Genomic DNA, 1,153,433 nt, shown 5'->3' with positions numbered 1-1,153,433 from the left:
GTATTGAGACGATCATATGGTTTTTATTCTTCAAGTTGTTTGTATACTGTATCACATTGCTTGATTTGTATGTATTGAAAAATCTTCACATTCCTGATATGAATTCTACTTGATTATGATGTATGATCCATTTAATGTGTTATTGGATTTTGTTTGCTAGTATTTTGTTGAGGATTTTTGTGTCTATGTTCATCAGCGATATTCATCTGTAATTTTCTTCTTTTGTGATATCTTTGGTTTTGATATCAGGTGATCGTTACCTAGTAGAATGAATTTTGTAGTGTTCCTTCCTCTGCAAGTTTTGGGAAGAACAGGGACTTAGAAGAAGAAGAAGAAGCATTAGATCATTCCTAATTGTTTGATAGAATTCATCTGTGAAGCCCTCTGGTCCTTGACTTTAGACTGTTGGAAGATTTTTAATTATAGTATTAATTGCATTACTTGTAATTTATTTGTTCATATTTTCTGATTCTTCCTAATTCAGTCTAGAAAAGTTGTACATTTTCAAGAATTTGTCCATTTCTTCCAGGTGGTCCATTTTATTAATATATAGTTGCTTTTAGTAGCCTTTAAGCAAGATGGTAGGTGAAAAGAAGAGAAGCGAAAGACAAAGGAGAAAATGAAAGGTATACCCTTTTGAAAGCAGAGTTCCAAAGAATAGTAAGGAGAGATAAGAATGCCTTCCTCAGTGATCAATGCAAAGAAATAGAGGAAAACAATAGAATGGGAAAGACTAGAGATCGCTTCAAAAAAATTAGAGATACCAAGGGACATTTTCATGCAAAGATGAGCACAATAAAGACAGAAATGGTATAGACCTAACAGAAGCAGAAGATATTAAGAAGAGGTGGCAAGAATACACAGAAGAACTATACAAAAAAGATCTTCACAACCCAGATAATCACGATGGTGTGATCACTCACCTAGAGCCAGACATTCTGGAATTCGAAGTCAAGTGGACCTTAGAAAACATCACTATGAACAAACTAGTGGAGGTGATGGAATTCCAGTTGAGCTAGTTCAAATCCTAAAAGATGATGCTGTGAAAGTGCTGCACTCAATATGCCAGAAAATATGGAAAACTCAGCAGTGGCCACAGGACTGGAAAAGGTCCATTTTCATTCCAATCCCAAAGAAAGGCAATGCCAAAGAATGTTCAAACTACTGCACAGTTGCACTCATCTCACATGCTAGCAAAGTAATGCTCAAAATTCTCCAAGCCAGGCTTCAACAGTACGTGAACTGTGAACTTCCAGATGTTCAATCTGGATTTAGAAAAGGCAGAGGAACCAGAGATCAAATTGCCAACATCTGTTGGATCATCGAAAAAGCAAGAGAGTTCCAGAAAAACATCTACTTCTGCTTTATTGACTACACCAAAGCCTTTGACTGTGTGGATCACAACAAACTGTGGAAAATTCTTAAAGAGATGGGAATACCAGACCACCTGACCTGCCTCCTGGGAAATCTGTATGCAGGTCAAGAAGCAACAACAGTTAGAACTGGACATGGAACAACAGACTGGTTCCAAATCGGGAAAGGAGTATGTCAAGGCTGTATATTGTCACCCTGCTTATTTAACTTATATGCAGAGTACATCATGAGAAATGCTGGACTGGATGAAGCACAAGCTGGAATCAAGATTGCCGGGAGAAATATCAATAACCTCAGATATGTAGATGACACCACCCTTATGGCAGAAAGTGAAGAAGAACTAAAGAGCCTCTTGATGAAAGTGAAAGAGGAGAGTGAAAAAGTTGGCTTAAAACTCAACATTCAGAAAACTAAGATCATGGCATCCGATCCCATCACTTCATGGCAAATAGATGGAGAAACAGTGGAAACAGTGGCAGACTATTTTTTTGGGCTCCAAAATCACTTCAGCCATCAAATTAAAAGACGATTGCTCCTTCGAAGAAAAGTTATGACCAAATTAGACAGCATATTAAAAAGCAGAGACATTGTAAGTAATTAGCCTCCAACTAATAAAAATAAATGGAAAAAAGAAAAAGCAGAGACATCACTTTGCCAACAAACTTCCATCTAGTCAAGGCTCTGTTTTTTCTGGTAGTCATGTATGGATGTGAGAGTTGGACTATAAAGAAAGCTGAGAGCTGAAGAATTTATGCTTTTGAACTGTGGTGTTGGAAAAGACTCTTGAGAGTTCCTTGGACAGCAAGAAGATTCAACCATCCCATCCTAAAGGAAATCAGTCCTATTCATTCAGGACTGATCATGAAGCTGAAACTCCAATACTTTGGCCACCTGATGGGAAGAACTGACTCATTTGAAAAGACCCTGATGCTGGGGAAGATTGAAGGTGGGAGGAGAAGGGGACGACAGAGGACGAGATGGCTGGATGGCATCACTGACTCGATGGACATGAGTTTGAGTAAACTCCGGGAGTTGGCGATGGACAGGGAGGACTGGCGTGCTGCAGTCTATGGGGTCGCAAAGAGTCAGACATGACTGGGCGGCTGAACTGACTAACTGGGTAGCCTTTAATGATCCTTTGTATTTCTGTGTTGTCAGTTTTAATTTGTCCTTTTTCATTTTTAAATTTACTAATTTGAGTCCTCTTCCTTTTTTTCCCGAGGATTCTGTCTAAAGTTTTATATTTTTATCTTCTCAAACAACCAACTTTTATGAATTTTTGCTACTGCTTTCTTCATTCCTATTTCATGTATTTCTGTTCTGATCTGTATGATTTCTTTTCTTCTACTGATGTTGGGGTTTTTTACTCTTCTTTCTCTAGTTGCTTCATATGTAACATTAGATTGCTTATTTGTGACTTTTGTTTCTTGAGGTGAGATTGAATTGCTACAAATTTCCATCTTAAAAGTGCTTAAAAGTGTTCTGGCTGCACCCCACATGTTTTGGTTCTTCATGTTTTCATTATCAGTTATTTCTATGTATTTTTTAATTTCTTCTTTAATTTCATCAGAGTTCTCTTGGCCATTTAGCAGCACACTATTTAGCTCCTTGTGTCTATTTTTACAGCTTTCTTTTGTAATTAATAACCTCATAGCATTGTGGTTGGAAAAGATGCTTTGGACAATTTTAACTTTCTTAAAATTTCTGAGGCTTTTGCCCTGCCCTGCATGTGTACTCTGTTTCAACTAATAAATTAGTCACAACATAAAAGTAGACAGTGTTTTATTTGGTGGGAATGTTTAGACTCGAAGCCTGGGAGACAATATTTCACGTAGCCCTGAAAAAGTGCTCCAAGGAGGCAGGAGAGGGAATCAGGCTATATACAAGTTTGTAGTAATGTGGCAGGCGGTCTGAACATCAAAGATTATTTTAAGTAAGGAAAACAAGATATTAAGGAATTTAGCATTCTTTTGTGTATGGGAAGATGCAAGAATATGGAATTGTTGGTCTTTCCTATCATATGTATCTAAACTATCTGGGGCCAGCATCTAGTATGTTTACAGAAATATTTTTCTCCTTCTTAAATTCCCTTAGAACCTTCCTGCTCATGACGGAGGGACATAATCACTAATGATTTTATCATCCTTAACTTTCTCTTGTAGGGAAGGTGCTGCTTATCTGCATGACTCAGAAATTCATATTGGATGGCCAAAATTGTAGATAGCTATTGTTGCCGCCAAAATCTTGGCTTTCTCTGCCCAATGGAGCTGAATAAGAAACTATGGAGACAGTGTTTGGAGGAACTAGAAAGATGGCTTTAATCCTCAAGCTAGCAGAGTAGAGAACACAGTAGGCTGCTGTCTTAAGAATTATGCCTCTCTCCATAGGGAATCTAAGGGATCATATAGTTGGGGCTTGCAGTCAGGGCTGGAGATAAAGAACAAAGGTGTGGGGATTCTATATTCTTTCTTTTTGCATTGTTTCCAAACAGTCATTAGGCCAGCTTCAGGTAGCCTGGGTGTGGCAGTCAGTCCTGGTAATTGGGCATTGTCCTTTGTGGATGGCACTGTGACTTTCTTTCTGCGATGCAAAAAGAGAAGGAAAAAAAAACTACATGGGATGGTTTCCAAGAGTATATTAAAGTTAAGCATCAAGATATGGCTAGCTTAAAGGAAAAAGAGGGAAAAACAAACTACAAGGGGCCGTTTACAAAGAGAGAGAGTACCATAAAGTTAAGCATCATTATGTGGCTAGCATAAAATTAAAAGATACAGACTGTGGCCCATTCAGAGTTAGAGGGTGATAGACGCAGGATGTAGTTTACGTAACAGGTTAGTCTTCTGGAAAGAAAAAACTTAGTTATCAATGCAGACTGTAGATCAGGAACAGCTAAAGTAGAGAAGGACTCAAAGGGCAAAAGAGAAGAAGGAAGCTTTCCTTAATTCACTGCAACACTATGATATTCTTGTTTGTTGATATGGCAGGAGATATTCCATTTCATATCTGCATGTCATAGAAATGGGCTGAGGGTTAGGTTTCTCTCTGCTCTGAGCCCAACAGAAAGCCCCTCCCAGACTCTGGCTGTCAGTATTCTCTTTCACAGGTCCCTGTCTTATAGTGCAAATTCCCAGGAAGAGGGAAACCCATGATATGGCAATCCTTCAGTAAAAATCTGGCTAGGAGATCAACGTTTCCAATAGCCAGCAATAGGCAAGAGCTGGAGGGAAACAGAAAGGGACTAATTTCCATGATGAGTGAACTGCTATGTGTTAAAGAATTTGTCTTACTGTTAGACCAACTCAAAATGCCCTGGCCGCCATGGGGATGACCTAGCCAAGGGGATGACCTAGCACTACCTGTTCCTGGCTAGTGACCCCAGAGCCTTAAAATGCTCTGTCCCTTCCATTTTCTGCATTCATTACAGGTCAGAACAGCCTGGCCTGTTAGCCTTGTGGGGGCCACTCACCATGGGCTGACACAGGGCAGATGTGCAGCACAGGTTAGTCATCTACATACCACTGTGAAAACAAGTCTTCACATTTGTGTCATTTCAAAGGCCTTGGGATTCTGGGACTCTCCGTGTTCTGGGACTGGTCAGAAGGCACCCTCCAGGAAGCTGGAGCTAAACTGAAACTGTGGAAGGCTCAGTGCAGACAGATGAAGCTGAAACAGATGGACACCTTGACCCTGCCCCCAGGGAGAGGTAAGGTAAGAGTGGCTGCACACCACCTCGCTGTGGAGCGTCCGCTGTGCGCACCATCTCACAGGAAGCAACCTTAAGCTGCCAAACTGGTTTCGATGAGAAACGGACCCAGCGAGGTTGTGTCTTGCCAAGTGTCACATTTTGAGCAGACTTAGGATTTTTCCCTAGACATGCAGAGTCCCCATTGCTGTGTCCCCCTGAGTTGCCAGAGGTATCAGAGTTACTCACTGTGGTAAAAGGGTGAGGGCAACAGGCAGTGGATGAGGCACCGAGATACTCCCAGCAGAGCTCCACCTCCAACTATTCCCGCAGACAACAGGACAGCCAATTTGGAGATTATTTGAACAGGAGCTTTTAGTTTATGATGCCCCTCAGTCTCTGAGCGTGTCACCTGGTCAGGTTGCAGAACTGAAGCAGTGGAGGGACTCCACACATAAGCTCTCATTGTCACACGCTTGGCTGCATGCGTGTGTGTCATGGAGACACCAGTGAGCTAACTTTGCAACCACTGGGTGCCAAGCACTCTTATACACATCACTTCATCGTCAGGAACCCTTCTGAGGATAAATAAACTGAAGTACACATGAGGTCAAAGCATTTTCTGATTCCAGCCAGCAAATAAGTGGCAGAGTATCAGGTGTGTCTCCCTTCAGATACTGTGTTGTTTCCATCCTCATTCCTGCTTTCTCAAGCAGGTAGTGATACTGGACCCTTCATTATCTGCACCATCCCATCAGCATCTTCATCAGTTAACAGCATCATCATTATCACCATGTCGTTATCACTCTTACTGTCATAATCACACTCATCCTTATGTAAACAACCTCATTACTATCATTATCCTCACCATCACCATAGTCATCTACAATCATCACTATCACCATCATCTTCCTTCTCTTCTTCACTATCTTCACCACCACCCTGACCACCATCACCCCATCAGCAAGCTGCTTCCATTAAATAAAACTCTCCACTAGTTTCTTATTGCTCTTAACACAAAGACTAAGCTCTTTAACCTAAAACCTGAGACCAAGTACAGCCCATCCTTGTCCCTCGCTCCCTCTTTCAGTCTCTGAACTCCAGCTCACTTGGCTCCTGTTGACTCCTTAAACGACACAAGAACCTTTCCACCTGGGAACATTATTATCCACTTTGCAGGTCAGCCAACGTCAGTTTGAAAGACTCTTCAGGTAAATATCCCTTAGTACCTAGAATGGAACACAGCTCTCTGTTTTATACTCATTTAGTGCTCTTTATTTCTTTCATATGATTTACCACAACTTGTGTCAGTTTCCTTGCAGGACTCATGTCTAACTTTGCTATCAGAATCAGCTCCATGGAAGTAAGAATTCAGTCTGTCCCGCTCTCCAGCATACTCTTAGGGCCAGTCATGCATAGGGCTCATGTAAATGCAAAGCAGGGGGTTAAATAGCTTGTTCTTAAGGCCGGTGAACTCAGACAAAGGAAGAAAAGCATGAGAAAGCAAGTTTCCACTTGATAGCAGAAGATAAAAGGCAAGGCAACTAGGGGGTCTGGGACAGTGCAGATGCGGGAACACTGAGGGGCCACAGCTAAAAATAGTGAAAATAGTAAGTACAAGGAAACCTGTGTACCCAAGAGTATGAATACCGTGATTTTAGGTACTAGGTCTGAACATACAAGCTTGCTAAGGCAATGACAAACAGTTTAATACTGCCACCTCATGGCAAGGCTCAGAGCAACATATTTTTGGAGGGAAGAGAAGGGAAAAACCCAACTGGGCATGAAAATGCGAACAGGGAAGAGAGAGAGATCAAGAGGCAGAGTAAGGGACTCTGGGCTCATCTCCCATCAAAAATACATCAAAACTGCCACTACATGTAGAGTGGCTCTTGCTGAAATCGATCTAGGGACTAAATTAACAGCTCTTCTACAACCAAAGAAAAGACAGATCCACATGGAGTCTGGTAGGAAGGGCAGAAAAGGGACATACTGGAGGACACAGAAGATGAAGGGATATCAGGGGATTGGGATTCCTCCTTGGGGAGTGAGGTGTTCAAGTCACTTCAGCCCTGGGGTCCAACACTTTGAAAACCACTGGGCTAACCTGAGGGCTGTTAGAAACTAAGATTCTGTTGGTCCTTTAATGGACTGGAACCTGGTGGTCCGGAGTCGACGATAAGAAAGTAAGAGAGAGAAAGAGGCTGATATCCCCTGGTTTACGCGGAAAGCCAATAAAGCCCTGTTCTTAGAGCTTACACTGCTGCACGTAGGCACCGGGCGCCCTCTCGAGTGGGTGAAGGCACAGTGCAGCTTCTCAAGAGGGTCTTAGAAGCCAGGGCAAGAAAGTGAGCTCAGTGGGCCTCCGCGCTCCAAGGAAGTAGCCAGAAATAGAGAGATAGAGAGAGAGAGAGAGAGAGAGAGAGACACGGTGACCCAAGCTCTGATGGAACAAAGGTGTTTTAATCAACATGGTGTGTGCATCCATACTATCTTACAAGGTAGTTATTCTCAGCAAACATAAAGATTAAAATTCCAGATATGGGGGGAGGAGCTAAGATGGCAGAGGAATAGGACGGGGAGACCACTTTCTCCCCTACAAATTCATCGAAAGAACATTTGAACGCTGAGCAAACTCCACAAAACAACTTCTGATCGCTAGCAGAGGACATCAGGCACCCAGAAAAGCAGCCCATCATCTTTGAAAGGAGGTAGGACAAAATATAAAAGATAAAAAGAGAGACAAAAGAGCTAGGGATGGAGACCCATCCTGGGAAGGGAGTTGTAATAGAGGAAGTTTCCAAACACCAGGAAACCCTCTCACTGGCGGGTCTGGGGGAAGTTTTTGAATCTTGGAGGGCAACCTAACTGGGAGGAAAAATAAATAAAACCCACAGATTACATGCCTAAAAGCAACTCCCAGCAGAAAAGTACCCCAGACGCTCGCATCCGCCACCAGCAAGTGGGGGCTGAACGGAGAGGAGCAGGCAGCATTGCTTAGGGTAAGGACCAGGCCTGAATGCCCTGAGGGCAATCGGAGGGAGCTAACGTGAGATAGCAACTTAAACTGTGGGATAGCAAGAGAGAGAGAGAAAAATTAACCAGCCCGAACACACTGCCGGCCATTCGCAGAACAAAGGAAGGACTGAGCAATTCCAGAGAAGAGCTAGCCAGCTGCAGACCGGCCCATCCCCTGCCAGAGGCAGGAGGCAGGGGGGAGGGGAAAGGGGCAAACTCGGCCCCAGAGACGGCATCCCCTACCAAAAGGCAAATAGGCTTCCAGTTCTAACCAAAGACTTCCTGAGATTCTGGATGGTTGACATCCACCAGGAGGGTCGCAGCTAGAGACCAGCTCCCCAGAACAGACACAAGGCGCACCCAACCAGCGCGTGCGGAAACTGAGGCTGGGACCGCGGAGGGGATAAGGCGCACTGCACCCGGGGAGAGTGTGCCCGTCAAGCTCCTGGCTGCCTGAGCTGCTTGGGCGGGGAAGGCACAAAACGCAGGCCCAACCGAGTCTGCGCTTTTGTGGAGTACCCGAAAACTGGAACCGCACGCAACTCAGGGCCCACTCCCTGTAGAGCAGCCTGGAGCCTGAGCAGTGTAGACGGGGAAAGCACACACCCGTGAGTGGGGGCAAACCCAGTGTGGCCCAAACACTGCGAGTGCTCCCCACACACGCCAGTGATATTTGTCTGCAGTGCCCCTCCCTCCCCGCAGCACGACTGAACAAGCGAACCTAAACAAGAGACCACCTCCGCCCGCTTGTGTCAGGGCGGAAATTAGACACTGAAGAGACCTGCAAACAGAAGCCAAATAAACAAAGGGAACCGCTTCAGAAGTGACTGGTGCAACAGATTAAAATCCCTGTAGTTAACACCGACTACACCAGAAGGGGCCTATAGATATCGAGAAGTGTAAGCTGGAACAAGGAACTGAAACTGAACTGAACCCACACTGACCACAACAGCTCCAGAGAAATTCCTAGATATATTTTTACTATTTTTTTAATTAAAAATTTTTTTCTTTTTTTAAAATTTTTTCTCTTTTATTTTCTTTTAAAATTCCCTATTACTCCTCTATTACTCCTTAATTTTCATTTTCTTTATTTTCTTTTAAAGTCCTCTATTACTCCTCTATTACTCCTTAATTTTCATTTTCATTTCACTATAACCTTGCAAAAAAAAAAAAAAAAAACCCTATTTTTAAAGCGAACTTCATATATACTTCTTAAATATTTTGTGTTTTTGTTTTTAATATTATATTTTTAAGAGTCTAACCTCTACTCTAGATTTTTAATCTTTGTTTTTCAGTATTTGATATCAATTTTGGACACTTAAGAATCCAATATTCAGTACCCATTTTTACTCAGGAGTGTGACGATTACTTTCTCCCCCTTTTGACTCACCTTTTTCTCCCCCAGAACACCTCTATTTCCTCCCTCCCCCTTCTCTTCTCAACCCAATTCTGTGAATCTCTGTAGGTGTTCTGGGCTACGGAGAACACTTAGGGAACAGAGTACTGCATAGATCTGTCTCTCTCCTCTTGAGACACCCTTTTTCTCCTCCTGCTCATCTCTATCTCCCTCCTCCCTCTCCTCTTCTTCATGATATTCTGTGAACCTCTCTGGGGGTCCCTCACTGTGGATAATCTTTTCACCATTAACCTAGAAGTTTTATTATCAGTGCTGTATAGTTGGAGAAGCCTTGAGGCTACTGGAAGAATAAGACTGAAATCCAGAGGCAGGAGATTTAAGCCCAAAACCTGAGAACACCAGAGAACTCCTGACTACAGGGAACATTAAGTAATAAGAGATCATCCAAAAGCCTCCATACCTACACTGAAACCAACCACCACCCAAGAACCAATAAGTTCCAGAGCAAGACATACCACGCAAATTCTCCAGCAATGCAGGAACATAGCCCTGAGTGTCAACATACAGGCTGCCCAAAGTCACACCAAACACATAGACCCATCTCAAAACTCACTACTGGACACTCCATTGCACTCCAGAGAGAAGAAATCCAGTTCCATGCACCAGAACACTGACACAAGCTTCCTTAACCAGGAAACCTTGACAAGCCAATCGTCCAGACTCACCCACTGGTAGAAACCTCCACAATAAAAACGAACCACAGATCACCAGAATACAGAAAGGCCACTCGAAACACAGCAATCTAAACAAGATGAAAAGGCAGAGAAATACCCAGCAGGTAAAGGAACATGAAAAAATACCCACCAAGCCAAATAAAAGAGGAGGAGATAGGAAACCTATCTGAAAAAGAATTTAGAATGATGATAATAAAAATGATCCAAAATCTTGAAAACAAAATGGAGTTACGGATAAATAGACTGGAGACAAGGATTGAGAAGATACAAAAAATGTCTAACAAGGACCTAGAAGAAATAAAAAAGAGTCAATTAAAAATGAATAATGCAATAAATGAAATAAAAAACACTCTGGAGGGAAGCAACAGTAGAATAACAGAGGCAGAAGATAGGATAAGTGAGGCAGAAGATAAAATGGTGGAAATAAATGAAGCACAGAGGAAAAAAGAAAAAGAATCAAAAGAAATGAGGACAACCTCAGGGACCTCTGGGACAATGTGAGATGCCCCAACAGTCGAATCATAGGAGTCCCAGAAGAAGAAGACAAAAAGAAAGGCCATGAGAAAATACTCGAGGAGATAATAGCTGAAAACTCCCCCAAAATCAGGAAGGAAACAGTTATGCAAGTCCAAGAAACCCAGAGAGTACCAAACAGGATCAACCAAACGTGAAACACCCCAAGACACATATTAATCAAATTAACAAAGATCAAACACAAAGAACAAATATTAAAAGCAGCAAGGGAGAAACAACAAATAAAACACAAAGGGATTCCCATAAGGATAACAGCTGATGTATCAATAGAAACTCTTCAGGCCAGAAGGGAATGGCAGGACATACTTAAAGTAATGAAAGAGAATAACCTACAATCCAGATTACTGTACCCAGCAAGGATCTCATTCAGATATGAAGGAGAATTCAAAAGCTTTACAGACAAGCAAAAGCTGAGAGAATTCAGCACCACCAAACCAGCTCTTCAACAAATGCTAAAGGATCTTCTATAGACAGGAAACACATAAAGGTTGTATAAACGTGAACCCAAAACAACAAAGTAAATGGCAACGGTACCATACCTATCAACAATTACCTTAAATGTAAATGGGTTGAATGCCTCAACCAAAAGACAAAGACCGGCTGAATGGATACAGAAACAAGACTCTTACATATGCTGTCTACAAGAGACCCACCTCAAAACAAGGGACACGTGCAGACTGAAAGTGAAGGGCTGGAAAAAAAATATTTCATGTTAAAGGAGACCAAAAGAAAGCAGGAGTAGCAACACTCATATCAGATAAAATAGACTTTAAAATAAAGGCTGTGAAAAGAGACAAAGAAGGACACTACATAATGATCAAAAGACCAGTCCAAGAAGAAGATATAACAATTATAAATATATATGCACCCAACATAGGAGCACTGCAATATGTAAGGCAAATGCTAACGAGTATGAAAGGGGAAATCAACAATAACACAATAATAGTGGGAGACTTTAATACCACACTTACACCTATGGATAGATCAACTAAACAGAAAATTAACAAGGAAACACAAACTTTAAATGACACAATGGACCAGCTAGACAATCCAGGGCCATAAATCTAGCCTTGGTAAATTCAAAAAAAATTGGAATCATTCCAGTCATCTTTTCTGACCACAATGCAGTAAGATTAGATCTCAATTACAGGGGGGGAAAAAAGCTATTAAAAAGTCCAACGTATGGTGGCTAAATAACACACTTCTGAGTAACCAGCAAATCATAGAAGAAATCAAAAAAGAAATCAAAATATGCATAGAAACGAATGAAAATGAAAACACAACAACCCAAAACCTATGGGACACTGTAAAAGCAGTGCTAAGGGGAAGGTTCATAGCAATACAGGTTTACCTCAAGAAATAAGAAAAAAGTCAAATAAATAACCTAACTCTACACCTAAAGCAACTAGAGAAGGGAGAGATGAAGAACCCCAGGGTTAGTAGAAGGAAAGAAATCTTAAAAATTAGGGCAGAAATAAACGCAAAAGAAAAAAAAGAGACCATAGCAAAAATCAACAAAGCTAAAAGCTGTTTTTTTTTAAAAAGATAAACAAAATTGACAAGCTGTTAGCAAGACTCATTAAGAAACAAAGGGAGAAGAATCAAATCAACAAAATTAGAAATGAAAATGGAGAGATCACAACAGACAACACTGAAATACAAAGGATCATAAGAGATTACTACCAGCAGCTCTATGCCAATAAAATGGACAACTTGGAAGAAATGGACAAATTCCTAGAAAAGTATAACTTTCCAAAACTGAACCAGGAAGAAATAGAAGATCTTAACAGACCCATCACAAGCACAGAAATTGAAACTGTAATCAGAAATCTCCCAACAAACAAAAGCCCAGGACCAGATGGCTTCACAGCTGAATTCTACCAAAAATTTAGAGAAGAGCTAACACCTTTCCTACTCAAACTCTTCCAGAAAATTGCAGAAGAAGGTAAATTTCCAAACTCATTCTATGAGGCCACCATAACCCTAATACCAAAACCAGACAAAGATGCCACAAAAAAAAAAAGAAAACTACAGGCCAATATCACTGATGAACACAGATGCAAAAATCCTTAACAAAATTCTAGCAAACAGAATTGAACAACATGTTTAAAAGATGATACATCATGACCAAGCGGGCTTTATCCCAGGAATACAAGGATTCTTTAATATCCACAAATCAATCAATCTAATACACCACATTAACAAATTGAAAGATAAAAACCATATGGTTATCTCAATAGATGCAGAGAAAGCCTTTGACAAAATTCAACATCCATTTATGATAAAAACTCTCCAGAAAGCAGGAATAGAAGGAACATACCTCAACATAATAAAAGCTATATATGACAAACCCACAGCAAGCATCACCCTCAATGGTGAAAAATTGAAAGCATTTCTCCTAAAATCAGGAAAGACAAGGGTGCCCACTCTCACCACTACTATTCAACATAGTTTTGGAAGTGTTGGCCACAGCAATTAGGGCAGAAAAAGAAGTAAAAGGAATCCAGATAGGAAAAGAAGAAATGAAACTCTCTCTGTTTGCAGATGACATGATCCTCTACATAGAAAACCCTAAAGACTCTACCAGAAAATCACTAGTGCCAATCAATGAATACAGTAAAGTTGCAGGATATAAAATTAACACACAGAAATCCCTTGCATTCCTATACACTAAAAATGAGAAAACAGAAAGAGAAATTAAGGAAACAATACCATTCACCATTGCAACAAAAAGAATAAAATACTTAGGAGTATATCTACCTAAAGAAACAAAAGACCTATACATAGAAAACTATAGAACACTGATGAAAGAAAACAAAGAGGACACAAACAGATGGAGAAATATACTGTGCTCATGGATTGGAAGAATCAATATTGTGAAAATGAGTATACTACCCAAAGCAATCTATAGATTCAATGCAATCCCTATCAAGCTACCAACGGTATTTTTCAGAGAACTAGAACAAATAATTTCACAATTTGTATGGAAATACAAAAAAAAAAAAAAAAAAAACCTCGAATAGCCAAAGCAATCTTGAGAAAAAAGAATGAAACTGGAGGAATCAACCTGCCTGACTTCAGGCTCTACTACAAAGCCACAGTCATCAAGACAGTATGGTACTGGCACAAAGACAGAAGTATAGATCAATGGAACAGAATAGAAAGCCCAGAGATAAATCCATGTACCTACGGACACCTTATCTTCGACAAAGGAGGCAAGAATATACAATGGAAAAAAGACAACCTCTTTAACAAGTGGTGCTGGGAAAACTGGTCAACCACTTGTAAAAGAATGAAACTAGAACACTTTCTAACACCATACACAAAAATAAACTCAAAATGGATTAAAGATCTAAATATAAGACCAGAAACTATAAAACTCCTAGAGGAGAACATAGGCAAAACACTCTCTGACATAAATCACAGCAGGATCCTCTATGACCCACCTCCCAGAATATTGGAAATAAAAGCAAAAATAAACAAATAGGACCTAATTAAACTTAAAAGCTTTTTCACAACAAAGGAAACTATAAGCAAGGTGAAAAGACAGCCCTCAGAATGGGAGAAAATAATAGCAAACGAAGCAACCGTCAAAGGATTAGTCTCAAAAATATACAAGCAACTCCTGCAGCTCAATTCCAGAAAAATAAACAACCCAATCAAAAAGTGGGCCAAAGAACTAAACAGACATTTCTCCAAAGAAGACATACAGATGGCTAACAAACACATGAAAAGATGCTCAACATCACTCATTATCAGAGAAATGCAAATTAAAACCACAAGAAGGTACCACTTTACGCCAGTCAGAATGGCTGCTATCCAAAAGTCTACAAACAAAAAATGCTGGAGAGGGTGTGGAGAAAAGGGAACCCTCTTACACTGTTGGTGGGAATGCAAACTAGTACAGCCACTATGGAGAACAGTGTGGAGATTTCTTAAAAAACTGGAAATAGAACTGCCATATGACCCAGCAATCCCACTTCTGGGCATACACACCGAGGAAACCAGATCTGAAAGAGACACGTGCACCCCAATGTTCGTCACAGCACTGTTTATTTATTCCAGGACATGGAAGCAACCTAGATGCCCATCAGCAGACGAATGGATAAGGAAGCCGTGGTACATATACACTATGGAATATTACTCAGCCATTAAAAAGAATTCATTTGAATCAGTTCTAATGAGATGGATGAAACTGGAGCCCATTATACAGAGTGAAGTAAGCCAGAAAGAAAAACACCAATACAGTATACTAATGCATATATATGGAATTTAGAAAGATGGTAACGATAACCCTATATGCAAAACAGAAAAAGAGACTCAGATGTATAGAACTGACTTGTGGACTCTGGGAGAAGGTGAGGGTGGGATGTTTCAAGAGAACAGCATTGAAACATGTATATTATCTAGGGTGAAACAGATCACCAGCCCAGGTTGGGTGCATGAGACAAGTGCTCGGGCCTGGTGCACTGGGAAGACCCAGAGGGATCGGGTGGAGAGGGAGGTGGGAGGGGGGACCGGGATGGGGAATACATGTAAATCCATGGCTAATTCATTTCAATGTATGACAAAAACTACTGTAATGATGTAAAGTAATTAGCCTCCAACTAATAAAAATAAATGGAAAAAAAATTAAAAATAAAAAAAAAAAGAGTGTTCTTCAACACCACAGTTCAAAAGCATAAATTCTTCAGTGCTCAGCTTTCTTTATGGTCCAACTCTCACATCCATACATGACTACTGGAAAAACCATAGCTTTGACTAGACAGACCTTTGTTGGCAAAGTAATGTCTCTGCTGTTTTAATATGCTATCTAGGTTGGTCATAGTTTTTCTTCCAAGGAGCAAGCGTCTTTTAATTTCATGGCTGCAGTCACCATCTGCAGTGATTTTGGAGTGCCAAAAAAATAAAAAGAAAAAAAAAAAAACAGTCTCTCACTGTTTCCCCATCTATTTGCCATGAAGTGGTGGGCCCAGATGTCATGATCTTAGTTTTCTGAATGTTGAGTTTTAAGCCAACATTTTCACTCTCCTCTTTCACTTTCATCAAGAGGCTCTTTAATTCTTCTTCACTTTCTGCCATAAGGGTGGTGTCATCTGCATATCTGAGGTTATTGATATTTCTCCTGGCAATCTTGATTCCAGCTTGTGCTTCATCCAGCCCAGCATTTCTCATGATGTACTCTGCATATAAGTTAAATAAGCAGGGTGACAATATATAGCCTTGATGTACTCCTTTCCCAATTTGGAACCAGTCTATTGTTCCATGTCCAGTTCTAACTGTTGCTTCCTGACCTGCAGTACAGGTTTCTCAAGAGGCAGGTCAGGTGGTCTGGTATTCCCATCTCTTTAAGAATTTTCCAGAGTTTGTTGTGGTCCACACAGTCAAAGGCTTTGGCATAGTCAATAAAGCAGAAATAAGTGTTTTTCTGGAACTTCTCTTGCTTTTTTGATGACCCAGCGGATGTTGGCAATTTGATCTCTGGTTCCTCTGCCTTTTCTAAAACCAGCTTGAACATCTGGAAGTTCACAGTTCACGTACTGTTGAAGCCTAGCTTGGAGAATTTTGAGCATTACTTTGCTAGCATGTGAGATGAGTGCAATTGTGTGGTAGTTTGAGCATTCTTTGGCATTGCCTTCTTTGGGATTGGAATGAAAACTGACCTCTTCCAGTCCTGTGGCCACTGTTGAGTTTTCCAAATTTGTGGGCATATTGAGTGCAGCACTTTCACAACATTATCTTTTATGATTTGGAATAGCTCAACTGGAATTCTATCACCTCCACTAGCTTTGTAGTGTTGCTTCCTAAGGCCCACTTGACTTCACATTCCAGGATGTCTGGCTCTAGGTTGATGATCACATCATCATGATTACCTGAGTTGTGAAGATCTTTTTGTACTGATCTTCCACCACCAGCACACAAAGCTGAAATTCTTCTTAAATTACTCCTTGAAAAATTACACTTGAACAGTGAGGCATTATTACCATGTGCTGTGCTAATATTAGGAACATACTCTAGACAAAGAACTTTATACCTTTCACATAAATTAACTCAAAATGAATCACAGATCTAAATATAGAATGCAAAACTATAAGACAGAAGAATATGTATGACAATATACATAACTTTGAGTTTGGTGATGACTTTTTAGATATAGCACCAAAAGCACAAACAATGAAAGAAGTAATTTATAAGCTGTACTTCATTAAGACAATGTGAACAGAGTTAAAGGCCATCTACACTCTGGGAGAAATATATGCAAAAGACAAATATCTGGACAAAAGACAAAAAAAAAAAAAAAGGACAGTTATCCAAAATACACAAAAAACTCTCCAAAAAGAAAACCAACAACTTGACTAAAAAAAAAAAAAAAAAATAGGCTAAAGACTTCAACAGACATCTCGTTAAAGAAGAGAGACAGATGGCAAGTAAGCATATTAAAAGATGCTCCACATCATTTGTCTTAAGAGAGTGATTCCCAGCCTTTTAGGCACCAGGGACCAGTTTCGTGGAAGACAATTATCCCACCACACATTACATTTATTGTGCACTTTATTTCTATTATTATTACATTGTGATATATAATGAAATAATTATACAACTCACTAAAATGCAGAATCAGTGGGAGCCCTGAGCTTGTTTTCCTGCAACTGGACAGTGCCATCTAGGGGTGATGGGAGACAATGACATTCGAAATGTGTTTCTTACTTCCAGTCTACTTGGTAACATTTTCCTGGTTGCTGTCACTGCAGCAAATTCTACCTCACAAAAATAAGATGCTAGAAATGGAAGCAGACTTTTTAGTCCTTTTGTGGCAATCTCAGGATATTCCACCTTGACTTTAATCCAGAATGTATGGAGATTTGAAGTTGTCTCAAACATACTTTCAAGGCCACCACCATTTGTGATCTCAAGCAGTTGATCTTCTAGCATGAACAAAGTTGATTCACCTGACTTATTCACAAATGGGTCATAGATCCACTCATACCCAGTTTGGGGGTCTCTAGTGGTTGGGAAATAATGCTCAAACTGTTCTGAAACCTGAGATAGGCTCATGCCACAGCTGGGAGAAAGAAGGCCCTGGCTCAGTAGTCTCCTTCAAAAGCTCTGCCAATGTTTCAATCAGTTCAGTTGCTCAGTCATGTCCAACTATTTGCGACCCCATGGACTGCAGCATGGCAGGCTTCCCTGTCCTTCACCAACTCCCAGAGCTTGCTCAAACTCATGTCTATCAAGTCGATGATGCCTTCCAACCATCTCATCTTTTATCATCCCCATCTCCTGCCTTCAATCTTTTCCAGCATCAGGGTCAGAATTTTCCAGTAAGTCAGTTCTTCACATCAGGTGGCCAAAGTATTGGAGTCTCAGCTTCAGCATCAATCCTTCCAGTGAATATTCAGGGCTGGTTTCCTTTAGGATCAACTGGTTGGATCTCCTTGCAGTCCAAGGGACTCCCCAATACCGTGGTTTCAAAAGCATGAGTTCTTCGGCACTCAGCTTTCTTTATAGTCCAAATCTCATATTCATGCATGACTATTGGAAAAACCATAGCTTTGACTAGACAAACCTTTGTTGGCAAAGAAATGTCTCTGCTTTTTAATATGCTGTCTAGGTTGGTCATAGTTTTTCTTCCAAGGAACAAGTGTCTTTTGGATTTTGGAGACCAAAAAAAAATAACGTGTCTCACTGTTTTCATTGTTTCCCCATCTATTTTCCATGAACTGATGGTACCAAATGCCATGATCTTAATTTTGAATGTTGAGTTTTAAGACAGCTTTTTCACTTTCCTCTTTCACTTTCAACAAGAGGCTCTTTAGTTCTTCACTTTCTGCCATAAGGATGGTGTCATCTGTGTATCTGAGGTTACTGATATTTCTCCCAGCAATCTTGATTCCAGCTTGTGCTTCATCCATCCCAGCGTGTCACATGATGTACTCTTCATTTAAGCTAAATAAGCAGAGTGACAGTATACAGCCTTGATTCACTCCTTTTCCAATTTGGAGCCAGTTTGTCGTTCTAAGTCTGGTTCTAACTGTTGCTTCTTGACCTGCATACTGATTTCTCAGGAGGCAGTTAAGGTGGTCTGATATTCCCACCTCTTGAAGAATTTTCCACAGTTTGTTGTGATGTACACAGTCAAAGGCTTTTGGCATAATCAATAAAGCAGAAGTAGATGTTTTTCTCTTGTTTTGATTTGCATTTCTCTGATAATGAGTGATGTTGAGCATCTTTTCATGTGTTTGTTAGCCATCTGTGTGTCTTCTTTGGAAAAATATCTGTTTATACCTTTGCCCCATTTTTTGATTGGATCATTTATTTTTCTGGAATTGAGCTGCAGGAGTTGCTTTTATATTTTTGAGATTAATCCTTTGTCGGTTGCTTCATTTGCTATTACTTTCTCCCATTCTGAAGGCTGTCTTTTCACCTTGCTTATAGTTTCGTTTGTTGTGAAAAAGCCTTTAAGTCTAATTAGGTCCCATTTGTTTATTTTTGCTTTTATTTCCAATATTCTGGGAGGTGGGTCATAGAGGATCTTGCTGTGATTTATGTCGGAGAGTGTTTTGCCTATGTTCTCCTCTAGGAGTTTCATAGTTTCTGGTCTTACATTTAGATCTTTAATCCATTTTGAGTTTATTTTTGTGCATGGTGTTAGAAAGTGTTCTAGTTCATTCTTTTACAAGTGGTTGACCAGTTTTCCCAGCACCACTTGCTAAAGAGGTTGTCTTTTTTCCATTGTATATTCTTGCCTCCTTTGTTGAAGATAAGGTGTCCATAGGTACATGGATTTATCTCTGGGCTTTCTATTCTGTTCCATTGATCTATATTTCTGTCTTTGTGCCAGTACCATACTGTCTTGATGACTGTGGCTTTGTAGTAGAGCCTGAAGTCAGGCAGGTTGATTCCTCCAGTTCCATTCCTCTTTCTCAAGATTGCTTTGGCTATTCAAGGTTTTTTGTATTTCCATACAAATTGTGAAATTATTTGTTCTAGTTCTCTAAAAAATACCATTGGTAGCTTGATAGGGATTGCATTGAATCTATACGTTGCTTTGGGTTGTATACTCATTTTCACAATATTGATTCTTCCAATCCATGAACACGGTATACTTCTCCATCTGTTTGTGTCCTCTGTGATTTCTTTCATCAGTGTTTTATAGTTTTCTGTGTATAGTCTTTCGTTTCTTTAGGTATATATACTCCTAAGTATTTTATTCTTTTTGTTGCAATGGTGAATGGTATTGTTTCCTTAATTTCTCTTTCTGTTTTCTCATTGTTAGTGTATAGGAATGCAAGGGATTTCTGTGTGTTAATTTTATATCCTGCAACTTTACTATATTCATTGATTAGCTCTAGCAATTTTCTGGTAGAGTCTTTAGGGTTTTCTATGTAGAGGATCATGTCATCTGCAAACAGTGAGAGTTTTACTTCTTCTTTTCCTATCTGGATTCCTTTTATTTCTTTTTCTGCTCTGATTGCTATGGCCAACACTTCCAAAACTATGTTGAATAGTAGTGGTGAGAGTGGGCACCCTTGTCTTTCCTGATTTTAGGAGAAATGCTTTCAATTTTTCACCATTGAGGGTGATGCTTGCTGTGGGTTTGTCATATATAGCTTTTATTATGTTGAGGTATGTTCCTTCTATTCCTGCTTTCTGGAGAGTTTTTATCATAAATGGATGTTGAATTTTGTCAAAGGCTTTATCTGCATCTATTGATATAACCATATGGTTTTTATCTTTCAATTTGTTTATGTGGTGTATTACATTGATTGATTTGCAGATATTAAAGAATCCTTGTATTCCTGGGACAAAGGCCACTTGGTCATGATGTATGATCTTTTTAATGTGTTGTTGGATTCTGTTTGCTAGAATTTTGTTGAGGATTTTTGCATCTGTGTTCATCAGTGATATTGGCCTGTAGTTTTCTTTTTTGTGGCATCTTTGTCTGGTTTTGGTATTAGGGTGATGGTGGCCTCATAGAATGAGTTTGGAAGTTTACCTTCCTCTGCAATTTTCTGGAAGAGTTTGAGTAAGATAGGTGTTAGCTCTTCTCTAAATTTTTGGTAGAATTCAGCTGTGAAGCCATCTGGTCCTGGGCTTTTGTTTGCTGGAAGATTTCTGATTACAGTTTAGATTTCCATACTTGTGATGGGTCTGTTAAGATCTTCTATTTCTTTCTGGTTCAGTTTTGGAAAATTATACTTTCCTAAGACATTTCACCCCAAAACAATCAATTTCAACTTTTTTCAAGTGCACACGGAACCTTCTCCAGAATAGATCACATCTGGGGCCATAAATCTAGCCTTGGTAAATTAAAAAAAAATTGAAATCATTCTAGTCATCTTTTCTGATCACAATGCAGTAAGATTAGATCTCAATTACAGGGGGGGAAAAACTGTTAAAAATTCAAACATATGGAGGCTGAACAACATGCTGCTGAATAACCAACAAATCACAGAAGAAATCAAAAAAGAAATCAAAATATGCATAGAAATGAATGAAAATGAAAACACAACAACCCAAAACCTACAGGACACTGTAAAAGCAGTGCTAAGGGGAAGGTTCATAGCAATACAGGCTTACCTCAAGAAACAAGAAAAAAATCAAATAAATAACTTAACTCTACACCTAAAGCAACTAGAAAAGGAAGAAATGAAGAACTCCAGGGTTAGTAGAAGGAAAGAAATCTTAAAAATTAGGGCAGAAATAAATGCAAAAGAAACAAAAGAGACCATAGCAAAAATCAACAAAGCTAAAAGCTGGTTTTTTGAAAAGATAAATAAAATTGACAAACCGTTAGCCAGACTCATCAAGAAACAAAGGGAGAAAAACCAAATCAACAAAATTAGAAATGAAAATGGAGAGATCACAACAGACAACACTGAAATACAAAGGATCATAAGAGAGTACTATCAGCAGCTCTATGCCAAGAAAATGGACAACTTGGAAGAAATGGACAAAGTATAACTTTCTTATTGTGATTTATGTGAAAGAGTGTACTGCCTATGTGTTCCTCGAAGAGCTTTATAGTTTCTGACTTTACATTTAGATCTTAAATTAATTTTTATTTTTTTGTTTGTTTGTTTTTGAGTGTATGGTGTTAGGGAGTGTTCTAATCTCATTCTTTTATACATAGCTGTCCAGTTTTGCCAGCACCACTTGTTGAAGAGGCTGTCTTTTCTCCATTGTATATTCTTGCCTCCTTTGTCAAAAATAAAGTGTCCATAGGTATGTGAGTTTATCTCTGGGTTTTCTATCTTGTTCCATTGGCTTTATTTATGTTTTTGTGCCAGTACCATACTGTCTTGATGACTGTAGCTTTGTAATAACCTGACATCAGGGAGGTTGATTCCTCTAGTTCTGTTTTTCTTTCTCAAGATTGTTTTGCCTATTTGGAGTCTTTTTATGTATCCAAACGAATTGTGAAGTTTTTTGTTCTAGTTCTGTAAAAAATTCCAGTGAAAATTTAATAGGAATTTCATTGAATCTGTAGATTGCTTGGGTAGTATAATCATTTTCACAGTATCCATCTTCCAATCCAAGAACATGGTATATCACTCCATTTGTATGTGTCATCTTTTCTTTCTTTCATAGGTAGGTTTATTCTTACATATTTTATTCTTATTGATGCAATGATGAATGGGATTATTTCCTTAATTTCACTCTCTAATTCTTCATTATTAGTGTATAGGAAGGCAAGTGATTTCTGTGTATTAATTTTATATCCTGAAACTTTACTAAATTCTTGGGCTATCTCTAGAAGCTTTTTGGTGACATGTTTATGATTTTCTATGTATAGTATCATGTCACCTACAAACAGTAAATGTTTTACTTCTCCTTTTCCAATCTGAATTCTTAATTTCTTTTTCTTCTCTGGTGCTGTGACTAGGACTTCCAAAATTATATTGAGTAATAGTGATGAAAGTGGTTCAGTTCAGTTCAGTTCAGTTCAGTCGCTCAGTCGTGTCTGACTCTTTGCAACCCCATGAATTGCAGCATGCCAGGCCTCCCTGTCCATCACCAGCTCCTGAAGTTTACTCAAACTCATGCCCATTGAGTTGGTGATGCCATCCAGCAATCTCATCCTCTGCCACCCCCTTCTCCTCCTGCCCCCAATCCCTCCCAGCATCAGGGTCTTTTCCAATGAGTCAACTCTTTGCATCAGGTGCCCAAAGTACTGGAGTTTCAGCTTCAGCATCAGTCCTTCCAATGAACACCCAGGACTGATCTCCTTCAGGATGGACTGGTTGGATCTCCTTGCAGTCCAAGGGACTCTCAAGAGTCTTCTCCAATACCACAGTTCAAGAAGCATCAATTTTTCGGCACTCAGCCTTCTTCACAGTCCAACTCTCACATCCATACATGACCACTGGAAAAACCATAGCCTTGGCCAAATGGACCTTTGTTGGCAAAGTAATGTCTCTGCTTTTTAATACGCTATATAGATTGGTCATAACTTTCCTTCCAAGGAGTAAGCGTCTTTTAATTTCATGGCTGCAGTCACCATCTGCAGTGATTTTGGACCCCAAAAAATGAAGTCTGACACTGTTTCCACTGTCTCCCCATCTATTTGCCATGAGGTGATGGGACCAGATGCCATGATCTTAGTTTTCTGAATGTTGAGCTTTAAGCCAACTTTTTCACTCTCCTCTTTCACTTTCAAGAGGCTCTTTAGTTCCTCTTCACTTTCTGCCATAAGGGTGGTGTCATCTGCCTATCTGAGGTTATTGATATTTCTCCTGGCAATCTTGATTCCAGCTTGTGCTTCTTCCAGCCCAGCGTTTCTCACGATGTACTCTGCATATAAGTTAAATAAGCAGGGTGACAATATACAGCCTTGACATACTCCTTTTCCTGTTTGGAACCAGTCTCTTGTTCCATGTCCAGTTCTAACTGTTGCTTCCTGACCTGCATACAGGTTTCTCAAGAGGCAGGTCAGGTGGTCTGGTATTCCCATCTCCTTCAGAATTTTCCACAGTTTATTGTGATCCACACAGTCAAAGGCTTTGGCGTAGTCAATAAAGCAGAAATAGATGTTTTTCTGGAACTCTCTTGCTTTTTTGATGATCCAGCGGATATTGGCAATTTGATCTCTGGTTCCTCTGCCTTTTCTAAAACCAGCTTGAACATCTGGAAGTTCTCAGTTCACGTATTGCTGAAGCCTGGCTTGGAGAATTTTGAGCATTATTTTACTAGCATGTGAGATGCCTGCAATTGTGTGGTAGTTTGAGCATTCTTTTGGATTGCCTTTCTTAGGGATTGGAACGAAAACTGATCTTTTCCAGTCCTGTGGCCACTGCTGAGTTTTCCAAATTTGCTGACACATTGAGTGCAGCACTTTCACAGCATCATCTTTTAGGATTTGAAATAGCTCAATTGGTATTCCATCACATCCACTAGCTTTCTTCATAGTGATACTTTCTAACGCCCACTTGATTTCACATTCCAGGATGTCTGGCTGTAGGTGAATGATCACACCATTGTGATTATCTGGGTCATGAAGATCTTTTTTGTACAGTTCTGTGTATTCTTGCCACCTTTTCTTAATATCTTCTGCTTCTGTTAGGTCCATACCATTTCTGTCCTTTATCAAACCCATCTTTGCCTGAAATTTTCCCTTGATATCATATCTTTAATTTTCGTGAAGAGATCTCTAGTCTTTCCCATTCTGTTGTTTTCCTCTATTTCTTTGCATTGATTGCTGAAGAAAGCTTTCTTATCTCTCCTGGCTATTCTTTGGAACTTTGGATTCAAATGGGAATATCTTTCCTTTTCTCCTTTGTTTTTGCTTCTCTTCTTTTCACAGCTATTTGTAAGGCCTCCTCAGACAACCATTTTGCCTTTTTGCATTTCTTTTCCATGGGGATGGTCTTGATCCCTGTCTCCTGTACAATGTCACGAACCTCCGTCCATAGTTCATCAGGCATTCTGTCTATCAGATCTAGTCCCTTAAATCTATTTCTCACTTCCACTGTATAGTCATAAGGGATTTGATTTAGGTCATACCTGAATGGTCTAGTGGTTTTCCCTACTTTCTTCAATTTAAGTCTGAATTTGGCAATCAGGAGTTCATGATCTGAGCCACAGTCAGCTCCTGGCCTTGTTTTTGCTGACTGTATAAAGCTTCTCCATCTTTGGCTGCAAAGAATATAATCAATCTGATTTCGGTGTTGACCATCTGGTGATGTCCATGTGTAGAGTCTTCTCTTGTGTTGTTGGAAGAGGGTGTTTGCCCTTGGCTTATTCTTAATCTTGGAGGAAATGGCATTTATAATATTAATGGCATGGCCTGTAGTTGACATCTGGTTAACAGCTGTGGTATCCTGACCATTCAAAAGTAGAATGATAAGGACTTGTTTGAATGGCATCCTGAGGTTTTACTGTCTCTTACTTTGAATCAATGACATGGGCCATTCTGTGAACAGGCAGGAATGACCAAATATGATGAGAAGATTCTGTGGAGTTTTAGTTAATTAGCCCAAAAACAACAAAAAACAACCAAAATAAGCAATAACAAAACTTTACATGGGCTAATAATTTTGGCTGGGGAGAACAAAAAATAAACTGATCTTTAGATGACTAAAATCTACACCAGTTAGCCACATATTGATCTAAAATAATGATCAGTGGAAGAAGCTGCCTAGAACTTATATCAGTGAAAGAGTTCAATCCCACCTAGAGTTTATATCAGTAAAAGAGTTTATGACCTTGAAGTTGGATCAGGACATCTCAATGGTACAGCCACTATTAATGGTTTAGATTGCTTCCATGTCTTGGATACTATAAACACTGCTGCTATGAACATAGGGGTGCATATATCTTTTTGAATTATACTCTTATCTGGATACATGTGCTGGAGTAGAACTGCTGGATCATATGGCAATGCTATTTTTGTTTTTTAAAACTCATTTTTATTTATATACTTTGGCTGAGCTGTGCAGCATGCAGGATCTTTTCCCCAACCAGAGATCGAACCTATGCCCCCTGCAATGGAGGCATTGTAATAACTTTTAATGGAAATGTCAGAAAAAGAATGTGTATAAGCTCTAAATTGAGATTCGGAGGATTGAGAATCTTTTTACCATGATATGACTGTTCCAAAGTGGGATTATGATGGAGACACAGGTCTGTGCATTAACTGACACAAAAATCAAAGAATTTTGCATTTAATGATTAACTATATGGCATGTAAACTATACCTCAAGAAATCACCTGCATAATAGAAGAATATATTTCTTAGCACATATCTACTAAATAGTGCTATTCCCAAGTATTCTTTACCCAGGGGAAATAAAGACAGATATTTTTTAAAAAGACACGTGCATAAATATGCAAAAAACTATTCACAATATCCCACATTTCAACTAGCCCAGACATCTATTATTAAGATAATAGATGATTTTGTGATACACTCTTACAAGGAAAAGTTATTCAGCCCTAAAAACAGAAAGAACTGCTTTCTCAAATAAAACTATGTGACTCTTAAAAAAAAACCAAAAAACCTTACTTGAAGCAAAAGACACAAACATCAAAGTGTACATTGTGATTTATTTCGTGTTTGTTAAGTTCAGTTACTGCCAAACTGATTGATGTTTGGAAAAACTGAAACTGAGACAGCATGGCCTGAAAGTGGGTGTGTTTTAACTGAAATGTGACAGAGAGGTCTTTTCTGTTCCGGTGGATATGATTGAGATTTATGCTGATACACTGAACTTTTAGATACTGTAGAGCTTATGAATTTTAAAGATTTGTGAAGCTATAAAGACTGACACATTTCACTATATTTCAATTATATATTGATATAAGCACTATAAGAAAGAGGTAAAGAAAAATTACCATTAGAAAATAACAGACTCATGTTTTATTTACAAATCTCCCTATGACCCCAACCTCCCCCCAACACTGAGGAATCCAAGATTCTGGTTGTTGGTTGGGTTCGAAGTGGAATGTTGGCGTTTGTTGTGGCTGGTGGTCCCATGGTAACTGGGCAGAGCACCGTGGTGAGTGAGTTCCATGGAGGAGCTGCCATCCTCTATGAAGCCTATCCTTGGGAAGCTGAGTGAGATGGTGATGTTGCTGCTGCCAAACGTCCAGAGTTCACAGTTCACATTCCAGAGCCTCCAGTGGGAGAGAGTAGTGTATCTGCCTGTCATTAGCTTATTGGTGGGTCTCTTATTTACATTTAGACTTGTTCAGTCTGTTAAAAGTCGATTGTTTGTAAGACACAAAAAGCAGCTTGCAGAAACACTGGCTGCACAGATTGATAAGAAATGCCAACTCACTGACAAGTACCATGCTGCCAAAAATGAGTATGCAGAGATGGAGACATCTTTAGAGAATGCCAGACTAGAAAGTGAGTCAATAAATGTACTCAGTCTTACTGACACTTATAGAAAATTGAGGAGGGTCAACGTGATGATGAGGCAGGAACTCAATTCTCTGGTTCAGGAACTGATGAAAGAGAGATTCATGCAGTCTAAACAAGAAGAGGAGATGGAGGAGATGCTAAAAGTGCTCAAGTCCCTGGAAGAGGTCATGAGAATCACCAGATCCCAAGGCCTTTTTGAAACCAGCCAAAAGGCCAAGCACCAAGCCCTGATTGTCTCTTCCCTAGGAGTGGGCCTGAGTACTAACTGTGCTGTTCCCCACCCTCCTCTCAGGCCTCCCAACATGCCAGGCTGCATTCACCCACCTCCATCACATTCCACAGGAGCCATACTCAGACCAGAGGACACATGAGAGCCTCCTCCTTGGGCTGCAGTTCCTCAGACTTTATATGCTGAGCACAGTGGTGAGCGCCTTCATGGTCAACTTCTTTCATCTAAATATATTGGGATTCCTAGAACATGCCAAAATAAGTCAGACTTCCTCTTTTTACAGAATGCTTGGATTATCTCTTATTACAGTGAAATAAAAGTACTTTATAGACTAATCTCACAGTTCTTGATAGTTTTGGCTATCGATATCAATCTTATAGGATATATATGTATAATATAATATATTATATTATTATATAATTTATATAATATGTATAATATATATAATATTATATTATTATATGTATAATATTATAATATATATATAGTATTCTCTGTAAATATTGCACTATAATGTGAAAATACATATAGTTCATCAGTATTGAATTTTAGCTGGCAATATCAATACTTATAGAGCTAAATTACCAAGAGTTATAAGTTTAATTCAAAGGACCTTGTCTGCCTTTTTGTTATTAAAAAATGATAATCCCTCTTTGAGAGGCTCTTATATAGATCACATAGAAAGAAATTTCTATCACTTAATATTTATATTTCAATTTAACAATGGCTACATTTGAAAAATTAGATGGAGATTGTTTCTTTTCATTACAAGAGTGTTGCAGTGTGAGTTTTTTGAACAAGAAGAAATCCAGTTGGACAATCTGTGGGAATTGCCAGTTGCTACTCCTCACCCTTCACTCCCCATCATGCACTTGCTCCTCAGTAGAAAGCTAGGGAATCTTCGAGGGTTTCTTCCTCACGTAATTAAGTCCAAGCTCTATAATTAGCATCTGTATTCACAAATGATGTCCTCTCATTAGACAATGAGCACAAACTGGTTTTTATCATGGTGTAAGGAAAGCAGCGCATAACATTTTTATAATTAGAGGGAATCACATGAGTAAATGACAGAGCATCAAGATATTGTAATGGTAATTCCTCACAATTGATGAAAAAAAAAGTGTGCTTGGATTGGAGAAGATTAACAAAAACCATGAAGAAAGTCCATGTCTTTTTGTTGGGGGTAAGGTGGAGAGAGGAAGATTCTAGACATGAAAATTAAACTAAAGCTACAGTTTGTGTTGAGATGTGATAGGTTTTCTGAAGAAATATGAAGAGGGAACGTGGAAGCAGTGGAATGGAGGGGTGGTCTTGATAGAAGTGGCCTTGGAAGGCTGCTCCAAGGAAGGGCCACTTGAAATTTGAGGACACCTGGTAGAAGCTTTGTAATCTGAAGGGACAGTTACAAGTGATACCTTTGAAAGAGGCAGGATCATGATGGGTGTGAGAACCAGCCAAAATGCAAGGTGGCCAGAAAGCAGTGAGGGGATGGCATAAATAGGGGTAAAAGGCCATCAGGTGTCAGAAAATGGAGGGAGCTGACACCACAATAAAGAGTTTGATTTCCTTTTAAAGAACATTGGCTGCCATTTTGAGAAAGGCTTAACCCAATGGGAATCTGTGACAATGATCTGCGGCTGAGAACAGTGATGGCTGGACCAAGGGAAGAAATGAAAGAGAGATGGAGAGTAGAATCAGATCCAGGATAGGTCCTACAGGCGGAGAACATGAGCTATGATGTTGTCTGTGGTTCCTAGGGAAGAGAAGAGTTGGAATGAAGTCAATAGTTCCTACCTGAGCATCTGCATCAGAGATGGTATTTTCTACTGAAATGCAGCCGAAGGCAAAGGAGTGTAATTGGACGGGAAATTGAAAGGAGATTGTCTAAAGGAGACTACACAAGGTCCCATGGCACCAGAGCAGAAATACCAGTGTAAAGAGTGATACAAGTGCCTTGGGAGTTAGGAAGTGATTACAGATGTAGCTATCAGTATGAAGGGTCATCAGGAAGTAAAGTTACTTTAACAGAGAATTAGTCCAAGGGCTGGGTTAATTTCATGGGGTGAACTCTGTGGGTCTGTTTGTGCTCAGAGGCCAAATTGGGTTTCCCAGTATTAACACCAAAACAAGTTTCTGCAATAGTGGTTTCCTTGATCCTGTCCCCACATGTTTGGGCTTGAGCTGTGCAGAATCCCCATCCTAGTCGCTTTTCACAGCATGGGAAGCGACATGTGAGGTAGTCATAGAGCCCTGAGAGAAGTGAGGAATGTGGTTGAACCATCACAGAGTCATGGTACAGGAAGTGCTGCTCTTGTCTCTGCCCCTTGTCAAATGATGCCAACCAGTGTTTGACCTGGAGGCTCAGCCTGCAATTGGGGTTGAACTCTGGTCTGCGTATGTGTATCCTAACCCTCATAGTCAGGTGATCTTTGGATAATAAGAGTTCTCAGCTTCCCTTATGCTTCTGAGGGAAATTTCCAGCCCTATAAGCCTATGAACCATTAAATCCATTCCCTTCCACTTCCCAAGGCTGGAATTCAATATTCTTTAGGCAGGAAGTCAGAACTCATGCAAGCCACGTGAGTCTTCTAATCCTGCCAAGCAACTAGCCAGAAACATTCAGATGAGAAAAGAAATTAAAAGCATACATTATTTGGACCTCAGCCAGTCCTCATGAGGACAAAATAAGGTAGTTTCTGCTATAACCTTGTACCATAGAGGTGTAAACTGAGATGCAGGAAAATTCAGTCATCATTCCTAGTTGACTACTCCTGCAAGTCAAGGCCAGCTTTCAGGGTTCTAACATGAAGACCCTGAATGTGAATATTAGTCACATGAGTCCCCTGGGAACCAACAGACAAGGGAGCAGAGGGGGGTTTTCTAAACTGCCCTGAATATATAATTGACAATAAAACCATTTGTGCTGATGTGTGATGGGGGTACACATGATGACATATGTACTGAGAGTGTGTTGTCAGTGTATACTGTATATCCAAGTGGTTCTGTTCAAATTCTCCAAGGTGAGTCAGGAGCTTTCTATTCCATGTAGGTATGTAGAGCTGCAAATGAGGGTAGCAAGACTCTTGGTGGAACTTTCTGGGTTGTTCCAGAAACCATATACATATGCATATTAGGTATCCACATATACCTAAACATACATATATACTCATACATACATATGTATTGCTGTAGCATATGTACACGAGAGTGCTCAATGGATACAATATATTCCTTATTTTCAAAAATACATTAAGAGAGAATTTATCATGTTTTCCTCAGAGTTTTTCTTTTTGTGGTTTTTTTTTTTTTTTTTTCCTGTTCTTTGGGGGACTGCTCTGCAACTTTTATCATCTTTCATACTAGAAGATGCCCTCCCCTGCTTGTTCACATTGTGTGCAGGGTAGCAATCAGCTGACTGTGAACTCTATGTTCCTGGCTGATAGCCTGGATCTCAGTGCTCCTCACTGTGCTAACTGATGGGAAGCTTACAGAGCTGAAGGTCTTTGACCTGGACTGGATGTCTCTAGGTGTCCTCACATGTGTTCTTCTGTCTTCTGCCCAGCAGGATTAAGCATGGGTTCCAGGATTCTGGAAGCTGATCAGGGAAAGAAGAGGTGGGATCCCATTTGTAATACATGACTAAGGCTCTTATTTTCAACAAGACAGCTTCTCCCCCTACCTCACTTTTGCTCTTCGTGATTTTTATGAGATTTAACCAATTGTTGTATTATAAAACTGACACATTTTAAAGCTAAGTTTCCCAATTTAAACCTTTATATAGCTATACTGTATTGTACCTTTTCCTGTTGCTGGATATGTAATGTGTCTCCACTTTTGGAAAGAATTTTAAAAGCTACTGTAAACATTCAGTCACACAATTTTGTGGGCCTATTTTTTCCCTTGGATAAAAACTGGAAGGCAAAATGGCTGGTTCATGAAAAAGCTGTGTATTTAAATTAATTTTTTTTATCACCAATATAAGAGCTTAAGTTATTCCATATCATTCCCAGTATTTGCTATTTTTTTCTTAGCCATTACAATGGATCTGATTGTTACTGTTATTTAGCATAAAAGTTGATATGTTTTGGTGGGGTTTACCTGTATTTTCTAAAGGAAGATGTTACCCATTAATTTACCTAGCTGGTCAGGTAAATCTCAGTGATGGATTTGTGTACCACATGCATACTGAAGCCCATAATTGATATTTCATGGTTCTAGTGGGTGAGCCCAAAGCACCAGTAAAATTTGGTTGACTCTTTTGTTGTTGTTGTTGTTGTTGTTGTTATTGTCAGTCATTAAGTCGTGTCCGACTCTTCAATCCATGGACTGCAGCAAGCCAGGCTTCCCTGTCCTTCACTATCTCCCAGAGTTTGCTCAGACTCATGTCCACTGAGTTGATGATGCCATCCAACCATCTCATCCTCTTTTTCTCCTGACCTCAATCTTTCCCAGCATCAGAGTCTTTTCCAATGAGTTGGCTCTTCACATCAGGTGGCCAAAGTATTGGAGCTTCAGCTTCAACATCAGTCCTTCCAATGAATATTCAGGGTTGATTTCCTTTAGGATTGACTAGTTTGATCTCCTTGCTGTCCAAGGGACTTTCAAGAGTCTTCTCCAGCACTACAGTTTGAAAGCATTATTTCTTTGACACTGAGCCTTCTTTACAATGCAACTCTCACATTTGTACATGACTGCTGGAAAAGCCTTGGCTTTGACTACATGGACCTTTGTTGCCAAAGTGATGTCTCTGCTTTTTTTTTTTTTTTTTTTGAATTATCCTTAGTAAAAACCACTACAATATTGTAAAGTAATTAGCCTCCAACTAATAAAAATAAATGGGAAAAAAATAATAAAATAAAAAAATAATTACTAATGTCTCTGCTTTTTAATACACTGCCTAGGTTTGTCATAGCTTTCCTATGGAGCAAATGTCTTTTAATTTCATGGCTGCAGTCACTGTCCACAGTGATTTTGGAGCCCAAGAAAATAAAGTCTGTCACTGTTTTCATTTTTTCCCCATCTATTTGCCATGAAGTGATGGGACCAGATGCCATGATCTTTGTATTTTGAATGTTGAGTTTTAAGCCAGCTTTTTCAATGTCCTCTTTCACCCTTATTAAGAGATTCTTTAATTCCTCTTCATTTTCTGCCATTAGGGTGGTGTCATCTGCATATCTTAGGTTATTGATATTTCTCCAGGCATTCTTGATTCTGCAGCTTTAATTCATCCAGCCCAGCATTTCTCATGATGTACTCTGCATAGAAGTTTAATAAGCAGGGTAACAACATACAGCCTTGATGTACTCCTTTCCAAATTTTGAACTGGTCCATTGTTCCATGTCCTGTTCTAACTGTTGCTTCTTGACCTGCATATAGGTTTCTCAGGTAAGGTGGCCTGATATTCCCATTTCTTTAAGAATTTTCCACAGTTTGTTGTGATCCACACAAAGGCTTTAGCATAGTCAATGAAGCAGAAGTAGATTTTTTTTTTCTGGAATTCTCTTGCTTTTTCTATGATCCAATGGATTTGGCAAATTGATCTCTGGCAATTTGAGTCCTCCTTAGAGCTGATTTCAACTCTTAAGCAAACATAGATGGGACATTCGTCCTAGTTTTAGCCTCAATCCTATCTTGCTGGCAAGACATTCCCCTCCTTTTTCTACAGTTTCCACTTGTAAGACACATATTTTCCAAACCTTATTTGGCATAGGAAATATCATGATGTCTGTTATTTGCCTATAAAATGTCAAGAGAAAAAGTGCTGGGGATAATCAATGAAGTAAGATTGGCAATGGTTGCCTGTTAAACAAAATTGATTTAAAGTCATAAATGTAATTACTTATGTATATAACTAAATTATGCAATTAACAAGTACTAACCATTACATCTAAACGTATCTTTGTCTTGACTCCCATTAGAGATGTTTCATGAAGTCATGAGAGAACCTCCTCTGTATGTTTTGTGCACTCAGATTCATGGGTCCTGGTCCTGGCAGCTCATGGACCCAACTTTTGGGAGGCCTTATGACAGCCAAGCTCACCAATTCCCTACTAATTTATTTCACAGCCTCTTTAATTAACCACCCATCTAAAGGTTTAAAACATTTAATCAATATCAAAGACTATTTCATCTTTGAAGGAAGCATATCATTTTTAGAAAGCAGTTTTTATACTAAAACCATAGAACGATTTGTATCAGAGTTGTAAGGCATCCTCTATACTGTGACACAAGGGCTGCAGTCCCTATTTTGGGAATTAGAAAAATTGAAAGCAAGTCCCAGAAGAAGCCCGCAAACCACTCCCCTCTTGGTTCAGAGCAGACTCCTGATCACACACTAGTGAAACATAAGGGAGGGGGCAGGGCACAACCTTTGAAAAAATGAGAGTCCAGTGGGTCCAGGATAGCAAGCAGGTCAACATGGATGAGACCTTGATTCTCAGTATAGGCTCAGTTTAAGACATCAGCAAGTTAAATGACACACTCAGAGACGCCATGACAGTTCTAAGGTCAACCCTCAAAGATCAAAAAGTGGTGCATGCCGTCACTTCAGTCATGTCTGACTCTTTGCGACCCTATGGACTATATAGCCTGCCAGGCTCCTTTGTCCATGGGATTCTTCAGCCAAGAATACTGGAGTGGGTTTCCCTCCTCCAGAAGAGCTTCCTGACCCAGAGATCAAACTCATGTCTCTTTTGTCTCCTGCATTGGCAGCGGGTTCTTTAGCACCCGTTAGCACCACTTGGGAAGCCCCTAAAGGCTCTAAAAAAGTGGGTGGTGGCCCAATTCCTAAAATTCTCCAACCCTTCCCCAAAGCAGTTGGAATAATCTCCCCACTCATTAGTCAATGAAACTACCCAGTCTCTCTCCTTGTGAGATCACCCACACTCTGTTTGTAGAGTGCGTTTCCTCTCTAAACATGTCTACTTATCACTCTGTCTCTAGCTCAATTCTCTCTGCAGAGACACATCAGAAACCTGAGTTTCATTAGGTCCTGAAACCAGGTCTGTGATCTCAGTTGGAAGACTGTGGGTTTTGGCTGGGTTCAAGTCCTACCCATGAGGGCTTGTTATGTAGATAGAATGGGGAAACAGGGTCCAAGATAGCTGTCAGAATAAGCAGCATTTCCAAAAAAAGGGAAGGGGGTGGGGGAGCCACAGAAGATAGTAAGAAACTCTGGCAGGAATACACACCCCCTTCCCTGATTGGTCCTGTGTGTAACCAGTCAGGAAAACGCTGGTACAATCTCCTATTTTGCATAGAAAAAAACCAATCAGACCCCAAGAACTAGATCAGAAAAGGAAACTAGGGGTATCAATGTATGACAAAACCCACTGCAATATTGTAAAGTAATTAGCCTCCAACTAATTAAAGAAATAAATAAATTAATTAAAAAGAGGGAAGGTTAACTGGGACAGGGCCACTCCTGAGGGGACTGGTCCACTCATCTTGATAGAGTATGCCTGCTGCTTGCCCAATGTATCTTGCCTGCTTGAGGTGAACACTAGTTTGTCATTTCAATTCTTTCCTACCATGAGATAAGAACTAAGGAAGAAGAACTAGCTTGACATCTTGGTGCTTACTCACATCAGCAAAGGAAGGATCCTTGACCCTATGGCTAGAAGGACCTTAACCTCCTTTCATCATTATGACCTGCCCCACCCTGACCCCGCCACCTATGCTACCCTAGGCAATGCATTGGAAAGGCCATGACCTCTAAGTTCTCATACAGTTTTTCATCTCTTATCTCCTCAAACCCTCTGCAAACAGGTGAGTGGCAGTGGAAGTAATTGAAGAACCTTGTCCAGGGTTACCCCTGGCATGCTCCAAAGGCCCCATTGCCCATTGTTCCCAGGTGACTGCTGCCAAAACGAGCAAGAGTTCTCGTTTCCTCTTTTCTCTTTCTCCTTTAAACTGGATTAGGCCGATTGAAAATCAGGCTTTTAAATTCCATTAGGGCACCTGTCACTGGAAGACTCTCGTGACAGGATGAGGGAGTCATAGAATGGACCAGATACTTGATGTCCTCCCCCACTGAGGCACATTCTGTGCAACTTAGGCACATATTGGTACAAGCAAACCACTGAATCCGCTCCACCCTTGGACACAGGATTATGAGGCTGAGTCCTCATTTTCTTTTTCCCAGCTGGTCTGACTTGCTGCTCGGCATGTCTTGGCCATCTGCAGTCCCTGTTCCTTCTTCCCTCTATGCCACATTGCAAGTGACTCTGAGGAAGTTGGGCAGTACACTTCCTAAAGACCTGTACATTTTGGGAGGCCTGTGGAAATGCATGTTGCTCTTGTGATCTCCTTGGGGGTTGGCTGACAGGTGGACTCGGGAACCCCATCTTAGAAAATTCCCCCAAGCAACACTGTCTCTGCCTTCCCCAATGGGTCAAAAGGCTCTCTCCTCCATTTCCCATGTCTCTTAAAATACCTGAAAGCACAACATATGCCACCATGCAAATCTAAATGGTTCACAGGGACACAAACCATCCTAGAAATTCACATATTGACAGCCTCTCTCAGGGGGCAACTCTGCTCACCCTATCAGCCCCCACTGCTTTGGGGACCCTGCCTATGAGCTGCATGTATCCGAGTTTCACAGGCATATCTCTGACACCTGAGGAAACTCCCCCTAGACCAGAATGCCACTCCCTTACTTTGAGCCTCTAGAGCACTTCCCATACTCCGTTTGAGTAAGTTCATTTCCCCTTGCTTCTATAATCCTATTGCCATCCCTCTATGGCCTCAGATACACACCCTTTGTAGACAAGGACTCTTTAACCGACTGAGAGTGAAACCAATTCTCATGTCTTTAAGTGAATCAATAAATCTTCTTTTCTACCACCATTTCTGTTACCAATTAGAATGGACCCATAAATGGGATAATTCCACTATAGGCAATGCCAGTCCTACTATTATAGCAGGTTTTGATTTTAGTAAAAATCCAGGCCAACCTCCCAGTTTATGGATGCTATCTTGGTTGGCTCTATACCATGCCATCTATCCCCAGGACTGGGTCGTGACACAAACAAGGGCACATCACCACCAGGGATTGCAGATATGCTCTGCTTTAGTAAGGGGCCCTCAAGGTGCCCAGATTGCCTTGAGACCTACATTCTGACCCGGGATGCTGGCTCACAGCCTACAACCAAAATGGGCACACTCACTGATCTGGGGACACCCAGGTCTCAGTCAGTGTACAAGGTTAGGGAGGACTTCCATTCAAACTTACCTGACGCTGACCGAGCTAGAGACCTTGGGAATGTCTGGGTTTAGTTGGGGATCCCAGGATTCTGGTGAGCTGCCTTGGGATCTGCACCTAGACCCAGGGATGCCCAGCTATCAGACTGAAAACCTTATGTCATGGAAGAACACCCTGGGATCCATCCTAAGGCTAAGAGGCTGATTAGTTTTTCTCTGTCCTTGCCATTGTTCCAGACAGGAAACAACCAATCAACTCATCAACAGATGCCCTTAAGATGTATCCTTAATAAATGGGAGCTATTTGGCCCTCAGACTGTGAGGTGAAGATGCTTAAGATTCTTTTGAAACTCAGCATGGCCACAATATCCTCTGGAGGGTAGGGAACACTGGCCCCAAAATGGGAGCTTAAGTTACAATACTATCCTACAGTTAGATTTTTTCTGTAAGACACAACGGAAATGGGTGGATTTTCTATGTTCAAATTTCCTACCATTAAGAGACATGAAGGAACTCTGCCTCAAGTGAGGGATTAAGTATGAACAGGCTAAACAGAGGGTGTTTGACACAGACGACCAAGAAAAAGAAGCCCCCTATAAGGTTCACCTTCCACTGCTCCAAAATCACCTAGTGCTACCCCCTCAATATAGTCAGAACACCCCCATACCCTGCGCACCCTCTCCACTGGCTTGAGTATGCCCTTTAGTCAAAACTGGAGGGGGATTCAGACCCACCTGGATCCATAAGCTCTTCTCACTCCTAGAGCTAAGGGAAATCAAACTGGATTTGGGAAGCTACATAGATGATCCATGTAAACACATGGATGCATTTCAATATATCTCCTTGGCTTTCAACCTAACATGAAAAGATGTCATGGTCATATTTAATCAGACGACCACGACATCTCTTCATGTTGGGTTGAAAGGGTCATGAGGGAGGCCGACAAATATGCTACCGCGTATCCAATGTCAAGCAGTAAATGCCCGCTGGGGGAAATAGTAGATCCCTCTAGAACTACCTGACTTGGCCCTTTCCACGCTATGAAAACGGACTAATATGGGGATTCTGCACAACTGAAGCCTGAACATGTGGGGACAGAGTCAAGGAATCCACCATTGCAGAAACTTGTTTTATTGTTGATACTGGGAAAGCCAAATAGGCCTCTGAGCACAAACAGGTTCACAGAGTTCACCCCATGAAACTAACCCACCCCTGCACTACTTCTCTGCTAATTAACTTTATTCCCAGTGACACTTCATATTTATAGCTACATCTGTAATCACTTCCTAACCCCCAATACGCTTGTATCACCCTGTGCACTTGATATTTCTGCTCTGGTGCCATAGGACCTTGTCTAATGTCTCCGCTAAACAATTTCCCTCCAATTTCCCATCCAACTATGCTCCTCTGCCTCCTTCCCCATTTCACTAGAAAACACCATCTCTGATGCAGATGCTCAGGTAGGAATTCTTGACTTCATCCTGATTCTTCTCTTCCCTGGGACCCACAGGAATTACTATGTCTCACAGTCCTGCCTTTAGGATTCAACCTGGATCTGATTCCATAACTCCATGTCCACTTTCATTTCTCCCTTTGGTCTAGACATCACTGTTCTCAGCCTCTAACCCCTGTCATAGTCTCCCACTTTGGATAAGCTTTTGGCAAAATGGCAGCCAATGTTCTTTTAAAAGGAAATCAAACTCCTTATTGTGGTGTCAGCTCCCTCCATTTTCTGACACCTGGTGGCCTTTACCTCCATTTCTGCTATTCCTTCAGTACATTATGGCCACCTTGCATTTTGGCTGGTCCTCATATCCACCATGATCCTGCCTCTTTCAGAGGTATCACTTGTAACTCTTCCTTCAGATTACAAAGTCTCTACCCATGTGGCCTCTCCATGGAGCAGCCTTCCAGGACCACTTCTACCAAGACCACCATGCCATTCCACTGCTCCCACATTCCCTGTTCATTTTTCTGTATAAAACCTATCAGATCCCAACAGATGCTATGTCTTCAGTTTAATTTTCATGTCTGGAATCTTCCTCTCCCCTCTCCCCTCTCCCTTCCTCACTCCTGACAAAAAAACATGGACTTTCTCTTTGGTTTTCATTAATTTTCTCTAATCCAAGCACACCTTTATTAAAAAATTATGAGAAAATGCCATTTACTATATCTTGATGTTCTCTGTCATTTACTCATGTGATTCCTGTTATACAAATGTTTTGCTCTGCTTCCCTTACACCAGGATAAAAACCAATTTGTGCTCATTGTTTAGTGAGAGGTTGTAACTTGTGAATAAAGATGCTAACTGTGGAGTTTGGACTTAATCATGTGAGGAAAAACCTCTTGAGAATTTCCTAGCTTTCTACTGAGGAGTGCGTGCAAGATGGGGAGTGAAAGGTGAAGAGCAGCAACTGGCAATTCCCCCCAATTGTCCAGCTGGATTTCTTGTTCAGAAAACTCACACTGCAGCAATCTTGCAATGAAAGGAAACAACCTCCGTGTAATTTTTCAAATGTAGCCATTGTTAAATTGGAATATAAATATTTTGTGATAACAATTTCTTTCTGAGTGTTCTATTTAAGAGCCTCTCAAAGAGGGATAATCATTATTTATAGACAAAAAGGCAGAAAAGCTGCTTTGTTTTGTTTTGTTTTCATTTATTTTTATTAGTTGGAGGCTAATTACTTTACAATATTGTAGTGGTTTTTGCCATACATTGACATGAATCAGCCATGGGTGTACATGTGTTCCCCATCCTGAACCCCCCTCCCACCTCCCTCCCCATCCCATCCCTCTGGGTCATCCCAGTGCACCAGCCCCGAGCACTTGTCTCATGCATCCAACCTGGACTGGCGATCTGTTTCACACTTGATAATATACATGTTTCGATGCTGTTCTCTCAGATCATCCCACCCTTGCCTTCTCCCACAGAGTCCAAAAGTCTGTTCTATACATCTGTGTCTCTTTTTCTGTCTTGCATATAGGGTTATCATTACCATCTTTCTGGAAATTCCATATATATGCGTTAGTATACTGTATTGGTGTTTTTCTTTCTGGCTTACTTCACTCTGTATAATGGGCTCCAGTTTTATCCATCTCATTAGAATTGATTCAAATGTATTCTTTTTAATGGCTGAGTAATATTCCATTGTGTATATGTACCACAGCTTTCTTATCCATTCGTCTGCTGATGGGCATCTAGGTTGCTTCCATGTCCTGGCTATTATAAACAGTGCTGCGATGAACATTGGGGTGCACATGTCTCTTTCAGTTCTGGTTTCTTCAGTGTGTATGCCCAGCAGTGGGATTGCTGGGTCATATGGCAGTTCTATTTCCAGTTTTATAAGGAATCTCAACACTGTTCTCCATAGTGGCTGTGCTAGTTTGCATTCCCACAAACAGTGTAAGCAGGTCCCTTTTCTCCATACCTGCTCCAGCATTTATTGCTTGTAGACTTTTGGATAGCAGCCACCCTGACTGGCGTGTAATGGTACCTCATTGTGGTTTTTGATTTGCATTTCTCTGATAATGAGTGATGTTGAGCATCTTTTCATGTGTTTGTTAGCCATCTGTATGTCTTCCTTGGAGAAATGTCTGTTTAGTTCTTTGGCCCATTTTTTGATTGGGTCATTATTTTTCTGGAATTGAGCTGCAGGAGTTGCTTGTATATTTTTGAGATTAATCCTTTGTTGGTTGCTTCGTTTGTTGTTACTTTCTCCCATTCTGAAGGCTGTCTTTTCACCTTGCTTATAGTTTCGTTTGTTGTGCAAAAGCTTTTAAGTTTAATTAGGTCCCATTTGTTTATTTTTTTTTTTCTTTCTTTCTTTTTTTTTTTTTTTTTGTAGTTGTTTTTGCCATACATTGATGTGAATCAGCCATGGATTTACATGTGTTCCCCATCCTGAACCCCTTTGCCACCTCCCTCCCATCCCTCTGGGTCATCCCAGTGCTTTGAATTAAACTTATAACTGTTGGGAATTTAACTTTCTAAGTATTGCTATTGCCAGCTAAATTCTATACTGATGAGTTGCATATATTTTCACATTGAAATGCAATATTTGCACAGAGGATATTATATATTATATATATATATATCCTATAGGATTGATATATAATAGATACCAAAACTATCTTGAGAATTGTGGCTTAATGAAGTTTCAAACTAAGTAAAAGATTAGTCTCTAAAGTACATTTATTTCACTGTAATAGGAGATAATCCGAGCATTCTGTAAATGGAGAAAGTCCCACAGTTAGATGAAAGAAGTCTAACGCAAAAGCTTCATTGCTGTGCTCAGCATGTGAAGTTGGAGAAATACAGTCCAAGGTGGAGGCTGCCCTGCACTCACGGGTCTCAGTGTAACTGTGGTGGAGAGTCATGAAAGTGGGTGAATGCAGCCCAGCATGCTGGGAGGCCTGAGAGGAGGGCAGGGAACAGCACAGTTAATACTCAGGCCCACTCCTAGGGAAGAGACCATCAGGCCTCCTGGCTGGTTTGGAAAAGGCCTTGGGATCTGGTGATTCTCATTACCTCTTTCAGGTCCTTGAGCACTTTTAGCACCTCCTCCATCTCCTCTTCTTATTTAGACTGCATGAATCTCTTTTTCATCAGTTTTTGAACCACAGAATTGACTTCCTGCCTCAAAATCAGGTTGACCTTCCTCAGTTTTCTATAAGTGACAGTAAGGCTGAGTATATTTAATGACTCATTCTCTAGCTTGGTTTTCTGTATAGATGTCTCCATCTCTGCATACTTATTTTTGGCAACACAATATTAGTCAGTGAGTTGGCATTTCTCATCAATCTATGCAGCCAATGTTTCTGTGAGCTGGATTTCATGTCCTACATATAGTCGCATTCTAACAGACTGAACAAATCTGAATGTAAATAAAAGACCCACCAATAAGTTGATGACAGGCAGATACACCACTTTCTCCCACTGGAGGCTCTGAAAAGTGAACTGTGATCTCTGCCCACTGGGCAGCAGCAATACCACCACCTCACTGAGCTCCCCAAGTATCAGCCCAAAGCCAAGCTCCACAGAGAATGGCAGCCCCTCCATGACACTCACTCACCACAGGTGCCCAGTTACTATGGCACCACCAGCCACAGCAAACCCAGCATTCCACCTGGAACCCAACCAGCAATCAGCACCCTGGATTGGTCAGTGATTGTATTATGGGGTCATAGGGAAATATGTAAAGAAAATGTAATTCTATTATTATCTAATGGTAATTTTTATTTACATCTGTCATGGAGTGTTTATATCAATATACAATTGAAATATACTGAAATGTGTCAATCTTCACTTTATGTCTTCACAAATCTTTAAAATTCAGAACCACTACAGAATCCAAAACTTCAGTGTATCAACATACATATCAATCATATCCAATGGAACAGAAAAGACCTCTCTGTCACATTTCAGTTGAAACACACCCACTGTCACTCCATGCTTCCTCACTTTCAGTTTTTCTAAACATCTAACAGTTTAGCAGGAGTTGAACTTAACAAATTTGAAATGAATCACAATGTACACTTTGATGTTTTCTCTTTTGCTCTAAGTAAATTTTTTCTTATGAGTCACATGTTTTTATATGAGAAAGCAATTCTTTCTGTTTTTAGGGCTGAATAATTTTTCCTTGTAAGAGTAAATTACAAAATATTTATCTATTCTCTTAATAACTGACATTTGGGGTACATGAATTGTGGGGTATTGTGAATAGTTTTTTGCATATTTATACACATGTCTCTTTTCTAAATGTCTGTTTTTACTTCCCCTTGGTGAAGAATACCTGGCTGTAGCACTATTCAGTAGATATGTGCTAAATAAATATACAGTTTTTTTTTTTATGTAGAGGATTTCTTGAGGTATACTTTACATGCCATATAGTAACTCATTTAAATACACAATTCTTTGATTTTTGTGTGAGTAAATGCACAGAGCTGTCTCCATCACAATCCCACTTTGGAACAATTCTATCATGGTAAAGGATTTCAGTCCTCAGTATTTTCTACTGGCTTTATGTGACAGTCACTGTCTCACTCTTTAAAATGTTTCCTTCATTTAGATTCCAGTTCTGGTAGCTCAGACAGTGAAGAAACTGCCTACAATGCAAGAGACTTGGGTTCAATCCCTGGGTCAGCAAGATCCCCTGGAGAAGGGAATGGCTATCCACTCCAGTATTCTTGCTTGCAGAATTCTTTGGACAGAAGAGTCTGACAGGATACAGTCCATGGGCTCGGACGAGGTGAACAATGACTGAGTGCCTAACATGATGTATTCTACAGTTTTTATCATTGTCTTTGTTTGGTTAATTTTTTCCAAAATCACCTGCCTTTTTTTTATGGCTCCATGGATGGTCTCTATTTCTCTCCCCAAGCTGTAACATTAGTTTTGACCTGGAATGTAGTTTGGGGCCAGTTTTCTTTCTCATTAAAACATCCCCTTGCTGACCTCATCCAGTCTTGTGGCCTTCACTTCTTGACAAGATGACTGTGGCTGCTGTAGCTAACCACCCTCCTTCTCTTGCCCTAACCTGAAGGCTGTTCTACACCCAATCCAGGAGATCCAGTCAGGCCACTCATCAGCCCACCCTCACCATAAATTTCTGCTCATCAGACTACAAGAAAAAAATGCACACATCACCCACGAGTCCTAGGGGTTTGACACCTGGTTAACTCTCCACAGCCTGGCCAGACCTCACTCTGCTCCAGCCTTCAAGCTTCCTTGTTGCTCCTTGGGTGTGATGGGATGCTCCTGCCACAGGGCCTGGCATTATTCCCTTTGCCTGGAAACTTTCACACAACATTCACATAAGGGTCTCCCTCCTTCCTTTCAAGTCCCTAGTCAAATGATGGTGAGGAAGTTCTCCCCAGAAGATCCCACACAGTGAAGATGCAGTAGCTGTTCCACCATGACGTCACCAAACAGGCTCGACTGCTCATCAACCAAGAAGCCAACAACTAGAAAAAGTTTTGGGTAAAGGAAAAGCAGTTTTATTTTAAGGAAGCCAACAATCTGGGGAGAAGGTGGGTTACCACCCAAATGAACCAACTCCCACCTCCCCAAGTTTTAGCCCAGATTTATTTAAGAGGTGAAGCAGAAATGCCTGCAAGCTTTGTGCTAAGAGTAGGCTTCTATTCTATTTTTAAAGACTTCTATAATAGTGATGAGGTGCCTTACTAGCATTGGAACCTGAGTGTGGTCATTATATGGTCTGGATCACACAACTGTTCTATGGGTCAATGGACCAAAGGAAGACAAAGACAAAAAAACAGTAAAACAGGACCAAAAAAAAAAGGAACCAGCCATCAAAACCTGGACTGTGTTTAAGTATCAACAAGCCCTTGGTTACAAAGCAAGAGTGGTTGCAATGACACCCCCATATATTACTACCTCAACACCCCTCCTTTTCATTTCCTTTCACCACCTTTATAACAGTTTCACATACACACAAGCATTGTCTTTTATGAATTTTCTTGTTTGTTATTGAACTGGAAGTTTCATGAGGACAGAAATTTCTTCACAAATTTATTATTGCTTTCTTTCCAATGACCATTATGTAATTGCTGCACTGTAGTACAAATGAAACACTGACCAAATTGCATGAGAATAAGAAATGTGTTTCATTTTATTTTAATGAATCTATGACTTTTTACAAAGTTGCCTATAGAGGTACATTGCCAGCATATTTCAGTTACTCTTTAGTTTTCTGATGTAAAATGAATTTCTTTAATATCTTCTTGGGAAGAAACTCAAGGTTTAAATAGTTTTAATAGTTAATAGTAGAGGGAAAAGTAAAAAAAAAAAAAAAACCATAACTTAGTAAATGCTTAAATGTGGCTACCAGTGTGCAGCTCACCTAATGGAAGCTTACAGAAGGGTAGCTCCTGGGAAGGGACATAATCCGCGCCTGCCTCTCTCCTCTGATCATGAGGAATGTTACATGTCCATGGATGTGCATGACCAGTGAGGGAAATCATGGTACTGAAAATCTTGTCAGTACTTGCTTCTGCTCCTTCCAAGCCTGCCCTCCAGGAGATCTACAAACAGGTCAGTCCCTCAGAATTTTCTGGGACTGTCTTTTTTTTCCTGGCACAAGAGTGGGAGAACAAAGCTACATGGCTCATCTCAGGCAAAGAAAAAAAAAGAACTAGAGATGTTGGGCCCAAACTAGGACATGCTCTGCATACACAAAACTCAGATTATGAAAGAAGAACCATAGAAATGGAGTCAGATCCTCATTGTGCAAAACAGTACATGTCTGGCACTCGGGACAGGGTCCAAGATTTTCTCTGGCCTCAAGGCCTTTGCTTCTTCCTTTGACATGGTCAATCTCTCTCAGCTGTGCAGCTGAACAGAAGCTGTGGTGCCACTCATTAGTGCTGGCACTTTCTAGGTGTGTCCATGAAAAGGTCCTCAGTCAGGGTTTTTTTCCTTCTTTTGTAGACAAACACAAAACCCAAGACATTGCAATTTATGAATTATGTTCATTCCTTCTTTCTGCATAACCTTTAGTATCTTAGTTGATGAATAGTTCATTTACAATGTTGAGTTACTTTCAAGTGCCCAGCAATGTGATTCAGTATTATGTATATGTATATACATTCTTTATATATATTTCCATTAAGGGTTATTACAATGCTTCTATTGCTGGAGACCTGGGTTAGATCCCTAGTTGTGGAAAAATCCTGGATGCTGCATAGCTCAGACAAAACACATAATAAACAAAAATGAATTTAAAAAAACAGAAATAGAGTTGCCATATGATCCAGCAGTCCTACTCCTGTACATGTATCCAGACTTGATTATAATTCAAAAAGATATAAGCTATAAAAGATAAAATATATAACCCTATGTTTGCAGCAGCACTATTTATAATAGCCAAGAAACAGAGGCAACTTAAACATCCACCAACAAATGAATGGATAAAGATGATGTGGTACATATATACAAACATAAAAAGGAAAAAAAATGGCATTTGCAGCAACATGGATGAACCTAGAGATTATCATTCTAAGTAAAGTAAGTTAGAAAGAGAAAGAAAATACCATATGATATCACTTATATGTGGACTCTAAAATATGACATAGATGACCTTATTTATGAAAGAGATTCACAGACAAAAATGACAGACTTATGGCTGCTAGGCAGGTGGGGTGGTGGCGGAGAGTAGATTAGGAGTTTAGAAGTAGCAATGCAAAGTGTTATATGTTCAATTGATAAACAACAAGGTCATATTGTGTAGTACAAGGAGCAATATTCAGTATCTTCTAATAAAACATAATGGAAAAGAATATGAAAATGAATATGTCTGTGTGATCTTAATCACTTTGTTGTACACCAGAAACTAACACAACATTGTAAATCAACAATGCATTAATAAAAAAAACTTAGTGTTCATTTAAAAAAGCAAAGTTTACTATAAAAATATTGAATACAGTTTCCTGTGCTATACAGTAGGTCCCTGTTGGTTGTCTATTTTATATTTGGTGGTGTGAATATTAATCCCAAGATCCTAATTTATCACTCTCCCCTTACCCACTATCCCTTTTAGTAACCATATAACTGGTTTCCATGTTTGAGGTCTATTTCAGATTTATAAATAAGTTCATGTGTATCACTATTTCAGATTCCACAGATAAGTGATACTGTATTTGTCTGACTTATTTCACTCAATATGATAGCTTCAGTTCAGTTCAGTTCAGTCGTTCAGTCGTGTCTGACTCTTTGCAACCCCATGAATTGCAGCAAACCAGGCCTCCCTGTCCATCACAACTCCCGGAGTCCACCCAGACTCATGTCCATTGAGTCGGTGATGACATCCAACCATCTCATCCTCTGTCGTTCCCTTCTCCTTCTGCCCTCCATCTTTCCCAGCATCAGGGTCTTTTTTAATGAGGCAGTTCTTTACATCAGGTGGCCAAAGTATCGGAGTTTCAGCTTCAAAATCAGTCCTTCCAATGGACACCCAGGACTAATCTCCTTTTGGATGGGCTGGTTGGATCTCCTTGAAGTCCAAGGGACTCTCAAAAGTCTTCTCAAGCACCACGGTTCAAAACCATCAATTCTTCTGCACTCAGCTTTCTTCACAGTCCAACTCTCCATCCATACATGACCACTGGAAAAACCATAGCCTTGACTAGACGGACCTTTGTTGGCAAAGTAATGTCTCTGCTTTTTAATATGCTATCTAGGTTGGTCATAACTTTCCTTCCAAAGAGTAAGCATCTTTTAATTTCATGGCTGCAGTCACCATCTGCAGTGATTTTGGAGCCCAAAAAATAAAGTCAGCCACTGTTTCCACTGTTTCCTATCTATTTGCCATGAAGTGATGGGACCAGATGCCATGATCTTAGTTTTCTGAATGTTGAGCTTTCAGCCAACTTTTTCACTCTTCTCTTTCACTTTCATCAAGAGGCTCTTTAGTGCCTCTTCACTTTCTGCCATAAGGGTGGTGTCATCTGCATATCTGAGGCTATTGATATTTCTCCGGCAATCTTGATTCCAGCTTGTGCTTCCTCCAGCCCAGCGTTTCTCATGATGTACTCTGCATATAAGTTAAATAAGCAGGGTGACAAAATACAGCCTTGACGTACTCCTTTTCCTATTTGGAACCAGTCTCTTGTTCCATGTCCAGTTCTAACTGTTGCTTCCTGACATGCATATAAGTTTCTCAAGAGGCAGGTCAAGTGGTCTGGTATGCCCATCTCTTTCAGAATTTTCCACAGTTTATTATGATCTATACAGTCAAAGGCTTCGCATAATGAATAAAGCAAAACCAGATGTTTTTCTGGAACTCTCTTGCTTTTTTGATGATCCAGCAGATGTTGGCAATTTGATCTCTGGTTCCTCTGTCTTTTCTAAAACCAGCTTGAACATCTGGAAGTTCACAGTTCACATATTGCTGAAGCCTGGCTTGGAGAATTTTGAGCATTACTTTACTAGCGTGTGAGATGAGTGCAATTGTGCAGTAGTTTGAGCATTCTTTGGGATTGCCTTTCTTAGGGATTGGAATGAAAATGGAATTTTCCAGTCCTGTGATCACTGCTGAGTTTTCCAAATTTGATGGCATATTGAGTGTAGCACTTTCACAGCATCATCTTTTAGGATTTGAAATAACTCAACTGGAATTCCATTACCTCCACTAGCTTTGTTCGTAGTGATGCTTTCTAAGGCCCACTTGACTTCACATTCCAGGATGTCTGGCTCTAGGTGAGTGATCACACCATCGTGATTATCTGGGTCATGAAGGTCTTTTTTGTACAGTTCTTCTGTGTATTCTTGCCACCTCTTCTTAATATCTTCTTCTTCTGTTAGGTCCATACCATTTCTATCCTTTATCAAACCCATCTTTGTGTGAAATGTCCCCTTTGGTATCTCTAGTTTTCTTGAAGAGATCTCTAGTCTTTCCCATTCTGTTGTTTTCCTCTATTTCTTTGCATCAATCACTGAGGAAGGCTTTCTTATCTCTCCTTGCTATTCTTTGGAACTCTGCATTCAAATGGGAATATCTTTCCCTTTCTCCTTTGCTTTTCACTTCTCTTCTTTTCACAGCTATTTGTAAGACCTCCTCAGACAACCATTTTGCCTTTTTGCATTTCTTTTCCATGGGGATGGTCTTGATCCCTGTCTCCTGTACAATGTCACGAACCTCTGTCCATAGTTCATCAGGCACTCTGTCTATCAGATCTAGTCCCTTAAATCTATTTCTCATTTCTACTCTATAGTCATAAAGGATTTGATTTAGGTCATACCTGAATGGTCTAGTGGGTTTTCCTACATAGAAAACCCTGAAGACTCCACCAAAAATTACTAGAGCTAATCAATGAATATAGTAAAGTTGAAGGATATAAAATTAGCACACAGAAATCCCTTGTATTCCTATACACTAACAATGAGAAAACAGAAAGAGAAATTAAGGAAACAATTCCATTCACCATTGCAATGAAAAGAATAAAATACTTGGAATATATCTACCTAAAGAAACAAAATATTTATATATAGAAAACTATAAAACACTGATGAAAGAAATCAAAGAGGACACAAATAGATGGAGAAATATGCCATGTTCGTGGATCAGAAGAATCAATATAGTGAAAACGAGTATACTACCCAAAGTAATCTATAGATTCAATGCAAACCCTCTCAAGCCACCAACGGTATTTTTCACAGAACTAGAAGAAATAAGTTCACAATCAGTATGGAAATACAAAAAAACTTGTATATCCAAAGCAGTCTTGAGAAAGAGGAATGGAACTGGAGGAATCAACCTTCCTGACTTCAGGCTATACTACAAAGCTACAGTCATCAAGACAGTATGGTACTGGCACAAAGACAGAAATATAGATCAATGGAACAGAATAGAAAGCCCAGAGATAAATCCACGCACCTATGGACACCTTATCTTTGACAAAGGAGGCAAGAATATACAATGGAGAAAAGACAATCTCTTTAACAAGTGGTGCTGGGAAAACTGGTCAACCACTTGTAAAAGAATGAAACCAGAACACTTTGTAACACCATACACAAAAATAAACTCAAAATGGATTAAAGACCTAAATGTAAGGCCAGAAACTATAAAACTCCCAGAGGGAAACATAGGAAAAACACTCTCTGACATAAATCACAGCAGGATCCTCTATGACCCACCTCCCACAGTAATGGAAATAAAAGCAAAAACAAACAAATGGGACCTAATTAAACTTAAAAGCTCTTGCACAACAAAGGAAACTATATGCAAGGTGAAAAGACAGCCTTCAGAATGGGAGAAAGTAATAGCAAACAAAGCAACTGACAAAGAATTAATCTCAAAATATATACAAGAAACTCCTGCAGCTCAATTCCAGAAAAATAAACGAACCAATCAAAGAGTGGGCCAAAGAACTAAACAGACATTTCTCCAAAGAAGACATACAGATGGCTAACAAACAGATGAAAAGATGCTCAATATCACTCATTATCCGAGAAATGCAAATCAGAACCACAGTGAGGTACTATTTCATCACGCCAGTCAGGATGGCTGCTATCCAAAAGTCTACAAGCAATAAATGCTGGAGAGGGTATGGAGAAAAGGGAACCCACTTACACTGTTGGTGGGAATGCAAACTAGTACAGCCACTATAGAGAACAATGTGGAGATCCTTAAAAAACTGGAAATAGAACTTCCATATGACCCAGCAATCTCACTGCTGGGCATACACACCAAGGAAACCAGATGAAAGAGGCACGTGTACCCCAATGTTCATCACAGCACTGTTTATAATAGCCAGGACATGGAAGCAGGACATAGAAGCAGACAAATGGATAAGAAAGCTGTGGTACATATACACAATGGAATATTACTCAGCCATTAAAAAGAATACATTTGAATCAACTCTAATGAGATGGATGAAACTGGAGCCTATTATACAGAGTGAAGTAAGTGAGAATAAAAAACACCAATACAGTATACTAAAGCATATATATGGAATTTAGAAAGATGGTAACGATGACACTGTATGTGAGACAGCGAAAGAGACACAGATGTATAGAACAGTCTTTTGGACTCCATGGGAGAAAGTGAGGGTGGGATGATTTGAGAGAATAGCATTGAAACATGTATATTATCATATGTGAAACAGACCACCAGTCCAGGTTCATTGCATGAGACAGGGTGCTCAGGGCTGGTGTACTGGGATGACCCAGAGGGATAGGATGGGGAGGGAGGCGGGAGTGGGACTCAGGATGGGGAACACATGTACACCCATGGCTGATTCGTGTCCATGTATGGCAAAACCACTACAATATTGTAAAGTAAGTAGCCTCTAATTAAAATAAATAAATTTTAAAAATTAAATGTAATGGTTATTACTTATAATTGCATAATTTAGTTATATACAAAAATGATTATATTTATGACTTTCAACCAAATAACTTCTTCATGAGTGACTTGGATGAACACTAATGAACACAGATATGCTGAAGGATATTTTTAAACAAAAAGGTTTTAAACTGTTCGGTTTATAAAATATTGAATCCAAACCTTTCTGATAGCATTAAAGTTTTATAAGTATTTCCCAAAATCTAGAGTTTCTTTTACTAAATTTTGTGTTTTCAAATATGCCCAAAAGCTGAAATGATGATTCAATAAAATTGGGTTCAACAAGCAACCATTGCCAATCTTATTTCATTAATTATTCCCAAGACATTTTTTTCTTGAAGTTTTTTAAGGCATCATGATATTTCCTATGTCAAATATGGTTCTGAAAATAGGTGTCTTACAAATACAAACTGAAGGGAAATCTCATACCAGCAAGATAGAATAAAGGCTATAAATAGGACAAATGTCCCATCTCTGGGTGTTTATTAGGAGCTGAAGTCAGCTCTGGGGAGGGTTCAAATTGCCACAGATCAATTTGCCAAATCCATTAGATCATAGAAACAGCAAGGGATATCCAGAAATACATTTCTGCTTCATTGACTACTCTAAATCTTTGAGTGTGTGGATCACAACAAACTGTGGAAAATTCCTCAATTTTCAGACCACCTTACCTGAGAAACCTGTATGCAGGTCAAGAAGAAACAGGTAGAACCGGTCAAGGAACAATGGGCTGGTTCAAAATTGGGAAAGGGGTATGTCAAGTATGCATATTGTCCCTGTTTATTTAATTTCTATGCAGAGTACATCATTTGAAATGTGAGGCTGGATGAATTATAAGCTGGAATCAAGATTGCGAGGAGAAATATCAACAACCTCACATATGCAGATGTCACCACCCTAATGGCAGAAAGCTAAGAGGAACTAAAGAGCATCTTGATGAGGGTGAAAGAGGAGAATGAAAAAGCTGGCTTAAAGCTCAACATTCAAAAAACTAAAGATCATAAACATTCATAAAGCTAAACTAAAACTAAGATCATGGCATCCTATCCCATCACTTCATGGCAAAGAGATGGGGGAAAAACAGGAACAGAGACAGACTTTATTTTCTTGGGTTCCAAAATCACTGAGGACTGTGGCTGCAACCATGAAATTAAAAGACACTTGCTCTTGGAAGAAAACCCAGGACCTAAACCATGTATTAAAAAATATAGACATCCCTTTGCCAACAAAGGTCCATGTAGTCAAAGTTATGGTTTTTCCAGTAGTCATGTACAGATGTGAGAATTAGACCATAAAGAAGGCTCAACACCAAAGAATTAATGCTTTCATAGAGTGATAATGGACAAAACTCTTGAAAGTCCCTTGCACAGTAAGGAAATCAAGCCGGTCAATCGTAATGGAAATAAACACTGAATATTCATTGGAAGGACTGATGCTGAAGCTGAAGCTCCAATACTTTGGCCACCTGATGGGAAGAGCCAAATCACTGGCTGGGAAAAATTGAAGGCAAAAGGAGAAGAGGATGAGATGGTTGGATGCGAGGTAGGCAATCCGAGTCATGGCACCAAAAAGTCAAGCTGCTGCTTCTTCCTGAGTTCTTGTCTCATTGTACCAAATAATTGAAATGACACACTACTGTCCAGCTCAAGCAGGCAAGATATATTGGGCAAGCAGCAAGCAACACTCTCTCAAGGTATGAGAGCACACCAATCCTTACAGGAGTGGCCCTGTACCAGTTTTGCATCCCTCTTTTATACCCCAGGTTTTCTTCCCTGAGCAGGTTCCTGGGGACTGATCTTTTATGTTCTATGCAAAATAGGGGATTGCCCCAGAATTTGCATGATTAGTTACACTCAGGACCAATCAGGGAAGGGGGTGTGTATTCCCACCAGAGGTTTTCACTCTTGTCCATGGCTTCCTTTTTTTTATCTAGATACTGCTTACTTTGACTGCTATCCTGGGCCCTGTCTCCCTATTCTAACTACCTAACAAGCCCACATGGCCAGGAATCAAACCCAGGCAAAACCCACAGTCTTCCAACTGAGACACAGATCTGGTTTCACGACATAATGAAGCTCAGATTCTTGATGTCTCATCGCAGGAAGAATTCAGTAGAGACACAATGAGAAGTGGATTTATTTAGAGAGAAACACACTCCACAGACAGAGTGTGGGCCATCTCAGAAGGTGAGAGGCTGGATAATTTCATTGGCTAATTAGTGGGAAGATTATTCCAACTATTTGGGAGGAGGGGTGGAGATTTTCAGGAATTGGATGACCACCCACATTTTGATCTTTGAGAGTTGGCCTTGGAACTGTCATGATGCCTCTGAGTGTGTCATTAGCTTGCGGATGTGCTACACTGAGCCCATACTGAGAAACAAGTACTCATTCAAGTTGACTTGTCTTCCATCCTGGACCCATTGGGCTCTAATTAGTTTATGTTGGGTCCTCAATTTTTCAAAGGTTGTACTCCTCCCCCCAACTTCATATTTCACTAGTGTCTGATGAGGAGCCTGCTCTGAACCAAGAGGGGAGTGGTTTAGGGGCTTCTCCTGGGACTTGCTAATTTTCAATTGTCCTAATTATCAAAAGAGGGACAGGGGTCCTTGTATCATAGTATAGAGCATGCCTTGCAACTCTGATACAAATTGTCCTAGGATTTTAGTATAAAAACTGTTTTCCAGAAAAAGAGACACAGATGTACAGAACAGACTTTTGGACTCTGTGGGAGAAGGCGAGGGTGGGATGTTTAGAGAGAACAGCATCAAAACATGTATATTATCAAGGGTGAAACAGATCACCAGCCCAGGTTGGATGCATGAGACAAGTGCTCGGGGCTGGTGCACTGGGAAGACCCAGAGGGATCGGGTGGAGAGGGAGGTGGGAGGGGGGATCGGGATGGGGAACACATGTAAATCCATGGCTGATTCATGTCAATGTATGGCAAAAACCACTACAATATTGTAAAGTAATTAGCCTCCAACTAATAAAAATAAATAAATGAAAAAAAAATTGGTGAGCCTGGCTGCCATGAAGCCTCCCAAAAGCTGGGTCCATGAGCTGCCAGGACCAGGACCCACAGATCTGAGTAGACAAAGGAGGTTGCCTCATGCCTTCATTAAACATCTGTAATATGAGTCAAGACAAATATACTTTTAGATGTAATGGTTATTACTTATAATTGCATAATTTAGTTATATACAAAAGTAATTACATTTATGAGTTTAAATCAATAGTAACATCTTCATGAGCAATATGGATTGTTCACTAATGAGCATGGATAAGCTAAAGGATATTTCTTTAAACAAAAAGATTTTTAAAATGTTCAGTTTATAACATGATATTGAATCCTAACTTTTCTGATAATATTATATTTTTATAAGTACTTTATAAGATCTATAGTTTCTCTCTTGTTAAATTTTGTATTTTCAAATATACACAAAAGGGGGGAAATTGATTCAATATAATTGGGTTCAACAACCAACCATTGTCAATCTTAACTCTTTTCCCCCAATATATTTATTTATTGAAAAATGTTAAGACAAATCACAAACATCATATTTCTTATGTCAAATAAGGTTTTGAAAATATGTGTCTTACAAATTGGAAACTTTAGAAAAATGAAGAGAAATGTCTTGCCGGAAAGGTGGAATTGAGGCTATAAATAGGGTGAATGTCCCATCTTTGGGTGTTTGCTTAAGAGTTGAAGTCAGCTCTGAGGAGGACTCAAATTGGCAGAGATCAGATTGCCAATATCCGTTGGACCATAGAAAAAGCAAGGGGATTCCAGAAAAACATTTATTTCTTCATTGACTGCTAAAGCCTTTGACTCTGTAGATCACAACAATCTGAAAAATTCTTAAAAGAAATGGAAATACCAGGCCACCTTAACCTCCTGAGAAACCTGTATGCAGGTGAAGAAGAGCAATAGTTAGAAATGGACATGGGACAATGGACTGGTTCAAAACTGGGAAAGGAGTATGGCAAGGCTGTCTATTGTAACCTTGCTTATTTAACTTCTATGTAAAGTACATCATGAGCAGTCCCAGCTTGGATGGGACCAAGATTGCTGAAATCAAGATTGCTAAGCTGGAATCAAGATTGCTGGCACAAATATCAATAACCTCAGATATGCAAATGATGCCACCCTAATGGTTGAAAGCAAAGAGAAACTAGAGTCTCTGGATGAGGGTGAAGGAGGAGAGTGAAAACTCTGGCTTAAAACTCAACACTTTTAAAACTAAGAACAAGGCATCCAGTCCCATCGCTTCATGGCTAACAGATGGGAAAAAAACGGGGACAGTGTCGAGTTTATTTCCTTGTGGTCCAAAATCACTGCTGATGGTAACTGCATCCATGGAACTGCAAGACACTTGTTCCTTGGAAGAAAAGCTATGACAAACCTCGACAGTGTATTAAAAAGCAGAGAGATCACTTTGCCAACAAAGGTCCACATAGTCAAAGCTAAGGTTTCTCTAGTAGTCATGTACAGATGTGACAGTTAGACTATAAAGAAGACTGCGTACTGAAGAACTGATGCTTTCAAAACATGCTGCTGGAGAAGACTCTTGAAAATCTATTGGACAACAAGGATATGAAACCAGTCAATCCCTAAAGGAAATCAACCCTGAATATTCATTGGAAGGACTGAAGCCGACTGAATCTCCAATAACTTGACCACCTGATGCAATGTGCTGACGCATTGGAAAAGACCTTGATGTTGGGAAAGACTGAGGGCTGGAGGAGAAGAGATGGTTGGATGGCATCACCAGCTCAATGGACATGAGTCTGAACAAATTCCAGGAAACAATGAAGGACAGGGAAGCTTGACATGGTGAAGTCCATGGGGACACAGAGTCGGACACAACTAAATGACTGAACAAAAACAGCAACAAAAGAGTAAACCAATTTTTATTGGTGCTTTGGACTCACATATTAGAATCATGAAATATCAATTATGGAATTCAGTGTTCATGTGCTACACATATCCGTCATTGATATCTAACTGACCCTGGTAGGTGAATCAATGGGCAACATCTTCCTTTAGAAAATACAGGTAGATAAGGTGACCATAGGTTCATGGATTTATCTCTGGGCTTTCTATTCTGTTCCATTGATCTATATTTCTGTCTTTGTACCAGTACCATACTGTCTTGATGACTGTGGCTTTGTAGTAGAGTCTGAAGTCAGGCAGGTTGATTCCTCCAGTTCCATTCTTCTTTCTCAAGGTTACTTTGGCTATTCGAGGTTTTTTGTATTTCCATACAAATTGTGAAATTACTTGTTCTAGTTCTGTGAAAAATACCGTTGGTAGTTTGATAGGGATTGCATTGAATCTATAGATTGCTTTGGGTAGTATAGCAATTTTGACAATATTGATTCTTCCAATCCATGAGCACGGTATATTTCTCCTTCTATTTGTGTCCTCTTTGATTTCTTTCATCAGTGTTTTATAGTTTTCTATGTATAGGTCTTTTGTTTCCTTAGGTAGATATACTCCTAAGTATTTTATTCCTTTTGTTGCAATGGTGAATGGTACTGCTTTCCTTAATTTCTCTTTCTGTTTTCTCATTGTTAGTGTATAGGAATGCAAGAGATTTCTGTGTGTTAATTTTATATCCTGCAACTTTACTGTATTCATTGACTAGCTCTAGTAATTTTCTGGTAGAGTCTTTAGGGTTTTCTATGTAGAGGATCATGTCATCTGCAAACAGAGAGAGTTTCACTTCTTCTTTTCCTATCTGGATTCCTTTTACTTCTTTTTCTGCCCTGGAAAAAAGACAACCTCTTTAACAAGTGGTGCTGGGGAAACTGGTCAACCACTTGTAAAAGAATGAAACTAGAACACTTTCTAACACCATACACAAAAATAAACTCAAAATGGATTAAAGATCTAAATATAAGACCAGAAACTATAAAACTCCTAGAGGAGAACATAGGCAAAACACTCTCCGACATAAATCACAGCAGGATCCTCTATGACCCACATCCCAGAATTTTAGAAACAACAGCAAAAATAAACAAATGGGACCTAATGAAACTTAAAAGCTTTTGCACAACAAAGGAAACTATAAGCAAGGTGAAAAGACAGCCCTCAGATTGGGAGAAAATAATAGCAAATGAAGCAACAGACAAAGGATTAATCTCAAAAATATACAAGCAACTCCTGCAGCTCAATTCCAGAAAAATAAATGACCCAATCAAAAAATGGGCCAAAGAACTAAACAGACATTTCTCCAAGGAAGACATACAGATGGCTAAAAGACACATGAAAAGATGCTCAACATCACTCAGTATCAGAGAAATGCAAATCAAAACCACAATGAGGTACCATTACATGCCAGTCAGGATGGCTACTATCCAAAAGTCTACAAGCAATAAATGCTGGAGAGGGTGTAGAGAAAAGGGAACCCTCTTACACTGTTGGCGGGAATGCAAATTAGTACAGCCACTATGAAAAACAGTGTGGAGATTCCTTAAAAAGCTGGAAATAGATCTGCCATATGACCCAGCAATACCACATCTAGGCATACACACTGAGGAAACCAGATCCGAAAGAGACACGTGCACCCCAATGTTAAGCACTGTTTATAATAGCCAGGACATGGAAGCAACCTAGATGCCCATCAGCAGACGAATGGATGAGGAAGCTGTGGTACATATATACCATGGAATATTACTCAGCCATTAAAAAGAATTCATTTGAATCAGTTCTATGAGATGGGTGAAACTGGAGCCCATTATACAGAGCGAAGTAAGCCAGAAAGATAAAGACCATTACAGTATACTAACACATATATATGGAATTTAGAAAGATGGTAACGATAACCATATATGCAAAACAAAGAAAAAGAGACTCAGATGTATAGAACAGACTTGTGGATTCTGTGGGAGAAGGCGAGGGTGGGATGTTTCAAGAGAAAAGCATCAAAACAGGTATATCTAGGGTGAAACAGATCACCAGCCCAGGTTGGATGCATGAGACAAGTGCTCAGGCCTGGTGCCCTGGGAAGACCCAGAGGGATGGGGTAGAGAGGGAGGTGGGAGGGGGGACCGGGATGGGGAATACATGTAAATCCACGGCTAATTCATTTCAATGTATGACAAAAACCACTGCAATGTTGTAAAGTAATTAGTCTCCAACTAATAAAAATAAATGGGAAAAAAAATAAAAATAAAAATAAAAAAATAAAGTTGAAAGTTTAAAAACAAAAAAAAAAAAAGAAAATACAGGTAAATCCCACCAAAATATATTGACTTTTATGCTTAATAACAGTAACAATGATATCCATTATAACAACTAAAAAAAAAATAGCAGATACTGGGCATGATATGGAACAACTTAAGCTCTTATATTGATAAAAAATTAATTTAAACACACAACTTATGCATGAACCAGCCATTTGGACATCAGGTTTTTATCCAAGGGAAAAAATAGGCCCCCAAAATTGTGTGACTAAATGTTTATAGTAGCTCTTTAAATTCCCTTCAGAACTGGAGACACAGTCCATATCCTGCAATAGCAAAATGTACAAACACAGTGTAGCTATATAAAGGTTACACTTGGAAACTCAGGATTAAAATGTGTCAGTTTCATAGATACAAGAATTGGTTAAATCTCATAAAAATCATGCTGAGCAAAGGTAAGGTAGGTGGATAAGCTATCCTGCTGAAAACAAGAACTTTAATCACATATTACAAATGGGATCCCACCTCTTCTTTCCCTGATCAGCTTCCAGAATCCTGGCACCCATGCTTAATCCTGCCAGGCAGGAGACTAAAGAACACATATGTGGACATCTAGAGATATCCAGTCCAGGTCAAAGACCTCCCGCTCTGTAAGCTTCCCATCAGTTAGCACAGTGAGGAGCACTGAGATCCAGGCTATCAGCCAGGCACATGGAGTTCACAGTCAGCTGATTCCTACCCTGCACACAATGTGAACAAGTGGAGGAGGGCATCTTCTAGCATGAAAAAATGGAGAAGAAAATGCAAAGAGTTCCCCCAAAGAACAGGGAAAAAAAGAAAAAATATAGGAAAACGTAATTATCTTTTCATGTATTTTAAAAATAGGGAAGATATTCTATCTATTGAGTACTCTCGTGTTTCTATATTACAACTATGCATATGTATGTGTGTGTGTACATGTAGGTACAGGTATATGTGCATACATAATATGCATATGTTTATGGTTGTACAACCACCCAGTTGCACAATTGACCAACAGGCTTACTACCTTCATTTGCAGCTTTGCATACCTGCATGGAATAAAGTCCTGACTCACCTTGGAAAATTTGAACAGAACCACTTGAATTCATAGTATGCACTCAAAATATGCTCTGAGTATATATGTCATCATGTGTACTCCCTTCACACATCACCACAAATGGCTTTATTGTCAACTATAGATTCAGGGTAGTTCAGAAAGTTACCCTCTTCTCCCTGCTTTGTTGGCTCCCATGGGACCCACATGATAACCATTCACATGCAGGGTCTTCCTATTAGAGCCCTGAATGCTGGCCTTGACTTGCAGGAGTGGTCAACTAGGAAAGAGGACTGAATTTTCTTGCATCTCAGTTTCAGTTCAGTTCAGTTCAGTTCAGTCGCTCAGTCGTGTCCGACTCTTTGCGACCCCATGAATCGCAGCACGCCAGGCCTCCCTGTCCATCACAAACTCCCAGAGTTTACTCAAACTCATGCCCATCGAGTTGGTGATGCCATCCAGCCATCTCATCCTCTGTCGTCCCCTTCTCCTCCTGCCCCCAATCCCTCCCAGCATCAGGGTCTTTTCCAATGAGTCAACTCTTCGCATGAGGTGGCCAAAGTATTGGAGTTTCAGCTTCAGTGTCAGTCCTTCCAATGACTATTCAGGACTGATCTCCTTTAGGATGGACTGGTTGGATCTCCTTGCAGTCCAAGGGACTCTCAAGAGTCTTCTCCAACACCATAGTTCAAAAGCATCAATTTTTTGGTGCTCAGCTTTCTTCATAGTCCAACTCTCACATCCATACATGACCACTGGAAAAACCATAGCCTTGACCAGATGGACCTTTGTTGGCATCTCAGTTTACACCTCTATAATATGGGGTTATAGCAGATGCTATGTTATTTTGTCCTCATGAGGATGGACTGAGATCCACATAATGTATGCTTTTAATTTCTTTTCCCATCTGGGTTATTTATTTTCTGGCTAATTGCAAGGCAGGATTAGAGGACTCATGAGGCATTCATGGGTTCTGACTTCCTGGCTAAAGCATGGTGAACCTCAGCCTTGGGAAGTGGGAGGGAACGGATTCAATGGTTCATAGGCTTACAGTGCTGGAAATTGCCCTGAGAAGTATAAGGGAATGTGGGATCTCTTACTGTCTGAAGATCACCTGACCATGAGGGTTAGCATACACAGAGGCACATCCCAGAGTTCAAAATTTAATTGCAGGCTGAGCCTCCAGGTCAAACACTGGTTGGCATCATTTGACAAGGGGCAGAGACAAGAGCAGCACTTCGTATACCATGACTCTGTGATGGTTCAACCACATTCCTCACTTCTCCCAGGGCTTTATGACTACCTCACATGTCCCTTCCCATGCTGTGAAAAGGACTAGGATGGGGATTCTGCACAGCTCAAGCCCAAACATGTGGGGACAGAGTCAAAGAAAGCACCACTGCAGAAATTTGTTTTATTGTTGATACCTGGAAACCCAAATTTGCCTCTGAGCACAAACAGACCCACAGAGTTTACTTGATGAAACTAATCCAGCCCTCGGGCTACTTCTCTGCAAAGGAACTTAACTCCCCAATGATTCTTCACACGTATACTACATCTGTAATCACTCCCTGACCCCTAAGACCCTTGTATAACCCTGTGCACTTGGTACTTCTGAGATGGTGTCATAGGACTTTGACTCCTCCCAATTTTCCATCCAACTACACTCCTTTGCCTCCATCCCCATTTCACAAGAAAACACAATCTCTGATGCCGTTGCTCAGAGAGAAATTTCTTGACTTTATCCCAACTCCTCTTTTATGTGGGACTCACAGGCATCATCATGTCTCATGGTCTATCCCTGTAGGACTCATTCTGGATCTGATTCCATCTCTCCATTTCCACCTTCATTTCTTCCCTCAGCCCAGCCATCACTGTTCTCAGCCTCAAATCAATGTCACAGACTTCAGCTTCGGTTAAGCTTTAGCCAAAATGGCAGGCAATGTTCTTTAAAAGGAAATCAAACTCTTTATTGTGGTGTCAGCCCCCTCCATTTTTGAATACCTGGTGGCCTTCACCCGCATTTCTGCCATCCCCTCACTGCATTCTGGCCACCTTGCATTTTGGCTCGTACTCACACCTACCATGATCCTGCCTCCTTCAGAGATATCACTTGTTACTGTCCCTTCAGATTACAAAGCTTCTACCCAGGTGTCCTCAAGGCTCAAGTGGCCCCTCCTTGGAGCAGCCTTCCAGAACCACTTCTACTAAGATCATCACCCTCCGCGGTCCACTGGTTCCACTTTCCGGGCTCATATTTCTCCATAAAGCCTATCACATCCCAACACATACCATGACTTCAGTTTAGTTTTCATATCTGGAATCTTCCTCTTCTTTCTCCCCATCCTCTGCACATCACCCCGACAAAAAGATATGGACTTTCTTTTTTATTTTCATTAGTTTTCTCCAATCCAAGCACACTTTTACTTATCAATTGTGGGGAAATGCCATTTACCATATCCTGAACCTGTCTCTTTCATGTGATTCCTTCCAGTTATAAAAATGCTATGTGCTGCTTTCCTTACACCATGACAAAAACCAGTTTGTGCTCATGTCTAAGAAAGGACGCCATTTACAATAAAGATGTTAATTGTGGAACTTGGACTCAATTATGTGACGAGAAAACCTTGAGAGTTCCCTAACCTCCTACTGACTGCATGATGGGGAGGGAAAGATGAGGAGCAGTGACTGGCAATTCCTCCATATTGTCCAGCTGGATTTCTTCTTGGTCCAAAAGCTCATACCGCAATAGTCTTGCAGTGAAAGGAAACAATCTCCATGTCATTTTTCAAATGTAGCCATTATTAAATTTGAATATAAATATTTCTATAAAAATTTCTTTCTAAGTATTCTATTTAATAGCCTCTGAAATAGAGATTAGACTTCCCTGGTGGCTCAGATGGTAAAGCATCTGCCTACAATGTGGGAGACCTGGGTTCAATCCCTGGGTTGGGAAGATCTCTTGGAGAAGGAAATGGCAACCCACTCCAGTATTCTTGCCTGGAAAATCCCATGGATGGAGGAGCCTGGTAGGCTATAATCCATGGGGTCACAAAGAGTCAGACATGACTGAACGACTTCACTTTCACAGAGGGATTACATTTTTTAAAAACAAAAAGGCAGACAAGTTCTTTGACTTAAACATGTAACTGTTAGGAATTCAGATCTATAAGTATTGCTATTGCCAGATAAAAGTCTTTAATTGTGAACTGCATATATTTTCACATTATAATGCAATATTTGTACATAGAATACTATATATTACACACACACACATATATATATATTCTACAGGATTGATATATAATAGATGCCAAAACTATTTTGAGAATTGTGGCTTAATGAAGATTCAAACTGAGTAAAAGATTAGTCTCTAAAGTACTTTTCTTTCACTGTAACAAGAAATAAACCAAGCATTCTGTAAAAAGAGAAAATCCCACTTTCTTTGGCATGTTCTAGGAATTCCATCACATTTAAATGAAAGAAGTTGACCAGGAAGGACATCACTACTGTGCTCAGCATATAAAGTCTGAGGACTGGAGCCCATGGTGGAGGCTCCCCTGCACTCACTGGTCTGAATGTAGCTCTGGTGGAGAGTCATGGAGGTGGGTGAATGCAGCCCGGCATGTTGGGAGGCCTGAGAGGAAGGTGGGGAACAGCACAGTTAGTACTCAGGCCCACTCCTAGGGAAGAGACAATCAGGGCTTGGTGCTTGGCCTGCTGGCTGGCTTGGAAAAGGCCTTGGGATCTGGAGGTTCTCATGACCTCTTCCAGGGACTTGAGCACTTTTAGCATCTCCTCCATCTCTTCTTGTTTAGGCTGCATGAATCTCTCTTCGATCAGTTCTTGAACCAGAGAATTGAGTTCCTGCCTCAAAATCAAGTTGACACTCCTCAATTTTCTGTTAGGTGTCAGTAAGACTGAGTACATTTATTGACTCACTTTCTAGCCTGGCATTCTCTAAAGATGTCTCCATCTCTGCATACTCATTTTTGGCAGCATGGTACTTGTCAGTGAGTTGGCATTTCTTATCAATCTGTGCAGCCAGTGTTTCTGCAAGCTGCTTTTTGTGTCTTACAGTCAACTTCTAACAAACTGAAAAAGTCTAAATGTAAATAAGAGACCCACCAATAAACTAATGACAGGCAGATACACCACTGTCTCCCACTGGAGACTCTGGAAAGTGAACTTTGAACTCTGGCCATTTGGCAGCAGCAACATCACCATCTCACTCAGTTTCCCATGGATAAGCCCAAAGCCGGCTTCATAGAGGATGGCAGCCCCTCCATGGCACTCACTCACCACAGGTGCCCAGTTACTATGGCACCACCAGCCACAGCAAAGCCAACATTCCACCTGGAACCCAACCAGCAATCAGCATCCTGGAATGGACAGTGTTTAGAGGAAGTAGGGGTCATAGGGAGATTTGTCTTGTAAATAAAATGTTATTCTGTTGTCTAATTGTAATTTTTCTTTACTTCTTTCTTAGCATGTCTACATCAATATACAATTGAAACATAGTGAAATGTGTCAATCTTCACTTTATGTCTTCACAAATCTTTAAAATTCATAACTTCTATAGTGTCCAAAACTTCAATGTATCAACAAACTTATCAATCATATCCATTAGAACTGAAAAGACCTGTCACATTTCAGTTGAAACACACCCACTGTCACCCCATACTGCCTCAGTTTCAGTTTTTTAAACATCTGTCAGTTTGGCAGGAGTTGAACTTAACAAACACTAAGTAAATCACAACATACACTTTGATGTTTCTCTCTTTTGCTCTACGTAAGGTTTTTTGGTTTTGTTTGTTCGTTTGTTTGAGTCACATATTTTTATTTGAGAAAGCAGTTCTTTCTGTTTTTAGGGCTGAATAATTTTTCTCTGTAAGAGTATATCACAAAATCTTCATCTATTCTTTTACAATGGACATTTGGGCAAGTTGAAGTGTGTGGTGTTGTAAATATATTTTGCATATCTATACACATCTCTTTTTTCTAAATATCTGTTTTTACTTTCCCTGGGTTAAGAAAACCTGGGAAGTACACTATTCAGTAGATATGTCCTAATAAATAAAAACACTCTTTTATAATGTAGTAGATTTCTTGAGATACACTTTACATTCCATATAGCCACTCATTTAAATACACAATTCTTTGCTTTTGTGTGAGTTAATGCACAGAGCTGTGTCTGCATCACAATCACACTTTGTATCATGGTAAATAGCTTCTCAGTCCTCAGTATTTTCTACTGACTTCACGTGACAGTCAATTTCTCTCTCTTTGAAATATTTCCTTCATTTAGATTCCAGTTCTGGTGACTCAGACAGTAAAGAACCCGCCGACAAAATGGGAGACCTGGATTTGACGCCTGGGCAGGGAAGATCCCCTGGAGAAGGGAATGGCTACCCACTCCAGTATTCTTGCCTGCAGAATTCTATGGACAGAGGAGACTGGTGGGCTACAGTCCATGGGGTTGCAAAGAGTTGGACACTACTGAACCACTAACTCTCTATACATTCTATAGTTTTTATCATTGTCTTTTGTTGTTTGGTGCCTTTTTATAAATTCGTGTGCCTTTCTTTTTCTGGCTCCATGGATGCTCTCTATTTCTCTCCCCAACCCTTTAGCATTAGTTTTGACCTGGGATGTAGCTCTTGGACCAGTTTTCTTTCTCAGTAACACATCCCCTTGCTGACCTCATCAAGTCTTGTGGCATTAGTGATAGCTAATACTGTCATGACTTCTACATATATTTATCCTTTCCAAACCTTTCCATACAGTCCAGATTTACACACACACACACACCCCCACCACTGCCTCCATATCTCTGTGTGGGCACTGAACATGCCAAAGCCGAACTAGATTCCTCCCTTGAATCTGCTTTCCTTCAGTCTCCATGTCCCATGACAGTAAGTCCTTTCTGACAGATGTTTCAAGCCCCAGACTTGTAGACTCTATTGACTTCTCCCCTCTCTAAGCCACAGCTCCAGAAATGACCCTTACTTCACTCTCCCTATTCTACCTGGTCGAGGCTGCCTTCACTTCTTTACAGGAAGGTTGTGGCTGCAGCAGCTAACCACCCTCCTTCTCCTGCCCTAACCCTGTCAGCTGTTCTCCACCCAACAAAAGAGGTCCAGTCAAGCCACTCCTCAGTCCATCCTCCCCATAGATTTCTGATCATCGGATTTCAAGCCAAAATGCCTACATCACCCCTGAGTCCTAGGGATCTGACACCTGGTTACCCATCAACAACGTGGCCAGGCCTAACCCTGCTCCAGGCTCACAGAACTCCTTACTGCTCCTTGAGTGTGACAGAATGCTCATGCCCCAGGGCCTGGCATTAACTCTTCCCTCTGCCTAGAATTCACCCCTCAACAATCACATGAGGGTCTCCCTCCTTCCCTTACAGTCTCTGGTTAAATGATGGTGAGGAGTTCTCCCTAGAAGATCCCACATAGTAAAGACCCAGTAGCTATTCCATCATGACATTACCAAACAGGCTTGACTGCTCATCATGCAAGGAGCCAATGCTGACAGACAAGTATCAGGTAATGGAAAAGTAGCTTTATTTTAAGGAAATCAACAACCTGGGGAGAAGGTCCTGGTCTAAATAAGCCAACTCCCCAGGTTTTAGCCAGGATTTATTTAAGACATGAAGCAGAAATGTCTGCAAGCTTTGTCCTGGAGGTAGGCTGCTCTTCTATTTTTAAAGACTTGTATATTAGTCATGAGGTGCCTTACTAGCATCAGAACCTAACTATGGACATTACGTGGTTTGGATTAGCATATCTGTTCCATAGGTCAGTGGAACAAAGGAAGACAAAGACAAAAAACAGAGCGAAACAGACAAACAGGAACCAGTACATCAAACCCTGGACGGTTTTTAGGTATCAACAAGCCCTTGGATATAAAGCAAGAGTGGTTGCAGTGATACCCATGGACATCACCTCCCCTCCAGTCTCTCTGGCTCATTTCCCTTCCCACCCTCATTACAATTTCACATGCACACAAGTACTGTCTTTTATGAATTTTCTAGTTTGTCGCTGAACTACAAGTTTCATAAGTACAGAAATGTCTTCACTAATTTATTATTACTTTCTTTCCAATGCTCATGAGAGAACTGCTGCACTGTAGTACAAATGAAACACTGACAGAATTGCATGAGAATAAAAAATGTGTTTCATTTTACTTTAATGAATCTATGACTTTTTCCAAAGCTGCCTATGGAGGTACATGCCAGCATATTTCAGTTCCTCTCTAGTCTTCTGATATAAAATTAATTTCTTCAATATCTTCTTGGGAAGTAACTCTAGGCTTATGAAGTTTTAATAGCAAATAGTAGAGGAAAAGGAAATGGGCTTCCCTGGTAGCTCAGCTGGTAAAGAATCTGCCTGCAATGCAGGAGACCCTGGTTCAATTCCTGGGTCAGGAAGATCCCCTGGAGAAGGGCATGGCAACCCACTCCAGTATTCTTGCCTGGAGAATCTGCATGGATGAAGGAACCTACAGTCCATGGGGTCGCAAAGAGTCAGACGTGACTGAGCAGCTAAGCACAACAGAGGAAAAAGTGAAAAATAATAACTTAGTAAACACTTAAATGTGGCTACCAGTGGGCAAGTCACCTAACGGCAGCTTGCAGAAGGGTAGCTCCTGGAAAAGGACATAATCCACCCCTCCATCTCCCCTCTGAGTATGAGGAATGTTGCACGCCCATGGATGCGTGTGACCAGTGAGGGAAATCACAGTACTGAAAGTCTCATCAGGACCTACTTATGCTCCTTCCAGGCCTGTCCTTGAGCAGATCTACAATCAGGTTCAGTCCGTCAGAACTTTATGGGACTCTCTTTTTTTCCCTGGCACAAGTAGGAGAAAAAAGCCACATGGCTCATCTCATGCAAAAGGAAAACTAGAGATGTTGGGCCCAGTCAATGAATGACAAGCTTTGCATACAAAAAGCTCAGATTATGATAGATGAACCATAGCAACAGAGGCAGCTCCTCAATTGTGCAAGAAAGCACAGGTCATATTTCTGATAATTGGGCAGGTCCAAGGTTTGCTCTGGTCTCAAGTCCTTCACTTCTTCCCTTGAAATGGCCAGACTCTCAGCTATGCACCTGGATAGAGGCTATGGATTCACTTATTAGTGTTGACGCTTTCTAGGTGTGTCTGTGGTAGGATCCTCAGTTAGGGTTTTCTTATTCCTTTGAAAACAAAGGCAAAACCCAAGACATTACAATTTATGTATTATGTTAATTCCTCCTCTCTGCATAATCTTTTGTTTCTTAGTTGAAGAGGAGTTCATTTACAATGTTGTGTTACTTTCAAGCACATAGCAAAGTGACTCACTAATATGTATGTGTATATGTATATATATTCTTTTTCAGACATTTCCATTAAAGGTTATTACAATGCTTTTATTACAGGGGGCATGAGTTCAATCTCTTTTTGGGGAAATGATCCTGCATGCTGCATGGCTTAGCCAAAATATATAAATTTAAAAATGAGTTAAAGAAAACAAAAATAGAGTTGCCACATGATCCTACTCCTGCACATGTATCCAACAAGACTATAATTCAAAAAGATATGTGCACCCTTTGTTCATAGCAGCACTATTTATAACAGCCAAGACATGGAAGCAAACTAAATGTCCACTGAAAAATTAGTACATAAACATGATGTGGTACATATATAAAACCATAAAAAAAGAATAAAGTAAGGGCAATTATAGCAACAGAGATGAACCTAGAGATTATCACACTAAGCAAAGTAAGTCAGAAAGAGAAAGACAAATACCATATGACATCACTTATATGTGGAACCTAAAATATGACACAAATATGAAACAGATTCACAGACAAAGACAACAGACTTGTGGTTGCCAAGAAGGTGGGCTGGTGGCAGAGTGGATCAGGAATTTGGGAGTAGCAGATGCAAAGTGTTACATATTGAATGGATAAACGAGGTCCTATTGTGTTGTATAGGGAACAATATTCAATATCTTGAAATAAAACATAATTGAAAAGTATATATGTATATAACTTAATCACTGTGCTATACTCCAGAAACTAACATAACATTGTAAATCAACAACACATCAATTAAAATCAATTAGTGGTCAATTAAAAAATTTAAAGTTACTACAAGAATATTGAATACAGTTTCTTATGCTATACAGTAGGTCACTGTTGGTCACCTATTTTATATATGGTGGTGTGACTATGTTAAGCCCAAGCTCCTAATTTAATGTCTCTCCCCATATCCACTATCCCCTTTGGTACCATAATTTGGTTTCCATGTCTGAGAGTCTATTTCAGTTTTGTGAATAAGTTCATGTGCATCACTATTTTTTATTACAAATATAAGTGGTACACGGTATTTGTCTTTCTACATCTGACTTATTTCACTCAATAGTATGATCTATGTCCATTCATACTGCTGCAAATGGCATTATTTCATTCTTTTTATGAGTGGTAATATTCCATTACGTATTATATCTTCTTTATCCACTCAGCTATTAATGGACATTTAGTTTGCTTCCATGTCTTGGCTATTGTAAACAGTGCTGCAAGAACACTGGGGTACATGTATCTTTTCTAATTCAAGTATTCTCTGAATCTATGTCCAGAATTGGATTACAAGATCATATGTTAACTCTATTGATGATTTTTAAGGAACCTCCATAGTACCTACTTGCTGCAGTTGTTGTTGTTGAGTCACTCAGACTCTTTGCAGTTTGACTTCTGCAAAGGACTAGTGAAGGATGTCCCAGAGTTTGCTATAACTCATGTGCAACGAGTGATGCCATCAATCTGTCTCATCCTCTGTAGTTCTCTTCTTCTGCCCTAAATCTTTCCCAATAACTGGCTCTTTTCCAATGAGTCAGCTCTTCGCATCATGTGATATTGGGGCTTCAGCACCAGTTCTTCCAGTGAATATTCAGAGTTTGTTTCCATTAGCATTGACTGGTTTGATCCTCCTTGCTGTCCAAGAGACTCTGAGAGTCTTCACCAGCATCACAGTTCAAAAGCATCAATTCTTCAGCACTGAGCTTTCTTTATGGTCCAAATCTCATATCCATATGTGACTCCTGGAAAAAACATAACTTTGACATTAAGGACCTTTTTCAGAAAAGTGACGATGTTGCTTTTTAATACACTGTCTAGGTTTGTCATAGCTTTACTTCCAAGGAGCAAGCGTCTTTTAATTTCATGACTGGAGCCACCATCTGCAGTGATCTTTGAGCCCAAGAAAATAAAGTCTGTCACTGTTTCCATTTTTCCCCATCTATTTGCCATGAAGTGATGGGATCAGATGCCATGATCTTCATTTTTTGAATGTTGAGTTTTAAGCCAACTTTTTCACTCTTCTCTTTCACCTTCATCAAGAGGCTCTTTTGTTCCTCTTCACTATCTGTCATTAGGGTGGTTTCAACTGCATATCTGAGGTTATGGATAAATCTCCCAGCAATCTTGATTCTACCTTCAGCTTCAACCAGCCTGGTCTTTATCATGATGTACTCTGCATATAAATTTAATAAGCAGGGAGACCACTTGCAGCCTTGATGTACACCTATCCCAATTTTGAACCAGTCAGTTGTTCCATGTCTGGTTCTAACTATTGCTTCTTGACCCACATATGGGTTTCTCAGGAGATAGGTAAGGTGGTCTGGTATCCATCTCTTTAAGAATTTTCCACAGTTTGTTATGATCCACACAGTCAAAGGCTTTAACACAGTCAATGAAGCAGAAGTAGATATTTATCTGGAATTCTCTTGCTTTTTCTATGATCCAATGGATGATGACAATTTGACCACTCGTTCCTCTCCTTTTCTAAATCCAGCTTGAACGTCCAGAAGTTCTCAGTTCACAGACTTTTAAAGTTCTGTTTGAATGATTTCGAGCATTACCTTGCTAGCATGTGAAATGAGTGCAATTATGTGGTAGTATTAACATTCTTTGACAATGCCCTTCTTTGGGATTGGAATGAAATCTGACCTTTTCCAGTCCTGTGGCCACTGCTGAGATTTCCAAATTTTTTGGCATATTTTGCAGCAGTTTAATAGCATCGTCTTTTAGGATTTTAAATAGCTCATCTTGAATTTCATCACCTCCACTAGGTTTGTTCATGGTAATGCTTCCTAAGACCCACTTGACTTCACACGGCAGAATGTCTGACTCTAGGGAGTGATCACACCCTCATGGTTATCCTGATCATTAAGCCCTTTTCTGTATAGTTCTTCCGGGTATTCTTGCCACCTTTTTAACATCTTCTGCTTCTGTTAGGTCCATAATATTTCTCTCCTTTATTATGCACATCTTTGTACTCTTGCCTGGACAGAGGAGCCTTTTAGGCTGCAGTCCACGGGGCCACGAAGAGTCAGACATGACTGAGTGACTTCACTTCACTTTGCATGAAATGTTCCCTTGGCGTCTCTAATTTCAAGAGATCTCCAGTCTTTCTCATTCTATTGTTTTCCTCTATTTCTTTGCATTGTTCACTTAAGAATGGTTTCTTATCTCTCCTTGCTATTTGGAATTCTGCATTCAGATGGGTATATCTTTGTTTTTCTTCTTTGCCTGTCAATTCTCTTCATTACTCAGCTATTTTTAAGGCCTCCTCAGGCAACCATTTTGCCTTTCTGCATTGCTTTTCTTGGAGATGGTTTTGATCACCACCTCCTATACAATGTTATGAACCTCCATCCATAGTTCTCCAGGCACTCTATCAGATCTAATCCCTTGAATTTATTTGTCATTTCCACTGTATAATCATAAGGGATTTGATTCAGGTCATACCTGAATGGCCTAGTGGTATTGCTTCAGTTCAGCTCAGTCACTTAGTCGTGTCCAACTCTTTGTGCAGTTCCCATGGACTGCAGCATGCCAGCACTCCTGTCCATCACCAACTCCCAGAGCTTGCTCAAACTCACGTCCATTGAGTTGGTGATGCCATCCAACCATCTCATTCTCTGTCATCCCCTTCTCCTCCTGCCTTCAATCTTTCCCAACATCAGGGTCTTTTCCAATGAGTCAGTTCTTCGCATCAGGTGGCCAAAGTATTGGAGTTTCAGCTTCAACATCAGTCCTTCCAATGAATATTCAGGACTGATTTCCTTTAGGATGGACTGGTTGGATCTCCTTGCAGTCCAAGGGACTCTCAAGAGTCTTCTCCAACACCACAGTTCAAAAGCATCAATTCTTTGATGCTCAGCTTTCTTAGAAGAAATGGAATAGTCCTCACAGTCAATAAAGGAGTCTGAAATGCAGTACTTGGGTATAATCTCAAAAACGACAGAATGATCTTGTTCATTTCCAAGGCAAACCATTCAACATCACAGTAATTCAAGTCTATGCCTCAACCACTAATGCTAAAGAAGCTGAAGTTGATTAGTTCTATGAAGCCCTACAAGACCTTCTAGAACTAACACCAAAACAAAGATATCCTTTAATCATAGGGGACTGGAATGCAAAAGTAGGAAGTTAAGAAATACTTAGAATAACAGGCAAATTTGGCCCTGGAGCACAAAATGCAGCAGGGCAAAAGCTAATAGAATTTTGCCAAGAGAACACACTGGTCAGGGCAAACACCCTCTTCCAACAACAACACAAGAGATGACTCTACACATGGACATCACCAGATGGTCAATACCAAAATCAGATTGATTATATTCTTTGCAGCCAAAGATGGAGAAGTTCTATACAGTCAGCAAAAACAAGACCTGGAGCTGACTGTGGTTCAGACCAGGAACTCATTATGGCAAAATTTAGATTTAAATTGAAGAAAGAAGGGAAAACCACTAGCCCTTTCAGGTATGACCTAAATCAAATCCTTTATGATTATACAGTGGAAGTGACAAACAGATTCAAGGGATTAAATCTAACAGACAAAGTGCCTGAAGAACTATGTGGGGAGGTTCATAACTGCACAGGAGGCTGTGATCAAAACCATCCTCAAGAAAAACCAATGCAAAAAGGTAAAATGGTTGTCTGAGGAGGCCAAAGAGCAGAGAAATGAAGAGAAGAGAAAGGCAAAGGAGAAAAGGAAAGATATACCCATCTGAATGCAGAATTCCAAAGAATAGCAAGAGATAAGAAACCATTCTTATATGAACAATGCAAAGAAATAGAGGAAAACAGTGGAATAAGAAAGACTAAAGATCTCAAAGAAAATTAGACACACCAAGGGAACATCTCATACAAAAATGGGCACAATAAAGGGCAGAACAGTATGGACCTAACAGAAGCAGAAGAGATTAAGAAGAGGTGGCAAAAATACACAGAACTATACAGAAAAGGTCTTAATGGCCAGGATAACCACGATGGTGTGATCACTCACCCAGAGCCAGCCATCCTGGACTGTGAATTCAAGTGGGCCTTAGGAAGCATTACCACAAAGAAACCTAGTAGAGGTGATGGAATTCTAGCTGAGCTATTTAAAATACTAAAAAATGATGCTGTTAAAGTGCTGCATGATATGTCAGCAAATTTGGAAATCTCAGCAGTGGCCACAGGACTGGAAAAGGTCAGATTTCATTCCAATCCCAAAGAAGGCCAATGCCAAAGAATGTTCAAACTACCACATAATTGCACTCATTTCACATGCTAGCAAGGTCATGCTCAAAATCCTTCAAGCTAGGCTTCAGCAGTACATGAACTGAGAATTTCCAGATGTACAAGCTGGATTTAGAAAAGGCAGAGGAATCAGTGATTACATTGTCAACATCCATTGGATCAAAGAAAAGGCAAGAAAATTCCAGAAAAACACCTACTTCTGCTTCATTGACCGTGTTAAACCCTTTGACTGTGTGGATCACAACAAACTGTGGAAAATCTTAAAAAGATGAAAAACAAAACACCTTACCTATCTCCTGAGAAACCTATATGTAGGTCAAGAAGCAATAGTTGAAACATGAAACAACTGACTGATTCAGAACTGGCAAAGTAGTACATCAAGGCTGTATATTGTTACCCTGCTTATTTAACTTATATGCAGAGTTTATAATGCAAAATGCCAGGCTGGATGAATCTGAAGCTGGAATCAAGATTGCCAGGAGAAGTACCAACAACCTCAGATATGCAGATGACACCACCCTAATGGCAGAAAATGAGAGGAACTAAAGAACCTCTTGATGAAGGTGAAAGAGGAGAGTGAAAAAGCTGGCTTAAAATTCAACATTCAAAAAATGAAGATCATGGCATCCAGTCCCATCACTTCATGGCAAATAGATGGAGAAACAATGGAAACAGTGACAGAATTTATTTTCTTGGACTCCAAAATCACTGAGGATGGTGGCTGCCACCATGAAATCAAAAGATGCTTTGTCCTTGGGGAAAAAGCTATGACAAACCTAGACAGTGTATTAAAACGCAGAGACATCACTTTGCTGACACAGATAAACAGAGTATTCACATATGGTTATGAGAGTTGGACCATAAAGAAGGCTCAGTGCCAAAGAATTGATGCTTTTGAACTGTGATGCTGCAGAAAACTCTTGAGATTTCCCTGGAAAACAAGGAGAATCAAACCTAACAATCTTTAGAAAAAAGCAGTCCCAAACATTCATTGGAAGGACTGATACTGAAGCTGAAGCTCCAATAATTCTGGGCACACGATGCAAAGGGCCGACTCATTGGAAAAGACCCTGATGCTGGGAAAGATTAACGCAGGAGGAGAAAGGGACGACAGAGGATGAGATGGCTGGATAGCATCACCGACTCAATGAACATGAGTTTGAGCAAATTCCAGGGGATAGTAAAAGATGGGGAAGCCTGGTGTGCTGCCTGCCATTGGGTCAAAAAGACTCAGACATCTGAGCGACTGAACAACAATAACAATAAGTATGTACTATGGATGTTCCTTAAAAATCTCTCAGTAGAGTTAACATATAATCTAATTGTGAACATAAATTCAAAGAATACTTGAATTAGAAGAGATGTTCTTTGCAGCAATATTTACTATAGCCAAGATATGGAAGCAACCTAAATGTCCATTGACAGGTAAATGGATAAAGAAGATGTGGTATGTAATGGAATATTTCCAGCCATAAAAAGAATGAATTAATGCCATCTGCATAATATGAATGGACAGAGATTATCATATTGAGTGAAATAAGTCAGATGTAGAAAGACAAATACCATATATGGAATCTAAAATAGGGATACACATGAACTTATTTATAAAACTGAAATAGACTCCCAGACATGGAAACTAAATTACGGTTGCCAAAGGGGATAATGAGCATGGGGAGAGACATAAATTAGGAGCTTGGGCTTAACATATTCACAGCACCATATATAAAATAGGTGACCAACAGTGAACTACCATATAGCACTGGAAATTGCATTCAATATTCTTGTAGTAACCTTTATTTTTTTAATTAAACACTAGGTATATTTTTATTGATATGTTGTTGATTTACAGTGTTATGTTAGTTTCTCAAGTACAGAAAAGTGATTAAGATATATATGTATATATTCTTTTTTATATTCTTTTCATTATGTACTATTGCAAGATATTGAATATTGTTCCCTATACAACACAATAGGACCTTGTTGTTTATCCATTCAATATGTAATACTTTGCATCTGCTACTTCCAAATTCCCAATCCACTCTGCCACCAGCCCACCTTCTTGGCAACCACAAGTCTGTTGTCTTTGTGAATCTGTTTCAGAAATAATTTCATTTGTGTCATATTTTAGGTTCCACATATAAGTGATATCATATGATATTTGTCTTTCTCTTTCTGATTACTTTGCTTAGTATGATAATCTCTAGGTTCATCAGTGTTACTGTAAATGCCATTTCTTTATTCTTTTTTATGGTTGTATATATGTACCATATCATGTTTATGCATTAATTTTTCAATGGACATTTCAGTTGCTTCCACATCTTAGCTATTATAAATAGTGCTGCGATGAACAAAGGGGTGCATTTATCTTTTGAACTATAGTTTTGTCTAGATACATGTGCAGAAGTAGGACTGCTGGATCATGTGGTAATTCTATTTTTGTTTTTATTAACTCATTTTTTTTCCATTTATTTTTATTAGTTGGAGGCTAATTACTTTACATCATTACAGTAGTTTTTGTCATACATTGAAATGAATTAGCCATGGATTTACATGTATTCCCCATCCCGGTCCCCCCTCCCACCTCCCTCTCCACCCGATCCCTCTGGGTCTTCCCAGTGCACCAGGCCTGAGCACTTGTCTCATGCACCCAACCTGGGCTATTTAGACTGAGCTGTGCAGCATGCAGGATCTTCTCTCAACGAGATTGAACCCATGCCCCCTGCAATGGAAGATAATAACCTTTAATGGAAATGTCGAAAAAGAATGTATGTACATATACATATTACTGAATCACTGCTGTGAGCTTGAAAGTAACACAGTGTTGCAACTAAGCAATCTATCAACTAAGAAACAAAAGGTTATGCAGAGGAATTAACATACTGCATAAATTGCAATGTCTTGGGTTTTATCTTTGTCTCCAAAGGAAGAAGAAAACTCTGACTGAAGATTTTCCAGGACACACCTAAAGAGGGCCAACACTAACAAGGGGCCACAGACTGTCCACCACACAGCAGAGAGAGAACAGTCACGAAGATTCTACAGGACACACCTAGAGAGGGCCAACACTAATGAGGGGCCACAGGCTGTCTGCCACACAGCAGAGAGAGAAGAGTCATGTCAAGTGAAGAGGCAAAGGACTTGAGACCAGAGTCAGCCTTGGTCCCTGTCCCAAATTCTATTACTATGACCTGTACTGTCTTGCACAATGAGGAGCTGACTCCATTTCTGTGGTTCTTTTACAATCTGAGTTTTGTGTATGCAGAGTATGTTTTTGTGTGGGCCCAACGTCTCTAGTTCTTCCTTTTTCATGAGAGGAGCCATGTGATTTGTTCACCAACTATTGTGCCAGGGGGAAAGGGCTGCATGTGAAATGAGTGCAAATGTGGGTAGTTTGAGCATTTTTGCCATTGTCCTTCTTTGAAAGTGAAAGTGTTAGCCACTCAGTCATGTCCAACTCTTTGCGACCCCCTGGTCGAGGTTCCTCTGTCCATGGGATTCTCCAGGCAAGAATACTGGAGTGGGTTGCCATTTCCTTCTCCAGGGGATCTTCCCCACCCAGAGATGGAACCTGGGTCTCCTGCACTGCAGGTGAACTGTTTACAATCTGAGCCACCAGGGAAGCCCTTCTTTGGGACTGGAATAAAAACTGACCTTTTCCAGTCCTGTGGCCACCTCTGAGTTTTCCAAATTTGCTGACATATGGAATGCAGCACTTTAACAGCATCAGCTTCTAGAATTTGAAATAGCTCAGCTGGAATTCCATCACCTCCACTAGATTTGCTCATAGAAATGCTTCCCAAGACCCACTTGATTTCACACTCCAAGATGTTTGACTCTTAGTGAGTGACCACACCATCATGTTTATCTAGGTCATTAAGGTTGATCTTGTATAGTTCTGTGTATTCGTGCCACCTCTTCTTAGTATCTTCTGCTTCTATTATGTCCTTACCATTTCTGTCCTTTATCGTGCCCTTCTTTGCATGAAATGTTACCTTGATATCTCCAATTTTCTTGAAGCGATCTCTAGTCTTTCCCATTCTATTGTTTTCCTCTATTTTTTGCATGTTCACTGAAGAAGGCCTTCTTATCTCTCCTTGCTATTCTCTGAAACTCTGCATTCAGTTGGGTATATATTTCCCTTTCTCCTTTGTCTTTCACTTCTCTTCTTTCACTCAGCTATTTGTAAAGCCTCCTCAGACAACCACTTTGCCTTCTTGCATTTTTTTCTTTGGGATGCTTTTGGTCACTGTCTCTTGTACAATGGCACAAACCTCTGTCCATAGTTCTGCAGGCACTCTGTCTACCAGATCTAATCCTTTGAATCTATTTGTCACCTTCACTGTGTAATCATAAGGGATTTGATTTTAGTCGTACCAAAATGACTTAGTGGTTTTCCCTACTTTCTTCAATATAAGCCTGAATTTTGTGAATTTTGTTCATGATCTGAGCCACAGTTAGCTCCAAGTCTTGTTTTTATTAACTGTATATAGCTTCTCCATCTTTGGCTGAAAGGAAAATAATCAATCTAATTTTGGTATTGACCATTTAGTGATGTCTATGTGTAGAGATATCTCTTGTGTTTTTGGGAAAGGATGTTTGCTATGACCAGTGTGTTCTCTTAACAAAACTCTGTTAACCTTTGCCTTGCTTCATTTTGTACTCCAAGGCCAAACTTGCCTGTCATTTCAGGTATCTCTTGATTTCCTAATTTTGTATTCCAATCCCTATGATGAAAAGGACATCTTTTCTGGTGACGGCAAAACTGTTTTAACTGATCGTTAGGTTTGTCATCAGATTCCTTGGTCAACGCAAGGCCAATATAAGTCCTTCATAATTCTTATCACTATCTCTTCAGATATTCCTATGATCTATAAAATGTTCCTACATCAGCATATACCTTTATGTTTGTTTCCTACATTCAATTCACCTACTTAATTAATTTTGAAGTTTTTATGACAAAATGTTGCAAAACCAAATGGTTCTTGATTTTCAAAACTACTTTGCAGGGGAAAACATACTACAATCTAGACAATGTTGTGCTTCTCTAACATAACCATCTAATGACTCACATACAAAATAAAATTTCTGCATTGAAGGACCCCCTTTCTAGTCTAAATGAAATCCTGGGTAGATAGTTCAGTTCTGGGGATTCATGGATTCAATCCCTGACTTTGTTATTGTTGTTAGTTATATTGATTGTGTCTTACACCATCTATAGAATAACAACCTCTTATGCCTCCTAATGTATATTCAAAATTCCAACTACAATAATGATGTCTAAATGACTTGATCATATCTATGTTGTTGTTGTTTAGTCACTAAGTCATGTCTGACTCTTTTGCAACCCCATGGACTGTAGCCTGCCAGGTTCCTCTGTCCATGGGATTTCCCAGGCAAGAATACTGGAGTGGATTGCCATTTCCTTCTCCAAGGGATCTTCCTGACCCAGAGCTCAAATATGCATCATCTCCTGCTTGATGGGTGGATTCTCTACCACGGAGCTACCTGGGAGGCCTGATATTAAAAAACGGGCATGCACAATGCACATACAGGATAAAACTGATAAACATCCTGTTGGACAACCTAGAATTGACTATCAGTCCTTGCCAAGCATTCCACTAGATTAGCCCCCTAAAAGGACAGAAAGAACTGAACTATAAAGACTGGGCATTCAGGGACATGATGGATCCAGGGCAGGTAAGTAACTATTCTGGTATCAGGAGACCAAATATTTGATCACTAAGGCTTTCTATCAAAAGATTAATGACCAAAAGATGCTGAAATAAAATGCATATTTTAAAGCAGGACAAGAAAAGATTAAGCATAAAATTCTCTCTGTGTGCTTATTTGGATCTCCTCCCTCCCTCCCTAATGTGCAACGTGTGTCTGCATTACACATTAACTGCTGCTGCTGCTGCCAAGTCACTCTGGTTATGTCCAACTCTGTACAATCCCATAGACGGCAGCCCACCAGGCTCCACTGTTGCCAGACACATTAACTAGAGCTCCTCAAAGATGGGAGCACCTACTCAACTGCAAAGATCAATTGTTTTTATTTTTTTCTTCTGACACTAGCACTGTAACTTCTTAAACCACTATTCTGTTTTCTGCCCATGGACACCACCAAGTAAGTATCATTAAAATCTTCACCCTCAACTGCTGTCAGAGTCTCCTAAAGAGCCCAAACAATTTAGGAAGTTCTTCATCAGAGGTTTGAGCTTTGAAACAACTGATGCGAGTCTGAGGAACCATTCTGAGCAGTGGGGACGCCTCACAGCCTATCCATGGTGATAAGGGATCCAAACACCAAGTGCTCTAGAGGCTTCAGGTTCCTCACACATGCCACTGTGCAGGAGGTGGGTGCAGAGAGGGGCGCAAGGCCACACAGGTGGATGGAAGACTTGTGGAACCAAAGATGGCTGTCTCAAGAGAAGACTCTCAAAGACCTGGTGAACACTTAACTATGAAAAAGATTTTTATTGGTGATATTAAAGAAGACACTGAAGAACAACACCTAAGAGTTTATCTGAACAGTGTGGGAAATCTGAAGTGATTGAAATCATGAATGACTGAGGCAGTGGTAAAAAGAGGTTTTGCTTTGATGACCATGACTCTATAGACAAGACAATGACTCTATAGTCATTCAGAAATACACCACACTGTGAATGGAATTCCCAGGTAGTGCTAGTGGTAAATAATCCGCTTGCCAATACAGGAAAACCTGGAGATGCAGGTTCGATCCCTGGGTCAGGAAGATCCCCTGGAGAAGGAAACGGCAACCCACTCCAGTTTTCTTGCCTGGAGAATCTCATGGACAGAGGAGCCTGGTAGGCTACAGTCCATGGGGTCACAAAGAGTCAGACACACACTGTGAATGGCTGTAACTATGAAGCATGGAAAGCCCTATCTAAGCAAGAAGTGGCTAGTGCTTCATCTAGTCAAAGGAGTCACAGTTGTTCTGGAAACTTTGGTGGTGGTTACAGGTGGTTTTGGTGGAAATGACAACTTTGGTTTTGAAGGAACTTGAGTGATTGAGGTGGCTTTGGTGGCAGCCCTGGTAGTGGTGGATATGGTGGTCGTGGGATGGCTATAATGGATTTGGTAATCATGGTAGTTATGGAGGAGGCAGCCCTGGTTATGCTGGAGAAAGCAGAGGCTGTGGAAGTGATGGACAGGGTTATGGAAACCAGGGCAGTGGCTATGGTGGGAGAGGCGGCTACGGTGGGAGAGGCGGCTACGGTGGGAGAGGCGGCTGTGGTGGGAGAGGTGGCTACGGTGGGAGAGGCGGCTACGGTGGGAGAGGCGGCTACGGTGGGAGAGGTGGCTACGGTGGGAGAGGCAGCGATGACATCTATAACAGAGGAGGTGGAAGCGGTTTTGGTGGTGGTAATGGAAGCAGTTTTGGATATGGTGGAAGTTACAGTGATTTTGGCAATTACAACAGTCAGTCTTCACATTTTGGAACCATGAAAGGAGGAACCTTTGGAGGCAGAAGTCCTGGCCAAGGTTCCAGCAGTACCTGTAGTTATGACGGTGGCAGAAGGTTTTAATTACAGCCAGGAAACAAAGTTTAGCAGAAGAGTCAGAGAAGTAACAGGGAAGCTACAGGTTACAATAGATTATCAACTCAATGAAACACAGTGTTGGCAGGGCCTAACTGCTACAAAGTAGACTTGTTTTAGACAAGACTCATTGTGTATGGGCAAAAAAAACCTCAAGGACTCTATGTACGACAAACTGTATAACAGATTAGTTTAGTATCTGTTCTAAGTGTAAAGCAGTCCAAAAAAGGGGTTTTAATTTAACTTTTTTGTGTATGCATATTGTTAATTGCTGAATGCAATAGTTTGATTATGATGCTGAACAACTGTGTCTTTTTTTAAAATGTGCTGTGTAAAGTTAGTCTACTCTGAAGACATTTTTGGTAAACTATATCAACAGTGTGAAGTTAGAATTCCTTCAGGGTGATGCCAGGTTCTATTCAAAATTTATTTACAACCTTCTTGAGTGTAGAAACCATTGTCTTCAGAAACCTTGATGTAGTTGAACTGACAGTTACTGTGTTGTGACCCAGAGTTTACCATTAAAAGGGTCACCCAAGCAGAGTCATGGAGTTTTTGGCTATTAATATGATTGTTGGCACATCCTATGCAATATATCTAGTTGAATTATGGTACCAGATAAAGTTATAGATGGGCATGAAGTTTGTGTATAATCCATTATCATGTGTAATCAATAAATTATTTAATACCTTCTTGAATGAAAGAATAGAGTGCTTTACTAGCTCTGTAAGTCACAGTGACTTGTTGCTCTCTTTGTACGTGTTTGCCTGCAGTATGTGTGTATCCTTGATGACTTTTATGTAAAATATCAGTTTGTCATTTTGATGTATGATTCTTTGTCTCAAAAATGCATATGACCATGCCTTATGCATATGACTATGCCTTCGACTTCTAACAGGTGGAAGAGAATCTGCCTCCCAAGTTATAATCCTTAGTTTGGCTCAAATAAAATTCTCTTTTTTCTTCTTAACTTGATAGCTAATTGAATAAAAAATTTGAAAATGGAACACAGTCTATATGTCCAAAATGGGTATTTACTAAACCTAAGCATTTAGCAAAATTTCTAGAAGAGTCTGAAGTAATGTTATGGTCTTTATTAGAGACCCAAGGCCTTGGGCCAGTCCCCAGGGGAACCCCTAGGTGTGGCGGGAAAGTCTGCCCCTGGGGTCAAGTAGTCAGTTCCTTCCCACTCACCCAATCTTGACTGGTCCTTGAATGGCTCATGTTTCATCTTATCTACACATGAGTGATGATATTTACCTCTCAGAATTCCTAGGACAATTAAACAAGAGGAGAAAAATCCTAGACATAAGACACCCTTAGCACATTAGTCACAACCAGTTCCCAGCCTCCCCCTTCTCTCTCACCAGTCTCCAAAGGATAAAAAAGTTAGTTTCTGGCCCAAATGCTCTAGATTGAGAGCCTATGTGGTCAGGCTGTAGTTTTCCTCAACAGCCAAGAAATCCTATATAATGAACATAAATACAAGGAAAATTACTTCAGCATATGATCTCTGAATATTTTTTGTTATAGAGCTTTTTTATGTTATAGAGCTCTTTCTACGGGCTAGATGCATCACACACATTATCTTATTTAATACTGTTAGGATACATTTTTAAACAAATTATTTCTGTTTTCTCCCTTTCCTAGACCATTTCTATGAGAAACTTAGTGATTATGAATCTTTTGATATCGGTATAAATTTTTGTAAAGATAAGCCACTTGCTAGTTTTATAACCCAGAACAATTTCACAATCATCTGGGGTTCATCCCTTTAGAAATGTAAACACCCGAGGTGACACCTCACTCTCCCTGTCACCGTAGAGTGTAACCTAAGTACCTTTCTTGAAGCTGTAACCATCTGCTAGCAGGGAAGATTGTAATAGAAATTTTTGATTCCATTGGATAAAGGCATTTAACTAGTGCAAGTGGTTTTTTGATTTCCAAGTGAGTTTAGACGCTGTCAAGCCCTCTAATGGGAAGGTGAGGTGCATTAACTATGAGAGTTTGTGTATGTCATGGTTAAAAGCAGGGTGTCATAGAATGGCTGTGGCAGCTGAGCTGTGTAAGTGGGTAGAATATCCTTTGCTATCTCTCCTCACAGATAACCTGAAATGCACTGTACACTGATGTGCATATTCACTAGTAAAACTGCTTGCTATCTGCTCCGTTTTGTGGAAAGGATTCTATTTTGGGAGGAATTTACTTCCCCTACAACACTCACTGTTGTGGTTGTCGCTGTTTATTCGATCAGTCGTGTCCAACCCTTTTGCAGCCCCGTGGACTGTAGCCCTCCAGGCTTCTCTGCCCAGGCTCCTCTGGGATTTCCCAGACGAGAATGGAGTCGGTTGCCATTTCCTTCTTCAGGGGATCTTCTTGACCCAGGGATTGAACCCATGTCTCTTGCATTGGCAGGTGGATTCTTTACCACTGAGCCACCAGAGAAGCCCAAAATAATCATTACAGCCCTCATTTTACAGATAAGAAAAGTGAGGTGAGGAGGTGAACATGCCAGGGGGCGTCAGAGCTCAATAAGGTTTCCGAACAGCAGTTGACCCACGGCTTTCATATGGCCTTGCTGATCATGCTGACAGCACCTTCACGTTCCTGTGACTGGACTTAATAAGATCTGCATTTGGAGAAAACCAGTGGAAAAATCACTTTGTAAATTGTGAAGTGCTACCAAAGACATAAGGCCTTATGATGCAGGGCTTCAGAACACTATGGACTCAAGAATCCTTTCACCGTATATAATAAGATGCTTCCAGAAGGATGCTTGGCATTACAAATAAAATAAATGGAGTGGTTTTTAGTTAATTATTTGTATATTTATAATTTAATGAGTTGTAATAAAATCAAGCTAATGTAAAATTAAGTTTTCTTTCAGGTAAGCTACTAAATTTAGCTAGACTTCAGTTTTTTAACCCAAAAGCAGTAGACAAATTGTAACACAGCTAAACAAAATTCTATTAGAGGTTTCTAGGTACTTTCACCCAAAGCATTTTGCTGCAAACATTTTTGCCTCATAACTAATAGGCCATAAGGCAATTTTTCCATGAAAGATAAAATAACTATTTGGCAGTTTAGTTTCAACTGGTTGAAATCCATTAGCATTTCTTCCAGTTAATGACATTATTAGTGGTTTATCAAGCTGACAAATAACAATGATCTGCCCCAGAAGCTGGTTTACTTTGAAACACACTACATTGCATGAGAAGGAGGCCAAAGGGCCTTGAAGGCACAGAGTTGAACTCACATTTCCCATAGAACTTTAGAACGCCTATCAGCAAACATATGACAACCTGTCAAGAAAAAGCACCGTAAACGAGCCCACAGTGCAAGACCGAGGATGAGCAGTCATGCGTCCTAGTGTTTGGGAAAGGTGCCTCTCCTGAGAAGGGAAGACATCTCAGTGAAAATGTGCAAGGACAAATCAACAAGTGAAAAACACACTTATAAAACACTGTGAACAAAAGACCTGGAAGATAAGTGCTTAGGTGCAATCCACAGAATAGAATCAGTTATTTGTGCAATATTTCCATGGATACATACACTATTTACTTATGGTTACTTTAACTTTTAAGGTAAAATTGCCTTATCAGTTATTTGACAAGAATGTTTGTGGCAAAGATGTTTACAACAGCAACAAAAAAAGATGTTTACAGTAAAGTACTTACCCAGACAGAACATTAGAGATCCCAAACTTCTCAATTCTCACCTGGGGTTCTGGTAGTAGGCCACATTGTCAGAACTTTGGAAGTCAGGGAAATACAGATGAGGAAACAAAGTCTCCTGACTAGTCATCGTCTAGTACTTTCTAAGTAAAACTATATTCCTTGCCTTTCTGAGAATGACTGAAAAGCTGAGCTTCTCACCTTGGTTCTCATTCGCATCCTCTGTGTGGAACTGGCCCAACTTCCAGAGGTCCTGGTTAGTTGGTCTGAAGTGCTCCCTTCAGTTCAGTTCAGTTCAGTCACTCAACTGTGTCCGATTCTGTGTGACCCCATGGACTGCAGCACATCAGGCCTCCCTGTCCATCACCAACTCCTGGAGTTTACTCCAACTCATTTCCATTGAGTCAGTGACACCATCCAACCATCTGAGCCTCTGCTGTCCCCTTCTCCTCCCCGCTTCAATCTTTCCCAGCATCGGGGTCTTTTCAAATGAGTCAGTTCTTCGCATCAGGTGGCCAAAGTATTAGAGTTTCAGCTTCAGCATCAGTCCTTCCAATGAATATTCAGGACTGATTTCCTTTAGGATTGACAGGTTGATCTCCTTGCAGTCCAAGGGACTCTCAAGAGTCTTCTCCAACACCACAGTTCAAAAGCATCAGTTCTTCGGTGCTCAGCCTTCTTTATAGTCCAACTCTCACATCCATACCTGACTACTGGAAAAACCATAGCTTTGACTAGACAGACCTTTGTTGGCAAATGTTTTTTAAACAATGATCTCTCTAGATAACTGTAATCTGCATCGCCTTACTAAGCCTTGTCTGCCCCCTTCCCAGTGGCCCCCTTCCATCTGAAGGAACTCCCCTGTAAGGCAGTGCAGAACAACTTCATTTTTAATCTGGCAAATCCATGATTCTGAGTCAGGACATGTTCATGGGCTGACTTAACTGACAATCTAAGAGGTGCAATCTGGGCCAGGGAGGAGGCCAGGAGAGGAAGGAGAGAAGAGCAGCTGCTCACTGCTCAAAGGTCATATGCTGCAGATGAGGAGTCAGGCTTGAGGAAGTGATCAGCCTAAAATCAGCTGGAGAGGTTTGAGTGGTGGTTGAACCTTGCGGATCTGACTCCAAAATCTTCCTGAATCCAACAGTTATGCAAATAGCCTTAAAAATTGTGCAGCTATGATGAGCCATTTGTGGCATGAGTGGCCTCTCCCATTTTATCTTCTCCACAACCTTATGAAATTGATACTTTGCCTCCATTTTCTACATAAGAAAAATGGAGACATTGAGAGGTTAATAATGTACCTGACACAATCATGAGCAAGCCCAGAAACTGGATCTGGAGCCATGGCATCCAAGGTGGCAGCCACTATCCACATGAGGCATTGAGATGTGCTGTAAGTGAAAATTCTCACCAAATTTTTAAGATAAGTAAAATGCATTAATATAATGTGTTTGTGTCAATTACATGGTTAAATGATAACTTTTTGATACATTTGTTTACATATAATACATTATTAAAAGTAATTCCAGGTCTTTCTTTTTGCTTTCGTAATGTGGCAATATGACAATCTTATGCATTTAGTGGATCAGCAACCGCTGTTCGGAAAGTACCACTGCCTTCACTGGAGCGGGCTTCACTTAGCAGCTCTGTGGATGCACGTGGACTCTCGCGTGTGCTTGAGGTGACCGGGAGGGCACCGGAAAATTGGGATGAGGAGAGCTTCTAACAGGGCACCGCACATGCTGTAGGTCCGCACCGGCGGTGGCTGCAGCCTGGGCCACCAGAAGCGCAGAGCTGGTGGGCAGGGACCCTCCCTGGGGACCTGCTGGAGTAGGTAGGAACAGCTGTCCCAGGGTGTCTCCCCAGCCTCCTAGCCAGGAAGCCCTAGCCTGTGGCCTGTAGGTGGCTTCCTGGTTTCAGGCAGGTGTGGAGGGTAGGTGTTGATCTGACACAAGACCCCATCACTTTGGAGAACTCGTTTGAAAAGATGCAGTGTCCCTTAGGGAATCAAAGCCTCTTGTGTTTATTTGAAAATAAACTTTTCAATAGAAAACTTCATTCCTGTTTTTCATGTAATAGGAATTGACATCTGTAGTAGGCAAATTAATGGCCCTCCTAACATGTCCCTATCTAAACCCTGGCAGTTGTGAATATGTTAGGTTGTACAGCAAAGGGGAAATTATCCTGGGTTATCTAAGATATGGAATCACAAGGCTCCTCAAATGTGGAAGAAAGAGGCAGAGAAGGAGCTATGAGGGTGGAAGTAAGGTCAGAAAGAGATCTGAAGATGCAATGCTTCTGGCTTTGACGATTGAGATATGGAGGAAGGGGCCAAGACTCAAGGAATTCGGGCAGCCTCAAAGCTGGAAAAGGCAAGGAAATGGCCTTCTAGAGCCTCCAGAGTATAACACAGCCCTGTTAGCACCCTGATTTAGCCTGTGAGACCAATGTCAGACTCCTGAAGTACAGAACTGTAAGATAAGTTGTGCTGTTTTTAGCTACTAAGTTTGTGGTAGAAACTCAAGCAATATCCTACATGCGGGAACACTGATCTACAGCATACTCCAGATATACCTAACATTCCAATCAAAAAGCAAAACCCTGAGTCCTGATAGCCATCACTGCTCTCTGAGCAGTCACAAGCCACCATTCATAACCTGTGTCTGGGATCCTGCCTTCATGTCCCTTGGGTTCACTAAGAAAGCCTGACTCATCTTGGTTAGTGCAAAGGTCACATTTTACATAAACAACAATGAGCATAGAATGCCTCAGTTGTTTAAACAAGACGGTTATACATACAACTTGTACACACTTGAGTATTTCTGAAAGGATGAATAAGAAGCTTGCTAAAGAGAGGGCCTCGGTTTGGGGTCTGAACTAGAGGGAGATTCTTTGTACTGGACACACTTTTGTGTGTGTGTGTCTTTCAGTATTTCTATAGTTTGATCTGTTACCACTTCTTTACATGAGCATGTGCTCTTTCCCTACAAAACACAAACAGCTAAAGAAAGAGAAAATATGCAGAACTTAGGTGGAGGCATGTGGATCAGGTGCAGCATGCACGAAAAAGCCTGGGGGAGTCCTCACTCAACTGTGGGTGCTGCCTGGGCCAACGTGGCAATCTATCTGTTACCTTTCCACTGGGAGTTCCCCTTACTAAGCCATGCTTTCCTTTGTTGGAAGACAGGATACTCAGGGTTCTGCAGAGGCACCGTGACTCACATAAGCGTGGTGGTAACTGATGAACCGGCTCCGCTCGGCAGCCCCCGTGAAAGAGATGAGGTGTGAGAATGCATCTGCTGTGGATGCTCCTTCACAGACAGACAGTTGTGCTGTCTTAGGCCTCCAGCTTCTTACCTCAGCTTGAGAAATGCTGGATATTCAACATCAAGTTAGGATGGAAAATAAGACCAGACAAAAAGACCAATGTGAAAGTTTCTGGTAGTGAGAATTTTTCAGCATTGACCAAAGTCACAAAAGGAAGTGGTGAAAACTCATTTCAAAGGGACTCAGTAGCAATAAGGTAGAACTTTGCCTGCTGGGACTCTCAGACCAACATGTGAGGTGGTCACAGACACCCTCTACTGTGTCATGGAAACATCTGCAACAGCTGTTGTTGACAGACGGTCATGAGCTTGTGCTTGCCATTTCTACAATGGGAACTAGCTTCATCACATTCACTTCTTCTTCATCTCAATTTTAACATCACTGGGGAACAAAAGTTGTCGGTGAAACTGTGTGCTAATGCAAACAAATGGGGGGGGGAGATAAAAGTAATAAGTAAAATCGACTGAATGACATTTGATTGGAGAAGAGCCCTTTTATAATGATTTATTCTCCAGGCTAACATATCCCTGGCTTTCTATATATCCACTAATTTTCTAAAGGAAAAGAGTGGAGCCAGATAATCTAGAAATAGAAGACAGGACAAGTTCCTCACTTTTAGCATTAAATAGTAATTGTGAGATGGTTGGATGGCATCACTGACTCGATGGACATGAGTTTCAGCAAGCTCCAGGAGTTGGTGATGGACAAGGGAAGCCTGGCGTGCTGCAGGCAATAGGGTTGCAAGTACTCTGGATACTGGGGCAACTGCAGCCAAATTTGGATCCTGCATCTAAGTGCTCTTTGTTTCTAAGTGTTCTTCCGGAGTTGGTGTTTTGGTCCAGAATTCCAAAGAACTATTACCCAAAAAATCTTACCCAAAAAATTATTACCCAGAAAATGTCACCCAGTACTTAATTTGGGCTAACAGTCTTTATAAGGAAAGAAAGAACCTCTCCTATCCTTGTGAATAAATTCTTGCTAGCCTAACTGTCATCTCTAACTGTTAGGAGAAGCACACGGACTGAAACCACCCACTCTGGTGGGAAACCACAGTAACCATTTGCATGAGTTATTTTATGACAGGAGATCCTGGTAAGGAACACCTAACTAACAAGCCACCACCAATTGGAAGAATTCCAGAAAGGTCAAAAGAAGATGCCACATGTCCTACCACCTCCCAGAATCTTTCTTGCTGGCATCCATCTTGGCTGAGCCATGTGTGTGCCACCAGGAAGGACCCTGAGTCAGATTGATTGGTCAAAGAAAACCCAGAAACTAACCCCATCACCATAAAAACCAAGACTATGAGCCACATGACGGAGCAGTTCTCCTGGGCTCCCTTACCCTCCTGCTCTCTACCCGGGGGCCCTTCCCAAGAAAGTCTTTGCTTTGTCAGCACATGTGTCTCCTTGGACAATTCATTTCTGAGTGTTAGACAAGAGCCAATTTTTGGTCCCTGGAAAGGGTCCCCCTTCCTGCAATATAACCCCTGGCTTTTCTGGCTGATGTCTGTTGCTGAGAACCATGCCAGAGCTAGAGGGCCAGCAGTTGTTCAGTGCAGCTTCTAGCCATTTGCAGTCTTGCTAACCCAGCACAGGGCTCAGAAGCAAAGCCACAAAGAGGTTGTGTCCCAGAAATATCTCTGCTGATTAGAATCTTGTCTAAACTTAGTTTATTAACAGAATCAATGTTTCAAGCAAAAATGCAGTTCCTCTAGACTCCTGTGTTCCCTGGTCTGTGATGTGTTCCTGGAGGTGATGAGTTGATGACAGAGACTCTGATGAAAAGTTTTTTATATTAATAGTTTGCTATTAATTTTTATATGCATTTAAGAAACTATTACTAGCAAAATATTGCTATTAAGCAACCAAGTAGAAGGAATGATTATATTCAAAGTCAAATCAGAAAAAATATTAAGAAAAATAGAATTAAATCATAGATAGCCATGAAAAATACCATGAGTCATAGGCCAGTGACTGATGCTGGGAAGTGCAAGGTGTGTGTGAGGGTGGTCTTTTGCGGGTCTTGCACAGGCCAGTACATCAGACAGCACACAGCAAGCTCCTTCACTCTGAAGACCCTGCTTCACCCTCTCCAGCTCCCTAGACTTTATCTCTTGAGTTGTTCACTGTTTTTCATTGGAAGAGTCTCCTGTAATTTTACCTCTCTTACACACCATTGTTTTCACTTTTCCATATTCTCTTCCAGGAAGAGGCCATTTGCATGAAACTATTTGCATGCATATTTTTCCATGGTTGTTTTTATCATGCAGATAGTTTACATTTTGGCTTTATTTCATTCAGTATTATATCAGAATCATTTTCCATTTGCAAACAGTTTTCATTTTTAAGGGTCAGTTGTTTCCATGTTTTAGAAATGAGTATCATTGAACACACAGCTCTTGCCTTCTACTGAACTTTTAGGCTTTCTTAGAGAATAAATTCGTGTAAGTGGCATGAATGAGTCAGAGCATATAAGTTTTCATTGGTCCTTTTTTTCCTGTTTATCTGATTTCTTTTATTATTTAAGAAAAATAGAAAATCAAAGGTGCAATTTTCATTCAATAAATATCATTTGATCCTTTGGCAGTTTTGTTGCATAAAGTGAAGTCCATGATTTTAGAATGATAGTAGCAATTCATCAACCAAGTAATAAGTTCTCACAGAGTTTAAAAAACTGCAGCAATTTCCTTGAACTGTCTGTAGAAATCCTGACACTGTGGAATTGTCATTTTAAAGGACTTGTTCTTTACTTGGCCTGAATGATCTGCCACCTTGAGCATCACTGTAACATAAGGATACTTATGTGATCTGAAGCTGTCAGAGCTCACAGTCATACCCAGCTGCCACTGAAAATCTATGAGTTGGCTGGTGACTTTGGACTTAGTATCCATCCATAGCTCACTAGACCCCTCCATAGTAGGGTCCAGGGCTCTCACCACTAACTCAGGTGGAAGCTCCTGGGGCATCTCATTATCAGTTCTGAACTGTCCACACCATTAAGTTTGAGTCTTCTTAGACCCTAAAATTAATGACTGCCTTTGTTCTTATAGGCAAAGAACATTTTCAAAGAAAGGGGTAAAACGTTCAGTGGAAAAATGACAAAGGATATGAATGCTTTCTCAGAGAAGAAGGAATACACTTGGCTATAAGCATATGATAAATTCTCAATCTAATTGATCATTAAAAATGTGCAAATTCAAGCAAAAAAAGATACCTAACAAGGTCTGAAAAGTTTGAGGACACATCCTGAATATAAGGTTGGGGAAACAGCTACTTTCATTAAATTTCTGCAGATATGTTAACTGACAAGATTTGGGGGGAGGATAATCACTGCCAAAACTTAATATGTAAATGCTTTCGTATCCAACAATTCTACTTCTAAGACTAGATCTTGGAGACTCACAAAAGTTCACAAGGGTAAATAAGCAACTGTATTTATGTCAATATAATGTTTAATAGTGAAAACTGGAAGGATTTGTTCCTCCACCCACAGAAGACCTGGTTGAATAAATCATGATACATGTACCTCGAAGCACTGCCACTGACAGAGGAGAGGTCTGAAGTATAGTATAGACATCTGCCAGGGTCAGTCCCAAGGGACACAGTTGATGTGAACTCTTAGTTGCATGATGTAGGATCTAATTCCCTAGCCATGGATTGAGCCTAGGTCCCCTGCATTGGGAGTGTGGAGTCTTAGCCACTGGATGACCGGAGAAGTCCTCACAGTATTTCCTTTCTCAATAGAACTTGCCAGTGAGTTCATTCTTTCTCCCTTAGTGAGTCTTCCAGTGACCAAAGTACTAGCCTAGGTATCAGAAAACTAGCATTCAGCTACTTTCACTGAATGAGTCACTGGATTCCACACTGTGCCAGAAGCTGGCTGGGAAACAAAATCTTATCATTTATGGATGAGAAAAATTGCAGCACAAAGAATACAGATAACTGCCAGAGGGTGTTGAGAATGCAATCTGAGAAAACTGGCCAGTGCTGGGTCCAGGACTTCTCTAGCCTTGCTCTCTTCTGCATGGAAACAGAACTTGTGTCACAAACCCAACTTTCCATGCATGACAGCCTCCACACTCTGACCGCTGTCCACAAAGGTTTGATGCAAGCCCACATGCAAACACTGCTGTGCTTTTGTCCTGAGACCTACTGTTACACCTCTGACTGACCCTACCCAGATCCGTACCTGCTGGAGGCCAGCCTCCAAGCAGGGCTTCTGGCCATAATAGAATGTTCTAGACATGCACTCACCACACCACCACAAACCACAGATGCTTACTGAGCACTTGAAATGTGACTGCTACAACTGATGGACTAGGTTTTTTATTTTATTTAGTTTAATGAACATACCTTTAAATAGTCATGCATGGTTACTGGCTACTGTGTTGGGTAAACGACACTCTAAAAGAACAGCCTTTTAGAGTGTCATTTAAAAGTACAGTGTCATTTAAAAGTACAGCCTTTTAGAGTGTCATTTACCCAACATAGTATCCAGTAACCATGCATGACTTTTTAAATGTATGTTTATTAAACTAAATAAAATAAAAAACCTAGTCCATTGCCTCCAACTAATAAAAATAAATGAAAAATAAATAAATAAAAGTACAGCCTTTGCTTTAAGAACCCTGACAAATCTGACTACAACATGTTGGATTGTGGTTAGCTGGACCATGTAAATTACTTATGGGGAATTTTGTGTGCAATACAAGAAGGAAGAATAGAAAACAAAGAAAGCAGGAGAAACAGAAGAAAGGAATGAGAGTGCCTTTTTGAAGTGTGGCAAAAGGATGGGACTGCCAGGGATTGTGGTTGCACCTGAATGGCCATGGTCAGTGCCCCAGGCATGTGTGAAGTCTGGCTTTGCAGCCACTAAGAGGGGCTTTCCTGCTTCCAGCCTCTCAGTATCACCTACCACAACTGGGAGCTCATTTCAGTGCCTTGCTATGGGATTAGCCTAACCAATACTCTCTGTACCTACATATACAACCCAAAATTCTATTGGATATGATGGCTTACAAATCTTGATATACATAGAACAGATTGGCACAAAAAGAAGCATAGCTTAGCTTCTCCATGATCCGGCCTAGTGTAGAGTGGGGTTGAGGTTTGCAATAACAACAACAGGCTGACGCACTCTGCCAGTCCACTCTCATTTCTCTCTTGGGTTCCTCTACCATCTGTGGAATGCATCAATATTTCCCAAAATGAGCAATAAAACGGACCATTTTCAAGGCAAGTACTCTTAAAAACACCTGCAAATTCATGTGGGGACCCCATTTGGGATTAGGCTTCTCCAATTTCTTAAAGCATCCAATTGTAAGTCAATTTCAGTTTACATATTTTTTTCACCTTTAAAAAATATATCCATTCTTTTTCCTTTGTTTTAGTCACATATGTAATTTACAAATATAGTGATAAACTAGATGATAGGTATATAGATAGCTATTTTCTACCCCAAAGGTATATAATATTCCCCTATATTTTCTAATATACCTTTATAATTTTTTGAATTTTAATTTTTTAATATTTGTGAAATTTAAATTTTCTAATAATAAGAAAGAGAGCTGCCAAATATTTTTCCAAATTTTTAATCAGTTCTCTAAACACTAATATATTTCTTTTTTTCCACCCATGTAAAACACTTTCTTCAATATTTACCATATTCCGAGATGTACGTCAGCTTTTTCTAGGTCTGAGATTTTTGTTTCTTGTTCCACCTATCTCTATCAAGTTAATTAATACAGTTTTCAAAATTCCTAAAATTCTTCTTAGCTGTTGTTGTACATTTTCTCTTCTAGATGAATTTTAGTATCAGTTTGTCAAGTTTAATTCTAAAATCCTTTAGGTAACTTGATTGCTTATTTTCTAAGCCTAAACAGTATGTGCTGTGCTTAGTCACTCGGTCATGTCTGACCTTTTGCGACTCCATGGACTGTAGCCCACCAGGCTCCTCTGTCTATGGCAAGAGCACTGGAGTGGATTACAAAAGATCCTCCTCCAGGGGATCTTCCCAACCCAGGGATTGAACCCAGGTCTCCCACATTGCAGGAAGATTCTTTACCAACTGAGCCACCAGGGAAGCCCATGAATACTGGAGTGAGGTAGCCTATCCCTTCTCCAGGGGATCTTCCTGACCCAGGAATCAAACCAGAGTCTTCTGCATTGCAGGCAGATTCTTTTCCAGCTCAGCTACCAGGGAAGCCCAAGCCTAAACAATATGGTGGGAAGTTAAACGTTACCCACTATGAATCTTGCCTCCTCCCTGCCCTTACCAACCATATTTCCATACCACACATTGCTGGCAGAAAACAGCACTCCTCACACAAGACATATCCTATCTCCACTCATCCTGTGTTCTGCCATGATGCCAGGCCAACCCCTACACATTATGGCTGCTGTGGTCTTTCTTGTTGCCTTTTAACCCAAGGAGTCCACTTTGGAGGATCAATCCAAAGCAAATAGATATGCATTCAAGTGAAAATGTATGTATACCTCAGCATTATTATTAATAGAGAAAATATCCCTAACTATGGGCATAGAAAAGATCTGTGAAGCAAATACATGCCACTAGCCATGCCAGGTAGACCAAGTTTGGACTAGCTAGTAGAGTGCTCAGCCATAAGTGACTACTGTCAGTGGAGTTTGGTGCTACCCTCATAGTGATGTCTACAAAGACTTCAGGTGGCCTGGAGATACTTCAAGAAAAGTGTTAAATAGAAAAGTGAAGCATCGGGACTTCCCTGCTGGCCCAGTGGTTAAGACTCTGAGCTCCCAATGCAGGGGGCCCAGGTTCGATCCCTGGTCAGGGAACTAGATCCCACATGCTGCAACTAAGACCTGGTGCAGCCAAATAAATGAATAAATATAAAAAAAAAATAAAATAAAAACGACAAGTGAAGCATATAGCTATAAGTATAAATATATATAATCTTAACAGCAATGTAAAAGGAACTTATATATTCATTCAATGAATATTTCTCGAGTATTGACCCTCTAGGGGAGATATCCACTCTTAATCTATCTTTTTCTCCATGACTTATGGTGATGTTGAAGGGGGATGGCACAGAATATCCTTAAGGAGAGGCTAGCTAAGCCCCTGGACAAGGCTTCGAAAGATGTAACCACACCTATTCAGGTCCAGAAACTGGATTTTTCCCCCAGATACCCAAAATTGATGAGGCTTATGAGGATCAAATAATGATGATAATTTATAAGTCAATTGCCAAGATGCCTGTGTACCACTTTCTTCAATGCCAATAGGGATAGAATTCTCCAATAAGTGGAGAATGCAGTGATTCCTCAGGAGTTTTCTGAGCCCACAAGAACCTAACTCAGCCTTGAAAGAGGACTGGCTGACCCAGAATTGGAGCCAGGTGTGTGTCTTGGAGAAAAGCCAGCCAGACCCCAGTGAGAAAGCCATGGCAAGGCTAAAGGGTCCACTTTGAGGGGGTTCCAAACAGGCCACATCCTATCAGCTAACATTTTGTGTTTTACCTCTACTGTGTGGAGCAAATTACCGAAACGTAAAAGCTTAAACAACAACTTCCTGTCTCAGCTTTCCCGAGTCAGGAACCTGGGTGTCGCTGGGCCAGGACAGAGTGGCTCCAGTCGCTCAGGCCACAACCTTGGGTCTGTGTCCATACATCACCTACAATGTGTATTTTATACTTTGCATACTTATTTCCAGCAAAGCCTTTCTATGACTAGACATCTAAGCACAGGAATTTTCAGTACCAGCTTTTAAAGTCTGAGTATTCAAATAACTCCTGACGTGAGCACTGGATTTGGTGAGATTAGACCACACAGGAGGTGGGTGAGCGGTGGGGCCACAGTCCGTCCAGTGGGGTCTGTGTGGGTGTGCTGAAGTGGGCTCCCGGAGCCCTCTGCACAGCACCATCTTCCTCCCAAGCTTCTCTGAGACAGGAGAACTTGCTCTTGGAGTGTGCCTCTTGCTTGAGGCCTTCTTTCTTTTAATGCCAACACCCCCTCCTCGCCCCGCCCCCCGATCCCCCCAAGCCCCAACCCCGTCTTACAGATCAGATGCCGGACTGGCGCAGGGGCTGAGCACGGAGCCCCTGCCTCCACAGCCTCACCGCAGGCGTGAGACCCGCACGCCCTGCCCTCTGGCGCCACCTCCTAGTGCCCGGCGATTCAGGCACTGGCCCTGTGCGTGTGAATGTGGGGTCAAAGCCCCTGAAGCAAATTCTATTCCTTAACCTAAAGTACACCCCATGGAACCAGATACAAAGCTGGCGACTCTGACACTGCCAGCCCCTGTGACTGCTCTGCCGTCCCTCTGGGACTCAGGCTCAGCCTTACTGGGCACACTACCAGAGGCCACCAAGGATGGGGGCTTCTCGCCTGTCGTGTGCTGGGAACGTCTTCCCTGGTCACCCTCAAAACACACGCGAATGGCAGTTCTATAAATAAGACTGTATTAATCAGTCAGACCTGCTAGTCCTGGACCCACAGGACCATACTGCCTGCTCTTTCCACCAGAGGGACAAAGATGGTCTCTTGAGAAACACACACTGCCTCTATCAATGTCCGTTGCCAGGAACTCAACTGGAACCTGCTTGCCTACAAGTGACCTGGTAAAGCACCCGGAAACCAGGCTCCTTCCCAGACTGCATCTGCACTCCCACGGCTGTACCTTCATCTTTGTTCACAGTGACTGATGCCTGTCTCCCAAATGATGCTTGTCACCTCTACCTTCTTCTAGAAAATATGGTGCTTGCTACTGATAGTTCTAACATACCATGATTTTTTATCTTTCCCTTCCCCAAACACCATGCCCTCAATTCCACATTAGAGCTAAAATTATCTGTCTAGAATCAGAAAATTCAGTTGCTTAAAAGAAAACATAACATGAATCTCTTTGAAAAACTAAACATATGAAGAAATTTAGAATACAGGGGAAATGCAGAAATAACTAATATTGGGAAAAGTGTGTGTACGTATGTGTGTATGGGTGGGGGGACTAGGGGAAAGAACCAAAAATTGGTAGGGAAAAGCCATGAGACACATTTTATCTTCTTCCAGCAAATAGTAAAGGCATTCTACAAATGTACTCATTGTTCTCCAAGAGGACATTCAGTCCTGGGGAATCTAAACTTCTTTTAATACACCCTCAAATGAAGCATTTTGTAGAGACGAAATTGTCTAGACATCTAAACTTATCTTTTCAAAAAAAGGAACAATTATATAATTGAATTCTAATCTTGTATAGGAAGACAGGTGCTAACGATGAGAGCTGGGTGTTAATTTTAAATTTCATAAGATCTGGTTATATTAGTGCAATCAAAATTTTCCTCAACTCAAACATCTGTTGTTCAGGTCCCCACCAATCATTAAACTCTCTGAAAAGCAGGGAAGTTCAGAGCCACTTAGAGAACATTTCTTAGATATTTTATTCTGTGGCTGACGTGTACTGTGTGTGTAAGGCACATAGTTTGATCAAATAAGTGTGCTTATGTGGTTAAGATCATCTATGTGAAACAAACAAATAAGTAAAGGGCTAGAAGAATAGTTGCCAGAGGCCTACTCTTCCCACCCAACTTCCCCCACTGCCCGCCCAGCGCGTGGCCTGTGTTCCTGTATAGCAGGGTTGGGGTGGGTCCTGCCCAGTCTTGGTGAGAAGGCCACACAGCTGTCCCAAGTTCACGGAGAGTGTGAGATGCCGCCATTTTCCAAATATACATGCTGGGCATGGTGTATGTGCAGTGGGCACATCTGGGGGGAAGTCAGGTATTGCAGGAAGAAGCCTTGAAGTTTCTGGACGGAAAAGCACTCAGCATCAATAAATGAGGGAACATAACCGTGTTTCAAACACCACTTCCTGGTCATTCATTCTTACCTGTCCCTGCGGGGTCCTGTCCATGCTCACAACTTTGCCCATAAAAATAGAGCACAGCCACAGAAGGACACTGTGCAGGTCTTAGCTCCTCGTCTGAAACAGGAGAGGAAAGTGAGGAACAAGCGACGGCGGATTCAGTGCACACGAGTCTCCCCAGTGGGCTGCCAGCTCACACAGACGAGTCTGCCTTTCATGATCCTTCCAGGAGAGTTTTATTTTATTGCTTTTAATAATCACACAGCACTATCCCAGAGGGTGATACCCTTCTTCACAGACAGACCACCCCCCTCTACTCCAGAGAAAACCATGTTTAGTGAACTTTTGAGAATATATCCAGAAAGTAGACTCCTAGTGAACTGGTTTGCTAAAGGGCAGCCATTACCAAATAATTAATGCAAACTGTTACTTCAATATATTTTCCAATTGGCAATACATGAAAGGATCAGTTTGCACCTTACGGGGTCTCTGTGGTTCTGTTTCAATGACTCCAGGAGAACATAAAGGTCAACTCTCACTGGTAATTAGCTTAGCCACAAGAAACTGAACTCAGTGAGTATAGCTCTGTCAAGGTGTCATTCCCTCGAGAGGCCCCTCCTGACCCCTCCTTCCTCATTTGTTACTGGACCAAGACACACCCACCCTTGCTCCCCACTGCATTGTTTATTGTACTTTTCACCTAGATAGGAAAGTGCTTCCTTCTCTTTCTGCTCCCCTCCTTCCTCTGTCCTGTCCACTATAGTGGTTTCCCCAATATACTACCCATGTTGGTGTCCTTTTGCTCATATCTAAATACATCTGCCAAATTTGATAGAAACAGAAATATGGCTGAGCCTTCTCTCCTAAACTCAGATGTCTTGATCATGAAGATTTCTCCCACCGCCAAAACAAACCCAAATTAAGGAATACAAAGCCTAGTAGAGTATTCAAAGCAACTGTTTCCAATGTGTTTTTTCCAACCCCACCAAATAATTCTGCAATTCTCAGTAGACAGTGACTGCGTGCGTGCTAAGTCACTTCAGTTGTATCTGACTCTTTGCAACCCCATGGACTGTAGCCTCCCAGGCTCCTCTGTCCTTGGGATTCTCCTGGCAAGAATACTGGAGTGGGTTGCCATGCCCTCTTCCAGAGGATCTTCCCAACCCCAGGAATAGAACCTGAGTCTGTCTCCTACATTGGCAGGTGGGTTCTTTACCACTAGCACCACCTGGGAAACCCCAGACACTGATTAGGTGTTCCACAAATTAAGCTCAATTTTGACATCTACCTGCAGAAGGCATCAGATCCCACAGGTTAAGTCCTACCTAACCAGTCCGACTTTGTGTTCTCCTAGGGTCATAACTTGGCTTAGTCCTACCAAGACTACCCCACTTTAAATACCAGTGCAAGGCCAGGTTGTTACCTGTGCTTCTGACCAACTGGCTATCAGTTGAAGGTTCCCCCAAACACCTATGATTATTTGCTACAGTGCCTTACAGAACTCGGGAAAACAGCTTACTTAATTAGGTTACTGATTTATTACAAAGGATAGGAATGAAGAGTCAAACAAAGAGATACACAGGGAGATCTGAAAAGGTCCTGAACACAGGAGCTTCTGTGCCTGTGGAGTTTAAGCTGTGTCACTCTCTCAGCGTGATGATGCATTCTGGTTAGCCAATCTGGAAGCTCTACAAAGTCAGAAGTTCAGGGATATTTATAGACGCTTCATTACATGGGCATGACCAATTGAATCTTTGGCCATTGACAACTGAACTCAATTTCCAGCCATCACCCACGACCCCACATGACCTTCCCAGGTGGAATGTTAGTACTGAGTGTTCCAACCCTCTAATCATCTTAGTGTTTTCCCAGACAACCAGCGTCCAACCTTGGTTGCATGCAAAGTTGCTTCAGTCATGTCCGACTCCGCGATCCCATGGACTATAGCCCGCCAGGCTCCTCTGTCCAAGGTATTCTCCAGATAAGAATACTGGAGTGTTTGCCACTTCCTACTCCAGGGGAATCTTTCTGACCCAGAGATTGAACCCATGTCTCTCATGTCTCCTACATTGGCAGGCGGGTTCTTTACCACTATTGCAACCTGAAAAGACCTCGGGGTTTTCCAAAAGTCACCTTATTAGCATAAATTCAGGTATAGTAGAAATGGATTTGTTACAAATAACATGATACTTATTTTACCTTTATGGCTCTGAAGTACTTTCAAGAACTGAGGACAAAAGGTCATATATATAACAAAAGTGCTCCCCTTGCTCTTACTGCTTAGGAAATTATAAGGGTTTTGGGAGCTGGGAGACAGGAACAATAGATGAAGTCAAAAATAAATATTTGTTACAAATCACAATATCCCATTATTGATACTTTTTATGTTGCTTGATTTTAAAGCATCCACTGTATACATAAGGCAAATTTGAACCAGTTCCTGGTAGCTATAGAGCTGCTGATCCCACACTCTTGTGGGGGCTTTGACCTATTTAAAGGTCAGGGTGGAAAAAGTTCAATTTTAGGCTTTTAGGCATGATCACACTGTAGTGCTCTTTCTCACTAACAGTTTCCATTCTTATTAAATTCAATAAATATTTACTAACCCCAAATTGTGCTGAACCCATGGAAGAAAACAGATTTTTGAAACTGGTGTCTTGCTTACCACAATAAGTTTAACAGGATAAGGCAAAAATTTCTACTCCTTGGGATTTCCCTGGTGGTCCAGTGGCTAAGACTCCATGCTCCAATGCAGGGGCCTGGATTCAACCCCAGGTCAGGGAACTAGATCCCACATGCCACAGCTAAGAGTTTGCATGCTGCAACTAAGAGTTTGCATGCCACAGCTATGGCAAGGCTCAGTGCAGCCAAATAAATAAATATTTTAAAAAATTTCCTACTCTTGGCACTTGAAAAAAAGTCATGGTAGTCACCCTGTTGACCTTATCAGTCATCAGTCCCCAAATAGCCAATCAGATACATAGACTTCTTAGGGAAGTCATCCTCAAAGAGAAGGCTGAGACCTGTGGAATCCATTGAAATCACTTCTCAAGCGAATTTTGTATCTGTGTTTGGACCATCTTCTTAGCTCCTAAAGTCTCTGAAATTGATTAGAATGCTGATGTGGCTTTTACAAACAGTTGTCTTTCTCATATTTTCTTAAGGATTCATATCCTCTGGAGCAGTATGTATATTCTACAAGAAATGTGCCATAAAATAAGTAAATAAAACAATTCCCACTTACTAGATAATTTATTCATATGTTGACCTTATATTTGGACTAAATTTCAGTTCAGTTTAGTTCAGTTCAGTTGCTCAGTCATGTCCGACTCTTTGCAACCCCGTGAATTGCAGGACACGGGGGTTGTCCATCACCAACTCCCGGAGTTTACTCAAACTCATGTCCATCGAGTCGGTGATGCCATCCAGCCATCTCATCCTCTGTCATCCCCTTCTCCTCCTGCCCCCAGTCCCTCCCAGCATCAGGGTCTTTTCCAATGAGTCAACTCTTCACATGAGGTGGCCAAGTATTGGAGTTTCAGCTTCAGCATCAGTCCTTCTGATGAACACCCAGGACTAACTAAATTTAGCTGTTATCAAACTTTGACCAATGAACAGTAGCTGCTTAGTAATTTCTTTCATGACTTTCACTCAGGCTGCAATTGGCATTCTGCAGGCTTTCCAACAAGACCATTTTGCAGGAGTCTCCAAAATTACAAACACCTTATGACAGGTAATAGCATCAACACAAACAACCCACTTAAAAACTGGGCAGAATAAAACCTAAATAGACATTTCTCTAAAGAGGACATACAGATGGCCAATAGGCACATGAAAAGATGTTCAACATCACTAGTTATTAGAGAAATGCAAATCAAAACTACAATGAGATATCACCTCACACCAGTCAGAATGGCTATCATCAAAAAATCCACAAACAACAAATGCTGGAGAGGGTGTGGAGAGAAGGGAACCCTCCTGCACTGTTGGTGGGAATGTAAATTGGTACAGCCACTAAAGAGAATAGTACAGAAGTTCCTTGAAAAACTAAAAATAGAACTACCATATGACCCTACAATCCCACTCCTGGGCATATATCCAGAGAAAAACATGGCTCAAAAAGATACATGCACCCCAATGTTCATTGCAGCACTGTTTACAACAGCCAAGACATGGAGACAACCTAAATATCCATCAACAGTGAGTGAAAGTGAAAATCACTCAGTTACGTCTGACTCTCTGTGACCTCATGGACTATACAGTCCATGGAATTCTCCAGGCCAGAATACTGGAGTGTGTAGCCTTTTCCTTCTCCAGAGGATATTCCCAACCCAGGGATCAAACCCAGGTATCCCACATTGCAGGCAGATTCTTTACCAGCTGCAAAAGATGTGGTACATATATACAGTGGAATATTACTCAATCATTAAAAAGAATGAAATAAGGCCATTTGCAGTGATATGGATGGACCTAGAGAGTGTCATACTGAGTGAAGTAAGTCAGAGAAGGAGAAATATCATATGACATCCCTTATATGTGGAATCTAAAAAGAAATGATACAAATGAACTTACAAAACAGAAAGAGACTCACAGACTTAGAAAACGAACTTATGGTTGCTGGGGGGAAGGGATAGTTAAGGACTTTGGGAAGGTCATGTACACACTGCTATATTCAAAATGGATAACCAACAAAAACCTATTGTATAGCACATGGAACTCTGCTCAATGTTATGTGGCAGCCTGGATGGGAGGGGAGTTTGGTGGGAGAATGGATACATGTGTATGTATGGCTGAGTCCCTTCACTGTTCACCTGAAACTATCACAACATTGTTAATTGGCTATACCCCAATACAAAATGTTTTTGGTGTTAAAAAATTAAATTAAAATTTTAAGGAAAGACAATTTTGCAGGACATGACTGAGCAATTCCACTTGCTGAACTGAAATCCACATGTACTGAGCACTGCTGTGTACAGGGTATGCTCCAAACACATAGGCAGCAAAGAAGAGCAAGACACATCCCTGACCCACAGAACTACCCTGCAGTCCCAGAATCATGCCAGCCTGGGAAGGATATGACAAGAGCTAACACCAGGTGTTCTGGGAAAGAGGCCAAAGGGCAGGGCAGGTGAGTGAATGTTCCATCCTTTCCCTGAGCAGGTGAGATAGGAGCTGGATCCTATGGGGCGAGGGAAGGAGAGCAAGGAGCTTTGAGGAAGGCAGTGCATTTTTCTGGGAGCACTGGCTTTGTGTGTGAGGGGGAGTAGAAGGTGGGAAAAAGAAGTGGGATGGGGCCAGGCAGCCCAGTTGCTGAAGGCCATTAGATTCTTAGCAGCCCCAGATCTCAGAGACTCCCTTCTATGTAAGATCTGAGAAGTTCACTGAGGACCCTATACTATACTACATCCTATACTACTCTGTATAATAGTTTCATCCACCTCTTTAGAACTGATTCAAATGCATTCTTTTTAATAGCTGAGTAATATTCCATTGTGTATATGTACTACAGCTTTCTTATCCATTCAGAGTAGTATAGGATGTAGTATAGTATAGTAGTATAGTATAGGATGTAGTATAGTAATAGGGTGGAGTCTATTATACAGAGTGAAGTAAGTCAGAAAGAAAAACACCAATACAGTATATTAACACATACACATGGAATTTAGAAAGATGATAATGATGACCCTATATGTAAGAATGCAAAAGAGACACAGATGTACAGAACAGACTTTTGGACTCTGTGGGAGAAGGCAAGGGTGGGGTGATTTGAGAGAATAGCACTGAAGCGTGTATATTACCATATGTCAAATAGATCGCCAGTCCAGATTCCATATGTGAGACAGGGTGCTCAGGGCTGGTGCACTGGGATGACCCTGAGGGATGGGACGGGGAGGAAGCTGGGAGGGGGATTCAGGATGGGGAACACATGTACACCCATGGTTGTTTCATGTCAATGTATGACAAAAACCACTACAATATGGTAAAGTAATTAGCCTCCAATTAAAATAAATTAATTGATTTTTTAATTTTTTTTTTAAATAACACGTGGTCACAGATAGGGCCTTATATTTTCTCAGAGACATCACAATCTAAAACAAGAAACAAATACTATACATAGAGGAGGAGTAAAGTCAGAAGATGTTGAACTCAGAAAGGAGAGAGGAATCACTGAGGGGAGAGTGGAGGAGGTGTCACCTGATACCACCCTACTTAAAAACAGACCACAACTTGTCCCTGTTTCATGGGTGCTGGCAGAAGGCATGAGATTACTGAGTCAACAACCACGGGGCACCCGTCATCCTTGCATCCCCTGACATGACATCCTACTGGAGACGGATGTGTGAGAGACGGGTGCCACTCACGCAAAGAGCTGAATCACAGCTGAGGAGCACTGAACGCAGGCAACATTCCAGAGGGAGCCATGGCCTCTCTGAAAATTTCCTGCTGCAAACACAACTCAGGATGGCCTGGGGAAAGAATGGTCCAGTCTCACATTCTTGACACACCCAGTATTTGAGTTTCTGGTGGCTGCCATAACAAATGATCATAAACCGGTGGTTTACAACAACAGGTCTGGGATCCAATGGTTTTCAATGGAGGTGTTAGCAAGGCTGGTTTCTTCTGGAGTCTCCATGGGAAAATCCACTCCAGGTCTCTCTGCCAGCTCCTAGTGGTTTCCTTTGGTGTTGCTCAGCTTATAGATGCATCAGTTCAATCTCTGCCTCCATCTTCAATGACCTTCTCTCTGTCTCTCTGTCTCAAATCTCCTTTCTTTTATAAGAATATCAGCCAATCCTAAATCCAGGATGATCTCAGTGTGCTTAACTTAATTATACTAGCAAAGATCCTTTTTCCAAAAATATCAACTTCACAGGTTCCCAGAGCTAGGAATTAGACATTCTGGGAAGGAAGGACAATATTCCACTCATACCCAGCAAAGATATTCAGGAAAGGAAGAGACACAGAGGATCACTCTCTCGATGCTGAGTACCTTCTCAATGAGAGGAGGGCTGTATGTCACCCTGAAGCAATCACTATTGTGGAAAGACTTAAGGCACATTCGAGACAAAGCGTCATATTTTACTAAAAATTGGGAAGCTATTAGGTTGGTGCAAAAGCAGTTTTGGTTTTTCAGTTGTTGAAATTTGCCGTTTGACATAAGAATACATTCTTATAATTCTTATATAAATGTGGCTATGTTATACATCCTTTTAATGCACATTTCTCACTATCTTTACTTGCTAATGACTTACTATTTGCTGTTTCTTTTATATACATTTTAGACTATGGAAATGATATTAGACAAAGAGCAAATTCAAGTGATTTTCTTATTCAACACGGGTCACAAAGCAGCAGAGATAACTCTCAACATCAACAACACACTTGGCCTAGGAACTGCTAATGAACGTACAGTGCTGTGTTGGTTCAAGAAGTTTTGCAAAGGAAATGAGACCTTTGAAGGTGAGAAGCATAGTGGCCAGCTATTGGAAGTTGACAATGACCAATTGAGAGAATCATCAAAGCTGATCCTCTTACAACTACACAAGAAGTTGCCAAAGAACTCAACGTCAACCATTCTATGGTTGTTCAGCATTTGAAGCAAACTGGAAAGGTGAAAAAGCTCAATAAGTGGGTGAAAAAAATCATCATTTTGAAGTCTTATCTTCTCTTATTCTACATAACAATGAACCATGTCTCGATTGGATTGTGACAGTCTACAAAAAGTGGATTATATACGACAACCGGTGACCACCAGCTCAGTGAGTGGTTAGACTGAGAAGAAGCTCCAAAGCACTTCCCAAAGCCAAACTTGCACCAAAAAAGGTCATGGTCACTGTTTGGTGGTCTGCTACTGGTCTGATCCACTACAGCTTTCTGAATCCTGGTGAAACCATTACATCTGAGAGGTATGCTCAGCAAATCGATGAGATGCACTGAAAACTGCAACAACTGCATCCACCATTGGTCAACAGAATGGGTCCAATTCTTCTCCATGACAATGTCCAACAGCACATCACACAACCAATGCTTCAAAAGTTGAATGAATTGGGCTACAAAGTTTTGCCTCATCCACCATATTCACCTGACCTCTCACCAACTGACTACCACTTCTTCAAGCATCTCAACAACTTTTTGCAGGGAAAACACTTCCACAACCAGCAGGAGGCAGAAAATGCTTTCCAAGAGTTCACTGAATCCTGAAGCATGGATTTTTACACTACAGGAATAAACAAACTTATTTCTCATTGGCAAAAATGTGTTGATTGTAATGGTCCTATTTTGATTAATAAAGATGTGTTTGAGCCTAGTTATAATGATTTAAAATTCACAGTCTGAAACCACAGTTATGTTTGCACCAACCTTAATAGGAATAAACAATGGTTCAAAATTGGGAAACGAGTATGTCAAGGCTGTATATTGTCACCCTGCTTACTTAACTTAAATGCAGAATACATCATGCAAAATGCTGTGCTGGATCAAGCTGGAATGAGATTGCCAAGGGAAATATCAACAAGCTCAGATATGCAGATGATACCACCTTAGTGGCAGAAAGCAAAGAAGAACTAAAGAGCCTCTTGATGAAGGTGAAAGAGGAGAGTGAAAAAGCTGCCTTGAAATGCAACATACAAAACACTAACATCATGACATCTGGTCCCATCACTTCAAGGCAAATAGATGGGGGGAAAAATGGAAACAGTGACAGACTTTATTTTCTTGGGCAGATGGTAACTGTAACCATAAAAACATATCTATATATGCTCATATAAAAATATTTTTCCTTTTTTAAACATAAATTAAATCACATACTCTTTTTTCTTCCATTTTACAATGTGATTTGGAGATTCCAACACTCCAGGGCATAAAGGTGCTTTCACTCCCTTTTATAAATAGCTGCATAAAATTCCATCACAGCGTTTATTTAACCATGATCCCAGGGAGAACAAATGTTTCCAGTCTTCTACTACTGTCAGGCGAGTGTATGCTCCTCGGTTCTGTCTCGTCACAACAAAGATTTGGAGTGACGGACATTAAAGCCCTCGGCGTGTCACAGCTCTCGGGTCTTGGACAGACTGTGTTATAGCTCTTAGACAAATCAGTGTTACAGCTCTATTTTATTTAGAAAATAGCAGGAGAATCCATCCTCGAGGCGTGAGGGCATGCTGACCCAAAGACACGAACCAGCGCATGGGAGGAGGGGAGGAGGGAGAGAGAGAGAGAAAGAGAGAGAGAGAGCGACCTTTGTCCTCTTTTTATATGTTTTTCCCTCCCCCTGGGCCTGCCCTATGCAAATTGGGCTTAGCCAGGAGTGCTGTTTGTTCTACCTGAGGTCCTCACTCCAGTCCTCGGACCTTCCTTTGACCTTCCTTTGTTCTATTTTCTCGGGCTTTTCCCTTCCTTGTCTTTTAGCCACCGCCATTTTGGACTCCTGTTTCCTATTCTAACTACCTAACATTCCCCCCTCAAGAGATGGGAGGCCCAATTCTTTGGGAATAGGGGCGTCGAGGTCTTTCTGGCTACTTCCTGCTGAACTGGGACAGCGAGGGGCATTGGGCCTCCCCCTCTTGCTAGTCTCAGGCCTCAGAGTCCTTATAGCGGTGTCCATCTAAGGGTGAGTGATATTTTCCATGGTCAGCTGTAGTTTTATATCTTTGTTGAACTGGCACTGCATGTTGTAGCTTGTTGACCCGGCTCTTCTTTTATCATCTAAGACAAAGCTGCTTCCATCAGTGTACCAGATTTCCTCAGGATTGGTCAGAGGATCTTCTGACAATCCCTCTCGGGGTTTTGTCCAGTGGTCCAAGGTTTCTAGACAGGAGTGAAAGGGGAGAGAGCCCTCGGGGGTAGGCAGGAGGGTGGCTGGGTTAAGAACCTCACAAGGGGATATAGTGAGGCCTGGATTTTCCATCAGCACTACTTGATATCTGAGGATTCTTTGATCAGACATCCATAAATGGCCTCTCCCATTTAGGAGTTGTTTTACTTGGTGGCTGGTAAAAATAGTTAGTTTGCCCCCAAAGGAGAGTTTTAAAGCATCTTCTATCATGATTGCAATAGCTGCAAGATTTCGAAGGCAGGGGGGCCAGCCTTGGGCAGTTGGATCAAGCCTCTTGGATAAGTAAGCTACAGGCTGGGGCTCAGATCCCAACCTTTGAGTTAACACTCCCAAGGCTATTCCCTCTTTTTTGTGGACATAAAGTTGGAATGCTTTTCTGGGTCTGGCAACCTCAAGGCAGGTGCTTGAGTTAAGGCTTGTTTTAGTGTAGCCTCTGCCTTCTTTTGAGGAGTTCCCCACATCAGTGGGATTGAATCATCTCATCCCTTTAAGCTTTTATATAAGGGCTGGGCAATTAGACCATAGTTGGGTATCCAGATTCTACAATACCCAGTTAGCCCCAGGAAAGCTCGCAATTGTTTTCGAGTCGTGGGGGAGGGCAACTGGAGGATTCCTTGTACCCGATCAGAGGACAGCCTCCTGGACCCATGTGTAATCTGAACTCCCAGGTAAGTGACCTTTGTCTCGACCATCTGTGCCTTAGCACAGGAGACTTTATATCCCCTCTCTGCCAAAAAGTTTAGAACCTGAATTGCATGTTGTTGGGCATTTTTCTCATCTGGAGAGCAGATTAGTAGGTCATCTACATATTGTAATATTTTCCCATTAGGTCCCAGGTCCAGATCTAGGAGATCCCGGCTAAGGGCCTGTCCAAACAAGTGGGGGCTGTCTCTGAACCCCTGAGGTAATACTGTCCAAGTCATCTGTTGGGTGTTTTTCTCCTGGGGCCTCCCACTCAAAGGCAAAAAGATATTGGGATTCTTTAGCCAGTGGTATGCAAAAAAATGCATCTTTGAGATCCAAGACTGTAAACCACTTGGCACTGGGTGGGATTTCTCCCAAGATTACATAGGGATTGGGTACTGTGGGATGGAGGGGGACTACAGCTTCATTTATGATCTGGAGATCTTGAACCATTCACCAGGTTCCATCCTTTTTCTTTACTGAGAGGATTGGGGTGTTACATGGCGAACTGGTGGGGACCAATAGCCCACAAGCAAGGAATTTATTTATTAAAGGCTGTAGTCCCTCCCGAGCCTCTCTTTTGAGGGATATTGTTTCTGGTTAGGAAACCGAGTGGGATCTCGGAGGACAATGATGACCGGTTCAGCTTGGTGGGCTCATCCAGGAATTCCCTGGTCCCACACCTGGGGGTTAATTTTGTCCTCCCATAGTTTTTGGTCCCTCTCTATTGGAGAAGGTGTAATGGGTTCTTCAGTAGTAACCAGAAGCTGTAGGGCTCTAGGGGCTGAAAAGCTTCCCATCACAAGGGTGGTCCCCAGTTTAGTGAGTATATCTCTTCCCAATAAGGGAGTAGGACACTCAGGGACCACCAGAAACTGGTGGGAAAATATTTGTCCATCCCAGCAACAAAGAAGTGCTTGGGTGAATCTTTTAGTAGTTGTTTTTCCTGTAGCACCCAAAATGGTACAGGTTTGGGAGGAGAAGGCTCCAGAGTAGGAGATCAAGACAGAGTAGGTAGCCCCTGTGTCAACCAAGAAATTCTCGGACCTACCTGCCACATCCAGTTGCACCCTTGGCTCCAGCCCCAGTGATGGTTATCTGTGACAGGCGGGCTGGCTGGAGTGGGCCGCTTCAGTCCTCTTGAACCATCGTGAGGGAAGGCTTGGCGCTTGACCTTGAGGCTCTTGGGTCCCGAGGGCAGAGTGCCGCCCAATGTCCCAGTTGATGGCATTTGTGGCAAGCTGTTCTAGGAGACTTGTCACGGTTAGGACACTCTTTGGCCCAATGCCCCGCCTGTCTACAGATTAGGCATTTGCCTCGTGCCTTGTCCTTCAAGGACTCGGGGTGTGCCATAGGGCTTCCCTGGAGGGCGGCCAGCATCTGGGCATGCCTTGTCTCTTTCCTTCTCTCCCTCTCCTGGGCCTTGGCCTCCTTCTCCTGTTCTCTGTTATAAAAGGTATTGGTGGCTGTCTGGATCATCTCATCTAAAGAGAGGCAGCAGGGTCCTGCTGCTGTAGCTGTTGTAACTTAATTCTGATATCTGATGCACATTGGGACAGGAATTTGTCCTTTAAAATCACCTGTCCCTCATAAGAGTCTAAGTCCAGATTGGTAAACTTTTGGAGGGCCTCTTTTAGCCTTTCCAGAAAGGCAATGGGGTTCTCATTGGGCTCCTGAGTTATTGCTGAGACCCGGGCATAGCTGATTACTTTTTGCTGGGCTGCTTTCAGTCCTGCCTTCACACAGATTAGAAAATGATCCCTTTCCCAGATGTGCTCAGGGTCATTATAATTCCAGTTAGGATCGGAGGAGGGGACTGCAGTTTCCCCTACTGGGTATCTATCGCTTGACATGTGAAGCCCTGTTGCATACCTCCGGGCTTCCTTTAAGACCCTAGTATGTTCAGGGTCAGATAAAGTTTGACTAAATATGACCATGATGTCCTTCCACATCAAGTCAAAGGCCAAGGTAATATGTTGGAATGTATCTATATATTTGCCTGGGTCATCTGTATAGCTTCCCAGGTCTTGTTTGATCTGTCTTAGTTCTAAGAGGGAGAAGGGCTTATGGACCCGGGTTGGTCCGAATTCTCCTCCAGTTTCAACTAAGGGACATACTCGAGCTGGCTTTTGTGGAGGGGGTGCTCCCGGATATGGGGGCACGTTTGGATACAAGGAAGGAGCACCAGGCAACTCGGGAGCTGTGGGAGGCTCCAGTCTCTTTGGGGGCATGGGAGGTGAGCCTTTACAGGGGTCGGGGGGGTTCCTTCTCTTGGTTGCCTGTGCCTAACACCATCTGCCTAGTAGGCTCACTTTTAGGGCATACAACAATCCCATACTTAAGACATAGTTCCTTCATATCTCTTAGTCGAAAGAAAATTTGGACATAGGGGATCTCTGTCCATTTTCCTTGTCTTTTGCAGAATAATTCTAGCTGCAGGATGGTATTTTAATTTAAACTCCCATCCTCAGGCCAGTGTTCCTCGTCCCCCAGTGGATACCGTGGCCACACAGTGGCACAAAAGAATTTTAAGCGACTCCTCCTCAGAGTTAGAGGATCAAACAGCTTCCAGTTATCAAGGATGCATCTCAAGGGCATCTGCCAGGAAGTGGATTGGTTATTTCCCATCTGAAAGACAGTCATGACAGGGAGGAAAAGAAAAAAGAAAAAACTAATAGGCCTCCTTCAATTTCCATGGGTGGACTTCCTTAGGGGTGAGTCTTTCTGAAGCTTATCCTACCCAGTACTGTTGCAACCTGAGAGCCAGGTGTCCCCAGGTCAGGATATTATACAGTATTTCCCTCCCAAGGCCAGCTATTTTCTAGTTGTCCCTCCAGAAGATTGTAGAGGCAACATTGTGGGCCCAGATGGGGCTGAGGAAAGGAGCATGAAACAGGAGGGAAGGGGCAGAGCACAACCTTTGAAAGAATGACATAGCACAAGGGCATAACATAAACCAATTAAAATCAATTGGGTCCAAGATGACAAGTCAAATTCAAGTAAACCTTAATCCCCAATCTGTAAGCCAAAAGACACACCCAGAGGTGGCAGGACAGCTCTAAGGCACTGTCAAAAGAGGGAGGAGTGGGTGGTTCCCCAATGGTTGGGATGATCCTCCCACTCATTAGCATATGAATCACCCACTAGCAAAACCCAGCCTGGACAATTCCATTTCCCCAGCCCTTGCCCTCGGCAATGGCCAGCACCTTGAAGAGTGGCTTCTCTCTGAATCATAACAAATCCACCTCTTACTTATCAGCTTTGTCTCTCAATGAATTTTTGCAATGCAACATCAGAGCCTGAGCTTCATTAGGTCCTGAAGCCAGGTATCCTGGGTTTTGGCTGGGCTCAAGTCCAGGAGAGAGCTGAAGGACAGGAGGAAAAAGCAGTGGGGAAAATGTGCCAAGGAATCCCCTTCATAGCCTGCCAGAAAATCTGCTAAATATCTGACCTGTGCTCACAGTTTTCATTGGCCTGATCCTTGGCACAGAGAAGAGTAAGGACAGAAGAAACCCCCACCGGCTTGGGTAACAGCTACTGGGGCCCAGCAGATAGTGCCTTTGGGACATACCAAAGAGTAGCCTCTCCAGAGTCCCTCAGTTGCACCCACTGCCGCCCGCCTGTTCGCGGGGGGTTCAAGGAAACAAGAAACGAGAGATTGTAAAGGAATTAAGATTTTGTTAGGCATGTCCCTCCAGCCATAGGAGCGAGGACCTCCTACCTTAACCGGAGGTCTTCTGGAATCTGAGGCTGAGCCGCGTGAGCTTTCTGCTGAGTTCGTTTTTCACTGTCCCGGTTTCCAGCACGATGGGCCTCTTGTCAGTTCCCTTGCGCTGGGTTTTCTTCGCGTTCTGCTTCTACCGCGGGAGCTTTTCTGAGTTGGGCTCCTGCTGTGCTTGGCCTGCACCTTGTGGGGGCCACACCGAGGTTGTTTCAGCCAGGTTAAATCCGAGTCACGGCACCATAGATGTCAGGCGAGTGTATGCTCCTCGGTTCTGTCTCGTCACAGCAAAGATTTGGAGTGACGGACATTAAAGCCCTCGGTGTGTCACAGCTATCGGGTCTTGGACAGACCGTGTTATAGCACTTAGACAAATCAGTGCTACAGCTCTATTTTATTCAGAAAATAGCAGGAGAATCCATCCTCTAGGCATGAGGGCATGCCGACTCAAAGACGCGAACCAGTGCACGGGGGTGGGGGTGGGGGTGGGGAGAGAGAGCGCGCGCCCTTTGGCTCCTCTTTTTATATGTTTTTTCCTCCCCCTGGGCCTGCCCTATGCAAATTGGGCTTAGCCAGGAGTGCTGTTTGTTCTACCTGAAGTCCTCACTCCAGTCCTCGGACCTTCCTTTGACCTTCCTTTGTTCTATTTTCGCGGGCTTTTCCCTTCCTTGTCTTTTAGCCACCGCCATTTTGGACTCCTGTTTCCTATTCTAACTACCTAACACTGCTACAGTGAATAACATGGTGTAACAGTCACTGTGGAATTCTGTGACTACCTACGTAAGATAAACACCTAGAAATGAAATTTCTGGTTCAAATTGCATGTACATTTTAAATTTTAATAGCTATTATTACAGTGCTCTCTGTAAAGGCTGTATGAATTTATACACTCTCTGGCCTTGTATGAGAACATGTTTTCTCACACCTGAGTCAACATACTTCATTAAACTTTTTGATCTTTGCTAACATAAGTGAAGACAGTGATCTCAGTATAATTCTAATTTGCATGGTTTTTATTACGCATGAAATCTCTACACATTTTTTAGTCTGGGGGCTTTATTTATTGATTCATAGAAACTTTTTACATCTCAGGAATTTAGCCTTTTGTTTTACCTCATTTGTAATTTTTTCTAGTTTGTCATTAATTTTCTGACTTTGCTTATGGTAATTTTTGTGAGGCTGAAATCTGCGTTAAAATTTATCAGTATTTCTGGGCTTCTGATTTACATTTCCATAGCTAGCAAGGGGTGTTGCAGTCCAAAATTATAAAGAAATCTTCCCATAATTTATTATAAGTTTTTTATGGGTTAATATTTTACATTTAAACCTTTGATGCATTTGGAATTTATCTTGCCATGAAGCACATGGCTCAATTTTGTTTTTCCTAAATGGCTCACTGCACCCATTGTCTTGCTGTATCTAACTGTTCGCTGAACCCAGGGTAGGCAAACACAAGTGGAGAAGCTGGAAGAAAACTCAAAGAACTGTAGAACTGCAGACACGTTTATTCTCTCTGGGCTGGAAAACAGCCCTAGTGAAGTAGAAATCGCTAGGCAGTCAGTGTAGAACTCTGAGACCTCCGTCTTGTTTTCAGTAAATATCTCGCTGCATTAGCATAAAATTACATCCTTTGTCTAGAATTCCTGGAATGTGTTTTTGATCTGATAACTCAGATCCAGGGAAGGGCAGTAATTAGTTTCTGTTCCATATGCTTGAGGGAAAAACAACTGGTGATCATTAATCTTAAACCTATACATTTGATCCATTGTAAAATGGCCAGGAGGCATGAAAAAGGGTGAGGAGAGAAGCCATAAAGATGTTAAGTTAAGCATCTTGACCTTTAAACTGATTGGTTAGAAATAACATGTGATTTAAGAACAGGAGCCAATCAAAAAGGAAGAGATTAATACTGGTAAAGATACAAAACCGCTGTAATCCCCACATTTTGGGGGACTCTTTACCCCCCTCAGTGTCTTCGCTGAGAGCTTTATACTTTCCTCCTCTAATAAATCGTATTCGCTTGCTACCATGAGTGTTTATGTGTTCCTCGAGTTCATACTTAAGCTTCATGAACAAGAACTCAGATTCCCGTTTCAGTAGCAGCAGATACAACACAGCACACAACCTCCAGGGCTTTCCAGGTAGAACTTAAATACGCTTACTGAACAAAAGTAGCCTGTGGCCAAGTACCTTCTCATGCATACGCACAGTGCTCTAAGTGGTCTCAGCTGTTACATAATCATTATTAACAGGAGAGGGAGGGTGTGGTGTGAGAGAGCCTGACCCTGCCATCTTGGCTAATTTGCTCTATCCCTGCTGCTGCTGCTGCTAAGTCGCTTCAGTCGTGGCCGACTCTGTGTGACCCCATAGACGGCAGCCCACCAGGCTCCGCCGTCCCTGGGATTCTCCAGGCAAGAACACTGGAGTGAGTTGCCATTTCCTTCTCCAATGCATGAAAGTGAAAAGTGAAAGTGAAGTCACTCAGTCGTGTCCGACTCTTAGCGACCCCATGGACTGCAGCCTACCAGGCTCCTCCGTCCATGGGATTTTCCAGGCGAGAGTACTGGAGTGGGTTGCCATTGCCTTCTCCAGCTCTATCCCTACAGCTACTTAATTATATCAATCACCTATATTGAATAAATGATTTTTCTGCCCACTGATTTAAAATGCAACAGTTATTGAAGACTAGAACCACCAAATTTTAAGCAGGAGAATATATAATTAAATTTACTTTCATTTATTTTTATCTTAGGTACACGTTTTTCGTTTTGTTTTTGTTTTTGAGGATCATAGTTCCCTGACCATCAATCAAACCTGTGCCCCCTGCAGTGGAATTCTAACCACTGGACCACCAGGGAATTCCCATGACTCAAGTAGAGCTTTTGATATTATCATCTCAACTATATGGAATTCTTTTTTATTCTAGGGATAATTTTTTAAAAAGTTAAGAAATATTCTTGTGTCTATTGTAAAAATCCAGATTCACAGTGTAGGAGCAAAGTAGCCAAGATGGCATGGTCAGGCTCTCTCACCCCATTATTTTGTAAATAATGATTATATAACAGCTGAGGTCACTAATAGCACTGTGTGTACCCATCACTGTCACTGTGAGGTACATGTGAGGTATCCTCTTGGCCATGGGCTACTTTGTTCTGTAAGCATATATAAGCTCCACCTGAAAAAGGCCTTCTGGCTGCCTTATGGTGGTGAAGATGCATTATGGTTGTGTCCACTGGGTCAACCACGAGAGGAGAGAATACAGCATGTCTGCTGCTACAGTTGCTGTGCCAGTCGGGGAGAATAAACATATTTGCAGTTCCTAGAATCCTTGAGTTTTCTTCCAGCCTCTTAGTCCGTGCCTTGCCTACCATGGGTTCAATGAATAGTGCACACAGTGAGGCAGAATGAGACACACAGTTATGTATGTAGCAGCAATATGATAAATATAATTTTATTGTCCCCATTTTATAGACTGGAAAGCTGAAGCACTGAGAAATTAAGAAGCTTGCTCAAGATCACACTAGTAAGTGATTGACTCCAAGCTATTCTTCATTATGATATAGCCCAGCTTAGTTTAAAGAAACAATCAAATGATGGAAAGACGCCTCTTCCTTCTGCCATCGGCCCCCTCTCCCAAGACACTACTTTTTTCCCCTTCTGGTCTCCAGGGCACAATGACAATGTTTCTGGCTTTGAGGTTGGTTTACACTCTAAACAACACCTTCAGCCTTCTTTGCTATTAGCAGCTCCAGGGCCTCCTTTCTGTCTATTTAAATCAAGATTAGCTCCAATTTTCACCTGTTGCCTGTTAAGCTAGAGACTCCCTAGTTTCTCTGCAGTTCATAGTTTCTGCTGGTTGAACTGCTTCTTGTGCATAGACTATACACACTTGAAAAGCTGAGTCAATGAGCACTGTTGTGGTCAAGGAAGGCAAATTTCACGCTCCTTCCACCAACACTCAAAGGGCAAATGACTTGTCTCGGTGCCTGTAGTGAATGCAGGGGTCTGGACTTAATTATGGTTGAACATTTCTTGAGCAGAGGCTAGGCTGTTTATATTATCTTTCACTGAATTCTCATAGTTACTGTATGAGGGATGTGGCCTGGTTAGTCAGGTGGAAGGTGGTGGTAATGCTCATCACAGACACAGGGTAGCTTTCCAACAGTTTGGGGGACGTACTGCGCTGGGGAGGAATAGCTGGCCATCCACCTAGATAAACCTAATGTTGTTGGACAGACACTGCCAGAAGATCACATCAGGAGGGAGGCTCACAGAGCAGGATCAGGGTTTTGGAGCACCAAGTGTAAATTTACTCATCTTTTTGTCTACCTTGTGTTCTGTCTGGTTTGACAGTTTTATATATCTGGCTGGATAACCCATCTGTCTGTCCAGCTAGAGCTTTGTGCGGCTCAGTGAGTGTCTGCTGTCTTTCTGGCTGGAGGTCTGCATGTCTGTGCTATGGGTTTGCCTGAGGATCTTTTCAAGTTGGCAGTCGGTCTGTCTGAGGTTTTTCCAGCTGAGTCTACTTGGAGGTTCACCAATCTATCAGTCTGAGGTCAGTACATCTAACTGTGGGGCTAGTGGGCTGTCTTGCTGACTGCAAATTTGTCTACCAAGCTGGTGATCTGTGTGCATCTACTGTCCAGTTCAAGGGCTGAGGCTTGTGTGGCTAGAAGCTAGGGGTCTGACTTGTTGGAGTCCTTTCATCTGTCCAGATGGGAGTCTACCTGTTCATGTGGCTCTGGGTGTCTCTTCACCTAACTTGGGATCCATCTATTTCTCTGGTTGAGGATGGTATCTCACTGTGGCTGAGAATCTTATCTGTCCAACTAGGGGTCCATCCAACCAATGGGATCCTACGTATCTGAGAGCTAGGAGCCCATCTGGCTAGCAGGGAGTCCATTTACCTGAAGGATTTGCAGCATATGTCCCACTGGCAGATGGTCTGTATAGTGGGGGTGAAGGGGGGGGTGTCCATCTAACTCATGTTACTTTTTCTGAGAGTCCATCTGCTTATCTGACCAGCTGACCACCTGGGAGTCCACCTGGCTGTCTTCCCAGCAGGAGATATATCAATGTGTCTGCCAAAATATGGATTCTGTATAGTTGGTGAGTTGGTAGTCTGTCCACTTGTCTGCCTAGTTGGAAGTCTGCCTGGCTAGGTGAAGTGTCTGTGCAATCAAAGGTCTGTGTGGCCGGTGTCGGCCTGACTGGAGTACATTTGGCTACCTGGGAGTCCGTGTGATTAGGCCTGTCTAACTCAGAGGACATCTGTGTCTATTCAGCTGGGGATCTGTTCATGGCTGTCTGGGAGTCTGTCCAGTCAAGGGTCTGTCTGACTGGCGTCTATCTAGCAACCTAGCCGGAGGAGAGGGTCTGTCTTTTTGCTGATGTCTTTTGCAGGGGGTGGTCTATTAGGCTGCTGGTGTGTCACTCTCCCTGACTGGAGGTCTACCCAGGGAATGGACTGTCCCTCTGAAGCTCTGGCTGTCTAGGGGAATGGCTATCTGCCTGTCCCAATTGGAATTCTGTCTGCTTACCCATCTGGGGATCTCCTTACCTGTCTGTCTGAAATCAGTCTGCTTGCCTGGCTTCCATGTGTCTGAATGGTAGTGGGGGGTGAGGGTCCATCCATCTCTTTGTGTTGTAAGCTGAATGTCTGAGTGAGGGAGTCTCAGATACTGAAATGAACCAATCTTTCAAGTGGTCTCCAGAAGTCTATCTATCCATCATCCCCTTCACAACGGGGACCCGACCCTCAATGGGGTTTGAGTTTATTCTTGAGTATGCTCAGTGTAACCTCACTAGCCATCATCACCCCACTACCTCCCCAAGTCTCATGGTGTTGCTGAAACTCGGCCTCTGTTCACTGGTGCCAAACAGAAACAGAGACAGTTTTGGGTGAAGTAGAAAAGAGTAGCTTTATTGCTTTTGCCAGGCAAAGGGGGCCACAGTGGGCTAATGCCTTGAACACCATGTGGCCCACCCTAGAGGGGGTGGTGAGGAGTGTTATAGTGTTCAAGGAGCAGGGGGCAATCGTGGACCAAGCTCGTGGACGGCCCTTGGAGTGGTTGGCATCAAGGTGAAGTTTCAGCATCTTCACCTTCTGGTTCAACCAGTCTATAGGGTCTATGTTTTTGTTGTCAGCACTTTTTATCTTGTGGGGATCTGCTTCCTGTAAAAACAACTTAGGAGGGAGTTCAGTGATTCTGCCATGTGGCAGAATTATAGTCTAAATTGTTACCAGTTCCCTAGCCCAACAGCTATTCTTTGTTTCTACATCTTCACATTTCCCAATCATTAACTCTTGAGTCAGCATTTTACTTCAAAAGACAAGGACACAGGGACTTGAACATGGTTTCAGTGCCTTGAATGCTATAACCACTAAGGCAAAGCCCCACATCTTCCACGCTAAGAAACATTTATTTTGATTCAGCCCAGCACCCCCATTCCCAACACTTCACAAAGCAGAGCATGACCCTCAGCAGTCCAGGCACCCATGTGGAGCAACAGACAGGCAGGGGCGCAGCGCTCACACCCGGGTCCACTCAGCAGGCGGATCTCGGGGTCCTTTAGGCCTCCCAATGCGCAGGTTAAAGCCTGGAAGAGGAAGGGCACCATAAGGCTCATAAGAGAAGCTGAGGTGTGGATAGAAAGGCAGCCGGTGGAAAATCATTCTCAGGCCTCCAGGCCCTCCTGGTTTGCTGCAGCCACATCCACAGGGCTCTGAGGATGTGAGTCCCCTGCCACCATCCCTGCCCCACCCCTGTCGCAACTGCAAACGGCCCCAGGAACCCAGGTTATCTGACTTACCTAGCCCACCACTCTGAGCTCCATCCGCCACGTCCTCATAGGCGCCAGGCCCAGCCAGGCCTTCGTCAACAGGAACTGCGGGCAGAAAACCACCCCAACAGGTCAACTCAGACGGCCCTTCAAACTCGGGCATCCTCCCTGCCCAAGAAGTTGGGCTGCGGGCTGCGGGTCCTGGCCCAGCGGGCAGGGGCGTGGCCAGGGGCTTAAGCAAGACGGAGCCCTCTGCCCAGACCAGGTGACCTGGTCAGAGACTGCGGCGGGGCCAGAGACCACAGCGTGGCCCGAGACGCTTCCGGGCGTGACCTGAGGACAGGCAACAGTCCTAGAGGCACGGCCGGGGAAGCCCGAACCTCAGCCTTCCAGGGCGTGCAGGCCAGACTCGAGCTGGGGGGAGGGGAAGTCAGCGCGGCCTCCAGGCTCTCCAGAACCTAGCCAGAGAGGATCGGGAGGAACAGGTTGGGGACGATCCAACCCGGCTCCGCCCCCCGGCCTCCTAGACTTACCGCGGCCCGGCTGCGCGCCGCGAGCGTCCTCGGAGGGCGCCTGGTGCCGCCAGGCGCGCGGCGTCACCTGGCTGTAGAGTGGCGTGTCGTCCGTGCCGCGCGCCCGCGCGCCCGCGCCTGCCCCGGTGCCCACGGGGGCCGCACGCTTCTGCACCACCGCGTAAGTGTCGGCCATGGAGAGGGCCGGGGGCCCGGGCACCGAGATGCTCCTGCGGGTGCGGAGGGCGGGGAGGAAGTGAAACTGCAGCGCCCGGGCGGGGGAGGGAGGGGGCAGCTCACTGGGTGAGCGAACCACTGGCTTCCTTCCCGCCCGAGGCGGCACGCAGTGAAGGAGCCCTGAGACGGAGGCGGCTGCTCTCTGGGGAAGGGGTCTCGTTTGTGTGTCCCTATGGGCCCAGCAGGTTGGGCCGATGAAGGAAGGAAGGGCGCAGTTGGCAGGTGCATGGGGCGAGGTGTTATTGAGGAGTGGTCATTTCTGTGTAGTTGTTTATTGAATAAATGAATGAGGAAGTGACATCTAAAGGGAAGGAAGGGAAAGTCTCAAAATGGAGAGCTGGTCTCAGACCAAGGGCTGAAGTCTGCCGCACCAGATATGAGGCCTGACAGTTGGGCAGCATCAAGAAATATCTGCTGAATTAATGACTTGGGGGAATGTAGGGGTAGGGGCAGACGCAGTGTGATCTCGGTATTAAAGAATCATCTTCGGAAAGGTTCCCAGAGCTCAGTTCAAAGACAGGGCTGGTGAATATTTGGTGAACTGAACGACAAGGATGGCGCCAGTGTTTCAAGGGTGAGGAAAGGGCTAGCCTCCAAGAAGAAGAAACTGGAAAGGGAAGACTCCAGGAATGGGGCTAGGTACCTGAGGACTCCGCTGGATGGGCGGGCGATGGCATTCAGGGTCTGGGAAGTCCAGAGGGAGAGGGCGTCATCGTAGAGTGGGACACGATTCTGGGGGAAAGACAGGAGGGGAAGGGCATGAGGCTTCAGAGGACGCTGTCCAGGCTCCTAGTGGAGATCACTGTGGTCTCTGTGGGGGGAGCTTAAGAGGAGACACTCTGATAAGGAAGTGAGGAGGATGACAAAGGGAGATATCAGAGTCAGCCCCTGCTACTGGAAGGAGTCCAAGGGCTGGATGCTGCCATAGTGGTGGCCGTGGAGCTCTGCTCTGGGCCCTGGTCTCTGAGGGCTGGAAGGGGGCCGTGGTACCTCCTTGAGATTCTGGTAATGACGGCTGGCATCCTGTAGCGCTGAGAGAAACATCTGAGCCACGGTGTGGTACAGGAACCTGTACTGCTCCTGGGGTAGTGGGCAGGGGGGAGACAGGTCACTGAGAAGGGAAGACAAGAGCAGGAGGGATGTGTCCTTGGAATGGGGAGACCCTGCGCACACCTCTGTCTGTATGGCCATAGGCCGCTGCTTCCGAATCTCCAGGACCACACTGAAGAGGCTGAAGTTGGGTGGGATCATCTAGGGCAGAGAGCAGGCACATGAGAAGGACCTCGTGGGCACAAGACGCACACTTCACGTGCATGCCCTCTTCATACCTGGGTCAGAAGCAACTGCCTCACATAATCCACAGTGCACAGGACACCTGTTCGCCCGCAGCCAGCACTGACAAGGAAGAACCAGAGTGAGCTCAACAGGGCCTTCCTGCAGCCCATTTTAAAGGGGACATTTGGGGTGGGGGTGAAGGGCTTAATTAATGGAGGGGCCCCTGCAGCACTTTTTGGTCCCCAGTATCCAGGTTATAATTTGAAAGGAAAAACTTTTTAATTGCTGATATTTGTTTAGCATCAGCTGTGTGCTTATTCCCCAGCAGTCTGTGCTGAATAAATACTGACAATTTAAGTTGTGACTTTAGCAAGTGTGGCCTCAAGTTTCTCAAAATAGGCATTCAAGAAACTGCAAGACTGGCTTCAAGTCCTGCACTATTCTTCCCTGCCTCCCTCCCCAGTTACCATCCCCTCTGTCTCACCAGATCCCCATAAAGCCCATTTATTAAACCTGCAGTGGATACAGAGGGGGTTGGGACCAGATCCCTGGAGGTTCCGAGCTTCCTCAACCATGGCGAGCACATGGTCAGGATTGCTGGGGACCCCTCTGTCTGGCCAGGACATATACTGCAGCTGGGACACTGAGCGGGATTCCTGAAACACAGAAAATGAGAGGCAAAGAATAAAAAAAAAGAAAGAAAAGCATATATTGCGCAACTCTTTCATGTCAGCCCTCTTCTCCACACCTTCCATTTAAATGAAACAGATGCTAACTAAAGAGAAGGGCACTGTTGTTAATGCCCATTTTACAGTTAGGAAAGGGGAGACAGGAAGCTCTCACCATGCAGGAGTCCCCCCCTCCCCTTTCAGTACCTTCTGGAAGGTGACCTGCAGGGTCCTGAGTGTGATGTCTGGGTTCAGCCACATCTCCCTTGTCTGTGGATATGGGGCATGTGGGAAGAGGGCAGAGAAAAAAGATCACAGGTGCCAAAAGACACAGGAAACAGCATTTCTGATGAAAAATTTTTAAAAAGGAGTTCCCTGGTGGCCTAGCGGTTAGGATTCTGGGCTTTTACTGCCATGGCCTGGTTCAGTCCCTGGTCAGGGAACTGAGATCCTGCAAGTCGTGCAACACATTCCCCGCCCCACCTCCCCTCACCAAAAAAAAAAAAAAAAACCACCTATTTCTAAAAATTCATTTAGTCCAAATATCCCCCATGACTTCTGTGAAGGAAACATTTTACATAAGGGAGAAAGAGAAACTGTGAGCTAGTTCCAACAAGCTCATTTACAGTGAAAGAAACAAATGTCTTTTGTTTTAAAACAAAAGTTTGCTTGTATTTTTCATACCAATTGTTTTTATAACCTATGAGAGATTTTTCTGAGTTCTTTTGAAATGGTAAGGGAAATAAGAATTTAAAGACCCTAACCAGGTACATTTATATTTACAGAGATTACCATGATAGTAGTTAAAATGCAAAATCAATATATAATGAGTTCTGACTATTTGCATGCTAATACCAGAGAGCTCCCTGCAGTGTGAGGGGGACTGTGGGGAAATTGTTCATCCTTTCAAGCCCAGCCCAAAAGCTTTTCACTCAGAATCTTCTGTGAAAGACAAAATCCAAGACTTCAATAAAGTGCTGTTCCCACCTCTGCCCCAACTCACCAGAGTGATGCAGAAAGGCCCAATCTGCAGTGGTTCCTGTTGTAGGGCCCAATAACGCTCACACTTTTTCTGCAAAAGACAAGGGGAAAAGGGCAGGGAATGAAGAGGGGAAGTCTGCCTCAGAGTTCATATTAACATGTGTGCAACCTCTTGGGACAGCCCAGCTTGCAGGTGGAAGCACAGAGAGCAGCAGAATCTCATCAGATTAAACACAGACTCAGTGGAGATGTGAGCTTCTGACTGTGCAGGAGGAAGACAGTCCAGAATATTCTACTGTAAGCAACTAAAAGCCTGGAAAAAAATGTATGAGCCACTATTTTCAGACACTGGTCCGCATGCATTTGCAGGACTGTGATCACTGAACAAAGGGAAACACATGAGTGAAAACCTATGAGTTCCCAAGCCTAGAGGCAGTAACCAGGCTGCAGACCATGAAGGGTCTGATGATCCCACTAGTTGAGAAACCAGAAATCTTGGCTCAGGGAGGCCAAGACAGAGTTCTTGAAAGAACAGTACTATGCAAACAAAAGCAAAGAACTCCAGAAGTCTGAATGGGGTCCCCTTGAGTGTGATAATAATCTGGGCACATATGATATGAAACCCCATGAAGCTAGGAAAGAATAACTTCCCATGAAAGCATAATAGCTATGGAACTATAAGATGAACATTTCCTAGAGCTCACAATGGAACAGAAGTAATTTACATTTCCTCCAGCCAGAGTGGAGACCTGATTGATTAAAAAGGGCATTCAGTAAGGAACAAGATACCACACATTAGTAAGTAGGATGAACTTAGTTCTAGAATAAAGGCTTCTTTAGATGCACCCTTAAAAAGCTTAAAAATAAACCTTAAAATGATCAAATATCCAAAAATAACTGCCTTCCAAAAAAAGTTGCAATACCTTTTTTAAAAAGTTTCTTTTTAAAGGAAAATAACAAGATCTAAAATTTATCAATACTTGTGTAAAATCTGGGCTTCCCATGTGGCACTAGTGGTAAATAACCTACCTGCCAATGCAGGATACATAAGATATGTGGGTTTGATCCCTGGGAAGATCCCCTCGAGGAGGAAATGGCAACCCACTCCAGTATTGCCTGGAGAATCCCAATGGACAGAGGATCCTGGCAGGCTACAGTCCATAGGGTCATAAAGAGTCAGATGTGACAGAAGCAACTTAGCAAGTGTAAAATTTAAAATATTAAGCATCCAATAAAAATTTACTAGACATACAAAGAAGCAAAAAATATGACCTACACCCAGGAGATAAGTCAGTCAATAGAAAAAGACCCAATACAGATGAGGAAAAAAGTGGAAAAGACTTTAAGACAGCTTTTATAAATGTTCAAAGATGAAAAGGAAAAACATGAATGTGATGGGGAAAAAAGATATAAAAAAGACCTAAATGGAACTTATAGAGAGGAAAAATAAAATATATGAAATAAAAAATTCACTAAGTTAAATGACATTGGTAATTATTAGAGAAATGCAAATCAAAACTACAATGAGGTACCACCTCACACTAGTCAGAATGACCATCATTAAAAAGTCTACAAATAACAAATGCTGGAGAGGGTGTGGAGAAAAGAGACCCCCCATATATTGCTGGTGGGATTATAAACTGGTGCAGTCACTATGGAAAACAGTATGGAGGTTCTTTAGAAACTAAAAAGAGTTGCTATATGATCCAGAAATCCTACTCCTGGGCGTATATGTGGACTAAACTTTAATCTGAAAAGATACATGCACACTGTGTTCATAGTAGCAGTACTCACAATAGCCAAGACATGGAGACAACCTAAGTGTCCACTGACAGATGAATAAGTGAAGGAGATGTATATATACACACACACAATATCCTCATCCGTAAAAAAGAATGAAATAATGCCATTTGCAGCAACATGGATGGACCTAGAGATTATCATACTAAGCAAAGTAAGTCAGAAAGAGAAAGACAAATACCATATGATATCACTTATATGTGGAATCTAAAATATGACACAAATGAACTTATCTACAAAAGAGAAACAGACTCACGAACACAGAGAACAGACTTGTAGTTACTGGGGGGAAAAGGGGTGTGGAGTTTGGGATTAGCAGATGCAAACTATTATATACAGAATGGATAAACAAGGTCCTACTGTATAGCACAGGGAACTATATTCAGTATCCTGTGATAAACCATAATGGAAAAGAATATGAAAAAAAATTCACTGCCTAATCGCAGATTAGGGGCTTCCCTGATGGTGCAGTGACTAAAACTCTATCTCCCAACACAGGGGGCCTAGATCAGGGAATTAGACCCATGTGCCACAACCTGAAGATCCTGAGTACCGCAGCTAAGATCTGGCATAGCCAAATAAATAAATTTTTCTTAAAAAAAATAGCAGATTAGATACCAGAAGATCAGTGAACACAAAGGCATAGCAATAGAAACTGTTAAAAATGAAAAAGAGAGAGAAAAAGTGGAGGAAAAAACAGAATCAGATATCTGTGGAAATATATCAAGTGGCCTAATGTATGTGTACCTGGAGTTCAGAAAGAGAGGAAAGGGGAGAATGGAAACTATTTTTGAAGAAATAATAGCTGGAAATTTTTCCAAATTTCATTAAACTATGAGCCCACAGACCCAGAAAGGTCAATGAACCATAAAGAGAATAATCTGAAGATTATTAACACCAAGTTAGATCATGATCAAATTGCTGAAAAATCATAATAAAGAAAAAAATCTTAAAACCATCATACACAAAAAGACATTAAATTTGAGAAATAAGAATGACAGCAGAATTTTGTCAGAAGCTTGCAAGCCAGAGGTCAATGGTCTTATGCCCTAAAAATGCTAAAACTAAAAATTCAGACAAAAGCTGAAAGACTTTATCATAAACAAAACTGGAATATTAAAGTAAGCTTTTCAGGAACTTCCCTGGTAGTCCAGTGGTTAAGACTCTGCACTTCCACTGCAGGGGGCATGGGTTTGACCCTGGTGGAGAACTAATATCCTACATGCTACATGATGAAGCCAAAAGTAAATAAATAAAATTCCGATTTCTTCTTTAACAAAAAAAAAGGTAAGCTTTTTATCCCAAAGAAACATGATACCAGGTGGGATAATGACCTACACAAAGGGATGAAGAATAAAGAAAAAGGTAAATATGTAGCTAAATATAAAAGGTATTTCTTATTTTTAACATCTTTAAAAGATAATCTAGTGAATTTTACCAAAAAAGAAGGAATAACAATCCTTCACAAATTTTTCCAAAAATTTGAAGAAGGAATATTTTATGAGACCAGTATTACTCCGGTATCAAAACCAGACAGATAGCACAAGAAAACTATTCAACATGTCAAGAATATAGACAGAAGAATATAGACAGAAGAATATAGACAAAAGATTATTCACAGTACACAAGATTGGTTCAAGATATGAAAGTCAATATATGAAAGTCAATCAATGTCATATACCATAATAACAAAATAAAACAGAAACACATGATGAACTCAATAGATGCAGAAAAAATGAACAAAATCCAGTCCCTTTTCATAATAAAAACATGAAAGGCACTAGACATAGAAAAGAAATTCCTCATTTTAAATTAAAAAGCAAAACCAACAACAAGTATCTAAAAAAAACCTACAGGTAACTTAACATTTAATGTTGAAAGGCTGAATAGTTTGTGCTTAAGATCAGGAACAAGACAAAGATGTTTGCAGTTTCTACTTCTGAACAATTTTGTATTGGAAATTGTAACCAGTGCCATTAGGAAAAAAGAAATGAAGCAAATAAAGGAGAGGAGGTGGGAGGGAGGAATAAAGAGAAGGACAGGAAAGAAAAACGATGGTAAGGAAGAAGAAAGAAAGGGAAGTTACCCAGATTGGAAGAGACAAAACTATCTCAACTTGCAGACAGCATGATGTTATATATAAAAGTAATATTAGATGAAGTGTTAATCACTCAGTCGTGTCCAACTCTTTGTGACCCCATGGAAAGTAGCCCACCAGACTCCTCTGTCCACAGATTTTTCCAAACAAGAATACTGGAGCAGGTAGCCATTCCCTTCTCCAGGGGATCTTTCTGATCCAGGAATCGAACCTGGGTGTCCTACACTGCAGGCAGATTCTAGCCACTGGGAAAGCCCTATAGAAATCATATATAAACAACCCTGAAGAATACACACACACACACACATACACACACACACACACACACTATATTAGAGCTAAAAAGTGAGTTCAGCAAGGTTCAGAATACAAAATCAATACAGATAAATCACTTGTATTTTCATGTAAAGAAAACTGTTGTTTGCAATATCTACCCTGAATTGATAGATTCAGTGCAATCCTTATCAAAATCCTAGGCTTTTTTATAATATTGGCAAGCTAATCTTAAAATTAATATGTTAACATCAACAAATGTGTTGTGGACACCCAAGGCTGCCCTCAGGTTTGATGATTCAATAGGAGCATTCACAGGACTCTGTACAGAGTTGTGCTCATGGCTACAATTTATCACAATGAAAGGATACAGAATAAATTGGCAAAGGAAAAAGGTGCACAGGGTGAAGTCTGCAGAAAACAAGGTGCCAGCTTCCGAGGGTCTTCACCCAGTAGAGTCACTTAGGATGTGTTCAACTCCTCCAGCTATGAGTTGTGACCACACACATGAAATGTCCACAGGGAAGCTCCTTAGGAATTCAGTGCCCGAGGCTTTTACTCCGGGACTCTATGTGGTATGTAGGCACCTCTGACTAGCATGGGCCAAAACTTCAGACTCCCGAAGGAAAGCAGGTATCATATAAACCTACTGTCACTTAGACACATTGCTCATATAAATACTTTAGGCAAAGTGGGCCACTCTTACTGGAAATCAGATTTCCAGTTAAAAGCCAACCTTACAGGAAGGCCTTTCTAAGCATAAGCCCTTATGCTTGTTATGTTAACTCTTTTCTGCACAGCAAGTGACCAAGAATAGAGAAAACAATCTTGAAAATAGAACAAATTTGGAAGACTCACACTTCTTGATTTCAACACTTAACTACAGACCTACAACATGTTGTAGTACTGGCATAGTACTACAATCAATGGAATAGAATTGACAGTCCAGAAATAAACCTTTACTTGTACGGTTGGTCAATTGATTTTCAACAAAAGACCAAGAGCATCCAGTGGAGACAGTAGTCTTTTTAACAAGTAGTACTGGAACAACTGGATATCTATAAACAAAAGAATGAATTTGGATCCCCTATCTTACACCATATACAAAAATTAACTCAAAATGAAAATGAATCAGAGACCTAAGCATAAAACACTTAGAAGAAAAGAGGAGTAAATCTTTTTGACCTCTGGTTAGACAGTGACTTGTTAGAAACAGCCCCAAAAGCACATCAAAACAATAGATTGGAAGTCTTCAAACTTATAAAATGTTTGTGCTTCAAAGGACACTGTAAAGAAAATGAAAAGACACCCACACAATGAGACAAATATTTGTAAATCATATACTGATAAGGGACTTGTATTCAGAAGAATTCTTCCAACAATAAAAAGACAAATAATCCAGTTTAAAAATGGTAAAGGGGGACTTCCCTGGTGGTCCAGTGATTAAGACTCTGTGCTTCCAATGCAGGGGGCACAGGTTCAATCCCTGGCTGGGGAACTAGATCCCACATGCTGCAATGAAAGCTCCCACACACGGCAACTAAGACCTGGCACAGCTAAATAAATGAGCAAATTTTTTTAAAAAATGGTAAAGGACCTAAACAAATACTTGTCCAAAGAAGACATACAAATGGAAAAATAAGCACATGAAAAGATATTTGGTAAATCCACATCATTAGGCAAATGCAAACCGAAACCATGAGATACCACTTTCCACCCATTAGGATGGCTAAAAAACAAAACCAAAAAGTAACATATATCTTGGTGAGTGTAAGGAAAAAAATGGAACCCTTGTGCATTGTTGGTGAGAATATAAAGTCGTGCAGCCACTGTGGAAAACAAAACAAAAACATTAAACACAGCATTGCCACATGATCCAGTGATTAATTCTACTACCCAAAAAAATCGAAAACAAGGACTCAAAACAGATACTTATATATTAATATTTATAGCAGCATTATCACAATAACCAAAAGGTAGAAACAACCCAAATGTCCATGAACAAATGATAAACAAAATGTGATACAAATATAAAACAAAATGTTATTCAGCCTTAAAGAGAATGAAATTTTGATATGCTCTGCAACATGGATGAAGCTTGAAAACATGATAAATGAAATAAGTCAGACACAAAATGACAGGTATTATATGATTCCGCTGATATGAGGTACCTAGAATAGGCAAATTAATAAAGCCAGAAAGTAAAATAAAGGCTACCAAGAGCTACAGGAAGAGTAAAGGGGAAGTAATTATTAAATGGATAGAGTTTCTCTTTTGGATGATGAACAAGTTCTGGAATTGGATATTGATAATGGTTTGAAACATTATGAGTGTACTTAATGTTTCTAAATTGTACATCTGAAATCATTAAAATGGCAAAATTTATGTCATGTATATTTTACCACAACCAAAAAAAGAAAGACACAATGAATACCACTTCATATACAACAAGGATGGCTATAATGAAAAAGACAAAAATAACAAATTTTGGTAAGAATGTAGAGAAATTGGAAGACTCATACATTGCTGGTTGAAATGTAAACTGGAAAACAGTTTGGCAGGTCCTCAAAATGTTAAAAATAAAGCTTACTGTATGACCCAACAATTCCACTTCTAGGTATATACTGAAGAGAAATGAAAACATACTTCTACACAGAAACTTGCACATGAATGTTTGTAGCAGCAATATTCATGATCACCAAAAAGTGGAAATAGCTCAAATTTTATAAAGTGATTGTGCTGTGTGTGCTTAGTCACTCAGTCATGTCCAACTCTTTGCAGCCCCGTGGACTGCAGCCCGGCAGACTCTTCTGTCCACGGGGATTCTCCAGGCAAGAATACTGGACTGGGCTGCCATGCCCTCCTCCAGGGGATCTTCCCCACACAGAAATCGAAGTGAGGTCTCTCACTTTGCGGGCAGATCCTTTACCGACTGAGCCATGGAAATATAAAACAGAATGTCATCCAGCAACAAGGACTGAAGTATTGACATGGGCTTCCCTGGTGGCTTAGTCAACACATGCTACACTATGCATGAGACTTAAAAACACTACCTTAATGTTTGAAGCCACTCACCAAAGACAATGTGTCATATGATTGCAGTTATATGAAAAGTCCAGAGTGGGCAAATCTAATAGAGCAAGTAGATTAGTAGTTGCTTAGGATGAAGTTTGGTAGGAAATGGAGTATGACTGAAAATGGATATAGGCTTTCTTTACAGGGTGATGAAAATATTTTAAAATTTATTGTGATGGTTGTATAACTCAGGAATATACTAAAAACAACTGAATTGCATACTTTAGATGGATGAATTATGTATCTCAATAAAGTTTTTTTAATCTATATGAAAATAATAGCAGTATGTTGTGTAGTATATTTTAAATTTAGAACTAAACCTGTGGCAACAAAAGCCTGAAGCATAGAAAGAGAAAATTGAAATATGCTGTTGTAAAGTTCTCACATTTTACCTGAAATGGTATAATAATAGTATTTGAACAGACTGTGACAAGTACATATTTCACTAAACACACAAGCACATAACACAGAGATAAAACTAATAAGGTAATAATGACTATGAAATGGAGTCAAAAATTCTCAGTAAAAAAGACATAAAAGAAGAAAAGTACAAGAACAGATGGAACAAAGAGAAAACAAATACTGACACATTAAACATGGTGATGGTTTAGTCACTAAGTCTTGTCTGACTCTTGAAACCCCATAGACTGTAACCCATCAGGCTCCTCTGTCCATGAGATTTTCCAGGCAAGAATACTAGAGAGGGTTACCATTTCCTTCTCCAGGGATCTTCCCAACCCAGGGATCAAACTCCTGCATTGCAGGTGTATTCTTTACTGCTGAGCCACCAGGGAATCCCCCAACACACTGTTAGCCACTCAGTCATGTCCGACTCTTTGCGACCCCATGGACTGTAGCCTGCCAGGCCCCTCTGTCCATGGAGTTCTCCAGGCAAGAATACTAGAGTGGGTAGCCATTCCCTTCTCCAGGGGATCTTCCCCACCCAGGGATCAAACCCAGGTCTCCTGCATTACAGACAGATTCTTAACCATCTGAGCCACGAGGGAAGTCCAACACATTAAATACTACACCACTTAAAGGCAGAGATTGTCAGATTGGATTTAAAAAGTAAGTATCCACAATATGATAGCTATAAGAAACAATTTAAAAATAAAAATGAGGAATTTCCTGATGGTCCAGTGGTTAGGACTCCATGCTTCCACTGCAGGGGGCACAGGTTCAATCCCTGGTTGGAGAACTAAGATCCCTCAAGCCCCCCAGTATGGACAAAAAATAAACTGAAATTGAACACAGATTTTAAAAAGTAAAAGAATAAAAAAGATAATCACACACACTAAGGAAGTTTAAATGGCTATATTAATACCAAAGTACACTTCAGAGAAAGGGTCATAAAAGAGACATTACATATTGAAAACAGGCTTGATTCATCAGGAGACATAATCCTGACTGTATAAGCACTCAATTATAGTTTTAGAGTATGTTACGCAAAAACTGACAGAACTGAAAGAAAAAATAGATAAATGCAAAATTACAGTTAGAAATCTCAACACTCCTCTTTCAGCAAATAATAGGACAAGTAGACAAAAAAAACAACTATTTCTGCTTTATTGACTATGCCAAAACCTTTGACTATGTGGATCACAATAAACTATGGAAAATTCTGAAAGAGATGGGAATGCCAGACGACCCAACCTGCCTCTTGAGAAACCTGTATGCAACTCAGGAAGCAAGTTAGAACTGGACATGGAACAACAGACTGGTTCCAAATAGGAAAAGGAGTACGTCAAGGCTGTATATTGTCACCCTGCTTATTTAACTTATATGCAGAGTACATCATGAGAAATGCTGGGCTGGATGAAGCACAAGGCTGGAATCAAGATTGCCGGGAGAAATATCAATAACCTCAGATATGCAGATGACACCACCCTTATGACAGAAAGTGAAGAACTAAAGAGACTCTTGATGAAAGTGAAAGAGGAGAGTGAAAAAGTTGGCTTAAAACTCAACATTCAGAAAACTAAGATCATGGCATCTGGTCCCATCACTTCATGGCAAATAGATGGGGAAACAGTGATAGACTTTATTTTTTGGGGCTCCAAAATCACTGCAGATGGTGATTGCAGCCATGAAATTAAAAGATGCTTACTCCTTGGAAGGAAAATTATGACCAACCTAGACAGCATATTAAAAAGCAGAGACATTACTTTGTCAACAAAGGTCCATCTAGTCAAGGCTATGGTTTTTCCAGTAGTCATGTATGGATGTGAGAGTTGGACTATAAGGAAAGCTGAGCACAGAAGAATTGATGCTTTTGAACTGTGATGTTGGAGAAGACTCTTGAGAGTCCCTTGGACTGCAAGGAGATCCAGCCAGTCCATCCTAAAGGAAATCAGTCCTGAATGTCCATTGGAAGGACTGATGTTGAAGCTGAAACTCCAATATTTTGGCCACCTGAGGCAAAGAGCTGACTTATTTGAAAAGACCCTGATGTTGGGAGTGATTGGGGGCAGGAGGAGAAGATGACAGAGGATGAGATGGTTGGATGGCATCACCGACTCAATGGACATGAGTTTGGGTAAACTCCAGGAGTTGGTGATGGACAGGGAGACCTGGCATGCTGCAGGTTCATGGGGTCACAGAGTCAGACACAACTGAGCGACTGAACTGAACTGAGACAAAAGAATATGAATAATACAATTTGAGTAATACTATTGACAAGCTTGTATTAATTGACAGTTATAAAACAGTTGAAGGTTTCAACACTCCTGTTGGGAACTGACAGAACATTTAGAGAAAAGAAATCAGTAAAGATATATAATATACAATAAAGATATAAAAGATAAAAGTATCTTTCAAAAAGACACGATCAATTTGACCTGCTATTTATAGAATACTCAACCAAGCAGAATACACATTCTCTTCAAGTGCACACAAAACATTTACCAAGACTGATTGTTTTCATGGCCACAAAACAAGTTTAAATACAAAGAACAATATAAAATATAAAAATATAAAATTGTTCTTTGACCACAATGGAACTGAAATTTAATAACATGAAGATATATGGAAAAGTCCCCAATATTTAGAAATTAAGCACAGCCATGGTCAAATACCATGTCAAAGAAGAAATCACAAGGGCAAATAGAACACACGTTGAATTAACTGGAAAAAAAAGACAACATAGTTTATGAAATGTAGCTAGAGCAGTGTATAGAGAAAAATGAATGACATTACTTACATGTGATAAAAATCACAAATCTATTAACTAAGCTTAAAGAACTAGAAAAAAAAGAGCAAGTTAAACCTAAACCAGAAGAAAGGAAATGATAAAGATAAAAGAAATTAATGAAATAAAAATTTAAAAATAGAGAAAATGAATAAAATTTAAAGCAGCTTCTTTGAAAAAATAAAACTAATAATCCTCTAGCCCACAGACTGGCTAACTTTTTATAAATGGACAGATAATAAATCTTTTAGACTTTGTGAGCCATACAGTCTACCTAACTTGCAGCTACTGATCTTGACAATTGTGGCATGTATACACTATGTATACCAATGAGCATGACTATGTTCTAATACATTTTTATTTACAAAATCAGGCAGCAGGACAGATTTAGTACAACAGTTAAAAGTTTGCTTCTTTATTCTAGCCAGACCGAATAGCCAGGAGAGAAAGACGTGTATCACAACTATCAAAATTAAGGATGAAAAATGTACATAACTACAGATTGCATAGACTCCATGATCAGCCAGCTATCTCAGCAGGCCAGGATGCAGAAACCATGTGCCTTCAATGTTGATATACATTTACTGAGTAACTAATTTGTGCTTATGGGCAAAACAAAGATCCCTGCTCTCCTGGAACTTTGCTTCTACTCAGGGAGACAGAATAAACAATATACATAATGCATTTGTAGATTACCTTATATTTCATTCAGAAGTTGGTAAGAACTGTGAAGAAAAATGGAAGTAGGACCAGGAAAGGAGAGTGGGAGTTTCAAATGGGGTGAGGTCCAGGAAGATCTCATTGAGGAAGGAGTGTTTGAGCCAAGACCTGAAGGTGGTGATGGAGCAGCCCAAGGGGGAAAATGTCCCAGGCAGAGGAAACAGACAAAGCACAGGACCTGAGGCAGAACAAAGGCCCCAGTGGTTGGAGCATAGTGAATAAGTGGGAGAAACGTGGGGAAACACATCAGAGTTGTACTGGGGAAGCCACAGTTATAGGGCCTTGTGGTCTATGGGGGCAGGAAGACCAGCAGGAGAGGGTTGCCAACGTTGGAAGGATGAGCCCCACGAATAAAAGAACAAAGATCATAAAAAAAACTAAAGCCAGTAATAGTGGGCTTGGCAGAGCTACAGTGGGGGTCACTCCAAGAACCAGTCCCTCGAGTCACAGGATCAGGGGAGAGCTAGTGAGTTTTCGCCTGTCTCCTGCGCAAGGACATGCCCCTGCGAGGCTGAGCACACCTACCCGTCCATTCTCCGTCTCCTGACAGGCCATCAGGATGACCTAGACATAGGGGTAAGGGAGGAGAATCAGTTTAAGGGGTGCAGTTACCAGGGCCAGGGGAGGACCCAGAATACTGGCCACACCCCCCTCCCCCAAAGCTGACCTTGACCCCAAATTCCCAGATGAGGCGCCAGAAGTCCAGCAAGGTGTGAGGCAGGGGTCCTTGCGTGGCGATGTAGGCCTGGCTTCCGTCTGTGCCCTGGGAAAGGCTAAGTTCACTATCGAGGCTCTGCGGTCACCTCCACCGCCTCTGCCCCTTTCCTGACTCCCAGCCTGACCCTGATGAAGTTGCCATTGATGTAGTCGCCATGTCCCTCTTCCTGAAGCAGCGAAAGGATCACTCGTGTCTGATCGTCTGCCAGCAGGAGAAGTGAGAAGCATGGAGTTTGTGGGTGATGGGGCCCTGATGGCCTCCCAGATGAAAGCCAGCAGGGGATGGCACACCTTGGGGGATCCCATCGAGGTGCACTGGTGCGATGCTAGGGAGAAATGCAGCCACTGCAAGGCTCTGGGACGGAGAGTTCTGGGAACCCAGTAGGACACAGGGACCCTGGCTAGCACCTGGATCCCACGGGGTGGGGGCACCGACTCCTCCGGTGGCCCCACCCCCACCCCCGACTTACAAGGCAACACATCCTTGTAGCGGTTCTTCCTCACGTTCTCGGGTCGACTGCCGGCCTCCGTTGAGCGCACGCTTTCCGCCTTCCAGGCAGCTGAGCGGGCCCGGATGTCCTGGTGGGAGGACCGCAAGAAGACCCGGGGTGAGAAGAGAGTGAGAGGAGCCAGATCAGAGTCCTGGGACACTGAGGCTCTCACAGGGATATGCGGCACGTGGCCGATGGGAAGGTGAGTGCTGCGTCCAGATAGTGTAGAGCCTACTAATTACATTGATTCAATAACAGTAGCTATTCAGAGTGCCCTCTCTAGGCTAAGCCCTGTGTAAGGGCACTGAACTATCTGCAAGGTCCCTCCGACGTGGGTATTACTGACTCCCCATTGTGCAGGTAAGAAAGCTGAGGCACCACATGTGTGAGTGACTTTCTGAAAGTGTCACCCATGAAGTGGGTGAGTGAGTGTTGAACTCAAACCTCTGAGCATCTGTCCCCGTACCCTCAGTATGTATTTACATCTTATCGTGAACAATAATTGTCATATATTATGTACTTAATATAACAAACATGATACACAAGAGGATAATATACAATGTATATGAATTAAATGTATAATATTACTTATGTAGATACTATTAGGAGCTTTAATACTGTTAGATTATTATGATCAGTGAATAGTATTGCCATCATCATCAGGTATTCATAATCATGACAATAATAAATAACACCTACCAAGCCACCGTGAGTGCAAGCCACCATTCTAAGTGTACTTACACCCATCAGGTAGGTCATTTAAGTCTTCATGGACACATTTCTGCAGTGGGTACCACTACGGATATTTCTACTATGTAGATGAGGAAACCAAGGCCCAGAGAGGCCTTGGAAGACTCCTGTGAGTGCAGGAGATTGCAGAAGGGTGGCCTCCAGCCACTGGCCCTGCTCACCACCCAGCTTATGCATAGGGGTCCTCAGCACTGCTCACTGTCCCAGACTGGACTCAGACCTGAATGGATATGATGTCATGTACTACCTGGGTATTATATGTTTACATTTATTATGCACATTTTCATATTGAATAAATTATATATTCTGCATTTATTACACATTTCTTATATATAATATTTATTTTATATTTGTGTAAACAGATTTATCTTATACTTTTATCTATTATCAAGTTTCTTAGAAACCTGAATAACTGCTCATTTTATAAACGAGTATTTATGTTTATTCTACTGTTCTGTGAAATTAATGTATAAATTATAGTTTATGACCATATTTATACATATACACTATATATTTTATATTTACTAATACAATTATTTCATAAACGGTTCTCTATTTCTATTGTACTTAATGATTATATAGTCATTTATTACTTACATATATTTATCAGACATTTCTAAATTTGAGATGTCACCATATATAATTCTAACACGTTTCTATGTTATTATATTTAAAGTATCTCAGTACTTGTACAGTGTGATGCCTACGACGCTGCTGCATTAGCACTCCTTACGTATGGCTTGCACTACCCCACTGTAAAGTTTAGGATTATTTATAACTAGTGACAAAGGCGCCTATAAAGTGAGCGCTCAAGATGTGCTAAGCGGTCTTTACCCACAGTGGCTATTTTAATCCTCAGGTCAGTTTCGTCACATTTCACCCTAGGAGAAACAGAGGCCAGAGAGACCGGATAAAGCGCCTCAGGCCACATCGTCTGTAAGAACTGGCGTCCATATCCTCACCGCAGGGGGGCCTCTAGCCTCTTGGTTCCTCTTTTCCCAGCCCCTTCCTCCCCAGGACCACAATAGTGGCAGTGACCCCCCGGGTCGTCTGGAGCGGCCGGGCATCGCGTGAGCGCCCGCCTTCTCCGCTCAGCCACCCGATGATACCCGGAGCGCAGCTAGGGCGCAGGGACCCGAGGGCGTGTGCGGCTCCGCCCGGGACGGCCGTGGACTTCGCCCTCTGGGACTCTGCAGGCAGAAGGTGAAGACAGGCAGGGAGAGAGTGCGACAAAGAGAGGTGCTGGGGAGAGAAAAATTGAGAGATCTCGAAGTGAGAAGACGACCCTGGACGCCGAGAGAGAAGCAAAGTGTGCAGCAGGGTGCATAGAAGAACAGGCAGAGGTCCGGACTGTCTAGGGCGAGGAGCAGGAGCTCGGCAGTCCACACTCGCCCACTCACGCTGAACTCGCCGGCGAAGACCACCCCATCCCTGCCGCCCAGTGCCTCCAACTGCTCCAAGAAGCTCCGCGCAGCATCCAAACTGCGGCTCATGGCGCCGCCTGGGAGTGAGGCGCAGTCTACCTGTGGCGTTCCGCGCTTTCTGCTGGGGTAGACTCCGCTGAAGGCAGCCGAGGCCCCGCCTCAGATCCCGCCAGCCAATGGGAGTGCGCAGCGGCAGACAGGGCGCGCCCCTCGGCCAATGATACTCAGAGCCCGCCCAAGCCCCGCCCACAGGCTCCCCGACTGAGGGCGCTGGGCTCTTCTGGCTGCGCGTGGGGCTGGAAAACTGCGCCGGCGCTTCCATCATTTTGTCTCCGCGCGGGCTGACTTGAGTCCCTATGGTCATATGGACATCTCCTCTAGCTTGGGCCCGGGGTCCACGCCCTAGCAGGGCGAATGGCTGTACCCTCGCCCGGCCTCCAGGGCCCGGTCTTCTGGGAGCTGGACTGTGTCCGGATCCCAACCAGGGTGGCGTGTCAGCTGTGAGTAAAGACGGCTGCCTAGATCGAGCTGAAATTCCTAACCGGGAAACCCTGTGTGGAGACCTTACCCCGCTCTGCGCTCGGGCGGAGTCCAAGGGAGGTTGGGAGAGGTAGCCGCGGGGGGAAATGACACCCGGGCACCTGAGCTGTGGGAAAGAATTTCTTGAGGTTCCTTCTTTTTCTGGGTCGGGCCAGGAGGAGCTGAGGGAGCCAGGATCATCCTAATTTGAGCATCTCAAGCCTTATAAAACTTCCAGGAAACAGAATTGAGGTTTTGGGAGTGGGTTCCAGGGGTCTAGATGTTCTCAACGCTTTTAAGGATTTTTTTTTTTTTCATCCTCACACTGTCGTCTTCACAAAATGGGGAGAAGGCCAGAGCACAGCTGCTGCCCTAGGGCCACCAAGGGGAAGGCTGGAGAGTAGGGAGGAGCCAGGGGCCCCTGCCAAGGGCCGGTCAGTGTAGATGGGCTAGCCCATCCTTCACTTTGGATGTAAGGAGTGTGAACCTAATTCATTAGGCAGTTACCAGAATGTTGTCACAGACAGGCAAACTGTTGCTTAAAGGACTCAGGTCTCTGGTTCTTATCCCAGCCACTCAACTTCGACAGGCAGGGCGAAAGCAACCATAGGCCATATGTAAAGGGATGAACATAACTATATTCCAAACTTTATTTGTGGACTTTAAATTTTAATTTCATGTGTCACAGTTTTGTTTCTCTGGTGGGCTGCAGGTTGTAGGTTGCCAGTCCCGGTTTAAGTGACTAAGAAGGCAAAAAGCAGGTCAGTAGGGATGTTTCACTTATTGAGGGATCGAGGCACTGTTGACTCAGTCATCTTTGAAAGTTCAAAGGAAGTCAGTAGTGACCACCGAGGATGGACGTTGTCAGTGAGTTCATTGCAGGCCAGTGAGAGTTCCTTGGATGTTCACGGAGACTGTCAGTAGATGTCAGTGGCAGTTACTGGGAGGTCAGTGAGAGACAAAATAACCGGGGAGCCACTGGGACTTGGAGTGTTAGTTTACTAAGTAATTGAGGGGTCAAAAGAGTCAAGGAAGTTCATTGAGGACCCCTAACCAGGGCTCGATAGTGAATGTCAGTGTAATCACAGAGAAATCTTGGATGGTCTCAGGACTCAGTTGTTGGACTCAGGGTGGTGAGGTAAAGAAGCATCAGTGAACTTTTGAGAAAATATGGAGGTCCACTGGAGGAGTCACAGAGGTGCTTGAGCCCCTGAGTAATCATGGACACTAAGGGCAATCATTTGGGGATAGTGGACACCAGAGTAAAGGGGGAACATCCACTGCAGATCACAAAAGGGCTTTCTGAACCCTGCTAGTAGTGAATGTCATTCGATGTCAACAGTCACTGGAAACTGGCAACCTGGAGAGCAGAGGCAACACTGAGGGTCAGCGAGCCCTGCATATCTGTGGTGGTGACTGGGAGGCAGGGCAAATAATGCAGCAAATAGGTTCTGGCTAGTTGGGGGAATCTCTGTTCCACTAGGGGCTGGGGGTGGGTTTGTCCAACAGGATGGGGTATCTCTGTCTGTCCCCCTGGTTTAGGGTACATCTGTCTGTCCTTAGCACCTTTCTGATAGGCTGGGGTCTTTCTTACTGGCAGAGTTAAGACTGTCAAGCTGAAGGTCTGGCTGGAGAGTTGACTGGGTAGGAGGATGTCTTTCCACTGACTGTCTCTCTGTCCAGTTGTGGTGCTTTGTCTATTCTTGAGGGATTCTATCTTTCGGTTGGCAGGTGGGGGGGTGTCTGTGTGTCTGAACACAGGTCTCTCTGGATGTCTGGCTGGTCATCTTCCCACCTCTCTAAGATTCTGTCCATTTGTTTGGCTATCCTGCTATGTAATCTGTCTCTGCCTGGGATTTTATCTAGAACTCTGTTTTACCAGGGGTTTGTGTGTCTGTCTGCCTGTTTGGGGATCTATCTGCCTATCTGGCCTGTGAACAAAGTGGCTGAGACTTCAGTCCACCTGCCATGCTTCCACCATGGTTCATTGTTTCTGGCTGCACATTCACCCACAACTGCACACCCTCTTCCCTGCCCCACTCTTATGTCCTCCTCTTGTTAAGCAGACTGCCATCCTGACACTGGCCATCCCTCCATGTCTCTTAACATCCAGATTCTCCTGGCTTGCCCTCCACTCAGCTCAGGCGAGGGGTGTGGGGGGTGGGAAGACCACCAAGACCTCCTCTAGCAGCCCCGGCTCACCCCTCTCCATTCTCCCAGAGAACTGAAAGCTGTGTTCTTGCAATGGGACTCACTGCTGCTGCTGGCCCTCTTGCACATACTCCTGGTGGCAAGCAGTGGGAGCAGCTGACACTGTCCTACAGGTCCTGGGCACTCCCACCCACATGCTAGTCTGTCGCCTGCTTGCCAGCTCAGAGGCCAGCAACAGAGCCGAGTGGACAGGGTGCTAGAAGGTGCTCAGGGAAGTTTTCACAATACTGTGCAGAGCCCAGCCTAGGCTGTTGTTACAAAGGGGAAATCGTAACTTTTAAACAGGAGACATCACCTTCACCTAGAAAGCTTGTGAGGAGACAGTCTGATACTGAAATCCCCACTGAAAAGTTCTTCTCTGACTTCCTTTTTTAACTAGGCCACAAGAGGGAAGAAGATATTTGAAAAAATTCTCCCACTGCTCTACTCTGTTAAGAACCTTTGGTTGGGTGGCCTTCTGTTTGGCCCAGTTGGCAAACAGAAAAATGCCACTCACTCCAGTTATGCAGTTTGCATTCACCAGTGACTGGTGGTAACTGCCTTTGGGAGGGCTTTTATTCCAGACTCTGGAAACTCTACAAGACAAACCAATTTCCTAAATGAATAAATTACAAAGAAAAAGTTTAAGAGAACACAAATGCTCATAGCAGCATTATTCAAAACAGTCCCAAAGTGAGAAACCAACTTTCATAAACTGATAGATAAAGAAAATATGGTGTACACTGTTAGGGTCCACAGGGGGCTCATGGTATTGTTAAAAAAATGGCCCACTGTGGTGACTTGACAAACGAGATGAAGTCACAGTGACCACAACGCCCTGGTGGCATGCTGTTTTTCCCTGCTTGTGCCAGTGTCTCAAGACTACATGACCCACCTGGTGCACACAAGGTTTATTAGAGCCCTCTGAGCATCTCTGGCAAGAATGGGGTTTGATTCTAAACACGATTTTGCCCCTCCTACCATCTTATTGGGGCTTCTCCTTTGCCCTTGGATGTGGGATATCTCCTCATAGCCGCTCTAGCACCTACTGTCTTGCTGGGGCTTCTCCGACCTTGGACATGGGGTGAGTGTCTGTGTTTGAGTGTCTCCTGTGGAGGTACAGGTCAGCAGTGGACTGCTGCAGGGGCAGGGCTCTGGGTGCAGCAGACTTGGGTATGGCATAAGCCCTCTTGGAGGAGGTCGCCATTAACCCCACCACAGAGCTGCCAGAACTTACTTACAAAGGCCTGGGAAATAGAACCGGAGGGCACAAACAAAACCTTGTGCATACCAGGACCCAGGAGAAAGGAGCAGTGACCCCACAAGAGACTGACCCAGACTTGCCCGTGAGTGTCCAGGAGTCTCCGGCGGAGGTGTGGGTCAGTGGTGGCCTGCTGCAGGGTTGGGGGCACTGAGTGTAGCAGTGCATGCATGGGACCTTTTGAAGGAGGTCACCATTATCTTCATTACCTCCACCATAGTTTGGCCCCAGGTCAATAACAGGGAGGGAACATAGCTCCACCCATCAACAGAAAATTGGATTAAATATTTACTGAGCATGGACCCCTCCATCAGAATAAGACCCAGTTTCCCCCAGTCAGTCTCTCCCATCAGAACGTTTGCATAAGCCTCTTATCCTTTTCCATTTGAGGGCAGACAGCCTGAAAACCACAATCACAAAAAACTAACCAATCTGATCACATGGATCACAGCCCTGTCTAATTCAATGAAAATATGAGCCATGCTGCATAGGACCACCCAAGATGGACGGGTCATGGTGGAGAGTTCTGACAAAATGTGGTCCACTGGAGAAGGAAATGGCAAACCTACTTCAGTATTCTTGCCTTGAGAACCCCATGGACAGTATGAAAAGGCAAAAAGACAGGACACTGAAAGATGAACTCCCCAGGTCGGTAGGTGCCCAATATGCTACTGGAGATCAGTGGAGAAATAACTCCAAAAAGAATGAAGAGATGGAGCCAAAGCAAAAACAATACCCAGTTGTGGGTGTGACTGGTGATGGAAGTAAAGTCTGATATAAAGAACAATATTGCATAGGAACCTGGAATGTTAGGTCCATGAATCAAGGCAAATTGGAAGTGGTCAAACAGGAGATGGCAAGAGTGAATGTCCACATTTTAGGAATCAGCGAAATAAAATGGACTGGAATGGGTAAACTGAACTCAGATGACCATTATATCTACTACTGTGGGCAAGAATCCCTTAGAAGAAATGGAATAGCCACCACAGTCAACAGGAGTCTGAAATGTAGTATTTGGATGCAATCTCAAAAAATGACAGAATGATCTCTGTTCATTTCCAAGGCAAACCATTCAATATCACAGTGATCCAAATCTATGCCCCGACCAGTAAGGCTGAAGAAGCTGAAGCTGAACAGTTCTATGAAGACCTACAAGACCTTCTAGAACTAACACCCAAAAAAGATATCCTTTTCATTATAGGGGACTGGAATGCAAAAGTAGGAAGTTCAAGAGATACTCAGAATAACAGACAAGTTTGGCCTTGGAAGACAGAATGAAGCAGGGCAAAGGCTATAGAGTTTTGTCAACTGAACGCACTGGTCATAGCAAACACCCTCTTCCAACAACACAAGAGAAGACTCTACACATGGACATCACCAGATGGTCAACACCGAAATCAGACTGATTATATTCTTTGCAGCCAAAGATGGAGAAGCTCTAGAGTCAGCAAAAACAAGACTGGGAGCTGACTGTGGCTCAGATCATGAACTCCTTATTGCCAAATTCAGACTTAAATTGAAGAAAGTAGGGAAAACCACTAGACCATTCAGGTATGACCTAAATCAAATCCCTTACGATTATACAGTGGAAGTGACAAATAGATTCAAGGGATTAGATCTGATAGACAGAGTGCCTGAAGAACTATGGAGGTTTGGGACATCATACAGGAGTAAGGGATCAAGACCATCCCCAAGAAAAATAAATGCAAAAAAGAAAAATGGCTGTCTGATGAGGCCTTACAAACAGCTATGAAAAGAAGCGAAAGGCAAAGGAGAAAAGGCGAGATACACCCATTTGAATGCAGTTTCAAAGAACAGCAAGGAGAGATAAAAAAGCCTTCCTCAGTGATCAGTGTCGGAGAAGGCAATGGCACCCCACTCCAGTACTCTTGCCTGGAAAACCCCATGGACGGAGGAGCCTGGTAGGCTGCAGTCCATGGGGTCGCTAAGAGTCGGACACGACTGAGCGACTTCACTTTCACTTTTCACTTTCATGCATTGGAGAAAGAAATGGCAACCCACTCCAGTGTTCCTGCCTGGAGAATCCCAGGGAGTGGGGGAGCCTGATGGGCTGCCATCTATGGGGTTGCACAGAGTCGGACACAAATGAAGCAACTTAGCAGCAGCAGCAGAGATCAGTGCAAAGAAATAAGAGGAAAACAATAGAATTGGAAAGACTAGAGATCTCTTCAAGTAAATGAGAGATACCAAGGGAACATTTCATGCAAAGATGGGCTCAATAAAGGACAGAAATGGTACAGACCTAACAGAAGCAAACAAGATTAAGATAAATACACAGAAGTATACAAAAGAGATCATCACGACCCAGATTATCATGATGGTGTGATTACTCACCTAGAGCCAGACATCCTGGAATGCGATGTGGGCCTTAGGAAGCATCACTACAAACAAAGCTAGTGGAGGTGATGGAATTCCAGTTGAGCTATTTCAAATCTGAAAAGATGATGCTGTGAAAGTGCTGCACTCAATATGCCAGCAAATTTGGAAAACTCAGCAGTGGCCACAGGACTGGAAAAGGTCAGTTTTCATTCCAATCCCAAAGAAGGGCAATGCCAAAGAATGCTCAAACTACCACACAACTGCACTCATCTCACATGCTAGCAAAGTAATGCTCAAAATTCTCCAAGCCAGTATGTGAGCCATGAACTTCCAGATGTTCAAGCTGGTTTTAGTAAAGGAAGAGGAACCAGAGATCAAATTGCCAGCATCCACTGGATCACCGAAAGAGCAAGAGAGTTCCAGGAAAACATCAATTTCTGCTTTATTGACTATGCCAAGCCTTTGACTGTGTGGATCACAAGAAACTGGAAAATCCTTAAAGAGATGGAAATACCAGACCACCTGAACTGCCTCTTGAGAAATCTGTGTGCAGGTCAGGAAGCAACAGTTAGAACTGGACATGGAACAACAGACTGGTTCCAAATAGGAAAAGGAGTATGTCAAGGCTGTATATTGTCACCCTGCTTATTTAACTTATATGCAGAGTACATCATGAGAAACACTGGGCTGGATGAAGCACAAGCTGGAATCAAGACTGCCGAGGAGAAATATCAATAACCTCAGATATGTAGATGACACCACCCTTATGGCAGAAAGTGAAGAACTAAAGAGCCTCTTGATGAAAGAGGAGAGTGAAAAAGTTGGCTTAAAACTCAACATTCAGAAAACTAAGATCATGGCATCTGGTCCCATCACTTCATGGCAAATAGATGGGGAAACAGTGGAAACAATGACAGACTTTATTTTGGGGGGCTCCAAAATCACTGCAGATGGTGACTGCAGCCATGAAATTAAAAGACGCTTGCTCCTTGGAAGAAAAGTTATGACAAACTAGACAGCATATTAAAAAGCAGAGACATTACTTTGCTGACAAAGGTCCATCTAGTCAAAGCTATGGTTTTTCCAGTAGTCATGTATGGATGTGAGAGTTGGACTATAAAGAAAGCTGAGCGCCAAAGAACTGATGCTTTTGAACTGTGGTGTTGGAGACGATTCTTGAGTCCTTGGACTGCAAGGAGATACGACCAGTCCATCCTAAAGGAAATCAGTCCTGAATATTCATTGTAAGGACTGATGCTGAAGCTGAAACTCCAATACTTTGCCCACCTGATGCAAACAAGTGACTCTTTGACAAGACCCTGATGGTTAGAAAGATTGAGGGCAGGAGAAGGGAACGACAGAGGATGAGATGGTTGGATGGCATCATGGACTCAATGGACATGAGTTTGAGTAAACTCTGGGAGCTGGTGATGGACAGGGAGGCCTGGCGTGCTGCAGTCCATGGGGTCGCAGAGTTGGACACAACTGAGCGACTGAACTGAAAACTGAGACATGACCACCCGACCATGAGACCCCTCCGAATACATGATCACAGGACCCCAGCTGTGAGCTGAACTAAGGACCCCATCCTTCAAGGCACAATTTCCCACCGACAGGGTATGAAGGCTGGGCTGTAAAGGGACAGCATGGGTATCTAAGGTCACCCTCTCTCTTCCCAGAATGTATTTTTCTCTGCCTGATGCCACTGTCACCTTACACACATAGAATAGAGTACTATCTAGCAACAAAGAGGAATGAACTAGTGATACATACTACAATATAAAGTTTGAAAACAAGAGAAGTGTGAAATATTTCCTGCCAAATCAGTGGGCAAGAATATCACCGCCATCAGTGATTTCAGGCCTCTAAACGTGAATGAGCTCCCAAAAGGGAAAATAATGCCTGTGACCCACTAGATGCTGCTGCCCCGGCCCCCACAGTGATTGCTAAGGAGCTTGGAGGTGGGGGGCGGGGGTGCTGGATATGAGCAAAAGCAGCAGTCTTCTGCCACCCCTTTCGATGAAAGAGGAATTAAAGATGTGAACACTCAAAAACCAAGATTGTGGGATTTGGTCCCAGATAGCAGAAGTACATATGAAAGGAAAGAGTTCAGTGAGCCCAGAAATTTGCATCTTCCTATATACAGAAGAGCAATAAGTTCCTTGAGATATCTGGTTTTCCTTAATTAACAATAATCTTTGATGTTTGGACTGTCTGCCCTCTTTGTTGCAAACTTCTATCTACAGCCTGCCTCCCTCTCCAGCCTCTTCAGAGCAGCTCCTCAGGGCTGGCTAAGATGCTGTTTCCCAGGCTTGAAGTCCTAAACATTCCCACCAAATAAAATAACTTTTTACTCTCAGGTTCTGACTATTCTTTAGTGGATAGAAGCCAGTCACAAAGCACTACAAACCATACAATTCCATCCCGTCACTGAGTGTAGCTCATACATACTAAGCTTGCTGCACAACAGGCGGGCTCGAGATAAGTCACTGAGACAAGGAACAGAGACTTCATTCAGAAAGCCAGCAAACCAAGATAATGGGCTTCAATCATCTTGCCTGAGTCTCAACTCAGGCTCCTTTATACCAAAAGGGGACGGAGAAAAGTCAAACACTTCCTGGTTCCCTTTCGCCTCCAGAGGGGATGTGTTAATTTCCTCCTTCCTGCAGTCATTAACAGCTGGGCCTGGTCAGGATGTTTCCTGGAGCTAAACAAAGGTATTTTAGCCTAACACTCATTACCTGGAAGCAAGGTTCCCAAAGACTGGCCGTTATGTATAATTTAAGTTTGGAGGCAACATCCCTTTAGTTAATAACTTGTAATGGAATACAAGATTCTTCTCTATCACAGTTCTTATGGAACGTCCAGAGTAGGCAAATAAATCTATAGAGACCAAAAGTAGATTAGTGGTTACAAGGTGCTGAGAGTTGGGAGAAGATTGGACAGGAATGAGAGGTGACAGCTAAAGGGTATGGAGTTTCTTTCAGAAGGGACAAAAATGGCCTAAAATTAGATTGTGGCGATGACTGTACAACCCTGTGAATATAATAAAAAAAAATTTAACTGTATACTTTAAACAAATGAATGGTGTTGACGTGCATTATTATCTCAATAAAGCTGTTTTAAAAAGGACAAGAGAATTGTCAACCATTTGCAATGAAATGCACCTAAGTTGCATCCTGGTTCAAATGAACATACCATATCAGGGAAAACTGAACATTAACTGGATATGTAGAGTAGAATCTGGAATAACTATTGATTTTTTTAAGTGTGACAGTGCTATATTATTTTTGTTGAGTCTTATTTTTTAGAGCTGTATGGAAGTACTTTTGGATGAAATGATATGGTATCTGGGGTTTGCCTCAAAATAAACAGGTGGAGCAGATATAGGGAGAGAGTACAGCCACAAAGTGGGTTGTTGTTTAGTTGCTAAATCTTTCGCAACCACATGGACTGTAGCCGGCCAGGCTCCTCTGTCCAAGACATTTCCCAGGCAGGAATTTCCCAGGCAGGAATATTAGAGTGGGTTGCCATTTTCTTCTGTAAGGGATGTTCCTGGCTCAGGGATCAAACCCATGGCTCCTGTGTCTCCCCATCTCCTGCACTGGCAGGTGGATTCTTTACTGCTGAGCCACCAGGATACTGGTCAATGAGATGGGCTTCGGGGACTCACTGTACAGTCCTCTCTGCTCTTATTTTGGAATTCTCCACAATTAAAAGACTTAAAACAATCTATCAACATAGAGGTAAACAACTTTCTATAAAGAGCTAACAGGCCACAGAGAACACACATATAGTTAATGAATATTTGAAGATGTATGACATCTGTTACAAGCTTCCCTGGTGGATTAGATGGTAAAGAATCTGCCTGCAATGCAGCACACCCAGGTTCAATTCCTTGGCTCAGAAGATCCCCTGAAGGAGGGCATGATTATCCTCTCCAGTATTCTTGCCTAGAGAATCCCATGGACAGAGGAGCCTGGTGGGCTACAGTCCATGGGGTTGCAGAGTCGGACACAACTGAGCAACTAACACTAACATCTGTTATAATTTTAAAAACAAATTCAATTAAGGAACAATTTTGTGCCTAGAGCTTGGCCAAGTCTGACATTCCCCAGTGCTCACAAGGACACAGGAAACACTCAGATCTACTGACAGTGGCTGGAAGAGACAGCCTCTTGGAGGACAATTCAGCAGCATCTATAATCATTTTCAAGACAATTCCACTTGCAGCAGTTTACTCATCAGATATACTTACATAAATATGCACAGACATTATGTTCAGTGTTCCTGAAGCAATGTCTGTGATTATAAAAATAGGAAACAAGTTGAGTCTGTGCCCATCAAAAACTGGTGAATTCCCATACCAGACATCCTGGACAACTTAAGAGATATCCTCAGTAATCTAGGGAGATCCTAAAGAGATCCTTAAAGGGAAAGATGGCCATATGCTTCCCACTGCTGGTGAACCCAAGTGCACTGGGTTCTCTAAGGAACTTGAATTATACTCAAAGGAGACCACAATGAAATGAATAAATGGTTTGCATCTTGTTTATTTTCTGCCTGCCCTGGCTGAAAGTTGGTCCCCAGGGCCAATCTCCACTGTGAAATTTTGCACTCACATTTTTATTCCCATTCCCAAATGAAGAATGTACAGGGTCACTAACAGCAGCACCAGCTCTCCCAGGGTAGCACCAAACCCTCCCAACAGCCCAGGAGCTTGTCACCTCACCAGGTCTGCCTTGTCCTACACACGTCACTACCGGGCCTGAGGACGTCCCAGAGCTGTGAGGTCCGCACCTGAGGAGACCCCACACCTTTCACACTCAACAGACAGACCTGCCCTGACCACTTAGGAGGTAAACAGCGTGCTGTGGCAATCAGATTTCATCTGACCTCTCCCCACCTCCCGGGTCCAGGGCCACATCCTGACTGGTGAGTGGGCTCACGCAGCACTCAGGAAGACTCTCTTGTGTGCGGTGTTGGTGTAGGGGTGCCAGCGCCACTCTACGTCTGCAGTGGCCTCCTGTTCCAGCGTGCCCAGTCGGATCATGTACACTGGGGGAAGGGGATGAGATATGGTCACCTACATATCCAGCACTGCCCACCACCAGGTGTAGGAGAAAGCCCCAAACTCACACTTCAGCTCAAAGCGTGGCCCAACCTCAGTCAGCTCCACATTGCGGTGGTTGGTCTTCTTGTATACGTGGTGCCTGGGGCAGAGGGGACAGGGCAGGGTTGAGGGGAAGCAGGGAGCAGCTGCAGGATGATCAGTTAACAGTACAGCGACATAAAGCTCAGGACATCACTTGAGCCGGGTCAACAGACCCACCGGAAGGAGATGTAGTCATCCTGGTTGGCGAAGGTGATGACCCGGTGGCTGTCATCTTTGGGCACAGGGAACAGGTAGCGGAGTATGTCAGAGACCTAGGGCAGCACGAAGAAAAGCCTCAAATGCCTGGCCTGGAACCCTCGAGCCCCCAGCCCCCAGCCCATGGCCTCATACTCACCCGCTTGCCCAGGCGGGAGGAGAATCCATGCATGATGAGATGAGGCTTGGCCTCTGATGCAGTGCCCAGGTCAGGGATGTCATGCCTCATGACTACGTTGCACAGTGTGAAGTACGCAGTTGGGCCAAAGGGCAGGTGGCTGACAATGAGCCCCACTGGCAGGGCCATGCAAGCAGTCAGAGACCCTCTGCTCCGAGCCAGCTACCCTCGCAGCACCGAGCTCCCTCCCACCAGCCTTACCGGGTGTGCCTCGATGCTCATGGACAACCAGCAGGTCAGTGACCCCATTGGCTTTGCAGGCTCGCACCAGAGCTCCTACCTCATGCCGGCCACGGTTCATGCGCTGGGCACCAGGGAACACCAACTTCAGCTCCTGCATGTGAACTCCCTCTGGTTAGGACTGGGACTCCGAGTGTCTGAACACCTTCCCACTCACGCCTGTCGTCATACCTTTGCAAACATCTTAAGGCGGGAACTGGGATCTCGGGAGGTTGTAATCATGATCTTGGGATCCTCAACCCCTGCCCATCGATACTCATCATCTACGTGGCTGGTCACACCTGTTAGAAGCATGAGGCACAAGAACACAATATTGCCGAGGAAAATGAAATGCTAACTTGCGGAGATCAAATCCACCTAGAACAACACTGTCTGACAATACCTTCAAGGATGGAAAGGCTCTGTACCTGCTCTGGGCAGCAGGGTGGCCCCTGGCCAAACTGGCTACAAGCACACGTGTGATCGAGGAATTGAATCTATTTAATTTTAGTTCATTTAACCTCTGGTAATCACATGGAACAAGCAGCTACCATGTTAGCACAAGTCCAGACTCTGTTAAGGCCAAGAGTAACAGACTCCTTTACCTCACAGCAAAAATGTATGCTGTGATTCCTTTCATATTTGTTGAATGATGCAATGAATCACACATCTGGATACCAATGAAGTCCTGGTAGCTGAGGACACAGGAATGGACAAAATGGACACTGTTCTGCCCCAGCAGAGCCTACATTCCTAGTGAGAGGGCCAATTAACAGACAAAGTACAAAGTGGGGTAGTACTGTGTCATGTGAACACAACTGGGAGCACTCAGTGAGAGGGCCCCTGAGGCGTCATCTGTGCACAGCCACGAGCGTGCCTGGAGGACAGTCTCAGGATCAGGAGCTTCACAGCCTTTCTTCAAGGTGTCTCAGGAATGACATGGAAGTTAGTGGGCTCAAGTGCAGCAAGAGAAGCTGGCCCATAGAGTCAGGAAGGTTACCTTCACCGCCGGCATCGTCAAATTCCAGGGCCCCCTGTAAGGCCAGAGCTTCCTTGCGTAACTCGGTGGGAATCAGGCGGTTCTCTGCAGAGGGAAGACAGAGAGGTTGAGAGAGACATGCACAGAACCTTCAGTTTTTACAACACTGTACAAACTTGATGGAAAAACACCCCTTTACTCTGTTCTGAGCAGAGAGCTGATATGTAATCAGAGACGGAGGTGGAAATGAAACGATTTATTTTTGGCTATATGCCACCTTGTTAAGAGTGTTTATAGGTGATTTCATTTACTATGGGTCCTGAGTGTCAAGACTTAAGAGCTTTCTAAAATATCTAACCGCAAGTAAGCATTCCCTATGTCAAGTCAGAAAAAAATTAACAATGTTAAAAAAAATAAATGTAAACTACTCATTCTATACGAAGGTGGATCAGAAACCCTCAAACCCTCTGACATTAAAATCATTAATCGTGATGCTCTGTCAGAGGTTCCCTCTGTGAACTAAAGCTAGATTTGACAGAAGAGCTGGGCTGTGTGGCCATGCCCACTTTGGAGCATGTCCTTGAACCCAGCCCTTCTCTCTAACATACCCTGGGCAAACTCTTGCACACTGGAGACAGTGTTCACAGCAGCAGGGCTGACCCAAACTAAAAATGAGCTGTCCACTCCCCACAGTGAACTGGATGAAGACCCTGTGGAACATGCACCTGCAGGAGCCCCACCTACATTCAATGGATCTTAGAAACGATGCCAAACAAAAACATAAGGTGGCAAAAGAATATACAAAACCTAATACTACCTAAAATCAACCAATATGATTTTATATTACAAACAAGCATGATACAGGCAAAAAAGAAGAGGAAGGAAATGGCTTATTTTTAATCAATATTCAACACTGTGGTTCTCTAAGTTGGGGGAAATATTTCTGAACTTCAATATATTTATCATTGTTCACTTCTTAAGGTGAGCAGACAGGTCATTACATCAGGAGCTCAGTCGCAATGGACTCTCTATGGGCTCCATGGGCTGTAGTCCGCCAGGTTCCTCTGTCCCTGGAATTTTCCAGGCAAGGATACTGGAGTGGGCTGCCATTTCCTACTCTGGGTTCAAACCCACACCTCTTGCATCAGCACGGTAGATTCTTTCACCACTAGCGCTGAGAAGCTCTGTTTTACATTATGCTTGACATAAACATACATACACATACTACAATACTTTACATGCCTAAACTCTAAGACGATCAAAGTGAATTTAAAACGCAAGTATTGAGTTGATGTACTATCAGGAAATAGAGCTCCACCAACACAGGAACCAACAAGATACATACAAATAAAGCATTTCCAATCAGGTATGTGTGACAGACTCTCTTAACAGTAGGGCAAATGGAAAATGGGCAAAATATTGCAAAGTTAAATTCCTAATTTACAACGCAAATAAAATTAAGTTCTACACAAAGTAACAGTTTTCAAATACAAGGGACTTGTAACAGCAGTAAAAGACAATCAGATATTACCTTGTAGTGAAAATAGGGAGCAAGAACAGAAACGACGCAGAGAAAATATGTATAGGACCACGTGAAATGTTTAAATCTGGAAAGGCCTAGACACTGCGATTTAGCGACTAAAAAACAACAAAGACACTGTAAATAAAATAAGCAAGCTGTAAACTCTGGATACTGTAACATAAATGACAAGCAATTCATATCATCTTGAAAGGAACATTTGCAAACCATGAGGAAGATCAAACAGTTAAGGGAAATGACCAGTAAATACGTGAAAAACTACTCACCACACTAACATAAGTAAATGCTAATTAAACGCGTTTTACAGCATTGGGGCCTGTTTCCCGTTGGGTTTTAAAACTAAGGTCTCTAGAAAAGATCGGAGAGCGGGGGACACACGTACCCTCAAGCGCGCGCCGAACCTTGTCCTTCCTCTCCTGGGCCGTTCGCTCAGCCTCCTCTCGCGCCTTGCGGTACAGGTACTCGCGGCGAAGGCGGGCCTCGCGGCGCAGCTGGGAAACAGCGGGCCCATTCAGACACCGGTTTTCGCCAAGCAAAGCAGGCTCCAGAAACATACGCCCAGACCCCACCGGCCACAGACCCAGCCTCCACCAGCCCCCAACCTCCAAAACAGGAGTTTAAAACATCCCTCCTACCATCCTGAGCGCAACTTCCACGTGGGTCCAGGAGAATTTTTGGATACCGCTTGCGCAACGCAGTCCTCGCTTCCGCCGTCCTCGCTTCCGCCCTTAACCAAAAGTCCGTACAGACCTCACTGGATTCCGCTGATTCCGACAATGCCCGAAGTTAAAATGGCGAACAGAGTGGGAGTCGCAAAGCGATTGGCCAGACTGAAGCGCGTGCTCACTGAAGCAACCAATAGGCAGGATAGGGTGGCAAGGTGCTGTCACGTGGCTTAGAACGGCAGTTAATAAAGGCGACAGCCCGCGGCTTCACTACCTAACGCAAGGAGACGAATGTTCGATTTGAAGGTGAGGAGCCCCTAAAATAACCATAACTGTAGGCTCCAGCAGCTGTAAAAGCTGTACAGCGATTGACCAGATGATCGCCTACCCGCCCATTCTGAAATTAAAGCCGCCCCTCCTTCAAAATTGACGCCTCGTTTCATCACCACTCCGACAACCCTGCATTTAAATCGCGGCCGCTTCCAGAAGTGATTCGGAGATACCACAGCTCTTGCCGACTGTCCGGGTGGCTGGTCCCCTTCGGATGCTTGCCTGCCGAAGGTTATCACTTCCAGGGTCGCAGCTCTGAGGGCGCTGATCCTGAACAGCGCAAAGCAGGCAGCCACAATCCACCCACGACTAGGAACGCCCCCGAGAGGGCGGGCCTCTCACGCCTGTTGGCTGTCCTGCTAGGACGGCGGACACTCACTAGGCGACCTGTCAGGAGCCGGCTCTCGACTCAGCCGAGCAGATGGCTTCTCGGGATCTGCGGGCCGAGCTGGACTTCCTTCTCCTGCAGCTCCTCGGAGACCTGGAGCAACTGGAAGCGAAGCGGCAGGCGCTAAACGCCCGGGTGGAGGAGGTGGGAGCTTAGGGCGGGAGGGCGGTCTGGCACCCGCACGGAAGTTACTTCGTTTCACCTCTCTCTTCTCTCTTCCCAGGGCTGGCTCTCGCTTTCCAAAGCGCGCTATGCCATGGGTGCCAAGTCAGTAGGGCCCCTGCAGTATGCCTCCCACATGGAGCCCCAGGTCCGCGTCTCTACCAGGTGAGGAGCCTTGCATGCTGCAGCGGGTGGGCGGGTAGAGGCCGGGCCAGGGCCGCCAAAGGTCCAATCTCTCTTCTCGTTGTGTAGCGAGGGTCAGGACGGACTCCAGAAGTTCTGGATGGTGAGAGCCGGCACCCAGACTCCAGAGGAGGTGGGGTCCCGCGAGGCAGGTGAGCTCCCCCTCTTCTTCCCGTAGGATCCCTTCCCATATAAAAGACAAAATGCATGGGACGTCTGAGGAGATGATTTTATTTCGGCTGTTGCGATAGAGCGCGCCCCAATTCTGAAGATCAGAATATCTCGGCAGAGCAGTTTTGTGGGTTTTTTTTTTTTTTTTAATATTGCTTCTGCTTTATGTTTTGGTTTTTTGGCTGCAAGGCATGTGGGATCTTGGCTCCCTGACCAGGGATTGAACCTGCACCCCCTGCATTGGAAGGCAAAGTCTTAACTACTGGACCACCAGGGAAGTCCCCATGCAGAGCGGGTTTTTTTGCCTTAGTTTTATAGGGGGACTAGAAAGTTATGGGTGAAGTCCTTTACCGTTAGAATTGTTTTGCAGTCAGAGGAAGTCTCAGCTGAACAGAAGATGTTTATTTCTGTGTCTAGCTAGCTTCAGGGGGACAAATTTCTAATCCCAGTTAATCATTTATGAGACAATGGGGAGTTGAAGGGTGTGTCTGGCCTTTCAGCAGGTTCAGGCAAAATGGCAAAAGTCTGTGTACCTTTTTCACAGGTAAACAAGGGGGGTCATCTGCTGGTTTTATGGCAGTCAGTAAAAAAGAGTGGACAGACCCAAGGGGGAGGGTGGTTCTTTGTAATAAAGTATTTTACAAAACATAAAACGGATTTTCCAACAGTTGGTATTTTCTGGGATCTTGAGCTTAGACCGAGTTTAACATTGTCGCCAAGAAGACGGCCAGGTATTAATAACGAGACCCCCAGCCTTTCTTTCTTCAGCTCTGCGCAGGCGCAAGGGTCTCCCAAGGACCCCAGAGCCAGACTCCTCCCCAGCCCCCCAGAACCCTTTGAAATGGTTTGGGATCCTGGTTCCTCACAGTCTGCGACAAGCTCAAGCCAGCTTCCGGGAGGGTGAGTGACCCTGAAAGGGACCTTCTATTTACCGGGAGTGCTAATGCCAGGCTTGGGATTAGTCTGCAAAAGGCTCTGCAGGTTTTCTCCATTTCAGACTTGTTGCACACCTACAGTTTTTTAAAAAAGCATTTATTGGCTGTTGGCAGAGTTCAGGTTCATAGGAGGTGCTGGGGATACATCAGGAAACAAAAGGTATAACACCCTCATGGGATCTTTATTGAGTGCAGAAACATGCATGCAAACAAATAAGTAGGCCCTAAATAAAATACCAGGCAATGAAAGTTGCTATGAAAAAATAAGGTAGAGAGAGTGCAATGGATGGCATAGCCTAGGTGAGCTGTTGTATATTTGGTAGCCTGGAAAGGCCTCTTGAAGAGATGGAGGAAAGACCTTTGTTGGTGATCTGGGGGAACAGTGTTCTAGGTGCCAGGGACAAGCCAGGGCAGATCTCTGAGGTGATGTTGCATTTGGTATGGCAGAGAGGAGGCCAGTGGGCAAGAGTGGAGGTGGTGTGGACAGTGGCAGATAGGATAAGTGGGGGGAAACTGCATGTTTTTTCCAGTAGAAAACCACAGGATTTGCTGATCAGTTCAGGAGTAAGGGAGGGAGAGCAGTGAAGGATGCGCCCAGTCTGTAGTCAGAATGCCTGAAAAGGGGAGGTGGGAGGGCCACAGAGCAGCAGCTGAGGTAAAGTCAGAAGTGGTGTTGGGGTATGTTCCTGGTGTGGTAGAGATTTTGAGTGGATGGTTGGGTACATGGATCTGGAGTTTGGAAGAAGCCTGGACTGGAGAGAGAGATTTGAGAGCTCACTGCATAACACTGGTTTTAAATTCCCAAGTTGCTGACACAGCCACAGCATTAAAGTTGAAGTGGGATGAGGTCAGCAGAGGTCCCAGGAATGTGAACAGGAAGTAAGGGGAAAAAGAAGGGAAGAGGCCAGTCAAGAAGACTAAGGAGTGGGGCAGAAGCAACATCAGGAGGGTAAAGTGTGATCTGGAGGGAGTGATCACTGTGACCAGGCAGTATGGCAGAAAACAGGACTGGCCAGTGGACTGGGTGGTGTGGAGGGCCCAGAGGACTTCACAGCAGCTATCCAGGAGAGGTATCAAGTGGAAGCAACATAGGTGTGGCTCCAGACTGCGGGCCACTCTTGGGGGCAGAGAAGACAAGTAGAAGGAGAGAAGGCAAGAGTAGTGAGGGCCTGTGATAATGGAGAAAAGAAGGAATGATATAAGGACACGAGACTGAATTTTTAGTTCCTGGTGGGTGCTATAAGAGGGTCAAGGAAATCTGAGGAGGAGGTGACATTTTAGCAATGACCTGAAGCACTTGAGAGTATGAGTCCAGTGAGGTTCTCAAGGAGTCAATGCTAGCTGTACCTGGAATGTTTTAGGAGTAGTTTGAAGGCCAGAGGCTGTCCAGAGCCCCTTGAGTCATGTGGCACCATAGATACCACGGTGACAATCTCTTCTCCTCCTCTAGGTCTGCAGCTGGCTGCAGACATGGCCAGTCTTCAGAGCCGCATCAACTGGGGTCGAAGCCAGCTCAAGGAACTCCAGGAGAAACTCAAGCAGCTAGAACCCAGGGCTCCCTGACCTGTCCCCACAGAAGCAAAGCAGTGGGAACAGCTGTTCTTCGATGTGGCTCCCTTATCAGGCCTTCCTCCTTCACAGATTGCCCGCCGCCCCAACTAACTCCTGCTCCTTAATACTCCTCTGGTCTGCATGTTTCCAACTTTGTTAGGTGGGGAAGTCTGAAGAGGCAAACTGCATAATGTTCAGAGTTACTACTGTGAAACCACTTGTAAACTTACATTGTTCTAGGACACATCCATGTGGAGCAGTCACAAAGTTGTTAGGTTAGTTCATATCATTGAACCATAACAACCTCATGCATCAATTAGCTGTGGTTTTTCATTACTGGATGAAATACTACACAGCAAGTGGCAGGAAAGGACAAGAAGTAGGTGCTTCAGTTTCTCTAGATCCTTAAAACTGACTTTAATGGAGGGGGAAAAAACATACATAGCTATACAGATCAGGACAGAATGATTCTGCATTGATAGAAAAACACATACCTGAGTAGATGCAGAATGCTTAGTAGGTTTTAAGCCAGAAAGTAAAAAAGGATCTGACCTAGATTTTCAAAGGAACTCTTTCAAGAGACCATTCAGGTTTTTAAAAAACTGTTTTTGCCTTTCAAGTGTGAATCTTTTAATTTGTTGAGGGGCCAGAAACTCTGTGTCCGGGCTTCATTTTTCTATGGGATTGTTGATATTTTTAGGAGTTTCTAGGAGCTTATGGGGGATGTTAGTTTTTTGTTCATAATATGAGGTGTATTTTTCCCAGTTTTTGTGTTTTAGCTTTACTTACTGTGGTGTTTTTTAAAGCTTTTTTATTGTAAAACACGTTAAACTGCACAGAACAGTTGAATAGCTTAATGAGTAAAGTGAAACCTCTCTCAGCTCTGTGTGTTTAAATCAAGTTTCTTAGAACAGTTGAAATTATCAGGTAGCTATTTTATGATTTCTGGCTTTGAGATTGCAGTTGATGGGATAATAAGGGAATTCTCCAGTGTTTTCCTCAAGAACTTTTGTATTAAAGTGAAGTATGGGGTGAGGCCTGCACTCAGCTTCCTCTTTTCTACCATAGTTCACATACAGTGGACCATCCTTAGCGCTGATTTGAAATGCCACTCTTTTCTTTCAATTAATCCCAGTGTTGTATACGCCTACCATATTTTGGCATTTCCATTTTTTTCATTGATCTTAATGTAAGTTAAGACACAAGTACCACAGTGTTTTAATTCTTAAGCCTTTAATAAACATATACTTTAATCGCAGTAGGGCAAATCTTCTGGTTGGATTGGGGGAATTTTGGAGAGGGGGCACCCTACCTTTGTGAAAAGCTTAATTGAAGCACTCAAAGAAACAATGTGACTGGAGGGGAAACGGGCATCCCTCCGCCAACACAAAGGCTGCATGTCAGAGATTCTCAAGCCAAAAGAAGTGAAGGGGAACACGCTGTTTTTGCTTTTCTAGGAAAAGATTTTCTCTGGGAACCTGGTCCTGAGGCGGGTGGCCACGGGGAGAGAAGTCTTTTGTTTTAGACGTCAGTTGACATCGAAGGTCAAGCACTAGCCCTCCTTCATTTATGGTTTGAAACTGGGCTTCGGGGGCGTCCACGGTCCAAGCGGGTTACAAGCGCCTCTTCGCCCACCCTGGGTTGGGTTCTAGGGCGCGCTTTCCGGAGTAAGAGTTCCCTCCCTTCAGGACACGCCCAGATGTGCTGACAAACACTACGTAGGCAGACCCAGCTCGCGCAGCCGCAGTCAGGCAGAAATGCTACAAGCGCGCGCAGTCTCAAGTGCGCAGGCGTGTGGTTATGCTGACGAAAGGCTGATGGAGATAATATATATACGAATAAGGGGCACACGTTCTCAGTGGTTCCCACATGGTCTAGCGGTTAGGATTCCTGGTTTTCACCCAGGCGGCCCGGGTTCGACTCCCGGTATGGGAACTAAAAGTACCTCTTTTTTTAACCTGGAGTTATTTGCCAAAGTTTTAGTTTTTTGCCTTTAGTACATCTCAAGTCAAATTAACTGCTTCTTTCCATTTAATCCTAGCGAGATCGAGGCCCAGGAAGCTCCAGGGCCCATTCTTAAATGTTTTAATCATTGTCAATTTTCATCACATTATTAGCTAGTTGTTCTCTACCACTGAGTTACATAAGATACATTATATACTACAGATGTGAATAATATTAATATTTGCATATTAAATATTTAATTTTTTTAATATTAAACCTCCGCTGCGCAGGGCGCCCCTGCTCTCCGGCTCCTCCCTGAAGGGCTGTGCGGCAGTGGGGGGCTGGGGGGGCCCGATCGCTGCAGATTGGCCCAAGGGCCGGCCGGCGAGCCCGAGGGTGAGCTGCTGCGGACCTGTCCGCGGAGGGAGGAGCGACGTGCTGGGTGCGGGGAGGAACTGGAGATTCCCTGACAAATTTAACTTTCTTAGCCCTGCGGCTGCTGCGTTCCTCCTGTGATCCAGTGGCTGGATTCCTGGTGAGAGGGTAACAGGCAGGAAGGCTAGGGGTCTCCAAAGAGAGGAAATAGGCTACAAGTGTCAGACGTTGTTTTCTCTCTCTAAGCGGCAGGAGGAAACAAACTACAAGTGTCAGATTTTTTTCCCTTCTCTATACAAATTTAAAAGCAGGCTGCTCTTAAAATTCGGTGTTGCCATGATGGAACCTCGTTCTACCTGAACTTAACTTTTCTCAAACCTTGAGATAACCAATGCGTTTTTCTTATGTAAATGTTTTTCTTAAGCTACGTTAATGAGCTATGTATTTACTTACCCTAGACTCTATCTTCAAGTCGTTACGCTTAAGATGCAGAACCAATAAGGGCTGAACAAACCAGTATCTTTTACTCATACACTGTTCTTTAATCTATGTTCAGTTCAGTTCAGTTCAGTCGCTCAGTGATGTCCGACTCTTTGTAACCCCATGGCTATAGCCCTCCAGGCTTCCCTTTCCGTCACCAACTCCTGGAGCTTACTCAATTTCATATCCATTGAGTCCGTGATGCCATCCAACCATCTCATCTTCTGTTGTCCCCTTCTCCTCCCGCCTTCAATCTTTCCCAGCATCAGGGTCTTTTCCAATGAGTAAGTTCTTTGAACCAGGTCGCCAAACTATTGGAGTTTCAGCTTCAGCATCAGTCCTTCCAATGAACACCCAGGACTGATTTCCTTTAGGATGGACTGGTTGGATCTCCTTGCAGTCCAAGGGACTCTCAAGAGTCTTCTCCAACACCACAGTTCAAAAGCATCAATTCTTTGGTGCTCTGCTTTCTTTTTTTTTTTTTCTGCTTTCTTTATAGTTCAACTCTCACATTTGTACATGACTACTGGAAAAACCATAGCTTTGACTAGACAGATATTTATTGGCAAAGTAATGTCTCTGCTTTTTAATATTCTATCTAGGTTTTTCTTACAAGGAGTAATAACCACCTTTTAATTTCATGGCTGCAGTCACCATTTGCAGTGATTTTAGAGTCCAAGAAAATAAAGTCTGTCACTGTTTCCATTGTTTCCCCATCAATTTGCCATGAAGTGATGGGACCAGATGCCATGATCTTTGTTTTTTTGAATGTTGAGTTTTAGTTTTAAGCCAGCTTTTTCACTCTCCTCTTTCACTTTCATCAAGAGGCTCTTTAGTTCTTCTTTGCTTTCTGCCATAAGGATGGTGTCATCTGCATATCTGAGGTTACTGATATTTCTCCCAGCAATCTTGATTCCAGCTTGTGCTTCATCCAGCCTGACATTTTGCATGATGTACTCTGCATGTGAGTTAAATAAGCAGGGTCTTTGCATACACTTTCAGGAAGTTTATCTAGAGGCCATTCTGGAGGACTGCATTGGCCTAGACCAGCAAAGGACATGTGGAAGTGCACCCAACCTGTTTGCTGTTCTTTCTTTGCATATACTTTCCAAAAGTATTTCCATGTCCCCAGCCTTAGACGCTCAGTGGTATTCTGAATGAGGCTCCAACTCCTTTTCTTGAAAGGGAACATTGGCCTACGCCAGCCAGGGAGGTGTGTGAGAGTAGCTCAGTCCCTACTGGGTCTAAGTCATTGGGAGCACGCTATGGAAAGTTTTCTAGATCTCCCTCCAGAGGTCAAGACCAACTGGCTGGTTAGGGAGTCAGGAGAGACACATGTTAAGTGTATATGTTTATTTCTGGAAATGTACAATAAGCAATTTTAGACTTGGAGTGCTAAGAAAAATGTGTGTTGCATACACAAATCTGAGAGTTATAAACACACAGATGATAGTTGAGACTGGAGTAGAAAAGACTGCCCCAGGGAGAAGGTATAAATTTCCTTTCACAGAATCATTTCTACTCCTATGATTTCCCCCTTCTTACAGGATTTGTTCAGTTGTGTGCAGTCTATGTTTTAGGTAGTTGCTATAGTCTGGGTGTTTGTGCACCCTCAAAATTAATAATTTGAAATCTTAGTGCCCAACATGATGGTATTTGAAAGGTGATTATAAAAGGATGGTGGAGGTCTTGAGAATGAAGTTAGTGCCCTTATAAAAGAGACCCCAGCAAGTTCCCTTGCCCCTTTCACCCAGTGAAAACACAACCAGAAGTCTAATTCCAGAAAGAGGGCCCTCACCCAATCATGCTGGCACGTGGATCTCAAACTGCTGCCTGCAGAACTATGAGAAATAAATTTCTGTTGTTTACAAACCACCCAGTCTATGGTATTTTGTTATGACCGCCCGAACAGCTAGAGTAATGCAATGTAACAAACCGCATGAAAACCTAGTAGATCCCTAAAAGAAAAAAAAAGTTAAACGTTTTATGCAACAAGTCTTGAAATGGTTATGAGCAATCCTTTACATAAACAGTTTAAAAGTACAGTTTTAATTAAGAACAGCAACAAAAGCACTACTCCACTTTCAGGCAGTGTTGCTTACTAAGTCCTCCTTGGCCCACTGGGAGTCACTGGGGGGAGCAGGAGGCAAGGGGCTCGGCCTGCGTGCGGGACAACGCGCTTTCTTTACACCTGCTGTAGTGTGCGCCACGTAGTGTAGCCCATGCAGGCAGAGCGGAACCCAAAGATCGCTGGATATCACCTCTAAGAGAAAACCGAATGACTGACAGCTGACGAATCGTGGTACCAAAAAACTGTGCAAACCGGTGCATCGAACGAGAAGTGCCTGTTCTTGAAACATCAGACGTAAGGCCATCAACCAAAGTCAGTCAGAGACTATTATCAATAAAATTAATAACTGCTTCTCCTTTGATGATATTCCTAAATTTAATCAGATGAGACTGGAGAACACACACACAACCCTGCCACCGACTAGAACCAGACCCAAAACTCAACGTGACTGCAGCGCGAACTCTCGCGAGGGAGACGCGCAACGCGGCGGCAGCTCGAACTCGCGCGAGAGCTGGCGCGACCTCGCGAAGAACGGCGGGAGCGCGGGAGGTATGGCGTCCCTGCCGCAGTCCTGGAGTCGGCTGGATAGACGACAAGAGCGCGACGTGCGCGAGCTCGTTCGCCTTGTGGCGGGCGTCCAGGACGAAGCGGACCCCAACTTCCAGCTCGCGTTGCACTTCGCCTGGTCCAACTTCAGGTGTGGACGCGGCATCGCAGCCGGGGAAGGGAAGGGGTCTGGCGAGTTGTGTTGCACGACCGGCAGAGTCCCCGCGCTCTTTGCCGGTCCAGCAGCTTAACGCCTTCGTGCCTGCTGGGTGCCCGAGGCCGTAATCAGTTCAGTTCAGTCGCTCAGTCGTGTTCGACTCTTTGCTACTCCGTGGACTGCGGCACACCAGGCTTAGCTCAAACAATGGGTTGTGTGTTGCTGAGGGTCGTCCTCCGATCTTTCTCCTAGTGAAGAGTTCTGTCGATCCGGTTTCCTGCTCTGCCCACTGCGCTTAGTGCGGGCCCCTGCCCATCAAACAATTTTTTGAGTGGTTGATTGATTAAAATTTTAGAGCAAAATAATGGTCACACCCTATTTTCACTGACTCCTTTTCTGCTCGGACCACTCCGTATTTCTCTTACTCTGCTCTTCTCCAAAACGCGAAGCATAACACATTGAATAACTTATTTGTTGTTAGTGTTTGTCTCCACCCCCACCATCAGGCAGAATACAAGCTCCACCAGAGTAGGGGTCTTCGTTTGTTTTGTTCATTTCTTATGCCAGCACCTAAAACAGTTCTTGGCATAGAGTATTCGAGGCCATCTAATGCAACTTTTAATACGGTTTTTTATTTAATTAATTTTTAAAGATTTACTCAGATTAGGTACTTAGGTGAACGTAGAGCTATCATTTTTCTTATGGGACATGTAAATCAGTTATGATCATTACCTGTAATGAAATTATTATTAGAAGAATGGTAGTCATTGTTAATCTTCTGCCTGTTTAATGTCAGTAGAAGTCTTCTTGAATGGTAAACAGTTTTTCAAAATCGGTAATCTTTTTATCAACCTTAATGATCATACGTAAAGTGCCCACATGGTTTATAATAAGAATAGATAAGTCTAAACGGCCCCGTTTTTGAAATAAAATACTCAATTCTTAAGTGTAACAAATATAACAATTCCTTAATAGATGATATTCAGAGAATAGGTCATGTTCAGAGAATAGGTCATATTAAGAGAAACGTAAATGTCCTATCCCAAATAATTTTTCTATGTCTAAATGACAGTAGGTAAGCAGACATCATTTTAGAGTTAGGGGAGACATTAGCAGTTACTAACTCCTTTTACACATTGAGAAACTAAATTTATAGGTAAAATGGTATTCCACTCAGCCATTTGCTAGGTTAGAATTAGATATTTTATTTAGTAGTGTAATTTACTTCTTTTAAGTACAGGTTGTGTGGCTTCCACTGAACGATGGAAAACAAGAGTTGAGTGAGCTACACTGTAATTTTGTGATGCTTTAATCCATCAGAAAAAATGAACAATTCATATTTATATTTTAAAAAATTGAGGCCACATTCTAGGCCTTAGAAATTCACAGACGGGTGCAATACAGCTTCTACTCTTAAATAAGACAGACAGAAATTATTACATATGATGTAGAATAGGACTTCTTAACCTGAGGGTCTGAATATATTAATAGTAGAATTCAGATAGTACAGATTGGGACAAGAAGAAAATTACATTAACCTCTAGCTAAAAAGTTGCATTTCCTTCAATTATGAGTGAAAGCAACAAGAAGTAATAACTTATGTATGACTGTGTCACCAGTAGAACTCACAATTTCGTATTGTAGTTACTGCAGGTATTTTTTTTTTTTTTACTGCAGGTATTTCTAATAAATCTTATTTACTGTTATGTAGTTATGAACCCACTTCTAGATCTTGTTATTTAATGTTTTAACAAAGAAATATGTCTCACTATATTACAGACTTCAGAAAATATTTAAAAACTATATTTCAGTATGCTTGGCTTCCTTTCTATTTCATTTTATCCTGAGACGGGATCCCTAGGATTCATGGGGGCTTCGCAATGGCATAAAAAGATTAAGAAACGCTGCTAACAGGGATGTGCTGGGCTGAACTTACACACGGGGCATTATGGAAAGACAGAGGAGCCAGAGGACAGTTGGGAAACTCAAGGCAGTCTGTGTTGTAAGGAAAGGATGCTTGAGCAGTCTCAGATTCACTGGTTGTTTGCATGAATGGCAGAGGTGATACAGGGAGAGAGGTGCTCTCACTGGAAACATACCTGAGTATAGGGTGTTTGAGGGGGAATGTGTTGGACTGTGAGACTAGTCTACTTAGCTTTATGACACAATTGATATAAGAATCACATTTTCTCTTTTAGATTTCATCGTTTCTTAGATGTCAATAGCCACAAAGTAGAAAAGACAATAGAAGGGTAAGTCAGTTTATATGTATATATATATATATGTGTGTGCATGTTCAGATATCTATGTATTTTCTTACAGACTTTTTTATTAATATAACTTTAGAGTTACTAGTTGATTTTTTTTTTTTTAACATTCTAGGATCTACGAAAAATTCATCATTCATTCCGATCTCAGCAAAGCTGCTAGTTGGAAGAGATTAACTGAAGAATTTCTAAATGCATCGCTTCCAAGCATAAAGGAATTCAAGGTATGCTATATTGTGAAATCTCTGCTGTATTTAACTGTTTCTAATCTGATTATTGTCAGCCTGTGTCTAATAACATTTAGACATTCATTCTATTTTACAGTTGTCCGCCAAGTAGAATCACTATCTCATGGAAATTGACATAAAATCCACTGTGTCTCAGGCTTGTGATTAAAGAAGTATATTCTTGTTTAATCATGTTGGCCCCAACCTACTGTGGAAATGGAGATCAGAGATTGGAAGAAATAATAGCACTTCTAGCTTTCTTAAAACTTTTCAATGACTTCTCAGCACTTTGCAATATAATTATTGGTATATTGCTCACTAGATGCCAGGTGCTGTTCTAAGCTCTTTTATATTCAGTCATGTGTCCCTAAGACCACCCCTTAGGCTCAGTGATTCACTAGAATTCACAGAACTCCAGAAAGAAAACTGCTATCCTTATTGTATGGCTTATGGTAGTGAAAGAATACAGATTTTACATGATCAAAGGGGAAAGGTATGGGGCAAAGTCCAGGAGAAACCAGGCACAAGCTTCCAGATGTCCCTTCCCAGTGAAGTTGCATAGGGATGCACTTAATTTTTTTAATGACAAAATGTTGCAAACCAGGGAAACTCCCCTGAGTCTTGGTGTTCAGGGTTTTCTTGGGCGTCAGTCACATGAATATGCTTAGCTACTCAATCTCCAGCACCCCCAGAGGTCAAACCAAGGACTTCAGGCCTGCCAAATTATTCACCATAAGTCACATTTGTTAGCATAAACTGTCTGGTCAGACTGATATAGTGTGGCACAAAGACTGGCATACAAATACATTGTACTAGCAGGGTATTCCAAGGGCTCGGAGGATATCTCAGGAGTCAGTCAAGTGCCAATCCTGAAGATCTTTGAGATGTGCAGGGTTTGGACAACCCAGTCCTCCGAAATTAACTCTTTGTGCCTCCATATATTAAGTTAATCTTCACAGTCGTTGGGGAGTAGTCTGTTACTGATAGGCTTTCCCTTTGTTTGCACTGAGTTGGTGACCTAAGAAAGAGCCTTAGATAATTTTTAAAACTGTCCATCAATTTTAGGAAGGGCTATAAAGGTATTTCTGAAAGAGAGAGAACTGCAGTGCTGTGAATCCATGCCCTAAGGATTAGTAAAACACTTCCATGTATTGTTCCTGCAAGGACCATCTTAAAAAAGGAGACAAATCTTTTTTTACATCTCTTCTTGATTCACGTTGTGTAGCTTTCTGGGTGGACTGTAGAGCTTAATAATTTAGGCACTTCTTGTTGTTCAGTCACTAAGTCGTGTCTGACTCTTTGCAACCTCATGGACTGCAGCACACCAGGCTTCCCTGTCCTTCACCATCTCCCGGAGTTTACTCAAACTCATGTCCATTGAGTCAGTGATGCCATCCAACCATCTCATCCTCTGTCATCCCCTTCTCTTGCCTTCAGTCTTTCCCAGCATCAGGGTCTTTTCCAGTGAGTCGGCTCTTCGCATCAGGTTGGCCAAAGTATTGGAGCTTCAACTTCAGCATCAGTCCTTCCAATGAATATTCAGGATTGATTTCCTTTAGGATTGACTGGTTTGATCTCCTTGCAGTCCAAGGGACTCTCAAGAGTCTTCTCCAACACCACAGTTCAAAAGCATCAATTCTTTGGTGCTCAGCCTTCTTTATGGTCCAGTTCTCACATCAGTACATAACTACTGGAAAAACCATAGCTTTGACTGTATGGATCTTTGTTGGCAAAGTAATGTCTCTGCTTTTTAATATGCTGTCTAGTTTGGTCATAGCTTTTCTTCCAAGGAGCAAGCATCTTTTAATTTCATGGCTGCAGTTACCATCCACAGTGATTTTGGAGCCCAAGAAAAGAAAATCTGTCATTGTTTCCACTTTTTTCCCTTCTGTTTGCCATAGTGTTGGGACCAGATGCCATGATCTTAGTGTTTTTTGAATGTTGCTTTTCAAGCTAGCTTTTTTCACTCTGGTCTTTCACCCTCATTAAAAGGCTCTTTAGTTCCTCTTCACTTTCTGCCATTAGAATGGTATCATCTGTATATCTGAGGTTGTTGATATTTCTCCTGAATCTTGATTCCAGCTTGTGATTCATCTAGCCCAGCATTTCCCATGATGTACTCTGCATTTAAGTTAAATAAACTAAGTGAAGCATATAACCTAGGCACTGTGACACCATAAATGAAGAATAAACATAGTGGCAAGTGTTTTTAGTGCATTTACTACGTGCCAAGTCCTGTTCCGTTAGCCCCATGAGACCATCAGTACCTGCTGGTTCTGTCATTTTTTTGCCAGGCAGATCTCAGTTTCGTCTGTACCAGTGAAATACCAAAGTGGTGCAGAAAATTAGATGAAAAGCTGAGTGTCACTTCTGATTCCTATTTTGAACTTTTCATTGGCCATCTCTGACTGTTTTTCTGTACAGCCCGACCTTAGAGCTCACTGAATTACGTGGAACCATATTCCCTCATTCTTCTGTGGCACATCCTGTGTCCTGTACCTGACTTTCCCCTTCTGCCTGAGGAATCTCATCGTTGATTATCAAAATTCAAATACTGTCTATAGATTCTATATATTTAACTTTTTATTGTGTTTGTTATTGTTTATTTCCTATCTCTTCAATAGAGTTTTACAGGTGTGGGGCTTTGCTTCTGATTTGTTCTCAGCACCTAGAAGAGAGTAGACAATAGATACTGCAGGAATAGTGTGTCTATTCTCTTCAGCCTTGCTATTCATCTCTGTCCTTGGCTCCTGCCCCACTTTCACAGGCAGAGTTGATTGCCCTTTTCTCCTTTGCTGTGGCATTTCTGACATGTATGTTGGAGTGAAACAATAACTTCATATTTTTTTTTCAGCTTTACTGATACACAGCTTACCATAGAATTCTTCCATTCTGAATGGAGGAATTTATTTTTAGTAAATAAACAGTTATGCATCCACAGTTCAGTTTTAAAACATTTCCATCATTCCAAAAGTTGTTCTTTTTTTTTTTTTCCAAAAGTTCTTCTTAAGTCCGTTTGGTTTTTTTTTTTGCAATCGATGCCTGCACCCCAACCCCAGACAACCACTGATCTAATGATTTTTTCACATGTCATTTATATGTGTCTGTGATGTTGATTCAGTTCTTTTAACCATTTTAAAATTGGATTGCTTGTCTTATTAAATTGTCAGAGTTGTTTGTGTAGTTCTCATGCAAGTTCTTTATCAGGAAAATGATGTACAAATATTTTCTTCTAGGCCCTACCTTGTCTTTTATTTTATGGGTGGTGTTTTTGAAACTCTAAAGTTTTTAATTTTAGTGAAGTCCGTTTTACTTATCATGCTTTTGACGTCATATCTTTGCCTAACCCAAAGACATAAAGACTTTTCTTTGATGTTTTCTTCTAGTAGTTTTAGCACTTGCATTTAGATTCATGATCCATTTTGAGTAAATTGTTGCATATGTTGTGAGGATAGGATTTACAGTTTTTTGGTTTTTGCCTGAATATATTTATCCATCCTATTACTATTTGTTGAAAAAACTATTCTTTTCCTTTTGAATTGTCTTGGCAACTTTGTCAAAATTGACACGCAATTTTGACACACAAATTGACTGTGTGTGTAAGGATTTACAAGTTCTCAATCGTTTCATTAATCTGTATACGTATCCTTACACAAATATCATACTGTCTTTGTTACTGTATGTTACTCCAAAGCCTTTGAGCTTTGGAATTGGGTGATAAAATTCCTCCAATTTTTTTTCTTTTTCAAAATTGTTTTGTCTATGTTAGAGCCTTTGAATTTCCATACACATTGTAGGGTCAACTAAATTTCTGCAAAAGCCAGGTGGATTTTGGCAGGGATTGCATTGAATCCACAGATCAATTTGGAAAGTATTGTTATTTGTTAGGTTGAATTGTGTCCCCCAGAAAGATGTGTTCAAGTCTTAGACCCTGATATCTTACTGTAGGGTCTTTGACAATGTCAGCAAGTTGAAATGAAGTCAAACTGGATTAATTCAGTGATTGGTATCCTCATAAGAAAATAGAAATTTTAACACAGAGATGCACATGGTGTTTGTTAACACTATGCAGTGGGAGAGGCAGAGATTGGAACAATGCGGCTACAAGTCAAGGAAGGCCAAAGATTGCCAGCAACCATGAGAAGCTAGGAAGAGTCAAGGAAGAAATCTTCCCTTGAACCTTCATAGGGAGCATGGACTGCCAGCACCTTGACTAAGACTTCTAGCCTCCAGAACTGAGAGAGAGTAAAATCTCTTTTAAGCCACATGATTTGTAATATTTTGTTAAGGAAGCCTTACCAAACTAATACACAATCTTACCAATATTATATCTGTTAATCTGTGAATATGGACTGTTCATTTACTTAGATCATTTAAAATGTTTTTCATCAGTTTTATTTTTTCACATACAAATCTTGCATTTCTTTTACATGTATTTCTAAATATTTTATTCTATTTGGTACTATCATGAATGGAACTTTCTTCTTAAATTCATTTGCAGTTTGCTTATTATTATTACACCTAGCCTTCCTAAACTCATTTATTCTAGTAATTTTTTTCTGAATTCCTTAGTATTTTCTACACATAGGATTGTGTCGTCTCTGAATAAAGACAGTTTGACTTCTTCCATTCCAGTGGGGGATTTTTTTTTGTTTTTTGTCTTATTGCAGTTGGTCCAATACAATGCTGCCCAGAAGACAAATTCCACATATTTGCCTTGTTCCCATCTTAAAGGAAAAGCTTTAGTTTCAGGTTTTTCATGGGTTTGCTTTATCAGAAAGAGGATATTCCTTTTTATTCCTAATCGACCACAAGGTTTTTGTGTGTGTGTGTGAATTGTCAAATCTTTTTCTATGTCTTTGAGATATTCCTATGTTTTTTGCCTTGAATTCTATTCACATGCCTTAATAAGCTCAGACTACCATAGCAGAATTACCACACACTGATCTTTCAGTGACTTAAAAACAAAATTTATTTCCTTACACTTTTGGAGACTGGAAATTAAGAGCAAGGTGCTGGCCAGTTCGGGGTTGCTGGTGAGGACTGTTCCCAGTTTATGAGTGGCTGCCTTCTCTCTGTGTCCTCACATGAAGAGAAAGAGCTCTCTGGTCTTATCCCTGGACCAGTGCTCCACCCTCAGGAGCTGATCGCCTCCCAAAGGCCCCTTCTCCAAGCACCATCGCCTTAGGAGTTAGAGTTTCAGCATATAAATTGAGGGGGATATTGAAGAAGTTTGAAGTGAAGTTGCTCAGTCATGTCCAACTCTTTGAGACCCCATGAACTGTAGCTTGTCAGGCTCTTCTGTCCATGGGATTTTCCAGGCAAGAATACTGGAGTAGGTTGCCATTTCCTTCTCCAGGAGATCTTCCCAACCCAGGGATTGAACCTGGATCTCCTGCATTACAGGCAGACTTCTTACTGGCTGAGCCATGAAGGAAGTCATGGGGGATATAGTCAGTCTTTAATATATACTATATTACATTCAATGAGTTTTGGGTGTTAATCTGATTTATTTATGTGTGAATTGAGAAGTACATTGCTACTTATGGTCTTTTTCAAGACTGTCCTGGCGCTTATACTTTGTGTGATCTCTCATCTTTGCCCATGAACTCCATTGGCTCCATTGGCCAAAAAGTGTGTGGTTGTCTTAGGCTTACTCTAGTCTCTGCTGTGCCTATCACAGCCTCTAGTCAGCCCAAGACATGGAGATTAGCAAGCCCCCTTTTATTGTCTTGCATTCAGGAGCTCCCTGATAAACCCTCAGCTATTCTGCTGGCCTTCTGCTTGCCCAGCTGCAGGCCTGCAACCACTGGTTCCCCCACTCACTTGCCACTGCTATCACTACTAAGGCAATGACAACAAAGCTGCTAGTTTTCACTTGCTGTCCAGCCCTGGTTGAACTACCACTTGATAGAGCTGGTGGGAGAGAGGAGACAGCTTTAGGTATATATGTATCAAACTCATTCTGTTCTTACCTGAGGTTATTTTCACAAATAAGCACTCTACATTTGTATGCCTATGCTTGACAAGAGCACTGAAATGGTTGTCTCTGGTCATTTGGTCCAGACTTAACATTACGTTTTGGGGAGAGGATTGAAGGCAGCTTTCCTCCAGGCTTCCCTGGTGGTTCGGACAGTAAAGAGTCTGCCTGCAGTGCGGAAGACCCAGGTTCAATCCCTGGGTTGGGGGAAGATCTCCTGGAGAAGGAAATGGCTACCCACTCCAGTATTCTTGCCTGGAGAATCCCATGGATGGAGGAGCCTGGTAGGCTACAGTCCATGGGGTCGCAAAGAGTCAGACATGACTGAATGACTTCATTTTTCCTCCATCATGCCAGAAGTGAATCTCTAACCGCACTTTATTTAGATTTATAACTAGGTATACATATAGTTTCCATAGGCGTTACTCAGTAAATGACAGTTTACCATCCTCTAGGCTTGAAAAAATGTTTGGCAAAGGAGAACTTCAGATTGTTATTATAGACGAAACAAAGACTTTGTGGCATATCTGGAAAAAAAACCCACTGGAACTAAGAAATCTGGCTCTTTGTAGCTTTGCATTTCAAAGGATGTGAAAGGAAAAGTTATTTCTGATTTTGAGATCCAGGATCATTTCAGCTGTAATAAATGTGCAGCACATGGGACTGCTTCTTTCAATGTATATGTATTTCCTGACTTCCCATAGAGTAGCAGGGACTGTGCAGGTTTTCAAAAGACAGACTGAAGGGACATGTGACTAATACAGAGATGGAGCTCCAGCTCTTTACTTTCATCTCTTTGTGAAGAGGTATCATTGTTGTTGTTTAGTTGCTTAGTCGTATTTTATATCCATACGTAACTGCTGGAAAAACCAAGCTTAGAATATACAAACCTTTGTGAGCAAAGTGATGTCTCTGCTTTTTAATACGCTGTCTAGGTTTGTCATAGCTTTCCTTCCAAGGAGTAAATGTCTTTTAATTTCATGGCTGCAGTCAATATCCATGGTGATTGTGGAGCCCAAGAGTGTAAAAGCTGAAACTGCTTCTACTTTTCCCCCATTTATTTGCCATGAAGTGATGGGACCAGATGCCATGATCTTAGTTTTCTGAATGTTGAGTTTCAAGACAGCTTTTTCACTCTCCTCCTTCACCCTCATCAAAAGTCTCTTTAGTTCCTCTTCACTTTCTGCCATTAGAGTGGTGTCATCTGCATATCTGAGGTTGTTGATATTTTGCCAGCAATCTTGATTCCAGCTTGTGCTTCCTCCAGCCCAGCGTTTCTCATGATGTACTCTGCATATAAGTTAAATAAGCAGGGTGACAATATACAGCCTTGACGTACTCCTTTTCCTATTTGGAACCAGTCTGTTGTTCCATGTCAGTTCTAACTGTTGCTTCTTGATCCACATACAGGTTTCTCAGGAGGACAGGTAAGGTGGTCTGGTACTCCCATCTCTTTAAGAATTTTCCACAGTTTGTTGTGATCCACACAGTTGAAGGCTTTAGTGTAGTCAATGAAGCAGAAGTAGATGTTTTTCTGAAATTCTCTTGCTTTTTCTATGATCCAACAGATGTTGGCAATTTGATCTCTGGTTCCTCTGCCTTTTCTAAACTCAGCTTGTACATCTGGAAGTTCTTGGTTCATGTACTGCTAAAGCCTTACTTGAAGGATTTTGAGCATAATCTTGCTTCCATATGAAATGAGCACAATTGTATGGTAGATGGAAGAGTCTTTGACATTGCCCTTCTTTGGGACTGGAATGAAAACTGACCTTTTCCAGTCCTGTGTCCACTACTGAGTTTTCTAAATTTGCTGGCATACTGAGTGCAGCATTTTCACAGCATCATCTTTTATGATTATAAATAGCTCAGCTGGAATTCCATCACCTCCACTAGCTTTGTTCATAGTGATGTTCCCAAGGGCCACTTGACTCCACACTCCAGGATGTCTGGCTCTCAGTGAGTGACCACATCAGCTTGGTAATCCAAGTCTTTAAGACCTTTTTGTATGATTCTGTGTAATCTTGCCGCCTCTTTTTAATCACTCCTGTTTCTGTTAGGTTCTTACAGTCTCTATCCTTTATCATGCCCATACTTGCGTGAAGTGTTCCCTTGAATATCTCCTGTTTTCTTAAGAGATCACTAGTCTCTCATTCTTTTGTTTTCCACTGTCTCTTTGCATTGTTCATTAAAGAAGGCTTTCTTATCTCTCCTTGCTGTTCTCTGAAACTCTGTATTCCATTGGGTATATCTTTCCCTTTCTCCTTTGCCTTTCATTTCTTGTCTTTCTTCAGCTATTTGTAAAGCCTCCTCAGACAACCACTTTGCCTTCTTGCATTTCTTTTTCTTTGGGATGGTTTTGGTCACTGCCTTCTTGTATACAAACCTCCTTCTGTATAGTCCTTCAGACACTCTGTCTACCAGATCTAATCTTGAATCTATTTGTCACTTCCACTGCATAATCATAAAGGATTTGATTTAGGTCGTACCTGAACGGTTTTCCCTACTTTCTTCAATTTTAGCCTGAATTTTGCAATAAGGAGCTCATGATCTGAGCCACAGTTAGCTCCAGGTCTTGTTTTTGCTGACTGTATAGAGCTTCTCCATTTTTGGCTGCAAAGAACATAATCAATCTGATTTTGGTATTGACCATCTGGTGATGTCCATGTGTAGAGTCATCTCTTGGGTTGTTGGAAAAGGGTATTTCTATGACCAGTGTGTTCTTGGAAAACTGTTAGCCTTTGCCTTGCTTCATTTTGTACTCCAAGGCCAAACTTGCCTGTTATTCTGGGTATCTCTTGACTTCCTACTTTTGCATTCCAATCTCCTATGATGAAAAGGACATCTTTTTTTGTTGTTAGTTCTAGAAGGTATTGTAGGTCTTCATAGTGTAGTAGTAGTCCTATTAGCTCAGTCGTGTCCAACTCCTCGCTACTCCATGGACTGTACCCTGCCAGTCTCCTCTGTCTGTGGAATTCTCCAGGCAAGAATACTGGAGTGGATAGTCATTCCCTTTTTCAGGGCATCTTCCCGACCCAGGGATCGAACTGGGATCTCCTGCATTGCAGACAGATTCTTTACTAACTGAGCCACCAAGGAAGCCCCAGTAGGTCTTCATAGAACTGATCAACTTCATCTTCTTTGGCGTCAGTGGTTGGGGCATAGGCTTGGATCACTGCAATGTTGAGTGGTTTGCCTTGGAAATGAACTGAGATTATCCTGTTGTTTTTGAGATTGAACCCAAGTACTGCATTTCTGACTCTTTTGTTGACTATTAGAGCTACTACATTTCTGTAAAGGGATCTTGCCCACAGTAGTAGATAAAAATGAGATTCCCACGTGGCTCAGTGGTAAATAATCTGCCTACCAAGCAGGTGATGTGGGTTTGATCCCTGGGTCAGGAAGATCCCACAGAGAAGAAAATGGCAAACAACTCCAGTATTGCTGCCTGGGAAATCCCAAGGACTGAGGAGCCTGGTGGGCTACATCCCGTGAGGTTTCAAAGAATCTGACACGACTTAGCAACTAAACAACAAAAGTAGATATAACGGTCATCTGAATTAGATTCTCCCGGTTCCCATCCATTTTAGTTCAGTGATTCCTAAGATATCAGTGCTCAATTTTGCCATTGCCTGCTTCACCATGTCCAATTTACCTTGATTCATGGACCTAACATTCCAGGTTCCTATGCAGTATTGTTCCTTACAGCATCAGACTTTACTTTCACCACCAGACACATCCACAGCTGAGTGTCATTCCCACTTTGACCGAGCTGCTTCACTCTTATAGACCTACTAGTATTTACCCTCTGCTCTTCCCCTTCATGAATCACAGCCTTGTTGTTTTGAAGTGACTTGTATAACTCAATGAAGCTATGAGCCATGCTATGCAAGGCTACCTAAGATGGAAGGGTCATAGTGAAGACTTCTGACAATACAGCATCCCCAGGACAAGGAAATGGCAACCTACTCCAGTATTCTTGGCTGGAGAACCCCATGGTCAGTATGAAAAGGTTAAAAGATATGACACCAGAAGATGAGCCCCCCCAGGTTGGAAGGTATCCAGTATGCTACTGGAGGAAGAACAGAAGGCAGTTACTAATAGCGTCAGTAAGAGGGAGCATAAAAGAGCAATTAGCCCATGTTATAATTAATTGAAGTGCAGTTAAACTAAACTACAACACTGTGTTAGATGCACAACACAGTCATCCGGTATTTCTAGTTACCATGTGTCACCATACAGAGTTATTGTAATATTATTGACTGTTCCCACTAGTATTCATTTCTTCCCCATGATAACTCATTTATTGTGTAAGTGAAAGTTTGTTTCTCTTACTCTCCCTCACCTATTTCACTCATTCCCCATCCTTCTCCTCTTTGGTTAGCTGCTATTCTCTGTATCTTTGACTTTGTTGCTGTTTTTTTATATTTGATTTGGTTTTGTTCATTTGTTTTGCGTTTTAGATTCCACGTATAAGTGAAATGATGCAGTCTTTGTCTTTGTCTCTCTGACTTATTTCACTTAAGCATGTTATCCTGTAGGTTCATCCCTACTGTCAAAAAAGTCAAGATTTCATTCTTTTTAATGGCTGAATAATATTCCACTGTATATATATGCCACTTCTTTTTTATCCACTCATCTATCTGTGAGCACTTAAATTCTTTCATGTCTTGGCTGTTGTAATTATACTACAATGAGCATAGGGATGATGCATATATTCTTTCAATTTAGTGTTTTTGTTTTCTTCACATAAATACCAAAAGAAGTGGAGTTGTTGGATCTTATGGGGTTGTTTGTTTGTTTGTTTGTTTTGGCCACACCATGTGGCTTGCAAGATATTAGCTCTCCAACTAAGGATTGAACTTGGGCCATGGCCATAGAAGTCCAGAATCCTAACTACTGAATCCGCCAGGAAACTCCCTGTTTTTATTTTTTTTTAGGATTCTACATACTGTTTTCCGTAGTGACTACCAATTTTCATTCCCGCCACCAGTGTCCAAGACTTCTTTTTTTTTCACATCTTTTCCAGCACTTCTAGTTTTCTTTTTCATAATGACCATTCTGACAAGTGTGAGGCAATATCTCATTGTGATTTTAATTTGTATTTCCCTTATGATGGCTGGTGTTGAGCATATTTTCCTGTGTCTGGCCCTTTGTGTGTCTTCTTTGGGAAATGTATATTCAGATCCTTTGCCCATTTTTTAATCTGATTTTATTTTTTTATGTTGAGCTATGAGTTCTTTGTGTATTTTGGATATATACCTATTTCAGGTACATTGTCTGTAAGTATCTTCTCACATTCAGTAGATGGCCTTTCACTTTGTTATTATCCTTTGTTGTATAAAAGTGTTTAAGTTTGATGTTGTCCCAGTTATTTATTTTTCCCTTTTTCCCTTGCTTGAGAAGCATCCCCCAAAATATTGCTAAGGCTGCTGTCAAACAATGTACTACCTGTTTCTTTTTCAGAATTTTATGGTTTCAGGTCTTATATTTGATTTTTATCCAGTTTTAATTTACTTTTTGTGCATAATGTAAGAAAGTTGTCTGCCTTGATTCTTTTGCATGTAGTTGTCCAGTTTTCCCAACACCATTTATTGAAGAGACTGTCTTTTCCCCATTGTATATTCTTGTTTTCTTTGTCATGGGATAATAGACCGTACAAATTTGGGCTCAGCTCTGAGCTCTCTGTTCTGTTCCATTGATGTGTGTGTGTGTTTGTGTCAGTATCATGCTGTTTTGGTTACTGTAACTTTATAGTGTAGTTTGAAATAAGGGAGTGTGATACCTCAAGCTTTGTTTTTCCTTTTCAAATTTGTTTTGGCTATTTAGGATCTGTTGTGTTTCCATACAAATTTCAGAATTATTTGTGGTAGTTCTGTGAAAAGTACCATTGGTATTTTGATAGGTGCATTAAATCTGTAGATTACTGACTAATGTTGTCATCTTAACAGTATGAATTCTTCCAATACGTAACAACCGTAGATCTTTTCATTTCTTTGTGTCATCTTCAGTTTCATTCACCAGTGTGTTTTTTCCAAGTATAGTTGTTATACATTCTTAATTAGAGTCATTCCTAAGTATTTTATTCTTGATGCAATTGTAAATGGGATTGTTTTCCTAATTTTTCCTTCTCATAATTCATTGTTAGTGTATAGAAATGCAACAGATTTCTGTATATTAATTTTGTATCCTGCAACTTTACTGAATTCATGAAATAGTTCTAATAGTGTTATTGTAGCATCTTTAGGATTTATATATATATATTATCATGTCATCTGCAGTAACAGTTTTACTTCTTCTTTCCAGTTTGGATTCCTTTTATTTCTTTTCCTTTTCTGATTGCTGTGGCTAAGACTGTGTTGCATAGAAGTGACAAAATTGGTCATGCTTGTCTTTTGTCTGATGTTAAGAGAAGATGCTGTCACCTTTGAATACAATGTTAGATGTGGGCATATCATATGTGGCATTTATTATGTTGAGGTGTATTCTTTCTATATATTTTTTTTTTCACGAGTTTTTATCATAAATGGATATCGAATTCTGTCAAAAGCTTTTTTCTTCTTCTGTTGAAATGACCATATAATTTTTATTTTCCAGTTTATTAATGTGATGTATCATATCAATTTGCAGATTTGAATCATCCTTAATCCCTGGGATAAACTCTAGTTGATCATGATATATGACCCTTTTAATGTATCATTTGAATATTTTGTTGAGCATTTTTACATCTGTGTTCATCAGTGATATTGGCCTTTAATTTTCTTTTTGTGTGTGATATTTTTCTCTGATTTTGGTATCGGTGATGGTGGCCTCCTAGAATGATGTCAAAAGTGTTCCTTCCTTTGTAGTATTTTGAAATAGTTTCAGAAGGATAGATGCTGACTCTTCTTAAACATTTGGTAGAGTTCACCTGTAAACCCATCTAGTCCTGGACTTTTGTTTGTTGGAAACTTCTTGGTTACCAGTTGGATTTGATTACTGGTAATTGGTCTGTTCATATTTTCTGTTTCTTCCTGATTCACTTTTGGGAGACTGTACATTCTCAGGAATTTGTCCATTTCTTCTAGATTGTTCATTTTATTGACATATACATCTTTGTGTAGTGTCTTATTACCCTTTGTATTTCTGTGGTGTGGGTTATAACTTCTCCATTTCTGATTGTATTGACTTGGGTCTTCTTTCTTTTTTTGATGAGTCTGATAAATTATTAAATTTGTTTATTTTTTCAAGGAACCAACTCTTAGTTTCATTGATCTTTTCTATATTTTTGTCTCTATTTCATTTATTTTTGCCATAAATCTTTATGATTTTTTTCCTTTTACTAACTTTGGGTTTTATTTGTTCTTTTTCTAGTTCCCACAGTGAGGTTATGTTGTTTACTAGATATTTTTCTTTTTTCTGAATTAAGATTGTATTGCTGTAAACATCCCTCTTAGAACTGCATTTGCTGTGTCCCATAGATTTTTGAATCATATTCTTTTTTCATTTGTCTCTAGATATGTTTGATTTCCTCTTTGATTTCATCAGTGACCCATTGGTTCTTTAGTAGCATATTATTTAGTTTCCCATGGTTTTGTTTTTGTTTTTTTTGCAGTTTTTTTTTATTGTAGTTGATTTCTAGTCTCATAGCATTGTGGTCAGAAAAGATGCCTGAACTGATTTTTAGTCTTCTTAAATTTACTGAGTCTTATTTTGTGTTCTAGTATGTGATCTTTCCTGGAGAATGTGTATTCTGCTTTTTTTGGATGAAATGCCCTACATATATCTGTTAAGTCCATCTGACCTAATATATCACTTAAGGCCAGTGATTCCTAATTTATTTCTGTCTAGATGATCTGTCCATTGTGGATGGAAAGACGGCCCCTACTGTTATTGTGTTACTGTCATTTTTCTCCATGTTTGTTATTTGATTTCTATATTTAGGTCCTCCTAAGTTGGGTTCTTCTGCATTTACAGATGTTGTATCTTCTCGGGTTAACCCTTTGGTGATTGTGTGATGTCCATGTTTCCTTTTGCAGTCTTTGTTTTAAGGGCTCTCGTCTTGTTTAAGTATTACTACCACAGCTTTAATTGCCATTTGTGTGGGAATCCTCTTTCCATTTGCTCACTTTCCATCTGCATGTTTCACCTTTAGATCTGAAGTGAGATTCTTATGAGCAGCATCTATATGGGTATTGTTTTTGTATCCATTCAGCCACACTTTGTCATTAGATTGGAGCCTTTGAGTCTGTTTATATTTAAAGTCATTATTGAGGGAATTCCCTGTTGGGGAGTGGTTTTGCTTTCACTGCCCAGAGCATGGGTTCAGTCCCTGGTCAGAGAACTAAGATATGGCAAGCTGCACAGCACAGCCACAAACAAATAAGTGATAGGTGTGTTCTCATTGCCATTTTGTTAATTGTTCTGGGATTTATTTTTGGTTGTTGTTCATTTCTTCTTTTGTTCTCTTTTCTTGTGATTTGATGACTATCTTTAGTGTTAATATTTGGATTTCTATCTGTGTGTGTATGTGTGTATTATAGGGTTTTGGTGTGTGATAACCATGAGATTTTTATATAACAGGCTTTATATATTCATGATTATTTTAAGTTGCTGATCTCTTAAGTTTGAACACACTTCACAACCCTGTGTTACCCCCCAACATTTGATTTTGATGTTTTAATATTTTCTTTTTGTTTTTTATATCCCTTAATTACTTCCTGTGGATATAGATCATTTATCAGAGGAGCCTGAAGAGCTATATTCCATGGGGTCACAAGGATTTGGACACAGCTGAATGACTAATACTAATTACTTATTGTAGATATAGACCATTTTATTATTTTAATCTTTTAACCTTCCTACTAACTATGTAAGTGGCTGATTTACTACCTTTAATGTATATTCATCTTTACCAGTGAGAATTTTCCTTTTGTAATTTTCTATCTCTAAATGTGGCCTTTTCCATTTAAAGAAGTCCCTTTAACAATTCTTGAAAAGCTGGTTTGGTGCTGCTGAACACTTTAAGCTTTTGCTTATTTGTAAAACTTTTGATCTGTCCTTTAAATCTGAATGTAGCCTTGCTGGGTAGAGTATTCTTGGTTGTAGGGTGTTTTTTTTTTTTTATTCCATCACTTTAAATGTATCATGCTACTCCATTCTGGGCTGGAAAGTTTCCACAAAAACCCAGCTGATAGCCTTAAGGGGATTTCTTCAAAAGTAATATTGCTTTTCTTTACTGACTTTAAGATTCTCTCTTTAGCTTTAATGTTTTGTATTTTAGTTACAGTGTATCTTGGGGTGGATCTCTTTTGGTTGATCTTGTTTAGAACTCTGTGTTTCTGAGCTAGATGTCTGTTTCCTTTCTCATGTTAAATAATTTTTCAGCTATTATCCCTTCAAATAAGTTCTCTGCTCATTTCTCCTTCTTCTTCAGGGACTATCACCCCCACCCCCGCCATAATATAAATGTTATATTCTTGACATTGTCCCAGAACTCTCTTGAACTATCCTTGTTTTAATTTTTTTTCCTGTTCAGCTTGCATGATTTCCAGTATGCCATCTTATACTTCATTGATCCATTCATTCCTCTATATCATCTCATCTACTGTGAATTACTTCTAGTGTATTTTTAATTTCAATTATTATATTCATCACCTCTGTTTGGTTTTTCTTTGTGTTTTCTAACTTTTTGTTATGCTTCTCATTGTGTTCATTCTTTCTTCTCTCAAGTTTGGGAAACTCTACCAGGTAGATTGCTTATCTCCACTTTGCTTCTTATTTTTTTTTGGCATCTTGTTCCATCATTTGGAACATATTTTTCTGTCACCTCATTTTCCCTGATCTTCTGTTTTTATTTCTGTTCATTAGGTAGAATGCTCATGTTTCCCAATTTTGTAGAAGTGGCCTTATGTAAGAGATGTCTTTGGGTCCCCAGCAGAGCACTGCCCTCTGGTCAGCAGAGCTGTTTGCTCTATGAGTATCCCCTCCATGGGCCACATGGACCCTTCTGTTGTGGGCTGGCTGTTGTAGGCACACGAGTACATAGGGCTGATCCTTAGCACAGTTGGCTGCATGAGCTGGCCTCATCTGGGTCTGCCAGTTGCTGGGGGGCAGTGCTGGTGCCTGGCACAGCTGGCTTCAGGACCCAGGAAGGCCCTGTGCTGGTCCACTCTTGGGGGAGTCTGGTCCTGAACACACTGCTAGTTGGGCCTTGGTCTCCACATGGCTGGCAGCCTGCCTGGGTGCCCTAGGATTGTTGCTGTTTGGCTGTTGGGCAGGTAAACCCCTTGTGCTAATAGGCTGGAGAAATACTCCAAGGTGGTGCTTGCTTGCACTCATGTCCTTGTAGAACAAGCTCTCCAAGCTGGCTGTCACCAGCATCTGTGTCCTCAGGGTGCTCTCCAAGATCAGCAGGTGGGTTTGACTGAGGCTCCTTTCAAATTGCTATTTATGCCCTGGGTCCTAGAGCATGTGAGATTTGTGTGTTCACCCTTTAAGAGTGAAGTCTATTTCCCATAGCCTTCTGGGTCACTTGAATATAAGCTTTACTGGCCTTCACAGCCAGAAGTTCTAGAGGCTCATCTTTCCAGTGCAGAACTCCAAGGCTGCAAAGCCAGATGTGTGGCTCAGACCCCTCACTCCTTGGGGAGAACTCCCATCTGTCGGAGGATAATTTTAACTGGGTGCATGGATCTTGACTATACCATGTCCCCATCTCTTAACCCATCTCACTGTGATTCCTCCTTTATTTCTTTAGTTGTAGAAGATGTTTCTGCTAGCCTGCAGGGGTATTCTCACCAATCGTTGTTGTTAATTGCTAAACCATGTCTGACTCTTTTGCAAGCCCATGGACTGTAGCCCATCAGGCTCCTCTGTCCACGGAATTTCCCAGGCAAGAGCACTGGAGTGGGTTGCCATTTCCTTCTCCAGGGGATCATCCTGACCCAGGGATTGAACCTGCCTCTCCTGTGTTGGTAGGCAGATTCTTTACCACTGAGCCATCATTCTCACTATTAGTTGCTCTGTAAATAGTTGCAATTTTGGTGTGACTATAGGAGATGAGCTTCCCAATGCACCATCTTAGACAGTCTCCTATATCATCTAAATGTTAGCTTCCAGATTCCTAACTGTTAGCAGCAGTCTTTTTTCCTTGATCCCACCAGTATGTTATTACTAATACATGAAACTATAGTTTCAGGTGTACAGAGCCTTTTCAGAATAAGCAATCTGGTGTAAGTGATTACCACAAAGTAATAGATATTGGGAGTTATTTTCTTCAAGTATTTACATTTTAGACCACTTTTCTCTATGGAATTAAAGTTTCATTTTTTTCTTTTTTTGGTTAAAGGAAGTTAAGGCATTTCCAAGCAGAGAAATTATCTAAAAAAAGGCAGCTCTTGCGATCTTACTGGCCATACATTGCCTTATACCTAGGAAAGTTTTCCAGGTGTATTCTGTGTCCCCAGCATCATTGGGTTGTAGGAATACAGAATAAGCAATACATGATCATCACTACCCAAATAGTTATTGAATAGCTACTTAGTTATAATTATGATAAACCCTATGAAGATGTACATGAAGTACCACACATTATATAATAGGGAGAGGTTACCTGAAACTTCCCTTCCATTCCTTAAATTTAATTCATCTCCTCTCTCCTTTCCATGCATAGTTTAGAGTGCATAGTTTCCATGCATAGTTTGCTTATTTGGAGTGTTTTTAACTTTGACCCCTTTTTAAATGTGATTTTTATAAATGCAGTTTAAGTTTTGAAAAAGCATAGAAGTTGAAGAATAGTAAGAAAAACGTCTGTGTACTTTTTGTTCAGGTTCACCAGTTGGTATCCTTTGATCCAGAACATTCCTCACCATTTTTTTTCTGACCTTGACATTATTGAAGAGAGCAGGCTAATTATTTGGTAGCTTGTCCTTCAGTGTAGGTTTTTCTGACAGTTCCTCATTATGATTCAGGTAGTGCATTATTGCACAGGTTCCTCTATCTGTACATGTTTGAACTATAAAAGCAATTTAGAGATTGAAATTTATTTAGGTATGATTGTTTTCTTGAAGCACACCAAAAAAATTGGGGACATAATTATTGTGAGGTAATCTGGTTTTTTTTTTGAGGGAGGGGCCTGCACCAAATTGGCATACAGGATCTTAGTTCCTCACCCAGGGATCAAACACGTTCCCCTGGCAGTGGAAGTTCCAAGTCTTAACTACTGGATGTCCAGGGAAGTCCTGGGGTGAAGTTTTGTTTACTCAAACTAGTTTAGAAAACTCTTACCAACCTCAGTGATTCATATTTTTCATTTCTTGTTTTAAAGACAGATGTACATTATTCCATACTATCACTTCTTCTGTCTCTGTCTGATTCTCCTTCGAACAGCAATTATGTGGAAACACCAAGAAATAAAGAAACGGGTATGTTACCAAATAAGAGAGAAATTGGTTTTATGATATAATTACTAGACATTGAGAGTTTATAAAAAGTTGTAAATAAATGTATGAAATAAATATTTCTGTTGTCTTGAAATGCAATTGTAATTGTAAATTTTCATATAAAATATAAATTATGACTTTAAGTTAAACTTTCAATTATGTAAAGAGAAAAATCAGAACTAAAGATAAAAAATTAAAATTTTAAATATATTAGAATGTCAATTATTGAGTGTTTCAATATTTTTGAACTTCCATTTCTCAAATGTGTTTTATTTTGAGTTTTGCTAAACTTTTTACTATAATTTGGGGTTTCTTTCCCATATATTTCTGATGTTTCCCATATATTTCTGATATTTCCCATATATTCTCGATAAAATTGATGAGATTCTTCTGTTATATTTTAGAAAAGAAGGATGATTTTGACTGGGGAAAATACTTGATGGAAGGCGAAGAAATTGACCTTGGCCCAGATGTACACACACCAGTGAGTGGCAGTCATTTTGCTATGTAAATACACCCCAGGTTTTTTAGACTATTTTTATGGGTCCTTCTGTCCTGTAGTAACTTATCTAAAATAGGAACACTCTTCACTAAAATAGAGTAGTTTATTATGGAATTTTTGTTAAGATTTTGCACCAAAATACTGGTACTAGAAAGTTGATCAAATGAATATATATATCCCTTAAGGAGCTATAAATCTAGGGATTTTTGCCACCAGAAATAATTTCATCCTGTAATAGTAACTTTCAACATGTAGAAAGTTTCGTTTGATATAGTTTTTGCTTTTCTTCTGAAATTTTCATAATCTTTTAATCTAAATAGGTCCATTTGTTAGGTGCTCTAAGGTTAAGGTATATTTCCTTCCTTTAAATCAGAATTGGTCTGAAGAAAGTGAAGATGAAAATGATCAACAATCCTTAAGCAGAGAGGACTCTGGGATTCAGGTGGACAGGACACCGTTAGAAGAACAAGATCAAAACAGAAAACTGGGGCCTCGAGTCATCTGGAAAGGTACTGTGTGTTCTCGAATGCTGGCATCTCTCTAATAGAATTCTCTAGGATGAAAGGCAGGCTTTGAGAATCAGTCCCATGTGATTTATAACATTGGTAAGCTCTGCCTTCCTAATAAAACAAACCTTTTTAAACCATTGGCAGATCTTCTGTAATGCATTATAAGTATTATAACTCTATAGAATTAATGTTGAAAAGGCATTTACAGTGCAATTTTGGTCTTTTTTAATAGGTCTGAGAACTTTGTTAGTCTTAAATGGTTTGTTTATATTTATGTTGAAGAAAGATTGGCTTTGCTAAAGTTGTTATTCAGTTGCTCAGTCATGTCCAACTCTTTGTGACTCCATGGACTGCAGCATACCAGGCTTCCCTGTCTTTCACTGTCTCCCAGAGTTTGCTCAAACTCATATCCATTGAGTCAGTGATGCCATCCAACCATCTCATTCTCTACCATCCCCTTCTTCTCCTGCCTTCAATCTTTCCCAACATCAGGGTCTTTTCCAATGAGTTGGCTCTTCGCATCAGTTGGCCAGAATATTGGAGCTTCAGCTTCAGCATCAGTCCTTGTGATGAATTTTCAGGATTGATTTCCTTTGTGATTGACTGGTCTGATCACCTTGCAGTCCAAGGGACTCTCAAGAGTCTTCTCTAGGACTACAGTTTGAAAGCATCAGTTCTTCAGCTCTCAGCCTTTATGGTCCAACTCTCACATCCATACATGGCTATTGGAAAAACCATAGCTTTAACTAGACAGATGATGTCTCTGCTTTTTAATATGCTGTCTAGGTTGGTCATAGCTTTTCCTCCAAGGAGCAAGCATCTGTTAATTTCATGGCTGCAGTCACCCTCCAGCAGTGATTTTGGAACCCAAGAAAATAAAGTCTGTCACTGTTTCCATTGTTTCCCCACCTATTTGCCATGAAGTGATGGGGACAGACCCCATGATCCTAGTTTTTTGAACGTTGAGTTTTAAGCCAGCTTTTTCACTCTCTTTTCACCTTCATCAAAAGGTTCTAAAGTTAGTGATTAAATAAAAGAAAAATATCTTATACAGTTTAATTTTAAATTTTAATGCTTTTTCTGTTTTTAGTGAAAAAGTATGATTTGGTAGAATCTAGAAAGAGCTAGAAACAACCTTAGAAATTAGAACATCTAACCCTACTTCTCATTCTATAGATAAAAAACAAAGATGTGGTTATAATGGTTTTATCATGTGCACAACTGTGAAGCTGACTCCAGAAGCTGGGCTCTCTGACCTGGCCCTGTTCATTGTACCTGAACCTTGCCAAATGCACGTAAAGTAGTTAAAACTCATTTAGCATGCTAACAATTTTCTGGTTTCTTTTCTCTTCCCTTTCTTTTTCATTATTGAGTTGGACCTTTAGGGCAGAATGTGGATTAATCAGCTCAATGTCATGAACAGCAGCCTGTGCAGGGCCTTTTGGTTTAGCTTATTTCTGCTCATCTGCTCTTTCTGATTCTCACTCCACTTTCTCTGCCAGCCTAGTGACAGGCTCTTCTAATGTATTTGATATCTGTTCTCAAGCACACTGAGGTCTTGTAAAGGACATTGTGTCAATTGGTTGTATTTTATTTTAAAATTGCATGCTGATAATACGCTGTGTGTAGCCTCTGTTCTTTTGGCTCTTTCCATTTAACTGTTCTAATCTGTCCCTGTTGCTCTGTGAGCATGTTTCCTGTTGCTCTGATGGCTACGTAGGATCCTGCCGTTCGCAGCACCACGCTTGTGTTATTGCTTCTCTTGTTGACACGCCTGAGCTGCCTGCTCCCCGTCTCCCTGGTGCCATGCCCATTTTGTGGACATGGCCCAGTCTCATCCCTACTTGTGAGAGCACCCACTTTGATTTGGTTTGCTCTTTTCATCTGTGTTTGTCTGACTACTCAGGATAAGTTCTTCGGATCCCTTGGCCCCCTCAGGCTTGCCCCTTATATGATGTGTCCACTGATGTCCTTTCCTGGCTTTTCTTTGGAGTTTCAGGTCCTTCCTGCCCATCCCCATATGTAGATAGTAATTCCAAGGTTTTATACATCCCTTGGTCACCTGTTAACATTTTCATGGTATCCTTCAAACAGAATCTGACTTTTTAAAGTATTTTATTATACTTAAATCTGTAAATTTTTCATGATATGAATTTGGACCTTGGTATTTTTCTTTATGAAAACATTCCCCTGTATTTTCCTTCTCTTTGCTCTTTTATAGCTTTTGTGTAGCTCTTCAGTGACCGCCAGATCTTCTCTTATATATGAAGTGAAGAACAGCTTATTTTTCTCCAATGTCAGGAGCAAATTTCCCAGCAGTGTCTAGTGAACAATCAATTCTTTCCACATTGCTTTGTGGTTCTAAAATTATTGTATATTGATACACTTATTTCTGAATATTCAGTTCTCTGTCCTGAGTGTGAGTTGTGGAAGCACAGACTGTTTATATGTCTATGTAATGTGTTTCAACCCACAGAAGGCAAGTTTTCCCTTCACCTCCTTTACTCTTTTTCAAAATTGGTGTAGCTATTTGTAGGTTTTTACTCTGCTATAGACATTTTGGGAGCAGTTTGGTAAGTTCCTTTTTAAAAATCCAGCTGGAAAAAAAAAAAATTTACCTGTAATTTTTATTGGGATTGCATTGAATTTATAGATTTAGCTTGGGGAGATTTGACATCTTCTCTGTGGAAATATGTATATTTATTCTAATTCTTTTATGTCTTACTATATTTTAGTAATTTTCTTTGTCAAGATCTTGAGTATTTGTTGATTTTTATGTGTGTTAATAGTTGTTATGGTTAATAGTGTCATTTTTTGTTTTATTTATTGCTGATGTAGGGGGACACTGGTTTTTGTAAATTGCTTTTCTTCCCAGCATTCTTGCTGAACTCTTGTATTAATTATATGTTGTTAATTCCCAAAATATTGGGTTTTTTGAATATATGATCAGTATTCTTTGCAAATATCGACAGTTTTATCCACTACCAGTTCTTATATCTTATTAATGAAATGTTAACCATGTCTCTTTTCTGGCCAGCCCTCTAGTCTGCAGAGGAAGTAGCAAAGGGTGTGGATTTCCTGGAGTGGTTTTTATCCCAAGAAAGTTGCCCATGAAATTCCTTAGTTAAGTGTGATGGTTTTGGCATAGGTTCTGGATATGTGGCCTTTGCAAAATTAAGACTTTTATTCCTGTTTTTCTGGGAATCTTTAATCATAAATAAATATTAAACTTTATCAAATGCTATTCTTTATCTGTGAGGTAATTCTGTAATTCATCTATTTTGCTCTACTACTTTACTGATAGATTTTTTTTGATAGTGAATCGGCATAATTGTATTCCTGAGCTAAACTTCTTTTGACTACATTGTGGGATTGGGTTATTAGCTTTTTTTAACTGGAAATTTTTAATCTTTATTCTTTGATGAATTACTTTTTCATATTATGTCTTCATTTGGTTTTAGAAGCAAGGTTTTATTAGCCTCATAATGTTAGGTAGCTTTCCCTTTTTCTGTTTTCTGCACCAATCTGTATAAGATGGCTAATCCTTCAAAGCTTAGTACTAGTCCTAAGGCTTTGGGGGTGCTTGGAAACATCTTTAGTTACCATTTCAATGTCTTTCATGGTTATTAAACTATTCAAATATACTGTCTGTGTTTTTTTATTCATGGGATCATTTTAAGATTGAGTAACTTTTTTAATTTGTAGCAATGACACTAATTAAATTTTGTATATATGTCTCTTTATAGTTTTAACTGATTTTATATATATATATGTAGATGTTGTCAGATAGCTGTTATTTTAAAGAGCTTTTTTCAATTGAATATTTGAATGGAATCCTAAGTCTAGCTATCGTAGCAAAGTTGATCAAGTATTCTTTTCTTAACTCTTATAACTTAAATGTAACTAAATTTCTTTCCACTAGATGAGCCAGATCCCCGAAGCTGGTTGGAACAGCATGTAGTTCATCAGTACTGGACAGTCAGGTCCTCAAGATTTCCTCATAGTTTACATTTGCATTCCAATCTAGCTACTGTCTGGTAAGAAGCTAGTTTTCATTTCATGTGTTGATAGAAGAAACTTTGATGTTTTAATATTTGGTTTTGAGTTGTGATTTAAATCAAGTAATTCCTTAAACTTTTTAAAAATTGAAGTATACTTAATTTACAATGTTGTATTAGTTTCAGGTATACAGTTATGAATGCATACATTACATGTGTATGTGTATATGTTTTTTTCAGAGTCTTTTCCACTGAGTTATTACAAGATGCTGAATATAGTTCACTGTCCTATGCAGTAGGTCCTTGTTTACCTGTTTTATATATAGCAGTATATATGTTAACCCCAAATTCCTGATTTATCTCCACCCCTGTTATCCCCTTTGGTTACTCTAAGTTTGTTTTCTATGCTTATGAGTACATTTCTCTTTTGTAAATAAGTTCATTTGCATTTTTTCTTTTTAGATTCCACATATAAGTGATATCATATGATATTTGCATTTGGCCTTCTTGCTTCCTTCGCTTAGTATGATGGCCTCTGGGTCTGTCCACGCTGCTGCAGATGGTGGTCTTTATGGTTGAATAATATTCCAGTTAGTGTGTATGTGTACCACTTCTCTATCCATTCATTTGTCAATGGATCTGTAGGTTGATTCCATGTCTCGGACCATTCCATGTCTTGTACTACTGTAAATAGTACTACTATGAACATTTGAGTACATGTATCTTTTCAAATTAGAGTTTTCTATGGATATATGCCCAGGAGTGGAATACAGGATTATTGTTGTTAATTTATAAGAAACCTCTATACAGTTCTCTTTAGTGGCTGCAACAGTGTGTATTCCCACCACTGGTGGAAGAGGGTTCCTTTTTCTCGGCATCCTTTCCAACATTTATTATTTGTAGACTTTTTAATGATCGCCATTCTAAGTGGTATGATCTGATGCCTCATTGTAGTTTTGTTTTGCATTTCTCTACTAATTAGCAGTATTGGGCATCTTTTCATATGTCTGTTGCCCATCTTTGTATCTTCTTTGGAGAAATGTCTGTTTAGGTTTTCTGCCCATTTTTTGATTGGTTTGTTTGTTTTTTAATACTAAGGTATAAGAGCTGATTATAGACTTTGGAAATCAATCCCTAATCAGTTGCTTTATTTCTAAATGTTTTTCCCAGTTGCTCAGTTACCTTTTTGTTTTGTTTATGGTTTCCTTTGCTGTGCAGAAGCTTTTAAGTTTAATTATATATCATTTGTTGGTGTTTGTTTTTATTTTCATTACTCTAGGAGACAGATACAACAAAATATTACTGGGATTTTTGTCTGAGAATGTTTCAATATGTTGTCTTCTATGAGTTTATGATGTCATATCTTATAATTAGGTCTTTAATCCATTTTAAGTTTATTTGTGTATATGGTGTTAGAGAATGTTCTATTTTCTTTTACATCAGCTATCCAGTTTTCCAAGCACCACTTATTGAAGAGACTGTTTTTCTGCATTGTATATTCTTACCTCCTTTGTTGTAGATTAATTGACCATAAGTGTGTGGTTTCATTGACCTGTATGTACATTTTTATGTTAGTACCATACTGTTTTGATTACTGTACCTTTGTGGTATAGTCTGAAGTCTTCCAGCTCCATTTTTCTTTCTCAAGATTGTTTTGGCTATTCAGGTCTTTTGTGTTTCCATACAAATTTTAAGACTTTTGTTCTGTGAAAAATGCCATAGGTGATTTGATAGGGATTGCATAGAACCTGTAGATTGCCTTGGGTACTATGGTCATTTTAACAATATTGATTCTTCCAATTCAAGAACACTGTATATCTTTCCAGCTGTTTGAGTTGTTTTAAATTTCTTTCATCAACATCTTTACAGTTTCAGAGTACGGATCTTTTGCCTCCTTAACTGGGTTTATTCCTAAATATTTTAGTCTTTTGATGCAGTGGTAAATGGGATTGTTGCCTTGCTTTCTCTTTCTGACATTTTGTTGCTAGTGTATAGAAATGGAACATATTTCTGTATATTAATTTTGTATTCAGCAACTTTACTGAATTTATTGATAAGCTCTAGTAGTTTTCTGGTGGCATCTTTTGGATTTTCTATGTATAGTATCATGTCATCTGCAAACAGTGACAGTTTTACTTCTTTTCCAATTTTGATTCCTTTTATTTCTTTTCTTCTCTGATTGCCATAGCTAGGACTTCCAAAACTATGTTGAATAAAAGTGGCAAGAGTGAACATCCTTGTCTTGTTCCTGGTCCTTGAGGAATGCTTTTAATTTTTCACCTTTGAGTATAATGTTAACTGTGGGTTTGTTCATAATATGACTTTTATTATATTAAGGTGTGTTCCTTTTATGCCCACTTTCTGAGGAGTTTTTATCATATTTTGATGTTGAATTTTATCAAAGATTTTTTCTTCATCTATTGAGATGATCATATGGTTTTATTTTTCAGTTTGTTAATGTGGTGTATCACATTGACTGATCTGCAGATACTGAGAAATCTCTTGTATCCCTGGAATAAATGCTACTTAATCATATTTGATCCTTTAAATGCATTGTTCAAGTCAGTTTGCTGATATTTTGTTGAGGACTTTTGTATTAATAATCTGTGTTCATCACGTGATGGCCTGTAATTTTCTTTTTTGTGGGATATCTTTGTCATATCAGGGTGATGGTGGCTTCATAGAGTGAGGTCAAAGTGTTGCTTCCTCTGCAGTTTTGTTGGCATAGTTTCAGAAGGACAGATGTTAACTCTTCTCTAAATGTTTGGTAGAAAGCACCTGTGAAGCCATCTGGTCCTGGTCTTTTGTTTGTTGGGACTTTTTCTGAGTACTGATCCAACTTAATTACTGGATGTTTGTTTGTTCATGCTTTCTATTTCTTTGTGATTCAGTCTTGGGAGATTGTACATTCCTGGGAACTTGTCCATTCCTGCTGGGTTGTTCATTTTGTTGGCATGTAGTTGCTCCTAGTATTGTCTCGTTACCCTTCATATGTCTGTGGTGTCAGTTTTAACTTCTCCCTTTTCATTTCTGACTTTATAATAGATTTGGGCCTTCTCTATGTTTTGTTTTGGTTTTGTGTGTGTGTGTGTTTCCCCCACTGATTCTGACTAAATAGAGGTTTGTCAAATTTGTTTTCTTTTCAAGGAACCAGCTCTTAGTTTCATTGGTCTTCTTTATTTCTTTGTCTATATTTCATTTATTTTAAGTCTCCCATCATTATTATGTTACTGTCAATATCTCCTTTAGATCTGTTAACATTTACTTTATGGTTTCTTTCCTTCTACTAATTTTGTGTTTTATTTGCTCATCTTTTTCTAGTTCCTTTAGGTGCAAGGTTAGATTGTTGGAGATTTTTCTTTCTTCTTGAGTTAGGTTTGCATCACTGTAAACAATTGCTTCGAACTGATATGTCCAGTAAATAGACTTTGGATTAATATGTTTGTGTTTTCATTTGTCTCCAGATATTTTTTAATTTCCTCATTGATTTCAGCAGTGACCCATGACCCACTTTTTTTTTTTTGGCAGCTTTTTTTTTTCCCCTCATAGTTGATCGCTAGTCTCATAGCATTGTGGTTGAAAAAGATGCTTGATATGATTTCTGTTTAATTTACCGAGTCTTGCTTTGTGGCCCAGCATGTGATCTGTCCTGGAAAATGTTCCATGTGCAGTTGAAAAGAATATGTGTTCTACTGCTTTCAAATGGAATGTTCTATAAATATCAGTAAGGTGATCTACTGTAATGTGTAACTTAAGGCCTATGTTTCCCTATTTATTTTCTGTCATGATGCTTTGTCCATTAATATAAGTGGCTATTAATGGCTCCCATTATTATTGGGTTACTATCAATTCTCCTTTTAGATTTGTTAACATTTTAGTTGTACATTCAGGTACTTTTATGTTGGCTGCATATGTTTACGCAGCCATTATATCTTATTGGATAGATCTTTTGGTCGTTGTGTAATGTCCTTCTTTGTCTCTTGTAACTCTTTATTTTAAAGTCTGTTTTGTTTCATATAAGTATTGCTACATCAACTTTCTGTTGATTTCCATTTTCATGGAATACATTTTTGCATCCCATCACTTTTAGTATGTGTCTCTATATCTGAAGTGAGTCTCTTGTAGGCAGAATGTATACAGGTCCTGTTTTTGTACCTGTTCATCCAGACTGTGTTTTTTTGGCTGGAGCATTTAGTCTGCTTACATTTAAGGTAATTATCAATATGTATGTTTCTATTGCCAGTTTATTAGCTGTCTTGGATTTGTTTCTGTAGGTCTTTTTTTTCCCCCCTTTCTTTTGTTCTCTTATGATTTGATGACTATCTTTAATGTTATGTGTGGATATCTTTTTCCTTGTTTTGTGTATGCCTATTATAGATTTTTGTTTTGCAGTTACTATGAGGTTTTTGTATAGCAGTCTGTATACATACATGCTTGTTTTAAATTGCTGATCTGTTAATTTCAAATGCATCTTAGATACTGTGCGTTTGTATTCTCTTCCCTTCTGCCTTGCAGATTTTCTGCTGAAAAATAAGCTGTTAGCATTATAGGAGTTCCCTGTATGTTATTGTTGCTTTTCCGTTGTTCCTTTTCTTACTCTATAAGTTTTTGTCGTTTTGATTACAGTATGTCTTAGTGTGTTCCTCTGTGAGTTAATCCCATGTGAAACTCTGTGCTTCTTGGACTGGGGTGACTATTTCCTTTCCCAAGTAGGAAAGTTTTCAGCTATTACCTCTTCAAATTTTTTTTTCAAGCCCTTTACTCTCATCTCTTTTGGGGGCCTCTATCCTGTAAATATTAGCACACTTGGTGTTGTCCCAAAGGTCTCTTAAAAACTGATATCCTATCATTTTATTTATTTATTTATTTATCCTATCATCTTTTTTCTGTCCAGCAACAGTGATTTCCACTACTCTGTCTTCCAGCTCACTTATCTGTTTTTCTGCCTCATTTAGTCTACTGTTCATTCCTTCTAGTGTAGTTTTCAGTTACTGTATTTCTCAATTCTGTTTGGTTGTTCCTTATATTTTCTCACTTTTTTCCTAAAATCTTCTAATTTGTTTCTCTGTACGTCCATTCTCCTTTCACATCCTTTGATCATCTTTACAGTCACTACTTTTAACTCTTTCTTGGATGAATTCTCTATCTCTATGTCACTTACTGTTATGGGGTTTTATCTTATTCCTTCATCTGAAACATAGTCCCTCTATCACCTCATTTTGTTTAAATCGCTATTTATATTTTTATGAACATGGTAGGTTAGTTACATTTTTCAACCTTGTAGAAGTGGCCCTCTGTAAGAAATCCTATGTGCCCCAACGGTGCACTCCCCTCTTAGCATACAAGGGCCAGGGGCTAGCTGGTCCCCGGGTATTGTCTGGCTTGCATTTGTGGACTCAGTCTACAAGCTGCAGGACTGTGATTTTCTTGCTTGTGATGTCTGTCCCCTGGTGGGTAAGGCTGGTCTAGAGGCTTGTGCAAGCTTCCTGCAGGAGGGGCTGGTGCCTGCCCCCTGGTGGGTGGAACTGGGTCTTGTCCCTCTTGTTGGCAGGGTCATATCTTAGGGCATGTATAGAAGTGGTATGGGCTCAGGAAGTAGAAGTCTTTGGGTAGCCTGTCTCCTGGTGGGTGAGACTGTATCCCTGCCCAGTTTGTTACTTTACTTGATTGAGGTGTCCCTGCACTCCCTGGAGTCTGTAGACTGTTGGCTAGGGCCAGGTCCTTGTGCCAAAATGTCAGCCTCCACGAGAGCTTATGCAGGTGAATATTCCCTGATATATCCACCACCAGTGTCTGTCCCCAGTGTGAGCCACCAACCATCTCCCACCTCCCCAGGAGACCCTCCAAGACCAGCAAGTAGGTCTGGCCCAGGTTCTTATCATATTGCTGCTTTTGTCCTCAATCTTGGTCTGCTTGAGATTTTGTATGTGTCTTTAAGAATGAAGTCTCTATTTCCCTCAAGGCTACGGAGATCCTGCAGTCATACCCCACTAGCCTTTGAAGCTAAATGTTCTTCTCTTTCTGGTGCCAGGCATCCAGCGAAGGCTCACATGTGGGAGAACCTCTGTAATAATTCTCCAGTTTGTGGGTCACCTACCTAGGGGTTAAATGGATTTGATCATATTGCAAGTCTACCTCTCCTACCTGTTTTGTGGTTCCATCTTTAATATTTTCTGGTATGTTCCAGTGTTTTTCATCAGGTTTTCTTTCTGCAGTAAGGTGTCATTTTGGTGTGCTTATGAGAGGATATTATAAGCTTAAGTTCCTATTCTGCCGCCTTGGCCACTCTCCTCAGTTACTTATTCTTTATAACACTTTACATTTGCCACTTAACCTGCGGTCATTTCCTCTACTGTCTAGGTCTGTTTGCCCAATGAGCAGCAAGCCAAATTCTGAAACACCGAGGTTGCAGCAGGGAACAGTTTAGTCCCAAGGCAGCCAAGTGAGAGGGGAAAACAGATCTTAAATTTTCTTGAAATTTTTGTCAATTTCAATTAAATTGATAAATTTAGCTTTTAATTAATTAATTGTTTAATTTCATAATGAAGTTATTATTTAACTATAGTCTGTCTTTGATTTGTTTATTTTCAAAGTGGATGGATTGATATACATTAGGCAATTTATTTGATTTCTGTTTTCATGCACTTACTGTAAAAATAGTTAACAATTTTTCCCAAAACAACAATACATAATTTAAAATATTTGCTTAAGTCAGCAATAAACAACAGAAATACTCTGAAAGTGCTTCTCTGAGAATATTTCAGTTGACTTGTGAAAATCAATATGGGAGGAAATTTAAAGCATGTGTTATATTTATTAGCTTATTGAGTACTCGTTAAATTGCTAGTAAATTACTTATATTCTTTGAGACTTCTAACTTTACTTCATGAGACATCTTTTCATTGGCATTTGATGTTTGTTATCTAATAGGGACCAACATTTGTACAGCAGTGACCCGTTATATGTTCCAGATGACAGAGTTTTTGTTACTGAAACACAGGTTATTCGGGAAACCCTATGGTAAGATCCGTTAACCTAATTCATAGTCTAAAGACTTTATTAATGAGAAGCAGAATTTTGGTTTTATAAAGACAGGTGTTTGAGGGTATTTCACATGCATATTAAAAGTAGGCCTTTGGATTTGAACCCAAAACAGGTCCGTAGGCACCTAATCTAGTGCTGTTACCTGCTGAGATTTCCAGGCTCTGGTTCTCAAAAGTGGGAAGATGTGTTTGACCATCACCTATGTGGGGGAATGCTTTAACAACACTGTTTTGGACTTTTTTAAAGATGAAATTAGAATATGTTGAGTCTTAAAATAATCAGATAAAAAGATTGATGTCTTTTATTTTCTAATTATCTTACCTGTTTGCCCTCCCTCACCTTTCTCTTTAGAATCTTTATTTAAATTCCCTAGACATTACTGTAGTGAATATTTTTTAGACTTATATTCATCTTTTTATTTCATTTCAGGTTACTTTCAGGGGTAAAAAAGCTCTTTATATTTCAGTTGATTGATGGAAAAGTAACTGTGAGGAACAATATTATAGTAACTCATTTGACACATGTAAGTTATTTGTGCTTGTTGTAATTAAGATTTATATAAACCATAGTAATGTAATTTTATAACATTTTACAATATTGAAATTAACTACTAAATATACTTAAGTTTCAGAAGGCAAAATTAAGTTTGTGTCTTTGGAGTGCTTGGAGAATTCTTTAATATTGTCTGTGGTGTTCATGTTTAGTTTTGTGTTTTCTGACATTTCGTGTTGGGAAAGCTGTCTGCTGTAATTTTTTGCCTGTAGTACGTATACCTTTTGTTTGTGTGTTTTGAAACAGTGTAAGCCACAGTTGTATATCATATAAAATTTAATCCTGTGCTGTTTCCTCTGAATATAAAGCTAGATATTCACTGTATCACTGTGTCTGTTGATGCGCACACTGTCTCAGGCAGTCAGAAAGGAACACCTTGTGGTGAGGGGAGCACTCACTGGAACCCCTGTGGAGTCAGACTGTAAATCTGTGGTTTGCTTCTGTTGTAGAGCTGTTTACAGTCAGTACTGGAGCAGATCGCGGCATATGGCCAAGTTGTGTTTCGACTCCAGGAATTCATTGATGAAGTCATGGGGCACAGTTCTGAAAGCATGTTACCTGGAAATGGTTCTGTTCCTAAGAAGTCAACAGAAGCGCCTTTTAGAACATACCAGGCTTTCATGTGGGCCTTATACAAATACTTCATTAATTTCAAAGAGGAACTTGCAGAAATTGAGAAGTGCATCATCAATAATGGTATTTAAATATTCTTCCTTTAATAATTAATATAAGATTTGAAATTTGCATGGCAAATAAGTAATTGTCCTGAATATACTTTTTTTTTTAATTATTTTAAATTTGTATTTTTAAGCTGTTCTTATCTCTAAAAATCCAAACAGTATAGAAAGATGTACAGCAAAAATTTTTCCTCCTGCACTGGTTCCCCAATCCAGAGGCACCCAACTGATCCATTTTTTGAGCATCCTTCCAGGTATAATTTAGACATATGAAAGCAATACATATTCATATCCACAGTCTTGTTACTACTGGCTTCAAATTATTTTTTATTTAAATTTTGAGAATTAAATCATACAAGTATTTAATTAAAGAGCCTCCTCATTTTTTTTTTCACCAACTGAGCATTTTGTGGTATGGATGTATCATGTACCAGTACCCTTTTCACAGACATTTGGGCTGTGTCTGATGTCTTCCTGTTGCCAGCTTCAGTGATAACCACTTCATATTAGTGATTGTATACATGTATAGCAAGTTAGCTATAGCACAAATTCGAAGAGTGAAATTGCTAAGTCAGAAGGTATGTGATGGCATATGTGGTTTTAGTAGTTATTGTCACATTGTTCTCTGTAGAGGTATAGATTAATAACTTTACACCCTTACTGGCAATATATATGAGTATGCATTTGTTTGGTCTTGTCAGCAGTGTTTTCAAACTTTTGGATCTTCACCAGTGTGTTAGGTGAAAATGGTAGCCCAGTGCAGGTTTTTCTCCGTTAACTTTTATATGCAACTATTGTAAAAAATAGTACATCAAGCTCCCATGTTCACTTCACCCAGCATCCTTCGTTTTGACACTTAAAATACAGTAATCAAAACTAGGAAATTGACATTGATACAATACCATAACTAGTCTGCAGGCCTGAGATGGGTTTCACCAGTTTTGCAGGTGCTTGTTTTTCAAGGAGGTAAGTCAGTCTTTCTCTAGTAGTTCTTTGGCATTTTACCACCTTTGTAGATTTGTATTACCACCTCCATATTTAGGATTCAGAGCTGTTCCTGACCAGGGAACTCACTCTTGCTGCCCTTATTAATCACCCTTTTCTGCCTCCCCTCACTGAAACAGTAGCCCACTATAGTCTGTTTTATTTGCTCAGTATAGTTTTATTTTGCAGTCTTTTTTTTGTGAGGTTGAACATCTTTATGTTTAAGACTCACTTGAATTTCCTTTTCTGTGAATTGTCAGTTCCTTTAATTATTTTTCTGCTGAGTTGTCTTTTCCTTCTTTTAGGGAGTTCTTTCTTGGGGAAATTAGTTCCTTGTAACATGAGATTAAAACCTACCATCCTGGACTCACCTCGTGGTCCAATGGTTAAGAGTCTCCTTGCCAGTGCAGTGTACACAGGTTCAGTCCCTGGTCTGAGAAGATCCCACATGCTGTGGGGCAGCTAAGCTCGTGCTTGCTAGAGCCGTTGCTCTGCAACAAGAGGAGACACCCAGTGAGAAGCCACAACTAGAGTAGTCCCTGTTTAGCGCAACTAGACAAAGGTTGCATTCAGCAACAAAGACCCAGTGCATCCAAAAGTAATTAAAAAAAAAATCCTCCAGCCTTCCATGCGCTTCCATAAATGGCTTAGCATTTATATCACGTTTCGAATGCAGATATTTTTCCTTGCTAAGGAGTTTGATTTCTTGATATTTGCAGATACTACAATAACTCTTGCAATAGTGGTGGACAAGTTGTCACCTCGACTGGCTCAACTCAAAGTTCTGCACAAAGTGTTTAGTACTGGAGTAGCAGAAGTTCCACCTGACACTCGAAATGTTGTCCGAGCATCTCATCTCCTCAACACCCTGTACAAAGCCATTCTTGAATATGACAATGTTGGCGAAGCCTCTGAGCAAACTGTAGGTGGGACCCTTGTCTAGTCCACTGTGTGTGACTCACTCTGCTCTGCATAGGAGTGGTGGATGGCCTATTGTAGATCTTTGTAAAAGTGGTGTGTCAGACAGTTGTGAGTTTTTAAATTAGCTTCTAAATTTGAGGCTGCATAAAACTAGCTTTTCAGCTGTAGTTGCCAAGCTCACCAGATAAATGTGGCAAAAATAGAGCAAAACATAAAAGCAAGATGGGAAAAATACCTAGATGACTTTGATATAGATATTCACCATACCCTTTGTTAAATACAAATACAGATATATTACATGATGTATCTAGAGTAGCCAAATTCATAGAAATAGAGAGGAGGATGAGAGTGTTGGTTACCAGGAGCTGGGGAAGAAGAGAAAGGGATAAGTAATGGGTACATAGTTTCAGTTTGGCAACATGCAAAAGATTAGAAAGCTCTATTTTCACATCAGTGTGAATATACTTAAAACTGCCAATCTGTGCACTTTGGTTAAGATAGTATATTTTTTTACTGTAATTTAAAAATGCAAATCTAACTAGAGACTTTGATGTAGATAGCTGCAGGTTTGTTTAGGCACATAACTTAGGTGTTCTAGTTTGTTGGTGTGAACCTTTTTTCCTCACCATTTTGGTACTGCTTTTCAATTTAAAGGAAGTTGATTTCTTTCATCTCTGTACTTTCTTTTTTATTAAATGAAATCACTTCCTTGTTAATGGACATTTTACTAATAGCACTATTTGGGTAGAGTTTGAATTGTCCAGTTTAGAACTGTTGTGCCTGCGTAACTTTCACTACTAAGAAAGTACTATTATGGACAGTATGGTTTCTCATATTTAGGTGAGATTTTTCATAAGGATTTTATAGCATGTATTTTGGATTTTTAATTTCTTACTTTGTTTCAAAAAACATAGATGGATTTCCCTGGTGATCCAGTGGTTAAGACTCTGTGCTTCCACTGCAGGGGATGTGGTTTGATCCCCAGTTGGGGAACTAAGATCCCACGTGGCCATTGTGGCAAAAAAAAAAAAACCCAAACAAGAATCACTTCTTAAAATGTGCTTCAGAAATACTTGAGCCTCATCTTATCTAAGGACGAGGGAGTTCTGAGAATGGATGTGCATCTCCTCAGGTCTCATTGCTATTCTCCCTCTGGGTGGAGACCGTGCGGCCCTACCTGCAGACTGTGGATGAGTGGATCGTGCATGGGCACCTGTGCGACTCTGCCAGGGAGTTCATCATCCAGAGGTGAGGGAGGTCCACCAGACATTGTCTCTTCTCCCCAACATTTCCATTAGCTTCAGATGATATGGGGGGGGGGCAGTTCCAATAATAGAGCTGTATTGTCACCATAAGCAAGTTCTCTTGCATTTTTATATAAATAGAAGACATCAGGTACCAGCTGCCAGAAAATTTTTTTCCAAGTTTTATGTCAACTCACAGCTTTCTGTATTAGCAAATTGCATTTTTTGAATTATAGTATGTTTATGGATGGCTGGTATGGTGAAAGGCACACTGAGTCCTTTGAAATGAATTGTTGTTCAGTCACAAAGTCGTGACTTTGCCCCATAGACTACAGAACGCCAGGCTTCCCTGTCCTTCACTATCTCCGAGACTTTGCTCAAATTCATGTCCCTTGAGTCAGTAATGCCAGCTAACCATCTCATCCTCTGCCGTCCCCCTTCTTCTTTTGCCTTCAGTGTTTCCCAGCATCAGGGTCTTTTCCAATAAGTTGGCTCTTCACATCAGGTGACCAGAGTATTGGAGCTTCAGCTTCAGCATTAGTCCTTCCCATGAAAATTTAGGGTTGGTTTCCTGTAGGATTATTGGTCTGATCTCCTTGCAGTCCAGGGGGATCTCAAGAGTCTTTTCCAGCACCACAGTTCGAAAGCATCGATTATTCGGCACTCAGCCTTCTTTATGGTCCAACACTCACTCACATCCGAACATGACTACTGGAACAACCGTAGCTTTGACCAGAAAGACCTTTGTCAGCAAAGTGATGTCTTTGCTTTTAAATACACTGTCTAGTTTTGCCCTAGCTTTTCTCCCAAGGAGCAAGCGTCTTTTAATTGCATTACTGCAGTCACCATCCACAGTGATTTTGGAGCCCACAAAAAGAAAACCTGTCACTGCTTTCAATTTTTCCCCTTCTATTTGCCATGAAGTGGTGAATTAGGTGATGTCAAATGGCTTCATTAGTGGGAATCAAGGAGAATAAATTAATGCTGAGATAAAAGAGGTGAAAGTATTACCAAATATACCTCTAATATATTTATTTCTCCTAGTTAGCTATTCTTTTTTTTAACCTTTCTAGTATATTATTTAATAAAACAATTAAGGAAAATCGTAATCATCATGAAATCCACTTGTGTTGATTCCCCTTCACTTAATCAATTTTTCTGAACAGAATCAGAGAAGCTGCAATGTAGAACTATTTGCACTCTCTTATCTCAGTCTTAAGTTCTGAACTGTGTAGAGGTATGTGTTTTAATTAATGGCTATCCATTTAACTCATCAAGGAAAATAGCTTTCTTAGAGCTACAGAAAAGCAGCCCTCTTTACACAGTACTTAAATAAAATGGCCATTCTTTTATCTGAATCTTCAATCTCTCATAATGTCCTGGTTCTTCTATTACACATGAGGATTACTGTAAAATCAGGATTCTTGCTCTCCTTAGAAGGGGCTGAGTAACCCTCGTTTCATTGTTAAAACAGTCCAGCTAGGAATCTATGTGGAAAAAAAGATATCGAAGTCTGGAGTTTACTTTCATAGGAGATGGCAAAATAGGTAATTTATTCTACCTTTAAAGAAAACCAAATTAATCAAATTTTGTTTAATTCCAATTCAGGAAACTTTCTGCTTATTAGGTTTTACCAATGCCATTCAGAATGTTAATCCACTTTTCTATGTTAAACTGAAGTCAGGTAAGTCCCATTTTATCTAAAGATTGCATCATTTTACTAATAATTGATATTAATGTATTTTGGAATGTCTGGAAAACATGCATAAGTTAGAGCAGGTATACTGTTTTTAAGAAAGAAAGGTTAAAGTTTAAAATTCTTTTGAATCCTTGTAGAAACAAAAATGTTCCAGTAAATCACAGAGACTTCTGGTATGCAACCTACACACTATACAGTGTATCTGAAAAGACAGAAAATGAAGAAAAGATGAGTGATAATGCTAGTGCCAGTTCTGGCAGTGATCAAGGGCTCTCCAGCAAGCAGCACACCATGGTGTCCTTCCTGAAACCCGTCCTCAAGCAGATCATAATGGCTGGCAAGTCCATGCAGCTGCTGAAGAACCTGCAGTGTGCAGAGAGCACCACACGCCAGGCCACAGCCAGAGGTACCCCCTAGCGGTGGGGCCCAGTTCCCTCTTCATGCTTGCCATCCTGAGATACGTCATTAGTTTGCACTTTGGAAATGATTCAAGCCTTTTATTTTCATGGAAATTAGCACCATGTTCAGATTAATAGAGCATGCTGCTCTTGACTGAAAATGGATCATCCTCATTGGAGACTTTGAGCATGGTGTTTGAAAGGCAGTGATGATGTGTTCCACATGCATCTCCTTATTCTTGTTGCTTTAGGACTGGTCCTTTATAGTAATTCTCTGGCATTTCTTAATGCAGTGTAGCATTCATTTGGCACCTGAGAACATGAACTCTGGCAGATAGGAATTTGTTGGTGAACAATTCAGACTTGACCATAGATTTTGAGGAAATCTTGATATAATTTTTATATTATACAAAATTTATATTATATGTGGTCTTTTTTGAGCAATGTAATTTAAGCAATCTACTGAAGGTTTTATCATTTGACTAAAAAGGCTCTGAGAGGTATAGGTGTGACCTTACTTATTTTGTTTGTAAATCACCTAAATGCTGTGTTAATTATTGAATTATTTTATGTCTACTTTAGTATTTTTTCACTTTGTGGAATATTTCCTTTCTTACTGAATAGTAAAACATAAAGAACTTTGCAGGGCCACTGTTGGAAGTGTTTTTCCCAGTGGACTGTGACTCCTGTTAGTGTCAGCATAGTGCTGTCTAGTATGGTGGCAACTTAACTTTCTGGCGTCCTGTTTGGTCTGTTACTCTGTTCAGAAAAAAACAAGCTTGTATTTTGAATGTTTGACCATGAACTTTGCAGTTGTCTAACAGGGTATACAAATGTTTAGTTGTACTAAAGGTACTCTACTGTAAGGGTAACTTAGCAAAACAGGGATAGACCTTCACAGGCTGAAGGAAGAATGCCAGGCTATATTTATATGTTTACTTAATAATTCTTATAATTCCTTATTTACTAAACCATAGTTCACCTTACACATTTTTGTTTCAGATGCAGAAAGAAAAAGTCTGTATACCCTCTTTTTGGAGTCTGTACAGTCTCGTCTTCGACATGGAGAAGCCTTCACTGCACAGGCCCTCACTGAGCATCAGGCCACCAGAGAGACCCTGATAAAGATGCAGTCCATCGCCGAGCGGCATCTCGAGCTGGATGACGTTCACGATCCGCTGCTGGCAATTAACTTTGCAAGGTGTGATACATACCTGCCAGGTTTCTGATGTTTGAAATGGCAGAATCTGTTTATTTCTGCCAGGTAGGGCTTTCCAGCCTTTAAAATAGAAACCTTTATTCTCTCCTTTCTAACGAATGAAATACAAGAATATATTGTGTTCACTTGTTTCAAATGTGTAATTTGGCATCCTTGTTATCTGTGAAAGTCCACAGGCTGTCCTGTGCCTTGAGCCCATGGCAGCACCATCACTCACATGGAAGCTGCTCATAGAAGTTGCAGTCCTGGGACATGCTGAGTCAGACCCTCCCTGTGTATCTTGGCACTTCAGAAAGTGTTTTTAGGTACTTAGCCTGTGGAAATAGGTTTTAATACCCACACAGTAAATACCCTGTTTATTGTCTAGTGGCCATCATTCACTGTCTTCAGCCTAATGGCTAGAAAGACCTCCTCTGTACTTGGTCTTTTAGGGCAAAAGCAACTGTGTGTGGACTATTTCACGCAAAGAATATTTTGAGGAAAAAGATTTCTATTTCCTTAATAATCGGCATTTTTAAGACTAAAGATAAAAATGGGACTCTGGAGTTTTGATTACAGAGAATTCTATTGAAATGAATGTATAGACAAGATGTGGTATATTAAAAAGAATGAAATTTTGCAATTTGCAGCAGCATGGATGTAGTTAGAGGGTATTATACTTTGGTGAAATAAGTCAGGGAAAGACAAATAATATATGATATCACTTATATGGGAAATCTAAAAAATACAACAAACTAGTGAGATAACAAGAAACAGACTCATAAAGAACAAAATGCTGGTTGGGGAGGTGCTACATAGGAGCAGGGAATCAAGAGGCACAAACTACTATGTGTAACATAGATAAGCTACAAAGATATATTGTACAGCACAGGGAATAGGTTAGCATTTTATAATAGCTATACATGGAATATAACCTTTAAAAACTGTGAATCACTGTGTTGTACACCTGAAACTTACATTAAATCAACTGTACCTCCATTGAAAGGAAAAAAGGAAGTGAGTGTTTTGTTTTTCTTAAAGAGAGAATTCTGTTGACAGCAGCTCTTAAAAAGAAGACTCATGTTTTTATATTAAAGGTTGTATTTGGAACAGAGTGACTTTCATGAGAAGTTTGCTGGTGGAGACGTATGTGTGGATAGATCATCAGAATCTGTGACTTGCCAGACCTTTGAATTAACGCTGAGATCTTGCCTCTATCCCCATATTGAAAAGCAATATCTAGATTGCTGTGGAAACCTCATGCGGACTCTGAAAAAAGATTATAGGTATGATGAATGGTTAAGTTTGGGAAGTGGTTGGTAGTTTTTTATACTTGAAAAATAGTTGAAATTATTTTTAAACCTAGATTTCGAGCTAATTTTTATTAGAGTAGGGAATGGATATGCAATGAACACTTTTCTTTTGAGAGGATCAATTAATCATCAGTGTTTTCTTAACTTTATGTGAAATTTGTTTCTGAGAATTTATCCCAAATGAACACAGAAAAAGCTTGTTACACAAAAAGGCTTGTCACAAAGTTTGCTATCAGAGGGAAAAACATGAAATTGCTTAGTAATGGATAACTTATATTTTAAATTATGGCATATCCATAAATGCCATATGGCATATCTATATTAAAATATGGTATATTCATCTCCATGTATGAACTTTGTAAAGTTCATGTAAATTATGTTTATATAGAGTTTTAAATAATGTAAAGTTTCTTAAATTGTAAAAAAAATCCAGGATGTATAAAATGGTAAGAACTCCTTTTTTTTTTAATGCATAGATAAAAAGACTGGGGAAAAAAATGCCCTGAATATTAACAGTGGAAATTCATCATGATTTGGATTAACACTTTGGTTAATTTTTTGTAACACTTTAGTAAGTTTGCCAGATTTTTTCAGTTACAGGAAAATAACTTACCTCTCTGATTATTAAAAGTAAGCTATATGCTGTTTTATATTTTGAAAGTCTTTAAAATGTTTTAGTATTTCTGATTTTAGTAAATGTAGTATGTAAACCTGTTTCACTAAAAATGATGTACGAAACCTGTTACTGGTCTAGAATCCTATTTTATGAGCCTAAGATCTTTCTGTGCTCTTCATTCAGGTTGGTGGAATACTTGCAGGCCATGAGGAATTTCTTCTTAATGGAAGGGGGAGATACCATGTATGACTTCTACACATCAATTTTTGATAAAATAAGGGAAAAGGAAACCTGGCAGAATGTGTCTTTTCTTAATGTCCAGCTCCAAGAAGCAGTAGGACAGCGTTATCCTGAAGACAGTTCTCGGTAAGATATGGGAGGCACCTTTTCTTTTAAATGTTATAAAATAGCCCATGTGCCCAAACTCTTCTATGCCTTCTTTGTGCTATCTTATTTTATCCTCACACCGATCCCTGTGAGTTTTATTAATGTTACTTTACACGTTAGAAAACCGAGGCAGCAGCCACTTGCCAGCTGAGTGAGAGGAGATGTGAGAAGGGAGCCTGTGGTCTCTCAAGATCTGATGACCTCGCTCACGTGGCTGGAGTCCACGCTGGCCGGCTCCCTGCCCTGTGGTTCTTTCTCTGCACCCAGCTGTACCAGCCTTCATGGTGGTGTCGCGGCAGAGAGGGTGAGAGCAGAGCCCTGGGCACTGCCAGGGCCTGAACTGCAGGCCTCACAGACCCTCACTTCCACCACAGACCAAGTCAGAGTCCAGCCCAGTTAGGAGGGGGAGAGAGACTTCACCACTCTTCATAGGCAGGGCTGCCTGTTTTCCCAGTGTCGCACTGGCTCTCCCTTAATGAGGGAGCCCCCTCCCCTCCTCCCTGTCCCTGCTCCTCCTGCTGAGCGCCTTGGCCAGCGTGGCGCCGGTGAACACTCAGACGGCAGGGACGCAGCTTCCACCCTGTTTGGTAGTCCTCTTTCCCATGCTCTGTCCTGACCTGGCTGGCTTTCTTGGCACCCTCATTGGCCTTTGAAAAGTTACAGTGATCATAATTAACATTTGTTTCATGACACTTAGAACATTGTTTTCCCCATAGTCATGCCAGATTCTACTTCTTAGCAGTACATAAAATAATTCCTTTTATTTTTATGTGATGTATTTCCTTTGATTTTTCCACAAAAGCAGAATTTTCATCAAAAACTTTGGTTAGTAAAAAAAAAAGCAGGGTAACTGCTACATTCTTTTCATAGTAAAAAGTTAATGCCCAGTAGTCCCCAGAGGGGGCCAGGGTAGGTTAAGGTTATGTTTTCCACTACGGATAGAAACTCGTAAATTTTGTTATTTTTAGAATGCTTCAATCTTTATTCCCTTTTCTTGCTCTGACTGTCCCATTTTTACCCAAGGGGAACTCCTTCACTTGACCCTTGTAATCTTGGAGAGCATCCTTGCTTTTAGGACTGGATACCTGGGCTTGTCCTGTGCACTTACTGCCCCAGGCAGATACACCTCCCCTGGACCACCAGTCCCACCTCTTCTGTGACTTTAAAGGCTCAGATCCCAGAGTGTGTGTCTGTTCTGGATTATCAGTACTTCTGAACTCACTCAGTGGTTAGAGCTAGGAAATAGGCAGAAAAAGGAAAATGAATCAGAAGCTCATATTGATATTTCCAACATATATTAAAGATTACAAGATTTCACTTCTTTGATTTTTTTTGTATCTTTCCCCTTGAGTAATTACCAACACATTAATATAAATATTTACTGGATTTATTGTATAATAAATCATAATAGTTCCAAAGTAACAATAGCAGCAACAAACCCTCGGAGAATTTAAAACATGCTTGTGACTTTATTCTCTTCTTTGTACTTTCAAGTCATCAGAATCCTGTCTTTCAAGGCCACTTGGACTAATTCTCCATGTGATTATAGCACTGATACAGGATTGGGTTCATTTATTTTATTTTTTACTTTTACCAATTGCCTTCTTTTTGTTTTTCTTGATTTAATTGTATAAAACAGTTATATTTTTTAAGTTAAGATCATTGATGCAAAGGTACTTTTAGTCTGGCTGCTAATCCACTCAGAGTCTTAGCCAACAAACCACCAGGGAAGTCCCTAGAAAGGCTGTATATTTTTTCTAACTCCCACCAACATAGCTTTTGCCACAACCTCACTAACAGAATATGTTGTCAGACTTTTGGATTTTTGCTAGTCTGATGATGAAAAAATGGTGTCTCAATATAGTTTTAATTTACATTTTTCTTAGCCATCTTTTCATATGTTTATTTTTACATTTGTTTTCAAGTGAACTATCCATATCTTTTGCTACTATTTCTGTCAGTATCAAGTTATTTATTGATCTTTGTCCTCTTTCTTTTTAGAAGCTCTCTCTTTCTTTTTTTTTTTTGGCTGTGCTGTGAGGCTTGTGGGATCTTAGTTCCCTGACCAGGGATTGAACTCATGCCTCCTGCAATTGAAAGCACAAAGTCCTAACAACTAGACCACTAGGGAATTCCTTAGAAGCCCTTTCTATAGGTTTCCCAGTTTGACATTTGTCTTTTTGTTGTGCTTATGGTATAACAGTTTCTTATTTTGTCATGCAGTCATTTTTTAGTGTATGTATCATGTACCATAGTATGTTTACCATGTATCAGTCTTTTCCCTTACTACTTTTGGATTTTGAGTCATAGTTAAGAAAGATTTACTGTTTCCTAGTTATAAAGAAATTCCACCCAGGTTTTCTTTTAATGCTTTAATGGATTTTTTTTAACATTTAGGTGTTGATCCATTTAGAGTCTACTCAGCTAAAAAACATGAGAAATAGATCCAGTTTTATCTTTTTCCAGATGACTGATTGGTTGCTATTGCTTATTTCTTTTTTAAAAAAATTCTTTTCCCTATTTATTTGATTACCCTTGTCATTAAATTTTCATATGCGTTCTGTCTCTAGATTTTTCGTCCTGTTTTACTGTTCTTTTATTCACGTTGCTAGTAGCATTCTGTTTTAGCAATAGGGTTTTCTTGGCAATTCTTGCTTATTTATTTTTCCAAATGTACTTTATCATTTTGTCTAATTCTCCCCAGCAAAATGAAAGCAAAAACCTTGGTGGTATTTTTATTGAGTTTCTCTTTCATAGATTTAACTCAAGACAGACGAGCCATCACTTTGGGACCCTTCTCCTGTGGCTTCCGTGTGTTCTAGGTGCCTGTCTGTGCCCTCAGGCTTCCTAAGTCTGAACCCATGAGTTTCCTGGGCTCCAGGCTCCCCTGCCCTGCGCACACCTCTGCCAGTCATTGGTGCTCCATCTGCAACTTGCCTGTGGGTCCTTTGGTCTGCACGCACCCTTGGTGCAGCTTCCTGCTCTCCTGCCTTGGGCACCTTCACTCCATGTCTGTGGCATCAGCAGCCCTGACAACCTGCAGATCTTTATTTTTGGCCCAGGCGTCTGCACAACCAGCACTTCACAACCACACTCAATGGCATGTTTACATCACTGAGCTCATTTTCTGAGCCCTTCTTTTCTCCTGGATGGACACCACTGTTCATCCCAGTGCTCAGTGAAGGTCTCCTTAGATACCTTTCTCTGCCAGCCTCCACACACCCCTGGTCCCTCAGTTCTGCCTCCTAGATAGTATCCCCCATCTAAGGGCTCGCTCGAACACTCGCTGCCACCTCCTAACCAGCTGTCAGAGTCTCCCCCTCCCACTTGGCCCTAGAGGACCACTCAGGACCTGAGTAATCCCACTGCCATTCATGCTCAGGCTCCTTGGTGCCTCCGAGCAGATGGGCTGAGCTTTTCATGAGGGAGAAGACTTTTCACTCTTGGGCTCCCCACCTTGTTTCTTGTATACACAAAGGTACAGACACATTGTGTACTTTCTCCACCATACTCTCCATTGCAGAGATTTGGAAGTTAAGAGATTTCCATTTCAGGAATATTTCTGGTTTCTTGAGAACTGTACTGTCCCCCCCAGGAGCCTTCACGTTTTTCTGTACTCCCGTTACTTAAGTTACCTGCTCTCCCATGGGCATGGCCAGCAGTGATCTGCCCAAATGGCTTGATGCAGCACCCTGTGTCTGCTTGGTGGCAAGAGGGTGACTGAGCATTTGCTCTGGGCTGTGAGCCTCTGGAAGAGGGGGAGGGATTGATTTTTTTATCACCTGCTTGTACAGCACTTGACAAATAAGGTATTCAGTAGGTGCCTACTAGGTACTTAGTGGATGCACATGTGTACTAAAAAATTCTAACTAGCCTGTGATACAGAATGAATTGTCTAAACTCATAAATCACACAGTGCCCTTTATATCTCTGGTTGTAAAGCCTTACAGTTAACCTTTTGTGGGCTGCGTGACAGGCATTGTCAGAGGTGCTTTGTAATCGTGGGAGAGTCTTGTCATTGCTCAGTCCACTGACAGAACTGTTCTGAGGACAAGTGCCTGGCTCAGGGACGTTTCCATGCCCTACGATAGCTGCATTTTGTTGAGAGTTACACTCAGACTTATTAGGAAGGAGTGGATAGAGCAGTCTGTGACAGCTTTGCTTTAGAAGCAGATTCCATGCTTGCTCAGGCGTCGCCTGTGTGCCCTCCAGGGTGAGGGGAATAGTGGCCCTCCCAAGACACGCACACTCCCGCACCCCCCTCAGCAGAGGGTCTGTCTCCTGACCCTGTTGCTGAGCTCTGCCGGGTTTAAGCACATGGCAGGCTAACCTTCCCTGACTTCATCTTTTTTCCTAAGTAGGTTTACTCTATGTCGTTCTTTATAGTTAAACCCATTATTTTAAAATTTTGCCCCCTTTCCCTATTTCTAAAACCTGATTTCTATTCTGCAGCATATGCTTAGAAAATATACTTTTATTGGAATATTTGTGTTCCTTTTATGAAATATCTTTTTGTAATATATAAATTAAAATGCTAAATAGTTAAAACTGATATTTCTTTATCTAGTCTATCTATATCTTTTGAGAATGTTGACACAGCTAAGAAGAAACTCCCTGTTCATATCTTAGATGGTCTGACCCTGAGCTATAAGGTATGTGCTGATATTCTTTGTAAGAACATTTTCTGTTAAAATTAAGACATACAGGTAACAGGTTACTTTCTATTCTGAGTCTAAACAGTGAAAATTCTGTTTTTGCTTTCTTAGGTCCCATGGCCTGTGGACATTGTTATAAGTTTGGAATGTCAAAAAATTTATAATCAGGTGTTCCTTCTCTTACTGCAAATAAAGTGGGCAAAATATAGCCTGGATGTTTTATTATTTGGTGGTAAGATATGTTTTCAGCAGATAAATTATAATTTAATTTTAGCTCTCTTTCAGAGAGGTTGGTGGTCTTAGGTCATTTTTCATGTATACACAGGTACCAGAATGTCATAAATTTATGGCATTACATAATAGTTTTACAGACATCAGAATTAACTTCTTGAATCAGTACAATTAATCTGAAATACAATAACTAAATTAGGAATTTAACCAGAATTAAAATTTGGGGGTTATATGAAAAAAATTTAATGACAAGTTAATGGGACTTGGTTTTACATTTTTGATGACATTGATAATCAGAGTGATATGGCAGCTTTTATTGCTTCACCTTCCAGATGGGGAAGGTAGTGTGCTTGCTGTGTATCCACATAAGTGCTCTTTACAGGGCCAGTGATCACACCATCACAAGTCCTAGGGCAGTGGTGCAGGTGAGGTCTGAGCAGATGCTCCTCCCACCCCCTCTCCTCTTTGTTCCTTTACAGAACTAGCTAATCCTGCTGACAAATCACAACTTAAAGAAGGACTTTTAGGTGACCCAGACACAGCTGCTCATTTTGGCCCACAGAAGGAGCCAGTAAGACTGCAGATTCATCGTATGTTCCTCTTAAGAGTGAAGCTCATGCACTTTGTGAACAGCTTACACAACTACATCATGACCAGGGTTTGTGTCTGTTCATCCATTCAGTTTTATCACCGTCTGTACATATGTTCATGGAGAAGATATATTACTTGTAATATATTTATAAATACAAAGAAGCATGCAGAATACTTATAGGCTGTAAATGTGAAGATATCACATACTAAAAACTTGATCATAAAATAACATGGCAGCAGGTTAAGTGTTTGCTCTTCTTTCTTTTTTTTAAACATGCCAGAGCATATGTATCCAGAGACTGCTCTTTCTCTTGTCTAGTGACCCCTTGGGACAGCACACCAGAGCTCCTCTTTTGGAATTGCCATCAGAACTTGCCACGTATTCCTTTAAATTTCACCAGTGGTCACAGGGCTTTCCCTGGAAAATGGCTTCAATTTTTAGTAATGGAAGCCTAAAATAAAGTCTGTCAGGCTAGTGTGAAGTGTAAGAGGGAAATGCAGCCAGATTGTGTAATTTTTTCTTAAGTATAAGAAATAACTCATAGAGTAAATAAAATTGCTTTTCTTACACATATTAAAACCAGTTCTAGAGGAAGTTTTGAAGAGAAAAATCAGAAACTTGGAACAGTGACATTGTTATTAGAGGATAATATTCACTTGGGGTTTAAACGGTTGCTAAAAAAAATGTGTAGTCACTCTGGCAGACAGGTTCTAGAGCCCGCTTCTGTGTGGGTGAAGTGTGCCTTTGAAGCCTCTGTTTTAGACGTGCGACCCATGCAGAGGTGCTCGCTGTTTCCTGTACACTAGTGGCCTCAGAGGGCAGCCTTAATCTCGTAATTGCTCAGTCTTTTTTCTCAGGTTTTTTTTTTTTTTTGAAGTATAGTTGATTTAGAATGTTGTGCCAGTCTCTGCTGTATAGCAAAGTGACTCAGTTCTACATAGATATTCATTCTTTTTTTTTAAGCCCTTAATTGTTGAGGGTAAATGGTGAGAGATTGGTTTTATTTTGTTTTGTTTTCTACTTAAAGTACAGTTATGCTCCTTTTAAAGAAGGACCATTATGTAAGTAGTGGAATTTATTGAAACATATAAATTCAGTTTACCTGATGACTTTTAAAAAATCAGTGCGTTTTCTATACAGTTTTCTATACTTGTCCCTCCGTGCAGGAGCAGTCTGTTAGTCCAGAGTGAGGCACTCCCTCCCTGTGCCAGTGACTATAGAAGACGTTGGTAAAAAAGTTTTGTGTATTGCATACAGATTCTCACAGAAAAGATATGCTGATTAAATTTGTCATCTTTCTCTTTGAAGATTCTTCACAGTACAGGGCTGGAGTTTCAGCATCAAGTCGAAGAAGCCAAGGATTTAGATCAGTTGATTAAAATTCACTATAGATACCTATCAACCATCCATGATCGATGTCTGCTGAGAGAAAAGGTACATGAACTTGGCCATTGAGGCAGGAATGAAGCCAGCCAAGGGAAATTGTCTGTGTCCTTTGGAGTTTTATGCTTAGTAAGCTTCTGATATGCAGAATATTCTTTTAAGGAAGCACCAGATCCAGTGAGGTTATAAATGTGTGCCATATTACCAGAAATTACATCTAAAAGAAACAGTTGACATTTTTATTGTGACAGTCTGTATTCACTCAGCACTGTGTTTGAATTCAATTAGAAAATTTTATCTGCTGTTATGGAATAGTAGTACTTTGTTCAGGAAGTGTGTCCAGTTTGATGTGAATATATGGGATTAAGTCATCATACAGCCGTTGGAATGACTTGCCCCGTTTCACTGGTGAGTTTAAATGCCTGTCTCAGGAAATGGTAGCTTACTGGCTCTTCTGGTCAGATTCCACTGCTGATGTACCTTTACATGGGTGCAGTGGACATGGGCCCACTTCCAAGTACGTTGTTTCCAGAGCCTAGCACCCTTCCTTATACTTCATTGTTGTTGTTCAGTCATTAAGCTGTGTCCGACTCTTTGCAGCCCCACAGACGGTAGCCCCGCCAGGCTCCTCTGTCTCCACTGTCTCCCAGAGTATGCTCAAATTTGTGTCTGTTCAGTCAGTGATGCTGTCTAACCCTCTCGTCCTCTGCTATCCCCGTCTCCTTAGACTTGGAAGGCAGCTATTGCATTAATGCACTTTTTTCTGTGACATTTGAATTAGGTAACAGTGTTAGAATCTGTGTTCAGACACAGTCACAGTTTATGTTCTCCCATGGCTCTCTCTCTCCAGGTCAGCTTTGTGAAGGAAGCCATCATGAAGGTGTTGAACCTGGCGCTCATGTTTGCAGAGGGGTGGCAGGCTGGCCTGGGGGCATGGCAGTAAGTATGCAGCTTGTGGAACTCTGTGCTGTGACCATTTCAGTTTTGCTTTTAGCTGGCTTCATTCTGGCAGTCTTGTTTTTTCATTGTGACAACATATCACATACACTTGCAATTATGGAAAGAATTGAAAATTGTCTATTCTAAAGAATAGACAGCATCAAAAATCATGCAGTTAATTTCTGACTGGTGAAACAGTAAGAAAAATCTGAAGTCTTGATTAGCAGAAGCAGATATCTTTAAATTACATTCCTGTTGTAAAGCAGTGTTAGTTGCTCAGTTGTGTCTGACTCTTCGTGACCCCACGGGCTGGAGCCCGCCAGGCTCTTCTGTCCATGGGTTTTTCCAGGCAAGGATTCTGGAGTGGGTGGCCGTTTCCTCCTCCATCCTGTTGTATAGGTTTGCTAACTTTTTGTTACGGTTGCCTCCAGACAAACACAGAAGTGGGTGGCAGGGTGGTGGAGGGGAGGCATAACAGACCCTGGGGTCCATTACTCCACTTCAGCACATGATAGTGACACCCAGTTTTGTTTCATGTTTGCTGCTCACTCGCACTCACTCAGTTATTTTAAACCAAATTCTGATCATTGTGCTAGATTGTAGTCCAAAATCATATTTTAGAGAGCCCTAAAAGAATGATTGTATATTTTACTGTTAGGGTGTTTATTATTCATGCCTATCACATAGAAAGTCAAAGGACACTTGAAAACCCACGAGCTCTTTCTTCCTATCCAGAATACCATCTTCTACTGTTACCTTGAAAGTGTAGCTCAACAGCTTGTCCTTGTCTTGTTTATAAAATTAATGTTATGCTGCTGGTATTACTTGCCTGAAATAAGTCTAGTCTGGTTGACTAGACTGTTGAGATATGAGTTAATAGTTTATACTTAGTTGATATTAGTAAGGAACTGAAAAGTTCCTTATAGCACTAATCTAAAATCCTATGTTATGACCAACCTAGACAGCATATTAAAAAGCAGACATTTCTTTGCCAACAAAGGTCCGTCTAGTCAAGGCTGTGGTTTTTCCCAGTAGTCATGTATGGATGTGAGAGTTGGACTATAAAGAAAGCTGAGTGCCGAAGAATTGATGCTTTTGAACTGTGGTGTTGGAGAAGACCCTTGAGAGTCCCTTGGACTGCAAGGAGATCCAGCCAGTCCATTCTAAAGGAGATCAGTTCTGGGTGTTCATTGGAACAACTGACGTTGAAGCTGAAATTCCAATATTTTGGCCACCTGATGCAAAGAGCTGACTCATTTGAAAAGACCCTGATGCTGGGAAAGATTGAAGGTGGGAGAAGGGGACGACAGAGGATGAGATGGTTGGATGGCATCACCGACTCAATGGACATGAGTTTGAATAAACTCTGGGAGTTGGTGATGGACAGGGAAGCCTGGCGTGCTGCAGTCCATGGGGTCGCAAAGAGTCGGACACGACTGAGAGACTGAACTGAACTGAAAATCCTAACCTGTAGGGCTTTATCAAAGTGCTCTCAATGAAGAAACTCTGCTGGTAGATTAAATCCCTAATTGCAGGGGTGAAAACAGGAGTCTTACTTGCTTTATTGTTGCTGTTTCCAGTGTATGAAGCAGACTTCTCCGTCCATGTCACTGTCAGATGGAGGAGAAGGTAATAATACTGTTGTGCACACATGGCTAAAATAGAACTGTTTCTTCAACAAGTAAATTGTAAGAAAAAAACAGGACGTGAAGAGGACTTAAGCATATTAACTGTCACAGTTTGTGGAAATTAATTGATCCTGAGTCACATTTAAAGCAAAAAAGTGAAAAATTTTTAAAGATAGGTATAATTTGAACAGTATTATTTCATGATATTTTTTAAATCATTAAGAATTTTTAAACCAGTGGTATTGTGACTATGGATTTAAAGGAGTCTTTGTGTTTAGTGTGATACTGAAATATTTATGACTGAAATGCTGTGATGTCAACTTTGCTTTTGAAGATGTGAGGCTGGGGTATCAGTATTGAGGGATGACTGCTGAAGCTGGATGTGGGTGTTTGCTATTGCCCGTATTAACAAGTTTTTTAGTAATTTTTAAACATAAACTTTTTATATCTTTAATGTGCTATTTATTTCAAAAGAAGCCATGCTTATGAAAAGTAAAAATGTGGAATTGTACAGTAGATAAGGAAGGGCCTTCCGTGGGAGTCCAATGATTAAGACTCCACTACAGGGGCCCAGGTTAAATCCCATGTCAGGGAACTAAGATCTGCTTAGCCGTGTGGCCAAAGAGAGGAATATCCCCAGTGACCCTCACTCTTGAGCTCAGCAGCGTGCTAAAGCAGCAGTTTTGTGTCCTAATGACACTTTCCTTCAGATTCTTTGAAAGTTTGGCAGGAGATTTTACATTTTATTTTAGAATCTTTAGACTTAGAAATCTAAATAAATTAAACTGAAGCACATTTGTAATTACTCCAAAGGTATGTTATAACCTGCTTAGTAACTCCTTATACACTTAACGTAAATTGAAATTTGCTCTTTCCTAGGATGGAATCTATAGAGAAAATGGAGTCTGATTTTAAAAACTGCCATATGTTCCTTGTAACCATTTTAAACAAAGCTGTCTGTAGAGGATCCTTTCCCCATTGTGAGTATTACGTGAAACATTACTGCTTTTATATTTTCTGGTAACTTGGTCTGTTACTGTTCTGTTACTGGTCTCATGGAGATTTAGAATTTTTCACTACTTCAAACCTGGAAAGTCCCTCAGCAGTGGATGCTCAAGTAAGTGGGGTGAGTGAATCAGATGTAAAATATTGACACTGAAGATACTGCTTTCTAGTATATCATGTGTAACACCAATGGATTTCTAAAACCATAAGTAAAGCCGATGGCAGAATAGGTTTCAGTCACATTTCACTATCATGCATAGCTTTTGTAACCATTCCTTTCAAAAGATAGGGTTTGGGGGTCGGTTTGCTTTGTTTTATTTGTTTGTTTTTGAAGCAATTTTAAAACTCCCAAGTCTGCCTCTTACACAAAGAAATGCAAGCCTGACAGTTCAAAACAGCGTGAAACAAACAGAGGTCTGTGTGGCAAGTCACAGGGAGAAGAGAGCTGTGTGTTTATACACACAAAGGACAAAGTAGTATTTCTTGCACAGCTTTTTTGGAAAAAGTATGCTGGGCTTAGTTTTTCCCTATTTCTGTATATTCAGGCTGTGATATGCTCATTAAGAGTAGGTGAACATTTTTAAAAACACTATTAGAGTAACAAGAGAGAACACTGGGAATAAACAAAAATGTATCATCAAAAAGTTGTTAATACAAGGACATCTAAGTAAATTAAGTCCTAGTATGAGCTGAGCCTTTCAGTGCTAACCTGCTATACCCACAGAGCAGGTAGGTGGGCCGGTGACTGACGAGGCACATAGACTGCCAGAATGGAGAAACCCATTGCTGGTGTAGCAGACTGGAGGCCTAGATGCCCCCACAGAGAGCCAGTCTTCCCCACTCCCAGCCCGCCCTGAGGACTCTATGTAAGCAGTGATGTGGAGGCTGGGGGCCAGTTCTCATCTCACAGATCCCTAATTTCCTGTGTTGAGTTGACTCTTCTGCAATGAAGAGGCTTTCATCTATTATGCAGGTATATAAAAACTAATGTTGTAAACCCCTACTGCCTCCTCTCAGCCTCCCCCATTTATACCCGTGGCCAAAAAAAAGTACTGTGTTAAAGGAAACAGATTCTATTCATAGCTTAGAACATGGTGTTTTGTTATGAAGTGAGTCCAGGTTTTATGACATTTCAAAAAATATGATTTGTTCAGTGTAAAGCCCAGACTTTTTTTTGTTTGTTTTCAAAACTAAAATGTTATGAAGTAGAAGTAAATCATAGTTTTTAAATTTGCATTTAATAAATGAAGATTATTGTCTAGTATATGTTAAAGATAATTAGTATTTTCATTAAAAATAGAAAATGTCTAATACTTTTTGAGATATTGATTAAAGCTTATTCAGCCATTGTCATTTAAATCTATCTTGTTAACCTATTTTTATTCTTCCCACAGTGGAATCTCTAGCACTATCACTCATGGCTGGCATGGAACAAAGTTAAATATCTTCAGCATAGTAAATACCTCAGATTTAATCTTTATACATATACATTTCCACCATATGGAGCTAAGAAATGGGACTTTTATATTGGTTTATTTTTAAACTGTTGTCTAAACAAGCAGGTTTTATGTGTATTCTCTTAGGATTGTTGATTGGTATATAGAGTTATGTGTATAAAACTTTATCATTGCAAAGTGTATATGGTCTGTTTACACTTCTATTTCCTACTGTAAGCAATAGCTTTAGGGTACTGATACCTTTAAATGTAAAATATATCATTTTTGAAAATGTAATTAATATTAAAAATAAAGCACTTTATTCTCCTTTTGCTTAGTCACAAAAGTTTTTTATACAGTTTTACATGCTGTCTTCCCTAAAGGTTGTCGTAGATTTGGCAGTCTGAAAAATGTATTTTTATATGCTTGGAAAGTTCCAAGATAGAAAACAGTTTCAACCAATGTCAGTAAATATAAAAGCCAGCTGTGGTACAAGAATCCTATTATATGGACTTGTGAGCTAACCGTAATTGATTAAAACTATATTTACTGTTCAGTGTTCCCACATTTTCTTTGCACAGTTGTATTTCTCTAGCAGTTATGACTCAGCACTATACTTACTACTTATTTTTTGAAAACAGCTACTGAAGTCCAAATAGCCTCAGAGCTGAGCATCAGAGGCCCCTCCCTTATGCACAATTTCAGTCATTTTACAGCATGCTGGTGGCAAAGTCAGCTAACAAGACCTCCTGGGAACCAGCCCAGGTCTCAGACTTTACTCTGAAGTCTTGGAAACAATTCGCTGAGGAGGCCTTCAAATGCCAGCAATGAATAGCTGTTACTTCCAGGTCTCAAGAAAAGACTACAGTATAACCTAACAACTGTAAAATGTGAGAAGTATTTCTTAATCTGGCCCTACAAGTCAAAGCTGTGGAAACTGATGGAAGCACATGCTCGTATAAAGCAGTTATGATGGAGTCAAGGTCCAAACAATGATGGCCTGGCTGTTTTGGTAAAATTCTTTATGCATAGCAAAAATCATCATATCAAACATACCAACACATGACTTCTTTCTTTTTTTTTTTCATTTATTTTTATTAGTTGGAGGCTAATTACTTTACAATATTGTAGTGGTTTTTGTCATACATTGACATGAATCAACCATGGATTTACATGTATTCCCCATCCCGATCCCCCCTCCCACACATGACTTCTTTCATAAACTGACTTACATTTATTGTGTGTGTCACTGAACCTGGAATAGAAAATACATTTGTTTATAGGATACTTAGGAAATATTTTCACTTTTAAAAAAAATAAGTATTTAGAATTTGTTGTTGCCACAGACTGGTTTTATACTATATTTGTTCTTTTCTTATGACTTTAGAGTTTCCAAGGGAAGATTAGCAAAGTTTAAATTGAGGGGAGGATAGACTTTACAAACTGTCACCAATCGGTTTCTTTGGGAAGTAGCCTCCAAAGTAGAGAGTTCCCGGTGAAAAGAAGGGAAAGGGAGATGGACTTCCTAGAGAGAAAAGCTGTCCCAGCTGGTTGTCCCTTGTTGGGCTGAGTTAATTAGCTTCTCTTCCCCACCTCCATCAGTCATTTGTTGTGTGACCGTTGGGCAAGTATGACCTCTGCAGCTGAGGCCACCCAAGGAGCAACACTGAAGCTGTCTGCTGGAAGTGCATCAGCACATCAACTACACTCATCTAGTGATTCTTGAGTTGCATGGGAAAGTACATGCTTTGATGTACATTAAACTGCCTTCTCCTATACGTGGAATTCGATGGGATCTCTTAATTTTTCTGCTGGTTCTGTTTGGACCTTTAATCTTACAGTTTCCCAATTGAGCATTTTAGGAGCTCAGAAGTCATTATTCATCTTTTGCAGGAACCAGAACCAGGCTAAGGGAACTTAAATTATAATTGACAAATCGCTAGAGATTCAATGTGGATGAAACGCTTAGTTAAAGACCCCACGGGACCTGGACATAAAGAATGGGGCACACTTTTGTGAGTAGTAAGACCACTGCCAGTTTCCCACGGTGAAGATCAGAGAGAAGTCCTCTTGTGCTTCTGCCATGAGAGAGGGAACAGTGTCCATTTCATAATATGCCCAGAGAATTCTGCTTTTAGCAGGCCTGAGTGAGGGAAACTGTATGAGAGCCTGTTCAGCTTGGAGGAAGCAAAATATTAATAGTCAACTCCAGCCCCTTATAGCCTTCATGTGTCACCTGTGTGTGTGTGTGTGTGTGTGTAGGAGCAGAGGGAGGAAACCAAGAAATACTTGTAAAGGTCATAACACAGGGGCACAGGCTCACTGCAAGAGTAACAGTCATACTACAAAGTGCTCCCCCTCCCTACACCCAGTGCCTCTGCCACACCAGTAGGGCTCCTGTGTAACTGAGGAACACAATAAATTACCACAACTGTGTGCTAAAACCTTATTTAGCAATAAATCTAAGGAAACCTGACTATAACAGGACACGAAAATCAGAACACCAGAGGAAGTTTTAGCCACTGACACCTACAGCTATAGTAAACAGTAAAAATCTGACTGCCACCCAGATAAATTGTTACCCCAGAGGCCTGTTTGACTCATTTCCTTTTACCCAGCACATCATGTCTAGCTTCTATCAAAAAAAATTTACACAGCATGCTAAAAAAAAACAATGGTTTGAAGAGAGCAAGCATCTGAACTGGATTCAGAATTGGCAGAGATTAATATGCTAAGGGCTATTAATCAACTATGATTAATAAGCTAAGGGCTCAGACTTACCTGGTGTTTCAATAGTTAAGTATCCACCTACCAATGCAGGGAACACATGTTTCATCCTGGTCTAGGAAGATCCCACATGCCACAGGGCAACAAAGTCTGTGTGCCACAACCTCTGAAGCCTGAGTGCTGCAACTAGAGAGTAGACCCCAGCTTGCCACAACTAGAGAAAGCCCATGTACAGCAACAAAGACCCAAGGCAACCAAAACAGATTTTCAAAATATGCTAAGGGCTCTAATGGAAAAGGTGGATACTACAGATAGGCAGTTTATAAATAGACTCCTTCAAGGATAACAGCCTTGGCCTGCTGACGGAACTTGCAAAACTCACTGAGGCTATACCATGCAAGGCCACCCATCATGGACAGGACATAGTGGAGAGTTCTGACAAAATGTGGTCCTCTGGAGAGGGAATGACAAACTGCTCCAGTATTCTTGCCTCAAGAACCCCATGAACAGTATGAAAATGCAAAAAGATATGACACCAGAAGATGAGCCCCCCAGGTCAGAAGGTGTCCAAATATGCTACTAGGGAAGAGTGGAGGGCAATTACTAATAGCTCCAGAAAGAATGAAGAGGCTAGGCCAAAGTGGAAACTGCTCAGTTGTCAATGTGTCTGGCAGTAAAAGAAAAGTCCAATGCTGTAAAGAACAGTATTACGTAGGAACCTGGAATGTGAGGTCCATGAATGAAGGTAAGTTGGATGTGGTCAAACAGGAGATGGCAAGAGTGAAATCCAAATCTTAGTAATTAGTGAACTAAAATGGACAGGAATGGGCAAACAACTCAGATGTAACAAAGTTTTGCCAAGAGAACACACTGGTCATAGCAAACACCCTCTTCCAACAACACAAGAGACAACTCTACACATGGACATCACCAGATGGTCAATACCGAAATCAGATTGATTATATTCTTTGCAGCTGAAGATGGAGAAGCTCTATACAGTCAGCAAAAACAAGACCTGGAGCTGACTGTGGCTCAGATCATCAGCTCCTTATTGCAAAATTCAGGTTTAAATTGAAGAAAGTAGGGAAAACCACTAGGCTGTTCAGGTATGACCTAAATCAAATCCCTTATGATTATACAGTGGAGGTGATGAATAGATTCAAGGAATTAGATCTGGTAGACAGAGTGCCTGAAGTAACTATAGACAGAAGTTCGTAACATTGTATAGGAGGCAGTGACCAAAACCATCCCCCAAAAAATCAAATGCAAAAAGTAAAAGTGGCTGTCTGAGGAGGCTTTACAAATAGCTGAGAAAAGAAGTAAAAATCAAGAGAGAAATGGGAAGATACATCCAATTGAATGCAGTTTCAGAGAATAGCAAGGAGAGATAAGGAGGCCTTCTTAAATGAACAATGCAAAGAAATAGAGGAAAACAATAGAATGGGAAAGACTGGAGATCCTCTTCAAGAAAATTGGAGCTATCAAGGGAACATTTCATGCAAGGATGGGCATGATAAAGGACAGAAATAGTAAGGACCTACAGAAGCAGAAGAGATTAAGAAGAGGTGACAAGAATACACAGAAGAACTATACAAAAAGGTCTTAATGACCTAGATAACCATGATGGTGTAGTCACTCACCTAGAGCCAGATATTCTGGAGTATGAAGTCAAGTGGGCCTTAGGAAGCATCACTACAAACAAAGCAAAGTTTCCAATCCCAAAGAATGGCAATGCCAAAAAAATGTTCAAACTACCATACAATTGTGCTCATTTAACATGCTGGCAAAGTTATTCTCAAAATCCTTCAAGCTAGACTTCATCAGCACTTCAATCAAGAACATCCAGATATACAAGCTACATTTAGAAAAGGCAGAGATCCAGTTTCCAGCATTTGCTGTGTCATAGAAAAAGCATGGGAATTCCAGGAAAATACCAACTTCTGCTTCATTGACTATACTAAAGCCTTCGTGTGGATCACAACAAACTGGGAAAATTCTTAAAGAGATGGGAATACCAGCCACTATGCCTTCGTGTGGATCACAACAAACTGAAAAATTCTTAAAAGATGGTAATAGCAGACTGCCTCACTGGCTTACTGAGAAACCTGTATGCAGATCAGGTCAGTTCAGTTCAGTCACTCAGTTGTGTCCTACTGTTTGTGACCCCATGGACTGCAGCACGCCAGGCCTCCCTGTCCATCACCAACTCCCGGAGTTTACTCAAACTCATGTCCACTGAATTGGTGATGCCATCCAACCATCTCATCCTCTGTCATCTCCTTCTCTTCCTGCCTTCAATCTTTCCCAGCATCAGGGTCATTTCAAATGAGTCAGCTCTTTACGACAGGTGGCCAAAGTATTGGAGTTTCAGCTTCAGCATTAGTCCTTCCAATGAATATTCAGGACTGATTTCCTTTAGGATGGACTGGTTGGATCTCCTTGCAGTCCAAGGGACTCTCAAGTCTTCTCCAACACCACAGTTCAAAGCATCAATTCTTCAGTGCTCAGCTTTCTTTATAGTCCAACTCTCACATCCATACATGACTACTAGAAAAACCATAGCCTTGACTAGATGGACCTTTGTTGGCAAAGTAATGTCTCTGCTTTTTAATAAGCTGTCTAGGTTGGTCATAACTTTTCTTCCAAGGAGCAAGCGTCTTTTAATTTCATGGCTGCAGTCACCATCTGCAGTGATTTTGGAGCCCAAAAAAATAAAGTCTGTCACTGTTTCCACTGTTTCCCCATCTATTTGCCATGAAGTGATGGGACCAGATGTGATGATCTTCATTTTTTGTATCTTGTTTTAAGCCAACTTTTTCATTCTCCACTTTCACTTTCATCAAGAGACTCTTTAGTTCTTCACTTTCTGCCATAAGGGTAGTGTCATCTGCATATCTGAGGTTATTAATATTTCTCCCAGCGATCTATATTCCAGATTGTGCTTCACCCAGTCCAGCATTTCTCATGATATACTCTGCTTATAAGTTAAATAAGCAGGGTGACAATATACAGCGTTGACATATTCCTTTCCTGATGTGGAACCAGTCTGTTGTTCCATGTCCAGTTCCAGCCGTTGCTTCTTGACCTGCATACAGCTTTCTCAGGAGGCAGGTCAGGTGATCTAGTATTCCCATCTCTTGAAGAATTTTCCACAGTTTGTTGTGATCCACACAGTCAAAGGCTTTGGCATAGTCAATAAAGCAGAAGTAGATTTTTTTTTTTTTTAACTCTCTTGCTTTTTTGATGATCCAGTGGATGTTGGCAATTTGATCTCTGGTTCCTCTGCCTTTTCTAAATCCAGCTTGAACATCTGGAAGTTCACGGTTCATGTACTGTTGAAGCCTGGCTTGGAGAATTTTGAGCATTACTTTACTAGTGTGTGAGATGAGTGCAATTGTGCTGTAGTTTGAGCATTCTTTGGCATTGCCTTTCTTTAGGTTTGGAATGAAAACTGACCTTTTCCAGTCCCATGGCCATTGCTGAGTTTTCCAAATTTGCTGGCATCTTGAGTGCAGGACTTTCATAGCATCATCATTGAGGATTTGAAGTAGCTTAACTAGAATTCCATCACCTCCACTAGCTTTGTTTGTAGTGATGCTCCCTAAGGCCCACTTGACTTTGCATTCTAGGATGTCTGGCTCTAGGTGAGTGACCACACCATCAGGATTATCTGGATCATTAAAATCTTTTTTTATATAGTTCTTCTGTGTATTCTTGCCACCTTTTCTTAATATCTTCTGCTTCTGTTAGGTCCATACCATTTCTGTCCTTTATTGTGCCCATCTTTGCATGAAATGTTCCTTTGGTATCTCTAATTTTCTTGAAGAGATCTCTAGTCTTTCCCATTCTATTATTTTCCTCTATTTCTTTGCACTGATCACTGAGGAAGGCTTTCTTATCTCTCTTTGCTATTCTTTGGAACTCTGCATTCAAATGGGAATATCTTTCCTTTTCTCCTTTGCCTTCTGCTTCTCATAGCTGTTTGTAAGGCCTCCTCAGACAACCATTTTGCCTTTTTGCATTTCTTTTTCTTGGGGATGGTCTTGATCCCTGTCTCCTGTACAATGTCACGAACCTCCGTCCATAGTTCTTCAGGCACTCTGTCTATCAGATCTAATCCCTTGAATCTATTTGTCACTTCCACTGTATAATTGTAAGGGATTTGATTTAGGTCATACCTGAATGATCTAGTGGTTTTCCCTACTTCGATTTAAGGCTGAATTTGTCAATGAGGAGTTCATGATCTGAGCTGCAGTCAGCCTCCAGTCCAGTTTTTTTTTTTTTTTTTCCTGACTGTATCGAGCTTCTTCATCTATGGCAAAGAATATAATCAGTCTGATTTTGGTGTTGACAATCTGGTGATGTTCATGTGTAGAGTCTTCTCTTGTGTTGTTGGAAGAGGGTCAAGAAGCAACAATTAGAACCAGACATGAAACAACGGACTGGTTCAAAATTGGGAAAGGAGTACGACAAGGCTGTATATTGTCACCCTGCTTATTTAACTTACATGCAGAGTACATCATGCAAAATGCCAGGTTGGATGAATCACAAGCTGGAATCAAGATTGCCAGGAGAAATAAACAACCTCAGATATGCATATAATATCACTCTAATGGCAGAAAGCAAAGAGAAACTAGAAATTCTTGATGAGAGTGAACAAAGAAAGTGAAAATCTGGCTTGAAATCAACATTCAGAAAACTAAAATGGCATCTGGTTCCATCACTTCATGGCAAATAGAAAGGAAAAAAGTGGAAGCAGTGACAAATTTTATTTTTTGGGCTCCAAAATCACTGCAGAGAGTGACCGTAGCTGTGAAATTGAAGGACACTTGTTCAAATTAAGACACTTGCTCCTTAGAAGAAAAGCTATGACAAACCTAGACAGCATATTAAAAAGCAGAGACATCACTTTGCCAGCAAAGGTCTGTATAGTCAAATCCATGGTTTTTCCCATAGTCATGTATGTATGTGAGAGTTGTACCATAAAGAAAGCTGAGAGCCAAGGAACTGATGCTTTGAATTGTCATGCTGGAGAAGACTCTTAAAAGTCCCTTGGACAGCAAGGAGATCAAACCAGTCAATCCTAAAGGAAATCAACCTTGAATATTCATTGGAAGGACTGATGCTAAAGCTAAAGCTCCAATACTTTGGCCACCTGATGCGAAGAGCCAACTCATTGGAAAAGATGCTGATGCTGAGAAAGATTGAGGGCAGGAGGAGAAGGGAATGACAGGATGAGGTGGTTAAGACAGTATCACTAACTTAATTGACATGAGTTTTGCAAATGTCAGGACATAGTGAAGGACAGAGAAGCCTGGCTTGCTGCAGTCCATGGGTTGCAGAGTCAGACACAACTTAGGGACTGAACAACAAAAACAAAAAGTAGAGAGATGGAAACTCAGTAAAGACATGGTTCTACTGAACATCAACTGGATGAAATGGTCACTTTTAAATTACTTCAGCAGACTACAACTCAAATGTATAGTATATTCACCATGATAGGCCACGTTTTGGCCAAAAACTATATTTTAAGAAATTCTTTAAAAATAGAAATAATTTAAAACATGCTCTCAGACCACAGTGTACATAGAATGAACAAGCAAGGGTGACAAGAGACAGACTTTGTAGTAACTGGACGTGGAGGGGAGATATGGGGTTGGTTTGGATAATTCTATGGACTGGCAGGGAAATGAAACCTGTTAGTTTGAGGACAGGTAGGGTGCTGTGAGTTCAGTGGACAGGGGAACAAGCATGGTGGGAGATTTATCTAGGGAGCAAGGGAATTCACAGGTAGGCTTTTCTAAGGCCCATCCTGGAGTGTGAAGTCAAGTGGGCCTTAGGAAGGAAGAATTATCGCCAGTATAAAAGATGATGGTCTTAATGTGCTGCACTCAATATGTCAGCAAATTTTGAAAACCCAGCAATGGCCACAGGACTACACCATCCATTTACAATAAAAACTCTCATCAAAGAAGTTAGAGAGGGAATATATCTCAACATAATACAGACTATAAAGACAAAAACCACAGCCAACATCATACTCAGTGGTGAAAAGTCCAAAGCCTTCCAGGATGCTCACTCTGTGGCTTCTATTTAACATAGCATTGGAAGTCCTAGCCTTAGCAATCAGACAAGAAAATAAACAGAAGATGTCCAAACTGGAAGGGCGGAAGTAAAATTGTCTCTATTTGTAAATGTTATGATACTCTATATAGAGAACCCTAAGTTCTCTACCCCAAACTACCAGAATTAATCAATGAATTCAGCAAGTTTGCAGGATACAAGATTAATACACAGAAGTCTTACATTTCTATACATTAATAATAAATGTCAGAATAAGTTTCTTAAATCCCAATTTAAAATTGCAACAAAAAACCACCAAGGAATAAAACAAGGAGCAAAAGACCTGTATGCTGAAAACTATAAAACAGATGAAGGAAACCAAATATGATTCAAAGAAATGGAAAGAAATCCCATGCTCTTGGATTGGAAGAATTAATATCACTAAAATTTCCATACTACCCAAAGCAATCTACAGATTTAACGCAATCCTTATCAAAATACCTATGAGTTTTTACAGAACTAGAATAATCCTGGAACTTACACAGAACCTCACAAAGATCCCAAATTGGCAAAGCAATCCTAAAAAAAAAGGAAACCTGGAGGTATAAGCTTCCCAGACCAGACTATACTACAAAGAGCTACAGTAATCAAAACAGCATGGTAGTGGCACAAAAACAGATCAACAAAACAGAATATCTAGCCCAGAAATAAACCCATGCACCTATGGTCAGTTAATCTATGACAAAGGAGGCAAGAATATACAATGGAGAAAAGATAGTCTTCAGCAAATGGTGCTGGAAAAACTGGACAACCACATGTTAAAAAATCAGAATAGAACACTCCTTAATACCATACACAAAAATAAAATGGTTTAAAGACCTAAATAAGACCTGAAACCATGAAACTCCTAGAGGAGAACATAGGCAGAATTCTTTGACATAAATCATAGCAATATTTTCCTGATCAGTCTTCTAAGACAAAAATAAATAAAAGAAAAAAATAAACAAATGGCACCTAATTAAACTTTAAAATTTTTGCACAGCAAAAGAATCCATTGACAAAATGAAAAGACAACTACTGGGTGGGAGAAATGAATATTTGCAAATGATGTGACCCACAAAATCTTAATATACACAGTTCATACAACTCGAAGTTCAAAAAAATTAGTAAAAAGCAATTGAAAAAGGGACGGAAGACCTGAATAGTCATTTCTCCAAAGAAGATGTACAAATGGTTAACAGGCACATGAAAAGATGCTCAATATCGTTAATCATTAGAGAAATGCAAATCAAAACCACAAGATATCACATCACACCTATCAATGGCTATCACCAAGAAGTTTAAATAGCAAATGTTGGAGAGGATGTAGACTAAAGGGAACACTAGTACATTTCCACTACTGGTGAGAATTTTTAATTGGTGCAGCCACTATGGAAAACAGTATGAAAGTTATTTTAAAAATTAAAAAATAGGGGATTCCCTGGTGGTCCAGTAGTTAGGACTCCATGCTTTCACTGCCAAGGAAATCCTTGGTAAGTGAACAAAGATCCTGCAAGTTATGCACCATGGCCAAAACAAGCAAAAAAAAAAAAAAAAAGCTATCTAAAAATACAACCACCATATGATCCAGCAATTCAACTCCTGGGCATATACTTGGAAAAAACAAAAATGTTAGTACATTCACCCCAATGTGTATAGCAGCACTATATACAATAGCCAAAACATGGAAGAAACCCAAGCATCCATCCACAGATGAATAGATACATACCACACACACAAACAAAACACACTCCATGGAATATTCAGTTCAGTCACTCAGTAGTGTCCGACTCTGCGACCCCATGAATTGCAGCAAACCAGGCCTCCCTGTCCATCACAAACTCCCAGAGTTTACTCAAACTCATGCCCATTGAGTCGGTGATGCCATCCAACCATCTCATCCTCTGTTGTCCTCTTCTCCTCCTGCCCCCAATCCCTCCCAGCATCAGGGTCTTTTCAGATGAGTCAACTCTTCACATCAGGTGGCCAAAGTATTGGAGTTTCAGCTTCAGCATCAGTCCTTCCAATGAACACCCAGGACTGATCTCCTTTAGGATAGACTGGTTGGATCTCCTTGCAGTCCAAGAGACTCTCAAGAGTCTTCTCCAACACCACAGTTCAAAAGCATCAATTCTTCGGTGCTCAGCTTTCTTCACAGTCCAACTCACATCCATACATGACCACTGGAAAAACCATAGCCTTGACCAGACGGACCTTTGTTGGCAAAGTAATGTCTCTGCTTTTTAATATGCTATCTAGGTTGGTCATAACTTTCCTTCCAAGGAGTAAGCATCTTTTAATTTCATGGCTGCAGTCACCATCTGCAGTGATTTTGGAGCCTCCAAAAATAAAGTCTGCCACTGTTTCCACTGTCTCCCCATCTATTTCCCATGAGGTGATGGGACCAGATGCCATGATCTTAGTTTTCCAAATGTTGAGCTTTAAGCCAACTTTTTCACTCTCCTCTTTCACTTTCATCAAGAGGCTTTTTAGTTCCTCTTCACTTTCTGCCATAAGGGTGGTGTCATCTGCATATCTGAGGTTATTGATATTTCTCCTGGCACTCTTGATTCCAGCTTGTGCTTCTTCCAGCCCAGCGTTTCTCATGATGTACTCTGCATATAAGTTAAATAAGCAGGGTGACAATATACAGCCTTGACATACTCCTTTTCCTGTTTGGAACCAGTCTGTTGTTCCATGTCCAGTTCTAACTGTTGCTTCCTGACCTGAATACAGGTTTCTCAAGAGGCAGGTCAGGTGGTCTGGTATTCCCATCTCCTTCAGAATTTTCCACAGTTTATTGTGAGCCACACAGTCAAAGGCTTTGGCATAGTCAATAAAGCAGAAATAGATGTTTTTCTGGAACTCTCTTGCTTTTTCGATGATCCAGCGGATATTGGCAATTTGATCTCTGGTTCCTCTGCCTTTTCTAAAACCAGCTTGAACATCTGGAAGTTCTCGGTTCACGTATTGCTGAAGCCTGGCTTGGAGAATTTTGAGCATTACTTTACTAGCGTGTGAGATGAGTGCAATTGTGCAGTAGTTTGAGCATTCTTTGGGATTGCCTTTCTTAGGGATTGGAATGAAAACTGACCTTTTCCAGTCCTGTGGCCACTGCTGAGTTTTCCAAATTTGCTGGCATATTGAGTGCAGCACTTTCACAGCATCATCTTTCAGGATTTGAAATAGCTCAACTGGAATTCCATCACATCCACTAGCTTTGTTCATAGTGATGCTTTCTAAGGCCCACTTGATTTCACATTCCAGGATGTCTGGCTCTAGGTGAGTGATCACACCATTGTGATTATCTGAATCATGAAAATCTTTTTTGTATGTTACTCAGCCATAAAAACAAAATGATGCCATTTGCAGCAATGGAGAGGGACTTAGAGAAGACTGTGCTTAGTGAAATAAGTCAGACAGAGAAAGACTAATGCTGTATAATATCAGTTACATTCAGAAACTAAAAATTAATACAAATGAATGCATATTTAAAGTGGAAACAGACTCATAGCTGTAGAGAACAAACTTGTATTTACCAAAGGGGATAGAGAAGAGGAGAGGAACAAATTAGGGAGGGGTATGGGATTAACAGATAAAAATACTATATATAAAATAGATCAGAAACAAAGATATTTTGTAGGGAATTATACCCATTATTTTGTCATAGCCTGTTGTTCAGCCACTCAGTTTGTGTTCCCACAAACTCTGACTCTTTGGGACCCCATGGACAGGCTTCCTTGTCCTTCACCAGCTCCTGAAGCTTGCTCAAACTCATGTGCATTGAGTTAGGGATGCCATCCAACTATCTCATCCTCTGTCGTCTCCTCCTCCTGCCTTCATGCTTTCACAGCATCAGCGTCTTCTCTAATGGGTCAGCTCTTCACATCAGGTGGCCAAATTACTGGAGCTTCAGCTTCAGTGTCAGTCCTTCCAACAAATATTCGGGATTGATTTCCTTTAGGATTGACTGGTTTGATTTCCATACTGACCAAGGGACTCTCAAGACTATTCTCCAAAACCACAGTTCAAAAGCATCAATTCTTCGGTGCTCAGTTTTCTTTATGGTCCAACTCTCACATTCATACATGACTACTGGAAAAACCGTAACTTTGACTAGATGGACTTTTGTCAGCAAAGTAATGTCTCTGCTTTTTAATATGCTGTTAGGTTGGTCATAGCTTTTCTTCCAAGGAGCAAGCATCTTTTAATTTCATGGCTCCAGTGATTTTGAAGCCCAAGAAAATAAGGTTTGTCACTGTTTCCATTGTCTCCCCATCTATTTGCCATGAAGTGATAGGACAGGATGCCATGACCTTAGTTTTTTAAATGTTGAGTTTTAAGCCAGCTTTTTCACTCTCCTCCTTTCACTTTCATCAAGAGGCTCTTTAGTTCCTCTTTGCTTTCTGCCATAATGGTGGTGTCATCTGCATATCTGAGGTTATTGATATTTCTCCCAACAATCTTGATTCCAGCTTGTGCTTCATCCAACCCAGCATTTCACATGATGTACTCTGCATATAATAATGTACTCCCAATAACTTCAGATATGCAGGTGACACCACCCTTATGGCAGAAAGTGAAGAACTAAAGAGCCTCTTGATGAAAGTGAAAGAGGAGAGTGAAAAAGTTGGCTTTAAACTCAACATTCAGAAAACTAAGATCATGGCATCTGGTCTGATCACTTCACGGCAAATAGATGGGGAGACAATGGAAACAGTGAAAGACTTTATTTTTGGGGGCTCCAAAATCACTGCAGATGGTGACTGCAGCCATGAAATAAAAGACGCTTGCTCCTTGGAAGAAAAGGTATGACCAACCTAGACAGCATATTAAAAAGCAGAGACATTACTTTGCCAACAAAGGGTCCATTTAGTCAAAGCTATGGTTTTTCCAGTAGTCATGTATGGATGTGAGAGTTGGACTGTGAAGAAAGCTGAGCGCCAAAGAATTGATGCTTTTGAACTGTGGTGTTGGAGAAGACTCTTGAGAGTCCCTTGGATGGCAAAGAGATCCAACCAGTCAATCTTAAAGGAAATCAGTCCTGAATATTCATTGGAAGGAATAACTGACTCATTTGAAAAGACCCTATTGCTGGAAAAGACTGAAGGTGGAAGGAGAAGGGGACAACAAAGGATGATGGTTGGATGGCATCATTGACTCAATGGACATGAGTTTGAGTAAACTCTGGAAGTTGGTGATGGACAGGGAAGCCTGGCATGCTACAGTCCATGGGGTCGCAAAGAATTGGACACAACTGAGCAACTGAACTGAACTGAATTGAACTCTGCACAAAAGTTAAATAAGCAAGGTGACAATATACAGCCTTGACATACTCCTTTTCCTATTTGGAATCAGTCTGTTGTTCCATGTCCAGTTGTAACTGTTGCTTTTGACCTGCATACAGATTTTCAGGAGGCATGTAAGGTGGTCTGGTATTCCCATCTCTTTAAGAATTTTCCAGTTTGTTGTGATCCACACAGTCAAAGGCTTTAGTGCAGTCAATGAAGCAGAAGTAGATGTTTTTCTGGAATTCTCTTGCTTTTTCTATGATCCAACGGATGTTGGCAATTTGATCTCTTGTTCCTCTGCCTTTTCTAAATCCAGCTTGAACATCTGGAAGTTCTCAGTTCACATACTGTTAAAGCCTCACTTGGAGAATTTTGAGCATTACTTTGCCAGCATGTGAGATGAGTAAACTTGTATAGTAATTTGAGCATTCTTTGGCACTGCCCTTTTTTTGGGATTGGAATGAAAACTGACTTTTCCAGTCCTGTGGCCACTGCTGAGTTTTCCAAATTTGCTGGCATATTTAGTGTAGCACTCTAACAACACTATATTTTAATATTTGAAATAGCTCAGCTGGAATTCCATCACCTCCACTAATTTTGTTCATAGTGATGATTCCTAAGGCCCACTTGGCTTCTATTCCAAGATATCTGGCTCTAGGTGAGTGATCACACCATCATGATTATCTGGGTTATTAAGTCTTTTTTGGATAGTTCTGTGTATTCTTGCGACCTCTTCTTAATATCTTCTGCTTCTGTTAGGTCCATACAATTTCTGTCCTTTATTGTGTCCATCTTTGCATGAAATGTTCCTTTGATATCTCTAATTTTCTTGAAGAGATCTCTAGTCTTTCCATTCTATTGTTTTCCTTTAATCTTTGCATTGTTCACGTAAAAATGCTTTCATATCTCTCCGTGATATTCTTAGGAACTCTGCATTCAAATGGGTATTTCTTTCCTTTTCTCCTTTGCCTTTTGCTTTCTTCTTTTCTCAGCTATTTGTAAGGCCTCCTCAGACAACCATTTTGCCTTTTTGTTTTTCTTTTTCTTGGGGATGCTTTTGATCACCACCTCCTGTACAATGTTATGAACCTCCGTCCATAGTTCTTCAGGCACTCTGTCAGATCTAATCCCTTGAATCTATTGGTCACTTCCACTGTATAATCATAAGGGATTTGATATATCCCCTACTTTCTTCAGATTAAAAGTGAATTTTGCAATAAGGAGTTCATGATCTGAGCCACAGCCAGCTCCTGCTCTTGTTTTTGCTTGACTGTATAGAACGTCTCCATCGGCAACTGTAAAGAATGTAATCAATCTGATTTCAGTATTGACCATCTGGTGATGTTCATGTGTAGGGTCATCCCTGCTGGAAAAGGGTGTTTGTTATGACCAGTGCATTTTCTTGGCAAAACTTTATTAGCCTTTTTCCTGCTTCACTTGTACTCCAAGGCCAAACCTGCCCATTACTGAAGGTATATCTTGAGTTCCTACTTTTGCTTTCCAGTCCCCTATGATGAAAAGGACATTTTGTGTGTGTGTGTGTGTGTGTGTGTGTGTGTGTGTGTGTGTGTTCTAGAAGGTCTTGTAGCTCGTCTTAGAACCATTCAACTTCACCTTCTTTGGCACTAGTGGCTGTGGTGTAGTCTTGGATTACTGTGATATTGAATGGTTTGCCTTGGAAACAAACAAAGATCATTCTGTCATTTTTGAGATTGCACTCAAGTACTGCATTTCAGACTCTTGTTGACTATGATGGCTACTCCATTTCTTCTAAGGGATTCTTGCCCACAGTAGTAGATATAATGGTCATCTGAATTAAATTCTTGCCCACAGTAGTAGATATAATGGTCATCTGAATAAAATCCACCAATCTGAATTAAATTCACCCATTCTGGTCCATTTTAGTTCACTGATTCCTAAAATGTCTATGTTCACTCTTGCCATCTCCTATTTGACCACTTCCAATTTACCTTGATTTATGGACCTAACATTCCAGGTTCCTATGCAGTATTGTTCTTTATAGCATCGGACTTTACCTCCAGACACATCCACAGCTGGGTGTTTTCACTTCTGGCTCTGCTTCTTCATTCCTTCTGAAGCTATTCTCCACTCTTCTCCAGTAGCATACTGGGCACCTACTGACCTGGGGAGTTCATCTTTCAGTGTCATATCTTTTTGCTTTTTCATACTGTTCATGTGGTTCTCAAGGCAAGAATACTGAAGTGGTTTGCCATTCCCTTCTCCAGTGGACTACATTTTTGTCAGAACTCTCCACCATGACCCATCTGTTTTGGGTGGCCCTGCATGGCATGGCTCATAGTTTCATTGAGTTAGACAAGGCTGTGATCCATGTGATCAGCTTGGTTAGTTTTCTGTAATTGTGGTTTTTATTCTGTCTGCCCCATACAAGTGAGGAGAAGAGGCTTGTGGAAGCTTCCTGATGGAAGGGACTGGCTGTGGAGAAAACTGCATCTCCCTAGTGGGTGAGGCCATGCTCAGTAAATCTTTAATCCAATTTTCTACTGTTGGCCGGGACTGTGTTCCCTCCCTGTAGGCCAAACTATGGCAGGGGCAATGGTGGTAATGGTGACCTCCTTGAAAAAGATTTATGTCATGACACTGTGGCTCTCAGGACTGTTGTAGTCAGTTCCCCTGGCCTGGCAGCAGACCACTGTCAACCCATGCTTCCATCAGAGACTCCATGACACTCACAGGCAAGTCTGGCTCTGTCTTGTGGGGTCACTGCCCCTTTCTCCTGGGTCCTGGTGTGCGCAAGTTTTGGTTGTGCCCTGTAAGAGTCTTTTACCAGTCCTAATGAAGCTCTATAATCAAATCCCATTGGCCTTCAAAGTCAAGTTCTCTGGATGTTCTCAGTCCCTTTGCCAGGTCCCCAGGTTGGAGAATCTGTTGTCGGCCCTAGAACTGTCGCAGCAGTGCAAGGATTCCTTTGGTATGATTGTTTTCCAGTATGTGGGTCATCTGCTCGGCATCTCTGCAGTGGGACCAGTGGCGACCTCCTCCTCGTGGACTTACGCCACATGCTGTGCCTGCCAGGTCTGCTGCAGCCAGAGCCCCTGTCCCTGTGGCAGGCCGCTGGTGATCCGTTCCTCTGCAGGAGACACTCACTCAAAGGCAATTCTGGCTCACTATCTTGTGCAAGTCACGGCTCCTTTCCCTGGGTCTTGGGGTGCACAAGGTTTTGTTTACACCTTCTGACCATCTCCGGCAGGTATGAGGTTTGATTCTAAATGCAGTTGCCCCCCTCCTGCTTTCTTGTTGGGGCTTCTCCTTTGCCCTTGAACACAGGGTATGCTTTTTGGTGGGATCCAACATTCTCCTGTTGATGGTTGTTCAGCAGCTAGTTGAGATTTTGGTGTTCTCACAGGAGAAGATGTGAGTAATAGCCTATAATGGAGTGTTTTATATTTATATATATATATACAGTTTATTTCTCACTATAAACAGCGGAGAGCAGAAGGTAATGTGATGGCATTTTTTCAATGTTGAAAGAAAAAAAATCCACCAAAATTTTAATATCTGGCAAAATTATCCTTGAAAAGTAAGGAAAAAGACATTCCCAAATAAGCAGAAGCTCAAAGATTTCATTGTCGCAGCCCTTCCCATTCTGGCTGAAATGACTTTCATAGTACTTAAAAAACTAGTGCCCTTCACCCTTCATTTTTCACTTTTTCCTCTTTAGGAGCCAGACATTGAAAATCAGCTGCATAAATGGAGGAAAATTACCTTGCATGCCCAAGGTGTAGGTTCAGAAAAGACCTGAAAAGACTAAGTTTACACGTCAAGCTGACATCTGGCACAGAAACAGGTTAGAGAAACCAAGGAGGGAAGAAACATAATAACAAAAAGCAGCAAACCCGAGGAAACAGGAGAATCTGATTCTAGATTCAAATGTCCAGGTTTCAGTAAAAATCACAAGCATATAAAGAAACTGGAAAATATGGCCCATTCAAACAAAGAATGGCAAAGGCAATGGCAACCCACTCCAGTACTCCTGCCTGGAAAATCCCATGGATGGAGGAGCCTTGTGGGCTGCAGTCCATGGGGTCGCGAAGAGTCAGACAGGACTGAGCGACTTCACTTTCACTTTTTACTTTCATGCATTGGAGAAGGAAATGGCAACCCACTCCAATGTTCTTGCCTGGAGAAGCCCAGGGACGGCAGAGCCTGGTGGGCTGCCGTCTATGAGGTCTCACAGAGTTGGACGCGACTGAAGTGACTTAGCAGCAGCAGCAAACAAAGAATAAATCAACAGAGACTGTCCTTGAAAGAGATGTAATGGCAGATATACTAGACAAATACTTTATTTTTTTAATTTTATTTTAATTGGAAGCTAATTACTTTACAATATTGTAGTGGTTTTTGCCATACATCGACATGAATCAGCCATGTGTTCCCCATCCTGAACCCCCTCCCACCTCCCTCCCCATCCCATCCCTCTGGGTTGTCCCAGTGCACCAGCTTTGAGTGCCCTGTTTCATGCATCGAACTTGGACTGGTCATCTATTTCACATATGGTAATATACATGTTTCAATGCTATTCTCTCAAATCATCCCACCCTCGCCTTCTCCCACAGAGTCCAAAGTCTGTTCTTTACATCTGTGTCTCTTTTGCTTGTCTCGCATACAGGGTCATCATTACCATCTTTCTAAATTCCATATATATGCATTAGTATACTGTATTGGTGTTTTTCTTTCTGACTTACTTCACTCTATATAATAGGCTCCAGTTTCATCCACCTCATTAGAACTGATTCAAATGTATTCTTTTTAATGGCTGAGTAATATTCCATTGGAAGGACTGATGCTGAAGCTGAAACTCCAATACTTTGGCCACCTCATGCAGAGAGTCGACTCATTGGAAAAGACCCTGATGCTGGGAGGGATTGGGGTCAGGAGAAGGGGACGACACAGGATGAGATGGCTGGATGGCATCACCAACTTGATGGGCATGAGTTTGAGTAAACCCTGGGAGTTTGTGATGGACAGGGAGGCCTGGTGTGCTGCGATTCATGGGGTCACAAAGTGTCGAACATGACTGAGCGCCTGAACTGAACTGACCTGAATATTCCATAGTGTATATGTACCACAGCTTTCTTATCCATTCGTATCCCGATGAACACCTAGGTTGCTTCCATGTTTTGGCTATTGTAAACAGTGCTGTGATGAACATTGGGGTACACATATCTCTTTCAGTTCTGGTTTCCTCAGTGTGTATGCCCAGCAGTGGGATTGCTGGGTCATATGGCATTTCTATTTGCAGTTTTTTAAAGGGATTCCCCACACTGTTCTCCACAGTGGCTGTACTAGTTTGCATTCCCACCAACAGCTTAAGAGGGTTCCCTTTTCTCCACAACCTCTCCAGTATTAATTGTTTGTAGACTTTTTGATGGCAGTCATTCTGATCGGCGTGAGATGGTACCTCATTGTGGTTTTTATTTGTATTTCTTTAATGTGAGTGATGTTGGGCATCTTTTCATGTGTTTGTTAGCCATCTGTATGTCTTCTTTGGAGAAATGTCTGTTTAGTTCTTTGGCCCATTTTTTGATTGGGTCATTTATTTTTCTGGAATTGAGCTGCAGGAGTTGCTTGTATATTTTTTTAGATTAATTCTTTGTCAGTTGCTTCATTTGCTATTATTTTCTCCCATTCTGAAGGCTGTCTTTTCACTTTACTTATAGTTTCCTTCGTTGTGCAAAAGCTTTTAAGTTTAATTAGGTCCCATTTGTTTATTTTTGCTTTTATTTCCATTCCTCTGGGAGGTGGGTCCTAGAGGATTTATGTCAAAGAGTGTTTTGCCTATGTTTTCCTCTGAGTTTTATAGTTTCTGATCGTATGTTTAGATCTTTAATCCATTTTGAGTTTATTTTTGTGTATGGCATTAGAAAGTGTTCTGGTTTCATTCTTTTACAAGTAGTTGACCAGTTTTCCCAGCACCACTTATTAAAGAGATTGTCTTTTCTCCATTGTATATTCTTGCCTCCTTTTAGACAAATTCTTTAAAACAACTGTTTTGAAGATAATTAAAAACTTAAAGGCTATGGAGAAATTCAAGAAAGTCATGTGTGAAAATAAATAAATAAATACATATATGTGAACAAAATGGAAAAAGCAATAAAGAGATCAAAACCTAAAAAGAAATTCTGGAACTAAAAAGTATACTAACCAAAATGAAAAATTCACTAGGGAGTTTCAAAGGCAGAATTGAGCAGGAAGAAAAGCTAATCAGTGAACTTAAAGGTCAAACAATGAAAACTATCCAGTCTGAGGACATTTTTTTTAAATTAAAGAAAAGTGAACAAAGCCTAGAAACATCCAGAAGGCCAACATACATATTATGCACTCCCAGGTGAGAAGCAAGAGAAAAAGCAGAGAGAATATTTGAAGAAATAATGCCTGAAAGCTTCCTAAATTTGATAACAGACATTAATATAAGCATCCAGGAAGCTCAATGAACACTGGGTAAGATGAATTCAAGAGACCCACACCAAGACACATCATAATTAATTTAAAAGAGAAAGACAAACAGGGACTCTTGAAAGCAGTGAGAACAAGAAATGCTCAAAGTAATGTTTCAAGGCAAAATGAAAAGACACTAGATAGGGTGAAATAGTTGTACAATAAGAACTAGAGACTTCAATACCCCACTTTCAATAATGGGTGAAACAGCCAGACAGAACATATGTACGGAAGTAGAGAACATAACACATTAATCTAACTAGATCTAACAGACATATAATAGAGTGTTCACTGTATCCCACAATAGTGTACACATTCTTCTCAAGTATACATGGAACATTTTCCAGAACAGACCATCTGTTAAGCCCCAAATTAGTCTGAATGCATTTCAAAAAGATAGATGTCCCACAAAGTATGTTCTCCACTCAGAATGAAGCTAGATATCAATAACAAAATAAAAAACAGAAAGACTTTTAAATAACCAATGGATCAAAGAAGAAATCAAATGAGAACTTATAAAATACTTAGAGATAAATGAAAATAAAAACACACCATAGCAAAACATGTAGACGCAGAGAAAATGATGCTGAGAGGAAAGGTTTTGCTCTGGTGTTTGCCACCTCCCAGAGTAATGGAAATAAAAGCAAAAATAAGCAAATGAGACCTAACTAAACTTAAAAGCTTTTGCACTACAAAGGAAACTATAAGCAAGGTGAAGAGAAAGCCTTCAAAGTAGGAGAAAATAAAAGCAAACGAAACAACTGACAAAGAATTAATCTCCCAAATATACAAGCAACTCATGATGCTCAATACTAGAAAAATAAAGGATCCAACCAAAAAACTTGCCAAAGAACTAAACAGACATTTCTCCAAAGAAGACATATGGAGGGCTAACAAACGCATGAAAAGATGCTCAACATCACTCATTATCAGAGAAATGCAAATCAAAACCACATGAGATGCCATCTCACCCAGTCAGAATGGCTGCTATCCAAAAGTCTACAAGCAATAAATGCTGGAGAGGGTGTGGAGAAAAGGGAACCTGCTTACACTGTTGGTGGGAATGCAAACTAGTACAGCCACTATAGAGAACAGTGTGGAGATTCCTTAAAAAACTGGAAATAGAACTGCCATATGACCCAGCAATCCCACTCCTGGGCATACACACTGAGGAAACCAGATCTGAAAGAGACGTGCACCCCAATGTTCATCGCAGCACTGTTTATAATAGCCAGGACATGGAAGCAACCTAGATGCCCATCAGCAGATGAATGGATAAGAAAGCTGTGGTACATATACACAATGGAATATTACTCAGCTATTAAAAAGAATACATTTGAATCAGTTCTAATGAGGTGGATGAAACTGGAGCCTATTATACAGAGTGAAGTAAGTCAGAAAGAAAAACACCAATACAGTATACTAATGCATATATATGGAATTTAGAAAGATGGTAATGATGACCCTATATGCAAGACAGCAAAAGAGACACAGATGTAAAGAACAGACTTTGGACTCTGTGGGAGAAGGCGAGGGTGGGATGATTTGAGAGAATAGCATTGAAACATGTATATTACCATATGTGAAATAGATGACCCAGTCCAAGTTCGATGCATGAAACAGGGCACTCAAAGCTGGTACACTGGGACAACCCAGAGGGATGGGATGGGGAGGGAGGTGGGAGGGGGTTCAGGATGGGGAACACATGGCTGATTCATGTCGAATGTATGGCAAAAAACCACCACAATATTGTAAAGTAATTAGCCTCCAATTTAAATAAATAAAAATTTTTAAATATATTTTAAACGATAAGAAAAATCTCGAATCAACACTTTAATTTTTAAATTTTTTATTTTTTTAGCTGCACTGGGTCTTTGTTGCTGCACATAGGCTTTCTCTAGCTGCAGTGAGCAGGGGCTACTCTCTAGTTGTGGTGCATGGGCTTCTCATTGTGGTGGCTTCTCTTGTGGCAGAGCACGGGCTCTAGGCGTGCAGGCTTTGGTAGCTGCAGAATGTGGGCTCAGCAGTTGTGGCTCACAGGTTTGAGAGCACGGACTTCAGTAGTTGTGGCGATGGGCTTAAGTTACCCCTCAGTATGTGGGATATTCCTGGACGCGGGATCTAACCTATGTCCCTGCATTGGCAAATGGATTCATCACCCCTGGACCACCAGGAAAGCTCAACATTCTAACTTTAAACTCAAAAAACTAGGAAAAGAAGAACAAACCAAACTCAAAGACAGAAGAAGAAAATAAATAATAAAGAGTAGAGCAAAGAAAACAAATAGAAAAACAGTAGAGAAAATCAATGAAACCAAAAATTGGTTCTTTGAAAATGTCAACAAAATGGATAACTTTGCTAGGTGAGCTAAGGGAAAAAGATAGGAGAACCAAATTATTCAATTTAGAAATGCAAGTGGTGGTCCAGTGGTTAAGATTCCATGCTTCCACTGCAAGAGGTGTGGGTTCCATCCTCGGGCAGGGAACTAAGATCCCACATGCCATAGGGCACAATAAAAAAATATTGTATAAATTTTTTTATTTAAAAAAAGAAATGAAAATGGATACATTACTACCAAATCTACAGAAACATAAAAGATTTTAAGAGTACTATAAAAAGGGCTTCCCTGGCTCAGTGTTGAAGAGTCTGCCTGCCAATGCAGGAGACAAGAGTTCCATCCCTGGTCCAGGAAGATCCCACATGCCATGGAGCAACTAAGCCCATGTGCCACACTGTTGAGCCTGTGCTCTAGAGCCCAGGAGCCGCAACTACTGAAGCCCTCTTGCCCTGCAGCTCATGCTCCACAACAAGAGCAGATATCACAATGAGAAGCCAGACACCACAGCTAGAGAGCGGCCCCTGAAGCAATAAAGACCCGGCACAGCCAAAAGAACTACTATTAGGTTGGTGCAAAAGTAATTACAGTTTCAGACCCTGAATTTTAAATCATTATAACTAGGCTCAAACACATCTTTATTAATCAAAATAGGAACCATTACAATCAACACATTTTTGCCAATGAGAAATAAGTTTGTTTATTCCTGTAGCATAAAAATCCATGCTTTGGGATTCAATGAACTCTTGGAAAGCATTTTCTGCCTCCTGCTGGTTGTGGAAGCATTTTCTCTGCAAAAAGTTGTCAAGATGCTTGAAGAAGTGGTAGTCAGTTGGCAAGAGGTCAGGTGAAAATGAGAGATGAGGCAAAACTTTGTAACTCAGTTCGTTCAACTTTTGAAGCATTAGTTTTATGACATGCAGTCAGGCATTGTCTCAGAGAAGAATTGGGCCCATTCTGTTGACTGATGCTGGTTGACCATTGCAGTTTTTGGTGCATCTCATCAATTTGCTGAGCATACTTCTCAGATATAATGGTTTCGCCAGGATTCAGAAAGCTGTAGTGGATCAGACTATCAGCAGACCGACAAACAGTGAAATCCTTTTTCTGGTGCAAGTTTGGCTTTGGGAAGTGCTTTGGAGCTTCTTCTCAGTCCAACCACTGAGCTGGTCATTGCTGGTTGTCATATAAAATCCACTTTTAGTTGCACGTCATAATCCAATCAAGAAATGGTTCATTGTTGTTGCACAGAATAAAAGAAGATGACACTTCAAAATGATGATTATTTTGATTTGTGGTCAGCTCATGAGGCACCCACTAAAGTTTTCTCACCTTCCCAATTTGCTTCAAATGCCAAACTACCATAGAATGGGAGACGTTGAGTTCTTGGGCAACTTCTCATGTAGTTGTAAGAGGATCAGCTTCAGTGGTCCTTTCAGTTGGTCGTTGTCAACTTCTGATAGCCAATCACAGTGCTCCTCATCTTCAAAGCTCTAGTCTCCTTTGCAGAAATCTTGAACCACCACTGCACTGTACATTCATTAGCAGTTCCTGGGCCAAATGCATTGTTGATGTTGCAAGTTGTCTCCACTGCTTTATGACCCATTTTGAACTCGAATAAGAAAATCACTCAAATTTGCTTTTTGTCTAACATCATTTCCATAGTCTAAAATACATATAAAATAAACAGCAAGTAATAATTAATTTCATATTCCCTCATGGCTCAGATGGTAAATAATCCACCTGCAATGCAGGAAACCCAGGTTCAATCCCTGGGTCAGGAAGATCCCCTGGAGAAGGAAATGGCTACCCACTCCAGTATTCTTGCCTGGAGAATCCCATGGACAGAGGACCCTGGCAGGCTACAGTCCACGGGGTCACAAAGAGTCAGACATGACTGAGTAACAAAGCACACAATAATTCATTAGTAAAAACAATAAAGCAAGAAATGCACATTAAAATGATGTTTAACATAACCACATTTATTTTCTTAAATTCCAGTATTCCAATTGGATTCCAGTATTCCAATATCAAATGACAATTTCCACAATGCAAAACCAGAATTACTTTTGCATCAACTTAATGTAAACAATTGTATGCCAACAGATTGGATAACCTAGATGAAATACACTAATTCCTAGAAACACATAACCTTTCAAAGATTAAATTATGGGGAGATTAGAAAATCTGAATAGATTTGTAACTATTAAGGAAATTGAAATAGCTATCAAAACCCTCCCAACAAAAACAGCCATGGACTGGATGGTTTCAATTGTGAATTCTACCAATATCTAAAGAAGTAATACCAATCCTTCTCAAACCTTTCCCAAGAATTGAAGGAACACTTCCTAACTCATTCCATGAGGTATCATTGGTATTGGAATTTGGTATCATTACCCTGATACCAAAATCAGATAAAGATAATACAAGAAAACTACAAATAACTATCCCTTAGAAACATTGATTCAAAAACCCATAATGAAATGCTAGAAACCAAATTCAGTAGCATATTAAAAGGATTACATACTATGACTAAATAAGATTTAGTCTTGGAATGCAAGTTTGATTCAATATACAAAAATCTATCAGTAAAATATATGACATGAACAGAATAAACGGGAAAACATACAATCTTCTCTATGCAGAAAACAGATTTGACAAAATCCAACACACTTTCCTGATTAAAAACACTCAACAAACTAGGAAAAGTAGGAAGCTAAACTTAACAAAAGCTATATATGAAAAAAAAAAAAACCCACAGCAAATATCATGCTCAATGGTGAAAGACCGAAAGTTTTCCCTACAAGATCAGGGATGTTTCTTGTTTAAATGCTTTCACAGTGTTATGCAACCATCACCACCATCCACCTCCATAGCACTTTTTGTTTTAACAAAACTGAAACTATACTCATTAAACAACAGCTCTCCATTCAACTCACCTCCCCTCAGTCCATGGTAACCTCCATTACAATTTGTCTTTTTTATTCTGACTAAAATTCATCCATGTTGTACACATACTGAAGAATTTCCTTCCTGTTAATGCTGAATAATATTCCATTATATCAATATTCCTCATTTTGTTATCTATTCATCCCTTGGTAGACTCTTGGTCTCATTTAGCTGTTATGATCAGCTGCTATGAACTGCAGCAGAACAAATATCTCTTCAAGACCATGCTATATATATAAAGCAGATATATAGACGTAGATATGTATCTCTAGAAGTGGAACTGCTGGATCATACAGTAATTATATTTCTAAAGTTTTGAGTAACTACCATACTGTTTTCCATAGTAGCTTTATCATTCCATATTTTATATTTCCAACAACAGTCTACGAGTGTTCCAAGTTCTCCACATCCTCATCAGCATTTATTTTCTATTTTTTTATAGTAGCCATCTTAATGGATATGCTGCTTTTTATTTGCACTTCCCTAATGATTAGTGATGTTGAGCATCTTTTCACGTCTTTAATGGCCATTCCTGTATCTTCTTTGGAGGAGTGTTTATTCAAGTCCTTTGCCCATTTGTGAATTGGGCAAACCCATTTTGAATTGGATTGTTTTGTTGCTACTGCTGAATTTTTGGAGTTTTATGTATATTCTGGATATTAACCCCTTATCAGATCTATAATTGGGAAATATTTTCTTCCATTCTATGTGTTACCATAACATTAAAAGTCCAATATCCCTTATAAATATAGATGCAGAAACCCTCAACAAAATACCAACAAACAAAATCTGACAGTATATAAAAGTATTATATGCCAAAACAAAGTGGGATTTATTCCAGGAATGCAAGAGTGGTTTGACAGAAGAAAATCAATGGACAGAACTCCCTTGCAGTCCAGTGCTTAGGACTCCGCACTTTCACTGCTGGGACCCAGGTTTGATCCTTGGTCAGGTCCTGCAAGCCACTTGGCACAGCCAAAAAATGGAAAAAGGAAAAATAAGAAAATCAATGGAATATATCACTGTAATAGAATGAAGAATAAAAAAAATACTATCATCTTGTTGATATAACAAAAGTATGTGACAAAATCCAACACCCTTTCATGATTAATAAAGCACTCAATAAATTAAGAATAGAAAGAAACTTCCTCAATGTAATCAGGTCATTTATAAAATTTGCACCCAGCATCATACTCGGTCATTAAAGGCTGAAAGCTTTTCCTTCTATCATCAGGAACAAGACAAGAACATCCACTTTCACCATTTATATTCACATTGTACTGAAAGTTCTATTCAGAACATCCAGTAAAAAAAAAAAATCCAAATTGGAAAGAAATAAAGAAAACTCCATTAACAGCTGAGCTTGTATATAGAAAATCCCAAAGAATCCACCAAAAAATGAGTAGAGCTAATAAATTGAGTAAAGTTACCAGCTCAACATACAAAAATCAGTTGTATTTCTACACATCAGCAATGCGCAAAGAAATAAATTAAGAAAATGATTTCATTTGAAGTACAAGTAAAAGGATAATATATTAATACATAGGAATAAATTTTACCATAGAGTTAAAAACTCATACACTGAAAACCATAAAACACTGTTGAAGAAATTAAAGAAGATCAAAATAAAGATTTAAAAAAACTTGTATTCATGAATTGGAAGACAATATTAATATGGCAATGTTCCTCAAAGCAATCTATACATTCAATGTTATCACTATCAAAATTCCAATAGCCTTTTTGAAGAAACAGATAAGTTAATCCTTAAATTTGTATGGAATTTCAAGAGGGCCTAAATAGCCAAAACAATCTTGGGAAAAGAAGAATAAAGCTACAGGACTCACTTTCTGATCTCAAAACTTATTACACAGCTACAGCAATCAAAACAACATGTTACTGGAATAAGGATAGACACATAGATCAATGTAATGGAATTGAGAATCCATAAATAAACCTATGAATCTATGGCCAACTGATTTTCAAGAGAGATGCTAAGAATATTCAATGGGAAAAGAAATGGTCAACAAGTGGTGCTGCAGGAACTGGATTTCTACATGCAAAAGAATTCAGTTGGACCCTTGCCTCACATCATATACAAAAATTAACTCCAAATAAATCAATGACTATTAGAGAACTAAAACCATAAACTCTTATAAGAAAACATAGGAGTAAATTTTCATACATTTAGATTTGGCAATGGACACCATTGTACAAGCAATATGATACCAAAAGAACAAGTAAAAAAGCAAAAATAGACAAAGTGAGCCTAATCAGAAATTTAAAGTTTTATGTGTGATAAAACATTATCAAGGTCATGGATTTCCCTGGAGGTCCAGTGGCTGAGAATCCACCTGCCAACGCAGGATACACAGGTTCAATCTCTTGTCTGGGAAGACTCCACATGTCAAGGGGCAGCGAGGCACATGCCCCATAAATACTGAGGCCAAGGGCTGCAACTACTGAAGCCCTCATGCCTCCATGCTTCTCAGTAAGGCCCCTGCACTGCAATGAAGAGTAGCCCGCTCTGGAGAGAAAAAGTCTACTTGTAGCGACAAAGACACAGCACAGTCAAAAATAAATTTTTAGAAAAGTAACTAGTTAAGAAAATCATCAAGAAAATGAAAAACAACCTACAGAATTGGAAAGAATTTACAAGTCATATATATCCTAAGTTTCTAGTATCCAGAATATATAAAGAATTCAACAACAAAAAGGCAACTCAATTTTTTTAAAGTTAAAAATTCCTTAATTTTTTATTCCTGGTACCACTACCACAATTTACAGGGCAATATACCTGATGTAATGAAAAGAAAAAGAAAAAGACAAAGCTACAACAGATAAAAGACCTCAGGAATGTACATCTAATTGACACTACATTGCATTAATCAATAGCTGCACTTTTTGCAAACTGTGGCTATGACAGTCCTGAACAAGAAGGGTTTCCTGTTTAAGCTGCAGTAACTTTTCTGACTATGGATCATCGTTCCTCCTGTGGCAGATTTTTACAGTTCCTCTAACGCATTTGGGACGACTGTCTCAAAGTAACCTGCAGCTTTCCTGACAACTCCTCGCTCTCTCTCCTGCTAAGAACTGTAGCCCTTTTCTTCTGAGTTTTTAGAACCTTCTGCTACCATATCCACCACTTCCACCACCAGATCCATAACCACCACCATAGGGACTGCCCGAGCTTCTTCCACCAAAACTACCCCCTTTCATGGGTCCATAATTTGATTGCTGTTGTCCACTATAATTTCCAAAATCATTATAGTTTCCACCACCACCATAGTTACCTCCAAAATTTCCTCCTTCATTGTAACCATCATATCCTCCACCACCGCCACCATATCCACCACCTTGGTTTCCATATCCTGGTCCACCACCACCGTAACCTCCTCTACTACTATAACCAGGACCACCGCCATAGTTGCCACCATCACCTCCAAATCCATTGTATCCACCATCACCTCCTCCATAACTCCCTCGGCTGCCACCACCTCCACCACCATAGCCTCCTCTTCCACCAAAGTTTCCACCACGGCCAAAGTTACCTCCACCACCTCCAAAGTTTCCTCCACAACCCGTAAAGTTGCCAGATCCACCTCCACGACCTCTTTGTGATCCAGCAGATTGCATCTCTTGTTTAGAAAGGGCCTTTTTCACTTCACAATTATGCCCATTAATAGTGTGGTATTTCTGAACAACAATTTTATCAACTGTATCATGATCATCAAAAGTTACAAAAGCAAATCCTCTCTTTTTCCCACTCTGCCTGTCTTCCATAACTTCTATGGTTTCAATCTTGCCATACTTTTCAAAGTAGTCTCTCATGTTATATTCTTCTGTATGTTCTTTAATACCACCAACAAAAATTTTCTTCACTGTTAGATGGGCACCAGGCTTTACAGAATCCTCTCTAGAAACAGCTCTCTTTGGCTCCACTACACGCCCATCAACCTTGTGTGGTCGTGCACACATTGCTGCATCCACTTCTTCAACACAAGAGTAAGTCACAAAGCCAAAGCCCCTGGAACGTTTTGTTTGGGGGTCTCTCATCACCACACAATCTGTAAGCGTGCCCCATTTCTCAAAATGTTCTCTTAAGCTATCATCTGTAGTTTCAAAGCTCAGACCACCGATAAACAGCTTTCTCAACTGCTCTGGTTCCTTGGGATCATGACCCTCCTCCCCCCGGCGGCGGCGGCGACGGCCGGAGTCGGGCTGGGGGCGACCGGGCGGCGGTTTTACCTCCATTTTTGAGACCGGACTCACCTCTTCCAACTTGAGTTCAATATGGGACCTGGCAACTCAATTTAAAAATGGGCACAGGACTGGGAATGAGAAATAGACATTTCTCAAAAAAAGATATAGAAATGGTATCTGAAATGATAACATCAACAGCCATTATGGAAATGCAAATCAAAATCAGAGAGAGGGACTTCCCTGGCAGCTCAGTAATTAGGATTCCAAACTTCCACTGCACAGGGCCTGGCTTTGATCCCTGGTTGGGAAACTGAGATCCCACATGCTTCACAGTGTGGCCAGAAAAAAGAAGCAAAATGGCTTGGCCACTGTTAAAAACAGTAGTTCCTCAAAAATTTCCTAGAATACCATGTTACTCAGTAATTCCACTGCTAAGTATATACCCCCACATGGCATGGCTCCATCCAAGGTCTGTCCAAGACGGACGGGTCATGGTGGAGAGGTCTGACAGAATGTGGCCCACTGGAGAAGGGAATGGCAAACCACTTCAGTATTCTTGCCTGGAGAACCCCATGAACAGTATGAAAAGGCAAAATGATAGGACACAGAAAGATTAACGCCCCAGGTAGGTAGGTGCCCAATAAGCTGGTGGAGAACAGTGGAGAAATAACTCCAGAAAGAATGAAGGATGGAGCCAGAGCAAAACCAACACTCAACTGTGGAACTGACTGGTGATGGAAGCAAGGTTCGACGCTGTGAAGAGCAATGTTGCGTAGGAACCTGGAATGTTAGGCCCCTGAATCAAGGCAAATTGGAAGTGGTCAAATAGGAGATGGCAAGAGTAAATGTCTACATTTTAGGAATCAGTGAAATAAAATGGACTGGAATGGGTTAATTGAACTCAGATGACCATTATATCTACTACTGTGGGCAAGAATCTCTCAGAAGAAATGGACTAGCCCTCACAGTCAACAAAAGAGTCTGAAATGCAGTACTTGGATGCAATCTCAAAAATGACAGAATGATCTCTGTTCATTTCCAAGGCAAACCATTCAGTATCATGGTAATCCAAGTCTATGCCCTGACCAGTAATGCTGAAGAAGCTGAAGTTGAACGGTTCTGTGAAGACCTACAAGACCTTCTAGAACTAATATCCAAAAAAATATGTCTTTTTCATTATAGGGGACTGGAATGCAAAAGTAGGAAGTCAAGAAACACCTGGCTGCTACTGCTAAGTCACTTCAGCCGTGTCCGACTCTCTGCGACCCATAGACGGCAGCCCACCAGGCTCCCCTGTCCCTGGGATTCTCCAGGCAAGGACACTGGAGTGGGTTGCCATTTCCTTCTCCAATGCATGAAAATGAAAAGTGAAAGTGAAGTCACTCAGTCATGTCCGACTCTCAGCGACCCCATGGGCTGCAGCCTACCAGGCTCCTCTGTCCATGATATTTTCCAGGCAACAGTGCTGAACTGGGGTGCCATTGTCTTCCCCAAAGAAACACCTGGAGTAACAGGCAAATTTGACCTTGGAGTACAGAATGAAGCAGGGCAAAGGCTGACAGAGTTTTACCAACAGAATGCAATGATCATAGCAAACACCCTCTTCCAACTAACACAAGAGAAGACTCTACACATGGACATCACCAGATGGTCAACACCAAAATAAGACTGATTATATTCTTTGCAGCCAAAGATGGAGAAGCTGTATACAGTCAGCAAAAACAAGACTGGGAGCTGACTGTGGCTCAGATCATGAACTCCTTATTGCCAGATTCAGACTTAAATTGAAGAAAGTAGGGAAAACCACTAGACCATTCAGGTATGACCTAAATCACATCCCTTATGACTATACAGTGGAAGTGAGAAATAGATTTAAGGGACTAGATCTGATAAACAGAGAGCCTGATGAACTATGGATGGAGGTTTGAAACATTGTGCAGGAGACAGGGATCAAGAATATCCCCAAGAAAAAGAAATGCAAAAAGGCAAAATGGTTGTCTGAGGAGGCCTTGCAAACACCTATGAAAAGAAGAGAAGTAGAAGGCAAAGGAGAAAGAAAAGATATACCATTTGAATGCAGAGTTCCAAAGAATAACAAGGAGAGATAAGAAAGCCTTCCTCAGTGATCAGTGCAAAGAAATAGAGGAAAACAACAGAATGGGAAAGACTAGAGATATCTTCAAGAAAATTAGAGATACCAAAGGAACATTTCATGCAAAGATGGGCACAGTAAAGGACAGAAACGGTATGGACCTAATAGAAGCAGATGTTAAGAAAAGGTGGCAAGAATACACAGAAGAACTATACAAAAAAGAATGTCACAACCCAGATAATCACAATGGTATGATCACTCACCTAGAGCCAGACATCCTGGAATGTGAAGTCAAGTGGGCCTTAGGAAGCATCACTACAAACAAAGCTAGTGGAGGTGATGGAATTCCAGTTGAGCTATTTCAAATCCTAAAAGATGATGCTATGAAAGTGCTGCACTCAATATGCCAGCAAATTTGGAAAACTCAGCAGTGGCCACAGGACTGGAAAAGGTCAGTTTTCATTCCAATCCCAAAGAAAGGCAATGCCAAAGAATGCTCAAACTACTGCACAGTTGCACTCATCTCACACGCTAGTAAAGTAATGCTCAAAATTCTCCAAGCCAGGCTTCAACAATACATGAACTGTGAACTTTCAGATGTTCAAGTTGGTTTTAGAAAAAGCAGAGGAACCAGAGATCAAATTGCCAACATTCGCTGGGTCATCAAAAAAGCAAGAGCGTTCCAGAAAAACATCTACTTCTGCTTTATTGACTATGCCAAAGCCTTTGACTGTGTGGCTCACAACAAACTGTGGAAAATTCTTCAAGAGATGGGAATACCAGACCACCTGACCTGCCTCTTGAGAAACCTGTATGCAGGTCAGGAGGCAACAGTTAGAATAGGACATGGAACAACAGACTGGTTCCAAACAGGAAAAGGAGTATGTCAAGGCTGTATATTGTCACCCTGCTTTTTTAACTTATATACAGAGTACATCATGAGAAACGTTGGGCTGGATGAAGCACAAGCTGGAATCAAGATTGCTGGGAGAAATATCAATAATCTCAGATATGCAGATGACACCACCCTTATGGCAGAAAGTGAAGAAGAACTAAAGAGCCTCTTGATGAAAGTGAAAGAGGAGAGTAAAAAAGTTGGCTTAAAGCTCAACATTCAGAAAACTAAGATCATGGCATCTGGTCTCATCACTTCATGGCAAACGATGGGGCAACAGTAGAAACAGTGGCAGACTTTATTTTGGGGGGCTCCAAAATCACTGCAGATGGTGACTGCAGCCATGAAATTAAAAGACGCTTACTCCTTGGAAGGAAAATTATGACCAACCTAGACAGCATATTAAAAAGCAGAGACATTACTTTGCCAACAAAGATCCATCTAATCAAGGCTATGGTTTTTCCAGTAGTCATGTTTGGATGTGAGAGTTGGACTATAAAGAAAGCCAAAGAATTAATGCTTTTGAACTGTGGTGTTGGAGAAAACTCTTGAGAGTCCCTTGGACTGCAAGGAGATCCAACCAGTCCATCCTAAAGGAAATCAGTCATGAGTGTTCATTGGAACGACTGATGTTGAAGCTGAAACTTCAATACTTTGACCATGTGATGCAAAGACTGACTGATTGGAAAAGACCCTGATGCTGGGAAAGATTGAAGGTGGGAGAAGGGGAGGACAGAGGATGAGATGGTTGGATGTCATCACTAATTCAATGGAAATGAGTTTGAGTGGACTCGAGGGGTTGGTGATGGAGAGGGAGGCCTGGTTTGCTGCAGTCTATGGAGTTGCAAAGAGTCGGACAGGATTGACTGAACTTAACTGAACTATATACCCCTAGAATTCAAAATAAGGGACTGTGAATCCCCAGGGAGTCTGACTTTGAAGATCAGTGGGATTTGATTATAGGACTTCCATAGTTCAGTCTCTCACTAGTTATTAGAGAAATGAAAATCAAAACTACAATGAGATATCACCTTTCACTGAACAAAATCAGTTCAGTTCAGTTGCTCAGTCATGTCCGACTCTTTGTGACCCCATGGACTGCAACATGCCAGGCTTCCCTGTCCATCACCAACTCCCAGAGCTTGCTCAAACTCATGTCCATCAAGTTGGTGATGCCATCCAACCATCTCATCCTCTGTCATCCCCTTCTCCTCCCGCCTTCAATCTTTCCCAGCATCAGGGTCTTTTCCAATGAGTCAGTTCTTTGCATCAGGTGGCCAAAGTATTGGAGCTTCAGCTTCAGCATCAGTCCTTCCAATGAATATTCAGGACTGATTTCCTTTAGGATGGACTGGTTGGATCTCCTTGCAGTCCAAGGGACTCTCAAAAGTCTTCTCCAATACCACAGTTCAAGAGCATCAATTCTTCAGCGTTCAGCTTTCTTTATGGTCCAACTCTCACATCCATATATGACTACTGGGAAAACCATAACTTTGATAAGATGGACCTTTGTTGGCAAAGTAATGTCTCTGCTTTTTAATATGCTGATAAAAATGGCTATCATCAAAAAATCCATGAACAACAAATGCTAGAGAGGGTGTAGAGAAAAGGGAGCCCCCTCACACATGTAGAACAGTATAGAAGTTCCTTATATGACCCTGAAATCCCACTCTGGGCATATATCCAGAGAAAAACATGATCTGAAAGGATACATGCACCCAGTGTTCATTGCAGCACTGTTTACAATAGCCAAGACATGGAAGCAACCTAAATGTCCATTGACAGAGGAATGGATAAAGAAGATGTGGTACATATATACAATGGAATATTACTCAGTCACTAAAAAGAATGAAATAATGGCCAGATTCTTAACAGTCTATACTAATTCTCCATTAACTGGATTTTTCCTTCCTGATTACCTGCGGACAACAACTTCAGCTTGTGTCCATGGGGTTCCATCCTGCTGTGATCATCCTTTTCTGGTAGCATGTGGACATCACTGATGTCTCTGTGCCTGTGAATTCCAGCCCAGTCCACTAACTTGCCTTCCTGATGGCCTGTTCTATACATTTTGGGCTTGCTTAGCTTCAGCCATCACAATATGTGGCAAATTTCTTGTAATCAATCTCTTAATAATGTATAAGTGTTACACACACATGTGTATCCACTAGTGTTGCTATCTTTCTGATAGAATTCATTTTGGTACTAGAAATTGTTCCAGGGAAACAAACGTAAAAGTAAATTTTCTGCATTGAGTCTGGGCAGTTCTCTGGTTGGATATTAAGGCATTAGTGACCCTATTTCCAATGGTAATGAGAACACTGGAAGTCCTTAGGATGATGTGGCAGAAGAGTTACCCAAATTTCACTGTTGGATATCTATAATCAAATAATGATAGAAAGTGAATTCTAGGTGGCCAAGCATTTGGCACCTTATGACATTTTAGTCAAAATAAAGAGTATAGAGGACTTCTCTGGTGGCCCAGTGGTTAAGAATCCTTCTGCCAATGCAGGGGACACAGGTTTGATCCCCAACCCAGGAAGATTGCACGTGCTGCGGGGCAACAAAGCTCATGCACCACAGCTCCTGACCCTGCACCCTGCAACCTGTGCTGGGCACCGCGAGAAGCCTCCACAGGGAGGGTGCTGTGCACCACAGGACTGGAGGTCTCGCTCACCACAGCTGGAGAAAGCCTTCATGCAGCATGGAAGGCCACAATAAAGAAAGACATTTTTAAAAGGAGTGTAGGACCTTCCCCGGTGACCTACTGGTTAGGATTCCCCAGTTGGGGAACTGAGATCCTGCAAGCTGCACTGCATGGCAAAAAAACAATTGTGTCATGAAGCTGAGTGGTCCTAACTATCTGGAGAGTGCGAAGCCAAGACTGAGCCAAAGGCCTCAAACCCCCAGTGTGAGCTCTGCATAAATGTCCTGAAAACTTCTGTAGCTGCCTCTAAAGAAAGCTTCTCTCCTGTATATGCAGGGTCAAGTTTTCTGAAATCCAAACCCCTGATCTTACCCTGTGAGTAGCTAAATTACAATACAAATTGAATTCCTGCCTTTACACTGTTAATTTTCTTAAAGTCAGAGCATTAATTAGGAAGAAATGAGATCCTGAAAGTTGGAATGGGAAATACACGAAGATTCTAAGGATGCTGGGGACATCAAATCCCTAAATTTCACTTTCTTCTCTGCCAGCAAAAGCAGTCATTCCATCCCTGCCTGAGATTAGTCCTTTCTCACTTGAAAAACCTGAAATAGCCTCCCCTGAGCAGTTGCCTTAAGAGACACTACCTTCCTCAGTTTTTACCCTACCAGCCCTCTTTCCTTCTAGACCTATCGGTTCAGTTCAGTTCAGTTCAGTTCAGTCGCTCAGTCGTGTCCGACTCTTTGCGACCCCATGAACCACAGCACGCCAGGCCTCCCTGTCCATCACCAACTCCCAGAGTTTACTCAAACTCATGTCCATCAAGTCAGTGATGCCATCCAGCCATCTCAACCTCTGTCGCCCCTTTCTCCTCCTGCCCCCAATCCCTCCCAGCATCAGGGTCTTTTCTAATGAGTCAACTCTTCACATGAGGTGGCCAAAGTATTGGAGTTTCAGCTTCAACATCAGTCCTTCCAATGAACACCCAGGACAGATTTCCTTTAGGATGGACTGGTTGGATCTCCTTGCAGTCCAAGGGACTCTCAAGAGTCTTCTCCAACACCACCGTTGAAAAACATCAGTTTTTCGGCACTCAGCTTTCTTCACAGTCCAACTCTCACATCATACATGACCACTGGAAAAACCATAGCCTTGACTAGACGGACCTTTGTTGGCAAAGTAATGTTTCTGCTTTTTAATATGCTATCTAGGTTGGTCATAACTTTCCTTCCAAGGAGTAAGTGTCTTTTAATTTCATGGCTGCAATCACCACCTGCAGTGATTTTGGAGCCCAAAAAAATAAAGTCTGTCACTGTTTCCACTGTTTCCCCATCTATTTCCCATGAAGTGATAGGACCAGATGCCATGATGTTAGTTTTCTGAGTGTTGAGCTTTACGCCAACTTTTTCACTCTCCTCTTTCACTTTCATCAAGAGGCTTTTTAGTTCCTCTTCACTTTCTACCAAAAGGGTGGTGTAGTTAGACTTAAATCCCAAAAGGTCCCAAAGCAGAGGTCCCAAGGCAAAGTGTGACCAGCAAGAAGATATTCTTTATTCACGTCATTTTAAATTCTGATTTTTAAAACAATAGAATTTCTTTTAATAGTCACCTGAGGTTCCTGGACCAATTTGAATGGCCATCTAACAGCTGGCTAGGTCAGGCAGGATATGTTAAAATTCAGTTTTGAGGAAAAGGGCAGGGGTTTCAGAAGACCCTTAGAATTAGCTCTTGTCCTTCTAGCTCCTTTCCCTCTTGCCTTCCTTGGCCCAGTGCTCTACTCTTCTTATCTTGAGAGGAATATTTTTGCATGCAGCTCACTGTGTGAACTGTTCCCTGAAGCCACGGTAGGAGAGGTGCGAGCTAAGTTGAAAACTCAAAGAGCTGTAGGAACTGCAGACGCGCTACTCCTTCCTGGCTGGCACCGCAGACGCACCGCATCCTCTCCTCTCTTGGTTCACCCAGCGGACACAGCCAGAACACAGCCACACATAGCCACAAGGACTTGTTTCAAGTGGAGCTGATTCAGGTGACTGCACAAAGTGGCCCGCGACCAAGCCAGTACCTCGAGGCAAGTATGCACAGTACTGTAAGTGATCTCAGCTGTTACATAACCACGTATTCATGAAGCATGGGGCGAGAGCCAGAGACCGTGGGGCGAGAGAGCTTGACCACGCCATCATGACTAATTTGCTCTCTCCCCACACTCCACGCCTTCAGGGTCTCCCCTCACAATCTATGCACAGTTCATCTTCTGTGATATTCCCTTGGTGAGTAACACTGACCCTTGAACTTACATCTGCGACAACAGCAGATGTTATAACAGTTACATCCCCAATACATAGCAAAACCCAACGCCAGGTATCACCTGGAACTCATGTTGCAGTCCTTGCCCTCATGGGGCTAGAAGAGCCACCCGCATGCGGAGTGCCTTTATCTTCCATGGCCAAGTCTAGTCCACCATCTGTCTTTGTGAAATTGTAAGACAGCCTCCACAGGGGCAAGTCCACCCCTGCAGGGTTTTTATTAAAGACCTGCAAAACCCCTCATGGGCTCCAGGCCCACCCTTTCAAGGAGCGGATTTTTGTGGCATTCAGAGTCCACATGATTCACAGTCTGCCCACATGATTCCAAATACAGTCCACCCACATGGTTCCAAATGCGGTCCACCCACATGGTTCCAAACACTGTTCTAAATCCACAAGAGAATCAGAGGGGAGTAGCACAGTACAGGACACAGACTTTATACACTGTTCTACATCATCAGACACAGCCTTTACAGTATACCTCTGCATGCATCAGCCCACGTTTGCATCTGTGTAACCTGGATGGGACCCCTGCCAGCTCAGGCCCCCTTTGGGGTCTTCACATTTTCAAAATGGTGTCTCACATGTCGTCCTTCTACTTCTCTCAGTAAGAACCTGCAACCCCCCCTCCAGGTGCTGAGCCCACCCCTGAGTCTCAGAGTCACAAAAGCCAAGCTGCCAAGGTTTCCCTTGCTTTCACCAAAACTTCTTACCCAAGTCAACCAACTCTGCCTGAGTACATGGTCGATATGGCGTGAACTCAGTCACATTGGGGGCCCCTTGAGGATGTCCCCGCCAGGCCATAGGCTGCTCATGCCTCACTTCTGCTGCACAACAGGCGTCGCTGACAAGTGGGGACCCACAGTCTCATAACATTCATCATCTTTATCCTTAGTTTCATAACGTTCGTCATCACTGTCACTTACCACCCTGTTATCAAATTCAAATTCAAAGCCCTGAGGTTCTTGCTCTAATGCCAGTATATGTTGCTCTGCTTCTTCCAAGTGTCTCTGCACATGGCACACTGGCTTGGCATCACATAGGGCACTATCCACATTTGCCTTCAGGGCAGTCGGGAAAATCCAACCCATGGTGCCAGCGGCAGCACGTGCCACCTTCTTCAGCAAATGGGAGCCCACTGCCTGTAAGGCCCTTTCAGTGTTCTCTGGTGGCCCATCCACCCACCCCCCACCTGCCAGTCTTCCACCAGAGCCCACGCCAATAGGATTGCAGCCACATGGCCCTGTATTTTGTATGCTGGCCACTAGATTCCTCCATCCAGGAGCCTCAGGCTCTTATCCTGCTGGGTCTCCTGCCTCCTCTTCTGTGGAGCCTCAGGCTCCTCTGCCTGCTGGGTATCCTGCTGAATACACCAATTATCTTGCTATAGATCACTGTATGAACTGTTCACTGAACCCCTGATAGCCAAGGTGCGAGCTAAAAAGCTGGAAAACTCAAGGGGCCATCAGAAGGGCAGATGCATTTATTCTCTCCTGGATGGCCCACTAGCCATAGCAGCAGACACAGTGCATTCCCTCCTCTCATGGTTGACCCAGCAGACAGCCATAACACAGCCAGCATGCCATAATGTAGCTCCAGAGGCCTTTTTCAGGTGGAGCTGATATAGGTGTACCACACAGAGTAGCCCAGGGCCAGCACCTCACAGTGCACATGCACAGTACTGCAAGTGATCTCAGCTCGTACGTAACCATGTGTTTACTAAGTGTGGGGTGAGAGAGACTGGCCCTGGGGTGAGAAAGCCTGACCATGCTGTATGTACCTGGTAAGTTGCTTCAGTCGTGTCCAACTCTGTGTGACCCCATGGACTGTAGCCTTCCAGGCTCCTCTGTCCATGGGATTCTCCAGGCAAGAATACTGGAGTGGGTTGCCATGCCTTTCTCCAGGGGATCTTCCCAACCCAAGGATTGAACTCAGGTCTCCCACACTGTGGGCAGATTCTTTACCAAAATACTGAGATATACTTTATATTGAGATAGACTTTACTATTAATAACACATTTTATGTTAGATGATGAAAATGAAGGGAAGAAATAAATATTTGGTTCGTGTAAGGAAAAGGCAAACTAGTCAAGATGGCAAGGTCAAGGCTTCCCAGGCGGTGCTAGTGGAAAAGAATCTGCCTGCCAATGCAGGGCATGCAAGAGAAGCAGGTTCAGGGACATTGGTGGCCTCTCCTTTCCATGAAATTTCACACATGTAGTCTAATACCTTCATGATGTTATGCTGATTGAACATTATGAGCAGGAAGTAGCAACTACTCCAGACATATGGCTAGGATGCATCAGAAGGTATAAAATAAATTCCACAAAAAATTCAGGGACCTACAATTTCAGTGAAATTTCCAGGGGTCATGATGTGGGGGCATGTAGAGATATTCATTCTAAGGTGAAGGAATGATGGGTTGTCATATCTGTCCCCTTCTCTGACCAAAACAAAGGCACAACACCTCTTTGGATTTTGAAGACATATTCCTTCTCTGAGTGTGCTACTCTGGTCCATTTGCTGAATGACCCAAAAAGCTGCTAATTTTGAATGGACTCTGTACTTGCCATGAAAGCTGCTCTGCCACTTGGGCCAGTGGTGCTTGAAGTGCCAGTGTTGGTGAGGGATGCTGTTTGGAACTTTGGCAGGCACCAATAGATGAATCACAGCACAGGTCCTTAGGATTTTGGAGCAAAGTCCTGCTATCCTCTGTGAATATCCTGCTGTCCTCTGCTATGCCTCTTGGTGAGGCAGCAGTGAGTGGTGGCGTGAAGTGAGATCTAATTCGCTGCCCAGGAACTGAACCTGGGTGGCCTGAATGGAAACCAGGAATCCTAGCCACCAGACCAGCAAGGGCTAGAGGCTAGAAGCCAAGTTTCCCTGGATCTTTGACCAGTGAAAAATGCATTTCTCATGGAGGCAGAATCGGTAAATGCAGGTACAACGTTTATTATTAGAGACATAGCATAACAACAAGTGGGAGAGAGAATACAGAGAAATGGTTTGTTAAGATAGAAGCAAGGCAGAGATGCACACTTGAAGAGAAAGGGTGTGGGCGTCCCCCCAGTGAGGAGGAGCACAGTAAAGAGGCAGTTAAGTCATTTATATAGGTCAGTTCTTCCGGTCTTTGTCTTCCTTCAGGCCAATTATCTGGTTTCTTTTTCCACACCTGACCTACCCTGGGACCCTCCCCTGGGTGCACATGCACCCCTCAGCCAAGATGGATCTCAAAGTGAAGGCTTCTGGGAGGAGCAAGACTCATTATGGCCTGGCATTATCCCTTGACTTTTGACCCACATGCAGCCTTTCTATGCATGTGTAGTGTTTCCCTTGCCCCAGAAGAGGAGGGGAGGGAGATTCCTTAATCCTTCACTCAAACGGGGTTTTGCTTCTCTGTGTCCTTAAGGTGTTTACAAGAGACAAACACTGGCTATTTACCCTGTTTCTACTTCCATTTCAGAGGGCAAACAGGAGGCTGACTGTGGCTGTCTTCACTGGAGCCCACCTATCTCTTGTCCCAGGAAATGCAAACAGGAGGCTAGTTGTAAGTGTCTAACCTGGAGCCCATCTATCTCCCACATCATAACTACTACCCTTTTGAGAACCAACTTTTAGTTTGCTACTGGGCCTAAATAGGGACTGAACACTTAACCATGGGCCACCGAGTTATACCATGTGACCTGAGCTGCACATCATGAACTGCAGCCTGAAGCACATCATGAACCACAAAGACATCAAGGTGGAATACATGAGATAAGTTCAAGCAGGCCTTGAAGGCCCAATTAAACTGCATATGGAAGTGGTCTGAATGACTATGGCCCCCACATTTGCCGAACTACTTCTTTCTCTAGGACCATTCCACTTTTGAGTGGGCTCCTCAGAGGAAGAGAATGCAGGGCCTGGCTCACAGATGGTTTTACACAGTATGCAGGCCCACTCAAAACTGGACAGTTGCAGGTGCAGCCCTTTCTGGGACATTCCAGCAGGATAGTGGTGAAGGGAAATCCTCCTAGCCCAGGTGGTCATAATTTTTCCTGGAAGGAGAAATAGTCATAGGTGCAATCATATATCAACTCATGACTGCAGCCAATGGTTTGGTTAGATGGTCAGGGACAAGGAAGGAACATAACTGGAAACTTGGTGACAAGGAGGTTGGAGAAGGAAGAATGTGGTAGCCATTTCTTTATGGGCTAAGAATGAGAATGCTGACTAATGGTGTCCTCAGCAGAAAAGGATGGGTTAGTAATTGTATGGGTAGTATGATCTGTTCTGTGAATACCAATCAACCTCTTTCCTCAGTCACCTTGTCATTACCCAATGGGCTCTTGAATAAAGTGGCCATGGTGAAGGGACTGAGGTTGTGCATAGCCTCAGTAATATGGACTTACACTCAACAAGGCCAACCTGGCTAGTGACCATTTGCTTGCAGAAAAAAACCAACACTGAACACCCAATGTAGCACCACTGCCCATGTTTACATTAGATCCCTTCCATCATGGAAGAGGCCATGTTTTGTTCTTACTGAAATAGACACTTACCCTGGATATGGATTTGCCTCCTCTACACACAATGCCAAAACTACCATCTGTGGACGTATCCACAATTATGGTATTCATATAGTATTGAAACTAGACAGCATATTAAAAAGCAGAGACATTACTTTGCCAACATAAGGTCCGTCTAGTCAAGCTATGGTTTTTCCAGTGGTCATGTATGGATGTGAGAGTTGGACTCTAAAGAAAGCTGAGCACTGAAGAATTGATGCTTTTGAACTGTGGTGTTGGAGAAGACTCTTGAGAGTCTCTTGGACTGCAAGGAGATCCAACCAGTCCATCTTAAAGGAAATCAGTCCTGAGTGTTCATTGGAAGGACTGATGTTGAAGCTGAAACTCCAGTACTTTGGCCACCTCATGCAAAGAGTTAACTCATTAGAAAAGACCCTGATGCTGGGAGGGATTGGGGGCAGGAGGAGAAGGGGGCGACAGAGGATGAGATGGCTGGATGGCATCACTGACTTGATGGACATGAGTTTGAGTAAACTCTGGGAGTTGGTGATGGACAGGGAGGCCTGGCGTGCTGTGGTTCATGGGGTCGCAAAGAGTCGGACACGACTGAGCAACTGAACTGAACTGAACTAAACTGATATAGCATTGCTTCTGATCAAGGACCTCACATCTGAACAAATACAGTGTAGAAACAGGTCCATGTTCATGGGCTGAACTTGTCTTATCATGTTGCCCATTATCCTGGAGCAGGTTCCTTGATAGAATTTATTGAAGAACATTTTTAATTTCTTTCATCAAAGTTTTATGGTTTTCAATGAACACATATTTAACATTCTTGGTAGCATGTATTCCTAAGTATTTTGTTGTTTTTGATGCTATTGTGAATGGAATTGTTTCTTTCATTTCCTTTCCAGAATGTTTATTGTAAGTGTATACAAATGTAATTAATTTTTTATGTCAGTCTTGTGTCCTGTAACCTTGCTAAATCTATTTACTAGTTTTAATAGTTTTTCAATGGATTCCTTAGACTTTTCTATACACAAGGTTATGTCATTTGCAAATAAAGGTAGTTTTCACTTCTTCCTTTCCAGTATGGATACATTTTCCCCCTAATTGCCCTGGAGAGAACTTCAGCACAACACTGAGGAGAAGTGACATTAGAGGGAAAGCATCAGTCTTTCTCCATTAAGTGTGTGGGTTTCTTACAAATGTCTTTTATTAAGTAAAAGAAGTTCACTTCTATTCATAGTTTGTTAAATGTTTTTATCATGAAAGAGGGTTGTTGTGTTTGGTCAAATGCTTTTCTGTGCTTATTGAAGTGATTGTGATTTTTGTTATTTATTCCATTGATATGATGATTTGCACTGTAATTGATTTTTGGATGTCTAAATAACTGTGCACTCCTGGAATAAATCCCACTTGGTCATGGTTTATAATTCTTTCTATATTTTGTTGGATTACACTGGTATTTTGTTGAGAATTTTGTGTGGTTTTTCAAAATTGTAGTGAAAGACAGCATAAAATTTTAAAATTATTTTTAAGTCTACAATTCAGTGATACATTGCTATTGTTGTGCAGTCATCATCATAGTCCATCTACAGAACTCTTTTCATTTGCAAAACTAAAACTCTGTACCCATTAAATAATAACTCCTCAGTTCCCCCTTCTCACAGCCCCTGGCAACAACCCTCAACATACTACTCTAGATGCTACAAAGAAGTGGAATTATATACTATTTGTCTTTGTGACTGGCTTATTTCACTTAGCATAATGTTCTCAAGGTTCATCCATGTTGTAGCATATGTCAGAATTTCCTTCTTTTTTAAGGTTGAATAGTATTCCATTGTGTGGATATGACATATTTTGTTTATCCATCCACTTGTCAATGGACACTTGGGTTACTTTCATGATTTGGCTATAGTGAACAATGCTATTATGAACATAGGTGTACAAATATTTCTCTGAGACCCTGTTTTCAATTCTTTTTGATATGTACCCAGAAGTGGAATTGCTAGACCATATGTTGATTCTATTTTTCATTTTTTGAGGAGTCACTGTACTGTTTTCCACATTTTGTGCATCATTTACATTTCCACCTATAGTGCACAAGGGTTTTAATTTCTGTACATCCTCAGCAAAATTTGTTATTTTCTGTTTTTAAAAATTAATTTTAATTAATAGCCATCCTAGTGGATGTGAGGTAGTACCTCACTGTAGTTTTGATTTGCATTTCCCTAATGATTAGTGATGTTGAGAAAATATTTTCATATGTTTATTAGCCATTTGTTACTTTCTTTGGAGAAATATCTAATCAAATCCTTTAACCATTCTTTAACTGGGCTGTTTGTTGTTGAGCTGTGCAAGTGCTTTATATATTTTGGATATTAAAACCTTATTAGATATATGATTTAGAAATATTTTCTCCCAGTCTGAGGGTTGCCTTTTCACTATGCTGATTATGTCCTATGAGGCAAAAAAGTTTAAAAGTTTGATGTTAGTTCAATTTATCTATTCTTTCTTTTTTGTTGTCCTCGTTTTTGCTGTCATATTCAAGAAATCACTGTCAAATCCAGTGTCATGAAGTCCTCTCATGTTTTTTTCCAGAAGTTTTATAGTATTTACCTCCCTCTTACATTTAGGTCTTTGATCTATTTTGAGTAAATTTTTGTGTATAGATTAAGGTGAGAGTATAATCTCTTCACTTTAATCACTTCACCCTTTTAAATGTGGATATCCAGTTTTTACAACATCATTTGTTGAAAAGGCTGTTCTTTTCCCATTGAGCGGTCTTGAAATCTTGCTAAGAATCACTTGACCATATATGTGAGGGTTTATTTATAGGTTCTCTACTCTATTCCTTTGCTCTGTATGTCTGTCTGGATGCAAGTAACATACTGATGTGATTACTATAACCTTTGTAATAAGTTTTGAAGCAGGAGGTTTGGATCATCCAGCTTTGTTCTGCTTTTCCAGGATTGTTTTGGCTATTTGGGGGTCTCTTGAAATTTCATATTAACTTTAGGATGGAGTTTTGTATTTCTGCAAAAAACACTGTTGAGATTTTGATAGGAATTACATTGAATATGCAGATCACTTGGGGGTAGTATTGACACCTTAAAAATACTGTCTTAGGACTTCCCTGACAGTCCCATGGTTAAGAACCTGTGCTTCCACCTGAGGGGGCACAGGCTTAATCCCTGGTTGGGAAACTGAGATCCTGCACACCACTTGGCTTGGCCAAAAAAAGAATATTAAGGCTTCTGGGCCTTTTTCCAAAGGTGATATTCAAAGGGCCAATGGGTACTTGAAACAGTACTCAGCATCACTAATCATGAGGGAAATGTAAATCAAAACCACAATTAGATCTTACCTCATACCTGTTAAAATGACTAGCAACAAAAAGAAAAGAGATAACAATTGTTGGGAAGGACTCAGAGAAAAGGAAACCCTGGTGCACTGTTGATGGAAATGTAAATTGGTACAGCCAATATGGGAAAGAGTATGGAGGATCATCAAAAAATTAAGAATACAACTACTACACTACTCAGCAATTCCATTTGTGGGCATAGATTCAAAGAAATCAAATTACTATGTCAAAGAGGCATCTATAATAGCCAAGACATGGAAACAGCCTAAGTGTACATCAAAAGATGAATGGATAAAGGAAATTATATGGAATACTGTTCAGCAACAAAAAAAGAAAGAAGTCCTGCTCTTTGCAACAACATGGGTAAAACTTGAGGTCATTATGCTAAATGAAATAAATAAATTTATTTCATAAATTTATGAAATAAATCAGAATGAAAAAGACAAATATTTTATGATCTCTATTGTATGTGAAATCAAAAAGAAACAAAAAATACCAGCAACAAACAGAAAAAGATCAGATTTGTGGTTACTAGAGGCAGGAACTTGGAGGTAGAGCAGTTGGATGAAAGTGATCAAAAGGTACTTAAGATACATAAGTACTGGGGATGTAACCTATAACAGTTAACACTGCTATATGGTATAATTGAAAGTTGCTGCAAGAGTAAATCCTAAAAATTCCATCAGAAGGACCTTTTTGTTCTTTTTCTTTCTTGCAACTGTGTGAGGAGATGGATATTAACTAAATCTATTGTGGTATCGTTTTGCAGTACATTTATGTTAAGCCATTAGGAGTTACACTTTAAACATACACGAAGCTGAACATCAGTTATGGGCTTTCCAGGTGGGGCAATGGTAAAGAATCTGCCTGCCAATGCAGGAGACACAGGAGACGCAGGTTTGATCCCTGGGTCAGGAAGATCCCTGGAGGAGGAAATGGCAACCCATTCCAGTGCTCTTGCCTGAAAAATCCCATGGACAGAGGAGCCATGGGGTTGCAAAGAGTCAGACACGGCTGAGCACACACACATGTCAATTATATCTCAGTAAAACTGAAAGAAAATGCCTTTCAATCCATGAAAGTGAGAGATCGTGTCATATATTTCTGTCTTTAATTTTTTTTGGCAAAATTTTGTGGTTCTAAATATACAAACTTCTTGTCTTTTTGTTTGTTTAGTTTATTTCTAAGTATTTTATTCTTTTTGATGCTATTGTATATGGTCTTGTTTTCTTAATTTCCTTACTGTTCATTATTAGTGTATGTAAATGCAACTGACTTTTCAATGTGTTGATTTTATATCCTACAACTTTCCTGACTTGGTTTATTACTTGTAACAGTTTTTTGTTTTAATGAGATCTTAGATTTTCTACAAGTAAGATCATGTCACCTACAAACAGATGATTTTACCTCTTTTTCATTTTGGATACTTTTTTTCCTGCCTAACTGCTCTGAATAGCAGCATGTTAAACAGAAGTGATGAGAGTAGTTTATCCTCGAGAAAGTTAACTTGAGAAAAATGTGTGTTATGCTGTTGTTGACTGGAGCGTTCTGTATATTTCTTTCAGATACAGTTGATTTCAAAAACTTGTTGCAGAACTTCCCTGGTGGTACAGTGGATAAGAATCTGCCTGCCAGTGCAGGGGACACGGGTTCATCCCTGGTCTGGGAAGATTCCACATGCCTCAGAGCAACTAAGCCCATGTGCCACAACTACTGAAGCTCTTGACCCTAGAGCTTGTGCTCCTCAACAAGAGAAGCACTGCAATGAAGAATAGCTCCTACTCATTGTAACTAGAGAAAGCCCATGCAAAGCAATGGAGACCCAGTGCAAAAAAAATTAAATAAATAAAAGTTAAAAAATTTTTTTTGAATAAAAATTTTTTAAAAACTTATTACAAAGGTGCAGTAATTATGACATATAGTAAATCACAACACGGTGGTACTGGCATAAAGAAAGACAAACAGACCACTGGAATATAATAAAAATCCCATTAATAAGCCCTCAGATACATGGTCAAATAATATTTGATCAAAGAGTACTTTAACAATACATCCTTAACATATTAATCATAGCTTTTCAAAAGCTCCTGACCAGATAATTCCAACATTCTTTCCATATCTGAGTCTTGTTCTGATGCTTGCTTGATCTCTTCAAACTGTTTTGTCTTTTTGTTTTTTTACCTTTTAGTTGTGCGTGTGTGTGTGTGTGTGTGTGTGTGTATGTATGTAAAAGATGAAAATTATGCTTTATTCAGCAGTCATACTGAGGACTTCAACTGTGACAGGAAGCATTTCAAGTAACCCTGAGAAAACTGCTCCAAGGAGAACAGAGGTGAGCTAGGATATACAGGAGTTTTGCAACAAAGGGTAGGTAGTAAGAACAAAAGATTATTGCTAATAAAAGAAAACTAGATATCTCAAGTTAAGGAATTTAGTGCTTTTCTATGCATGAGAAGATGCAGGGTCTGAGCTCACTGAAGTCATTCCTTTGCTACGCATCTCAGCTGTCTGGGGCCAGTATCCGGTTTTCACATCCGCGTTTCCTCAGGGCTCATCATCTGGAGTGAGTGCAGTTCAATGACTGTTGGATGGCAGGTATGTTTACTTCCTGAGTTCCCTCAGGGCTCACCAGCTCACTGTTGGAGGATGGCAATTGCTGATGACTGTGACATCCTTTGTTTACTGATATGGCAGGCAATATTTTATTTCTCATAGTATACCTTGTGATTTTTGTTGAAAGACAAAAACAATGTACTAGATAAAACAATCTGTGGTAATTAGGCATTTACTGATGTGGTGGTAAGGTGTAGATGGAGGGGTAGCATTCCACAGACCATGAAATACTAGTCTTCAATCTTTCAAGGAGACCATTCCCCTGAGTTGTGAACTTTACAAGTGTTTCTCAGCTTTACCCCTCCTTTAGATGGGAGAGGATGTCTAGAGGGGCTGGCATTATTTCCCTTCATCCAGGTGGCTTATGCTCTGAAAAAACTCCAGTAAGTTAGAATTGTTACGATAGTTGTTGAGGTGTTGTTGAGATAGTTCTCTTAAGAGCAGGCTTTAAGAACTGAATGCTCTGGTTTGTTTCAAAATGGTTCCTTTCCCCCTCCCTCTGCTGAAACCACAAGAGGATTTTTTTTCTCTAATTCTTACTATAAGTAACTGGTAAGGCTCCTGGAGATAAAACTTGAAAAAGTACAAGCACACCCATCTAAGAATGGTCCCCTCTGGAGTTTTTAACTCAAACTTTTCCAAACTGAGCCTCCAGCAACTCATCAGTTTCAGTTTAGTTTCCCTATCCTGATACTAGCTCCCACAGAAGTTTCTGTTCGTGGGTTTCTGCTTTGCTCTGTTTTGAGTCTCTGAGTCTACTGGTTTGTCTCTGTGATTTATGGGTCAGCAATATGCCCTGTGACCTCACTTCTCTAATGGATCTAAGATTTGTTGATTTTCAGTCCATTTAGCTTGTTAGAACACAGTGACAACTTTCATGCTCCAGATATGCTGGACCAGAAACTGGATCTCCATAATTTCTCTCTCACAGATATTTTCATTTTGTTCATATATTGACTTCCTGATTTCCTTAGTTTTCTGTATGTTTTACAACTTAAGTCATTAAGCTGAATCACTAAGAAAACTGTTTCAAAGTGTTTGTCAAGTAAATTCAAAGGCTTTCTTTTGGTTCATTTTCCGAAGTTTTATTTTGCTTCTTTGAATGGGTCATACGTCTGTTGAAAATCAAGCACTGGACAATCAGAAACCTCTCCCAGTCTTTGCAGCCTGACTGTGCAGGAGTCAGTTCCTAATCAACTCAGTATGAGAGCTAGGGTCTTCTCGGAGCTCTTGGGTGCTTCCCCTACCCTTAATTCCTCCACACACACAGCTGCTTCTCCAAGTATCTTATGTCCCTCAGAGCCTGGGCTTCTTCTTCTTAGGGCCTTGGATGTTCAGTTGTACTTCTCTACCCACAGTTTCTTGCCCCCAGGTGCACATAAGTCAGAAATCCCCCTGCAGCATTCCGCCATGCCCAGGCACCGCACTGCTGTCATGAGCCCCCAGCCCCTTACCCAAGTTAATCCACTGTTCCTGTCAACACTCTGAGTCAGCACTCTGATGCAGAAACCAGTCCCTCCGATAACCCCCAGACAAGCTGAAACACTGTACACAACTTCCTTTCGCTCTAAGGGAGGGATCAGGAATTAAGTGACTTCCTCTATCTGTAGCATGCCTTTGTTGGGGGTGGGCAAGGGTGCTGCAAATGCCATGACATTTTTGTCTGGAATGTTTTGAGTGCTGCTGTTTCTTGATTGGGCATTTGGCTGTTGCAGATCCTTTAACTGGTTTCTAGAGTTCTCCTTCTTGCCTGGTGAATCCCATGGACAAAGGAGCCTGGTGGGCTACAGTCCCTGGGGTCGCAAAGTGTCGGCCACGACTGAATGACTAACACACATACACACGGAGTTCCCATAAAGCTACTGAGGTTAGTGTGATGTTTACCTGATGTTTCTGTGAGGAAGTGAGCACCTGGAGCTTCCTACTCTTCTTTCTTGATCACATCAACCAATATTATCTTTTGTACCTGGTAAAATTTCTTTGTGATAATACTTGGACAGTAATGATTTCCCTTTTAATATTAATATTCCATTGTACAAATACAGAACAATTTGTTTATCCACTTTTCTAATTATGTTCTTTGTTTCTGGTTTCTTGCTTTTATGATTGATTACTCATGTACAAGCCATTGTGTAGATATAAATTTTCTTTTTGGGTAAATACATACAAGTTAGATTATGCTATGTACCATATGTATATGCTATGTAGCATATACACACACACACACACACACACACACACACACACACACACACATATATACACATATAACTTGATAAGAGACTTCCAAAGTAGTTTCTTCTTTGAAGTGTCCTATTTTTGTGTGGTTGGCATTTTATTGTTGATTTGTAGGGGTTCTTTGCATATTCTGGGATCAGTTGTCTGTGTGCCAAGACTATCTTCAAGTCTGGCATTTCACTGTCTTAACATTGTCTTTTGGTAAGAAGTTTTAAAATTTCTGACCAAATCATTTATAACTTTTTTTTAAAGGTACTGACCAAAGAGGTTAGTACATTTTCTCTTCTAAGACATCTTTTCCCACCTATATTCTAAGGTTGTAAAATTACTCTCTAGTTTCCTTCTAGAAACTTTGTATCTTTAGCTTTCAAGTTTAGGTCTATGATCCATATCAAATTAATTTTTTTGTGTGATGTGGGCAAGGAGATCAACTTTTTCCACATAGTTATACAATTAGCACCATTAAAAATACTTCCCTTTGTCCACTGAATTCCTTTGGTATGCTTATTAAAAATCAACTGACTATAGAGGTGTGGGTTTGTCAATCTGTTTGGGCAGAATGTCATAGACTGGGTAGTTTACAAACTACAGAAATTTATTTCTCAGAGTCTGGAGGCTGGGAAGTCCAAAAGCAAGGTGCTGGAAGATCTGGTGACTGGTGAGAGCCTACTTTCGGCTCACAGACCTGTAACCTCACATAGTGGGAGAGATAAAGAGTCTTTCTGGGGTTTCTTTTCTATAGGAACTAATGCTATTTGTGAGGGCTCTATTCTCTTTACATATCCACTTTCCAAATACCAACACATTGGTGTATAAAGTTTCCACACATGAATTCTGAGCAGACACAAATGACAGGGACAGAGTAAAGGGACAAAGTAAGTAATGAAATAGTCAATCCCACTGGAGGACTGTAAGAAAAGAAAATAGCATAGGAGACCCCTGCAAGCTAAGTTAAAAGTGAAAGTCGCTCGGTTGTGTCCGACTCGTTGCAGCCTGTCAGGCTCCTCTGTCCATGGAATTCTCCAGACAGAATAGTGGAGTGGGTAGCCATTCCCTTCTCTAGGGGATCCTCCCAACCCCGGGATCTAACCCAGGTCTCCCACACTGCGGGCAGATTCTTTATCATCTGAGCCACCAGGGAAGCCCCTCTGTAAGTTAATGATCACTCAAGAAAGCAGGTTTCCTTAACCACAAAACCAAGCAGGCTTGCTTAGCAGCAAAACCATGCAACAGAAGCATGAGACAAAAACAATAAAACAATGATGGCATGAGACCCACATTTTGTCCTGTGAGCTCAGTAAGTTAATGATTCTTAAGACATGCTCTTCGTATACATTAAAAAAAAAGTTAAAAAAAAAAGTTATGGGAAAGTGAGATTTCAGTGAAACACCATTATTGTACTGAGACCTGAAATGATATTCCCTAGTGGCATGACAGTCCTGGCTTGACCAGGTAGGGACAAGAAAACTTTCTTGCCCAATGTGGAGAAGGAGCTAATGATGGAAGTTTGACATCTACTCAAGAATAAGGAAGAATGTGGTCTCCCTCCCCCACTTTCCTCTGATTATAAAACTGTAGCCCACTAAGTTCTCTGGATGCATTCCCTCTCACTCATCTGCTTATAAGCCTCACAAGTCTCCAATTCTAAAATATTACTTCTTATCTACCACTTTGCCTCTCTCTGAATTCTTTCTGTGCTGAGATATAAAGAACTGGAATCCCTGGGAGTCCCCTGAAATGACATCTAGAAGTTTCACAAACTTTCAGTCTATAGCAGGGATTTTTTTCCTACAATTTTGTTCCATTGGTTTATTTGTGCATCAAGTCAATACTATACTATTACTGTGGCTTTGTAAAACTGGTGTTGCTTCTTTCTTAAATGTTTTATAGAATTCACCAGTGGAGCTATACACCCTTGGAGATTTTCTTTATAGGATGGTTTTAAATTACAGATTCAACTGTTTTCTTCTACCAGTGTAGAAGGGATTGAATCCTCCCACATTGCAGATGGATTTTTTACCAGCTGAGCCACAAGGGAAGCCCAAGAATACTGGAGTGGGTAGCCTATCCTTTCTCCAGGAGATCTTCCCAACCCAGGAATGGAACTGGAGTCTCCTGCATTTCTGGCAGATTCTTTACCAACTGGGTTATTAGGGAAGCCCCTGTTAATCCCAAACTCCTAATTTATCCCTCTGGGGGGTGGGGGTGGATATTCTTATTTGTTCATCTGTTTTCTAGTTCATTGACTTCTGTTCTTATCTTTATTATTTTTTTTTACTTATACTTTCTTTGGATTTAATTTGCTTCTGTTTTTCTAACTTTTTTGAGGTAGAAGTCTAGGTAATTGATTTTATTTTATTTTTTTTTTATTTTAAATTTTTCTTGTTTCTTTTCTTTTTCTCTTCTTGTTTCTTATTATGTGTATTTGATATATTAACTTTCCTTCTGAACATTCATATAGCTGCATCTCACAAATTTTTACTCTTTTCATCATTATTTAGTTCAATATATTTTCCAATTTCCATTGTGATTTCTTTTTGATCAAAAGAATATTTAGAAGTATATTATCTAGCTATGTAATATTTGGGCATTTAAAAAGTTATCTTGCTGCGGTTCATGGAGTCGCAAAGAGCCGGACCCAATTGAGCGAATGAACTGAACTGAATTGATTGCTGTTGTGGGCTGAATTTTGTCCTCCCCAAAAGATACATTAATTCTTAACCCCCAAAAAAAAAAAAAAAAAAAAAAAAAAAAAAAAAAAAGTTATCTTGGACTTCTCTGGTGGTACAGTGGATAAGAATCCACCTGCCAATGCAGGGGACATGAGTTTGATCCCTGACCCAGGAAGATCCACATGCCCCCAGAGTAATAAAGCCCATGCCTCACAACTACTGAGCCTACTCTAGGGCCAAGCTGCAAATACTGAGCTTGTGTGCCACAACTAAAGCCAAGTGCCTAGAGCTCATGCTCCGCAACAGAAGCCACTGCAACGAGAAGCCCATGAACTGCAAGGAAGGCACAGCACAGCTGAAAACTAAAATTTAAAAAAAAAAAGTATTTTAAAAGTCTCATTTTTATTGCATTTTCATTCAATTTCATGATGGTCAGAGAAATTTCTGTATGATATCAACACTTTGACATCTACTGAGACTTGTTTTACTTCCTAACATATACTTTGTGCATGATATTTGAAAATTTTAATTCTTCTCAGTAATACCATGAGGGTTCAGCATAAATATTTTGAACATCTCTCATCAAATACAACATATTTTGTGTTTTGTTTTGTGAAGCTTAAGGGTAAATCAGTCAACTGCTTCAAAATTTTTCTGTATCTGTACTTATTTTGGTGTCTGCCTGTCACATCAATTCCTAAGAGAGGGGTGTTAAATCTCTAATTGTGAGTATCTGTATGCCTATTTCTTCTGACTCTATCATTTTTCACAGCTTATTCTCTAAAAATTGTCATTTTTTTTTGCTGAGTTAATTGACCCATTTATCTTTACCCAATGTCCCTTTTAATTTCTGGTCATACTACTTGTCTTGAGGTCTACTTTGATATTAATATAGTCACTGACTTTTTTATGATTAGCATGGGCATGGTAGATGGTTTTCCATCTTTTAAAATTTCAACCTCTTTGTGTCCTCATATTTAAGGTATGTTTCTTTTAAACAGCCATGTATTTAGGCTCTGTTTTTATCCAATGTGACAATTTCTTTGGAGTGTTTAGTTCATTTACATTTAATGTAATTACTGATACAGTTGGATTGAAGTCTAACAGCTTGCTCTTTGTTACATATGTGCTTTTTGCTCCTTCTTTGCTTTCTTCGGATTTATATTTTAGCATTCCATTTAATTTCCTCTCTTGGATTTTTTAATTGCTTAGTTTTCATTAATTGCTCTAGGGGATTACAGTATTTTTAAATTATCAACTAGACCTTGAATATGTATTTCACCACTTCACTTACAGTATAAAACAAAAACAAAACAGCCCTTGGGAATTTAACTTTGAGACTCAGCCCTGGGCTGAAAATGTGTGGACTAGCTGGGAACCAGAAAGTCACTCAAAACCCATGTTGGAGTGAGGGACCTCCAGGAGCTTCTAGAAAAAGTGGCCTCTGAATATTTAGACAACTGGTAGATTTTGGTTTAGTCAGGATTCATTTGCTGTAACTTTGCATCATCTAGAAGACAGCCAGGAGGTAATGAAACTTCTTGTGGTTTTCAAAGGCCAATGGCCTGATACCTGCTGCTCATCTTTATTGCTCTCCCTTACGACAGGTTGGGGAGGTGGTGGTGGTGATGGGGAGCGGGGGTAGTTTAGGGAAAAGTTTCTCCCAAACATGCTCGTGACAAGCTTGCCCCACTTGGCCTCTCTCAAGATTGTGTTTGTGGGCTAGTTCGTCAGATTTCTGCTCTCAGCCATTACCACAAATCTGCACACGCCTTTGCCCCTGGCTTAGAGCGGACACGCGATCACTTCAGAGCCCAAACCGGATCCTTTTCTCCCGGTTGGCTGGGTGCTGGCAGCGAGTCCCAGTCGCACCCCGCACCTGGCCGCTTGCAGGCTCCCGCCCGCGGAGCCCAGGTGTGCGTACCTCCTCCTCGGTTGTGGGGCGCCAGGCCACGGGGCCTGGTGTCTCCCTAAGTTCGTTCTGCGGCTCATCTCACTTGCCGCCCGTACCTCACGGAGGCCCGGGACAGGGTGCGCCCTCCGCGCTCTTTTTACGGCCCAAGCTGGGCAATTCCCACCGGGAAGCCCCCACCTCCCTCCCGCCCGCGGTCCCGAGGACTAGCTGAGGTCACCTCTGCCGGCAGGTGGCCCTCGAGGTTCTCTTCCCTGGGGAGCATTTCCGAAAGCCAGAGGGGCCTGGAGCCCCCGGGGTCGCGGGAGTGAGCGCAGCGCCGAAGAGCTAGCCGACTGGCCGAAGGCCGGGGCGTGGAGGGAGGAGCGCCAGGAGGAAGGGGCCGAGCCGGGAGAGCCCCCGCCCCGGGAGGAAGGGGAGGAGGCCGGGTGTTTCCTGGCGCATTCCCGGCCCGCCCGAGTGACTCACTCGGTCCGGAAACTCCCAGGGCCCGCCCGGGACCCCCGAGCAGCCGCCGCGGACCCAGGTGAGGAGCGCTGCGGCCCCCTTCCCGCCCCGCGCCCCCGCCGGGGTCGGGGCCCGCCCTCGGAGCCTGGCCGGCCAGGAGCTGGGAGGTGGCGGCGTCGGGCCGGGGCCCCTCAGGCAGCCGGGACTTGGCCATCCGCGGCGCGGCCTCCCGGGCGGCGCGGCCTCCGGGATCACTCCGGCCTGGGAGGCGCGAAGCCATTCCCCAGCTTCCCTGGCGCGCGGCGGAGTTGCAGTGGGGAGGGTCCGTTGGGATTTTGCAGTTATTGTTTGAAAGTGCGGAGCAGGCAGTTTGTGCTGAGGTCGTGCTCTGTGCCCCTGTCTGAGGGAAGGAGAGACTGACCGAGCGAGACCATTTTGCAGATTCTTGGAGAGAGGAGTTTGGGGCTTTGTTAAGGAGCCGGGATTGTTACGTGGGCAGCGCGGTTCAACACAGCCAGATTGAGTTGTATATTTTAAGCCTCAAATGCGTGCTCCTAATTCGCAGCGCTTGGTGGGTGGGAGAAAAGGGTGGAAGAATAATTTGGAAATGGGGTTTAAGAAGCGCTTTCTAAGCCGAGAGAGGCGTCCGGAGCACGTCCACCCTAGCGTTGTGTCTGAACGGCCGGATAGCGATTTGCTTATGAAGCCGGGTGTTGGACGGTCTCCGCTTCTGTGGGAGTCTGAGACTCGGGAGTTTCCTTCACCAGGAGTAGAGAGAGGGTGCTGTGCGCCGCGCCGCTCGGGGTCTTGTCAGAGCTTGGTGAGTTGGGGGGTATTTCTTGGCCATTGGCAACGTGATTCCGTTGATGACCCGTGATTGAAGCAGCAGCGTTCTCGGAGTTGCTCTGCCTGACAATTCCCCAGCGGCTCCAGCGGCTCCGGGCTCGCGCTGGAAAATCCTGCTCGGCCGCGCCGAGGGCCTGTGAAGCTGCGCGCCGGTGCCCGCCGTCCCTTCTTCCTGAAGGCCTTCAGTGGTTATTCGGGCAAAGCGCAGATCTACCCGTACTGAGCCTGAAGAAAGGAATCAAGTTTTAAATGAATGTGGGCCACGGCAAGTTTGCATTTGTGGGAACTCACTTAGGAAGATGGTGCCAAACACAGTCTTCACGCAGCGGCATCTCTGTGCCAGAGGTGAACAGGGAAATGTGGAAAACATTTCCGGTATGAAAACAACGTTTGTATGCGCCTTCGGCCCTCAAAGAAAAGTTACTCGCCAAGTGCTTTTGTGTGTTTATTTAAATTAATTTCAAGTTAACATATAGTAATATTGATTTTGTGATAAACAGTCTGAATTTTAACAAATGCTTAGTGTCTGGTGACTTACAACCACAGTCAAGATACAGAGCAGTTTTATCACCCCCAAAACCCCTTTCTGTCCTTTTGTAGGCAACTCCGTTTTCCACTTCTGACCCTTGATCTGCTCTCCGTTCCTACAGTTTTGCTTTTTACAGAATGTCTTACGTAGTTTTTGAGTGTGGTTATTTCACTCAGCATAACGCATTTGCGATTCATCCATACTCTAGTTTGTCCCTGAGGGGTAAAGACATTAAATAAGTTTGAAACGTGTGCCTCTAGGATATAACCTGAGCTAGTCAAATAACACTTTTAATTCATGAGAAGAATTACAACACTTAAGCTTATTAAAAATTCAAACAGTACTCCACTACATATACTAAATGTGAAATTCTCTCAGTAAGTCTCTCTTGGTATGTAGCCTTTTCTGTGCATAGGTTTTATTTTTGTGTGTGTTCTTTTAATGACAGCGAGATTACATTGCATGTATTGTACCTTTTCACTTAATGTTCTTGGATTATTTAAAGATCTTGGAAATATTAACATGTTGGCATATATATTATATATACACACAGATATTCTTCATTCCTTTTAATGACTGTAGTATAGTGCTTTATGGTTAGATGTATGATAATTTATTTAATCGGCACCTAGTTAACTGACATTAGTTTGCATTTGTCACCACTGTATTCGGGGAAAGATTGAAGGCAGGAGAAGGGGATGACAGAGGATGAGATGGTTGGATGGCATCACTGACTCGATGGACATGAGTTTGAGCAAGCTCCAGGAATTGGTGATGGACAGGGAAGCCTGGAGTGCTGCAGTCCATGGGGTCGCAAAGAGTCAGACACAACTGAACAACTGAACTGAACTACCATATTCAGTGCTTGTGTCTATATCTTTATGTATATACTTAGATTTATCATTCTGGAAGTGAATGAGGGTTTAAATAAAAGCTAATGTATCTTTTAAGTTGGTTTAAAACTCAGCATTCAAAAAACTAAGATCATGGCATCTGGTCCCATCACTTCATGGCAAATAGATGGGGGAAAAAGTGGGAAACAGTGGCAGATTTTCTTTTCTTGGGCTCCAAAATCACTGCAGATGGTGACTGCAGCCATGAAATTAAAAGACGCTTGCTCCTTGGAAGAAAAGCTATGACAAACCTAGACAGAGTATTAAAAAAAAAAGCAGAGACATCACTTTGCTGTCAAAGGCAAAGCTGTGGTTTTTCCAGTAGTCATGTACAGATGTGAGAACTGGACCATAAAGAAGGCTGAGCACTGAAGAACTGATGCTTTCGAAATGTGGTGCTGGAGAAGACTCTTGAGTGTCCCTTGAACAGCAAGGAGATCAGAACAGTCAGTCCTAAAGTATTCAGTCCTGAATACTCATTGGAAGGACTGATGCTGAAATTGAAGTCCCAGTACTTTGGCCGCCTGATGCGAAGAGCCTACTGATTGGAAAAGACTGATCCTGGGAAAGATTGAGGGCAGGAGGAGAAGAAGGCAACAGAGGATGAGATGGTTGGATGGTATCACTGACTCAGTGGACATGAGTTTGAGCAACTCTGGGAGATAGTGAAGGACAGAGAAGCCTGGCATGCTGCAGTCCATGGGATCACAAAGAGTTGAACACGATTTAGCGACTGAACAATAGCAACATTTCTTGAGTACTTTGCTTCAGTGTTGTTTTGTGCGTGTGCATGTTAAGGTACTTCAGTCATGTCTGACTATTTGCAACCCATGGACTGTAGCCTGCCAGGCTCCTCTGTCCATGGAATTGTCCAGGTAAGAATACTGGAGTGGGTTGCCATGCCCTGCTTCAGGGGATCTTACCAACCCAGGGATGGAACCCGTGTCTTTTATGTCTCTTGCATTGGCAGGCGGGTTCTTTACCACTAGCGCCATCTGGGAAGCCCCAGCATTGTTGTAGGCCAGGATTACTTTTCCTGTAAAGGTCCAAATAGTGATTATGTACAGCTTTGCAGGCCATATGGTTTCTGTCACAACCTCCCCAGTTTCACTACTGTAGCGTGAAGTCAGCATAGACAATTCGTAATGGACGAGTGTGGCTGTATTCCAGTAAAACTTTACTTGTGGAACAAACCATAGGCTGTAGTTTGCTACCTCTTGAGTACTTTACATACTAACTAGTCTCACAACCCACAAAGATAGGTGCAATTATTATTCTCACTTTATGGATGAGGAAAATGACAAAGAGGTGAAGTGTGTGCCTGTTAAACGTCTGGGGACTTTGCTGGTGGTCCAGTGGCTCCTCGCTCCCAGTGCAGGGGGTCCAGGGTTCGATCCCTGGTCAGGAAACTAGATCCTATATACTTCAACTAAGAGTTCACGTGCCACAACTATTAATAAGACCCAACGCAGCCAAATAAATAATTTTTTTTAAAAGTTAGCATGCCTGATAAGAGCCAGACTTTGAATCCAGCCTTCTGACTAGTAAGTTAAAAACTAGAAAGAAGCTGCCAGAGATGCTTTCTCCAAAATATTAGACCTTGGGACCTGAGCCTCATACACTTACTGAATCACTCACCTGTGATTTTTGAAGGCACTGTGCTTGCTCGGATGCCACTCCAGGATCACTGCCTCTGCTCCTCAGTTGGGCCAGTGTCCCCTCAGCGCCTCAGTGTGTGACAGTCTTGTGTCTTGGCTTTTGATCTGAGTTTTAATAGTACTAGTTTATAGAGGGGTCAGCTCAGTCAGCGCCTGGGACTTTGGCAAGTGAGAGCAAGTTGGGTCCTGGCAAAGCTACTATATATGTCTGCTATAATATGATCACCTGAGCCCTGATAGGTAGTTGGACTACCTTTGACCATTTTTCTTCTTTGGTAACATGGAAAAAGCACCTATTAGATTCTTAAGAAGATCAAAGGAGATAGTATACATAGGAATGTATTGTTAATATTCATGCTTTGGCTTCTAAAGCTTTTATATATCTTGTCCTAGCTATTCATCATTTTTGCAACCGAAGAAGTAGAGCATGGATTAATAACATATATATAATAATTAAAAAATTATTTTAGCCAGGGCAATAAGGTCAGAAAAATAAATAAGAGGTAGATTGCAAAGAGAAGATTGTCCCTTTTTGCAGATGGTATTATCAACATAGAAAATCCAAGGAATCTATGAAAAAACTATCAGAATTAGTATGTAAAGTTAATAAGGTCACAAAATACAGTCAACGCATGTAAATCAGTCTTATTTCTATATACCAACAATGTGCACTTAGAAAGTAAAATGTTTAAAAATAACTATTTTCAGCAGCTTCAAAAAATCAGATACTTAGATATAAATTTAATAAAACACATACAGGATCAATAAGCTGAAAACTGCAAAATGCTAATGAATGAAACAAAGCTCATGTAAATAAATGAAGAGGCATGTATGGGCATGAGTTGAAATACTCAACATAGTAAAGATGTCACTTCCCTCCAAGTTGATTTATAGGTTTAACACAATTCCAGTAAAATATTGCAGCAAAAAAAATCTTAACTTTATATTGAGGTACAGTGTACATACCATAAAATTACCTCCTTTAAGTGTGCAGTGATTTTTAGTAGATTTATGGAGTTGGACAGCACCATCATAACATACATATCACCCCAAAAAGATCACTCATGACCTTTTACAGTTAATCTCCATTCCTAGCCCCTATTCCTGCTAATCACTAATTTGCTTTCTTTTATAGATCTATCATGTCTGGACATTTTAACATGAATGAAAGTGTACAACCTGTGTTCTTTATGTGTAACTTTCTTCACTTAGCATAATGTTTTTGGAGTTTATTTCTGGTCTAGTATGTACCAGCATTTCATTCCTTTTTTGTTGCATTGTATTCCATTGAATGGATATATCACATTTTGTTTAACCATTCATTAGATTCTTTTTTTTTTTTTTTTTGCCTGTTATGAATAACTGCTGCTATGAAGACTCACATTCAAGTCTTTATGCAAGCCTATATTATAATATCTTTTTGATATAAATCTGGAAGTGTTCTTGCTGGGTCATAAGGTATTTTTGTTTAATTAATAGAAGTCACAGCAGATTGTTTTTATAGATAAAAGACAAACTGACTAAATTTCTATGAGGGGGGAAATAAACTGCAGTAGCTGAAAAAATGTTTAAAAAAATGGGAAAAAAATAAATTGGGGAGATATTGCCTGATTTTTTTTTTTGCTATAATAAAATGTAAATAGCCTAAGGTTTACTATTTTAATCATTTTAAGTGTACAGTTTAGTAGCATTAGGTACATTTATATTGTTATACAGCCATCACCACCATCCATCCCCTGAATTCTGTCTTCATCTTAAACTGAACCTCTGCACTTATTTATTTTATTGAAGTATAGTTGATTTACAGTGTTTCTGATATACAAAGTGATTCCATCTTTTGTGTGTGTGTGTGTGTATATAAATATATACACATATGTGTATACATACATATACAGGTCTATTTTTTTTTTCAGATTTTTTCCATTATAGATTATTATAAGATATTGAATATAGTTCCCTGTGCTATACAGTAGGTCCTTTGTATTTATGTTTATTTTATATATAGTAGTGTGTATCTGTTCATCTCAAATTCCTAATTTATCTCTTCCCCCCGTACCCTTTATTAACCATAAGTTGTTTTCTATGTCTGTGTCTTTACCCATTTAAATACTAACTCCCCATTTTCTCATTCCTCTAGCTCCTAGTAGCAACCATTCTACTTCCTGTCTATTAACTTGACTATTCTAGACACCAATTAAGCACTGCTATGGCTTAATATAACTATGAATATTGGTGTACACATATCTTTTTGAGATGCTGTTTTCAGTTCTTTTGGTTATATACCCAGAACTGTTATTGCTTGTTATATGGTAATTAAATGTTTAATTTCTTTGAACAGTTGTTATGTTATTTTCCTTAGCAGCTTCACCAGCATTTCTGTGTACCAGCAATGCACAAGGATTCCAATTTCTTCACATCCTCTCCAACACTTGTTATTTTCCTTTTTTAGAAAAATAATAACCACCTTAGTGGGCATGAAATAGTGTCTCAATACAGTTTTGACCAACAAAGGTCCATCTGGTCAAGGCTATGGTTTTTCCAGTGGTCATGTATGGATGTGAGAGTTGGACTGTGAGGAAAGCTGAGTGCCAAAAAATTGATGCTTTTGAACTGTGGTGTTGGAGAAGACTCTTGAGAGTCCCTTGGACTGCAAGGAGATCCAACCAGTCCATCCTAAAGGAGATCAGTCCTGAGTGTTCATTGGAAGGACTGATGCTGAAGCTGAAACTCCAATACTTTGGCCACCTCATGCAAAGAGTTGACTCATTGGAAAAGACCCTGATGCTGGGAGGGATTGGGGGCAGGAGGAGAAGGGGATGACAGAGGATGAGATGGCTGGATGGCATCACTGACTCAATGGGCATGAGTTTGAGTAAACTCCGGGAGTTGGTGATGGACAGGGAGGCCTGGTGTGCTGCAATTCATGGGGTCACAAAGAGTCAGACATGACTGAGCGACTGAACTGAACTGAACTGTGAGCATCTCTTTATGTATTTATCTGCCATTTGCATATCTTCTTTAGAGAAATATCTATCCAAATCCTTTGTCCATTTTTTAATCATGTTGTTTCTTTTTTTTCATGTTGAGTTGCAGGAGTTCTTTATACATTTTGGATAGCAATCCCTTGTCAGATACACAATTGGCAAATGTTTTCTCCCATTCTTTAGGTCTTTTAACTCTCTTGATAGTGTCCTTGGTGCACAAAAATTTTTAATTTTCATGTCTAGTCTAAAAAGTTTTAGACTAGATAAAATTTTTATCTACTGTTTCTTTTGTTGCTAGTGCTTTTTGTGTCATATCCGAGAAATCATTGTGAAATTGAGTGTCATGAAGCTTTTCTTCTTAGAGTTTTATAATTTTAGCTCTTCTGTGTAGGTGTTTTGTTCATTTGAGTTAATTTTTGTATACAGTGTGAGGTGATGGTCCAGTTTAATTTTTTTGCATATGGATATCCAGTTTTTCCAGCACAATTTGTTGAAGTCAATCTCGGGCTTCCTTGGTGGCTCAGTGGTAAAGAATCTGCCTGCCAATGCAGGAGACATGGGTTCGATCCCTGGTCCAGGAAGATCCCACATGCTGCAGAGCAGCTAAGCCCATGCGCCACAACTATTGAGCCTGTGCTCTAGAGCCCGTGGGAGCCGCAGCTACTGACCCCACGTGCTGCAGCTATTGAAGCCTGCACGCTCGAGAGCCCATGTTCCACAAGAGAAGTCACAGCAATGAGAATCCCTTGCACCACAACTAGAGAATTGCCTCATTCTCTGTAACTAGAGAAAATCCTGTGCAGCAATGAAGACCCAGCACAGCCAAAAATTTAAAAAAACAAGAAGGTCCTTTTTTCAGTGAATGGTCTTGACAGCCTTTTTGAAAATCATCTGATCATATACACAAGCAAGGGTTTATTTTTGGGCTGTTTATTCAGTTTCATTGGTCAATGTGCCAGTCTTTATGCCAGTATCACAGTTTCGATTATTATAACTTTATAGTAAGTTTTGAAATCAGTAAAAGACTTTCAGCTTTGCTGTTCTCTATCAAGATTGTTTTGGCTATTCTGGGGTTTTTTGAGATTCCATATTATTTTAAGATGAGTTTTTCTATTGCAAAAAAAAAAATGCTGTTAGAATTTTGATGGGGATTACATTGAATTTGAGGATAGCTTGAGTTATACTGACATCTTTTTTTTTTTTTTTGGTTGCTCCATGCTGCTTGGGAGAGAGCTAGTTCCCCAACCAGGGATCAAACCCAAGCCCCTGTCAGGGAGAACAAGAACTCCCAACCACTGGTCCACCAGGGAATTTTGTATGTTGTTATCTTAACAATATTAAGTCTTCCAGTTCATGAACATGGAATATCTTTCCATTTATTTGTGTCTTTAATTTCTTTAATCAGTGTTTTGTAATTTTTAGTGTATGAATCATTCACCTTCTTAGTAAAATTTATTCTTAAATTTATTTTCTTTTTGATGCTATTGTGAATGGAATTGTTTTCTTAATCTTTTTGGAACATTTATTACTAATGTATAGAAATGCAGCTGATTTTTATGTGTTGCTTTTGTATCCTGTAGCTTTACTGAATTCATCTATTAGCTCTAACAGGTTTTTTGTGAAATCTTTTGTGAAATCTCTACATAGAAGATCATGTTCTCTGTGGTATCATGTATTCCAAAGTTGTGTTGTTAGTTGATTAGGTTTATAGTTGTCACATCTCTCTGATGGAGTGACTATTTTATTATAATGTTTCTAGTAATAATTTTTTGTTTCAAGTCTGTACGTCTAATATTAATATAGCTGCTCTGGCCACTTTTGTTTTCTCTTTGCATGCTATATCTTTTTCCATCCTTTTGATTTCATCCCCTTGTGTCTTTGAATTTAAAACTTGTCTCTCATGGGTAGCATATAGGGCTTCCCAGGTGGTGCAGTGGTAAAGAATCTGTCTGCCAATGCAGGAGATGCAGGAAACATGGGTTTGATCCCTGGGTTGGGAAGATCCCCTGGAGAAGAAAATGGCAACCCACTCCAGTATTCTTGCCTGGGAGATTCCATGGACAGAGGAGCCTGGGGGGCTGTAACCCACGGGGTCACAGAGTCAGACCCGACTGAGCAGCCGCAGGTGGCCGGTACTTGGTTCATGGTTTTTCCCATTCTGTCATTGTCTGCCTTTGGATTGTCCATTTTCACTCAGCGCAGGTACTTAGGGTTCACATATGCCTTTTTGTTACTTGTTCTCTGTATATCTTACATAGGGAGACCCTTTGGCCACAGCGAGGAACTTAGACCCAGCAGCTGTGTAGGAGCCAGTAGAGAAGCGAGCACCGTGAATGGCCTGAGTTCAGGCTGCCTAGTAAGACGCCAGTATCCTGGCTTGGAGAAGCCCATGGACTGTGTAGTCCATGGGGTCACAGAGAGTCGGACACAACTGAGCGACTTTAAAAAAAAAGTAAGATTCTAGAGCACTCTGGGGGTAAACTTTGCATTTATATGATTTTTGCGTGTGTTAAAGCCTCTCAGAACTTGGTCTCAAAAATACAGGAATGTGTTTCTTTACCTTTTTTACCTTTGTGTTGGTTTGAGCCTGGTATACACTTGTGCTATTGAGCATTCATTTACGCACCCACCCCCCCAAACTTTGTCATGACTGCCTTACTTCGTGCAAGACTGTGGAGAGAGAAGCCACAGGCCAGGCCTTAAACTGTGGCATTCAGATTTCTAAAATTGTGAATAAGACACACGGACAGTGATAGCTACTGTGACTTGAAACAAGCATATTTGTGATTTGTATTTATATCTCAGAACTGGTCTAGCCAAGGTTGTCAGGTCCTGTTCTTTACTCTCTTTTGGGGGGATTTTGCTCCATGGGAGAGAAAAACCAGTGCTTAGAGAGCAGTGAGTTCCATCTTGGAACTTGATTTGATAACCAGAATTTTATGTCTTGAGCTAGCATGGTTGTTCCTTGTGCCCGTTTGTCCTGACTAGGAGAGTGGAGGTAGGCGACGCTACATCTTTGAAGATATTCACAGAAGAGGGTACACTTTGCTGTGAGGAACCACACAGGCCCAGGTCAGAAGTGGTGATGAGGATTTACATTATATTTAAATCCCTCCCTGAAGCTCAAGTTACTCAAGCTGTTCCATTTTAAAGAATTTTCTTTTCCCACAAATCCTGCCTGGACAGATCAGTCTCCACAAAACCAACTAGCGTTACAACCACCTGGACTCTTGACTCATTGGGGTTGTCCGTCCCGGGGTCATGGAATAACTAAGTGTGTTAAATCAAGCAGACTTGTGCATGTGCATGATATTTTCAGATTCTGAAGTCAGCTTTGCTTCTGTCCTGGAGACCACACTCATAAGAGTTTTGTACATGGCAGCTGTATTTCTTCCTTTGCTTTAATTGGGGTGGGAGGGGGTGTGTATTAGTCAGGATTCTCCATAGAAACAGAGCCATAGGGTATATGGAAAGATTTATTTTAAGGATTTGACTCACATGATTGTGGAGGTTGGCAATTCTGAATTCAGAGTAGGCAGGCTGAGACTCTGGGAGAGTTGATGTTACAGCTCAAGTCCAAAGGTCCTCTGAAGAAGAATTCCTTCCTCTTTGGAGAACCTCATTTTCTTCTTTTAAGGTCATCAACTGTTTGGGTGAGGCCACCCATGTTATGGAGGATCATCTGCTTTACTCAAAGTCTGCCTATTTAAATGTAAATCACACCTAAGAAATAGCTGCACGGCAACATCTAAACTGATGTTTGACCAAAAACCGTATTATACCATAGCATAGTCAAGGTGGCACATAAAATAACTCGTCATAGGGAGTAGTTTTTAGTTTGTATTTTAAGTTTTCATTTTATTTGGCTGCGTTGCATCTTAGTTGCCATTGGGTCTTAGTTGCGGCACATGGGATCTTTGCAGAGTCTTAGCCACTGGACTACCAGGGAAGTCCCAGTAATTTTCGTTTCAGACAGTTGCCTCCTCCTGCAAAGATTGGCTTCAAAGTAAGAACCGTGCAAAGGGTGGGAGGGGAGAGGGACGGTCCTTGCCCTCTGGAACTGTCAGCTGAGAGAGGGAAAAACCAACACTGCCCACCCTCTCTCCGCCGGGATTGTGTCACTGAGCAGCGTTGCACACAAGCTCTGAGAGGCTTGGACCCTCTCCGTGGCCACAGATGCCCTGACAGACACCAGGGATGGACAGAGCAGGGTTAGCCTACTCTGGGAAGCCTCTGTCAGGATGGCCAAGGTCTGGGGCAGCTCCCTTGGAAGGCTTGACGTCCTGCCCTGCACTTCTGAGTGTACCTGAACCATTTCTGAGTGTGCTTTTAAGGAGCTGTGTACCTCAGGAGCTTGTGTTGTGGTTTAGAGTGACTGGGGGCTGTCCTGTTGGACAGCTGCCCCACTAGCTCTCCCAGGGGCCCTGCCCCGTCCTGAGGCCTCTGTCCTTGGCACGTAGGTGGCCACGTTCTCACCATGTTTTCACATGGCCTTCCCTCTGTGCCTGTCTGTGTCCTGATCTCCCCTTCTTATAAAAGACACCAGTCACATTGCATTAGAACCCACCCTATTAACCTCATTTTGCTTTAACTGCGTCTGTAAAGACCCATCTCCAAATACAGTCAGTCTGAGGTACGAAGAGTTAGGACTTGAAAGGGGAGCACAGTTCAGCCCCAAGCAGTTCATTTAATTACAGTGATGGGGTGCCTATGAGCCTTGGGAGCCATTGGCTTCTGCTGCTCCTTGAGGATCTGGCAAGGAGGCAGGGGCAGATGTGTTGCTCTCAGGGAGACTCTGTTCCTCTTTGTGAGGCAAAATTACAGACACTCCCGCATTTTATTCTGTCACTTCGAAGGATTATATGGTATCCCGTTAGGTTGGAGACTACTGCCCTAAGACTGCCTCAGAACTGGCTGGTTCCCCGTTGGTTGCAGCCCCTCGCTGTTCCCCGGCCTGTGGTCCCTGCAGCTGGCAGCTCCCAGGAAGGGCTGGGTAGGGAGCAGCCACCCATCGTGCTGTTGCCCCGGCCACACTTCCTCTAAGTATAGGCGAGAGACTCCAACCTCAGAATCGAAAGGTGTATGTGGGCGCGTGCCTGGCCGCCCAGCTCAGCTAGTCAGGGCAGGTGTGAGGGTCTCCCTGGCAATTATCGTCTGTTTCAGTTGCAGCCAGCTCACACCCTAGCTCCCTAGGCATCCCGGGGTGCTGGGCAGGAGGAGCCCACTTCCAGGATTTTATGGTGTTCTGAATAAGGTACAGGCAGACATCATATAATTAGCAATTATTAATTGCTCTTGGCTTTATTGCACTTCTCAGATCGTCTATTTTTTACAAATGGAAAGTTTGTGGTGATCCTACATAAAGCAAATCTGTTGGTGCCATTCTCCCTTCAGCATTTGCTCACTTTATGTGTGTGTGTCACATTTTGGCAGTTCTTGCAATATTTTAAACTTTTAAATTATTTTTTTATTTGTTAGGTTGATCTGTGATCAGTGATCTTTTTAAAAATTTTAATTTATTTATTTATTTAGGCCACGTAGCATGTGAGATCTTAGTTTCCTGATCAGGGATCCAACCCGCGCAGTGCCCCTTGCATTGGAAGTGCAGGGTCTAAACCACTGGACCACCAGGAAAGTTGCTATGATCAGTGATCTTTGATGTTATGATTATGCTATGTTATGTTATTATTGCTGCAGGCTCAGATAGTGGTTAGCTTAACTTTTAGCAGTAACATATTTTTAAATTAAGGTATATACTTTGTTTTTACTTTTTGAAGAGACACAACCATTATGTAATCTCTCAATACTAAGATTCTGAGCTGCTTTTATAGTACCACAATGGCATGCTTTTTAAAATACATTTCTTAAAAAAAAAAAAAATTTCTAGCACCCTTATTATTTTCCCTCCAGTATTGTCTTCTAACACTCTTGGTTGACATTCCTATGGGACTCTTGGCCTGTCTGCTATCACAGGGGAACCCTACGCATTATTTCTAACTCACAAGTAATACTAAAGTATAGTGAATTTCTAGTCTTGGTAAGTGCTGTTGTCAAAAATACAGACTTGAATATCTTGTGCACAATGTTAAATAAAAATATTCTACTGTTTTACTTAAAAGTACGGTCAACTTTGAGTGGTGGCAAAAGAGATATGGGACATTTGGGGCAGTGCAGCATGAATCACATTCAGCACTTTTGTGTTATCAGCCACTATTATTTAGACCAAGTCTGTACATTATTTTTGGGCTTCCCAGGTGGCTCAGTGGTAAAAGAATCTGCTTACCAATGCAAGAACCGCAGGAGACATGGGTTCGATCCTTGGGTGGGGAAGATCCCCTGGAAGAGAAATGGCAACCCACTCTAGTATTCTTGCCAGGATAGTCCCATGGACAGAGATGCCTGGTGGTCTATAGTCCATGGAGTCTCAAAAAGAGCTGGACATAACTGAGCACACACATACATTATTTTTTAAGAAATAATGCTATCACACACTTAATAGGCTACAGTATAGTGTAAACATAACTTTACATGCTCTGGGAAACCGAAAACGTTGTTGACTCCCATTACTGCAGTATCTGCTTTACTGTGATGGTCTGGAACTAAACTCGCAGTATCTCCCGAGATATACAGGTACTGACTCTTTTCAGCTTTGTAGTAGCCTGAAAATGTTTGTTTGCAAAACTCTTATCTCTCGAAGGCTTTCTAAGTACCACAGGGGAAAAGAAGATGTAGACAACTAGAACTATTCCGGAAGGAACTTTAAATAAGGTGGCCTCAGGGCCCAGTGGCTATAAGCAGAGCTACTAGCTGCTACATCATTCTAGCTCAGTCTGAACCCTGAAATCTCACATGTATGTATATTAAACTGTTCATTGAAGGCAATTCCTTAATGTGCAGAGGCATGGAAAATAGTATTATGAACCCTCATTAGTGGTCTGAGCTCTCCTGTGACCCCTGCCCCACACTGTGCTATTGTGAAAGAAGTCCCAGAAGCAGCATCTTATCTCAGTCATAAGCATTTCAGTACACGTCGCTGAGAGAGAGTTTTGCTGCTATTTTTCTGGGCCACAAGTGGAAATGGTTTTATATTTTTAAGATCTCTTGCTATTTTGTATAAGCTGGTTTCTTCAGATCCTAAAAATTTGGGAAGTGTAAAATTTTAAGTAATTGAAGCTAAACATTTGGAACGTATGTATATTTTAAACAAAGCCCGCTACTCTGCAGTTGTGCTGCTCTGAAACACTTGATTATAGAATGAAAATGATCACTGCTGAGGGCTGAATTGTCTGAGGATGTGTGGTCCTCAGCCCAGATTTCCTTTGGGTCAGAAGCTTTCTTCAAGAGTGCAGGACTCTGGGCAGACAACAGGGATTTCCAAGGCAGATGCTCAGACTGGAAAGATGTGTTTTATTCTGAAGAGATGACTTTACATGTGGACATCACCAGATGGTCAATACCAAGATCAGATTGATTATATTCTTTGCAGCCCGAAATGGAGAAAGTCCATACGGTCAGCAAAAACAAGGCTTGGAGCTGATTGTGGTTCAGATCTTGAACTCCTTATTGCCAAATTCAGACTTAAATTGAAGAAAGTAGCAAAAACCACTAGACCATTCAGGTATGACCTAAATCAAGTCCCTTATGATTATACAGTGGAAGTGACAAATAGATTCAAGGGATTAGATCTGATAGAATGCCTGAAGAACTATGGATGGAGGTTCGTGACACTGTACAGGAGGCAGTGATCAAAACCATCCCCAAGAAAAAGAAATGCAAAAAGGCAAAATGGTTGTCTGAGGAGGCCTTACAAATAGCTGAGAAAAGAAGAGAAGCTAAAGGCAAAGGAGAAAAGGAAAGATATATCCATCTGAATGCAGAGTTCCAAAGAATAGCAAGGAGAGATAAGAAAGCTTTCCTAAGTGATCAATGCAAAGAAATAGAGGAAAATAATAGAATGGGAAAGACTAGAGATCTCTTCAAAAAATTAGAAATACCAAGGGAACATTTCCTGCAAAGATGGGCACAATAAAGTACAGAAATGGTATGGACCTAACAGAAGCAGAAGATATTATGAAGAGGTGGCAAGGATACACAGAAGAACTATCCAAAAAAAGATCTTAATGACCCAAATAATCATGATGGTGTGATCACTCACCTAGAGCCAAACATCCTGGAATGTGAAGTCACGTGGGCCTTAGGAAGTATCACTACAAACAAAGCTAGTGGAGGTGATGAAATTCCAGTTGAGTTATTTCAGATCCTAAAAGATGATGCTGTTTAAGTGCCACACTCAATATGCCAGCAAATTTGGAAAACTCAGCAATGGCCACAGAACTGGAAAAGGTCAGTTTTCATTCCAATCCCAAAGAAGGGCAATGCCAAAGAATGTTCAAACTACCACACAATTGCATTCATCTCACACGCTAGCAAAGTAATGCTCAAAATTCTCCAAGCCAGGCTTCAACAGTACATGAACTTCCAGATGTTTAAGCTGGGTTTAGAAAAGGCAGAAGAAGCAGAGATCAAATTGCCAACATCCGTTGGATCATAGAAAAAACAAAAATTCCAGAAAAGCATCTACTTCTGCTTTATTGACTACGCCAAAGCCTTTGACTGTGTGGATCACAACAAACTGTGGGAAATTCTTCAAGAGATGGGAATATCAGATCACCTTACCTGCCTCTTGAGAAATCTGTATGCAGGTCAAGAAGCAACAGTTAGAACCAGACATGGAACAACAGACTGGTTCCAAATTGGGAAAGGAGTACGACAAGGCTGTATATTGTCACCCTGCTTATTTAACTTATATGCAGAGTATATCATGCAAAATGCCAGGCTGGATGAAACACAAGCTGGAATCAAGACTGCCAGGAGAAATATCAATAACCTCAGATATGCAGATGATACCACCCTTATGGCAGAAAGTGAAGAGGAACTAAAGAGCCTCTTGATGAAAGTGAAAGAGGAAAGTGAAAAAGCTGGCTTAAAACAAACATTCAGAAAACTAAGATCATGGCATCTGGTCCCATCACTTCATGGCAAATAGATGGGGAAACAATGGAAACAGTGACAGACTTTATTTTCTTGGGCTCTAAAATCACTGAAGATGGTGACTGCAGCCATGAAATTAAAAGACGCTTACTCCTTGGAAGAAAAGCTATGACCAACCTAGACAGCATATTAAAAAGCGGAGACATTACTTTGCCAACAAAGGTCCATCTAGTCAAAGCTATGATTTTCCAGTAGTCATGTATAGATAGATGTGTGAGTTGGACTGTAAAGAAAGCTGAGCGCCAAAGAATTGATGCTTTTAAACTGTGGTGTTGGAGAAGACTCTTGAGAGTCCTCTTGGACTGCAAGGAGATCAAACCAGTAAACCCTAAAGGAAATCAGTCCTGAATATTCATTGGAAGGACTGATGCTGGAGCTCCAATACTTTGGCCACCTGATGCTGGGAAAGATTGAAGGCAGAATGAGAAGGGGACGACAGAGGATGAGATGGTTGGATGGCATCACCAACTTGATGGACATGAGTTTGAGGAAGCTCTGGGAGTTGGTGATGGACAAGGAAGCCTGGCATGCTGCAGTCCATGGGGTTGCAAAGAGTCGGACATGACTGAGCAACTGAACTGAACTGTGTGCAAATGTATAGCCCGATTTGGGTCACAGCAGTGAGGAGTCACTCTACAGGTGTTTTCAACATTTTTCATTCTTTCCTTTATGTTCACAAGAAGTTTTCGGAGGGATGTTACATTTTTTGCTGTTTTAAAATAAATTCACACTTAAAAAAATTGCAAAAATAAAAATACCTCAATATCTGTGTGTGTTTCCTGAGGGTAAGAATATTCTTTTGCAAACCCACAGAACAATTACCAACTCTGGCCCTTTATAGAAAAAGTTTACTGATCCTGTCCTAGAGAACCCATTTCATCTATTAGTGTGCAGGAATTTTCCTCACAGTTTACCATAACAAAGACCCTGTTTAGGGAACCTCAGGAGACAGTGCACAGATTGATTCATTCATTCAATGGAGTAGTACATATCTGTCAAAACAGTGCTTCAGAGCAGTATGTGACAGTGTGTGGATCCTTTTAGTAGTAGTGAAGAAAATAAATCAGACAGCTAAGAACAGCATGATACTCTTTTGTAAAGACTGAGTCTTAAGAGTACTTTTCTGAGAATGTGTATAGGTGAAGTGCAGCTTATATACACAAAGGGCAGGGGGTTTATGTCCAGGTGGGATTTGCTGTCTGTAACAGTCAGGACCCTGGCTTTTGTTGTGGATGGTGGTTCACCTGTCCTTATGCCATCATTTTAACATCATGAGGTGCGAGTGGGCCAGAGTCTAGGAACTGTTTCTCTGAATCTCAGGATTACTTTCAAGTTACATCTTTGAGATTACTGGCTGTCTCAGAAATGTTTCTCAGATGGGCGATTGTTTGACTTCTGACAGAGTTCAGCAGTTTGCTCAAGTAGGGACTGTGAGTTAGAAACTGCTTCGTTCCCTAATGGCATCATGGGGCTTGTTGAGTTCTTCCTACTTGATAAATTTATAACTGAAAGATTCCAAAGGGAAAAGGCTGAGAAGTTGATAATGGTAAAAATATTTTAAACTGAGTTTTCAAAGAAAAAAGTAAGTAACTTAAGAAGGCAAGTAGTCTGACTGGGAAACATTTTTGTAGCAACTTTCACAGTTTTAATGTCTCTAGTATCAGAAGTAGACGTATAGTGAGTACCTGCCACGTTGGTGAGGAAAACACTGAGGTTTCAAACGACAAAAATAACAAGAAAGTAAACCAAACTGGCAAGTCATAGAAGAAAAAAAATGGGTTACCCTATAAAAATTTGTTCAAATTCCTTAATAAGAATAAAAGTAATACAAATTAAAATAACATTTTATTTTTTTTTAATATTCCAGTTCTTAGTATTTATTTTTATTTTTAAATTTTTATTGGAGGGTAGTTGATTTACAGCGTGTCAGTTTCAGGGATACAGCAAAGTGGATCAGCTATACAGGTACATATATCTACTCTTTTTTTCCTACATTCTTTTCCCCTGTAGGCTGTTAGAGTGTGCTCTACAGCAGCAGGTTCTTACTTATTATCTATTTTATATATAAGCACATTTAGATGTGGTTCCGCTTATTAAGTTGTAAAAATGAAAGTGATGCCTGGATGCTGTCCAGGCTGGTATCTTTGGGACTCTGTGGGGGTCCTCACCCAAATCCACCTGTAGCTTTTTAAAAATTGAGAAATAATTGACATGCAACATTATATTAGTTTCAGGTATACAATATAATGATTTGATATATGTATATATTGTGAAATGATCACCACAGTACATCTAGTTAACATCTGTTACCTTCACAGTCACAAAAAAATTTTTTTTCTTGTGATGAGAACTTTTAAGATCTATTTTCTTAGCAACTTTCAAATACACAATACAGTATTATTAACTCCAGTCACCATGCTCTACATTACATTGCATGACTTGTTTATTTATTTTTATAGCTAGAGGTTTGTAGCTTTTGACCCCCTTACCCAGTTCTCCCACTCCATACCTCTGGCCACCACCGATCTATTATCTATCTATAAGCTTTGTTTTCTTTTTAAGATTCCACATGCAAGTAAGATCATAGGGTATTTGTCTTTCTCTAACTTGTTTCACTTACCATCACATATATCTTGGCTACTGTAAATAATACTACAGTGAACATGGGGTACAGATATCTTTTTTTGTTGTCTGTGCTGGGTCTCAGTTGTGGCATATGGGATCTAGTTCTCTGACCAGCGATCAAACTCCAGCCCGCTGCATTGGGAGTGCAAAGTCTTAGTCACTGGACCACCAGGGAAGTCCCGATATTAGTGATTTTGTTTCCTTTGGATAAATGGCTGAAAGTAGGATTGATGGATCATCTCCTGCAGCTTTGAAGACAGACATTCATGGATTTAAGAATCCCCTCTTGGAAGAATGGGATATATGTATGCTGCTGCTGCTGCTGCTGAGTCGCTTCAGTCGTGTCTGACTCTTCGTGACCCCGTGGACTGCAGCCTACCAGGCTCCTCCGTCCGTGGGATTCTCCAGGCAAGAGTGCTGGAGTGGGGTGCCATTGCCTTCTCCGGGGTATACGTATGCCTATGGCTAATTCATTTGATGTATGGCAGAAACCAACACAGTATTGTAAACCAATTATCATTCAATTAAAAAAAAAAAGAATCCACCCTTGGGGTGGGCTGCCAAGAAAGTCATCTGAAAACACAGACACCCCTTGGTATCCACCAAAGATTGATTCCAGAAACGTCTGTGGATACTGGAATCCACAGATGCTTAAGTCATTTGTATAACATAGAAGTTGTACCATGAACACAGTCAGTCCTCTGTATCCCAGGTTTTGTATCTGTGCATAAGGAGGACTGATTATACTGGACCTTTCTGCCCAGATGTTTTCGTCTTAGACTTTTATCTAGAAGGTAAAAATCTGTTTATTAATAAAATGGCTTACATGAAGGGAAGGCTCAGAAGGACTACTGGGTCAGAGTTCTTGGGGAGCATTTATGAGGTTGTGTAAGCAAGGTTAGCCACCTTCCAGTATGGAGGGATGGCTGGAGCCTGGACAGGAAGCATCTAGGTCCGCGTTTATGGGGCCAGGCCTTCCCTGTGCTGAGTGGGGATGTCTCTGCACCTGGCAGGTGGGCCCTCCTTTCTGGGGCAGGAAGCCGTCACGGTGGATGGGGAGCCCCCAGCCTGGTTGGAAGTTTGGTGGCACCTCTGGGTGGTGTGACCACCCCCCAGTGCCAGAGACTGCCAAGCATGACTCCATCCTAGAAAGAACATGCTGAGTTGCTACTGGCATCTTCTCTAGTGTCTTAAACATGCACCGGAGTCTATGTAAAAGATGAAGGCCACCACAGTGACAAAGAAATGGTCAGGCATTGGTGGACCAGAGGGTCCCAGACCATGGAGGAAACCAACCTTCCACTGTCCCAACCTCATCCCGCTGCAGCCAGCTGGCCCCACCAGGCTCACCTATGTGCTTGTTGTACTGGCGCATCAGCTGCAGAACATTTCCATTTTCCCTCCAAGGACCCACTGGAGGCGGCAGGAGTGGTAGATCTCAGCACAGGGTATCAGTCTGGGCCCGGTGTGGGCATTGCACGCTGCGAGGACCCTCTTTAAAAAGTCTCAGTAATTGAGACTGATTCTGTGGAATCGTACACCCAGCCCCACCTTTTGTTGATTGATTTGTATTTGCCTCAGATTAGTTTTTCATAAAATCTCAGGTGGCCTCCCAGTTCATAAATGGATAAATGCAGTGCTACTCTCCCTTGCCATCATGGGGTACCCCAAAATTCCAGGCCACATGGTTTGGAGCCCACAGCTGTAGGCATGTAAGCAGGAGAGCCACAGGGTCAGAGTGCTACTTGCATAGTTAAAAGGAATTAAAAAGGAGTGTGGCAGGCTTGAGAGTGGCACATGAGTGCTCTAGGCTGGGAAGGGGCCTGTCAGGCTGAGTGGAGCAGCAACAGGAAACCTGGAGAGAAGGCATTCAGGAGGCAGAGAGACTGCTCTGTCTTCAGAAAACCCTGTCCCAGGTCTGCAGGCAGGGTATGAAGGGCAGGAGAGCAGTGTCAGGACCTCAGGACTGACAGACTCGAGACTCCTCTGGGGGCTCTGTCTTAGACTTCACCTTATTGTGATTTTCAAGCAAACTTGGTTTCTGTTTCTCTGTTGATGCAGTGATGCTTTTGAGGTGATTGCAGAGGAGACCAGTGCTGCTTTTGAGGATGGAAGTTAGTATTTCGTGCAACTGAACTTCTTCAATAGTAAAGACATTTACTATACTCTTCTTGGGCAGAAGATGATGTCTGTGTTTTCATTATGAAGTTTTTTCCTAGGAATTATAGCAGCCCCATTCTTTTTCCCCATCCTGCTTAATCTGGAAAAAGGAGCTGGAATTGGAAAAACACATTGTTTTAAAATGCAGGATAGAAAGACACAGTTGAATAAAGTGTACTTCTCTTCCTCAGATGATTTATTTTACATGTGAACAGACTGCACAAAAATTTGGATGTAGTTTTCTGGGAAGTACCATTATTTGTATATAGAAGAGGAAGAAAATCAGTGAGAAACATTTTGTAGTTTGCTGTGGTTTGGTTATGCTGTGCTGTTTGACAAGTAACACACTATCCAGTTGTAAAATTTCAAAAGTACAGGTTTGGAGCTGCTGGGGAGACCCTCTTTCCAGCCAGACCACCCTCTTGCCTCAGGTTACATGGGCTTGAAGGGTCACAGGGGCACACAGGCAGTGGTGCCCCAAGGCAGGATGTTTAGATGGGCATGAACCGTCAGTTCTGCATTTTCTCTCCTGTTGTTATACAATGTTATGCAACCTTGGCGTCAAGCTGCCTTGGCAGTTCTATTTTAAAGCCTATGCAAAGCACCCGCTCACTGGCTTTCGGCCGGGATGCAGCCTCTCTTATCTTGGTGTCTGACCCTGGGCCCTGTCTGTGCTGGATGCCATCGCTCCATGTTTCTGGGGCTGACACAGACTCCTGCCTGCCCTGCCCTGCCAGTCTGGGCCAACACGGACCGCGGCCCCAGCTGCTTGCCCATGGGTGGGCATCCCCGCCCCCCCAGCGCTTTCTTGTCCTCAGCTCTAGTGTGCGTCTCCTGAGGCGTCTGTCTCAGTCCTGTGCCTTTGTTTCGTCTTGTCCCTGCAGCCTGTGTTCTGGTGGGGAAGTCTGTGCTCTCCATCACAGTGACTTGTTGACAACGCATGCACACTTTTCCCTTTTCCTTTTCATATTTTGGTGCCACCCTTGCCACCAGGTTGAAAATTAGTCTCTCCCCTTGAATTTCAATCAGTGCTTTGTAGCCTAGCCTAAGTGTTCTTTTTAAAAAGTGTTGAGTTATATAAGGAAAGATTCGCTGTTTGTTACTGCCAGCAAAGAGAGGAGGCTTCTCTTTCTTCCTGCCCACCAACTCTTATGTCCAGAGACAGGGGAAATCGTCAAATTGTACTTACTAAACAACACAAGTTCTGTTATCCACTGTTCCTGGTTTTGAAGTGTGTGGTGACTGCTGTGAGTCACAGAAGTCCTTTTAGCGTCTCCCTGTCCCCACCCCCAGCACGGCCCCCTCCGCCCAACTGCTGGTTGGGGGTTGGGGCTCCTGCTGCCCCTCTCCTGCCCTCGGACCTGGCTGGCTCCTCTACCGCTGATATTGTGCTTGTGAAAGTCACTGTGTTGCCCTCTGTCTGCCCCGTCCCCTGCCCCAGTGCGCACAGCGTCTGCTGCTGAGGTCACACTGGCTCTGCCCCGACCCGTGGCTGTGGCTCTGTGCCTTTCTCTGCTCAGCTGTCAGAGTGTGATGGACGACCCCACCTGAAGGGTGACTGAGGATGACTTGTTGAGAAGATGTAGGGTTATCTAGGCTGGGGGGCGGACACTATCATGTGAGGGTCAGCAGCCAGGGGTTTCTAGCCTGGCACCAGGAACCTTGCCCCCCTACCTACTTGAGGTTGCTCGCCCCTATTTGGGGTCTCCTGGTCCCACTTGGGGTCATCTGATGCCCACGTGTGGTGGCCACCTGAGGTTCTAGGGCACTTTCACTGGCCCTAGTTCTGGTCGTTCGTATATTCCAAGTCCAGGTGAGGGACTAGAGGGAGGGTGACTAGCTGGCTCTGCTTGTGAGCCACGCCAGGATTGTCTCAGTGCTGGTCCTGGGAGAGAGGGGTTGGTGCAGCTCCCCGCAGTGGTCCATGTCATGGCAGGAAGGGAGGCAAGATTTTAAACCCTGCCTTGCACAGAGCTGAGCCTGAGTCTAGGTGCAAGAAGGTGTGTCTGCCAAGTCAGAAGAGGCCCCTGGGCCCTAGGGGCCGCTCACTCAAGGCAGGGGGCAGGGAGTATAGCAGGAGGAAGCATTTGGGTCTCACTGGCTCCAAGTATTGTAAGGTGTCACAGTATAGCATCCCGTACCTTGGCCTTGCCGGTAATCTTGCCCACTCTCCTCCTCTCGAGCTCATGGGTGTAGGCACACTGTCCGAGTGCTAGGGCCCAGCTGTGGGACCCCAGGACATGCTGATAACTGAACAAGCAGGGTGGATGGTGGTGCAGTGTGCATGAGGTTTTATCAGCTTTGGCGTTCTGGCTCTGCGCTCACTCACCCTACCCATGGGGAAGATACTGAGGAGCTGTCCAGAGCTGGGTGTCCCCTGAGCCCCAGAGCTCCCTGAGTCAGGGGCACTCAAACAAAGTGAAATCAGTATGTCTTTTCTTTTTTGGGCACATGCAGGATCTTATTTTTCTGACCAGGGAGTGAACCTGCGCCCCCTGCAGTGGAAGGCACAGAGTCTAACCCCTGGACTGTTAGGGAAGTCCCAGTTGAAATCTTTGTTTTAAAAACTTAAAACTTCCAAAATAAATTAGTTAATAGCTTGTTAAAAGACAGTTCCCCTGACATATTTAAATTCGTTTGTATAACTTGGCAAACTATAGGAATCAGAAACAGGGTTGAAAACTGATGTTGAAAGAAATCAATCAAGGAAGAAAAATACCTGGCTTTTATGTTGTGGGAGGACAGAAACCCTGGACAGTATGTGTTTGCTTTATTGTTTCACCCCCACGGGAAGGAAGGATGCGACGGGTGGGGGGCAGGCTGGGACTGGGAGGGGCAGGTCACAGACTAGACGTGCTGATGCTGGACTTTGAGACCCAGGCCCTGGTGGGTCAGGCAGTCTTTGTTTTGCTCCCAGCAGTCTGCTTTTCGTGCATCAAGTATGTGTGTATCAGGAAAATGCCAGCATGAGGGTGGTTGTGGTGGCCAGTCCGCACGAGGGGATGGGTACCCTGTTTGGGCAATTCTGCTGTACTCAGTCTTAGCTGTGTTGGTCTGCTCAGACTGTGTGTGCTAAGTTGCTTCAGTCATGTCCAACTCTTTGCGACCCTATGGACTATAGCCCGCCAGGCTCTTCTGTCCATGGGATTCTCCAGGCAAGAGTACTGGAGTGGAATCTTCCCAACCTCGGGGTCAAATCCCCATCTTCTGTGTTGGCGAGTTTTGTTTTTTGGTTTTTTTACCACTAGCGCCACCTGAGAAGCCCAACTGGAACAAAACCCATACCCCAGGCAGCTTTCAGTTCAGTTCAGTCGCTCAGTCATGTCTGACTCTTTGTGACCCCATGGACTGCAGCACACCAGGCCTCCCTGTCCATCACCAACTCCTGGAGTTTACTCAAACTCATGTCCATTGAGTCAGTGATGCCATCCAGCCATCTCATCCTCTGTCGTCCCCTTCTCCTCCTGCCCTCAATCTTTCCCAGCATCAGGGTCTTTTCAGAATGAGTCAGTTCTTCACATCAGGTGGCCAAAGTATTGGAGTTTCAGCTTCAACATCAGTCCTTCCAATGAACAGTCCTAAAGGACTGATTTCCTTTAGGATGTACTGGTTGGATCTCCTTGGAATCGAAGGGACTCTCAAGAGTCTTCTCCAGCACCACAGTTCAAAGGCATCAATTCTTTAGCGCTCAGCTTTCTTTATAGTCCAACTCACATCCATATGTGACCACTGGAAAAACCATAGGCTTGATTAGATGGACCTTTGTTGGCAAGCAGCTTAGGCAATAGAAAAGTATTCTCTCTTAGCTCTGGAGGAAAGTCTGAGATCAAGGTGTCAGCGGGGCTGGTTCCCTCCGAGGTGCCTCTCCTTGACTTGCAGACGGCCACCTTCTCACCGTGTTCTCACATGGCCTTCCCTCTGTGCCTATGGTCATGTGCCATCCTGCTGTGACCAGGCCCCAAGCCGTGGAGGGTATTGAGCTCTTTTGAGCTGAGCCAAGGGAGACAGAAATGTAATTGAGTTGTTGAACTGTGAAGTCCTGCGTGGCAGCAGGGGAGGTTTTGAGTGTGTTCCAGATGTGTTATTTTTGTTACACTCTTGGGCTTTGGCACTGTGGCTTTTGACAATGCAAAGGCGTGTCAGTCCTTGAGGTGTAGCTGAGGCTCTGTCCCACAGCCGTGCGGTGGGTGGCCAGGCACACAAGGCCCCTGTGTTGTGCTGAGAGGAAACCCCAGTGGGCCGAAGGAGGTGAGGCTGGTAAGATTCTGGGTTTGGGGTGACTGGAGCAGGGACAGGGAGTGTGGATTTTATTCCTGGGGCAGTGGGCCACCCCTGACAAGGGAGTGGCCACTAGAAATGGAGAAAAGTAAATGGAATCGTGAGGTGTCAGAGAAAGTAGTGAGATGGAGACTGGGGACTTGAATTCAGAACTGACAGTTCCAGGTTTCCTTAACAGATGAGGCAGACACCTGCTTCTCCTTTCTGGAAGAAGCACAGGCTGGAGAGTCATGGAGGCGCCCATGGCCCTGAAACTGGATGTTTGTAGGGTGTGTTCATGATCGAAAAGCACAGAGAGGAAAATGCAACAATTAGGAAGGAGCCTCTGTGTGTGATAACACAGCCTTGGCTGGTAGTTCACACAAAGATTAAAGCATGCTGTGAAAGAGTGTGCAACAACTTGAGTGTTTTTATGGAAGTTGGAAGGGAAAAGCAGCTTACAGAATAACTTATATCATCTTGTTTCTGTGAGGGATCAGAGGATTATGGATAATTTCCTTTCCTTTTTCTTTATTTTCTGATTTATCTGCAATAAATATTGATAATTTTTTTATCCTAATTTTTAACTGCAGTAAAATATGCAGAACATAAAATTTACCATTTTGATCATTCACACTGTTGTGTAACCTCACCACCATCCATCTCCAGAACTTTCCCATCTTCCCAAACTGGATTCTGCCCATTAGACAGTAATTCCCCAGTCTCCTTCTCCAGCCCCTTGGTAACCACGTTTTCTCTCTGAGTTTGACTCCTCTCCTATGAGTGGAATCGTGCAGTGTTCTTCCATTTGTGACTGGCTTATTTCAGTTAGCATGACTTCAGCTTCGTTTTTGTTGTTGCATGTGTCAGGATTTCCTTCCTTATTAAGACCAAATAATAGTCCATTGTATATATAAACCACAGCGAACAAAAATGTCCTTACACACTGATTTGAAATAAGTTGAACATTTTTCCTAAGTTTGACGTTTTTCCCAGGATGTGACCCAAGTGTGTCACAGAGCCTTTCTGCAGCTCTCTTGCACCGCCTCTTCCGTCAGCGGGTGATCGGGCCTGTCCTGCGCAGAGGGTGGGGAGGAAGGGGGTCCCCTGGGCACGAAGCGGAAAGCTCGGGCAGCTGGTCCTGTGGGCTTCACGGTTGCTCCTGGGTGGTTGGCTTGACCTGTGGAGGTGAGAGGCGCAGAGGTAAGGCCAGGCAGCCCCGTGGGCCCACAGGCACCTTGAGGGGCAGCCTGGCTCCTCGGAGGCCATCAGTTTTGAGGTGCCCTGCGTGGGCACCGCTGGGGCCCCTGCACTGGCTCTGCCCGGCAGTGACCGGGAGGAGGACTCGGCTCTGTGCACTCCTGTCCTGGATGCACTCCTTTCTTGAGTGTGTGGAATAGGAAGTTCTGATGACAGGAGGAGGTTGGTAATGAAAGGGAGATTCTTTCATTGCTGTGACAAATATCTGCCACGTTTCACACTAACGTGTCTGGTGAGCACCGTGCAGAGGAGGTCTTGTGCCGTTGTCGGGGTGGGGGAGTTCTGTGCAGCGCTGGCAGGACAGGCAGGGGCGTCTGTCCTCCCCGCGCTGCTGGCTGAGCGCGGTCGCTGTCTCCAGGGTTGAGCTGCTTCTCCTTTCGGGCTGTGGGCCTCTGCCTGGTGTGACCCTCTCTTGTGGAGCACTCACACTGAGCGTGGCTGCTCCCTTTCTGAGTGCTCTTCCGTCGTGCACCCCCTTTATCCCTGGCATTTCCTGCTCTGAAGCCAGCTTTCTCTGCTGCTTGAGCAGTACAGCTTCCTTTTGACTAGTCTTGCGTGGTTTCTCTTTTCCCCATTTACTATCCGCTACCTTTGTCATTATGTTGGAAGTGAGTTTCTTATAGCTGGCATATGCTTGGGTCAGGAGTTTTTAAATCCATTCTGACAATCTCTGTCTTTAATTGGTGTGTTTCAACTTACTTTGATAAATCTAATTATTGATATGTTTGGGTTTAGGTCCACATTTTATTTTTTAACTCCTCTTAGATCCCTCGCTCTCCACTCTCATTTTGGCTTATAAACAATGGAAATTTATTTCTCACAAATTATTGTTCTCTAGGTCATGAACCACTTTGCTCAGGCTATTTTTAAGCTATTTTTTCATTGTCTTTATTTTTCAGCAGTGTGACTGTGATATGTCTGGGTAAGGATTTCTTTAGGTTTGTCTTGTTTGGGGTCTGCTGAGCTTCTTGAATCTGTAAACACATTTGCAAAGTTTTCAGTCCTGTTTTCAACTGTTTATCCAGCTGAGACACTTTGTTCTTGTTCTTGTATTTTTATGAGACAGTGTGCGATATTTTCCTCTTGTTCCAGAGGTCCTCAAGATTCTTCATTTTTTTCAGTCATTTATTCCTCTCTGTCATTCAAATTAGCTTATTTCTGTTGCTCTGTCTTCAAATTCACTGAATCTTTCCTCTGCTTTTAAGCTCATGTGGGGAGTTCATTAAATTTCAGTATTGTATTTTTTAAATGTATTTTTAATTAGAGGGCAATTGCTTTGCAGTGTTGTATTGGTTTCTGGAATACAATATCATGAATCAGCCGTGTGTATACGTACATGCCTTCCTACTTGAGCTACCACCCTTCCACCCCATCCCGCCACTCTTAAGTCATCACAGAGCACCCCGCTGAGCTTGCCGCTAGCTCTCTCTACACGTGGTGGTGTGTACATGGCAGTGCTCTTCTCTGAGTTTGTTCCACACTGTCCTTCCCCTCTATGTCTGTACATCTATCCTCTACGTCTGTACATCTATCCTCTACGTCTGTGTCTCTATTCCTGCCCTGCAAATAGGTTCATCAGTAGCATTTTTCTAGATTCCATATATATGTGTTAATATGTGATATTTGTTTTCTGACTTACTTCACTCTGTATAATAGGCTCTAGGTTCATCTACCTCAGTTCAACTGATTCACATTTGTTCCTTTTTATGGCTGAGTAATATTCCATTGTGTATATGTAGCATGACTTCTTTATCCATTCATCTATCGATGGATGTCTGCGATACTTGCATGTCCTGGCTATTGTAAATGCTGCTGCTGTGAACATTGGAGTACAGATGTCTTTTTAAATTATGATTTTCTCAGGGTATATGCCCAGTAGTGGGATTGCTTGGTCATATGGTAGTTTTATTCCTAGTTTTTTAAGGACTCTGCATACGCTTTTTCACAGTAGCTGTATCAATTTACATTCCCACCAACAGTGCAAGAGGGTTCCCTTTTCTCCACATTCTCTCCAGCATTTATTGTTTGTAGATTTTTTTGATGATGTATTTTTTAGTCCTAAATTTCCATTCGGTTATTTATTTATTTATTTGTGACGTTCAGTTTTTTTGTTCAGTTCAGGAGTGCCATGTTTGTTTAGAGCATTTTTATAGTAGGTACTTTAAGTCTGGTAGATAATTGTAGCATCTGTATTATTTTGGCATTGCTATCTGTTGCTCATCTTTTCCTGTAGGAGCTAAGACATTACTGGTTCTTTACTGAGTAGCTCGGATTGCAGCTGGACATTTTGGATATTATAGTATGAGACTCTGGGTCTTGTTGAAATCCTAGGAAATGTTGTTTTTATTTTAGCTGGCAAACAACCTGCTTTGATTTAGGCGACAGCTCTGACCTGTCCTTTCTGGACTATGGTGCAGTGTCACTCCTGTCTTTGGAGCTCAGCAGTGCTTTTTGGATCTGTTCTGTGTGTGTCTCCGGTAGCCGTCTGGGACCTGGCTGTGGTCTCAGGGCTTGGGATATGAGGATCAGATCCACGCATGTGCAGCCTGAGGGGGAGCCTGATGACGTTTCTGACCAGCTTTGTGGGCTTGCTCTTCCAAGCTTCTTCCTCTCCACATTGTCCCTGGGGCTTTCCAGTGCCCTGGGCTTCCCTTTTTGGTTCTCTGACCAGCGTGCTGAGGCTTGGAAACCTGCCTCTCCACATACTTCCTCACCCATGCCTGTCTGGTGACCGGTGCCAAGTGGAGCAGCTGGGTACCTCTTCCTTTTCTTTCAGTGTTCTTTCGCAGCCTGCCTGCTGTTATTTCCAGTCTCAGAATGAACATAGCTGTCCACGTAGCTGCCCCACGTATCCTGCTGGGGTCAGGGCTGCTTCACATGTCCATGTGGAGTTAAGAGTTGCTCCCTGAGTCCCATCCGGGATCACAGCAACATTCAGCTGGAGGCAAGCTGGAGTTTGTTGACTCCTCCCTTCTGGAGCCAGCATAGATGTATCAGATTAAGTCCATCTGCTTTTCTGTGCTTCCGTGTGGCAGTCACAGAGTTCAGGCTCTCAGTCCTCTGCCAGTAGCCCTCTCCCTCTTTTCTTTCCGTAGCCATAGGCCCTCACCTTATTGGGCCCTGCAGGCCGTCCTGTATCCTTGGAGTCAGGGCACTGGCTCTGTGCATCTTCATCCCGAGCGTGTGGCCCCGCTCGGAGGACCCGCCTGGGAAGCGTCATCGGTTGGAAGCACTGTTACCCCTCCGAGGCTGTGCTGGCCTCCTGAGGACAGACGTAGTCCTGGAGGAACTCCTTCCTGCCCCCAGCTCAGTGAAAGGGTTGTCGGACCCTCTCAGAGAGCCCTCCAGGATGACGGCCCTGAGGTGGGAGGGCGGCAGGAAGCCCTGGCATGTGTGTTGGCCCTTGTGGCCTATACCACGACATGCAGCAGCTGTGTTGTGACTCCCCTGCTGATGAGGCCCGAGAGAGATGCCAGGCCCCAGGGACAGTCTGAGATGCCTCTGCCACCCCCAGCTCCCTAAGGAGAAGGCACAGGGAAGCAGGAGCCTCAGTACCCCACCCTGGAGGGACTGTCATGCCCTTCGTCACAGTGCAGGGGCTTTGTGTTTGGTCCTAGGCCAGGATGGCAGCCCAGGTGACCCTGGAGGATGCACTGTCCAACGTGGACCTCTTGGAGGAGCTGCCTCTGCCTGACCAGCAGCCCTGCATTGAGCCCCCACCGTCCTCACTGCTCTATCAGGTGGGTGCTGGACGGCTGCAGGACGTGAGACCTGTGATGCCGACCTCCATGTGATGGTTTTCTTTTTCCTTCCAGCCAAATTTCAACACTAATTTTGAAGACAGAAATGCATTTGTTACCGGCATCGCAAGATACATTGAACAAGCAACTGTCCACTCTAGCATGGTAACTACATGGTTTCCTCAGTGGGAGGCCAGGGGTTGACACATCTGAATGGCAAATGCCTTTTGTGTGTGTGTGTTATTCTGTTACTAAGAGCAGTACATGCTCTTTCTGAACAGCTGGCTTCTGTGGCCCAGAGAAAACCTTTGTCACATCAGCCAGCGCACTCCTTTGCTTACGCTTGTGCTCAAGCGTACAGGCACACACCCGTGTGGGATTTAGATTGCAGAAATGAATTGCATTGTTGTTATAATTATGTATATTAATGATTTAACAAACATTTTGGTATGTTATTAAATTACACCAGATGAAGTAATTTTTAATAGCTGTCTAGTCCATTTTATAAATGTTCAAAATTTAACAATTTTTGCGTGTTTACTTAGTTTGCCTTGCTTTCTTATAGTAAGAAGTTCAATGATGAATATCTTCCTAAATACATAATTATTCTCCCTGGCTAGATTTGTACAAGTGAAGTTATTAGATCAAATCTTGTGAGCATTTTAATGCATCTTAAACGTATTTTCAGACTGTAGTCAGCCTCCTGGCCTCTCCCTCTGGTTTGTGGCTGTATGTATTAGCAGTTTGTGACTGTTCTGCTTGCCTTTGATTTGCCCGGTCTACCCTTGCAGAATGAGATGCTGGAGGAAGGCCAAGAGTACGCTGTCATGCTCTACACCTGGAGAAGCTGCTCTCGGGCCATCCCACAGGTGCCGTCCCAGCCAGACCCCGCCCATCCCCACTGGCCACGCCCCGCTCCAGACAGACCGGGCCTCATCCCTGCCCGGCACGCCGCACCCCGCCTCCAGCGGCTCCTCACATTCTCTGGGCTGAAGCCTGTCTCTGTCATGCTCCTTTACTTCCAGGTGAAATGTAACGAACAGCCTAACAGAGTTGAAATTTATGAGAAAACCGTGGAGGTCCTTGAGCCTGAGGTCACAAAACTGATGAATTTTATGTACTTCCAGGTAAAACGGTGAAATGACCCCAGGGGTTTAGGGCAGAGGAGTGGGACGCTGGCACCATGTACTAACTAAACAAACTGCATGTAAATTCAGATGCTCACAACAGCTTTGAGAGCAAAGGGAACTAAACCTTTGACAGGCTAAAGCTTGACTGGCTGTTTCAAAGTAAATGCTGCTTTTGTGTTTCACTTCTCTTCTTCCCTTGGGAGAGAATTTGTGTTTCCTGCATGAAGACTGCTTTCTATCAGTGTGCTTGCACTTTTGATTCATCTGGTTTTCACATGTTTTCATCCCATTGTCCGCCTCTGGTGGGCTTAACCCTGGTTTTGACTCCTTCTGGCCCTTGGGTTAGGCAGGGTGGCCACAGGAGGGACTTTCGGGGTTTTTAAAGACATACTTTAGAAATGTGTGTGAGTTTTTTTATTATAGATTCCTTTAGCAAACAGAGAAGATACAACTCCTTAGGTGATGAGTTTTTGTTTTATCTTAAAAAATTGTCAAGTGGAAATCCTCCCACTCCCTTTTTCAACTCTGAAAGCTAAAGCAATCTGCTTTACAGATGTTATTTTGCAGCATTTTGCTCAGTAACTTTGCTGGAATAGTCAACAAAATTCTTTTACTTTGGGGACATACTATGTATGTATGTATGGTAAAGTGCAAAATCGATGATGATTGTTACAGAGCAAAGACACGTGGAAATCACTTTCTAGAAAATGTCTCTTTACCTGAGCTGTAAATACGCACCTGTTGGTTGGGCATTTCATCAGAGAGTAATATGAGTCTGGACCCTGTGCTTGGAGCTGGGTCTGGGGTGGGCCCGTCCCTGAAGGCAGTGTATTTGTCCTGCTTGTCTGCACAGAGAAACGCCATTGAGCGTTTTTGTGGGGAGGTGAGGCGCCTCTGCCACGCAGAGAGAAGGAAGGACTTCGTGTCCGAAGCCTACCTGATCACCCTGGGCAAGTTCATCAACATGTTTGCTGTGCTGGACGAGCTGAAGAACATGAAGTGCAGTGTGAAGAACGACCACTCGGCCTATAAGAGGTGAGCGCGCCTGGGCCTCACCCCTGGGCTCCTGGGCACCCCTTCCTGGTGGCTGCGGCACCCACCAGGGCCATTCTTGGGCCTGAGACAGATCACGAGCCCTGCGAAGCATTCTTGTAGTCTGTGTGTGGAGTGGGCTCTGGGCTCCCGTCACCCTAGAGGACAATGTGCTGCCGTGAGCCTGCATGTCTTGTCTCGGAGGGCACATCACAGCAGTGTGTCTGTAAGACTGAGTGTGTTGGTGGCAGGTAGAGTGGAGCAGCTGCCCTGTAACCAACTCTCTAGAGAAAGTCTGTGCCCTAGACTGTTAAAACAAGTTGGCTGCAGTGAGATGCTGACTTCTGTTTCCTTTGTTAGACAATGAATCTTAGCCATACAGTTGAATTAGAAGAGATTTACTTTGCATCTGAATAGGCTGTGGTTTCATTTGTAGAGAAAGAAAAGTAATTTTTCCTCTGCCTTTCTAGATTCTTGCCTGAGAACTGACTTTAAGAAAGCATAAATTAAGAGCAAAACAAATTTAATAAATATGGAGAGGGTCCCAAGATATGAGACCCAAAGAAGTAACCTTTTAAACAAAGAAAAAGTAACCTGTGAAGAATTGATAAGACAGAGAAGTTTGAGTTGGCGTGGTCAGTGAGTGAGCAGGTAGGAAGGTTGTTCACACAGCCTCTGGTGATGAGGATGCCTCCTGACCTCCTGGTACAAGGAGGTTACGTTTCATGTGGAAGGTTTGTTTCCTGCTTTCAGGGACACAGAGAAGGTCAGAACGTACTTGCTGCAGCTGTTTAAGTAACTAATTCTGAATAAATCAGTATGCCACAGTGGCATATTTGGGGGCAGCCTACCCTGAACCCTAATACACATCTAAAATCATGCAACCATTGCTGTGTCTTTAAAATGAAGTCAACTTGAGATGCAGCACGAAACGGATCTGAGCTTGGGTCAGCAGTGGGGGTGGAGCTAGATCTCCCAGACTTCAAGCCTTGTTCTTGTGAAATAAGTTCAGGTGTTCCGTTCATTACCAAGAGTCGGCTCTGCATGCAACTGTAGATCTTCAGAATGACAACGTCTTTTGAATTGTTCTGTTAACTCCTCTCCAGTAGGAGAGTCTGGAGTTGTCTCCATTTGATGCCTGTGTTCGGGGATTTCAAGTGTGTGGGACTCTTGGTGGAGCATGGGGCTTGTGAGCTTCCCAGTCCAGGAGGACAGCTTCTGCTCCTGATGGCACAAATCCCTTGTTGCATGATTCTGATCAGTTTTCTTAGCCTTTCTGACTCTATCAGAGAAATGGGGAGGTAGACAGCACCAGTGGTTTTTCATTTTAAAAAGGTTTCTTTTCTCTCTCTCAGCAGTAGCACCTTTATTTCAAAGCCCAATCTGGAAAACAGTTTAGCGATGGGACTGCTCTGTGGAAGGCCATTGGAGGGCCCCTGGGCACCCCCTTCAGAAGTTGCCCACCATCTTTGCCACCCCCCAGGCTCCCCTGAGCGCAGAAGAGGGCTGAGGCACCCCTCATCCTTCCAGCATCCTCTTGCTATGATCTCTGTTTTGGACCCTCTGTTGGTTCACTTTCCCAGACAATAACCCTTACTCGTTCCCAGCCCTCAGACCACAGTCAACATTCAAAACCCTTTTTATTAAAAAAAAAATCAAAAAACACTTTATTTGCACCTAGCTGGTAGTTACAGCTTCTTCTAAGTATAAGTTCCAGACAACCCATATTGTTATGGTGAGGCTTAAGGAACATAAAAACAGGTATTTTTGGTCCTTTGCTTAATTTCCATTCTTGCAGCTTCAACAATCACTCAAGTCAATAAAGTGAACACTATACATTCTTTAAAAAAGAATGTAAACATGCTAGTTAATATTATTTTACTGCATATATTTTTTTAAAAAAAACTGAAAGAAATAAGCAAGATTACAGTTTATTTCTCACCTGAAATGTCCTGATGTAGGTGGCCTGCAGCTAAGTGGGTTCTGCACCATTCAGGAACCAGAGCTCCTGCTGTCTTTATGTGTTGCCTTGTAGCCCAGAATGGCTACTTGAGCTCCAGGTGTCATCTCTGCATTCAGGTCACCAGGAAGGAAGGAGAGTTGAGGGCCCCACAATATCTCTTATCAGTAAACTTTCAAGTGCCTTACAAAGTTTTGCATTATATCTCATGGCTGAGCAGTTGATCCCTGGTGGAGATGAGGCACACTGCTGCACTATAGAAACTCAGGGTTTATTTTGAAGCAGGAAGGAAAGGAAATGACAGTTGGGATAGTTTACTAGTCTTTGTCATGAAAGCTTTTCTTTAGTAAAACCGTGCAACTTAAGGTTGCACAGACAGGTCCTAAACTTTCTAGGGGGAGCTCTAGATGTGCAGAGTCCTCTTATGTGCTTTCATACTGCTTTGTAAAAACTGGGGACTCAGCACATGTTGTGCAGGATCGTTGGACCTCAGTGTCCAGGTCCTTCTGTGTCCACCGTTCCCTTGTCAGCCTGTCAGGGGGTATGTATTGATTTATAATAAGAAGTGTGTGTTCATCCTTATTTCTGACACAACTCCTAAAATCCTTGGAATTTCCTATGATGAAAGCAATAAAGTTTCTTTTGTTATGTTAGTGTGATTTTGGAAAGCCCCTAGGTACCCTCAGGATGGGGCTGGTCACCAGAGGAATCAGCCCTGGGACTGGAGGGTTGAAACTTTTAGTCCTCCCCTCCTGACCTCAGGGGAGAGAGGGGTTAGAGGTTGAACCCACTGCCAGCATCCAGTAATCTAATCAAACACGTTTATGTGAGGAATCTTCCATTAAAGGCCCAAAGGACAGGGTTCAGAGAGCTTCCAGGTTGGTGAACATGTGGAAGTTTGGTAGAGTGGTGATTGCCGAGGTCATGGAAGCCCCCATTCTTTCCCATACATTGCCCTACTCATGGGGTCTGATGCTGTCTTCCTGCAGTGTCAGAACTGAGTTCATTGCAGGCCACCCAGCTGGTGTTAGACTGTTGCTTGATGGTGTGGGAAAACCCACTCCTCATGTTAGACTTGGTACCAGATCTTTAGGTTTGTCCAAGATGGAGCTGCAAATTGGTGGTGGAATCAGGATTTTGTCTCAGACCTTTGGCACAGAACTGTGTATGGGGTGGTCCCTGACTGGTGGGAGGTCTGGCTGCCCATAAGTTTCTCAACAGAGAACCTAAACAGTGCTGGCCATCTGTGTCTCTCAGCACTGGAATCATGGAGGGAGTGTCAGCCCTTTTCAGACTTGGGGATGGAGCCAACGTGAGAGGCCATTGTGTCGGTGCCCCTTAGGAGAACCTGTGAGTGGTGCTCCACGTCTCTGAGGAGGTCCTCCAGCTACGGACAGTGGGGTCATGAGCTGTCCACATTGCAGAGAGACTCACCTGGAGTTCAGGGGAGAAGCTGGAGGAGGCTGAAATTGAAACCAGCGTCTGTGAGGCACCTTTCTGCAGATAACTGTAGCAGTAGTAAAGTAATTTTGATTTTCCCAGGCTGTTTTTTTTTTTAATATCATTAAGCATGTTGGTTGATTAACCCTTTTTTCCCACCTCTTTTATAGGGCTGCTCAGTTTTTACGTAAAATGGCAGATCCACAGTCCATCCAGGAATCACAGAATCTATCCATGTTCCTGGCCAACCACAACAAGATCACACAAGTAATTCACACTTGCTGCTGGGGCACATTGCTAGGGGGTGGAGGGGCAGAGAGTGGTCAGTGACATAGATCTCACTCTGTGTTTCAGTCTCTGCAACAGCAGCTTGAAGTGATTTCTGGTTATGAAGAGCTCCTAGCAGACATCGTGAATCTCTGTGTGGATTACTATGAGAATAGAATGTACCTGACGCCCAGTGAGAAACACATGCTTCTCAAAGTACGTGTATTGAGGGAAGACTACCAAGAGCACCATGAGAGAGGGGCAGCCTTCTTTCCATGAATGGGCTGAACTTTATGATTGTTTTGCCAACCTTTTCTCTCATGCTTGTGTGTGTGTGTGTGTGTGCATATAGCATCTTCCACCCTGCATGCAGTTTGCACTACAAATCCTTGACATATTCCCATGAGTGTGTCCCAAGCTGGAGCCCAATGCCAGGTAGATCTCATGCCCATCCCTGGAGAAGGCGCTTGTAGATAAGGAGGTTTTGGTCAAGGACTTTTCTCAGCATAAAGCTTCTCATAGCAGAGATTGTGCCAGATTTTACTTGGCAGGGATGTAGTTCCTAGAAATTTAGTATACTGTGTCGCCATGATTGGGCTTCCCAGGTTATTCTAGTGGTAAAGAACCCGCCTGCCAATGCAGGAGACGTAAGAGACGTGGGTTTGATCCCTGGGTTGGGAAGAGCCCCTGGAGGAGGGCATGGCAACCCACTCCAGTATTCTTGTCTGGAGAATCTCATGAATAGAGGAACCTGGCGTGCTACAGTAATCCATAGCATTGCAGAGTTGGACATGACTGAAACGACTTGGCATACATGCACGTCACCATGATTGTAGGAGACTTTTGTTGTTTAAGAATCATGCCATTTAACATATTCCTCATTATTACTCTGTTTCAAATAGGGGAGGTTTTCAATGATGTTTCTCATTGGGAAAATGAGAAACTGTTTTTTTTTTTTAAATCAAATGAAAGTTTAATAATGTGTATGTTGGGGAGAACCCAGGAAAACTGAATAGCGAGGAGATGGTTCTGCCATTCTCTTCACTCTGCTCTCTACCTTCATAGAGGGCAGCTCTGTGGGACCCCGTGCTGGATGTCCTGCTGGCCCAACACAAGTGGGCCCAGCTCCAGGATTTCTCCCATGTAGGAAAACAGCATGGGATGGGGGGGCGGTCAGAGAAAAAGGGCACTGTGCAGTGGAGTGCTTTATGATACTGGAAACATTCTGTTTGCACCTATTGGTACAAGAGCCCCCTGGCAATAGGTGCTTTTGGAAATTCACATTATTATTGCATTGTGCTTCAGGAGAGGGGGAGCTGATGTGTATACATGTAAGAGGACTCAAGCGGTGACATAAAATAGCTTCATGTGAAGAGCTAGCTGTTAATTTCTGAGGAGCTTTTAAAAATACTTTTTACCAAGCCTAGAAATATTAAAGTTACAAAAAGAAAAATCTCATTGGAAAAGACAAGTAAACAGTAAAAGTAGTAGATCAACTTATAGCAAGGTTAAAAGACAAAAGTAGTAAAATCACCTATATTCATAATAAATAGTTAAGGGATATAGAAAAGATATAAAACATGATTAAAGAAACATTAAGCATTAGTAGGGGAATAAAAATGCAGAGTTATTAGAATGAGTCCAAACTTAAGTTGTAACTTAATCATATATATACCTATATATGGGTTGCTATATATCAACCTCATGATAACCACAACCAAAAATTTATAATAGATACACAAAAAAGAGAAAGAAATCTAAACCTGACACTAAAGATAGTCATCAAATCACAGGGGAAGAGAGCAAAGGAAGGAGAAAGGAATGAACAGGACTATGAAAAACTCAGGAACTCAACAGTGAATAAAAGTGCAGTAAGCATGTTGTTGTTTAGTTGCTAACTGTGTCTGATTCAGTGTGACTCCATGGACTGTGGGCTGCTTCAATCCATGGGAATTCCCAGACGAAAATACTGGAGTGGGTTGCCATTTCCTTCTCCAGGGGATCTTCCTGACCCAGAGATTGAACCCGTGTCTCCTGTATTGGCAGGCAGATTCTTTACTGCTGAGCCACTGGGGAAGTACCTATCAATAATTAATTTAAATGTGAGTGGATTAAATGCTCCACTCAAAAATACACAGTAGCTGAAAGGGTTAAAAAATAAGATCCATATGTATGCTGCCTTCAAGAGACTCGCTTTAGATCTAAAGACACATAGACTGAAAGTGAGGGGATGGAAAATGATATTTCATGGAAGTGGAAAGAAAGCTAGGGTGGCAATATTTATATCAGACAAAATAGACTAAAACCAAGACTTAACAGCACAGTTCTAAAGAACAAGGACAAAATCATGAAACGTGGAAGCTCACTGTGCCTATGATGTCAACAGTAATGTCAAAGAAGTATAGAAAAATGATAGAGGAGATCGAGGAACTTCTCAGCGTGTAGATGCAGGGTCAGCCACTCAATGCTGATTCAAAGGAAAGCTAAAAGCGTTTGTGAAGACTGGAGGAAGAAACACAGTGAAGAATCAGAGGGTGCATCTTTTAATGCCAGCCATGCCTAGTTTCATCCGTTCAAGGCTAGAGTCAACCTTTACAACATAAAAGCAAGTGGCGAGGTAGCTAGTGCAGATAGGGTAGCTGCCTGGGAATTTCCTGAAATGCTTTGAGAAATTATCAATGAAGGCTTATATTTACCAGAGCAGGTTTGTAGTGTGGATGAGACAGGACTGTCCTGGAAGAGGATGCCAGGCCAAAGTTACATCAGTAAGGAGGAAAATCTGATGCCAGGTTATAAAGAAGCAAGTTCAGTTCAGTCGCTCAGTTGTGTCCAACTCTGCAGCACCATGGACTGCAGCACACCAGGCTTCCCTGTCCATCACCAGCGCCTGGAGCCCGCTCAAACTCATGTCCATCGAGTCAGTGGTGCCATCCAACCATCTAACCCCGTTGTCCCCTTCTCTTCCTGCTTTCAATCTTTCCCAGCATCAGGGTGTTTGCCAGTGAGTCATTTCTTCGCGTCAGGTGGTGAAAGTATTGGAGCTTCAGCTTCTATGAGACTAGAAATCAACTATAAGAACCCCCCCCCCCAAGAAAAACACAACCACGTGGAGGCTAAGCAATATGCTACTAAACAACTAAGGAGTCTCTAATGAAATCAAGGAAGAAATTTAAAAATACCTGGAGACAAATGAAAACGGAAACACAGTGTTCCATATCTGTGGGACATAACAAAAGCAGTTCTAAGAGGAAAGTTTATAGCAATATAAACCTCAGGAGACAAGAAAAATTTCACATAACCAATCTAAACTTACCCCTAGAGGAACTAGCAAAAGAATAAGCAAAACCCCAAGTTAGTAGAAGGAAATAATAAAGATTGGACTGAAAAACAGATGAAATAGTGACTAAAAATAATAGAAAAGAGTAAAACTAAGAGCTTGCTTTTCAAAAAATTGACACATCAATAAACCTTTAGTTAGGCTCCTCAAGAAAAGTAGCAAGAGGGCCCAAATCAATAAAATCAGAAATGAAAAAGAAGTTACAATGAACACCACAGAAATACAAAGGGTCATAAGAGATTACTATGAACAACTATATATCAATAAAATGGAACAACCTAGAAGAAATGGATGAATTGCTGGAAACGTACATTCTACCAAGATGTATCAGGAAGAAACAGAAAATAAATATGAACAGACTGATGGCAACTAATGAAATTGAAGCAGTAATCAAAAAACTTCCAAAAAATGAAAGCCCAGAACCAGATGGCTTTACTGGTGAATTCTACCAGACATTTAAGGAAGAGTTAATAACTATCTTCAAAATATCCCCACCCCCACCACAGAAAATGAAGAGGAAGGAAGGCTTTTGACATTCTGTGAGGCATCATCACTGTGATATCAAACCAGACAAAGATATAACACACACAAAAATTACAGTCCCATATTATGGATGAACATAGATGCAAAAATCCTCAACAAAATATTAGCAAGCCAAATTCAGTACATTAAAGAGATCATACACCATGATCAACTGGGATTTATTCCAGGGGTGCAAGAATAACTCAATAACTGCAAATCAATTAATGTGATAACACATTAACAAATTGAGAAATAAAAATCATATGACTACCTCAATAGATGTGGGAAAAACTTGACAAAATTCAGGATCCATTTATGATAAAGAATCTTAACAAAGTGGATATAGAGGGAACATACCTCAGCATGATAAAGGCTGTGTGACAAGCCCACAGTTAGCATCACACTCAGCAGTGAAGGTGTATTCTCTCTAACATTAGGCACAAAACAAGAATGCCCACTCACTCTCACCACTTTTATTCAGCCTAGTATTGGCGGTCCTGGCCACATCAGTCAGAGAAAGAAAAGAAATTATGGGAATTCAAATTGGAAAGGAAGAAGTAAAATTGTTACTGTTTGCAGATGACATGATACTTATACATGGATAATCCCAAAGATACCCACAAAGAGCTTTTGGAACTAATACATGAATTTAGTAAAGTTGCTGGAGGTAAAATAATATATAGGAATCCATTGTGGTTCTGTATACCAACAACAAGCTATCTGAAAGATAATTTTTTTAAAAAAATCCCATTTATAGTGTATCAAAAAGAATAAAATAGCCTTGGAATGAATCTCACCAAGGAGGTAAAAGACCTGGACTCGGAAAAATTATAAGACGTTGTTAAAAGAAACTGAAGACAGCATGAGCAAATGGAAAGATCTGTTTTGTTTTGGGGATTGGAAAAATTAACACCATTAAAATTCCCATACCACCCAAGGCCGTCTACAGTTTTGATGCAATCCCTATCAAAATACCAATGGCATTTTTCACAGAACTAGAACAAATAATTATAAATTTGTAAGGAAACAAAAAAGACCCCAAATAATCAAAACAATCTTATAAGAGAAAGCTTTAAGAACAAAACTGGATGTATCACACTCCAGTTTGATGTAATTGATTTCAAACGATACCACAAAGTCAGAACAGGGTGGTATGGTACAAAAACAGACACATAGATCAGTGGAACAGAGCTCAGAGCTCAGAAATAAACTCACTTAATGGGCAGTTAACCTGTGACAAAAGAAACAAGAATATGTGATAGGGAAAAGACAGCCTCTTAATAAGTGGTGCTGGGAAAACTGGACTACTCTCATACCATATAGAAAAACAAGCTCAAAATGGATTAAAGATTTAATTGTTAAGACCTTAAACCAAGCTGATTTTAGAAAAGGCAGAGGAACCAGAGATCAAATTGCCAACATTTGCTGGATCATCGAAAAAGCAAGAGAGTTCCAGAAAAACATCTATTTCTGTTTTATTGACTGTGCCAAAGCCTTTGACTGTGTGGATCACAATAAACTGGAAAATTCTGAAAGAGATGGGAATACTAGACCACCTGACCTGCCTTTTGAGAAACATGTATGCAGGTCAGGAAGCAATAGTTAAAACTGGACATGGAACAACAGACTGGTTCCAAATAGGAAAAGGAGTACATCAAGGCTGTATACTGTCACCCTGCTTATTTAACTTATATGCAGAATACATCATGCAAAATGCCTGCTGGATGTTGTATGAGCTGGAATCAAGATTGCCAGGAGAAATATCAATAACCTCAGATATGCAGATGACACCACCTTTATGGCAGAAAGTGAAGAAGAACTAAACAGCCTCTTGATGAAAGTGAAAGAGGAGAGTGAAAAAGTTGGCTTAAAGCTCAACATTCAGAAAACTAAGATCATGGCATCCAGTCCCATCACTTCATGGCAAATAGATGGGGAAACAGTGGAAACAGTGGCTGACTTTATTTTTCTGGGCTCCAAAATCACTGCAGATGGTGATTGCAGCCATGAAATTAAAAGACACTTACTCCTTAGAGGGAAAGTTATGACCAACCTAGACAGCATATTAAAAAGCACAGACATTACTTTGTCAACAAAGGTCCATCTAGTCAAGGCTGTGGTTTTTCCAGTGGTCATGGATGGATGTGAGTTGGACTGTGAAGAAAGCTGAGTGCCGAAGAATTGATGCTTTTGAACTGTGGTGTTGGAGAAGACTCTTGAGAGTCCCTTGGACTGCAAGGAGATCCAACCAGTCCATCCTAAAGGAAATCAGTCCTGGGTGTTCATTGGAAGGACTGATGTTGAAGCTGAAACTCCAATACTTTGGCCACCTGATGTGAAGAGCTGACTCATTTGAAAAGACCCTGATGCTGGGAAAGATTGAGGGCAGGAGAAGAAGGGGATGACAGAGGATGAGATGGTTGGATGGCATCACTGACTCAATGGACATGGGTTTGGGTGGACTCTGGGAGTTGGTGATGGACAGGGAGGCCTGGTGTGCTGTGGTTCATGGGGTTGCAAGGAGTCGGACATGACTGAGTGACTGAACTAAACTGAGCTGAAACCATAAAATTCCTGAAAGAAAGCTCTGACATTATTAGTTTTAGCAATATATACATATTTTGATCTGTCGCCTCAGAAAAGGGAAGCGAAGGCAAAAATAAACAAATGAGACTACATCAAGCTCAAAAACTTTGAGGGAAACTGTCAACAAAATGAAAAGACCACATACTGAATGAAGAAGGTATTTGCAAACAGTATATTCAATGAAGGGTTAATATCTGAGATGTAGAAAGAACTTGAGCAACTCAATGTGAAAAAAAATTTTTTTAATGGACTGATGATATGAATCGGCATTAATTACAAAGAAGACATAGAGATGACCAAGAGCTACATGGAAAGATGCTCAATATTACTCATCATCAGGGAAATGCAAATCAAAACCCCAGTGAAGTATCATCTCACACTTGTCACAATGGATGTTGTCGAAAAGACTAGAGATAACAATTGCTAGCAAGCAAGTGGAGAAAAGGGAATGCTGGTACAGTTTGAAATCTGGTGGGAATGCAAATTGCTGCAGCCACAACCGAAAACAATATGGTGGTTCTTCAGCGAATGAAAAAAAATTACCATAAGATCCAGCAATTCCACTTCTGGATATTTATATGAAGAAAAATACTAATTAAAAAAGATATATGCAGCATTGGTAACAATATCCAAGACATGAAAGCCTAAGTGTACATTGCATAAGATTATAATATATATCTACATAGATATACATTTAGATATAATGGAATGTTATTCAGCCATAAAAAATGAAATCTTGCCATTTGTGAATGTACTTAGAGAGTATCATGCTAAGTGAAATAAGTCAGGCAGAGAAAGACAAATACCATATGATTTCACTTATATGTAGAATCTAAAAACATGAAGAAACATAAAACAGAAACAGACTCATAGAAACAGAACAGACAGGAGGTTCCCACCTGTGGTATAGAGGAGTGAATGAAATAGGTGAGATGAAGAGGTGTAGACTTCTGGCTACAAAATAAGTGAGTCCGTAGGATGAAATGTACTGCTTTGGAAATACCGTTGTTAATATTGTCTGTCTTTGTGTGGTGGACCAGTGGTAACTAGACTTATTATGGTAATCATTTTTGAATGTATAGAAATAACTCACTGTGTTGTGCACCTGGAACTAACATAGGGTTGTAGGTCAACTACAGTTTTTTTAAAAAGTGCTGTTTGAAATAAGAATGAATTATCATTTCAAAGTAATGAACTATAGCAGTGTGTTTATGGATAATTAAACCTGCAGGTCTAAGCTTTTTATGTGCCATTTTGTGATTTCAGGTCATGGGATTTGGTCTATATTTAATGGATGGAAGTGTCAGCAACATTTATAAACTAGATGCCAAGAAAAGAATAAACTTATCCAAAATAGACAAATACTTCAAGGTGAGTTGCCATTTCTTTTTATTTATTATTTATTTATTTTTTAATTAATTTTTTTTCCTCTCTCTCTTTTTTTTTTTCCATTTATTTTTATTAGTTGGAGGCTAATTACTTTACATCATTACAGTAGTTTTTGTCATACATTGAAATGAATTAGCCATGGATTTACATGTGTTCCCCATCCCAGTCCCCCCTCCCACCTCCCTCTCCACCCGATCCTTCTGGGTCTTCCCAGTGCACCAGGCCCGAGCACTTGTCTCATGCACCCAACCTGGGCTGGTGATCTGTTTCACCCTAGATAATATACATGTTTCAATGCTGTTCTCTTGAAACATCCCACCCTCGCCTTCTCCCAGAGTCCACAAGTCTGTTCTATACATCTGAGTCTCTTTTTCTGTTTTGCATATAGGGTTATCGTTACCATCTTTCTAAAGTCCATATATATGTGTTAGTATACTGTAATGGTCTTTATCTTTCTGGCTTACTTCGCTCTGTATAATGGGCTCCAGTTTCATCCATCTCATTAGAACTGATTCAAATGAATTCTTTTTAATGGCTGAGTAATATTCCATGGTGTATATGTACCGCAGCTTCCTCATCCATTCGTCTCCTGATGGGCATCTGGGTTGCTTCCATGTCCTGGCTATTATAAACAGTGCTGCGATGAACATTGGGGTGCACGTGTCTCTTTCAGATCTGGTTTCCTTGGTGTGTATGCCCAGAAGTGGGATTGCTGGGTCATATGGCAGTTCTATTTCCAGCTTTTTAAGAAATCTCCACACTGTTTTCCATAGTGGCTGTACTAATTTGCATTCCCACCAACAGTGTAAGAGGGTTCCCTTTTCTCCACACCCTCTCCAGCATTTATTGCTTGTAGACTTTTGGATAGCAGCCATCCTGACTGGCGTATAATGGTACCTCATTGTGGTTTTGATTTGCATTTCTCTGATAATGAGTGATGTTGAGCATCTTTTCATGTTTGTTAGCCATCTGTATGTCTTCCTTGGAGAAATGTCTGTTGAGTTCTTTGGCCCATTTTTTGATTGGGTCATTTATTTTTCTGGAGTTGAGCTGGAGGAGTTGCTTGTATATTTTTGAGATTAATCCTTTGTCTGTTGCTTCGTTTGCTATTATTTTCTCCCAATCTGAGGGCTGTCTTTTCACCTTGCTTATAGTTTCCTTTGTTGTGCAAAAGCTTTTAAGTTTCATTAGGTCCCATTTGTTTATTTTTGCTTTTATTTCTAAAATTCTGGGATGATGGGTCATAGAGGATCCTGCTGTGATTTATGTCGGAGAGTGTTTTGCCTATGTTCTCCTCTAGGAGTTTGATAGTTTCTGGTCTTACATTTAGATCTTTAATCCATTTTGAGTTTATTTTTGTGTATGGTGTTAGAAAGTGTTCTAGTTTCATTCTTTTACAGGTGGTTGACCAGTTTTCCCAGCACCACTTGTTAAAGAGGTTATCTTTTGTCCATTGTATATCCTTGCCTCCTTTGTCGAAGATAAGGTGACCATAGGTTCGTGGATTTATCTCTGGGCTTTCTATTCTGTTCCATTGATCTATATTTCTGTCTTTGTGCCAGTACCATACTGTCTTGATGACTGTGGCTTTGTAGTAGAGTCTGAAGTCAGGCAGATTGATTCCTCCAGTTCCATTCTTCTTTCTCAGGATTACTTTGGCTATTCGAGGTTTTTTGTATTTCCATACAAATTGTGAAATTATTTGTTCTAGTTCTGTGAAAAATACCGTTGGTAGTTTGATAGGGATTGCATTGAATCTATAGATTGCTTTGGGTACTATAGCCATTTTGACAATACTTATTCTTCCAATCCATGAACACGGTATATTTCTCCATCTGTTTGTGTCCTCTTTGATTTCTTTCATCAGTGTTTTATAGTTTTCTATGTATAGGTCTTTTGTTTCTTTAGGTAGATATACTCCTAAGTATTTTATTCTTTTTGTTGCAATGGTGAATGGTATTGTTTCCTTAATTTCTCTTTCTGTTTTCTCATTGTTAGTGTATAGGAATGCAAGAGATTTCTGTGTGTTAATTTTATATCCTGCAACTTGACTGTATTCATTGATTAGCTCTAGTAATTTTCTGGTAGAGTCTTTAGGGTTTTCTATGTAGAGGATCATGTCATCTGCAAACAGAGAGAGTTTCACTTCTTCTTTTCCTATCTGGATTCCTTTTACTTCTTTTTCTGCCCTGATTGCTGTGGCCAAAACTTCCAAAACTATGTTGAATAGTAGTGGTGAGAGTGGGCACCCTTGTCTTGTTCCTGATTTCAGGGGAAATGCTTTCAATTTTTCACCATTGAGGGTGATGCTTGCTGTGGGTTTGTCATATATAGCTTTTATTATGTTGAGATATGTTCCTTCTATTCCTGCTTTCTGGAGAGTTTTAACCATAAATGGATGTTGAATTTTGTCAAAGGCTTTTTCTGCATCTATTGAGATAATCACATGGTTTTTATCTTTCAATTTGTTAATGTGGTGTATTACATTGATTGATTTGCGGATATTAAAGAATCCTTGCATTCCTGGGATAAAGCCCACTTGGTCATGGTGTATGATTTTTTTAATATGTTGTTGGATTCTGTTTGCTAGAATTTTGTTAAGGATTTTTGCATCTATGTTCATCAGTGATATTGGCCTGTAGTTTTCTTTTTTTGTGGCATCTTTGGTTTTGGAATTAGGGTGATGGTGGCCTCATAGAATGAGTTTGGAAGCTTACCTTCTTCTGCAATTTTCTGGGAAGAGTTTGAGTAAGATAGGTGTTAGCTCTTCTCCAAATTTTTGGTAGAATTCAGCTGTGAAGCCATCTGGTCCTGGGCTTTTGTTTGCTGGAAGATTTCTGATTACAGTTTCGATTTCCTTGCTTGTGATCGTTTTGTTAAGATCTTCTATTTCTTCCTGGTTCAGTTTTGGAAAGTTATACTTCTCTAAGAACTTGTCCATTTCTTCCAAGTTGTCCATTTTATTGGCATAGAGCTGCTGGTATTTGTCTCTTATGATCCTTTGTATTTCAGTGTTGTCTGTTGTGATCTCTCCATTTTCATTTCTAATTTTGTTAATTTGGTTCTTCTCCCTTTGTTTCTTAATGAGTCTTGCTAATGGTTTGTCAATTTTGTTTATTTTTTGAAAAAAAACAGCTTTTAGCTTTGTTAATTTTTGCTATGATCTCTTTAGTTTCTTTTGCATTTATTTCTGCCCTGATTTTTAAGATTTCTTTCCTTCTACTAACCCTGGGGTTCTTCATTTCTTCCTCCTCTAGTTGCTTTAGGTGTAGAGTTAGGTTATTTATTTGACTTTTTTCTTGTTTCTTGAGGTAGGCCTGTAATGCTATGAATCTTCCCCTTAGCCCTGCTTTTACAGTGTCCCATAGGTTTTGGGTTGTTGTGTTTTCATTTTCATTCATTTCTATGCATATTTTGATTTCTTTCTTGATTTCTTCTATGATTTGTTGGTTATTCAGAAGCGTGTTGTTTAGCCTCCATATGTTTGAATTGTTAATAATTTTTTTCCTGTAATTGAGATCTAATCTTACTGCACTGTGGTCAGAAAAGATGACTGGAATGATTTCAATCTTTTTGAATTTACCAAGACTAGATTTATGGCCCAGGATGTGATCTATTCTGGAGAAGTTTCCGTGTGCACTTGAGAAAAAGGTGAAGTTGATTGTTTTGGGGTGAAACATCCTATAGATGTCAATTAGGTCTAGCTGGTCCATTGTGTCTGTTAAAGTTTGTGTTTCCTTGTTCATTTTCTGTTTAGTTGATCTATCGATAGTTTTGAGTGGGGTATTAAAGTCTCCTACTATTATTGTGTTACTATTAATTTCCTCTTTCATACTTGTTAGCGTTTGCCTTACATAGCTGTGCTCCTATGTTGGGTGCATATATATTTATAATTGTTATATCTTCTTCTTGGATTGATCCTTTGATCATTATGTAGTGTCCATCTTTGTCTCTTTTCACAGACTTAATTTGAAAGTCTATTTTATCTGATATGAGTATTGCGACTCCTGCTTTCTTTTGGTCTCCGTTTGCGTGGAATATTTTTTTCCAGCCCTGTGAGTTGCCATTTCTAAATAAACCTTCTTATTGAAGTGAATGCAGTTTGAGGTTCGGGAGGTCAACCTCTGTGACTTTGGTCCATAGTAGGACATGCAATGTTGGCAGGTGGGTGGGTGTGAGTAGACTGTTTCCTGCCCTTGTAGCAGTTTTGTCTGAATTTGAACCTTGTCTAAAGGAATCATGCCATATGTATTCTTTTGTGTCTGGCTACGCACACTTTGTTTGTCAGATTGTCCCTATGGGAACCTGCAACTATAGTTTTTACTTTCTCATTGTGGTGTGGCTCTACATTTTATGACTAAACTGCAATTTACTTATCCATTCTGTGATGAACATGAGATTGTTTCTGCGTTTTGGCTTGTCTGAACAGTGCTGATTTGTGCACATCTGTGCACATTTTTACTGATGAGTACCCAGTGGTGGATTGCGTATTCTTCTAATAGAATGGACGTTTTCAGTGCAGTAGATACAGCCTCAGAATTCCCTCACATGGCTGTGCTGACTTGCATCGCACCAGCAGTGAGTGAGCCTTCTGGGGGCTTTATATCGTTACCAACACTTGGCTCTGTCATTCTTTGGGAAGAAGGGGGCATCCTAAAGGGTGTACCTGTGTGTCTTTGAGATTTTATTGGCTAGTGTTTCCTTGTGGTTTAGTTGATGTTTCCCTGATTGCTTTTACAGTATTATTAGTCTTTTGTATGTTCTCTTTGTGAACTGTCCTTTCAAGTCTCTCATTCTTTTTTTTCCATGTTGATTTGTAGTTCTTTACATCTTCTGGGTATGTGTTTTTTGTCGGATACATGTGTTCTAAAATACATGCATTTCCCCGATGTAGCTCTTATTTTTCACTTTCTTGAAGAGTCATTGGTGAACTGAGGTTCTTAATCTTGAGAATTTTCTTTTGCATTACCGTCTAGTAGCATCATCGTTTCCTTTTCCATTTAGATCTATAATCCCCCTGGAATTGATGTAATGTATGCTGTGAGACAGGGGGTTGACAGTCTTGGATATTTTTTCCCCTGTGGATATCTAGCTAACTGTTTTCCCTTCATTGCTCCGAGGAGGCACCTGGGTCATAAAGCAGGTGTCTCTGTGTCAGTGACTCTGCCTTAAGTTTCTCTGCCCCACTGGTCTGCACCTGTGCTGGCTTAGTTGCTATAAGTCTCCAGCAGGTCGTCAAGTTATGTTCTCCACAGTTGCCTTGAGCATTGTCCCTCTATCTTTTGAAATATATTTTAGAATTGACTTGCTGATTTACACACACACATACACACACATGCACATACTACCCATAAGCCATTTTTCCTCTTGGAATATTGTTTGGCATTCTGTTGAATCTGTAGATCAATTTAGGGAAAATGGATATTTTAAAAATACAATGTTTTCCAATACATGAACCTAACATTATTCTCTATTCACTTAGAACTTTTAAAAATTTTTCTAGAATTTTTGGTAATATTTTGTTTTGAAGTCTTAATATATTTTGTTAGATTTAATAATACATACTTTTGTTTTTTGATGCTATTGCAATTTTTTTCTCTTTAGTTTTTTTCTAATTGATTCTTGTATATAGAAATGCAGTTTGTTTTTTTTTAATGACCATGGTTCTAATAACAAGATAGGTTAATTTTGATGTTTAAATTGGTTCTTTAAGTGAATGTAGAAGTTGTTTACAGCTTTTTTGCAGTAAGTGATTTGTACAAATAGCATTCAACCCGCAGTGATTATTAGCATTCCTCATTCTTCTTCGATTGTATTTGGTGACTAAATACAATATATAATGACCCTGGGTTTTTTACTTTTATTCTTTGAATACAGCAACTCCAGGTGGTTCCGCTGTTTGGAGACATGCAAATAGAACTGGCCCGGTACATCAAGACCAGCGCCCACTATGAAGAAAATAAATCTCGGTAGGCAGAGAGTGAGTTGCCCAGTCAGAGCATTCTTCAGTGTTCTCACTGTGGTTCCTGACATGCTGCTTATCTATCCAGAGATGCCACCTTTGACATTGTCAGTCACATGCCTGATATGGTAGTCTTCTCCGTGTGTAGATGTTTACATTTAAATTCATTTACAAGTGCAATTTATTTTCTTAGTAGAATGGCCACATTTCAGATATCTAATCGTTAGGGTCTACTGTTTTGGTCAGCACAGATATAGAACTTTTCATCATCCCAAAGAGTTCTGTTAGACAGTGTTGGTCACATATATGGAAGTATAAACAAATCCTCTGGGTGCTGATAAAAGCTTAACAACCAGTCTGCTGGGAAGGGGCTGGATGTTTGTATGCAACTTATAGAGGTTATATAGAACTATCACCCGAGGGCCAGAACCCAACCAGGCTTATTTTTGCAAGGTCTCAGTTGTTGAGAATGGTCTTTACATTTTTAAAGAGGTTTTGTTTTTGTTTGTTTGTTTTTAAGATGATGGCTCTACAGCTGATATGACAGAGACAGTGTAGCCTCCAAATTGTAAAGTACTTACTTTCTGGGCCTGTGCTAAGACAGTTGACCAATCCCTGTTATAAAGAATCTGCAGCTTTTAGTTACAAGTGATAGTAAATATATAATTCTTTTTATTGTGCCTTCCACATAGTCACTTGAGTCTCATAGGATGCTTCTGTTGACTTTCGCCAGATCTGTGGTCTCCATTCAGCCATGGTTTTGAAAAATACAGTTGCACCTCAATCTGGCTACTCAGAGGTTAGCAGTCTTTTTCTGTGAAGGCCAAATTATAAACATATTATGTCTTTCTAGCCACATATGTCACATACTCTTATCCCTTGTTACTTTTTTTTTTTTCATTACTCTTTAAATCTGTAAAAACCATTTGTGTGGCTCTGGGGCACATAACAACTGGTCACGTTGGGTCTGTGCTGTATGCAGCTTGCCAGCTTCTGTGCCAACTTATTTCCTAACACATCTGCCATTAAATCTGATATGTGATGAGCTTCCTCAAAATCACTGAACCCTCTCTTTCTTTCAACATCGACTTGAGCTCTGATTTGGAGGGTGTACTGATTTCCATGGTATAAATAGAAATGCCTAAATGTAAGTTAGCAGTGTACACCTCCTACTGTAACAAACACAATCATCTCTATAGCATAAGTAATGGTGAAATCAATGAAAGAATCAGGAAGCAAGGAGTTTTGCATACTTTGTTTTTAGTATGATCTGGTGTACGTCATTGGCCATTATTACCAGTTAATTTCTTTGTTTCACAGCCACTGAGGCAAATGCCTAAGCCTGTAGCAGTCAGCTCTAAGAGCTCAGCCCAACAGTCTAGCACCTGTGTCTGGCCCCTGGGGGTTGGTGCAAGTGGCAGATGTTGGCATCTGGCTCCTGTGCCAGCTTATTTCCTAACACATCTGCCATTAAATCTGATAACACGTGTGCCTCTCCTGAGGTGGACATGCTGTTTGGGGCCTGCAGGGAAGGCCAGTGTGTTGAGAGTGGACCCTGGCGCGGGGCCTGGCCTATGTGCTTGCTGCAGACTCAAGGAGTCGCCTTGGCCAGTGCCTCTGTAATCGTCACATCATCTTATAGTGGAATCAAAGTTAAAAGTGATGCTGCTGGAGATAGTGTACTGATCATCCTGAAAATTGGTAATCTGCATCCTTTCCTTCTGGTGAAGGGGAACTTGTTAGAAACATTGTACAAGTTGGTGCTGGGTGTGAGGAAACCAAGGGAACTGCTCTGAGCCCGAAGACCCATGCTTTCTGTCCAAGAATGCCAACAGATTTCATCTTTTTTTTTTTTTCCTGATTTAAGCTTTGACACCCTTTTTTTCCACTCTGTTGACTATATCTATTTGCTGCTGAAATGGTGTGTTGTACACGTAGTTAGTTATGGCAACACTGACTAATTTCCAAGTCATGTCAGTTTGAACTCTCCCATCAAGGATAACTTTTGTTCCTGAGTCTTTGGCTGACTTGTTTTGTACTAGTTTATATTTTCACATGTGAATAATAAAGAAATATTAGTTCCTGCCAACTGTGCAGCAATGTGTCAAGGGGCTCTGGAAGGGTTATGCAGTATCTTGCATCCAGCAACTCTCAGCTTTGTGGAAAGTAGTTTACTGATTAAGGAGAAATTTCAGTTCCTTTTCCAGAATACAGCCATGTATTCTGACCCGACACGGGGAGCTGAGGCAGACCCAGCTGTTACCATGCAGAGAATGCCGCGTTTGCTCTACACCTCAACCTTGGCTTCAGTGGGCCTGCTGGGCTGGGGGTGGGCCTGCCTTGCAGGTGTCCTCAGGTCATGCACATTTCCCCTTTACCCCCAGATGGACCTGCACATCCTCCAGCAGCAGCCCGCAGTACAACATCTGCGAGCAGATGGTCCAGATTCGGGAGGACCATATGCGCTTCATCTCGGAACTGGCACGCTACAGCAATAGCGAGGTGAGTGGTCTCTGCCTGCAGTGCACACCTGGCAACACCATGTCAGATGTCCTTGTAGTCTCTGCACCCAAATTTAGTTTGAATTTTACACCCTTCATCTACTTTGAGAAGCATAGTTTAAGCACTATGTACTTAACAAGCTGTCATTGTAATGGATGAGGCAGTGCAGATAGAATATAATGGAGTTTGTTTGGATCTGTTCAGCTGTCCAAAAAGCATCTTCTTTTTTTTTGGAAAAATATTAGCAGTGATCCCCAAAAAATAACTGAGTTGGGACCATGAATTAAGTGCATTTTCTAGTCTAGTTCCGTGGTTCCAAACTGCTAGGAGAAAGGAGAGTGGAGTGGAGGACATCAGGAGCAGAGGGTGGTGTTGACTTGTGCCCTTTCCTGTCTAGAGGGAGGAAGTACAGGAGCTTCCAAGTTGATGGGAAGAAACATCAAGTGCCCAGAAAAAGGCCTGAAGATGGGTGTGGGAGGAAGTGCCCTCTCTTGGGCCACGGGCCGTGTTCATTCCCCCAGCTTTGCAGCTGGGTTTTCTGTGTCCTTGTTTGGGCCAGTCACATTGCCCATACCTTTTGCATGCCTGGCTCCAAGCCAGCATTACTCACATGGGGAGGGTGGGTCAGGGGTCTGAGGGAGCAGAAGCAGCAACGGGAGGGTCATTTCTCACGTCCTAGTAGACGAGACACCAGATCAGTGTCAGAGCAGTGGTCAGTGGCATGGATGGGTGCTGCAAATGGTGTAGAGGGGCCTAGGGACTTGGGGCCACATAGAGAGGTCTGGTTTTTGAGACTGTAGTACGTTGGGGTTCTCAGGAGGAGCATTACATGCGGAGGAAGAACTCTGTGTGCTGGTTCTGCCCGCTGCCGGACCATGAGCTCTCCATCCCTCAACCACAAGCACTAGTCAATATGCAACCAAAACGACTGAAAGATAGCCCACACGCTCTCTACCTCCGCGCAGACCCCAGGTGGTGGCCGACCGAGAGAGACGGGGCCAGCCCTCTGCACTTCATGTGGTTGTCAGCTGAGTTCATGAGGAGCTCTCAAACAGCACAGAGAGCTCATGTCTGCCTTTCCAAATGGAGCATTTGACAGCAGGCATGGTTCCTGTCTGCCTTCCGAGCTCTGCCAGAGTGCCCTTATAATCAGATGATGGTTTTAATGAGAGAAGAGAGATCTACCTTTAAAAGCTTTGCTCAGTTTATTTTTAAACAGATTTATGAGGACATAATGCACATATCAGACAATGCACCCATTTAAATTATGCAGTTCAAAGATTTTTAGTATATTTAGTGAGTTCTGTAACTGTCACCACAGTCTTGTTGAACACTGTCAGCATCCCCAGAGCAACCCTCCACCCGTTAGTAGTCACTCCCCATTCCCCTCCTTCTGGCACCTGGCAGTCTACTTTCTATCTATGGATTTACCTACTGGACATTTCATATAAAATGAATCATATAATACTTGCTCTCTGGTGACTGGCTTTTTTCATTTAACATTGTATTTTCAGGGTTCATCCATGTTATAGCCTGCATCAATAATTTTATGGCTTATAATATTTAAAATAATTTTATGTCTGAATAATACTGCATTGCTTTTACATAGCACATTTTGTTAGTTCATTATGAATAATGCTGCTATGAACATCCGTGTACAAGTGTTCGTGTGGACATAGGTTTTCATTTCTCTTAGGTAGATATCTAGGACTGAAACTGCTGAGTCATATGGCACTCATTGTTGAACATTTGAGGAACTGCGAAGCTGTTTTCAAAACAGCTGCACTATTTTACATTCTCACCAGCAGTCTGTGAGGAGTCTGATTTCTCTACATCTTCGCCAGCCCTTGTTTCTATTTTTTTTATTCTGACCATCCTAGTGAATGTGAAGTGGTACCTGGTTGTGGTTTGGATTTATATCCTTAATGGGTAATGAAACTGAATATCTTTTCGTGTACTCATTGGCCAATTTTAAGAAATGTCTCTTGAAGTATTTTCCCATTTTTAAATTGTATTATCTTTTTTTTTTTTTTTTACTATTAGGTTCTTAATATTCTGTTATGTGATTTTCATATATTTTCTCTTGTTCTTTTGGAGTTCTATCTCCTTTCTTTTTCCTGTTCTTCTGGCTTTTTGCTGTCTCAGTGATGCTCTTTGAAGGACAGTTTTTTCTTTTTGATGTGGTCCAGTTTGTTTTATTTATTTACTTTTGGCTGTGCTGGGTCTTCATTGCTGTGTAGGCTTTTTCTCTAGCTGCGGCATGTAGGGGCTTCTCAAGGCTGCTGCTCTCGCTGTGGTGCCTTCTCTTGTTGCGGAGCATAGAATCTAGGGCGTGCAGGCTTCAGTAGTTTTGGCACGTGGCTCACTGGTCGTGGCTCGCAGGCTCCAGAGCACAAGCTCAGTGATTATGGCACACGGGCTTAGTTGCTTTGGGGCATGTGGGATCCTCCTGGCCTGAGGCTCACACTCACGTCCCTGCACTGGCAGGCAGGCGCCTCAGTGCTGAGCCCCCAGGGAATCCCTGGTGTCGTCCACTTTTATCTATTTTTTCTTTGGTTGTTTGTGCTGTTGGTCATAATGAACAAACCGTTGCCTAACCCAAGTCAGAAAGATTTACCTCTTGTTTTCTTCTAAGAGTTTTGTAAAAGTTTTAGCTCTTATATTTAGATCTATGATCCACTTTAAGTTACTTTTTAAGTAGGATATAATTTAGGGGTTCAAGTTCATTCTTTTGTATGTGGATATCCAGTTTTGCCAATATTGTTTTTTAAAGACTATTCTTTCTCCACTGAAGGCACCCTCATCAAAAATCAATTGCCTGTACACTTCTGTGTTCATTGAAACATTATTTATGATGCTCAAACCAAAGAAACAGCCTAAGTGTCTATAGATAGATGAATGAATAAAGAAAATGTGATATATAGTATACAATGGACTATTACTCAGTCATACAAAAGAAGGAGGTCCTGCCATTCATTTGTGACAGCGTGGATGGACCTTAAGGGGGTCACACTGAGTGAAGTGAGTCAGACAGAAAAAGACAAATACTGTGTGATACCACTTCTGTGTGGCATCTGAAAACCAAACTCGTGAATACAGAGAACAGACTGGTGGTTGCCAGAGACAAGAGGTAAAAGAAGTGAGAAAAGATGGCCAAAAGGTACAGACTTTCAGTTATAAGATAAATAATTTCTGGGGCTGTAATATGCAGCATGGTGACCTTAGTTAAATAGTACAGTATTATATGTTTGAAAGTTCCTGGGAGAGTAAATCCTGGAAGTTCTCATCAAAGGAAAAAAAAATTGTAACTGTGAGTTGGTAGATGTTAACTTATTGTGTAGTCATTTCACAGGATTTGCACTTGTCTCAGTTGCTTAATCATGTCTGACTTTTTGTGACCCCATGGACTGTAGCCCACCAGGTTCCTCTGTCCATGGAATTCTCCAGGTAAGAATACTGGAGTGGGTTTCCATGCCATTGAACCCAGGTCCTCTCGCATTGCAGGTGGATGCTTTACCGTCAGAGCCAGTAGGGAAACCCCTATCAAATCAAATCATATTGTACACCTTGTGTGTGTATCAGTTATATCTCAGTAAAACTGGCTGGAGGAGAATCAGTCGATTACAATCCTGAGGCTTCACTTTCGGACTCTCAGTTCTGTATCATTGACCTTCATGTCTGTCCTTAGGCCAGCACCACACTCGCTTTTTTAAATTGAAATATAGTCGATTTACAGTGTTGTGCCAATCTCTGCTGTGTTGCAGCGTGGCTCACTTATACGCATACTGACATTCCTTTTTTAATATTCTTCTCCGTTATGATTTATCGCTTGATGTTGAATATAGTTCCCTGTGCCATACAGTAGGACCTTGTTGTTTATCCATTCTATATATAATAGTTTACACATGCTAATCCCAAACTGCCAGGCCCACCCACCTCCCAGTTGGCAATCACAGATCTGTTCTCTGTGTCTGAGAGTCTGTTTCTGTTTGGTAGATAGGTTCATTTGTGCCGTATTTTAGATTCCACATATAAGCGTTATCATATGGTGTTTGTCTGTTTCTGTTTGACTTAATTTACTAGTATAATAATCTCTAGTTGTATCATGTTGATGCAGGTGTTATTGTTTTATTCTTTTTTATGGCTGAGTAGTATTATTGTGTGTTTCAGCTGTTGTGAATAGTGCTACTGTGAACATAGGAGTACATGTATCTTTTTTTTGCCATGCAGCGAGGCATGTGGGATCTTCCCTGATCAGGGATCATACCTGTGCCGCCTGCATTGAAAGTGTGGACTCTTAACCACTGGACTTCCAGGGAAGTACCCTGCATGTATCTTTTTGAATTACAGTTTTGTCCAAGTATATGCCCAGGAGTGGGATTGCTAGATCATATGGACATTTTATTTTTAGTTTTTTTAAAGGAATCTCCATGCTGTTTTCCGTAGTCACTGCACCAACTTACATTCCCACCAACAGTGTGGAGGGTTCCGTTTTTATTATTTGTGTTTTAGTTCTCCATTACATAAATTTTCAAGCACACAAATGAAGAGACCGGTCCTGGCCCCTCAGATGCCACACTAGGCTTCATCACCTACCCCTTTTCGGTTACTCCTCCAGGTTAGCTTGAAGCAATTGCGAGATAACATAGCACTCCGTCTGAATGTATTTCCCATGTGTCTCTAACAAATGAAGAACCCTTTTAAAACATAGCCATAATTGCATCACACCTGAAGAACCAAGTGTGTGTTCCTTAGTAGTAAACGGCTGGTCACTGCTCATTTTTACCCTGTTTGCTCACTGGCAGTGGTGGCTTATTTTCCCAGGGTTCTGTGCCTCGTGTATAAGCTGCAGTGGTTGACGTGACCATCCCCCTTCTCGTGCCTACATCCACCCTCATTTTCTGGGCCATCAATTGCCATGACCTTTCCCCTGTGTGTCCTGCTCACTGCCAGATTAGAGGCCCCGTCAAACACAGCTCCCGTTCTCCAGGCCCACTTGGCCCTGGGCAGCCATGCTGAGGTCTGCTGGGGGATCCAGTTGATGGTCTGGGATGTGGACAGCTGCATCCACTGCCTTGAGGCATGACTCAGGCTCAGCCTGGTGGTCCCCTCAGCTCCTTGCTCCTTCCAGAGCTGGATTCCTTTCTCTGTGTATCAGTTATTAAAATAATTGATTCCCTAGCATCATCTAAAGTAATAGCTAGTTTTTTAGAACTACTTTTGCCAGTGTACATTTGGAGTAGGCTCCTAGAATGGGTTTGATAAGTGGTTTCCTGGACACTGGTGACTTATTAATGCTCTATCATCTCTAGGTGGTCACGGGCTCAGGCCGCCAGGAGGCTCAGAAGACGGACGCTGAATACCGGAAGCTCTTTGACTTGGCTCTTCAAGGTCTTCAGCTGCTGTCCCAGTGGAGTGCTCATGTGATGGAAGTGGTGGGCCCTCTCACTTTTATTTGGAAATGCACCCCCTAGTTAATTAGAAGTGCTTTTCTTCCTAAACTTGTCAATAAACTGACTAAACTATATTTGTTCTGCTGTAACTTGGCCATGGGATCAAAAACAAATTGGCTTTTTATCTTTGGCACTAGAAATAAGAGTATATATTAATTTAAATGTTTCTAAGATGGTTCAATGTACATTTCATTGACATATATTAGAATTCAGGGTCCTTATCTTTTAAAACACATTGGTAGAATTACATTTGTATTGTTACAATGATTTTTAATTCTCATTTTTTAAAAGACAACACTCTGTATTTCTAGCCATCAGTTTCTTTTGTTTAGGATTAGTAAAGTGGTTTATGATGCATAAAAAGGTTTGGATACGCGTAAGTCAGAAGATTTTTCTGTTTCGTTGTTTATTTTGCTCAGACAAGAATTTTTATATTTGGATGGATACTTGATTGTTTGAAAGGCTAATTCTTTTAGAAATGGTGATAAAGTGCTTATAGTCTTAGATATTCCACATAAAATATCCAAACCATTTTACCTGATGTATTTCTTAAATTTTTGATGCATTACTTGAAACTGAAGTCACATTTCCAGAATGTTATGCAGTTTTATGGTGATGGACTGTGTGTGCATGCATATGTAGTGTGCATGTGCACATGTGTACATGCATTGTGTGTGTATGTTTGCATGCAAGCACTCATGCCTGTGTGTGATTCTCAGACTCATTGAACAAGAGGAGGCTGACCTTTGACCTTTGGTAGCTTTTGGCAGTAGTCCTGTAAGTCAGACCAGCAGTTAAACATTTTGCATTCAGTGTGACCGTCGCCCTCTTTTTTGATCACACCAGTATTCATGGAAACTTGTGCACCCAACGGACAAGTACTCTAACAAGGACTGCCCTGACAATGCTGAGGAGTATGAGCGTGCCACCCGCTACAACTACACCAGCGAGGAGAAGTTTGCCCTGGTGGAGGTATGGCTTGCCTGCTTTCTCCTCCTTTGATTCTGACCTCAGACTGCCTTTGCTTTACAAAGAAAGGCAAAAACATGAATGAACTACTTGTTTTATGCAGTTTCGTCTGTGTAGGGCAGCTCTTTGAATCTGTCACAGATGTCAGAATAGAGATTAAAACAGGTTGTGGGTTCCTGGTCACTGCATAGACACTCCCCTGAGCCAGATCAGAGCGTGTTCTGAGGAGAGCTTGGGAGCCTCAGCAGCTTTTTGTTGGCAAACACAAGAGGAGCGAGTTGAGACCTGGGTGTTGGAGGGAGAGGAACCCCTCTCACAGCTGTGTGGTTCCCAGCTCTGCATGATGTTTAGGACTCTTGTGATGAACAGGTCTTAATTTCTGTGCCTTCTAGTTTCTGGATGTATGTTTTGTAGCTGTACGTTTCCTACCTTGTTTGAGAAATCTTTGCATACCCCCACGGTCATGAAGATAGTCTTCTACATTGTCTTCTGGATGTCTTATTCTGCCTTTCACATTTAGATCCGAAATACCTCCTCCAACCCTCCCAGTTGCTCTGCCTGCTATCTCTGTTGTGCGTCAGGTGACCATACCCGGGCAGGTGTGTTTCTGCTCATGTTCCAATCCACTGGTCAATCTGTCTGTCCTTTCCTAATCCCTCCATCTTAATTACGGTAGTTAAGTGTGTCTTGTAAAGTACATCTTTCTCTCTTCAAGAGTTCTTAGCTCTTCTCACCCTTTGCATTTTCATACATTTTAGAACCATCTGTTTATGTCCCAGTGAATCCTGTTAAAATTTATTATAAGGGTATGAATAAACCTATAGACCATTTTTAGAAGAATTGACAAATTTATCATAGTAAGTCTTTCATGAATCTGCTATGTCCATCCATTTGTTAAGATTCTCTAATACCTCTTTTTATCTGTAAAACAGTTGCACATCTTTCGTTGGCTTTATTTTTTTCTAAATATAAGTTTTCCTTGTATCTACCAACTTGTCTAAACTCACTTATTAATTGTAATAAATTATCCATAGATTCTTCTGTATTTTCTACTTATATAATCATATCATCTGGAAATGATGACAGTCTTATTTCTCCCCCTTCTATTTTTTTTTTAATCACACTGGGTGGGATCCCTACTCATTAAATAGAAGGAGACTCTAGGCATTTTTTGTCTTGTTTCCCATCCCAAAGGGGAAGCTTTCAACATTTTGCCATACAGTGTATTTGTTATAGGTTCCTTGTAACTACCCTTCCTCAGATCACGGAAATTGCCTTCTATTCCATATTTGCTAAGAGATTTTATCATGGATAGATACTAGTTTTATAAAACATTTTTTATCCATTAAGATAGTTTTATGATTCTTTTATTCTATCAGTGTGCTAGATTTACATTGATAGGGTTTTTTGGATTAGGTTTAATATTAAGCTAGCCTTGCATTCCTGGTATAAACTCAACTTGATCATGATATTTTATCCTTTTTATATATTGCAAGATACAGGTTGCTAAGATTTTTATATGGATTTTTGCATTGAAGTGCATGAGTAAGAGTGGCTTTTAATAATACTTTTTTCTTTTGATGTTTGGTTTTAGAACACTTTTAGATTTGCAGAAAAATTGCAAAGATAGTACAGTGGATTTCCATATACCTTGTGCCCTTTTTCATTTATTACTAACATCTTATTTTAGCATTGTTATATTTTTAATAAGCCAATGTAAATACATTATTATTAGCTAAAGCCCATGCTTTATTCACATATCCTCACTTTTTCTATAACATTCTTCCTCTGATCCAGGATCTCACATCACATGTAGTCATCATGTTTGACTCTTCTGGGTCATGACACTGTCTCAGACTTTTCTTGTTTGTGATGACTGTGGCAGTTTTGAGGAGTGCTAGTCTTTAGAATATCCCTCAACTGGAGTTTATCTGATGTTTTTTTCATGATTAGACTGGGGTTGTAGCTTTTGCAAAGGAGGAGCACAGAGCTGAAATGCCATTTTAATAACATCACGTCAGAGGCCCATGCTGTCAGTGTTATTGATTCATCATGCTGGTGTTGACCTTGGGCATTTGTCTGAGAGCATGTCCAGGTGTCTCTGTTGTGAGGTTACCTCCACCAGCTACCAACACCCACTTTCACAGGGTGTTTTTAGGGAGGAGGTTATTGTGCTTAGCCCACACCTTGATAACCTTCCATTCTAATTTTTGGATTCTGGCTTCATGAAATGGTTGATGACACTCCCGTCTTTTCTGTTGTCTGTAGTGGTTTGTGTAAGATGTTATTTTTTCCTTAAATGGTTTCCAACATTTACTTATGAAGCTTTTCCTGCATGGGATGACTTTTGAAACTTTCCGTTTCTTTGCTATTTGTAGAAGTATTCAGATTTTCTATTACTTGTATCAGGTTTGGTAAGTTGTATTTTCAAAGATTTTTCTAAGAATCTTTCTAAATTTTCTTATTTTTGACACAGTTTTTTTTATAAGTTTTCATCTTTTTTGGTAACAGCTTTTTCCCACATACTTACAGTTCACCCATTTAAAGTGTAAAATTCAGTGCTTTGAGGGGATATATTCACAGAATTGTATCACAAACAAATTTGGAACATTTTTGTTGTCTCAAAAAGAAACTCATACCCATTGGGAGTCACCCCCACATTTTCCCCTTCCTTCATCCCATGGCAGCTAACAATCTTCGATCTGACTCTGTAGATTTGCTTATTCTGGGTGTTTCATACAATATGTGATTGTGCTTGATTTCTTTCACTTAATAATATTTTCAAGGTTCCCACATATATCAATATTTCATTCTTTTCCTTGCCAAATAATATTCCATTTTATGTATATATCATATTTTATTCATCTATATTAGCTGACAGACACTTGGGTTGTTCTACCTTTTCACTTATGAATAATGCCACTATGAACTTGTGTGTGTAGGTTTTTGTGTGGACTAGTTTTTCTTCCTTCTTATAATACATCTAGGAGTAGAGTTACTGTCATATGGCCTTTAACATTTTGAGAAACTGCCAGATAGTTTGCAAAATGGCAACACTTCTTTACATTCCTGCCAACAGTGCATGAGAGTCCACTTTCTCCAACTCCTTGCCAATGCCTGATGCCTGTCTTGATTCTGGCCATCCTACTAGATGTGAAGTAGTGTCTCATTGTGGTTTTGATATGAATTTTTATAATAACTAATGCTGTTGAGCATATTTTCATGTGCTTACTGACAGTTTTTGGGCTCCTCAGATGGTACAGTGGTAGAAGAACCCGCCTGCCAATGCAGGGGACCTGGGATCGATCCCTGGGTCAGGAAAATCCCCTGGAGGAGGAAATGACAACCTACTCCAGTATTCTTGCCTGGAGAATTCCATGGACAAAGGAGCCTGATGGGCTACAGTCCATGGGGTCACAAAGAGTCAGACACAATTGAGTGACAGTTGACAGTTTGTATATTTTTGGAGAATTGTCAGATCCTTTGCCCATTTTTTAATTGAATTATTTGTCTTTTTATTATTGAGTTCTTTATATATTCTATGAAGCAGTTCTTACCAGACATATGATCTGCAGCATTTTCTCCCATATACTTTTTACTTTCTTAATGGGATCTTTTGAAGCATAAAAGTCTTTCATTTTAATAAAGTTCAGTTTTTCAATTTTTTCTTTGGTTGCTTGTGCTTTTGGTGTCATATCTTAAGAAATCACCACCTAACCCAAGTCACAAAGATTTGTCTTGTTTGTTTGTTTTGTGTTAGATATTTTTAAATATATATGGTCCATTTTGAGTTAATTTTTTAATGCTATGAGATAGGGTGTTATATCAAAGGTCCCCAATACCACCCTTAGTGTAGATTTTGCTCGACTAAGCTACATAGAACTAAGTAGCTGTTCTGTTCAAGGTTATGATTTATTATAGAGAAATGACATAGATTAAAATCAAAAAGGGAAAGACACCTGGGTTAAGTCCAGGAGAAGCCAGGGGCAAATTCCAGATGTCCCCCTCCTTATTGCAGCTGCAGGGAATATGTTTATTTCTCCTGGCAGTGGTGGGTGACCACAGATGCAGAGGATTGCCAACCAGGGAGGCTCACCTGAGCCTTGGTGTCCAGGGTTTTTATTGAGGGTCAGTAATGTTGGCGTGTAGCACAATTGCTATAGCACTCAGCTACTCAGACTGGAGACCTAAAAGAAAAACAGCTGCTTCTGATAAATCACATTGTTAGCATAAAATGTCTGGTGAAACTGCTATTGAAATGGCCCAAAGCCTCAGATACATATTCTTCGGGCTGAGTATTCCAGTGGCTTGGAGTAGTTTCCTAGGAGCCAGCCACAGGCCAGATTTCCCTGGGAATGTGCAGGGTTTGTTCATCCCAGGCTACTGATATGACCCTTTCCTTCACAAGAGTCCAGCTTAATTCTCTTGCATGAGGATATCTAGTTGTGCCTCAATATTATCTGTTCGGGTCACAAAGAGTCAGACATGACTGAGCGCATGCACATTTGTTGAAAAGATAGTATTTCCCTATCGAATTGTTTCACACCCTTGTTGAAAACAAATTGTTTATAAATGTGAGGATTTATTTCTGGACTCTTAATTCTAGTCTATCAATCTGTATGTTTATCCTGTTCCAATACAGTCTCATCATCTCTTAGTATCTATGGATTGTGTGCTAATGTCCCCTCTTTATTCATAATGCTTGTCTGGTTTTTTTTCCTTGATCAGTCTTCCTGAGCATTTGTTTGTTTATAAAACAGCTTCTTCTTAGTTTGTCACTTTCTAGTATATATTTGTTTTCTGTTCCATTAATTTTTGCTTTTAGATATTCATTTCCTTCTACTTTGGGGGGGTTATTTTTAGCTTTTTATAAATTAGTGATGAGTATTGTTGTTGTTATATTTAGTCCAAAGCTCCAGATTTACCTTTCAGCACACCTTTCCTACATTCCATAGTTTGAATATGTTGTTAGTGTTGTTCAGTCACTAAGTCATGTCTGACTCTTTGCAACCCCATGAACTGCAGTACACCAGGCTTCTCTGTCCATCACTATCTCCCTGAGTTTGCTCAAACTCATGTCCATTGAGTCAGTGATGCCATCCAACCATCTCATCCTCTGTCATCCCCTTCTCCTCTTGCCTTCAACTTTTTCCCAGCACGAGTGTCTTTTCCAATGAGTCAGTTCTTCACATCAGGTGGCCAAAATATTGGAGTTTCAGCATCAGTCCTTCCAGTGAATATTCAGGGTTGATTTCCTTAGGATTAGATTTCCTTTAGATTGCTGTGAGCTTGAAATCAGTTCAATTTCAGTTGGAGAATTTGCTTTTTTAAATAGAAAATTTCCCTTTGTTTCCTCATTAGAAAAGCAACCTGTGTTCATTATATAAATCCTCCAAGCAAACAGAGAAAACATGCATGTGAATTGAGGATAGAATCCTGTCTCTGGTGCCATCACAAAAATGAACTTTAAGCAGTTCACTGCATTTTCTTCTGACTTTCTATGCATTTTAATTCACTATGCCATTGTTAACAGATGGGATTTGGGTTACAAACTTGTAATTTCTTTTTTCTTTTCCAGATAATAACAGATTTGCTCTCTTCAATCTTTTTCTTCTTTTATGTTTGAAGTCTTTCACAGAGAGATGTACCCTAGTAGATTGAGAAGTGTTTTGAGTCAGTTACCAAATGCTCCTGTTAGCTCCAGGCCAAGCAGATCTGTCCCTGCCGTCAGGCACTTGTAGTGCGATGGGGTCAGACCCAGAAACAGGGAAGCTGCAGATGCAAAAACAGGAGGGCCTGGGCTCAGGGGAGGCAGACGCCTGCGTGTGTCAGGCTCACTTGCCACCCTCCACACACTGAAGGTCACATGTCCTCCTGCAGGTGATTGCCATGATCAAAGGCCTGCAGGTGCTGATGGGCAGGATGGAGAGTGTGTTCAACCATGCCATCCGCCACACCGTCTATGCTGCACTACAGGACTTCTCCCAGGTCACCCTCAGGGAGCCACTCCGGCAGGCCATCAAGAAGAAGAAGAATGTCATCCAGAGGTCAGCCCTGCTGCACACACCTCCCTGCACAACCGTCCATAACGGAAGGGTCAGCTTAGGTCACATTTTTATAAATATGCTCAGTACACTTATATTCAACCTCCAGACACCTGTTTGGTGAATTTCCTCTAAATGTGATGTAATGGGTCCAGTTATTAACCTGAACAACCCACAATAAGTCAGATACAAAGGTCTAAGCAGTCTGGAGACCCAGGAACAAGGGTTTGGTATCTTAGACATAGGTGCGTCTCAAAATCTGTGCAACAGTTCTGCTTATCAGGACTGTAGGGACACACAACTCAGCATCCATCTCCCATTTCAAAGTTTATTATCTACAGTATTTTTGCTTCTATTCCTATGGCCTGTCCTACAAATTAGTCATAAACCTCATACGTATTTCAGAGATCCTACAGCAATCTTAAGCTAGGTTTCTATTAATGTTCAGCATTTTAGATAAAGTCGTCTTTCAGAGACATTTATATAAAATGAAGCTCAGAGAGGCTCACATGGATAGTGATTTCTTTTTGTTGCTTTATAGTTGATATAAATGTCACTAATAAGATCTTATTACGCTGTCAGGCTTCCTAGTTTTTGTTCTCTCACCTGGAAGGCTTAGTGAAAATTTTCATGTTTTCAGTGAGCCTCAGTATTGCTGCAAGGAGCCTCACTGCTACTGTGTGGGAAATGTGCAGTGCAGTCTAGCTCAAAGTGATCAGAGTGGGCGTGTGGGTGTGTCTGCCCTGAATGTGGTGCCTGTTGGGAGTGGTGGAATCCGGATGTCCAAATGAGGTGGGGACAGAGTCCCCAGGATTGTGTTGGTGACCATATTCAAGTGAGAAAATGGGATAAGTCTCGAGAAGGTTGTTTGAACTCTGAGTGGATGTTTAGGGCCTGTCTTCTTGCTGCCCTTAGCATGACTCAGTATTTAAGAAATCAAACACCACTTCTGGACTAATTGATGCAAAATACCAGCACATTAGATTTTCTGAGGGTGGTAATGTCCCCAAGAAAATGGTCTATTTTGAAAGTGATGTTGAACTGTCTCATTGCCACGTCCTCCCACTGCCCACAAGGGAACTCTTGTGTCAGAGTTGGCTGTGAGTTAAGTTAGGATACTGTGATTGTAAAAGTGCTGAGGATGTCAATACTTTGTCACACCCTAACAACTTGACTGGTGGTTTAGTGTCCTGCAGGCCATCAGGAAGACTGTGTGTGACTGGGAGACAGGGCATGAGCCCTTCAACGACCCAGCCCTGCGAGGCGAGAAGGACCCAAAGAGTGGCTTCGACATTAAAGTGCCGCGGCGCGCTGTAGGACCCTCCAGCACCCAGGTTCTCGTTCCTTGCTCTACTGAGTGGGGTGACCGTGAGCTGGGGATTGGTGGGAGGCTCGGAGTGAAATGACCTCACCGTGGCCAAGTACATCTGGGTCTTTTTTGCTTCTTTATTCCTTGTCCAAGTGAATCTAGGGTATAGACGCCCCATGAGTCCCAGGTTTGGTCACTTGCATGCAGAACTTAATTTGACTGCATCAACTCCTATCCCCAAAATGTGGATGAAAGTCTGTGTGTCCATATTTACACTGTATTTCCTGGTGGGTGTTTAAATGTGTGGTTATCATTTTTACGTAGAGTCTAAAAAATGATTATTCCTAAAGATAAAATTTTTGGAAATTTGGAAACATAGCTTTGCTATATCCCTGGTCTTCAGCTACCATTGCTAGTCTTTCTCCTGCACACTCAGCTCCCTCCTGCCCCTTCAAGCAGCTTTCCTCTGATCCTCACGTCTGATTTCATTGCCCTCTGCTTTTTCCCCCTCCTGTTTGGGAACTGTGTTCTCATCAGCTCTGTGTTGTGGGCTTTTAGAGTCTCTTCTGTCAGCCTTTCGGAGAATTGCCAGTTACGAAATCTTGGGGTGCCTGGGCGGAGGGTGAGGGTGCCATCCGGGCCTGTCCCTCCCGTCTGCCAGCGTGCATGTCCCTGCTCGTCCGCGTGCGTCCTTGTCCCATGCCCCCGTGACTAACGCTCTCCTGTCTGTCCGTGTTTAGCTGTACCTGGTGCGCACCATGGCTGAGTCCTTGAGCTCTGCCGAGCTGCTCAGGCAGCTCAAGTCTGTGGGCGCGGAAAGACTCTTGCATGTGGTTAACGCGTTTCTGAGGCAGTCCTACGTCTATCCGCCCCTTTTAACCTTTGGTGGTAAGACATCATTTGTTTTTCTTGTTGACGTTTATGACATGAGGCTCTGAGTTCTTTGTCCCAAGCAGCAACGACTTGGCCATGTGGATTGGTGCTGCCCCTGCAAGGAGCCAGCACAGTGTCAGCGGGGCAGACCTTCTCGTGGTTTATCTGTGTTTGTTGTAACTAATGTGCCATGTATATTTTCTCCCCTACAAATGTTTCCTTGGATAATGCAGCTTTACATGGTGAGGACCATGCTAGAGTCCCTCATTGCAGACAAAAGTGGTTCCAAGAAAACCTTGAGAAGTAGCCTTGAGGGGCCCACCATATTGGACATAGAAAAATTTCATCGAGAGTCATTCTTCTACACCCACTTGATAAATTTCAGTGGTAAGACCTACTGCTGACCAGTGTCTGCCCCAGCATATTCTAACACCACTAACATGTCTCGAAAGCTCCTGCCTGGCTGGCTGCCCCTGCTGTGGTCCCTTTGTCCTCCCAGGCAGTGACACATGTTGTAACCCTCGTGGCATTTCCTCGCCTGTTGCTTTAAATGCATGGCTGGCCGGGGACTTCCTCCATGTGGCATGGCCCTTAGAAGGGTGAGGCTCATTGGGCTGGGCTGGCCCAGTGACCTAGATGCAAAGTCTTTGTAACCTACACTGGGTCAGCAACTCAGGCCAGTGTCGCTGTCACCTGGCTTCAGAAAGCACTCCCAGGCTAAGTGTAGAAAGTAGCAGGTGACCTGAGGTGCACACTGCACATCCCGTCCTGGGGTGACCATGGTGCCTGTGGACGCCCTTGGCCTTCATGGAGCTGTACATTATTCAGGGGGCGAAGCCTCTGTCTTGGCTGCAAGTGCTATAGGTTTATAGTAACAGTTAGGCTTTTGTTTTTCTCTTCATAAAAGGACGGAAACATTTTTTTTCCAATCTGTTTTGCATTAGATAGACATGCACTAAGTATGAATACAATACTGTGTCTGTATCCCAAGTAAAACAAATCCTGCCAGAAGGCGCACGGTGTTAACCATGTCCTGTTGATGGGTGTTGCTGGGCTTGCAGTGCTGGACGCTGACTCTCCTGTTTGTGAACGAGAATCAGCACATCCAAGTGGCTTTGTCTGTGGCCACACTGTGTGCAAGGCACATGCTCATGTCCACTCGCCGAGGCCCAGGGCTGAGAGACTGGCACGTGCTCCCTTGCATTGCCCTGTGGAGTCTTTTCTGCTTATAGAAGATTAATGTGGTGTCTTTTGAATCCCTTAAGAGACACTGCAGCAGTGCTGTGACCTTTCGCAATTGTGGTTCCGAGAGTTCTTTCTGGAGTTGACAATGGGCAGAAGGATCCAATTCCCCATTGAGATGTCCATGCCCTGGATCCTGACAGACCACATCTTGGAAACCAAAGAGGCATCAATGATGGAGTAAGTGTTCTGGAGCCCTGTCCCAGCCTCCTGTCCATGATGTTTGAAGTCCTTGGTGGTGTTTGGGAGGTGGAGGCGGGGCCGATTGTTCTCAGTGCTTCATTTGAAGTCATAATTCTTGCGGTGAGACTTCAGAGATCAATACAAGGAACTGGTGTCTTGGCTTTGGATTGAAATCTGGTGCCCAAGCAATAAAACTGATTAATAAGTTCTGTGTCCAGGTGCCAGCAAGGTCCTGGGAACTTAGCAAGGGGAGAGGTAGCCTGACCTCTAGTGTGGCATGGCCTCAGACCCAGATGGATTTGGGAGAGGAACTGTTTAGTGTGAGGCTCAGGGTCAGGGCTGGGGGTCAGAGACTATGAAGGGGTCAGAAAATATGAAATCCATGGAGGGAAAGTAATAGCAAACAGGGTGTCGTGTGGTGAGCAGATGGGGTCCCCGCCCAGCGGTCCTCCCCGCCTTCCTGGCCTGTGCACACCAGGAGAGCAGCCTTCCTTCCCTCTGTAGCAGCAGTGCCATCTATTCCGGGACGTTAGAGGTCTCGGTGAGTGTGTGTGCTCTCTGAGGGCTGCGCTGGGCCTGCTGCTCACGTGTCTCATGCCCTCAACGAGACCTTACCTCTGCAGACTGCTCGTTACCACCTTTTGTCCAGGGTAAGAGGGGCTTTGGCCACACCAGATTTGCTCTTGGTCAGTTATGGGGCCCGGGACCTTTGTATGTTTTTCTTTTTAGGTCAGGCAGTTTATTCTTAAAAGTAAGAAAGTGACTCATTCTTGTGGTTATTAAAAAATTGCAAATTGGCCTGAAAATCTTTGAAACACGGTAAGTGAGAAGATGAAGTTGCAGGAGGCCGTCATGGACCTGCCCGGTGCCCTGGGCGTGGCTGAACCACGCGTGTCCTGCCAAAAGCCCAGCCTGCCTGATGGGGCTGTTTTGTCAGGGCACTCACAGGAACCAAATTTGGCATTTGAAGTAAGAAATTATTTTTCCTCATGAGGAAGGAGAACAGTGAGTGTCACATTTCTGGTGGAGGGGAGGGTGTGGAAGCCAGGAAAGCCCGTGTGGGCGGCCGGGTGACGTGTCTGCCCTTCTGCAGGTACGTCCTCTACTCCCTGGACCTATACAATGACAGCGCCCACTACGCCCTCACCAGGTTCAACAAGCAGTTTCTCTATGATGAAATCGAGGCAGAGGTAAGGGCCCAGGCACTTTTAACAGACTTTCTTTAATTTCCTTTTTCCTCTGAATATTAGAGGAAGCAGACTTTCTTTGTAATACAAAGAGATTTAAACAATGGAATGAACTTTGAAATAAACATTTTGGGATGAACCCTTCTATCAGCACTTTTTTTATGCATCCATACAGGACGATTGTGTTCTTCAAACCAGCTTCAAACCACCCATCAGCTGTTGGGTGACATTTTTTTCACATGATCCCATGTCTCACATGACCCCATGTCATAAGCACCACATATCTTGCCTGTTTTCTTGCATGAACACAGTCTAGAACAGGGTCATTCTATGAAACAGATGGACTAAACCAATCTCTATTTTATTTCTCTAGTTCTAGCTTTTTGTTTTTTACTCATTATAAATAATGCTTTAATGAACTTCCTTGCATGTGACTTTTTAGTTGTGTTGGGTTATTCTTGAGGAAAAATTCCTCTAAGTGGAATTATTAAGTCTGTGTACATGCAATTAAGGAGATAAATCTTATTTTCTAGCTCAGGATATAAGAGAATTTAACCTTAACAGATTTCATTATACATATCGGTCTCACCCCCCATTGTTGTTGTTCAGTTGCTAAGTTGTGTCTGACTCTTTGCGACTTCATGGACTGCAGCATGCCAGGCTTCCCTGTCCTTCACTATCTCCTGGAGTTTGCTCAAACTCATGTCCATTGAGTCAGTGATGCCATCCAACCATCTCATCCTCTGTTGCCCCCTTCTCCTGCCCTCAATCTTTCCCAGCATCAGGGTCTTTTCCAATGAGTTGGCTCTGCGCATCAGGTAGCCAAAGTATTAGAACTTCAGCTTCAGCATCAATCCTTCCAATGAATATTCAGGGTTGATTTCCTTTAGGATTGATTGGTCTGATCTCTTTGCAGTCCAGTGGACTCTCAAGAGTCTTTTCTGGCACCACAGTTCGAAAGCGTCAGTCCTTCGACACTCAGCCTTCTTTATGGCCAAACTGTCACATCCATACATGACTACAGAAAAACCATCCCTTTGACTCTACGGACCTTTGTCGGCAAAGTGATGACTCTGCCTTTTAATATGCCATGATTGTCATAGTTTTTCTTCCAAGAAGCAAACGTCTTTTAATTTCATGGCTGCAGTCATTGTCCGCAGTGATTTTGGAGCCCAAGAAAATAAAGTCTGTCAGTTTCCATTGTTTCCGCATCTATTTGCCGTGAAGTGATTGGACTTCGTGCCATGATCTTAGTTTTTTGAATGTTTGAGTTTTAAACCAGCTTTTTCACTCTCCATTTTCACCTTCATCAAGAGGCTCTTTAGTTCCTCCTTGCTTTCTGCCATAAGGGTGGTGTCATCTGCATATCTGAGGTTATTGATATTTCTCCTGGCAATCTTGATTTCAGCTTGTGCTTCATCCAGCCTGGCATTTTGCATGATGTACTCTGCATATAAGTTAAATAAGCAGGGTGACAATATACAGCCTTGACATACTCCTTTCCCAGTTTTGAACCCCAGTCCATTGTTCCATGTCTAGTTCTAACTGTTGCTTCTTGACCTGCATACAGATTTCTCAGGAGGCAGGTAAGGTGGTCTGGTATTCCCATCTCTTTAAGAATTTTCCACAGTTTGTTGTGATCCACACAGTCAAAGGCTTTAGTGTAGTCAATGAAGCAGAAGTAGATGTTTTTCTGGAATTCTCTTGCTTTTTCTATGATCCAGTGGATGTTGGCAATTTAATCTCTGATTCCTCTGCCTTTTCTAAATCCAGGTTGAATATCTGGAAGTTCTCAGTTCACATACTGTTGAAACCAAACTTGGAGAATTTTGAGCATTACTTTACTAGCATGTGGGATGAGTGCAATTGTGCAGTAGTTTGAACATTCTCTGGCATCACCCTTCTTTGGGATTGGAATGAAAACTAACATTTTCCAGTCCTGTAGGCATTGCTGAGTTTTCCAAATTTGCTGCATATTGAGTGCAGTGCTTTCACAGCATCATCTTTTAGGATTTCCTAAGTCCCACTTGACATCACACTCCAGGCTCTAGATGCGTGATCACACCTATTTGTAAGGCCTCCTCAGACAACCATTTTGCCTTATTGCATTTCTGTTTCCTGGGAATAGTTTTGGTCACCACCTCCTGTACAGCGTTACGAACCTCCGTCCGTAGTTCTTCAGGCACTCTCTCTGTCAGCTCTAATCTCTTGAATCTATTTGTCACTGCTACTGTTTGATCATAAGGGATTTGTTTTAGGTCATGCCAGAAGGGCCTCATTCCCTATATCCCATGAACACCACAGGACACACTTCCTCGGGGAGTTGCTCTGGACCCCCTGGTGAGGCTGGATGGGCTGGGGAGAGAGGCCCGGGGGCCCTGGGGCAGCACCACTCTGAGTGCAGGGTGTCCGCGCCACAGCTTAGGGGGTGAGCTAATCCCATTTGCAAGCGAGAATATAGTCTTGAGGGTGAAGTCCCAGGACTGTCCACCCTGCATCTCCTGAATTGTCTTGGCAGCCCAGGAGAGGCCATGGGCAGATGCCCTTGGGACATATAGCCTGGAGGCAGGGATATACCACCTCAGTTCAGTTCAATTGCTCAGTCGTGTCCAACTCTTTGCGACCCCATGAACCGCAGCACGCCAGGCCTCCCTGTCCATCACCAACTCCCAGAGTTTACCCAAACCCATGTCCATTGAGTCAGTGATGCCATCCAACCATCTCATCCTCTGTTGTCCCCTTCTCCTGCCCTCAATCTTTCTCAGCATCAGGGTCTTTTCAAATGAGTCAGCTCTTCGCATCAGGTGGCCAAAGTATTGGAGTTTCAGCTTCAGCATCAGTCCTTCCAATGAACACTCAGGACTGATTTCCTTTAGGATGGACTGGTTGGATCTCCTTGCAGTCCAAGGGACTCTCAAAGTCTTCTCCCACACCACAGTTCAAAAACATCAGTTCTTTGGCGCTCATCTTTCTTTATAGTCCAACTCTCACATCCACACATGACCACTGGAAAAGCCGTAGCCTTGACTATACCCCCTGGCGGAGCCCAAATACAGTGCACATTAGCCCCCTGGGAGTACATGATAAAGAGAGACTTTTTAATATTTCTTTTTATTTAGGAGAATTGAAGTATTTTTCTCCATCATTAAGAAAGATTCTGACATAATTTTCAGTGATAGTGTGGTGGTTACTCCTGGTCCCACTGAAATGGATTTAATTTGCTATCATTGGACTGTAAAGTTGTATCCTTTCTCATGAGAACCTCTTGTAGTTGCCTTAACAAAGGGTTGAGATTTTGTGGAAGGGTCAAGGTTTTGTGGTTTTAGGTTTTTTTATCCCTAGGACTTACTTATTTTATAACTGTAAGTTTGTACCTTTGACAACCTTCACCCATTTATCCTCTGCTCCACCTCTGACAACCACCAATCTGTTCATTGAATTTATGAGTTTGTTTTTATCTTTTAAGATTCTACATATAAGTGAGATCATGCAGCATTTGTCTTTGTCTGACTTACTTCACTTAGCCTAGCACCGTCAAGGTCCATCTATGTTTTTGAAAATTGGCAGGGTTTTCTTATCTTTTATGGCCGAGCAATATTCCACTGTGTGTGTGTGTGTCTGTGTGTCTGTGTATACACACATACCGCATCTTATCCATTTATCCATCAGTGAACACTTACTTTGTTTCTATGTCTTGGCTATTATGAATAGTGCTGCAGTGAACTTTGGGGTACAGATATCTTCTTGAGTTAGTGTTTTCATTTCCTTTAGATTAATACTTAGAAGTTTAATTGCTCAATCAAAAAAAATTTTTTAAGTTTTTTTAAAATGTGATCTTAACTCAGAAAAGCAAAATTTGGGGCTAGAGTGCAACTTGTGGGATCTTAATTCCCCTACCAGGGATGGAACCTGTGCCTTCAGCAGTGAACGTGCAGAGTCCTAACCACTGGACTGCCAGGGGAATCCCTGGAGAAGCAGAATTCAATGCATGCTTTCTTTTTCTTCAGGTGAATCTCTGTTTTGACCAATTTGTTTATAAGCTGGCAGACCAGATATTTGCATATTATAAGGTTATGGCAGGAAGGTAAGTACGTGGTTAGCAATTTGGGTATAAAATCTTGGGCAATTTGATCTGACATTTCCATTAAAATTCACTGTGCATGAGAAATTGTCCTCTCTCCTCTCCGTGCTAGTTTGCTTCTTGATAAACGGTTACGATCAGAATGCAAGAATCAGGGCGCAACCATCCATCTCCCGCCATCGAACCGCTATGAGACACTGCTCAAGCAGAGGCATGTGCAGGTGAGCCAGGCCTCTCCTGGGTGCAGGGAGATACAGAGCCGGCAGCGGAAAAGTGGGGTTTTCCCTAGAGCTTCTCAGAGTTTAATGGATGTCAGCATGCATGTGGCTGTGGGAACATCCCTGTAAACAGCTGAGATTTTAAAGATGAACAGTTTCCCTTGGATAAGCTGACACGCCAGGGACGGCTGCCCGGCACAGCTCCCTGGAGGCTCGGCCCCAGCGCAGGGCCTCTCCAGGAGCCCAAAAGTCAGAACTTGAATGAAGGAGATTCGGGCACTTGTTATAGTGGTGTGCTCGGTAGCTTCAGTCGTGTCTGACTCTGCGACCCCATGGACTGCAGCTCGCCAGGCTCTTCGGTCCATAGGGTTTTCAGGCAAAAATACTGGAGTGGGTTGCCATGCCTCCTCCAGGGGATCTTCCTGACCCTGGGATCAAACCTGTGTCTCCTGCATTGCAGGCTAATTCTTTACCACTGTGGCTCAAATTCTGTGGTAAAGAATCTGCTTGCAATCCAGGGATTGGGAAGATACTCTGGAGAAGGCAGTGGCACCCTGCTCCAGTACTCTTGCCTGGAGAATCCCATGGACGGAGGAGCCTGGTAGGCTGCAGTCCATGGGGTCGCTACGAGTCGGACACGACTGAGCGACTTCACTTTCACTTTTCACTTTCATGCACTGGAGAAGGAAATGGCAACCCACTCCAGTGTTCTTGCCTTGAGAATCCCAGGGACAGGGGAGCCTGGTGGGCTGCCGTCTGTGGGGTCGCACAGAGTCGGACACGGCTGGAGCGACTTAGCAGCAGCAGCCACTGCAGTATTCTTGCCTGGAAAATTCCATGGACAGTGGAACCTAGTACATGGAGTCTCAAAGAGTCAGACACAACTGATTAACTCAGACTTCCAGAGCGGTGGGGAGGAGCTCTTCCTTGGCCGGCATGAAGAGTAAAAATGCACTGCTTGTTTTGTTGCTTTAAAAATAATATGTGTATATATAATCAAAAGGAAAATACAGAAAGTTGTAGGGAAAGTTCATGTCATTCTGTCTACAGATAGTGTTAGTCACTCAGTCATGTCTGACTCTTAGCGACCCCATGAACTATACAGCCCGCCAGGCTCCTCTGTCCTTGGAATCTCCTGGCAAGAATACTGGAGTGAGTTGCCATTCCCTTCTCCAGTCTACAGATAACCGCCATTCATATTTTGGGGCATTTTCACCAGAGTTTTGTCTGTGTCTTTATGCTATTGAAATGATACTGAGGTAGACCCTTGTTACTACTCTGCAGTAGAGTTGGAGTGGTTTTCTCTTATTCATCCCTGTGACACAGTGGAGGTAAGGCACACACAAGCCAGTCTGTGCTGGGAGGTGGCCCCGAACCCATTACAAGGGGTACGCTAAGTGACAGACCCAGGTTCTCCAGGAGACTTGGCATCTCTGCCTGTGACGTAAGTGCAAATTCACTGCAATGAACACTACAAAAAGCACTTTACAGCTTTGACTTGCAGAATTTCAGCTCTAGGAAAATAGGATATTTGATCATACTGCCATCTAAATTTTGTACGTTATTTGTCTTATCTTTTGGAATAGCTTTCTGGGGGTAGGTACGTATTCTCTTGCACGTTTGTTTTTTGGTGCTCACACTTTCCACCCTCTGTGCCCAGCTTCTGGGCAGGTCCATCGACCTCAATCGTCTGATTACCCAGCGCGTCTCCGCTGCCATGTACAAGTCCCTGGAACTGGCAATTGGGCGATTTGAGAGTGAAGACCTGACATCAATAGTTGTAAGTGTGCCCCCTTCTTTCAGGTGCAGCATACTTGGGAGAGGACTGGTTGCAAGGGTTGGAGCTTCTACTGCTTTTGTCGTTATTGATAAATTGACCTGATTGTAGGTGAAGTTTTTGCATAGAACTCAAAAAGTGTGCACTGAGCTGGGCCTGCCTAGGGATTTGCTCTTAGTGTCCACAGTTCCAAATCGACTTCAGAGGACACATAGTTACATCTCATTATTGCATAAGATATGGTAAAAGAGTAAAAGGTGAGAAGTTTTAATTTAAAAAGAAATGAAGACAGACAAAAAGGATTTGAGAGAAAATTGTGTAGAAGATGAGATAGTGAAGATTCAACATTACGTGTCATAGAGGCCCCTGAAGACAAAAACCAAACAATGAGATGGAACAAACATTAAAAATGCTATTTCAAGAAAACTTTGATGAAAAACACAGTATAAATACTTACTAGAAGCAAATATCACATACCAGGGAAAACAGACCTAAAGTGGCCAACACCAAGGAACATTGTAGTGAACATTGTAGTATTGAACTTTTGAAGAAAAGGAAAAGTCCTGTGGATATCTGAGCAGAGTGATCAGGGAAAGAAAAATCCAGTTGTCCTCAGACCTGAGCTGGCAGAAAAGGAGGTGCAATTTAAGAATCTTTTTGCCAAATCTGTCAGGATTAATGACAGATTAGGCATAATGGTTAGGAATGATGGCTGCAGGCACATGCTAATGAATTTGTGATAACTTCAGGAAAACTCTTTGTCCTTAGAAATCAGTGGTGGGTGGGGATTGTCTCCTGGGCCCATCTCTGAGCCGAGCATCGCCACAGAAATGAGCATGCTTCCCCATCCTTCCTCAGGATCCAGGCTGAAGTGGCCTTCCCTTCAGCCTGGCTTGGACCTGGTCACAGTGTTTTCATGTCCTTGGTCTTTCATGACTTAGTGGAGTCTTTGACCAGTATAAACAGAATGCAGGTCACAGAGACCATTTTAAATTTACTTGTAGTCACATTAGAAAATGAGAAAGAAATAGGGGGAATTAATTTTAATAGTCTATTTTATTTAATGCAATATAGCCAAAAATCAACATTTTAACATATAATTGTTATAAGAATTTTATTGTCGTGGATATTTTCTGTTCCTTGTGTTCATATTTGGTTTCTGAAATCTGTCTGTATCTCACACATAATGGCATAGCACGGTTCAGGCCACCACGTACGTCCTCGTGGCCGTATGTGGTCAGTGGCTGCCAACGTGGATGGCACAGCCCCGGGTGGGTTCACAAAGGGCCATGTGAGAGCCCGGAAGGCTGCCTGCGCGCTGCCCACGGTTCCGCGCAGCTTTGCATTACCTCAGGTGTTTCAGGAAAGCCGACTGAGGCTGACCCCCGAGGACACAGTCTGTTGTCAGTGCAGGGGACACGTCTTCGTGTTCTCTGCCCCGTGGAGGGTCTGGAGGATAGCATCGGACAGTGGGGCATCACTGCCGTTTTAAGAGCCCTGGAGAGGGCGTGATGAACTTAGGTGTGAGAAGTAGGCTCGCATCACTTGTCAGACCCCCGGCATGTGGGCTCTTGGCCTAGCACACTGACCCGGCCCCGTGCTGTCGTGCTCCGCCCACCTCCAGCCCACCGCGGCCCTGCCCACGCGGAGGGTGGAGGCCACCATGCCACACCCAACTTTGCTCTCCCGTGCCTGACTTTGTGGTCCTGTAGGAGCTGGATGGCCTCTTGGAAATCAACCGCATGACCCACAAACTGCTGAGCAAGTACCTGACTCTGGACAGCTTTGATGCCATGTTCCGGGAGGCCAACCACAACGTGTCTGCACCTTACGGGAGAATCACCCTCCATGTCTTCTGGGAGCTCAACTATGACTTCCTGCCCAACTACTGCTACAACGGCTCCACCAACCGGTAAGCGTGGCGCCTCACAGGCAGCTCCGGGTGCCCCGTCGTTGGGCAGCGAGAGAGGATGGTCTCCGGGCCCATCTTTCCCCGTGTCCAGGATACGCAGGCCCTTGGGATCGCCTCTGTTTGCAGGTGCGGCCCAGGGCCAGCCCTGGGTTCTGTGGTCGTGGCTCTCATGTGCAGAACACACGTGGGGCCAGCGTTCCTATCATGGGCACTCCCGTGGGGCCCAGGGTCAAGTCTGTGGTACACGTGGGCAGCAGCTGCTGGATCGGCACCGCCTCCATGCTTTTACGTCTCCCGATGCTGGGATGTGCTGGGCGACTCTGCACTTGTCATGCTTCCATGCTGGGATGCTGGAGCCTCCCTCCGCCACCTACCGTTTCACCACTGTGCTGAACGCACGGAGCGGCCTGCTGGGCGGCTGCGTGGCTGCTGGCTGCAGGGTCACGTGGTCCGCATCCTGGGAAGGCCCTGTGTCACTTCCGGCTCTGTGCAGAGCCTCATTCCTGCTGTGTCAGCACATGCCAGGGGCTCATGGGATCGTGTGTGTGTATGTGAAACAGAAAACGTGGCTGGGTGTGAGAAATGGGAGTGAGGGCCAATGAGGGTGTGTGTGAGACTGTGTGTGTTTGAGCATGATGACCACCTTTTTAAAGCAAATGTCTTTTGCTTTTACTTTGCTTCCCTACTGCATCTGAACATCCCATCCTTTTAAGTGTCAGCTGAATCACTACTGACTTTTAGTCCTAGATTTTTGTGTCTTAATCCGGGATGCAGAGGTTCAACCCCAAGGGCAGAAGGGAGGCCCTCCTTCGGCGTGACCATACCTGCTGTTGCCATTGTCTGTTTGGGACACCAGGCTTGGTTTCCTTGTGGGAATACAGGCCTCTTGCTGGTACATGGAGGTGTGCCATTGGGGCCGTCGTCTCAACCCCATGTAGCGCCGGGGGCATGTGGCCATGGCCGTGGGAGCCACTGGTGAAGGAGCCCTGGTTGGCCTCCTTGGTTCAGGGGCCCTATGCCCAGCTGGGTATAATGCACTGAAACCAAACTTAGGGTTTTTTTAGGGTTGGAATTAACTAGAAAAATATTTTTATTATACAAGTAATGCATCATAATTATAGAAAAGCTAGAAGTCATGTTTGTGTTTGTGTGTGTGTATATGGAATATTATGGGGAAAATAATTAAATGCCTAGAAATTTCCCTTGTAAAATGTCTGTCTTTCAGAATTTTTGCCATACAGGCAAATATACATGTGTACTTTTGCAGAAATGGAGGCATACTGCTAAATTCACATTGTTTTTTTCACGTCATATGTCACAGTGAGGGGTATTCTGTGTTAGTGAGGGTGCATATATGCTTATTGTGCATTTGAAAATCTAATTCATGGCCATTTGTAAGATTTTCTTTGCTTTGGTTGACCCATTTGGAACTTTGGGAATTAGTTTCTGTTATGTCTGTTAACAGGCTTCCCTGGTAGCTCAACTGGTAAAGAATCTGCCTGCCCCTGGAGAAGGGATAGGCTACCCAGACTCCAGTATTCTTGGGCTTCCCTGGTGGCTCAGCTGGTAAAGAATCTGCCTGCAATGCAGGAGACCTGGGTTTGATCCCTGGGTTGGGAAGATCCCCTGGAGAAGGGAACAGCTACCCACTCCAGTATTCTGGCCTGGAGAATTCCACGGATAGTCCATAGAGTCGCAAAGAGTTGGACACGACTGAGCAACTTTCACTTTCACTGTCCCTTAAATTATTTTGCCTAATGCTTAGAGTTGGCATCTTCAAAGGTGAAATGCAACAGAACCCTGTTATAGACAAACTGAGAAAATATGTTACAGTGGGGGCAGGGGTGGGAGGGTTAGACTCAGGCAACATAAGGGGTTCTAATGTTTTTCTTTATTTTAGGTTGCATTTTTGACCATCTAGCATTTTGTCGCCCTTTAAAGAATTCCCAGAGATCTTGTAAAAGGGACAATCGAAGATGTTTCCCGGACCCCCTTTGTGCCCCCTGCATTGCACGTGTACAGCAGGGGCCTGTTCTGGTCATCTTAGTGACGGCCCAGTGGGGGAGGGCTCAGAGACAACAGCAGCTGTGCGGAAGGGTCGCGGGGGTGGGGGCGGGTCAGGCAGGTGAAACTGACATGATGATGGAAATTCATGTAAACCCTGCTGTTGAGTCACTGTGTTGTCTGAAAACCCTCCAGGAATGATGAGTGGTTAGTGTGAAGTTAGGAAAAGAGATCTACGCTGAGGCCTTGCTTGCCAAGCTGGGTTCACACGGGTACCCTCGCCTGATGGAAGCTGATTCTGGGGAACAAACCACCATCCAGGCCACCTGTCCTAGTCGCAGCAGGAATCTTGTTACGAGAGACAAGGTTGCCGGGACTCAGGTCAGGAAGTGGTGCCCCTGGCCTTAGCAGGAGCGGGGCCACCCCTAGGCTGTTACTCTCGCCGCCTGGTCGAGCTGTGGGTCCATGGAGGACACTGCAGCGCAGGGTGTGTGAACTGCCGTGAGGCCCCTCTGCCCTCAGTCCCTGGAGCCCGTCCCATGTGAGAGCTCCAGTGGAGGCTGCCTTCACCTGCTGGTGTGTGTTCCTGCCTCCCAGGAGGTGCTGATAAGTGGCTCTGCCCCAGGCTCCTGAAGCCTGTGCCACCTTCAGCAGGCTTGGTGATCGCAAGGAAATACAGTTTCACATGCATAGGAGCTGCAGTCTGGCAGGGACCGACATAAAGTGACATCAGCCTTCTTGGGCCCAGAAAACTGTGTGCAGTTCAGAGAAACCATCTTCACCAGGGCAGCTCTGCTTGCCTTCACCTTTCTTAGCGTTGGCAAAGCCAATTACTTCTGTACTTTTAACAGACTTCTAGTAGATCCCCTAGAGCTTCATTATCTGCAAAAGACAGTAAAAAATAGGATTTTATAGCTCCACCTTGCATGTGGAAACCTGAGAAGACAGATAAAACTATGCCATCCAGTATCTTAATTCCACACTGAGGGTTTTCCGAGAGCTGCTTGCAGGAAATCCACACTCCATTTGTTTCTTGTTATAGCTCCTTGTTTTGCTGCTTATTTCTGCTTAATAATTTATGCCTGGTGACTCTGGGAGATCACATGTGGTGACATGTGACTTAAATTTAACCTGTATAGCTACTGATTTTGACAGTGTGATAGCCCTCAAAGCCAGCCAGCCTTTGGGAAGAGTCTGCCTGTTTGGCAGCAAGACTGCTGAGGAGCGCGCGTCCAGGGCGCAGTGTACCACAGGGTGTCCCTTCACTGGCCGTCGTAACATCTCTCCCCTGGTTAGCATGCTGCTTATGCTAAGTTGCTTCACTTTTGTCCGACTCTGTGACCCCACGGACGGTAGCCTGCCAGGCTCCTCTGTCCATGGGATTCTCCAGGCAAGAATACTGGAGTGGGTTGCCATACCCTTCTCCAGGGGATCTTCCCTGGTTAGGTTGCTGGCTGCCAAATTTCTCTGCTGACATGTTTCCATTTTTCTGTTTGAAATTTGTAAGTAATGTTTAAGGAGATAATCTAAAACTTTCAAAATGATTCCTTGTTAAAACTTGACCTGCTAATCTGAACATCTGTTGATGACTTATACCCAAGTCAATTATCCCTGTGGTGTTTGAACAGTGGTGATTTTCTAACCTTGTCATTCCATCTACAGTTATTCATTGGCATTCTGCTGTACGTGTTAGCATTTTTTATTTATCATTAGTAGGGATGTGGGGATTTTAACACAGGGTTATAATCTGTTACTGCCATGACTTGGCTTTCGTTTTTGTGGCTCAAATCTGTCTTGTTTTGGCTCCTGGGGGCCCCTTCTGCCCCTTTTCTCTGTCTTCTTGGCTGTCCCATGATTCTTAAGCCTCCTTCTACTGTGTGTAACACAGGAAGTCCCAGGTTCATCTTAGAATTATCCTTCTTTACTCTTGTAATCTGTGAGTCAGTGATGCCTTTTAATGGAGAGTATTTTAAAATAAGCCAAGTCTGAGTGTTAGGTGTACTCACTGCGGCTGGTGGGTCCTTGCTCTCTCCTCTTTTCAGTGGTCAGAGCTGGGAAGGACTTGCACCTGTGCTGTACCAGGTTTCTGGGGCTGCCAGAACAAGTTGTCACAAACTGGGGGGCTTAGAACAACAGAACGTTATTCTCTCACAGTTCTGGATGCAAAAAGTCCGAAATCAAGGTGTCAGCAGGGCTCTGCTCCCTCTGAGGCCGGTCGGGGTCTTCTCGTGGTCTCTGCTGTCTCTGGTGTGGCCAGCCGGCCCTGGCTGCAGCTGCGTAGCTCCCATCTCCGTCTTGTTGGCCTGTGGCATTTTCCTCACGTGCCTCTCTCCTCTTCTCTGAGGAAATGAGTCATGTTACGTTGAATTAAGGGCTCACTGTGCTCCAGCATGATTTCATCTTAATTAATTACATCTGCAACAACTGTGTTTCAGAATAAGAGCACATTCTGAGGTACTAGTAATCAGACTTCAAGTTATCTTTTGGAGGGACACAAACCCATAATGTGTACATGTGTGTCTACTTGTATGCACGCTTCCCAGGTGGTGCTAGTGGTTAAGGAACCTGCCTGCTGATGCAAGGGATAATAAGAGACACAGGTTCAGTCCTTTGGTTGGGAAGGTCCCCTGGAGGTGAGCATGGCAACCCGCTCCAATGTTCTATGCCTGGAGAATCCCATGGAGAGAGGAGCCTGGCAGGCTACAGTCCATAGGGTCACAAAGACTCAGACATGACTGAAGAGACTCAGCACGCACGCATACTACTTGTTTGGCTTCCCTTGTGGCTCAGCTGGTAAAGAATCTGCCTGCAATGTGGGAGACCTGGGTTTGATCCCTGGGTTGGGAAGATCCCCTGGAGAAGGGAAAGGCTACTCCAGTATCTGGCCTGGAGAATTCCATGGACTGTATAGTCCATGGGGTCGCAAAGAGTCGGACACAACTGAGTGACTTTCACTTAAGTCACATGCTACTTGTACCCAGCTCTCTCTGTATTGAAACCATGAATTTACACAACTTTGTCTTAGATTCCAGGTCAGCGACACAGGCTTCATTTCCATTTTTTAACTTCCTTCTATGCTGAGAATTCTTATTTTGTCATTCTTTTTTTTTTAAATTTTGTCATTCTTAATGTATTTATTCATTTGCTGAATTCCAGGACATGAAGAAAGTAGTTTCAGAATTACTTAACCTGACTGTGAAGCACAAACCTATTAACTAGAATTCAGTGCTTGTTCCCATTTTTTTGTCTTTAGATTGAGAAATGAGTTTAGTCAAAATGTGGTGTTTAAAAGTTATTTGAAATAATGGAGTAACAGCGTTTGAATTTACTCTTTCACTTAAACAAGTGGAAAACTGGACAGCATTTATGAAACAACTGTTTTCATCGGATGTTTCCTGGAGGGAAAAGAAATGAAGGATGGAGCTGTGTGGCTCCTTGGCTTCCTACCTGAAAGCACTTTGGAGGTCTTGCTTGGTGATGGAGACAAAGAAGCTGAGATGGCTGTGCACGGCAGAATATGGGAGAGGAAAGAGATATCAGAAGAAGAGCTCCTGACACCAACTTAGGAGCCCTTTGTGTCTTAGTCACTCAGTCATGTCTTGACTCTTTGCAATCCCACGGACTGTAGCCTCCCAGAATCCTCTGTCCATGGGGATTCACCAGGCAAGAATACTGGAATGGGTTACCGTTTCCTTCTCTAGGGGATCTTCCCGACCCAGGGATCGAACCTGGATCTCCTGCATTACAGGCAGATTCTTTATCATCTGAGCCACCAGGAAGCCCAGTCTTTGCTTAAATATGTATTTTGTGTTGTGTGTGTGTGTGTTGGTTTTTTGGTGGTTTTATTTTTGGCTGTACCCACAGCATTCAGGATCTTAGTTCCCTGACCACCTATGTAAGCTGTGTCTGCTGCAGCGGTAGCACAGAGTGTTAACCACTGGACCACCGGGGAAGTCCCCATTCTTGAATATGAAACTGTGTGAGCTGAGTGGAACGCCACAAGCCTGGTGGAAGAACGGCTGCCAGGGAACTGTAGGTGGACTTGTTCCCAGAGCTCACCAGGACTAGGAGTCACTTGAGGCTGCCTGTGAGAGTGGGGAGAGCTGCCTGAATACCCAGGCATGCGACAGAGTTGCCGGCAGGGCCTGTCTTAGTGCCAGCACTGGGGTAGTGGCTACTTTGTGTGCTGGGCTTAGTCAGTCGTGTCCGACTCTGTGACCCTGTGGACTCGAGCCCACCAGGCTCCTCTGTCCATGGGGATTCTCCAGGCAAGAATACTGGAGTAGGCAGCCATGCCCTCCTCCAGAGGATCTTCTCAACCCAGGTCTCCCACATTTCCGGTGGATTTTTTTTTTTTTAAATATTTATTTATTTATTTGACTGCACCAGGTCTTAGTTGCAGCATGTGGGATCTAATTCCCTGACCAGGGATTGAACCTGGGCCCCTGCATTGGGAGCCTGGAGTCTTAGCCACTGGACCACCAGGGAAATCCCTCAGGTGGGTTTTTTACCATCTGAGCTACCAGGAAAGCCCAAGAATACTGGAGTGGGTAGTCTATCCCTTCTCCAGGGGATCTTCCTGACCCAGGAATCAAACTGGGGTCTCGTGAGTTGTTGCTGCTGCTGCTGCTGAGTCGCTTCAGTTGTGTCCGACTCTGTGACCCCATAGACAGCAGCCCACCAGGCTCCTCTGTCCCTGGGGTTCTCCAGGCAAGAACACTGGAGTGGGTTGCCGTTTCCTTCTCCAGTGCATGAAAGTGAAAAGTGAAAGTGAAGTCGCTCAGTCGTGCCTGACTCTGTGCTTCCCCATGGACCGCAGCCTCCCAGGCTCCTCTAACCATGGGATTTTCCAGGCGAGAGTACTGGAGTGGGTGCCATTGCCGTCTCCGCTCCTGAATTGGCAGGCAGATTCTTTACCAGCTGAGCTACCCGGCAAGTCCAGTGGCTACTTTACACCCTAACAGACCAGTTGACTTGCAAGCAGTTTAACCATCTGCCCCCCAAAATTGAGCATTCTTTAAAAGTTAAAGACAAAATCCAGCCACTCAACACCGTGATGTTTCCACGTCAATGTGCTCAGAGCCACAGGCTGCTCCTCCTCTTGGTTGCAAATGTTTGTTTCATGAGCTGTTAAGTGTTTTGACAGTTACACTCTTTTTTATTTATTAAAGTGTGATATATGTTCATCAAGTTCTTAGAATTTAATAATTAACAAATCCATGACTTTTAAAAAAATTTATATTTTAGTTGAAGGATAATTACTTTACAGAATTTGTTTTCTGTCAAACCTCAACATGAATCAGCCATAGGTATACATATATCCCCTCCCTTTTGAACCTCCCTCCCATCTCCCTCCCCGTCCCACCCCTCTAGGTTGATACAGAACCCTCTTTGAGTTTCCTGAGACCTACAGCAAATTTTACATGTTTCCATGAAACAAAGTAACAAAGTTTCCATGTTACTCTTTCCATACATCTCACCCTCTCCTCCCCTCTCCCCATGTCCATAAGTCTGTTCTCTATGTCTGTTTCTCCATTGCTGCCCTGAAATAAATTCTTCAGTACCATTTTTCTAGATTCCATATATATATGTTAGTATACAATATTTGTCTTTCTCTTTCTGACTTACTCTGTATAATAGGCTCTAGGTTCATCCACCTCATCAGAACTGACTCAAATGCATTCCTTTTTATGGCTAACATTCCATTGTGTATATGTACCACAACTTCTTTATCCATTCATCTGTTGATGGACATCTAGGTTGCTTCCATGTTCTAGCTATTGTAAATAGTGCTGCAATGAACAATGGGATACATGTGTCTTTTTCAGTTTTGGTTTCCTCAGGGTATATGCCTAGGAGTGGGATTGCTGGGTCATATGGTGGTTTTATTCCTAGTTTTTTAAGGAATCTCCATACCATCTTCCATAGTGGCTGTGTCAATTTACATTCCCACCAACAGTGCAAGAGCATTCCCTTTTCTCCACACCCTCTCCAGCACTTATTGTTTGTAGACTTTTTGATGATGGCCATTCTGACCAGTGTGAAGTCATTGTAGTTTTGATTTTCATTTCTCTAGTAATGAGCGATGTTGAGCATCTTTCATGTGTTTGTTAGCCATCTGTATGTCTTCTTTGGAGAAATGTCTGTTTAGGTCTTTTTCCCACTTTTTGATTGGGTTGTTTGTTTTTCTGGTATTGAGTTGTATGAGCTGCTTGTATATTTTGGAAATTAATCCTTTGTCAGTTGTTTCATTTGCTATTATTTTCTCCCATTCTGAGGGTTGTCTTTTCACCTTGCTTATAGTTTCCTTTGCTGTGCAAAAGCTTTTAAGTTTAATCAGGTCCCACTTGTTTACTTTTGTTTTTATTTCCATTACTCTAGGAGGTGGGTCATAGAGGATCTTGCTTTGATTTATGTCATCGAGTGTTCTGCCTATGTTTTCCTCTAAGAGTTTTATAGTTTCTGGTCTTTAATCCATTTTGAGTTTATCTTTGTGTATGGTGTTAGGAAGTGTTCCTAATTTCATTCTTTTACATGTAGCTGTCCAGTTTTCCCAGCACCATTTATTGAAGAGGCTGTCTTTGCCCCATTGTATATTCTTGCCTCCTTTGTCAAAAATAAGGTACCCATAGGTGCATGGGTTTATTTCTGGGCTTTCTATCTTGTTCCATTGTCTATATTTCTGTTTTTGTGCCAGTACCATACTGTCTTGATGACTGTAGTTTTTTAGCGTCTATGACTTGTTTTTTATCATGCTTCTTTGTGAGAGTTTAGTATGTTTAAATGAACCCTTCTGATGAAACTTAGTCAGTTTTTATATTTCTGCTTTAAGATCCAACTGTTTCATTTTCAGTGGCTCCTGATCCATCATGAAGGCAGTCTCTTGGCTCTGCAGGTGTATTTTTGGACTCATCATCTATTAGTTTGTATCTAGTGACCTAAGTGACCACCTCACTACCCAAACCTGCCTTCCTACTCCTGTCCCCTGGCATCATTGTTGTGTCCACAGGCCCCTTTTCAGAAGACTGAATTAGGCTTGAGATGGTTCTGGTGCCAACTCTGGAGACTCTCTTTATGTTCTAGAAGGGCCCTGGTGTTCTCACTCTGTTTCTTTGAACTTTGAATGCATTTATCAAACTTCACAGTACTGATAGCTCATTCCTAATATGGGTTTTGATTTCCTACGCAATTATTAATTGGGAGGAATATTTAATTGGTGAGTAATAGAAAAGTTCTCAATTTTAAAGAAGTACCATTCAATTTTTGATTTTTTTTTTATTTTTTAAAATCTTGTTTAGATTTGTTCGTACAGTATTACCATTTTCTCAAGAATTTCAGAGAGATAAACAGCCAAATGCACAACCTCAGTATTTGCATGGATCAAAGGTAAGTTCTTTTGTGTTTATATTATATTATGATTTTTAAGTTCACAGTGAGGTGTATTTTGAAGTTTAGTTTGAATCAGTTTAATTGCAATAATTTAAATATATCATGCCACATAGGGCTTCCCAGGTGGCTCAGTAGTAAAGAATCCACCTGCCAATGCAGGAGATTCGGGTTCGATCTCTGGGTTGGGAAGATCCCCTGGAGGAAAAAATGGCAACCCACTCCAGTATTCCCACCTGGAGAATCCCATGGACAGAGAAGCCTGGCAGGCTACAGTCCATAGGGTCGCAAAGACATGACTGAGTGACTAAGTACACACACATCATGCCACGTACGAAACATGATTGTGTCCTCCTGTTAGCACCTTTCTAAATTGTAATGTAGTGCCGCCTTATGTGTGGCTGTAGGAATACACAGAATCCTAGGGGGCCGTCTGTATTCACCAGCATTTAAATGTTCTCAGTTGTAGGAAGTCAGACTCCTAAGGAAATAAGTCAGACAAGCACAAAGTGAAGTGTGTTACAGGGCCAATAACACATCACCGTCACAAAAAGCATGGCAGCAGATTAACTGACCACAGCACCTGCCTCACAGGTTCGGGGCTGGGGGTTAGAGACGAAAGCCCCTGCTCAGTACTGCTGCCGAGCAGCTGGGCAGGTAGGACAGGTGACGGGTGGGGTGGAGCATGAGGCCCCAGGACTCTGGCCCTTCCCCACACCCAGGTGGCGCCCACGTTCTGGGACTACACAGGAATGTGTTGTCATGGTGTCCGAGCTGCCCGTGTGGTGACACTGGGTGCCCAGCCCACCCTTTAGATTGGGTCTGTAGAGACCAGGATCTAGGTTGGGAGCCTCCTTAGAATGTGAGCCTTTCATTTCCGTCCTCTCACTGCAGATGTAGCTGGAACTCAGATGTGCAGCAGTGTTTGCACCTTGGAATGGGTAGATAATACAGTTTGGGCTCATAAGTGGGTTCAGCCTTCCTCCTCTACCACTTGGTAAGGGCATGAAATGGATAACTTTAAAAGGACTAGAATAAGTGCTCTAATGCACCTCCTTTTGGAATTAAAATACAGCGTTTAACCCCCTTGGAACTAAAAGAAGTTTTATGTAATTTTAGAAGACAGAACTAGAAACTTTGGTGAATAAGATAGAAATTTCTGGAGAAGGAAATGGTAGCCCATTCCAGTATTCTTGCCTGAGAAATCCCACGGACAGAGGAACCTGGTGGGCCACAGTCCATGGGGTCACAAAGAGTCAGACACGACTTAGTGACTAAACAACAAAACCGTGCTCGTGTTTTGCACTCCCTCCCAAGCTTGGAAACCAGTCCACGGCCACCCCTTGCTGACGAGAGTATATTAGCTGCCAGAAACGGAACCAGGAACAACAGCTTGATTATCTTTAGTGCCAGTGAGCTGAACTCCCAAGTTTCACATAGATTCAGGGTGGTGTCATCGTCCCTGGGTAATGAAGTGACACCGCCTTGCTTTGTTTGGGACCAGCTCAGGATAAAGAAGAAGCTAGCATACCTGTGTGAGACAGCTCTGCGGTGGTGCTCTCAGACTTGAATGTGCTCTCCGTGTGAGTCCCCCAGACTGCAGGACAGCAAACCAGTCAGTCCAGAAGGAAGTCAGCCCTTAGTGTTCATTGGAAGGACTGATGCTGAAGCTGAAGCTCCAATACTTTGGCCACCTGATGTGAAGAGCCAGCTCATTGGAAAAGACCCTGATGCTGGGAAAGATTGAAGGCAGGGGGAGAAGGGGGCGACAGAGGATGAGATGGTTAGAGAGCATCACCAACTCAGTGGACATGAATTTGAGCAAACTCTAGGAGATAGTGGAGGACAGAGGAGCCTGGTGTGCTGCAGTCCATGAGGTCACAAAGAGTTGGATGCAGCATAGCAACAACAATGTGATTCTGACAGAATTCTAGCATCACCGGCTTAATGGACATGAATTTGTGCAAATTTCAGGAGATACTAGAGGGCTGGTGGGTTACAGTCAGTCCATAGGGTTGCAGAGAGTCAGATGTGATTTCATGACTGAAGAACAACAACAATGGTGAGCAGAAGACAAGAATCAGGCTTCTTAGAAGAGTAATCACAAAGGTGTTCTTGCTTGAGTAGATTTTTTTCAAAGTGGCAAGTGACAGATCTAGCTTCTTTGCCAAATTGGTCCACTGTCATCTTCAACACTTGCCTCCCAAGGAGTGTTCCCTGTACATAAACACTAACTGTATAGTTTGGGTATATTGAAGGAGATGGGGTGGGGAGAATATGCAATATGCAGGATGAGAAACAAAACAGACCTGTACCATAATAATAAGAAGTAACACACAGGAAATTAGTTTGGCAGCTGTCTCATGCATTTCAAGTAGAACACAACTTCCTAACTATAATTTTCCACTTGCTAGTATAATGAAAACAATACTTCAGGAGAGTAAGTTTACTGTACATCATCACTGGTAAAATTAACAGGGCTTTTACTTTAAAGATTGTGAAGAATAGGGAATGTATTTATTTTTTAATTTGCTTTTACTGTAGCCAGAAAGTATTTGAGTATCCCTCTTCTGGGACAGTGCACGGCTATCAGAAACACATTCTGTGTGATGCAAAGCAGATAGAACACATGTCATTGTCACAAAACCCTTGTTTTCTTTGATGGGATATTTATTGTTGTCATTTACTCCATGAGGATGACTGCTTCTGGAATCCACATTGGAACAGAGCAGAGGGAAAGTTCTGGGACTTCCCTGGTGGCCCAGTGGTTAAGGCTGCGCTTCCCCTGCAGAGAGCACTGGTTCAGTCCCTGAACAGGGAATGAAGATCCTACATGCCAGGTGTTGCAGCCAAGAAAGAAAAGAAAAATGAAGGTTCTGCCACCAATCTCTGGTGCTCCAGGAAAAGCCAGCCTCCAGGAACGGAGCCAGGAAAGGCCTGATTGTACATGTCCATGGGTTTCCAGCTTTCCACTCATATAAGAAACAAGGTGTGATATCCCAGTTTCCCTTTTTGTTCAGATGTAGTCACTCTAGAATAGGTTCTTTTGAGAGGCAGTGAGATTCTAGATGTTCTTGGCTCAGAATGCAGAGTTATTGCTCAGGAGAAAAGGGAAACACCTAGAATAGCCTCCATAAACCTTGAGGATGGAATGATCCCCCGGGAGTTGAAGACTGATGAGAGGTTTCACACTTCCTCCTTGGAAGGAAAGCTAAGACAAATCTATTAAAAAGCAGAGACATCACTTTGCCGAAAAAGGTCGTATAGTTAAAGCTGTGGTTTTTCCAGTAGTTATGTACAAACGTGAGTTGAACCATAAAGAAGGCTGAGTGCTGAAGTATTGATTCTTTTGAACTGTGGTGGTATAGAAGACTCTTGAGATTCCCTTGGACCGCAAAGAGATCCTAAAGGAAATCAACCCTGAATATTCATTGGAAGGACTAATGCTGAAGATGAAGCTCCAATACTTTGGCCACCTGATGTGAAGAGGCTGACTCATTGGAAAAGACCCTGATGCTTGGAAAGATTGAAGGAAAAAGGAGAGGATGAGACAGAGGCAGAGGATGAGACAGTTAGATAGCACCAGTAGACATGAATTTGAGCAAACTCAGAGATAGTGAAGGGCAGGGAAGCCTGGTGTGCTGTCGATGGGGTCACAAAGAGTTGGACACTACTTAGCAACTGAACAACAACAGCTCCTGAGGATATTCATTCAGAGCTGAACAACCAGCCTTGCTAGTCCAGGTCTTCAGAATCTTCTTGTCTTGATGTAGTTCTCTGTGTTTGTAGAGGAAATATTTAAGACAGTTATAAGAGGGGAAGGGGAAAGAATACAGAGACGTAAAAGGAGGAATCCTAAAACACTTCATTCAAAAGTGGTAACTTATATAACCTATAACTTACATAATGTATAATATAACATATACATTACATCCTCTGTCCGTGGAATTCTCCAAGCAGGAATACTGGATTAGGTAGCCATTCCCTTCTCCAGAGGATCTTCCCGACCCAGGGATTGAACCTGGCTCTCCTGCATTGCAGGCAGATTCTTTACTGTCTGGACCACCAGGGAAACTCATAGGTTAATTCATAGGTTAACTAACGTGACACTTGGAGCATCACTGAGAGACCTGTGCAGAGAGATGCTCTCAAAAATACCACCGTTACGTCACAACAGAGTTCAGAAAATGTCTTACGTGACCCACAGGAAGACAAGAAGAAAAAGCCTACTTAAAAATCAGTAATTGCATTGTTTGTAAATGTTTTATATATAAGTAGTCTAAAAGACAGTTTGAAGGGAGAGATTGTGGATTAAAAAGTATGACTGCGTAAGAAACTCACTTCAAGTCAATGATATAAGTAAATTAAAAGTAAAAGGATGGAAAAAGATGTACCACGCATCAGGGGCAAAGAGGGAGGGGACATAACATAATGATAAGGTCAAGCCCCCAAGAAGATATAGCAATCCGTAATGTTTTTGCACCAAACAACAGTTTCAAAATGCTTGAAGCAAAAACTGACTAAATGAAAGGAGAAATTAACAACTCCATAGTTGTAGTTGGGGAAGTCAACTTTCCTCTCACTTAGTAATCAAAAGAGTAAGTGTTCAGAAAATCAGCAACAAAGAAGAACAAGCACCACCAACTAGCAGGATCTCACAGACATGTGTAGAACATTTCAGCCAACAACATCAGAACACATGTTCTTTTCAAGTACCCATGGAGCATTCTCAAAATAGACCAGGTCCTGGGCATTAAAACACCCTCAACAGAATTCAAAGAATTGAAATATTACAGAGTGTTATCTTCACTACAGTGACCTCAAACTTGAAATCAGTAACAGAGATGACAAGATCTCCAGACACTGAAATTAATATATTTCTAAATGACCCTGAGGGCAAGAGGAAGTCTCAAGGGAAGTAAATCAGAATTTGCAGAGTGCAGCTGAAGAAGTGCTGAGCGTGAAATACATAGCACTGAATGCTTAACATTAGGAGTTTCCCTGACGGGTGTGCAAACACCCCCAGAGAAACTTGGAGGCCTTATCTCACCAGAAACTACCCTGCCTACCTTTCTTGCCTGCCCACCATGCAGGGGCTGCTGTCTCCAGCTCGCTGGTACCCACTGTCCCATCAGAACCTATTGTTGGGCGTCTCCCTTAGGGGACGGAGAGCAGTAATATGCGGGCAGCAGTGAGGTTCTAAGATATATTCATTTCTCATTCCAAGACCTCAAAATAGTTTCTGTAGTTTAATAAATGTTGGAAGACCAAATGGTTTTGTTTTCTTCCTTCTGTTTTAGCGAGCTTGTTTTCATATCTTCAGGTTGAAAACATAGATACCAATGAAGGCAGTCTAACAGGTTCTCTGGATCCCTGCACCCGAGGGCACTGTGTGCTAATGCATGTAGATGTGGATTCTTCACTTTCATGTGTGCATGGGGCTAGACTGAAGACCTGGCAGCTTCATGAAGCACTAATGTTCTCTGCCCCCAGGCTTTAAACCTGGCCTATTCGAGCATCTACGGCAGCTACCGGAACTTCGTGGGGCCCCCGCACTTCCAGGTCATTTGCCGGCTGCTTGGCTACCAGGGCATTGCAGTGGTCATGGAAGAGCTGCTGAAGGTGGTCAAGAGCCTGGTATGTTTTCCTCTGGTGGGCTTCCTTCCCAGGGCTGGGGCAAGGATTCCGTACCCAGTTCCTGTGTGGCGAGGGGCTACCCACCCCCATCAAGGTTGCTTTTCTTCTGTGTGTGAGATTTCCTTTCCAGCCAAAGTGATTCTCAGTCCTGGGTCATTACCGTGCATTTTACTAACAAATTTGTTTTCAAAAGTCCCCATCACACCGACAGCCTGCAGGGTAATGTGGCTGGTGGTTGACACAGACCATCTCTCACAGCTGCAAGGCACGATCCTACAGTATGTGAAGACGCTGATGGAGGTGATGCCCAAGGTCTGCCGGCTGCCGCGACATGAGTACGGCTCCCCTGGTGAGCACAGCGTCGCTCTGGGGCGCACGGGGGTGGGCAGTGTCAGCCCTAGGCCACTTAAGGGAAATCAAGTTGGAAATTACTGGTAAGGATCAGATCTGCCTTCCCCAAGTGGGAGAAGGTGGGAAGCCCAACCAGAACCTGATTGTTTCCAACAGAACAAACCAGCCTTTCAACCAGGAGCAGGTGTGCGGGGGTGGGAGAGCTGGGTTGGGGGGTGACAGTGCTGTGAGCCCTGTGCCCCTTGGCTCTCCTACAGTCAGGATCTTGCAAATCACTGATGAGGGAGGGGCAGGGAGCTCCATTGCCTGGTCCAACTGCCTGCCTGTCTTCAGCGGCCCGGCCCCAGGGGGACCCCGTGCAGGGGGCCGCTTCCCAGACCATGCCCCTTGTCTGTCTCGGTCCGGCAGCCTGCCTCTCCTGAGGGCCTGTTTCACTGACTGGCCAGCTTCAGGGCCCTCAGGCAGCTGTGGTCTTTGGGGTGCCAGAAGAACCTATGTGGCCTGACCAGAGTGGATTTGGGGCTTTCTACATGGATAAACTTCATGACCTCAGAGAGCTTCTTTTGTGATAAAATTGAACTACAAGAACCCTTGTCTCTTAACAAAGCTGCATTTTATCTCATATCTGTTAATACTTTATTGAAAGCTGGAAAACTATCTTGTTGGTCACCAAGGAGATACTGTCCTGATAGGCAGCTGACTGGTGTGGTTGAGCCCCTGGGTGTTCCTGGCACCACTCAGTGCTTTTGGTGTTTGAGGAGACAGTGAGGTGACCCATTTGGCCACTGGGAAGGGAATAACCATTGGTATGTCCTGGCTTAGAGAAATCTCAGAAAGTAGACGAGTAATGTTGGGATAATAAAATTGGTGCTCAGATCCTTATTAGAGGTGGATATTCTAAATGTCAAAGACAAAGCCATTTAGGCCAAATCCAGAGCTGGCGTGGGGGAGAGCTGCGGACTTCCGGGCTGGTTCCACGCGTCCTCACCCAGCGGGCGTGGCACCACTGTGGAGGTGGTGCCGTATTGCTGAAAGGACCCCCGCACTCAGGCTCCCGTGGGGTGGACCACCAAGAGGAAAGGATGGTCCCTCAGGCAGGCAGGGCTGTGGGGTCATTGTGGAGTGCACTCAGGGCCTGACCTGATGGGATGAGAGGTTTGAAATCTCTAAGTATCCAGCATTTTTCTGTGTTGTTTTGCCTGTTCTGGGTCTTCTGTATGACTATAAATTCTGGAGTCAGCTCGGGGATTTTGACTGTGTCAGCAGTGAATGCACAGAGTGCTTCCTAGACTTTATGGTTCGCATCTTTTGCAACCTTATGACAACATCCAGAACCTCCAGGAGAGTGGTGAAGATGTGCTGTCTTTCTCTGGAGCTCTGAGAGAAGGCATACGGATTCACCACATGAGTATGATGTTAGCTACAGGGTTTTTGTAGATGTCCTTTATCAGATTAAATACATTCCCTTCTATGCCTGCGAAGGGATTTTGAATTTTATCAAATACCTTTTGTACCTCTGCTGGAGATGAGTGTGGTCTTACTCCTTTATTACAACATGATGCCTCCTCTGAAGGTATACACAGAGTTCAGAGATGTTGCAAATCTGGTTCCAGCCAGCTGCAAATTATCACAATAAAGCAAGCCATATGCATTTTATTTCCTGATGCATATAAAGTTATGTTTGTACTATGCTATGGTCTGTTAAGTGTGCAGTAACACAAGATACGCCTTTTAAAACATACATATCTTGGACTTCCCTGGTGGCCCAGTGGTAAAGAATCCACCTGCCAATGCAGGGGACACGGATTTGATCCCTGGTCCAGGAAGGTCCCACACGCCCTGAAACAGCTAAGACAGTGTGCCACAGGCGCTGAGCCCTCACTCTGGGGCCTGTGCTCCAGAAGAAGAAGCCACCGGAAGGAGAAGCCTGCACGCTGCAATGAAGAGGACTCCCTGCTTGCCACAACTAGAGAAAGCCTGAGTGCAGCAATGAAGACCCAGCACAGCTGTAAATAAATAAATAAAACTAAATACCTTAAAACACGTCATTGCTAAAGAATGCTAACCATCATCTGAACCTTTAGCAAGTTGTGATCTTTTTGCAATAATATCAAAGATCCCAGATCACCATGACAAGTATAATAATAATGAAAAACTTTAAAATATTGTAGGAATTATCAAAATCTGATAGACATGAAGTGAACAGATGCTATGGGGAAAATGGCACCTATAGATTTGCTTGACACAGGAGTGCCACAGACTTTCAATTTGTAAAAATAATATCTGCAAAGCACAGAAGAACAAGCTGTGCCTGGATTGGGTTGACAGGCTTTGGAACGGAGGACAGGATCCAGGCGGTGGAACAGGAGACAGGGCCATCTCCTTGGTGGACAGGATGGCAGTGTCAGAGTCTCCCGTCAGCACGGGCGCTTCCGGCTGCGGACTCCAGGCTGCGCGCTGTCATGCTCCCGCCCATCTCGCCTCTCCCAGCCCCACATTCATTCTCTCCCACTGCAGGCATCCTGGAGTTCTTCCACCACCAGCTGAAGGACATAGTTGAGTATGCAGAGCTGAAGACGGTGTGCTTCCAGAACCTGCGGGAGGTGGGCAACGCTGTGCTCTTCTGCCTGCTCATAGAGCAGAGCCTGGTGAGTGCCAAGCGCCACCGGGGCCCGCATCCCACCAAGCCCCTTCCGCCTCACGGATGACAGAAGAGACCATTCTTTAGATGCTTCATTTAGTGGCGTTATTAAATGGGGGAAGGAGAACAAGTGTTGTAAAATACTTTTCTTTTTTTTCATGGTTACTTAGACTTTAATTTGAATTTGTTTCCTACAGTTGAAAAACAGAAATGCAGTAGTTCATTTAAGAATGTTTTACTGTGTGAACATTGTAAGAATGTCTTATATAGTATTTACCGCATCTAAATTAACATATACGACATACACATAATATATAAAGCTGCTGCCTGGGAGAACTGTCTGTGATGGAAAATTCCATAGCTGAGGCTGTTGAGACCTCAGAGTGGGGCTCCATGTGACTGAAGAACTGAGTTTTAAATTTCATTGAATTTTAATTTTTTACATCGAAATAGGTACACATGGCCCATGCCTGCTGAGGTGGACAGCATAATAAAGCAAACATTCGGAGCCCAGCAACACCAGGAAATCATGCGTGGGGCACCCGCAGTCCCACTGCCTGCCTGCGGGGGCGCCCTTCAGCCTCTCCCTCTGTCCCTGTGGTCCCGCCAGCTGCCCGCTCTGCACTGGAGCCCTCTGGAGGCGGCCTCACTCTTCCTTTCAGTTGGCCCTGGGGAGCGGCGCGTCTTCCCTGCTGCTGGGCTCTTCACCTTCTGTTAAATGTTCCATTTGTATCCTTTGTCCATTCTACTATAACTTGTGTATCTTCTGTGCGTTTCATGCAAATGCTAATATCGTTGTGTATCGCTCAGTCGTGTCCAATCCTTTTTCGTGACCCCATGGACTATAGCCCACCAGGCTCCTCTGTCCATGGGATTTTCCAGACAAGAATACTGGAGTGGGTTGCCATTTCCTTCTCCAGGGGATCTTTTCGACCCAGGGATCAAACTTGTGTCTCCTGCATCAGCAGGCAGATTCTTTACCACTGAGCCACCATGGAAGCCCAATACCTCTCCCTGATTTTAGCTTGTCTTTTCACTCTAATAGTGGTGATGTTTGAGAAACTGATACTCCTGATTTGACTACAGTCTCTTTTCTGTGGTTCTTATATACAAGCACTTCGTCTATCTCTTCAAAGAAGTCCTTTCCTCTCTAGGAATCATAAAGACGTTCTTTCATATTTTCTTCTAAAGATTTCAGGTTTTGTTTCTACATTTAAGTTTATAATCCTTCTGGAGTTGGTTTTCGTGTGTAATGTGAGATGTAGGTGAAGATTCTTTTTTCCTCATGGGGCCACCAGTTGTCGCTTCTCCAGCGACTGAAGGAAGACTCCTTTCCTTGTTGGTCAGCAGTGTCCCTCTGTCATCCTTCAGCTTTCTGTGGCTGTGCCAGTCTGTCTCTTGGTTTTCTTCCTCCTCCTACGTGTCTATGTCTGTCCATGGCTTCTAACGTGCTGTCTCACTCATGGTAGCTCTAACTAAAGTGTTAACCCCTGGTAGGACATGCCCCTTACCTTATTCTTCTTCAAGCACATGCTTCCTCTTTGTGGATCTTCGCTCTGCTCTGAAAGTGTGAGAATCAGCTTGGGCCAAATACCCTGAAAAAGCACACTTACATTTCAGTGGGAATTGTGTTACATTTCTAGCTCTATCTGGGGAGATCTTTGCTCTGGTACTTCTTAAAGCAGTCTCTTCTCTCTCTGGAGCCTTGGCACCTTGGCAGAGGCAAGGTGTGTTGTGCAGTGACCTGGGCCAGGGTGTTCCATATACTGTGCAGGGTGTGGCAGTCAGACTGCAGGCCTGAGGGGCTGAGCCAGTGGACCAGGCACCTTACACCTGGTTACTCAGAAAAGATATGTTGGCTCTCCTGTCAAGGAGCCCAAGTTCGGGTGCAGGGTACAGTCTCTGGTCAGGACCTGCATCTCCCAGACTCAACTCTGCCACTCTGCTCACAGAAGACCTTTTCCATGTGGTGCCAGAGGTGGGCAGCTCCCGGGCCCTCGCTGTCCCACTGCCTGCGACTCAGCCCAGCTGCTCCCTGCAGCCGGACTGGTGGTGCTGGGCCAACAGGCAACTCCCCAAGGAGCTGGTGTCCAGGGCAGCCGTGCTCCAGGAACAGCTGAGGGAGAACTGAATCTTTTACCTAAATACACATGAATTTTTAGCAGCAAGATAAGTTAGGGGAAATTCTTTTAAATAGTAATCACTCATCATGAATTTTAAATATTTAATACAGGAAGAGTCCCTTCATGTGTAACTTTTCCTGAACACATACATAAAATGCAGTATCTCATCTGTGTGTATCCACGCCCATCTCCGCATTCCTTTTTTCGTTTGACAGTAAATCTGGAGATCATTCCACATTAGTAAGTGGTGACAATCATCAGCCTTTTTCAGCTGCATGATACTCCACAGACATTACTCTCTAGTCTGTGTTTGCGTGGTATTCCTCCTGTGTGAAGAACTTGTGTTCTTTCTGGACTTGGGCATAGGAGGTGGGGAGGGGGGTGGCGGTCAGCATCCTTTTGGAGGGTTCTGGAGGAGCAGGGCTGGCTGGCTGACTGCTCTTCCAAGCTTATGTTAGGTGACGACAGGACCTTTACATAATGGGTAGAGAAAGCCTTCTCTTCCTTCTCTTGGTCTTAGTTTTGCTATCATCTTTGTGGAGATCCTCAGAATGGAAACTCTTTATCAGTTAGTATGTTTCGATTCTCTGATAACCATTTCTTTGTTTAGCAGTTTGTTTTATCAAGATTTCAGGATGGGTGTAGAGTAGGAGGCAAGAGAGCCCATTCTCATTTCCTGTCTTTTTGTCCTGTGGTGAGCACACCTCTGTCTTAAGGAGTTTCCTTGTTTATGGGCCCTCTAACTAGGGAAGGGCACCCTTCTTGACCATCTTTGGGTTCATGGTGGAGTTCTAGATGTTCTGTAACCCCTTTGATATTTTGCTTTTTTCCATAAGGGTGGTGTCATCTGCATATCTGAGGTTATTGATATTTCTCCAGGCAATCTTGATTCCAGCTTGTGCTTCATCCAGCCCGGCATTTTGCATGATGTACTCTGCATATAAGTTAAATAAGCAGGGTGACAATATACAGCCTTGACATACTCCTTTTCCAATTTTGAACCAGTCCATTGTTCCATGTCCAGTTCTAACTGTTGCTTCTTGATCTGCATACAGATTTCTCAGGAGGCAGTAAGATCGTCTAGTATTCCCATCTCTTTAAGAACTTTCCACAGTTTCTTGTGATCCACACACTCAAAGGCTTTTGGCGTAGTCAATGAAGCAGAAGTAGTTGTTTCTCTGGCATTTTCTTGCTTTTTCTGTGATCCAACAGATATTGGCAATTTGATCTCTGGTCTGTGTTTAAATTAATCAAAATGAAAATTGAGTAAGTAAAAATGAAAATTCAGTTCCTTAGCCACATTCCAAGTATTTAATCACCACATGTTGCTGGTAGCTACCTGGACAGAACAGCAAGGGACATTTCCACCAGAGCAGACACTCCAGTTGGGCAGTGCTGCTTGCAGTGTTTATTTTACACAAAATGACAAAGATGGGCCTTGTTTTCAGCATCTGATTTCTTTGTCCATCTTTACTTTGAGATAAGCTTCTTCATGCAGCCTTCTTTTTCATGGTTCTAGTCTCTAGAAGAAGTATGTGACCTGCTGCACGCAGCCCCTTTCCAGAATATCTTGCCAAGGGTCCATGTGAAAGGTGAGCCAGTCCTCTGACCAGGGTAGGGACACATGTCTGTGTTGCCAGAGAGTTCTCTTTAGTTAAAGAGCCAGCTTTGAGTTTGCTTCCTGTTCAGTCACATCCTGGAAGTAAAGTTAAATGAATATTGAATAATGGAAGTATTTAGGATGGAAGTGTTGTATCTTGATTGTGTTTCAGAATAGCATGGGAGCAGGGGTATTGGGTATATATGAGAGGAGAATGCCATGAGCTCATGATTGTAGCAACAGATAGTCGCAGAGGATTCATTGTACCGGGCTGTTTTTGATTACATTTGGATTTTTCAGTAAGTTTTAAAAAGTTTGAATATTGAGCAAAGACTCAGTTCTCTGTTTGAGTTAAAATAGCAGATGAGCCAGTTCCATAAAAGAATTTTCAAAGAGAACCTCTATGCATAGTGTTAAACATTTATTTGGTTTTTTTTTTATCTTTTTTTTGACAAAATTAAACTTGTGCAGTTGTTATTCATACAAAGGAATAGATTATAAAATATTTTTTTCCACCGTAGAGGGAGAGAGACTTGATGCGAAAATGAAAAGACTAGAATCAAAGTACGCTCCACTGCACCTTGTCCCTCTGATCGAAAGACTCGGAACTCCACAGGTAATGCAACATGCTGCTGTGAGCTGGGCTCCCAGTTGGGTCGGTCACTGGCAGGGTTGATGGACTCTGGGTGAGACTTAGTCCTAAGGCATCAAGAGATTGCATGGGCCTGCTCAGCCACTCAGGCCTGAGTTTCCGAGTGAGTTTTATAATAGGACCTTGTCACAGGGTGGCGGGGCACTTTGAATGAGCTAACACGTGAAAGGATGCAGAACATCACCTGGCAGGTGAGACGTTCACAGTACACATTGCTGTTTTTGTTGTCTGTCCCTTCATGAAGAAAGCTTTCTAAGAACAGAAGGCAGGGAGGAACTTAAGCTAGCTACATCACAGTCTCAACCTGTTGCCATTTTGTATGAGATAATTCTTTGTTTCGGGGGGACTGTCCTATGAATTGTAGGACATTTAGCAACATCCCTGGCCTCTACCCACTAGATGCCGCTAGACCCACAAGCTGTGATAACCAGAAGTATCTCCACACGTTGCCATTTCTCCTCAGGAGATAAATCCCTCCCTTAAGAACAACTGTGCTTGACAGTTCTATTTAGTCTGATAAGACATGTAAGTAATAGCTGACATATTTTGTTGATGTTTATTTCTAAAAACCCTCCTCTTGCAAGCTGTGATAGTTTCCAGTGAGTCAAAAACAATACTGGAGTACTTTGACTTCAGCATTCTGGCTGCCTGCCATGCCTGTGACATTTTGTCCTTTCTGCAGCAAATTGCGATAGCAAGAGAGGGGGACCTGCTGACAAAGGAGCGTCTCTGCTGTGGCCTGTCCATGTTTGAAGTCATCCTGACTCGGATCCGGACCTTTCTGGACGACTCCATCTGGCGCGGGCCTCTGCCCAGCAATGGGGTCATGCACGTGGATGACTGTGTTGAGTTTCACAGATTGTGGAGTGCCATGCAGTTTGTCTACTGCATTCCTGTGGGAACACACGAGTTTACAGTCGAGTAAGTGAGTGCTCAGGGAGGGGAGATAGGAGGGAAGCTGGCGTTAGGCTCACACAGAGGACCACTTTCCTCTGGAAATGGATCCCCATATTGCTGAGCTGCAATAAAGTGGCTTAAGTATGGGCTGTTACCTGATGCCTAGGAAATGCTTCAGGGCTGGGCTTCTGGAGTTTTCTGAACTGATGGAAACTTACGCAAGTCAGGTGTGTATTTTGCTAGACAGGAGGACCAACACTTCATGAACTCATTCTTCATGGTGGGGCCTTGATCTAAAAAGAGGTTGAGAAACAGTTTGCCAGAGGAACCCGGAAGAGGTGTTTACCAAAGCAGGGACACACCTCTGCTCCTCACTCCCTGCAGGACACATAGGTGGTCTGGCCACTGGCATCTGATCACCCGTTCTACCTCCTGCTTCTTGTCTCCAGGCAGTGCTTCGGCGACGGGCTCCACTGGGCTGGCTGTATGATCATTGTGCTCCTTGGGCAGCAGCGGCGCTTTGCTGTGCTGGATTTCTGCTACCATCTGCTCAAAGTCCAGAAACATGATGGCAAAGATGAAATTATCAAAAACGTGGTATGTGGAAGCTTCACAAAGATAGACACTTTCTATTAAGTTTTTTTTTTTCTTCTGGGAATGTTTCTCATCTGAGGACAAAAGGTGCCCCCAAGTGAAACTTTCTTTTTACTCCCCAAATGAATCTAAATAGAATTAGTAAGCAAAGGAATCTGGTTCCATTTTCCTTCTATTTTCAAGGTATCTAGATCTACTTCACATTATAGAGCCTGTAAGATCTGCGTTTTCAGTTTATTGGCATACTCTTCAAGTCTTCTGGCTTCCTTCATTAAAGATCTTTTTAGGTTTGTCATTTTATGGATTCTTTGTAATTGAATTCCAGAAAATACTTATTATCTTTTCAAATATTTTAGTTTTTCTTCCATTTGGGGACTTCATTAGACATGTCTATACTTCAGTTCAGTTTAGTCACTCAGTCATGTCTGACTCTTTGCGACCCCATGAACTGCAGCACGCCAGGCCTCCCTGTCCATCACCAACTCCCAGAGTTTACCCAAACTCATGTCCATTGAGTCGGTGATGCCATCCAGCCATCTCATCCTCTGTCATCCCCTTCTCCTCCTGCCTTCAATCTTTCCCAACATCAGGGTTTTTCAAATGAGTCAGCTCTTTGCATCAGGTGGCCAAAATATTGGAGTTTCACCTTTAACATCTCCTTCCAATGAACACCCAAGGACTGATTTCCTTTAGGATGGACTGGTTGGATCTCCTTGCAGTCCAAGGGACTCTCAAGAGTCTTCTCCAACACCACAGTTCAAAAGCATCAATTCTTCTGCACTCAGCCTTCTTTATAGTCCAACTGTCACATCCATACATGACTACTGGAAAAACCATAGCCTTGACTAGACGGACCTTTGTTGACAAAGTAATGTCTCTGCTTTTTAATATGCTGTCTAGGTTGTTCATAACTTTCCTTCCAAGGAGTAAGCGTCTTTTAATTTCATGGCTGCAGTCACCATCTGCAGTGATTTTGGAGCTCCCAAAAATAAAGTCAGCCACTGTTTCCACTATTTCCCCATCTATTTGCCATGAAGTGATGGGACTGGATGCCATGATCTTAGTTTTCTGAATATTGAGCTTTAAGCCAACTTTTTCATTCTCCTCTTTCACTTTCATCAAGAGGCTTTTTAGTTCCTCTTCACTTTCTGCCATAAGGGTGGTGTCATCTGCATATCTGAGGTTATTGACATTTCTCCTGGCAATCTTGATCCAGCTTGTGCTTCATCCAGCCTAGCGTTTCTCATGATGTACTCTGTATATAAGTTAAATAAGCAGGGTGACAATATACAGCCTTGACGTACTCCTTTTCCATTTGGAACCAGTCCATTGTTCCATGTCTAGTTCTAACTGTTGCTTCCTGACCTGCATATAGGTTTCTCAAGAGGTGGGTCAGGTGGTCTGGTATTCCATCTCTTTCAGAATTTTCCACAGTTTATTGTGATCCACACAGTCAAAGGCTTTGGCATAGACAATAAAGCAGAAATAGATGTTTTTCTGGAACTCTCTTGCTTTTTCGATGATCCAGCAAATGTTGGCAATTTGACCTCTGGTTCCTCTGCCTTTTCTAAAACCAGCCTGAACATCTGGAAGTTCACAGTTCACGTATTGCTGAAGCCTGGCTTGGAGAATTTTGAGCATTACTAGCCTGTGAGATGAGTGCAGTTGTGTGGGACTTATCATCTCTTGTTTTCTACACCAGAGGTTGGGTACAGCATGGCTCAGCTGGGTCTTCTTCCATTTACAGTTTCACAAAGCCACTATCAATGTGTCTATAGGGCTGTGTTCTTTTCTGGAGCCTCTAGTTATGGATCTACTTCCAGACTCATTCAGGTGGTTGGCTCCATTCAGCTCCTTTCCATTGGAGAGCTAAGTACTCCATTTCCTTGCTGGTTATTTAGCTCACATCCCTTCTCATGCTTTCCACATGACCCCTTCCAGCCAACATGATCAAGTCCCTCTCACAGTACTAATCTTCTAATTTTGTGCCACATCTCTGCTGTCTCCAGCGGGAGAAAGTTCTCTGCTCGTATAATTGGATCCACCTGGGTAATCCATCCTAGTTTTCCTATTTTGAAGTCTATAACCACCTGACTATATTTATTTGCAAGGTCCCCTTTGTTATTGGAAAGTAATACATTTACAGGTTCCAGGAATTTGAGCATGGACATCTTTGAGGGTGGAGAAGGCAATGGCACCCCACTCCAGTACTCTTGCCTGGAGAATCCCATGGATGGAGGAGCCTGGTAGGCTGCGGTCCATGGGGTCGCTAAGAGTCAGACACGACTGAGCGACCTCACTTTCACTTTTCACTTCAATGCATTGAAGAAGGAAATGGCAACCCACTCCTGTGTTCTTGCCTGGAGAACCCCAGGGACAGGGGAGCCTGGTGGGCTGCTGTCTGTGGGATCACACAGAGTCGGACACGACTGACGTGACTTAGCAGCAGCAGCATCTTTGAGGGACCACTCTACCTCCCATACCTCCATTTCCTCGGCTCTCTGGGCTGTACTCAAGTACTCACTTGATTTAACTGACTTCACCTGTGTGATCTGCTGTGTTTTTAACTTTTGAAAGTCACTAGTTTATATTTAAATGTTGATTTCCTTCTTCAAATCTTGGTAGTAATTGAAATTTTATCTTCACAGAATTTTTTTCCATTTTTGTTTCTTTATACATCTAGTCTAAATATATAAAGAAATAAGTCATCCTATCAGTCTTTACTTTTCAGTTCCAAGATCTCAAGTTGTATCTGAAACTCTGAAATGTTTATTGGATTTTATTTGGCAGCTCTTGAACTTAATTTGGGATGCCTTTCTCCCAGGATTTCCATTTACTGCTTATCTCCCAGAATTATTGCCAATTCAGAACCACTTTTAACTTCATAAGAGGTCCTGGCTTGGTGGAGAGCCTGTGAGTCTAGTCCACCTTGCTTAAAGCCCAGGCTCTCTCTTCATCCTACCCCTGCTGGTAGCATTGTCTCTGAGGAGCCTGGCTTCTCTCTTACTTCTTGCATAGGCAAAACCAGCCGTGCTTTAAACTGGAATAGACTTTAAAGTTTGTTCTGCTTTTGTTTTTGTGTGGTTTTTCTAATCTAGTTATATTATAGCAGGAAGTGAAGTGAAGTGAAGTGAAAGTCGCCCAGTCATGTCCAACTCTTTGTGACCCCTAGTCCATGGAATTGTCCAGGCCAGAATACTGGAGTGGGTAGCCTTTCCCTTCTCCAGGGGATCTTCCCAACCCAGCGATTGAACCTAGGTCTCCCACATTGCAGGCCGATTCTTTACCAACTGAGGTATGAGGGAAGCCCATTATAGCAGAAGGGTCTGTCAAAGCATCATGTCCACAATAACTGGAAATTACTTGTGTTATATTAGTATACTGGTCTTCATCTTTACATTTCTAGCTTTTAGGACACCATAGGTTCTCAATACCTGTCTGTTGAATAAATAGGTCTGTAAGTTTTACAAATGAATCTATAGTAGCATGAAACCAACAGAGAAATGTTGCAAAATATATTCCAGTAGTTAGAGAGATGGTCTGTATCAGTAGTTGGCTGCACTTTTTCTAATATGAAAATCCTGACATATTTTGAAGCATGAAGAATAAATAGCAGCTATCCTAATTTTAATTATTGTAGCCTTTGAAGAAGATGGTGGAAAGAATTCGCAAGTTCCAGATTCTAAATGATGAAATAATCACTATCTTGGACAAGTACTTGAAGTCAGGCGATGGAGAGAGCACTCCTGTGGAACACGTCCGCTGCTTTCAACCACCTATCCACCAGTCCCTGGCCAGCAGCTGAGGGAGTGTGTATCACCTGTTTTTGAAGAGTTCCAGTACTGACTGCATTTAAGATCTAGAAGGGCATGTTTTTCTTTCCATAAACTATTTAGTGGGATTTTTAGGAACTATTTTTCAGTATTTCTGTGCCTGTTAAAATAAGGGGGTGCTTTTCAATCTAAAAGCTTGATTTTATAAAATTGACTTATTTTTCTACACTAAAATTGTATATACTTTTGGTAATTGGAAAATCTGAGAATGTTGACTGCAGATTGTTGCCATCATGTTTTTACAGAATCATTTTCCATTTTTCTATGGAATGTTCCAACAGCTAGCTGTCATGAAGTGCTGCTGAGTTCATCCATTTGTCCTGTTAACAAAGGATCTGTAACATTTAAGGAAAGATTTGTGAATTTAAGCAAGAAACTTAATACCAGCTAATTGTAATAAAACCCGTTACCAATTAGAATTAATGATTAGCTTTTGTTGAGGGATTTTTCTGATTTTTTTATGAAAACCTTTTCTAAGTCATTCCCCTTTCCCTTTTTGTGCGTTTCAGAAAATAGTGAACTTGGTTTCTCTGTTCCTACTAAATCCAGCTGTAACAAAATCTAGTTTGTGACAGGATTTAAAGGTTGCAGAAATAAAACTAATGGAACCTGCTTGCGTTCGTTCATTACGGTGGTCCTGTGCGCCCTGCCCTGGCTTTGGTAAGGTGCTTCCCCTACTTGCTTGCCTGCACAAACCAGGCTGAGTCCAGGTCACCTGCAGCCATGAAGGGACATATCATGGTGGTTACTTCTGTATGGTTTTAAAAACATTAATACCAAAGTCCAGGTGCACTATCTATGGCACCAAAAATAAAGTCTGTCAACTTGGTTTTACTGTTTAACCTTGACTTAACATAAACAGAAATGTTTCAGAAAAAGTAACCTTTGTGAAATAATAACCCTGGGGCCACTATTCTCTTGCAGATTAAGAGGTAGTATTTGTGCTCACCCTATAGTGGAAGTATAGAATATGATGAAAAATTAAGTTAATGAGTAAATGTAAATAATTCATGAGTTTTATAAGACTTAATTTTAAACTAAATAAAAATTTTAAGTGCTATAAGATGTTAAATTATTACAAATTTATTACTATAAAGCTATGCATTCTCAACAAGGGCAATATCACACCCAAAGGGGTGAAAATTGGTTTTCATCTATTGTATACAAAGCATGGATGTAGTTACGGTTTAGTACATAAGCAAATATAGAATATATCTGTGGTATTAAAATTACATGGAGAGAGGCAGTTAGGAAAAAAAATGTCTACAGAGGCTCCTTAGAAGATAAATAATAAAACACTAGGAAAATGGAACGTGTTTCAGAGACCTGGAAAGTGTCAACTCTGCCCTGATAAGGCCAGTGAACAGTGAAGCTCCCGTGGGTGGCTGCTTACACAGTAGACCGAGCTTTGTGACTGGGCAGGAGCAACAGGATGGAAACAGGCCTGAGTTCTTCCTACCTAGGTGAAAATGAGCGGTGTTTTTGAGGCCAGTGGATGACAGGTTTGAAGCTGGACAGAGGTTCATTACACTTGTTTTTGCACAGGTTTGATGTTTTCTGTAAACATTCTTTCCATGGACATTTTAACAAAACCAAAATAGTGGTCCAAACTCTTAAGCAAAAGTTAAGTGCTACAAAGAAATTATATTTTACAAACACCCTGTTTGTTCTAAACATTCAGACTTAGAAAAGATCTTTCAGTTTTTTTATTTCAACATGAGCTAAATTTAAGAATCTACCCTAGTCTTCTGACTTTATTTCCCAGTGTTGTTAAAAGAGCTAAATCACAGTATAACTCATTATGAAAATATATGGAAAAGTACAAGAGCTGATGTAAAATGGCAATCAAAGGTCCAGCCATCAAGGGATTAGAGTAACTGAAGAAAACCAGCCAGGCTGTAGTCTGACAAAGGATGTGCTGATTTAACAAGGCGTAACCTAGGAAGGCCATCAAATGTTCATGATGGCAACTCCCAGCCTGAGTACTTCCATGCAGTGATTTCCTACCTTTTTTTGTTTATAAGTTTCCTTCATTTAATAATTTAGGGGTCTCTTAAAGTTCAAAACTTATATAATTCACTAAATGGGAGTCATTTTTATAGGTAAGATAAATTACAGGATAATGTATTGAGTTAATTTTTTTAATCAAAAAGCCTTAAAATGATCAGGAATTGATAGAGTGGGCATGAAAAATGTACATTTCAGACTTTCATCACCCGTGGGGAAAAAAAGCATTTTTATAGACCTAAAATTGTCATTAGTGCATTTAGATTTTGGTGAAGGAAAATTTAAAATAACTCTACAATAATACAATGTTAATAGAAATTGGCCATGTATTGAGTCATCATTTAAACATAAGTAATTTCTTGGTCCAAATTAGTGAAACCTTAAAAAAAAAAAAGGATTGTCTCTAGAGAACATCATTTGAGAACAAGGCTTTTTCAGACACATTCTGATACTCAGATTCACTTTATAACAGTTATAGCTTAATTACATCTCTCCTACTAAAAAGCTGTCAGATTTCCATTTCTTCGGGAGATATTTTCAGCAGTGTGTTGTTCGATTCCACAGGTTAAGCTCTCTTCATTATTATTAAGAACTTCATACATACTAGAAAGACTGCCATTCACTGCTTTTTCGTCCTTCCGAAAAGACACAGGCAGACTTGACAGACTAAAGCTGACGTCTTTAAAGGCATGCAACAAGAATATTCCCACAATGATTGTAAAGAAGCCACTCAGAGTACCAATGACATCATCAACAGGCATATCTTGCCACTCCTTAAAAAGGATAGCTGAACAAGTTAAAACTGATGTTGTAAAGAACACGTAATATATTGGAGTCACGATAGAAGTGTTGAATATGTCCAGGGCCCTGTTCAGGTAATTAATCTGTGTGCTCACACAGACTATAAGGCTCAGCAGCAGAATCCAGGTCAGGGGATGTCGTAGCACAGGTTTTCCAGCAAACAGCTCTTTGATAGCAATGCCCAGGCCTTTAGCACAGGAGACTGAAACTGCCCCAATTACAGAGCAGATTGTGATATACACAAGAATGTTTGTCTGTCCATGGCGAGGTCCCACCACAAAGATTAATATCAAGGACACAATGACCACAAGTGTTGCAAAGACCACAAAACCTGGAGAAGGCAAAGAAAAATTATATTTAGTTAAATGTTTAAGTACTTGATAAGAAGGAGAAAAGGTATGGTCCTAAAATAAAAATTAGCTTTCTTTTGCTGCCCCAGCAAAAACACACTCATAATAATTTAGTTAGATGCACACACTGGAAGATTACGCTTCATGTTCACAAATTATACTACTAACATTTTTATAGTAATATCTTGGGCCTCATAATTATACAGATATCCCTTGATTAACATGGATTGAGTTGCATGGATCCAATTATTTGTGGATTTTTTTTTTCCAATAAATACAGTACAATACAATCTGAGGGCTGAACCTGTGGATGTGGAACCTCAGATATACAGGATGGACTATAAGTGGGTTTTCTCAGATATCCCTAACCTCTGTGTGGTTAAAGGGTCAAATGTATATCAAGGGAAATAGTATCAGGCTGACTCACAGCCATCCATCCAAGAACACTACTTCCACCCACTGGGGTGCTCTAATTCCAAGAATAGGTGCAATACAATCAGAACAATCAGAAACCACTGGAGAGAAATTATGAGATGACCTGGAATGCTCAATGATTTGGAGATGCTAAAGAACACTGTCTAACAGGAGCAAATTTTTAAAATATTTAAGGATCAACCACTGGGGTAAAAAATCAATAAGAGAACTTGACAATAACTGTCGGAATCCACGTTACATAGGAGACTTGAACCCAACATGATAATAGCTAATGACTGTGTAGCACTATAGGTCAGACACTTTTCTTAGCAATTTGCATCAATTAAGTCATTAAATTCTCACAATTACCCTGTAACACAGACACTGTCATTTCCAATTTTAAGATGAGGAAACAGCAGTTGTCTAATCTTTTAACTCTTCTAATTCTAGTAGTATGATTTTTAGAGAAGGAAACACAAAAATAAGAATTTGTAAGGAGATGATAGAAACATGAAAGCCAAAAATCAGAAGATAATAACTGATAACAGCAGATTCAAGAAAGCTGAATCCCACATCAGCAGTGATCAAAGATTAGAAAGTGACTCAGTGTGCTACGAAGAATGCTCTGAAGATACAAACTACCTCTAGAAGTGGATTGAAGAGGAGACTAAAAACAGGAGGCCTGGCTAAAGTCTTTTCAAAGAGCACTGAGACCACTTCAGATCCTTGCCCAGTTCTGAATGCCTGAGTGACTGGTCCCCTTGCCAGAGTGTATGGGAGGACCCCAGACCAGCTGAGTGTGTGGGGGCCTCACTAAAACAGGGGCTGGAGTAAGGCATATGTCTATGATGGTAGCCATCTCCTCTTCCCCACTCAAATCCTAGGATGCTGGCAAGCCAGATAGGAAACCTGGCTGGGAATCTAACCAGCCCAACTCCCAAGGCAGTCAAGGATCACTAGAGAGGGGCCAAAACAAACAGAAAAAGTCTTTGTTAGTTCAACGTAGACAGAGGGAAACTTCAAAGACAATAATGAAATGAGAGGAATCAAAGCAGTCAAAATCTGAAGTAAAAGGAAATACCCTGAGGTAGCTAGAGAAAGACCACACAAAGCAATGAAGACCCAGTGCAGCCAGAGATTTAACAAAAAATTATTTTTGAAAGAGAGTAGAATACAGTAAGACTAATAAAGTTTTTATTTTTTCATACCCGGATCTCCTAGCTTGTGAGACATTTCATTTAAAGTCTCAATCTCCTCTTCTTTTGGAGCATGAATGACCATAACTGTAGATCCCAGAATACTTAGCAAACATCCAATTTTTCCATGAAGATTAAGTCTTTCATTTAGAAAGTATGAAGAAAGAATGGCACTAAAATGAGGGAAAGATGGAGGATTATTAAATAATCAGCTACTTTTCTCATTTTTAAATATCAACACAACTTAAGAATTTAAGTTACTGAACTCAAACTAAAACACTGTGAGCTTAGAGAGTCTAGTTTTCAGCCAAGCTAAAGAAAATGCACATTCAATCATAAAATGGAAGTTTCTGGGAACCACCTGCTTCATCACACTCTAAGTCAGTATAGTTACCATCTTTCTACTGTAGGACATCAATATGAAATTTTACAATAAACAGAGCTATGATAAAAATTTAAGAATCTAGGTCCATTTGGACCTATCTGCTCAACTTTATCCTTACTGAGTGATGAATCCTTCATATATTTTAATTCCACATAACTTGCCTATAAATGACCAAGTTTTAATATTTTATAGCTAGTTTTATTGAAATCTTAAAAAAGTATAAACCTATAAATATAATGGCATAACAGAAAAGACATTACCATAATATATATTTATTACACATAATACATAAATAGCATCTTATATCTTTATATATTATGTACAATATACAGTTTCTTGAAAATTATATAATTTTGCATACAATACAGATTTATATAACTATTAATGTTAAAAAAAAAGGATAAAAATACCTATCAACCAACCAACTTCAGGAACACTAGCCAAAATCCAGACTTCAATATGGGCTTAGCTGTGTCGGCTAATGATTAAAATAACAGAAACAGGACAAGTCTTGGACTGTTCCTTCCAAAAAAGTATCCCAGGCCAGTCTTCAACCTTGCTCCAATTAATTATTTTCTAGAGAAGGTATAGAAATCTATTCATCACCAATCACCACCTACCAAAGTATACATGTGTCAAATGATAAATATTGTAACGAATGCAACTTGGAGTTTTAAAATACTGAAATTAAAGTAGAACTAGGGTTGACTCTAAACACAAGACAAAGCATAAAAGCATTTTCTCCTACAACTTGAGAGCAGACCTATTCGCAGAGAGTAACAATTCAAAAGCAAACTACTACACAGCATAAAAAAAGTCTCAAGGTTGTTTAAATATAAATTAAACTGAGCATGTGTAATTGTGTAATTAGCAGGTACTGAATACCTTACTGAAACATTAACTGCTGTTTCTACACGTGAAGAGGAGGGTCCTTACCTTACCAGGACACTGAGTGCTCCTAACGGAGTAACTAGGGTGGCTGGTGCAAAGGCATATGCAGCAAAGTTGGCCACCTCGCCAGCTCCCACTTGGAGAAAGACAACAAAAGAAAACGCTCAGACAGGAACACATTTAGTCAAAATGGAAAAGCCTGCATTTACATAATTTTTAAAAATACTATTTAAATTGTTATCCATAAGGGTTCGCCTGTAAATTATCAACATTAGAAGAGAATTCAAACCAATTAGAAACCATACAAACCTATAATTTTAACGGAAAATATCTAATTTTTATGTGGGGTTTTTTGTTGTTGTTGGGCTGCGTGGCTTGTGGGATCCTAGTTCCCCAACCAGGGATCGAACCAGGGTCCTCAACAGACAGCACTGAGTCCGAATCACTGGGCTGCCAGGCAGCCCTGTGTATGGGTTTTTTAATTAAAAACTTAGTATTTATATCCTATGAAAACCAAAAAATCAGCTTAAACAAATATAAAAGCTTTTTTTACTAGCTCTTTTCTTTTTTAAAACCCAACTCTTATATTCAAAAGATATTCTTGGGTTGCTACTATGTGTCAGATGTTTAGGCATGAGGGAAAATAAAGATATTGCTCACCTAAGACATTTTAGTGAGGGAAAACAGACAAAACATACAAGTAAAGTGTGCTATTTAGAAAACAAAGGGAAAGGAATGAAGAGCTGGTGACAGGCAGATAATGGTGCCAGGCAAGGGTGCTTGGACAGGAAATTTTGATCAGTCAGATATGGACTGAGGGATTTACCAGCACCTATGTGTGTGGGGGAAACGGAGAGACATCTCAAGCAGCAAGAGTAAGTACAAAATTTTGACTCAAGACCATGTCTCACATGCCTGAGCAGCAAGGAAGCCAGAGTGGTTCCTACAGAGCAAGCATTCGGGGAGTAGTCAGGGAGAACAGGACCTTTGTGAGTCTCTCAATCGATTTCATTTGAGCTGAAAAGCCACTGAGAAAGTTTATCAGGGGAGGCACATGTGATCACATAAAATCACTCTTGGCTACTGTTTCCCAAAATGGTTACGCTGAATTTCCCCTAGCAGTGTCTGAGCGTTTCCTTTGTTTCTCACTCTCATTTGCTAATCTGTTAATGGGAAACAGGATTATTCTATTATGCTTTGAATTTGCATGCCCCCTTTTCATATGCTTATTAGCCAAGTTAAATCTTTTAGTGAAGTAGTTTGGGTTTTTTACCAGCTTATCTATTAGGGTATTTGTTTTCTCTTATTGCTTTTAAGTAATTCTTCAACATTATTTTCTCAGCTCCAAAAAAAGTCTTTGATATTTCCCCATTTTGATGTTTACTGTGGGCTTCCCAGGTGGCTCCAGTGGTAAAGAACCCACCTGCTAATGCAGGAGATGGACGAGAGCCCTGGGTTGGGAAGACTCCCTGGAGGAGGACATGGCAACCCACTCCAGTACTCTTGCCTGGAGAATCCCATGGACAGAGGAGCCTGGCAGGCTACAGTCCACAGGGTTGCAGAGTCAGACATGACTGAAGTGACTTAGCACCAAACAATTGTTGGTTTTGGCATTTTTTTGGCTTAGAAATCCTTTATCATCTTATCAGCTTTAATTCACCTAAATTACTAATTTGAAGTGGTTTTAGTCATGAATAGCTGAATTTCACTGAAATCATCTCATATAATTTTTCTCCTTCAATTTAACACAGTAAATTACAGTGACTTGTTTTCCAAGATTATGCCAATTTTGCATCTGCAGAATAAATCTAACTTGCTCATATTATTTTGTGATTTTTACATATAGGTTTGTAAATGAGACTAGACCTTATTTTTCCCTTCTTATTCTGTCCTGATCAGGTTTTGGTATTAGGATTACACTAGCTCTTTAAGAAGAGTGAGGGAACCTCTTTTTCTATTATTAGGAAACTTCTTAAGACTACAATTATTTCTTCTTTAAATGACTGTGTAATTTACCTATGAAACTATCTGGGCTCAGGATTTAGTATATGCAAAGGTTTTAAAACTACAGCTTCAACTGGGTTAAGTTAGAGAAGTATTCGTTTTCTATTTCCTCATGAGTATTGATAAACTTTACTTTTCCATAAATTTTATCTATGTTTTTTATCAACTGGATATTTTTCATAATATCCTGTTAATGTCTATGAAACCTTAATTACATCACCTAGCTATTCGATCTTTTCCTTTTCTTGATCAATTTCAACAAAAGGTTTGTTAAGTTCATTATTCTGAGCATTGACCCAAATGTCACTTTAATACCTTGTTTTTCTATTTAAATACTTTCAGCTCTTCTCTTTACTCCTTCTATATTTCAGGGTTTATTCTACAATTCTTTTTCTATTTTCTTCAACTAGATGCCTCATCCTTCTTTTCAATTATATTTATTTGAAACCATAAATTTTACTCTACTTCAGTTATATTACATAAGTTATGACATTTTGTATTCTGTATTAACATATTGAAGTATTGTTTAAATTAAACATACTTTTAAAATATTTTCTAATTTCCATTCTGACTTCTTTGAACCACGGGTTACATAAAAGTGTATTTCTAAATTTCTACATGTAATTTTCATGTTATATTTTTGTTACTGATTTCTAATATAATGATAGTGATCTGTGAAAAAACTTCATTAAATCCTTTGAAAAATTTCAAGACTAGGCTTTATGGTCCAGCAAATAGTTCATCTGCATCAATATTCCGTATCACTTGAAAATAATGTAGACCTGAAGTTGTTGAGTTCAGTGAGTTAAATCTGCTGTTCAGATTTTCTATCACCTTAAGAATTTTACTCTGCCTGTCCCATCAACTGCTCACTGTCATATTAAAATCTCACTATATGAGTTTGGATTTGTGTATTTCTCCCTGCTGTTCTGTCAACTGCTGCTTTGTATTTCAAGGCCACATTATTATTTTTGTTTGTTTATTTATGGCTATACTGGGTCTTCGTTGTTTGCCTGTGCAAACATTCTTCAGTTTTTGGTGAGCGGGGGCTACTCTTCATTGTGGTGCACAGGTTTCTCATTGCAGTGGCCTGTCGTTGCAGAGCACAGGGTTAAGGGCTTAGGAGTTGACATACAGGCTAAACTGCTCCGCGCCACGTGGGATCTTCCCTAACCAGGGATCAAACCCATGTCCCCTGCATTGGCAGGCAGATTCTTATCCACTGTGCCACCAGGGAAATCCTCAAGGCCATATTTTTAAATAAAGTCAGGACTGATAAAACCTCCTGAGTTGAACCCTTTGTTTTTAAGAAAAATCCTCTATATCCAGTGTTGTTTTGCTATGAAGTATATTTTTTCTAAAATAATAACAGAAATGTCAACTTTCTTTAGGCATGTTTTTCCATCCTTCTTTTCAGCCATTTTATATCCTCATGTTTTATAGTGTACCTTACAACAGGCATGTAATCTTTTTATCATTTGTTTTTATAATTCCGATAGAATAATTTTTGCCTTTAACTGGGGCATTTCATGCACAGTCGTTGACAGATCTGGATTTAAATATACCTGTGTCTGACTCATGTTGATGTTTGGTAGACAACAACACAACACTGCAAAGCAACTGCCTTTCAATTAAAAATAAATTTAAAAAATAAATGTACCACATTTTAAAAGATTTTCAAGAGTTTAAAGATTAATAATGCAATACTTCAAATATTCAGAAAAACAGAATAAAATATAAATGACAGCTATATATCCACCACCCGAGTGGTATCACCCTTCTTAGAGCAGTTCACAAGTTCTCTCTTTCCAAAGCGGCCTGCTATGGAGTCTGTAGTTACCTCTAGGGCAGAAGTATCTCCATCTCATCCTGAGTTTTGTGTGTTTCCCTGATGCTGGCTACGTAATTCTTAACTATCATGTTGACTCTTTAATGCTTTTAAGAGGATGCTTTTCCATATCCTGTCCAGTCTTTCAACTTGTTTTCAGCAAGTCTTATTAGTTTCATCTTCAAAACACATCCAGAATTCTACCACTTCTCACCACACTAACTGCCATTACTCTGGGTCCATGCTATTATCACCTCTTACCGAATTATTTCAATAGCTTCTTACTGGTTTCTCTCTTTTGCCCTATGCAGTCTATGCCTCAACACAGCAGCCCAAGAGTTCCTATTAAAACCTGAGTCTGTACATGTTACCCCTTGGTTCAAACCTCCAATAATTCCCCATCAAACATAAAAGTCAAAGTCTTTCCTGTGACATACGAAGCCCCATGTAATCTAGGCCCTCATTACTTCTCTAAACTTACCCTCACCCACTGCCCTGCACTCCCACACTATCCTTACCTCTTTAATGTCTCCTGAGGTTTTAGTAATCCAGTGCTGTACAACAAAGCACCCCCAAAACTGGCAGCTTAAAACAGCAAATGTCAGCCATGTTTTCTGTTGGCCAAGACAATGATTTCTCATAGTTTCTGCCGATCAGCAGGTACTTCTTCACTCAGGGTCTTTCAAAAGGTTGCAGGCGAGACATAATCTGGAGCCTAGACACATCTAGACATCTAGACACAGTCTGGAGGACTCACATCCCAAGTAACTCACATGACGAGTAAGTCAGTAGCAGATGCAGCCTGGGGACCGGGCCTCAGGCTGACTGTCCTCCAGCACAGACTTGGCTTCAGAATGACCAATCCCATCAATCAAGGCAAAACCTTAACGCCTCTGATGACTTAAGTCACAAGTCATCAACTCTGTTGTATACTTTGATCACACCGCATTAACTCAGTGTGAGAGGAGATAATACAAAGCTGTGACTACCAGGGAGCAAGCTTTGCGGGCTATCTTGGGTTCTGCCTACCACATTTTAACCTGCCAGGCATGGTCCTGCCTCGCCGCCTTCATGTTTATTATTTCCTCCTGCTTAAAATGTTCTTTCCTGTGAAAAGTCTTTCCTGTGACGTACCATACCCACATCGTCAGTCCCTCACTTCCTTTATCTTTCACTCAAAATATTATCTTTCCAGTGAGGCCTGCCCTGGCCCCTCAGCTAAAATATAAACCTATCACCCTTCATTTTACTACATCCCTTCTCTACGTACTACTAGCAAATGTCAGCATTTATCACTAACACACATTTTAGTTTTATCCTCTTTACTGTTGTCCACCTAGAAAGTTAAGTCTCCTGTGGGTAAGAATTTTTCTCTTTATTCTGTTTATTATATCTCTAGCACCTAGAACACCTGACATACAAAAAATGGTCAAGAAGTATTTGCTGAATGAATAAATTGTCTCTTTGATATTTCAACTGCCCTTAGAAAAAATTTTTACATAATTTAATCATGAATATTTTGAAAGCTCAGCATCTTAAGGACCACTCTTTCTATGTACCTTTTAAAAGACAATCATCAGAGTCCCCTCACCTGCCCCCTTGCACTCCTCACAAGCACACTACATTAATAAACCTACTTCTTGCCTATCAAAAAAATAATACATAAATACACAAAATGTAATCATCAAAGTATGCATGGAAGTCTTACCAAATGCATATCTCCTTTCTAATTTGGAATGAAAATCAATGGAAGGACAGGAATTAAAAACAGGATGCTTTCTATGATCTTTCACTTTCAAAATCACCTTAAACTGAGCATAATTTTTAAAAATACATATATATGTCAGACATGTTTTAATCAGACATAAGTTTTCTCATCCAAATTAAATAAACTATTAAACTGTTAAGTGACTTATACAGGCTTAAATTTTACATATTTGGGGTTTTGTTCATCAAAAAACCCCAGAATTCAGTTTTAAAATTTGCTGATAATATAAGACTGTAAAATGGTATACATAGATACTTCAATATACACCTATAGCATTTTCTTGAAATATCCTCTATACATACTTGACAGCAGTCCAGCCCACCACAACCATTCTTTGAGATATGCATGGCCACCTTGACCTGTCAATGAAAACATATTTCACTTCTTTGGAAGATTATTGGACTTTAGTATATTTATGACAACAACTAGTAATTACAGATTTTAAAATATTATTTGCTCATTATAATTATATTGAATAACGGTTTCATCATGATTACACAGGGGATTTCTTAGATAGTATTTTTATGGTTATCTTAAAAAAGGGGGTGTGAGGATCATAAGAATGTGAATGAAGGAGTTAAATCAATCCTTCTATTTCAGTTCATACTTCATGCTTTTGTTTTGTGAACTTACCTTCAATAGACAAAGTGAACCAATCAGAAACAGCCCAACTTCTAGTGAATTAGATAGTGGAGAAGCCATTTAGGTGTGGGTTAGCCCCACTTATGAGGCAGTAACCCTAGAGAAAAGGCTCCTTTATTGACCAGAACATAAAAAGATTGAGAACTGCTCACAGTTTGAAGCTTCCAGGATGTTCATCCTGCCTTTTCCTATAGACAACCCTTCACTCTAGACCAAACTAACAAAATTCGGAAGCAATCAGTACTTAAGCCATTATTCAAAAGAAAAAGTCAGTGTGAATGAACACTTTGATAAGCATATCCACATGGAAAATGTGAGTACCTGACTTAGGAATGAGGATATACTTGTTCAAATAGTACATGCCAATACTTTCTCCCTTCTGCACTAAATCCAATACAGGTCATTATTTTAAGAGCTTGATTATGTATGGCTATAGAAATGGCACAGAAAAGAAGAAGAAGGTAAATTTTTTTTTTTTTTACTGCCAAAGCAGATTTTCCTATGAGAATAAAACTGGGTCTAAAACTGAAACAGAGGGTGAATGACAGAACATAGCCAGAATGCAACATAAAGCTGGAAGCTATCATGATACACCAAAGTCAGAGGGAGTTCACTCACATCAGGCATTTCCCAGGGTCTCATGGCTTGTCAGTAGTTTCTGGGGATCAACCTATACCACCAACCAGAATTTCACTCAACTGAGTACATTTCAACCCAAAGAAGCCAGCTCTCCTCCCTGCTAATTTGAGATCAGGAAGGAAAATGTCTAAGGAAAAAACAAACTTTTACTATCATGGACAAAAAAGCCTAGTCTTCAATAAGATTCTGATTCTATCCATATAACCTCATTTCCTTCTCTGTAGACATATCAAAATTTAAAGAAAGGGCTGGATGCTAATTGGGTATTGGTCCCTATTCCCACTTTGATAATAACTGCAAGAGTGAATAGTTAACTTATTTTGACAACTTTTTATTTTTATTACAAAAATGATTCTCTATAAACATTTACAATTCTTATAAAATCCAAAGTTTTGAATATAGTCATTAGGAATGAAGATATAGTAGCCACATATCAATTCAAAGGAACACACTGATGCCATTTCAGAGTCACACAGGGCATAAATTACCTACCTGCTCTCATGGAGCCTTTTCTGGCAAGTCGCAGAAGGCCTTTTTTTTTCAAAATGAAACTCCCTCCAATGAAAATACTGGAACTCATAGCCAATCCCAGACCAATGTAAAAGTCATACTTTCCATGCCCCTGGCTCATTTCGCTTGTTACTTAAAAAGCTACTGTGAATCACATTGATCAAGAACAGAGAAACTGTTGGTGCTGGAGGCAGGATGATGCAGTCTTCAAATCTAAAGAGGGAAAACAAAAAGGAAATTTTCACAGAATGACAGCATGCATGATCATTGCAAAATTTTACTGTTTCTTTTATCATAAAATAATACTTTTTATTACTATTAATAACATTTAACATATAAATAGCATATAATTACCATTTTTATTTAGCACTAATCTAATTATATATCTTCCAATTATGGAAAAAGATGGGATTGTGATATAAAACCAAACTTAAAAACTAGGACTTTCCTGTCAGTCCAGTGGTTAAAACTCCGTGCTTCCACTGCAGGAGGCAATGGTTCAATCCCTGATCAGGGAACTAAGATGCTGCATGCTGTGGGGTGCAGCCAAAAAAGAAAAAACACTGAACTGATAGAAAATTCTGAAAGGTGGGGGTTAAGAGGTAGGGAAAGGGAGTGAAAGTGGTCAAAAGGTACAACCTTCAAGTTATAAGATTAATAAGTGACATAGTTAACAACACTGTATTGCACAGGCTAGTGGATGTGGCTAGACAGTAGATCTTAACTAATACAATGTTACATACCAACTATAATTCAATAAAACAGGAAAAAGTAAAAAGTAAAACTATATTTAAATTGATTTTATAAACTCTGGTTTCCTATTTCAAAATTGTTTCCTGTCTTATCTGCATAGTCCATAGTTAACAAGCTTTCCTAAGAAAAAAAAACTCAGAATGAAAATGAGGCATAAAAATACACAAATCTAGTTTACAAAAACATTTACCAATTTTACAAATGTGTCTTTTTGAATACTCTATACAAAGAAACAAAAAATTTTCTCAAGCATACACTTTCTTCTTAGAAATCTATGTAGATATAAGTATATGGTAATTTATTTCTTATGTAGCCCATTCAGGAATGTGTAAGGAGAAGGCAGATGTCACATTATTTTGTTGTAGTAGAGAATGAAGTCTAACAGACAGACGTTTGTCAGGGTGTGTGCGCGGTACTGTTGGCTCTTTTAGAAAAAGGAGGGCCATGGAACCTACAAGACTCAAGCTGTAAGACCAGAAAGGATGCAGTGGCTTACCAAAGACTACAGTTTTTTTCAAATAGCCTCACAACTCTGATGGCAAATGAACTAAATTGGGTAGAAAAGCTGAGGAAAAAGCACTTACTCAGCTACAAGGTTTACAACTGGTTATAACTACCTACCAGCCCAACTTTCTGGTATGTCCTGAGATTTTTTTAGTCCCACAATTTAACAACTGAATCCCAGAATTAATCTACAATTCAGTCAGGATCCTTAGTCATTAACCCTCACTGACCAGCCATATTTTTTTTCCATTCTTCAGGTTATAAGACTCTGGCCTTTAACAAAAGCAACTTAATTTCCTATCTACCTAGCCCCTCAATTACCTTATCCATCCACTCAAATAGTTTTTACTGAACATACGTTATGTGCACAAAGCAGTATGATAAGCTGTTTGGATAAAATGGTACTAGCTTTTAGACTTTAGTGGGGAGACAGGTAAGGGACAGATTATAACAAGGGGTTGGGAGATAAGTGAAATAGGTGAGGGAGATTAACAGGCACAAACTTTCAGGTACAAATAAAAATCACTGAGATGAAATATACAACATGGGGAACATAGTCAATACCAATGTAGTATCTTTTTATGGTGATAGATGGTAACTAGGTTCATTATGGTGATCGTTTTATAACAACATAAAAAATACCATAATTAATCCTGAAATGCATTTCTAAGGTCCCAGGCTGCTGAAATAGTGAATTAATTGCATCCTTAAGCAAATGAGACAACATAAAAGTGGCTCAAATTTTTTTTTTAAATATTTTGCACTTGGAACATAGCATTGTGAGTCAATTATACCAAAAAAAAAAAAAAAAAAAAAAAACCTTTCAATACTAAACTTCCAGGTATGAAAAAATACCTTAAAAACAGTACTTACTGTAATTGCATAATAAAGTTTGACAATTTTCTTAAACACAAAGGAATGAAACCCTTTGCTATAGTTTTTCACATCTAGTGGCTTAGTTTGAATCAATTCCTTTATTTCTCCTTATTAATAAATATACAAAAAATGAAATAGAAGTTCTAAATCTATAATTAAACTGCTCTATCACCAAAATAAAAAAAAGATTAAAACAAAATAAAAAGTGTGTTTAGAGGTTCCCACCATACCCTACAACTTATTTATCCATGTTTATGACTTTATGACTCAGTTACCCTCAGAAGGCCAGCTTCTGGGCTCTTGCACAAGAGTCACCTTTATTTATCCTGTGTGCCAAGCTATCTGGCAATCTCAAAATATGTCAGATGTTTTCTGGGTGAATACTGATGAATGAAATCATATGACTGGCCCTAAAAAATAAAGCTGGCTATTTATGAGTAGTCACTGATAGAAAACCACTGCATCATTCAGCTTAGCATTCTAAAACATAACCACTGTAAAACATAGACTATAAACTGAAGAACTGTAAAAAGTTGTCAAAGTATGCTGGGAAGTAATAGTACCACATACAAATGAACATGCAAAGATAATAGCAACAATGGCTGGAAAATGAGAGTAAAGAAACCTAGCCACCACTGAACACTTCAGCCTACTTGGCAGATACAGCCATCTAATGAGCAAGAGTTACCTAACTTAAATGAACCCTCCTCCTTTAACCACTATGTTCATGGAACAATGTTCGTAATTATCATTCAAGTTCCACTGAGGAAGCAACTAGTTGTATCTTTGAAAATCCCCCTTCTGAAGGTTTGACTAAAACAAGCCAACTTATAGTCTGAATATCCTAGAATCAATAAAACAGAACCTTGTTATCTGCAAGGACCATACTCAGAAACAAGCCAAGCTATATTATATCTATAATTCCAATCCCATTGTAAGGATAGCCTCACAAATCCAAATTTAGACTTTAACTATATAAAACTGACCTTCAAATACCAAACATGTAGCTACCAACTTACTAATATTTACTAGTGCTTAAAGTTAACTTTCCAATAAATGGCAAGTTACAAGTAACGTAAGGTATAAAATTAAGATCCAATATGTTGTGCTGCCTTGACAGCTGGTAAAACTGGGGTGACTTAACCACAAGTTTCGGTCCCCCACGACTCTGCTTTTACGGGTAGGTCCCAAAGTCAAACAGCCCTCCTTACCATGGAGACCAGGCACACTTCCTGCTATCCCTGAGCAGTGAGCTTCACTGCCTTGACAGATTGCAGAATTATTAAAGCAAGCCAACCACATCCTCCGGCAGGAATCTCCTGCTTGCCCCACAGAGGCCCTGGCTCTCTACTCTGCAGCATGTGTGTGGCCCTGTGTAGTCTGTCGTGTATCCTCCTAGAAATGTAAAAGTGACTAATGAATTGCTGTCTAAGAAACTGCTCTCTTATGCCCAGTGTTAATGTCATGGGGAGGAAACCTTCTCCAGCAACAAGGTGAAGAAAAGACGACTAAACCAACACATTATATCAGAATATTACTTTATCCTGTGATCACTGGAAGTTCACTGTTCTTAACTTTACTATGTCTACATATAAATTTTCTCTATATTTTACATAAAGTTGCATGATGCTATTTAAAATCTTTTCCCCTCCTTTTTTATTGTTACTGACTTATTGGGGAAAGCTTCAAGCATACAGAAGATGGATTTTTTTGATCAGTTGGGTCAATCTTATTATGCACATGGCTTTGGAGAGCTGTACCCCTCATTCTGAATTCATTTCCAAACACAGAATCATGGCTCCCTTCAGACAAGTCATCACTGCCCAGACATACCACAGCCCCTCACATCCTTCTTTCCACTATGTAAGAGGATGCTCTTCACTTCAGGCCAGGTCACACTTCAAGTTGTACTATAAAGACTTGTCCAGTAGCTACAGTCCATAGGCATTTTCTCTCCTGTGCAATTATTTACAGACAGGTTCATAAAATTTATTTCCCACTACTACTCTTATCTTTGAAGATAAATTCTAAGTTTCTTAAAGACAATGACTAGTTCTTCATGGTGGTTTCCCTAGAAAAAGGCACTCATACTGGCAAATCTGATTCATAAGCTTTTCTAAAATTAAGGTTATTTGTTGTATGTGTTTGTTCACTTACTGAATACACCAGTGTGTACATGGGTGGGGAAGGATGCCAAGTAACATAAAAGTTGCATACCATCAAGTTATAAAGCAGCCTTCAGCCACTAAACTAAGTAAATGAATCACCTCATTTGACTTACACAGCAATGAGTCAGAATCTGTTTCGAAGTGCAGAGAAGTTCTTCCGTGCTACGTGGGGACAACAATGAACACCCAGAAGGATGTTGAACTCCCAAAGCAGCAGCCAATGATATAGATCTGTGGGGAATGTTACACAGAAAATGAAACAAAATTAAGGGGTCTAATCCGATGCAAAGAATGTGAATACAGAATAATGTAGAAGAATCGACTAAAAGATTGGTGGGTCTTGATGCTCAATAAAACATGAAATTCAGAAGACTATCTTCATTTGGATTTGTTGTTAATGTTGTATAGCTTTTGACTATTGCATTTATGAACATGACTACATATAAATGATTTCATTTTAAAAACCATGTTGCATTTAGGTATCTAATACTTTTTATAAAAATATTATTTTTTGTTCAATTAAAAAAACAGAAAGGAAAGAAAATGGACATCAGCATGAATGTCCTAAAAGGAATATTTGCTCTACTATTCTCAGACCTGATAATGTTCTGTTCCCACTCTGTATAACTGAAGGTCAATCACAGCCAGGAGAGCCTGAAACAGAGATTATTTTTTATTTCTCAAGGATTCGCTTCAGGCAGAGCCAGGTTTTAAAAACAGTTAAACAAGAAAACTTGCTAAGTTTCACCTCAACTAGGTTCCGAAACTAGAAATGGCAAGTCCCAGGTGATAACCTGCCCATCTTACCTCTCAGAGGGACTCAGGTGAAAGGGCCTACTCCGCTACCCCTGACTGTTAGTTTAATTTTTGTGGAGTCTGTTCAATAGCCATACACTAAGCAGCACACGCCCCAGGCACTGGCATTATAAAGATGACCAAAAGTTCCTGTCCTCAAGGATTCCACAGCTAAGTAAGAATTCGGAAAATACACTATTCAAATTTTAAACACACTTCCAACTTTTAAAAACTTCTAGAATTTTCAGCTTGTTCTAACAGGCACTTAATTTTCATAACTGAGTTCACTAATATCTCTGAACACTTAACTGTCAACTTTCATCAAATGCAATTATGTCAAAAATGAAATACAGCTCAAAGGAAAAAAAATATGAAACTGGTCCACTTCCTTCTAAATCACAGAGAACATACAATTGAAGGAAAACATGAACCCGTATTCTAACACCTATATGAAAAGCCTGAAATAAGATCTGTTCCGGGAGTCCCTGGCAATCTAGAGATCAGGACACAGTGCTTTCACTGCCCTAGCCCCAGGTTCAATCCCCGCACAGGGAGAGATCTTACAAGCTGCAGCACAACCCCCCAAAAAAAAACAAAAAAAAAAGAAAGAAAGAAAAAGATTTGCTTTGCAAAATGACATAATCAATTTCACAGTTAGCTAACTTTAAAAATTATACCTATTTATTTAACAGCTTTAAACTTGCCACAGCACTTTTGACATTTCACTTTCACAAGAGCTTACATGTGATAATGTTAAGTAACTTCTCATGCAGCTGGTGAGTAGCAGACCTGGGATCAGAAAATGAGTCTCCTCATCCTCAGCCTTTCGCGTTTTCCATCAGTTTCCTTTTAGTTCCCAAGTTGGAACACAATCAAGGGGCAACTCAAACCAGGTTCTCAGTGTAGGTCAGTCTTCATGCCCAACCTGCTTCTCGTGTTCCAACTGTGGCTTCATCATCTTTCATCACCCAAATTGCCTACAATGGCCAAGGGTGCCAGATGGATTCTCCCTCTGAGAGAAGCCAGCCACTGGCTGGCTACCCACTATTTACAGAAAGAATTTCAAATTCTGTAATCCAATATTTAAGACCTTTCACCATTTGCTCCAAATCTGTATTTTAAATCTCTACTTACTGTATTTCCTAAATACTATGGTTCCACCCTAGGTCAACACACTGCTGCCATTTTTACTTATTCCTTTCACTCCTCTGTATCTTTTTCACATTATTCCTTTCATCTTTAAAGACCTACTTCAAAAAAGCACCTCCACAATGAAGCCCTGCTTGAATTCCATAAACCAATTTTTTTCTGAATGTGCTAACCTTTATTCTGAATTTCTCTTTGGACACTTTTCCAGTCTCTATTATGAATGATTACTAATGTACATGACTCATACCCCCCTCACTGTGGCTCCCTATGGACAGTGGTATGCTTATCTCATTTACTCAGTCAACAAATAACTGATTTACAGTAAACGAATACATACCATGTTCAAAAACAGGGATACACAGTGAATACAGCAGACCAAAACCCTGCCCTAATGGAGTTTACCTTCTGTTGGTAAATAAGAACATTAATTTGGAAGGTGGTGAATGATACAGTGAAAAGTAAAGCACGTTAAAGATACTGAGTAATCTTAAAGATATTGGGTAATACAAAGTAATTGGTTTCAGGGGCTCCTATTTTAACTAAGTTGGTTAGGGGGCCTACTGGAGAATGTAACACTGCACAGAGGCTTGAAAGAAACAGTAAAAGAAAGAAGCGAGAGCAAAGGCACCAAGGCAGGAGCAAGCACACTGTTTCTTAGGAAAAGAAAGGCTGCTGTAACTGACACCAACTGAGTCAGAGGGCTTCCCAGGCGGCTCAGTGGGAAAGAACTGGCCTGTCTAGCAAGAGATGTGGGCTGGACCCCTGGCTCAGAAAGATCCCCTAGAGAAGGAGATGGCAACACACTGTAGTATCCTTGCCTGGGAAATATCTCGGACAGGGGAGCCTGGCAGTAGCAAAAGAGTCCAACTCCATTTAGAGACTAAACAACGAAAATTGAACCAGGGTAGGTGGGATACCACAACAAGTAGAAATATCCTCAAAAGAGTGTAATTGTTTCTTATTATTATGTTTCCCTAATCAAACTACCACTTATTGAACACCTCTGGTGACACTGGTGTGATTGATACACATTATCAATCCTGGTGATTGATATACATTAATTCTAATCCACACAATAATGAGAAAAAGCTATCATTACCCCCCCACTTTTTAGGTAAAGAAACCAAACCTCCCAGAGGTTAAATCTCAAGTAGAGGATCACATAAAAGTTGCACAGCCTGAAATGGAGCCTAAGTGTTCACTGAACTCAACTTCTATACAGACTGCCCACATCTAAGAGTGCTCATTATTTACTTCTGCTTGGTTTACACAGCTTTAATTTTTTCCAGCCTCTCCCCGGGCTAATTACTTTTAAACATAGTAACTTCAAATACTATGGAACCTAACGTTCCAATCCTATTTAGCAACAGTAATTATAAATTAAAATTTTAACTTACATGTAAGTTTAATATGGTCTCTCTTATGAATAAAAGGCTGGAAGAGGTTAGAGATGACTTATTCATTCTCATTTCCTCGTAAATAAAACCCTTTATTCTCATTTAAAGTTTTAAGCCCTGGCAGAGTAGCTCCAGCCTGGAAAGAAGAAAATACAGAAGTAGCAAAAGGAATGAATAGTTACTGAACACTTTTTAAAATTTAGCTACTAGCCTCCATACTCATTTTACTTACCAACTAACATAAAACCTACTCAACTGAGCATAACATACTGCTTCAACAGACAGCTTACTGGTATGAAACAAAGATCTCTATTCTCTCATATTTAATGTTAGTACTTTAACAAAAAATGTACTAACTGGGTTCATGGTATATAGGGAATTTCCAGAAACAAAACTAAAACATAGCGTGTAGTAAACGAGTTGAAAAATCTAGAAAAGAGATTCAAGAGACAAACACAAAATCAAAGGTATAATGAATTTTGTTCAGTTGTACGGAGAAGGAGAGAGGGTTCACTGACTTTATAAAAGTTAGGAAATTAAACAGGCCATGCTCAAAACGTTACAATGACATCTAAGGCTTGTTCAACTATCAGTTAATATCTCCGTGGTAGCTGAAACAATATTTTAGAACTCATAACAAAATGAAACTATTTTAATGAACTTAATGAACAGGCGCCCCGAAAATGCCAGGCCAGGTTTCCGTGGGATTTATTGGCAATCCAATTAATGTGGAATTACTCGATTCAGGTTACGGGGGAAATTACTTCCACCTCAGAACACGCGTGGCTCAGTGTCTCCAGAGAAAAGAGGCGCCCCTGAGGAGTCCTTCCCGACCCAAGAAGGGCAGGCCTGCCCACAGTTAGCCCCTTCGCGCTTGCCGGAAATGAAGAAAAGTGGAGACCTCACCGAAGTTGGCAGGCCCGCCGCGCGGCTTCCCCTCCGCTATCCGGCCCGGGTCACCTCCGCTCACACCCCCACACAGGCCGCTCCGGCTACCCTCTCCTGAGTTCGCGCGGCCACCGCCTTCGTCTCCGTCCAGTGGGAGGTGCGAGCATCCAGGGCTGCAGCCGTGCACACCGCTTCCTCCATGGGGGAGCGCCCAGGGGAACTTGTCCCGGACGACCTCCCTCCCCCACCACCGCCGCCGCCACCGCCGCCACCACCGCCGCCACCAGGACCTAAAGAGACAGCGAAAGAGAACCTGGGCGCGGCCGAGTGACGCAAGAGGCAGCGCGCGCACGCGCAGTGCGGCGCGGCAAACGCCCCGCCCCCGGCGCGCCTTCCGGAGTAAGGGGCGGGACAGAGGAAGGTGGTCTGGATCGTTGGCTGACCACGTGATCAAAATCAAATCAAATCAGCATCAAGAAGTACCATGTGCGGTGAATTCTCACGCGCGGTTAGCACATGAAGCGACATCTCTAAGCTATCCTAGGGAAAGGTGCTCCGAGAGGGCAAGGGCGAGACTCGAGTGAGACCCGGAGGCCCGGGCGAGTAGGAGGCGGCCAAGGGGCGAAACCGAGTGCTGGGGGCGGGGCGGAGTTTGGCTCCGGGTAAGGCCTCTTAACTAACCGAATCCGAATCTCTTCGATACGTTCTTTGGGAGAGTTCACGGTTTGCTACAAAGCCGACCTCCCGACACTTGGGAAATTTATTTTTCATGAGATGCACGGGAAACGCACTGTTAAGCTGCCCTGCCTTGGCTTCTTCCGGAACGTAGAAAGTTCATGGGACCCATGACCATGGTTTCGTCAAAAAAGGACGAAGAGGACTCATTTATTTATTAGAAACCAGGAAGAGCAACTTTAGCTGGATCTGGAGTGAGACCTGCTAATAAAACAATAATACCTTGGTTACAGGTGCAATTCCTCTGAGGATATTTTTCTTTTTCCAGTTTTTGACTAGATGTGGGAACACTATTATTACCAAACTTAAATAATTTTGGGTGGGAATCTTTCTAATATGAAGTCTGTGCTTATTTAGTCAGAAAACGCCAAGTGTAATTTGCTTGTTTAGGACTGCAGTCTCATTGGACTATTACTATCTAGACTGCACAGTCCCTGACTACTCTGGTTTTGGTAACCATACAGCTTCTAATTTAAAAGTTTTTAGTCTGCCCTAAACTTGGCAACCAGACAACTGTCGTTTTTAGAATTGGCTCAGAGCAACTTTTTTGTTTACTATTTTGGTCTCACCTGTTCTATCTAGAGGACATGGTCAAATAAGCAATTACATTGACTATTGAAAGATAGTTGACAAGCTGGTCTCTAATGATGCAGTAGACTGTTAAAAATGGCTCTAATTCTGTACCCATCCGAGTGCCCACACATTTTGCAGAGTAGCTTTGCAGTTCTAATCCATCCCGACTCTGCCTTAGCCAAGAAAATGTGGTGGTTGCCAGCCTAAATTATGATAAGAAGCCTGGACTCGTTGGCTGGAGGAGGAGACCAGGTGGAGAGAGAACCTTGCAAAGCCACCTGACCCAGAGAATAGACATAGAGCCAGGTTGGTTGAGGTACATGAAACTGTCCTGTTGATCCATAGATACATGAGAAAGAATGAAGGAATCTTCTATTAAGCCACTCTTTTTGACATGAGTAGGTATGTAGCTGCTGCTGCTGCTAAGTCACTTAGTCATGTCCGACTCTGTGTGACCCCATAGACTTCAGCCCAGCAGGCTCCCCCGTCCCTAGGATTCTCCAGGCAAGAACACTGGAGTGGATTGCCATTTCCTTCTCCAATGCATGAAAGTGAAAAGTGAGAGTGAAGTTGCTTAGTCCTGTCCAACTCTTGGCAAACCCATGGACAGCAGCCCACCAGGCTCCTCCGTCCATGGAATTTTCCAGGCAAGAATACTGGAGTGGGGTGCCATTGCCTTCTCTGAGGTATGTAGCAATAACTAATAAATTCCAACAGGTACCTCTAGGAGGCAGATGGCTGTAATGAAAGCAGTGGCTAGTTCATATGAGTGAAAATGCTTAGAAACTATGTTGACTTAAATTTGCTTGCACCTCTTTTCTGCCAGTATTGTAATCATACCAATTAAATCCTGCCTCATCTAGTCATCTTTCTGTTATCACTAGCTCACAGACTCATCTCAAATTCATTATCTGAACTCAGCACACACCTGACACTTATGTCTGCACGGTGTATTTTTATAAGTATATGTAATAACTCCCTGCTAATGTGATACAAGCTCCTTAATGCCCAGATAACTTCTTCAGCACATGATGATGCACACCTTATACACAGAAGTGTTCAAGCACTGATCATAAGATCTTTTTAAACTTTTAAAAGTTGAATGCCTTTTCATATACTGCTAGTAGGATTGTAAAATATTTCAATCGCCTTATAAAGCAGTTTGGCAATTTCTTAAAAAGTTAAATATATAACAACCATATGATCCAATGATCCAGCTGTTTCAACTTCTAGGTAATTTTACCCAAGAGAAATGAAAGTATATACCATTAAAAGATACAATGTAAATGAATGTAATGTGAACATAAATGAACATTTAATAACAGCTTTATTTAAAATAGAAACAAAACAATCTAGATATCTGTCAATAGATGAATGGATAAACAACTATGGTATATCCATATAATGGAATACTACTGAGCAATAAAAGGGAATGAACTGTTGATACATGCTATAATATGGTGGCATGTCAAAGTAATTCTGATAAGTGAAAGAAGCCAGACCAAAGAGAGGTATACATTCATATAAAATTCCAGGAAATGGATGGTAATATATAGCAACAGAAAGCAGATGAATGGTTGCAAGTGGGGGGGCAAGGAAGGCAGATAGATTGCAATGGGGTAAAAGGAAACTTTGAGAGTGATAGGTATGTTCACTGTTTTGCTCCTGGTGATGCTTTCATCATATGACATCATATGATATATATTAAAGCATACCAAATTGTGTATTTTATATACGTGAAGTTTATTGCATGTCAATCATATCTCAATAAAACCATTAAAATCTACTTTTGTCATTGTTAGAGAAGTATAGGCAAGATTTATTAAGTAATATTTTTTAAAAATCATGAATTAGTAAATCTAAATTACTTCTCATATATACATTGTCCTTCAATTACTCTCCTGTGTTTTGATTTTGTTACCATAGATGTCAGACAGAAACATGAGAATAGCATTTCAGATAATCTTTTTATTTTAGCTCAACCCCCTATTAGTAATTTGACCCTTTTTCATTGAGAAGTAAATAATGACATTCTCTAGCATTTTAATAATTATTATATATATTTCAATTAATATTAGTTTACTCAAGGCCATAGATGACTGACTGACACATGCAGTAGGCATTTTCTAATACACTTGTTGGAGGGAGAGGGGAGAGCTCTCTGAAAAAGTAACTTGAAATGAATTTCTGGGTAGAACACTAGGATATTTATTAAAAGCCAGATGTTGACTTTTTTCATATTTATTTTAATAAGCATGTGACACTGTTAAGAAATAAGCACAGAATCCTTCAAAACTTGTACACATCCGTGTGTGTGTGCTCGGTTGCTAAGTCATGTCTGACTCTTTGCAGCCCCACAGACTGTAGCCCACCAGGCTCCTCTGTCCATGGGATTTCCCAGGCAAGAATACTGGAGTGGGTTGTCATCAGATGTTGGCTTTTAACAGTTGCTTCACTTGATGAAATGTTGAGTGGATCAGGTGGGGAGTATTATGGCCCTCCAAAGATAGCCACAGTCCTCATCCTCAGGACCTTGTGAGTATGATTAAGTTAAGCATCTTAAGATAATCCTGGATTGTCCAGGTGGGCCCAAAATAATCACAAGGGTCCTTATAAGAGGGAGGTGGGGGTATCAGAGTCAAAGAATGAGATATGACAGTGGAAGAAGAGAAATGTAACATTGTTGGCTTTGAAGATGGAGAAAGGGGAACAAGCCAAAGAATGTGCATGGTCTCTGGAAACTGCAAAAGGCGGAGAATAGTTCTCCTCAAATGCCTCTAGAAGGAACGTAATCCTGCCAACATCTTGACTTGAGCCCAGTTAAACTTGTGTTGGACTTCTGACCCTCACAACTATAAGATAGTAAGTTTGTGTAGTTGTAAACCACAAAGTTTGTGGTAATTTGTTAGAGCAGCAATAGAAAACCAATAGTGAATAAACATGCCAAAATAGGGGAGGAACACTGAGATCCTCCAGACATCTTTGCCCAAAATAAAACGATTCCATTTTATAAACAGACAACCTAATTTGAACTTCCTCCACCTTCCAGCCCGTTATCTCAATTATTTTACATGGATCTGTTGTGTTTGTTACTTGATTGGCATCTCTCCTAGCCTGCTTGCCATGGCACAGTTCCAAACCCCACACTTATAAATTTCTTCAGCTGGAATTAATACCTCTTTTCTTTGAACTGCTAATATAGATACAGGTATCTTTTTATTTCTCTATTTCTTGACTGTGCCTCAGCTTTCCAAAACAAAAAATCTTTTTGAAACTACCTATGATATGAGGTTAAAAATATGGTGTGATTAATATTACATCAAAGATGCTGGCATGTGATGTCTAAAGGTCAACTGACAGGGACATAACTCATCAACAGAGGAAGTGGAAAGTGGGGAGCACATCTGATTTTCTGTACTCCTCAGAATCAGATATAGAGCTCAGGTTCAATAGTAGTATACTTGGCTACCAGCTACGACTAACAGTTTTTTAATAGTAACCAACCCAGGCAAGTTTTTGAAGAATTTGGCACACATTTCATCCCAAAAACCTATGAAGAAAGGGTTATCCATTTGGTGGTTTCTTAAAATGTTTTTTCCTTATTTCTGTACAGATATACTATGATCAAAATGTGAGTAATTAAATCTTTTTGGATAGAGCCTAAGGAAAGGTATTTTGCTCAAAATTTTTTTAATTTAATAAATAATTTAATAAAATTACTTTAGGACACATAAAGATTAGTGACAAGATTTTTGATGACAGAGTATTAATATGTGTTATGATTCTCAAATTTTCCATGTATTTAAAATGTGTTACATGTTATATACCTCAGAAACATGTAAAAGACATTAACATATTAAAATACAAATGGTTTTCTTTAATACATCATTTCATTGTATCAGAAGGTAGTCTCTCAGTGGTGAATTTCTTCACTCATCATAGTTTTGCTTCCTAAGATATGCATGAGTGGACATTTTCTACATCCTGATGGAGACCTGGGCTATCTGTTTCTATGAAGAAAATGGGAAGCATCTGATTGAGAAATCAAGATGATATGGAACCTGAGACCACACAAACTTCTCATGTAAAGGGCAAAAAAGCAACGAGTGTTCAGCTAGAAATAAGTTATTTTATTTTAAAACACATACATATTAATAAATATTATTGGAAAACTTAATAAATAGCCTTTTATTTACATAAGGCAATTACAACATGCTATGACTACTTCTATAAAGCAGAATATAAGCAAGTATTAGTCATTGACAAATATGTGTGTGTGCTAATTGGAAGCTCTTCTGATACATTTACATGAAAAAGATTTTACGCAACCAACCAACATTTTACATTTTTATCTAGTTTTATTCCTCTTTCACAATTATATTCCATTTTACAAGAAAGTTATTTAAAGAGGCAAAAACACTCAGGAATTCTACTGAAAAACAGTACTCTTAAATTTTTCCAAAGTGTAAAAACACTGACATGAGGTTGGGGTTGGGGGCAAATTATTACGGTCTGACAAATGAAAGAGATTCTGCGCTTTTCAGTGTGACCCTTTGGCACTAATGGTTTGGGAGTTCCTGACATTCAGCTGGTGTCAGGTAGTTCATGGTCAGGGTTGAGCCACTTGGAAGCAGGAAGTTCAGCATCACCCATTACAAATTCAACACAACAGAATTAATCTGGTTTACAGGTCATTGATTCTTCTGCAGAACATACACCTTTGTGGAATGTCAGAGAAGCTCATTACACCATCAGAATGTGATCTCTCAGTGCAGCTTTTTAAAGTCTTTGTTTAACTTCCATATTTTACAACAATATATAAAACCCTTCTTTTTAAAACAAAAAACTAAAGGAAAATTAAAGCTTCATAAACTTCCTCTGCTTACTCAGTGCTTGAAGTTGCGTGTCTACAGCATGGTCCTGAGCAGACGGGATGCCCAGTCCATCACTCCCAAGGGGTCCTGTCCATGCGCTCTGGTCTGAGGTGACCAGCATAAGCTAAACATGCAAGTGCTCTAACACAGACACGGAGACCCATCCCACCCTTTAGAGGTAGAGAAACTGAGGCACAGAAAGGTTAAGTGACTCACCTACAGTTGCACAATTCAGAGGAAAATAGAAAAAAGAACAAATAAATCCTCCCGGCTCATGCTCTGGGGCCTAAACTATGCTTTTTTTCATATTGGGTACATTTGAAATAGATGCTTATTTACATGATCATTGTTCTACTGAATATCAACTTTTCACTAGACAATATTTTTTGATGTAACAGAAAGTTACACTTTTTTAAAATATAATTCTTTTGTTGCATTTAACCACATGTGAGAAATACTATGAAAGTAAATGAGTTGTGAAGTTGGGCCAAATTCTTGTTCCCGTTCCTATATTTCTTAATCTATTCAAGTATATGATGGAGGTATAAGAATCTGGCCAGATGTGAAAACTCACCTATAAGCTTAAGGATAAACCCTCAAAATTCATCACCAGTACAACTTTGAGGCGGAGGTGAGGAATACAGAAAGTTGAGGTATTTTATATGATAAACTGTTTTATGGTGTGACTGGTGTACAAACTGGTCTTTCTCTTCCTAACTCAAACTAACAGACCTCTAGCTACAGCTATGAGTAAAACATATGAAAAACTATCAATAACACAGACATGTCTTTGAGAGGAAGGTCAATGCTAAGGAGTTAATGTTACGTTTTTGGTCCCTGAGAAGGTAGAACACCAAGATTCCATCAAATCCTGCTTGATGGGTGAACTATTTCCATGGTGTCAGACACAGTAAGGACAACTTCATCAGACCACTGGAGCCAACTGGTCGGTTGTGAACAGATCTAAACTAATGCTTCTTCTCTTTGCAGGTTCCTACTCAGTCCCAGGAATTCTAAGTCAGGATCAAGTAGGCATCAAAGAAGAGTGATGGGCAGAGCTCTGCAGATTGCTCTTCTGGGTTAGTTGAGACACTCAGAAAAGAGAGCTGTCATCTCCTAACAAGAATTAGGCAGCATGACAGTAGCCTGTGACCAACAAATACCTCAGTCTCCGTGAACTCATCCAGGCCTACAGACAGTGCATCTCAAGCACTTTACAGATCTAGGAACTACAGTCTAGGAACTGGCCTCTAGAAAGTGAGCACAGTATTTACAAAGAGCTGAGAGGTCAATGAAGAAGGAAGATGAGAGGTGACTGCCTACTTCAATAGTACTTTCTTCTATCAGATGAGAAACCCAAAGAAAAACCCATTCTATTGACCACAGCTAGAATCAACTTCTGTAAATAAAACTGCATATAACAAACTGGCTTGAAAAGTAGGACTTGAAAGAATATTTCTTATTGCTGAACCAAGAGCAGCAAAGTGTATTTCACTAACTTTCTAATGTGAAAAGACCATAATAACATCTGAGCGATGATACCCCCTGAAGACCCACCTGTGGGGAGTTCTTGCTCCCCATGTGGCAGCAGGGAGACTGCCCTTTCTTTCTGGATTCTTCTCTGCAGAGGTGGAGTAGTCCTATAGAACAGCAAAACACTCAGGGTGATCTTGGTGCTGGGTTTGGGTTAGAATCCTTAATAGGCCATATACACTTAACCACTGAGCAGAACAGGAAGCAGTCTTTTTAAATGCAAAGATTCAGAGGAGAAAACAAGGCATTGTCCAACTAAGAGAGGAGAGAAATGGCCTATTTAGGTATCTATCCAGGTAAATGTGCAAGTTTTGATCACAAACATACAATTTTACAGGAGGCTTGAAAACAAGTGGACAATTTTTTTCCTTAGTTTTATCAAAGATAAAACCCAGAGAATAGCATAATAAGGAAAATGTTTACTTTTGAAAAGATCACTGTAAGACCTATCCCCATTCTGGGCCTTTCTCTTTAAAGCTTTTATTTTTTTAAATTCCAAATAAATTATAAAAACACAGATTTGTAAAATAAGTACTGTAAGTCAGAAGTTATATGCTCTATGTCAAAAGTAGGCTGTTAGACTGCTAGTCATGTCAATTACTTCCAGGCTACAGTCACACTTGGAATACAATGGATGGTATGAATTGCATTCCAGTGGAAGAAAAGCTGTGCATCCTACCAAAGTAATCTGCTAAACAGATATAAATTTGGAAGAGTCTAACTGTTCTGGGGCTTATCACCTTCAAGAGATGACAAGTTGTTTATACTTTGAGATTTTATTTTACTAAAAAAAAAAAAATCATAGGGAGATAATCCAGAAAATATCACCTTTAAGTGTCTATGGAATACACAGATTAACTGCAACCAGGAACATCAATAGATGGATTTAAATAAACTAAGCTTCACATGGAAACTGCAACCAAAAAAAAAAAAAAAGAAAAAGGTAATTTCCATAACTTTCTTATGATACTTGTATAGTCACATGTATTTTTTGAATATCTCAACTCCTTACCTAGGAAACTATTTTTATGCTGAAAAGTATATTTATACACCTCCATTTTTAGAAAATTCAGTTCAATAAATTAAGGCCTGTATTCCTAAAAATACTGATGATAAAAAACAAACCTTCAAGAGTTGATAAAAAGAGTAATGGATTTCTGGGAGCATTTTACTATCAGTAAATGCTGGGAGCATTTATTAACTATCAGTTACTATAAGATTTCGAAAATTTTTAAAATACTCTTACTGCTGTTAGTTCACAGCTCACTGACAACTCATGATCATCCAATGTACTTTTAATTCACAGGGGTGTTTTTTGCTCTATCCTTGTTTTATTTAGCCTCTTTATTCAACACTTTAGGAAGCTATCCCTCAGGTCTTTAGAAATGTTCGTTTCATATAAAAAAAATACATTTTTTTCTATTGACATTCCTTAGTAATTTTAACTGGGTATTATTAAATTCCTTGTTCTACTTCACCAAGTCAATCCCATCACCTTACTCAATCCCATCTTTCAACTTGGCTTAGTTCCCTATTTAGACAAAACACTGCCCTTAGGACTTTCCTGGTGGTCCAGTGGTTAAGACTGCACTTCCACTGCATGGGGCACCAGTTTCAATCCCTGGTAGGAAAACCCCACATGCCTCACAGAGTGGGATGGGGAGAACAGTATTGCAGATGAAGTATATAATACCTTGATGAATATTTGCATCACTCTGTGCTTTGTTACTATTTCATACACAGGGAAGATTACTACAGACAGGCAAATGACCTCTTTTGATCCAAATACTGGGATCATTAATGGCTATTTTGCATTTCAGAAGTTTAATGAGAGATTGGGTGAGGGACTGCAGAGTGCTTTGTCATCTCAAACAACAGGGAGATGGTTAAACTGTTTTCATTTTTGTTAGAAATTCTTTCTAAAACTATGTGTGTTCCAATTTGTAGCAAAAACAAAAAACAAAAAAACTTAAGCTTAATTGCGTCCTTTAACTTGTTCCTGAACGCATATGTGCCACTTAACAGTTAACTCTCTCATTTAACAGCCTTATTATCAAGTTAAATAATTTCTTCTTAGTGGCCACAATGTTTACTGAATGAGAACATAGGTAAATTTAATACTGGATCCCAGTTATATTAGACTGAATACAAATAAAATACCTCATGCTACTTATTCAATTGTCTTTAATTGGACTATAACACATGCTGAAAGGGTCAACTTACTCTAATGTGTCTTTCATCTTGATTCTCTTCCAATAAATAATATACTATAATTTATAACTGCTTTGAACATTTATAGTTTGAATAGTGAAATACTAAAGTATAATCATGGAAGTTGCATTATTCTAATCTAAGAGAACAGACACACAGTAATAGTCAAATTAAGTGAATAGTTCAAGTGATAAAGGCACTGAAATTGATTTGAGCTACTGAAAATCATCCTGCAAATGGAACAGTATATGGTATCCATTCACTCTTCTCTCTCTGTTTCCAATTAAAATGTCTAGGAGTCAGGGGTAGGAGAGTCAACACATCAGAGGATTAAAAACAATTAAATGTATATACCTCTGATTTGGATGGAACACCTGAATTTTATACATGCTTAATGCAAAATAACAAGACTAAAGACACACATTTACTGTAAAGTCAGACTTCAAGACAACACTTTCTCCTATTTCCAAAGTAAGCTTCTAAATAAGAACATCTGTTCCCCTGCAAACACTAACCAGAATAGGCCCATTCTATTTAAATAATGATAGTGTTTTAAAAGCAAAGAGTATTCATCAAAGCTTCCAGGTTAATGGCGATGAACATAAGATTCCTCTCATCAGAGAGAGATGACACTCAAGCAACCATTGAGCAACTTCAGCGAACAGAAGGCTGAGTCCACACTCCAGTGCTAAGCAACGCATCCTCATTCTCCACCAGCCTATTCATCATATACAAGCAACTCCAACACAAGCGATGTACTTGTGTAAATTTACTTTTCTTCTTCACATCAAATTAGGACCAGAGACCGTATCTTCTTTCTGTTCCTCAAGCCATACAATTTCCTGTTACATCCTAGTCTGTTTTCACATTAGATTTGTTCATCTCCCCCAGGTTGAAGTTGAACTCTTTGAACACCTGTATAAGGACAATTCCAACGGAGACAGTGGTGAACCCACAGGCCATGCCCAAGAAGTCCACCAGACCCACGTTGCTCCACTCCCGGAAGAGGATGGCTGAGGCCAGCAAGACCAGTGTGGTGAACACAACGTAGTAGATGGCCCCAAACACAGAGGAGTCGAAGCACTCAAGGGCCTTGTTGATGTACCTGAACTGGACGATGATGCTGCAGCCAAGCACGGCCAGGAGCACCAGACACAGGCAGAGGGCCCGCTGACTAGACGGGTTGTTGTGGAAGATGTCTTGGGCAGCCAGCCCAATGCCCTTGGTGGAAGGCACGGTGAAACTCCCCAGCAAGGAGCAGATGCTGATGTAGACCATGATGTTGGTGGGCCCATGGGCCGGTGCAATCCAGAAGATGAGCAGCAGCAGCATGAGCAGCACGATGCACAGATAGCCCACAAACACTGGAAAAGAGAGGGCACACAGTGATGCGGGGGGCCCGGCAGAGCAGCCCCCATCACACGCTCCGCCACCTGCCCCTGCCCTTGCCACCAGGACATCCACTGCTCCAGGTGTGCTTTACCAGACCCACTGAGCTCAATCCACAAAAACTTTTTCCCATCACTATTTTCACCGTTAAAAAATTCATAGTTCCTACATAAGTCTTCTATTAGTAATATTTTATAACATTAGAAGTCAACATATACACTATGAGATTTTTCTTTTTCTTTTTTGCACACATGGCATGGCACACAGAATTATCCCCACCGGCGATCAGACCCATGCCGCCTGCAGTGGAAACACAGAGTCCCAACCCTGGACTGCCTGGGAAGTCTCAAGAATTTTATTTTAAGCCATTTCACAAGATGGTCAATTCAACAAACCCTAGGCAGAGTACTCCTGTTGGGGGCGGGGTGGGGGGGGCAGGGAAAGAGAGTCATGTGGGGCCTTAAAGAACATGAAGGAAAACTGGGGTATCTCTGGCTGTGGCAGGGACTGAGGGCTGCACGCAGAGGCCGTGGGTCCTCATGTGTAGACAGTCTCACACAACAAAAAATCATTGGGTTCTCCTCACAACTTCTGAGTGTCACCTCGGACAGGTAACTGAAAAACGTTTATAATAATCAGAGCCTAGAACCTGTTTTATGTATAAAACAAAGTAATTTGGCAAGCAGTTAACATATATTGAATTTTTCAGTACTTCAAGAGTTATTTTCCATTTCAGAAGATCCCACTGCTGGGATTTCCCTTGTGGCCAGGTAAGTTAGGATTCCAGGCTTTCACCGACAGAGTCAGGGTTTAACCCCTGGTCAGGGAACTGAGATCCTGCAAGCTGTTTGGTCCAGTCAAAGAAAAAGAAGAAGAAGAAGAAGATCCCATCAATGATGGCAAAATCCCAAGTGAGTCAATAAGACAACACCTCCACATCGTCTGTTTTGTACCTGCCAGATTGTCAGCAACTCCACGCATGCTGTGGGGTCTGCTGTCTTTAATATATCTATTCCTGTGGCTATACTTGAACATTCTATTTTATTCCCAAGTATTATTCTTAGGCCATTATGTTGATTGCTATTTATATGTACAAGGAAGTTGTATTTGTCATGAACTTCATTCCCAGATTGTAAAGTGGGTGCTAGGCATTGGGCCTGAGAGGGTTGGGTACAGCCTGCACATGTGTACCAGCAAACAGGTGGTGGGAGTCCCTTCTTCCCCAAGGGTAAGGAAAAGAGCCTTGGAGCTCTGCTGCAAGAGAGGATTCAGGAAGACACTACAGCTGCAAGCTGTCTGGGAGCCTGACCTATAAACAGGGGAAGAGGTAGTGAAGGACAGAGAGAGCAGTGTGCACAAACGTATTATAAAATACTGCAAAAGCATGGGCTGTGTTTGTGGAAAAATCAGAAAAAGCAGCTGAGCCTGAATGTGTAGTGGATTTCCCTGGTGGTTCAGATGGTAAAGAATCGGCCTGCAATGCAGGAGACCTGGTTCAATCCTTGGGTTGGGAAGATCCCCTGTAGAAGGAATGGCTCCCTCCTCCAGTAATCTTGCCTGGAGAATCCCATGAACAGAGAAGCTTCGTGGGCTACAGTCCGTGGGTCACAAGAGTAGAACATGACCGAGCAACTAACATTGAATGTCCAGGAGTTTCAGCTTTCGAGTCTCATGGGTATGGGGGTGGGGGGGTGGGAGGGTGGTGATTGCAGTTATAAAAAAAAGAAAGAAAGTGAAACTAGGTAAAAAATACATACCAAAGAACAAACGAAAAACACATACAGAGCTCTATAGGGTCTCTAAAGATGAATTGAATCAGGCCTTGGCTCTCAGCTTCACAACAGAGGGAGGAACCAAGGCCTGGACTCCTGGTGGTCCGAAGGGGAACAATCTGAAGAGACCCGCAGAGCTGGCACCCACTGCGCTACGGACAGGGATGCAATGTTAATGTACAAGGTCCAGTCCCAAGAGGCAGCGAGGGGGCCAGGCCAGCAGGACAGCCCCAGGGGACAGCTGTGGACAGTGGTGAGCAAGGCGGAGCCGAGGGCCTGGAGGACAGACCACACAGCAGGGCAGGGCAGAGGGCACTGCTCCCCTGGGGAGAACCATGATGGCGGCAGCAAGCTCTCCAGCAGGGAGGCCTCAGTTACCTGGATTGGTCAGCTTCTCCTCCAACTCAGCCTGAGTAGTCACACTCTCAGATTTCGGGGAATGGATAATCAGCACGACAGAACCCGCACAGCTTAGCAGACACCCCAACTTGCCCAAGATGTTGAGCTTTTCTTTCAGAAGATAAGAAGCTAAAATGGACCTTCAATTTTAAAATAAGAAATGATTAAATCAAACTATCTGGCCTGTTTCTTCTCATTGCAGATGTTATTAAAGCTACCTTTTCTTTATAGTCACATTTTATTTTTAAATTAGTTTTTAAGTGTAGAAGGATTAGGAATTTATTGAAGTTGCTATTTCAGTGCAAACAGCATTTTCATACCAATTCCATGCACAGCCAATATATAATGATACTTTTAGGTCATACCATGATATTATTTCAGTAGATATGAAATATACCAGGATAGAAAAATAAGTTTTATGATTGACCAAAAATTAAAATATTGCTTCCATATTTTTAAGAGTCCAAAAAAACTATGTTAAGTAGGATATGAAAGTTGATAAAATAATTACAAGTAATTTATGATCAAAACATGTTAAAATGAATTAAATTGAGAAAATTAGGAAAAAATAAAAATGCTAACAGAAATTGAATTATGATAGAAAGAATCTGGGTGATTACTTTAAAAATGTGATCACATTACTTCTTTAATGCAAGAAAAAATATTCCTTATAAAATGTCTATAATCTTAAGGCTGGCAATTTGTAGTTGTTCAGTTGCTAAGTTGTGTCTAACTCTTTGCAACCTCATGGACTGCAACATGCCAGGCTTCCCTGTCCTTCACTATTTCCTGGAGTTTGCTCAAATTCATGTCCATTGAGTCAGTGATGCTATCTAACCATCTCATCCTCTGCCGCCCACCTTTCCTTTTGCCTTCAATCCTTCCCAGCATCAGGGTCTTTTCCAGTGACCTGGTTCGTCGCAGCAGGTGGCCAAAGTATTGGAGCTTCAGCTTCAGCATCAGTCCTTCCAATGAATATTCAGGGTTGACTTCCTTTAGGATTGACTGGTTTGATCTCCTTGCAGTCCAAGGGACTCTCAAGAGTCTTCTCCAGCACAATTGAAGGCATCCATTCTTCAGCCTCCAGCCTGCTTTATGGTCCAACTCTCACATCCGCATATGATCACTGGAAAAACTATACCTTTGACTATACAGACCTTTGTTGGCCAAGTAATGTCTCTGCTTTTTAATATGCTGTCTAGGTTTGTCATAGCTTTCCTTTCAAGGAGCAAGCATCTTTTAATTTCACAGCTGCAGTCACATTCCTCAGTGATTTTGGAGCCCAAGAAAATAAAATCTGTCACTGCTTCCACTTTTCTCCTTCTGTTTGCCATGAAGTGATGGGACCAGATGCTATGATCTTATTTTTTGTTTGCTTTAATTAATTTGAAGGATAATTGCTTTATGGTGTTGCATTGGTTTCTACCAAACATCAACATGAGACAGCGACAGGTTTACCCGTGTCCCCTGCCTGATCTTAATTTCTGAATGTTCAGTTTTAAGCCAGGTTTTTCACTTTCCTCTTTCGCCTTCATCAAGAGACTCTTTAGTTTGGCTTCACTTTCTAAAGCTGGTAATAGTGTTTCTTATTTCCCTGTATATAATTTGAATTGGGAAACCTGGGCTTTTTCTAAATCATGGCAATTGGCATGGTCATTGGGAATTTGCTACTGTCCATGCCAAAGGCATTCAGAGAATACGAACATCTTATAGGGAGAACACACAAGACCCAGATATATACAGGACTATCTCTAATAATCATTTCACAGATAAGGAAACAAAGCCTCAGAAATGATCAGCATTTAAGCCAAAGCCACAGAGCTAACAAGAGGTGAAGCCATGGAGAAGTCAAAACTTCCACCTTCCCCTCACGGCACTTTATGTCCTTGGTTCCCAAGGAGACCCAGCAGTGTCACTGAGAAAAAAATAAGCAACATGTTTGAAGAAACCACACAAGATACTATAAAATGGAACTGGATGTTAAATTGAGGGGTTCCAAATAGCTGCACAGAGATGTGGAAACCAGAGGTGCGGGAAGCTCCAAGAAGAAAGAGATAGCCTGGAGTCAGCCTGAGACAATGGGGGGCGGGGGGGCGCTACGGCAAGAGGGGAAGGGGCTGACATGCATGAAAGAAAGGGGCAGGGGCAATCCTGGACCATGAGGCCAACTCATCTTTTATTCCACTCTTAGTGTTACACCAGAGTATAAATTAAACAGTACTTTTACAAAATAGAGTGTCTAACAAAAAACTGGAGGGATACCCTTTCTCCTCTCTTCCTGGGCTGCAGTAACTTCAGCTTGCTACCTTTTGAGCCAAGATCAAATAAAAAGCATACAGAAGCTCTGACACGTCAGGAGTCACAGACTATGGCTGAAGGCTCAAGGCAGCCCTTCACCTGTTTTTGTAAATAACATCTTGCTGATCACAACCACATCCACAGTGAGTCAGCTCTGTGGCTGCTTTCTACCATGATGGCAGAGGCAAGCAGCTGCGGCAGAGGCCACAAGGCCCACAAAGCCCAAAATGTTTACCACCTGGCCCTGGACAGAAAAAGGTGGCCACTGTCGACGTGGACAGTTGGCCTGAGATGGAGGCATCAGGGCCACAACGCAGAGGAGCGTGATCCTGCTGGAGGGTGTGGGCAGTGCAGCGAGGATGGGAGAGTGGAGTAAGGAGCAGTGTGATAAAGGGAAAGAAGGGGGAAGAAGCTTAATGCCAAGGAAGAGTCAATAAACTATCTTAATGAACTTATAGTAATAGAAAGCAAACAAAAACATGCTGTAGAGTTGACAGCAAGGTTGTGAAAAGAAATCTGTACACTCCTGTTCATAGCAGCATTATTAGCAACAGCTAAAATGTGGAGGCAAATCAAGTGTCTACTGATGGATGCATGAACAAGTAAACAGCACAGAGTGCACAAGCGTTCCCTTTTCTCCACATCCTTGCCAATACTTACTTCTTGCTTATTTTTTATGAGGGCCATTGTAACAGGTGTGAGGTGTATCTCACTGTGGTTTTGATATGGATTTTCCTGATGACTAATGATATTGTGCATCTTTTTGCGAGGGTAACAGGCAGGAAGGCCAGGGGTCTCCAAATGGAGGAAATAGGTTGCAAGTGTCAAGACATGTTTTATCTCTCCCTTAACCTGCAAGAGGAAACAAACTAGAAGGGTCAGATATTTTCCTTATAAAATTCTGTGTTGCCAGAATGACACCTGGTTCCACCTGAACTTAACTTTTCTCAAACCTTGAGCTAACCAATGCATTTTTCTTATGGAAATGTTTTTCTTAAGCTATGTTAATGAAACTATGTATTTGCTTTGGAATTTGGCCTTTCTTCAAAATGGTTCCACCTAAGACTAACTTTTGGCTGATAATAGCTCAACAAACCAGTATTCATATCAATTGTTTTATGGCTGGGGATGACATACCTCGTTCTATTCAACCTCAAAAATGCATACTGTGGGAGAAGGGCCTGGTGAAACTCCGACAGCCTTGAGGTGTCTCTCTTATCTGATTAATAGCTTTCTAACAGACGTAAAACAGCTTGCTAAAACTAGCAAGAGGGGCACTCTCTGGCCCCTTCTGATGTCTATGTCAGAAGCTTTCTCTGTCCCTTTTTATACTTTAATAAAACTCTGCTATACAAAAGCTCTTGAGTGATCAAGCCTGGTCCCTGGTCCTGAAGTTAAATCTCATCTTCGGAGATCATGAATCTGACACCATTCACCGAAAGCTATCTTTTTCATGCACCTATTGGCTATTTGTATGTCTTCTTTGGAAAAATATTTGTTCAGTTCCTCTGTTTAATTTTTAAATCAGATTGTTTATGGGCATTTTGCTATTTAGTTGTAAGAGTTCTTTATATAATTTGGATATTAATCCCTTATCCTATCTATGATTTGTAAATATTTTTCCCATTCTATAAATTGCCTTTTTACTTTGTTTATGGCTTTCATTTCTGTGCTGAAGCATTTTAGTTTGGAGTAGTCCATCTTACTTCCTTTTTTGCATTTGCTGCCTTTCCTTTTGATATCAGACCCCAAAAATGTCTAAGTCCAATATCAAGAAGCTTACTCCTTATACTTTTCTTCCAGGAGTCTTTTTTTTTTTTTTTTTTTTGGTATGGTGTCAGGTCTTAGGTTTTGAGTTGATTTTTGTGTACAAAGTAAAATAGTGATCCAGTCTCATTCTTTTATATGTGGACTTTACCAGTTTTAGGAAGAGACTATCCTTTCTCCATTATATATTCTTGATACTTTTGTCTTAATTGCCCATACATGTGTGGGTTTTATCTGGGTTCTCCATTCTGTTCCACTGATCTGTATGTCCATTTTTATGCCAATACCATACTGTTTGGATTACTATAGCTGACAGTAGAGTTTGAAGTCAGGAAACATGATGCCTCCAGCTTCCTTCTTTCTCAAGATTGCTTTGTCTATCTTTGTCTTTTGCGGGTTCATACAAATTTTAAGATTGATAGTTCTCTTTCTATGAAAAAAATGCCACTGGAATCTTGATAGGGATTGCACTGAATCTGAAGATTGCATTGGACAGCGTGAACATTTTAACAATATTAATTCTTTCAATGTATAAGCATGGAAGACCTTTGCTTTTATTTGTGTCTTCTTCAATTTTTTTCATCAATGTCAATGGTTTTTAGTGTACACGTTTTGCTTTCTTAGTTTAATTTATTCCTAGGTATTTTATTGTTTTTGATGCAACTGTAAATTGTTTTCTTAATTTCTTTCTCTGATAGCTCATTGTTAGACTGTAGAAACAGAACTGTTTTTGTACAAACTGATGTTTGTATCTTGAACTTCAGTAGATTTATTTACTAGTTCAAAAGTTTTTTGTTAGAGTCTTTAGGATTTTCTATATTAAGTTATCTGCTAATATGAACTATTTTACTTCTTTCTTTCCCATGTAGATGGATTTTATTGCATTTTCTTGCCTTCCTCTGGCTATAATTTTCAGTATTATGTTGAATAAAAGTAGAAGAGTAGGCATTCTTGTCTTGTTAATGATCTTAGAGAGAAAGCATTTGGCTTTTCACTGTTAAGTATGAAGTTAGCTGTGAAATTGTCATATATGACCTTTATTACATTGCAGTATGTTCCCTTTGTACCCAGTTTGTTCAGAGCTTTTATCATGACTAGGTACTGAATTTTGTCAAATGCTTTTTCTGCATCTACTGAGATGATCGTATGATTCTCATCCTTCATTCTGTTAATATGGCATAGCAGGTTGATTGATTTATGGATGTTGAACCATCCCTGCATCCCTGATACAAATCCCAGTTGGTCATGGTTTAAGGTTTTCTAGTGTATTGTTGAATTAAGTTTGCTACTATTTTATTAAGAATTTTTGCATCAATATTCTTCAGTGCTACTGGGAAGTTGTTTCCTTTTTGGAGTGTCCTTATCTGGCTGGAATTATAGTAATGCTCGTTTTGTAAAATGAGTTTGGAAATGCTCCCTCCTCTTCAGTTTTTGGGAAGATTTGAGAAGGTATTGAGAAGGTATTAATTTTCCTTTAAAGACTGGCTAGAACTCATTTGTGTAGCCATCTCTTCCACAAACTTTTCTTTGTTGGGATGTTTTAAATTATTGATTCAATCTTCTTAGCCTGTTTAGATTTTCTGTTTCTATGAAGAAACAGATCTAGTCATGTTAAGATACATGTTTTAGAAATTTATCTGTTATTTTCAAGATTATCCAATTTATTGGTATGTAATTGTTCATAGTAGTATCTTATGACCTTTCTATGTCTGTAGTTCAGTTGTAACACCTCATCTTTCATTTCTGACTTTATTTAAATCGTCTCTCCTTTTCGTTAGGTAATCTAGCTAAAAGTTTCTCAATTTTGTTTGTCAAAAAAGGGAGCTCTTAGTTTTGTTAAACATCTCTACTGTTTTTAGGACAGTGTATCATTCATTTCTGTTTGGCTTTTTATTTCCTTCCTTCTGCCTACACTGGGGATAGTTTGCTCTTTTCCTAGTCTCTTGAGGGGAAAAATTAACTTGTTTATTTGATATATTTCTTCTATCTTAATGAACGTGTTTATTGATGTAAACTTCCCTCTTGGATCTGCTTTTGTAGCATCCCACAGGTTTTGATGTATTAGGTTTCCATTTTTTTGTTTCAAGATATTTTTTGATATCCCATTTGATTTCTTCTTTGACACATTGTTCAAGGGTGTATATTGAATATTCACATATTTGTGAATTTTCCAGCTTTTCTCCTGTTACTGATTTGTAGTTTCATTCCACTCTGGTCAGAAAAGATACAAGGTATGATTTCAATCTTCTTAAATTTGCTAAGACTTGTCTGTAAGCTATAATAGGTTGTATCCTGGAAAATGTTTTCTGCACACTTGAGAAGAATGTGCACTATGTTGTTGTTGGACTGGATATTCTGTATATGTTGTTGTTCAGTCACTAACACTTTGAGACCCTATGGACTGCAGCATGCCAGGTTTCCCTGTCCTTCACTATCTCCCAGAGTTTGCTCAAACTCATGTCCATTGAGTCAGTGATGCCATCCAACTTCTGTCGTTCCTTCTCCTCCTGCCTTCAATCTTTCCCATAATCAGGGTCTTTTCTAATGACTTGGCTCTTTGCATCAGTTGGCCAAAGTACTGGAACTTCAGCATCAATACTTCCAATGAATATTCAGGACTGACTTCCGTTAGGATTGACTGATCTCCTTGCAGTCCAAAGGACTCTCAGGAATCTTCCTCAACACCACAGTTCAACAGCATCAACTCTTTGGCATTCAGCCTTTTTGATGGTCCAACTCTCACATCCATACATTACTGGAAAAACAATAGCTTTGACTTTACAGACCTTTGTTGGCAATGTCTCTGCTTTTTAATATGCTGTCTAGCTTTGGCATAAATTTTCTTCTGAGGAGCAAGCATCTTTTAATTTCATGCTGCAGTCACCATCTGCAATGATTTTGGAGCCCACAAAAATAAAAGTCTGTCACTATTTCCATTGTTTCCCCATCTATTCGCCTTGAAGTAATGGGACTGGATTCCATGATTTTTTTGTTTTTTGAATGTTGAGTTTTATGCCCGCTTTTTCACTCTCCATTTTCTCCTTAATCAAGAGGCTCTTTAGTTACTCTACACTTTCTGCCATAAGGGTGGTGTCACCTGCATATCTGAGGTTATTGATATTTCTCCCGGCAATCTTGATTCCAGCTTGTGATTCATCCAGCTCAGCATTTTGCATGATGTACTCTGCATAGAAGTTAAATAAGCGAGCTAACAATATACAGCCTTGACGTACTCCTTTACCAATTTTGAACCAGTCAGTTGTTCCATGTTCAGTTATAACTGTTGCTTCTTGACCTGCATACATGTTTCTCAGAGGCAGGTAAGGTGGTCTGGTATTCCCATCTCTTGAAGAATTTTCCACACTTTGTTGTGATCTACACAGCCAAAGGCTTTGGAATAATCAATAAAGCAGAAATAAATGTTTTTCTGAATTCTCTTGTTTTTTTGATGATCCAGCAGATGTTGGCAATTTGATCTCTGGTTCTTCTGCCTTTTCTAAATCCAGCTTGAACATCTGGAAGTTCTTGGTTCACATATTGTTGAAGCCTAGCTTGAAGAATTTTGAGCATTACTTTGCTAGTGTGTGAAATGAGTGCAATTGTGTGGTAGTTTGAACATTCTTTGGCACTGCCCTTCTTTGGGATTGTAATGAAAACTGACCTTTTCCAGTCCTGTGGCCACTGCTGAGTTTTCCAGATTTGCTGGCATACTGAGTGCAGCACTTTAACAGCATCATCTTTTAGGATTTGAGGGTTTCCTTTGTGGCTTAGCTAGTAAAGAATCTGCCTGCAATATGGGAGACCTGGGTTTGATCCCTGAGTTAGGAAGATCCCTGGAGAAGGGAAAGGCTACCCACTCCAGTATTCTGGCCTGGAGAATTCCATGGACTGTAAAGTCCATGGGGTCGCAAAGAGTAGGACACAACTGAGTGACTTTCACTTTCACTTTCCATTAGGATTTGAAATAGTTCAGCTGGAATTCCTTCACCTCCACTAGGTTTGTTAGCAGTGATGCTTCCTAAGGCCTACTTGACTTCACATTCCAAGATGTCTGGCTCTAGGTAAGTGATCACACCATCGTGGTTATATGGGTCATTAAGATCATTTTTGGATAGTTCTTTTGTATATTAGGTTGCTCTAAAAAGGGTTCAAGTCCATTGTTTTCTTGATTTCCCATCTGGATGCTCTATGCATTATGAAAGTGTGGTACTGAAATCCTTTACCATTATTGTATTGTTGCCTATTTCTCCCCTCAGCTTTTTGAGAAGTCGCTCAGTCGTGTCCGACTCTCTGTGGCCCTGTGGACTGTAGCCTGCCAGGCTCCTCCATCCAAGGGATTTTCTAGGCAAGAGTACTGGAGAGGGTTGCCATTTCCTCTCCAGGGAATCTTCCCGACCCAGGGATCAAACCCAGGTCTCCCACGGCAGACACTTTACTGTCTGAACCACCAGGGAAGCCTCAGCTCTTTAGTATCTGCTTAATACATTTATGTACTCTGATGCTGGCTGTGACTATATTTATGATAGTGACATTTTTGAGGAACTGACCACTTTATCATTATCTAATGACCTTTTCATTATCTAACAGTCTTTTGTTACAGTTTTCAGATTAAATTCTGCTTTGTCTGATGTAAGTATAGCTACTCCTGCTCTTTTCTGGTTTCCACTGGCACAGATCTTTTTCCAGCACTTTGCTCTGACAGTATGTGTTTCCTTAAAACTGAAGTGAGTCTCTTGTAGGAAGCATGTAGTAGGGTCTTTAATCCTAACCACTCTATGTGGTTTTTAAAATAATTTTATTCATTTAGACTGCGCTGAGTCTTCCTTGCTGTGCAGGCTTTTCTCAGGCTGCAGTGAGCAGGGGCTACTCTCCAGCCGCAGTGCGTGGGCCTCACAGTGCGGCAGCTTCTCCAGTTGTGGAGCACAGGTTCCAGGTGCTCAGGCTTCAGCAGTTGTGGCTCATGGACTCAGTAGTTGCAGTTCCCAGGCTTTAGAGCACAGGCTCTATAGTTGTGTCTCATGGGCTTAGCTGATCCATGGAAGATGGGACCTTACTAGACCAGGGATCAAACTCATGTCTCCTACATCGGCAGATTCTTTACCACTGAACCACCTGGGAAGCCCACTCTATGTGTTCTGATTAGAGAAATCAATCCACTAACACTCGGTGATTGTTGCTAGGTAACAACTTATCAATACCATCTTATTAACTGTTTTCTGGATTACTGAAGTTCACTTGTACCCTTCCTTCTCCCTTGCTGCCTTCCTCTGTGAATTGATGGTTTTCCATAATGCTATGTGCTGATTCCCTTCTCTTGTTTGTGAATCTACTGAAGGTTGTTCTGTGGTTACCATGAGGCTTACATTAAAACATCTTAAAGACATAACAGTCTATTTAACACTGACAACAATTTAACTTCTGTTGCACATAGACGGTCTAACCTTTTACTCCCTCCCTTTTGTATTTTTTATGCCACAATTTACATCTTTTTCTACTGAGTATCCATTCATACAGTGTTGTAGCTATGGCTCTTTTTAGGACTTCTATCCTTCAACCCTTACACTAGAGGTAGTTAACACATCACCCTATAACAACAGTATTAGAGTATTCTGAATCTGGCTACATGCTTACCTTTGCCGGTGTGCTGTATATTTTCATATATTTCTATGTTACTAACCAGTGTTCTTTCATTTCAGCTTGAAAAACTGTAGATATTTTTTATAGACAGGTTTAGTGGTGATAAACTCTCTCAACTACTATTTGTGAGAAAAAGTCTTTTTCTCACCCTTATTTCTGAAAGACAACTTTTCTGGGTATAGTAATCTTGACTGACAGTTTCTTCCTTTCAGCACATCAAATGTATCATCCTCTTTTCTCCTGGCCTGAAAGATCTCTGCTCAGAAATCCATTGATAGTCTTATGAGGGTTTCCTTCTATGAATTTTTTCCCTTGTTTCTTTTAAAAGTCTCTCTTTGACTTTAATTTTAGATAGCTTTATTATGTGTATAAAAAGATCATTTTGGACTGAAATTTTAACGAAACTTACGACCTTCAAAAACCTGGATGTCCAAATCTCTCCCCATGTTTGGGAGGGTCTCAGCCACTATTTCTTTACATAAGCTTTCTACTCCTTTCTCATTGGAAGGACTGATGTTGAAGCTGAAACTCCAATACTTTGGCCACCTGATGCGAAGAGCTGACTCATTTGAAAAGACCCTGATGCTGGGAAAGATTGAGGGCAGGAGGAGAAGGGGACGACAGAGGATGAAGATGGTTGGATGGCATCACTGACTCAATGGACATGGGTTTGGGTGGACTCCGGGAGTTGGTGATGGACAGGGAGGCCTGGCGTGCTGCGGTTCATGGGGTCGCAGAGTTGGACACGACTGAGCGACTGAATTGAACTGAACTGAACTGACTCCTTTCTCTTTGCTTCTTTTCCTGGGATTCCAATGAAGCCTACATTGTTTCTCTTAATGATGTCATTTAAATCCTACAAGCTTTCTTCATCCTTTTTCATTTTTTCTTTTTGTTCCTCACACTGATTTTTCTGTTTGGCTGTCTGCTATTAAACCTCTCTATTGAATTCTTCAGTTCTGTCATTTCATTCACCAGCTCTAAAATTTCTGTTCAGTTCTTCTTTATATTTTCTGTCTCTTCATTAAACTTTTCACTTTGTTCTTGTACTATTTTCCTGACAGGAAAATAATTATTAAATGTTTATCTGTTATTTTGAAGCTTAGACTTTTCAACACAATTACTGTGAATTATTTGTTAGGAAATTCATGATCTTCATTTCTTTGGGCATTACTGGAGGTTTGTTTGATGGAGTCATGTCTTCTGATTTTTTGTGATTCCTATAGCTTTGCATAGGTGTCTGCACATATGAAGAAGCAGTCACCTTTTCCAGACTTTATGGGTAAGAGAAACTTACTGCTAAATGATCAATGGATCAGTAAAGAAATCACAAGGGAAATTAGAAATCACTTTGAAATGAATAAAAATGAAGCAACAACATGCCAAAGCATTTAGGATCCAGTTAAATAGGTACACAGAGAGAAATTTACATACATAAATGCCTACAGGGCCCAAACCAGACTAACGAGCAGCTGTGGAGGGCTGGCTCTCAGAGTGCTCTGCTGGGCTGCCAGTCCACCCACTCCCAACAGGCATCTTGCAGAGGAGGCCTGCAACCTGCAAGGCACAGCAGAAGGGGCTAGCTTCAAGGAAGCACAGGTGGTGAGGGTCAGCTGTGGGGATACAGGCTAGTGTCTTGCCCTCACAGAGTCAAACCACAATCACTCCCACTGTATGGCTGCCAATGCTTTCTCTTGCTTTTCTTCCTTGTTCCTAGCCATCTTAATACACTTCTGCTTTGCCAGTCTAGGTGAGACTTTCTTGTGGTGCTCTGAAAGTCTTAGAGAAACTGGTTACTTACTCCATTCTTCATTTCCTGGCTAGGGGAACAACACTTCCTATCTGAGAAGTTCCCTCATGGCACTGAGCAATGCCAACTTTGGGGAAAGGATAATGCCATCAAAGTGAAAATACCCTCCTCCCTTTTTTGGTGCAATTATTCTCAGGGTTTTGGTTCCAATGTATCACTAAATTTTCTTAAGTAGGCTCCAGAGCTCACCCAGAGCTCTTTTTCTTTATGGATAGCTGATTCTTGATTTTTGTAGGGAGATGTTTTCTGACATCACCCTTTGGTGTCACCTTTTTTTCCCTGAATTTTCATTTTCTTGATGTTCTCCTTTAAATCACAAAAGCTTCTAATTATTATGATGTCCAGTTTATCTATTTTGCTTTTGTTGCTTGTGCTTTCAGTTCAGTTCAGTTTAGTTGCTCAGTTGTGTCTGACTCTGCAACCCAGTGGACTGCAGCTTCTCTGCCAGGCTTCTTTGTCCATCACCAACTCAAAGAGACTGCTCAAACTCATGTCCATCAAGTTGGTGATGCCATCCATCCATCTCATCCTATGTCATCCCCTTCTCTTCCTCCTTCAGTCATTCCCAGCATCAGGGTCTTTTCCAATGAGTCAGCTCTTTGCATCAGGTGGCCAAAGTATTGGATCTTCAGCATCAGTCCTTCCAATGAATATGCAGGACTGATTTCCTTTATGATTGAATGGTTTGATCTCCTTGCAGTCCAAGAGACTCTCAAGAATCTTCTCCAACACCACAGTTCAAAAGCATCAATTCTTTGGCGCCTAGCCTTTTTGACAGTCCAACGCTCACATCCATACATGACTAATAGAAAAACAATACTTTTGACTATACTGACCTTTGTTGGCAAAGCAATGTCTGTGCTTTTTAATACACTGTCTAAGTTTGGCATAGCTTTTCTTCCAAGGAGCAAACGTCACCTTTAATTATTAATTAAATTTAATTAATTAATTTCACGCTGCAGTCACCTTTCTCAGTGATTATGGAGCCCACAAAAATAAAGTCTGTCACTGTTTCCATTGTTTCCCCATCTATTCGCCTTGAAGTAATGGGACCAGATGCCATGATCATTGTTTTTTGAACACTGAATTTTAAGCCCGCTTTTTCACTCTCCATTTTCACCTTCATCAAGAGGCTCTTTAGTTCCTCTTCATTCTGCCATAAGGGTGGTGTCACCTGCATATCTAAGATTATTGATATTTCTCCTGGAAATCTTGATTTCAGCTAGTGATTCATTGAGTCCAGCATTTTGCATGATGTACTCTGCATAGAAGTTAAATAAGCAGGGTGATAATATACAGCCTTGATGTACTCCTTTCCCAATTTTGAATCAGTCCATTGTTCCATGTCCGGTTCTAACTGTTGCTTCTTGACCTGCATACAGGTTTTGCAGGAGGCAGGTAAGGTGGTCTGGTATTCTCATCTCTTGAAGAATTTTCCACAGTTTGTTGTGATCCACACAGTCAAAGGCTTTGGCATAGTCAATGAAGCAGAAGTAGATGTTTTTCTGGAATTCTCTTGCTTTTTCTATGATCCAACGGATGTTGGCAATTTGATCTCTCGTTTCTCTGCCTTTTCTAAATCCAGCTTGAACATCTGGAAGTTCTCAGTTCACGTACTATTGAAGCCTAGCTTGAAGAATTTTGAGCATTATTTCACTAGTGTGTGAAATGAGTGTAATTGTGCGGTAGTTTGAACATTCTTTGGCAGTGCCCTTCTTTGCGACTGGAATGAAAACTGACCATTTCCAGTCCTGTGGCCACTGCTGAGTTTTCCAAATTTGCTGGCATATTGGGTAAAGTACTTTAACAGCATCATCTTTTCGGATTTGAAACAGCTCAACTGGAATTCCATCACCTCCATTAACTTTGTTTAAAGTGATGATTTCTAAGGCCTACTTGACTTCATATTCCAGGATGTCTGGCTCTAGGTGAGTGATCACACCATCATGGTTACCTGGGTCATTAAGATCTTTTTTGGTCTATAAAACACTGATGAAAGAAATCAAAGAGGACACAAATAGATGGAGAAATATACCGTGTTCATGGATTGGAAGAATCAACATTGTGAAAATGAGTATACAACCCAAAGCAATCTATAGATTCAATGCAATCCCTATCAAGCTACCAATGGTATTGTTCACAGAACTAGAACAAATAATTTCACAATTTGTATGGAAATACAAAAAACCCTGAATAGCCAAAGCAGTCTTGAGAAAGAAGAATGGAACTGGCGGAATCAACCTGCCTGACTTCAGGCTCTACTACAAAGCCACAGTCATCAAGACAGTATGGTACTGGCACAAAGACAGAAATATAGATCAAAATGGAACAAAATAGAAAGCCCAGAGATAAATCCATGTACCTATGGACACCTTATCTTCAACAAAGGAGGCAAGAATATACAATAGAAAAAAGACAACCTCTTTAACAAGTGGTGCTGGGAAAACTGGTCAACCACTTGTAAAAGAATGAAACTAGAACACTCTCTAACACCATAGACAAAAATAAACTCAAAATAGATTAAAGATCTAAATGTAAGGCCAGAAACTATAAAACTCCTAGAGGAAAACATAGGCAAAAAACTCTGTGACATAAATCACAGCAAGATCCTCTATGACCCACCTCCCAGAATGTTGGAAATAAAAGCAAAAATAAACAAATGGGACCTAATGAAACTTAAAGCTTTTGCACAACAAAGGAAACTATAGGCAAGGTGAAAAGACAGCCTTCAGAATGGGAGAAAATAATAGCAAATGAAGAAACAGACAAAGGATTAATCTCAAAAATATACAAGCAACTCCTGCAGCTCAACTCCAGAAAAATAAATGACACAATCAAAAAATGGGCCAAAGAACTAAACAGACATTTCTCCAAAGAAGACATACAGATGGCTAACAAACACATGAAAAGATGCTCAACATCACTCATTATCAGAGAAATGCAAATCAAAACCTCAATGAGGTACCATTACATGCCAGTCAGGATGGCTGCCATCCAAAAGTCTACAAGCAATAAATGCTGGAGAGGGTGTGGAGAAAAGGGAACCTTCTTACACTATTGGTGGGAATGCAAACTAGTACAGCCACTATGGAGAACAGTGTGGAGATTCCTTAAAAAACTGGAAATAGAACTGCCATATGACCAGGCAATCCCACTTCTGGGCATACACACCGAGGAAACCAGATCTGAAAGAGACACGTGCACCCCAATGTTCATCGCAGCACTGTTTATAATAGCCAGGACATGGAAGCAACCTAGATGCCCATCAGCAGACGAATGGATAAGGAAGCTGTGGTACATATACACCATGGAATATTACTCAGCCATTAAAAAGAATTCATTTGAATCAGTTCTAATGAGATGGATGAAACTGGAGCCCATTATACAGAGTGAAGTAAGCCAGAAAGATAAAGACCAATACAGTATACTAACACATATATATGGAATTTTAAAAGATGGTAACGATAACCCTATATGCAAAACAGAAAAAGAGACACAGATGTACAGAACAGACTTTCTGTGGGAAAAGGCGAGGGTGGGATGTTCTGAGAGAATAGCATTGAAACAAGTATACTATCAAGGGTGAAACAGATCACAAGGCCAGGATGGATGCATGAGACAAGTGCTCAGGGCTGGTGCACTGGGAAGACCCAGAGGGATGGGCTGGAGAAGGGAGGTGGGAGGGGGGATCGGGATGAGGAACACATGTAAATCCATGGCTGATTCATGTCAATGTATGGCAAAAACCACTACAATATTGTAAAGTAATTAGCCTCCAACTAATAAAAATAAATGGAAAAAAATAAATAAAATATGGGTAGTAGAAATGAAAAAAAAAAAGATCTTTTTTGGAGAGTCCTGTGTATTCATGCCATCTTTTCTTTCTTTTTTTTTTTTTAAACAATTTAATGACCTTTTATTTATTTTTTTCCATTTATTTTTATTAGTTGGAGGCTAATTACTTTACATCATTACAGTAGTTTTTGTCATACATTGAAATGAATTAGCCATGGACTTACATGTATTCCCCATCCTGGTCCCCCCTCCCACCTCCCTCTCCACCCGATCCCTCTGGGTCTTCCCAGTGCACCAGGCCCGAGCACTTGTCTCATGCACCCAACCTGGGCTGGTGATCTGTTTCAACCTAGATAATATACATGTTTCAATGCTGTTCTCTTGAAACATCCCACCCTCGCCTTCTCCCAGAGTCCACAAGTCTGTTCTATACATCTGAGTCTCTTTTCCTGTTTTGCATATAGGGTTATCGTTACCATCTTTCTAAATTCCATATATACGTGTTAGTATACTGTAATGGTCTTTATCTTTCTGGCTTACTTCGCTCTGTATAATGGGCTCCAGTTTCATCCATCTCATTAGAACTGATTCAAATGAATTCTTTTTAATGGCTGAGTAATATTCCATGGTGTATATGTACCACAGCTTCCTCATCCGTTCGTCTGCTGATGGGCATCTAGGTTGCTTCCATGTCCTGGCTATTATAAACAGTGCTGCGATGAACATTGGGTTGCACGTGTCTCTTTCAGATCTGGTTTCCTTGGTGTGTATGCCCAGAAGTGGGATTGCTGGGTCATATCATGCCACCTTTTCTTAATATCTTCTTCTTCTGTTAGGTCCATATCGTTTCTGTCCTTAAATGTGTCCATCCATTCATGAAATGTTCCCTTGGTATCTCTAATTTTCTTGAAGAGATCTCTAGCCTTTCCCATTCTATTGTTTTCCTCTATTTCTTTGCATTGATCACTTAGGAAGGCTTTCTTATCTCTCCTTGCTTTTCTTTGGAACTCTGCATTCAGATGGGTTATATCTTTCCTTTTCTCCTTCCTCTTTCACTTCTCTTATCTCAGCTATTTGTAAGGCCTCCTCAGACAACCATTTTGCCTTTTTGCATTTCTTTTTCTTGGGGATGGTCTTGATCACCACCTCCTGTACAATGTCATGAACCTCCATCCATAGTTCTTCAGGCACTCTATCAGATCTAATCCCTTGAATCTATTTGTCACTTCCACTGTATAATCGTAAGGGATTTGATTTAGGTTATACCTGAATGGTCTAGTGATTTTCCCTACTTTCTTCAATTTAAGTCTGAATTTGGCAATAAGGAGTTCATGATCTGAGCCACAGTCAGCTCCTGGTCTTGTTTTTGTTGACTGTATAGAGCTTCTCCATTTTCAGCTGCAAAGAATATAATCAATCTGATTTTGGTATTGACCATCTGGTGATGTCCATGTGTAGGTTATCTCTTATCTAAGAAACCATTGCCTAATCCAAGATCACAAAGATTTATCTCTGTTTTCTTCTAAGATTATGGCAACCCACTCCAGTACTCTTGCGTGGAAAATCTCATGGACAGAGGAACCTAGTAGGCTACAGTCCATGGGGTCACAAAGAGTCAGACACGACTGAGCGACTTCACTTCACTTCTTCTAAGAGTTCTACAATTTTAGCTTTTATATTTACATTTGTTTTGTTTTATAATCTATTTTATCTGATCCACAGCCTCTCTAACTTTCTTATAGTTACTATTGGCAAAATATATCTTTTTCCTTTCTCTTACATTCAATCTATTTGTATCTCTGAATCTAAACTATGTCTGAAGTAGAAAGCATATAATTGGATCTTGTTTTTTTAAACCTCCCTGATGATCTTTGCCTTTTAATTGGATTGTTTAGCCCACTGACTGACAATGTTTTTACTGAGAGAGTTAGATTATCTTACTTTTTGTTTTCTATGTTTCATGTCTTTTTTATTTCCTATTCTCCATTAGTTTCTTCTGCATTAAGTGAATATTTACAGTGTGACATTTTAATTCCTTTAATAATTTTTTTCACTATACTTTTTTAAAAGTTATTTTGCTAAGGCTTTCTCTAAGGCTTATCAGAATACATGTCAAATTAAGACTAGCTTTACTACAGTGAGATATTATATTACTCTTCTTCCGTTTAGTACATACATGTTTTTTATGTTTATAATATATGTTTGCTTATATGCATTTTGTTGAAAATGTGGTTTAACATTAGTGGAATAAATTTATTTTCATATGTATAAAAGTGGCACTTTTCAACTTTGTCATTTTATCTATTGGGATTTTCATATTATTTTGGTCAATTTAAGAAATTCTTTATATCACACTTTAACTACTGTCATATTTTTTGAAATCTTTTCCCCCAACCTTTTTATTTTACCTCTCAATGTATAAAATCAACCTTTTCATTTTTATTGCTTCAAACGTTTGAAACTTCTTAACCTTCTAAGATATGAAACACATTAAAAGTTTTCTTCTACATAGGCCATAAACTCTTGGTACATAGCTAAACTTTTTTTCTCCTCCTTCACAGATTAAATCTCTACATAACTTACTCTGGGTTGTGCAAGAGATTCAGGTTTATTCAGTGAAAATCAGACATAAATTATCTGTAGCTACATGTCACAGACAGGCAGGTATTAATGGAGATGCTAGTTAACACAAAGAGTTCACTGCGGCTTTACTCAGCACACCCTGCACTGCTGAGTGAGATGACACACCTCAACATACTGATCACACAACATGTGATCACACAAATGAGTCACTGAATGTAGTATCGACAAACCATTCAGTGTTGTATTTCACACTTGATGGCCATCTTGTACATAATGCTTAGTTCAGTTAGATCATATTTTGATGGTGCTATGATTAGGATTTAAGTCGATGTCCCTATAAATTGTTTACCAGTTTCCCAACACTATTTTTTTTTAAGAATAAGAAGCTCTCTTTTTTAAACTTGAGATACGACAACTACATGCTGCTCTTGCTATACTAGATCATTCACTAGAGGGAAAAATAATGGTATAAGGGATAATAGCATAGAATAACGGTATATAGGCTCAATGAACAAAATTGGAATGGGGAGGGCAGATCACAAAGATACATTTAACATTAAAATAAAGTGAAATCTATCAAAATTGATGATTATACCATTGTTATTAAGAAGATGTTTCTAGTCTCAGGAAACACAAATCAAAGTGTTTAAGGGTAAAGGATCATTACAAACATAACCAATCTCATAAGGATCAAAAACAAAATCCAAAAAACAAAACAAACATCACATTCATAATAGAACAGTGCTTATCAAACAGGGCTGATTTGCCCCACAAGTTGACATTTTCTTATGTCCAAAGACATTTTGGGGAAGAGGAGCTACTGGTATCTGGTGGGTGGAAGCTAGGAGTGCTGCTAAACACCCTACAAAGCACAGACTGGACCCTCAAAGCAAAGAATTACCTGGCCGCTAGGTCAATAATAAGGTTGAAAAATGCTAATATAGAGAAAGCAAATGATGGAGAAAGTGGGATAGAATTTAATAATCAGTGTGTCTAGGTGAGGGAATATGAATATCATTTTGATTATTGTTCTTAACCTTGCATTTTCCTATAATGTGGAAATTAATTCCAAATAAAGCATTTTTAAAAGCCTTTTAAAAAGTACTATGCTGTGATGATTACTTTATCATACATTAAACCACTGCAGGGAAAAGTGGACCTCTCTGGGGGCTCTCTATTCTATTTCACTGATGACAGACATCTTTTTTCCCAGTGCCATGTTCTTTTCATTTCTATTTCTATATAATTCTAGCAACCTCATTCCATTAACAAAAATAGAACTGTTTTTAAAATATATATACATATGTATCTACATATTGATATATTTGGTTTTTCCAAATTAATTTTAATTTTCTTATTTTTAAAAAATATTTTATTGGGATCCTGATTTGAAAGCACTCTTTTAATCCAGAATGCCATTTCACACACTTCTTTGGGAAACATCTCCTGAAGACTTAGAGTAGTGAACATTTCTGGTTGCTGCTGCTGCTGCTGCTAAGTCGCTTCAGTCGTGTCTGACTCTGTGCGACCCCACAGACAGCAGCCCACCAGGCTCCCCCATCCCTGGGATTCTCCAGGCAAGGACACTGGAGTGGGTTGCCACTGCCTTCTCCAGTGTATGAAAGTGAAAAGTGAAAGTGAAGTTGCTCAGTCGTGTCCGACTCTTCACGACCCCATGGACTGCAGCCTACCAGGCTCCTTCACCCATGGGATTTTCCAGGCAAGGGTACTGCAGTGGGGCGCCATCGCCTTCTCCGATTTCTGATTAGGAGACCTAATTATCAAAGTCCATAAGAATAGTTCTTTGGAAATTAATGAAGCAAGGCATTTTAGTATATGCATCTTAAATATGAAAAGATCACAAAGCTGGGTTATTTACCTGCCTGATTATTTTTCAGGGAACAGAGAGTGAGGCTGGGCTCTGAAAAGCTGAAGCAGTGATTCCCCAATGACAGCACCACTCATGTAATCCAAGCTTTTCAGGGTCATCCAAAATGAAAAGTGACACTAAGCCACATGTAATACCAAGGATATGTTTGGATTAGAAAAATACATCACAAATGCATTTTCAAAGGTTGACATGTTGGAAAATGCTTTTGTATTTTTCAGGCCATAGAATCTTAAAGCCTAAGTGACTTTAAATTAACTACATCTATCACAGATACATTTCTCTGCAAGTATCTGTAGGTCTATCTGGAACACAGCAGCATACCAATGTATCAATGAGTTAGAAACTTGGATTTTATTTCACTTCTATTTTATCTCTGTTTATTAACAATTTCTTCAAAGGTAAAATAATATAAATAGGTTCACAAAAGGATATGTGTTAATATAGCAGTCCTCAACCTTTTTAGCACTAAGGACTAGTTTCATGGAAGACAATTTTTCGATGGATAGGGATGGGCGGTGGGGTGGGAAATGATGGTTCAGGCAATAATGGGAGTGACAGGCAGGATGGTGCAGGTGGTAATGCAAGTTATGGGGAGCAATGGGGTACAGCATATGAAGTTTTGCTTGCTCACTCACTGCATACCTCGTGCTATGCGGCCAGGTTCCTAACAGGCCAAGGACTGCTACCAGTCCGTGGCATGGGGGTTGGGGATCCTCTGTTAATATATTTAATAACTGCCTCACAAAATAATTTTCAAAAGCGAAAGACCCCATTTGTGGTGGCTGGTAGCTTTCATGTTCCCAATCCTCTCTTTTCTCTTTTGTCCCAAATCTGAACAACCTTATAAAAAGGAGAGCTTATAATGTTAGGCCCCAGCATATTCAGTCCCTTGGCACTAAAATTTCAAAGCATGCAAACCCTAGCCTGAGCATGGGACTCTACCTGGCTTACCTCCTAACTGTAATAAAAACTCAATGCCCTGCATTGTTCCTGTTCTACTCCAGTTCAAACCAGAGCCATTCTCCTTGAGTGATACATTTACTATTGACTGTTGTGAGTAACGAATCCTTTTCATACCCACTGGAGCCCAGGTGTCATTCATCCCAACCTCAATAACCTCCTGAAGTAGGGGACTGCCTACCATCCAGTAGGAGATGGTAAATAAAACACCAACTGCAGTTTTGCTTACTGATTTCTCAGAATCACTTGCCAAGGAGCTAGGATGATTCCAATCTCTAGGAAGTCCTCCAGAGAAAGACCAGGAGAGTAATAGTATCATGTTTGTAAACATGAATAAGTTAGAATTAGAAATATACTAAAGCAAATGTCTAAGAGAAGGTTAATAATTCACACAACTAAATCTGAAGGGATAAAATTCACCCCAGAAGTGCAATACTAAAGATCTAACTTCAGTTACTTTTACTTTTATTATTTTAACAAAAACATTTAAAATGAAAAGTTTTCTTATACCTAAACTACACATTAAAAACCAAAACACAGAATCCCAGTTCTCACCCAAATGGCACTCCAAGGGCACCCAGAGGAGTCACCAGGACCGTGGGGACCGCTGTGTAAGCCAGGAAGTTTCCAATCTGGCCAACAGCCACTGTCAAGAGAATCACAAGGATGTCACTGCAATTACAAAGCTCTCTTTGAGCATTATCACAGAGTTGAATTTTGCAAGGCTGTGCTCTGAAAGGGCTTCTTTTCCATTGCAGGTGAGGAAGGATATATGGGACACTGTTTGCATGTTTAAGAGTCCTGAGGGCAAAGGACAGCAGGCCCAGTACTACCTGTCACTGGCCCAATTAGTCAGGGGAGTAGCTTCAACTTGCTACGAAAATTCCCAACTTAACCAACAGTGACTGAAGTGGATGCAGTAAAAGTGTATTTCCACTTTCTTCTTAACATATCCCTGTTTTAAAACAGATCATATAGAGCTTTCCCTGTCCCTTCAAGTGACCTGGGATACATTCCAGTGACATACTGCTGGCACATCCAGTGGAAACACTATTGCCTGCACAGGACTGTGTCTGGGGCTGCATCAAGATAAAGCTCAAACATGAGTTCTTCAATAAAGCAACATCTGCCAGAAAATTTCTTGCCTAAAGACAATATGTGACAAATAGACCTCAGGATATATCTGAAATATCTAACAAAATTTTTCTTTACATATTTAAAGTTCTGAAGTCTAATTTTATAACACATGACCTCTGTTAAAGGCTGAGTGAAGAAACTCTCCTTTGTAAAACCAATGACATTGAGCAAAGGTTCACCAGATGCCCACAGACTAACCACAGATGAGGAAGCAAGAGCTGCCTTAATTTCTTCAGACCCAGGGCACTCTGACCTGGACAAAATTCAGGGCTAGTTTCAGGCAGCAGGAGCCTCCACCCTCGCCCTCCATTGCCCCCCACCCTCTTGGTCCTCATTCCAGAGAACAAGCTTAAGCTCAACCCAGCACCTCCACCCAGCCCTGCGAGACAAATGACTGATCTTACAAAGACCAAGCTTTTCACCAAAGAGTACTTACTTGCAATTGTTCCTGCCCACCATACAATATCTGTTAAGTAGGAGGTACCTGTAAAAGAGGGAGACAAACATGTCAGGAAAGTATGAAGCGAGAGGCTTACAAGCCACATACTAAAAAGAGGGAGCCAATCCAAACAAATAAAATCTTTATAAACTGTAGGGTTTTTTTGGCTCAACATGTCACCTAGAGACAAATATTCTTTGGAATAACATTTTATATGTTGATTTCAAATGAGATTTGATCTTCAAAGTACAATTCTCTCAAGCATTTACAGAAACCCATGTATATGATAGTTTTACTAGCATAAGGTTTAATGACTTGTTACTTAAACAGGTTACTCAATGTTCATAATGTAGAAGCTTTGTCACATGGCTCTTTTTGAAACCACGTGAAAATGGCTGAAAGCAGACCCTCACACTCACTGAATGACTGACACTTTACACAGAGCTTTCTGTTTCACTCCATAACTCTCCTATGTTCATGCATGCCAGGGCAGGCAGAGATGGGGGCAGCTGTCCAGGCCCTCATCACATCCACCGCTCCTCTTGTCCTTCTTCAGGGATGTCAAAATGCTCCTAGTCCAAGAGGCTTTTTTCACTTCAGATTAAAATACCTAATTCTGTTTGGATGTTTTAATTTTTAGTAATTTAGTATAATGAACACAGGAAGCCAACCTGTTTCACTGAGAAGCAGAGCTCCAGGTATTTAAAAAGTACCTTAAAAAAGAGATCAGTAAGTAATGATGAAGTAGAAGGAATGGTCTAATTCAAACAGCACCACTTGGCAACATCACAGTAAAAACTTATGCAGGCGAGAACCATCAGTGGATACTAAAATGGGTGAATGAAAGCTTGCTGTGGGATGGATTCTCACGCAGTCTCCATGGATCACCTCTACCAGTTTCATAATCACAAGAGATAAAGTTATCTTTGGTCTTCCCAGGTGGCACCAGTGGTAAAGAGCTTGCTTGCCAATGCAGGAGACGTAAGAGATGTGGGTTTGATCCCTGGGTCGGGAAGATCCCCTGGAGAAGGAAATGGCAACCCACTGCAGCATTCCTGCCTGGACAGAGGAGCCTGACAGGGCTACAGTCCATAGGGTCGTAAAGAGTCAGACATGACTGAAGCAATTTGCACGCACAGCATGCAAGTCTCTGATGAACATCACCTTAACCAAATGGTCAAAGTCAAGTTTAACACAATCAGCAGCGGCACAAGCCACACTGTGTCCTCCTGTGGGTGTACCAAGAAGGGTACAACATTATGTCTTCAGAGCTCCTACCAGAGCGCATCACCTGATCTAATCACAAGGAAACTGTGAAATGGTCCATAATCAGCTGGCTTGTACTCTTTGAAATCATGAAAGACATGAAAAGTTGTCATGAAAGACAACTTTTGCAGATGACATGAAACTAAAAGAGATGTGATTAAACACAACACATGATGTTAGATGGAAAAAAGGCTGCTATAAAGGACAGCCGTGGGGTAACTGGCAAAACCAGCTGGACTGCTGTAGATAACAGAGTAACAAAACCTCTTCACTTACTACCTGAGAATGTGACTTATGGTCCACTTTCTGAGGGTTAACAGGGTAAAAATGACCCCTGATGGGCAAATGGCACCTAACTGGAGGAGTGTGCAAACCTGCTAGAGATGATCACCTGAGCTCCCGCTAGTGCAGCCCCTCTGGGAACAGGCACAGCTCTTTGAGGGTCTGGGAGTTCTCCATCTACAATTTTACACTGGGGGCATGAGGCTTGTAAGGATGGACAGTTGAGCACCGCCTGCGGCAGTTCTGCCTCTAAGCCTGAAACCTCACCCTTAAACAGCACGCTATAGCTCTGCCTCCGCCACCAGGCTCCAAAACAGAGGGCCTGACACTGGCTCCTGTCCCATGTCCTTCTGAATGTGCCTGATATGAATGTGGCCCATGGTGTCCTACATGTCTGAAACCATAGCCGAGCCTAAGAATGCCCTGCAGTGAATACTGCAGAATAACTGTCAACTATTAATACAGAATCCTGGCTGAATTTCCCAAAAATGTTGTGGCTATTTTAGAGCATGTCCTTACTTACATGTGAAATCTTAAAGAAAGAAAGAGGAAAAAACAGAAGTGTCAAAGCAATCCTGAAGAAAAAAAACTAAGCTGTAGGCATAATCCTCCTAGACTTCAGACAATACTACAAACCCACAGTAACTAAGACAATGTGGTACTGGCACAAACACAGATCAATGAAACAGGACACAAAGTCCAGAAATAAACCTACAGACTCAGGGGCAATCAACCTTCAACTAAGGAGGCAAGAATATACAATGAAGAAAAGACATTCTCTTCAGCAAATCGTGCTTGGAAAGCTGGACAGCCTCACATAAACCAATGAAAGCAAAACACTCCCTCACATCATATACAAAAAGTAAACTCAAAATGGATTAAAGAGATTTCCCTGGTGGTCCAGTGGTTAAGACTCTGTGCTTTCAACACAGGCAGTGTGGGTTCAATCCCTGGTCAGAGAAATAGGATCCCACATGCTCTGTGGCATGACCAAAATTTTAAAAAAAAGCCAATAGAACAACAGCAGAGATTTCTTCAGAATTTAAAACACCTCCGATCTATCTGAACTAACAAATTTCTTACATAAAATTCTGGCTAATTTATAATCCAAACTCTGTTAGCTGAGTGACAGAAACTTCCTAAAACCCAAGACATTGAGCAAAAATACAGATGACAGACTAACCCAGATGGAAGAAAGCGCCAATTCCAGCACCAGGCATTGACCTGACAAAATAGTTTTACAGCAGGAGTCCACCTCGCTTCAAGCCACCTGTGGTACTCATTCAGGAGAAAAGCTACAAACACTCCACCAGCCCTGGGAAGGCATGGACTGATCTTACAAAGACCAAGCTTTTCTACCAAGAGCATGAATTCCTGCCCACCATACAATAGTTAATAGGAGGTCCAAAGGCCGATAAACATGCAGGAAGTATGCAACGCAGAGCTTCAAGCTCACTACCTGAGGGAGCCACCAAAAATAAAATCTTACTACTGCAGGCGTTTTTCGCCAACACGCAGCCACCTCGAGACAATATTTTAATAACATAAGTTGATTCAAATAATTTGATTTAAAAGACAACACAACAACAGAAACCATGTAAATGTTATAATAGTTTAATGATTGACTAAACAGGTATCATTGTGTCTAATTAAAGTTGTTGGTCTTTTGACCCGTGAATCTGGAACCTCTCTATAATGCTGACCTTTACCAGAGCTGATCCAATCCATCATCAGACAGGCAGGCCCACAATGCAGCTGTCCAGGCCTGTCACATCAAGTCTGTCTTTAGGATGTTCTCTTCCAAGAGCACCAAAAACCAATTATTTTTGTTATTAGTAATTTAGAATAACACCAGGAAGAAGTTACACTGGATAGTGGTCAGGTTTTAAGACTTAAAAAGAGATAAATAAGTAAGATAATTCTAAAGGAAGGTTAATTCACAGCAACCACTGGCAATCACAGTAAAAACTAGCAGCAACTTGGAACTAAATGGTGAATAAGCTTCTAGGGATTGTTTTATCATGCAGTCTCTGGATCACTTACATTTTATATCAAAAGATAAAGTATGGCCCAGTCACCTTGTTAAGAGTTCTTTCCAACCAGAGACGTATAAGATGTCGGTTTTCGGGGAAGATAAAGAAATGCAACCATCAGCATTCCTGCTGAAAACTACCGGGCATACATTCATTATTGTGTAAAGATAACTACTGAAAACTTACCAAATGCAAGTCTCTGTGGATATTAACAAATTAAATTCAATTGAAACTACACAAAGCCACACTTTCTGCCTGGTTAAAGAATGGTTTATTTTAAATCTACAAGGCTACATTAATCAAAGGAAATTGTGAATGCTAACTGCATGATCTTTAAATATGAAACATAAAAGTTGTCATAAAACACTTTAAAATAACTAAACAGAGATGTTGATTAAAGAAGACAATGTAGTTCACGTTGGAAAAGGCTGCTTATAAAGTGATCAGTTTATACGGAAACGTTGAATTAATGATGCAGTTTTCATATACTGAGATGTTTGCTTGTGCAGTACAATTGGTTAAATGCCAATTTATGTGGACTTTGCATGTAATATACAGTGAGACACAGTAATTTTACCTAAATTACAGTGCAGTTTAGTTAATCTATTGTTAACACTGACTCAGTGTCTGCCTTTAATTATAAATGACATGTTGAAAACTTAAGGAAGTAAGTGCTACATATATGCAATATAAAATAGTAATGTGACACTGATGCTGTTAACCAAAGGGCAGAATAAATAAGCAAAATGCCAAAAGGGGTCTTAATTGAAATGAAAATTTAATTTTGTTTTTAAAATATTGTTTATCTTTATTTATTTTGTGGTAATATAGTAAATTTTTTTAGAAAATTTTCATAACGATAAATTATAGTTTTGTTTGTTAGAAAAGTTTCTCTTAAAAACGTGTACATAGATGACAAATGGTGTAAATATTTTGTAAGAGGCTTCAAAATGTTTAGACCTACATATAAGACATGACACCATAAAACTCCTAAAAGAGAACACACAGACAAAACATTCTCTGATATAAACTGTAAAAATAGTTTCTTGGCTCAGGCTCCCAAGGCAAAAGAAATAAAAGCAAAAATAAACAAACTGTACTAATCAAACTTGAAAACTTTTGCACAGCAAAGGAAACCATCAACAAAACGAAAAGACAACCTATGGAATGGGAGAAAATATTTGCAAATGATACAACCAAAAAAAGACTGATAACCAAAATATACAGCTTATACAATTCAATATCAAAAAACAACCTAATCAAAAAATGGGCAGAAAATCTAAATAGATATTTCTCCAAAGAAGACATACAGATGGCCAACAGGCACATGAAAAGATGCTCAACATCACTAATTATTAGAGAAATTCAAGTCAAAACCACAATGAAGTATTGCCTCACACCAGTCAGAATGGTTATCATCAAAAAGTCTACAAACAATAAATGCTAGAGAGGATGTGGAGAAAAGAGAACTCTCCTACACTGTTGGTGGGAATGTAAATTGGTACAGCCACTATGGAAAACAGTATGGCAATTCCTTAAAAAACTAAAACTAAAGCTATCATATGATCCAGCAATCCTATTCTTTGTTATATACTGGGAAAGATGTAAACTCTAATTTGAAAAGATACATGCACCCCAATGTTCATAGCAGCACTATTTACAATAGCCAAGACATGGAAGCAACCTAAGTATCCATCAACAGATGAATGGATAAATGTGTGCATAGAAAACAAACTGATGGTTACCAAAGGGGAAAGGGAGAGGCAGATAAATTAGGAGGATGGGGTTAACAGATACACATTACTATATATAAAACAGGTAAGCAACAAGAATTTACTGTATAACAGAATAGTATTCAATATCTTGTAATAACCTTATGCAATAATAAATATATGTAATAATCTTATTATGTAATATAATGTAAAATAATCTGAAAAATATATATATAAAACTGAACCACTTTGTTGAACACTTGAAATTAATATAATATTATAAGTCAACTACATTACTACATTAGGACTTTAAAGAATTTTTTAAAAACCAAACTCATATATACAGAGAAAAGATTGGTGGTGGCCGTAGGCAAGGGATGGGGGAAATGGGTGGAGGGGGTCAAATGGTACAAAATTCCAGCCATAAAATAAATAAGTCCTAGAGACACAATGGTGACTATAGTTGATAATACTATATTGTATATGAATGCTGCTAAGAGTAGATTTTAAAGAGTCTTATCACAGGGGAAAATTGTTACCATGTGTGGTGATAAATGTTAACTAACTTATTGTGGTGATCATTTCACAATGTATACATATATCAAATAATCATGCAGTACAACTGAAACTAATATAATGTTATACGTCAATTTTATTTTGATGTTTTTTAAAAAAGAATACTATGGACCCATGTAAAATAAAAAATTTTGTGAATCATTGTTGTACGAGTGTAACTAGTATTATACATCAACTATACTTCAATAAAAATACAATTTAAAAATCAGTCATTCATCTGCATTTATCTCATTAAAGGAAGACTACCAGTTCATTAGGTGACACACACACATGCACGCATGCGTGCTCAGGTGCTTCAGTCGAGTCTGCAGTTTCATGACCCCATGGACTGCAGCTGCCAGGCTCCTTGGGATTCTCCAGGCAAGAATGCTGGAGTGAGCTGCCATGCCCTCCTCCAGGGGATCTTCCCAACCCAGGGATTGAGTCCACATCTCCTATAACTCTGGCACTGCAGGCAGATTGTTTACCTGCTGAGCTATCAGGGGCGCTCACACACATACCTGTATAAAATTAAAAATAACAGCAACAATAAAAGATATAGGGTCTCTCCTGGTGGTCCAGTGGCTAAGACTCCACATTCCCAATGCAGGAGGCCCAGGTTCAATCCCTGGTCAGAGAACTAAGATCCCATGTGCCATGACCAAAATACACCACATGATACAACCAGGAGTTCACATGCCACAACTAAAGATGCTGCTGGCCCAGCAAAGGCTGCAGGTCCCGCGGCTACAACTGGAGCTCAGCACAGCCTGAATAAATAAACAGATATCTTGATAAGAGAGGCGGTGTCCCTGTACCTAAAAAATGCATGCTGTTTATCTAAAAATGAAAGGCCCTAAAGCCCACTTTCAAATACTGTGTGTGAGGAACCTCATGGATAGTTCCCTAGCAAAACAACCATAACTGGTAAATAAAGCAGTAAAAATAAAATAAAGTCTCTGGAAATTGTCCCAAGAGGGTACAGCAAATGAAGAAACATTTTTTCAAGAAAATCAATAAAATCTGAGTAAGAACAGTGAGTCTTTAGCACACGAGCCAAGCCCACTTCTCTCCCTGCTGCAGCTCAGGTGGACAGAAGCTCCACTCCAGGCTGTGTGACCAAAAGACAGGGCTCCTTCCCCTCTCAGCTCTCAGTCACCAGAAGAGCAGGCCTCCAGCACCTCCAGTCCCTTCCAACTTCAAGTGGAAGAGATTAAATATCTGGTTAGTCCATCCAGTGGGGTTGGAGGCTCACTTCCTTCACTCAGTCCCTACTTTTAGGGTGGAGACTCTACCTTAGGCATGGCAGGCCCTGATCATCCTGTCCCACGAATGAGGATAAATGTAGGGTGAAGATCCTACATCTGGAGAAGCAAGCAGAGAAGATCAGAGGCTACTACCCCCACCCACTAACTGTTCTCAATAAGTAAATCTGCCTGAATTTAACAGGATAAGGTTGTAAAGCAATTTATGCATTGCAGCATTGTCAAAAACAGTACAGCAACTAGCCAGCAATTAGTAGATCTGGGTGTAGTACCCAATGAGGCAGACAACAAAGAAATCAGGGTAAGAGATGGTCAAAGATTGCCCATTGCCAGGTGGATGACCACTGTCATCCCAGGGTAAAGGTGCACATATTCAAGGCTATCCGCTCTGAGGAGTGACATCAGAGACTTCACATTGTGGGGGAATGATAAATGGATAAATATACTTTATCAAAGCACTCTAAGTCACTAAACAAATAAACAAACAACAGTTGGGGGGGTAGGAGAATATGCATCCAGAGTTGCTACCACATATTACTTAAAATGTCTCGGTATCAACAAAAGTACCATGAGGTAACAACAACAACAAAATCCATTTCAAAAACAGGGAAGAGATTGGAATAGATGTTTCTCCAGAGAAGACATACAGATGGCCAGTAAGCACATGTGGAGCTGCTCAAAATCACTCATCATTCGGGAAACACAAACTGTAACGATGATGAGATACTACCTACACCATTAGAAAGGCTACTATCAAAACAAACAAAAATCCAGAAAACAGGAAGTGTCGGTAAAGATGCAGAGAAACTGAAACCCTTGCTGATTGCTGGTGAGAATGGAAAATGGTACACTTGCTGTGGAAAACAGAATGGAACTTCCTCAAAAAGTTAAATATAGACTTAGCATATGGATCCAGCAATTCCCCTTCTGGGTATATATCCATAAAAACTGAAAGCCCAGATTTGAACAAGTATGTGCACATTTATGTTCTTAGTAGCATTATTCACAATAGCCAAAAAGCCATTAGAATCCACATGTCTATCAATGGATGAATAGATAAATTGATAAACAAAATATAATGTATATATTCCCTTTTGTTATGCCTGAAACAGCAAGCAGTATAAAATGCACTTGTATCAGTGCTTTAGTAGTATTTGTCTTTCTTGCACTAAGTATAAAACTTCTGGAAAAGAATTACTGAAGAGATGATATAACCAGGTAATAATAAAAAAATAATCTTTAACTGAAAAAAATTACAAGATGCACCAAACAAACAAGAAAACATGCACTGTATTACAAATATCATTTAAAGGGGGGAATGCAAGCATCAAAACTGCCCGTGAGAGTGTTCAGATTTTAGACATAACAAAAACTTCAAACCAGTTATTAAAAATATGTTCAAATAACTAAAGGAAATCATGCTTAGAGAAGTAAAGAAAGATATGATGACAACTCATCATCAAATAGAGTCTCAATAGACAAAGATTATTAAAAAAAAAAAAAAAAAAGAAAAGCCAACTGTAAATTCTGGGATTGAAAAGTAAAATGAAAAATCAATAGAATGAAACAATCAATAGCAGATTTGAACTTCCTGGCAGAAGAAAGAATCAGTGAACTTGAAGACATATTGATAAAGATTATACATTCTGGAAAACATTAACAGAAAACAAGAACTAAAGAGAGAGAGGTACAAAGAAAAATTAACAGCACCTCAGAGAAATGTGGGACATCATTAACAATATCAATAGATATAAAGTGATTATGAGAGGAAAAGAAAGTACCAGAAAAAATATCCAAGGAAAAATAACTGAAACTTACCAAATGTGATTTTTTAAAAAATCTACACATCCAGGAAGCTCAAAAAACTCCAATAAGACAAACACAAAGATATCCACACCCAGCCACATGATGGTAAAACGCTCAAAGACAAAATTGTGAAAGAAGCAAGAGAAAAACAACTGACAACAAAGTCCAGTAAGATTAACAACTGACTTCTCAGCAAAATAGTGGAGGCCAGAAAGCAGTGGAGTAATACAACCAAAGTTCTTAAAGGAGAAACTGTCAAGCAACAGTCTTACATCCAGCTAAACTATCTTTCAAATATGAAGGCAAAACAAAGACATTCCCAGATAAGTAAAACTGAAGAGTACTGAGAACAGACATAGCTTACAATAAACATTAAATGAAGTTCTTCAGGTGAAAGCAAGTAAATTCAGATGGTATTTTGAATACATACACATACACACACACACACACACACTCCAGTAATGACAGAGGTAATTGTGTCATTATAAAAGTCAGTGGAAATGAAAATATATTGTCCTTTCTCAGCTGATTTGAAAAGGTACTGAATGTATATTATTGTATTGTTGGATCAATTACATACAGCATTATATAGTATACATTATATATATGTGTATACACATATATATAACATATAGTAATAAATTTGATAAGGACAGCACAAAGGATATGTGAGTGAGCAAAGTTTTACCGAGTAAGAACATGGTAACTTGATGGTAACTTGATCCACAGGAACAAAGGAAGAAAATAAGAAATAGTAAATAAGAAAGCAACGTAACAAGGACTTCTCTGCAGGCCAGTGGCTAAGACTCCACACTCCCCATGCAGGAGGCCTGGGGTTGGCCCCTGGGTTGGGAAGATCCCCTGGAGAAGGAAATGGCAACCCACTCTGGTATTCTTGCCTGGAAAATCCCATGAATGGAGGAGCCTGGCAGGCTACAGTCCACAGGCTGAAAAGAGTCGGACACAACTGAGTGACTTCACTTTGTTTCAGGGAACTATCCCACACGCTACAACTAAGAGTATGCATGCCACAGCTAAAATCCAGCCTGCCACAAAGAAGACTGAAGATCCTGGTGCTGCAACTAAGACCCAGCACTGCCAAATAATTTCTTTAAAAAGAAACATAAAAAACACTATAAATCTGTATTTGACTTCCTTTGTTTTCTAAGCTTCTTTGGGATATAAAATAATATAAAGTATACATTATCTTTATTATAAGCTACAACAATATATCATTGGGTTTGTAACATACAAAATGTAACATGTATAACAATAATAAAGAAAGAAATTACATGTATATGTATGGCTGAGTCCCTTTGCTGCTCACCTGAAACTACCAATATTGTTAATTGGCTATACCTCAATACAAAATGTTTCTGGTGTTAAAAAAATTACAAAAAAGAAAGAAAGAAGCAATGCAGCTGTGTAGGAGTAATGTTTCTATGTCTACCTGGATTTAAATTAGTGTAAGTCTGAAATAGACTCCATTAGCTAGGATATAATGGCAAGTCCTAGAGCAAATAACTAAAAAATATGGTGAAAAACCACTAAAGGAATTAAAATGTTACACTAGAGAAATTCACATAATACAAATAAAGCCATAAAGGAATAGAGAAACAGAAAATCTATGAGATGTATAGAAAAAGAGTAAATGGCATGAATCCAACTGTAATAATTAAAACAGTAAATGCCAACTGATTTATAGTATTGTTCAAGTCTTCTACTTCTTTGCTGATCTTCAGCCTTGGTTTTCTATCCATTTTGAATGTAGGATACTAACATCTCCAACCACTATTTTTTAAAAATTTTTATTGGTTTGGTTGCATCAGGTCTTAGTTGTGGTGCACAGGCTTAGCTGCCCCATGGCACATGGGATCCTAGTTCCCCAACCAGGGATCAAACCAGCGTCCCCTCCACTGGAAGGCAGATTCTTCACCACTGGACCACCTTAGAAGTCCAATCCAACCACTGCTTTTAACTGTCTATCTCTCTCTTTATTCTGTCAGTTTTGCTTCATGTATTTGGGGTATTGTTGCTAGGTCCACATATATTTAGAATTGTTATATCTTCCTGAAGATTGAACTATTTCATCATTATAAAAGGTCCTTCTTTGTCTCTAGTAACAATTTTTGTCTTAAAGTTTATTCTGCTTAATATAAGCATGGCCACTCCTGCTCTTTTGTGTACAAATAAATATTCTTGCTTATTATTTAAAATAGCTCTGAACATACTTTCATTCTAGACCTTGAAGATTGTTTTACAGCAAGTGAACACACTAATTTACTCAACAGCTTTCCAACATTCTATTTATGATATTCAAAAGATTGCAGAAACTTAGAAATCAAGGAATCAGTCACAATCTTCTCTGTTGGGGGTCTATGCTGAGGGCATGGGATCACTGCTATAGCAGCTGCTAGAATGTGGGCAACCCTCCTGCAGTTCAAGGATGCCAGTACAAGGGGACCCACTGAGACTCCTCTTTCACTGCTTTCACTACCATACAACACAAACATAACAACATAACATACAGCATATGCTTTTGATGGTTTACAATGGATTCTCACTAAAATGGAGAAGAACCTGGGATACTAGGAATTGAGAAATAACAAGACTTTGGTCTCCCTTTAATCAAAGGGTACAAGTCAGCTGCAAGTGTTTAGGGTCCTCCCACTCATACTCCCCAAGAGGAGCTTGAATTTGCTGAAATCCAAAGGTACTGCAATCACCTGCACCTTTTAAGTCAATATTAGGTAAAATTTTTCTGCTTTAATAGGCATTAAGTTACACTCCTAACTACATATCAAAGTGGTACTTCTCCATATGGTCCCCAAGGACCGCAGTTCAGCAGAACCCCCAGTGCTCGTGGAAGAAAACCCACTGCTCTTCCTGCTCATCCACCTGTGCAGTAGCTGCCCCAGGTTCCATCCTCTGGCAGCCAGAAACTCAGGAGCCTGCCTTCCACGTGAGGCCTTGGCCCTGCCATAGACATTACTTTCTTATGTCCTAAAATGACAATTTCTTCATAGTTTCACCTTCATCACTGTCCCTAAACATCCTAGTTACTCAGCTGACACCCTCAAGGGGCCCTTGTTCAAGCTTATGTTCATGCTCATCCTCTTCCAGGCTGATGTTTGGGACTCTTCAAGTTCTCTGGCCTCAGCAAGAACAAGTAGCTCAGAACTGTAGAACGCTGATGATTTTCTGTTTGTTTATTTGACTGCACTCATGCCTCCTCCCCTCCACTCCTAGGTATGGGTTCCAAAAGTAGAAATACCTAAAGTCTAGAATTTTTTCCCCCCTCATACTGGAAAGCCTGGATGCTGAAAGTTCAATGGTTGTTTATAACAGCTGAACCATAAGACAAAGAACTATTGTGCAAACACAAAAGAAACTTGTCAGGATGATAATACCAATTGGCAGTGATGTTGTCTATTGATAGTCTATTGTCTATTGATATTGACATGATAACATCAATTGGCAGGGATGACGGACTACTGATTTTTAAAACCTTCCATTTAGTTATAAACATGTATCAGAAACGTCCTTAAAATATTACTTTCTAGCACAAAAATACAGTCATCTAGTTTATGTACCTCCTGATCATTCCACAGGAAAATTGCTTCCATTCATGTGTGCTCCTGATAGGAAGAACAGAAGTTGCTGCTAACAGCAAAGCAGGAGTGGATCACTAAGTCCTCTACTAGTTAATTAATGCCTTAACTTAAAAGATGCTACAAAGTTTTTACAGAGTTCTTTTAAAAAATAGCTATCAAGAAAATTTCTTTCCTGACACCAACCAGCTAAATGAGAGCATTAACTACACTCAATTTGGGTACCTGGCATTCACCAATGTATGAATGGAGTTAGTACCTGAAGTTCTTTTGAATGTTTGTTATTAGATACCTAGAATTTACTTTCCTAAAGAAATAGCTAGGCAATCTTGAAAAAGAAGAAAAAAATTGTATGACTTATACTATCTGATTTTAAGATTATAAAAAAGCATAATCAAGACATACTGGCATAAGTATAGGCATAAACAATAAAAAGCTGAAGCTCTAATACTTTGGCCACCTGATGCAAAGAGCCAACTCAGGGGAAATGAGACCCTGATGCCAGGAAAGATCGAAGGCAGGGGGAGAAGGCAACAACAGAGGACAAGATGGTTGGATGGCATCACCGACTCAATGGACATGAATTTGAGAAAAGCCCGGGAACGATGAAGGACAGGAAAAGCTGGCGTGCTGCAGTCCACGGGGTCGCAAAGAGTGGGATACAACTGAGCAACATACAATCAAAACTGGAGAGAGAAATGGCAATCCACCCCAGTATTCTTGCCTGGAAAATCCCATGGACAGAGGAGCCTGGCAGGCTGCAGTCCATGGGGGTTAAAAGAGTTGGACACAACTGAGGGACTGAGCATGCAATAAAACCAGAATACAATTCAGAAATACACTCACACATGCACACTCATATCATGGATGAGAGCAGCAGTATAATTCAATCAACAAATGATGCAGAACCAAATGTCTACCAGTAGAGGAAATACTGAACCTTGACTCATACCTTCAGCTCAGTTCAGTTCAGTCGCTCAATCATGTCTGACTCTTTGCAACCCCATGGACTGCAGCACGCCAGGCTTCCCTGTCCATCACCAACTCCCGGAGCTTACTCAAACTCATGTCCATTGAGTTGATGATGCCATCCAACCATCTCATCCTCTGTTGTCCCCTTCTCCTCTGCCTTCAATCTTTCCCAGCATCAGGGTCTTTTCAAATGAGTCAGTTCTTCGCATCAGGTGGCCAAAGTATTGAAGTTTCAGCTTCAGCATCAGTCCTTCCAATGAATATTCAGGACTGATTTCCTTTAGGATGGACTGCGTTGGATCTCCTTGCAGTCCAAGGGACTCTCAAGAGTCTTCTCCAACACCACAGTTCAAAAGCATCAATTCTTAGGTGCTCAGCTTTCTTTATAATCCAACTCTCTCACATCCATATGTGACTACTGGAAAAACCATAGCTTTGACTAGACAGACCTTTGTTGGCAAAGTAATGTCTCTGCTTTTTAATATGCTATCTAGGTTGGTCATAACTTTTCTTTCAAGGAGCAAGTGTCTTTTAATTTCATGGCTGCAGTCACCATCTGCAGTGATTTTGGAGCCCCCCAAAAATAAAGTCTCTCACTGTTTCCATTGTTTCCCCATCTATTTGCCATGAAGTGATGGGACCGGATGCCATGATCTTAGTTTTCTGAATGTTGAGTTTTAAGCCAACTTTTTCACTCTCCTCTTTCACTTTCATCAAGAGGCTCTTTAGTTCCTCTTCACTTTCTGCCATAAGTGTGGCATACCTTGACACATATGTTAGTCATATACAAAAATTAATTCAAGATGGCTTGCAAAAAAGATCTTAATGACCCAGATAACCATGATGGTGTGATCACTCACCTAGAGCCAGACATCCTGGAGTGTGAAGTCAAGTGGGCCTTAGGAAGCATCACTACAAACAAAGCTAGTGGAGGTGATAGAATTCCAGCTGAGCTGTTTTAAATCCTAAAAGATGATAGAACAACAGACTGGTTCAAAATTGGGAAAGGAGTACATCAAAGCTGTATATTGTCACCCTGCTTATTTAACTTATATGCAGAGTACATCATGTGAAATGCTGGGCTGGATGAAGCACAAGCTGGAATCAAGATTGCCAGGAGAAATATCAATAACCTCAGATATGCAGATGACACTACCCTTATGGAAGGAAGTGAAGAGAAACTGAAGAGCCTCTTGAGGAAGGTGAAAGAGTGAAAAATCAAGTTTAAAACTCAACATTCAAAAAGCTAAGATCATGGCATCCGGTCCCATCACTTCATGGCAAATAGATGGGAGAGAAACAATGGAAATAGTGACAGACTTTATTTTCTTGGGCTCCAAAATCTTGCTCCTTGGAAAAAAATCTATGACAAACCTAGAGAGCATATTAAAAAGCAGGGACTTTGCCAACAAAGTTTTGTCTAGTCAAAGCTATGGTTTTTCCAGTAGTCATGTATGGATATGAGAGTTGAACCATCAAGACGGCTGAGCTCCAAAGAATTGGTGCTTTGAACTGTGGTGTAGGAGAAGACTCTTGAAAGTCCCTTGGACTACAAGGAGATCAAACCAGTTAAGCCTAAAGGAAATCACTCCTGCATATACATTGGAAGGACTGACGTTGAAGCTGAAGCTCCAATACTTTGGCCACCTGATGTGAAGAGCCAACTCACTGGAAAAGACCCTGATGCTGGGAAAGATCTGAAGGCAGGAGGAGAAGGGGATGACAGAGGACAAGATGGTTGGATGGCATCACCGATTCATGGACGTGAGTTTGAGCAAACTCTGGGAGATGGTGAAGGACAGGGAAGTTTGGCATGTTGCAGTCCATGGGGTCACAAAGAGTTGGACACTGCTGAGTGACTGCACAGCAACATTCATGCAACCACTGAATATTTTTCACAGGATCTTTAACAGCACAGGGATGAGCACAACCACAGGACATAAACTGGCACACAGTTCTCAGGGGGCGTCTGACAGGTGGTGTTTATTCCATAAGTATTGAATGTGACTAAGAAGAAACACACCTAACTGTAACAGTAGTTACCTCAAAGTGAAGAGATGAATACTTTTTATTTTCCTATTCATTATGTACTTCCCAGATTTTAAAAAATGACCATATTTCTATAACCAGGAAGAAGTTGCTCTTTTAAAAATATGACAATGCCCAGAGTTCTCTGGAATGATATTATTGTTTAGCAGAGCTCTGACTGGGCATGAACAAGCAAACTAAACCCTCTGCCTGCCCACCCGCCCTGGCTGATGCAGGCAATATTTAAAAGACTCAGTTTACAGTCACAGATTTGGAAACATTAGGGAATGGCACAGATACATAGGGAATGTGGGGTTAGGCAGTGTGGGATTGAGCATATTCTTCTTGAAAAATGGTCTTTTCTAGTTGCTCATCTTTAAATTTTTTTTTAAAAGGACTATTTACTCATTGAGGACTTAAAATACTGGAAATATAGTACTTACTTATAATAAACCAGTATCATAGTATGAGCTTTTCCCAAATAAATTATGAAACTCATTAGAAAAGTCTTAATTGTAGGTGAATTTATATATTAATATCTTCCCATTCACTTTTCCTACAGGCAGCATGAGAGAAAGACCACCTTCAAAGTCAGCCTGCACTGGGTTCAAACCATGGTACTACCAGTCCTGTATCGACCACATGCCTCAACTTCTCTCCTGCATCACACCTCCTGGGACCCAGGTCCCTATACTGTCCCCTCACACTCTGAACCTGGGCTGGCTCTGAGTATACCACTAGAATGTGGCAGAAGTAGTATTGTAAGACTTCCAAAACAGGTCACAAAGATCGTTCAGCCATCACTTTAGTCTTTGGAAGATTTGGTCTAGACGAAGCTATCCAGCACGTAAGGGGTATGACTTCCCTGAACCGAGCACTATGGTGTGAGAAAGCCCAAGGAGGTCATGTGTGAAGAGACTACAATAGTGACAGAGGTAGGGAGGAAGAGGGAGAGAGAAAAAGAGAGGGGGCTCAGGACTCTCCCTAGCTGCTTCAGCTGTCCCGAGCAAGTGAGTGAGGAAAGCATCTCAGATGGCTCCAGCCCCAGCCACTGTCTGACTGCAACCCACTGGAAGACGCCAAGGAAGCAGGGCCCATCTGAGTCCAGACAGATGCATGAGGCTGGGACATCATGAGTCTTGTGTAAGTAGCAGCCTTCTTTACCTTCTCTTCTGGAAATACTATCAAGTAAACCAGATATGCACAGGCCATGGAGCCACTTGATGCTCTTAACAACTGCACCCTGCTCCTTATCAGTGATCTCCCCTTGGAGCTGGCAGGGATCAGGGTTACAGGTTTTCAGATCTGGCAGTAACTCTGGCTTCTGTTGCTTAGTAGAGGCCACAGGTAAATGAGGTCAGCTCTGAGTAATTTGAAGAAAGCTCACAGATAAAATACAAGGTTCAGTTTTACCCTCTTGACTACATGGATACTCATGGCCAGTTAGATGGCATATTGAGTGCTCACCATACGCTTCCCCGTTGACAGGACGTGTCCCCTGCCTTGAGCAGCCACGATCCAGGGGGCACACAGACAAGTGAACAAACCATTGTACCACAGGTTTCAGGGGCAGAAAAGGGTTGAGGATAGGCACAAAGAAGACATACAGCAGAAGGAGCCAATTCCATCTGTCAGGGCGGGAGGAGTCACAGAAGCTGAGAAACTAACCGCAGGCCCAAAGGATGGCAGGGGTGAAGACAACATGTGTCCACCTCATCTCCGGGTATGGGGGTACATGCACCTAGGTGTGTGCCTGGGAATGACAGGAGAGGCAAGGGAAAAGTGTACTTTCGACAGCCAGAGAGCATGTGCCCTTCAAATCAGTACAGGAGGCTTGAGACTAGCAGGCGGGATACTTGGATTCCAGTTTTCACTCTCATGAGACAACTCACTCACCTTCTGAGCACCTAACAGTGTAACTACACATCTAGGCTGTACTATTTTCAGGAAAAGAGACTATGAAATCTGAAAAGCACTTTTTTATCGTGGAAAAATACATATAAAAGTCACCATTTTAACCATTTTTAAGTGTACAGTTCAGTGGCATTAAGTACATTCACTCTGTTGTACAATCACCACCATCCATCTCCAGAACTATCCCATCTTACAAAGCAGAAACCCTGTGCCCATTAAACATTAATTTTCCACCTCTCCTTACAGCCCCTGTGACACCATTCTACTTTCTGTCTCTATAATTTGACTACTCTAGGTACCTCATATAGGTAGAATCACATAAGGTTTGTCCTTCTGTAACTGATTTATTTCACTTAGCATAATGTCTCAAGGCTCATCTATAATGAAGCATGTGTCAGGATTTCCTTCCTTTTTAAGACTAAATAATATTCCTTTTAAATGTATATACCACAATTCATTTATCCATTTATCCATCAATGGATATTTTGGTTGTTTCCACACTTTCTCTATTGTGAATAATGCTCCTATGAACAAGGGTGTGCAGATATCTATCCAAGTCCTGCTTTTATTTCTTCTGGATATATATACTCAGCAATGGAACTGCTGGCTTATATGGTAATTCTACATTTAATTTTTTGAAGAACTTCCATATTGATTTGCATAGCAGGTATACCATTTTACATTCCCACCAACAGTGCACAAGGGTTCCAATTTCTCAACATCCTCAGCAATGCTTATTACCTCTTACTTCTTTTTAAAACAACAGCCATCATAATAGGCATTAGGAGGTATCTCCTGGTTTTGATGAAAGGGAATTTTTTAAAAGTTCGTGATTCTTCCAGGCCTAGGACATTCTAATAGAATTACTCATCTATGCAGTCCTCCAAAGCCTCCAGCAAATCCATACATATGACTTTCCTGAGGCTGTCTCTACAATGTCAGTCTGAGGGTAGGACATCATCCCCCTAGCTAAGAGGCTTCATCCTAGCCTATCTACCCGCACAGGAATTCTAATATTGCAACTGGCTTTCAACAAACATCTACTCGATGATTACCTTGCTTCTCTTTTATAAGCTCTGCTTCAAGTGGGTTCTAACACTAAACACATTATCAATGTCCTGTAGCCCCAGGTGCTCCCGGACCACTTCCCATCTTCAGAGTCCTTCAAAGCCACCCCAGAAGTGAGGCGGTTCATCTTAAGCCTGTGTTGTGGATGGTGCTCCTAGCCTATTCATTTTCATTCCACGCGTGGTATTCCATTCAAGGTCCTTGCAAGAGTGAGTGAAAGCTAGTAACAGAGGAAGCTGTTACAACCCCTCCACCCAATAGAAGGGCTGTGACCAGAATGGTGGCTCTCCTGAAGCTGAGACTCAGAAGAAATACTGGTGCATGGCAACACAATAAAGTCGAAACTTTCAGCTTTTTACAGAGGTAAAAACCATTCCTTAACATAAGAACTTGACTCTTTTCTGTTTTCAGCCACCCTCTCTGTCCTCCCATCTTCATTTCAGTCATTTCACAATGGCCAACTATGCTGCCTGTCAGCAGAGGCAGAAAAAGGATGCAGGAGGAGTCGATTTTGAAACTACGTGTCCTCAATACCTACAAGAGTATACTTACATATAATAAGACTTTCATGAATATCTGCTGAACAAATCAAAACTAATTTATCAAAACAAGACTATATGTCCATACTCTATCATTATGAGGAACCCAGGTAGCTTGAATTAGTAATGTTGGATAGTAAGTGGGGAAGAATGAAATTAGCAAATATCACAGTTTCACTCATTAATTTAAAGGCATGGTGTGCAAGCATAAATAAAAGCCCATCAATAATTTTTTTCAGGTTTCTGTGGGTTTTTTTCTTATTCACTAACTCCCTTGAACACATAAACTCAGCTGAAACAACACATTTAGTTTTACTCAATAATCATTGTTTTCTGGTAAGTCTATAACCAGGTTTCCCTAGATTTTACCTAATGTCACATGGTCACGTGTCCTCAGGCTCCTCCTGGCTCTGACAGTCTCTCAGACTTTACAACCTTGACAGGAGGGCTGAAGATATTTCGCAGGCTATTTCTGAATTCAGCTTTGTGTGGTGTTTTTCTCATGGTTAGACTGGGTTGTGGGTTTGGGAGATCATGTACCCATTCTATCAAGGGCACATATGTTCTTTATTTTTTAATTACAGCAAATACTTCACCCTAAAGCCCCTCAAACTGACAGGTGCTCCCTGAAAAGTGTGCAGCTGCCAGACGGCTGTTTCCTACCTGATAGTTTACAGCCGCAGCCGAGGGAAACTACAGTAGATTTCATTTAGATCTTATGTATATACTGCAACGTTTTCCCTTTGAAGCTGAATTCTTTAACAAATATCTATGATTTCATATTTTCTCTGGAAGTTGTAGGTACCTTTATCTCTTTCCTCAATTCACTCATGGCTGAACATCCAGGGCACTCAAGAGAGTTTCACTTGTATTCTAGAATTTGAGTTAACTTATTCTTAAACCCATGACCTGGCGGCTTCCTCCTTCCCAGAAAGCTCCTAACACTACTCTTGTAGAACACAATGAACAACCACAAGACCTCAGTCCTTCTGGACATATAGCAGTTACATTAACTGACATTAACTGGTTCATTAGCAGTTTTAAAGCATGCTACATCTTGCCTTCAGTAAACAGAATTAACCTCTCAGCACACAGGAACACTGGCAAAGAACTCTGCCGCATCTCTCACTTTCCATACTGATAAGAAGAGTCCACCCCAAGCAATATTCAGTCGGCCCATTCTTGGTTATTTTAATCTGTCTTGCGTGTTTTTCACAGTGAAAATCCTTTGTTGTCAACTAGGTCAAATCTAAACCAAAGATGGTTCAGTCAAGGACCTCAGGAACAGAAGCCGCAGGAAAGCACAGACCCCGAGGGCAAGCGCCTCCCTGGCCCGCAAGTCCCACGCTGGCCGGCCTAGCGCGCATTTTCTCTTCCGCACTGCTGCGGCCACTGCAGGGAGAGAGGTCAGCGGACCCTGCCCTCCAAGTGCACCCCTGGCCCGAGTCACAGCAAAGGTCGCTCCTCCCGGCCCGGCAGTGGGCTCCGACCATTCCAGGAATACTGCAGACAAGAAGCCGTCCCTAAGCAGCCGGCGAATGCAGGTGACAGGGACACCGGGGCGGCAACCAGAGGGCGGGTCGGCGGGCTGCAAGGCTGCAAAGGGATTGGGTCTGCGAGGTAGGAAAGAGGTCTGCTGGAAAAACCGTATAAAACTGAAGACGGCCTTGGCAGCCGCTGGGAAGGGAGAAGAACAGTGGCGGCGACACCACTACCATCGCTCAGGGAGGGCAGCTGATTTCCCCGGCAGCTTTCCTAGCAGAGACGCTCCTGGCGCGCAGGGCAGCGTCCGTGCCTGCGCTTCGGGTGGGCTAAGGGGTCTCCAGCCCGCGCAGCTCGCCCTTCGGAGGTGCCCCGCTCGGTCTGACGACCCGAACACTCCCCTACTTGAGGCAGCTCCTCTCCCAACACCCGGCGGAGGCTCCCTCCACACCCCCCGCCCCCACCCCGAGCAGGGCCGCTGCCCGCCCTACCTCGCCGCTTGGCGCGCACGATGCCCTTCTTCTGAAGCACGAACGTGGACCCGTTCACCAGGCTCGACACTACGGCCACGCCCAGGCCGAGCGACACGGCGGCGGGGCTCGGGCTGCGCGCCCCCTCCCCGGCCGCCGCCGCTGCAGCAGCCGCAGTCCCCATTCCGCCCGTGCCCGCCCTCTGCGCCTGCGCGCTCGCCCGCCCGGCCAGAAGGCGGGGGCCGGCTCGGCCCAAAGCGACTGGGGTGTGGGGCGGGGGCACCCTGGGCGGCACGGAGGCAGGGTGGAGTCTGGGCTCCTCGCGGAGGTCAGGCGGAGGGTGGATCCCGAGTTCTGGGAGGAGGGTGAGCGCCGAGTGGAAGCGAATGAGGGTTCGGAGCGCTTTACGAGAGGCGGCGGTGGTGAGGGATGGAGGGAGACGGTAGGTGGGTGGGTGTAGAGGCAGAGTTTCCAGATTTGGCAACTGCAAATACAGGACCCCCAGTTAAGTTTGCATCTCGGATAAACACATAATTTTTAGTGGTTGTCCCATGCAATATTCGGGAGTGAAAAAGCGCCAACAAAACGCAGTCCTAACTGGGATCATGGACCCCCACAAAGCTGGTCCGGGATCAGCAGGGAGCCGCCCCTGGGGCCTGAAGCCAAGCCAGCTATGGAATCTCAAATGGGACCACTAAATGAAGTCATCTGCCTCCGCTCTGGAGCTGTGAGCTTGTGATCATACTGTCTGTCCCAATTTATTTTTGATAAAACATACCAAATTTCAGAAAACACGGAACAGTATTTTAAAATTACTCAAGCGCACTACCCTCGCCTAATAGTTATTTTAAAATGTTTTCCCACCTAAAGTACAATTTAATTACAGTATACAAAATAGTCTTTTTATTTAATATGCCATAATCAGTTTTAATGTTGCTGCACAATAATTGTTTTAATGTATGGTGTTGGTGGTTTAGTCGCTAAGTCATGTCTGACTCTTGCACCCCATGGACTGGGAACCTACCAGGCTCCTCTGTCCATGGGATTCTCCAGGCAAGAATACTGGAGTGGGTTCCCATTTCCTTCTCAGCATTAAAGGTCTCATACAGAAATACAGAAATGATAGTATCATCTCCCGTAAAGATAATTACCATAATTTGTGTAACTGTTCTTCGGCTGTTGTTGGTTGTTAGTGTTGAGTCCTGCCCCAGGCCATAGGTACAAGGACTTGTACCAAGGCCACAGAAGCAGAGCCCAGAATCAACCTCACCCACGAAGCTGATTGAACCCCTTTGTAACATTTGCCAGAAGCCCCTGATCATCACTAACAAGCTCCTGACTCCAAGTTAGGCAAAGATGCCCACTCCAGTAAACACCCTATGGTACCCCATCCAATCACCTAATATCAACCTTCCAGCAGGAATTTTCTTTGTCTTGAGGCTATAAAAATTGGCTACTAACCCACAAAAATACTGACTCTCCCCGGTCTGTCAGGAGGTTGGCCTGCTGCACGTATAGCACGTTCATTATCTCTGCTCCTTGCTCCTAATAAACTTATTCCCTTCTGAAATACTCTGTGTCTGGAAATTCTTTTCCAGCCTAAGCTCAGACTGCTTCAACAGTAAGGTTGCTACCAGTTTGTTTGTTTTTCTATTATAAGTGACCATTTTCCTAAGTTTTAAAAATACTGAAGAGTATCAGTCTATACCTATATACATCACTCTTTGTGAAGCAATACAAAATCAAATACTATTTCAGTATGAAAACTTTTATGCTGAATGAATCTAGTCTTTTGCTTATTCTTCTTTGTTGTGGTAATGTATACATAACATAAAACTTACCATTTTAACCATTTTAAAATATGCAGTTCAGTGGCATTAATTACATTGACAATGTTGAGCAACCCTTATTACTATTTCCAAAAGTTTTCCATTATTAAAAACAGAAACTCTGTAACCATAAAGCATATCCCATTTCCCTCCCCCTAGTCCCTGCTAACCAGTAAGCTACTTTCTGCCCCTGTGAATTTGCCTATTTTAGATATTTCATATAAGTGGAATTGAACTATATTTGTCCTTCTGTGACTGGCTTGTGTCACTCAGTATAACATTTTTGAGGTTCATGCATGTTGTAGCATTTGTCCATGCATGTGTTGTAGCATTCCTTTTTATGACTGAGTAATATTCCATTGTAGGTGTATACAGTAGTCCCCTCTATGCAAGGTTTCACTTTACCTGGTTTCAGTTACTCAAACTCAATGTGGTCTAAAATATTAAATGGAAAATTCCAGAAATAAATAATTCATAAATTTTAAATTGCATGCTGTTCTGAGTACTGTAGTGTGATGAAATCTCATGCCATCCTGCCCAGGACAAGAATTATCCCTTTGCCCATTGTATACCATCCATTTGGTCATTTAGGAGCATCTTAGTTATCACATCAACTACTGGTAGCACAGTGCTAATGTTCATGCAACCGTTATTTTACTTAATAACGGCTCCAAAGTACAAGAGTAGTGATGCTGACAATTTGAATGTGCCAAAGAGAAGCTCTAAAGTACTTCTGTCATGTGAAAAGGTGAAAGTTCTCAATTTAATAAGGAAAGGAAAGAAAAAAAATTGCATTCTGAGGTCATAAGATCTACACTTAGAATGAATCTTCTATCCATGAAATTGTGAAGAAGGAAAAAGAAATCTGTGCTGGTTTTGCTGTTACACCTTCAAACTGCAAAAGTTCTGGCCACAGGGATAAGTGCTTAGTCAAGATGAAAAAGGCATCACATTTGTACAAGAAGATATTTTGAAAGAAAGACTATATTCAGATAACATTTATTACCATGCATGCATGCTAAGTTGCTTCAGTCATGTCCAACTCTTGAGCAACACTGTGGACTGCAGCCTACCAGGCTCCTCTGTCCATGAAATTCTCCATGAAGAATACTGGAGTGGGTTGCCATGCCCTCCTCCAGGGGATTCCCCTGACTCAGGGATTGAGCCAGCATCTCTTATGTCTCCTGCATTGACAGACTGATTCTTTGCCATTAGCACCACCTGGGAAGCCCCTTTATTACAATGTGTTGTCACAATTGTTCTATTTTATCATTATTGTTGTTAATCTCTTACTGTGCATTATTTACTAATTAAACATTGTCATAAGTATGTATTTATGGGGGGGTGGGGAACACAGTATATATAGAGTTCAGTACTACCTGCGGTTTCAGGCATTCACTGGGGTTCTTGGAACATATTGCCTGCATGTTAAAGGGGACTTCCCTGGTAGCTCAGATTGGTAAGGAGTCCGCTTGCAATGCAGGAGACCCCAGTTCAATTCCTGGGTCGGGAAGATCCCCTGGAGAAGGGATGGCTACCCACTCCAGCATTCTTGGGCTTCCCTGCTGGCTCAGGTGGTAAAGGATCCACCTGCAATGCGGGAGTCCTGGATTCAGTCCCTGGGTTGGGAAGATCCCCTGAGGGAGGGTATGGCAACCCACTCCAGCGTTCCTGCCTGGAGAATCCCCATGGACAGAGGAGCCTGGCAGGATATAGCCCGTGGGGTCGCAGAGAGGCGGATCCCATTGAGTGACAGAGCACAGCACGAGGGAGGACTACTGCTCAGCATTTTGCTTTTCTGGTCATTTTTTGATGGACAGTTCGGTTGTTTCTACCTTTGGCTCTTGTGAATGTTGTTGCGATGATCACTGTCATGAAAGTATCTATTGGAGTCTCTGACTTAAATTCTTTGGGGTATATACCTAAGAGTGGAATTGCTGAGTCGTGTGGTAACTGCTATATTTAGCTTTCTGAAGAACCACCAAACTTTTCCACAGCCACTATGCCATTTTATGTCCCAACCAGTAATACATGAGGGTTCCAATTTCTCCAAATTATCACCAATACTTATTATTTCCCATAGTCTTTTTCCCATAGCCATTCTAGTAGGTATGAAGTGGTTGCTTATTCTTTTTAATTATAGTATTTAACATCAATGATGTTTTTTGGAAACATAAACAACATCTTGTATCTTAAATCTCAGCAGAAGCAAGTGGGCATAGCAGCAACAGCATTACCATAATCATAATGTTTTACTTTTCTAATAATGCTATTTAAAAGAAAAAGACTAAAGCACTTTTGGAAAAAGAGGCATGCTAAGTTTAAAAAAAACTCAATACATTTAGAGAATATAACGTCATCTCAAATTTCATCTCGCTAAAGTAACTTATTACCGTCGAGAACTCCACTCCAGACATATTTCCAGTATATGGATATATGGGTAGACATTTTATCCAATGGGAAGGCACATGTACATAACTTGGGTTTAACATTTAAAAAACTGAAAAGAAACTGAAGTAACTACCCAAGATGAGATAAACACTAATATACCATAAGAGATATTAGTTCCTTAAAGATACCACTAAAATTTATATGAAAAGCAATAAGAGGTGGTAGTTATTATGTTTTTCTTAACTCCACATTTCAAACTTAGTATCAATGAGAAGTGAGGAAATCGGCTTACTTTCTGACTCCTTGAAATGTTTTATATGTTGAGACATATAACACTTAGAGACTATTCTTTATTCATATGTATCTTAAATATATATGAATTGAGGTGCTCCTATGTTGGGTGCATAGATATTTACAATTGTTATGTCTTCCTCTTGGATCGATCCTCTGATTATGGTGTAGTGTCCTTCCTTATCTCTTGTAATCTTCTTTATTTTAAGGTCTGTTTTGTCTGATATGAGGATTGCTACTCCAGCTTTCTTTTGCTTCCCATTTGCATGGAATATATTTTTTCCATCCTCTCACTTTCAGTCTATATGTGTCTTGAGGTCTGAAGTGGGTTTCTTGTAGACAGCATATATATGGGTCTTGTTTTTGTATCCATTCAGCCAGTCTGTGTCTTTTGGTTGGAGCATTTAATCCATTTACATTTAAAGTAATTATTGATATATATGTTCCTATTGCCATTTTCTAATTGTTTGGGGTTGATTTTGTAGATCTTTTTCCTTCTGTTGTATTTCTTGACTGTATACGTCCGTTTAACATTTGTTGTAAAGCTGGTTGGGTGGTACTGAATTCTCTTAATTTTTGCTTGTCTGAAGAGCTGATTATTTCTTCATCAATTTTGAATGAGATCCTTGCTGGATACAGTAATCTTGGTTGTAGATTTTTCCCTTTCAGTACTTTAAATATATCCTGCCATTCCCTCTGGCCTGCAGAGTTTCTGCTGAAAGATCAGCTGTTAAACATATGGGGTTTCCCTTGTATGTTACTTGTTGCTTCTCCCTCTGCTGCTTTTAATATTCTTTCTTTGGGTCTAGTCTTTGTTGGTTTGACTAGTATGTGTCTTGGTGTTTTCTCCTTGGGTTTATCCTGTATGGGACTCTTTTTGCCTCTTGGTCTTGATTGGTTATTTCCTTTTCCATGTTGGGGAAATTTTCAACTATAATCTCTTCAAAAATTTTCTCATACCGTTTCTTTTTCTCTTCTTCTTCTGGGCTCCTATAATTCAAATGTTGGTGCATTTGATATGGTCCCAGAGGTCTCTTAAATATATATGAAAGTGAGTCATTGTTCATATCATCCTTTTACCAAGGTTTCCTAATCTTTGATTCACTGGAAAATTTTCAATGACTGTATATTAAAAATAAACAACTATGGGTTCTACAGTCTTTGAGCTTTTTTATTTACAGAGAGTTTGCTTGAACTACAAAAATGGACATGTCTTATATTTCCAGGCCATAGTTTATTTTCCTAAAACTTAGCAGGTATTGTCCCATTGCCTTCTGACACTCAAAGTTATTTTAAGTCTGAGTCCAAAGTCAGGGGAAATTGAACCCAAATATGCTATAAATAATGTTGAGGAATGTTTGTTAATTTTCTTGGGTACAGTAATAAAATTGTGATTATATTAATATCTTGACTATTACAGACAACTGTGGAAGTATTTACAGATGAAATAATAACAGTGCAGATTTCTTTTTTTTTTTTTAATTTCACAAGGAAAACAAAAAAGAGTGTGTGAGCATGTATGGAAATGGATTTGTCAAGCAAATGACACCTGTAACCACCCCCAGGGAAAAGTCCTACTGCATGGAGGATAGCCAATAGCATAGGAATGCCTGCCAGCAAGACTAGCAGTCCCAGGGTATCTATCTACTCTTTCCATGGTTTGTAGATGTCAGGGTTGCCAAGAGAGACATGACTCATGTAGAAACTGGATGGAACTCTTTACTCACATGCAAAAGAAGTAGAGCAAGATCAGCTTCAATAGTGGGCATTGGTCCCTCGTGTTCAGGGATGCAAATAAAAAATGCAAATGATAAATCAGCAAAGATTTAAAAAGATGTTGTTTTCCGTCATCATAAAGTATTTCAAGTGTATATAAAAGTACTGAGAATAACACTTTTTAAAAATCTATAAATTCATTCTTCCAAATCTGTCTAATCCTGTTATTTTGCATCAATGTTGCAACATTTGCATCAAATGTTTTAAGGAAATAGGTCGTAGGAGAGACTCTCTTTATTTCACCCCTCTTCTGCCTAGTGCCTCCAGAATTATTTATTCCTGAAGCACAACAGCTCAATCAGGGTATATTACAACATTGCTCAATCTATATCATTCTTCCTAGCACACGGTATATCCTTTCTTTTGTAGATTGTTTTTCCTTCTTTCAGGCAATTCTTTACCACTGTGGGTTTTTTAAAATATATTTTTTTAAATTTATTTGGGCATACAGTATCTTTTAGTTGCAGCATGCAGGATCCATTTCCCTGACCAGGGATCAAACCCATGTCCCCTGCATTGACAGGTGGATTCCCAACTACTGGATCACCAGTAAAGTCCCTACCACTGTGTTTTTTAAATATCCTCAAACTATCCCTCTTCTTCTTAGGTTCTATCAGGTAAATTCTCTCTTTTAAAGACACCAGTTCTCTTTGTGTTGAATAGTATTTTATCTGTATTTTCTTAATTATCTCAACGTATATCATTGGAAAAGACCCTGATGCTGGGAAAGATTGAAGGCAGAAGAGGGCGATAGAAGTGGGATGGTATCACTGATTCAATGGACATGAACTTGGGCAAACTGCAGGAGATGGTGAGGGACAGGGAAGCCTGGTGTGCTGCAGTCCATGGGGTCTTGAAGAGTTGGACACAACTTGGTGGCTGAACAACAACTAAAACCACTAATAGGATAATGGTGGTGTTCTATTTCCTTAGCTCTGAAATTTTCTTTTTCATTTTATTCATTGTCTTGTTATCCAGTGTCTGAGTTCTTCTTTCATTTTTCTATGTTCTTATTAAGCATCTGTGTCAGGGGTTCCCAAGACCACTCAATGGTTTGATGATTCACTAGCAAGACTCATAAGGACTCAGCATATAGTCATATTCATGACATTGGTTTATTACAATGCAAGCCTGCAAAGCAAAATCAGCAAAGGGAAGGGTCCATGGGTTGAAGTCTGGAGGAAACCAAGAGTCAGCTTCCAAGAGTTCTCTTTCAAAGGTCACACAGCATATGCTTAATTCCTTCAACGATAGCTATGACAACATGTACGAAGTGCAATCTGCCATGAAAACTTGCCTGACCCCAAGAGTCTAAAGATTTTCTCTGTGGTCAGTCATACACCAAAATTTAAGACTTCCTACAGGAAAGCGACATAACCCCTATTGTTTGCACAATAAACAGGCACAGTGAACCATTCTTATCAGTTAGTGGAAAAGATAATAATGAAGCTCTGAGAGGCCTAACTAAATCCAAGTTCCCAGAGGTCACCCAATGGAAAACTTTGCAAGCAGGCCTCTCTCAGGACAGTTTATCTACCTACTTATCTGTCTGCGTGTCGGTCTTTTCCTTCCCTTTCTTTCTTTTTTCTCTTGTGTATTTGCAGTAAGCGTTTCCTCCATACATCAGTTATAGTCCAGAAAGTACATTCATAAAACGTATCTGAATAGATAAACTAGGTGTCACAAAGCCAACAGATTGATTCTATTCATTTTAAAAGCAGGAGGAACTCAAGTCTTAGAAAAAAACTACTTACTCATTTTTATACACAGAGCTTCCTAGGTGGCTCGAATGGTAAAGAATCAGCCTGCCAATGCAACAGTATTAAGAGATGCAGATTCAGTCCCTGGGTTGGGAAGATCCCCTGGAGGAGGGAATGGCAGTCTGTTCCAGTATTCTTGCCTGGAGAATTCCATAGGGAGAGGAGCCTGGCGGGCTACAATCCACGGGGTCACAGTGTCAGACACAACTGAGCTTGCACACACACAACTACAAACAGAACTAGAAAAGTTGTAAACTTTATTGGAACTGCCTAACTATTGTGTGGTGGAAATGTTAATGGATAAGCTGAGCACAACTTGGTGATCAAAGAAAGAACATTACATTGGATCCATTTATTACAACTTAAAGCCAAATAAATTCCAAGTGGATGAGTCTTTTAATGTTAAAAAGAGTCTCAGTCAATATTTTGATTTCAGCCTTGTGAGACCCTCAGGAGAGAACCAGCTAAGCCACGCTGAGTCCTTCCACACAGAAACTGTAAGATAATAAATATTTTTTAAGCCTCTAAGTTTGTTGTACAGCAATAGATAAGTAATGAAGTCTGCTAGTTATTTTGTGTGTGACAAAATTTTATTTGTTCCTATATTCGTATTTTCTATACATTGGATGTTACTTCTACATGTTTAATTAGATTCCAGTTCTACTTTTTAATGTTAAAAATATGACATAGATAGTGCTAATGATTTTATTTCTATTGCATCAAATCTGGAGGCACCCAATGCCTGGTAAGGTCGTTGGGTTCAGGTGATAAGAACCTGATCCCTGCACTCTCCCATCATCCTTTCAACTAATAGTTTCATCCATTGACTGAATAAATTAATATGGTGAAATGGTGATTTTTATAAATCGGTCAGCTTTTCTACATTTACTAATTGGAATCTTAAGTGTGCAGCTTGGTTTATCTATCTATCTAACTGCTGCCCAGATCAAGATAGACAAAATTCCTAAGACCCCAGAAGACTCCTTTTCATTTTATCATTTAGTTTGCTTTCTTGAACTTCATATGGTGGTGGTGTGGTCACTATGTCATCTCTGACCCTTGCGACCTCATGGACTGTAGCCCTCCAGGACTGTCCCTGAGCTTTTCCAGGCAAGAATACTGAAGTGGGGTGCCATTTCCTTCTCCAGGAGATCTTCCTGACCTAGGGATCAAACTCTGGCCTCCTGAAATTCAAGCATGTTCTTTACCAACTGAGCTACCAGGGAAGCCCTTGAACTTCATTTAAGTGAAACCATATAGTGAATTTTCCCTTGTATCTCATTTCTTCATTCAACCTAATATCTGTGAGATTAGTCCATATTATTGAATGTTCTCCTGCCTCATTCTGTGTGTGTGTGTGTGTACTCCATTAAGTGAGTATCACAGGATTTATCCATTCTCTGGTTGATGGGCATTTAGATTGTATGAACTTGGGGACTATTACGAATAAAAATGGCTATGGGATTTCCTGGTGGTTCAGTTGTTAAGAATCTGCCTGCCAGTGCAGGGGACACAGATTCAATCCCTGGTCCAGGAAGATTCCACATGGCGTGGGGCAACCAAGCCTGAGTGCCACAACTACTGAAGCCTGCATGCTCTAGAGCCTGTGCTCCTCAACAAGAGAAGCCACCGTAGTGACTAGCCCTTGCTAGAGAAAGCCCATGTGCAGCAACAAAGACCCAGCACAGCCGAAAACAAAATAAATAGTTTTTTAAATGGTTATGAACATTGTTATACAAATCTCCTTGTGGACATATGCACTCGTTTCTCTTCTGTAAATACCTAGGGGTGGAATGTCTGAGGGTAGAAATATGTTCACAAAACAACTTTGTAATGTGATTTTACTACTCTCCACGCCCGCAAACATTGTTTGACAGTTCTGATACCACCACACATTTACCAATACTCAATATCACACAGCATTTAACTTGTAACAGAGATAAAACAATGAAAATCAAAGTAGTGTGCACATTCCCAAGTAATATTCAGTAAAGTACCAGTTTTGTCCATCTAATTCTGGTACTGAAAACCATGATACAGCCAACTTGGAGAAGGAAGTTTGCAGAACCGCTCCAGTTAGGCACGAGTCTCATACACTCCAGTCACAGAAGAAAGAGAAGGGGTGGAGGAGGTTTCTTCTGGGCATGCTGATCTCTTCTAACCTTGCTTGCTTGGCCAGAGAAAGAGTAAGGTGAGCAGAAAGCGGTGCCTTCTGCCCCATCCTCCATGGAGAGGCCAGTCCCTTGGCTTCTCTTTCAGGAATTATGAAATCCATAGGTCCTTGGTGTATTTATCCACTGAACATGGTTTAAAGCAATGTCTTCCTAGCTCTGTTGGATGAATCCCATGAAAAGAGCTGAGGCTGACAAGGGGTTCTTGAAGGAAGAGGCCCTCTGGTCAGGTCTTTGGGCCTCTAGTTCTTGTGACTGAGGTGAGACTGTCTAGGGAAAGCCTTCTTGGCTGGGACAGGGAGTCCACAGTAGTGATGCCAGCAGGTCCCAGGGTCTGTGGTAGAGACAAAAGGCCTTGAGAAATCAGTGTTTAGCCCCATCTGAAAGAGTGCTCATGTTACTGAATGCACTGAGTCCTGCTGCTTGAAATTTACAAAATAAATTACATGCTCACAAATAGTAGAAAAGAAAAATGACCTTAATCAGGATGCCAGAAATTCAAGGAGTTGGTAGGCTCAGTGTCCCAAAAAACCACCCCTGAAGATTCTGCTTGTCCCTGAAACTTTTAAAGGGAAACAGGAATGTAAGCTCAGTTAATCATTAACAGAGGGAGTCATCACCATCCTCTACTGTGTACAAGCTTGTGTGCAGGCTTGTTGACCTCTTGTGATCTGCAGCTGGAGGTATCTTGTTCAAACAGTTTTGGTCACACAGTAAAAAGGGAATTTGAGCTCTTACTCACAGAGACAAAGAATGAACTTCACAAACACCCAAACACTCACAGTAGCAAACAAACAGAATTTATTTCAGAGAGAAAGAAAGTACAAAACTCTCAGCATAGACACCGAGACGGGGTGAAGTGCCCTAAAAAGGTGGGACTTACAGCAGTTTATATCCTTACTAGTATTGATTTGTACACTTTTGATTGGTTCTTACTTTTAATATGTGTCATTTCTAACCAATCAGTTTAAAGGTCACAATGTTTAACTTGACATCTTTATGTCTTCTTTTGATCCTCATATTCTTAGTTTTCATAGACATTAAGTCGCCATCCTATGACGTTTTTTCATGACCCCTGTCCATTTTACAATGGATCAGATGTATAGTCTAAAGATTAATGATCACCAGTTATTTTCCCCTCAGGCATATGGAACAGAAGTTAATTACTACCCTTTCCTGTATAATTTAATCAGACCAAGGACTCTGAGAGCCAGGAATTTGGGACAAAGGGTATAGTTTTAGGTTAATGAAATGGGATTTTTACTGAAACAGGCTGAGGTCTCAGTTCCTACACTAACTGCCTAACAATTTCTATCTCAATAGTTTGTTCAGGAGATTGCTGAAGAGGTGGCTAGGGAAGAAATCTGGTTGCCTGTTAATTATTTATTCTTCATTTTTATTTCTTTGATCTACAGAGCTGACAGTTTAGGCAAAGTGTGCGTGATTAAAAGATTTGAGAGATGTGCTTGGGTGGGAGAAGAGTAGACGATGGTGAAACTTCCAGGTGGAGTATTAGAGGCCTCCAAAGAGCTCCAGTTCTTTATGTCTCAGTGCAGAAAGGTTTTAGCAAGAGGCATAATGATAGATAAGAAGTGATTTGTTAGAATAGGACACTTATGAGGCTTACAAGCAGGCAAGTTAGAGGGTACAGTATGCTGAAAACTTAGCAGGCTACAGTTTTCTAATCAAAGGAAAACTGAGAAGGGGGGAAAGACCACCTTCTTCCTCATTTTTGAGAAGAGATCACTCTTCCATTGTCAGCTCCTCCTCCAGGTTGGGTGTGCTTTGCAGGCTAAGTCGCTTCAGTCATGTCTGACTCTTTGTGACCTTATGGACTGTAGCCTGCCAGGCTCCTCTGTCCATGGGATTCTCCAGGCAAGATACTGGAGTGGGTTGCCATGCTCTTCTCCAGGGGATCTTCCTAACCCAGGGATCAAACCTGTCTCTTACATCTCCTGCATTGGCAGGTGGGTTCTTTACCACTAGCACCATCTTGGAAGTCCTCCGGGTTAGGCAGGGGAGTTTTTTTTGTTCCAACATGATCAAGCCAGAATTGTCAAGGCACTATGGAAAAATTATTTCAGGTTTCAGTACAATGAAGGTCTTTCACTTTGAAATTTCAACTTTCAATAAGTTATTGTTTTTTAAGCTTGCAGAAAGCATGTCCTAGGAATCATTAACTTACTGAGTCACTGGGTAGAATGTGGCCACCATTGTTTTATTGTTTTGGGGCATGTCTTGTGCTTCTGTTGCATGGTTTTGTTGCTAAGCAAGCCTGCTTGGTTTTGTGGTTAAGCAAACCTGCTTTCTTGAGTGATCATTAACTAACTGTGGTCTCCCTTGAAGTCCCCTCTTTATCTGAAATCCCCAGTGGGGTTTCTGAGCTATTTAGTTGTCATACATTATCCTTACCGATGGTGGTGCCTAGTTTAAAAGTTAGTTATGATATGACTTTGACAAGAAAAGTGGCTTCCTGTGAGGGCAGTTTTCTGTAAAGAACTGCTTACACTCATGCAAGTTTTGGGGGTATGTAACTCTGGGGTGAGTCAGCCAGCTCAGAACAAACACAGGGAAGCCTGGCATCTCTGACCTTGAAGGAGGCAAAACCCTCCCAGCACAGGCCTACGTGAGTCTTGGGCACCTGCTGTATAATTTCTAACCACACCCAGAAATGCTGACCCATACACCAACTAGTAAATAATAGATTTTTAAAGCTGAGAAGGGCTTTTGGACCAAGCTGGAGGCACCATAGCAGCCAGCAGATACCTGCTTGGAGGTTGCTGGTGAGTGGATTAGATTTCATTAAGTGCAGTGCTATTTTTTGGAGAAAGCTTTAAAGTTCTAGGTGTCAACTACAAATTGGCAGCCAGGAGCACTGTCAGTGACTGAGCAACAAGGGCATTTGCTATCTGCCTCTGCAGAGATTGAACCCTGTGCCGCAATAGCTATTGACCTTCAACACCCTCTGAGAGAGTCCAGGGTGGGGTGAGGCACTCTGTGCTTCAGGAAGTCTGGTGGAACAGGTCTTTAGATAGTTAAATATTTTCAGGAACTGATTTCATGATCCTCAATCCTTGCATCTCTTCATATCTAGAAAAGCACTAAATCCCTGTATGGTGGCATCAGCTCCTCATGACTAGCAGAACATCTTTTTTAAATGAGTGCTTAATTGCCCTGAACTCCCCCTTCACCAGAATCTTATATATTTCCCTCCCCCACTGCCTCTTTGGAGGAGTCCCTCAGGACTGACCGAGGCGATGTCTCCCAGGCTGCAGGCCTCACTTTGCCCCCAGTAAAGCTGAATTTGCAACTCTCAAGTTGTGCATCGTTTTCAGTCAACATAGGTGTTGACTGAAAATGATGCACAACTTAAAACTGGAGAACTATGTTTTATTTGGCAGACATTCTGAAGACTTCAAACCTAGGCGGCGGGCCAAAGAACTAAGCAGACATTTCTCCAAAGAAGACATACAGATGGCTAACAAACATATGAAAAGATGCTCAACATCACTAATATCAGGGAAATGCAAATCAAAACCACAATGAGGTACCATTACACGCCAGTCAGGATGGCTGCTATTCAAAAGTCTACAAGCAATAAATGCTGGAGAGGGTGTGGAGAAAAGGGAACCCTCTTACACTGTTGGTGGGAATGCAAACTAGTACAGCCACTATGGAGAACAGTGTGGAGATTTCTTAAAAAGCTGGAAATAGAACTGCCATATGACCCAGCAATCCCACTTCTGGGCATACACACCGAGGAAACCAGAACTGAAAGAGACACGTGCACCCCAATGTTCATCGCAGCACTGTTTATAATAGCCAGGACATGGAAGCAACCTAGATGCCCATCAGCAGATGAATGGATAAGGAAGCTGTGGTACATATACACCATGGACTATTACTCAGCCATTAAAAAGAACTCATTTGAATCAGTTCTAATGAGATGGATGAAAGTCGAGCCCATTATACAGAGTGAAGTAAGTCAGAAAGATAAAGAACATCACAGCATACTAACACATATATATGGGATTTAGAAAGATGGTAATGATAACCCTATATGCAAAGCAGAAAAAGAGACACAGATGTACAGAACAGACTTTTGGACTCTGTGGGAGAAGGCGAGGGTGGGATGTTTTGAGAGAACAGCATCGAAACATGTATATTATCTAGGGTGAAACAGATCACCAGCCCAGGTTGGATGTATGAGACAAGTGCTCGGGCCTGGTGCACTGGGAAGACCCAGAGGGATTAGGTAGAGAGGGAGGTGGGAGGGAGGATCGGGATGGGGAATATATGTAACTCCATGGCTGATTCATGTCAATGTATGACAAAACTCACTACAATATTGTAAAGTAATTAGCCTCCAACTAATAAAAATAAATGGAAAAAAAAATAAACCTAGGAGGCAGCCTCTCAGACACTCTGAGAGACTGCTCTGATGAGGTAAGGAAGAAGCCAGAATATATAGGGTTTTTTTTTTTTATTAGTTGGAGGCTAATTACTTTACAATATTGTAGTGGTTTTTGTCATACATTGACATGAATCAGCCATGGATATACATGTATTCCCCATCCCAATACCCCCTCCCTATATAGGGGTTTTTGCAACAATAACCAAGTAGTCAGACCATCAAAAGATTACAGGTGATTAAAAAGAACCATATAAGTTAAGGAATTTAGTATTTTTCTCTGTATGAGAAGATGTAAGAATCTGGACTCACTGAAATCATTTCTTTGATATGCACTTTAGCTATCTAGCTTGAACATCTGGAAGTTAACGCTTCCTATATTGCTGAAACCTGGCTTGGAGAATTTTGAGCATTACTTTACTAGCATGTGAGATGAGTGCAGTTGTGCTGTAGTTTGAGCATTCTTTGGCATTGCCTTTCTTTGGGATTGGAATGAAAACTGACCTTTTCCAGTCCTGTGGCCACTGCTGAGTTTCCCAAATTTGCTGACATATTGAGTGCAGCACTTTCACAGCATCATCTTTCAGAATTTGAAATAGCTCAACTGGAATTCTATCACCTCCACTAGCTTTGTTCGTAGTGATGCTTTCTAAGGCGCCACTTGACTTCACATTCCAGGATGTCTGGCTCTAGGTGAGTGATCACACCATCGTGATTATCTGGGTTGTGAAGATCTTTTTTGTACAGTTCTGTGTATTCTTGCCACCTCTTCTTAATATCTTCTGCTTCTGTTAGGTCCATACCATTTCTGTCCTTTATCGAGCCCATCTTTGCATGAAATGTTCCCTTGGTATCTCTAATTTTCTTGAAGAGATCTCTAGTCTTTCCCATTCTATTGTTTTCCTCTATTTCTTTGCATTGATCGCTGAGGAAGGCTTTCTTATCTCTCCTTGCTATTCTTTGGAACTCTGCATTCAGATGGGTATATCTTTCCTTTTCTCCTTTGCTTTTCACTTCTTTTCTTTCCACAGCTATTTTTAAAGGCTCCTCAGACAGCCATTTTGCCTTTTTGCATTTCTTTTCCATGGGGATGGTCTTGTCTCATGTACAATGTCATGAACCTCCGACCGTAGTTCATCAGGCACTCTGTCTCTCAGATCTAGTCCCTTAAATCTATCTCTCACTTCCACTGTATAGTCATAAGGGATTTGATTTAGGTCATACCTGAATGGTCTAGTGGTTTTCCCTACTTTCTTCAATTTAAGCCTGAATTTGGCAATAAGGAAGGAGTTCATGATCTGAGCCAGAGTCAGATCCCGGTCTTGTTTTTGCTGACTGTATAGAGCTTCTCTATATTTGGCTTTAGAAAAGGCAGAGGTTTTAGAAAAGGCAGAGGAACCAGAGATCAAATTGCCAACATCTGCTGGATCATTGAAAAAGCAAGAGAGTTCCAGGAAAACATCTATTTCTGCTTTATTGACTATGCCAAAGCCTTTGACTGTGTGGATCACAATAAACTGTGGAAAATTCTGAAAGAGATGGGAATATCAGACCATCTTGAGAAACCTATATGCAGGTCAGGAAGCAACAGTTAGAACTGAACGTGGTTCCAAATAGGAAAAGGAGTATGTCAAGGCTGTATATTGTCAACCTGCTTGTTTAACTTATATGCAGAGTACATCATGAGAAATGCTGGACTGGAAGAAGCACAAGCTGGAATCAAGATTGCCGGGAGAAATATCAATAACCTCAGATATGCAGATAACACCACCCTTATGACAGAAAGTGAAGAGGAACTAAAAAGCCTCTTGATGAAAGTGAAAGAGGAAAGTGAAAATGTTGGCTTAAAGCTCAACATTCAGAAAACTAAGATCATGGCATCTGGTCCCATCACTTCATGGGAAATAGATGGGAAAACAGTGGAAATAGTGTCAGACTTTTATTTTGGGAGGTTCCAAAATCACTGTAGACGGTGATTGCAGCCATGAAATTAAAAGACACTTACTTCTTGGAAGGGAAGTTATGAGCAACCTAGATAGCATATTAAAAAGCAGAGACATTACTTTGCCAACAAAGGTCCGTCTGGTCAAGGCTATGGTTTTTCCAGTGGTCATGTATGGATGTGAGAGTTGGACTGTGAAGAAAGCTGAGTGCTGAAAAAATTGATGCTTTTGAACTGTGGTGTTGGAGAAGACTCTTGAGAGTCCCTTGGACTACAAGGAGATCCAACCAGTCCATCCTAAAGGAGATCAGTCCTGGGTGTTCATTGAAGGACTGATGCTGAAGCTGAAACTCCAAAACTTTGGCCACCTGATGCGAAGAGTTGACTCATCTGAAAAGACCCTGATGCTGGGAGGGATTGGGGGCAGGAGGAGAAGGGGATGACAGAGGATGAGATGGCTGGATGGCATCACCGACTCGATGGGCATGAGTTTGAGTAAACTCTGGGAGTTGGTGATGGACAGGGAGGCCTGGCATGCTGCGATTCATGGGGTTGCAAAGAGTCAGACATGACTGAGCAACTGAACTGAACTGAACTTAGCTATTTAGGGCCAGTAATCTCTTCTTTTCCATCCTGAGTTCTCTCAGGGTGCACCACTGGTGGTGGTTGTAGTGGCTGAGGCCTTGGCAGTGGGTAGTCCATTCATCTCCACCCTGATTCCCTTAAGGCTCACTGTCAGAGTTAGCTGTGGTGGCTTGATGGCTGCAACATTGTTTGTTTACTGATATGGCAGGCAATGTTTTATCTTTCACATAGGATAAAGAAGGACGATTATACCTTAAAGTGATATGGGTAATTCAAAATGAAGTTTTGAGCTAGATCCACTAAAAACTTCAAGAAAGAAAGAAACAACTTCCCACCTCCAAAACTCTTCCAGCTTTGTAACTATTGAGGTAAGGAGAAGAAAAATTTATTTGTGGGAAGCGAAATTTAAATGCCTTCGATTGTGCATAGCTATCAGTTCTTTCTGTTTTTATACTTTGTTTATTGTGAACTATGGGCTTCCCAGTTGGTGCTAGTGGTAAAGAACCTGCCTGCCAATGCAGGAGACATAAGAGACTCCTTGGGTCAGCAAGATCCTCTGGAGGAGGAAACCCACTCCAGTATTCGTGCCTGGAGAATCCCATGGACAGAGGAGCCTGGTGGGATACAGTCCATACGGTCTCATAGAGTAGGAAACTACTGAAGCAACTTAGTACAGCAAATTGTGAGCTATAAAACACATAGAAAAGTAATCAAAGACACAGTGAAATAAAGTATTATACAGTCAATTTCCAGCTAATTTTTAGCTAACCACCTCCCAGGCCAAAATCTAGATAGTTGGCAGCAGCCAAGAAGTATAACCAGGAAGGGTTAATTTGACTCCATGTTGAATCTGTTCCTCAAAGTTTATTGCTTGTTTTGCCACTTTTTTAATAAGCATATATAATGGCCTGCCTCAGGGAACCCTGCCCTGCTCGGACTGACTTAAACTAAATGCCTTTGTTCATAATCCTGTTCACCTGTAGACTGCAGGAAGAAAAAATTAACACATCCCCCTGCCTGAGGCTTGTCAATCTAGGAGATATTTGCAAGAATTAAATGGTATTTTTACTTTGTTTCCTCACCTCACTGCATCTCTGATCTATAAAAGAATCTGGCATCCAGGCTCTGACAAGATGGTTATTTTGAAATGACAGAACGAGTTTGGAAGTTTACCTTCCTCTGCAATTTTCTGGAAAAGTTTGAGTAGGATAGGTGTTAGCTCTTCTCTAAAATTTGGTAGAATTCAGCTGTGAAGCCATCTGGTCCTGGGCTTTTGTTTGCTGGAAGATTTCTGATTACAGTTTCAATTTTGTGCTTGTGATGGGTCTGTTAAGATTTTCTATTTCTTCCTGGTTCAATTTTGGAAAGTTATACTTTTCTAAGAATTTGTCCATTTCTTCCAAGTTGTCCATTTTATTGGCATATAGTTGCTGATAGTGGTCTCTTATGATCCTTTGTATTTCTGTGTTGTCTGTTGTGATTTCTCCATTTTCGTTTCTAATTTTGTTGATTTGATTCTTCTCCCTTTGTTTCTTGATGAGTCTGGCTAATGGTTTGTCAATTTTATTTATCTTCTCAAAGAACCAGCTTTTAGTTTTGTTGATTTTTGCTATGGTCTCTTTTGTTTCTTTTGCATTTATTTCTGCCCTAATTTTTAAGATTTCTTTCCTTCTACTAACCCTAGGGTTCTTCATTTCTTCCTTTCCTAGTTGCTTTAGGTGTAGAGTTAGATTATTTATTTGACTTTTTTCTTGTTTCTTGAGGTAAGCCTGTATTGCTATGAACCTTCCCCTTAGCACTGCTTTAACAGTGTTCCATAGGTTTTGGGTTGGAGAAGGAAATGGCAACCCACTCCAGTATTCTTGCCTAGAGAATCCCATGGACAGAGGAGCCTGGTGGGCTGCTGTCCATAGGGTCACACAGAGTCGGACACGACTGAAGCGACTTAGCAGCAGCAGCATAGGTCTTGGGTTGTTGTGTTTTCATTTTCATTCATTTCTATGCATATTTTGATTTTTTTATTTCTTCTGTGATTTGTTGGTTATTCAGAAGCATGTTGTTCAGCCTCCATATGTTGGAATTTTTAATAGTTTTTCTCCTGTAATTGACATCTAATCTTACAGCATTGTGGTCAGAAAAGATGCTTGGAATGATTTCAATTTTTTTAAATTTACCACAGCTAGATTTATGGCCCAGGATGTAATCTATCCTGGAAAAGTTTCCATGTGCACTTGAGAAAAAGGTGAAATTCATTGTTTTGGGGTGAAATGTCCTATAGATATCAATTAGGTCTAACTCGTCCATTCTATCATTTAGAGTTTGTCTTTCCTTGTTAATTTTCTGTTTATTTGAGCTATCCATAGTTGTGAGTGGGGTATTAAAGTCTCCCACTATTATTGTGTTATTGTTAATTTCCCCTTTCATACTTGTTAGCATTTGCCTTACATATTGCAGTGCTCCTATGTTGGGTGCATATGTATTTATGATTGTTATATCTTCTTCTTGGATTGATCCTTTGATCATTATGTAGTGTCCTTCTTTGTCTCTTTTCACAGCCTTTATTTTAAAGTCTATTTTATCTGATATGAGTATTGCTACTCTTGCTTTCTTTTGGTCTCTATTTGCATGGAATATCTTTTTCCAGCCCTTCACTTTCAGTCTGTATGTGTCCCTTGTTTTGAGGTGGGTCTCTTGTAGACAAGATATATAGGGGTCTTGCTTTTGTATCCATTCAGCGAATCTTTGTCTTTTGGTTGGGGCATTCAACCCATTTACATTTAAGGTAATTATTGATAGGTATAGTCCTGTTACCGTTTACTTTGTTGTTTTGGGCTCGAGTTTATACACCCTTCCTGTGTTTCCTGTCTAGAGAAGATCTTTTAGCATTTGTTAGAGAACTGGTTTGGTGGTGCTGAATTCTCTCAGCTTTTGCTTGTTCTGAAATGATAGTCTGCCATCTTCTCCATCAGTTAGCTCTCCAAATAAAGTCTTATTCCTTGCCTCAACACCTCATCTCCTGGATTTATTGGCCTATTGTATGGCAAGCAGAGTAAGCCTGGACTCAGTAACAGAAGAACTTACCTTCTGCTTCTGACTCACAGCACTGACTGCTAGGCTAGAGAGAATGACTCTCCTGCTTTTCTCTAGAATATTCCACCTAACAGCAGCAGAACACATATTCTTCCGAGGTACACATGGCCCGTTTGACCTCTCCTCTTCTGCAACTCCCATTATGTATATAGTTGTACACTAGAGAGGTGTTCGAGACACTTCTGAGATAGTTTATTTTTCTTTGTTCTTTTTTTTTCATTCTGTTTCTCAGGCAAGATAATCTCAATCAACATAATTTCAAGTCGTTGATTTTTATTTTTATTTTTCCTGCTTCAATCTACTATTTTGTCCCTTCAGGAGATTTTTCATTTCAGTTATTGTTCTGTACATCAGAATTTTTACTTGGCTCACTTTTGTAATTTATATCTCTTAATTAGCCCCATAACTTCATGGCAAATAGATGGGGAAAAATGGAAACAGTGACAGACTTTATTTTCTCAGGCTCCAAAATCACTGTGGACAGTGACTGCAGCTGTGAAATTAAAAGATGCTTGCTCCTTGAAACGAAAACTTTGACAAACATAGACAGTCTATTAAAAAAGCAGAGACATCACTTTGCCAACAAAGGTCTATACAGTCAAAGCTATGGTTTTTCCAGTAGTCATGTACAGATGTGAGAGTTGGATCATAAGAAGGCTGAGCACCAAATAATTGATGCTTTTGAATTGTGGTGCTGGAGAGGACTCTTGAGAATTCTTGGACTCCAATGAGATCAAACCAGTCAGTCCTAAAGGAAATCAGCTCTGAATATTAATTGTAAGTGAGAGAGTTGATTCTTAGGTTGATAAGGGTCCAGGGACCTCCAGGAGGAGAAAGAACAAGTGTTTTTTTTAAAAAGTATCTGTTCCTTCCTATTGTCACATAAGACATTTTTTTAACTGCTGAGTTGTTATGGCAACAATCTATTTATTCTAAGACTTTCTTTAAGCCCAGAACTAATGATTACACAAGGAAACAACTCATCTTGTTTCCTTAAGCTCTGTACTAATGATTATACAGTAACATTGTATCTTGCTTGAGGAATGTTTCTCCATAGTAGCAAGAAACTTCCTCCACTAAGCCTGTTTTTTAAAGATGTATGTTGTGGGAATGGGACTGGTAATACCTTTAAAACCTTGAGACATTCTTTCAATCTATTGTTAGTAACCAATTGAAAAAGTATACAAAGCCCCACCCAAAGTAGTAAGTGGAGCACTCTCTGCCCCCTCTGATGTCTATGTCAGAAGCTTCTTCTGTCCTTTTTCCACTATAATAAAACGTTTGCCACACAAAACTCTGAGTGCCTGAAGCCTCCTTTCTGATCCCAAGGCTAAATTGTCTTCTTCAGAGATCATGACACAGTTCCCCATAAGCTATCAGAAGGACTGATGCTGAAGCTGAAGCTCCAATACTTTGGCCACATGATGCAAAGAGCCAGCTCATTGGAAAAAACCCTGATGCTGGGAAGGATTGAGGGCAGGAGGAGAAGGATGTGACAGAGGATGAGATGGTTGGATTGCATTATTAACTCAACAGATATGAGTTTTAACAAACTCCAGGAGATAGTGAAGGACAGGGAAACCTGGCGTGCTACAGCAGTCCTTGGGGTCGCACAGAGTCAGACAGGACCAAGAGACTGAAGAACAACAATGTATCTCTTAACTGACATTCTCTATTTGATGAGACATTATTTGTAAAGATTCCTTTAGAGGGAGTTTCCTTTAATTCTTTGAATATGTTAAAATAGCTTATTTAAAATCTTTATCTAGAAAAAAAAATCTTTATTTAGGTATTTCCCTGGTGGTCCAGTGCTTAAGAATCTGCCTTCCAGTGCAGGGGATGTGGGTTTGATCCCTGGTAGGGGAACTAAGATCCCACATGCCTCAGGGCAACTAAGCTCATGCACCTGAGCTAGAGAGAAGCCTGTGTACCACAACTAAGACTTGATGCAGCCAAATAAATAAATATTTAAAAAGAAACACCTTTGCTTAGTAAGCCCAACATCTGGGCGTCCTCAGGGACAGTGTGTACTGACTGCCTCTGCCTCCCTGCTATTTATAGGCCATACTTTCTTGTTTCTTTAAATGTGTCATAATTTTTGCTGAAAACTGGACATCTGAAATAATGTATGGTAATTCTATAAATCAAATTCTTTCTCTTCCCCAGGGTTGCTACTACTGTTGTTGTTGATTTAATGATCTTTCTAAACTAATTGTGTACAGTCTGTATTCTTTGTCACTGTTGTGGCCTTTGTCCTTCAAGTCTCCATTCTGTTCACTTGGCATTCATGAATGACTGAGCAGAGATTTCCCTAAATACCTGGGGCCACAAACTCTGCCAGTCTTCACCAATAGATTTTGTGCAAACAAGGGCATGCCTTCAACATTCAGACAGCAGTTGCCAGCTCTGCCTTAGCCTTCACTTCCTGCTTACACACAGTCTCATAGTTAACCAGAGGTGACTCTGAGGTCCTTCTCAGGTACTTCCTGGTCGTGCACATAGCCTGACACATGTATGTGGCCTTCTAGATTTCTGGAGACATATGATAGCTTTTCAGCTAATTTTACATGTGTTAAACTTTTTTGATTGGTCTATCATTTGCTCCAAATATTAATTTATTGCCTCAGGCAGCTATAAAGATAAACACTTGCCTGTAATTTTTTTTGAACACCTGCATGGAATAGGCTTTATGTACTGGAAGAGGTACTAGTCCATCAAATACAGACATCCTTGCAAGTAGGGTCTTTGAGTGAACCACCAGACAGGTAAAATAATGACAATTCTTCGGGAATGAAATCTCGAAAGAACTCCAGCCCCATTCTGTTCCCCCAGTGCCTGCTAGACTTCTTGATTTCACATTAATGTGAGTTGTAATTTTTCAAGGCTGCCACTGAGCTGGAGAACTTAAGATGGGACTGGGGAAAGTTAAAATGTCACATAAATCAGTATTCTTACCACAGTTTAGCAGTTTTTTTCCTTGAACAAATGTTTCCTGCAGGTTGCTGCAAGCTTTGGTTAATTTCCAGAGTTCTCAAAGAGTTGTTTCTAAAAACTTTTGCCAGTTTGCTCTTTCTCTGGTTTTATGGAGAAGAGAATATTCAGAGTGCTTTTTTCCTATTTTCACTGACATCACACCCCTGTCCTCATTTTGAACTTTATAACTCATTTCATTGGTATAAAATTCTATGTTGACAGTTCTTTTTTTCTCAGCTCTGAAATATTGTCCCATTGCCTTATGTTTTCCATTGTTGCTGTTGGCAAGCTGTCAGTCTAATGAACATTCATTTGTGTCAATATGTAATTTCTGTTTTGCTGCACTTTAGATCTTCTTTTTGTCCTAGATATTTTATAGTTAACAGCAATGTATATTTCTTTATGTTTATTCTTCTTAAGATTTGTTTTACTTTTTGAATCTTATGATTCATGTTATTTTAATCAATTCCAGCAAAATTTCAAATATCTCTTCAAATAATGCCCCTCACTCATTTAAATTTTTCTCTTTTTTAAAAACTCCAGTGGGATGTGTATTTGATCTAGAGTCAGCAAACTATGGCTCACTGACCATATATAGTCTCCTTTCTCTTTTTGTAAATAATGTTTTGTTGGAGCACAGTATTGTTTATTCATTTATGTATATTTTAGATTTATCCACTATAACAACAAGGGAGAGTACTTGTGACAGAGGCCATATGGCCCTACAATATTTATTACCTAGCCTTTGACAGAAAGGTTTGCTGGTACCTATGTTAGACAATCACATTTTTTCTTCAAGGTCTTCTAATCTTTTGAATCCTAGATCTCCTTGCCTCCATTCCACATACTAGGTGCTTTCATCAGATGTAACTTCAGTTTGAACTTTTAGTTTATTTCAGCTATGTATAATCTGTTTAAATCAGAGATCGACAAACTTTTACTTACAGGGTTGTGTGTGCTAAACTGCTTCTATTGTGTCCATCTCTTTGTGACCCTGTGGACTATAGCCCTCCAGGCTCCACTGTCCATGGGATTCTCCAGGCAAGAATACTGGAGTGGATTTGCCATGCCTGCCTCCAGGGGATTTAACTGACCCAGGGATCAAACCCTTGTTTCTTATGTCCCCTGCATTGGCAGGCAGGTTCCTTATTATTAGTGCCATCTGGGAAGCCCCTACTTACAGGGCCAGATAGCGGTTATTTTAGGTCTTTAGATATACAGGTGTGGTTGCAACTGCTCAACTCGGCAGTTGACTGCAAAAGGAGAAGAGACAATATTAAAAAAAGAAATGTGTGGCTGTGTGCTAGTGCAGTTTTTCAGAGAAATAGGTAGCCAACCCACAGGTCATAGTTTGCTCAATAAAACCATGACTTGAACTTCAAATTTCAATGATTTTACTTTTATTATGAGAAGATTTATTCCTTTTCAAACTTTCTAGGGTTCTTATTTTTAAGTTGCCTTGTCTTCTTAAGATTTTATTTTTATACATATTTTTGGCCACGCTGTGTGGTTTGTAGGATCTCAGTTCCCCAACCAGGGCTTGAACCCAGGCCAAGGTAGTGGAAGCCCAGCATCCTAACCACTAGTCCACCAGGAAACTCTCCTCAGGTTTTTAATTTCACTTTTATTTCTCTAAATGTATTAACTAAATTTCCTTTATAATATAAATGTATTTCCTTTACTCCTCTGCTTCTTGGAATCAAAATCTCTAGGTTCAAAGTACGGATAAGAAAACCTTTCTTTGCATGGACAAGAAAACCATCTTTTCTCTTCTTGTGCTATTTTGCTCCTCTGGGTTTTGAGTGGGGACAATTACTCCCAAGACATAATGGCCTTTTTTCTTCGGTTCGTTGAATCCCAAGTTATAGGTTCTGAGCATGAGCAAGAGTTCTGAGGACACCAAATCTTATCTTCTTTGCTTGTTGCTTCTCTAACATACAGGACCCAACCATTGGCAGCTTTTCTCTGGACAGCACGGCCTTCTCTCCTGTTTTGTTGGGTCCAATGTTTCTAGCTTCTGAGGAAAAGCAGTTACTACCGGAGCACCGTGGCTTTTTTGCCTTTGCTTCTTTGATCCAAGTTCCCTAGATTATAAATACAGGCTAAATACAGACTAAATGTGTCTTAATCTGTTCAGCCTACTATCACAGACATCCTCCTCTGCTTGTATAAACTGGATGGCTTATAGACATCAGATTTTTATTTCTCACAGCCTGGAGGCCAGAAGTCCAAGACAAGGCACCAGCAGATTCAGGGTCAGGTTACAATCCACTTCTTCTTAGTCAGCTGGCTATCTTTTTGCTGTATCCTTCCATGGGGGAAGGGAGCTCTGTGGGGTCTCTTTCGTTATAGTATTAATCTCATTCACGAGGGTTCCAGCCTCATAACCAAAGAGCATCCCAAAAGCCCTATGTCCTAATTACATCACATTGGGCAATGGGAATATTTGCTCATACTCAGAACCTATAACTTGAGATTAAATACCCAGAGGAAACAAGGCCTTTACGATCCGGGAGTAATTGCTTTTTCTCAAAACCTAGAGGATATAGTTCATTTAAACATATGAATTTGGAGTGGGAGGGATGAAAATATTCAATCTATAGCAAATATTTAGAACTCCAAGACCTCTTTTACTGTTCTTAAAATCTCTGGTGACTAGGATCTACTTCTGGACCCCTGTTCCTTAGGCAAGAAAGCCTTATTTCCTCTTTGTGTTATATCCACAGTGTCTAAGTTCCAAGGATGGGCAGTTACACCCAGGACACCAATTAAATCCTGTATTGGATAGAGAGCAAATATATTAATATATACTATGAGAATGGGTAATTGCTTCCAGTCATTACTGATCTTACTGTTTCACTGTTCAAAGTTCTCTCACTTCACTTCAGTTCAGTCGCTAAGTTGTATCCAACTCTTTGCGACCCCAGGGACTGCAGCATGCTAGGTCTCCCTGTCCATCACCAACTCCTGGAGCTTACTCAAACTCATGTCTGTCGTGTCAGTGATGCCATCCAGCCATCTCATCCTCTGTTGTCCCCTTCTCCTCCCGCAATCAGTCTTTTGCCAACATCAGGGTCTTTTCCAATGAGTCAGTTCTTTGCATCAGGTGGCCAAAGTATTGGAGCTTCAGGTTCAGCATCAGTCCTTCCAATGAATATTCAGTACTGATTTCCTTTAGGATGGACTGGTTTGATATCCTTGCAGTCCAAGGGACTCTCAAGAGTCTTTTCCAACACCACTCAAAGCCATCAGTTCTTCAGCACTCAGCTTACTTTACAGTCCAACTCTCACATCCATACAAGATTACTGGGAAAAAAACATAGATTTGATTAGATGGACCTTTGTTGGCAAAGTAACATCTCTGCTTTTTAATATACTGTCTAGGATGGTCATAGCTTTTCTTCCAAAGAAAAAATATCTTTGAGTTTCACGGCTCAATGAAACTATGAGCCATGCCGTGTAGGGCCACCAAAGATGGACGGACGGGTTTTGGTGGAGAGTTCTGACAAAACACAGTCCACTGGAGAAGGGAATGGCAAACCACTTCAGTATTCTTGCCTTTGAGAACCCCATGAACAGTATGAAAAGGCAAAAAGATAGGACACTGAAAGATGAACTCCCCAGGTTGGTAGGTGCCCAATATGCTACTGGAGATCAGTGGAGAAATAACTCCAGAAAGAATGAAGAGACAGAGCCAAAGCAAAAACAACACCCAGCTGTGGATGTGCCTGATGATCGAAATGAAGTCTGATGCTGTCAAGAGCAAACTGAAATGTTAGGTCCATGAATCAAGGCAAATTGGAAGTGGTCAAACAGGAGATGGCAAGAGTGAACATTGACATTTTAGGAATCAGTGAACTAAAATGGACTGGAATGGGTGAATTTAACTCAGATGACCATTATATCTACTACTGTGGGCAAGAATCCCTTAGAAGAAATGGAGTAGCCATCATAGTCAACAAAAGAGTCCGAAATGCAGTGCTTGCATTCAGTCTCGAAAACAACAGAATGATCTCTGTTCATTTCCAGGGCAAGCCATTCAATATCACGGTAATCCAAGTCTATACCCCAACCAGTAACGCTGAAGAAGCTGAAGTTGAACAGTTCTATGAAGACCTACAAGACCTTCTAGAACTAACACCCAAAAAAGATGTTCTTTTCATTATAGGGGACTGGAATGCAAAAGTAGGAAGTCAAGAGATACCTGGAGTAACAGGCAAATTTGGCCTTGGAGTACAAAACAAAGCAGGTCAAAGGCTAACAGAGTTTTGTCAAGAGAACACACTGGTCATAGCAAACACCTCTTCCAACAACACAAGAGAAGACTCTACACATGGACATCACCAGATGGTCAATACTGAAATCAGATTGATTATATTCTTTGCAGCTGAAGATGGAGAAACTCTATATAGTCAGCAAAAATAAGACTGGGAGCTGACTGTGGCTCAGACCATAAACACCTTATTGTAAAATTCAGACTTAAATTGAAGTAGGGAAAACCAAACCACTAGACCATTCAGGTATGACCTAAATCAAATCCCTTATGATTATACAGTGGAAGTAGACAAATGGATTCAAGGGATTAGATCTGATAGACAGAGTGCCTGAAGAACTATGGATGGAGGTTTGTGACATTGTACAGAAGGCAGTGATCAAGACAATTCCCAAGGAAAAAAAAATGCAAAAAGGCAAAATGGCTGTCTGAGGAGGCCTTACAAATAGCTGAGAAAAGAAGAGAAGCTAAAGGCAAAGGAGAAAAGGAAAGATATACCCATCTGAATGCAGAATTCCAAAGAATAGCAAGGAGAAATAAGAAAGCCTTCCTCAGTGATCAATGCAAAGAAATAGAGGAAAACAATAGAATGGGAAAGACTAGAGATCTCTTCAAGAAAATTAGAGATACCAAGGAACATTTCATGCAAAGATGGGCACAATAAAGGACAGAAATGGTATGAACCTAACAGAAGCAGAAGATATTAAGAGGTGGCAAGAATACACAGAAGAACTACACAAAAAAGATCTTCATGACCCAGATAACCATGATGGTGTGATCACTCACCTAGAGCCAGACATCCTGGAATGCAAAGTCAAATGGGTCTTAGGAAGCATCACTATGAATAAAGCTAGTGGAGGGGGTAGAAGTTGATCCAGGTGAGCTATTTCAAATACTAAAATATGGTGCTGTGAAAGTGCTGCACTCAATATGCCAGAAAATTTGGAAAACTCAGCAATGGCCACAGGACTGGAAAAAGTCAGTTTTCATTCCAATCTCAAAGAAAGGCAATGCCAAAGAATGTTCAAACTACCATACAATTGTACTCATCTCACATGCTAGCAAAGTAATGCTCAAAATTCTCCAAGCCAGGCTTCAACAGTACATGAACCATGAACTTTCAGATGTTCAAGCTGGATTTAGAAAAGGCAAAGGAACCAGAGATCAAATTGCCAACATCTGCTGGATCATCGAAAAAGCAAGAGAGAGTTCCAGAAAAATACCTATATCTGCTTTATTGACTATGCCAAAGCCTTTGACTCAGTGGATCACAATCAACTGTGGAAAATTCTGAAAAAGATGGGAATACCAGATCGCCTGACCTGCCTCTGGAGAAACCTGTATGCAGATCAGGAAGCAACAGCTAGAACTGGACATGGAACAACAGACTGCTTCCAAATAGGAAAAGGAGTACGTCAAGGCTGTATATTGTCACCCTGCTTGTTTAACTTATATGCAGAGCACATCATGTAAAATGCTGGGCTGGATGAAGCACAAGCTGGAATCAAGATTGCCAGGAGAAATGTCAATAACCTCAGATATGCAGATGGCACCACTCTTATGTCGGAAAGTGAAGAAGAACTAAAGAGCCACTTGATGAAGGTGAAAGACAAGAGTGAAAAGTTTGGCTTAAAACTCAGCATTCAGGAAACTAAGATCATGGCATCTGGTCCCATCACTTCATGGCAAAGGTCTCTAGAGCATGAATAACTGAAGCAACTTCCAAGCCAACAAGGCCTCACCTCTATGCTTTAACATCCAAGATCTCCAGGTTTCAAGTAGGCCTTATTACTTCTTTGTTCACTTACACATCTCTAGTTTCTAACTATATGCACCTATCACAGGTTACAAAACCATATCTCCACCAATTTTTCAGCTTCCAAATTGTTAGGATTCAAGTATAGTACTAATCCTCCATGCATTAAGATCTCATTTCCTGTTACTGTGAGATCCCCCTTCACAAGGAGGCCACCCCCTTCAGGGCACCAATGCACTGATAGTTGAATAACAGTTTCTCATGTTCCAAGTATGACCACTTCTCCTTGTGTCAGATCCCAGGTTTTGGTTCCAAGTATGAGAAACTACTCTCAGGTCAACAAGGCCACTGCTTTTTGGATAAACATCTCTGAGTCCCCAATATGTAAATCTATTTCAGCTTTAAAGTGTGCTTCCACCTTTCATGGATCACAGCCTTGTTGTGCAAAAGGACTTGCGTAACTCAGTGAAGCTATGATTCATGCCATACAGGGCCACCGAAGACAGATGGGTCATAGTGAAGTGTTCTGACAAAATGTGGTCCATGGGAGGACAAAATGGCAGCCCACTCCATTCTTGCCTGGAGAACCCCATGGACCGTATGAAAAGGCAATGATGAGATGACAGAAAATGAGTCTAACAATTGGAAGCTGTCCAATATGCCACTGAGGAAGAGTGAAGAGCAATTTCCAAGAAGAATGAAATGGCTGGGCCTAAGTGGAAACAATGCTCAGCCATGGAGGTGTCTGAGGGTGAAAGCAAAGTCCGATGCTGTAAGAAAAATATTGCGTAGGAATTTGAAATGTAAGGTCCATGAATCAAGATAAGTTGGACATGGTCAAGCAGGAGATGACGAGAGTGAACACTGACACTGACTAGCAATCAGTGAACTAAGATGGACAAGAATGGAGAATCTAATTCAGATGACCACTATATCTACTACTGTGGACAAGAATGCCTTAAAAGAAATAGTCACCCTCACAGTCAACAAGAGAGTCCAAAATGCAGTACTTGGGTGCAATTCAAAAACAACAGAATGATCTCAGTTCGTTTCCAAGGCAAACCATTCAACATTACAGTAATCCAAGTCTATGCCCCAACCACTGATGCTGAAGAAGCTGAAGTTGACCAGTTCTATGAAGACCTACAACACCTTCCAGAACTAACACCAAAAAAAAAAAAAAAAAAAAAAAAGACGTCCTTTTCATCACAGGGGGCTGGAATGCAAAAGTTGGAAGTCAAAAGTTACCTAGAATACCAGGCAAGTTTGGTCTTGGAGTGTATGAAGTGGGTCAAAGGCTAACAGAGTTTTGTCAAAAGAACACACTGGTCCTAGCAAGCACATGGACATCACCAGATGGTCAATACTGAAATCAGAATGATTATGTTCTTTGTAGTCAAAGATGGGGCGGCTCTATACAGTCAGCAAAAACAAGACCTGGAACTGACTGTGGCTCAGATCATGAGCTCCTTATTGCAAAATTCAGGCTTAAATTGAAGAAAGTAGGGAAAACCACTAGGCCATTCAGGTATGACCTAAATCAAATCCCTTATGATTATACAGTGGGGGTGACAAATAGATTCAAGGGGTTAGTTCTGGTAGACAGAGTGCCTGAAAAATTATGGACAGAATTATGGACAGGAGGCAGTGGCCCAAACCATTGCAAAGAAAAATAAATGCAAGAAGGCAAAAGGGAAAAAAAAAAAACAAAGAAGGCAAAATGGTTGTCTGAGGAGGCTTTACAAATAACTGTGAAAAGCAGAGAAGTGAAAGGCAAGGGGGAAATGGAACTATATACCAGAGTACCAGAGAAAAGCAAGGACAGATAGGAAAGCCTTATTCATTGAACAATGCAAAGAATAGAGGAAACAAATAGAATAGGAAAGACTTGTGATATCTTCAAGAATACTGGAGACACTAAGGGAACATTTCATGCAAGGATGGGCACGATAAAGGACAGAGAGAGTAAAGACCTAACAGAAGCAGAAGAAATTAAGAAATGGCAAGAATATACAAAGAACTATACAAGAAAGGTCTTAATGTCTTAGATAATCATGATTGCAGTCACTCGCCTAGAGCCAGACATCCTGGAGTGTGATGTCAAGTGGGCCTTAGGAAGCATTACTATGAACAAAGCTAGTGGAGTTGATGAAATTCAGCTGAGCTATTTAAAATCCTAAAAGATGATGCTGTTAAAGTACTGCACTCAACATGTCAGCAAATTTAGAGAACTCATCAGTGACCACAGGACTGGAAAAGGTTGGTTTTAATTTCAATCCCAAAGAAAGGCAATGCCAAAGAATGTTCAAACTACCATACAACTGCACTCATTTCACATGCTAGCAAGGTAATGCTCAAAATCCTTCAAGCTAGGCTTCAGCAGTATGTGAACCAAGAACTTCCAGATGTACAAGCTGGGTTTCAAAGAGGCAGAGGAACCAGAGATCAAACTGCCAATGTCTGTTGGATCTTAGAAAAGCAAGAAAATTCCAGAAAAACATCTACTACTGCTTCATTGACTATGCTAAAGCCTTTGACTGTGTGGATCACAAAAACTGTGGAAAACTCTTAAAGAGATGAGAGTATCAGACCACCTTACCTGACTCCTGAGAAACCTGTATGTGGGTCAAGAAACAATAGTTAAAACCAGACATGGAAAGATGAACTGCTTCAAAATTGGGCAAAGAGTAAGACAAGGCTGTATATTGTCACCTTGTTTATTTAACTTATATGCAGAGTACATCATACGAAATGCCAGGCTGGATGAATCACAAGCTGGGATTGTGATTGCTGGGAGAAATATCTACAGATATCTATGCAGACGATACCACTCTAATGGCAGAATGTGAAGAGGAACTAAAGAGCCTCTTGATGACGTGAAAGTAGAGAGTGAGAACTGGCTTAAAACTCAACGTTCTAAAAACAGATCATGGCACATAGTCCCATCATTTCATGGCAAATATAATGGGAAAAAAGTAAAAGCAGTAACAAATTTTATTTTCTTGGATTCCAAAAATTACTGTGGATGGCAACTGCAGCCATGAAATTGAAATACACTAGCTCCTTGGAAGGAAAGCTATCGCAAACCTAGACAGCATATTAAAAAGCAGAGGTATCACTTTACTAATAAAGGTCCATATAGTCAAAGCTATGAGTTTTCCATTAGTCATGTACAGATGTGAGAGTTTGTCCATAAAGAAGGCTAAGTGCTGGAGAATTGATGCTTTTGCATTGTGGTGATGGAAAAGACTACTGAAACTCTTGGACTACAGAGAGATCAAACAAGTGAATCCTAAAGGAAATCAATCCTGGATTATTCTTTGGAAGGACTGACTGCCACTGAAACTGAAGCTTCAGTACTTTGGCCATCTGATGAGAAGAGCCGACTCACTGGAAAAGACCTTGATGCTGGGAAGGGTTGAAGGCAAAAGGAGAAGGGGGCTGTAGAGAATGAGATGCCTAGATAGCATCACTGACTCAAAGAACATGAATTTGAGCAAACTCCTGGAGGAGCCTGTGTGCTACAGTCCATGTCGTCACACCACTTAGCAAATGAACAGTAACAACAGCCAAAGCTTGTTTCCACTGCTTGTTGGATCCCATATGTGAAGGTGAGTGCCTGACATCAAGCTTTTGATTGCAGTCATTCATTTCAAAGAGAGCTTCCCTGGTGGCTCAGACAGGAAAGAATCCTCCTGCAATGCGGGAGACCTGGGTTCGATCCCTGGGTTGGGAAGATCCCCTGGAGGAGGGCATGGCAACCCACTCCAGTATTCTTGCCTGGAGAATCGCCATGGACAGAGGAGCCTGGCAGGCTGTAGTCCATGGGGTTGCAAAGAGTCGGACATGAGTGAGCAAGCAAGCACACATACACATTTCAAAGAAGTCCATCTTGAATAAACGTACTCTTAGCTACCCAACTAGATGAAGAGATAACCCACCCATGAATTTCCGCTTTATAGAAAATCCATGAAGGCCAGATAACTGACCAACCCTGCTTTCCACTTTCCCCTTCATGCACTTTAATCCTTGCTCTTATGTTTTAAATTCACCAACTGTGGCTGTTGTTCAGTTGCCTAGTCATGTCCAGTTCTTTGCAACCCCATGGACTGCAGCCTGACAGGCCTCCCTGTCTCTCACCATTTCCCAGGGTTTGCCCAAGTTCATGTTCATTGCATCAGTGATGCCATCCAGCCATCTCATCCTCTGACACCCTCTTCTTCTGCCCTCAATCTTTCCCAGCATCAGGGACTTTTCCAATGAGTCATCTTTCAAGCTTCAGGTTCAGCATCAGTACTTCCAGTGAATATTAGGGTTTATCTCCCTTAAGATTAATTGGTTTGATCTCCTTGCTGTCCAAGAGACTTTCAGGAGTCTTCTCCAGCACCACAGTTGACTGTGGCTCAGATCATGAACTCCTTATTGCCAAATTCAGACTTAAATTGAAGACAGTAGGGAAAACCACTAGACCATTCAGGTATGACCTAAATCAAATCCCTTATGACTATACAGTGGAAGTGAGAAATAGATTTAAGGGACTAGATCTGAGAAACAGTGCCTGATGAACTATGGACAGAGGTTCATGACATTGTACAGGAGACAGGGATCAAGACCATCCCCATGGAAAAGAAATGCAAAAAGGCAAAATGGTTGTCTGAGGAGGCCTTACAAATAGCTGTGAAAAGAAGAGAAGTGAAAAGCAAAGGAGAAAAGGAAAGATATTCCCATCTGAATGCAGAGTTCCAAAGAATAGCAAGGAGAGATAAGAAAGCCTTCCTCAGCGATCAATGCAAAGAAATAGAGGAAAACAATAGAATGGGAAAGACTAGAGATCTCTTCAAGAAAATTAGAGATACCAAGGGAACATTTCACGCAAAGATGGGTTCAATAAAGGACAGAAATGGTATGAACCTAACAGAAGCAGAAGATATTAAGAGGTGGCAAGAATACACAGAAGAACTACACAAAAAAGATCTTCACGACCCAGATAATCACGATGGTGTGATCACTCACCTAGAGCCAGACATCCTGGAATAGTGAAGTCAAGTGGGCCTTAGAAAGCATCACTACGAACAAAGCTAGTGGAGGTGATGGAATTCCAGTTGAGCTATTTCAAATCCTGAAAGATGATGCTGTGAAAGTGCTGCACTCAATATGTCAGCAAATTTGGAAAACTCAGCAGTGGCCACAGGACTGGAAAAGGTCAGTTTTCATTCCAATCCCAAAGAAAGGCAATGCCAAAGAATGCTCAAACTACTGCACAACTGCACTCATCTCACACACTAGTAAAATAATACTCAAAATTCTCCAAGCCAGGCTTCAACAGTAAATGAACCATGAACTTCCAGATGTTCAAGCTGGATTTAGAAAAGACAGAGGAACCAGAGGTCAAATTGCCAACATCTGCTGGATCATTGAAAAAGCAAGAGAGTTCCAGAAAAACATCTATTTCTGCTTTATTGACTATGCCAAAGCCTTTGACTGTGTGGATCACAATCAACTATGGAAAATTCTGAAAGAGATGGGAATACCAGATTGCCTGACCTGCCTCTTGAGAAACCTGTATGCAGGTCAGGAAGCAACAGTTAGAACTGGACATGGAACAACAGACTGGTTCCAAATATGAAAAGGAGAACAACAAGGCTGTATATTGTCACCCTGCTTGTTTAACTTATATGCAGAGTACATCATGAGAAACGCTGGGCTGGATGAAGCACAAGCTGGAATCAAGATTGCTGGGAGAAATATCAGTAACCTCAGATATGCAGATGACACCACCCTTATGGTGAAAAGTGAAGAGGAACTAAAAAACCTCTTGATGAAAGTGAAAGAGGAGAGTGAAAAAATTGGCTTAAAGCTCAACATTTAGAAAACTAAGATCATGGCATCTGGTCCCATCACTTCATGGGAAATAGATGGAGAAACAGTGGAAACAGTGTCAGACTTTATTTTTGGGGGCTCCAAAATCACTGCAGATGGTGACTGCAGCCATGAAATTAAAAGATGCTTACTTCTTGGAAGGAAAACTATGACCAATCTAGACAGCATATTAAAAAGCAGAGACATTATTTGCCAACAAAGGTCCGTCTAGTCAAGGCTATGGTTTTTCCAGTGGTCATGTATGGACATGAGAGTTGGACTGTGAAGAAAGCTGAGCACCAAAGAATTGATGCTTTTGAACTGTGGTGTTGGAGAAGATTCTTGAGAGTCCCTTGGACTGCAAGGAGATCCAACCAGTCCATCCTAAAGGAGATCAGTCCTGGGTGTTCATTGGAAGGACTGATGCTGAAGCTGAAACTCCAATACTTTGGCCACCTGATGTGAAGAGCTGACTCATTTGAAAAGACCCTGATGCTGGGAGGGATTGGGGGCAGGAGGAGAAGGGGACGACAGAGGATGAGATGGCTGGATGGCATCACCGACTCAATGGACGTGAGTTTGAGTAAACTCTGGGAGTTGGTGATGGACAGGGAGGCCTGGCAGGCTATCATTCATGGGGTCACAAAGCATCAGACAGGACTGAGTGACTAAACTGAACTGAACTGAGGCCCTGTTCTAGGCATATTGTATCAATTATGTCAGTCCTCAAAGTAACTCTATGAGGTGGATACTTTTATTATCCTTATTTAAAAATAAGACTAGGGACTTCCCTGGCAGTCCAGTGGTTAAAACTCTGTGCTTCCAATGCAATGGGTGCAGTTCACTCCCTGGTTGGGGAACTAAGATCCCATATGCTGTGTGGCACGATGAAGAAAATACTAAAATGGACAATTAAATAAAATGAGACTAAGTGACTCACCAAAAGTCACATAGCTAGTGAGAAGCAGAAACAAAATTTAACAGAGATAGTCTGTCTGCAAAACTCTTCCTCTTAATTATTGGAAACTTGACCAATCAAAAAGGTAAAGAAATTGTAAATAGACTTGTTATTATATGAGTGCCTACCCAACTCATGCATCTTAATTGAAAATACATCGAACCTATAGCTTCTGCTTAAGGAAGGACTGGATGTAAGTAGGTGTTTTATATCACATGACTCTCCTCTTGGCTCTGATGATTGACCCAAGGATGGATAACTTCCTCAAGCAAGAGTGACCCTCTCCATTGCCTGGAAATATTCAAGGAGGTTTCCTCTCTTGGACAATGTGAGTTGGGGTGTGGAGTCAGATGTTGGTGAGTCTTTGAGCTATGTACAAATAGAGGAAAACCAGACAAGTTTCTGAGGAAAGATCTTGCCAAGTAGGGAGAACAACAAGGGCAAAGGCCCTGGGACAGAAACACATTTGGCATGTTAAAGTAGCAGGAAGACCAGGGTGACTGGAGTGAAGTGGGTAAAGAAGAAAGTGGAAGGAAGAAAGGACAGACGGTCAGGGGTAAACCAGGTATAGCTTGCAGACATGATAGTGATCTTGGATTTTGTTCAAAGTGTGATGAGATGCCATTAGAGGGTTTGGTTAGGGAGAGGTAATCTGAAGCATATTTGAAAAGTATTATGAGGTTGCTTGGGTGGAAAACAGATGATGGTACACAGAAATGGAAGTAGGCAGAGGAGTTACGAGCATCTTGCATAGGTCCAGGTGAGAGATTCAGGCGTCTTGGACCATGTTGTTGTGGAGGTGATGTGAAATGATCTATTTCAAGATTGAGCCAATGGGATTTATTCTTGGGTTGGATGTTGCACATGAGAGAAAGAGAGGAGTTATGGATGATTCCAAAGTTTTTGGCCTGAGCAACTGGGTGAAATGTAGCCTACTTACTGAGAAGAATAGGAGGTGGGGATGGGGGAGCCTATATTCACTTTTGGACATGCTAAATTTGAGATGCATATTATTCTTCCAAATGGGTGATTGGATGTAGGACTGGAATTTAGAACTGGAGATGTATAAATCTTATTTCCTCAATTCTGAGGTACACATTTTCCATGTATTAAAATATCTGAAATAAGGATGCATCCTGTTATCAATGGGCGTCAGACAAGTGGAAATTGTGATTCAGTTATGATATCTTCTTTGACACCTTTTAGTAAAATCAAGAAAATAATGACATCAGGGCATATTAGATTTGATGAAAGATGTCAAACTTGGGAGTTATTAGCATATTGAAAGTCACAGGGTTAGATGACATTACGTAGGGAATAAGTGTTCATAAAGAAAAGAGATGAGGAATAAGCTTGGGTCATTCCAATATAGAAAGGTCAGGAAAATAAAGAGCCCGATGAAGAATTTCCAGTCATGTAGGAAGAAACATGGGTAAATGTGAAGAACAAATTTCGATAATGAAGATGTGAGCAACTATGAACTTGGTGCTGCTGCTAAGTCGCTTCACTCATGTCCGACTCTGTGCGACCCCATAGACCGCAGCCCACCAGGCTCCCCCATCCCTGGGATTCTCCAGGCAAGGACACTGGACTGGGTTGCCATTTCCTTCTCCAATGCATGAAAGTGAAAAGTGAAAGTGAAGTCACTTAGTCATTTCCAACTCTTAGCGACCCCATGGACTGCAGTCCAGCAGGCTCCTCTGTCCATGGGATTTTCCAGGCGAGAGTACTGGAGTGGGTTGCCATTGCCTTCTCTGATGAACTTACTGGGAGCTCACAAATGGTGAGGATTGATGACTGATATGAGATTTGGCCAAGTGAAGTTCATTTGTAACCTCTCCAAGAATGTCCTGGTAAGTGGTGGGAACAAAGCCTGACTGGTGTGGTCAAGTTGAGAATGGGATGGAAAAATAAAGGTAGAAACTAGAGACCACTTGAAAAAAATTGCCCTACAGAGAGAAAAATGCGGAAGTTTCTGAAGGGACATGCAGAATTCAAAGAAGGGTCTTTAAAGCTAGGATCCAGGTATATTTATAAGTTGCTAGAACAGATAGAGCAGAGAGGGAAGGATGGAGGGGAGGGGAAGCAAGGACTAATCCCTGAATGGAGTCACTGATAGCTGAGGATGTGGATCCAGAGCTCTAGCAGGGAGATTGTCTACCTATAAGACATGGGAAGCTTTATCCACATTAACAGAAGAAAGAAAGAAGCTAAAGACAGAAATCATGATGGTAATTTTCATGGCGAGAAGTTTCACCAGTTAGAGTGCTTCTGACAGAAGTAATACCTGGTTGTTAATTTTTTCCACCCTTAGTAAGCCTAGGGGTGAATGGGCTCAAGCTTGTTGAGCGGTACACGTACGTCTTCTCGGGTCACCTACCATCCCTCCACTCTGCTACCCCCGCTGGCTGGTTTTTCATTCTTTTATTTTTGGCTGCGCTGGGTCTTCCTTGCTGTGTGCAGGCTTTCTCTAGTTGTGGCAAGCAAGGGCTGCTCTTCATTGTCGTGCATGAGCTTCTCATCCAGTGGTTTCTCTTGTTGTGGAGCACGGGCTCCAGGTACATGGGCTTCATTAGTTGAGGCCTGTGGGCTCAGGAGCTGGGGCACATGGGCTTAGTTGCTCCAAGGCATGTGGAATCTTCCCAGATCAGGGATTGAACCCATGTGCCCTGCATTGGCAGGCAGATTCTTATTCCCCATGCCACCACGGAAGTCCTATCTGGCTTTTCAACCTCAGGCCTATTTAGTCTGGGTACCAGGAGCACCAGGTGAACAGAAAGAACTATTGAGTGGATACTTGGTCGTGTACCTCAGGAACTCAGCCACATTCCAAGTGAGTGGAGCAGAGTCATCCAGTGCAGAGGTTTCCCAGGGAAGTACAATGAGGGAGAGGGGTGCAAGTGGTTAGAGATTATGGGCAAGTGATATTCTGGGCTGCAAAATCTAACTTGGCAAAAAAAAAAAAAAAGTGAGAATGTGACTCAGGACTCCTAAAGGGGTTGAAGATCATCGGCATAGTTACTAGAGGAAGTGAACTAGAAAGACAAGATGTGGTGATTGAAGAGTCAGAGGCCCACAGTTGTGATCTTCAAGGAGATTTGGTGAATGGAACTGATCAGGGTGGTTAACGGCTCAGGTGGAGCAGGAAGGAAGGGTGGTCCTGAGGAACTGAGAGGTTAGGGCACTGGATGAGTAATTCTTGTTCTTCAGCGGACATGAGAGGTGATGAAAAGGAGTGTGGAGTATGGCAATCAGAAGCAGATGATAGTATAGCCTTATAGTAAGGGCTTCCCTCATAGCTCAGTTGGTAAAGAATCCGCCTGCAATGCAGGAGACCCTGGTTTGATTCCTGGGTCGGGAAGATCCCCTGGAGAAGGGATAGGCTACCCACTCCAGTATTCTGGCCTGAAGAATTCCATGGACTGTACAGTCCATGGGGTTGCAGAGAGTCGGACACAGCTGAGCAACTTTCACTTTCAAAGAAGTTTGGGTTTTTGTTTTGTTTTCTTAAGTGAAGCAGAAGGAAAAGCGGTTTAAAAATGACAGGAACAACTTCATGCCCTAAGATGTACATATGTGCGAGAATAAAAAGTGACTGATTTTTTCCACAGGGGACAACAAATTTTTCATTAAAATAGTAACATGAGGAGAATATTAAAAAATCAATTGAAGATGTTTTGGATGATAGTCTGTAAGTTTCAAAGGGTTTAGGTGGGGGAAACAGATGAGAAGTAAGAACCTAAATAACATTAGGGATAAGCAAAGCTTTAAGTTTATTCAACTCATCCATTTGTTGCTATTGTTGCTTGTGCTTTTGGTGTCATTGGCTACGAAATCATTGCTAAATTCAATGTCATGAAGGCGAAGTTTTCTCCCATGTGTTTTTCTAAGAGTTTTATACTTTTAGTTCTTACTTTTAGATTTGATTAATTTTCAGTTAGTTTTTATATATGGTATACATAAGGCAAGGGTCCAACTTCATTCTTTTGCATGTGGATATCTAGTTTTCCCAGAATCGTTTATTGAAAAGGCTGTCCTTTCATTATTGAATAGTCTTGTCAGAAATCAATTGACCAGAAACATGAATGTTTATTCTGGATTCTGTATTCTAATCCATTGATGTATACTTTTGAAAGTATCAAAGTTTTTTTTTTTTTAAGGTTATTTTTTTTCCATTTATTTTTATTAGTTGGAGGCTAATTACTTTACATCATTACAGTAGTTTTTGTCATACATTGAAATGAATTAGCCATGGATTTACATGTATTCCCCATCCCAGTCCCCCCTCCCACCTCCCTCTCCACCCGATCCCTCTGGGTCTTCCCAGTGCATCAGGAAGCTGTGGTACATATACACCATGGAATATTACTCAGCCATTAAAAAGAATTCTTTTGAATCAGTATCAAAGTTTTATTTACTATAATTTTGTAGTAGATTTTCCTATCAGAAGGTGTGAGTCCTCCACCTTTGTTCTTTTACAAGACTGTTTTGGCTTGCAGGCAGGTTTTCCTTTTTCTTTTTTTTTCCATTTATTTTTATTAGTTGGAGGCTAATTACTTTACAATATTGTAGTGGTTTTTGCCATACATTGACATGACTCAGCCATGGATTTACATGTATTCCCCATCCCTATCCCCCCTCCCACCTCCCTCCCCACCCCATCCCTCTGGGTCTTCCCAGTGCACCAGCCCCGAGCACTTGTCTCATGCATCCAACCTGGGCTGGTGATCTGTTTCACCCTAGATAATATACATGTTTTGATGCTGTTCTCTCAAAACATCCCACCCTCGCCTTCTCCCACAGAGTCCAAAAGTCTGTTCTATACATCTGTGTCTCTTTTTCTGTTTTGCATATAGGGTTATCATTACCATCTTTTAAAATTCCATATATATGTGTTAGTATACTGTATTGGTCTTTATCTTTCTGGCTTACTTCACTCTGTATAATGGGCTCCAGTTTCATCCATCTCATTAGAACTGATTCACAAGAATTGTTTTTAATGGCTGAGTAATAGTCCATGGTGTATATGTACCACAGCTTCCTTATCCATTCGTCTGCTGATGGGCATCTAGGTTGCTTCCATGTCTTGGCTATTATAAACAGTGCTGCGATGAACATTGGGGTGCACGTGTCTCTTTCAGATCTGGTTTCCTCAGTGTATATGCCCAGAAGTGGGATTGCTGGGTCATATGGCAGTTCTATTTCCAGTTGTTTTTAAGGAATCTCCACACTGTTCTCCATAGCAGCTGTACTAGTTTGCATTCCCACCAACAGTGTAGGAGGGTTCCCTTTTCTCCACACCCTCTCCAGCATTTATTTCTTGTAGACTTTTGGATAGCAGCCATCCTGACTGGCGTGTAATGGTACCTCATTGTGGTTTTGATTTGCATTTCTCTGATAATGAGTGATGTTGAGCATCTTTTCATGTGTTTGTTAGCCATCTGTATGTCTTCTCTGGAGAAATGTCTGTTTAGTTCTTTGGCCCATTTTTTGATTGGGTCATTTATTTTTAAAAATATGAAATGCTTCACGAATTTGCTTGTCATCCTTGTGCATGCTAATCTTCTCTGTATCATTCCAGTTTGAGTATATGTGCTACTGAAGTGAGCACGCAGGCAGGTTTTCACAAGTGTTCATTATCAGGTTGAGTTCTCTTTCTAGTTTGCTGAGTTTTTATAACGAGATGTTGGGTTTCGTCAAAAGCTTTTTTTTTTCTTGCTGTTGAGATCATCTCATGGTGAATTACACTTAGATTTGGATGGTTAATCAATCTTTAATTCTTGGAATAAACTCCATCTAGTTAAGCTGTGCTATTATTTCTGTATGTTGGTGGAATCCATTTGCAAAAAGTTGTCTAAAATTTTTTGCATCTAGTAATATGCTTGCATGTTGGTCTTTTAAGTTTTCTTGTAATGCCTTTTTCTGGTTTTGTCATTAGGATAATGTTAGGCTTATATAATGAAAATGTTTACTACTCTTCAATTTTTTGACAGAGCTTGTGTTACTTCTTTATTAAATATTTAGTAGAACCAGAATCCACCAATGAAATAATTTGGTCCTGGAGGTTTCTTTTTTGGAAGATTTTTTTAAATGTGAATTTTATTTAATAGGTATAGTCCTATTCAGGTTATCTATTTCTTTTTGAGTGAGTATAGTAGTGTACAACTTTCATGGAATTAACCCATTTCATACAAATTGTCAAATTTGTATGTATACAATTGTTTCAGGTACAGGGAACCCCTTTTCAAAAAGTTCATTTTACTCCACATTGCTTTTATGAAGAAACCTATATTACTACCCATTTTTGCTAACCAAAAGACATCCCAAAGAGAATTTTTGCTTTTATGAAAAAGAGGCAGAGTGAAAATAGCATTTAGCATTTGTTTTGTTTGTGAGCTGCTACAGAGGTAGACTGCACCCCAAGCAGCAAATGGCACTATGGAGTTCCTTCCCTGGGAACTAAATTCAGCATCTCAGCATCAAAGCACTGTAACTTTGGATTGCATCTTTGAGTATCTGAGCTTTGCGGTGTAGTCTCAGTAGCTGTAGCCCATCAGGCTTCTCTGTCCATGGGATTTTCCCCGCAAGAATACTGGAGTGGGTTGCCATTTCCTCCTCCAGGGTATCTTCCCAAATCAGAAATTGAAACTGAGTTTCCTGCGTCTCCTGATGTACATTAAAGGGACTGAGTTATATTACATATATACCCACTCTTTTTCACATTCTTTTCCATTATGGTTTATCACATGGCCTGTATCTTTTAATGATTTGGAGTTAATTACATTATGATTTGACTGTGTGGATCACAATAAACTGTGGAAAATTCTGAAAGAGATGGGAATACCAGACCACCTGACCTGCCTCTTGAGAAACCTGTATGCAGGTCAGGAAGCAACAGTTAGAACTGGACATGGAACAACAGACTGGTTCCAAATAGGAAAAGGAGTAGTATCAAGGCTGTATATTGTCAACCTGCTTATTTAACTTATATGCAGAGTACATCATGAGAAATGCTGGGCTGGATGAAGCACAAGCTGGAATCAAGATTGCTGGGAGAAATATCAGTAACCTCAGATATGCAGATGACACCACCCTTATGGCAGAAAGTGAAGAGGAACTAAAAAGCCTCTTGATCAAAGTGGAAGAGGAGAGTGAAAAAATTGGCTTAAAGCTCAACATTCAGAAAACTAAGATCATGGCATCTGGTCCCATCACTTCATGGGAAATAGATGTGAAACAGTGGAAAGAGTGTCAGACTTTATTTTTTTGGGCTCCAAAATCACTGCGGATGGTGACTGCAGCCATTAAATTAAGAGATGCTTACTCCTTGGAAGGAAAATTATGACCAACCTAGACAGCATATTAAAAAGCAGAGAGATTACTTTGCCAACAAAGGTCCATCTGGTTAAGGCTATGGTTTTTCCAGTGGTCATGTATGGACGTGAGCGTTGGACTGTGAATAAAGCTGAGCACCAAAGAATTGTTGCTTTTGAACTGTGGTGTTGGAGAAGACTCTTGAGAGTCCCTTGGACCGCAAGGAGATCCAAGCAGTCCATCCTAAAGGAGATTAGTCCTGGGTGTTCATTGGAAGGAGTGATGCTGAAGCTGAAACTCCAATACTTTGGCCACCTCATGCGAAGAGTTGACTCATTGGAAAAGACCCTGATGCTGGGAGGGATTGGGGGCAGGAGGAGAAGGGGACGACAGAGGATTGAGATGGCTGGATGGCATCACCGACTCGATGGACCTGAGTTTGAATAAACTCTGGGAGCTGGTGATGGACAGGGAGGCCTGGCATGCTGCGATTCATGAGGTCGCAAAGAGTCAGACACGACTGAGCGACTGAACTGACTGACTGACATTACGATCTAAGAACATACTTTACATAAATTTGTTTTGCACTTCTTAAGAATTAGTTTTTCGGCTACCGGTTGTGGAACTAAAAGCTCTCGCTTCCTTTTCGGATTCCGCTGTCACCAGCTACTCCACGTATTCTGCCCAGCGTTTCAGCAGCATTCAGTCGACAAGCAGGAAGAGGCTCTTGCAGACCCCAATCAGTCTCATTTTTAGCCCCAGAGCCAGTCCAGGCCGCACGTTTCTGTACTAGTCTGGTGTCTTAGACGTTCACCACATTTGACGGCTTTCTGACAGCGCAGGGCGAAGCCAGGGTGAGGAGCGCGTGCGTGTGTGCGTGCATACGGCGGAAATCCCGCCTCTCGGCCTCTAGGGTTGGCCCTGACCGCAGACGGTGCGCTTAAGGAAGAGACGAGCCGGATAGAAGGAAATTGGAGAATCGGGAGGAGGGGCGAGCAGGTTCCTATTTCCCAATGGCTGGGCCCGCGGAGACACCTCAATGCAATTGGCTGAGCGTCGTGGGCCTTAGCCGTCGACCCGCCCCCCCGGCCGCAAGAGACGCCGGGATTGCAAGGACCGGCGCAGCCAGTGGCGGCTGGTCTGTGTTAGCACGCGCGGGAGCTAGGCGCCTGCGGCGCTGTGCCGTACGGTCTTCGTGTTCCGGGTGGCGGGGGTGCGGCGAGGGCGGCCGGCCGCTGGTGCGGTGCGGGCCGGGGTCGGGCCAAGCCGGGCCACGGCGGGCGTTGGCACAGCCGCTGGGCCCGGGCCTGCGCTGACCGCCTTTGGCGCGCGTCTCAGGCTGTCTTTTCATTTCCAAGTGATTATTGTTTTGGATTTTTCTGCAGATGTGAATTTTGATTAATTTATTTCACGCATCAGTTGCTGGTCTGAGGTAAAGCGGATAATGCATGCTGGTGTCATTTGTCCTGAAGACATGGGGTTCCTGCAGTTTGTGTGTTAATCTTTTGGATTTAAGGGACGGAAATGACATTGTGATTTGGTCTCAGTGACCGTCCATTCTCAAGGTCTTGCCCATGTAATATAGACGCGGGCGAACCCTGTCTGTGAGTCGCTTACCCGGACTCGAAGTCGGCTTTTTCCTCCCTCCCTCCCTCCCTCGTTCTCCCTCGTCCTCTCACTCCCCTCTCCCCAGCGCTCCTCCTCTCCCTTTCTGTTCTTTTTGCTGCATTAAACCTGTGGGAGGGACTTTGTAGAATTCTGAGGAGGTTTAGGTCTTCAATATTTCTGTTTTACTTGCAGGTTTTAAAAAAAATTTTTAGTGGTGTATAGTTGATTTATGGTGGTGTTTGTGTTAGTTTCAGGTGTACACAAAGTGAATCAGGCATATCCATGTGTTCAGTCTCGTTTTAGATTCTTTTCCCATACAGGCCATTACAGTGTTGAGTAGAGTTCCTTGTGCTCTACAGTAGGTCCTTATTAATTGTCTATTTTATATGTGCTACTCAATCCCAATCTCCCAATTTATCACCCCTGTCCCCTCATGAGTTCATTTTCTACACCTATAACTCTATTTTGGTTTTGTAGATAAGTTCATTTGTAGCTTTATTTAAGATTACATATATAAGCAATATATGATATTTGTCTTTCTCTGACTTCACTCAGTATCAGAATCTCTAGGTCCATGTTGCTGCAAATGGCATTGTTTTGTTCTTTTTTATGGCTGAGTAATATTCCTTGCTTGCAGGTTTCTCGACTGGGAGGAACTCGGGAAAGATGCCTTCTGAGTCTTTTTGTTTGGCTGCTCAGGCTCGACTTGACTCCAAATGGTTGAAAACAGATATACAGGTGGGGTTTTGACAACCTTTTTTCTCTTGTGTTCCTACCTACATAGTTACATTTCTGGTTAACCCTTTCTTAAGGTTATATAAGGGCATGCAGATCTGATCTTGCTGTATTAGAGAAGCAGGTTTATTTTCTATAACTCAAAATGTACTTTTTATTGTTCTTTTCATAGAGTGTGTGTAGCTACATTTTAATTACAGTTATTTATAAATGCACGAAACTTGAGATAAAGTTATACAAACTTTTTCTTTTTTTTTTAAGAGGTCTGTATCATTCTTAGCCATATCTTGGTGACAGATTAGTGATACTTTTTGAGATGTTTAGTTAATTATGTGGTAGAGAAGTGACATACAGAAACTCAGCTCATTTTTATGGGAATCTGTGTTTGTGTTTCTGGAGAAACGAGTTCAGTTGAGCTGTTTGTTTTTATTTGTCACTATTCTTAAGAGGAGTGCTTAGATTTTTGTATCAAAAGCATGTGAAAACAAAATGTTCACCATAGATTTTCTAATATTATTTTTTAAGATAATTGCAAACTTACTGAGCAATTATCAATAAACAGTAACGGTAATGTTTCTGTAGTCTGTTTTTTATCCCATTAGTTTTGTTTGCAAATGGAAAAACTGCTTTTGTAACTTTCTATTGCCCTCAGAAATTGCTGAAATAATTTTGCAGTGTATTTGTGTTCTTTCTCTCTTCCCTGATGTTAACTATTTTAAGTATTTCTCAAGTAATCTTAACCTTGTTTAAATGCAGTCTTATGAAGTGTATGATGCAAGTCATATGTTCTGTAAGCAATTGATCTTAGACACTTGAAGTGAAGCATTATTACCCCTCTTAAGTTTTTTTTTTTTTTTTAAATATTTATTTATTTATTTGACTGCCCTGGGTCTTCGTTGTGGTATTTGGGACTTTTAGTTGCGGCATGTTAACTCTTTAGTTCCAACATGTGGGATCTAGTTCTCTTACACAGGGATCAGACCAGGGCCCCCTGCATTGGGAGTGCAGAGTCTCAGACACTGGACCACCAAGGAAGTCCGTAAATTCTTTTTAAGTGTTGAGTATTAGTTGGTGGCAGAGCTAAATGTTAAGAGCTGTGTTGTGGATGATGGAACTGTTATTAATGGCATAATGTTAGATAAGAAAATCAAGAAGAATTGGGTTATGAATTGGAATAGTAGTAACTTTTTTTCCCCAGCAGGGTTGAGGGAGGTGAGAGATGAATAATTTTTTATTTATGACATCCAGACAAACTGACTTGAAGAATTGTCTTTATATAAAACTTAAGTGAAGTAAAGAACTTTACCTCATGAAGTTTCTTTTTTGTTAGCAATCATAATCTAATAACTGCTTAATATGAATTTTAGCATCTTGACCTAAAATGAGTTTAGAGACCTGCTGACGGCCCGCGGATCTGCCATCCTTTTGAGTGCGCCATGTCTGGTTCATCCACAGTCGTGGCTATGAAAAAAGTGGTTCAACAGCTCCGGCTGGAGGCCGGGCTCAATCGGGTGAAGGTTTCCCAGGCAGCTGCAGATTTGAAACAGTTCTGTCTGCAGAATGCTCAACATGACCCTCTGCTGACTGGAGTATCTTCAAGTACAAATCCCTTCAGGCCCCAGAAAGTCTGTTCCTTTTTGTAGTAAGATGAATCTTGACAAGGTTTTCCAAACCACTTTTCATAAACCAGTGAATATTCAAAGGAAAGCTAAATTTGAAGCCTGTACAAAAGCCTCTCTGTAACGTGCCATACTACACAAACTTCTACTTTTGTCAGTCCTTAATGTCTACCTCTATGAATATTTTAATTTTCTGTTTCACAAGGGTAATTATTTTATATACACTGATGGCAGCATACAATAAAATACTTAGTATAAAAAAAAAAGTGATAAGACTTAGGTTTTGGATTGTGCATCAGAGGCGAAATGTGGTATGGTTATTGAAGCTGTGAGAAAAATGTGAAAATAGTGTGAAAAAAGTGATTGCTGATCTTGGTTTATACAGTTTTTCCAGTGGTGCTTATTAAGTGTGAGGAATGAATGTTGTTTTACCCTAAGGAATTTGAAAAGACCCTGATGCTGGGAAAGATTGAAGGCAGGAGGAGAAGGGGACGACAGAGGATGAGATGGTTGGATGGCATCATTGACTCAGTGGACATGGGTTTGGGTAAACTCCGGCAGTTGGTGATGGACAGGGAGGCCTGGCGTGCTGTGGTTCGTGGGGTCGCAGAGTCAGACACGACTGAGCGACCGAACTGAACTGAACTGAAGGAATAACTTAGATGTAGTTTACTCTTTGGAATCCTTCCTGAAGACACATGCTGTGGATGCAGACCTTATGCTGACAGGTTTTACCCTTATCTAGTTGGGGGTATCTCTTCCACCTGGAGTGAGAAGTGTCCCATTCCTTAGGTAGGGCTTTTGTATCAGGAACAGGATTGATACCAGGTTAATGAATAGTATGTGGGGTAGAAACATGTTTTTTAGTCATAAGGTTTAGCAAATGTATTTTCTGTGGCTATTTTTATTTGAAATGCCCTTGAGGTTTTTAGTGATTTTTGAAAGAAAAAGTTTTTGGAGACTGAAAAGTTTTAATATGTACATATTATTGAGGATATAGACACTAATCCTAGACTTTCTCCATCAGAGATATTTAGATGCCTCAAGCCTGGGGCCTTGCAACCTGTGGAGTGCCCGTTACATGGCTGGCATGTATCTGGTTTTTACACATATAATGCTTCTTGTTTCTTCAATTTTCTTTCCTGGTTGTTGTGTGGAGTTCCGTTGTCACAGTTTCCTCCACAGTTCTCTTGAGGAAGCAACAAAAAAGAGAGCTCAGAAGTGTTTGTTACATTTGTTACATAATCACTGCCATTATCATTTGTATATTTACAGTAAAATCCTGTCTGTTGTGATTGGTAGTTTCTTTGGTGAACCGAAAAGTCAATTAAGGGAAAGAACTATAAAAATAGTACATAATCCCTTAAAAAATTTTATTTTTGAAAGATATATACATGCTTATTTTCTAGTCTTGATGTAGGGTTAAAGGTGTGTCTTGGAGCATGGGGTCAGGAATGGCATTATCCTGCTCTTTTTTGCATAAGCTGTACTCCATGATTCTCCGCGTTTCTATTTTTGGTTCTTTGAAGTGAAACATGAAGTTAGATATGTGTGAAACAATTTTTAAAACTTTTTATTTTGAAAGATTAACAGACACACAGGAAGTTGCAAATGAACTAGAGGGACTGTATACTGTCATCCCAGACCCCCTCAGTGTTACAGTCTTAGGTGACTTTAGGACAGTGCTAAAACTAGGAAACTGAGATTGGTGTAATGCGTGCCTGGTTCTGTGCCGTTTTATCATATGTGTCTGTTTATGTAACCGTCAAAATTGAGATCCAGAAGTGCTCCATCTCCCTCCTGCTGTCCGTCTGTGTGCACCCTTCCTCTACCATCTCTGACCCCTGGCACTACTTTGTTCTCCATCTCCATAATTTTGTTATTTTGAGAATGTGATGTGGTATGTGACCTTGTGAAATTAGCTTTGTTCATTTGGTATAATGCTTTTGAGGCCCAACAAAGTTGTTAGGTATATCAGTAATTCAACTCATATTAAAATTTTCTTTTCTTCTAATCATCAATTTAAAATGATTCAGCATAAAAATTAGCTTCTAAAATGAAACCCATCACTATGCTTGGAAATACCAGTAGATTAAAAAATGTAAACATGAACATCTTGGTAAATTCTAATCTCAGGTTTTTCAGTTGACAGATGATATGTAGAAATAAAAGAATGTTGTAGGGGCTTTCCTGGTGCTCTAGTGGTTAAGACTGTGCTTCCAATGCAGGATCATGGGTTCGATCCCTGGTTGGGGAACTAAGGTCCCACATGCCATATGGCTTGGCCAAATTAAAAAAAGAATGTTGTAAATACAAGGTATTTGCTTGATTGAAAGGTAACTTAATAGGTTTTCATAATGACTTTTTGTATCTACTTTAATTTCTGTAGAATTGGTAGCATTGCTCCTTTTTTTATTCATGAGTTTGGTTATTTGTATCTTTTCTGTATTTTGGATGTATTTTGTCAGATTTATATTCTTAATTAGTCTTTTTTTAAAGAACTAACTTGTAGCTTTGGGTCTTGGAAAAGACTAATAATAATTATAAAGGAAAATAAATGAGTTTATTATCAGACTTGACAATAAGGCCTTAAGTAGAAGAAAACTGAGTAACATATTTAAGGCACCTAAGAAAAGAAAATGTGAGCCAAGGATTTTATGGTCCAGCAAAACTATTTTTCAGATAAAAAAGGACACAAACTTATCAATGAGCAGGAGCTCAGAAGATATTGTTTCCATGAGTCCTTCCTGAGGAAGTGAATAGAGACTACAGATGTTTAGATGAGTGAATGACTATAGATTAACATGAAGCCTGGTGGTTGGCGTCAGACCTATAGTTATGGATAGAACCCAGAGTAAATGAGTTTTATAGAGGAGGGAACATGGCATGTAACAGTTGTATGCTTAGACATAGTGGATTAGACTAGAACTCTTCTGCAGTGTCTAATCTAGTTAATCCTGTGCATTGAAGTTTTTACTTTAGATCCTCTATTTTTCATCTCTAGAGGTTCCATTCCAGTCCTGATTTCTGTCTTCCATTTTACTTGTCATCATGTTCATATTTTCCTCTGTCTGTCTATGAAACATCTCTATGGTGGAGCTTTTAACATTCTTGTCTGCTAATTCCATCACCCCTATTGTTTCTTTGTTTAGTTCGAGTGATTGATTTAATCATTTCTGTTGATTTATTGCTCTGGTTATGGGATATGTTTGCATCTTGTTAATTTTTTTTTTATTGAATGTAGTACTTTGTAAATAAATATGTTATTCTGTGCTAGATTTTGTTTTATTCTCTTGAAGAGCTGTAGTTTTGTCTAATGTGCTTGTAAATTACTTGGAACCAATTTGGTTTTTTCAAAGATTGAGCCTAAGGTTTGTTTGGGCTGATCTAGCACAGCCTTTAATCTTGGGCTAATTTATCTGCCTCATTAAGGCAATGTCCTTCTTAGGACTCTGTCTAATGCTTGGTGTGTTGGGAGATCTTTCTGTTCTGGTTGGTGGAAACAGGCTTTTCCTAGACTGTGACTATTTATTGGGGTTCTGCCTGCTCTTTTTTAGTGCTGCTTTGCCCATTCTTGGTGGTGTTCTCAAGCCATACCCAGATCAGTACCCAGCTAGAGTCTCAAAGAGGCTCCTCTGTCCAGCTCCAGAAATCATTCTCTCTGCAGCCAACTTCCTCTCCTGTATTCTTGTCATTTTGACCTGCTTACGGGCAATCTGCTCCTCCTTTCAGCAAGACTTCTGGGTTCTGTTTGGGTTCCTCTTTCCTGTGCTACAGTCTGGAAGCTGCTTCTGGGCATTAAAGCTTGGGCTCTTACTTCATTGTTACCCTTCACAGGAATCACAGATCACACTGGATCTTTTGCCCAGTGTTGGAAAACAGTTGTTTGATATGTTCGGTCTGGCTTTCTACCAGAGATGTAATTACTAAAGAAGTTACTTCTTCACAGGTGGGAGAACAGGTCTTCCCAATCTGATCTCATTTATTGGCATTTTAATTTTAGGTTTGCATTTTTTGTTTTAGAATTTCCACATTTTTGTATGACTGCATTTTATTGAGGTGTAGTTATATTTAGTAAAACCATGTGTTTTAGACTTTCTTATTTATTGTTTGACAAGCCTGGCCCGTTGTTGCTGTGTGCGTGCCTTCTCTGGTTGCAGCGAGCAGGGCTGCTCTTGGTTACAGCGCATGGGCTTCTCGTGCTGGTGACTGCTTGTTGCAGGCACAGGCTCTGGTTCCGCGGACTCAGTGGTTGTGGTACATGGGCTTGGTTGCTTCATGACACATGGGATCTTCCCTGAGCAGGGATCAAACGGATTGAACCCATGTCCCATGCATTGGCAGGTGGATTCTTAACCACTGGACCACTGGGAAAACCCTAAAATGCATTTGTTGTAATGTTTAGTTTGAAGTGTTTTGGAAGTTTGCTTAGCTGCCACATTAGGGACTTTTCTGTAGTTTCTAGTTCTTTGTTGAAATTGCTAATCTTTTAATTGCCTGGACACATCAAACCTTGTGCAACCTTTTTTGATTCCTCCACTGCATCTTCCTTTCCCTCTGGATTGATTCCCCAGCATGCTTGTGGGCCACCCTTCTCTTCCTGGACTTAGATGTAATGTCACACAACAGGGTGTAGGTTTTGGCTTCCCAGCTACCTGCCATGGAGCTGTGGGTGACAGTCTGGAAAGTGGGGGAGAGCAGAAGCTCATTCTCCATGAGGTGAACATTCTCTACTTGGTAAAGAGAGGTAAGGCAACTGGCTGTTTTAACCTCCCCCTCCCCACTTCCTTCCCCTCTTTGGCTGGTTCTTGGTTTCTTCTTGCAGACTTTGGTGGAGAGCCCCACTGCCTAGTGAATGTGCCTGCAGCACATTTTGGAGTGGGCACTAGTGCAGTAAAACAGGAGTCCGCAAACTTGTTCTGTAAAGGCCCAGATTGTAAGTATTTCTGTGGGCCATATGTTGTCTGTACCAACTGCTCACCTCTGCTGTTGTCATGGGGAAGTAGCTACAGATAGTACAAAACAAGTGTGTAGTGGTAGGCCCCAGAAACGTTATGGATACTGAAATTTGAATGTCGTCATTTTCATGTGTCATGAAATATATTTTTCTTCTCTTGATTGTTTCAACCATTGAGACATGTAAAAGCCACTCTTAGCTTGAGGGGTAAGAATCATAAAGTCAGATTGTGGGCCAGATTTGGCCTCTGAGCTGGGCCTTAATTTGCTGACTTCTGAAGTAACTTGCTATGTCCTCTCACTGCCCTGGGCTGGTACCTTCCAGGGAACGTGTCACTGCTTTAGTCCATTACTTAGGCTTTCCTTTTTAGGGCAAAGTCTATGTCTGTGTTTCTGTTTTCTGGATCTACTCTTGATTTGTTTATGCTGACTTCCATTTTTATTTATTTTTTTTCATTTTTTTTATTTATGTAGTCTTATCTTACCCATTATTATTTTTGAGTTCTAGGTATTGTATGTGAAAACTTGTTGTGGTCATTTGAGGCCCTGGATAATGACCTCTTCTCTAGAGAGAATCTGTCAAGCTAGGGACACTAGTGACTCCAGGTTACTGTCAGCAGTGTGGAGCTGTGATGATTCAGAGTGGGGCTCCTGCCACTCTGCTTGCGCTTTACCCGTGCTTCTGTGTCTGTGGCCCTTGGAGGTTCTGGTCAAGGTGTGGCATGCTTACAGGCATCTCCCCTGTGAGGACCAGGGCTCCATCCTTCTCAGCAGCTCCGCTTAGCTCTGCTTGGTCTCAGCTCTGCTTGCAGAATTGGCAGGTGCCTCGGGAGGCAGTCTTCAGCCCCTTGGGCTGTTCTTCTCTCCTGGGTCTTAGGTTTGCTTTTCCTTGCTGCCTGGATATCTTCAAACAGATATACTTTATGTTTCTTGGGACTTTTCCAGAGTTTGTTTCTTTCTAGAATTTGTTGTTTTTAAATGTTTTTTGGAATTGATGGGTTATATTGTGTTCAACAGCTGTTTAGAAGGTATTTTTCTGCAAGGCTAAGAAGAAAGCTAGATATCTTTATAGTCATCTGCAAATATTTGAACAGATCACATTTCAGAAATATTTTAAAGATAGGAAAAATAAATATCTAAACTATAAGTTAATCAAAGTGCCAGTTATTTCATTGGGCACATTCTATTTTGAATTATATTGCATAATCACACAGTTCTGAAGTGATCATGTTGATAGATACCTTAAAGAACCTCCTGCCCAATTCTGTTTGGTTTTCAAATATTGTAGCCCCTCCAGTGGCTCCCCCAGGCCTCCTTACTGCACCTGTTGGTTCATGTTGATGAGAAGAAAACAAGCTGGAGAGTTTGGCCTCTTCCCCCAAACTCTGATGACCTTGGTGATCTTGGTCAGGTAGTTGAACTGCTAAGTTTTAGTTACTGTCCCTCAAAACTGGCCCTGTTACTACCGCCTGCCTTGTTGGCTTCTTTTCAGGATGAAAATGCCTTTACCTGTTAGATGTAAGAGCAAATTGGCAAAGGGTCCTCAAAATGAATAATACTAATTAGAGGTATCTGGATTCTTTATGAAAAAAGTTAAAATTTAAAAACTGTATTGTTACCCATTGGGAACGTTTTTGTAAATTAGCTACTGATAAGGTCAGGATATTTCTTTCTTTTTTTTTTTTTTTTCGTGCTTTCAAGTCTTTTAATTCCTGAACTTGGGGATTCACGAATATTCACGCTTTTAAAAACTGTGTGACAGTTCCTCTCCAGACTCAAGGGGAACTCCAGAGATTAGGAAATGAGCACTCCAAACGCAGGTTCGCATTCATACTCTGCCACTAAAACATTTAGTGTGACTCACTTCTGCAGTCTCAATAACCCATCCACGAAACTAGTGCTCTCTCACTTTTCTCCAATACTTGGAACAACATAAAACTGTTCAGCAAATCCCCAGATACATTCAGGCAGCTCTCGTTGTCTCCAGGGCCCGAGGAACTCCAATCCAGTGTTGTCTGCTGGTCCATCCTAGAGAATAAAGCACGTGACTCCATAAAGCCCCTTCATTCAGCGGCTCCGCGTCTACGAGTCCTCTGCGCAGTAAAGCCTACGCTCAGTCCAAACACCTTTTGTTCCTTCACCATCTAACCGCGCGCAGAGATCTCGAGGGCGGTGGGTGCCCGGGAACCCCTCCAGGGTCAGCACACAGCCCGACGTGCGTCCAGCTGGGGGCGCCCGGCTCCCCTAGCCCCGCAGGGTGGAGGGGTGCGAGTCCAGGGAGCGAGGCAGGCTCGGGAGCCCTCGCGCGCTCAGATCAGGATATTTCTTTTTAAATTTATGTTTGGTTGTGCTGGATCTTCGTCGCTGCTCGGACTTTTCTCTAGTTGTGGCAAGTGGGATCTGCTCTCTAGTTGGGGTGTGTGGGCATCTCGTTGTGGTGGCTTCTCTTGTTTCGGGGCACAGGCTGTCGATACACTCAGTAGCTGCTGCTTCTGGGCTCGAGAGCACAGGCTCAGCAGGTGTGGTGCATGGGCTTGGTTGCTCCGCATGATGTCGGGTCTTCCTGGGTCAGGGATTAAACCCACGTCTCCCGTATGAGGATTCTTTACCACTGAGCCAGCAAGGAAGCCCGGAAACAAGCTATTTATAGACTTGTACAAATACTCTTAAACTGACAAATTTAAGTGAGTTGTATTGCTTGTAGATGCTGTTTTTCCAGTGCCATGGTTGTTTCCCAGTTCCTTTCTCCTTGGGATCCTGTGCTTTCCTCCCGGTGCCTTCAAATGCTCTCCTAGGGGCTTCGTCTCTGCCTTCCACAGTCCAGCCGTTTCAGGCCCTCCTCCGGGGAAGCTTGCTTTGTTGCCTTAGCAGTGTGCCCCTTCCTTGAATCCTTTCAGGTGCCTGAATCACTGTGGTTTGCACGGTTGTTACTCGCGTTCATGTCCCCGGCTCCTAGGACGCTTTTACAGTGGTGTCCCTCCAGACACCCAGTGTCTGCCTTCCACACAGCTTCTGCCCTACCCCCATCCTTGCCAGCACTACTAAAGTGATGAGAGAAAGAAAAGACGATATGATGATTCTTCTTCCTGTAAACTGGGCTCCTCGGCCTGTTCTGTAGTAACTGTATCACCCCAGCCACCCTTGGCTAGTCCTCGTGGGCAGTCAGGGCTGAGGACCCTCCCTCCTTGGGTGTGGGCATCTTCTCCAGGTCTGCAGCCCATTTGCTGATGACTTCCAGGTTTGAATCTCTAGCTCTGAACACTCTGCTAAGATTGAATTTGTGTTTGCAGTATATGTGTGTGTGTGTGTGTGTGTGTGTGTATGTGTGTACGCATACATGTGTGCACGGGGAGAGGCTCTCCATGTTTATGTTCAGTAGCTGGTGCAGATCTCAGTGGTCAAAGCTGAGCTAATTCTCTCATCTTGATTCTGTTCTCTACCTTGGTTTTCACCTCTGATCTGTCCCGTTTGATCTGCAGTGTCTTAAATGCTCGTTTTGTCGTGACTTAGGCTCCCACGCTGTTGCTCTGTCTCTGCTTTCTTCCTGTGTCCTCGCCCTCTGCTCTGACACTGAGTTCTGACTGGATGTGTGGTGATTTACTTACCGGAGCCCTGAAGGTGGCATGTGACTGCCCGAGCGCAGCACGCCTGGGCTGCTGAGACTGGCCTTTGTCTGGTTCCCAGCCTGTGTGGCCACGTGGGCTGGCCTGAGCCCAGGGACAGGTCTTGGGTCCCTCCTCTTCCCCAGCTCAGCAGACGAGCCAGACCTTTCCATCCTGTTAGAACAGCAGGAGCCCTGAATGTCTGTGGCTCACGTTTTAGGAAGTATTTACTTCTCCCTCTGCCAGTTAATACTTTTGCCAACAGTCATGTGTTTTGGTCTTAAGTGTGTTTATGGCAGTTGTCTCATGAACAAATATGAGTGCTGAGAGAAAGTTGTTGCTTCTCTGAGAACCGAGTCCCTCTCCAAATTGGTTTTCTGTTGCTCTGTAACAGGTCACTGACCAGAAAATATAACAGCTCCCTGCACTCTCTCCTTTTCTCTGTGAGTCAGGAGCCTGGCCATGGCTTAGCTGGGTCTTCTGCTTCAGGACTCACAGGCTGCAGTCAGGGTGCTGACCAGTTTGCATTCTCATCTCGGGTTTTACTGGCGTCCTTGTTGGCAGAATTCAGGTTTTGGTACTGTGGGACTGAGCTGTGGGCTCCTAGGAGACACCCCTCTCCACAGGCAGCTCATGGCAGTGGCTGTGGAGAGCGTCTCTTTTGGACGGTCCCATCCTCTTAAGGGCTTTTACCTCACATGACCCTCGGAGAATCTTCCTTTTGATTGACTAGAAATCAGCTGATGTGAGACCTTACTTATATATGAGAAATTCCTTCACCTTTGCCGCAGAAGGAAACAAAACCTACTCCAGGTGTGGTGTCCTGTCCTATATTCAGAGGTCCTGCCCAAACTCAGAGAGAGGATTACACAGGATGTGTGTGTGCCAGGGGGTAAGACTCTTTAAGCCATCTTAGATTTGCCTACTGCACATTGCTTGGGTAAAACGGAGATGCTTAAAAAAATTACTTGTACAGTTTAGGAAGGAGAGAATTGATAAGGCTTGGGGGAGTTGTCTTGAAAATCTAGAAGAATTGTGTACTAAGATTGCTCAGAAAGTGCCCTTCAGTTTTTGGTGAGTCTGGAAATAGTGAATGCTTCATGAGAGTGGTGTACGCGGGATTGATGACAAGAAATGAGCTAGTTGACTTGTGAGCAAAGAAAAGGCCCTGGCCTTCCATTGAAAGATGGGCAAACAGATGTGTTTGTTTTAGTGTAAAGTGTCTTGTCTGTCTTGAGAGGAGGGTTTCTGCTGTACCTGCAGTTTTCAGAATGGATGCTTTCTCTTGGTGTTCACTGTGCCCCGACCCTCGGGCCATGACTGCTTACTCTGGGAGACCTTTTCTGACTCCCAGATGTGGACAGCCAAGAGCACTTTTCGTGAGGATGTTATTTTGTCTTTGAATATCAGTATGGACTCGTGTTTTTATTTACTATTTAAGTCTAAAATAGTTGTTATATATTTTGCTGTTCAAAATTATTCTTAATTTGGCCAGTGGAGGAGTTCCTATCAGGCTTTGAGCAGCTTTTTGGTGCAAACCTAAATATTACACCCTTACTATCAAAGTTGTATTTGGATTAACCTCCAGGTTATTCAAGGGTGAAGTGTAGTTTTCGTAATAGCAGGTTAACTTGCATTTAAGGTAAACTCAAAATCTTGCTTTCATTCATCTCTCCTGCCTTCTACCCATGTTCCCCTTCCTATATGTGATCATATTATTTGTGACTGGCTTATCTTTCCAGAGCATGTGTCCACATGTGTCTTTTACCTTGTATCTTAAACAAAACTTAGTATGTAAGATATTATGCATGGTACCTTGTTCACTTAACTGTGTACCTTGGGACAGTTTTCATTAAATGCTGAATGACTGAATAGTAAGTGGGAATGAGATTTTTTTTTTACATTATTCTTTAAGAATTGCATTGTGAGTGTGATCACTGTGAATTTATTTTATTTATCATTACCAGCTTGCATTCACAAGAGATGGACTTTGTGGTCTGTGGAATGAAATGGTTAAAGATGGAGAAATTGTATATACTGGGACAGAACTATCACAGAATGGAGAACTTCCTCCTAGAAAAGGTAAGGGCCTGTAACTAATAATTTTCATTTTTTGAAGACCTTTATAAATTGCATTCTGTAGAAATTTTGGAATGTGCTGTATGGACATGAGTGTGCCTGAGTATAACTCTGAAGTTTTGTTTTCACTTTGGAAATGCCTAAATGATAATATTAGGTGCTTTCTGAATTTCGTTGTTCTACCCAAATTGAAGGCCTTTTAATTGCAGAGCCACCTGCTGTGGTGTCCTTCCTCTGATGTCTCATTTGCAGCTTCTGGGAACTCCACTTATTGTTTTTTTCTCTAAGTTTTGAAATATACCTTGCTTTGGCTAACTATAAATTGTGGTTTTTATGAGGTTGAGTGGAAATAGTATTCTGAAATTTTTCCAGCATGACTATCCTATGCGTGTGTGTGCGCGTGCATGCGTGCTCAGTCGTGTCTGACTCTTTGCGACTCCATGACTGTAGCCTGGGAGTCTCCTCTGTCCATGGGATTTTCCAGGCAAGAAGACTGGAGTGGAGACCATTGTTTTCTCCAGTGGGTCTTCCTGACCTAGGGATTGAACCCTGTCTCTTGGTTTCATGCATTGCCAGGCAGTCGTCTCCACTGCACTGCCTGGGAAACCCCTGTGACTTTCCTGTGGGAGTGCATAAAACACTTTTTGGAAGCCTTTGGCCTATGGACTTTTATTGTATTTGTGCAGGGAAATGTCAGTGAACACTCTTGTTGGGCATAGGGTTATGAAAATGCAGTGAGGTCAGTTGTTCTTGACTTTGGCTGTGAATCAGAATCACTCTTTAGGCGTTAAAAAGAAATGGATGCTTGTACCCACCCCAAGTTATAGAACCTGAACTACCCTACTTGAGACCCACTGCTGAAGTTTATTAGTCCTGCTATTTGAAAATCATCAGGATGGATAAAATAATTTTAGAAAGTAGTGGTACTTCCCTGGCTGTCCAGTGGACAGGGCTTCACTTTCTGACGCAGGGGGTGCGGGGTCAGCCCCTGGTTGGAGAGCTGCTTGCCTGCAGCCAAAACCAAAACATAAAACAGAAGCAATGTTGTAACAAATTAAATAAAGACTTTAAAAATGGTCCACATTAAAAAGGGAAAAAAGAAAGTAGTTACTTTTCATAGAATGAATTAGAATAGTGTCCACTTGAATATACATTGGAAAAACAATATATCTTTTCAGTTACAGTGTCTAGCAGAGTGAACTTATTTTTTTCCTGATATTTTATTGTGAAAACTTCCAGGCACCCACAACAACTGACACGTCTGTACAGTGAGCAGCTGCACACTCATCCCCTGGACCATACTAATCTATCCTCTGTCTACTGGTGCATCTTACCCGACTCCCTTAGACACTTCATGCATATTATTAACAAGATTGGCTTCAGTGTAGCTTTTTGTTTTTAGGGTAAAACTTACCCATAATAAAATACATGTTTTGAGTTTCCCATCCCATAAGTTTCAACAGACATAATCTGCGTGACCTAAACACCCACTGATGCTCCCACTTTGAAGGTTCACACATGCCCCTTGCTGGCTCCGTCCTGCCCTCTCTACTCACAGGCAACCACTGATCTGATCTTTCTCTGTCGTGGATTGGGTTTGCCTATTCTAGACTTTCATGTAAGTAGTATCATGTAATGATGTTACATACTTGTTTCAGTTTGTAATGATTTATTAGTTTTAGTAGTTCGTTCTGTATACTTTTAAAGTTTTTGCGTCTTTTCGTCCTATCCTTCCAGTATTAATGCATTAAAACATACTTCTTAAAATGTTTTTTTGTGAAACATTATTTCTAAAAGATACTCTGAGAAAAACTAACTACATGGAAAAATTCAAAGTCTGTTTCTTATTCATTACATTTGATGACTATTTATTGTTCTTTGTTTTTTAAAAAATAGGTGTTTAGAAAGCAAAGTGTAGGACCTCCCTGATAGATGAGTAGTAAAGAATCCTTCTGCCAATGTAGGAGACATGGGTTTGATCCCTTGTCTGAGAAGATCCCATATGCCACAGAGCAACTAAACCTGTGCACCAAAACTAGATTCTGGGAGCTGCAGCTGCTGAAGCTTGCATGCCCTAGAGCCTAGTCTCCACAGCGAGAGAAGCTGCTGAGATGAGAAGCCCTCCCACTGTAACGAGAGAGTAGTGCCCACTTGCCGCATCCAGAGAAAGCCCGTGGACAGCAACAAGGACCCAGAACGGCCAAAAGCAAATACATGTAAAAAAATAAAAGAAAGCAAAGTGTAAAATTGTTCTTTATGTAGGTCCCAAATGGATAGTTTTTTCTTGACATTCAATAAAAGTTATTGTTTTCAATGAGACATGATACATGCTTTTGTTATGACAAAATACTTTTTTTAATAGCTAGATTTATATACCTAATTTCATTTTTAAGACCATGGTCTTATTTTTTTTTTTTTTTGGTGCATTATATAGTAGCTTGCGGGACCTTAGCTCTCCAACCAGGTTTCAAACCAAGACCTCTGGCAGGCAAACTGCAGAGTCCTAATCCCTGGACTTTCAGGGAATTCCCAAGACTGTGTACATTATTTTGTTGTTGTTCAGTCAGTAAGACCTGTCTGACTCTTTGCAACCCCATGGACTGTAGCATGTCTTTGCAACCCCATGGACTGTAGCATGTCAGGTTTCCCTGCACTTTATCTATCTCCCAGAGTTTGCTCTGATTCATGTCTATTGAGTTAGTGATGCTGTCTTAACCATCTCATCTGCTGCCCTCTTCCTTTTGCCTTCAATCTTTCCTAGCATCAGGGCCTTTTCCAATGAGTCGGCTCTTTGCATCAGGTGGCCAAAGTGTTGAAGCTTAAGCATCAGTCTTTCCAGTGAATATTCAGGATTGACATCCTATAGGATTGACTTGTTGGATCTCCTTGTTGTCCAAGGGAATCTCCAGAGTCTTCTCTAGCACCACAGTTCGAAAGCATCCATTCTTTGGTGCTCAGCCTTCTTTATGGACCAACTCTCACATCCATACATGACTACTGGAAAAACCATATCTTTGACTTTACAGAACTTAGTTGGCCAAGTGATATCTCTGCTTTTTAATATGTTGTCTAGCTCTGACATTGCTTTCCTTCTAGGGAACAAACATCTTTTAATTTCATGGCTGCAGTCACCATTCACAGTGATTTTGGAGCCCAGGAAAATAAAATCTGTCAGTGCTTCCACTCTTTCCCCTTCTGTTGGCTATGAAGTTACAGAACTGGATGCTGATCTTAGTTTTTTGAATGTTGAGTTTCAAGCTAGCTTTTTCACTTTGCTCTTTCACTTTTATCAACAGGCTCTTCAGTTCCTCTTCACTTTCTTCAGTTAGAGTGGTATCATTTGCATAGCTGAGATTGTAGATATTTCTCCCAGCAATCTTAATTCCATTCTGTGATTCATCCAGCCCAGCATTTTGCATGATGTGCTCTGCATAGAAGTTAAATAAACAGGGTGACAGTATACAGCCTTGTTGTACTCCTTTCCCAATTTTGAACCAGTCCATTGTTCCTTGTCCAGTTCTGTTTTTCACCCACATACAGGTTTCTCAGGATCCAGGTAATGTGGTCTGATATTCCCCCTTCATGGATCATAACCCTTTCACGGTGAAGGGACTTGCATAACTCAGTGAAGCTGTAAGCCACGCGGTTCAGGGCCACCCGAGACAGGTAGGTCATAATGAAGAATTCTGACAAAACATGGTCCACCGAAGCAGGGAATGGCTAACCACTCCAGTAGTTTTGCCGTAAGAACCCCATGAACAGTATGAAAAGGCAAAAAGATATGACACTGGAAGCTGAGCCCCCAGGTTGGAAGGTGTCCAGTATGCTACTGGGCAAGGGTGGAGGGCAGTTACTAATAGCTCTACAAAGAATGAAGCAGCTGGACCGAAGCTGAAGTGACTCTCATTTCAACTGTGGATGTATCTGGTGGTGAAAGTAAAGTCTAGTGTTGTAAAGAACAATATTGCGTTGTAACCTGGAATGTTAGATCTGTGAATAGGGTAAATTGGAGGTGCTTAAGCAGATGATGGCTTCCCTGGTGGCTCAGAGGTTAAAGCGTCTGCCTGCAATGAGGGAGACCTGGGTTTGATCCTGGGTCAAGAATGGACATTGACATCTTAGCAGTCAGTGAGCTAAAATGAACGGGAATGGGTGAATTTAATTTAGATGACCATTATATCTACTACTGTGGGCAAGAATCCCTTAGAAGAAATGGAGTAGCCCTCATAGTCAACAAAAGAGTCTGAAATGCAGTACTTGGATGCAGTCTCAAAAATGACAGAATGATCTTGGTTTGTTTCCAAGGCAAACCATTCAACATCACAGTAAACTGAAGTCTTATGTCCCAACCATTGATGCCAAAGAAACTGAAGTTGACCGGTACTTTGAAGACCTACAAGACTTTCTATAACTAACATCAAAAAAAGATTCCTTCTTTTGTCCTTTTCACATAGAGGATTGGAATTCAAAAGCAGGAAGTCAAGGGATACCCAGAATAACAGGCAGGTTTGGCCTTGGAATAGAAAATGAATCAGGGCAAGCACTAACACACTGGTCACAGTAAACACCCTTTTTCAATGACCCGAGAGATGACTCTACACATGGACATCACCAGAGGTCAATACCGAAATCAGATTGATTATGTCTTATGCAGGCAAAGATGGAGAATTTCTATGCAGTCCACAAAAAAAAGACCTGGAGCTGACTGTGGCTCAGATCATGAGCTCCTTATTGCAAATTCAGGCTTAAATTGAAGAACATAGGGAAAACCACTAGGCTAGTCAGTTATGACCTAAATCAAATCCCTTATGATTATACAGTGGAGGTGATGAGTTGATTTAAGGAATTAGATCTGGTAGACATAGTGCCTGAAGAACGATGGCCAGAGGTTCGTAATATTGTACAGGAGGCAGTGATCAAAACCATCCCAGAGAAAAAGAAATACACGACGGCAAAATGGTTGTTTAAGGAGGCTGAGGACTTGGAAGAGGTATACTGAACTGAGTGCTTAGTTCCAGAGAATGGCAATGAGAGATTAGAAAGCCTTCTTCAACAAACAATGCAAAGAAGTAAAGGAAAACAATAGAATGGGAAAGACTGGAGATCTCTTCAAGAAATTTGGAGCTATCATGGGAACATTTCATGCAGGAATGGGCAAGAAAAAAGGACAGAAACAGCAAGAACTTAACAGAAGCAGAAGAGATTAAGAAGAGGTGACAAGAATATGCAGAAGAACTATACAGGAAAGGTCTTAATGACGTGAATAACCATGATGGTGTGATCACTTCCCTAGAACCATACATCGTGGACTGAAGTCAAGTGGGCCTTAGGAAGCATAACTACAAACAAACCTAGTGGAGGTGATGGAATTTCAGTTGAGCTGTTTAAAATTCTAAAAAATGATGCTGTCAAATTGCTGCAGTCAGTATGTTAGCAAATTTGGAAAACTCAGCAGTGGCCACAGGACTGGAAAAGGTTTATTTTCATTCCAGTCCTAAAGAAGGGTAATGCCAAAGAATGTTCAAACTGTCGTACAGTTGTGCTCATTTCACATCTAGTAAGGGTGTGCTCAAAATCCTTCAAGCTCTGCTTCAGCAGTATGTGAATCAAGCACGTTCAGATAGATGTACAAGCTGAATTTAGAAAAGGCAGAGGAATCAGAGATCAAATTGCCAAACTTCATTGGATCATAGAGAAAGCAAGGGAATTCCAGAAAAACATTTGCTTCATTGACTGTGCGGACTCTTTAACTGTCTGGATCACAACAAACTGGAAAATTCTCAAAGAGATAGAAATACCAGACCACCTTATCTGTCTCCTCAGAAAACAATGTACGTTATACGTGATTGTAGTGTGGCTGATTGTGAGAAGAATACAGATCAGAGCAGAAGTTCCTTAGATGCACCGTTGTCTTTGCTCTGTTTCCCCGGGGATTGACCATTTACTACCACACACACACCAATTCTAGGATGAGTTCTTACTGTTGTTTAGCTTGTTTTCTTCACGGTTGATTTCTGGGACTTAGTGGCTTTTAATAATTTGAGCTTACCTTGGAGTAAACCTTCTTTCCTTCCTTTTAGAACTTTTTGATCCCACTGATGAGAAAGAGTGCTTCCACCTAGGTGGTAAGCTTTGTGTTTGCTTTTCGGGGCCTGCCCTACAAAAGACAGGCTAGATTATAGTCTTACACTTTTGTTTCAAGTGAATATTTCTTACAATCCTGTTTAGAGTTACTGTATTTATTGTTTTGAGGGAAAATAGAGGATGTAAAGAAAGGAAAGTTAAGAGGCTAATAACAGATACACTAAACTTAACTTTTTAATTTTTGTCAGGGGCTGACCTTTGTGTGAAGAACCTAAGTATCAAGAACTGTTTCATTTATTATAAACCTCAGTCTGTGCACATAGTAGAAATATACTAGTCAGTTGTTTGCTTAGTCAGGCCTCTTAAAAAATTCTGTTGCTATTTCTGTTACATTGCTAATGTCATTTATGGACATCAGTACTAATTTTTTATAGTTCTTGTGTAGTTCTCACGGAGTTTATTTTTGACTTTTTCTGACTTTGTATTGTGCGTTGTTTTAGGGTTTTCTTTTCTCTTGGTCTAGTCAGTGTTCTTTAGTTATATGTGTTTCAATTTTAAGCGTCCAGAAATGAGTTTTTGATTTTTTTTTTTTTAAAGAACCTGACAACTTTTCTCCTGGTTTTATAGTTTCTCTGTGGAAGATATAAAATATTGGATGTGGCTTTTCTTCCCAATAACTCATGATTATTTGGACAGAAAATGCGTTTGCGTACAGAAGTGTTTAACAGGATCATAAAAACCCCATGATGTTATCCACAACCAGGGCTGGTGGAGTTGAGGAGTGGCGTGATTCCTGTGGTTTGTCAAGGAGACCTGGCCTGGGCCCAGGGGTGGTGGTGCAGGTGGGGTCCTCCAGGTGGAGGCCTGTGAAGAGCACTGGTATGTAGGGTGGACAGGGAACAGCAGATAAGGGTGGGCCAGCCTGGAGGGACATGGACTGCTTGAGTGCTCAGCTGCATCTAAATCTAGGAGAATGCAGCTGCTAATGCCGTGGACACTGGGGGGAAACATTTGTAAACTCAAGGTTAGAAGCTATTGCACAAAGGGCTGTGAGTGTTAGGAAGAGTAGTTAGGACTCAGTCCTCGTAGCAGTGAGAACTCAGTTGAATCCTGATTCTGTAGCCCAAGGGTTCTCAAACTCTGTGGTTCATTAGGATCACCTGGAGTCTTGGTCAGACACTGGCCTGACCAGCGTCTGGCCCTACCCTTAGAATTTATGATTTCTTGGATTTGGGGTAGGGCTTGGGAATTTGCATTTCTAACATGTTTCCAAGTTCTGCTGATGGTGTTTGCTTTTCAGAGAGTGTTGTGTCTGTACAGCCAACGTCTATTACCTTGGGAGTTTCAGAGACAGAAAGAGAGCTGACCCTGGGAAGATGGCATCAAACAGCGTCCAGAGGAAGTTGATCTGGGTTCGGGAAGATGGCATCAAACAGCGTCCAGAGGAAGTTGATCTGGGTTCGGGAAGATGGCATCAAACAGCGTCCAGAGGAAGTTGATCTGGGTTCGAGAGAGGATGGCTGTGCTGTAGTCACAGAGAGAAAGCCAGAGTGGTAGTAAAGGCTTCACACCTTTCTTTATTGATCAGCTTTGCCAATTCTGACACATTTTTTGCAGGTTTTGTTAACTAAGGCAGATAAAGTTTACCTCAAATCTTCTGTTAGTTACTGTATCTGCCAACTTCTCTCTTACCATCTTGTTTCATGTTTTTGCATAACTGGACATTTTTCTTTAAGACAGAAATTACTATCTTTCTTCCTTGATAGTAATCTTTAGCATCTTGCTTATATATTTATGTTTCTCTGCGGCCATTCTTTCTGGTTTAATCTCACCCATTCATGTGGTTGAGATTATGACTTTTATCTGAATTAAGTAGCCTCTAATTCAGATAGTGGGCTTCCCTGGTGGCTCAGTGGTAAAGAATCTGCCTGTCAGTGCAGGAGACACAGGTTTGATCCCTGGGTCAGGAAGATCCCCTGGAGAAGGAAATGGCAACCCACTTCAGTATTCTTGCCTGGAGAATCCCATGGACAGAGAAACCTGGTGGGCTGTAGTACATGGGATCACAAAACAGTTGGACATGACTTAGCAGCTAAGCAACAGCAAATTCAGAGTGTGGTTCTACACCAGTTCTGTGATTCTCCAGCCCCAACTGGATGTCTGATAATTCAGTCCAGTTCTGACACTTGACTACTGGAGTTCAGTCCTCACAAATGAAGGGCGCAGTTCTCCAAGGCTGCCTGCACTTCAGATGCCAGACTCAGATGGGATTCCCAGGCTACTCTCACATTTACCTGACTGACACAAATTTAGAGGTTTCCATAACCCTCTCAAGTTCAATAATTCCCTAGAAAAACTCACAAAATTCAGGAAAACACTTTGTTGGTTTGTTATAAAGAAGACAGCTCAAAACAGCCAAGTGGAAGAGATGCAAAAGGCAAGGTGTGGGGAAGGGACTCAGAGCTTCCATGCCTTTTCTTGGCCCTCCAACCTCCCAGCACATCTGTGCATTCACCAGCCTGAAATATCCCCCAGTTTTTGGTTCAGGAGATTTCATTTAATCTGCAGTCCCTCTCTCTCGAGGTCAGGACTGGCCTGATAGTCTCCCCTCTGATCACTGTCTGGTCTCCCTGGTGGCCAGCTCACAGCACGGGGCTGTCTAGGGCCGTCCTGAGTCAGCCGCTTAGTGTACGCTCAGTGTGGTGGGAAGGCGCTTGTTGTGAGCATCACAGGCGCTCCTGAGTAAACTGCAAGGAACGCTTTACCTAAGCCAAAGACCAAACAAAGATTTCTGTTATACCACAGATAAAAAAGTATGATATTGCTGTTAAACATTTTAGCAGAGCTCTGGAGTCCACATTATAAGAGTCCCATTTTACATGTTTACTAAGTAAAAAGAATGTGCTAATTCAGAGGTGTAAAGTTGATTTTGCATCCTGGCATACAGTAGCATGAAGAGGCAAAGGCATGTGTACATTTATTTGCTAACTTGTGCATGGTGATTGATGATCTAGTAGTCTCTCTTAGCATTTGTACAGGATTTCACAAATTCAGTAAGTCAGTTCAGTCACTCAGTTGTGTCCAACTCTTTGTGACCCCACAGACTGCAGCATGCCAGGCTTTCCTGTCCATCCCCAACTCCTGGAACTTGCTCAAAACTCATGTCCATCGAGTTGGTGATGCCATCCAACCATCTCTGTTGTCCCCTTCTCCTCCTGCCTTCAGTCTTTCCCAGCATCAGGGTCTTTTCCAATAGTCAGTCTTCACATCAGGTGGCCAAAGTATTAGAGTTTCAACTTCAGCATCAGTCCTTCCAATGAATATTCAGGACTGATTTCCTTTAGGATTGCTTTAATCTCCTTGCAGTCCAAGGGGACTCTCAAGAGTCTCCTCCAACACCACAGTTCAAAAGCATCAATTCTTCAGTGCTTAGCTTTCTTTATAGTCCAACTCTCACATCCATACATGATTACTGGAAAAAAGATAGTTTTGACTATACAGACATTTGTCAGCAATGTAATCACAAACTCTTTTTTAATATGCTATCTAGGTTGATGATAAATTTTCCTTCAAAGAGCAAGTGTCCTTTAATTTCATGGCCGCAGTCAGCATATGCAGAAATTTTGGAGCCTGAGAAAGTAGTCTGTCACTGTTTCCATTGTTTCCCCATCTATTTGCCATGAAGTGATGGAACTGGATGCCATGATCTTAGTTTTTTGAATGTTGAGTTTTAAGCCAGCTTTTTCACTCTCTTCTTTCACTTTCATCAAGAGGCTGTTTAGTTCCTCTTTGCTTTCTGCCATAAGGGTGATGTCATCTGCATATCTGAGGTTATTGATATTTCTCCTGGCAGTCTTGATTCCAGCTTGTGCTTCATCCAGCCCAGCATTTTGCATGATGTACTCTGCATAGAAGTTAAACAAGCAGGGTGACAATATACAGCCTTGACATACTCCTTTCCTGATTTGTAACCAGTCTGTTGTTCCATGTCCAGTTTTAACTGCTGCTTCTTGACCTGCATACAGGTTTTGCAGGAGGCAGGTAAGGTGGTCTGGTATTCCCATCACTTTAAGAATTTTCCAGTTTGTTGTGATCCACACAGTCAAAGGCTTTGTGTAGTCAGTGAAGCCAAAGTAGATGTTTTTCTGGAATTTTCTTGCTTTTTCTATGATCCAGTGGATGTTGGCAATTTGATCTCTGGTTCCTCTGCCTTTTCTAAATCCAACTTTTTTTTTTTCCTTAATCCAACTTTAACATCTGGAAATTCATGGTTCATGTACTGTTGAAGCCTAGCTTGAAGAATTTTGAGCGTTATTTGCTGGCGTGTGAGATAAGTGCAATTGTGCAGTAGTTTGAACATTCTTTGGCATTACCTTTCTTTGGGAATGGAATGAAAACTGACCTTTTCCAGTCCTGTGGCCACTGCTGAGTTTTCCAAATTTGCTGGCATATTGAGTGCAGCACCTTCACAGCATCATCTTTCAGGATTTGCAGTAGCTCAACTGGAATTCCATCATCTCCACTAGCTTTGTTCTTAGTGATGATTCTAAAGCCTACTTGATTTCTCATTTTAGGATGTCTGGCTCTAGGTGAGTGATTACACCATTGTGCTTATCTGGGTCATTAAGGTCTTTTGTATAGTTCTTCTGTGTATTCTTGCCATCTCTTCTTAATCTTTTCTGCTTCTGTTAGATCCTTACTGTTTCTGTCCTTTATTGTGCCATCTTTGCATGAAATGTTCCCTTGGTATCTCTAATTTTCTTGAAGAGATCTCTAGTCTTTCCCATTCTCTTGTTTTCTCTTATTTCTTTGCATTGATCACTGAGGAAGGCTTTCTTATCTCTCCTTTTATTCTTTGGAACTCTGCATTCAGATGGGTATATCTTTCCTTTTCTCCTTTGCCTTTCTCTTCTCTTTTCTCAGCTATTTGTAAGGCCTCCTCAGACAACCATTTTTCCTTTTTGCATTTCTTTTTCTTGGGGATGGTCTTGATCACCACCTCCTGTACAATGTCATGAACCTCCGTCCATAGTTCTTCAGGCACTTGTCTATCAGATCTAATCCCTTGAATCTATTTTTCACTTCCTCTGTTTAATTGTCAGGGATTTGATTTAGGTCATACCTGAATGGTCTAGTGGTTTTCCCTACTTTCTTTGATTAAATCTGAATTTGGCAATAAGGAGTTCATGATCTGAGCCACAGTCAGCTTTGGTCTTATTTTTGCTGACTATAGAGCTTCTCCATCTTTGGCTGCGAAGAATATAACAATCTGATTTCGGTGTTGACCATCTGGTGATTTCCGTATGTAGAGTCGTCTCTTGTGTTGTTGGAAGAGGATGTTTCCTATGAGCAGTGCGTTATCTTGGAAAAGCTGTGTTAGCCTTTGCCCTGCTTCATTTTATACTCCAAGGCCAAAGTTGCCTGTTACTCCAGATATCTCTTGACTTCCTACTTTTGCATTCCAGTCCTCTGTGATGAAAAGGACATCTTTTTTTGGTGTTAGTTATAGAAAATCTTGTTGGTCATCATAGAACCGTTCAACTTCTCTGGTGTTAGTGGTTGGGTTGTGATATTGAATGGTTTGCCTTGGAAATAAACAGAGATAATTCTGAACAACCATCAGCAGGAGAATGTTGCATCCCACCAAAAAAAGATACCCCACGTCCAAGGGCAAAGGAGAAGCCCCCATAATACAGTAGGAGGGCAGAATTTGCTTTTAGAATCAAACCCCATACCCACCAGAGATGCTCAGAGGGCTCAAACAAAACCTTGTGCACACCAGGACCCAGAGACCCCACAGAGACTGAGCCAGACCTGCCTTTGAGTGTCTGAGTGTCTCCTGCAGAGGCCTGGGTCAGCAGTGGCCTGCTGCAGGGACAGGGGCTCTGGCTGCAGCAGACCTGGGACACATGGCGTGTGGCATGAGCCCTTTTGGAGGAGTTTGCCATTAGTCCCCCCATAGAGCTGCCAAGCAGACGACCCATAAACTGCAGAGCAATTATACCAAAGAAATTCTCTCATTGTTAAGAAAGTTCTAGGACCCACAACAAATTTCTCAACCTGGGGACTCAGCAAAGGGACTGAGAACCCCCAGGGAATTTGAGTTTGGAGGCCAGTGGGATTTGATCATAGAACTTCCACAGGATTTGGGGAACACTCTTGAAGGGCACAGACAAAACTCTGTGCTCACCAGGATCCATGAGAAAGGAGCAGTGTCCCCACAAGAGACTGAGTCAGACTTGCCTGTGAGTGTTCAGGAGTCTCCAGTGGAGGCGTGGGTTGACAGTGGCCTGCTGCAGGGTCAGGAGTACTGAGTACAACAGTGGGGGCCTAAGTCCGTTTGAAGGAGGTCAGCATTACCACTGTACCCCACCATAGCTTGGCCTTTGTCAAACAACAGGGAGGGAACACAGCCCTGTCCATCAGTAGAAAATTGGATTAAAGATTTACTGAGCATGGCCTGGCTCGTCAGAACAAGACCAGATTCCCCCACAGTCAGTCTCTCCTATCAGGAAGCTTCCACAAGCCTCTTACCAGAGGGCAGACAAAATGAAAACCAGAATCAGAAAGCCCACCAGACTGATCACATGGATCACAGCCTTGTTTAACTCAATGAAACTATGAGCCATGCCACATAGGGCCACTCAAGATGGATGGGTCATGGTGGAGAGTTCTGACAAAATGTGGTCCACTGGAGAAGGGAATGGCAACCCAGTATTCTTGCTTTGAGAAACTGATGAACAGTATGAAAAGGCAAAAAGATATGACACTGAAAGATGAACTCCCCAGGTCAGTAGGTGCCCAATATGCTACTGGAGAAGAGTGGAGAAATAACTCCAGAAAGAATGAAGAGATGGAGCCAAAGTGAAAACAACAAGTTGTGGATGTGACTGGTGATGGAAGTAAAGTCCGATGCTGCAAAGAATACTACTGCATAGAAACCTGGAATGTTAGGTCCATGAATCAAGGTAAATTGGAAGTGGTCAAACAGGAGATGGCAAGAGTGAACATCGACCATTTTAGCAATCAGTGAATTAAAATGGACCAGAATGGGCGAATTTAATTCAGATGACCATTGTATCTACTACTGTGGGCAAGAATACTTTAGAAGAAATGGAGTAGCCCTCATCATCAGCAAAAGAGTCTGAAACGCAGTACTTGGAAGCAGTCTCAAAAATGACAGAATGATCTCTGTTCGTTCACACATTAGCTGTCAGTTGAATCAGTTTAATATTGGGGTGAATATCTTTTCATTAAAGAAAGACTTAAACACTGCTTTTAAGGTTGTTGTAGATGTTGTTTGGTCACTATGTCCTCTCAACTCTGCAGCACGCTAGGCTTCCCTGTTCTTCACCATCTCTCAGAGTTTGCTCAGATTCATGTCCACTGAGTCAGTGATGCTATCTAACCATCTCATCTTCTGCCACCCCTTCTCCTCCTGTGCTCAATTTTTTCCCAGCATCAGAGCCTTTCTAATAAGTAGGCTCTTTGCATCAGGTGCCCAAAGTATTGGAGCTTCAGCTTCAGTCCTTCCAATGAATAGTCAAGATTGATTTCCTTTGGGATTGACTGGATGTCAATCCAGTGTTGATGTGGATCGGATTTCCCTGGTTCTCCAGTGGTTAAAACTTTGAACTGCTAATGCAGGGGCCCTGGGTTTGATCCCTGATTGTGAAACTGAGACCCTACATGCATGCAACTAGGGATGGCGAGGAGTTGACATGGATGGACTTCAGAATATTTAAGGTTAAATGTAAGTTCTGATTAAGACAGAGGTTTTGTTCTTTGAACTAACTGAAGAAATTGAGGGAAGGTTTGTTTATTATGTTATAAATGGATTTTCTTACTGCCTCCAAATAAAGTGGTTCTTGTTAAAAAATCTCCCCTATAGTTGTGAACATATAAACTTTTCAAAATAGATAATAGTAGAAGATCTGTGTTCAATTTTTATTATTTTTTCTTTTCCATTATAGTTATTACAAGATATCAAATACAGTACCCTGTACTACACAGTAGGATCTTGTTGTTTATCTAGTTTATCCCCTTCTCCTTTCCCCTTTGGTAACCATACATTTTCTGTGTCTGAATTTGTTTCTGGTTTGTAAATAAGTTCATCAATATTTATTACATTTTAAATCAACATTTAAAATCACATTATGTGAAAATATGTTTGCTAGAAATACTGCTTTTATCCATTTTTACTTTACCTGAAACAATGATCAGACTTTGTACAGTGTCTCTATAGCCACTTTAGAATAGAATTTGTCATAAAATTAAAAGAAAAACAACCTATATTGCATACCTAGGTAATAGCATTCAAAAGCTAACATGGAGTTTTCAGTAAAGAGTGAGTTTCTTCCCAGTCCTGTTCTTTTTTTTTTTTTCTTGTCAGGTTTAGGGATGCTCTTAGGGGTATTACATAAATAAAATGAGCTAGACATAATAAATGTTGCACTGTTTTTTTGATATGCAATGGAGCCAAGGGAAATTTTAATGGCCACTTTTGTGTTTGTGTTCCATTAGAAAATTTTGATACCTAATATCTCTTAAGATTGTACTTTTTTGTAAATATAAAAAAATTTCAGTGTCATACAAAAACATGTATCTCTTTTTCAGTTTAGTTCAGTTGCTCAATTGTGTCCGACTCTTCTTGGAACCCCGTGGACTGCAGCACACCAGGCTTCCCTGTCTGTCACCAACTCCCAGAGCCTACTCAAACTCATATCCATTGTGTTGGTGATGCCATCCAACCATCTCATCCTCTCTCGTACCCTCCTCTTCCCCCCACCTTCAGTCTTTCCCAGGATCAGGGTCTTTTCAAATGAGTCAGTTCTTTGCATCAGGTGGCCAAACTATTGGAGCTTCAGCTTCAGCATCAGTCCTTCCAATGAATGTTCAGGACTGATTTCCTTTAGGATTGACTGGTTTGATTTCCTTGCAGTCCAAGCAGTTCTCCAAGAGTCTTCTCCAACACCACAGTTCAAAAGATCAATTCTTCGGCACTCAGCTTTCTTTATAGTACAGCTCTCACCTCCATATGTGACTACTGGAAAAACCATAGCTTTGATTAGACGGATCTTTATTGGTAATGTCTGTGCTTTTTAATATGCTCTTTAGGTTTTTCATAGCTTTTCTTCCAAGAAGCAAGCCTCTTTTAATTTCATGTCTGTCCTCGTCATCTGCAGTGTTTTCAGAGCCCAAAATATAAAGTCTGTCACTGTTTCCATTGTTTCCCCATCTATTTGCCATGAAGTGATGGGACCAGAAGCCATGATCTTAATTTTTTGAATGTTGAGTTTTAAGTCAACTTTTTCACTCTCCTCTTTCACTTTCATCAAGAGGCTCTTTAGTTTTTCTTCACTTTCTGCCATAAGGGTGGTGTCATCTGCATATCTGAGGTTATTGATATTTCTCCTGGCAATCTTGATTTCAGCTTGTGCTTCATTCAGCCCAGCATTTCTCATGATGTATTCTGCATATGAGTTAAATAAGTAGGGTGATGATATACAACCTTGATGTACTCCTTTCCCAGTTTGGAACCAGTCTGTTCCATGTCTAGTTTTAACTGTTGCTTCTTGACCTGCATACAGATTTCTCAGGAGGCAGGTCAGGTGGTCTGATATTCCCATCTCTTTAAGAATTTTCCACATTTGTTGTGATCCACACAGTCAAAGGCTTTGGCATAGTCAATAAAGCAAAAGTAGATGTTTTCCTGGAACTTTCTTGCTTTGTTGATGATCCAGCAGATGTTGGCAATTTCATCTCTGGTTCCTCTGCCTTTTCTAAATCCAGCTTGAACATCTGGAAGTTCTCGGTTCATATACTGTTGAAGTCTGGCTTGGAGGATTTTGAGCATTACTTTGCTAGTGTGTGAGATGAGTGCAATTGTGTAGTAATTTGAGCATTCTTTGGCATTGCCTTTTTTTGGGATTGAAATGAAACTGACCTATTTCCAGTCCTGTGGCCACTGCTGAGTTTTCCAGATTTCTTGACATGTTGAATGGAGCACTTTCATAGCATCATCTTTCAGGATTTGAAATAGCTCAACTGGAATTCCATCACCTCCACTAGCTTTGTTTGTAGTGATGCTTCCTAAGGCCCACTTGACTTAGGAAGGTACTACAGGGTGTCTGACTCTAGGTGAGTGATCACACCATGTGGTTATCTGGGTCATGAAGATCTTTTTGGTATAGTTCTCTGTGTTATTGCCACCTCTTAATATCTTCTGCTTCTGTTAAGTACCATTTCTGTCCTTTATTGAGCCCATCTTTGCATGAAATGTTCCCTTGGTATCTCTAATTTTCTTGACAAGATCTCTAGTCTTTCCCATTCTATTGTTTTCCTCTATTTCTTTGCACTGATCGCTGAGAAAGGCTTTCTTATCTCTCCTTGCTATTCTTTGGAACTCTGCATTCAAATGGGTGTATCTTTCTTTTTCTCCTTTGCTTTTCACTTCTCTTCTTTTCTCAGCTATTTGTAAGGCCTCCTCAGGCAGCCATTTTGCTTTTTTGCATTTCTTTTTCCTGGGGATGGTCTTTTTTTTTTTTTTTTTTTTAAATATTTTGAAGTAAATTAATGTGATTCCTGTCACCAATATTCATGCTCCTCAGAGACTGAAGGCCATGGGCTGGCAGCTCTCACAGCCCTACCCAGCACCCCACCCCACCCTGGCCACTGGCTGCCGGTTTCCAGCAAAGCTTCACCTTTCAGTTTTCGAGGGAACAGCAGGAGCTTCGTCGTTTCCCACGGTGGGGGAGCCCGCCACCCTGCTGTGGTCAGTGCCTCTGGCAGCAGGGTTGTGAGTTCTCAGAAGCGAGATGCAGCGATTACACTGGAATCAAGAGTGCGTGCCCCCCGCGAGGTGCTGTGGGGTGTGCGGAGGGGGGCGGGGGATGCGGCGGTGTCTCAGAACTCCTCGTGCACACTGCGGGCGTAGTCCACCAGCTTGCTGACCGTGAAGAACTGACTGTACTTCAGCACCTCCTCGGGCTCCAGGTAGTGATTCTGGCTCTCTTCAGCGATAGCGATCATCTGCTTGGCCTCATTGAGGGCGCTGAACTCGTTCATGGGGTCCATGTAGTCCTCCAACTCTGCCATAGTCACGATCCCGTTGTGGTTGGCGTCAATCAGCTCCTCGAACTCTCTCTTCCTATCCCGCACCCAGCCGTCATCAACATCCTGGCCCTGCTGGTTCTCCACGGTGCCCACGGGCAGAGAGATGAACTCAGACAGCGAGAGCTTCTTGTCACCGTCCTGGTCCAGGTCCCGGATGATCTCCTTGACCATGAACTGCAGCATGCTGTGGCTGTGCTCGGAGTTCAGGAAGGACAGGAACTCGCTCTCCGTCAGCAGCAGGTCTGGGGGCGGGTTGTCCGCCAGATACCAGCAGTCTTTGAGGTTCTCCAGGACTTCCTGTGTCTCCTCATCGATGTTCAGGTCCCACTTATTCTTTATCTTTTCAGCAACTTCTCTCTCATTGTGGCCTTTGGTCGCCAAAAACTTCACCTTGTACTTATCCCAAGATACGTGCCTGTCACCATCGGGGTCCACGGCTCGTAAGTACACCCTGCTCTTGGCAACAGTCTCCTGGAAGTTCTCAGCCGTCTTCTGCATGATCCAGTTCTGCATTTCCTTGGCGCTGATCCTCCTGTCGGTGTTCAAATCCACCTTGGAGAAGATGACCATCAGCTTCCTCCGGCTCTTCCGAGGCTCTGCGTCCTCCTCAAAGTCAATCAATGTCCTTGCCCAGGAAGACCTCCTGGTGGAAATCTTTGTTGAGGAGCCTGTCCATCTCCAGCTTCACCCCGTTCAGATGGTCCGGGGGTAGGATCTCATTTTCCTCCCTATTACCTGCTCTCTCTAGAGCAGACGAGTGGTTGGCAGGCCGGGCAGACGCATCCATGAGAAGGACAATGCCCAGGAGCCAGGGGCAACAAGGAGCCCCAGGCCGCAGAGGGGAGCCTGCCTGGAGGCCATGGCCGCTGGGCTCTGTGCTGCGGGACAGGCTGCAAGTGTGGCCAGGAGCGGCCTCCCTCCCCTCACCCAGGATCCGCGAGCGCGGCCTGAGCGCCCTCTACGCCTCCAACGGGCCTCCGCTTAGGCCCCAGCCATCTTTCTTCCCCTGGGGATGGTCTTGATCCCTGTCTCATGTACAGTGTCCTAAACTTCTGTCCATAGTTCATCAGGCACTCTGTCTATCAGAGCTAGTCCCTTAAATCTATTTGTCACTTCTATTATATAATCATAAGGGATTTGATTTAGGTCATACCTGGATAGTTTAGTGGTTTTCCCCACTTTCTTCAATTCTGAATTTGGCAATAAGGAGTTCATGATATGAGCCACAGTTGGCTCCCAGTCTTGTGTTTGCTGACTGTATAGAGCTTTTCCATCTTTGACTGCAAAGAATATAATCAGTCTGATTTCAGTGTTGGTCATCTGGTGATGTCCATGTGTAGAGTCTTCTTTTGTGTTGTTGTATGGAAAATTCTGAAAGAGATGGGAATACCAGACCACCTGACCTGCCTCTTGAGAAACCTGTATGCAGGTCATGCAGGTCAGGAAGCAACAGTTAGAACTGGACATGGAACAACAAACTGCTTCCAAATAGGAAACTCCAAATGGGTGGTACGTCAAGGCTGTATATTGTCACCCTGCTTATTTAACTTATATGCAGAGTACATCATGAGAAACGCTGGGCTGGAAGAAGCACAAGCTGGAATCAAGATTGCCAGGAGAAATATCAATAACCTCAGATATGCAGATGACACCATCCTTATGGCAGAAAGTGAAGAAGAACTAAAGAGCTTCTTGATGAAAGTGAAAGAGGAGAGTGAAAAAGTTGGCTTAAAACTCAACATTCAGAAAACTAAGATCATGGCATCTGGTCCCATCACTTCATGGCAAATAGATGGGGAAACAATGGAAACAGAGACTCTTTTTTTGGGGTTCCAGAATCACTGCAGATCGTGTTTGCAGACATGAAATTAAGAGACACTTACTCCTTGGAAGGCAAGTTATGACCAACCTAGATAGCATATTAAAAAGCAGAGACATTACTGATTGCCAACAAAGGTCCATCTAGTCAAGGCTATGGTTTTTCTAGTAGTCATGTATGGATGTGAGAGTTGGACTATAAAGAAAGCTGAGCACCAAAGAATTGATGCTTTTGAACTGTGGTATTGGAGAAGACTCTTGAGAGTCCCTTGGACTGCAAGGAGATCCAACCAGTTCTCAGTCCTGAATATTCATTGAAAGGACTGATGTTGAAGCTGAAACTCCAATACTTTGGCCACCTGATGCAAAGAGCTGACTCATTTGAAAAGACCCTGATGTTGGGAAAGATTGAGGGCAGGAGAAGAAGGGGACGACAGAGGATGAGATGGCTGGATGGCATCACCGACTCAATGGACATGAGTTTGGGTAGGCTCCAGGAGTTGGTGATGGACAGGGAGACCTGGTGTGCTCATGGGGTTGCAAGGAGTCGGACACACCTGAGCGACCAAACTGAACTAAACTGAATAGAGCTTCTTCATCTTTGGCTGCAAAAATATAGTCAGTCGGATTTCAGTATTGACCATCTAGTGATGTCCATGTATAGTGTCTTCTCTTGTGTTGTTGCGAGAGGGTGTTTGCTATGACCAGTGTGTTCTTGGCAAAACTCTGTTAGTCTTTGACCTGCTTCGTTTTGTACTCCAAGGCCATTTGCCTGTTACTCCAGGTGTCTCTTGACTTCCTACTTTTACATTCCAGTCCCCTATAATGAAGAGGACATCTTTTTTGAGTGTTAGTTCTAGAAGGTCTTGTAGGTCTTCATAGAACTGTTCAACTTCAGCTTCTTCAGCATTACTGGTCAGGGCATAGACTTGGATTACTGTGATATTGAATGGTTTGCCTTGGAAACGAACAGAGATCATTCTGTTGTTTTTGAGATTGCATCCAAGTATTGCATTTCAGACTCTTTTGTTGACTATGATGGCTACTCCATTTCTTCTAAGGGATTCTTGCCCACAGTAGTAGATATAATGGTCATCTGAATTAAATTCACCCATTCTGGTCCATTTTAGTTCACTGATTCCTAAAATGTTGATGTTCATTCTTGCCATCTCCTGTTTGATCACTTCCAATTTGCCTTGACTCATGGACCTAACATTCCAGGTTCCTGTGCAGTATTGCTCTTTACAGCATCAGACTTTACTTCCATCACCATCACATCCACAGCTGGGTGTTGTTTTTGCTTTGGCTCCATCTCTTCATTCTTTCTGGAGTTATTTCTCCACTGGTCTCCAGTAGCATATTGGGCACCTACCGACCTGGGGAGTTCATCTTTCAGTGTCATACCTTTTTGCCTTTTCATACTGTTCATGGGGTTCTGAAAGCAAGAATACTGGGTTGCCATTCCCTTCTCCAGTGGACCACATTTCATCAGAACTCTCCGCCATGACCCGTCTATCTTGGGTGGCCCTACACAGCATGGCTCATAGTTTCATTGAGCTAGACAAGGCTGTGGTCCATGTGATCAGTTTGGTTAGTTTTCTGTGATTGTGGTTCTTCATTCTGTCTGCCCTCTGATGGATAAGGATAAGAAGCTTATGGAAGCTTCCCGATGGGAAGGACTGACTGAGGGGAAACTGGGTCTTGTTCTGATGGGCAGGGCCATGCTCAGTAAATCTTGAGTCCAAATTTATGTTGATGGGCAGGGGTGTGTTCCCTCCCTGTTATTTGATCTGAGGCCAAACTATGGTGGAGGTAATGAAGATAATGGTGACCTCCTTCAGAAGGTCCCATGCACACTGTGGCACTCATTGCCCCCGACCCTGAATCAGGCCACTGCTGAATCTAGCCCCTGCCAGAGACTGCTGGATAGTGACAGGCATGTCTGGATCAGTAACTTGGGAGGTCACTGCTCCTTTCTCCTGATTCTTGGTGCGCAGAAGGTTTTGTTTGTGCCCTTAAAGAGTCTGTTTCCTCAGTCCTGTTTAAGTTCTGGCGGCTCTATGGTGGGGTTAATGGTGACCTCCACCAGGAAGTTTTATGCCATACCCATGTCTGCTGCACCCAGAGCCCCTGTGGCAGGCCACTGCTGACCCGTCCCTCCACAGGAGACACTCAGACCCACTTCTGGCTCAGTCTCTGTGGGTTGGGTGTACTTTTTGTGCCCTTTGCTCGTCCGAGCAGCTCAGGCCCCCAGGTGCTTGCTGAGCATGCTGTCCCCAGTGGGCTGTGTGTCTCACGCACCGCCCCCACTCCCGCCCCATCCCAGCCGCTCAGTTTCCCAGGTGCGCAGGGTATCTCTTCTGGAGAACTGAGCTCACCCTCAACCCTCCTGGCAGATGTCAGCTATCTGGGATCTCAGGAAGTTGTCATTAACAGCTGGGAGCCTGCTCACAGTTTGGTGGAAGATGCCATCTCTGGGGCTGAGATTGTAGCAGCCCCTTGCCTTCCAGCTCTGGCAAGCCTGCCTCTGCCCTCAGGTATTCTCTTTTGGTGTTCCCTCAGTCCTTTGTTCTGTGAGCGGGCTAGGCTATGCGTTAGGCTGTTAGGTTAGAGCCTTTCTCGGGAAAGTTTTTGTTTCCGCAGCTATAGTTAGCCGTGTATTCTGTGGGTTGTTTTTTTTTTACTCCCGGTTATGTTGCCCCTGAGATTCCAGAAGTTCCCCACACCTGTGTGTGAGTGGGCTTCCTACTGTGTGGAAACTTCTCCTGCTTCAGGACTCCCTCCCCAGGACAGGCCTCCATCCCTACCTCTGTTGTCTCTCTTTGTCTTTTGTGCTTTGTCCTACTTCCTTTCAAAGAGAACGGGCTGCCTTTCTGGGTGCCTGGTATCCTCGGCCAGTGTTCAGATGTTGTCTGGTGGAAGTTGCTCAGCATTCAAATGATCTTTTGATGAATTTGTGGGGGAGAAAGTGGTCTCCCTGTCCTATTCCTCCACCATCTTAAAGTATCTCCTTTTAGTTTTAATTAATTTTATTAATTGAGATCTTTAGTGTAATGGTTTATTTTATGTATCAACTTTGCCAAGCCATGTTGTCCAGATATTTGTTTGATTAAATATTATTCTGGATGTTTCTATGAATATGAATTTTGAATGAAATTCACATGTAAATCCATGGACTTTGAGTAAAGCAAATGACACTTCATAATGTGGGTGGGCCTCATCCAGTCACTTGCAGAGCCTGACTAGAGAAAAGAGTAACTTTCTTCCAGCAAGAAGAAACTTTCCCTCCAGATTGCTTTTGGACTCAAAACTGTACATCAAGTGTTCCTTGGTCCCCAGCCTGCTTGCTTTCTCTTCAGTTTTTGGAGTTGAACTTCTGCCATTGTGGAAGCCAATTCCTTAAAATAAATCAGTCTCCCCCTGCCACCAACACACGTGTACCCACCCCCATCCCCCACTCCTGTTTCACTTTTATGGAGAATTTTCAGTAATACATTTAGATTGTTATTGTTCAGTCACTAAGTCATGTCTGACTTTGCGACCCCAGGGACTGTAGCACAGTCCGGAGGCTCTGTCCTCTGCTTTCTCCTGGACTTTGCTTAAATTCATGTCCATTGAGTTGGTGATGCCATTTAACCATCTCATTCTCTGTTACCCACTTCTCCTGCCCTCGCTCGTTCCCAGCATCAGATTCTTTTCTAGTGCATCGGCTCTTCCCATCACATGGCCAAAATATTGGAGCTTCAGCAAAGGTTCTTCCAGTGAATATTCAGGTTAATTTCCTTTAGGATTGACTGGTTTGATCTCCTTGCTGACCAAGGGACTCTCAAGAGCCTTCTCCAACTCCACAGTTCAAAAATCAATTCTTCCGTGCTCAGCCTTCTTTATGGTCCAACTCTCACATCAGTACATGACTAATGGAAAAACCACAGCTTTGACTGTATGACCATTGTCAGCAAAGTGATGACTCTGACTTTTAATACACTGTCTAGGTTTGTCATAATTTTCCTTCCAAGGAGCAAGCATCTTTTAATTTCATGACTGCAGTCATCATCTGCAGTGATTTTGGAGCCCAAGAAAATAAACGTCTCACTGTTTCCATTTTTCCCCCATCTATTTGCCATGAAGTGATGGCCCAGATGTCATGATCTTAGTTGTTTGAATGTTGAGTTTTAAGCCAGCTTTTTTCACTCTCCTCTTTCACTCTCAAGAGGCTCTTTAGTTCTCTTCACTTTCAGCCATTAAGTGGTATCATCTACATATCAAAGTTGTTGATATTTCTCTTGGCGTTTTCATTTTTGGCTGCAAAGAACATAATCAGATTTCAATGTTGACCATCTGGCAATGTCCATATGTAGAGTCGTCTCTTAGGTTGTTGGAATAGGGTGTTTGCTATGATCAGCGTGTTCTCTTGACAAAACTGTTAGCCTTTGCCCAGCTTCATTTTATCTTCCAAGGCCAACCTTGCCTGTTATTCTGGGTATCTCTTGACTTCTTGCTTTTGCATTCCAATCCCCTATGATGAAATGGACATCTTTTTTTGGTATTAGTTTTAGAAGGTGTTGTGGGTTTCATAAGACTGCTCAACTTTGCCTTCTTCGGCATCAGTGGTTGGGGAGTAAACTTGCATTACTGTCGTGTTGGATGGTTTGCCTTGGAAATGAACCAAGATCATTCTGTCATTTTTGAGATTGCACCCAAGTACTGCATTTTGGACTCTTTTTGTTGACTGTGAGGGCTACTCCATTTCTTCTAAGGGATTCTTGCCCACAGTATTAAATATAATGGTCATCTCAGTTAAATTCTCCCATTCCTGTCCAGTTTAGTTCACTGATTCCTAAGGTGTTAATGTTCAGTCTTTCCATCTCCTGCTTGACCACTTCCAATTTGCCTTGATTCATGGGCCTAACATTCCAAGTTCCTGTGCAATATTGTTCTTTACAGCATCAGACTTTATTTTCACCTCCAGACACCTCCACAGATGAGCATTGTTTCCACCTAGGCCCCGCTGTTTCATTCTTTAATTGCCGTCTGCTCTTCCCCAGTAGCATATTGGACATCTTCCAACCTGGGGGGGTCATCTATCATTGTATATTGGACATCTTCCCACCTAGGGGGGCTCATCTTTTGGTGTCGTATCTTTTTAAAAGCCTTTTCATGTTCTCCGTGGCGTTCTCCAGGCAAGATTACTGGAGTGGGTTGCCTTTTCTCCTCCAGTGGACCATGTTTTGTCAGAACCCTTCACTGTGACCTGTCTGTCTTGGGTGACCTGGCATGGTTTTGGTCATAGATTCATTGTGTTATGCAAGCCACTTCACAACAACAAGGCTGTGATCCATGAAGGGGAACGTTCTTAGATACCTATAGTTTTTTTTTTTTAATTATGATCTTTTTTAAAATTAATTAATTAATTTTTTATTAGTTGGAGGCTAATTACTTTACATCATTACAGTAGTTTTTGTCATACATTGAAATGAATTAGCCATGGATTTACATGTATTCCCCATCCCGGTCCCCCCTCCCACCTCCCTTTCCACCCGATCCCTCTGGGTCTTCCCAGTGCACCAGGCCCGAGCACTTGTCTCACGCACCCAACCTGGGCTGGTGATCTGTTTCACCCTAGATAATATACATGTTTCAATGCTGTTCTCTTGAAACATCCCACCCTCGCCTTCTCGCAGAGTCCACAAGTCTGTTCTATACATCTGAGTCTCTTTTCCTGTTTTGCATATAGGGTTATCGTTACCCTCTTTCTAAATTCCATATATATGTGTTAGTATACTGTAATGGTCTTTATCTTTCTGGCTTACTTCACTCTGTATAATGGGCTCCAGTTTCATCCATCTCATTAGAACTGATTCAAATGAATTCTTTTCAATGGCTGAGTAATATTCCATGGTGTATATGTACCACAGCTTCCTCATCCATTCGTCTGCTGATGGGCATCTGGGTTGCTTCCATGTCCTGGCTATTATAAACAGTGCTGCGATGAACATTGGGGTGCACGTGTCTCTTTCAGATCTGGTTTCCTCGGTGTGTATGCCCAGAAGTGGGATTGCTGGGTCATATGGCAGTTCTATTTCCAGCTTTTTAAGAAATCTCCACACTGTTCTCCATAGTGGCTGTACTAGTTTGCATTCCCACCAACAGTGTAAGAGGGTTCCCTTTTCTCCACACCCTCTCCAGCATTTATTGCTTGTAGACTTTTGGATAGCAGCCATCCTGACTGGCGTATAATGGTACCTCATTGTGGTTTTGATTTGCATTTCTCTGATAATGAGTGATGTTGAGCATCTTTTCATGTGTTTGTTAGCCATCTGTATGTCTTCCTTGGAGAAATGTCTGTTGAGTTCTTTGGCCCATTTTTGGATTGGGTCATTTATTTTTCTGGAGTTGAGCTGGAGGAGTTGCTTGTATATTTTTGAGATTAATCCTTTGTCTGTTGCTTCGTTTGCTATTATTTTCTCCCAATCTGAGGGCTGTCTTTTCACCTTGCTTATAGTTTCCTTTGTTGTGCAAAAGCTTTTAAGTTTCATTAGGTCCCATTTGTTTATTTTTGCTTGATCTTTTTTTTTTTTTTTTTTTTTAAATTGAGAAGCCTGTATTAGTGAACAAGCTTTCTTCAAGGTAGAGATTAAAGTGAAAATAAAACACAGTTGAACTTTTGTTGAGCAGCAGGAGTCTCTGACGGTGGCCCTGGGCTGTTTTAGGAGTGCTGCTCCAGCTGTGGCCCCTGCCTGTGTGGGGAGACCTGCACAGAGGGGCTGCCTGTACCTCTAGCCTGCTGCTTACCCTGGACCTCAAGCATAGTGACTAAACAAGAACTCCTCTTTCTGTAGGTCCTACACCTAGCACCTTCTGACAGCGCTTTGAGAGGAAATCTCTTCGGGTGGTTGTGAGAAATCTTACTGTACTAGAACAGGAGAGTGTTAGGGTCTTCTAGTCCTTGTTTCATCTCCTGAAACCTGCTCTTCCCCTGCAGGGAGGGCGTTACCCTGGAGCCTTAGGAAGGTCAGCCCCCCCACTCCCCTGTCCCCATCTTTCCGTAATCTGTGGGGTGTGTGTGTTCCATAGCAGTTCTGCTCTGTTTGTTTGCTCTCTGTAAACTTTGAGCCCTGTGCTGATGGAGAGAAGAGGTGACATGCTTAACCTGTTGTCTCAGAGCCGGTTGTGGAGCTCTCCTTGCTGGTTTTTGTATCCTCAAGTGACTTCCTCCTGCTTTTGCTGTTGTAAATGTTCTTGTTTATGCTCCTGAGAGTAAAACTGGTGCTTCTTCTCTGCTTCCTGGTGATGAAAGGTTATATTGCTGATGTTACCTGAGCATTTTGTGTTCTTTTTTATTTGTAATATTTATAATGAGGTTTGCATCAGAGGTTGGCAGACTTTCTCTAAAGGGCCAGGGGACCCACTTTTGGGACCCTGCAGTTGTGCCAAAGCAGCCATACACAAAACTCAGTAAACATTGAAATGTGAAGTTTTTATAATGTTTTCGTTAGAAAATATTCTTTTGATTACTTTTCAACCATTTAAGAATGTGAAATCTTTTCTAAGCTTTCAGACCATACATAAGCCAGCTTCAGGCTGGAGTTTGCCCCCAGCCTTGTAGGCAGACCCTATGGGTGAATAGGGCCTAGCAGTTACAGCCTACACTGCATTCTAGCCCAAGCTCTTTGCCTGAACTGTACTGTGAGATGCAGTGTCTTCTGCGTCTGTGAACAGGAGACAGAAGCCTGCCTGCTGGAAAAATTGTTTTGTAAGGATTAAAAAGAATAACGCTCTGCTGTATGGCCAGGCACTTTGTATTGTACACTTCAGCTTATTTTCACTTTCCTCGTGCTGTTTCATTTTTGTCCCCCTTCTTAAGTCCTGCCTTTTTGAAATGTGGTCTGTCTTGGTGAATATTCAATGTATACTTCAAAAAGAAGGCGTGTTCTACTCTTGTTGATGCCTTGTTGTATAAAGTGTTGATCACATCTGTTTGGTTTATGCTTGTGATTTTCAACTCCTTATCAGTGCTGGTTTTCTCTCTGCTTGTTTTGTTACTGACAGGGCAGTGTTGGTATCTCTAACATAATTGTGGATTTGTCCATTTTTCCTTTTAGTTCTTGTTTTGTATGTTTTGGGGCTTTATTTTGACTTCATACACATGTAAGCTTGTTATGTTTTCTTTGGTGAATTTACTGATTTATGATTATGTTATATTCCTCTTTATCGCCAGTAATTTTCTTTTCTCTGGCATCCGTTTTATATGATATTAAAATAGTCATTTCAACTTTCTTTTGATTAGTATTGTTTGGTATATATATTTTTCCATTCATTTACTTTTAATCTTCTTATATTTTTATATTCTAAGTGAGTTTTATCGAGATTGCATGTAGTTGGGTCATTTTTAGAAAATCCATTGTGACAGTCCATCTTTTGTGTTCAGGTCATTTATTGTATAATTCATGATAGTTTAGATTCTAAGACTTGTCATCTTACTGTTTGTTTTCTGTTTCTGTTTCTCTTACCTGCCTTTTTTGGATATTGGAACATTGTTTTTAAGTTGTTGCTGCCGCTCAGTCCTGTCTGACTCTTTGCCACCCCATGGAGTGCAGCACGCCAGGCTTCCCTGTCCTCCACCACCTCCCGGAGCTTTGCTAAAACTCATGTCCACTGAGTCAGTGATGCCATCCAGCCATCTCTTCCTCTGTCGTCCCCTTCTCCCTTTCAGGGTCTTTTCTAATGAGTCAGCTCTTTGCATCAGGTGGCCAAAGTATTGGAGCTTCAGCATTAGTATCAGTCCTTTCAATGCCTATTCAGGGTTGATTTCCTTTAGTATTGACTGGTTTGATCTCCTTGCAGTCAAGGGGCCTCTCAAGAGTCTTCTTTAATACGACAGTTTAAAAGCATCAATTCTTCAGTGCTCAGCTTTCTTTATGGTCCAACTCTCACGTCCATACATGACTACTGGAAAAACCATAGCTTTGACTGTATGGACCTTTTTGGCAAAGTAATGTCTCTGCTTTTTAATATGCTGTCTAGGTTTGTCATAGCTTTTCTTCCAAGGAAGAAGCAGCTTTAATTTCATGGCTGCAGTCACTGTCCACAGTGATTTTGGAGCCCAAGAAAATAGTCTGTCACTGTTTCCATTTTTTCCCCATCTATTTGCCATGAAGTGATGGGACTGGATGCCATGATCTTAGTTTTTTGAATGTTGAATTTTAAGTCAGCTTTTTCACTCTCCTCTTTCACCTCATCAAGAGGCTCTTTAGTTACATTACAAAAATGATCTATGTTTTGTTGGATTTTTTTTTGTTTTTTTCCTTTTTCTTTTGGGCCACGTTGTGTGGCTTGCAGGATCTCATTCCCTGACCAGAAACTGAACCCAAACCCTTGACAGTGAGAGTGCAGAGTCCCAACCACTGAACTGCCAGGGATTCCCTTGATATTTCTGTAAATAATAGAAGTGCCATTAACCATAGCTATGGCATGACGTTGAGAGAATGGGACATAAGTAGTATACTGTGACAAGGCCTTTTTCTTTGGCCTCAGGGGCAGAATGTTGAGTTAATTATACTTGTCAGTTCCTGACTCACTGTTTCCAAATCCATATTTTTAAGTGTTTTTCTGTCTAATTCATTTGTTTTTATGTTTTTATTTTAAATACACTAGCATTTAAAACATACTAGTATAACTAGTGTATAGTGTTCACACATTATAAGTTATGTCTGGGGTGCCTGAGATTGCTGTGAGCGTTTGTTCCCAAGTCCGCCCGGTCACAGGCCTGTGAGAGAGCTCTGTGGGCACAATGCCTGGAGGCGACTGCTGGACCTTCCGTGTGCTAGATTGCTCTTCAGGTGGGCTTGGGCTCGACTCTCCCACAGCTGTGTCTGAAGATTTGTGCCTCCAGCTCCACGTTTCTCCTGACACTTGGCATTATTTAGTTATTGGACTCATCATCGAGGGCTTATTCCCTGGCATCCGTTGTTCTAGGCAAAACTAGCTGGGGATACAGAGAGCAAAACTAGCTGGAAAAGGAATAGAAGGTCCTGCCTTGGAGCCTTTATCTTAGCTTTCTAACAATGTTCATGGGAAATAGATGGGAAACAGTGGAAACAGTGTCAGACTTTACTTTTTGGGGGCTCCAAAATCACTGCAGATGGTGATTGCAGCCATGAAATTAAAAGACACTTACTCCTTGGAAGGAAAGTTATGACCAACCTAGATAGCATATTAAAAAGCAGAGACATTACTTTGCCAACAGAGGTCCGTCTAGTCAAGGCTATGGTTTTTCCAGTGGTCATGTATGGATGTGAGAGTTGGACTGTGAAGAAAGCTGAGTGCTGAAAAACTGATGCTTTTGAACTGTGGTGTTGGAGAAGACTCTTGAGAGTCCCTTGGACTACAAGGAGATCCAACCAGTCCATCCTAAAGGAGATCAGTCCTGGGTGTTCACTGGAAGGACTGATGCTGAAGCTAAAACTCCAATACTTAGGCCACCTCATGCGAAGAGTTGACTCATTGGAAAAGACCCTGATGCTGGGAGGCAATGGGGGCAGGAGGAGAAGGGGATAACAGAGGTTGAGATGGCTGGATGGCACCACTGACTCGATGGACATGAGTCTGAGTAAACTCTGGGAGTTGGTGATGGACAGAGGGGCCTAGTCTGCTGCGATTCATGACGTTGCAGAGTCAGACACAACTGAGCGACTGAACTGAACTGAACAGTTGTGAGTTTGCTGAATGTAAAGTAATATTTCATTGTTCTAAGTTATATTTTTTTGTAAGCATGAATTTAGTATCTTTTAATGACATTAGCTTTTTGGTGTTGCTTCTGTTGGACATCTGATATTTTTCTTATAGAATGTCGGAGTTTCTTTTATCCCTTGTTGGTTTTAGATACTCTTTACTTTTTGTGATATGATACACTCTTTTTTCCACAGATTTAGATGTAATAGTGGATGCTAACTAACAACACAGGTTTGAGCTATGCAGGTCCACATATGAGCAGATTTTTTTTCAGTAGTAAGTACCATGGTACTGCGTGATTGGTGGTTTGAATTGCTGGATACCGAAGAACTGTGGATTTTTGACTGCACATGTTGTTCAAGGGTCAAGTGTCTATTTCTAATTATTATTTAGAAAATAGTTTCTATTATTTAGAAAATGGTTCATTTAGTAGCGGTCTTCTAGGATAGGATACATTTACACTTGAAGGTTAATGTTAGTTCTCTCTTAACTTGCTAAGTAAGGAGTTTCATAATAGTTTTTCTTAGGCCAACTTGTCAGTGGCCTAAAGTTGTGGTACTCCATTTACTTCTATATTGCAGCATTCCTGAATTATTATTTCAGTGGTAGTGGCCCTGTGTAACATTGGTTCTCAGTTGGTGTGGGGTAGGGCACTGTATAGAGTTGAAGATGATTTTTCAATCATATTCCCATTCCATGCCCTCCTTGCCTTGTGGACACACTGCAATTGGGAATCACTGGATAAAAACAATTAATGTTAATACAAAGACTAAGTTTTTTAGTTGAGAAATATAGTAGGAAAATAATGGAATATCTTGGAAGACATACGTCAAAGAACAGTTTGAGTGATATTTTGATTTTTCAAATTAATGGAGTCACTGGGCCGGCCATTCATTACTTCTTAAATCACACTGTTTATTATGTTGATGAGTCATGTAATTTTTTCTTCCCAGTTGTCAAGTGGTCAGCTAATGATGTGTGTTGCAACTTAACTTTTCCATTTTTTGGGTGAAAATTTGCAAAGAGACTGGCAAGTGTTATGTTACATTTAAAAAAGCAATTTATATACTTAAATTTATAAAAAATTTTCCAGATGATGGTGTTGATACTCAGATTGGAACAAAGAAAGAAGATCTGAATGACAGAGAGAAAAAAGAAGAGGAAGAAACTCCTGCACCTGTGTATCGGGCCAAGTCAATCCTAGAGAGCTGGGTATGGGGCAAGCAACCAGGTACGATGGTCTTCTGAGCTTCTCGTTCTTTGATATGAACGGTTTGGCATTCGTTTTCTAGGTAGAGTAGATGAACTTTATTTTTGTCATGGGATTTTTAAAAATTAAACCTAAATTTTTGAATGTTTAGTAGTGTGCTCAGTCACTTGGTGTGTCTGACTCTTGCCACTGTGTGGACTGTAGCCCACCAGGCTCCTCTGTCCATGGGATTTTCCTGGCAAGAGTACTGGATTGGGTTGGCATTTCCTCCTCCAAGTTTTATATTTTAGTAGACTGTGTATAACATACATTTTACCATTTCAGTCACTTTTAAGAGAGCCATTCAGTGACATTAAATACATTCACACTGTTGTATACCATCCATTTCCAGAGCCTCTTTATCTTCCCAAACTGAAACTTCCCTTTCTTACCTTGGAAATCACTTTCTGTTTTGAGGATTTTGACTAGTCTACTGCTACTGCTGCTAAGTCACTTCAGTCGTGTCCGACTCTGTGCGACCCCATCCCTGGGATTCTCCAGGCAAGAACACTGGAGTGGGTTGCCATTTCCTTCTCCAATGCATAAAAGTGAAAAGTGAAAGTGAAGTCACTCAGTCATGTCTGACTCTTTGCGACCCCATGGACTGCAGCCTACCAGGCTCCTCCGTCCATGGCGGATTTTCCAGGCAAGAGTACTGGAGTGGGGTGCCATTGCCTTCTCCGTTGACTAGTCTAGTTACCTCATTTAAGATGGTTGCCATCCAACCATCTCATCCTCTGTCGTCCCCTTCTCCTGCTTTCAATCTTTCCCAGCATCAGGGTCTTTTCCAATGAATCAGCTCTTTGCATCAGGTGACCAAAGTATTGGAGCTTCAGCATCAGTCCTTCCAGTGAATATTCAGGGTTGATTTCCTTTTGGATTGACTGGTTTGATCTCCTTACTGTCCAAGGTTAATACATGATATTTGTTTTTCTCTTCCTGACTTACTTCACTCTGTATAATAGGCTCTAGGTTCATCCACCTCAGTTCAACTGACTCAAATTTGTTCCTTTTATGGCTGAGTAATATTCCATTGTATATATGTACCATTGCACATATGTACTTCTTTATTCATTCATAGGTTGCTTCCATGTCCTGGCTATTGTAAATAGTGCCGCAACAAACATTGGGGTGCATATGTCTTTTAGAATTGTGGTTTTCTCTGCCCATTTTTTAATTGAGTTGGTTTTTTTGTTTTAATGTTGAATGAGTTTTTGTATGTTAATCCTTACTGGATATACTGTTTGTAAATATCATCTATTCAGTAGGCAGCTTTATCATTTTGTTGATAGTTTTCTTCACTGTGCAGAAGCTTTTTAGTTTGATGTAGTCCCCTTTGTTTATTTTTGCTTTTGTTTCCCTCGCCTGAGGAGACATATCCAGAAAGATATTGCTAGAACCAGTGTCAAAGAGCATATTGCCTTGTTCTTCTAGAAGTTTCATGGTTTCAGGTCTTTCATATAAGTCTTATAGTTTAAAATGAGGAAGCATGATACCTCTAGCTTTGTTCTATCTCAAAAATATTTTAACTATTTGAGATTTTTTTAATATTTCTGTACAAATTTTAGGATTATTTGTTCTAGTTCTTTGAAAAATGTCATTGAAATTTTGATAGGAGTTGCATTGAATCTGTGGATGGGTAGTATGGTCATTTAAATAATATTAATTCTTTGGTTATATGAGCACTGTATGTCTTATGTTGTAAGTTTCCTTTATCAGTGTCTTACAGTTTTTTAATTACAGTTCTTTTGCCTCCTTAGATTTGTTCCTAGCTATTTTATATATATTGATATATAAAATATATATAAATAAATATATATAAAATATATATCTATATATATATAATTTATATATATGAATATACTTATATATATTGATGCAGTTGTCAATAGGACCCTTTTTCTTAATTTCTCATTCTGATAGTTCATTGTTTGTGAATAGAAATGCAACAGGTTTGTGTTTATTAATTTTGTATCCTAAAACTTTACCAAATTCATTGACGAGTTCTGATAATTCTTATGAGTGTCTTCCAGATTTTCTATGTATGACATCATGACATTACAAGCAGTGACAGTTTTACTTATTCCTTTACAGTTTGATTTACTTTTTCTTCTTTGCTGTGGCTAGAAATTTAAATACTGTGTTGAATAAAAGTTGTGAGAGTGGGCATCCTTGTTTTGTTCCTTATATTAGAGGAAATGTTTCAGCTTTTCAGCATTGAGTATGGTGTTAGCTCTGGGCTTATCATTTATAGCCTTTATTACATTGAGGTATGTTCCCTCTCTACCCACTGTGTTGAGAGTTTTTATGATAAATGTATATTGAACAAATGCTTTTTCTGCATCTGTTGAGGTGATTATATAATATTTATCCTTCAGTTTGTTACTATTGTATAGCATATTGATTGATTTGTGGATGTTGATGTATCTTTGTATCCCTGGAATAAATCCCACTTTACTATGGTGTATGATTCTTTTAATGTATTGTTGAATTTTTTTGTGAATATTTTGTTGAATATTTCTGCATCTGTGAACATCAGGGTAATTGTCCTGAAATTTTCTTTTCTGGTGGTTATCTTGTCTGTTTTTGGTGTCAGGGTAATCCTGGTCTTACAAAATGAGTTTGGAAGTATTCCCTCTTTTTTTTTCTTTTTTTGTTTATCCTTGGAAGAGTTTGAGAAGAATTAGAATTAATTCTTCTTTGAAGGTTTTGCGTAATTCCCCAGTGAAGCCCTTTGGTCCTGGAGTTTGTTTGTTGGGAGGTTTTTGATGACTAATTCATTCTCCTTACAGGTTATTGGTCTGGTCATATTTTCTATCTCTTTATGATTGGTCTTGAAATTTTGTATATTCCTAGGAATTTATTTCATTTAATCTCTAAAGTTTGTTGTTGTATAATTGTATTTCTCTGGTGCCAGTTGTAACATTTCCTTTTACATGTATGATTTTATTTATTTGGGTCCTGTCTATTTCTTGGTGATTCTAGCTAACAGTTTGTCAGTTTTGTTTATCTTTTCAAAAAACAGCTGTTGGTTTTATTGATCTTTTATATCATCTTCTTATTCTCTTTCAGTTGTTCCCACTCTCACGTTTGTTGTTTCCTTCCGTCTAATAACTTAGGGCTTCATTTGTTCTTTCTTTTCATTCATTTATTTATTTATTTTTTAGTTTATTGAGACGTTTACTTAGCTTATTTAGTTTCTTGTTTGAGATTTTTCTTTTTCTTTTTTTGAGGTAGACATTTGTCTTTCTGAACTTCCCTGTTAGAACTGCTTTTGCTGTATCTGGTAAGTTTGGTAGGTTGCAATTCCATTTTCCTTTGCCTAAAGGTATTTTTAAAAAATTTCTCTTGATTTCTTCATTGACCCATTATTCTTCAGTGGCATGTTGTTGCATCTCCATGTGTTTGTGAGTTTTCCAGTTTTCTTTTTGTAATTGATTTCCAATTTCATAACTTTATAGTTTGGAAAGATTCTTGATGTGATTGCCGTCTAATGAAGTTTATTGTGGCCTAATGTGTTTTCTGTTATGGAGAATGTTTCACGTGCACTTGAGAAGAATGTGTATTCTATTACTTTTGGATGGAATGAACTGTATATTATCTGTTAAGGCCATCAGGTCTTACATTGTCATTTAAGTCTGATGTTATTTTAGTGATTTTTCTGTCTGAATGATTTATTTATCTATTGATGTAAGTGAGATACTAAAGTCCTGTACTGTTACTGTATAGCAATTGATTTCTCTTTTTAGGTCTGTTAAGATTTGCTTTGTATATGGTTATGCCTATGTTAGGTGTATAACTGTTTTACAAATGTTAGTCCTTTTGTTGGACTCACCTCTTTATCATTCTGTAATGCTCTTCTTTGTCCCCTATTACAGTTTTGTTTTAAAATCTATTTATCTGATCTAAGTGTAGGTACCCCAGGTTTCTTTAGGTTTTCATTTGCATGGAATATCTTTTTCCATCCCTTCATTTTCAGTCTGTGTGTTGTCCTTATGTCTGAAGATACGCTTTTGTAGGCTGAATATAGATGACTCTTATTTATTTATTTTTAAAAAACTGTATTTTGTTTTGGGGTATAGCTGATGAACAATGTTGTGATAGTTTCAGGTGGACAGCAGAGGGACTCAGTCATACACGCACATGTATCCATTCTCCCCCAGACTCACCTCCTATCCAGGCTGCCACATAACACTGAGTAGGTCCCATGTGCCATTACCTACAGGAGGCCCTTGTCGGTTACCCATTTTAAGCATAGACTGCCTGGACCTCCTAGATTTCAGTGTCTGCTTCCTTCCCCAGTTCGGCAGGTTTGTACCTGTGTTACATCAGGTCACTTCTCCGCGTCTTTCTCCACCTCTTCTTCTGGGACCCTGCAAATGTTACCCTGCTTGATGTTGTGCCATATACCCCTTAAGCTATTTTCACATGTTTTTCATTCTTTTTTCTTTTTGTTGCTCTGATTAGGTGAATTACAGTGCCCTGTCTTTGAGTTCACTGAGTCTTTTTGCTGCTTCATGTAATGTCCTGGTGAATCCTTCTAGCATAGTTTTAGTTCAGTGCGGTTTTATTTTTTGCAGTGTATTTTTGTCTTTATTTAGATTGGGCAACTTCTAGCTTTTAATTTTATTTTTTTTTCATTCTACTGTTGAGCCCTTTTACTGATCTTTTTATTTTGGTTCCAAAATTTCCATTTGGTTCTTTTTTTTTTTTTAATAGACATCTCTTTTTGACTTAGGTTTTCTATTTTTTCATGTTTCAAGTGTGTTTTTGGTTTTTGAGGCATTTTTAATCTGTGGCTTCTTTAAAATCTTTCTCAGAGTATTGTAATGTCTCTGTCATCTTGGTTTTTCCATCTGTTGATTGTCTTTTGAAAATTAATTTTGAGATCTTCCTCGTTCGTGGTGTGGTGAGTAACTTTGTGTTGAAACACAGGCATCTTCAGGTTATATCCTGAGGGTATTTCATTGATTTTCTGTGACAGCATTCTGACAGAGCAAGAAGGTGCTGTACTTTGTTCATGTCAGGAGGGGATTAGAGTTCTGCTGGCTCCCCACATGGTCACATGATTTATTTCTGTGTCTTGTAGGTAAACACTCACCAACTTGTTTCAAAGTGTCCTGCAAAAACTGACGGATTTCTTAGCCTTAGGAGTTGGACAGGGCAAGGAGATGTAGGACAGTCAGGAAGGAGAGCAGGTAGATGCCCAAGAGCATATATGCTCTCTCTGTTTCACAGTTATCTCTGGATTTTGTAGCGAGGCAGATGAGAGATGTTATCACTTCCTGGTAGAAAATGCAGTGACTGTTCTGGAAGGTGCCTCTTGTTAGACCTGATCTCTGGAAGAAATTCTGATGAGCTGTGCTTGGCAGTGCTGTTTCAGTGATGTCTCCTGTGTGTCTCCAAGGAGTCAAGTGTCTCTCAGTGGTGGGCCAACAGTGATTCTGCAAGGATGCCTGTGAAGGCTAGGGATGGTACCTCACATATAAATCTTTCTACTTCATCTTGAGCCTAGTGTGGAGTTTAAAAGATGTATATATTTTAAAAGTATTTTTGGTCTAGATTTTGTAGTGGTTAGCTGTTTTAACTAGTGGAGCTTTCCACACTTGGAATCCAGCCTCTAGTTTCTGAATATCTGTCTCTGTGCCATAGTGCCTGTGTGTGGTGAGAGAAGCTTTGTCCTGGTGGCAGCCCTAAAGAGAGGTGAGGTGTGTCCATCTGATGCCTTCTGTGATCTCCTTTCTGATGGGAAAAGCATGTTGAGGTCATGGGTAGCTGAGAAGTAAGTGTCTTCCATATAGGGACATTCACTAGGTATGTGGCTGTTGTCTCTTGGGATATAAAGCTACCAGGGTGTTGATTGGTTTAGCCTCAGAACTAATCAGCATCAGAGACAGAACAGAAAGAACAGCCTCCCCCCCCCACCCCCGCCGCTTTGGTCACCACTGGGTACGTACTGTTATAAGGGGTTGGCGGAAGGTAACTTAGTTTATAGTTCAAGTTTAGGTAGCTTTATGATTAATCGCTAGATAAGAGTCCTTTTCATTATTTTCATTCATGTAACTTTCTTCTATGCACCTAAAAAAAAAGTCCTAAAGTGTGGAAAATTTCAAACATACACAGTGGAAGGAATAGTATAATGAAATACCCCTTATCCATAGCACATTCTGACTAGTTAATTTCATCTTCCTCTGAAATATTCCAGTAAATATATCAACTTTCATGAGTATTGTATGCTGGGCAATTTATTGAAACATCATTTTCATTATGAATTTGGTTTCATAACATAAATACTGAATATGGTTTTTCTTCCTATCTAGGAAATGTATTGCTAACAAGTATTGACTTCATAGTGTTGTGTCAAAAACGGTTTTACCTGATACCGTGTTTACAGAAGGGCAGTGTCCCATACGCGTCTGGGGGACAGTGGGCTGAGTTGCCTCCTCCATAGGATGCCCTCCCAGTACCACCTCTCTGTGGTGCCTGTGAGGATTACCTAATGTGTGTTAAGTGCTTAAAATCATTTGGGCACATATTAAGCACTCAGGTGTTACCTGTTCTTATTACCTATCAACCTTAAAACAAACTGTGCCTATGATATTCAGAGGTTGGATATTTTATGTTGTTTTCTAGATGTGAATGAATTGAAGGAGTGTCTTTCTGTGTTGGTTAAAGAGCAGCAAGCTCTGGCCATCCAGTCAGCGACCACCACCCTTTCAGCTCTGAGACTCAAGCAGAGGCTCATTGTTTTGGAACGATATTTCATTGCCTTGAATAGAACTGTTTTCCAGGAGAATGTCAAAGTTAAGTGGAAAAGCAGCAACATTTCTTTGCCTCCTGCAGACAAAAAAAGGTAATAATATAATTCAGAAAGTAACTTGATAACAGCTAAATGTAAAACTCAGTCTGGTTTGTTTAATAAGGAAAGTTTAATTAAGACTTAAAATGTAGTCTGTTTTTTCTTTTTCTGAAATTTTATTCTTGCTTTCCCTTTTTGTATGTTTTATATAATTTGGTGAATGGCTTTCCCAGTTTGCTTATAAAATATCAGGCCATGCTGTAATCTGTCCCATTAAAGACACTTTTCTGTCAGTAGCAGTAGAAACCGGTCAGAAGTTTAGATCAGCATGTCAAGATTTGAAAATCTGATCTGAACATTATATTCTTTTTGTTTAATTTTGGTATTGGATAGGAAATTATCATATTGCAGTAGTGCTTAACTAGTTTAGATGCTTCATATTTTTCTTCTTAATGTAATTTACTCATTCTTTTATTATAAGAGATGCTTTTATGGACTCACTTGTTGTAAGAAATGATACAGAAAGATTCCTTATACCCTTCGCCCAGGTTCCCCAGGGTTAGCCAGGTGGAAATTGTAAGGCAGAATCACAGTTAGGATATTGACTTGGATACATTTTACCTGTGTTACTCATGTTTCCCATTTTAGGCACTCTCAGTCCTGTGTGTGTGTGTTTCCAGGGGATTTTATTACAGGTGTAGATTTCTGTCAGAACCGCCCCAGGCAGGGTATAGGATAAGGACCCTTTTTTATAGCTGTTTTCATGTCTGTTATGTAACTTTATGAGGTTGGCTTTTTCACTCAGTATTATTCCTTTGAGGTTCTTCCAGGTATATGCGTGTGTCGTCATTGTTGAACAGGATTCTGTGTATAGGTGTACCGTATTTTTTTAACCACTCACCTTTTGAAGGTATCTCAGTTGTTTATAATTTTAGAGTATTTTGAATAAAGTTGCTGTGAATATTTTCTACAGGTTTTTCTGTGAACATAAGTTTCAGTTTCTCTGGGATAAATAACTTAGAGTGTAGTTGCTGGGTCTTAGGTTTGGGTTTGTAAGGCATTTTCATACTATGTGCAGAATAACTGTACAATTTTACATTCTCATCAGCCAAGTGTGAGTGGTTTTTTTTTTTTTCTATCCTTGTCAGCTTGTGGTGTTGTCACTTATTTACTGTAGCCATTTTGTTAGACATATAGTGTTATTTCCTAAATATTTATAGATTTCCTAATTTCTCAACCTATTTGGATAGTAGTGAGTTTTACCTTTTTCACAGAACTAGCTCTGGGTTGGATAGTTGATTGGTATAGATGGGGGTGTGTCCAAACTGTTCTATTTCTGTTTGCTTAAATATCTATAAAATAGAGAGCCACTTGTTGAAGATTTAGCAGTTCTTAAACCATGCCACTTTAGGACTGCTGGGCTCTTTTTCCGTGGATAAGGTCACGATTGGCTCAGGAGAGCCCTAGATTCATGCTTCTCCTGGAATGTATTTCTTAAAGGGTTCCCTGTGTGGGGTACTCCTCCCATTTCATCTGAATTGACTTCGTCTGTGTATTTATTGTTTTAAAGACCACATGTCTTACTATACATCTTTATCTTTTAAGGTTACAATTGTTATTCAGTATAAATCTCCTTATTCCTGTCTTCTGGGCACCCAGTTGCCTCGTAGGAGGCAGCCGCTAATTTCAGTTATTTGTGTTTCCTTAGAGCTCCCCAGGCACATGTTCCGTTCTAGTCAGGATTTATAGACTTGTGCACACCAGCTGCCTCTGTTGATATTGTGTCTTGGGGAGATCATTCCATATCTTGCCCATTTTTAATAACATTTCTAACTGATTATGAAAGAATAAAATACATGGTAGAAAAACCATAATAGTATAAAGTTGAAAATAAAATTGCTTCCTATGGTTAAGTTTATACTGTACACACATTTTTGTTTTCTTGTTTTTTTTTTTTCAAGGGTGATTTTTTTGGTTTGTATGACTTCTTAATAGATGCACAATGAAACCATGTCTTGTTAAATGAACATATGTAAGTAATAAAAAGCTTAAAGAGACACCCGAGAATGATAAGCACTCCATTCAGGAGAGGGTACCCTCTCAGGAGGTGGGATGCAGGAGAAGAGCACAAGCCTGCAGACCCGGCGGCCACATTCACCCAAGCTGGGGAGAGCCAGAGCAGACTCCTGGCCTGGATGCGTGGTTTTCTGTGTGCGCCTCACCTCTCTCCTGCCTTTTCTTTATTGCATGAGGTTATTCTCCCCTTTTATGTACTTACTGTTTATCCAACTAATAATATTAGTTCCCTCAGATTATTTTGTGTTTTTGCAAGTCATTTAAAATTCTTTGTAAATATCTTTCTTTACAAAGGACATTTTCTTTTTCTTTACAAAGGACATTTGGTAAAAGTTTTTAAAGTGTCAAACTAAAAGTTGTTTGTGATCCCCTTATCTAAAGAAACCCACTGATCACGTTTTGGAACAAATTCTTTTGTACTACATACTTTATTTTAGCATTTGCACATGCCTCTTGACTGACCAGTTCCCATTCCCTCCCACCCCATGTGTGTTGTTTGCAGTTCCCGGCCTGCAGGCAAAGGCGTGGAAGGCCTGGCAAGAGTGGGGTCCAGGGCAGCTCTCTCCTTCGCCTTTGCATTTCTGCGCAGGGCCTGGCGCTCAGGTATGTGCCCAGCATGTTCTCTTTCCTGCCACATCAGGAGATATGGATTCTTTGTTTGCTTCTGCCAACCCATGCCCCTAGGATGGTCTATGTGCTCTCTATGCCTCATTTTCCTTGTTGGTAAATTGAGAGACTTCATAGTCTGTTTGACTTTTCAGGCCCAAAAAGGTGTGTATGCACACACACATTCCAGGTAAACCACTGCAGTGCCTCAGTAATGATTTATTTTCTGGGAGAACCAGAAAATAGAAGTACCCATTATAAGAGTCATAAAATAAAGAACACTTTGGAGTAACTGTTAACTTTTAATATCTGAGTACTTGGGGTTTCTAGTTGAGAGGAAAGTGGGAAATAGAAAATGTGCCAGTGTCATTCTCTCACTCTGGGACTAGAAAACCCACCTGGGAGAGTGGGGAGTGCTCGGTGTGTGTGCTGCCGGGAGATGGACAGCCTCATCTGCTGTATGTGTGTGTGTGCCCAGGGGAGGACGCGGACCTCTGCAGTGAGCTGTTGCAGGAGTCTCTGGATGCTCTGAGAGCCCTGCCCGAGGCCTCCCTCTTTGATGAGAGCACCGTATCCTCTGTGTGGCTGGAGGTGGTAGAAAGAGCAACCCGGTTCCTCAGGTCCGTCGTGACTGGGTGAGTTCTTCCTTTTCATATCTTACTGTGTGAATGGTTCCAGCCTGCTTCAGAGTCTTGTCTCTCCTTCTGTTTAGAGATAAGAAACTCAGTAGATTGATTCCTGGCATGTTTCCTGCATACCCTCAGCTCTGTGATTCCAGATCTTTGGTTCTCAGCTTTTCAAATGTTTGACTTTCGAAATTTTGATTGCACCTAGTAGGCTGTCATACTGAATGGAGTGGAAGATGAATCATGCTTTTGTTACTTATTTTTTTCAGAAATTTTATGATTTGGATATCAGTATTTCCTAAAGTGTTTGAGCACCTGTTATGCATCTCTCAGTGAATGCGGGTGCCACCATTGTGAGTGGTGGGTATTGTCTTAATAGACGATGTGGGACTAAACAACTGATTCAGAATGAAGTGTAGGGTCTTCTTAGTGTGAAAAGATATGAATGTAAATCATTTTTCTTTATGGAAATCCATGAACTCTGGTCTTAGGTGCTATGCATTTTTATTAACAGTTTTTAAGTTTAAGGAAAATATGTATACTCAGTACAAAATTAAACAGCAGAGACAGGGGAGGAGAGTTTGTTCTCATTCTCTCACCTGCTGTGTCCCTTGCAGCAGGAAGACACCTCTGGTCTCCATGCCAGTGGACTGTAGGTTTAGCTATTCAGAGTTTCTGATGTCATTGCCATGTAGTTTAGGGTTGGGAGGCCCTGAAAACAGGCTTGGAATTGATTTTAAAAATTCAGCAGTAGTAGTGATGTTGGAAGATCCTCCCTCCCTCATCTTGGGTTAAGAAGACTTACTTATTTTTGGAGAACAAGGGAAAGTTTCTTTGGTCAGAAATAAAAATAAACTGACATTTTGCCTATAGATATTCAAATGGTTTTATAAATGGATTCTTCTCCAGTTGTGTAGATGAATGTTGATACTGTAATAGCCTTACACGTCACTGAAACTAGAAACATGTCTAAACATTTTTCTACTCATGATTTGAATAATAAGTAGTTTTATGCTATAGCAACTTGAAATGTCTTCTAATGTAATCATCCTATAGTATCTCGGTCAATACTTGTAATAAAATTTGTCTTTACAAGTTAATTGTCTCCTTTAGAGTATCTGATTAAATTTGAGTAAGCAAGTCTCAGAAACTTGATTCTAAATACTAAAAACACGTCTTCATGGGAGAGGGAATATAATTAGTTTAACGTTAAGAGCATGCTTATTTTAAGCACATTCTCTTTAAGCTCTGTTGTCACTTTGTTGCCGCATCCTCTGCTGTCCTTTCAGGGATGTTCATGGAACGCCTGGAACCAAAGGGCCGGGAAGCATCCCCCTGCAGGACCAGCACCTGGCCCTGGCCATCCTGCTAGAACTGGCTGTGCAGAGAGGCGCGCTGAGGTGAGCCGTGCCGCAGACTGGAAGTGTGGTTGGGAAACACCTCTGTATCGAGCAGCTATTGCATTTCCTTGAACTATTTGTGATTGCAGCAAATGTGTGAGGATCTGTGATCAAAGAACCATGTCCCAGGACCCTTCTTTCAGATCTGGCTACACTTAAGTTTCCTTCGCTTCCTTTTTATGATCAACTTTCTAGTAGTCCAGAACGGTTTGTTTTTTTTTCCTCTCTCTCTCTGAATTTTCTTCAAATTGTTATTTTTATTCCATTAATTTAAGGTCCTAGAAATTCCCTGTAGAAAGTATTGTTTGAACTTCCTAACTGGTTTTATATTTGTTATCCACAGAAGATGGATGTCTTGTGCTAAAATCTTGAACTGTTTAGCGATTTTACTGCCTAGATTTGTTTTCACTTTTCATGGCCTTGTTTTAGTTTCCTTTCATATTTAAAGTATTTCTTCAATTTTATTTTATTTATTTAATTTTTCTTTTTTTCTTTTTTTTTCTTCTTCAATTTTATTTAGCTATCTACTTTTATTTTTTATAGACCATGGCCAAAAAAATTAATCTGTTTTTACTAGAGCATAAGGATATTTTCTCTTCCAGTCAAATGTTATCTGCTATCCTGTTGTTACTTCAACTGTGGGACAGTGGGACGCAGGAAACTGACAATGAGCGGTCTGCCCAGGGCACCAGCGCCCCGCTGCTGCCTTTGCTGCAGAGATTCCGGAGTATCGTCTGCAGTAAAGATGCCCCCTATGCCGAGGGTGACATTCATGTAGGTACCATCTTGAGACTTCGCAGCTAAATAGCTGTCTTCATTTTGCTTATCCTGAAGGATTTAACCTTTTATAAACAAGCCCAGAGCACATATCTGTGATAGTAGTTGCTTCTCTGGGGGTAGTGTGTTTTTGGCAGTTACAATAGTGAGTCAGGTGTGAGATAGGTATGGGAGGTCATGGTTGGGTCACAGTTGATGCAGCAGAACTTGCCATGGTCACATTCGATTCATGCAGCACATTCGAGGGATCAGAGCCAGCTGTGTTTCATAGATGCCGGGCCCTTTGTGTTGTTCTGGATTGTGTATTAGGAGCATGCTTCTTGAGATACATCAGTTTGTGCTTTCAGAGAGATCTCTCTGCGCCTGCCTTGTGGCCACGGAGTTTTCTTTCTGCTGCACGAGGCATTGAGCCCTTTGAGTTTGTATGTTTAGTGCTGTGTGTTCCCAGCAACCACTTGTGTTGTGCGTTGGCTATGATGGGGCTGTGGAGGGTGTAAAGAAGGCATGCTCAACTCCATGTGGGAGCAAGATATTAATGGTAGCAGTATAAAGATGTGTTAAAAATCCTGATGCTATTTCAGGAAAAAGTGTGAGAGTCAGGTTTGTTCTGATGGTACTTGCAGCAATGCCATGGGCAGTGGGGCAGGGAGGCTAGGCTCTGCTAGAGAGGGAAGGAGCAACAGTGCCTCACTCTGTCTGTTGAGAGCAGTTACTGTGGATTGGTTTTGCCCCTCCCAGGGGCACTAGGCTAACCTTGTCTTCCTGCTCTGTCCTCCTTCATATGCCACTTGTGGAGCTCACCTCCTTTACCCTGCAAACTCCTACTTTGGCAGCATGGAGCCGGGTCTGAAATACACATATTTAGAAACACAGCATTGAAAATAGTGACTCACTTTGTTGGCCCTTCCTGAGCGTGGGGCACCATGCAGAAAACGTTACCTCAGCCATCACTGTGTTTGGTCCTAGGGAACAGGTTAGTGGCAGAGCAGGCCTGCCTCGGTCCGAACCCCTGGGACTGCTGGTTTTCAAAGGTATAAGTTTGAGTTTGTTAAGTCTTTTCTGGAAAAACTTAGCAGTTCCGGTACGAAGTTCCAGCCTAATTATTCTGTTACTTTACAGTCTTTGATGATAAGGTTGTTCTGGTGTTAGCAGAATTAGAATTATTAATGTCCAAATGAAATTGTTATTTTTCTGATGAGTGGGCAAGCTTTAGCTGAAAATAATGGTGGTTGTTCTCAGATTTCAAAGCCAAGTTGAGGTACAGTGCTCTTGTCCCCAGGTAGATGGCTCTGCTTTCCTCCGAAGGTCCTTGGGATGGTGAACCTGAGGAGGATGGGGCTGTGTCCCTGACCTGTGTGGAGCTGGCACACGGGTGATGGGTGTGTGGATGTGTGGGCACCTCCGTGTGCAGTGAGTGCGTCAGCGCTGCTGCTGCTGTGGTAGCCAGAGAGGGAGAGCTTTACAGGTGCTGTCTGACCGAGGGTATCAAAACATGCAGAGTGGTGAGAGACTGCTTGTGTTGCTTTAATTTTCCCCACCACCTCTGAAGCTGTTTTTTTGCTTTTCTTCTTTAGCTTCTGTCTGGCCCTCTGAGCCCCAACGAGAGTTTCCTGAGGTACCTTACTCTCCCACAAGACAACGAGCTTGCTATAGACTTACGACAGACTGCAGTTGTTGTCATGGCGCACTTAGACCGCCTGGCCACCCCTTGTATGCCACCCCTCTGTAGCTCTCCGACGTCTCATAAGGTAAGTGTGGGAGCAAGGTTCATTCTTTGTGTATTTGTTCCTAGAGTCTCATTCTGTGCCTGTGTGGAGACTCACTTTCTCTGGGGCTGGGGTGGAGTTTGCTTTCTGCTTTTGAATGTGTGCACTTGAAGGTGTCAGTCATGAGCTGTCACAGTGAGCAGACTGACGCACATAGGGGTTTAGGACCCATCCCAGGTTCCAGACTCAGGAGACGTGTCCCCAGAGAGGTCTCCTGTGTTCACACAGCCGTATGCTGTATGCCGTATGCTCTTCCTTAGGAGGAGCATAGTGTGTGTGAGGGCCTGCTGACACAGGCTCACCGAGAATCTCATACAGTCACACCTGATCATTGCAATGTTGTCCCGTTGTATGGATGAGAAGGCTGCGTTTGGAGTGCACTTTGTGGAGGTCACAGAAAGAACCCTGATTTTAATCTGGAGTTTTTAAGCTTTGTTCTTGATAGTACAAGTACTTTTAAAATTAACTTTTATTGGCGTGTAGTTGATTCGCAGCATGTGTCAGTTTCTCCTGTACAGCAAAGTGCAGATTTTTCTGACTCTTAATTTTGGGGAGAAGGTGGGGACTGCGTCATGAGGTTTGTAGGATCTTAGTTCCCAGACCAGGTATTGAATCTGGATCACTGGCAGTGAGAGTGTAGAGTCTTGTTCACTGGACTACCAGGGAATTCTGTCTAACTTTAATTTGAATAGTATTTATTTTATTTTATAGTAATTTATAATTACTATAGTTTTTATATATAGTATTTGTATAGTATTTATATATATATATATTTATATATAGTATATATAGTATTTTATATATAATTTATAATTACTATAATTTATAGTAATTTAATTTACTGTTATATATATATTTATATATAGCATTATATAGTATTTTATATATAGTATTTATAATCACTATAATTTATAGTAATTTAATTTACTATAAATTATAGTAATTTATGTTTTCCAAATAAGTAATGCATTTACATGGTTCAAAAGTAAAAACTAAATGCAAGGATACATTGAGACTTCCTCTGTCTCTGCCTTGTCTCACCTGGTTTTCCACCTGTTGCTCCTCACTTTTCTGGTCTTTATGTGTGCTTTCAGTGTTCTCTCAGTGGTAGTATATTATAGCCCTTCTGTATGTAACGCGTCTTTCCACTAATCAGGGTATGGAAGAGCTCTCTATGTAAGTGAAGAGCTTCTCACTTTATTGTTAGAAACAGCTTAGTGGTCCATGTGTGGCTGTGTCATGATTCTTTAAAGTCAGTTTCCTGTTGGTGAACTCGTGTTGCCAGGAGTTTGCTGCTTAGGTGGTATTGCGATGGCTGCCCCGGCACCTTTGTTCTCCTCTGTGTGTACACGCAGGTGCACACGTGTGCAGCTGTGATGTACCCAGTGTGGTAGACATGGGAGCTGATTGTCCCCCAATTTCTGTCATGCGGCTTGACTCCTTTAACCCCACTAACAGCAGGGATGCTTGTCTCCAGGCTTGCTGAGGCCTTTGGGTCCCTACCTGTTATGGCAGAGTGGTAACTTCATGTTTTGAGCATTTTAAAATATATTTAAGATCTACTTGTGCTACTTTTTAATGTGCTCTGTTAAATGAAATGCTCTGGAAAAGTAACCTGTCCAGTTACTTATTTTACCTGCTGACTGAGGCTGTATGGGGTGTTCTGAGTTATTTTGATGTTTTGAATCAGCTTCCTTCTTTACTTGCTTAATTTTTATCTTATTAGATCTGTTTGTTACTCCTTTCATGAATTATTCTTAATTTTTTTCTAAGAAGGAAATTTTCTTGCTGATATGAAGAAAATATTTACTTACTTCATTATTTGACAGGGATCATTACAAGAAGTCATAGGATGGGGGTTAATAGGATGGAAATACTATGCCAATGTGATCGGTCCCATTCAATGTGAAGGCCTTGCCAACCTGGGGGTCATGCAGATCGCCTGTGCAGAGAAGCGCTTCCTGATTTTGTCGAGGAATGGCCGTGTATACACGCAAGCCTACAACAGTGACACTCTTGTAGGTCCTGGGGTGGGTTGGTGGAGGGGGCTCTCTGCTGTTTACACTACATATCTTGTCTTTCTTTATGTTAGTTGATTTCTGAAGGGTTATAAGCATCTGCTCATTGTATATTATTAATTGTATTTAAAAGTCTTGATTATAATCATTATTGTCAAGATTTGGGGGCAGAATTTCTTAGTTCTTCAGCTCAGGGACTCCTTACAGTGTCAGTTATTGTCAACTACTATTCCCATTTATAAACTGTAAAGTCATTTCACTTTGGGACCAGGAAGTAACAGATGGGGAGCTCATGGGGATGGTGGCAGGTGGGCGCTCTTCACCTGTAGTTGCACGTCTCCCTGTGCAAGAGTGGTCCAGACCTGCCATGGGGCCCACGGTGGCACCTGCCTCGTGCTGTTCTGTAGTGCTGGCAGGCCGCTGGACAACCCCCAGAGAGGTTTAGTCTGAGTGGGGTTTGTTAAGGTAAGATACACGAGGGAGGCAAGTCATGCAGTTTTCTTGTCCTTGGATTGCTTACCAATTTTCTTTCTGTTTTTACCTTTTTTAGGCCCCACAGTTGGTCCAGGGGCTTGCTTCCAGAAACATTGTAAAAATTGCTGCCCATTCAGACGGTCACCACTACCTGGCCTTGGCAGCCACTGGAGAGGTGTACTCCTGGGGCTGCGGGGACGGCGGACGCCTGGGCCATGGAGACACTGTGTATGTGCACCCTGTTCCTCTGCCTGATATGCTCTTCTTTTGTGTTGCTGTGACGAAAATAAGGTGGCAAAGGAAAGTGTGCTGAGGGCTTTGCAGCTGCTCAGACGTGCAGGGCTGCGGTGGAGAGGGCTGCCCCCCAGGATGGACCCGCCCCTGTGACCCGGTGGGAGCTCTGCACACTGCATAGATGGTGACGGCAGTGGGCCTTCCTGTTGTTCTGCTCCCCCGGCTTTTGCTACTCCTGTTGACACACATGCTGCAGAGTTTTCTAAATTGAATTCCACACTCTTCCTTCATTTATTACCTCAGCACATCTCTATCAGATAATGTCCTCATTTCCTTGAGCCATACTATCATTTTCACAGCTACAAAAATCAAGTTTTCTAATGTGTTATTTTGATTATTGTAAGAGACCAGAAACAAAAGAGAATCGTTGTTCTAAATGTGGAGTCGTGAAAATAAACAGTTCTGACAGCTGCCTTGGAATCACAGGAACCCTTTCATGTTACTGTTGTGAGTGGAGGTTGGTTGAGAAAACACTGGTTTTAGGTTGAGTTTGAAGATGCACCCCATTTCAGGGCTGTCAGAGCCATGAGCAGGGAGTGGGCAGCAGCACAGTTGAGAGGAGACTGGCCCATTCTCACTGGGTGGACGTGACATCTCCAGGATGTCAAATTGTGAAAAAAGAGTCATGCCCTGTGGGTGTTAGCATTCAGCAGACTTGATGTCATGAACTTGACACTGTTGTAGGACTTTCAGACAAATCTAGTAAAATGATAGTGAAGAGAAGGAATTACAAGTACAGAATTTAGAATTATTGTTAATCTTAGGTTAACAGGGAGGCAGGGATTGGCTTGGGGCTCACAGGACTTGAAAGGGTTGAAGTTTGGGTTGGAGGCATTAGTCTTTTTTACTTTTTAAATGTTGAGTATAATTACCATGCATAAAATAGTTTGTAACTAAATCACACTCAGCTGAGAGTAAGTGCTAGTTGACTAACTTGTCTGCTGTCTGAGGGGTTGAGGGAAAGAAGGTGGAATGGTGCCGAAGCTGCAGTGAGGCTTTGGGGTGGGGAGTCGGAACGAGCTGAATGGGGAGGTGGTTCTGGAGCAATTCATTTCTTCCTCTTCCCGTGTGTGCCCCTCCTCCTGTGTGCTTATTTTGCAGAATAGTGTGTCACAGAATAAGTGAGCTGTGTCTTTGGAGAGGCTAGAATGAGTGTTACTGATCATATTTTAGATTATAAGCATTGGGCATTTGTTAATTTTGAAAGTGAATCAGCTAGTGGTCTCTTCTACCCAGTTAATCCTTGCTGCTTCCTACTTTTGGTTTGTGAAATGTAGATTGCAATGTGATTAGTAAACCTTGCCCATCATTTCTTCCCTGTTTGTTTTAACAAATATATATAAATTTCAGTCATGTGCATGAGATTTACAAATTCACCAGCTTTCCACGTACAGTTTGGTGAGCTTCACAAACGCCTGAGGCTGGGAGCCACTGTGACTGAGATACAGAGTGCTGCTGTTAGCACCCCACCCCTGGCTTCTCTGGGCCGTTCTGCCACCACTCGCTGCCCCCACCTCTGGCTGCTGGTTTTTGCCACTTGGGAGTGTCTGTTTCTGGCTGTGGCGCTCAGTGCAGCTCCGTGTTGCTGCACGTGTGCTATCTGTGAACAGGCCGCTGTTCAGACCACTCTGACCAGAGCTGCCGTGGGCTTGATCACCTGTGTCTTTAACGGCATGCTGGGTGTGACGCTTGGCCTTAGGTGCCCACTTAACAAAAATTCACGCCAGTGTTTAAATTCTGTATTTCTTAGTTATTTCATAAGACGCCTGAAAGGCAAAGTTATCTTGATGCCCCAGTTTATTCCCCGGAGTGTCACTAGTAGGAAGGGCTCAGAAGTGCATTCATGTTTGTTCCTGTTGTCTCCACAGGCCTCTTGAGGAGCCTAAGGTGATCTCTGCTTTCTCTGGAAAGCAGGCCGGGAAGCACGTGGTGCACATTGCGTGTGGAAGCACGTACAGCGCGGCCATCACAGCTGAAGGGGAGCTCTACACCTGGGGCAGGGGGAACTATGGCCGACTGGGCCACGGTATGTCTACTCTGGGCCCGCCTGGGCGTGCTGCGTGAGGCTGCTGCTTTCTCAGATCCGTGCAGTAACAATAGTCCCGTCTGTTTGAAGGCTCCAGTGAAGATGAGGCCATCCCCATGCTGGTTGCTGGGCTCAAAGGACTGAAGGTCATTGATGTGGCGTGTGGAAGTGGTGATGCTCAGACCCTGGCCGTGACAGAGAATGGTATGTGGGGCACGCGCCGCCTTGGGAGGGCTCTCAGGAGGAGGGGGGCCACTTCCCTAGAGGGAGTGAGCTTTGGAGGCTTCAGTGCACATGCACCTCTGTGTCTTTGGGAAAGGTAGAGATGTTATGGGACTTGTAGTTTCCATTGCCCAGAGCCATCCTTCCTATTTGGGCACTTTATTTTTAACAAAGAAATGAAAATAAATGGAGTAATTCATGTAATATTTCTGTTATTATGATTACTTTTCCTCATGTTGAGCCATCCTTGATTCTCTGTGGTAAATCCAGCTTATTGTTAGTCTTTGTGTATTCACAGTATGATACTTGCTTTTAATTTCAGTTTTGTATTTGTGTTCATTAGTGAGATTGTACTCCTGTGACACTTTTTGTGGACATACTTACCAGGTTGATGTTGATTTTTTTCTTTTTTTTTCACTGCACTGTGTGGCTTGTGGGGTTTTTAGTTCCCTGACCAGGGATTGAACCTGGGCCCTCAGCAGTGAGAGTGCAGAGTCCTAACCACTGGACTGCCAGGGAATTCCCAATATTCATTTTTTAAACGGTATTTGTCTTTCGGTATTGTGGGAGTCTGTCCTTTGAATTGTGGGGTCTGTCTCTCAGTATTAGTTGGGAGCCTGTCAGCCTTGCCCTCCCACAGAGAGCAACTTTATTTTATCTCTTTATGTAATATTTAATTAAATTGCACTAAAATTTTTACTGGGAATAAATAGTGTTGTATGTTTGACATGTGGTCAGCGGATCAAGAACTGTGTACAGGCAGGCCTGAGAATGGCGTGCAGTATGCCGTGGGTCCAGTTACTGTGTTTATGGAGGCACTAGAGCTTTTGCTCCGTGTTTAGTACTTGGTGAAAGCTGTCTCATGAAGCCAGACTAGTAAGGGTTAGGACGTTATTGCTCCCCCAGGTGGCAGTAGTAGTAAAGAGCCCACCTGCCAGTGCAGGAGACCCTGGCTCAATCCCTGGGTCCAGGAGATACCTGGAGGAGCATGGCAGCCCCCTTCAGTACCTTCAGTATTCTTGCTGAGCACTCCCATGGACAGAGGAGCCTGGAGGGCTGCAGTCCATAGGATTGCAAAGAGCCGGACAGGACTGAAGTGACTTAGCACACACAGAACTTTACTATTCATTCAGTTGAAACAAAATGAAAAGTCGGGTTTCCACTTCGTAACTGTCTTTTAAAGTTTTTAATTTTTTTGGCCAAGTCAGGTCTTCGTTGCGGCGTGGGGTCCTTTATTGTGGCATGAGACCTTTTCTAAGTGGAGGTGTGTGGGCCCAGTAGTTGCCGAGCCCAGGCTTAGTTCCCCTGAGGTATATGGGATCTCAGTTCCCCAGCCAGGACTGAACTCTGTCCCCTGCACTGGAAGGTAGATTCTTAACTACCAGGGAAGTCTCTCCATTTCTTAATTGCTTCTGTAACAACCTGAGAGAGAAACTAGATTTCATTTGTGTCAACTGTATACATTAGTGATCTAGATTTTTGTGTGTTTTTGGCTATATTGATTATTTTCAGACATTTAAAAGGCTTATTTAGATGTATAGCTATTTTTACTCAGTTAATTTGTACTTTTTAGGTCAAGTGTGGTCCTGGGGAGATGGTGACTATGGGAAATTGGGCAGAGGTGGTAGTGATGGCTGCAAAACGCCAAAGCTGATTGAAAAGCTACAAGACTTGGATGTTGTCAAAGTCCGATGTGGAAGTCAATTTTCTATTGCCTTGACAAAAGATGGCCAAGTCTATTCATGGGGAAAAGGTGACAACCAGAGACTTGGGCATGGAACAGAGGAACATGTCCGTTATCCCAAACTCTTGGAAGGATTGCAAGGTGAGTGCAAAATGTAAACTTTTAAAACCGTTTGAGGAGTTTTCTTCAGTAATCTTTTAAAGTTTGCAGGTATTTTCCTTTACCTGACATTCCATGAATGACCCATAAAATTAGAAGCTTTTACCCACATTTTAATAGGTATAGATAATAGATGGAAAGTGATTTGTCTATATTGAAAAGTGACCTAGAATTCTCAGCAAGTTTAATTTGAAACTTTAAATTTTACCAATATTGGAGAGTTCTTTTTTGTTTGTTTTTTCTGTTTTATTGGAGAGGTTTGTCTGTGTGTGTGTGTGGGGGGTAAGTACTCATTTCATTACTCATTAAATCGGCTTCAGTGAGATTAGCTTCTGTTTGGTGAGGTCATCTGTAGTTATCCTGCAGATCTTGCTAAGACTATGGATATGTATGTAGCACAAAGGGAGACAGGATTGGGTCAGCCTGGAGTGGTCTTGTTTGGACTGATCCTTGCTGGGTGAATCCTCTCTGTTTGGTTTCAAGGTGTCTGGTATGCATTCTCAGTAGACAGGAGGGATGAGAGCCCAGGCGTGGCGTGCTTTGCAAATACCCTCAGAAGTAGGGGAGAGGCTGGTGATGAGTGCATCAAGGGGGACCTGTAGTGCGCTCTTGCTGCACTGCGTGAGGCGGGCAGGCTGTGTTATTGGACCAGGCTCTCTGTGTGATTTTAGGTTTGAGGGCCATATGCCGTCTCTCCTAACTACTCAGCCTTGCTACGGTAGCCTTAAAGCAGCACAGACAGTGGGAGAACGAACGGACCCGTGTTCCAGTGCACGTGGATTCTCAGAGACGGGCCTTGCGCTGCAGTTGGCACACAGAACACAGTTTGCTGGGTTACTTACTTGGGTTCATCTTTATGTTTTTGCTTTCAGTTTAGAAGTGAGAATTTTAAGTGGGACTTGCCAGTTCATTTCCCCATCATTTTTATTTTAAAGCATGCTAATACTTTGGTGATTAGAAGTTTTGTGTGTTCACATGGTGTTTATTATTTTCTAAGTATCTGAGGTAAGTTCTAGAGTTAATACAGTTGGTTGTTTACTATGGAGCTGTATTTAAATTTTATTTGCCTTTGTGTTTATTTATTTGCCTTTGTGTTTATTTATTCCCTTCATTTACTAGATGAAATCAAGTTCCTCAGCCCCATTATTTAGATACAGGGATAGCTTACTATGAGAGTATTTAGGTGATTGTTGATATAGTTATTTGTTCTTAGGAGAGGCTCTTAGGATAGAATTGTTTTTCTTACAGTAGTAGAGTTTTTTCGGCTGAATTCTTTTTATGTTGATATGTCTGCAAGCATGACCTTATGTTAAGCATGACCTCTTAACATGACATAGTATGTTTTTGTCATGTTTAATATACCAATAGGCACAATTATAATACTTCGCTAACACTATTAAATAGAAAAATATATTTTATATTTATATCATTTAACTTTGGAGAAAAATAAAAGATTTTGTTTTAGAAAACTTTCTAAATAAGCAGTATACTTTGACTTTCACCAAGATAGACCAGGCCATAAAACACACCTTAACAGTTTAAAAGGAGAGAAATCAGTATCTCCTCTCAGACTACAATGGAATTAACCAGAAGTCAATAACGAAAGTTAGCTGGAAAATCCCCAAATACATAGAGATAAAATAGTTTACTTCCATATAAAACATAGGTCAATGAAGACATCTCAAAAGAAATTTTAAAATATTTTAAACTAAATGAAAATACAACTTGTTAAAATTTGTGGGATACAGTGAAAGCTTAGATGGAAATTTATAGCTTCAAATATATAAGAGAGATCTAAAATCAATAATCTTTCTGTCTAGCAAAGGAAACCATCAAAGAAATGAAACGGCAAACTATGAAATGGCTGGAAATTTTTGTAAGTCATATATTTGATAAGGAGTTAATATTCAAAATATATAAATCTTATATAACTCAAGAGAAAAAAAAAAAAAGATCTGAATAGTCTTTTTTCCAAAGAAAACATATTATGGCTAGCAGGTACATGAAAAGATGTTCAACATCACTAATCATCAATGAAATACATTTCAAAACATTGAGATATCACCTCTTACCTCTCAGAATGTCTGTTATCAAAGGACAAGAAATAACAAGAGATGGCAAGGGTGTAGAGATAAGGGAAACTTTGTGCCTATTGGTGGGACTGTAAACTGGTGGAGCCACTCTGGAAAACAGTATGGAGGTTCCTCAAAAAATAAAAATAGAACTGCCAGCAGTTCTACTTCTGGATATCAAAGTCACTAACTCAAAAAAACATCTGCATCCACATGTTTATTGCAGCATTATTCACAATAGCTAAGACATGTATCTAACTGTAGTGTCCATTGATGGGTGACATATAAAGAAAAAAATATAATAATAAATATATATATGAACTCAAGACACATGTGAAAGGCTGGTTCAGTGTTGAAAATCAGTTAATGTAATCCATCAAGTTGACAGACAAAAGAAGAAAAATCACATGATTGTATCAATAAGTGCAAAAAAAGCTTTTGACAAAATTTCACTACCCATTTGTGATTAAAAAAAAACCAATAAATTAGGAATAGAGGAAACTTCTTCAACTTGATAAAGACTATTAGGTTCATGCAAACGTAATTGTGGTTTCAGACCATGAGTTTTAAATCATTATAACTAGGCTCAAACACATTTTTATTAATCAAAATAGGAACCATTACAATCAACACATTTTTGCCAATGAGAAATAAGTTTGTTTATTCCTGTAGCATAAAAATCCATGCTTTGGGATTCAGCGAACTCTTGGAAAGCATTTTCTGCCTCCTGCTGGTTGTGGAAGTGTTTTCCCTGCAAAAAGTTGTTGAGATGCTTGAAGAAGTGGTAGTTGGTTGGCAAGAGGTCAGGTGAATATGGCAGATGAGGCAAAACTTCATAGCCCAATTTGTTCAACTTGTGATGCATTTGTTGTGCGACATCTGGTTGGGTGTTGTCATGGAGAAAGGATGTTCCATTTCATCATTTTCTGTCCAAATTATTACTGGAAGTTTAGCTAATGCAATAAAACAAGAAAAGGAAATAAAAGCTGTACAGATTGAGAAAGAATAAATAAAACTTTGTTCACAGATGACTTGATTGTTTATGTTGAAAATTTGAAAGAATTGACCAAAAGACCCTCCTGGAACTAACAAGGTTGTGACATACAAGGTTAATATGCCAAAGTTAATTTCTTTCTTACATACTGGCAACTAACAAGTAGAATTTGAAATTAAATATACAATACTGTTTGCATTAACAACCTAAGAATGAAATACATAAGTATAAATCTAAATATATATGAGATCTATGAGGAAAGCTATAAAACTGATGAATGAAATCAAAGAAAAAATTTTTTAAATGGAAAGATATTCTAAGTTCATTGATAGGAACACTGAATATTGTTAAGATGTCAGTTCTTTCCAACGTAATTTATAGATTTAATGCAATTCCAGTCAAAATCCCAGAAAGTTATTTTCTGAATATCAACAAACCGAGTCTAAAGTTTATATCGAGAGGCAAAATGGCCAACACAATATTAAAGGAGAAGAGCAAGTTGTAAGACTTATACTGTTCAACTTCAAGACTTAACTATAAAGCTGCAGTGATCAGAACAATTTGGTATTGGCTAAAATATGATCTTTATGGGCTTTCCTGATGGCTCAGCAGGTAAAGAGTCTACCTGCAGTGCAGAAGACCCAGGAGACACATGTTCGATCCCTGGGTTGGAAGATCCCCTGGAGGAGGAAATGGCAACCCACTCCAGCATTCTTGCCTGAAAAATCCCATGGACAGAGGAGCCTGGCAGGTTACAGTCCAAAGGGTTGCAAAGAGTCGGACATGGCTGAGTGACTGAACACCAAGTACGATCACGAGAAAAGGAGAAAAGAAGAGAGAGCTTGGAAATAGATCTACATAAATGTAGTTAACTGATCCTTGGCAGGGGAGTAAAGGCAATACAGTGGAGCAAAGATTGTCATTTCAACAAATGATGTCAGAAGAACTGGATGTCTTGTGTGAAAAAAAATGAATAATTAGTAATGGGAAGAGACTTAGTGTCCATTGGGATCAGGAGTATATCACAGATATGTGCCTTCTCCTCAGTTTCACTGTGAACGTATAACTGTTCCAAAAACATAGTCTTTTAAAAAGGAGTACGCTTTGCATGGTTATACTTTGGGATAAGAAAATATGATCTCTAGTTAATTCAAAGTATAGTTGTCTTTTTCTGAACAAGGATGAGGAAAATGAACAGATCCTTTTCATTTCACAGTATTATTTTATTTGTAGGCTGTAGGTCTTAATAGATTGTAGCTAGTAAAACACAGCGGAGGTTTTAATAATGTACATAAAGCAGATGAATTGTGAATAATATTAAAGCAATGACATTAAATGCCTTCTGACCTGAGTGGCCTAGAGTAAATATCTTTATTGCAACACAAGTCATAGGCATAAAGCTGTATCTGCATCCTCCTTTCCCCCCAGGGAAGAAGGTGATTGATGTGGCTGCAGGGTCCACCCACTGCCTGGCCCTGACTGAGGACAGTGAGGTCCACAGCTGGGGGAGCAATGACCAGTGCCAGCACTTTGACACCTTGCGTGTGACCAAGCCAGAACCCTCTGCACTGCCTGGACTGGACACCAAACATATAGTCGGGATTGCCTGTGGGCCGGCCCAGGTACAGAGTAGATAGCTTGGTATTTTATAGAATTTTAATTTCCTGTCAATTGTTGCTAGTATGTAGAAATATACTTGACTTGTATGTGTAGTCCTTTGTCAAATGCTTTTTCTTCTCAATGATATGATCGTGTTTTCCTTCTTTAGTCTGTTTATATAGTGGAATGCATTGATTTTCTAATATTGGGTGAACCTTGTGTTTTTGAGATAATCTCCACTTGGTCTTCTTTTTTTATATTGTTGGGTTTGATTTGCTAATACACTGTTGAGAGTTTTTCTGTCAGTGCTCTTCAGAGATACTAGTTGGTGGCTTTCTTAGAAAACAACTCTCTTGCCTTTTTACCAGGGTAAAACTGGTCTCATACATAGTATTGGCAAGTGTTCTGTTTTTTTGGAATGGGTTGAGTAGAATTAGTGTCATTTCTTTTTAAATGTTTTCCTATGAATTTATATGACCCTGGAGATGTCTTTTTCCAAAGATTTTTAACCACAGACTCAGTTTTTTAATATTGAATTGTTCGAATTATTTCCTCTTCGGTGAGTGTTCCTGGTTTGTGATGCTGCAGGCATTGCTCCATTCTAAGTTACCCCGTTTCTGTATGTAACATTTTCCTTGTTAGCATTTTCTTACTGACCTTTTGAAGTTTTGGGGTCTGCAGTGATATCCTCGTTCATTCCTGGTATGAGTAATTTGTGCCTTTTCTCTTTGCCACTTTTATTACAGGTTTATCCATTTTGCTCATCTTTTCAAAGAACTAGCTTTTAGCTTCACTGATTTTCCCTGTTCTTTTGCTTTCCGTTTCATCGGTTCCTTCGCTTGTCCCATTTCCCCTTCCAGTTTGCCTGGGTGTGTCTTTACTGTTTTTTTAGTTTGTTCAGGAGAAAGCTTAGGTTGTTGACTTTAGACATTTGTTCTTTTGTAGTATGTAAGCATTTGATACTATAATTTTTCCTCTAAGTAGTGCTTCAGTTGGATCCACAAATCTTGATATATTTTCATTTTTGTTGAGCTCTGGTTTGTTTTGAGAATTGCTCTTTGCCCTATGCATTAAGTGTGTTGTTTAGTTTCAAAATTTTTGGACATCATTCTTTTATCTTTGGTACTGATTTCTAGTTTAGTTGACCATTGTGCTTAGAGAATAAACTCTGTATGATTTCAGTTCTTGATTTGTTTTTTATCTTAGAATGTATTCTCTTTGTGAATGGTCTGCATATGTGCTTAAAAACAGTGTTTATTTTGCTGTTGATGTGTTTCACCATTGTTGGCGAAGTGTTCTTTAAATGTCAGTTAGATCTAGTTCATTGATAGTATAACTCAGTTTTTCTCAGTTCAGTTTAGTTCAGTCTCTCAGTCATGTCCGACTCTTTGCGACCCCATGAATTGCAGCACGCCAGGCCTCCCTGTCCATCACCAACTCCTGGAGTTTACTCAAACTCATGTCCATCGAGTCGGTGATGCCATCCAGCCATCTCATCCTCTGTCGTCCCCTTCTCCTCCTGCCCCCAATCCCTCCCAGCATCAGGGTCTTTTCTAATGAGTCAACTCTTCGCATGAGGTGGCCAAAGTATTGGGGTTTCAGCTTCAGCATCAGTCCTTCCAATGAACAACCAGGACTGATCTCCTTTAGGATGGACTGGTTGGATCTCCTTGCAGTCCAAGGGACTCTAAAGAGTCTTCTCCAACATCACAATTCAAAAGCATTAATTCTTTGATGCTCAGCTTTCTTCACAGTCCAACTGTCACATCCATATATGACCACTGGAAAAACCATAGCCTTGACCAGACGGACCTTTGTTGGCAAAGTAATGTCTCTGCTTTTTAATACGCTGTCTAGGTTGGTCATAACTTTCTTTCCAAGGAGTAAGTGTCTTTTAATTTCATGGCTGCAATCACCATCTGCAGTGATTTTGGAGCCCAAAAAGATAAAGTCTGACACTGTTTCCACTGTTTCCCCATCTATTTGCCATGAAGTGATGGGACCAGATGCCATGATCTTAGTTTTCTGAATGTTGAGCTTTAAAGCCAACTTTTTCACTCTCCTCTTTCACTTTCATCAGGAGGCTTTTTAGTTCCTCTTCACTTTCTGCCATAAGGGTGGTGTCATCTGCATATCTGAGGTTATTGATATTTCTCCAGGCAATCTTGATTCCAGCTTGTGCTTCTTCCAGCCCAGCATTTCTCATGATGTACTCTGCATATAAGTTAAATAAGCAGGGTGACAGTATACAGCCTTGATGTACTCCTTTTCCTATTTGGAACCATGTCCAGTCTATTGTTCCATGTCCAGTTCTAACTGTTGCTTCCTGACCTGCATACAGGTTTCTCAAGAGGCAGGTCAGGTGGTCTGGTATTCCCATCTCTTTCAGAATTTTCAACAGTTTATTGTGATCCACACAGTCAAAGGCTTTGGCATAGTCAATAAAGCAGAAATAGATGTTTTTCTGGAACTCTCTTGCCTTTTTGATGATCCAGCGGATGTTGGCAATTTGGTTTCTGGTTCCTCTGCGTTTTCTAAAACCAGCTTGAACATCTGGAAGTTCATGGTTCACGTATTGCTGAAGCCTGGCTTGAAGAATTTTGAGCATCGCTTTACTAGTGTGTGAGATGAGTGCAATTGTGCAGTAGTTTGAGCATTCTTTGGCATTGCCTTTTTTTGGGATTGGAATGAAAACTGACTTTCCAGTCCTGTGGCCACTGCTGAGTTTTCCAAATTTGCTGGCACATTGAGTACAGCACTTTCACAGCATCATCTTTCAGGATTTGTAATAGCTCAACTGGAATTCCATCACCTCCGCTAGCTTTTGTCCGTCCCTCTTGGCCTCCCCCCAGCCCCACCCTGCCCCTCTAGGTTATCACAGAGCATTGTGGTGAGCTTCCTGTGTCATAGAGCAACTCCCACTAGCTATCTGTTTTACATATGGTAATGTATATGTTTCAGTGCTACTCTCTCAATTCGTCCCACCTCTCCTTCCCCTGGTGTGTCCACAAGCCTGTTCTCTATGTCTGCATCTCTGTTCCTGCGTGAATATAGGTTTATCAGTATCAGTTTTCTAGATTTCACATATATGTGCATTAACGTACAGTATTTGCTTTTCTCTTTCTGGCTTACTTCACTCTGTACAACAGGCTCTAGGTTCATCCACCTCACTAGAACTGACTCAGATTTGTTCCTTTTTATGGCTGAGTAATACTCCATTGTATATATATGTACCACAACTTCTTTATCCATTCCTCTGTTGATGGACAGAGGTTTCTTCCATGTCCTGGCTATAAGAAATAGTGCTGCGATGAACATTGGGGTGCACGTGCCTTCTTCAGTTATGGTTTCTTAGGGTATATGCCCAGTAGTGGGAATTACTGGGCTATATGGTAGTTTTAGTCCTAGTTTTTAAAGGAATCACCATACTGTTCTCTATAGTGGCTGTAACAGTTTATATGCCCACCAACAGTGCAAGATTGTTTCTTTCTTTCCACACTCATTTATTGTTTGTAGATTTTTTTTGATGATGGCCATTCTGACTTGGTGTGAGGTGATACCTCATTGTAGTTTTGATTTGCATTTCTCTAATAATGAGTGATGTTGAGCATCTTTTCATGTGTTTTTTAGCCATCTGTATGTCTTCTTTGGAGAAATGTTTTTAGGTCTTCTGCCCATTTTTTGATTGGGTTTTTTGTTTTTTCTGCTGTTGAGCTACATGAACTGCTTGTATATTTTGGAAATTAATCCTTTGTCAGTTGTTACATTTGCAATAACTCTTTTCTGCCTTTCTGGGGGTTGTCTTCACCTTGTTCAGAGTTTCCTTGCTATGCATGGGGCTTCCCTGGTGGCTCAGTGGTAAAGAATCTGCTTGCCAATGCAGGAGATGTGGATTCATCCCTGGGTCAGGAAGATCCCCTGGAGAAGGAAATGGCAACCCATTCCAGTATTCTTGCCTGGGAAATCCTATGGCCAGAGGAGCCTGGTGGGTTACAGTCTGTGGAATCGCCAAAGAGTTGGACATGCCATAGTGACTGAATAGTTGCTGATAAAAGCTTTTAAGTTCAATTAAATCCCATTTTTAAACTTTCATTACTGTAGGAGGTAGATCAAAGAGGATTTTTGTTTCGTTCAGTTGCTAAGTCCTGTCCAACTCTTTGTGACTTCATGGACTACAGCACACCAGGCTTCCCTGTCCTTCACTGTCTCCCAGAGTTTGCTCAAACTCATGTCCATTGAGTTGGTGATGCTATCCAACCATCTCATCCTCTGTCACCCCTTCTTCTGCCCTCAATCTTTCCCAGCATCAGAGTTTTTTCCAATGAGTTGGCTTATTGCATCAGGTAGCCAGAGTATTAGGGCTTCACCTTCAGCATCAGTTCTTCCAATAAATGTTAAGGACTGATGTCCTTTAGGGTTGACTGGTTTGATCTCCTTGCAGTTCAAGGATTCTCAGGAGTCTTCCATAGCACCATACATGTGCTATAACACGTCCTATACATGTCTATACATATACATCCATAGTCATCCATACATGACTATTGGAGAAACCATACCTTTGACCATATGGTCCTTTGAAGCAGAGTGATGTCTTTGCTTTTTAATATGCTGCCTAGGTTTCTCATAGCTTTTCTTCCAAGGAGCAAGCATCTTTGAATTTCATGGCTGCAGTCACTGTCCCCAGTGATTTTGGAGCCCAAGAAAATAAAATCTGTCACTGTTTCTTTTTTTTTTCCCCATCTCTTTGCCATGAAGTAATGGGACTGGATGCCATGATCTTAGGTTTTTGAACGTTGAGTTTTAAGCCATCTTTTTCACTCTTCTCTTTCACCTTTTTCAAGAGGTTCTTTAATTCCTGTTCTCTTTCTACTGTTAGAGCAGTATCGTCTGCATATCTGAAGTTCTTGATATTTCTCCTGGCAATCTTGAATCTAGCTTGTGATTCATTCAGCCCACATTTAGCATGATGTACTCTGCATATAAGTTAAATAGGCAGGGTGACAGTATACAGGCTTGACATACTCCTTTCCAAATTTGGAACCACTCCATTGTTCCATGTCCAGTTCTAACTGTTGCTTCTTGACCTGCATAAGGGTTTCTCAGGAAACAGGTATATTCCTGTCTCTTTAAGAATTTTCTAGTTTGTTGTGAATGTTGTGACCCATGCAGTCAAAGGGTTTAGCGTAGTCAGTGAAGCAGAAGTAGATGTTTTCTGGAATTCCCTTGCTTTTTCTATGATCCAACAAAAGTTGGCAGTTCGATCTCTGGTCCCTCTTCCTTTTCTAAACCCAGTCACTACATCTGGAAGTTTTCGGTTCCTGTACTGTTGAAGCCTGGCTTGAAGAATTTTGAGCATTACTTTGCTAGCGTGTGAGATGAGTGCAATTGTACAGTAGTTTGAGCATTCTTTGGCATTTCCTTTCTTTGGGATTGGAATGAAAACTGACCTTTTCCAGTCCTGTGGCCATTGCTGAGTTTTCCAAACTTGCTGGCATACTGAGTGCAGCGCTTTAACAGCATCATCATTTAGGATTTTAAATAGCTCAGCTAGAATTCCATCACCTCCACTAGCTTTGTTGGTGGTAATGCTTCCTCAGGCCCACTTGACTTCAGCTTCAGGATGTTCTCCTCTAGGTGAGTGACCGTAATCGTGGTTATCAGGTCATTAAGGCCTTTCTTGTAACTCCTGCATGTTCTCACCTCTTCTTAAGCTCTTCTGCTTCTATGTAATCCTGATGCTTCCTGTCCTCTGTTGTGCCCATCTTTGTGTTAAGTGTTCTCTTGATTATCTCCAAATGTCTTCAAGAGATCTCTAATCTTTCCTATCCTGTTCTGTTGTTTTCCTATATTTCTTTGCGTTGTTCACATAAGAATGCTTTCATATCTGTCCTTCCTATTGTCTAGAACTCTGCACTCAGTTGGATATATCTTTCTCTTTCTCCTTTGACTTTTGCTTCTCTTTCCTCAGCTATTTGTAAAGACTCCTCACACATGCACTTTACCTCCTTGCATTTCTTTTGGAATGATTTTGATCAGTGCCTCCTATACAACATTATGAACCTCTGTCCATAGTTCTTCAGGCACTCTTCCTACCGTATCTAATCTCTTGAAGCTATTTGTCACATCTACCGTATAATCATAACGGATTTGATTTAGGTGATACCTGAATGGCGTTTTCCCTACATTCTTCACTTTAAGCCTGAGTTTTGCAATCAGGAGCTCATGATCTGAATCACAGTCAGGTCCAGGTCTGGTTTTTTCATACTGTACAGAGCTTTTCCACTGTGAGGTGCAAAGGATATGATCAGTTTTGTTTCAGTATTGACCATCTGGTGATGTCCATGTGTGGAGTCATTTCTTGTGTTGTTGAAAAAGGGTGTTTGCTATGACTAGCATGTTCTCTTGACAGAAGTCTGTTAGCCTTTGCCCTGCTTCATTTTATACTCCAAGGCCAAACTTGCCTATTGTTCCAGGTATCTATTGACTTCCACCTTTTGCATTCCAATTTCCTATGATGAAAAGGACATCTTTTTTTTGGGGGGAGTGTTCTAGAAGGTCTTGTGGAACTTTATGGAACTGTTCAACTTCAGCTTCTTTGGCATTAGTGATTGGGGCATAGATTCGAATGACTGTTATGTTGAATAGGTTTGCCTTAGAAACGAACTGAGATCATTTTGTTGTTTTGAGATTGCACCCAAGTACTGCATTTCAGACTCTTTTGTTGACTGTGAGGGCTACTCCATTTCTTCTAAGGGATTCTTTCCACAGTAGTAGATATAATGGTCATCTGAATTGAATTCACTCATTCCCATCCATTTTAGTTTTCTAATTCCTAAAATGCCCGTGTTCACTCTTGCCATTTCCTGCTTGACCACTTCCAATTTACCTTGATGCATGAACCTAAGATTCCAGGTTCCTAAAGCCACTTTCCATCCCTTTACTAAGCCACCTTTTATCTTTATATTTAAGGTAAATTTCTTGTAGATACTGTATAGTTAGGTTTTGTTTTGCTGTATCCTGATGATCTCTCTTTTTCTGTTTTTATGTTCAGACCCTTGTCTATCATTTATTAATTTTTTTGTTTGCTTTCTTCTTTTTGTTCGTTTATTGTTTCCAGACTTCTTTGGGGTTATTTGAATAGCTTTTAGTATTCAGTTTTACTCAGTTGCTTAATTTTTGCAGCAAACAGAGTTTTGAAAACAAGACGGAGTACTGAAATGAGAGGAAATTGGAAGCTGTTAGTATGTGAATTAGATAACTGAAAATGCTTGCGTATTTGGGACAATTAGAGGGATGAAAGAGTAGTAATTTAGGGCCTCTTTGTCATTCCTAATGGTGAATCTCTTGTGGAACAGGCTGATAACTGAATGTGTAGATTCATTTTAGGTTCTTGTGTTTCTTCCATAGAGTTTTGCTTGGTCTTCCTGTTCTGAGTGGTCCATTGGCCTTCGTGTCCCTTTTGTGGTGGACATCTGCTCAGTGACTTTTGAGCAGTTAGATCTCCTACTTCGGCAAGTGAGTGAGGGGATGGATGGCACTGCTGACTGGCCCCCGCCTCAAGAGAAAGAGTGCATGACAGTGGCAACACTCAATCTTCTACGACTTCAGGTATTAATGATTTTTCTTTCCTTTTCCCCTTTATATACGTGTCTTAGGTATTTGTAATGATGTTCATGCATATTAAAGGGCATGGAGTTTAGCCTGTTAAATGAATTACTATTGAAAATTTTTAAGTGTCTTAAAGTAAGATTGTGATGGAGTGTAATGTTCATGAGGCTTAAAAAAATCAGTCTGATTGTTTTGTGGTTATCCTGTAAGTCAGTCTCTGCATGCAGGTAAGAATATATATATTGATTGTGTTACTATGGCTGAATTCAGTTTGTTGGCATTCATCAGGGAGTCCGTCTTGAATTTACAGTTATTGTGTGTCAGGAAGTAACTGGGTGTGACAGTAGATATCAGTGGGATGTGGTTGCCAGTCTCTCCTCTGGCCTGAGAGGAGACCTTCATTCGGGAAGTTCTGCTTCCTCCTGTAGTACCTCCACTTCCTCACAGGAGAGGTTAAGGATAAATGTCAGTATAAGAAAAGCTACACTTACATTACCATATGTAAAATAAATAGCCAGGGGAAATTTGCTGGGAATTTGCTCTATGGCTCAGGAAACTCAAACAGGGGCTCTGTATCAACCTAGAGGGGTGGGATGGGGAGGGAGATGGGAGGGAGGTTCAAGAGGGAGGGGATATATGTACACCTATGGCTGATTCATGTTGAGGTTTGACAGAAAACAACAAAATTCTGTAAAGCAATTATCCTTCAATAAAAAAATAAATTAAAAAAAGCTACAAAAATTTGTTTCCTTTTTAAAGATAAAACAGTAACTAAAATCTTTGATCACCATGTTTTTCTTTGTAATAAAACTCCTATGGCTTAATGTCAAGAGAACAATATTTCTGAGCAGAATAGTTTTCCTCCTTTATAATGTGAGGGTTTCTATGTGACCCATCATGTCCCCCTTTTTGTTCTCTCCCCTCTTTGTCTTGGCTTTCAGAAAGCAGGAAAGTGAATATAACTTTTAAGTGCAAAATGGAATTAGCAGAAGTTTAGAAATTACCCCCCTTCCCCAGAAGTCTTTTATGGAAACTCATTGACAAGAACACCTGTGGTGTGTCCTTGTCGGGGACCCACACAGCTTTCTGCTGCTTCCCGTGGTCTTGTAGTGACACTGTTGCTTTTGTCAGTGCTGTGGAGAAAGACCTTGCTTGTACAGGTCCTAGGCTTGGTTCCACTTGGTATACATGTGCCTAATGCTATGTTTTCCCATTGCTTTGTTTTGTCTTTCAAGGTCTTTTAGTCGTGTCTTTTAAAAAATTAACTCATATAGCTTAATTCATAAAAAGAATTCAGTTTGAGAGTATTTATTCAATATGTGGATTTAATCTTTTATATTTGTGATTACTGATGTTTTGTGTAAGTTTATTCATCATTTTATTATCTTTTGATTAAGTTTCTCAAATTTTATCCTTTCAAATCCCTTTAGTTGTTCCTAAGTTTTGAAATTTTGATTTCTGGACATTACTCATATTACAGAAAAATTAAACTATTTGTGAATTTCCCAACATGTTAAATTAATCAGTATTTCTCTTCCTGAAAAATATAGGGGTTATAGGATGCCTTAAACCTAAATGTCTCTTTCTACATTAGTATTTGAATTACTTGGTAGTCTGTTACACTGACTTCAGGGACTTTTTTTGTGTGTGCAGCTAATAGAAGAACACTCCCAATTGCAATATATAAGATACATTCTGATTTTAGGGTTGTTAAGACATGAAAGAAAATACCTCCTAGGATTTGTGAAATATAATTATTTTTAAACTTTCCTTCAATTATTATAATAATATTTTGAGAGGTCATACTTAACTCTGATGTGTAGTCCTTTTTTTTTTTAAATCAGTTTGTTTTGCCATTGTTCCTTGCATCACCTCTCTCCTGGATATCTCCTTCAGTAAGTTTCTTCATTAAGGTTTGTGAGTCTGAAAGACTTTGTTAGCTTCAACATCTCTTTAGGTAATTTAATGAGGCTTAATTTTTTAGGTTCTCTGTTGTTTTATCAGCACTTAAAAGATTTTCTACTGTCTTCTGACCTTTATTGTTGCCAGTGAGAAATCATTACTGGCGCAGTTGTTGCTTCTTTGTAGCTAATTTGTCTTTCCCTTTGGTAACCTTTTGGATTTTTGCCCTTGTTTTGTGATTTTAATACATTATGTCTAGCATTTATTCTTAGCTTTGGACATGTCCTCAGAGGGCAGTTTTATACTTTTGTCTGTGGGGTTCCATTGAGTTCTTCTGGCTCTAGATGAGTTTTGGTGTTCAATTCTTGACTTGTGATATGCATACCTAGATGGTTGGTATGAATTTGATTTCACGTCTGCTTGTAAGGCAGGCTGAGTCTCTGATTTCCTGTGGGTTCTCTGTACCCGAAGCTTTGTGTGCGTGGTATGTTGCCCCAGGCCCTGGCTGCCTGACAGGCGGCTCCTGTTCAGTGGGCTGTGTTGAGTCTCAGAAGGCTTTGGTGCGCTCAGAGCCCAGAACCCCTTGGCTCCTGTTGTGTGTGTGTCTGTGTGAGTCCTGCTTTGGCTCTTGAGGCATTTCCTTGTACACCTTCAGTTTGACTATCTACTCTTTTAATACTTTTTTGGTTGTATTATAGTCCTTATTTTTATGGTGCCGGTGGTTGAGAGTGCGATAGAGGTGCTGTTTCCACAGGGTTTAACAAGTTTGTTGATATTGAGCTTTTCTGTATATGTACTTATAGTTAGGTTTAAAAAAATTCCTCTTATGAAATACTTTACCTCAGATTCTCAATTACTATGGGTAAACATTTTTTAGTCTAGTTAAAAAAAATACCTATACTGGAAGTTTTTCCTTTACTCTTTGAATAATTTGAGGTATTATTTCATCTTTAATAAAAATTTGAAAAGCATTTGTTTTAAGGGCTTCTAAGTGAAAATTGTTTTTCTCCTTTCAGTTGCATGCTGCCATTAGTCACCAGGTTGACCCAGAATTCCTTGGTTTAGGTCTGGGCAGCGGCCTCCTCAGCAGCCTGAAGCAGACCGTGGTGGCCCTGGCCAGCAGCGCGGGCGTGTTGAGCACTGTGCAGGCGGCCGCCCAGGCTGTGTTGCAGAGCGGGTGGTCCGTGCTGCTGCCCACGGCTGAGGAGCGGGCACGGGCACTCTCTGCCCTCCTCCCCTGTGCAGGTGGGCTTGGGCCAGGAGCAGGGCTGGGGGTGGGGCTGGCACAGGAGGATGCTCGGAGGGGATGGTGCTTACCTCACACTGGGGAAAACACTTGCCCTTTTCCAGTTTCAGGTAATGAAGTTAACGTAAGTCCAGGTCGTCGATTCATGATTGATCTTCTCGTGGGCAGCTTAATGGCTGATGGAGGCTTAGAATCAGCCTTAAATGCAGCCATCACTGCAGAAATCCAGGTATGGTCCTAGGAATGTGTGTGTGTGCACGTGTGTGTGTAAGCTGATGGAGGCGATTTTACTTACCAGTGAGCTGAGATTGAAGCTTTGCCAGAATTAAAAAAACTTTGAAACATAAGACTTTTAGTAACATCCAAATATTTCTGTAACTAAAACTTTTTTAGTAGTTTACAAGAACTGAGTTATTAAGTATGATAAAATATACCCACTTTGTGTCTATTTATTAATAAGTGAATTGACAGGTACCCAATCATAGCACAAATTATTGCCATCATCCCGGAAAGGGCCTTTGTGCCCCTTTGTGTGTGAAGTTGGCCTACCTTCCTGCCTCTCTCAGATGACGTTAGCCAGTTTGGGGGACTTCCTTGGTTAAGGGGCTTCCGGTGGTTAAGAATCTGCCTGCCAATGCAGGGGACATGGGTTCAGTCCCTAGTCCAGGAAGATTCCACGTGCAGAGGAATAACTAAACCTGGGCACCCCAGCTGCTGAGCCCAGAGTGGCGTAACTGCGAAAGCTGGCGCTCCGTAACGAGAGAAGCCGCTGCGCTTAGAAGCCCACACACTGCAGCTGGAGAGTAGCTCCTGCTTGTGGCAACTGGAGACAGCACGTGGTAGCAACGAAGGCCAGCGCAGCCAACACCAAATCAGTAAATAAGCAAAAATGAAAAAAGTTCTTTTTGCCACTCTTGATTTTCACATAAATGATATCATACAGTATGTACTGATTTGTGTTAGCTTTATTTTGCCTTGATAGTGAATTTTAGCTTCAAATATGTTGGTTGTATTATTAATTTTTGCTATTGAGAAGTGCTTCTTGTGTGATTATGGCACTGTTGATGTATCCATTCTCCTGTTGGTAGACATTTGATGATTTTTGATTCTTAAAGCTGCTGTGATCATGCTGTGTACAAGTCCTTTAGTGAACACTTGTTTTTTCTTTTGGGTAAATACTCTGAATTCGATTTTGCTGGATCCTAGGGTGAGTGTGTACAATTTCCCAATGTAATGGTGGCATTTATTGCACATTTAAGCAGCCAGTATGAGAGTTATAGCCCATTCTTGACCTCATTAACATGAGGCATGTCAGTCTTTTTTAAAGACTATAGCTATTCTGGGAGTAGGGTGGGGTGTTAATTTGTATTTGCACATGCATATTTGTCATTCGTAGCCACTTTTGTTGCTTTCGTTGTCATAATAGTTTTCAATTTAAAAACTTACACTGATAAAATTGGATGATGTGAGTGTATTAAAAATGTTTTGGAAATATACCTACTTTGATTCAATTGAAAAAAATTAGAAGCAATCAAACATGTAATGATGTTAGTAGCAAATATGATGCATTGTGTACCTTTTCTCCTTCTGATGCTATGCTGTGTACTTTACTTTCATTTTCTTTTTTAACTTTGTCAGCCATGTTGATGTCGACAAAAAAAACCAGTGGATCTAAAAAAGGGATAGAAAATTTTATTCAGGCCAAATATAGGATTATACCCCAGGAACAGCATCTCAGAAATTTCTGAGAACTATTGAGCCTATTACAAGTCAAGGCACAGTTAATATAAGTTTTTTGAGATAGAAGGTTGTACATTAAATAATATTATTGACAGTTTACACAGTCCTGATCTAAGCCTCCTCATGGCCTCTTACAAAATCAAGGAGGGTTTTCTTTTAAGGCATTACTTGTTGATCCTGGTAGAATATTTCTCTTTGGTTGAGCAGGCCTATCTGCTGATGAGTAGGTTTAGTCCATGCATAATGTGAATACACGGGGGCTTCCCTGGTGGCTCAGACGGTCAAGTGTCTGCCTGCAATGCCAGGTTCGATTCCTGGGTGAGAAAATCCCCTGGAGAAGGAAGTGGCAATCCACTCCAGTACACTTGCCTAGAAAATCCCATGGACAGAGGAGCCTGGTAAGCTACAGTCCATGGGGTCGCAAAGAGTTGGACACGACTGAGTGATTTCAGCTTTACTAATGTGACTACACCATGCACAGCAAGGAGAGAAAGGCCATAGGGCAGAGAAAATTTTTCTGTTTAAATTTTTCTTGTATTGTCAGAAAATGTGAATTTTTTCCACGAGTAGAAAAAGTTGTCTTAAAATTTCATTTTACAGGCATGGACACAGAAGTACCACAGAAGTTAACAGTGGTGCTAAGGTGTCATGACTAGTGAGTGGCAGTTTGTTGATTCTAGACTGCTTCCTTCTCTTCCTGAGTCTCCTGTGGCTCAGTGTAACAACTCACCTGATGGGAGCTGTGATATGTGGACTAGACTTAAGCAGTGTTCTTAGAGCCTGTTAATTTAGTAAGCATATGTTTATTTTGTGCTTTCTGCTGGGGAGTGGAGCCTTGGGAGGGGAAGAGAGGCTATAGAGTATACAGGTTGTGATCCCTGGATAATTGTTAAGGTTCATAAAAAAATAGCCAAAAGGCCATTTGTTTTAGGACAAAAATACTTTGAAGCTACAGAAAGGCATAAACAAAAAAAACCTCATCAGGTGGGAATAATCATTGTTAATATTTTTTTGTGTATAGTCTTCCAGGCTTTCAAAAATGCAAATATTTACTAACAGTAGTAATTATAATGCTAGAATTGGTCTTGGTGGCTTGTATCTTTTTCATTCATCAGGTTGCCATATCATCTATATTGAATACCCTTCTGTTATGTCCATTTGTTCTGTTGGCTTTGGGGAAGTCTGTCATAAGGAAAAGGACTAATGTTTCCTTTTTTAAAAACAATTTCTTATCATTGACCATTTAGGTTTTAGATATTTTTACTACTATAAATATTAATTCTATTTCCAAAGAAGGGCAGTGCCAAAGAATGTTCAAACTACCGTATGGTTGTGCTCATTTCACATGCTAGTACAGTTATGCTCAAAATTCTTCAAGCTAGGCTTCAACAGCATGTGAATTGAGAACTTCCAGATGCACTAGCTGGGTTTAGAAAAGACAGAGGAACCAGACAGCAAATTGCCAACATTGACTGAATCACAGAAAAAGCAAGGAAATCTACCCCCGCTTCCCCCATCAAATCTGCTTCTATTTCATTGACTATGAGAAAGCCTTTGTATGGATCACAACAAACTGGAAAATTCTTAAAGAGATGGGAATACCAGACCACCTTACCTGTCTCCTCAGAAACCTTTATGCAAAAGGTTATCAAGAACCTTTATCAAGAAGCAACAGTTAGGAACAATGGACTGGTTCCAAACTGGAAAGGAGTAACATCAAGGCTGTATATTGTCACCCTGCTTATTTAACTTATATGCAGAGTACATCATGCAAAATGCTGGGCTGGATGAAGCGCAAGCTGGAATCATGTTTGCCGGGAGAAATATCAACAACTTCAAATAAGCAGATAATACCACTTTAATGGCAGAGAGCGAAGAGGAACTACAGATCCTCTTGATGAGGGTAAAAGATCAGAGTGAAAAAGCTGTCTTGAAACTCAGCCTTCAAAGATCATGGCATCCAGTCCCATCACATCACAGCAAACAGATGGGGAAGGAGTGGAAGCAGTGACAGATTCTTCTTTTCTTGGATTCCAGAGTCACTGCGAACAATGACTGCAACCAGTGACACTTGCTCCTTGGAAGGAAAGCTATGACAAACCTAGACAGCATATTAAAAAGCAGAAACATCACTTTGCTGACAAAGGTCTGTCTAGTCAAAGCTATGGTTTTTTCCTGTAGTTATGTACAGATACGAGAGTTGGATCATAAAGAAGGCTGAACACCAAAGTGATGCTTTTGAATTGTGGTATTGGAGAAGAATCTGAAGAGTCCCTTGCACTGCAGGGAGATCAAGCTAGTTAGTCCTAAAGTAAATCAACTTTGAATATTAATTGGAAGCCCTGATGCTGAAATTGAAGCTCCAGTAGTTCGGTTACCAGATGTGAAGAGGCAACTCATTGGGAAACATTCCTATGCTGGAAAAGATTGAAGGCAGAAGGAGAAGGGAGTGGCAGAGGATGAGATGGTTGATGGCATCACCAACTCAGCGGACATGAATTTGAACACACTCTGGGAAATAGTGATGGACAGGGAAGCGTGGTATGCTGCAGTCCATGGGTTGCAAAGAGTTGGATATGACTTAGCAACTGAACAACAACATTACTATAAATAATTTTTAATTACATTCTTAAAGATTATAAGTTATTGGTTGTAAGAATAATAATTAGGAAAAAGATGGTAATGATGGCAGAGTAGAAGGATGTGTGTTCATCTTCTGCAAGAACTCCAAAATTGCAAGTCACTGCTGAACCACCTTTGACAGGAGACTGTTGCATCCCACCAAAAAGAGATACTCCACATCCAAGGGCAAAGGAGAAGGAAGGCCCAGCAGGATGGTAGGAAGGGCGAAGTTGCATTTAGAATCAAACCCAGTACCAGCCAGACATACTTGGAGGGCTCAAACAAAACTTTGTGCACACCAGGACCCAGGGACCCCACAGAGACTCAGCCAGACCTGCCTTTGATTGTTGGAGTGTCTCTTGTGGAGGCGTGGGTCAATAGTGGCCTGCCGTGGGAACAGGGGCTCTGGCTGCAGCAGACCTGGGAGGCACGGCGTGTAGCCTAAGTCCTCTTGGAGCAGGTTGCCATTAGGCTCATCATGGAGCCACTGAGTAGACGACCCATGAACTGGAGAACAATTATTCCAAAGAAGTTCTTGCACCATGTTACAAAAATTCAAGGGCCCACAACAGATTTCCCAACCTGGGATTCCAGCAAAGGGACTGAGGATGCGAAGGAATTTGACTTTGGAGGCCAGGGGATTTGATTATAGAACTTCCAGGATTACAGGACTGGGAAAACAGGCTCTTGCAGAGTGCACAAACAAAATCTTGTGCATCAGGACCCAGGAGAAAGGAGCAGTGTCCCCACCAGAGACTGAGCCAGACTTGCCTATGACAGTCCTGCCACGGGGTGAGGCTCACTGAATACAACAGTCCTCGGAGCTGCAGCATACTGGCATGATTCCTTTTAAGGGAGGCTGCCATTACTGTTTGGCATTACCCATGCCAAACTACAGGGAAGGAACACAGCCCCACCCATCAACAGAAAAATGGATTAAAGATCTACTGATGGCCCCACCAATCAGAGCTAGACAGCCAGCCCCTCCCATCAGGAAGCTTCCAAAAGCCTCTTATCCTTACCCATCAGAGGGCAGACAGAATGAAAACCACAATTGCAGAAAACTAACCAAACTGATCACATGGATCACAGACTTGTCTAACTCAATGAAACTAAGAGCCATGCTGTCTAGGGCCACCCAAGATGGACAGGTCATGATGGAGAGTGCTGACAAACCATGGTCCACTGGAGAAGGGAATAGGAAACTACTTCAGCAGTATTCCTGCCTTGAGAACCCCATGAACAGTATGAAAAGGCAACAAAGTATGACAGTGAAAGATGAACTTCCCAGGTCAGTACGTATCCAGTCTGCTACTGGAGAAGAATAGAGAAATAACTCCAGAAAGAATGAAAAGATGGAGCCAAAGCAAAAACAACACCCAGTTGTGGATGTGACTGGTGATGGAAGTAAAGTCTGATGCTGTAAAAGAACAATATTGCATAGGAATCTGGAATGTTAGGTCCATGAATCAAGGTAAATTGGAAGTGGTCAAGCAGGAGATGGCAAGAATGAACATCGACATTTTAGGAATCAGTGAACTAAAATGGACCAGAATGGGCGAATTTAATTCAGATGACCATTATATCTACTACTGTGGGCAAGAATCCCTTAGAAGAAATGGAGTAGCCCTCATAGTCAACAAGAGTCCAAAATGCAGTACTTGGGTGCAGTCTCAAAAACGACAGAATGATCTCTGTTCATTTCCAAGGCAAATCATTCAACATCACAGTAATCCAAGTCTATGCCCCAACCACTAATGCTGAAGAAGCTGAAGTTGAATGATTCTATGAAGACCTACAAGACCTTCTAGAACTAACACCAAAAAAAGATGTCCTTTTCATCATAGAGGATTGGAATGCAAAAGTAGGAAGTCAAGAGATACCTGGAGTAACAGGCAAGTTTGGCCTTGGAGTACAAAATGAAGCAGGGCAAAGGCTAACAGAGTTTTACCAAGAGAACATAGTAGTCATACCAACAACACAAGAGATGACTCTACACATGGACATCACCAGATGGTCAATACTGAAATCAGATTGATTATATTCTTTGCAGCTGAAGATGGAGAAGCTCTATACAGTCAGCAAAAACAAGACTGGGAGCTGACTGGCTCAGATCATGAACTCCTTATTGCAAAATTCAGACTTAAATTGAAAAAGTAGGGAAAACCACTATATCATTCAGATATGATCTAAATCAAATCCCTTATGATTATACAGTGAAAGTGACAAATAGATTCAAAGGATTAGATCTGATAGACAGAGTCCTTGAAGAACTATGGATGGAGGTTCATAACATTGTACAGGAGTGGTGAACAAAACCATCCCCAAGGAAAAGAAATGCAAAAAGGCAAAATGGTTGTCTGTGGAGGCCTTACAAATAGCTGAGAAAAGAAGAGAAGCAAAGGAGAAAAGGAAAGATACACCCATCTGAATGCAGAGTTCCAAAGAATAGCAAGGAGAGATAAGAAGGCCTTTCTAACTGATCAATGCAAAAAAAAAAAAAAAAAGGAAAACAATAGAATGGGAAAGACTAGAGATCTCCAAGAAAATCAGAAATACCAAGGGAACATTGCCTGCAAAGATGGGCACAATAAAGGACAGAAACAGTATGGACCTAACAGAAGCAGAAGATATTAAGAAGAGGTGGCAAGAATACACAGAAGAACTATACAAAAAAGATCTTAATGACCCAGATAATCATGATGGTGTGATCACTCACCTAGAGCCAGACATCCTGGAATGTGAAGTCAAGTGGGCCTTAGGAAGCATCACTAGGACAGAGCTAGTGGAAGTGATGGAATTTCAGCTAGGCTATTTCAAATCTTAAATGATGATCTGTTGACTCAATATGCCAACAAATTTGAAAAACTCAGCAGTGGCCACAGGACTGGAAAAGGTCACTTTTCATTTCATTCCCATAGAAGGCAATGTCAAAGAATGTTCAAACTCCCACACAGTTACACTTATCTCACACGCTAGTAAAGTAATGCTCAAAATTCTCCAAGGTAGTATTCAACAGTGCATGAACTGAGAACTTTCAGATGTTCAATCTGGATTTAGAAAAGGCAGAGGAACCAGAGATGAAGTTGCCAACATTGGTTGGATCATAGAAAAAGCAAGACGTTCCAGGAAAATATCTACTTGTGCTTCATTCACTACCTAAAGCCTTTGTCTATGTGGATCACAACAAACTGTGAAAAATTCTTAAAGAGATGGGAATATCAGACCACCTTACCTGCCTCCTGAGGAATCTGTATGCAGGTCAAGAAGCAACAGTTAATAGAAAACAACAAAATTCTGTAAAGCATTTATCCTTCAATTAAAAAATAAAAAGAGGCAACAGTGAGATCCGACATGGAACAATGGACTGGTTCCAAATTGGGAAAGGAGTATGTCAAGGCTGTATATTGTTACCCTGCTTATTTAACTATTATATATGCAGTACATCATGTGAAATGCTGGGCTGGATGAAGCACAAGCTGGAATCAAGATTGCTGGGAGAAATATCAATAACCTCAGATATGCAGATGACACCACCCTTATGGCAGAAAGCAAAGAGGAACTAAAGAGCCTCTTGATGAAAATGAAAGAGGAGAGTGGAAAAGCTGGCTTAAAACTCAACATTCAGAAATTCAAGATCATGGCCTCTGGTCCCATCAGTTCATGGCAAATAGATGGGAAACAATGGAAACAGTGACAGACTTTATTTTCTTGGACTCCAAAATCACTGCAAATGATGACTGCAGCCATGAAATTAAAAGACACTTGCTCTTTGGAAGAAAAGCTATGACAAACCTAGACAGCATATTAAAAAGCAGAGACATCAAAAAAAAAAAAAAAAAAAAAAGGCAGAGACATCCCTTTGCTGACAAAGGTCTGTCTAGTCACAGCTGTGATTTTTCTAGTAGTCATGTATAGATGTGAGATTTGGACCATATTGAAGGCTGAGTGCCAATGAATTGATGCTTTTTAACTGTGGTGTTGCAGATAAGTCTCTGAGAGTCCCTTGGACAGCAAGGAGATCAAACCAGTCAATCCTAAAGGAAATCAATCCTGAATATTCACTGGAAGGACTGATGCTGAAGCTGAAGCTCCAACAATTTGGCCACCTGATGCGAAGAACTGACTCATTAGAAAAGACCCTGATGCTTAGAAAGTTTGAAGGCAGGAGGAGAATGGGCAGACAGAGGATGAGATGGTTGGATGACATCACTGACTCAATGGATACTATTTTGAACAAACTCCGGAGTTGGTGCTACACGGGCAAGCCTGGTGTGCTGCAGTCCATGGTGTCTCAGAGAGTTGGACATCACTGAGCAACTGAACTGAACTGGTTAGGAAAAAGTTTTAGTAATAAAACTTGGTCAAAAGCACACACAGTTTTAAGCTTTCCAACCCATGTTGCCTTCTTAACTTAATTGTGGATGGCACAGTTCTAGTCCAGCCACTTCTCAGGATGGAGCAGACTGTTGTGTTTAGACTTATTCTGGTGTTTACTGTTAGAAAATAAAGACCAGAAGGAAAGAAGTTGTATGCTTTTTCACAGTAAATTTGATTGCTAGAGGAATGCTTGGTATATAGTACATCCTCAGGAATATTGGTTGCATTTGACTGGCAAAAGATAACCTCTTTCAGAGTTTTTTTAAAATAATAACTTTATTGAGTTCTACTTCATCTAGTATAAAATTCAGTTTTTTAAAGTCTTTTTTTTTTTGTATATTTGAAGAATTGTTCAGCGTCATCAATGTCTAATTTTCTCATTTCCTCACTCCAGAAGGAAAGTCTGTGCTCCTTAGTCGTTTCTGCCCATTCCCCACTCCTTGCAGCCACTGACTACCACTAATCCACTTTATGTTTGTGAAGATTTCTCTGTTTTGGACATTTCATATAAGTGAATTTGCACAGTGTGTGGCTTTTTGTATTTGGCTCTTTCCAGTTAACAGTGTTTTCAAAGTTCAGTGAGGTTGTGACATTCATATTGTACTTAATTTTAAAAAATTGTTTAACAGTATTCTCTTGTATGGATATAGCACATTTTGTTTATCTATTTATCAGCTGATGGACATTTAGATTGTTCCCTCTTTTAAGTTATTATGAATAATGCTGTTATGAATATTTGCGTGTAGGTTTTTTTGTGGACACAGGTGTTTGTTCCTTATGGGCGTATGCCTTGGAGTAGAGTTGCTGAATTTTATGGTGACTCTGTGTGTAATGTTTCGAGGAATAACCAGACTGTTTTCTTAAGTGACCGTACCATTTTACATGCCCAGTAACATTGTATGTCAATTCCAATTTCTCCATATACTTGCTAGTGCTTGCTCTTAATACTGTTCATCTTTTTTGTTCTACTGTCCTGACAGATGTGAAATTCCCTGATGACTCATGATGTCGAATATCTTTTCATGTGCTCATTAGCTATTTGTCCATCTTCTTTGAAAGAAGTGTCCATTCACTTTTTGCTTGCTTTACAACTGGGTAATTTATCTTTGAATTTTCGAGCTGTAAGGATTCTTTCTCTCTCCTTTAGGCCCCCTGTCAGATACAGGACTTGTGCGTATATCCTCTCATTCTGTGGTTTAGTGCTTTGTGTTTACAAAGCAGATAGTTTCTGCCTAGGTGATCACGTTGGGTGTTGTGAGACCCAGTAGCAGGAGTAAAGATCTCAAGAGCTTCACAGAGGCTGGCGAGCATTTGCACTGGCAGCCTGGCCGTTGGGTTTGTAGGACAGATTGCCTGTTTACAGACGGAGCTGCTGAGCGGTGTGAGTTTTAGTGGTTGCCGTGGGCCGGTGTTACCAGGCGCGGGAGTCAGCACTCAGTTAGGCTGTGGGGTCCAGGCTCAGCCCACTTCTCAGATAACTGGTAACCAGCCTGTATTTCATGAATTACAGGATATTGAAGCCAAAAAAGAAGCACAGAAGGAAAAAGAAATTGATGAACAGGAAGCAAATGCCTCGACATTTCATAGAAGTAGGACTCCGTTGGATAAAGATCTTATTAATACGGGAATCTATGAATCTTCTGGAAAACAGTGCTTGCCTCTGGTTCAGCTTATTCAACAGCTTCTTAGGTAAATAGTATTGATGTATTTTAATAGAATTATTGATTTTCATAATAAAATAGATTGAATGCTGGGGACTCAAAAATGTCTTCAGTTGTTGAGGAAATACTCCAGAAAGTACCTTGGAGAGACTTTAGAGCAGACTCTTAAATATAGGTGAAGTGAGAGGTTAGAGTGTATGAAGTAGAGATTCCAAAGGTTTTCACACAAGAGAAAATTGGAGTGTGTGAAAAGTGTAGGATGAGATTCTTATCTTCATTAGTAAGTAGGTAGATACAAATGGAAATCATCGTGGTAAGATTTTTTTTTTACAGTTGGTTGTGTCATTGGCCATTCTGTCTATCATAGATTTATATGTTTTCATTTCTAAGACAACTTTTAAAAACTGAAGTAAATAAAAGAAAGGTGAGCATTATATTTGAAGAACTTATCAGGAGGAGGTAAGAATCAGTGAGAGTCAGAATATGAGCAAAGACTAACATTCATAAGGGCTGAAGTAGTCATTCACTGCTGAAAAATGTCAGCCTGTGTCATGGTGCCCTTCAAAAAAAGCGAAAGAGCAGGGTGGTTTCTGAAAGGCATTTGTTAGACAGTGAAAAATTATTGTCCTTTATGTAACACAACTCCACTCTGTGTAAACCTGGCTCCTGGTTTGTTTTTTATGCAGAAAGGAAAGCGAGCCCTAAATCCAGGGCAGTGGTGGGTGTGCTGGTGTGGGTTGGCCCGCCCTCCACATGAGGGAACACACGTTTACTCGGCACACTGTGGCTTTTAAAAGAGGGTGTTTTATAGCTAGTTCCTTTTATAGATTTTAGTAAATGCCAATAAAATACCTTTTTCTTATTTTTAAAAATAATCTGATGATGGTTTTTTAAAAATCAGTGTTTGTACCTTCTAATCTTCAGTATCACAATTTGAAGTAAAGTGAGTTAATGAAGTAAAGTGAGTTAACTCAGTGTAGCTGGTGGTAATGAAAAGAGCTTGAGAATGTTTCCTGGAAAATTTCAGTTGTGACTGCTTGTGTAAAGTTGGCAGCTGAAACTCTGCCCGCTGTGGTAACTGTGGGAGTAATAACAACAGTGTTTACATTGCAGAGTTAATTAAGGATCAAGTGAGAAAATGGTCATTGCTATGCAGAAGTTTTAAAGCAAAAGCATGTAACTCAAGACGTGCTTTTCTGTGTTCTTACCGACACCTTCCTTCGCTGAGGAGGCTATGCCTGGGCACACTGGTGTCACTGCCAGCCAGCACTGGGCCCCCTGTTCTCCACCCTGTGGCCAGTTACCATTCTCATGAGAGGCCAGCTCTTGCTCACCTGCCTGTTCAGTCCATCTCTTCCCTCGGTGTGTAGACACCTGTCCCTCTTACCTGCCTGCACCTGTGCTATTTAGTCTGGCAGTCATTTGCCACATTGGTGTGATGAACATTTGAAGTGTGTCCACAATGTAGCCAAGACACTGAGATTTTATTTTTTTATTGATTAAAATTCAAATTAAAAACTTAGACTTGATTCAACTATTAGAAAACTTAGTTATGTTTGGACTAACTTAGCCATATGAATTTACCTTTTCATCTCTTCATTTTTATGAGCATTAAGTGCAAATCAAGTATTTGCAATGAAAATTTAGTTATCTGAATTGAAATGTACAAAATACACAAAATATACAAAATACACAATGGCTTTTGAAGACTGTGAAAAGAACTAATATAAAACTCTCTGTTTTTTCTTACTGGTTTTACATTGAAATGATAATATTTTAAATATATGGTAATAAATACATGATTAATGCTGGTTTTACATGTTCTTTTTATCTTTATTTATGTGACTGGTAGACATTCTAAATTACATGTGTGAGTCCCTGGCAGACGTTTCCTGTTGCGCCATGTTCTCTGTACCATTCTCACATTGTCTTCTGAACCTTCCTCTTTACTTTTGGTTCCTTTGGCATGCAGGCAGGAGTTGGCCCCACAGCAGGTTTATAATGAAGATGTACCTGTTTAGAAAACATAAAACAAAAGCTGAATCATGGAAGTAAATAGTACCTTAAAAGTTTTTTGGAAAAGAGAAAAAGAAAAATGCATAAACGACTTTCTCACTAACAATGCCTGTGATCTCAGCTCTTTTCATAAGCATAGATAATTTGCCTTTCCTCTTACAGAGATAGACTTTAACTTTATTTCCAACCTTAAGGTTTTGTGACTAAGTGAGACTCATGTGTTGACTTGGCTGATGCACTTGTTGAAAAATAATCTAAAGGTTTACAGTTTGGAGATTTTGGAGACATCTGATGCATTTTATTGTTTGGAAAACAGGTTGGAGAAGTTGTAGTTTGCCCAAAGTAAGCAATGAAACAAATTTCAGAGTAACTCCTATGCTGACAAAGAGCCACAGAAAACCATTTGTATTTGGAAATAGAGAGCTATGAAGATTTTTAAGTCAATGAACTCCGTCAGAATTATACACTTTGACTATGGTTCTGAATTTTCTATTAGGGAAATAAGTTAACATTTGTATTGTGTTCTGTTAATATATTTTGCTCCGTCATGTATGGCCTAAAAGCCAGATTCTAGACCGTTTCTTTTAGTGATACGGTTATCAGGGCAGGTTATCAGGTCATGGAGCAGGAAGATGAGGTGAATCGAAAACAAAGCCCTGAGCACCCACTTGTATTTTTTGTGGCTGGGAGTGCTGAGCACAAGCCAAGGTTCCCTATTGCATTTTCTGTGCAGCCCTGTGTATGTTGATGTGTGTCTTCTGCTTCTGCCCTCACTCCACTGCTATAGGTAGAGTAGAGTGAGGACAGAATGAGTTCCTGGATTGAGCCCTGGGGGCAGATACAGTGGATGGAGGTTCTACTTAAACCTGCTATTATGTAAGAAATCAAAGAAGTGGAGTAGAGTGCTTCTCCGTGGCCTGGTGTTGTGCAGAGGTTCTGGACTTTTCTGCTCAGTGACCATGCCCGGCACTTTGGCTGGAATGGGGCTGGTGTGGCGGGGCTGCACTGACAGAAGTTCCAAGCCAGGCTCTGCTTGGCTCTTTTCCTTCTCTGACTCCCTTTCTCTTTCTTTTCTCAGCCACCGGCCAGGCCTTGCCCACTTGGTGCCAGGACTGCCCCCGAGTGGCCGGGTCTTATCTGCTGTTCTCTGCGCCTTCTGGTCTGCCTTCACACTAACTTGAGTTACCTTTCTTGGACACAAAAAGGATATCGCTTTTCTTTGAAAACCTAGTGGCTGAGCATTGCAGAATTTATCCCCAGCAGCCTGGCGCGCTCTCACCTACAGTGTCCACTGTGTGCACTCCCCTTCTTAGTCTTGACCTCCGTGCCCTGTCCTTTGCATTCTGCTCGTGGAGCGTTTACTGCTCTTCTCACTACACTTTCTCTCTTCTCCCCATTTACCTGCTGATGGTTCGTTGCTCGAGTTGGATCCTGCAGTTGGAATCAGGTCCCCTGGTCTTTTCCTTGTTGCTGTGTTCCTTGAGCACCTCTTGCTGTGACCTCTTTCATCTGTGCCCACTTCCTTCCTGTGCTGTCTGAGCCCTGGGCGTCCCTCACGTGGCCCACTCTGGTGCTGAACTGAGTAGGTCTGAAGGTAGACTTGAGAGTCAGATGCAGAAATGCGAGTGGATCTTATCTTTAAGAATAGTGTTGCATTTGTATTTGAAATGCAGCTTTGGATAAAAAATTATATAACAGTTACTTTTCCTTCCAAAGGTTTATAGAGGAGTTTTCTGTTGTTTTGGACTGTTGCATGCTACTCCTTAGGAGCACATTTGTGAAGCAAGGGGTGTCATTCTGCCTTGCGGTGTCTTGTGTGCACCTCCGCTCCGTTTTGAGTGAGGTATGCTTACTGCAGATGCACCTGTCACACACTGGGGAAGGGAGCCAGCCGCAGGTCACGTGGGTGTATGATCTTTATTTCTGATTTTAATTTATGTTGTGATTTTTTTTTACATCCCTCCCCCATTTAAAGACAAACATAACTTGCTTAATTTTGCAATTCTCTTTCTCCTGCATAGAAACATTGCTTCTCAGACAGTAGCCAGATTGAAAGATGTTGCCCGTCGGATATCATCATGTCTAGACTTTGAGCAACATAGTCGTGAAAGATCTGCTTCATTGGATTTGTTGCTGCGTTTTCAGCGCTTACTTATCAGTAAACTTTATCCAGGAGACAGTGCTGGTCAGACTTCAGAAATTTCTAGTAAGTTACTTAAAGTGTTAAAGTGTCTTGTATTATTTTGACTTTTTTATTTACGCTTCTTGACATACCTATTCTGCATGGCCCACATATGTAGTTCTTATACTATTAGATGTACCAATTTTGGGGGACTTTATTTTGCATCTGCTTTTTTTTTTGGACAGATATTTCTGTTTTAAACTCATCAATATTTTTATTTCATTGTGTTAACATTTAAATTCCTTAGACATGAGAAATAGCGTCCTTTATGTTCAGGTTAGTCTTATAGAAGGTCTTATTCCACATGTTAGTTATGGACTGTGAGAGACTGACGTAATATGGGGACAGAATTGTGACCTAGTATTTGTATGTCACCCTGGTAAGCTGGATGGGTGTAGTAGGAGAAATGCATCATCGTTGGAGGAAGAGAGTCTCAGTTACAGCTTTAGTTTATTAGCTGCTGGATATGTGGGACAGAGTCTCCTGGGAGTTGTTGACTGTTAGCATGAGACTGGAGGGTGCCTGTGAGAATGAGGATGATGTGTAAGAAAGACTCAGTTCTGTGTGCTGTGTAGAGTAGGGCACTTTGCAGAAACTCCACAGGAGTGGTTGGCCCTTTATAGGATATTCTGTGCCAGGGATGGAAGGGTCTGCTACTTTTGTTAGTGTTTTTATAGCTAGTGTATTCTAAAACAACTTGATTACTTCCTGAAAATAGTTAGGCACCTGTAGAGGATGGAAAACTTCAGGTTGAAATCAGCGAACCATTTCAGTCTGAAAGAGGTGTCATAAACTCACAGGGACTAAAACGCTGTTAAGAGCCATGTAGCAGGAAGAGTTGACGATTTTTTATGACATTGAAAACCGCGTAACTTTGTTCATTGACAGTAATTTTCAGGCTTTAAGATTTGGACTTGGAAAACATATATATTGGATATAAGGTTTTAGAACTGTTAAGTTATAACTTTGGTTTAGTGTTTTTAAACATTGTATAGTTCAGTGTTTAAAAATTGATACATCCAAACTCACTGTTTCTCAAATTATGTGCTGTAAAAGGAGGACTAAGGAAGGTTAACCACTCCTGTTTGAAAAAATTATTATAGGTAAAAGATGTAATAGATAAAGATAGAATAGTGAAACAAGGAAGTTTATTTACAAAGTAAATTTTGATAGTGCAAATGAAACTCTGTGCATCTCCCCTCCAGGTCCTGAACTGATGGGGGTCGGGTCCTTGCTGAAGAAGTACACGGCCCTTCTGTGCACACACATTGGGGACATACTGCCTGTGGCGGCCAGCGTTGCTTCCACTAGCTGGCGGCACTTTGCAGAGGTGGCCTGCATTGTGGAAGGGGACTTCACTGGTACTTACCTTGGTTCCTAAATGTCCGCATGTATTTATTTTTGGAGATTGATGTGATTTAAAATGTATCATTTTGTGATAAGCTTGCATGCCTTTACCTCATATATCTAGTCCTGTAGACTAGACTACATGTCTCGTACTGTAGACTAGGCTATATCTAGTCCTAGCCTTTCGGTTTCACCTTTTGCTTTTTTATTTGCAATTCTAGAGTTAAGCAACCTGGTGTATATAGAATTGGTGCTTTAGAGTCATACCACTGTTATTAGCACTTCAATAATGAAGTTAATGGTAATTGTCTAATTTTATTTCAGCAACATAAGAATTAGTTGCCCTTATATTGCTTAATATTTTTTCAAGTTAATTCTATGACAGATTATTATGATGGAGTGCTTTTTTTCTGATGATTAACTTAGTTGGAAACACTTAGTTTTTCTGAATAAAAAACTCTAGTTACTCCTTTTGTGTTGAAACAGTGTTTTCAAAAAGTATTTTTATAACTCAAAGGGTTCTGTTTGTTACCTATGTTTGTTTCTTTCAAAATGAAAGATAAAATAATCCTGTAGAATATACTGAAGGACAGTGTTCCTTATCTTGTGATTTTAAACATAGCCCAAGCTTGTAAAGTGATTTTATAGGATAAAGACTTTTGTTCTAAGTCTTACACCTTTTTTCTTTTTCTTTTTAAATGTAGGTATTCTCCTTCCAGAACTAGTAGTCTCTGTAGTGCTTCTGCTCAGTAAAAATGCTGGCCTCATGCAGGAGGCTGGAGCTGTGCCTTTACTGGGTGGCTTGCTCGAGCATCTGGATCGGTTCAACCACTGGCACCAGGAAAGGAGAGGGATGACCTTGAAGAGTTAGCCTGGCCTGGCATCATGGGTATGGCATCTTCACTTAAGGACTTGCACTGGGGAAAGTTTTGTCCTAGTCTGCTCTTTGATTTGAAAGACTAATTTGACAAAGGAACACCAGTTATTGCCATTTTCACTGATGGTAGTGTGGAGAAGGAGGTGGCAGCCCACTCCAGTATTCTTGCCTGGAGAGTCCCTTGGACAGAGGAGCCTGGCAGGCTGCGGTCCATGGGGCCGCAGAGTCAGACACGACTGAAGTGACTGAGCACTTTGATGATAGTGTAAGTGGAAAACAAAGATAGTCCACATCAGAATAGTTTTGGGTTACATTTAAGAAAAATTTTTCTGTTAGTAATGGTTGTTACATCCTGAATTGGATTATTTTAGAGCATTCTGGAAAATCCTTTCTTGGGAATTGTCTCCAGATGATATAGTTGAAGTGCTTAGTTATGATCCCGCTTTGGAGGCAGACGTTGATATGGGAGGGCTTTCTTAAACTCACTGGCCTTACGTGATGTTAATGAGTTACGGAATTTCCATAGTCAACTGGGCACTTCCCATCCTTACTGTCTCTAGTGCTTACCAAATTGGAATGAAACTTACCTTTTCAAAGTTTTGAACTTTGACACTTTTGAATCTTAAGTCTAAGCACTATGACTTCCTGGACTTACAGAATTAATTGTGGTTTACCTTTCATTTTATAGGAAAGCTGAAGCAAGGTAGGCCTTTCTACCGTTGTAGACTGTCATTTTTATATGTATTACTTAACAGAAAAAGTAACAAGTGTCCTAAGGAAAATAACCAGCCTTAGGATATTGAACATTATTTTTTATTTCTTTATTATAGCTAATATTTTCAACACAGTTCATCTACTTTGGTGAACTTAAATGGTCATTTGTGATTTTTGTCTGTTTACTCCATATGGTTGAGAGCTTATAACTTGATCAGCAGTTCAGACAGTTATTATAAGACATTTTTTTATTGTGAAGTATAACATATACACAAAATTACCAAAAGCAACTTTGGGACTGATCACAGGGGAAACCATTTATTAAGCAGAACCTTCCCAAACACTGTCTCTGTCTTACTGAAAGATTTCTCTGGGCTTTTGTGCTTGCCGTTCCCCTACTTCTCTTGATCATTTTATCAGATAGGCATGTGACCCATAACAAATTAATTGCTTAAATGTTCTTTTGTCTATTTCTTGGTGATTTGTAAGGCGTGCTTTAGTAGAGAATGCCAGATTTCCACAGTGATTGTACTGGTTCTCATCTCTACAAAGTGTGGAAGTACTCACTGTTCCACCTCCATTCCTCGAGATCATATGCCATTTTTTTCCATAGGTGTTTTGTCTGTAGGATTGTTGTACCAGCACTTTTGGGTGGAAGGACTATTGTAGTCTCTTCCTCTCGAGTACCACCTTTGACTAAATCAGTGACTCTGCCTGTGTCTGCTTCTGAGTGTGAGCTTCCTGCCAGAACATACTATACTTGCTGGCACCCTAGTGCACTGTGGAGTAGAAGTGGTGATAATGGGCACTCTTGTCTTGCTCCTAGGAACAGAGGAAAAACTACCCAAAGTTCACATATGAAGTATGATATTTTTTCTTTGTAGATACCTTAAAATATTAAGGATGTTTCCTTTGGTTTCTGAATGGACATTAAATTTCCTCAAATACTTTTTTCTGCATCTCTTGATGATTACACAGTTTTTTCTATTCATGTTGCAGATGGCAGATTTCATTCTTTTTTATGACTGAGTGGTATTTTATCACATATTTGTGTGTGTATATTGTGTGTATATATATTTCACATCTTCTTTGTAACAGATGTAACATTCATCTGTTAATGGATACTGGATTGTTCCCACCTTTTGGCTATTGTGATTAATGCTGCTGTGAATATAGGTGTGTAGATGTCTGAGTTCCTGCTTTCACTTCTTTCGGGTATATAGCCAAAAGTCGGTTCAGAATTCTTGCCTGGACAACAGACAGAAGAGCTTGGCAGGCTGCAGTCTGTGGGGTCAGAGAGCCAGACACAGCTGAGTGATTGAGCACCAGTGCACTGATAATTGTGTTTTTGATTTCTTAAGGAATTGCCATTCTGTTTTCCACAGCAACTGTGCCATTTTAAGTTCCCACGGGCAATGCACAAAGGAACAGTTCTGATTTTTCCACCTACATGCCAACACTTGTTTGTTTTTTAAATAATAGCCGTCCTCCCTGGAGATTGTCATACTGAGTGAAGGAAGTCAGACAGAAAAGAGAAATATCATATGACATCCCTTATATGTGAAATCTAGAAAGAAATGATACAAATTAACTTACTTATAAAACCAGAGACTCATGGTCTTAGAGAACAAACTTAAGATTTTCTGGGGAAGGATGGGCAATGAGATAGTTAAGGAGTTTGGGATGAACATGTATGCACTGCTGTATTTAAAATGGATAAACAACAAGGACCTATTGTATAGCATGTGGAACTCTGTTCAATGTTATTTGGCAGCCTGGATGAGAGGGAAGTTTTGGGGAGAGTGAATATGTTTGGCTGAGTCCCTTCACTGTTCATTTGAAACTGTCACAGCATTGTTAATTGACTATACCCCAAAACAAAATAAAAAGTTAAAAAAAAATAGTAGCCATCCTATTAGGATCAAGTGGTATTACATTGTAGTTGTGATTTGGTTTCCCTAATGATTAGTGGTGGTGTGCATCTGTTTATGAGCCTGTTGACCATGTACGTATCTTTGGAGAAATGTCATTTCAAGTATTTTAAGTCAAGTTTCTTGTTGTTGTTGAGTTGTAGAAGTTTGTTGCATATTCTGAGAATATACAACTTGCAAGTATTTTCTCATTCTGTGAGTTGGCTTTTCATTCTGTTGATCGTGTCCTTTGATTTTTTTCTTTTTTTTTAATGAAGCTTGTCTGTGCTTTTGGTGTCTTGTCTAAAAAAATGATTGACAGATCCAGTGTTAGGAAGCTTTCCTCCTATGTTTTTTTTCTAAGAGTTTTATTTATAGTTTTAGCTCTTATGTTTAGGTTTTTAATCTATTTTGAGTCAATTTTTGTGTATGGTGAAAGGTACAGGTCCAACTTGATTCATTTGCATTTGAATATTCAGTTTTTGCAGCATCATTTGTTGAATAGACTGTCCTTTCCCCATTGAAAGGTCTTGCCATTCTTGTAAAAAAAGAAAATCATTTACCTGTATATTGTGAAGATTTATTTCTGGGTTCTTTATTCTGTTCTATTGCTCTAAATGTCATTATTGTGCTGGTACTACACTGTTCTTTACATTTACTTATTTATTTTTCCTTAGGATTTAATCTGAAATTTTTCTAACTTTTTGAGAAATTATGCTAGTTAGCATAGTGATATTTTTATAATGTTTATTATGAAAATGTTCCAACAGATAAAAGTAGAGAAGATAATATAATGAATGGACCATCAAGTATTTACATTCCTAAGGACTTCCCAGGCAGGCCAGCGATTAGGATTCCAAGCCTCCACTGCAGGGGGCACAGGTTCAATCACTAGTCAGAAACTAAAATCCCGCATGCTGCATGGCATGGCCAGGAAAAAAAAATTTACTCACATTCCCCAAGCTCTCCTATACTTTTTATTTGATTGATTGTATTATTTTAAAGCGAATTTCTGTCTTTAAAGATTTTGCACACTTTACCTGTTAACGATAAAAACTTTTTTGGGAGAAAGAAAGCACAGTCGCATTGTTCTGTCCAAGATGAACAGATTCATTACCCTTTTTATCAGTGGTTGTGTTGAGTCAGGATGTAGACAGGTCCTCTGTAGTCGAGGTCGTATATACTTCTTGTTTTTCTACCCAACAGTGTATCTCCAGGCTCTCCTCCCTCACTTTTGTTGTACTGTTTATTTTTCTTGTTGCTGTTTTTTAAAGAAGTAGGCCGTTTGTTCTGGAGGATTTCACATTTTCTGAACTTGGTTTATTGCATTGTCTTCTTCAAGTCACAACACCTTTTGTCAGTGATATTTTCTATGAATTGCTGATGGGTTTGATGAGATTTGGTTTCAGTTTTGCTGGGTTGGAGTGTTTCTGAGGCCCTGCTGTGTGCTTTCTGTCTCACCCACGGTGCTGGTGACTCCCCCTTCAGCTCTGTCACGTGGACCAGGGAGTTCATGTATAGTGTGTCCACGGTACAATCCTCAAGCAACCTTGCCCTCAACTGGTAACCCGAGGTGCAATTTGCACAGGAGAGACATGATCCTGGCTTGACTCACCATCACCCCCAGCCCACCTTAACTGATTTCTGTGATAGTAAGTTGGAGTCCTAATGCTTCCAAAGGTGACTAATGAAGTTTTCTCTTTTTTTGAAGTATCATTGTTAACTTACTGAATTTTATTGATTTTATGTTTATTAACTTACTTTTTAGCTTTTATTTTTTCCTAATATGTACATTTAAAGACAGAAATGTCTTCAAAAATATACTTAGCTGTATGTCACAAGTGTTGATTTGCAGTATTTGCATTATTGTTCATTTCAGTTTTCTGATTTCCAGTCATTTTTTTTCTGGGAATTTTGGATGACATCAGTATAATGACAGCATAGTTTCAAATGTAGAGATTTTAAGTTTTTGTTACTTGCTTTATTTATTTATTTATGGCTACACCATACAGCTTACAGGATCTTAGTTCCCTGACCAAGGATTGAACCCAGGCCCTTGGCAGTGAAAGCACAGAGTCCTAACCACTGGATCACCAGGGAATTCCTTACCTGTTTTTAACTTAACTGCATTGTAGTCATTGTACATGCTCTGTAACTTGACTTATTTGAAATTTTTGAGATTTGCTTGATGCTTGGTATATGGCCAGACTTAGTATTCATCCTATCACGTGGTGTTTTTGTTTTTAAATCGTTCTGTGTCTTTGCTGAATTTTTGTTTGTGATGTTAGTTATAGTAAGATGTATATTAATTTCTTATTGTGTTTGTGGATTTGTCTATTTCACCTTGTAGTTCTTTCACGCAATTTGTTCTAGTTGTTTTATCTATTGATCTATTGATTCATTGATTTTGGTTTCTGTATACACAGAGTCATTTTTTACAGGTCAGAACTGTAGAAATAATGAGGAAGTGACACTTATACGCAAAGCTGATTTGGAGAACCACAATAAAGATGGAGGCTTCTGGACTGTGATTGATGGAAAAGTGTATGATATAAAGGACTTCCAGACGCAGTCATTAACAGGAAATAGTATTCTTGGTAAGGCGTTGCTTTTTACTTTGTGGATAAAGGTTGTGAATGTGTCATTTTAAGTAGACCATTTGGTTTAAAATGATCAGTTTAGTAACTGCTCCAGGTCTCATACATTTTAGTCTATAAGTGACTTTCTATCACAGCAAATTCAGACATATTTAAAGAATTTCTTATAATTATGCAGATTTTGTTCCAACACTTGTTGGAACTTGTTCCAGGTTCTGAGTTGACCCAGACAGCCCTGGCAGAGGGTGAGAGATCATATTACTTTGGAGTTAACCTGCACAATCTATTTCCTGTTTCTATAGTAAATGGCTAGGCAAACTGTGCTGAAGTCATGTTACTATTGTCTGTTTTATTTCAGCTCAGTTTGTAGGGGAAGACCCAGTGGTGGCTTTGGAAGCTGCTTTGCAGTTTGAAGACACACGGGAATCAATGCATGCTTTCTGTGTTGGTCAGTATCTGGAGGTGAGGCTGTGTGTGTGGTGAGCAAGGTGGACATCAGTGGGGACCCTCTCTGGATATTTCTGATAAGTGGTTTTTACCCTGAAGTATTGATAGCTGGATCTTTTGGAGGAAGGGGTCATTAAATGAAAAGCAAAAATCTTTTAGAAATTTTTTTTAATAAGCCAATTTGCATTTATTCCTGTTAAGATTTATGGTGTACTGATCTTGAAAAACTATTTTAAAATTGTTAATTTGTAAGAAATACAAACCCTGATCCACACACACAAAAAAAGTTAACTTTTTATCTTTACAATTTTATTGTAATTCTTTGTAGAAATTTGGAAGGACTTACCATCTTGATAGGTATTTTTGGGGAGTAGCTATTTCATAGCATAGTGTTTTAGAATAGAAATATGTCCATTCTATATATCCATAAGCATTGGGATTTATATGTTGAGATTGACTTTTCAGATGTGGATATAGAAGTGACAAAGTGTATTAATTTATGCCTCGAGTGTAATGTTTAAAGGATCTTATGAAGGGAAAAATTAATTTTGTTTATAAGTTGTCATATGACTGGGAGAGTTTAAGATTATTTTCTTTTGAACCCTTTTGGTTCTACCTTCTGTTTGATTTCCTCAGGAATGTTCTAGTTAAGTTGTTTATCATTGCTTTGGGTTTTCCACCAGGAGACCTGTGCATGCCGTCTGCTCTCAGTTACTGATATCTCCTGTTATTGTGGGGCAGCCTAAGCGCACTTTTATAGGACACAGTCTTTATTACGGCAGTATATCTTGTTTAAGGATAAAAGCTGTTGGAATTCTTGATTGAATGTTGTTAATTAACTCTATTTTCATTTCATACTGATAATGAAATTTGCCTTTCCCAGCCTGACCAAGAAGTTGTTACCATACCAGATTTGGGAAGTCTGTCTTCACCTCTTATAGACACTGAGAGGAATCTGGGCCTGCTCCTTGGATTACATGCTTCCTATTTAGCTATGAGCACACCACTGTCTCCAGTTGAGGTCGAATGTGCCAGTAAGAAAAATTTTGTTTTCTGTTAACAGATTAGCAGGTTATTTTAGCTGGAGCTGTAAGTGCCATTAAGGATAGTGAAGAAGAATGAGCACAGTTGTTGATGAGGAAATGTAAGGATAGTGAGACTAAACCAGTTCATAGCAATAGCTGTGACTGGCTTTCATTTGTGTGACCTGTGGCATCAAAGGAAGCTGACAGGTGTGTAGGAAGATTGAGCCTATGTGTGGTCTGACTTCCACATCCTCTAACAGATTGGCTCAGCTCCCTGCTGCCTAGAAATCTACATGTGGTGGACTGATGGTTCTTCGGGATGGTGTTCTGTTTGAGGATTGTTTTTACCAGACTCCAATCCAGCGTATTTTGGGATGGCAACGTTCGTAGCCACCTAGAGTATTACATTTTCTCCATATCCCATGTGATACCTTTGAATGACTCTTCACATATTTATGTATATCTCCATCTGTTCCTCCACTGACTATCCAATGCACATCTCTTGAGTAATCTCTCATGGAAGTTACCATGTTAGGCACTGAGGATATAAGCACATATAGAATTAGATGCACCCTGCCCTTAGTTTGGAGAAGGAAATGGCAGCCCACTCCAGTGTTCTTGCCTGGAGAGTCCTGGGGACAGGGGAGCCTGGTGGGCTGCCGTCTGTGGGGTTGCACAGAGTCGGACGCGACTGACACGACTTGGCAGCAGCGGCAGCAGCTGCACTTAGTTACTTCCTGTACCTGGACACCATAACCAGGTCAGGTTGGATGGTGGTAGAAGATAAAATGCAGCCATTGATAAGTGGTTTGGGAGGTGAGGAGTGGGTGGAGGGAAAGATCTCATGGAGGTGGAACTATCGTGAAATTGGAGTCCCAGCAGACAGGGTGTGTGAGGGCACCATTGAGAAAATCAGCTTTGGGCTGGTGCGTGTGGAGGGTTAGGGGAGAAAGCTAGTGGGCAAGGATTGCCATGGTGCCTTCTGGACAGACCTTTGGTGCAGGTCCTGTGCACTTTGCTGCCTCAGAGCGTCTAAGATGGGTGATCTTGTCTTCTTCCAAATCAACTAGGAGCAGCAAGGTGTCAGAGTAGAGGGGAGCAGTAGGTATTGTGGGCTTGTTGTGTGGGGATCTCCCCGTTCTAGGACATCAGAAGCCACCACTGGAGCAGAGAGACAAGAGGGAGTTCTAAATGGAGAGGTTCAGGGAAGGTCTGGTCACGATTGTGTTTTGAAAGAATTAATGTGGCACTTTGGAGAATCTGAATACTTTAATATCTAAATTTCCAGTCAAAGAACATTGAGTGAACCCAGATTTGATTGCTTGGGTTTTGGAGAAATACTTTGATAGCCCAAGTTATTGATAAAAAAATCTGTAGTTATAAAAACATTCTTTTAGGTGACTCTCAGTTTAGTCATCATAGCAGTTATATGGGTGTTCCCATTGGCACTGATAGAGGACTTGCTCTTATGGTGCTTGGCCTGTGCATCACACAGTTCTTTATAGCACACTGGATCTCAGGTTTCCAAGCAGCCATCCCTTACTTAAGTTCTAGTCTTGTATGTTCAATTGTCTCTCATTATTATTAGTTGATTAATGCTCTCAGTTCAGTCGCTCAGTTGTCTCTGACTCTTTGCGACCCCATGGACTGCAGCACGCCAGGCTTCCTTGTCCATTACCAACTCCCAGAGCTTGCTCAAACTCATGTCCATTGAGTTGGTGATGCCATCCAACCATCTCATCCTCTGTTGTCCCCTTCTCCTCCTGCTTTCAGTCTTTCCCAGCATCATGGACTTTTCCAAGGAGTCAGTTCTTTGCATCAGGTGGCCAGAGTATTGGAGCTTTAGCTTCAGCATCAGTCCTTCCAATGAATATTCAGAACTGATTTCCTTTAGGATTGATTGGTTTGATCTCCTTGCAGTCTAAGGGACTCTCAAGAGTCTTCTCCAACACCACAGTTCAAAAGCATCAATTCTTTGGTGCTCAGCTTTGTTTATGGTCCAACTCTTACATCAACACATGACTACTAGAAAAACCATAGCTTTGACTAGATGGACCTTTGTTGACAAATAATCACAAACTGCTTTTTAATATGCTGTTTAGGTTGGTCGTAGCTTTTCTTCCAAGGAGCAAGCGTCTTATAATTTCATGGCTGCAGTCACTATCTGCAGCAATTTTGGAGCCCAAGAAAATAGTCTGTCAGTTTCCATTGTTTCCCCATGTATTTGCCATGAAGTGATGGGACCAGATGCCGTGATCTTTGTTTTTTTGAATGTTGAGTTTTAAGCCAGCTTTTTCACTCTTTTCTTTCACTTCAATCAAGAGGTTCTTTATTTCCTCTTCAGTTTCTGCCATAAGGGTGGTGTCATCTGCATATCTGAGGTTATTGATATTTCTCCTGGCAATCGTCATCTGCATATCTGAGGTTATTGATATTTCTCCTGGCAATCTTGATTCCAGCTTGTGCTTCATCCAACCCGGCATTTTGCATTTTGTACTCTGCATATGAGTTAAATAAGCAGGGTGACAGTATATAGCCTTAACGTACTCCTTTCCCAATTTCGAACTAGTCTTTTGATTAATGCTTTAGGGAGATGTATTATCCTGAATATGTTTTTCTCCTTGGAACTCTTCACATGTGCTATTCTCCTACCTGGATGCTCAGTGTCTTGGTCTTCATCCAGATCACAAAAACATTCTGTATCAGCCCTCCAAATAATGGGGTGTTTGCTGCCGCACATTCCCACTATAGTACTTTGTAGTGTATAGTTATCCCAGCTGAAGTTGTGGATTCCTTTTGTAAGTGGTGTCTCATTTTCTTTTCTCTGTTAGAAACACAGACTCAGTTTTCACACAATATCTGTGAAACTGGACAACTCTATACTTGAGTAGGTGTCCAGTAAATGTTGGACTATTATTTTATAAATGCTGGAACTATTGGGTTTTGATTCCATACTTAAGATGTGTTGAGTAACTGGAAGGTGTTACCTTTTTTCAGGTAGACGTAGGAATTATAAGCCAATCTATGTAAATATGTTAGATGAGACTTTCATATGAGTGATCCTGAATTTCACCTCCTAAATGAAGTGCTTAGTTTTCTTTTTCCCCTAGTGTTTATTTCTGAATGGTGCACTCAGATTTTTTTTTAACGTTTGTATATGCACTCTCTAGAGTGGCTTCAGTCATCCATCTTCTCCGGTGGCCTGCAGACTAGCCAGATCCACTACAGCTACAATGAGGAGAAAGACGAGGACCACTGTAGCTCTCCTGGGGGCACTCCTGGCACCAAGTCGCGGCTCTGCTCCCACAGACAGGCCCTGGGGGACCACGCCCAGGCATTCCTGCAAGCCATCGCTGACAATAACATTCAGGATCACAACGTGAAGGTGAGTGAGGCCTTCCCATACTGTGTCTTCTGTTTACCTTAGGACTGACTTGTGAACACCTTAGCACAGACTTTGTTTGCATCTTATTTGGAGGGCTGTCAAGAAGCTGGTTCACTTCGGTGTCCAGTGAGGTTTGAGAGGCATCGCTGATCACAAGTGCATCAGAAGTTGCAGCACTTAGAACTTATGATGATGTTGCAAGGTTGGCTCTGAAGTTACCTCTGGCTGTTTCTGTTGCAGGACTTTCTGTGTCAGATTGAAAGATACTGTAGGCAGTGCCACTTGACCACACCCATCACCTTTCCTCCTGAGCATCCTGTGGAGGAGGTTGGCCGCTTACTGTTATGTTGCCTCTTAAAACATGAAGATTTAGGTATCAATCTCAGTATTTTAGCCGTACATAGATCTTTCAACTGACATATTTCAGTCATAACTAATCTGCACTTTATCTTAAATATCTTTCACAGGTCACGTGGCATTATCTTTAGTTCACGCAGGTACACTTGGTATTGAGCAAGTAAAGCATAGAACATTGCCTAAATCAGTGGTGGATGTTTGTAGAGTTGTCTATCAAGCAAAATGCTCACTCATTAAGGTAAGTAGATTTTGATTCTCTTTCTTCTGTGCCTTGTGGACAGTTGGCGGGGTATCATTGTTAAGTTGTCCTTTCGTATTTAACTTTGTAGACACATCAAGAACAGGGCCGTTCTTACAAGGAGGTCTGTGCCCCTGTCATTGAACGATTGAGGTTCCTCTTTAATGAACTGAGACCTGCAGTTTGTAATGACCTCTCTATAATGTCCAAATTTAAACTGTTAAGTTCTTTGCCCCGTTGGAAGAGGATAGCTCAGAAGATAATTCGAGAACGAAGGAAGAAGAGAGGTAAGGAGGTAAAGGGTGTAGGGGGATGCTTTCACCTGTGTCCCCCTCCTGTCTGTGGTTTGAGTGAGGCTGTTGGCTGTTGCTCACCGCGTGGGCATTTTCACTACTGCTATAATGTTTTTATGTGTATTTATGATTAAGTATACAAATGCTGCTTATTTTGCCAAGACATGAGATAATGATGCACCTTTGGGACTGAGTGTGTTATGTTTGGGTAACTAGTAAACTGATGGTGAAAATTATTGTGAACTTTATTAAATTGATGGGAAAGATGAAGTGTTTTTTAAACAACTTGTCCTGGTAATGAGATATGGAAAGATTTAATCTTTCCAGTCGCAATTATTCTTGCCATTCTTGTGAATAAATGTTTTTATTTGGAAATATTGAATATTCTGAAGCATGGAGGATTGTTATAAAAGGAACCAAAAGAGTTACTGATATTTTCAGGAAGCAGCTGTGTAGGGATAGGAAAAAGAGTTTTTGTATTAACCAAAATTTGAATGAAAATACATAAAAAACTTTTATAATTTGGTCATTTGTGATTATAAACCTACCAAGGTATTTGATTATACTCTTATGAATTATATTGATTTATGTGCAGATGAACCTGGTAAGCAATATTAATTAGTGAGTTTTTTATGATTATTGCAAACAATAATGTCATGGAAGACTAATTTATTTTAGAAGCCATCTTGAATTGATTGTTCCTGGGCTTGAACCATAGCTTATCTGGATCCTGGAAATGCTTTGAATTAGGAAATAAGGCAAGAGTATTTCTGAGACCTCTTTAACCCAGGAGGCCAGGAGACTCAGGAGATGGCATCTCAACTGGGAGGAGAACAGTCCCATCCCCATGTGGCTATTGCCTCCCTGGACTCTGAGCTCATATGGTCACCTCTTAAAATATCTTGATGTGGGTTACATATTTAATTGCCATTTAAAAATAATTAATGTTTCTGGTCCTGTGCTAACTTTGATGATTCCCTGGTAGGGCACTGCCGGACTCAGAAGAGCTGTTGTACTCTTGGTTATTACTGTGAAAACGGGCAGAGGAAGATTAGCAGCATTGACACGTGGTGGAAATTCCGGAGGAAACCGGCCCCAGGCTTCCTTCCAGGGTTCCGTCTAGTGAATCACAGAGTCCTGCTTGGTTCTTCCAGCAGTGACATGTGACAAAGCTCTCTGTCGGGGACGCGCGCCTGAACCTTGGTGTCCAGGGTTGTTGGCTGTCAGTCACATGGCCACGGGGGGCTTGCATGATCACTCTCTGCTGCCCAGACTCCGTCCAGGGTAGAACAGTTGACATAAGTCACAAGCTCTCTGTTCACTCTGGTGCATGTGGTCCTGTGCTTAAGGCACACTCTTCTCTGAGAGCATGTCCAGGTCTCAGAGCTCAGCTCATAGGAGCTGGGCAAGGGCAGTGCAGATGATACAGGCTTTCTGGGGAATTCGCAGGCTTTGAGCAACCCACACTTGGTATGTTAGTGTTTTATTGTGTTGTCTGCTCTTTATATTATAAAGTAGAAGAAATAGACTAAAAGCCTTGAAGAGTACTAAAAGTAGGGAAGCAATGCCGCATATTAAGCTGCAAATTCAGTAGAAGTTTCTCTCATTTAAAAGACTAACTTAAGGGAATATCCTAGTGGCCAGGAGGTTAAGAATCTGCCTCCCAACGCAGGGGATGCAGGTTTGATACCTGGTCAGGGAACTGAGATTCCACATGCTGTGAGGCAGCTAAGCCCGTGAGCCACAACTGAGCCCCTGTATTCTAGGGCCCAGGAGCCACAGAAAGAAGCCCATCCACTACAACTCGTGGAAGCCCACACGTGGCAAGAAAGAGTCCAAGAGCTGCAGTGAAGACCCAGCACAGCCAAAAAAAAAAAAAAAAAACACACCCCTAAACACGGCCAAAAAGCAAAAAATGACTAACATAGCCAAAGGCATCTAATTGATTCAGTTGTACCCTGGTGACGGAACCAATATACTAGTCCAGAGTGGGCAGATTAGGATCTGTTGACAAATGTAGCCTGCCATTTACTGTGTACTGCCCATGAGCTAAGGCTGGGTTTTGCATTTAAGTTATTTTATAAAAAACAAAGAAGAATGTGACACATGAAAATTATATGAAGTTTAAATAACAGCGTTCACAAATAAAGTTAGCTACGTTTCATGCTGCAGCAGTAGAGTATTTGCAGTAGATTGAATAGCCTGCAAAGACTAAAATATTTACTCTCTGTCCCTTTATGAAAAAGTTCGTCAGCCTCTGGGCTTCTCCTTCTTTAGGGCTTCTCTCCATTGTAGCATTGTCACTATCTTTCTGTCCCTGACATGCAGTGGCAGAGTTATTACTGAATGTCATGTGAGAATAACTTTGATAGTTTTTACTTTTTTGTAATTTGAACACTTGACAATATTTACATGTTTTTTTGAAAACAATATTCATATCCTTTACTTTCATGCAGATTTAAACATTTCTTAATTTAAAATCATATCTAATGATTTTTGTAATGAATGGTGTTTTTAAATGTAGTTCCTAAGAAGCCAGAATCTACTGATGAAGAAGAAAAAATTGGAAATGGAGAGAGCGATTTAGAAGAAGCTTGCATTTTGCCTCACAGTCCTATAAATGTGGACAAAAGACCCATTACAATTAAATCACCCAAGGTGAAGTATTTTTTGTGATTCTAAGACTCGCTATGTAGAAACACACCACATTGGAAGGGAATCCACAAGTATTATTGCTTTGTTTTTGAATATGAGTAGAGAGTATGGTAGTTATTAACAGCATGAATAACTGCCCCAGCGATGCTTAAATGCACTTGACTTATGGTGCCCTGGTCAAATCAATAGCTGTAGAAGTGTTTTCTTTTACTCTTAGCTGTATACTGTGTCATTGTTTGTTCACCATTTTACTCATTCATTCATTTATTCACTCATTCATTGAATGTAGCCTTTGCTCCAAAAACTGTTAACATGGATGATAATTTAACTTTGTCAAGTTAGCCAATTCCAAAGTACATAAGTATACAAATTATACATTGATTTATAAGACTATTTACAACATGGTTGTTTTTATCATTAGTTCCTAAATTTAAACTGTGTTACCAATTTAAACCTAGTGGCATTTATTTATATTTTCTTTGAGTAATTGTTTTAGAGTATATCTTAGTATGAATAAGGTTAACTGATGGTAAAAATGGTTTTCGTTTGTCAGGATAAATGGCAGCCCCTGTTGAGTACAGTTACAGGTGTTCACAAATACAAATGGTTGAAGCAGAATGTTCAGGGTTTGTATCCTCAGTCTGCACTCCTCAGTACAATTGCTGAATTTGCCCTTAAAGAAGAGCCTGTGGATGTGGAAAAAATGAGAAAATGCCTACTAAAACAGGTGAATTTGCTAAGACCATTCTTTTCTGTCTTGGATAATACATAAACACTTAACAGTATGCATTGATTTTTTTTTTTTCCACAGTTGGAGAGAGCAGAAGTTCGCCTGGAAGGGATAGATACAATTTTAAAACTGGCAGCCAAAAATTTCTTACTTCCATCTGTGCAGTATGCTATGTTCTGTGGATGGCAAAGACTTATTCCGGAAGGGGTTGATATAGGGTAAAGCTTTATAGTGTTTTTTCTTAATTAAGCGAGGCTGTGACAACAGAGCGCTGTTTTACTGACTTTAAACGTCTGACAGTATTCTGAGTGAGATTCTTCATCTTTGTTTGAAGGGAACCCCTTACAGATTGTTTAAAGGATGTTGATTTGATCCCACCTTTTAATCGGATGCTGCTTGAAGTAACTTTTGGCAAGCTGTATACTTGGGCTGTTCAGAATATTCGAAATGTTTTGATAGATGCAAATGCCAAATTTAAAGAACTTGGTGAGTTAAAAATCTGATGGTTGAAAGGCTATATTAAAATTGCTGTTGATGTCAATGATGATTATTAGCATTATTTCTTAGTTTGACTCTTAATTATATATTCTGGAAACTTTGAAATGCTAATTTTTGCTTTTAAGACTTTCATAACTTTGTACATTAGAATGATAATCTAAGCTGCTTTAAACTTTCTCATATTCTAAACTAAACTTTCAGAATTTTGCAGAAGGGATAGTACTGTACTATCCTAATACAAAGTTTTTGTATTTTAACATTTTTAAGTGTATCACTCAGTATATCTTAAAATGTATTTTTTTATTCTACATAATTTCCTTAACAGTTTGAGCATCTACAGAGGGAGGATTGGTTTTGTGGAAGACAAGTGAAATCTCTCTCTTGTAATTGACATGAAAGGAGTGAGTCACTAGGGATATTTAGAAGAGCAGTGTTATAAGTTTTGTAGATAGATGGAGACAGCTACATGTGAAGTGACAGTGGTATGATTATCACAAAGTAATACGAACTGCCCAGTGTCCACACTCTGTGGATATCTGATGAAAAAGACAGACTATAAAAAAAATTGCTAATGCTTTCTGCTTTGTGTATGTTCTTGGATCAACGCACAAGAAATTTATTTGAGTGCCAATGCCTTTTAGGTATCCAGCCTGTCCCCTTGCAAACCATTACAAACGAGAACCCATCAGGACCAAGCCTGGGGACGACCCCACAAGCTCGCTTTCTCCTGGTAATGCTCAGCATGCTCACCCTGCAGCACGGTGCCCACAACCTGAGCCTTCTACTGAATTCCGGCACGCTCGCTCTCACACAGACGGCACTTCGTCTCATTGGTGGGTTTGCCTTGCCCTAAGTCACCTGTGAAAAGTCATTGGCTTGTCTTGATCTCTCTTTTTATAAGCTTTTTTTTTTTTTGGTGGATAAGTACAAATAGCATAAAATTTACCATTCCTTTTTTTTTTTTTTTTAATTTACCATTCTAAGTAATTTTATAATTCATTGTCAGTAATCACATCCACAATGTTGCGCAAGCATTAGTACTGTCGTCTATAACTGTTTATCACCTGAAATGCAAACACATGTCCATTTACCAGTGACTCCTGACTTCCCACTCCCCTAGCCATTGGCAGTAGCAAATCTGCTTTCTATCTTTGTGGGTTTACTTGTTTGGATATTTCATACAAATGAAATCATACAAACAAATCTCAGCCTTTTGTATCTGGCTTGTTTAGCATGCATTAATATCAATACTTCATTTCTTTTTATGGCTAGTAAATACTACATGAATATACTATGTTTTATTCATCTTTTGGTGGATATTGGCTTATATCTACCTTTTGGCCATGCTAAATAGTATTGCTAGGACATTTGTGTACAGGTTTTTATTTGCAAACTTGTTACCAGTCCCTTTGTTATTTACATAGGAGTAGAAGTGCAGGGTCACATGGTATTCCTCTGGAGAAGGCAAAGGCAGCCCACTCCAGTACTCTTGCCTGGAAAGTCCCATGGATGCAGGAGCCTGGTAGGCTGCAGTTCATGGGGTCTCGAAGAGTCGGACAGGACTGAGTGATTTTACTTTCACTTTTCACTTTCCTGCATTTGAGAAGGAAATGGCAATCCACTCCAGTGTTCTTGCCTGGAGAATCCCAGGGACGGCGGAGCCTGGTGGGCTGCCATCTATGGAGTCGCACAGAGTCGGCCATGACTGAAGTGACTTAGCAGCATGGTATTCCTATGTTCAGCTTGCTCAGAAATTGCCAAACTATTTCATAGCACTCTAATAGCACGTTTTACATTTTCACCCACAGTGGGCCAAGAGTTGCAGCTTCTCCATGTCCTTGCCAGCACAAGTTATTTTCTGATTTTTTTTTTTTAAATTTAGGCTACCCGAGTTGGTGTGAAGTGATATTTCATTATGATTTGTTTTATGTGTCTCTAACACTGAGTGTCGTTTCATGGATCACAGCCTTGTGGTGAAGGGTCTTGCATAACTCAGTGAAGTGGTGAGCCATGCTGTGCAGGGCCATCCAGAATGTCACAGTGAAGAGTACTAATAGAACGTGGTCTACTGGGGAGGGAATAGCAAACCACTGCAGTATTCTTGCCTGGAGAGCCCCATGGACAGTAGGAAAAGGCAAAAAAGATAAGACAGCAGAAGATGAGCCCCCCAGGTTGGAAGGTGTCCAGTATGCTACTGGGAAGAGAGGAGGGAAGGTACTAATAGCTCCAGAAAGAATGAAGCGGCTAGGGAAAAGTAAAGACAGTGCTCAGGTGTGGAGTGTCTGGTTGTGAAAGTAAAAGTCGATGTTGTAAAGAACAGTATTGCATAGGAACCTGAAATGTTAGGTCCTTGAATCAAGGTAAGTCAGACGTGGTGAAGCAGGAGTGGCAAGAATGAACATGGACATCTTAGCAATCAGTGAGCTAAAATGGATGGGAATGGGTGAGTTTAATTCAGACGACCATTATGTCTACTGTTGTGGCCAAGAATCCCTTAAAAGAAACGAAGTAGCCTTCATAGTCAATGAAAGAGTCTGAAATGCAGTGTTTGGATGCAGTCTCAAAAATGACAGAATGATCTTGATTCACTTCCATGGAAAACCTTTCAGCATCATAGTAATCCAAGTCTCTGCCCTAACCACTGATGCTAAAGAAGCTGAAGTTGGCCAGTTTTGTGAAGGCCTACGATGCATTCTTAAACTAATGCCAAAAAGTGATGTCCATAGGGAATTGGGATGCTAAAATGGAAAGTGAAGAGATACTCAGAATAAAAGGCAAGTATGGCCTTGGAGTTTTGTCAAGAGAACACACTGATCATAGCAAACACCCTTTTTCCAACAACCCAAGAGACAGCTCCACACATGGACATCACCAGATGGTCAATACTGAAATCAGATTGATTATGTTCTTTGCAGCCAAAAATGGAGAAGCTCTATACAGTCAGTAAAAACAAGACCTGGAGCTGACTGTGGCTCAGATCATGAGCTCCTTATTGCAAAAATTCAGGCTTAAATTGAAGAAAGTAGGGAAAACCACTAGGCCATTCAGTTATGACTTAAATCAGATCACTTAATGATTGTATGGTGGTGGTGACAAATAGATTCGAAGGGATTAGATCTGGTAGACAGAGTGCCTGAAGAACTATGGACAGAGGTTCATAACATTGTATAGGAGGCAGTGACCAAAACCATCCCCAAGAAAAGAAATGCAGAAGGCAAAGTGGTTGTCTGAGGAGTCTTTACATATAGCTGAGAAAAGAAGTGAAAGTCAGGAGAGAAAGGGAAAGATATATCCAGCTGAATGCAGAGTCCCACAGACTAGCAAGGCCTTATTAAATGAATAATGCAAAGAAATGGAGGAAAGCAATAGAATGGGAAAAGACAGATATGTTCCAGAAAGTTGGAGATACATATCAAGGGAACATTTCATACAAGGATGGGTGTGATAAGGGACAGAAAGGACACGGACTTAACAGAAGCAGAAGAGATTGGAAAGATGAAGAGGTGGCACGAATACACAGAGGTATACAATGAAGATATTAGTGACTGGGAGGACCAGGATGGTGTTTTCACACACTTAGAGCAAGACATCCTGTAGTGTGAAGTGAAGTGGGCTTTAGGAAGCATTACTATGAACAAAACAAGTGGAGGTGATGGAAATCCAGCCGAGCTACTTAAATTCCTAAAAGATGATGCTGTCAAAGTGCTTCAGTCAGTTATGTCAGCAAATTTAGAAAATTCAGTGGCCACAGGACTGGAAAAGGTCAGTTTTCATTCCAGTCCCAAAGAAGAAGCAATGCCAACAAATATTCAAACTACTGTACTGTTGCACTCATTTTGCATATTGGTAAGAAAGAAAGGAAGGAAGAAAGAAAGTGAAGTCGCTCAGTCATGTCTGACTCTTTGCGACCCCATGGACTGTAGCCTATCAGGCTTCTCCGTCCATGGGATTTTCCAGGCAAGAATACTGGAGTGGGTTGCCATTTCCTTCTCCAGGAGATCTTCCTGATCCAGGGATTGAACCTGGATCTCCCTCATTGTAAGCAGATGCTTTACCGTCTGAGCCACCAGGGAAGTCCATTACCAGGACTTCAACCAGGAACTTCCAGATGTACAGGCTGGGTTTCAGAGAGGCAGAGGAAGCAGAGATCAGATTGCCAACATTCACTGGATCATGGTGAGAGCAAGGGAATTCCAGAAAACATCTGATTTTGCTTCATTGCTAAAGTCTTTGACTGTGGATCACAACAGACTGTGGAAAATTCTTAAAAGAGATGGGAGTACCAAACCACCTTACCTGCCTCCTGAGAAACCTGTAAGTGGGTCAAGAAGAAAAAGTTGGCACTGGACATGGAACAATTGTTTGATTCAGAATTGATAAAAGAGTATGACAAGGCTGTATATTGTCACCCTGCTTATTTAACTTTCTTGTAGAGTACATCATGTGAAATGCTGAGTTGGAGGAATCAAAAATTGCTGAGAGAAATATCAATAATCTCAGATATGCAGATGATGTCGCTCTAATGGTAGAAAGTGAAGAGGAACTAAAGAGCCTCTTGATGAGAGTGAAAGAGGAGAGTGAAAAAGCTGGCTTGAAACTCAGCATTAAAAAAAAAAAACTAAGATCATGGCATCTGGTCCTATCACTTCATGGCAAATAGAAGGGGAAAAAGTAGAAGCAGTGACAGATTTTATTTTCTTGGGCTCCAAAATCACTGCGGATGGTGACTGCAGCCATGAAATTAAAAGACTCTTGCTCCTTGGAAGGAAAGCTATGACAAAACTAGGGAGCATATTTTAAAGTATAGATGTCATTTGCCGACAAACTTACTGTAGTCGTGTACAGATGTGAGAGGTGGACCATAAAGAAGGCTGAGTGCCAAAGAATTGATGCTTTTAAATTGTGGTGCTGGAGAAGACTCTTGAGAGTCTCTTGGACTGCAAGGAGATCAAACCAGTCAATCCTAAAGGAAATCAATCCTGAATATTCATTTGAAGGACTGATGCTGAAATTCCAATACTTTGGCCATCTGATGCAACCAGCCAACTCATTGGAAAAGACCCTGATGATGGGAAAGATTGAAGGCAAAAGGAGAAGGGGTGGCAGCGGAGGATGAGATGGTTAGATAGCATCACTGACTCAATGGACATGAATTTGAGCAAACTCTGGGAGACAGTGGAGGATAGAGGAGCCTGGCATGCTACAGTCCATGGGGTCACAAAGAGGCAGACATGACTTAGTGGCCAAACAACCACAATACTGACTGACATTAGCCTCTTTACCCATGCTTGTTGGCCATTTGTATATCTAGGAAATATGTCTATTCAGGTCCTTTGCTCATTTAAAAATTCAGTTGTGTGTGTTGTTGAGTTGTAGGGGTCCTTTGACATTCTGGATACTAGATTGTTAACAGTGATATGATTAGAGGACTTTTTTTTTTCATTCTGGGTTTTGTTTTAATTTGGTTTACAGAAATTATAAAATGTCTAGTTTATCTATTAGTATTCTTATTATTCTTCTGTTGCTTGTGCTTTTGATGTTATGTCTAAGAAATCATTGCTAAATCCAAGGTCATGAGGATTACCCATTATATTTTCTCCAGTAAGTCTTGTATTTAGTTTTATGATCCTCTTTAAGATGATTTTTTAAATATGATGTGAGATGAGGGTTCCCTTTATTACTTTTTTGGTTATCCAATTGTTTCAGTATCATTTTTTGGAAAGACTGTTCTCAAATTCTTAGCACCCTGTCAAAAATCATCTTGACTGTAGCTATTTAACTTAATTTCTAGAATCTAGTTTTGTTTGTGTTGTTCTATGTGTCTGTCACCATGCTAATCCCACATTGTTTTGAACACTCTGATAAAAGCTTTGTGGTAAGTTTTAAAATGGACAGGTATGTCTTTCAACTTTTTCTTTCTCACAATTATTTTAGTTATTTCTAGTTCCTTGCATTTCCATATGACTTCCAGGTCTGGCTTTTCCATGTCTGCTAAAAGGCCATTGAGATTTTAAAGGATTGTATTGAATCTGTAGGTCCTTTTGGGGAGTACTGCCATCTTAACAATATTAAGTCTTTTATTACATGAATATGAGATTATTTTATATTTGTTTAGGTCTTCTTTCATTTCTTTTAGCAATATTTTATTAATTTTTTAGTTTTATATGACTTCAATAGTTTATTTTATTTTATTTTTTCATTTATTTTTATTAGTTTGAGGCTAATTACTTTACAATATTGTAGTGGTTTTTGCCATACATTGATATGAATCAGCCTTGGATTTACATGTGTTCCCCATCCCGATCCCCCTCCCGCCTCCCTCTCCATCCCATCCCTCTGGGTCTTCCCAGTGCACCAGCCCTGAGCACTTGTCTCATGCATCCAGCCTGGGCTGGTGATCTGTATGGTTTTTTTTGTTGTTGTTATCAGGGTAATGCTGGCCTCATTGAGTAAGTTAGTGAGTAGTTCCCTCTTGTTCTGTCTTTGAAAGAGTTAGAGAGAATTGGTGTTGATTCTTTAGTGTCTGGTACCAGTTAAGCCAGATGGTCCTGGTTTTTTGTTGTTGTTGAGAGGTTTTATTTATTTACTTTTGGCTGTGCTGCTTGGCCTGTTCTCAGGCTGTGGATAGCGAGGGCCGCCCTCCATTTGCCCTGTGGGGCTTCTCGTTGCAGAGCGCAGGCCCAAGGCATGTGGGCTTCAGCAGTGGCGGCACAGGGTCAGGAGTTGCAGCTCCCGGGCACAGTAGTTGTGGTGCACGGCTTGATTGTTCTGAGGCATGTGGAGTCTCTCCTGGTCAACAGTTGAACCCATGTCTCCTGAATTGGCAGGCGGATTCTGTTCCACTGAGCAACGGGGAAAGCCTCTCAATCTGTTGATAGCTATTTGATTAGCGATTCAATGTCTTCACTTGTTTTAGGTTTGTTCACATATTCTACTTGAGTCAGGTCAGGTAATTTCAGTGTTTCTAGGAATTTATCCATTTCCTCTAGGTTAAATAATTTATTAGTGTACAGTTCATAGTGCTCTCATGATTCTTTTTATTTCTGTAGGATTAGTAGCAATCTTCCCACTTTTCATTTCTGGTTTTATTTATTTGTATCTTCATTTTTCTTGTTTAATCTGCTTAGTTTATCAGTTTTGTTGACATTTTTCAAAAAAAGTCTGGTTTTGTTGATTCTGTTGCTTTCTGTTTATCTCTGTTCTAGTGTTTGTTATTTCCCTTCTGCTACCTTTAGGTTTACTTAGTTCTTATTTTTCTAGTTCCTCCAGGTGTAGTCAAGTTGTTTAGTTGTTTTGAGATCTTAAGTATGCATTTATAGATTTAAATTTCCTCCTTAGTACTGTTTTTGCTGCATCTCTTAAGCTTTGATATATTGTGTTTTTGTTTTTATTTGTTTCAAAGTGTTACTTTTGGTTATGATTTTTCTTTCTTTGTCTTGTTTTCACATACTTGTGTGTTGTTTAGTTTTCACACACTTATGACTTTTCTAGCTTTTGTTATAATTTCTAGTTCCATTCCACTGTGATCAGAGAATATAACGAGGATGATTTTAGTTTCTTTCAGTTCATCGTTTTGTGACCTAAATGCTACCTCTCTTGGAGGGTGTTCTCTGTGAACACCTTGGGAAAGAGTGTGTTTTCTGCTGTTTTTGTATAGAGTGTCTCTTCATGTCTGGTAAATCTGATTAATTTATAATGTTCTTTGCTGAAATTTTTTAGATACTGCAGGGCCAGTGTTCTAAATCCAAATCAAAGAGCAAAGCTTTCCTAAGCAATTTGATTTTGCCAGTCTTTGTGCCCACGGGACCCATTCAGAAATATGCACCAGACTCTGAGTCAGCGTCTGATTTCTGTGGACCTCATTAGCAACTAAACATTGCTTTTAAAAATCTTGAAAGTATATCTTCCTCTAAGGTTGCCTCTATTTTCCTGTTGTCTCCGTTTTTTTCCAGAGACTCCAATAGGTAAAAGTCAGAACACAAATTGTTAATTATGGGGGCTTCCTCTGTTAACAGTACTGACTGTGAAAAGCCAGGGAGTTGTGTTCAATGAGTACATATCTATCTTTGTTGCTTTCTCTAATCAAGGTGATTCTCTTTCATATAAGAAATCATTAGCATATAATATTTTATATTAATTTTTCTGTATACATCCACGTACAATAGCCACAAAATACAAATCACTTTAAAAAAGATTCTCCTTTTTTCCTTATTGCAAAATGTAATCAAACTCTTAGCAGCAAATTCAGCATTTACAGTGTTAACATTATAGCTGCTTGGGGAGATACCAGCTAGAATGGAACCCCCGCCCCTTCTTGGGCCTCACAGAGGCACTCCCAGGTTGAGGAAAAGACTATTTTCCCTCTAGTTTATTTAAAGCTTTACTCCTGACCTGGGAATTGAACAACTTTTTTTTTCCTCCTTCTTGGAGGAGAGCAGAATATAAACTTTAAATTTTTCACCCAACCAGGCCCGTCTTTGGGAAGGTTTGGGGCCCTTTTCTGTCCTACCTGGAGAGAGAACAAAAACCACAGGGTTACCAGGGGTGTGCATACCACTCCCTCAGGCCAGCATGCTGATTCCTGGGGTTAAATTTACTGTTTTCAAATACATTGGTAAATTTTACTTCTAACAGATTACAGCTCAGCTTCTATTTTATATTGTGAGTGTTTCCATGGCCGCCAGGGACCAAATTTTCATCATGTCCTACTCCTTCATTTTCTCTTGTACCGGACAATGGTTTTGCAATATTTGAGTGAGTCCGCATTGTTCTAGCAAATCCTGTTGCTGCCATCCCTGTGTCATGGTTCCCAAGACCACCTCTGGTTTTAATGATTTGCTCGAAGGCCTCACAAGACTCCAGCTATAGTCATGCTTAGGGCTAAAGTTTGTTACAGTGAAAGAGTGGAAAGCAGAATCAGCCGTGGCACATAGGTAAAGTGTGAGACAGACCGGACACTTATCCTGTCTTGGTGGAGACATGCAGAGTGCACGTAGTTCACCTAGTAGAGAGTTGTGACCACAATGCAAAGTGTTGTCTTTACGTACAGGGTGTGGAGACTTGGCCTCCTGGGCTTTCACTGGCAGGTCATGTAGGCGTCTCTGCCTGGCCCTTGAGTAAGCTTCAGACCCCCCGGAAAGAAGCAGATTTTAGCAGAGACCATGGTGTTTGTGCAGTTTAGGCCCAGGAATGGCTTCTTGGCTGTTAAGGACTGATGGGAGCCTTCACGAAACCCAGGTTCCCGAAGGCCAGCTGAGGGCTAGCCCTGTAAACAGTCTTTTCTGGGGACAGCAGTATCAGGCCTTCTTTATCAGCTCTTTTCTTCACAGTACCATAATTAAAGTTTGTTAATTTCTCACAGTGTTAAACATTTAGATGGTTATCATTTGTTTTCCTGGTCTAATAAAAATATGAGTAATGAGTGTCTCTCTAATCATTTTTGCTTTTTGGAGTGGATCATAATTCCTGGAGATAGAGTAAATATCTTTTCTGAGAATTTCTAAAATCTTATACGTATTTCTAATACATATTTATATATTTTGTCCTCTCCTTACCTTTTAAAAGTCTTAGTTCTCATCAGTAAATTTTTCATGGTATTTGTTGTATAGGTAAAAACTACACTGTAGATTATTTAAATTATCATCTTCATTAATACTTAACTGCTTAATTTGTTCATCTGCTGTTTCTGATGCTCTGGTAGGCCCTAGTTGTGATAATGTTGAAGAAGACATGAATGCTTCTGCCCGAGGAGCTTCTGCTACAGTTTTGGAAGAGACGCGGAAGGAAACAGCCCCGGTACAGCTGCCAGTTTCAGGGCCAGAGTTGGCCGCCATGATGAAGATTGGAACCAGGGTCATGAGAGGCGTGGACTGGAAATGGGGTGATCAGGTCCTTAGAGATTTGAGTTAAACACATTAGCCATACATTAGTCACCTTCTGCGCATCCTGACCTGCATGCGATGAGTGGGTGGAAACTGGAATAAATACCTACACTCAAAGACAGGTGTGATCGACAGGTGATGTAGTTACCGATTCCTGGGTGGGTGAATAGAATCTCAGAACCAGTAGAGAAAAGCAGCTGCCTGCTCCAGGGCCCTTAAACAGGACCACATCTTGGAGGAGTAGCTGCTAGTTTTGGGAAACTCCTGGCCTAGGCTTGACTTGAGGCCTGGAGCAAGAGTGAGGGTGAGCAGGAGAGAGTAAACCACATCTGAATAATCATGTTGTGGAAGCTCTGACCCTGCCTCTGTGAGCTGATGGCCAGGTGCCAGTTAGGTGTCCTGACGCAGCAGCTACAGGTACCTGCGTGGGCAGTGTCCGTCCTTCCCCTTCGCCCCCCGCACCTTGCTCCCATGTGTGTCAGGTCTCCCTGAGAGGAGGTTGGGACTGGGCCCTGTGCTGTTACTGCAGTGACTGCCTAGGCCAGTGCTCATCCTCCTGTGACGTGGAGCATGCTTGTCACGTCCAGGCTTTTTCAGCTTCACTCTTAAGCATGTAGCTTCTGAGAACCTCTCAGAAATCAGTGTATCTAGAATTTAGCAGCATGCTGAAAACAGCTTCTGCTCGTAGAAATTAGAAGTAGAGTTTCAGTCTTAAGATTTGAGGGAAAATTGAGGACTGAAAGGGAATGAGGAGATAATGGTGCTTGTTTGGGGTTCCCAACCTTGTGAAGCCCCATGAGGGATCAGGGGGGCCAGTGAGCAGGGTGGCAGAAGCAGGCTGGAAAGTCTGCTGTCTGCATTGGCTTACAGAGGGTGCTAAGTGAGGTGGTTCTTTCCCCACCTACCTCTTTCGTTAGGGGTGTGGGCGTCACTTCTGCAGTGATGAAGTAGGCTCTGTGTGTAGGCGGGCTTGGAGCCCTCCGCTGACCTGAAGTCTGTGCAGCCCCCCTCAGGCCATGCTCCGTGAGAGGCCTGTGCCCCCCTGACCGGTCTGTGCTCTGGCCCCCTCAGGACGGACCCCCTCCCGGCCTGGGCCGTGTGATCGGTGAGCTTGGGGAGGACGGCTGGATCCGGGTGCAGTGGGACACCGGCAGCACCAACTCTTACAGAATGGGGAAGGAGGGCAAGTACGACCTGAAGCTGGCGGAGCCCCCGGTCTCTGCACCGCCGTCCGCGGAGGACTCGGACACGGAGGACGGCTCTGGTGGGTGTCTGGGGCCCTGGCAGCTGTGCGTGTGTGCCGGCTGTCCTTCCTTCTGGGGGCAAGCTTTCCATGAAGGCCTGGTTGAAACAGGCCCAGGAGCAGGATAGCTCCTGTTCCTCTTGGCCATGGTGTGGTGGGGGCAGGTGAAGTGGCATAGAGCCTGCTGTGCCTCTTCTCTGCTGGGTGTCCTGGGGACCCCCAAGCCTGTGCCTCATGTCGTGGACATTGCCGTACCATGCCCTGAAGCATGCGTTTTTCCTTCTTTCATCTTCTCGCAGAATATGTCACACAGTGTGCAGTTAGTCAGTACTTTACTGCCTTCATTAAAATGAAGGTGAGAATTTGGTGACCTCAGAAAGTTATATCCTATCTATTAAGAGGCAGGATTGTAGGAGGAGGGCTTCATAACATTTTTCAGACATGTCTGAAAGGCCTTGGGATACCAGTCTTGGTGAGACTGTCCAGGAGGCTGGCACTGATGTGGGGGGCTCAGGTGTCTGCTGTATGCATAGCATGGCAGGCTCCCAAGATCACTTTTATGGTTAGGAGAGAAAAGCCGAGAGACTTGAGTCCCTAGAGAAAGGGTGGTGTGGAAGGTGGGCTGGGTGTTCTGTGCCCATGGTGTGTGCAGGCTGCTCTGTGCATGTCAGATAGAAACTGATGATGCCTGTCTGGCGCACATCAGGGGCAGCACACGGGAAGCTGTGTGGCCCCACCTGGGTAGTCGATGCTGATTTGTTATCACTGCATCTGACAGTTGTCCCTACTCCTGCCTCTCTGCCAGGGGGTTTCACTTGTGAAGTCGGGGCCTGAGCAGGGTTGGCCAAGTGACAGAAGCTGGTCCAGTTCCACGTGTATTCCTTATCAAAGATCCAGTGATCTGTACATGTGCGCAGCTGGCTTCCCTTCCATGGAAGCACCCACCTCATACTTGTCCAGGGCACAGCCAGCTTATCGGCAGCCAGCTTCTGACGTTTAAGTTGTTTTTCTAAAGAATGAATCCTTGAAATTGTTTTAGTGTTTTTGAGCTGTAGGATGAGATTGCTTTCGAAAATTGAGCTGTAATTGAAAAGTCTTATTCCCTTCGATTAGGGTGAGTGTTCAGTGCATCCTGAATTCCATCTTTAATGTAAAGAACTGCTTACCTTTCTACAGTAAGAGAAGAAGTTTGTGACATTAAATCCCTTAAGTTACATGTAGAGGCATTTTCTAGTTTATTTGGAAGTATAGTTCCTTATTTTGACTCTTTTTTTTTCAGAAGCTGAACAAATTGAAAGGAATATTCACCCCACTGCAATGATGCTTACCAGCACTGTTAATTTACTGCAAACTCTTTGTCTTTCTGCTGGAGTCCATGCTGAAGTTATGCAGAGCGAAGCCACAAAGACCCTCTGTGGGCTGCTACGAATGTTGGTGGAGAGTGGAACAACAGACAAGACATGTATGCAGTGGAGAGTTGTGGGCCGTAGAGTCAGAACTGGGCTGTCAGTTTGGGGGTGTGTGTGTGGGTGATTGTGGGGGTATGTGTCGGTGTGGTGAGGCTGCTGTAATGAATTACCACAAACATGGTAGCTGCATTCTCCATTATTAGTATCACCTTCCACAGTGGTACATTTGTTACCGTTGATGAACCTGCATTGATTTATCATTAGCACCCACAGCCAGTAGTTCACAGTGGAACTCACTTTTGGTGTGGTACACTTTACAGGTATACATGGTACCACAGACATGACCTGCCACTTCAGAGTACCACAGCCTGGGCAGTCTCAATAACAGAAATTTACTTTTTCACAGTTCTGAAGGCTAGAAGTTCAAAATCAAAGAATGAGCAGGTCAAGTTCTTTTTTATGAGTCTGAGGGCAGGATCTGTTCCAGGGCCCTCCCTAACATCTGATGGTTTGCTGGCAATATTTTGGCATTCCTTGGCTTCCCTCATCTTCCCTTTGGCATCCCTCATCTTCACATGGCATTCTCCCTGTGTGTATCTGTCTCCAGATTTCTCCTTTTTATAAGGATGTCAGTTACATTGTATTAAGGATGCACCCTAATCTAGTTTAACTTCATCTAAACTTGGTGCATCTATTTCCAAACAAGGTCGCATTCTGAGGTAATAAGGATTAGGACTCCAACATGTGAATTGTGGGGGAACATAACTCAACTCTTAACAAAGGCTTAAAGCGACAACTTCACTCTCTCAGAATTCTAGATAGCAGAAGTCCAAAATCAAGGCGTGCTCCTTCTGACACTCTGGGGGAAGACCCTGAATTTTCGCTTTTGTACCTCCAGGCTTCAGAGGTGTGGTGTATGGTCACATCTTTTCAGTTTCTGCCTCAGCTTTACGTGAATGCCTCCCCTTTTCTTCTCTCCCTATAATAAGTGCTTTCACCCTCATCTAGTATCATAGCATCTCAATCTTGACCTTAATTATATCTGTGAAGAATTTATTTCCACATCTGACTCTGGGTGAACATGAATTTTGAGGGTACAATTCAGTCTACCAAACTGTTTGAGTATGTGAATGAGTATGTATAAGTGTGGGAGAAGTTGAGGAAGTGATTGGAGCGAATGTGTGTGTGTGCATGCAGGTGTGAGTGTGTATACATGTGTGAGTTTGAGATTGAGTGTGAATGTTTGTAATTGGTTACGTTTGAGAGTTTGATTGTGTGAGCGAGACACCACTGTGAGAGTGGTGTCTGATGTGGTGGGGCCTGTGCTTATGTGTGGGTGAGAGCGACTGAGTGAGTGGAGTGAGTGTGTGTCTGAAGAATGGTGTCCCTGGCGAGCAGGATCGCTGGACTGGGGAAGGGGAGCTAGTCTGGTATCTGAGCAGGTCACATGGCACGCCCCCAGCCAGGAGAGTGTGGAAGCCCCAGGTGTCCAAGAGTGGAGACCCTGGAGGAGCAGACAGGGTCACTGTCTCATAAAAACCTCTTCCTCTTTTTCTAGTAATACAGCCTTCTTAAAACTTGGGCTGGGAATTTATAATGCAGATTAAATATAAACGAGCTCATGGGGAATATTTAAAACATGTGAAATTCACAAACTGTGGTATTTGCTCTCCCATAGATAACTGCTATTTGAATTGTAGATTGTTTTCCTCCTGCTTAGAGACAGTACGTAGATGAAATTCCTTAACGAGTGTGAATTACTCCATGTCCCTTAGAGATTTTAAAATGTAACGTGTTCCTTGAGTTAACTGGCAAGTACTCTGTTCTTCTCACTGAAGAGTCAGTGACATTGTAGTAGATTTGTAAAGGAGCTTATCATTGAAAATAAGTGATGCAGGTGAGTTGAAGGCAGAGGCTGTTCTGAGTGCTCCCTGTTGGAAGGTGGGTGCGAGCTGACCGGTCTCGCTCTGCCAGCCTCCCCCAGCAGGCTGGTGTGCAGGGAGCAGCACCGGAGCTGGTGCACCCTGGGCTTCGTGCGCAGCATCGCCCTCACCCCGCACATGTGCGCGGCCCTCAGCTCCCCGCCCTGGATCTCGCTGCTCGTGAGGGTCGTGGAGGGACACTCACCGTTCACCGCTGCCTCCCTGCAGCGCCAGGTAACTGCTGCCCCACTGGTCCACGCTCACTGTGGGTTTTGGGATTGGGAGCCCCATCAGCGTTGGCATCAGGCTGGCATCATAACTAGGTTCCTGAGTGCACAGAAGAACTAACACGGTGGATTTTCTAGATACCAGTGCATACTAAGTCTCTTCAGTTGTTTCAATGCTTTGTGACCCTTTGAACTGCAGCCTGCCAGGCTCCTCTGTCCATAGAGATTCTCCAGGCAAGAATACTGGAGTGGTTGCCACTTCCTACTCTGGGGGATCTTCCCAACCCAGGGATTGAACCTGTGTCTCTTATGTCTCCTGCATTAGCAGGCAGGTTCTTTACCACTAGGGCCACCTCAGAGTCCCTGAGACAAGAGGCTGAAGATATTGATTATTTTAAATTGATGAAGTTGTTAAGCCTTAGATGAGTTGCTTTTCTATGACCAGCTGCTCTCATCTTCACCATAGTGGTGGTATACTTGTCTTGAGAAGATTTAAACTAAAGAAATTATTTTTTAATTAAATGAGTATCTGCATGTGTAATGTAGCTTATTTTTTTAACCTGATAATTCATATTATTAATCAACTTTCAGGTAATTATGTGGCTGTAAAATAATATTAGAATTTTCACACGATTAATTGCATTGCAGGAACAAAAATTAAAATCTTTTTACCTCACAGTCTGTCAGATAACGGCTTTCTTTAATACTTGCTGTTTTCAATCACCTTTGTCAGATCTTAGCTGTGCATTTACTGCAAGCAGTGCTGCCGTCATGGGACAAGACAGAGCGGGCCAGGGACATGGAGTGCCTTGTGGAAAAGCTCTTCGGTTTCCTGGGCAGCTTGCTCACCACCTGCTCTTCAGATGTCCCGTTCCTCAGAGGTGGGCGGCTCTCCCCCTTCCCGGTGTCCTGGGTGAGCAAGCAGGGCATCATGTAGCCCTTCCTTCGTGTGTGTTCTGCAGAGTCTGCTCTGAGGAGGCGGAGGGCCCGCCCGCAGGCTTCCCTGACCGCTACGCACAGCAGCACGCTGGCAGAGGAAGTGGTGGCGCTGCTCCGCACCCTGCACGCCCTGGGCCAGTGGAATGGCCTCATCAACAAGTACATCAACTCCCAGCTCCACTCGGTCACGCGAAGCTGTGCGGGAAAGCCGGCCGAAGGGGTGGGTGCTGCGCGCTCTTGCACGTCTGGTAGTGTTTCTCTGTAGAATGTTGATTTGGCTTTCAGGTTATCTTTTTAAATGCCATGTATTTTGTTCATGGGTATATTTTAAAATATTTTTTACTGGGAAAAAAATTATTGAGGAAACTAATATAAAAAGTAAATTTGGCGTAATTGTGAATGTGTAAGATCTAGGTAGCCCCCTGGGCTCTCCTCAGGTTCGCTGTCTGTCTGCACTAGGCCCTGTTAGATGACTGCTTTCCTGATGGCGAGAGCCCAGAGGTGGGCAGCCTCATGGCAGTGCTGGCTGTCATTGGCGGCATTGATGGCCGGGTGCGACTCGGGGGACAAGTCCTGCATGATGACTTTGGAGAAGGCACGGTGACTCGCATCACTCCGAAGGGCAGAATCACTGTGCAGTTCTGTGACCTGCGAACCTGTCGTGTTTGCCCGCTGAATCAGCTGAAGCCAGTGAGTGTGCTTGTGTTCATGTTGCTAGGTGGGGAGGTGAAGGGCTTTTATGTTAGAATCGGGAGGAACTTGGTTCTTGTAGTTGGGTCTGCCTTCAAGGTAGCTGTCCAACTTGAGGAAGACTGCCTTTCTCGCTCTGTTTGCATTCCATTCCTGTGGTTAATCGGGTCCCACAGGGTTGTATAGATTACCAGTTCATGTGTCTTATTTGAGCCTTTAAAGACATGAAAGGGCATTAGTTATTTACAAGGTCTTGTGTAAGTATATTAGTTGTATTTATTTTAGAATGTGAATTTATGAAATTTATTTTTTATTGAACAACTCAACTTTGAAAAAACCTAAAAATGATTTCTTTAAAATGATGATCTTTTTTCATGTAGAAAATGCTTAATTACTGTGTTGAGTGACATGACTATATTTAGCAGGTATTGTCATCTTAAATCTGTGAACTGGGGGTCCACTGGGAAAGTGAGTGAATTATGTTACTTTGTGTAACCTAAGTGAAAGTGAAAAAGTGCCGTTTTACTGTATGTTTCAATAAAATACTGTTTTTGATTATTATAGGAATATATGCATCTCATAGAAAATTTGAAATGTATAGAAAATACTTGAGAATAACTACCACCATCATGTAATTATTGTTAAAAAGTTGACAAAGAAAAAATTAATTTAGGTTATATTTACTATACACGTAGGTCTTTATCTTACCTTCAGGGTCATCTTTCAACATTGTCAGATGTAATAGCAGTTTTGAGTCCATGTGTGATTTTAGAGTTGAGATTCCTGGCCATGCTGACTTTGAGAATGCTCGCTCGTTCCTCTCACTGGACACACTTTGAAGGTCTCTGTGCTCTTCCTGCAGCTTCCCGCCGCGGCGTTCAGTGTCACCAACCTGCCCTTCACAGAGCCCATGCTCTCGGTCTGGGCTCAGTTGGTGAACCTCGCTGGAAGCAAATTGGAAAAGCACAAAATAAAGAAATCACCTAAACAGGGTTTTGCAGGTCAGTACATGTGCTTCATGATGAAACAGCTACAGTCTTAACTAGTGTTTGAGCAATGTCTGTTCTTTTGTCAGAGTAAGTTCTTTCATTGCTGAAGCCTTTGTGTTCAGATGGATTGGCCATTGGTTGAGCGATGGTGGGAGTGGTGATGAGAGTGTGTGATACAAAGGATGATGCTGTGGTGGGGGTGGCACCTGGGGAGCACCAGGCCAGCGTATATTCTGAACACACTTTTTGAAGAGGAGTCTGTTTTCTCTCTCACTGCCCACTAACCCCGTCTTAATCACACCTTGGGACCTCTGCCTCTGGCCTCGTGACAGCTATGCCCAGCAGGGCCTGCGTGCTTCGTCCTACCTCACTTGGCATCTGGATGCTGGCCACCCACGCAAGACCAAGGCCACTCGTACTCCTCTTCCACTGCTGTCTTGATTTTCTTTACATTGCTGCTCACATGTTCTTTGAGAGTTCTTCTCCCTGACTATTCTTTGCACATTGGAAATCCTTGTGGTTTCATCCATAATTTCTAGCTCTTTAGGGCCACTCTTCTTGAGTTTTCTCACCCATTTCTCCCATCCCTGTAATTGCTGCTGTAGGATTAATGATAGTGAACACTTTTAACTCTGGATCTCCAGTTCACATATCTGGCTAGAGGGTCAGGTGCAAGTAAACCATGGCATGTCCACAATTCAGCTAACTTTGTCCCTTAGCCAGTGTTTCCTGTCACAGTGAATAAACCTGTCTGCCAGGTGTTGGAGCTTGGTGCCCCAGTGTCACTGCTCACTCTTCCGTGCCCTCCTATCCCACATGCCCACAGCTCCATGCTGCTGTCCATGACCTCTAGCATGTCTTGCTTTGTAATGCTGCAGCTATGACTATAGTCTCAGTCTTCTTGTGGGCTGCCTATATCTTTGTAGTGGCTTCCCTAGGCTGTTCCTCAGTCAACTCAGGGACATTACTGCCGTTGTTGGATTAGATAAAATTCTAGAGCTATCAGGGAAGCCCCAAGATTCTAGAGAGTGCCATGATTTTGATGAGTTATAGAACTGTATGCTGTAAGTCTCTGATAAAATTGTCTCATAGATGTCTTGGCAAGACAAGAAAGTGGTATCTGGTTGAAATTTTAGCAATTTAGGAAATATTTGATTATACTAGTGATAGTTATGGAAAAGGAAATGGCAGCCCATTCCAGTGTCCTTGCTTGAATAATCCCATGATGACAGGAACCTGGTGGGCTACAGTCCATGGGGTTGCAAAGAGTTGGACACAAGAGAGTGGCTGAGCACTCACGCAGCATAGCTAACATGATTCTAGCTATGTTAAGCCGTCTGATCGTCACCCCTCCCGAAGGCAATGCGTGGGGAGCAAGAAGGGGAGGAGACCTGGGGAGGTAGGGCGTGCCCCCCACAGCTCGGGGACGGCAGGGCTTGCCCTGCAGACAGACTCTGACTGGTCAGCTGAGTCCCCCCGGGCAGGACCTCCTCAGGGCTGAACACCAGCTGGGGTGGTTGCCCACGCAGCATGTGCCTCCCTGCTCAGTCCTTTTTTCCCCACAGGACAAGTAGACTTGGACCTGCTGAGGTGCCAGCAGTTAAAGCTGTATATTCTGAAGGCGGGCCGCGCTCTGCTTTCCCACCAGGACCAGCTCAGGCAGATCTTGTCTCAGCCCGCTGTTCAGGAGGCTGCAGCTGCCCATTCAGGTATCTTTTTAAGGAGCTCTTCTGGATCTGTGAGAAAGGCATACTCCAATAGAAAACAGGCAAGGGGCATGAAAGGGAAAATACAGATGGCATCTGCATGTACAAGGAAGATGTGCAATCTGGCCAGTAACTGATGAAAAGTGATAGACAAACCTGAGGGGATTTGGTGAGGAGGGAGGGAAACAGTGTTCTCTTGCCCCAGTATATGAGATGTGGCCTGAGGACCAGTAGCATTGATGACACTTAAGAGGAACATGTGGAAATGTGGACTCCCAGGCTGCACCCAGAGCTAAAAAATGAGGATCTGCATCTTTAATAAGGCGGTAAAGTGGTTCATATGTCCATAGAGTGGCACCACCCTAATACTTTGCTATGCTAGTGGGGATTTAAGTTGGTACAACCATCTAACAGGCATTTGAGTAAACATTAGACTTTAAAATACATACATTTGTATATTCATTGCTTAACAATTTGTCTTGTGGGAATTTATCACATGAAATGATGTCATGGTGCTGACATCTTTTTACATCTCATCTGTAAACACGTGCTACATGTTTCCAGATGCTCATTATAGCTTTTCTTGTTGGTATTATTTTTGTGCTGACACCTGAATGCCCATTATTAGGTGGTGTACCCATGTAGTGGGATACCATGGCACCATTCACAAATGATGATACATATATAGGTTTAATACCATGGAAACATCAAAATGATAAAAAGATATTGCTGTACATATGTTTGTAGATTTGCATTCATCTGCTTACCAGAATAGTGATAGTAGAATTTCATCTGACTTTATTTTTTTTGTACTTTTCTGTATTACCTCAGTTTTCTGGAGTGAGCTCATTTCACTTTGAATAGAAAAAAAAAAAGCTATGAAATATGTTTTTATTATCTCCTTTTGAAAGACATTGTGGTAAATATTATGGAAAACAAGATCGTCTTTGTTTATGATTTACTGTCTGAAGTCAGGGTGCCGAGAGAAAATGAAAGTAGATGGCACTGTCCATGGTCTGGGCCTGTGTGCTGTAAGACGTGTGAGCACGGTTTCATGGGCATCCTGGGGTGCTGGAGCTGAGGACTGGGGAGAGCGGGCAGCATTTGGGGTGTATGGCAGCCCCTGGCTGCAGGGGTAAGGAGTTTCCATCTTGGGGGAGGAGACAGTAGGAGCAGAGGCGTAGGCAGTGAATACTTCAGTACTGACCTTTGCAAGGATCTCAGGACTTATTGATGAATATGGGGCTAAAGCTGGGGAGAGGTCAGTGAATCATGTGATAGAGTGCAGTGGCTGCCAGGGTGAAATGTCAGGCTGACTGGAAATATGTGGCAGGGCCTCACATGGTAAGGAGGATATTCAGGATGACAAATATGGTAGTGAGTTATAGGAGTATTTGAAACTGGGAGATCATGGAGATGGGGAAATTGTGTCAAGTGATAAAGTGTCTTCCAAGGGAAGGCATGAAAAAATGGAAAGAAAGTACCAGTAGAGACTGTGATGCTGTAGTCTTTTTAGATGATGACCTCTTGGAAAATCATTGAAAAGTCAAAGGTGGCTAATGTTTCAAGCTCGAGTTATAGGGAAGACAGGGAGGAGTGCTGTTGACAAAATTAGAAAGTCCAGTGGAGTATGTGGTGTTTTTCCTTAACTCAAGAGTTAAGTTTCCTTGACTTAGGAATTTAATTATAGCATCCTGAATATGAAGTAAACGTAATGAAAGTGCAGATTCATTCTGTATTAGACATTAAGGACCTTGAAGATAATCCACAACTATAGAGGATTAGGAAACCAGAGCCAGGATATTGATTGACTGTTCTGTGGTTATCCCACTGAGGAACTATGGCAGCACTGAATCAGGATTACCATCCCGCACTTGGGGTAGAACAGGGGCCCCAGATGGAGCTGTGTGGAACAGGGCTTTAAGGAAAACGCCACAGCTACCTGTCTTATCCAGTTTTATGGGAACATAGCCACTAGCTGCACCAGCTTGTTTACGTCATCTCTGGCTGCATTTACATTTCAGTGGCAGAGTTGAGTAGCTGTGACAGATCCTATGGTCAGTAAGCCTAAACTGTTTACTCTCTGGCACTTTGAGAAGATTTACAACCCCTAGTCATATTTGGGTTTGGTGTCAGTTTATAGTCTGAACAAGGGTTAACAAAATTTTGGGCTGGAGATACATACTTGGGCGTTTCATAGAAGGGGTTTCTGCAGAAATGAGTGTACACCAGGATGGCAAAGGCAGAGAACTGGACTAAGGGCAGTAATCTGGGAAGTAGCTTTGGTTGGCTTTAAAGACACAGACAGATGAATTAAAGAAGGACTGAGGCCAGAAAGTAGGGAGTGAAAAAGCCTTGAAGGTTTTGCTTGTCTCATGCTTGATCAGGTAGAAAGCGTATCTGGTTTAGCATGATTAGTGCACGTCTGTGGTTGAAGACGCGTGTCACCCGTGTCTTGTCTTTAAACTCAGATGACGGAGCGGCCGTGTCCCCTGACCTTGGGGACCTGTCTCCTGAGGGGCCGCAGCCCCCCGTGACCCTCGTGCAGCAGCTGCTGGCCTCGGCCACCCAGCCGTCTCCCGTGAAGGCCATATTCGACAAGCAGGAGCTTGAGGTACAGTCCGTAGACCTGGTCGTTTTCATCTGCTGCGTTAAACTGTAAACAGCTTTTGTGTGTGTGTGTGTGCCAGAAGTGTATTTTCTTAAGGATATGGTTTGATTTTTAAACGGTATGCCAAAATAATTCTTACGACTAGGTAGGTTTTAACCGTGTCTGTCATAGAGCACTGTGATACTAGTCAGAAAGTGAATGAGTTAAAAGTTTAATCTTATTTTGAGTTTCTGTGAATTGTTTGTAAAAATTAACTAGGTTCATCATGAGTTAATGCTCAAGTATTTGTGGAGGGATCTTTTTCCAGGAAATATTATTATTGAAAGAGCCCTGTTAGACCTAGGAGTACTGTATGGTGCTTGTTCATTTGTTTCACTCACTCCAGAGCCTTTCTCGAACTTGCCCAGGCTCTCAGCCAACACCCTGTTTTGGAGCATGTGCCCTGCACCGCACACATGGTGGGCTGAGGAGGAGGGGGCCTGTGGGCGTGTTCCCATGGAAGAGACCTGATCAGGACTGAGTGTGACCCACCACATGGAAGACTAGATATTTTAAAAAATCTTTTTTGCTGTGTACTATATTAAACATTCTGAAAAAAAATATCAAAGACAGGAGTAAAATCTTGAGCAGACAATATGGCAGGTGGAAAATACCCTAGTAGAATACTCAGAGTCTAAGACCCGGTGGGGAGCCCACATCCAGAGTGAGTTGGGAAGCCAGTTGGGTGCAAAGGGATTCTTGAGGAAACCCTGGGCATGGAGGCACCAGGGGAGGAGGGTGCCAGGTGTTCTCAGACCAGGTCCGAGTGCCGACTACTCCTTAGGTCTGAAAACCTGGGATGGGAGATGGGGTTACAGTTGCTGCAAGGCAATGTTGCAAGTCATTTGTCAGATAAAAACAGGACGCACAGGAATGAGGAGCTAATCAATGAAAAGGGTGTTGAGCAGTTGCAGCCCAGAGCCATGCTGGGAGGTGCCCAGAGTTGAGGGAAAAATAAGACTTGGAGGAAACAAGTAGACCTAGAGTTGTCCTTTGTGAATCAGGAAGGGCTCTTGTACCAGAGAGAGAGCTACGGTTGTTTTGTCTCCCTTGATTCTTTTTTTTTTTTTTTTTAAGATTTATTTATTTATTCATTATTTGGCTGTGGTGGGTCATTTCTGCACGTGGGCTGTCTTTGGTTTCGGTTTGTGGGCATCTCGTTGCGATGACTTTTCTTGTTGGGGAGTACATTGTAGGTGGGAGGGCTTCAGTGGTCGTGCCTTGCAGGCGCTAGTGCCCTGGCTCAGGAGCTTTGACCCATGGACTTAGTTGCCCCATGGCATGTGGGATCTTCCCGGACCAGGGATCCAACCGGTGTCCCTGCATTGCAAGGTGGATTCTTAACCACTGGACCACTAGGGAAGCCCCTCTCCCTTGATCCTGATGGAAATTCAGGTGGCATTTTATTGCTCTGTGTGAATGTCTTTTATTTTCTTTTGTAGATGGTTCAGTACCTGGTAGTTTACTTCAGTCTTAAGGAGGTTGGTTCTAGACTTTCTGGTGATGATTTGTTGTTTTCCCCTTAGTGCTAGTTCCTAGTCTCTAATTCTGAGAGATTTAGAACCTCTTCCTGGAAACCTTTGTATCTTGACCAAAATGCTGAAACTTCATTGGACTAGGATGGCACACCATCTTCTTAGCACTGGGTCTTCCAGCAGTTTCTTTTGGCTGGGATCTTCAGTCTCACATAGCCTCCATTTTGCAGTCAGCCAAGGATTTGCAGTTGCGCGTGTTGTGGCTCTCCCTCACCTCTCCTTGCGCTGGCAGGCCGCCGTCCAGGGACACTGCCCCTGGTAGCAACTTCCCTGTGGGCTTCCCTTGTGCTCAAGATTGCCCCATTCCTGTTTTCTCCAGGGTCCTCAAACAGTTTTTAAGAATATTTTGAGCAAAATTCAAATTATTAGCAAATCTGGAAGACCCAGCAGTGGCCACAAGACTGGAAAAGGTCAATCCTCATCCACAATTCCCAAGAAGGGTAGTACTAAAAATGTTCTGACCATTGGACAATTGCACTCATCTCCCATGCTAGTAAGGTCATACTTAAAATCTTGCATGCTAGGCTTTAGCATTATGTGAACCAAGAACTTCCAGATATCCAAGCTGGGTTTAGAAAAGGCAGAGGAACAGAGATCAAATTGCCAACATTCACTGGATCATAGAGAAAGCAAGGGAATTCCAGAAAAACACGCACCCCTGTTTCATCGACTATGCTGAAACCTTTGACTGTGTGGATCATAACACTGTAGAAAGCTCTTAAGGAGACGGAATACCAGACCATCTTACCTGTCTCCTGAGAAACCTGTATGCGGGTCAAGAAGCAACAGTTAGAACCCTGTATGGAACAACTGATTGGTTCAGGATTGAGAAAGGAGTATGACAGGGCTATCTGTTGTCACTCTGTTTATTTAACCATTACTCTGAGCACATCAAGAGAAATGCCAGTTACAAGCTGAGTTACACGCTGGAATCAAGATAGGTGGGAGAAACATCAACAACCTCAGATATGTGGATGATACCACTCTAATGGCAGAAAGTGAAGAGGAACTAAAGAGCGTCTTGATGAGTGTAAAGCAGGAGAAAAAACTTAAAACTCAATATTAAAAGAAACCAAGACCATGGCACCTGGCCCCGTTACTTTATGACAAATAATGACTTGTCTTTGGGAAGGGCGAGGGTCTGTTTCTCCCACCTCATCAGACCTCTCACCTCTGTTCACCTTGGCGTGTTGCTCACTCATAGCTCAGTGCTTCTGTGAAGTTTCCTTGGTGGACATTGATAATTTGCTAATTTTTCAGGTAGACTATGTGTACTGAAGCAGAAGTTATTGGGTCATTGAATCTTTCCTCTGCATTAAACAGTGAAAGCTGTCTTTTTGTTTTTAAACATGTTTTATCCATTCATTTAAAAATACACATGTAAGCCTGGGTTTCTATATTTCTGCACTGCAGTTTGTCATAGTAGTCTGTACTTTGCATTTCCCTGGACACCTTAGTCCCCTGATTTACAAACTCTGCCTTCATTTGCGCAGGCTGCCGCCTTGGCTGTGTGTCAGTGTCTGGCTGTGGAGTCTGCCCACCCACTGAGCCCTGCGTTTGAAGACTGCGGCTCCAGTGAGGCCACGACCCCTGTCACTGTGCAGCATATTCGCCCAGGCAGAGCGAGGAAGCACAAGCAGTCTCCGGGTCCTGTTCTGCCCATTGTAGTTCAGCTCATGGAGATGGGATTTCCTAGAAGGAACATAGAGTTTGCTCTCAAGTCACTCACTGGTGCCTCTGGGAATGCTTCTGGCTTGCCAGGTACTGTATTTTCCCTATGGGTGTTTGACGTAATGTGCCTACCCTTCTGTTTGTAGGCTTCCCTTGAAATACTAATGTCAGAGGCCCCTTGGGCACGCAGTTGCTGTGGTCCTCATTGTGGTTGTGCTGTGTGTGCTTGCTCCTAGGCGTGGAAGCCTTGGTTGGGTGGCTGCTGGACCATGCTGATGTGCAGGTCACGGACCTCTCGGATGCAGACACAGGGTCTGAGGAATGTTCAGACGAGGAGGTGATGGAGGATGTGGATGACACGGCCTATGCTATGGTCAGTGCTTCCCTTGTGCCCATCTGCTCTGAGTTCTGGATTCCTCTGCATTGCTCCATGGGGCCTCTCTGTGGTTCTGCCAGGCATGTGGCAAAGCTGCTAAGGGCTGCCTGGGTTTTCTGTGCCTTAATTGCTTTTCACTTTAACATCTGCTGGTGTTGGGCAGCTATTAGAGATGATCTTAGAAAACCATTATTTACAGGACATTTACTTCTGACTCAAGTGTGTTGTTTTATGGGATTTATTTGGAATTACCTCAGAAATTTTCTGTACTTTCAGCTTTTGAGATTTATTCTGCTTACAGTGCTATTGTTATTAGTCTTTTTTTAAGTGAAGAATTTTATAGTGAAAACAGAATAATATTAAATGCTTTTTTAATATTATGGATTTCACTTACTACTTTCTTTTTCAGTAGGTTTATCTGGTTCACCATTTATAAAAAAGTATTTATCTTTTTTAGTCCACTGGTGCTGTTGTAACAGAGAGCCAGACTTATAAAAAGCGAGCTGATTTCTTAAGTAATGATGACTATGCTGTGTATGTGAGAGAGAATATTCAGGTGAGTAATGGTGTTGGGCTAGAACCTTGATTGCTTAGGTTTTCATTCAGCAGATGTTTGAGCATCTCAGAAAGTCAGAGAGGGCGGGCAAAGCACGTACCGGGGAGGGGCTGTGACTGGAGCAGAGGACAGAGGAGCAGAAGGTGCGCGGAAGGTGGCTTGCCCACAGTGGTGCGGCACACACACATGTGCTTCTTGATCATCCCTATTCTGGACACTTCTATATTCTGTTTTTGCTTTTTTTTTTTTTTTAAGTATTCTTCTTGCCATCTAATTGTAAATATTTAGCTATGCTTTTTGTGTAGTCCTTTTCAACCTTAAATTCTTTCTTTTCCTGTTTTAGTTCTTTTGTTATAGTTAGTATGTGTGTGTGCTAAGTCGCTTTAGTTGTGTCCGACTCTTTGCAACCCCATGGACTGTAGCCCACCAGGCTCCTCTGTCCATGGGATTCTCCAGGCAAGAGTACTGGAGTGAACTGCCAGGCCCTCCTCTCTAGTTAGTGTGAAAGTGAAAGTTGCTCAGTCGCTCTATGATCCCATGGACTGTATCGCAAGAGCGACTGAGCAACTTAGTCCATGGAATTGTCCAGGCCAGAATACTAGAGTGGGTAGCCTTTCCCTTCTCCAGGGTTTCTTCCCAACCCAGGGATCGAGCCCAGGTCTCCTGCACTGCGGGTGGATTCTTCACCAGCTGAGCAACCAGGGAAGCCCAAGAACACTGGAGTGGGTGGCCATCCCATCTCCAGCTGGTCTTCCTGACCCATTAGTATACTTCAGAGGAAATCTCAGAAATGGTCTCATTTCTCCTCTAAATAAGTCAGCAGCATGTATCCCTAAATAAAGGATTTATTTTTAACATACTGACAGTGCTGTCACTTAACATTGCCTAACAAAGTAAACAGTAGTTCCTTACTATTATCTCATTATCTAATTTGGGCTCAGATTTTCCCAGTTTTCCCCCAAAATGGCTTGTTATAGTAATTTTTTAAGATTTAGATACAAATAAGATCACACGCACATTTGGGTGATGTGTATTTTTAACCTAGAACCATTTTTCGCTCGTTTTTTTTTTTTTTTCTTTTCATGCCATTTATTTATGACTAAAATTATGTTGCCCCACATTTTCCTCCCTCTCTGCATCTCCTGTAAAGTCAGAGTGAGGGCTGGAGGTTGGTTGGACTCTGGCTGCATCTTGGGAAAGACTGTATTGTATTATAGCCCAACATGCATTGTTACTTGTCATCTGTACCATCCAGTCTTTATTAATTATCCATCTTGGAGCTTTAGTAGTGGTTAATGGTACTATCTAGACCCATTAAGAAAGGTTGCATAATAGTGGTTTTATAAATTTGTCATTCCTTCCAAATATATTAGCTAGAGTTCTGTACATTGTAAAAAACTTTCTTATCAACTCTTGTCACTGTAAAATAGTTTGTATAGGAAAGGCAGAATAGATGGTTGCTTTTTGTTTGCTTGTATTATGAATTTTCAGTTGTGTATTGGTATCCTATACTATAAAAAGATGACCAAGAAACCTTTAATTTGCTTATATGAGGAGGTTTTTGGCTGTTATGGATTTAATATGTTTCAGTCATTTTTCCTCTTGGTCACGTTATTCTTTTGAGGTAGCCCATTAATCTTTTTTTTTTTTTTTTTTTCAGTTCTTCAGTGCTCAGCTTTCTTTATTTTTTTTTTTCTTTATTATTATTTTTTTTTCCATTTATTTTTATTAGTTGGAGGATAATTACTTTACATCATTGCAGTAGTTTTTGTCATACATTGAAATGAATTAGCCATGGATTTACATGTATTCCCCATCCCAGTCCCCCCTCCCACCTCCCTCTCCACCCGAAAGATGGTAACGATAACCCTATATGCAAAACAGAAAAAGAGACTCAGATGTATAGAACAGACTTGTGGACTCTGGGAGAAGGCGAGGGTGGGATGTTTCAAGAGAACAGCATCGAAACATGTATATTATCTAGGGTGAAACAGATCACCAGCCCAGGTTGGGTGCATGAGACAAGTGCTCGGGCTTGGTGCACTGGGAAGGCCCATTAATCTTTGATAGCTCCCTTGCTTTATGGCACAAATTGATCCAAATTCATCTTGTATGTTTCCTGCCCCAAACATCAAGCCAGGCAGTTTTCTTAAGAGTCCTGGTACCATTTTGTATAAAATGATACTGAGAGCATATTGGGTGCTAGAGGAAATTCTTTCTTAGGACTAGAATAATGCTTCTTTACAATTGATCGTTTCATCTAATATTGGACTGTATTTTTAATTTAATTTTAGGTGGGAATGATGGTTAGATGCTGTCGAACATATGAAGAGGTGTGTGAAGGAGATGTGGGCAAAGTCATCAAATTGGATAGGGATGGATTACATGACCTCAATGTGCAGTGTGATTGGCAGCAGAAAGGAGGCACTTACTGGGTTAGGTATATTCATGTGGAACTTATAGGTGAGAACATTCTTTATTAAGTTCTTTTGACTTTCTTAATTAGATTCAGAGTTGCTGAATGAATGCTAATTATATTTCTTTTTTATTGGAATCTCTAGGCTATCCTCCACCAAGTTCTCCTTCTCACATCAAAATTGGTGATAAAGTTCGTGTCAAAGCCTCAGTCACAACACCGAAGTACAAGTGGGGATCTGTGACTCATCAAAGTGTGGGGGTTGTGAAAGGTAGTACTACCTCGGAAAGAAAACTCCCAAGTGTTTAGCTTTTCATCAACTAATGTAAACTCTTTTTTTTTTTTCTTCCCATTCAAGGGCAGGAAAAACCGCCTTATGATTTATACATAACATTCTTTTTCTTTTCAATACTCTGGAGAGCTGCAGCACACCTGTTATTGGACAGAGTCAGGTGTATTAACTCATTGCAGCATGGGAGAGTGCGTATCCTGGAAATGGGGTGCAGCAAAGTTTAATGGAGTTTGCATTTGGTATTTTGGGGAGGGTTCAGGAAATTGGGGTAATTCTAATAATGGATATCTTAATAAATACTGTTTGAAAGAGATAATGGACTCATGATGAGATTATGTTTGGCAAGGAAGCAGTTGTTTATACTAATCAGGTTGGGTTTGTGGTTTGGATTAGATTGAACGTGACTGGATATGTTAAAAGAGTGGCTTTGTTTTTACCTCAGTCTGTTACAGTCTCAGTGTGGCCTTGTGTTGGGGTTTTTTGAAGTTGTTCTGTCAATCCTGCCAAATGGCTATCTCCCTCAGTGTTTTTCTCTCTCTTTTAATAAATTTAAGAAATGGCTTTGTGCAAATGATAGAAGTCAGCACCTGGAAACACAAAATTTTCCTCACTTTATGTTTAATGTGATATTCTTGAGATTTCAAATCAAACATGGCACACTTTAAATGGTATACGTATCCATTTTAACAGGTGCATGAGAAATGGTTAAGTATTTATGTGGTTTTATCTTTAAATTTGCTTTCAGTGCCACTTTTCTTTGTTTTGTCTTCCTTGATCCTTGTAGGAAAAACTCTTACTGGATAACTTAGATTAAAAATGGCCACAATGGTGGTACCTTCCCAGGGGACCAGGGGTATTAGTTTTCTTAAGTTTACATAAGAACAGTGTAGCTTATTTAACAAAGTAGCTTATTTAACATTTTACTTTAACAGTTTTCAGTTTTGTTTAACAGTTTCTTAAGTGATTTTTCAAAGCTTTACAAATCAAAGCAAAGATAAATTTAAAGAATAACTTGATTTAGAAGTTAATATTTAGAGTAGCTTTCACCAAAGGGCAGTAGATCTATTATTAATGTAATTTTTATTCCCTAAGATACTGAATGGAGTTTTTGCTTGGTGTGATTAAATGAACCTTCTTATTGTAGCAAATTTCGAACATATACAAAAATAGAGACTATAGTATAAAGAACTGCTGTGTACCCATCACTTGACTTCAGCAGTTGACAACTCCTGGCTAAAGTTGTTCATCCATGATCCTCTCCCTCCATTATTTTGAAGCTAACCAATTGACATCATGTGTTAGTTCATACAAAAGTGTCTTAGCATGCCTCTCTAAAAGAGAAGTACTCTGTAAAACAAAAATAACTATAATACAATATCACATAGCCAGGTATAGATTTAATTTTAATTTTAGATTTTTGTTGGTGACAGAGATGTTTCAAACAATTTCTGTTTGTCCTAGCTTTCAGTGCCAATGGAAAAGATGTTATTGTCGACTTTCCTCAGCAGTCTCACTGGACTGGGCTGTTATCAGAAATGGAGCTGGTACCTAGTGTTCACCCTGGTGTTACGTGAGTTTTTATTTTTATATTGCTAGATTTGTTTGGGAGGAATGGTTTTCTTTGGAATTAAGTTTGATAGATGACCTCATGTTTTTCTTATCAACTAAATGGCTATTTTAAAAATAGGTGTGATGGCTGTCAGATGTTTCCTATCAATGGATCTAGATTCAAATGCAGAAACTGTGATGACTTTGATTTTTGTGAAGCTTGCTTCAAAACCAGAAAACACAACACCAGGCATACATTTGGCAGAATAAATGAACCAGGTATAGTAGACTGGTTATCTTCTCTTTCGTCAGACTGTTATTAATGAGATAATTATTGTGGATACTTAATTTTGCTCTTTAAAGTTCATATTGGTGAGCACTAAACTGTGTACACAGTGAGACAAGAAAGATGGTCCTGCCCACTTGATGAATTGTGGGGTTTTTTTTCCCAAGCAATGAGTGGTCCATGGAACTAGAATAGAATAACAGTGTTGTTTGCTTGTATTTCCATAAAGAAGAGTAATGGACTCAAGAAACTAATAAATGTTTTGTTGGATAGGATGTAGAATTGGGTAGATTTATTTGTATGTCTTCTAGTGTGTGTGTGTATATATATATTATTATGGTAAAATATATGCAACATAAAATTTGCCATTTTAATCACTTTTCAGTGTATAATTAAGAGAATATTGCACGCTGTCAACACTCAGTATTTTTAAGACTTTTTCACCATTTCGATATAGGAGTGTACCAATTAAGCAATAATGCCCATTCTTCCTTCCCTGGGGACCTCTTATCCACTTTCTGACTCTGAATTAGAAAACTCTAGGTACCTCATTTATAAGTGTAACCACACAAAATTTGTGTTTTTGTGTATCTGACTTATTTCACCTTAGATTATGTTTCTAGGGTTCATCCATGTTATATAGCGTGTATCAGAACTTAATTTCATTTTATGACTAATAGTCCATTGTATGTATATATCACAATTTACTTATCAAGTCTTCTATTAATGGATATTTGGGTTGTTTGTACCTTTCAGCTGTTGTGAATAATGTTGCTATGAACACTGATGTACAAATGTGTCCCTATTTCAAAACTAGGAGTAGAATTGCATGGCCATTCTGTAGTTCTTTGTTTTTAAGGAACCATCAAAATGTTTTCCCAAAGTGACTGTAGCATTTTACGTTCCTGCCAGCAGTGTATGAGGATGCTGGTTTTTCCATATGCTCACCATTTTATTTTCTTTCTTCTTTTTTGAATTACAGCCATGCTGATGGTGAGAAGTAGTAATCTCATTGTGATTTTGATTTTTGAGTTTCCCTAGTGATAAATGGCATTGAGCCTCTTTTCATGTGCTTTTTGCTATTTATGTATCTTTGGCAAAGGGGTGTGTCAATTCAGTTTCAAAACTTTTGATGTTAGTTTGTAGGAATTCTTTATATATTGTGGACATCAAATCAGATATGTGATTTGCAAATATTCTACCCTATTCTGTTGGTTTTCTTTTCACCCTCTTGATAGGATTCTGTGATAAAAGTTGTACCTTTTAATGAATTTTAATTTATCGTTTCTTTTGTTTGCCTGTGCATTTGATATCATACTTATTTCTGGGTCAACTTCAGAAATCACTGCTAAAGCCAAAGTTCTGAAAGTCAGTTCCTAAGTTTATAAGAGGTTTATAGGTTGAACCACTTTGAGTTAATTTCTGTACATAGTATAATATGTAATTTCATCCTTTTAAGTATGTATTTAAGTATGTATTAAGGCTGTATTTCAAATCCTGAAAGATGATGCTGTGAAAGTGCTGCACTCAATATGCCAGCAAATTTGGAAAACTCAGCAGTGGCCGCAGGACTGGAAAAGGTCAGTTTCCATTCCAATCCCAAAGAAAGGCAATGCCTTTCTCAAGGCTCAAAATTCTCCTAGCCAGGCTTCAGCAATACGTGAACCGTGAACTTCCAGATGTTCCAGCTGGTTTTAGAAAAGGCAGAGGACCAGAGATCAAATTGCTGACATCCATTGGATCATTGGAAAAGCAAGAGAGTTCCAGAAAAACATCTATTTCTGCTTTATTGACTATGCCAAAGCCTTTGGTTGTGTGGATCACAATAAACTGTGGAAAATTCTGAAAGAGATGGGAATACCAGACCGTCTGACCTGTCTCTTGAGAAACATATATGCAGATCAGGAAGCAACAGTTAGAACTGGACATGGAACAACAGACTGGTTCCAAATAGGAAAAGGAGTATGTCAAGGCTGTATGTTGTCACCCTGCTTATTTAACTTATATGCAGAGTACATCATGAGAAATGCTGGGCTGGAAGAAGCAGAAGCTGGAATCAAGATTGCCAGGAGAAATGTCACTAACCTCAGATATGCAGATGACACCACCCTTATGGCAGAAAGTGAAGAGGAACTAAAAAGCCTCTTGATGAAAGTGAAAGAGGAGAGTGAAAAAGTTGGCTTAAAGCTCAACATTCAGAAAACTAAGATCATGGCATCCAGTCCCATCACTTCATGGGAAATAGATGGGGAAACAGTGGCTGACTTTATTTATTTTGGGCTCCAAAATCACTGCAGATGGTGATTGCAGCCATGAAATTAAAAGACGCTTACTCCTTGGAAGGAAAGTTATGACCAACCTAGATAGCATATTAAAAAGCAGAGACATTACTTTGCCAACAATGGTCTGTCTAGTCAAGGCTATGGTTTTTCCAGTGGTCATGTGTGGATGTGAAAGTTGGACTGTGAAGAAAGCTGAGCGCCGAAGAATTGCTGCTTTCGAACTGTGGTGTTGGAGAAGAGTCCCTTGGACTGCAAGGAGGTCCAACCAGTCCATCCTAAAGAGATCAGTCCTGGGTGTTCATTGGAAGGACTGATGTTGAAGCTGAAACTCCAATACTTTGGCCACCTCATGCGAAGAGTTGACTCATTGGAAAAGACCCTGATGCTGGGAGGGATTGGAGGCAGGAGGAGAAGGGGACGACAGAGGATGAGATGGCTGGATGGCATCACTGACTTGATGGACATGGGTTTGGGTGGACTCTGGGAGTTGGTGATGGACAGGGAGGCCTGGCATGCTGCGATTCATGGGGTCACAAAGAGTCAGACATGACTGAGCGACTGAACTGAACTGAACTGAATATGTGTATCCAGTTTTCCAAAAACTATTTGTTGAGAAGACTGTCCTTTCACTGTTGAATGGTCTTGGCACCCTTTCTGAAAATCAGTTGACCAAAGATGTGAGAGCTTTTTCCTCTGTCTCTAGTCTACTCTGTTGGTCCTTTTCAGGGCTAACTTTTCTTGTTTTTTGTTTTTTTTTGATCAGCGTGCCATGGGTTTATAAATTTTATTAGGCTTTTCAAAGAACTAACTTTTGACTTTGAATTCGTGTCTCTCAGATCTTTATCATTTCTTTTTCCTATAGAATTTAGGTTTAGGTTGATTTCCCCTCTCCCCTCTGAATGCTTAGTTCATTAATTTCTCACTTTTATCTTTTATGATATTTGAACTTAAAATTTTTAATTTATGTTTAAGCATAAGCTGTATCTTATAATACTGATAGGTAGTAATATTTCATCATCTTTTAAAAATGTCCTTAAAATTCCATTGGAATTATTTTCTTGTATTTATTGATTTTAAGTTTCAAAGATGTCAGCATTTTCTACCTGTATCTTTTTACTAGTTTCTGCTTTGTATTCAGATGTGTATCCTGATTAATCTTTGACATTTTGGGGGAAACTTTTGTTTAGTCATAGGACTTGGCATTTCATGGGAGTTTACACATGTTTTATGCATGTCTGAAAAAAGGTCTTTTGCGGTTCTGTGCTGAAGTTAGTGTTTGCTCAGTGTATCTTTTTGTAGCCTTTTGCCCTCAGTCTTTGTGTAATCTTGTTGGCAGTTTTTAAAAAAATTCCAATGTGATGGTATTTGTCTCTTATTTTGATCATTTAGGTATTTATTTATGTCTAAGGCAGTTGCTGAAACATATATTTGTAAATTAATCAGCTTTTCAGTCCTTTTTTGTTGTTGCTGTCCCGTCCGTCTTCTGTTCCCTTTTTTTTCCCGTTCCATCTTCCTTTGGACGTATAAATTCTGTGTTGTTTAACCAACCACCCCACCCCCCACCACCCTGCATCAACACATGCTCACTGGCTTAGAAGTTAAATTTTGGTGTATATTCATGTACTATAAGAGTAGTGTATATTATATACATTTTTGGTATTAGTAGTTACTAAAGATATTATGATATCTTTTTTGTCTTATAAACCTAATCATTATTTAGTATTTTTATCCTCCTCCTAAGCAGTGCAAGGATCTGAGGTTCCTTTAACTTAATTAACCATCATTCTGATTTAAATTACCATGTTTTTTATTACTGTGTTTAAAAATTTCACACATACATCTTAAACAATATAAGACATAGGATTGTTATTTTTTGTGGTCGGTGTTTGTTGAATTTTTTTTCACATACGTAATATTTGTTGTTGTTTAGTCACTAAGTTGTATCCAACTCTTTGCAACCCCATGGACCATAGTTTTTCTCTATTCCTTTCTGTATGTTTCATTTTTCATCTGTCATTATTTTTGTCCTCCCTGAAGAATAGCCCTTAATATTTTATTTAATTTATCTCTATGATTATGAACTCTGTTTTTGTGTGTCTTTATTTCTTCTTTATTTAAAAAAAATATTTTTTCTGGGACTTTTAGCACTTTAAAAATACTATTCCATTGTAATTAGGTTTATATTATTTCAGCTGAAGTCAGTTTAGTTATTATTCCCTTAAAGCTAATTTATTCTTTGTATTTCCCCTTAATCTGCTTTTGAGATACTCTTGTTTTTATCTTACACAAATCTTACATATGCACATATATATATATTTTGTGTTTATCTTTCTTGCAGTTAGTAATGCTTGTGATTAATTAATTCTCCAGCTTTTTTGAGCTATAATTGACATAGGACATTGTGTCAGTATAGAGTGTTCAGTGAGGTGATTTGGACACATGTACTGCAAAACGATTACTGCAGCAAGGCTGGTTAACACATCTGTCACTTCACATAACTACCCTTTTTTTGGTGTGTGTGGTAAAAAAATTTAAGGTTTATTTTTCCAACTTTCAGAGTAGGGCTTTTAAAATCTGTGCTTTGATATGTTTTGTTCGTTTTGGACAATTTCCCATCATCCAGTATTTTTTCTAATATTAATCTATGCCCTCTCTTCTTTTCCTTCTTTTTTGAGACTCTTCTTTCTGATAAGACAGATCTTATTTCTCTTTGTTAAATTTTTCACATCATTTTTGTTTTCTAAACTTTTGCTCTTCAGTTCTTCATTCTAGATAATTTTTGCTAGTTCTCTTTTCATATGAGTCTAGTCTGCTGGTAAACCTATTCATTGAGTTTTTTATTTTAATTGCCATATTAAACAGTTCTAATCTTTTTAAAAATAATTTTAAATTCTCTGATGAAATATTCAGTGTCTTTTCAAACATACTAAGTATAGTTATTATAAAATTTGTACTTTATAATTCTATCTGGATCCTCTGTGAGTCTCTCTCTCTATTGTCTGTCATTTGTCATAGGTTTGTAGTCATGTTTTCTTGTCTCCTCATTTTCCATCATGTACTGGACATTATGGTAACAAAAGTTACTTCTTGAATCAATTTGAGGCCTGAGATGCTACTTTTCTCCAGAGATTGAGGGAGAGAGGGTTGATCTTCTAGGTAATTGGTGCATGTGTATGTGCTAAGTCACGTCAGTTGAGTCAGACGTTTTTGCAGCCCTGTTGACGTAGTCTGCCAGGTCCTCTGTCCATGGGATTCTTCAGGCAAGAATACTGGTGGGGGTTGCCATGCCCTCCTCGGGGGTCAGGGGGTCTTCCTGACACCCAGGGATTGAACCCTTCTCTCACATCTCCTTTGTGGGCAGCCAGGTTCTTTACCACTAGTGCCATTTGGGAATCCTAGGTAATTGGTGTAAGTAAATATTGACATCTGGGCTCACCTCAGTCCAGTTTCATTGACTGAGATGATTTCATGCAGAGCTGCAGTCTGGAAACAGATGGGCTTGCAGAGTTGACTCTTCTCTTCCTCTGTGGCTCTTCCCATTGAGACCCCAGCCCAGGTGTGAGCTTGTCTTTGCGTCTCTTCTTTCCTGATGGGCTGTGCTGTGTGTCCTGTTTAAGGCTCCCGCTAGAATTTGACAAATACCACTGGGGAAAAGTGTATTTTGATCCACAGGGCAGCTCATTCTGACACTTTTCATCTTAGCCTTCCTCTGATTCTGGCCCCACAATTCTTTATCAGCTTGTTTACTCTGATATTTTCAAGATTTATTCATCTTTAAATGTTTTGTCTGCCTCTTCTCCTTGTCCTCAATGGAAGAGCTAGATCAATTTCCAGATTTGCCATTTATGGAAGTAGAAACTCTTCAAGTTTGTTTTTGTTGCATTTATGAAAACTTTTTAAAGAATGTCTTCTGTAAGCACACTCACTGAACTTCACACCCCGCTCATATACATCCTTCTGTCTGGAGATCTGTCACTCTGTTGTTACTTGAGGGAGTCAAGTGGAATAAATCATAGCATTATACAAACTTCATCTCATAAATCGGGATAAAATACCTTGGCTACGTTTTTTGAAGCCGTTTAAGTATTATGTAATAGTTCCTTCTAATTTGGAAACTTACTGTTTTCTTGAAGTAAGGAACTCTACTATGCAATATTCTTTATTTCTTGGTTGTGAAGTTTCTGTTCTACAAGTATTAACACCGTTTTGCCATCATTAAATAGGACAGTCTGCAATATTTTGTGGCCGTTCTGGAAAACAGCTGAAACGCTGTCACAGCAGTCAGCCAGGAATGCTGCTGGATAGCTGGGCACGGATGGTGAAGAGTCTAAACGTGTCGTCCTCTGTGAACCAAGCTTCTCGTCTTATTGATGGCAGTGAGCCCTGCTGGCAGTCCTCTGGTTCACAAGGAAAGGTAGTAGGCCGGGGGGGCACGTCCAGAAACACTTTTGTTTAGATGTGTGATGTTTTAGAGTTTGAACACAAACTTTAAAAATCCTATGAAGGTATACTGGGATGTCACCTGTCAGTACTCATTTTATATTTTAGTTCATAATTATTTTAAAGGTACAGAGTAATATGCCATCTAGTTTTCATTGTCAGAGATTTTAAAAAATATAAGTGATAGATTTTATCTAACTGATAGAGAGTTTAATAGGGCTTTGTTTTGTTTTACTCCCCCACATAAAATGTATGAGTTCAGATTCTGCTTCTTGTTAGAAGATTTTCTAATATACCCTAATAAATATATGTTTATCTTTAGAATGTTATTTTAATTGCACTTATGTGTGGGTGTGCCTCATCCAGTCATGAAGGTTAGGCTTGGAGAACGGTGCTTTTCCTCTGCTTTGATTCTGATGTTTTCTGTGACCCACCCATTGATGGATATTAGTGGACCACCTTAGGTCAAAAGGCTATAAACGCATCATTTCTGGGGCATAGAGGGAGGCTTTCTTCTAATAAGCAAGTAATGGAGTAGAATACGTGTTTCTTTTTCTTTTAAAGCATTGGATTCGTTTGGAGATTTTCCCAGATGTTCTTGTTCATAGATTAAAAATGATTGTAGATCCTGCTGACAGTAGCTACATGCCTTCCCTCGTGGTCGTGTCAGGTAACTGAGTTACTTTACTCAGAAAGTATCTATTATATAACGAAAACTCCTTTGTCTGATTCCTTTATGCCTCTGCCCCTTTATTTCCTAGGTGGAAATTCACTGAATAACCTAATTGAATTAAAGACAATCAACATCAATCCCACTGACACCACAGTGTCTCTTCTGAATGACTGCACAGAGGTGAGTAGATTAGATAGTGTCTCTTTTTAAAGGTATAATTATATAAATTTTTTATTGATATATAGTTCATTTACAGTGTTTTCAGTTGCTAAGTGATTCAGTTATACATACGTGTGTGTGTGGAAAAGTTGCTCAGTTGTGTTCGACTCTTTGTGACCCCATGGACTTCTCCATGGCCAGAATACTGGAGTCGGTAGCCTGTTCCCTTCTCCAGGGGATTGTCCCAACCCAGGAATCGAACCCAGGCCCTCCCGCATTGCAGGCAGATTCTTTACCAGCTGAGCAGCAAGGGAAGCTCAAGAATACTGTGTTTACATTATTTATATATATATATGTATATATATATATATATATAGTGTGTGTGTGTGTGTGTGTGTGTGTGTTCGTGTGTGTGTTCTTTTTCAAATTCTTTTCCATTAAAGATTCTTACAAGATATTGAATACAGTTCCCTGTGCTATGCAGTAGGTTCTTACTGTTTATGTATTTTATGTATGGTAATGTTGTTCAGTTGCCAAGTTGTGTCCAACTCTTTATGACCCCATGGACTGCAGCATGCCAGGCCTCCCTGTCCCTCACCATCTCTCGGAGTTTGCCCAAGTTCATGTCCATTGAATTGGTGATGCCATCCAACCATCTCATCCTTCCTCTTTTGCCCTCTTCTCTTTCTGCCTATACAGTAATATGTAGAGATTAATCCCAAACTCCTAACCCCTGTCCCCCACCCTTGTCCCCTTTTGTAATCATGAATTTGTTTTCTGAGTATCTTTCTGTTTTGTAAGTAAGTTCATTTGTATCATTTTGTTAGATTTCACAGATAAATGATTTCATGTGATATTTGCTTTTTTCTGTCTGACTTACTTAATATGAAATCTCTGTGTTCATCCATGGTACTGCAAATGGTATTATTTCATTCTTCTTTTTTTTAATGGCAGAGTAATAGTTCATTGTATATAGGTACCACATATTTTTTACCTTTCTGTTGATGGAAATTTAGGTTGCCTCCATGTTTTAGCCATTGTAACTAGTGCTGCTATGAACATTGAGGTGTATGTATCTTTAGAATTAGAGTTCTTTTCAGATATATGCTTAGCAGTGGGATTGCTGGATCATATGACAACTTTATTTTTAGTTTTCTAAGGAACCTCTGTACTGTTCTCCTTGGTGACTGTACCAATTTACATTCCTACCAACTGTGCAGGAGGGATCCCTTTTCTCCACACCCTCTTCTGCATTTATTATATTTTTTTCCTGCATTTATTATTTGTAGACTTCTTGATGATGTCCATTATGACTGTTAATGAAGTGATACATCATTATAGTTTTCTTTTGCATTTGTCTAATAATTGATCATCTTTTTCATGTGCCTGTTGGCCATCTGTACGTCTTATTTGGAGAAGTGTCTGTTTAGGTCTTCTGCCAATTTTTTGATTTGGTTGTTCATGACCTACTTTGTATCCTTTGGAGATTAATCCTTTGTCAGTTGCTTTGTTTGCAGTTGTTTTCTTCATTCATTTTCATCTTGTTTATAGTTTCCTTTGCTGTGCAAAAGCTTTAAGTTTAATTAGGTTCCATTTGTTTATTTTTGTTCCTATTTCCATAACTCTGGAAGGTAGGTCAAAGAGGATCTTGCTGCAACTTATGTCAAAGAGTATTCTGCCTATGTTTTCCTCTAAGAGTTTTATAGTATCTGGTCTTACATTTAGGTCTTTAATCCATTTTGAGTTTATTTTTGTGTATAGTATTAGGGAGTGTTCTAATTTCATTCATTTACATGTAACTGTCCAGTTTCCCAGCACCATTTATTGAAGAAACCATCTTTTCTCCATTGTATGGTCTTGCCTCATTTGTTGTAGATTGATTGACTATAGATGTATGTGTTTATTTCTGGGCTTTCATTCTGTTGATCTATATTTCTGACTTTGTGACATTTCCATACTGTTTTGACGACTGTAGCTTTGTAGTATAGCCTGAAGTCAGGAGCCTGATTTCCTCCAGCTCTATATGTCTTTCTCAAAGAGTGCATTGGCTTTTGGGGGTACTTTGTGTCTCCATAAATAATTAAAAAATTTTTTTCTTCTTGTTCTGTGAAAAATGCCACTGGTAACTTGATAGGAATTGCATTGAATCTGTAAATTGCCTGGGATAGTATAGTCATTTTCATAATATCAGTTCTTCTAATCCAAGGACAAGGTCTATCTTTCCATGTGTTTGTATTGTTTTCTTTTTCCTTCATTAGTGTCTAAAATTTTTGAAATGCAAGTTTTTTGCCTCCTTAGGTAGGTTTAGTCCTAGTTATTTTATTCTTTTTGATGTGATGATAAATGGGATTGTTTCCTTAATTTCTCTTTCTGATCTTTCATTGTTAGTGTATAGAAATGCAACAGATTTTTGTGTATTAATTTTGTATCCTGCAACTTTACTGAATTCATTGACAAGCTCTAGGTAGTTTTCTGGTAACATCTTTGGATACATGTAGTCCATTTACACAGAGAAGGCAATGGCAACCCACCCCAGTACTCTTGCCTGGAAAATCTAATGGACGGAGGAGCCTGCTGGGTTGCAGTCCCTGGGGTCATGAAGAGTCGGACAGGACTGAACGACTTCACTTTCACTTTTCACTTTCATGCATTGGAGAAGGAAATGGCAACCCACTCCAGTGTTCTTGCCTGGAGAATCCCAGGGACGGTGGAGCCTGGTGGGCCTGCTGTCTGTGGGGTCACACAGAGTCGGACACGACTGAAGTGACTTAGCAGCAGCAGCAGCAGTCCATTTATATTTAGCGTGTTTATCCATATGTATGTTTATATTGTCATTTTGCTGTTTTGAGTTTGTTTTCATAGGTCTTTTTTTCTCCCTTTCTCCTTTGTTCTCTTCTCTTGTAACTTGACTACCTTTAGTGTAAGTTTGCATTTCATTTCCTTTTTTGTGTGTATTTCTATTATAGATTTTTGTGTTCTGGTTAATGTGAGTTTTTTGTACCACAGTCTAGTTATATATGTGCTTATTTTAAGTTGCTTATCTCTTAATTTTAAATACATTTTAGATACCATGCATTTGTACTCTACTCCCCTTATGGTCATTGTTTTTCAATTCATGCCTCACATCTAATTATTTTGTATAATCTTAAACACTTAATGTGGGATTTTTACTACTTTTGTCTTTTAATTTCCCTACTGGCTTTATGTATGGATGATTTCCTGTCTTGTTTCTGGTTGTGGCCTTTTTTTTCCCACCTAGAGAAGTTCCTTTAGAGTTTGTCATAAAGCTTGTTTGGTGTTTCTGAGTTCTTAAAAAATGTTTACTTGTCTGTAAAGCTTTTGTTTTCACCATCAAATTTCAGTGTGAGCTTTTGTTGGGTATTCTTGGGTGTAGGTTTTTCTTTTTCATCATTTCAAGTATGTTATGTCAGTCTCTTCTGGTCTGCAGAGTTTTTCCTCAAAAAAAATCCGATAATACCATTATTGGAGATCCCTTGTATGTTATTTTTTACTTTTCCTCTGTTAGTTTTAATATTCTCTCTTTTTGTTCATTTTTTTCCATTTAGTTTACAATATGTCCTCACATATTCCTCTGTAGGTTAATCCTTTATGGGACTCTCTGCACCTCCTGGACTTGGTTGACTTTTCCTTTCTCAAGTTAGGGAAGTTTTCAGCTATTATCTCCTCAAATATTTTATCAAACACTTTTTCTTTTCTTCTTGGACCTTTATAATGTGACTGTGTGCTTGATATTGCCCTAAAGATCTCTTAAACTGCCCTTATTTCTTTTAGTCCTTTTTTTCTGTTTGGTGGTGGTGATTTACACTATTCTGTCTTCCAGCTCATGAATCCATTCTTCTGTCAGATTTAGTTTACTATTCATTCCTTCTAATGTATTGTTCATTTCACTTATTTATTAATTGTGTGGTTCTGTATATTTTCTATTTTTTTCTTAAAATGTTTCTAATTTCTCTCTCTATGTATCCATGCTCTTCCTGAGTTCTTTGATCATCTTTACCATAATTACTCTGAACTGTTTCCCTGGTAGATTGCCTGAGAATCTGCCACATCACTTTGTTTTCTTTCTGGTGTTTTATCCTGCTCCTTCATCTGAAGCATATTCTGTTGTTTCAGTTTGTCAAAATTGCTTCTTGTGTTTTTGTGAATGTGGTGAAAGAAAGTGAAAGTGAAGTCACTCAGTCGTGTCCGACTCTTTTTGTGACCCTGTGGACTGTAGCCCACCAGGCTCCTCCATCCATGGGATTCTCCAGGCAAGAATACTGGAGTGGGTTGCCATTTCCTTCTCCAGGGAATCTTCCCAACCCAGGGATCGAACCCAGGTCTCCCGCATTGCAGGCAGACACTTTAACCTCTGAGCCACCAGGGAAGCCCATTTGTTCTGTTTCTCAGCCTTGGAGAAGTGGCCCTCTGTAAGAGACGTCCTGTGCAGTCCAGCAGTGCACCTCCTTTTCATCACCCAAGGAAGTGCCAGGGGCCTTCTGGTCTCAGGATTGGACCTGGTCTGCATTTACAGACTTGATGTGCTGGCTGCAGGATTAATAGTTTTCTTGTTTCTGGTGGGTGTTGTTATTGTTCATTCGCTAAGTTGTTTCCAGTTCTTTGTGACCCAATGAACTGCAGCACCCCAGACTTTCCTGTCCTTTACTGTCTCCCGGAATTTGCTTAAACTCATGTCCATTGCATCAGTGATGCCATCCAATGATCTGATCCTCTGTTAATGCCTTCTCCTCCTGCCTTCAGTCTTTTCCAGCATCAGGGTCTTTTCCAATGAGTTGGCTCTTCACATCAGGTGGCCAAAGTATTGGAGCTTCAGCATCAGTCCTTCCAGTGAATATCAGGATTGATTTCCTTTAGGATTGACTGGTTTGATCTCCTTGTACTCCAAGGGACTCTAAAGAGTGTTGTCTGGCACCACAATTTGCAAGCATCAGTTCTTGGGTGTTCAGCCTTCTTTGCGGTCCAATTCTCACATCCATACATTACTACTGGAAAAACCATAGCTTTGACTCTGTGGACCAAAATGATATCTCTGCTTTTTAATACGCTGTCTAGGTTTGTCATAGCTTTTCTTCCAAGAAGCAAGTGTCTTTTTTAATTTTGTGGCTGTGGTCACCATCTGCAGTGATTTTGGAGCACCATCTGCAGTGATATAAAATCTGTCACTGTTTCCATTTTGTCCCCATCTATTTGTGATGATGTGATGGGACTGGATGCCATGATCTTTGTTTTTTGAATGTTGAGTTTTAAGCCAGCTTTTTCACTCTCCTCTTTCACCCTCATCAAGAGGCTCTTTAGTTCCTCTTCACTTTCTGCCATTAGAGTGGTATCATCTGCATATCTGAAGTTGTTGATATTTTTTAGATAGGTGAAATTCCTTGTGGGAGGGGCTGGTGCCTATCCTCTGGTAGGTGAAGTTGGGTCTTGATCCTCTGGTGGGCAGGGCCTTGTCTAGAGTCAGTTGAAGTCGATGGGTAGGGCCGTGTCCCCACCTTGTTTGTTGTTTGGGCTGAGGCCTTGCAGCACTGGTGTCTAAAGTCTGGTGTTTGAAGCCAGGTCTTGGTGTCAGGGTGTTATCCTCCATGATAGCTCATGCAGCTGAGTATTTCCCCAGTATATCTGCCACCATTGTCTGCACCCGCAGGCAGGGCCACAGCCACCCCCTGCCTCCCCTTTGGGGAGACCCTCTAAGACCAGCAGGTAGATGTGGCCCCAGCACCTATGAGATTACTGCTTTTGCTCTTAGTCCCAGCACATGTGAGGTTTTGCAGGCACCCTTTATGAGTGAGGATCTTTTCCCCCCAGTCCTGCCTCTAGAGCTCATCTAGTGAAGCCCCTCTGGTCTTCAAGGACAAATGTTTTTAAGGTTCCTCTTCCCTGTGCCCGACCTGCAGGCTCGGGAGAGTGACATGAGAAAAACTCTTGAATATAATTGTTCTCCAGTTTGTGGGTCGCCAACCCTGGAGGGTTTGGGGTTTGATTCTATCATGAGTTCACACCGTCTACCATTCTTGTTGTGGTCCATCTTCAGAGGACCTTTCCTGGTGGTTTCAGTCTGGCCGTGATAGTTCTTTTGCAGATGGTTGTGATTTTGTTGTGCTTGTGAGAAGAGACAAGCTAAGGGTTCTTCTGCTCTGCCATCTTGACCATTCTGATAGTATTCCTTTGATGGTTTGCAAATGGCAAGAGAGGTTTCTTTTCTCATCATCTCTATAGTAACATTGAGCCCATTTTCTCCCCTTGATTAAATAATTTTATTTATTTTAAAATTTGACATGTGTACAACTTGAATTTGTTGCTTACCAGATCAGCTTGAAAAGAAAACAAAACAAATTCCTTCCTCACTGTCTTTGGTTAAAAGCAAGTAAAAAGCTCTAGGCAAAAGTCATTGCCATACACCTTGGGCCTCTTTGGGCATCTAGCATCATGTTATTTCCATTAAATGTGTATTAGTAAGCAGTGGTTCTTTTTAACCATATATATGACACTGAAATTGTCTTTTTTTGTTTTCATACCTTTAATTTGGTAATAAGGACATTTTCAAAATTAATCCAAGTTAATTTTATCTCTTAAAAATTCTGAAAGAATCAGTGAAAGTTCTTTTAAATAGAACATATTATAGATTAGTGACACTGCCACATAAATCTTTCAGTAAATCTACACTATTTTAGTAAATTATATATATTTAAAAAATGCAAAATAAGGCAATTTTTTTTTTACTACCTATAAGTACGTTGTCTCATGAGAACTTATTTAATTGGTATGATAATGGATAAAGATGTCAAATATTTGACTTTCTGTTCATCCAAAGTTCATCATAAGTGAGTTTATTTTTAAATTATTAAGTGCTGTTTGTCAGTCATTGCTTTATTATTTTGGTATTCCCACAAAGGGCTTCCCAAGAAGCTCAGATGGTAGAGAATCTCCCTGCTGTGTGGGAGACCAGGGTTCAATCCTTATGTCAGGAGGATCTCCGGGAGAAGGGAATGGCAACATACTCCATTATTCTTCCCTGGAGAATTCCATAGACAGAGGAGCCTGGTGGGCTATAGTCCATGAGTCACAAAGTCAGGCACAACTGAGCAACTAACACACATGCCCACATAAGGACAGACAAGTTTCACGGGGTCATACTGTGTTACATCAAAGAACCTGATACACAGCCAGTCATAGATTAATTTTTTTTAAGGGTGGAAAGTTGGTAATATGTCTAGAGACTATGGGACCATACTAGCACTGCCCCCCCCAGGTCCAAGAGTTGATTATTTGGCCTTTGTGTACACTGGAAGATTTTTTTGTTTGTTTATTTTCTTCCAGTCTTCAATGAATAAAATTGTAGAACACCATTCATTCATGAATGTCATTAAACTATTTTGTGGAATACTGTGTAATTAACAGTTACTGTCAATGGTGGTAATAATAAAGTGACCAATGATGAAAATGTAATATATTATTAAGTTTTTTTGAGAAAAGATAATGCATTTAGTGACTTTTATTATAATAACTTATTCCTGGGTAATGGAAAATGCAGTTTGTCTTATGTCTGAATTATGCTACTGAATATTTTCTGTTTTAATTTTGCTTTGTATTTAATTTGCTTTGTATTTTACATTTGTAAGTAGATCAATAACCAAGGATTAATTTATTTAATAAAAAACTGATATTGTTTTTCATAAAAGATATATTGACTTTAACAAATTTTCAGTTGAAAACAATTTATTATGTATTATTTGATGAGCACGAAATAGCTTATATCACATATATGAGAAATATTAAGCATTGTGAGTACTCAGAAAATTCATGGCCCAGTCTCCACCCATCCAACCAACTTACAAAGTAGAGCATTATCATTCCTAAAGCTATTGAACTCTCTAGCACTGCCTTTCTTCTAAAAATGGCTTGTTAGAAAGTATCCTGAATCCTCCATGAACCTACCACCCAGTTTTAATGATTATCAACATTTTTGCTAGTCATTTCACTAACTCTATTCCTTCCTTCCCATTTTTTTTTGAGTGTTTTAAAGCAAGTTCTAGCCATGGCATTATTTCAGTAGTGAGTACTTCAATTATTAATTTCTGACAAGGACTTTAAAAATGTAACCACAATGCCATCACACCTAAAATTTTGTACTTAATGTGATACAAAATCCAGTCAATGTTTAAATTTTCCCAATTATCCCATAAATGTTCTTTGCATTTGCTTTTTATGATTCGTGAGTCAGACAGTGTCTGCCTTTGGCACTGCATTAAAATCTTAACCCTTTTGTTTTTTCCTTGCTAAATAAAGAAACTTTTTTTTTTCCTGTAAAAGTTTTCATTTCTCTATTTGTTTCTTTTATTCAAACTGTTCTTCCTGTGACATCATAGATATTATAGATCTTAAGGTTTGGTTAGATCCCCTTGAAGCAGTCAGTCTTTGTTCAGTGAAATACAGGGGCAGAAGAATAAACTACATTTAGAAATGCCATGTATGGGATGTGGGACGTACTGCAGGACAGAAGGCCAACAGTAAAATAACGAATGGCAAAGACATAACAGAGTTTGACCTTCATTTGAACAAGTCCAGAATAGAAAGATGTTTCCAAGACAGAAAATTTGATCACTGGTAGCACTTAGATGACATAAGATTATTGTTTTAGCTATCATAAGAGTACTGTGGATGTATTTTTTAAATGCTGATATTTCGCTGATACCTACTGAAGTTTTGAAACAACACGTTGTCAGGAATTTTCTTATGATAATCCCTACATGAACAAAATCAATCATACATTGATAATTGTTGATCTAGTTGTGGGGTTACGAGGTCTGTGTATAGTTTTTTCTAATTTGTATGTAATCAATTTTTTTTTTAAAACGGTTTATTTTATATTGAAGTGTAGCTGCTTAACAATGTTATGATAGTTTCAGGTAAGTAGCAGAGTGACTTAGCCACACATATAATGTATCCATTCTCCCTCAAATTCCCCTGCTATCCAGGCTACCACATAACATTGATCTGTGTTCTCTGTGCTATACAGTAGGTCCTTGTGGTTATCTGTTTTATTTATTTATTTATTTATTTTTGGTTATCTGTTTTAAATATAGCAGTGTGTGCATGTTGATCTCAGATTCTCTATACTTTAAGCGTTACGAAGGCTTGCGACTTGCCACGTACTGTGTGTCTCATGTGTCCTTCTCTCTAGTTAAAGTGTTTGGCTCTGAGAGCTCTGCAGCTTGCTGTGTTTGCTTTTAGTATCACAGGTATATTGAAATTGCGATAAAGCAGTGCAGAAGCTCAGGAATTGATTGTAAAATCCATGGTCTCATCCTGCTGGGACGGATACGTGCAGAGGAGGAAGATTTGGCTGCAGTTCCTTTCTTAGCTTCAGATAATGAAGAAGAAGAAGATGAAAAAGGCAACAGTGGGAGGTGAGAGCTGTTTGCTTATGTCCACACTCTCACTTTCAAAAGCCAATATTTAATTAGAGTGTATCCCATAATGAGAATACATTAGGATTATTGTACTACAGTCTATATGTATTATATAGTCTATATGTATTATATAGACTATATGTATTATATTATTGCTCATAGGACTATTTGGTAAATATTAGTTAAGTTTTCTGAAATTTTAATTTAATTTTAGGAAAAATTTACTATGGAAACACTGTATTTAGAAAAATTTGTTTAAAAGGAAAAATAAAAATGTTTAATTTTCTGCCTCAAATATTGCTGTTAATATTTTGGTGTATATTCTTATAGTTTTATTCTTTATTTGTCCCTAATTGTGTTTTCCTGTGGAGATAGTATGTGGTAGTATATATTTTAAAGCCTTTTTTGTTAAGTATTTTATTGTTAACATGTAAATTGAAAGTTTTCATTATAATAGAATATACATAAGACTTACCATTTTAACCAGTTGTTAAGTGTATTGTTAAGTGGCGTTAAATACATTTATATTATTTGGCAGCTAGGAGCAGCAACCATTTTTAGAATATATGTATCCTTTTTCTTCTGTTGTATAGTTTTTTTAATTGACTCAGTCTATTTATGATTTATATTTATATTTATTGACTATGCCAAAGCCTTTGACTTTGTGGATCACAATAAACTGTGGAAAGTTCTGAAAGAGATGGGAATACCAGACCACCTGACCTGCCTCTTGAGAAACCTGTATGCAGGTCAGGAAGCAACAGTTAGAACTGGACATGGAACAACAGACTGGTTCCAAATAGGAAAAGGAGTAAGTCAAGGCTGTATATTGTCACCCTGCTTATTTAACTTATATGCAGAGTACATCATGAGAAACGCTGGGCTGGATGAAGCCCAAGCTGGAATCAAGATTGCTGGGAGAAATACCAATAACCTCAGATATGCAGATGACACCACCTTTATGGCAGAAAGGGAAGAAGAACTAAAGAGCCTCTTGATGAAAGTGAAAGAGGAGAGTGAAAAAGTTGGTTTAAAGCTCAACATTCAGAAAACTAAGATCATGGCATCTGGTCCCATCACTTCATGGCAAATAGATGGGGAAATAGTGGAAACAGTGTCAGACTTTATTTTTGGGGGCTCCAAAATCACTGCAGATGGTGATTGCAGTCATGAAATTAAAAGACACTTACTCCTTGGAAGGAAAGTTATGACCAACTTAGACAGCATATTAAAAAGCAGAGACATTACTTTGCCAACAAAGGTCTGTCTGGTCAAGGCTATGGTTATTTCCAGTAGTCATGTATGGATGTGAGAGTTGGACTATAAAGAAAGCTGAGCACCGAAGAATTGATGCTTTTGAACTGTGGTGTTGGAGAAGACTCTTGAGAGTCCCTTGGACTGCAAGGAGATCCAACCAGTCCATCCTAAAGGAGATCAGTCCTGGGTGTTCATTGGAAGGACTGATGTTGAAGCTGAAACTCCAGTACTTTGGCCACCTGATGCAAAGAGCTGACTCATTTGAAAAGACCCTGATGCTGGGAAAGATTGGGGGCAGGAGGAGAAGGGGACGACAGAGGATGAGATGGCTGGATGGCATCACTGACTTGATGGACATGGGTTTGAGTAGGCTCCGGGAGTTGGTGATGGACAGGGATGCCTGGTGTACTGCGGTTCATGGGGTCGCAAAGAGTCGGACACGACTGAGCGACTGAGTTAAGCTGAACTGAACTGAATTATGATGTACAACAAATTGGAAGTAACAATATTCATTTTTCTTAAGTTTTAACAGTATAGTTAACACTGACATGCAACAAATTGGAAATAGCAATATCCATTTTTAAGTTTTTTTCAACAGTATAGTTAACACCTAACTCATGACATCACTTGCTGGTTTTGCCGTTATACTTATTTTTTATTATTTCTTTCAATTTTATTTTCATTTTATTTTGAAGAATTTGTGGGCTTTGTTGCTCAAACTTTTAACTTGTTGAGGGCAGGTCAGAAGATAGGATGAGTGAGGTGGCAGGAGCCAGCTGCCTGTGCTTCAGGAGCCCTGGGTTTTGCGGCAGGCCTCCCCTGGTAGAATGGAGGTTGGGACTTGCAGCACAGCGGACCAGTGCGATGGACAGAGGGTGTAGAGGAGGAAAATTGCACTTTGCCTTGGGACGTGTGCTTGTGTTAGAGCACGTCGAGGGTCATATGACTTTATCCATTTTAGTATTTCTTTTGGGAAAACATATGACCGAACAGAGGTCTGGCTTTAGGGACATGGCCACAGTGCCAGTCCTGGTGGTGATTCTTAGAGCCATTTAACCAGCATTCTTTCCAGTTACATCTGTAGTAGCTATGTTAAGGTGATGGGTGGTAATTGCTGTAAAAGCTGTCAGTCACGGTCAGCTTGATGTAAAAGAAAAATTAGACAGTGTCTCCAAGTTCCTAGTGTCTCATAGGAAGCCCCTTCATGGATCATAACCTTGTCCTAGCTAAGGGGTGTACATCCATCACTCAGTGAAGCTAAGAGCCATGCCATGCAGGACCTCTCAAGACAAACGGGTCATAGCAGAGAGTTCTGACAAAACATGGTCCACTGGAGGAGGGAATGGCAAACCATTCCAGTATTCTTGCTTTGAGAACTGCATGAACAGGATGAAAGGCAAAAAGATATGACAACAGAAGATGAGACCCCCAGGTCAGAAGGTGTCCACTGTGTTGCTGGGGAAGAGCGGAGAAACAGTTCCAGGAAGAATGAAGAGACTGGGCCAAAGCAGAAATGACTCTCAGTTGTGGATGTGTCTGGTGGTGAAAGTAAAGTCCAATGTTGTAAAGAACAATATTGCATAGGAACCTGGAATGTTAGGTCCATGAATCAAGGTAAATTGGATGTGGTCAGGCAGGAGATGGCAAGAGTGAACATCGCCATCTTAAGAATCTGTAAAGTAAAATAAATGGGAATGGGCAAATTCAATTCAGGTAACCATTATACATACTAATGTGGGCAAGAATCCCTTAGAACTGGAGTAGCCCTCATGGTAAATAAGAGTCTGATTGTACTTGGGTACAATCTCCAAATCAACAAAATGATCTTGGTTCACTTCCAAGGCAAAACCATTCAATATCACAGTAATCCAAGTCTGTGCTCCAACCACTGATGCCAAAGTTGACTGGTTCTGTGAAGACCTAAAATGCTTTCTAGAACTAACACCAAAAAATATAATCATAAAAGATTGGAATGCAAAATTAGGAAGTCAAGAAATACCTGGAGTATGCCCTTGGACTACAAAATGAAGCAGGGCAAAAGCTAACAGTTTTGTCAAGAGAACACACTGGTCATAGCAAACATCCTCTTCAACAACACAGGAGAGATTTCTGAAAGTGTTAGGCACTCAGTTGCGTCTGACTCTTTGCAACCCCATGGACTTTAGCTCACCAGGCTCTTCTGTCCATGGAATTCTCCAGACAAGAATACTGGAGTGGGTAGACATTCCCTTCTCCAGGGGATCTTTCCAACCCAGGGATGGAACCCAGGTCTCCTGCATTGCAGGTGAATTCTTCACCATCTGAGCCACCAGGGAAGTCCTACAAAATGAAGCAGAGCAAAAGCTAACACTTTTGTCAAGAGAACACACTGGTCATAGCAAACACCGTCTTCCATTAACAAGAGACAACTCTACATATGGATATCACCCAATGATCAATACTAAAATCAGGTGGATTATATTCTTTACAGCCAAAGATGGAGAAGCTATATCCCATTAGCAAGATACAAGAACTGGAGCTGATTGTGCCTTCAGATCATGAGCTCCTTATTGCAAAATTCAGGCTTAAATTGAAGAAAGTAGGGAAAACCACTAGGCCATTCAGGTATGACCTAAATCAAATCCCTTATGATTATACAGTGGAGGTGAAATAGATTCAAGGGATTAGATCTGGTAGACAAAGTGCCTGAAGAACTATGGACAGAGGTTTGTAACATTGTATAGGAGGCAGTGACCAAAACCCATCCCAAAGAAAAAAATACTAGAAGGCAAAGTGGTTGTCTGAGAAGGTTTTACAAATAGCGGAGAATAGAAGTGAAAGGCATGCAAGAAATGGAAGTATACCCAACTGAATGCAGAATTCCAGAGAATAGCAAGGAGAGATAAGAAAGCCTTCTTAAGTGAACAATGCAAAGAAATAGAGGAAAACAATAGAATGGGAAAGACTAGAGATCTCTTCGAGAAAATTGGAGATACCAAGGGAACATTTCATACAGGGATGGGCATGATAAAGGACAGCAAGGGTGAAGACTTAACAGAAGCAGAAGAGATTAAGAAGAGGTGGAAGAATGCACAACTATCCAAAAAGGATCTTAATGATCCAGATAACCCTGGTGGTGTGCTTACTTACTTGGAGCCGAACATCCTGGAGTATGAAGTCAAGTGGACCTTAGGAGGCATGACTATGAACAAAACTAGTGGAAGTGATGAAATTCCATCTGAGTTATTTTAAATCCTAAAAAATGATGTTTTGAAAGTGCCCACTCAATATGCCCACAAGTTTGGAGAACTCAGAACTGGCATCAGTACTGGAAAAGGTCAGTTTTCATTCGAATCCCAAAGAAGGGCAGCACCAAAGAATGTTCAAACTACCATAAAGTTGCATTTCACCTGCTAGCAAGGTAGTGGTCAAAAGCCTTAAAGCTAAGTAAGCATCAGCAGTATGCGAACCAAGAACTTTCAGATGTACAAGCTGGGTTTAGAAAAGGCAGAGGAACCAGAGATCAAATTGCCAACATTCATTGAGATATAGAGAAAGCAAGGAAATTTCAGAAAAACATCTACTTCTGTTTCATTGACTATGCTAAAACCTTTGACTGTGTGGATACACAACAAACTGGAAAATTCTTAAAGAGATGGGGATATCAGACTATCTTTCCTGTCTTTTGAGAAGCACTTATGCAGGTCAAGAAGCAGCAGGTAGAACCAGACATGGAACAGCAGACTGGTTCAGAATTGGAAAAGGAGTATGACAAGGCTGTATATTGTCACCCTGCTTATTTAACTTATATGCAGAGTACATCATGCAAAATACCGGGCTGGATGAATCACAAGTTAGAATCAAGATTACTGGGACAAATGTTAGCAATTTCACCTATGCAGATGATACCACTCTAATGCCAGAAAGCTGCTAAGTCACTTCAGTCGTGTCCAACTCTGTGCGACCCCGTAGACGGCAGCCCACCAGGCTCCCCCATCCCTGGGATTCTCCAGGGAGTGGAGTGGGTTGCCATTGCCTTCTCCGGCCAGAAAGCTAAGAGGAACTTAAAAGCCTCTAAATGAGGGTGAAAAAGGAGAGTGGAAAACCTAGCTTTAAGCTCAGCATTCAAAAAACAAAGATCATGACATTAAGTTCCATCACTTCATAGCAAATAGAAAGGGAAAAGTGGAAACAGTGACAGATTTTATTTTCTTGGTCTCCAAAATCACTGCTGATGGTGACTGAAGTCATGAATTTAAAAGATAGAAGCAACAAACCTAGACAGCATATTAAAAAGCAGATACATCGCTTTGCTGACGAAGGTCCATCTAGTCAAAGCAATAGTTTTTCCAGTAGTCATGTACAGATGTGCAAGTTGCACCATAAAGAAGGCTGAGTGCATAAGAATTGATGCTTTCCAACTGTGGTGCTGGAGAAGACTCTTGCCAGTCCCTTGAGTACAAGGAGATTAAACCAGTCAATCCTAAAGGAAATCAACCTTGAGTATGTATTAATTGGAAGGATTGATGCTGAAACTGAAGCTGCAGTACTTGGATCACCTGATCTGAAGAGCTGACTAATTTGAAAAGACCCTGATGCTGAGAGAGATTGAAGGTAGGATGAAAAGGGGATGATAGATGAGATAGTTGGATGGCATTCCTGACTCAATGGATATGAGTTTGAGTAAACTCTGGGAGATAGTAAAGGACAGGGAAGACTTTACAGTCTATGAGATTGCAGAGAGTCAGATAGGACTTACCAACTAAACAATAACAACTCCTAGAAAGATTTCCGCCAGGATGAATAGCTAAAGTTGAATTCTAGTACTGAAAGGTAGTATGCTGCTTTGTAGACATTTTGACCCTCTGCACCACTGACTTCAGTATACACGTCAGATTTTGTTTAGTTACAGCAGCATTTTAAGAGTTTTGATGGTAACCAGCAAGCTGTGTGCTTTAGGTGGTTTCCTTTTTATTTAAAACATGGTTATGTGATTAACCTCTTTCTGTTTTATTTTTTTACTTTGATTAGCCTTATTAGAAAGAAGGCAGCAGGTCTGGAATCAGCAGCTACAATAAGAACCAAAGTGTTTGTGTGGGGCCTGAACGACAAGGACCAGCTGGGAGGTCTGAAGGGTTCCAAGGTGTGTGCCCGACACCCCGTGCGCTTGCCACCCTGCACTGCTCGGGCCCACACAGGCCCAGAGTTAGCCAGGCCTCTTAAAGTTTTTATAATGATTTTCCCTTTTATGTGCTTTTTTTAAAAAAATTTATTTATTTTTAATTGAAGGATAATTTGCTTTACAATATTGGTTTGATTTCTGCCATACATCATACCTTTTATATGTTGTTTTTAAAATAGACTTTTCGTAAGTAATTCTTGATATGTACTCATAGACATCATTTTAGGTTCTAAGATGCCTCTGTCCTTGGAAAACAATGCATGTTAGGTATAGTTGCATTATTGCTGTTTTATAAACTAGAAGATACACTTCCGAAAACATTTGACAAGCATAGAGCTGAAAATTGTAGACTATATATAATTATATTTTAAAGAGTAGGAACAACAAGGTATGCATTTGAACTCGAGTCAAATTCACCTGTGGCTCTGAACCAAGGCGCCACAGAATAGATTCCTCTAAGGCTTAGTGTCTGGAAACAGTTTCTTTTTGACTGAACATCTCTACTACTTTGGATTTCTCAGGTTGTGCTATTGGTAAGGAACCTACCTGCCAATGCAGGAGACCCAAGAGATGCGGGTTCAATCCCTGGGTCGGGAAGATCCCCTGGAGGGAGGCATAGCAGCACACTCCAGTGTTCTTGCCTCGAGCATCCCATGGACAGAGGAACTTGGCAGCTTCAGTCCATAAGGTCACAGAGAATTGAACATGACTGAAGCGGCTTAGCACACATACTACTTAGCATTTCATGAGACCTCACTCCTTATAAGATCCCTGTTATTTACATTGTTGAGACACTGAAATGGAAAGTTAGAGCTCATTTGTCTTAAGACCGTGGTTCTAGTGTGATGAAAAGAGTCCTATGTAGTTTAGCGGCCTTGGGCTCCTTGTGATTTTGAGGCTGCTGCCCTGCATTTGGAGACGTGTGGGGCCTAGGAGCTCTGGGAGCTTCTGTTATTACTGTGGGCTGTCTAGTGGGTCCTTTGTGCACATGGACGTTGTGGCAGTTTGCACACGAAAGGTAGATTGGTGCTTCATCGTTGTGATGGAGAATGTCCTTCTTCCATGGTAGCATTGACTGTTTGATACTTTATGACATGTGAGCATCATTAAGGGCTTTTTAGACAGGGGCTTTAGTAATTTTAAAATTAAATCACATTTGTCTCTAACGGGAAATTTAAGTATATATTAATAGTTTCTTAGAGAAGTTAGAATTAATGAGAATGATGAGGACATGACCTGAAATAAAATATAGTTTACCAAATATTTGTTTATATCTTTACAGTATGTGTATTTTATTTTTCACCTTTTATTATGGAGATGTTCAGATGTACCTACCTGGTAGATAGAATAGAGACTTGGTCCTTTTGTCACTGTACCAGCTTCAGCAGTTGTGGCTGGTCACATTTTTGTCTTTATTTTCTACACAGCCTCACCCCTACTTATTTTAAGGTAAATTACAGTATATCATTTCATTCTTAAAATGCTTATGCATCTGTAATAGACAATAGATTCTTTGGAGAGTGTAACCGTGTAAGTTCTTTGTACTATTTAATATGATTACTTGTAATTTTAAAAGTGTAAATAAAAGTTTCTTTTTACTATTTAATACGATTACTTGTAATTTAAAAAGTGTAAATAAAATTTTCTTTTGCTTTTTAAACAATTTTTAGATAAAAGTTCCGTCATTCTCTGAGACCCTGTCTGCTTTGAATGTAGTACAGGTGGCTGGTGGTTCTAAAAGTTTGTTTGCAGGTATGATTATTCTTGTAATATAAAAGTTTTAAATGATGTTGAAGCCTAAATATATAGTTGTTGTGTCACAAAAAGTGAGTCCCTTCCTCACTGCTGTTCCTTACAGTGACAGTGGAAGGAAAAGTGTATGCCTGCGGAGAAGCCACGAATGGCCGGCTGGGGCTGGGCATCTCCAGTGGGACTGTGCCCATCCCGCGACAGATCACAGCTCTCAGCAGTTACGTGGTCAAGAAGGTGGCTGTTCACTCAGGTACAGGCCAGAACTGACACTTGTGCTCAGACAGGCCTGCTGCTCGTGCTCTGTAATTCACTGGGGCTTTAAACAGTTTCCCCTAGAGTGCCCTTGCGTTCTATCAAGTTCTACTCATTATTAGAAGTAAAAATTGGGTAATGTAAAACTTCAGATGGTCTAGAGTTTAATTATTTTTGTTACACAGGACTTTTTGGAGATCAGGGGTTATGTGGGGCATACCCCTCCAAAGCAGGGGGTTCTTAATTTTGAGCTGGGGTCTCAGGTTCGTAAAAGATTGCAGTAATCATGTTCTGCGCTTAAATATGTGTTAATTTTTGGGAATAGAACCTGTAAGTTTCATCAGATTTTAAGTGTCTGTAAATTCTAGCCATAAGAAAGAATCATTTTTTAAAAAGTCACACTGCTTCAATTCAGGAAACATACAGAGCATTATTTTAAAGCACTGTGCTTGGCTTCTGAGGAATGAAACCCAATTGGATACAAACTGAGTTTGTATTTATACAGTAGGGTTAGATTTAACCCCATATAACAGAAAATCTGAACAGTGGTGCCTTGAGCAAGATAGTGATTTACCCTTCTCCTCTGTGGGTCTGGAGGTGAAGGGGAGGGACAGTGCTGCAGCTACAGCGCCCGTGAGGGGCCCTGGGCTACTGTCCATCCTCATCGCAGCTGCAGGCAGCTCATAAGCATTTCCTCCAGCCCACCCTGCCCCTTCGAAGAGCTTTTCTGGAAGCCTCACTCGTCAGTCGAATCTTTGTCACCATCCTGTCTGGGCGAGGGAGTGTGGGAAACATCGTTTTAGGTGAGCACATTGCCTTGGATCATGTGGACTCTGTTGGTAAGTGGGTCTCAGATCCTAGGAGCTGGTGACAGAGAGGAAACTCTTCAGTTCTGAGCTGGGATGGATGGAGTGAAGGAGTGGGCCATGGTGAGGAAAGGGTGTGAGCTGATTGTTTTGGGAAGAGTGAGCATAATGCCTTAATTGCAGTTGATGATACTTGTGCTTTAGTAATTTCATTGTTAAGGTGCATTTCACAAAAGCCTGAATACCACTACACTTGCTAATTTGTCTAATTGCAAATGAACTTAGTTTTACTTTTTCCATCTGAATTTTGATCTTTTATATATTTAATATAGCAACCCCATTAAATTTAATAATGCTAAAAATAGCATTATTTTGCTGCTTCTTTGCAAGTGAAATCCTTTCTAGGACTTAAACTTTGTAGAAATGTTAATTTATTTTATATAATTGTCATCCTTAAATGTTGATCCCATTTACTCATTTGACAGATACTCACACATACTGTGAGTGTGCCAAGCAAAAGAGGTAGTTATGCTGTTAGCTTTTTTTAAGCCAACTTTGGCAGTCTCTATCTATGTGAATGTTGCAGGTGGACGGCACGCTACTGCTTTAACTGTCGATGGCAAAGTGTTTTCCTGGGGTGAAGGTGATGATGGCAAACTTGGACACTTCAGTAGAATGTAAGAATATTTTCTTCATTTTTGCTAATAAGAAACTGTTAATGAATGCTTTTTGGTAATTTTTATAAAAAATTGAACAGGATGGGTTATTTATGCAAAAGAAACTTAAAAATACATTTAAAAAATATCTCTGAATGTGATTTGCCTCACATGTTCTAAGGTTTGATAGTTAAGTGAATCTAAAGATACTGTTTTGATTACATGTGGATCAGTGTAGATGTCCTTTTCCCTCTTCTTTATAAGAGGCTGGATGGATGATAGGGAATCTTATTTAATCTTGCTTTAGGAACTGTGACAAGCCACGGCTGATAGAGGCCCTGAAGACCAAGCGAATCCGGGACATTGCCTGTGGGAGCTCACACAGTGCGGCGCTCACGTCCAGCGGTGAACTGTACACCTGGGGTCTTGGAGAGTACGGCCGCTTGGGACATGGGGATAACACAACACAGCTCAAGCCCAAAATGGTGATTATACATATTTTTGTTGCTTACAGAAAGCCTCCTATCTGCTGATTTCCAGAGAAGATAAGCTCCGAGTCTAGGACAGTTCATAAAGATATGTGCAGTGTTGGCTTTCAGTCTGTGGGGAAAAATTCCCCTTGCTTTCTTGGTGCCTGTGCTTGATTCTGTTTTTAAATTTGTAATTGAGTAGGTGAAAGTCCTTCTTGGTCACAGAGTAATCCAAGTGGCATGTGGAAGTAGAGATGCACAGACCCTGGCTCTGACTGATGAAGGTAAGTCCTGTCTGACTCCACGTTTTGGGGGAGGAATGTTGTGAGATGCTGGCCTGATGTCTATATTTTTAAACCTAGGTTTGGTATTTTCCTGGGGTGATGGTGACTTTGGAAAATTGGGCCGGGGAGGAAGTGAAGGCTGTAACATCCCCCAGAACATTGAGAGACTTAATGGACAAGGGGTGTGCCAGATCGAATGTGGAGCACAGTTCTCCCTGGCCCTCACCAAGTCGGGTGTAGTTTGGACATGGTATGTAAGTGCCTGTCACCCATCAGTGTGTCTATTCAGGGGCTTGAAGGGAGGGGGATGCCTTTATTTTCTTGCTCATCCAGACATCTTTGTCCTTTTATTTATTTTGAGTTGGGATTAGTGACAATATTATAAGAAGAAATTTCCAATTATAACTGGGTTGTTTAGGAAAGAACACTGGAGAAATTTTAGCCTAGCTTGTCTGTCTTATTTAGATAAAGTATATGTAGAGGCTTTTTTCTGCTTTTTTTGCCATGCAGGAGCCTAGTGATCACATGTGTGGAAAACAGATTTCTGATTTCTTTGATCCCTGAAAAAGTTTATGTGTGTTTCTAGTGAAAGATTATTAAATCAGAAAGAGGTGGAATATCCAGCTGACCACGGGCAGACAGTGTGCTGGCCTTGGTCTTTGCATCATGACTCAGAGGCAGCTTGGGGAAGAGATCTTTAAAGAGCTCTTTGAGGTTGTGTGTCATGTTTTCAATCTCTGTATGAAATGTACGACAGTAACTTAAATACTGTAAAACACACATTAAGGATCTTGCTAGCAGAATTAATGAATTATTTTGAATTAATGGCATACTATTTTATAATTTCCAAGACCTTGGGCATTGTGCGTGTTGTCATTGAGCCGGCCCTAGTGCTGCGGCAGTGAGTATTTTGCTGTGGGGTATTGCCAGAGCACAATCATGTGTTAAAATGCTCACTGTTGATCCTTGCAGGGGGAAGGGGGACTATTTCAGACTGGGCCATGGCTCGGATGTGCATGTACGGAAACCACAGGTGGTGGAAGGTCTGCGAGGGAAGAAGATTGTGCATGTGGCTGTTGGGGCCCTGCACTGCTTGGCGGTCACTGATGCAGGACAGGTAAGGGAGCTTGCGACAAGATCTTATGTTGATAGTGTAGCTTGTGACAAAATGAAGTGAGTCTTGGTACTTGGAAAACCAGAAGGGTGGGCTGTGTCCACTGTGTTCCTGTGTACATTTGCCTAACTGTCAGCATGGGTGAGGGCACCCAGGAAAGACTTGCTAAGGCAGGTTATAAAGTAGTGAACTTTCCCACTGTAACGTCTGATAGGGAAATGTGTGTATTTCATTTTAGAACTGAAGTTATCCTTGATAAGAGTTGTTTGTTCTTCCACCATAAGAGGCTATCCCGTGACAGGCTCATAGATAATACAATTTGAAATTTATTTATGACAACAAATCGGCATATTGTACTTCAATCAGAATGAAATAAAAATGAATTATACTTTATAATTCTGTAAAGCCAAAATTCTTTGAAAAGTGAACATATGTTTTGGATCATTTTCTCTTTGCAAAATTAAGGAAAAAATGTTACAATATTTAGTTGAAGAGGAGAACTTCCTGCTTCTAAGAACAATATATAGATGAATTCATTGGATTGATATTGTAAATGAAAGTGAAAGTTGCTCAGTCATGTCTGACTCTTTGTGACCCCATGGACTATACAGTCCATGGAGTTCTCCAGGCCAGAATACTGGAGTGGGTAGCCTTTCCCTTCTCCAGGGGATCTTCCCAACCCAGGGATTGAACCCAGGTCTCCTGCATTGCAGGCGGATTCTTTACCAGCTGAGCCATCAGGGAAGCACTTGGCAAGAAGTTTGAAGTAAATTTAAAGAATGTTCTGAAATGCTGAAAAATTCTTTTTATCCCTTTAACAGGTATACGCTTGGGGTGACAATGACCATGGCCAGCAGGGCAATGGCACAACCACAGTTAATAGGAAGCCCACACTTGTGCAAGGCTTAGAAGGCCAGAAGATCACACGAGTAGCTTGCGGGTCTTCTCACAGTGTGGCATGGACAACTGTTGATGTGGCAACACCCTCTGTTCATGAGCCTGTCCTCTTCCAGACTGCAAGAGACCCTTTAGGTGCTTCCTATTTAGGTAACCGAGATATGTGTTTTATACGAGATCCTTCTGCATAGATAGAATGTCATAGATGGGATGTTTAATACTGCTACCAGATTAAAGTTTGTAGCACCAAGTTACCCATGTTCTGAACCATAGCCCCAGAATCATCATGGTGCTCTGTGCTATGATTTATGCTGGAATGAAAGCTTGAGGAAGTACAATGCTAGTTCTTGTGATCAGGACAGTTCTGGCAATGCTGTGCACATGTGCAGACAGAGGGCCTTTAAAGTTTAGGCATTTGGTGTTTTCAACAGCTCTATTCAGGTGTAATCAACATATTAAAACAATCCAGCATATGTAGACTAATTTCATCAGCTCTGATATGTGTGCATCTGTGAGAGCATCTTCACAGTCAACACGGTGAACAAATGTGTATCCTGCCCTTGAGTAGACCCATCCCCGCTTTCCACAGCCACTGACTTCATTTCTGTCATGTAGATCAGCTTGCCATTTTAGAGTTTTGTATTAATGAAATCATATAGTATGTACTTTTTTCTTAACCTAACTTTTTTCACTCACCATAATTATTTTGAGATTCATCCATGTTGCATGTATCAGCATGTTATTCTTTTTTAATTGTTGGCTAGCATTTTATTTATGGGTATACTGCAGTTGATACATCAGTTTGCCTGTTGATGGACTTTGGTTGTTGCTTCTTAATTTTGACTATACAAATAAACTTGCTCTGAACATTTGTGTATAGTCTTTATATGGACACATGTGCTTACGTTTCTCAAGGTTAAGTACTTCGGAGAGGAATGATTGGCTCATATGGTAGATAGAAGTTCTTCTTAAGAACTGCAAACTGTTTTGCAAAGTGGTTATTCTATAGCTCCAGCGTCTCCATATTTTTGTTTGTATTTGATGTAGTCAGTTTTAAATTTTAGCCATTCTTGTAGATGTGTAGTGCTAACTCACTGTAATTTTACTTTGCATTTCGCTAATGACTAATGATGCTGAGTGTCTTACTTACCACCCAAATATGTTTTAAGTGTCTATTCATACCTTTTGCCTGTATGTAAGCCTAGGTTGTTTTCTTATTGCTGAGTTTTGAACAGTCTTTATGTATTCTGTGTACAAGTCTTTCATCAGATATTTAATTTGCACAGTGTGATTTGTCTATTCATTCTCTCTTAGGTAAATTTTAAAGAGCAAAAGATTTTAATTTTGATGAAGTCTGGTTAATCCATTTTTATCTTTTATGAATCATAGTTTGGGTGTTATATTTAAATAACCTTTACCTAACTCAAGATCATAAAGATTCTTTTCCCATGTTTTCTTATAAAAGTTCTATAGTTTCAGGTGTATGCTTGATCTTCAGTTAAAGTTAATACATGGTGTGAGGTATGAATTGAAATTTCTTTTTGGTATTTGGATATCCAGTTGTTTCAGTTGCGTTTGTCAAAAACACAGTATCCTTTCTGTAAAGAATTTGTACTTGTGTCAAAAATCAGTTGTTTATGTATGTGTGGGTCTATTTCTGGATTCTCAGAAATAGAATCCTTTGTTGATTTGTTTTTGTATTTTGATGCAAATACTACATTGTCTTGATTACTGTAGCTTTATAAAAGACTGAATTCAGGTTTTGGTAATTCTTTAGCTTTATTCTTTTTCAAATATGTTTTGGGTATTCTAGACCTTTTGCATTTCCATGTAACTTTTAGAATCAGCTTGTGCATTTTTATAAATAACCTACTTGGGATTTTGGTTACATTGACTGTAGATCACTTTGGGGTTTGCTTCACAGTATTGAATCTTCCCACTCATGAGTATGCTATTTCTCTCCATTTGTTTACGTCTTTAATATTTCTCAGCAGTATTTTATAGTTTCAGTGTACAGGTCTTGCATATCTTTTGTCATATTTATCCCTAAATATTTCATTTTGTTCATTCTGTTATAAATGGTATTTTTAAAATTTCTTTTGTTCCTTGGTCTTATCTAGAAATACTCACGTTGCTCTTTATGAGTGTGTAGAAATGCATTTGTTGTTATTTAGGACATGTGGATTACTTCCAGTTTGGGGCTGTTATGAGTAAACTCTGCTATCAGTATTCACGTTCATGTTTTGAGTTAGCCTTCCGTACCTTGAATACACCCTACCTGGTTTTGAATATATACTCCACTTTTCATTTCTTTGATTTTCTTTTGTCTGTTTTCAGTTTTATTGGTTTCTGTTCTCATCTTTATGCTTGCTTTATGTTTATTCTCTATTCTTTTCTACTTTCTTGAGATGAGAGCTTAGATTATTGATTTGAGACCATTTGTCTTATCTAGTGTAAACTTTTAGTACCATAAACTTCTGTCTTGGCACTGCTTTAGCTATATCTCTCAAATTATCATATGTTGTATTTTCTTTTTTACTCAGTTCTATATATAAATGTATGTATAATTGAGGACATAAGTAATTTTATTTTTGTATAGCCTTAAACTAGCCAATGGAGAAGGAAATGGCAACCCACTCCAGTACTCTTGCCTGGAAAATCCCATGGACAGAGGAGCCTGGTAGGCTACAGTCTATGGGGTCGCAAAGAGTCGGACATGACTGAGTGACTTTACTTACTTACTTACTAAACTAGCCAAACTGCTTCATTCTTTTAATAGTATTTATCTTGTTTGATACCCATCTGCACTCATATAGGAAATAAGTGATAACTACTTAGTGATTCCAGCTTGAAGTTATAACCATACAACCAGATGTTTGGAATACAAACCAATATGTATGTTGGGTAAACTTAAGAACTCTTAGTGTCTCTTCTTTTGCAGAAACTCTCTCTCTTTCCTGCTGTACTTTGTTTGATCAAGAAGACTAAAGGCAAATGGCCAGAAAGCTAACTTCCTTCAGTGAGACAGAAATGTTTTTCCAACTATAAAATTTCAAATACCAAATTAGTTTTCCCAGTGTATAACAAATTCTAATTTGATGGGTTTTTTCTTATTACTTCACTTCAGTGACCTATAAATTTGTTTAAATAATAAGTAACATTTATTTTTTTTACAGAATAAAAAATTAAATGATATGTTGAAGATACTACTAAAATACTTCACCTCTGAAATATGGTCTCTGTGTTGAAAATCTATGGAATTTTTCCAGTTAACTTTCAAATCTTGCCACAATCTCTCTGTTTTAAAAAATATATCATGTTTGAAGTAATTTGAATCAGTTCAGTTCAGTCGCTCAGTCATGTCTGATTCTTTGTAACCCCATGGACTGCAGCACACCAGGCCTCCCTGTCCATCACCAACTCCCAGAGCCTACCCAAACCCATGTCCATTGAGTTGGTGATTCAACCATCTCATCCTCTGTCATCCCCTTCTCCTCCTGCCCTTGATCTTTCCCAGCTATCAGGGTCTTTTCCAATGAGTCAGCTGTTCGCATCAGGTGGCCAAAGTATTGGAGTTTCAGCTTCAGCATCAGTCCTTGAAATGAACACCCAGGACTGATTTCCTTTAGGATGGACTGGTTGGATCTCCTTGCAGGCCAAGAGACTCTTGAGAGTCTTCTCCAACACCACAGTTCAAAAGCATCAATTCTTTGGTGCTCAGCTTTCTTTAGAGTCCAACTCTTACATCCATACATGACCACTGGAAAAACCATAGCCTTGACTAGATGGACCTTTGTTGGTAAAGTAATGTCTGCTTTTTAATATGCTGTCTAGGTTGGTCATAACTTTCCTTCCAAGGAGTAAGCGTCTTTTAATTTCATGGCTGCAATCACCATCTGCAGTGATTTTGGAGCCCCCAAAAATAAAGTCTGACACTGTTTCCCCATCTATTTGCCATGAAGTGATGGGACCGGATGCCATGATCTTAGTTTTCTGAATGTTGAGCTTTAAGCCAACTTTTTCACTCTCCTCTTTCACTTTCATCAAGAGGATTTTAGCTCTTCACTTTCTGCCATAAAGGTGGTGTCATCTGCATATCTGAGGTTACTGATATTTCTCCCGGCAATCTTGATTCCAGCTTTGCGCTGTGCTTCATCCAGCCCAGTGTTTCTCATGATGTACTCTGCATATAAGTTAAATAAGCAGGGTGACAATATACAGCCTTGACTTACTCCTTTTCCTACTTGGAACCAGTCTATTGTTCCATGTCCAGTTCTAACTGTTGCTTCCTGACCTGCATACAGGTTTCTCAAGAGGCAGGTCAGGTGGTCTGGTATTCCCATCTCTTTCAGAACTTTCCACAGTTTATTGTGATCCACAAAGTCAAAGGCTTTGGCATAAAGCAGCTGCTACTACTAAGTTGCTTCAGTTGTGTCCGACTCTGTGTGACCCCATAGACGGCAGCCCACCAGGCTCCGGCTGGTTCTCCAGGCCTGGTTCTCCAGGCAGGAACACTGGAGTGGGTTGCCATTTCCTTCTCCAATGAAGGAAAGTGAGAAGTGAAAGTGAAGTTGCTCAGTCATGTCTGACTATTCACGACCCAATGGACTGCAGCCTACCAGGCTCCTCGGTCCATGGGATTTTCCAGGCAAGAGTACCGGAGTGGGTTGCCATTGCCTTCTCTAACCAATAAAGCAGAAATAGATGTTTTTCTGGAACTCTCTTGCTTTTTCGATGATCCAGCAGATGTTGGCAATTTGATCTCTGGTTCCTCTGCCTTTTCTAAAACCAGCTTGAACATCTGGAAGTTCATGGTTCACGTATTGCTGAAGCCTGGCTTGGAGAATTTTGAGCATTACTTTACTAGCATGTGAGATGAGTATAATTGTGTGGTAGTTTGAGCATTCTTTGGCATTGCCTTTCTTTGGGATTGGAATGAAAACTGACCTTTTCCAGTCCTGTGGACACTGCTGAGTTTTCCAAATTTGCTGGCATATTGAGTGCAGCACTTTCACAGCATCATCTTTTAGGATTTGAAATAGCTCAACTGGGATTCCATCACCTCCACTAGCTTTGTTTGTAGTGATGCTTCCTAAGGCCTACTTGACTTCACATTCCAGGATGTCTGGATCTGAGTGATCACACCATCTTGATTATCTGGGTCATGAAGATCTTTTTTGTATAGTTCTTATGTGTATTTTTGCCACCTCTTCTTAATATCTTCTGCTTCTTTCAGGTCCATACCATTTCTGTCCTTTATTGAGCCCATCTTTGCATGAAATGTTCCCTTGGTATCTCCAGTTTTCTTGAAGAGATCTCTAGTCTTTCCCATTGTATTGTTTTCCTCTATTTCTTTGTATTGATCGCTGAGGAAGGCTTTCTTATCTCTCCTTGTTATCCTTTGAAAGTCTGCATTTAAATGGGTATTTCTTCCCTTTTCTCTTTTGCTTTTCAGTTCTTTTCACAGCTATTTGTAAGGCCTTCTCAGACAGTCATTTTGCTTTTTTGCATTTCTTTTTCTTGGGGATGGTCTTGATCCCTGTCTCCTGTACAGTGTCACAAACCTCCATCCATAGTTCATCAGGCACTCTATCAGATCTAGTCCTTTAAATCTATTTCTCACTTCCTTTGTATAATCATCAGGGATTTGATTTAGGTCATACCTGAATGGTTTAGTGGTTTTCCCCACTTTCTTCAATTTAAGTCTGAATTTGGCAATAAGGAGTTCATGGTCTGAGCCACAGTCAGCTCCCGGTCTTGTTTTTGCTGACTGTATAGAGCTTCTCCATCTTTGGCTGCAAAGGATATAATCAATCTGATTTCGGTATTGGCCATCTGGTGATGTCCATGTGTAGAGTCTTCTCTTGTGTTGTTGGAAGAGGGTGTTTGCTATGATCAGTGCATTCTCTTGGCAAAACTGTTACTAGCCTTTGCCCTGCTTCATTCTGTACTCCAAGGCCAAATTTGCCTGTTACTCCAGGTGTTTCTTGACTTCCTACTTTTGCATTCCAGTCCCCTATAATGAAAAGGACATCTTTTTTGGGTGTTAGTTCTAAAAGGTCTTGTAGGTCTTCATAGAACCGTTCAACTTCAGCTTCTTCAGTGATCCCCTGGTACCATAATCATCCATTTTATCAAGTCTCCTAAATATGTTCTATGTTAGTTTTCTTGATCATAAGATGAATATGAAAATATTTTTAATATAAAAGTATTTATAATTATATAGTTTCCCATGAAGACACTAGTCACTTAATGTTTATATTACCCATTTCCATTGGTTGGCGGGAGGCTCTTCCACTGACTCCCAGGTTTTCCACTCCACCATTTTTCTTGCAGACTTAATTCATTTTCAGTCTAAAAAATCACCTCTTCTATTTGACCACCTTGAAGTTGCTTTTCTAATTTTATAACCTCTGGTTCCGTTTTAACTGTACCCAGCTTCTCATTTGTAGTCTGTACTATATACCTTCTATATGGTGCATTTTTAGGGAATCATCCAAGAATATCCAAGAATCTTTGTATACAATATTCTTAGCTTCTCATGTGGACTCTTAAATATAAGCCAATCCCACAAGGCCAGTGGTCTTCTGTGGTCAGCCCACCATGACAGCCCAGTTTTATATATTTTTCAGCTTTATTTTTGACATATGGATTATTCTTTTTGTACCTTTTTGTGTTCTAGTTGCTTAAAAAAAAAAAAGCCAGTTAAGAACTTTCACCTCCCTATTCATGATAGATACTGGTCTGTAGTTTTCTGTTAATGTCTCTGTCTGTCTGGCCTCTCATAGAATGAAGTGATGTTTCCTTCTCTTTAGTTTTCCTTTTTGGGTAAATTTGGTATTATTTTAATAAAATTCATCAATGAAGCAATCTGGGCCTGGAGTTTCTTTTGTGTAGTGTTTTTAAACCACAAGTTTAGTTCCTTTAAGATTTAGGGTTAGCTGTTTCTTTTTTAGTAAGATTTGTGTCTTTGATGGAAGTTTGACTTATTGGCATAAACTTGGTCTCAGTGTTTGCTTATTTTTCTGTTAATTTTTGTAGATTCTATAGTGGTGTTATTACTCATTCCTTATATTGGTAGTTGTATCTTCTCTTCCCAGTTTGTCTATAGCTTCATCAGTTTTATTGAGTTTTTTCAAAGAACAAGCTTGTGGTTTCCTTGATTTTCCTTCATTGTTTTTCTGTTTCACTGATCTTTAATCTTCATTCATTTCTTCTAAGAAGCTTAGGTCATTGGCTTAGGGTCTTCCTACTTTTCTAGTGTAGACATTTACTCTCCTTGAGTAATTGACACTGACACCATTATGACAGATTATCCTCTTATCCATTTGCTTTGAAATTATTGCTTTGAAATAAAATTTGATTGATAAGAATATGGGTACATGACAAACTATGGTATATTTTTTCCATTCTTTTTACTTTTAACCTACTAAAAAAACTTCCTAGTAGGCAACATATAGTTGGATTTTGCTTTTTAATTTTTTCTCTGGGACTCTCTAATTGGGGTGTTTACTTCACTCCCATTTAATGTGATTATGAATGTATTTGTTTTCAATCAGTATCCTGCTATTTGTTTTGTATTGTAGTAGTCCTAGCTGTTTATTGTTTTTTTCTGCCTTTTTTCTGCCTTTCTTTGAATTAATTGTTCTTTTTGATGTTGTATTTTCTCCTTTGTTTTCTTTGAGCTCTAACTTTTTGTGTCATTTTAGTGGTTGTTTTAGGAATTATGCACCTTTAATGTATCATAGTCTGCCTTTAGCTGATTCCCTCATAGGTCAGTTGGTAAAGAATCTGCCTGCAATGCAGGAGACTCAGGTTTGATTCCTGGGTGGGAAAGATCCCCTGGAGAAGGAAATAGCAACCCACTCCAGTATTTTTGCCTGGAGAATCCCATGGACAGAGGAACCTGGCAGGCTATAGTCCATGGGGTCGCAAAGAGTTGGACACAACTTAGCGACTAAACCCACCACCTTCAGGTGATACTACACTGTCTCATGTATAGTATATGAATCATACAGTAATATATCTCCGTTTCTTCCCTCCCAGCCATAGTGCTGCTTCTGTTATGCGCTTCTTTGTATGTTGTAAATGTTACAGTTTAAATTAATTTTTCTGAACATCAGGTTATCTATTTAAATGAGTTAAGTAATAAGAAAAGAATATCTATATTTACTCACAAAGTTACTTTTTCCAGTGTTCCTCATTTCCTTTTGGAGATCCATTTTCCATCTCGAATCATTTTTCATCTGCTTGAAGGAATTCCTTTTTTATGTCTTGTCAGCTCAGATCTGCGATTCTTCAGCTTCTTGTGGCTAAACTAGTAATTATTTTACTTCATGTTTGCAACATATTTTAGCTGACTGTAAAATTTTACGTTGACATTGTTTTCATTGAGAATTTGTTGTCATTCTTATTTTTGTTCTTCTGTACATAGCATGTCTTTTATCTAAGACTGCTTTTAGGATTTTCTTTTTATTTCTCTGGTTTTTATTTTCATGGTTCAAGCACTTCTGGTTCATTGTGCTTCTTAGATCTTTAGGTTTTAAGTTTTCTTCCATTTTGTAAAATTGTCACTGTTCTTAAAAAAATTTTTTTTCCTGTACCTTTGGGAAGTCTAGTTCCATGTATATTAGGACTCCTCAGGTTGTTCCACAGATAAATGACATTGTTCATTTTTAAACTGTTTTTTCTGTTTCACACGAATAGTTTCTGTTGCTATTATCTTCACGTGCACTCGTTTTTACTTCATTTTCTTATGCTGTCAATGTTACCAGACTATTTAAATCTCAGACATCCTAGCTACTTCTCTAGAAATTTTATTTGAGTATTTTTTTATCTTTCATGTCTCTGATTCTCTTTTGAACATATGGAATACAGATATAATAAGTATTTCAACTTAACTTATCTGCTGATGGTAATATCTGTGTCAATTCTGGATTGTTTAGATCAGTTGCTTTTTTTCCTCTTTCTGAGTTGAGTGGTGTTTTCCTGCCTTTCTTCCAACATGCTAACTGTTAGTTGGTTGCCATACATTGTGAGTTTTACCCTGAATGTTGCTGAGATTTTTGTGTGTGTAATGAATCTTGAGCTTAATGCAGTTAAATTACTCTCAAAACAGTTTGATCCCTTTGGGTCTTTTTTTTGGATTTGTTGAGTGGATTCAGAGCTGATATTATTCAGGGACTAATAATTCCCTACCACTGGGTATTTTACTCAGTGCCTTGTGCATTATGAGGTCTTCTCTCTAGATGATGGGAACAGGCAGTAGCTGGGACCTCTGTGTTCTAATCCTTTCATAAAAGTTCTTTCTGTGTCTCTGGGCCAGGCCCATTTATGTAGGCATCTTATCTGGATGAGTGAGAATGCCTGCATATCTCCAGGGCACTCTCTGTGCAACTTTTCCCTCTCTTATCCTATCCTGTGAACTTTGGCCACATTGGACTCCCTGGCGCAGAGCCCAACCTCCTCTTCTCGCAGAGACCACTGGGCTCCATCTGGTTCTGTCCCTGTGCTGAGGGCAGTGAGCTGGAACTTGTGTCTGACACTGTCTGTGGTGAACATACTAGCTTCTCACCATTGTTTTGGATTTTTGTTTTGTTTTACATTTCATCAATAAGTAAATACAGATAGTTATCAGAGTATTTTCATGGCTTATATATGTATAACATAAATTGTTGTTAGTGCATTTTGCAAAAGCATTTACATATTTTTGTAGTTATAGTGAACCTTTGATGAAAATAACTTCTTTAGAGAAACAAAGATGTTTGTTTTAAAACTGCAAGATTATTAGTGATACTAATATTTAATCTGTGAAATAGCAAAATGCAGATTGCAGTGTGCTTTGAAATGAAATGGAAAGGTCAAATTATAGAAATAGAGCAAACTCTGATCTTAAAAATTGAACCCAGTTTTATTTTACTTTTCCAGGTGTGCCTTCTGATGCTGATTCTTCTCCTGCCAGTAATAAAATCAGTGGTGCAAATAATTCTAAACCAAACCGCCCTTCTCTTGCCAAGATTCTCCTATCATTAGATGGAAATCTGGCCAAACAACAGGCCTTATCTCATATACTTACAGCCTTGCAAATCATGTATGCCAGGTAGGCTTGCTTGCTAGTTTTTGAAATCCCACAATTATGTAAACTTTAGGTTTTTTTCATTTTTTAATGGAGAATGTTTGTTACTGTTTTTAAATACTATGAGTTTTAGGTCATACACTCTTTGATAGTGAATGATGGTATCTATGCTTTTCTTTAATGGAGGTTGAAATATGAATTAGAAAATCAAGTTGAAGAACATTGTCATTTTTCTTTTTGGCCAATAAGCTTTAGACCTGTTTTGGGGGGAAGAATTAGTTGATGCTTATATGTAGTAATATTTAGGACAGTTGTCATCTCCTTCACTCTTGATAAGGCAGAGATTTGATAGTGCTGTCTTTTCCTCCATTTTGCTGCTATTTTCATGCAGACTAAATAAATGGCCCATCAGTCATTGTATTGTGGTTATGTACGTGATGAATAGAAATAAATACTTAGGGACATTAATTTAGACTAAAGGCTAACTTAGTTGTTGAGAGGCCATTTAGTCTTTGCTGCCTTGTGTGAGGCACCTTTGGTATCTGGCTTGCAATAAACGCAAAATCACTATGGGTGGTGACTGCAGCCATGAAATTAGAAGATGATTGCTTCTTGGCAGGAAGGCTATGACAAACCTAGACAGTGTATTAAAAAACAAAGACATCACTTTGCCAACAAAGGTCCATATAGTCAAGGCTATGGTCTTTTTCCAGTAGTCATGTACAGATGTGAGAGCTGGACCATAAAGAAGGCAGAGCACTGAAGAATTGATGCTTTCAAACTGTGGTGCTGGAGAAGACTCTTGAGAATCCCTTGGACAGCAAGGAGATCAAACCAGTCAATCTTAAAGGAGATAAGTTCTGAATAATCATTGGAAGGACTAATGCTGAAGCTCCAATACTTTGGCCATCTAATGTGAATAGCTGGAAAAGACTCTGATGCTGGGAAAGATTGAAGGCAGAAGGAGAAGAGGGCAACAGAGGATGAGATGGTTGGATGGCATCACTGACTCAATGGACATGAGACTTGGGCAAACTCCAGGAGACAGTGAGAGACAGGGAAGCCTGGCGTGCTGCAGTTCATGGGGTCACAAAGAGTTGGATATGACTTGGTGACCTAAACACAACCCCAAATTATCCTTAGACTCTTAACAACCAAGATGGTTTCTCAGAGAAATCCAGAGGCTTATTCTGGTCTGATTTTTATGTTGGCAGTTTTTCACCTGTTACCACTATGGTCGTTCAGTAAATATCAGGAGTAAATATTTTAGGCAACAGATACATAGTAATAACATTCAGTATCTTTCTAAAACTCTTTTTTTATGGTTACCCTATAATAATGAGGGAGTCCTTCAGTCAACAGTTGCCCTGCCCCTGGCTCTGCCATCCTGCAGAGGTGGATGCAGTTCATCACAGGCCTGACTTTCCCTCCTGACAGAGACGCCGTGGTTGGGGCCCTGATGCCGGCTGGCATGGTCGCCCCGGTGGAGTGTCCTTCCTTCTCCTCCTCGGCACCCCCTTCTGACGTATCTGCCATGGCCAGCCCCATGAATGGAGAGGAGTGTGTGCTGGCTGTTGACATTGAAGACAGATTGAGTCCAAATCCATGGCAAGAAAAGAGAGGAGAGGTAAAAATAAACGGTAAAGCAGTGTTTGATCAGGAAGTGAAAGGTAGCTCATTTGTGTCTTATAAAGTGTAAGTCATTCTTTCACTTAATTCAGAATGTTTTTGTGTCTACTACTATGATTTTTGGCTTGAATTAGTATTCTATTTTTTTTTTTTACAGTTTATTATTATTATTTTTTTCCATTTATTTTTATTAGTTGGAGGCTAATTACTTTACATCATTGCAGTGGTTTTTGTCTATTCTATTTAAAAGGATCCTTTTAGTGTGTACATGGGAATATTCTTTTAAAAAGTTGCTAAGTGCACCACACAGTTGTTCGTAGTTCTGAAACTTGAACGCTCTGAAAACTGAAGGTTTTTGTAATTTAATTTGGGGAAGAGCCCAGCTTGGAGAGATGTGAGCTCATTTTAGTTGTTTTCATGTGATTGCTTGTGAATATTAATAGGTTTTCCTGGGAACATGAATATGCTTAACTTTACAGAGCTGTCCCAGACTGTAGTGGAGGTGGTAGCTGGTAGTATAAATGTCTTGTTATCTCTGTAAAATCTGGCATATTCCAGATGACCTAATGGGTAAGTAAGCCTTTTGGAGTTAGATGGGAAGTGTGCCATGTTGCCAAATTTGTCCTTTTTCTTCCTCATTTTCAAACTAGATTATCTCTTCTGAGGATGCTGTGACCCCTTCTGCAGTGACCCCATCTGCTTGCTCAGCTTCTTCTCGGCCGTTTATACCAGTAACAGATGACCCAGGAGCTGCCAGCATCATTGCAGAAACCATGACCAAAACCAAAGAGGTCAAGGGGTTTTCTTCTTTAATGGTTTATTTTGAAATAATCTTAAATGTACACACAAATTGCAGAAATATTTCCTAGAAATAGAACATGGTATAACTCCTTTGTACTATCCACCTAGATTCTCCAGTAGTTAGTGTTTCTAAACTGTTGGTGGGAGAGCTGCATGGCTTAATCCCAACCCTCCTTAAAGCTTCAGAGTGTGCTTCCTAATTATCAGGACATTGCCATTGATCAGGGACTATTTTCTGCCCCAGAGACCGACTCAGATTTTGCTCATTACAGGTCTAGAACCTGCCCAGGGGTACCTCTTTTTGTCTTCAATATGGAACCATCCTTAAGTTCCTCTTTTTATAAGAAATGCCACAGGAATGATGCAGAGTTCTTTTCAGTGCATTCTGTTGAGGTGTGTGCATTGTTGATTTGCTGCATTACAGGTGATATTCTTATTACTTTGTTAAATTTGTCTGCAAGATTTCTCCATTGGAGGTTAATAAATTTAAGAAAAGCATGCTTGTAGATATTCATGGGGAGATAATTTACTTTGGGACTATGTTACTACCTTATCCCTCATTGTGTTTTAATCTGCCAGTTTTTAGTATCTTGATAATTCCAGCTGGGTCCATTACTACTGTGGTAATTGTCAAATGGTGATCTTTCAGATTTCATCATTCCTTTTGGAATACCATTGTTGCTATTCTTCAGTAGGGAAGAACTTTCCCTTTTCATCTCATCTTTCTGTCAGTATATATTCATGGAATTCTATTTTACTCAAATAATGACATGTATTGCTATCATCATTTGATACCCAAATTGTCCCAGACTTGGCCTTTCATAGGCCTTTCCATCTAGCTTGTCTTTCTGATGTGTCCCCATATTTCTTTGAGCACTTTACTTTCTAGCACAGTTTAGTTCAGTCACTTGGGTCTCTCTGATTCTTTGCAACCACATGGGCTGTAGGACTCCAGGCTTCCCTGGCCATCACCAATATGCGGAGCTTGCTCAAACTCATGTCCATTGAGTTGGTGATATCATTCAACCATCTCATCCTCTGTCGTCCCCTTCTCCTCCTGCCTTCAGTCTTTCCCAGTATCAGAGTCTTTTCCAAATGAGTCAGTTCTTTGCATCAGGTGACCAGAGTATTGGAGCTTCAGCTTCAGCATCAGTCCTTCCAATGAATATTCAGGACTGGTTTCTTTTAGGATTGAATCTCTTTGCAGTCAGAGGGACTCTCAAGAGTCTTCTCCAACACCACAGTTCAAAAGCATCAATTCTTTGGTGCTCAGCTTTCTTTATGGTCCAACTCTCACATCTATACATGACTACTGGAAAAACCATAGCTTTGACTAGGTGGACCTTTGTCGGCAAAGTAATGTCTCTGCTTTTTAATACGCTGTCTAGGTTGGTCATAACTTTTTTCCAAGAAGCAAGCGTCTTTTAGTTTCATGACTGCAGTCACTACCTGCAGTGATTTGGAGTCCAAAAAAATTAAGTCTCTCACAGTTTCCATTGTTTCCCATCTGTTTGCCGTGAAATGATGGGACCGATGCCATGATCTTCATTTTTTGAATGTTGAACTTTAAGTCAACTTTTTCACTCTCCTCTTTCACTTTCATCAAGAGGCTCTTTAGTTTCTCTTTGCTTTCTGCCATAAAGGTGGTGTTATCTGCATATCTGAGGTTATTGATATTTCTCCCGGCAATCTTGATTCCAGCTTGTGCTTCATCCAGCCCAGCATTTTGCATGATGTACTCTGCATGTAAGTTAAATAAGCAGGGTGACAGTATACAGCCTTGACATACTCCTTTCCCAATTTGAACCAGTCCATTGTTCCATGTCCAGTTCTAACTGTTGCTTCTTGACCTGCATACAGATTTCTCAGGAGGCAGGTAAGGTGGTCTGGTATTCCCATCTCTTTCAGAATTTTCCATAGTTTCTTGTGATCCACACATCAAAGGCTTTAGTGTAGTCAGTGAAGCAGATGATTTTCTGCAATTCTAGGATTCAGAGGATGTGGCAATTTGATCTCTGCTTCCTCTGCCTTTTCTAAATCCAGCTTGTACATCTGGAAGTTCTCAATTCATGTACTGTTGAAGCCTAGCTTAGAGAATATTGAGCATTACTTTGCTAGCATGTGAGGTGAGTGCAGTTGTGTAGTAGTTTGAACATTATTTGGCATTGCCTTCTTTGGGATTGGACTGAAAACTGACCTTTTCTAGTCTTGGCCACTGCTGAGTTTTCCAAATTTGCTGGCATATTGAGTGCAGCACTTTAACAGTATCATCTTTTAGGATTTGAAATAGCTCAACTGGAATTCCATCACCTCCACTAGCTTTGTTCATAGTGATGCTTCCTAAGGCCCACTTGGGTTCTCACTCCATGATGTCTGGCTCTAGGTGAGTGATAACACCATCGTGGTTATCTGGGTCATTAAGATCTTTTTGTATAGTTCTTCTGTGTATTCTTGCCGCCTCATCTTAATAGCTTCTGCTTCTGTTAGGTCTATACTGTTTCTGTCCTTTATTGAGCCCATCTTTGCCTGAAACGTTCCCTTGGTATCTCTGATTTTCTTGAAGAGATCTCTAGTCTTTCCCGTTTTATTGTTTTCCTCCATTTCTTTGATCACTGAGGAAGGCTTTCTTATCTCTCTTTGCTGTTCTTTGGAACTCTGCATTCAGATGGGTGTATCTTTCCTTTTCTCCTTTGCCTTTCACTTCTCTTCTTTTATCAGCTATTTGTAAAGCTTCCTCAGACACCATTTTGCCTTTTTACATTTCTTTTTCTTGCAGATGGTTTTGATCATGGCTTCATGTACAGTGTTATAAACTTCCGTCCATAGTTCATCAGGCAGTCTGTCTATCATATCTAATCCCTTAAATCTATTTGTCACTTCCACTGTTTAATCATAAGGGTTTGATTTGGTTCACCTGAATGGTCTAGTGGTTTTCTCTACTTTCTTCATGATCTGAGCCACAGTCAGCTCCTAGTCTTGTTTTTGCTGACTGTGTAGAGCTTCTCCATCTTTGGCTGCAAAGAATGCAGCCAAATGGTGATGTCAGTCTGATTTCCTTATTGACTGTCTGGTGATGTCCATGTGTAGAGTCATGCTCTGGTGTTGGAAGAGGGTGTTTGCTATGACCAGTACATTCTCTTGGCGAAACTCTGTTATCCTTTTTGTTCTCCAGGGCCTAACTTGCCTATTGGATTGCTTTGCTATTTTGTTAAGGATTTTTGCACTATATCTTCTCCTGATTTGCATTAAAGTGTAATACTGGCCTCCTGGATGAGTTAGGTTGTGTTCTTCTTCTGTTTGTTGGAAGAGTTTGTGAAAGATTGGTGTCAGTTCTTTAAATATTTGGTAGAATTTTCTCTCTTTGAACATACTCTCATTATTCTTTTATTTTGTTGTTTCCTGCACAACACAGAATTCTAGGTTCATCAGGATGTTTTATGCTACAGTACAGAAATCATATTTCTCCAAAAACTCATGGTTCTTTTTCTTGCAGAATAGTATTTCAAAGCCAAGATCTGAAATATCTTTTTTTTTCTGTGGCAGGAAGTGTAGTTCATCTCCTTTCTTACTGGGCAGAACTAGAAAATACGTGTGTTTATATGCTTTCAATAAGTTATGCATGTTAATATGTATTTTGGTAAATACCTACATATTTTGAAAACCAGTCGGTACTAATAACTGCACAGGATTCATTCCAGTTTCTTCCTTTCCCGTGTTGATCATGCTCTTCTCTGGAAGTGGGGACTCTGGCTTCTCTGTTGACAGTTTAGTAACTTCCCTCGGGCAGCCGCCTTCGTGTTTGGCTGCCTCTCGTCGCCGACGTGGATCCCTCCTTCCCCTGCACCGCTTCTGGCACTCAGAACCAGGCTGCCTGTGCAGGGTTGACCTCATCCTGTCTGACCCACCCCATCCCCAGTGCCAGCTGGTCCAAAGCAGGAATACTTTCCACTTGGCTTGGCTTTGTCACATTGCGGCCTCTCCCCACCGCGATGTGGACGCCCTCCCAAGCCTACTCAAGTGCTCCTTATCCCAGGCCATCTCATCCTGCTCACATGGTCTCCCTTGCCACCATATTCACCTTGTGAACAAGCATATTATTTTCAATTACATTTAGAACTCTTCATTTTTTGTGCTGTTACTAGTGACAAAAATACATGCTATGGAAAATATTCATAACCTGTAGTAATAAGAAAATTGATATTTGTAAATTAGATGTCTGGACTCCACTTGTGATATTTGGCAATCTCCTAAGGTGAGGTCTTAATGTAGAAATTAATCTGAATTATGCAAAATTTTTTCTTTTAGGTAGAAGAAAGATGGTATAACTTCTTTCTTACCAATTTGTTTATGAGGCATAGGCATCATCCAGATTATAACCTGAAATTACTATCATTTCAATTTTTTTTGTTTCATTAATAACAGGAAAGTAATTTTCTTGTTAGTTTTGGGCACAGTGGTCAAGAATCTGCCTGCTAATGCAGGAGACACAAGAGATGCAGTTTGATCCCTGGGTTGGGAAGATTCCCTGGAAGAGGAAATGGCAACCCACTCCAGTATGCTTGCCTGGGAAATCCCATGGACAGAGGAGAGCTCGTCAGGCTATACAGTCCATGGGGTCGCCAGAGAGTCAGACATGACTTAGTGACTAAACGACAGCAAGGTTATGCAGCTAGTGATTTTATTTTTCAGCTATTCCTTTGCATTTGTTCTCTCTCTCTCTTTTTTTTTAAACAACCCCACCAAAAAATGTTTGGTATTGTTTCAAATAAGACCAAAGATGTTATATATGATTAATATATTCCGCTGAATGTTTTTGCTGGTCTTCAGTGAATGAGATTCTGGAGTGTCTTCGTTTTTGATGAACTTCACTTGCTGATTCCCTGTGTCTTCACTTGAAGGTGGGAGCAGGGTCTGTTTCTTTTCAGGGAGAAACCATGCTCCTGCCTCAGAACTATGGTTTCCAGGGCCAACTTGAGCATTGATGGAATCTACACATTGTTGGGATCACAATTCCCCTTAAGATTACTAAGTGGGGCTTGTGCTTTCCCTGGCTTATTTCTATTTCTGAAAACCACTGACAGTGATTTCATTGAGATCCAGAAAGCAAGAGAGTAGAGAAGAGATACTTGTGGCATCTTGTTCTTTTCCCGGGAGAGCTGGCCTCTGCCTAGGAAACAGGAAGGGCTCAGGTCCCTGATACCCACTCCTTCTGAGCTTAGAAGCTGTTGGATCTCCCTGTCACCTTCCATAAGCCAGACCCACTGCCAGCCTTCACGAGGCTCCTTTGAGGTGGCAGAGGCTGTGGGGTGACTGTCCTGGGCAGGAAACCCTCGTGACGTGGGATTGTGATGGGTCAGTAATGCTGTCCCAGGCAAACAAGCAATTCCTTTTTCTACTGATGTGGAAAGAGGTAAATAATCACAGATGTGGTTTGTTTTAACTGACATATTGTGAATGAGAAGTAAAAGGGGAGTACTGAGAAGACTATTTTCTTCTTTACAGTACCTAAGGAATGAGAGATTATGAGCAATGTTTATATGTCAATAAGTCCATTAAGTAAAATTCTGAGAAAGAATTATGGAGAGGATCTAGGCAATAGATGTAAAAGTATAGTGTACAAATGCAGTTGACAGAAGACTCCCAAACATACCCTGTGGTGGTAGATTTTACATGGTGAGATTTCATTTGAAGTCTCCCCTTGAAACACACCTCAGCTATGAAGTTGGTCACAGTATAAATTGTCATTTCTTTATAGTTAGGCATTCCTTTTGACAGCTGCTGTTGATACTTTGTAAAATAGTTGATTGATTTTGAAAGCTTGGTACACAGGTGGTGTAGATTTAGGGGCCTGTTATTTCCTATTCTAGTATTTCATGGTTTTAAATACCTCAGAAAGTTCCTTACTCATTATTGGCAATCATGTATCCTTTGAGTTCTTGACTGTTTGTCTGTTACTGTATGATTCCTCATTTTAATTGTTGAACTTTTTTAGGATGTTGAAAGCCAGAATAAAGCGTCAGGCGCAGAACTTCAGTCCTTGGATGAGTTCACTAGTTTGCTGGTGGTGGACGACACACGTGTCATGGTGGACCTGCTCAAGCTGTCTGTGTGTGGCCGGGCGGGCGACAAGGGCCGGGACGTGCTTTCAGCTGTGCTGTCTGGCATGGGCACTGCCTACCCACAGGTGAGCTGCAGGGGGGCGGCTGGGCTGGAGGTGCCGCTGCCGTCCTGTGCTTGAAGGGCTTTTGGTGAAAATGAGTCCCTTCTCTGCCATCTGCTGACTTGCTCCTCAATTTGCCCTTTAACATTGCCTTAATATTTTAGAATTTAGAAATTTCTAGTTTTTGCAAAGTCAGATCTGCCGAGCCTTCTCATTTGTGGCTTCTGGATTTTGTACTGCACTATAAACATGGCATGAGCATGACATTGTGTATGAAGCCTCTCAGGCTTCTGTTAATCATCTTTGTTTCCATTTGTTACTGTTTTACTGGAATATAATTGCTTTACAATGTTGCATTAGCTTTTGTTATACCAACATCATGAATCAGCCACATATATATATATATGTATATACAGATTATGTATCCCCTCCCTCTTGAGCTTCCCTCCCACCGCCTCATACCGCCTCTCTGGGTCACCACAGAGTACGAAGCTGAGCTTCATTTGTTACTATATTTACCTTTTTGAACCATCTGCAATTTATCTTGATATAGGGGATGAAGTGGGGATTCAGCTTTACTTTTTCCTAGATGGCAAACATGTTGCAGCAACACAGTTTATTGACTGAACCCATCTTCTTCCCAGTGACTTGAAGGCCACTCTTACTGTATCGTAAACTTGTGTACTTATTTGGGTCCTTTATAGACTTTTTTTGGTTCCATTATTCTAGTTTTTAATAATTTAATATCACAGTATTTTTTCCATTTATTTTTATTAGTTGGAGGCTAATTACTTTACAATATTGTAGTGGTTTTTGTCATCCATTGACATGAATCAGCCATGGATTTACATGTATTCCCCATCCCAATCCCCCCTCCTGCCTCCCTCCCCACCCCATCCCTCTGGGTCTTCCCAGTGCACCAGGCCTGAGCACTTGTCTCATGCATCCAACCTGGGCTGGTGATCTGTTTCACCCTAGATAATATACATGTTTCGATGCTGTTCTCTCGAAACATCCCACCCTCGCCTTCTCCCACAGAGTCCAAAAGTCTATTCTGTACATCTGTGTCTCTTTTTCTGTTTTGCATATAGAGTTATTGTTACCATCTTTCTAAATTCCATATATATGTGTTAGTATACTGTATTGGTCTTTATCTTTCTGGCTTACTTCACTCTGTATAATGGGCTCCAGTTTCATCCATCTCATTAGAACTGATTCAAATGAATTCTTTTTAATGGCTGAGTAATATTCCATGGTGTATATGTACCACAGCTTCCTTATCCATTCGTCTGCTGATGGGCATCTAGGTTGCTTCCATGTCCTGGCTATTATAAACAGTGCTGCGATGAACACTGGGGTGCACGTGTCTCTTTCAGATCTGGTTTCCTTGGTGTGTATGCCCAGAAGTGGGATTGCTGGGTCATATGGCAGTTCTGTTTCCAATTTTTAAAGGAATCTCCACACTGTTCTCCGTAGCGGCTGTACTAGTTTGCATTCCCACCAACAGTGTAAGAGGGTTCCCTTTTCTCCACACCCTCTCCAGCATTTATTGCTTGTAGACTTTTGGATAGCAGCCATCCTGACTGGCGTATCACCGTATTTTTAACCATTAACTATTTAAAGTAGGTTTTAGTATTTGGTAGCACTGGGCTCTGTAGTACTCTCTGCCCTGATGATCTCTCTGTACCTGAGTCATCCAGTGTGCTGACTCCTAGCCACCTACGGCTCTTGAGCTCTTGAAGTGTAGCTACTGCCCTTGCGGCACTGACGTTTTCATTGTATTTCACTTTAAGTTTGAACAGCCGCATGTGGCTAGTATCGGGTATCAAGTCAGTGTTATGTGAGTGCACCTTAGACGTAGAACCCATCAGTTCTGAAGCCCCGGGCTTCCTTAAGGCCCCTTGCCGCTTATGCGCAGCCCTGCTCTGCGTCAGCACCGGCTGTGTCAGGGGGGCTGCGGCCACATGCCCCCTGCAGCTGCGTCACCTGTGCTCGGTTTCCTTGTCCCCACCACCAAGACCGTAATGTACTTAAGAAGGCTTGAGCGTTCTTGAAATCATAGTAAATGATTTGGTAGATATTTTAGGGGCTTGTTAGTTCTTAATCAGATTCAGGAAGAACTGAAAGGTTATAGATTTCCTACTTCGTAGTTTTTCAAGGCAAGTTACTTGTCATAATTCTGAGAGATTAAATCAAGGTGAATTTCCATAAGCAAAATATTAATGTTTTTACAAGTGTATTGCATTTGTGAGGGGAAAGGATGGAATGAGAACATGGATTTAAAGTAATAATACCTAGGATTTGTTGTATACATATCTTCCAGGCCTGGTTCTTGGTGCATTCGCTGAGTACAGAGCACAGGCTTTCCCTTTGTTTACAGATAAGAAAGCTGAAGCTCACAGTGGTCGTTACTCCCTCAAAGACACTCAGGTTTCTGGTGGATGGGAGAAATGATCGTGGTCTCTGAGGGCAGAACCACACCTGTGACCCCTCTGTCACCCTCTTCTCAGAGTTTATTTGCCTCTCTTGGGGTACTGGCTGTCTTTGCAGAAGAAGGTCTTAAACTCAGAACACCCCTGCTGGGCTGTGCATTAGGAGTTACATGACATCTACATTTCAAATTCAATGGGAGACAGAAACAGAGATGGGGACTCTTCCAACTTTCCTGGCCAGTGGCAGGTGCTGCTCTTATGTCCCATCCTGATCTAGTATTTGAGACTCTTTAAACACGAGAAACTTTTGCATTCATAATTATAAAACCTAAATTATGGCAATGAGTATAGTTTGTCATTAATGAAACTTCTTACTAAGATAATCTTTATTATCTAAATACAAGGGAAAATAGATTAAAATAATTATTTCTGGAAGAATAGAGAATGGTTTCATTACGTTTTTCTAAATTTAAAAACTTTGGAAGTTAATGTATTATTACTGTAACAACGTATTGTTTGTTTTTAAAATAGCAGTCAAAATATAGTCACCAGTATTGGCCATTTAAATGGTGTGACTCACTAAAATTTTAACATGAAGTCTGAGCATTATGGATTGTTGGGCGAGTATGGTATGGGGGTTGACCCTAAGTGTCTTGGGTCAGGAGACACCCCGGGTTCTCTCATTTCGGGTGCTGTCTACCCCTGTTCAGCCTCAACAGCTGGGTCATCCCTCTCCATTTCCTGCCCCTCTTGCTTGACCCCATGCCTGCTAGTATCTTGGTCATTTTTATCACCTGCTCCTTGCTTGAAAGTTTTGTTCCTGGGTAGACTTTCCTCACTAGGACATAACCTTATCTTGATGTGAAGAGAAAGTGTTGGGATGATGGGCATTTCGTTTCATTGGTTGGCATGTATTGGTGTTGTGTGTGTCGCTGCTCCCTTACTCCTTGTACATAGACCCCACCAAGCTTCCCAGCACCCCTGCCAACTCTGCTATCATGATTTTATCAGTGAGGAGACTGAGCCCTGACTTAAACTAGATTTCTCAAACTCCCAAGCTCTCCATGCCCCCGTCCCTGTGGAGAGAACTGAACCGGGCAGGCATCCTGATGTCTTCCTGCTTTGTCCCCTGCTTCCCCCCACAGGTGGCAGATATGTTGTTGGAGCTCTGCGTCACCGAGTTGGAGGATGTGGCCACAGACTCACAGAGCGGCCGCCTGTCCTCGCAGCCTGTGGTGGTGGAGAGCAGCCATCCCTACACCGACGACACGTCGTCCAGCGGCACAGTGAAGATCCCAGGTACTGAGGGCTGGCCCCAGGGAGCAGACGGGGTCATACAGAAGCTGCCTGTAGAACGGCTTCATTTCTGCCATTGCATCAGTTGAAGCAGCCGTCCTTGTTTTACATTAAAAAAAAGCAACAGAATTGCTTTAGAGTCACTTTTCCCACCTTTTCTAGAAACCTCACTTACCCAAAACATGATACAGGAAACTATGCGAACTAAATGTTTAGCTTAATGCTTATGAGGTGGATGCCTTAGTTGCCCTAACTCAGATCTAGAAGTAATCTTCTGCCTGTTCCCAGAAGCCTTCCTTGTGTCACCCCCTCTGATGTGACACTGTGCTGGCTTGTATTTCTGGGCAGTTTCTATTACCCACGTGTGCATTCTCATAACTCTCTTGATTAAACAGTTTCCACCTTTTAAGTCTCTTATAACCTGTAGATTCTTCCTTTTTTTTTTTTTCAACAATTCATCCCGGCTGCGCTTTAACCTGTTGCTCAGTCCTGTCTTGCCACCCGATGACCCCATCGGCCTGATTGGTTCCGCCGGACCCTCTGACGGGACTGTTAGTGTTCGTGATCCAGCGCCTGGAAGCGTCTAGTATCTACTTGTCTCTCCTTTTGTGATGGCAGCAGCTACTGATGCTCACTGCCTGAGGCCATTAAATCCACTGGTGGTTGCAAAATGGTGCTATTCTAATTATTTCATTTCTTTCCTATTTATTAGCTAAATTACTTTATATAGGGACATTTTCCCTGATCCTTTGGTTGGTTACCCAGGAGTACTGTTTGTATAAGAAAGGCAGGATAAAAGCTTGATTCTTTTCTTCTTTTTACATTTTCATGAGAATGAACACATCATCCTTTGAGGGTGACCAGTTATTTTGGGGTTTTTTTGGCTGTGCCTCACAGCCTGTGGGATCTTAGTTTCCTGACCAGAGACTGAACCCAGACTGACAGATGGGGAAGCACCAAATCCTTAACACGAGTTAGTCAGAAAATTACCTGTTTTTTCTTTTACATCATGAACCCATGGACTTAACCATGTATGATGGGCTTTCATCCATTATGACTATTGTCCCGTTGAAGCTCAAGCTATCGCATCTCCAGACCTTGAGCTCCTTATTGCATTTGGCTCTTGGCACTGATTCCGGTCCAGTGGTTACTTCCTTGTAGTCTGATAAAACGGGATGCTTTAGGTTCATCACGTCATTTCTCCTCTCCACCTGGAATCTACCCTGGTGTCTTTTAGTGGAGATGGCATTTTAGATCACTGGGCTGTTGTTGTTTCTAGACTTTTTCAGTGGATAGAGACAGGGTAAATGAGTGGACAGTCAAACTGACTGACGACTGACCGACTTTCTTTTGAGTTCATAATGATGTGAGAGATCCAAATTCAGAACTACACGTTTCTATTTATACTTAACCTCTTCTGTTACATCTATGTTTCTTTTCTCCCCCAAAATCCTGGTTCTAAGACAGAGGAATGATAGAATTAGAATATCTCATAATTACTTATTTACTTTATCCCACATCACAGGCACAAAAGACTCAGGGTACTAGTCTAACACTACCAGATAGGTATACGGTTACTGAAAATAGTTAACAAAATTTTTTCTTGGTTTCTTGCTCTCTTCATTGTTGCAATTTGATTAGATTGGTCATACTATAAATCCCAGAGCATAACAGCTATTGCATACTTTGCTTTCTTCCTGTTAATCTTCATTTAGTTCTAGTTGTCTCTTCCTTACTATGCTTGTCTGAAGCTCACTCTCTTGTCAGTTCCTCAGCAAGGCTCAGAGGGTGACAGTCTCGACATGAGTCAACTTGTTGTAAGAGTTGGTTGCCCACATTTGAAAGTTAGTTTTATTGAATACCATATTTTCCTCCTGTGAAAGTTTGTTGTTTATAAGTGACATTCTCAGATAAGGGTTTGTGCCCCTTTAAAATGTTCAATAGTTTCAAGTCTTATCTTTCAAGACAGTTTTTTTGGCATTACAGTTTGTGGTATTTGTTTGCAACTTTGTTTCAATTTTCTTTTTCACGGATATGTGATTGTTATCTTGTGTTGGATGCCTTTTAGAGGCATTATTGGCTACTTCCTTTTCTCCTGTTTGTCTCAAAGCATATCTGTTGTGTTTATTTGCCCCATGTTCTTTATAATTTAATTTTCATTTCTGAATTAAAAAAAATTCTTTACTAAACTTTATCATTTAGTGTTTTGTCCTAATTTTTATTTATATTGTTCTTTCATATCATGTATCATTTTCCTAATTTCTTTTAGCTTGGTTTGAAATAGTAGATTATATTTTTCATGTGTTTTGTGGGCATATCTTTCTGGCTTGCCTTCATTGTTTATAGGAAAATGTTATTCTATTCTTATTCTCTCTTTTGTAGTAATAGCTTTATATTGTATTTGACCTCGATACTTTTATCCTGATCATTTTTATGTGAAATTAGTTTTCTTAAACTTTTAGAATGAGATGGGATTCACAAGAGCTTCTTTAACTTTGAACTCTTAGTCTCTCATAGTAGAAATGAAGCAAAAGATAATTCCACTCAGAAGTTACCTAAGAGAAATTCTAGTATACCTCTTCCTCTTTTCTGTTTCTCTCTTCCTTGATATCGAGTCTGCAAGCAAGTCCTAACATTTCTCCTTTAAAAATATATTTCAGATTCAGCCATTTATCACCATTCTAAATCATTCTGGGCCTAACCATCTAGTTTCACCTGGTTTATTATACTAACTCATATACCAGTATAATATAGATGTTCTGCTTCTACTTCTCAGCTTCTGTGTCTCCCAGAACCCACTCCTTATATGATAACCAGAGAGATTCTCTGAAAGAGGGTCAGAATACACTGGTACTCTGCGTAAAACCTGCCAGTGTGCCCCTGTAACCTTAAGACCCTTGATGGAGGCTGTGCAACTTCCCGTGAGCCTTGCTTGCCTCCCAGCAGCATCCCCTTCCTCTTCGCCTGTCTCTCCTGGCCCCTCCACGGCCTCTTGCATGGCGGCCCCTCAGTGTGTTTCAGGGGTAGGCCATCGGCCCAGAGCGGTGCTCTCGGAGGCAGCCGGTTACAGATTTCTGGCCGCACCTCCCCGCGGAGCGAATCCTTTCCTTGCTACCATGTACTGGACCAGCCTTTCCCAAGTGTTGTTTCAGACTTCCTTTTTCAAACCAGTTACACTTGGTGACATTTAATGGACACGACCTGTTTCTGTCTTATGCTAGAACAGGGACTAGCTGCAGTTAATGTTATATACAAGACATGAAAGTGGAAATCCTTACCTTATTCCATAGAGTGAATACATATCATTCTCTTAGCATTTGGTATGTTAACTGTTGGTTTTTCATACATGCCTTTATCAGGTTGAGGAAACTTTTCTCTTCCTAGTTTGTGGGGGAAATTTTATCATAAGAGAGTGTTGGATTTTGTCAAATGACTTTTCTGTGTATTGACATACTGTTTTCTGTATTAATCCTTTATTAGTATGGCATGTTATGTGAATCAGTTTCTGGATATTAAACTTGTATTGCATTTCTAGACAAATCATAATTGTCCACAATGTATAATCTATAGTATATGTTGCTGGATTTGGCTTGCTAATGTTTTGTTAAGGATTTTTTAACCTATTTTCATGAATAGTGTCAGCTTGTGGCTTTCCTCTCTTTTTATTTTTTTTTATTAAAAACTTCAAAATTTATTTATGTAGCTTTCCTTTCTTGTAATATCTTTATCTCATCTTGATATTAGAGTAACACTGGCTTTACAGATTGAGTTGCAGCATGTTCTCTTCTCCTCTACTCTCTGAAAGAGTTTTTGTAGGGTAGGTATTCTTCTTCCATAAATATGAAAACATATTTACAGAATATGTCTTCTGTATAAAATTTAAAAAGCAAAAATAAAAATGAAAACGCCCTCACTTGTATCTCCTCCATTCTCACTGCTACAGCACTCTACTTCTGACATCAGACATGTGAGGGTTTCCACACATCATGCAGCTGTGCAAAATCAGCTGGTGTCCTGCAGTTTAACTCAATCCTGACACTAGGTTAATGGCTTAAGTCCCACCAAGACTGCACCCACTTCAGATGCCAGTCAGAATGCCAAATTCTGACCTATGCTGCCTGCTGACTTTCTGTAAATCAGAGGTTTCCACAGCCTCCTCCTGAAGTTCAGTTGATTTGCTACAGCAGCTCACAGAACTCACAGAAACATTTACTTATTTCATTAGTTTGTTGTCAGTTCAGTTCAGCTCAGTTGCTCAGTCATGTCTGACTCTCTGCGGCCCCATGGAGTTTTTATAAAGGACATGACAAAGAATACAGATGAACAGCCAGATAAAGAGGTGCATAAGAGTTCAAGATGGTGGGTGGGCTTGTTGAAGTCTTCTGTATCTTTACAGATTTTTCTGTCTCTGTTCTGTCAGTTGTTGAAGGCTAAATTTTGAAATCCCCAGTTGTAAAAAAAAAAGCAGGATTTGCCTGCTTTTTTCATTTATATTTGTTTTTCTGTCATGTGTTTTAGGGCTTTGTTCAGACCTAAAAGAAGCAAAAGAGATTAACAGGAGACAGCAAGAATACACAGAAGAACTATACAAAAAGGTCTAAGGACCCAGAGTCATTGTTATCGTTTTCACTGTTTTCTTGAATTCTTTGAACATATTTATTATAGTTTTGAAGTCATTGCCTACTCAGTTCAGCATCTGGCCCATTAGGGTCAGTTTCTGTTGTCTGATTTTCTTTGAAAGTATGGCTCACATTTTTCAGTGTTTTTGCATATCTCATTATATTTTGTTGAAAACTTGGACATTTTAGATTCTGTTGTGTCATTTGGATTCTGAGTTTTTACAAAAAGATTTGTAATTGTTGCTGGATTTCTATGGTTTTTTTGTGTGTTTCTTTTGTAAGATGCCTGGAATTACTCTCTAAAATCTCTCCCCTGTGTCGCATATCCACTGATATCCCAGGTTACTTTTTTATTTTGATTTTTGTTTTCTAGCCTGACTTCTAGGGTTTGTTCCATATCTGCTTGATTTAGCCTGCTCATTTCCCTATCTCTGGATGGGAGCAAGGGAGGGCATGGAAGTCAGTGTTTTGGCAGTTTTCCTGTGTGTGTATGCGTGTGCGTGCATGTTTGTGCGTGCATGTGTGCGCACACACGCACATGCACACGCACACCCAGCTCTCCGTTTTCTTGAGGACATGTGCCTCGAGTAACCCCCGACTGCATGATGTTCTCATCGAGTCCTTCTTTGTCCTCTGACTTCCAGAATCTTCTTGTTAGATTTCTGGCTAGTTCTCATGTCTGGCACCCCCTAGCCACACCACATTCTCGAGCCAGCAAAGATGCAAGCTTTTCTGTATGTCCTCAGTTACGCTCCCTACTCTGACTTTTAGGATCTCTGCCCAGGCACTGCCCCTGCTCTGCACCAGTTAGCACGAGGTCGCTGAAGACAGAGTCCCCTCTTGGGAGAGCTAAGCTGCAGCCGCAAGGGCAACCCCAGGCGAGAACACGTAGGCTCTCACTGTTCCTACCTGAGTTGGGTCGTTTTTCCGTGAATGAAGTCTTCTCAGTTTGTTGTTTGCCTTGAATTGATTTGAAGACCCCTGGAATCATTGTTTCTTACCATTTTGAGTGATTTTATAGTTGTTTTGCCAACCTTTTCCCTCCACCATAACCCAAGTCATACCCTTCCTTGATTCTTTTCTAAGCTAATTTGTCCCAGAGAAGGCTCTGGATCTAATGCTAGATTCTTGGTGGACATGATTTTATATGGCTTTTAAAATGTGGGGGGCAGGATAATAAAGCTTGGTCTTCTGGTTAGGGTTGTAGCATGAAAATTTCCCCAGAAGTGAGACCACAAAACCAATTGGCCGAGTGAGAGTGAGTGAATTGTGTCGTTTCCATCACGGGTGAAATGCTTTGTGGGAGGCAGAGTTGGAGTGCGAGGAGTCCTTATTTTTTGAGGTTAGTTCCTCCTGACTTTGCTGCACATCACTGTGGACTCCCTGCCTCTGTGTGGTATGATTTTGGCCCCGTCTGTGGAGTGTTGATCGGGAGTGTCACTCTGTCTCTGTGCTTGCTTGTCCCCCAGGTGCAGAAGGACTCCGGGTGGAGTTTGACCGGCAGTGCTCCACCGAGAGGCGTCATGACCCTCTCACAGTCATGGACGGCGTCAGCAGGGTCGTCTCCGTGCGGTCAGGTAGGAGGGGCTGAGCCTGCCCCTGTAGAACAGAACCGTTAGCTAACAGAACCACTAAATAGAGCACTACTGCTGCATTCTCACATGCGTCTGCAGGAGAGGACGATACGTGACCTAACTGCAAAGTACAGTAGGTTTTATCTGTTTTCCCCTGTGCTTTCAGTAAGATGATTTATTCAAGTGATGCATGTGCCTCCCCACCGGTGGGTGGGATTACTGGTGTCCAGTGTGACTGCCGGTCCTTGTTGGGGGCACTGGTTGTCTGGGTGAGTGGGGGGGCCAGTCTCACCTAGACAGTGGAGATGGTGCTGTAAGGCATTTGGGAGTGTCAGACTGATGCACGGTAAAGATGGACAAGGCTTCTTAAAGGTTTTATTTTTTAGTTTTGATTGCTGTGAGGAGTTAGGCTCCACATGGAGTGAGTGTCGTATGCACGTGGTGGACAGTACTGGAGTAGGTGGGAGGTGTCTCCTTTGGGTCTCTCTCTGCTCTGATGTGCTCCATGAGATTGAACAGGAGCGAATCACTCTGTCTAGGGGCTTGTTAAATGCCCTTCACTGGCTTTTTTAGAATCACCGGTGCAGGTGTATATGTGTCTGTGTGTGCGGATCTCTTCGGATATCTTTATTCTTCGTCTGGAGCCAGGGTCGACAATTGTTTCCTAACATAACTACTCCCCTCTGCCTTTGTAGCAAAGGCAGCCACAGACTAAATATAAATGATGGGCCTGGCTCTGTACCAGTGGAGTTTTACTCACAAGACATTACTTTGGATGCAGTGGTATCACAGATGAGCATGGCAGCTTGGCAGATGCCACTGTAGTATGCGGTGGTGTTCTGAGATGTCTCCAGCTTCTGTGCTTCCAGCAGGGCCCCTTCCAGGCTACCCCCACCCTGCTGGCTGATGACTCCTCTGAGCGGAAGCTCGGTTGGGATGGCACACCATAAGCTTGTCCCCCAGCTCCTCTCCAGGACACCCCAGGCTCTGGCAGGGCTGCTCTCCCCTCCCTCGAGGGTGGCTCGTCTGTGCTGAACTGCCCCTGTGCTTCAGTGGGGGCCCCGTGTCTTTGAACACTTGATTCCCCTTTGAGGAAGACTGAGGCTTTGTCTTTGGCTGCCTGGGTAATAACCATTACATCAGATCCTCTCAGAGAAAGTTTTGTAGGCCCTGACCCTGGAGTGAGCACAGACTGGCTCTGTGGGCCTCTCTCATAGTATTGTGGTTGTGTGTGAGTGTCTTCTTTTGGGGCAGTGCCTGCCTGTCCCCTGCTTCCCAGTTGCTTGCTGCAGTGTGAGCTGAAGGCCTTGGTGTGAACGCACCTGGGCAGTGGGCTGGAGGAGCCAGCTGTCTTTCAGGCAGGGTGTGAGTGACTTTGTATCTAAGGAAGTTGATGTTGATCTGATGATGGGTAAACCCACCACCAGTGTGCTTTTGTCCCCCAGGCCGGGAGTGGTCTGACTGGTCCAGCGAACTGCGCATCCCAGGGGATGAGTTGAAGTGGAAGTTCATCAGTGATGGGTCTGTGAATGGGTGGGGCTGGCGCTTCACAGTCTACCCCATCATGCCAGCTGCAGGTGAGGAGTGGGCTTGATGATCCAAGCAAGGGAAATACACATGTATTTTCATTTGGTGCTTTGTAGTCTACATTCTGTTGTGTTGGGACCCAGCACTGGCCAAGGCCCCACCACATCAAGGTTCAGAACTGCAATGAGCTGTTTCAGTTGTCTGGCTGTTGGGGTGTAGCACTCTATTTTCACCCAAAGTTTCCCAACTGTTGCTGGTTGCAGTTCTTCAGCCATGTGAGTTTTCAGGTGAAATGTCAGTGTACGGAACGTGGGTAAGTGACACGACAGTGGCCGCAGCCCTCTAGCCGTGGCATCCATGTGGATGAAGCACTCACTGTGGGTTGAATCTCCTTGTGGGGTAGCTGTTGCTCTGCCCAGCAAGGGGACAGTTACAATTCCCTTTCTTCAGGTCCCAAAGACCTTCTTTCTGATCGCTGTGTCCTCTCGTGCCCATCCATGGACTTGGTAACTTGTTTGTTGGACTTCCGGCTCAACCTTGCCTCGAACAGAAGCATCATCCCCCGCCTCGCCGCGTCCCTGGCAGCTTGTGCACAGCTGAGTGCCTTGGGTAAGTGGCACCTCTGTTGTCAGGTCTGTCTGTCTTCTTGCGAAGAATGGTCATCCTCTGACTTTTCTGTCTTCTCATTTCAGCTGCCAGTCACAGAATGTGGGCCCTTCAAAGACTGAGGAAGCTTCTTACAACTGAATTTGGACAATCAATTAACATAAACAGGCTACTTGGAGATAATGATGGGGAAACAAGAGCTCTGGTATGAAACATTACATTATAGTTTCTAGTTGTGTGACCCTTTGGGACTAAAATGTTGCTTTAATTATTTTAACTTCTTAATCACAGAAGAGTGGGAAATTTCACATAGGACTAAGAGCCGTTCTTGCATTCAGACTCCTCTATGTTGCTGCTGTACTGAGTGCAGGCTGGACTTTGATTATAGAAGCAGCCCCATGTAGATGGCTGTGAGAATAGGATTGTCTGTTGGGCTTTATGTGTCAAACTCACCACATTACCTTTGTTTTGCTGGATGAAGTAGTTAACTGTTAAAAGAATGCTTATCTTAATCATGTTGGAGGTGGAGGTTTGTGAAGCAGAAATTCCTTTCTAGTTCCCTGGGAGAACTGTTTTTGTTATACTGAAATTAAGACCAAACATTCTGCAGTGAATTTTCATGCTCTTTTTAATTTCAGTATTCATTATGTCTTTTTAGATTTTTTCCCATTTATAAATACCAATCACTTGTTTTAGGGGAGAATAGTATCAGTATAATTAAACATTTGACTCACAGAAACAAAACACTCAACTCAACTCTCCTGAATTTGGTTTCCTAGTATGCGCTGTAATTTTGTTGTTTTCTTAAAAGAGTTTTTCAGGCAGTGCTCTTGCTGCTTTGGTGAAAGGCCTTCCAGAAGCTTTGCAAAGGCAGTTTGAATATGAAGATCCTATTGTGAGAGGTGGCAAGCAGCTACTGCACAGCCCATTCTTTAAGGTAATACTTGACTTGTTTTGAGGTGGTGAGAGAACCACAGAGAGCTGTCAAGTACAGTACATTAAATATCAGGCATCCCGGAGGACAGGTGTGGGTATCAAAGTTGGATGTGAAACATTTTCAAGATTCTCTGCGTGATCTAAGCTCTTGTGCTTTGATAACAGTGTGCCTTCAGATGCTTTTACTTAGGTGGCAAGTATTGTAGCAGTGATCTGATCTGAGTTCCTATTGTCAGGTGCATCACTAGGAACTGGGTAGGAATAATCCACATCATTGGTGATGCCACGCCCCTTGCTGGGCATGTGGCAGTTATCCTGGAGTGAGGAATTCTCAGGGAAGACCTCCAGAGAGCCTGCGTGGGGGCTGTCTTTGGCATGCAGTGCTGGTGAAATAGAATGATAGCTGTGTCTCTGAGTGTCCCTGTGTTGTTAATTTTTGGTGGCTGCAGGTACTAGTAGCTCTTGCTTGTGACCTGGAATTAGACACGCTCCCTTGCTGTGCTGAAACACACAAGTGGGCTTGGTTCCGGAGATACTGCATGGCCTCCCGCGTTGCTGTGGCCCTGGACAAGAGAACGTCACTGCCCCGTCTGTTTCTCGACGAGGTATGGTACCTTATTTTGGAACCTCTTTGGGGATGCAAAGTGTTTTCTTTTATAGTGTAAAGAGATGCCAGTGTTATGAGATAGTAACATCTGCAAGGCAAGGAATATCATTAAAAAAAGAAGCACATAGTTGAAAATGAGTAACACTGAATTTCAGTTAAAGTTTATTTTTAGTAAAGATATAATGATACTGCCTAGACATTTTAAAGTATCTTCAATGTAATATAATGTCAGTTTTGATTTTTTACCCTAAAATCACAATGTTGATGTTGACATTCCCTCATTTTCTTGGTTGGGAAGACTTCCTCTCCTGTCTTCTTGCCTTAGTATTATTTATTTTATTCCTGAGAGATGAGTGCTTGATTTATAATCTCATAATAATATTGTCCAGGTGGCTAAGAAAATTCGTGAGTTGATGGCAGATGGTGAAAACATGGATGTTCTCCATGAGAGTCACAGCGTTTTCAGAAGAGAGCAAGATGAACAGCTTGTGCAGTGGATGAACAGGTTGACTATAGCAAAACAAGAGTTAATATTGTCTGTGGGAAAAGGGTGCCTCACATGAGTTCTTTCCCATGTCAATTGTGTTTTAATGTCTGTTACAGGCGACCAGATGACTGGACTCTTTCTGCTGGTGGCAGTGGAACAATTTATGGATGGGGTCATAATCATAGAGGTCAGCTTGGGGGCATTGAAGGTGCAAAAGTTAAAGTCCCTACGCCATGTGAAGCCCTTGCAGCTCTCAGACCTGTGCAACTAATTGGAGGAGAGCAGACGCTCTTTGCAGTGACAGCTGATGGGAAGGTAAGAAGGTGTGTTTTCTGTGTCATACTGACATCGAAACTGAGAGACAGCTGTGGCTGGAGGGCAGTTTGGATCAGAGTGTGTATAAGGATTCTGTACTAAAACATTATTTCAAGATTAATAGTATTTATGGCATTCTGAAAGCAGTATGCCATAAATTCTGTAGTATTTCTGTATAATCTTTAGTGTATTTTATGACTTTAGAATTTTTTACTTTGAAATGCAGCATACATACAAGGTATGTATATATGATATACAAGGTATATTATAGTTATTGGCGTATCCGTCCATTTGACGTATGTATTACATTTTTGTCTGCTGTCATGCTGCTGGCATTATGCTATCATAATGTCTTTAAAAATTTTTTTAATTGGAGGGTAATTGCTTTATATTATTGTGTTAGTTTTTGCCGTACATCAACGTGATCATCCATAGGTATACATATGTCCCCTCCTCCTTGGGCCTCCGTGCCACCTCCCACCACATCCCACTGCTCTGGATTGTCACAGCTCACTGTGTTTGAGCTCCCTGTGTCATACATTTGCACTGGCTATCTGTTTTACATACGGTGCTGTATATGCTTCAGTGTTGCTGTTTCAATTCATCCCTCCTCTCCTTCCCCCACTGTGTCCACAAGTCTGTTCTCTGTGTCTGCATCTCCACTGCTGCTGCCCTGCAAATAGGTTCATCAGTACCATTTTTCTAGATTCCATATATATATGTTAATATACAATATTTGCTTTTCTCTGACTTACTTCACTCTGTATAATAGGCTCTAGGTTCATCCTCCTCATTAGAACTGACTCAAATACGTTCTTTTTGTAGCTGAGTAATAATCCATTGTGTATACGTACCACAGCTTCTTTATCCATTCATCTGTTGAGTGACATCTGTGTTGGTTCCATGTCCTAGCTACTGTAAATAGTACTGCAGTGAACACGTGTCTTCTTCAATTATGGTTTTCTCCGGGTATATGTCTAGTAGTGGAATTGCTGGGTTATATGGTAGTTTGGAATAAAACTAGTTCTTTTAAGGAATCTCCATACCATCTTCCATAGTGGCTGTATCAATTTACATTCCCACCAACAGTGCAAGAGGGTTCCCTTTTCTCCACACCCTTTCCAGCATTTATTGTTTGTAAATTTTTTGATGATGGCCATTCTGACTGGTGTGAGGTGATAACTCATTGTAGTTTTGATTTGCATTTCTCTAATAATGAACAATGTTGAGCATCTTTTCATGTGTTTTTTGGCCATCTGTATGTCTTTGGAGAAATGTCTGTTTAGATCTTCCACCAATTTTTTTATTGGGTTCTTTGTTTTTCTGATATTGAGCTGCATGAACTACTTGTATATTTTGGATTGCAGTTATTTTCTTCTGTTCTGAGAGTTGGGAGAAAATAATTGCAATTATTTTATCCTTGTTTATAGTTTCCTTTGATCTACAAAAATCTTACAAGTTTAATTAGGTCCTCCTTGTTTATTTTGTTTTTATTTCCATTATTCTAGGAGGTGGGTCATTGAGGATCCTTGCTGTGATTTATGTCAAGGAGTGTGCTGCCTATGTTTTCCTCTAGGAGCTTTCTAGTTTCTGGCCTTTGATCCATTTTGAGTTTATTTTTGTGTATGTCTCAGGAGATGTTCTAGTTTCATTCTTTCATGTGTAGCTGCCCAGTTTTCCCAGCACCACTTTTTGAAGAGCTCTCTTTTCTCCATTGTATATGCTTGTGTCATTTGTCAAAGATAAGGTGCCCATAGGTGCTTGGGTTTATCTCTGGACTTTCTGTCTTATTCCATTGGTCTATATTTTTGTTTTCTGTGCCAACCATACTATCTTGATTACTATAGCTTTGTAGTATAGTCGGAAGTCAGGAAGGTTGATTCTTACAGCTCTTTTTTTCTTTTTCAAGGTTGCTTTGTCTTTTTGGGGTCTTTTGTGTTTCCATACAAATTGTGAAATTTTTTGTTCTAGTTCTGTGACAGATACTGTTGGTAGTTCGGTAAGGACTGCATTGAATCTGCTTTGAGTAGTATAGTCAGTTTCATGATATCTATTCTCCATTCCAAGAACATGGTATATCTCTCCATCTTTTTGTGTTGTCTTTGATTTCTTTCATCAGTGTCTTATAGTTTTCTGCATACAAGTCTTTTGTCTCTTTAGGTAGTTTATTCCTAGGTATTTTGTTCTTTTTGTTGCAGTGGTGAATGGGATTGTTTCCTTAATTTCTCTTTCTGATTTTTCATTGTTAATGTATAGGAATGCAAGGAATTTCTGTGTATTAATTTTATTAATATATCCTATGATTTTATTCTGGAGAAGGAAATGGCAACCCACTCCAGTATTCTTGCCTGGAGAATCCCATGGACGGAGAAGCCTGGTGGGCTACAGTCCACGGGGTCTCAAAGAGTCGGACATGACTGAGTGACTTCACTTACTTACTTACTTACTTATGACTTTGTTATATTTGTTGATCAACTCTAGTGATTTTGATTGATTAGCTCTGCTTGTAGGCTACCCTGTAGTGTTTGTTCCTTAGCCAGGCAAGAGGTGGAGAAGGCCAAGGCTTGTTAGGGTTCACTCGTTCACTTGGGCTGTGGAGAGGGTGGAATGTGGCAGCCACAATTAGGATGTACTGGGCAGTGCCTGTGGCGTTAGATTTGCCAGATGTTGTCACAGTCTAAGGCGGGTCGTGTGCTCTCCCAGAGGAATATACTCAATTTGTGGGTCCCTAGGAAGAACCAAGCTGCTTAGACTCCCAGCATGGCTTGGGCAGTAACCTGTGCCTGCTCACAGCTGTTGGCAGCTGCCATCTCTGGGATTGGGACTGCAGTGGCGGCTTTTTGTCTGCTGCCTCAGGCACTTGCCCTGGTTTTGGCAGTGTCTAGTCACTTATGTTTACATAAACTGCAGTCGTGTCACATTCTGCCTCTGGCTTTCCTACCAGTTTTGCCGGTTTTGGCAGCCACCACCTGGGCACACACCACTGTCTGCAAATGCGTGGAGTTAGGAGTTGGGGTGTTCCAGTGACAACGGTATTTTGTCTCTCCGGGATGCCCAGTTTTTTTTGTTTTTTTTTTTTATTAGTTGGAGGCTAATTACTTTACAATATTATAGTGGGTTTTGTCATACATTGACATGAATCAGCCATGGATTTACATGTGTTCCCCATCCCAATCCCCCCTCCCACCTCCCTCTCCACCCGATCCCTCTGGGTCTTCCCAGTGCACCAGGTCTGAGCACTTGTCTCATGCATCCAACCTGGGCTGGTGATCTGTTTCACCCTAGATAATATACATGTTTCGATGCTGTTCTCTCGAAACATCCCACCCTCGCCTTCTCCCACAGAGTCCAAAAGTCTGTTCTATACATCTGTGTCTCTTTTTCTGTTTTGCATATAGGGTTATTGTTACCATCTTTCTAAATTCCATATATATGTGTTAGTATACTGTAATGGTCTTTATCTTTCTGGCTTACTTCACTCTGTATAACGGGCTCCAGTTTCATCCATCTCATTAGAACTGATTCAAATGAATTCTTTTTAACGGCTGAGTAATATTCCATGGTGTATATGTACCACAGCTTCCTTATCCATTCATCTGCTGATGCGGGATGCCCAGTTTTTTCCTTGGACTCGTTCAGCTGCGTCCTACTAACCTCCTCAGAGTATTCTCACAGTTGGCCAAATCAGGACATCTCCCTGATATTTAAAGCTTGTGCCTCAGCACTCAGCCCCCATTTGTTCCAGGCCAGCAGTGTGAGCAGCTTCTCACCTGGGAAGTAATGTTCGGCAGCTATCTCTGTGGTGACTTCTCTCCATTTTGCCTTCCGAGCACCCGCCGTTGTGCTCCCCTCTCAGGTTCTGAAGCTCCCCCTTCCCCTTCCAGGAGGCGTTTCCAAGTATGTGGAAACTTTTCCTCCTTTACAGCTCTCTCCCCAGGGCTCAGGTCCCGGTCCTGAAATCCTTTGTCACTTTTTTTTAACCTTTATCTTTTGACCTACCTCATTCTAAGGAGATTGACTTGCCTTTTTGAAAGTCTGGGTCTTCTGCCAGCATTCAGAAGGTATTCTTTAGGAGTTGTTCCATATGTAGATGTATTTTTGATGTATTTGTGGAGAGTAAGGTGATTTTCCCATCTTATTCTATCACCATCTTAGAAGTTCTCCCATAATGCTGTCTTTTGAAAAATTGCTACTGATACGTGGAAATAGTTGTTATTTATATATTGACTGTATGTCTAGTGAAAGTGAAAGTCGCTCAGTCGTGTCCAACTCTTTGCAATCCCATACAGTCCATGGAATTCTCCAGGCCAGAGTACTGGAGTGGGTAGCTGTTCCCTCCTCCAGGGGATCTTCCCAACCCAGGGATCGAACGCAGGTCTCCTGCATTGCAGGTGGATTCTTTACCAGCTGAGCCACAAGGAAAGCCCTGAAGCAAAGAGAAGCCCAGCTGTCTAGTGACCTTATTATATTCTTTTCTTTCTTAGTATCTCAAGCTGTTTTGTATCATCTTTATAAATTCATGTTCTGAGATAAATTTTGTTCATTCCTTTCCAGTTCACCTGTCTTTTACAGAGAAATGGAGCTATTTGGGCTGGGCGGGAATTGCAGTATAATACTGAACAGGGGTGGTGGTGGTGGACCTTCTTTTTGTCTTAATTTAGGCTGCAAAGGAAACACTGTGATGGGATCCTTCACACACTTACTGTGAGGTTTTGATAGATGCCCTTTATCAGATTAAGGAAGTTCACATCTTTTTCTGTTTATGAATGGATATTGACGTGTCAAACATCTTTCTACATTTAAAACACTGTCATACAGATGTTTTTCTCCTCGCGTTGTTGTTTAGTCACTAAGTCATGGCCAGCTCTTTGCAACTCCATGGACTGCAGCATTCCTGTCCTTCACTGTTTCCTGGAGTTTGCTCAAACTCATGTCCACGTCGGTGAAGCTGTCCAACCATCTCATCCTCTGTCACCCCCTTCTCCTGCCCTCAATCTTTCCCAATATCAGGGTCTTTTCCAGTGAGTCAGCTCTTTGCATCAGGAGGCCAAAGATTAATATAGTGAATTAGATTGATTGCTTTTCCTGTATCAAACAGTCTTGCATTCATTGAAGAAACCTTACTTGGTTAGGTTCTGTTTTATTTATATATTTATAAATATATATATATATATATATATATGTATATATATATGTATACACACACACACACACACACACATACACATATTGGTTTGTGTTTGGAATTTTTGGGAGACCCAGGGTCATGAGTGTGCTCATCATAATATATCTGTCTTAACCCATTCCGCGTCAGGTTATGATACCATATTATCGTTTAACTTACCACGGTTTGCATAGAACAGTACACATTTATTATTTCGCAGTCTGTCTGGGTAACTCAGCTTGGTCCTCCAACCTGGAGTCTCTCGGCAGGCTGCAGGGCTCCTCAGCTTGCCATGACCTGTTGGCTGAGATTGCCTTCAGTTCTGTGCCATCTCCCATGACAGCTGGCTTCGTCAAGGCGGGAGAGCCTGAGAGCAAAACAGGAGTCACAGTCTTGTGCAAGCTAACGCAGAGGTGACCTGTCATCCCTGTTGCTACATTCTGTCCATTAGAAGAGTGTCACTGGGCCCAGCCCACATCTGAGGAGGGATTACCTACCAAACAGGGACTCTGGGAAGCAAATCAGAGGCCACCCACCAGAAGTATCAAGGTCATGCTACCCAGAAGTATTAAGGGTTGAAGTGTAGCTCTCTTTTTCTGTTTTCTGGACAGTTCTGTCTTTTAGTTGTTTTCTGGTTGTTTTAACATATTTAAAATTTAAAGTTAATCAGTATTTCTGTACTTCTCCCAAATAAGAAAGGGTGATTCTCTGTTATTCTGTGTTTTGGCCCTAACCTGTGTCCCTAATGATAAGCATTATTATTATTGTTTTTTTATGTAGACCATATATTTTCTGGATTTACCCAAACGTTATACACATCTTTTCTCACCAGTTATTTCTTATGTCTTGGATTCTCTGGGATAATTTTCCTTCTCAGTTCAGTTCAGTCGCTTAGTTGTGCGTGACTCCTTGTGACCCCGTGGACTGCAGCACGCCAGGCCTCCTTCTATCGCCAACTCTCGGGTGTTTACTCAATTTCATGTCCATTGAGTCGGTGATGCCATCCAACCATCTCATCCTCTGTCATCCCCTTCTCTAACTGCCTTCAATCTTTCCCAGCATCAGGGTCTTTTCAAATGAGTCATTTCTTTGCATCAGGTGACCAAAGTATTGGAGTTTCAGCTTCAGTGTCAGTCCTTCCAATGAATATTCAGGACTGATCTCCTTTAGGATGGACTGGTTGGATCTCCTTGCAGTCCAAGGGACTCTCAAGAGTCTTCTCCAACACCACAATTCAAAAGCATCAATTCTTTGGTGCTCAGCTTTCTTTATAGTTCAACTCTCATATCCATACATGACTACTGGAAAAACCATAGCCTTGACTAGATGGACCTTTGTTGGCAAAGTAATGTCTCTGCTTTTTAAATATGCTGTCTAGGTTGGTCATAACTTTTCTTCCAAGGAGCAAGCATCTTTTAATTTCATGGCTGCAGTCACCATCTGCAGTGATTTTGGAACCCCCAAAATAAAGTCTGTTACTGTTTCCACTGTTTCCCTATCTATTTGCCATGAAGTAACGGGACCAGATGCCATAATCTTAGTTTTCTGAATGTTGAGCTTTAAGCCAACCTTTTCACTGTCCTCTTTCACTTTCAAGAGGCTCTTTAGTTCTTCTTCGCTTTATAATAAGGGTGGTGTCATCTGCATATCTTCTTTGCTCTATAATAAGGGTGGTGTCATCTGCATATCTGAGGTTATTGATATTTCTCCTGACAATCTTTATTCCAGCCCAGAGTTTCTCATGATGTACTCTTGCATATAAGTTAAATAAGCAGGGTGACAATATACAGCCTTTTCCTATTTGGAACCAGTCTGTTGTTCCATGTCCAGTTCCTCACTGTTGCCTCTAACCTGCATACAGATTTCTCAAGAGGCAGGTCAGGTGGTCAGTCCTTCTACTGATACTTTAAACATGTATTTTCAGTTTCTTTTAGTGAGGGTCTGTTGTTGGTTAATCTCCTGATTGTTTTGTTGTTTGTTTTAAAATATCTTAATTTTGTCCTTTTTCTAGGTGAGGGTTGCAGACTTTTTCTGTGAAGGGTGCCATAGTATTTTTTGGCTGTGGGAATCATACAGTCTAATCTCTGTTGCAATTATGAAAGCAGCTTGTGGTGAATATGAAAATGAGGGAGTGTGCCTGTGCTCTAATAAAACTTTTCTTTTTTTAATAAAAAACAGGTGGTGGGCTTGATTTTGCTTGTGGATAGTAATCCAAGCCATGTCCTAGAGTACAAAATTTTCAGTTGACCATTATTTTTAGTCAGTCTATTAAAAGTTTTATTCTTCTGGTTTTTGGCCCTCATTGATCATGAGTGTCATTGATCATGACCGGGAATATCAGCAGTCAGATTAATTTTTACGCAAATGAAAGTTATAAATCCTCTCTTTGTATAACAGCTGCTTCTAAAATCTTTCTTCAGTGACTTACACTTTCACTATGATATATTTAGATGTCAATTTCTTTTTATTTTTCCTGTCCTTTTTTATTGTTTTTTTACCAGGTGGTGCAGGAAGAGGGGTGGGCTTCCTGCTTCCTAGGAACTGGCCTTTTAACATTCTGGTAAATTCTCAGAGATTATTTTTTCAAATATTGCTCTCCCATGTTTTCTCTATTGTTGGTCCTTTAATGGGCCAGAACCTGGTGGTCCGGAGTCGACGATAAGAAAGTAAGAGAGAAAAAGAGGCTGATAGCACTTGTTGGTCCTTTAATGGACCGGAACCTGGTGGTTCCGAGAGTAAGAGAGAGAAAGAGGCTGATATCCCCTGGTTTACACGGAAAGCCAATAGAGTCCTGTTCTTAGGGCTCGCGCTGCTGCACGTAGGCACCAGGCGCCCTCTCGAGTGGGTGAAGGCACAGTGCGCCGTTCTCGAGAGGGTCTTAGAAGCCCGGGCAAGAAAGTGAGCTCAGCAGGCCTCTGTGCTCCAAGGAATTAGCCAGAAATAGAGATAGAGAGAGAGAGAGAGAGAGAGAGAGAGAGAGAGAGAGAGAGAAGACAGAAAGGAATAGAAAGAAAGAAAGAGACACGGGGACCAAAGCTCTGATGGAGCAAAGGTGTTTTAATCAACATGGCGTGGGCATATATACTGTCTTACAAGGTGGTTATTCTCAGCAAAGATAAAGATTAAAATTCCAGACTTACAAAACATAAGACGATCCCTATCAAAGAGAGAGTTGCAAACAATCACCTTTTACCGTATGGCTCACTATAATGAGAAATGCCTGGATTCCTCAGCCCCGGGAAAGGCGTGCCTCTCCTCTTAATTCCTGAATATTCAGGAATCAATAAGGGCCGGAGGGTTCCTGACAGATCGGAAACAGCACATGGGAAGCCTCTTGTTAAATGCTTCCTGACACTCTGCGATCTGTACTTAAAACTCCGAGTTCTGATTGATGTTCAAGTGAGGAGGTCTATCCCAAATTCTCTCTTCTTTTCTGTTTCCTCTTCTTTCTGTGTTTCTTTGCCATATGCTGGATAATTTCCTCAGAGCCATATGCTAGTTTTCTAATATTTCTTCACCTGCTTATAATCTCTTTTATGCATCAGGGCTTTTAATTTCAACTCTGTTTTTTTAATTTCTGGAAATTCTGCTTTGTGTTATCTTAGTCTCTCATTCCTTGGGGATACTTTCAAGCTTTTATTTCTTTAAACATAATATTGGACTTTGTTTCTTTTGACTGTTAGGTAATGGGAATTTTGAGCTGACTATTTTCCTTGGAAAATTTTATGTAGAAATTCTTTGAGATGAGGCCTAGTTTGTTGTTGTTACTTAGATTTGTTATGCAATTAATGGACACATTTAAAAAAATGATACATAAACTATTAGAATCTGTTAACATCTTAGTTAAATATCTGCAAGAAGTAGGACTCTGAAAGGATGGGACAGCTTTTTGAAGTATAGAAAACTGCCTGGAAATATCTCCATGAAAGGTTCCAGGCAGGGACTGAGGGATCAGGCAGTATCTAAATGAAGAGAAAAAGAGAAGCCAGCACATTTTTTTGCTTTTTCACATAGTGTTCTCTTCTGTCTCTGCTGGTTAAGAAGTTTGTGGTGTTAGAGGTCTGGTTTGAAGTCACTGATCAAAAGAGAATTTATGACCCTGGGGTACTACAAGTCTAAGCCATTGTAAATTAAATTCTCTAGCTACAGAATATAGACCATGAAGTGAACTGAAGTCGCTCAGTCGTGTCCCGACTCTTTGCGACCCCATGGGATTTTCCAGACAAGAATGAATACTGGAGTGGGTTGCCATTTCCTTCTCCAGGGGATCTTCCCCACCCAGGGATCGAACCTGGGTCTCCTGCACTGCAGGCAGACGCTTTACCGTCTGAGCCACCAGGGAGGTCTGCAGGATATAGACCATAGGTAGCATTAATTCAGACTGAAAACTAACTCAGTCACCAGCTTTCGTGGTTACGAATTCTCAGGAGAGATTCTCCACCCTTTCATTCAGTCCTAAGGTTGAGAAAGACAGCTTTCTTTGTTTTCTTCTTAGTTCTCATTCAGTCTGAGTGAGAGGAAGCCCTTTTCAGCCTCTTGTTTTTACAAAGTCTCCCTTTGGGCTTGACTCCTCACCCCTGACAGGCTGTGCACTTGAGATCCTCAAAGCGTTCCCAGGGAAACTGGCTTTGGGCTCATTTATCTGTCTGAATTCTTGGTTTTACTTCTTGTTTTGGGCCTTCAAGTTTCCTTCCTGTTGTGTCAGTGTAGCAGACCAGCTGAAACAATGTGAAACAGCCTTTAAATTGTTATAGGAGGGGTGTTTGACATGCATTGGGAAACGGCAGTCTTGATTTTTTTTTTTTTATGATAAAGATGTTTTATATCCTAAATGAATTACCCACCTAGAATGAAAGAAAAATAGTGTAGTCTTCTATGTGATTTATATACTGCTTTGCTGAAATATTAGACATACATATACTTTTCCTATGGGTATTTCTGTAGGTGTTATTTGGGATTTGCATATAGTGCGTGCATGCATGCTTAGTCGCTTCAGTCGTGTCCGACTCTCTGTGACCCTGTGGACCATGGCCTGCCAGGCTCCTCTGTCCATGGGATTCTCCAGGCAAGAATACTGGAGTGGGTTGCCATTTCCTTCTCCGGGGTTGCATATAGTAGATAATTAATTTTTTTTTTTGCTTTTCTTGGTATTAATTGTAATTGCTATTCTAGACAAAAATAGAAGTACTTCCAGGGAAAAGAGGTGCTTTCAAAATACATTTTCTGAATTTGGAGTTTCTATTAATTGTAACTTTTTCTTTAATTTTTAGAGTTCTTATAAAGCAAAAATAAAGTCTTAATTTTAAATTTAATTTTTCTGTGGTAAAAAATACCTAGAGCTTTATTTATTAATTATTGAAATATGGGATTCCTAGATAAAAATATGATGTCTGTATTATTTTATCTTGTAGCTATACGCCACTGGGTATGGTGCCGGCGGCAGACTAGGAGTTGGAGGGACAGAATCGGTGTCCACCCCCACATTGCTTGAATCCATTCAGCATGTGTTCATTAAGAAAGTAGCTGTGAACTCAGGAGGAAAACACTGTCTTGCCCTCTCTTCAGAAGGAGAAGTTTACTCTTGGGGTGAAGCAGAAGATGGGAAGCTGGGGCATGGCAACCGAAGGTACTGTGTGAAGTGCCGTTTCCAGTGCTGTGTCTTCTTTTCCTGATTTTGTCTGTGTTAATGCTTGTGTAGTGTATTGGTAGCTTGTTTTTCAGGGCCGCATCTGCGATGATCTACTCAAGCTTAATGACTGACTTAGCAGAAATAATTCGTGTGACATTGTGTAGGCTCGCCGACATGAGCTCTCTGTTCGGGGCATCAGATCTGAAGTTTGATTTCTGATTGCCAAGTATGGGGAGCTTCATCTCGTCCTTTCCCCTGAGGCTGCTTACCCTGGTCCTAGTTCTCCACTAATAGCTGGCATTTTGTTAACATGCAGATGCTAAACCTGTAAATACAGAGCAAATGTCAGTGAGGGGAAAGGAACACACAAATGACTCAGTTTTTTACACAAAACACACTCAGTAATTTTTAAAAAGTAATGGGAAATAAAGGCCAAATTGGAGCCACAGGACCTTTGCACCTGATATAACTAAAGCACCAGACAAGATACATGAAACAGCAGCCCTCAAGGCATTGAACAACAGGCAGTGAGGTGTGCTCAGTGATCTCTAGAGGTGAACACTGACACTCATTTGTGAAGAGAACATCTGAGAGGCCAAGGAATAGACCACCTAAAAGACTGGGGGCAGCATTCTCAGAGCGCACAGAGCTCTGTAGGTAGTGCCCACTCCCCAGACCTCCTAACTCATGGGGCCCTGAGCAGAGGACCAAGGATGATGGGGCACAAAACTGCCGAAGGAATTCAGCTAAGACTGCCTGAACTGCTGTTCTGATCCCACCAGCAAAGCTAAGAAAGCAGGACATGAAAGGATTAAACTGCTTTCAAGTAACTTAACTGTGTTGTAGAGGTCAGACCTCAAGAATATTTTATGGATACAAACAGCATATGGTATAGTATTTACAATATTGTTCATTTCGTCAAAAATTATTAGGCACATGTCTCTTCAGTAGTGTTGTTTGGGAAAATTACATGTTCAAATGCAGAAGAATGAAATTGGACCCCTGTCTTACACCAGTCACAAAAATTTGCTCAAAATGGGTTAAAAAGTTGACTATAAGACCTGAAACAGTGAAACTCCTAGAAGAAAACAGGGGAAAAGCTCTTTGACAGTAGTCTTGGCATTGACTTTTTGGATATGACACTAAAAGCAAAAGCAACAAAAACAAATGGGACATCAAACTGAAAATCTACTGCACAGCACAGTGAAAAGGCATCCTGTGGGATGAAAGAAGATATTTGCAAACCATGTAACTGATCGGGGGTTAATATCCAAAATACTTAAGAAACAGTGTCTAAGGCCTAAAATACAGTTCATGGGATTAATGGCAGATTAAGCATTACAGAAGAAAAGGGCAGTGCGCTTGAATACATAACAGTAGAAACGATTCAAGTGAAACAGAAGAAAAGAATACATAAAAGACAGTTATATCAGTGAGCTGCGGGCAACCTCCAGTGGCCCAATATATGCATAATCAAAGGTGAGGAGGATGGAGATTTTGAAGATGTAATGGCTTAAAAAATTTCAAATTTAATGAAAATCATAAACCCACAGATATAAGAAGCTCAGAGAACCCTAAGCAAGAGAAACTGAAGGAAACTACACCAAAGCACATCATAATCAAATTGCCCAAGATCATTGATTAGGAGAAAAAAAATTTAAAGCAGCCAGAGGGAAAAATACCAGGTATATAAAGAATAACAGATGAAGGGTGATGGTGAATTTCTGATGAGCAGTAATGCAAGCTAGAGTACAGTGGAGATACAGTGGAGTGAAAGTGAAAACAGCATGTAAAAATATGTAGGATCCAGAAAAAGCAGTGCTTAGAAGGAAACTTATAGCATAAAATGCCTTTTTATAAAAGAAAAATGGTCCTTAACAATGACCTCAGCTTCTACTTTAAGAAACTAGAAAAAGATAAAGTGAGCAGAAGGAAGGAAATAAGAATCCATGAAATAGAAAACAGAAAAATGGAAGAAAATGAAAGAAAACAGAAGTCGGTTCTTTGATAAAGTGTAATCAGTGAAAACCGCCTTTTAGACTGATCTCTCTCTACACACACACACACAGACACACACTGTGAATGTATAGGAATATCAGGAATGAGGGAGTGTTCATCACTAAAGATGTGTAGTTACTGAAAGATGAAGTATGTTGAGTAACTTTATGCAGACAGGTTTAACTTTTTAGGTGAAATGGACATGTTCCTCAAAGGACACATATTCTTTAACGCTCACTCAGGAAAGATGACTTGAATGGCCCTGTGTCTATTTAAAAAATTGAATTTTCCACAAATAATTCTTCAGACCATGTAGATGACTAGTGATTTCTACCACACATGTAAGTAACAGATAATACCAGTTCTGCACAAACTATTTCAGAAAAGTGAAGAAGGGAATTCTCCCCAATTTAGTTTTTTGTGGGGGCAGTTCCATTCTTATATCAAAATCAGACTCAGATATTATTAAGAAAATACAGACCAATATCCTTCATTGACATAGATGTAAAAATTCTTAATAGTTTAGAAAATTGAGTCTTAACAGTATGAAAAAGGATAAAGCAGTATGGCTAAGTGAGATTTATACCAGAAATTGAATAATTGTTTTAACATTAAAAAATTGATCAGTATAAAAAAGAAAAATTATTTTGATTATCTCAGTGGATAAAAGGCAGAAAAGCATTTAGCAGATTAACCTTTGTTTCTGATAAAAAAAAAACTTGAGCAATATAGGAAGGAAAGAAAACTTCCTAAACTTGATAAAGGGCATCTCTGTTAAACCTAGGACTAACACGATACCTGACAGTGACAGACCTAGCAGTTTTCCTATCTCCAGGAACGAGACAGGGAAGTCCACTGATGTCAGTAGTTGTATTCAGCATTGTTTAGCAGGTTTAGCAAGGGCAGTACAATAATGCAAACAGATAAAAGGCATTCAAATGGGAAAGAGAATTTGTTGTTGTTCAGTTGCTCGTCCAACTCTTTGTGACCCCATGGACTGCAACACACCTGATTCCCTAGTCCTTTACTATTTCCTGGATCTTGCTTGAACTCATTTCCATTGAGTTGGTGATGCCATCCAACCGTCTCGTCCTCTGTCATCCCCTTTTCCTCCTGCCTTCCATCTTTCTCAACATAAGGGTCTTTTCTGATGAGTCAGCTGTTTTCATCAGGTGGCCAGAGTATAGGAGATTCAGCTTCAGCATCAACCCTTCCAATGAATATTCAGAATAACTGTCCATTTACACATAATATGATTATTTATGTAGAAGATCTGATGGTATCTACAGAAAATCTATTGGAATTAGTAGGTGAGATTAGCAAAGTTACAGGATAGAAGATCAGTAAATGAAGGCCAGTTGTAGACAAAGGAAACATTCCTGTATCAAAAAAAGTCAACTGTGTCTTTATACATATTACATATGCAATCAGAAATTGAAATTTTAAAATACTACTTATGGTACCCTTCCCCTAAAATTGAAATAGTAAGGAATAAATTTGACCCAAAGATATGGATAACTTATAGACAACAAAAAAACCTATAAAAATGTTACTGAGAAATTGTAAAAGACCTAAAATTATGGAGGAGTATACTGTGTTCATGGATTGGAAGACTCATTATTGTTAATTTGTTGTTTTTCCCAAATTAACCTATTGATTCAACCCCTTCCCATTCAGAATTTCTGTAGAAATTGGCAAGCTGATTATAAAATTCATGTGGAAATGCAAAGTACTTCTAATAGTAAAAACAAACTTTGAAAATGAGCAGAGCTGGAGAGCTGATACTACCTAACTTCAAGTCTCATTATAAAGATACAGTAATCAAGACAGTGAGGTACTGTAAAGAGAGAGAAATACGTCAGTAGAGCAGAACAGGATGGGGAGTCCAAAAATGCACTTGCAAATACTGACACAACAAGTGTGGAAGAATGAAATTTGATTTGTTCCTCACAATTTTTACAGAAGTGCAAAGACAAGTTTTTAGAGAAAAGATAGCCTTTTCAGTGAATGGTTTTGAACAATTCAATAACCATATGGTAAACAGTGAACTTAAATTCTTACCTTGTACCATTAATATCCAGAATTAAACCAAATACTTCACTTACTACTATCTAGGCCAACTAGCCAATCTTCTGCTCAGATCTGGTTTAAAGCATAGACTGTGCAACATGTCCAGTAATCCATCCAGAAATAAGGACTACGGCCTAAATTCCACATACCACAGCCTGAAATCTTCAACCCTGCCTAAGGGAATACCTCGATCTTTGAACTTGAATTATCTTGCATAATATCCAAGATTAACTCATATACCTAAAACTAAAAACTTCTAGAAGAAAACATGAGGGGAAACTTTTGTGACCTTAAGTCAGACAAAGATTTTTAGCTAGAACTCCAAAAGCACAGTTCAATAAAGAAAAATAGGATAAATTGGACTTCATGAAAATTGTGAGCTTCTCTTTGAAGAAATTCACAATTTTTATAAAGACAGTGTTAAGACGGGAAAACATTTGCCATCATATATTTGACTAAGGTCTTATATCTGAAATTGTTAAAAAGAGCTTTCAAAACTCAAGAAAAGGAAGTTTATTGTTAGTGCTTGTCATGTTCTAGACTATTTGAGTCTATAAATGAAAAGTTGATTTATAGCAAGGGTGGATAACCTGTTTCTCTAAAAGGCCAGATAGTAATAAATACTTTGTCAGTCACATACCATCTTTGTTGTCTATGCTTCTTTCTTGTTTTGTTTGTTTTACAACCCTTAAAAATTGTAAAACCCATTCTCAGTTCACTGGCCTTTCAAAAATAGGGTATAGTCCAGACTTAGTCAACCTGTAAGCGCTACTCCTTGATTTAGACTGTACATCTCTTCTCTGGCATTTGGCAGCTTCTGTAAAGGAAGGTAGGTAGGGTATTATGTAATTTAGAGTTCAGGTCTGAATCATTCCTCCAGATTGATTTTTTTTTTTTTTAATGATTGACTTGATGTAGATTGAGAGGTGTGCATTGAATAAGTGAATAGCACACTGGAAGCCTAATGTGAAATAATTTAAAAACATTCAGGAATTAAACTCCTGCTGCTATATTTGGTGATTTTTTTGCAGTCCATGTGACCGTCCTCGTGTGATTGAGTCTCTAAGAGGAACTGAGGTGGTTGATGTTGCTGCCGGTGGAGCCCACAGCGCGTGTGTCACTGCGGCTGGCGACCTCTACACTTGGGGCAAAGGCCGGTATGGCCGTCTGGGGCACAGTGACAGTGAGGACCAGTTAAAGCCGAAGCTGGTGAGGAGCAGCTTTGCCTGGGAGGTCTGGAGGGACAGCTTGCCATTGTCATTATCCTTTTCTAAAAATAAAAAGTATTTCCTGTTCCAGATTCGTTTTAGTTTCAGAGTTAACAGTTTTATTTTTGGTGGGAATAAAAACCATCTTGGTATATCTTCCATAGGTCATTTAAACAGGATAGTGTTTGAAATACCCTTTTATCTACACTAGTAAATATCGCTTTGGCATCTACCTAGAGACATTGTCTCCTAGAAGGCCCAGTTTTTTTGGGTGAGGCAATAGGGTGGCAGCACTGAGCAGGGGACACTGAGGTCTGCCTCTTACAGCTGAGATGCCTATAGTTTGAATATGTGAGGGGTATTTTCTATCTTCTCTTATAGGATTATTAAGATTACCTGTTTTTTGGGAAGAATTAAAACAGGCATCCCCCAAAGAAAAAAATCTCAGCGCCTTAGCCTCTCTAGGGGAGATTCTCCTTCCTGTTGTGGTCAGGTAACCCCTAAGTCCCCTTTCTCTGCAGGTGGAGGCGCTGCAGGGCCACCGCGTGGTTGATGTTGCCTGTGGCAGCGGGGACGCCCAGACCCTCTGCCTCACGGATGACGACACTGTCTGGTCCTGGGGGGATGGGGACTACGGCAAGCTGGGCAGAGGAGGCAGTGACGGCTGCAAGGTGCCCATGAAGGTATTCCCCTTGACGCTCCTGGGGCCCTCGGGTGTGGTCTCTGGAGCTCAGGTTGCTCATGGGCACCATCCACGTGTGCGAGCCCAGGGCCCTGCTGGGCTCATGTCCTGTTCTATGCTGCATTAACTTCACCTTTAACTTGTTTGGAGAAAATATAGTGGGTTATTGGGGGAAAAGTGAGTGAAAGACCCAGAGGGATAAAGATGTTTTAAGTGCAGTTTTGTGTTTTCTTGGAAAGTGTCTGTAATCAGGGAGGAATCACATAGTCTGTGGTTTTAATTAGTATGTAGCCCTGTTTGAGGAAAAAGCACCAACTCGTTCACACTCTTCAGTTTCCTGAGGTCTGTAGCTGTGCAGTTTACTAGTACTTGCTGAAAGGCTGCATCTGGCTTAGTCAGAAGCTGTTAGATGGACATCTTGTGAGAAGCCAAGAGAAGAGGCTTCACTTGAGCTGAGTGGCTCTGGGTAGTTTATTAGCATTTGTGGTCACAACTGTATTTTGCCTTTGTGGATAGGTACTTGGCAGAGGTTTTTCGTTCATTGGTGTGCTTGGGTCACTTGCTGACTGCCTAGCAGCCTGCAGCCGAGGTGCTTCGCTGTGGACTTGGGAGTGTAGGCACTGTGAAGGAAAGCTAGAAGCTGCTGCTGCCTGGATCCTCTCTGGCTGGTGTTCCGAGACTGCCCGTTGGGGTGGAGGCCCGCACGGTGCGCCGGCAGCCAGGGGCGGGTGGGAAGCCACTCTGGGCCCGTCAGAAGGGCCCGAGCTGGGACTGCCAGGTGTTCTGCCCGGAGCTGTGCTGCTCCGTACAGGAGCCATTGGCCACACGCGACTACCAAGATGTTGGCCTGAATCAGAACTCCCTCACTTAACAGGATCCACGTTTCAGGAGCTGATGCGCTGCCACGCTGGGCAGTGTGGACATGACAAGCTTCATTATCATGCAGGCGCTTTCCTGAGGCAGGGCATGATGAAGGAGACGGCGCCTGCAACTCTGTGCCAGGAGGCCGTGGCTGCTCAGAGCCTCCTTGGCAGGTGCTGCTGGAAAGTCTGGGACTCAAGGCTGCCTCCTTCTCCTTATCACCACTTTCTCTTTTCCCTTATAATTATACAGAATTTTAACTACATGACAGATTGCTTATGGTTTCCACATTTATGAAAAAAATTGTTGACTTTTTTATGTTGAGAAAGCTTTAGACTTAACCAGGATTGAAATGTCAAGTACTTGGGGAGAGGGGGCACTGGAGGATATCACTGATCTCTTTGTGATGGGGGTAGGGTGAGGAGAAAACTAAAAGAATTAAGTTATTACTAATTTAAATTTATAATTATGAGAACTTGAGTCTGGAAACAGTCACAGGTAATAAGGAGCATAGTTTGATAGGTGAAGAAAGATGATAGCTAGGTCAGTGGATCCCATCAAGACCTCTGGGTGCTGGCTGTGAAGGTTCTGGACCCTTGAGCAGGCAGGGCTGGGATACCAGCATGATCAGCATTGTGTTTAATTGGAATAACCTGTGCAGGTGGAGTGCTGGTATCAGAAGGCCAGAACCCTGTTTGTCTTGGCTCTTCTTCCGTGTTACCTGCTCCTCCTCCCGAGGGCAGATGTGAAGTGCAGGGCTTGCTGGAGAGTGGGGCTGCCGTAAAGAGAAACTGATTCCGGACAGTGAATTCTGGGGATGAGCAATGTGTTCATTTATGCGTCAGGTCTCAGGGGCCTCAGGCTGCTTGTGGCCTGTGTACCCTCAGACCCAGGGATTTCTGCTCCTTTTGAGAACACTTGGTTACATGGAGCAGGATTTTAAGTTGTAATAAATAGTTGGCATAGGAGTAAGGGTTTTCAGAGTTCTTTATTAGATTTAGTTCAGCATATGGATGCGGCCATCAGCAAAATCCTTGATTCAATCAATCTAATTGAACCTTTTCCCTTCTAGATTGACTCTCTTACAGGCCTTGGAGTGGTTAAAGTGGAATGTGGATCCCAGTTTTCCGTCGCCCTTACCAAATCTGGTGCTGTTTACACTTGGTATGTAAGATTCTGTTTATTTAATTCCACCAAAACCAATGATTGTTAATTTGAAGTTACATTAACTGTCTTTTTGTAGACTGAAATGTAACTTCTGTGGCAGGTGGCAATTTCTGTCTTCCTGTAGGTGTTTGCATCAGAAGGGTGGGGCAGCATGGTGAACGAGATGGCATTGCACTCACAAGTTCCATGTTCTTGTATACAGGGGCAAAGGTGATTATCACAGGCTGGGGCATGGATCTGATGACCATGTCAGAAGACCTCGCCAAGTCCAAGGGCTGCAAGGGAAGAAGGTCATTGCCATTGCCACTGGCTCCCTGCACTGCGTGTGCTGCTCTGAAGACGGTAGGTGGAGGCGAGTTTGTAACTTGGAGGTTTGTGATCTGAGAGGTCAGGGATGAATGCACAGCTGTAAGGTGGTGGGGGGCGGGTATGGAGGGATTCATACTATATTCTGAAAAAATATCTTTGCTGTTGGCCTTCATCATCTTCAGCCCTGGTGTTAATACCGGTGAATATATTGTGTTTTGTGGCAGAGAAGAGTTAGCAGAACAGGGCTGATACGGCTGTTTTTATTTATTTTTTCTTAATTGCAGTATTGTTGCTTTACAATGTATTAGTTTCTGGTGTACAGTGAAGTAAATCAGTTATATATAGATGTATAACTATATGTCTATGTCTATGTATGTATGTATCAGTTCACTTCAATCACCCAGTCGTTCTGACTCTTTGCGACCCCATGGACTGCAGCACGCCAGGACCCCCTGTCCATCACCAGCTCCCAGAGTTTACTCAAACTCATGTCCATTGAGTCTGTGATGACATCCAACCATCTCATCCTCTGCCATCCCCTTCTCCTCCCACCCTCAGTCTTTCCCAACATCAGGGTCTTTTCAAACTAGTCAGTTCTGTGGCATCAGGTGGCCAAATATCCCCTCCCTCTGAGCCTCCTTCCCTCCCAAGCCCCATCCTATTCCTCTGGTCATCATCAAGCACCGCGCTAAGCTCCCTGAGCCGTGCGGCAGTTTCCCACTAGCTGTCTGTTTTACACAGAGCAGTATATATATGTCAGTCGTCATCTCCCAGTTCATCCCGTTCTCCCCTTGCTCCACATGTTGATGGCTGTTTTTAGAAAGGCCTGCTTACGAGGTTGGCCTTCAGCTGGCTTCTGGGAACCTGGGTTTCAGCCTAACCCACTAGCCCTAATTGAAAGAGGCCTTGTTAGAATGTTTGAAAAGAGTGTGGTCTCTGCTGAAACCTGCTTCCTTCTGGGGGGGAATCTGGAACTTGGGTACATGCCAAACAGAGGTGCCCGCATGACCTGCCCCTGTCACAGCCCTGGGCACTGAGTGTCTAGTGAGCTTCCTTGGGGGACAGCACATCACAGGTGGCCGCAGCTGGTTCCTCGGGGAACTAAATATGTCCGTGTGGCACCCCTGCAAGGGGCCTGTTGGAAGCTCGCTCCTGGTTTTCTCTGCGCTGCGTCCATGTGCCTTTGCTGACTTTGCTTTGTGTCACTGTGATGAATCGTGGCTCTGAGTATGACATGCTGAGTTCTTGAACATTTTATTTACTTACTCTCATCAGATATTTAAAATCTTTTTGTTTTCGTCTTGTTGGACTCAGGGTTTCCTAATTTATTTGATGAGTTATATATATGTAATCTTGTTTCATGGAAGGATGGGCACAGTTAAAGGACAGAAATGGTAAGGACTTCATAGAAGCAGAAGAGATTAAGAAGGAAGTGGCAAGAATGCACAGAAGAACTATACAAAAAAGGTCTTAAATGACCCAGATAACCACGATGGTGTGATCACTCACTGAGAGCCAGACATCCTGGAATGTGAAGTCAAACAAAGCTAGTGGAGGTGATAGAATTCCAGCTGAGCTATTTCAAATCCTAAAGGATGATGCTCTTAAAGTGCTGCACTCAATATGTCAGCAAATCTTGAAAACTCAGCAGTGACCACAGGACTGGAAAAGTTCAGTTTTCATTCCAGAATTTCATTCATTCCTTCTTTGTTCCAAAGAAGGGCAATGCCAAAAATTGTTCAGGCTACCATACAGTTGTGCTCGTTTTACATGCTAGCAGAGTTATGCTCAAATTCCTTCAAGCTAGGCTTTAGCAGTATGTGAACTAAGAACCTTCCATATATACAAGCTGGGTTTAGAAAAGGCAGAGGAACCAGAGATCAAATTGCCAACATCCGTTGGATCATAGAGAAAGCAAGGGAGTTCCAGTAAAAACATCTACTTCTGCTTCATTGACTATGCTAAAGCCTTTGACTGTGGATCACAACAAATTGTGGAAAATTCTTAAAGAGATGGGAATACCAGACCCTACCTGCTTCTTAAGTAACCTGTATGTGGGTCAAGAAGCAGCAGTTAGGACCAGACATGGAACAACTGATGGTTCCAAAATGGGAAAGGAGCACGACAAGGCTGTGTGTTGTTACGTTGCTTTGTAACTTCTATGCAGATTGCGTCATGCAAAATGCCAACCTGGATAAATCACAAGCTGGAGTCAAGATTACTGGGAGAAATAACAACAACCTCAGATATGCAGATAATACCACTCTAATGGCAGAAAGTGAAGAGGAACTAAAGAGCCTCTTGATGAAAGTGAAAGAGAAGAGTGAAAAAGCTGGCTTAAAACTTGACATTCAAAAAACTAAGATCATGATATCTGGTCCCATCACTTCATGGCAAATAGATGGGGCAACAATGGAAACAGTGATAGATTTTATTTTCTTGGACTCCAAAATCACTGTGGATGGTGACCTCAACCATGAAATTAAAAGACGTTTGCTCCTTGGAAGGAAGCTATGATAAACCTAGACAGTGTATGGAAAAAGCAGAGCCATCACTTTGCCAACAAAGATCTGTACAGTCAAAGCTCTAGTTTCCAGCAGTGATGTATGGATGTGAGAGTTGGACCATAAAGAAAGCTGAGCACTGAAGAATTGATGCTTTCGGACTGTGGTGCTGGAGAATACTCTTGAGAGTCCTTTGGACTTCAAGGAGATCACAGCAATCAATCCTGAAGGAAATCAACCCTATGAATATTCATTTGAAGTACTGACGATAAAGTTGAAGCTCCAATACTTTGGTCACCTGATGTGAAGAGCTCTCATTGAAAAAGACTGATGGTGCAAAAGGAGAAGGGTGTGGCAGAGGATGAGAGGGTTAGATAACATCACCGACTCAATGGACACATGAATTTGAGCAACTCCAGGAGATAGTGGAGGACAGAGGAGCCTGGAGTGCTGCAGTCCATCGGGGTTGCAAACAGTTGGACACAACTTAGTGACTGAACAACAACAAAAATATAAGCTGTTGCTATTGCTTACCTTGATGCTCAAATCATGCCCTGTTTCATCTTCTGGAATATCCCCACGTTATTCCTTGAGTATTTCTGTGCTTTCTGGCACAATAAGACATTCTATCCTTATTCTGAGTCTTTATGTTTCAAACCTAGAAGTTGATGTTTCCCCAAGGAGTCCTGGTGCCTTTGGAGGAAAATGGCGTTTAAAAGACAAGATCTGGTCTATAGGTGCTCGTTGCTAAAGTGCTATCACTGCTGTCAGACCTTCTTAGAGGACAGAGCTAGGGAATATATGTGTAAATAATATACAAAATTGCATCTGTGTTTGTTTCTGAATGTATATATGTACAGTGAACACAGCTTGTTCACACCAGTACCCCAAGCTCTAGTTCTAAACCACAGCTTCATTCTAGTTTTCTCTCTCCCCATCCTTAAAACTCCTTTCTCTTTTGTAAGAAACTTGGTCCTCTAATGTAGCAACTTACTCTTCCTGTAGTGGCTGCTGCCCCATCATTGCCTCTGACTTCTCCCCCGTGTGGATCCTTGCCTCACTCAGGTTGTGACTGCCCCGCCCACTCAGGATTGTGCCCTCTCATGGGTGTACAGCTCCCTGCTTTGGCCTGCCTCTCCTACTGGGCTCACCCTCTTTGTGGAAGCCCTTGTCCCTTGTGCAGTCTGAGTCCGTGCACCCGGCTGTGCCTCAGCAGAGAGGCTGTCTTCCTCTTGCTTGCACTCTGACACTTACCCAGTGGCTTTCGGACTGCGCTATCCAGAACCAGAAGGGGAAGGACACAACACCCCACCCTTCATCATGCAGGCCTTGTACTTTGTAGAGTGGTGCTTATGGCTGCATGGCATCCTGAGGAGTCTCTGTGAATCTGGCAAGGCTTGTGCCATCTCTACAGAACTGAATTCACTTCTGTTCTAATCACCACCATAACCATACAATGGTGTTTCATGATTGGAGTCTAGCATGGTAAGCTGAGCGTGATTCTCATCAGTATTTGAATCTTGTGTTTAGAATCGGAATAACCATTAGAAGAGCACATGTTCCTTTAAAACATGGATTTTGTTTAGTTAAAAACTGACTTTCTCTTCCTTTAACATACAAAATCAATTTGGATTGTTAGGTATTTACTGTTTTGATATTACTTGTTTGGATTAAGAGCTGCTTCCAGGTACATGCTTAGTTTGGTGAACAGACATGGCTGGAAAAGGAGTTTTTAGGCAGCAGAGGCTGTCAAGAGTCCTGGGAATCCTGCTGCCTTTTGAGTATTGTGACTTGAGACATCTAGGTCACCATAAGTGTAACATTTGCACAGATGACTGCCAGCAGGCAGTTGGAGGGTAGTGAGGACTGTGTATGTGGGAAGATGGTGGTGGTTGTGCATTTATTGGTTCTTGTCTATAAGTCCTTGTTCTCCATCTGCTGCCGTAGGTGAAGTTTATACGTGGGGTGACAATGATGAGGGACAATTGGGAGATGGAACAACAAATGCCATCCAGAGGCCTCGGCTGGTAGCTGCCCTTCAGGGTAAGAAGGTCAACCGTGTGGCCTGTGGCTCAGCACACACTCTGGCCTGGTCAACCAGCAAGCCCGCCAGCGCCGGAAAGCTGCCTGTACAGGTCAGTGGTTGAGGCCAGTGGGCTCGCAGGCGCGCGCGTTGTGACAGAGGTGGGGTCTGTATCCTGAGCCACGGGTGTACAGGCAGCACACCCTTCCGTTCCCCTTGTGTATTTACAGAGGCATTCCACTGAAAATAACCTGATTCATAGTGATAAAAACAGTGTTTTAAGAACCTTAATTACCAGGTTCAATCCCTGGATCAGGAAACTCCCCTGGAGTAGGAAATGGCTGCCCACTGCAGTATTCTTGCCTGGAACACTCCATGAACAGAGGAGCCTGGCGGGCACAGTCGCTGGGGCTGCAACGAGCCGTCCACAGCTGAGCACTCACACACATGAGAACCTTGATATTCACACTTGGCAGCGTTCTGTGTACATCAGTGGCGCCTTTATTAAAAACTGTATAAACTGTTCTGGTAGTACAGATTGTACGTTTTCTGTAGTTAATTTATTTCTATAAGCTAATTTCTTTTTAAAAGCATTCTCCATGGTTTACATTTCTTGGCTCAGGCAAAATGGCCAGAATATTATTTTTAAAACAGCAAGATTTTTCAAACCAAACTCAGAAGTCATAGTGCTTCTTTGTTTTCAAGAACAACATTTTCAATCCATCTGCTATACTGTGGCTTAACTATACATTTGACACCTAAATTGACATAACAAGTTTCCATCTTTCAGGTTCCCATGGAGTACAATCATTTACAGGAAATCCCTATCATAGCCCTAAGGAACCGGCTGCTGCTACTGCATCACATCTCAGAGCTCTTTTGCCCCTGCATCCCCATGTTTGACCTTGAAGGCTCTCTCGATGAAACTGGACTTGGGCCGTCTGTGGGGTTTGACACTCTTCGAGGAATTCTGATATCCCAGGGAAAGGTATTGCTTTGGTAACAATCTTTACTGCAGGTGTTGTTGTTATCCTCAGTAAGTTTTAATCCAACAAAAATTTCTAAACCAGAAATGTGCTGAAAACAGCTGATTAAGCAAATGTTCACAGAGCACCTACTATGTACCAGGTTCTGTCCTGGGTTCTTAGAATGCATTGGTGACAGTCAGACAAAAATCCCTTCTTTTTTTGGAGCTTATATTAAAAATGGTTAGGTGCTATGATTTCCCCTTGTAATCTCTTTACCGCTACCCCACCCCTCAGGAGAGGTTTGGCAAAACTAAGCTTACATTCTTACAGTGCTCTCTGCTATCCTGAACTTGAGGCTTTATGGCAAATTCCTATTGGCAGGAGGAAGGGAAAAAAAATGAGATAATTTCTTCTCCAGGTATGTCTAGCAGAGGACCCAGAAGTTATAGATTGCTTAGATAAAAGTATTATACTAGGATATGTAGAAATTCCTGGTTGAAGGTAATTTATCAGACTGTGAAAAGAATCAGGAATGAGGGCTTCTGAAAGTTGCCAGACAGATTTGACCCACTGACATTTGTAATAATTTGAGCTGTCTAGAGTTGAAATATCTGAAGTCATCAAGTTTCTGGCAAGCATCTTGGCAGGATGGCCTAGAAGAGGCTCAGTTGTTGTGTGGTGAGGGGGATACAGGGGAAAGCGTGGAGCTTAGATGAAGGAATCCTTGTCCTTAGGATTCTGATTCTGCGATGGTATAGGGTTTTTAATCCGAGGTCATGGCCTGTTTTTAATGATAATAAAATTTAGATGTTTTGGAGTACTGTCTAAACAGATTATTTTTCAGGATTAGCTTTATTTCCTAAAGTTCCTAGCCAGAAAAGACTGGTGCACACATTTTATTTTTATGTGTGGCTTAGAGACATGTAGACGATGATGGGGATTGTGGTAATGGAAAAATTTCTCTGATGATGGGGAGCAGGAAAAAATCGAGGATGGGTAAAATCAAATTTGAAACTTTACTTCAACCTTTTTTCAGTAATAAAAATACCAAATTGATTCCTTTCACCGTTACTTTAATTCCTCAGAGTGGAGGTGATAATACGCAATAAAAGGGAGAAAGCTTCTCCTTGTAGGGGAGAGCAAAGAGAGGCAGCACATTTCACAGTGTGAGTCTCCTCAGCTGAGTGGGGAGGGGGAGCCTCAGGGAGGCTGAAGGTTTCTGTCAGCAGCAGAGTATCAGCCTCTGTTTTGGTCCTGGTTAGAAAGGATTGCTTCTGCGGGAGTTTTGGGGAGTAGGTTTTGTTGGTGACTGTGGAGTCAGCAGAGCCCAGAAGAGAGTGCATCTTAGGAGGGTGGGACTAGGTGGGGCTGCTCTGTGGGGAAGAGAACGCTTGCCCGGAGCAGGGGGAGAGCAGCGGTCAGGAAGGGTGAGGGCAAAGGTAGCTGGTCGGTGTGCAAGACTGTGCGGGGAGGGGCTTACTCCGCAGTCTCCTGTGTCTGTGGACCCGTCTGTGCAAATGGGAGCACCTCTGCCCTTGCCTCCTTCATAGGTGGGAGTTCTGGGGCTCTGACTTCAGAGCAGTGTGCCCTCCCCTCTACTTCTCTCCCAGCCACCCTTTCTCCAGAAAAGAACACGGGTCCACTTGTGGCGACCCGTGTCTGCCAGGGACCCTGTCTCCTTTGAGGGTCTCTGGAGTCTGGTCCTATCCTCAGACACGCGCACACCACCACGCGATCTCTCCGTATGCTTGGGTCCACACAGGCATGCTCCTCCCTGGGTGAGCTGGGGACCTGCTCCCTTTGCGCGTCGTCTTCACCCTGGGTTTTTTCCCAGGTTTCTTTCAGTGCGTGGTGCCAATGTGTCCCCTCGCTCACTGGTCTCCCCGTCCCCACCGCAGCCCTGGCCCACTCCCCCAGGCTCCCTGCCCCTGCGCCGCTTTGTGTCTGGTGTCTCTTTCAGAGCAGCGGTGCTGAGGTATCGTTGGTGCCTCAGTCCTGCCAGTACTGGACCTGCAGTTTGTCTGGGAGGCCTCAGGTTTCTTGTTAGCCCTGAGCCCGGCCTGAGACCTGAGTTAGAGCAGGTGCGCCTCAGGCTCTGGCCCTCACCCCTCTGTATGCAGTGCATGTTGGGCGCCTCCTGCCCCCAGATGGCAGGTGGGGCGGGGGTGCTGCCAAGCACTGGCCCTGCTGGCTGCCTGAGCCTCTGCATGGACTTGGGTATTGATGCCAGGCCAACCCCCTGGGCCACCTCAGACCTGGAAAAGGGGGTTTTATGACGTGAAACATCTATGGGTGATACTTTCTGTATGATATTCTAAATTTTGTTTTGCGTGTTTTAGGAAGCAGCTTTCCGGAAAGTAGTACAGGCCACCATGGTGCGAGATCGCCAGCACGGCCCCGTGGTGGAGCTGAACCGCATCCAGGTAACAGAATGGAGATGGTTCTCTGCGCACAGATGCTGTGGTCTCATGGTTGTGAGTCGTGTCCCTGCAGCCTGCGGCAAGTACTCACAGCAAGACTCCTCTTGTGCCCTTGGTTAGGGAGCAAGGTGCCATGTGTGTGGGATGGCCTGTGCTGCTGAGACTGCCAGGTGGCCATGTAAATGGTCTTCTTTATAACATGAAGAAGAAAAGCTTATTTCAGATAACCTGGGAGCACAAATCCAGATAAGCAAAAAGGGAAAAGTGAAAATGACCCATATTTCCACCACATGTTGACAACTGCTGCTAATGTTTGGGGGGTATGTTATAACCTGAACTAGACTTTGGTAACTTGCTCTCTGTTCCCCTTAATGCATTGTAAGCACCCAGATCTCTGTCCCGTGCCCTGGGGCTGTGGGATTGTTTATGCCAACCAGCCGCACATGCTGATTTCTCTGCTGTGGGCTGGAAAGTTGGGCCTGCTTTTCTGGGATACAGCAGGGCCGGCTGGTGTGGCTCTAGCTCTATGTGTATCTTCAGTCTCCCACTTGGGTTAGGTTCTGAGATGCAGAGCAGATTTCCTCTTCACACCAGCCTCACACCCTCCCCAGTTCTGATGGCTTACTTTGTCAATTTAATAGGCCAGAATCACTAATACTAAGACTTTACATCACAGTACTAATCAAAGAAATGAAAAGGAGACTATCTCTGGATTTATACTGCTGCTGAATGTATATAAGCTTCACATTAAAAGAATTAATTAAAACAAAAGGCACTAATGACGACATTGTGTGTGCTTGACATTTACAATGCAAATGAAATTGGTCCCCCCTCTGGAGCAAAAGCGAGCCATGAAGAACAAGTGCTTTGTTCCTGAACCTTCTTGTTAGCACATGATTTTTACCCTGATGGTGGTTATATGACTAGAAATTCTTCCAGAGTTGTTCTTGGGGGCATTTTTAATTAAGACAACAACTCTTGTCCTTTGTTAGAGAACACGTGTGACCATGCTGGTGGAAGTGATTAATTCACTGACGTCATAGTGTTTAATGTTAAGCTGGAGGTCAGTCAGCCCATTCCACAAACAAATGGGCTGTTTAGCTAGATTAATGAGAAAGCTTTTATTTCCGTACTTGGAGAATCATTTTGGTCTGCTCTACTTTATTAGGTTTTAAATGCTAAAGTTCATAAGTGCAGAAAGCTGATGGCTGCAGATCATCTAATTTAGACAGTTGGGTGTTCTTGGATCTCAGGCTTGCCTCAGCCATGCACAGGCACCGTGTTGGGGCCAGTGGCCCAGTGTGGATGTCCAGACCCAGGGGCCTCGCTCGTCTGGGAACCTGGATAACCTGGAGTCTGCACGAGGCACATTGTTCCGTCGTGGTGTCCCTGATGCCTCGCTCTTCCTCGTCTTCATATCCCTGGTACTTCGAGTTATGAGTCTGTTGGGTGCATGTCTGAACAGACATGAGTAGATAAGAGGGCAAACAGACTGATACTATACATTTTTAAAGACATGTAAATAACCTTCAGTGCAGCATACAGTGCTCCCTGATGTCAGAGCAGCCACTCCAGCTGCCCAGAGACCCTCAGGTGCAAGAGCCAGGTTCTCTTCACTTCAGTGGTTCATACCCACCCTTAAAATTAGGAAGAACTTCCACAAAGATGGAGATAAAATAGAGCAGAGTGGTGGAGGGAACAGTCTGTAAGTCCAAGGCGAACGCAGACACCAGTACTCACCCAGAAAGGTGGTGTGGGTCGCCTCTTCTCCATGCTCTCCCAGGCCTGCAGCTTTTGTGGGGATGCCTGTGCAGAGGTTTTCTTACTTTACGTTGACAGTGCCCTAGAGACAGTGAAAGTACGCTGTGTTCTTGGAGGGTATTTCTGTTTGAATTTGATTTAGTTTTGTAACAGGGTCTCAAAATCAGTGTATATTAAAAATTTATATTATAGATAATGCAATTATGGAAATGAGCACATTCCCAAAAATTTAGAAAATTTAAAGACAGTTAAAACTACGTATATTCCTGCTGTTCAGAGATATCAGGTACACAACCCTGCCCTTGCGGTGTCCTGGCTGTATTCGTATAGCCATGTTCCTTCATAGCGGCTGAGGTTGTGTTAACTGGCACTGTAAATGGAGGTGATGTATCTTTCAGGTGGGAAGCAAGTCTGTGTCTTTCTTACCCCTCACATAGGAACACATCCTCTTCCTTTCTGTAGCTCACTTTCCCCCCAGGTATTGTGTGCCTTAGAGAGCTGCTGAGGCTAAATGAAATGACATATGAGAACGTGCAGCTGAATGTGTGGCGTGTAGGAAAACTCACTCCACAGGAAACTGTTGTTATTATTATTGTCATTGTTCTTTTAGTCTTAAGATTGATAACTTCTGCAGTAGGAAAATTAGCTGTTAAACTCAGCTGAGAACTCACAAAGAAGTTAAGGATGATGAGAGTTTATCCAGAGGAGTCAGTGTAAAAGTACATTTTCAGAATCATTTTTCCTTAACTTCTCATTGTGCCATGACTTCAGACTGAGCTTCCTGGGTGATTCTGAAGCACAGCCTGAGCTTCAGGCTGCAGAGTTACTTAGTCCACTGAGTAGCTGAATGAGAGCTTGTTCCGATCTGTTGAAGCATCTTATTAGGTTGGTGCAAAAATAATTGCAGTTTCAGACCCTGAATAACTAGACTCAAACACTATTTTATTTTATATTTTTTAGTTTTCTGAATGTTGAGCTTTAAGCCAACTTTTTCACTCTCCTCTTTCACTTTCTTTTTTTTTTTTTTGTTTACCTTTTATTATTTTTTTTTCCATTTATTTTTATTAGTTGGAGGCTAATTACTTTACAATATTGTAGTGGTTTTTGCCATACATTGACATGAATCAGGCCATGGATTTACATGTGTTCCCCATCCTAAACCCCCTCCCACCTCCCTCCCTCAAACACATCTTTATTAATCAAAATAGGAACCATTACAATCAACACATTTTTGCCAATGAGAAATAAGTGTTGTTTATTCCTGTAGCATAAAAATCCATGCTTCAGGATTTGACAAACTCTTGGAAAGCATTTTCTGCCTCCTGCTGGTTGTGGAAGTGTTTTCCCTGCAAAAGCTGTTGAGATGCTTGAAGAAGTGGTAGTCAGTTGGCGAGAGGTCAGGTGAATGTGGCAGATGAGGCAAAACTTCATAGCCCAATTTGTTCAACTTTTGAAGCATTGGTTGTGCAGCATAGGGTTGGGCGTTGTCACGGAGAATTGGGCCCATTCGGTTGACCAATGCTGGCTGTAGGCGTTGCAGTTTTCAGTGCATCCTATCGACTTGCTGAGTGTAGTTCTCAGATGTCATGGTTTCTCCAGGAATCAGAAAGTGGTAGTGGATCAGACCAGCAGCAGACCACCAAACAGTGACCATGACCTTTTTTTGGTGCAAGTTTGGCTTTGGGAAGTGCTTTGGAGCTGCTTCTTGGTCTAGCTGCTGAACTGGTCATCACCAGTTGTCATATGATCCACTTTTTATCTCACATCACAATCCAATCAAGAAATGGTTTGTTGTTGTTGCATAGAATAAGAGAAGATGACACTTCAAAATGACAATTTTTTTTATTTGCAGTCAGCTCATGAGGCACCCACTTATCAAGCTTTTTCACCTTTCCAATTTGCTTCAAATGCCAAATGACCATAGAATGGTTGATGTTGAGTTCTTGGGCAACTTCTCATGTAGTTGTAAGAGGATCAGCTTTGATGATTGCTCTCAGTTGGTCATTGTCAACTTCCATGGCCAGCCACTATGCTCCTCATCTTCAAGGCTCGTCTCCTTTGCAAAACTTTTTGAACAACCACTGTGATGTACATTCGTTAGCAGTTCCTGGGCCAGATGTGTTGTTTCTGCTGCTTTACAGCCCATTTTGAACTTGAATAAGAAAATCACTTGAATTTGCTTTTTGTCTAACATCATTTCCATAGTCTAAAATAAATATAAAATAAGCAGCAAGTAATAAGTCAACTTAGCAAAAAACATAAAGCAAGAAATGCACATTAAAATGATGTATAACATAACCACATTTAAGAATGTATTCCAGTATCAAATGGCAAATTTCAACAGTGCAAAACTACAGCTACTTTTGCATCAGTCTGGATAGCTTATGACGAGAAATGCAGGTGGGATAAGTGATCATACTGGGAGACACAGTGACCCCAAAGGTTGAGTAGAATCTGTGCAGGTGAGGAAAGGAGGGAAGGAAGGTTCTGTTCTGGCCAAGCTGGTGCATCCAGGTTTGGTCTCAGAGCCACTTGATGTGGCCCTCCCAGGGCTGATGGTCTGCTTAGAGGCTGCTTTCAGGTATCCTGCCTCCTCTTCATGGAGACGATGGGTAAGGTTAAATACAGTGTGAGTATAAACCAGGTTGCAGTTACTGCCTACTTGAGCTGCTCACAGCTTTCCCTGTGTTCCGTGCTCTCTCAGTAGTCGCCTCCCATCCTGATGTGCTGTGTGTGCCAGTGAGCGGGCCCTGGCCCGATGGCCACTGCTGTCTCACAGGCAGCCTGTGTCAAGGGCGGGAGAGAGAGGCGCTCAAGGCTGGTCTTTGGGGTCCTCAGCAGGTGTGGGTGAGGAGACGAGGACAGGAGTTAGTCTTGGGAGGTCCAGCTGCCCTTCATGTTTGCACAGGCATGCTCAGGTGGTTGTACTTGGGTTTGCTGGGTGCTCACAGTGGCCCGAGGTTGTAGGGGTGACACCAGGCATCTGAGTGCTGTTTGTTGTCTGTAGAGGGACCCCACCCTCACCCCCACTGTGACCAGGACAGGGCAGGCGAGGGTAGCAGGAGGGATGATCAGCTGCAGAGCATTGCTTTGGATGCAGGGGTTTCAGGGCTGGTCAGCTTGTGAAAATGGCACCCATGTGCTTTCTGCTATGGACTTTGTTATGTATTTTCCTTCTTTCTGTCTCTAGGTCAAGCGTTCAAGAAGTAAAGGGGGCCTCGCAGGTCCTGATGGAACCAAGTCTGTCTTTGGGCAGATGTGCGCTAAGATGAGCTCATTCAGTCCTGACAGCCTCCTCCTCCCACACCGTGTCTGGAAGGTCAAGTTTGTGGGTGAGAGCTCGCGTGTGTAGAGGGGTGTTGGTGTGAGAGGAGAACTGGGAGAGCCCCCAGCTGCTCCCCAGGGGGCTCTGATGCAGTCAGTGACTGGGAGCTGCTGACCTGCCTTTTCCCTAGGTGAATCTGTGGATGACTGTGGTGGTGGCTACAGTGAGTCCATAGCTGAGATCTGTGAGGAGCTGCAGAATGGACTCACCCCGCTTCTGATCGTAACCCCCAATGGGAGGGACGAGTCGGGGGCCAACCGGGACTGCTACCTGTTGAGCCCAGCGGCCAGGGCGCCGGTGCACACCAGCATGTTCCGGTTCTTGGGTAGGCCTCTCGTGTGGGGCAGCTCCGTGTGCTCTTGCCTCGTGTGACGGCTGCTCTGTCTGGGGAGCGGTGGCGGCTGCTGTAAATACCTGCCTTTGGCTTCCTCAGTGTGCAGCTGTGGGAATGTGGGGATCTGGGCCACCAGCAGCTGTGTGCTGAGGACCAGGTGGTGCCCTTGCCGCTCCGAAGATCTGAGATACAGTTTCTGCATCTTAAACATATCCGAAACTTGGGGTCACATCTTAGAGAGTCCTTACATTTGGCCAGGCCCTCCCTGGTGAGTCTGCGTCCTCACTCATGGCACTGCATCCAACTTCCTTAAGAAGCTCCGGCTGTCTGCTTTGCCATCAAAGGAACAAGGATTAGCCACTGTGGCTACAACTGTTGCTGTAAAGAGCAGAAGAGTTATAGACTTAGTCCATAGGAACAGAAGCAAGTAATGAGTTTTAGTGTAGGGTATAAGGCTTCGAGGACAGACCTAAGTCTCTGTGAATCAGGGTCGCATTGGTTTAGAAGGCGCTGAGGCCCCAGGGCTGAGCTTGTCTCCACTGTGTGGTTGAGTAGACTAGATATTTTGTCATCAGTACCAAGTACATCCTGTCTTTTGTGCTTTGAATGAGCAGGTGTGTTACTGGGTATTGCCATTCGGACTGGAAGTCCCCTGAGTCTGAACCTTGCTGAGCCTGTCTGGAAGCAGCTGGCTGGGATGAGCCTCACCATTGCAGACCTCAGTGAGGTAACCTCCAGGAGGGAGAGGACAGAGAAATGGGACTCAGTGTGTGTCCAGTGCAGAGCATGGTGGGGGTGACCTGCGGTCTGGTTCAGAGGCACAGCCTGCCCTGAGGTCCCAGCACACTCAGGATGGTCAATCTGCTGGCCATCTGGTGGCAGAGTGGCAGTGTGGGCTCAGGCCAGCCTGCTTCTAGAACTTGATATCTGCTTTGTGGGCTTTGCCACTTGTACATTCTTGTCAGATGAGAAAGCTTGCTGTCTTTCCTGTGGCACAGCTGAGCACGTGGGCAGGCAGCTGGGGACTGTTGAGGCTCCTGGGGCCTCTCCAGGGTGTGGCTCCCTCAGAGCAGGTGGGACTCGCCTCCGACCAATAGTCACTCAGCAAGTGATTGTAAGGACTCCTTGTTACAGCTCCATGGGTGAAAATGTTCCCCTGCTGCTCCCCCTTTATTTCCTGGCACATGCAGTGCACTTGGAGCCTTGCCACAGGCTCCAGGCACATCGAGACCCGGCAGCTCTGTGTGGGATGTGAACTGGGGTCTGGGGCAGAGGAGCAGCCCTGGCTCAATGGGTGAACTCCCTTCTTCCCCTGGAAGGTCGATAAAGATTTTATCCCTGGACTCATGTACATCCGTGATAATGAAGCCACCTCGGAGGAGTTTGAGGCCATGAGCCTGCCCTTCACAGTGCCTAGTGCTAGCGGCCAGGACATCCAGCTGAGCTCCAAGTACACACACATCACTCTGGACAACCGCGCAGAGTACGTCCGGCTCGCAATAAACTACAGGTGTGTGATTGTCTGCCTTCCAGAACTTCAACTCAATAAATAGCAAAAATAGCAGAAAATGGTTTGCTTGGGTGGCAGCTTTTTTCCATAAGTAAAATTTAATGGACTTGGCTCTAGCAGTTGCTGCCTACAGTCATCAAGCTTACTTTGTGGTCAGGGTCAGAGTACCTAGTATTCTCACCTGGGATTCCTGGCTCTGGCTAGAACGCCAGGGTGAGAAGCCCCCTGTTGGACTGTGCCAGCAGTCACAGGGCCTCTGTGTGCCGCCTTTGCTGGGGCAGGGCTGTGTTTGGATGGCCTCCGCCCCGCGTGGCCCTTGCACTACCATTCACTTGTGTTTGCTGCATTGCGGACTGGCAGCGCCATCCGTGGCCTCTGCCCGCTCTCCCCTTACTACTGTGGTCTTTGGAAGCCTTGTCCTCCAGAATCACCCAGCTAGGCGTTGGGATGAGGCTCCGTGTGTCACGTGGGCTTGGCTTGCTGGACTCTGGCTGAGGGCAGTCGTTGCAGGCATCCTGCGTTGCCCACCTGTGTTCATCGGTCTCATGCCCTAGCTTGCCGGTCACGAGGACCTTAGATACTGCATTGACACTAAGAAAGTTCTTAGCTTGGCTGTTTTGGGACCTGACTCTGACTCTGCATGTCTAATTCTGGCTCCTTCCTGGGAAGGAGGGAAGGTTTGAGAATTGTGTCTTGCAATGGGTATAGCTGTGGCTCATTTTTTGAGGTAGAATTCTGTGGGCCAGTCAGACAACTCAGTCCACAAGAAGCTTTGAGACTCTGTCTGCAAAGCACATGCCTTGCTTCTCCTTGAAATGAGACTTGGTATGAGTAGAACATGATCTGCATGAAACACACAGTGAATGTTTTCTTTCAGACTCCATGAGTTTGATGAGCAGGTAGCTGCCGTTCGAGAGGGGATGGCCCGAGTCGTGCCTGTCCCTCTTCTCTCTCTGTTCACCGGATATGAATTGGAGACGATGGTATGCCCACCCCTTCGTTGCGCTTCCTTGCAGCACCCTTCTCGTGGTAATCCCCTGAATCAGCACCACCAGTTAGCCTCCCAGTCAAACCTCGCTCTTGGAGGTCTGAGATCTGCTCACGCCTTTTGAGTGAAGACAGACATGCTCAGGAAGCGAGTGTTCACTGCCTCCCGCTCCTCCCCTCTAGCCTCCCCCACGTGACCCTCCCCACACCAGCCCTGGTAGAAAGCTGTGGTGTGCTGATGTGCAGTGTGTCCCTCCACAGGTGTGTGGCAGCCCAGACATCCCTCTGCACCTTTTAAAGTCCGTGGCAACGTACAAGGGGGTGGAGCCCTCTGCACCCCTGATCCAGTGGTTCTGGGAGGTGATGGAGTCCTTCTCCAACACTGAGCGCTCCCTCTTCCTTCGCTTCGTGTGGGGCCGCACAAGGCTGCCCAGGACCATCGCCGACTTCCGGGGCAGAGACTTCGTCATCCAGGTGTGGCTCCTGCATGTCCTTTGGGAACAGCTGAGAGTCATGCCCCTCGCACAGAGCTCTGCTGCAGATGAGAAAACAGACAGTTCTTTCCTGTTACATGGTGTTCCTACCCTCTGGAAACAAAATGAAAAACACTTAACTTCTCTGATATGATAGCTCAGAATTTTATGACTACAGGTGTTGGGTACCACTACCTACTTTTAAAAAATGTATCTGTCTACCCCCAGAATATGCTGCTATTAATTCAGCATATTCTAGATTCTGAGCATACACATTATGTAACAAAGCATTTGTCTGATTCTCTGATTAAATTAGGCGAATCAATAAATAATGCTGCTTACTGAGAAAAATCAGAGCACCTGTCAGATTGAGGGTGAGAGTTCTGCCTTGAGTTCTGACTGGTCAGAATCAGGCTCTGTTTACCTGCCAGCCCTTGGGGGTGGAATCACAGTAACCAATTGCTGTTTTTACTGAAAGTCCTAAGAATTAATGAGTTGCTCCTTTTTATTTCTAAAATTGACTGGATGATATTTTTTTCTGATATTTTGTTATTCTTAGCCAAAAACATCATGCTGTCTGTGAATGAGAGTCAGGTCTAACGAATGTAATAAAACAGATTGCAGTTTTACCTTTCCTTGTATATGGTCTCTGATTATTTAACATTTTTCATCAACAGGTGTTGGATAAATACAACCCACCTGACCATTTCCTTCCTGAATCCTACACATGCTTCTTCTTGTTGAAGCTGCCCAGGTATTCCTGTAAGCAGGTGCTGGAGGAGAAGCTGAAATACGCCATCCACTTTTGCAAGTCAATAGACACAGATGATTACGCTCGCATAGCCCTCACAGGAGAGCCGGCTGCAGATGACAGCAGTGACGACTCGGAGAACGAGGATGTGGATTCATTTGCCTCAGATTCTACACAGGATTATCTAACAGGACACTGAGGTGGACAAATGCCGTCTCCCACAAGACCACACAGACTGAATGAGGCGGCAGAGTGCTGCAGGTCAGAGTTCAGGGCGTGCCAGGAGATGGGTCAGTCCTCTAGTGTGTGGGATATTGATTGGAGAGTTAGCCTTGCACTTGGAAACTTTGTTAAAAGGGTCTTCTAACCCACAGTGCTGCATTACATGTAGGACTTTGTGTTTACTAAAGTGTGTAAAGGTTTTAACATGAATACTGAATTGCAGCATATCCGAAAATGAATAAAAAGCCTTTTCCCTTGTGGGTGCAATAGATATTTTCCCCTTCCTTTTAAATGTTGTGCATTGCCTTGATTGTACATTGGAAATACTGTGTAACAATGAAATCGTATTATAAATATTTCAATTAATTTTACTTGGAATTTGTTTATTAAAAGTTTTTTGAACATTAGATGATCAGTATTACTTGAATGCATCCAGAAGTTATTTAAGCCAAACCAAAACAAAAAGGCTATCAGTTCCCCTCTCCTCCCCAGGTGCACATTCTAGCATTTGCGGTGTGTAACTTGAACCAAGTCCTTTCTGTGAACAGTATCATAACTTCTGTCATGGACAGTGCTATATATAATGTTTGTGTCATGTTTATGCCTAAATTTTAATTCTCTATAAATAAAACATTTGTCACAAAATTGTAAGCTGATCTTTCATATATGGTTAAAACTAGCACTGGTGGATATACTACCACCAAAATATAGATTAGTGTTTGATGCAGCACTAGTTAAAATGATTCCAGTCTAATTAGACTTTTTTGGTTACAGAGCCAGACTCATTACAGTGACAAAGGGAGTGATCATCAGGAGACTGGCGAGGTTTAGGGGAGTGGCTGGGGTCCAGACCCTCTCCTGTCCTACATGCCGTCTGCCTGTGCAACCGTGGTTCCCATAGGCCTGGGGGCAAGGGAGTGTTTCTGGCCCCGTCGGCCATGGGGTAGGATTTGGGCTGCTTGTTCCAGGATCATGGGATCATGTGTCTAGTAGGCTCTGCAGAGAGAAAGACTGAGATTGCAGTAGGAAGATTGGTCGATAGGCTTGATGCAGTGGAACTTGGGGTAAACGGTGGAGGCCAGAGGTAAGTGTTTTATGTTGGGAGACTTTGCTCAGGGATCCACTGTGTTACATTAAAAGATCCAAAGAGAAATTTTCTTATGGGCAATTATTCTTGACCAAGTTGGTTATAACAGTTTTCAGCTTGTATTAAAATTTCCATAAGCTGTGAGATTTTTTTGTTTTAATCACCATCCCTTTTGTTGTTAAGTCAGTGGCACACAGTAATTTATTGGACTTCCCTGGTGGTCCAGTGGTTAAGAATCTGCCTGCTAATACAGGGGTCATGGATTCGATCCCTAGTTTGGGAAGGTTCCACATGCTGGGGGGGCAACTCAGCCTGTATGCCACTACTGCTGAAGCTTACGTGCCCTAGACCCTGTGCTCTACAACAGAGACGCCACCAAAATAAGCCCGTGCACCATAACTAGGAAGTAGCTGTCACTCACCACGACTAGAGAAAAGCCAGAGCAGCAACAAGAACCCAGTGCAGCCAAAAATAAAGGTGTGTGTGTTTTTTTTTTTTTAAACAAACACTTAATTTCTCTCTCTTTGCATCTGGGTGGGCTAGTTTTGACTGTGTGGTTCTGGACTAGGGTTGGGTAGGGCTCTGCTTCACATGCCCTTCTGATGACTCAGGGTAGGGGAGCAAGTAAGAACAGGTGCAGCCTGCACTCAGGCTTGAGTCCTTGTCAAGGTGTCTAGAAAGTCCTCTCTTCCAACTACATATCTGCATGAGGCCAAATTTTCTTCATATCCGTCAGTCAAGACATTATGTGGGTGTTTTTCCTGTTTTCCTCCAAGAGTTTTATAGTGTTGGTTCTTACACTATAAAATCCATTTTATTTTTATGTATGGTATTAGGGGTTGCAGGAGACATGGGTTCAGTCCCTGGGTTGAGAAGATCCCCTGAAGAAGGAAATGGCAACTCACTCCAGTATTCTTGCCTGGGAAATCCATGGACAGAGGAGCCTGGCAGGCTATAGTCCATGGGGTTGCAAAAGAGTTGGACATGACTTAGTGACTAAACAACCACTAAACAACATGGTATTAGAGAATGTTCTAATTTCATTCTTTTACATGTAGCTGTCCAGATTTCCCAGCACCACTTACTGAAGAGGCTGTCTTTTCTCCAATATATATTGTTGCCTCCTTTATCATAGATTAGGGTGACCATAGGTTCATGAGTTTATTTTTGGGCCCTTTCTCCCATTCAGTTGATCTGTATTTCTGTTTTTTGTGCCAGTACCACACTGTTTTGATGACTAGTTTTGTGGTATAGTCTGAAGTCAGGGAGTCCTGATTCCTCCAGCTCCATTTTTCTTTCTCAAGATTACTTTGGCTATTCAGAGTCTTTTGTATTTCCCTACAAATTGTAAACTTCTTTGTTCTAATTCTTTGAAGGTAATTTCACAGGGGTTTCATTGAATCTGTAGATTGCTTTGGGTAGTATAGTCATTTTCATTATATTGATTCTTCCAATCTAAGAACATGGTATATCTTTCCATTTGCTTGTGTCCTCTTTGATTTCCTTCATCAGTACTTTATAGTTTTCTGAGTACAGGTCTTTTGTCCCTTAGGTAGATTTATTCCTGGATATTCTTTTTGTTGCAGTGGTAAATGGGATTGTTTACTTAATTTCTCTTTCTGCTCTTTCATTGTTAGTGTATAGGAATGCAAGAGATTTCTGTGCATTAGTTTTGTATCCTGCAACTTTACCAAATTTATTGATCACAGAAAGATCTTTTTTGATCGACCTCCTAAAGTAATGAAAATAAAAACAAAAATAATTGAGACCTAATTAAACTTAAAAGCTTTTGCCCAGCAAAGGAAACCATAAACAAGATGAAAAGAACCTTCAGAATGTGAGAAAATAGTTGCAAACAAGCAACAAAGGATTAATTTCCATAATATACAAACAGCTTATGGAGTTCAATATCAAACAAGCAACCCAATAAATAAATGGGCAGAACACCTAAAGAGACATCTCTCCAAAGAAGATGGCCAACAGACACAGGAAAAGATGCTCGACATCACTGGTAAAGAATCTGCCTGCCAATGCAGGGGACTCATTATTAGAGAAATGCAAATCAAAACTACAGTGAGGTACCACCTCCAGCCAGAATAGCCATCATCAAAAAATCTACAAACAATAAATGCTAGAGAGGGTGTGGAGAAAAGGGAACCCTTCTGCACTGTTGGTGGGAATATAAATTGGTGCAACCACTGTGGAGAGCATCATGGAGGTTCCTTAAAAAGCTGGACGTAACTGTATACTTTTGGCTGAATTGTATTGTTGTACATATGGCAGAAACCAAACATTGTGAAACAATTTTCCTCCAATTAAAGAATAAATTTTTAAAAAAAATTTTAAAAATTAACTTTTCTTGCTGACAAATTTGCATCAGATATAATTTATAATATTTGTATTTATAATTTATAATCATATAAATCTTAAATTTATAATTATGTCTATAATTTATAATAATCTTATTTAGCTTATGTTAAACATAGGCACAATGAAAGTGTTAAAGCTAAACATAGAATTACCATATGACTTGTCCTATACCCTGAGAAAACCATAACTCAAAAAGATACATGTACTCCAATGTTCATTGAAGCCCTATTTAAAATCTGTAGGACATGGAAGCAGCCTATGTGTCCACCATCAGATGAGTGGATGCAGAAGTTGTGGTACATATATCCAGTGGAATATTTGTTGTTTAGTCTCTTAAGTCATGTCTGACTCTTTATGACCCCATGGACTGTAGCCAGCCAGGCTTCTCTGCCCATGGGATTTCCCAGGCAAGAATACTGGAATGGGTTGCCATTTCCTTCTCTGGGGGACCTTCCCAACCCAGGAGTCAAACCGGTGTCTCCACTGTAGGCATCAGGGAAGCCCACAATGGAATATTACTCAGCCATTAAAAGGAATGAAATTGAGTCAGTTGAAGTGATGTGGATGAACCTAGAGACTGTCATACAGAGTGAAGTAAGAAAGAAAGAAATATTGTATATTAATGCATATATATGGAATCTAGAAAAATGGTACTGATGAACCTAATTGCAGACAGAAATCGAGGTGCAGATGTAGAGAATGGACTTCTGGAAGCAGGGGGAACGCAAAGGTGGGGATGAATTGAGTCGCGCTGACATACATACATGGCCACATGTGAAACAGACACCTGGTGGGAAGCTGCTGTATAGCTTAACGCAGGGAGGGCAGCTTGGTGCTCTGTGATGGCCTCAGAGGGTGGGGCGGGGTTGGTGGTGGCAGGGAGGCTCAAGAGGGAGGGGATATATGTGTACATATGGCTGATTCACAATGTTGTACAGCAGAAACCAATATGATATTGTAAAACAATTATATTACCATAAAAAAATTATTAAGATTGTACCTTGATATCTGCAGAAAATTGGTTCCAGGAACCCTAAGGCTACTAAACTGGATGCTCAAGTCCCTTATGTAAAATAGCGTAACATTTGCATATAACATTTGTATATCATCTCATACACTTTAAATCATCTCTTATAATACTTATAATACATATGATACATACTTGTAATACCTAATGCAATGTAAATACTGTGTAAATTGTCAGCACACTCAAAATTTGCTTTTAGGAACTTTCTGGGATTATTTTTCCTGAATGTTTTTGATCTGAGGTTGGTTGAATCTGCACTTGTGGAACAATAGTGGAGGGCTGAGTGTTGCAGTTTTGGACTGCAGAGGCAAAAATGAGAATCTGGTTATCTTAAGCCAGAGAGTAAAGAGACTGATAAAAATGTAAATGCCCTTCACTAATTTTTTTTGTTTTGAAAAATAATTTCTCAAAATAGTATTCATGTTAATAAGAAATTGGTTAATTTTTAGTTTGAAATGAATAATTAAAAGTTTTTCAGTTTTACATACTAACATTTTTGCTGTTTACACTATCTTACCTTGTGGGACTATTAAGAAATTTTTTTTCAGTTTTAATTTCTAATATGGTAACTTGATAAATGTAATTCAGATAAAAATCACTGAGGATACTAAAGGCTTTAGAAGTGAAAAGGGTCTTGAGACCCAAACTGCTGCTTCCTGGGGAGGACAGCTGCCCCCACACCAGCTCACTTCCAGTGTTACGGCCCTGTCCATAAACTTTTGCATAAAGCATACTCACTATGAGCTCTCTCTTTTTCTTTCTTTCTTTCTTTTTTAAGTTTCAGAAGCCCCGAAGGATTATCTATTTCCTCTTTCTTCTGGTGGCACTGCTGTGACCCCAAGTCCCAACTTTGCCCCCAGGGGCAAGTGCATGCCCAGTGGAAGCCACCAGTGCCTGATCCCCTGCTCTCTCTTTTAGGTGGCTTGGATGGAAAGAGCCTTTGGAGGTATGATGATTTCTCCAAGCAGTGACAGCCAGTCCCAGTGTGGGACACTGGAAACTGCAGTTGACATGCTGGTTCTAGAGCAGGGAGTGCTGGACACTGTGTGTCCTAGTCCTGAGACCAGGCGCCTTCTCTTTAATGATGGGCTGGAGTGGTGCTGGTGACATGCCACAGGAACACCCTACACCTAGGTGAGGGGCAGGCCCTCTCCAGTGTGGGGACCTCAACCCGGTGGGCCCCATCTCAGCCACTTTTCACAGTTTCCCCCTTATATGCAAATGAGGCTCCTTTGAGGAAGTCTGCACGATGAATTTTCCTCTAGCTCATTACATTAAAAAAAAAAAAGACTGTTAAAACAGTTTCAGATTCATAGCAAAATAGAGCAGAAAGTATAGAGAATTCACATATGCCCCTTGCCCTTGCACATGCATAGCATTCCCCACTATCAACCTCTGCAACAGAGTGATACATTTGTTACAATTGATAAACCTACGTCAACTCCTCACTGTCACTCAAAATCCACAGTTCACATTAAGGCTTACTCCTGGTGGTATTACATTCTAACGGTTTGGACAAATATATAATGAAGTGTTTCATCACTTTAGTATCACACAGAATAGTGTCAATGCCCTAAAAACCCTCTGTTGTTCAGTCACTAAGTCGTGCCCATTTCTTTGCAACCCCATGGACTGCACCATGCCAAACACCTCTGTCCTCTTCTATCTCCCAGAGTTTGCTCAAATTCATGTCCATTGAGTCCATGATGCTATCCAACCATCTCATCCTCTGCCATCCCCTCCTTTTGCCTTCAGTCTTTCCTGGCATCAGGATCTTTTCCAATGAGTCAGCTCTTGTGACCCACAGACTGCAACACGCCAGGCTTCCCTGTCCATCACTAAATATACTCTTACCATTCCATTCAGCAATTGTGTTTCCTGACATTTATTCAAAAGCTCAAAATACATTTACACAGAAACCATGGGTTACACTTGGTAATGTATATGTTTCAATGCTACTGTCTATTCATCCCACCCTCTCCCTGTGCCATGTCCACAAGTCTGTTCTCTATGTCTGCATCTCTATTCCTGCCCTGCAAATAGGTTCATCAGTACCATTTTCTCTAGATTTCATATATATGTATTAATATACAGCAGTGTGTACATGTCAGTCCCAGTCTATCCCTCTCCTCCACTCCTTTTCCCCTGGTAACCATAGGTTTGTTCTCTAAGTCTGTGAGTCTGATTCTATTTTGTAAATAAGTTTGTTGTGTCATTTTTAAAGATTTTGCATATGTGATATCATATAATATTTGTCTTTCTCTGTCTGACTTAATTCACTCAGTATGATAATCTCTAGATCCATCCACGTTACTGTAAATGGCACTGTTTCTTTTTAATGACAGTAATATTCCATTGTATGTATGTATCACATCTCCTTTATCTGTTCATCTGTGGATGGACATTTATGTGCTTTTCATGTCTCTCTATTGTAAACAATGCTGCAATGAACATTAGCGTGCATATATCCTTTCAAACCATGTTTTCCTCTGGGTATATGCCCGGTAGTGAGATTGCAGGGTCATGTGGTAGCTCTATTTTTAATTTCTTACAGAAACTCCATCCTGTTGTCCATAGTGGCTGTACCAATTTGCATTCCCACCAGCAGTGCAAGTGGGTTCCTTCTCTCCACACCCTCTCTAGCATTTATTGTTTGTGGATTTTCTTGAGGATGGCCGTTCTGACTGGTGTGAGGTGATATCTCATTGTAGTTATAATTTGCATTTCTTGAATAATTAGCAACATTGAGCATCTTTTCATGTGCCTTTTGGCCATCTGTATGTCTTCCTTTGGAGAAATGTCTATTTAGGTCATCTGCCCATGTTTTTGATTAAGTCGATTTTCTTTTTTAAATTGAGCAAATAGCTCTATGAGCTGTTTTTATATTTTGGAGATTAATCCCTTGTTGGTCACATCATTTGCAAATATTTTCTTCCATTCTGTGGATTGACTGTGCATTTTGTTTATGGGTTCCTTTAGTGAGCAGAAGCTTTTAAGTTTAATTTGATCCCATTTATTTATTTTGCTTTCATTTTCATTACTCTAGGAGACAGATTGAAAAAGATATTGCTATGATTTATGTCAAATAGTGTTCTGCCTTCATTTTCCTCTAAGAGTTTTATAATATCTGGTCTTACACTTAGGTCTTTAATCCATTTTGAGTTTGTTTTTGTGTATGGTATTAGGGAATGTTCTAATTTCATTCATTTACATATAGCTGTCCAGTTTTCCCAGCACCATTTATTGAAGATACTGTCTTTTCTCCACTGTAACCCTGCCTCACTTGTTGTAGATATTTGATCATATATATGTGTTTTTATTTCTGGTCTTTCTACCCTGTGTCATTAATCTATATTTCTGTCTTGATGACTGTAGCTTTGTAGTATAACCTGAAGTCAGGAGCCTGATTCCTCCAGCTCCATATTTCTCTCTCAAGATTGCTTAGGCTATTTGGTGTCTTTTGAGTCTCTGTACAAATTTTAAAAAATTTTTTGTTCTCATTCTGTGAAAAATTCCATTGGTAATTTGATAGCAATCACACTGAATCTGTAGATTGCCTGGGTAGTACAGTCATTGTCACACTGTTGATTCTTGCAGTCCAAGAATGAGGTCTGTCTTTCCACCTGTTTGTGTTTTTGTCAGTGGTTATTCAGTAGTTAGTTGTGATTTAGTAGATGTGTTAGTAGATGTTGGTTTCTGTAAGAAGGGATGAATTCACGTCCTTCTACTCTGCCATTTTGTCTCCTCCCTACTAAATGCCTTTAAACTGCAGAATTTAGTCCAGAATTCCTCCCATTGCTTGCATTAAGCCTTCATTGTTCAGTTAGACTATCCTTGGCTAGAGAGACATTCATGCAATTTAAAACATGGCTGTAATGGTTTTGACATTTCTTTCATCAAGAGCTGGGAGCTGTGTCCTTCCCCTTGGACCTGGCCTCTGTGGCTGCTTGCTAAATGGAATATGGCAGAGGTGACACCTGCCTATCTTGGGTCAGGCCTCAGGGACCTGGCTTCCATTTCCTGACTCTTGGGCCCCAGGCAGCATGCCGTGAGGCAGTCCACACATTAAGGCCCAGGCCACGGGGCAATGGCAGTAGACCCACACCAGCTGTGAGTTAGTACTCCCCCAGACGCTTGCAGCCTCCAGACTCGAGTCACTTCCCACCTTTGTGTCGCCCTGCCTGTCTCCGTCTATAGATGAGCTGTTTCCATGGTGCGTTTCTGAATTCCATTCTGACCAAAAGAATCTGGGAGCATGATAGACGGTCACTATTTTTGTTACTAAACTTGGGATGGCTTGTTTGTTACAGCAATAGATAAAGACCTGTCTGAGTTTGTGTTTGATTTTTCCGCTTTCTGAGGTGGGCCAAGAGGTAGAAGGAAACTGCTCTGGCCATCTGCCCCAGTTTCCCTTCCTTTCCCATACCTATAAAGGATCAGTACACAGGTTTGGCTGATCTGACCATCTGTGGGGACAAGTGGATGAACAGAACACAGGGGCTTTGTGGTCAGCAGACAAGGGCTGGGGTCCACAGAAGCCTGAAGAGCCAGTGGTCACAGGGACCCTGGAGGAGGGTGGAGTTCATAAAGGGAAGCCACTGAACACGTGGCTGGAGGGCCAGGCAAGGGATCACCCTGAGTTATACCTGTCAATTGAGGGTCTGAGGTCAGGGGCACCTTCACAGGATCACACACAAACACATCAAATATGCATATACACACATTCACACAAACCCACCACTGTATATAATATAAGCAAAAGGATTTTAGTGCAGAAATGCTGAAATTGCATGTACTTTCAAGTATGGTTGACCCTTGATCAACATGGGGGCTAGGGATGCACAGGTGAAAATCCATGTGTAAATGGACCTACACAGTTCAAACTCATATTGTTCCAGGGTAAACAGTACCATGTACTTCAAAATACACACTGTTGGCCTTTGTGTCAGATTCCAATGATGCTGCTCTTTGCTGAAAAAAACTTAAGAGAGCTGCTATTTTGGAATTTCCTGAGCCATCCAAGAAAAGTATGCTTTTATAGTGATATCTTGGTAAAATCACCATGTCTTTCCTGAACTGTCCCCAACCACTCTGGCTGAGGAAATCTAGTCCCCATTCATGGGAAAGCAGGGCCATCTGAATTACACTACAGGTTTCTAGTGATGCTTCTGTATCCAATCCTTATTCCCAGCTGCCAAGAAGGGAACCCCCACCTGGACCTGGTTTCAGCAACCAAGAGGGAGGGCTGGCAATAAATCAGGATCCGAGAGAAATCACGGTTTGGTCCAGCACGGTGCGTGGCCTTGGAGACTCCCCTGCTCTGAGGGGCCTTCGCTACCGTGTGGGTTTGACCATGAAAATGCCAATTCCTTGCAAGGGTGAGGTTTCCTCCCTAATTTAGGCCATGCAAGTTCACCCCCTGGAGCAGGAATGGGGTGATTTCACTACAAACGTTTAGCAGCTACTCAAGAGACATTAGGCAGGCTTGGGGTCAGCATGTAGATGCTGGGGACATGTGCATGAGGCACGGAGAGCCATGTGGTAGCCACAATTGCCCTGCTGGTGCTTCGTGACCCTTCTCTGCTCAGGTTGGCACTCACAGTCCGCCTCCCACTGTATGGAGGCCATTCAGTAAGGGCAGGGCAGCCTGAAACCTTCTGTCTGCCCCAGATGCCTACACATGCGTGCTCTGGGGCCCCCTCACCACTTTCCCATGTTAACAGTTCTCAAGGTGCTGGAGGAAGACTTGGCCAGGGTGGCCCCCACTCCACATGAACTGGGTTGCTGCTGTGTCCACACAGGCTGCGAGTGGCAGTCTGAACAGAGACAACTGCTGATGTGGCACTGGGCCTCCTCTTGGAGAGGAGGGGCCTCCAGCTGGAGAGCCAGCACTGGCATCGCTCTGCGGGAATGCCCACGGTGCTCTGGGAGGCCTGGCGACCCTGCGTCCTTGGTCCTTGCTCCTGGGCAGCCCCCAACACACCCTGCTTTGTACAGTTCAGTTCAGTTCAGTTCAGTCGCTCAGTCGTGTCTGACTCTTTGTGACCCCATGAATCGCAGCACGCCAGGCCTCCCTGTCCATCACCAACTCCCGGAGTTTACTCAAACTCATGTCCACTGAGTCGGTGATGCCATCCAACCATCTCATCCTCTGTCGTCCCCTTCTCCTCCTGCCCTCAATCCCTCCCAGCATCAGGGTCTTTTCAAATGAGTCAGCTCTTTGCACCAGGTGGCCAAAGTATTGGAGTTTCAGCTTCAACATCAGTCCTTCCAAGGAACACCCAGGACTGACCTCCTTTAGGATGGACTGGTTGGATCTCCTTGCAGTCCAAGGGCTTCTTCTTCTTCAACACCACAGTTCAAAAGCATTGATTCTACAGCATACATGTTAAAAATGTGTACCTTCAAACACCTAGTGTAACTGGGCTTCATGGTTCCCTCAGAGAGGCTTGGAGAGGAAACTCCCATCAGGATAACTTTTTGAGTTCTGCCTGTTACACTGTAGGTGAGCCAAGAGCTTTGGACTTCCTGCAGTGCCCAGTAGATTAAAGCCCCAGTGGGGCTTCTCAGTCAATGGCAAGCCTGTGTGTCTGTCTGTGTGTGCCTATACATATGTCTGTGTTGGTGTGTGTGTAGTTATTTATGTGTCTCTCTGTGTGTGCTTCTGAATCTGTGTGTGTGATGTCTGTGATGTGTGTGTGTATGTTTGTGTCTCTGTGAATAGTTTACTTGTCTCAGTGTGTCTGTATTTCCTTATGTGTTTATGGGTCCGTGTGTGTACAAGGGTGCATCTGTATGTGTGTGAGTGTGTTGTATGATACAGTGGTTTCCACAAGTGTAACCTTCACAGCCCTAGGCTGGAGGTGGGAAAGCTTTAGAAAATAAGATGAATGCTGATCAGGTTTATCAGCTGTAGTAGAGAACTCTTAAAGAGCAGAACAGAAAAAAGTAGGCAGAATATTTACTGATTTCGCATTTTCTCAATTCTTGTTCATAGGGAAAACCCTGTTAACAAGTATCAATACTTGGCTACCTCCTATCAAGTAGAGCTTGACAGGGCACAGTAAGTGCTGGTCACACCTAGTGTTCAGAGAGGGCTCTGCTCATTTTGGCACATACCAAAATTGGAACCATGCAGAGAAGATTAGTATGGCCCCTGAGCAAGGATGACATGTAAATTCGTGAAACATTTTTATTTTCAAAACTGTTAGAGGAAACCAAGGCAGAAGACTCTTTGACATAAATTGCAGCAAGATCTTTTTTAACCCCATCCTAGAGTAATGAAAATAAAAACAAAAGAAAGAAATAGGACCTAATTAAGCTTAAAACCTTTTGCACAGCAAAGGAAAAAAGCCATAAACAAAGCAAAAAGACAACTGTTAGAATGGGAGAAACATTTGCAAACAAAGCAATTGACAAAGAATTAAACTGCAAAATATACAAACAGCCCATGCAGCTCAATATCAAAAAACAAACAACCCAATCAAAAAATGAGTGGAAGACCTAAACAGACATTTCTCCAAAGTAGAAGAAATACAGAAATACAAACATAGATGGCCAACAAGTACATAAAAAAATGCTCAACGTCATTCATTAGAGAAATGCGAATCAAAACTACAATGAGGTATTCAAAAAGATACATGTACCCCAGTGTTCATCACAGCACTATTTACAATAGCCAGGACATGGAATGTCCATCAATGGAGGAATGGATAAAGAAGATGTGGTACAAATATACAATGGAATATTACTTGAGACTGTCATACAGAATGAAGTAAGTCAGAAAGAGAAAAATCAAACATTGCATGATAGAGATGATCTGCAAAGCAGAACCAGAGACATGGATGTAGAGAACGAGCCTCTGGATGCCAAGGGGGATGTGGGTGGGTGGGTAGGATGAACTGGGAGCTTGGGGCTGAGATAGATACATGTATGCATATAATGTATAAATAGATAACTAATGAGAACCTACTGTATAGCACAGGGAAATCCACTCAGTGCTCTTGGTGACCTAAACAGGAAGGAAATCCCCCAGAGACACGCTCTATGTGTATATATAGCTGGTTCATTTTGCTGTACTGCAGAAGCTAACACAGCATTGTAAAGCAAGTATACTCTGATTTAAAAGGAGAGAGAGCTCTGACCAGGAGCATCTTTTCTTTATTTCTTTTTTATTAAAAGAATTAAATTTTTTTTAAAATATATTTTTTAAATCTAAGGATAATTGCTTTACGGAACTGTGTTGGTTTCTGCCAAACATGAACTTGAATCAGTCATAGGTACACATCATGTCCCCACTCTCCTGAACCTCGCTCTCACCTCCTACTCCATCCCACCCCTCTAGGTTTGTTACAGAGCCTGGGTTTGAGTTCCCTGAGTCATACAGCAAATTCTCAGTGATTGTCTTCACTGTTTGATGGCCTCTTGCAGCTGCTGGGGTAAGGGAGCAGGCGCGGGAGCAGCGAGGGTGTGGAGTGGGCGGGGGCGAGGAGGGTGCCCATTGTGACGTCTGTGGGCGTGGCCAGGCTGGCGGGAGGACGGCGCAGCAGCTGGGAACTCGCCTGCCTCCCAGGACTACCTTCATCATCACTCAGCGCTCTCATCTTGAACTGTAAACTTGCTCCTGGAAGAAGATCAAGCCTTCAGGTTAGTTGGGAGAGAGGAGATGAGGAGCTAACCTGTTCTAGGGAGCAGGCGGGGTTTTAATAAGCCTGTGCTGAATTGTTGCTTTTAGGAGCAAGGAAAATTCCTCTCAGGGAAAATGTGCCAAGTCTAAGACTGAATAGCTGGTATGAGCACTCAGGCTTGACACCCAACAAGTTATTTTCTGGATATAATGGCTCATTGGGAGGCAAGTTCCCAAGACAAAGGGCGTCCCCAGCCCGGGAGGGCCATGGGGGTACGGAGGAGGAGAATTTGGAACAGTTCAGGCAGCGAATGTTCTGCCTGAACTGTGGGATGGCATCTGCTCTCACCGCTGACTTAACCCACGTGAGCACCAGTCAGGCGTTTTTGTGGAATGGAATGCGCCAGGGTGAAAACATTAAATCTCTCAGAGCTGCTTCTCTGCACTCTGACCACACACAGTGCAGTAAATGAATTTAAGGTTGCCCCCTCTTTCCAAAGGACGGATGTCAAGCACAGGCATCCCTGGGTGTGGATGTGCTTGGGTTTGACAGGGTAGGTATCTGGAGCTCCTGCCACACTGGCCTGTCTACCTGTGAAGCTACCCAAGGAAAATGTTTGAGCACTGATTTAAAGAATGTGATAACTCCACAACCTGCAGTGATTTTGAGGAAGAGCCAACAGGAGGCTGTGAGCAGGGTGGGCGGCTTCCACACCCTTGTGTTTACAAGGCAGTCCCCTGTAACCTAAATCATCTAGGAAATGCCATCCCCGAGGTGTACGTGTCAGGGGTGGGCATGAGGTCTGCTGTCCAGGCCCCTGAGGCAAGGCCTGCCAGGGCTTGGAGGGCCTGGGAGATTGAATACGTCTAGAGATACCTGTGCTGTGCTGTGCTAGGTTGCTCAGGTGTGTCTGATTCCATGTGATTTTATGGACTGCAGCCGCCAGGCTCCTCTGTTCAAGGGGATTCTCCAGGCAAGAATACTGGAGTGGTTTGCCATGCCCTCCTCCAGGGGATCTTCTCAACTCAGGGGTTGAACCCAGGTCTGCCAGATTGCAGGCAGATTCTTTACCATCTGCGCCATCAGGGAAGCCCTCTCACATAATTGATATTAAGGATTAAATCTCAGGTTAGTTGGGAGAGAAGAGATGAGGAGCTAACCTGTTCTAGGGAGCAGGTGGGGTTTTAATAAGCCTGTGCTGAATTGTTGCTTTTAGGAGCAAGGAAAATTCCTCTCAGGGAAAATGTGCCAAGTCTAAGACTGAATAACTGATATGAGCACTCGGGCTTGACATCACAACAAGTTATTTTCTGGATATAATGGCTCATTGGGAGGTAAGTTCCCAAGACAAAGGGCGTCCCCAGCCCTGAACAGCCATGGAGATACGGAGGAATAGAATTTGAAACAGTTCAGGCAGCAAATGTTCTGCCTGAACTGTGGGATGGCATCTGCTCTCACTGCTGACTTAACCCACGTGAACACTAGTCAGATGAGAGCTGTAGGTAAACTGTAACTCTGTTTAGTTGCTTCAGTCATGTCTGACTCTTTGTGATCCTATGGAATGTAGCCTGCCAGGTTCCTCTGTCCATGGGGATTCTCCAGGCAAGAATACTGGAGTGGGTTGCCATGCCTTCCTCCAGGGGATCTTCTCAACTCAGGGGTTGAACCCAGGTCTCCTGCATTGCATGCAAATTCTTTACCATCTGAGCCAAACTGTAAAGGATTGCACAAAAACTACCTCTTATTGCAGATTTAGCTTACAAATGCTTGAGTGCCATTGTTTAAATCAGGTGTAATGTGGGGGTGATTTAGGACTATAAGTCCCTAAAGATTTATGACACTGCTGAAAAGCAAACGCCGATACCATTCTTGTTCTTTGAGAAGCCATGACACCTTTGGGGTTAGCTGAGATCTGAGATCTGAGATCATCAGGAATCATGGGGTAGGGGGAGACTAGCCACTGCTGGAGATCCAGGTGCCTCGATGCCTGAGGAAGATTTTAAGCCTGAGTCCAGGGCATCATGTGCGTGTTGGAAAGATCACTGTGATTAGATGGTGGGGAGCAGCTAGGAGGGTCTAGAAAGCCACTGCGCAGTCCTGCCAGCTGAGAGGTGACTGCAGTCAGGTCAGGGAGGCTCTGCAGAGTCAGAGGGAGTCATCAGAGGTGCTCCTGGTTGTGTGTGCCTGAATGGTCACAGGGCCCCAGGGGAAGGAATGGGTTTGGGGACCTCTGCAGAGGTGTTTGGGCACCTTGGAGACACTGGGGTAGATAAGAAGGCAGCTGGAACACAGTGGTCTGAGCGGCAGAAGGGGACTGGTGAGTCACATGTCCATGGGTGAGAACCTCACTTGCTGGTTAGATTTTACAGAGTTTTGTGCTTTCAATTGTGCTGCACTGTGGGATATGTGGAGGTACTTGCCTACGGTTAGGGAACTGCTCGCCTGGGCAGGATGCCCCCATGCTGGGCACCCGAGACCCTAAGTAGACAGGAGTTGCCCTTGGCAAGGGGAGTAGCAGGACTTCACTGCGGCGCAAATCTCTTTTTGGGGAGGGAGATGTCTGTCCCCTACAATGGGGAGAGAGAGAGAGGCCTGAGCACAGAGTGGGTCCTCCAAGTTCTTCACCTGGGGCTTCTCAGGTGGCGCTAGTGGTAAAGAACCCGCCTGCCAAGGCAGGAGACAAAGAGACTTGGGTTTGATCCTTGGATCAGGAAGATCCTCTGGAGGAGGGCATGGCAATCCACTCCAGTATTCTTGCCTGGAGAATCCCATGGACAGAGGAGCCTGGCAGGTCACAGTCTGTGGGGTCGCAGAGTCTGACACCACTGAAGCAACTCGGCACACAGACGCCAAGTTCTCCTCACGGCTCAGAGGAAGACAGCTCTTTTGTCTGAACTAAAAGTTGAGAATTATGTTTTATTCAGGGGGTTTTCTGAGGACTCATGCCCCAGAAGACAGCCTTTCAGATATCTCTGAGGGATTGCTTTGAAGAAGAGAGTAGCCAAGATATATAGGAATTTTTGCCACAGAAACCAGGTAGTCGGAACATCAAAAGATAACTGTTGATTGAAAGGAGCCAGTATCCCAGGAATTTAGTGCTTTTCTCTGAATGAGAAGATACTCGAGTCTGGGCTCACTGAAATCACTCCTTTGATGTTCTCAGCTCTCCAGGGCCTGCATCCTGCCTGCTTTTCTCCATCCTGAATCTCCTCAGGGTGCAGTTGGCGGTGGCTGCACAGGCTGCTGGCTTCATTGTCACAGCATCCTTTGTTTACTGATCCAGTAGGCGATGTTCTCTGTCCCCACTTTGAAAAGAGGACATCGGGCTCCCCTGGTGGCCCAGGGGCTGAGTCCACCCTGCGATGTGGGGGACACTGGTTTGATCCCTCATCTGGGAAGACCCTGCGTATCTCAGGGCAGCCCGGCCACTGTGCCGCACCTCCTGAGCCTGCTCTAGAGCCTACGCGCCACAGCAGGAGAGGCCACCTCAGTGAGAAGCCCCCACACCGTGACTGGAGCATTGCCTCCACTTGCTACAACTAGACAAAGCCCATGCACAGCCACAGAGACCCAGTGTAGCCAAAAGTAACTAAAGATATAAAATTAGAAAGAGAGAACATGAAGGGGGGCTTTTAACCCAGTTCATTCATTCCAAGAGCCACCTGGAGGGATTAGGGATCAGACTTGGCAGTCTCGGTCCTGGCCTGCAGTGGGATGAGGGAACAGGCACCTGCGCTGCCATCACTGGGAAAGGCCTGTCTCTGCATACAGGGTGGGCCGATACCTGGTGGCCTCTACGATCCCAGAGTCTATGCCTGCACCTTCTCTGGGCTTCATCACCTAGAGAGACTGCACCAAATGCAGAAGACCCAGTCACACCCACAAGGATGCAGCTACCTGGACAGTTCTATGTCAAGAAGGAAGCTTTGGTCCTGAATGATTTTGTGGAGAGGGACATTGGATAACTGGGTGTGATCTCAGGAATTAGACATTGACCATAGGAGGAAGGAATTGCCTGTGTAGTGATTTCTATTTAATAATAAAGTTTTCACAGCAGCTAATGTGCTTTTAGTCTGTCGTCTGTTTCCATTATTGCATTGTCAAATGACGAAAGAACATGGAGAGAAGTGTTCTTAAAATTTACAAAGAAATTTTCCACATGATGTGTATTGCTACTGCTGGTTTATGCATTACTGTAAAAGCACCAGGCTAGCATTGTATTAAGTCATTCACTTTATTCAATTGGCCTGTCTGTGCAGAAGAGGGCACCACATTCCCAGGACAGCTATAACAGCACCACAACATGCACGGTGTACCAAGGAGGTGCTTGCTGAGGTGTAGTCTTGCTTGGCTGAAGGCTCCTTGGGGCAGGTTCCTAGGACTTGCCACTCTTCCACTTCCTGTCCCTATGTCTCTGCTGGCTCATTGGCACCAAACCTAGAATGCAAAGAAATTCTATCATGCCCACAAAATCCTAGCCAAATTCTGCTCTCAGGGCCATCATGGAAGGGCTGTGGGTGTCTGGCCCCAGCTGGAGCATAGAGAACAGAGCTCTCTTTATCTCCTTTTCCTTTTTGTTTTTGATTCTTTTTTTCCCCTCTATTTTTTAATTGGAGGATAATTGCTTTACAATATTGTGTTGGCCTCTGCCATACATCAACATGAATCAGCCGCAATTATATATATGTCCCCTCCCTACTTAAACCCTCTCCTATTTCCCACCCCATCCCACCCTTCTAGTTTGTCACAGAGCACTGGGTTGGGGTCCTTGTGTCACACAGCAAATTCCCACTTGCAGTCTATTTTATATACGGTAAGTGGTGCTAGTGGTAAAGAATCTGCCTGCCAGTGCAGGAGATGTAAGAGACACAGGTTCGATCCCTGGGTCAGAAGATCTCCTGGAGGAGGGCATGGCAACCCACTCCAGTATCCTTGCCTGGAGAATCCCATGGACAGAGGAGCCTGGCAGGCTACAGTCCATAGGGTCGCACAGAGTCGGACACAACCAAAGCAACTTAGCACGCAGAGTATATGCTTCTGTGCTACTCTTTCAATTTGTCCCACCCTCTCCTTCCCGCAATGTGTCCACAATTCTGTTCTCTGTATTTGCATCTCCACTGTTCCCCTGCAGATAGGTTCATCAGTACCATTTTGTCTAGATTCCTTATGCATGCATTAACATACAATATTTTTCTTCCTCTTTCTGACCTACTTCACTCTGTATAATAGACTCTAGGTTCATCCACCTCATTAGGACTGACTCAAATGCATTTTTTTTTTTTTTTTGTAGCTGAGTAATATTCCATATTATATATGTACCACAGCTACTGTATCCATTAATCTGTCAAGGGACATCTAGGTTGCTCCTATTTACTATCTATTGTAAAAAGTGCTACAGTGAACATTGGGGTACATGTGTCTCTTTCAATTATAGTTTTCTCAGGGTATAATGCCTAGTAGTGGGATTGTTGGGTCATATGGTAGTTTTATTCCTAGTTTTTTAAGGAATCTCCATACTGTTCTCCATATAGTGGCTGTATCAATTTACATTCCCACCAACAGTGCAAGAGGGTTCCCTTTTCTCCACATCCTCTCCAGCATTTATTGTTTGTAGATTTTTTGATGATGGCCATTCTGACTGATGTGAGGTGATACCTCATTGTAGTTTTGATTTGCATTTCTCTAATAATGAGTGATGTTGAGCATCTTTTCATGTGTTTGTTGGCCATCTATATGTCTTCTTTGGAGAAATGTCTGTTTGGGTCTTTCACCCATTTTTTGATTGGGTTCTTTGTTTTTCTGGTTTTGAGCTGCACGAACTATTTGTTTGCAGTTATCTTCTCCCATTCTGAGGGTTATCTTTTAATCTTGTTTAGTGTTTCTTTTGCTGTGCAAAATCTTTTAAGGTCATTAAATCCCATCTGTTTACTTTTGTTTTTATTTCCATTACTCTAGGAGATGGGTCAAAGAGGATCTTGCTGTGATGTATGTCAAAGAGTATATCACCTATGTTTTCCTCTAAGAGCTTTATAGCTAGGGCCTTACATTTAAATCTTTAATCCATTTTGAGTTTATTTTTGTGTGTGGTGTTGGAAAATGTCCTAGCTTCTTTCTTTTACAAGTAGCTGTCCATTTTGTCCCAGCACCACTTATTTAAGAGACTATCTTTTCTCCACTGTATTTTCTTGCCTCCTCTGTCAAGATAAGGTTCCCATAGATGCGTGGGTTTATCTCTGGACTTTCTGTCTTGTTCCATTTATCTATATTTCTGTTTTTGTGCCAATACCATACTGTCTTACTGACTGTAGTTTTGTAGTATAGTCTGAAGTCAGGAAAGTTGATTCCTCCAATTCCTATCTTCTTTTTCAAGATTACTTTGGCTATTTGTGATCTACTGTGGTTCCATACAAATTGTGAAATTTTTTGTTCTAGTGCTGTGAAAAATACCATTGGTAGTTTGATTGTTGTCATTCACTCACTCAGTCCTGTCAGACTCATTGCAACCCCTTAGACAGCAGCACACCAGGCTTCCCTGTCCTTCACAATCTCCCAGAGTTTGCTCAAACTCATGTCCACTGAATCAGTGATGCCATCCAACCATCTCATTTCTGTCATCCCCTTCTCTTCCTGCCCTCAGTCTTTCCCAGCATCAGGGTCTTTTCCAGTGAGTCAGCTCTTCACATCAGGTGGTCAAAGTATTGGAGTTTCAGCTTCAGCATCAGTCCTTCTGATGAATATTCAAGGTTGATTTCCTTTAGTATTGACTGGTTTGATCTCCTTGCTGTCCAAGGGACTCTCAAGAGTCTTCTCCAGCACCACAGTTCAAAAGCATCAATCTTCAGTGTTCAGCCTTTTTTATGGTCCAACTCTCACATCCATACATGACTATTGGAAAAAACCATAGCTTTGACTATATGGACTTTTGTTGGCAAAGTGATGTCTCTGCTTTTTAATATGCTGTCTAGGTTTTTCATAGCTTTTCTTCCAAGGAGCAGGTGTCTTTTAATTTCATGGCTGCAGTCACCATCTGCAGTGATTTTGGAGCCCAAGAAAATAAAGTCTGTTACAGTTTCCATTTTCCACCCCATCTATTTGCCATGATTTTCTAAAGGAAATCAGTCCTGAATATCCATTGGAAGGACTGATGCTGAAGCTGAAACTCCAATACTTTGGCCACCTGATGCAAAGAGCTGACTCATTTGAAAAGACCCTGATGCTGGGAAAGATTGAAGGCAGGAAGAGAAGGGGACGACAGAGGATGAGATGGTTAGATGGCATCACTGATTCAGTGGACATGAGTTTGAGCAAACTCTGGGAGTTGGTGATGGACAGGGAGGCCTGGTGTGCTGTGGTCCATGGGGTCGCAAAGAGTCAGACACGACTGAGCAACTGAACTGAAATGAACTAATTTGCCATGAAGTGATGGGACTGGATGCCATGATCTTAGTTTTTTGAATGTTGAGTTTTAAGCCAGCTTTTTCACTCTTCTCTTTCACCTTCATCAAGAGGCTCTTTAGTTCCTCTTTGCTTTCTGCCATTTGGGTAGTGTCATCTGCATATCTGAGATGATTGACTTTTTCCTGGAAATCTTGATTCCAGCTTGTGCTTCTTTCAGCCTGGCATTTCACATGATGTACTCAGCATATAAACAAATAAGCAGGGTGACAATATACAACCTTGACATACTCCTTTCCCAATTTTGAACCAGTCTGTTGTTCCATATCTGGTTCTAACTGTTGCTTCTTGACCTGCATACAGGTTTCTCAGGAGGCAGGTAGTTTGATATGGATTGCATTGAATCCATAGATTACTTTGGGTTAGGGTTAGGGTTACTTTTCCAATATTGATTCTTCCAATCCAAGAACATGGTATATCTCTCCATCTGTTTGTGTCATCTTTGATTTCTTTCATCAGTGTCTTATAGTTTTCTGCATACAGGTCTTTTGTCTCTTTAGGTAGGTTTATTCCTAGGTATTTTATTCTTTTTGTTGCAATGGTGAATGGGATTGTTTCCTTAACTTCTCTTTCTGAGTTTTTCCAAACTATGCTGAATAACAATGGTGAGAGTGGGCACCATTGTCTTGTCCCTCATCTTAGAGGAAATGCTTTCAGTTTTCACCATTGAGAATAATGTTTGCTGTGGTTTGTTGTATATGGCCTTTATTATGTTGAGGTAGTTTCCTTCTATGCCTACTTTCTGGAGAGTTTTTATCATAAATGGGTGTTGAATTTGTTGAAAACTTTTTCTGCATCTTTAGAGATGATCATATGGTTTATATCTTTCAGTTTGTTGATATGCTGTATCACAATGATTGATTTGCATATATTGAAAGAATCCTTGCATCTCTGGGATAAATCCCACTTATTGATCCTCCTTTCTTAATGCCTTCATTGTTGAGCTTCCCCTCAGGCCTGGAACAGTGAACAACAGCTGCTGGACCAGGTCAGGAAGGACACAGGGGTAGAACCACTGTCTTCCCAGCAGGGCGTGGCCAGTCATCTCACCCTTGTGCACATCCTCTGGTCACTGCAACTAGACTAGTCGGAAGGAATCAGAGCCAGAGGACAGAACAAACAGCATAGATGGATATATTTAAGGTCAGGTGCGAATACTGTGACATTCCACTGGGTCTGAAATATTAGCCACGACCATTTTTTCCCCCCTAAATTGGTGGCAACTTGGTTATTTTGGTGTGGAAATCTGACTGACTGGAGGGTTCCTGCTCCAGATAATCAGGGTGCCAGGGATGGCACCTCTCCTGCTGACTGCAGGTTTCTGGCCCAGCTCAAGCTTCCCTCATATTTTGACCAGGCCCTCGTCTGTGGAGTTCTCAGGGTGAGCACTAGACATCTTTCAGTAGATTAGTTGCATGGGTTTCAGTGGGATGACACCAGGCTGAGGCTTCGGGTTCAGTGGAAGTTCAGCCAGGGGCTGAGGTGCTGGAGAGTGTTCCCAGTGGACATGCTGTGGGCTGGGGTTCTCCAGTCACATGCATGAGGGGTTCTCAAGTCACATGTGTGAGAGGTGATGATCAGCTGCAAGCAGGAGGATTTGGGATATGTTTAGAGGAACTGGATGAGGAACATAAGAGAAAGAGAGGGAACTCTGTGTGAGCAGAGCCCTCAGCCATCCTGAGAAAGTGGGCTGAGCAAGAGCAGAGCCACCGGGCAGTGATGAGCAGGGACACAGAGGAGGCTGTGATGGGAGCCTGAGCTCAGGGCAGGTTGGATTGGGAAATAAACATCTTCAGAGTGGCCTGTGTCTAAAGCCCTGAGACTGAGATCTAGGGAGGCAGGGCTCAAGACAAAGGCTGGGAAGAGGGGAGGGAGTCAGCAAAGGAGAATGAGAAGAAGAACCAGAGGGCCAGGGAATCGTGGGACCAGAAGGAAGGGTGCTTGCACAGTAGGATGCTGAGAGCTCCAGAGAGGGACAGAGTTCAGTTTACCAGTGACCTTGGCAAAGTTGTTTTTCATCAAACTGGGGGACATAAGCGTGGGTGAAGTGGGTTCGATAAAGGAGAAGTGAATGTAGTCTTGAGAAGTTGTGCTATACAGGACAGGAGGGGAACTGGGCAGTGGCTGAATGACTCTGGGAAGACAGGGAGATTCAATTTATTTTGAGGCAATTATATGTATACATGCAATTGTAAGAAATAATAGTGAGATCCCCTGAACCCTTTACAAAGTTTCCTCCAATGGCAGACTTCATGCGAAACTATAGTACAGCATGACTGCCAGGATGTCCAAGATACAGGGCATCCCATCACCCAAGGACTCTCGTGTTGCCCTTTTACAACACTTACATCCCATCCACCTCACCCCACACTTAACCTGGGGGAAACAGCTAAGCTACTCCCATTTCTATAATGTTGTCATTTCAATAATGTTTCACACACAGAATCATATTCACCTTTTGTGAATAGCTTGTCTCTGTGAAAGTGCATTCATGGAAGTTGTTGCAGTTTCAATAGCTTGTGCCATTTTATCGCTGAGTATATATGTTCCATGATAATATCATTTGTTTAACCACTCACATGCTTTTTCTTTCACTTTTCTTTTTTTCAACTTATTAAAGTATAATTAACAAATAGAAAAATATTGTACATATTTAAGGCAGAAAATGATGTTTTGATAACACCCATTTCTTTCCTTTTTTTCCAGCAAATGTCATTTATTATCATTAATAATGTTTTTCTTTCTCTTATTTATTATAATTGACTTACACTATGTTTAGTTCAGGTGTACAACATAGTGATTCAATATTTTTATAGATTATACTCCATTTAAAGTTATTATAAAATATTGGCTATATTCCCTGTGCTGTAAATTATATACTTGTATCATAGTTATATTTTTCAAATTACAAAATTTATGATTTTACACATTTACAGGAGACTTGGAAAACACATAACAAAGTTACATATAGTTACACTATATATTAAGATTAAGTTTTAAGTAGATAAATTAAGATTTTTAGTTTGAGTTTCAATGTCAAACATTCAAAAGTTAATAGAATGATTATACAGAGAAGCAGAAGGATATAGTAGACCTGAAAAACACTATAAGCCAATTCAACATAATTAAGATTTATACAATTTTCACACAACAATAGGATGCAAATTCTACTCAAGTTCCCATAGACTATCAACTAGGAGACACTGGAATATATCCAGGGGCATTATGGTCTAAAAGTATTGAAATCATACAGAAATCATACAGATTTTAACAGTGGAATTATGTTAGAAATCAATGTCAAACTATATTTGAAAATAGCTCACATATTTTCAAGTACAATGTGACATTTACCAAGAGAGATCTTTGACTTAGCCATTGAAAGCTTCAATAAAGTTAGAAGACTGAAAAACCACAGAGAGTATGGCAGAGAAGAAAGTTAAATTTAAATGAGAAATTAATATACAAGATAACTTTAAAAAACTATGTATTTGGAAATTAAATGTCCACTTTTAAATGATGGGTGTATCTAAGAAGCCATAACAAGAAAAATTAGAAAATACTTGTGATAAAATAAAAATGAAAAGAGAATTTACCAGAATTGTTGCATGCAGCTGAAGCTGCTCAGTGCAGTTAAATAAGGTGTGAGAATAAATAATAAACACTAGCACAAACTGGTGAGAAATTTGAACAAAATCTCTACTTTAGTTAATAATACTGTATCATATGTTAATTTCCTATTGTTTTTCTTTTTAATAACATAGTATATCTTTATATTCTTGGAATTGGATTAGGAGTTTCAAGACTCATTTAAATTTTTTAAAAAATCACTAAAATAAGCTTTCTAGACTTTTAGCAGTAATACTAGATGCCAGAATAAATGGAACTATATCAAAGTTTTGAGTGAATATAAATTAGAAACCTAGCATTCTAGTCAAACAAGTGGAACTAAAATGTCATCAATTTGTTTAGCTAGGCAAAAATTCATAAGCTTTTCAAAATATATATTTTATATTATGCTTACTATTTATACAGGACTTCCCTGGTGGCTCAGGGGTAAAGAGCCTGCTTGCAATGCAGGAGCCTCAAGAGATGCGGGTTTGATCCCTGGGTCAGAAAGATCCCCTGGAGGAGAAAATGGCAACCTACTCTAGTATTCTTGCCTGGAGAATTCCATGGACAGGGGAGCCTGGTGGGCTACAGTCCATGGGGTTGCAAAGAATTGGACATGACTGAGCAACTTTCACTTACTATTTATATATGTATATGTAAAACTTTTTCTGCTATACTTGATAAATGCTTGAAAAAGAACAGCAAAAGAGACATCCTCTGGCTGTGTAATTATTAGCTCCCAACCTAAAGAAAGACCAGTTCTAGGGCAAGATATTGTCACCCTGTTTATTTAACTTATATGCAGAGTACATCATTCAAAATGCTGGGCTGGATGAAGCACAAGCTGGAATCAAGATTGCCAGGAGAAATATCAATAACCTCAGATATGCAGATGACACCACCTTTATGGCAGAAAGTGAAGAACTAAAGAGCCTCTTGATGGAAGTGAAAGAGGAGAGTGAAAAAGTTGGCTTAAAGCTCAACATTCAGAAAACTAAGATCATGGCATCTGGTCCCATCACTTCATGGGAAATAGATGGGGAAACAGTGTCAGACTTTATTTTGGGGGGCTCCAAAATCACTGCAGATGGTGATTGCAGCCATGAAATTAAAAGACACTTACTCCTTGGAAGGAAAGTTATGACCAACCTAGATAGCATATTAAAAAGCTATCTAGAGAGACATCACTTTGCTAACAAAGTCCGTCTAGTCAAGGCTATGGTTTTTCCAGTGGTCATGTATGGATGTGAGAGTTGGACTGTAAAGAAAGCTGAGTGCCGAAGAATTGATGCTTTTGAACTGTGGTGTTGGAGAAGACTCTTGAGAGTCCCTTGGACTGCAAGGAGATTCAACCAGTCCATCCTAAAGGGGATCAGTCCTGGGTGTTCATTGGAGGGACTGATGCTGAAGCTGAAACTCCAGTACTTTGGCCACCTCATAGGACGAGTTGACTCATTGGAAAAGACCCTGGATGCTGGGAGGGATTGGGGGCAGGAGGAGAAGGGGACACAGAGGATGAGATGGCTGGATGGCATCACCGACTCGATGGACACGAGTTTGAGTAAACTCCGGGAGTTGGTGATGGACAGGGAGGCCTGGCGTGCTGCGATTCACGGGGTCACAAAGAGTCGGAGATGACTGAGTGACTGAACTGAACTGAACTGAACTGATACATAGTGTATAATTTTCATATAATTATGTATAAATATATAAATATTTATAGAAGTAAATTTATAGAAAATTTATATAATTATAGAAAATGTATAATATATATTTATAAATATATAATTATATATTATAATATATAATAATGTATTGCTATATAATGTATTATATATAGTATAATGTAATGTATTATATATATTATAATATAATATATAATATAATTATATATAATATATGATATATAATGTATACAACATATATATTATTATATATTATATATATTCCATATATATATATACACAAATACAGAAACAACAAATGCTGGAGAGGATGTGAAGAGAAGGAAACCCTCCTACACTCTTGATGGAATTGATACAGCCATTATGGAGAACCATTTAGAGGTTCCTTAAAAACCTAAAAACTGTATATGACCCTGCAATCCCATTCCTGGGCATATATCCAGACAAAAACATGATCCAAAAGGATACATGCACTCCAATGTTCATTGCAACACTGTTTACAATAGCTGGGATAGGGAAGCAATCTAAATGTCCATTGATGGAGGAATGGATAAAGAAGATATAGTACATATATATGATGGAACATTACTCAGTCATTAAAAAGGATGAAATAAGGCCATTACCAGCAACATGGATGGACCTAGAGATTGTCATGCTGAGTGAAGTAAGACAGACAGAGAAGCAGAAACATTGTATGACACCCCTTATATGCAGAATCTAAAAAGACATGAAACCAATGAGCTTATTTACAAAAGAGAAACAGACTAGAGAAAGAATTTGTGGCTGCCAGGGGAACGGGATAGTTGGGGAGTTTGAGATGGACAGGCACACTGCTGTGTTTAAAGTGGATAACCAACAAGGCCCTGTTGTATAGAATGGAAGCTCTGCTCAGTGCTACACGCAGCTGGGTGGGAGCGGAGTCTGGGAGCAAATGTATACATGTACATGTATTGCTGAGTCCCTTTGCTGTCTGTCTGAAACTCTCAGAACATTGCTAATTGGCTATACTCCTATATAAAAGACAAAGTTTAATAAAAGTCTTGGATTAGGAAAAAACAAATCAGGTTGTTTGTTTTGATGTTGAGTTGTATGAGTTCTGTACGTGTTTTGGATAGTAACCCTTTACCAGATGTATCATTTGCAAATATCTTTTCCATTCAGTAGGTTTCCTTTTTGTTTTGTTGATAGTTTCCTTCACTGTGCAAAAGCTTTTTAGTTTGATATAGTCCCATTTGTTTATTTTGCTTTTGTTTCCCTTGCCTGAGGAGGCAAATAAAAAAAAAAAAAATTGCTAAGACTAATGGCAAGCAGCGTATTGCCAATGTATTTTTTTTTTTAAAGAAGTTTTATGATATCAGGTCTTAAGTTTGGTCTTTAATCCATTTTGAGTTTATTTCTGTGTTTGGTGTGAGAAAATGTTCTAAGTTAATTTTTTACATGTAGCTGTCCAGTTTTCCCAGCACCAATTATTGAAGAGATTGTCTTTTCTCTGTTGTATATTCTTGTCTCCTTTCTTGTAGATTATTTGACCATAAATGCATGGGTTTTTTCCCTGACTTCCCTGTTCTGTTCCATTGATTTATGTGTCTGTTTTTTTGGCCTGTACCACACTGTTTTGATTACTGTAGCTGTGTAGTATAGGCTGATGTCAGGGAGCCTGATACCTCCAGCTTTGTTCATTTCTCTCCAAATTGCTTTTGCTGTTCAGGGACTTTTATGGTTTCATATGCATTTTGTTAAAAGATTATTTTTTCTAATTCTGTGAGAAATGTCGTGTGTGTTTTGATAGGGTTTGCCTTAAATCTATAGATTGCTAGGGATTGCGTTAAATCTATAGATTACTTTGGGTACTATGGACATGTTAACAGTATTAATTCTTTCAATCCATAAACATGGGTTATCTTTCCATTTATTTGCATCATCTTCAGTTTTATCAGTGTTTCATAGTTTTCAGACTGAAAAACATAGTTTTCAGTCATATATAAGTCTTTTATTATCTTGGTTAGGTTTATTCCTAGGTATTTTATTCTTTTTGATGAGATTTAAAGTGGTTTTATTTTCTTGATTTCTTTTTCTAATGAAATAATAAATATAACACGCTCAGTCCTACCTAACTCTTTGCAACCCCATGGACTATACTGTAGGGTAAGGAGTTAGAGAAGGCGAGGTTCGGAAAAAGAATGAGACTGGCACTTTATAGGAGCAGATGAGGGGAGAAGGGGCAGCAGTCAGATTAGTGAGCTGCTGCACTAACCCAAGAAAAGAGTAAGTATATATAGGCATATATGTGGAAATCTACTGTCTTAAGGGGGCCTGTTCTTCTCCAAGGTTGTTCGGAGTAGTTATCTCTTAAATGGCTGGGGCAAGGAATTCTGGAGATCAGCCAGAGGCTGGGACCGGCTGGGAGCTGGGCATAATCAACCTTAATGTCCATTTTTTCTTCCGGTGAGAGAGTTCTTTGTTTTGCATAGAATGGTGGGGAGGACCCAGAGGGGAGTTTTAACTCCAGGCTATTTTGAGCCAAGTAACTTTCCTTCATATTCAGTCCATGGAATTCTCCAAGCCAGAATACTGGAGTGGGTAGCCTTTCCCTTCTCCAGGGAATCTCCCCAACCCAGGGATTGAACCCAGGTCTCCTGCATTGCAGGTGAATTCTTTACCAGCTGAGCTACCAGGAAGCCCTTAGCTTATTATATTTCCCATTTTTATTCCTGTATTTGATTTCTAGTTTCATGCCATTGTATTATGGGAAAAATGCTTGATATAATTTCTGTCCTCTTAAATTTGTTGAAACTTGTTTGTGGCCTAGTCATGTGATCTATCCTGGAGAATATTCCATGTGCACTTGAAAAGAATGTGCATTCTGCAATTTTTGAATGGACTGTCTTGTAGATATCTACTAAATCCAACTGGTCTAATGTGTAATTCAGGACCACATTTGGTTTTCTGTCTGCATGATTTGTCCATTGATGTGGGTGAGGTGTTAAAGTTTCCTGCTAGTATTGATTATTATCAGTTTCTCCCTTTACATTTATTAATATTTACTTTATATATTTAGGTGCTCCTATATTAGGTGGCATGTATGTTAAAGAACATTATGTCCTCTTTTTGTATTGATCCCTTTATCATTGTATAATGCCCTTTTTGTCTTTTGTGATAGACTTTCTCAGATATGAGTATTGTTACCCCAGCTTTCTTGTCATTTCCATTTTCATGGGCTATCTTTTTTCCATTATCTCACTTTCAGTCTGTCTGTGTCTTTAGCTGTAAAGTGAGTCTCTTTTAGACAGCATGTAGATGGGTCTTTTAAAAAAATCTGATCAACCCCCCTATATCTTTTGATTGGAGGATTTAGTCCATGGACATTTAAAATTATTAGTATTACTTTCATACTTATTTCCATTTTGTTACTTGTCTTATGGCTGTTTTCATAGTTCTTCCTTATTCTTTTCTTCTTGTTTCTTCCTTGGTGGTTTTTTCTTTAGTGGCATGTTTGTGTTCTTTACTCTCTAGTTTCTGTGTATCTATTGTAGGTTTTTGATTTGTGGTTACCATGAGGTTTATACATGTTGACCTGTAACCATATCTTTGTTGTTGTTGTTATTGTTCAGTCACTAAGTCATGTCTGACTTTTTGTGACCCCATGAACTGTACCCTGCCAGGCTCCTCTGTTCATGGGGTTTTCCAGGCAAGAATACTGGAATGAATTGTTTCCTTCTCCAGGGGATCTTCTTGGACCAGGGATCGAACCCGTGTCTCCTGCATTGGCACACAGATTTCTTTTGGGCAGGCAGATTCTTTAACCCCTGAGCCACCAGGGAAGCCCATATTTGTTTTGAACTGATAATCCCTGCTTGATAATCTACTTGTTTTAAATTGACAATCATTTAAGCTAAAATACATTCTAGAAGATCTACATATTTTTACTCCTCTTCCCCATGTTTTATGTTTTTGATGTCATATTTTACATCATCAGGTCTACCCCTCAACTTCTTTTTTGTAGTTATACTTGATTTTGTGTGTTATTTTTTGTCTTTTAATTTTCATGCTAGCTTATTTAAGTTGTTGATTCACAGCCTTTATTATAGATTTGCTTTTACTAGTGGGACTTTTCCTTTCCTATAAATTCTAACTTCTTAGTGTAGCCTTTTTTTCCACTTAGAGAAGACCCTTTAACACTTCATTTATGGTTGGTTTAGTGTTTATGATCTGTTTGAGTTTTTATTTGTCTGAAAAGCTATTCTCTCTTTCAATTCTGAGTGATAACCATGGTAGGTAGCAGACCTGACATTGTAAGTTTTCCCCTTTCAGCACTTTAAATATGTCACTTTTTCTGGCCTACAAAGTTTCTGCAGAAACATCAGTTGATAGCCTTATTGGTGTTCTCTTGTATGTTACTCTTTGTTTTTCTCTTGCTGACCTTAAAGCTCCCTATTTACCTTTTGTCATTGTAACTATGATATGTTTTGGTGTGTATCTCTTTGGGCCCATCTTGCTTTGTGCTTTCTGTACCTGGATATCTGTTTCCTTCCTTAGGTCTGGGAAGTTTTCATCCATGGTTTCCTCAAATACATTTTCCATCTCTTTCTTTCTGTTTCTTCTGTGACCCCAATAAAGTAAATGTTCATATAATTTGTGCTGTAAACTATCTTTATATAAAAAAATTTCCTTTTTTAAAAAAAGTGTTCTTACTGGGTAAGTTCTGATATTCTGCCTTCCAGATTGCCCATGTGTTCTTTTGTATTACCCAGTCTGCTGTTAATACTTTCTAGTGTATTTTTCATTTCAGTTATTCATTTCTGAGTAGTTCTTTTTTATATTTTCTAATTCTTTGTTGAAGTTCTCATTGTGTTCATCTATTTTTCTCCCCCAGTTCAGTTGGCATTTTTATTACTATTGCTTTGAACTCTTTATCATGTAAATTAGTTATCTGTTTCATTAGGGCTTTCTCTGGGGTTTTATCATATTCTTTTGCTTGACACATATCTCTTTGTTTTCCCATTTTGTTTAGCTCTATCTGCTGTCTCTATGAACTCGAGTAGAGCAGCCCCCGTTCCAATCTTCAAGGGGGGTCATTGTGCGGGAGCATCCCTACATGGCCTGCATGTGCCCAGTGGCTCTGGTAGGAGGACTGGATCCAAAGGACAGGCTCCCTCTTCCCCTGCAGTGTTCTGCTATCCACTGCCTTGGTTGGGATTAAGGCTGGAGCTGGAAAGGCCAGAGCCAGAACTGGGCACCATGCGTGGCTTCTCCTAGGCTCGATGGCAGTTGCTGCCCGTTTGAGGATGAGGCTGGGACCTGAGGGGTTGGTGCAGAGCCCTGAGGGAGTTGTCCTTCTCCTTGGTGTGATGACATTCTCTGCCTTTTTGGGGGAGGGATAGGGCCAGAAGGCTGGGGTAGCATCACTGAGATATCTCTGCTCTTTTTCTGGTGTCATTGGTCTTTGCCCTGGCTAAGACCTTTGTGCCTTCATTGGCTAGGTTCCTTTCAGGTATGTGCACTCTTATTGGCTATGGCAAGCTCTGCACTAGCAGAAGCAGTGTTGGAGTAGGAGGGGCTGGTGCAGGTGCCTTGTGTGGGCTGACGGGCATGGTGTGGTACTCCTGGCATGCCAGCCAGAGCCTCGGGTAAATTTCAGTTTTCTGCCTCTGTGCTAGGACTGGGAGTAAGCAAGTGCATGTACTCTTCAAGTGTAGAGTCTTGATTTCCTACAGCCTTCTGGTAAGCCCCACTAGTTTTCAAATCAGCTAAGTGGGATCATCCTCCTAGTGTCAGGCGCCAAGGTTATGTGGCTTGAACCTGTCGCTGCCTAGGGAAGATCCCTCTAGCCTTGGATATTCCCCTCTTCTTCTGAGTCCCCTGCTTAACATGTGGGTCCCTACTATATTGCTTCTCCCCTCCCACAAGACTCTGAGTGCTTCCTTAGATCCTAAGTTGTAGACGAGCTGTTCTGCTAGTCTTTAGGTCATTCTCAGCAAAAGTTGCTGATGTAGTTTTGATGTGTTCATGGGGAGAAGTGAGCTCAGGGTCTTCCTACTCCACCATCTTGATCCTGCTTCCTAATCATTTAGACATTGACAAGTGTTGATAGACATCAGGGCTGTTTCCAGTTTTGGCCTATTATGGATAGAGCTGCTATGAACATTTGTGTATAGGTTTTTGTGTGAAAGTAAATTTCATCAATACAGGATAACTGTCCAGGAGTGTAAATTCTGGGGCATGTGGTACTTCTTTCTTAAGAAGCTATCAAACTTCTTTCCAGGCTGTCTATGCCATGTTGCATTCCCACCAGCAGTGGGAGTCCAGCCTCTGCTTGCTTACCAGCATTTAAACTTCAGAAATTTTCATAGACATGCAGTGACGTGTCATTGTAGTTTTAATTTGCATTTCCCTGACAGATAATGATGCTGAACATCTCATGTGCTTGTTTGCCATCTCTGTGTCCCCTTCAGTGAGGTGACTTCTCATATTTTTGCCCATTTTCTTTTTTTGCCACTTTATTTATTTTTTTAATTATAAGGATATTTGCTTTACCAAATTTTGTGGTTTTCTGTCATACATCAACAAGAATCAGCCATAGGTACACCCATGTCCCCTCCTTCTGAACCTCCCTCCCATCTCCCTCCCCATCCACCCTTCTAGATTGTCAAAGAGCCCCTGTTTGAGTTCCTTGAGCCATATAACAAATTCCCATTGGCCATCTATTTTACATGTGGCATTGTAAATTTCCATATTATTCTCTCTGTGCATCTCACCCTCTTCCTCTTCCCCTCCAGCCATGTCCATAAGTCTGTTCTCTATGTCTATTTCTCCACTGCTGCCCTGCAAATAAATTCATCAGTACCATCTTTCTAGATTCCATATATATGCATCAGTATATGCAATTAAGTAATATGCTGGTAGCTCAGCTGTTAAAGAATCTGCCTGCAAGGCAGGAGACCCTGGTTCAATTCCTGGGTCGAGAATATCTGCTGGGAAAGGGATAGGCTACACATACCAGTATTCTTGACCTTTCCTGGTGGCTCAGCTGGTAAAGAATCTGCCTGTAATGTGGGAGACCTGAGTTCGGTTGGGAAGATCCCCTGGAGAAGGGTAATGAAACCCACTCCAGTATTTTTGCCTGGAGAATTCCATGGACTATCATGGGGTCACAGAGAGTCAGACATGACTGAGTGGCTTTCACTTTCATACAATATTTATATTTCTCTTTCTGACTTACTTCACTCTGTATAATAGGCTCTAGATTTGTCTGCCTCATTAAAATGGACTCAAATGCATTCGTTTTTATGGCTGAGTAGAATTCCATTGTAGGAGACTTCCCTGTAGCTCAAACAATAAAGAACCTACTTGCGAGGCAGGAGACCAGGGTTTGATCCCTGGGTTGGGAAGTTCTTCTGGAGAAGGGAATGGAAATCCACTCCAGTATTCTTGTCTGGAGAATTCCGTGGACAGAGAAACTTTGTGGGCTACAGTTCGTGGGGTCTCAAAGAGTTGGACATGACTGAGCAACTAACACAGTCCACAGAATTCCATTGTACCACAGCTTCTTTATTCATTCATCTGTCGATGGACATCTAGGTTGCTTCCATGTTCTAGCTATTGTAAATAGTGCTGCAATGAACAATGGGATACATGTGTCTTTTTCAATTTTGGTTTCCTCAGGGTATATGTCTAGGAGTGGGATTGCTGGGTCATATGGTGGTTTTATTCCTAGTTTTTTAAGGAATTTCCATACCGTCTTCCATAGTGGCTGTATCAATTTACATTCCCACCATCTATGAAAGAGTTCCCTTTTCTCCACAACCTCTCTAGTCTTACTGTTTGTAGACTTTTTGATGATGGCCATTCTGATTGGTGTGAGGTGATATCTCATTGTAGTTTTGATTTGCATTTCTCTAATAATGAGTGATGTTGAACATCTTTTCATGTGTTTGTTAGCCATCTGTATGTCTTCTTTGGAGAAATGTCTGTTTAGGTCTTTTTCCCACTTTTTGATTGGGTTGTTTGTTTTTCTGGTATTGAGTTGTATGAGCTGCTTGTATATTTTGGAAATTAATTCTTTGTCAGTTGTTTCCTTTGCTATTATTTTCTCCCATTCTGAGGGTTGTCTTTTCACCTTGTTTGTAGTTTCCTTTGCTGTGCAAAAGCTCTTAAGTTTAATTAGGTCCCACTTGTTTATTTTTGTTTTTATTTCCATTACTCTAGGATGTGGGTCACAGAAGATCTTGCTTTGATTTATGTCACTGAGTGTTCTGCCTATGTTTTCCTCTAAGAGTTTTATAGTTTCTGGTCTTATATTTAGGTCTTTAATCCATTTTGAGTTTATCTTTGTGTATGGCATTAAGGAAGTGTTCTAATTTCATTCTTTTGCATGTAGCTGTCCAGTTTTCCCAGCACCACTTATTGAAGAGGCTATCTTTGCCCCATTGTATATTCTTGCCTCCTTTGTCAAAAATAAGTTACCCATAAGTGTGTGGGTTTATCTCTGGGCTCTCTCAGTTCAGTTAAGTTACTGAGTCATGTCCAGCTCTTTGTGACCCCATGGACTGTAACACACCAGGCCTCCCTGTCCATCACCAACTCCTGGAGTTTGCTCAAACTCATGTCCATTGAGTTGGTGATGCCATCCAACCACCTCATCCTCTGTCGTCCCCTTCTCCTCCCACCTTCAATCTTTCCCAGCATCAGAGTCTTTTCAAATGAGTCAGCTCTTTGCATCAGGTGGCCAAAGTATTGGAGTTTCAGCTTCAGCATCAGTCCTTCCAATGAATATTCAGGACTGATCTCCTTTTGAGGATGGACTGGTTGGATCTCCTTGCAGTCCAAGGGGCTCTCAAGAGTCTTCTCCAACACCACAGTTCAAAAGCATCAATTCTTTGGCACTCAGCTTTCTTTATAGTCCAACTCTCACATCCATACATGACCACTGGGAAAACCATAGCTTTGACTAGACAGACCTTTGTTGGCAAAGTGATATCTCTGCTTTTTTAATATGCTGTCTAGGTTGGTCATAACTTTCCTTCCAAGGAGCAAGTGTCTTTTAATTTCATGGCTGCAATCACCATCTGCAGTGATTTTGGAGCCCAAGAAAATAAAGTCTGTCACTGTTTCCACTGTTTCTCCATCTATTTGCCATGAAGTGATGGGACTGGATGCCATGATCTTAGTTTTCTGAATGTTGAGCTTTAAGCCAACTTTTTCACTCTCCTCTTTCACTTTCATCAAGAAGCTCTTTAGTTCTTCTTCACTTTCTGCCATTAGGGTGGTATCATCTGCATATCTGAGGTTATTGATATTTCTCCTGGCAATCTTGATTCCAGCTTGTGCTTCATCCAGTCCAGCATTTCTCATGATGTACTCTGCATATAAGTTAAACAAGCAGGGTGACAATATACAGCCTTGACATACTCCTTTTCCTATTTGGAACCAGTCTGTTGTTCCATGTCCAGTTCTAACTGTTGCTTCTTGACCTCCTGTTCCGTTTGACTATATTTCTGTTTTTGTGCCAGTACCATACTGTCTTGATGACTGTAACTTTATAGTATAGTCTGAAGTCAGGAAGGTTGATTCCTCCAGCTCCATTCTTCTTTCTCAAGACTGCTTTGGCTATTCAGGGTCTTTTGTGTTTCCATATGAATTGTGAAATTTTTTGTTCTAGTTCTGTGAAAAATGCCATTGGTAATTTGATAGGGATTGCACTGAATCTGTAGATTGCATTTGGTAGTATAGTCATTTTCAAAATATTGATTCTTCCTATTCTTCCTACCCAGGAACATGGAATATCTCTCCATCCGATTTATGTCATCTTTGATTTCTTTCATCAGTGTCTTATAATTTTCTGTATACAGTTCTTTTGTCTCCTTAGGTAGGTTTATTCCTAGATATTTTATTCTTTTTGTTGCAGTGGTTAATGAGGTTGATTCCTTAATTTCTCTTTCTGATTTTTCATTGTTAGTATATAGGAATGCAAGTGATTTCTGTGTATTGACCTTGTATCCTGTGACTTTGCTGAATTCACTGATTAGCTCTAGTAATTTTCTGATAGTTTCTTTTGGGTTTTCTATGTATAGTATCATGTCATCTGCAAACAGTGAGAGTTTTACTTCTTTTCCAATCTGGATTCCTTTTATTTCTTTTTCTTCTCTAATTGCCATAGCTAGGACTTCCAAAACTATGTTGAATAATAGTGGTGAGAGTGGACACCCTTGTCTTATTCCTGATCTTGGAGGGAATGCTTTTAGTTTTTAACCTTTGAGAATCATGTTTGCTGTGGTCTTATCATGTATGCCCTTTACTGTGTTGAGGTAGGTTCCTTCTATGCCCATTTATTTGAAATTTTTTTTTTTTTTTTATCATAAATGGGTGCTGAATTTTGTCAAGTGCATTTTCTGCATCTATTGAGATGATCATATAGATTTACCTTTCAACTTGTTAATATGGTGCTTCATGCTGAACGATTTGCATATATTGAAGAATCCTTGCATCCCTGGAATAAAAACAACTTGATCATGGTGTATGAACTTTTTAATGTGTTGTCGAATTCTGTTTGCTAGAATTTCTGTTTTTGCCCCTTTTCAAATTGGGTTCTTTACTTTGCAGAAATTCTTTTGAGGATTCTTTATATATTAGGGATATTAGTCCTTTTCTGGATATGTGATTTGTAAATATCTCCCAACCTATAGTTTGTCTTTTCATCCTCCTAACAAGTTTTCACAGGGAAAAAAAATTTTAATTTTAATTTTAGCTTAACAATTTTTTGTTTTATGGATTGTGCTTTTCCTATCAAGTTTAAGATTCTTCCCCAAGCCCTGGATTCTGAAGATTTTTTCCTATGTTTATTTCTAAAACTTTTACAGCTTTACCTTTAAGTATGTGATCCACTTTGGATTTAACTTTCATATACAAGACAGAGCTATAAGTTCTTTCTCTCTCTCTCTTTTGCCTATGGATGTCTAATCGCGCTCGCACCATTTTTTAAACAGGCTATCTTTCTTGCATTGCATTGCTTTTGCACTTTTGTCAAAATTCATTCAACATATTTGTATGGGCCTATGTCTGAGTTGTCTGTTCTGTTATATTGATCCTTATGTGTATGTCTCTGCCACAACACACACTCTTCATTATTGTAGCTATAGAGTATTGTAGCTATAGCATTGTAATATTACAGCAAAAGTATTATGTATAGTACAGCATTATTAATGGCAATTGTATAGTATGGTAATAAACGGCAAGTAAATAGCTTGTTTCCTCCTGTTTGGTCTTCCCTGGTGGGTCAGGTGGTAAAGAAGCTGCCTGCAATGAGGGAGACCCCAGTTTGATCCTTGGGTTGGAAAGGTCCCCTGGAGAAGGAAATGGCAACCCAATGCAGGATTCCTGCCTGGAGGATCCCATGAACAAAGGACAGGGGCAGAGACAGGCTACAATCCATGGGATCACAAAGAGTCAGACATGACTGAGCAACTAACAATTTCTTCACTTCCTCCTGTTTAAGTTCTTTTTCCAGATTGTTTTAGTTATTTTCAATCATTTGCTTTTCCATATAAATTTTAGAATAATCTTGTTTTTTAAATTTTTAAATTTTTTTTCATTTATTTTTATTAGTTGGAGGCTAATTACTTTATAATTTTGTAGTGGTTTTTGCCATACATTGACATGAATCAGCCATGGATTTACATGTGTTCCCCATCGCGATCTCCCCTCCTGCCTCCGTCTCCATCCCATCCCTCTGGGTCTTCCCAGTGCACCAGCCCTGAACACTTGTCTCATGCATCCAACCTGGCCTGGTGATCTGTTTCACCCTTGATAGTATACTTGTTTCAATGCTATTCTCTCAGAACATCCCACTCTCGCCTTCTCCCACAGAGTCCAAAAGTGTTCTGTACATCTGTGTCTCTTTTTCTGTTTTGCATATAGGGTTATCGTTACCATCTTTTTAAACTTCACATATATGCGTTAGTATACTGTATTGGTCTTTATCTTTCTGGCTTACTTCATTCTGTATAATGGGATCCAGTTTCATCCATCTCATTGGAACTGATTCAAATGTATTCTTTTAAATGGCTGAGTAATATTCCATAGTGTATATGTACCACAGCTTCCTTATCCATTCATCTACTGATGGGCATCTAGGTTGCTTCCATGTCCTGGCTATTATAAACAGTGCTGTGATGAACATTGGGGTGCACGTGTCTCTTTCAGATCTGGTTTCCTCGGTGTGTATGCCCAGGAGTGGGATTGCTGGGTCATATGGCAGTTCTATTTCCAGTTTTTAAAGAAATCTCCACACTGTTCTCCATAGTGGCTGTACTAGTTTGCATTCCCACCAACAGTGTAAGAGGGTTCCCTTTTCTCCACACCCTCTCCAGCATTTATTGCTTGTAGACTTTTGGATAGCAGCCATCCTGACTGGCATGTAATGGTACCTCATTGTGGTTTTGATTTGCATTTCTCTGATAATGAGTGATGTTGAGCATCTTTTCATGTGTTTTTTAGCCATCTGTATGTCTTCTTTGGAGAAATGTCTGTTTAGTTCTTTGGCCCATTTTTTGATTGTGTCATTTATTTTTCTGGAATTGAGCTGCAGGAGTTGCTTGTATATTTTTGAGATTAATCCTTTGTTGCTTCATTTGCTATTATTTTCTCCCAATCTGAGGGCTGTCTTTTCACCTTGCTTATAGTTTCCTTTGTTGTGCAAAAGCTTTAAGTTTCATTAGATCCCATTTGTTTATTTTTGCTTTTATTTCTAATATTCTGGGAGGTGGGTCATAGAGGATCCTGCTGTGATTTATGTCGGAGAGTGTTTTGCCTATGTTCTCTAGGAGTTTTATAGTTTCTGGTCTTACATTTAGATCTTTAATCCATTTTGAGTTTATTTTTGTGTATGGTGTTAGAAAGTGTTCTAGTTTTATTCTTTTACAAGTGGTTGACCAGTTTTTCCAGCACTACTTGTTAAAGAGGTTGTCTTTTTTTCGTTGTATATCCTTGCCTCCTTTGTCGAAGATAAGGTATCCATATGTATGTGGATTTATCTCTGGGCCTTCTATTCTGTTCCATTGATCTATATTTCTGTCTTTGTGCCAGTACCATACTGTCTCAATGACTGTGGCTTTGTAGTGGAGCCTGAAGTCAGGAAGGTTGATTCCTCCAGTTCCTTTCTTCTTCCTCAAGATTTCTTTGGCTATTCAAGGTTTTTTGTATTTCCATACAAATTATGAAATTATTTGTTCTAGTTCTGTGAAAAATACCATTGGTAGCTTGATATGGATTACATTGAATCTATAGATTGCTTTGGGTAGTATACTCACCTTCACTATATTGATTCTTCTAATCCATGAACACGGTACATTTCTCCATCTATTTGTGTCCTGTTTGATTTCTTTCATCAGTGTTTTATAGTTTTCTATATATAGGTCTTTTGTTTCTTTAGGTAGATATACTCCTAAGTATTTTATTCTTTTTGTTTCAGTGGTGAATGGTATTGTTTCCTTAATTTCTCTTTGTGTTTTCTCATTGTTAGTGTATAGGAATGCAAGGGATTTCCATGTGTTAATTTTATATCCTGCAACATTACTGTATTCATTGATTAGCTCTAGTAATTTTCTGGTAGAGTCTTTAGGGTTTTCTATGTAGAGGATCATGTCGTCTGCAAACAGTGAGAGTTTTACTTCTTCTTTTCCTATCTGGATTCCTTTTATTTCTTTTTCTGCTCTGATTGCTGTGGCCAACACTTCCAAAACTATGTTGAATAGTAGTGGTGAGAGTGGACACCCTTGTCTTGTTCCTGACTTTAAGGGGAAATGCTTTCAATTTTTCACCATTGAGGATAATGTTTGCTGTGGGTTTGTCATATATAGCTTTTATTATGTTGAGGTATGTTCCTTCTATTCCTGCTTTCTGGAGAGTTTTTTTTTTTTTTTCATAAATGGATGTTGAATTTTGTCAAAGGCTTTTTCTGCATCTATTGAGATAATCATATGGTTTTTATCTTTCAATTTGTTAATGTGGTGTATTACATTGATTGATTTGTGGATATTAAAGAATCCTTGCATTCCTGGGATAAAGCCCACTTGGTCATGATGTATGATCTTTTTAATATGTTGTTGGATTCTGTTTGCTAGAATTTTGTTAAGGGTTTTTGCATCTGTGTTCATCAGTGATATTGGCCTATAGTTTTCTTTTTCTGTGGCATCTTTGTCTGGTTTTAGAATTAGGGTGATGGTGGCCTCATAGAATGAGTTTGGACGTTTACCTTCTTCTGCAATTTTCTGGAAGAGTTTGAGTAATATAGGTGTTAGCTCTTCTCTAAATTTTTGGTAGAATTCAGCTGTGAAGCCATCTGGTCCTGGGCTTTTGTTTGCTGGAAGATTTCTGATTACAGTTTCGATTTCCGTGCCTGTGATGGGTCTGTTAAGGTCTTCTATTTCTTCCTGATTCAGTTTTGGAAAGTTATACTTTTCTAGGAATTTGTCTATTTCTTCCAAGTTGTTCATTTTATTGGCATATACCTGCTGGTAGTAGTCTCTTATGATCCTGTGTATTTCAGTGTTGTCTGTTGTGATCTCTCCATTTTCATTTGTAATTTTGTTAATTTGGTTCTTCTCCCTTTGTTTCTTGATGAGTCTGGCTAACGGTTTGTCAATTTTATTTACCTTTTCAAAAAACCAGCTTTTAGCTTTGTTAATTTTTGCTATGGTCTCTTTTGTTTCTTTTGCATTTATTTCTGCCCTAATTTTTAAGATTTCTTTCCTTCTACTAACCCTGGGGTTCTTCATTTCTTCCTTCCCTAGTTGCTTTAGGTGTGGAGTTAGGTTATTTATTTGACTTTTTTCTTGTTTCTTGAGGTAAGCCTGTATTGCTATGAACCTTCCCCTTAGCACTGCTTTTACAATGTCCCATAGGTTTTGGGTTGTTGTGTTTTCATTTTCATTCGTTTCTATGCATATTTTGATTTCTTTTTTGATTTCTTCTATGATTTGTTGGTTATTCAGAAGCATGTTATTTAGCCTCCATATGTTGGAATTTTTAATAGTTTTTTTTCCTGTAATTGAGATCTAATCTTACTGCATTGTGGTCAGAAAAGATGACTGGAATGATTTCAATTTTTTTGAATTTACCAAGGCTAGATTTATGGCCCAGGATGTGATCTATTCTGGAGAAGGTTCCGTGTGCACTTGAGAAAAAGGTGAAATTCATTGTTTTGGAGTGAAATGTCCTATAGATATCAATTATGTCTAGCTGGACACTTGTGTCATTTAAAGTTTGTGTTTCCTTGTTAATTTTCTGTTTAGTTGATCTATCCATAGGTGTGAGTGGGGTATTAAAGTCTCCCACTATTACTGTGTTATTGTTAATTTCCCCTTTCATACTTGTTAGCATTTGCCTTACATATTGTGGTGCTCCTATGTTGGGTGCATATATATTTATAATTGTTATATCTTCTTCTTGGATTGATCTTTTGATCACTATGTAGTGTCCTTCTTTGTCTCTTTTCACTGCCTTTATTTGAAAGTCTATTTTATCTGATATGAGTATTGCAACTCCTGCTTTCTTTTGGTCTCCATTTGCATGAAATATTTTTTTCCCAGCCATTCACTTTCAGTCGGTATGTGTCCCTTGTTTTGAGGTGGGTCTCTTGTAGACAACATATATAGGGGTCTTGCTTTTGTATCCATTCAGCCAGTCTTTGTCTTTTGGTTGGGGCATTCAACCCATTTACATTTAAGGTAATTATTGATAGGTATGGTCCCGTTGCCGTTTATTTTGTTGTTTGGGGTTCACGTTTATACCACCTTTCTGTGTTTCCTGTCTAGAGAAGATCCTTTAGTATTTGTTGAAGAGCTGGTTTGGTGGTGCTGAATTCTCTCAGCTTTTGCTTGTCTGTAAAGCTTTTGAGTTCTCCTTCATATCTGAATGAGATCCTTGCTGGGTAGAGTAATCTAGGTTGTAGGTTATTCTCTTTCATTACTCTAAGTATGTCCTGCCATTCCCTTCTGGCCTGAAGGGTTTCTATTGATAGATCAGCTGTTATCCTTATGGGAATCCCTTTGTGTGTTATTTGTTGTTTCTCCCTTGCTGCTTTTAATATTTGTTCTTTGTGTTTGATCTTTGTTAATTTGATTAATATGTGTCTTGGGGTGTTTCGCCTTGGGTTTATCCTGTTTGGGACTCTCTGGGTTTCTTGGACTTGGGTGACTATTTCCTTCCCCATTTTAGGGAAGTTTTCAACTATTATCTCCTCGAGTATTTTCTCATGGCCTTTCTTTTTGTCTTCTTCTGGGACTCCTATGATTTGAATGTTGGGGCGTTTTACATTGTCCCAGAATTCCCTGAGGTTGTGCTTATTTCTTTTAATTATTTTTTCTTTTTTCCTCTCTGCTTCATTTATTTTCACCACTGTATCTTCTACCTCACTTATCCTATCTTCTGCCTCCGTTATTCTACTGCTGATTCCCTCCAGAGTGTTTTTAATCTCATTTATTGCATTATTCATTTTTAATTGACTTTTTAAAATTTCTTTTAGGTCCTTGTTAAACATTTCTTGCATCTTCTCAATCCTTGTCTCCAGGCTATTTATCTGTAACTCTATTTTGTTTTCAAGATTTTGGATCATTTTTATTATCATTATTCTAAATTCTTTTTCAGGTAGATTCCCTATCTCTTCTTTTGTTTGGCTTGGTGGGCATTTTTCATGTTCCTTTACCTGCTAGGTTTTTCTTCCTTTTAATCTTATTTAGATTGCTGTGTTTGGGGTGGCCTTTCTGTATTCTGGGAGTCTGTGGTTTCTTTTTATTGTGGGTGTTTTCCCAGTGGGTGGGGCTGAATGTTTGGCTTGTCGAGGTTTGCTGGTTAGTGAAGCTTGCGTTGGTATTCTGGTGGGTGGAACTGGATTTCTTCTCTCTGGAGTGCAATGGAGTGTCCAGTAGTGAGTTTTGAGATGGGTCTATGGGTTTGGTGTGACTTTGGGCAGCCTGTATATTGACACTCAGGGCTATGTTCCTGCGTTGCTGGAGAATTTGTGTGGTATGTCTTGCTCTGGAACTTATTGGCTCTTGGGTGGTGGTTGGTTTCAGTGTAGGTATGGAGGCTTTTGGATGATCTCTTATTAATTAATGTTCCCTGTAGTCAGGAGTTCTCTGGTGTTCTAGGTTTGGGGCTTAAGCCTCTTGCCTCTGGATTTCAGTCTTATTCTTCAAGTAGCCTCAAGACTTCTCCATCCATACAGCACTGATAATAAAACTTCTAGGTTAATGGTGAAAGGATTCTCCACAGAGAAGGTCACCCAGAGAGGTTCACAAAGTTACATGAAGAAGAGGAGAGGGAGGAAGGAGATAGACGTGAGCAGGAGGAGAAAAAGGGGGATTAAAGAGAAGAGAGACAGATCTAGGCAGTACTCTGTTCCCTAAGTGTTCTCCACAGCCCAGAACACCCACAGAGATTCACAGAATTGGATTGAGAAGAGAAGGGGGAGGGAGGAAATAGAGGTGATCTAGGGGAGAAAAAGGAGTGTTAAAAGGGGGAGAGAGTGATCAGACCAGTAATCACACTCCTGAGTAAAAATGGGTACTGAAGGTTGGATTCTTAAATGTCCAAAATTGATATCAAATACTGAAAAACAAAGATTAAAAATCTAGAATAGAGGTTAGACTCTTAAAAATACAATATTAAAAAAAAAAAACAAAAAACACAAAAAATTTAAGAAATATATATGAAGTTTGCTTTAAAAATAGGGTCCTTTTTTTTTTTTTGGCCAGGTTATAGTGGGTTATAAAAATGAAAATTAAGGAGTAATAGAGGACTTAAAAAAAAAAAAAAAAATTTTTTTAATTAAAAAAAAATAATAATAGTAAAAATATATCTAGGAATTTCTCTGGAGCTGTTGCGGGCAGTGTGGGTTCAGTTCAGTTTCAGATAGCTCCTTGTTCCAGCTTACACTTCTCGATATCTATAGGCCCCTTCTGGTGTAGTCGGTGTTAACTACAGGGATTTTAATCTGTTGCACCTGTCACTTCTGAAGCGGTTCCCTTTGTTTATTTGGCTTCTGTTTGCAGGTCTCTACAGTGTCTAATTTCTGCCCTGACACAAGTAGGTGGAGGTGGTCTCTTGTTTAGGTTCACTTGTTCAGCCGTGCTGCGGGGAGGGAGGGCACTGCAGACAAATATCACTGGCGTGTGTGGGGAGCACTCGCAGTGTTCCGGCCACACTGGGTTTGCCCCCACTCGCGGTGTGTGTGCTTCCCCTGTCTACACTGCTCAGGCTCCAGGTTGCTCTACAGGGAGCAGGCCCTGAGTTGCGTGCACTTCCCAGGCCTAAGCCACTCAGGTTCAGGTTTTCGGGTACTCCATAAAGACGCAGACTCGGTTGGGCCTGCGTTTTGTGCCTTCCCCGGCCTGAGCAGCTCAGGCTGCCAGGAGCTTGATGGGCGCATTCTCCCCGTGTGCAGTGCGCCTTATCCCCTCCAAGGTCCCAGCCTCAGTTTCCAGGAGCACCGGTCGGGTGCACCTTGTGTCTCTTCTGGGGAGCTGATTTCTGGCTTGTGACCCTCTCGGCGGATGTCAACCATCCAGAATCTCAGGAAGTCTTTGGTTAGAGACTGGAAGCCTGTTTGCAGTTTGGTAGGGGGTGCCGTCTCTGGGGCTGAGTTTGCCCCTTTCCCCTTCCCCCTGCCTCCTGCCTCTGGCGGGGGATGGGTCAATCTGCAGCAGGCTAGCTCTTCTCTGGTTTTCGTTCAGTCCTTTGTTCTGCGAATGGGCCGGCTGTGCCTTTACAGTTTTTCCCAGGTTAATTCTCTCTCTCTTGCTATCCCACAGTTTAAATTGCTGTCTCTCCTTAGCTCCCTCAGATTTCCCTCAGTGCATTCAGTCCCAGTCCTTACCCTAAGCAATGCCGCTGCCCGCTCCTCTCCGTTCAGCCCCCACTTGCTGGTGGCGGATGCGAGCGTCTGGGGTACTTTTCTGCTGGGAGTTGTTTTTAGGCATGTAATCTGTGGGTTTTATTTATTTTTCCTCCCAGTTAGGTTGCCCTCTGAGATTCAAAAACTTCCCCCAGACCCACCGGTGAGAGGGTTTCCTGGTGTTTGGAAACTTCCTCTATTAAGACTCCCTTCCCAGGATGGATCTCCATCCCTAACTCTATTGTCTCTCTTTATCTTTTATATTTTGTCCTACCTCCTTTCGAAGACAATGGGCTGCTTTTCTGGGTGTCTGATGTCCTCTGCTAGTGATCAGAAGTTGTTTTGTGGAGTTTGCTCAGCGTTCAAATGATCTTTCAATGAATTTGTGGGGGAGAAAGTGGTCTCCCCATCCTATTCCTCCACCATCTTGGCTCCTCCGGCCTAGAATAATCTTATTTGTATCGATTAAAAATCTTGCTGGAATTTTGGTGAAAGCAAAAGTTGCTCAGTCTTTTCTGACTCTTTGCAACCCATGGGCTACACAGTCCTTGGAATTCACCAGGCCGGAATACTGGAGTGGGTAGCCCTTCCCTTCTCCAAGAGAACTTCCCAATCCAGGGATCAAACCCAAGTCTCCCATATTGCAGGCAGATACCAGCTGAGCCATCAGGGAAGCCCAAGAATACTGGAGTGGGTAGCCTATCCCTTCTCCAGTGGATCTTCCTGACCCAGGAATTGAACCAGGTCTCCTGCATTGCAGGTGGATTCTTTACCAGCTGAGCTACTAGGGAGGACCTTGTATTTCAATTTTAGGAACATTGACATCTTGACTCTGTTGAATCATCCAGTCCAGGAACTTGATTTATCTTTCCATTTTTTAAAGATCTTTGATTTCTTTCATCAGCATTGTATAGTTTCCAGCCTATGTCAGTAAATGTTTTGTTAGATGTGTACCTAAATGTTTAATTTTAAGCAATTGTATTATTTTGTTTTTAACTTCGATGTCAACATGTTCATTGATAGTATATAGAAATATTAGATTTTGAAAAGTTTATCTTATATTCTGTGAACTTGCTGAGCTCACTTGTCAGTTCTAAGAGTTTTTTTGTAGGTTCCTTAGGAATTTTTGTTTTGAAAATCATACCGTCTGCAAATTGAGATGGCCTTTTCTCTTTCTTTCTACTCTGTAAGCCTATATTTCCTTCTCTTGCCCTACTGCCGTGGATAGACCCTACAGTACTATGTTGGATGAAAGTTCAATTTCACTTTGTACATCCTTGTCTTGTTCTTGATCTTAGCAGGAAATTTTCAGGTGTCACACCATTATGATGTTAGCTATAAATTTTTTTGTGGATAATCTTTATCAAGCTGAGGAAGTTGCCTTCTATTCCTATTTTCTTGGAGTCTTTATCATGAATGGTGTGGAATTTGTCAAATGTCTTTTTTTGCATCAATTAATATGATCATGTGATTTTTCTTTTTTATCCTGTTAATGTGGCAGTTTATATTGATTGATACCTTTTATTAGCTTTATTGATGTATAACTTAACATACCATGTAGTTCATCAATTTAAATGGTATAATTCAATAGTTTTTAGTATAGTCACTGAATTATGTGAAATCACCATAGTCGATTTTAGAACATTTTCACCAACCCCAAATGAACTCCCATACACATTAACTGTCAATCCTCACCTTCCTCCAACAATGCCCTCCTCCCTCTATCCTAGGCAACCACTAATATACCAATATACTCCCTGTCTCTATAGATTTGCCTATTTGAAAGATTTCATATATAGGTGGAATTGGGCAATATGTGCTCCTTTGTTTTCAAAGTTTATCCATGCTGTAGCATACATTGGTATATTGTTCCTTTTTATTGTTAAATAATACTCCATTCCACATTTTATTTATCCTTAATCAGTGATCAGCATTATTTCCAAAGCAATAGACACAACTATTCATAATACTCTTAAAAAGAGTATTCATAATACTTCTTGAATATTATGGATAATGATTTTATGAATATTAATGTACAAATTTTTATGTGAACATACATTTTCATTTCTCTTGAACATTTACTAGAAGTGGAATTACTGGTTCATATTGGGACTTCCCTGGTGGTCAGTAGGTAAAGAATCTGCCTGCAATGAAGGAGACACAGCTTCGATTCCTGCATTGGGAAGTTTCCATGGAGAAGGAGATGGCAACCCACTCCAGTATTCTCGCCTGGAGAATTCCATGGACAGAGGAGCCTGGCGGGCTATAGTCCATGGGATCGCAAAGAGTCAGACACTACTAAGCGACTAAGACACACAAAGTGACTCCACATTTAGCATAGATCAATAAGAAATACATAAATCAATAAGAAACCTGTGAATATTGAATCAGTGTTGCATCTCTGGAAAAAACCCTACTTGTTCATGGTATATAATTATTTTTATATATTGTTGAATTTCCTGTGTTAATATTTTGTTAAGGTTTATTGCATCACATTCATGTAAGATATTGGCCCATAGGTTTTTTTTTTTTTTTTTGGTACTGTCTCTATCTGATTTTAGTATCAGGTGATACTGACCTCATAAAATTAATTGGAAAGTGTATCTCATCTTCTATTATCTGGAAGAGATTGAGTAGAATAGGTATTAATTTTTTCATTATTGGGTATAATTTTCCAGTGAAATCATCTTGGCTTGGAGTTTTTTTTCGGAGGGAGAAATTTAAAAATTCAGACTCAATTTACTTAGTAGTTATAAGGCTATTCAATTTATCCACTTTACATTGGGTGAGTTGTACTAATTTGTGCTTTTTTGAGGAATCATTTAAATGGTCAAATTAATGAGTGAAGAGTTGTTCAGAATGTTTGATTATTATCCTTTTGATATCTGGTGGTCCGGGTGATATTCTCCATTTCATTCCTTGTCTTAGTAATTTGTATTCTCTTTTTCCTTTGTCAGTTGTCAATTCTGTTGATGTTTTTTAAGAACCGGTTCTTTGTTCTCATTGATTTTCTCTGCTTTTTTCCTATTTTGTTGATTTTTTTTTTGCTTTTATACTTACTATTTTCTTATTTTTGTTTGCTTTTGATTTGTCTTGATCTTTTTCCCACCTGGGATATTGAGAGGGGAGCTTAGGTTATTGATTTGGCACTCTTTCTTCTTTTTAATATGAGTGTTTTGTGCTGTAAATTTCCCTCTCATTGCTGATTTAGTCATGTTCCACAAATTTTGATATATTTTCTTTTTTTTCATTTATTTTTATTAGTTGGAGGCTAATTACTTTACAATATTATGGTTTTTGTCATACATTGACATGAATCAGCCATGGAGTTACATGTATTCCCCATCCCGATCCCCCCTCCCACTTCCCTCTCCACCCGATCCCTCTGGGTCTTCCCAGTGTACCAGGCCCGAGCACTTGTCTCATGCATCCAACCTGGGCTGGTGATCTGTTTCACCATAGATAATATACGTGTTTCGATGCTGTTCTCTCAAAACATCCCACCCTCGCCTTCTTCCACAGAGTCCAAAATTCTGTTCTGTACATCTGTGTCTCTTTTTTCTGTTTTGCATATAAGGTTATCATTACCATCTTTCTAAATTCCATATATATGTGTTAGTATACTGTATTGGTCTTTATCTTTCTGGCTTACTTCACTCTGTATAATGGGCTCCAGTTTCATCCATCTCATTAGAATTGATTCAAATGAATTCTTTTTAATGGCTGAGTAATATTCCATAGTGTATATGTACCATAGCTTCCTTATCCATTCGTCTACTGATGGGCATCTAGGTTGCTTCCATGTCCTGGCTATTATAAACAGTGCTGTGATGAACATTGGGGTGCACGTGTCTCTTTCAGATCTGGTTTCCTCGGTGTGTATGCCCAGGAGTGGGATTGCTGGGTCATATGGCAGTTCTATTTCCAGTTTTTAAAGAAATCTCCACACTGTTCTCCATAGCGGCTGTACTAGTTTGCATTCCCACCAACAGTGTAAGAGGGTTCCCTTTTCTCCACACCCTCTCCAGCATTTACTGCTTGTAGACTTTTGGATAGCAGCCATCCTGACTGGCGTGTAATGGTACCTCATTGTGGTTTTGATTTGCATTTCTCTGATAATGAGTGATGTTGAGCATCTTTTCATGTGTTTGTTAGCCATCTGTATGTCTTCTTTGGAGAAATGTCTGTTTAGTTCTTTGGCCCATTTTTGGATTGGGTCATTAATTTTTCTGGAGTTGAGCTGGAGGAGTTGCTTGTATATTTTTGAGATTAATCCTTTGTCTGTTGCTTCATTTGCTATTATTTTCTCCCAATCTGAGGGCTGTCTTTTCACCTTGCTTATAGTTTCCTATGTTGTGCAAAAGCTTTAAGTTTCATTAGATCCCATTTGTTTATTTTTGCTTTTGGTTTCTAATATTCTGGGATGTGGGTCATAGAGGATCCTGCTGTGATTTATGTCGGAGAGTGTTTTGCCTATGTTCTCCTCTAGGAGTTTTATAGTTTCTGGTCTTACATTTAGATCTTTAATCCATTTTGAGTCTATTTTTGTGTATGGTGTTAGAAAGTGTTCTAGTTTCATTCTTTTACAAGTGGTTGACCAGTTTTCCCAGCTCCACTTGTTAAAGAGGTTGTCTTTTTTCCATTGTATATCCTTGCCTCCTTTGTCGAAGATAAGGTGACCATAGGTTCGTGGATTTATCTCTGGGCTTTCTATTCTGTTCCATTGATCTATATTTCTGTCTTTGTGCCAGTACCATACTGTCTTGATGACTGTGGCTTTGTAGTATAGTCTGAAGTCAGGGAGGTTGATTCCTCCAGTTCCATTCTTCTTTCTCAAGATTACTTTGGCTATTCATGGTTTTTTGTATTTCCATACAAATTGTGAAATTATTTGTTTTAGTTCTGGGAAAAATACCGTTGGTAGCTTGATATGGATTGCATTGAATCTATAGATTGCTTTGGGTAGTATAACCATTTTGACAATATTGATTCTTCCAATCCATGAACAGGGTATATTTCTCTGTTTGTGTCCTCTTTGATTTCTTTCATCAGTGTTTTATAGTTTTCTATGTATAGGTCTTTTGTTTCTTTAGGTAGATATACTCCTAAGTATTTTATTCTTTTTGTTGCAATGGTGAATGGTATTGTTTCCTTAATTTCTCTTTCTGTTTTCTCATTGTTAGTGTATAGGAATGCAAGAGATTTCTGTGTGTTAATTTTATATCCTGCAACTTTACTGTATTCGTTGATTAGCTCTAGTAATTTTCTGGTAGAGTCTTTAGGGTTTTCTATGTAGAGGATCATGTCATCTGCAAACAGCGAGAGTTTCACTTCTTCTTTTCCTATCTGGATTCCTTTTACTTCTTTTTCTGCCCTGATTGCTGTGGCCAACACTTCCAAAACTATGATTGAATAGGAGTGGTGAGAGTGGGCACCCTTGTCTTGTTCCTGATTTTAGGGGAAATGCTTTCAATTTTTCACCATTGAAGGTAATGCTTGCTGTGGGTTTGTCATATGTAGCTTTTATTATGTTGAGGTATGTTCCTTCTATTCCTGCTTTCTGGAGAGTTTTAATCATAAATGGATGTTGAATTTTGTCAAAGGCTTTTTCTGTGTCTCTTGAGATAATCATATGGTTCTTATCTTTCAATTTGTTAATGTGGTGTATCACATTGATTGATTTGGGGATATTGAATCCTTGCATTCCTGGGATAAAGCCCACTTGTTCATGGTGTATGGTTTTTTTTAATGTTGTTGGATTCTGTTTGCTAGAATTTTGTTAAGAATTTTTGCATCTATGTTCATCAGTGATATTGGCCTGTAGTTTTCTTTTTTTTGTGGCATCTTTGTCTGGTTTTGGAATTAGGGTGATGGTGGCCTCATAGAATGAGTTTGGAAGTTTACCTTCTGCAATTTTCTGGAAGAGTTTGAGTAAAATAGGTCTTAGCTCTTCTCTAAATTTTTGGTAGAATTCAGCTGTGAAGCCATCTGCCTGGGCTTTTGTTTGCTGGAAGATTTCTGATTAGAGTTTTGATGTCCTTGCTTGTGATGGGTTTGTTAAGATCTTCTATTTCTTCCTGGTTCAGTTTTGGAAAGTTATACTTCTCTAAGAACTTGTCCATTTCTTCCAAGTTGTCCATTTTATTGGCATAGAGCTGCTGGTAGTAGTCTTATAGTTGCTTTATAATGTTGTACAACAAAGTGAATTAACTATATATACACATATATCCACTCCCTCTTGGATCCTCCTCTAGTCCTCAATTCCCACCCATTTGGATCTCTGGAGAACACCCAGCTGAAAGCCTTAGGCTATACAGAAGGTTCCTACCAGCCATCTGTTTTACACAGGGCAGTGCCCACACATCAATCCTAGTCTCCCAGTTTATCCCATTAACTCCCCCCTCTGTGCCCATACATCCATTCTCTATGCCTGCATCTTCATTCCTGACCTGCAAATAGGTTAACCTGTACCATTTTTGTATATTCCACATATCAGTGCAGTTTCTCAGTTGTATCTGACTCTTTGCAACCACAAGGACTGCAGCACACCAGGCTTCCCTGTCCATCATCAGTGCTAGGAGCTTGGTCTAACTCATGTCCATCGAGTCGGTGATGTCATCCAACCATCTCATACTCTGTCATCCCCTTCTCCTCCTGCTTTCAATCTTTCCCAGAATCAGGGTCTTTTCAAATGAGTCATTTCTTCGTATCAGGTGGCCAAAGTATTGGAGCTTCAGCTTCAGCATCAGGATTGACTGGTTTGATCTCCTTGCAGTCCCAGGGATTCTGAAGAGTCTTTTCCAATACCACAGTTCAAAAGCATCAATTCTTCAGTGCTCAGCTTTCTTTATAGTCCAACTCTCACATTCTCTCACATTCATACATGACTACTGGAAAAACCATAGCTTTGACTAGATGGACCTTTGTCAGCAAAGTAATGTCTCTGCTTTTTAATATGTTGTCTAGGTTGGTCATAACTTTCCTTCCAAGGAGCAAGCATCTTTTAATTTCATGGCTGCAGTCACCATCTGCAGTGATTTTGGAGCCCAAAGAAATAAAGTCTCTCATTGTTTCCATTGTTTTCCTGTCTATTTGCCATGAAGTGATGGGACCAGATGCCATGATCTTAGTTTTTTTGAACGTTGAGTTTTAAGCCAGCTTTTTCATTCTCTTCTTTCACTTTCATCAAGAGGCTCTTTAGTTCTTCTTTGCTTTCTGCCATAAGGGTGGTGTTTGCATATCTAAGGTTATTGATATTTTCCCCAGCAATCTTGATCCCAGCTTGTGCTTCATCTAGCCTGGCATTTTGCATGATGTACTCTGCATATAATTTAAATAAGCAGGGTGACAATATACAGCCTTGATGCACTCCTTTCCCAATTTGGAACCAGTCTGTTGTTCCATGTCCAGTTCTGTTGCTTCTTTATCTGCATACAGCACAGATATGCATTAATATATGATTGTTGTTTTTCAGACTTATTTCACTCTGTATGACAGACTCTGTGTGTCTATCCATGTCTTTACAAATTACCCAATTTAATCCTTTATATAACTGAATAATATTCCATTTTATATATGTACCATATCTTCTTTATCCATTCATCTGTCAATGGACATTTATGTTGCTTCCATGTCCTGGCTATTGTAAATATTGCTGCAATGAATAATGGGGTGTATGGGTCTTTCTCAATTATGGTTTCCTTAGGGTGTATGCACACTAGTGGGATAGCTTGGTCATGTAATAGTCCTATTTTCAGTTTTTTATAGAACTCCATACTGTTCTACATAATGGCTGTGTCAATTTACATTCCCACCAACAGGGCAAGAGTTACCCTCTCCATCTTTATTGTTTGTTAATTTTTTGAGGAAGATCATTCTGACTGGTGTGATGTCATACCTCATTGTAGTTTTGATGTTCATTTCTTTAACAATGAGCAGGGCTGAGCATCTTTTCATGTGTTTGTTGGCCATTTGTGTGCCTTCTTTGGAGAGATGTCTGTTTAGGTCTGCTCATTTTTTGATTTTTTAAAAAAATATTGAGCTGCTTGTGCTATTTGTATATTTTGCAGATTAATCCCTTTGCAGTTGCCTCATTTGCAAACATTTTTTCCCATTCTGAGGGTTGTCTTTTTGTCTCATTTATGGTGTTCTTTGCTGTGCAAAAGGTTTGAATTTAACTGGGTCCTATTTGTTTATTTCTGTTTTTATTTTTATTACTCTAGGAAAGTGAAGTGAAAGTGTTAGTCACTCAGTCATGTCTGACTTTTTGCGACCCCATGAACTGTAGCCCACCAGGCTCCTCTGTCCATGGAGTTCTCCAGGCAAGAATACTGGAATGAATTGCCATTCCTTTTCCAGGGGATCTTCCCAACCCAGGGATCGAACCCAGGTCTCCTGCATTGCAGGCAGATTCTTTACCATCTGAGCCAGAATACTGGTGGTGTATTACTCTAGTAGTTAGGTAAAAATGATCTTTCTGTGGTTTATGCCAATGAATGTTCTGCCTATGTTTTCCTATAAGAGTTTTTAGTGTCTGATCTTACATTTAGGTCTTCATTCTACTTTGAATTTATTTTTGTGTCTGGTGTTGTGTAGTGTTCTAATTTCATTCTTTAACATGTAGCTGTCAGATTTCTCAGCACCATTTATTGAAGCGACTGTTTTTTCCATTGTATGTTCTTGGCTTTTTTGTCATGGATTAGGTGACCATAAGTGTGTGGATTTATCTTTGGGCTTCCTATGCTGTCCCATTGATCTATATTTCTGCTTTTGTGCCAGTTCCATACTCTCTTGATATTTGTAGATTCCTTTGGGTAGTATTACTATTTTCACAATATTGATTCTTCCAATCCAAAAACATTTTTTGTCATCTTTGATTTCTTTCATCAGTGTCTTATAGTTTTCTGAGTACAAGTGTTTTATCTCCTTAGATAGGTTTATTTATAGATGTTTTATTCCTTTTGATATGATGGTAAATGGGCTCATTTCCTTAATTTTTTAATGATCTTTCATTTTTACTGTATAGGAATGGAGGAGAATTCTGTGCATTAGTTTTATATCATGCAACCTTATCAAATTCATTGATTAGATCTGGCATCCTCTTTATGATTTCCTGTGTATAATATCATATAATCTGTAAATAGTGACAGATTACATCTTTTTTTCCAGTTTGGATTCCTTTTTACTTTTTTATTCTCTGATGGCCATGGCTAGGACTTCTAAAACTATGTTGGATAGTAGTGGTGAGACTGGTCATACTTGTTTTATCCCTCATCTTATTGGGAATGCTATCAGTTTTTCACCACTGAGAAAGATGTTTGCTGTGGATTTGTCATATATGACCCTTATTATATGGAGGCAGATTTTTCCTAAACCTACTTTCTGGAGTTTTAAATATATATATATAACAAATGAGTCTTGAATTTTGTCAAAAGCTTTTTCTGCATCTATTGAGATTATCATATGGTGTTTTTTTTTTAATCATATGGTTTTTATTCTTCAATTTGTTACTCTGGTGTATCTCATTGATTGATTTACATATATTGAAGAATGCTTGTATCCCTGGAATAAATCCCACTTTACCATGGTGTATGATCCTTTCAATGTGTTGTTGGATTCTGTTTGCTAGTATTTTGTTAAGAATTATTGCATCTATGTTCATTGGTGAAATTGACTTGTAATTTTCTTTTTTGTGATATCTTTGTCTAGTTTTGTTAACATGGTGATGGCAGCCTTGTAAAATGAGCTTGAGAGTATTCCTTCCTCTACAATTTTTTTGAAGAGTTAGAGAAGGATGAGTGTTAGCTTTTCTCTAAACGTTTGACAGAATTTGCCTGTGAAGCCATCGTGTCCTGGACTTTCATTTTTTGGAAGATTTTTCATCATAGTTTTAATTTCATTACTTGTAGTTAATCTGTTCATAGTTTCTATTTCCTTTGGTTCAGTCTTGGAAGGTTGTACTTGTTCATTTTTTCTAGGTTATCCATCTTATTGGCATATAGTTGCTTGTAGTAGTCTTAAGTGATAATTTGTATTTCTGTGGTGTCAGTTGTAATTTCTCCTTTTTCATTTCTAATTTTATTGATTTGAATATTTCCCTTTTTTCTTGATGAGTCTGGCTAAAAGTTTATCAATATTGTTTTTGTTCCCACAGAACCAGCATTTTGTTTCATTGATTTTTGCTATTGTTTTCTTCATTTGTATTTCATTTATTTTTCTCTGATCTTTATGATATATTTCCTTCCAAAGCAAAACTTTGGGTTTTGCTTGTTCTTCTTTCTCTAGTCGCTTCATGTATAAGGCTAAATTGTTTATTTGAGATTTTCCTTGTTTCTTGAGGTAGGATTACATTGTTATAAACTTCTCTCTTAAGACTGCTTTTGCTGCATCCCAAACACTGGGCTGGAGGAAGCACAAGCTGGAATCAAGATTGCCAGGAGAAATATCAATAACCTCAGATATGCAGATGACACCACCTTTATGGCAGAAAGTGAAGAAGAACTAAAGAGCCTCTTGATGAAAGTGAAAGAGGAGAGTGAAAAAGTTGGCTTAAAGCTCAACATTCAGAAAACTAAGATCATGGCATCTGGTCCCATCACTTCATGGGAAATAGATGGGGAAACAGTGGAAACAGTGGCTGACTTTATTTTTCTGGGCTCCAAAATCACTGCAGATGGTGATTGCAGCCATGAAATTAAAAGACACTTACTCCTCAGAAGGAAAGTTATGACCAACCTAGACAGCATATTAAAAAGCAGAGACATTACTTTGTCAACAAAGGTCCATCTAGTCAAGGCTATGGTTTTTCCAGTGGTCATGTATGGATGTGAGAGTTGGACTATAAAGAAAGCTGAGTGTTGAAGAATTGATGCTTTTGAACTGTGGTGTTGGAGAAGACTCTTGAGAGTCCTTTGGACTGCAAGGAGATCCAACTAGTCCATCCTAAAGATCAGTCCTGGGTGTTCATTGGAAGGACTGATGTTGAAGCTGAAACTCCAATACTTTGGCCACCTGATGCGAAGAGCTGACTCATTTGAAAAGACCCTGATGCTGGGAAAGATTGAAGGCAAGAGGAGAAGGGGACGACAGAGGATGAGATGGTTGGATGGCATCACCAACTCAATGGACATGAGTTTGGGTAAACTCCAGGAGTTGGTGATGGACAGGGAGGCCTGGTGTGCTGTAGTTCATGGGGTTGCAAAGAGTTGGACATGACTGAGTGACTGAACTGAACTGAATTGGACTGATAGGTTTGGGGCCATCAAGTTTTCACTGTCACTTTTTGATAGATTTTTAAAATTTCCTCTTTGATTTCTTCAGTGATCTCTTGGTTATTTAGTAGCATGTTGTTTAGCTTCCATGTGTTTATGTTTTTTTTTTTTCTTTAAGTTTTTGTTTTTCCTGTGGCTGACTTCTAATCTTATAGCATTGTTGTTGGAAAAGGTGGTGCTTGATATGATTTCAGTTTTATAAAATTTGCCATTGCTTGATTTGTGGCTCAAACTGTGATCTATCCTGGAGAATGTTCCATGTGCTTTTGGGAAGAAAATGTATTCTACTGCTTTCTGATGTAATATCCTATAAATATCAATTAGGTTTATCTGGTCTAGTGTGTCATTTAAACTTGTATTTCCTTATTTATTTTCTGCCTGGATGATCTATCCATTGGTATAAATGGGGTGTTACAGTCCCTCACTATTATCATGTTACTGTCAATTTACCCTTTTATAGTTATTATCATTTGCCTATGTATTAAAGCACTCTTATGTTGGGTGCATAAATATTTGTAATTGTTATATCTTCTTTTTGGATTGATCCCTTGATCATTACTCTCTTTTAATGGTCTTTATTTTAAAGTCTCATTTATCTGATATGAGTATTACTACTCCAGCTTTCTTTTTATTTCCATAGAATCTTTTTCTATCTCCTTGCTTTCAGTTTGTATGTGTCTCTGGGTTTCAAGTAAGTTTCTTGTAGAAAGCATATATATGGGCCTTGTTTTTGTATACATTCAGCCAGTCTGTGTCTTTTGGTTGGAACATTTAATCCATTTACATTTAAGGTAATTTTGTGTATTTTTCATTTTATTTATTGTGCTGTTTATCACTGTTTGCCTTTTAGTTTTTCTAGGTCCTTGTTAAAATTCCTTATATTTTCTGCATCTGTGCCTCCATTCTATTTCTGATATTTTGGCTCATCTATGCTATCATTATTCTGAATACTTTTTCAGATAGGTTGCCTATCTTCTCTGAGCTTATTTGTTTTTATAGGTGTTTACCTTGCTCCTTTTTCTGTGACATGTTTTTTTCTGTCTCATTTTTCTTGATGGGTGAGGCTGTGCTTCTGTCTTGCAGGTTGTTTTGTCTGAAGTTTCCAACACTGGAACTTGCAAGCAGGTGGGTGGAGTCAGGCCTTGGTGCCTACATGAGGCTCTCCAGGGGACCTCACACTGATAAATATTCACTGGGACATGAAGTTCTCTGTTAGTCCAACAGCTTGTACTTGGTGATCCCACCATGGAATTGCAGAGCTGACCCCTGGCATGGTTACAAAGAGAACTATTCCCAGAAGTTTAATTTTGCATGGGAATTGGTTTTCATCCAGATTTACTGGAGACTGGCCTCCTGTTCTCTACTCCTTGTGTAGACATCTCTGTATGGCCCAAAAAGGAACTTTAGAGTGGAATACATATCAAGAACACCTATGTGCTGCTCTAAACTCTTACCTATTTCCATTTTATGTGATATTTTCACCTTCTGAGTTAGTACTCTATTTTGTGTGCCAGTATATTTAACAAGTGGCCAGGAGCAAAAAGATGTGAGTTCCACTTAAGCAGCTTTGAACCTCTGGTGCTGCCTTTTTTTTTTTTCAAGCGCCGCCAGCATTAGGAGGTGAGGTGATTTCCCTAAACTCTAGATTCTTACTACAGAGCAATTTGGCTTCTTAATGGCAGGAAACTGTGATTCCCTGCGTCTCTCTCCTCCGCTTCCCCTCTAACTATTTCTGCTCTGTGACTCCTTCATACTCATTTCATTGAGTCTTTCCCAGGCACTGGAACTTAATCAGTAGGTCATTTCTAATCCATGGACCTTGTTTTTCCTCTTTCTATTCCCCTCCTTCCCTACCACGTGTTTTCTGTTTATTAAGTGGTTTTTCCTGAGGATTAACCTAGGTCACGCTCTGTGCCCTGTGCTTCCTCACTGGTCTCAGCTTCTTGCTCTGTCAGCAGTGATGGCGGCAGCTCCCTTCTCTGGCTTTGCCTTGCGTGCTGCTCTCCTGCCAAGACCATCTGTGTCAGGCCAGAGAAAGTGTAGGTGGGGTGCCTACCTTCTTCTCAAAGCAGTTTCGGTTTTACAACTTGTCTGACAGCTTTATATGCAGTATGTTTTAGGAAAACAAATACACTTCTCTTTTTTATTTAAGATTTTAATAAAACGGGGTTTGATTCTGATGAGCAAGTTTGTGTGTGTGTGTGTGTGAGCATTTATGTGTATGTATACCTATACAAATCTACATTATATATACAATTTTTGTACTACCATTTAAAATAAAAAGATATTTCTTAATAAAATGTCAAAGTCTTGCCATTAAAAATATTTCCTGGTACCTCCTCTTGTCAGTGTCCTTGCCCCTGTGGTGAGCTACAGTCTACCCACACCTTCCCAGTAGCCCTCTAATACCTGTAAGTAGTTTCTGGACCCACCGCTTCAGACCAACCTCTTGTGTGTTCCTCTCACCAGTGTCTGTTCCTGGAGCTGGTCCAGATCACACGTGTCCATGGAGAGCAGCAGGGCATAAACCTTCATAAACATACCCACAGAGGCTGGTGCGGGTGGACGGAGCCTTGGAGGGGGATGGTCCTCAGCCCAGCTGGACCCTTGGCTAGAGGAGGCCCTTCTGGAGTGGCACTTGGGCTGCCAGGACCCATGAGGCCAGAGGAGGCTTTACAGGACCCACATGGCTGGAAGAGGCCTTGCAAGCCTTTATTTCTTCAAATACATTTTCAGCGACATAGTACTTCTCATTTCCTTCTGGAATTTTGGTTACATGAAGATTATATCTTTTGTTACAGACCCACAGGTCTGAGGGTCTGTTAATTTTTTCTCTGTTGTTTGTATTAGATAATTTCTATTGTTCTAACTCCCAGTTCAGTGGTTCTTTTCTGTTTCCTCCACTTTGCTATTGAACCCATCTACTGAATTCCCCCCACCCCCCGCACAGATCATAAACTTGTATTTAACTACATAGCCATGAAGTGCATAAAAAGAAACTAAGAAATAATGAGCAAATTTGACAAGTCCACAATCAGAGCCATCTACTGAATTTTTAAATTTTGCTATTGTGCTTTAGTTCCATTTGGCTCTTCTTTGTTGAGGTTTTCTATTTCTTTGTTTAGATTTTCTATTTCTTCATTTGTTCCAATTGTGTCTGTTATTGCCTATTGAAATATTTTCATTTTGCATTTTGGTTGTCTTAAAAATCATTGTCAGATAATTTCAACATCCCTATCATCTTGGTTCAGTTCAGTTCAGTTCAATTGCTCAGTCATGTCTGACTCTTTAGTGACCCCATGGACTGCAGCACACCAGGCATCCCTGTTCATCATCTCGGTATTATCATCTATTTTCTTTCAAGTTGATATTTTCTTGGTTGTTACTGTGACAGGTGATTTTGACAGAAACTTGCTCATTTGAGTATTATGAAGCTCCAATTCCTATTTAAACCTTCTATTTAGCTGGTTTCCTCTGATATCACTTCAGCAGAAGGGCTGATACTACCTCATTCCTGCCAGGTAAGATTAGAAATCCAAGTTCCCCTGTTAGCCTATGTCGATATCAAGGTAGGGAAGGATTCCCTGCTATTTCTGGATGGTGGTGTGAGAGCTCCCTACTGAGCCCCTGCTGATACCTTCTTAGCTGGGAAGGATTAGGTCACCTCATTACTGCTCTGCATGTGGCCTTCAGGGACGCAGTTGTGAGGTGGCCTCATTATTGCAGTGGTGAAAGTTCTGACTCTCCACTTGGCCTCCTCTGACACCTCAACAACAAGGGCAAAGAGTTTCCCTTATTGCAAGTTGGGACTGAAGTTCAGGTTCCCCATTCTTGGTCTCCACCTACACGAGGGGGCATGCATATGGAGGAGGTGGGACTTCTAGTACCCAGGACAGATGAATGTGCCATCTCCCTATGTGCTTTCTTAGACGCCACTCCAGTGGGGATGGGAGACTGGTCTGCTTATTATGTCTGGTAAGGGTGGGAGTTTAGGTTTACCACTTGGCCTTTGCTGTCTCATTGAATGTGGGTTTGCAGTGTTTGGCTGCAGTAGTTATTGTCTAAAAGCTTTCCAACCTACTAGGCTGCTGCATTCATATTTCTTCGGCTAGAGAGGACAGGCTTTTCTTAGGGCTTTTTTGGTCTACATCTGTTGGTGTTTCTAGGTGGCTGACTTCTTCAGCACCTTGTCTGAGATATATGAGACATGATAAAAATCCAAGGACACAGTCTCACTGCTGTGTCATTTCTTGGGTCCCTAACTAACTTGTTTGCCTTCTTCTGCCCACCTTTCAGAGTCTTCTTACTGAAATAACAACTTCTTAGCAAATTGTTTTATATAAAATGTCAGATTTTTATTTGTACTTCATAGGAAGAGGAGGGAAAAATAGTTCTACTCTGTGTTCCTGAAAGCACAAATCCTCAGATGTAATTTTTTAGTGTTGACAATATGTTTTCACGCTGGCCTGAATGATTCAGGAGAGAAGGAATAGAATTGTAACAAAGCAGTCTAAGCAGATGAGAGTGGGAGGTCTCCCGTGTACCTGGTAAGACTGCAGGCAGGCACGTCCTTGGAAGGCTTGGTGCTTTATTCTAATTGCTTCATTTTGTCAGTGTGGGACTTTTTCTCTTGGAGACATTCCTTGCCCTTGCTGTACTCTTCTCTGACTCTCAGTGTCTGGCTCTGGCTCAGGCTCTGCAGTCAGCAACTTTCTGCTGAGTTGGCCAATAGGAGAGTCTACTGGGGGATTGGGGAAGGGAGGAAGGGACAGGCCAGCACTTCACTTTGTGCCAGCCTGCTTTAGGAGCCATCTCTTCTGGGGCTCCAGCTCCAGCAGAAAGTCTGAAGCCTCCCCTCCATGGTTTCTGCATTCATCTTCTCCCTCTGTCCCTCAGCCATGGTGGTGGAGGTCTCCTGCGGTGCTAATCTCTGGCCTCTGGTGAGCTTTTCAGCATGTCTACCTCCTATGTAATCAGCTTCTGTGCTTATGTACACAGGACAGCTTTCCTTACTGGATCCTGGCTGACTCCCTCAGTGAAGAAAGGATGAGGCAGTCAATGGCTGAGACTAGAAAGATGGGAAGGTGTATATGGGTTTAAGGAGGGAGATGGAGGAGAACAGGAGTGAAAATTGCCTTGGGAGATGCACTAGGATCGCTGGGCAGTGCTGAGCCCATTCAGAATCCTGCATGTGGAGGTCAGATGAGACCAACGGCAGGACCCAGGGTTCTCTGTGGCCACATTCAGCCACCTAAGTGGTGGCTCAGGGTGGATGAGCCAGGTCTGAGGTCTTGCCACGGGTGGCAGATAGACTCTGGGATGACCTCCACAATCCCCACTGCCTGGGGTTCACACTCTTGTGTGATGACCCCCTGCCCTTGAGTGAGTGTGGGACCTGTAACTGGATTCCAAACAATAGAATATGGCAGAGGTGATGGATGGGCTGTTACTCCATGGCTGTAGGAAGCCTGTGGGAAGTAAGTATGGCCTCCCGTCGACAGCCAGCAAGAAGCTAGGTCCTCGGTCTTACAGCTACCAGGAAGTGAATTCTGCCAACACGGAGTGATCTTGGAAGCTGATCCCCAACCGAATGACTCTTGGGTTCCAAAACAGAAGATTGAACTAAGCCTTGCCCCTGACTCACTGAAACTCTGAGATTATAAATGTGTATTGCTACTATTGTTGTGGTAATTTATTAGGCAGTAATAGAAAACTCATGTAACAGGTGAGCTTCACAGAATACAAGAGAAAGCAAGTAAAAGGAGGGTGTTTGCTGGACCACAAAATCTCAGTTGGGAAAGGGGAGTGAGAACATGGTGGTGTTGGCTGATGTGGGAGCAGGTAAGCTTCCTGCAGGTGAGGCACTCAAGTAGCTGAGAGCCCAGGAAGTGGATGGTTAAGCCAAAAAATGGCAGCAAGTGTAGTAGTGGAGGTGGGGTGGTGGAAGAGAGAGTGAGAAAAAGAGTGATGATAAGCTAGGTCTCAGATCTTCAGAAAATGGAGGGACATGCCAGGAAGACAGTAGCCAGTGAGGTAAGGGTGGAGGGTGTGTTGCGATGGCACCTGGAGTGCGTTAGGGAGGAAAGGAGGCAGTGGAGAGCTAAGAGGATAATTCTCTGGAGGGGAGAGAGTGAGACCCAGTGCGTGATGAAATGCGGGCCCCCTTGTTCAAAAAATGGGAAAAAATGCCATTAGCAGTATTAAAATATAAAGATTTTCTTTTCTTCCATAGTCTGTCAACTTGTCATGGTGTTTTAAATGGCTATTTGGTATTATGATTCTAAGTAAAGAAAAATAAAAAATGTAAATTATTAGCATAAATTGTATTGTTCATCTTTATATTGTGCAGCATCAGTTTAAAACACAAATGTGAGAGTATTTAACTTGTAGAGGGAATCACAGAAGTTGCATAATTTGTGTTTCCTGACTTAAATGTGCCAATGGAGTTTGTTTTTACCAGACAAGGAAACATTGTATCAAACTATAGTATTTTAATTTTGCCTTTTGATACAAGTACATTCTATCAACACTCTGCCTTCTGCTTACTGATGAGTAAGCCATCTTTTCAATGTAAGTGGTGGGTGAAAGCAGGGAAATCATGGCAATAAGAAAATATTAAAACTTCCATGGTCATTTGAGTTTCTTCAAAAGCTGTTGCCTTTCTGTACTTGTAAATTTTTGTTCCACCAGAATGTATGGACTTTTGGGCTGTCAGCACTCCACTTACTCAGTTGTAGACAAAATACACTTACTTTATACTTGCTTGGAACTCCCACACATCCTGGGTCCTCCAGAATTTGTGATCACAGGGCATTGCAAGCCTCTGTGAATTGAGTGACAAGGAGTGGTGGACCCATGAATTGCTCTCATTCCACCTACAGGTGAGTACATTGCTTTCCAATGCTGCAAATCCTACTCAACAATAGCTCACAGTGATTTTGGCTTCAGAGTGTCGATTAAAAATATGCATAATTTGAGAGCTGCAAGTTAAGTTTTATTGGGAGCAGAAGGAGAACTATAGCCCAGGAGACAGCAACTCAGAGAACTTTGAGAGACCGGTCCAAAGAGGCAGTCAGGGAAGGTCAATATGTAAGATTTTGGTGAAGGGAGAGTTCACTTCCTCAAGGGGAGTGTGTGCACCAGTGTTTTCTGGCCCTCTGTCAGACTAAGGAGGTGGGCACTCTGCTCTTTTCCCTCAGGAAGACCTGCAGGCCCCCAGGAGTGTCCCTGATCATTGCTCACAGTGAACTTACTGTGTATGGAAAACTTCCTGGGTACCAAGCCTTGTGTCGAGAACTTTAGGAGTCTTTGTCTCTCTTGAGCCCCTTCACGGCCCACCGAGGTTGATGCCATTAAGCTCCATTTAGTAGAGAAGGAAATGGCAACCCACTCCAGTATTCTTGCCTGCAGAATCCCGTGGACAGAAGAGCCTGGCGGGCTACTCGTGGGGTCGCAAGAGTCGGACACGACTTAGTGACTAAACCAGCCCCACCTCCAAGTGCTTACTTTACCAAAGGTTTCTGCTAGGCCTGAGTGTAAGGTGAGTGCGGAGAAAAGAGAGCAAGTGAGCCAGGCAGTCAGGCAAGAAAACAAAAGTTTATTAGAGGGAAAAGAGAGGGTGACTGGCCCTTAAGGAGAACCAGCGTTCTCCCTTTCTGACGGAGTCCTTCTTATACCCCACCAACGAAAAATTCTCTGAAGGGATGGTCACATAGCCGGAGGTCTGGAATCTGGTGGTCTTGCAGCTTTGAGAAGATAGGCACCAGTGAGATAACAGGATGCCATTTGGGCAATTTGGTCAGTCTCACAGATCACTGTGATTTATTCTTTGTTTGCGAGGTCAACATAAAGAGCCATCTTATCAATGAGACCCCATGTGGGCCCTACCATCAAGGAGCTGATGTTCCCTGTGAAGGGATTTAGTGATTTTCTAGATATGAAGAGATGCAAGGATTGGGATCATGAAATCAGTTCCTGAAAATATCTAATTATCTAAAGACCTGTTCTACCAGATCCTCTGGAACACAGTGTGCCTCACTCCACCCTGACCTCTCTCAGGGGGTGTTGAAGGTCAACAGCTACATCAGCACAGGGTTCAATCTCTGCAGAGGCAGGTGACAAATGCCTTGTTGTTCTGTTGCTGGCAAATGTTCTTGGCAAGTCCCAGTTTGTAGTTGACAAGAGCAAGCTTTGATAGCAAACCATTCTGCTGCCAACCACAGGTAATTGTGGGGTTGTGGGATGCTGCCCACTATTATATAAACAAGTAAAATGATAAAAGGTTAAAACACAATCCCCAAAGTAAGACACCATAACCTTGCAAGTATAGTGGTTTCTCTCATTTTTGTAGGAGGTATTATTAATTCCAGATGTGTGCAGCAGTAAGCAGCAGTGTGCAGCAAGCAGCAGCAAGCAGTAGCTGGAAGCAGGGTCTTAGCTTCCCAGACTGGGAGTCCTAACCACTGGACCACAGGAGCCAGCAGTTAGGGCTAAGGTGCCTAGTCTCGCCTGCCCAGTCAAGAACTAATTCAGGTGAGGAGGCAGAGGATAAAGAGTAAAGTAAAACGTTTATTGAAAAGAAAAGTACATGAAGAAATGGGCATGGGCAAACTCAAGAGAGAGAGTCACACCTTTGGGAAATTTGAATCCTTTATAAACAGGCAGTTCTCTGGGTCTTTGTCTTTGCTCAGGCCAATCACCTTGCTTTGTTCCCCCTGGTTGATTTGTCTAAGGACTCACCCCCTGGGGTGCGCATGCACACCCTAGCCAAGGTGGGTCGAAGTGAAGGCTCCCGGGAGGAGCAAGACTCATGATGGCCTGGAATTAATCCTCTGACTTTTGACTACAAGGAGCCATTTACATGTGTAGTGGTCTCCATTAGACAGGGTTTTTTCTTTTCTTTGTCCTTGCCATGATTATTCCCTTGAGGTAGGAGAAAAAGACTGGTTATTTACCCTGTTTCTTCTGCTGGCTGTAACTTCTGGGACGGAAGACCATCTATCTCTTATCTCAAGAAATGCAGAGGAGGCTGGCTGATTGTAAATTCCTCAACTGAAGCCCACCTATCTCTTATCTCAAGAATGCAAGCAGAAGGGTGTTTTCTTATTGCAAGAGTATTAATTTGCTAGATGCAAAAATTGTTAAAGTCCCTTTCTAGATAAAGACAAAGTAGAAAGCCATAATCATCTGTATCTCTACCACACAGAAATGGCCATACTTTGGGGGCTATGACCTTCTGGTCTTCTGTTCTATGTATATCCTAGGTGTTACCAAGTCCAAGCTCCCTCTGCTTGCCACATGATGGGCCAATAAATACGAGCAAGATGTTGAGACAAGGAAGACACTTTATTCAGGGAGCCAGCTGACTGGGAAGAAGGCAGGCTCTTGCCTCAAAATAGCCAACTTGTTGGGGTCTGAGTGCCAGGTGCTTTTGTAAAATCAGAGAGAAAGAAGTAATGAGGAAATAAAGTTGAAAGGCAGAATAAAGAAGGAAAAGCAGTGGGAAAGTAAAGTGAAAGGGTATTCAATCTTACAAAACATCTCCAGGGGAGAGGAAGGGGTGTATTAATCTCCTATTCACAGGTGGGCAGGGACAGATTGTCTCTCATGAGCTGAACAAAGGCACTTTAGTTTACAGTCAGGCAGAGTTCTTTGAGGCAGGCCATTATGTATGATTATAATAGCAAAAGCAATGAAAAGCAAGTCAAAGAAACAGTTTCCAACATGGAGTCAGAATTGGTTTCCTCTCTGCAACATATATATTGCAAGAGATATATCCCATTGTACCAGTGGTGTTTACCACATTTTAAACATTTCCCATTATTAATATCTTTAGAGGATGTTTATGTTTGAATAGTGTTTTATACTGTGAAAATATCACAATTTACCCTAATTAATACTCTGTTGTTGAATAGTTAGGTCACTGCTAGTTTGAAATATGCTAAAATATTCATCCTTGGAGATGAGCATACTTTGGAATATAATATTAGATATTAGAATGCTGAAATCATGATAAAGTCCTTGTTATAAGAGGTCTTTCTATTATACCATTCAGTAGTATAAATTCCTCAAGGTGCAAATGATACTCCCAGTTTGCTTTTTATCAACAGCAGTTTCTTTCTGTTTGACCCCAGTGAGAAGAGCGGCAGCAGAAACATGCACCTAGAGAACAAAGACGGCAGGCTGACCTCTGGCATGCTGGAGATGGAGCTGCATCAGACATCTGCTCCCACGAGCGCTGGCCTGGGAGGGTCAGGGCTGGTGGAACTCAACACCAGCAACCCCCGGCCACAGCAAGGAGTTGGCAAGGCAGATTCCCTGAGCCCCTACCACAGTGGGGCTGTTGGGCAGAGCTGCTGGGCTCCTGTGGACCAGGATTTTGGCTCATTCCTCAAGGAGCGGAGGTGAGTTTAAAACAGTTTTATCTTATAAATGTGGAATTCACAAATATTGGATTTCCATGAGCATAGTTCCCTTACATTTTTTTGTGGGAAAAATTTCCAGATATTCTGCAAGACTCTTTCCAGCACTAGATCACTTCCCTGGCCTGTTTTGAATGAATGCTGTTTCTAAAATGTGGCTAATGTAAATCCAAAAGGTAATAAAGATAGAAATCAGATCGGCTACATCAACTGTGTACAAACTGATTAGTAGGTATTTTCTTAGCGCTATTAAAATTAGGATATAGATACACAGGAAAGAAGAGTGTGTTAGTTATCTAGTGTAAGATAACGTGTTAGTCACTCAGTCGTGTCTGATTCTTTGCAACCCCATGAACTATAGCCCGCCAGGCTCCTCTGCCCATGAAATTCTCCAGGCAAGAATACTGGAGTGGGTTGCCATTCCCTTCTCCAGGGGATCTTCCTGACCCAGGGATCAAACCCGGGTCTACGTATTCCAAAATTCAGCATGTTAAAACAACACATGTTTATTTCGTTACAGTTTTGTGAGTCAGAAATCTGAGCATTGCTTAACTGGATCCTCCACCTAAGGGTCTTTCACAGGCTGAGAACAAGTTGTCAGCAGAGGCTGACCGTCGTTCAAGTGGGTAGGGTCTGCTTCCAAACTCATCATTGTTGGCTGGACTTAGTTCTTCCTGGGCAGATGGTCTAAGGTCCTCAGTCCCTTGCCATGTGGCCTGCTTCATCAAGGCAAGCATGGAGACAGTCCTTTGTAACCTAATCATAGAAGTAACTCCCCATCACTCTTGCTGTGTTCTGTTTGTTAGGATGAGTCATTAGGTTGTGCCCACAGTGTAGGGGATGGGATCACACATGGGCGTGAACGCCTGGAGTAGATCATTGAGGGCATGGCAGACAAAGGCTGCCTGTCACAAAAGTGGATGAATCTGCCTGCCAACACAGAAGACACAAGAGACATGGGTTTGATCCCTGGGTCAGGAAGATCCCCTGGAGTAGAAATGGCAACCCACTCCAGTATTCTTTTCTGGAAAATTCCATGGACAGAGGAGCCTGGTGGGCTACAGTCCATGGGACTGCAGAGAGTTGGACACAACTGAGCGTGCACACACACACACACACACACACACATACACACACACTCTTTTAGTTTAGTTTAATAAAGGAAATTCCATACTCTTCTCCATAATGGCTCCATCATTTTATATTCCCACCAACAGTGTATGAGGGTTCCCCTTTCTCCACATCCTTACCAACAATTGAGTTGTAGACTTTTGATGATAGCCTTTCTGACAGGCCTGAGATGACATCTCATTTTGTGGTTTTGATTTGCATTTCCCTGATGATTAGTGATGTTGAGCATCTTTTCACATGTCTGTTGGCCATCTGTATGTCTTCTTTGGAAATTTATCTATTCAGGTACTCTGAACATTTTTTAATCAGTTTGGTTTTTTGGTGTTGAGCTATGTGAATTCTTTTTATATTTTGGATATTAACTCCTTTTTGGATGTATCATTTGCAAATATCTTCTCCCATTAAGTAGGTGGCCTTTTTGTTTTGTTGATAGATTCCTGAACTGTGCAAAAGCTTTGATGTGTACATTTATTTTTAATTTTGTTTCCCTTGTCTGAGAAGACATATCCCCCCAAATATTGCCAAGACAGATGTCAATGAGCATACGGCCTATGTTTTCTTCTAGAATTTTATGATTTCAGGCCCTGAATTTAGTCTTTAATTTATTTTAAGTTTTTTTTTTTTTTTTGGTACTAAGTATGAGTAAGTAGTCTAGTTTGATTATTATTTTTTTTTTGCTTGTAGAGGTCCAGTTTTCCCACTATTATTTATTGAAGAGGTTATCTTTTCCCCATTGTATACTCTTGCCTCTTTTATAATAGATTAATTGCTGACTTGAGTGTGGGTTCATTTCTGAGCTTTCTCTTCTGTTTGATTGAGCTATGTATCTTTTGTGTGTGTATGTGCTAGTACCATGCTGTTTTGATTTTTGTAGGTTTGTAGTATAGCTTGAAATCAAGAAGTGTGATACTACCAGTTTTGTTCTTTTTAAAGTTTGTTTTGGCTATCGAGGGGTTTTTATGTTTCCATCCAAATTTTAGAATTATTTGTTCAAATTCTATGGAAAATACTATTGGTATTTTGATAGGTCTTACATTGAATCTGTAGATTGCCTTGGGTAATATTAACATTAATACTTGGGTCATTTTAGCAATATTAATTCTTCCAATCCATGAGCACAATGTATCTTTCCATTTGTTTGTGTCATCTTGAATATCTGTCATTAATAAGTGTGGGTCTTTTACCTTCTTAGCTATGGTCACTCCCAGATGTTTTATTCTTTTTGATGCAATTGTAAATGGGATTGTTTCCTTGTTTTCTCTTTCTGATAGTTTGCTGTTGGTCACGGTTCAGTTGCTAAGTCGTGTCTGACTCTTTGTGGCCCCATGGACTGCAGCACACCAGGCTTCCCTGTCCTTCACTATTCCCTGAGTTTGCTCAAACTCTTATCCATTGAATTGATGATCAATGGCCAGCCAACAATCTCATCCTATTCCACCTTCTCCTTTTGTGTTCAGTCTTTCCAAGCATAAGGATCTTTTCCAATGAGTAGGCTCTTCACATTAGGTAGCCAAAGTATTGGAGCTTCAGCTTCAGCATCAGTCCTCCCAATGAATATTCAGGGTTGATTTCCTTTAGGATTGACTAGTTTGATCTCCTTGCTGTCCAAGGAACTCTCAAGAGTTTCTCCAGAACCAAGTTCAGAAGCATCAATTCTTCAGCACTCTGCCTTCTTTATAGTTTGTTGTTAATATATAGCATTGAACAGATTCCTATGTATTAATTTTATATCTTGCCACTTTATCAAATTCATTGATGAATTCCAGTAGTTTTTGGATAGGATATTTAGGATTTTCTATTTACAGCATCATGTCTTCTGCAGTGACAGTTTTCCTTCTACATTTTCCATTTGGATTAAAATTTTTTCTTCTTGTCTGGTTGCTGTAGCTATGAATTTCAACATTGTGTTGAATAAAAGAGGTTCAAGAGGGCATCCTTGTCTTATTCCTGAAGTTAGAAGAGAAGTAATGCTCTCAGCTTTTTACCATTGAGTAAGATGTTAGCTGTGGGCTTTTCATATATGGCCTTTTCTATGTTGATGTATGTTTCCTCCATACTCACATTATTCAGAGTTTTTATCATGAATAGATGTTGAATTTTGTCAAAAGTTTTTTCTTGCATCTGTTGATGTGGTCAGATAATTTTTATTCTTCAATTTGTTAATGTGATGTATAATCTTGATTGATTTTTCCATCCTTGCATTCCTGGGATACTCACTTGATTATCATGCATGATCTTGTTAATGAATTTTTGAATTGGGTTTGTTAATATTTTTTTGAGGATTTTGCATCTGTCTAGAACATATTTTTCTACTTCTATTAAGCATAAACTTATATTGTTTATTTGAGACTTTTCTGCTACACTGAAGTAGGCATCTGTCTTTATAAACTTCCCACTCAGAATGGCTTTTGCTGCATCTCGTGGATATTGCGTCAATGTGTTTCTGTTTTCATTTGTCTCCAGGAATTTTTTTTTATTTCCTCTTTGATTTCTTCAGTGATCCATTGGTTATTTAATAACATATTGGTTAGCTTCTATGTGTTTGTATTTCTTGCAGGTTTTTTGTTCTTTTTCTCCTTGTAGTTGATTTCTAGTCTCATAGTGTTGTGTTGGCAAAGATGATTTCAGTCTTCTTATGTTTATTGAAATTGTTTTGTGACCTAGAATGTGAGCTAACCTGGAGAAAGTACCATGTGCACTTGAAAAGAATGCATATTCTGATGCTTTGGGATGGAATGTCCTATGGATATCTATTGAGTCCACTTGGTTTAATGTGTTGTTTAAGGCAGCATTTCCTTATTGATGATTTGTCTGGATGGTCTGTCCATTGACCTAAGTGGGACAGATCCTAAGTGGGTTTCTAGTATTACTGTGTTACTGTCAGTATCTCCCTTTGTATCTATTAATATTTGATGTCTGTATTTAGGCAACCCTATGTTGAATGCATATGTATTTACAATTGCTACATTTTCTTCTTGGGTTAATTCCTTATGTAATATAATTCCTTATGATAATTATGTAATGTCATTCTTTGTCTTTTATGACAGCTCTTTGTTTTATAGTCTATTTTGTTTAATCCTACCTTGGTTTTCTTTTTGTTTCTATTTGCATAAGATACTTTTTTCCCATTCCCTCACTTTCAGTCTGTGTGTGTCTTTAGAAATGAGTCTCTGGTAGGCAGAATATATATGGGTCTTGTTTTATTATACATTCAGGCTCTTTACATTCTTAAATTGGAACATTTAATCCATTTATCTTTTAAGTGGTTATTGATAGGTATGTACTTATTACACTTTTATGGTATTAATTGTTTTGGGGTCATTTTTGTGGTTCTTTTTGTTCTTTTTTGAAACTTTCTTTACTTTTGATCTGATGACTATTTTTGGTGTTTATGTTTTTTCTCTTTTTTTGTGTATCTATTGTAGATTTTTGTTACCTTGAGTTTTATATGGAGCAATCTGTCTATATATACATGGTTACTTAGTTATCAATCTCTTAAGCTTGAATGTTTTTAACAACTCTGCATTTTTATTCCCCCTTCATCTTTTACATTTTGATATCATATTTTATATCCTTTAGCTTTGTGTATCCTTTAATTGTGGACTTTGATGATTTTACTACTTTTGTCTTTTAAACTATTACTATCTTTATAAGTAGTTGATCTCTTACCTTAAGTGTCTATTTGCCTTTGCCAATGAGATTTATCCCAGTAATTTTCATATTTCTAGTTGTGGCCTTTCCTTTTTTGTTTAGAGAAGTCCCTCAAATAATTCTTGTAAAGCTGGTTTGATGGTGCTGAACTCTACTAGGTTTTGCTTGTCTGTAAAACTTTTGATCTCTCCATCAGATCTGAATGAAAGCCTTGCCAGGTAGAGTATTCTTGGTTGTGGTTTTTCACTTTCATCACTTTAAATATATCAAGTTATTCTCTTTTGGACTGCATAGCTTCTGCTAAAAAGTCAGCTGATGGCCTTGTGTGAGTTTCATCATACATTACTAGTTGTTTTCCCTTTGCTATTTTTTAAAATTTATTTTTATTAGTTGGAGGCTAATTACTTTACAATATTGTAGTGGTTTTTGCCATACATTGACATGAATCAGCCATGGATTTACATGTGTTCCCCATCCTGATCCCCCCTCCTGCCTCCTTCCCCATCCCATCCCTCTGGGTCTTCCCAGTTTTAATATTCTCTACTCATCTTTAATTTTTGTCATTTTAATTACAATGTGTCTTGGTGTGGATCTCTTTGGGTTGATCCGATTTGGAACTTTCTGTGCTTCTTGGACTTGAATGTCTGTTTCCTTTTCCAGGTTAGAAATGTTTTCAATTACTATGTCTTCAAATAAGTTCTCTGCCACTGTCTCTCTCCTTCTTATGGGAATCCTATAATGTGAAAGTTAGTATGCTTGATGCTATCCCAGAAGTCTCTCCATTTTTATAATTCTTTTTTCTTTTTTCTATTCAGCTTGCATGATTCTCAATACTCTTTCAGTTCATTCCTCTGTATCACCTAATATACTGAAAAATTTCTTTTGGTGTATTTTTGTTTAAATTACCCTTCAATTCTGTTTGATTTTTCTTTATAATTTCTGTTTTTCTTAAACTTCTCACTGTGTTCATCCATTCTTCTAAATTTGTTGAGCATGTTTATGGTCATTTTCATGGAAACTCTATTAGGTAGAGTGTTTATCTCCACTTTGATTTTTCTTCTGGTGTTTTATCTTGTTCCATCATTTTGGAACATGTTCCTCTGTTATTTCATTTTTCTTAATTCTATATTTTTATTTCAATGCATTAAGTAGAATGCTTACACTTTTGTGTCTTAGAGAAGTGGCTTTGTGTAGGAGATATGCTTATGTGTCCCAGAAGTCTACTCTTTCTGGTCACCAGAGCCAAATGCACTAGGGATGCTCCTAATGTGGACTGTGTGGGTCCTTCTGTTGTGATGAGCTGGCTACTGTGGTTGGTCTGGTAGGTGTGGTTGGCCTCTGATCTGCTGATTGCCAGGCCCTGCCTTGGCAGTTGGTGGGTGTGGCTGGGTCACAAGGTAGCTGGCTGTGGAGCTGCAAAGTGTCACAGGGCTAGTGCCGCAACCACTGCTGCTTCTGGTGACACCAAAGCCACAGAGTTGGAGCAGAGGAAGCATTGGAGCATTTGGATGAAGGTCTGGGGTTTGGTCTCTGTAACTAATCATCAAAAAGCAACCAATGTAGCCAGTTTATTTGTGAAACAAGAAATTAAAGGCTAACTTCTCTTTTTAAAAAAGATCAAGGGTCCTGGATCTAGTGTTGGCCTATTGATGGCTGGGCTGGGCTTGTGGGGCTCGTGGAGCTGTGTTATTTTGCTGGTGGGAGGCACGTAGGCCTAGGGAGTCCCAGGGCTAGTGCTGGATTGCTAGTGGGTAGACCAGGGTGCTGGAGTCTTTTGTTCTAGGACCCTGGGGGTCCCAGAGTTGGTGTCAGCTCACTGGTGGGCCAAGCTGAATCCTGGGGTCTCTGGCTACAGAGCCTAGAGTTTTCCAGAGCTGGTGCTAGCTCTCTGTTATATGCATGTGAAGTGTGTGCATGCTCAGTTATGTCCAACTCTTTGCAACCCCATGGAGTATAACCCGCTAGGCTCCTCTGTCCATGAAATTTTCCAGGCAAGAATACTGGAGAGGTTTGCCATTTCCTACTCTAGGGAATCTTCTTGACCAAGAAATTGAACTCATGTTTCCTATATCTCCTGCATTGGTAGGTGGATTCTTTACCACTCTGTCACCTGGGCAGCCCACTTGGGTAGATGAGACCAAAACTTGGTGTGGCTGGCTGAGGGGATCAAGCTGTTCCAAAGTTGGTGTCAGCCTACTGGTAGGTGGGGACAGGGCCTTGGGGGTCCCTGGTACAACTGCTGGCTCTCACTTTTTGGTGGAGCTGGTTACCAATGTCTCCGGCTGTAGGGTCTGGGTGTCCTGGAGCTGGTGTTGGCCCACTGGTGAGTCTGGGGCTAGTGCAGGTAAACAGTTGGGTGGGTTCTTACTCTGTGCCCTCTGGTGGGTGGGGCTATGTCCCTGGTTGGCTGAAATGTCCTAAGGCAGCCGACCTGCTAGTGGGCAGGGATGTGTCCCCACCCAGTTGGCTGGGTTGACCTGAGGTGTCCCAGTAACTGGTGGCAATGGGCTGCTGGGTAAGACTGGGGCTTGGTGCTAACAAGCTGGAGCATGCATTCCAAAGGGGCACTTGTCAGCTCCAATGGCCTTATGATAGAATGAGCTCCCCAAAGTGCATCTACCACATCTATGTCCCCAGGGTGAGCTCCAGTCATCTCCTTCCCCTCCAGGAGTCTCTCTAAGATCTACAGGTCTGTATGACACAGGATCCTTTCCAGTTACTGCTTCTGTCTTGGGTCCTGGAACATGTGAGATTTTATGTGCATCTTTTAAGAGTGGAGACTCTTTCCCATAGCCCTCTGGCACTCTTGAGGGTAAGCACCACTGGCCTTCAAAGCCAAATGTTCTGAGGGCTCATCTTCCTGCTACAGGTTGCAGAGCTGATGTGGGGGTCAGACCTCTTGCTTCTTGGGAAGAACCATTGCAATCGTAATTATCCTCCATTTGTTGGTTCCCCACTCAAGAGGCACTGCATCTCTGCCCCTCCTATCTGTCTTGTGGTTCCTTTTTAATATTTTCAGTTGTAGAAGATCTTTTCTGCTAGCCTTCAATTCTTTCTCATTGATAGTTATTCTGCAAATTGGTGTAATTGTGATGCTTCCATGTGAGGAGGTGAGCTCAGAGTTTTCCAACTCTGCCATCCTTCCCAGCTCTGACTGTACCCTCTTTAAAGAATGAACTTGAAATGGAGTGAATACAAAAAAGAAATAGAGAAAACAGACTTCATTTTGGTGGTACCTTGACCTTTGTGTCTGGGATCATGGGCCTCCTCTTTTAGCTACAGCCATGGAAGACTCTTGGTGTGGCTTTCCACTTGTCCTCAGTGAGGAGTTCCACCCCCTTGCTACTTGAGGCCTGCAAGTGACAGGAATGCATTGTACATTTTTAATGACACAGAACAAACAAAATTTCCAAGTTAAGGATGAATGAATTTTTTCTAATATGCTAGTTTTCTTCATAGACAAAGTAAGCAATGTTTCATCCAGACTTCCTCATTTCTCCACTCTCTTTCTTGATCCCTTATCTAAATATAGAATAGTTTTGGATCTCAAATCTCAGAAAATTTTGAATGAATGCTCCTTTAATAACATACAAGATCTAAGATATGGATTAAATATAGTATATTGTCAGACAGAATTATCTGACATGACCACTTCATCTGTCATAAATTGATTACTGTTTTTATTATTATGAAGCCCAAATGAATAGTTAAAAATTTGGAAATTGAAGGTGAAAAATAATTTTATGACAATTGTTACTATCTACTGACATTTACTTATATTCCCTTATGGACTTCTCCTATACATAATACATATTTTTACAAATTTGTGCTCATAGTAAATGTCTTATTTGGTTTTTCCTTTGTGTAATTGTGTATTATAAATACTACCAGAGTTGTTACATATTGTCTAAAGCTATTTTATGTATTTGTATTTTTTCGAAATATAGTTGTTTTATAGTATTGTGCTAGTTTCAGGAGTACAGTCAATATTCAATATTTTTTACAGATTACATGCCATTATTGGTTATTATAAATAATGGGTGTAATCCCCTATATAGTAAATTCTGTTGCTTAACTATATTATGTATACTAATTTGTGTCTATTAATCCCCATAATTGTAATTCGTACCTCATCCTTCTCTTTCCCCCTTTGGTAACTATAAGGTTTTTTGTGAGTTTGTTTCTGCTTTGTGTATGCTTTAATTTCTATTATTTTTTAGATTCCACATATAAGTGTTATCATACAGTATTTGTCTTTGTCTGACTTATTTCACTAAGCATAATATTCTCTAGGTCCATGTACATTGCTACAATTGGCAGTATTTAATTCTTTTTATGGCTGAATGATACTCCATTGTAGACATATGCCACATCTTCCTTATCCATTCCTCTGTTGATAGGTACTTGGATAGCTAACTTCCATGTCTAGACTGTTGCATATAGTGCTACAATGAACACTGGGGTGCATGTATCTTTTTGAATTAATGTTTTCATTTTTTGCAGATATATTTCCAGGAGTGGAACTGCTGGATCATATAGTAGTTCTATTTTTAGTTTTTAAAGGAATCCTCCTTCTATTTTCCATAATAGCTGCACCATTTTACGTTTCCACCAACAGTGTACAAGTGTTCCCTTTTCTCCATATCCTGGCTAACATTTGTTATTTGTAGACTTTTTTTATGACAGCCATTCTGACAGTGGTAAGGTGATGTCTCATTGTGGCTTTGATTTTCATTTCTCTAATAATTCATAATATTGAGCTTCTTTTCATGTGTCTATTAGCTACCTGTGTGTCTTCTTTGGATAAATGTCTATTTAAGTCTTCTTCCAATTTTTTGATTGGATTTTTAAAAAAAATATTGAGTTGTATGAGTTGTTTGTGTATTTTGGATAGTAGTCCCTTGCAATTGCATCATTTATAATATATATTTTCCCATTCTGTAGCTTGTCTTCATTTTGTTGTGCAAAAGCTTTTTAAAAAAAACTTTTGGATGGCAGCCATCCTGACTGGCACGTAATGATCCCTCATTGTGTAAAAAAACTTAAGCTTTTGACTATCTTGGGCCTTAGCTGTTGCACATGGGCTCTTTAGTTACAGCTTGCGGGCTTCCCTCTAGTTGTGGCACACAGGCTCCATAGTGCATAGGTCCTGTCGCTGTGGCTTGCTCACAGACTCACTTGTTGTGGCACATGAGCTTACTTGCCCCATAGCCATGTGGGATCTTAGTTCTCTGATCAGGGCTCAAACCTGCATACCCTGTTTGGGAAGGCAGATTCTTAACCCTCAGACCACCAGGGAAGTCTTTGTAGCTTTTAAGTTTGATTAGGTTCTATTTGTTTTTTGTTTTCTTGCCTTGGGAGACTGATTTAAGAAAATACTGCTATGATTTGTGTCTGAAAATATTTTGCTTATATTCTCTTCTAGGAGTTTTATGGTGTCATGTCTTAAATTTAGGACTTTAAATCATTTTAAGTTCATTTTTATATATGGTGTGAGGGAGTGTTCTAATTTCATTGTTTCGCATGTGACTGTTCAGCCTTCCCAGCACCACTTGTTGAAGAGATTGTCTTTTCTCCATTGTATATTCTTGCCTCCTTTGTCATAGATTGAATGTAGGTGCATGGGTTTGTTTCTGAACTTTCTAATCTGTTTCACTGATATATGTGTCTGTGTTATTTTTTAAATTTGTTGCCAGTATCATACAACAGGTGCTTCCAAGCCTGGGACAGATCTGACCTTAGCATATGTGGGCTTTGTGAATGCGTACATGTGGGGGCTGGGCTGGGCCCGGGTCTGAGCTGCTTCCACAGTTTGCACAGTGGGTCCAGGTGCATGACTACTGCAGTCCTGGGACCTGAGTCCTGTGGGTCTGGTCTTGTGAAAAAAATGCCTGAGAGACATCAGGGACAATTGCTGTCCTACCCATAGTTGAGGTGGGACTGAGGGCAGTGCCGAAGTACAAAGTACTCTGTGTAGATTTCCAGTGTACTTTGAAAAGCTGCACAGTGGGTATAAGGTGACACAACAGAGCAGACTCACAAGTAAACAGCTTCAGCAGAGGAACCCTCAGTGACACCTCTCCCAGTGGGAGTGCTCCGGTCCTGTCTGCCTCAGACTGTCGATCAGAAATGCAGCTCAGACACAGATCTGAGGGCCTCTATTCTGACAGCGAGGGAGTAGACCCTGTGCCTGCCAGGGCAGCGGCAACCGCAGAGCAGTGGGGGCCCGCCTAGTGTCCAGTGCATGTTCTGACCATCACAACACCAGACACAGCCCCATTAGGGGACAAGAGCCAGCACACACTGAGCAAGGAGGTGGCTGCAGCAGCCACAGCAAAAACAGGAAACACACAGCTCCTACATAAAGACAGACCTACAGGACCACAGTGGATGATTGTGTCTCCTAAACTCACAGAGCAAAAGAAACATAATAAAGTGAAGAAGCAGGGAGACCACTACCAATTAAAAGATGGAGAGAATTTCCCTGAAAAAAAAACAGGCAATGAAATAGACCTCTTCAGTCTAACAGACACCAAGTTCCAAAAGGAGATAATGAGAATACTGAAAGAATTAAGAAAGGTTATTGATAGAAATGCATAAAACTTTAAAAAGGAACTGGAAACTATAAGGAGGAGCCAAGAAAAATTAGAAAATTCATTTGAAGAGACGAAGCTGAACTAAAGGCTGTGAGTAGCAGAATAAATACTGGAGAAGAACCATTAAGTGGCTGGAAGATGAATGGTGGAAATCACACAATTAAAACAGCAGACAAAAACCCAAATTGAAAAAAAAAAATGAAAACAATATAAGAGACCTATGGGGTGATATAAAGTGTGCCAATCTACATATAATAGGGTCCCAGGAGAAGAAAGAGAAAAGGGGATTGAAAATGTACTTGAAGAAATTATGGCTGAAAAATCCAAAACAGATATGCCAGATACAGGAAGCACAGAGTGTCCCAAACAAGATAAACCCAAACAGACCTACATGCAGATATATTATTTAAAAAATGGCAAAAGTTAAAGACAAAGAGAGGACTCTAAAGGCAGCAAGGAAAAAAAAAGAGTTATTATAAGGGAACCTCCAGAAGACTGTAAGCTGATTTCTCTATAGAAACACTGCAGGTGAGAATGGAGTGGCAAGATACATTCAACACCTGAAAGGGAATAAAAACCTGCTACCTAGGATACCCAGCAGGATATCATTTAGAATGGAAGGAGAGATAAAGAGCTTCTCAGACAAGCAAAGCTAAAAGAATACAGCCGAACTAAACCTATCCTAAAAGAAACACTGAAAGGTCTTCTCTAAATAGAAAAGAAGTAAGAATCCATCCAACGAGAAAATCAAAGTTGGAAAGTAAATAGTTTAAATAAACCAGTACACAGATTTAAACAAATAAAAACATTTCTGTGAAAATGATGATAACCACAATGGATAGCAAAAGGATGAACATGAAGATTCAAAAGAGGACATCAAAATAATAAAATGTGAAGGAAGAAAGTGAGAAAATGTAGATTTTTTTTTTAGAATGTGTTTGAGCCTATGACTACCAGTCTAAAGCAAGTAGATATAGGAAGGGGCTAACATACTTGAAAAACAGGGCAACCACAAATCAAAAACAGGTGATAAAGTAATGAAAACTGAAGAGATACGTTCGTGAGGTTACTCCTTTCTGCCCGTGGACGCCACCGAGAAAGCATCGTTGAAGACTTCCCCGCCTCCACTGCCGTCATGTCTAAATCAGAGTCTCCCAAAGAGCCCGAACAGCTGCGGAAGCTCTTCATCGGAGGATTGAGCTTTGAAACAACTGATGAGAGTCTGAGGAGCCATTTTGAGCAATGGGGAACTCTCACAGACTGTGTGGTGATGAGGGATCCAAACACCACGCGCTCCAGAGGCTTCGGGTTTGTCACATACGCCGCGGTGGAGGAGGTGGATGCGGCCATGAGTGCAAGGCCACACAAGGTGGACGGGAGAGTTGTGGAACCAAAGAGGGCCGCGTCAAGAGAAGATTCTCAAAGACCTGGTGCCCACTTAACTGTGAAAAAGATTTTTGTTGGTGGAATTAAAGAAGACACTGAAGAACATCACCTGAGAGGTTATTTTGAACAGTATGGAAAAATTGAAGTAATTGAAATCATGACTGACCGAGGCAGTGGCAAAAAGAGAGGCTTTGCTTTTGTAACCTTTGATGACCATGACTCTGTAGACAAGATTGTCATTCAGAAATGCCACACTGTGAATGGCCACAACTGTGAAGTGAGAAAAGCCCTGTCTAAGCAAGAGATGGCTAGTGCTTCATCCAGCCAGAGAGGTCGAAGTGGTTCTGGAAACTTTGGTGGCGGTCGTGGAGGTGGTTTTGGTGGGAATGACAACTTTGGTCGTGGAGGAAACTTCAGTGGTCGAGGTGGCTTTGGTGGCAGCCGTGGTGGTGGCGGGATATGGTGGCAGTGGGGATGGGTATAATGGATTTGGTAATGACGGAAGCAATTTTGGAGGTGGTGGAAGCTACAATGATTTTGGCAATTACAACAATCAATCTTCAAATTTTGGACCCATGAAAGGAGGAAACTTCGGAGGCAGAAGTTCTGGCCCCTATGGTGGTGGAGGCCAATACTTTGCCAAACCACGAAACCAAGGTGGCTATGGTGGTTCCAGCAGCAGCAGTAGCTATGGCAGTGGCAGAAGGATTTAATTACTGCCAGGAAACAGAGCTTAGCAGGAGAGGAGAGCCAGAGAAGTGACAGGGAAGCTACAGGTTACAACAGATTTGTGAACTCAGCCAAGCACAGTGGTGGCAGGGCCTAGCTGCTACAAAGAAGACATGTTTTAGACAATACTCATGTGTATGGGCAAAAACTCAAGGACTGTATTTGTGACTAATTGTATAACAGGTTATTTTAGTTTCTGTTCTGTGGAAAGTGTAAAGCATTCCAACAAAGTGTTTTAATGTATATTTTTTTTTTTTTGCACCCATGCTGCTGATTGCTAAATGTAATAGTCTGATCATGATGCTGAATAAATGTCTTTTTTTTTTTAAATGAAAAAAAAAAAAAAAAGAAAACTGAAAAGAAGAGAACATAAGCATAATATAATGGAACACACTTTAAATATAAAAGCACAGATAGGTTAACAGTCCAAAGTGGAAAAAGATATACAATGCTAAAATAGATATAAAACAAGTGGAGAGTGGCTACACTGGCTACATTAATATCAGAAAAATAAATTACAGAACAAAGAATATTACAAACAATAAAGAAGGCCATGTTGTGAAGTATCAGTTTATCAAAAGGGCATAATTCTCAATGTTTATGAGTTAATAATACAGCTTCAAAATATATGTAGCAAAAACTGATAGAACAGAAAAAGAAATAGACAAACCCAAAATCATAATAGAAGATTTCAGGACTCTCTCTCATTAACTGATAGAACAAGTAGACAGAAAATCCTCCAAAGCCTTGACTTATTCAAATGCAAGTAGTAAACAGGGAAGAGAACTGTGGTCTGCAGAGGAACCTGGTGCAGTCCACAATTACCTGCGGTGAGTCTCCAGTCCACATGTCCACATCAGGCCACCAGGACAAGTGTCTCCTCTGTCCTGGCAGTTTTCTCCAAGAAGAGCTTAGGAAATATACCAAAATGGTTGCTGGCAGAGTCTACCTAGAAATATGAGATAGGCACCAAATCTGTCATCGGTTTCATTTATGTTTGAATATTTTATTGATTTATAATTAGAAATTAGTTGAAACAAAAAATTTTTATTTGACTGTGTTGGATCTTGGTTGTGGCATGTGGGATCTAGTTCCCTGACCAGGGATCAAACCTGGGCCTCTTGCATGGGGAGCACAGAATCTTAGCTACAGGACTACCAGGGAAATTCCAGTTAGAACAATTTAAAAAAAAAAAGACTTTCTTTATATAAGATATTATTGCTGAGCAAGTAGTATACATACATATATGTGATATGAAAAATATTGATAACAGTTGTAAAATCTTCCAGAGAGCTGTCTACTCCATCAAAATAATAATGATCTTAGGTTTCATATAGTAACATTTTATTGCACTTTCAATTCTTCTACATTCTTATTGACAATGCTGAATGTTTTCTGTCCTTGGAATGAAGTTAGTCTTTCTGGGAAAGGATGACCATCAGGAAAAAATATAGCTTTTTACCCAGGGGTTGTATACCTTTCGTTAAATTGAGAGTCTTAAATCATCATCCTTGAAAACACATAAGCCTGTCTGGTTTGTTTTGGGACGTATTTCATAGTTTTGATTTTTCATGCAATGCAATAAACCTAATTTCTCTTTTCAGTAACCAGTCTAGTCATAAGCCTCCAATGGTTAATCATGTCAATGATTAATTTTCTGGGCTTTCTAGATAACTGGAGTGAATTTTAATCTGATTTTCTCCCACAGCTGTTTTCTGATTGAAAACAACCTTTCCAACCCTGATTTCAAAGATTATTGGGCTGAAATTCAAAAACTTGTTTGTTATAATGCAGTGATCCTCTCAACAGGAGTCCTTGTGCCAATCATTTGCTTTGAAAAGGAAGGATTTATATCTGAGCAATTACTTAGGCTAAGGAATGATTATTGTATCTTATTAGTTGTGAGCAAACCCCAGAAAAAGCTGAGCAGTCACAGCTTCTGCAGCCCTATGTGTTTAGCTTTATCACTGAAATATCTACTTCATATACCCAACTAGGACTAGTTACCACCTGATCACCCAAAACTTATATTTTTGAATTATAAACTTGGATTATATATAAACTTTAAAATCACCATTAAGTTATTAACTCTTTGAATGATTTTCCTGAGTGGAAAGAACAATTCACATTAGGCCTTAAATGCATCTGATTTTCTTTTATTCAAATAAATTCTAAAATCGTTCCTGTAAAGTTCAGTAAAGTTTATCCCAAACTTTTGTATACACCAGAAGTTTATTTTTTGTGTGTGTGATTAGTAATATCCGTTCATATTCAACAACTCTTGTGTTAACTGCCCTTACACATCTTTTTGATTTGAGATCTTTCTTCTTTCTTAATGTAAGTGTTGATAGCTATAAATATTCTTCTTAGTGGACTTCCCAGGTGGTGCTAGTGATAAAGAACCCACTTGCCAATGCAGGAGACATAAGAGACACGGGTTTGATCCCTGGGTTGGGAAGATCCCCTGGAGGAGGGAATGGCAACCCACTCTAGTATCCTTGCCTGGAGAATCCCATGGACAGAGAGGCTGGCAGGCTACAGTCTACAGGGTTGCAAAGAGTCAGACATGATTGAAATGACTTAACACACACATATATATTCTTCTTAGTACTGCTTTTGGCACATCTCAGAAATTTTGGTATGTTGGGTTTTCATTGTCATTTGTTTCAGGGTATTGTATTAGTTTGCTGTCATAACAAAATACTACAGACTGGGGGCAGTGCCTTAAACAACAGAAATTTATTTCCTGTAGTTCTGGAGGCTATAAGCCCAAGATCAAGGTGCTGGCTGGGTTGGTTACCTCCGAGACCTCTTGGCTTTCAGTTACATGGTTATCTCTCTGTGCGTGTGCACCTCTGGTGTTTCTGTATGTGTTCAAATTTCCTTTTATAAGGACACCAGTCAAACTGGATTAGGATTCAACTAACAGCTTCATTTAATTTAATAATCTATTTAAAGACATCTCCAGAGCACAGTCAAATTATGAGGTAGTAGGGGTTAAGACTTCACCATATGAATTTGTGTGTGTGTGTGTGTGTGTGTGTGTGTGTGGTGGGGGGCAAGAGACACATTTAGCTCATAGCAGATATTGCTTTTTGATTTCTTCTTTGTTTTTTTAAGAGTGTTTTGTTTAATTTCCACATATTGCTAATTTTCCAGTTTCCTTTCTGTTATTGATTTCCAGTTAACTCCTTTATAATTGGAAAGGATACTTTATATGATTTCAATCTTTAAAAATGAAAAAAAAAAACCAACCTTGAGGCATAACTTATAGTCTATCTGAGAGCATTCTATGCACTTTTGAAAGAAGTATGTATTCTGCTGTTGTTTGGTACAGTGTTTTATGTAAGTCTTTCAGGTCTAATTGGTTTATAGTGTAGTGTTAAACACTTTATTTCCTTATATATCTTCTGTCTGGTTTCTATCCATTATTGAAAGTGGAGAATTGAAGTATCCAGCCATTACTGTAGAGTGATCTGTTAATATCCTTTCAGTTCTATTAATGTTTGCTTCATATATTTTGGAAGTCTGATGTTCGTTGCATGTTGTTTGTGATTGCTATACCTTCTTGGAAAATTGATCTTTTAATCACTTTATATTGTTATTTTGTCTCTTGTAATAGTTTTTTTCTTAAAGTTGTTTGTCTAATATTGGTATAGCCACCCCAGATTTCTTTTTCTTGGAGTATGTTTTCATTCTTTCATTTTCAACTTATTTATGTCTTAAGATTTAAAATGAGTCTCTTTTTATGAGAGAGTGTCTTGAGTGTCTTGTAGACACCATATAGTTGAATCATATTTTGTAAAATCCCTCTGCCAATCTATGCCTTTTGATTTAAAGTTATTACTGATATAAAATTACTTTTGCCGTTTCGTTGTTTTCTATGTGGCTTATGGCTCCTTGTCCCTCATTTCTTCCATTACCACCTTCCTTTTTGTTTAGTTCATTTTTTGTAATGACATGCTCTGTTTCACTTCTCATTTTTTTTGTCTATATTTTGTTATAGATGCTTTCTTTCTGCTTACCATGGTAATTAGATATAACAGTCTAAAGTTATGGCAATCTAATATTTTGTAATAACCTATAAGGGTAAAGAACCTGAAAACAAAAATATATATATAACACTGAAACATTGTGCTGTACACCCAAAACTAACATGACATTGTAATTCAACTACATGTCAATAAAACTAAAAAAAATTATGATAATCTAAGTTTAATTGATACAAGCTTTAATTGAATACAAAAACACTACTAAATATTTCAGTTTTTATTATTTATTTTTATTTATTGAAATCACAAATTGCATCTTTGCACATTGTGTACCTATTAACAGATTTATAATTACTTTTTCTGCATGTGTCTTTTAAATCTTATAGAAAATAAAAAGTAGAGTTGCAAGTCAAAGTTATAATAATATTATTCTTTAAAATTTGCCCATGTATTCACCGTTTAGAAGAGATATTTACATCTTCATATGGCTTTGAATTGCCGTCTAGCATTCTTTTATTTCAATTTGAAGGACTCCCTTCAATCTTTCTTGTAGGCCAGATCTACTGGTAGTGAATTACACTGATTTGCTTATCAGATTATCTGTTTCTTGGAAGGCTAGTTGTGCTAAATATAGAATTCTGGCTGTTTTTATTATTCTTTTAGGACTTCAAATATGTATATCATCCATATATATTGCCTTCTGTCCTTCAGGGTTTCTCCTGAGACATCATCATAAGCTTACTGACAATTATTTGTACATAATGATCTTTTTGTTTTCCAACAGTGTGATTATCATGTGTCTCAGTGTGGGCTTCTTGGGTTTATCCTACTTGGAACTCCTAGATCATCTTGGATTTGTAGATACATTTTTAAAAAAAATCAAATTGGAACATTTTTCATCTGTTATTTTTTCAGTTTTTTTCTGGACCTTTCTATCTCTTCTACTGTGGGACTCCCACAGCGCATATATTGCCCACTTGATGGTGTTCCATGAGTACCTTAGGCTCTGTTCACTTTTCTCCTTTTTTTTTTTCTTACTGCTCCTCAGACTCAATAATTTCACTTGCTATGTCTTCAAGTTTGCTGATTCTTTCTTCCTCCTGCTCAAACCTACTGTTGCATACCTCTAATAATTTTTTTCAATTCATTTATTGTATTTTTCAGCTCTAGAATTTCTGCTTAGTTCTTTTTTTGACAATTTCTGTCTTTGTTGACACTCTTATTTTTGTATTCCTAATTTTACGTAGTTCTTTGCCCATTTTTAGTAGATTGACTTTGTGCTGGGGCAATCCTTCACTAACTAGCCAAGTGTGCTTTGAGTATAGGGACCAGCCTAAGGTGAATGCTTAAGGACTTTTCTAACCATTTATCTTGCTTCGCCCTGTGTATGACTTTTTCAATCCCTTGGCTGATTTTGAATATTTTAATTCCCCAAGGAATTTCACTCCACCATCCCCTTGGATGGGCCTATTGTGTTTCTCTACCCATTATCTCTAGCCTCAGGAACCTGAAGGTCTATAGTCTCCGTACTATGTGACTCCATCTTCTAATATTGTCTAAATGATTGGAATATACATACTTGTTACCCTAAAGGTCTGGGAGCGAGCGATGAGAATGAAAACAGAACACAAAATCTGGTGCAATGGGTCAGGGGACCTGCAGCCTCTATTGGACTGAGGTGCAGAGTCCACTCTGAGTCCAGCTTTTATTCCTAATTGCAGACTACAAAACTTTCTTTTGATCTATCTTTCCCAAGACACTACATTGACATAGTCCAGATCTCCTTGTTTTTACCCCAGGCCATTCCCTTCTGGGATAGTCTCAGGAACAATCAGCAAGCGCATAGGCAGTGTTTGCACCTAACACCGACCCGGTGTTCCAAGGTCCATGCTTTCATGATCCCAGTCATACTCCCTTCTGGGTCTGGCCTTGGGGTCTGTAACAAGGCTATTATTCTAAGAAAAACATGAAAAATAATCATTAACACAGTTTCTTAATATATGCTGTTTTTCCAGGTGCTATTTCTGTGAAATTTCTCAAGGCTGTGAAAGTACATTATTAGGAATTCCCACTACACATTATGACCCACTATGCAAAGCTGGGCTGGTCTTTGCACTGCCTCATCCCAGGCCTATTGCCACCAAGCCTTGTTGACTTCCCTCCAGACCACAAAGAACAGGCAGGAGTCTGTCCATGAGGGTCTGCAGGAGTGGCCAGAAGCCTCCAGGCTGAGGTTCTTTCACAAGGTTCTTATTATCAGGTAACATACAAGTAAATAAAGTCATGGATATATCCAGTCCTGATCCTCAGGATGAAACTGAGGATTTCCAGTTATTTTGGTCAACCCAGTTGGTGGTCTGTGGATTTCTCTAGACATGTCTTAGAGTTTCAGAGCTAGCAATAAAAGTCACCTCCAAATAATTATTTATGCAGTTCAATTCTCATTCTAGAAACTGTAATAGAGGAGATAGAAATGATCTAGGGAATGGCATGTCTTTTCAGATATTTGTATCATAAGTAAGAGGGGAATAATACTTGAGAACATTGATTCTGGCTTATATGGACCAAATCATAGAAACAGGATATAGCTGTAGCCAATAGACTCTTTATAATACGAGCCATATCTGAACATCTTCCTTCTTGTTATTTGTACTCAGACTAAAAGGGAAATTTAAAAGCATATTTTTCTCCTCTCTCATAAAACATGGGTGCCTTAATTGTATTTTGTGGCCAAATCATTGTAAGAGTCAGTGTTACTATGGAGCTCATGGCCACTACCCATACTGAGTCTGTCCCAGACACTCCACCTCTCACTTATAGAGGTGGACAGTGGAAGGGACAATAGTTCCCCCTGCTTTCATGAGAGGACAAGAACTGTGAGAGAGACATTCAAAGGGAGAGGGATTTCACTCTGGACAGATGCTCAACAGAGCTCATGAAATGGGAGAGCAGAAGAAATGTGTTCTGTGCCCAGTGAGGGTAAGTCCTGGGCACAGATACAGCTAGGCGCGCTTGGATATTTTATGTCTTCTTGCATGTCTAGGAGCACTGGACTCAAAACCAGCTGTGCCCCAGGCCCTCTACCAGCCGCTGGGCTCAGGCATGGCTACTTTGCCTCATTTAATTTTTATAGCGACTCTGTGAAGTAGCGCCATTTCTTTTCTACCCTATAGCTGAGCATATGGGGGCACATGTAGCCCAGTGGCTTGCCTGGGGCCCACAAAAAGGATTCAGTTGCCTTGGATAGAAGTTAGAGAGTGCATATACTGCTCACCAGGAGGTTGTGGGTTGCAGCCTGTCATAGCCAGTCACACTAACCATTGCTCACATACAACATTCTTCTCTTTGTGTATTTGCCCCCAAGTTCAGAAATGTAGACACTAAAGGGATCAACTAGTGGCCTTCTGATTGTATTAGTCCATGTGATGGAGGCCAAAGAACCTGGAGACTGTGCTTAAGTTATCTGCCTCTTCATTGACAACTGAATACAAACGCAGCCTCTGTAGAGTCCACACTGTGGGCTCTCCTTTTTGTGCTTGATTATACTGAAAACCTGGTTCTGCTCACACAAAGCAATGACTGACTCGCAGATAAAAAATTACAGTGTCCTCTCAGGCCTTCTGAAAAACTTCAAGTGAGTGGATGGCAGCTTCCCTGCTCATTTTCCTTCCTCAGATCTACTTTCTGTTAATGGATAACATGCTTTGTTGTTTTCTGTGTAATCACTTTTGGGAGAAATCCAACATTTCCTCTGTCTACTGCATTGCTTTTTTTTTTCCTTCTGGAAAGGTAAGTTGGGCCAGTAAAGCCAATATGAAATGATAGATGATAGATAGATGGATAGATAGATAGATAATGTATAGGGGGAGGCCAAGATGGTGGAGGAGTGTGTGGACATGGAGTACATCTCTCCCTGTGGATGCATCAAGAATACATCTAAGATGCAACAGTTCTCATGGAACACCGGCTGAATACTAGCAGCTTCCTGACCACCAGAAAGGAGTATGTGGATCCAAGCACAAGTCAGTAGGACGAATGAAAGAAGGGAGAAGGTGTTATCATTACCATCTTTCTAAAGTCCATATATATGTGTTAGTATACTGTAATGGTCTTTATCTTTCTGGCTTACTTCACTCTGTATTATAGGCTCCAGTTTCATCCATCTCATTAGAACTGATTCAAATGAATTCTTTTTAATGGCTGAGTAATATTCTATGGTGTATATGTACCACAGCTTCCTTATCCATTCGTCTGCTGATGGGAAGACCCAGAGGGATCGGGTGGAGAGGGAGGTGGGAGGGGGGATCGGGATGGGGAATACATGTATATCCATGGCTGATTCATGTCAATGTATGACAAAGACCACTGCAATATTGTGGAGTGGTTGGCCTCCAACTAATAAAAAAAAATTAAAAAAAGAGAAGGGAGAAGGAGGAGGAGAAGAGCAAATGGGACTGGACCTGGACTCAGGGGTGGAGGAACTGAAGCTGGAGAGAGGTCCCTACATCCAGGGCAATTGGTTGGGCAAAGACTGCTGTTGACTGTGAGGAGATGCCTGCAGGAATGGGAGGGAAGAAATCTGCCACAGGGGATGCTTTTGGAAGAAAGCAGTTGGCCAGAGAAGCAGGGCAGCACTGCTGAGTCACATGCAGGGGGTGGAGCCACCACTGTAGTCTCTCTCTCCCCACATGCCAGCACTGGCAGCTGCATAAAAGAAAAGGGCCAACCAAGGCTGCCCTTTGAGTGCCTGCTGTGTCAAGCAGTGGAGAGGGACAAGCCAGGGAGGCCCTCTGAGCACCAGCTGCCAGAACCTAGAAAAGACCCCTGAAGGAGTCATATCTCCTATGCCTGTGGCTGCCAGCTTCCTTGCACACCTGGCACCACAAGGGTCCCTGTGATCCGAGAAGTCATGCCACCTTCATGCCCAGTCCTCACTGGGGCAGACCCAAGGTCCTGCAAGGCAGCCCCAGGAGCAGACTCCTGTGGGTGGTCCATGTGCAATGGTGGGGATAAAACAAAAATTGAACTCCAGCAGTAGAATGATTAAGGAAGAGGATCAGAAACCTTTCCATTAGCTGCACAAACTGCTGATTAAATCCACATGATCAACTAGGTAGACTGTATGTCTAACGAGTATATAAAAGGACAATGAGTGTAACCACAAAAGAAAACAGCCTAATTCTAGTAACTGTGAACTTCAGAGGCAAGCATATGTGAAATAAGGGCCAGAGGGTCCAAACTGTCTCCACAGCAGGTCCAGAGACCAGTTCTCCCATCACTGAGGGGCCTCCTAGGGAGGAAGAGGTGGGCTGTGGTTCACTGACAGCTGAGACACAAGGAAAGCATTTATTATTATTCTTATGTTTTGATTCATTCTATTGTTGTTTGTGTGTTTTTTCCTCTCTTTTTTCTCTGTTGTGTTTATTGTTTTATTATTATTATTTCTATTTAAGTTTTTTGGAATTAAAAAAAAATCACACTTTGTATATATATATTTCTACTTGTACTTTGGCTTTCTGCTGTTCTGTTATTTTTTTAGGTTTGTTGTTATATTCTTTCTGGTTCTTTTTTGTTGCTTTTCTTTAATATATTTAGTACTTTAAAAATATACTTCTATTTAACTTCACTTTTCTATTTTTTTCGCCATTTTTGTTTGCTTTTTTTTTTTCATTTATTTTTATTAGTTGGAGGCTAATTACTGCTTTGTTTTCTTTGCTTTATTCCTCAGTTGACACTCAGCTTTGGTTTTGATTTGTGTCTGTCTTTTAGTTTTGTTTTAATTTGTTGATATAGGTTTTGGTTTCTTTTGTTCTCTGAGTCACTCTCTTGTACACTATTTTCTCTTATCTGTTTTGGTTTCTTTTGTATGTGTGTATGTGTGTGGAGGACTTCCCTGATGGCTCAGTGGTAAAGAACCCACCTGCCAATGCAGGAGATGCAGGTTCAGTCCCTGGTCAGGAAGATCCCCTGGAGAAGGAAATGGCAACCCACTCCAGTATTCTTGCCTGGGAAATCCCATGGACAGAAGAAGCCTGGTGAGCTACAGTCCATTGTGTCACAAGAGTCAGACTTGACTTAGTGATTAAACAACAGAAAATGTATGTGTGTTTATGTTCCTTTGGTTTTGATTCTATTTGTCTGACTTTGGTTTTACCATTTGTTTGGGCTTCATTTTTTGTTGCTTTTTTGGGGGAGGGGAGGGTTGTTTGCTTTTTTTAATCCTCTTTATTGCCATAACAAACAGCTTGTGTAGTTTTGGTTCCCCAAGCAGAAGTTGGGGCTAAATGTTTGGGGTGGGAGCACCAAGTCAAAAATGCTAAAACACCAGAGGGCTCCTGGCCTCAGGGAGTATTAATCAGTGAGAACTTCCAGGAAGGCCTTCACCTGAATCCAAGACCTAGCACCACCCAACTGCCTGTCACACCCAGCACTGGATGCCTCATCCAAACAACAGGCAAGACAGGATCATAAACCAAATCATCAGCAGACCCCACAGACACCCCAAAACATACCACCTCACATGGCCCTGCCTATCAGTAGGAAAAAACTCACCTCCTCCCAACAAGATGCAGGCACAAGTCCCTCCCAACATGAAGCCTACAGAAGCCACTGGACCAACCTCACTTACAGGTTGCAGAGACCAAAAGTAAGAAGAATTATGAGCCTATTGCCTGGGGGAAGGAGACCTTAAACCCAGTAAGTTAGACAAAATGAAAAGACAGAGAAATATTGTGCAGATGAAGGAACAAGGTAAAAACCTACAAGGCCAAATAAGGAAAGGGGAAATAGGCAAGCTACCTGAAAAAGAACTGAGTAATGATGTAAAGATGATCTGAAATCACAAAAACAGAACAGAGAAAAATGCAAGAATCATTTAACACATCTAACAAGGACCTAGAAGAAATAAAGGATAACAGATAGATAGATAGAGAAAGTCAGTGATAGCATTTTGCACTCTGTGCTACTGGCTCTGGGCCCCTTGCCAAGCAGAGTTGACTACTGTATGTACATTGATGGAGTCCTACATAGGGCTCAAGAAAGACTGAGAGGTTATTTCCCTGGTGGTGCAGGGGATAAGAATCTGCCTGCCAATGCAGGGAACATGGGTTCAATCCCTGGTCTGGGAAGATTCCACATGCCTTAGATCAGCTGAGCATGTGTGCCACAACTATGGAAGCCTGCAGGCTCTAGGGTCAATGAACCACAACTACTGAGCCCAAATGTGGAAACTACAACCCGTGCTCCACAACAAATGAAGCCCCTGCAATGAGAAGGCTGCACACAGCAATGAAGAGTAGCTTCTGCTCACTGCAGCTAGAGAAAGCCTGTGCAAAGCAAAAAACACCCATCACAACCACCCACAAAAAATAAAATTAAATAAATAAAAGCCTGAAAACAAACCTCTTCCTCCTCCACTGATATGCAAATCACCACCTCCTCAGTGTCCTTTGTCTCTTCTCTAGTCTTTAGAAATGTAAACCCTCTCAGAAGTGTTAATATACTAGGTACTTCATATTTTCAGCATTCTTAGATCCTTTTTTTCTCAATAAAATATATAAATATTATAGGACTGTCAAATGTTTGGATCTAGAAAGAACTAAGGAGTCTGGAGCTAAAGAAGCTGTTGACATGGGAGGGCTGGGAAGTGTGGCCAACCCACTGTGCCCATCTTGCCCTCCCATGTGAGTCCTGTTAATAGTCACGACAGTGTAGTTTTTGACAATGGTGGACCTAAGTCAGTTCTGGCTGTTTACAATTTGCTGCTTGAGGAGCTCATATGTGACTAATACCCAGGGCTGCAGGGACAGCCTCCCTTCAAAAAGCAGAGTAATGGGGGTAGGCTCTCTGTAGGCCATAGGCACAAGATGACTGTTAGCCCAATGGCTCCACTTTGAGGCATCTGTCCTAAGGAACTACTAGATGCATAAATAGACTTTTCTATCAGGAATCTTACAACTTTTGTTACTTACATTAGTAAAAACCTAGAAATTCTCTTAATTTCCAACAACAGATGGATGGTCAAGTTTAATGTGGTGATCCATGTGATGGAGTGTGATGCCAACATTAAAATTACATTGTAAAGGTTTATATAATGTAAAGGTTTATATAACAGTAAATGCTAATGACATGGCTAAGTTAAACAATCAGAGGACAAAACAATTTATATATGTAAATGTATGTCCATACACATATATAATTGAGCCTGACTTAAAAATATTCACTGTATATAGGAAAAAGGACTGAGGGAAAGTTCTTTAAATGTTAACAGCTGGTGTCTATGAATTATAGAATTACATATAGTTTTATTTGCTAGCCTCTTCTGTAATTTTCACATTATTAGAAATAAGTATTGCCCCCTTAGAAAGTTAGAGGCACATATGAATTTTACAAATGTATTTATAGAGTTGTTGAGACACAGGGGAAAATACATACTGTTGGAATTTGTGAATTTTACCCTGGCTTAGATGTGAAGTTAGAGAATTACTGATGTGATTTCTTTTCTTCAGAAGGATTGAAAGATCAGGAATGATACAGATCTTACTATTATTTTCTATATTAATTAAGTCCCAAAGAAAATGTTTGCCTTCCAGTTCTGTGGACTGCCATTTTTATTTCCAGGCTCTGGAACATGTTTCTTGGGCAATCTTGAATGTTTTCTACATGTAGCTTGTGAGATGTCTGTCAGGTCAGGGATCCTGTGAAGACCTCTCTGTTTCCCCTCTTTGCAGGCAACAATGGAAAATAATATCTGGACAGTGTCAAATTAAGTTGAAATTTGGAGTGGCTTTAGGTCTCTTTGGGCAATTCTTAGTGAAACTCTTTATTTTTGGCTGTTTAGAGACATAACTAAATATAAAAAAGCCTAGAAACCACTACAATATGATTATCAAATACTTTGTGCACACGAAATGTAGCAGAAATGTTAAATAATGAAATCAACCGGACATGGCCACTTCAGAGAAGATAAAATGTACTTTTGCCTTTCCCCATTTCTAATTTTCCTCCTTCAGGGCAATAATGTAGGCTGTGATTTTTGAAGAGCAATAGCACCTCTGCTGTCCTGAGCTCTCTCCGCTCTTCAGAGGGCCAGTGTTGATTCTAAGCACATCACTGGTTTAATGGTTTAGAAAACTGTTTTGAGTCAAAAGTCAATTTTATGCAAATAAGCTATGATTGCTGAGGTTTAACTCATTCATTATTAAATATTTGTTAAGAATCTGCATTGACCTGGGTACCATTTTAAGGTATGAGATAAAACAAGATTGAACATGGCAGCTATTCATAAGGAGATCACAGTATAGTTGAAATCATTGAATCAATAGCCAAACTCTGTCTTTATGCTTTGTATTTACATCTCCTTATTTAATGCAACAAAACTGAGTTTTTTCTTTTTAATCTACATTACACAGCTGAGAAAATTCAGGATCATGTTGGTTAAAAAATATGAGTGAGGTCACTGTAGCAGTCAGTTCTTCCGGAAATGGTGTGTAAAATACCAACCCAGACAGTGACAGGAAAACACTAATATTAGTTGATTCATGGAGACATTTAGCTAGATGCACCTGAGGCCCTTCTGGATTTACTGTTATGAGAGATGAAAATTTAAAAAGCCCAAATAATTGTTGAAGTCAGTCTGAACTGCATCTAGCTATTCAATCTCTCAGATAGAATTCATCTTCTGTTTCTCCACTCTAACCTGGGCTAGTCAAGGCATCTCTACCTCATTCCCTGCCACACTCCTCCACTGGCTGTCAAAACCCCTGAAGTCCATAGTCATTTATGTTCCCTACTGGAAATGCTCAGGCCTGGAGGTGGTGCTCGGAGGATACTCACCGGCTCTAGACAAACTTGTTTCCTGACTTCAGTGTGATATGATGGGTGTTGTCAGATACAGGTCAGAATTTCACTCATCTGTGAGACCAGTCTTTTGTCTGTGTCACTGGTACATGCTTAAATGAGAAACAGAAAATGGATGGAAGTATTTTTCTTTGGTTTGCTCTGCATTTGTGATGTTTTTTTTTTTTCCATTTATTTTTATTTGTTGGAGGCTAATTACTTTACAATATTGTAGTGGTTTTTGTCATACATTGACATGAATCAGCCATGGATTTACATGTATTACCCATCCCGATCCCCCCTCCCACCTCCCTCTCCACTCGATCCCTCTGGGTCTTCCCAGTGCACCAGGCCCGAGCATTTGTCTCATGCATCCAACCTGGGCTGGTGATCTGTTTCACCCTAGATAATATACATGTTTCGATGCTGTTCTCTCTAATACCATCCACAGTGGCTCCATATGGCCTGAGCCCTTTTGGGAAAGGCAGTGTTCTAGTGTATAACATGACATATTCCCAAAAGTTGGGAATGAAAATAATTTTCACAACTTTTCAAAGAAAGTTGGCTGCTTTTAAACATTGCATGTCCTTTAATGAAGGTGACCGTACATGCCAGGGAGGGGCCTCTGTTGTACTGTGACTTTCTTTCCCTCCTAGAAGCTTCTGATGTGGATGACACGTTCACGGACAGGTGGAAGCACAGAAGGAGGAGGTCCCATGCAGCGTGCACATTTGGTTTGCTCCAGCTGTGGCTTCTCCCTGGGAGTCCCCTTGCTGCTGTCCTGGTTATCATTTCATTATGACTCTATCAGCTTGACTTTTGCCGCTTGATCTTTCAGGGGAAAATATTAGGATATTTTAATTAAATATTGTGATCTTAGGAGATAGAATTTTCAGAGTATAAAATAGCTGTATTGCTGATCCTGTTCATGATGCCAGTTGCCTTGCTGTTCACACTGTTTGCACTGTTTGCTGAACCCAGGGTAGGCAAGGCATAAGCTAAGAGGCTGGAAAAAGACTCGAGGAGTGGTAGGAACTGCAGACCCATTTATTTTCTCCTGGCTGACAGCAGCCATAGTAGCATTCTCTCATGGCTGGTGTAGCAGCCATAGCAGCAGACACTCTGTGTTTTCTCCTCTTGTCACTGACTCTATGGACATAGCCTTGTCGCAGCAGTAATATCCACTATTTTCTAGGTGGAGCTCATGTATATGTCTACCGCATGCAACCTGTGACCAAGTGAGTACCTCATGATGTGAGGTACATAAACAATCTCAACTGTTACATAGTCAGTTCAGTTCAGTTCAGTTCAGCCGCTCAGTCGTGTCTGACTCTTTGCGACCCCATGAACTGCAGCATGCCAGGCCTCCCTGTCCATCACCAACTCCCAGAATCCACCCAAACCATGTCCATTGAGTCTGTGATGCCATCCAAGCATCTCATCCTCTGTCCTCCCCTTCTCCTGCCTTCAATCTTTCCCAGCAGCAGGGTGTTTTCCAATGAGTCAGCATAGTCATTATTTACAAAACATGGGACGAAAGCCTGAACATGCCATCTTGGCCAATTTGATCTTGCCTCACACTATGTGCAGTCCATCTTCTGCGATGTTCCCTTGGCGAATAACACTGACCCTTGGATTTACATCTTGCTACAGCATTAACTACAACGACAATCAGTTACACCCCCAATACAAAACAAAACCGAACTGCAGGTATCACCTGGAACTCACGTTGTAGTCCTTGCCCTCATGGGGCTAGAAAAGCCAGTCACCACATGTGGCGCACCTTTATTTTACATGGCCAAGTCCAGTCCACCATCTGTCCTTTGAAATTGCGGGAAAGCCTCTACGGGGGCAACTCCACTCCTGCGTCATTTTATTAAGGACACATAAAACCCCTCACAGGTGCTACGCCAACTCCTTCAAGGAGGGGATTTTTGTGGCATTCACAGCCCACCCACAAGATTGCAAATGCTTTCACACTGTTCTAAATCTGCAAGAGAATCAGAGGTTAGTAGCACATCACAGGACACAGCCTTTACAGGACACTGTCCTACTAAACCTCCTTCACAGGACACAGCCTTTACAGTACACTGTTCTATATAAGACACAGTCTTTACAGTATACCTCTGCACAAACCAGTCCACTTTTGCATCCCCATAAACTGGATGGAACCCCTGCCAGCTCGGGCCTTCTTTCAGGGTCTTCAGACTTTCAAAATGGCATCTCGCATGCCATCCCTCTACTTCTCTCAGTAAGGACCCACAAAATGCCCACAGATGTTGGGCCCATCCCTGTGTCCCAAAGTCACAGAGCCATGTTGCCAAGGGTTCCTGATGCATTTGCCAAAACTGTTTACTCAAATCGACCAACTCTGCCTGAGTGTGTGGTTGAACTCCCATTTGCCAAACAAAGTGGCATGGACCGTCACTGGCACCATGAGGTGGATTTTCCTACTGCCCTGAAGGCGAATATGAACTGTGCCCTATGCAATGCCACACCAGTGTGCAATGTGCAAAGACACTTGGAAGAGCTAGAGCAATGTATGTTGGCATTAGAGCAAGAACCCCATGGGTCTGAATAACCCAGCATCTCTGAGATGCAGTAAGTGACGGAGACGATGAACGTTATGAGACCATGTGTCCCTGCTTGGCAGTGAGATCCATTATGCAGCAGAAAGTGAAGCACAGCAGTATTCTCTCATGGTTGGTGCAGGAGCCGTGGCAGGAGACATGCTATATTCTCTCCTTTTGTGCCTGAGTTAACGACACAGCCATGATGCAGCACTAGTATGTCACTGCTTTCTAGGTGGAGCTCACATATATGCACACTGCTGTGACCCAGGGGGGCCTCCTCAAGGGGCCCCCAGTGTGACTGATTCATGACATATCGACCATATACTCTGGCAGAGTTGGTCAACTTGGGTAAGCAGTTTTGGCAAATGCACTGGGAACCCTTGGCAACATGGCTTTTGTGAGGAAAAACTGCGTGGAATGGCAAACATGACTGGACTCTATTATCATTCTAAAGTGAGCCTTAAAGTATTGACTCCACAGCATCTAGTCTGTGTGAATTTCTGTTTGTCTTTCTAGTGTGGTTTAGCCTGGGGTGGAAAATTGTCTCTAATTATCTTAAACTCCAACTTTTTACAATTCAAATATAACATGTGAAGTTTACCACTGATTCTTGGGACACATTCTTGGATCTAGCTGTAACCACCAGTGAACACATCCTTCAGTTTTTGTTAATGACCCTTCCTTCACTGTGTCTTTCAGGTCTCACCCTCCTTTCTCCCAGGTCTTCAGCTCCAGGTCTAAAGACCCCTGCTTTACAGAAAGCACTCCTTTGCTGAGGAATTTCTCACAAGAAAAAGGGTGAGGTTTTTTTTTTTTCTTCCTTAAAAAATTAAGAAATCTCTGAGCATTACACTTATGCTGGAGAATAAGATGAATTTTTACCTGACATGTTTGACCTCTGATAGATCCTTGTCAATTCAATGTGTGTCCATGATTCTAGTGGTTGTATTCTGTGCCTTATGAATTTCCAAATAACCTTGATCATAACCTTGCCATGACTGCACAGCACATGCACACACTCATGGTGCACACAGCTCTGACAGGCTGTCTATGACTGCACAGCACATGTACACACTCATGTGTGCACACAGCTCTGACAGGCTGTCTATGACTGCACAGCACATGCACACACTCATGGTGCACACAGCTCTGACAGGCTGTCTATGACTGCACAGCACATGTACACACTCATGTGTGCACACAGCTCTGACAGGCTGTATATAACTGCACAGCACATGCACACATGCATGCGTGCACACAGCTCTGACAGGCTGTCTATGACTGCACAGCACATGCACACACTCATGGTGCACACAGCTCTGACAGGCTGTCTATGCCTGCACAGCACATGCACACATGCATGGTGCACACAGCTCTGACAGGCTGTCTATGCCTGCACAGCACATGCACACATGCATGGTGCACACAGCTCTGACAGGCTGTCTATGCCTGCACAGCACATGCACACACTCATGCACGGACACAGCTCTGAGAGGCTGTCTTGAGAGGTCAGGGCTTCTCAACTGGCATTGAGGTTGGCACTGTCAGGAGACATTTTTGTGTCACAAATGGGGAAGCTGTAGTACTAGCATTTATGGCAGAGGGCAGGAATGCTGCTAAACATACTGCAATGCACAGAACACCTCCCCACAATAAAGAATTATCTAACTCAAATGTCAATAATTATAAAGTTGAAAGTGTATGATTTGAAAGAAAACTCTACTTCTTATAAGTTCCATTTGAGGATAAACCTGCCTGGTTCTGAAACCAATAAGCAGAGCTGCTCTGTAGGATGAGTTACAGACTGTCTCCCTTAGGGTGAACCCTAATGCAGTCCTCCAATTCATCTCCTCTTCCTCCTGCAGGCAAAGTTCCAGAAACCTGAGTCACCTCATTGGTGTTCTCTGATTGCTCACACATTGCAATCTTGGGACATTATCCTGGACCTTCTTTTCCTGCCCACTGACCCTTGCACTCAGCCTCCTTCCCACAGCCTCTGAGGAACTTCCCACCTTCTCCCTAGCTCTGTCTGTAACTGTTTGGGGGCCTTCACCATGTAGGGTGTATCAGAATTTGAGGGTGCTCATATGCCATGTGGGTTCCTGGTCTCACTGTCCAAAGACTCAAGTTCACAGGAATCTGATAGGGTATAGGAATCTTGATTGTCACCTTCCAAAGCAGAGCCAGTCTGGCTTCTTCCAGGAAACTCTTGATGACAAGTTGTATTTCCCTGAAAAAGTTCCCACTGAGTCCATTTTATGAGAGGGAATTCCTCTCCTCCTTGGTTCTCCAGGTCAGGCCCACTCAAGTTTAAGGGGGCTCAAATGTCACCTCCTTTCTAAAACCTTGGTTCCTCCACAGCTCATTCAAGAGTCAATGCTCCTTCTTCTTTGCTCTCAAGCACCAAATGCATGTCCTGAGTTTGGAACTTGTCCTTGTATTACTGTGATTATGCCTGCCAGCCTGAGTCCTCTTCATCCCATCCTAGCACCTAACAAGGCCTCTGCCACCAGGGAGATAACAACTCTCATCTCTCCTAATGAGTAACTTTGAAAATGAACACTTCACCCATCTATTCCCTTCAGTGCTTTCCTTTAAATTACTTGGTAAACTGTTAAGGCCTGAGACATTTTCAACTCATGATTATCTAGAAAACCAAGAACTCATGAACATGAAACCTTTTATCCTGAGCTTGGTTCACGACCCAGATAATCACAAAGGTGTGATCACTCACCTAGAGCCAGACATCCTGGAATGGGAAGTCAAGTGGGCCTTAGAAAGCATCACTACGAACAAAGCTAGTGGAGGTGATGGAATTCCAGTTAAGCTATTTCAAATCCTGAAAGATGATGCTGTGAAAGTGCTGCACTCAATATGCCAGCAAATTTGGAAAACTCAGCAGTGGCCACAGGACTGGAAAAGGTCAGTTTTCATTCCAATCCCAAAGAAAGGCAATCCCAAAGAATTTCAAACTACCGCACAATTTCACTCATCTCACATGCTAGTAAAGTAATGCTCAAAAGTCTCCAAGCCAGGCTTCAGCAATACATGAACCATGAACTTCCAGATGTTCAAGCTGGTTTTAGAAAAGGCAGAGGAACCAGAGATCAAATTGCCAACATCCTCTGGATCATCGAAAAAGCAAGAGAGTTCCAGAAAAACATCTATTTCTGCTTTATTGACTATGCCAAAGCCTTTGACTGTGTGGATCACAATAAACTGTGGAAAATTCTGAAGGAGATGGGAATACCAGACCACCTGACCTGCCTCTTGAGAAACCTGTATGCAGGTCAGGAAGCAACAGTTAGAACTGGACATGGGACAACAACAGACTGGTTCCAAATAGGAAAAGGAGTACGTCAAGGCTGTATGTTGTCACCCTGCTTATTTAACTTATATGCAGAGTATATCATGAGAAACGCTGGGCTGGAAGAAGCCCAAACTGGAATCGAGGTTGCTGGGAGAAATATCAATAACCTCAGATATACAGATGACACCACCCTTATGGCAGAAAGTGAAGAGGAACTAAAAAGTCTCTTGATGAAAGTGAAAGAGGAGAGTGAAAAAGTTGGCTTAAAGCTCAACATTCAGAAAACTAAGATCATGGCATCTGGTCCCATCACTTCATGGGAAATAGATGGGGAAACAGTGAAAACAGTGTCAGACTTTTTTTGGGGGGCTCCAAAATCACTGCAGATGGTGACTGCAGCCATGAAATTAAAAGACGCTTACTCCTTGGAAGGAAAGTTATGACCAACCTAGACAGCACATTAAAAAGCAGAGACATTACTTTGCCAACAAATGTCCGTCTAGTCAAGGCTATGGTTTTTCCCAGTAGTCATGTATGGATGTGAGAGTTGGACTGTGAAGAAAGCTGAGCACCGAAGAATTGATGCTTTTGAACTGTGGTGTTGGAGAAGACTCTTGAGAGTCCCTTGGACTGCAAGGAGATCCAACCAGTCTATCCTAAAGGAGATCAGTCCTGGGTGTTCATTGGAAGGACTGATGCTGAAGCTGAAACTCCAATACTTTGGCCACCTCGTGTGAAGAGTTGACTCATTGGAAAAGACCCTGATGCTGGGAGGGATTGGGGGCAGGAGGAGAAGGGGACGACAGAGGATGAGATGGCTGGATGGCGTCACTGACTCGATGGACATGAGTTTGGGTAAACTCTGGGAGCTAGTGATGGACAGGGAGGCCTGGCGTGCTGCGATTCATGGGGTCGCAAAGAGTTGGACACGACTGAGTGACTGAACTGAACTGAACCGACTGGAACACAGAGGTCTTGGGATGCTGAGCACTGTCTCACATCACAGTTCAGAAGCAGAACATGGATATTACATATTGGTTTCACATAGCCTAGTTTGCATCTTTGAGCTTCTCCTTATGAATAAAACTTTTTTTCTTGTTGTGAACAAGTCCTAAAGCGATAAGGGTTCAGGAGAATCACAATGCCCAATTGAGCTAACTGTGTTTGAGAGGCATAACATAATAGATTGTGGCTATTGTGTCAATATTGTCATCCCACAAGTATTCCATGCAATACAGGGAAATTCTGGGCTTTGGAGCAGCCTTACTAGAGACAAGTGCTGACTGAGAATCTGTACTGAAGGAGTTGTTCAGAAGCTCAAGGATTCAATAAAAGTAAACAAATGCATCCAGATGTAATTTTGACAAAAATTTATAAGACCCCTTGATCCATCCTTCTAGATAGAGGTCTTGTTCTTGGGTCCATCTAATCCAGTACTGATGTTCCTCATTCCTGTTTGTGTAGATATTGGGCGGGAAAACAATATAGACAATCTTCTCTACAGGTCCATTACACAAAGATACCTAGTACAGAGGAGGGAAGGCTTACATCACTCGTTGTGCTTCAGGATGAGTATAATAGAACCAGGTATTGAGAACTGCAGCACAAAGAGAAAGCAAAAACTGAAATGTACTGGAGTTGGTCTGAGCCAGAAAAAGGTTTACTGGAAAATTCCAAACTCAGAACAAGCTGATGTTTCTTGAAGGGCCACAGTTTATTTTGAAGACTGTGTGACCCCAGAAGATTTCCCTGAAGTCAAGAGTCTGTGATGTCAAGAAAGATCTATTCCTACCAGTTTGACAGTATTACAGTGTTTATGGTCCTTTTAAAACCTAGGGTTGATTTCACATTTTATGCTCACCTTTTAGATGAACTGTTTTGGAGATGCTACTGTTGCTGTGAAAATAACCACAAAGCCTCAATTTCCAGGTCATGGTGCATGCCCATTTGCCACCCAGAGTTCATTACTGGTGAAGAACCTTGGGAGGACAGCTCAGCTGAGTGGGAGGGAAGATGCCTGCTAAGCAGAGAATTGGCAGGTTCCTCTGAATCCGCCTCCTTAGAGAAGGGGGAGCTTCTGGACAGTGCTCGCTTCAGGTTCCGTCTTGCCGAACTGAGGTAGGAAGACTTGGAGCGCCCCCGCTGGCACGGGGTGGTGGTCACACAGCACGTGCTCTGAGACTGGGCTGGGGCAGGGATGTGGGTCTTGCCCTCAGGACATCCTCCCCAAGGACAGGGTAGAGCTGAGGAAGAAGGCTGGGTGGCACTTTCCTGGAAAGTAGTCTGCTTTTCCTTCAGGCCTTGGAAGACAGATAAGAGCACATTTGAACTAGCATGGAACTTTTAAGGATGCAGGAAAACCCGATTACAGACCTTAGTGACTAACATTCCATATTCTTTTCTGTTGTGTGGCTGGGGTCTTCACGCCCATGAGGGTTTGCAGATGGGAATAGTCCCTGTGGTGTTCTAGAAGCTGATATTACCATTAATAATTAGTGACTAAAGTTTCTGCACGTGCAGTGGAGTGTTTTTAGGGGTGTCTCGCTGATCCTGTTTGTGATGCCAATCATCTTGCTGAATCTCACTGTGCATACTGTTTACTGAACCCAGGGTAGGCAAGGCATGAGCTAAGAGGCTGGAGAAGATGTGAAGAGCTGTAGGAAAGGCATCTCCTGGCTGGCACAGCAGCCACAGCAGCAGACATAACATAACTGCACACAGCCCTTCAGGGCTTTTCCAGGTGAAACTTATATATATTTCCAGAACAAAAGAAGCCCGTGGCCAAGCGAGTACCTCGTGAGGCGTATGTGCAGTGCTCTAAGTGATCTCAGCTGTTACATAACCATGCAAAGTCACTGTTTACAGAACGTGGGGTGAGAGGGCGTGAGAGCATGGGACAAGAGACTGGTGCCATCTTGTTAATTTCCTCCCAAGGGGCAAGGGATTGGGTGGGTCCGAGAGGGGCCAAGCCCTCCACGCGTATATAGGAGGGCAAAGCGTGCACATGCCCGGGGGATGTGAAGGCTTTTTGCAGGACCACTCGCATGGGTCAGAGGAGGAGTGCTCTCTCTGCTTTGTGTGCTGGGGCTTCTGCGTGAGCATTCACTTGAAAGAAGTGTTCTATTGAGAACCATATACTTGAAAGTGGCTTGTTTAGGAACAGAGTAAGGCTTGTGGTCCAGGACTGCCAAGGTCCCCATTCTGTATCTGCTCAGAGGCAGCTGAGGAACCAGCAGGGGCCAGACATGTCCATGCAACTATCTCCTTGTTGCCTGGCATTCCCTTTGCTCACAGCCTTCTGTGGCTTCCAGTAGGATGGTCTATGCGAAAACCCATGGATAGGTGAGAGGACACCATGAAGCTATCAAATATTAGTGTTATTATTTCTCTACATATGGGGCCCATCTTTTCTGAAGCTGTTTGAAGGGCTGATTCAAAGTGTACCTGCCTGCATCCCAAAGTGTATCTGTCTTTAGCCAGAAAGGCCCACTCTCAGTTGTCCTGTTGATGTGACAGGCAATCTTGAGAGGTAGATAAAGGAAGGTACCTCAGAGAGTAAGGATATTGCCTGAGGTCATGCATGGGCTTCCCATGTGGCTCAGCTGATAAAGAATCCACCCACCATGTGGGAGACCTGGGTTTGATCCCTGGGTTGGGAAGATCCCCTGGAGAAGGGAAAGGCTACCCACTCCAGTATTCTGGCCTGGAGAATTCCATGGACTATATAGTCTATGGGGTCACAAAGAGTCGGACACGACTGAGTGACTTTCACTTTCACTTTCATGCAGGTTTTTGAGAGAAGCAAAGGGGTAGGGGCAGGAACGTGACCCCAGGTCCCCCACCAATGCTTGACCATGGAGATGTCTTTTCTACCATGCCTCCTGATAGGGATATAGTGAAGGGACAATGTAGGTAATTAAATCCCAGTTGGGGAATGTAGTGGAAAAAATGTGAGAGACTCTTGTACTTTAATGATTACTCAAGAAAGCATGTTTGCTTAACCACAAAACCAAAACCTAGCAGACATTTTTAGCAACAAGCCATGCAACAGAAGCACAAGACATGCCCCAAAGCAATAAAACAGTGGTGGCATGAGACACCATCCTGCCTAATGAGCTCAATAACATGCTCTCTGCACACATAAAAAAATAATGATTTGTGAACCTAGCTTGATCATATAGGGACAAGAAAAACTCCCCTGCTCAACCTGGAGGAGGATGGTGGAAGCTTGCATTTACTCAAGAAAGACGAAGATGTCTTCTCCCCTTCCCCACTTTACCTTTGATTACAGAACTGTGGCCCACTCAGTTCTCAGGGTGTGACACTGTCTCACTCACTCACTTATAAGCCTCACAAATGTCCTATTCTGATAAATCACTTCTGTCTGTTACTTTATCTCTCGCTGAATTCTTTCTGCACTGAGACAGAAAGGACCAGGAGCTCTTCAGAGCCCCCTGAAAAGACACCTAATGGTTTCACTCCTAGCCATGTGTAGTTTCTGTACCATGGCTGGTCTTAGCTATAGGCATGGTAAATATTCAGCCAGTTTAATCTGCTATAAAATTGTTTGAATTATGTGAAAGCATGTGAACAGGTACCTGGTCCCCGTCGTTCACCATGATCGTAAGCCCTGATACTGTGAACACCCTTCTCTAGCATGCTGGCTCACAACTCCAGAGGATGTGAGGTTCTTCAAATATCCTGTGGCGTGGAAAATAGGATCAAGTACATTTAAGCCTTTACATTCAGTAGTTGTTTTATCTTTTATGATTCATAGAGTAGCTGCCTCAAACTTTCCACTTGACTGAAAAATTTAGTGACATTCTTTTTAACATGTCTAGAAAATACTACACATTATTGTTGAAACTTGTAAAAGCTATTTTGGATGGTCAGCTCTGCTGTATGTGTCAGTTATGTAGAAAGACATCTGTGTTTAGGGTAGTTCAGTTAATGCTTCATGCTTTAAAAAGAAATATTTTTTATTCCCATTTGAATAGGAACTATTGATCATAATTTGGAAGTATGCTATGATTATTCATCAAATTCGTTAAATCTAAAAGAATGCAAAACAAGGTTTTGCCATTTTGAAAGGATCAGAAAGATTTTGAAAAAGATGTCCCAATATAGGCTTTGTTCTTTCATTCTATAAACATGTATGAAGCACAAGCTGTATACCAGCACCCTATCTTTGGCAGGAGCTGAGCACAAATATCCCAGTGCCTGCCCTGGAGAAGCAGCCAGGGGAGAGCACCCCCCAGAAACTGGGCAGTGATAGCATCCTCAGGAGATGGGATCTGGTGGGCCCTGAGGAGGCGAAAGGAGCAGAGATAAGCCTGGAGTGGCTGCCAGGACCATATTTGCCCAAAGGCCTGAGGGTCACAATGGAGAAGTGTGTAATGATGACTATCAGGGGTCCACAGAGGGCTGGATTGTCTGCTAAATTATCTCCTAAGGAATTCTTAAAGAATTCTGCTGGTACAACCAGTTATAGCACTGCAAATTCTTTCTTGAATTGTTTGGTTATGCCTCAGTCAATGTTTATTCAATGATCAAATCCATGTTCTTACCTTCCAGAAAACTTAAGGGAAAATAATTGATAAATATGAATCTGAGAGCCAAGATAAAGCTTGTTTCCAGGAAACCAGAGCCTTTAAAAAGCTAGTAAAGAGGCCCAAATCTTGAACTTTAGCATCTCTGACAAGAAGATGTGTTCAGACATTCAGGTTTAACTTTGTTTCCTCCTGTAACCTCCTCTGAACTGCTTCTCAAGAAGCTGTATGTTTACAACAGGTCATTGGTATTCTCAGCAGTATCTTCCTTCATAATGTTATAGAAAGAATTCCACACATGGCTTTGAGATGGACATTAGTCAAGGCTTCAGCAGACGTCTGAGGTTTGACCTTTGTGGGTGCATGCAAATAGGACTGCCATCAGTGTGATCTGGGACCTGTCTTTTCTCTTGCAGGTGCTGTGTGCGGTGGCTAAAAGTTGCAGGCCTATTTGTCTTTGTGGTGCTGTGCTCTGTGAGTACCACGGCATGCTGAGCCTTGCTGTCTGCTTGGCAGAGTCCCTGGGTGCTTCGGGCTGGGTGGCAGGGCACCTGAGCTGTGGAACACACGCATTTCTTAGGAAGAGATGCTGAGGGAATGTGAGATGGCAATTTGGAGGTGGCTAGGGAGTCCCGCCCTTAGTAATGTTCCTCTACTTTTGCCCCGCTTTGTACAGTGGAAACCATGAGGATCTGGCTATGGTCTGTAGAAGGCAGCTTGCCCCGGGGTCTTAATCCCTACCTTAAGTGGCTTTTGCCAAATTCTCTTTTCAACCACATGCAATAAGCACTTTTTATTTGTGTTGGGAATGTCCAGCAATCATGGTTGCCCTTAGGAATGTCTCAGTGCCCTTTTGGGGTGGTGCCCAGCTGAATCATGCTGTCTGGGAGAGAGTGAAGTTCTCTGTCTGCCTCTTCCCTGGAGACTGCTCTGATTTTACTTGCCCTACATCCCCAGGGATGGTTGCAGAGCTAGAACCCTGGAGGCAACCTGAGTGCTCCTCTGACTTGAGGTGTCATGAGTGTCATTGCCAGCATTTGTGTGGTATGTGCCCTGATGTGGCCCTAGCCAAGACCACATTGCAGGCAGTTAAAACACATTTGCTGAATGAGCAACTGTGAACCTCCCCCTGCCCAATCTGTGTGTGTGCATATGGATGTGAGGATTCCTGTCTGCTGTGTGTTTGTGCATGTGCAATCCTCTGTGGGACAAGTAGGTCTTTTGTGGTCTGTGACCATTTCGAGCTTGTGTGTGTACCTAGGGAGTTATTTTTGCAGTTAATAATTATTATCTAATTTTATCATTGGCATAGGATACTTTGTGTGGGCCATTTTTGAGAGACCCCAATATGTGACAGGGTATGAGCTTATGAGCAAGGAAGGGGTGGGTGAGTAGTGTTTCCATACCTGTGCCCTCTGGACTCCAGGACTGTGTGGTTATGGCTCTTCTCAGCAGGCAGTGTGGGGCAGCTGTGCTGGGTGCCCTTTGTGACTGGAAGCTGCGTGTGTGTGACCATGTGTAGCTGTAAGCACATGGTCTTCATTATCTGTGTGTGTGGGCATGAGGACTGGGGTTCTATGCGGGTGCAGGATAGTGCATGACCAGAGTCGTCTCTTCTCAGTGTGACGTGTAGAGAGCCACGTTGCATCTCAGACAGCAAGGGTGCATGAAATCAATATTTGCTGAATTGAATTGAATACAGGCAACTCTTTAATAACCCACAAGGGAGGAGAGGAGGGGTCCAGAGAAAGGAAATCTAGGCTAAAAACAATTACAGTGAACTGAAAGCTTTATGAGTTTACTTTCTTGGTTGCCAGTTTGCCTCTCTGCTTCCTATTCAAACAACTGTGTGTTTCTGAAGACCCAGCTGCTTAGTGCGGCCCAGTGGGTGGGTGTCCTGGGATTCTCCAGGGGGAGTGTGGGTGGGCCAATCCTCTCCCGATCCCTGAGAGCTCGCCTGACCTCTGTGTCTGGTCTTCACTCTTCTGGTAATCGAAATTTTGGTGTTTTGTGGACACAACCAAAACGGAATTTGAGAAATTTGTTTTGAACCTCTGTAATCTGTTATCTCATCATCACTTTAGTTTAGTTTCTGAGGGTGTATAAGGTGCTCTGAAAATTCCACCACGTGAGCTCTCACCATCATATGGGTTGTTTTCCCCACTCTCCACATTTACCCTCCTCTGACAATTTAATTTTAGGGCTGGGTAGTCAATCCTTAAAACTGTCAAATATCAGTAATCAAGGCCCATTGTAGCAAAAAAAAATTGTTTAATGGTTCAGAATTTTATCTTTTAATATCTCAGGAAAGCTATTCAGAGTAAGCAGGTAAATTTTGGATACATCAAGCAGCACAATTATCATAACCCTATTTTCAGCTCTTATCAAAGTTACTTAAATCCTATTGCTCTCACACCACAAATCTATCATTAAATGTTTCTGATTGTTTCAGATTTTATTTAGCCTGTATCCAGATCAAGGAAAGCTCTGGCAGTTGCTGGCTGTGTCACCGCTGGAAAGCTACTGTATCTGAACCTTTTTTGAGATGGACAGTCACCCAAGGTTGAGTCACAAAGTGAAAAGACCTGAGAACTATTATGATGTTGCCCAAGGTCACAGCATAAGCAATCATGATTACTCCCCATGTGCTTTTTGTTCCTGCAGGATGTTTGTTGAAAGATGAGGTTTCAGAACATAAGGGAGGGGGCTTTAGTGAGACTGCAGTGGGTGGGTGGTGGAGAGATTCCCCATGGAAAGGTGACAGCAAGCAATGTATTTCAGTTAAGGCCCGGCTTTCTGTGGCTGTTGGATGCTCTTTCTGTCCCCACAACCCCACCTCAGCCCCTGCCTATGTTTTAGCTTGAATGGTTCCTCTTTACCTAGCTTTAAGTTCTTTCCTTGGCAGTGTCATCTGAGTTTGATGATTGCTTGGTTTCTTATCCTCTGGAATCTCTTGCCATTTTATAGGTCTCAGCTGCTACAATAGAATACCAAACCTGGATGACTTAAGCAACAGACATTTATTTCTCACAGTTCTAGAGGCTGGACATCCAAGGTCAGGATGGGCTGATTTGATTTCTAGTGAGAACTCTTTTTCTGGCTTTCAGATGGCCACCTTCTTGCTATGTCTCCTGTGTGTGTGTGTGTGTGTGTGTGTGTAAAGAGTGAGAACTCTCTGGTGTCTCTTCTTATAAGAACACAGATAGTATCAAATCTGGCCTCAACTTATGCCTCATTTGCTTTCAGTTATTTCTTTAGAGACCCAGGCTTCCCAGGTGCCTCAGTGGTAAAGAATCTGCCTGCCGATGCAGGAGATGCAGAGACCTGGATTCCATCCGTGGGTCAGGAAGATCCCTTGGAGGAGGACATGGACATTCAGTCCATAGCACAGAGATGAAGTTTTAAGTTTGAAGGTCTATGGGCCAGGGGGAGTTATGTAAATCCAGTTAAATGTTGGCTGTGTTGTGGTCTATGGTTGCCATGGTAACTGTCAGTGCCCCAGACACCTGGAACTTCTCAGCCTTCTTTCATCTGCCTGCCAGGCCCTGCACTGTTCCTACCACCCTTCAGGGGTAGGGCTGCTTTCTCATCTTACCTGTCTGCAGCTCTTAGGGTTCTGTTGTACTCTTGGGCTCCAGATTTGATGTGCTTCCCTAGCAAATTCAAGCTTTCTCAGGGGTCTTCCCATTCCACTCATCGTCCCTGTGAGAACTTGCTGGAGTTCATGGAAGAAGAAGAGCCTAGAAGATGTTAACATCCCTATTCGGTGGCTCACCAGGCCAAGGTCAAGGCCTAGTCAAGAGGAGGGCTCAGAGGATCCTGACTCAAGTTCGGTCAAGGAGGAGGTTCTGGCCAGTGCTTCTGAGCCCAGCATTAGATAAGCTCTGAAGCAAACTGAAGGAGAAGCCTGAGAGACCCCGCAGTTGAGGTGAACCTTGCGGGTTTGTTCCGTGCGCTGCCGTGGCGCACTGCTGGCAGCCCAGTAATTGCTCGTGTGTCTTTTTCCCGTCGTGTGTGGGCCTTCAGGACACAGTTCTCTGTGCTGAGAGCACCAGAGCAAAGTGGATGGCCACATTTGTTAGAAGAGCAGTGTGGAGACCGTGAGCCGGGAACGCCCAGGAGAGTGCCCTGGTGCGCACAGTGGGGCTGGGTTGAGTCAAGCTCGACAGACGGCTTAAATTTGAGTCATGGATTTGAGCAATGGAAAAAGCAAGAAGCCCATGGTTGGGTACAACAGAAGAAGATGATTTCTTTGTCTTCTCTGTTCCATGACCTGGTCTGGCTGGGACTCTCATATAGGTTCAAAGGACTTGAAGGATGATACTGTAAACAAACATTATTAGTTATAACAAGATTTTTTTGGGACATAAAATATGGTGAGAATCGTGTTGGTTTCCAGAGAAGTAGAGAAATGAATAGCATGTAGTTTCTTCGCTTGAGGAGCTAGACCAGGGGGGAGAAAAGTCTAAAACACACCATAGTATGTTGTGAGTGAGCTCTTTAACAGAGTAAGCCTGATCTACAGAGGACACAGGAAGGAGTGAGGATCCTCTCAAGCGGTGGATGACAAGGAAGGGTTTAAGGAGAGGAGAGCTTGAGCAAGATCTCAAAAGATAGTGGGGTTCTCTAGGTTTGGGGGAGGCCTCTGAGGCAAAAGCAAGATATGACCTTAGCAGAGCAGACCTTTCAGCATGGCTGGAAGGCAAGGATCAAAGCTGCCTGCAGGGTGGGCTTGACCACAGGTCCAAGTTGCTGGGATCCATAAGTCACTGCTGACACCAGAACATTGCAGTGGGCTTTGACTTCCAGGCACAATGTGGGCATCTGGAAAGACAGAGGGAAGGGAGGGCAGAGGCACATGTGGTCCAGTGTCCCTTGGATTTTGTGTGCACTCCATCTGAGTGGTGGTTAATCACAGCGTGTTTTACTCTTCCTGCTAGGGCGTGACACCCCCGCAAGGACAGAGGCCTTGTTCCATTCTCTCTGCTCTTTGCTTGCGATTTGCTGTGCTCTGATTAGTCACTCAGTCTGACTGTTTGCAACCTCAAAGATTGTACCCCACCAGGCATCTCTGTTCATGGGGATTCTCCAGGCAAGGATATTGGAGTAGGTTGCCATGCCCTCCTCCAGGGGATCTTCCCAACCCAGGAACTGAACTGAGGTCTCCTGCATTGCAGGCAGATCATTTACCAGCTGAGCTACCAGGGATGCTCCATAAACATTCACTACATTATTAGAAGAAGAAGCCTCTGCTTTTCTGATATTAGCCTTCGAGGGTGCTGATCCATCTCCTGGGTTTCTGCAAGGTCTCTAACGTTTATTCTGTGCTGAAATATCTTTTTCCACTCCATGCATATTATGTGTCTGCCTTGGGGAGAGACCAAGACAGGAATGATTTCAGTGTGGCAGAATCACCAGGGTCTCTTTGGGCCTTTCCCTATTATATCCTGCCTCATGTGTGACTTCTGTTTGCCTTTGTCCTTTTTGGAAGCCAGGTACCAGCATAGCTGTGGGTAGATGCTTTCTAGCCAAGAGCTGGCTGCCCATTCTCAGCTCTAATATAGAAAACAGTGCTGATAAAAACACTTTCTTTTTTAAACACAATTAAAGAAAGCAAAACCAATTGCGTGTGTCTGGAGTGAGGGGCTGAAGAAGTAGGAGCGGTCAGGGGCAGGTGGAGGGGAGGGCCTGGACTCTCCTTTCCTTGTGTACCTTCCGAGATGGGTGTTCCCTGGGAGGGTGGGGGCCGGGGGCGGCAATCCAGGCCGCTCCTTCTTGTTCTGTAGTTTACCTTGACGCTCCCCCAGCTGTGAACCTCAGCAGCCATGCAGACTCCATGCTGCTCCAGGTGGACCTGGCAGGGGCCTTGGTGGCCAGTGGCCCAAGTCGTCTCGGGAGAGAAGAGCACGTGGTGGTGGAGGTGACCCAGGCTTACACTCCAGGCTCCAGGCGGCGGCGGCCACAGCAGGTTACACTTAAAAGTTATTTGAAAAGAACTGTAAAAACTCATTTTATTTCTTTATAACTTGAATTTCTTCTTGAATGGATTTGATGGGCGCCCTAGAGTAATGACACCATTATTAGGCAAGCCGTTATCTTTTATTTTGTCATGGAAATTCTCCTTTCTGTAAGGTGGTTATAAAACTCTCACCATTTCAGTAAAGTCAAGCTTTTGAGGTTTCTTTTTTTCAATTTATAGTGTTTTTTGGGGCAATTCATGGACACATATATTTGAAAGTGCAGTTAAACCTGACCCTTACTTCATGGTACAGAAGACAGTTCAACACCATGGTTCCCTTGAATTTGTGGACTCTTAGCTAAGACTGTGTCTGCTTTCCCTGAGCTTCTCCTTCTGTACCAATATGACCTTGTGCTCAGCATCTAAGGCAAGGACTTTAGTTCACATCCTGCAAAGGTTAGGAGAGCCAGCAGTCCTAGCCACCATATCCCAGAGCCCAGACAAGGCCTAGTTTCTCTCTCTTGTCCCCCAAATCCTGGTCTCAGGGACTCCCCTGGATTTCCATGATGACTTCCATATGAAGTCATATCCCTATTTCACAGATTTCCCCTGTTATAACTAATAGAAGGAAATGCTGCTGGTCTATGAGGCTGTGTCATCCAAAATGGAGTATAACTGCAGTAGTGGTGGGGATAGCACCTATCACATATTCTTCTGCCATACAGAGCAGTGTCCCCACAGCCAAAGTTTCATTGTGAAGAAGGCTGCGGTTTCATGGACAATGGCTGATGCAGCACTGATGTTCTAAACCGGTTGCTCTAGCCATGGTCTTAGGACAAACTTGGCTTCCCTGTATGCATTGCATAGTTCGCTGGCAAGGCTTCCTCAGTAAAGATGAGGTAGGCACAGTTAATCTGCTGATGGTTCCCTCTGTGACCTTGTGTGGAGGAGGGCATGACCTTTTGTAGCCTGCTGACACATTAACACTTGCCTACCCTTGGGTCTGTATTGAGCTTGCCTGCTCCAGAAACACAACACAGGAGATTTTTACTGAAGGGTTTTTTTTTTTTTTTTTCTGATACACTCTTTCCAAACATGAAAGTTTTAAATTCAGGCTTTGACCAACTTCAGAGTTCCTGTTTTCAATTTTCCTTATGATTTGTGGGTGGCAAGACTTCTGTCCTCCCACTGAAGTTTTCCCAGCAGCCACAGCCAGGCCTCCCGCCTCTCTCTGCCCCACCAGCACCTCCATCTCTGCACACATCTGGCCCCTTTCATCTGGCGTTTCCACTCCTCTGCCCTTGACAAGGGCACCTTGGCCTGTGAAAATGGAAGCTCATCCTCAGGCCCCCCTCCCACAGGCTTCTGGGACCTGGGTGTGGAGAGTTTCCTGCCTCCAGTTTGCAAACAGAAAGCAGTCTTTCTGGTCAGTTGCCTCAGTGGGTTCAGAAGACTGTGTCTCCAGTAATGTGCAGACTGATTTCCTTTTCTCTTAATAGGTTATATTTACTTCTGTATTTCTGTGTCTTTGTACATGAATTTTGTGTTTGTATTTTCATATTCTTTTTCTTAAACACAGCCCTCCCAATCACGGATGTTCCAGCTGCACGTCACCTGGCTGTCTCTAACATCTCTGTGTGAAAAGCATTTGTGCTCTTCTCCTTTTCTTATTCTAGACAGGCACCTACCTTGAACACTGCTGGACCCCAGCTGATGGCCCAGATTCAAAGCCTTACCAGGATTTCATGCTTCAATTTTTTGCAGGTCACTCATAACTGGACAATATTTTTAAATCCAAGCAGAAGTGAGCACGTGGTGGTGAGCAGGACCTTTGAGGTTCTTAGCAGGTAGGTCTTGGTGACTGAAGTCTCAGGGAAGCTCCTCTGGGACATGTTCCCTAGAGAAGTGTGACCCTTGGGACTCCAGTTATAAATAGCTAGGCAAGTTATGGGCTTGGAGTTGCTTCTCTTGTGTAGCCAGTGATCATGAGTCTGTGGTGGGTGTCAAAACCACAGGTGTCAGGAAGTAAGATTGCAGAACCCATTTTGAAGCAAACTATGTTTTACATCTGATACTTTAAATTCATTAATATCATGAAGCTACACAATGGGGAATTCTAGTATATCTTAGAATTCTTTTTCTGTAATGCTACTCCATGTTAAGTCTGTACTTTTGGTTACTACATAAGTTTGCTAGGCCTGCTATAATAAATACCACAGACATGTGGCTGAAACAGTAGACATCTATTTCCTCAAGTTGTCAGCAGGGCCTGCCCCTCCTGAGGTCCTTCTCCTTGGTGTGTGGATGCTGTCTTCCCCCCATGTCCCCAGTGGCCATCCATCTGAATCTCTGTGCCCCAAATGCCTTTCCTTACAAGGACACCAGTCATGTTAGTGTCACTGTTTTTCACTTAATCACCTTTGTGAAGACCTTATCTCCAAATACAGTCACATCCTGAAGTATGGAGAACTAGGATGTCCAGATATGAGTTTTAAGGGGACACAATTCAGCTCAGAGCAGTTACTGAAATTTTAGAGTCTTTATTTTCACCAGGCCATATACTGTTGATCTGCATACTTCTTGTTCTTGGAGTTTTCCCACCATTAGTGACAACCTGACTACCTGTTCTCAGGTTGCACATGACCCTTTTTCAAATTTCTCGCATGTGAGAATCGTTGGATTTGCTATTTGTTAGCATGGGCTTCCCAGGTGGTACTAGTGGTAAAGAATCCACCTGCCAATACAGGAGACATAAGAGACACAGGTTCGACCTCTGGGTTGGGAAGATCCCTTGGAGGAGGGCATGGCAATCCACTCCAGTATTCTTGCCTGGAGAATCCCATGGACAGAGAGAGCCTGGCTGGCTACAGTCCATAGGGTTGCAGAGTCAGACACAACTGGAGTGACTTAGCATGTGCACAAAGGAATCAGATGTATGGTGAGGAGGAAGATGGAAAATTAAGTGGTTTGAACCACTGTGAACATCTTTGCCCCTGTTCATTGCTGGGCTGCTGGCATTGTGGTGAGGCAGGCAGTGCCTGATGGGAGGCTGAGGAGCTGTGTCAGAGGGCCTGGCTATGGGGAGGCTGTGCATGTATTCTCGAAGCTCGCCTGTGCTCAGGGCCCCTCGTCTGGCAGGTTAGGCACTCTGCGATTGGTTCAGGCTCTGGTTATAGCCGTGGGCGACTGGTGTTGGGAAGAAAGTCGAGGGAGCAAGTGCTAATGGTTGATGTCAGGTCTGTTTCCTTTACCAGTGGTGGTAAGATATTTGCTTCATTCTTCAGAGAGCCTGTTTCCATCAGCGTCCGAGCCTCCCTCCAGCAGACCCAGATTGTTCCTCTTCTGATGACTCATCAGTACCTCCGCGCAAGTGTTGAAGCACAAGTGACCATTGCCGCGGTCATCCTCGCTGGGGTCTACGTGCTAATTATATTTGAGGTAACTTGCATGTCTGCTCCTCTGGGTTTATCTGTGCCCACAGGTAAGTGTATTTTAACATGTTGGGTGCTAGGCATGGGCTCATCTTGCATTTTAATCGAATTGAAATAGTGTCTTTCCTAAAAAGTAACATTTCCCTCACTCTAGGTAGAAAATTGCTCTGTACTGCAATATTTCCTGAATCTAGGCAGTTGTCATATGCAATAAGAGTTTTGCCAGGCACTAGAAAAAGTTTATTGAGAAAACTGAATGTGCACATGATTTTCTTAGCCCCGATTTGCTGCTCACACAGAGTGCCCCTGAAGGGACAAGTGTTGAAACTTTCTGAGAATCAGGGTCTTCTGTAAAATGGGCATGTTAAAATACCTGCTATCTGCTTCATAGGACTGTGTGCATGATGAGGATCTTGGAGACCTTGGGCTATGTGTGGGGAAGGATTATTATCTGTTATGTTTATCAACTCAGCTAATGAGCCCAGTGATCTCATGTCCCATCGATTCAGTGTTTCTGGGACATTTTAAGTGTGGCTATACCTCCAATAGCGTGAAAAGAGGTTCAGACACTGCCTGGCTGGGAAGGTCCATTGCTGTTTTCGTTGAAACCAGCTTTACAGCAACACACAGATGGGGCTTTTGACTCCACTGGGTTCAGCCTGGAGGATCAGGAGGTGAAGGTGAAGGGGTGTGTCTTCTCAAAGTATGAAAAGTGCCCTGGAGATTCAAGGAGGTGATCTGAGCGGGGAGCGGCCAGGGAAATTCCTGAAATTCCCTGAGGCTGTCTGATCTGTCTGTGAGGAATGCTGGCTTCAGCAGCTTGAGCCCCTAGTTGTCCAACAAGGTCCATCCATGGGTTTAGTTGCTCTGTCTCATGTTTCTTTTATTCTGGGGCAGCTCTGTTCTGTGCCCCCCCCCCCCCCCCCCCGCCCAATCAATATCATTATCATTTCAGGGTTCCTATGACCACACACACACTCTCTGATCAGGCAGAGTCTGGAGGGTCCAGGAGCAAGTTTCTGAGCAGTTTCTTCCTCAAGGGGCCACAGAGAATGTATTACTTCCTCCAGTGGCATTGTTTAAGGGCAGGCTGTTTGAGATTTAGAGCCCAAGGTTTTTGTTGAGGTGATTTTATAATCACAAAATTAATACACAGAAATCCCTTGCATTCCAATACACTAACAATGAAAAATAAAAAAGAGAAATTAAGGAAACAATCCCACTCACCACCACAACAAATAGTATAAAATATCTAAGAATAAACCTACTTAAAGAGACAAAAGACCTGTATGCAAAAAGTTATAAGACACTGATAAGAGAAATCAAAGAACATGGACAGATGAAGAGATACACCATGTTCTTGGATTGGAAGAATCAGTATTGTGAAAATGACCATACTACCCAAAGCAATCTAAAGATTCAATGCAATCCCTATCAAATTACAATGGCATTTTTCACAGAACTAGAACAAAAAAATCTTACAATTTGTATAGAAACACAAAAGACCCCAAATAGCCAAAGCAATCTTGAGAAAGAAAAGTGGAGCTGGAGAAACCAACTTTCCTGACTTCAGACTTATCAAGACAGTATGGTATAGGCACAAAAACAGAAATACAGACCAATGGAACAAGATAGAAAGCCCAGAGATAAACCCATGTACCTATGGGTATCTTATCTTTGACAAAGGAGGCAAGAATATACAATGGAGAAAAGACTGTCTCTTCAATAAGTAGTGTGCAAAAACTGGACAACTACATGTAAAAGCATGAAACTAGAACACTTCCTAACACAGAACACAAAAATAAACTCAAAATTGATTAAAGACTAAAATATAAGGCCAGAAACTATAAAGTTCTTAGAGGAAAACATAGGCAGTATGCTCTGACATAAATCACAGCAGTGTCCTCCAACACCCACCACCTCGAGTAATCAAAATAAAAACAAATGGAACCTAATTAAACTTAAAAGCTTTTGCACAGCAAAGGAAACTGTAAACAAGATGAAAAGACAACTCTCAGAATGGGAGAAAATAATTTCAAATGAAGCAACTGACAAAGGATTAATCTCCAAAATATATAAGCAGCTCATATAGCTCAATATCAGAAAAACAAGACAACTGAATAAAAAAATTAGCAGAAGACCTAAACAGATATTTCTCCAAAGAAGACATACAGATGGCCAATAAACACATGAAAAGATGCTCAACATCACTCATTATTAGAGAAATGCAAATCAAAAGTACAATGAGGTATCACTTCACACCAATCAGAACAGCTATCATCAAAAAATCTGTGAACAATAAATGCTGTACAGGATGGGAAGAAAAGGGAACCCTCCTGCACTGTTGGTGGGAATGTAAACTGATACAGCCATTATGGAGAACAGTATGGAGATTCCTTAAAAACTAGGAATAAATCTACCATATGACCCAGCAATCCCACTACTGGGCATATACCCTGAGAAAACCACAATTCAAAAAGACACATGAACCCCAATGTTCATTGCAGCACTATTTACAATAGCTAGGACATGGAAGCAACCTTGTGTCCATTGACAGAGGAATGGATAAAGAAGATGTGCTGTATTACTCAGCCATATAAAGGAATGAATGTGAGTCTGTTGTAGTGAGGTAGATGAAGAGTTTGTTATAGAGAATAAAGTAAGTCAGAAAGAGAAAGACAAATATAATATATTAATGTATATAAATGGGATCTAGAAAAATGATACTGATGAATCTGTTTGTAGGGAAGGAGTGGAGTTGCAGATATAGAGAATGGACTTGTGGACAGAGCAGGGGAAGGAGTGGGTGGGATGAATTGAGGAAGTAGCATTGATATATACACACAATCATGTGTTAAATAGACAGCTAGTGGGAAGCTGCTATATCACAGTGAGCCCAGCCTGGCCCTCTGTAATGACCTAGAATGGTGTGATGGGGGAGAGGAGGGAGGCTCAAGAGGCAGAGGATATATATATATATATATATATATATATATAAGTCATTATATATATATGTATATATAAATGACTAATTTGTGTTATTGTATAGCAGAAGCCAACACAATATTGTAAAGCAATTTTCCTCCAATTAAAAAGGAAAAGAAAAAAAATAAGAAAATATCACATTAGGCACGACTGTTTCTCCTAACTCAAAAAGAACCCAGGTGTGCACAGGTGGTCTTAGCTGTTCCTACCCTCCCTCTCCTGCTACCTTGCTTTCGCAGGTGGCGCTTGTGGTAAAGAACCTGCCTGCCAGTGCAGGAGACATAAGAGATGTGGGTTCAATCCCTGGGTCAGGAAGATCCCCTGGAGGAGGGCATGGCAACTATTCTTGTCTGCAGAATGTTATGGACAGAGGAGCCTGGCGGGCTACAGTCCATAAGGTTGCAAAGAGTTGGACACTAATGAAGTGACTTAGCATGCATGCACAGAGGACAGACAGCACTGTGGGGCTAGTCTGGGATCAGGAATGCCAACACAATCTAGCTTGGGTGCCATCCCCAAACCACCCTTCCCTCACAGACACATGGATGCGCCCATGCTGAGGGGGTTTGTTTGGTAACATACAGACCCTGCCAAACCATCACAGGTGGGAACACAACAGATGAGTCTGAGAAGAAAGTGGATGTGCTGGCTCTTATGTGAAGTGTCTTTGATACTCAGACCTCAAAAGCAGTGATGAGACCACCCCCAGTGAGGTGGCAGCTGGCCCACCTGTCAGACATGGCCCCTGCCTCTCCCACACACAGAAGACCCTGGGCAAGAAGAGCCACAAGAGCAGTAGGGGGTGGGGGAGAAACAGCAGAGACCCTTGTTTCCAGGCCCTCCCAAACCACTGGCCAGCAGGTGAACCCTCTTTCATTCCTTACGAAGCTTCTTAGGCAAACTAGACCCCTCGATGAAAGGAGATGGTTCTTGGGGACATTCTCAAAAAACAGTCCAGAATAGCAATGGGTGCCAGAAATTCCCTCCAGTGGCAGAGCAGTGAGAAGGGGCAGCAGCTGGTGCTCCCCCAACGTAGGTCCCCAGCTCAGCAAGAGTTATGGGATTCTCTCCAGCTATGTGAGAACCAGGCTGAGTGGGCTCTGGCCCCGGAAGGAGAAGGCACCGCCCCTTCCTGTAGGGGTATGGCCACCTCCTGCTTTCAGCCAGCCTCTCAGCATCTGCACATGTGGTCAATAGGCCTCTGCTCACTGTGATCCGTAAGAGACCCAGGCTGCTTCTCACCTGGGCACCACTGAGGCAAGAGGAATGGGGAGTCTCTCTTCTCATATCCCAACAACCAGAACATAGTTCACGACCAAAGCTGACTTCAGAGGGAAGGGTGGGCAGTTAACTATGCACGAGGACAAGAATGCATTCACATAGAAGAACAGACAGGCACGGTCCACCACTTTCAAAGGGGCCAGAACAGCCTCCTCCTAGGAGACAAGGGAGAGTAGAAAGAGGACCCACCTGGAGGGTAGTGCAGCAAGCGGAGCACTGTTACTACCTCATAGGCAGACAGGACCCAGCCCAGGAAAATAGGAGCTGGCCCAGGTCTTACACCGGGGCACAGAGAGAGAGGTAGGGTGTCACCTCAAGGGACAGCCAGTTCATGCCCTACAAACCAAAACGTTCTCTAAGTTTTGCAGAGGAAGAAAATGAAATGTGGAGAATTTACGTAGCATCAAAAAGCCCATAATCATCCTACCACATCATGGCAGTAAGAAACAATTGGAAAACAAGGCCTTCAACTGGATGCACATTGTAAGTGCTGAAATGCCTATGAAACGCAGCGTGGTACTGAATTCAAGGCCCAGAACTGTACCACTTGTATACTGTCATGGGAATTTTTAGAAACACAGGATTCAGAACTGAGGAATGTCTAGGAAACCCACCGTCAGTGTTTCCCCTGTCACTGTGGACCAGTGGGCTCCTGCCATTGCCCTCATGTACTGGGCGGGAAGGGGCTCAAGAGGCACAGGCACCTCCCTCCATGAGCAGCCCCTCTCTAAACAGAGGTGTTCCTGCTTCCCGATGCTCCTCAGTCCAGGAGAATTTACATGAGATGACACAAAGCAAAGGCTCCCAGAGCTCATGTGGGGTCCCTAGAGAGCAAAGCACACATGCAGTGGCATACAGCTGCTTGCGGACAGTGTACAGCCGCCAGCACACCTCATGGGCAGAAATGGCAGCCATGGGAGTTCCACATATCTGCAGATATTTAGGTATCTCATCCTCCTGATGAGTCTCCCTGCACTTCATTTATCCTTACATCTACAAAAGTAGCCCAAGGAAGATGAGTCAACCCTCTCACATCCTGAACACTTAAATGTAAACTGGGAGATGACGTCAGCGTCATGGCAGCATGAGATATCCCTCCTTTTGGTCCCCCCTTTCTCATAGCTAACTAGGTGTCCATTCACAAAGAAAAAGTACGTCTGTAGGAGCAGTGATATTCAAAGGACCTAGGAGGAGCCTCTCCTGCCTGTGCATCCAGTAATAAGCAAACATACCCTAGTCTAAGCTGTGAAACCAGCAGTGGCAACCTGATCTCTCTTGGCTGCTATCAGGGAAAACCTGGACAGTGCTGACCTGAGCAGATACCCAGGAACAAGAGAGAGTTTGTAGAAGCCCAGCCTTTCTGAGCGGAAATTACAGCACGTCACTGAAGGAAAACAATACAAGTTAGGACACACTGGGGAGGGTAATAGGACCTGGGTCAGCACTGCCCCTCTCCTAAGGCCAAGCTCCATTGGGCTGAACTACCCAACAGGGAGTAAGTGCTTGGCTTCCCCAGCTGTGCAGGATGCGGAGGAGAAGCAACTTCTCTCTGCCAGAACCAGAGTACGCAGGCAGGGCATCCATGCCTGCAGGGAGGGAGGTCAGGAAAGAGTCAAGTGAGACTATCAAAGGGCATTAAAGGAACACATTTCCTGCTGACTGCACTCAGCACTTCAGCAGGAAATCTGATTACTGACCTGGAGAAACTCATCCTAGGATCTCCCCAAGGCCTGCAGGCATCCCTAACGCCAGCCTCTCCCAGCCTCCCCCCACTGCCTTTGTAGTGGCTCCTAGTACATGCTTTCTGTGTGGTGGTGAGAGTACTATTGGTCAACAGTAGATGGAGTGGTGCCAGAAAACAGACTGGCTGTGGGCAGCAGAGAACTGAAGCTATAGCACCACCTATTGCCAACAAGCTTCCCTGGTGGCTTAGAGGGTAGAGCATCCGCCTGCAATGTGGGAGACTGGGGTTCAATCCCTGAGTTGGGAAGATCCCCTGGAGAAGGAAATGGCAACCCACTCCAGTACTCTTGCCTGGGAAATCCCATGGACAGAGGAGCCTGGGGGCTACAGTCCATGGGGTCGCAAAGAGTCGGACATGACTGAGCGACTTCACTTTTACTGCCAACAAAAGGGACTTTTCCAGCAGCCAGCCTGGTGAGCTCTAGAACCAGAGAACACATAAAAGTTTACACATCCTGTCACAAGAAGGAGCAAGAAGAGTGCAGCAGGTATGTCCATAGGAGATCAGAGAAAGTATCAGGTGTAACAGAACAAACAAACACTATATCCTATCTGAATACCACTAATAAAGATTTGAGGAGATGTCTGCTACTTTGCTGACAAAGGTCTATATAGTTAAAGCTATAGTTTTTCCAGTAGTCATGTACAAATGTGAGAACTGGACCATGAAGAAGGCTGAACACTGAAGAATTGATGCTTTTGAACTGTGGTGTTGGAGAAAACTCTTGAGAGTCCCTTGGACTACAAGGAGATCCAACCAGTCCATCCTAAAGGAAATCAGTCCTGAATATTCATTGGAAGGACTGATGCTGAAGCTGAAACTCCAGTACTTTGGCCACCTGATGCAAAGAGCTGACTCATTGGAAAAGACCCTGATGCTGGGAAAGATTGAAGGCAGGAGGAGAAGGGGACAACAGAGGATGAGATGGTTGGATGGCATCACCGACTCAATGGACATGAGTTTGAGTAAGCTCTGGAGTTGGTGATGGACAGGGAAGCCTGGCATGCTGCATTCCATGGGGTCACAAAGAGTTGGACACGACCGAGCAACTGAACTGACTGACTGACTACTTCAAATGAGAAAGCATCAATACAAAACTACAAGGAATATGAAAAATCAAGGAAATATATCATCACCAAAGATAACAACAGTCCTTCAATAAGTTAACTCAAAGGCACAGAATGTTGCTATCTAGCTGATAAAGCATTAAAAGTAGCAGTACTGATGTAGAGAACAAACTCCTGGTTGCCTGTAGGAAGGGGGTGGAGGCAAAATATAAGGGAGGGAGAGTGGGAGGTACAAACTATTGGGTGTTAAGATAGGCTACAAGAACGTATTGTATAATATGAGCACTATTGCCAATATTTTGTAATAACTATAAATGGAGTGTAACTTTTAAAATAATAAGTGATCAAGAGGACAGGAACTTTGAATAACCCAATCAGAGGAGACCAAAGAAGAAAATGAAAAAGAGCAAAGAAAACCTTCATTGTCTGTCAGGTGTTCATGTAGGATAACTGGATTCCAGAGGAGACAAGTGAGAGAAGGGGGAAGAAAGTTAATTTAAAGAAGTAATAGCTGAGCTTCCAGTTCAGAATGGTGGAGTAGAAAGGTGGGCAGGCACTCATCTCCTCCTGCAAGAGCAACAAATCATAACTAGCTGTTGAATAGCCATCCACAGGAGGACACTGGAACCCACCAAAGAAAAAAAAAGATGATCCACATCCAAAGACAAAGAAGAAACTGCAGCAAGACAGTAAGAGGGGGCACAATCATGAGTGAAATCAAATCCCATACCTGCTGGGTGGGTGACCCACAAACTGGAGAACAATAATACCAAAGAAGTTCTCCCACTGTTGTGAAGGTTCTGAACCCCACGTCAGGCTTCCCAGCCTGGGGATCTGACAAAGGGACTGGGAATCCCCAGGGAATTTGACCTTGAAGGCCAGTGGGATTTGATTACAAGACTTCCACAGGACTGGGGGAAACAGAGATTCCAGTCTTGGAGGGCACAAACAAAACCTTGTGCACATCAAGACTCAGAGGAAAGGAGCAGTGACTCCACAGGAGACTGAACCAAAACTACCTGCTAGATTTGGAAGGCCTCCTGCGGAGGCATGGGTCAGAAGGGGCTCACCACAGTGATGGGGGTATTGGCAGTGGCAGTCTGGGAAGGTCCCCCTAAGGTCTAATGGTGACCCTTATAGACGTGAGGGCTGGGTCTTCTCAGGTCAAAGAAAGACCACGGAGGGAGTGCAACCCCACCCATCAGCAGATAATTGAATTAAAGCTTTACTGAGCAAGGCCCTGCCCACCAGAGCAAGACCCAGTTTTTCCCACCACCAGTCCCTCCCATCAGGAAGCTTACACAAGCCTCTTAGCCTCCTCCATCAGAGGGCAGACAGAAGAAGCAAGAACTACAGTCCTACAGTGACTAAAACTAAAACCACATTGCAGACATATAATTAACATGAAAAAGCAGTTTATGTCCCAGATGAAGGGACAAGATAAAACCCCAGAAAAACAACTAAATGAAGTAGAGATTGGCAACCTTCCAGAAAAAGAATTCAGAATAATGATAGTGAAGATGATTCAGGATCTCGGGAAAAAAATGGAGGCAAAGATTGAGAAGATCAATAGCAGAATAACTGAGGCAGAAGAATGGATAAATGACCTGGAGGACAGAATGGTGGAAATCACTGCCACAGAACAGAATATAGAAAAAAGAATGAAAAGAAATGAAGACAGCCTAAGAGACCTCTGGGACAACATTAAATGCACCAACATTTGCATTATAGGGGTCCCAGAAGGAGAAGAGAGAGAGAAAAAGGACCTGAGAAAATATTTGAAGAGATAATAGCTGAAAACTTCCCTAACATGGGAAAGGAAATAGTCAACCAAGTCCAGGAAGCACAGAGAGTCCCAGGCAGGATAAACCCAAGGAGGAACACACTGAGACACATAGTAATCAAACTGACAAAAATTAAAGACAGAGATAAAATATTAAAAGCAACAAGGGAAAAACAACAAATAACATACAAGGGAACTCCCATCAGGCTATCAGCTGATTTCTCAACAGAAATTCTACAAGCCAGATATATTTAAAATTATGGAAAGGAAGAGCCTGCAACCAAGAATACTCTACCCAGCAAGACTCTCCTTCAGATTTGATGGAGAAATCAAAAGCTTTCTAGACAAGCAAAAGTTAAGAGAATTCAACACCACCAAACCAGCTTTACAACAAATACTAAAGGAACTTCTCTAGGCAGGAAACACAAGTCAAGGAAAAGACCTGCTAACAGAAAATAAACCCAAAACAATTAAGAAAATTTTAATAGGATCATACACATAGATAATCACCTTAAATCACCTTTCTTTAGAAAGCAGACTGGTGATGGTTGTGTGTGCCTCTGGGGCATCCAGACTTTGAAACAAAGAAACCCATGATTTATCTATTGTCCTAAATTCCCTGGTGGCTCAGCTTGTAAAGACTCTGCCTGTACTGTGGGAGACCTGGGTTTGATCTCTGGGTTGGCAAAATCCCCTGGAGAAGGGCATGGCTACCACTCCAGTATTCTGGCCTGGAGAATTCCATGGACTGTATAGTCCATGGGGTCTCAAAGAGTCAGACACAACTGAGCAACTTTCACTTTCACTTTCAATAGGTATGGTATAGAATGGCCAATCTTCACAGATACTTAGACCAATACAGGCTTCTGTGTGTTTTAAAATCCTGTGGGTTAGAGTGAAATAATGTTCTATGCTTCTTTCCAGATTGTTCACAGAACACTAGCAGCCATGTTGGGGTCCCTTTCAGCTTTAGCAGCACTGGCTGTGATTGGTGACGTAAGTTGTAACATTTTGAGTCAAAGGCTTAGCATTTGATAGAATGTCAGCTTCAAAGACAGTCCAATAACTAGGTGTTAGCTGGTTAGTTTTTAATATACTATTTCATATTTCCTGTTAAAGGCATGAACTAATGAACTTTATAGCATTGATGAGCAATTAACATTTGACTTTATGACATTCACTCCAGTGGTGTTATTCTCCATCCTAGCTGAGGAAAGGCTCATGATGGTCAAGTATTCATCCAGGCCATGCAGCTGAGCAATGTTAGAGCCAGCCATATGTGCTGTCAGTCCTTGAAGACCAGGGCAGGCCATCCTGGCTGGAGCAGAGAGGTGGGACACAGTGAGGTTGGGGACAGACATCAGGAGGTCCCTGGAAGTGCCTGTCTGGGAGGTGCTACTATCCCCTCAGGGTCTGAGCATGTTCCATCCTGCAGGGACATTGGAATGAATGTAGAGAAGCAAGAGAGGCCAAATACTCTGGAGATGAAAGCCTGGGGATGTTTGAGGAGCAGTGCTGAACTGACCAAGGCGGCCACACATGGAACTTGGGATTGAGAAAGACCTCTGTAGAATTTCAGAGATTGTTCTGAAAAATGTTTCTAAAGGCCAGTCAGTCAACCAAAGAGTAAAAATGATATGTGAGACTTTGTTAAGTTAGTTATTTATTGTTTTTTCTTTTTCTTTTTTATGGCTAGAATTGGTATAAACAAACACTTTAAGGGTAAAATGTTCCGGAATCCTAAACTTACACATAAACCTCTGCTGTTTTTATTAATCGTTAAGGAGTAGTGTAGTAGTAGTTATTTAATTTTGGAAATAATTGATGTGGCATGTGGCTTGTGCTGCAGGAAACTATCTGGACCACTGTGCGGTCCTTTTCCAACAACCAGGCCCTCCAAGTGCCCTCACTTCCCAGTCTGGGCTCCCAGTTCCCCATGATCCTACCTTCCCTTAGGGACAGGGACAGGGCTTAAGAAATCTGCCTTTCCCATTGACAAGTGCATAGTTTTGATGTTACGATGCTTTGGGTCATGACTGTTTTTCAGTAATCATATAATAGGATTTCAAAGGCAAGTGGATGGTGTGATTTTTGTGATTTTCAACTCTGGCTTTGAGTGGGTTTTCTGTAAAGAGCACATGTTTACAACTTATCACCAGGAGGATGATACCCAGGACTAATTGGCTAATTTGTTGTTTGATTGCAGAGACCCAGCCTGACCCATGTGGTGGAGTGGATTGATTTTGAGACTCTGGCCCTGCTGTTCGGCATGGTAATGACAGTCCTCCCAGTGGGACTGGGCCCCATGTTTTCTGTAACTTGGGACTTTCTCTTTTGCTGCTGTCACTGCTAATTCTTAAGGACACCGTGCTCCCTGACTGTTAGGGCTTGATTGAGAAGTGTTTGCAGGTCTAGCTAATTTCTCCTGATGAGGAATGGAGTGATTGGTGCTCTGGCTGGTTAGCTGGAAAATTTTAGGCTAAGGCCTCTCTAACAGAGAAATAATCTTTCCATTGAGAAAATTTAGCAGTTTTTTGAGTTACTGTCCTTAAAATATAAAATGATATATCTTAAATAAATGAACCATATAAAATTTTCAGTGATTGAAAAAGTACCTTTAATTATATGGATAAAGGAAGAAAGGAAGAAATTGTCCCTAAGTAATAGTTTGTTAATTTATCATATTTTCAAGTGACCACTCTACTGCATGCTATGAAGAGTGTCACCAAACCAACCTGTAGGAAGGAAATTTTAAGACACACTAGTGGGTTAGTGTGGAACATGAGTCATAAACAGATTTAATTTTAATAAGGGGAATTTGACAAGGGTCTGGACAGCAGTGGGAATGGCTCATGTGTTCTTGAACAGACCCCACAGTGGCTGAGTGATCTGAAGGAGGGTATTCCCTCTCAGGGCTAGAAAACTCGCCATTTGTAAAGCAGGTCTCTATATACCCTCATTTCCTCGTTAGTATTCTCTCTGCTCTGGCACCATGGAGGGGTCTGCTGCTCTAGGCTTCAGTGTGATCCAAGGTAACTGTCTCCTTTGTGGGTGCAGTGTGGGATTCAGCCCAATGCTCTGAATCCAGGCTTTATAGAGAAACTAACGTTCATATAGGGTTCTGAAAAGTAAATACGGTTTGGGCATACGGAAGGTGAATTGCTTTAAAAAAAGCTTAAATGATTGGTGTATTAGTTTGCTGGGACTGCCATAATAAAGTACCATAGACTGGGTGACTTAAACAACAGAAATGTTTGGAGCCTCAAAGTTTGGAGGCTGAAGTCCAAGATCAAGATGTCTGCAGCGTTGGTTTCTTCTGAGGCTTATAGATGATCATCCGCTCATGTCCTCACATGATTTTCCCTCTGGGTATGTCTGTGTCCTCCTCTCTTCTTCTTATAAGGTCAAAAGTCATATTGGATTAGGGCTTCACTTTAATTACCTTCTTAATACAGTTATATTGGATTTTAACAATGAATGACATAATTTTTTCTCAGCTGGAATCAGTTCAACAAGATTCTGTATAGAACTTTGGGGTGTGTGTGGTCCAGAGACAGTCTACATAACCAGACCCCTTTCTTTTTCACCCTGTTTCTTGCCAGTCATCCACCCATGGGACCACTCACCTAGTCCCTGAGTTCCAGTCTCTCTTGGGTGGTTCTGGCAGCAGACAACAATGGAAGACCACACAGGACCTACCCATTCACATTCATATGTAGGTCTCATTGGTGTGAAGCACCACACTCAATAAATTGCCTCACAGTGGCCATTTGGATAGGATGGACAATGATTGTCATTATAGACAAGGCAGAGATTTGTACTGTTTTGCACTGTTTATGTGCAACACAGTTTTGGGCCCACTATTTTCTAAAGTACTTTAGTTTACATAATTCTATTGAATTATCACAACAGCCTTACAAGGGAATAAGACATACAGAAGTAAGGTGAGAAAACCAAAGTACAGAGAATTAAATAAATGTTTTGCTCAAGGCTCTGTTTGACTGTTTGCAACTCCATGGACAGCAGCATGCCAGGCTTCCCTGTCCATCACCAAGTCCTGGAATTTGCTCAAATTCATGTCCAGTGAGTCAGTGATGCCATCCAGCCATCTCATCTGCTGTTGCCCCATTCTCCTCATTCCCTCAGCCTTTCCCAGCATCAGGGTCTTTTCCAATGAGTCAGTTCTTCGCATCAGGTGGCCAAAGTATTGGAGCTTCAGCTTCAGCATCAGTCCTTCCAATGAATATTCAGTGTTGATTTCCTTTAGGATTGACTGGTTTGATCTCCTTGCAGTCCAAGGGACTCTCAAGAAGTCTTCTCCAGCACTACAGTTAAAAGCATCAATTCTTCAGCACTCAGTCTTCTTTATGGTCCAGTTCTCACATCTGTACATGACTACTGGAAAAACTATAGCTTTGACTATATGGACCTTTGTTGGCAAAGTAATGTCTCTGCTTTTTAATATGCTGTCTAGGTTTGTCATAGCTTTTCTTCCAAGGAGCAAATATCTTTTAATTTTGTGGCTGAAGTCACTGCCCTCAGTGATTTTGAAGCCCAAGAAAATAAAATCTGCCACTATTTCCACTTTTCCCCTATCTATTTGCATGAAGTGATGGGACTGGATGCCATTATCTTAGTTTTTTGGATGTTGTATTTAAGCCAGTTTTTTCACTCTCCTCTTACACTCTCATCAAGAAGCTCTTTAGTTTCTCTTCACTTTCTGCCTTTAGAGTGGTATCATCTGCATTTCTGAGGTTGTTAATATTTCTCCCAGCAGTCTTCATTTCAATGTAACTACTCTTATAAAATTTAAGCCAGTTTAAAAAAATAAATAAATGTAATTTAAGTGAGTTTAAAAGTCTTAAAACTTTTAATTGTTGCTTGTGTGAACACTTAGGTGCAAAAGGCCACATTCTATCCTATTTCCTGCCTTGTTTTTAGCTTTGTGACTGTGAGCAAGTCACTTTCCCTCTCTGCCCGACAGTTTCCTGGTCTATAAGTCAGAGAATAATTATAACGCAGATGTTTACTGTGAAGTTCAGATGGAATGATAATGAACTTTGGGCACATATTCTTGGACAAATTTAAAGGTGCAAACCCTCTAGTAAGGGGCTTGATTCAGAGAGTTAGTAAGGGACCACACTCAGCAAAAGAGTGAGAAGTTTGAGGAGGTGGTAGCTGTCATAGAGAGGCCAGAGCTCAGGTATGCAAGTGGTCACTGATGTCATTTCAGGATGGTGCTCTGTAACATTCTCTGTCTCCTTTTTCTCTTTTCCCTATAGATGATCTTAGTAGCCATATTTTCAGAAACTGGATTTTTTGATTATTGTGCTGTAAAGGTAGGTATGATGTGGCATTTAATAGTTATGTATCAATTGATACTTTTTCCCTACCATTACATATTTAGTGAATAAAACTGTTTTAAAGCAAATATTTTAAAATTCTGTCCTTCTTTTCAAAATCACTGCTGCAAACCTGGGTATAATTGCTGTGCTAAGTTAGGTGTCTTTGAGCATCACTTTCAGATTCTCAACAAATAACCAAAGAGGATCAAGGAGACTAGTATTCAAGTTGAATATTTGTGTGATTATGTTCAAATCGGCAGGTTGAGAGCTGTGCACCAAAACTGTTTTGCACTTCAGAGTATCTAAATATTTTAAGTCATCAGCTTCTGATTACTCTGCTTTTAGGTGAAATAATTTCAATGATTACTTTATGACATTGAACCTATAAGCATTCATTTTTATAACTGGGACCCTGGGGAATCCTTCACCATTTTCTGACTGGTAGAATTTGTGTTGATCCTATCATCAGAGTTGGGAGGAAAAGACTAAGGCAGACTAGGGCTGGGCTTGAATTTTTTTTTTTTAGTTGAAACTGAATAGTTCTTTTAAAAAATTAGTTATTTAACAAGCCCTTTCCACACTTTGAATAATAGAACCATGTGATTTTTGCCAATTTTGTGCACTGTCTTGCATCTCCCAGGTAGCTATCTGGTTTCGTCCTCCCAACACCTTGGTACTAAAAGCAACCCCTAGATCCCCAAATATCAGCAGACTCTAGGGTCAGGTAAATCCCAAAGTCACAGCCCCGGCTGTCCAACCAAAAGGAGTGTGTAAAAGGATACAGACATGACAGGTTGTCACCTTATGAGAGATAGACCATCTTAGGTACTGAAATGAGAATTGGTGGGCAGGAGTGTAGGCCTGCATGGATTTAGAAGTTCAGATCCAGCCATTACCGCCTCATCTCAGCAGGTTTAGGAGTTTGTAGGTCTAAGTTTTAATCCTCCATGTGGTGTTTATTTAGACCCTTAGTTCTTAGAGTCCCTAATGAAAAGTTGCATCTGTTTTCTGACACCATTGATCCTAGCTTGTTCTTTATTGCATACCAGGCATACCAATTGTCCCGAGGAAGAGTGTGGACCATGATCTTCATGCTGTGTCTCATTGCTGCTGTCCTTTCTGCCTTCCTGGACAATGTCACAACAGTGCTCCTCTTCACTCCCGTGACCATAAGGTATGCAAAGTGGCCCTGTGTGGACATCAGGCCAGCTGATGGCAGTGTGTGCTGGCTGCCCTCCTTCCACATGACTGGGTCTGACCTGCACGTCCACTGGGACTGTGGCTCTGACTGCACAGCTGTGATGGCAGTAGCAGTGGTTGCAGAAATGCCTACAGGAATCAGCACACTCAGACACTTATGTCCTGTGGGACAGAGCATCAGGGGCTAGGAGTTCTACTCCACGGGCTCTATGGGGTTCTCAGCCAGAGAGCAGGGGGTGGGGCTACTGTCTTGCTCTGGCAGGATCCTTGTGGGATTACTGGAGGGTTGTGTGACCTGGCCTGGCAAGGCCTTGCAAGGTAACTTTGGGAAAGAGAAGTTCAGTTTGATTCCATCTTGCTCCTTTTAATTCCACCCATTTCATTTGTGGGACTGATTGCCTGGGGCCTCCTGGGGTTTGGGCTTCAGCCTGCGATTGTGCAGCCTCTTCCAAGGTCCTGGACCTACACTTTTATCTAGACTTTATGTCCTTTATTTTAAGGATGGTTCTTAGCATATCATGGTCTTCCCCTGCTTAGACTCAACCTGTGCTGGTGCTGGCTGGTTCTAGAAGGGTCACAGGTACGCCTGGAGGCTTCTGGGAAGCTAGGTAGTGAGGACATTTAGACAACCCACTTCAGCTGTACTGATCTGGGTTGTTTCATCAAAGGAATTAAAACAAGCTAGTGTTCTGAGGATTCTACAAGATAAGAGATTCTCCTGCATATGAGGCATGAGACAAGGCAAGTTCAGTGTCACAAACAAGGGGCTACTTCCAGAGCTCAGAACTAATTCTGGGTGATGCCTTTGGTGTTTGGAAGAGTGACCCTCAGAGGAGGAGTGAGTTAGAATGTGGAGTATGGAGAGGAGAAGGATGGGTAGAGAGGAACAGAGAGTTAGCAGCATCCTGTGGATTGGCCTGCAGTGTTATGAGTTAATCCATTGCCCAGGCTTCTGCAAGCCTGGCTGCATTGTCATGGCCCATGTGCAAGCATGGATTTGAGGAGCAAGATGCTAGATCTAGCTTTGCTTGCACAGGGGGTGCAGCGCCTCCTAATACCCAGAGGTATAATTCTTCTGAGGGTAAATGGTGGATAAAGCATATGCTAAAACCAGCCCTGCCCTTGGACACCTCAGTGGGTAAGAGGCAGTTCACACCCACTTCCCTCCAACCAGGGCAGCTCTGCTGCTGACAGCGGTTTGAAACAATCTCACAATGCGCCAGATTCCAGCAAGTCACCACACATGCTGATGATGGCACCCTGATTCTCAGCATCTCTGGACAGCTCGCGCAGCTGAGGGTTGCCTCAGCCTTGCTGGGATGTGTACATCCTCACTCTGCTAGGAAATGGCTTTGTAATTTTATGTGAGAATCAGTTCAGTTCAGTTGCACAGTTGTGTCTGATTCTTTGCTATCCCATAGACTGTAGCACGCCAGGCTTTCCTGTCCATCACCAACTCCCTGAGTTTGCTCAAACTCATGTCCATTGAGTCGGTGATACCGTCCAACCATCTCATCCTCTGTCATCCCCTTCTCCTCCCACCTTGAATCTTTCCCACTGAAAGGTTGTTGCTGAGCCATGAAAGACATCCAGGACTCTTGGCCTCTGGAGAAGAAGAATTCAATCCAGGGCCAGTAACAAGGCTTGATCACTCAGAGCTTTTGTGTAAATAAAGTTTTATTAAAATATAAAAGAGATAGAGAAAGCTTTTGACATAGACACCAGAAGGGGATAGAAAGAGTGCCCGCCTGCTAGTCTATACCTATCAATGAGTTGTTAATTAGAGAAAGGAGATGATTCAAAACTCAGAGTGGCACTAAGCCCCTCAACCACAACATTCATTTGAGATAACATTGGCACCAGGTGAGTCATCCCAGGCCATAAAATGATTGACATGAATCTTGAAGAAAGGCAGGTTTCCAAGTAAATATATGGTTTCATTAACATAGATTAGGAGAACAATGTATGAGTAAAACATACAGGTTTGTTGAGCCCTTATCAGGTTCTGAGTCTTAAGTAGAACTTGCTTAAGACTTGAAGAGAGAGTCTAGGGTAAATACACAGTTCATTAACATAGCTTAAGAAAAGCATTTCCATAAGAAAAACGCATTGGTTAGCTCAACGTTTGAGAAAAGTTAAGTTCAGGTGGAGCCAGGTGTTGTCATGGCAACACAGAATTTTAAGAGAAACCTCCTTTTAATTTTGTATAGAGAAGGGGAAAAAAATCAGACACTCATAGTTTGTTTCCTCCTGCCGCTTAAGAGAGAGATAAGAAACATTTGACACTTGCAGCCTATTTCCTCCATTTGGAGACCCCCCCTAGCCTTCCTGCCTGTTACTCTCTCACCAGCATCAGGGTGTTTTCCAATGAGTCAGTTCTTTGCATCAGGTGGCCAAAGTATTGGAGCTTCAACTTTAGCATCAGTCCTTCCAATGAATATTCAGGACTGATTTCCTTTAGGATTGACTGGTTTGATCTCCTTGCAGTTCAAGGGACTCTCAAGAGTCTTCTCCAACATCACAGTTCAAAAGCATCAATTCTTTGGTGCTCAGCTTTCTTTATGGTCCATCCATACATGACTACTGGAAAAACCATAGCTTTGACTAGACGGACCTTTGTCAGCAAAGTAATGTCTCTGCTTTTTAATACACTGTCTAGGTTTGTCATAACTTTGTTCTTCCAAGGAGCAAGCATCTTTTAATTTCATGACTGCAGTCACCATCTGCAGTGATTTTGGAGCCAAGAAAATAAAGTCTGTCACTGTTTCCATTGTTTCCCCATCTATTTGCCATGAAGTAATGGGACCGAATGCCATGATCTTAGTTTTCTGAATGTTGAACTTTAGCCAACTTTTTCACTCTCCTCTTTCACTTTAATCAAGAGGCTCTTTAGTTCCTCTTCACTTTCTGCCATAAGGGTGGTGTCATCTGCATATCTGAGGTTATTGATATTTCTCTTGAAAATCTTGATTCTGGCTTGTGCTTTATCCAACCCCGCATTTCACATGATATACTCTGCATATAAATTAAATAAGCAGAGTGACAATGTAGTCTTGTCATACTCCTTTCCCAATTTGGAACCAGTCTGTTGTTCCATGTCCAGTTCTAACTATTGCTTCTTGACCTGCATACAGATTTCTCAGGAGGCAGGTAAGGTGGTCTGGTATTCCATCTCTTGAAGAATTTTCCACAGTTTGTTGTGATCCACACAGTCAAAGGCTTTGGCGTAGTCATTAGGCAGAAGTAGATGTTTTCCTGGAACTCTCTTGCTTTTTCTATGATCCAGCAGATGTTGACAATTTGATCTCTGGTTCCTTTGCTTTTTTTCTGAATCCAGCTTGAACATCTGGAAGTTCTTGGTTCATGTACTATTGAAGCCTAGCTTGGAAAATTTTGAGCATTACTTTACTAGTGTGTGAGATGAGTGCAATTGTGTGGTAGTTTGAACATTCTTTGGCATTGCCTTTCTTTGGGATTGGAATGAAAACTGACTTTTTCTAGTCCTGTGGCCACTGCTGAGTTTTCCAAATTTGCTAACATATTGAGTGCAGCACTTTAACAGCATCATCTTTTAGGATTTGAAATAGCTCAGCTGGAATTCCATCACCTCCTCTAGCTTTGTTTGTAGTAATGCTTCCTAAGGCCCAGCTGACTTCACACTCCAGGATGTCTGGCTCTAGGTAAGTGATCGCACTATAATTGTTATTATGTGGGAATAGGAATTTCATTTATTAGTATACAAATTACATCTTTCATGATTAAAGTATTGGTGTGCTCAGATTCACTGTTTATATTATACTATTATATATTCCTTATGACTTGCTAAGCTTAATCACATTTCTTCTGCCTCTGTCTAGATTGAGTAACATTAGTCTTTAGAGTTGGGCTTCCCTGCTACCATTCTTTAGATGGTAAAGAATCCTCCTGCAATGCAGGAGACTTGGATTGAGAAGATTCCCAGGAGGTGATACTCATTCCAGTATTCTTGCCCTTGGATAGAGGAGCCTGGTGGGCTACAGTCCATGGGCAAAGAGTCGGACATGACTGAGCGACTAAGCACAGCACGGCACACCGTCTGTGTGTGGGTGGTTAGACACCCCGATCTGGTGTTGTTGATTAGTACACACTGATCCTTTTCTTGCTAAAAGCAGAGCCTGGAGCTTCCTTAGTTGAGAGCTGCTGCTGCTGCTGATTGGAGTCTGGCCCTCTTTTTTGAACTCCCTTCTCACCCTCTGCACAGCTCTGTAGGCCAGTCCTGCTCAGAAGAGCTGCTGGCTGTACTCTGAGCTGGGAGATAGTAGAAAGGACCCTCGAGGCCTTCCCTGGTGGTCTGGTGAAGACTCTGAGCTTCCATTGCAGGGGGCGTGGAAGCACTCCCTGGTAAGGAAACAAGATCCCTCATGCCACAAGGGCATCCCCGCCAAAAAAGGTCCTGGAGTGCATCAGGGGCTCCCCTTGCTGCCAACATCCAGACTCAGGCCTCGCTTCTGTAAGAAAGTGGGCAATGTAATGGGTGGGTGGAGGAGACGCCATGAGGTTTCCCCCGAACTTTCTTTAGAGTAGCCTTTCTGAACTGCGTGCTCAGTGGACCAGTTGGGGAGCTGTAAATGCTGCTGCTTAGGCCCATCTCCAGGGGTTGTTCTGTCATGAGCTAGGTAGCAAGACTGTCAAGATCCCCAGACAAATCTAGTGTTTGGCTAAGGTGGAGAGCCACTGCTGTAGAGTGTGTACTCCTTGTTAGGATTCAGCATAGTGCCTCAGTATTTGAAAAGGTAAGGTGGGTAAGGAGCTAGGTTGGCTGGTGTGGTGTGAGCCATGGACGGCAGTGCTTTCTGCTCCAGCCGCACCTTGACTCAGAGCGGTCTGGTGGCAAAGATACGTTCATCTGTGCCACTTCCTGGCCTGCAAGGGAGCCTGTGCACCGAGTGCTTCCTCCAGACCTGTGGGGGCGAGGCAGGAATGTATTTTCACATGCATGGTTCAGATGGATTGTGTGTTAACCTTCAGAGAAGTCTAGTGCTGAGAGGCAACTTTATCCTGTAGCTCTGTAGCACTCTTGTCATTGTTTACCCCTCAGCATTTGCCTTTCTCGTGGATGTGTGTGTGTGTGCATCCTTCTTGTACCTGCAAGTGCTTTGAAAATATTTGGGTTGCACATGTGCCTCTCACAGTATGAATACTGGGACTATTTTCATTTTCCTTCATTTATGACAGATTGTGTGAGGTGCTCAACCTTGATCCAAGACAAGTCCTGATTGCAGAAGTGATCTTCACAAACATTGGGGGAGCTGCCACTGCCATTGGGGACCCACCAAATGTCATTATTGTTTCCAACCAGGAGTTGAGGAAGATGGTACGTATCACTGTAATCAGACTGTTTTCAATAAACATAGGCCCCAGCTTACTTGCACATTTAGTAACATCTTACCAACACAGATATCACTTCTTCTTATGCAGTGTTCTCGGTCATCCTGAGAGTGGGAGGTTAGGTGACTGATCCTCTAATGTAGTGGTCTGAATTGACTTCATTCTCATTCTGCTAAAATTTTAAGAAAATGATTACATTTTCTATTTAGTCTATTTAGTATGCTATAATATATTAATGCAAATTGAGGTTTCTTCCAACAATATTAAGAATAAAATGATCTGCTCCCTCTCATTTTTCAACTGAGGTGGGTGAATAAGAACTTAAGTTCTTTAAGATAAAGATGAGAAAATGAAGATCTGTCAGGATTCTTGGTAAGCTCTTATAAATATTAATATATAATTTCTTGTAAACAAAAATAAAAGCAAAGTATTAAAGAGAGTGCAAATGGTATTTTACATATCTTAAAGTTAAATTATACAATTAATTTTCATTTGTCATTCTCTGATCATTAGAATTTTCTCAATATCTCTTCTCTGAAGTATCAGTAAAAATGCTTTCAAATTGGTGTCACTTATTATAGGTGATACATTTATGCCTGTGTGTCTCTGAAGTATGTTAGCATGTTTGTGTATATTTGCTGTCTTTCATAAAAATATTTAAGCCTTTGAGTGTTCATGGCTCTAAGGTGTTGAAGGGCATTTTGTGGGCCTACTGTGTTCTAGAGATTCAGGGCACAACTTAGACACTTTGGCTAAATTTTAATGCTCCCTGGTTGCTCTGAAAGCCAACTGTGATGCTTCACCAGTCTTGCTGCATGAGCTGAGCGGCAGGCCCCTCCTGGTCATGTCGCATGAGTACACCAGAAAGTGTGTGAACACTATAATCCTTGGAATTTGCTTTGGAGGCATCTGTCACCCAGGATATGTTGCATACACATGAGAGAGAGCTATTTTCACAGGAAAATAATGTTTTATTATTTTTATTTTATGGTAATACATTTATTTTAGAGAATGTAAATCACACACACACATATCAGAAATAAAAAATTGTCATAATCCCACCACCCAGAAATAAATCCTCTCAATATTTTGGTTAGTTGCTTGGTGGTGGTTTAGTCACTAAGTCGTATCTGACTCTTACAAACACATGGACTGTAGCCTGGCAGTCTCCTCTCTCCCTGCAATTCTCTAGGCAAGAATAATGGAGTGGGTTGCTATTTCTTTCTCCAGAGGATCTTCCTGACTCAGAGATTGAATCCGGATCTCTTGCACTGCAGGCATATTCTTTACCAGCTGAGCTACGAGGGAAGCTGCTTATTTTGGTGCATGTAGTCTCCACGAATGTTTGTATGTGGATATACATTGGAAAAAAAAAAATGCTGCTCTGACCAAGATGGAGTAACAGGGACTATATTTAACCCTCTTGCTTGAGACATCGAAAAAGAAAATAAGCCAAAATAAAAAAAACAAAACCAGAAACAAACCAAAACCAGACAGTGGTAATCAAGGTACTAGATATCAGGTAAAAAAGGGCAGTGAACCCTGAGAATTGGGAAACAAATGAAATGAACTTATGGTTGCCCCAGCTCACTACCTTAAGAGATTTTCCAGGATTCAGTTCAGGGAGAGAGAACCCATGTGGAGCCTTCCGTATTCCTAGAGTCGGGGAGGTAGAACTGACTCTGGAGGGAACAAGAGAGAGAACCAGAGAGGGGAGAGTTGGACACAGAGAGAACCTCAGAGTACTTGCAGAGGGAAACTGCCTGTGTCCAGGGGAAGAGTAACCCAAAAAGATTAGAGGGAAGAGTGCTTGATACACTGAGGGCCAAGAATAATGTCTGTTGCTGCCAAGAAGACTGTAAACCTCTTAATTCATGAGGTATTGGCCCTGATTCCACCTAATAAATCTTAAAGACATCAAATAATCAAATTGTTTTTAAATAGTTTAACTACATCCAAAAACAAACATCAAGAATATTCATAGGAATGCAAAAATATCCAACAACACACAAGGTAAAAATCACAATGTCTGAGATCTAATCAAAGATTACCAGATATGCAAAGAAGCAAGAAAATTTGATCTATCATGAGGAGAGTATGAACCATTTGGAATAAACCCAGAATAGACACAGGTGTCATAATTAACAGACAAGTGTGTTAAAACTGTTATTATTATTATTATTATTATTATTATTTTTACTGTATTCCAGATGTTCATTAAGTTAAAAAGAAACATGAAAGATATTTTTTTTAAAAGGCCCAAATCAAACTTCTAAAAATGAAAACTGTAATGTATGAGATAAAAGTCTCTTGTTAGGATTAAAACAGCAAATTAAGAATTTCATAAGAAAAAATTAGTGAACTTAAGGACATAGGTCCAAAATAAACAGAGTGAAAAGTAATGAAGACATTCATGAGCTAAAGGGAAACTCCAAGTGGCCTAATATATCTATAATTCTTATCTCTGAAGGAGAGGGGAAGACAGAAAGACATTTGAAGAAAATATGGTCTAAAAATTCAAATTTTATGAAAGATAAAATCTCAGAGATTCAGGAAGTCCAATGAATTCAGAGCACAAGAAATTTGAAGAAACTACACTAAGCCATATCATAATTGTTACACACATGAAACTTAAATAATGTTATAAACTGATGATACTTTGATTTAAAAAAGGGCATAATGGGTTATTTACTTTTTCAAGACCTATACTTTGATTGGATATTTCATTTTGGAAATAATAAGAAATAGTTATTTTAAAAGTAAATATTAAAAAGGTCTATATAAAACAGCTATTTTTAACAGCATAAAATTGAAAAACCTATGTAAAATATTTCAAGAATCAAAGAAGAAAGTGAAATTGCAAAATATTTTGAATTAAATTATGAAGACAAAATTTTTAGGGTTCCTCTCAAGCAGGAGTCAGCAACTTCTTAAAAAGCCATATAATTACTATTATAAGCATGTGGGCCTTACGGTCCCTGTTGCAATCTCTCAACTCTGCCACTGTTGCAGGAAGGCAGCCCCAAACAACACATCAATGAATGTGCATGTCTATATTCTAGCCTGCAAGTGTAGTTTTCTGGTCCCTGCTCTAAAACAGTTTTTAGAAGGGAATATATACCATTAAATACCAATTAGAAAAGAAGAAATGTCTCAAATTAGTGACCTCAGCTTCAGTCTGAAGAAACTAGATAAGGAAGAGGAAATTAAACTGAAAGTAAGCTGAAGAGACACAGACCAGCATGGAGAACAGGAAAGCAACAGAGAAAATCAGTGAAAGAAAAAGCCAGTTCTTTGATAGGGTAGATGATTCTGACAAACTTCTGGCCAAACTGATGAAGAAAATAAGAGAGAAAACATAAATTACCAGTGTCAGGAATAAGAAAACTACATCACTGCAGAGCACACAGACATTAAAGACATTGTTAGGGAGTATTGTGAACAACTGTGTGTCAATAACTTTCACAATTTAGATTAAATAGACAATTCCCTTGAAAGACATACTCTACCAAACCTCACTCAAGAGGAACTAGATAACCTGAGTAGCCCTATATCCATTAAAGAAATTGAATTTGTAATTAAAATTGAGAAAGAAAGAACAAAGCAAAGCAAACAAAAAAACTCAGGCTAAGATTTCGTGAATTCTACCAAACGTTTAAGGAAGCAATGATACTACAATACCAATTCTACACAAAATTTTATAGCAAATTGAAGAGGAGAGAATACTTTTCAACTTACTCTATAAGGGCCAGATGTCTAAAGCAGATAAAACCAGGATAAGAAAACGGTTGACAAATACTTTTTATGAGCACAAATAATAAGTTTAAAAATTAACTAATCCAGTTTAACAACTTATAAAATGAATAACACATCATAATCAGGTGGAATTTATCCTAGAAATGGAAGATTGGTGCTGTATTTGCAAACATCAACCAATGCAGTTTACCAGCATACTAAGTGAGAAAATCCATCTGATTATCTCAATAGATATAGAAAAATATTTGGCAAATTCAACATCCATTACTGATCAAATCACTCAATAAAGTAGGGAAAGAAGCGAGCTTCACCAGCCTGATAAAGAGCATCTATGAAAATATTATGGCCAGCATCATAGTTAAAAGAGAAAAACTGAATATTTTCCTGCTTAGATCAGAAACAAGACAAATATGTCTATTCTTACCACTTAAATGCATTTTACTGGAGGCTCTTGGTACAATAAGTCAAGAAAGAAATACAAGGCATCCATATTGGCAAGGAAGAATTAAATCTGTTTGCATATTACATGATTGTTCATGTATAAAATCTGAAGGAATCTACAAAAGAAAAAATCAAAACAAAAACTTCTGACAATCATAACTAAAATTAATAAGTGTACAATATAGGATCAATATAGAAAAATTAACAGTTTTCTATATTCTAACAACAAACAATTGGAAATTGAAGTAAAAATGCCATTTACAATAGCATCAATATGTAAAATAGGTTAAATCTGACCAAACATATGCAAGAAAACAACAAAATATTGCAGAGAATGATTAAAGAAGATAAAGATAGACGGGGAGATATATTTTGGTCATGGATCAGAAAACTCAAAATCACTAAAGTATTAGTTCTCCCTTGATTAATCTATAGAGTCATGCAATTCCTATAAAAAAACAGCAAATTTTTCTTTTTGTAGAAATTGACAAACTGATTTTAAAATTTATAATGGAAATTCAAAGTATCCAGAATTGTCAAAAACAAATCTTAAAGTGTAGAACAAATTGGGATGGCTAGTACTACCTAATTTCACAACTTATTATGAAGCCACAAATAACAAAAACAGTGCGGTTAGCATCAAGATAGGTGGAAGGTAAATAGAACAAAGGATATAAATATCAGATACAAATTTCAGATATAAACCCTTACATACATGACTTTTGACAAAGGTGCAAAGCCAATTAAGTGGAGAAAGGATAATTTTTTCACAAATAGTGCTGGAATGAATGTACATGCATATGCTGAAGAAATGAATTTCAGTCCACACCTTCTACTTTATCAAAAGATTAACTGAAATGTGGATTATAGGCATAAATATAAAGGCCAAAACTTTAAAATTCTTCATAGAAAAGATAATTTATGGTAGAATAGATACAGAAGTAGTTCCAGTGAAAGCATGGTTACTGTAATTTATTAGACTAATTTTAGAACTTGGCTTTCTGTTTCTGTTATTAGTCTCTTCTTTTTATGGCAATATATTAATGAATGCTGCAACAGCTTAGCTGCCCCTGGCTGGCATCACATTAGTATTTATTTACTTATTTATTCAAGGATAATTGCTTTACAGAATTTTGTTGTTTTTTTTTTTTGTCAAAACTCAACATGAATCAGCCATAGGTATACACATATCCCCTCCCTTTTGAACCTCCCTCCCATCTCCCTTCCCATCCCACCTCTCTAGGTTGATTCAGAGCCCCTGTTTGAGTTTCCTGAGCCATACAGCAAATTCCCATTGGCTATCTATTTTATGTATGGTGATGTAAGTTTCTATGCTACTCTTTCCATACATCTCACCCTCTCCTCCCCTCTCCACATATCCACTAGTCTATTCTCTGTTTCTCCATTGCTGCCCTGCAAATAAATTCTTCAGTACCATTTTTCTAGATTCCGTATATATGCATTAGAATATGATATTTATCTTTCTCTTTCTGACTTTCACTCTGTATAATAGGCTCTAGGTTCATCCACCTCATTAGAACTGACTCAAATGCATTCCTTTTTATGGCAGAGTAATATTCCATTGTGTATATGTACCACAACTTCTTTCTTCCATTCATCTGTCGATGGACATCTAGGTTGTTCTAGCTATTGTTGTGCCGCAATGAACAATGGGATCTTTGTTCATTGTGTCTATTTCAATTTTTTTGTGTTCAGTTTTTTCAATGTGTTTGTTAACCGTCTGTATGTCTTCCTTGGAGAAATGTCTACTTAGGTCTTCTTCTAACTTTTTGATTTGGCTGGTTGTTTTTCTGGTATTGAGTTGTATGTCAGTTGTTTCATTTGCTATTATTTTCTCCCATTCTGAGGGTTGTCTTTTCACCTTGCTTATAGTTTCCTTTGCTGTGCAAAAGTTTTAAGTTTAATCAGGTCCCACTTGTTTACTTTTGTTTTATTTCCATTACTCTAGGAGGTGTGTCATAGAGGATCTTGCTTTGATTTATGTCATCAAGTGTTCTGTCTCTGTTTTCCTCCAAGAGTTTTATAGTTTCTCATCTTGCATTTAGGTCCATTTTGAGTTAATCTTTGTGTACGGTGTTAGGAAGTGTTCTAATTTCATTCTTTTACATGTAGCTGTCCAGTTTTCCCAGCACCATTTATTGAAGAGGCTGTCTTTGCCCCATTGTATATTCTTGCCTCCTTTGTCAAAAAATAAGGTACCCATAGGTGCATGGGTTTATTTCTGGGCTTTCTGTCTTGTTCCATTGGTCTATATTTCTGTTGACTGTAGCTTTGTAGTATAATCTGAAGTCAGAAAGGTTGATTCCTCCAGCTCCATTCTTTCTCAAGACTGCTTTGGCTATTCAGGGTCTTTTGTGTTTCCATATGAATTGTGAAAATTTTTGTTCTAGTTCTGTGAAAAATGCCATTGGTAATTTGATAGGGATTGCATTGAATCTGTAGATTGCTTTTGGTAGTATAGTCATTTTCACAATATTGATTCTTCCTATTCTTCCTACCCAGGAACATGGACTATCTCTCCATCTGTTTATGTCATCTTTGATTTTTTTCATCAGTGTCTTATAATTTTCTGTATACAGTTCTTTTGTCTCCTTAGGTAAGTTTATTCCTAGGTATTTAATTCTTTTTGTTGCAATGGTGAATGGGATTGATTCCTTAATTTCTTTCTGATTTTTCATTGTTAGTATATAGAAATGCAAGTGATTTCTGTGTATTGATTTTGTATCCTGCAACTTTGCTAAATTCACTGATTAGCTCTAGTAATTTTCTGATACTATCTTTAGGGTTTTCTATGTACAGTATCATGTCATCTGCAAACAGTGAGAGCTTTACTTCTTTTCTGATCTGGATTCCTTTTATTTCTTTTTCTTCTCTGATTGCTGTAGCTAGGACTTCCAGAACTATGTTGAATAATAGTGGTGAAAGTGGACATCCTTGTCTTGTTCCTGATCTTAGGGGGAATGCTTTCAGTTTTTCACCATTGAGAATAATGTTTGCTGTAGGCTTATCATATATGGCCTTTACTATGTTGAGGTAGGTTCCTTCTACACCCATTTTTTGAAGAGTTTTAATCATAAATGGGTGCTGAATTTTGTCAAAGGCTTTTTCTGCATCTATTGAGATTATCATATGGTTTTTATCTTTCAGTTTGTTAATATGGTGTATCACATTGATTGATTTGTGTGTATTGAAGAATCCTTGCATTCCTGGAATAAACCCAACTTGATTATGGTGTTTTAACTTTTTGATGTATTGCTGAGTTCTGTTTGGTGAAATTTTGTTGAGGATTTTTGCATCTATCTTCATCAGGGATATTAGCCTGTAGTTTTCTTTTTTTGTGTTGTCTTTGGTATTGGCCTCAGGGTGATGATGGTCTCATAGAATGAGTTTGGAAGAGTTCCTTCCTCTTCAATTTTTGGAAAAAGTTTTAGGATAGGCATTAGCTCTTCTCTAAACGTTTGATAGAATTCTCCTGTGAAGACATCTGGTCCTGGGCTTTTGTTTTTTGGAAATTTTTTGACCAAGGTTCAATTTCAGAGCTTATAATTGGGTTGTTCATAATTTCTATTTCTTACTAGTTCAGACTTGGAAGATTTTCCAAGAATCTGTCCATTTTTTTTCAGGTTATCCAATTTATTTCCATATAGATTTTCATAATAGTCTCTTACAATCTTTTGTATTTCTGCATTGTCTGTTGCAACCTCTCCTTTTTCATTTCTAATTTTGTTGATTTGATTCTTCTCCCTTTTTTTCTTGATGAATCTGGCTAAAGGTTTGTCAATTTTGTTTATCTTCTCAAAGAATCAGCTTTTAGTTTTATTAATCTTTACTATTGTTTCTTTCATTTCTTTTTCATTTATTTCTGCTTGGATTCTTATGATTTCTTTCCTTCTACTAATTTTTTTTGTTCTTCTTTTCCCAGTTGTTTTAGGTGTAAATTAGATTGTCTATTTGATGTTTTTCTTGTTTCTTGAGGTAGGATTGTATTGCTATAAACTTTCCTCTTAGAACTGTTTTTGCTGCATCTCATAGGTTTTGAGTTGTTGTTTTTCATTGTTATTCATTTCTAGAAATTTTTTTATTTCCCTTTTGATTTCTTCAGTAACCTGTTGGTTATTTAGAAACATGTTGTTTAATCTCCATGTGTTTGTGTTTCTTACAGTTTTTTCTTGTAATTGATATCTAGTCTCATAGCATTGTGGTTGGAGAAGATGACTGATATGATCTCAATTTTCTTAAATTTATGAGGCTTGATTTATGACCCAAGATGTGGTCTATCCTGGAGAATGTTCCATGTACACTTGAGAAGGTGTATTCTTCTGCATTTGGATGGAATGTCCTGAAGATATCAATGAGATCCATCTCATCTAATGTATCATTTAAGACTTGTGTTTCCTTATTAATTTTCTGTTTTGATGATCTGTCCATTGGTGTGAGTGGGGTGTTAAAGTCTCCTACTATTATTGTGTTACTGTCCCCATTTAGTCTGTAGTGTTTGTCTTATGTATTGGGTTTTCCTATGTTGGGTGTATATTTATTTACAATTGTTATGTCTTCCTCTTGGATTGATCCCTTGATCATTATGTAGTTGTCCTTCCTTATCTCTTGTAATATTCTTTATTTTAAGGTCTGTTTTGTCTGATATGAGGATTGCTACTCCAGCTTTCTTTTGCTTCCCATTTGCATGGAATATATTTTTCCATCCTCTCATTTCAATCTATATGTGTCTTTGGATCTGAAGAGGGTTTCTTGTACACAGTGTATGTATGCATCTTGTTTTTGTATCCATTCAGCCAGTCTGTGTCTTTTGGTTGGAGCATTTAATCCATTTACATTTAAAGTAATTATTGATATATATGTTCCTATTGCCATTTTCTTAATTGTTTGGGGTTGATTTTGTAGATCTTTTTCTTCTCTTGTATTTCTTGACTATATAAGTCCCTTTAACATTTGTTGTAAAGCTGGTTTGGTGGTACTGAATTCTCCTAACTTTTGCTTGTCTGAAAACTTTTTTATTTCTCCATCAATTTTGAATGAGATCCTTACTGAGTACAGTCAAAACATAAAAACAAGTCAAAACATAAGGATAATAAATGTTTTTCTTGAGTCACTGCTGTCAGAGTCCTTTCCCTCGCTGGGAATCACATATCCACCTCACCTCCCTAGGATGCCCTCCAACGCTGTTCTGATCTCTGGACCAGCTCCGGGGGCAGCTCAGATTCTAATCAGGTGCTACTCCTGTGCGTTCTCTCCTCCAATGTCCGTAGCTATCAGAACTAGTGTGTTTTCTTTTGTGGGAGCTCTCAGTGACCTTTTATATATTCCATAGACACAGAGTCTGCCTAGTTGATCATGTGGATTTAATCTGCAGCTTGTACAGCTGGTGGGAAGGTTTTGGGTCTTCTTCCTTAGCCACACTTGCCCCTGGATTTCAATTGTGGTTTTATTTCTTCCTCTACACATGGGTCATCCACTGGGGTTTGCTCCTGAGGCTGCCCTGGAGGACTTGGGTTTGCCCCTGTGAGGGTCAGGTGTGGAGGTGGTGCAGCTGCTTGGGTCACAGGGGTTCTGGCAGCACCAGGTACTCAGGGGAGTTGGCAGCTAGGGCAGCAGGAAATATAGTGCTCTAGAAGGATATGGCAACCAGTCCTGGCCAATAGCTTCAGTATTCTTGCCTGGAGAACCCCTTTCCCTGACAAGGAAGCCTGGCAGGCCACAGTCTACAGGGTCACAAAGAGTCTGGACACGACTAAAGTGACCCTGTGCACATAGATGACTTTTTTTTTTTTTTTTTTTGCTGTGGCATCTCTGCCCCAGTGAGATGTTGAATGTGAGGGTGGTGCAGCTGCTTGGCTTGTGGGGACCCTGGCAGTGCCAAGTGTGCAGGGACACGGACTGCCTCTGCTGCAGGAGTTATGGCCCTATCAGAGTCTTTTTTCGAGCCTCTTGTAGCTGGTGATCAGAAGACCTCTTTGGCCAGTCTTTCTCCATAGCTCTGCCTGTTCAGGCACTTAGAGGGCTCCCTTGTCTGGGGTCCTTCTCTGTTGTTTGGTGCATCAGGCACATAGAGGGGCCCCCCTGGCTGGGGTCCTACTCTGTAGATCGGTGCGTCAGGCACTTAAAGGGGCACCCTGGGTGGGGTCCTACTCTGTAGTTCAGTACGTCAGGTGTTTGATGGGCCAGTCTCTCTGTTGTTCAGCTAGTGATGCTGGCATGTGGGGAGAGAGAGGCTTTGGTGATGGCTCTATCCGCTACATGTGACTCAGCAGTACCGCCTTGCTTCCATGGCTGCCTGGCTTTCCTCCACAGGCATTTCCCACCACAGTCTCCTCCCTCACATCCCCTCCATCCTCTCTCATGGTCAACAGCAGCCCTCGCCCTGGGATTGCTCCACAATCCCTAAACTCCAGCTCCCAGCCACTGCGCCTTCCAGGGTCCTGGTCCCTGTCCAGGGTATGTATGGCTGCGGCAAGGACTGTCTGATTCTCATTCCATTTAGGCTGCCGCAGATCAGCTGTTTCACTCTCAGCCTTAAATGTTTCTCCTCTGACTCAGACAATTGCCCTGATGTGGGGATTGGACCCCTGCTTCAGTTCCCCCACCCACTGAGGGCAGGTCCAGTTCTACTGAACACTCCTGTGTTCCCCCCTAAGTTCCTTCATCCTACCGAGTTTTGCATGGTTCTATGTATTCTTTTCTGCTGGTCAGGTACTCCTGTCCAGTCTCAGCTGGTGTTCTGCATGCACTTCTGTGTCTGAAGGTGTACTCCTGATGTATCCATGGAGAGAGATGTACTCCACATCCACCTACAGCTCCGCCATCGTGTTCCCCTACATTAATTTTAATGTAAGACTCTAGACATAATTCAACATTCAAAAAACTAAGATCATGGCATCTGGTCCCATCACTTCATGGCAAATAGATGGGGAGACAATAGAAACAGTGACAGACTTTATTTTCTTGGGCTCCAAAATCACTGTGGACAGTGACTGCAGCCACAAAATTAAAAGACACTTGCTCCTTGGAAGAAAATCTATGACAAACCTAGACAGTATATTAAAAAGCAGAGACATTACTTTGCTGACAAAGATCTGTCTAGTCAAAGCTATGGTTTTTCCAGTAGTCATGTATGGATGTGAGAGTTGGACCATAAAGAAGTCTGAGCACCAAAGAATTGATGCTTTTGAACTGTGGTGTTGGAGAAGATGCTTGAGAGTCCCTTGGACTACAAGGAGATCAAACCAGTCAATCTGATTCTAACAGAAATCAACCCTGAATATTCATTGGATGGACTGATGCTGAAGCTGAGGCTCCAATACTTTGACCACCTCATGCGAGGAGCTGATTCACTGGGAAAGACCCTGATGCAGGGAAAGATTGAAGGCAGGAAGAGAAAGGCATGGCAGAGGATGAGACAGTTGGTTGACATCACTGACTCAATGAACATGAGAAAACTCTGGGATATGGTGAAAGATATGGAAGCTTTGTGTCCTGCAGTCAATGGGGCTGCAAAGAGTTGGACACGACTGAGCAACAGAACAAGAACTAGGCATAATGTTTCTCTTGGACACAAATTGAGCTAACTCTACATTCTTTTAAACCTCTTCCTGGAGCCCTAGATCTGAATGCTCTGACTAATCTGTGGGATGTTACCCAAGATAGGGCCTGGGTCTTGGGCCTTTACCAAGTCACACAGAAAGATGAAGGGAAAGAGCAGTCTGTTAGACTATTCTCACATTCTTCCACAGCATCCTGACCTGGTGTTGTTAATATCCAGAGTTTAAACCTGACAGTAAGGGAGAAAGGTAAGGTTTTGTAAAAACACCTAAAGTACCCTGGAGGTGAGCACCCTCTAGGATTGCACTGAAACTAAGCCTTGGCCCCTTACCCAGCTTTGTGCCAAAATGACATCCCCTGGGGACATGGGTTTAGGGCTGTCCTGTTTTATTAAAGATGACATTCCTTGTCTTCACCTCAGTGACTTTCCCTCCTTTTTTGGGGTTAAACTATATCTTTCAGAAAAGGTATTTAATTAGTGTCTCTTTGTGGATAACCAAGAGTGGTTTTAACTCATTTTATAGTAGTCCAGAGACAAGGGAATATTTGTTTACATGGAGTGAGCTTTGCTGAGCTTCCCTGGTGGCTCAGATGGTAAAGAATCTGCCTGCAATGCAGGAGATCCAGGTTCGATCCCTGGGTCAGGAAGATTCCCTGGAGAAGAGAATGGCTACCCACTCCAGTATTCTTGCCTGGAGAATTCCATGAACTGTGTAACCTGGAAGGGGTCAGGTTCCTCTGACTCTACAATACATGGGGTCATGAAGAGTTGAACATGACTGAGCAACTAACATTTTCACTACTCATTTATGTGTAGCCGCAAATGAAAACATAGTTCCAGGGACAGTGTCTTTTCTTTTTTTTTTAATAGGAAAATCATTTATTTATTTTTTTTTCTTTTTCTTTTTTTTTTTTTTTTGCATTTATTATTGGAGGCTAATTACTTTACATCATTACAGTAGTTTTTGTCATACATTGAAATGAATTAGCCATGGATTTACATGTATTCCCCATCCCAGTCCCCCCTCCCACCTCCCTCTCCACCCGATCCCTTTGGGTCTTCCCAGTGCACCAGGCCCGAGCACTTGTCTCATGCACCCAACCTGGGCTGGTGATCTGTTTCACCCTAGATAACATACATGCTTCAATGCTGTTCTCTTGAAACATCCCACCCTCGCCTTCTCCCAGAGTCCACAAGTCTGTTCTATACAACTGAGTCTCTTTTTCTGTTTTGCATATAGGGTTATCATTACCATCTTTCTAAAGTCCATATATATGTGTTAGTATACTGTAATGGTCTTTATCTTTCTAGCTTACTTCACTCTGTAAAATGGGCTCCAGTTTCATCCATCTCATTAGAACTGATTCAAATGAATTCTTTTTAATGGCTGAGTAATATTCCATGGTGTATAAGTACCACAGCTTCCTCATCCATTAGTCTGCTGATGGGCATCTAGGTTGCTTCCATGTCCTGGCTATTATAAACAGTGCTGCGATGAACATTGGGGTGCACGTGTCTCTTTCAGATCTGGTTTCCTTGGTGTGTAAGCCCAGAAGTGGGATTGCTGGGTCATATGGCAGTTCTATTTCCAGCTTTTTAAGAAATCTCCACACTGTTTTCCATAGTGGCTGTACTAATTTGCATTCCCACCAACAGTGTAAGAGGGTGCCCTTTTCTCCACACCCTCTCCAGCATTTATTGCTTGTAGACTTTTGGATAGCAGCCATCCTGACTGGCGTATAATGGTACCTCATTCTGGTTTTGATTTGCATTTCTCTGATAATGAGTGATGTTGAGCATCTTTTCATGTGTTTGTTAGCCATCCGTATGTCTTCCTTGGAGAAATGTCTGTTGAGTTCTTTGGCCCATTTTTTGGTTGGGTCATTTATTTTTCTGGAGTTGAGCTGGAGGAGTTGCTTGTATATTTTTGAGATTAATCCTTTGTCTGTTGCTTCGTTTGCTATTATTTTCTCCCAATCTGAGGGCTGTCTTTTCACCTTGCTTATAGTGTCCTTTGTTGTGCAAAAGCTTTTAAGTTTCATTAGGTCCCATTTGTTTATTTTTGCTTTTATTTCTAAAATTCTGGGATGTGGGTCATAGAGGATCCTGCTGTGATTTATGTCGGAGAGTGTTTTGCCTATGTTTTCCTCTAGGAGTTTGATAGTTTCTGGTCTTACATTTAGATCTTTAATCCATTTTGAGTTTATTTTTGTGTATGGTGTTAGAAAGTGTTCTAGTTTCATTCTTTTACAGGTGGTTGACCAGTTTTCCCAGCACCACTTGTTAAAGAGTTTATCTTTTTTCCATTGTATATCCTTGCCTCCTTTGTCGAAGATAAGGTGACCATAGGTTTGTGGATTTATCTCTGGGCTTTCTATTCTGTTCCATTGATCTATATTTCTGTCTTTGTGCCAGTACCATACTGTCTTGATGACTGTGGCTTTGTAGTATAGTCTGAAGTCAGGCAGGTTGATTCCTCCAGTTCCATTCTTCTTTCTCAGGATTACTTTGGCTATTCGAGGTTTTTTGTATTTCCATACAAATTGTGAAATTATTTGTTCTAGTTCTGTGAAAAATACCGTTGGTAGTTTGATAGGGATTGCATTGAATCTATAGATTGCTTTGGGTAGTATATCCATTTTGACAATATTGATTCTTCCAATCTATGAACACGGTATATTTCTCCATATGTTTATGTCCTCTTTGATTTCTTTCATCAGTGTTTTATAGTTTTCTATGTATAGGTCTTTTGTTTCTTTAGGTAGATATACTCCTAAGTATTTTATTCTTTTTGTTGCAATGGTGAATGGTATTGTTTCCTTAATTTCTCTTTCTGTTTTCTCATTGTTAGTGTATAGGAATGCAAGAGATTTCTGTGTGTTAATTTTATATCCTGCAACTTTACTGTATTCATTGATTAGCCCTAGTAATTTTCTGGTAGAGTCTTTAGGGTTTTCTATGTAGAGGATCATGTCATCTGCAAACAGAGAGAGTTTCACTTCTTCTTTTCCTATCTGAATTCCTTTGACTTCTTTTTCTGCCCTGATTGCTGTGGCCAAAACTTCCAAAACTATGTTGACTAGTAGTGATGAGAGTGGGCACTCTTGTCTTGTTCCTGATTTCAGGGTAAATGCTTTCAATTTTTCACCATTGAGGGTGATGCTTGCTGTGGGTTTGTCATATATAGCTTTTATTATGTTGAGGTATGTTCCTTCTATTCCTGCTTTCTGGAGAGTTTTAATCATAAATGGATGTTGAATTTTGTCAGAGGCTTTTTCTGCATCTATTGAGATAATCATATGGTTTTTATCTTTCAATTTGTTAATGTGTTGTATTACATTGATTGATTTGTGGATATTAAAGAATCCTTGCATTCCTGGGATAAAGCCCACTTGGTCATGATGAATGATTTTTTTAATATGTTGTTGGATTCTGTTTGCTAGAATTTTGTTAAGGATTTTTGCATCTATGTTCATCAGTGATATTGGCCTGTAGTTTTCTTTTTTTGTGGCATCTTTGTCTGGTTTTGGAATTAGGGTGATAGTGGCCTCATAGAATGAGTTTGGAAGTTTACCTTCTTCTGCAATTTTCTGGAAGAGTTTGAGTAAGATATGTGTTAGCTCTTCTCTAAATTTTTGGTAGAATTCAGCTGTGAAGCCATCTGGTCCTGGGCTTTTGTTTGCTGGAAGATTTCTGATTACAGTTTCGATTTCCTTGCTTGTGATGGGATTATTAAGATTTTCTATTTCTTCCTGGTTCAGTTTTGGAAAGTTATACTTCTCTAAGAACTTGTCCATTTCTTCCAAGTTGTCCATTTTATTGGCATAGAGCTGCTGGTAGTAGTCTCTTATGATCCTTTGTATTTCAGTGTTGTCTGTTGTGATCTCTCCATTTTGATTTCTAATTTTGTTAATTTGGTTCTTCTCCCTTTGTTTCTTAATGAGTCTTGCTAATGGTTTGTCAATTTTGTTTATTTTTTCAAAAAACCAGCTTTTAGCTTTGTTAATTTTTGCTATGATCTCTTTAGTTTCTTTTGCATTTATTTCTGACTTAATTTTTAAGATTTCTTTCCTTCTACTAACCCTGGGGTTCTTAATTTCTTCCTCCTCTAGTTGCTTTAGGTGTAGAGTTAGGTTATTTATTTGACTTTTTTCTTGTTTCTTGAGGTAGGCCTGTAATGCTATGAATCTTCCCCTTAGCACTGCTTTTACAGTGTCCCATAGGTTTTGGGTTGTTGTGTTTTCATTTTCATTCATTTCTATGCATATTTTGATTTCTTTTTTGATTTCTTCTATGATTTGTTGGTTATTCAGAAGCATGTTGTTTAGCCTCCATATGTTTGAATTTTTAATAATTTTTTCCTGTAATTGAGCTCTAATCTTACTGCACTGTTGTCAGAAAAGATGACTGGAATGATTTCAATCTTTTTGAATTTACCAAGACTAGATTTATGGCCCAGGATGTGATCTATTCTGGAGAAGGTTCCGTGTGCACTTGAGAAAAAGGTGAAGTTGATTGTTTTGGGGTGAAACGTCCTATAGATGTCAATTAGGTCTAGCTGGTCCATTGTGTCCATTAAAGTTTGTGTTTCCTTGTTCATTTTCTGTTTAGTTGATCTATCCATAGTTGTGAGTGGGGTATTAAAGTCTCCTACTATTATTGTGTTACTATTAATTTCCTCTTTCATACTCGTTAGCATTTGCCTTACATATTGCGGTTCTCCTATGTTGGGTGCATATATATTTATAATTGTTATATCTTCTTCTTGGATTGATCCTTTGATCATTATGTAGTGTCCATCTTTGTCTCTTTTCACAGACTTAATTTGAAAGTCTATTTTATCTGATATGAGTATTGCGACTCCTGCTCTCTTTTGGTCTCCGTTTGCGTGGAATATTTTTTTCCAGCCCTTCACTTTTAGTCTGTATGTGTCCCTTGCTTTGAGGTGGGTCTCTTGTAGACAGCATATATAGGGGTCTTGCTTTTGTATCCATTCAGCCAGCCTTTGTCTTTTGGTTGGGGCATTCAACCCATTTACATTTAAGGTAATTATTGATAGGTATGGTCCCGTTGCCATTTATTTTGTTGTCTGGGGTTCACGTTTATACCACCTTTCTGTGTTTCCTGTCTAGAGAAGATCCTTTAGTATTTGTTGAAGAGCTGGTTTGGTGGTGGTGAATTCTCTCAGCTTTTGCTTTTCTGTAAAGCTTTTAAGTTCTCCTTCATATCTGAATGAGATCCTTGCTGGGTAGAATAATCTAGGTTGTAGGTTATTCTCTTTCATTACTTTAAGTATGTCCTGCCATTCCCTTCTGGCCTGAAGGGTTTCTATTGATAGATCAGCTGTTATCCTTATGGGAATCCCTTTGTGTGTTATTTGTTGTTTCTCCCTTGCTGCTTTTAATATTTGTTCTTTGTGTTTGATCTTTGTTAATTTGATTAATATGTGTCTTGGGGTGTTTTGCCTTGGGTTTATCCTGTTTGGGACTCTCTGGGTTTCTTGGACTTGGGTGGCTATTTCCTTCCCCATTTTAGCGGAAGTTTTCAGCTATTATCTCCTCAAGTATTTTCTCATGGCCTTTCTTTTTGTCTTCTTCTTCTGGGACTCCTATGATTCGAATGTTGGGGCGTTTCACATTGTCCCAGAGGTCCCTGAGGTTGTCCTCATTTTTTTTGATTCTTTTTTCTTTTTTCCTCTCTGCTTCATTTATTTCCACCATTTTATCTTCTAACTCACTTATCCTATCTTCTGTCTCTGTTATTCTACTCATGGTTCCCTCCAGAGTGTTTTTGATCTCATTTATTTCATTATTAATTTTTAATTGATGTTTTTTTATTTCTTCTAGGTCCTTGTTAAACATTTCTTGCATGTTCTCAATCTTTGTCTCCAGGCTATTTACTTGTAACTCCATTTTGTTTTCAAGATTTTGGTTCATTTTTATTATCATTATTCTAAATTCTTTTTCAGGTAGATTCCCTATTTCCTCCTCTTTTGTTTGACTTGGTGGGCTTTTTTCATGTTCCTTTAGCTGTTGGGTATTTCTCTGCCTTTTCATCTTGTTTAGATTGCTGTGTCTGGACTGGGCTTTCTGTATTCTTGTGGTCTGAGGTTCCTTTTTATTGTGGAGGGTTCACCCAGTGGGTGGGGTTGGAGGATTGGTTTGTCAAGGTTTCCTGGTTAGAGAAGCTTGTGTCAGCGTTCTGGTGCGTGGAATTGGATTTCTTCTCTCTGGAGTGCAGTGGAGTGTCCAGTAATGAGTTTTGCGATGGGTCTCTGTGTTAGGTGTGACTTTGGAGAGTCTGTATGTTGACACTCAGGTCTATGTTCCTGCGTTGCTAAAGAATTTGCGTGGTATGTCTTGTACTGGAGCTTATTGGCTCTTGGGTGGTGGTTGGTTTTGGTGTAGGTATGGAAGCTTTTGGATGGTCTCTTATTCCTTAATGTTCCGTGTAGTCAGGAGTTTTCTGGTTTTCTCAGGATTTGGGCTCAAGTCTCCTGCCTCTGGGTTTCAGTTTTATTCTTCCAATAGTCTCAAGGCTTCTCCAACTATACAGCACTGATAATAAAACTTCTAGATTAATGGTGAAAAGATTCTCCACCGTGAGAGACAACCAGAGGGGTTCACAGAGTTACATGAAGAATAGGAGAGGGAGGAAGGAGATAGAGGTGAGCAGGAGGAGAAAAAGGGGACTCAAGAGGAGAGAGACAGATCTACGCAGTTATCTGTTCCCAAAGTGTTCTCCGTAGCCCAGACACCCACAAAGATTCACAGAGTTGGATTGGGAAGAGAAGGGGAATGGAGGAAATAGAGGTGTTCTGAGGTAGATAACAGAGAGTCAAAAGTGGGAGAGTATCACCACACTCCTGAATAGAAATGGGAACTGAATATTGATTCTTAAATGACCAAAATTTATATCACATACTACCGAAAAACAAAGATTGAAAATCTAGTGTAGAGGTTAGACTCTTTGAAATACAATATTTAAAAACAAAAACACACAAAAAAATTTAGAACTGTATATGAAGTTCGGTTTAAAAATAGGGTTTCTTTCTCTCTCTCTCTCTCTTTTTTTTTGGCAAGGTTATAGTGAAATGAAAATGAAAGTTAAGGAATAATATAGGAGTATTAGAGGACTCTAAAAGGAAATAGGAGAGAAAAACAAGAAAAAGAAAAAAAAAAAAAAAAGAAAGAAAAAAAAAACCTTTTTCTCCCTAATTAAAAAAATCGTAAAAATAAATGAAAATGAAAGTTGAGGAGTAATGGGGGAGTAATAGGGAATTATAAAAGAAAATAAAAGAGAAAAAATAAAAAATAAAAAAAGAAAAAAAAAATTTTTTTTTTTTAAATTAAAAAAAAATATGTACATATATATCTAGGAATTTCTCTGGGGTTGTTGCGGTCAGCGTAGGTTCAGTTCAATTTCAGATAGCTCCCCTTTCCAGCTTACACTTCTCTATATCTGTAGGCCCCTTTCCGTGTAGTCGGTGTTACCTTCAGGGATTTTAATCTCTTGCACCGGTCCTTTCTGAAGCGGTTCCCTTTGTTTATTTGGCTTCTGTTTGCCGTCTCTTTGGTGTCTAATTTCCGCCCTGACACAGGCGGGCGGAGGTGATCTCTTATTTAGGTTCTCTAGTTCAGTTCAGTCCTGCTACGGGGAGGGCGGGGCGCTGCAGACAGACACCGCTCTGTGTGGATAGCGCTCACCGTGTTCCGGCCACACTGGGTTTGCCCCGCTCACGGGTGTCTGTGCTTTCGCCGTCTACACTGCTCAGGCTCCCGGCTGCTCTATATGGAGCGGGCCCTGCGTTGAGTGCGGTTCCAGTTTTCGGGTACTCCACAAAAGCGCAGATTCGATTGCTCCTGCGTTTTGTGCCTTCCCCGGCCTGAGCGCTTCAGGCAGCCAGAGGCTTGGGCGCACTCTCACCGGATGCGGTGCTCCTTTTCCCTCCGCTGTCGAGCGGCCCAGGCAGCCAGAGGCTTGGTCGCAATCTCTCCGGGTATGGCGCGCTTTTGTCCTCCGCGGCCCCAGCGCGCGCCGCCAGTCGGATCTCAGGAAGTCTTTAGATAGAACCCGGGGCCTGTTTGCAGTGTGGGAGGGGGTGGCTTCTCTGGGGCTGAGTTTGCCCTTTTCCCCTCCCCCCTGCCTCCTACCTCCAGCGGGGATGGGCCGGCTCTTCTCTGGAGTTTCTCAGTCCCTTTGTTTTGCGAACCGCCGGCAGTGTGTTCAGGCCAGTTAATTTTGACCCTTGCTATCCCACAGTTTAAAAAAGCTCCCTCCGATTGCTCTCAGGGTCTTCGGGCCGGTCCTTACCCTAAGCAATGCCGCCCGCTCCTCTCCGTTCCGCCCCGCTTGTTGCTGGCGGGTATGGGCGTCTGGGGTACTTTTCTGCTGGGAGTTGCTTTTAGGCACGTAATCTGTGGGCCTTGTTTAATTTTTCCTCCCAGTTAGAATGCCGAAAACTTCCCCCAGTCCCGCCAGTGCGAGGGTTTCCTGGTGATTGGAAACTTCCTCTATTAAGACTCCCTTCCCGGGACGGGTCACCTCCGTATCTCTTTTGACTCCCTTATTATCGTTTATATTTTGTCCTACCTCCCTTCGAAGACAATGGGCTGCTTTTCTGGGCACCTGATGTCCTCTGCTAGCGATCAGAAGTTGTTTTGTGAAATTTGCTCAGCGTTCAAATGTTCTTTCGATGAATTTGTAGGAGAGAAAGTGGTCTCTCCGTCCTATTCCTCCGCCATCTTGGCTCCTCCCCTAGGGACAGTGTCTTTAGCAGAGATTAATGTATAAATTCTCATTATCAATAATGACAGCACAGCTGTACATTTGAATCACATGATGGGCACAGTTATTTGGTAGAAATAGATTCATTACTGGAATAGAAAGAATGATTATCAAATCAAAATAAAGTTTGAAGTTAATTTAAAATATCCACAAGGATATTTAGTAGTTAATGTGTAATTCAGAGTAATAGCTGAAAAACAGTACTAAGCTGGAGATAGTGCTGAAGGGCTGGAAACAAGATGGTGGAGTAGGAGGACTTGTGCATAGCTCCTCTCACAATGACACCATAATCGCAACTAACTGCTGAAAATCCACTGGCAAACAGACTGACACCTACAAAAAAAAGATATTCTACATCCAAAGACAAAGAAGAAGCCACAATTAAACAGTAGGAGGGGTGCAATCATGATAACATCAAAGCTTACACGCACTGGGTGGGCAATCCACCAACTAGAAAACAATTGTATTGCAGAGGTGCTCCCATGAGAGTGAGAGTTCTGAGCCCCATGTCAGGCTTCGCAGCCTGGGATCCTGGCATCAGGACAAGGATCTCCCAGAGCATTTGGCTTTGAAAGCCAATAAGGCTTGATGGCAGGAATCCCACAGGACTGGGAGAAATAAAAACTCCTTTCTTGGAGGACACACACAAGGCCTTGTGTGCACTGGGACCCAGGGAAAAGCCATGACTTCATAGAAACCTGGGCCAGAACTACTTCCTTGTCTTGGAGGATCTCCTGGGGAGGCAGGGGGCAGCTATGATTCACTGTGGGGACAAAGACACTGGTGATAGAGGTATCATGGAGTGCTTATTGGCCTGAGCTCTCCTGGAGGTCACCACTTTGTCACCAAGACCTGGTACCACCCAACATCCTGTAGGCTCTACTGCTAGGCCACTTCAAGCTAAACAACCAGTAACACAGGAATATAGCCCCCATCCATTATCAGACAAGCTGCCTAAAATCTTCCTGACTGTGAAGTGAAGTGGAGATAAGCAATCTACCCCAAAAGTGATTCAGAATAATGATAGTAAAGATGATCCAGAATCTTGGAAAAAGAATGGAGGTATCGATTGAGAAGATACAAGAAATGTTTAACAAAGAGCTAGGAGATGTAAAGAATAAACAAACAGAGATGAACAATGCAATAACTGAAATGAAAAATACCCTATAAGGAATCCTTAGCAGAATAAGTGAAACAGAAGAACAGATAAGTGAGCTAGAAGACAGAATTGTTGAACTGCCACAGACTAGAATAAAGAAAAAAGAATGAAAACAAATGAGAACAGTTTAAGAGACCTCTGGGGCAATATTAAATGTTGCATTACAGGGGGTCCCAGAAGGGGAAGAGAGAGAGAGAAAGGGCCTGAGGAAATTTTTGAAAAGATATTGATAATAGTTGGAAATGTCCCTAACATGGGAAAGGAAATAGTCACCCAAGATCAGGCACTCAGAGAATCCCAGGCAGGGTATACCCAAGGAGGAACATGCTGAGATGCATATTACTCAAACTGACAAAATTTAAAGACAAAGGGAAAATATTAAAAGCAACAAGGGAAAAGCAACAAACAACATTCAAAGGAATCCCCATAAGGTAATCAAGTGATTTTTCAGCAGAAACTCTTGAGGCCAGAAGGAAGAAGCATGTTATGTTAATATTTTAAGTGATGAAAGGGAAAAGCCTACAATAAAGAATATGCAGCAAGTCTCTCTTTCAGATTTGACAGAGAAATTAAAAACTTTACAAACAAGCAAATGTGAAGAGAATTTAAAAGCACCAAATCAGCTTTACAACAAATGTGAAAGGAAGTCTCTCAGCAGAAAAGGAAAAGCTACAACTAGAAACAAGAACATTATGAATGGAAAAGTTCACCAGTAAAGGCAAACAAACAGCAAAGGTAGGAAATCATCCACACACAAATATATCAAAACCAATCACTGTGAGAGGAAAGTACAAATGCAGGATATAGGAAATGCATTTGAAATGAAAAGACCAGAAACTTAAAATAATCTTGAATATATATAGACTGTGATATCAAAACCTCATAACTACAAACCAAATATATACAATAGATATATGCACAAAAAAGAAAAAAGAATCCAAACACAACACTAAAGTTAGTCATTAGGTCATAAGAGAAGAGAGCAAAAGAGGAAGGGAAGAAAAAAGACTTATAAAAACAAATCCAAAACAATTAAAATGGCAATAAAAATATTTATTGATAATTGCTTCATTGTAAATGGATTAAATGCTTCAACCAGAAGACATCCATCCATAGAATGGATACAAAAATAAGACCCATATATGTGCTGTCTACAAGAGGCCCACTTCACATCTAGGGAGACATAAAAAATGAAAGTGAGGGGATGGAAAATGTATACCATGTAAATTGAAATAAAAAGAAACCTCAAGTAAATATTCATATCAGACAAAATAAAGACCTGTTACCAGAGACAAAAAGGACACTGCATAATAATCAAAGGATCAACCCAAGAAGATAGTGTAACAGTTGTAACTATGTACACAACTATCATAGGAGCATCTCCATATATAAGGCAAATTTTGCTGTTAAGTCGCTAAATTGTGTTCAACTCTTTGCAACACCATGGACTGCAGCACATCAGGCTTCCCTGTCCTTCACTGTCTCTTGGAATTTCATGTGCATTGAGTTGGTAATGCTATCTAACCATCTTATCCTCTGTCAGCCCTTCACTCTTTCCCAGCATCAGGGTCTTTTCCAATGAATTGACTCTTCACATCAACTTCAGCAATTGTCCTTCCAATGAATAATCCAGAGTTGGAGTATTGCTGAAGCTGATTGGTGCTTCAACTGAAGCGCTTCAGTTGAAGGAGCTTCAACTTCAGCAATAGTCCTTCCAATGAATATTCAGGGTTGATTTCCTTTAGAATTGACTGGTTTAATCTCCTTGCAGTCCAAGGGACTCTCAAGAGTCTTCTCCAGCACAATTGGAAAGCATCAATTCTTTGGCTGTCAGTGTTCTTTATAGTTCAACTCACATCTCTACATGACTGCTGGAAAAAACCATGGCTTTGACTACATGGATCTATGTCAGCAAAGTGATATCTTGCTTTTTAATATACTGCCTTGCTTGGTTTATCATAATGTTCCTTCCAAGGAGCAAGCATCTTTTTATTTCAAGGCTGCAGTCACTGTCCACAGTGATTTTGGGGCCCAAGGAAGTAAAAGCTATCATTGTTTCCACTTTTTCCCAATCTACTTGCCATGGGACAGGCCAGGATCTTAGTTTTTTTAATGTTGAGTTTCAAGTCAGCTTTTTCACTCTCCTTCACCCTCATCAAGAGGCTCTTTAGTTCCTGTTCACTTTCTGCCTTTAGAATGGTATCATATGTGTATCTGAGGTTGTTGATTCCAGCTTGTAATTCAACCAGCCTGGCGTTTTGCGTGATGTACTCTACGTAGAAGTTAAATAAGCAGGTTGACAGTATACAGCTTTGATGTCCTTCTTTCCCAATTTGGAACCAGTCTGTCGGTCCATGTCTGGTTCTAACTCTTGCTTCTTGACCCACATACAGGTTTCTCAGAAGACAGGTAAGGTGGTCTGGTATTCCCATCTTTTTAAGAATTTTAAGTTTGTTGTGATCCAGATAGTCAAAGGTTTTAGCATAGTTAATGAAGCAGAAGTAGATTTTTTTTGGAACTCCCTTGCTTTCTCCATGACCCAACAAATGTTGGCAATTTGGTCTCTGGTTCCTCTGCCTCTTTGAAACCCAGCTTGTACATCTGGAAGTTCTCAGTTCACATACTGTTGAAGTATAGCTTGAAGGATTTTGAGCATAACCTTGCTAGCATGTGAAATGAGTGCAGTTGTACAGTAGTTTGAACATTCTTTGACATTGCCCTTCTTTGGGATTGGAATGAAAACTGACCTTTTCCATCCTTTTCATGGCCACCACGGAGTTTTCCAAATTTGCTGACATATTGAGTGCAGCACTTTAATAGCATTATCTTTTAGGATTTTAAATAGCTCAGCTGGAATTCCATCACCTCCACTAGCTTTGTTTGTAGTAATGTTTCCTAAGGCCCACTTGACTTCACACTCCAAGATGTCTGGCTCTAGGTGAGTGACCACCTCTTTTGGCTATCCAAGTCATTAAGACCTTTTTTTTGTATAAGGCAAATACATAAAAGGAGAAGCCATAAAGGGAAAGCCATAACAGAAAAAGAGACTCAGATGTATAGAACAGACTTGTGGACTCTGTGGGAGAAGGCGAGGGTGGGATGTTTCAAGAGAACAGCATCGAAACATGTATATCTAGGGTGAAACAGATCACCAGCCCAGGTTGGATGCATGAGACAAGTGCTCGGGCCTGGTGCACTGGGAAGACCCAGAGGGATGGGGTGGAGAGGGAGGTAGGAGGGGGGACCGGGATGGGGAATACATGTAAATCCATGGCTAATTCATTTCAATGTATGACAAAAACCACTGCAATGTTGTAAAGTAATTAGCCTCCAACTAATAAAAATAAATGGAAAAAAAAAAGGAGAAATTGACAGTAACACAAAAATAGTGGGGAATTTTAACACCCCATTTCTATCAATGCACAGATCATCTAGATAGAAAATCAGCAAGGAAGCACAGTTTTTATATGATCCACTAGACAAGATGGACTTAATTGATATTTATAGAGCATTTCATCCAAAAGCAGCAGAATATACATTCTTCTCAAGTGCACATGGAACATTCTCCAGGATAGATCACATCTTGGGTCACAAATCAGTCCTTGGCAAATTTAAGAAAATTGGAATCATATCAAGCATCTTTTCCAACTTCAAGCTATGAGATTATAAATCAACTATAAGAAAAAACTGAAAAAAAAACACATGGAGGCTAAACAATATGCTACTAAACAACCAATGGATCACTGAAGAAATCAAAGAGGAAAGGAAAAAGTTGCCTAGAGACATATGAAAATGAAAACACAATGATCCAAAATCTGTGGGACACAGCAAAGACAGTCTTAAGAGGGACATTTATAGCAATACAACCTTACCTCAGGAAAGAAGAAAAATCTGTTAAACATAAAAATCTGTTAAACAACCTAAACAATATAACCTGTCCCTTATATCTAAAGCAATTAGAGAAAGAACAAACAAAATCCAATGTTAGTAGCAGGAGAGAAATCATAAAGATCAAAGCAGAAGTAAATGAAATATAGACAAATAAAATACTAGAAAAGATCAATGAAACTAAAAGCTGGTTCTTTGAAAAGATAAAAAAAATTGATAAACCTTTAGCCAGACTCATTAAGAAAAGTTGGGATAGGGCTCAAATCAACAAAATCAGAAATGAAGAAAGAAAAGTTATAAAGGACACCACAGAAATACAAAGGATAAGAGACTACTACAAGTAACTGTATGCCAATAAAATGAATAAAGTAAAAGAATTGGATTCTTAAACAGGTATAATCTCCCAAGACTGAATGTGGAAGAAATAAAAAAAATATGAATAGACCAATCATAAATACTGGGATTGAAACTATGATTTTAAAAAATCCCAACTAATAAAAGTCCAGGACCAGATAGCTTCACAGGCAAATTCTACCAAACATGTAAAGACTTAACACCTATTCTTCTGAAACTCTTCCAACAAATTGCAGAAGGAACACTGAAACTCATTCTGTGAGGCCACTATCACTCTGATACCAAAACTAGACAAAGATACCACAAAAAAGAAAATTACAGGCCAATATCACTGATGAACATAGACCAAAAATCCTCAACAGAATACTAGCAAACAGAATCCAACAATACATTTAAAGAACCACACATGATCATCAAGTAGGATTTAGCTCAGGAATGCAAAGATTTCTCAATATCTGCAAATTGATCAGTGTGATACAGCACATTAACCATTGAAGAATAAAAATCATACAACCATCTCAATAGATGCAGAAAAAGCTTTTGATAAAATTCAACACCCATTTATGATAAAAACTCTCCAGAAAGTGGGCAGAGAGAGAGAGAACATACCTCAATATAACAAAGGCCATATATGACCACCCCACAGCAAACATCATTCTCAGATGAGCAAAGCTCATGAAAAAGCATTTCCTCTAAGGTCAGGAACAAGACAAGGATATACACTGTTGTCAGTTTTATTCAACATAGTTTGGGAAGTCCTAGCCATGGCAATCAGAGATTAAAAGGAAATGAACCCAAATTGTAAAAGAAGATGTAAAACTGTCACTATTTGCAGATGACATGATACTATACTTACAAAATCCTTAAGATGCTAGCAGAATACTAGAGATCATCAATGAATTTGTGAAGTTGCAGGATACAAAGTAAATACACACAAATCTATTGCATTTCTATGCATTAACAATGAAAAATCAGGAAGAGTAATAAAGGAAACAATCTCACCATACATTAAAATGAATAAAATACCTAGGAATAAACCTTTCTAAGGAGGCAGAAGACCTGTACTTTGAAAACTATAAGATACTGATAAAAGAAATTGAAGATGACACTAACAGATGGAAAGATATACCATATTCTTGGATTGGAAGAATCAGTATTGTCAAAATGACTATACTACCCAAAGCAATCTACAGATTCAATGAAACCCCTATCAAATTTGCTGTAGTATTTTTCACAGAACTAGAACAAAAAATTTAAAGTTTGTATGGAAACTTAAAAACCCCCAAATAGTCAAAGCAATCCTGAGAAAGAAAAATGGAGCTGGCAGAATCAGGCTTCCTGACTTCTGATTATGCTAAAAAGTTATAGTAATCAAGACAGTATGGTACTGGCACAAAAACAGAAATATAGATCAATAAAACAGGATAGAAAGTCCAGAAATAAACCCACACACCTATGGTCAATTAACCTACAACAAAGGAGGTAAGACTCTACCATGGAGAAAAGACAGTCTCTTTAGTAAGTGGTGCTTGGAAAATTGAACAGCTAAATGTGAAAAATGAAATTAGAACTTTGTTGAACACTATATACAACAATAAACCCAGATTGGAATAAAGATTTTGAATGCTTTAATTGAATGCTATAAAACTCTCAGAGGAAAGTACAGGCAGAACACTCTCTGACATAAATTGCAGCAATGTATTTTTTGATTTGTTTCCTAGAGTAATGTAAATAAAAGCAAAAGTAAATAAATGGGACCTAATTAAACTTAAAAGTTTTTTTTTTTTTTTTCACAGCAAAGGAAACCATAAACAGAATGAAAAGACAATGAAAGGACACTGGATGGTAGAAAATGTTTGCAAGTGATACAATCAACAAGAGGAGAATGGGCTGGCAGAGAATGAGGTGGTTAGAGAGCATCACTAACTCAGTGGACTTGAATTTGAGTGAACTCCTGGAGATAGTGAAGGACAGGGAAGCCTGGTGTGCTGCAGTTCATGGGGTCACAAAGAATTGGACATGACTTAGTGACTAAACAGCATCAAGGGATTAACAAAAAATTTACAAGTAGCTCATGCTGATCAATATCAAAAAAGAAAACAATCCAGCCAAAAAATGGGCAGAAGACCTAAACAGCATTTCTCCAGGGAAGACATTACAGATGACTAATAGGGACTGAAAAGATGCTCAATATTGCTAATTATTAGAGAAACTGAAATCAAAACTGCCATGAGATATCACCTTACACAGTTCAGAATAGCCATCATCAAAAAGCCTACAGACAGTAAATTTTAGAGAGGGTATAGGAAAAAGACTCTACTCATGGACATCACCAGATGGTCAATGCCAAAAGTCAGATTGATTATATTCTTTGCAGCCAAAGATGGAGAAGCTCTACACAGTCAGCAAAATCAAGACCAGGAGCTGACTGTAGCTCAGATCATGAACTCCTTATTGCAAAATTCAGACTTAAATTGAAGAAAGTAGGGAAAACCACTAGACCATTCAGATATGACCTAAATCAAATCCCTTATGATTATACAGTGAAAGTGACAAATAGATTCAAGGGATTAGATCTGATAGACAGAGTGCCTGAAGAACTATGGATGGAGGTTCATGACATTGTACAGGAGGCAGTGATCAAGACCATCCCCAAGAAAAAGAAATGCAAAAAGGCAAAATGGTTGTCTGAAGAGGCCTTACAAATAGCTGAGAAAAGAAGAGAAGTGAAAGGCAAAGGAGAAAAGGAAAGATATACCCATTTGAATGCAGAGTTCCAAAGAATAGCAAGGAGAGATAAGAAAGCCTTCCTCAGTGATCAATGCAAAGAAATAGAGAAAAACAATAGAATGGGTAAAGACTAGAGACTTCTTCAAGAAAATTAGAGACACCAAGGGAATATTTCATGCAAAGATTGGCAGAAATGGACAGAATAAAGGAAGGAAATGTCATGGACCTAACAGAAGCAGAAGATATTAAGAAGAGGTGGCAACAACACACAGAAGAACTATACAACAAAGATCTTCATAACCTAGATAACCACGATAGTGTGATCACTCTCTTAGAATGTGGAGTCATCCTGGAATGTGAAGTCAAGTGGGCCTTAGGAAGCATCACTACGAACAAAGCTAGTGGAGGTGATGGAATTCCAGTTGAGCTATTTCAGATCCTAAAAGATGATGCTTTTAAAGTGCTGCATTCTTGGGGCTGGTGCACTGGGAAGACCCAGAGGGATCGGGTGGAGAGGGAGGTGAGGGGGCATCGGGATGGGGAATACATGTAAATCCATGGCTGATTCATGTCAATGTATGACAGAAACCACTACAATATTGTAAAGTAATTAGCCTCCAACTAATAAAAATAAATGGAAAAAAAAAAAGAAAAAAATAGACCAAAAAAAAAAAAAAAAGTGCTGCACTCAATATGCCAGCAAATTTTGAAAACTCAGCAGTGGCCACAGGACTGGAAAAGGTCAGTTTCCATTCCAATCCCAAAGAAGGGCAATGCCAAAGAATGTTCAAACTACCACACAAATTGCACTCATCTCACATGCTAGCAAAGTAATGCTCAAAATTCTCCAAGCCAGACTTCAACAGTACATGAACCATGAACTTCCAGATGTTCAAGCTGGATTTAGAAAAGGCAGAGGAACCTGAGATCAAATTGCCAACTTCCATTGGCTCATAGAAAAAGCAAGAACATTTAAAAAAAAATCTACTTCTGCTCTAGTGATTATACCAAAGCCTTTGACTGTGTGGATCACAACAAACTGTGGAAAATTCTTCAAACCACCTGAAAGTTCTTCAGACCACCTGACCTGCCTCCTGAGAAATCTGTATGCAGATCAAGAAGCAACAGTCTAGAACTGGACATGGAACAATGGACTGGTTCCAAATTGGGAAAGGAGTATGTCAAGGCTGTATATTGTCACCCTGCTTATTTAACTTACATGCAGAATACATCATGTGAAATGCTGGGCTGATGAAGCACAAACTGGAATCAAGATTGCTGGGAAAAATATCAGTGACCTCAGATATGCAGATGACACCACCCTTAATGGCAGAAAGTGAAGAAGGACTAAAGAGCCTCTTGATGAAAGTGAAAGAGGAGACTGAAAAAGTTGGCTTAAAACTCAACATTCAGAAAACTAAGATCATGGCATTCTTAGCAATTGTCCCATTGCTTCATGGCAAATAGATGGGGAAAGGATTGAAACAGTGGCAGACTTAATTTTTTTGGGCTCCAAAATCACTGCAGATTATTATTGCAGCCATGAAATAAAAGACGTTTGCTCCTTGGAAGAAAAGCCACGACCAACCTAGACAGCATATTGAAAAGCAGAGATATTCCTTTTCTGACAAAGATCCATCTAGTCAAAACTATGGTTTTTCCTGTAGTCATGTATGGATGTGAGAGTTGGACTCTAAAGAAAGCTGAGCACCAATGAATTGATGCTTTTGAACTGTGGTGTTGGAGAAGACTCTTGAGAGTCCCTTGGACTGCAAGGAGATCAAACCAATGAATCCTAAAGGAAATCAGTCCTGAATATTCATTGGAAGGACTCAAGGTGAAACTTGAAGCTGCAAGCCACTTGATGTGAAGAACTGACTCACTGGAAAAGACCCTGATGCTGGGAAAGAGTGAAGGCAGGAGAAGAAGGGGACGACAGAGGATGAGATGGTTGGATGGCATCACCGACTCGATGGACATGAGTTTGAGTAAGCTCCAGGAGTTGGTGATGGACAGGGAAGCCTGGCGTGCTGCAGTCCATGGGGTCGCAAAGAGTCGGACATGACTGAGCGACTGAACTGAACTGATAGGGAAAAAAGGCATCCATTTACATCATTGGTGGGAATCTAAATTGGTACAGCCACTATAGAGAACAATATGGAAGTTCTTTAAAAATACGAAAAATAGTACTACCATGAGATCCAACAATCCCACTCATTGGCATATATCTGGAGAAAACCACAATTTGAAAAGATACATGCACCATGATGTTCAAGACAGTACTATTTCCAACATCAAGATGTGGAATCAACCTAACGTTCATGGTTAATGGACGAAGAAAATGTGGTACATACATACAATAGAAATTTACTTAGCCATATAAAGAAACAGTACCATTTGCAGCAACATGGATGGACCTAGACATTATCTTACAAAGTGAAGTAAATCAGAGAAAAATAAATATATGATATCAATTATATGTGGAATCTAAAAAAGTATATAAATGAACTTATTTGCAAAACAGAAATAGACTTGCTGACATAAAGGTAGGAGGAGGGATAAATTAGGAGTTTGGGATTAAGAGAAACACAGTAGTATATACCAAATAGGTAATCAGCAACAGCCTACTATATAGCACAGGAAACTCTACTCAGGATTCTGTAATAACCTTTTGGGGAAGAGAACCTGGCAAAGTATAGATTTAGGTATATGTATAATTGAATCACTTTGCTGTACAGTTGAAACTAACACAACCTTGTAAAAGAGCTATATTCCAATATAAAATAAAATTCAGAAACAAAACAAAAATCACCAATAGGCCTCATAAGAGTCAAGAAATCACATCTGAAAAATCTCTGCTTTCTCTGTGTAAGAATTAGTCAGAAATTACAGGAAGTTGTGAGGAAAATTATTCCAAGTCACCCTTTGCATTCTGCTCACTCCTCAAGGATCTCTTGGGATGGGTCTCGTTGGCAGAATTTCTAGTACTGAATAGGCAGATGGGCAGACCTCCAGTGCCCACTGGTTCTCTCCTGGCATAGGCACAATCTACCATGCTATAGGATCCCATGTGTAATGACACATTGTCCTTTCATCTCCCAACTGGCCAATGGGGAGATAGTCCTCCCTTGTTGGTTACACTTGCTCCTTTTTGCCTGTTCTAGAGAGACTCCCCACTAATGAGCATGATTATTCAAACACCTTTTAAACAGCACTAGAAAAGTTTCTTTAGGAGAGCCATGTACCTACCTTGTGTTCCTGAATGGCATTTCACCCATCACAGGAAGGCATTTCCTACTGTGACCCAGATATGCGTGCACTTGAACATTCTTCAGGTCTTTTGCACTAGGCCCCCAGACCCTATGCCCCTGGGATCTTCCTCCTGGCTCTGCCCCCAGGCTACTGTGCCAGTGGGGTGCTCTTCTGCTCCTCCATCCGCTGACCTCCTCCATCCAGAACTTCAATGGTGTTGGTCTCTGATCGTTCCCACCCTGTCTCTTTTGGAAGTTTTTCTTAGTCTCCTTTGTGAGTTTTCTGTTTCCACACATATTCAACATCTATTGATTTTGGGGTTCGGCTTTTTTGACTCTTTTTCCTGTTAGGTGAGCATTTTCTGGTGGAGCTTATGCCCTTAGTGGTTTGCAGTGTTACCTGAATGCCAGGATTGCCCACTTCTGTCTCTGCCAGAGTCTCACCTTCCTCAGATCATGCATGCCAATGCCCTAAACTCCACATACTTGATGGATCCCTCACACTCAAGATGCTCTACCTGGATTACATCCATTCTGCAGTGCAGGGGTCATCTGCTTGCTGGGTCTCCAGACATGTTTCTATCCTCAAATTACACCATGATATTTAGTAAAACATTCAGTAGTTTTACTTTAGACACGTAAAGAGAATTTCTTTGAAGTAATTGTATCAGTGGGGTTCAAACCAAAATTGTTTCTTGAATTACCCTGCTACAATCCAGTTGACTGTTTTGACTTTCACAAAGCTAGCCTGACAGCTTCATCCCTAGAAAATGGAATTGGTGGGCCAGGAGCCAGATATCCCTTAAACATATGTAGTTTATTAGGCTCTGGATGTTCTAATCTGATTCTGAGGGATCCTTGATTATTTTATATGCCTCAGCATTTGACCACTTTATCAAATGAGGACATTGTGGAAAATTAAGAAGAAAGCGGCTTAGTGTAGTCAAAATGAGGCTGAGAGGAAAGGGAAGAAACAGAACCAGTACTTTGCAAGAAAGGGCTGCCTTTAAGTACTGCACTGATGTAAGCATGACAGTAGGTAGTTTTGTTACTGAGTATATTAAAGAGACAAGTCTAGGAAATTGTAGCAACATGTAAAAACAGCAAGGAAGCCCTGACACATGCACCTAACAAGCTTAGAAAACATATATGCAGCCTATTGTGCGTGCACCTGCCTGTGTTTTTTAATTTTCAGTTTGGATTTTTCCATTTTATATTGTTCTTACTTAAAAAATCTACTCATTACAATTCTAGAAGCAACCAAATACTTCTTTTCAACACTGTGTTATTTTCGGTGTGGAGGCCTTTCCAAGACCCCTTTTGTCCTTTTCTTTCTCACTTCACCCTTTTCATCTGATTTTTCCTTCATCTGCTCCATCATTTCTAATGGGAGAAAAATTAACAGTTTTGCTACAGGTTTTCTTTACTATCCAAAAATAGAGCTTTCCCATATAAACTTTCAGAAGTCAAAATGGCATAGAGTGAGAAAACAATCACTTATTTTCCTAAAAGCAAAAATCCTCTTCAGATTTCTTCCTTAGTGAAAACAGGTGCAAAGTGGCATAAAATGAAATTTCAAAAAATGGGGGACATCTGTATTGTGTTCCAAAGGGACCCATAAATATTCAGGATATAAGTACTTCGGCCTTCATGAGCTCCTCCCTCCAAAAAATATTAATTACATTTCATGACTGAATTCATACACAGGAAATACATTAATATATTTTAAGCTATCTTCTTTGACTCAAAAGTTTCCTATTTTGTTCCTGATTTAAAACAAATGAAATGATTTTCATTTAAAAAGTGTTTTGGACATTTTAAAAAAAGATATTTGGGGCATGCCTTCTAAAGACGCAACGTCCACGGTGATATCCTCAGAAACGCGATGAATTCTAATGGCCGTTGAAAGCATGCCATGAGTCCCAGCTCTTCATAGATTTCCCTGCTATCTGTATATGATCAGCCTCACATAATTCCATCTGTCATTCAGATGCTATTTTCAAGGGCAGCCACTGGATGTGCAGATAAACTGCAAGAGATTAAGAACTTCAGATCATTGTACACTGGCAAGCCTAAATTTTCACACAACTTACTAATGGTTGTAAGTTGTGATAATGGTTTCTAAGTTGTGTTTTATCTTTAGCAATGTTATAAGTGGTTTCAGGTCTTTTCTGGAAATGAGGGGGGCAAATAAGTAAATTTTAATAAACAATAATTTGTTGTTCAGTATCTGACTCTTTGAGACTCAATGAACTATAGCATGCCAGGCTTCCCTGTCCTTCACCATCTCCTGGAGTTTGCTCAAACTCATGTCCATTGAGTCAGTGATGCTATCCAACCATCTCATCCTCTGTTGCCCCCTTCTCCTCTTGCCCTCAATATTTCCCAGCAACAATAATTAATATTCAATTCACTCCTTCCAACTCAGGCCTTTAGAAGATGACCTTCCTGACTGCTGCCCTGGGAATGGTCTCTCAAGTTTGTCACTAGTGTCCCTGGCACCTACTCTCTTTACATCCCATTCACCCCACTGGTCCTGCCTGGGAGTCTCCCCCAATGTTCTGTCATTGTGCCTCTGACCCTGTTTTGTGGACCAGTGGTTCAGGAGTTTCTGCGAGTGAGAAACTGGTTCTCGCAGCCCAGTTCATGGGGACAACAATCTAATCTGTCCTGCGAGGGTCTCAGAGGGTGTCACCTGTATTTGCTGAAGGTTTAAGCACAGTGAAAACGAAAGGGAGAAACTGACCAATATCATTGCTGACTTATTCCCTTACAAATCAACCTAGTGGAGATTTCATCCAACAACAAAAATATCCTCAGCAGCTGACTGTGGAAAAGAGCCCAGACACCGGCAAAGGATTGTGAGGGGAGGAGAGGGCTCCTGCCTGGGGCCCTTGGGGCTGGTTGGGACCCCCTGGGGTTCTTCAGTGCTGATGGCCGCTAGGTGACCTGTGGAGGACTGTGCTTCCCAGGCATGGCAATGCTCTTTCATATCGATAGCACTGACTTAAATGAAGTATTTAAGAAAATGCAATTTACCTTCAAATAGATGAATATTGCCTCATAGTCTTTTATTTTCTTTTTTTTCCATTTATTTTTATTAGTTGGAGGCTAATTACTTTACAATATTGTAGTGGGTTTTTCATACATTGACATGAATCAGCCATGGATTTACATGTATTCCCCATCCCGATCCCCCCTCCCACCTCCCTCTCCACCCGGTCCCTCTGGGTCTTCCCAGTGCACCAGGCCTGAGCACTTGTCTCATGCATCCAACCTGGGCTGGTGATCTGTTTCACCCTAGATAATATACATGTTTCGATGCTGTTCTCATGAAACATCCCACCCTCGCCTTCTCCCACAGAGTCCAAAAGTCTGTTCTGTACATCTGTGTCTCTTTTTCTGTTTTGCATATAGGGTTATCATTACCATCTTTCTTTTAAAGTATAGTTCATTTACAACATTGTGTAAGTTCCAGGTGTATAGCAAAATGATTCCGTTATATATATATACTGCTTCAGGTTCTTTTGCCTTATAAGTTATCATAAAATACTGAGCATAGTTCTTGGTGCTATAACAACAGGTTCTTGTTGGTTACCTATTTTACATATAGCAGTGATAGTTCTATGTTTTGTCTCCCTCTGTCCTGTTTCACCAGATCCCAGGGGACATGTCAGTGTAGTGGTGAAGTAGAACCAGCTAAGGTTGGGATAAGATGTGATGACCTGTTTTTGTTTCCTTCCAAGGTTGCTTGTCCTTCAGGTAATAACTGGTTTTTTTATTATGAAAGAAACAAATCCTGAATGTTTGCAAAACTGCGGTGAAGAGTGCCTCTTCTGTGGGCTTTGTGTAGCTTCCCCAGCCCTTGATCTCAGGCTTCCCTGGGCCCTGCCATGAGGATGTGCCTGTGCTGCCTGTGGTTTCACGTCTCCTTTCCTGTTTCCAGGGTCTGGACTTCGCTGGGTTTACAGCACACATGTTTGCTGGGATTTGCTTCGTTCTCTTGTTCTCCTTTCCACTCCTCAGACTGCTTTACTGGAACAAAAAGCTCTATAACAAGGAACCCAGTGAGATCGTTGGTGAGTAGAAGCACCTCCTCATACAGCTTCAGAGTTTACTAACACAATATTATTTTCTGGGGGAGGTTGCCACAAAAAGACAGGAGGATAATTTGCATTTGTAATATGGGTGAAATTAGACAAAAAGTTAGCAAGTCTGTTTTGTTCTTGTAATAAAATAACTTATTCCGTTAAAAAAAAAAAAAAAAAGGCAGGAGGATAATGCCATGTAGAATACCAGAGAAGTATCCGTCATTGGGATACTAGCATGTCCCCGTCTGCCTCCTTGTAGGCAGTGCACTTTCAGGGGCTTTAAATCCATGAACTGTGTCTCTAGTTTTCTACAGAATGAAATGTGTTTACATGTGGGAAGCAATGTGCACTGCATACAGTTTGCATGTCATGATAGCATTGAACCACCTGTATTTAGTACAAATAGCAGAGCATATAGACTGTATTCTATATTTTTGAGCCACTCTGTTACTTCATGTCCAGTTCTAACTGTTACATTTTGTGCTGCATATGGGCTTCTCAGGAGGCAGGTAAGGTGGTCTGGTATTCTCATCTCTTTAAGAATTTTTCAGTTTGTTGTGATCCACACAGTCAAAGGCTTTATTGTAGTCAATGAAGCAGAAGTAGATGTTATTTTGAAAATTTTCTAAATCCAGCTTGTACATATGGAAGTTCTCAGTTCATGTACTACTGAAGCCTAGCTTGAAGGATTTTGAGCATAATCTTGCTAGCATGTGAAATAAGTGCAATCAATTCCCATTTCTGTATAAATGGCTGGGAATCTAAGTGTGTTCTCACCAGCATTCTGCTCATCAGATGGTGACTTTACAAGGTAGATCTGCCTTTCTTTCCTGCGTGACTTTTGTATTCAGAATTTAACTGTTTTTGTTCTAACTAGGAAAATGTCATATATACCTTCTCAAGTCATCTATATAAAACCAGCTTGTTCCTAGGAGAATTGAATCACCCACCTATACCAGATAAATGGGATGATAAGCAGAAATATCTATTCTAGACCATATTTATTGATTGCACAAAAATTGGAGTGCCCTTGTAAATATAAAAGCAGTACTTTAAATATAAGCAATAATCAGGAATTTCCTGGGCAGCCTCTTGGCCTGGCCCTTAGTGAAGGCTATATAGTTGCAAGATAAGTGGGGCAGCTCCTGTGGACATAGGAATGGGCCTCACCAAAGAAGCTCAAAACTATGGGGGCTGGTTTCAGTATGGGGGCTGGAGGGAAGGGGACACAGACATGGATGCCGGGGGCCAAATGGAATAGTCTTTTTGTCTGCTTCCAGGGCCATGGAAGCTTCCTGCCATGTAACATAGTTAACTTCATTTAGGAAGAATGTGTTTTCTTAGTAAAATTGATAATTATTCACCCCGGTGGTTTGCAGAGCAGAGTATGTGATTTTCTTGAGAAAAAAGAACATATTCATGTTCATGGCTTCCCAGGTGGTGCCAGTGGTAAAGAATCCACCTGCCAATACAGGAGACCCAACTGACATGGATTCAATTCCTGCGTCAGGAAGATTCTCTGGCGTAGAAAATGGCAACCCACTCCAGTATTCTTGCCTGAAAAACTGTCTTTAAAAGCTTGCGTGGGCACAGTTGCACCTTCTTCCCCAATATCCCTCCACCTCGCTGGTGATCAGAATTACTCAGAAATAATCATTATATATACAGATTATCAGGCCCACGCCTAGGAAATCTGTGCTGTGAATAAACTCTTCTGGAGAGTCCTATCTTGAGATTAACTTGGACATACTGATTTGGAAGCATAAAAAACAAATCTGTGTATTGACTCCTCCACTCATCATGAATAAGGAGCTGAGGGAAGCTTCGAGGGAAGTGGGATAGAATGGTTGGGATATGGATAGTGCTGGAACCCTATGGTAATGGCAACATAGGCTGTACATCAGCACACAGTGAACTGTGCAGATCCAGAGCAATAGCCATTATTGGGTATAGGGATCTCTGATTTTGAATTGCTTGGTATAACTACAGATTCCTAAGCCTTACCCCAGAGATTTGGGTTCAACTGGTCTCTGATGTGTCCAAGACATGTCAGAATAGGCTTGGCTATGCTACAGTTTGAACATTCTTTGGCATGGCCTTTCTTTGGGACTGGAATGAAAACTGAACTTTTCCAGTCCTGTGGTCACTGATGAGTTTTCCAAATTTGCTGGCTTATTGAGTGCAGCACTTTAACAGTGTCATCTTTTAGGATTTGAAATAGCTCAACTGGAATTCCATCACCTCTACTAGCTTGGTTCATAGTGATGATTCCTAAGGCCCACTTGACTTCACATTCCAGGATGTTTGGCTCCAGTTGAGTGATCACACCATCATGGTTATCTGGGTCATGAAGCTCTTTTTTGTATAGTTCTGTGTGTTGTTGCCACCTCTTAATATCTTCTGCCTCTGTTAGTTTCTGTCCTTTATTGTGCCCTCCTTTGCATGAAATATTCCCTTGGTATCTCTAATTTTCTTGAAGAGGTTGCTAGTCTTTCCCATTCTATTGTTTTTCTCTATTTCTTTGCATTGATCACTGAGGAAGGCTTTCTTATCTCTCCTTGCTATTCTTTGGAACTCTGCATTCAAATGGGTATATCTTTCCTTTTCTCCTTTGCCTTTTGCTTCTCTTCTTTTCTCAGCTATTTGTAAGGCCTCTTCAGACAACCATTTTGCCTTTTTGTATTTCTTTTTCTTGGGGATGACCTCCTGTTCAATGTCCCGAAACTCCATCCATAGTTGTTCAGGCATTCTATCAGATATAATCCCTTGAATCTATTTGTCACTTCCACTATATAATCATAAGTGATTTGATTTAGATCATACTTGAATGGTCTACTGGTTTTCCCTATTTTATTCAATTTAAGTCTGAATTTTGCAATAAGTAGTTCATGATCTGAACCACAGTTAATTCCTGGTTTTGTTTGCTGACTGTATAGACTAGCAAAGTAATGCTCAAAACTCTCCTGCATAGACTAGCAAAGTAAGGCTCAAAATTCTTCAAGCAAGATATCAACAGTACATGAACTTCCAGATATTCAAGGTGGATTTAGAAAAGGCAGAGGAACCAGAGATCAAATTGCCAGCATCTGTTGGATCATCGAAAAAGCAAGAGAGTTCCAGAAAAACATCTACTTCTGCTTTAGTGACTACACCAAAGCCTTTGATTGTGTGGATCACAACAAACTATGGAAAATTCTTCAAGAGATGGGAATACCAGACCACCTTTCCTGCCTCCTGAGAAATTTGTATACAGGTCAAGAAGCAACAGTTAGAACTGGACATGGAACAATGGACTGGTTCCAAATTGGAAAAGGAGTATGTCAAGGCTGTATATTGTCATTCTGCTTATTTAATTTATATGCAGAGTACATCATGCAAAATGCCAGGCTGGATGAAGCACAAGCTGGAATCAAAACTGTCAGGAAAAATATCAATGACCTCAGATATGCAGATAACACCACCCTTATGGCAGAAAGTGAAGAAGAACTAAAGAGCCTCTTGATGAAAGTGAAAGAGGAGACTGAAAAAGTTGGCTTAAAACTCAACATTCAAAAAATTAAGATCATGGAATTCGGTCCCATTGTTTTATGGCAAATAGATGGGGAAACAATGGAAACAGTGAGAGACTTTATTTTCTTGGGCTCCAAAATCACTGCAGATGGTGACTGCAGCCATGAAATTAAAAGACCCTTGCTCCTTGGAAGAAAAGCTATGACCAACCTAGACAGCATATTAAAAAGCAGAATTACTACTTAGCCAACACAGGTCCATCTAGTCATATCTATAGTTTTTCTGGTAGTCATGTATGGATGTGAGAGTTGGATTATAAAGAAAGCTGAGCACCAAAGAATTGATGCTTTTGAACTGTGGTGTTGGAGAAGACTCTTGAGAGTCCCTTGGACTGCAAGGAGATCCAACCAGTCCATCCTAAAGGAAATCAGTCCTGAATATTCATTGGAAGGACTCATGCTGAAGCTTGAAGCTCCAAGCCATCTGATGAAAAGAACTGACTCACTGGAAAAGACCCTGATGCTGGGAAAGACTGAAGGCAGGAGGAGAAGGGGATGACAGAGGATGAAATGGTTGGATGGCATCACCGACTCAATGGGCATGAGTTTGAGCAAGCTCTGGGAGTTGGTGATGGACAGGGAAGCCTGGCTGCTCTGCAGTCCAAGGGTCACAAAAAGTTGGACACGTTTGAGCTACTGACCTGAAGTGAGCTAATACCACAATAAGTAGCCCTGAAATCTTAGTAAGTCTACTTTATGTTGGCCTAATGTCCACTGTGGGATCACAGTGCTTTCTGTTCAGTAGTTCTCAGAGCCGTGAGCTGCTGGTTATCATAGAGACCAGAGAGAACCATATGTTCCACTCTGCCACTGAATGACTCAGCTCCTCTGACTGTCACCAGGCTCTGCCAGTTGCAGGGGCTGGGTTGAGTCAGCCTACCAAGTGATCAGCATGGGAGAGAATTTGACTTACTAATTGAAAAGCACAAACAATTACCAGAGTCATGATGACCCCTCTGGTCATCAAATATCAACACATGGTGCTTCTTCCTAAAATTTTAATAGAATTTTTTATATTTGTGTACAGTAGGGATATTTGTGTGTAATATCCTCTCTTAAAATATATACTTTTTGCTGTCCTCAAAAGATTGAATATATAAGTATACCCTCCTCTTCAGCTTTTGGGAAGAGATGGTGTAAAATTGCTATTATATTTTACCTTAAATGTTTGCCAGAATATTTTAGAGTTGAACCTCCTTCTCTCCCTCCTTACACCCCTGTCTCCCTTGATTTCTTCTTCCCTCCCTCCCTCTCTCCTTTCCTTCTAGTTTTTAATTACAAATACTGATTCTTTAATAGATATAGGCTAGCTATTAAGGTTATCTCTTTCTTCATAAGGGCTCACTGGTGGTTTCCACCTTTATTTATTTATTTGAGCTGGAGAACTCAGGTTTATTACGCCGGTGGGCCCAGAGGAGTTCACACTTCAAGCTCTGAGCCCCGAACGGTTTCCACCTTTAAAGGAATTTGTTCCTGTACAAACTCAGTTGTTGAAAGAATTATTCTAAAATTGTTTACAATAGTCTTTCGCTATCCTTTAATAGCTATAGAACTTTTAAAATTGAAGTACAGCTGATTTACAATATTGTGTATAGTTTCAGTTAACAAGAAAGTGATTCAGTTATATATGCAAATTATATATATATACTCAGATTATTTTCCATTAGTTTATTATAAGATATGGAGTGTAATTCCCTGTACTAAACAGATACAGTTCCTTATCTCTTTTAGGCATAGTAGTTTGTATCTGTTAATCCCATACTCCTAATTTATGTCTCCCCCTCCTCTTCCCTTTTGGTTACCATAAGTTTATTTTCTATGTCTGTGAATCTGTTTGGTTTGCACATAGATTTATTTGTATTATTTTTAGTTTCTACGTACAATATTTAGATTTCACAAATATCCTATAATACTTTTTCTTTATCTGTCTTACTTAACATAGTACAGTATTCTCTATGTCCATGCTGCTGCAAATGGCAATATTTCATTCTCTTTTATGGCTGAGTAATATCCCATTATAATACATATATACCACATCTTCTTACCAATTATCTATTGATGCACACTTGGATTATTTCCAGGCCTTGGTTATGCATATATCTTTTCGAATTAGAGTTTTCATCTCTTCTAGATATATGTCCAAGAATGGGATTGCTGGATCACATTGTTGTTTAGTCCCTCAGTTGTGTCCGATTTTTTGTGACCACATGGACTGTAGCATGCCAGGCTTATATGTCCTTCACCATCTCCCAGAGCTTGCTCAAACTCATGTCCATTGAGTCGGTGAAGCCTTCCAAGCATCTCATCCTCCAAGCATCTCTCCTCCTGCCTTCAGACTTTTCCAGCATAAGGGTCTTTCCTAATGAATCAGCTCTTCACATCAGATGGCCAAAGTATTGGAGTATTCAGCTTCAGCATCAGTCCTTCCAATGAATATTCAGGTCTGATTTCCTTTAGAATTGACTAATTTGATCTCCTTGCAGTTCAAGGGACTCAAGTCTTCTCTAACACCACAGTTCAAAAGCATCAGTTCTTGGTGCTCAGCTTTCTTTATGGTCCAACTCTCACATGCATGGAAAAACCATAGCTTTGACTAGATGGACCTTTGTTGGTAAAGTAATGTCTCTGCTTTTTAATATGCTGTCTAGGTTTGTTATAGCTTTTTTCCCAAGGAGCAAGTGTCTTTTAATTTCATGGCTGCTGTCACCAATCTGCAATGATTTTGGAGCCCAAGAAAATGAAGTCTGTCACTGTTTCCACTGTTTCCCATCTATTTGCCATGAAGTAATAGGACCAGATGCCATGATCTTTGAATGTTTGAGTTTTAAATTAGCTCTTTCACTCTCCTCTTTCACCCTCATCAAGAGGCTCTTTAGTTCCTCTTTGCTTTTTGTCATATGGGTGGTCTCATCTGCATATCTGAGGTCATTGATATTTCCTCCAACAATCTTGATTCCCGCTTGTGCTTCATCCAGCCTGACATTTTGCATGATGTACTCTGCATATAAGTTAAATAAGCAGGGTGACAATATACAGCCTTTACATACCTCTTTCCCAATTCTGATCCAGTCCATTGTCCCATGTCCAGTTCTAACTCTTGGTTCTTGACCTACATACAGATTTCTCAGGAGGAGAGTAAGGTGATCTAGTATTTCCATCTCTTGAATAATTTTCCAGTTTGTTGTGATCCACAGAATCAAAGATTTTAGTGTAGTCAATGAAGCAGAAGTGGATATTTTTCTGGAATTCTCTTGCTTTTTCTATGATTCAACAGATGTTGGCAATTTGATCTCTATGAACTGCTTATATAGTCTGGATATTAACTCTTTATCAGTTGTTTCATTTGCAATTATTTTCTCCTGTTCTGGAGTTGTCTTTTAATCTTGCTAATTGTTACCTTCATTGAGCAGAAGTTCTTAAATTTAATTAAGTTCCTTTTGTTTATTTCTGTTTTTATTTCCATTTTCTAGGATGTGGGTCAAAGAGGAACTTTCGGTGATGTATGTCAGAGTGTACTGCCTATGCTTTTTTTCTAAGAGCTTTATAGTTTCTAGCCTTGTATTTAAATCTTTAACCCATTTTGAGTTTACTTTTGTGTGTGGAATTAGGAAGTGTTCTAGTTTCATCCTTTCACAAGCAGCTGTCTAGTTATGCCATACCACTTACTGAAGAGGCTGTCTCTCTCCATGTATATTCTTGCCTTCCTTGTTAAAGGTAAGGTACTTGGGACTAAGTTTATCTCTGGGATTTCTATATTGTTCAGTTGGTCTATATTTCTGTTTTTGTGGCAGTACCTTACTGTCATGATGACTGTAGCTTTATAGTATAATCTGGTCAGAAAGTTTGATTCCTCCATCTCCATTCTTCTTTATCAAGATTGCTTTGGCTATTCGAGTTCTTTTGTGCTTCCACACAAATTGTGAAATTTCTTGTTCTAGTTCTGTGAAGAATACCATTAGTAATTTGATAGGGATCACATTGTATCTGTAGATAGCATTTTGTAGTATGTATAGTCATTTTCACAATATTGATTCTTCCAACCTTGCATATTGATTCCAACTTTGTATATTGATTCTTCCAACATTGTATATCTCCCCATTTGTTTGTGGTGTGTTTGATCTCTTTCATCAGTGTCTTATAGTTTTCTGCATACAGATCTTTTGTCTCTTTAGGTAGGTTTATTGCTGAGTATTTTATTCTTTTTGTTGCAGAGGTGCATAGGATTGCTTCCTTAATTTCACTTTCTGATTTTGCATTGTTAGTATATAGGAATGCAAGGGATTTCTGTGTATTAATTTTATATCCTGTGATTTTACAATATTTATTAACTCTAGTTTTCTGGTGGCATCATTATGGTTTTCAATGTAGAGAATCATGTCATCTGCAAACAGTGAGAGTTTTACTTCTTTTCCAATCTGGATTCCTTTTATTTCTTTTTCTTCTCTGATTGCTGTGGCTAGGACTTCCAAAACTATGTTGAATAAAAGTGGTGAGAATAGGCACCCTTATCTTATTCTTGATTATGGAGGACATGCTTTTTGATCTTTCACCATGGAAGATAATGGTTGCCGTGGGTTCACTGTATATGGCTTTTATGATGTTGAGTTATGTTCCTTCTATGCCTACTTTCTGGAAAGCTTTTATCAGAAATGAGTGTTGAATTTTGTCAAAGGCTTTCTCTGCATCTATTGAGAAGATCATATTATTTTTTATGTTTAGCCAATTTCTTTATATATATGATTCTGAATCTTCCCTTGTGGCTCAGACTGTAAAGAATCTGTCTACAATGCAGGAGACCTGGGTTCAATCCCTGGGTTGGGAAGATCCCCTGGAGAAGGAAATGGCAACCCACTTCAGTATTCTTGCCTAGGAAATCCCGTGGATAGAGGAGCCTGGTGGTCTACATTTCGTGAAGTCAAAAAGAGTAGGACACAGATGAACAACAAATGCTTTCACCAATTACTTTATTGTTTTGTGTTTGTTTTATATGCCTTTCCTTTTTGTGTTTCCTGTCTAGAGAAGTTCCTTTAGCATTTGTTGTAGAGTTGTTTTGGTGGTGCTGAATTCTCTTAACTTTTGCTTGTCTGTAAAGCTTTTGATTTCTCCTTTAAATCTGAATGAGATCCTTGCTTGGTAGAGTAGTCTTGGTTGTAGGTTTTTCCCTTTCATCACTTTAAGTATATCCTGCCATTCCTTCTGGCCTGCAGAGTTTCTTTTTTTTTTTTCCATTTATTTTTATTATTTGGAGGCTAATTACTTTACAATTTTGTAGTGATTTTTGCCATACATTGACATGAATCAGCCATGGATTTACATGTATTCCCCATCCCGATCCCCCCTCCCACCTCCCTCTCCATCCGATCCTTCTGGGTCTTCCCAGTGCACCAGGCCCGAGCACTTGTCTCATGCATCCAACCTGGGCTGGTGATCTGTTTCACCCTAGATAATATACATGTTTTGATGCTGTTCTCTCGAAACATCCCACCCTCGCCTTCTCCCACAGAGTCCAAAATTCTTTTCTGTACATCTGTGTCTCTTTCTGTTTTGCATATAGGGTTATCGTTACCATCTTTCTAAATTCCATATATATGTATTAGTATACTGTATTGGTCTTTATCTTTCTGGCTTACTTCACTCTGTATAAGAGTTTCTGTTGAAAGATCAGCTCTTAGTTTTATGGGGATCCCCTTGTATGCTATAGGTTGCTTTTCCCTTGCTGCTTTCAATATTTGTTTTTTTGTGTGTGTGTTTAATTTTTGTTAGTTTGATTAATATGTGTCTTGGCATGTTTCTTTTTGGATTTATCTGTGTGGGACTCTCTGGGCTTCCTGGACTTGGGTAGCTATTTCTTTTCGCATTACAGGAAATTTTTTGACTATAATAGCCTCAAATATTTTCTCATGCCCTTTCCTTTTATCTTCTTCTTCTGGGACCCCTATGATTCTGAATGTTGTTACACTTAATGTTGTCCCAGAGGTCTCTGAGACTGTTCTCATTTCTTTTTATTTTTTTCTGCTTCAGTTGTTTTCAGCATTTTACCTTCCAGTTCACTTATTTTTTTCTTCTGCTTCGGTTACTCTACAGTTAGCTCCCCCCCAGTGTATTTGTAATCTCAGTTACTGTGTTGTTCATTGTTGATTGTTTATTCTTTAATTCTTCAAGGTCCTTTGTTAAACATTTTTTGTATCTTCTGATCTGTGCCTCCAGTCTATTTATCTGATGCCTCCATTTTATTTTCAAGATTTTGGACCATCTTTACTATCATTACTATGAATTATTTTTTGTGTAGACTGCCAATTTCATGTGTTTGGTCTTGTGGATTTTTACCATGCTCTTTCATCTGCTGCATCTTTCTTTGTCTTTTCATTTTGTTTAATTTACTGTGTTTGGGGTCTCCTTTCTGCAGGCTGGAAGGACATAATTTCTCTTAACTTTAGAGTCTGCCCCCATGGGTGGGGTTGTACCAGTGCCTTGTGCAGATTTCCTGGTTTGGAGACATGCCTGTGCTCTGGTGAATGGAGCGCAATCTTATCTCTCTGAAGGGCAGTGCCATATCCAGTAGTGAGTTTTGGGGTATCTATGGGTTTGGTATGGCTCTGAGTAGCCTGTCTGCTAATGTGCAGAGTTATGTTCCTATTTTGCTGAAGGTTTGGTGTGGGGCATCTGGCACTGAATCTTACTGGCCTTTGGGTGGGACTCGGCCTTAGTGTTGCAATGGAGGCCCTTAGCTCTTGCCTATTAATGTTTCCTGGGGTCAGGAGTCCTCTGGTGGATCAAAATCCTGGAGTTGAGTCTCCCACCTCAGGTGTTCAGGCCTGACCCCTTACTGGAACTCCAAGACCTCACAAGCCACACAACATAGAAGACTAAACCCCAAGACTCTTGCTGAAGGCAACACTCAAGAGCCCAGCACACCCAGTGAGACTCACACCAAAGTCCTCCAATATTTCTAGGAAGGTCTCTGGACCTGTTGTGGGCAGTGTGTGATCAGCCCAATCTCAGATGTGGCCTTACTTCAGTTTGTGCTTACTCCTAACGTTCACAGTTGCCCCTAAAGTTCACTCAGTTCCATGCCTAGCCTCAAGAGAGTGAAGGCCAAGGCTTATTGAGGTTCATTTGTTCAGTCAGGCTGAGAAGTGGGAAAGACATGGCAGCCAGAATTTGGATGCACCAGGGAGTGCCTGTGAAATAGAACTTGATGGATATTGGTACAGTCTGGGGTTGGTTGTGCGCTCTCCCAGAGGAACTGGCCTCAGATTATGGGTCCCTAGAAAGAGTCAAGGTGATTAACCTTCTGGCAAGGTGTGGAAAGTAACCTGTGCCGGCTCATAACCAGGCAGTTTTGACCACCTCCAGGGTCAGGACTGCATCCGTAGCGTTTTGTCTGCTGTCTCAGACACTTTCCCTGGCTTTGGCAGTGGCAATTGTGTTTAATTCCACAGATGACACTCTGACAGGTTTTGCCAGATTTGGCAGCCACCAAAACTGTCTATGAGTGTGGTGTTAAGTTTCCCCAAAACAACAACTTCTTGCCACTCTAGGATGCCTCGTATTTTCTCTGGACTCTGTCCACTGTGTCAAAGTGGCCCCCTCAGAGTGTCCTCATGGAAGCCAACCCTGATCCCCTCTCTGGGATCTGATACCTGAGTCTGTGCCTTGGCACCCTTCCCCCACCCTCTGCTTCGGGCAGAGGCATGTGAGCTGCTTCTCGGCTGAGAAGTGCTGTTTGGCAATAATTTCTGTAGTGAATTTTGTTTTGTCTCTTGAGCCCCCTGTCACCATCACACTCCCCTCTGAGGTTCCAAAGCTCGCTCCCTGACTCTGCCCGTGAGGGGGTTTCCTAGTGTCCAAAAAATTTTCCCTCCTTCACGACTCCCTCCCCTGGGGTGCAAGTCCCATTCTGAAATCCTTTGTCTCTTTTAGTCTTTATCTTCTTTCCTACCTCTTTCTAAGGAGATTGGCTTGCCTTTTTTGGAAATTTGGGGTCTTCTACTGTTGTTCAGAAGTTGTTCTGTAGGAGCTGTTTTATATTCAGACAAATTTTTTATGTACTTGTGGGGAAGAAGGTGATCTTCTCCTCTTATTCCTCTCCCATCTTCTTGCACTCCCCACTTACTAGTTTCTTAATGTTAGAGTTGAGGTTATTGGTTTTAGTGGAAATTGATTCAGTTCAAATTAGTTTCTAATTTCTATTTTTATTTCTCCTTTGATGTTTGGATATTTTAAATTTCTTCACTTGCACTAAATTTGGGGACTTCTGCAGTTACCTAATTTAATTTCATGGGCTTCCCAGGTGGTTTAATGGTAAAGAATCCACCTGCCAAGCAGGAGACATGGGTTTGATCCCTGGGTTGGGAAGATCCTGTGGAGAAGGAAATGGCAACCCACTCTGGTATTCTTGCCTGAGAAATTCCATAGACAGAGGAGCCTGGCAGGCTATAGTCCATGGGGTTGCAAAGAGTTGGACATGACTTAGAGACTAAACAAACAACAGCAATGTAATTTCACAATGATCAGAGAATATATTTTGTAAAATTTGATTCTTTTTGAATTTATTGAAACCTGTTTTTATGGTAAAATGTGGTCTATTTTCATAAATATTCTACTATTCTACTTGTACTAGAAAAGAATGTGTTTTTTGCCATTGTTGTTTGCAGTTATGTTAATATGATCAATATGACCATATTCTTGCTGATTTTCTGTCCACATGTTCTATCAGTTATTGAGAGGTATATATAGAAATCTTTGATTATGACTGTGAATTTGACTTTTTATCTTTGTAATTCTAAGATTTTTGCTTTACATATTTCAGAATTTTATTCAGTTCAGTTCAGTTGCTCAGTCTTGTCCAACTTTGTGACCCCATGAACCGCAGCATTCCAGGCTTCCCTGTCTGAAAGGTTTTTGCTGAACGATAAGACACCGGGATTCTTGGCCTCCAGAGGAGATGAATTCAATCTGAGGCGAGAGACAAGGCTGGATCACTTAGAGCTTTTGTGTAATAAAGTTTTATTAAAGTATAAAGGAGATAGAGAAAGCTTCTGACATAGGCATCAGAAGGGGGCAGAAAGAGTACCCCCCTGCTAGTCTTCAGCTGGATGTTATATAGTCACTAGCAGTCTGTTAATGAAAAGAAAGGAATGTCTTAAAACTCAGAATGGCACCAGGCCCCTCATCCATAAGATGTATTTTGGGATAATCTTGGCACCAGATGATTCATCCCAGGCCATAAAATGATTGACTTGAATCTTGTAGAAGGGCAGATTACCATACAAATAGTTTCATTTACATAGATTAGGGGAACAATATCTGAGTATAACATACTGGTTTGTCAAGTAGGTTCTGAGCCATTTGGCGGAACAGACTTGGGGTAAATGCACAGCACGTTAACATAGCTTAAGATAAATATTTCCATAAGAAAAATGTATTGGTTAACTCAGGGTTTGAGAATAGTTTAGCTTCAGGTGAAACCAGGTGTCATGGCAACACAGTATTTTAAGAGAAACCTCCTTTTAAATTTGTATAGAGAAGGAAAAAAATAATGCTAATTTGTTTCCTCCTGCTGCTTAAGAGAGATAAAAATGCCTGACACTTGCAGCCTATTTCCTCCATTTGGAGACCCCTGGCCTTCCCACCTGTTACCCTCTCATGTCCATCACCAACACCTGGAGTTTACCCAAACTCATGTCCATTGAGTCGGTGATGCCATCCAACCATCTCATCCTCTGTCGTCCCCTTCTTCTGTCCTCAATCTTTCCCAGAATCAGGGTCTTTTCCAATGAGCCAGCTCTTCGCATCAGGTGGCCAAAGTATTGGAGTTTCAGTTTCAACATCAGTCCTTCCAACGAACACCCAAGACTGATCTCCTTTAGGATGGACTGGCTGGATCTCCTTGCAGTCCAAGGGACTCTCAAGAGTCTTTTCCAACACCACAGTTCAAAAGCATCAGTTTTTTGGTGCTCAGCTTTCTTTATTGTCCAACTCTCACATCCATACATGACCACGGGAACCACTTGACTAGATGGACCTTTGTTGGCAAAGTGATGTCTGTGCTTTTTAATATGCTGTCTTGGTTGGTCTGTGATTATTGTTTTAGTGTGTCTGCCCTCTGATGCCCTCTCGCAACACCTACTGCCTTACTTGGGTTTCTCTTACCTTGGACGTGGGGTATCTCTTCACGGCTGCTCCAGCAAAGTGCAGCTGCTGCTCCTTACCTTGGATGAGGGGTATCTTCTCATGGCCACCCCTCCTGACCTTGAAGGTGGAGTAGCTCCTCTCAGCCCTCCTGTGCCCAGGACCACAGTCTTGTCTAACTCAATGAAACTAAGCCATGCCATGTGGGGCCACCCAAGACAGTCGGGTCATGGTGGAGAGGTCTGACAGAATGTGGCCCACTGGAGAAGGGAATGGCAAACCACTTCAGTATTCTTGCCTTGAGAACCCCATGAACAGTATGAAAAGGCAAAATGATAGGATACTGAAAGAGGAACTCCCCAGGTCGGTAGGTGCCCAATATGCTACTGGAGATCAGTGGAGAAATAACTCCAGAAAGAATGAAGGGATGGAGCCAAAGCAAAAACAATACCCAGTTGTGGATGGGACTGGTGATAGAAGCAAGGTCTGATGCTGTAAAGAGCAATATTGCATAGGAACCTGGAATGTTAGGTCCATGAATCAAGGCAAATTGGAAGTGGTCAAAAACAGGAGATGGCAAGAGTGAATGTCAACATTCTAGGAATCAGCAAACTAAAATGGACTGGAATGGGTGAATTTAACTCAGATGACCATTATATCTACTACTGTGGGCAGGAATCCCTTAGAAGAAATGGAGTAGCCATCATAGTCAACAAAAGAGTCTGAAATGCAGTATTTGGATGCAATCTCAAAAACGACAGAATGATCTCTGTTCGTTTCCAAGGCAAACCATTCAATATCACAGTAATCCAAACCTATGCCCCAACCAGTAACACTGAAGAAGCTGAAGTTGAACAACTCTATGAAGACCTACAAGACCATCTAAAACTAACACCCAAAGAAGATGTCCTTTTCATTATAGGGGATTGGAATGCAAAAGTAGGAAGTCAAGAAACACCTGGAGTAACAGGCAAATTTGGCCTTGGAGTACGGAATGAAGCAGGGCAAAGGCTAATAGAGTTTTGCCAAGAGAACGCACTGGTCATAGCAAACACCCTCTTCCAACAACACAAGAGAAGACTCTACACATGGACATCACCAGATGGTCAACACTGAAATCAGATTGATTATATTCTTTGCAGCCAAAGATGGAGAAGCTCTATACAGTCAGCAAAAACAAGACCAGGGAGCTGACTGTGGCTCAGATCATGAACTCCTTATTGCCAAATTTAGACTTAAACTGAAGAAAGTAGGGATAACGACTAGACCATTCAGGTATGACCTAAATCACATCCCTTATGACTATACAGTGAAAGTGAGAAATAAATTTAAGGGACTAGATCTGATAGACAGAAAGCCTGAGGAACTGTGGAAGGAGGTTCATGACATTGTACAGGAGACAGGGATCAAGACCATCCCCATGGAAAAGAAATGCAAAAAGGCAAAATGGTTGTCTGAGGAGGCCTTACAAATAGCTGTGAAATGAAGAGAAGCGAAAAGCAAAGGAAAAAAGGAAAGATATTCCCATTTGAATGCAGAGTTCCAAAGAATAGCCAGGAGAGATAAGAAAGCCTTCCTCAGTGATCAGTGCAAAGAAATAGAGGAAAACAACAGAATGGGAAAGACTAGAGATCTCTTCAAGAAAATTATAGATACCGAGGGAACATTTCATGCAAAAATGGGCTCAATAAAGGACAGAAATGGTATGGACCTAAGAGAAGCAGAAGATATTAAGAAGAGGTGGCAAGAATACACAGAAGAACTGTACAAAAAAGATCTTCACGACCCAGATAATCACAATGGTGTGATCACTGACCTAGAGCCAGACATCCTGGAATGTGAAGTCAAGTGGGCCTTAGAAAGCATCACTATGAGTAAAGCTATTGGAGGTGATGGAAATTCCAGTTAAGCTATTTCAAATCCTGAAAGATGATGCTGTGAAAGTGCTGCACTCAATATGCCAGCAAATTTGGAAAACTCAGCAGTGGCCACAGGACTGGAAAAGGTCAGTTTTCATTCCAATCCCTAAGAAAGGCAATGCCGAAAGAATGCTCAAACTACCGCACAATTGCACTCATCTCACACGCTAGTAAAGTAATGCTCAAAAGTCTCCAAGCCAGGCTTCAGCAATATGTGAACCATGAACTTCCAGATGTTCAAGCTGGTTTTAGAAAAGGCAGAGGAACCAGAGATCAAATTACCAATATCCACTGGATCATCGAAAAAGCAAGAGAGTTCCAGAAAAACATCTATTTCTGCTTTATTGACTATGTCAAAGCCTTTGACTGTGTGGATCACAATAAACTGTGGAAAATTCTGAAGGAGATGGGAATACCAGACCACCTGACCTGCCTCTTGAGAAACCTGTATGCAGGTCAGGAAGCAACAGTTAGAACTGGACGTGGAACAACAGACTGGTTCCAAATAGGAAAAGGAGTACGTCAAGGCTGTATATTGTCACCCTGCTTATTTAACTTATATGCAGAGTACATCATGAGAAATGCTGGGCTGGAAGAAGCACAAGCTGGAATCAAGATTGCAGGGAGAAATATCAATAACCTCAGATATGCAGATGATGACCACCCTTATGGCAGAGAGTGAAGAGGAACTAAAAAGCCTCTTGATGAAAGTGAAAGAGGAGAGTGAAAAAGTTGGCTTAAAGCTCAACATTCAGAAAACTAAGATCATGGCATCTGGTCCCATCACCTCATGGGAAATAGATGGGGAAACAGTGGAAACAGTGTCACACTTCATTTTCTTGAGCTCCAAAATCACTGCAGATGGTGAGTGCAGCCAAGAAATTAAAGGTGCTTACTCCTTGGAAGGAAAGTTATGACCCACCTAGACAGCATATTAAAAAGCAGAGACATTACTTTGCCAACAAAGGTCCGTCTAGTCAAGGCTATGGTTTTTCCAGTGGTCATGTATGGATGTGAGAGTTGGACTGTGAAGAAAGCTGAGCACCGAAAAGTTGATGCTTTTGAACTATGGTGTTGGAGAATACTCTTGAGAGACCCTTGGACTGCAAGGAGATCCAACCAGTCCATCCTGAAGGAGATCAGTCCTGGGTGTTCATTGGAAGGCCTGATGCTGAAGCTGAAACTCCAATACTTTGGCCACCTCGTGCGAAGAGTTGACTCATTGGAAAAGACCCTGATGCTGGGAGGGATTGGAGGCAGGAGGAGAAGGGGACGACAGAGGATGAGATGGCTGGATGGCATCACCGACTCGATGGGCATGAGTTTGAGTAAACTCCGGGAGTTTGTGATGTATGGGGAGGCCTGGCGTGCTGCAATTTATGGGGTCACAAAGAGTTGGACACAACTGAGTGACTGAACTGAACTTGGTTGGTCATAACTTTCCTTCCAAGGAGTAAGCATCTTTTAATTTCATGGCTGCAATCACCATCTGCAGTGATTTTGGAGCCCCAAATAACAAAGTCAGTCACTGTTTCCACTGTTTCCCTATCTACTTGCCATGAAGTGATGGGATTGGATGCCATGATCTTAGTTTTCTGAATGTTAAGCTTTAAGCCAACTTTTTCACTCTCCTCCATCACTTTCATCAAGTGGCTCTTTGGTTCTTCTTCACTTTCTGCCATAAGGGTGGCATCATCTGCATATCTGAGGTCACTGATATTTCTCCCTGCAATCTTGATTCCAGCTTGTGCTTCATCCAGCCCAGCATTTCTCATGATGTACTCTGCATAGAAGTTAAATAAGTAGGGTGACAATATACAGCCTTGATGTACTCCTTTTCCTATTTGGAACCAGTCTGTTGTTCCATGTCCAGTTTTAACTGTTGCTTCCTGAGCTGCATACATCTTGTCTAGCTCAACGAAACTAAGCCATGCCATGTGGGGCCACCCAAGACAGACGGGTCATGGTGGAGAGATCTGACAGAATGTGGCCCACTGGAGATGGGAATGGCAAACCACTTCACTATTCTTGCCTTGAGAACTCCATGAACAGCATGAAAAGGCAAAAAGATAGGGCAATGAAACATGAACTCATCAAGTTGGTAGGTCCCCACTATGTTACTGGAGATCAGTGGAAATAGGGTACATAAACATTTAACATTACTGTATCTTCTTGAAAAATTAACACCTTTATTATTATGTAGTGACCTTCCCTATCCATAGTAATATTTTTGCTCTGAAATCTAATTTGATCTTAATGTAGCAATTCCAGCTTTCTCTTGACTGCTGTTAGTCTGATTTTTTTTTAAAGTCATCCTTTCACTTTTAACATTTTTTGTGTATATTTAAAGTGCATTTCTTGCAAATAACTTACAGTTGGGTCTTGTTTTTTATCTAATCTGATAGACTGTCTTTTAAATTGGTATGTTTAGGTCATTGATATTTAATCTGATTAGTGACATGGCTGAATTTAATTGTATCATCATGTTATATTTTTCTAACTGTGATTTTATTTATAATTTTATAACTAATTTCAAGTGATACTATACTACTTAACATGAAGTATAAGAATCTTACAATAGTTTAAGTTCATTTATCAACTTCTGGCCTCAGTGTCTTCCCCTGAGACTCCTGAATTAGAGCCACCTCCTGTGAGAGAGCAAATTCCACATGGTAATGTTTTTGTCTGAGGTTGCTTGAGAAGCTCCTAGGGGCTGGTGGTAATCAGAGAGGCAGAGATAAGGCATCCGATAATGTGTCCTGGTCAGGGCCAGTCAGCAAAAAGCAACAGCTAAAACTTATACAGTGGGAACAAAGCTGACAATGACACTCATCATTTGAAGATCTTCAGTCTTTAGGGACCACTTTAGGGATCTTGAGTTTTCCCTAAAGATCATGAGGAACCGCTGGATATTTGAAAGAAGAAATCAATGTATCTGTCTGTCATTTATCTTCTTAGATTGATCAGTCTACATAGTATTATCCTCTTAGAAGACAGGTAAATAAGAAGATAGAGTCCTTATTTCTATATATCAATCTAACTGAATTTATCTATCAATAGATTAATATATAGATAGTTTCTGTAGATGACAGATAGATAGATTGATAGAACAAGCAGTGTTTTAAGATTAACCAGTGGTGGGTTGGTAAGAAGTGGCTTCAGTCAAAGTTTACTGAGAGCAACCAGAATTGGCAAATGTGGGGAGATGAAACCTGGATAAGCTGGTGAACTGAGGCAGGAACAAGTGGGTCCTGCAAGATCCATATCATTATATTCGGAACTGCTCCCATGGCTCAGTACTGTTCATTTGTAATGTATCTAATTTCTCTATCTTGTTGGAGGTCTGTCCCTTTAATGTCAAATCCCTTCTCTCCTTTAACATCTAGCATCCTATCTGGCACTTGTTGCGTGTTCAATGTAGAAATGTAGAGGAGAATGTCATTGATAAGACCAAAATGACATTTCAGGTTCATGTACCTGGAAGATTAATGATGTCATATAAAAATTAAGAAAGAGGGAAGAGGGTTTTGTCGGGGTAGATGGAAGGTTTATATGTGAATTTTACAGCACAAGGGTCAGAGGACAACATCAAGTCACTGATTGGGATCACAGTCTTGGAGCTCAGCAGAGACAAGATGGGGAAATGGTAGTGGAGATGTAGGGTAAGCCTGGGAATTAAGGAGTGAATACTTGGCCAAACTGAACTCTGGGTGCAGGCAGTGAGCTCCCTTTTCCTTGGCAAAATGTCTCTTAACCAAATTTTCCCAGGATTAGTGGCATATTTATTTCATTCAACAACTAGGAGAACAAAAGTGGACTAGCTGAGCACTAACCCATAGGGTGATCTGGGGAGAGTAACCCATCCTATTTGATTTGATGGGTTAGAAGGCATCCAGACTCTGGGTGTGTGTGAGGGGTTGAAGCTGCCCCTGGAGAAGACAACTGCAGAAAGAAGCCCTGGGGACCTGGAAGGCCAGATTCACAGTTTCTACTTCTGCAAACACAGAGATGGAGAGGGTCCCATAGGCTGGCCTGGGAAAAACGTTGTTGGCTACTAGCTTTGATATGCCTATTCAAGAATTTATTCTTAACCCAAAGAGTTGAAATTATATTACTTCACATCCACTGTTATTTTTCAAAGTCAGCTTTGTCTTCTGTTTCACATCATAATAGCATGAAAGCTAAGAAGCCCCCTCTTTTGGTTTGGTCCCTGAATATCTGCATCATGAATGTGTGTTTCCTGTTCTTGGAGGATGCTGAGGGGAGTAGGTGTTGACATCTGAGGTTGCAGGATACTGAAGCCTCAACTTTCCTTTCCTGCAGAACTGAAGCATGAGATCCATGTCTGGCGTCTGACTGCACAGCACATCAGCCCAGCCAGCAGGGAGGAGACAGCAGTTCGAGGTCTGCTCCTGGGGAAGGTGCGGGCACTGGAGCGCCTGCTGGCCCAGAGGCTGCACAGCTTCCACAGGTACCAAGCCAGACCCTACTCAGACCACTCTTGGCTTACAACTGTGGTCCTCATCTTTACCAATTATGCTCAATGGTTGAATTGTGTCAATAACCTTTATATGACCCCCCTAAGAATGTTCAAATCTGTGTCAAATGTCAACTGCAAAATGGGAGCTAAAATGATTGTGTAGAATAGTACGGTGGTTCTGCAAAAGAGTAACACTAACTGCAGGCTTCTAGGTAGGTTTTGGACACCATACACTCTGTTAAGCCTGTTATGGTACATGATTTTATTTAACCCTGACTTAACTCTCTGGAATGTTTAAGGATGAGAAAACTGAGGCTTATAAAATTTGAGGAACTTGCCCAGGGTTATACATCTTGAAAAGAGTGATGCCTAGGATTGAGTTCACATGCCTGTCACATTTCACACCTAACACATTGCATAATGAGAATAAAAAAATATACAAGTTAATCTAATGAAATGTTCTCCCAGTAGCTGATTTTCAGGGAGCTCAAAGAATTCCTAAGTCTTAATTCATTTCTTGGAGTTTGTTTGTTTGTTTGGCGTTGCCAAGTGGCACGTGGGTTCTTAGTTCCCCAGCCAGGGATCGAACTTTTGCCCCTGAATTGGAAGTATGGAGTCCTAACTACTGGACCACGAGTGAAATCCCTTGAATTTATTTTTAATCAAAGCTGAGATCTAATGAGTAACAATGAGGTGCTGAATCTTTCCTCTCACTTGGATGAGATGCTGAGTTCCAACCTGTCTTTACTCTGGAAGTACTGCCAGGAAAAGCAAGAGCCTGCTCACCCCTCAGGAATGCAGTCCTGCAGCAGGATCAGGTACTGGGTGGAGATGAGGTCTGTCATGGCAAGGGGAACGGAGAGTCCTTGTGAAGGTAGTGAGAATGATCTTACATGTGGCACTTTAGTGAGACCAGCCCTGTGTTCCCAGAGAGCAGGCAAGAGTCTGAGGACAGGAGCTGGGCACAGTGCCAGGACCAACCTCTGAGGGCCATCTAGAGTGGTTGCTGCTGAGTCTGGGTGTTGGAGGGAGAATTCCACAGGTGAGTATGTGGAGATTCACTTTGTCCAGAGATGAAGCCCAGGGAGAAGCTCTGTCTCAGCATCCTCAGCTTCATCTCAGCCCAGAACCTACCTGTACCTTGTGGCACTGGAGAAGCAGGAACTGGTGTCTCCAGGCTACAGGAAGGCCCTGAGTTGCTGACTGGGGACAGAGTGACCAACTTCAGCAACAGGCATAGATCCTAAAAGGAAAAACTTTGTAAATTAAAGATGCAGCAGTAAATTTCTCTGGATGTATTAAATCTCCTGACCTTCAAGTTTCTTCATGCTCCTTCTGACATGGGCATTAAGACATAGTCAGTGTATCTCAGGGTTAAAATGGGAATAAACATGTGGATTCAGAGATTCACCAAGTTTCCATCAGCTCATCCTGTTTTGATCACAGAAAGGGAAACTGAGGCCCAGAGACTGCAATAGCCTTTGTAAGGCCACACAGTCACTGAGAAGCAAATAGTAATGAGGGTGATCTAAGTCATGTACTTGCTCTACAGGTCTTATTTCTACATTTTATTTTTAAAAATTTCCTCAGAACCATTCATTTGGGTCGGCTGTGATTTCCTTTAGGATCTATAGTGGCTGCATGGTCAACCTCTATTGATACTATGATATGTGAAAGCTCATGAAGACTAAATTCTCCAGCACACATCTTTTTCCTAATTGGTGAGAGAGGAAATAAGGCAGAAAGATGAGTTGATAGGAAAGGTTAAAAGAGAAAGGCAAGTGGGAACAAATAGAAGTGACTGAAATAGAGATAGAGATAAGGTGGGTACCATGACTAGAGGGGAGGGAAGCAGACATAAGTGCTTCAAGGTAGATTTCCAATTGATAGAAATCACCACTAAAGCAAGTAGCATTTCTTTTACTGTTTTCTCCTTTAATTAAATTATAACACAGCCTCATTTTGAAAAAAATTCAGAAAATTAAGAAGTAAAAAGAGATGACTTACTGTCTCATTCCCTGTCGCTTCAGTCGTTTCCAACTGTGTGACCCTATGGACTGTACCTGCCACGCTCCTCTGTCCATGGGGATTCTCCAAGCAAGAACACTGAAGTGTGTTGCCATGCCCTTCTCCAGAGGATTTTCCTGACCCAGGGATTGAATCCAGGTCTCCTGCATTACAGGTGGATTCTTTTCCATCTGAGCCATTTCAGAAACCTGCCTATTTGCATTTAGGCCAGTATTCTGAGGTTTCCTGTGCCATACTCATACATACCTCATTGAACAGTCTGGTCATTGCATGTGTTACTTTCCTTGGGAATCTTTTGAGTGAGCATCTTTCCTAGTCCAGAACCCAGCCCTACTGTGTGCCTTATATGAAAAGAGCTGCCCCATTCTGTGGCTGCACCTGGTGTCACGCAGTGGACAGCATCCAGGCCCGGGGATCATGCTGCGTGCTATTGCTGACTGCCATCCTGCTGGCCTCACTGCTCAATGCCACCAGGAAAATGATGTCTGCCCTTTTCTCTTTTAGACAGATCTCACAGGAAGATAAAAATTGGGAGACCAATATCCAGGAGCTACAAAGAAAGGTATTATGGTTTCTTTTCCTAGGGATTTCTTGAAGAACAGAGTAAATTCCTTTTCTTTGCTTCATGTGAAGTTGCAACTTAAAGTCACCTCTCTTTTATTCCTGTAATTGTAGATAAGACATAGCTATTTCTTTGAGTTAATGGGAAAGATAATTTTCCAGACATGGTAAGCTTATTTTGTCCAGGAATTGAAAAGTTAAACTTTTTATATTTCCTTTAAGATAGAGCAACGGTTTCTGTGGTTAATGTGGATGCAGGGAAGGTTGGCTGGCACTTGGCTCCACCTGACCTTGAAAGGCAAGTCTGTGGTCCCCGTTGTGCAGGTTAAGAGATGGAAACCAAGACAAGAGAGGCATGCTGCTGGAGATGGAACACCTTTGGGGGTAGAAACAGAATGTATGTCCTCTGTTGTACAGCTCTGACTTGGGGAAGCAAATATTGTTTTGAGTGCTTTTGTCATTTTCATGCCTTGGTGGAATTTCTCAACCCACCTGAGGACACATAGTGCCCCTCTTCCACTCAGAGAGCTCTGCCCAAGATCTGCTGAAAGTAATTTGTAATATCTTCATGAAATTTCAGATCCAGGTGGTTTGTTTCTTAGGGAGAGGTAGAATATCCACTCCCTAATTATGCTAGGAACATTTGGTCCTTTGCTAAACAAAATTTAAACATTGGGACCTGTAGCTAACATGCTCCTTGAGTCTCTCCTCCCATCATCTGTCCTACTCAGATGGTCAGGGTTAGGGAAGGCAGGTGTGGCTCTGATACTTTTCTGGCCTCAGGTTTAAACAGACCCTGTGTGGTTCTGGTCACAAGTTAGGGATGAGACTACCTCTGTGTGTACCTGGTGAACAAGGACTGGAGAGCTACCCTCATTATTTCTCAAACTTTTCATTGTGATGAACCCAGATAATCAAATGGTAAAATTTGATTGATATCCCAAAATAACAAAGCACAAACTTTTGGTCATCTTGTACCAGCTGAGTGACTCTGACTTCCCTGATCCCTTATTTCCAGTATTGGAGTTGGCATAGTAATACCCAGTTTCTATGCTTAGCTTGGCCCAATGAGATGCCAGGCTCCTTTCCTCCCGATTCTGCATCACAGACTCATTTAGCAAAATTGGCTTCCTTGGAGGGTGAATGGAAAGATGAGTGGGGGCCAGCCAAGCTGCAAGTCTTGGCAGTGGGTGGGAAAAGAAGATAGTGGTTCCCAAGGCAACCCCTAAGCCCGTGACCAGGGGGCCAGGATCTGCTGCCAAAGCCACTGTGACACAGAGGGATGTGCTTATGATTTTTGTGGCAGCAGCTTTCACTGTGTGACCACAGGCAATCAAGAGAGGAAATCTATCTCTGTCTCTACCTATACCCATACCTACACTCAAGTCTGTGTCTGACCATGTCCATGTCTATACCCTTGTCTATATTAATTTCTGTGTCTATGTCTATCTCTTTATCTTTATCTATGTCCATATCTTATGCATAGCTTTGTCTATATCGACCTATACCTAGATCTCTATTGATAACCTTATTTATATTTACATCTAGACTTGGATCCTAGGCATAGACCAACAACAGAGGTGCTGGTGGGACCACACTGAAGAAAATACACAGTGCAGTTGTTGGTTCACATGGTGAAGTGTGATTCACATTGGGACCTGGTTAGATATGCCTTGTGTACAAGCATCTGTGTCTGCTTGTTGGGACCTTACTGCCTGCCCCAGCTGCACACAGCCATGGCCCTCAGAGCACAGAGCCCTTTGGGAACCTTGCCCTGTCTTGCCCTGTGGCTCAGGTTCACTGGAAGGAGGTCTTCAACTCCAAAGTTAATGAAGGTGCTCTTCCCCTTACCCCCTGAATGCTGGGAGCAGGATCCATATGTGTCATTTGGTGACTCGGGGACTGCTAAGTGCATTCAGCAGTAGTCCAGTTATTGCAAGAATATTTTAACTTCAGTGCCACGTGAATGGGGTTTTGCATAATAAACAGAAAGGTGAACTAAAAGACTATGAACACATAAAACCCGTGGAAATGCACGTGTCTTGAAGGGCCAAGTCTCTGGAGGTTCTGTGTTGGCTCCCCAGTGGCTTTATCTCATGTAATGCTGGCAGTGGGGTTGGGAACAGCTTAGCATCTCTGTGTCATATTGAAAAATCTATTTAGTCATGTGTCATATAAAAGTGTTTTACTATATTTTAAATTTATTGTGTTAATTTTTCATAGATTTTGATTTCAAGATTCTGTAATGTGGTAGTCTTGAATCTGTACCCATGAACTTATCATCTTTCAAGTTCAGGATGTTTTATTTTTCATCATAAGGAGTAATTTGTAGTGCTTCAAATCACATAGGATTGTGGGCACATTGCAGAAGTTATGTTGCATTGAGTTACATGAGTTGTATTTTCCTCTCTTACAGCACAGGATATCAGATAAGACTCTGCTCGCCAAATGCCTGACAGTGTTGGTATTTGTTATCTTCATGTTTTTTCTCAATTCATTTGTCCCTGGTGTTCATCTTGATCTTGGTGAGTCTAATTTTTTGCTTAGCTTTTGTTTATGGGCTTTTCAAGTGATATCACAATCTGAAAGTTTTCAAAGCTTGTTTCCAGACATTGGTGAGGGCTTAGAGGGGTAGTTTTCTGGAGGAAAGGAACAGGAGGAAAGTAGAGAGAGACATTATAGTGCCATGGGTCCTCAGCTGCTCTAGGTTGAACATCAGAAGGGATAGAGAGCAAGGTGGATAGCATCATACTTAATAATTTTGTATCTGATCTTCAAATTGTTACCTCAGAAGCACCTCCAGAAAGGATAACAGGCTATTTCAGCAAGGCCACAGTCCATCAGATTGTACAACCCCCATCTGATGGTTAGATTAGAGACTGTTAGTGAAAGGGCTGGAGATTTATAAGAAATCTACACTGGTCCCTCGCCTTACTCAAAGGCGCATCCATTGCCCCCATGCAGCAGGACTCTGGTCTCCCACCTGCTCCTGTGGGTTTCTCTTCTCTTGCTTTCACAATCCTATGGCTCTTGCTTTGTACTTTCTCAAGGGGTTGCATGACCCATCTCCACCTGACACATGGCTATCTTGCAGAATGAACTCACCAGATATCTTGTTTACCCTGGCATTCTTCCACTGTCCATCAATGTTTTTCATGCTTCTTAGATCTTTTTTAATTGATTTAATAGTTATCTCTATAGCCTATTGTGTCTTTATTTAAAATAAAACAAAACCATTTCCAAAACTCACCTCAAATAAAATTTTTACCTATGGCTTTCCTTAAAAAATGAGCTCTTCTAAAATGTTTTTATAAAATTTAATTTACTACAACATTTGAAGAATATAACTTTTGTAGAAAGCAAGGACTCTTAACTGTGTAAAATAGATGAATATCATGGGAAGACTTAGTTATTCAAATGATAGCATTGCTCCTTTGGTTCTTGGTTACCACTAAGACTCGTTATATCTCTAAAGATTAAATGAATACTACAAAACTGGTAGTTTGTGGGGAGAAGGATTCCATCAGCTAATTCTTTATGTGTTCACAGATTATTTTTGTTTTCACAGATTATTTTGTTTCTTTTCTTTTTTCTTCATGTTCACAAAATTTACTAAGCTTGAAGGAAAGTTATTGTCTCAGCTACAGAAGCTTTCAAACTTAAACACGTTGTAAAACTCTATCTAAACTTTACTGTCATACCTTCAATTGTTTTCTTGCAATTTTTAATTAAAGTTAGTTGAACTACAATATTGTGTTACTGCTGTACGGCAAAGTGACTCAATTTTACATATATATATTGTCTTTTTGTATTATTTTCCATTATGGTTTTTCACAGGATATTGAATATCATTCCCTGGGCAATACAGTAGGACACTGTTTTGTTTCTAATTTTGTTTGAAATCATATTTTAAAAGAACACATCATGCATTTTAAAGACTGAAAAAATATATTGAAGTTTGGATGGAATTTTGTTAACATTTGACAGTGGTCTTTGTATAAATAACAATACTTTAAAAAGTTAGTCACATCTTTTACCATATCTATGGGGTTGAAGGGCTTATTTTGTTTCTGCTTTTAAATCTTGTGTTTTTGGTTAGGATTGTGGATAAATTATTTTATCTGGGGATCCTAGAATACATAATCTGTATATTTGCATGTTTGCTGAAATAGTAAAGAGGTTGACCTGGAGAAAAGTTTGATTAGCAAATATTTAAAATGGAATACAGTTTTCTTAGAGTTACAGTAACTCTCTTGATGGGAACAGGGGCAAAATTAATACAGGATCTTCCCAGGGCTTCCGTGGACAGATCATTTGTCCTTGGTGAAGTGCCGTATTGAACATGACATGCTGGGTAAGTTGAAGCATAATACAATAGCATAACATGAGGTGCTATCACATTACACAATGTATATCTTGTAACATGTGACATCATGTAACACAATGTGATGCCACATGACAAGGTGGTATCACATAAGATGCACCATGTAACAGTGTGGTATCACATAATACAAGGTGGTGTCATATAGCATTGTGTCATGTCATGTAATAAAACATGACATCATATAACACATTCCTTTATTTAAACATCATAACCTAAACACAACAGTGATTATCATACTCTTTTTCTCGCTAATTTTATTTTTAAAATTATCATAGGGCAAAATTGATTTTTCTTTTCAAATTCAAAATTCTATGAACTTTAACAAAGATGTATATTTATGTAACTGCCACTATAATCAGAATATAGAATAGTTTTATCACCACCCCCCAACTTCTTTGCATTATTCTTTTGTATCACCCTTTGCCTTAATCCTGGTGATTCATCACTATATTTTTGTCTTTTGTAGAATGTCATATACATGGACTCAGACAACTTTTGGGACTGACTTTTCTCTCTCATATTCATACATGTTATTGTGGGTATCAATAGTTCATTCTTTTTGTTGTTGAGTAGTCTTCCATGGTATGGAGATACCAGTTTTTTTATCCACTGGCCCATTGAAGGACATTTGGGTTGTTTCTAGTTTTTGGTAATTGTGAGTAAAGCTACTTCAAACATACATGTACATGGTTTTGTGTAAACTTAAGTTTTTATTTCTCTTGGGTAATTACCTAAGAGTGGGACTGCTGGATCATATTGTGAGTGTGTGTTTAGCTTTAAAAGGAACTGCTGCACAATTTTCCAGAGTGATTGTAGTACTTTGCACTTTCACAGTAGTGTATGGGAATTACAGCAGCTCTATATCTTCATTGGCACTAGGAGGAGGTGATATAGACTACGTCTTACATCTAGAACTCATGTGTTGTTATAATCTTTGTTTACCTCTCTGTCCCCTGTATCCCCTACCCCAGCTAGATTAAGGGTATGGTCCATGCCATCTAAGCTTTTCTCTGCTCAGTGCCTTGTGTTAATGCCTGACACATTAGTAGATAGAAGACATAGGTTAATATGATGCATGTACAAACTTCTTATTCTTATAGATTCCAATTTCATTACTGTGAGAATTTCATGTGTGGTCGACTCATCCTCAGCTCTCTAGGGAGCAAAAGCCTCTTGTGGGGATTCTTCATTGGGGAAATGATACCAGGGAAGAGAAGTAAGGGACAGAGAAGCAGAGTAGTGAAAGGAGTGAGTCAAAATAAGTCTGAATCATTATCTGATCACATTATGGGTTCATAGGATTATCTGAGAAGAAATGTGAGATGTTTCTTAGGACTGTCGGTGGGGTTGTAGCATTACCCATTGGTGCCCATAATGCATTAGTTCAAGTTCTTTCCTATGGAATACCAACTTACTGGTACATCTAGCTAATGAATGCGTGAAGGGAATGCAACAGAGGAGCCCCTGCTGGGAAGCAGGTGTTGGGACATGGATTCAGGGGCAGACTCGGTCAGGGTACAGCTAGGTATGAGAGCATATTTACATGGAACTAGCCACTGTTACAGACTTGCAGTGAGTGACAGGAGAACCCTCAAGGACCCAAAGATATGCAAGAGGTGGACAATAATGAAGAAAGAAAAGCCCATGGTCACAATTCATATGCATCTGGCAAAGAAATAGTTCCCTAATGTGCAAGTATTTTTTATCTGTTAATAAGACACACTGGAATTAACTCCAGATTGCTCAAGCAGTTATGCAGAGACAGGTTCATAGTCTCCACATGAAGTTCTCAGGTGTCAGATATGTTTCAAAACTCTGATCTTTTTTTTTTAATATTTTACAAAGCCATGAGCACACACAGAATTGTATATATTAGTAACACCCCTGCGGGGCTCTGGGCCAGTGCCCTGTCCTTCCAGGATTAATAATTCTGTAGTGAAATTTGAATATTTTCTACAAATGGGATAAGTTATGACCACAAATAGCCTCATTTCAGTTCGAATCAGATTTTGTTGTATGTTGACATAAAATGTAAAAAATTTGCTTCCCCAAACTTTAAGATTCTAAAATCTAAATTTTAAAATTGTGGATAAATGATTATCAAAATTATAAGAGTCTGTGAGCTGGTTTCAAAATTTTACCTTTGTTTTTAAAATTTATAAACTTGATTAATAATTTTCTAGTTCTCCTTCTCTGATAATTAGTTCACAGTATTCCCCTAGATTTTCTCACAGTAAGTTTGATTAGATTTCATTTCTGGAGTTATTTCTGTAACTATTTCCTAGATGTTGTTTCAAAATTGCTGGTGTTGTCAGTGTCAGAGAAATTTTATTGTCTTTGTTAAAGTATTTTTAGCTACCAACAAAACAATATACTTGATATTAAGCAAAATAGGAAATTATTAGAATGATACTGGGGACTTCCTTGCTGTCCAGTGGTTAAGACTCCTCACTTCTAATACGGGAGGTGCAGATTTGATATTTGATTGGGAAACTAAGATCCCACATGCCATGCGGTGTGGGCAAAAAGAAAGACAAATAAATAAAGTAAAACATAGAAAAAGAATGATACCTGCTAACCAAGGGACAGGAGGTTACATTGTTGAGTTCCCTTTGTAATTGAGCTATGTGGTTTATTTAAAATTGATGCACTTTTATGTATGCATGCTATAGTTCAATTAAAATGTTTATAACATAATTTAATGAATATATTCACTATATCATTCAGATGGCATACTCAGACTTGGTGGTGGTGGCTTTGTTGCTGAGTTGAGTCTGACTCTTGCGATCCCATGGACGGTAGCCCACCAGGCTCCTCTGTCCATGGAATTTTCCAGGCAAGAATACTGGAGTGGGTTGCTATTTCCTTCTTAGTGAACTCACTATTGGGCAAGATGGAGGAATCCATGAGGGGTACAGTGGTATCCCAGGCCAGTGTTTGTGTGTATATGTGTGCGTGTGAGAGAGAGAGTGCATCTTTCTAGGAGCTAAGAAAGATGTAATGACAAAGCACCTTGACAAGAGCTGTGTGACCTTCAGTGAAAGGACTCTGTAGGGAGTAGTGCAAAATAATGAATGCTGTGAGTCCTCGTGTCCAGATTCCATCTCCTGCTGGGCCTCCCCTTAGCAGAGCATACCTGGGGTCCTGGGTATGACAGCCTCCTGATGTGATCCATGCAGGAAGACAGCAAGAGAGGATGGAGGAGCATAAAGAGGGGCGGGCAGCTCAGCGGGGTCCTGTGCACTTACATTTTCCCGTCAGTATTGATTGAAAGTTTAGTTGCAGCAAAATGATTAGAAATAGAACCACTTACTTTTAAATTACCTTTATTTTTTCAATCTCAATTATTTAAAAACTACTGACACTGTAATCAAGGTGTTTCCTAAGCCTGATTGGAAGCTACACAGAAGTTCCCAGGTGTTGAAATGGAGCCACAAGCTTCACACTGAGCTTTGACATCAAAACTGCTGCTGAATGTTTGTGGCCACATCCCTACATGGACTAGGGTGGGTGAGGGCAAAACTAAGGCCAGATTACCCTGGCTCAAAGCGTAGCTCTAGTACTTAGTTTTTTCTTTTTGTTTCCATTATTATTATTTTTAAAATTTATTTGCAGTTGTTTGATGCCCATGGGCACCTGCAGGGTGCCTCAGTGCTCTCTGTAAGGATGCTGTGAGGACTGAATGACCTCACACAGGCAGAAGTCTTAGAAACAGTGCACCTGGCACTGGATTAAGTGTGATGTGAATGAACAGTTTATACTAATTGTTAAGTAACTCAGGAAAATAGAAGATGATGAAAAATGGCCTTGTTTTGCTGGGTTTTAAAGGGAAACTAGACAGAATAGGACTTTTCTCATGAGCGGGCAGCGTGCTGACTGTATGTACAGGTAATGACATGCTCCCTCCTTTCGGTCTCAGGCTTTTTTTGGCTTTCAGGCCTGTTGACAATTTATGGCTTGCACCTGGTGCAACTTTAAGCAACTTCAGTAGCTGACCCTGTCTTTTTTGTGGTTAATCTATTTTCTTTCTATTAGGTGTCATCTCCATGGGAACTAGATAGGATTACATTTTTACAGAACAGAAATGCAAAGGATTGCAAAAACAGCAGATATGGCACAAAACAGGCTCTTAGTCTAAAAGTTAATTACCTGCAAGAAGTCACCAGCTAATCTCTATCTAAACTATTTTCTTATTAGGCACATTTGTGGCTATAATATTTGTGGAGCTTTTCTCACCCCGCGGAGGGACCTATGCTTAATAGTTTCTTTTGTTAGCGTACTGTGCTTAGGATGTTTAGAACAATCATGAGCATTTTGTGCAATGAGAGCACACATTTATCAAACAAGCCAGAATGCCAGCTAAAGGGTTTGAATTGAAGCATTTCCTTCATCCCTGGCCCCTTCATAGGGTACCAGCGTCCAGGAGATTTATTAATTAGGGTTTTAAGTTGGTCTTTATTCAGTGAAAGAGGAGCAGGAGAGCTCTCGGCAGGCAACACAAGAATCCGCAGCAGGGCAAACAAGAACAACAGCAGAAAAGGGGGGAGGATACAGGGTGGGGTAGAGGCCGAGGCCAACCTGGAGGGTCCCTTATCCTAGACGGCCTTGCCTGTCAGGTTTTTTCCTCATGACCTCGTCATGGGTGGGACCTCCCATAATGGCTCCCGGCACCCTGGACACTCACAGTGTTTCTATTTAGCTGAAATTCCTTAATTATATGTGATAAATCTTATGTGGTCTATTTTAGGTAGTCAATGGCCAACACAATCTAGTGATACCTCAGCAAAGGAGGCAGGCAGGGTGGTTTGTACTCTATATAGTACGCACAGCCCATTCACGAGTTTCTGTGGTTTGAAGGATGAACATGAGGTATGTAACTGTTGAGATATTCTGTAGAAATGCACCCTGAGTGGCTTAAGACTATAGGTTATCTCATCTTAACTTGAGGTAGTGGATTCATCAGAACAGTATTGTTTATGACCAAAGGCACCTGAAAAATGTTCAGAGCCGGACCAGGTACAGTATGTTTTATTTTTTTTTTTTTTTTATAAAAGACTACAAGGTTCAGATAGAACATAGTCAAATTTTATCTCTGAGCACATGAGACAGATCACCTTTTGGGAAGAGGTTTCGCCTGTGATTTTACGTAGTGAAAGCATCTAATTTTGGTTACAAAAGCAAACTTCAATAAATGTTATGTACTAGAAAGGAAAAAAAAAAAAAAAGCAAACTGAGCACATGAGAAGAGTCTACCTTGGTGCAAGGGAAAGGCATCCTCACAGACTGGCTGAATTTTGGTTTTGCCCCAACAAGCCATGTGGCCTGAGAAAACCTGTTAATTATTGGGAGCCTCTGGGTTTCCTCGTGAGCAGGGTTGCTACAAGGTGACCAGGACGTCTGAGCCAAGAAGGCTGCTCAGTGAATGGTAGGAGTCTTGTTCTGCTCTATTCTGAATCATATTGCCCAGGGCTTTAGGAACAAGGATAAAGTCACCTACTTAGCTCCTTGTTTTGCACTGAAGATTGACCCTGTAGAAATTTGAGTGAGAAAGTACAGAACCACTTAGCATAGATTCTGCTTTAAGGAATGGTAGAGCTCTTGATGAAAGATTAATGCCCAAGGAGGGGGTTGATAGAAGAGCAACAGGATAAAGATAGCCCAGGTAAATGTTACTTTTTATCTTTAGCCATCTCTACCCAACCAAACTTTTAATTTTTAAGAGTCTCAATGGTACATTGTTAAAATTTGTAGTAGAATGTGAAGCTGAAAATTGTGTTGTTCCCCTTAGCAGTCTTATCTTCCAGCATACTATAAAAGAGATGCCACTTCATCCTTTGTGACTAGCTATCGTTGAGGAGCTAGCTCTGAGTGAGAACAGAATGAAATGTTACTGACAGTGGCCTGGGGGGACACATTAGAAAGTGCTGCTTGGATTCCTCAGTGAATGCACTAATTGCCAATCAGATGTACTTATGCACAGGCAATTTGATAGGTAGGTGCTCTAGAGAATTTAGAGCAACTTTGTCAGGCAGACAAAGTTGCATGCATGGAAAAATCAGGCATTCCAGCTACTTTGCTTAGAAAACTTCAGTGATTTCTTTCTGCAGAATGAGGTCCCACCTCCTTTGGAAAATGATAATGTGCTTCCCAATCAGGACATCTTTCTTTCATTATGGTACAAAATATATATCACAAAGTTTGTCATTTGATCTATTTTAAGAGTACAGTTCAGCAGTGCTAATCACATTCACAATGTCATTTAACCATTACCACTGTTTATTTTTAAAACTTTTCATCACCCTAGATAGAAACTTTGTAACCATTAAGCATTAGTTCCTCATTCTCTTCCTCTCAACCCTCAATGCTTGGTACCCTCTAATCTGCCTTTTGTCTCTATGAATTTGTCTATTCTAGATATTTCATATAAGTGGAATCATAAAATATTTGTTCTTTTGTGTCTGATTTATCTCAGAATAATGTTTTCATGGTTCACTGATGCTCTCACATGTATCAAAACTTCATTCTTTTTATGGATAAATAGCACTCTGTTTTATGTATATGCCATATTTTGTTTATATGTTTATCTGTCGATGGACATTTGGGTTGTTCCAGATTTTGACTGTTGTGAAGTCCCCAATTTAATTTCCTTTTGAGATACACCTGAGAAGAGAATTTCTGGGTCATATAGTAACACTATGTTTAGCTTTTTGACAGTCTGGAAAACTATTTCACACAGCAATTTCACTGTTTTACATTCCCACTAGAAATACATAAGGGCTGCAGTTTTGCCACCTCCTCTCTGATACTTGCTATTTCTATTTTCTCTAATTATAACAATCCTAGTAGGTGTAAATGATATCTCACTATGGCTTAGATTTGCATTTTCCTAACGACTAATGATGATGAGCATTACAGAAATGTCTACTCAAGTCCATTGTCCATTTTTATTGATAAATTGTGTTGTCTTTTTGTCATTGTGTTTTATGTATTTTTATGTTCTCCTTATTAAACCATTATCAGTTATATGATTTGCAAATATTGTCTACTATTCTATAGGTTGTCTTTTCACTTTCTGATAACGTCTTTTTTTTTCTTTTTTAATTGAAGGATAATTGCTTTACAGAATTTTGCTGTTTTCTGTCAAACCTCAACATGAATCAGCCATAGGTATACATATATCCCCTCCCTTTTGAACCTCCCTCCCATCTCCCTCCCCATCCCACCCCTCTAGATTGATACAGAGCCCTGTTTGAGTTTCCTGAGCCATACAGCAAATTCCCATTGGCTATCTATTTACATATGGTAATGTAAGTTTCCATGTTACTCTTTCCATACATCTCACCCTCTCCTCCCCTCTCCCCATGTCCATAAGTCTATTCTCTATGTCTGTTTCTCCATTGCTGCCCTGTAAATAAATTCTTCAGTACCATTTTTCTAGATTCTGTATATATGTGTTAGAATATATTTATCTTTCTCTTTCTGACTCACTTCACTCTGTATAATAGGTTCTAGGTTCCTTTTAATGGCTGAGTAATATTCCATTGTGTATATATACCACAACTTCTTTATCCATTCATCTGTTGATGGACATCTAGGTTGCTTCCATGTTCTAGCTATTGTAAATAGTGCTGCAATGAACAATGGGATACATGTGTCTTTTTCAATTTTGGTTTCCTCAGGGTATATGCCTAGAAGTGGGATTGCTGGGTCATATGGTGTTTTATTCCTAGTTTTTAAAGGAATCACCATACAGTTGTCCTTAGTGGCTGTATCAATTTACATTCCCATGAAGAGTGCAAGAGTGTTCCCTATTCTCCACAACCTCTCCAGTCTTACTGTTTGTAGACTTTTTGACGAGGACCATTCTGACTGGTGTGAGGTGATATCTCATTGTGCTTTTGATTTGCATTTCTTTAGTAATAAGTGAAGTTGAGCATCTTTTCATGTGTTTGTTATCCATCTGTATGTCTTCTTTGGAGAAATGTCTGTTTAGGTCTTTTCCCCTACTTTTTGACTGTGTTGTTTGTTTTTCTGGTATTGAGTCATATGAGCTCCTTATATATTTTGGAAATTAATCCTTTGTCAGTTGTTTCATTTGCTATTAGTCTCTCCCATTCTGAGGATTGTCTTTTCACCTTGCTTGTAGTTTCCTTTGCTGTGCAAAAGCTTTTAAGTTTAATCAGGTCCCACTTGTTTACGTTTTGTTTTTATTTCCATTACTCTAGGAGGTGAGTCATAGAGGATCTTGCTTTGATTTATGTCATTGAGTGTTCTTCCTATGTTTTCCTCTAAGAGTTTTATAGTTTCTGGTCTTACATTTAGGTCTTTAATTCATTTTGAGTTTATCTTTGTGTATGGCATTAGGAAGTGTTCTAATTTCATTCTTTTACATGTAGCTGTCCAGTTTTCCCAGCACCATTTATTGAAGAGGCTGTCTTTGCCCCATTGTATATTCTTTCCTCCTTTGTAAAAATAAGGTACCTCTATGTGTATGGGTTTATTTATGGGTTCTCTGTCTTGTTCCATTGGTCTATATTTCTGTTTTTGTGCCAGTACCATACTGTCTTGATGACTGTAGCTTTGTAGTATAACCTGAAGTCAGGAAGGTTGATTCCTCCAGCTCCATTCTTCTTTCTCAAGACTGCTTTGGCTATTCAGGGTCTTTTGTGTTTCCATATGAATTGTGAAATTTTTGTATCTAGTTCTGTGAAAAATGCCATTGGTAATTTGATAGGGATTGCATTGAATCTGTAGATTGCATTTGGTAGTATAGTCATTTTCACAATATTGATTCTTCTACTAGGGAACATGGAATATCTCTTCATCTGTTTATGTCGACTTGATTTCTTTCATCAGTATCTTATAATTTTCTGTGTACAGTTCTTTTGTCTCCTTAGGTAAGTTTATTCCTAGATATTTAATTCTTTTTGTTGCAATGGTGAATGGGATTGATTCCTTAATTTCTCTTTCTGATTTTTCATTGTTAGTATATAGAAATGCAAGTGATTTCTGTGTATTGATTTTGTATCCTGCAACTTTGCTAAATTCACTGATTAGCTCTAGTAATTTTCTGATACTATCTTTAGGATTTTCTATGTACAATATCATGTCATCTGCAAACAGTGAGACCTTTACTTCCTTTCTGATCTGGATTCCTTTTATTTCTTTTTCTTCTCTGATCGCTGTGACTAGGACTTCCAGAACTATGTTGAATAATAGTGGTGAAAGTGGACACCCTTGTCTTGTTTCTGATCTTAGGGGGAATGCTTTCAGTTTTTTACCATTGAGAATAACGTTTTCCATAGGCTTATCATATATGGCCTTTACTATGTTGAGGTAGGTTCCTTCTATGCCCATTTTTTGAAGAGTTTTAATCATAAATGGGTGCTGAAATTTGTCAAAGGCTTTTTCTATCTGTTGAGATTATCATATGGTTTTTTTATCTTTTGATTTGTTAATATGGTGTACCACACTGATTGATTTGTGTGTATTGAAGAATCCTTGCATTCCTGGAATAAATGCAATTGATCATGGGGTATGAGCTTTTTTGATGTGTTGCTGAGTTCTGTTTGGTAAAATTTTGTTGAGGATTTTTGCATCTACCTTCATCAGTGATATTGGCCTGTAGTTTTCTTTTTTTGTGTTGTCTTTGTCTGGTGTTGGTGTCAGGGTGATGGTGGCCTTATAGAATCAGTTTGGAAGTGTTCTGTCCTCTGAAATTTTTTGAAAGAGTCTTAGAAAGATTTCTTTAAATGTTTGATAGAATTCTCCTGTGAAGCCATCTGGTCCTGGGCTTTCGTTTTTTGCAAGATTTTTGATCACAGCTTAAATTTCAAAGCTTGTAATTAGGTTGTTCATAATTTCTATTTCTTCCTGGTTCAGTCTTGGAAGATTGAACTTTTCTAAGAATCTGTCCATTTCTTCCAGGTTATCCATTTTATTGCCATATAGTTTTTCATAATAGTCTCTTATAATCCTTTGTATTTCTGCATTGTCTGTTGTAACCTCTCCTTTTTCATTTCTAATTTTGTTGATTTGATTCTTCTCTCTTTTTTTCTTGATGAGTCTGGCTAAAGGTTTGTCAATTTTGTTTATCTTCTCAAAGAACCAGCTTTTAGTTTTATTAATCTTTACTATTGTTTCTTTCATTTCTTTTTCATTTATTTCTGCTCAGATCTTTATGATTTCTTTCCTTCCTACTAATTTTGGGTTTTTTTTGTTCTTTTCCCAGTTGTTTTAGGTGTAAAGTTAAGTTGTCTATTTGATGTTTTTCTTGTTTCTTGAGGTAGGATTGTATTGCTATAAACTTTCCTCTTAGAACTGCTTTTGCTGCATCCCATAGGTTTTGAGTTGTTGTGTTTTCATTGTCATTTGTTTCTAGAAATTTTTTTTATTTCCCTTTTGATTTCTTCAGTAACCTGTTGGTTATTTAGAAACATGTTTAATCTCCATGTGTTTGTGTTTCTTATAGTTTTTTTTCTTGTAATTGACATCTAATCTCATAGTGTTGATGTTAGAGAAGATGACTGATATGATCTCAATTTTCTTAAATTTATGAAGCTTGATTTGTGACCCAACATGTGGTCTATCCTGGAGAATGTTCCATGTGCACTTGAGAAGAAGGTGTATTCTTCTGCATTTGGATGGAATGTCCTAAAGATATCAATGAGATCCATCTTATCTAACATATCATTTAAGACTTGTGTTTCCTTATTAATTTTCTGTTTTGATGATCTGTCCATTGGTATGAGTGGGGTGTTAAAATCTCCTACTATTATTGTGTTACTGTCAATTTTTCCTTTTATGTCTGTTAGTGTTTGTCTTGTGTATTGAGGTGCTCCTATGTTGGGGCATAGATATTTACAATTGTTATGTCTTCCTCTTGGATTGATCCCTTGATCATTATGTAGTGTCCTTTCTTTTTTTTTTTTGTTTTATTTTTTAATTTTTTTTCCCATTTATTTTTATTAGTTGGAGGCTAATTACTTTACAGCATTGCAGTGGTTTTTTGTCATACATTGAATTAGCCATGGATTTACATGTATTCCCCATCCCGGTCCCCCCTCCCACCTCCCTGTCCACCCCATCCCTCTGGGTTCCTTATCTCTTGTAATATTCTTTATTTTAAGGTCTATTTTGTCTGATATGAGGATTGCTACTCCAGCTTTCTTTTGCTTCCCATTTGCATGGAATATAGTTTTTCCATCCTCTCACTTTCAGTCTATATGTGTCTTTAGGTCTGAAGTGGGTTTCTTGTAGACAGCATATATATGGGTCTTGTTTTTGTATCCATTCAGCCAGTCTGTGTCTTTTGGTTGGAGCATTTAATCCATTTACATTTAAAGTAATTATTGATATATATGTTCCTATTGCCATTTTCTTAATTGTTTGGGGTTGATTTTGTAGATATTTTTTCTTCTCTTGTATTTCTTGACTATATAAGTCCCTTTAACATTTGTTGTAAAGCTGGTTTGGTGGTACTGAATTCTCTTAACTTTTGCTTGTCTGAAAAGCTTTTTATTTCTCCATCAATTTTGAATGAGATCCTTGCTGGATACAGTAATCTTGGTTGTAGATTTTTCCCTTTCATTACTTTAAATATATCATGCCATTCCCTTCTGGCCTGCAGAGTTTCTGCTGAAAGATCAGCTGTTAAGTGTATGGGGTTTCCCTTGTATGTTACTTGTTGCTTCTCCCCATTGCTGCTTTTAATATTCTTTCTTTGTGTTTAGTCTTTGTTAGTTTGATTAGTATGTGTCTTGGCATGTTTCTCCTTGGGTTTATCCTGTATGGACTGTTTGTGCCTCTTAGACTTGATTGTCTATTTTCTTTTTCATGTTGGGGAATTTTTCAACTATAATCTCTTCAAAAATTTTTCATACCCTTTCTTTTTCTCTTTTTCTTTGGGGACCCCATATTATTTGAATGTTGGTGCATTTGATATTGTCCTTGAGGTCTCTGAGACTATCCTCAGTTCTTTTCATTCTCTATTTTATTCTGATCTTTAGAAGTTATTTCCACCATTTTATCTTCCAGCTCACTGATTAGTTCTTTTGCTTTAGATGTTATGCTATTGATTCCTTCTAGAATATTTTTAATCCCAATAATTGTATTGTTTGTCTCTGTATGTTTATTCTTTAATTCTTCTAGGTCTTTGTTAATTGATTCTTGCATTTTCTCCATTTTGTTTTCAAGGTTTTTTGATCATCTTTACTATCATTATTCTGAATTCTTTTTCAGGTAGTTTGCCTATTTCCTCTTCATTTATTTGGACTTCTGTGTTTCTAGTTTGTTTCTTCATTTGTGTAGTATTTCTCTGCCTTTTGATTATTATTATTTTTTGAAACTTCTCGTGTTTGAGAGCTCCTTTTCCCAGGCCTCATGGCTGAATTCTTTCTTACTTTTGGTTTCTGCCCACCTGTGATTGATCCAGTGGTTTCTGTAATGTTCCTATAGGGTGAGATTTGTGCTGAAGTTTTTGTTTGTTTGTTTGTTTGTTTTTCCTCTGATGGGCAAGGCTGAGTGAGGTGGTAATCCTGTCTGCTGATGATTGGGTTTGTATTTTTGTTTTGTTTGTTGTTTAGATGAGGCATCCTGCACAGGGTGCTACTGGTGGTTGGGTGATGCTGGGTCTTGTATTCAAGTGGTTTCCTTTGTGTGAGTTCTCACTATTTGATACTCCCTAGGGTTAGTTCTCTGGTAGTCCAGGGTCTTGGAGTCAGTGTTCCCACTCCAAAGGCTCAGGGATTGATCTCTGGTCAGGAATGAAGATTCAAGTGGTTTGTTATGGCATTAAGTGAGATTAAAACAAATATCCAAAAATGAGAAACCAAAGATGAACCCCAGACAAATGGCAGTTACAAAATCAGGCAAATAATAATTAAAATAATGGAATATACACATATACATATACACCCATGAGCAAAGTCAAAACAGTCCAACAAAAATAAAGTACAATAGATTGACCTGGTGAACAAAGGAAATAAAAAATTGCATTTTCTTGTTAAGAACAAAACTAAGTAAAACAGACTTTTGGACTCTGTGGGAGAAGGCGAGGGTGGGATGTTTTGAGAGAACAGCATCGAAACATGTATATTATCTAGGGTGAAACAGATCACCAGCCCAGGCTGGATGCATGAGACAAGTGCTCAGGCCTGGTGCACTGGGAAGACCCAGAGGAATCGGGTGGAGAGGGAGGTGAGGAGGGGGGATCAGGATGGGGAATACATGTAAATCCATGGCTGATTCATGTCAATGTATGACAAAAACCACTACAATATTGTAAAGTAATTAGCCTCCAACTAATAAAAATAAATGGAAAAAAAAAGCACAAACCAGAAAACAAAACTAAAGCAAGGTGCCAAGTGGGGAATAAAGCAATGAAAACAAAACTAACAAATATGTTGAGAGGAAAGGAAAGAAAGAAAAGAAAGAAAGAATAGATATGCAAAGTTAAATAGAGGTAGATGAAGAAGATTTATATACATTAAAGATTAACTGCAAGGGACCTAATGAAACTTAACAGCTTTTGTACAACAAAGGAAACTATAAGCAAGGTGAAAAGACAGCCCTCAGATTGGGAGAAAATAATAGCAAATGAAGCAACAGACAAAGGATTAAACTCAAAAATATACAAGCAACTCCTGCAGCTCAATTCAAGAAAAATAAATGACCCAATCAAAAAATGGGCCAAAGAACTAAACAGACATTCCTCCAAAGAAGACATACAGATGGCTAACAAACACATGAAAAGATGCTCAACATCACTGATTATCAGAGAAATGCAAATCAAAACCACAATGAGGTACCATTACACGCCAGTCAGGATGGCTGCTATCCAAAAGTCTACAAGCAATAAATGCTGGAGAGGGTGTGGAGAAAAGGGAACCCTCTTACACTGTTGGTGGGAATGCAAACTAGTACAGCCACTATGGAAAACAGTGTGGAGATTTCTTAAAAATCTGGAAATAGAACTGCAATATGTCCCAGCAATCCCACTTCTGGGCATACACACCAAGGAAACCAGATCTGAAAGAGACATGTGCACCCCAATGTTCATCACAGTACTGTTTATAATAGCCAGGACATGGAAGCAGCCTAGATTCCCATCAGCAGACAAATGGATAAGGAAGCTGTGGTACATATACACCATGGAATATTACTCAGCCATTAAAAAGAATTCATTTGAATCAGTTCTAATGAGATGGATGAACCTGGAGCCCATTATACAGAGTGAAGTAAGCCAGAAAGATAAAGACCATTACAGTATACTAACACATATATATGGAATTTAGAAAGATGGTAATGATAACCCTATATGCAAAACAGAAAAAGAGACAGAGATGTACAGAAGAGACTTTTGGACTCTGGGAGAATGTGAGGGTGGGATGTTTCGAGAGAACAGCATGAATATTATCTATAGTGAAACAGATCACCAGCCCAGGTTGGATGCATGAGACAAGTGCTTGGGCCTGGTGCACTGGGAAGACCCAGAGGAATTGGGTGGAGAGGGAGGTGGGAGGGGGGATCAGGATGGGGAATACATGTAACTCCATGGCTGATTCATGTCAATGTATGACAAAACCCACTGCAATGTTGTGAATTAATTAGCCTCCAACTAATAAAAATAAATGAAAAAAAAAAAAATAAAGATCAACTGCAAGGGGAAAAGAACAGTAGGAAAGGAAAACAAAGGAATAAATGTAGAAAAAATGTAATAGGTTTTAAAAAATTAAAAGTTAAAATTATAAAAAGGAGAAAAGAAGAAAATGGAAGAAGAAAGAAAAAAACAAAACAAAACAAAACAGAAAACTCCACAGAACTGCAAAAGCCCAACATAGAGGCAGAGGTTTATAACAACAATAAAAAGTGTGACTGAATATACACATATACATATACACCCATAAGCAAAATCAAAACAGTCCAACAAAAATAAAGTACAATAGATTGACCCAGCAAACAAAGGAAACCAAAAATTATATCTACCAGAACAAAACTAACTAAAGCACAAACTGGAAAACAAAACTAAAGCAAGGTGCCAATTGGGGAATAAAGCAATGAAAATAAAACTATCGAATATGTTTTGAGGAAAAGAAAGAAAGAGAAGAATGAAAGAATAAGTACGCAAAGTTAAATAGAGGTAGATAAAAAAGATTTATATATATTAAAGATTAACTGCAAGGGGAAAAGAACAGTAGGAAAAACAAACAAAGGAATAAATGTAGAAAAATAATAATAGGTTTAAAAAATTAAAATTAAAAAAAGAGAAAAAAGAAAAAAGGAAAACTCCCCAGAATGCAAAAGCCCAACATAGAGGCAGAGGTTTATAACAACAATAAAAAATGTGACTGAGAAAAAAAAAAAAGCTCAAAAGCTTAATTAGATTTCATAGTGCCAATAAAATCAACAACTACAACAGGGGGGGGAGAGAAAAAAAATCCAAAAGAATCTACAGAACAAGTCAAAACATAAGAATAATAAATGTTTTTCTTGAGTCACTGCTGTCAGAGTCCTTTCCCTTGCTGGGAGTCACAGTCCACCTCACCTCCCTGGATGCCCTCCAACACAGAAGTGCATGCAGAACACCAGCTGAGATCTCTGGACCTGTTACGGGGGTAGCTCAGATTCTAATGTGGTCCTACTCCTCTGTGTTCTTGCTTCAAGTGTCCACAGCTATCAGAACTAGTGCGTTTTCTTTTGTGGGAGCTCTCAGTGACCTTTTATATATTCCATAGACACAGTCTGCCTAGTTGATCGTGTGGATTTAATCTGCAGCTTGTACAGCTGGTGGGAAGGTTTTGGGTCTTCTTCTTTAGTCACACTGCCCCTGGGTTTCAATTGTGGTTTTATTTGAACCTCTACATGTAGTTCGTCCACTGGGGTTTGCTCCTGAAGCTTCCCTGGAGGACTTGGTTTGCCCCTGTGAGGGTCAGGTGTGGAGGTGGTGCAGCTGCTTGGATTGCAGGGGTTCTGGCAGCACCAGGTACTCAGGGGAGTTGGTGGCTAGGGCAGCAGGAAATATAGTGCTCTAGAAGGGTATGGCAACCAGTATTGGCCAATATGCTCCAGTATTCTTGCCTGGAGAACCCCCTCCCTGACAGAGAAGCCTGGCAGGCCACAGTCTACAGGGTTGCAAAGAGTCGGGCACTACTGAAGCAACCCTGTGTGCATAGATGCAAGACTTTTTTTGCCTGTGGCAGCTCTGTCCCAGTGAGAGTTGAGCATGAAGATGGCACAGCTGCTTGGCTTGCAGGGACCCTGGTGGTGCCAAGTATGCAGGGACGTGGACTGCTTCCAATGTAGGAGTTAAGGCCCTATCAGAGTCTTTTTTCAAGCCTTTGCAGCTGGCAATCAGAAGGCCTTTTATAGCCAGTTTTTCTTCGTAGCTCTGCAGGTTCAGGCACTTAGAGGGCTCCCTTGCCTGAGGTCCTTCTCTGTTGTTTGGTATGTCAGGCACATAGAGGGGCCCCACTGGCTTGGGTCCTAGTCTGTAGATCGGCACCATCAGGAACTTAAAGAGGCACCCTTGGTGGGGTTCTACTCTGTAGTTCAGCCCACCAGTCACTTAAAGGAGCACCCTGGGTGGGGTCCTACTCTGTAGTTCAGTGCATCAGGTGTTTGATGGGCCAGCCTCTCTAATGGTCAACTGCCAATGCTGGTGTGGCGGAGAGAGGCTGTAGTGATGGCTTCACCCCTACGCATGACTCAGCAGTATTGCCTTGCTTCCATGGCTGCCTGGCTTTCCTCCACAGGCATTTCCCACCACAGTCTCCTCCCTCACACCCCTTGATCTGTCTCTCCACAGTCAACAGCAGCCCTCACCCTGGGATTGCTCCACAATCCCTAAACTCCAGCTCCCAGTTGCTGCACCTTCCAGGGGACTGGTGTCACTTCTGGGGTATGTATGGCTGCAGCAAGGACTGTCTGATTCTCATTCCATTTAGGCTGCCACAGATCAGCTGTTTCCCTCTCAGCCTTAAATGTTTCTCCTCTGACTCAGACAATTGCCCTGATGTGGGGATCAGGACCCTGCTTCAGTTCCCCCACCCACCAAGGGCAGGTCCAGTCCTACTAACACTCCTGTTTTCCCCCCTAGTTCCTTCATCCTACCGAGTTTTGTGTGGTTCTATATATTCTTTTCCACTGGTCAGGTACTCCTGTCTGCTCTCAGCTGGTGTTCTGCATGCACTTCTGTTGTCTGAAGGTGTATTCCTGATGTATCCATGGAGAGAGATGTACTCCACATCCACCTACTCCTCCACCATCTTGTTCTCTCTGATAATGTCTTTTGATGCACAAAAAGTTTTAATTTTGATGAAGTCCAATATATTTTTTCCTATGTTGTTTGTGTTTTACTATCATATCTAAGGATCCATTGCTAAATCCAAGGTCAGAAAGATTTACCTTTATGTTTTCTTCTAAGACTTTTATGGCTTTAACTGTTATATTTTTCACTGATATATTCGGAGTTAATTTTGTATATGGTGTGATGAAGGGGTCCAACTTTATTCTTTTGCATGTGGAAATTCAGTTGTCCTAGCTCCATTTGTTGAAGAGATGACTCTTTTTCCATTGAATATATGTGACAGCCTTCTCAAAAATCAATTGGTCATAGAAATATGGGTTTATTTACGGACTCTAAATTCTATTCCAGTACCCCACAGTTTTTTTTTTTTTTTTTTTTAACTGTAGCTTTTTGGAGTTTCAGCTTCAGCGTCAGTCCTTCCAATGAATATTCAGGACTGATTTCCTTTAGGATTGACTGGTTTGATCTCCTTGGAGCCCAAGGGGCTCTCAACAGTCTTCCCCAACACCACAGTTCAAAATAATAAATTCTTCTGTATTAAGCCTTCTCTATGTTAGGTCCATGAATCAAGGCAAATTGGAAGTGGTCAAACAGGAGATGGCAAGAGTGAATGTCGACATTCTAGGAATCAGCAAACTAAAATGGACTGGAGTGGGTGAATTTAACTCAGATGACCATTATATCTACTACTGTGGGCAGGAATCCTTAGAAGAAATGGAGTAGCCATCATGGTCAACAAAAGAGTCTGAAATGCAGTACTTGGATGCAATCTCAAAAATGAGAGAATGATCTCTGTTCGTTTCCAAGGCAAACCATTCAATATCACAGTAATCCAAGCCTATACCCCAACCAGTAACGCTGAAGAAGCTGAAGTTGAAAGGTTCTATGCAGACCTATAAGACATTTTAGAACTAACATCCAAAAAAGACGTCCTTTTCATTATGGGGGACTGGAATGCAAAAGTAGGAAGTCAAGAAACACCTGGAGTAACAGGCAAATTTGGCCTTGGAGAATGAAGCCAGGGCAGAATGAAGCAGGGCAAAGGCTAATAGAGTTTTGCCAAGAGAACACACTGGTCATAGCAAACACCCTTTTCCAAAAACACAAGAGAAGACTCTACACATGGACATCACCAGATGGTCAACACTGAAATCAGATTGATTATATTTTTTGCAGCCAAAGATGGAGAAGCTCTATACAGTCAGCAAAAACAAGACCAGGAGCTGACTGTGGCTCAGATCATGAACTCCTTATTGCCAAATTTAGACTTAAACTGACGAAAGTAGGGAAAACCACTGGACCATTCAGGTATGACCTAAATCAAATACCTTATGACTATACAGTGGAAGTGAGAAATAGATTTAAGGGACTAGATCTGATAGACAGAGAGCCTGATGAACTATGGATGGAGGTTCGTGACATTGTACAGGAGACAGGGATCAAGACCATCCCCATGGAAAAGAAATGCAAAAAGGCAAAATGGTTGTCTGAGGAGGCCTTACAAATAGCTGTGAAAAGAAGAGAAGTGAAAAGCAAAGGAGAAAAGGAAAGATATTCCCATTTGAATGCAGAGTTCCAAAGAATAGCCAGGAGAGATAAGAAAGCCTTCCACAGCAATCAATGCAAAGAAATAGAGGAAAACAGCAGAATGGAAAAGACTAGAGATCTCTTCAAGAAAATTAGAGATACCAAGGGAATATTTCATGCAAAGATGGGCTCAATAAAGGACAGAAATGGTATGGACCTAATAGAAGCAGAAGATATTAAGAAGAGGTGGCAAGAATACACAGAAGAACTATACAAAAAAGATCTTCATGACCCAGATAATCACAATGGTGTGATCACTCACCTAGAGCCAGACATCCTGGAATGTGAAGTCAAGTGGGCCTTGTAGAAAGCATCACTACAAACAAAGCTAATGGATGTGATGGAATTCCAGTTGAGCTATTTAAAATCCTGAAAGATGATGCTGTGAAAGTGCTGCACTCAATATGTCAGCAAATTTGGAAAACTCAGCAGTGGCCAGAGGACTGGAAAAGGTCAGTTTTCATTCCAATCCCTAAGAAAGGCAATGCCAAAGAATGCTCAAACTACTGCACAATTGCACTCATCTCACACACTAGTAAAGTAATGCTCAAAATTCTCCAAGCCAGGCTTCAGGAATACGCGAACCGAGAACTTACAGATGTTCAAGCTGGTTTTAGAAAAGGCCAAGGAACCAGAGATCAAATTTCCAATATCCTCTGGATCATCGAGAAAGCAAGAGACTTCCAGAAAAACATCTATTTCTGCTTTATTGACTATGCCAAAGCCTTTGATTGTGTGGGTCACAATAAACTGTGGAAAATCCTGAAAGGGGTGGGAATACCAGACCACCTGACCTGCCTCTTGAGAAACCTGCATGCAGGTCAGGAAGCAACAGTTAGAACTGGACATGGAACAGCATACTGGTTCCAAGTAGGAAAAGGAGTATGTCAAGGCTGTATGTTGTCACCCTGCTTATTTAACTTATATGCAGAGTATGTCATGAGAAACGCTGGGCTGGAGGAAGCACAAGCTGGAATCAACATTGCCAGGAGAAATATTAATAACCTCAGATATGCAGATGACACCACCCTTATGGCAGAGAGTGAAGAGGAACTAAAAAGCCTCTTGATGAAAGTGAAAGAGGAGAGTGAAAAAGTTGGCTTAAAGCTTAATATTCAGAAAACCAAGATCATGGCATCTGGTCCCATCACCTCATGGGAAATAGATGGAGAGACATTGGAAACAGTGTCAAACTTCATATTTTGGGTCCAAAATCACTGCAGATGGTGACTGCAGCCATGAAATTAAAAGATGCTTACTCCTTGGAAGGAAAGTTATGACCAACCTAGATAGCATATTAAAAACGCAGAGACATACTTTGCCAACAAAGGTCCATCTGGTCAAGGCTATGGTTTTTCTAGTGGTCATGTATGGATGTGAGAATTGGACTGTGAAGAAAGTTGAGCACCAAAAAAATTGATGCTTTTGAACTATGGTGTTGGAGAAGACTCTTGAGAGTCCCTTGGACTGCAAGGAGATCTAACCAGTCCATCCTAAAGGAGATCAGTCCTGGGTGTTCATTGGAAGGACTGATGCTGAAGCTGAAACTCCAGTACTTTGGCCACCTGATGTGAAGAGTTGACTCATTGGAAAAGACCCTGATGCTGGGAGGGATTGGGGGCAGGAGATGAAGGGGGCGACAGAGGATGAGATGGCTGGATGGCATCACCGATTCGATGGGCATGAGTTTGAGTAAACTCTGGGAGTTGGTGATGGACAGGGAGGCCTGGCGTGCTGCGATTCATGGGTCGCAAAGAGTCGGACACGACTGAGCGACTGAATTGAACTGAACTGAACTGATGGTTCAGCTGTCACGTCTGTACATAACTACTGGAGAAATCAGAGGTTTGACTAGATGGACCTATGTTGGTAAATGACATCTCTGCTTTTTAATACACTGTCTAGGTTTGTCATAGTTTTTCTTCCAAGAAATGAGAGTCCTTTAATTTCCTGGCTGTAGTCACCATCCAAAGTGATTTTGGAGCCCAGTAAATTAAAAAATTCAATTTCATTGTTTCCCCATCTATTTGCCATGAAGTGATGGGACAGAATGCCATGATCTTAGTTTTCTGAATGTTGAGCTTTAAGCTAACTTTTTCACTCTTCTCTTTCACTTTCATCAAGAGACTTTTCAGTTCCTCTTCCCTTTCTGCCATTAGGGTAGTGTCATCTGCTTATCTGAGGTTATTAATATTTCTCCAGGGAATCTTGATTTCAGCTTGAACTTCATCCAATCTGGCATTTCTTATGATGTGCTTTGCATATAAGTTAAATAAGCAAGGTGACAATATACAGCCTCGATGTACTCCTTTCCCAATTTTGAACCAGTCTATTGTTCTATGTCTGGTTCTAACTATTGCTCTTTGACTTGCATACAGGTTTTTCAGGAGACAGATAAGGTGGTCTGGTATTCTCATCTCTTTTAAGGGATTTTCCAGTTTGTTGTGATCCATAGTCAAAGGCTTTAGTGTAGTCAATGAAGCAGAAGTAGATTTTTTTCTGGAATTCCTTTGCTTTTTTTATGATCTAACAGATTTTGGCAATTTGATCTCTGGTTCCTCTGCCTTTTCATTTTTAAAATTAATTTATTTATTTTAATTGGAGGATAATTACTTTGCAATATTGTAGTGGTTTTTGCCATACATTGACATGAATCCGCCATGGGTGTACATATGTCCCCCATTCTTAACCTCCTTACCACTTCCCTCCCAATCCTATCCCTCAGGGTCATCCCAGTGTGTCCTGTCTCATGCATGAAACCTGGACTGCTGATCTATGTCACATATGTTAATATATATGTTTCAATGCTATCATCTCAAATCATCCCACCCTTGCCTTCTCCCACAGAGTCCAAAAGTCTGTCTGTCTCTTTGCTGTCTTGCATATTGTTACCATCTTTCTAAATTCCATATATACACATTAATATACTGTATTGGTGTTTTCTTTCTGATTTACTTCACTCTGTATAATAGGCTCCAGTTTCATCCACCTCATTAGAACTAATTCAAATACGTTCTTTTTAATAGCTGAGTAATATTTCATTGTGTATATGTACCACAGCTTTCTTATCCATTCATCTGCCAATGGACATCTAGGTTGCTTCCATGTCCTATCTATTATAAACAGTGTTGTGAAGAACGTTGGGGTACACGTGTCTCTTTCAGTTCTGGTTTCCTCGGTATGTGTGCCCAACAGTGGGATTACTAGGTTGTATGGAAGTTCTATTTCCAGTTTTTTAAGGAATCTCACACTGTTCTCCATAGTGACTGTACTAGTTTTCATTCCCACCAACAGTGAAAGAGGGTTCCCTTTTCTCTACACCCTCTTGAGCACTTATTGTTTGTAAACTCTTTGACAGCAGCCATCTGAACAGCATGAGATGGTACCTCATTTTGGTTTTGATTTGCATTTCTCTGATAACGAGTGATGTTGAGCATCTTTTCATGTGTTTGTTAGCCATCTTAGCCATCTGTATGTCTTCTTTGGAGAAATGTCTGTTTAGTTCTTTGGCCCATTTTTCGATTGGGTCATTTATTTTTCTGCAATTGAGCTGTATGAACTGCTTGTATATTTTTGAGATTAATTCTTTGTCCGTTGCTTCATTTGCTATTATTTTCTCCCATTCTGAAAGCTGTGTTTTCACCTTGCTTATAGTTTCCTTCACTGTGCAAAAGGTTTTAATTTTAAGTAGGTCCCTTTTGTTTATTTTTGCTTTTATTTCCATTACTATGGAAGGTGGTTCATAGGGGATCCTGCTGTGATTTATGTCAGAGAGTGTTTTGCCTATGTTTTCCTCTAGGAGTTTTATAGTTTCTGGTCTTACATTTAAATCTTTAATCCATTTTGAGTCTATTTTTGTGTATGGTGTTAGAAAGTGTTCTAGTTCATTCTTTTACAGGTGGTTGACCAGTTTTCCCAGCACCACTTGTTAAAGAGGTTGTCTTTTTTTCCATTGTATATCCTTGCCTCCTTTGTCGAAGATAAGGTGTCCATAGGTTCGTGGATTTATCTCTGGGCTTTCTATTCTGTTCCATTGATCTATATTTCTGTCTTTGTGCTAGTACCATACTGTCTTGATGACTGTGGCTTTGTAGTATAGTCTGAAGTCAGGCAGGTTGATTCCTCCAGTTCCATTCTTCTTTCTCAAGGTTACCTTGGCTATTATAGGTTTTTTGTATTTCCATACAAATTGTGAAATTATTTGTTCTAGTTCTGTGAAAAATACCGTTGGTAGTTTGATAGGGATTGCATTGAATCTATAGATTGCTTTGGGTAGTATAGCCATTTTGACAATATTGATTCTTCCAATCCATGAACATGGTATATTTCTCCATCTGTTTGTGTCCTCTTTGATTTCTTTCATCAGTGTTTTATAGTTTTCTATGTATAGGTCTTTTGTTTCTTTAGGTAGATATACTCCTAAGTATTTTATTCTTTTTGTTGCAATGGTGAATGGTATTGTTTCCTTAATTTCTCTTTCTGTATTCTCATTGTTAGTGTATAGGAATGCAAGAGATTTCTATGTGTTAATTTTATATCCTGCAACTTTACTGTATTCGTTGATTAGCCCTAGTAATTTTCCGGTAGAGTCTTTAGGGTTTTCTATGTAGAGGATCATGTCATCTGCAAACAGAGAGAGTTTCACTTCTTCTTTTCCTCTCTGGATTCCTTTTACTTCTTTTTCTGCCCTGATTGCTGTGACCAACACTTCCAAAACTATGTTGAATAGTAGTGGTGAGAGTGGGCACCCTTGTCTTCTTCCTGACTTTAGGGGAAATGCTTTCAATTTTTCACCATTGAGGATGTTTGCTGTGGGTTTATCATATATGGCTTTTATTATGTTGAGGTTTGCTCCTTTTATTCCTGCTTTCTGGAGGGCTTTTGTCATAAATTGATGCTGAATTTTGTCAATGGCTTTCTCTGCATCTATTGAGATGATCATATTATTTTTATCTTTCAATATGTTAATATGTTGCATGAGATATATATTGAAGAATCCATGCATCCCTGGGATAAAGCCCACTTGTTCATCTTGTTAATGTGTTAGATTCTGTTTGCTAGAGGTTTGTTGAGGATTTTTGCATCTTAGTTCATCAGTGATATTGGCCTGTAGTTTCCATTTTCTGTGGCATCTTTGTCTGGTTGTGGTATTAGGGTGATGGTGGCCTCATAGAATGAGTTTACCTTCCTCTAAAATTTTCTGGAAGAGTTTGAGTAGGATAGGTGTTATCTCTTCTTTAAATTTTTGCTAGAATTCAACTGTGAAGCCATCTGGCCCTGGCCCTTTGTTTGTTGGAAGATTTTTGATTATGGTTTCAATTTCTGTGCTTGTGATAGGTCTGTTAAGATTTTCTATTTCTTCCTGCTTCAGTTTTGGAAGGTTATACTTTTCTAAGAATTCGTCCATTTCTTCCAAATTGTCTGTTTTATTGGCATATAGTTGCTGACAATAGTCTCTTTATGATCCTTTGTATTTCTGTGTTGTCTGTTGTGATTTCTCCATTTTCATTTCTAATTTTGTTGATTTGATTCTTCTCCCCTTTTTCTTAATGAGTCTGGCTAATGGTTTGGCTATTTTATCTTCACAAGGAACCAGCTTTTAGTTTTGTTGATTTTTGCTGTAGTCTCTTTTGTTCTTTTTCCTTTATTTCTACCCTAATTTTTCGGATTTTTTCCTCCTACTAACCCTGGGGTTCTTAATTTCTTCTTTTTCTAGTTGCTTTAAGTGCAAAGTTCAGTTCAGTGCAAAGTTAGGTTATTTATTTAATTTTTCTCTTGTTTTTTGAGGTAAGCTTGTATTGCTATGAACGTCCCCCTTAGCACTGCTTTTACTGAATCTCATAGATTTTGGGTTGTTGTGTTTTAATTTTCATTTGCTTCTAAGTATATTTTGATTTTTTAAATTTCTTCTTTGATTTGTTGGTTATTCAGAAGTGTGTTGTTTAGCCTCCATATATTTGTATTTTTAATAGTTCTCTTTTGGTAGTAGATGTCTAATCTTACCACATTGTGATCAGAAAAGATGCTTGAGATGATTTTAATTTTTTTGAATTTACCAAGGCTAGATTTATGGCCCAGGATGTGATCTATCCTGGAGAAGGTTCCGTGTGCACTTGAGAAAAAGGTGAAATTCATTGTTTTGGGGTGAAATGTCCTATAGATATCAATTAGGTCTAACTGGTCCATTGTATCATTTAAAGTTTGTGTTTCCTTGCTAATTTTCTGTTTGACTGATCTGTCCATAGGTGTGAGTGGGGTATTAAAGTCTCCCACTATTATTGTGTTACTGTTAATTTCCCCTTTCATACTTGTTAGCATTTGCCTTACATATTTTGGTGCTCCTATGTTGGGTGCATATATATTTATAATTGTTATACCTTCTTCTTGGATTGATCCTTTGATCATTATGTAGTGTCCTTCTTTGTCTCTTTTAACGGCCTTTATTTCAAAGTCTATTTTATCTGATATGAGTATGGCTACTCCTGCTTTCTTTTGGTTTCCATTTGTATTAAATATGTTTTTCCAACCCTTCACTTTCAGTCTGTATGTGTCACTAGATTTCAGGTGGGTCTCTTGTAGACAGCATATATAGGAGTCTTATTTTTGTATCCATTCAGTCAGTCTTTGTGTTTTGGTTGGGCCATTCAACCTATTTGCATTTAAGGTAATTATTGATAAGTATGATCCCGTTGCCATTTACTTTGTTGTTTTGGGTTTAAAACTTTTTCTGTGTTTCCTGTATAGAGAAGATCTTTTAGCATTTGCTGAAGAGCTGGTTTGGTGGTGCCAAGTTCTCTCAGCTTTTGGTTGTCCGTAAAGCTTTTGATTTCTCCATATTTCAATGAGATCCTTGCTGGGTACAGTAATCTGAGTTGTAGGTTTTTCTGTTTCATCACTTTAAGTATGTCCTGCCATTCCCTTCTAGCTTGAAGAGTTTCCTGTTGAAAGATCAGCTGTTATCCTTATGGGAATTCCCTTGTGTGTTATTTGTTGTTTTTCCCTTGCTGCTTTTAATATTTGTTCTTTGTGTTTGATCTTCATTAATTTGATTAATATGTGTCTTGGGGTGTTTCGCCTTGGGTTTATCCTGATTGGGTTCTCTGGGTTTCTTGGACTTGGACTTTCTTCCCTATTTTAGGGAAATTTTCAACTATTATCTCCTCAAGTGTTTTCTCATAGCCTTTCTTTTTGTCTTCGTCTTCTGGGACACCTATGATTCCAATGTTGGGGCGTTTAACATTGTCCCAGAGGCGTCTAAGATTGTCCTCATTTCTTTTAATTTTGTTTTCTTTTTTCCTATCTGCTTCATTTATTTCCACCATTCTATCTTCCACCTCACTTATCTTATCTTCTGTCTCAGTTATTCTACTGTTGGTTCCCTCCAGAGTGCTTTTGATCTCAGTTATTGCTTTATTCATTATTGATTGACTCTTTTTTTATTTCTTCTAGGTCCTTGTTAAACTTTTCTTGCATATTCTCAATCCTTGTCTCCAGACTGTTTACTGTAACTCCATTTTGTTTTCAAGATTTTGAATCATCTTTACTATCATTATTCTGAATTCTTTTTCAGGTAGACTCCCTATCTCCTCCTCTTTTGTTTGGTTTGGTGGGCATTTATCATGTTCCTTTACCTGCTGAATATTTCTCTGCCTTTTCATTTTGTTTAGATTGCTGTGTTTGGGGTGGCCTTTCTGTAGGCTGGAAGTTTGTGGTTCCTTTTTATTGTGGAGGTTGCTCCCTGTGGGTGGGTTGGACGGGTGGTTTGTCAAGGTTTCCTGGTTAGGGAAGCTTGCGTCAGTGTTCTGGTGGGTGGAGCTGGATTTCTTCTCTCTGGAGTGCAATGAAGCGTCCAGTAGTGAGTTTTGGGGTGTCTAAGCATTTGGTTTGACTTTTTTGCCACCTGTATTTTTGTGCTCAGGGTTGTGTTCCTGCAGTGCTAGAGAATTAGCATGGTATGTCTTGCTCTGGAACTTGTTGGCTCTTGGGTAGAGCTTGGTTTCAGTGTAGGTATGGAGGCTTTTGGATGAGCTCTTGTCAGTTAATATTCCCTGGAGTCAGGAGTTTTCTGGTGTTCTCAAGTTTTGGATTTAAGCCTCCTGCCTCTGGCTTTCAGTCTTATTCTTACAGTAGCCTCAAGACTTCTCCATCCATACAGCACAGATGATAAAACATCTAGGTTAATGGTGAAAAGATTCTCCACAGTGAGGGACACCCAGAGAGGTTCACAGAGTTACATGGAGAAGAAGAGGGGGAGTCAAAAGGGGAGAGAGCAATTTAGCCAATAATCAATTCCCTATGTGCTCTCCACAGTCTGGAACACCCAGAGTGGTTCACAGTTAAGTAGAGAAGAGAAGGGAGAGGGAGGAGATAGAGGTGACCTGGGGGAGAAAAGGGAGAGTCAAAAGGGGAGAGAGCAATCAAGCCAGTAATCACACCCCTAAGTAAAAATGGGTACTGAAGATTAGATTCTTAAAGGTACAAAATTGATAACAAATACCAAAAAGCAAAGATTAAAAATCTTAGAGTAGAGGTTAGACTCTCAAAAATATAAAAAATACAAAACAAAATCACAAAAATTATAAAATATATATATATGAAATTTGCTTTAAAAATAGGGTTTTTTTTTTGCAAGTAGGTTATAAAAATGAAAATTAAAGGAGTAATAAAGAACTTAAAAATAAAAAAATTAAAAAAATGATAATAGTAAAATATATCTAGGAATTTCTCTGGAGCTGTTGAGGGCAGTGTGGGGTCAGTTCAGTTTCAGATAGTTCCTTGTTCCAGCTTATACTTCTTCTCAAGGTCTATAGGCCCCTTCCAATGTAGTCAGTGTTAACTACAAGGTTTTAATCTGTTGCACCTGTCACTTCCAGAGCAGTTCCCTCTTTGTTTATTTTGGCTTCCTCTGTTTGCAAGTCTCTTCCAGTGTCTAATTTCCACCCTGACACAAGGGGGTGAAGGTGGTCACTTATTTAGGCTCACTTGTTCAGTTGTGTTGTGGGGAAGAAGGAACACAGCAAACAAATATCACTGGCTTGTGTGGGGAGTGCTCACAGTGTCTGGGCCACACTGGGCTTGCCCCAGGTCATGGTGTTGTGTGCTTCTCCAGTCTTCACTGCTCAGGCTCTAGGTTGCTCTGCAGGGGTGCTGTCCAGAGCAGACCCTGCATTTCATGCTCTTCCCAGGTCTAAGCTGCCCAGGTTCAGGTTCTCGGCTACTCCACAAAGGCAGAGACTTGGTTGGGGTGCGTTTTGTGCCCTTCCAGGGTCCGAGCAGCTCAGGCGACTAGGTGCTTCGTGAGTGCACTGTCCTAGGTGGGCCGTGCATCTTAATCACCTCCCTGGTCCTGGCTGCTCGGTGTCCTGGGTGCGCAGTGGGAGCACCGTCTCAGGTGTGCCATGTGTCTCCTCTGGGGAGCTGATCTCAGGCTGCGACCCTCCTGGTGGATGTCAACCATCCAGGATCCCAGGAAGACTTGGTTAGCAACTGGGAGTCTGCTCACAGTTTGGTGGAGGATGCCAGTCTCTGGGGCAGAGTAGTATTCTATGGTTTGACTGTGCCACAATTTGTAAATCCTTTCATCTATTGATGGGCATTGAATTATTTCTAATTTTTTACTATGACAACTGCAGTGAACATTTGTCTTCAGTTGTATCATCATATACTTTAATTTCTCTTGGGGTAATACCTAAAAGTGGAATGATTGGATCATTCAGTGGATTTATGAATAATATATTTAAAAAAACTTCTAAACTGTTTCCCAAAGTGGTGCATCATCTTACAATTCCACCAGTGGTTTGTGAGGTTTCCAGTTCCTCCATATGCTTATTAACACTTTGTTTGTTTGATCTTTTCTACTTTGCACATTGTAAGGTACACAGTGAAATGTCACATGGTTTTACTTTGCATTTCCCTGGTGGCTAGTGAGATTCAGCATCTTTTCATGTGCTTTTTAACCTCCTTATATCTTCTTTGGTGAGGTGTCTGTTCAAAATATTCCCCATTGGAATTGTATTGTTTACTCACTTTTTAGTTTTGAAAATTAAAAAAAAAAGTCTTCTGGATATGAGTCCTAGATGACTTCCAGGTTTTTCCTGCTAGTCTATGGCTTGTCTGCTTTTTAAAAAGAATGAGGTGGATGAAACTGGAGCCTATTGTAGAGTGAAGTAAGCCAGAAAGAAAAACACCAATACAGTATACTAACACATATATATGGAATTTAGAAAGATGGTAATGATGACCCTATATGCAGAGATAGCAAAAGAGACACAGATGTAAAGAACAGTCTTTTGAACTCTGTGGGAGAAGGAGAGGGTGGGATGATTTGAGAGAATAGCATTGAAACATGTATATTATCATATGTGAAACAAATCACCAGTCCAGGTTCAATGCATGAGACAGGGTGCTCAGGGCTGGTGCACTGGGATGATCCTGAGGGATGGGATGGGGAGGGAGGTGGGAGGGGTTCAGGATGGGGAACACATGTACACCCATGGCTGATTCATGTCAATGTATGGCAAAAACCACTACAATACTGTAAAGTAATTAGCCTCCAATTAAAATAAATAAACTGATTTTTTAAAAGCAGAGTTTATTATTTTAATAAAGTCCAGTATGAAAGTTTTCTTTTATGGATACATGCTTTTAGTGTATCTAAGAAAATTTAACCCAAGATCAAAGAGGCTTTTGCATGTGTTTATTCTAGCAGTTTTAAAGTTACAAATTTTACATTTAGCCTTATTTCCTTTTTTAAATTTTTTATGCAATATTGCTCTTTACAGCATCAGACCTTGCTTCTATCACCAGTCCCATCCACAACTGGGTATTGTTTTTGCTTTGGCTCCATCCCTTCATTCTTTCTGGAGTTATTTCTCCATTGATCTCCAGTAGCATATTGGGCACCTACAGACCTGGGGAGTTTCTCTTTCAGTATCCTATCATTTTGCCTTCTCATACTGTTCATGGTGTTCTCAAGGCAAGAATACTGAAGTGGTTTGCCATTCCCTTCTCCAGTGGACCACATTCTGTCAGACCTCTCCACCATGACCCGACCATCTTGGGTGGCCCCACACAGCATGGCTTAGTTTCATTGAGTTAGACAAGACTGTGGTCCTGTGATCAGATTGGCTAGTTTTCTGTGATTATGGTTTTAGTGTGTCTGCCCTCTGATGCCCTCTCACAACACCTACCCCGTCTTACTTGGGTTTCTCTTACCTTGGACGTGAGGTATCTCTTCATGGCTGCTCCAGCAAAGCGCAGCCGCTGCTCCTTACCTTGACGAGGGCTATCTTCTCGCGGCCGCCCCTCCTGACCTTGAACGTGGAGTAGCTCCTCTCGGCCCTCCTGAGCAGCAGCTCCTTGGAGGTGGGGTAGTTCCTCTCGGCCGCAGCCCCTGACCTCTAGCGTCACTAGGTGACCACTAGCATCAGTCACCCGTCCCAGGGTGTGGGGAGGTGGGAGGGTACGCGGAGCCAGTCCCGCGGAGTCTGCCGCGGCGCTGCTCTTCCAGCCGCGGCTCCGTTGAGGTGCGGCGAGGCGGGCGAGGGCGCTGCAGAGACAACGCGGGTTCAGCGAGCGGAGACCCGGGCTCTAGCCACAGGCCAGCCGGCTAGGCGGGGTTGAAGGCGGATGGCGGGAGGGAGCCGACTCCGCAGCGGGCCCAAACCCAGCTCGCCCCGCCCGGCGCGCAGTACTCGGTGCGCGGTGTCCGGTGCACGGTGTCCAGTGCGCGGTGGCCGGTGCGCGGATCGGGGCGGAGCAGAGGGAGGAGTTTTCCCAGAAGAGGAGAGACGGGAAAGCACAGGCGATCCCTATTCCTGGCGGGGTGAGTCAACTGGAGAGGAAGGGAGCTGGGGGAACAGAGCGCCGGCCGGAGGGCGGAAGGGAGGGAAGCGGGAGAGCTGAGACGGGAGAGGAGGACGGCGGGCCCGACACACAGGTCCCAGGCGGGAAGGAAAGAGCACGGGACTGGTGATAGAAGCAAGGTCCGATGCTGTAAAAAGCAATGTTGCATAGGAACCTGGAATATTAGGTCCATGAATCAAGGCAAATTGGAAGTGATCAAAAACAGGAGATGGCAAGACTGAATGTTGACATTCTAGGAATCAGCGAACTAAAATGGACTAGAATGGGTGAATTTAACTCAGATGACCATTGTATCTACTACCGTGGGCAGGAATCCCTTAGAAGAAATGGAGTAGCCATCATAGTCAACAAGAGTCCGAAATGCAGTACTTGAATGCAATCTGAAAAACGACAGAATGATCTCTGTTCGTTTCCAAGGCAAACCATTCAGTATCACAGTAATCCAAGCCTATGCCCCAACCAGCAGTGCTGAAGAAGCTGAACGGTTCTATGAAGACCTACAAGATCTTCTAGAACTAACATCCAAAAAAGATGTCCTTTTCATTACAGGGGATTGGAATGCAAAAGTAGGAAGTCAAGAAACACCTGGAGTAACAGGCAAATTTGGCCTTGGAGAATGAAGCCAGGGCAGAATGAAGCAGGGCAAAGGCTAATAGAGTTTTACCAAGAGAACACACTGGTCATAGCAAACACCCTCTTCCAACAACACAAGAGAAGACTCTATACATGGACATCACCAGATAGTCAACACTGAAATCAGATTGATTATATTTTTTTGCAGCCAAAGATGGAGAAGCTCTATACAGTCAGCAAAAACAAGACTGGAGCTGACTGTGACTCAGATCATGAGCTCCTTATTGCCAAATTCAGACTTAAACTGAAGAAAGTAGGGATAACCACTAGACCATTCAGGTATGACCTAAATCACATCCCTTATGACTATACAGTGGAAGTGAGAAATAAATTTAAGGGACTAGATCTGATAGAGAGCTTGATGAACTATGGACAGAGCTTTGTGACATTGTACAGGAGACAGGGATCAAGACCATCCCCATGGAAAAGAAACACAAAAAGGCAAAATGGTTGTCTGAGGAGGCCTTACAAATAGCTGTGAAATGAGGAGAAGCGAAAAGCAAAGGAAAATAGGAAAGATATTCCCATTTGAATGTGTAGTTCCAAAGAATAGCCAGGAGAGATAAGAAAGCCTTCCTCAGCGATCAATGCAAAGAAATGGAGGAAAACAACAGAATGGGAAAGACTAGAGACCTCTTCAAGAAAATTAGAGATACCAAGGGAACATTTCATGCAAAAATGGGATCAATAAAGGACAGAAATGGTATGGACTTAACAGAAGCAGAGGATATTAGGAAGAAGTGGCAAGAGTACACAGAACTGTCCAAAAAAGATCTTCATGACCCAGATAATCACAATGGTGTGATCACTGACCTAGAGCCAGACATCCTGGAATGTGAAGTCAAGTGGGCCTTAGAAAGCATCACTACGAACAAAGCTAGTGGATGTGATGGAATTCCAGTTGAGCTATTTCAAATCCTGAAAGATGATGCTGTGAAAGTGATGCACTCAATATGTCAACAAATTTGGAAAACTCAGCAGTGGCCACAGGACTGGAAAAGGTCAGTTTTCATTCCAATCCCTAAGAAAGGCAATCCCAAAGAATGCTCAAACTACCACACAATTGCACTCATCTCACATGCTAGTAAGGTAATGCTCAAAATTCTCCAAGCCAGGCTTCAGCAATACATGAACCATGAACTTCCAGATGTTCAAGCTGGATTTAGAAAAGCAGAGGAATCAGAGATCAAATTGCCAACATCCTCTGGATCATCAAAAAAGCAAGAGAGTTCCAGAAAAACATCTATTTCTTCTTTATTGACTATGCCAAAGCCTTTGACTGTGTGGATCACAATAAACTGTGGAAAATTCTGAAAGAGATGGGAATACCAGACCACCTGACCTGCCTCTTGAGAAACATGTATGCAGGTCAGGAAGCAACAGTTGGAACTGGACATGGAACAACAGACTGGTTCCAAGTAGGAAAAGGAGTACGTCAAGGCTGTATATTGTCACCCTGCTTATTTAACTTATATGCAGAGTACATCATGAGAAATGCTGGGCTGAAGGAAGCACAAGCTGGAATCAAGATTGCCAGGAGAAATATCAATAACCTCAGATATGCAGATGACACCACCCTTATGGCAGAGAGTGAAGAGGAACTAAAAAGCCTCTTGATGAAAGGAAAAGAGAACAGTGAAAAAGTTGGCTTAAAGCTTAACATTCAGGAAACTAAGATCATGGCATCTCGTCCCACCACCTCATGGGAAATAGATGGGGAGACAGTGGAAACAGTGACAGACTTTATTTTCTTGAGCTCCAAAATCACTGCAGATGGTGACTATAGCCATGAAATTAAAAGACGCTTACTCCTTGGAAGGAAAGTTATGACAAACCTAGATAGCATATTAAAAAGCAGAGACATTACTTTGCCAACAAAGGTCCATCTGGTCAAGGCTATGGTTTTTCCATTGGTCATGTATGGATGTGAGAGTTGGACTGTGAAGAAAGCTGAGCACCGAAAAATTGATGCTTTTGAACTGTGGTGTTGGAGAAGACTCTTGAGAGTCCCTTGGACTGCAAGGAGAGCCAACCAGTCCATCCTGAAGGAGATCAGTCCCGGGTGTTCATTGGAAGGACTGGTGCTGAAGCTGAAACTCCGGTACTTTGGCCACCTTTAACTTGTGGGTGTATTTTGGGGCTCTCTATTGATCAGTTTGACTTTGTATTTCCATATAAGTTCTGGAAATTCTACAAAACATTCTTAAGAAAAACTAAAGGAGACCTTAATAAGTAGAGACATATATCATGTTCATAGACTTCTTAAAGACTGAATATTATTAAAATGCTAGTGCTTCCCAAATTAATCTATATGTTTCCCCTCAAAGGTGTCTACATTCTAATAGGTGATGTTAATACCTGTATATGTTATGTCACATGGCAGAAGGGACTTTGCAGGTAAAATTAAGTTTACGAACCTTAAAACAGGGAAATTTCCCTAGATTATCCAGGTGTGCTCAATGTAATGACATTGGCCCTTAAAATGGAAGTGGAAGAGAAGAGAGTTAGTTGGAGAGATGCAGCAGGAGAAGCAGGAGAGATTTGAATTGTGAGAGTGACTTGACTTGACCCACCATGTTGTCTGAAGACAGAGGAAGGGAGTCATGAGGTAGAAATGTGGGTGGCTTCTTAAAACTAAGAACAACTCCTGGGTAATAGCAAGTAAGGAAGTAGTTTGCATTGAATTATATCTACAATCAAAATAAGCAGGGACTGAATTATGTCTATAATTGAAATAAGTAGGGAAACAATTTTTGTCCTGAAGCCTCTAGAAAGAAATGCAGCCCTGCCAACACCTTGATTTTGTTTTGAGGCCCTAATTAGAGACCAACCAAGATCATCATACTTCTGATCTATGAAAACCATGATATAATAAAGAGGTGCTATTTCAAGCCACTACATTTGTAGTACTCTGTGATGGCAGCTATAGAAAACTAGCACTTTTTATGTCTGTATAATCTCAAGCCATATTGCTTATCTTATTCTTGATATTGGCATTTTTTTTCCTTTTCACTTTTCATCCTATTTAGATTGACAAAGTTTTACCAATCTTCTTGATCTTCTCAAAGAACCAAGCTTTGGTATTATTGCTTTTTGCTAACAATTTTCTACCTTCATTTTATTGATTTCTGATCCAGTACATTTTTCTCTACTTATTTTGAGTTTTATTTGCTTAAAAAAAAGTGCTCAACCTATTTGAACAAAACTTTATGAAAGAGCATATATGAATGGCAAATAAGTACATGAAAAGGTGCTTAACATCATTAGTCATTAGAGGGATGCAATTTGAAATCATAATGAGATGCCATTTTATGCCCACTGGAAAATAAAAAATAAAAAAATCTAAGTGTTGAAAACATGGACAAATGGGCATTCCTATATACTACTGGTGGAATTGTAAAATGTTACAACCATTTTGGGAAGCAGTTTCACAGTTTCTTAAAACACAAATATTTCATAAACTAGCCTATCATATAACTCAGCAATTCCATTCCTAGATATTGATCCAAGATAACTGAAAGCATAATGCACATACAGATAATTTATATGAAAGTTTATAGCACATTCATTTGTAATAGCCAACCACTGGAAGCAATACAAATGTCTATCAAAAGTGAATGAGTATGTGCACTGTGGCATAGCCATACTTAACAAAAAAGAAGAATGAAATACTAACACTGAAGAATTGAAGAATGAACACAACAATTTTGAAGAATCTTAAAATAATTGTATTGAATGGAAGCAGTCTGTTAATAAAATACATGTTGTATGATTGTGTTTATAGAAAATATAAAAACTATACAGTGAAAGGAAAGCAATGAACGGTCTCCTGGGTGTGGCATGGGGTGACAGGAGGAAGGAGATGGAGAAAAGAATGTGGACATGAGTAAACTGCTGGCATGGTGGATATATTCATTATCCTGATGGCTGTTGTGTTGGTTTCTTTGGCATATATATTAGCCAAAAGATACATATTAAGTTTGTTCAGTTTGCAGAATATCAATTACCTTCAATTATAAAAGAAATCTGAAGATGAATTAGCATTTTAACAATTAAATTATAAGTCTGTTTACTTGTTTTTCAGGGTGGATTGCTATTCTAGGTGCCATCTGGTTGCTAATTTTAGCTGATATCCATGATTTTGAGATAATTCTACACAGAGTGGAATGGGCAACCCTTCTGTTCTTTGCAGCACTCTTTGTTCTGATGGAGGTAAGTCTTTTGTTGAACTCTTGCAATAGTTCAAAGACCTGATTTTTATATTTCACATTTTATTTACCAAATGAAGAAAGCCCAAAGTTTGTAAGTCTTTCTACATATTCACTAAGTGGAAAATTATGGGGGTTGAAATTAGACTATTTTAAGTTAAACCAACTTTTATCTCAGGCACCTAAATATTATTTAATAAACTTGTTTATTTGGTTGCTGTTTTTTTTTCTTGAATAACCTTTGTGGTTTGTAAACTTGCTATAATTTCATTTGCTGTAAAGTAGAATTTACTCTAAATTGGGATAGAGCAAAATGACTTGTTACAGAAAGTTTATAGGGAAATATCTTTATAGTCTATTCCTTTTGTGTGATATTTAAATAAATAATCTCTTATAATGGGAAAGACTGCATCAAAGAAAAGATTGGATAACATGTATTGTTTTAGTTATAATTTTTGTCACAAAATTATTCACAAATACTTTAATCTTAGGAGTTGATTCACAGACATGTACCTCCTCAAATACAAAGATTTACTGGTATAGTCTGAAGTCAGGCAGGTTGATTCCTCCAGTTCCATTCTTCTTTCTCAAGATTGCTTTGGCTATTTGATGTTTTTTGTAATTCCATACAAATTGTGAAATTATTTGTTCTAGTTCTGTGAAGAATACTGTTGGTAGCTTGATAGAGATTGCTTTGAATCTATAGATTGCTTTGGATAGTATACTCATTTTCACTATATCGATTCTACAGATCCATGAACATGGTATATTTCTCCATCTATTTGTGTCATCTTTGATTTCTTTCACCAGTGTTTTATAGTTTTCTATATATAGGTCTTTTGTTTCTTTAGGTAGATTTATTCCTAAGTATTTTATTCTTTTCATTGCAATGGTGAACAAAAAAATTGTTCCCTTAATTTCTCTTTCTGTTTTCTCATTGTTAGGGTATAGGAATGCAAGGGATTTCTGTGTATTAATTTTATATCCTGCAACTTACTCATTGATTCACTCTAGTAATTTTCTGGGGATTTTTTAGGGTTTTCTATGCAGAGGATCATGTCATCTGCAAACAGTGGGAGTTTTTCTTCTTCTTTTCCAATCTGGATTCCTCTTATTTCTTTTTCTTTTCTGACTATTGTGGCTAAAACTTACAAAACTATGTTGAATAGTGGTGGTGAGAGTGGGTATCCTTGTCTTGTTCCTGATTTTAGGGGAAATGCTTTCAATTTTTCACCATTGAGGATAATGTTTGCTGTGAGTTTATCATATATGGCTTTTATTATGTTGAGGTATGTTCCTTCTATGCCTGCTTTCTGGAGAGTTTTTATCATAAATGATGCTGAATTTTGTCAATGGCTTCCTCTGCATCTATTGAGATAATCGTATGATTTTTATCTTTCAATTTGTTGATGTGGTGAATCACATTGATTGGTTTGTGAATATTGAAGAATCCTTGCATCCCTGGGATAAAGCCCACTTGGTCATGATGTATGATCTTTTTAATATGCTGTTGGATTCTGTTTGCTAGAATTTTGTTAAGGATTTTTGCATCTATGTTCATCAGTGATATTGGCCTGTAGTTTTCTTTTTTTTGTGGCATCTTTGTCTAGTTTTGGTATTAGGGTAATGGTGGCCTCATAGAATGAGTTTGGAAGTTTACCTTCCTCTGCAATTTTCTGGAAGAGTTTAACTAGGATATGTGTTAGCTCTTCTCTAAATTTTTGGTAGAATTCAGCTGTGAAACCATCTGGTCCTGGGCTTCTGATTGTTGGAAGATTTTTTATTACAGTTTCTATTTTTGTACTTGTGATGGTTCTGTTAAGATTTTCTATTTCTTCCTGGTTCAGTTTTGGAAAGTTATACTTTTCTAAGAATTTGTCCATTTCTTCCAAGTTGTCCATTTTATTGGCATATAGTTGCTGACAGTAATCTCTTATGATCCTTTGTATTTCTGTTGTCTGTTGTGATTTTTCCATTTTCATTTCTAATTTTGTTGATTTGATTCTTCTCCCTTTTTTTTCTTGATGAGTCTGGCTAATGGTTTGTCTATTTTATTTATCTTGTCAAAGAACCTGCTTTTAGCTTTGTTGACTTTGGCTATGGTCTCCTTTTTTTCTTTTCATTTATTTCTGCCCTAGTTTTTATGATTTTTTTCCTTCTATTAACCCTGGGGTTCTTCATTTCTTCTTTTTATAGTTGCTTTAGGTGTAGAGTTAGGTTATTTATCTGATTTTTCTCCTGTTTCTTGAGGTAGGCATGTATTGTTATGAACCTGCCTCTTAACACTGCTTTAACTGAATCCCATTGGTTTTGAGTTGTTGTGTTTTCATTTTCATTCATTTCTATGCATATCTTGATTTCTTTTTTGATTTCTTCTGTGATTTGTTGGTTATTCAGAAGCATGTTGTTTAGCCTCCATATGTTTGTATTTTTAATAGTTTTTTCCCCTGTAATTGACATCTAATCTTATCTCATTGTGGTCAGAAAAGATGCTTGATATGATTTCAGTTTTTTTGAGCTCACGAAGGCTAGATTTATGGCCCAGGATATGATTTATCCTGGAGAAGGTTCCGTGTGCACTTGAGAAAATGGTGAAATTCATTGTTTTGTGGTTAAAATATCCTATAGATATCAATTAGGTCTAACTGGTCTATTGTATCATTTAAAGTTTGTGTTTCCTTGCTAATTTTCTGTTTAGTTGATCTATCCATAGGTGTGAGTGGGGTATTAAAGTCTCCCACTATTATTGTGTTACTGTTAATTTCCCCTTTCATACTTGTTAGCATTTGCCTTACATATTGTGGTGCTCCTATGTTGGGTGCATATATATTTATAATTGTTATATCTTCTTTTTGGATTGATCCTTTGATCATTATGTAGTGTCCTTTGTCTCTTTTAACAGCCTTTATTTCAAACTCTGTTTTATCTGATATGAGTATTGTGACTCCTGCTTTCTTTTGGTCTCCATTTGTGGGAGATATCTTTTTCCAGCCCTTCACTTTCAGTCAATATGTGTCACTAGGTTTGAGGTGGGTCTCTTGTAGACAACATATATAGGGGTCTTGTTTTTGTAGCCATTCAGCCAGTCTTTGTCTTTTGGTTGGGATATTCAACCCATTTACATTTAAGGTAATTATTGATAAGTATGATCCCATTGCCATTTATTTGTTGTTTGGGGTTCGAGTTTATAAACCTTTTCTGTGTTTCCTGTCTAGAGAAGATCCTTTAGCATTTGTTGAAGAGCTGGTTTGGTGGTTTTCTCAGCTTTTGCTTGTCTGTAAAGCTTTTGATTTCGCCTTCATATTTGAATGAGATCCTTGCTGGGTACAGTAATCTGGGTTGTAGGTTTTTCTCTTTCATCATTTTAAGTGTGTCCTGCCTTTCCCTTCTTGCTTGAAGAGTTTCTATTGAAAGATCAACTGTCATCCTTATGGGAATCCCCTTGTGTGTTATTTGTTGTTTTTCCCTTGCTGCTTTTAATATTTGTTCTTTGTGTTTGATGTTCATTAATTTGATTTATATGTGTCTTGGGATGTTTTGCCTTGTGTTTATCCTGATTAGGACTCTCTGGGTTTTTTGGACTTGGGTGGCTATTTCCTTCCCCATTTTAGGGAAGTTTTCAACTCTTATATCCTCAGGTGTTTTCTCATGGCCTTTCTTTTTGTCTTCTTCTTCTGGAATTCCTATCATTCAAATGTTGGGGCATTTCACATTATCCCAGAGGTCTCTGAGGTTGTCCTCATTTCTTTTAATTCCATTTTCTTTTTTCCTCTCTGCTTCATTTATTTCCACCATTCTATCTTCCACCTCACTTATCCTATCTTCTGCCTCAGTTATTCTACTGTTGGTTCCCTCCAGAGTGCTTTTGATCTCAGTTATTGCATTATTCATTATTGATTGACTCTTTTTATTTCTTCTAGGTCCTTGTTAAACATTTCTTGCATCTTCTCAATCCTTGTCTCCAGCTTGTTTATCTGTAACTTTATTTTGTTTTCAAGATTTTGGATCATTTTTACTATCATTATTCTGAATTCTTTTTCAGGTAGACTCCCTATCTCCTCCTCTTTTGTTTGGTTTGGTGGGCTTTTATCATGTTCCTTTACCTGCTGAATATTTCTCTGTCTTTTCATCTTGTTTAGATTGCTGTGTTTGAGGTGGCATTTCTGTAGGCTGGAAGTTTGTGGTTCCTCTTTATTGTGAAGGTTCCTCCCTGTTGGTGGGGTTGGACGAGTGACTTGTCTAGGTTTCCTGGTTAGGGAAGCTTGCATCAGTGTTCTGGTGGGTGGAGCTGGATCTCTTCTCTCTGGAGTGCAATGAAGTGTCCAGTAGTGAGTTTTGAGGTGTCTGTGGGTTTGGTGTGACTTTTGGCCGCCTGTATTTTAATGCTTAGGGTTATGTTCCTGTGTTGTGGAGAATTAGTTTGGTATGTCTTGCTCTGAAACTTGTTGGCTCTTGGGTGGAGCTTGGTTTCAGTGTAGGTATGGAGGCTTTTGGATGCGTCCTTGTCAGTTAATATTCCCTGGGGTCAGGAGTTTTCTGGTGTTCTCAAGTTTTGGATTTAAGCCTCCTGAAAGCCTCTGGCTTTCAGCCTTATTCTTGCAATAGCCTCAAGACTTCTCCATCCATACAGCACTGATGATAAAACATCTAGGTTAATGGTGAAAAGATTCTCCACAGTGAGGGACATCCAGAGAGGTTCACAGAGTTACATGGAGAAGAGAAGAGGGAGGAGGGAGATAGAGGTGATCAGGAGGAGAAGAGGGGGAGTCAAAAGGAGAGAGATCAATCTAGCTACTAATCAGTTCCCTAAGTGTTCTCCACAGCCTGGAACACCCAAAGAGATTCACAGAGTTAAGTAGAGAGGGGAAGGGGGAGAGAGGAGATAGAGGTGACCTGGGGGGAGAAAAAGGAGAGTCAAAAGTGGAGAGAGCATCAAGCCAGTAATCACACTCTTAAGTAAAAATGGATACTGATGATTGGATTCTTAAAGGTACAAAATTGATAACAAATACCAAAAGCAAAGATTAAAAATCTGGAGTAGAGGTTAGACTCAAAAATACAATATTAAAAAAATGAAACAAAATCTCAAAATTTATTTTATATATATTGCAAATAAGGTCTCTTTTTTTTGCAAGGTAATAGGTTTTAATGGAGAAGACAATGGCAACCCACTCCAGTACTCTTGCCTGGAAAATCCCATGGACAGAGGAGCCTGGTAGGCTGCAGTCCATGGGGTCGCAAAGAGTCAGACATGACTGAGCAACTTTCATTTTTCACTTTCATGCATTGGAGAAGGAAATGACAACCCACTCCAGTGTTCTTGCTTGGAGAATCCCAGGGATGGCGGAGCCTGGTGGGCTGCCATCTATGGGGTTGCACAGAGTTGGACAGGACTGAAGTGACTTGGCAGCAGCAGCAGCAGTAGGTTTTAAAAATGAAAATTAAAGGAGTAATAAAGAACTTAAAAAGTAAAAAAAAAAAAATTAAAAAATGATATTAGTAAAGTGTATCTAGGAGTTATCCTGGAATTGTTGAGGGAAGTGTGGGTTCAGTTCATTTCAGATAGTTCCTTGTTCCAGCTTATACTTCTTCTCAAGGTCTATAGGCCCCTTCCAATAGTCAATGCTAACTACAGGGTTTTAATCTGTTGCACCTGTCACTTCCAAAGTGGTTCCCTCTTTGTTTATTTTGGCTTCCTCTGTTTGCAAGTCTCTTCAGTGTCTAATTTCCACTCTGACAGAAGGGGGCGGAGGTGGTCATTTATTTAGGCTCACTTGTTCAGTTGGAGGGAGGAGCACTGCAAACAAACATCACTGGCATGTGTGGGGAGTGCTCACAGTGTCTGGGCCACACTGGGTTTGCCCCTGCTCACGGCGTGTGTGCTTTCCCAGTCTACACTGCTCAGGCTCCAGGTTGCTCTGCAGGGGAACTGTCTAAAGCGGGCCCTGGGTTGCGTGCACTTCCCAGGTCTAAGCTGCTCAGGTTCAGGTTCTCGGGTACTCCACAAAGGCACAGACTTGGTTGGGCCTGCGTTTTGTGCCCTTCCCAGGTCTGAGCAGCTCAGGCGACCAGGTGCTTGGCCAGCGCACTCTCCCCAGGTGGATGGTGCATCTTATAACCTTCCCGGTCCCAGTCCCTCGGTTTCCCTGGATGTGCAGCGGGAGTCCAATCTCAGGTATGCTGTGTGTCTCCTCTGGGGAGCTGATCTCTGGCTGCGACCCTCCTGGTGGATGTCAACCGTCCAGGATCCCAGGAAGACTTGGTTAGCAACTGGGAGCCTGCTGGCAGTTTGGTAGAGGATGCCATCTCTGGGGCCAAGTTTGCCCCTTGCCTTCCAGTTCTGGCTGTTGACCGCCCGCCTCCCTGCCTCTAGCGGGGGATCTGCCGGCCTAGTAATGGCTAGCTCTCCTCTGGCATTTGCTCAGTCCTTTGTTCTGTGATCAGGCCAGCAGTGCCTTAGGCTAGAGCTTTTCGCGGGAAGGTTTTCTCTCTCTGGCTGTCCCACAGTTTGGGTTGCTATCTCATGTTAGGTCCCTCAGATTGTCCTCAGGGCATTCAGGCCTGGTCCTTACCCTAAGCAATGCAGCCCGTGCCTCCCTGTTCAGCCCCCACTTGCTGGTGGCAGACACGAGCGTCTGGGCTACTTCTCTGCTGGGAGTTGTGGTTCAGCATGTTATCTGTGCATTTTATTTATTTATTTTTTCCTCCCAGTTATGTTGCCCTCTGAGATTCCAAAACTCCCCACAGACCTGCCAATGAGAGGGTTTCCTGGTGTTTGGAAACTTCTCCTCTTTTATGACTCCCTCCCCAGGATGGGTCTCTGTCCCTAACTCTTTTGTCTCTCTTTTTATCTTTTATATTTTGTCCTACCTCCTTTTGAAGACAATGGGCTGCCTTTCTGGGTGCCTGGTGTCCTCTGCCAGTGTTCAGAAGTTGTTTTGTGGTATTTGCTCAGCGTTCAAATGATCTTTTGATGAATTTGTGGGGGAGAAAGTGGTCTCCCAGTCCTATTCCTCTGCCATCTTTAGGACCACTCTCTTCTTGTCTCTTCTTTATAGAATATTTTATTCTCTTTGGCTGGCTCTTGTTTTCTTGGATATTTAGGAGAGCCACACTGTGCATCTTGATTTAGTTTCCTTGAGACCAGGAAAAGCTATTATGTCTGTTTCTTCTCATTATGTTCATTGCTGTGCAGGAGCATCCTATTGTAAAATCAGGTAATTTCTGAATCTGAGCACTACACTGAGAGTTTGTCTAGCTGTTTCCTTCTGGACCTTTATCATAATTGTTGAATTAAAAAATAGTCACAACCTAAAAGTTGAGAGTTATGTTTTAGTTGGTGGGAATTTTTAGGACTTCAAGCCTGGAAGATAGCATCTCAAGCCTGGAAGATAGCAATTCTTGGAAAGAATTGCCCCAAGGAGGTGAGAAGAGAAGCCAGGTTATATAGAAGCTATACAATAATGGGCAGGCAGTCTGAACATCAAAAGATTATTGCTCATTAAAGTAAACCAGATATCATCCTCTATGATCCACATCCCAGAATATTAGAAACAAAAGCAAAAATAAACACAGACATAGAGAACAGCCTTGTGGTTGCTCTGGCGGGAGGAAAAGATTGGGAGTTTGGGACTAGCAGATGCAAACTATTATGTATAGAATGGATAAACAACAAGGTCCTACAGTACACTACAGGGAAGTATATTCAATATCCTGTGATAAATCATATAAGAATATGAAAAAGAACACATATGCATATATACAAGGATCACTGTGCTATACATCTGAAACTAACACAATGTTATAAATCAACTACAATTAAAAATAGCAATTTGAAATACTAAAAAAACAAACAAACAAACAAACAAAAAAAACAAATGGGACCTAATGAAACTTAAAAGCTTTTGCACAACAAAGGACACTATAAGCAAGGTGAAAAGACAGCCCTCATATTGGGAGAAAATAATAGCAAATAAAGCAACAGACAAAGGAATAATCTCAAAAATATACAAGCAACTCCTCCAGCTCAACTCCAGAAAAACAAATTACGCAATCAAAAAATGGGCCAAAGAACTAAACAGACATTTCTCCAAGGAAGACATACAAATGGCTAAAAAACATATGAAAAGATGCTCAACATCACTCATTATCAGAGAAATGCAAATCAAAACCACAATGAGGTACCATTACACGCCAGTCAGGATGGCTGCTATCCAAAAGTCTACAAGCAATAAATTCTGGAGAGGGTGTGGAGAAAAGGGAACCCTCTTACACTGTTGGTGGGAATGCAAACTAGTACAGTCACTATGGAAAACAGTGTGGAGATTTCTTAAACAGCTGGAAATAGAACTGCCATATGACCCAGCAATCCTACTTCTGGGCATACACACCAAGGAAACCAGATCTGAAAGAGACACGTGCACCCCAATGTTCATCGCAGCACTGTTTATAATGGCCAGGACATGGAAGCAACCTAGATGCCCATCAGCAGACGAATGGATAAGGAAGCTGTGGTACATATACACCATGGAATATTACTCAGCCATTAAAAAGAATTCATTTGAATCGGTTCTAATGAGATGGATGAAACTGGAGCCCATTATACAGAGTGAAGTAAGCCAGAAAGATAAAGACCATTACAGTATACTAACACATATATATGGAATTTAGAAAGATGGTAATGATAACCCTATAAGCAAAACAGAAAAAGAGACACAGATGTATAGAACAGACTTTTGGACTCTGTGGGAGAAGGCGAGGGTGGGATGTTTCAAGAGAACAGCATCAAAACATGTATGTTATCTAGGGTGAAACAGATCACCAACCCAGGTTGGATGCATGAGACAAGTGCTCGGACCTGGTGCGCTGGGAAGACCCAGAGGGATTGGGCAGAGAGGGAGGTGGGAGGGGTGATCGGGATGGGGAATACATGTAAATCCATGGCTGATTCATGTCAATGTATGACAAAAAGCACTACAATATTATAAAGTAATTAGCCTCCAACTAATAAAAATAAATGATAAAAAAAGAATACAAGGACAATAAAAAAAAAAAAGAAAACCAGATATCCCACTTAAGGAATTAAGCACTTTTCTGTATATATGAAGATGTGAGAGTCTAGGGTCACCAAAATAGTTTCTTTAATATGCATTTCAACAATCCTGGGACCAGTATTCTGTGTTTTTCACATCATGAGCTCCCTTGGGTTCAACATAGGGAGTGGCTTCAATATGATGGCTGTTAGATCATGGGTATTCTTCTCCTTCTTGAGAGCCCTTAGGACTCAGGAACTCACACTGGAGGACTTAAATCACTGATGACTATGACATCCTTGTTTATTGTTTGTTTTTCAGTTCCTAAATTATGTCCAATTCTTTGTGACCCCATGAACTGCAGCATGCCAGGCTTTCCTGTCCTTCACTATCTCCCAGAGTTTGCTCAGATTCATGTCCATTGAGTTGGTGATGCTATCTAACCATCTCATCCTCTGCTGCTCCCTTCTTCTGCCTTCAATCTTTCCCAGCATCAGGGTCTTTTCCAGTGAGTCAGCTCTTCACATCAGGTGGCCAAAGTATTGGAACTTCAGCTTCAGCATCAGTCCTTCCAATGAGTATTCAGGGTTGATTTCCTTTAGGATTAACTGATTTGATCTCCTTGCAGTCTAAGGGGCTCTCAAGAGTCTTCTCCAGCACCACAATTTGATGGTATCAATTATTTGGCACTCAGCCTTCTTTATGGTCCAACTCTGTCATCCATACAGGACTGACAGAATTATAGCTTTGACTATATGGACCTTTGCTGACAAAGTGATGTCTCTGCCTTTTAATTTGATGTCTAGCATATTGTCATAACTTTTCATCCAAGGAGCACATGTCTTTTAATTTCTGGCTGCAGTCACCATCTGCAGTGATTTTGGAGCCAAGAAAATAAAATCTGTCACTGTTTCCAGTTTTTCTCCATCTATTTGCCATGAAGTGATGGGATCAAATGCCATGATCTTAGTTTTCTGAATGTTGAGTTTGAAGCCAGCTTTTTCACTCTCCTCTTTCACCCTTCCTAAGAGGCTCTTTAGTTCCTCTTTGCTTTCTAACAGTAGAGTGGTATCATCTGCATATCTGAGGTTGTTGATATTTCTCCCGGCTACCTTGATCCCAGATTGTGATTCATCCAGTCCAGTATTTTTCATGATGTACTCTGCATATAAGTTAAATAAACAGAGTGACAATATACAGCCTTGTTGTACTCCTTTCCCAATTTTGAACCAGTCAGTTTTCCATGTAAGATTCTAACTGTTGCTACTTAACCTGCATACAGGTTTTTCACAAGATAGGTAAGGTGGTTTGATATTCCTATTTCTTTAAGGGAGATATTGTTAGAAATAATGGGGGATATTTAATCAAGATAAATAGGATAGCCTATCAGAAACATATAACAGAGATATTCACAATAAAACATTAAAATAGTTTATTCATTAAATTATAAAGTAGATAATTTCACAATCATAGAAGGTTTTATGACCTTTCTTTTTTATTTCTTTCAAAATTGGTAGAAGATCTAAACAAAGAAGTCATGAAAGCCATAGGAGATAGAAAGCATTATCAGCCATTTTATTTTAATTGCCATTTGTAGAACTCTACATCTTACTGCATATGCACATGATAAACTACTAAGATTACAAATTTCAGTCTAAGATCTACATACTCTGGCAGCAACAAATTTAAATGAATAACAACCAGAGATCTGGGAAAACCAATATTTTGGAATTCACCAAGATACTTCTATTCAAATCACAGGTCAAAGTCAAATCTAAGGGGAAAATATTTTATTTTATTTTATTATTTTATTTTATTTTATTTTTTTTCCATTTATTTTTATTAGTTGGAGGCTAATTACTTAACATCATTACAGTAGTTTTGGTCATACATTGAAATGAATTAGCCATGGATTTACATGTATTCCCCATCCCAGTCGCCCCTCCCACCTCCCTCTCCACCCAATCCCTCTGGGTCTTCCCAGTGCACCAGGCCCGAGCACTTGTCTCATGCACCCAACCTGGGCTGGTGATCTGTTTCACCCTAGATAATATACATGTTTCAATGCTGTTCTCTTGAAACATCCCACCCTCGCCTTCTCCCAGAGTCCACAAGTCTTTTCTATACATCTGAGTCTCTTTTTCTGTTTTTCATATAGGGTTATCATTACCATCTTTCTAAAGTCCATATATATGTGTTAGTATACTGTAATGGTCTTTATCTTTCTGGCTTACTTCACTCTGTATAATGAGCTCCAGTTTCATCCATCTCATTAGAACTGATTCAAATGAATTCTTTTTTTTTTTTTTCCTTTTATTTTATTTTTTTTCCATTTATTTTTATTAGTTGGAGGCTAATTACTTTACATCATTACAGTAGTTTTGGTCATACATTGAAATGAATTAGCCATGGATTTACATGTATTCCCCATCCCAGTCGCCCCTCCCACCTCCCTCTCCACCCAATCCCTCTGGGTCTTCCCAGTGCACCAGGCCCGAGCACTTGTCTCATGCACCCAACCTGGGCTGGTGATCTGTTTCACCCTAGATAATATACATGTTTCAATGCTGTTCTCTTGAAACATCCCACCCTCGCCTTCTCCCAGAGTCCACAAGTCTGTTCTATTCATCTGAGTCTCTTTTTCTGTTTTGCATATAGGGTTATCGTTACCATCTTTCTAAATTCCATATATATGTGTTAGTATACTGTAATGGTCTTTATCTTTCTGGCTTACTTCGCTCTGTATAATGGGCTCCAGTTTCATCCATCTCATTAGAACTGATTCAAATGAATTCTTTTTAATAGCTGAGTAATATTCCATGGTGTATATGTACCACAGCTTCCTCATCCATTCGTCTGCTGATGGGCATCTGGGTTGCTTCCATGTCCTGGCTATTATAAACAGTGCTGCGATGAACATTGGGGTGCACGTGTCTCTTTCAGATCTGGTTTCCTTGGTGTGTATGCCCAGAAGTGGGATTGCTGGGTCATACGGCAGTTCTATTTCCAGCTTTTTAAGAAATCTCCACACTGTTTTCCATAGTGGCTGTACTAATTTGCATTCCCACCAACAGTGTAAGAGGGTTCCCTTTTCTCCACACCCTCTCCAGCATTTATTGCTTGTAGACTTTTGGATAGCAGCCATCCTGACCGGCGTATAATGGTACCTCATTGTGGTTTTGATTTGCATTTCTCTGATAATGAGTGATGTTGAGCATCTTTTCATGTGTTTGTTAGCCATCTGTATGTCTTCCTTGGAGAAATGTCTGTTGAGTTCTTTGGCCCATTTTTTGATTGGGTCATTTATTTTTCTGGAGTTGAGCTGGAGGAGTTGCTTGTATATTTTTGAGATTAATCCTTTGTCTGTCGCTTCGTTTGCTATTATTTTCTCCCAATCTGAGGGCTGTCTTTTCACCTTGCTTATAGTTTCCTTTGTTGTGCAAAAGCTTTTAAGTTTCATTAGGTCCCATTTGTTTATTTTTGCTTTTATTTCTGAAATTCTGGGATGTGGGTCATAGAGGATCCTGCTGTGATTTATGTCGGAGAGTGTTTTGCCTATGTTCTCCTCTAGGAGTTTGATAGTTTCTGGTCTTACATTTAGATCTTTAATCCATTTTGAGTTTATTTTTGTGTATGGTGTTAGAAAGTGTTCTAGTTTCATTCTTTTACAGGTGGTTGACCAGTTTTCCCAGCACCACTTGTTAATGAGGTTATCTTTTTTCCATTGTATATCCTTGCCTCCTTTGTCGAAGATAAGGTGACCATAGGTTCGTGGACTTATCTCTGGGCTTTCTATTCTGTTCCATTGATCTATATTTCTGTCTTTGTGCCAGTACCATACTGTCTTGATGACTGTGGCTTTGTAGTAGAGTCTGAAGTCAGGCAGATTGATTCCTCCAGTTCCATTCTTCTTTCTCAGGATTACTTTGGCTATTCGAGGTTTTTTGTATTTCCATACAAATTGTGAAATTATTTGTTCTAGTTCTGTGAAAAATACTGTTGGTAGTTTGATAGGGATTGCATTGAATCTATAGATTACTTTGGGTAGTATAGCCATTTTGACAATATTGATTCTTCCAATCCATGAACACGGTATATTTCTCCATCTGCTTGTGTCCTCTTTGATTTCTTTCATCAGTGTTTTATAGTTTTCTATGTATAGGTCTTTTGTTTCTTTAGGTAGATATACTCCTAAGTATTTTATTCTTTTTGTTGCAATGATGAATGGTATTGTTTCCTTAATTTCTCTTTCTGTTTTCTCATTGTTAGTGTATAGGAATGCAAGAGATTTCTGTGTGTTAATTTTATATCCTGCTACTTGACTGTATTCGTTGATTAGCTCTAGTAATTTTCTGGTAGAGTCTTTAGGGTTTTCTATGTAGAGGATCATGTCATCTGCAAACAGCGAGAGTTTCACTTCTTCTTTTCCTATCTGGATTCCTTTTACTTCTTTTTCTGCCCTGATTGCTGTGGCCAAAACTTCCAAAACTATGTTGAATAGTAGTGGTGAGAGTGGGCACCCTTGTCTTGTTCCTGATTTCAGGGGAAATGCTTTCAATTTTTCACCATTGAGGGTGATGCTTGCTGTGGGTTTGTCATATATAGCTTTTATTATGTTGATGTATGTTCCTTCTATTCCTGCTTTCTGGAGAGTTTTAATCATAAATGGATGTTGAATTTTGTCAAAGGCTTTTTCTGCATCTATTGAGATAATCATATGGTTTTTATCTTTCAATTTGTTAATGTGGTGTATTACATTGATTGATTTGCGGATATTAAAGAATCCTTGCATTCCTGGGATAAAGCCCACTTGGTCATGATGAATGATTTTTTTAATATGTTGTTGGATTCTGTTTGCTAGAATTTTGTTAAGGATTTTTGCATCTATGTTCATCAGTGATATTGGCCTGTAGTTTTCTTTTTTTGTGGCATCTTTGTCTGGTTTTGGAATTAGGGTGATGGTGGCCTCATAGAGTGAGTTTGGAAGTCTACCTTCTTCTGCAATTTTCTGGAAGAGTTTGAGTAAGATAGGTGTTAGCTCTTCTCTAAATTTTTGGTAGAATTCAGCTGTAAAGCCATCTGGTCCTGGGCTTTTGTTTGCTGGAAGATTTCTGATTACAGTTTCGATTTCCTTGCTTGTGATCGTTTTGTTAAGATCTTCTATTTCTTCCTGGTTCAGTTTTGGAAAGTTATACTTCTCTAAGAACTTGTCCATTTCTTCCAAGTTGTCCATTTTATTGGCATAGAGCTGCTGGTAGTAGTCTCTTATGATCCTTTGTATTTCAGTGTTGTCTGTTGTGATCTCTCCATTTTCATTTCTAATTTTGTTAATTTGGTTCTTCTCCCTTTGTTTCTTAATGAGTCTTGCTAATGGTTTGTCAATTTTGTTAATTTTTTCAAAAAAACCAGCTTTTAGCTTTGTTAATTTTTGCTATGGTCTCTTTAGTTTCTTTTGCATTTATTTCTGCCCTAATTTTTAAGATTTCTTTCCTTCTACTAACCCTGGGGTTCTTCATTTCTTCCTCCTCTAGTTGCTTTAGGTGTAGAGTTAGGTTATTTATTTGACTTTTTTCTTGTTTCTTGAGGTAGGCCTGTAATGCTATGAATCTTCCCCTTAGCACTGCTTTTACAGTGTCCCATAGGTTTTGGGTTGGTGTGTTTTCATTTTCATTCATTTCTATGCATATTTTGATTTCTTTTTTGATTTCTTTTATGATTTGTTGGTTATTCAGAAGCGTGTTGTTTAGCCTCCATATGTTTGAATTTTTAATAATTTTTTTTTCCTGTAATTGAGATGTAATCTTACTGCACTGTGGTCAGAAAAGATGACTGGAATGATTTCAATCTTTTAAATTTACCAAGACTAGATTTATGGCCCAGGATGTGATCTATTCTGGAGAAGGTTCCGTGTGCACTTGAGAAAAAGGTGAAGTTGATTGTTTTGGGGTGAAACGTCCTATAGATGTCAATTAGGTCTAGCTGGTCCATTGTGTCCATTAAAGTTTGTGTTTCCTTGCTCATTTTCTGTTTAGTTGATCTATCCATAGTTGTGAGTGGGGTATTAAAGTCTCCTACTATTATTGTGTTACTATTAATTTCCTCTTTCATACTCGTTAGCGTTTGCCTTACAAATTGCGGTGCTCCTAAGTTTGGTGCATATATATTTATAATTGTTATATCTTCTTCTTGGATTGATCCTTTGATCATTATGTAGTGTCCATCTTTGTCTCTTTTCACAGCCTTTATTTGAAAGTCTATTTTATCTGATATGAGTATTGCGACCCCTGCTTTCTTTTGGTCTCCGTTTGCGTGGAATATTTTTTTCCAGCCCTTCACTTTTAGTCTGTATGTGTCCCTTGCTTTGAGGTCAGTATCTTGTAGACAGCATATATAGGGGTCTTGCTTTTGTATCCATTCAGCCAGCCTTTGTCTTTTGGTTGGGGCATTCAACCCATTTGTATTTAAGGTAATTATTGATAGATATGGTCCCATTGCCATTTATTTTGTTGTTTGGGGTTCATGTTTATACCACCTTTCTGTGTTTCCTGTCTAGAGAAGATCCTTTAATATTTGTTGAAGAGCTGGTTTGGTGGTGCTGAATTCTCTCAGCTTTTGCTTGTCTGTAAAGCTTTTGAGTTGTCCTTCATATCTGAATGAGATCCTTGCTGGGTAGAGTAATCTAGGTTGTAGGTTATTCTCTTTCATTACTTTAAGTATGTCCTGCCATTCCCTTCTGGCCTGAAGGGTTTCTATTGATAGATCAGCTGTTATCCTTATGGGAATCCCTTTGTGTGTTATTTGTTGTTTCTCCCTTGCTGCTTTGAATATTTGTTCTTTGTGTTTGATCTTTGTTAATTTGATTAATATGTGTCTTGGGGTGTTTCGCCTTGGGTTTATCCTGTTTGGGACTCTCTGGGTTTCTTGGACTTGGGTGGCTATTTCCTTCCCCATTTTAGGGAAGTTTTCAGCTATTATCTCCTCGAGTAAGTTCTCATGGCCTTTCTTTTTGTCTTCTTCTTCTGGGACTCCTATGATTCGAATGTTGGGGCGTTTCAACATTGTCCCAGAGGTCCCTGAGGTTGTCCTTATTTTTTTTGATTCTTTTTTCTTTTTTCCTCTCTGCTTCATTTATTTCCACCATTTTATCTTCTAACTCACTTATCCTATCTTCTATTCTGTTATTCTACTCATGGTTCCCTCCAGAGTGTTTTTGATCTCATTTATTTCATTATTAATTTTTAATTGATTTTTTTTTAATTTCTTCTAGTTCCTTGTTAAACATTTCTTGCATCTTCTCAATATTTGTCTCCAGGCTATTTATTTGTAACTCCATTTTGTTTTCAAGATTTTGGATCATTTTTATTATCATTATTGTAAATTCTTTTTCAGGTAGATTCTAAGGGGAAAATATTTTAAAATGAATGTCAATTAAAATGTAACACAGCAAAAATTTTTGGATGATGCGAAAGCTGTCTGAGTGGGAAACTTATTGATTAAATACTCGTAATAGGAAAATGAAAGATCTAATTCCAGCTATCTAACATTCCATTTTAAGAAAATGGAGGAGAAAAAAGAGCAAAGGAAAACCAAAGTAAATGTAAGGAAATTAAAGATAAGTTCAGAATGGACAAATTAGGAAACAAGCAGAAAATATATAGAAAATAAATCAAGCCAAACCTCGTTCTAAGAATTTTTACAAATTGACAAACTTCTACCTAGATTGATCAAGAAGTAAAACAGCAGAAACCACCAATATCATCAGTAATAAGGAGCTGTCAACATAGACACTACAAACGCTAAAAGAACAAGAATATTACTGTTAACAACTTTATGCCAACAAATTCAACAACCTATGTCAAAGGAACATATTCTTGAAGAATATGTGGTCAGAATAGATGCTTCATGTGATTTCTATTCTCTTAAATTTATTGAGACTTATTTTGGAGTCTAGGATGTGATCTATCCTGGAGAATTTCTCACGTGCATTTGAGAAAAATATGTATTTGGGCTACTTTCAAATGGAGTGTTTCGTATATACAGTATTTGGTAATATGTCACTTAAGGCCAGTGTTTCCTGATTGATTTTCTGTCTATTGATATAAGTGAGCTGTTAATATTCCCTACTACTACTATGTTACTTTCTCTTTGTGTCTGTTAATATTTGCTTTATATATTTAGGTGTTTCTATGTTGGGTGCATACTATATTTACAATTGTTATATCTTGTTCTTGGATTGAGCCCATGATCTTTATGTAATGTTCATCTTAGTCTCTCTCTCTCTCTTTTTCATTTATTTTTATTAGTTGGAGGCTAATTACTTTACAATATTGTAGTGGTTTTTGCCATACACTGACATGAATCAGCCATGGATTTACATGTGTTCCCCATCCCATCCCTCTGGGTCTTCCCAGTGCACCAGCCCTGAGCACTTGTCTCATGCATCCAACCTGGGCTGGTGATCTGTTTCACCTTTATAGTATACTTGTTTCAATGCTATTCTCTCAGAACATCCCACCCTCGCCTTCTCCCACAGAGTCCAAATGTCTGTTCTGTACATCTGTGTCTCTTTTTCTGTTTTGCATATAGAGTTATCATTACTATCTTTTAAGATTCCATATATATGCGTTAGTATACTGTATTGGTCTTTATCTTTCTGGCTTACTTCACTCTGTATAATGGGCTCCAGTTTCATCCATCTCATTAGAACTGATTCAAATGACTTCTTTTTAATGGCTGAGTAATATTCCATGGTGTATATGTGCCACAGCTTCCTCATCCATTCGTCTGCTGATGGGCATCTAGGTTGCTTCCATGTCCTGGAATTATAAACAGTGCTGCAGTGAACACTGGGGTATATGTGTCTCTTTCAGATCTGGTTTCCTCGGTGTGTAATGCCCAGGAGTGGGATTGCTGGGTCATATGGCAGTTCTATTTCCAGTTTTTAAAGGAATCTCCACACTGTTTTCCACAGTGGCTGTACTAGTTTGCATTCCCACCAACAGTGTAAGAGGGTTCCCTTTTCTCCACACCCTCTCCAACATTTATTGCTTGTAGACTTTTGGATAGCAGCAAAGCCACAGTTATCAAGACAGTATGGTACTGGCACAAAGACAGAAATATAGATCAATGGAACAAAATAGAAAGCCCAGAGATAAATCCATGTACCTATGGACACCTTATCTTCGACAAAGGAGGCAAGGATATACAATGGAAAAAAGACAACCTCTTTAACAAGTGGTGCTGGGAAAACTGGTCAACCACTTGTAAAAGAATGAAACTAGAACACTTTCTAACATCATACACAAAAATAAACTCAAAATAGATTAAAGATCTAAATGTAAGACCAGAAACTATAAAATTCCTAGAGGAGAACATAGGCAAAACACTCCCCAACATAAATCACACAGGATCCTCTATAACCCACCTCTCAGAATATTGGAAATAAAAGCAAAAATAAACAAATGGGACCTAAAGAAACTTAAAAGCTTTTGCATAATAAAGGAAACTATAAGCAAGGTGAAAAGACAGCCTTCAGAATGGGAGAAAATAATTGCAAATGAAGCAACAGACAAAGGATTAATCTCAAAAATATACAAGCAACTCCTGCAACTCAATTCCAGAAAAATAAATGACCCAATCAAAAAATGGGCCAAAGAACTAAACAGACATTTCTCCAAAGAAGACATACAGATGGCTAACAAACACATGAAAAGATGCTCAACATCACTCATTATTAGAGAAATTTAAATCAAAACCACAATGAAGTACCATTACACACCAGTCAGGATGGCTGCCATCTTAGTCTCTTATTACAATATTTGTTTAAAGTATCTTTTGTCTGATATAAAAGTATTGCTACCTTTACACTTCTATTTTCAATGAAGTACCTTTTTCTATCCTTTCTCTTTCAGTCTGTGTGTGTCTTTAGATCTGAAGTGAATCTCTTGTAGACAGCATATGTTTGCTGGGTCTTGTGTTTGTTTTTAAAATTCATTCAGCCACTGTCTATCTTTTTTTTTTATTATTAGTTGGAGGCTAATTACTTTACAATATTGTAGTGGTTTTTGTCATACATTGACATGAATCAGCCATGGTTTTACATGTATTCCCCATCCCGATCCCCCCTCCCACCTCCCTCTCTGCCCGATCCCTCTGGGTCTTCCCAGTGCACCAGGTCCGAGCACTTGTCTCATGCATCCAACCTGTGCTGGTGATCTGTTTCACCCTGGATAATACATATGTTTTGATGCTGTTCTCTTGAAACATCCCACCCTCACATTCTCCCACAGAGTCCAAAATTCTGTTCTATACATCTGTGTCTCTTTTTGTTTTGCATATAGGGTTATTGTTACCATCTTTCTAAATTCCATATATATGTGTTAGTATACTGTAATGGTCTTTATCTTTCTGGCTTACTTCACTCTGTATAATGGGCTCCAGTTTTATCCATCTCATTAGAACTGATTCAAATGAATTCTTTTTAATGGCTGAGTAATATTCCATGGTGTATATGTACCATAGCTTCCTTATCCATTCGTCTGCTGATGGGCATCTAGGTTGCTTCCATGTCCTGGCTATTATAAACAGTGCTGTGATGAACATTGGGGTGCACATGTCTCTTTCAGATCTGGTTTCCTTGGTGTGTATGCCCAGAAGTGGGATTGCTGGGTCATATGGCAGTTCTATTTCCAGTTTTTTAAGAAATCTCCACACTGTTTTCCATAGTGGCTGTACTAGTTCGCATTCCCACCAACAGTGTAAGAGGGTTCCCTTTTCTCCACACCCTCGCCAGAATTTATTGCTTGTAGACTTTTGGATAGCAGCCATCCTGACTGGCGTGTAATGGTACCTCATTGTGGTTTTGATTTGCATTTCTCTGATAATGAGTGATGTTGAGCATGTTTTCATGTGTTTTTTAGCCATTTGTATGTCTTCCTTGGAGAAATGTCTGTTTAGTTCTTTGGCCCATTTTTTTGATTGGGTCATTTATTTCTCTGTAGTTGAGCTGGAGGAGTTGCTTGTATATTTTTGAGATTATTCCTTTGTCTGTTGCTTCATTTGCTATTATTTTCTCCCAATCTTAGGGCTGTCTTTTCACCTTGCTTATAGTTTCCTTTGTTGTGCAAAAGCTTTTAAGTTTCTTTAGGTCCCATTTGTTTATTTTTGCTTTTGTTTCTAATATTCTGGGATGTGGGTCGTAGAGGACCCTGCTGTCATTTATGTTGGAGAGTGTTTTGCCTATGTTCTCCTCTAGGAGTTTTATAGTTTCTGGTCTTACATTTAGATCTTTAATCTATTTTGAGTTTATTTTTGTGTATGGTGTTAGAAAGTGTTCTAGTTTCATTCTTTTACAAGTAGTTGACCAGTTTTCCCAGCACCACTTGTTAAAGAGATTGTCTTTTTTCCATTGTATATCCTTGCCTCCTTTGTCGAAGATAAGGTGACCATAGGTTCGTGGCCACTGTCTGTCTTGATTGGAGATTTAGTCTATTTACATATAAAGTACTGATAGGTTTGTACTTATTGCCATTGTCTTAATTATTATTGCAGTTCTTTTTAGTTCTTTTCTTTCTCTTGTATTTATTCCTTTGTGACTTGATGATTACATTTAGTTTCATGCTTGAGTGCCCTTCTCTCTTTTTTGTATATAGCCATTGTAGGTTTTTAGTTTGTACTTATCATGAGGTTCATAAATAGCTAACTATCAATCTATCTAATTATCTATCTATCTATATCTGATTATTTTAATTTGATGATCTTTTCAATTTGAACATTAACATCAACATGTTCTCTTTTCACTCATGTTTTATACATTTGACCTCATATTTTATGCCTTTCTTGTTTTGTGAATCCTCTATCTACTTATTGTGGACATGAATGATTTTACTACATCTTTTAACCTTTCTAGTAACTTTATAAGTAGTTTATGTACTACCTTTGCTGTATGTTTACTGTCACCAATGATAGTTTTTTTCCTTTCATAATTTTCACATTTCTAGTTGTGTTTTTTCCACTTAAAGTATCCCTTTAACGTTTCCTGTGTAGCCACTTTGGTGGTGCTAAACTCAGCTTTTGCTTGTGTATAAAGCTATGTCTCCTTCACATATGAGTGATATCCTTGTTGGGTAAAATATTCTTGGTTATTGTTTTTTTTCCATTTTTTCACCTTGTATATGTTGTGCCACTTGCTTCTTGCCTGCAGTTTCTGCTAAAAAAGTCAACAGACAGTCTTATAAGAATTCCCTTGTATGTAACTGGTTGTTTCTTCCCCTGCTGCTTTTAAGATGATTTTACTTTTGCCATTTTAGTTACAATGAGTCGTTCTGTGAATCTCTTTTGGTTGATCTTGTTCAAAACCCCCTGTGATTCCTTGACTTGGATGTCTATTCTTTTCCCTGGTTAGGGAAGTTTTCAGCTCTTATATCTTTAAATATGTCCTCTGCCCCTTTTTCTCTTCTCCTTCCAGGATCCTTGTAATGCAAATATTAGTATAGTTAAACTGTCCTCATTCTTTTAATATTCTTTTTTCTGTTCAACTTTGATGACTTATACTTTGTCTTCCAGTTCACTGATCCATTCCTCTGTATAATCTCAACTATGGTTGATTCCCTCTAATGGGATTTAAAAAAATTAATTTTTTGTATTCTTCAGTTTTGTTTGTTCTTTGTATTTTCTAATATTTTTATTAAACTTCCCACTGTGTTCATTCTTTCTTTTCATTTCTTTTATCAACTTTGTGATCATTACCTTGAACTCTTTTTAAAAAAAATTTTTATGTTTTCCATTTCTTTGTAGTATAATTGCCATGTAACATTAGTTTCAAGTGTACAGTATACTGATTTGATATTTGTATGTATTGTGAGAGTTGGACTATAAAGAAAGTTGGGTGTTGAAGAGTTGATGCTTTTGAACTGTGGTGTTGAAGAAGACTCTTGAGAGTCCCTTGAACTGCAAGGAGATCTAACCAGTCAACCCTAAAGAAAATCAGTCCTGAATATTCATTGGAAGGACTGATGTTGAAGCTGAAACTCCAATACTTTGGCCACCTGATGTGAAGAACTGACTCATTGGAAAAGACCCTGATGCTGGGAAAGATTGAAGGTGGGAAAAGAAGGGGACAACAGAGGATGAGATGGTTGGATGGCATCACCGACTCAATGGACATGAGTTTGAGTAAACTCCAGGAGTTGGTGATGGACAGGGAAGCCTGGCGTGCTGCAGTCCATGGGGTCGCAAAGAGTTGGACACAGCTGAGCGACTGAACTGAACTGGACTGTGAAATCATCATCCACTGCTCTTTTAACTGTTCTCCATAGTTCCACCATTTCCAGAATAATATAATTTGAATCATACCATATATAGCCTTTCAGATTGGCTTCTTTCACTTAGTAATATGCATTTAAATTTTCTTCCAGAGTGTAAAGAATCCACCTGCCAATGCAGGAGTTGCAGGTTTGATCCCTGGGTTGGAAGATCCCCTGGAAGAGGAAATGGCAACCCACTCCAGTATTCTTGCCTGAAAAATCCCATGGACAGAGGAGCCTGGCAGGCTACAGTCCATGAGGGTCACAAAGAGTCAGACATGATTTGAGTGACTATTCACACATGCACACATGCATACTTGCCATGGCTCTTCATGTTTGATTTCTTTTCAACACTGAATAACATTCTATTGCCTGAATGTACTGCAGTTGATTTATCTATCTATTGAAGGATATCTTGGTTGTTTCCAAGTTTGGGCAGTTATGAACAAAATGCTACATGTATCCATGTGCTAAGTTTTTTTGATGGACATTACTTTTCAGATCCTCTGAATAAGTACTAAGGAGTGTGATTACTGAATCATATGGTAAGAGTATGTTTAGTTTTGTAAGGATTTGCCAAACTTCCTTTCAAAGTGACTGTGGCATGTTGAATTCTCATCAGTAATGTATAAGAATTACTATTACTCCACATGCTAGCAGCACTTGGTATTGGCGTTTTAGATTTTGGCCATTCTAATAGGTGGTGTCTCTGTTATTTTAATTTTCATTTCACTGTTGTCATATGATGTGGTGCATATTTTTATATGTGTGCTTACCATCTGTATATCTTCTTTGATGAGGTATCTGTTAATAACTTTGGCCCATTTTCCAGTCAGGTTGTTTGTATTCTTTTAAAAAAACTTATTTGAGTAGGGTTGATTGACAATTTTGTGTTAGTTTCTGCTATATAGCAAAATGAATCAGTTATATGTATACATATATAAACTTGTTTTTAGATACTTTTAAAATATAGGTCATTACAGATTGTTTAGTAGAGTTGCCTGTGCTATCCAGTAGGTCCTTATTAGTTGTCTATTTTATATATTGAGCTCTCTATTGAGTAGATTGCTTATGTCCATTTAATTCTTCTGAGGTTTTATCTTGTTCCTTTATTCTGTTTAGATGGGAATGTATTTTCTGTATTTTCATTTTGCCTAATTCTTTCTGTTTATTTCTATATATTAAGTAGGTCAGATACATTTCCTGATCTTGGTGAAATGCCTTGTGTAAGACACATCCTACAGGGCCCAGGGCTACATGCTCTAGGGTCCCTCAATATAGGCTGTGTTGGCCCTTCTGTTTTGATGATGCCAACTTCTGTGGGAATGCTGGTAGGTGGGCCTGGCCCCTGGCCTGGTTGGGGACCAGGTCTTGCCTTATGTGGTGGTTGCTGACTTACTGATGGGTCAATCTGGGTCTGAGGATCCCCTGAGCTAGTTCTGGCGCATTGGTGAGTAGGGCCATGTCCTGGTGCAGCTAACTGCAGGACTGGTGAGGCCTGTGTTTGGTGTCTGCCTGCTAGTAGGTGGGTAAGCCCCCAGCACTAATAGGCCAGAAAGAGGACTTCAAAATAGTAGTTGTGAGCACCGTATCCTCATGGTAGAATAAACTTCCAAGAATGACTCCTACCAGCATCTGTGTCCCAAGGGGGAGTCTAAGTTGTCTCCTACAATGGAAAAGCTGTCTAAGGTCAGCAAATGGGTCTGACTCAGGCTCCTTTCAAATGATTCCTTCCTCACTGGGACTCAGAGAATGTGAGATTTTGTGTGTACTTTTAAAGACTGGAGTCTCTCTTTCCTATAGCCCTTTGGCTCTGCTGCATGCAAGCCCCACTGGACTTCAATGCCAGATGTTTGGGGAGTTTGTCTTTCTGGAGCAGTATCCTGAATGGGGAGCCCAATGTGAGGCTTGGACTCCTCACTTCTGCATTCATGATTATCTTCCCATTTGTGAGTTGCCATCCTGGGGTGTGTGGTTTTACTGTGACTGTACCACTGTACTGTGCTGTGACTGTACCACTCTTACCCGTCTTGCAGTTCCTTTATATCTTTAGTTGCTGCAAATATTTTCTGTTAGTTTTCAGGTTGTTCTCATAGATAGTTGCTGTGTGAATAGTTGTAATTATGGGAAGAGGTGATCTCAGAGTCTTCCTGCTTCACCATCTTGGCCATATCTCATTTATGAACAACTAATTTGAAACAAAAGTGCCAAAGAATTCAATAGGGAAAGGAACATCTTTTCAACAAATGTTGCTGAATCAACTGGATATATGTATGAAAAATGTAAAGAATGCTACAATTAATTTTACAGTTTTGTAGTTTCATTCCTATATCTGCTTAGCTGTCTCTTTAGAGATGCTGCTTTCATTGCTAAGTTGGTAACTTGTGACTTCTCTTCTCTCTGTCCTCCTCTTTCTTCTTTTCTATTTATTAGACTCCATTGGCATGCAAACTTTGTTAGTCTTTTCTCTCAATTGAATATTTTTTCTATTTTATAATTTTCTTCTTCCTTTGTTGTTATTACCTTCTGAAAATGAATGCTTAGCTTTTTCATGCTTTATATTTTCAAATATGATATTTAATGCTATAAATTTCATTTGCATATATTTAACTACATTCTTCCAAGTTATTATATGTATTTTGATTGTATTTTATTCATTCAAAGCTTATTTTTAATTTCTATTTTGATTTCTTAAATCATGCTCTTTTTTTCTTAATTAGCCAATTTCCCTAGTTAATTGTGGATATGTCTTATTGTCCTTGCAGTTCTATGGATGATTTATATATTTTGACACTGTGTTACTAAGCATATAGAAATTTAGAATTATTAACTGTTCATGAGGGATAGAAAGTTAGAAACTTTCATTTTTTTCCCTAGCCTTTAACTTTCAACTTTTCTTACCTTATATTTTAAATATATCTTTGGAAGACAGCATGTATTGGGGTATAAAACTCATATTTTTGGTCCAGTCTGACAATATTTAGATTTTTAGTAATATATTTATTCTCTTACTCTTAATGACTATATTAATACATTTGAGTTTAAATCTTCCATCTTTTTATTAGTCTAACCTTGTATACTTTTATTTTCAATCTTTTTTTTCTTCTTTATCTGAGTCGATTAAGGATTATGTAGAATTTGATTTCCCATTTTTTGGCAGTTGATATTCTTTTAGTGTTTTACTCAAGAAATGACAACTTACATTCTTAACTCATCAAAAGGCAAATATCAGCTGTTACTTTTACACTCCTCAACTCTGTTTTTTTTAAATAAAATTCCTCTAGTATATCTGGTATCCATAGATTCTCCTTCTTGCATGTTTGTGGTATATTTAAATCTGTTTTGGTTATTTCTCCTCTCATTCATGTTACTTAACTACTTGTACTCTTGACTACTTGATCTTAATCTGTGGAACTCCTGAGAAGCTACATTTGGGGGTGTTTTCTTTCAGGAACTGCTTGTGTTTGCCTCTACTGTATGCCACGGATAATTTTCAGCCTGTTTCAAGGCTCTCAGTTCAGGGTGAGAATCATTGGTTTCAACCTACAACACTGCTGCTGCTCACACAATGGTTTTAGTGCCTGGTTGGCCTGTGTGCTAAGTCGCTTCAGCTGTATCCAACTCTTGGTGACCCTAAGAGTAGCCCACCAGAGTCCTCTGTCCAAGGGATTCTCAGCCAAGAATGTTAGAGTGGGTTATCATGCCTTCTTCAAGGGGATCTTCTTGACCCAGGGATCAAACTCGCAGCTCTTACATCTACCTGCATTGGCAGATGGGTTCTTTACCACTAGTGCCATTTGGAAAGCACTGGTTGGCATCCAGCTCAAGGCAATTCCATCCTTCCTTGCCATCCAAGTCTGCAGCTCCCAGCCAGCTGCACTAAACATTTTATTGGGAAAGGAGATTCTTTGGAGAGCATTACATTGTCTTGCTAATCCAGTAAAGCCTTTAAAGTGTACTTTATCCAATATCTATTTATTTGACTGCAGAAGGGAGCTTAAGACCTCTTAGTCTCCCATTTGGAAGGAATTAGTGGCACTGAGTTGTTGTTATTTGTCTAATTTCAGTGGGGCAGGGATATCAGATCATTGCGGAACCAGTTTTTTGCAAGCTGTCACTGCAACAGAAGGATAATAATGTTTCATATTGTGAGGAATTTACATCATATTACACAATCATCTTTTCACTATATAAATTGATGGAGGAGACAAGTGATGTATATAGTCTTCAACTATACATAAACTTTAGTTTGCTGAAGTGTAAAATATATATTATATATTTGCAACTTTAGACTTGATAGAATTATTACATAGTTATTTCATTCATCATTTTATAAAGGAATTACTTATTGGCTTTTTGTATTCTCATATTTTGACTTTCTTTTCTCAATTAAGAGATCAGTTAGTCATAAATGAATTATTAGATGCCATGTTCAAGTATTCTGAAGGCTTTCCTTTATTTTGTCTGACACTGTTGCCACAGACCATTGTGGGGTAATTATATGACACTAAATCTATAAATAGATAGTTGTCTTTAGGCATACATTAAGGTGTACACCAAATACAGTATGTGTCACAGTCTTTGTAGACCTGGACCTGGGGACTGGAGTCGATGAGAAGAGGGACGCAGGGGACCCAAGTCTCGAGTGAAACAAGGGTGCTTTATTTGCAGAAACGCATGTTTATATATCTTCATACAAGGCAGCTTTAGGCAGTAAAAAAAAAAAAATGAGCAAAAACAAAGCCAAGCAAATAACAATCTTCAAAGGGCCAGAAAGCATTCCATATCCTGAGTAAGAGGGGCATAACTGAATAGATTACCTTTAAGTAAAAGGTCACTGAAGGGAGTCACTGAAAGGAATCCAAGCAGGTGCCCTTTCTCATGATCTCAGTCCTGAGAACTGCGTGCAGCTCTGCTCGTTCCTGTTTTCCAGGAACTGATAAGGAATAGAGAGTCCTTGAGAAATGGCACACAAAGGAAGAATAACATATTGGATCCCTTAAAGTTGAACGTCCCCTGACAAGTATATATGTGTATGTATATATACCATGTCTGTTTCTTATCTAGCAAAAGTTTTAATATGGCTTAGACCTTTAAATTTTCTTTCAATCAATAGTATATAAAATAATTTTCCCATTACATTCAGTTTTTTTTCCAAATTAAAAATTTTGTTTTAGTAAAAGTAGTATTACCATAAATCAATGATTATTAACAAGGGGCAATTTTGTAGAGACAGTTTTGGCTCTGTCTGGAGATGCTTTGGTTGTCATACTGGGTCAGAGAAGGTACAACAGGCATCAACTGGGTTCAGCTCAGTTGCTCAGTCATGTCCGACTCTGCAACCCCATGAATTGCAGCACGCCAGGCCTCCCTGTCCATCACCAACTCCCCGAGTTTACTCAAACTCATGTCCATTGAGTCGGTGATGCCATCCAACCATCTCATCCTCTGTCATCCCCTTCTCCTCCTGCCCCCAATCCCTCCCAGCATCAGGGTCTTTTCCAATGAGTCAACTCTTTGCATCAGGTGGCCAAAGTATTGGAGTTTCAGCTTCAGCATCAGGCCTTCCAATAAACACCCAGGACTGATCTCCTTTAGAATGGACTGGTTGGATCTCCTTGAAGTCCAAGGGACTCTCAAGAGTCTTCTCCAACACCACAGTTCAAAAGCATCAATTCTTCAGCACTCAGCTTTCTTCACAGTCCAACTCTCACATCCATACATGACCACTGGAAAAACCATAGCCTTGACTAGACGGACTTTTCTTGTTGGCAAAGTAATGTCTCTGCTTTTTAATATGCTGTCTATGTTGGTCATAACTTTCCTTCCAAGGAGTAAGTGTCTTCTAATTTCATGGCTGCAATCACCATCTGCAGTGATTTTGGAGCCCCCCAAAATAAAGTCTGACACTTTCCACTGTCTCCCCATCTATTTCCCATGAGGTGATGGGACCAGATGCCATGATCTTAGTTTTCTGAATGTTAAGCTTTAAGCCAACTTTTTCACTCTCCTCTTTCACTTTCATCAAGAGGCTTTTTAGTTCCTCTTCACTCTCTGCCATAAGGTGTAGTGTCATCTGCATATCTGAGGTTATTGATATTTCTCCCAGCAATCTTTATTCCAGCTTGTGCTTCTTCCAGCCCAGCGTTTCTCATGATGTACTCTGCATATAAGTTAAATAAGCAGGGTGACAATATACAGCTTTGATGTATTCCTTTTCCTATTTGGAACCAGTCTGTTTTTCCATGTCCAGTTCTAACTGTTGCTGCCTGACCTGCATATAGGTTTCTCAAGAGGCAAGTCAGGTGGTCTGGTATGCCCATCTCTTTCAGAATTTCCAACAGTTTATTGTGATCCACACAGTCAAGGGCTTTGGCATAGATGTTTTTCTGGAATGCTCTTGCTTTTTTGATGATCTAGCAGATGTTGGCAATTTGATCTCTGGTTCCTCTGCTTTTTCTAAAACCAGCTTGAACATCTGGAAGTTCATGGTTCACGTATTGCTGAAGCCTGGCTTGTAGAATTTTGAGCATTACTTTACTAGCGTGTGAGATGAGTGCAATTATGCAGTAGTTTAAGCAGTCTTTGGCATTGCCTTTCTTAGGGGTTGGAATGAATACTGACTTTTTCCAATCCTATGGCCACTGCTGAGTTTTCCAAATTTGCTGGCATATTGAGTGCAGTATTTTCACAGCATCATCTTTCAGAATTTGAAATAGGTCAAGTGGAATTCCATCACCTCCACTAGCTTTGTTCATAGTGATGCTTTCTAAGGCCCACTTGACTTCACATTCCAGGATGTCTGGCTATATTGAGTGATCACACCATTGTGAGTATTGTGTTGTGAAGATCTTTTTTGTATAGTTCTTCTGTGTATTCTTGCCACCTCTTCTTAATATCTTCTGCTTCTGTTAGGTCCATACCATTTCTGTCCTTTATTGAACCCATCTTTGCATGAAATATTCCCTTGGTGTCTCTAATTTTCTTGAAGAGATCTCTAGTCTTCCCCATTCTATTGTTTTCCTCCATTTCTTTGCACTGATCGCTGAGGAAGGCTTTCTTATCTCTCCTTGCTGTTCTTTGGAACTCTGCATTCAAATGGATATATCTTTCCTTTTCTCCTTTGCTTTTCACTTCTCTTCTTTTCACAGCTATTTGTAAGGCCTCCTCAGACAGCCATTTTGCTTTTTTGCATTTCTTTTCCATGGGGATGGTCTTGATCCCTGTCTCCTGTACAATGTCACGAACCTCTGTCCATAGTTCATCAGGCACTCTATCAGATCTAGTCCCTTAAATCTATTTCTCACTTCCACTATATAATCATAAAGGATTTGATTTAGATCATACCTGAATGGTGTAGTGGTTTTCCCTACTTTGTTCAATTTCAGTCTGAATTTCACAATAAGGAGTTCATGATCTGAGCCATAGTCAGCTCCCAGTCTTGTTTTTGCTGACTGTATAGAGCTTCTCCATCTTTGGCTGCAAAAAATATAATCAATCTGATTTTGGTATTGACCATCTGGGTTGATCAACTGGGTAGAGACCAGAAATACTGTTAAACATTAATCAATGAACAGGACAGATCCTGAAACAAAGAATGATCTTGTTCCTAACATCTCTTTAGGCTGATATCAAGAAACCACGCTCTAAGTAAGCTTATGTTTATGATTTAATTGATATAGCAATCTTAATTGATCATTGTGATTGAAGACCCAATATTTTTGCTCCACAGCTTTTGTATGAAGCCTAATGAAGAGCTGTACATATGGATGGGAAAGTTATAAACTTATATTTAGACATAGTCAAGCTGATAATTTAAGTATTTTAAATTATAAAACATGATGACATCACAGTGAAAATACCACATTTGAGAGGTTCTAGGTAGATATGTCACCCCTGTGTCTGGCTCCTTATTGGTGTTTCCTGTCCAAAATCTGTCACAGACAGCAGAGGATCCCATCTTTGGCTGGGAGAAAGGGGGCAGATTGAGCAGAACGGCTCCTGCACTTATATCTCCTTCATCTAATCCTTTCCCCTACTTTTTTCTGTAAACAATTTTCAGTCTGTCTAGTGCTATGAAAAGAGTTACATTCTTCACTTAAATAGACTTTTCTTTAAGTTATAAAAACTATGAATTTTCTTTTTATTTTTCTAGAACTCTGTGAAATTAAACTTAAAAAAAAAATTGAAATGCAACTTACTAGAAAGACATGCTATATGGAGAGACATTTCATTATATACAGGTGAACAGTACTCCCAGAGAGCAATCTTTTTTAAAACCTTTTTTAGTTTTTAATGATTGTGTTGTTTTTAGGAATTAATATCTGTTGAGCTGAATATATCAATACATTTATCTGACCTACATTGTTTTTTTTTCTTTTTTTGCATCTCTGTTTTTTAAAATTGGAGGATAATGGCTTTACAGTATTGTGTTATTCTGTGATTCTGTCATCAACTATTCAAAGCAACCCTCACTCTTTAGCTTCCTTCCCAACCTGACCCATCCCACCTATCTAGTCTGTCACAGAGAGCTTGGCTGGGCTCTGTCTTACACAGCAATTTCCCACTAGCGATCTATTTTTACACATGGTAGTGTATGTATATCAATGCTGATTTCTCAATTCTTGCCACCGTCTCTTTTTCCTGCTGTGTCTGCAAGTCTGTTCTCCATGTATGTCTCTATTTCTGCCCTGAAATAGATTCATCACTAACATTTTTCTAGATTCCATATATATTTAATATACAATATTTGTGTTTCTCTTTCTGACTTACTTTACTCTCTATAATTGTTTCTACATTCATCCACCTCAGTTCAGCTGATTAGCATTCCTTCCTTTTCAAGGTTGAGTAATATTCCATTCTATTCTAACACAACTTTTTTATCCATTATCTGTCAGTGGACATCTAGGTTGCTTCCATGTCCTGGCTATTGTAAATAGTGCTGCAACGAACATTGGGGTACATGTGTCTTTTTGAATTATGGTTTTCTCAGGGTATATGCCCAGTAGTGTAATTGTTGCATCATATGTGATTCCCTGGTGGCTCAGATGGTAAAGAGTCTGCCTGCAATGTGGGAGACCTGAGTTCAATCCCTGGGTTGGGAAGATCCCTTGGAGAAGGAAATGGCAACCCACTCCAGTGTTCTTGCCTGGAAAATCCCATGGATAGAGGAGACTGGTGGGCTACAGTCCATAAGGTTGCAAAGAGTTGGAAATGACTGAGTGACTTCACTTTCACGGTAGCTTTTTTCCTGGTTCTTTAAGTAATATCCATTCTCTTCTCCATTGTGGCAATCTCACTTCCCACCAACAGTGCATAGAGTTCCCTTTTCTCCACAACCCCTCCAGTATTTATTGTTTGTAGATTTTTAAATGATGGTCATTCTGACTGGTGTAAGGTGATACCTCATTGTAGTTTTGATTTGCATATCTCTAATAATGAGCAACGTATCTTTTCAGGTATTTGTTGGCCATCTCTATTTCTTCATTGGAGAAAAGTCTGTTTGTATGTTCTGCCCATTTCTCATTGAGTTGTTTGTTTATCTGCATAAGCCACTTGTGTATTTTGGAGATTAATACTTTGTCAGTTGTTTTATTTGAAAATATTTTCTCAGACTCTGAGTGTTGTCTTTTCAGTTTTTTATAGTTTTCTTTGTTGTGCAAAATCTTTGGGCCTCATTTGTTTATTTTTGTTTTTATTTTCATTACTCTAGGAGGTGGGTGAAAGAAGATGATGCTGCAATTTATGTCAAAGAGTGTTCTGCCTATGTTTTCCAGTAAGAGTTTTAGGTTTATAGTTTCTGGCCTTACATTTAAGTCTTTAATACGTTTTGAGTTTATTTTATAATATGGTGTTAGGAAGTATTCTAATTTCATTATTTTACCAGTAGCTGTCCAGTTTTTCCAGCACCATTTATTGAAGAGGCTGTCTTTTCTCCATCACATATATTTGCTTGTAGTAGTCTCTTATGATCCTTTTCATTTCTGCATTATCTGTTGTAACCACTCCCTTTTCACTTCTAATTTTATTGATTTGTGTCATCCTTTTTTTCTTGATGATTCTGACTAATGGCTTGTCAAGTTTATCTTCTCAAAGAACTAGGCTTTAGCTTTATTGATCTTTGTTATTTTTTCTTCATTTATTTCATATATTTCTGCTCTGATCTTTGATTTCTTTCCTTCCACTAACTTTGGGTTTTGTTGTTGTTGTTGTTCTTCTTCTTCTTTTTCTAGTTGTTTTAAGTGTAAGGTTGTTTACTTGATTTTTTTCCTGTTCCTTGAGTTAGGTTTGTATTGCTATGAACTTGCCTCTTAGCACTGCTTTTGCTTCATCCCATAGGTTATAGATTGTCATGTTTTCCTTGTCATTTGTTTCTAGATATTGTTTTCTTTTCTGTTTGATTTCTTCAGTGACTTCTTGATTAGTTAGGAGTGTATTGGGTAGCCGTCGTGTGTTTGTCTTCCTGTTAATTGATACTTAATCTCACAGTGTTGTGGTCAGAAAAAAATGCTTGATATGATTTCAATTTTCTTAAATTTATGAAGGCTTGATTTGTGACCTAAGATGTGATCTCTCCTGGAGAATCTTCCCTGTGCACTTGAGAAAAAAGTGTATTCTGCTTCTTTTGATGGAATGTCCTGAAAATATCAATAGGTTGATCTGGTCTAATGGGTCATTTAAGGCTTGCATTTCCTTATTAATTTTTCCTCTGGATGATCTGACCATTGATGTCAGTGGAGTGTTAAAGTCCCTTACTATTACTGTGGTACTGTTGATTTTCCTTTTCATAACTGTTAGCATTTGCCTTATGTATTGAGGTGCTCCTATGTTGGGTGCACATATATTTATAATTGCTGTATCTTATTCTTGGATTGATGCCTTGATCATTATGTAGCATTCTTCTTTGTCTCTTGTAATAATGTTTATATTAAAGTTTATTTATCTGATATGAGTTATGGTACTCCAATTTTCTTTTGATTCCCATTTGCATGGAATATCTTTTTCCAGGCTCACTTCCAGTCTGTATGTGTCCCTAGGCTGAAGTTAATTTCTTGTAGACAGCATACATCTAGGTCTTGCTTTTTGCATCCATTTAACCAGTCTATGTCTTTTTGTTGGAGCATTTAATCCATTTTCATTTAACTATTAATATGTCCAATATTATTACCATTTACTTTATTGTTTTGGTTGGTTTTTTTTTAAGGTCTTTTTCTTCTCTTGTGTTCTCTGCCTAAAGAAGTTCCTTTAACAACTGTTGTAAAGCTGGTTTGGTGGTGTTGAATTTTCTTAACTTGCTAATGTGTACAGCTAATGTGTACATTGACTCTGAACAAGATCCTTGCTTTGTAGTGTAATCTTGATTGTAGTTTTTTTTTTTTTCCTTTCATCACTTTAAATATAGCCTGTCACTTCCTTCTGGCCTACAAATTTTCACTGAAAGGTCAGCTGTTAACCTTATGGGGATTCCTTTGTATGTTATTTGTTGCTTTCCCCTTGCTGCTTTTGATATTTTTGTGTGTTTGTTCTTAATTTTTGTTTGTGCTTATTATGTGTCTTGGTGTGTTTCTCTTTGAGTTTGCCTGTATGGGACTCTTTTTGGGTTACTGAACTTGGGTGGCTATTTCTGTTCCCATGTTAGAGAAGTTCTTGACTATTATCTCCTTAAATATTTTCTATCTCCTTTATTTTTCTCTTCTTTCTCTGGGACTCCTGTAATTCAAATGTTGTTGCACTTAAAGTTGTTTCTGTGCTTTCTGAGACTGTTGTCATTTCTTCTCATCCTTTTTCATTTTTATTCTACTCTGCTTCATTTATTTCTACCATTCTATCTTCCAGTTCACTTATCTATTCTTCTGCCTCAGTTATTCTGCTATTAGTTTTCTCTAGTGTAGTTTTTATTTCAGTTATTTTGTTGCTCATTGCTGATTGTTCATTATTTCTAGGTCCTTGTTAAACATTTCCTGTATCTTTTCAATCTATGCATCCATTCTGTTTGTCTGTGCCTCCATTCTGAGATTTTGGATCATTTTTACTATCATTGCTCTGAATTGTTTTTCAGGTAGACTGCCTATTTCCTCTTCATTTGTTTGGTCTTGTGGATTCTTAATTCTCTGTCTTCTCATTTTGTTTAACTTCCTGTGTTTGGGGTCTCCTTTCCACAGGATGTAGGATTGTAGTTCCTCTTACTTGTGGAGTCTTCCCTCAGTGGGTGGGGTTGGATCAGTGCCTTGAATAGACATCCTGGTGGGTGAAACTCGTGCCTATGTTCTGATTGGCGAAACTGGATCTGGTCCCTCTGATGGGCAGTGGTGCATCCAGTGGTTTTTTTTTTTTCCTGTAGGGGAGGGGGTGTCTCTGAGCTTAGTATAGCTTCAGGCTATACTGTTTGCTAATGGGTGGGGTTGTGTTCCTTTTTTCTAGTTGTTTGGTATGAGGTGTCCAGCATTGGAACTTTCTGGCTGTGGGGTATAGCCAGGTCTTAGTGTTGGGATGAGGCCTTTAGAAGAACTTTCTCTAGTTAACATTCCACGGGGTCAGGAGTTCTCTGGTGGTCCAACATCCTGCACTCAGGTTTCTCACCTCAAAAGTTCAGGTCCAACCCATTGCTGGAGCACCAAGGCTCCATGAACTACTTGGCACAGAAGATAAAGAAAAAGAAAAAAAATCAACTAAACAAGAAAATAACAGGTAGAGAGGACCCCAAGAAATATAGTAAAAGCAAATCTAAAGAAAAACACACAAAGAAATGCACACTCAAACTCACAAAAAGAAGAGGAAAGGAAAAAAAGGAAACAAGAAAGAAGGGAACAATTGAACCAATAAAGAAATCCATAAATGTAAACAAACACTGAAAGATAAATTAGCAAAAATACAGCACCAAGATGCAATCAAATGTGGAAAGTAAACTTAAAAAAAGGAAAATAAAAAAAATAAAAAAAGGAAAATAAAGCATAAAACATATACACCAATAAAACAAACAAACAAAAAATGTAAAAACTAAACAGAGAAGAAAACAAAAGAAAAATACAATACAACAAGGAGGTAAAGTAAAAATAAGATTAAAAACAAAGTAAAACAAAGGAAAAAATAAAAACATGGACAGAGGGCAATAAAATGAAAGAGTACAGTAGAAATAGGGGGAATAGAATAAATTTATTTAAGAATAACATGCAAGAAAAGAAAAAGTAAATAAAAAGTAAAAATTAAAAGAATAATAATTTAAAAAATCAACAATAAAAAACAAAAAATGAAAAAAATTACATATGTACACAGAGAGAGAAAGAGTGGTAGTAAGAAGACAATTTTCCTGTGGCCTCGGCTGTAAGTTTCCTTGCCCCCACAATGAGCTCCAGCCAATCTCCCTTCTTAGGACATTCTCCAATATTTCTAGGAAGGTCTCTAGACCTGCTGTGGGCACTGTGGGTCCAGTTCAGATTCTGATTTGGCCTTATTCTACCTTGTACTTGCTTCCAAAGCCCACAGTTCCCCCTGAATTCCACAGCTTCAAATGTGGGGACACTCACTGTCTATTGAGATACTCCACAGATTCAGGGCTTACCAAGACAATGGCAAGGATTCACGCCACTACTCTTGGCACTGCACGGGCAAATCCCCTTCATCCTGTTTGGTCACATAGCTCCTGGTGCTCAGCGTTGCTGTTGTCCCAGCCTCTGTGTGTGGGCCACCCTCCACTGTCTGTTCCCTGTCCAGACAAATGGGGGCAGAAGCAGCGGCCGAGGCTGATCAGGGCTCACTTGCTCACCCAGGCCAGGGGGAGGGAGGGAAACGGCAGACACAATTGGGAAATGTTGGTAGTGCCTGTGGTGGCAGAGACCTGTAGGAAGTTGCTACAGCCAGAGGCAAGCTGCATTCTCCCAGGGGAGTTGGCTCCAGGTCGGAGTCCCTTGGTAGTGCCAAGCTGCACAAGTTCCCTGGAAGGTGTGGGCAGTGACTTGTGCTTGCTCACAGCTTGGTGGCAATGGCAGTGGCTGAAACATTCACCTCTAGGGTCAGAGACATAAGTTGTGGTTTGTACTGCCTCCGGCACTTACGGAGGTGTGGCCCTGTCATCTGTGACCTGGTGAAGTTTGAGGGTCCCTGAGACAATGATCTCTTGCCTTTGTGGCAGGCCCAGGCTTTTTCCTTGACTCCCTCAACTGTGTAGTACTAGCCACCTCAGACTGTCTTCATGGCAGGCAACCCCAGTTCTCTCCATGGGATCTGACCTCTGAAGCCTGAGCCCCAGCACCAAGCCCCCACCTGCCCTTTGTGCATGCAGACAGCATCTCAAACGAGTGGGAACTGCTCAGCACTGACCTCTGTCAGAATTCTCTCCCTTTTCCCTCTGCACACCTGTTGCTGTGCTCACCTCTGAGGCTCTGAAGCTCTCCTATGTGCCTGCCCATGAGGGTTTCCAAGCATGCAGAAACTTTTCCTCCTTCATAGCTCCCTCCCAGAGGCACAGGTCCCATCTGGATTCCTTTGTCTCTTTTCTTATTTCTTTTGCCCTACATGTTTTGTGGAGATAAGCTTGTTGAAAGTCTGAGGTCTTCTACCAGCTATCAGTTGGTGTTCTGTAAGAGGTGTTCCACATGCAGATGTATTTTTGACGTATTTGTGTGGAGCAAGGTGATATCCATGTCTTACTACTCTGCCATCTTGAAGGTCTTCCCCAGGGTGATCTTAAAAAGAAATGGCCTACCCAAATATAAATTTAACATGGACATTAATACAAATCACTGTTCCTGCCAGTGATACTCTGCTCTCATCTTGAATAATCTTCAGTATCCTTATGATAGTAAATTATTTAGACTGTGTGTTTGATCTTTTATAAGCAATGAGAGCCCATGTTCACTTACTTTCACTCTAAAGATATGTTTTTAAACATTCGCATATATTCTCAGTTTTCAACTGATTCTCATCATATATTTATTTCTTCTAGGCATTGGCACATCTCCACTTAATAGAATATGTCGGAGAACAGACTGCTTTGCTAATAAAGGTACATTAAATACTGCAATATAATGTGCTCCAGCCACCATTCCTTTAATTTTTGTAAAAAAAAAAAAAAAGAAAAAGAAAAATTATCAGTTAGAATAGATCTCATTCATTATGTAAAAAGTCTAACAAGGAACCTGTTTTATCCTATGTAGGCTAGAGATGAAAGAGACTTTTTTCAAGGAATATATAATTACAGATGCTTGCAATTTTTCTATTAGCCTTTAGTTGAAGCCTTTCTAGGAAGGAGAGCAATTGAGACAGTAGTCTCAGTAAGTGATGCACAGAGATCTTAACCCAAGGTTTTTGCCAGGAAGTGAGGTCAGTGTGGCTGGTGTTTCATCTGGTGTCCCATCAGGACATCAGAAACAGGGACACTCTGCTTTCCACACTCCCCTCACCCCACACTGACCCAAGGGTTTGTTGGCTTGAACATGGTTTGGAGTCACTACTCTGAATTACTCATACACTCTGTCCCAGGCTCCTGGTAGGAGTTGGAAAAGTCCAGATGGTGCTGTTTGTACACCAGAGTCTCCTTTGGTCTCCTGTGTGGAAGAGGAAGGACCAGGAGCCCTGTTGTCCCTTCGGAGTCCCCCATGTCCTACCATCAGACCCTCAGTGTGTGTGTGTGTGATCTGTACAGCTATGGTAAACAGCCCTACTTTTATCTGCTGCTTTCAGATGGTCCCAGAAGATCAGCGCCTTACAGCTGCCATCATCCTGGTGGTCTGGGTCTCAGGCATCACATCCTCCATGATTGACAACATCCCATTCACTGCTACTATGGTGAGTCACAGTATCTTCCATGTGATGAGTGCCCAGATTTTACTTGCACACAACCTGGGCTCACCCTTCCTTTCAGAGGAAGCAGAGAGTGAGGCCTGTCCATTTGTTGCACTCACAGGTTTAGGGGACAGATGTGATGAATCCCAAACAGCAGCTGGGAGCTAAGGCCTTATAGCTGCTGTGGGTAGTGAATTCCAGGATGGCTGATTGTTTTAGGGTCAGTCTGACTGGGAGTTGCCACCTCTCATGGAAAAGAGAGGTTTCCTTAAAGAAAATTCAGTTCAGTCACTCAGTTGTGTTTGACTCTTTGCGACCCCATGGACTGCAGCACACCAGGCTTCCCTGTCCACCACCAACTCCTGGAGCTTGCTCAAACTCATGTCCATCAAGTTGGTGATGCTATCCAACCATCTCATCCTCTGTTGTCTCCTTCTCCTCCTGCCTTCAATCTTTCCCAGCATCAGGGTCTTTTCCAATGAGTCAGTTCTTCACATTAGGTGGTCAAAGTATTGGAGTTTCAGCTTCAGTGTCAGTCCTTCCAATGAATATTCAGGACTGATTTCCTTTAGGATGGACTGGTTGGATCTCCTTGCAGTCCAAGGGACTCTCAAGAGTCTTCTCCAACACCACAGTTCAAAAGCATCAGTTCTTCAGCACTCAGCTTTCTTTATAGTTCAACTCTCACATCCATACATGACTACTGGAAAAACCATAGCTTTGACTAGATGGACCTTTGTTGGCAAAGTAATATCTCTGCTTTTTAATATGCTGTCTAGGTTGGTCATAGCTTTTCTTCCAAGGAGCAAGTGTCTTTTAATTTCATGGCTGCAGTCACCATCTGCAGTGATTTTGGAGCACAAGAAAATAAAAACTCTCACTATTTTCCGTGAGGTGATGGGACTAGATGACATGATCTCAGTTTTTGGACTGTTGAGTTTTAGGCCAGGTTTTTCACTCTGCTCTTTCACCTTCATCAAGAGGCTCTTTAGTTCTTCTTTACTTTCTGCCATAATGGTGGTGTCATCTGCGTATCTGAGGTTATTGATATTTCTCCCTGTAATCTTGATTCCAGCTTGTACTTCAGCCAGCCAGGCATTTCGCATGATATACTCTGCATATGAGTAAAATGAACAGGGTGACAATATACAGCCTTGATGTACTAATTTCCTGATTTGGAACAGTCTGTTGTTTCAGGTCCAGTTCTAACTGTTGCTTCTTGACCTGCATACGGATTTCTCAGGAGGTGGGTAAGGTGGTCTGGTATTCTCAGCTCTTTAAGAATTTTCAATTTGTTGTGATCCACAGTCAAAGGCTTTGGTTTAGTCTCTCAAGCAGAAGTAGATTTTTTTTCCTGGAACTCTCTTGCTTTTTCTATGATCCAACAGATGTTGGCAATTTGGTCTCTGGTTCCTCTGCCTTTTCTAAATCCAGCTTGAACATCTGGAAGTTCACGGTTCATGTACTGTTGAAGCCTGGCTTGGAGAATTTTGAGCATTACTTTGCTAGCATGTGAAATGAGTGCAATTGTGCGGTAGTTTGAGCAATTTTGGCATTGCCTTTCTTTGAGATTAGAATGAACACTGACCTTTTCCAGTCCTGTGGCCACTGCCGAGTTTTCAAAATTTTCTGGCATATTGAGTGCAATACTTTCACAACATCATCTTTTAGGATTTGAAATAGTTCAACTGGAATTCCATCACCTCCACTAGCTTTGTTCATAGTGATGCTTCCTAAGACCCACTTGACTTTGTATTCCAGGATGTCTGGCTCTAGGTGAGTAATCACACCATCGTGGTTATCTGGGTCTTTTTTGTATGGTTCTTCTGTGTATTCTTGCCACCTCTTCTTAACATCTTTTGCTTCTGTTAGGTCCATGCCATTTCTGTCCTTTATTGTGCCCATCTTTGCATAAAATGTTCCCTTCTGTATCTGTAATTTTCTTGAAGAGATCTCTAGTCTTTCCCATTCTATTGTTTTTCTCTTTTTCTTTGCATTGATCACTGAGGAAGACTTTATCTCTCTTCTCTCCTTCTCTTCTCTATTCTTTGGAACTCTGCATTCAAAAGAGTATATCTTTCCTCCTCCTTTGCTTTTCACTTCTCTTCTTTTCGCAGCTATTTGTAAGGCCTCCTCAGACAACCGTTTGGCCTTTTTGCATTTCTTTTCCTTCAAGATCTTGATCACTGCCTCCTGTATAATGTCATGAATCTCCATCCATAGTTCTTCAGGCACTCTATCTATCAGATCTAATCCCTTGAATCTATTTATCACTTCCACTGTATAAATGTAAGGGATTTGATTTAGGTCATACTTGAATGGTTGAAAGGTCTAGTGGTTTTCTCTAGTTTCTTCAATTTGTGTCTGAATTTGGCAATAAGGAGTTCCTGATCTGAGCCACAGTTACCTCCAGTCTTGTTTTTGCTGACTGAATACAGCTTGTCCATCTTTGGATGCAAAGAACATAATCAATCTGATTTTGGTATTGATCATCTGGTGATGTCCATGTGTAGATTCTTCTCTTGTATTTTTGGAAGAGGGTGTTTTCTGTGACCAGTGCATCCTCTTGACAAAACTCTGCTAGACTTTGCCCTGTTTCACTTTTTTTTTTTTAATTTTTATTAGTTGGAGGCTAATTACTTTACATCATTACAGTAGTTTTTGTTATACATTGATATGAATTAGCCATGGATTTACATGTACTCCCCATCCCAGTCCCCCCTCCCACCTCCCTCTCCACCCGATCCCTCTGGGTCTTCCCAGTGCACCAGGCCCTAGCACTTGTCTCATGTACCCAACCTGAGCTGGTTATCCGTTTCACCCTAGATAATATACATGTTTCAATGCTGTTCTCCTGAAACATCCCACCCTCGCCTTCTCCCAGAGTCCACAAGTCTGTTCCATACATCTGAGTCTCTTTTTCTGTTTTGCATATAGGGTTATCGTTACCATCTTTCTAAAGTCCATATATATGTGTTAGTATACTGTAATGGTCTTTATCTTTCTGGCTTACTTCGCTCTGTATAATGGGCTCCAGTTTCATCCATCTCATTAGAACTGATTCAAATGAATTCTTTTTAATGGCTGAGTAATATTCCATGGTGTATATGTACCACAGCTTCCTCATCCATTCGTCTGCTGATGGGCATCTGGGTTGCTTCCATGTCCTGGCTATTATAAACAGTGCTGCGATGAACATTGGGGTGCATGTGTCTCTTTCAGATCTGGTTTCCTTGGTGTGTATGCCCAGAAGTGGGATTGCTGGGTCATACGGCAGTTCTATTTCCAGCTTTTTAAGAAATCTCCACACTGTTTTCCATAGTGGCTGTACTAATTTGCATTCCCACCAACAGTGTAAGAGGGTTCCCTTTTCTCCACACCCTCTCCAGCATTTGTTGCTTGTAGACTTTTGGATAGCAGCCATCCTGACTGGTGTATAATGGTATCTCATTGTGGTTTTGATTTGCATTTCTCTGATAATGAGTGATGTTGAGCATCTTTTCATGTGTTTGTTAGCCATCTGTATGTCTTCCCTGTTTCACTTTGAACTTCAAGGCCAAATTTGCCTGTTACTTCAGGTATCTCTTGACTTCCTACTTTTGCATTCTAGTCCCCTATAATGAAAAGGACACCTTTTTTGGGGTGTTAGTTGTAGAATTTCTTGTAGGTCTTTATAGAACTGTTCAACTTCAACTTCTTCTTCAGCAGTACTGGTTGGGGCATAGACTTGGATTACTGTGATATTGAATGGTTTGCCTTGGAAACAAACAGATCATTCTGTTGTTTTTGAGATTGCACCCAAATACTGCATTTTGGACTCTTTTGTTGACTATGAGGGCTACTCCATTTCTTCTAAGGGATTCTTGCCCACAGTAGTAGATATAATGGTCATTTGAGTTAAATTTGCCCATTCTAGTCCATTTTAGTTCACTGATTCCTAAAATGTCAATGTTCACTCTTGCCATCTCCTGTTTGACCACTTTCAATTTACCTCTTGATTCATGGACCTAACATTCCAGGTTCCTATGCAATATTGTTCTTTACAGCATTGGACTTTACTTCCATCACCAGTCACATCCACAACTGGGTGTTGTTTTTGCTTTGGCTCCATCTCTTCATTCTTTCTGGAGTTATTTCTCCACTCTTCTCCAGTAGCATATTGGGCACCTACTGACCTGGGGAGTTCATCTTTCAGTGTCATATCTTTTTGCCTTTTCATACTGTTCATGGGGTTCTCAAGGCAAGAATACTGAAGTGGTTTGCCATTCCCTTCTCCAGTGGACCACATTTTGTCAGAACTCTCCACCATGACCCATCCATCTTGGGTGGCCCTACATGGCATGGCTCATAGTTTCATTGAATTAGACAAGGCTGTGGTCCATGTAATCAGTTTGATTAGTTTTCTGTGATTGTGGTTTTCATTCTGTCTGCCTCTGAAGGAGAAGGATAAGAGGCTTATTAAAACTTCCTGATGGGAGAGACTGACTGTGAGGAAACTGGGTCTTGTTCTGATGGGTGGGACCATGCTCAGTAAATCTTTAATCCAGTTTTCTGTTGATGGGTGGGGCTGTGTTCCCTCACTGTTGTTTGACCTGAGACCAAACTATGGTGGAGGTAATGAAGATAGACTTCCCTGGTGGCTCAGAAGGTAAAGCGTCTGCCTATAGGTGGGAGACCCAGGTTTAATCCCTGGATTGGGAAGATCTGGAGAAGGAAATGGCAACCCACTCCAGTATTCTCACCTGGAAAATCCCATGGACGGTGGAGCCTGGTAGGCTACAGTCCATGGGGTTGCAAAGAGTTGGACACGACTGAGCAGCTTCACAATGAAGATATTGGTGACCTCCTTCCAAAACTCCCATACAAGCATTGTCTCACTCAGTGCCCTCAACCCTGCAGCAGGCCACCACCGACCCACACCTCTGCTGGAGACTCCTGAACATTCACAGGCAAGCCTGGGTCAGTCTCTTGTAGGGTCATTGCTTCTTTCTCTTGGGTCCTGTTGTGCACAAGGTTTTGTTTGGGCCCTCCAAGAGTCTGTTTCCCCAGTCCTGTGTAAGTTCTGGTGGCTCTATGGTGGGGTTAATGGTGACCTCCTCCAAGAGGACTTATGCCACACCCAAATCTGCTGCACCCAGAGCCTCTACCCCTGCAGCAGGCCACTGCTGACCTGTACCTCCGTAGGTGACACTCAAACACTCAAAAGCAGGTCTGTCTCAGTCTCTGTGGGGTTTCCTGGTGTGCACGTTTTGTTTGTCTGAGTGTCTCTGGTGGGTATGGGGTTTGATTCTAAATGTGATTTTGCCCCTCCTACTGTCTTGTTGGGGCTTCTTCTTTGCCCTTGGACATGGGGTATCTTTTTTTGGTGGGATCCAACATTCTCCTGTCAATGGTTGTTCAGCAGTGAGTTGTAATTTTGGAGTTCTTGCAGGAGAAGATGAGTGCACGTCCTTCTACTCCGCCATCTTGTGGAGTATTCTAAACTGTATCTAGTCCATACCAGCTCAAGGAAGAGCAGGTTGGTCCCTCACTCCAATGCTGCCCCTGCCTTATAAAAACTTCCTTCCCCTCACACCCAGCTTGCCCCAACCTGAACATTGGAAGAAAACTGGAAGACATTAAAGACAGTTGAAAAACATTAAAGACAGAGGCTGGTTGAAGGTGTTACTCTTTTTCCTACAAAGGCAGAATCTATTTTAACTGGCCAGGGTGGCTTCTTGGAGAAGGAAATGGCAACCCACTCCAGTATTCTTGCCTGGAGAATCCCATTGATAGAGGAGCCTGGAAGGCTGCAGTCCATGGGATTGCAATGAGTCGGACATGGCTATGTGACTGACACTTTCACTTTCACTTTCAGGATATCTTCTGATGCTATGGCCTGGAGAGGATTTTGAATTCTCTGTGTGATCTTGACACAAGCGGAGATCAAGGGTCCATATTACATGCTTTTTACAAGGCTATTGTGCCCTGCTCCTGCTGTGTATTCTGACATCACTGATATTCAACTTAGGGCAGAATTGTCAATCCCTGGCATGACAGTGTGAAGGTGGGGAAAGGAAGCTGGGGTCCTGTCACAGCACCTGGGGTCACAGGTGTGCTGGGTGTATGTGAACACTTCTTTTGTCAGGATCCTAGACAAGAGTATTCTCTCTTGTTCTTGTGACCTTGAGGGCTACATCTCTCTCACAGGACCTTAGGGTGATTGGGACTCTGTGTTACCACATATTGCTTGAAATCAGAGTGTCTGCTGGGTTGATGCTCCAGTTACCAAGCTATTGTTCTCCCATGGCCTGGGCTTGGTAATTCTGAGTTAATCCTGGTTGTTTTTATTTGTTCATGAAGTCCTGAGTTAGAGAAGTCATCTGGATGTTGTTGAATATATTGGTCCTGCTCAGTGGGTGCTATCAATGACTGTGGTCCCACATAGGGCCAGGGGCAGAAGCAACTCTCAGGCAGAATAAAGCAGCAGGGTCCTGGGCTTCTGAGGTGCCAGCTCAGTTTGTGTGTGAATCCCTTTCTTAGTTGAAATAGAGTCTATAGAAGATCCCATGCATCCGAACCTGCAGCTGCAGCCTGGAGGGTTTCATCAGCAAAACTTCATCTGTACTTCCTCAAAGCCAGGATACTCAGAGCCAATGCACCCTACCATCTGGATGACTTCCAGGTTTCAGGATCCAGAACCTATTTTGGACTTAGCAAAATGGTCCCTATCATTGTAAAATTTAGATTCCTCTACTTTCTAAAAATATGACACTTTTGATGTTTTTCTTCTCCAAATTTTAAGTTACTAAAAATTTAAACTAAAAGAAAAAATACATCAAGGGAATCACAGAGGATAGTATAACAAATATCTGTATGCTTACCACCCAAAATAAGGAAAATTTATTCTCTTTGCCTCAGGTTTTCTTGTTTGTTTTGATTTTAAGAAATAAAATATTATAGATGAATGTAACATTCTCTATTCCTTCTCTCAACCCCAGTATTAGTCTGTCCTTCCCTCTTCTGAGGGAACTAAGCTCATATATCTGAGGCATATTACTGTCAAAGAATTAATGGAAAGATCTTGGTTTGTGTGAATCAATATGGGATGGAAACTAATTTCTGAGATAAAAAAATAGCAGCTTCATGAATAGCTGGCAGACAGCTTCCTGCATCCCACAGATCTCTCAGCATGCAGTGGCTCCCTCAGAGGAGGGCCACTTAGGTTTCTGCTTTAGTCTGGAAGTAGCATCAGATATGACCTGTCATAGTCCTTGGATGGGAAGCGATCCCATCAGTTCAGTTCAGTCAGTCAGTTGTGTCCGACTCTTTGCGACCCCATGAATCACAGCATGCCAGGCCTCCCTGTCCATCACAAACTCCTGGAGTTTACTCAAACTCATGCCCATTGAGTCGGTGATGCCATCCAGCCACCTCATCCTCTGTCGCCCCCTTCTCCTCCTGCCCCCAATCCCTCCCAGCATTAGAGTCTTTTCCAATGAGTCAACTCTTCGCATGAGGTGGCCAAAGTATTGAAGTTTCAGCTTCAACATCAGTCCTTCCAATGAACACCCAGGACTGATCTCCTTTAGGATGGACTGGTTGGATCTCCTTGCAGTCCAAGGGACTGTCAAGAGTCTTCTCCAACACCACAGTTCAAAAGCATCAATTTTTTTGGCGCTCAGCTTTCTTCACAGTCCAACTCTCACATCCATACATGACCACTGGAAAAACCATAGCCCTGACCAACGATGCCATGGCCCTGCCCAAATGCAGGAGCCTGGGGAGTATGTGGCACCGAGATCTGGGTGGACACTGAGGTCTTACACAACTGTCCCTTCCTCCCTCTTTTTTTACTTGTCTGTCTTTTTCCACTTCTTTCTCATTTTGGGAGTGGTCGGGGATGTGGCCTGTAGGATTTCATAGTTATATATCCTCGAAGTGTCCTTTTGAACTAGCATGTGGCTAGTTTGCCCTGTGTGAGAGCAGAGTTTTACCGTCTACATGTACAAGCATGCCAATTGTTGTTAGAGCTCCTCTAGATTCACTTGTCCCTTCCCTAAACACTAAATTCTGATAGAACAGATCAATTTATGGATTTATCTATTTAAACTGACAATTCAGCACAGTTTCTCTGAGTACTATGCCATTGGATTAGGCTTTAGAGGTTCCTTATCTATGTCTCCTCTGAATGGTCATTTCTTTCACATTCTGTAGTGTCTTTCCTCATCTCTCTGCTCTGGCCCTCTGCCTGGTTTATCTTTTTCTTATTATTTTCAATCATTTAAAAAATTATTTTAAAAATCTCTTTTCAGTTGTATTTTTAAAAACAAGAAACAAATGGATTTTAAAAATTTTTAAAATTCATGCATATCATCTATCTCTATTTGTTAAGAGAACAGGTGGTATTTCAGGGCCTTTGAGGATCTTGGTTCTTTATGTCTCAGCACAGAAAGAATTCAGTGAGAGGCAAAGTGATAGATAAGAAGTGATTTATTAGAATAGGATGCTTGTGAGGCTTACAAGTGGGTGGGTGGGGAAGAGGATGCTGTGCCTGAGAACTTAGTGGGCTGCAGATTTATGATCAAAGGAAAAATGGGGAAGGGGAAAAGATCACCTTTTCCTCTCATTCTTGAGTAGACTTGAAGCTTTCATCACCAACTCTTCTTCCAGGTTGGGCAGGGGTGTTTTCTTGTCCTTACATGATCAAGTCATTGGAGGAGGAAGTGGCAACCCACTCCAGTATTCTTGCCTGGAGAATCCCTCGGGCAGAGGAGCCTGGCAGGCTATAGTCCATAGTGTCACAAAGAGTCAGACATGACTTAAGTGACTTTTCATGTGAATGGTCCAGACAGCACTGTCATGGCACAGTGGAAAAGAGCAAAAAGGCAATAACATACACTAAAAATGGTAAACTATTTCAAGTTTTAGTATAATGTAAACTTTTCCTTCCATTTTTGTATTTAGTGTGCAAAGGAACATGTCCTTGGTATCATTAACTTACTGAGCTCACTGGGAAAGATGAGGGTCTCATGCCACCACTGTTTTATTTTTGAGGGAGCATGTCTCATGCTTCTGTTGCATGGTTTTATTAGCAAGCCTTCTTGGTTTTATGGTTTTGTCATTGAGCAAAACTTCTTTCTTGCGTGCATTAACTTACAAGGCTCTTCCATACTTTTTCTTTACTTACAGTCTCCTAATAGGATTAACAATTTAGTTACTTACTTTGTCCCTTTACTCTTTATCAGTTTAACATGTTTAAATTTATTGTGTTGAAGGAGAGACGTGAGTTCATTCCTAATATTTTATTATGGTTTTGCATATATTGTACTTTTTCTTTTCTGATTCTTTTCCCCCTGTTATTTTCTGATTTCTCTTGGGTTGATAAATCTCATCCTCTAACTGATTTGGATGGTGCTGATTTTATTCCTAAGTCTTTTTAGTGGAAATTTTTCTATTTGTAATGCACATAGTTGTATCTGCATTTCAATCAACAGTTGCAATCAACATGAGAGAGAAAATATTGTCTGTCATATTAGTTAACAAAAGACATTAACAAGGGACAGTCGTCAGTGATTATAGCCCTCCACAGTGGACTATGAGCTCTGGGGCAACTCAGGATGTGAAAACAGAGGATACTTTCAAAAGAATGATTTCAGTGATTCAAGACTCTTTTATCTTCCTATATATGGAAAAGAGTTAAATTCCTTAACTTGAGATATCTGGTTTTCTTTACTTAAATATATATATATTTGATATATTTGACATTCAGATTACCTGTCCTTTGTTGTAAAACTCATATAGCCTGGCTCCCCTCCTGACCTCTTTGGAGCAGTTTTCACAGGTTTACTTGAGATACTGCCTCCTAGGCTTGAAATCCTAAGAATATACACTGAATAAAACATGTGGACTAAAAAAAATATTCATAGCCTAAAAGTTGATAGTTATGTTTTATTCAGTGAAAATTTTTAGGACTTCAAGCCCGGGAGATGCATCTCAAGTAACCCTGAGAGAACTGCTACCAAGGAGGCAAGGGGAGGAGCCAGGTTATATAGAAGTTTTACAACAAAGGGCAGGTAGTCTGAACATCAAAAGTTTATTGTCAATTAAAGGAAAGCAGATATCTCAAGTTAAGGAATTTAGCACTTTTCTATGTATGGGAAGATACAAGAGTCGGTTCACTGAAATAAATTATGATGTGCACCTCACCTATCTGGGGCTAGTATCCTGTGACTTCACAAGACCCCAAGTTTTCTTAGGGCTCACCATAGGGAGTGGCTGCAGTCTGAAGGCTACTATTTATATATGGTGGGTGTTCTTTTCTTTTCTGAGTTCCCTGAGGGCTCATGAGCTCACCATCCATGGTAGCTGTGATTTCTGATGACTGGTGATTGGGACATCATTTGTTTACTGATATGGCAAGAAATATTCCAGTTTTCAAACATAATTCTCAACTTTTAGGTTTTGTGATTTTTTTCAGTTGACAAATAGAACACATTTTAGTTAGTTTAAGAGAAATAGGAGTATATATAATAATAGTGTACAGTTCATGGATTTTCTGAAGGACACCATGAGTAGGGGTTTGCCCCATGAGGCCCCCAAGTTCTGCTGCTTTGCCTGGACTTCCTTTCCCATTGTTGGATGCTGAGTATCTGGACCTCTGTCACTCTGCCTTGAGCACACCTTGTTACATTTATCAAATTCTCCAAGCCTACCTCTCAAGTAAAAGTGTCTGATTGGAGGAGGCTATATCACATGCCTATTTATCTACAAAGTGGGTGGGGAAAATGAGGTTTGCCTTCTGCTTTGGGGACCCAGAGCTCATGAAACAGAGTTTCCTGAATATAAGAGTTCCTCAGAGCCTCCTTCAATACCTACTTAAATGCTTTCTCTACAATGCTTTCTGTATTTCCAGTGCAGGGCCTTGCTTGTCCTTGGGTCCCATAATGGTTTACACATAACTCTGCTAAAGTAGTCATCAAACTGTTAAGGCATGTTTGCAGCTGTATTGTCTTATTTACTAGCATTGTGTCTGGTACAAAGAAGATATTTAATAAGTGTTTTATGACTAAATAAGTAAATAATTTGAAATAGGTTAATTTTTCCATATTTCTTTACATCTCCCTTGGCTTACATCCTCCAGCAACTCTCTTATTTTCACTGAGGGAACTGGGCATCTCAGTGCTCACTCTGTTTCTGAGAGTCACAGATAAAATTGCCATACCATCTCTCTGCCAGGCCTCCTTGCCACCTGAGCCATACCCCCATCTCTAGTTGGGCAGCTTCCCTGGTGGCTTAGAGGGTAAAGGGTCCACCTGCAACGTGGGAGACCCGGGTTCAATCCCTGAGTCGGGAAGATCCCTGGAGAAGGAAATGGCAACCCACTCCAGTACTCTTGCCTGGAAAATCCCATGGACAGAGGAGCCTGGGAGGCTGCAGTCCATGGGGTCGCAAAGAGTTGGACATGACTGAGCGACTTCACTTCACTCACTGTGACTTTGCCTGCAATATTCTTTGTTGCTGGTAATATCTATTCCCCTCAATTCTCTTCTTCCTTGTCCTAAGAGCTGGTCTTACCAATATATAGTTCTCTATGTTCCCCCAGTAGGAGGTTGTTTCTTCTCTGGATTCTTCTTTGTGGTAGCACTGTCACGGTGGGCCAAGACACCAGAGGCTGGTGTAACGTGTCAGCACTGGGAGGCGCTGGTGTGCCCTGAGAAGGCCTTGGGAATAGATGGATGTTACAAATGAGTTAGTGTTGGAGACACTGCCAAGTTTGGCAGATGCAAAGCTGAATCTGGCCTCTGTACCCCAATACCAAATTAAATTTCAGAGACAGAGTTTTGGGTGAAGTAGAAAAAAATAGCTTTGTTGCTTTGCCAGGCAAAGAGGGCCACAGCAGGCTAATGCCCTGAAAACTTTGTGTCCCAATCCGGGGTGGGGAGTTTTATAATCAAGGGATGTTATTTCTGATCATGGTGCATGCAGGACCTGAATTCCTACAATTGAGAGATCTTCTGGCATCAGTGATGATGGGCAAACCGACTTTTTTTTTTTTTTTCTGGAGCAGATTTTATTTATTTATTTATTTTTTCCATTTATTTTTATTAGTTGGAGGCTAATTACTTTACATCATTGCAGTGGTTTTTGTCATACATTGAAATGAATTAGCCATGGATTTACATGTATTCCCCATCCTGGTCCCCCCTCCCACCTCCCTCTCCACCCGATCCCTCTGGGTCTTCCCAGTGCACTAGGCCCGAGCACTTGTCTCATGCACCCAACCTGGGCTGGTGATCTGTTTCACCCTAGATAATATACATGTTTCGATGCTGTTCTCTTGAAACATCCCACCTTCGCCTTCTCCCAGAGTCCACAAGTCTGTTCTATACATCTGAGTCTCTTTTTCTGTTTTGCATATAGGGTTATTGTTACCATCTTTCTAAATTCCATATATATGTGTTAGTATACTGTAATGGTCTTTATCTTTCTGGCTTACTTCGCTCTGTATAATGGACTCCAGTTTCATCTATCTCATTAGAATTGATTCAAATGAATTCTTTTTAATGGCTGAGTAATATTCCATGGTGTATATGTACCACAGCTTCCTTATCCATTCGTCTGCTGATGGGCATCTAGGTTGCTTCCATGTCCTGGCTATTATAAACAGTGCTGTGATGAACACTGGGGTGCACGTGTCTCTTTCAGATCTGGTTTCCTCGGTGTGTATGCCCAGAAGTGGGATTGCTGGGTCATATGGCAGTTCTATTTCCAGCTGTTTAAGAAATCTCCACACTGTTTTCCATAGTGGCTGTACTAATTTGCATTCCAACTAACAGTGTAAGAGTGTTCCCTTTTCTCCACACCCTCTCCAGCATTTATTGCTTGTAGACTTTTGGATAGCAGCCATCCTGACTGGCATGTAATGGTACCTCATTGTGGTTTTGATTTGCATTTCTCTGATAATGAGTGATGTTGAGCATCTTTTCATGTGCTTTTTTGCCATCTGTATGTCTTCCTTGAAGAAATGTCTGTTTAATTCTTTGGCCCATTTTTTGATTGGGTCATTTATTTTTCTGGAGTTGAGCTGGAGGAGTTGCTTGTATATTTTTGAGATTAATCCTTTGACTGCTGCTTCGTTTGCTATTATTTTCTCCCAATCTGAGGGCTGTCTTTTCACCTTGCTTATAGTTTCCTTTGTTGTGCAAAAGCTTTTAAGTTTCACTAGGTCCCATTTGTTTATTTTTGCTTTTGTTTCTAAAATTCTGGGATGTGGGTCGTAGAGGATCCTGCTGTGATTTATGTCGGAGAGTGTTTTGCCTATGTTTTCCTCTAGGAGTTTGATAGTTTCTGGTCTTACTTTTAGATCTTTAATCCGTTTTGAGTTTATTTCTGTGTATGGTGTTAGAAAGTGTTGTAGTTTCATTCTCTTACAGGTGGTTGACCAGTTTTCCCAGCACCGCTTGTTAAAGAGGTTGTCTTTTTTTCCATTGAATATCCTTGCCTCCTTTGTCGAAGATAAGGTGACGATAGATTCGTGGATTTATCTCTGGGCTTTCTATTCTGTTCCACTGATCTATATTTCTGTCTTTGTGCCAGTACCATACTGTCTTGATGACTGTGGCTTTGTAGTATAGTCTGAAGTCAGGCAGGTTGATTCCTCCAGTTCCATTCTTCTTTCTCAAGGTTACCTTGGCTATTATAGGTTTCTTGTATTTCCATACAAATTGTGAAATTATTTGTTCTAGTTCTGTGAAAAATACCGTTGGTAGTTTGATAGGAGTTGCATTGAAAGTATAGATTGCTTTGGGTAGTATATTCATTTGGACAATATTAATTCTTCCAATCCATGAACATGGTATATTTCTCCATCTGTTTGTGTTCTCTTTGATTTCTTTCATCAGTGTTTTATAGTTTTCTATGTATATGTCTTTTGTTTCTTTAGGTAGATATACTCCTAAGTATTTTATTCTTTTTGTTGCAATGATGAATGGTATTGTTTCCTTAATTTCTCTTTCTGTTTTCTCATTGTTAGTGTATAGGAATGCAAGAGATTTCTATGTGCTAATTTTATATCCTGCAACTTTACTGTATTCGTTGATTAGCTCTAGTAATTTTCCAGTAGAGTCTTTAGGGTTTTCTATGTAGAGGATCATGTCATCTGCAAACAGAGAGAGTTTCACTTCTTCTTTTCCTATCTGGATTCCTTTTACTTCTTTTTTCTGCCCTGATTGCTGTGGCCAACACTTCCAAAACTATGTTGAATAGTAGTGGTGAGAGTGGGCACCCTTGTCTTGTTCCTGATTTCAGGGGAAATGCTTTCAATTTTTCACCATTGAGGGTGATGCTTGCTGTGGGTTTGTCATATATAGCTTTTATTATGTTGAGGTATGTTCCTTCTATTCCTGCTTTCTGGAGAGTTTTAACCATAAATGGATGTTGAATTTTGTCAAAGGCTTTTTCTGCATCTATTGAGATAATCATATGGTTTTTATCTTTCAATTTGTTAATGTGGTGTATTACATTGATTGATTTGTGGATATTAAAGAATCCTTGCATTCCTGGGATAAAGCCCACTTGGTCATGCTGTATGATTTTTTTAATATGTTGTTGGATTCTGTTTGCTAGAATTTTGTTAAGGATGTTTGCATCTATGTTCATCAGTGATATTGGCCTGTAGTTTTCTTTTTTTGTGGCATCTTTGTCTGGTTTTGGAATTAGGGTGATGGTGGCCTCATAGAATGAGTTTGGAAGTTTACCTTCTTCTACAATTTTCTGGAAGAGTTTGAGTAAGATAGGTGTTAGCTCTTCTCTAAATTTTTGGTAGAATTCAGCTGTGAAGCCATCTGGTCCTGGGCTTTTGTTTGCTGGAAGATTTCTGATTACAGTTTCGATTTCCTTGCTTGTGATGGGTTTGTTAAGATCTTCTATTTCTTTCTGGTTCAGTTTTGGAAAGTTATACTTCTCTAAGAACTTGTCCATTTCTTCCAAGTTGTCCATTTTATTGGCATAGAGCTGCTGGTAGTAGTCTCTTATGATCCTTTGTATTTCAGTGTTGTCTGTTGTGATCTCTGCATTTTCGTTTCTAATTTTGTTAGTTTGGTTCTTCTCCCTTTGTTTCTTAATGAGTCTTGCTAATGGTTTGTCAATTTTGTTTATTTTTTCAAAAAACCAGCTTTTAGCTTTGTTGATTTCTGCTATGTTCTCTTTAATTTCTTTTGCATTTATTTCTGCCGTAATTTTTAAGATTTCTTTCCTTCTACTAACCCTGGGGTTCTTCATTTCTTCCTTCTCTAGTTGCTTTAGGTGTAGAGTTAGGTTATTTATTTGACTTTTTTCTTGTTTCTTGAGGTAGGCCTGTAATGCTATGAATCTTCCCCTTAGCATTGCTTTTACAGTGTCCCATAGGTTTTGGGTTGTTGTGTTTTCATTTTCATTCATTTCTATGCATATTTTGATTTCTTTTTTGATTTCTCCTATGATTTGTTGGTTATTCAGAAGTGTGTTGTTTAGCCTCCATATGTTTGAATTTTTAATAATTTTTTTTCCTGTAATTGAGATCTAATCTTACTGCACTGTGGTCAGAAAAGATGACTGGAATGATTTCAGTTTTTTTGAATTTACCAAGACTAGATTTATGGCCCAGGATGTGATCTATTCTGGAGAAGGTTCCGTGTGCACTTGAGAAAAAGGTGAAGCTGATTGTTTTGGGATGAAACATCCTATAGATGTCAATTAGGTCTAGCTGGTCCATTGTGTCCTTTAAAGTTTGTGTTTCTTTGTTCATTTTCTGTTTAGTTGATCTATCGATAGTTTTGAGTGGGGTATTAAAGTCTTCTACTATTATTGTGTTACTATTAATTTCCTCTTTCATACTCGTTAGCGTTTGCCTTACATATTGCAGTGCTCCTATGTTGGGTGCATATATATTTATAATTGTTATATCTTCTTCTTGGATTGATCCTTTGATCATTATGTAGTGTCCATCTTTGTCTCTTTTCACAGCCTTTATTTGAGAAGTCTATTTTATCTGATATGAGTATTGTGACTCCTGCTTTCTTTTGGTCTCCATTTGCATGGAATATTTTTTTCCAGCCCTTCACTTTTAGTCTGTATGTGTCCCTTGTTTTGAGGTGGGTCTCTTGTAGACAGCATATATAGGGGTCTTGCTTTTGTATCCATTCAGCCAGCCTGTTTCTTTTGGTTGGGGCATTCAACCCATTTACATTTAAGGTAATTATTGATAGATATGGTCCCGTTGCCATTTATTTTGTTGTTTGGGTTTCACGTTTATACCACCTTTCTGTGTTTCCTGTCTAGAGAAGATCCTTTAGTATTTGTTGAAGAGCTGGTTTGGTGGTGCTGAATTCCCTCAGCTTTTGCTTGTCTGTAAAGCTTTTGAGTTCTCCTTCATATCTGAATGAGATCCTTGCTGGGAAGAGTAATCTAGGTTGTAGGTTATTCTCTTTCATTACTTTAAGTATGTCCTGCCATTCCCTTCTGGCCTGAAGGGTTTCTATTGATAGGTCAGCTGTTATCCTTATGGGAATCCCTTTGTGTGTTATTTGTTGTTTCTCCCTTGCTGCTTTTAATATTTGTTCTTTGTGTTTAATCTTTGTTAATTTGATTAATATGTGTCTTGGGGTGTTTTGCCTTGGGTTTATCCTGTTTTGGACTCTCTGGGTTTCTTGGACTTGGGTGGCTATTTCCTTCTCCATTTTAGGGAAGTTTTCAGCTATTATCTCCTCGCGTAAGTTCTCATGGCCTTTCTTTTTGTCTTCTTCTTCTGGGACTCCTATGATTCGAATGTTGGGGCATTTCACATTGTCCCAGAGTTCCCTGAGGTTGTCCTCATTTGATTCTTTTTTCTTTTTTTCCTCTCTGTTTCATTTATTTCCACCATTTTATCTTCTAACTCACTTATCCTATCTTCTGTCTCTGTGATTCTACTCATGGTTCCCTCCAGAGTGTTTTTGATCTCATTTATTTCATTATTAATTTTTAATTGACTTTTTAAAAAATTTCTTCTAGGTCCTTGTTAAACCTTTCTTGCATCTTCTCAATCTTTGTCTCCAGGCTATTTATTTGTAACTCCATTTTGTTTTCAAGATTTTGGATCATTTTTATTATCATTATTCTAAATTCTTTTTCAGGTAGATTCCCTATTCCTCCTCTTTTGTTTGACTTGGTGGGCTTTTTTCATGTTCCTTTAGCTGTTGGGTATTTCTCTGCCTTTTCATCTTGTTTAGATTGCTGTGTCTGAAGTGGGCTTTCTCTATTCTTGTGGTCTGTGGTTCCTTTTTATTGTGGAGGTTTCACCCAGTGGGTGGGGTTGGACGATTGGTTTGTCAAGGTTTCCTGGTTAGGGAAGCTTGTGTCAGAGTTCTGGTGCGTGGAATTGGATTTCTTCTCTCTGGAGTGCAATGGAGCGTCGTCCAGTAATGAGTTTTGTGATGGGTCTATGTGTTAGGTGTGACTTTGGACAGCCTGTATGTTGACACTCAGGTCTATGTTCCTGCGTTGCTAAAGAATTTGTGTGGTATGTCTTGTACTGGAGCTTATTGGCTCTTGGGTGGTGGTTGGTTTTGGTGTAGGTATGGAGGCTTTTGGATGGTCTCTTATTCCTTAATGTTCCATGTCGTCAGAAGTTTTCTGGTTTTCTCAGGTTTTGGGCTTAAGTCTCCTGCCTATGGATTTCGGTTTTATTCTTCCAATAGTCTCAAGACTTCTCCAACTATACAGCACTGATAATAAAACTTCTAGGTTAATGGTGAAAAGATTCTCCACCGTGAGAGACAACCAGAGAGGTTCACAGAGTTACATGAAGAATAGGAGAGGGAGGAAGGAGATAGAGGTGAGCAGGAGGAGAAAAAGGGGACTCAAGAGGAGAGAGACATCTACACAGTTATCTGTTCCCAAAGTGTTGTCCGTAGCCCAGAAACCCACACGAATTCACAGAGTTGGATTGGGAAGAGAAGGGGAAAGGAGGAAATAGAGGTGTTCTGAGGTAGAAAACAGGAGAGTCAAAAGTGGGAGAGTAATCACCACACTCCTGAATAGAAATGGGAACTGAATATTGGATTCTTAAATGTCCAAAATTTATATCACATACTGAAAAACAAAGATTAAAAATCTAGTGTAGAGGTTAGACTCTTTGAAATACAATATTTAAAAACAAAAACACACAAAAAATTTAGAAATGTATATGAATTTCGGTTTAAAAATAGGGTTTCTCTCTCTCTCTTTTTTTTGGCAAGGTTATAGTGAAATGAAAATGAAAATTAAGGAATAATAGAGGAGTATTAGAGGACTTTAAAAGGAAATAGGAGAGAAAAACAAGAAAAAGAAAAAAAAAATTTTTTTCCCTAATTAAAAAAATCGTAAAAATATATGAAAATGAAAGTTGAGGAGTAATGGGGGAGTAATAGGGAATTTTAAAAGAAAATAAAAGAGAAAAAAAAAAAAGGAAAGAAAAATTTTTTTTTAAATTAAAAAAGATAATACATATATATCTAGGAATTTCTCTGGAGCTGTTGCGGTCAGTGTAGGTTCAGTTCAATTTCAGATAGCTCCTCTTTCCAGCTTACACTTCTCAATATCTATAGGCCCCTTCCGGTGTAGTCGGTGTTACCTTCAGGGATTTTAATCTGTTGCACTGGTCCTTTCTGAAGCGGTTCCCTTTGTTTATTTGGCTTCTATTTGCTGTCTCTTCGGTGTCTAATTTCTGCCCTGACACAGGCGGGCGGAGGTGATCTCTTATTTACCTTCGCTAGTTCAGTTCAGTTCAGTCCTGCTACGGGGAGGGCGGGGCGCTGCAGACAGATACCGCTCTGTGTGGATAGCACTCACCGTGTTCCGGCCACACTGGGTTTGCCCCGTTCACGGGTGTCAGTGGTTTCCCTGTCTACAGTGCTCAGGCTCCCGGCTGCTCTATATGGAGCGGGCCCTGCGTTGAGTGCGGTTCCAGTTTTCGGGTACTCCACAAAAGCGCGGATTCGGTTGCGCCTGCGTTTTGTGCCTTCCCCGGCCTGAGCGGTTCAGGCAGCCAGAGGCTTGGGCGCACTCTCCCCGGGTACGGCGCGCTTTTTCCCTCCGCGGCCCCAGCACGCACCGCCAGTCGGGTCTCAGGAAGTCTTTAGATAGGAACCGGGGGCCTGTTTGCAGTGTGGGAGGGTGTGGCTTCTCAGGGGCTGAGTTTGCCCTTTCCCCCTCCCCACTGCCTCCTACCTCCAGAGGGGATGGGCCGGCTCTTCTCTGGCGTTTCTCAGTCCCATTGTTTTGCGAACCGCCGGCAGTGTGTTCAGGCCGGTTATTTTGACCCTTGCTATCCCACGGTTTAAAAAAGCTCCCTCCAATTGCTCTCAGGGTCTTTGGGCCGGTCCTTACCCTAAGCAATGCTGCCCACTCCTCTCCGTTCCGCCCGCGCTTGTTGCTGGCGGGTATGGGCATCTGGGGTACTTTTCTGCTGGGAGTTGCTTTTAGGCAAGTAATCTGTGGGCCTTGTTTAATTTTTCCTCCCAGTTAGATTGCCAAAAACTTTCCCCAGTCCCGCCAGTGCGAGGGTTTCCTGGTGATTGGAAACTTCCTCTATTAAGACTCCCTTCCCGGGACGGGTCTCCATCTGTAGCTCTTTTGACTCCCTTTTTAATCTTTTATATTTTGTCCTACCTCCCTTCGAAGACAATGGGCTGCTTTTCTGGGCGCCTGATGTCCTCTGCTAGCGATCAGAAGTTGTTTTGTGAAATTTGCTCAGTGTTCAAATGTTCTTTCGATGAATTTGTAGGGGAGAAAGTGGTCTCCCTGTCCTATTCCTCCGCCATCTTGGCTCCTCCCCCAAACTGACTTTTGGAATGAAGAATGCTACGTCAAGTAGTTAACATTTTCCTTCCACTTGGTGGGAGTTTTATTTTGGCAGAAGAAGTAAGAAATATTGTTAGATGTATCCCTTGAGGGGGAACCAGAACCCTGCCCCAAGGCTGCACTATTATTTCTTGAATGCTCCTCCCTTATCTCTATATCCCCTCCCCTCCCTGATTAGCAACTGTTTGAGCCTGCACTTTGGGACTCTGGGAATGGGACAGAGAAGGGTTTTTGTGCCCTGGAGCTCCACAGGGTCCCACTCAGTCAGTTTCAGATGCTCTGCTTCCCTTGGATATTACTTCCCGACTACCACCCTGTGGACTATAGGTATTCATCACCTTTCCCTCCTTGCTGCACACCTTGTGGATATGGGATTTTCTCAATTTCAGCCCCCCAGTTGTCTTTATAAAAAAAAATCTGTGTGTATATAGATATCTCCCACTGGTTCTTGCCTCTGACAGATGCAATGAAATAAATGTGTCCTGGGGAGGTGATTTAGGTTTCCTGCCTGAGAGGATAACTCCTGCCCTCTACACATCCCTTCTTCCAACTAGGAGCATCTTCACACTGCACAGTTGAGAGGTCCTCTGACCTTGGGGTGTGTTGAGAAAGGGGGACTTGGATTTTGTATGAGATATCAGCAGTAATCTGTGTCCCTCTGCACACTTGGCTGGAGTAGAAAGAACTCCAATGCCTCATGCTTTGCATTAGGGAATCTTTGTGGTCTGACCTGTCTTACATGGACCTACAGAGTTTGGGCATTCCTAGAAGGGTAGCGCATCTTCTACTCTATAAATTATGGTTTCTTGAGCTATTTGTGGGGCCAGATGCAACCAAACATCCCTTAAAGTACCTAGTTCTTACTGCATTAGTCTTGAGGAGTGGCATGATCAAGGTCTGGCTGCTATGTGCATTTTTATTTTGGTGAAATCTCCACATTCTCAGTTCTGCTATTTTCCTGGAGGACTGGACAAGGATACCCAAGAACATTTTATAGAAATGTCAGATCAATCCAAGGGTAGAAATAGGTTTGCTCACTTATGGCCATCATACATGAAGAGAAAACACAGGAGCAGTGACTGGACCTTCTGCTGTCAGGTTTGCAGAACTGCCTGTGTTTCAGTTAAACCTTATTCTGCTGTAAGAATATAGCTTTAGACAGGGTCATTCTCCAGGTCAACAGCATGCATGTTCATGAGATTTAACAAATGTGGAAATTTTATTCAACAGTGTTAGAAAACTGGCAGATAATGTCACCATTTCCAATGACTAGAAATGCCAGCCAATGTTTTAGTTGAGGGGCAGGGTCTCAGATGATGACTCTTGATCAACTGGTGTGGAAATATTTCAATATTTTAACAAATATTTCCATAGAAGAAAATCCCTTTGATATCTGCCCACCTCTCCTTCTTTCCTCTTCTCTTACCTGCAGTTGTCAGGGAGTTGTGGGAGCTACATGTGAGCCCAGATTTGTTTTTGTGAGCAGTTATTTTAGGCTTCCCAGAGCACTGCCTTAGAGACTATATGGGAAAACTAAAATACACTGCTAATGACTGAGAATTCCCTGACAATCTTTCTTAACTTAAATCTATCTTTTCAGTCTCATTTGCTTAAATAAGAAGAAATCTCAGATGATTTTAAATTTTAAAATATTACTATTCCTGTACAGGATATAGAGTTAAAAAGTGGTAATTTATGCATAAGAAATTGAATATTTCCTGAAGTGAAATATTTTGAGATATGAAATATTTCCTTCCATATCAGTAAACAAGGATGTCATAGTCATCAGCACGAGCCAGTGAGCTCTGAGGAAACTCAGGAAAGAAAAGAATATCTGTCATTTAGCAGCCATCAGACTGTAGCCATCCCTTACGGTGAGCCCTGAGGAAACTCAGGAAGTGAAAACACAGGATACTGGCCCCAGATAGGTGACATGGATATCAACAAAATGATTTTAGTAAGTGCAGACTCTTGCGTCTTCTCATACATAGAAAAGTGCTCCCTAATAACACAGTTGTTAAAGAATCCTCCTGCAATGCAAGAGACCTTAGTTCGATTCCTGGGTTGGGAATATCCGCTGGAGAAGGGATAGGTTATCCACTTCATTATTCTTGGGCTTCCCTTGTGGCTCAGCTGGTAAAGAATCCACCTGCAATGTGGGGGAGACCTAGGTTCAATCCCTGGGTTGGGAAGATCCCCTGGAGAAGGGAAAGGCTACCCACTCCAGTATTCTGGCCTGGAGAATTTCATGGACTTGTACAGGCTCTGTAGTTTTGGCTCACGGGCTTAGAATTCCCATGGCATGTAGAATTTTCCCAGAGCAGGGATGAAATTTATATCCCCTGCATTGGCAGGTGTATTCTTAGCCACCAGACCACAAGGGAGTGAGTGCGTGTGTGTGTGTATGTGTGTGTGCTCAGTCATGTCCAACTCTTTGCAACCTCATGGGCTGTAGCCTGTCAGTATCCTCTGTTCATGAAATTTTCCAAGCAAAGATACATGAGTGGGTTGTCATTTCCTTCTCCAGGGTATCTTCCTCACCCAGGTATCGAACCTATGTCTCCTGTGTCTCCCGCAGTGACAGGCAGATTCTTTACTACTGAGCACCAAGTCCATCTTTTTTCTTAATGTCGTCATTTGTTATAAACTTCCCTCTTAGAACCACTTTTTTGCTGTATCTCACAACTTTTCGTGTCCTGTGTTTCCATTTTTGTCTAGATTTTAAAAATTTCCAAAAGTTAGATTTTCAAAATTTAAAAATTTGATCTTCTTTGACCCACTGATGCTTAAGGGGCATGTAGCTTCATTTCCAACATTCATTTCTGTATTTTTGAGTTTTTCAGTTTTTTTATTGTTATTGATATTGAGTTTCACACCATTGTAATTGGAAAAGAGAATTGATATGATTTCACTTTTCTTAAATTTCTTAAGACTTGTTTTGTGGCTTAACAAATGATCTATCCTGGAGAATGCTCAGAGTGTGCTTGAGAAGAATGTGCATTTTGCTGCTATTGGATGGAATGTTCTATACGTGACTGTTGAATGTGAAAGTGAAAATCACTCAGTCGTGTCCAACTCTTTGTGACTCCATGGACTATATGGTCCATGGAATTCTCCAGGCAAGAATACTGGAGTGGGTAGCCCTTCCATTCTCCAGGGGATTTTCCCAACCCAGGGACTGAACCCAGGTCTCCCTCATTGCAGGTGGATTCTTTACCAGCTGAGCCACCAGGAGAGCCCAAGAATACTGGAGTGGGTAGCCTATCCCTTCTCCAGGGATCTTCCTGACCCAGGAATTGAACCGAGGTCTCCTGCATTGCAGGTGTATTCTTTACCAGCTGAGCTACCAGGGAAGCCCATATGACTGTTAGGTCCATTTTCTTAAAAGTGTTCAGCTCCATAGTTCCTCATTGATTTTCTGTGTGGATGATCTGTTTATTGATTAAAATAAGGTATTGAAATACATTGATCTCTTAATATTTGCTTTATATAATTATGTACTCTGTTGTAGGGTGCACATATATTCACAATTGTAATAATCTATGGATGAATTGACCCCCTTATATAATGACTTTTTTGGTCTTCTAATCATTTTTGACTTAAAGTATATTTTGTCTGATATGAAAAAGCTACTTCTGCTTTCTTTCTACTTGCATGGATATCTTTTCCCATCACGCTACTTTGAGTCAATATATGTCCTGTGTAGCATATAGTTTTTTTTTTTTTTAATTCCTTCAGTCACTCTGTGCCTTTTGATTGGAGAATTTAATCCATTACATTTAAAGTAATTTTTGATAGGAGGACTTCACAGGTGGCTTATTGGTAAACAATCCACCTGCCAAGCCAGAGACGGGGGTTCAATCCTTGGCTCAGGAAGATCCCCTGGAGAAGGAAAAAGCAGCCCACTTCAATATTCTTGCCTAGAAGTCCCATGGACAGAGCAGTCTGGCAGGCTACAGTCCATAGCATTGCACAAACATGACTGAAGTGAGCTTGTGTGCATGCACATGGTGTTTTGCTGTCTGTGATTTTGGGTAGCCCTTTCCAGATGTGTTACTGTTGGAGCCCTCCTCCTCATGCTCTTCACAGAGGTCCATACAAGGCAACTGTCCCAAGGCAGAAGGTCCAGGGGCCCTCTTTAACCTCTAATGGGCTGAGGTACCTACCAGTGATAACATGGAACAATATCTCCTGAGCATACTGGAAACAGGCCCAGAGATTTTGTGTTCTTCTGGGCTTCATTATCAGCATGAGTCAAAAGGGGGCATGTTTATGGAACACAAATTCCTCAGAGAAAGGTTTACCTGCATGCCATTTGGAACCAGAAATCAAGTCTAGCTTGGCCGTTTAAGAGATCTGCATCTCTCCAAGTCTTGATGTCCCTATCTATTGATTGAGGGAATAGCAAACACACCTGGAGGATGTTTAAGAATTAAATAAGATGATGTATGCATAGAGTTAATGTAGGAGGTGGTCCACTGCAGGGATAATATATACTGGTTAGATGATTTTAGTCCCCAGCAATGTGTGAGATTCTATGCAACTTCACCCCATGTAAGATCCACAGTTGCTTGGGACAACTGAGAAGAAGGAGGACCAGTTGGTCATGTGGCTGGAAACAAAGACTTACTCATAGGCTCAAACTCAAGTTCACTTATGTTTCCTTTTGAACGTCCTGTGCTCTGTTCAGTTTGAGTGATAACAAAGTGCTTTGGATTTTGCAAGTTGGTCACAGAATGGGTAACTCCTCTGGGCTTTCATGAACATGATTTCAGTGTCCTTTTCCTCCACAGATTCCCGTGCTCCTAAACCTGAGCAGAGACCCTGATGTCAGCCTGCCTGCTCCACCACTCATGTATGCGCTGGCCCTTGGTGCCTGTCTGGGAGGTAAGGGGGTATTGGATTTGAGGGAGGGTCCCCAGACATTATGGTGAGCCTGAAGTGATGATTAATGAATGCCAGGTTGAAAATAAAGTAAGAATAAGTAAAGTAAGAATAGTTTGTGATTTCCTAAGTGGAAACCCATCTTCACCATTGACTGGAGAGTTCTAGCCCTGCCCAGTTCCTCTGCAAAGTATGTTACTTCCCATTCTCTGAAGAACTGCCCCTGACATTCTAAGCCTGTGGCCTGAGGATGGTCATTACTGACACCTCAAAGTTAATGTCTTTCCACACTGCATGCCAATGTGGCTTAGTGACTAAGGTTTAGAAGCAGATTTTGAATCAGAAACCATCCTCAGTGGCAACTTCTTATTCCCTTTTTTAAGGAGTGTGTGTTGTGGGTGATGGTAGGTAAAGTGATGAATGTGTGAGCTAAGAAGTAGAGACTCTAATGTGAGAATAATAAGAAGAATTTTTAAAAGTTTTTTTGGGCCGGAGGAGTGTTTTGTCTTTTGGAGGCATTAAAAAGTCAATTAGATGAAGTGTCAGGAGAGACTAACCTCTGTGAATAAACACAGGGGTTTGGATGTGATTGTATTGGAATGAGACCTAATCACCTTTGGGAACACAAGAGGATTGTGAAAAAATCTTAGATAAACACAATAGATACCTTTAAAATTTTTGTTTTTGCTTCCAGGTATGCTTAGGTAATCTAGCTTTCTTTGTTCTTTGATTGGTCTCTAACTCTTAAATCAACAGCTTTGTTTTTAGTGTATCTTCTAGTTTGCAGAGGGCGACTAATGTCATTCAGTGAAGTTGCTATGATTTCTGGAGACAGCTAGTTCACCTAATTCAGCAACCGAGGCCTCACATTCTGAGTTTAGGTTTGTTAAAATGCCCCCCATCTGAAATCAGCCCCAGGAAAAGCAACAACTGCATTCACAACTACATTTAGTATCAGTGATAGGAACAGAATCCAGAGACACCAGGAAATATGTCCACTGTGCAGAATTTTGCTCATTAAACCTTAATGAGCATCTTCTACTATTATATGCTGACATTGTCTTCCTGAGTGGGGAGACAATCACGTAAGTTAAGATTGCAATATAAGTGGTTCCTCTTATGGCCATGGACACAGAGTGCTCGGGGGGCACCATAGAGGCTGGAGGAAAGTCAGGAATGGCTCTCCAGAGAGGGAAGTTTTGAGCTGGTTCTCAAAGAATGAGAAGCTTCCTGGACTGATTCTTATTCACCCAGAACATGTAGAATGAATAGAAGAGAGGGGATTGTCAAGGAAAGAAGTTAACATGGACCATTTATATGGCTAATAACCTAAAATATGATTAAACATTTATTGATTGGGATTCTTTTTACAATTTATATATTTTTAATTGAAGGATAATTGCTTTACAAAATTGTGTTGGTTTCTGCCATACATCAACATGCATCAACCAAAGAGTACACACGTCCCCTCCCTTTGAACCTCCCTTCCACCTCCCACCCCATCCCACCCCTCTAGGTTGTCACAGAGCCCTGGTTTGAGTTCCCTGTGTCATACAGCAAATTCCTACTGGCTATCTATTTTACATATGGTAATGTATATGTTTCCATGCTACTCTCTCCATTTGTCCCACCCTCTCCTTCCCTCCTATCCTGTGTCCACAAGTCTGTTCTCTATGTCTGTGTCTCCACTGCTGCCTGCAGATAGGTTCATCAGTACCATCTTTCTAGATTCCATATGTATGTGTTAATATACAATATTTGTTTTTCTCTTTCTGACTTACTTCACTCTGTACAATAGGCTCTAGGTTCATCCATCTCATTAGAACTGACTCAAATGCTTTCCTTTCTATGACAGTAATATTCCAGTAATATTTTATATATGTATCATAGCTTCCTTAATCATTCATTTGTCGATGAACATATAGGTTGCTTCGATGTCCCAGCTATTTTAAATAGTGCTGCAATGAACGTTGAGGTACATGTTGCTTTTTCAATTCTTATTTTCTCTGGGTATATGCCCAGTAGTAGGATTGTTGGGTCATATGGTCATTTTCTTCCTAGTTTGTTAAGGAATCTCCATACTATCTTCCATAGTGGCTGATCAATTTATATTCCCACCAACAGTGCAAGAGGGTTCCCTTTCCTCCACACCATCTCCAGCATTTATTGTTGTAGATTTTATTTTTTTGCTGAATTTGTATGTATTTTCTTTTTAAAAAATATTTATATATTTTTTTCCTTTCTTTTTTTGGGTGGTTTTTTTTTCCCATTTGTTTTTATTAGTTGGAGGCTAATTACTTTACATCATTACAGTAGTTTTTGTTATACATTGAAATGAATTAGCCATGGATTTACATGTATTCCCCATCCCAGTCCCCCCTCCCACCTCCCTCTCCACCCAATCCCTCTGGGTCTTCCCAGTGCACTAGGCCCGAGCACTTGTCTCATGCACCCAACCTGGGCTGGTGATCTGTTTCACCCTAGATAATATACATGTTTCAATGCTGTTCTCTTGAAACATCCCACCCTCGCCTTCTCCCAGAGTCCACAAGTCTGTTCTATACATCTGAGTCTCTTTTCCTGTTTTGCATATAGGGTTATCATTACCATCTTTCTAAATTCCATATATATGTGTTAGTATACTGTAATGGTCTTTATCTTTCTGGCTTACTTCGCTCTGTATAATGGGCTCCAGTTTCATCCATCTCATTAGAACTGATTCAAATGAATTCTTTTTAATGGCTGAGTAATATTCCATGGTGTATATGTACCACAGCTTCCTCATCCATTTGTCTGCTGATGGGCATCTGGGTTGCTTCCATGTCCTGGCTATGATAAACAGTGCTGCGATGAACATTGGGGTGCACGTGTCTCTTTCAGATCTGGTTTCCTTGGTGTGTATGCCCAGAAATGGGATTGCTGGGTCATATGGCAGTTCTATTTCCAGCTTTTTAAGAAATCTCCACACTGTTTTCCATAGTGGCTGAACTAATTTGCATTCCCACCAACAGTGTAAGAGGGTTCCCTTTTCTCCACACCCTCTCCAGCATTTATTGCTTGTAGACTTTTGGATAGCAGCCATCCTGACTGGCGTATAATGGTACCTCATTGTGGTTTTGATTTGTATTTCTCTGATAATGAGTGATGTTGAGCATCTTTTCATGTGTTTGTTAGCCATCTGTATGTCTTCCTTGGAGAAATGTCTGTTGAGATCTTTGGCCCATTTTTTGATTGGGTCATTTATTTTTCTGGAGTTGAGCTGAAGGAGTTGCTTGTATATTTTTGAGATTAATCCTTTGTCTGTTGCTTCGTTTGCTATTATTTTCTCCCAATCTGAGGGCTGTCTTTTCACCTTGCTTATAGTTTCCTTTGTTGTGCAAAAGCTTTTAAGTTTCATTAGGTCCCATTTGTTTATTTTGAAAATATTTATATATTTTAATTGGAGGATAATTACAATATTGTGATGGCTTTTGCCATACATCAACATGAATCAGCCATAGGCATACATGCATCCACCCCATCCTGAACCCCCCTCCCACTTCCCTCCCCATCCCATCCCTCCAGGTTGTCACAGAGCACTGGTCCTGGATAACCTGCTTCATGCATCCAACGTACAGTGGTCATCCATTCTACATATGGTAATGTACATGTTTCAGTGCTATTCTAACCCTCTCCTTCTCCTATTGGGTCCAGAAGTCTGTTATTTATGTCTGCTGTGTCTCCTTCTGTACATAGGATCATCAGTACCATCCTTCTAGATTCCATATGTACGCATTAATATACATCAGTTGTCTTTCCCACTTACTTCACTCTGTATAATAGGCTGTAGGTTCATCCACCTCATTAGAACTGACTCAAATGCATTCCTTTTGTAGCTGAGTAGTATTCCATTGTGTATATGTACCACAATTTCCTTATCCATTCATCTGCTGATGGACATCTAGGTTGCTTCCATGTCCTAGCTATTGTAAATAGTGCTGTGATTAACACTGTGGTACATGTGCCTATTCCAGTTCTGGTTTCCTCAATGTTTATGCTGAACCGTGGGATTGTCATTGTTCATAATGACAGTTGTATTCCCAGCTTTTTAAGGAATCTCCACACTTTTCTTCATAGTGGCTGTACTAGTTTGCCTTCCAACAAACAGTGCAAGAGAGTTCCCTTTTCTCCACACCCTCTCCATTTATTGTCTGTAGACTTTTCAATGATGGCTGTTTCTGGCTATTGTGAGATGATACCTCATGGTGGTTTTGATTTACATTTCTCTGATAATAATTGATGTTGAGGATCTTTTCATGTGTTTGTTAATCATCTATATGTCATCTTTGGAGAAATGTCTGTTTAGGTCTTTTGCCTATTTTTTGACTGGGTTGTTTGTTTTCTGGTATTGGGTTGCATGAGCTTCTTGTATATTTTGGAGATAATTCTTTGTCAGTTGTTTTGTTTGCTTTGTTTTCTCCTATTCTGAAGGTTGCCTTTTCACCTTGCTTATAGTTTCCTTCATTGTGCAAAAGCTTTTAAGTTTAATTAGGTCCCATTTGTTTATTTTTGCTTTTATTTCCATTATTCTGGGAGGTGGGTCATAGAGGATCTTGCTGTGATTTTTGTCAGAGAGTGTTCTGCCTATGTTTTCCTCTAAGAATTTTACAGTTTCTGGTCTTACATTTAGGTCTTTATTCATTTTGAGTTTATTTTTGTGTATGGTGTTAGAAAGTGTTCTAGTTTCATTCTTTTACATGTAGTTGACCAGTTTTCCCAGCACCACTTGTTGAAGAGACTGTCTTTTTTCCACTGTATATTTTTGCCTCCTTTGTCAAAGGTAAGGTGTCCATAGGTGTGTGGATTTATCTCCAGACTTTCTATTTTGTTCAATTGATCTATATTTCTGTCTTTTGCCAGTACTATACTATTTTGATGACTGTAGCTTTGCAGTGTAATCTGAAGTCGGGAAGACTGATTCCTCCAGTTCAATTCTTCTTTATCAAGATTGCTTTGTGAAATTATTTGTTCTAGTTCTGTGAAAAATGCTGTTGGTAGTTTGATAGGGATTGCATTGAATTCATAGATTGCTTTGAGTAGTATACTCATTTTCACTATATTGACTTTTCCAACCCAAGAATATGGTATATTTCTCCACCTATTTGTGTAATCTTTGGTTTCTATCATCAATGTTTTGTAATTTTCTACATACAGGTCTTTTGTGTCTTTAGGTAAATTTATTCCTAAGTATTTTATTCTTTTCATTGCAATGGTGGATAGGATTGTTTACTTAATTTTCTTTTTCTGATCTTTCATTGTTAGCATATAGGAATGCAAGGAATTTCTCTGTGTTAATTTTATATCCTGTGACTTTACTATATTCATTGCTTAGCTCTACTAATTTTCTGGTGGCTTCTTTAGGGCTTTCTTTTTTGTTTCATTTATTTTTATTAGTTGGAGGCTAATTACTTCACAACATTGCAGTGACTTTTGTCATACATTGACATGAATCAGCCATGGAATTACATGTATTCCCCATCCCGATCACCCCTCCTACCTCCCTCTCCACCCGATACCTCTGGGTCTTCCCAGTGCACCAGGCCCAAGCACTTGTCTCATTCATCCCACCTGGGCTGGTGATCTGTTTCACTACAGAAAATATGCATGTTTCGATGCTGTTCTCTCTAAACATCCCACCCTCGCCTTCTCCCACAGAGTCCAAAAGTCTGTTCTGTACATCTGTGTCTCTTTTTCTGTTTTGCATATAGGGTTATCGTTACCATCTTTCTAAATTCCATATATATGTGTTAGTATACTGTAATGTTTTTTATCTTCCTGGCTTACTTCACTCTGTATAATGAGCTCCAGTTTCACCCATCTCATTAGAACTGATTCAAATGAATTCTTTTTAATGGCTGAGTAATATTCCATGGTGTATATGTACCACAGCTTCCTTATCCATTCGTCTGCTGATGGGCATCTAGGTTGCTTCCATGTCCTGGCTATGATAAACAGTGCTGCGATGAACATTGGGGTGCACGTGTCTCTTTCAGATCTGGTTTCCTTGGTGTGTATGCCCAGAAGTGGGATTGCTGGGTCATATGGCAGTTCTATTTCCAGTTTTTTAAGAAACCTCTACACTATTCTCCATAGTGGCTGTACTAGTTTGCATTCCCACCAACAGTGTAAGAGGGTTGCCTTTTCTCCATACCCTCTCCAGCATTTATTGCTTGTAGACTTTTGGATAGCAGCCATCCTGACTGGCATGTAATGGTACCTCATTGTGGTTTTGATTTGCATTTCTCTGATAATGAGTGATGTTGAGCATCTTTTCATGTGTTTTTTTGCCATCCGTATGTCTTCCTTGGAGAAATGTCTGTTTAGTTCTTTGGCCCATTTTTTGATTGGGTCATTTATTTTTCTGGAATTGAGCTGCAGGAGTTGCTTGTATATTTTTGAGATTAATCCTTTGTTGCTTCGTTTGCTATTATTTTCTCCCAATCTGAGGGCTGTCTTTTCACCTTGCTTATAGTTTCCTTTGTTGTGCAAAAGCTTTTAAGTTTCATTAGGTCCCATTTGTTTATTTTTGCTTTTGTTTCTAATATTCTGGGATGTGGGTCATAGAGGATCCTGCTGTGATTTATGTCGGAGAGTGTTTTGCCTATGTTCTCCTCTAGGAGTTTTATAGTTTCTGGTCTTACTTTTATATCTTTAATCCATTTTGAGTTTATTTTTGTGTATGGTGTTAGAAAGTGTTCTAGTTTCATTCTTTTACAGGTGGTTGACCAGTTTTCCCAGCACCACTTGCTAAAGAGGTTGTCTTTTTTCCATTGTATATCCTTGCCTCCTTTGTAGAAGATAAGGTGTCCATAGGTTCGTGGATTTATCTCTGGGCTTTCTATTCTGTTCCATTGATCTATATTTCTGTCTTTGTGCCAGTACCATACTGTCTTGATGACTGTGGCTTTGTAGTATAGTCTGAAGTCAGGCAGGTTGATTCCTCCAGTTCTATTCTTCTTTCTCAAGGTTACCTTGGCTATTATAGGTTTCTTGTATTTCCATACAAATTGTGAAATTATTTGTTCTAGTTCTGTGAAAAATACCGTTGGTAGTTTGATAGGGATTGCATTGAATCTATAGTTTGCTTTGGGTAGTATAGCCATTTTGACAATATTGATTCTTCCAATCCATGAACACGATATATTTCTCCATCTGTTTGTGTCCTCTTTGATTTCTTTCATCAGTGTTTTATAGTTTTCTATGTATAGGTCTTTTGTTTCTTTAGGTAGATATACTGCCTAAGTATTTTATTCTTTTTGTTGCAATGGTGAATGGTATTGTTTCCTTAATTTCTCTTTCTGTTTTCTCATTGTTAGTGTATAGGAATGCAAGGGATTTCTGTGTGTTAATTTTATATCCTGCAACTTTACTATATTCATTGATTAGCTCTAGTAATTTTCTGGTGGAGCCTTTAGGGTTTTCTATGTAGAGGATCATGTCATCTGCAAACAGTGAAAGTTTTACTCCTTTTCCAATCTGGATTCCTTTCATTTCCTTTTCTTCTCTAACTGCTGTGGCTAGGACCTCCAGAATTATTTTGAATAGTAGTGTTGAGAGAGGGCACCCATGTCTTGTTCCTGATTTTAGAGGAAATACTTTCAAATTTTTGCTATTGAGGATAATGTTTGCTGTGGGTTTGTCTTATATGGCTTTTATTATGTTGAGGTATGTTTACTTCTATGCCTACTTTCTGGAGAGTTTTATCATAAATGGGTGTTGAATTTTGTCAAAGGTGCTGTCAGCATCTATTGAAATAATCATATGGTTTTTATCTTTTAATTTGTTAATAATGGTGTGTTACATTGATAAACTTGCATATAATGAACAATGCTTGCATCCCTGGAATAAACTCGACTTGATCATGGTACACGATCTTTTTAATGTGTTATTAAGTTTTGTTTGCTAGAATTTTGTTAAGGGTTTTTGCATCATGTTCATTAGTGATATTGGCCTGTAATTTTCTTTTTTGTGTGTGATGTTTTTGGAATCAGGGTGATACCTTGTAGAATTAGTTTGGAAGTGTTCCCTCCTCTGCTGTTCTTTTGGGAGAGTTTTAGAAGGACAGGTGTTAGGTCTTCTCTAAATGTTTGAAAGAATTCACCTGTGAAGCCATCTGGCCCTGGGCTTTTGTTGTGGGGAGATTATTTTTATCACAATTTTGATTTGATTATTTGTAATTGGCTTTTCATAATTTCTGTTTCTTCCTGGTTCACTCATGGAAAGTTGAACTTTTCTAAAAATCTGTCCATTTTCTCTATGATTTCCATTTTATTAGCATATAGTTGCTCATAGTAGTCTCTTATGGTTCTTTGTATTTTTGCATTGTCTGTTGTAACCACTGCTTTTTCATTCCTAATCTTGTTGATTTGGCTTTCTCCCTTTTTTTGCTTGATGAGTCTGGCTATTGGTCTATCAAATTCGTTTATCTTCTCATAGAACTGGTTTTTAGTTTTATTAATCTTTGTTATTGTTTTCTTCCTTTCTTTTTCATTTATTTCTGCTCTGGTCTTTATGATTTCTTTCTTTCCACTAAGGTTCTTGGGTGTTTTTGTTCTTTCAGCAGCTATGTGATGTTTTTCTTGTTTCTTGGGGTAGGATAGTATTGCTATAAACTTTCCTCTTAGAACCGCTTTTGCTGCATCTCATAGGTTTCGGATTGTTGTGTTTTTGTTGTCACTTGTTTCCAGGAATTTTAAAATTTCTCTTCTTATTTCTTCAGTAACATATTCATTAAGTATAAACGTATTATTTAATCTTGATGTGTTTGTTTTTTTACAGTTTTTTTCCCCCTGTAATTGATATCTAGTCTCATAGCATTGTGGTCAGAAAAGATGCTTGATATGATTTCAATTTTCTTAAATTTACTGAGGCTTGATTTGTGACCCAAGATGTGATCTATCCTGGAGAATGTTCCATGTGCACTTTAGAAGGAAGTGTGTTCTTCTACATTTGGATGGAAAATCCTGAAGTTATCAATTAGGTCCATTTGGTCTTATGTTTCATTTAATGTTTGTATTTCCTTATCAATTTTCTGTTTTTATGATCTGTTCTGGTTGACAGAGATGGATCTTCTCTCTCTGAAGGGCAGCACTGTGTCCAGTAGTAGATTTTGGGGTGTCTATGTGTTAGATATGGCTTTGGGCAGCCTGTCTGCTTAGTGTGCAGTGTTGTGTTTCTGTTTTATTGAAGGATTATGTGGGGTATCTGGGCACTGGTGCTTGCTGGCCTTTGGGTGGGCTTGGTTTTGGTGTTGAGATGGAGGCAGTTGGGAGGGCTCTCATCTATTAATGTTCTGTGAGGTCATGAGTTCTCTGATGGGTTTGAGATTAGGTCTCTCATCTCAGGTGTTCAGGCTCAATGCATATTGAAGCTCCAAGACCTCACAAGCCACACAGCACAAAAGACAAGTTTCTAATACTCTTGGTGAGGGCAATACTCAGCAGCCCAGGACACCCAGCAAGGCTTATTCCAAAGTCCTCTAATGTTTCTATAAAGGTCTTTGGGCCTGTTTTGGGCAGCGTGGGGTTAATTCAATCTCAGATATGGCCTTATTCCAGCTTGCAGTTGCTCCTAATATTCACGGTTGCCTCTGGAGTCCCCAGTCTGCTCCTCACCTGGACATGAGGGGGCAAAGATCGAGGCTCACTAGGACTCATTTGCTCTCTTGAGCTGAGAAAGGGGAGGATATGGCAGCCACATTTGTGTTGTACTGGAGAGTGGCTGTTGTGTCCTGTTGGATGTTGTTACAGTCTAAGATGGATCATGAGTTCTTCCAGAGGAAAGGGACCCAGTTTGTGGTTCCCTAGAAAGATCTCAGCTGTGAAAGCTGCCAGCAAGTTGTGGGGAGTAACCTGCACCTGCTCATAGCCTGGAGGTAGCTGCAACACCTGGGATTGGGATCACATCTATGGTGTTTTGTCTGATGCCTCCAGCACCCCTCCTGGCTTTGGCAATGGTAGTCATGCCTATTTCCTCAGCCTTGTTTTTGTATCCCTCTCAGTGCATCCTCATAGCTGCTAGCCCCCTACCTCTCCCTGGGATCTTCACTGTAGCCTCTGGCCCTGGTCCCACACTCTGCTGCAGGCCAAGCTTCCTAGCCACTCATCCCAGCTGCCCGTCCCCACCCTCTGGTCTGGGCTGAGGCTTGTGAGCTACTTATGGGATGAGAAGAATTGTTGGGCAGCTTTCTGTGTATTTTGCCTTCCGAGACCCGCTTTGAGGTTCCACAGCTCCTCTTTGGTCCCCCCTGAAAGGGGATTTCCTAGTGTGTGGAAACTTTTCCTCCTTCATGACTCCCTCCCTCCCTAGGGGCACAAACTCCTGTCCTGAAGTCCTCTGTATTTCTTTTTAAAATGTGTTTCTTTCATCCTACCTCATTCTAGGGAAATTAGTTTGCCTTTTTGGATGTGTGGGGTCTTCTGTGGTCATTTAGAAGTTGCTATGTAGGAGCTGTTCCATATTTTGATGATTTAAAAAAATGTATTTGTGGGGAGCAGGCAATCTCTACCATCTTCTCCACCCTCTCTTTTTTTAGCTTAAAATTTTTTTTTTATTGATGTATGGTTGATTTGGTTGATTTCTTTAATGATCCACTTGTAGTTTAATAACATATGCATTGGGGCTTCCTTTGTAGCTCAGTCAGTAAAGAATCTGCCTGCAGTACAGGAGACTCAGGTTTGATCCCTGGGTTGGGAAGATCCCTTGGAGAAGGAAATGGCAACCCACTCCAGTATCCTTGCCTGGAAAATCTCATGGACACAGGAGCCTGGTGGGCTTCAGTCCATGGGGTTGCAAAGAGGCACGACTGAAGGACTATCACTTACTTACTTACTTAACATATGTATAGCCTCAAAGTGTTTGTGTTTTTAACAGGTTTTCTCCCTTTAATTGATTTCTGATCTCATAGCATGCTCTATATGATTTCTATCTTCTTCAATTTACCAAAGATTGATTTGTGATCCAGATGATATCTATCCTGGAGAATGTTTTGTGTACACTTGAGAAGGGACTGTATTTTGCTGCTTTTGGATGCAATTTCCTATAAATTAAGTCTATCTATTAAGTCTATCTGGTCTAATACATCATTTAAGGCTTGAGTTTTTTTTTTTAAATTAATTTTCTATCTGAGTGATCTGTCCCTTGACATAAGTGAAGCTCTAAAATCCCCCACTATTACTGTGTTACTGTCAATTTCCCTTTATTACTGTTAGTGTTTGCCTTATCTATTGATGTGCTCCTGTGTTGTGTGCATATATATCTCCCACTGTTTTATTTTTTTCCTGGATTGATTCCATAATAATTATGTGTGGCCTTCCTGCCTCTTGTAACCGTCTTTATTTTAAAGTCTATTTTATTTTTCTGATATGAGTATTGGTATTCCAACCTTCTTTTGATTTCTGTTTACCTGGAATATCTTTCTCCATCCCCTCACTTTCAGTCTGTTTCCATAGGCCTTAAGTGTGTCTCTTGTAGATAGCATATATAGTGGTCTTTGTTATATCCCTTTAGCCAGTCTTTTGGTTGGAGCATTTAATTCTTTTACATTTAGGGCAATTATCAGTATCTCTGTTCCTATTGCTATTTTTTCAATGGTTTTTGGTTTGTTTTTGTAAGTTTTTTTTTTCTTCTGTTCCTCTTTTGTTCTTTCCTCTTGTGGTTTGATGATCATCTTTAGTGCTGTTTAGCATTGTATTTGAGTTGCTTTTTCCTTTATGTATGTGTTTCTACCATAGTTTTTTTGTTTGCATTTCCCGTAAGATTTTGCTATAGCAGTATGTGTATACTCATATATACTCACTTTTTTTCATTCCTTTCTCTCTCTCTCTACACACACACACACACACACACACACACATATGCATATATGTATATGTATGTATATATACACATATATATACACACACACAGACTGATTCCAAATTGGGAAAGGAGTGTGTCAAGGCTGTATATTGCCACCCTGCTTATTTAACTTACATGCAGAGTACATCACATGAAATGCCAGACTGGATGAAGCACAAGTTGGAATCAAGATTGCAGGGAGAAATATCAATAACCTCAGATATGCAGATGACACCACCCTTATGGCAGAAAGCAAAGAGGAATTGAAGAGCCTCTTGATGAAAGTGAAAGAGGAGAGTGAAAAAGCTGGCTTAAAACTCAACATTCAGAAAACTAAGATCATGGCATCTGGTCCCATCACTTCATGGCAAATAGATGGGGAAACAATGGAAACAGTGAGCAGACTTTATTTTTGGGGGCTCCAAAATCACTGCAGATGGTGACTGCAGCCATGAAATTAAAAGATGCTTGCTCCTTGAAAGAAAAGCTATGACCAATCTAGACAGCATATTAAAAAGCAGAGACATTACTTTGCTGACAAAGGTCCACCTAGTCAAAGCTATGGTTTTTCCAGTAGTCATGTATGGCTGTGAGAGTTGGACCATAAAGAAAGCTGAGCCAAAGAATTGATGCTTTTGAACTGTGGTGCTGGAGAAGACTCTTGAGAGTCCCTTGGACTGCAAGGAAATCAAACCAGTCAGTCTTAAAGGAAATCAACCCTGAATATTCATTGGAAGGACTGATGCTGAAGCTGAAGCTCCAATACTTTGGCCACCTGATGCAAAGAACTGACTTATTAGAAAAGACCCTGATACTGGGGGAGACTGAAGGTGGGAGGAGAAGGGTACAACAGAGAATGAGATGATTCAGTGGTACCACTGACTTGATGGACATGCATTTGAGCAAGGTCTGGGAGTTGGTGATGGACAGGGAAGTCTTGGGGTCACAAAGAGTTGGACATGACTGAGCAACTGAACTGACTGACTGATATACACATATGTGTGTATATATGTTATATATTAAGTTACTAGTTTCTTATTTTTAAATGCAGTTCCCATTTCTATATCTGTCCTCTCTTCATAGTTCCTGGTTTTGATATTATATTTGTGTATGGCTGATTTCCAGCTTTTACTGTGTGTTTCCTTTTACTGGTGAGTTTTCCTATTTGTGATTTTATGTTTCTAGTTGCAGCCTCCCCCCCCCCCCCCCCCCGCCCAGAGAAGCTCCTTGGCTTGGTGGTGCTGAATTCTCTTGGCTTCTGCTTGTCTTTTATTTCTCCCTTGAATTTGAATAATAACTTTTCTGGGTAGAATATTCTAGATTGTAGGTTTTCCCCTTACATCACTTTGAATATATCATGCCCCTCCCTTCTGGCCTGCTGAGTTTCTGCTGAAAATTCAGCTGATAGCTTTATAGGGATTCCCTTATATTTTATTTGCTGCTTTCAATATTTTTTCCATTGTATTTAGTTTTTCTGAGTTTAATTAATATATGTTCTGGTATGTTCCTCCTTGGATTTATCCTGTATCTTCATTTCCTGGTCTTGTGTGATGTTTCCTTTCACACTTTATGGAATTTTTGGACTATAATCTCTTCAATATTTTCTTAGGCCCTTTCTCTTTCCATTTGTCTTCTGGGATCCCTATTATTCAAACGTTGGTGAAATGCACCAAACAAACAATGTTGTGTCCTCATTTCTTTTCATTGTTTTTCTCTATTCTGTTCCATGGCAGTTAATTCCATGGGACAGGGCCTGTTTTCCAGTTGGAGTAGAAGCACTGAGAGTTGTGTTCCATGTGGCTTTATTGCCCTGAAGTGTGTGCTCTATTCCTAAGGAGGTGAGCATGAAAGAAGTGAGCCCTGTATGTACACATCAGGTCTATATGCCACCCGTGCAGCCATTTGCAGTTCTGCCAGAAGCAGCCCAATGTTGTGTCTCTTTCTCTGTTGTATTCGTCCCAGACCTCTTGCTAGGCTGTTGCTGGGGGGCAAGGTTTTGTGACTGCTGGTCTGCCCCCTGGGGCCTAGGCTGCATCTGTGGTAGGGCTCTCCAGGACCTGTCTATCCCAGATCTAGCTCTGAGCTGTGTTGGAGGTGGGCAGAACTGAAGGGCTCCCACAGGGAAAGGAATTACTTTGTACCACACCCTAGGGACTCTCCATGGTAGATAAGTGATTCTGTGATGCTACCAACCAGCTGGTTGATGCATCAACAAAGTCCACTGCTGCCAAATTTGCCATAGTCAAGGTCACAAGCCTGGCAACACTGGAGCTGTGCAGTGCTGTAAGCTTGCTGACAGTAATGTACCTATGGGGACTTATGCTCTAACTTGCATGTGCCAATGGGGCTCCTACAGCAGACTTATGCTCAGCTCTGAGTGTGCTAATGATGAGCTCTGAGTTTTGGCCTGGACTACACTCCAAGCCCTCTGGAACTAGACCATATTCTCTCCCAGGGTCCTTCTGTTGAAGCCTGTGTTTCATTGCCTAGCTGGGCAGGGCACATTAGAAGCCCTTCTCAGGGCCTGTTTGGGGTGGGAAGTGGCGTGAGGTAGCAACTGATTCAAGTACAGCAACTGATACACATGCACTCCTTGCAAGTAGAGTTCATGCCCCTCCTGTCCATCTCTGTCTCCTAGAAGACTTCTATGAAGGAAAGGGGGAGTTCCCAGGGAGAGGGACCACCTGTGTGGACCTTTCCTCTTTCACAACTTCCTCCCAGAGGTGCCAGTCTCATCCTAATGCCTTTTTTCTGTCCTGCTCAGCTACATGGGAATCTTTCCTGCTGCTTCGGTTGTATAAGAGATCTCGTGTCAGCTTTCAGTTGGTTTTCTGGGAAATTTGTTCTACATGTAGATATATTTTTTTATGTGTTTGCTGGGGGAGGTGAGTTCCATGTCCTTCTCCTCCACCATTTTGATCCAAAAGGAGTATTTTTCAAATATTAATCCTCAACACGAGAGAAAGTGTTGCCTTTTATTTTTTAGAGCTCACTCAAGTTCTTGAATGTGACCTTGAATTATGTGTGAAATTCTGTTTTATTCAGGAGAGTTGTCAATGTTAAATCCTGGAGTAGCAGCGTTTGGGGTGCAGAGCAGATGCTACTCAGCTATTGAGGTGTGTGCTCTGCGGTGGAGGCTGGCAGGGCCCTCTGAGGAACATTCGCATGTCAGCATGTTGCTACTCTGTGCCTCGCTTTCCTCATGGGGACACTGAGGACCTCAGTGCTCAGCCCCCTGAGCATTTCCTCTCTGCCTGTCTGATCTCAGGCCCACTGCACATCTCCTACATTGTGTCATGTCTTTGTTAACGGGCTCCCTGTGAGCCCCTGAAGGATATGAGCTGATTTCCATGTGGAATGACCTGCTAGGGTGAGAGGGAGAGCTTGCCTAGGGTTAGGCAGTTAGGAAGACGCTAATGGAAGTCTTGGGTAGGGGGAAGGTGGGAGCAGAGGCAGATCTAAGAACTGAGATGGAAATCCAGACTCAGTTCTGGTCATAACAAATAGATAAACTTTGGGGACTTTTAGGATGTGTCTGCTTCCAAACTCACTCAGGTTGTTGACAGAATCCAGTTCCTTAGAGGTGTAGGACTAAATATCCAGCCCCTTGCTGGCTGTCAGCTGAGGCTGCCCTTAGGTCCTAGAGGCCTCTCTGGTTATGGCCTTTGGATCTAAATCTCAGAACCAGCAATGTTATATGGAAATCTCATGGTGGGAATTCTTCCATCCCCTTGGATCTCTCAAACTCTCTACCCTGGGTTCCCTCCAGCTCTCCTCTGGGATCTCTCCTACCCCTGTATTGCTGTAGCTCCCTGGGGTCTCCAGGATCTCTATGACTCTCCCTCTGAGGCTTCTCTTCTGCTTCTAGCTTGAGAAAGTTCCCTACTTTTAAGGGTTCACGTGAGTCAGTTGTGCCCACTCAGATAATTCAGAGTAATCCCGCATCTCAAGATCTATAACCTGAAATACTTCTGCAAAGACCTTCTTGCCATACATAGTAACATAATGACATAAGCACATGTTCTGAGGACTAAGGTGTGGGCTTCTCTATGGGGCTAGGGGGTATCATCATTTAACTACCTGGAACAAGGCAACATCTTATAGTCTGGACTGTCCACCAATCAGGGTTTATGCCTCCTTTGTTGCCACCCTAAAATCTGTCCTGCCCAAGCAGTTTGAATGTTGGTCTGCCATGCCCTCCCCTGCTATGGGGCAGCTATCCCTCCCCTTGGTGATGTGCTTGCCCCTCCTGACCTCCCACCTCTATTGCACCCTTCCTAAAATTCTGGGTGGGTCCATACACTTTGAATTACACTGAGGTATAGGAGGATTGTCATGAAATGGACCATCAGAAACACAGTGAGCACAGCAAACTGGGGCTTGGCTTGTGGGGTTCAGAGCTCTGAGGAGACCCTGAAGATTTTTATTAAGCTCTTAAGATCCAAAGTCTTATATTATTGACATGTCAAATATATTTCATCCTTAGAGCAAGCATGTAAGTGGATGTGGTGTGCTATTTCAGGAGTTTTCATGGAAACTAGGTTGAATTCTTATATGTAATAAAATCAAGAAGAGTGAAGTTAAACTGTGAGCCTTTGCCCTGCCTGCCTATGGACCTGGTGGTTGTGTTGGATGTCTGTGTATTTCAGGACAGTGTAAGGAGTAAGTGGGGGGGAGGCAGGATAAACCTCATAGGTGACACAGCTTATCATTTATTCCTTACCTCTCTCCATCCTCCATATTCCAGTGTGGAGTTCTGGGCCAACATAGCACCTTGGGGCACAGCTTCCTTGATCCTCACCCTCCTGCTCTGCTGTCCAGTATTAAAAAGCCATTCCCTCAGGCCAATAGGGGCTGTTGGCAGTTGCAGATTTGTGTCTCATAGTTCACAGTCCTCAGTGATGCACAATTCCAGAACTGAACTAACTTGGCTATGCCTGGGTTCTGCAAGCATCCCCAAACACTGACCTCTGTGGTTAGTGGATAAAAGATCCCAAAGGGCTTCACCCAGTAGATTCTACCTTTCCCTGATCCCATATCTCTGTTGAGTGTCAGGCTTGAATCATATCCCTCACTGAGACCACACTTGTATATATGTGTGCACGTTAGTCTCCCTGAAGATCATGAATTCTGTCAAAAAGGCCCACCCAGAGAAGCATTATATTATCCTGGTTGCTTACATCCATCTTTCCATACACACAAAGGATTTCTGGGTACATGTCCTGACCTGGAGTCATAAAGGTGGTGGTTTTCATTTAAGATGAGAACCTACTTGTATTTCTCATGGTGAATCTACTTGCATTTTCCTCTGGAAGATATATGCCACCACGTCCCATGGTGATTTGCTAGTTCTCCTTAGCATTTCTTCTTTCCTATCACATTCAACAACAATAGCCCTATTCAAAAATGAATACTTACAAGCAATGAATTTATCCTCTGTTTGCTGGTGTTTTTTTTTTTAAATTTATTTATTTTTCCATTTATTTTTATTAGTTGGAGGCTAATTACTTTACATCATTGCAGTGGTTTTGTCATACATGGAAATGAATTAGCCATGGATTTACATGTATTCCCCATACTGGTCCCCCCTCCCACCTCCTTCTCCACCCGATCCCTCTGGGTCTTCCCAGTGCACCAGGCCCGAGCACTTTTCTCATGCACCCAACCTGGGTTGGTGATCTGTTTCACCCTATATAATATACATGTTTCGATGCTGTTCTCTTGAAACATCCCACCCTTGTCTTCTCCCAGAGTCCACAAGTCTGTTCTATACATCTGAGTCTCTTTTTCTGTTTTGCATATAGGGTTATTGTAACCATCTTTCTAAATTCCATATATATGTGTTAGTATACTGTAATGGTCTTTATCTTTCTGGCTTACTTCGCTCTGTATAATGGGCTCCAGTTTCATCCATCTCATTAGAACTGATTCAAATGAATTCTTTTTAATGGCTGAATAATATTCCATGGTGTATATGTACCACAGCTTCTTCATCCATTCGTCTGCTGATGGGCATCTAGGTTGCTTCCATGTCCTGGCTATTATAAACAGTGCTGCGATGAACATTGGGGTGCACGTGTCTCTTTCAGATCTGGTTTCCTCGGTGTGTATGCCCAGAAGTGGGATTGCTGGGTCATATGGCAGTTCTATTTCCAGCTGTTTAAGAAATCTCCACACTGTTTTCCATAGTGGCTGTACTAATTTGCATTCCCACCAACAGTGTAAGAGGGTTCCCTTTTCTCCACACCCTCTTCAGCATTTATTGCTTGTAGGCTTTTGGATAGCAGCCATCCTGACTGGCATGTAATGGTACCTCATTGTGGTTTTGATTTGCATTTCTCTGATAATGAGTGATGTTGAGCATCTTTTCATGTGTTTGTTATCCATCTGTATGTCTTCCTTGGAGAAATGTCTGTTTAGTTATTTGGCCCATTTTTTTGATTGGGTCATTTATTTTTCTGAAGTTGAGCTGGAGGAGTTGCTTGTATATTTTTGAGATTAATCATTTGTCTGTTGCTTCATTTGCTAATATTTTCTCCCATTCTGAGGGCTGTCTTTTCAACTTGCTTATAGTTTCCTTTGTTGTGCAAAAGCTTTTAAGTTTAACTAGGTCCCATTTGTTTATTTTTGCTTTTGTTTCTAATATTCTGGGATGTGGGTCATAGAGGACCCTGCTGTCATTTATGTCGGAGAGTGTTTTGCCTATGTTTTCCTCTAGGAGTTTGATAGTTTCTGGTCTTACATTCAGATCTTTAATCCATTTTGAGTTTATTTTTGTGTATGGTGTTAGAAAGTGTTCTAGTTTCATTCTTTTACAGGTGGTTGACCAGTTTTCCCAGCACCACTTGTTAAAGAGATTGTCTTTTTTCCATTGTATATCCTTGCCTCCTTTGTCGGAAGATAAGGTGACCATAGGTTCATGGATTTATCTCTGGGCTTTCTATTCTGTTCCATTGATCTATATTTCTGTCTTTGTGCCAGTACCATACTGTCTTGATGACTGTGGCTTTGTAGTATAGTCTGAAGTCAGGCAGGTTGATTCCTCCAGTTCCATTCTTCTTTCTCAAGGTTACCTTGGCTATTATAGGTTTCTTGTATTTCCATACAAATTGTGAAATTATTTGTTCTAGTTCTGTGAAAAATACCATTGGTAGTTTGATAGGGATTGCATTGAATCTATAGATTGCTTTGGGTAGTATAGCCATTTTCACAATATTGATTCTTCCAATCCATGAACATGGTATATTTCTCCATCTATTTGTGTCCTCTTTGATTTCTTTCATCAGTGTTTTATAGTTTTCTATGTATAGGTCTTTTGTTTCTTTAGGTAGATATACTCCTAAGTATTTTATTCTTTTTGTTGCAATGGTGAATGGTACTGCTTCCTTAATTTCTCTTTCTGTTTTCTCATTGTTAGTGTATAGTAATGCAAGAGATTTCTGTGTGTTAATTTTATATCCTGCAACTTTACTGTATTCATTGATTAGCTCTAGTAATTTTCTGGTAGAGTCTTTAGGGTTTTCTATGTAGAGGATAATGTCATCTGCAAACAGAGAGAGTTTCACTTCTTCTTTTCCTATCTGGATTCCTTTTACTTCTTTTTCTGCCCTGATTGCTGTGGTCAACACTTCCAAAACTATGTTGAATAGTAGTGGTGAGAGTGGGCACCCTTGTCTTGTTCCTGATTTCAGGGGAAATGCTTTCAACTTTTCACCATTGAGGGTGATGCTTGCTGTGGGTTTGTCATATATAGCTTTTATTATGTTGAGGTATGTTCCTTCTATTCCTGCTTTCTGGAGAGTTTTAATCATAAATGGATGTTGAATTTTGTCAAAGGCTTTCTCTGTATCTATTGAGATAATCATATGGTTTTTATCTTTCAATTTGTTAATGTGGTTGTATTACATTGATTGATTTGTGAATATTAAAGAATCCTTGCATTCCTGGGATAAAGCCCACTTGGTCATGGTGTATGATTTTTTTAAATATGTTGTTGGATTCTGTTTGCTAGTATTTGGTTAAGGATTTTTGCATCTATGTTCATCAGTGATATTGGCCTGTAGTTTTCTTTTTTTGTGGCATCTTTGTCTGGTTTTGGAATTAGGGTGATGGTGGCCTCATAGAATGAGTTTGGAAGTTTACCTTCTTCTGCAATTTTCTGGAAGAGTTTGAGTAAGATAGGTGTTAGCTCTTCTCTAAATTTTTGGTAGAATTCAGCTGTGAAGCCATCTGGTCCTGGGCTTTTGTTTGCTGGAAGATTTCTGATTACTGTTTCGATTTCCTTGCTTGTGATGTGTTTGTTAAGATCTTCTATTTCTTTCTGGTTCAGTTTTGGAAAGTTATACTTCTCTAAGAACTTGTCCATTTCTTCCAAGTTGTCCATTTTATTGGCATAGAGTTGCTTGTAGTAGTCTCTTATGATCCTTTGTATTTCAGTGATGTCTGTTGTGATCTCTGCATTTTCCTTTCTAATTTTGTTAATTTGGTTCTTCTCCCTTTGTTTCTTAATAAGCCTTGCTAATGGTTTGTCAATTTTGTTTATTTTTTCAAAAAACCAGCTTTTAGCATTGTTGATTTTTGCTATGGTCTCTTTAGTTTCTTTTGCATTTATTTCTGCCCTAATTTTTAAGATTTCTTTCCTTCTACTAACCCTGGGGTTCTTCATTTCTTCCTCCTCTAGTTGCTTTAGGTGTAGAGTTAGGTTATTTATTTGACTTCTTTCTTGTTTCTTGCGGTAGGCCTGTAATGCTATGAATCTTCCCCTTAGCACTGCTTTTACAGTGTCCCATAGGTTTTGGGTTGTTGTGTTTTCATTTTCGTTCATTTCTATGCATATTTTGATTTCTTTTTTTATTTCTTCTATGATTTGTTGGTTACTCAAAAGCGTGTTGTTTAGCCTCCATATGTTTGAATTTTTAATAATTTTTTTTTTTTTTTTTTTACTGTAATTGAGATCTAATCTTACTGCACTGTGGTCAGAAAAGATGACTGGAATGATTTCAGTTTTTTTGAAATTACCAAGACTAGATTTATGGCCCAGGATGTGATCTATTCTGGAGAAGGTTCCGTGTGCACTTGAGAAAAAGGTGAAGTTGATTGTTTTGGGGTGAAACGTCCTATAGATGTCAATTAGGTCTAGCTGGTCCATTGTGTCCTTTAAAGTTTATGTTTCTTTGTTCATTTTTTGTTTAGTTGATTTATCCATAGTTGTGAGTGGGGTATTAAAGTCTCCTAATATTATTGTGTTACTATTAATCTCCTCTTTCATACTCGTTAGCGTTTGCCTTACATATTGCCATGCTCCTATGTTGGGTGCATATATATTTATAATTGTTATATCTTCTTTGATCCTTTGATCATTATGTAGTGTCCATCTTTGTCTCTTTTCCCAGCCTTTATTTTAAAGTCTATTTTATCTGATATGAGTATTGCGACTCCTGCTTTCTTTTGGTGTCCGTGTTCATGGAATATTTTTTTCCAGCCCTTCACTTTTAGTCAGTATGTGTCCCTTGTTTTGAGGTGGGTCTCTTGTAGGCAGCATATATAGGGGTCTTGCTTTTGTATCCATTCAGCCAGCCTTTGTCTTTTGGTTGGGGCATTCAATCCATTTACATTTAAGGTAATTATTGATAGGTATGGTCCCGTTGCCATTTATTTTGTTGTTTGGGGTTCACGTTTATACCACCTTTCTGTGTTTCCTGTCTAGAGAAGATCCTTTAGTATTTGTTGAAGAGCTGGTTTGGTGGTGCTGAATTCTCTCAGCTTTTGCTTGTCTGTAAAGCTTTTGAGTTCTCCTTCATATCTGAATGAGATCCTTGCTGGGTAGAGTAATCTAGGCTGTAGGTTATTCTCTTTCATTACTTTAAGTATGTCCTGCCATTCCCTTCTGGCCTGAAGGGTTTCTATTGATAGGTCAGCTGTTATCCTTATGGGAATCCCTTTGTGTGTTATTTGTTGTTTCTCCCTTCCTGCTTTTAATATTTGTTCTTTGTGTTTGATCTTTGTTAATTTGATTAATATGTGTCTTAGGGTGTTTTGCCTTGGGTTTATCCTGTTTGGGACTCTCTGGGTTTCTTGGACTTGGGTGGCTATTTCTTCTCCATTTTAGGGAAGTTTTCAGCTATTATCTCCTCGAGTAAGTTCTCATGGCCTTTCTTTTCGTCTTCTTCTTCTGGGACTCCTATGATTCGAATGTTGGGGCGTTTCACATTGTCCCAGAGGTCCCTGAGGTTGTCCTCATTTCTTTTGATTCTTTTTTCTTTTTTCCTCTCTGCTTCATTTATTTCCACCATTTTATCTTCTAACTCACTTATCCTATCTTCTGTCTCTGTGATTCTACTCATGGTTCCTCCAGAGTGTTTTTGATCTCATTTATTTCATTATTAATTTTTAATTGACTTTTTTTTTTTAATTTCTTCTAGGTCCTTGTTAAACCTTTCTTGCATCTCAATCTTTGTCTCCAGGCTATTTATTTGTAACTCCATTTTGCTTACAAGATTTTGGATCATTTTTATTATCATTATTCTAAATTCTTTTTCAGGTAGATTCCCTATTTCCTCCTCATTTGTTTGACTTGGTGGGCTTTTTTCATGTTCCTTTACCTGTTGGGTATTTCTGCCTTTTCATCTTGTTTAGATTGCTGTGTCTGGAGTGGGCTTTCTGTATTCTTGTGGTCTGTGGTTCCTTTTTATTGTGGAGGTTTCACCCAGTGGGTGGGGTTGAACGATTGGTTTGTCAAGGTTTCCTGGTTAGGGAAGCTTGTGTCAGCGTTCTGGTGCGTGGAATTGGATTTCTTCTCTCTGGAGTGCAATGGAGTGTCCAGTAATGAGTTTTGCGATGGGTCTATGTGTTAGGTGTGACTTTGGACAGCCTGTATGTTGACACTCAGGTCTATGTTCCTGCATTGCTAAAGAATTTGCGTGGTATGTCTTGTACTGGAGCTTATTGGCTCTTGGGTGGTGGTTGGTTTTGGTGTAGGTATGGAGGATTTGGGATGGTCTCTTATTCTTTAATGTTCCGTGTAGTCAGGAGTTTTCCGGTTTTCTCAGGATTTGTGCTCAAGTTTCCTGCCTCTGAATTTCAGTTTTATTCTTCCAATAGTCTCAAGACTTCTCCAACTATACAACACTGATAATAAAACTTCTAGGTTAATGGTGAAAAGATTCTCCACCGTGAGAGACAACCAGAGAGGTTCACAGAGTTACATGAAGAATAGGAGAGGGAGGAAGGAGATAGAGGTGAGCAGGAGGAGAAAAAGGGGACTCAAGAGGAGAGAGACAGATCTACGCAGTTATCTGTTCCCAGAGTGTTCTCCGTAGCCCAGACACCCACAAAGATTCACAGAGTTGGATTGGGAAGAGAAGGGGAAAGGAGGAAATAGAGGTGTTCTGAGGTAGAAAACAGAGAGTCAAAAGTGGGAGAGTAATCACCACACTCCTGAATAGAAATGGGAACTGAATATTGGATTCTTAAATGTCCAAAATTTATATCACATACTGAAAAACAAAGATTAAAAATCTAGTGTAGAGGTTAGACTCTTTGAAATACAATATTTAAAAACAAAAACACACAAAAAATTTAGAAATGTATATGAATTTCGGTTTAAAAATAGGGTTTCTCTCTCTCTCTCTCTTTTTTTTTTTTGGCAAGGTTATAGTGAAATGAAAATGAAAATTAAGGAATAATAGAGGAGTATTAGAGGACTTTAAAAGGAAATAGGAGAGAAAAACAAGAAAAAGAAAAAAAAATTTTTCTCCCTAATTAAAAAAATCATAAAAATATATGAAAATGAAAGTTGAGGAGTAATGGGGGAGTAATAGGGAATTTTAAAAGAAAATAAAAGAGAAAAAATAAAAAATAAAAAAAGGAAAGAAAAAAAAATTTTTTTTTAAATTAAAAAATATACATATATACATATATATCTAGGAATTTCTCTGGAGTTGTTGCGGTCAGTGTAGGTTCAGTTCAATTTCAGATAGCTCCTCTTTCCAGCTTACACTTCTCAATATCTATAGGCCCTTTCCAGTGTGGTCGGTGTTACGTTCAGGGATTTTAATCTGTTGCACCGGTCCTTTCTGAAGGGGTTCCCTTTGTTTATTTGGCTTCTCTTTGCCGTCTCTTCGGTGTCTAATTTCCTCCCTGACACAGGCGGGTGGAGGTGATCTCTTCTTTACGTTCGCTAGTTCAGTTCAGTCCTGCTACGGGGAGGGCGCGGCGCTGCAGACAGATACCCCTCTATGTGGATAGCACTCACCGTGTTCCGGCCACACTCGGTTTGCCCCGCTCACGGGTGTCAGTGGTTTCCCTGTCTACACTGCTCAGGCTCCCGGCTGCTCTATATGGAGCGGGCCCTGCGTTGAGTGCGGTTCCAGTTTTCGGGTACTCCACAAAAGCGCGGATTCGGTTGCGCCTGCGTTTTGTGCCTTCCCCGGCCTGAGCGGTTCAGGCAGCCAGAGGCTTGGCGCACTCTCCCCGGGTGCAGCGCACCTTTTCCCTCCGCGTCGAGCGGCCCAGGCAGCCAGAGGCTTGGGCGCACTCTCCCCGGGTACGGCGCGCTTTTTCCCTCTGCGGCCCCAGCGCGTGCCGCCAGTCGGGTCTCAGGAAGTCTTTAGATAGGAACCGGGGGCCTGTTTACAATGTGGGAGGGGGCGGCTTCTCAGGGGCTGAGTTTGCCCTTTTCCCCCTCCCCCCTGCCTCCTACCTCCAGCGGGGATGGGCCGGCTCTTCTCTGGAGTTTCTCAGTCCCTTTGTTTTGCGAACCACCGGCAGTGTGTTCAGGCTGGTTAATTTTGACCCTTGCTATCCCACAGTTTAAAAAAGCTCCCTCCGATTGCTCTCAGGGTCTTCGGGCCGGTCCTTACCCTAAGCAATGCCGCCCACTCCTCTCCGTTCCGCCCCCGCTTGTTGCTGGCGGGTACGGGCGTCTGGGGTACTTTTCTGCTGGGAGTTGCTTTTAGGCATGTAATCTGTGGGCCTTGTTTAATTTTTCCTCCCAGTTAGATTGCCGAAAACTTCCCCCAGTCCCGCCAGTGCGAGGGTTTCCTGGTGATTGGAAACTTCCTCTATTAAGACTCCCTTCCTAGATGGGTCTCCATCTGTAGCTCTTTTGACTCCCTTTTTATCTTTTATATTTTGTCCTACCTCCCTTCGAAGACAATGGGCTGCTTTTCTGGGCGCCTGATGTCCTCTGCTAGTGATCAGAAGTTGTTTTGTGAAATTTGCTCAGTGTTCAAATGTTCTTTCGATGAATTTGTAGGGGAGAAAGTGGTCTCCCCGTCCTAGTCCTCCGCCATCTTGGCTCCTCCACCTGGTGTTTTTTGTGTTCCCTGCAGATATTCGCACAAGCAGTCACTTTCATAATGGACTGTAATCATCAAATCAAAAGTCTGTGAGATGGTTCAAGTATTACAAAACAAAAGAGAATAGAAGTCTACCTCCAGGATGAACTGAGATTTTATTATGCTTTTCGAATTTTGATTCTAGGTAATGGGACACTGATTGGAGCATCAGCAAATGTGGTTTGTGCAGGAATTGCAGAGCAGCATGGATATGGATTCTCTTTCATGGAATTTTTCAGGTACTTCAAAAATTTATCTAAATTTTCTGTTTATATAGTCCCTAAGCTTAAGTAATTAAAAATAAGCCACACATATTTAATATAAGTACGTTTTAATAATAAGCAAGACATTGGTATTTTATGCTGTTCTTTTGAACATTCCAATGGGGATTTGTGCCTTGACTGTCTAGGTTGAGGGTGCATCCTGGGACTGTGACATCCTGCATGGCATTACCTAGTGAAAAAATTCATGATTGAAAGGATCTAGGAATATTGAAGACTGGGGGCAGCTTGGGAGCAGGTACCTCTCAGGAGCATAGCACGGAGAGGAGTCCCTGGATGGCAGAGTGCAGCTGATGCCAGCTCCTGCAAAGGAGGATCTGCTCTGAGGGAGCTGGGCTTGCTCTGGGGTCCTAGCCCCTGCCTTCTTGTTTTTTTAGGGCACCCCTGCAATTTGGATTCAGGAACTGGGGAAAATAGTCATTGGTGGTGCCTGTAAAATAGTGCTGCCAAAATGAACTGAAATTTATTTGGGGGATACAGTAGTGGTTATCTCAGGGAGGCATGCATCCACATCATCTAGGCTGAACCCAACTTTTTTGTCTCTAGAAATGAGACAATTACCTTTATGGATATATAAAGCTCTTAAGGCCACATTCTTTTGCAATAATATAATTATGAATTCAGATCTCACAGTACTCTCCAGACACCAGATATCATAATCCACTTCTCTGTGTTTCAGGCTGGGCTTTCCAATGATGGTTGTCTCCTGCATGGTGGGGATGTGTTACCTCCTTGTTGCTCATGTCGTGATGGGATGGAATTAGTAGATATACAATGTATGAAGACTAAGGGAAACTTGACCCATCATCAATGTCAGTAGAAAACTGCCACAAAACCACTCTTTGGAGAAAAAAAGGTGCTTACCATGGGGGTGCTCTGGAATGGAGATTTTGCTATCTACATCCTTATTTGGGTGAAGCTGTGATAAATACAAGATAAGTTACCCAAGATTCTACTATAGGAAAATGTGTTTATTTCAATATATATCTTGCTCTGTTCTATAGGGAAAGACATAAAAAGCTTGTGTTGTTTAAATGTCACTTCTCCTGAAGTGACTGCTTTCTTTCACATAATCACTTTTTATGTTAAAATAATAAGAATTCAAATTGTGTGTACTCCTAATGCATACTCTTCTTGGGAAGGGCATACAATATGTAAGGAAATATTAAAAGTCTTTAAAACATACTGCCCCTTGAAAAAAGGCCTTAGAATTGGTTAGTCTCTTATTTTTCAGTAGAGAAACTGATGATCTTGTCCATATAGGTCTGCTCCTGTGGATACAGCAGGACAAGTAGAAGGAGAGTAAATCTGAATGGGCAGATGGAAGATACTTAGCTCTGTACACCATTTTTGTTCTTCAGCAAATGAAAAAAATGTTCATGTCTGCAATAAAAGAAACAATGAAAGTGCCACCAGATTTTCTATTAAGTTTGTCAATTCTCCTGACACTGTCTCCAAAATTAATAGGTAAATGATCCAGTACCTATTAAATCCTATTTCATAATGACAGAAAGCGACAACACTGAAGGAACAAATGGCTTTTCTATGAATGTTGAAACAACAGAGTTAAACATTGTTCTGATGCCTCATGCATAAACCCTGAAGGTCCAAGGACCATGGGGACACACAGTCTGAATTCAAGATAAAGAGTGTTCTTCTACTGCATATGAAGATCATGTCCTTCTTGAGTTGCATTAGATGCTATGTACAGGTTTGAAAGGCACCTCTGTCCAGATTAAGGCCATGTGCAGGCAAGGGTGGAGGGACAGGTAGCCAAGCAACAGATACAATTGCCATGGGAACTGGAATCACTTCCTCCTGCAATTTGTGGGTGCCTTGCAGATCTTGGGCCCCAGTCTCCTAAACACCACATAACAGAAAACAATGTGCATGCCTAACTTTATGGATCAGTTGATTAGAGGATATTTGGTTTACAGCACACAGTTCAACTTTGCCTGGTGGCAATGTTTCCCACAATAAGGTCTTCAATCTGTAGAAGGGTCCAGTAGCAGCCAAGAGATGCTTTTACAGTGAAGACTAGTAGTCAGAATGGGAGGGTGTGGACCTTATCCAGCCATTCATGCTCTGCATTGTGATATCCCCATTGAGGTCAGTCAGAGACACTGGGACTCCTTCAATGTGCTATGCCATTGAGAAGGCCCAATTGGCAAGGCAGCTTGCTTGACAGCAGGGCCTGCTGAAGGAACTTTATTTGGTTGAGTGTCCCTCAAAATTTGCAGCTTCAGGAGGTCATCTGGTAATGGGTTGGAGTAGCTTCTCTAATGTGTTATATGTTTCCTACAAGATTGAAAATGGACCTCCAAGAATTGTATTTTTTAATTTTTGTGTGTGATTAGTGCAATTTGTCTCTCACTTTGCAGGGTAATTTTAAGTCACTGATTGGTATTAGCCTTTAAATTTTCCATTGAGAAAGGAAATTGAGACGGTGTATTTTTTTGGTTTTACCCTCTTGGTATGGATGAGAAGCTTCCTAATATAAAAGAGAACAAATTTGGAGTGTCTGACAGTTATTTATCATATCTATTCATTCTGGAGCTGGGGAAATAACCTCAAGATGGGTCTACTACTTCATAGAATCAAGTATTGTATGAGCCTAGACCAAGAATGTAACCACCATTTGACCTCTGTAGGCTGCTACTCTGTATAAGGAACTAGAGGGCATTTTGGGTCACTGAGAATTGCAGAAAATTAATATTAGAAAAGAAAACCTCTTTTCAGCAATGTACAAATTACTGTTATTGTGGTTGTTCAGTTGCTAATAGGTGTCTGACTCTTTGCAACCCAATGAAATGCAGCATTCCAGGCTTCCCTGTCCTTCAGTATCTCCCAGGGTTTGCTCAAACTCGTGTACATTGAGTTGGTGATGCCATCCAACCATCTCATCCTCTGTTGCCTCCTTCTCCTCCTGCCCTCAATCTTTCCCAGCATCAGGGTCTTTTCCAATGAGTCAGTTCTTTGCATCAGTTGGCTGAAGTATTGTGGCTTCAGCTTCAGCATCAGTCCTTCTAATGAATATTCAGGGCTGATTTCCTTTAGGATTGACTGATTTGATCTCCTTGCAGTCCAAGGGACTCTCAAGAGTCTTCTCCAATACCACAGTTCAAAAGTATCAATTCTTTGGCACTCAGTTGTCTTTATGGCCCAACTCTCACATTCGTACATGACTACAGGAAAACCATAGCTTTGACTATACAGACCTTGTCTGCAAAGTGATTTTTCTGCTTTTTAATATGCCATCTATGTTTGTCATAGCTTTTCTTCCAAGGATCAAGCAAGTCTTTTAATTTTATGACTGCAGTCACCATCTTCAGTGATTTTGGAGCCCAAGAAAATAAAATATGTCATTGTTTCCATTATTTCCATTATTTCCCCATCCATTTGCCATGAAGTGATAGATTGGATGCCATAATCTTAGTTTTTTGAATGTTGAGTGTTAATTTTTCACTCTCCTCTTTCATCTTCACCAAGAGGCTCTTAGGTTCCTCTTCACTTTCTGCCACTAGAGTGGTGTCATCTGCATATCTGAGGTTGCTGATATTTCTCCTGGCAGTCTTGATTCCAGCTTGGGATTCGTCGTGGTGGGTATTTCGATGATGTATCATGTAAGTTAAATGTTATCATGTCTAAGTGTTGTCAGTGAAGCAGAAGTAGATGCATTTTTGGAATTCCTTTTCTATGATCCAGTGGATGTTGGCAATTTGATTTCTGGTTTCTTTACCTTTTCTAAATCCAATCTGGAAGTTGTCTATTTACATACTGCTAAAGCCTAGCTTGAAGGATTTTGAGCATTACCTTGCTAGCATGTGAAATGAGTGCAATTGTATGGTAGTTTGAACATTCTTTGGCATTGCCTTTCTTTGGGATTGGAATGAAAACTGACCTTTTCCAGTTCTGTGGCCACTGCTGAGTTTCCAAATTTTCTGGCATATTCAGTGCAACACTTTAACAGTATCATCTTTTTGGACTTGAAATAGCTCAGCTGGAATTCCATCACCTCTACCTATCTTTGTTCATAGTAATACTTCCAAGGCCCACTTGACTTCACATTCCGGGATGTCTAGCTCTAGGTGAGTAACTGCATCATCATGGTTATCCCGGTCATTAAGATTTTTTTTTGGTACAGTTTTGTGTATTCCTGTTACATCTTTTTAACCTGTTCTGCTTCTGTTAGGTCCTTACTGTTTCTGTCCTTTATTGTGCCCATTTGAATGAAATGTTCCCTTGGTATCCCTAGTTTTCTTTAAGAGAGCTCTATTCTTTCCCATTCTATTGTTTTCCTCTATTTCCTTGCATTGTTCGCTTAAGACGGCTTTCTTTTTTTCTTTTTTTTTAAGAAGGATTTCTTTTCTCTCCTTGCTGTTCTCTGGAACTCTGCATTCAGTTGGGTGCATCTTTCCCTTTTTCCTTTGCCTTTCACATCTCTTCTTTTCTCAGCTATTTGTAAGGCCTCCTAGGAGAACCATTTTGTCTTGTTACATTTCTTTTTCTTTGAGATGGTTTTTATCACTGACTCCTGTACAATGCTATGAACCAACTCATTGGAAAATACCCTGATTCTGGGAAAGATTGAACACAGAAGAAGAAGAGGGTGACAGAGAATGAGATGTTTGGATGGTGTCACTGATTCAATGGACATGAATTTGGACAAACTCTGGGAGATGGTGAAGGACAGGGATGCCTGGTATTCTGCGGTCCATGGGATTGTGAAGAGTTGAATATGACTTGGTGATTGAATGACAGACCGTGTGATGAAAAGGATATATTTTTTGGTGTTAGTTCTAGAATGTCTTGTAGGTCTTCACAGAACTGTTCGACTTCAGCTTCTTTGGTATCAGTGGTTGGGGCATAGACTTAGATTAGTGTGATGTTGAATGGTTTGCCTTGGAAATGAATCGAGATCATTCTGCTGTTTTGGAGATTGCACCCAAGTATTGCATTTTATACTCTCTTGTTGACAATAGGGCTACTCCGTTTCTTCTAAGGGATCCTTTCTCACAGGAGTAGATATAATGGTCATCTGAATTAAATTCACCCATTCCCATCCATTTTAGTTCACTGATTCCTAAGATGTCAGTGTTCACTCTTGCCATCTCCTGCTTGACCACATCCAATTTACCTTGATTCACAGACCTAACATTCCAGGTTCCTATGCAATATTGTTCTTTACAGCATCAGACTTTACTTTCACCACCAGACACTCAACAACTAGGAGTCATTTCTCTTTGGTCCACCTGCTTCATTCTTTCTTGAGCTATTTCTCTGCTCTTCTGCAGTAGAATATTGGATACCTTCTGACCGTGGGGCTCATCTTCTGGTGTCATATCTTTTTGCCTCTTCATACTGTTCATGTGGTTCTCTAGGCAAGAATGCTGGAGTGGTTTGCCATTCCCTTCTCCAGTGGACCATGTTTGTCAGAACTCTCCACCATGACCTGCTCATCTTGGTTAATCCTGTATGTCATGGCTCATGGCTTCACTAGTTACAGAAGGCTGTGGCCCATATGATCATTTTGGTTAGCTTTCTGTGATTGTGGTTTTCATTCTGGAGGCTGTGGGATTGTAGTTCTTGCTTCTTCTGTCTGCCCTCTGATGGATGAGGATAAGAGGCTTGTGCAAGCTTCCTGATGGGAGGGACTGGCTGTGGGGAAAACTGGGTCTTGCTCTGGTGGGCAAGGCCATGCTCAGTAAATTTTTAATACAATTTTCTGCTGATGGGTGATGGGGAAGCCCAAGATGGTGGAATAGAAGGACATGCACTCATCTTCTCTTCTCTTGCAAGGACACCAAAATTGCAACTAGTATTGAATAACTATTGACAGGAGGACATTGGAACACCCCTAAAAAAGATACCTTACATCCAAGGACACAGGAGAAGCCACAACAAGACAGTAGGAGGGGAACAATCAAATTGAAATCAAATCCCGTACCCAATAGGTAGGTGCCACACACTTTGGAACAGTAATTCCAAAGAAGTTCTTGCTCTGTTATGAAGGTCCTAGGCCCCACATCAGACTTCCCAACCTGGGGATCCAGCAAAGGGACTGGGAATCCCCAGGGAATCTGACATTGAGGAACAGAGATATTTGATTACAGAAACTCCACAGGACTGGGGAAAGCAGACACTCTAGGAGAGCAGAAACAAAACCTTGTGTGTACCAGGACCCAGGGGAAAGGAGCAGTGACCCCACAAGAGACTTATCCAGATCTACCTGTGAGTGTTTGAGGTGTGGGTTCACAGTGGCCTGTCACAGGCGCTGGCAGCAGCAGTTCTGGGAGGCGTGTATTGGCTTACGTCCTTTCAGAGGTTGCCTTTAGCCCTGCCATAGAGCTTGTAGACTTTAGGCTGGGTCACCTCAGGCCAAACAACTAACAGGGCAGGAGCACAGCCACATCCACCAGCAGACAAGTTCCTGTTAAATGGCTGCAAATGTCTATGCTCTTTTACCACACCTTCCTCTGAAGAAGATGTGAGATCACAAGCATGTCCTCAGCTGTGCTGAAGAATTCGATCTCAAAGGAATATGGCCTCCCTTTGAAGAATACACTTAGGTCTAGGAAATGGCTGAGGTCATTAATCCTTCTTAGGATCCTTGATACTTCTTATCAGATCCAGATTTCATCCCATTTTATGTGTGAAGCTACCCATGTAATTCATTACTATAAACTCTATGATCAACTTGCCTTTTGGCATACGTCTCTGAAGTTCACTGTGGTCAATGTCCCCACCTTGACTGTGACAATGAAGTGCTTCCCAATGAAGTACCTCTTTTACCTTGGGATCACATTATCACCATTGGGAAAAGAGACTCACTTCCATTACTGTGTCCCCTACTCTCAACAATTCTCCAGAGCACAGTCATAACAGGGGTTTCCATGGAAGCTGTGTCTTCCTCTATGCCTTGCCACACCTGATGCCTTCATGAAGGAAGTGGCCTCTGGATTCTCTTGCAGAGAATGCATGGAGCAGTGGGGTAGATCAGACACAGTCAGTCCAAGCCTTTGGATTCCTTTGTATATATGCCAAGAACTAACCAGCTGTACCTAGAATTTACACCTCATTAGGGAAATAAAATAGTAGTTGTTTTCAGGCTTCACAGGCAAAAGAGCAGAGCAGACCTCTGATCTTGCTTCCAACCTGCCTGGACACTGTCCAGGCTGGGAGTGACCAGGAGAGACTGCCTGGTGTTTGTGCAAGACTTGTAGTACCATAGATAAGATGGGGGAAGAATCTTGAGATTGTTGAGCCCCTGGAGGGGGCCTGGCCAACCAAGCCCCAGGCTTAACAACATTCCAAGTTTTACAAGACAAAACAAACAGCATTAACATGAAACCAGGCTTGCAATTTGGTCACAGATTGATGATGATATCTTTGAAGTCTCACCCATGGAGTAGATGAACTTCCTTGGAATCTTTTCCCAATTGGGACTCCAGATGTGCTGTGACACAGGACTTCCCAGTGCTGTTTAAGTCTGGATGTTGGTCAAAACCCAATTTGGTGATGTATTCTCTGCTCTTTCTATTTCTCTTTTCTTTTAATGTTAGTATATTGAAAGTAAGCTAGATAATTCTCTAATAAGCATTTGTATTATTTATTTGTATATAGCAAGTGGATTATTTTGTTAGCAAACCCTTTAAACATGAGACAAAAGTGAAGACTTTTGGCAAAATACACCTCTTCCAAGTGCTCAACCCAACACATATAATTTCAAATTCCAAGTAAGTGTTGACTTATTGAAGCATTATACTTCATCCTTCATTGTGTGATATCCACAGACTCCAATTCCCTATGTACTCTCTACACAGAGTGGGAACTTTTTCAATAAGCAAGATAGTTTTTCTTGAAGTAGACTTTATACCTCTTTATCAGGACATACTAGTTTCTTAGACCCCTGGAGAAATGAGGGGTTTGGGGCATAAGTCTTGAGGCAAATTCATATCATCTTGGGAAATACTAAATGAAGTGAGCCACAAAATGGTTGTTACATGATGAGGCTGCTCTCCTGTACAATGCTGAGGGAGGTCCAGTCAGAGTTTTTTTGGTTCAGTGTTCTCAGGTAGGTCTGAGTTTAATTACATATCTTGGCCCCACTATCAGGGTCCCACTTCTTTCCCACCAGAATCATTGCCAAATCTCATAGTCAGGCTCTGAGCCTGGGCCTCACCAGATATGCTGGCTCCTTCCAAGTTGCCTTCAGAGCTTTCTGACCAACCACTCATGCTATCAGTTGAAGACATTATCCTTGGTTTTCAGTTCCTATACTGTTCCCTGTTTATCTGTCAGAAGCCATGTGATTCCAGACACCTTGGTGATCAATGTCCATTGGACACTGGGGTCCAATGTCTCGTCCTGCTGACCTTCAGGGATAGCAATGCTGCTTTAGCCATGAGCAGCATGATTCTATTCCCTCCAGGAAGGAGGTTAACCCTGCCTCCCTCAGAAATGTGAGGAAAATAGTTCCAATTCTTACTATGGGAGTTTCTTTCCTGGATCCACTTAGGTTATGGATTAGGCAGGGAACAGAGAGCACAGTCAAACTGCAAAGTATGAGAAGAGTTTGATGAAGTGAATCTTTGCAAAGTATGGGCACAGTATTAAGAAACTACAAAGGGGAGTGAAGTGCCTGCAGCTTGTAATGGTGAAATAGCATTATCACTTCCTAAAGCTATGTGAAGAGGGCCTCCAGACAATATGTGGTCAAATGATACAGCAAACTTGCAGCCTGCAGAAAAGAGGAAAAGAAATTCCGGTATCAACCCCCCTTTCTTCTAGCTCCTGCCAGCAATTTCCATTGGCCAAACCCAACCAGCATTATAGGGTGTTGGATACCATTGATGTTGCCTATGTCAGCCAGCTTCTGGGCCAGAAGCAGGATGGAGAAAGGAGAGGTGAGCCTATGGGTCAGAGGGAGGAGCTGCAGCTCACTTAGAAAGTTCATGTTTCTTTGCTCTGGGAAGATTCCATGCCTCCTTTCCTTCAAGACCTCACAATTTATCAACTCCCATTTGCAATTTTACTTCATTGAGTTCATGGAAATCCTCAAAAAAGAACCTTGTCATTAGTAAATTTACAAATTTATTTCTGCAGCTAGATCCAAATTTCTGTCCTATCAAGTAATAGCAGTGCCTCTGGCTTCATTAAAGGCCTCGTGTGCACTCTGAATCTTAAGCCCTCATTTTTTCAGGAGTTGTACTTTTTCTAAAAAGAAACTGCTCCCCTCTGCATCATCTACCACCCCATTTCCATCCACATACAGACATGACTTGGTAGGCTTCATTCATTCATTCATTTGTTAATTTAGAGACATTTATTTAATGTTTTTTTTTTTTTTATGTTCCAGGCAATGTTTCCTGGTTCTAAAGTTGGGAAAGTAAAAACAAACAAAAAATTCTGACCATATGGAGCTTCCATTTAAGATTATCTTAAAAATAGTCATCTTCCTCTAGCCACCACCCCAGTTCCTAAAACTTTCTGAAACATTTTCTTCTGTGCTATTTACATCTTTTCTTTTCTAATTCACTCACTTTTTATTACTATAAATAATTCAGGCATAAAAAATTGGAAAATGTAATGATTATCTATGTATGTACTACCCATCTTACTTGAAAAAAATACTGCATTTAACCCAAGATTACTCTCTATCCTTCTCAATAACATCACCCCCCCCCAAACTAGAGGTAACTATAAGCATAGATTTGATGGTTTTGCTCTACTTTATGTAATCAAAATTTCCTATATTATTACATGGTCTTGATCCCGTGTCAACACCAAGCCTCACCTGTGCTGGTGCCTTAGCTGTGCTGGCTTCTCCTCTCTGTAGGTGAGTGACAATCACCTACTGAGTTTGTTCTTTGTGCTAGACAATTTTCTAGGCACCTGTCCTAATGGTGTTTATCTTCAAGAGAGGCAGAAAGTAGATTAAATAAATGTTCAGGCAGAGGTGAGCTCTGGGAAGAAAGATGCAGTCAGCAGTTTTATCTAGGTTGGTTGGGGACAGGACATCTGGACAGAAACAAAGTGAAGGACCAGATGTGGAAATTTCTAGAGAAGGAAGGAGCAGCCAAGTGCTCAGGAAGTAAGCCCCCAAGGCAAGGGTATGTTGGAGTGTTCCTGTCATAGCAGAGTGACCTTAAGGAAGAGGAACCCTGGGTCTGACCCTGCAAGATGTAGGCCAAGCAGAGGAATTTAGATATTGGTTCATTGGAAGGAAAAACTAGATGAATGAATGGAATGTTGAAGGGAGAGGGTCAGTCCCAGCCATCCTAGAAACATGTTGCTATCTCCCTTGCTGTAGCAAAGGCAAATGTTGGGCAAAGTAGGGAGACTGATTTTTTTAGGTTATTGCAATGAAGAGAACACACCAGATCCACAGATCAACATCTCAGAAGGGTGGACTTGCTGCTTCTGTGAGGAGTAAACAAGCTACAGATGAGGCGATTTGTAACTGGGGTTGTTTCCTGAAAGGGGACATCTCAGTTATTATTTTAGCCAACCATGAGAAGCGGTTTTAATTACTGATCAATCATGAGATGAAGAACAGGAAGTTGGAGTCTCTGTGTTTGCCCTTGGCAGTTGCAATTGTATAACCACAGGACCGCAGGTCACCCTGTTTAAAACATTCAAGCAAAACCCACCTTGCAACTGAGAATATCTCAATATAAATATAAATATCTGAATACAAAATGTGAATTTTTACTTGCTTTGTCCAGTGGGAAGCTCCAGCTCTCAAACCCTGGTGAGGGTCCCAGTTAATGGAAGTGAGGTATACAGTGCTGCCCACCACTAGTATTGGTCTGCCCACTGCAGGCTGCACCCACTGCCTCCCCTGTGGGGTCGGAGTAGCTATAGAGAGCTCAAGAAGCAAAGCATTGGTCCGAACACTACTTTATTCACAGAGGAGAGACTCAGCAAGAACCAAGTCTGGTCTGTGGTATACAGTGTCTCCTGATCTCCTAATGTCAACACCAGGTGATGGGTTGCATGCTCCCCTCCCTGCTGCAGGAAAAGACCCTGTCTCCTTCCTACAGGGGCAGATAAACTAGTGGGCTGGACAATGTTCTGGACCTAGGACCCTAGAGGTGCAATCCAGGAAGGGGTGACAGACCCCATGATAGTTGCTTCCCCAACCAGCCCCTTAAGAGAAATCCAACAAGAGCTAGTACAAAATCCACAGCAGAACTTCTGAGAAGCATATCCTTTTGTCTTCATTCCTGTCCCTGTCATTAGCACTGGCTGGTTCTTGAGCTCTCTCTTCCTCTCAGGCCCCAAAATGCCCCACACTCAGCTCATTCCTTCCCTACGCACCTCAACTTCCTTGGATTTATCTTCCATGCTCTTCCAGTCTTACATTTTCAGTGAAAAAATTCCCACAGTCTTTCCTTTGTTTCCTTTACACGTTGCTGGGTTGTTTTTTTTTCTTTTTACACCTCATTTATGTAAACTTATGAAGACCACCTTTTCCTTCCTTGGTGGTTCCTCTCTCAGAGATGCAAACCATCTCAGATGCCCAAGGTGAGGCAGGAAGAGGATTAGAACACTAGAATGTAATCCTTGTTTTTAGTTTTTCTTCCCACATCACTCTGGACTTTATTTAGTACCAAGGGACACTAAAATAAGTTGCAGATGTTGTGGTGTGAATGAGCAAGGGGGTTGGTTTTTACTGACCTTCCGTCTCTTTCTTACACTCTTTCATGATTCTGCAGTGGTAGGAAATCAAAGAAAACTTTCATAGAGGAAATGCTTCCAGGGAAGCATTTGTGAAAAGGGAAGCCACTGGTAAAATAAAGAGTAGAGATCTCACCAGTGAAAAGCCACATCAGTAGACTGGCAGTGGAGAGACATCTGGGGGCAGGGGTGCTGGTGTTGGGAGGGAGGGAGCCTCCTGAGACCAAACAGAAGTTGGCCTCCTTCCCCACTGTGGTCAATGAAATTCATTTACCAGGTACTATCAGGAAATAAAGTGGGCCTGAAGAATAAAGGGTTTTTGGTTGAAATCCACTGTCTGTATGGTGATGGAACTCCTGGCCTTTGCCTATGAACATCAGACTTTTAACTACTGAACAATTCATAGACCCCTAGACTCCACAGTGCTTTTAGACTTGACATAGGGCAGACCACCTGTGACATATGCAGACTTGTCCTCAACCCATTGTTGCTGCTCAGATATAAGCTTTGTAGAAAGATGAAGGAGGACAAAATCTGAAAGCGCTTCAGAAAGCTCTCTGCCCTGGTGCTCAGGAAACCAGTATTGATTTCTTCTTGCCGGTAGGAAGAAACAGAACTAAGAGGTGGCAAAATGAATCATTTTGGAATGTCTATCTTGAGGACACTTTATTCTGTGGGTGAATGAAGAACAAGATTTGTAATGAAGTGCCTAATCTAATACATAGCACCATGAGGTGTGTACAGATGAAAGAGGAGCCAGTTAAGTCCTGTGCTCTAGGAGCTTTCACAAAGAAGCCCATATTTCATCACTTTCTCCCTCTTCAGTCTCTCCCTGAGGCTGCCACTAAGTGTTGGTAAGTTCTCTAATGCAATTAGACTACTGAGAGGCCCTTGCACACAGCCTGGCCTCAAAACAAACAAACAAACAAACAAACAAACAAACAAACAAACAAAGTGTTTGTGGTTTAATATATCTTTGCAGAATTTGTTATACACAGGCAACCCAGATAAGTCTTCAGTTATCTTAATTATAATCATTATTTTTGGGAAAAGAAATGGCCAGTAAAAAGAAGTTTAAGTCATTGTTGAATGTCCAGTCAGTTGGAAAAGGTAGCTTGGTCCAGATGCACATCTGTGGCTCTGAGTTTTTCCAAATGATGATAAATTTCTATCATGTAACGATAGCAAACAGTATGCTATTTAAAACAATTTATGTAAGATATTTGAGTAAAAGTAATTTGAAACAACTCATAGTGATGATGCTAAACTTTCCCTAAGTCAGTGCTCTTGGAAACCGTAAAGGTTAGGAAACTTCCTTTATGTTCCTAGAAATGATTTACTGATCCCCCCACCACCTACCCTATATAACTTATGCAAGACTCATGGATGCTCCCTATTATTTATCTAGAGTGAGGCTACACACAGACTTTCTAAATTCCCATTCTCATAAATGATTAGCTGAATTGACTGTATTCACTTACCAATCCAGGGAAACGGCCTTCCTCCAAGATCCTTCAATATGGGCTTACTATGAGCACTGCAATGTAAAACAGCAGTGCTGCTTAATACCCACCTGGGAACATTTACTACTCAACTATTGGATCACACCACCCACTCAGAACAGACCCTGTTCTTTCTAGCCTTATTCACCCCTCCCTATGACAGAAAATCCCCTTCTGACTCATATTGAGAGCCTTGCAGATCTGACGGTCAAAGTGCTCCTACTGTTGTACTAGCTCTTTTTTCTATGGCAAAATCACGTTCCCCTAATGAAACAGCATGCAAGCCCCAATGTCCCCATCTTTTGAAGTAAAATTCTTTTGCTTTAGTCTCTCAGGCCTCCCCTGAGTCTCAAATGTCTGGATCAAGAGTTAATGATTGGAAGAATGTGAACATATAATAACAACAACAACAACAACAAAACAACAACAACAAAACATAGCAGTTGGGCCAGGAGAACTGGTAACAATTTAAAAAATAGATCAGCCCCAGTCAGGCAGCAAGATGGATCGAGACTAACTTCTGTCTTCCATACTCTTGGTTGATGCCCTCTTCATCAAGAAACCTTTCTCTACTCCATACTCCAAAGTTTCAGTTTGTTTGGCCTCCCATGAATCAGGCACATGAAGTTGTTCGACAACAGTTTCTGGTGAGTCAGCAGGAGTCTGTACCCATGGCAGGTCGACCCTGATCAACGGGCATCTCTTTCTTAAGTTGTTACCAGCTTCCAAGGCCTCGTTTTACTATAGGGAACTTGGAGGAGCTATCCCCAACAGGCATCACCAGCCTCAGCAAGCCTTTGGTTTTGTTCTGGTGTAGGCTGCTCTGGGGTACAGAGGAATTCCATCCTCCACCTCCATCTGGGCTTATTCTCCTTTAAGAACTGAACTGATACAGGTTGCTTCTCTTCTGGGAACTGGGCCAGTTTGGTTTGTCTAGAAGTCTCCATTTGTGAGGGGGGTTGGCATTGTTAAATCTTAACTGTGTGGCCGTAATTGTCATTTAAGTGTGTGTGTGTTCTTATATTTTGACAAAATGGGAAATCAGACCTCTATTCTGTCTCACAGTCCCCTATGGTGTACAAAATGTGGAAATTGTCAGCTATGCTCCTACAAAGACAAAAGATGATTTTCAAAAAATTAACACCACATGGTAACAATATAATTTAGACTGGAGAAAACTAAGATGAAAAACTCTTTTGACATTCCAGAACTGAGTCTTCTGGCATATACAGCTAGAGAAAACTGACTTGATAAATTTCTCTTTTTTTCAAAATTCAAACCCTGAGAGAACAAAAGCATTCCTAAGATAAAGCTTGATATAACTTTATATAACTCTTATTAAGTTCTTAAAATGCAAATATTGCCTCTTCTAGCTATATTTTTGCCTCAGTGTTAAAGAGGAAAAGGGAAATCTCTAGTTAAATCATCACAGAGTATAATACTCATGAAATACAGAATTTTAAGTCTACTGCTGACATGTACAATGATTGAGTAACAATTTGGTATAACCTCAAATGTAAAATGTAAATGTGTAGCCTCTAAAATGTTTTCCCATCAGCATACCTCTCAGCTTGTTCAACTTTGGCTTAATTGATTAGTAGAAACAGGAGAAATATCAATAACCTCAGATATGCAGATGACACCACATGTATGGCAGAAAGTGAAGAAGAACTAAAGAGCCTCTTGATGAAAGTGAAAGAGGAGAGTGAAAAAGTTGGCTTAAAACTCAACATTCAGAAAACTAAGATCATGGCATCCAGTCCCATCATTTCATGGCAAATAGATGGGGAAACAATGGAAACAGTGAGAGACTTTATTTTTGGGGGCTCCAAAATCACTGCAGATGGTGACCACAGCCATGAAATTAAAAGACACTTGCTCCTTGGAAGAAAAGTTATGACCAACCTAGACAGCACATTAAAAAGCAGAGACATTACTTTGCCGACAAAGGTCAAAGTTATGGTTTTTCTAGTAGTCATGTATGGATGTGAGAGTTGGACCATAAAGAAAACTGAGCATCTAAGAATTGATGCTTTTGCACTGTGGTGTTGGAGAAGACTCTTTAGAGTCCCTTGGACTGCCAGGAGACCCAACCAGTCCATCCTAAAGGAAATCAGTCCTGAGTGTTCATTGGAAGGACTGATACTGAAGCTGAAACTCCAGTATTTGGCCATCTGATGCGAAAAACTGACTCATTGAAAAAGACCCTGATGTTGGGAAAGGCTGAAGGCAGGAGGAGAAGGGGATGGCAGAGGATAAGATGGTTGGATAGCATCACCAACTCGATGGACATGAGTTTGAGTAAGCTTCGGGAGTTGGTGATGGACAGGGAAGCCTGGTGTGCTGCAGTCCATGGGGTCGCAAAGAGTTGGACATGACTGAACAACTGAACTGAACTGAGAACCTAAAACAAAGAAAAGACTTTTAAACTCAAGTGAGTAAACTTATTCCAATTGTAATTTTCAGTTTTGCATTTGACAGATGAGTTGCCAAAACACATGGGAAATGATTCCCTGTCCTTTTTTTGTTTTTAATTTTTAATGGGAGGATAATTGCTTCACAATATTGTGTTAGTTTCTGCCAACACCATCATGAATCAACCATAGATATGCATATGGCTCCTTCCTCTTGAGCCTCTCTCCTGCCTCCCATACCATTCCACCCCCTGGGTTGTCACAGAGCCTGCATTTGCGCTCCCTGAGGAGTCCTAGAGCAAATTCTTTGGCTATCTATTTTACACATGGTAATGTAAACCTTTCAATGCTACTCTTTCAATTTGTTCCTTCTCTTTCCCCCAGTGTGTCTACAAGTCTGTTCTCTATGTCTGCATCTCCATGTTGCTCTGCAAATAGGTTCATCAGTACCAATTTTCTAGATTCCATATATATGTGCTAATACACTATATTTTTCTCTTTCTGACTTTACTCTGTGTAATAGGCTGTAGGTTTGTCTGCCTTATTAGAATTGACTCAAATGCATTCCTTTTTATAGCCAAGTAATATCCTGGTAGCTCAGCTGGTAAAGAATCTGCCTGCAATGCAGGGGACCTGAGTTTGATCCCTGGGTTGGGATGATCCCCTGGAGAAGGGTATGGCAATCCACCTCCAGTATCCTTGCCTGGAGAATTCCATGGGCTATCATAGGGTTGCAAAGAGTCAGACATGACTGAGCAACTTTCACTTTCACTTTTCACTGCAACTTCTTTATCTATTCATCTGTCAATAGACATCCAGATTGCTTCCATGTCTTAGCTATTGTAAATAGTGCTGCAAAGAACATTGGGGTACATGTGTCTTTTTGAATTATGGTTTTCTCTGGGTATATGCCCAGTAGTGGGATTGCTGGGTCATATGGTAGTTTTATTTCTAGTTTTAATTGTTCTCCATAGTGGCTGAATCACTTTACATTCCCACAACTGTGCAAGAGGGTTTCCTTTTCTCTACATTCTCTCCAGCACTTATAGTTTGGATATTTTGATAAAGGCCATTCTGACTGGTATGAGGTGATACCTCATTTAGTCTTGGTTTGTATTTCTCTAGTAATGAGTCATATTGAGCATCTTCTCACATGTTTATTGGCCATCTATATGTCTTCTTCAGAGAAATGTCTATTTAGTGTCTCCTGTCCACTTTTTGATTGGGCTGTTTGCTTTTCTGATATTGAGTTGCATGAGTTGCTTGTGTATTTTGGATATTAACCCTTTGTCAGTTGTTTCATTTGCTATCATTTTCTCCCATTCTGAGGGTTGTCTTTTCATCTTATTTATAGTTTCCTTTACTGTGTAAAAGCTTTTAAATTTAATTAGATCACATTTGTTTATTTTTGTTTTTATTTCCATTACTCTAGGAGGTAGGTCAAAGAGGATCTTGCTGCAATTTATGTCAAAGAGTGTTCTGCTTATGTTTTCCTGTAAGAGTTTTAAAGTTTCTGGCCTTAAATTTAGATTTTTAATCCATTTTGACTTTATTTTTGTGTATAGTGTTAGGAAGTGTTTTAACTTCATTTCTGTACAGGTAGCTGTCCTGTTTTCCCAGAACCACATAATGAAAAGGCTGTCTTTTCTCCATTGTACATTCTTGCCTCTTTTCTCAGAGATAAGGTGCCATTGGGGCACTGGTTTATCTCTGGATTTTTCTATCTTGTTCTATTGACCTATATTTCTATTTCTGTTTTTTGTGCCAGTACGATGCTGTCTTGATTACTGTAGCTCTGTAGTGTAGTCTGAAGTCAGGAAAGCTGATTCATCCAGCTCTATTTTTCATATTATTGCTTTGGCTGTTCTGGGTTTTTTGAGTTTACATATAAATTATAAATTTTTTTAAATTTTGTTCTGTGAGAAATGCCATTGTTAATTTGATAGCAATTGCATTGAATCTGTAGGTTGCTTTGGGTAGTATAGTCATTTTCACAGTATTGATTCTTCCAGTCCAAGGACATGATATAAATATATCATCTATCCATCTATCCATCTGTTTGTGTTATCTTTGATTTCTTTCATCAGCATCTTATAGTTTTCTGAGTACAGGTCTTTTGTCTCTTTAGGTAGGTTTATTTCTAGATATTTTATTCTTCTCGTTGAAACAGCAAATGGAATTGTTTTCTTAATTTCTCTTTCTGATTTTTTGTTGTTAATATATATGAATGCAAGGGATTTCTGTGTATTGATTGTGTATCCCAAGACTTTACTAAGTTCATTGATTTTCTACTAGTAATTTTCTGATGGTATCTCGAGGATTTTCTATGTATAATATCATGTCATCTGCAAACAATGAGTTTTGCTCCTTCTTTTCCATTCTGGATTTCTTTTATTTCTTTTTATTCTCTGATTGCTGGGTAAGGACTTCAGAAACTATATTGAATAATAGTGGTGAGAGTGGACATCCTTATCTTGTTCCTGATCTTAGAGGAAATGCTTTCCATTTTTCACCACTGAGATTAATGTTTGCAGTGGGTTTGTCATATATGGCCTTTACTATGTTGAGGTAGCTTCTTTCCATGCTCATTTTATGAAGACTTTTTTTTTTTTAAACGTAAGTGGGTGTTGAATTTTGTCAAAAGCTTTCTCTGCATCTATTGAGATTATCATATGGTTTTTATCTTTCAATCTGTCTATACAGTATCTCATATTAATTGATTAGTGTATATTGAAGAACCCTTGCATACATGGGATAAACCCCATCTAATTAAACTTAAAAGTCTTGCACAGTTAAGGAAACTATAAACAAGATGAAATGACAACCCTCAGATGGGAGAAAATAATTGCAAATAAAGCAGGTCAATCTCCAAGATATATAAGCAGCTTATATATCTCAATATCAGAAAAACAAACAGCCCAATAAAAAATGGACAGAAGACCTAAGAAGACATTTCTCCAAAGAAGACATACAGATCACCAATAAATACATGAAAAGATGCTAAACATCACTCTTTATTAGAGTAGTGCAAACCAAAACTACAGTGACATATCACCTCACACCAGTGAGAATGACCATCATAAAAAAAAATCTACAAACAAGAAATGCTGGAGAGGATGTAGAGAAAATGGAACCCTCTTGCACTGTTATGACTCTGGTAGCTCATACATTAAAGAATCTGCCTGAAATGCCAGGAGACCCGGGTTTGATCCCTGGGTTGGGAAGATCTCCTGAAGAAGGGGATGGCAACCCACTCCAGTATTCTTGCCCAGAGAATCCTATGGACAGAGGAGCCTGTCAGGCTATAGCCCATGGAGTCACACAGAGTCAGACACCACTGGGCAACGAACACTTGCACTTGCACTCTTGATGGGAATGTAAATTGATACAGCCACTATGGAGAACAGTACGGAGATTCCTTAAAATACTGGGAATAAGACTACCATATGACCCAGCAATCCCACTACTGGGCATATACCCAGAGAAAACCATAATTCAAAAAGACACATGCACCCCAATGTTCATTGCAGCACTATTTACAATAGTCAAGACATGGAAGCAACCTAAATGTCCATTGACAGATGAATAGATAAAGAATTCATGGTACAAATATACCATGGAATATTACTCAGCCATAAAATGAATGTGAATCAGTTGAACTGAGTGAATGAACTTAGGGCCTGTTATACAGAGCGATGTAAGTCAGAAAGAAAAAAAAAACAAATACTGTATATTAACACATATATATGGAATCTAGAAAAATGGTACTGATGAACCTATTTGCAGGGCAGGAATAGAGACACAGACATAGAGAACAGACTTGTGGACACAGCAGAGGAAGGAGAGGATGGGGCAAGTTGTGAGAAAAGCATTGAAACGTATGCGTTATCAAATGTAAAATAGATAGCTAGTGGGAAGTTGCTGTATACCACAGGAAGCTAAACCCAGTGCTCTGTGACAACCTAGCAGGGTGAATGCAGGGGTGGTGGGAGTGAGGTTCAAGAGGGAGCCATATGTATACTTATGGCTGATTCACATTGCTGTACAGCAGAAACATATTACACAATATTGTAAAGCAATTATCCCCCAATTAAAAATAAACTTTAAAAAACAATGTATAGACAAAAAGCCTTGCTTCTAATTTGAATGGGATTGCAATGAAGCAGCCTGTATAAATTGATTTGGAGAGAACAGATATTTTAACAATATCAAGTCTTCTGATCCATAAAATTAAAATCCCTAGCTTCTTTTCATCAGAGAAGGCAATGGCACCCCACTCCAGTACTCTTGCTGGAAAATCCCATGGACAGAGGAGCCTGGTAGGCTGCAGTCCATGGGGTCGCAAAGAGTTGGACACGACTGAGCGACTTCACTTTCACTTTTCACTTTCATGCATTGGAGAAGGAAATGGCAACCCACTCCAGTGTTCTTGCCTGGAGAATCCCAGGGACGGCAGAGCCTGGTGGGCTGCCGTCTATGGGGTCGCACAGAGTCGGACACGACTGAAGCGACTTAGCAGCAGCAGCAGCAGCTTCTTTCTTAAAGGCACTGGTGATAGTCTGCTCCAGCCATGCCCAGAAAGGTGCTGCCCATTTCCACCATCAGATTCTCCACTGAATCTTTAGCCTGTTAGGCATAGAGAACTTCAGCTTTTCTCAGAATAAAATTCTCCTTGATAAACTACCACAAATAACTGAGCAGAAGGCAAAAATTGGAAATCTTTAGATGTGTTCCCATTTGGGTACTGAGGACCAGAGGTGATTCCAAGAAGGCAGTACTTATCTGAAGCAGAGGAATACAGCTGTCATTCTTTGGAGCTGGTCAGGAAGGGAATCACTGTGCTTTTCACTCATTTAGCAATTCCTCCAAAATATAATAAATAAAGAAAAACATTATGCTGAGGGCTTTATTCAATTATATTATGCATGAGAAGGTAATTTACACTCATACCAGCTCTAAAATATCTAAAAAAAGTAAGGATTATAGAATTAAAATATGATACATCATGAACACACAAAAGTTATTTAGGGAGAACACAACCTGTCTTAAATCAATAAATTCATAAATTACATTTTAAATTTATTCTTTCAGAACTTCAAGTAATATTTACTATTTTTAGATTTTGGAATAGATGTTTGCTTGAAAAACTTTCTTCACAATTTTTTTTTTATTATTGACTTTACAGTTAGCTTCTTTACCAGATATACATGATGATATTAGGCATTTGAATATTTTACAAACTTCCATTTACTTCACGTCACCACAGGCTTAAGCTTTGCAGTAGCAAATAATTCTGCTTGTTGATTTTCCTCCAATTGGAGATTCAGGGACTCAGTGACCTCAGTGTGCCAGTTTTCCATCCTCAACATATATTAGCTTCAACTCAGTGTTTTCCTTATATTTATTCCCCTCAGTCATAAAGAAGAATCGTATGACACATCATGGGGCACATTGTCATGACCTGAACCTGTACACGGCAAATAACACTTCCACATCCATTTACTTGCTGAGAACTTAGTCACTTAGTGCTGTGTGCTTGGTCACTCAGTTGTGTCCAACTCTGTGACCCCGTGGACTGTAGCCCACCAGGCTCTCTGTCCATGGGGATTCTCCAGGCAAGAATGCTGGAGTGGGTTGCCATGCCTTCCTCCGGGAGAGCTTCCTAACTGGATATTGAACCCAGGTCTCCTGCATTGCAGGCGAATTCTTTACCTACTGAAGCCCAAGAATACTGGAGTGGGTGGATGGTTGGATGGCCTCTCTTCTCCAGGGGACTTTCCTGACACAGGAATCAAACCGGGGTCTCCTTCATTGCAGGTGGATTCTTTACCAGCTGAGCTACCAGGGAATCCTTTGTTGAGAACCATTTCAATGTACCCTCGCCTCATAGCTCCAGAGGATGTGGGGCACTTAAGGGCTGCAGCCGTGGCATCACAAAGAGCTCACCTCTTGAGGAGAGCCCTTGGTCCATAGACCTGCTGGTTCAGGGAGGTGGGTTTCATATGCACTGTCCTGAGACTGCCCATGGCCACTTGTTTGTGCAGGGACCTCAATAAGAGTCCTGGCCACTCCTCCTATGTATCCACATGCATCTGCCCTCATTAGGAGGCCTGTGAACCTGGCCTTCAGATTGTACCAGCCTAGCTAACATTGTTAACCAACTCAGGTTCTGAAGATAACAGTTTTGAAAGCCACCCCTACCCCAGCAAAATCACAAATCATCAAGGAAATGCAAATCAAATTTATTTTTTCAATCAATATTTGGCCAGTGATCAGTCTTACTATGTGCAATGATAAAATGCAAAATCACAATAAAATTTTCCAGAATATATATAATTCTGATTTTAACCATTATCAGTTTCATTTTATGTGGATGCTCTTAATTAGTATTATTCACTTTGTGGTTTCAGAGTCTCCATAGAGTGTGTATTTATTGTTGTTCAGTTGCTAAGTCAATGTCTGACTCTGTGACCCCATGGACTGCAGCGTGCCAGGTTTCCCTGTCCTTCACTATCTCCCGGAGTTTGCTCAAACTCATGTCCACTGAGTCAGTGATGCCAATGATGTCAGTGATGTCAGAGAAGAGCCAAAGGGCTATTTCGTTGTGAGCCAAACTTCAGCTCGTCAAGTTACATAAAAATCCCTCTGTTTCTAGCTGCTGTGAAAGGAATGTACAAGCTAAAAGGAAGCAAGTCTCCCTTAAGCTTTGCTGTGCTTTCCAGAGCGGATGTCCTTCCATGCTGTGTGCTGACCACCAGGTGGCGCAGTCCACCGGGCGAGGCCCAGTAAGGAGGCCCAGCCAGAAAAGCGCCTTTTCCTGAGCAGGTGCAGGCATTTCTACTTCACTCTCTTAAAGCAGGCCTGCCACAGCATGTCTCATGCTCTCTCAGGACTTTTTCCCAGACCTGAAAGACTTCCTCACTTCACACTCTAATGGACCAAGAACCCAGCTCTCGAGGAGTGTTCTCATCCTCCTGCCCTGCTTCCTTTTGAAATCCATCCTCAGTGAAGGGTAAACCTACGAATCAGACCACAGTTCACCCAGCAAAACTGGAACCGTTTCTGGCCTCTCAGCGTGGCTGAGCTTATTGTCAGTATTGTCAATAAGCTTTGTCTTAGTATCAGTAGCTCCACTTAAGGAAATTGAACTAAGACAGCTGTTCCACACTTGAGAGGTTACAATTGTGACAAAAAGGAAAAGCAAGATGTTCATTTTTAGTAAAAATATCCAGGATATAAACGTTCATCTATATTTTAAATAGAAAATTAAGAATCAGGATTATGGATTCTCTTAAGAGAATAATTCCTGATTTTAATCAAAAAAGCCAACTTAGCCATTTTCTCTATCTAGCTATTCATCCATCTATCCACCCACCTAATAAACTAACCAATTGAGAACCCTTGACTTACCTGGCTCTGAAAAGAACAGTAACTTAAAAGTAAGCTGCCAGCTTTTTCTACAGTGCATGCAGAATTTGAGGGTAAAATATATTTTCCCTCTAAATGGTACCCCGGATATTCAGAATGATCATTAAAAAGTATAAACTTCCCAGGAGACAAATGAGGATCCTGGACTCCTGGTTGGAAGAGTAACATAAATGTGTCATGGATTTCTACCTCTCTCCTGCTATTGAGGAGAGTAGATAGAGACAGTCTTCCTGGGCCATTATGTCAGAGCTGCCCACACCATAGAGAAGAGCTTTTTCACACCCTGGTTTTTCTCACTCTGACAGAGAATGAGGGGTCCTCCCTTTGGAGGAAGCAATAACAAGCTCTCTCCAATTCTGGATTGTTTATAGAAGCCCACTCTTTCCTGGCCAGGTTTTGTTCTCATCCAGTCTACCCTTACATATCCTTGAAAACTAGGATCTACCACAATGTTATGTGTATTCTCACCGAGGACACACAGGTACACTAAGAGGAGGAGCAGGAAAAGTCACAGGAATTTATGATAGTCACATGATTTCAATTCCCTGACTGTTCAGACCTTTCAACCCATCCCTGTGTTAGAGTTTCCTTCAGAGCCAAACCAAGCACCTGGTGGGGAGGTGCCCTCTTGTACTTCCAGGCCACATCACAGTTGCCCCTTCTCTAGCATGAAAACAACTGAGTGTAATCTTGGCTGAGAGCATTGAAAAGCAGGTTCTGAATGTATTTGCAATCTCTGCTGTCTTCAAAACCCACTCTGGCACAGGTAGCTTTTATATCACACAAGCAATATGTCCTGTGACAGACCTTTCTGTTAAATTTAGCTTTGAATAGCTAAAAGTAAGCTTCGTGAGCACAGCCTTTTCCATTTCGCCTGGAATGTCTGCTCTTGGAAAAGAAAACGAGGAGCTGTGTTTCTTCTACTTAGAACTGTTGGGCTAACTCTGACCTCCTGACCAGCAACTGAATCTCTGCAGGACCCCAACTAGGTATAGTGAATGTCTGTAGTAACAAAGATGGCTGAAATGCTCAGCAGTTGAGCACTGCCAAGCTAAGTAAAGGTGCTGTGCTTGGAAATGTCTGCCCCCTTTCAATGGAATTTGTAGAATGATGTGCAAGTAAATGTTTAATAACTAACTTTCCAGAAAAAATTACATATACATTAGTTAATTACAAGTAATATGGTTTATTACATATAGAGTACAAAACAAGAGGGAAGGGGGTAGGGCACAACTTTTGAAAGAATGACATAGCTCAAGGACATCAACATAAACTGATTAGAATCAAATGGGTCCAAGATGGCAGACAAGTCAACTTCAACTAGACCTTGATCCTCAATCAACAAGCTAAATGACACACCCAGAGGTGCCATGACAGTTCCAAGGCACTGTCTAAAGACCAAAAAGTGGGCAGTGGCCCAATTCCTGGAAATCTCCACCCCTTCCCCAAAATAGTTGGAATAATCCTCCCACTCATTAGCCTATGAAATTACCCAGCCCATAAAAACTAACCATGCCACACTTTGTGGCCCCCACACTCACCCTCTCTGATGACCCACTCTGTCTCTGGACTGTTTCTGAATAAATCCACTTCTTACCTATCACTTTGTCTCTCACTGAATTCTTTCTGTGATGAGACATCAAGAACCTGAGCTTCATTAGGTCCTGAAACCAGGTACTGTGGGTTTTGGCTGGGTTCAAGTCCCAGCACATGGGTTCAAGTCCTACCTGAGGTAAATGGTTTCATATACAGCACAGAATTTGCAAATAATAATAAACATGTATAATGCTCTATGTTGTAAATCCCATGTAGCAGTAAGTTTTTGTAGATTTTTACCAAAATCTACAACATATATCCAACCTATGGTTGTGATTCAACAATAATTTGACAAATGGTACTGCATCCGGTTAATAGAAATAATCACTAAACAATCTATAAGAGGAATAGAAAAGAGTTTTATCTGAGACAAACTGAAGACAGAAGACAGCCTCTCAAGTAACTCTGAGGTACTGCTCCAGAGAAGCACAGTTTTCCACACAATTTTAAATATTTAAAGAACTAAGGACATCAAACAAGTTGGGGATAGATTACTTCAAGGTTTAAAAAAGATGGATCAACATACACACAGCAAGTTAGCGTAGACTTAGCACCTGGGAAGGGCATTTTTATCATCAAAATGGTGCCAGCATTGGCACAAGAAAAGCACTTAGTCTTTATTTTTGACGTGGACAGTCTTCATTTCTGGTCAATGTTTCCTTTTCTTTAATGATTAAGCAAATGTACAATGTATGTTTGACCAACCATATCAGGCTATTTTAGTTAGCATTACTAATGTAATTACTAATGCATTACTAATGTAATGTAATGTAATTCAGCTTAACTCATGTATTAGCCAGAATGAAGTCCTCATACTTTAATATGTGAAAATTGCTTTGCATCAGTCCTAATTCACTGACTCTTTTCCCAATAAATGTATTGTCATTAAATCTGGCATGGGACCTAATCTGAAACTATTTCTAATCCTCATTATGTTAATTAACCAAAATCTCTGAACTTTGGCACTTCAGTTTTTTGTCGACATGAATAACTTCTTTGCTGCTTTAAAATTAGGCTTGGTAAGATACACAGACACAGAAATGACGGACATGAAGGAAGTTCTCTTTCTCGTTTCAGTTTTGAAAAAAGCGTATTGTAATACCTGACGTACATCAAGAAGAAGCACTTTAATTTTCTGCAGTGGTGTTATTCTGAAAGTATACCTCGTTGCCCCCTTTAACTGTTACTCGGATTTCAACATCAATATTTTATGTCACTAAACTTTATATGAAATTTGTTTTCTTGAATTTGTAGAAAGCAGTATAATTTAAATAGCTTTTCTCTCCTGGTGTTATGAAATGCTAACAAATGCCACTTCTTGCTTCTAGCTGTTCTCAGCTCTGCTCTTGTAATTTCCTCCATGGCTGGCTGTCTGCTCTCTCACTTCTGCCACCACAGGTGCCTTCTCTGTTCCAGTTTTGCTCTTTGAAACAGGGAGCAGCTTGTATAGCTCATGAGAGAACAATGACCCAATCTTCCCCAAAGCTCCAGCTTTTAACTGGTTATATATTTTCAGAATCAGCTTTAAAGCCATTTTCAATCACATGCATATTTTAAAATGATTCAATGTCTGAGTTATTTTAATTTATTTTTAATACACATTTCATTTGCATGATTTTGAATGTTTAGTTTCTTATTTATTTTAATCATAGATTTAAACAATTTTTTGTTAGTCATTTAATTTCATAGTTGTTATTTTTATTTATTTAATAAAAATTATAACAGATTGATTTATTTAGCAAACACAATCTTCTCTGTGCTAGGTTTTGGGAAAAAATTCGTAAGATTAGGATCCCAACCCAAAGAAGCTCAGTTTTAGACTACCTCTAACGCATTATGATGTCATAAGTTTCATTGAAGTGTATACAAATGAAGAAGAAGTATGCAAAATGAAAATATATACAAAATGAAAAAAATGTATACAAAAAAGAAGAACTTTTAAACAAATGTGTTTCTGACAGCCTTTAGGTAATGCCACTGAACTAAGTAACTAATTCCAAACTGTAATGAAAAAACCTGGATCAACAAGAATCAATTACATGGGACAGAATGAACACATAAATATGATTTATAACCTCGACTTTGAAAAATATACTAGCTTAAATCTGTTTCCCAGTTAACCCTTTGTTCTCTTATTTTGTGACCTACAACTGGTTGATATGCCTTTGTAAATGAGGATGGGGTATTTTTCTCTCTGCCTGACCCTGCCAGGATTTGACTTCTGATGGTTTATTGCAACTGGATTATGACTAGTTATACTGGTCATTGTTTTAATGTGTTCTTTGTTTCCAAAACTGTTTATACTTTTGTCTCTGCTACACTATGACTTTGTCAATGTTGCTAGCTACATTACTTATATCTATTTTATAGTATTGTTATCTCTTACAGTATGTAACCAGGCCTCCAAGAAATGTAATGGTAACTAGGTGACTTGAAGCAATTTATGAAAAATACAGCTCTGTATCCCACCAATAACTGTAATAGTGTATTTTTTGGTATGGGAATAAGCAACAGGGAAATATCTCCTGGATCCTAATAGATTAGAAGATAGAGGATCCGGAGAACATTTTATTATCTATCAATGGGCCTAATCCAGAATTAATGCCTGGAGTGACAAATCAATGAGAATTTCTGCCTGATTTGAGATGAGCTTTCCAGCACCATGGGACAAAAACGGTTATAAATGTTTCCCAAATATTGGTCAAATTTTCAACCATAGGGAGGGATTGTGAAGTGGACTATCCCTGCCATTTCAGTAAACAAGAATGTCAGAGCCATTAGCAATTTGGGGCCTCCAAATGTGAATTTCTGAGCCTAAAGGGCACCCAAAAGGGAGAACAATGCCTGCAATACAGCAGCTGTTGGCTGCTGCCACATCCTACAGTGAGCGAGGAACTAAGGATGTGAAAATCAAGAAGCAGGATGCTGGCCCCAGATAGCTGAGATGCATATGAAAGGCATGATTTCAGTGAGCCCAGATGCTTGCATTTTTCCATATGTAGAAAAGCACTAAATTCCTTGACTTGAGAAATCTAGTTTTCCTTATTTAACAATAATATTTTGATGTTCAGTCTGCATGCCCCTTTTGAAAACTCCTATATAACCCAACTCCCCACCCTGCCTCTTGGGAGCAGTTTCAGAATCTGTCTCCTGGGCTTGAAGTACTAACAATTCCCACCAAATAAAACATGCATGTGTGTGCTCAGTCACTCAGTCATGTTTGACTCTTTGCAACCCCATTGACTGTAGCTCACCAGACTCCTCTGTCCATGGGGATTCTCCAGACAAGAATACTGAAGTGGGTTGCCATGTCCTCCTCCAGGGGATCTTCCCAATCCAAGGATCAAACCTAGTTCTCCTGATTAGCAAGAGGATTCTTTACTATCTGAGTCACCATTTTTAGGCTGTGATTACCTTTTTTAAGTCAATACAGGTCAACTTGGCTTAAAGTCACCAGTGACCAGATATTTGGCCAAACATTTTTCTGGATGTTTCTATGAAGGTGTTCTGTTGAGATTTACATTTAAATCAGTGGACTTTGAGAAAAGGAGATTGCCTTCCATAATGCAGGTGGGCCTCATCCAATCAGTTGAAGGTCTGAATAGAAGAAAAGAGAAACTTTCCTGGAGCAAGAAGGTATTTTGTTAGCAGACCGCCATCAAACTTGAGCTGCAACATGTCTCTTCCTAGGTGGCCAGCATCACAGTCTTTTTTGATTTTCTGTTAAAATGTACCTGTGGGATTTTAGCTTATGGTGTGTTAAAGAAAGTAAATGGAAGTAGTCTTATTCAAGCTTCAGAGACAAGAAAGCAGACCAGGCCTTTGACCTTGCTTCTGACCTGTCTGGACACTGCTCTGACTATGTGCCTGCTGTGAATGCAAGATTAGAAGCACCATAGATACGATAGGGGGCAGATCTTGGAATTGTTGAGCCCTTGGAGGTGATCTGGCTAACTGTGCCAAGGGCTTACCAACATTCCAAGATGTGCAAGACAAAACAAACAGCATTATAAAAAGATTAACATAATCCAGAGATGCAATTTGCTGGCAAATGGATGATGATATCAGTTTTCAGTCTGGGATTATAAGTGGGGACCCCCAAACTGCAATTTTGAAGTCTTACCCATGGAACAAACATGCTGTCCTGGACCTTTTCCCAGTTGAGACTCCAGATTGCTATTACATAGGACTTCCCAGCGCTGTTTGAGTCTGGATGTTGGTCAATGCAATTTGTTAATGTATGTATGGTTAAACACCTATGGTTGTTGTTTAATCACAGAGATAGTACCCAACTGTTTTGCGACCCCATGGACGGTAGCCCACCAGTTTCCCCTGTTCACGGGATTTCCTAGGCAAAAATACTGAAGTGGGTTGCCATTTCCTCCTCTAGGGAAATGTCCTGACCCAGAATTGAACCTAATTGGCAAGCAGATTCTTTAATCTACAAGGGAAGCCCCCATTCAAAGGATATCCATACAAATTGCAATGGCAAAATTCCATCAATTTCCAAATAATTTGTAGTCCCAACCAACTTGTTTCAACCAGTGTTTCTCCACCTTTTTTCATTAGTACTCCACTAAGGAGCTGTTTTTAGTCTTTTTAATCCTAGTCAACACCCTATTAAATTAAATTAAATACTAAAAATATAATGTATATCTGTTTATGTAATATGTACATCCATACCTTATACACAGAAAGAATAAGACTTTTGCCACCAAGAATAAATTTTCACCAGAAACACAGTCTAAGTAATGAATAGTTTACAGTTTTAAAACTGTTTAAAAAAGGAATAAATGGAGAGAAGAAAACTAAGTTTCAGAACTTAGTTATGTAGATTATTTCCAAAATAATTTTACTTCAGTTCAGTTCAGTTCATTTGCTCAGTCGTGTCTGACTCTTTGTGACCCCATGAACTGCAGCACCCCAGGCCTCCCTGTCCATCACCAACTCCCAGAGTCCACCCAAACCCATGTCCACTGAGTTGGTGATGCCATCCAACCAGCTTATCCTGTCGTCCCCTTCTCCACCTGCCCTGTTTTAAACAAAAGGTAAAACTCTCAGCAAAGCATGGTGATGGTATGTTTTGGCACAGAGGCCAGTGCCACTGAGAGAAGACTTGCATTACCTACACCTCCCAAGAGGAGGGGCCCTCCACTCCACAAAGGGCCTGATGAATGAAGCATCAGTCTGGCAGGAGACAGAAGCAGGAGTGAGAGGAAAGCAAGGTCCAGAGCCTTGATCATAGTTCCCATGGAAAAAGCAAGGCAGGCAGGAAAACAGCTTAGGATCGGCAAGTGTGAATAATGTTAGTGGGCTCGAGGCTACATGGGTGGTCTCCAGTTTTCCACAGTGGTTTAGGGCAGGGGAAATATTAGCTTGGAGTGTGAGAGTTAGATAAAGTTAGCTGCTGTGTGTTTGGACTTGGGATTGGTTGTTTGCATACAAAAGGTATGTTCAAGTTGATTATTATTTCTCACAATAATGTCAAACCATCATGAAATATAGGATATTTAAAATATGATTCTTATGGACTCGAACTGCTGCTGCCAGCATATCCTTCAGATTTTGGTTTTTCAGTCTCTATAATGAGCCAATTCCTTAAAACTAATCTCTCAATATATATCGATAGATATAGATATACAAACATGCAGGTGGTTCTCTGGAGAGCCCTGATTTCCCATTGCCTTTGCAGATGTTTGCTGAGGTCCAGTTTTGACCTATGTATTAGAACACTCTCACAGAAAAATAACTTTGGATCTCATATACTCTGATTATATTCTGATTGTAGGCTTTCTTCCAGAATTTGATCTGGAAGATCCTCACTCTCTACCTCGTTATGAAGATTTTTTTTTAAATAAATCGATTCAAACTTTTAATTTCTTCCTTTTTATTTTTTGGCAGAATAGTCAATCCAAATAATGTAGACCACCTGTGGCAATTATTCCCCCAGGGGCCTCTCACCCCTCTGGCTGATCTTGGGGTGGGGTGGGGTGTCCCTCCAGGTGAACTGTCATACCCTCTGTTTTGCCTGTGGGGTGGTCTGGGAAGGTGTCAACAGGCTCATATTCCCTCTGAATGCACTTGGAATTAGCTAATTGGGAGCCTTAGCTGAAGATTTGAAGAAGGAAATAAAGTGGTCAGGGCGTTTACTCTGTGAACACCCCCCTTGAGTGGTTTCCTAGGCTTGCTATGTCCAGCAGCTGCAGGTCTCCCCTGCTCTCAAGGCAGCTTCTCTGTGATCTTCCCACTAAGACCCTTAGGGCCTTGAGGTGACAAAGTCTCTACTACTGCTGCTAGGGCTGGGATCCTGAACTGGGCCTTCTCTTTTCCTTGTACCCTAACCATACTATGGTAGTTAGTTCTTTTGTAAATAAACACTCTACAGTTTATCCTCCTGTAGTGTGTGCCAGCTCCAAAGTCCATATTTTGTAATGTCCATTCAAGGTAATGATCATGTTTCTCTCATCTGTGTTTATCATATTATTCACTCAGTCTAGTGTGTTTTTTAATTCAACTACTGTATTATTCTTGCTTTTTTTCTTGCTTCTGGGAAGAAAAGCTATGAAAAACCTAGACAGTGTATTAAAACAGAGGCATCACTTTGCCAACAAAAGTCTCCATAGTTAAAGCTATAGTTTTTCCAGTAGTCATGTACATATGTGGGAGCTGGACCATAAAGAAAGCTGGGAGCTAAAGAATTGATGCTTTGAATTGTGGTGCTGGAGAAGATTCTTGAGAGTCCCTTGGACTGCAAGGAGAACAAACCAGTCAATCCTAAAGGAAATCAACCCTGAATATTTATTGGAAGGACTGATGTTGAAGTTGAAACTCCAATACTTTGGTCACCTGATATGAAGAGCTGACTTACTGGAAAAGACCCTGATGCTGGGAAAGATTGAGGGCAGATGGAGAAGGGGGCAACAGAGGATGAGATGGTTGGATGGCATCACTGACTCAATGGACATGAGTTTGAGAAAATTCTGGGAGATAGTGAAGGACAGGGAAGCCTGTTGCTCTGCAGTCCATGGGGTCTCAAAGATTCGGACATGACTTAGTGACTGAACAACAACAAATGTTACTCCTATGAATTATTTTGACTTTGTTCTTTTCTGTGGTTCCTTTGTCTTGGGTCTTATTTTTTATAATATTTTCCTGTATCCACAAGAATATGTATTACACTTATTAAAATTTACTGATCTGTCTTTTCCAATAAGTTTATTTCAAATACAGTAAGTCTTCTATGTATGAATGAGTTTCATTCATAGAGCATGTTCATATGCCTAATTTGTTTGTAAGTCCAAAAAAGCCTAGGTACTCAACTAACACAACCATCTATATAGTACTATAATAGGTTTATAATACTTCTCACAAAATAATACATTAAAATCACAAAAATAAAGAAAACATTTTTAATCTTATAGTACAGTATCTTGAAAAATACAGTGGTACAGTACAACAGCTGGCAGACAGGGGTTGGCATCAAGTGAACAGGCAAGAAGTGCTACTGACTGGAGGAGGGAGAGGCGGCAGATGGTAGTGCTGAAGGACTGTCAGCAGTAGGAGACAGAGGACAAGTTGCATTTTCATCCATGTCTGACACTGATGGCACAGGTTCTGCTTCCTCACTGGATTCAATTCTATCTACACTCTTGAAAAAATGATCTAATGATGTCTAGGTAGTATCTCTTTTTTCTTGTCATAGATGACATGGTAGTACTGGATTGTATTCTGAACGGCTACTGCAACCTTCATGTGGCATTCTACGTTGGGTCCTGTGCCTCTCACACTCAGGTGTCTCCACAAATAAATAAAATACCATTGCCACTTCCTGCATCATGAGTCTCTTCAGTTCTTCAGTTACCTCTTCTTCCTTTTGTCTCTCTTCATCCTTTCTCTGGGGAAGTACACAAAAGCACAACCACCTGTAGAGAATCCACACACCAGACATGTGAACTAACTCACATGACTGGACGTGTAAACACACATTCACATCATTGGAAGGTCACGACTTGAAGGTTCGTGTGTAGTGGACATACTATAATCTATAGCATGCAGCCTGTCGTATTTCTCACATGCAGTCACACTCGACGTGGAGCTGTATGAATGCGTGAGTTATTCCCCATGGTTAACAGTTGCTCTCACTCTGTTTGGAACAGCACAGCAGAGAAGGGCTGAGGTCCTGATGAGCTTGAGGAGAAGGGAGAGTGTCCAGAGAGCAGGGGGGCCCAGACCTCAAAGGGTCACTCTAACACTTTCCTTCATACTGCCTCTACCAGTCAGTTCCTGTAGTCAGGGCTTCAACTTGAAGCCTTAGAAGAAATCACAATGGAAGGACCCAGTCTCCCTGGTGGCAATGCCCCTGTTCTTTGGGGTAGAAGTGAATGGATGGAGGACCCGTGCTCAAAGGTGGCTGGTAATAGAACTGCCATATGACCCAGCAATCCCACTTCTGGGCATACACACCGAGGAAACCAGATCTGAAAGAGACACATGCACCCCAATGTTCATCGCAGCACTGTTTATCATAGCCAGGACATGGAAGCAACCTAGATGCCCATCAGCAGACGAATGGATGAGGAAGCTGTGGTACATATACACCATGGAATATTACTCAGCCATTAAAAAGAATTCATTTGAATCAGTTCTAATGAGATGGATTAAACTGGAGCACATTATACAGAGTGAAGTAAGCCAGAAAGATAAAGACCATTACAGTATACTAACACATATATATGGAATTTAGAAAGGTGGTAACGATAACCCTATATGCAAAACAGGAAAAGAGACTCAGATGTATAGAACAGACTTGTGGACTCTGGGAGAAGGCGAGGGTGGGATGTTTCAAGAGAACAGCATCAAAACATGTATATTATCTAGGGTGAAACAGATCACCAGCCCAGGTTGGGTGCATGAGACAAGTGCTCGGGCCTGGTGCACTGGGAAGACCCAGAGGGATCGGGTGGAGAGGGAGGTGGGAGGGGGGACCGGGATGGGGAATACATGCAAATCCATGGCTAATTCATTTCAATGTATGACCAAAACCACTGCAATGATGTAAAGTAATTAGCCTCCAACTAATAAAAATAAATGGGAAAAAAAAAACAAAGGTGGCTGGTGGGGCCTGCACCAGGTGACGTGGCCAAACTGAGTAACAGTGGCACTAGAGGAGGATTAGGCAGCATTTATAATGAGGGTGTGGGGAGTGGGGTCGGGCACAGAGCATGTCCATCCTCTTAACTTCCCTTATCCCCCCAGCTCTAGACCACTCCAGTTTCTGTTTTTTCTCTTGATTTTGGTTTCTGACATCTATATTTTCTTGTCACCTCCCAAGTTTATCCAGGGTTGATTCTGGGTGAGAGCCAGCAGCCTATGGGAAGCTCCTACTGCTATGTCTGGTGAAACCCACTGCAGGGGCCTCTCCCAGCCTGTCCCCAGACCTAGAGCCATTTTCCCTTGCAGATCTGCCTTCCACTCTGCCCCCAGTCTTATTTGGGATCTTTCTCTGCCACTGACCAGAGGGAATTCTGAGCCACATTTGGGCCAGTCTGGCTGAGAGACAGAGCCTGAAGAGTCTGTGAGGATCCTCCACTGAGAAGAGAAGAGGTTTCCAAGCACTCTCAAGATGTCAGGGCTGGAATTCCTGTTCCACTATTGATCACCCAGGGGCTACTGGCAGGTCAATTACCCAGACTAGGCCTTGTGTCTTTAGCTATAAAAAGTAACCAAACCTAGATAAATAAAACTGTTGACTAAAAAGATGCACAATGTGAGAGCTGTAAGTTAAGTTTTATTTGTGGCAAAATGAGGACTACAGCCTGAGAGACAATGCCTCGGATAGCTCTGAGAGACTACTCCAAAGAGGCAGTGGGGAAAAGTCAATATGTAAGATTTTGGTGAAGGGGGAGTTCAATGCAATCAAGCACTTACTTTACAAAAGGTTTTCTGCTAGTCATGAGGAGCTGATGTCACCATGAAGGGATTTAGTGCTTTTCTAGATATGAAGAGATGCAAGGATTAGTGAGAGGGTAACAGGCAGGAAGGCCAGGGGTCTCCAAACGGAGGAAAGAGGCTGCAAGTGCCAGACATTTTTCTCTCTCTTAAGCGGCAGGAGGAAACAAACCAGCGATATTTTTTCTTCTCTATACAAATTTAAAAGGAGGTTTCTCTTAAAATGCTGTGTTGCCATGACACCTGGTTTCACCTGAAGCTAACTACTCTCAAACCTTGAGTTAACCAATACATTTCTTTTTCTTATGGAAATGTCGTCTTAAGCTATGTTAATGTACCCCAGACTCTATCTTCAAGTTGGTTCTGCCAAATGGCCCAACCTACTTACTCAGGTATTGTTCCCCTAATCTATGTAAATGAAACTATTTGTTGGTAATCTGCCCTTCTACAAGATTCAAGTCAATCGTTTTATGGCCAGGGATGAATTATCTGGTGCCATTCTAAGTTTTATGACATTCCTTTCTTTTCATTAACAGATTGTGAGTGACTATATAACATACAGCTAAAGACTAGGAGGGGGGTACTCTTTCTGCCCCCTTCTGATGCCTATGTTAGAAGCTTTCTCTATCTCCTTTATACTTTAACAAAACTTTATTACACAAAAGCTTTGAGCGATCCAGCCTCGTCTCTGGCCCCAGATTGAATTCGTCTCCTCTGGAGGCCAAAAATACCAGCGTCTTATCGTTCAGCAACAACCTTTCATTAGGATCATGAAATCAGTTCCTGGAAATAGCTAACTGTCTGAAGACCTGTTCCACTAGTTTTTCTGAGCACAAAGTGCCTCACTCTCCATCCTGAATCCCCCTCAGAGGGTGTTGAAGTTCAGCAGCTGCAGCACAGGGTTCAACCTCCTCAGAGGTAGATGGCAAATGCTGTTGTTGTATTTGTTTAGTCGCTGGCAAAGGCTCTTGGCAAGTGCCAATTTGTAGTTGACAGTACTGAGCATTGAACCTGATTCCAGGTAACAAGTAAGTGGGCTGGGGTTGGAGGTATGACTTGTCAGGTCTCTAGAGCATCCAGATAATGTTTCAGTACCCTTAGCATTCAGGATCCAGTGAGCTTCACAGAGGAGCAGTCACACCCCTTCATGCTCCAAATGGAAACATGCTGTTGGACAGACATTTCCATGTTTGAGAAATCCAGCTCAGCCAGCATTAGGCCTCTGTGGGTCGAAAGAAAGGGACAGTTCCCAGGAATGTAGGTGAGGCTGTGGGTGGTTGAGACTGCAGACCTGACCTGACCAAGTCCTCGTTTGCACCTGAGGCCCAGAAGTCCTGCTCTGCTATCTATAACTGAGCCCACTGTCAAGGGAGGTCTTTCACATTTCCAGATACTTCTGAACTGGGAACAAAATCTGTGTGAGTGGCAGCAAGATTCTGGTGACAATGTGTGTGTGACTTCACCTGTTCTCACATGCTGGCAAGGTGACAGGGCTATTTGGGTGACAATGGGTTTGGAAAGAATTTTCACAGACCACCTGATGGCACTTTGGACACAGTGGACTTGCAATGAATAGGGCTCTTCCCTGATCAACAAGGGTCCAGGCCCAGGGGCTGTGATTGTTCGTCTGAGAGCTCTGCTAACTGACTAAAATTCTGTGACCCAGATGTGCTTGCCAGGCACAGCCCAGGACATGGCTTATGGACTCAGTGCTGGGCCAGGAGGTCCTGGGTTAGTTCAACCTCAGCCACTGAAGGGCATGGCAAGTCCACAAGGGGGTTTGCAGGTTGGGCCCCTGGAGACCATCAGAGGACGGGGCTGTGGGTCCAGGGAGAACAGGCTGGAGCTGAGCCATGCATGGACGAGAACTCTGGCTGCTGATGTGAACTTGGTGGCCAGTGGCCCTTCAATCAGGCCTTTCAAACAGAGCCCCAGAGGCCTATCAGCTTGGTGGAGATCACCCACTTCTAGGGTGACTGGGATGTGGAGATCATCCACATCTAGGGTGACTAGGATGTGGAGATCACCTTCCTCTAGGGTTGCTATTTTCAAACAGAGCCCCAGTAGACTATCAGCTTGGTGGAAATCACCCACCTCTACAGTGACTATGATGCTGACTCTCAGGGCCCTGTAGGCCCTGAGGCAGAATGCTTTGTCCCTGAGCCATGCCAGCTCTTCTGGAAGATTCCTCAAGGAAGATCCAGCTCCAGATGGCCTGCCAGCCACTCAGTGTCCCTGTCTTTTCCCACCCAGGCCCACGGAGGAGCTCAAAACACAGTTGGGGTGGGGGTATGAGGTGGTTCTGATGACTCAGAAATAAGATCGGAGGCTTCTTCCATTATTTTTATTTTATCCAGGCCTGGAGCAGAGTCAGACTGAGGAAGGGGTCATAGTTGAACACATTTAAGTAGAGCCAGTTGGCAAAAATGCAGATAGGCTTCTGGAGAGAAAGCCAGGGGAAAAACTAAGATCATGGCAGGAATCCCATCACTTCATGGCACATAGAAGGGAAAACGGTGAAAACAATGGCAGATTTAATACTCTTGGGCTCCAAAAATCACTACCATGGGTGACTGCAGCCATGAAATTAAAAATCACTTGCTCCTTGGAAGAAAAGCTATGATGAACTAGCATTGTGTCTGTCAGAGCCACATTGTCCAGAGGAAAATCAGCAGCAGGAGGAAGGTCTGTGAAACCACAAGGGCTAGGAATCTCCAGGGATTGTGGACATTGCTTAGAAAATTAAAGTTGATTAGAGCAGGAGGTTTCTCCTCAGAAGGAGCAATAGAAGGATCAGGATTTGGAGAGGCTTTCTGCTTCTCAGTGACCCACTGGTTGTAGTGGGAGACTCTGGTGAAGATGCTGGGGCCCACAGACTTCTGGCAAAGTGTGCTAAAGCTGGACAACCCAATTAGATACCAGGTTTCATTCACTTTACAGATGAGGTCTCCCCCAGAATCTCCCTGAGGAAACAGAGAGCGTGAGTCATGCAGACCAACATGGAGAGGGACAGGCATTGTTCAGAAAGTGTGAGGAAACTAGAGAGGAGTTTAGGAGGCCTCATGGCAAGACAAGGATATAAGTGAGCTGCTCTCATCAGAATTACATGGGCAGTTTGAAAGGTCCAGACACAGGGGTCCCACTGCAGACCTTCTGAATCAAAATCTCAAGGGTGAGGCCCTAGAGCCCATTTCACATCTACAAGAATACACAGGGGCACCCCAGGCTCAGGATACAAGTTTTCTTCCCTCCCACCCCACGTGAGAGAAGGTACCCTCTAATGTCCTGAAGGACAGGCCATGGCAGGACTAGAAACTGCCATCTACCTCCTTAGCCTAACATTGTATCCCACCCATCATCTTTGTTGTTCAGTCACTAAGTCATGTCCTACTCTTTTTGAGCCCCACAGATTGCAGTTTGTCAGGATTCCCTGTCCTTCACTATCTCCTGGAGTTTACTCAAACTCATGTCTATTGAGTTGGTAATGCCATCCAACCATCTCATGCTCAGTCATATCCTTTTATTCCTGCTGTCAATCTTTCCCACCATTGGGGTCTTTTAAAATGAGTCAGCTCATTGCATCACATGGCCAAAGTATTGGAGCTTCAGCTTTAGAATGAGTCCTTCCAATGGATATTCAAAAGCATTAATTTTCTGGCCCTCAGCCTTCTTTATGGTCTAAATCTCACATCTACACATGACTAATGGAAAAACTGTGGCTTTGACTAGATGGACCTTTGTTGGCAAAGTGATGTCTCTGTTTTTTAATATGCTGTCTAGTTTCATTATAGTTTTTCTTCCAAGGAGCAAGTGTTTTTAAATTTCATGGCTGCCGTCACCCATTGCAGTGATTTTGGAGCCCAAGAAAATTAAATCTGGCATTGTTTTCACTGTTTCTCCCTCTATGTGCCATGAGGTGATGGGACCCCTGCCATGATCTTAGTTTTTTGAATGTTGAGTTTCAAGCCAGCTTTTCACTCTCCCCTTTCACCCTCATCAAGAGGCTCTTTAGTTAATCTTCACTTTTTGCCTTTATAATGGTATCATCTGTTTATCTGAGGTTGTTAATGATAGGGCCCACATGGGGGCTCATTGTTAAGATGGCTCATTATGTTGACCTTGCAAACAAAGAATAAAATCACAGGATCCTTGAGACTGACCAAATTGCCCAAACGACATTCTGTTTTCTCACTGGTGCCTACCTTCTCAAAGCTATGAGACCACCAGATTCCAGACCTCTGGCTACGTGACCACAGGACTCAACTACAGGCTAAAAATTAACCATCCCTTCAGAGAATTTTTCATTGGTGGGGTATAAGAAAGACCCTGTCAGAAAGGGAGGATGCTGGTTCTCCTTAAGGGCCAGTCACCCTCTCATTTCCCTCTAATACATTTTCCTTTTCTTACCTGACTTTCTGGTTCACTCTCTTTTTGTCTGCACTCGCCTTACAGTTAATATTTCTCCTGGAAATCTTGATTCCAGCTTGTGATTCATCCATCCTGGCATTTCTCATGATGTACCCTGCATATAAATTAAATAAGCAGGGTGACAATATACAGCCTTGATGTACTCCTTTCACAATTTTGAACCAGTCAGCTATTCCGTGTCCCATTCTAACATTCCAACTATTGCTTCTTGACCTGCATATAGGTTTCTCAGACAAGTAAAGTGGTTTGGTAGTCAAATATTTTCAAGTATTTTCCAGTTTGTTGTGATCCACACAGTCAAAGTCTTTATTGTAGTCAGTAAAGTGTATGCTTTTCTTGAATACCTTTGCTTTTTCTATGATCCAATGGATGTTGGCTATTTGATCTCTGGTTTCTTTGCCTTTTCTAAATCCAGCTTGTATATCTTGAAGTTCTTGGTTCATGTACTGTTGAAGCCTGGAGAATTTTGAGCATTGCTTGCTAGCATGTGATGAGCACAATTGTATGGTTGTTTGAATGTTTGAACATTCAAATGGTTGTTTGAATATTCTTTGACATTGCCTTTCTTTGGAACTGGAAGGAACATTAATCTTTTCCAGTCCCGTGGCCCCTGCTGAGTTTTCCAAATTGCTGGCATATTGAGTGCAGCACTTAAACAGCATCATCTTTTAGGATTTGAAATATCTCAGGTGGAATTCCATCATCTCTACATCTACCTTTTTTCGTAGTAATGCTTCCTAAGGCCCACTTGACTTCACACTCCAGGATTTCTGGCTCTAGGTGAGTGACCACACCATCATTGTTATCAGGTCATTAAGACCTGTCTTGTATAGTTCTTCTGTGTATTCTTTCACCTCTTCTTAATCTCTTCTTGAGAGGGTAACAGGCAGGAAGGCTAGGGGTCTCCAAATGGAGGAAATAGGCTGCAAGTGTCAGACATTTTTTCTCTCTCTCTTAAGCAGCAGGAGGAAACAAACTACAAGTGTCAGATTTTTTTCCCCTTCTCTATACAAAATTAAAAGGAGGTTTCTTTTAAAATTCTGTGTTGCCATGATGACACCTGGTTCCACCTGAACTTAACTTTTCTCAAACCTTGAGCTAACCAATGTGTTTTTCTTATGGAAATGTTTTTCTTAAGCTATGTTAATGAACTATGTACTTACCTTAGACTGTCTTTCTACAAGTCTTCTGCCTAAGACTCAGAACTGACTTGACAAACAAGCATGCTTTACTCATGCAAGTGTTCTCTTAAGCTATGTTAATGAGACTATGTATTTGCTTGGAAACCTGCTTTTCTTCAAGATTCATGTCAATTGTTTTATGGCCCAGGATGACTCACCTTGTGCCAATGTTATCTCAAAATGCATGTTGTGAGGGGCCTGGTGCCACTCTCTGAGTTTTGAGACATTTCCTTTCTCTAATTAGCAGCCTGCTAATAGCTATATAACTTCCTGCTAAAGACTAGCAGGGGGGCACTCTTTCTGCCCCCTTCTGATGTCTATGTCAGAAGCTTTCTCTATCTCTTTTATACTTTAATAAAACTTTATTACACAAAAGCTCTGAGCAATCAAGCCTCGTCACTGGCCCCAGATTGAATTCCTCTCCTCCAGAGGCCAAGAATCCTGGCATCTTTCATGGCTCAGCAACAACCTTTCATCCTGCTTCTGTTAGGTCCTCACTGCTTCTGTCCTTTATTGTGCACATGTGTAAATAATATATTCCTTGGGTGGGGAGGGAGGCGGGAGGGGGAATCGGGATGGGGAACACATGTAAATCCATGGCTGATTCATGTCAATGTATGGCAAAAACCACTACAATATTGTAAGTAATTAGCCTCCAACTAATAAAAATAAATGAAAAAAAAATATATTCCCTGGTGTCTTCAATTTTCTTGAAGAGATCTCTAGTCTTTCTCATTCTATTGTTTTCCTCTATTTCTTTGCATTGTTCACTTAAGAAGGCTTTCTTTTCTCTCCTTGATATTTTTTGAAAATCTACATTCAACTGGGTATATCTTTCCCATTCTGCTTTGTCTTTCATATCTCTTTCTCAGCTATTTGTAAGGCCTCCTCAGGCAACCACTTTGCCTTCCTGAATTTCTTTTTCACAAGAGATGACTTTATACATGGACATCACCAGATAGTCAATACGGAAATCATACTGATTACATTCTCTGCAGTCAAAATTGGAGAAGCTCTGTGTAGTCAGGAAAAGTAAAACCTGGAGCTGATATTGCAAAGTAGGCTTAAATTGAAGAAAGTAAGGAAAACCATTCAAGTATGACTTAAATAAAATACCTTATGGTTATACAATTGAGGTGATGAATAGATTCAAGGGATTGTATCTGGTAGACAGGGTGCCTGAAGAACTATGGACTGAGGTTCATAATACTGTGCAGGAGGTGGTGACCAAAGCAATCACACCTGAGCTTTTGCATTTGACTCATTATGGTCTCTAGTTTTCCCTCAGTTTCTTGGTTAAACTTCTTCAGGAAATGCCAAGCCACGAGATGTGCTCAGAGGAAAAGAGCTGAGTCCTATGCTGAGGCTGGCAGGGTGGCTGGAATTGAAGGGAATCCCAAGGGACTTCCAGAAGAATGTGAGAGACTTTGAGTGTGGGATGCCAAGGCAGGAAGTCACCTGCCACTATGGTGCATAATTCTTCCATCCCACAGGGCCAAAAAGTGGAACCAAGGAAACACAGCACCTCTCCACCCTTCCATATTCAATCTTTATATATTTATTCAGAACATGACTGAGCACATTCTGCATGTGGGAAACAAGGAGATGATGCATAACGTAACATAGGCAATACATTTTCCACATCTGCAGGCTCTAGAGGTGAAATAGAAGTGTCCAGAGGAGGGTCTTCAGAGAGCTCCTCTAAGCTAAGATGGGAGAGATGAGCAAGGTCTGACTCTTGGAGATGCAGGCAGGGGTGTCCTACAGTTACAAGCCCCACCCCCAGTCCACATCAGCCAGGGGCTGGGGGTGATGGGAGCACTGAAGGACACCCAGCAGGGAAGTGATGTGACCTAGACCAGATTCTAAATGAATGGTAGGTTGGTTCTGGGGCTGGGTAGAACTCAGTCAGCGGGAGGTCAAGAAACTGCAGGGACACCAGTCAGGACACGACTGTGGCAGCAAGGGTAACAAAGACAAGGAAGAAATGGTTGAGACACAGAACTTGCCACTTAGTAACCCTTCCTTGTCATCTGAGGACAGAATGGAGCAAGGCAAGAAAAACAGGGTGAGGATGAACGCTGAGGGATGCGTCCTTGGGAGGCTGGTGTCAGAAGGAGGAGAAAGAGAGCAGGAGACACTTGGAGTGGCCACCCTCAGAGCCTGATGAAAAATGCTGCAGGCTGCACTGCTGAGTGGGGGTGGGAGGAAGTCTGATGCCCACGAGCAGCCCCAAGGAAGCTGAGGCCTTTGGTTATCTTGATAAGAGCAGTGTGTTTTGCATATAGGGTTATCATTACCATCTTTCTAAATTCCATATATATGCATTAGTATACTGTATTGGCTTTATCTTTGAATGCATGAGACAAGTGCTCAGGGCTGGTGCACTGGGAAGACCCAGAGGGATCGGGTGGAGAGGGAGGTGGGAAGGGGTTCGGGATGGGGAATATATGTAAACCCATGGCTGATTAATGTCAATGTATGGCAAAAACCACTACAATATTGTAAAGTAATTAACTTCCAACTAATAAAAATAAATGGAAAAAAAAGGAGGAGTGGTAGGTGCTGATGTCTGATGAAATGAGACGAGATGAGAAGGAGAAGTGAGAGAGCAAGAGGGAGCAAGTGCAGACACCCCGGATGAGTCCTGTTGGGACAGCTGGCAGAGAATTAGGGCGGTGGGCAGAGGAGAGAAGTGTCATGTGGTCTGTTTGAAGATGACAGTTTGTTTCTGAGACAGCGAAAGTGCTAGAAAGAAGGTGCAGGAAGAGAGGAAAACGTGTAAAGAAGCTTGTGGGGCACAGTCTCAGGGAAGGACACGGCTCTTCCAAGCTTCCTTTGATAGTGCACTGTCCTCTTCCCTTCCTGAGCCTCAGCTCCCCCGTAAGACAGGAGCACTGCACAGAACGGGAGAAGACACAGACAGGGCACACAGGCCCCACTGGACTCACGGCCCACAGTTCAGTTTGAATAAGGGCAAACAACTGGATAGATACTACAAAAAAGGCAATACACATAGGAAAAAGTGCGTGCCTTCATCATTTATCAGAGAAACACAAACTAAAAACGCATGCAATGGTTAAGCCCCAATGTGGACAATGTGAAGTCCTGGTGGCCAAGTGGAGTGGTCATTGCCAGAGGGAGTGCAAATGTGTCCAAGCAGAGTGGAAGGCTGGTCTGCAGTATCCAGAAGAGATGAACATGTGCACAGTTTATGGTACAGTAATTCTACTCCAAGCATACACAACCAAAATGTGAATCCATGAACACTAAAAACTGAAACATGTGCACAAGGATGTTCACCACAGTGCTATTTGCAAGGGCCTCAAGCAGAAACTACCCAAATGCCACCAACACGAGAATGGAAAAAGGAAATGATGGTATGTTCACACAGCAATGAGCAGGTATGCTCTGCAGCAGTAGGACACACAACAGAAACTCCACACGAGACAAGCAGAACTCACACATAAAACAGTGACTGAAGGGAACTGAAAGTATGTCCTGTGAGGTTCCATTCATGTAAGTCCTGACATAAACATACAGGGCATTAGCAGCAGGTCAAGGCTACCCTGGGGTAAAAGAAAGGGGTATGAGGAAGATCATTTGGATGCTGGTTACATGAATGTGTCAATTTCTAAAAGATGCATTCAATAATACACTTGCAAAGTATGCCCTTTTCTATGTGTGCTATCCTTCAACAAACCTTCTAAAAGTTATAAAGAAAATAGAAGGAATGGACCAGCACCCTTTGAGGGCTTCTGTGCTTCAGCTCTGATACATCATGCTGGGTTGGGCCAGGAAGAGGAAGTCAGGGACTGGGGAAGGGCTCACAGAAGACAGAGAAGAGGGGACAGATGCTGCAGGAGAGGAGAGGCAACCCATGTCACTTACTCCACAGACAGACTTTCCTGTCAGGAAGTCACTTCTTAGTGATGGTCCATCCCAGGGGATGTCTTTGGAAATGTTGGAGAGTTGGCTGTTCTCATGATGAGGCACTGTGACATTTGTGGCCAGGAGCAGGAACACTGGCACTAGCCTGCACAGCAAAGAAAGTCCTGCCCCAAATGCCTCCACTGAAATACTCTGCAAAATCATGACCCTATAAATCACGTCAAATTTACACTCTATATTTTTTCACTCAATGTTATTATTTTTCTAAATCAAAGATATTCACCTTAGTGCAAAATCCTTTGCCCAAGATTTCTCTCTCAGTCTAAAAATACGCATGCCCAGCAAGCTGGCAGAGTGGCTAAGTTTCACTTGAGTTAAGGTGTGAGGGACTTGTAAATATTCTTATGCCTTAAATGCCCAACTTAACCTCCCTGGCCAGAAAGCAGGCCTACCTTCATTTCCTTACTGCTGCACCAAGTACTTCTACCTGCAGTGGAAGCTCAAAAGGGGTCCTGAAGGGGCTTGTCCAAACAGGACCAGGGAGTCAGGTTGGAATCCTGAATGGCTCAGTCAAAGAGCTCAAGATCCTGATTTCAAAAGTTAGAGATGAGCCACGGTCTGAAGGAAACTTGAAGCATTAGAAGGACATGCTAACAAGGCTGGAAGGGCCCTGCAATGGTTACTGCAGTGCCCTCTCCTCCTCCTCAGCCCTCGCTCTTCTTGTCTGCTCTGCCCCCACTCACCTTACTCAGTGATCATCCCCCTGCCGGTTATCCAGCAGAAGATAAAAGTGGGCAACTGTATATTAGATTCTGGGAGGCAGATGGTATGGACGGAGTCAGAAAATTTTGCAGGCCGATGCAGCTGCAAGAGGATGTTGTCGCTTTCCTGGTAGTAGCATCTGTTATACTCAATGTGGACAAAGAGTCAGTACACTGTTGCCATCTGACTGTATGAAGTAGGTTTTTCTAGTTGATAGTACCCCATCAAGATTTTGTAGTCAGTTGGATTATGGGACCTGTTGTAGGAGGCTTAGTTATTATCCATATCCTCTGAGTGCTGGGCCATCATCCTTACCCTGGCTGCCTACCTCCCACCCCCTCCTCCTGGTGAAACACCACCATTATTCCAAAGGCTTCTCTTTCCTTCTTTCCTAATATTGAGGTAGGTTTCATTGTTGGTCATAGCCTCAGGACATGTGTCCTTTCAAAGTTTTTGATGGCTTTTCCAGCATGTAACAGAATCAAACGAGCAGAGAATCTTTGTGCTGGAAAGAAACTTTGGGTACATATCAAGCTCTAACCCTTCAGTTTAGATGAGCAGTACCTTGGACAGCAAGGAGATCAAATCAGTCAATCCAAAAGGAAGTCAACCCTGAATATTCACTGCGAGGACTGATGCTAAAGCTGAAGTACTTTGGCCACCGGATGCAAAGAGCTGACTCATTGGAAAAGACCCTGATGATTGGAAAGATTGAGGGAAGGAGGAGAAGGTGATGACAGAGGATGAGATGTTTGGATGGCATCACCAGCTCAATGAACACGAAATTGAGCAAATCCTGGGAGATAGTGAAGGAAGGGAAGATTGGCATGCTACAGCCCATAGGTCCCAAAGAGTTGGACACAACTTAGCAAATGAGCAAAAACAACAAACTGTACCCCTTCAGTTTAGATCACAGATACTTGGCTCATCCCCAACTCTGACCAGAACCCCTGAAAAATATATCTTTTCTCCATTGTATATTCTTGACTCCTTTGTTGTAAATTAATTGACCATAGATGAGTGGGTTTATATTTGGGCTCTGTATTCTCTTCCATTGATCTATGTGTCTGTTTACATGACAGTACCATACTGTTTTGATTACTATATACTCTGAATTATACTCTGAAGTCAAGAAGAATTATACCTCCAGCTTTGTTTGTTTGCTTTTTCTCCAGATTGCTTTGACTATTCAGAGTAAAATTCATCCATAAATTAGGATCATTTGTTATAGTTCTGTGAAAAATGCTTTGGGTAATTGGATAAGTAGTGTGCTAAATCTGTAGGTTGTTTTGGGTAGTATGCACATTTTAGCAATATTAATTCTTCCAATCAATAACACAAGATATCTACTATTTATTTGTATCACCTTCAATTTTCTTTATCAGTGTTTTATACTTTTCAAATTATAAGTCTCTACCTCCTTGGTTAAGTTTATTCCTAGGTATTTTATTCTTTTTGATGTAAGTGTAAATGGGTTTTTCCTTGCTTTCTCTTTCTGATAGTTCATTAGTACATATACAAAACAACCAATTTCTGTATATTTATCTAATACCCTGTAGCTTTACTGAATTCATTCATTAGTTCTAATAGGTTTTTAGTAGACACTTTATGGTTTTCTATACATAGTATCATACATAGTATCTGCAAATAGGGACAGTTTTATTTCTTCCCTTCCAATTTGAATACCTTTAAAATTTCTTTTGTCTGAATCCTGTGGCTAGGACTTCCAATACTAGGTAAAATAGAAATGGTGACAGTGGCATTCTTGTCCTGTTCCTAATTTTAGAAGGAAAGCTTTCAGATTTTACCTTTTGAGTATGACATTAGCTCTGGGATTATCATAAATGGTGTTTATTTTGTTCTATCTATATCATGTGACTTTTTGTAATTCCTTTTGTTAATGTGCTGTATCACATTGATCAATGTGGGTATTGAACTACCCTTTTACAGTGCTGAATAAATCTTACTGGATCAGATGTATGATTCTTTTAAATATGACTTAATTTTTTTGGCTAACATTTTGTTGAGAATTTTTACATCTATATTCATCAGGAATATAGGACTTTAACTTCCTTTCTTCTAGTGTTTTGTATGTTTTGGGTACCAGGGTAATGGTAGCCTTGTAGGATGAACTTGGGAGTATTTTCTCCTCTTCACTTTATAAAATAGTTTGAGAAGGATAAGTGTTAACTCTTCTGTATATGTTTGGTCGAACTCCCCTGTGAAGCCATGCAGTCTTGGACTTTGGTTTGTTAGAAGATTTTTTATTCCTGATTCAGTTTCACTACTTATCCCTGGAGAAGGAAATGGCAACCCACTCCAGTATTCTTGCCTGGAGAATCCCATGGACAGAGGAGCCTGGTAGGCTACTGTCCATGGGGTTGCAAAGAGTCGGACACGACCGAGCAACTTTACTTACTTATTACTCATCCATTCAGATTACATATTCTTTCTGATTCAGTCTTGGAGGATTGTTTCTGGGAATTTATTCATTTTTTCTATGTTGTCCAATTTGTTGACAGTTTGCTGTTCTAGTATTCTCTTATGATTATTTTTTTTTTTTTTGTATTTCTGTGATATTGGTTGTAATTTCTCCTCTTTTGTTTCTCATTTTGGGTATTTATATATCTCTTTTTTCTTAATGAGCCTGCTAAAGATTTATCAGTTTTGTCTATCTTAAAAAATTTTTTTTCCATTAATTTTTGGATCTTCTTTACTTACTTCCTCTCTGATCATTGTTATTTCCTTCTTTCTGCTGACTTTGGGCTTTGTTCTTCTTTCTCTAATTGCTTTAGATGACAGATTAGACTGTTTACTTGACACTTTTCTTATTTCTTAAAGTATGCCTGTGTTGCTATAAACTTCCCTCTTAGAACTGCTTTTTCTGGGTCCCATAGATTTTGGAAAACAGTGTTTTCATTTGGCTCAAGATATTTTTTTATTTCCTCTTTTATCTCTTTGCTAATTCATTGAGATTTTAATAGTATATTTTTTTAGTCTCCATGTGTTTGGTTATTTTCCCATTTTTCTTCCTGTAGTTGATTCCCAGTTTCATATTGTTGTGGTTGGAAATGATACCTAAAATAATTTTTATTCTTTTATATTTGTTGAAGCTTGTTGTGGTCTAGCATTTATAATTTCTAGTCTCTTATATTTATTGAGCCTTATTATGGTCTGTGATTTATCTTGGGGAACATTCCATGTGCAGGTGAAAAGAATGTTCATTCTGCTATTTTTTTTTATGGAATGTCCAGGAGATGGCCTTTAAGTCCAACTCCTTGACTGTGTCATTTATGGCAAATGTTTCCTTACTGATTTTTTATCTGGGTATCTGTCCATTGATGTAAAAAGGGTGTTAAAGTATTCTATATTTTATAATTGTCAGTTTCTTCCTTTGTGTCTGTTTAATGTATTTGTTTTGGTGCTTCTGCATTGGGTGAATATGTTTAGAAATATTATATCCTCTTCTTATGTTGATTTCTTTACCATTATACAATGCCTTTCTTTGTATTTTATTATTAACTTGTTTTAGACGCTTCTTTGTATGTTATAATGTTGCTGTCCCAGTGTCTCTTTTGTTTGCATTTGCTTTTCCTTCTCCTCAGTCTCAGCCCATGTATTTTATCTCTGAAGTAAGTTTCTTGCAGGCAGCATACAGATGAATCTTGTTTTTCTCTTTTTTCAATTCCAATCACCCGCCCTATGTCTTTTGCTTGGAGCATTTAATTCATTGACATTTAAAAGTGATTATTGATAAGTGTGCATTTAATGCCACTTTCTTAATTGTTTTCTGGTTGTTTTTTTGTAGTTATCCTTTTGGAGAAGGAAATGGCAACCCACTCCACTCTTCCTGCCTGGAAAATCCGATGGACGGAGGAGTCTGGCAGACGACAGTCCATGAGATCACAAAGAGTCACACACAACTGACTTCACTTCACTTCTGTTATTTTCCTCTTTTAGTTTCTTCACTTGTAGTTTGATGATTTTCTTTAGTGTTACATTTGGGGTCCTTTCTTTCTGATTTTTGTATACATATTGAAGTTTTTTGATTTGTGGTTACCATGTAGTTCTTTTTTTTTTTTTTTTTAGTTTTTTTTTAATTTATTTTTATTAGTTGGAGGCTAATTACTTTACAATATTGTAGTGGTTTTTGCCATACATTGACATGAATCAGCCATGGATTTGCATGTGTTCCCCATCCCGATCCCCCCTCCCCCTCCCTCCCTATCCCATCCCTCTGGGTCTTCCCAGTGCACCAGCCCTGAGCACTTGTCTCATGCATCCAACTTGGGATGGTGATCTGTTTCACCCTTGATAGTATACTTGTTTCAATGCTGTTCTCTCAGAACATCCCACCCTTGCCTTCTCCCACAGAGTCCCAAAGTCTGTTCTGTACATCTGTGTCTCTTTTTCTGTTTTGCATATTGGGTTATCGTTACCATCTTTTTAAATTCCATATATATGTGTTAGTATACTGTATTGGTCTTTATCTTTCCAGCTTACTTCACTCTGTATAATGGGCTCCAGTTTCATCCATCTCATTAGAACTGATTCAAATGAATTCTTTTTAATGGCTGAGTAATATTCCATTGTGTATATGTACCATAGCTTCCTTATCCATTTGTCTGCTGATGGGCATCTAGGTTGCTTCCATGTCCTGGCAATTATAAACAGTGCTGCAACAAACATTGGGGTGCATGTGTCTCTTTCAGATCTTGTTTCCTCGGTGTGTATGCCCAGGAGTGGTATTTCTGGGTCGTATGGCCATAGCAAAAATCAACAAAGCTAAAAGTTGGTTTTTTGAAAAGGTAAATAAAATTGACAAGCCATTATCCAGACTCATCAAGAAACAAAGGGAGAAGAACCAAATTAACAAAATTTGAAATGAAAAAATGGAGAGATCACAATAGACAACTCTGAAATACAAAGGATCATAAGAGACTACTACCCAGCAGCTCTATGCCAATAAAATGGACAGCTTGGAAGAAATGGACAAATTTTTAGAAAAGTATAACTTTCCAAAACTGAACCAGGAAGAAATAGAAGATCTTAACAGACCCATCACAAGCACGGAAATTGAAACTGTAATCAGAAATCTTCCAGCAAACAAAAGTCCAGGACCAGATGGCTTCACAGCTGAATTCTACCAAAAATTTAGAGAAGAGCTAACACCTATCTTACTCAAACTCTTCCAGAAAATTGCAGAAGAAGGCAAACTTCCAGACTCATTCTATGAGGCCACCATCACCCTAATACCAAAATCAGACAAGGATGCCACAAGAAAAGAAAACTACAGGCCAATATCACTGATGAACATAGATGCAAAAATCCTTAACAAAATTCTAGCAAACAGAATCCAACAACATATTAAAAAGATCATACATCATGACCAAGTGGGCTTTATCCCAGGAATGCAAGGATTCTTTAATATCCACAAATCAATCAATGCTAATACACCACATTAACAAATTGAAAGATAAAAACCATATGATTATCTCAATAGATGCAGAAAAAGCCTTTGACAAAATTCAACACTCATTTATGATAAAAACTCTCCAGAAAGTGGGCATAGAAGGAAACATACCTCAACATAATAAAGGCTATATATGACAAACCCACAGCAAACATTATCCTCAATGGTGAAAATTAAAGTCAGGAACAAGACAAGGGTGTCCACTCTCACCACTACTATTTAACATAGTTTTGGAAGTGTTGGCCAATGCAGTCAGAGCAGAAAAAGAAATAAAAGGAATCCAGATAGGAAAAGAAGAAGTAAAACTCTCACTGTTTGCAGATGACATGATCCTCTACATAGAAAACCCTAAAGACTCTACCAGAAAATTACTACAGCTAATCAATATATACAGTAATGTTGCAGGATATAAAATTAACAGACAGAAATCCCTTGCATTCCTATATGCTAACAATAAGAAAACAGAAAGAGAAATTAAGGAAACAATACCATTCACCATTGCAACAAAAAGAATAAAATACTTAGGAGTATATCTACCTAAAGAAACAAAAGACCTATATATAGAAAACCATGTAGTTCTTATATAGTGACTATAAGTAATTCTACTTGTTTTAAACTGATAGTCATTCAAGTCATTCTAAAAGCTCTACATTTTCTACTCCCTTCTCCATGTTTTGTGTTTCCAATGTCATGTTTTACACTATCACTCTATCCTATAACTATTTATTGCACTTTTAATTGGTTTTTACAATTTGTATCTCTTAATCTTTGTTAAGCTAATTTAAGTGTTAATCCACAGCCTTTACTATAAATTTGCCTTTACCAGTGGGAAGTTCCTCTACCTATATTTTCTTTCTTGTTGTAGTCTTTTTTTCCCACATAAAGAAGACTTTTTAACACTTATTATAAGGTTGGTTTAATATTGATGAACTCTTAGATTTTGCTTGTCTGAGAAGCTATTTATAACTCATTCAAATCTGAGAGAGAATCTTGCTGGGTAGAAGTATCCTAGGTTGTATTTTCTTTCCTTTCAGCACTCTAAACACATCACTAAACTCCTGCCCATTCTGCACACTTTCTGCGGAAAATCAGCCATTAACTTTATTGGGTTCCTTAATTTGTGACTTTTTATTTCTTGTTGCCTTTAAAATGACCTTTTTAATTTTAACTTTTGCCATTTTAATTATGATATGTCTTCACGTGGGTCTCTTTGAGTTAATCTTGTTTGGGATCCTCTTTGCTTCCTGTACCTATCTGTCTGTTTCCTTATTCAGGGTCAGTAAGTTTTGAGCCATAGCATCATCAAGTACAGTTTCTATTTGTTTTTCTCTTCTCCTTCTGACACCCCTATAATGTAAATATCAGTACACTTGATGTGGTGCCAGAGGTCCCTTAAACTAGCCTTATTTTTCCAAATTTGTTTTCTTTTTCCTGTTTCAAAAGGGTGATTTCCAATATTGTATTTTTCAGTTTGTTTATGTGTTCTTCTGTATCACCTAATTGGTTTTTGATTCCCTCTAGTGTAATTTTCACTTCAGTTTTTTTTAATATTTTTTATTTTAATTTTTAAAAAGTTTTTAATTAAAGGGTAATTGCTTTACAGAATTTTGTGGTTTTCTGTCATACATCAACAAGAATCAGCCATAGGGACACCCATATTCCCTTCCTCCCAGACTACACTCCCATCTCCCTCCCCACCTCACCCTTCAGCCTGTCACAGAGCCCCTCTTTGAGTTCCCTGAGTCACACAGCAAATGTCCATTGGCTGTCTACTTTTTATTTGGGATTGTAAATTTCCATGTTACTCACTCCAAACATCTCCCCTTCTCCCTCCTCTCCTCCCCCCATGTCCACAGGTCTGTTCTCTATGTCTGTTTCTCCATTGCTGCCCTGAAAATAAATTCATCAGTGCCATCTTTTAGATTCCATATATATGTGTCAGTATATGATATTTATATTTCTCTTTCTGACTCACTTCACTCTGTATACTCTGAGCTAGCCTGCACAGTTTCCACAGAAAGTCAGCCAATAACTTTATTGGAGGGAGATCAAACAGGTAATTACAGAAATAATGGGACATATACACACACTTCCACACATACAGTTATAACCAAAGTATTCTAAAGAAAAGAGTACAGGAGATTGACTTGGTGAAGAAGGGAAACCAAAAGTGATATCAATCAATTAAAAGCAGAGCTAGCTAATGCTGAATCTGGAAATATGAGCAGGAGTAGAGGGTCAGCTGGGGCAAAAACAGCTCAACAATTTAACTTACTTGGTGAAAAAAGAAAGAGTGAAGGAAAAAAGGGAGAAGAAAAAGAAAGGAAAAAAGAGAAAAGGAAAATACAAAAGGAAGGGGTGGAAAAGAGGATTAAAAAAAGAGAGAGAGAAAAGAGAAAAAAGAAAAGTAAAGATGAATAGACATATGTGGAAAAGATTAATATATATTCAGAAATAGCTACCGCCAGTAAAGAACTATAGGAAAAGCAGTTGAATATATCAAAAACAAAATTAAAAAAACTCATCAAGAAACAAAAAGGGTGAAAAAGAGAAGAAAAATCTTAAAATGATTTTTTTTTTTTCCTTTTTGGACAAGAAATCCAAAGAGGAAAACTCCACAGCACAACAAAAGGCTAATGTGATGGTGGAGATATGTAGGGGAATAACCAGTGTGATTTATAAGGAAAATAAAAGGTAAAAGAGAAAAGGCTCTCAAGGTTGTAGTTCTTAGCTGTGGAGTCTACCCCTGTGGATGGGGTTGGATCAGTGTCCTGTGATGTTTTCCTGGTTGGGGGAGCTTGTGCCTGTGTTCTGGTTGATGGAGCTGGATCTCGTCTCTCTGAAGGGCAGTGCAAGGTCTCGTAGTTTTGGAGTTCTATGGGTTCACTATGCCTTTGGGCCGTCTTTCTGGCTTTGGCAGTGTTCCATGCGTCTATTTCCGCAGCCGCTTCAAAGTGGCGCTCTCAGAATATCTGCTCTGGTGCCAGGCCCCCTCTTGTCCCAGGGATCATCGCTGGTTCCCCTGTCCTGCCCCGTGCTGCTGGCTGAAGCTTGCTAAGCAGGGGCTTTTGTGCATCTTTTCTTGTGTACTCTGTGCTGTGGAGACTTGTGTGGGTCTCCCTCAGCCCCCTGGGCTCACCTCTGTGTCACGGGGCTTGTGTGAGCTTGGTTTGGCTTCCCGGGTGCGCCCTCTGCATTGTGGGGTTGTGTGCTCTTGTCTCGGCTTCCAGGGCCCTTCCCCTGCATCGCAGGACTCGTGTGGATTTGTTTTGACTCCCGTTGCCAGCCTTGTGAGTCGTGGGGTTTGTGTGCACCTGCTTTATCTCACTGCCCGCCCTCTTTGTCGCGGGGCTCACGTGCTATTCTTTCAGCTGTGCTGCGAGGATTATATGCGCTGCCCAAATTTGTATGGCTCCCCTCTATCAGCACCCCAGTCCCTCCCTTTGTGCTGCGAGGGTTGTGTGCACTGCCCGGGGCTTTGTACGTTGTGTCACACTAGGCTACCTGGGCCCACCCTCTGAGCTGCACGGGTTGTGTGTGCTGGCTGAGTTTGTATCCCTCCCCACTCTCCGTCCCCCAAGCCCACCACCTGGCTGGGGCCACAGGCTGACAAGGGCAGCTTTCTCTGTTTTCTGCGCTCTAAGTCCCTGCTTTGCCCGGTTTTCCGAAACTCCGCAGCTTCCGTTTGGGGTTTGGGCCCACCTGCGAGGGAGTTTCCCTGTGCAAAGGAACTCTTTCTGTTTCAGGGCTCCCTCCCTCCCTGGGGACACAAGCTCCTGCCCAGAAGTTCCCCACCTGCTTCCTTTTTACGTCTCCTGTCCTCTCTCCTACCTCATTTCTGGGAGCTTAGCCTGTCCCCCCTGGAGGTCTGGGGTCTTCTGCTGTCGCCTAGAGGTTGCTTTGTAGGAGTTGTTCCATATCTTGATGAGTTTTTGATGTATTTGTGGGGAGGCTGGCGATCTCCCTGTCTTACTCCTCCGCCATCTTCTTCCACCGCCCCTAGATGTTTTCTCATTTCAGTTACTGTGTTCTTCATCTCTGTATTATTTTCCTTTATACTTCCTAGTTATCTGTTAAAATTCTTACTGTGTTCATCTAATCTTTTACCTAATTTAGTCAGCATTGTTATTACTGTTTTTTCGAACTCTTACTCAGGTGAATTATTAATATTTATATCTTTTTCATTTGCACGTTTTTCAGATTTTCTTTCTTTCTTTTTTAAATATTCCTCTGCTCATTTTATTTAACTTTCTATGTCTGTATGAAACTAGTTGAAACAGTCACTTTGCTGGTCTTGAAGGTAAGAAGGTGTATTCTTACGTGGGAGTGTCCCTATGCAGTCAGTGTGTACCCACCCAGTGGCTTTGGTGGGACAGCTAGATCCGAAGTGAACATAAGCTGCATCTTCCCCTGCTCTATGCTGGCGGATACCACCTTTGGTGGGAGGTAGGGCTAGAATACAAGAGGCAAACCAGAGCCAGGTACAAACAGGGGCTGTCACTGCCCTCTTGGGGAGTACAGTCAATGGTTGAGGAGCTGGAGCAGAAGCCCTGGGGGGTTCTTTATTTCTCCCAGTTATGTCTTGTTTACATCTAGTTTACATCTTGGTTTGGGACAGAGAGCTTGGGCCCGCACTTATGAGCTGGTTTTACCTTATCCCCCAGTGTTTGTGTCTTGCTTAGAGACTTGCTCAGGGCCAGAGGGCCACAGCACTGAGCTGGCCTTGCTCGCTATCAAATTTGTACAGGGCTGGGAGCTCAGGTGTTGGTGTTCTCTGCCCTGGAGCTAGCTTCACCACCTCTGGAGTGTATGCAGGGATCCCCCATTCCCACTTCACAGATCCCAAGATGTCACTGGCTGCCGAAGCCCTGTTCAGAGGCAGGGCAAGGGTTAGAACCAGATATGCTCCTTACATGTATATGCATTCTCATTGGCAGCAGTAGCCTCTGCTTTAGTGGAGAGCAGTGCCAGAACAAGAGGAGATGGAAGAGAACGATGGCAGTAGCTAGGATCATCACTGTGGTGGCCCTGGCAGGCCACCAGGCAATTTTCTGAAAGGTTGTTGTTGAACCACACAAAGAAACTGGGATTCTTGGCCTCTGGAGGAGAAGAATTCAATCTGGGGCCAGAGACAAGGCTTGATCACTCAGAGCTTTGTGTAATAAAGTTTTATTAAAGTATAAAGGAGATAGAGAAAGCTTCTGACATAGGCATCAGAAGGGGGCAGAAAGAGTACCCCCTTGCTAGTGTTAGCAATGGAATTATATACTCTCTAATTAGTTATTACAGTGAATCAAAAGAATGTCTGGAGGTTGTAAAGACCTCACTAGACCTACTCCCATAATTTACACCTTAAGATAACAGGATTAGCCAGAAGGTTTTTTCCAGAGACTGTCCTCAAGCAGGATACATTATTTATATAATCCTAAGGAATGTAGAGGGACAAAAAAGTTTGTCCTTTCTTCCTCCTTGAGAATTCCAGACCCTCTCTCCTTGGGGACCCCTAGACTTCTTATCAACCTGCCTAGGAATTGACTCTCTCATTTTCAATATATTGCCTTAAAACTGTGATGGGGAAAAAGCAACTCTGTGTGTGCACCCTTGAAAAGTGAAATCTTAGTTTCTAACAGCCCTTAGGTTAGCTCCAGTTGTTTTAAAATCAGCTAAGGGGGGTTATCTTCTAGATGTTGGATACCAGGGCTGAAGTGACATGAATACCACTCCCCAAGGAGGAATCCCAAGCCCCTGACATCTGTTCCTCTTCTGTGTCCATGAGTGTGTCCCTTTGCCTCCCTTCCCACCAGATTCCATGTAGATCTGTCTTTTCTTTGGTTGTAGAAGAGCTACTCTTCTGGTCCCTAGATCGATTTCAGCAAGAGCCACTCTACATGTAGTGGCAGTTTTGATGTATTTTTGATGGGAGATGAGCCCAGAGTCCCTTACTCTGCCTCTTGATCTCTCTCTCTTCCCTGTTCACATTTTCATGCCCAGTTGGGTTTTTCCTTCCTCTTCCCTCCAAAAATATGTTGCTATGAGCCTTGCCAATGAGGTGGCAGTATTAAACTGTTTGTTATTGCCTTAGCAAGCTTGTATGTTCAGAGCTATTACCTAAAATTGTGGTATTCATACTTGGGTACACAGGTTTCCTTGTACCTACTCTTTTCATTATTGTTAGCTGTGGCCCCTCAACATTCCTGCATCTGCACTATCCCAGACTCCCTACTGCCTCCCGTTTTACCCTCACCTATGAAGTGGAAACTTGCTCTCCCATTTTTTTTTCTTTTGTCTAAATCCACTGGCCTTAAGGACAAGCCATTTAACCCCCAGCTTCACATTTACATGAACCCTTTGCATGACTGGCCCTAAGAGTATGCTGGAGAGCAGGACAGACTGAATTCTTGCTTCCATGAAGCTGATTCTGATAGTAAAGTTAGACATGAGTCATGCAAGGAAACTGAGACAAATTGTGGTGGATCATATGAAAGAAATAAAGAGCAATATATGAGTATAAAACAGAGAGCTGTGTTTCATTTTAGGTATCAAGAGATATTTGCTTGAAGGGTCTTTCAAACTGACATTGGCTGACCTGCAAAGTGGACAATAATGTTCCCAGGTGGAAAGGTTCTTGTGTCGTTTAAGGAGTCAACAGGAGGCAAGTGAGCTGGAGTTCAGAGACTGAAAGAGGGAGGGAGGGACAAGGATGGGCTGTACTTGGTCTCAGGTGTTAGGTTAAAGATCTTAGTGTTTGTGTTAAGAGCAATAAGAAACCAGTGGAGAGTTTTATTTAATGGAAGCAGCATACTGATGGCGTGATGGTGGTCAGGGTGGTGGTGAAGATGGTGAAGAAGAGAAGGAAGATGATGGTGACAGTGATGATGGTAGATGACTATGGTGATGGTGAGGATAATGATACTAATGAGGTTGCTTACATAAGGATGAGTGTGATTACGACAGTAAGAGTGATAACGACATGGTGATAATGATGATGCTGTTAACTGATGAAGATGCTGATGGGATGGTGCAGATAATGAAGGGTCCAGTATCACTACCTGCTTAAGAAAGCAGGAATGAGGATGGAAACAACACAGTATCTGAAGGGAGACACACCTGGTACCCTGTCACTTATTTCCTGGCTGGAATCAGAAAATGCTTTGACCTCATGTGTACTTCAGTTTATTTATCCTCAGAAGGGTTCCTGACGATGAAGTGATGTGTATAAGAGTGCTTGGCACCCAGTGGTTGCAAAGTTAGCTCGCTGGTGTCTCCATGACACACACACATGCAGCCAGGCGTGTGACAATGAGAGCTTATGTGTGGAGTCCCTCCACTGCTTCAGTTCTGCAGCCTGGCCAGGTGACACACTCAGAGACTGAGGGGCATTATAAACTAAAAGCTCCTGTTCAGATAATTCCTCCAACTTGGCTGTCCTGTTGTCTGCGGGAATAGTTGGAGGTGGAGCTCTGCTGGGAGTATCTCAATGCCTCATCCGCTGCCTGTTGCCCTCACCCTTTTACCACAGTGAGTAACTCCGATACCTCTGGCAACTCAGGGGGACACAGCAATGGGGACTCTGCATGTCTAGGGAAAAACCCTAAGTCTGCTCAAAATGTGACACTTGGCAAGACACAACCTCGCTGGGTCCGTTTCTCATCGAAACCAGTTTGGCAGCTTAAGGTTGCTTCCTGTGAGATGGTGCTCACAGCGGACGCTCCACAGCGAGGTGGTGTGCAGCCACTCTTACCTTACCTCTCCCTGGGGGCAGGGTCAAGGTGTACATCTGTTTCAGCTTCATCTGTCTGCACTGATCCTTCCACAGTTTCAGTTTAGCTCCAGCTTCCTGGAGGGTGCCTTCTGGCCAGTCTCAGGACAGGAACAGTCCCAGCATCAGAAGGCCCTTGAAATGACACAAATGTGAAGGCTTTATTTCCAAAGTTACATGTAGATCACTAACCTGTCCTGTACATCTGCCCTGTGTCAGCACATGTGTGGTGGTGAGTGGCCCCCACAAGGCTGACAGGCCAGGCTGTTTTGACCCATAATGAATGCAGAAAATGGAAGGGACAGAGCATTTAAAGGCTCTGGATTCTCCTGACATTTCTAAGAGGTCCTCAGGCACAGCATCCACATTTCACAGATAAAGAAACAATGTAGAGTGATTAAGGAGTTTCTCAAGGCCTTACAGCCAGGGCCTCTGGAGCATGAAGCTTGCTCACCTGAGCCAGAGCCCCAGTTTTGAGTGCACCATGAATGCACAAACTTGCTACATTCTCAGACAATCCTATAAATTCTAGCTGCCTGGTAGCCTCCCACCCCAGCCTCCCCTTACCTTTCGATCCTCCCATCTCTCTTCCACGCTGCCTCTGTCAGACCAGGACAGGAACTTCCCAGCATTCAGAGAACCCACACAGAGATCCCTTCCAATGTCTTCCATACCCACCACAGCTACTGATGAAGCATAATTTCTGAAAAGCCCAGAGAGGCTAAAACTTTACTGAAAGATGGAACCTGGAAAATAAGGAAGCAAATCTGTTGAAACAGACTGCAAACCTCCACTTTACAGCTTCTGAGGATCTGGGAGGGGGCAAAGCAAAGCTAGAACACACCTCTAGTGAGAAGTGTCATGGAGACACCTATGAATCTGGAGCCCCCACGGATTACAATCTATATGACAACTAAGCAACCAGCAAGAGAGCTGGTCTGCAGTGATATCAGTGCTATGAGGAAAAGGAAGAAAATTCCTTGAATATTCCTAAGTAGAACCATTCTTCAGACAGGATTAAAGATAGGTTTCAAACTATTTTAATGATAAAAAAATGTATTCTGTTGTTGGTGTGGTGCTTCTGGAAGTTCTGACATTCAACTCTGGCTCAAAGCAGTGAAAGAACCTAAAAAAAAAAAAAAAAAAAAAAGAGTTGTATTTGTCAAAACTCACAAAGCCACACAGAGAAATAAGTCTTCATGAATGAGAATGAGAGGAAACAAGAAGAGAGTATCTAGTACCTTGGATTATCAGGTACTTGCTTAATACAAAAATGTTTAGTACATTTTAAGGCATGAAAAATGACATGAAAGCATAAGCATTTAGGAACAACAAATTTTTAAAATAACCAAGTAGATTAAGAAAAGAATTAAATTAAATTAAACTCCTAGGAAAGAAAAATATAATAGAATTGGGAAGAGGCAGAGCCAAGATGGCAGAGATGGCAGATGGAGAGTCCATATCTCCCCACAACTAGGGCACCTGCTGGGCACTGGTGGAGAACCTTGACACCCTGGTGGATGGGATGACCACCCCCCGCCCCCCAGCGACATGGTGCAGCAAAAGCAATTCTAAGATGGAAGTTTATAGCCATTCAACCTCTCATTTATCTTTTAGAAATGAGAACAATCACAAGTAAACAATCTAACATTATGCCTAAATAGAGAAAAAAGATCAAAACCCCCCAAAGTCAGTAGAAAGAAAGAAATCATACAGATCAGAATAGAAATAAGTGAAATAGAAATGAAGAAAATGATAAGATTCATAAAAATAAAAAGTTGGTTCTTTGTGAAGATAAAAAAAAAGATAAGCCTTTAGTTAGGTTCCTCAGGAAAAAAAGGAAGAGGACTCAAATTAATAAATTTATAAATGAAAAAAGAAATTAAAACCAATAACACAGAGTCATTACAAACTACAAATAAGATCATTACAGACAACTAAAAGCAACTATATGCCAGTAAAATGGACAACCTGGAAGAAATGACAAATTCTTGAAAAGGTACAACTTTCCAAGACTGAACCAGGAAGAATTAGAAAATATAAACAGACCAATCACAAGTAATGAAATTGATACTGTGATTTAAAATCTCCCAATGATCAAAAGTCCAGGACCAGATGGCTTCATAGGAGAATACTAATCTAACATTTAGAGTAGAGCTGACACCTAGTCTTCTTTTAAACCCTTATTCTTACAAAAACTTGCTGAGGAAAGAACACTTCCAAATTAATTCTACTTGGCTGCCATCACTCCAATACCAAACCAGAGAAAGAAATAACAAAAAAGAAAATTAAAGATGAATATTACAGATGGATAGACACAAAAATCTTCAATATAATACTAGAAAATGATACAATAACATGTATGAGTAAAAGGATCATACATCATTATCAAATGAAATTTATAGCAGAGATATAAAGATTTTTCAATATATACAAATCAAGCAATGTGATACACTATATTGAAGAATAAAACCATTTGATCATCTCAATACACTGAGAAAAAACTTTAATATTCAACACTCCAGAATGTGGGCATCAAGGTAATCTACCTCAAAATAATAAAGGCCATCTATGAAAAAACACAGAGCAAGCATCATTCTCACTGGTGAGAAAATAAAAGCGTTTCCCTTAAGATCAGGAACGAGAAAAATATGTCCATTCTTTCCTCTCTTAATTCAACATGTTTTTGGAATTTCTACTCAGAAAAGAAGTAACCATACATGTAGCTATACATAGATGTATAACTATACATAGATGACATGTAACTATGCATAGCAAATTACAAGAAAACTACTAGAGATAATCAATGAATTTGGTAAAGTTGCAGGATACAAAATTAATGTACAGAAATCTCTTGCATACCTATATGCTAATAATGAAAGATCAGAAAGGGAAATCAAGGAAGCAATCCCATTTATCATCACAACAAAAGGAATAAAATACTGAAGAATGAATCTACCTAAGGAAGCAAAAGACCTGTACTCAGAAAACTATAAAACATTGATGAAAGAAATCAAATATGACACAAGCAGTTGGAGAGATTACCAGGTTCTTGGATTGACTGAGCCAATATTGTGAAAATAAATATATAATACTACCCAAAGCAATATACATATTCAATGTAATTCCTCTCAAGTTACTATTGAGATTCTTTACAAAATTAGAACAAAACCTTTTACAATTTCTAAGGAAACACAAAAGACCTTGAGTAGCTAAAGTAATCTTGAGAAAGAAAACTAAGCTAGAGGACTCAGGCTCCCCAACTTCAAACTATTCTACAAAGCTACAGTAGTCAAGACAGTAAAGTGCTGGCACAAAAGAGAAACAGACCCACAGTACAGGATAGAAAGTCCAGAGATAAACCCACATCCTAGGTCACCTAGCCTATGAAAAATGTGGCAGGAATATACAATGGAGAAAAGACAGTCTCTTCAATAAGTGGTGCTGGGAAAACTGGACAGCTACATGTAAAAGAATGAAATTAGAACATTCTCTAATACCATATACAAAAATAAACTCAAAATGGATTAAAAGACCTAAATGTAAGCCTGGAAACTATAAAATTCTCAGAGGAAAACATAGTAAAATCAGTCTTTGATGTAAACTGCAGCAAGATCTTTTCAAACCATCTTCTGGAGTAATGAAAATAAAAGCAAAATTAAAGAAATGGGACCTAATTAAACTCAAAAGCTTTTGCACCACAAAAGAAATCATAAATAAAATGAAAAGAGAACACTCAGAATGGGAGAAAATACTTGCAAATGAAGCAACTGAAAAGGATTAATCCCTAAAATTTACATGAAACCTAGATGTTCATGGACAGATGAATGGATAATGAAGATGTGATACATATGTACAATGGAATACTAGCCATGAAAAGAGAGAATTTGAGTCAGCTGTAGTGAGGTGGGTGAATCTAGAGTCTGCGGTACATTGTGAGGTAAGTCAGAAAGAGAAAAACAAATAGTGCACATATAATTTTAATTTATTTTAGACTGGAGGAGTTTTAACTGGAGGATAATGTTGTTTGTTTCTGCCATACAACAATGTGAATCAGCCAAAAGTATATATATGTCCCCTCTCTCTTGAGACTCCTCCCACCCCCACCCCATCACACCCGTCTAGGTTGTCAGAGTACTGGGTTGGGCTCCCCCTCCTATAAGGCATCTTGCCATCAGCTACCTATTTTACATGTAGCAATGTATATGATTCAGTGCTGCTCTCTCAGTCTGTCCCACCACCTCTTTCCCCCACTGCATCAAGTCTGTTCTCTAGGTCTGCATCTGTGCTCCTGCCCTGCAAAGAGATTCATCAGTTTTTTAGATTTTTCTAGATTCCATATATATGTGCTAATATGTTTGTCTTTCCCTTTCTGACTTACTTCGCTCTGTACAACAGGCTCTAGGTTCATCCACCTCACTTCAACTGACTCAATATCTTTTTTCTGGGTGAGTAATATTCCATTGTATATATGTACCACAATGCATTTATCCATTCATCTGTTGAGGGACACCTAAGTTTCTTCCATGTCCTGGCTATTATAAATAGTGAGAAATGAACATTGTGGTACATGTGTCTTTTTCAATCATAGTTTTCTTAGAGTATACGCCCAGTGGTGGGATTATTGGGTCATATGGCATTAATAGTTTTATTCTTAGTTTTTAAAGGAACCTTCATACTGCTTTCCATAATGAATGTTTCAGTTTACATTCCAACCAGCAGTGCAAAAAGTATTCCTTTTCTCCACTTTCTCTCTAGCATGTATTATTTTTAGACTTTTTAATGATGGCCATTCTAACTGGTGTGAGGTGATACCTCATTGTAGTTTTGATTTGCATTTCTCTAATAATGAAATGTGTTGAGCATCTTTTCATGTGTTTGTTGGCCATCTGTATGTCTTCTTTGGAGAGAAATATCTTTAACTCTTGTGCCAATTTTTTGATTCAGTCATATATATACACACATATACTGAGCTTCTTTTATATTTCAGAGGTTAATCCTTTGAAAATTGCTTCATTTGGAAATATTTTCTTCCAGTCTGAGGGATTTCCTTTCAGCTTGTTCACAATTTCCTTTCCTGTGCAAAAGATTTTGTTTAGCTAAAAGCTTGCTTAATAACTTTTTAATATTAGTTTTTCTTTTCGTTACTCTAGGATTTGGGTCAACAATGATTTTGCTATGATTTATGACAAAGAGTGCTCTGCCCATTGAAAGGTTGATACTACAAGCCATGAACGATGCCAGAATTCCAGTGACGAGGCTTGATCACTCAGAGGTTTTGTGTAATAAAGTTTTATTAAAGTATAAAAGAGATAGAGAAAGCTTCTGACACAGACATCAGAAGGGAACAGAAAGAGTGCCCACTTTTTTAGTTTATAGCAAGGAGTTATATACAGATTAGCAAGCTGCTAATTAGAGAAAGGACATGCCTCAAGACGATAGAGTGGCACCAGGCCCCTCACCCACAACATGCATTTTGAGATAGCATTGGCACAAGGTGAGTCATCCAGGGCCAGGAAACAATTGACATAAATCTTGAAGAAAGTCAGATTTCCATGCAAATCAGTTTCATTAACATAGGTTAAGAGGACATTTCCTTGAGTAAAACATATTGGTTTGTTGATCCATTATTGGTTCTGAGTCTTAGGCAGAACTGACTTGAAGAAAGGCAGTTTCTAAGGTAAATACATAGTTCATTAACATAGTTTAAAAACATTCCCATAAGAAAAAAATGCATTGGTCAGCTCAAGGTTTGAGAAAAGTTAAGTTTATGTGTCCTCATGCAGTCCAGAATTGGAAAAGAAACCTCCCTTTAATTTTGTATACAGAAGGAAAAAAAAAAGTCTGACACTTGTAGTTTGTGTTCTCCTGTTGCTTAAGAGAGAGGAAAAAATGTCTGACACTTGTGGTCTATTTCCTCTGCTTGGGGACCCCTACCCTTCCTGCTTGTTAACCTCCCCCTTCCCTCCTCCCCCCCCCCCCACTTTTCTCTGAGGAGAATTATGTTGCCTAGGGAAAGGGGCATCGTTCTTGTTCCATAACTGCTTCTGAGCTGATAAGCGGTGTCATCCCTAAATTGGTAAGGCAACATATTCTATTAACCCTCATATTGAGGGTCTCTGATCCAGGAGTCCCAAGTAGTAGTTGGAGGAAGCCGTCACAGTTGCAGGAGTTTGAGCAACCATTTGTAACTTAAAAGCCTTCATGCAGCTAGAAACAAATCCAGTTACACAGTTACAGATGCAGGGAGCAAACAGCAAAAACAGAGCAATCAGAATTACTGCAATTAGGATAGTTTTCCACCACAAGGAACTAGTTAATATCTTCCAAAGTGTGGCAGTTGACGTTTAAGGAGTATCCATAGCCTGAATCATCTTGTTCATGTTAGTAAGGTGAGTAACACCAAAGCTTTTATCTGGTATATGTACAGCACTGGGTATGACTAATGGCACTAGTTCCTTCTTGTGCTGCTGTTAGACTATCTAAGGCCAATCTCTTTTGTAAAACCACCTATCTAATTTGTATTTGTTCAGCATTAAGAGCTGAAATGACTTTTCAGACTCTTCTAAAGCCTGTTAAGTAAAGTTAGTCAGAGCATCAACTCTTAGCATAACGTCTGTAGTTCCTGGAGAGGGAACAAATATTGCAGTCAAATAATCATACCTTTGAAATACAGACCTGGTCCAATGAATTCTAAGGTGTGGAAAATTAGCAGGCTTTTCTAGAAGCTCTGAAAATATGAAGCCATGAGTAAAAGTTAGACCTGGGGTGCGTCTCCCCATCCAGTCAGTGACAAGCCACACCCATAGGTAAGAGCCACATATCTAGTAGATCCCGTTTGGAGCAAGCCAGTGAGACTGAGGTGTCCAGTCCCAATCAGTGCCTGGCCAGGAAAAAGGAGGACCTGAACTGGATTGGACAACACGGGAATGGTTACATTGTATATTTCCTGAGGCAAAAATCCCATATGTTTCCAATCATTATAATTAAGTTGTTGGTCAGCTTCTGGGGATGGCTCTGTTTGATCCCAGCATATGGGGGTGTTAGATTATTAGGTGTCCCTTTTCAAGATTTAGCTGTATAACCTCATTCCATATTTCATAAATGTCAGGTAAAAAGCCACCAAATCTAGACCCATTTACCTTCCATGTGCAGCAAAATAGTCATTAAACCAAGACAATGTATAATCAAAGTTAAAAGTCACATTATGTCCATAGTTAAGGTACAAAGTGTTGCACCAGTCCATTTTAGGATTGTTAGATGTCATCAGATTAAGAAGAGGCATCACATATGATTGTTGTTGTCGAAGGTATTCACAGACTTGGAGAAAGTCCTTTCCTTGAAGTGGAGATGCCCACCATGGGAAGCCTTCCATTGCTGAAGATGGCAGCACTCCACAGACACAGAAATTAAAACAGTTGTGGAATGGGGCATAAGTGTGAGCCCAGGACAGGAAGGCGTTGTCTTGAGGGTCAAATGGCAGACTCAGGATATTTGGAGTCAGCAGAAGCAGGCTCACATAGATTATCAGGCCCATCTGAAAGGTAAAAAGTAAGAGCATTAGAGAATAAAGACATAAAATGAAATCACTTAGTTCTGGTCAGGGAGCTATCTCTTAACTCAAGTGTGGTGCACCCATAAATCAACTCCTGGCACTTTGACAGCTCTGTGAGAAGAAAGAATAACCTGTTAAGGACCTTCCCAGGGGGGCTCGAGGGATTGCCCTCCAGATCCCAGTGTCTTTATCAGGACCTTAGTTCCTGGCTCAAACAGCAGCTTGTTTGACTCAGAGTCTGGGTCAGGAGTCACCTTCTGGAGTTCCTTTAATGCCTGTTGAAAGGCTGAGAGCTGAGTTACGTAATTAGTTAATTCCAAGGCTTGCTCTGTGGAAGAAAAGTTATGACCAACCTAGACAGCATATTGAAAGGCAGAGACATTGCTTTGCTAACAAAGGTCCATCTAATCAAAGCTATGGTTTTTCTAGTAGTCATGTATGGATGTGAGAGTTGGACCATAAAGAAAGCTGAGCATCTAAGAATTGATGCTTTTGAACTGTGGTGTTGGAGAAGACTCTTGAGAGTCCCTTGGACAGCAAGGAGATCCAACCAGTCCATCCTAGAGGAAATCAGTCCTGAATATTCGTTGGAAGGACTGATGCTGAAGCTGAAACTTCAATACTTTGGCCATCTGATGCGAAGAACTGACTCATTGGAAATGACCCTGATGCTGGGAAAGGTTGAAGGCAGGAGGAGAAGGGGAAAACAGAGGATGAGATGGTTGGATGGCATCACTGACTCAATGGACATGAGTTTGAGTAAACTCTGGGAGTTGGTGACAGACAGGGAAGCCTGGTGTACTGCAGTCCATGGGGTCGCAAAGAGTCGGACATGACTGAGCAACTGAACTGAACCAAACTGAGGGCTTCAGGGTCTATAATGATGCCTGTGCATGAGAAGGGTCTTCCATAGATACATTCAAAGTAGGACAGTCTTTCCTTTTTAGGCAGCAGTCCGAGCCCTCATTAAAGCTATGGGTAGAACTTTAAGCCAATTGTCCTGAATCTCTTGAGTTAATTTATGCAAATGTCTCAATAATGTCATTAGGTTTTTCAACCTTTCCTGAGGATTGGGTTCTCCAGGAACAGTGTCAGTGGTATCCTATTCCTAGAGTTTTTGACACCCCCTGAGTTACAGCAGCTTTAAAGGCAGAGCCATTGTTGCTCTGAAGGCTCCACAGCAGCCCAAACCTGGGAATAATTTCATGGATTAAAATTCTTATAACCTCCTTAGCCTGTTCACTATGACAGGGAAAAGCCTCAATCCATCCAGTAAAGGTATCCACCCAAACTTGTAAGCAAGAATATCCATTTGCTTTTGGCATATGAGTAAAATCAGCTTACCAGTCCCCTCCAGGATACTGTCCACTTCATTGTAACCCAGGTATTACTAGTTTTTCAGTCTCTGTGTTATTTTTCTGACAGACCTCATATCTTTTGATAATGTTCTTTAAAGTTTTCATTACATTTTAACCTTCAAACAAATGAGAAGCCATTTGGTAGGTGCTCTCAACACCTAAATGAAAATCCTGGTGTAATCCTTAAGAATTTTCCATTGAGCATTTTCACAAATTATTAATCATCCATCCTCAGGCTGTAACCATCCTTTATCAGTAATCTTTGCTCCTCTTTTCTCATATCTTTCTAATTCTTCCTCAATATATTGTGTTTTTCCTGTTCTAAGGACCTGTCCAGATCAAAGGTGTCTGCAGTGAAGGGGTTTTGTAAAGTGCCACCTTTCTGGGTTTGCAGCCAGCTAGCAGTTCACCCCAGGCTATGTCACTCCCATCTCTGCTGTGTCCATTGTAATGCATAACAGCTACTTCTTTAGGACAATATACAGCAGTTAAAAGTCTCTCAATCTCTTTGAAATGTTTAATAGTTTCTTCTGTTGCTGTTTTAAACTGTCTTTCTTTCCATATTGCAGCATGAGCATGTAAAGTCAAATAAGCATACATAGAATCAGTGTAGATATTTACTCACTGCCATTTGCATAACTCTAGAGCTTGGGTCAGAGCCACAAGCCCCCCTAGCTGAACACACATTCCTGGGGGGAAAGACTTTTCTCCTGAAACCTGTTCAGCCATCACCATGGTGTAATCTGCTTTACATTTCCCTTCCAGAACAAAAGAACTGCCATCTGTAAATATTTCCATGTCAGGATTGTCTAATGGGGTATCCATCAGATCTTCTAGAGCTGCATGTTTAAAGTTAGAAATTGGGAACAATCATGATCAGGAGTTTCATTTTCCTTCTCAGGAAGGAAAGTGGCAGGATTTACATTTCCACAAATTTTAAGCTTAGCTATCCATCCTTCTAGGAACAGTGACTGACTTTTAAGAAGACTATAGTCTGTCATCCAAATATTAACTTTAGAGTTTAAAATTCCACTCACATCATGAGAAGTCAGTACAGTAAGTTTTCACCCATTAATAAGCTTAAGAGGTTCAGGTGCTAATAAAGCAACTTCAGCAATTACTCTTAGAAAGTGTGGCTACCCATGTGCTATTACATCTAATTCTCTGCTTAGGTATCGTATAGGCTGCTGGTTAGGCTCTTGAGGTTGTATCAAAACTCCCAAGGCCATACATTTTCTATCACTGACAAACAAATTAAGTCCAGACCTTGTAGGCAAGCTCAAAGTGGGAGCTTGCAGGAGAGCAGTTTGAAGAGTCTTAAAAGCCTTTTGGGAGAAGGCAATGGCACCCCACTCCAGTACTCTTGCCTGGAAAATCCCATGGACGGAGGAGCCTGGTGGGCTGCAGTCCATGAGGTCACGAAGAGTCGGACATGACTTCACTTTCACTTTTCACTTTCATGCATTGGAGAAGGAAATGGCAACCCACTCCAGTGTTCTTGCCTGGAGAATCCCAGGGACGGCAGAACCTGGTGGGCTGCCGTCTATGGAGTCACACAGAGTCAGACATGACTGAAGTGACTTAGCAGCAGCAGCAGCAAAAGCCTTTTGAGTGTCTGGAAACCAAACCAGTTTGTTGGCTTGGGCTTGTGGAGTTTCAGTTATGAGTTCATATGAAGGTCGGGCAACTTCCCAATAACCCTGAATCCCAATGCAGCAGTAGCCTGTGATGCCCCAGTTCAGTTCAGTTAAGTCAATCAGTATCCAACTCTTTGTGACCTCATGGACTGCAGCATGCTAGGCTTCCCTGTCCATCACCAACTTATGTCCATTATGTCTGTGATGCCATCCAACCATCTTATCCTCAACCATGACATCACTATGCCATCCATCTCATCTCATCCTCAGTCTTTCCCAGCAACAGGGTCTTTTCCAAAGAATCAGTTCTTCACATCTGATTGCCAAAGTACTGGAGTTTCAGCTTCAGCACCAGTCCCTCCAATGAATATTTAGGACTGCTTTCATTTGGAATTGACTGGCCTGATCTCCTTGCAGTTCAAGGGACTCTCAAGAGTCTTCTCCAACACCACAGTTCAAAAGCATCAATTCTTTGGTGTGCAGCTTTCTTTATATTCCAACTCTCACATCCATACATGAGATTACTGGAAAAACCATAGCTTTGACTAGACAGACTTTTGTCAGTAAAGTAATGTCTCTGCTTTTTAATATGCTGTCTAGGTTGGTCATAGCTTTTCTTCCAAGGAGCAAGCATCTTCTTTTTTTTTTTTCCATTTTATTTTTATTAGTTGGAGGCTAATTACTTTACATCATTACAGTAGTTTTTGTCATACATTGAAATGAATTAGCCATGGATTTACATGTATTCCCCATCCCGGTCCCCCCTCCCACCTCCCTCTCCACCCGATCCCTCTGGGTCTTCCCAGTGCACCAGGCCCGAGCACTTGTCTCATGCACCCAACCTGGGCTGGTGATCTGTTTCACCCTAGATAATATACATGTTTCGATGCTGTTCTCTTGAAACATCCCACCCTCGCCTTCTCCCAGAGTCCACAAGTCTGTTCTATACATCTGAGTCTCTTTTTCTGTTTCCAAGGAGCAAGCATCTTCTAATTTCATGGCTGCAGTCACCATCTGCAGTGATTTTGGAGGCCTCCAAAATAAAGTTTCTCACTGTTTCCATTGTTTTCCCATCTATTTGCCATGAAGTGATATGACTGGATGCCATGATCTTCATTTTTTGAATGTTGAGTTTTAAACCAGCTTTTTCACTCTCTCTTCTTTCACCTTCATCAAGAGGCTCTTTAGTTCCTCTTAACTTTCTGCCATAAGGGTGGTGTCATCTGCATATCTGAGGTCATTGATATTTCTCCTGGCAATCTTGATTCCACTTTGTGCTTCATCCAGCCAGGCAATTTTGTATGATGTACTCTTCATATAAGTTAAATAAGCAGGGGGACAATATACACCCTTCACATGCTTCTTTCCCAGTTTGGAACAGTCTGTTGTTCCATGTCCAGTTCTAACTGTTGCTTCTTGACCTGCATACAGGTTTCTCAAGAGGCAGGTAAGGTGGTCTGGTATTCCCATCTCTTGAATTTTCCAGTTTGTTGTGATCCACACAGTCAAAGACTTTGGCATAGTCAATAAAGCAGAAGATGTTTTTCTGGAACTCTCTTGCTTTTTCTGTGATCCAACAGATGTTGGTAATTTGATCTCTGGTTCCTCTGCCTTTTCTAAATCCAGAGTGAACATCTGGAAGTTCTCAGTTCACATACTTTTGAAGCCTCACTTGGAGAATTTTGAGCATTACTTTGCTAGCGTGTGAGGTGAGTGCAATTGTGCAGTAGTCTGAACATTCTTTGGCATTGCCCTTCTTTGGGATTGTAATGAAAACTGACCTTTTCTAGTCCTGTGGCCACTGCTGAGTTTTCCAAACTTGCTGGCATATTGAGTGTAGCACTTTAACAGCATCATCTTTTAGGATTTGAAATAACTCAACTGGAATTCCATCACCTCCACTAGCTTTGTTCATAGTGATGCTTCCTAAGGCCCAACTGACTTCACATTCCAGGATGCCTGGTTCTAGGTGAGTGATAACACCATCATGGTTATCTGGGTCATGAATATCATTTTTGTATAGTTCTTCTGTGTATTCTTGCAAGCTTTTCTGGATATCTTTTGTTCTGTTAGGTCCATACCATTGTGCTCATCTTTGAATGAAATATTCCCTTGGTATTTCCAATTTTCTTGAAGAGATCTCTAGTGTTTCCCATTTTACTTTTCCCCCCTTATTTCTTTGCATTAATCACTGAGGAAGGCTTTCTTATCTCTCCTTGCTATTCTTTAGAATTCTGCATTCAAATGGGTATATCTTTCTATTTCTCATGTGCATTTTACTTTTCTTTTCTTAGATATTTGTAAGGCCTTCTCAGACAACCATTTTGCCTTTTTGAATTCCTTTACTTGGTGAAGGTCTTGATCACTGCCTCCTGTATGATGTCATGAGCCTTCTTCCATATATCTTCAGGCACTCTCTCTATCAGATGTAATCCCTTGAATCTATTTGTCACATCCACTGAATATGTGTAAGAAAGTTGATTTATGTTATTTCTGAGTGGTCTAGTGGTTTTCCCTACTTTCTTCAATTTAAGTCTGAATTTGGCAATAAGGAGTTCATGATCTGAGCCACAGTCAGCTGCTGGTCTTGTGTTTCCTGACTGTATAGAACTTTTCCATCTTTGGCTGCAAAAATGTAATCAATCTGATTTCAGTGTTGACTAACTGGTGATGTTCATGCATAGAGTATTCTTTTGTGTTGTTAAGAGAAGATGTTTGGTATGACCAGTGCATTCTCTTGACAAAACTGTTAGCCTGCTTAATTTTGTACTCCAAGGCCAAACTTACCTGTTACTCCAGGTATCTCTTGACTTCCTACTTTTGCATTCCAGTCCCCTATGATGAAAAAGACATCTTTTTTTTTGGGGGGGAGGGGGTAGTTGTAGAAAATTTTGTAGGTCTTCGTAGAACCATACAACTTCATCTTTTTCAGCATTACTGATGGAAGCATAGACTTGGATTACTGTGATATTGAATGGCTTGCCTTGGAAACGAACAGAGATCATTCTGTCGTTTTTGAGATTGCATCCAAGTACTGTATTTTGGACTCTTTTGTTGACTATGAAGGCTACTCCATTTCTTTTAGGGATTCTTGCCCAACGTAGTAGATACAGTCACTATCTTAATTAAATTTGCCCATTCCAGTCAATTTTAGTTCACTGACTCCTAAACTGTCAATGCTCACGCTTTGCATCTCCTGTTTGGCCACTTGTAATTTACGCTGATTCATTTCCAGGTTCCTCTGCAATATTGCTCTTTACAGCATCGGACTTCACTTCTGTCACCAGTCACATCTACAACTTGGCTTTGCTTTCACTTTGGCTCCATCTCTTCACTCTTTCTGGAGTTATTTCTCCACTCTTCTTCAGTAGCATATTGGGCACCTACCGACCTGGGGAATTCATCTTTCAGTGTCATATTTCTTTGCCTTTTCATACTGTCCATGGGGTTCTCAAGGCAAGAATGCTGCAGTCATTTGCCATTCCCTTCTCCAGTGGACCACATTTTGTCAGAACTCGCCACCATGACCTGTCCATCTTGGGTGCCCCTACATGGCATGGCTCATAAATTCATTGAGTTAGACAAGGCTGTGGTCTGTGTGAATAGTTTGATTAGTTTTCTGTGATTGTGATTTTCATTCTGTCTGCCCTCTGAGACATAAGGATAAGAGACTTATGGAATCTTCCTGATGGGAGAGACTGACTGTGGGGGAAACTGGGTCTTGTTCTGATGGGTGGGGACATGCTCAGTAAATCTTTAATCCAATTTTCTCTTTGTCTGCTGTGCTGTGTTCCATCCCTATTTTTTGACCTGAGACCAAACTATGGTGGAGGTAATGAAGATAACATGACCTCCTTCAAAATGTCCCGTGCATGCATGTCACCCTCACTGCCCACTATCCTGATGCAGGCCACCACCAACCCATGCCTTTGACAGAGACTCCTGGATACTCACAGGCAAGTCAGGGTCAGTCTCTTGTGGGATGGCTCCTCCTTTCTCCTGGGAGCTGGTGCACACAAGGTTTTGTTTGTGTCCTCCTAGGGTCTGTTTCTCCAGTCCTGTGTAAGTTCTGTAATCAAATCCCACTGCCTCCAAAGTCAAATCCTCTGGGGTTCTCAGTCCCTTTGCCAGGTCCCCAGGTTGGGAAATCTGTTGTGGGTCCTAGAACTTTCTTAACAGTACAAGAATTTCTTTGGCATAATTGCTCTGCTGTTTGTGGATCGTCTGCTTGGTGGCTCTATGGAAGGATTAATGGCAACATCCTTCAAGAGGGCTTATGCCACAGGTTGTGTGATTCAGGTAGCTGCACCCAGAGCCCCTGCCTCTTGCAGCAGCCACTGCTGACCCATACCTCTGCAAGAGACTCAAAATCTTTGATGCCCCCAATTCTCTCAATTGTCTTTAAGTCATAGGTAAGGGATGATTTAGTATAGACTTAATTGTCTTGGGGCCTATGTCCCTCACCCCTTTGGATATGATTAGGCCCAGATATTTAACAGATTGTTGACAAAGCTGAGCCTTTTCCCTTGATGCCTTATAACCACAGCCAGCCAAAAAGTTTAGGAAGTCTTCTGAGGCTTGTGAGCAAGCTTCCTCTGTCTCAGCACAGAGCAGAATATCATCGATGTATTGTAACACCACTGCCTTGGGGCTATTAAAGTTTTGTACATCCCATGACAAACTATCTGATAAGTGAGCGTTGTCGCAAAACCCCTGGTGTGAAACGGTACAGGTTAACCGAGAAGCTGACTGGGTAGGGCCTTCAAAGGCAAATAAAATTTGACTTTCCTTCACCAGTGGTGTAGGAGAGAAGGCGTCTTTTAAGTAAATTATTGAAAAACATTTGACTCATTCAGGAATTTCAGACACAGAGTATAAGGATTATGCACCATGGAGTGTAAAGCAACAATAGCCTCATTTATTATTCATAAGTATTGAACTAGTCTCCATTTATCATTTGACTTCTTCACATCCAAAATAGGAGTGTTGCAGGGACTGTTACAGGAAATTAATAATCCTTGCTCTTTTAAATTCTCAATGATGGGTGTTAATTCTTCCTTAACCTCGGGTTTCAGTGGATACTGCTTTTGAAGTAGAAGTAGGTGCACATGTTTGAACTTGACAATGACAGGAATATCATTTTGTGCTCGACCCTCAGTTTTTTCATCAGCCCACACTCTAGGATTTATATTTTGTTCAATTAATGGGAGAGAAATGGAGGGCTCTATATTCATGTAAACAGAAGCACAGACCTTGCTCAGTATATTCCTCCCCAAAAGGGGTGAGAGAGACTCTGGCATGATCTGAAACTCTTGTGAAAATAGCACAGAGTCCCAGTTGCACCTTAGAGGACAATTGAAATAATAACGTTTGGCTTGTCCAGACAGTCCCATCATGGAATTGGATTGGGGAAGAAGTGGTTCAGGTGCTTCAGGTAGCGCAGAGTAAGTTTCCCCAGTGTCTAAAAGGAAATCAATGGATTGGCCCCCCACAGTTATCAATACCCAGGATCCCTCAGGTGTAATTCAGACGGGAGCTTTTGTGGGGACCCCTGCACACCTTCAGTCCTTATTGTCTTGAGAGTCCAACCCCTGGACCTACGCCTCTGGGGTCAGTCTCTCCTTCATGTCTTTGCAGACCAGACATGGAGTTGGGGGTGGCTTGGAAGCATGAGGGCAATCCTGCTTGAGGTGCCCCTCCTTTCCACAGTAATAGCAAGCCCATCCTTTTTCACCTGGGTCCCTCTGGGCATTTTTCTCAAGCTGTTTAAGAATGGTTCTGACAGCCATTACAAGGGCTTCCATCTGTTCCTTGGTCTTTTTCTGCCTTTCTTTCTTCTCCCTCATATTCCCTGCCATAATAGCTGTCTGAGCCAGTTGCAACAGATTATCTAAAGACTGATTTGGCCCATATGCCTGTTTTAATAGCTTATGCAGATATCTGGAGCCAACTGAGTGAGAAATCTATCTTTTAAGATCACTCTTCCCTCTTCACTTTCAGGGATCAATCTCAGTGAATCTGTGAAGGGCTTCCCTCAGTCTATCTAGGAATTTAACAGGAGCTTCCTTCTCTTCCTGTTCTATGTTTGCCAATTTGGCAAAGTTTAAAGTCTTAGCACACACTCTCCTGAGTCCTTCAATAACATATCTGACAAAATGACTCCGATTCCATCTTCCTTTAGCCATATTATAGTCCCAATCTGGTTCTATAGTTGGGACTGCCAGATTTCCAGTGGAGAGAGTGGCTATATCTCATCCTCCCTCTTCCTTCCTGATTCATTACCAAGCCATTCATCTCCATGGGCAATAGCTTTCCCCCAAACTCGAGTTTTTGAGTCAGGAGTTAGTGTCTGTCCCGGGATATACATCACATCCTTCCAAGTAAGCTCATAAAGCAGGGTAGCACCCTTAAAGGCTCTAATATATTTTTCTGGGTCCTCCAAATAGTCTCTCAGATACTCCTTGATTTTCTCTATTTCTTGATAAGAAAAAGGGCTTATTAACTGTCATAGACTAATTATTTCTCCTGGTGGGTTCTTTATGAAGCAACAACAGCTTGTGTGGCTGTTTTCAGTCTCTCTGGCTGCCCCTCGCACATGATCCCAGGGATAGATTGGGGAAACCTGTCTTTACTTATCTCTTTGTCTCCTGTCCTCCATCTCGTCCTGTATTTCACCCTTCATTTTACTTGTCTGAGCTTCTCTTGCTTTGATTGTCTGAATTTCTATTGAAGCCAGAATAGTCTGAGTTAGTACTGAGACAGGGGTTGTTTGGACCTCTACTTGGGCAGTTTGACTTTCAGTCTGTGTTTTCACCAAGACCAAGGCAAGCCTTCCTGTGGGCGTGCCCTGACCCTCAGTTTGCTCAGTTTGGAGCCCTGGGTATGGGGGTATAGTAGGACAGGAGGGAGCTGAAAATTTCATACCCAAATCTATACCCTTAGGACATAAATCTGGCAAGTCTCACAGAGAGAAAAAGGGCAACACATATGCTACTTCTACCCATTTCCCTTGTTTTCTACAGAACCGGTCTAATTGTAAAACAGTATTATAATTAAGAGACCCTCCAACCAGCCACTATTCACTGTCCTCCAATGGATACTGTGGCCATGCAGTATCACATAGGAAGATCAAATGTGTCTTCTTTAAGCTCTGGGTATCAAATCTATCCCAGTTTTTCAGAATACAGTTCAAAGGAGTGAGGCTGGAATTGGTAGCTCCCATCTGTAAGAGATAAAAAAGCAGCAACCAGTGACTTTTTTCTATGGGAGGCATACCTCCCTGCTCTAGATGGGGATGGAGACAGGTCTTCCACCTAAGCTTCCATCCCTGGCCAGAGTTAACCTATCTCTTACTGATGCAGGTATCCCACTACTGTTTTGCCCAATGTCCGAATCCCCGAGTGGGAAGAGAGAAGGCTTCCAAGACAATGCAACTCGCAAAAAGGGAAGTTTATTACTGACTCGAGCCAGGGCCTCTGCCGCAACCAACACAGTGGTGCAGGGTCAGAGAGCCCTGAGCCCAAGCTGTTACACAAATTTATAGGGTGAGCACACGCCGTTGGTAGTTGGTTTAAGCGGATTGGTTACAAGTTTGCAAAGCAATTTCATTGGTCAAAACTTTCGCGCGCGCGGGACTTTCCCGGGGGTTTCCGCCCCGTTCCTAATTTCCTAATTGGCAAACAGTGGTCAGTGTTAAGCGAAAGCTAATTGGTTGTATCCAGGTGGCCTGATAATCTTACCACCCAGAAGTAGGAAGGCCTACTCCTAATCTAAGCTGCCTGCCATGGCGTTACTTCTGCTTGCCTCACGCTACTGTCCCTCCCCATTCTACCATCACAGTGGGATGGAGATACATCAGGGGTAGACCTGATGGCATGCCAGACTAATGTCCAGTTCCTCACCTTTAAAACCTTTGCCTACCTCTGATGCCACCTGAGGTGCAATCAGAGTAACGTTCCAGAATGCCACCCAAGCTAAGACCACCAGGGGAAACAATTATCTCCTTGGTGTCTATGCATGACCCTGAGTATATTTCTGACCACAATGAGACCAGTAAATCATAAAGGGATGAACATAAAACCAAGATGCTCCTTCTGAGCCTCACTACACCAGTATAAGTGATAGTAAAAGAGATGGTGAAGTGCTGGCCAGCTAGGAAAAAGTGATTTTTGTCCTTGAGTTATTAAGGCCAGTCCTTCTAGTTCATTCCCACAGATTCCACAGAAAGAATATCTAAAGAGTTGGGACAAAAGCCAGTGGAGAGCCTCCTCTGGTCCACTAAAAGTTAGCATTATCAAAGTAAGAAGCCTGCTGTTCTTCCTATCTGAGCAACCTTTAATCTGAGAGATGCTCTTGGAACTAGAGCCCCACCTAGCTTCCGAACGTGCTCGTGTTGTAACTTTCAAGTCGCTAGGCGCTTCCTGGCTACCAATCCAAGTTTGGGACCTAAGTAACAGTACACAGTAACAGCATAGGTCACAAGTCCCTTGAAAGTCTATGATCTGACAGATTAGGTTAATAATTCTAATCCCCAGACAGTTATGAAATGGTCAGAGAGGCCATAAAGTTTGACTGAGAAAGAGTTTGATCCACATGCTTTGTCCATCTCTGGCCGCTCCCCTGGAGGAGACGATGGTTGCCTCTTGACATAAGCAGTTCAGTATAATCTCCTGACATGGTTTCTGCCATAAGCCATATCAGCTCACTGCAAAACTGCAGATTAGGACACAGCTCTCACTTTGCACACGTGCATCTCTTTCAATCAATCTCTCACACACAAGCACACTGTAGAGTTAGTAAAGTACAGCAGAAAACATGTTTACTAGAAGAAAGAACTAGAGCTCTAAGCATCCTTACCTTGTCCTGAACATCCCAGAAAATCCACAAGATGAAAGGTTGCTACTATGAGCCATGAACAACACTGGGATTCTTGTCCTTGGAAGGGGAGGAATTTGATCTGGGGCCAGTGATGAGCCTTGGTCGCTCAGAGCTTTTGTGTTATAGAGTTTTATTAAAGTATGAAAGAGAGAGAAAACTTCTGACACAGACATCAGAAGGGGACAGAGAGAGTGTCCCCTTTTCGAGTTTTTAGCAAGGAGTTATTGCCTATTAGCAAGCTGCTAATTAGAGAAAAGACTCAAAACCGAGAGAGTGGCACCAGGCCCCTCACCCACAACATGCATTTTGAGATAGCATTGGCACAAGGTGAGTCATCCTGGGCCATGAAACAATACATGAATTTCGAAGAAAGGCAGATTTCCAAGCAAATACATAGTTTCATTAACATAGCTTAAGAGAACATTTCCATGAGTAAAACATACTGGTTTGTTGATCCATTATCAGTTCTGAGTCTTAGGTGGAACCGACTTGAAAAAAGGCAGATTCTGAAAGGCTATTGCTGAACCATGAAAGACGCTGGGATTCTTGGCCTCCAGAGGAGAAGAATTCAATCTGGGGCCAGTGATGAGGCTTGATCACTCAGAGCTTTTGTGTAATAAAGTTTTATTAAAGTATAAAAGAGATAGAGAAAGCTTCTGACATAGACATCAGAAGGGGGCAGAAAGAGTGCCCCCTGCTAGCCTTTAGCAGTATGTTATATACCTATCAGCAAGCTGTTAATTAGAGAAAGGAGATGTCTCAAAACTCAGAGTGGCACCAGGCCTCCTCACCCACAACATGCATTTTGAGATAACATTGGCACCAGGTGAGTCATCCCTGCCATGAAACGTTGACATGAATCTTGAAGAAAGGCAGGTTTCCAAGTAAATATATAGTTTCATTAACATAGATTAGGAGAACAATGTATGAGTAAAACATACAGGTTTGTTGAGCCCTTATCAGTTCTGAGTCTTAAGCAGAACTGACTTGAAGAAAGACAGAGTCTAGGGTAAATACATAGTTCATTAACATAGCTTAAGACAAACATTTCCATAAGAAAAACGCATTGGTTAGCTCAAGGTTTGAGAAAAGTTCAGGTGTGACCATGTGTCATTATAGCAACACAGAATTTTAAGAAAAAACCTCTTTTTAAATTTGTATAGAGAAGGGGGAAAAAGATAACACTAGCTTGTTTCCTCTCTCCTCTTAAGAGATAAAAAATGTCTGACACTTGCAGCCTATTTCCTCCTTTTGGAGACCCCTGGCCTTTCTGCATGTTACCCTGTCAATTCTAAGATAAATACATATTTCATTAACATAGTTTACAAAAAATATTTCCATAAGAAAAACGCATTGGTTAGCTCAAGGTTTGAGAAAAGTTAAGTTCAGGTGGAACCAGGTGTCATCATGGCAACACAGAATTTTAAAAGAAACCTTTTATTTTGTATAGAGAAGGAAAAAAATGTCTGACACTGTAATTTGTTTCCTACTGCCACTTAAGAGAGACAAAAAAATGTCTGACACTTGCAGTCTATTTTCTCCGCTTGGGGACCCCTAGCCTTCCTCCCTGTTACCCTCTCACCATGTTGTACTCTAAGAGTTTTGTAGTTTCTGGCTTTACATTTAGATCTTTAATTCTTTAATATTTTAATATAGTGTTTGGAAGTGTTCTATTTTCATTTTTTTTTTTAACCTGTAGCAGTCTGGTTTTCCCCAGACCAGTTTCTGAAGAGGCTGTCTTTTGTCCATTGTATATTCTTGTCTCCATTGTCAAAGATAAGTTGCCCTCAGGTTTGTGGCTTATCACTGGATTTTATCCTGCTCCATTGATGTATATTTCCGTGTCTGTGCCAGACGTAGTATACTGTGTTGATTACTGTTCCATTGTACTGTAGCCTGAAGTCAGGGACCCTGATTCTTCCAGCTCCATTCTTCTATCTCAACATTGCTTTGGCTATTCAGAGTCTTTTCAGTTTCTGTGCAAATTATTTTTTTTTTTCTACTTATTTTTATTAGTTGGAGGCTAATTACTTTACATCATTACAGTAGTTTTTGTCATACATTGAAATGAATTAGCCATGGATTTACATGTATTCCCCATCCCGGTCCCCCCTCCCACCTCCCTCTCCACCCGATTCCTCTGGGTCTTCCCAGTGCACCAGGCCCGAGCACTTGTCTCATGCACCCAAACTGGGCTGGTGATCTGTTTCACCCTAGATAATATACATGTTTCGATGCTGTTCTCTTGAAACATCCCACCCTCGCCTTCTCCCAGAGTCCACAAGTCTGTTCTATACATCTGAGTCTCTTTTTCTGTTTTGCATATAGGTTATCATTACCACCTTTCTAAATTCCATATATATGTGTTAGTATACTGTAATGGTCTTTATCTTTCTGGCTTACTTCGCTCTGTATAATGGGCTCCAGTTTCATCCATCTCATTAGAACTGATTCAAATGAATTCTTTTTAATGGCTGAGTAATATTCCATGGTGTATATGTACCACAGCTTCCTCATCCATTCGTCTGCTGATGGGCATCTAGGTTGCTTCCATGACCTGGCAATTATAAACAGTGCTGCGATGAACATTGGGGTGCATGTGTCTCTTTCAGATCTGGTTTCCTCGGTGTGTATGCCCAGAAGTGGGATTGCTGGGTCATATGGCAGTTCTATTTCCAGCTTTTTAAGAAATCTCCACACTATTTTCCATAGTGGCTGCACTAATTTGCATTCCCACCAACAGTGTAAGAAGGTTCCCTTTTCTCCACACCCTCTCCAGCATTCATTGCTTGTAGACTTTTGGATAGCAGCCATCCTGAGTGTCGTATAATGGTACCTCATTGTGGTTTTGATTTGCATTTCTCTGATAATGAGTGATGTTGAGCATCTTTTCATGTGTTTGTTAGCCATCTGTATGTCTTCCTTGGAGAAATGTCTGTTGAGTTCTTTGGCCCATTTTTGGATTGGGTCATTTATTTTTCTGGAGTTGAGCTGGAGGAGTTGCCTGTATATTTTTGAGATTAATCCTTTGTTGCTTCATTTGCTATTATTTTCTCCCAATCTGAGGGCTGTCTTTTCACCTTGCTTATAGTTTCCTTTGTTGTGCAAAAGCTTTTAAGTTTCATTAGGTCCCATTTGTTTACTTTCGCTTTTATTTCTAAAATTCTGGGATGTGGGTCATAGAGGATCCTGCTGTGATTTATGTCGGAGAGTGTTTTGCCTATATTCTCCTCTAGGAGTTTTATAGTTTCTGGTCTTACATTTAGATCTTAAATCCATTTTGAGTTTATTTTTGTGTATGGTGTTAGAAAGTGTTCTAGTTTCATTCTTTTGCAGGTGGTTGACCAGTTTTCCCAGCACCACTTGTTAAAGAGGTTATCTTTTTTCCATTGTATATCCTTGCCTCCTTTGTCGAAGATAAGGTGACCATAGGTTCGTGGATTTATCTCTGGGCTTTCTATTCTGTTCCATTGATCTATATTTCTGTCTTTGTGCCCGTACCATACTGTCTTGATGACTGTGGCTTTGTAGTATAGTCTGAAGTCAGGCAGATTGATTCCTCCAGTTCCATTCTTCTTTCTCAGGATTACTTTGGCTATTCGAGGTTTTTTGTATTTCCATACAAATTGTGAAATTATTTGTTCTAGTTCTGTGAAAAATACCGTTGGTAGTTTGATAGGGATTGCATTGAATCTATAGATTGCTTTGGGTAGTATAGCCATTTTGACAATATTGATTCTTCCAATCCATGAACACGGTATATTTCTCCATCTGTTTGTGTCCTCTTTGATTTCTTTCATCAGTGTTTTATAGTTTTCTATGTATAGGTCTTTTGTTTCTTTAGGTAGATATACTCCTAAGTATTTTCTTCTTTTTGTTGCAATGGTGAATGGTATTGTTTCCTTTTCTCTTTCTGTTTTCTCATTGTTAGTGTATAGGAATGCAAGAGATTTCTACGTGTTAATTTTATATCCTGCAACTTTACTGTATTCATTGATTAGCTCTAGTAATTTTCTAGGAGAGTCTTTAGGGTTTTCTATGTAGAGGATCATGTCATCTGCAAACAGAGAGAGTTCCACTTCTTATTTTCCTATCTGGATTCCTTTTACTTCTTTTTCTGCCCTGATTGCTGTGGCCCAAACTTCCAAAACTATGTTGAATAGTAGTGGTGAGAGTGGGCACCCTTGTCTTGCTCCTGATTTCAGGGGAAATGCTTTCAATTTTTCACCATTGAGGGTGATGCTTGCTATGGGTTTGTCATATATAGCTTTTATTATGTTGAGGTATGTTCCTTCTATTCCTGCTTTCTGGAGAGTTTTAATCATAAATGGATGTTGAATTTTCTCAAAGGCTTTTTCTGCATCTATTGAGATAATCATATAGTTTTTATCTTTCAATTTGTTAATGTGGTGTATTACATTGATTGATTTGTGGATATTAAAGAATCCTTGCATTCCTGGGATAAAGCTCACTTGGTCATGATGTATGATTTTTTAAATATGTTTGTTGGATTCTGTTTGCTAGAATTTTGTTAAGGATTTTTGCATCTATGTTCATCATTGATATTGGCCTGTAGTTTTCTTTTTTTGTGGCATCTTTGTCTGGTTTTGGAACTAGGGTGATGGTGGCCTCATAGAATGAGTTTGGAAGTTTACCTTCTTCTGCAATTTTCTGGAAGAGTTTGAGTAAGATAGGTGTTAGCTCTTCTCTAAATTTTTGGTAGAATTCAGCTGTGAAGCCATCTGGTCCTGGGCTTTTGATGCTGGAAGATTTCTGATTACAGTTTCTATTTCCTTGCTTGTTATCGTTTTGTTAAGATCTTCTATTTCTTCCTGGTTCAGTTTTGGAAAGTTATTCTTCTCTAAGTACTTGTCCATTTCTTCCAAGTTGTCCATTTTGTTGGCATAGAGCTGCTGGTAGTAGTCTCTTATGATCCTTTGTATTTCAGTGTTGTCTGTTGTGATCTCTCCATTTTCAGTTCTAATTTTGTTAATTTGGTTCTTCTCCCTTTGTTTCTTAATGAGTCTTGTTAATGGTTTGTCAATTTTGTTTATTTTTTCAAAAAACCAGCTTTTAGCTTTGTTAATTTTTGCTATAATCTCTTTAGTTTCTTTTGCATTTATTTCTGCCCTAATTTTTAAGATTTCTTTCCTTCTACTAACTCTGGGGTTCTTCATTTCTTCCTCCTCTAGTTGCTTTAGGTGTAGAGTTAGGTTATTTATTTGACTTTTTTCTTGTTTCTTGAGTTAGGCCTGTAATGCTATGAATCTTCCCCTTAGCACTGCTTTTACAATGTCCCATAGGTTTTGGGTTGCTGTGTTTTCATTTTCATTCATTTCGATGCATATTTTGATTTCTTTTTTGATTTCTTTTATGATTTGTTGGTTATTCAGAAGCTTGTTGTTTAGCCTCCATATGTTTGAATTTTTAATAATTTTTTTCCCTGTTATTGAGATCTAATCTTACTGTACTGTGGTCAGAAAAGATGACTGGAATGATTTCATTATTTTTGAATTTACCAAGACTAGGTTTATGGCCCAGGATGTGATCTATTCTGGAGAAGGTTCCGTGTGCACTTGAGAAAAAGGTGAAGTTGATTGTTTTGGGGTGACATCCTATAGATGTCAGTTAGGTCTAGCTGGTCCATTGTGTCCGTTAAAGTTTGTGTTTCCTTGTTCATTTTCTGTTTAGTTGATCTATCCATAGTTGTGAGTGGGGTATTAAGGTCTCCTACTATTATTGTGTTACTATTAATTTCCTCTTTCATACTCGTTAGTGTTTGCCTTACATATTGCGGTGCTCCTATGTTGGGTGCATATATATTTATAATTGTTATATCTTCTTCTTGGATTGATCCTTTGATCATTATGTAGTGTTCATCTTTGTCTCTTTTCACAGCCTTTATTTGAAAGTCTATTTTATCTGATATGAGTATTGTGACTCCTGCTTTCTTTTGGTCTCCGTTTGCATGGAATATTTTTTTCCAGCCCTTCACTTTTAGTCTGTATGTGTCCCTTGTTTTGAGGTGGGTCTCTTGTAGACAGCATATATAGGGGTCTTGCTTTTGTATCCATTCAGCCAGCCTTTGTCTTTTGGTTGGGGCATTCAACCCATTTACATTTAAGGTAATTATTGATAGGTATGGTCCCGTTGCCATTTATTTTGTTGTTTGGGGTTCACGTTTATACCACCTTTCTGTGTTTCCTCTCTAGAGAAGATCCTTTAGTATTTGTTGAAGAGCTGGTTTGGTGGTGCTGAATTCTCTCAGCTTTTGCTTGTCTGTAAAGCTTTTGAGTTCTCCTTCATATCTGAATGAGATCCTTGCTGGGAAGAGTAATGTAGGTTGTAGGTTATTCTCTTTCATTACTCTAAGTATGTCCTGCCATTCCCTTCTGGCCTGAAGGGTTTCTATTGATAGATCAGCTGTTATCCTTATGGGAATCTCTTTGTGTGTTATTTGTTGTTTCTCCCTTGCTGCTTTTAATATTTGTTCTTTGTGTTTGATCTTTGTTAATTTGATTAATATGTGTCTTGGGGTGTTTCGCCTTGGGTTTATCCTGTTTGGGACTCTCTGGGTTTCTTGGACTTGGGTGGCTATTTCCTTCCCCATTTTAGGGAAGTTTTCAGCTATTATCTCCTCGAGTATCTTCTCATGGCCTTTCTTTTTGTCTTCTTCTTCTGGGACTCCTATGATTCAAATGTTGGGGCATTTCACATTGTCCCAGAGGTCCCTGAGGTTGTCCTCATTTCTTTTGAATTTTTTTTCTTTTTTCCTCTCTCCATTTATTTCCACCATTTTATCTTCTAACTCACTTATCCTATCTTCTGTCTCTGTTATTCTACTCATGGTTCCCTCCAGAGTGTTTTTGATCTCATTTATTTCATTATTAATTTTTAATTGACTTTTTAAATTTCTTCTAGGTCCTTGTTAAACATTTCTTGCATCTTCTCAATCTTTGTCTCCAGGCTATTTATTTGTAACTCCATTTTGTTTTCAAGATTTTGGATCATTTTTATTATCATTATTCTAAATTCTTTTTCAGTTAGATTCCCTATTTCCTCCTCTTTTGTTTGACTTGGTGGGCTTTTTTCATGTTCCTTTAGCTGTTGGGTATTTCTCTGCCTTTTCATCTTGTTTAGATTGCTGTGTCTGGAGTGGGCTTTCTGTATTCTTGTGGTCTGAGGTTCCTTTTTATTGTGGAGGTTTCACCCAGTGGGTGGGGTTGGACGATTGATTTGTCAAGGTTTCCTTGTTAGGGAACTTGTGTCAGCGTTCTGGTGCATGGAATTGGATTTCTTCTCTCTGGAGTGCAATGGAGTGTCCAGTAATGAGTTTTGCGATGGGTCTATGTGTTAGGTGTGACTTTGGACAGCCTGTATGTTGACACTCAGGTCTATGTTCCTGCATTGCTAAAGAATTTGCGTGGTATGTCTTGTACTGGAGCTTATTGGCTCTTGGGTGGTGGTTGGTTTTGGTGTAGGTATGGAAGCTTTTGGATGGTCTCTTATTCCTTAATGTTCTGTGTAGTCAGGAGTTTTCTTGTTTTCTCAGGATGTGGGCTTAAGTCTCCTGCCTCTGGATTTCCGTTTTATTCTTCCAATAGTCTCAAGACTTCTCCAACTATACAGCACTGATAATAAAACTTCTAGGTTAATAGTGAAAAGATTCTCCACCGTGAGAGACAACCAGAGAGGTTCACAGAGTTACATGAAGAATAGGAGAGGGAGGAAGGATATAGATGTGAGCAGGAGGAGAAAAAGGGGACTCAAGAGGAGAGAGACAGATCTATGCAGTTATCTGTTCCCAAAGTGTTCTCCGTAGCCCAGACACCCACAAAGATTCACAGAGTTGGATTAGGAAGAGAAGGGGAATGGAGGAAATAGAGGTGTTCTGAGGTAGAAAACAGAGAGTCAAAAGTGGGAGAGTATCACCACACTCCTGAATAGAAATGGGAACTGAATATTGGATTCTTAAATGACCAAAATTTATATCACATACTACTGAAAAACAAAGATTGAAAATCTAGTGTAGAGGTTAGACTCTTTGAAATACAATATTTAAAAACAAAAACAAAAACACAAAAAAAATTTAGAAATGTATATGAAGTTTGGTTTAAAAATAGGGTTTCTCTCTCTCTTTTTTTTTTTTGGCAAGGTTATAGTGAAATGAAAATGAAAATTAAGGAATAATAGAGGAGTATTAGAGGACTTTAAAAGGAAATAGGAGAGAAAAACAAGAAAAAGAAAAAAAAAAGAAAAAAAATTTTTTTCCCTAATTAAAAAGAATCGTAAAAATATATGAAAATGAAAGTTGAGGAGTAATGGGGGAGTAATAGGGAATTTTAAAAGAAAATAAAAGAGAAAAAATAAAAAAAAAAAAGAAAAAAAAATTTTTTTTAATTAAAAAAAATATATGTACATATATATCTAGGAATTTCTCTGGAGTTGTTGCGGTCAGCGTAGGTTCAGTTCAATTTCAGATAGCTCCTCTTTCCAGCTTACACTTCTCGATATCTGTAGGCCCCTTCCCGTGTAGTCGGTGTTACCTTCAGGGATTTTAATCTGTTGCACCGGTCCTTTCTGAAGCGGTTCCCTTTGTTTATTTGGCTTCTGTTTGCTGTCTCTTTGGTGTCTAATTTCCGCCCTGACACAGGCGGGCGGAGGTGATCTCTTATTTAGGTTCTCTAGTTCAGTTCAGTCCTGCTACGGGGAGGGCGGGGCGCTGCAGACAGATACTGCTCTGTGTGGATAGCACTCACCGTGTTCCGGTCACACTGGGTTTGCCCCGCTCACGGGTGTCTGTGCTTTCCCCGTCTACACTGCTCAGGCTCCTGGCTGCTCTGTATGGAGCGGGCCCTGCATTGAGTGCGGTGCCAGTTTTCGGGTACTCCACAAAAGTGCAGATTCGGTTGCGCCTGCGTTTTGTGATTTCCCCGGCCTGAGCGGTTGAGGCAGCCAGAGGCTTGGGCGTACTCTCCCCGGATGTAGCACGCCATTTCCCGCCGCGTCGAGCGGCCCAGGCAGCCAGAGGCTTGGGCGCAATCTCCCCGGGTACGGCGTGCTTTTTCCCTCCGTGGCCCCAGCACGCACCGCCAGTCGGATCTCAGGAAGTCTTTAGCTAGAACCCAGGGGCCTGTTTGCAGTGTGGGAGGGGGTGGCTTCTCAGGGGCTGAGTTTGCCCTTTTCCCCTCCCCCCTGCCTCCTACCTCCAGCGGGGATGGGCCGGCTCTTCTCTGGAGATTCTCAGTCCCTTTGTTTTGCGAACCGCCGGCAGTGTGTTCGGGCCAGTTAATTTTGTCCCTTGCTATCCCACAGTTTAAAAAGCTCCCTCCGATTGTTCTCAGGGTCTTCGGGCCGGTCCTTACCCTAAGCAATGCCGCCCGCTCCTCTCCGTTCCGCCCCGCTTGTTGCTGGCGGGTACGGGCATCTGGGGTACTTTTCTGCTGGGAGTTGCTTTTAGGCACGTAATCTGTGGGCCTTGTTTAATTTTTCCTCCCAGTTAGATTGCCGAAAACTTCCCCCAGTCCCGCCAGTGAGAGGGTTTCCTGGTGATTGGAAACTTCCTCTATTAAGACTCCCTTCCCGGGACGGGTCTCCGTCCGTAGCTCTGTAGCTCTTTTGACTCCCTTTTTATCATTTATATTTTGTCCTACCTCCCTTCGAAGACAATGGGCTGCTTTTCTGGGCACCTGATGTCCTCTGCTAGCAATCAGAAGTTGTTTTGTGAAATTTAGTCAGCGTTCAAATGTTCTTTTGATGAATTTGTAGGAGAGAAAGTGGTCTCGCCCGTCCTATTCCTCCGCCATCTTGGCTCCTCCTCTCTGTGCAAATTAAAAAAGAAATTCTTTCCCTAGTTCTGTGAACAATGCCATTGATAATTGTATAGGGATTGCATTGAATCTGTAGAAATTTTAGATAGTATCATTTGTTCATTTTCACAATATTGATTCTTCTAGTCCAAGAGCATTGTATATCACTCCATCTGTTTCTGTTGTCTTTGAAATCTTTTATCAACATCTTATGGTTTTCTGTATACAGGTCTTTCATCTCCTTAGGTAGGTTTATTCCTAAGTATTTTATTCTTTTGTTTCAGTGATGAATGGGATTGTCTCCCTCATTTCTCTTCCTGAATTTTTGTTGTTATTGTATAAAAATGCAAAGAATTTCTGTGTATTTATCTTATATCCTTCAACTTTACTAAACTCATTAATTAGTTCTAGTAATTGTCTGGTGGCTGTGTAACAGGATATCTATGAATATTAACATGTTGTCAGCAAACAGTGAGAGTTTTACTCCTTCTTTCCAATCTGGATTCAGTTTTTTTTCTCCTTCTCTGCTTGTTGAGACTAGGGTTAGCAAAATTATATTGAATAATAGTGGGGTGTCTTGTTCCTGATCTTAAAAAATAATTCATTTTCGGTCCACTGAGAATAGTGCTTCTTGTGGGTTTGTCCTATTTTTTAGGTCAGGTTCCTTCTGGGGCTTCCCTGGTGACTCAGATGGTAAAGAATCTGCCTGCCAATGCAGGAGATCTGGGTTTGATCCCTGGGTCAGGAAGATCCCCTGGAGAAGGGAATGGCAACCCACTCCAGGATTCTTGCCTGGAGAATTCCATGAACAGAGCTATAGTCTGTAGCTGGCAGGCTAGAGTTCATGGGGTTACAAAGAGTCAGACATGACTGAGCAACTAACACACACAGGTTCTTTCTATGTTCATTCCTTGGAGAGCTTTTTATCATAAATGGGTGTTGAATTTTGTTAAAATCTTTTTCTGCATCTATTGAGATGATCTTATGGTTTTTACCTTTCAGTTTCTTTATATGGTGAATCCTGTTGATTTGCATATATTGGAGAATCTTTGCATTTCTTGGATAAACCTCACTTGATCATGGTGTATGATCCTTTTATGTGCTGTTAGATTCTGTTTGCTAGTATTTTGTTGAGGATTTTTACATCTATGTTCATCAGTGATATTGGCCTGTAATTTTCTTTTTTTGTGATATCTTTGTCTAGTTTTGGTATCAGGGTGGAGGGTGGCTTCATACAGTGAGTTTGGGAGTGTTCATCCCTGTGCAATTTTTTGGAAGCGTTTGAGAAGGTAGGTGTTAGCTCTTCTCTAAACATCTGAAAGAATCTGCCTGTGGAGACATCTGGTCCTTGGCTTTTGCACTTTGGAAGATATTTTTTATCATAGTTTCAGGGCTTGTGATTGGTCTGTTCATGATTTCTATGTCTTTCTAGTTCAGTCTTGGAAGGTTCTATTTTTCTAAGAATTTCTCTATTTCTTCCATGTTGTCCATTTTATTGGCACATAGTTCCTCTTATGAGCCTTCGTATTTCTGCATTGTCTATTGTAATTTCTCCTTTTTCACTTCTAATTTTATTGATTTGAGTCTTCCCCATTTTTTATGAGTCTGTCAAATGGTTTGTTCAATTTCATTTTTCTTCTCAAGGAACCAGCTTTTAGTTTTAGTTTTATTGGTCTTTGCAATTGTTTCCCTCATTTTTCATTTATTTCTATTCTGATAGTCACAATTTCTTTCCATTAACTGGAGTTTTTGTTCTTTCTCCAGTTGATCTGTGTGTAAGGTTAAGTTATTTCATTTCTTTCTCATTTCTTCAGGTAGGCTTGTATTTCTATAAACTTCCCTCTTAGCACTGTTTTATGCTGCATCCCATAGGTTTAGGTCATAGTGTTTTCATTTTCATTTGTTTCTAGGTGTTGTTTTGCTTCCTCTTTGATTTCTTCAATGACCTCTTGGTATTTAGGTGTGTGTTGTTTAGCCTGCACGTGCTTGTGCTTTTTACAATTTTTTCTCTGTAATTTATATCTAATTTCATAGGATTGTGGTCAGAAAAGATGCTTGATATTTCAATTTTATTAAATTTACCATGGCTAGGTTTGTGACCCAAGATGTGCTCTATCCTGGAGAATGTTCTGTGTGTACTTGGGGAGAAAAAAGTGTATTCTGATGTTATTCTATGGAATGTCCTGAAGATAACTATTTGCTCCATCTAGTCTAATGTGTGATTTAAAGCTTGTAATTCCATATTACTTTGCTGTGTGGATGTTCTGTCTCTTGTAAGTGGGGTGTTAATGTCCTCTATTATTATAGTGTTACTGTTGATTTTCCCTTTTATACTTGTTAGCATTTATCTTATATATTGAGATGCTCCTGTTGGGTACATAAATATTTATAATTGTTATATCTTCTTCTTATATTGATCCTTTGATCTTTATGTAGTGTCCTTCCTTACTTCTTGTAATAGTTTCTAGTTTAAAATCTATTTTGTCTCACATGAGTATTGC

At 41.0% G+C, this 1,153,433-nt stretch overlaps 10 protein-coding genes, 1 long non-coding RNA gene, 3 other non-coding genes and 7 pseudogenes across 29 annotated transcripts; 9 read left to right on the top strand and 12 right to left on the bottom strand.

Annotated features, from left to right (window-relative positions):
* Positions 1-89,439: 89,439 nt before the first annotated feature.
* LOC110121647 (COMM domain-containing protein 6 pseudogene) lies at positions 89,440-89,688 on the bottom strand (annotated as a pseudogene).
* A 27,564-nt stretch (positions 89,689-117,252) lies between these two features.
* On the bottom strand, positions 117,253-135,947 carry PTPN18 (protein tyrosine phosphatase non-receptor type 18). 2 transcript variants are annotated; one of them, XM_020906824.2, is made up of 15 exons: positions 135,816-135,947; positions 133,645-133,753; positions 133,300-133,376; positions 133,125-133,220; positions 132,983-133,021; positions 121,327-121,395; positions 120,531-120,593; positions 120,169-120,311; positions 119,709-119,775; positions 119,554-119,631; positions 119,371-119,460; positions 119,024-119,112; positions 118,165-118,373; positions 117,662-117,736; positions 117,253-117,448 (listed from the first exon to the last, which is right to left on the bottom strand). In XM_020906824.2, the coding sequence occupies exons 1-15, from the start codon at positions 135,906-135,908 to the stop codon at positions 117,381-117,383; spliced, it is 1,365 nt and encodes a 454-aa protein (XP_020762483.2). In that variant the 5' UTR covers positions 135,909-135,947; the 3' UTR covers positions 117,253-117,380. The 2 variants fall into 2 exon arrangements, with proteins under 2 accessions (XP_020762483.2, XP_020762485.2); XM_020906826.2 differs by lacking the exon at positions 135,816-135,947 and having other exon boundaries at positions 133,300-133,500; positions 133,645-133,747.
* Positions 133,779-156,079, top strand: CCDC115 (coiled-coil domain containing 115). Of its 4 annotated transcripts, none has more exons than XM_070463913.1 (5): positions 133,779-133,867; positions 152,043-152,146; positions 152,234-152,316; positions 153,089-153,235; positions 154,721-156,079. In XM_070463913.1, the coding sequence occupies exons 1-5, from the start codon at positions 133,844-133,846 to the stop codon at positions 154,831-154,833; spliced, it is 471 nt and encodes a 156-aa protein (XP_070320014.1). In that variant the 5' UTR covers positions 133,779-133,843; the 3' UTR covers positions 154,834-156,079. The 4 variants fall into 4 exon arrangements, with proteins under 4 accessions (XP_070320014.1, XP_020762489.1, XP_020762488.1 ...); XM_020906830.2 differs by lacking the exon at positions 133,779-133,867 and adding an exon at positions 151,294-151,407; XM_020906829.2 differs by lacking the exon at positions 133,779-133,867 and adding an exon at positions 151,853-151,963 and having other exon boundaries at positions 153,104-153,235.
* IMP4 (IMP U3 small nucleolar ribonucleoprotein 4) lies at positions 146,687-151,157 on the bottom strand. The gene is made up of 9 exons (XM_020906827.2): positions 151,072-151,157; positions 150,819-150,927; positions 148,918-149,001; positions 148,110-148,219; positions 147,900-148,032; positions 147,660-147,814; positions 147,482-147,576; positions 147,289-147,362; positions 146,687-147,207 (listed from the first exon to the last, which is right to left on the bottom strand). The coding sequence occupies exons 1-9, from the start codon at positions 151,072-151,074 to the stop codon at positions 147,095-147,097; spliced, it is 876 nt and encodes a 291-aa protein (XP_020762486.1). The 5' UTR covers positions 151,075-151,157; the 3' UTR covers positions 146,687-147,094.
* Positions 156,080-156,684: 605 nt separating the features above from the next.
* TRNAE-UUC (transfer RNA glutamic acid (anticodon UUC)) lies at positions 156,685-156,756 on the top strand. The gene has a single exon. It is a non-coding gene; the product is annotated as a tRNA-Glu (tRNA).
* A 3,456-nt stretch (positions 156,757-160,212) lies between these two features.
* Positions 160,213-215,530, top strand: TUBGCP5 (tubulin gamma complex component 5). Its single transcript, XM_020906831.2, has 23 exons — positions 160,213-160,388; positions 162,593-162,646; positions 162,777-162,885; positions 181,173-181,269; positions 181,692-181,771; positions 182,163-182,298; positions 186,221-186,335; positions 193,227-193,316; positions 193,770-193,863; positions 194,342-194,588; positions 196,273-196,475; positions 197,607-197,722; positions 199,555-199,823; positions 200,818-201,016; positions 202,111-202,299; positions 203,126-203,308; positions 207,897-207,981; positions 208,096-208,216; positions 208,695-208,873; positions 210,116-210,241; positions 211,041-211,129; positions 213,637-213,737; positions 215,157-215,530. Exons 1-23 carry the CDS (start codon positions 160,243-160,245, stop codon positions 215,201-215,203), a joined length of 3,075 nt encoding a protein of 1,024 aa, XP_020762490.1. The 5' UTR covers positions 160,213-160,242; the 3' UTR covers positions 215,204-215,530.
* A 28,283-nt stretch (positions 215,531-243,813) lies between these two features.
* Positions 243,814-245,330, bottom strand: LOC110137002 (heterogeneous nuclear ribonucleoprotein A3-like). The gene has a single exon (XM_070463908.1). The coding sequence runs from the start codon at positions 245,328-245,330 to the stop codon at positions 244,194-244,196; it is 1,137 nt and encodes a 378-aa protein (XP_070320009.1). The 3' UTR covers positions 243,814-244,193.
* A 55,522-nt stretch (positions 245,331-300,852) lies between these two features.
* Positions 300,853-376,680, top strand: CYFIP1 (cytoplasmic FMR1 interacting protein 1). Of its 2 annotated transcripts, none has more exons than XM_070463916.1 (30): positions 300,853-300,975; positions 301,051-301,140; positions 301,767-301,844; positions 302,001-302,102; positions 302,959-303,140; positions 306,708-306,804; positions 306,892-307,020; positions 314,516-314,620; positions 320,516-320,607; positions 322,985-323,102; positions 328,415-328,537; positions 329,402-329,527; positions 335,405-335,571; positions 336,755-336,902; positions 337,984-338,137; positions 339,016-339,172; positions 340,269-340,365; positions 344,370-344,446; positions 344,556-344,664; positions 346,322-346,441; positions 348,151-348,350; positions 357,653-357,740; positions 363,234-363,377; positions 363,636-363,726; positions 366,246-366,376; positions 370,012-370,084; positions 370,614-370,708; positions 371,427-371,665; positions 372,091-372,238; positions 375,876-376,680. In XM_070463916.1, the coding sequence occupies exons 1-30, from the start codon at positions 300,859-300,861 to the stop codon at positions 376,038-376,040; spliced, it is 3,762 nt and encodes a 1,253-aa protein (XP_070320017.1). In that variant the 5' UTR covers positions 300,853-300,858; the 3' UTR covers positions 376,041-376,680. The 2 variants fall into 2 exon arrangements, with proteins under 2 accessions (XP_070320017.1, XP_070320019.1); XM_070463918.1 differs by lacking the exon at positions 337,984-338,137 and adding an exon at positions 337,618-337,765.
* Positions 350,070-360,159, bottom strand: LOC110122075 (uncharacterized). Its single transcript, XR_002309118.2, has 3 exons — positions 359,272-360,159; positions 352,361-352,693; positions 350,070-351,236 (listed from the first exon to the last, which is right to left on the bottom strand). It is a non-coding gene; the product is annotated as an uncharacterized lncRNA (long non-coding RNA).
* A 1,079-nt stretch (positions 376,681-377,759) lies between the features above and the next one.
* NIPA2 (NIPA magnesium transporter 2) lies at positions 377,760-398,295 on the bottom strand. 6 transcript variants are annotated; one of them, XM_070463920.1, is made up of 9 exons: positions 398,052-398,295; positions 397,146-397,281; positions 395,389-395,576; positions 393,918-394,035; positions 389,486-389,716; positions 388,015-388,071; positions 382,158-382,248; positions 380,849-381,009; positions 377,760-379,207 (listed from the first exon to the last, which is right to left on the bottom strand). In XM_070463920.1, exons 5-9 carry the CDS (start codon positions 389,622-389,624, stop codon positions 378,573-378,575), a joined length of 1,083 nt encoding a protein of 360 aa, XP_070320021.1. In that variant the 5' UTR covers positions 389,625-389,716; positions 393,918-394,035; positions 395,389-395,576; positions 397,146-397,281; positions 398,052-398,295; the 3' UTR covers positions 377,760-378,572. The 6 variants fall into 6 exon arrangements, with proteins under 6 accessions (XP_070320021.1, XP_070320020.1, XP_020725106.1 ...); XM_070463919.1 differs by lacking the exon at positions 395,389-395,576 and adding an exon at positions 394,402-394,458; XM_020869447.2 differs by lacking the exon at positions 395,389-395,576.
* Positions 398,296-403,450: 5,155 nt separating this feature from the next.
* NIPA1 (NIPA magnesium transporter 1) lies at positions 403,451-455,208 on the bottom strand. Its single transcript, XM_020903518.2, has 5 exons — positions 454,861-455,208; positions 433,834-433,881; positions 432,816-432,906; positions 411,499-411,659; positions 403,451-409,323 (listed from the first exon to the last, which is right to left on the bottom strand). The coding sequence occupies exons 1-5, from the start codon at positions 455,021-455,023 to the stop codon at positions 408,812-408,814; spliced, it is 975 nt and encodes a 324-aa protein (XP_020759177.2). The 5' UTR covers positions 455,024-455,208; the 3' UTR covers positions 403,451-408,811.
* Positions 455,209-496,415: 41,207 nt separating this feature from the next.
* LOC139033926 (U6 spliceosomal RNA) lies at positions 496,416-496,515 on the bottom strand (annotated as a pseudogene).
* Positions 496,516-499,320: 2,805 nt separating this feature from the next.
* HERC2 (HECT and RLD domain containing E3 ubiquitin protein ligase 2) lies at positions 499,321-741,878 on the top strand. The gene is given in 94 exon segments (XM_070463934.1): positions 499,321-499,650; positions 500,464-500,564; positions 512,706-512,820; positions 543,659-543,796; positions 550,448-550,667; positions 553,192-553,292; positions 553,774-553,930; positions 555,211-555,321; positions 555,924-556,095; positions 557,673-557,846; positions 559,694-559,882; positions 560,433-560,584; positions 562,519-562,676; positions 562,767-562,880; positions 564,472-564,723; positions 569,236-569,429; positions 576,814-577,014; positions 579,933-580,161; positions 580,267-580,391; positions 590,415-590,593; positions 594,603-594,787; positions 595,969-596,124; positions 596,815-596,940; positions 596,943-596,999; positions 602,038-602,208; positions 602,567-602,670; positions 603,539-603,689; positions 606,851-607,065; positions 607,306-607,438; positions 607,533-607,660; positions 607,752-607,947; positions 610,478-610,611; positions 611,162-611,335; positions 611,420-611,556; positions 611,673-611,824; positions 612,478-612,669; positions 621,537-621,724; positions 622,789-622,981; positions 624,240-624,422; positions 626,344-626,525; positions 627,252-627,399; positions 627,481-627,677; positions 627,917-628,147; positions 629,010-629,148; positions 630,702-630,845; positions 633,314-633,456; positions 636,521-636,788; positions 636,935-637,071; positions 637,532-637,630; positions 639,925-640,093; positions 640,192-640,317; positions 641,800-641,908; positions 642,026-642,165; positions 648,678-648,868; positions 649,459-649,564; positions 649,656-649,747; positions 658,976-659,151; positions 665,422-665,533; positions 667,243-667,324; positions 667,431-667,574; positions 668,969-669,059; positions 669,346-669,523; positions 669,711-669,792; positions 669,871-670,042; positions 670,765-670,909; positions 671,728-671,953; positions 681,731-681,902; positions 683,316-683,505; positions 684,158-684,298; positions 690,301-690,492; positions 694,046-694,199; positions 700,285-700,392; positions 701,835-701,966; positions 702,367-702,525; positions 702,609-702,727; positions 703,334-703,459; positions 703,908-704,063; positions 704,455-704,570; positions 704,669-704,867; positions 715,443-715,657; positions 720,760-720,937; positions 721,458-721,619; positions 723,552-723,643; positions 723,849-723,988; positions 728,407-728,594; positions 729,273-729,470; positions 731,790-731,873; positions 736,822-736,963; positions 737,087-737,281; positions 737,905-738,017; positions 738,610-738,800; positions 739,678-739,783; positions 740,049-740,261; positions 740,938-741,878. Coding segments are annotated over 93 exon segments (14,511 nt in total). The 5' UTR covers positions 499,321-499,650; positions 500,464-500,492; the 3' UTR covers positions 741,211-741,878.
* Positions 501,983-502,322, top strand: LOC110143784 (guanine nucleotide-binding protein G(I)/G(S)/G(O) subunit gamma-5 pseudogene; annotated as a pseudogene).
* Positions 529,807-530,877, bottom strand: LOC110143782 (45 kDa calcium-binding protein-like; annotated as a pseudogene).
* Positions 563,345-563,417, bottom strand: TRNAE-CUC (transfer RNA glutamic acid (anticodon CUC)). The gene has a single exon. It is a non-coding gene; the product is annotated as a tRNA-Glu (tRNA).
* On the bottom strand, positions 678,060-678,408 carry LOC110143783 (NADH dehydrogenase [ubiquinone] 1 alpha subcomplex subunit 5 pseudogene; annotated as a pseudogene).
* TRNAC-GCA (transfer RNA cysteine (anticodon GCA)) lies at positions 714,302-714,373 on the bottom strand. Its single transcript has one exon. It is a non-coding gene; the product is annotated as a tRNA-Cys (tRNA).
* Positions 741,879-752,818: 10,940 nt separating the features above from the next.
* LOC139033927 (U6 spliceosomal RNA) lies at positions 752,819-752,918 on the top strand (annotated as a pseudogene).
* Positions 752,919-754,219: 1,301 nt separating this feature from the next.
* On the top strand, positions 754,220-1,065,044 carry OCA2 (OCA2 melanosomal transmembrane protein). Of its 6 annotated transcripts, none has more exons than XR_011486403.1 (25): positions 754,225-754,363; positions 807,386-807,655; positions 838,268-838,366; positions 842,808-842,996; positions 846,844-846,901; positions 848,880-848,952; positions 852,235-852,395; positions 854,151-854,233; positions 855,671-855,824; positions 865,602-865,673; positions 866,884-866,949; positions 869,960-870,016; positions 871,072-871,196; positions 876,437-876,575; positions 912,481-912,613; positions 932,571-932,718; positions 935,260-935,317; positions 937,733-937,841; positions 975,175-975,302; positions 1,012,576-1,012,635; positions 1,013,313-1,013,417; positions 1,038,047-1,038,140; positions 1,063,497-1,063,590; positions 1,064,312-1,064,488; positions 1,064,896-1,065,044. XR_011486403.1 is itself a non-coding variant. In XM_070463930.1 (25 exons), the coding sequence occupies exons 3-25, from the start codon at positions 807,408-807,410 to the stop codon at positions 1,064,394-1,064,396; spliced, it is 2,538 nt and encodes an 845-aa protein (XP_070320031.1). In that variant the 5' UTR covers positions 754,225-754,363; positions 805,603-805,784; positions 807,386-807,407; the 3' UTR covers positions 1,064,397-1,065,044. The 6 variants fall into 6 exon arrangements, 5 of the variants coding, with proteins under 5 accessions (XP_070320034.1, XP_070320033.1, XP_070320031.1 ...); XM_070463930.1 differs by adding an exon at positions 805,603-805,784 and having other exon boundaries at positions 1,064,312-1,065,044; XM_070463929.1 differs by adding an exon at positions 804,663-804,792 and having other exon boundaries at positions 1,064,312-1,065,044.
* On the top strand, positions 820,087-821,292 carry LOC139033922 (heterogeneous nuclear ribonucleoprotein A1-like; annotated as a pseudogene).
* Positions 1,065,045-1,153,433: the final 88,389 nt, after the last annotated feature.

Source organism: Odocoileus virginianus, unplaced genomic scaffold (genome assembly GCF_023699985.2).
Source record: "Odocoileus virginianus isolate 20LAN1187 ecotype Illinois unplaced genomic scaffold, Ovbor_1.2 Unplaced_Contig_9, whole genome shotgun sequence".
NCBI classification, from domain to species: Eukaryota; Metazoa; Chordata; class Mammalia; order Artiodactyla; family Cervidae; genus Odocoileus; species Odocoileus virginianus.
This window is presented reverse-complemented; position numbering and strand designations above follow the sequence as displayed.

Excerpts from the sequence above, each read along its gene's own strand:
- PTPN18 (XM_020906824.2), bottom strand. The coding sequence starts at position 135,908 with ATGAGCCGCAGTTTGGATGCTGCGCGGAGCTTCTTGGAGCAGTTGGAG. Across the intron at positions 119,776-120,168 it reads CCCCTCTGTATCCACTGCAG|TGCTGGCTGCGGGCGAACAG; the intron begins GTTTAATAAATG and ends CTTCCTTGTCAG. Across the intron at positions 119,461-119,553 it reads CTATGGCCATACAGACAGAG|GAGCAGTACAGGTTCCTGTA; the intron begins GTGTGCGCAGGG and ends CCACTACCCCAG.
- IMP4 (XM_020906827.2), bottom strand. Across the intron at positions 148,220-148,917 it reads TGACGATGCCGGCGGTGAAG|GTGTGACCAGCCACGTAGAT; the intron begins GTAACCTTCCTG and ends TGCTTCTAACAG. Across the intron at positions 147,577-147,659 it reads CCTCCCGCCTGGGCAAGCGG|GTCTCTGACATACTCCGCTA; the intron begins GTGAGTATGAGG and ends GTGCTGCCCTAG.
- CCDC115 (XM_020906828.2), top strand. The coding sequence starts at position 151,853 with ATGGCTTCTCGGGATCTGCGGGCCGAGCTGGACTTCCTTCTCCTGCAG. Across the intron at positions 152,147-152,233 it reads CAGGTCCGCGTCTCTACCAG|CGAGGGTCAGGACGGACTCC; the intron begins GTGAGGAGCCTT and ends CTCGTTGTGTAG. Across the intron at positions 152,317-153,088 it reads GGTGGGGTCCCGCGAGGCAG|CCTTTCTTTCTTCAGCTCTG; the intron begins GTGAGCTCCCCC and ends CGAGACCCCCAG.
- TUBGCP5 (XM_020906831.2), top strand. The coding sequence starts at position 160,243 with ATGGCGTCCCTGCCGCAGTCCTGGAGTCGGCTGGATAGACGACAAGAG. Across the intron at positions 208,874-210,115 it reads ACAACTACATCATGACCAGG|ATTCTTCACAGTACAGGGCT; the intron begins GTTTGTGTCTGT and ends TTCTCTTTGAAG. Across the intron at positions 211,130-213,636 it reads GCTGGCCTGGGGGCATGGCA|GATGGAATCTATAGAGAAAA; the intron begins GTAAGTATGCAG and ends GCTCTTTCCTAG.
- LOC110137002 (XM_070463908.1), bottom strand. The coding sequence starts at position 245,330 with ATGGAGGTAAAACCGCCGCCCGGTCGCCCCCAGCCCGACTCCGGCCGT.
- CYFIP1 (XM_070463916.1), top strand. The coding sequence starts at position 300,859 with ATGGCAGCCCAGGTGACCCTGGAGGATGCACTGTCCAACGTGGACCTC. Across the intron at positions 320,608-322,984 it reads TATGAAGAAAATAAATCTCG|ATGGACCTGCACATCCTCCA; the intron begins GTAGGCAGAGAG and ends CTTTACCCCCAG. Across the intron at positions 357,741-363,233 it reads AGTATTTGCATGGATCAAAG|GCTTTAAACCTGGCCTATTC; the intron begins GTAAGTTCTTTT and ends CTCTGCCCCCAG.
- NIPA2 (XM_070463920.1), bottom strand. The coding sequence starts at position 389,624 with ATGAGCCAGGGGCATGGAAAGTATGACTTTTACATTGGTCTGGGATTG. Across the intron at positions 388,072-389,485 it reads AAAAGGCTCCATGAGAGCAG|GTCAAGGTGGCCATGCATAT; the intron begins GTAGGTAATTTA and ends TTTCATTGACAG. Across the intron at positions 381,010-382,157 it reads GCACTCAGTGTCCTGGTAAG|TGCCATTCTTTCTTCATACT; the intron begins GTAAGGACCCTC and ends CCCTCATTTTAG.
- NIPA1 (XM_020903518.2), bottom strand. The coding sequence starts at position 455,023 with ATGGGGACTGCGGCTGCTGCAGCGGCGGCGGCCGGGGAGGGGGCGCGC. Across the intron at positions 432,907-433,833 it reads GTGGGCAGGAACAATTGCAA|TGGCTGTTGGCCAGATTGGA; the intron begins GTAAGTACTCTT and ends TTCTCTTGACAG. Across the intron at positions 409,324-411,498 it reads GGAGAAGCTGACCAATCCAG|TGTTTGTGGGCTATCTGTGC; the intron begins GTAACTGAGGCC and ends TCTCTTTTCCAG.
- OCA2 (XM_070463928.1), top strand. The coding sequence starts at position 807,408 with ATGCACCTAGAGAACAAAGACGGCAGGCTGACCTCTGGCATGCTGGAG. Across the intron at positions 855,825-865,601 it reads ACGTGCTAATTATATTTGAG|ATTGTTCACAGAACACTAGC; the intron begins GTAACTTGCATG and ends GCTTCTTTCCAG. Across the intron at positions 975,303-1,012,575 it reads CACTCTTTGTTCTGATGGAG|GCATTGGCACATCTCCACTT; the intron begins GTAAGTCTTTTG and ends TATTTCTTCTAG.